The sequence below is a fragment of the Anser brachyrhynchus genome (assembly GCF_964034855.1).
Source record: "Anser brachyrhynchus genome assembly, chromosome: 4".
NCBI lineage: Eukaryota > Metazoa > Chordata > Aves > Anseriformes > Anatidae > Anser > Anser brachyrhynchus.
The window spans coordinates 51,636,539-52,789,971 of record NC_137698.1 but is presented as its reverse complement, the minus strand read 5'-3'; the positions used below and the strand labels follow the sequence as shown (position 1 = coordinate 52,789,971).

The 1,153,433-nt window shown below is 38.9% G+C and overlaps 22 protein-coding genes and 8 long non-coding RNA genes across 113 annotated transcripts in view; 11 read left to right on the top strand and 19 right to left on the bottom strand.

The window, feature by feature from the left end:
• Nucleotides 1–1,148, bottom strand: part of LOC308193920 — a 6,175-nt gene extending 5,027 nt beyond the window's left edge. The window contains exon 1 of the long non-coding RNA XR_013950058.1: nucleotides 466–1,148. This is a non-coding gene — a long non-coding RNA (uncharacterized lncRNA). The remainder of the gene's footprint in view (nucleotides 1–465) is intronic.
• Nucleotides 1,149–11,437: 10,289 nt separating this feature from the next.
• On the bottom strand, nucleotides 11,438–69,627 carry GABRA2 (gamma-aminobutyric acid type A receptor subunit alpha2). 4 transcript variants are annotated; one of them, XM_080590059.1, is made up of 10 exons: nucleotides 69,544–69,627; nucleotides 68,148–68,236; nucleotides 65,468–65,583; nucleotides 41,825–41,892; nucleotides 30,190–30,410; nucleotides 27,418–27,500; nucleotides 24,431–24,574; nucleotides 23,275–23,427; nucleotides 13,771–13,973; nucleotides 11,438–13,294 (listed from the first exon to the last, which is right to left on the bottom strand). In XM_080590059.1, the coding sequence occupies exons 1-10, from the start codon at nucleotides 69,610–69,612 to the stop codon at nucleotides 12,986–12,988; spliced, it is 1,455 nt and encodes a 484-aa protein (XP_080446185.1). In that variant the 5' UTR covers nucleotides 69,613–69,627; the 3' UTR covers nucleotides 11,438–12,985. The 4 variants fall into 4 exon arrangements, with proteins under 4 accessions (XP_080446185.1, XP_080446188.1, XP_080446187.1 ...); XM_080590062.1 differs by having other exon boundaries at nucleotides 69,522–69,566; XM_080590061.1 differs by lacking the exon at nucleotides 69,544–69,627 and adding an exon at nucleotides 68,765–69,405.
• Nucleotides 69,628–71,693: 2,066 nt separating this feature from the next.
• On the bottom strand, nucleotides 71,694–90,297 carry LOC308194310. Its single transcript, XR_013950429.1, has 3 exons — nucleotides 90,182–90,297; nucleotides 80,556–80,704; nucleotides 71,694–72,022 (listed from the first exon to the last, which is right to left on the bottom strand). It is a non-coding gene; the product is annotated as an uncharacterized lncRNA (long non-coding RNA).
• A 31,020-nt stretch (nucleotides 90,298–121,317) lies between these two features.
• On the bottom strand, nucleotides 121,318–128,454 carry LOC308193782. The gene is made up of 5 exons (XR_013949915.1): nucleotides 128,093–128,454; nucleotides 127,072–127,318; nucleotides 124,667–124,744; nucleotides 123,555–123,687; nucleotides 121,318–122,998 (listed from the first exon to the last, which is right to left on the bottom strand). It is a non-coding gene; the product is annotated as an uncharacterized lncRNA (long non-coding RNA).
• A 9,362-nt stretch (nucleotides 128,455–137,816) lies between these two features.
• Nucleotides 137,817–143,142, bottom strand: LOC308194641. Its single transcript, XR_013950780.1, has 2 exons — nucleotides 142,228–143,142; nucleotides 137,817–139,740 (listed from the first exon to the last, which is right to left on the bottom strand). It is a non-coding gene; the product is annotated as an uncharacterized lncRNA (long non-coding RNA).
• Nucleotides 143,143–167,614: 24,472 nt separating this feature from the next.
• Nucleotides 167,615–222,826, bottom strand: GABRA4 (gamma-aminobutyric acid type A receptor subunit alpha4). 11 transcript variants are annotated; one of them, XM_080590031.1, is made up of 11 exons: nucleotides 222,776–222,826; nucleotides 217,823–217,933; nucleotides 215,130–215,770; nucleotides 214,918–215,036; nucleotides 205,478–205,545; nucleotides 202,789–203,009; nucleotides 202,604–202,686; nucleotides 200,705–200,848; nucleotides 199,159–199,311; nucleotides 193,816–194,075; nucleotides 167,615–178,233 (listed from the first exon to the last, which is right to left on the bottom strand). In XM_080590031.1, exons 3-11 carry the CDS (start codon nucleotides 215,210–215,212, stop codon nucleotides 177,700–177,702), a joined length of 1,665 nt encoding a protein of 554 aa, XP_080446157.1. In that variant the 5' UTR covers nucleotides 215,213–215,770; nucleotides 217,823–217,933; nucleotides 222,776–222,826; the 3' UTR covers nucleotides 167,615–177,699. The 11 variants fall into 11 exon arrangements, with proteins under 11 accessions (XP_080446157.1, XP_080446163.1, XP_080446162.1 ...); XM_080590037.1 differs by lacking the exons at nucleotides 217,823–217,933; nucleotides 222,776–222,826 and adding an exon at nucleotides 212,498–214,299 and having other exon boundaries at nucleotides 215,130–215,146; XM_080590036.1 differs by lacking the exons at nucleotides 205,478–205,545; nucleotides 217,823–217,933; nucleotides 222,776–222,826 and adding an exon at nucleotides 212,498–214,299 and having other exon boundaries at nucleotides 215,130–215,146.
• Nucleotides 222,827–232,787: 9,961 nt separating this feature from the next.
• Nucleotides 232,788–362,803, top strand: GABRB1 (gamma-aminobutyric acid type A receptor subunit beta1). Of its 3 annotated transcripts, none has more exons than XM_080590055.1 (9): nucleotides 232,788–233,619; nucleotides 233,693–233,784; nucleotides 233,888–233,955; nucleotides 296,989–297,209; nucleotides 327,595–327,677; nucleotides 348,995–349,132; nucleotides 349,234–349,386; nucleotides 350,382–350,632; nucleotides 357,078–362,803. In XM_080590055.1, exons 1-9 carry the CDS (start codon nucleotides 233,423–233,425, stop codon nucleotides 357,423–357,425), a joined length of 1,551 nt encoding a protein of 516 aa, XP_080446181.1. In that variant the 5' UTR covers nucleotides 232,788–233,422; the 3' UTR covers nucleotides 357,426–362,803. The 3 variants fall into 3 exon arrangements, with proteins under 3 accessions (XP_080446181.1, XP_080446183.1, XP_080446182.1); XM_080590057.1 differs by having other exon boundaries at nucleotides 355,709–357,220; XM_080590056.1 differs by lacking the exons at nucleotides 296,989–297,209; nucleotides 327,595–327,677.
• LOC308194308 lies at nucleotides 314,886–320,341 on the bottom strand. 3 transcript variants are annotated; one of them, XR_013950426.1, is made up of 5 exons: nucleotides 318,978–320,341; nucleotides 318,657–318,846; nucleotides 318,038–318,099; nucleotides 316,699–316,856; nucleotides 314,886–316,530 (listed from the first exon to the last, which is right to left on the bottom strand). It is a non-coding gene; the product is annotated as an uncharacterized lncRNA (long non-coding RNA). The 3 variants fall into 3 exon arrangements; XR_013950427.1 differs by lacking the exon at nucleotides 318,978–320,341 and having other exon boundaries at nucleotides 316,675–316,856; nucleotides 318,657–318,967; XR_013950428.1 differs by lacking the exon at nucleotides 318,978–320,341 and having other exon boundaries at nucleotides 318,657–318,967.
• Nucleotides 362,804–364,959: 2,156 nt separating the features above from the next.
• COMMD8 (COMM domain containing 8) lies at nucleotides 364,960–369,701 on the bottom strand. The gene is made up of 5 exons (XM_080590058.1): nucleotides 369,542–369,701; nucleotides 368,918–369,073; nucleotides 367,776–367,928; nucleotides 366,038–366,193; nucleotides 364,960–365,456 (listed from the first exon to the last, which is right to left on the bottom strand). Exons 1-5 carry the CDS (start codon nucleotides 369,584–369,586, stop codon nucleotides 365,436–365,438), a joined length of 531 nt encoding a protein of 176 aa, XP_080446184.1. The 5' UTR covers nucleotides 369,587–369,701; the 3' UTR covers nucleotides 364,960–365,435.
• A 12,273-nt stretch (nucleotides 369,702–381,974) lies between these two features.
• ATP10D (ATPase phospholipid transporting 10D (putative)) lies at nucleotides 381,975–432,300 on the top strand. 5 transcript variants are annotated; one of them, XM_080590023.1, is made up of 25 exons: nucleotides 381,975–382,125; nucleotides 393,091–393,200; nucleotides 394,333–394,637; nucleotides 395,375–395,569; nucleotides 399,216–399,420; nucleotides 402,395–402,480; nucleotides 403,588–403,694; nucleotides 404,435–404,566; nucleotides 405,553–405,680; nucleotides 405,827–406,079; nucleotides 408,629–408,864; nucleotides 409,725–409,913; nucleotides 411,925–412,543; nucleotides 413,419–413,528; nucleotides 414,422–414,548; nucleotides 416,430–416,614; nucleotides 418,294–418,426; nucleotides 418,502–418,603; nucleotides 419,234–419,310; nucleotides 419,838–419,963; nucleotides 420,443–420,643; nucleotides 422,155–422,235; nucleotides 422,482–422,586; nucleotides 423,442–423,629; nucleotides 425,423–432,300. In XM_080590023.1, the coding sequence occupies exons 3-25, from the start codon at nucleotides 394,369–394,371 to the stop codon at nucleotides 425,892–425,894; spliced, it is 4,326 nt and encodes a 1,441-aa protein (XP_080446149.1). In that variant the 5' UTR covers nucleotides 381,975–382,125; nucleotides 393,091–393,200; nucleotides 394,333–394,368; the 3' UTR covers nucleotides 425,895–432,300. The 5 variants fall into 5 exon arrangements, with proteins under 5 accessions (XP_080446149.1, XP_080446148.1, XP_080446146.1 ...); XM_080590022.1 differs by having other exon boundaries at nucleotides 399,216–399,399; nucleotides 418,294–418,603; XM_080590020.1 differs by having other exon boundaries at nucleotides 418,294–418,603.
• On the bottom strand, nucleotides 430,778–565,516 carry CORIN (corin, serine peptidase). 4 transcript variants are annotated; one of them, XM_080590025.1, is made up of 22 exons: nucleotides 564,600–565,511; nucleotides 548,109–548,253; nucleotides 542,183–542,635; nucleotides 524,972–525,182; nucleotides 507,099–507,280; nucleotides 495,049–495,162; nucleotides 487,522–487,629; nucleotides 482,596–482,706; nucleotides 481,644–481,760; nucleotides 478,366–478,464; nucleotides 473,203–473,434; nucleotides 467,775–467,920; nucleotides 465,416–465,523; nucleotides 461,282–461,395; nucleotides 459,000–459,110; nucleotides 457,458–457,587; nucleotides 446,342–446,464; nucleotides 441,746–441,795; nucleotides 440,426–440,600; nucleotides 436,135–436,406; nucleotides 434,340–434,473; nucleotides 430,778–433,784 (listed from the first exon to the last, which is right to left on the bottom strand). In XM_080590025.1, exons 1-22 carry the CDS (start codon nucleotides 564,879–564,881, stop codon nucleotides 433,602–433,604), a joined length of 3,600 nt encoding a protein of 1,199 aa, XP_080446151.1. In that variant the 5' UTR covers nucleotides 564,882–565,511; the 3' UTR covers nucleotides 430,778–433,601. The 4 variants fall into 4 exon arrangements, 3 of the variants coding, with proteins under 3 accessions (XP_080446151.1, XP_080446153.1, XP_080446152.1); XR_013950425.1 differs by lacking the exon at nucleotides 441,746–441,795 and having other exon boundaries at nucleotides 564,600–565,516; XM_080590027.1 differs by lacking the exon at nucleotides 487,522–487,629 and having other exon boundaries at nucleotides 564,600–565,516.
• Nucleotides 565,517–566,917: 1,401 nt separating this feature from the next.
• Nucleotides 566,918–610,357, bottom strand: NFXL1 (nuclear transcription factor, X-box binding like 1). 2 transcript variants are annotated; one of them, XM_080590029.1, is made up of 22 exons: nucleotides 610,183–610,357; nucleotides 609,451–609,621; nucleotides 608,990–609,099; nucleotides 608,105–608,238; nucleotides 606,775–606,953; nucleotides 606,451–606,612; nucleotides 606,216–606,316; nucleotides 604,946–605,060; nucleotides 604,489–604,613; nucleotides 603,458–603,580; nucleotides 600,868–600,958; nucleotides 597,660–597,780; nucleotides 596,903–597,059; nucleotides 596,072–596,163; nucleotides 595,778–595,799; nucleotides 590,617–590,757; nucleotides 588,146–588,312; nucleotides 587,222–587,291; nucleotides 579,602–579,706; nucleotides 577,444–577,530; nucleotides 574,545–574,598; nucleotides 566,918–570,102 (listed from the first exon to the last, which is right to left on the bottom strand). In XM_080590029.1, the coding sequence occupies exons 1-22, from the start codon at nucleotides 610,340–610,342 to the stop codon at nucleotides 569,929–569,931; spliced, it is 2,661 nt and encodes an 886-aa protein (XP_080446155.1). In that variant the 5' UTR covers nucleotides 610,343–610,357; the 3' UTR covers nucleotides 566,918–569,928. The 2 variants fall into 2 exon arrangements, with proteins under 2 accessions (XP_080446155.1, XP_080446154.1); XM_080590028.1 differs by lacking the exon at nucleotides 610,183–610,357 and adding an exon at nucleotides 610,032–610,153.
• Nucleotides 610,358–611,286: 929 nt separating this feature from the next.
• CNGA1 (cyclic nucleotide gated channel subunit alpha 1) lies at nucleotides 611,287–617,973 on the bottom strand. Its single transcript, XM_080590030.1, has 7 exons — nucleotides 617,757–617,973; nucleotides 617,386–617,444; nucleotides 616,984–617,013; nucleotides 616,774–616,875; nucleotides 615,753–615,860; nucleotides 615,512–615,618; nucleotides 611,287–614,648 (listed from the first exon to the last, which is right to left on the bottom strand). Exons 1-7 carry the CDS (start codon nucleotides 617,874–617,876, stop codon nucleotides 613,231–613,233), a joined length of 1,944 nt encoding a protein of 647 aa, XP_080446156.1. The 5' UTR covers nucleotides 617,877–617,973; the 3' UTR covers nucleotides 611,287–613,230.
• An 8,427-nt stretch (nucleotides 617,974–626,400) lies between these two features.
• Nucleotides 626,401–637,663, top strand: NIPAL1 (NIPA like domain containing 1). 2 transcript variants are annotated; one of them, XM_080588940.1, is made up of 6 exons: nucleotides 626,401–627,034; nucleotides 630,549–630,816; nucleotides 632,149–632,205; nucleotides 632,773–632,863; nucleotides 633,684–633,844; nucleotides 634,848–637,663. In XM_080588940.1, exons 2-6 carry the CDS (start codon nucleotides 630,591–630,593, stop codon nucleotides 635,450–635,452), a joined length of 1,140 nt encoding a protein of 379 aa, XP_080445066.1. In that variant the 5' UTR covers nucleotides 626,401–627,034; nucleotides 630,549–630,590; the 3' UTR covers nucleotides 635,453–637,663. The 2 variants fall into 2 exon arrangements, with proteins under 2 accessions (XP_080445066.1, XP_080445065.1); XM_080588939.1 differs by lacking the exon at nucleotides 626,401–627,034 and adding an exon at nucleotides 627,178–627,570.
• A 1,043-nt stretch (nucleotides 637,664–638,706) lies between these two features.
• LOC308193863 (tyrosine-protein kinase TXK-like) lies at nucleotides 638,707–663,760 on the bottom strand. Of its 3 annotated transcripts, XM_080588938.1 has the most exons (16): nucleotides 660,400–663,760; nucleotides 659,741–660,359; nucleotides 656,133–656,187; nucleotides 655,819–655,921; nucleotides 654,788–654,993; nucleotides 653,661–653,726; nucleotides 652,856–652,910; nucleotides 651,986–652,065; nucleotides 650,555–650,682; nucleotides 648,899–648,973; nucleotides 647,805–647,976; nucleotides 646,872–647,088; nucleotides 646,257–646,321; nucleotides 644,098–644,216; nucleotides 643,478–643,635; nucleotides 638,707–642,105 (listed from the first exon to the last, which is right to left on the bottom strand). In XM_080588938.1, the coding sequence occupies exons 4-16, from the start codon at nucleotides 655,915–655,917 to the stop codon at nucleotides 642,037–642,039; spliced, it is 1,509 nt and encodes a 502-aa protein (XP_080445064.1). In that variant the 5' UTR covers nucleotides 655,918–655,921; nucleotides 656,133–656,187; nucleotides 659,741–660,359; nucleotides 660,400–663,760; the 3' UTR covers nucleotides 638,707–642,036. The 3 variants fall into 3 exon arrangements, with proteins under 3 accessions (XP_080445064.1, XP_080445062.1, XP_080445063.1); XM_080588936.1 differs by having other exon boundaries at nucleotides 656,133–660,359; XM_080588937.1 differs by lacking the exon at nucleotides 659,741–660,359 and having other exon boundaries at nucleotides 662,313–663,760.
• Nucleotides 663,761–663,910: 150 nt separating this feature from the next.
• TEC (tec protein tyrosine kinase) lies at nucleotides 663,911–713,801 on the bottom strand. Of its 5 annotated transcripts, XM_080588933.1 has the most exons (19): nucleotides 713,262–713,801; nucleotides 695,721–695,768; nucleotides 695,452–695,635; nucleotides 679,940–680,041; nucleotides 678,820–678,901; nucleotides 677,110–677,238; nucleotides 675,568–675,608; nucleotides 675,159–675,340; nucleotides 674,171–674,236; nucleotides 672,995–673,049; nucleotides 672,749–672,828; nucleotides 671,835–671,968; nucleotides 670,199–670,273; nucleotides 669,245–669,416; nucleotides 668,859–669,075; nucleotides 668,240–668,304; nucleotides 667,380–667,498; nucleotides 666,878–667,035; nucleotides 663,911–665,141 (listed from the first exon to the last, which is right to left on the bottom strand). In XM_080588933.1, the coding sequence occupies exons 3-19, from the start codon at nucleotides 695,587–695,589 to the stop codon at nucleotides 665,064–665,066; spliced, it is 1,893 nt and encodes a 630-aa protein (XP_080445059.1). In that variant the 5' UTR covers nucleotides 695,590–695,635; nucleotides 695,721–695,768; nucleotides 713,262–713,801; the 3' UTR covers nucleotides 663,911–665,063. The 5 variants fall into 5 exon arrangements, with proteins under 5 accessions (XP_080445059.1, XP_080445058.1, XP_080445060.1 ...); XM_080588932.1 differs by lacking the exon at nucleotides 695,721–695,768; XM_080588934.1 differs by lacking the exons at nucleotides 695,721–695,768; nucleotides 713,262–713,801 and adding an exon at nucleotides 699,935–702,970.
• An 18,368-nt stretch (nucleotides 713,802–732,169) lies between these two features.
• SLAIN2 (SLAIN motif family member 2) lies at nucleotides 732,170–768,204 on the top strand. Of its 2 annotated transcripts, XM_080589924.1 has the most exons (9): nucleotides 732,170–732,752; nucleotides 741,834–741,982; nucleotides 748,750–748,914; nucleotides 750,302–750,463; nucleotides 751,708–752,067; nucleotides 754,319–754,456; nucleotides 759,237–759,314; nucleotides 763,682–764,000; nucleotides 765,505–768,204. In XM_080589924.1, exons 1-9 carry the CDS (start codon nucleotides 732,376–732,378, stop codon nucleotides 765,569–765,571), a joined length of 1,815 nt encoding a protein of 604 aa, XP_080446050.1. In that variant the 5' UTR covers nucleotides 732,170–732,375; the 3' UTR covers nucleotides 765,572–768,204. The 2 variants fall into 2 exon arrangements, with proteins under 2 accessions (XP_080446050.1, XP_080446051.1); XM_080589925.1 differs by lacking the exon at nucleotides 759,237–759,314 and having other exon boundaries at nucleotides 732,172–732,752.
• On the bottom strand, nucleotides 765,804–772,464 carry LOC308194253. The gene is made up of 2 exons (XR_013950401.1): nucleotides 771,034–772,464; nucleotides 765,804–770,455 (listed from the first exon to the last, which is right to left on the bottom strand). It is a non-coding gene; the product is annotated as an uncharacterized lncRNA (long non-coding RNA).
• A 6,050-nt stretch (nucleotides 772,465–778,514) lies between these two features.
• SLC10A4 (solute carrier family 10 member 4) lies at nucleotides 778,515–780,811 on the top strand. Its single transcript, XM_080589927.1, has 3 exons — nucleotides 778,515–779,018; nucleotides 779,181–779,391; nucleotides 779,897–780,811. Exons 1-3 carry the CDS (start codon nucleotides 778,666–778,668, stop codon nucleotides 780,410–780,412), a joined length of 1,080 nt encoding a protein of 359 aa, XP_080446053.1. The 5' UTR covers nucleotides 778,515–778,665; the 3' UTR covers nucleotides 780,413–780,811.
• A 150-nt stretch (nucleotides 780,812–780,961) lies between these two features.
• On the top strand, nucleotides 780,962–783,446 carry ZAR1 (zygote arrest 1). Its single transcript, XM_080589926.1, has 4 exons — nucleotides 780,962–781,783; nucleotides 781,861–781,953; nucleotides 782,025–782,099; nucleotides 782,172–783,446. Exons 1-4 carry the CDS (start codon nucleotides 780,986–780,988, stop codon nucleotides 782,313–782,315), a joined length of 1,110 nt encoding a protein of 369 aa, XP_080446052.1. The 5' UTR covers nucleotides 780,962–780,985; the 3' UTR covers nucleotides 782,316–783,446.
• A 2,856-nt stretch (nucleotides 783,447–786,302) lies between these two features.
• FRYL (FRY like transcription coactivator) lies at nucleotides 786,303–957,938 on the bottom strand. 13 transcript variants are annotated; one of them, XM_080589906.1, is made up of 65 exons: nucleotides 957,740–957,938; nucleotides 944,779–944,986; nucleotides 925,687–926,080; nucleotides 885,528–885,727; nucleotides 878,611–878,664; nucleotides 872,843–872,982; nucleotides 872,277–872,373; nucleotides 868,177–868,256; nucleotides 867,639–867,719; nucleotides 867,042–867,210; nucleotides 866,364–866,456; nucleotides 863,784–863,882; nucleotides 862,434–862,535; nucleotides 859,371–859,415; nucleotides 856,355–856,458; nucleotides 855,631–855,739; nucleotides 853,147–853,233; nucleotides 852,347–852,518; nucleotides 851,549–851,681; nucleotides 851,198–851,305; nucleotides 849,142–849,379; nucleotides 848,318–848,503; nucleotides 848,142–848,228; nucleotides 847,040–847,308; nucleotides 846,453–846,648; nucleotides 844,870–844,994; nucleotides 843,414–843,471; nucleotides 842,272–842,363; nucleotides 841,812–841,984; nucleotides 841,207–841,367; nucleotides 840,552–840,662; nucleotides 839,488–839,642; nucleotides 839,145–839,244; nucleotides 837,886–838,054; nucleotides 836,387–836,646; nucleotides 835,403–835,543; nucleotides 833,711–833,879; nucleotides 832,603–832,687; nucleotides 830,770–830,882; nucleotides 828,533–828,683; nucleotides 828,060–828,163; nucleotides 827,156–827,341; nucleotides 825,380–825,584; nucleotides 824,333–824,454; nucleotides 823,659–823,849; nucleotides 822,874–822,968; nucleotides 821,602–822,209; nucleotides 820,863–820,960; nucleotides 819,658–819,828; nucleotides 818,492–818,632; nucleotides 816,163–816,360; nucleotides 815,084–815,245; nucleotides 814,695–814,769; nucleotides 814,423–814,599; nucleotides 811,626–811,829; nucleotides 810,586–810,753; nucleotides 805,851–806,104; nucleotides 804,716–804,923; nucleotides 802,595–802,744; nucleotides 799,297–799,395; nucleotides 794,809–794,877; nucleotides 791,348–791,365; nucleotides 790,335–790,445; nucleotides 788,764–788,960; nucleotides 786,303–788,390 (listed from the first exon to the last, which is right to left on the bottom strand). In XM_080589906.1, exons 3-65 carry the CDS (start codon nucleotides 925,862–925,864, stop codon nucleotides 788,132–788,134), a joined length of 9,360 nt encoding a protein of 3,119 aa, XP_080446032.1. In that variant the 5' UTR covers nucleotides 925,865–926,080; nucleotides 944,779–944,986; nucleotides 957,740–957,938; the 3' UTR covers nucleotides 786,303–788,131. The 13 variants fall into 13 exon arrangements, with proteins under 13 accessions (XP_080446032.1, XP_080446043.1, XP_080446033.1 ...); XM_080589917.1 differs by lacking the exon at nucleotides 925,687–926,080; XM_080589907.1 differs by lacking the exons at nucleotides 859,371–859,415; nucleotides 925,687–926,080 and having other exon boundaries at nucleotides 823,659–823,846.
• Nucleotides 957,939–961,958: 4,020 nt separating this feature from the next.
• On the top strand, nucleotides 961,959–977,202 carry LOC308194251 (OCIA domain-containing protein 1-like). Its single transcript, XM_080589928.1, has 8 exons — nucleotides 961,959–962,115; nucleotides 962,636–962,720; nucleotides 966,419–966,472; nucleotides 966,952–966,999; nucleotides 970,707–970,836; nucleotides 972,437–972,645; nucleotides 974,003–974,152; nucleotides 976,761–977,202. The coding sequence occupies exons 1-8, from the start codon at nucleotides 962,065–962,067 to the stop codon at nucleotides 976,796–976,798; spliced, it is 765 nt and encodes a 254-aa protein (XP_080446054.1). The 5' UTR covers nucleotides 961,959–962,064; the 3' UTR covers nucleotides 976,799–977,202.
• A 6,775-nt stretch (nucleotides 977,203–983,977) lies between these two features.
• LOC308194252 (OCIA domain-containing protein 2-like) lies at nucleotides 983,978–998,038 on the bottom strand. 6 transcript variants are annotated; one of them, XM_080589930.1, is made up of 9 exons: nucleotides 998,013–998,038; nucleotides 997,279–997,365; nucleotides 996,170–996,307; nucleotides 993,853–993,946; nucleotides 992,948–993,001; nucleotides 990,853–990,900; nucleotides 990,037–990,133; nucleotides 988,691–988,778; nucleotides 985,784–986,580 (listed from the first exon to the last, which is right to left on the bottom strand). In XM_080589930.1, the coding sequence occupies exons 3-8, from the start codon at nucleotides 996,227–996,229 to the stop codon at nucleotides 988,697–988,699; spliced, it is 435 nt and encodes a 144-aa protein (XP_080446056.1). In that variant the 5' UTR covers nucleotides 996,230–996,307; nucleotides 997,279–997,365; nucleotides 998,013–998,038; the 3' UTR covers nucleotides 985,784–986,580; nucleotides 988,691–988,696. The 6 variants fall into 6 exon arrangements, with proteins under 6 accessions (XP_080446058.1, XP_080446056.1, XP_080446055.1 ...); XM_080589932.1 differs by lacking the exons at nucleotides 985,784–986,580; nucleotides 997,279–997,365; nucleotides 998,013–998,038 and adding exons at nucleotides 983,978–985,135; nucleotides 996,607–996,670; XM_080589929.1 differs by lacking the exons at nucleotides 997,279–997,365; nucleotides 998,013–998,038 and adding an exon at nucleotides 996,607–996,670.
• A 1,276-nt stretch (nucleotides 998,039–999,314) lies between these two features.
• CWH43 (cell wall biogenesis 43 C-terminal homolog) lies at nucleotides 999,315–1,030,115 on the top strand. Of its 5 annotated transcripts, none has more exons than XM_080589923.1 (16): nucleotides 999,315–999,334; nucleotides 1,005,139–1,005,330; nucleotides 1,008,632–1,008,752; nucleotides 1,008,882–1,009,036; nucleotides 1,010,374–1,010,575; nucleotides 1,011,781–1,011,869; nucleotides 1,013,271–1,013,525; nucleotides 1,016,713–1,016,838; nucleotides 1,018,842–1,018,921; nucleotides 1,020,174–1,020,279; nucleotides 1,021,384–1,021,519; nucleotides 1,022,488–1,022,637; nucleotides 1,024,852–1,024,996; nucleotides 1,025,639–1,025,700; nucleotides 1,026,722–1,026,877; nucleotides 1,028,350–1,030,115. In XM_080589923.1, exons 2-16 carry the CDS (start codon nucleotides 1,005,177–1,005,179, stop codon nucleotides 1,028,435–1,028,437), a joined length of 2,025 nt encoding a protein of 674 aa, XP_080446049.1. In that variant the 5' UTR covers nucleotides 999,315–999,334; nucleotides 1,005,139–1,005,176; the 3' UTR covers nucleotides 1,028,438–1,030,115. The 5 variants fall into 5 exon arrangements, with proteins under 5 accessions (XP_080446049.1, XP_080446047.1, XP_080446048.1 ...); XM_080589921.1 differs by lacking the exon at nucleotides 999,315–999,334 and adding an exon at nucleotides 999,390–999,540; XM_080589922.1 differs by lacking the exon at nucleotides 999,315–999,334 and adding an exon at nucleotides 1,002,905–1,003,714.
• Nucleotides 1,030,116–1,033,812: 3,697 nt separating this feature from the next.
• DCUN1D4 (defective in cullin neddylation 1 domain containing 4) lies at nucleotides 1,033,813–1,070,178 on the top strand. Of its 23 annotated transcripts, XM_080589336.1 has the most exons (15): nucleotides 1,033,928–1,034,068; nucleotides 1,040,580–1,040,692; nucleotides 1,042,469–1,042,539; nucleotides 1,042,858–1,043,042; nucleotides 1,043,478–1,043,517; nucleotides 1,047,299–1,047,467; nucleotides 1,049,553–1,049,582; nucleotides 1,050,923–1,051,037; nucleotides 1,060,039–1,060,130; nucleotides 1,062,523–1,062,593; nucleotides 1,063,568–1,063,659; nucleotides 1,064,506–1,064,614; nucleotides 1,068,598–1,068,702; nucleotides 1,069,154–1,069,256; nucleotides 1,069,367–1,070,178. In XM_080589336.1, exons 8-15 carry the CDS (start codon nucleotides 1,050,967–1,050,969, stop codon nucleotides 1,069,420–1,069,422), a joined length of 699 nt encoding a protein of 232 aa, XP_080445462.1. In that variant the 5' UTR covers nucleotides 1,033,928–1,034,068; nucleotides 1,040,580–1,040,692; nucleotides 1,042,469–1,042,539; nucleotides 1,042,858–1,043,042; nucleotides 1,043,478–1,043,517; nucleotides 1,047,299–1,047,467; nucleotides 1,049,553–1,049,582; nucleotides 1,050,923–1,050,966; the 3' UTR covers nucleotides 1,069,423–1,070,178. The 23 variants fall into 23 exon arrangements, with proteins under 23 accessions (XP_080445442.1, XP_080445453.1, XP_080445462.1 ...); XM_080589317.1 differs by lacking the exon at nucleotides 1,042,858–1,043,042 and having other exon boundaries at nucleotides 1,042,469–1,042,535; XM_080589334.1 differs by lacking the exon at nucleotides 1,042,858–1,043,042.
• A 6,469-nt stretch (nucleotides 1,070,179–1,076,647) lies between these two features.
• On the bottom strand, nucleotides 1,076,648–1,085,115 carry LRRC66 (leucine rich repeat containing 66). Its single transcript, XM_080589271.1, has 4 exons — nucleotides 1,084,337–1,085,115; nucleotides 1,081,852–1,082,021; nucleotides 1,080,706–1,081,036; nucleotides 1,076,648–1,079,925 (listed from the first exon to the last, which is right to left on the bottom strand). Exons 1-4 carry the CDS (start codon nucleotides 1,084,827–1,084,829, stop codon nucleotides 1,077,194–1,077,196), a joined length of 3,726 nt encoding a protein of 1,241 aa, XP_080445397.1. The 5' UTR covers nucleotides 1,084,830–1,085,115; the 3' UTR covers nucleotides 1,076,648–1,077,193.
• A 140-nt stretch (nucleotides 1,085,116–1,085,255) lies between these two features.
• Nucleotides 1,085,256–1,094,532, bottom strand: SGCB (sarcoglycan beta). Its single transcript, XM_080589315.1, has 6 exons — nucleotides 1,094,370–1,094,532; nucleotides 1,092,138–1,092,347; nucleotides 1,091,022–1,091,207; nucleotides 1,090,717–1,090,908; nucleotides 1,089,411–1,089,542; nucleotides 1,085,256–1,088,345 (listed from the first exon to the last, which is right to left on the bottom strand). Exons 1-6 carry the CDS (start codon nucleotides 1,094,391–1,094,393, stop codon nucleotides 1,088,142–1,088,144), a joined length of 948 nt encoding a protein of 315 aa, XP_080445441.1. The 5' UTR covers nucleotides 1,094,394–1,094,532; the 3' UTR covers nucleotides 1,085,256–1,088,141.
• Nucleotides 1,094,533–1,094,913: 381 nt separating this feature from the next.
• Nucleotides 1,094,914–1,114,449, top strand: SPATA18 (spermatogenesis associated 18). Of its 8 annotated transcripts, none has more exons than XM_080589302.1 (12): nucleotides 1,094,914–1,095,372; nucleotides 1,097,714–1,097,819; nucleotides 1,097,927–1,098,042; nucleotides 1,099,577–1,099,695; nucleotides 1,103,388–1,103,522; nucleotides 1,104,166–1,104,397; nucleotides 1,105,343–1,105,501; nucleotides 1,106,044–1,106,219; nucleotides 1,108,133–1,108,256; nucleotides 1,108,622–1,108,666; nucleotides 1,108,899–1,108,944; nucleotides 1,109,425–1,114,449. In XM_080589302.1, the coding sequence occupies exons 1-12, from the start codon at nucleotides 1,095,286–1,095,288 to the stop codon at nucleotides 1,109,430–1,109,432; spliced, it is 1,353 nt and encodes a 450-aa protein (XP_080445428.1). In that variant the 5' UTR covers nucleotides 1,094,914–1,095,285; the 3' UTR covers nucleotides 1,109,433–1,114,449. The 8 variants fall into 8 exon arrangements, with proteins under 8 accessions (XP_080445428.1, XP_080445426.1, XP_080445432.1 ...); XM_080589300.1 differs by having other exon boundaries at nucleotides 1,108,622–1,108,687; XM_080589306.1 differs by lacking the exon at nucleotides 1,103,388–1,103,522.
• On the bottom strand, nucleotides 1,113,455–1,126,761 carry LOC308194018. Its single transcript, XR_013950179.1, has 2 exons — nucleotides 1,126,230–1,126,761; nucleotides 1,113,455–1,121,821 (listed from the first exon to the last, which is right to left on the bottom strand). It is a non-coding gene; the product is annotated as an uncharacterized lncRNA (long non-coding RNA).
• Nucleotides 1,126,762–1,138,296: 11,535 nt separating this feature from the next.
• On the top strand, nucleotides 1,138,297–1,149,703 carry LOC308195195. The gene is made up of 3 exons (XR_013951320.1): nucleotides 1,138,297–1,138,420; nucleotides 1,142,893–1,143,056; nucleotides 1,146,758–1,149,703. It is a non-coding gene; the product is annotated as an uncharacterized lncRNA (long non-coding RNA).
• The last annotated feature ends 3,730 nt before the right edge of the window (nucleotides 1,149,704–1,153,433 follow it).

The window sequence follows — 1,153,433 nt, the reverse complement described above, 5'->3', positions numbered from 1 at the left end:
ATTCACAGAAGAAGAAATAAGGTTGAACCTAGAGCTTGTTTAATTTTGTGGTATGAGGTACAAAGTGATCTACTTGGTACCTTTGGAAGCTAATTACATTTACAAATTCAGCCTTCTTTCCAACACTAGCTTTGACAGCTTTTATACAGATTCACAGGATCACTGAGGTTGGAAGGGACCTCTGGAGTCCATTGGGTCCAGCCACCTGTTCAACCACCCACAACAGGGTGCCCAGGCCAATGTCCAGGAAGCTTTTGAAGTTCTCCAGGGAGGGGGACTTTACAGCCTCTCTGGGCAACCTGTGCCAGTGCTCACCTTCACAGTAAAACTTATTTTTTTTGTACAACTTTTTTTTTTGTGTACATTGGAACATTCTGTATTTCTGCCTCCTGTCCTTTCAGTGGATAAAACTGAGAACAGTCTAGCTTGGTTTACTTTACTCCCTCCCATTAGCTATATGTATACCTTGATAAGATGCCTCCTGAGCCGTTTCCAGGCTGAACAGTCCCAGTCCTCTCAGCTTCTCAGATTTCAGAATTTCCAAGCCCTTCGTCATCTTGCAGCCCTTTGCTAGATCTGCTCCAATATGTCAATTTTTCTCTTGCTTCCAGCACATATGAACTATATTCCATACGTGGTCTCACCAGGGCTGAGTATGACCTGCTGCCAATGTCCTTCCTACTGCAATCCAGGAAACTGTTGGTCTTCCTTACTGCAACAGCACAGTGCTGGCTCTGCTTCTTGTCCAAAAGGACTCTGATGTACTATGCATAGCTGCTTTCCAGGCTGTACAGGTGAACAGGATTATTCTTCTCCTGTTGCAGGTCATGACATCTTCCTTTGTTGAATTTCACAAGGTTTTTCTCTGCCCAGGTTTCCAACCCTGAATGGCAACACAGCCCTCTCATATACCAGCCACCCCTCCTGGTTCTGTATTGCCTGTGATTTTACTGTGGGCATGTTCTGTCCCACCAACCAAGTCATTAGCAAAGACTTTAAACAGTATTGGCCCCAGTAATAAAGCACTAGTGACTTACCTCCAGGTGGACTTTGAGCTGCTGATCACAGCCCTCTGAGCCTGGTTGTTCAGCCAGTTTTCAATTCACTCCACCTGTATTTCATCAGTTAGTCTATGACGGTGTTATAGGAGACAGTGACAAAAGCCTTACTGTAGCCAAAGTAAACAAATCCAGCAGTCCTTTATTGGCAACTCCATCATCTGTGTCAGAAGTTGTCATCAAGGCACACCAGAAGCCTCCTGTATTGCTTTGCTTTTTTTTTTTTTTTTTTTTTTTTTTTAACCTGTGCTTCGATGTGAGGTGTGAGGTACTCTCACCTTTGGTAAATGGCAGCATGACCAGAAGGGTCTAGTCTTTGATAGTGCCAGTACCACCTGGCCACTGTCTCATTGCTGGATCTTTGTTACAGTGTACTAGTTCTGTCAGACTTTGTTTTTCAAAAATAGAAATATTGACTGCTGTGCACAGCCCACAGTAAAAGCAGTTGAACTCTACCTAAAATGCAGCATGAAGCATGGCTTGACTCTAAATTCCTGTCACTGCCATTTCTGCAAACTCTAGCCTGCTTAGTGTGAGGGGGCTGCAATAGCAAGGAGAAAGGGTTTTTGAAGGGAAAGGTGTTTCATCAGAAGGTTTAACAGCAATATGCAAAGCCACAACAACTGAGAAGAATTTTCCTTGCCAGTTCTCACTATCTTGAAATATTGACAACTGATTTGGGAAGGGAGAGGAGAGCACCACTTAAACAAGTTGCTCTGCACAAAATAGCAGTCTGCATAAAGCTACGCCACGTTTTTTGCTTTTGCTACTCATGTACCATATTAGCAAAAAATGACGCTAGTCTTTGGAAAGTGGAAGAGACATTGAATTTCTTCCTCTTTAATAATTTACACCAGAGTCTCAAAAGATCTGCAAATAAATTGAAAGCAGAGTTGCTTTCAATATTTAAAACATTATGAATATTCAACCTTCATTTTTACTGTGGCTCCTATCCACCACAAAATGCAAAGGACAAGTGTTCAAAATGTTTTAAATGCTGTATCTAGCTAAATGCTTCTCTTCTCCCATATGATTTGTCAAGTCTGCAAATATTACTCAGGTCTCCTGTTTACTTAGTATCACTACATACTTAAAAAAAGCAAAACAAAACAAAACCCTACCCATTAGAATCTGATTTTTTGATTCAAATTTTCCTGAAAAAAATACTGTGTTCTAGACTACTTTCTGTACTGCTATTAATTCCTTAGCATCCTGTAAGAGCTTAAAAACACTCTTTGATGATAGTGAAATGTTCAGGGGAACAAAAAAAAAAAATCAAACTAAAGAAAAACACTTTCCAGTGGAACAATAGTCATCTTTGAGAGGTTGCTAATAAGAAAGTATTACAAGTATATTTTCCCTCCAACCATATTTTGTCTGCATACATTTTTGCATCCACTAAGAAGGAAATGCATAAACAGACAAGCAGAACAGAGAGCTTCTTCACCAATAACTTCATCCTTATTTTTATCTTGGTATTAGGATGTTGCCTTGTTTTATATTACAATATTGTCTGTGTAGGGGAAGAAATGAAGAGGAAGTCAAATTTATCCTGTTGCTCCAGGAAGTGTTATTTTTAGTGTCCTAATAAATCAGTAAATCTTTTTATAAGAAAATACCATAGTTTCTTTGTAGAGATTTGTATGATGCCGTGTTTGGATCTTTAGTGATACTACAACAATGTTTTTAGTTTTTGTAGAGCAGTGCCTACACAGAGCCAAGGACTTTTCAGTTTCTCATGCTGCCCAGCCAGTGAGGAGGCTGGGAGTGCACAAGGTGTTGGGAAGGGACACAGCCAGGGCAGCTGACCCAGACTGTCCAAAGACATATCCCATACCACGGGGCACCATGCTCAGCAATAACAGCTGGGGTAAAGAAGGAGGAAAAAGGGGACATTGGGAGTGATGGCATTTGTCTTCCCAAGAAACGTTGCATGTGATGATCTCTGCTTTGCTGGAAGTGGCTGAACACCTGCCTGCCATTGGGAAGCAGTGAATGGATTCCTTGTCTTGCTTTCCTTTCACACGTGGCTTTTGCTTTACCTAGTAAACTGCCTTTATCTCAACACATGAGTTGTACCTTTGCCTTTCCAGTTCTCTTCCCATTTCCACCTGGGGAAAGCAAGGGAGCAGCTGGGTGGTGCTGAGCTGCCTGCTGGGGCTAAACTACAACAAACAGATATGTAAGAAACACACTGGTCATGCAACTGAGATTGGACCCTGTCTCCCTGTCTGTGCAGACTCAAAGGATACTGATTTACAGCTCTAAGAAAAAGCAGGGAGCAGTGCAGAAATGGCACAGCTATACATCTACCAGTGCATTTGAAAAACACCTCCAGCTTTTTCCTGACTGCACCCTGGTGTTTCCTGGAGACAGCCAAACTCTCAAAACCACTCTAGCAGAGGACCGTTTGTTTTGGAGCACTGGGAGAAATGGCAAGCTAGGAAGTGGCAACAAGAATCAGTCTCACACATTGGCCAGTGTATTGCCCAATATGCAGCGTGTGTCCTGTTCATAGGATTTTCCCTGAAATATGTTGGTGACTGTGTTGCACGAGGACTGAAGCTCACTGAGCTTCAATAAATGTTGATATAAGGATGACAAACTCAGTTTATCAGCAAAATGGAGTCAGTGCAAGCATGTTGTGAGCTAATGTATAGTTTAGGATTACAACGTATAAGGAGTCACTAATTCACCCAGTAGAGGTATGGCTGCCCTACTGCAAGCACTCGGTGATTGTGTTGTCCATGGCCCATGACTGAGTGCAGTTCCACTTGGAAAGGTAACCCTGTAAATGGCTGTTACATCAGGATGGAGGGTCACATATTGTCTCTCTGCAATATTGTACTGCTGCTTCAGTCTCTAACACAGGCTCTTTGGAACCTTGGGATCAAGACTAGAACAACTGTGCAAGGTGCACTACAAACAAGCAAACAAAACCAACCACATAATCAAACAACAAACACACACACAATTTTGAGCTATCCCAAAGCAATCAAAGAAAGAGCAAGTCCCCCTAACAGAAAGACAATGCCCTCATTCAGCATGCACCCATCTGCGGGTGGAGTGTACCTCCCAGTGCAGGATACAGTTAGAGCTATGCTGTAAATAGCATTTTGACCTGAAGAAAGGAAGTCAGCTTTCACTGACATTTGTTTACTCCTCACATTTTGATTTTCCTTTCAAAAGCAGGAGACTGGGATGATAGCAGGCTGTATTCTCTGACAGACACCTATGAATGCATTTGTTGGGAGTTGTTGGTACCTTTCCCACTCAGAGTTTACAAGCCTGAAACAAGAATCAAGATGAACCTTCCAATATAATGCAATCCACCAGCACAGCATAATATCTTGAAACCTACAAGTAACATCACAGACCTCATAAAGAGATCTTGCCAAGGGCCACAAGGAGCAGGAGGATTTTCAGAGGTGTTTCTGAACTGAAGGCTGTCACTGGTGCAGACACCGGGCACACAGCTGGTGCATCCTGTCCTGCCAGCAGCTGTTGGCATACAGAGCACGAGCCGGAGCTGCGCTACGTTGCCTTGGGACCACTACCCAGACTTGCAGTTACAGGTTCCTGGCTTCCCACTGGGAGGTGCTGGCACTGAAGCATGGGGCTTTCCAGACCAAAGGACTGCATAAGCATTACAGGGGCCTTTTCCCCAAGGAAAGAGCATGCTGTCTGAGCAGGCTGCCTGCAAATCTTCCCTGCATTTTTAGCATGGAATCCTGGTCTGACTGGGCTTGTCATGCAGGAAGTGCCAAGGCTGACAGAGCAGACATTTGGCTATGAGGTGTTATGCATTTGTTCCAGCACAGGGATATGCCACTCTTTGAGCTGAGTTGCAACTATCTGATCTAAAATCCCTTGTAGCTTTTCCCACCTCATCAAATCTTCCATCCTGAAAAATCTTTACCTCCTGAACAAATCCCTTGCTCCTTTTTTCAGTTAACAGCCATTACAAGTTCAGGATAGAATTAAATAGTTTCTGCACTGGCAAAATGGCCCATCTCAGACTGGCATATGAAATGGCAGCAAAACTAGTCTAGAAAGTGATAAAATTTGAATTTTCCCTTTCCTCTCCTCCATGTGGTGGTATCTTTCCATCTTTCATGGTTTGTATTAAGAACACAGCTCTCTGTAGCCAAGTACCTACATGCAGTTGAAATTTAAAAAAAAGTCCATCAACCACATTATTACCCTTACCTCATGACCAAAGGCAATCAATGTATAAAACAGAGGTTTTTCCTCGCTTGGTATAATATGTATTTCTTAGCACCTCAATACCTGAGAAGTTGCTGTGCCAAAGAAAGTGCGAAATCACTCAGTATTATTTTCCAGGGATATGCAATAGCAAGGCTCTTCTGCTGCATCACTTTGATTGACAGAAGTCATCACACACATGCAAAGGGTATTGTGCTAAGTCATTATGGCTATAGCTTGGACTATAGAGACACTTGTCTCAGAGGTCCAAAGTGATAGAGTGAGTAGCAACAACTACAAGTTGCAACGTGGGAAATTCCAATAAAAAGCAAAGAAATGTGTTTCTTTGTCATGAGGGTGGTAAAAGAGGAACATAGACCCAGAGAGGTCGTGGCATCTCCATCCTTGGAGGTACTCAACACTTGACTGGATGAGGTCTCATAGAATTTTATGAAAGTAGCTGTGCTTTCAATGGAGAATTTGACAGAACGGCCTCCAGAGATCCTTTCCAGTATGGAGCACTAGAACTCTACTATATTTATGTATTTTCAACATAGATTGCTCATACACTGTCCTCGCATTTGCAGGTATTCCATAAGAGTGTTGTATAGCCCAAGCCCTGACACAAGGAGCCCCACATACCTGCTTATTAGCCATGTCACTTCCATCTTCCTTGAAGAGCATTTATGTGCCTGTTATCTGAAGCTACAGCTACACAGGAAAAGAAAGGGGCCATCCTAAAGTATAGTTAATTCCACTGAGAGACTTGGAACTCAGAAGGCACTTAAAAATAAAATAAAATAAATAAATAAATAAATAAATAAACAAACAAACAAACAAAAACGACAGAACACCCTACTCAAAGCATTTGCACTTGGGGTTGTCACAGCAGATGTCACAATGTGCATTAACCCAGATATCTTCATGGAGCACATAATTGGGTATTTTTATTTTCTATATACATACTATAATATATAGATAGATATATGCACATAATCTGTATTGAGCTATATGTATACTGTATATTAAAAAGAAAAGAAAGCAAGTATGGATTTTGACTGAAACATACATGGCAATATAACATTAGAGCAGAACAATGGGCTGCTAACAGTCTGTGGTAGCTGACAAATGGAGTTGTTTCCAGTTAAGCTTTGTTACCCCACCTACTACCAGTGATGAACTAAACTGTCTATTAGGAGTTTTCTTATGTTGCCCATCAACTGGGGGTTAGTGTATACCCTGCAGCATTATGTTTTAAAACCTTTTGAAAACATGAAACATTGCTATGTGTAATATGAATACATGAGGATATTCTCATTACATAAATAGAAAACCTAACCGTCACCTAGCTAAGGAATATTTTCTTTCCAAAATATTATTTTCTTCCTTTGGGAAATTCTACTTGCAATAAATAGGCACCTTTTCAGAGGCTTTAATGGGTTGCTTAAAAACAAACAAATAAAAACAAACAAACAAGAAAACCCACACACAAATCCTGAGAGAAAAGCCATGAGAAGAATTAAACATTTGTTCTGTCAAAGCATTAAAAACAAAAATACAGTGTGCTATATTTAAATTAACTTTAATAAGAAGTACAAAAAGATAATGTTAAGCAATATTTTGCATGTGATTAATAAGTATTCTTCAATAGCAAGCAAAGTGACACATTCAAACATAAATCCAGTTATTTCTTTTACATTTTAGAAAAGTAACAACTTTTTCCAGTTAAAACAAGGTCACAAATTACAGAATATTATCATCCTCTTTAATTATTTGTAACTATGAAACCTACTAAATAAGTGAACTGTCACCCAGAAGATCTTACATGATGTTGATGTTCAAGGTTAAGAATACTTACATTTATCATGCAGTTTCTTAATGTGCATATTTGATTGGTGTTTAACTTTCTTTAGAATTATTGGTTCCATTCTTCCTTTTGACATGTTTCTTGTTAATATAGTGGAAGCATGTATTTTCAAACTCCCATACATTTTCACATCTAAGTAACTCACTGAAATAAATTTGTCATTCAATGCATAAATGTTTTCTGACTGTAGTCCAGCTGAGAAATTGCTAATGTCTGAATCAGACTTCACATTATTTTTACTTTTTTTTTTTTTTTTAATCAAGTATAACGAGATTTAGTGTAATCACTTCCATTAAAATTAAAGTGTCTTCAAATGTTTCTTAACAAAGTGACTATTCTGGAAGGTGAAAGGGTGCTGTTTAGGAACTGATTTTTTAACAGTTTATAGATACGGTGCATATGTACCGTACATGTGTATGTACACGTTGTACATGTGCATTCTAATAGATGTAAAGAACTACACTGCATTCCGTGCTAATGCTAAGCTACAGTAGCCTATAAACTGACAAATTCAGCCAAAATGAACACCTATTAAAGAATATCAGAAGCAGTTGATCAAAGCATTATCTCATTCCATTCTCTATTTGCATCCATCCCCAACAGCATAGATAAATGGATGAAATACTGGAAAACAAAACAACACTTCAACTTGTTGAAGCTCACCTCTTCGAATATCAGATGAATGAAACCATTCAGTGCAATCATTAAACACCTTGAATGCATAAATACGTGCTCCAGGCCACTTGATCAAGGGAAGAATTAAAAATGTTGCATAAGGAATATAAGTTTGAAAGCAAAATATAACTTCTAAATCAGCCAACAATAAAAATATATTCATATATATTTATGTAGACACCAACACTAGAAGAAGATTATACATCATCTTGCATATTTTAAAACATCCTCCAAATTACTTTTTGTGAGTGTTATCACCCACTCCTAACTCGCAGCACTTTCACGATATTCTTAAAAGGCATTAATATGTACCAGGACTAAGACATCAAGTCTCGTATTTCAGTATGAGTGTTTCTTCTTTTAAGGGCTTTTCTCTTGCGTTAAAGAACTAAACACCTCTATCCAAAGGAGAGTCCAGGTGTACTCCTAGGTGTACTGCCCTTCTGGAAAAAAAAAACTTAATGACTTCAGTGATACAGAGGAATATCCTTAGGATCCCAAACATTTTTCCTTTAAATTCAGTGCAAGTTTCGCCCCAATTTCAGTCAAAGAGGTCAAACCCTCAAAGCTTAATCTCTTCCAGTAAGATCTAATCACAGACTTCAAACGTGCACAAGGGCTCACCTAGAGAGATCTAAATCTAGAAGAAAGAAAATTAAATGAAGTAGAGGAAAACAAACTTTTAATATAATTAACATATGTCATTCATTGAAAAAAAAATTTTTTTTGAGCCTTTAGCTTTCACTACTGAAGTTCTAAAGTGATGAAGCAACTTGTGGATCCTCAGAAGGCTGGAATTAACATTTGGATTCATAATAGCAGAATTAAACATTCTGATTGGTAGGGAGTTTGGGTTATCTACAGAAATGAAGCAGGAGAAGTTCGCCTTGACTAGGAAAAAACCTGGAAAAAAAAATTCTGCTCTATTCCTGAAGTTTCTTTCCTCCTTCTGCCTTAGATGGCAGAAATGACACAAAGCATACAACATTTTGCATGGTTTTCATAAAGCTGTCAGCAGAAGCTTCTCACTTTCAAAGGCACAAATCATTTCCCTCAAATTCAGTGCAATTATACAAGAAGTATTCCAATTTCACACGCTCTAAAAGTTACTTTACCACAACTCCCATAATGAAAGCTCAGAACTGAACCCAAAACAAAAATACACATTACCTCCTTCAATGGCTTCTTCATCAATAATTTTGCAATTCACAGGCACAGTTACACAGCCATTTTATTCTCTTTACCCCTTTCCTCCCCAATATATTCATAAGGTCATTTAGTAATATTCCTGTTTGGTGTCTAATGAAGCTCTTTCCTGCTCTCCTGTAACAATACAGGCAGCCTACCCCCTTAATTTAGCATAACTATAGTAGTATGAGTAGTGTCCCAAGCTAAAGCTCCTATCTACCATAATTTTTAAGATGCTCAGTAATGCAGCAGTTATTATTTGATTTACCCACATACAGAAAGTGAAGTTAATTTCCTTGCCTGCAACATAATCGAAAATTTTGGAAACCCGTTTTAAAAGCAATATCTTAAGAAGTCTCCAGCAGACAACCCTGGCTGATAAACCCTGCTGATTTCTATATTCTTCCCATGCTGATTTATAAATTACTGTTAAATTACTGACCACATGCATCCAGAATTACATGTCCCAGTACTACATTGGAAACCTATTCCATCAACTTTGTTCTGAATTACGATAACTTCAATCCATGTTTACTACAGTGTTGTATCATTGCATTTATTCTATTTTTTTCTTAAGTCACATAGAATATGACATGACACCCTGCAAGAATAGAAAAAATAAATTATTATGTCAACCAAAAATTTCACAGGTAGATTCCATGTGCAAATCCCTAATAGTGAGATAACTTGTATTTGTTCGTTCATGCTCTATCTTTGTTTTAAGTGTTTAATATCAGCAAGTCTTACACAAAATAAAAGAAATTTTTGTTTGGCACATACATTTCTGAGACAAGCATTAAAATCCCAGACAGAGTAACCATACTGCTAAATGGAAAGAAGGCCTAACTTTAGTATTTTAGTGTTCCTTGCATGATGCTTGTGTTCACTTTAATGTTTACATTCAAATTCACTTATCCAGTTGTTAGTCTTAAAAATTTGCAATTTATGTGTAGCCAGTTTACTTATTTTAGATATTTTGGTAGTGAATAATAAAGCAGACTCCTAATTCCCACAGGAGTTTGCTTTCATGCAGACCAACTGAACTAAATTTAAAAGTAAACCTTTTCTGTAGTGTGTACACTCTAAAACCTTGTTGATGCCCACAGGAACTGAATGGAGATACTTAATATGATTAACTTTTACAGAGTGAATTTATAGTAATAAATAATAGTATAATAGGCATAATAGTATGCTTATTTTTTTATATTAGTGTGTGAAAAGTATATCTTTAGCGTGTGATAAGCACCCATTCTTTTGCTCGATTGTCTCTATGCATAACACAAGCATAGAGAAAATGGTCAGTGAACAAAAAAATAATTGTACCCAATAAAAGTAGTAGCAGCAGAGCTGACTCACATGAAACAGCATCAGGTTTCTTGTGCAAACTGAAGATACGCTTTCTGCATGCAGTTGAAAATTACACAGATGTTATCTACCAGAGAAAAGAAGAGTACTTGCTGGAGAAGAAGACTTGTACAGTTATAAAACATTCAGGGTACCCATTCTTAGATAAGGATGTAAAATCTTTCCTCATTGTTATCCAACATGCCTCCAAGAACACTCATATTTGTAGTGGGGAGAGTTCTGACTACACAGTGTCATCTGTGGAGTAATGCACATTATTTAAATACTGTGAAGTGTTGGGAGTATCTGCGATGTGGCCGAGGGTGAAACACAAACCTCTCTTTCTCATCCCCGAGTTCTATGTGGTTCAGAGTCCCTAAATCTTGCTGATGTGAACTGAAGGTAAGAACTCTCACTAGGTCACAGACCTCAGCTACATAAAACATAATCAAGCTACTTAAGTCCAAGAGCAGTTAAGCATGGGCCTCCATTAAACTATACAGTCAGAGCCCTTTGCCAAAAACAGAGTTAAATGTGAAGGGACTTTTCTACAGTTCTAATATTTACAATTATTTGTACATATGTACATATTTATATATTTATTCATACCTGGACAATGTGACATTAAAGGGAAAATTTAGAATTTACAAATGAAACATTTTAAAAATGTATAATTATACCATGAAAAGAACCTTTTTTTTTTTTTTATTGCTTGCCTTCCAGCCTTATGCTCATAATCACACTATTGCACACATCTCCATATTACATGGAAGATCTACATTTATATATAAATATATATGAAAATAAGGATATTTTTATTTTAATGTTCTAAGTAAAGTGCTTGTTTTTTAACTACTGTTGATGAGAAAGGTTTAATCTGAGAGTTTAATTAGAGGGACTTAAAGGGATACACACCTTGTCCATGCTTCTCCCTTTATTTTGCTGACTTATTTTGTTGATGTCAACTCTGTCTTAACTATTAATTCTGTTCTTAAAATGCATTTGTGACCTTGGCATCTATACTGTCACACAAAGTACAAAACAGAATCACATTAAAAGCAAAGAAAATGCAAAAAAATAAAACAGCAAATGAAAGCAGTTTCTCTTTGTTGATTTTAGCACATTTCCATGTCTTAAGATACTCTTTTATTTGATTTTAGAAATATTTGTACAACTCTGTTAAACTCTGAACATACCTATTTTATGCACTATACTCAAATACTGTACAAAACTGCAATAAATGACACTATACGACTACATATGTCTCTACTAGAAGACATCATCATAAAGGTGTATCTTTTTTTAAAGGTCAACTAATAACTGCTAATGTATGTGTGAATCAAAATATTTTTGATTGGCCACATATACTAAAATCTAAATACAGTACACAGTTATTACTTATGTCATCATTTACCAGGCCTTTAGGGGCATAAAGAATGTTTGCAAAGGCTTAGAAGAAAAAAAAAATACTGATCAGTATTAAATGTTCATATAAAATTGCAAATGGCAGCTCCAATTTTATCATAATTGTATATATGAAATACAATTGATACCTACTGATGATGCATGACCTTTTATTAAAAAAATAACATTCAAATCTTAGCAAAACCATTTCTAGTATACAAAGTTGTTGGAAATTTATGTCAGCGAAATGTAAAGTTGCAATTTACAAAAGCAGCAGTAAATTTTATTCATATGGACAATTTCCTGAACTTAAATCATGAATTCTTGTTTCCTTTGAAAAATATGCTTTCTGGGACAAATACAGGTAAATCTTTCAATGGCAGGTTTTAGCATATCACTAAGCAAGGAAAAGAGTATATTATATTACTGATAAACTTAATCCCCAAAAATTTGAGTGCTTTTATGAACCCGACAATAATGTAATTACGAACAAAGTCAAGAAGCAGAAAAATCCAACTTTGCTGAACCAGACAAACTGGTTTAGCAACATCACATAAAGAAAACAGTGAAAAGAATATAAGTGGAAGTTGCCTGATATTAGAAATTTGATTAACACCTACTTTTCCCTGAAATCAATTGGAATAGTTTATTAACAACTTCAAACAGGACAGAAGTAAGAAACTTGTGGCTTTTGCCATATAGTAGCCTTTACTACCTCTTCAGCCTAACTAGTATCCAGAATGATTGTGAACAATAGAACTGTATGACCTCCGTACTCTTATGTACATGGGTACCGCTATTGTATGAAACAATTACACCCTTTTTAAAAAAATCACTTTTTTAAATGACAGTTTCTTTCATTAAAGTAGAATTAGTTACTTTATAGAAAAATATCTTAACTTTAAATTAAAAAAATACTGTTCCTAAATAATTAAGTAGGATCATATCTTCTGTATCTTCTATCACTGTATGGAGAGAATATAATTCTGTATATCTGAATCCTAGTTTAACAGAACTCCCCTGGGTATAACTTTTAAAGAGCTGGCTATATTTGCCATGGGTGGTATCTGTTTACAGACCCATGAATTAACACTGTGTCCCTCCTTTGGAGATACACAGATAAGACATCTATATACACTCTGTACATAATGGTTCACAGATTAGCAGTTATTAGTCGTACTGTACATAGCGAACAACCTATCTGATTAGAATGATGTTTTAAGTCCTCAGTGCAATTCAGCTTTTAGGTTGATGGCGCAAAGCCAAGTAAGACAGGCTCCCTGTTTAAATATGTAGCCCAATACACTAAATTAAAAGTACCAAATAAGACAGGAAATACTATTCTAGACATTCTGTCAATTTTGCTAACACTGTTGAATGTCTTCTTCGCTTCCTGTGGCTTCGCTTCTGGTTTTGCCTTGTTGGGTTCTGCAGTTGTAGCACTCTTGGAGATGGTCGGTAGCACTGAGTCCTTGGTAATATTTGGAGCATAGTTGGCAACAGCCACTGCATAGGCATTGTTTTTCTTAATAACAGATGCTTTTTCTTTTTTCTATTGGAAACAGCATGAAGTTAAGTATTTAATGCATATTTGTTGTATCAGACTTAATAAAACAACATTTCAAATGTAAAATAAACAAGTGAGTATGTTGAAATAAGTGCCAGGAATACTATAATGATCAATTCAAATATGAAGAAACATGCTTGCAGTTTATCCAAAAATAAAGTATAGGTAACATAAGAATGCTCTAAAAACATGGACACTGTCTATCAAAAGCCCTGCTGAAGTTATATGATTAAAGGTCTGTTACTGTGTTTGTAAGAATAACTGGAAAAGTATCAGTCTTGCTCTGTTTTGTTTCTAACTCCTTACAACAGAATTACAAGATCTTTAAAGTGTTCTCAGTTAAGAGGACTAGCAGGATCTTCTTCTGATTTAAAACATCATCTATTTTTTAGTAATTGCCAATTTCATCAAAACAGTTTATTATAGCTGATTGGAAATCAGACTGTTTCCTTAGGACTTACCTTATCATTCACTACACTTTTTCCATCCCAGGCCCATCCTCGTTTTGTGAAATAATTTACAGTTGCAAATTCAATTAATGCAGAGAATACAAATGCATAACAAACAGCGATAAACCAATCCATAGCTGTTGCATACGCTACTTTGGGGAGTGAATTTCGAGCACTGATGCTCAGTGTTGTCATTGTCAACACAGTTGTTACTCCTGTAGGTGGATAAAAAAAAAAAACAGAACATCAACAATTTTACTTGGGTTTTGAATGTTAACAACATGCAAAGCAGAAATTATGATGGTATGTTTTTGAAACAAAATGGAAAATATTGCCTGTCTAATGTGGTGACTTATTAAAGGCTGCATCTGGAGTTTCCTCTAAAGTAATTTAGTTCAACTTCATTGTCTAAAAGTCACTTTTTTATTCATCTGAAAATTTTATTTACAGAACTTTTTATTTACACATAAACACTCTTTTACTCTTTTATTTATTTATTTATTTATTGGCTATCAGGATATGTAAGGGACAAAATTAACAATTCTTTAATGAAATGTTGTCTTTCCACTACATCCTAACCATACAGGTATAGATTCTTACTTAAGAAAGGTTGAAGACAGCTGCCTACCACACATCTTTGGTGGCTGGCTTCTGGCTTCATTGCAGTGGCTACAGGTCTGACATTTTTCCTGACAGTATCACACAACTTGACCATTTTTTATTAAAAATAATGACTTCTTCTTTTTTTCTGCCAGTAGCTTTCTCACTAACCATCCAGCAACCTACTTGAAAATGTAAACAGGTTTACTTTTCATTCAGCTAACATGGATTTTTTTCTAGATTATTATAATGATTTGAAATGGTCAGATTATTATATAATATATACATCACATGTATATGACCTGTCAGAAAATAAGACTTGATAATCCAAGAAGACTGTTCTTTACTGTGGCAGTTATTAAAAGCATTTTACAGTGCTTAATGAAAACTAAGAAGCCAGAAATTATAATACAAAAAAAAAAAAAAAAAGGAAGAAAGAAAGAGAATATTTTTCTGAATCAGTTTTAGCAAGTAGAAACCCACAGATAGACATGCAATCTCCATTCCTTAAGCAAATCAGTTCTTACAGCCCAGGCTCAATTACACTTAGACAAACTAAACTATTCCTTTTGTGGCACCCGCTAAATATGTCTCCAGAATGAAAAGCAATACAAAGTGATATACTTATCATAGATCAGCAAACCTACATTCCATTGACAGGCAAAGGAGCTTCTACAGCAGAAATATTAGTAACAGCAGATCATAGCTTCAGTGAGTACAAACTCATAAAATTGTTGTAATAGGATTCCCAAGATAGAGAAAAGTTGCTCTCTCTAAATCAGATCCTCCACTGTTAGCAATCTGTTACCTAGGTTCTGCATGATCAACCTAGCTCTTTTTCTTTTCTTTTCTACTACAAGAGAAGCATTTTTAACCACTGTGGGAAATGGAAAAGAACTGGCAATTACACCTACTCAGTCCTCTTCAGACTTTGCAATTTCCATTCCTTCTATAAAGAATCATCCTGCGGTACACAGGATGACGGAGCAAACCTAAGTGGACTCAGCCTCAGTGCTGAAATGGTGAAATGTTTCCAAAGGCCATGCTTCCAAATGGAAAACAAGGCACAGAAGCATCCTACTGATTTATGCAGTGTCCACACACCTAAGCAAACATAATTCACTAATTGCTCTTTTTCAGCCTCCATATATGAAAGAAGTAGATTTAATCTGGAATCAGCTGTTACATTGTTATGATCTAAAAACCTATACAATGACAAGGAAGCAGCTATAACACTGTATTGTATAAAAACGTGTAGACAAAGTAGTTCTGAAAAACTTATCATCTTCTTACACTTACGTAATATATGGCTCAATTGTTTCCCATACCTCAGAGGAAAATGCAGTCTATCTTACATTTAAAATTATCACATGCAAATTTTAACACAGGTACTGAGACGCTCATAAATCAATTTAATTACACAGAAGTATCAGTGAAGTGATTGTTTCTCAGAGATAAGGTGAACTTATCCATACATTTGCTAAGGTACTGTTCTAAGTCCTGCCTTTTAGAATAAACTAAGCTTCTTGATGTTCCATTGGCTTCTTTAGAAACCTAAAGATTAACTGCTCACCTTTTCTAGTCTCAATTAAAACACCATGAATTTACATCTTGTGTCTTGCTACCAGTTGACAATTTCTCTAAAAATTTTAGCAAGCCATGCTACTTTGTCACTCAAATGCTAATCAAACAGCACATTGTCAGACAGTTGCCAATGTATCTTTCATGTATTCCTTCATTCTATAAATTCAATGATGGTCAAGCTATTGCATTAATTTAACCTGAACTGAGCAGAAAAAAATGGACAGAAAATTTAGTCTGTGATGCCTGTCAGCTTAGGAATCTCCAGCATTTTTGCATTTCCCGTTATTTGTTTCAAAAGAGATTATTTTGCATACTATAGTTAATTTCAAAAATCAATATTGTCAAGTCATCTTTAAGAAAAAGAAGTGAATGGAAAAAACTTGCCTCATTGTGACGGCTTAACCTGAGAAGACTGAAAAATTATTAATATAGAGGAATATGGTCAACTTGTTGTAAAATAAAATCCATTTATTTCACAGAGATTAATTTAAAACCCCACAAAACCCATACACTGACCAGATAAAAAAAAAAATCCCCACTGCATTATCTAATTCATAACACCAATGAACTAAAATCGTAATATATCAGTAAATAAACTGTGCTCTTACAATAAGAGCTAGTCAGAATATTAGAGGAAAACAGTCTTCTACCCTAAATCATACACTACTCTGAACAGCCTAAATAATTTCACAGTTTATGTAAAGACTGCATGTTATCTCACTATGGTGAAGAAACACCACAGTTTATATACAGGTCAAGAACTATCTTCTACAGCTCAGCATCCAGCAGATGTGGCACTGAATGGGTGTCAGAAAGACAAGGACAACATTATGTTGTAAGCAGCAACAAGCAGTCATCAGTTTGTCTTTAAAAAGTGTCCAGAAAAGAAACCTTTAATAGATCCTTTTGATAATATTTCATTTCTCTGAAGAGGACCAAGCATTTTATACTTGACGGTAAATATACCACAACATGATTACAACTCTTCTTCTCAACAATGTGTATGCCTGTAAAAGATTAATATCTTCTAGCACTATGGGTTTATCCATTCAGGATGAGATTAGAACTATTTGATTGCCTAGGATTTATGGTGCAGCTTTTGAAACTTCATCTGCTCACTGAAGACATGATATCCATCTACTGGGCTGTAACTCTTTCTGCCACCTTTCACTGGCACTAAATTTACATATATGAAAAACACCATCTCTGCCATATTTTGATGCCAGGATACGTGGATACCATTCAAGATGTGTTTAAAGGTAGACAGACACCTTTCAGCAATGTCTCGTACTCAACAGTACAGAGCACAGCCACACAACAGCTGAAGAATGAAACTGAAAAACTGAAAACGTGTAACTAAAAACATATAATGGAATTAAGGGAGCTGGTACATGCATACTGAAGTTAAAGTCTGTCGTGATGACTAGGTTTATGCCCATGTTTGTGCGCAAAAGTCAGCCTATTCATTCAGAGGGACAAGTTCTTTCATATCCTAATGTTATGTCCTGTGTATCAACTGATTTTTCTAATTTTAACAGATTTAGTAGTCTAAATCACATCCAAACCTTATTGTGTTTGAATGTGGACATCTCCTTTGAAAATGAAAGCAATAGGCCTAACTAATTACCAAAGGACATTTCTGTAACAAAAGAAATACTTCAGCTTTGCAAACAAATTGTATGAAATCCTATAGTCGTATATATAGTTCTATAATATGCTGCTCTTTCCACAACTTTTATCTTTTCATCACAACACTTTGCAAAGATATACACAACTGTTGAAGAACATATCACAGAAGGATTAAGAAATTAATTATTTTTTATTAAGGAGATAATTCCATTGTTCTACTATTCCATTTTTTTTAACAGTAATTGTAAATGTTGATAGGTAATTAAATCACTCAATCTGGTACAAAAACTGAATAGATTAATAAACATGAATATAGAAGAAAGTAAAGATTCTTGTCCTTTTACAGAAACAGATTACTGCTTAATCTTAGTACTCCAAGTGTAACAGTCCAAAGGCCTAAACAAAAGTAGATAACCTCTGGAGGTAGTGTAATTTTAAAGCATTATGTCATTTGGCTACACACCAAACTGTGTAAATATATATATATATATAATATATATATATATATATATATACTACTTCAGAATACAATACAAACAGAGTGTATGTTGATTCTGCCTAGACACAGGCTGGCAAATCTGAATGACCATCAAGAGAAAGATTGCAGAAAATAGCTCACGTGCCCTGTCTACCCTTCCTACTAAAGGAACAACTCAAAAGGCCAGAAGCCTTTTTAATTAGCATGAAAGGACAAGAATCACAGCATTATCTATTTACAGAGAGGTTGCATTCAGCCAGTGGGTTAAGCTATGTATACACATATAGTAAAGCTGGTGCACATGTTATTTCGCTGTATCAACACCGAGCAATGGAACAGAGATCTCCAACAGGCCAAGCCCATTCCCAAAGCTGAATGGCAAGTGCTATGTGCCCCAGCTTCCATACTGCTGTCACGTGACTACACTGTCATTGGCACATGGGCTAGAGTTTTGGCACAGCAACGAGCTGGGAAGACATTAGTTTGTTGGCAGCCAGCTCAGCCCCTAACCAAGTGGTACAGTTTAGCAGGTGTGCTTGCCCACTGCGTACCACTAGAATACTATGTTTACAGTTAACAAAAATCCCTAATTAAGAAATTATAGCATGCAGGTTCAGAATTGTGGGATAACTCTAAGGGTACAAAAGGAAGTGCAGCCTATGAAGGAAATAAATAGACAGATGAGATTTATTTTTTTCCAACAAAATAGGAAAAAGAAACTTTGTACATACAGAATTGTTCAAAACTTAGGGTCTACCTCATTCAATTCCGATATATAAACAACCAGAGAAGAACTCTGAATTCATCTTAGGATCCCATTTCTGTACATGCAGAATTAAAAATAAATAAAAAACTGCCTATTTAAGGTCTAAATGGCTTTTTGTTTCAAAATATACATCAAGGTTCAGAAAAGATAAACCAAGAACAAAAAAAGCACAGGGAAATGAATGGAGCTTAAGAATAAACTGATCATAGAGTTCTTAATTTAAAATTCTGTATCTTGGACAATGTATTAAAAAAATAATACGACTATTATATTTGTTCTTGCCCACTCAGAGATCAAGAAATATAAATCTAATTGCATCTGTTCTAACATTCTCAGTCGTACTGTGTGTGATTTAAAACACATAGATAAATGTGGAACTAAGAAAACTAATTTCTGATTTTTGTCACCTGCATCTAATGTTGCTATTCAAATACATGTGATGCTTCTAAATGTAATGACTCATTAAAAAGGAAGTGAGAATTCAATAACCTGCATAAGATTAGGTTTGCTAATATTGTTGATACTACGTGCGTAACAATAAAAATATTACTAAATGAAACGGATCATAATCTTGCACTAAATTAAGGTATTATGAAGCAGGCTTATTCCCTTCTGTTAAAAAGGCAGTCAAATACTTTTCAGATTTATCTGCTAGAGAAAACACATTCAACACTTATTTAATTAACAGTGATAAAATTTTCTTCTTCCAATAATTTAAAGCAAAGTTGAAACAACATAACATTAGGATATAATTCATTTGGGATAGCTTAGGTCAACAATATTAAATAGATGCCATAAAGGAAAGGGATTAAGGACCTCAACAACAAAAGAAGCCTCATTATACCAAGCCCTTAATGTTAACCTACAACTTGAAAGTACATTGCAAGAGAATAGAAAAGAGAAAGAAAAAGTAACTTCTTGCAAACATGAAATACCAAATGCTAAGTGGTGCTTTGAATAACTGGGAGTTATGTTTCTTTGAAAGAACAGTACTCAAGCAGTTAATCCTTTCCAGGACTTGGTAACTCTTAAGAAGATACTTGAAATAAATCTCACCAATTCTGAAAAACACTTTATCAAAACTAATGCTTTCTACTTAATCCTATTTTTAATATTGTTATATTTACTAAACAATGCAGAGATGGGTATCTAGCAAGTGACCACTCCATATAAAAGATAAGTATGTAGATTCAGTTTACGTGACAAGGGTTTAGTAGCAGGGGGCCTGCAGGGGTTGCCTCTGTGAGCAGAGCCCAGCAGCTGCCCCAGGTCAGATCGGAGCCAGCTCCAAAAGGGACCCGCTGCTGGCCAGAGCTGAGCCAGGGAACGACACTGTTTGGGCCTCTGGGAGACCAGACTGAAGAAAAGGAAAAAAAAAACTGCTGTGCAACAGCAGCTGGGAGAGCAAGGAATGAGAAAATGTCAGAGAAACAGCCCTGCAGACATCAAGGTCACCACAGAAGGAGGTGCACCAGGCATGGAGCAAAAGTTCCCCTGCAGCTTGTGGAGAGGCCCCTGGTGGAGCAGGCTGTCCCCCTGCAGCCCATGGGTCCCACACGGAGCAGATCTCCACGCTGCAGCCCATGGAGGAGCCCCCGGTGGAGCGGGTGGATGTGGCCTGGAGGAGGCTGCGGCCCATGGAGAGCCCCCGCAGGAGCAGGCCCCGGGCTGGAGCTGCAGCCCGTGGAGAGGAGCCCACGCAGGAGCAGGGGGTCTGGGGGGGAGCTGCCACCCATGGGGGACCTGTGCTGGAGCAGTTTGCTCCTGATGGATGGACCCCATGGTACGGATCCATATCTGGAGCAGTTCTTGAAGAGCTGCTGCCTGTGGGCAGCCCACGCAGGATCAGTTCAGGAAGGACGGCATCCCGTGGGAGGGACCCCACGTGGAGCAGGGGAAGAGAGTGACTGTGAAGGAGCAGCAGAGACAAAGCGTTAGGGACTGCCCACAGTCCCCCTTTGTCATTCCGCATTCCCCTGTGCCACTTGGGGGGAGGAGACAGAAGAGGGTTGATAGGGAGGAAGGTATTTTCAGTTTGCTTTTAGTTTCTCTTTGTGCTAGTCTGCTCATGATAGGCAACAAATTATATTAATCTCCCTATGCTGTGTTTGTTTTGCCCATGACAATAATTGGTGAGTGATCTCCCTGTCCTTATCTCAACCCTTGAGCCCTTTCCATCATATTTTCTCTCTCTTTTCCTTTGAGGAGGGGAAGTGAGAGTGGCTATGGTGGAGTTCATCAGCCCGGTGGGGTAAAACCACCACAGTATGATCAATACAAGCTGTCTTGCAAGTGATTATATTTCATTCTGGAAGTAGTTTATTTTATTACCTTAGCTATGATATGGGTTTCCTGTATCACTAGGTAGAGTCTACCTGAAAGCACCACCCAAACAAAGGAGACAGTGAGTACACCTGTGCAGCTCTGTCAAGATTAATTCAGTAAAAGCCAGAAGACTCTAAGAAGCAATAGATGAACTTTGTTATAAAAATGTGGATAACCTCACATTGTTATAACATATTTAGGCAGGAGACAAGAGGGTAATAGAAATCCCAGTGACAACTGCTGCCAGTATCTATGGAGAAAGATTGGGAGATTTGCCTTGGGCTACATGATTAGAGCAACCATCGGCAGCTTATGCTGACAATCTCATCTAGAGTGTAAAAAAATTTTTAGAAAACAGCTTCTGCGACAACATCCAACCCTGTGCAGAAGGCTAAGCATGTGGTGCAACTTCTGCATGATGGGTCTAGGCTGCTCCATCAGGCAGAGCCCAGACACATCAAAAACTCACAGCAAGTGTCCTGGGTTCATGGTGCCGGGCCAAGCTCGCCTGGAGGGGATGAAGCCCTGACTGGTGCCTGAGGTGCATGTGTGCGTGGCAGTAAGAAAATACTAGAATATAAATTGATATTTGCTCCCTATACCCATCGTGCTTAGTAAATGTAATTCAGATTTTATGTTACTGGACGGTGTGGTTCTGTTCTTGCAGGCACCTTACCCAGTTTCTTCAAGACATCCTCACACAGGAAAAATGATCACATATCACATTATTCACTAATAAATACTGTTCATTATCTAGATTATGCTAAAGCCCCAGCAGAGTAAAGCAGCAGGCTGCTATGCAAATATTACTTCTTTCCCCGGAACATAAATTAAATAAAAAATAAATGAAGAACAAGAAAAGAGGTTTGCAGGAAGGACATAAGATTCCAGGAAAATTATCCTAGTGCCTTGTTATTGGTGATAAAGTAACAGTTAATTGTTGGAAGAGAAGATGGCAGATTTTTTGGACGAACCAGCTACAGTGTCCTAAGCATATAGGACGGGGTACAGAAAAGGGCAACAACGGAGATAATAGTAGGATTTGACAGTATACTTGCAAGCCTAGCAAACAAGAAGGTGCAGGAAAAATGCATTTAGAGATGCATTTTGATAAGCAGAAATGGACAAGTTGACGGAAGAATTTGAAGAAAGAAAAAATATTGTATCTGCCTTTTAAATGCCTAGGAAAACATAGAATTCTGGTTCCACTAAAACCACTGACCCATTTCATCTGACTTCAGTAAGGCTCACATTCAAACCTACAATTTTGATGATACTTTGTGTGGCATTTTCTCCACCAGGAGAGACTTTGAGTGCTTTGTTGTGCATCACTTAATACGCATTTAAGTTTGGCCTATTTTTTGAAGAGTGCATGGTGTTTACTGATGACTAACAATATGATCTTATGCAGCATTTTTGATGGCTGATTCCATACAGACATTAATTGATTTTTTGTTGTCCTAGTCTCTTTTTCTTTAAAATCAAACAAATTAAAATAGCTCTAAGTTGTATATATATAAGTTATTGTTTTGCTTTAATAAAAAAGAGAACAAAACGTTCATGTAAGACAAGAACCATCATCCTGCGCTGCTGAAGCTGTTCACTATTTTACAGTACATTCCAATTTAATAAGTGAGAAAGATTCGCCCAGACCCCCAGAAAACAGTTTCTTTTAAAGAACTGCAGTTTGCAAAGTTTAACACATTCAAATAATTCAAGTCTTTAATTTGTTTAATTTACAAACTTATTTAGAAATGTTCTTAACTATTAACTATATATTATGTTCTTAACCAAAATACTTGGGTAATGTGATAACAGCGTAAGAAAGACATTTCAGAAAACATTGGAATTTAATTTTTAAATGGAAACATTATCATCATCTTCCATCCTGTGAATTTTTTTTTCTGTTTAAAAGAGTCAAGGATATAAGGACAGTTTTCACATGTTCTAATTTCAAAAAGCTTCAGGATTCTCTGTAGTTCTGTAAGCTGCTGTTGAAACCTGTTTGAACTAGAAATAGTATCACATTCTACAAATAAACTTGAACAAAAAAGGCCTTTACCAAGCAGACTTCTGAAATGGTTTCTAACAGCTTTAGCTGTTGCAAACAACACATGCTACTTGGTATACTCACCAAAGACTGTCCTGGCAGGTACAGATTCTCTGTTAAGCCAGAATGACACTTGGGAGAGAATGACAGTCATGATACAGGGGAGGTAAGTCTGAATGACAAAATAACCAATTTTTCTCTTCAAGTGAAAATGAGCCGTCATTACTGTATATTCACCTAAGGTGCCACAAACAAACAAATACAATGAAAAAAAGGGTTATTATCCTAAGAAAGTCCACGTCTCTGGTAAAAGAAAGTTTGTTATATTTATGTGAACCAAATGCACTGGACTTAAATTGCACAAAATTTACTTTGTAATACGATATATAAAAATGTTTTTAACTTTGGGTACAACTACATCTTACTTCCACTGATATCCAGGAAAGATCAGTGTTCAAGAACTTACGGGAACTGTTGTATGCCCTGAGGAGAACTTCAGTCCTGCAGGCTTCTGCACAAAAGCAACCCTCTGCATTCACACAAAGAATCATAGAGCCATAGAATAGTTTAGATTGGAAGAGACCTTAAAGATCATCTAGTTCCAAGCTTTTTGCCACGGGCAGGGATGCCACGTGCTAGATTAAATTGTTCAGGCCCCATCCAACCTGGCCTTGAACATCTTCAGGGATGGGGCATCCACAACTTCTCTGGGCAACCTGTTCCAGTGCCTCACCACCCTCTGATGGTAGGCACGCTAAGAACACACTAAGTCTACAATCAGAAGACAATCATGGTGGTCCATCACAGCCTGGCACATGTAGGAACACAATTTAGAACCAGGTAGAATAATCCAGTGTTTAATACTAAAAGAATGATGAAAGGAAAAAAATGGTTGAAACCAGCATATTTTACCATCTAGTAGACTAAAATTGTCATATACCATCTGAAATTAAACAATTATCTGAAGCTTGCATTAAAAACATCAGGATTCAAGATTGAGCTCCATTTAGTATAAAAAAATCACTGGGGAGTTTGCTTCTAATATCATTTACTACTTATTAACTTACAGAGAATCAGCAGAAGGGATGTGCTGCTATGAGCTCTATGTACCATACATAAATAAGCTCTGGCTGATATCTCACATTTTTTTTTTTTTGAGTAGCCTTCTACCACCATCAGCAATGCCTATGTTCTATTTAGCCAAGTGAGTGCTTTTTTCCTCAAATATTTTTTTACTAACCTGTACTGGATTTAACTGTCTCTTTTCCAATTGTTTGGCCTAAAAGATCATACTGATTCAATCTTGAACCATCTGGTGCCACCTGTACTGAATCTGAAGCATTGTAAGTCCAAATATATGTCACTTCTGAAGTTGTGTATGCATCTGTGGGAAATAAGATATAATATTTTGTCAGTAATTTAAACCAAACAGCTTCCATCAAAATTCATCAAATTAGAAAAACTACTTAGTCACATTTCAAAAATAAACCCCCAAACCTAAAAAGCTAAAAAAAAAAATAATTATATTGTATGATATATAATATAATATAATATGGTAAAAATATATATATATACACATTTTACTGCTAACTGAAATTCATACCTAAATATGGCAAGACGGATCCTCTGACAATGCCCTTCAAAGATTTTAGGAGCTCTGTGCATTGGTCTGTGTATCCTCTTAAATTTCACTCCCTATCATTACATCTATTTGTGGGACATACTGACAGTAAGCAGGCTGCTTCAATACTCTGTCATTGCATTCATGAGAAAACATGTATTTAGCTTAAGGTATGTCAAAATAAACTAAAATGGAAGCAAATCAACACCGAATTATAGAAAGCACTAATGCCCCTCCAGAAGCAAAAAAGAAAAAAAAAAAAAAAAAAAACCTGAACATGTCCTGCAAGTTTTTCCAGTCTAATACCCTACTAGCTAAATGCAGTATGAAGGAAAAGGGTAAACCACTGATGGAAGAAATTGTGTGTTCATTTTGATTAGCTGAGACAAGTACATTTTAAATCTTATCCATATCTGTACTGAAGTGAAAAAGAAAAGCAACATTTCTGCTGGGCTGCAAACATTTTCACTTGAGAAATCTCTGGAGGCCCTGAAAGAAGCTTCTTCATGCAACTAGCCATAAATTGTATGACTAAAAAAATACAGCAGGTTGATAGCTTGCAGAAATTTTTAACACTTTGCTTCAAACTATTCAGATTCCCACAAGAAGACCTCTACTTTAATGAAAATCAGTACTTTTGCCAATTGCCAATTTACCCCTTATCCTCTCCACTGTTAGTTAGACTTTTTGATGAGGATGAAGAAAGGCAATTTATTAAACTACAGCTTCTCCAGTGCATTCAGCTTGGCTCTTCTCTTGAGTATGACAAAGAAACTGAGACAATCTTGCAGGCTGATGATCCTCCTAGCAAAGTAAGATTAGCAGAATGTGGAGAGCTGTGACAAATATCTACCACTGGCAGACTTGCCTCAGCTAAACCAAAATCGTCAGGATTCTGGCTTATTTTCAAGACTATTTATCATTCAAATTCTATCCCAGAATAAAAGCTGAAAAATGTATTGTAGCCTAGAAATAAGTTCTAGATAAAGAAATAGAAATGAGTGAGAAGCTATTCAAAATGAATGGAAATAAGTCTTTTTTGTGTGCCAACTGGCTGTAGCACAGGTGACTTCACTGAGAAAAGAAAGACAGCATTTCTAACATCAAGTTGCTCACACTTTGAATTCTACTGTTTTATAGAAATGCAGAAACCATGGGCAGAAAACAAAGAACAAATTAGTAACCAAAAAAAAAAAAAAAGGGAAAAAAACAGTCACAAGAAGTCCAGTATACCTCATCAGAAGGGTTTCCAACATAGAAATGAAGATCAGGTCATGCTATGAAGTCTCTGCTTGGCCTGAGTATCAGTTTCATTATTATGTTTGTGGGTTTGTTTTTGTTTTTTCTAAGTTTTTTTGAGGCTACATATGAGTCTCTTTCTCCCCCATACCTTATAAATCAAGCGTATCTTGCTGTGCATACACACACATATATATATATATATAAACATTATTAGTCAGTAGCTGGTTTGGGCTAAGATCTCTGGTGTTATGTAGTTATGTTTCATTATGTAACACAAATTTAATATAATATTTAGGGGAAAAAAGGTTTCATGACAAAAATATCATTAATTCTAACCATATTTTATCTCTACAGGTAAGAATTCCCTTTAGTGTGGCAGCATAATCAGAAATACAGACTTGGTTTAATTTGCTCCTATTTTCACCACCAACCCCACCAACCTCTAGGGAAAGGGGATACATTTGGGTTATGGAAAGACTGTGCACAGTTCTCTGACAGTGTTCGTATGGTGAATTATGTTAGTGGCAGCCCATCATCTCTTTTGCAACCTGTGCTGGCTACAGTTAATAGAACAGACAGAAATTATTGGTATTAGAATTAAACAGACAGAATTTGTTGGTATTAGCTAGTTTCCTAAAAAACAAACAACAACAACAACAACAACAACACACCATGCCATTTCCAGGGCACAGCAGAGAATGTAGGCTACAGCGAAATTAAAAAATAGAAAACTCTTCAATGTATGAAATCCAAGAAATACATATATAATGAAATTCTAATTCACAAGGAAGAAAAAGAGACTGCTATATAGGTGAATGAGGCTATACTGCTTTGAAAATAATACCAGTGAGATCAAAGTTCTATCTAACTTATCTAACATGCTGATCTGCTAAGAGCAATTTTTTATCACAAGAAGCCATTTGTTGCCTTCATTGACTAAGAATGTAAAAATAAATATCATTAAAAATAAAGAGAAAATCGGCTTCAATAAAATGAAAACAAACTTTTTTCAAAGCCTTTACTGTGCTCTTCATTAATACAATATGTACATTATACACAGGCTGTGTGCACCCAGGTCTGTACTCATCAGTACGGTTTGCATTCTGGAATAAAAGCAGATCACCGCAGTGATAAAACAGATGCATAGCACTTATTGTTAAATGGTGCCCAGATAGCTTTAAAATACATGAAAAGGCAAAACCCTCAATGGAGAAAATTGATTTCCATATGTCAGGTTACAATTTAAAAAAAAAAAAAAAAAAGTAGTCTTGTGCTTTAAACCTCTCTTGTAACTACTTTTTGAAATAAAGTGATGCTTGAGTAATGTTAGAAACCAAAGACTATACTTCTGGTTATATACTCACAGCTGCCAAATTTCAATGGGCATGAATGAGCATCCATAGGGAAGTCCTCCAAGTGCATTGGACATTCAGCTTGGACCGTAAGCCTAAAAGGCAAAAGAGCACTATGCATTTAAGTCAGCAGGACAAGAAAATCAATTCCACAGAAATGAACAGTTAATGCTGATTTAGGAGATGAAACCGAAATGTTATATTAAAGTAATTAAAATTTAAATCAGCTCTTGCTTCCTCCCTTTTATGTATTCCTTTGGAAGGCATTGACTTATCACATCAGAAAACTAAAACAGCTGACCTCAAAACTATGAGGAACAGCCATTTAAATGAAAATATAAATTATGTAAGTGCAGGTTGTTAAGAACAGTCATTTTCTTCTCATAATATTCTGAGGTACATGTGTGATTATATGGCTTTCAAAAGCTCATTACAAAAGCACATAAAATGCAGTTAATTTGTCAAAGGACTGTGCTCCATAGTATTCTGATATTTTTTACAGTTTGAATGGAAGGTGTAGAAAAAAGTTTTGTTTTTGTTTTTGGTTTTTTTTTTTTCAAAACACTGTTGCCATTCATTGTCTCTGTTACTCTTGATTACTGTTTTTGTTTATTTATAGGCATGACTATGTTGTCAATGCATTCACTTTTGTGCATTTGGTGAAAAATCCCAGCAGTATCACAGTATAAAATATGTGGAATAAAACAATGAAAAAGTTTGAATGAGTTTTGACATACTTTTCTTTCCCATTATTTGTAACTCCATTAATTAATTAATTAAAGTTCTTTTTCTCCTTTCTATTCTGTAAGTACCCTTTGGGTGAAGATTTTCTCTGGACTTTTTCATTCCTCTTCATCCATCCTCACATATCAGCTACATTTTCCTGTACTTCCAGTGGTTCACAGTCCTTGTATTCCCCACTATATTTTGCCCTCCTTACACACAAAAATATTCTATGTTTCTGTTTTCCCATTCCCCAAGAAAGAGCTTCTGAAATCAAGGGGGGAAAGACAGAAAAAAAGTCAGCAAACAGCTGAAGGCACAGAAGTCACAATACCGTTTTAAATAGAAAGAGATAAAAAAGGTTGCTTAAAATCCATGCAATGAAGGCTGTTTACACATGAATCTCACAGCCTCAGAAACAACATACTTACAAGTCATGAACTAATTAGTTAATTCTAATTGACTTGACCCACTTTATTAAAAAAAAATAATAATAGTTTCATAGAATCATAGATCATAGAATTATAGAATGGCTTGTGTTGGAAAGGATCATAAAGATCATCTTAACTCCACCCCCCCTGCCACCCACTGGACTAAGCCCCATTCAACCTGGCCTTGAACAACTCCTGGGATGAGGCTTCTCTGGGCAACCTGTTCCTATGTGTCACCACACTCTGAGTGAAGAATTTCCTCCTAACATCTAATCTATATCTTCCTTCTTTTAGTTTAAAACCATTCCCCCTTGTCCTATCATTATCTGCCCACGTAGAAAGTCGCTCTCCATCTTTTTTATAAGCCCCCTTCAAGTATTGAAAGGCTGCAAAGAGGTCTCCCTGAAGCCTTCTCTTCTTTTTCTTCATGCTGAAAAACAGCTTCAAACGGTATTTTTTATTGTTTATGATATACAATTAGAAAACCTTTTGGAGGAAGAGAATTTCATTTAGTTTATAGAGAAACAATTAGAAATATTGACTTGAGCCCAATACCATAAATAGGGTTCTCTATTTCCAGCACACTTTTCTGAACCTCTCCAGCTACCATATAATTCAATATGATTAGCAGCCTACAACCTACACGCAGTACTACAAGGGCTTGGGAGCTGTACAGTAAATCAGGCTTAAGGGATGCCAGTAAGGCTGCACGGAAAAGATTGCACAGTATACATTTTTTTACAGCTCACATTTTATATCTTACTTAGGCCAGGGATTTTAAGTCTCCTTTCACAACCAATTCAATTTGTTAAATAAAAGGAAAAGAAATAAATGAAGTCAGGAGTTTCTGGAAATTTGGATAAAATATTTCCAAAAATCTCATATAGATAGCATTATTACAAAATGAGTAATCAAAGAAGAAATCAGTTTTCTGATTCAGAATCAATTTTTATAAAAGCACTGCTTATGCCTACACATACATGATATTTACAATTTTTAAATAAATTATTTTCCAACCAATTTTAATATATTTTACCAGCTAAATGTTCATCTTAGCTTCCAGTCATGCCAGGAAGCAAAACTGAAAACTATAAGTAAAATATTGTATTTATATGTAAATACATAGTTATTGGCAAGTAGGGTATATTTTCCATATAGTTCTTAATAGGAAGAATTTGAGGCTGTATTAACCTCTTTCACTTCCTCTTAACATTCTTGTTGACAGTGATCTCAGTAATAAAGTTATCTAATGGCTCACATGGGCATTTCATACAGTGTATGTAGTAACAGGCAGAAGTCATATGCTTGTTTAATCTTTCTAAGATGGAGCTTGTAAACTCTTGCACAGTAATTCCCATCTGAAGGCCTCAAAGTACTTAATGCAGGTTGTCAGTATCTTTTAATATGCTATACAGGTATGAAAATGGAGGAGCACATAGGAAAACTAATCTACTCAAAATCAACCAACAGACTTGTAACAGAATTGGAAACGAAACATACATCTTCCTAGTGTTTTTCTGCTGGGCTACAAATGGAACAAAGGGGAGTTTTCCTGGAATCTTATTTAATTGTTACCTGGAAAAGTCGTATCAAGAAATAGCATGAGTACAGAACAGAAGAAAAGACATACCTCATGGTGTACAAGAGCGTTCCATCATCTTGGATTCGTAGAAGCTTGTTTGGCATTGTCATATTATGAGCCACTGACTTCTTCCCATTGTGAAAAAATGTATCTGGGGTCCAGATTTTGCTGGCCATTAAGTTGTTCAATCTAAGAATGTTCATTGGGCCCTTAAACTTTAATCTCTCATCCTTCCATCTCTGACGGAAGAAAACATCTATTGTGTACTCCTGTAATGGAATAAAGATATGCTTTTTGACACAATGAAAAACATATCTGCTTTTTGAGGACCAAAACAGAAAAGCTGTGGTTGCAAAATTCCTTTGGTGAGATTGTCAGGGAAAAACAACTATCAAGTGAAATTGTATAATACTGAGAATAATAAACAGGAACTCAAAGTACTATTGGTATGACACTGTCCTTCACAACTGCTAATGTTGTCTGCATATCAAACCCTTCCAGTATTTAGATTTCTGTACCACATACATATAGTATCCGTGACAAAGGTAATTTCAATAAACTTAGTTTTTTACATTAAGAAATAAGAAAAAATCCACAGAAAGATATAGCATTACTCATGTAGCAGGTGCACCTGTAGGAGAATAATCCGGCATTTCAATGGCATGGAGAAGGGCTGAGACTGGAAGGAAGAAAACAAGCCTATCCATAAATTGTAAAATATATGCAGGCAGATGGGTATAAGGAAGATTTTTGGAAAAGGAAAAGTAAGGACCTATAGAAGTATAGATTTTATTAGCAAAAATACTTAGATAAGGAGCAAAGCTGATGAATAACAATGGACCCACACACTGCTGAACTGTCTGCTTTGACGCCTAATCTTGGGAAGGAAGGAGAAAAGTATGCAAGCAAAAAAACCTGATGACCTAGACCAGATGCCTGTGTCACACAGCGCTAGATATTCCATCTGCTATTTTTTGTTGCTTTTCTAAAAAAAAAAAAAAATGTGCTGATTAAACATTGATAATGTAAGTTCATTAACTAACTTTAAATTGAAACTGTAAATTGATTAGTGGTTTGTTATTGTCAGCACAACACATAAATTGGAAATCAAAGACCATAAAAACTTTGTTGGAAATAAACTGCATTCTGTGTACCAGCAAATGTTACCTTGGAGCAACTTCAGTTTTGTTGGACAGGTGCAAAATGGGCCCATGATTTCAAAACATGACTGATTTCAAAACATTACAACAGCCTGTACTATTACAATTACTCTGCAAATGATGCAACTTAAGCAACCCGTCTTTGAGTATACTATCTTTGAATGGACAAGTCCTAATAAAATTCTACCAATATAAAATATTCAAGTTATTTCCAGACAGAAGTGATTGGAAGGAACTTAACAGTCCTCATCACTTCTTGCTGTCTCCCTTGTGTGCTGAGCAGACAGCAAGAAGTGATAGCCCGTCTCAGTTCCTTTTCCTCATGGTCTGAATTTTTTGGGTGGTCCTTTTGGGACCCAAGAGTTGGACTCGATGATCCTTGTGGCTCCCATCCAACTTGAGATACTCTATGATTCTATGACTCTATTCTCTGCGAGCCCAGGAGCTCAGAGGGTCTTTTCCAAGATGGAGACAGAAGCTAAGAAGATCTTTATGTGGAATAAAGGAAAGAAAATTCTGTTATCTGAAAGATCATGACAGGGGTAGGGGAGAAAACAGCTGTAATTAAGAACTGTGACAGATGCTGTGAAAGGAGGATCCTTTAGGAATGATATAATGAGGTACTTGTAAACTCACTTGACAAAACACACAAGCCCCGTTTTTAGCTATATCAAGAGACTTTACATTCCATAACACAACTTTGTTATTTTTATAATTCAAATTATAGTTACTCAAACAAATATTAAACAAAACTGATACTACCATACATTGAAAATTAATTTGTTTGGATTTCTTTAACATCAGTTGTTACTACCTATAATAATAGTTGAGTAAACATATCTGTAAACAGACACTGCTTCATGACTAATAATTTGCCCATTTCTCTGTAACAGACGACATTGCGTAGTTCTGCTTTATTTTCTAATTTATATGTTGTTTGCTAACTATCCTCTGACTTAAAATCCCATTTTCAAATTCCAAGTTACCTAACAGTTCACTTATGGACCAGGGAAAGTCACAAAACACATAAAATAATGGAAGACCAAGAGCAGCAAAAACTGCATGCTTGAAGCAACAGGGGGAATATATGAAATTTGGCTGGAAACAGCAGGTAATTCAAGGAAAACAACTGCCCTAGAAGCTTCCTTTTAAGATCTGTCTAAGGGACTTCGCCAATAAATCATTGCTATGCATGAGAAGATTGATGTTTGAGGTATACAGAAGTGGAAAGAAGAGCCTGAGGGAGTAAGTCTTTCAAATCCCTCTAAAATTCAAGAGAAATAAGTGATAAGTTCTACAAGTTCCTTTGAAAAATATCTCCTGCACACAAATGATTAGAATGTAAAGTTTTTGTAACGTGTCCATCAAAAAAGAATTTCAAAGGTCCCACTTCTTCACCGTCTTCCATCATATATAAAAAGAATTACTAGAGATATGAGAGAGAAGAAAAAAGCAGACATGAAATGCCACTAAATCAAAACAGCAACACTTAAAAAAAAAAAAAAAAAAAACACATCTGATGTCTGGACACAGCTTAGGACACAAAACAAATAGAAGAAAACCTGATCTGCAGACTTGAAAGTTTACACTGATAAATCCCAATTTATCTACAAGTAATTCTGCTCTCTCTATTGGCACACTTCCAACCAAATCGTGCCAGAAAACTTTGTTTGACAGAACATCTGATTTAGAAAACGGAAAGAGGGAGTTACCCAAGGTCTGGTGTGAATGATCATGAATATCACCTACTTTCATTCACCACAAAGCAATAAAATCCCACATAGGTCTTAACTTTTCTTCTTCTAGACATCAATGCATTTGCAAAGGGAGTATTGGGATCTCAATTTTATACAAAGGGAAACTAAAGCATTGAGATGACCTTAACTTGTTTCAGTCCATTTACAGAATGATTACAAAAAGCAAAGTACAATACTCTTGAATCCCAGTGCTGTATTCACTCATCCATGCTCCCTCCTGAACCAAATCTATTCTACTTATGATCACAAATACCACTATGATGATTACCATGCAACCAAAACAGGAAGCTAATAAAATATTTTGAATCTAATCAGTATGATAAAAAGTCAGCATTTACCCAAAGATTCTACATAAAGGTTATGTAACTATTTCCTATTCCATCTATATATCATTTTGTGGTAAATGCTGTGTAGTGCTTATTTTCCAATCAAAACTAACATTCTGTTAGAAATGCAAATCTGGATTATAGAAAAAAAAAAAGACTCAAATTAATATATATAAAATATATTAAATATTCATTTAATACAATCTGCAGATATTCTCCTATATGAAAAAAGACCACCATGTCTCTGGACAGTACCAAACTCTTGTCCAGTGCTGAGTACACTATCTCCACAAAATCACAGCAGCATACTTCCAGAAGTACAAAGGACTTCTGTGATGTCTTGTAGACAAGCAAATGCTTCCTACTGATTTATGTCTGAAATGGTGCTTTTGTAGCTGGACTCTAATACTGAGCAATTAAACATAATTCAAATATGTATTATACCAGCTAACACATAATTTTAGGGAGAGGATGGGATTCTGTAATAGTACTGTAATAGTACTAAGAAGCACTGAGGCTCTGCTAGTTCACTGGTAAAAAGAATAAAATGGTGAAGGAACTCTTCTCGTAATGCACAGTAGTTTTGCACAACAATATGCACAGTAAAAAATATATATATTAGTATCTCTGAGAGAAGCTTTAACTGAGTATAAGCAATCTCTTCTTATATGACAGTCGTCTTTTTATTATTTTTTATGTTCTTTTTGCTAAGGCTAAATTTGTCTGGGAAAAGATCAGACAAAAACAAAATCTACTCCCATCCTCTCAGATAATGGTTTTGGGATTTTGTCAGTGTTCATATCTGTAGTAAAGGTGGAAGTGTTCCAAACATCTCAAAATTGCAAGTGTCCATTAGCAATCTGTATTGTTGTGAAGCAGACTGAACATTTTATTAAATCACCTCCTGGAACACAGCATTTTTTTTTAGTGAATAGTTCAGGCCGGAGTTCCTCATTCCCTACTTGTAAGGATTTTTCTGAGTAAATTCTCTAAAATGTTTGGCATTTTCTTGTCAACCGTTGAAGCTGTTAACTGACACATATATAACCACAAAAGCAAGCTTTAAATACTGTAAAATAAAAGAACAAAAAAAAATAAAAGGTAAATTAAAAAAAAAAAAAAAAAGAAGAAGAAGAAAAAGTAAAGGAATTGAAAATAGCACATGTATCTTTTTATTGTTTTTTTAAAGACAGACGAAAATACTGTAGTTAACACATTGGTAATATAAACACAGGACATTCATGGACCTAAATCTTGAATAGCTCATAGGGACTTCATATTAAATTTTACATAACTTGTTGATTTTATTTCTCAAAAAAGCATAATTCATATCTACCTCGAGGCAAGTATGTCTTTTAGTTTAGTTTAAAAACATTAACAACATTATCATGAGACTAGTATTGTTGAATGGCTGATATGTAGCCAAATATCAAAACCACTTCCAAGAAAACAAAGAAGCAGTTTTAGAAAAGCAACTCAAAAATTGCTCAAAGCAAACTCATCTGTTTGGAATCTGAGCATTTTGGATACACCTGAATTTTTGTTATAATTTAATATTTGTGTGTTTGAAGAGTGCAAATGCATAACGTAATTTCTGCAAATTAATTTTCCAAACTTCCTCAGTAAGTATTTAGATCTATCTTTTGAGTGAAAACTGAAATCAGCTTTACAGCAGGAAGAACAAATCTTAGTTTGTTTTCTTGGTCATTTAATTTTCAGTGGGATAGATTTATCCATGGTACAAATGTACACAAGGGCTAACACCCAACAACGTTCTGTACAACCCAATAGTTCTTAGAGTACACAGTTGGATGGTTCTTGTTTTGTCTTGACCTTGGCCTGCCTAGAAGATTGGACAAATAATATTTCTAACATGTCAATCATAAATAAATCATAAATATGTCCAAAAAACCTCACTCATCTAACGCTATTAGAACTGAATGATTTCTGGATGCAATTCACTCTCACAAAATCCCTCAACACTCTAGTCACAAACACTGACTACTCAGGCTCTGTAGAAGTACTGTTAGTACATTAGCTGTGTATCTAACAGTAAAACTCACTGCACAGATTTATAAAGGGAGTTAATTTGTCCTTTCCCAAAATTTATCTTCTGACATGTATAAAACACAGAACATAGAAGAAAATAGCAGACAGACAGATACTCCTTTCAGGTTTTTGAGAGAGGTGAGTCTTATACACTGGTGAATAGAAATCTTGAAAATATTACAAATAAACACCCTCATGGAGCAGGGCTGAGATTTGAACTGCACTGTTGGTTATTTTTTAACAAAATCCTCAACAGCCCTATTAAAATCTTAAACATTCTCTTAACAATCACTACATTTCAAACAAACCTTCATTCATTTTTAAATATATAAATGTCTGCTAGATATTTTTGACTTTTAGTACTATAAAGAAAATGGGGTATATTTCTAGGGAATTGTAGCATGATTTTCCTCTATTTGAAGAATTTATTTCAAGTCTTTTATTTTTGCTTCTTCTGTCAACTTCAGTCATTTTTGTCTAAGCATTTAATCTAAAATAAGTATTTGAAAAAAATCTGGAAAAAAATGTGTTTAACCAGTTTGAATGATAGCGTCTAAGGGAAGAAAATGTCTTCTTATTCATATCCATTTATGAAAAGGTGATTCTCTGAATGGCTCTGTTTCCATAAAAAAATGACTCTCTTTCCATAGATCTGATACAGAATGAACTCTGAGTCTAAAATAAGCACTGAGGAGAGATAAGAGAGGAATGGGAAAGATATAAATTGGGCTTACTTAGAGACTGAACATTATTCACAATACTGTCACTGAAAATACAAACATTTCTCGTTACCCTTTTTTGTTCAGACATGGAGAAAGAGCAACCCTGAAACACAATGGATACCTGGTGCCAGGGACAGGAATCCAAATAGAAAGTACATTGGGAGCTAGTATCAGTGCTTGGGCACAGTCTCTGACAAATGAAACTCTGATATTGATCCACTTGACAGGATACTCCACAGGAAAACAATGCTTCCCAAGAGGATAAAAGGACAGAAATTGTGCAGACCATTATGTGAGGTATCCTCCTTAAAAACTGCCTATGGATTTCCCTGCCAAGGCAATGATCTTGGCCTATAATAAAAGGGAATAGAGCTACCAATTTACTGACTTTTCAGAAATATATCCGTAATAAAAAGACAACCTAGATGCTCCCCAATGTCCTAGAGAACTAATTGTATTTACCATTTCTGTTTGCATTTTAGTCTTAATTTACATTTCTGTAACTGAACTAAAATAAAATCTACAGTAAAATAATTGCTTTACTTTTTTTTTTAATCTTTGGGAAAAAAATCATAATCGAGCATTCCCTTATTCTGTCTGGACCACACATCCCCTCTAGAGCCTCTTCCCAGATATGAAACCATACCTAATAATCAGATTTTGAAGCAGCTAAAACATTAAGTTAAAAAAAAAACAAAACTGAAATACAGAATGGAATTACGAAATCTGAAAAGCAGACAGAAAAATAAATGTGATCTGGAGTTCAGCCTCTTCTCTGAGGAACAATCCTCAATTGCAGCAAGAGACGTTTTAGCACTCCTTGTGGTCATTTCTGGTTTGACCTTCAGTCTTCATTAAGAATTGTGTACTGGCTATATTTGAAAAATCGGAAATGCGTCTTGAAATTTAATTGCAAATTGACAATATGAAAGGCTGTGTTGCAATGAACTCATAGATGGTCTAGGTATAACCATCTATGCAGAGAAATGTTCATGTTTCTCGATGCTAGAATGAAAAACAAGAAGTCTATCAGCAAGAGATTAGGAAAAAATATTGTGTAGAAACACAAAGAAAAAATAAAGACATAAACATAGTAAACAAAACTCTCCAAATACAATAAAAAGCTAAGGTTAGAGGTTGAAATATAAAACTGTTAGTTTTAATATTACACAAAACTGATTTACGTCCTGCTACCTACTAACTATGTATTGTAGGGAAGTAGGAAAGACTCAGTTCCCAGTGATAATTAGAAAGCCTGCTGTGAGGCAATACTTTGCAAAAGCTTGGCAGAGTTTTCCTCTCAGCAGACCTCATATCAAGGTTCTCAGTGGCTATATGCTCTGTCTTATATACAATAACTGTTGCTGGAGGAGCAAATAAGCTTTCAATTTTTGTATATATTTTTTCCTCTCAAGCAGATCAGCACTTATATAGCTACCTGGGAAATTTTAGAAGCCAGAGTGTTAGGTGAGACTGGAAGGAAAGTAATTCTGAGAAAAATCTGTAAAAGTAATTTGCTTGGAGTACTAAAACCAGAGCTATTGGCATATCTATAAAGCTTTGCCAATCTATCAGACTGGGATTAATATTATTTGCTAATTTTGAAAAAAAAAAAATCAATTTTAATTGCTTAAGTTAAATCATTTCCATTTTGTCATCCTGGGGACCATATTCCAACCAAAATTATCCTTCACTTTAGAATTTTCAGAAATGAAATAATTTAATTAAAAATGTTTTAATTTGCCACTCTGATCATAAATTAACCTTATAATTCTCCTTAGAAAATTAAGAGATGCTTTGTTTTTCAATTGTTCTGTTAATTTTGGGGGATTTGTTCTGTTTTGTTTTCTTTTGTTTTGTTTTAAATAATGCAGCTTTTCTTCTCTCAGGCTAATGTCAAAGTAAATTTGTATCACTGATCTGGCTGGAAGCTCATAAGGCATAGCATCATAATAATGAACTTAAACATTTTGGAGAAATAACATCTCAAAAAGACAGAACAGTGAAAACAAAACCTGTTTAATCCCATTTTTGTTTTCCTTCTTTGATGCTCATTAGTTTGAAAAAAAAATCCTTTGTATATTGGCATTTTCTTTGATATTACATACTGTGGGTAATATACAATAGCATTCTTATAACACAGCTAATATGGGTGCAGCCATATTTTAGTCACAGCAGTTCACTTGAATTGCAGGTTGCAAAAAAGTTCTAGCAAAGATTAAACAGATTTGGTAGATGACTATTTGGGGCAGAACAGAGAGTAGCATTTTCTATTATTATTATTTATTTAGTCAAAATGTTAATCCACAATGAGGATCAAAAACTTTGACTTGAAACATGTTTGCAGAATAATCTGAGCTTCAGATTTTACCTCCTGAATTTATCAACCACAACTTCAGCTAGTCTAAAAATGGTCAGAGATCAAATTTGCCTGGACTTAACTACTTTATGTCAATTACTTCATGCTACTGGAAAAAATACAGAGAATTTGTATGAAATTCTACACTACAGCAATCATACTGAGTCACAGGTTGTACACAATAACATATTATCATTAATGTGAACTACTGTACCTAGTGAGGAATACAGAAACCTCACAAATTCCTCACAAATAACCCAAAACCAGTTAAGGTTAGGATGACATTTTATCAGCTTTTTGAATCAACACTGATATGCAACATCAGCGTCCTTAGACCCAATCAACCTGTAATTCAACCTGTAATGTTCAGTGTGCCACCTCTCTGTTCCATGCTATAATCACATATCAACCATCTCCAACAGTAGAGAGTTCCCTTCCTGTTTTCAATAAGCTTTCTTCCTAAGTACTGTTGCTTTTTATAAGATGCTAACTGCCAAAAATAAATAAATAAAATAAAAAATAGAAGAAGAAAAAAAAAAGGCAAATAGATAATGCAAAGGGGTGCAGTCATATGTCTGCTGACTTTCTTTGTTAAGAAAAATCCCAGGGGAAGGAATTCTGCTGGCAGCAGTGACTGTGAAAGTTTTGGACAACAGCAGTGCCCAGCTTGAAACCCAGATGGGACTGAAGGCTTCACTCACACTGTGCAGAGAACCTCAGGGGCTGGAACCCAACCTTCCTAAAAAGCCCTGCAGTTCAGTTTGGGCTCCCCTGAAGACTTAGGAAGACACGGGCAGAAGCCAAACTTATTTTTCAAGTGAAAGCTTTCAGGAGGAAACTTTAAAAAAAATTAAAATGTTCCAGTGGTCACAACATTTACAGAAGAAAATATCCTTATATACACAAAATATCACATCACTATAACATCACTATAACATCACTATACAGAAAATATCTGTATAGTAGTTTACATTATCAATTCAGTAATGCAATATCTAAATGAAAGAGTACTCATTGTATAAACTCTAATGTTACCTTTGCATCTGACAGAATATGGGATAATTTGGAAGTTATTATTTCAAAATTTATATGTTGAAATTTTCTAATCTACTGCTCATACATTTCAAAATGATTTAATAATTAGCTACTTAAGTTAAATTAACCCTGAAACTTGTAGCAGTAGGTATTATCTACTCTTATCTACTCTTATCTACTTTTTTGTAAATAAACCTCCCCATTACAGTAACAGCTGCCATTCTAATGTACCACAGTCTGCTTCAATAATACCTCTGAATACAGCAGTTACAGTAGTGACATCAAACGACCTGAGAGCTTACTGTGTTATCATATCTGCCTGTGTAAACGGATATCCAGAGTTCTCCATACATTTACACACTGATGTCAAAAGTGTTCCAGGAGCTTGGTCAAGGAGCTTTCCATTAATGCCCCATTTCACCACAAGTGACCTGCACAGCCTTTGATAAATCTTCCTGTACCACAAACATCACATCTTTAAAATTGGCTTAACTTCATCTCCCAATTTTTCAGGAATGCTGTAGATGTGAGGACTGTGAAGTCATGCTATACTAGAGTAACAAGGTCAAGTGATGTTCATATCACCTTTGCATATAGTGTGGATACCCATTTTTTATAATTCATGATAAACAAGAATCAATTCAGAAACTTAACATCATTAGGAAAAACACCTCAAGAGAATCAGTAACACATGCAGTGTCAAAAAGAAAACAAATATGCCTTTTTTTCTATGAAAACAACTTTTCATGTGAAGCATCAGTAATTTATTCTTCGCAGTGGAAACAAAGCTCAAAAAATGAAACCATCACAAAAAAATAAAAAAATAAAATAACAGAATGTATTCTCAAAAGCTGTGATTGCTAGTCAGTGAACAAATACCTTTAAAAACATACACTGCACTATAAATAATATTCAGTTCCATTGCAACCTAGCATTTAGAATCAAAATGCTTCCTGTTTTGTACGATGCATAATGTGAAAGTTTTCACAGGAAAAAAAAAAAGTAAAAAAAAAAAAGTAAATATAGACTGGTTTTAAAAATATTAATCCTCTTATGCATATACAAAGATAGTGTGTTATATTTCATATATTATCAATGATGTTTAAAATTCTTCATAAATAATTTTATCACTTTTTCACCACAATTACACATAACCTGCTTTGTGTATCTCACTTAGTCCTATGTCCATTCATCTGGTATCATGTCTTAGAAACATAATAACCCAGATACTCATAGGGCTCTCATATTGTAAAGGACCAGCAGGGAGCGGTAAGGGCAGCTAGATGAACTTTCTGATTATGTCATCCTTCCCTTCTTTCCTATCAGAGGTGTTTTATCCATGAAGATCTTCCTTACTAGTGCAACACATTCTCCCTAATCTGCATCTGATTTGCAGTGAGCCTACAAAGGACCCCTTGTCTCAGAGTTTTTTTCTATTGCTGTTTTCATGAAAAATTGTGATCCAGAGCAATATTTTTATATTTTCTTTCTTTATAATGTCACTGACTTCATTTAGATGGTCCCTGCTAACACTAGTAGACCCAGGGACTACGAAAACCCTAAGCACTCAACAAAAACTATAAACTCTTGGTTTGGGGCTCGTAAGAATATAAGGCCAGAAAATCTTGCTTCCCTGAAATATTTTTTCATGTGTTATCATTACAGAATTTTTTGCTAAAATTCAGTTCACAAGGTGATCCACTGATGACTACATTTATATGAATTTCATTTAAAAAAAAAAATCCATAAAAAAAACTTACCAAAATAGTGGAAATTTTGATAAACCTTTTTTCCACAATGTTAGTTTACTAAACAGTGCAAATGATGCAGGACAGATTAGTAAAACCACACAATTGGTACTGATGAGCCAACTTCCAAGCTAAATTTCAAGAGTATTTTTGCAAACTAACTCCAGTCAAGTCCCACATCAAGTGTGCTCTTACAGTGCACTTTCCAGTTTAGTTTCATCTAAAAGGAATCCAGTTTGCCCACCTCAAGACTGCTCCAGAATATGAACCATAAGTACAGTCAAGGGGGACAATAATCAGGAGATTCACTGGTAAAAACTGAACAGTTAATACAGATGTACTTATCATCTAGGGTCTATAAACCAATTTCCATCTTTGGAACTTCTGAGATTTGGTACTTCCTGACTTCAGGAAAATTGCTCCTAATCTTCCCACAACAAATGAAAGCAGAATACAATTTTAAAAGCAAGTTTATAGCATATCTCTTTACATCTTTTACCACACATGCAAAAGACTCAGAAACTCACCATATCTGTGTCTGAAACAGGTCCAAAACTGGTCACATAGATATTAGTGAAGACTTCAGTAATACTATCTGATTAAAAAAAAAAAAAAAGTAATCACTTTAAATCTATAGTACTTAAAACTCTCTATACAAAATTATGCAACATTTTGAGCAAGTTTATGCCCTTATTTATTCCTCTGAACCAGAATCCTGTGGTAAATACTTGGGGTCTCTACCCCACTTAATTACACTGTGATTACAAAGAGGTTATCAGGCAAGAGTTTGTCCCCCTGTGTAGTTCATTTCACTTAAACGACTATACAGCTATCAGAAACATATTTCCCATATCTCTACCAGCAGAAATGATCACACTGTATTGGACTGAATGAGGTAGTACAGTTCTAAACATATAATGCCTTTTTTGCAGAGGTATTATCTCTGTTTTTGCAGATAATTCCTATTAAAGCCTTTCTAGTTCAAGGCTGTTTTCTTCATCCTAAACAGTTTTTTTCAAAGCCAAAGACAAGAAAGACGTTACAAAACAATTACAGACTACACCAAATGTAACACTCGACTGTGTTCTATATTTGTATTGGGTATTTTTTAAGTGGCATGCTTTAGCATAATAGTTCTTTCCCTTGATACATGATGGTCTTGAGATACTGCTGCGGTACTGTAAATACTGTAAAAAAAAAAAAAAAAAAAAAAAGTGCTTCCCAATCATTGGAGCCAGACAGCCATGAAATCAGAATATTAAATATTGTACTGCAGGGAAAAATAATTGCTGAGTTTTCTGTCTTCAGTTTTCAATTAGACTCAAAACTGAATGATATTCACTAAGAGGGATAGCACACTTGCAGGAAATTTCTCACAGCCATTGCCAGCTGCTGTCTGCATTCAAGACAGTCAACACAAGGAATTCTCTGCCTTAAAGCCAGTTGCTGGCTGGATAAGAAATATTTGAATACAACTAGCTGCACTTTGACTCAACCCAGAATTTTCCATTCCTAAAAAAAATACATGCCTGTGACATGACTGATCCTGCTATGGTATTACCATTTCTATATTTAAGCATCATTTAAAATGGATGGTTAATAGTTTTTATATTGCTAAAAGCTACCTTTTGACAAATATGTGGCACAGATTTTGGTTGATAGTCGGCTGAATATGAGCCAGCAGTGTGCCCAGGTGGCCAAGAAGGCCAACGGCATCCTGGCCTGTATAAGAAGCAGTGTGGCCAGCAGGTCGAGGGAAGTGATTGTGCCCCTGTACTCGGCTCTGGTGAGGCCGCACCTCGAGTACTGTGTTCAGTTTTGGGCCCCTCGCTACAGGAAGGACATGGACGTGCTCGAGCGAGTCCAGAGAAGGGCGACCAAGCTGGTGAGGGGTCTGGAGAACAAGTCTTACGAGGAGCGGCTGAGGGAGCTGGGCTTGTTCAGCCTGGAGAAGAGGAGGCTCAGGGGCGACCTTATCGCTCTCTACAGTTACCTTAAAGGAGGCTGTAGAGAGGTGGGGGTTGGTCTGTTCTCCCACGTGCCTGGTGACAGGACGAGGGGGAATGGGCGGAAGTAGCGACAGGGGAGTTTTAGGTTGGATGTTAGGAAGTACTTCTTTACCGAAAGGGTTATTAAGCATTGGAACGGGCTGCCCAGGGAGGTGGTGGAGTCACCATCCCTGGAAGTCTTTAAAAGACGTTTAGATGTAGAGCTTAGCGATATGGTTTAGTGGAGAACTTAGTGTTAGGTCTGAGGTTGGACTCGATGATCTTGAGGTCTCTTCCAACCTGGAAATCTGTGATACTGTGATACTGTGATTTTATGTGTAATTGTACTAAGGCCAATAATCACTGCCCTCTATTGGAAGAAATCAGCAGTACTCACCCATGACTGGAGGAGCTCTACCAGCCACCAGGCAAAGGCAAAACTTGTTCCATGTGTGGCTGCACAGAGAGCACTGTATTATCAAAGGGATGTAGCTGCACCCAAAGCAGAGATGGAGGTGATACAGTGCTTTCAGTGAACTTCTGGAGCATGATGAGAGCACATCCCCACACTTTCACTTTTAAGGAAACTTGAATTTGCTTCCTTAGACCAACACTAGACACATATTCTTTAGAATATAAGACTTGGTAAAGCCTTTCCTCCAAAAAAAAGAACCTTCTTTCCAGGACTGTCATTGCTTTTCAAGCAAATAAATAAAGGCTGACTGTCACTGTGTGTCATTCAGGCACTCTGAAAGTTCAGAAAGCACATTTTCCCTGCACATCTTGAGAGTTGTTTATTTGTGTGATAGAGATCTCAGTAATTTCTCCTGCAGCATCTACAAAAAAAGCAGAGTTGATTTCTACTCCAAAGAGTTTACAAACTAATTTTAAGTCAATGGACAACAGAAAGTGCTGTGTCTGCACCGTTCTTAATATTCAACAAACATAAATATGTGTCTGGCTGAAGTATAATACTGAAACAACAGGTACAGTTCAGAAGACTAGTGACTGCATGGTGCCTGTGGGAGACTCTACAGAAAAAGAATTACTCTCTCCAAATGGTTACCTGGCATAGGGTGAGATGCAATGGAGAAGTGACAAGACAGACTACTCTTCAGGGGGTAAAACAGTGTTGCAGGGACTAACTGCGAAATTTGGCCTGTACTGTAATGACAACACACAATCTTAATTACAGTTCCACAAAAACCAGTGCTGTTACAAATATATGACTGACAATCAAGTATCCCAACAGCAAAGAACCAGGGTTAATTTCAATTATACTGGTATAATCTGAAGGAACTCTGTCAGAGGCAAGAAAATCACTTGGCAAATCTGAATCTCAATCTGTTTCCTTCCCCTCCCAATCCCCCCCCCGCCCCAAAAAAAAAAAAAAAAGTTATGGTTGAAGCATGGTCCTCTTGTAACTTCACCCTAATGATACCAGTTTTTTGCATCTGACATACTACTTGTCTTTACAATTTGCATGTGGTAAATTAAAGGACATAAACTCTTCATGTTTACCTTGCATTTTAAGTTTTTATATTAAAAAAAATAAATAAATACTATATCCAATCACATTATTTCTGTTTCTGGATACTTCCTGTAATTGTTGAATTGTTATTACAACAGCCTGTAGATTCCTCCTGTTGGTGTGCATTAACCACTTCAAATCAGGGATCCTAATTATCCTTGAGTCAAGGACTAAGACTGAGGGAGAGGAGGAGGAATGGATGGGGGAAGATGAGGCATGCTATCCAGAGATTCTCAGCTGTAAGAGCTTCATTTTAGGTCATCATAATTAAGATAAGTACTTCAATGCATATAAAAAGTACTGGGGCAAATTCATCCCTGATAGCCTCAGGAATGAGAATGAATACAAATTAATCATAACCATTATTTTCTGTCTGCTAAAACTGCCTTTAAGCCATCATAGCTCCAGGTAGTGATGACAGAAATAAGTTTCAACGCAACCAGTTGCTTTTCCCTGAAGTAAGGGTTCATCCTAACTGCAGGCACTCCACCAGGCTGCTTCTCAGGCAAGAGTCACATTGCAGCTGAGAATGAAGGGAGTGAGCAGAACATCTTGAAACACGGTATGAAGAGAACAAGAGAAGTTGGAAAGTTACAACAGATAAGAAGACTGAAGGAAAAGGAAAGAAACAAAAACAGAGCAAAAGAAGATACAAAAAAAAAAAAAAGACTGAAGAACAGAAAAGAGGAACTGGCGGACTCTTTTCTGCCTCCTCTCAACATTCTGCATATTTTACATTTCTATTCATATCCTACATACAAGGAAAATGGTCCTTAAGAAGCAGAAATGTAATAAATCTTGAATTATTCCAGTTATAATCTGTTAATATTAGCAGACTGAGCCTTGTGCCTCTTCATTTATTAGTTTACTTACTGTTACAACAAAGATTCATCTGAATTACAAATTTGAATGCAGTGTTTCGTAATCATTATCTATGTAGAAAAGAGAACCCTTTTTTGCAACAAACATTCTAGTTTTCACTTTGAAAGAATACATGCTTTTCAAATAAACTCCGAATTAGAGCATATCATTTTGTCCCACTAGTAACTTACTGAAAACAATTCAGAGAAAAAAGGACAGTTTCAGAAGACTTTCTGATGAGAATTCGTCCAGCAGGCACCACAGCTACAGGCTTTATATAACTCACATTCTGTTAAGAACAGCACTAGTTACCACAGTCCCTCTTAAATCACTGGAGATTCAAACAGTTCTGTATCATAAGTACTTCTGCAAAAGCCAGAGGAATGTACTCAGCTAATAAATGTTCAATGCAACATGCTTTTGTGTACACATCTACAGCTTATTTTTGTGAGAAAAAATAAGGTCAAGGTTTTTCCAGTATAAAGTCTTTTTCTTAAATTGATATGTCAGCACCTCACTGAAAGGCCTGATTTTTGAAAGTGCTTAAATCAATGGAAGCCTAGTGCTTTTGAAAAACAGTCCAGTTTTTAAAGAACTGTTTGTTGGGAGGAGTAGTGGCTAACATTTATACTTGTGATCTCTTAAGTTATTCTGAATCATTTCCTTTAAAGGTTGAAAAATGAACCAGGAACAGGAAAGGGTAAAAATGTAGTTTCCACTTCTGATGTTCCCATTAAGGGGAAAAAAATCTCAGGTATAGAATATGATATATTCTATCATTACACATGCCAACATTACACAGACTGCCCTGAAATTCAGCAAATATAGCTCAGCTAAAATAACTTTTTTTTTTTTTTAATGAAAGCAGCCATAGCTGTTAAAAGAGAAATATAGCCTTATCTGACTTAGTTTAGGCTAATTTCTCAGAAGACAGAAGCCAAAATTAGTTGAAAAGAAATGGACAGTTAATAATAAAGAGAGGAAGAAACACCCATCCTAAAAAAAAAAAAAAGCAGTAAATGCAAGAACTGTTAAGATCATGTTTCAGATGATTCTCAAACACTGGTTTCTTCTGATTCCCTTTCCTTATTTGATCTGTCATGCTATCGATATTGAAAAAAAATAATCAAGAAATTAAAAAAGTATTAAATACACCAAACAGCAGAAGATTTATAGATCATATGTATCCTTAGCTGGAAGGTTTATTGTGTGTTTGAATGACATTTAGGATTTTATAAACATTAATTATAATAACCTCTCTCTGAAGACAATAATTCTACTATCTGCATTTTTCCATACTTGGGAAGCTGAAGCAGAAGGATTAGGCAAAGTATAAAAAATACGAAATATAGGTGTTTGCCAAATCTGGATTTAGCTGTCCAACATTAAATATCCAAATTGAAAAATGCTCACTGACTTGTCAGAAATTATAAAATGAGTTCAGAGCCTAGCTGGAGTTGGTATCAGTATCTTTGTCCACTTCACTTCACCAGCTCTCCTGTTCTTGGGATACCCTCTCTGGTGGTATGATATACTACCAACTTGTTCCTTAGCAGAAGAGCTGACTCAGCTAAAGTAGACCACTTGGCAGAGAATTTGCAGTGGCTGAAATGTAAATCAATCACAAGTTGAGTAATGCAGATGGTCAGAAAAGTCATATGAAAAGGTTCCTCATCAACATTTACCAGTTGTCAAAAGCAGAAACTTCCACAGTCAATTCAGTTTTGAATGAGATCCTTTGGAACACCACATGCCAGGCAGTTTTCAAAACCTTTCTGCTTTCTTTCAAATGTCCTTTCTCATACTTTGAGGCAGAATTTTCTTGAAACAATTTTTCTAAATATTTATCAAATTTGAGAATAATATTTGTTTTCCTCATTTCTTCTCTCCTCACATCGTAATAATCTACAATCCTTTCTTCACAGAGAGTAGAACGAAAACATGAATGGCTGGTTCTAGGTACATCTAAAACCAAAGAAGAAAGGAGTGTGCTCATCTTGAATTCTTTGGAGTGAACCATCAGGAAGGTTCTAGATGTTCTGTTGCCAAAAAAAAAATGGCCACATTATCCATCTGTATGAAAGGGCTATCTTCACATGAAAACAGGCTAGTAGATTGGGTTGGAATTTTTATGTATTCAAACTTTTAGTCATAGAACTAAAACTGTAAGTTCAGGGTTTGGACAGCTAAAATAAAAGCCAATCCGCCTGAAGTAATCCAAAACCATCAAAAATACTTCTTGGTGGGACAGAGCTTTTAAAGTGTATATATATATATATATGCAGTTTTAATGCATGGCATGAAACAATTTCTCTTTCTCTTAAAAACATTATTTTAAATGTAGAGTAAATAGTACCCAGGAGAACACTGCAAGACTAATTGAAGGGTTGCTACAGCATGCATAAAAATGTGAAAATGAAATACTGTTCTTTAATTATGTCAACAAAAAATAAAAAAGGAGATGGACTTGGAGTGCTGTGGGAGAATTAATGGAGGATTTCTGAGTTTTTGTGGAAATTTTGTCAAAAGCTTGATGTTAGTTTAATTATTTTGCTATTAAAAATTATTTAACTGGAATTGACATTGTTCTGACATTGTAATATGGTCTCCAAGGACATGCTTGGCAGTGTTGCCCAAAGGCTTTGAAATTGTCATTCGTAATACAAGTCAGGAATTGCACAGGTGAAACAGCCAGGGTCTTAATCCATCAAACACTGTTTGAACTCAACATGCTGCCCTTATCTGACAAGCTCTTTAGTGTGTCTGTTGACAGCTCAAGTCACTCTCTGGCTGGAATAGAATGAAGGGTCAAAGAAGGTCATGCAATGTGGAGCTGTGAGAGCAGTAAAATCCATAGGAATGCAGATATTTCAAAATACTGTTCTGCCAGTTCTTGTTTATATTTTGTTTTGGCGCTTTATATGACAGTTTTATCTAGCCAACTACTTACCATCTCCATTCATTATCCACTGTTAACTTAGAACAGTTTCAAAACTTCATGGACATACACAAATACAGTTCCAATTTGTAAACTGAAGTGGGCTTTGCAGAGGAAGCAACTTCACTTCTCTCCTTGACATGAGTGTTTCACTTCCAATAGCTTCACTGTATCCTTGATCTACTGGCAAGACAATTTCTTAATATATGGAAACTCCTCTTTCAAATCTCCATCTTTAACAAAGTGTATGTAGAGTGCTTGCCATTAAGACCTAGCAATACCTAGAAGAGTGACTGTTAACAGTTACTCTCTTTGTTCTCTTTCGTATAAATGAAAACAGAATCAGGCCCTGTATTTTATTCTTGTGGTGTTAACCAAAACAAGAATGTGCTCTCTGCTACTTTTGTGGCAAAACAGTGGTTTGTTTGAACACTATCTGTAGCAGTTTAACAGTATAAAGAATAATCTGACAGTAACCTAGAAAAGGACAGAGGTTTATGCTCCAGACGGACACTTTGGGCAGTGGCGAGGGAGCAATAATCTACTACACCCAGTAAGAGATGCCTTTTCTTCAAGAGATCATTGAAGTTTTATTCACATATAATCCACCTGTGTTATGGATTAAAGAACTCCATCCTCTCAATCACTTAGTAGGACATTAGTGGAAAATCTGAAGAAAGGAGGAAAACATATACTGAAGACATACTGGAAAGACCCAGGAACTGACAGCCAGTAAGCCAACAGACACAAACAGACTTCCCTCTGAAGAGCTTTTATCAACAGACATTACATCATACACTAAATACACAGCTACATGTGAAGACTGTCAGAGACCCTACAATGGCCTACACAGAACTCATGAAGTTGGACAACCCATGAAAGCAATACAGTACCCTTGAAATAAATACCATTGTGTCATTCAGACTAACTGAATTCCTGGTCCTGAGTGGGAGCCCGTTTTTGACTTAGAATTTTTCTTATACAAAATAATACTTATGATTCTGAAAGTGAACACAGCCTGTCTGAAATAGAAGAAAAATATAAACTCTAGGGGAGATTTACTGTAATACAGAACTTCAATTAAAAGTAGGTATATTTTTAGAGATTAGTATCTTTAGAGACATATATACATTATCCTGGCTAAAATCATTTAACTTAACTGTCAGCATCCTTTTCTTCTGGAGAAAAATATATGACTTGGTATAACATTTTTCTGGTATGTTTTTAGCTGATGTCTTTTTTAGGTATAGGTTACCCACAAAATGTGCACAGAATGAAATGTAGGCATATCTGCAATTCACATAATGCGATATTGTCTCCATAGTCAGATAATTACTGCGATTTGTCCTGCATGTAAGATACTGGTGCAAACTGTAAAACAACTGTTTCCACTTAGCAAAATAAAAATTAGAATTTCTCTCTGTGATGATAAATTTACACATTACAAAGACGATTTACACATGCATATGACAGATTTGGGCTTTAACTCTCACTCAAAAAGAAGAAAAGAACATAGATCACATATACAAATGTTATCCTTACTAATTTCCCTTCTCTCTCTACCAATAGAACTTTAATTTACAAATCTCATTGCTTCAAGAAGCAAAGTTAAATATATTTCCAAAGGGATCTATAAATGAAAAGCTTAGATCCAAGTGATATTTGAGGCACAGTTTTAACTTTATTGTGGGCTTTCTACTCAAGTTTAAGAAAGTCACTGAAGGGTAGGGCTAACGACAGACCTTGGTGCCCAATTATCCTTTTAAGTACATTGGACAAGCTCCGCAAAGCTGTTTAAACTTCAAGTTTCCACTGAAATCAATAAAAGTTAATCTGAATGTCTCAGTGGTCCAGATCATAATGACTACATTTTGCACTTATATTTGTTTGAATCCCCCTTAGTCCCAAACTCCCGTCTAACATTGTCAGTACCTAAAATTCCCTGACTGCTTATATTTCCACCTTAAGGCAAAAATATCCTGATGCTGCCAAGCAGCCTAAAGAACTGGCTCTCAACCAAGTCCCATTGAGTTCCTCAAATTATATATAATTACAAATTTACTGGGCCAGAAAGACACTTAGAAAGAAAGCTAGAAAACAGAGAATGATTCCACAGCCTAGCAGTACTCATGGGATGTAGCAGACAGAAACTGAAGTCTCTGCTCAATATCTAATTATCTATACAAAGCAGAACAATTCCTTTCAAAGACTGAGGAAACATACCCTATGTTAGAAATTCACCTTTGTGGCCAAGACAGACCCTGATACACAGTAACTGAGTTCATGTCTCTGCTTTACATCAGTACAAGCACATGACAAAGATGCTATCTCTCTCCCAAGTTTTCATCATCCCAAGCTATCAGCTCATCTCACAGCTCTGTTTTCAGGAGATGAGGAATAGCATGAGCTCTAGAGGGGGCACAACAATGTGAACAGAAAAATTAGAGATTGGTAGCATTTTCCAACCCAAACTTAGATTTTTCACCTGTGTTGGCAAGAAATAGCTTCTGCTGCATGCCTCTCTTCAGCACTTTTAATTGCTTATCTTGACAGATCCACACTGAGTTTATTGGCTTTTAAGCTGCTTTTACAGACAGTTAAGGGTATGTCCACATCACTTCCAAGGTGTGACAACATGTCTAGCTTTACCTATGTTCCACAAAGGAAACCTGAATGTTTGAAGCAATTAATTCCACTGTATGTGCGGTCCATAAAAGCTAGGCATTGCCAAATCTAAGTCTATATGGGGCAAATTGGCCAAAAACTGAGAATGGCTTTACAGTCCAGCAGTAAAAAATATAGGTCTCACTCTGTGCTCTGATACATGAAACATCCCCACTGGAAGGGACAACTCTCCCAGAGCAACCAAAAGCCTTATGTCTAGTTAACACAGTTGGAAAGTAGGAGACGTGGATTCAGATAAATTTTCCGAATCAGGTAAAAAATAAATAAGATGTTTAAGCGAGAATGTACTGCATTCCTGACGAGAAGGCTATTGTACTGTCTGGCGCAACCCATATCACATCAGGCCAGCCAATGAAACAGTGTCTAGCTTGAATCCTGCTGCTACTTAAGCACAAGAGAGGGCTTGAAGCAAATCAGAAGTGCAAACACTAGATACTCTTGGCCATTATTGTTGGACTTCACAGACATTTGGCACCTCAAGCAACTTTTTTTACAATCTCAGTATCAACTGCCAATTAATTAAAATAGCAATTAATTATTAATTAATTTTAGAAACTTAGATTTTAGAAACTTATATTCTAAAGTTTTTCTTTCTTTTTTAAAATGTTTGAATTTGATGACCTTTATACTTAAAGTCATGGGACATCCTGTCAAACTCTTCTAGGCTGATTTCAGGTTTAACCTCTGTACTTTATTCCAAGTCACAGTATTTACAGATCATCACATTTGACACACTCGCACTGCCAGCCCCTTCTGTACTCCAAAACACGTCCCGATAAAAGTATATAATTTTAAAACAGCAGCATCTTTACATTCTCTTTAGAGTCATGAAGTGTCTGAGTCTGAAATTTTTCAGATGTGCCTTTACTGTTCCTCATCTCCTGTAATAAAGGCCCAGGCATTATTCTAACCAAGATCACTCAGCCTTTATTTTCTGCAGGTTGGATTTCAGGAACCACTTTTTCTTATGCTGATAACATGTCAATTTTACAGTGAAAGTACACGTTTTGAGAGGTGTCTCTCCTTCAGTGCCTTTCAACAAAAGCAAATTCTCATAATTTCCTGAAAGAGCATGAGAGATCCCTTCTGCACCAAGGAGATGTGAGATGGCCACGAAACTCTAGTGACACACTGGATTGACCAAAGAATTGTGATAATACATACAAGATTGCACCCTTTGGCTACACACTATTTTCCTAAGCTAAAACAGACACTGTCCCAAGCGCTTATTATCCTTATTAATTACATAATGAATATTTGAGTGGCATGCCACAAGCCACTGACATCAGTGAAAAAGGCCTTCCATGATGATTGCAGGCTTCAGAGGAAGCCTCTGGAGAATACCTATCTCTGTGATCAGCTACATCCAAAGAGCTGGAACCATGAAGCTGAAAGAAATTGGGATGAAGCTCTTGTCTAATCTTGTCTAATCTGTGGCAAATCTTGTCTAATCTGTGGCAAACACTCATTGTCATCAGCTATCAGCATCTCCTCACGGCTTGCTACTATCAGAGCAAGGTATGAAATTCACATGTTCCTAAATCCCAGAGGCTGAAGGAGTTCCTCTGGGGATCAAAAGACTTAAGAAGCATTGAAAATTATGATTCTTTCAGATCCAATTATAGTAAGTACACAGTTACTAAACATATATACTACACAGTCATTAAAAATGGAGCTACAATTCTTTTTTCATTTGCTAGATCTGCACTTTGCATCCAAGCTTGAGAGGAATCAATGGCAGTAAAATGTACTGCCTTTATTTAACAGAGCTGTATATTAGTGGGCACTCAATGATTTTATTTTTTTTTTTTTTGCAGAAGCCTCAAATGTATATTTTAATAGGTAACACTGTCTAAAATACTATAATCATATTTCAGAAGATTGTAACACAATTAAAAAAAAAAATAGACGCCATGCCAGTCAGCAGATCCTATTTTAAACCAGCTGAAAATAACTATAAAGTACTAGAGATTAATGTTTACCTAGATTATTCTAATGTTCTCAAAAAAGTTGGTGTGGACTTACTAAAATCACCTGAATGTAGCTTGTATGTTAACACCCCAAAATACCCAGAGTGCATGAGAACTGACAAGCATTCTTTACACTTTCCTAATCCCTGCAATTGCTGATATGAAGGGAAAGGAGAAACAGAGGTATGGACTTTGAGACACAGCACTAATCAGACTGGCTGCTGAGATGCCTTCTTTTATTCTTAACATATTTTGTTTAGCAGGACAACCCATGGGATGACCACAGATAATAAGCTTCTTGCTAAACAGGAGAAACAATGAGTTCCTGGTTTAACCCAACAGAGATTATTTATATTAATACTTAAACAAGTAACCCCTGAATGAGTTAAAAATATGGACAGTTATGGGGGCAATTTTTTTATTTATTTATTTTTTTAATCCCACTTCAACATGATACAGACTTGTCAGTTATTATTCTGTTATCCAGTTAATAATAAAAATGGTCTTACATTAAGGCTGTATAATGTGCCTGCAAGAAGTGTACTGAAGGACGCAAAAGTACCATGGCTGAGTCTCCAAGCTACTTTACAGATAGCAGTGTTTCCCAGAATCTCCTCTAAAGCACACTCCCAGAGTACTCCCAGAGCTTGGATTAAGCAGCCTCCAATTCGTCTTTTATGGTTGCTAGGACAAAAGAATTCCCGTCTGGCTGTCCGTGGGACTTTCAGAACCTGTTCAAGCTTCTATATGTGGACAGGTGTATATATATGGGACAAGATTTTCCTTTAATATTAAATTAACAGTTTTGTACAGGCAGAAAATACAAAATGATTGTCTTGGCTACACAAAACAGCATTATTATTTTTTTTAAAATGATGGTAACATGAGTTTAATTAGAATCAGTGAAGTCCCAATTTCTTAATGTACATATTCTCCTAAGCAGATACTTTGGCTTTCTGAGAATGCAGACAGCATTTACTACAGAATATTATCTTAAAACATTTAGTTAATTTAAAATTAGCCTTTTATGCAGTAGCAAACAAGATTATCTGTTCATTTTTCTTATGGTCAACTGAACACAAAATTCCTGGCAACAAGAATATAGAATTCTCTAACTTCTTTAACACCCCACAGACTGAAAGGAATTATTCAGGATGCGACCATTCCCTTATCTCAAACAACAGGCATTTATATTTCTCCCTCTCATCTTTATTTAATTATTAAATTTTCCAGGAGGAAAACTGTTGTTCAGAAACTATATGAGGCAATGCAGTACCAAGTTCACATTTAAAGAACTAGTATAAAGAAGTTAATGGTTTGGTACTCAATTAACACTGGGGACACTAATAAAGATAGTCAGTGAAATACAATGGCATACCCTCAGGATGACAGGGTTTTTATCAACACAGCACTTAATGTAAGGCTCAAACTTCTGCTTTTTCTCATTTATATACTCTATACTACTGTTGCTCCTCAACTTCTCATGCAAAGGGACTTTTCCTTTGATTCATTGTGGAAAAATATTAGTGACTTCAAATAATGAGAATGAAAAGGCATCCAGAGCAGCTGTCAGATTGTCAGTGAGGAAATATCTAGAACATTAGGCTGATCTACTCAGGGCAGGTATTGTCCCTCCAGCCCACATCTAAATTCTCAAAGACAAATAGACTATCCTTTCTCCTCCTGCTCTCTGGTGTTCTGCTGAAAGTCTTGCACACTAGAGGGAACGGAAAGGGATGACATTAATCACTCCCAATCTTTTCACAGAAGTGGTCTGAAGAATCTGTTATTTCAGGACAACTAAAAATGGATGCAAGAAAGAAAAATCAGGGAATGTGTAGGAAGATAATTACCTCTCCTGGATGAGAGAATTAGTGCCGAGCAATGGAGACCAACAAAGAGATGAAGCATTCCTAATGACAGGGCAGTCTTTCAGTTATTCATTTTTTTTCTGCCATTCAAGTATTTACGGGATCAGGAAGATGTCATTTTTGAAATTAAAACAAAAAACATGATAAATACAAATTAGTAACTCTGGGAAACTACATTCACATGAAAGATCCCAAATGCAAGAAATCTTTGTACACTTCGATGAAAAACAGTGTGTCAAAATAAACCAACAGAGCATTTAGAAGTCATCTTTCCAGCTGGAATATATTTTCTGTATAAACCTCTCCATTCAAGTCAAATCAGTGTTAGAAATTACAGGACCTGTAAAACAGCACAGTATTTGGACTTGAAGATGTGGATTTGTTCCATCACTGGATGATCAAGTTGGATCATACTTCCCTGTTATTTCACCCTTGTGTACCTTTAGCACTTACGCAAATGGAAAGGTTACCTCTTCTGCAAAGTAGTACAAGTTCTCCAATACACTTTCAGTGTCACTGCTCTGAGAGCCATGATGAACATACAATAGACATGTATATTTTATAGCATACGTGAGTTTTTAACCAATAATTATTGAACTACATGTTAGAACATAATGATAGTCAGTGGTCCACTGCACTGAATTTGTATTACAATCAATTCTAATAGCCATATCATTACAAGATTACCAGATACATAACAAAGTTTGTATAAAACTAAGCAGACTGAACATGGGGCATCCACATTTTTTCCTGCACAAGTTGCAGATCATGACTTTTGATGCAGGATTTCTACTGGTTCAACAAGAAATGCATGCACAGGACCACATATGAATGTACTGACAGGCAAATTAATGTAATTTGGTCTGATGCAAGTAAATTCAATCTCTGACGGCAGCTACACAATTTACTAAAATGTTTCGTGTCCTTTGAGGTGCACAATAATCCCAAGCAAGAGAGAGATTGATTTCTATTTTTTTCACAGGGTTAACTGCTCTAATTATTAAATAGCTCTCAACATATGGCACGGAATCATGGAATTTAAATCAAGAGTTATTTGCTACAAAGTAATCATATAAATGGTTCCCAAATAGAAAAATAGAAAAAACATTTCCAGAAGGTCAGCAGAATCATACTATCCTAACGTAAAGACAATTTCATAAAAATAGTGCTCACGTATTTTGCATTAAAAAGCAAACTGCTATTAGGATGACAGTGGTAAATAAAAATTCCTTCAGCTTGTGATTTATTTAATTCATGTATTAACCTGAAAAAAAAACAGATATTAAAATGTGTTTAAAGATTACCCTTGACATATTCAAGTACCCTAATTCTTATAATCAGAATTTATTAGACTTTTGACAATATTAATTCAAAATCTTCTACCAATATTTTAATTTAGCAAGCTGCCAAATTATAGAGAAACACAAAACTTTATCTGATATACCTTCTATAGCTGTTTTTGAGACAGATGACTCATCGTTGAAAAACATTTACGTAGGAAATTATGCACATCCTCTAATGGTAAAACTGATTTTTTTATTCCACTTCCAAGTTTCCAGTGGGTATTTGAAAAAAAAAAAATCATTCAGCTGTCTTAATCTGCCAGATTTTAAAAGCAGCCAATTGCCATTTTATCTCTCTACTTCAAGAAATATTGCAAAAAACAAAGCAAATGCAGTCTTAATGTACAGGCAATTAAAATGTCCTGCATGATCCTTGTTGAAGACATAACTTTCTCTCTACATGCTACTAATTCTAGAAATTGAATACACTAGTTTGTGCACTGAAAAGATTATTAAAAATGGTCATGAAATTGTGACTCTCAAGAAAACAGAAGCATAATGTGTAGACAGGAATATTGCCAGAAGCAACAGATCTATCACAGACCACTAAATAATACCAACAAAAATGTACCAGCACAAAAGGAAGGCCATACAATCTGTGGGTAGAGAAGGATCTTTATTTTCTATTTAGTGAGGAAGCTGCCTTTGCGTCATTCTCAACCTCCTCAATCAGGTTTCATTAGATATGAAATCTTTCAGGATATGGATGTAAGCAACTATATCTGGTAGGAGGCTAAGGCAAGTATGAGTTTCACACCACAATAATACCCAAAATTAGACAACTGCTTCTGTACAGCACATGAGGCCTGGATCTGGGTAAAACTGTATTTAGATGGAGTGAAATAAATTGATGGAATTTTGATAAAGAAGAGAGTTAGGTATTTTCTAGAAGAATGCATGAAATGGAGTCCTGGGACTGTGAGGTAGATATACTCCTAGTTTGATATTCAGAAGGATAGAGGGGCAAATATGAAGAAAAAAATACATAGAGAGAGAGATAAAGAAGAAAAAAGGCAGATCTCCCTCAGGAAAACACTTGAGAAAGGCAAAGTTTAGCATGTTCCTCGGTGTTCCCTGAGGAAGTGCCAGGCTTCAGAATGCACAGACAGCACTGTAAAACTTTTCAGTTCCCCATACGCTGCCTACCTAATGATGACAAAGTATACTAGGAATGTCCGATGAAATACAGTACCTCTCCTCAGAGATACTTTTTCCCATATTTAACAGTCTTCAGGACTCTACGTTATGGTGATGGTGGGAAAAAGATAGCTATAGTCATTTTTAGACTATTAGTCAAGTCCCAGTTTCTGCTGAATGTTCAGTAATTCAAGACAAAGACCATAAGAAGGATATATTCTCTGCATTTCTCCAGACCTTTTCTGTTTAATCCAAATCTTCTACTCTGAATAATAAACTCAGAAGCTGTACAACCCTGTGCATCCTACTGTCCATAGGCAGTTTCAGCGCTTGATCAACACATATATTTTTATTCAGCTGTCTTCCAGAACTGATGTTCTAAAATTCATTTTTTCACAGTTGCCAATTAAGATGGAAAACTTCAGCCATTATTTCAATATCTTGCTGTCTTCAAGTCATTGAATCTTAGAATAATTCACTTTAGAAAGGACCTCTGTAAGGTCCAAGGCAGACCCAAATCTGAAGACAGACCAGGTTGTACAGGTCATATTTTGTCTTTTTTTTTAATCTGTGTCTCTAAAGATGGGAGATTCTAACACTTCTCTGAGAAACCATCACCTCTGTGACTGTGTTGAAAATCACTACCATTGGCCTAATAGTTATGACCTAAAGCTAAAGAGAAAAGAAGTCACATTTCTTCTCTCTTTTATTATGGCTTGTAAAAAAATAATATTGTTACATTGTTTTCAACCACAATCAGGCCTAGTATGGAGAAGAATCCTGTTACATTATGAAGAATATAAACAGGTAGTAAGAGGTGGGTCTCATGGCAGCTTTTTCTGAGGTGCTAAAATACAGGAAATATAATTAAATATGTATTTGCCATTAGACGCTGCAAGAACTAAGCTTTAAAAAAAAAATACTTTTTCTATGCAAAGAAGCTGAAGAAGTTCCGATGTCTATTTAAGTTGCCATTGAAAATAAAATGTCGACTTTTGCTAATTAATTGTCTTGAAAGAGATAGTTATGCACAACTGTTTGCTTAAAGATTGGTCACTGTTGCATGACCAAAACCATAAACAAAACAGTGATGTCGACTCATACACTGTATGATGTTATCTACCATTTTTTCTTAAATTCAGCATACTCGTAAGGTCCATTTTGCCAACTCTCTGAAGGGCAGAGTTACTCCAAATATTGTCAGTGTCCTACATACGCTCTGTGCATTTTTATTTTTAGATCAATGCTTTTATTAGCTGCTGGTTCTTCACCAAAACTTTTAAACCTTTAGGTGTTTATACAGTTGAATAAGAGATCTCAACAGCTTCCTTCTTACATTCTTCAGTTGGCACTCTTTTGGTATACATTATTAAATAAAAGATTTGACATGTAACTTTCTGTATGTCTACTACACAAAGAATATACAAAATGGAATACTCCAAGGCTACATCATACCAATAAGCATTCCTGATACTTCCTGATACTGTTTGTAAGTACACCTGTCAGTGTAAGCCAGAATACTATTAATTTTGTGTTATGAAATGGGTCTTTAATTGTAAGCAATATATACATTGATTTCTACATTTTAAATTCACTCTATGCTTGGATAAAATCCACTGATAAAATCCATGAAATTCACTAAAATCCAGTAAATATATCCTGGATGAATTTCTAATATACTTAAATATTTCTGAAAATGTTTCCAAGTTAGTTAATTAAACAATACTTATGCTTCTAATTCAAGTACATACATGGTATCATTTCATAAGAGTAATAAGAATTTTGGAACAACAGAAATGCAATCCTTTGGTCCTTGTCTATCAAAACCAGTCTACCTGAGTGAAAAATAAATCTGTATTTCAGATAGCAAACTGATTTCAAGATTCATTTAACATGGTAAAAGGTCTTACAGGGAAGCAACCAACAATAGAACACTTCAGAGACCAGCAAGGCCACTGGATTGCAACAGTTTCTCAATAACTTAGTATTCTCGGTATGTATTACTAACATATTGGGGAAAAAAAAAAAAAAAGGTAATGTTTGTCTTAGCCCATCAAAACTGTCTGAAAAACTAAACAATCCTGTCAGTCTGATTTACAATGAGCTACAATGAGCCCCACAGAAATTTGAAGATACTGCAGTATCTTCTTCCACATCTTAATATCCTTAATAAAGTCTTGGTTTCATCAGCAGTATTTCTAGTATTATAAGCAAATGCTGATATTTTGCCAGGAAAAAGTAAATAAAAAAGATATAGAATATACATGTTCAGTGAACTGGGAGATCTTTTCAGACAAGTTCCTTTTATAGGCGTATAAACTTTACAGCAAAATAGCCAGATTTTTGGTAAACATTGTGAAGCATAACATTTTGTCACTTTGCACTGTGCAACACTTTCCATAATTGCAATACTTTTCACAGTTGTAACGATTTTATTTTCACATCTTCACTGTTGTTTTATTCACAGACTTTCACCTTGAAAAAAAAAGCTCCTCAGCCAGTAACCTATTCTGTAACATTTTCACTGGTTTGTTCTTCAGTGGCACAAGAGTTTCTGAGGGTTTTTATCCCTCCAGTCCCATACTGATTTATTCCCTAGATGATGATGATGATGATTATTATTATTACTACTACTATTATTATTATTATTATCAGCAAGTCTAACATAAATTAATCTGAGTTTCTCACTGACTCCTCTGAATGAACTATTAGGACCTAATTAACATTATGTTAATAACTAACAATAACTAACATTATGGCCAGACTCCATGTGAACCTTAAAGAAAAACATACAGTATTTACTCCTTCGCATCCCAGTATAACTACATACATAGTGGGCTTTCAGAAAATGCAGCTACTGCTCTGAACTACTCTGCACTACATACAGGGAGAGGCACTACCTTCTCCAAAAGATGAAACTGAAGCAAAGAAGCACTAAGGTAGCAACCAGACTGAGCAAGGGAACAGACTGAGCACATGTTCCTTTAGAAACAGTAGTGAAACTTTCCTTTAAAAACAGTAGTGATAGCTTCCCTAGAGTGTTCTGCAACAAAAAGAGTCCAAGGGCCTTCTTTTAAGGTGCTCTGAGTGTGTATCAAGCACAACGAGGCTACCAAGAACCTCTGAAGTTTTGAATTCTTGGCTGAAGGACTGCTAAAACAGCTACTGATGTTTCTGAAGCTGATTAAAAACTCTCTGAATCACAGTGACATATAAATATACTGCCCTAAACTTAGCATATTCCAGATTATCAGCACATGATGATGGCCTTGCTTCCTGGCAACCATATCTCTGATACATACATATCTGAATGCATATAGCTCTCCTGATATTGAAAATGAAGTTCTCTGAAAAAAAAAAAAAAGTTTCTTCCTTTTTAGCTCATATTACTGAGCACATTATACAACTTTTAATCAGTCTGATTCTCTACACTACTACACCAATTCAAGGCAACAATATATCCACCACTGCAAAGATGGATGATCAAGCCCTTAAATGCTCACTGTTCACCATCTCTGATAACAATAATCAGCAATAATTCTCAGATCTCTTTAGTTTTCCTGTTCAATTTATTTCTAAAATGTTGTGAAAAAAAATATTTCTGTATGTTTCTAACAAAATGCAACAGAGATTCTTGTATAAATCGATCAAAATATCTGAAAGTCACCTTGCAGTGGAGTTGGATCCTTCAAAATGGGACCTCCAATGGTGTGTACCTACTGTCTTATCTTCTTCAGTTCTTTGAATAACCAACATTTATCTCCAATGCCATTCCTGAAGTTGGTGAGATTGATCACAGTTTGTGGAAAGATTCTCAAGAGGTATAAATTTGTGTAGCTATTTTCAATGTCAACACGTTAATTGAAAATTTAGCATCTAGACTATGAAGCCCAGTCCTCTGTCTTTTCTTCCTACTTCCCACTACTTTTTTTCAACGTTTAAATTTTGTTTTTTCTAATTAGCTCTTGTATTTGATCATATTTTATAAATCTGGGAGAGTAAAATTAACAGGAATTCTACAGATGCTGCAAAAAAGCAATTTCAAACATGAGAAAGGAATGCAGGCTAACTAGCTTATAGAGATAGTAAGCCTATTGAAGTACCCAACATATTATCAAAATCCTAGCACCGTCTCCATCACTTCTCCTTTACTTCTCATTTCTGTATTTAAAAAGAAGCTACCATTTAAATAAAAAAGTATGCTATTGCTAAGATACCTAATACAAACAAGTATCAAAATATTACAAGAAGGGATTACCTTATTCTATGGCTCAGTTTCTTTTAATCATGGCTGTCCATAGGGCAGAGGAAAGCAGACAGAACATACATAATTTAATTAGTTCCCGGTTTGAATGTAGCTGTATCTCAGCTTCAACATTCTGTTGTCTCACTGTTTAAAAATCTAAAGTCTCTTTTGCTCCCTTGCTCACTTTTAGTGCGCATTGCTTGTAGATTGCTTTTTCTACATGATAATAAAAATCAAAGGATTTACGAAAAAGTTCTATCCAAGCATCTTACAAACATTGCAGCAAATAAATAGAAGAAAATACTTTCATGCTTTTGAAGAGTATCATAAACAATGGAACTCTTTATGGCTTGTCATTTGCACGGCTGTGTTTCTTCCAAAATAGTGCTAATGTCATATTTGTTTTGAATAGGAATCTGTTTTGAAACAGACGTTGGAATTTATTTTGATTACTAAACAGAAATTGCATGTGAAGTTCAGGTAAAATAGTTCATGTCAAAAATGTGAGGGTAGTCAAGACAGTTCCAGCTACAATCCAGTGTTTAGCATAATATGAGTGCAGAGAAAATTTTATCTCCCTTTGAATATCCTTATGCATATCCATTTCAACGTAGTATGTCTGAGCATTATTTAAGTGCTATGAGATGTCTCTGACTTCAGGGGACAGTGCAGTGTTTTCCTTTCCCTACCCACATCCATTCTGCAAGCTTCTGCATCGCTATAGTGATCATACATCATTCAAGGATCCCAGATGCTAGGAAGACTTTCCAATAGCCAAAACCTGTTTTATGAGAGCACTGCATCAACAGTAAACGTTAAAACTTCCCTAACAGTGCATACAAAATAATTTAGTTCTCCAGTGTATCTTTGTATCAGTAAAGCACCAAGTTACCCACTGAAAACACTCACGCAAAGTCTCACAGTAAAATCCATTATAAATCTATCCCTAAAATCTAGAACAAATTCTCAAGCAATTACTTCGTTGAATTTATATACAGCCTCTGAAAAAGCCTTTACATTTCCATTTTCCTGGTCAATAATTAGCTAAAATAACCAATGTTAAGCTAGCACTTTTCATTTTTAATAACATCTGTGACCTGAGTAATTCTTCACAATGAATTTAATTTTGCTATAAGACATCTCTAAAAATGTCTTTCACAACAGGTGAAAGTGAGCTGGTGAACAACTCTTGTTTTCAGAAAAGATTTTAAAAGAATCTATCTCAGACCCTGGACTGTTGTGGTGTACCACACGTTAGGCCAGATTGTGATCTCAGTCATAGCAGCCTAGGAGGATAATGCAAGCTGCTATGCCAAAGTAAATGCTCTGCTAGTTTCAATTGAATTATTTCAGAATCATATAAATGTAACTGGAACAGAATTGAACCTAAGGATATTAAATTAATGACATGCAGCATGGTCAAAGTGCTGTAGTCTATGCAAAAGCACTTTTAGAAACTATCAGGACTCACTAAGCACATAGTGTCTTTAAAAAAGGAAAACAGAATAATAATTTCCATTTTCCTCTTTAGAGTACAGGTTAACAAAGAAAAGGGAATAAATTGCTACAAAATTTCTGAAATAGAAATCTCCATAATTATTAAGCATTATCTAAAACAGCGTTGTTTGGCGTATTTTGTATCATAGATTATCACGACTGAATTTTACAAGTATTCTTTTAAACTACCAGAATCTGTCCATCCACAACTGAAGGACTCTTGCAGATTAACATTAATGCATCATGAATCATCACGGTTTAATATGCGTGACATAGTTTCATTTCACACATGTTCTGCATGGGTTGATTGCCATGTATGCCAATACCAAACAGATGTTAATTCTTTGATTTTTATGCTCCCAAAGTATATTTTAATTACCTAGAAGGCCTGGCAAAGAAAAAGAGGAAGATATTTTGAAGTAGATTTAATGGAAAATATAAAATAAATATATGTTAGTAAATTTGTTTTCAACATTCATGTTATAAACAATATAAAATTTAATATTCAAAAGAACACATGATATGCAAAGGAACTGCAGACTGCTCTCATTAAATAGCACATCCTTTTTCTGTAAACAGGAAAAGAACTTACCATTATTTTTCTAATAAAAACCATGATTACAAGCCCTGCAAATTAAACTCAAGCTTGTAATATGAAATGTTTCTGCAAGTTACCTGCAAAGCACTGTATGTTCATATTATGTCTAAGTTCTTAAAATCAAGTATTTTGCAGAGAAACTGAATCTCCATGTAAAATATCATTATATGGATTCTCACATCTACAATGCTTTAAATCTCATTTTATGGATGATGTAAATAAAAAAGTCCTTAATATAAACTATTTCACAAATCTCAAGTGTATCAGAGGACAGAACTGAAAAAATGAAGATATTTCAGATTAAGACTAATGTAAAACGAGAAAGCTGTTGCCAGCCAGTGCTAGCTCCCACTTTATGCTGCGTCAGATGCAAGTCAAGATTCTCCAGAACTAGAACAGCAGCAGAGCCACAGGTCAGGATGGAGGAGTGTTTGTTAAAGCTGTGAGCTTTAACTAACTCCTAATTTGATCAAATGGAGTTTCTTGGGGTAATTTCCATGGAGGTCAGAGCAGATCTTTAGCTTTGATCCTGATCTTACTGAAATCAACAGGAGCAACAACAGCTCCCAGGAATTTTGCACTAGAATTAGCTTTAGTAAGCTGAAACAGTCTCCAGGCTGAAAACTACCATTACCAAAACTGTTATGAATAATAATAATAATAGTGTTATTATCAATGCATAAATATTTGTTACTCAGTATAAATAACACATAAATAATAACAGTAGGCAAAGCATTGTCAAAAAGAAGGCATCGTGCCCCTCCCCATACCACACAGATCATTCTGCACAATACTTGCAACACCAAACAAATTATTTAAATTCCTTGCTTACATACTTACATGAGCTGGCATACAGCTTGAAAAAGATAATGTGAACTGACATTTTGGAAAAAAAAATGACAGCCATGGCACAAATGCAGGGATTTCTGTCCTCTAGTATTCTCTCTCCCCACCACCACCACCCTGTTTTTTTTAAATGACCAAAGGTACCCAGGAACAAATTCTATTCATGAGTCAAACCCTAATTTTCAAGGAAGTAAAAAATACAACATTCCCATTGGATTTACCGGGCCAAGGAATGAATCTAAAATGTGAATTTTACATACCATACAACACACTTGTGCATATTTCTGAAAACATACACTTGTCACAGTGCAGGCAATCAAGCCTGTGTTCCTAGCTCAAAAAAAAAAAAAAAAAAAAATCCTGACTGGAATAACAGATTTAGATGTTATTTTTGTTCTCATCCCATTTTACTATGTTAAATCTCCAGATTTTTTTCTCTTTACTTAAGATAAATGTGTGAAAGTGCCTCCTTTCCATTCATAGATGTTATCTTCCTCAAACTTCAAATGATTCAACTGTGTGAATATAGAGTTATAAATAATTTATAAAAATACATATCAGTTGTTAGGGAAAAAAAAAAAAAAAAAGAATATCACCGCATAAAATCTGTACAGTAAAACTGGCTTTTTAAAATCAATCTTTAATTGTTTTTTTTTTACCTCCTAATCCAGGTCTAAGACGATTATCATAACCATCCAGAAGTCTGTCTAGAATTCTTGTAAAGATGGTGATGTTATTCTTAGCTTCGTCTTCCAGGGAGTCAGCCAGCACTGATCTAAATGGACATTTTACATTTTAGAAAGTGCTAGATATGTTTTTATGTACACTCAACATGCAGTTTTTGCCGGCTGGCCTTGAATATTTACCTTTTTGCCTTCTAACACGAAGAGTGCAATTAAGAGTCTACAAATACACAATTTATGTGTAACATGGTCAGAAACATAATAGTCTATGGCGTATCACTTAAAATTTCCTGGTAGTGATTCTCCAGTACCCTCTACTTCTATCCAATATTACATCACAGTGAGGTTGCACTAACACATTTGGCTGTCCAGGTACAAAACGTGAAAGAGCTTCCCAGGTCCCAGTGGCATGTCACTCCCAGACTGATAACCTGAGCTCCCACACACAAAACCGTCTCCTTCCAGCTCCATCCTATCAGTCCGCACCTAAGTGCACTCTCTCTCTGGATAAATCCTGTGGATATGCCTCCACCCAATGGTCATGTTAAGTACATGACCAGAAGAACTAACATGAGGGAAAACTCCAGCAATCATGCTCAGGGAGTCCTCTGATGTCAGTATTTGGTGGGTGGGAACAACGATGCTGACTAGCAAGCTGCAGGATAGCTGCGTATAGCCTTCCTGTTTTTAAAATGATGTTTTGTTATAAAAAGCACTATCTGAGGTTCCACTAGATGCAAACAAACCTTATAAAAGTTAGATAGAAAAAAGCATATATGTAGTGTCAAGAAGAATCTATAGGTCATCAATTGCTTCAAACTTTCCCAACAAAGCAAGAGATGTTCCAGTATTTATGGGTCACATATTTGTGGAATAGACTAGGGGCTGGAGCATGAACCTGCTGCCCAGACAGCCGTGGTTAGGAACAGTCCTCACAGACCTGGACACCCAAACCAAAGGTTTTGCATACTAGGAAAACCCTGCCTTGCAGAAACCCTTACAAATGCAAATGTTACTGTACCAACAATTTTAAGTACCATGCATGTGAAATGCACGAGCTCATCTATTGTACCTACTTAATACCAGAGCATTAGGTATTAAAGAAGCAAAGCATCATTTGCTACATGCACTATTATTTATAGCTTTTTTAGCCATCTACATGTTTAATCTGAAATTTTGAGTAGTTATCATCCCTAGATAAACTACTGTTCAAGGCATTCTGAATGACTAATTACAGCATAATAACGAACATGTTTTCTTCCTACTCTAAACCAGAAGTTGGTTTAGGTGACATTTTCTTTCAAGCAAGATATAAAATGATTAAAGACATGGCTTTTTGTTGGTCCCCAATTCAACAGCATGGAGGAAGTATTTACATGTAAATCATTGCAGTCTGTGCTTTCCATTACACAAACCACATAATCAACCCAAATCAGATAACTTATAAAACAAATACCAAAATATCATGTGTGATATTACTGATGTGTGAGTTTATTCTTAATTACTGGATGATTCACATTTTATTTTTTTAATGTATTTCTGTGCTTTAAGTATCTGCCATTTTTAAGCTTCTTTTTCAGATATAACAGTTTTTTTGAAGTCAGGATACCATGAAAAAAACTAGATCATACAATTGTATCAAATTAGGGTTTAATCCTGCAAACTTTACTCAGGCATGAACTCCTTAATTACGCATGTAGCCCCTTTGACGTCAGTGCGATTACTCACTTGAGTAGGGTTTGCAGGATCTGGCCCACTGTGACTCAACTAATACTGCACCACTGTTAGGTATAAAGTGAAATAGGAAATATAGTTTCAGGAAACATTTTGTTCACTAGGAAATAGACAAAGATGAATGTAGACATTTTAAATCATCTGAAACTTGCATTATTTAGCTTATGACCAGTACCATATTAGGACAAGACCTACTGCAGTGAGAACCACAGCAAGTAAACCAAAGTTACAAACTACAATTTAGGGATGTTTAGGGACCGTGGGAAACACAAAACTAATTGTATGATTAAAATTACTTTCTCTTACATTGTCACTTTAGAAATGGGGAACTTCAAACAAAATAAAAAAGTTGATTAATAAATAAAGCTATTGTTTTATTATATGCGATTGTGAAGTTGTATGCTATCTCCACCTAGAGGTGTAAAGCTTAAGTATCATTCTAAATTCTGTTATGTTGACCAAAAAAGAGACCAAAAAAAAAAAGACATGCCCATATTTAAAAAAAAAAAAAAAGCCAACATTATTTTAGACTATGATTTGCTATTTGACCACAATAATCTATTTCTACATCTTAACTGTTCTGTATGGTACAGAATCACTGTGATAGGGTAACTCCGATATATCTTTAAGAATCAGATTTTACAATACAGCATTTAAAATTTAGTTCTTCTTTGACACAATGAAATAAAGCATCAATTCACAAACTGTTTAAGGACAAGTCGTTAACGTTTATATGATCCCCGGACTGCCTTCTCCCACGGCATTTGCTCTGGAAACTATGTAATACTGCATTCGAACAGCTAAGAGAGATTTTTATTACATTACTATACACTCCACTTCTATAACCTCTCACACAAGCTTACCCTTAGAAGATCATAACATATATGTTTGCACCGGACGACACAATTAAACATCCCCTCACCTTGTTGGTAGCCACACCAATAAAACGAGAAGAACCAACTGCATCTTGGAGAGTGCCAGCTTCCTCTTCATCACCGCTCTTTGCAAAACCTAACGGTGCAAGAAAAACACAAACCCACTCTCAGCCACAGTCAGGCTCCGCCAGGCAGCGGTTTCAACTTAACCCGAGGAAAAAAATATGTCACTTCGGTGGAGAAGGGAAACCGCCGGGTTATTTCTGCAGCACTTTTCACTACTAGCAACTTATTGTATCTCCATCTTTCCCAGCGATCCTGCTCTGTGCAAAGAGGCAACGTATGACCAAAAGTGGCATGTGAGCAGACGCATCAGATGCTTTCCTTTTCCGTAAGCTGAAAGCCCCAAGACGAAAAAAAAAAAAAAAAAAAGACGCATGTATAAAAAGACCGGGGTTTAACCATTCCTCGCCTCTCTACGGCACACCGCAGCCGAGGGAGGGGGGCCACGGGGGTGTCACGGGGCTCGGCCAGGGGACCGCGGTCGAGCCGCCCCCAGCCGAGCGCCCACCGCCGGGGGGGGCAGCCCCCGTTAGCGGCCACGCAGCGACCGTTAGTGGCCATAGGGCTACCCGCGGCCGGCGGCGACCCCCAGGGACCCTACCTGGGAGCAGCCGGGGTGGGAAGGGGGGGCTTCAGATGGGGAGGGTGAGGGAACGGGGCCCCCCCGGCCCCGGTGCCGGCGCGGGGGCAGGGAAGATGCAAGTCACCCTGCCGAAACGGCCGCTCCTGACAGGGGGGCTGCGGTGGCCTCGCGTCCGCAACGGAACGCCGCCACCCCAAAATAAATAAATAAATAAACGACAAACAGCGCTTTGGGTGGCCCTCCTCGGCCTTTCGGTCGCCGCTTGTTGAGCGCGCCGTGGGTACGGCCTGCGGTGTGGTGCGGGCAAGTGGCCGCCCCCCGGCCCCCTCTCATCGCCATTCCCTTCCCCGCCCGTTGGCACAGCCTAATTGAGATGCGGAAAGAAAAGTCTGTCATTGCAAGTGAGCGGAGGGTGCAGGCAGCCAAGACAACGAAACGAGCCTGGCTTTTTCTTTCCGCTTTTTTTTTTTTTTTTTTTTAATTTAGTTTCTGTTGTGTTGTCTTTTCAGTCGCGCTGCCCTCCTTGGTAATGTGCGGTCCTCCTTCAGTAGTAGCTGGCCCTATGCTAGGATCCCTTCCCATGAATTTTAGGCTTTCCAGTGCAAGTGGATGAGGACAGTCTTGACAAAGATAAGGGTTTATATTTAGTGTGCCCTCATTTTGCGTTGTTAACTTGAAAACAGCACCAGCAATAAAATTGCGTTATTTTTTTTTAAGCCAATGTCTATCTCCTTTCCTTTCGAACCATTAGTTGCAGAAAACAGTTCTCACTTACCCTCTTAACATCGCTGGCCTACCTGTCTGTTGCATTTAGAGTGAAGGCTTTTTGCTTGCTTCTGAATCATGACCAGTTCCCGAATGAACATGTGAAATTGCGTGCACAGACATGGTGTGTGGGGGGAGGAGCAAAAGGAAGAATTGCTACTTTTTTTCAGTTATCTATAGAATCAACTGCAAAAACCTGGGGATTCCTTTTCCTACTCTCTGCTGTTTTCCCTCAGTTTCTTGCTTCCAAATTGTTGCTGGTTGCAACCAGAGGTCCTCCTGTTTTCCTTCTCCTCCAGTGGCTGAGCGACTCCACAGCAGAGCCTGAGACAAAAGAAAAGTGCTTGGGCTGTCAGGTTGTTCCGTTTCTTCCAGCTCTGAGCTTTTTTCATAACCTGCAGCAAGAATGGGACAAGAGAGGGAACAAGCTCTTTTTCTTTGATATTAAATAACCAGTAAAATGACAATGGTAAGGACATGAATGCAAAAACTGCAATCTGAAGATCATTCATTCAGCAGCCTTCTCACCCTGGGCCTAAGATCCCACAGCCTCATCTCCCCTGATGTGAAAATGCCCTCTGCTCGCATTTCCTCATTGTCTGACCAGGTATCTGATCACCTCTGCGGTCAATCTCAAGCTTTCTTTGGATCTGCCTGTAAGTCCTCACATCTTAGGAGAAAGAACAGAAAAACCTGGCTGTAAATGATTCTGCAGAATTAAGAGCTGATACTGAAGGAAACATCAACCCTTGCAGTAAAGAAAACTAGCTTGAATTACTTATCCTAAGACAGGGTGACTTCACAAATATCAATAAGCAGAAAGAAAACATCATCAAAAGTAAAGACCCTTTCTGATTAGTTTGAAATTTGTTACATAATAAAAGCAGAATCTTTTTTTCCCCACAGGTATTCATGGCATTCCTTCCCAAAAGTCATTTCAATTAACCATAATACAAAATTGGATTCTGGTTTTTGTATGTGATTTGCATCAAAAAATAGAAAAACACATTTATTAAGGAAAGCAGTCACAGTGGCTTCTTGTTGCTATGATAGCATATTGTCATTCTTCAAAAGCCACACGGGGCAAGGTATGTATTTATAACGAGATAGTGCTCAAAGCCTTCCCCCAGAAATATGTGCTGGGTTTTAGGCTCTGATTACACTTATTTACTGGTGATATTCCTAGAGATTTAACCATAGTTTTATAAATTGAAGTCACACTTCAGATAAAGCACATACCTTAAAAGAATTAGAAACTTGAAAATAACTCCTTATTCCTATTCTCAGACAATTTGGACAGAGCTATGGGGCATCTCAAGTTGCAGTGAAGCTGAGTGCAGGGGCAGGTTACTGAGGCAGTACATGAGATATCAGAGGCAATATAATTACTACCAGAGAGAAGGATCTTTATGATAGACCCACACACTTATAACCCACGATGCTGATGAACTGGAAAGCATTGGAAGATAAAAGAGTGGTACTGCTGTGTTTTGTTGGGTGACATGCCTGCCTGCCTCAGGTTTCACAAACACCAGATATGTTACAACTCGTTGGATAGCAGCAGAGCACTTGGGCCTGCTCAGATCCACGGTCAACAGAGAACTCTCTCTTCCTTTCTGCCTTATTATTTGGCGAGTGGTATTGAATGCTATTTCTCATTACTGAATTTTAGTTAGCTATGAGTCATACACAGCATCCAGCACATCACCTGGGTTGGTGAGACTCTCCTGAGCCCTGATGCAAGCACCCTAGGAGGCAGAGAGTCATGCCACTGAACTGAAGATTTGAATGCATCTGCTGGAAACTGTAGGCCCACAAAGAATTATTTCCAGCATTTATTTTAAATTTTAATTATTTGTAATTTGTTAACTATTTTACTTAAAGGGCTTTATATATTTTCTGCTTTATTTGCTAGTACATATGACTAGAATTCAATCCCTATTTTGATATTTTAAAGTATCTCATAATAGGACCTTACATTATATTATCCACTTCCCAAGGATCTCAAAGCTCTGCACACGCTGATAAATGGTGTTTCACAATACCTCTCTGAGATTAGAAAGACTTCCCCTGTGAGGACAAATTGAATAACATTGCAGGTATGTGACATTTTGTAAGTACTTCTTCCAGCTTAGAGGTAATACAAGCACAGGGGAGGTGAAGCCCAGGTTAGTCATTTTCTGGATTGCAAAACACTAACTTGACTGCTTCCTTTGCTTGTAAGAATCATTTAAATGAAATGACAAAGCTATTCCATCCTTCGGGGAGAAAAAAATACAGAAAAACAGTACCTCACTTTTGTAGCCATTAGAGAGGTGGCAGTAAACATCTTCAGTTGTGGACATAATCAAGTAATGCCAAGCAGTGATTAACACAGCATGAAGATCTGGGGTATGTTCAAGAGTACACTAGCTCCAGACAAAATTTTTGGCAGATTGAGGTAATCATCATATACTTTGTGTTGCCTGAGAATAATCTTCAGCCTTATATCTAGGCCAGCTAGAGTCTTACCTGTAAGGATAAAAAAAATAATCATTGGGATTCAATGAAGGTGATGCATATATATGAAAATCGAAGCAATATGTCAGAATTTTTTAGGTGTAACATAGCAGCAGATTTTTTTTATATTTTTTTTAGTATGAGGCATGCTTTTTTATAAATGTTTTAATCTGTTAAAAGGCATAATACACATCTGTCAATCAATATGGTATTCATAACTAGAAACTGTTTTATATATCTGAAATTTTTATATGTAATCAAGATACAATTGGCTTTGCAATTTAAAAAAGTATGCTATTTAATTTTATTTATGTGAATCATGACAAAATAAAAAGTTAAAGGGAGAAATTAGTTTTCAACCGAGTCAGTCCCTAGACTGGTTCCTCACATATCTACATGGATGCTAATTGCAGCAGAAAGGTGTCGCTTCTTTCCCTTTCTTCCAGGATCATCTCTGTGTTATGCCATATTGAACTGACAATTTGAAATAAGAAATCTGTAAGAAAAGAAGATGCAGGTCTCCAACACCCCTCCAGTCACTGACTTTCTGCAAGTTCCACAAACCCCTCAGAGAGGTGATATCATTTTGAAATGCACCATTCAGCAATAAATGCTAGTATAACAAGCAAGACAGCAAGCCAAATCTTATGGCTTTATGTGGTGCCCAGTCTTGTAAGTGCATGAACAAATTTAATCTTTGGGATATTCTGTTTATCTATGAAACTCCAAGACCGGGAACATTTTCTGTGCTTATTCAAAAGCCCTAACTATCATACAATCTTCAGCTAGGGTACCGGATGAAGAGCAGAAGTAAATGGCCATTGCCATCTTTAATTCAACTATTTGTAACTGGCTTTAAGTTACTTGCCAAAGCACACTGGGAAGTTCAGAAGATCAAGAAACTAATCTGAGCTTTCCCAGATTCTCATCTTACATGTTGATGAGTGTTTTTTTCTTTTTTTCTTTTCCAGGACTATACATCCCCTATATTTGAACCTTAAAACACATATCAGGATTTTCAGTCTTCTCCAAATACACCGAGATCAACACAGGGAATGAGCAGAGAGTCTTTGCCATCTATCAGGAGCAGCGAGACCTGCATCATCTTTTTAGAGTAGATCTTCCTTGACAGGACAAACATAAGGCAAGCAGCAGAGGGCAAAGCAACACATGCACCCACTGGGACAGGAACGCTCAGATGAATAAAATTGGCTCATAACTCTTCGTCTGAGTGAATGGAAGAGGAGATCTGCTTTTATAAGGAACGATAGTTTTCTTCAGCTACATATTCTTGTTTTCACATCTATGGGGAGCTCACATATAACAGCAGGCTGAAAGTGATTTTACAAAAAAACACAACCTGTACTCTGGGTAAAGAGTCTTTACTCTGGAGTCCTGATAAAAAATTCAGCCCTCACCCTAATTTTAGTAATGCTTAAAAGAAAGGCCAGAATCCATTTAAGAGCCCAATAACTGCTCCTAGTCAGGAAAACATTTGTTGCTGAACTGAGATTACCTTATCTTGGGTGGCAAAAATCTGCATTTTAAAAGTGATTCTGCCTCCTGGAACTTCAAAGAATTTCCTGCTATCTTTGACTAGTGTTAGCTAAAACACAGGTGAATGTCTTCTTCTATCACTAACCACAAACAATCCAAAGACAGTTCTAACATGAAGTGTTTTGCCTAAATTCAACAAAAAAAAGCATTGCTCCATACTACACAAATGTAGCTTCTTAGCCTATGGAGACTAGATTGTAAGATTTAAGAGGAAAAAAAATGAATGCTGTGCTATGTACCATGTTTGTTAAAAAAAATATAAACCACATAATTGCTTGTGGATGTAGCTCTAGCCTGTGACAGCTTGCTCACAATTTGCAAAAACATTGAGCTATTTATAAACATATCTGGGTTAAGTAATTGCCATTATAGTATTTTTATGCATTTAAAACAAGAATTCAGCTTTTCTGCACACTGCAGATGACATTACACAGGATGAAAATTAGATGATGGTGAAGACATTTGCATAAACGAACTGATCAATTTCAATACCCTCTCCACACTCTGCAGTTTCCTAGAGGGTCACTTGCTGCATCAACAGATACAGAGATAAGGAAACTCTGGGTAGGTAGCTGGGTAGGTGGCTCCTGAGGAGATGGTTAGGGGGGTTCTTAACCAGCTGTATGGGAGGATGTTAAAGTACACAATGCTGCACAAATCGAAAATGCTCCTAGCAAGCTGGCAGTATGGATCCTATCCCCCTTTACCCCTACCACCACCCACCTCCCCATGTTTCAGTGCAAGTGAGTGCCAAGCACAACCCAAAAAAAAAAGCAGATTTCAGCATCCCTCAGTCCAGCCACATTCCAGTAGTTACATGCTTTGAGAGTGCCCTGGGCTGAAATAAATAAATAACAAGGTAAAAAGATGGCATTTGGTGTTAGCAGGCTATATCTTCCTTCCTCTCCTTTCAAGAAATGAATCACCAATGAAACAGAGATGATTCCCTAAGGAAACCCAAAGTATGCCTTCTCTTTCACATGCAAGTCTGCAGTAGCCTTCCATGCTCTAAATGGGGAGAAAACTAGGCTACATTTTAATATTCATTTCCACAACACTGAGTCAATACTGACTGTGAGTGCAATGGGATTTTTAAGGAAAAATATAGAGCTGCCCTCATATCTCACTAACATAGTGAGAATGTATAAATAGTTGCACATGGCAGATAATTAGGTTGTGTCAACACAGCATTGTACTTGCAAGCATCTGGGTAGCAACTGCTTGACAGGAGAGTGCAAATGAGCGGCTGCTAGCAGAATATTGTGCTGCTGTCTACAAAGCAAGTTCTGTGTTACCCAAAAGCTCTGGACAGTGCTATTCAAATCCACCACATAAAAAGTGTGCCATTGGCAAGATTTTATGAAACATCAAGACTGTATGAAAAGAGGGAACTCGTTATGCCATTTTTAATTGATTCTGAGCTCTGTGCTCTGCAGTTTCGCTGATGGACATTACTGCTGAAGACCCTGGACAAGAGCCTCACCTCAGACTGACAAGTCCCTGGTGTGGAGGGTCAAAGTTGCACACCAGCTTTTGGGAACGCAACAACAGGCTCTCCTCTCTTCCTTCGTGGCCAACAAAGCAAGTTTCTCTGTGCACCATCCTGCTACAGAGGCTTGCTCTGGCACGTTGCACGTCCCTTGTTTTTACTGGCAAGACCCAAGGGATGCTGTGGCACAGGGGCAGCTCCAGCAGCTCCTCATCCCATCCTCAGGAATACAGCACTGCCTCTGATGAAGGGGTCTTTTAGCTCAGCCTGAATTGCCACTGTATCATGAAGCAAGTATGAATAGAAGTCTCAAACACACCTTTTAGCAAGAGCAGGATCCTCCCTAGTGCTGGCTCTCACTAAAAGCTTGAATCTGTTTGCACAAACACCAAAGGCAGAGGGCAGTCACCTAGGATGCAAGAGACTGGAAAAACTGAGAGGAAAAAGTTTTTTTTTTTTTTTTTTTTTATTTGTCAAGCCACATAACTCCAACTTTTTACTCCACACTCTCACTCCTTTCTTTTGTTTGTTTCCCATTTGTTACAGGCAGTGGTTTAACAGGAACTTCATATCCTTGACTATTTGTGCATTTTTTTAATTATATATTTGTCCAGAACGAATTCACCCACAGATATTTAGCAGCAGGTCTGTCTTTAATTCAGGTTTAAGCATAGGGTTCCTCAAACTTCTTCTTAGCAAAACTAAAAACCAAATGAATCAAATTGCACAAAGAGACCATAAATAATTTTTTTCTTTAACTATATATCTCTCACCCAACTGCCTTCGTTCTTCTGGGTTACTTTATTCTCAGCTTCCTGAGTTTTCTACCAGTCTGTTCCATCTCAAAGGAAAAAAAAAAAAAAAAAACATAGGCTTCAATATGCTTCTCTGTTACACCATAAATAGTTTGGAAAAATGAATATTTCAAAGTTAAATGTTATTCTGTACTTTTCATTTCATTCTGTGTACATTATTTTAAATGGAAAATGAGTCTTTGATGTTCCATCACTGAAAAGAAACTGAAAAAATATTCTTGCAATGAAGAATTTTGCACTTCACTAATACACCAACAGTGTTGAAAACATATGTCTCAAAAGCAGTGAATAGTACATGTAAAGCCACGTAACTCTCCTCAAATGACACAACATGATGCTATTTGGCTGAAAAAGAAAGAGTAGATATAAATTGATCCTGGATACTATTCCCACATATTATTTAAAGAATCTCTGCTTGCTTGCAGTTTTCATGACTATATGTTTTGCACTTCAACTCTCATAAAAATGCACAACACTTCTGTCTCTTTTTAAAATGTTAATCTTAATTGCACATTGTTACTACATCTCCTCAAGTTGTTTGTATCACTGCATTCCAGTCATCCAGCAAACCAAGCTGTAGTGTTAAAATCTCAGTCATCACAGCAAAATCAATCCTCTTGACTTCCACAAGGCTCGTTATTCTTTCCAAGACTCTTATTATTCCGGAGATTGATTTGAAGGTGAGTGCTCTGGATATGTTTCACAGAAGAATGGCAGGGTCTATCACATTATTCCACCCAAATACCTGAACCATATTTGAATAAGTTATGCCTGAATAAGACCATCCCTATCTTGCAATTATTTGGGAGGTACCAAGAAATGTGAGAAAGTTTCAGAGTAGCTCAGGCTCTGCAAACAATGTAGACTTTGGCAGTATGAGCTACAAAAATTGTTCAATAAAATGGGCACTTTTGAGATGTCAGGATGAATATATGACACGAGGTAGCATCAGGTAACCTTACTTTTAGTACTATTAATTCAGGTTTTTCTGCAGATTACACTATATTGGTTGTATCAAGAGGAATCCCTCCCACAAAAAATGTTTGATGTTCATACAGTTTTTATGAAACATACTACAAGACCAAAGTTTGGCCTTTGTTCCACAATCTCTCTCTTATACCCGTTATCTGGCGGTATATGTAGAGGAAAATTAGTACATTATCAATTTTTAAAATGGGATTTTCTACATGTATTGGTTTTGGAATTATCCTGAAGTATTATAAGATCATGGAAGGACTATTAACATAATATATTTATACAAGGACAATGTATATTTAATCAGTACTTAATGGTGATAATAATAATAGGTTTCCCCATGGAGAATGACAATATGATTTTCAACTTCCTGAATTAATAATCTTGCAGAATACTGCAGACCATTATTTCACTTCACTCACATGTAGAAAGAAGAAATCTTTTTCCGTGCAAGTAAGGAAACCTCTAAAACAAATCAAAGATGTGGGCAGACAGTACAGAGAACTAATTAACTCAAGACGAGTAACCCAGGAAAATTAATGTTGAGTTGGAGGTAGTTCAAAGACTTCAACGGTAACACTTTAAAATGCAGCATTTATGGCCTTGAGTAGTTAAGATCTTGTGAATGACTACATTCTTTTCAGGAGGCATGAAACTTCAAAGGCAAGGGGAGTGAAAATAAATCTCTGTGTATAAAGCGACAGAAAAGAAAAAGAAAAAATCTACCATTGTATTTGTAGAAGGGCAAGATCTCTTATGATCCTCAAAGACTACTCAGGAGACAGAGACCACTACTGCTGCAGTATGAACAGAGCCATGAATGGGTGAGAGTGTCGAAGGAACATGTACAGGAGTCAGGGATGCTGAATTGCTCTTAGGTGGTGTGCCAGGTAGCTGCTCCACTCTGTCAGAGTCCTAAGTCTAGTGTGTCCCTCATTTGTAAATACCTTCTTTTAAACTGTTGCTAAATTCATTATTCAGTAGTCAGAAATAGAGAAGAAAGATGTTTTTGCATCACTGATGTAAGGTGGCACCAAAAACCAAATGTGATCCTAAGGCACACCAGGAAGTTTTTTTTCAGAAGAAAGAAAACTTCAGCACCTTTGTGCAAGATTCATGTGTGACCCTATCAGGAATAATAAGGATCAGTTTTTAAACTGCTGTTTGGGAAGGAGGAAAGAAAATTTGGAATATGTCCAAAGGAGACGCTGAAATGGCGAGGTTACTGGTATTGCAAAAGAAAGACAGGACTTGCCTTCGTGTGCCTACTATAATGAAAACTGAAGAATGAGGTGTGAAGAGAGAAAGGAAGATATGATAAAGTGTCACTAGAAAACACCAAAATAAAAATAAAAATAAAAAGACATATTTCTGTTGAAGGACAAAAGCAGGAGAGCAAGAGTGGGTATCCACAGGTCCTGAATACATGCAGTTCAGAAAATAAAAGGTTTCCAGCAGAGTGGAACAGCAGCAGCAGGAGACTGTGTGAGGTACAAACAGCCAGTAAGGAAAATGGAGCAAAGCAGCAGTTTAAACAGAGATCTCCCTTCCCTGGGCATTTGCTATTTTTGGACATGTTTCTCATTCTTTGTTCAAACTTTGCAAATATTGATTGGAAACCTTTCTTTCATTATCTTCAGGAGAATGGTATACTGAAAGAGAACATTGACTAGGAAAACTTTTGGCAGGAACAGAGTAAAGTGTTTTACCTCTATACATCTTGAACATTTTGGCACTATTTCTTGGTGGCAGAAGAAAAAAAATGCCAATTTTAATAGCAGTATCTTTATAATATACCTGGAAAAAAAATGAGGACCACATCTTATCGTAAGAGGCTACAAACACTTTTGAAGAGTGTCAGACTTTGCCAACAATAATAACTAATATTGCACAAGTATTTAAATACCACTACAGAGCAGTTCTTGGACAGAGTTGTCCTTGCAGGTGGTATATTAGTATATTAATATATTAGCATATTAATATATTGATTTCACTTCACACTCTGTGTGCATGACAACTCACACTGTCTGCTGGTTATGGTTCAGGAAAAAAACAACAACAACAAAAAAACTTCTATGTCTTGGTTAAACATCTCTATTATGCTAAACATTTACCTTATCTACTCTACAGTATTTAAATGTATAATGACTTTTTTTTTTCCAGGATTTTTTAGCTGGTTGAGATGAACTACCTTCTTCCAAAGGACATACGAAACAGAGTACAGCTCATTCCTTTGTTTAATAAGCTTAGGATTTTTCCTATAGTGCTCAATATGGATTCAGTGACATTGCAGTTTTATATCTTCTAAATATATATATATATTTGTTCCAAATGCCTCAGAAGAGTATATTACGTGCTTACATAAATCAGAAATAATTTGGGTTTCTCTGGTTTCATGAAAATGCATGTACAGGTCAGGAACAAGTGTGGAGATTTTCTCCCAAATAGGAGATCATTTTCTATGAAAATGACAGACAGAGTCTATTTTCAACATAATATTTTAATAATATAACATCTTATTACAGTTTTACTGTATAGTTTTACTATATTTTACTATACAGTAAAACTATACTTACTATATCACTACAATGTTTAAAATGTTACTCTTTATGTTTTTTCTTTCTCCCTCATAGATAGTGTGGCATGATTATTTTTTATTTTTGTTATGTGTATCGTCTATACACACTACAAAACTACGATTGATTAGGCTTGATTTTGATTAAGCTGATATGCATAATTCATCTTCATCTTAAAAAGGATCAAGAAAGTAAAAAATGAATGAAAAAGGTTAGTAAAGTCATTGAAGAATTAATGTGAGTAGAATTCATACTCCTCTTACTGTACCAGACCTTTCAAGAGCAAATGGCAAATGTATTCCAACCACTGGCAAGCAAAGGATAGATAATAAATCTCAGAGAAATGAGAAAGGTTAATAGAAGACCATAATAAGGAAAGAAAATTATCTCACGAATTCAATTAGGAACTTTGATATCTAAGGCTAAAAGTAGAAACCAGAGGTTCAGAGATACCTGGACATAGAACTGTATGTCACTGAAACAACAAAATGTAGAACACAAATACTTTATAATACAGACACATCAGTTGTACAGAGGTGGAAGAAGGACGGAAGTATTTACTGAAAAAGTTTGCTTCCTAGGTGTGTTGGGTACTGGTTTTTTTTGCTATATTAAAACTAGATTTAACATTCACATGTTTCTACAGTGTGATCATCTGACAAAGCCATTCTCAATGTTCAGGAATCCTCCTCCTCCTCCTTTCTTACACGGAAATATATTCTCCTATATTAACTCTAGAGCCTTCTTTTTCAATCTTCATTAGTTAAAATATCTAGTAATAAGACTAAATAGAGAAAAGAAAAAAGGTTGCAATGACTTTGGGCTGCTACTTATATGGGATTTAGTAAATGGAGTAGCTTGAAACCACTATCAACTCACTTCCAGTTCCTCACCCAGAATTAAGTACTAGAAATTCAGAAAAGTTTGTGCAAAACATTCTTCTGTGATTTTATAAAACACGACACCCTTCTTTTAAAGAAGAAAATGCAGAGATAAATGTGTTACGGTGCTCATAAAGCTTGGAGATAGAATGCATGCATTGCAGCAGAAATCAATCAATCCAACAAAGAGTATCGGGATAAAATTAAAGGAATGTCTACCCGAGCTCCTGAAATAGCTGTTCACACACTCACCAGAAGAGGGACTGCTGAAGCCTGAGCGAGTCATGTTCTGCCCGGCAGAAACTGTGTTAGTTCTGCAGAAGAGGCACCTCCAGGGCAGTGCAGCTGCCAGTTAAAAAGGTTTGCTTTTGTTACTGAACCGCAGAGCTAAAGCAATCCACCTGGAGATTCAAAAAGTGCACAAATTTTCAAAAAAAAAACACACCAAAACAATACTGCATTTTCCCCTAACAGTTGAAGGGATTTATTTAGATTAAAAATGACAAAAGCACTTCTCCAAGACTTGAATGAATTGGTTATGCTGCAATTACCATACAGTTGAATCTCAGCAGTAAGCAGGTTATTTGTAGGTAGGCTGACACCAGTTGCCAGCCAGTTGCCAGCTTTCCTCTCCCTCCCTCTACCTCTGATACCCTCCAGGCAGGCCTTTGGTCCTCTCTAAAAACTCCCCATTTCATTTAACAAAAGCACACTGAACCACTAGATCTTCTGATACCTGTGAAAACACAACGATCATCTGTATAATTTTGTGTTTCCAATAAAGGGCCAGATTTTACAAGTACAGCTTTGAAATATATCCTTTTATCATCCTTCTGTCATTCCTTTTGTATAATAAACTAGTGCAGTTTGGTTTCAACCTTTTTCAATTTGCAGACCTCTAAAAACCTCCCAGTGGAAATACGAGGTGAATTTAAACCTACTAAAAAATTACATTTCATGGTTCAATTTCTCAGACCGTTAGACATCCATAGATTTTACAAATTAAAAACCATCATAATATCCAAGCCTTATTTTGATTGTAACCAACCAGTGAATGTGTCCTGTAGCTCTAATTGCATTGCTTGATTTCACAGGTCTGCCTGGAAGCAGAATCACAGAATCACACAGAATCAGAGAGGGACATAATTCCCACTTAAACAGCACGAAATTGGTGAGAACTGGGCTACATTTATTGAACAGAACTGTGTACTTCATCATCAGATCTTTGTCGGTGGTGATTCATTTTAAAATGAAATGCATAAACAGAATATCTTCCTTCAGTAAGCTAGAGTCTCGTTATTCTTATCAGGAAAGGGAAGACATAACGAAGTCAAAAAATCAAGTTAATCTGTTTCACTTTCTTTAGGGCAAGATGAGTACTGTTCTGAAGAGCAAATTCCCCCTCTGCATGTGCACTTGGCACTTGAATCTTACCCGCTGGCCAGATCTGCCAAAGACATTCTTATTCACCTCTCCCATGATGGCACACCAGTTACTAAGCTTTTTACTTGTGCTGCCAGAGAAATTTGTCTATCACCATATAAAAAGAAGACAAACCTCATTCCAACTATAGGAACCAATGCTGTTATGTAGAAGCAGAATGAATGACCACCTGGGGATAGAGAGCATGAGAAAATTCCTGAGTATTGAGATTAAGGCAAGCTGGGGAGTCAGCCTGGAGAAACTTGTACATGTTATCTCAAAAAGATGTGATCTGGAGAAAAAGGAAAAAAAAATGTATTCTCTGTAATTCTCACTCATATTCCTGAAGAAATTGCTTAATAATAATAAATAATAATAGAGAAAATTTAAGTTACTATTTTTTCCCCTATATGTTTCAGAATTGTTTAATTTGGATGAGGAGTAGTGGGTGTGGATGTTCAGGGACAGCTGCTTCAATTGCAGGTGAAAGCTCAGCATCTATTTTATTTTCAGCAGAACAGAAAACATGTAAGTAGCTAGAAAACTGGAAACATGAAAATCTGTAAATGTTTAACTAAACTTAACCTTCAAGCTTCTCCCTACAGATGATAGACTCCATTCCCCATTGCTGCAAATCTTTTCCATCAATGCATTACTTCAAATTAATATATACTATAAAATAAAGCCTTTATGTCTGAATTTCTTGTGCTGCAGGAAAATACTATTCTCTATCTATTACCAAAAAATGTATAATACCCAAGTCACACAAAACATTTTTGGAGAAGAAGTGCAAAATCCAGTGTCTTATGCAACATGACACAGGAGAGTGTTGCATGAGAATACAAGCTGTGCTATGCAGAGGTGATTGCAATGTAAGCACTAGATTTTAAAAGTAGTTCACTATTGCACTTAAAAGAGCCATTAACCCAACTCCTCATTCCCATGTAGGACTTACATAAAAATTCATTTCAGAATATAAAGCAAATGTCTCTCCAGCCATTTCAAACAGATTTAATCCCTTGTTAATTTAATACATTAAGTTAAGCTGCTGTGCCTATGATTTTATGTAAAGTTTTAATATGCCTAATAATGTTAAATGGGTGTGTTAAATAACTAGTCTTTAAAATCAGCATGAGAAGAGACAAACTAAGCATTTGTTGTGCTCTTATTGCTCTGACCTTATATATCTGATTCTCTTATTAACCTCTAAGTTTTTTGTGGTGCATTCATGATATAGAATTTTTAAGGTGAGGGAAAAATAAATAATTTTTTTTTCAATAAGTTTTTTAACACATATAAAGGCTTAAAAAAACTTGACAAATAGAGTTAAAACAAGTCTGAAATTTTATGAAGTCAAAGACACAAATATATTGAATTCTCTTTCAGATCAGGTACATCAGTAAAGTGCATTAGTTTGGGGCCTTTCTTACTATTTAAAGGTCATTCATTTAAGTAGAATAAAAAGTAATATAGTAAATTCAGCCATCATGGCCCAGCAGGAATCATTTATCTCTTTGATTTCAAGAGGGATGACAGCTATTCCATCTAATGGGTACCTTTGCCAGTGAGCTTTTGTGCTATGGACTGCACATTTCAGCCCTGGTATGTAATATCTATTTCCATCACACAAGTAGCAATGAACAAATAAATCACTGCTTTTTGTGCAAAGACCAAACTAATTATACAGGTTAGAGAAAAATGAATTACGGGTAAAATAGTCTTAACACTATACCATGTTATAAAAGTGTAGTCTGGGTTATTTTGCCCAGTATTCAAGAGATTTAAAAGAAAATTTCCAATAAATTAATTTTAACATTTTTGATTGACATGTCAAAATACCTACAGCTGAGTCATTAAATGTTTGGGTATCAAAACAAGGGAGGAAGGGGAATTCATATGAACAAGCAGGAGTTTGTCTTTTTTCAGCAATATCAGTTGTTCTATGAAATATCTCAATAGCTCACTCACTGTCCTTGTCCTACTCAGAAGTCACTACCTTTTCTGTAAAATATGATGTTAGCTTCAATACCAGAAAAAAGGTGGGAACGTAGGAATTATTGACATTAGCAGTCATTTCTTGCCTTCAGAGAAACTGCTTTACCTCAGAAAGAAAGAAATGAAACCTTTTTCAAAGCCTTCAAAAAAAAAAAAAAAGGCTCTACTTCATAACATTGATTCTTCAAAGAGTTATTAGACAGCTCTGACACAGGAAATACTATGCAGAAGTATAAGTCTATGCCTCTAATAGTTTCGACCCTGTATGTTTTGACAGGATATTCCGAGAGAAAAGCTTTTCTTTTTCTCACGTGAGAATATTTTGGGATGTTTTTTGGTTTGGTTTGGTTTTGGTTGCTTGTTTTACTACTAGAGTTTGAAAAACAAAATTAGATCTATCCTTTGAAATTCTAATTTCATCTCTTGAAAGAATCAGAAAAGCCACTAAAGACATTTTGAGCCTAAATTGTACTTAGCTCTGGTATGAAACTGGAACATGCCTTCATTATTTAATGCTCAGCTCTGGTGACCATGCTGTGCTCCCTCTCATCAAGGACATATGTTTTGGCATCTTAATGAAAAACAATAAGCAAATGATGTTTGAAGAGATACTTTCTTTCATACATCTCTCAATCATCTACAACCTCTATCCATTCTAGATGAACAACCTTTAACATGGACAATTAATTAACGTTTCTGACCTCTCAATTCACCTCAAGTTTCTTGTTTCCCTTTCACTGTTGCACAGGAATTAGTATGGCTAGCATTATAGTCTTCATGATGACATTAGTGGTTGAACATCATTTCATTGTGTACATACGGAGATATTGCTCCCCACAAATAATATGTCGATGGTGGTACCACGGGGATGTAGGAAGTTAATTTCTCCAATTATCCATTGGAAAAGACCATTTTTAAGAGAAGAGAAAGAAAGTGCATCAGAAAATTGCTGGTCTCCCAAATTCATGCTATCAAAATAGCACTTAGGGACTGATTTGTGATAATTCGGTGATTCACTGCAAAGGGCTGAAGGAACAATTTTCCCCCTGTTGACAATGATAAGCAAGAAAGAAATTTCATATTACTCCTGATGCACCTGCTAAAATTACTACTCAAGTACTTTCTGTTATTGCTATTTTTCCTTTTGCTGTAATTAAAGTAACATCAGAGGAACACTGCCTTCTGCTATGTCTCAATTAAAATAAAGTCAGCTTTTTCATGCAAACCTACCCAGGTGTTTTACAAAAGGAACAAGAGACAGTATACTAACTCTAATACCGTTTCAACGTTTTTAGCACTTTTACTTTTTAGAGGTGCTTTTATCTCAAAGAACTGCATGTCCAAAGACTCATGAGAACTCAGATGTTTGTAGTTTCCTTGGGGTCATGTCCTCATTACTTATATAACTGTTGTAGGATTGATTGTCAAACACAGAGGTAACTAGTACGCAGGGGTGCCAGAACATTTCCCCAAGGGTTATTCAGTACTGACTCCAATAAAATCAGGCTACTTTGGTACCGTCCCCTGCACAAGACTGACTAAAGTCGCAGCCTTCAAATGCTTGCCTTTCTGCTACAACCTCATCTGCTGGGGTTGACACAGGACTACTTCTTTTTCCCCAGACCTGGCTTAGGACACGGAACTAATGATTCAGTCATACCACTGAGAAATGTGTCAGCCATGGGGAAGAAGAGGAAGAAAATAGCAAAAGGGAATGACTGTAAAAAAATCAGAGAAACTAAGTTCATCTAATGGCCACTTCTACTGATACAACTGTTTCCTTAAAGCCTGTTAGTAGTTTTGTATCAATATATATGTGTATAAGCAATTAAGACACAGTTTCATATTTCAGCTAAGGAAATCTCTCCCCGATGTGCAAACAGATGCTCCCACCATTGTCTTCATGCTAGTACTATCACTCATCTGACTTGCAGCGAACCTGTCCCGAGCACTAAACTAGCTATAGTAACTGTACCCTAATTTCTGTGGGCTCAGATCCCTGAAAAAAATCACCGTTGAACAGGACCCCATCATAAGGAGCCTGTGCTGGACCCCAAAAAGGAAAACATGATTAATAAATAGACTCAAACACATGAGTCAATTTGAAACTGGAGTGATTTCTACTTTCCAGGATACAATGTATATCCAGGCTCATCCTGAATCTCATATCAAAGTAGGATCCCAACATATACCTACTCCCTGCTTCCAGTGAAGAATCCATAAATGCATAAGTAGCCAAAAACCTGTAGTCTGAAACTTTTGCTTATCCTTTTGGAACATTTCTTTCTGGATACATTGAGAGTGAACCGCATCTATGGGCTGAGTCTCTCAGCAGGTCAAAGCACTATAAATAATTGATTCAATTTAGCTAGTTAGATGAAGAACAGTTTCTAAGGTAAGACTGGATTCCAACCACCTTTCTTGGATATATGCTATTTTTGTCCTTCAGCACTAATTGCTGTCTGTGCAGCTTGCCATGCAGCCATAATTCCCATATCTCTATAATACCAAAACAAATAGCTTCTGGGCAATGCTAATCCTCCCTACTGTCATGGTGGAGATGTTATTGTCACCCTTGTTTGGATCTTTCCCTAAAAAAGTGTTTAAGTTCATCTGGAAATTGTCCTGTTGCATTTCCCTAGTCATACCTTTTCACTTCTATCACCTCTCACCACAGATGCTGCTAATTTCCCATTGAGCATTAGCATATATTGCATGTTATCCTCACCACCAAGATCTGTAAAGCACAAAGCCCCTTCTAATCTGAGAGAGCTGTTGGTATGGGGGCTGTCCTCTACCACCAAGTGTTTTTTTTAACAGTGAACTCTATTCTAAGGAAGAAATTTGCTGAGGGAAAAAAAAAAAAAAAAAAACTCTGCACAAAATAACTTTCAAAAGTGACAAACATTTCTCTTTACCTTCAGCTACTTCTCTCTAGGTGCAATATTTACATTCCTTCTCTGTCATTGAACAACTTACATCCGCACTTTGCAATAATGACCTAATGATACTGCAGTATGTTCACTTAAGAAACAAAATGAGTTTTGTGACACCAAAGGATCTACGTTTTCTGCTCTGAGGCTTCCTTTGGCTGAATCACTTCTTCGTTAGTCAGCCTTACATATACAAAGAATTATACAAAGAATTAAAAAGAAGAATATATACAAAGAATTAAATGCTTGCACAAATGATTTAAGTTAACTTTTAACTCTTAAGAAATAAGAGCAGTAATGATTTTTCTTTTTGCTGCTTTTTTTCATTTAAAAAAATGCTATGAATAATGGATATGGGAAGCAGTGGATATTGGGATTCCAAGAACAAGTAACAATAATAGATTCTCAGAGACAGAGCAAGGAGATGCATATTTTCTTAGGGGAAAAGATAAAGGTGATGGGAATCCTAGGGGAAGAAAAAAAATACGCTAAAGCAGCTTGAGTGCTCAAAGCATATAACTTCAGGCCTGAAAGTGTTAAGCCTCTATGCTGAAAGAGAAAGCAAGACATAGCCTTCAGATATGCTATGGAAAAAATATATATATACTAAAAAGACAAGCATAAAAAGCAGCTTGTACCTATGGAACCAGCAAGTAATGACAGTCTCCTTGCACATTTTATGATCAATCTCCCAAGATAAATAACAACACTCTGAAAACCTTTGATGCTTTCAGTTTTATTAAATTCCAGCAAGTTACTTTCCCATCGATCAATTAAATAGGCAAGACTGGAACTTGATTACATATCCCTGAGATGGTCTACCATAAATCAAGCCCTAGTTGAATAAATGTTTAATTACGTGTTCACAAACTGTTGTCTAAAAAGGAACATACCTACCAAGCCATATTTTTTTTACTTTTTTGTCTGGAGAATCTGTTTCTCATTAACTGGTTGCTAGACACAATGAACTTTCTCTTGCAAATGATAAGTAAGAACCTGGTATCAGGACAGAGTCTCAGCTAGAAAGATCCTATATTTCCATGATTCATCTGCTTCTGGCAGCATGGAGAAAGGACTCCATACCTTGCAGGAACAGGATTCATTCATAATCTGAATGTGTACATTGCTGGCTTTGTTTATCCTATGTTGAATTTATTAGGCTCAGGGAACTCTTTTGTGAATGGAATCCAAGACTTAGGAAAGCTGTCAAGATAGTCACAGGTAGTGAATCCATTATTTCACAACTACCAGAAAAGAACAGGAAAAAAAAAAAAAAAGAAGAAGAAGAAGAAAAGAAGAAAAGGAGAGGAGAAGAAAAGAGAGGAGAGGAGGGGAGGGGAGGGGAGGGGAGGGGAGGGGAGGGGAGGGGAGGGGAGAGGAGAGGAGAGGAGAGGGAAGAGAAGAAAAAAGGCAAGGCAAGGCAAGGCAAGGCAAGGCAAGGCAAGGCAAGGCAAGGCAAGGCAAGGCAAGGCAATGCATGAAAATAGAATAGTTTAAATGCCCATACAAAATTCTCATTTAAGGATTCCCAGGATAAGAGTTCTCCTTAAAAAAAGATTTGAATTTCATTAGTATATGTGTCCTTGTCAAGGACATATCAGAGGCCAGATAAGAGCATTCAAAAATTTATTACAGCTCCAGGGCTATGAACGAAGATAAGTCAAAGGTAGATTTAAAATTTAAAAGTATTGAGCCCTTAATATTACTTTTGTAGTTGGCAAGCTTAATACTTTGGGGCTTTTTTCAGCAGAGTGGAAGAGGACTGCATATTTTTTCTGAAATTAAAATACTTGTTGTTTATCCTTTCCTTTAGAGCAAACATTTTTTTTCCTTTTACTACCTTTGTAGTAGGTTCCAATTCAACAAGGTACTCAGATTCAAGTCTACAAATAAGTACATGGAGTCAGTAGAACTGCTTGTGCCTCCCAGCTAAGGAATGTGTTTGGGAACAATGATGAATTCTTTCTTGGCCTGGACATGAATGTCCTAAGTAATTAACTAAGTTCATGATGACACTTATTTATGTATTTACTTACTTTAAGTAAGGAGAGGGACACGACTCTTAAACTTAGAGGTAACCTGACACTATTAATGTTTCAACATTAAGAATAAGAGAAAACAAAACAAAGAAAACCATCAGGACAAGAGTACACAGCCACAACTACAGGAAGCATCATCTGAGTGCTGTGCCAGGGCTTGAGGCTGCAGGGTGAAAGAGCCAGGACCCTCTGCAGTTTCTTTCACAGACCTCTAGGTCCCAACTTGTGGCAGTAAAGACAAACGCACTAAGATGATCTCTAGATCAGAGTGTGGTCACTGGGTTGAGGGTGATGGGAGGGAGAGGAAGAGGTGTATGATCTACGTCTATGAATATGAGGCAGAAAAGAAGGGGATATAAGGAGAGGAAAAAAGGGAGGGGAGAGGAAAAATATTAACTGCAGAGGCTATATTTACTAGTTTTATACCAATTTAATGCTACAGACATAATCCTGGTAGAATTTTATATTCGAATGCATTCAAAGTGCATATGATTTACCAGAAAACTGATCTTCTAGTTGCAAAGAAGGAAGGCAAAATAGGAGGGCGCAAAAATTAGTTATAGACGTTGGGAAAAAAATGTAGTCATAATTTAATGCTGGCATGTTCTAATTAGCCAGCTGTGATGCAGGCATATTGTCTGTCTTTTAGACAAAAATTCTGTTATTTGTAGCTACATGTCATTGATCACACTACTGATCCAGCAAGTATCCACACTTTAAATGCAGCAAAAGGATGTAAGTATAAACCTTCCCTTATTCCACACATGAGTGTCTCCACAGCAAAGCAGAGGCTGCATGCACAGTAATATGCACACAGCATGGAGACTGGAAATACATACAGTAAAAGTTTTGTTTATACAATTTCTCTCAGGGTGAAAGCACACTCAAGAGACATTGCTTTGAAGACCACTTTGGGCTCAAGTAACTTTCATGCAAGTGAGATTGGCTGAGGAGTACTGCTATTCATGTTCTCAAGTTAAATCTAAGGTGGCACTATGGAAAAAACTTCTCTGTTGGTGAAGAATTCATTTAGGTCATTACATTAGGTCTCACTACTTATTTGTTCTTATAGATTAAACTGAACGAGTAGCTTAAATTCTGTTTACTTAACGGAGACAGGCATTACATTTGTTTATTGAAAAAAGTGGTGGAGAGAAGAAGAAGAGTTGACTTGCTTTTGTCAACTCTATTTTTATTAATTGTGTTTAGACACCTTTGTTAATACACTAGAGATGCTATTAGGAAATCAGAAAAAATGAGCCCTCTGCCTAAAGAACTGCAGAACAGACAAATTCTATGTCTTCATGCTAAAGACTATACATGGAGAGAGGAGGCTGGTTCAGTGAAAGGAAGGAGTGGATAAATGGCAGATAAGGAATATGAGCTTTAAGAACACCCTTCTGAGCATTTTTTGTTGTTGTTTGTTTGATGTTTTTTAACTGAATACCAAACTACTTAAAAATTAATAAAATTTCCTTTAAAAACATACCTATTTTTGCATGACAGATGAAGTTAGACTTTTCCAAAATCTTCAGTCACTTTCTCTTTTCTCGTTGTGCACCATATATTGTTTTCTGTTTTAATACATTGGCATTTTTTCAGTCCTAGAGAAAAAAAGAAAAGAAAAAAAAAAAGTAAAAGTTTGTTTCAGACTGTTATGAAAATTATGAGACTTCAAGTTGCATTATAAGACTTCAAGTTGCAAAGTTTTATGATGCTTCTTGAGCCTCTGCTTTATTTCTCTGTTATTGGTATTGGTTTGTTTTGGTTTTAATTCCAGTATTCTTAAGTACTTCACCTAATGGGAAAAATAAGTCAGAAAACCACAAGAGTAAATATATATATGTATATATATATATATTTATATAAAATTGTTGACAAAGACAAATGAAGTGAATAAAGTAACTGAAAAACTCTGTACTACGTATACTTTAAATACAGAAGAAAGCAGATGTCTGGCAAATTTGCTTTCTCACAGCCAAAGCCATTTAGCTTGTGTTTAAGAGTGGCAGACAGTAAAAATAGAAACAGATGTCACTGAGGCTACTTAAGTAAGGAAAACTAATGTGAAAAAGTACTTGAGGGGATATAACATTTAATAATGGATACTTATAGAGAACTTTATGTGTTCCAGGAACTGCACTTACAGTAACTAATCCTTAAGACACCCCAGGGAGATGACTTGGTAAGAAATAGTCTCCAGGTCAGCTTACAGAAGGCCCAACAAGAGTGGAAAAAGGCTGTCATTTTAACATGCCCCAAACTAAATTGCAATTGAATAGTATTGACAGGGCAAGGACTCCTGAGGTTTTGGATTTCTGTTCTGGATCCACATTGTCAAAAGTGGCAGAACAGAGTTATGCAGGAGAAAGGCGCACACACACAAAAAAAAAATTAGTTTGTGCATGTCTGTGTCTTGGAGTTCTGTAGTCTAACAGGGTGGATATTACATCCTGAAGTCCCATAGAAAGATATCTAAAAAGATAAGGGCTTAAGTCTGTAGTTTTCTTTCACGATTTTCAGTGCTATGACCAATGGCAATTTAGGCTGATTTCACAAAGTAGAAAGAGTAACAAAGTCTTTTGTTTCCAGAAATAGTGAGAGAGAAGTATATTTGTTTGCTTATGTATTGAGGGTGAGACAAGAGAGCTGGCATGAATTGAAAAAGCCTCATTTTCTTTACTTTTTTTTTTTTTTTAAGTATCAGTGGTTCATTTGAGCAACAAAGAATTGAAAATAAAATGGAGAGAATCTGAAAGAGAATAAAGCAAAATATAATCAGAAAGGGAAGAAAATTAATTTATTTCTAATTTTAAATTCCTGTATCACATATATTCAACATATTTTCCTTTTCGTCCCAACAGACACATAAAAGGAAGCATTCATCTACCATACGAAGATTATTGTCTTCACACAATAGTTTTATGTGCTCCAATCTAAAAGCATTTTATTGTACATCCCAATTATAGACTATTATTTTAACACTAGCATTGGGTAGGAGTAATAGACCAAAATGTCATTATACAGACAACAACAAAATCATTCCTCCTGGAAAAAACTTACATGTTCTTTTTAATGGGATGCGTAAAATATTATAACGAGAACCATTCTGAATTGCAGTGATTTTCCCAGTTGAAGGTACTATACCTTTCACAAAGACAACTTTTTTTTTTTTTTGGTCATAAGTCTACACACTTCACCTTGCATGCTGCAGAAGTCTACAGTGATCCTTCCACTGTTCCTGCACAGAAGCAATGAATAACAGCTTTTCTGGGGTAATATTTTCTATCAGATATGCTCAGGCATTGCTTTTTTTTATCCTATAGTTCCATCTGACAGTCCATTCCTGCAGGAAAGGCAGAACAAAAAGCTACTATCCTGCAAAGGCAAAAAGTGGCTCTTGAAATCCAATCATGATGTGAAATATGGCCACTCACTTTCTACACTTCTGTCTTCTGGAAAAAAGAAAAAAGAAAAAAGAAAAAAAAAAAAAAGGAAAAAAAAGAAGAAAAAGAAAAAAGGGAAGGGAAGGGAAGGGAAGGGAAGGGAAGGGAAGGGAAGGGAAGGGAAGGGAAGGGAAGGGAAGGGAAGGGAAGGGAAGGGAAGGGAAGGGAAGGGAAGGGAAGGGAAGGGAAGGGAAGGGAAGGGAAGGGAAGGGAAGGGAAGGGAAGGGAAGGGAAGGGAAGGGAAGGGAAGGGAAGGGAAGGGAAGGGAAGGGAAGGGAAGGGAAGGGAAGGGAAGGGAAGGGAAGGGAAGGGAAGGGAAGGGAAGGGAAGGGAAGGGAAGGGAAGGGAAGGGAAGGGAAGAACTGTGGTTCCTGCCTTATTATAAGTTATATTTAATTTAAATATATATTGTAGGTTTTTGTGTAGCAGTTCCCCCAGTTTGAGTTCTTAAATGGATAGAGATCCCCTTTTCCCCATTCTTCTACAGACTGCTCATGACTGGAATATTCTTCTTACCCTTGTAAGGCTTTGTGAAACACTTTTTGGTGAACTTCTCTTTTGAAAAAATTAGCAGTATTCTGTTAATCATATTTTTATTCTACAGTGCTTCCCATACAGAGATAATAGTCATGATTTGTCCATGCTAACTCACAATTTATAATGGTACATATTCTAGTGACAGGACATTTCCAGACAGAGAGCAAGCAAGGGAGACTAACTTTGGAAAAACAAGACTTTGAATGTAAGATTTTTTATTTTTACCATTTCAACACATATGGTCTTTAAGAAATAAATTAAAGGTAAGCTGGAAGTCATAAGCCCTTCATTGCACAAGAGTAATGAATCGTCCTCCTAATCTAGGAGGATGAAATTCTGTTAAAGCCCTATATCAATTTTCAGAAAGAGCCAGAAGGACTAGTTAAGGAACACAGTGAAAATATCTGTGTGAGGTTATTTAAATTCTAATTAATTTTAAGTGAATTTGGATGGAAAAGGTAGGAAAAAAATAACCCCAAGTAGCAAGGGAGGAGAAACTATCCTGCTTATTACAAGTGTCCAAGTTGCTTCACAAGGGAGGAAGTAACATCATAGCCATGCTTAAGAAAACCAAGAATGAAAGTCTACTGAGAAAAAAGTTAGAAATAGAGAAGCTTTACCTTTAATAAAGACAAAAACTTCTTGCTGCTAAAGAAACAAACAAACCAACACACTCAAATGGTCTTATGAGGAAGAACAGGGTCACCCCCCAAAACCTGTGCCAGCTGAGATGCCGAAACAGTGACAGAGGGAGCTTTAAGCAGAATCCATCTTTAACAAAGGAATAAAGATGACATACAGGAGAGGAACACCTCAGAGCAAGTGGTATACGTGACAGCAGAGCCAACTGTCATGTCCCCAGACTGGGTAATTTTGAGCAACAAAGGAAAATCTTTGCTGTGCCAAGACTGAGACGGAACTATTTATTTTTCCTTCTTCTTCTTTTCACTTGTCTGACATCTATGTTTTTAATTTTATAATTCAAGAAACTTATCTCATATTCAGCCTGAACTAAATGTTGTGATGAGAGCTCTCAGGTGCCTAGATGTTATGCAGGAGGTGCCCAGGAGATCATCATTAAAAAATTACCCAAGGCACTTCTTTTCCTCTGGAGCAATACATAAAAATACAGTGATGACTGAGGACAAAACATGGTTGTGTGAAGGATTTCTGCAATGTGTATTCTCAGGTTCACATAAAAAATATCCTTAAGAAACACACAGGTGTAAGAGCTGCATCCTTCAAATGGAAACTAAAGAAAACTTTAATGTTTCTGTTTTATTTTATTTTATTTTATTTTAGGAAATGGACTGTCTGGATCCCAGCAGTAATTCCTCTGGAGATGGGGACAACTTTTGTTTGTGTCAGTTATGACTCTCTTGCTTTACAAATCTCCTTTGTGAACAGGAGGCTGATGGCTGTATGAGTAACCATCTCTTTCCTCCAGACTTCTTGCATTTCCAAGACAAATGAAACTCCTAAATAACTTGCTTAGGGCTGCTGATAGCTGGAGAAGTTCTGATTCTCATGTAAAGCATAAGTAAAAATAATTTCAGTGTGAGTAGGCCCAGGGGAGGGCTCTTTGTCGACCTGCATAACATCCAGGTCCAGCACTTCACACTTGCTGCCATGTGTTTCTGCAGCACTTCAGTGCCATGCAATTCCTTATTCTGCAGGTGACAGATATCCTGGGTGGTATTGCTGCTCTGTGGGCAATAAATCTCCACTCAGAATATAAGCCTGGGTCATGCTGTATGACAACTTCTTTACTTATTTTCATCACTGTAAGGCAGCCTGGCAATTATACGGAAAGTATGTTACCATGACAACACAGGGAAACTGCAGCATCTAAAAAAAATTAAGACTGCAGAATTACTTAACATTTTATTCCCCGATGACTCTGGTATTCTGAGTTTAAAATTGAATGAAAAATCATAACAAATGGTGCCTATTTCATAAATAGTGCTTCCTACGCCTTTTAGAAGTAATTGCTTCTTTTCAAAGCATTTTATATTTTCATTTTTGTGAAATTATTGAGTACAGAGCTTAATGAGTAAAATATTCCTCTATCCCTTGTCCAGATTTTTTTTTTTTCGCAACAAATACCACTTGATTATTAGTCAAGTCAAATACAGTAATTATTTCAGCACAGTTAATGCATAAGTCCCCTCACACACCTCCCACGCAAATGACTGCAGACAGATCTGACAGCTCCTGGGTCCTGGTAAAGCTCTGGAACAGCACAAAGGAGTAGCTGAGAATTTACTTTCATAGGGTGGGAAGAGCTAAGCAGTCTGGAGCATGACAACGGATGGAAAAGGGCAAGAGGGACTCAACCATCCATAGTCCAGATGGTGGGTTGGTACCCACTGACTCAAGTTAAAAAACATTCTGCTGCTAGCTAAGTTGCAACACACTTACTGGCTTAGCGGTTAATTCAAAATTGAGACTTGGCTGTTGAGAGATTTCCTTGTCATCCAGGTCCTACAAGCTGCACAGGTTATGAATATTTCATGTCAGATGATTCATGTCCTTAATCCCTTTAGTCATGCACATGGTGATCAGGAAGGCAACAGAGAATGTACTGTCTTTCATATTAATCTGCTGCTGGAGATCACCTTCTAGATCTAGGTTTTGTAATGATTTAATATAAGCCATTGCTGACATATCATTGTTATAAACAGTGGCAATACAATGAAATACATGTACAGTATTAATGAAATTCAAACCATTTCTTTAATAGTGCTATATCCCAGAACATTATATCATGTCCTTCTGTTTATAAATATATTTTATGTCACAAACATGTTCAAAGCATGTTAGGCCACAGTTTAGTGGCCTAAGAACATACATTAAGTCTTTCTTTGAATAGAAATAATGATAAGCAAAGATGAAGTAGTCTCAGTTTCATGAAATCTTTCTCACAGACAGAAGGTAGGCAGAGTTCTTTCTGGGCCTTTTTCAACAAAAATGGAACCACATAATGCGGATACAAAATTTTAAAGAAGTACACTAATGCATAAGTAATCCTCCACACCAAGGTAAATACTCTGGGTTCAACTTTGTCTCATATAGTTCAAACACTGCATACAGGTTCTTTAAAGTCTTTAAAGTAAAACATCCCACCCATCCATTCACTGACATAGTTAAATAAATAAATAAATAAATGACTTCTGAAGATCAGAGTCTGAAAAACAAAACAAAAGTCTGGCTGTTCAGTGTCTCTGACCCACATTCCACACTAATTAACCTATATCTTTCAATTAAAAAGATATCTTGGTTCCCTAACAAGATGCTTAATTATGTTACCTATATTGAATTTCTGGAGTAGGTAATAAAGTCCAGCCTCAAATTTAAGTCTTTGTCAACACCGCAAACCAATATGCTTAACAGGTTAGGAACAGAAACTCTACAAATTTGCAAAGCATTTGTCCAATGAACTTGCAGAAGATAATCACCATAGCCTATCTAGAATTATCTGATGTCTAAGTGGGTACAATAAATATGCAATAAAAGAACTCTAAATAGTACTCCCTTGAGTAAAATTCTAGAGTTTGAGGCCAACAATACAATGGAAAACACAACAATAGATCAGGAAGGAAAGGAAGGAGGGGAAGGAGGGGAAGGGGGGGAAGGAGGGGAAGGGGGGGAAGGGGGGGAAGGGGGGGAAGGGGGAAGGGAAATTTATTGAGGGAATGCTGATTTTTATTCCAAACAATAGTCTTGGTGAGCAAGAAGCAGAATGCCAGGCACAGCAAAAAGCAGAAGCGGCAGGGGGAAGAGAGGTAACAGAAGGAGATGCTTGATGTTGTGAGGGAGTCTACTGACATGTCAACTGAAGCAACAAGCTGAGAGCTGCGAAAAGAAAATGGTAAACAAGAAGCAGCAGCTCAATCATTATGAAGCAACAGCCAGCTAATGGGAAAAGATGTCTTGCTATCAAGGAAGCCAACTACCTGGAATGAAACTACCACAAAGCAAAGGTGACCACCTGGCACCACTGAAAAGAAAACAATAGCCTATTGTACATACCAACAAAATTACTAGAATTATTGAGTGGAAAAAGCAGCAAGAGAAAAAGCCTGAAGCTAAAGCTGCCGGAAGATCTTGGCCACACTGCAGACATCAATTGAAACTAATTCAATTTTGACTGCAGCCTCACACAGTTGTAATGAAGCATTCACAATGAAATTGAGTGATTTCCAGGTGCTGGAAAATCTATGCTCATATTGGAGAAAGTGAGGTATCATCATCACAAGAACAGAATTACTTACCAGTTCTGACTAACTGGTTACCCATTTCATAGGACAGGATCCCATTCACACCCTGGCAGTATTTCCTATCATTCCTAGTCCCAGATAAAATTGTGCATCTAACTGAATAGAAGGGGGAAGGAAGAGTGACCCAAATGTTGCATCATTGGCCTGGGATGTGAGAAGCCAAACAGGTTCCATTCCCTGACTTGCCACGCACTTTTGGAGTAACTTTTTGTAGGTCACTAAGCAAGTCTGCTCCTTCCAGTAAGATGATGGTTCAGATGCTGTGGCTTTCCACTGAGCTCTGCAGGTGATGTGCGAGCCTTCACAATGCATGCATGTTCCTGTACTCACATTGAAAGCATTCTTATCTGTGAAATGAAGATAATGACCTTCCTTATCCTATAAAGGCGGGAACAGGGCAGAGATACTACAGCAAATAGCTAGTGAAATATTAGGTACATATATCCTCTTTATTTTCAGAATGCAAGCTGTCTGGTTTAAAATCTCATGGGTATAGGCTGAAAGGAATGTACAGCCACCTCTACAGAAAACATATGGCTGAATTCAATCTTGGTGTAAACAAAAATACTCCAAGTATCACACAATTTCTTTTCCTCCTTTTTGTTTCACACTTTTTCAATAACTGCAAGCTATCATCAGAGCCTGTCACAGCCTAAGTCATTTCTTAAGCCAAGCTATCCATTTTTAATGCCATTTTATCTTTTTCCATATGTCATTCCTTCTATTTCTGTTGCTCTTCTTCACCTGTAAGCCGATTATATATCTTGTAATTCACTCTCCAGTGAAGCCTGATTCATCTGTAACCATGTAAGGACAAACTCCATGATGAAATCTGCAAGAGAGACAGTTGGGAATAGGAGAACTTCACAGTTTCCCCTAAGGACATTTTTCCAAAGCGTTCCACTTCTAGAAGAACACTGTCTAAATCCTGTGGAATTAGCATAATAAATAGAATAGTCCCTAAGGCCAAAATTGCACATAGAGAAACCTGTTTCTGGACATGTTTTCTTTTGTGCAATATTCCCTTGTGCACTTATTCCTTTTTAAAGATAATCTTGAGAAGGGTAAGATGTATTTCATCATGTCTAAAGCAACTACAGAATTATTTCACCCATTTTAACAGTCAAATTTCTAGATTGGCACTCTTATTGTATTTTTTTTTCTATATATCCACTCTTTTGATTCTAAATCAATGTATTTCTCCAACATATGAATTGCCTGTTTGAAAATCATGGATATGTTTTATCTTTTCCAGAATTATGTTACTTTAGCAACCAAATTATCCATCCCTTAAGAGAACTCTTGGAACATCTCCTATCTCTCTTGACATATTGTTATTTTTAATATACGTGGTAGTCTTTCAGCACACACACTGCTTCTTTTTGGTGTTTTTTTTTTGTTTGTTTGTTTGTTTTTTTGTTTTTGAACAAGCGGTACTACTTTTGTTCAAGCAAATGTGAATTAATTTTCTCAGTTTATTCCATAGGATGAGATAAAGCTTTGAAATGAAATCCAAAGACATTTCATCTGCTGCAATCTATACAGCCACTGATTTTCTATTGTACTTTCAATATAAAAGAACAATAAAAACATGCTTGGTAAAAAATAACTTCTCTAAGAATCAACCCTATTACTATCTTTTTTCCCACTTTCCTTTTCATATCCATCTCACAAATCAGTACACCTAAATGTGATTTCTCCCATTTCTAACCAAGTGACAGAGGCTGCAAAACCTCAGCTCCCATACTCTGGCATCCTAGTGTCATGCACAGGCAATAGGCTTGGTGCACACCATCCCACAGCAGGATGGAAGAGATACAGGTGTCAAGAAGACAAAGGAGAAATCAAAATGAGCAGTTCATCTTCAAAGGACATTTGAATTTGCACATGGAAACCCTTCAAAAGTAGCCCATGATTTGTATATTTGGTTACCAGGTTCTCCAAAACCCCACACCATAAATTCTCTAGAGCAGCAATTCCCCTGGGCTCTACTACATCTAGCTTTTCCTCACATACTCCCTCCTTCCCTCCACCCCCAAAATTATTTCTGGATGACCCTTTCCTCTTTCTCATTTGTGTGTGCACATATAATAAAGAAATTTTACAGAGAATCTCAATCTTTGCCATTTTAAATTCATAATTAATTCACTCCTCCTCATTTATTAATGAACTAATTTCTTGCTAATGTTAAAGTTACTAGAAAAGGAAAAAAAGAGAAGTTTTGCAGTACATGAAGGTCTCCATCACATTAGTAAAGAAGGGTCTTCTGGGGGCCCACTGCCTAGAAAGGTCTGCAAACTAAAACGATAGACAACAATTGTACATTTAGGAAAGCTGGGACTTGGCACTCCTCTGGGATTTTTTGTTTGCCTCTTTCTAAATCCTCTAAGTCTGATCAGATCCTTAAGGGGAGGAAAAGAAAACGAAAGGAAAACCTCAACCATTTTGCTATAATCATCTTCAGAGAAAATCTTTTTCACAGCTTCTAACAATGTGCCTCCCACCTTTACATCTGGGGCTAGTATTTATCTTCCCAAGACCAGGAAAACAGTTGTTTGCAGTTGACAACAAAATACCTTTTATGGTCATGAACATCCTGAAATTGGAAGCTCTGTGTTTCAAGGGTCTAATTTAGGCATTATAAAGACAGAGCAGACTGTCTGACCCGGAGCAATGTTTCCCACATTGGAGCAGCATGGTTGTTCAGGTTTGGATCACCTTTCCCCCTGACAGAGATCATCCTTTCAAGACCCTTCCTTGGGGACACAGGGTTCTTTGTTTGCCTGCAGTTTTCATTGTGCACAAGTGTGAGGACCTTGCTTATTTGCACTTTCCTGAATCATTTTATGTATCTGAATTCTCCACTATACTGTCTCACCATTACACTGAAGGTTGCTTCCAACTGGTAACATAAGGTTGCAAGGTAAGGGGAAATGGGGGTAAGTGAAAATAATCTATTCTACTTCCAGACATGTTTTTCAGTGTGGCATGTCTCTAGGCACAACTGTTGGATTCCACATGCCCCATGTTTTCTCTGCCCTCTTCTCTGATTGAACGTTACAAACTGATTTTGGATAGTGCTCAGTTTTCTTTTCCTAACATTACTTTCTCATTTTTATGTTCTTTTAGAAAATAGGTCTTTAGCTTACTCAACTATGTGGCACGCATATTTCTCAAACCAAAAATAAGGTCAACCAAGGTCATCATTATTAATGAAGACTATTCTAAAATTATGTAGCCTAGATGTTTCTTTTTTTTTTCCTTCTTCTTTTTTTTTTTTTTTAAATGAAATGTAGGACAAGAGTAAAGAGTACTTGAATTGACACATTAATGCAGGAGGGAGAGTAGGTGAAGATGGAATCAGAGTTATAATCAAAGTCAGCTGCATAAGAGCAGACTGCTGCAGCTATATTCAGAGTTGGGTATGATTCAAGTCATCTAAATATGTTATGATTTCTTCAGAAGGTTTGGGGTTCATTTCTGAAGGTTTGCATTGTATTTCCATACACAAACACAGACACAAGCTGTAAAGGAGAGATGACAGCCACTATTGGTAAGAAAACAAGTTTTTGGATCCTGAAATCCAAATTTTAAATTAGAATTGTATTAAGATCTGAGTCAATTTATATCTATAATCATGAATGAGTCTTTAATATTATCTACCAATAGCAGATAAATCATTAAATGTGTTAAAATATATGAAAAAATTTAGTTATTCCATCAATGTTGAACTCATGAAAGGAAAAAAATATATATATTGTGGAAAGTGTGCCCATTCCTGTAGAAAATCAAGGACATAAAATTGCAACACCTTGTTTCCTGCAACTTTAACTAGTTTTTGAGGATCTGATACTTCAGAACCCAGCACTTTTTTTGGCTTCCATGATAACAGATATCTTCCATAAAATTTTATGGAAGCAAGAAATCAGAAACCCACCTACATCAAGTTTATGAACTCTATATAGATTAGGTTATTTCAAATGTAAATGTGTATTTAATCAAACTGCAACATTGATGGTCATTAACAAAAACAATATTCAAGACTGGCATTCTCATAATTCCACCAGACTTGTACCAGCTGTTTCAAAAACTATGTCACTTGCTACCTACGTTACAGTCTCTCTTACCAAGTCTAGCTGGTTCTCAGCCACTTACATTTTGCAAATTTCTCTATACATCAAGCATGGAGTTAAAACTTTCCTGTATTTCAGCATACACTAACTGCTACCAGTTAATGTATCCTCGAGTATACGTTGTAAAATGCCAAGCCTTCAAACAAAAAACAACCTGAAGCATAATTTCCTACCACAGAGTTAAAAGGTTACCTTGAGAATACCCGTTCCAGCAAAGCATTTTAAATTGTGTTAAAATTCAAGGAACTGACAAAAGAAGCACATCAAACAGCAAAAAGTTGGTCCTGTTGTCAGTATTGCACCCTGTTCAGTTCCCACAAATTCTTCTCTAACTTGAGATCAATAAGTTTCTTATCTAATGTTGAGATGCATTTTTTCTTTAGAAATTCTCATTCAAAGATTAAAATCCATGGGCTAGAATCTGTTCCCAATAAATTAGAGTAAACACGATAACTGAAACTATTTCTATAGACTGCACTTGAAATATCTCATAAGCAGGCTGCCTTCCCACATTTGCTGTCTGTGAAAGAAAACAACTGAAATTATCCTTCCTCCTATTCCTGTTCATGTGATACTCATAGACAACCTTCCTCATAGCCTTCTATTGAAGGTCCCTCAAGCTTTGTGTGGCCATTGCAACTAATTCGGTGCCTCTATTTCTTCTCCATTTTTGGACAAGTCAAGAAAAGAGCATGGAAATAGCCACTGGCTTGAGGTTATATAGACCTAGCCGCAAAATCATCAGACACAAGGACAATTTGCTACTTACTGCTTCAGAAAGCAGCCAAGAAAGGACAGCATTTGTGTACCACACATTGCTAGGAAAATGGCAGCGTTTTCCTGCCAAGTACTGTTTGTTACCAGAACAAAGTCCAATTACATGGTGGCTAAACAACTTTCATTGTTCCTAGATGAAAAGATTCAGACCTGAACCAAACAGTAGTGCTTTAACAGTTTTCCGAAGTAACATTCTTATTTTTCTTCCATACTGTAGTTAAAGAAATTCAGTAGGGATCTCTGAAAATATAGTTAGTTTAACCAAAAATATTAAATGTGAAAATACTGCATGAAATGCTAATGCTTTATAAGTCGAACAAGTCAGCATTTTATGTTTTCCTCAATATAAATCAGTTCCTCACATATATCTAATTAAGACACTGTAGCTGAAGAAACATATAATTTATTTCCCACCCTGTTCTCCTAGTAAGGTAGTATGGATAAGCTGGAACAGGATCATTTCTGCTTCTCACAACTTCTGGGAGTTGTGTGCATGCTGTATAACAAGAATAAAGCTTCATGTCATATTTTGAAAATGCCATTGATGGTCTTTTTATGGCTGCACAGTTTCAAGGCCATTCATCCAGTTCTTCAATAGCTTGACAAAGTCCAAAAAAAGGTTTCTGAAAGTATTAAAGCATTTAAATTAAAATAGATGCTTGCTTTCTATTCTACCTTAATAATTTTCAAACTAAAAAAGTACTTTTTAATTGTGTTTTTATTATACTGCTAGTATTCCCAAAACCTTAAGCATATATAATTAGGAATCTTAAGCGTTAATTTTGAAAGAGGTCTTCACCTTTCTAGAGTAATTATTAAGTTCTGTAAGACAACTAGTCTTTTTACAATCATGTCTTCAGGCAAAAAAAAAAAAAATACTCCTTACAATTTTAAGCTCAAACGCCATTTAAGTTTATTGTTGAAATGATTATTTTTATGAAATAATGAATTAGAAAAAGATACTTAAGGACATTATATGAAGTCCTGCTACATGCAAGAAGATAGGTCTAAATTTCTTGGATATTTTTCAGCCAGTGAGGTGTCAAGCATTAATTTTGTAAGGAGCTTTATTTCATCTGAATAGCAAGAAAATTCTTACTCATTTAACTTCATCAAATTTAGGGAGTTTTCCATCTCTAGGGACAAATTTTCCCTTTCTTTCTAGCAAGCTGCACTACTACAAGTATTAACCTCTCACCATCTTCACTAATGATATATTATTCTAGTCCTCTCCTAGTAAATCTAATTCAGGCTTTGAGTGCTTTAATAATTAATTCTTGGTACTAATGACTCTTTATGCAAGTAGATCTAATACCATTGAATTATCAGTACTAATAAACCCATATAGCTAACAGTGAAACTATTCTTCATCAGGTAGTGTTCAATGCTGTTAATTTTATTATTTAATCTACATTAATCCACAAAAACTCATTTGCCTACAGACAAGCTACAGAAACAAATTAGGGGTAAGGTTCATGGATATGTTTTTGCAACTAAGACAAAGGGAAAACATTTATATATGAATATAAATACAGACACTGGCTGCCATCTCTTACAAAGTCAGGTATAGTGGAGCTGTGCTATGCTATGCCAACCTACCTTCTGATATGTTCGCCGTGTAAACATAGAAAATCTTAGTTATGTTTAGATGTGTTCCTTGCCACCCTTGTCAAAGGTGACTCACCCCCTTATTTTGCCAATATTTGTCCCAGTCACATTCTCAACAGATTACAAAGCTCTGAACACCATCCTTTTCAAATGGAAATACTTAGCTCTTTCAGAAATATCTGGTTATTCATCCCAGGATTCCAGTGCTTTATAAACACTGCTGAACTAAGCACAGTATGTTGTTAGCTCATGAAGGTAGGGTAAATGAACAAAATCCATCAATATCATAGAACAGTTCCCTTATGAAAGCCCAAGAAGGACTTTCTCCTTTGGTAGCCAGAAGACCGGAGTTTTGGTGACTAATATAGTTAATTGTAATAATTACAATAACTAATAATAGATGACAGTTCCTCCATTCCTTCAGCACTGCCAGTTACTGAAACTCATATCTTGCTTGTATTTCTCTTTGAGCAGGTTTCAAAAGCAAGACCTAAAATCATGTGCTCAACAACCCCTCAATGGAGCAGGAGCATTTTAAGTCCTGTTGCACTTGGGAGCAAAGGGCAGAACAACAGGTTCTCACAACAGACTGAGAAAAAAGAAGACCTTGCTGAGTCTCCAGTCATCAATAGGAATGGAAAATTGTGCGTCACTGGTGAGAAACCAAGCTGCAGAAAGCCAAATATTGAACTGAATAGCTAAAAGATATTCCAGCCCTGTCCGTAACCTTAGTTTGCGCCCTACTTTGAGTCCATTCTTCTTTCTTGACCCTCCTGAAGTTTCCCTGTCTCCTCTGCTCTCTGGCTCTGCTCTCACTACCACTTTTGTGGTAATCTGTTGCTTTATTTGTAATATTTTCATTTTATATTGGCACAGCTAGGAGAGAAGATGCCCCACAATTGAAGTTACAGAAGCATTTGCTGAGCGTGGTTTTGTGGAGCTCTTCGCACCCCAGAATTTGTATGCACACAGTGTTTTCCTCCTATTCCTTTTTGTCTTGGGGGTGGTTATTAATGAAAAGAATTATTTTTTGAAATAAATTTTAGGTCAAAGCCCTTTCATGTCCCCAAAGTATAGGCAACAACACCAGCAACTACTGTAATTGGGTCTGCAGTGAGTAGTTCAAGGGAGTCAACATGATTGACAGCTCTCTCTGGGCTAATAACCACAGAAGCTTATCCATATTTTCTACAGCTGAACTACTCCTACAGAAGCTTAAAAGTTCAACACAAACTTCTTCTCCGCTTTAAGAAATAATTATTTTCTTACCTGTTTAGAGCCCTCCATGGCACTTTTCTGCTTTTTAACCAGATTTCGCTGGCAAGTGGCATTTCCTCAGCATGATGAGGAATGTGTCATCCTCATAACAGATTTCTTTGCATTTCTATTCCTTTTAGGTCATCTACAACAATTATTAAAAGTTCAAATATCATATGAAAATGAAAAAAAAATAAAAAGAATTTGTTTAGACTTAAGAACCTTTCTCAAGATCTGAAAGTTGTTTCTGAAATTAGCGGGATCTTCTCTCTGTTCAAAAATCTGGGTATATTTTTACACATTCCCTGACTGATTCATGGAATAGTCTCTAAATTGATGGAATAGCCCTGGGGGCTTAAAAAAATTATACCAATTTAGTTACCTAAACCCTAGGAAAACATTAAAATCATCAAAACTATCACACGCTTTGGAAAATACAGTTATTTAAGCCTAAAGCAGATTGTATATTCTATTACAAAACAGTACATTAAGAAACAGTTGACTCCTTTTTTCTTTATTATAAAACTTAGGCTAAAAATTCATGCTTTCTCCCATCCAATTTATCCCAACTGTTTCCTTACAACAACAATCCTTCTCTCAGCAGTGTGGGTTAACCTCAATACAAAGCATTTCACTGAGAAACAATGCACTAGGATTTCTGGCGGAATTTGGTACTCAGCATGTGCAGTACACAGCTGAACTATGGAGAGCATATATACAAGACAACTCTACTTTTGTTCATTTCAATAGTGTAAAGCAACAACATGCAGAACTGATTGTTTGAAACCATTTATCACAGGGAAAAAAAAATGTAGATCTTTCACGAAATCTAGTGCTGTATTATTACCACACTAATAAAAATCCCCCTCTTCTTAGAACATATTCCTCAGTCAATTAGAAACCAGGCCAACCCTAAAAGTCAGTATTTTGCATGACTTATTTCACCACAGCTGTGCACCAGCTACATTACTGCTTCAAGTACAGCCAGCCAGCCAGCTGTGCAATTGCTCAGTCAGCAACAAGATTTTTAAGCCCAACGTACTAAAATGTCTGTTTAAAGATGTGTCAAACTGTTCAGTGGTGATTCAAATACTGAACAGGGGTAGCTGTTTGCTGGTTAATGATGGGCAAGAGATATAATTTGGTACCCATGAAAAGAGATGAATTTTTTGGACTTGCACTGTCACAGTACTGCATCCTAATTTACTCCACACAGCTTGGCATGAAACTAAAATAACATAACTGGGCTCAATTCCACAGGCCTTTGTCAGGCAAAAGCCATCACTCAATTAAGGAGTACAGAATTTGGCACACCAATCTGGAGCATTTGTTTCATATACAACAATGCATGGCTTTTTTTTAAAAAAATAAAAAATAAAATAATTTGAAACTAAGCAATTTTATTTCTTCTTCCCATTTTGTAAACAAGTAGATGCATAAATGTTTATATACCTTCCATCATTCCCACTTCTAATGCAACTGTAAATATCAAGCAGAGATATATAAAAGTTTAAGATTGTGACTTCTATTTACCTTCTGTCTGCAATGACATCGCGGGGCAATGCATGATGAAGGTTAATTATACATTGTAAAAATGTATGTATTTTTTACTCAGTTTCATGTTTAAACTGACTGAATTCTCTCTTGCTCTCAGCACCCATGAATTGTGACCATGAAGGAGTAATAGAGACCCCATGAAATTGTCTAGATTAAGCTACTTCTCAGAGGTCCATGAGGCATAAATACAATTTACCCCCAGCTAAAATGATTCTATAGATTGTGAATTTTCACTTTTAAGTTATATATAGTGAACAAACTTGACTGGATAAAAAAAATCCTTTTTTAATTAAAAAAGCAAATCTTTAATTTTGTCAGTTTCAAATATTGCCCATTAGGCTTATTATTGACAAAGTGGACCATCCCAGTAAATCATTTCACTTCTTCCTATACTATCAGTGACATTCCGTGATTCCTGACTGTCATTAAGTATAATATTAGCTCTTTTTTTTTTTTTTCTTAATCTACATCCAGAAAAAATTATGCTGGCTTTTCTACAAGAGAATGCCAGGACAGGTTTGTCTTCAAGAAGAGTAAAAATCTTCCCAGAAAAATCTGTTGGGGAGGCTAAGCGAAAGAGAAAAGTAATAATAAAAATGATAAAAAATAATAATAATAATAATAAAAAAAAACTGGCTATTGTCTTCAGCATAGTCCCATTCAAATGTATTTGGGATTAAAGCTGGCTTGCCTGGTCAAAACCTATTCAACACCAAGGACATGCTAACTTTTCTTACTCATCTAACAAGATGAACAAGCCCTGAGTGAGTTACCAGGAAAGTCTGAGCCAGTTTCCCCGTATATTTGTACTGAAGCAAAAAGAAGTCTGTGGCAAATCACAAATCCTGCAGCAATAAGTTTCATATTCCAGTTCCATTTATTAATCAGACCCATACACAAACCCAAGAATTTAATTCTCACACTAGATAGCTTCAGCACTCAGAGCACTTCCAGCTTTTCACTAACAAATCTAATCCACTCTCCAACACCCACTTTGTTCACTGCTGGTGCAATTCATTGCTACCTGTTTTCTGATTATGAATATGTATTCTTGTATTTCCTTCTTAGATTCTCAAGTGAATCTGAATTCATTCTGTAGGTTATGGCCATAACCAAAGCATTGGATTATATATAGGGAATGAAAAAGATCTGGATATTCTGGTCCTGGTTTGGAAAAAAACTGTAACAGCATTTCCAGGAAAGTTTGTGTGCCTTATAGTTTATGTGTCCTTTGTAGATCTGCCTCTCCTCCTTGGGAAAGCACCTATCTTCATTTAGTCAGAAACCACATTTGCAATGAAAGAGTGCTCAAGTGTAATTTTCCATGATCCATGATACTAGCAAAACAGTTAAGGCTGAAATTCAAAGACCTCTTAACAAACTATAAAATGTACGTACTCTTTTTCAATCTACTCTCTAAAATTCTTTTACATGAAAGGATGCATATCAAGGATATAGCCAATGCAGGAGAGCATAAACTGAATAAGAAGCATTTATAGTCAAGGCTGAAACGGTCCTTATCTCATTAAAAGTTGTTACTGCAGCCATTATGGTCTGTCAGAGAGGAATATCTTGCACACTAAATGAAGTACAACGGTTCAGCATAGAAACAAGAATTGTTTTGAGTCTTACCCCTTCATTTCCCAAATTCGATCAAACGCGTAATGTTAATTGAACTTATTTTTCCTCCATTTTACGTTTATGGTGCTTAAAAACAGAGCAGATAAATTTGCATTTGCAACAGATATTTTCTTTAAAATTAAATCTGCCGGTGAAGAGTACAAGGCAAACTTCTGAAGGAGCTCAGAACAACAAAGCTCTGCTTTTCCCTGTGTTCAGTGAAGTTTGACAGCTGTGACCGTGTCGCCGAAGGTGAGGTATCTCACTATTTTATGAAGAAGTCAGATTTACATAGTGGGCTTCATTACTGATGAGTCCAAAAACTATACCACTACAGTTATTGCATTGGGACTGTAAGAGGTTCCTGACTTAAACATTACCATAACAGTTCTTGTACTATGATACCGTGACAGAATCCTTCCCATAAGCTTCACAGGCAGTAGAACAGGCACAGCAGAGGGCAGGGCTGCTGTCATAACACATTTTAGGCTCTCAGACTCAAATTAAGCAGGACTTTGGTTCTGCTGATTAACTACCCTTGATCAGTGATCCAGGAATACAAGTACATGTATCAGTTAATTACAGTATATGTAGTCAAGCAGTTACCTTTGGCTCTACGTAAATTAAAATGTATCTGAATCAAGCATGCAAGATAAAATAGCCTGTACACAGTTGGCAGACTTACTTTTACAAAACACTTAATCACATCATTTAAAGATCTGTTGCATAATTTAGTATGTAAAATACCACCTTCAACAGGAAAAAAAAAAAAAAAGCTTAAACATGCTTCAGTGAAGAGTGAAAGTAACGAGAAAGGACAATTTTATTTATTTATTTACTTAAAGATGACAAGCCCCCTTTTTTTTTTTTTACATACCATTTTAAACTGGAAAATGTCTCAATAAACACTAATTGATGAGAAGTCATTCTAGGATAACTTTCCGTCCTGAGCTAAATGATATATATAAACTCTCCTGGAGTCTCCTCACACAGTCTTCAAGTCATAGTAATTTTTATAAAACTAATTGGAAGCCTGGCATTCAGAATTTTATCCAAAGACTAACAATAAGTCTATCTGGTTTCTCGTCTATCTGGTTTCTCTTTTTTCATACTAAATTTAGGAAAGAAAAAAAAAAAAAAGAAAGGAAGAAAGCATGATTCATTCTCTCTGCTCTTGCACTAGATCACAGCTTTTCCTATATTTTCTCATCTTTCAGGCAATAAATATTTCTCAATGCCTTCCCACACACAGTCTTCTGCTAAGCAAAAACTGAACCCTTATAATCAAAGATGGTTCAGTACTACTTCTTCTATAAGATGTAAAGAAACTAAATGAATTTGTTTCAGGAAGACACTTCTTTCCTCAAAGAATACTAACAAGTGCATTGGAAAGAATGTCCATGATCAGCAAATTTTCTTACTAATGTTAGTTTAGTTATCTACACACAAGTCTCTTACAGTGATAAGTAGCAAAGATGACTGAAAGAGGAGTAGAAAACAGTCAACTAAGCGACTACACAAAATACAGAAAACTCTGAATTCATACCAAGTTCACAAAGCTTAAACAAAGTTGAAGCAACTACATTACCTATATTGAGAGTATGGCCTTCAGATCAGTGCTGATTAGATGCACAGCACACTAAACAATTAAATGTACAAATTCATCATTTGTTTATGACTTTCATGGTAGAGTACAAGCAGATCTAAACCTTCAGTGATGCGTGCATTTTCAAAACTTGGATAAATAACTGTCACAGACCATTGTAATTTCCTGCAGACAGACCTACATAGAATCTTGCCACCTGACTTAGAATTTTTTCATTTCTCAGGTGAATAATCAAATATTTGTGGCTACAAATAAGAGATATTGATGCCTAAGGCAAAGAAATAATGAGACATTTCCCCAAAGCCCCATTCCCTTCAGATCCAAGACAAAGACCCTGCCAGTGAAACCTAAAGAAACCAGCTACACAAAACCTCAAGTGATGAACATTGTGACCCTGAGCATACAAGGACATCAAGCAGAGGATTCTCAGTATTATTTCACCATGTGAATACAACCTTTTATTTCTTGTTTGTTTGTAAATATTAACTAGTTAATTAACTACTTAGTTGTTTTAACATCCTTTGAGTTTGTGGCTGAAGAAATGTAGTTTGGAAAAAGAAATATACCCTTACTGAGTTCCTTTAAAAGGAATATGTATGAGCTGTCATTTGAAAATGACCAGCTTTAATAGATAATTCCTCACAGATCCCCTTACTACAAATGGTAATCTACCTAAAACACCACATATGATGGAGATATTGGCCTGCTTCAGAAGAAGATCTGCTACTGAATACTTTGCCTCTCTGCAATATTATTTATTTATAATAATAGCTATGTGCCTTGCAGAGGCTCTTTTATTCCTCAAATGCATTAGAGAACCTTTGGGTGGCTTTTAACCAAAGTAATCACTGATATTTTATTATTCCTCTAAACAAACTCATCAGCCACTGATTTATTTAGCATTTACTATATAGGCCATTGCATTTATCATTTTCTCTCCATTCTTTATATATAAATATTTATACAACACAAATCACCACAGCTCCTTTAAGTAGGATGGATCATTACCTGGTGTCACTTCCCTTTCCCCATCTTTTAAATGTCCTTTTAAGTCAGTCCTTCAAAACTTCAGTGTTAACCCCATTCTTTTCCAATGGACTATGCCTATGCACTCTAGATGTCTGAAAAACAAACCAGTGCCCAGGAGTCCCTCAGGGTGGTGTGTTTTACCACAAATGCACTCACAGCTTTTGGACTACTTTGAACTAGCCTCTACGAGGTAGCTTCATGAAGTTCCCTCACTTGGGTTTTTTCTGTTTTTGCCAGAGAGAGGAAAAAATAAAAAAAAAAATACTCAAAAACAATGGTGTTATCTGGCACAAATCAAGAGTGGCCGCCCTAACATTGGGCAATCACCAGAGACCATTTGGGTGCTTCATTTCACCTCAGTACAAACAACAGAAAGGATGCGAACAGTACAGAACACTGTATGTGTTTCACCTAAAACTCACAGTTCCTCTGAGACTCTGATGTTTTGCTAATCCATACAACACACATTAAAGCAACATGACTGCAGGAGATAAAGAAAAGTATGCATACAGTTAATCCTTATAATCAGGAAGGATATAAAGAGTATTCTCTTAGTTTTCTCTTAAACTTCTGGAGTGCTTAATGCCCCCTGTCTGGCAGACATACCAACTTTGAAATTACTGAGACAGAACTGACATGCTTGTATAAAGAAATGATGTTCTAACAAGGCAACTAGCAGCATAAATAGCTGTTAAATAAGAAAAAACTTTGTATTATCTTCAATAATGGATTATTTGGCTGTTTAAAATTGCTGTATTCAATTTTTGTGTGTCACCTTACTTCTATTTTCTAAGGTAAAGTAGCAATGAAAGGAAATGTTGCCATGTAGAAAAACTTCTCATTTCAAGGCATGTAAGGAAATATTTAATTTTGTGGCAAAAATTTATTGCAAAGCCATAATATGTGAAAGGGAAACAAGTTGCTTTGCACTACTGCTTGGCTAAATTGCATCTGGTAGCAGTGCCACACCTACCTGGGGCTAATGCCTGTAACTCACTTGGTGTCACAGCACATCCGTACCTTCCTGACACTGCCTTTCCACAATAGGCATTTATTTCTGATGGGATACTTACATGACATATAAAACCTTCGCACTAAGCGCTGACATTTGGATAAAGCAAAACATTCAAACTCCAATCTGAATAGAAAGCAACTCTGGGAACATTAAACAAAATTTAAAAAGCATAAATTCTGTGCAGATTAAATTCTTTAATTTGTGCTGACACACAAATGTATTTAAGTAAGTTATACATGTATAAATCAATTAACTTTTTACTCACACAGGAAATATTTTTTTTCTTTTTTTTTCCTTTTTTTTCCTTTTTTTCTTTTTTTTTCTTTTTTTTTTCTTTTCTTTTTTTCTTTTTTTAAGAGATTGTTAGTGGCTGGAGATGAACAATGAAATCAAGTAGACAAATCACTTGACTCATAAATTGCATGTAATAGCTGCTTTAAAATATGTCAAAGGGATATAATAATTCAGGAACCATTTCAGAGAATTTACGTCAGTTTTAAACTGGCCACTAGCAATGAAATCAGAAAACCAAAAGTATATCCACTTTTATGATGAATTTCATTTTAGAACCATCTGCATGAATACCTTCACCAATGCTGGTGGACTGTGATTAGCTTATTAAGAATCTTTAACTAATTTCTGCAACCTCTCTGGGACACCTTATATCACCCTATTAATCTTATACATTTTGACTTGCCACAAGAGTCATGCCCACAAGAGCACTCAAGCACACATGGTAAGCAAAAATGTGAGTCAATTAAAAAAAAAAAAAAAGTCCTGCTTATGTAAGGATGTAGCACATTGAGTTTTGCTGAGCTAAGGTCTTACCTGTCATAGGTGACAACACTCATTTGAAGTACATGATCAGTAGACTTCAATAATGATACCAAATGTGATTATTTTGTTCATATAATTCCCATTCTTTTGATTCTGATTTTTTCTTTGCACTCTGTTGTGGTAAACTTTCTCATTAATTTCGTGGGTGTAGCTCTTGAAGAGCAGTTGCTCATGTGGTTAGATTTTGATTGCTTTCTCAGTGAAATGAAATATTCAAACTAATTAAAGAAATTAATATGTAATCTTTCTTCTAGCAGAACCAAAAGGGAATTCACTGTCTTAGCCATAAACCAAAGAGTACTCATTCTAAAGGAACAGAAATAATTCTGGAACGAACTTTTTTTAGATTTTGCATTGTTTGACATCCTTTGTTATAACAAACATACAAAAAAACGGTTTATTTTGAAGAAAAAAAAAAAAGGCATTCACATTTTCACATTGTGGTACTATGGCTGGTATCATGTATGGAACATTTGGTAGGAGCTTTATTATAAGCATACCAGAAACAGTCATAAATCTAAAAGCTATTTGCTCAAAACACAAATACTACAAACAAGAGTGCCTTCTCATGATAAAGGGCACATCACTCTTGTAAAGGTAGCAGCACATTACAGATATAGCTTGTCAAAAAGGAAGGCTTATCCTTACACTTTAGAAGGGGATCTGCCTGTATATGAGATGGATATTGAACAGATAGCAACCACACAAACAGAAATAATGCTTATGGTGTTTTTTATAAACTAAGAACCATGTCACCTGCCTTTCTCATATCCATCTTTTTGGCAGGAAGAGAGGACAAGAAGTGTTACATCTTACCTCTAGAATTATATCTGTGATATGTTTAAAAAACAAATAAAAAAGCATAGTTCACGTTTTTACTGAAATAGGAGTGTCTGTTTTTTCTCAAACATTAAATGATCTACCTTATTTTACAATGTTTATAATATTATTTCTCTAAAAGCTTTCTTACAATTGCATGAGACCTTGGCTACATAAATGGTAAAATGTTGTACATACTAGTGTAATATCTCATAGTTCAGTGACATGTTAAACAGTTTTTAAATACAATTAAGTACAAGATTCATCTATGTTTAGTAAATAAATATATAAATGAGAGCCTAAAAAATAAATTAGCAAATATAAATAAAAACAGAAGTAAAACCAAAATTTTGTCACAAGGAATGAATGTTACCAGTAAATGTAGGATGAATTCATCAATTCAGAAAAAAAAATAAAATAAATCTTAAAGTATCTTATATCTTACTTATTTCTAAATAAGATAACTGGGAAAGGACCAAAATAATGTAAAAAGGAAAAAAAATCACATTTGAAAAATTTTGAAAGTACACGTAATTTAGAAAGAAAAACAATAAATAAAAATGGCAACTAATCAAAATGGATTATTTTTTGGTTAGGTTTCAAGAGTTTGAGATTGTCTTAAGGTTCAAGTCTTTCCTCATTTCATTCAGAGTTTTTTTTCAAGCAAAACTGAATGATATTTGCCTGCTCCCCTCTCCATTTTACAGTCACTGTGGTGCAGAAGGGGAACTCTTCACTCTGATAGATTGATAAAATAGTTCCCTAAGAAAAGGATGGAATAAGACTATTGCAAAAGTGAAAGGGATTACACCTTCACTGCATTAGCAGCACTGAATATGCATTTTTATGACCTGCCCTCTGCACTGAGTTCAGATAAAGTTCACAAGACACCAAGTTGTTCTCATCTTGAATAATCTGTCACACAATGCTTCACATCATACAGAATGTATGCAAGATAAAATCATTAATGTGTGAGCTACTTAGAAACTGTAATGACAAATGAAGTCCAGTCAAAAAACATGAGCAGTGTCAAGTACTATTACTCTGATATAAAACAACTCCAGTTAGTTTATAGGTAAAAATTTTAATACCATAAATCTCAGATTCCAGTTTTGTGCTTCTACAGTATTTTTATGGTCAGGTAATACCGCGCCTAACCTAATGTGTGTGTATATATATATATATATATATATATATATATAAATGGAAGAGACCTTTTTTCCTAGACGCATTCTCTATTGATAATAAATACAATATAATCTGCACAATGTCCAGTATTTCTCTACCCTAATAACCTGCGCAAGAATTAACATGACATTAAATTTCTCCTTTTCCAGATGCACCCTACAGTTGCTGAGGATATTTTAATTATGTTTAATTAAATTCCTCCTCCCCCCGCAACAACAACAACAAAAAATACTAAAAATCTCTTCAAGAGAGAACTGTACTTGGCTGAACCAATCAGTGTGTCATTTTTGGAGTTTTCTTAAGATAGAATTTTACCTTTTAAAAATTCTATATCAGTATCTTGCTAATTTTAGCATTTTCTCATGTATATTAAGATAAGAGCAAGAAACTCGCATATCCTGTTTAAATAATATGTTTGAATTTTGTTTGACACCACTTTAACCCTTGCAAGCAAAGATAATAAGGTTAAAAAACCCTATTGATTCTTCCTTACACATAGGAAACAACAGTTTGAAGACAGTCCATGAAATATAAGGAAAAAATATCAAAAATCTCCAGTGTATGAAAGTCATTATATGGAGAGAAATCAAAAGCAAAGTTTTATGGAAAAGAAAAATTAATTTGACATCAATTCAAGGAAATAAACACCAATAAATCACAGAGGTAGTGACATAAATATGAAGCATACACTTCCCCAGTTTCCCCAATTAAAGTTGTAGGAGTCTTTTGACTCAGTTTCCCCATCTACTGATATGACTATCCAATATTAAACACCTCTGGTCCCATGGCTCCTTCCCACTCTCCACAAACACCTGGCACACCAGCAGTGGTCAGTGAAGTTTCAGACCCAGGCACCACCCTACTAGTCCCTCAGCTCGTGCATTCGAGAAGTGCATTCGTGGAGAGGTGCCTGTTGCTCACATGGCATTGCTTCTGGCTGTATCATGGCTCCTATGCATGGTCCTCCTCATCTGCTCCAGGTCTTCTGCCTTTAACAAAGGGCTAGAAAAGTCATTTTGTGCTCTCAAACTGCATAACAATCACTGTTTTACAAGCACTATGGTCCCCATGCCAGCCCTTTTATTATAGTTCACTGCATATTTCATTGTCAAAAGCCCCAGACTTCTTTTTACCTTCTCCCTACATCTCTGGGGCATGTGAAATCCCATACCCCACAGTCCTTGGTTATACTGAACTCTTGCTTGCCCTTTATCAAATGCAATTTATCCTTACTAACTGAATAAACAAATAGCTCTTTATTACCTCTTTAAACAAAGCTTAAAGATAGCATTAACAATAACGACCAAAGCACTTGCACAGACATTTATGACTGTTAGCTGCACCACGGCAGTCTGACTCAGACTGTCCTTTCCGTGGGTTTATCAATAGATGGCAGCAAGAAGCTCCTTCTTTCCTGAGTGTCAGGAAAGAAAGATGCACCCCGGTAAGAAGGTAGGACCGGCTTTCCAAGAGAGTTTAGATACTAGATGATAACAGCCCGGTATTATAGCTTGTTTGGCGATGATTCTGTATATGCGGTAGCAACATGGAGTTAACATTTTAGTAAAGTGTCCTGCCACATTTGCAGAACACATCAACAACAGGAATTAAAATATGCATTCCATTCCAGTTCACTTGTATCTTAACTGGTATGGGTTACGATCCTAAAATAAAGTGTAACAATCACTAAGAACAGTAGCCAAGCCAGGTCAGGATATCATCTCCACTGAAACAAAGGCTTTGGGGGCTGCAAATCACAGGCAGTGAGGTTTTTATAACAGCCCACTACACCATTTGACCAGCTTGTGTATTTAGACATGAGGCACAATTTACATTACACACACCAAAATCTGGATCTGGATGCATGTTAAAAATAGTACTTCTTTTCCTAGTGAGAATGTGTCTTTCAGAAATCTCAAAACTACTTCATCCTCCTTCTTGAGTTCTATTTGACTTTTTTTTTCTTTTATTTAAGCAGAGCATTAACAAGTTGTCAGACAAAGGACTCTTCAACTTAATTTTCTGAGCCAATAGCATCCAATAAAAGAGGAAATTATACCTTATTTGAAACATTCAGACAAAACCTCTAAATATCTTGAATTTCATTTTTCAGTGTTAATATTAAAATGATTCAGATCATCACTTGCAAGACTTTGTTTTCTGCATCATGCTACATGCTTTGAAAAAGTAATTAAAAAATAAAAACTAATATTTGGTATTCTCTTCAGTAGCAGATCGCTTCTGTTTAAGGCTTTCCAATTTATGGAGCAATTAATTTCTTACACAGCTATTGACTAAGAGATCAAATGCAAACCACTCTACAGAATCACTTGTGGATGCTTAAAATCAGCCCTAATGTCAACAACAGGGGCAGTGCCATGAACCTGAGAACATCTGTGTACCCATCAAAGTTCTTTCCATCTTCTGCATGACTAAGCAGAAAAGGCAGGGGGCCCCAGTGGCAGTTAAAATTATATTAAACTCTAGCTTCTTGAAAAAACACTGTAATACCATCCAAGACCAGTGGTGTGATAAGTTGAGCTTGAGAAAGGTGGCTATATTTGAGGATTTTCTAACATTTTGTGGTGATGGCTGGGGGATCGTCATTAGTATTGGGCTGGCTGAGTGCCTTAGCACATCACCAAGCTATCGCTTGTTGGTTTTATTTGTTTGTTTGTTTGTTTTAATTATTTTTGAGGAAAATTACCTTTACCACAGATTGTGACCTTTTATATCCAACATCATCTCATCTTTAAATTTAAGCTAAATGACACATCAAGTTGGTTTTACTTGCAGCCTTTTGTTTCCAGACTTTTACCTGAAAGCCAAACCTTCACAATTACCACAGGGGTCTTTCATTGTTTTTACTATTGGCATATCCAAAAATCCAACAAGTATTCTTACAGGCATCTCAGAGTGTGTTCAGCAAAACTTCAGGCTATGGAGCACTTTCTGCCAATTTAAAAAGAGGCAGAGCAGAGTCGTGAGCTTAGGTAGAAAGAGTTTCCCTGGGAGGGTGAAAACTAGCAGTCTACCTGTGAGGTTCAGATAACTGTGAGACAGCCCAAGGCTCCAGCAGAGGCAAAAGCCCTCATGGTTGTTAATTTATTCTCCCCTTCTAAGCCACAGGGATTACTGCAGAGAGGTGTGGCTGAGGAGATATGAATTTCTGAAGTTAATTTGTGGTACAAAATTTTATTTCAACTTATCAAACACATGCAGAGGAGTGAAGTGACACCTACACTTTCAGCCAGAGGGTGGCCGTAGATCTATTTCTGCTGCACTGGAAGCTGCATCCCCCTCTCCTGTCATGATTATTTGCACATCCACAACACAGCCAAAGTACAACCACATCCTAGCTATGTGGCAACAATCATGGGATTATAGCATGGAAAGGAGGCAAACCAGCTAGCTGATGCATTCCTCTTTGCAGGTTGTGGATGTCGCAGGGCCCACATCTGACACACATTGAAAGAGGCATTGCTTTTCACAGGATGGGCATGTTACTAGTCACAGCAGAAGCGTGAGCAGCATGCCTGACATGCTGCCTGCATTTTGGCTCCCCAGGTTTGAGCATGCGGCACAGTCCCCAGATGCACCAGGATGGGTGTAACAGGAGCATGATACTAAAGGGAAGAATATCATCATGAAGTTTACCTGACACATGGGCCATATCTCAGCTGATGCTGGTTTGAAGAGCAAAGGACCAGTCAGATTATTTTCCTATTTTATCAGGCAATGTAACTAAAGGAAAGGAGAGTTATAGCAATGATGAACACAAATAAAGCGTAAAGCCTCCTCTGAAAACTAATCCAGTAAATAACATGGACTCTATAGCCTCCAAGAAAATATTTTCCTTCATGGAAAGTCTTTTCTACACAAGTTATGACAACATTTGGCAAGGCACAAACAAGTTCTGTCCTGGTATACTGCAGATAATTTAAAAATGAAAATAAAAATCAACATTTAAGGCTTGAAGTGGTCATAGTATAGGTGAAAACTCTGTTTTGTTATAATTACAAATGGGCATCAATGTTATATTTTGGTTATTCCTTAATCAAAGTAAATATTTATTACTTAAAAGATTCCATTCTTACAGTGACCCGAATGAAATAATGTATTAATATTTTTAATGTTCATATTAATCAGATCTCATACACACACAGACCAATTTCCATATAATTTCCTTGGTAATTCTTCTGCAAACTATACCTCACCTGAGGATCCTAATCCTTCATTGATCTTCTTGCTGCTATTTGTTCTCTCCTAATGACACACAGGAGAATCTAAGGAGAGACTGCCATAAGTGGAAGGGATGGCCTTTCCCACTGCAGTTCATACAAGGCTTATTCCTATCTCTTAATTTCACTTCAGTGGCAAAAGTACAAGCCCACCTTTCAAGAATCATATGACTTACAAGTAATCATACCTATATCCCGCACCATATCTGAGATGCTGTAACACTCCCTCACTAAGTTACTGCTGTTCAGGCACCTTTTTCCTCAAGTAATGAGACTCTGCAAACAGGATAGACACAACTTAAGAGGATGCAGCTGTTGCTTATTGCCTAATGCATGCACCAGGAGGCTAGGACTGGTGAGCCAGCAGGCTATGCTCACCATCTTCTGTGGTGTACCAGCCAGCCAGAGGTCAGAGAAAAGGTCAATCTCCATTGCAGCTCTGTTACTCAGTGTTGCTAGTCTGTTATCTTCTGGACTGCTAACTATTACCATCTCAAAAGTGACACTTCAGCTTGTGCTTTTACCTCTCTTATCTTGCATGAGTTTAACTCTCACTTTCTTACACCTTGCCACAATTTCCTGAGTAAAGCCAAGCCAAGGTTGCACACCTGTGCTTCATCAAACCAAGCCTTGGAACACAGGCAGTTAAATCATTTCATTGTTGTTTACAGGATGGCTATTGTAATGTCTTCAGGACATTAATCAGTGCTCCATTAGAGCTGTTTATGCCCCAGTATATTAATTTGGTGGGTCTGAGGCTCAGACATCTTTTGCTAGTTTCAACATCGTGTAGATTTACTACATTTTTTCCCTGAAGCAGTTCCTCACTCACCTAGCAGGATCACTGGCAGTTACTCTGTACAGATTTTACATACTAAAGACAGGATGTATGCCGTCTGAAATATTACAGGAAAAATAAATAAATAAATAAAAATCATCCCCCACACAAAAATACCCATTTTTTTTTTTATTTTTGATGGAAGGAGAAAGGTAATGTCTCTCACTATACCTTTCTAAATCACAGATATTTTTAATGGCTTTGAAGGTTGATGGCTTTGGATTGTTCATAAAGGACATTTGAAACCAAGAGATTGTTCGATCCTTCCCCTGGCAGCGGAGAAGTATTCAAAATGGTCTTTTCTTGAAAGAGGGAGAAAAGGAAAGGTCATTTCATGACTTAGTTTACTGTTCGGGAATACAATCAAGCATTTATAACATGCAATTAAAGAACTTGGTCAAATGCTTTATATCACCACTGAATTACCATAACACTTAAACATCTCTTTCAAAACACAGTATAATAGAAACAGAATATGATATTAAAGCAAAACAGATCTTCATAAAAATATTACAGAGCTTCATAAAAAATTCTTTGCAAACAGAGGTGGCATTTTCCTCCTTCAAACTGTAGAAAGAACAGTGGCAGAGAACAAAAAGTTTCCTAGGAATTTCCCCAACTAGCTTCACATTTCATAATTACTTAAGTATTAAATTTTGAACTATCACATTTTCCAAGTGTCACAATATAAAACTAATATTTCTCTTCAGCCTTGGAAAAATCAAACATACATTTGTGGTAATACAATACATTCTAATAACTCAGTTGCTATTTTAAATTAATATTAGTCATTGCTTTATGGTACGTGGGAATACGATTGTAAATACATATTATTTCCCCTATTTGAGGAGTAGTAATCGTAAAACTGATAAAGAAATTGTTTCCAAAAATTGAAAAAAAAATTAAGGTAATGTGAACAGTGAGGAATGTAAGCATTTAAAAGTTAGTCCTGGTAGACATAAAACTTTTATTTTTTCAATAAATCAGTTTGTTGTTAAGAGTCAGGCATGCATACAAGTGAATCATGGCTTAATGTTTTCATTTTGTATTATTCAGACATGTTTAATGACAAACCACTGAGGATGATTGGTGTCCCTGTGCAACTCACTTAGAAAGCCAGAGTTGCTGTATATTCTTGCTGTAGTATTGGGATCCAGGTAGTTTTTCTTTGGGATGTCCCCTACAGTGTTCAGTCTGGGTCAAAATCTACTTCCCATTTTATATGTCATGTAGCCTTCTGCTTTCTGCAGAAATTTCAAGTACTTTTCAATGGTTCTAGGAAATAACAGATTTTATGTCTACATTTATTATTTACTTTACATTTTAACTTTGTGTTCTATGTTCTGATATCAAGGCCTTTTTTTTTTTCCCCCTCTCAAACCTAGAACCAAAACCTTTGCAAGCTTCTTTAATCACGCATTTCAATTGAAAGCTTAGATTGGTAAGCTAAGTATTACTTTATTTATTTAAAAATATTTTAAGCAGCACAGTGATTGCTCTGATATACATAGCTTCCCTTTCCAACCGTTTCTTGCCTGGAGACAGTATGAACATTTAATTTTGCAGAGTCATACATACAGGGTAGATATAGAAGGCTTCACAAGTCATCAAGCTTCGTTTGATCTTCAGTTCAGCTAATTTCACGTAGCAATACTATCACATGTAGTTTACTTTGTTCTGAGATTTAACTCAGTTTTTTCCCTACAGTACTATAAATTTGTCTTTGTAAGGAAGCCAGACAATTAAGGATGTGGTCAGTGGCAAGACATGGAAGCTGACTCCTCAAAAATATACGAGATGATAAGAGAGAATGTAATTAGCCCTGAAAAAAAAAAAAAAAACAAAAAAAAAAACCTACATGGGAAAAAGTTCATCTGGTGTATTTACAAAGAAAAAAAAAAAAATATATATATATATATATATATAATCAAAATCTCACAGTTCTTAGGGAATGAAAAAGCAGGAAGCAGGATGGAAAGGAAAACAGTGACCTTTCAAATCTATGATGTAGGAATGGGGCCTGTGCAATATTCAATGAAGTAACGTGGAAAGGTTGTACTCACCATTTCCAAACAAACACATGCAACTTTTTGAGGAAAATTAAGTTTAAGAGTCTGGATGGGAGGAAAGATAAGAATTTAGATGACAAGATAAGTTTTATTTTGCATTATGGAGTTACATTTACCTAGTACAGAAATCCACAAACTGCAACACTCACTATTACAATGCCTAAAATTTTCCATTCAGTTTAATGAGCAAGATCTGCATCACTGCCTTTTCTGAAGGTCTTCACATCTTTCTAAAATCCCATATTTCATTGTCAGCTTTTGAATCCTTCAAAAAGAAGTGTGCATTCTCAACCCTGTTACCATTTCGCATTGTGCAGTGCAGTTGAGGTAAGTCAAGTCATTATAAACATATTTTCCCTGCTCAGAATTTTACTTATAATGCTAAGAAAGTTTAATTTATTATTTGTTTCCCCTAGAATTAGAACAGATGTAAGACTGCAAAATATGACCTATACAAGGTTTTTCAAAGACCAAGATAAAGATTAACAATTCCATCACTTGGTTTACACTAACCTTTTACACGTAGGGGAAAAAAAAAAAAAAAAAAAAAGAACCTCAGCAACTTCACTTTTTCCCCCTTCTTGTCTGGAAACCATAGAAACCAAAATGAAAGTACAGCCAAATGACGAACTTCTTGGCTATCTCTGGCTGATCTCCATGGAAACATTTCACTTTTTGTTGAAATGAAAGATTTTCAAATCAGACAAATGGCCACAGTCTGATGGTTTATGATATCTTTGGGAAAAATTTAAAGAACAAAAACACTGTCAAGTGTTTCTGCTTTACATATTCCTATTACATTTCTAGTTTATGTTATTCATGACTATTTTATTTCATTATAATAACAGCTTTTCTTTCAGTTATGTTATCAAACAAGACATTGAGTTTGGGAAAAAAATAGCTATACCCTGCATACAAACCAGGGTCTGTTCACTCTGGCATCCAACTCGGGTATAATTTGCTGTAAATTATATAGGTCACCCAATACTTTTTTTTGCATGCTTTGCCTGGAAGATGGAATAGAGGCACTGAGTGCATAATAATAACTAAGACAGAGAGCTGAGAAAACATTCAACATGGCAAGTCACACTTCTCAGAGCTATTGTTTAAGGAACCCTGCAGACCTAGGAAGGTAGTTCTGTTTGCTTCCCATCCTCTTCACATTTTAATATTTATTACAACTACAATAAGAACAGGAAAACTGGGGGGAAGAAAATGTTATACAGAGAACTGATACAAAATCCACTTCCATGTGACGCAAGGCTTTTAATTATTCCAGGGAGGTACTTCAGCACTTGGAGTACAGGTCCACAAGCACAATTCTGACAGAAGGTGGAGTGACCTTCAGAGGAGGATCCTTCAAAGGCTTTGGAGTGCAAGTTGCTGCCGCTCAGCAGCTATTTCACCAAATTCCCTCCTCAGACACCTATATCCTCTTTATGATCAAACCTATAAGGTGAAAAAGTGCTATCGTTCAGCTGAACATTTCTGCTATTCACATGCATTTCTTTTACTATTTAGAATCTTCGATAAGAAGTAATCACTTAACAAAAAGAGCATAAAACATAAGTAGAATTCTTCCATTGGTAGGATGTGGGTAAGCTTTGCAGACACCCTGCTGAACTACACATTCAGCAGTGGAGATTAAAAATACGTGTTATGAAGTGATCTGAGGCACATAATTAAAGGTATTTGTTCTTATACAAATCCAAGTCATTGTTGCAGCTATACAACTTCCATAAATTTTCATTTTCTCCTTTTAGAGGTAGCACTCCCAGTCCAGGTGAGAAAGCTTTTTTTTTTTTTTTTTCCCCTAATATAAATACCTGCGTAAGCTCCACTCCAGGAAAGCTTAGACAACAGAAGACAGAAAATACTGATGCTATCTTAGCCCATAAATATGTATATAATCCATAATCACCCTAGCATTACTCAATATTATTCTCAATATGTTTATCAACATATATAGCAAAACAAACTACAATGCATATGAGATATGACTTACAGTCTTAAAAATCTCTCTAGGTTTCTCTGACTCATTCTGCAATGAAGGTTGTTTCCAACATCAACATTATTGTATCAGGTGTGATTAGCTAATGCTTAGGATGGCACGTTATTACACTGCTCCTATCAGTGGTCTGCAAAGAAATAGTGATAACAGAGATTAATGTAATGGAAATATTGCCAGTGATGAAAAGACATCATCTGAATTCAGCTGCAGACAAACTGTCACTGAACAAAAGAGTGAAAATTTGCTGATGCTTCCTGAAATTTGAAAGAATGTCGAAAAGATTGCAATGAATTATAGAGACAGAAGTAAACAGAGCAGCAAACTCAAGGAAGTCATGAAAGAACATTCATAAAGAGAAAGTGACAGGCAAGATATGACTGCTGAAAGTTTTATCTAACATCCAAAGTAAAATAATAGCCCAGAGACAAAAGGAAGAAAAAGGTCACATCTGCCTTAGTTAGAAGAATTTACTTTAGAAACAAGAATAAAATCTTGCATGGAAAATGGTGGCAGAGTTTGGTCCACATTATTCAAATCTGCTTAAGAAATATTCTAAATACTTTGGCCCCATCTGGTTTCTCTGTACCTGCAAATTTCAACATTTACCATCTGGGAGATTAGTTGTAAGATATCATTTCTATTAAAAATCTTTCAATACCAAACATAATAAAGTACCAGTTGTGCAGGAGCAATTGTACAGTATAAAGGCAACAGTAGTACAGATTTTTGCAAACAAGTATGGTGAAGATATCAGTTCTTTAGACCACTTGATCTGTAACTACGCTAGAAGGAAGGCTGTATATTATTTTAACTTCACAGGTATAAAGGACTGATATTTTCCAGCTTGATTTTATTGCAATCTTGTTTTTTGGGTTTGTTTTGGTTTTGTTTTTTAATTAATTCTTGAGAACTCAAAATAAATCTCAACATATTTGTTAAATGATAGTGGGGAAGACAAATTTGTGGTTCTTATTTGTGCTTAGAATGGATCAACTCCCCAGACAAGAAGGAAGGTGATCACCTGAACAGTATCCAACAACACCAATTCTGAAAAGCTATCTGTGTCCCAGTGTATTAAAAGAAGGGTTAGATGCAAGGCTTCCAACCTGGTCTGCTCAGCACTGCTGATGAATTAGCAGAGCTACATTCCACAGAGTATCAGCTTCAACAAATCCATGGATCAGCTGGAAACAATCCAGAAGAAAACAAGAATAATAATCAGAGAGCTATGAAATGTCCTATAGGGGTAGTTTGAATCAATTGCAGCTACTTAGTTTAGAGAGGAGAAAGCTACAGGGAGACCAAGTCTTGTAATATGCAAAAGCTCCTTGTAACGAGAAGAAATTAATCTGTTTTCTGTGTCCACTGCAGGGAGGTCAAAGAATAATGGACTTTAACTGCAACTGGGGAGATCTGAGCTAGAGAACAAGTGAGAAGTTTTTCCAGCATTAAACATTGTGATAGATTTTCTTATACAAGTAGTGAACTATCCATCAGTAGCAGTTTTTAAGAGCACTTCATGCAAACATCTGTCTGGAAGTATTTATATGTAATCAATTCTGCTTGGGGCAGAATTTGGCTAAATTAGAGTTTATCTGCTTCATTCCCAAGGTCTGAGCCACAAGCCCCAATAACAGCAATCGAGGCACAGGGCAAGTTCCCATCCTTTCCTTAGCCTGGTACGTGAGAGAGGAACTAACCAATTAGGTGGCCAAATTATTTTAGCTATGATAGACTGGACAAACTCCCCAGGTTCCTCAGCCTTGTTTCCAGCAGTTTTTCAATAAGGGGAAGTTGGAGCAGTAGAAACAGAGCACACAACAAAGCAACAACAGTTTAAAACCTAAGTTCTAAAATGTGACTCTGGGGAATCTGGTGAAAACTGATTTTGATTAAATAAATTTAATGAACATTTAATCGTCCCAGCTGGGACAGCATTTGGAAGGTTTAAAAACTTCATCTGGGTATTTGTAACTTTTTCATAGAAAAGGTAAAGCCCGTTGCATGCAAGTGTATATAGCTGGAATCTTCAGCTTATCATATTTTAATTTCTATGTGAGACCTCTTTCATATGATGCTGATGTAGGAAATCTTTCCAAAGGCTTCAGTGACAGATTTTAGCAATTTTATTGGTTCATTTTTAAACAGTGCCATCTCTACACATGGCATCTCTCACCCTTGTTATACTCAGATACTCTTTGTATGAGCTAGCCTGAGTTAGCAACTTGAAAGAATTTATATGTTTCCAGAATAGAAGATAACAAATTGTACTACCCCAGATTTATCAGGCCAGAGTGTATTTTACACTCTAATTTTGATGCTCTTGTCTATGCTAGTGAATTGAAATAAGAAATTCAACTTCAGACACAAGAAGGCTACAAAAGCAGGCAAGCTGCCTGTGCTGCAGGGTCAATGCAGCCCTGCACCTACCCTCTGCCTGCAGTATCTCCCCAGCCCTACTCAGCCAGTATACTTCCATTCCTCTCCCCTCATCCTGATCTACTTTGTGGCTACTAAGATCGTCCTCACATCAAGAGCTTCTTTGCTTCAATGCAAAAATACAAAAAAAAAAAATCCCTTTGACTTCTCTTAGTAAAGCTTGTAATAAATCTGCATCTGGAAACACTGTACCATATTCTTACACTATTTTACAGCAGGAACTGCTAAGTACTTTGGCTCACTTACAAATTCCTCAAATCATGAAAATATAATTGCACTGTGATTCATGCCTTTGCTAAATCTATGCAAGTTGTGGGCATGATTATTAACATCATATTAAACCCTAGAGCTAAAAAGATTAACAAACAGATTTTTTTTTTTTCTTGGACATTGACACTTAGCAGATAAATTACACTGTCAAAATGTTTAAGGAAAACAAAGCACAGTTATGACAGGAATAATTTTATTTTACAAACTGCTCTACTTTAAAGAGTTTAGCGATAGTTATGTACATGCTATTGTTCTATAGCACAATTTCAATATTTCTTTATCCATGGAATATCACAAACACAGCATAAAATAACATTAAGTGTTCAATTCAGGAACTTACTCTGATTTCTTAATTTCAATAGAATTTGTCAGTTGGGATGTCATTAACCTCTGTAGTGACATGTAGTGGCATAAATATGCCACTGGATGCCACCTAGTGATTTGTATGGAGGGCATCATATATCTGAACTACAGCCATTGGGCCACAAATGGGCCCACTGACTTCATTTCAAGTTTAATGTTTGCTTAGCTTCAGACCAAAACTATTGCCTTTTCTTGTGTGCTTCTCTGTTGACCTCTGTCCAATGCAAGTATGCATCAGCTACGATCAAAAAGACTATTCAGCTAAACTGAAAAAATATATCATTTCATATCTCTAGACATTATTTTCCACCTCCTCAAATAGGTTTGACGCAGTAGATGTGGTTTTTAGGAGACTGCAGGCTTTCTAAGGAAAATAGATGAGGGGAAAAATAGGAAACTCTAGGCCAGGGTAGAAGGGGTGAACTTTAATATCACATACCATTGACTTCAGGTGACAGAAGGATATTGTTGCTGCCTCTCAGAAATCCCTCTTAACCCTCTAGAAGTCCTCTAGAAAACTTCAAGAAAGTTCAGCAAGAAATAAAAGTTCTTATATTCTTAATGACCAAAAAGATGATGAAGATGTCTTGCCAAGACAGCTGACACTGACCTCCTCTTTAAATAGGTTTGAGGTTCTTTTATGTCTTTTCTCAGCAAGGTCAGCGTAGTGAATTGTGCTGGAGGAACTGTGGTTAGGGAAAGTATACCACTATAAGCATCATCCATCACTAGAAATCTATGATAATATGACAATACAAGCAGTACAAGCTAAAGTTTAAGAGTCTGCTGTATTTATCATCATTTGTTTTATCACATGCATATAACAGATTAAAAAGAATGTATTTATCTGTAAAAGCAATCAGGAAACCTACCTTATTAACAGTGTCATTAAGTTCAGAACAAGTGCTGTTTCTCTTACCCCTTTTACAATTAAATCCTATTTCTTGAAAACTAAATGATTTTAAAAATGTCAGTGTTTCTAGTCATTAATTCCTCACATCTAGCAGCCATCTTGTGACAATTTATTCTAGTGGCAATTACACACTAGGATATTTTCAGACACAATGTGTTAAAATACTTTTAGCAAAGAACAAAGGAGCTGAAAATATTTTGTTGTCATTGCTGTGAGAAAACTGACACATCAAGACCACACACAATTTTGTTGTCTGTTCATAGGTGCAGATCAAGGCCTACTCCTTATAAGGCAAAATTATATTGCCCTTCAGATTTTTATATCATCCAGCAAGACCCAGGAGTACACATTTTCCATAAGTCTGACCTCAGCAGGCAGACATCATCTCATTCCATGGGTGGAAGACAGAGAAGTCAACATGCCTAATGCTCAGAGCCAGGTTACTCAACATATTAACAGAATGGATTTCATCATGATAGCATTGATGCCATTCACATAAACTGTCTAGCAATCAAAGAACTACTAGAATAGTAATGCCTTGACTGACCTTCATAAGACTTTAAAAAGAGGAGCCTGAGTAGAAATCTCAAGCCTAGGCAGTCTGCAGTTGCCTAACAATCTTCTAGGAGGGGAGAAGCACTTCTACCCATACTTTCACCTAGTTCAATCTGACTTTATGCTAAAATGTTTTAAGTAAAGACTTAAAGCAATGCAAAATATTGACCTTCATAGCCACATACTAGCCAAACTACAACAGAAGAAAGAGTCATAAACTACAGGGTTACAAGCAGTAGCAAAGTAGCTGAAGGATTACGAGTGAAAAAAATAATCTCATTTTGAATAAAGATAGGTAAGAATAATTACCAGCTATATATATTTCCTCTCCACTCCCCCTGTCAATGTGCCCATCCCAACCCTCAGTCATGTTCATTATGACAACAGGCCTAATGGTTGTGACACTTCACAGCTGGGAACATGACAAGATTTTCATGACCATTTTCTTCTACAAATGTTGCTGTCAAAAAGAAGAGGACACAGCAGACAATGAACAATTTCTTGCTTCGTTTGTAACAATTCTCTTGTTAGCCACAGGGCTCAGTTTAATTACAGTCACAAGCATTGGGTCAGCTGATTTCTTGCCTCTGATAACTTTGCAATTGTTCATGTCTTCCTTTATCCAGTGCTATCATTAGCAAAAGCGCACAGCACTGAGCCTGACGTCATCTTCTAACATCTAAGCCCCAAGAAAGAGATTTATTAATGGTTTTTGTTTGTTTGCTTTAAAAGTAATGACTGTAGCCCAGGAGACTCGTCTAATTAACTTTCTGAAAGAGTAACTCATTAAGCTGATAATTAACAAATACACATCTCTCAGTCTCTATGATTATTACAATACCAGGCAATGTCTATGAGCAAAAGAGATAATTAGAGATGCTTTCTAATTTATCTTTTTAAAGGCAATCTAAACAAAGTTGCTTGTGGAAGGGAATGTGATACAGAGCTTGTCAAAGCAAGCACTGCAAGCCCCATTTAAGCACCGTTTTTTCTGCTTTTAATTATTTAGAGTTGAGGTAGCGCTTTTGCTTTTCACAAGCAAATAACAGGAAAACTCTGAACCACTAATATATTAATTTCTCCTCTCCTGGAAATAATCTTTGCTCCAGCTGTGATTCACTCTGTGTGCCTTGCTTTAAATCAGACTGAAAGAGGCAATAAGCAGTTTATTGTTGGTGGTGACTGCAGATTAAGTGCATACAAGCACCTGTTTAAGGGCTACAGAAGCACAGTTCTTCTGTGAAAAGCTCTCTTTTAATCGGGTGTTGATGCACCAATTTTATTTTAGTTTTACTCACCAGTCATAGGTAAAATTTGTAGTTAAACACGAGAGCAACAAATACTGTGCGTCCCTACTGCACTGATCATATATACTTGAAAAGTCTAAAAGTTATGAGTGTGATTATGAAGCTATGATTAGGAAGTACTATTACCCTCTTACATTCCTTTAAATGGATATTATTTCAAATGTAACTGATTTAGTTAAAAAAGTTTAACCTGATACTATGGTACAATTACATAAAGTAAAATGATGACCGTTTTAACACAGTTGAGGGGCAAGGAAATAGTACTGGCATATTCATACTTTTGGCCATAGAAGTGAGACTCCTGGGCTAGTTTTCAATAAGTGCACATATCTAGAGCAAATAACTATAGTGTGTATGTATCTTGTACCTCTTAATGCAGCATAACAGCATACACAAGTGTGGGGCAATATGATTCTCCTAGGTGTCCAGGGGACATTCTGATTTTCATTAAAACATAAATTTGAACATTAAATGCAGCAGGTAATTCAAAATACCTATTCATATAAAAGTAACTTTAAAAAAGTGTAATGTTTATCTGAACATGTTCACCAATTCCTCAATGTAAACACTTAAACAAGTTACTTTTATTTTTAATATTATTTAATTTGCATACACATGCATATTTTAGCTGCAAATTATCCTTATTGCATTAATCATTGTAGCTAACAGGGTTCATCTTATTAGTTGCTCTAAAGCTTATTTGTTTTTTATATCACAGATATTACCAAGAACACAAACCGACAAACAGGTACTTGAAAGTATCCTGAAAAATAGGGCTTGACTTTACTAATACCATACAAGAAAGCTTGATGTTCAAATGTGTTTGTTACCTACTTTATAAGTATTTTAAACATAATAAATAAATGCAAAATAGGGTTAATGTGCAGTTCATATTGAACTGTTATATAGTTTGTTCATTCTTATTTCTAAGAACTTGGTAATCTTATATTTGCTTAAAAATAAATAAAAAAGTAGGTTTCTTTCATCACTACAGTTTTCTAGTAATACATCTCTTACATCATTAAGAAAATTAATACTGCCTTTACAGGACTACTGCTCTTCATACTTTAATATTTTTCTCTTATTATTATCTGCCAGTTTTTCACTTGTTCTTTTTACATTTTATTCAGTAAAATGATATTTAATTTGTTCCTCTACTTTATCTGTTCCCTTATATTCTCTGTATTTTATCATATATGAATATCTGAAGCTCCATCAACCATCCTTTCAAGATACGTAATGATTTAAATGTTTTCTACAATTTTTTGAAATTTTCTTTCTAAAAGGGAAAAGAGAAGACTTTTGAAATTCTTTTCTTTTTACCTCAAATCTCATCAGATTGTTAAGGAACTAATTAAGCATTTTATGTGAGGACAGAATACAGTATATGCTTCAGATCATATCATACCAAATAAATTGTAACAATAATATGTAAGAAAAGCTAGCAAAGGACTTATGGCCTGAAAATTATTTTCCAATATTTGAATGTGTGAAGTGAAGTGAATCTTTTAGTACATCATAGCAACATATTCCAAAAACCAAGCACAATTCCAAAGAGGACATTAATGAAGAACCAAAATAATAAAATCTTCATGCATTTTTGAGTGATGTTGGTTGACTGCCCTGCTGCACAAGAACATTTTGTTTGTGTTTACTCATTTACTTTCCAGTCACCTTCTGGGATGAAGATGAGTAGTTAGCCTTTACCACATACACATGTGATCTGGGTTTTATTAGTATAGTCCCCATGTGGAGTTCCCCAACTGGAGACCATATGAATGGGCTTGGGCAAAGAATGAAATGGCAGATCCCTGTTTCCTTTTCTGCATTCCTCCCATCTTGGATTTAAACTCTTTGCTTTTCCATAGCTCACTGCTTCAGTCCCCTCCACTGTTGTGCACCCACGTGGTTTAGTCAAAAGTAAGGGCAGGTAGACAGTCTATATTTTTCTACTTTGGGTAATCCATCATTTACAGCTACCCAGTCAGAAGCAGTGCACCTGTGACTCTTCCCATCTATTCTGAAGTATTCCATCACTGTTGTAGCTGCACGGCCTGCAGCCTCGGTAGTTACGCTACTAAAATCCAAGAGCAACTTTCTGTGAAAATATTCTTTAATAAACCTCTGCCACCTTCACGGCTCCTCACATAAAACTGTTTCATTTTCTTTCCTTCTCCGAAATAGGCACGTCTCAATTCTCAATCTTCAAAATTTCAATTTAAACTTGCTTCTGGCCTATTATAGCATCTTTTCAGGTGTGAATGCTTTTTCGTTCCCAAGGATATTCTGATTTCATGCTGTGAAATCCATATTTCCCAAGGCCTTCCCTGACACAGCCTTTGCTGCTGCTGCTGCTTGTTCACTGTTATGTGAATCTGAGGTGAACATTTCTATTACTTCAGAAATCAGTTATCAGAAAATTCATTCTGGGTTACACCTGGCAAAGGAGTTACTAGCATAAGCATACACTTTGTTTTTGTTTTAAAATAATGGCATCTAATGTTAAAAGCTGCAAGTGAAGAACAAGCTATTACTGCACAGGAAAACTTTGGTTTCCTATGGACTTTATTCATATATTTCTAGAACAAACCTAACTCTTGTCTGCTCACACTATGCCCTCTGTACCTTCACTCTGACACGAAACTGCTCTTGATCTCCTCCCGATCTACAAACCCTCTTCTACCACACTCATGATCTCTGTGCTCAGCACAAGGACCAGTACTCCCAAGGTTCTGGTTTTGGTCAGATTTTCCTGCTTTGGAAATGGGAATTTGAGGAGGAAAATATGGAATGAGATTTTCCAAAGCATACACTGCAGCCTTCCATCTATTTGAGAGATTTCCATAACCTGAAGTTGTATTCTCCTCAGTTCTCTACCCCTTGCTGCTCCCTTGTACTTCATGGAGAAAGAAGCAGACCCTGCTTATGTTATTTCTGAGAATTGCCCTGGGCAATCAATACACAAAGCAGAAGGTAAAAGTCCAGAGTTCAGAAACTACAGACTTTCAGATAGTGCACTAAATCCCTCATTTCACACCAGCCACCTACAAAACTAAAAGGAATTTCATATCTTTGAGATCTCTACCCTTATGTCATGTTCAGTGGGCTCAAAAGTTATAACACCATTTGGAAAGTGGGGAGAGAGGAAAGAATTAAAGTTAACAACATTGTGGAAACACACAGCTCACAGAGAGTCCGTTTTTCAGTTCCCACAGGAGCTGTGTTACTGCACAAGTGTACAACAGGCAGAAGTTCTGGGTTTGAATGTGTGCTGCCTCCCACTTTGCAAAGAAGCAGTGATGGTGGAGGTCATCTGAGCTTTTCTAGCTGAGCTGCAGCAATGGCAAACAGAGCAGCACCCCAGCAGGGCCAAGGGACTACAAATAACAACCAAGGCTCAAAATAGTTTCCAAGGATTCTGCCCAAAACTGGAGCTTTTCATAGCTGTTAAAGTTCTCTGACTGCAGTAAGAGTAAAGCAAAGGCAAATTGTTCTGATTTAATGAATAGTCAGCAATGGTCAGAAACTAACATTAAATATGGTCGAGAACAGGTATGGAGGAATGTTATAACTCTGGAAAAGAGTTATGGTCAAGATTCTCCTTAGAATCTAACAAGTTGTGTATTTGCAGTGTAAAAAATGAGACTCTTGAAGGGTATTTTAAGTTCTTGACTCCATTAAGTTCTTGTTTCCATCTGAATGTGATGGTTATTTAAGAGTGAGGGCTGACTGTTGTTTGAAAGAGTACTGAAAGAAAAGGTTGAAGGTGAGAAGAAATAAAATACTAGAAACTGAATTGTGCTTTGGTCAAGATAATCCAAGGACAAGTCCTATACATACATGCTGCTGAAACATTTATGCTAGAGACACCTGGATAAAAGCTTTAAGATACTGCTGTAAAAACTGCTAGTTTCCTATTTACTGTGTTATTACGGCACATGACCTTTGGAGATTGAGACAACGTTTTTTTTTTTTTCCCCCACAGGCTACCAAGACTAACTACTTTTAGTCATTATTCAACTGAACCAAATACAATTCACTGTTAAATTGTCTGTACGTCATTAATAGAATCATAGAATATCCTGAGTTCCAGTGCCTGAACACCCTCTCAATGAAGAACCTTTTCCTGATATCCAGCCTGAACCACCCTTATCACAGATTCAAGCCATTTCCTTGGGTCTTAATCATCTTAAAAATAAAAATAAAATAAAAATAAATAAATTTAAAAATAAATAAAATAAAAATAAAATAAAAAATTCAATGGTCTGTTTTAGATTATTCAGAAATAATGTAAAGTTCCGAAGAATAGTGACACTATGTAAATAATTTAAAACACTCCTAAATAATGAAATTTTGAATGCCTTTTCAAATTTACCTTTGCCTAGGAAAGGCCAAAAGTAGGACCTCTAGCATTTAGTCTTGGTTTGCAGAATAGCAATGTGAAAACTCCCATGCCCCACCAGTGTTCAGATGTCAGGCAGAATCATTACACTCAGCACAGCTTTAGCTCCTCTTTGCTCAGCTTACACTCCCTGTCCATTTCCTTCCCAATCAATCCATCCGTCTATCCATCTACTTGACCATCCATCCATTTTCTGAGCGATCCTCAAGCCAGACAGGTCCCAAGATGCAAACACTTTTGTGCATAAGTAGCAGTATGAATCACATCACTGCAGTCTTTCACCATGCTGGTGAAAGATCTTGGAGTTAAGCTTATATTGAGTGTTCTAAGCTTGAAAGTGTAACTTTACCAGGCTCAAGGGCAATCCTCACATATCCTGTCTAACCCAACGTGCATGCTGTACAGTGATCTAGCATTAAGCAGAGTCCATTGTGCAAGCAAGTATCTAGGGACCATGGCCGGCAGCAAATACATACATAAATAATTAATTAAATAAAATGAAAGGAAACAATCAAAAAAGCAATTCACAGAAAATGAGACTGGAAAACAAAAAAAATATATATTTTATTTTTGAAGACTCTTTTGATGATGTAAATAGCAAGCTACATTGCAATCCCTAAGTCTAATTAAGCTGGAGAATAAAGACAGTAAAACTAGGTTAGAAATTCTGCAAAATTCTGTTTTTAGTGGAAGAAAAATAGTATGATTCAGTCCCAAAGGTATAACTACAGATGTCAAGGCTGACTAGCTGATCCATAATAACATTGCTCAAAGTATTCCTTTTCCACATGCACCCAGTCACAACAAAAGCCACTCCCATTCCCAGTTTCAAAAGGCAGAAGTTGCATAAATACAAAACCACTTTTTGGTGTCAGGTATGCAAAAGTTAAAGATCTGTCAGAATATTGTACTGAAAGGAATGTCACCACCATACCACTTTACATGCACAAGACGTTTGGCATGATCTCAGCCAGAGCAGAAGTTGCTCACTTGTTCATTGACTGGTCTGAAGTGGGAAAAAATAGACAGTAAATTCACACAGTATAAAAAAGAAAATACAGTGAAGTCCTCTATGAAAAGTAAAGCAGAAAACAGGGGATATCTGTCATTTATATATTCTGAAACACACAGGAAGTATTGTTCCATTTTGAAGACAAAAGAGGAAACAGTGACCAAAATTACGGGCATCATTGTAGGACTAGGTAGGCTTTAAGATTTCTCTGTTGTAAAAGTGTGTAGAAACGTATTTGATCCTTGCTGGCATTTCAGTTTCTATAACACCACCTCACTGACATGAACAAAGGACCCTTTATTGGTGGACTTCATCTGAAATTTGACCTCCATAATGCTAATGGAAATATTGCTGGTAAGTGGTTTCATTATCAGCAATAAATGTGAGGACTTGCTATTTGGCAATAACAATGTTTTGAACAACAACAACAAAAAAACATGTTAAGATCTGATGACTAGAAGTTTTCAGGCTTTCTAGATAAAGATCCTTAAAATGTGCGATTTGGAAATATCTCCTAAGGCTTTAGGTGTAGCTCACATTTGCTTTTCAATTTCAGTACTTACCAGAAGACTTTGGACAGTTTGAGGATGATGAATACTGTAAGCCTAGATCTGACCTTCTTGGAAGGGAGAACGTTTGCCAGCAATTTGTCTTTCAAATTTATGTTTGATCATATCATCTGGTTAAATGTTAAGTCATTTCATTCTAAGTAGAAGCATAGTATCATGCATTAATGCAGCTGTGAGGATGTGAAGTGAGTGCAGGGGAACAGGTTAATGGCATTGCTGACCTAAGAGAGATTATAAACTGACTCTGATAAAGGTGATAGAATTTCTGAGACAGACTCTATTTACTCAATTTTAAAATGCTATTAGTATTTTATTAGAAAGAAGCAGCTGAAATAAAACATATAATGTTTTAGAGAATGGAAATATACACAGAGATACGAGTATTCTTAAATATTAACACAATTCCTGAGTCATTAAGGCATTACTTTTCCATTAGTCAAGAAGAAAAAAAGTGATTAAAAATGATGGATGATAGCTATTTATATGGGTGAATTCACCCATCTGTCTTGCTAATCACAGATGAACTCAGTTTCTCGCTGTCCATCTATGTGTGTGTATGCAAATGCATATATATATGCATATTGGACATTTATTTACAAGGAGCCTCTTTAGTTAGAGGAAGAGCTGTACAAACAAGTAAAAATGGATTGAAATCTTTGTAACCGAGTGGGTTAATGTGAGGTGGGTAGTGGTTCATATATGCAGTGGTTACTATAGTTACAGCCTCTCTCTCTGGCCCTTTAATAAGGAACTAATCACTTTATTTTCTGTCCAAGACATCACATTTCACATGTTTGTCTCTTCACCCACACCTGACATTATTTTCTCCCCAAGGGAAGGCAGAAAGATATTAACCCTCCAAAGATGAAGTTTCTCTAACTAGCTAATCCCAAAAACTGAGGGGAAAAAAATAGGACTTTCACATGATTTCTGTGGTTAATAATCGGCAGGAAACTGCCATGGCATGGCAGTGAATAATACTTCCCACCTCACAACAGCTCCCAGAAAGCCTTAAAGGCTGCCAAGGTCTGTATCATACACTTCTATTGACACCTGTCCTTGAATTAAATATCAGACATGGAAAAAAATAAATAAAATTTACAACTGTTTAATGAAGAGCTTGAAACAAGACCCCCAAAATTAGTTGTTCCTAAGATTAAAGACACCCACAGGCTCTACATGCACACATGGTAGCTTTTTTCCCCTCTGAAATTATGTCTTAAAGTTGTAAGAGATGAATTGTAACCCGAAAACAGGAAGGGACTGGGGGGCTCACATCCAACCTTTAGGCTGCTGTGCCTCTCAAAATATCTGCCAGCTGCCATTGGTAACTCACCTCACAGATCTGTTCAGCTCTTCTCTTTAGGTAAAAAGGATAAAATTCAGGGACATAAATATAGGTGCCAAGTGCCCTTCTAGGCACAGCTGTGTTTCTGAAACCAGGTCTCATCCTTTCAAAATCTCACCTGGTAGGCAGAAATACCTCAGCATCCTGAGCAAGTGCTCCTTCATGAAAGGGCCAACAAGGGAAATTTGGGGTTATCTACTTTCACAGTACTTTTTACCTCTCTAAAGAATAGAACACTCTCCCAAGAGGTGGAATAGTCTTTTATCAATTGCTCGTGGGTAAGAGTCACCTGAAGAATGATGAAAGTATTAGAATAATCACTTACTGGTTGTTTAATATCACTAAGTAAATGTGGTAAGACATCTTTTCAGTTTCTATCGTGTGTTACAAACAATAAACATCAGTGGCACTTGTCAGCTTTGACAGCATGTTTTACTGAGAGCAGGCCCAAGATGAAAATTAACCAACAATAGCAAATGTAATTTACTGCCCCCAAACATCATGCATATCTATTACTTCTCTAAGCTACATCTTTTATCCTTTTCAGATGAACTTATAGCCAGGCTTAATGTTGATGAAAAAAGGACTGAATTAAGCTTCATCACAGATTTTCTTCAACTTAACTGACAAGCTGAAATTACCCATACTTGGTCTTTGCCTCAAGGAAATGACATTTAAATTCACCAAGAATTCAAGACTCTGTGTGAATATGTATGTTTGCCTGTACCTCTGCATGCTCCTCTTCTTCCTCTTTACTGTTGAACCCGGTGCCATTTGACAGATGGAAATGTGAAGATACTGTCTTTGGTACCATAAAGATATTAAGATGTATCTTGCCTTTAACACCTTATTACCTTTATATTTTTAATTGTATCTTGCCATTTTTCAGTAGCTTAATGGTGATGCTAAATTCTGTAAATATACATGGCCAGATAGAAAAGGAAAATTGTGCAAGTGCTGAGGCAAAGATTGTGTTATGATCTCAATCCACAGGCAGCAGAGAATCCAGACACAAGACACAAGAAAAGTGATTTAATAGGTTTCAACAATGAAAAACATTTTACTGAAACACTAAGAAGCAAACAAAGAGAAAAACAGTTTTATTATTTTAGATGTAAGACAGTGAAAGTATCATTATCAGTTTAGATTTCTCTTAACATATCTTTCAATTTTTGGAGAAATATATTTTAATTTAATATGTTAATATTTGGACATAACCAGTGGCATCATAAAACCTGTCAAAGATTTGACTAGCTTGTCAATGCAAAAATTCATTGCATTCCATGGGAATTTTTACATCTTTTGGGATCAGCATTGTAGAACAGAGTTTTTGGACGCAATACAGACAAAATAAAAGCTTCTCTTCTGTTTTACCTTCAACCTCCTTATTCCTTGTAATAAATAAATAAATAAATTCTAATTTATGCTAACATTGTTGAGGGTGAACTTCAGGTTAGTCAGTTCAATCTGGAGGCCTGCAGTCTAAGTGCTGAGTCGTCCTCCTTGGACTGACAATTAGAATACATACAATAAAAGGATATCATAAATGTTGATAGGAGCTGAGTTGGGGAGATACTACTGCTTGACCTTTTCTTTTTCCTTTTTTGTTTTTTTTTCTAGTTTCTTTGTCAGTTTGTAATTGGTCTAATTCTGCACAGTGGAGAAGGAAGCAAATAGCTGATAAGGAAAAAAGTACTATGCAAACAGGAGACTGAGGCAACACTTGGCTTCTTGTAGAAATGTTCTCTTAAAAGATCATTTTCCCTTCCCTTAAGATCTTTCTTCTTTTAGCAAATCAATAAAATAGAGAGGGGGAAAAAAAAAAAGTTTTTCAGACCATAAAGTGATACAGGCACATTAGCCAGGGTGACAGGCAGTTACATGAGCATAGGAAGAAAAAATATTTTAAGAAAACGTTAGCATCATTAATTCCTGTGACCTCTAAATATGTCCACCTTTACTCAAAGGCCCTTGTTGATGGCTGCAATTAATTGAAAACAATATTAAGTACACTCCATACATAGATACACAGATAGTGAACATAGTGATAAAGCAGATGGCATCATCCCAGGGCTAGGCATTCTCTATCTAGTGAATTAAAAATTCCACAGAAAGATCTACATTGTACATACTATATCTGTTTCTCTGAATTTCAGTTAGGTAAGAGTATGAACTCTAAACTGCAATAACAGTTATCTTTGCAAAACCCTACTTAGAAAAATTCCCTGCAGTCTGAGGATGACATTTTGCTGAACTCTACTAACAAGGCAGCTAATAAGTTCCCCTCTGAGCTGCAAAACAGTTAATAACACCAGCAGTTGTCCATTTGCATATGAAAGACAAAAAGCAACAATTAAAATAATCTCCAGAAGAACAATTATTTCTTCGTTCCAGTTCTACATATAATTTGTCATATCATATTAGCTTTTCTTTTTTAAAATGTTGTTCACAGCATAACCATTTCTTCCTGACACATCTTTCTGTGAGGAGAATGAACAAATAATATTTTTAAACACTTCTCCTCTATATAAAATAGGAAGTGGGTCACTGGGTTTGCAGATAGCACATTTAATTCTGAATTCTCCTGTACTTCTTGTTATCAGGATGAACATTAGGTGGTACTAAATCAAATGATGGTGCAAACAGACAACTATGTACCATGGCATGCTGCAAGGGATAGCAAGAACTGCTCACCCTTCCAACACCCCCACTTCCAAGCTAGCAGATTGACAAACCACAGGAATATGCAGTCCTTTTTCCTTCTTTTCTGCCTTTACAGAAGGATTGTTATCACAGCTAATCACTACAGTTGAGGTCTCCCATTTCAAACACCAGTGTTCCCACTCCTCTGCAAGCAGGTTGAGCATCTGAGCCGCTGAGGAATGGGTACATCTCCTCTTCCATGCCTCTTCTACCCACAGGGATGGTGACATCAGGGCAGTTTACAAGGGCTGGTAGCATTAGAGCTAGCTCTTAGTTTTGAAAGATCAGGCGCTTTCCATCTGAAAATAGAAAATTCTGCATTATATGCAAATTCTCAACCTGGAAGTTAAAGCAATGGAGAATCAAGTCTCAGGACCCTTTTTTCCTCAAAGTCTTCATTACCAACCATCTGTTTCTTCTGGAGGAAAGCATGAACATATTCTACCCTAAAACACCCCCACACAACAGAAATAAACAGGAGTAGCCTTTACTCCAATTTTGGCCATCCCCATTAAAACCAGTGATTTTTCTGACCCTATTTCCATATCCAGTGGCCAGGAGGAAGGGACATCCTGCCTCATGGAAGAATAGTTTATCAGGAAGTTATATCTCACTGGTAAACCTGATCAATTTGCAAACCAATAATCTCATCAAAACCAGTGGTTATGATACCAACAGCAAAGTCAGTACTCAGCAGCCTCAAGGTAGGCAAGGAGAGACAGCACCCACAGAGGTGGCTGCACAGTAGAGCAGCAGCTGCAAGAGGGTCCCAGCACTGAAACAAGCATCTGATGTTCCTTCTCAGTTTATCACTTATTCACTAGAAACTTGGCAGATACACATCCCACCATTCTGAAAAAGAGGCAACTGTGGGGCAAGGGAGATGTTTAAAACATTTATAATGCTTCTACACCCTTACATGCAGATAATTAAATCCCTATCCTGATGTCAAACAAGGATGAGCATGAACAAGACCAGGATTGGAATGAGTTCTCAGTCTCCCAGCCTAAGTGACATTTCTCAATCTAGGCAGAAGATGATAGTTTCAGAAAGGGGAGGAAGATGGAAATCTCCACTCTTGTAATCTTGTAACGTTATAAAATGGGCACGGTACTGGCTACACAATTGACTATAGCCACTATTTGCCAAATGAGGAGTTTTAGATAAAGAACTTAGTTTTGTATTAAAAACTGAAATCCTTGTTAGTGCTGTCTAATATTTCTTGGAGCATCTAGTTTTGCTGGAAAAAGCTATATTAATATCAGCAAAATTTCATTAAATTGTATTATATTGGTTAGTTTCCTCTTCCTCATCTTACAAAGGAAAAATAAAATAAGTGAGAAGGAATTTGGATTTAAAAACTTAATGTGCTTTCCTTTTTTTTTTTTTTTCCTGTATAGACATGCAGTTTTTATAAAAAGAGAAAGGGAGAGGTACAGAGCAAAAGTATTTTATTATTCTTGGGGTTTTTGCCATCTGGGTGTTCTGCAAGGTCATATTTCTGTGATGTCAATATAGTGCAAGACAGTGATAAACTGGGCAGCTATTAAGCTATCTTGTAAGTTCTTACACCCTTTATTTTTTGATATCTTGAATATAGCAAGAAGCTATGCAAAATATTATAAAGCTGAAGCAGGGTCAATAAGAAGCGGCTAGTCTAATAAAGATGGCTTCGTAACTCTACCTTTTCAACAGCTATGAAGAGGAAAAAAAGGACAACAAAATAAAACATGAAGCTTTTTCATGGATGGCTGGATTTGAAATTAGCTGCTGTCATTCCTTTATTGACTCAGCACCTTCACACAATGCTCTTAGATCACTCTCAGCTTGTGAATATGTAGTTGGCTTCATGCATATGCAGCATTTTTCTAAATGTCTTTATTTTTATAGCAGAGAATTTTTACAGCATCTTCAAAGGTTACTTTTTCTTTCATTGCTCCCTTTTGTGAAATACCTTTTTACTCTTATCAGGGTTTAATATCAATTAAAGTTCTGTTTCAAATCAGTGCAAACAAGCTTATCTTTTACACCAAGGTCTATCAACTCTCCAAACTGTCTTTTAAATTTTTTTAATAAGTTTGAAGAGTCCTTACGCTTAAATAGTAATTTAAAAAGTCATTTTCCTTTCCCATTAGCAGTCTCTGGAAAGGCAGCTCCTGCTATAAGAAAGTTGCTTGGTCTGTGACAGATTGTCCATCCAAGTGACCATAAATATTCTCTTCTCAAATAATTTGTTACTTTGGATGACAGCTGATATACTATATATACACCATCTCACTACTCAAATACAGTGTTGAAAGTGAATTATCTGGTGGATTATGTTAAGACGAATAACATTTGCACCTACACATCAGGAGGCAGCTAAAGTATTTAAAGGTGAGCTTCATTGACATAAGAAGCAGAATATATGAGATGGAAATTTTCTCACCTTCAAATTGTGTCTTTCTTAAAATTTGGAGATTCTAGACAAGAAAATATTTTCTGAAATGAAATTATTATTTCCTCTGTAGAAGAGTTTGAAGTAATGTCCTAGTCACCTCCAGGTACTAGTAGAGATTAGACTCTGCTCTACCTCATATGCATATCACTGTAGAGATCAGAACACTGGGGTAGGTTTTGTTTAAACAAGGAGCCCTCTAAATTCCCCCATAAAAGCAAATTAAGGAAAATATTGTGACTAGCAATAGGTGCCACATGCATTTTGGAGCTGTTCTGGCTTAAACACCTGCCAGAGTGGGGATATTCTACATTGCTATTTTTAATGTGGATGGCTCAGTAGATCTTACCTTAATCCTTCTGACAAAACCCTGATTCTTTTCATCCAGATCCTCAGGAAGACATGAATAGTATCTCAGGAATAAAGCCAGGTGCTCAGATGGATGTGCATCAGCAAAATTTACAGAAGAAACACATCTATCTAGGAATTCGGATATGCATCTATCCATCAGGATCAGTCCTGTATCTTTCTGAGCGATATATCATCTGTGTATTTAAACTTAATTAAACACATGAATTTTAATTTTTAGAATTGTCAAATGGTATGAAAACAGATTTGAGAAAAGTGTCTGTTAGAAAAACACAGCCCAAAACAAACAAACAAACAAAAAAAAACTTGAAATTGCTGACCAATTACAGCTTCTTTGACTATCTTTAACGAGCTTGGAGACATAGGGGCAATAAAGAGTCTGATAGTCTCATAAGTGCAGTCTGAAAAAACATTTCTCAAATACAGAAAATAACAGATTTTTATTCATAGTTTGATTTTTAAATAGGTGTTACTTTCTCTAGGTGTAAACTAATTAAAAGGAGCTTGGGGTATTACGTATATAAGAATAAGAAAAGTATGGACAACTGTCTTTTCACTGGTAGTTTTCTATACTTGGGCACTTGTATCTGCCCAATGTAAGTGTAAATTAGCACCCCTAGGGTAAGAAAGAATCAGACTGTGATGTAAGTGTTTGAAACAGACTTCACTTTTTTTTACACACAAAGGAGAAAAGAAACCAGATCTCTATATTTCAAGGAATAAATAAATAAATAATGCTAGTATTTAGTGGCAAGTTTTCTTTTCTGGAATACAGAGGAGTTTAAAGAAAGCCCCTATCTCCTTTTTGGTTTCCAAGTACAGTCACTGAACTGGAATTATAAAGAAAAAAAGAAAATAATGTTATCAAATTTAGCAGAAAGTGAACCAGGACCAAAAACAACCAGTCACTTACTTTCTCTTTCACCTGGTATTTAATCTCCCATGTATCAGATACAAATTACATTACTAGATAGCAGCTGTCTTTCAGCTTTAATCTGGCTGGGCCACATAAGCAGAGCTTCTCTCATAAAAAAGGCTCTTAGCCCCCTAGCCACCCTTGCAATCATACCATGCACCAGATATGCTTCAAATTTAACTTTCCTCAATGCAGGTGACCAAAATCACTTTGATCCTTCCTTCCCGCAGATGAAGTCCAAACAGTTTCTCATACAGTGGTGTTACCAGCCTTTTATGCTAAATTCATTTACAAACCTAGGAGAACTAGGAGAGATATTCACCTGTTTTAATCAGCTTATTAAAGCTCTGAGAAGTTATTCAATCAGCTGAATCACCCAAACTGCATCTCTTTATCCGGTTAGTACAGCTATAGAGAAGGAAGCTATGCATAGCCTGGCATTACTTAGCTTTGCTCCATGAGAGGTTTCACAGGTGCAAATATTTTAGTCCTGCTTTTATCTGCAATTACTTGTGGCAAGCCTAGAATAATGTATTACTCTTTTATCCATTGTCACTTTTTGAACTTTAAGGTTTGGCTCCATAAAGACCTCTCTTGGAATTGAAAAAACAGGACTCCTGAATCTTGGACATTGCTATGTTAGTAGAACATTGGAATAAAACAGAAGTATCAACAAATGAACTGAAGATCAGAAGTTTGTTTCAATGTCTGCATAGATCCTGAGCCTTTGGTCTATACAACTAATGTAGATGAGATATAGCCTCACGGATAATGTGTATGTCTGGAATTACATATGGTATTTGAGGAGATGTCACATGACATTTCAGCTGCTGAACACAGAGAAATTACAGTGAGGTTGAATGTGCATTTAAATATTTCTTAGACTTCCCCAATAGCCTTTTAAAGTTCCCGAGTTCAGAGACTGGAATCTTTTCCTGATTGTATGATGCTGATGCAGCATAACTTAGTATACCACAGCAATATATGAGACTATGAGCCTGTCACGAGCCTTTTGTCTTGATGGCTGCTCAAGCAATTATTTAGTAGCACTGAAGATGAGATTAACCAAACTAAATTAGGCAAACACTCATATATTTAACTTCCATTCACCACCAATAATTGCCAGTCAAATTTAAATGTTCACATTCTGGATGATAAAGTAAAAATGTCTTTAGTGGAAGTATTTGACTACTTATCAACTCAAAGGGAAAATTGGGCTATTTATGGAATGTTAACACTCAGACCATTTGAAAAGAAAAGCACATATTAATCTTTTACATGTTAGGATTTCCGCTGTTTTACAAAAATGTATAAATCTAAAAGAAAAAAAAAATGCAAATGAAAATATCTACTAAATATACAATAATTTTATGTCCTCAATTGATCACGGAAGAGAAATAAGGCGATATACTGTATGAGCTATCTCTCAGTGAAGACACAAGGTCTTGGAATACAACTCTGCAATAGCTTTATTTTTAAAAGTTAGGGTTATATAATGAGCAAAAATCAATTTGCAGTCAATGTACAGCATGTGATGTGACCTGGAGACAAGTAATTACCTTATAAAACTATAAATACTTGAAAGCTCTATAGCAGTCTCACCATGAGCAGCAAAAAGGGAAGCTCAAAGTGTTTATTGCCACTGCGTGGCTTTGTTTATGCTGGGATCAATCCAAATTTTGTATGATTTGCGTGATGCAGACGAAGGAGAAGAGATAAAAAACCACAAATAAGCTTGCTGACTGGAACCCAGTGCCTTCCTCTGACATCCCAAAGCTGGGTGTCCTCATTCTTCAACCAGTGTGCCTGCCTGCTCTGTCGGTGGGTTGGACGTTGTCTAGTTGCATTGGAGTGGCAGTGGGCCCAATCTAATAAATCCTGCCCTTCAGATTACTTACTAGCCTGGTATTAGCAGTCTGCTATCTACACAGCTTTGGCTTAGAGTTTGCTCACATTCAGCCAGAATGAAGCCTGGAGAGAAACACCTCACTTCTACTTGCAAAACACTGAGTAGATACACCAAAAGACAAACAATTCCTTTCTCTCTGCTCTGGCATTCACAAACCTTTAATTTGTACCTGCACAAAGGCACAGCTCTAACAGAAGTGACATCTTCCAAACACTTTGTGGCACTATTAGGAACGCATTTCCCTGGGAGAGGGCAGATTTGAAACTCTTCACGCTGCAGAAAATGTCCCTCATCCTCATGACATTACTGAACTTTTACATGTAAAGTACATCTTCTCCCAGAAACAAGGTTGTATCGTTACATCCTATCCATTAGGTGCAACCTATAAATCTCCATATTTTGGTTTCTGTACATAAACTTATGTCCACATGGCACTTTGGAAAATGGTGTAAGGGAAATTGCCCTTCAAATGAATTGGAAGCTGTTCTGCCAAGATTAAGCAGTTATAAGCCATGAGGAGCCCCAGGTGTGATAATCCAGATTCAGCATCTCACAGATCTGTGCAACCTGGAGTCAGTTCACAGTGCAGGCTCTTACTGACTTGTTTACTTTAGATATCACTTCTGTCCACTGTTTGCTGTTATGTGCTTTCCTACCAGCCATCCTCTGGGGTACAGATCAGCTCTTGACTCGACTATATTCCTTTCTGATGTCAGATGAAGCAAGAGCTTAAATAAATAGAATAAATGAGACCTTTCCTGCCCGTTGCTGAGTGGGTCTCTGTTGAGTGTCTGCTTTGCTGACATTCCCATAGTGCCTCCTGGCTTCTGTGAGCATCGCGACCTGGAACTGCAACATCCCATGCCACCTAGGGGTCTCTGCAGAGCATTCAGTTCCCTGAGGCAGAGATTGATCACAGCTGGGATTGTTTTAGAAGCCTTGGCAGGTTTTAAATTTACATCCACACTACATTTCACCAAGTATGACACTATGTATTTTTCTCCTCTCTTCCCACTATATTAATGCTGCTTTTTCTGGGATGGTGAATTCCATTGCCAATTTCCCATCATAGGACAGCTTTACATAGGAAAATACTGAAAGTAGAGCATGTGGAGTCTCCCAATTTAGCTTTTTAAATTAAGCCAATAGGCCATGACAAGCAGTGAATTTCTTGAATGGTCATTGCACACTGTAGGGGGCATTAAAAGGTACAAGACAGAAAGCCAAATGGCTTTTTAAGCACTCAAGCAGAGTGAAGCTCAACTGGAAATGAATTACCTGGAGTGCATTGTTGCTACTGTAACACGCAATTCAAGCATCTAAATAAAGCAGGACAAACTATGTTTTAAATAACAAATAATCTGAAAGAAACACAAACTAGGAGGAGCTCATAAAGGCAGGCATTCTGCTGAAGGCTTATATATAATTTCAGACAGTTCATCCGTAATTTTCAGGCTTCTGAACCCTGAAATAGAAAACTTGCTAAATAGACTGTTCAAAGCTATACTACACTCCGTGGTCACGGTTTCACTGTGTACTGAGGAATGATAAAAGTTTCTAAATAAAGTAAAACTATACAAGGGCATACAATTCTGGAGATATATATCTATTTAGTTGGTATTCCACTCAGCACTGTATTTTGAAAATTCATAGAGGTATTGCTAGCTACATTCAAATTTTGTTTAAAAATTTGCAATTTAATCCATTTAAGTTTGGCTATCATTTAAATATGACAGGCAAAAGCAAGACCGTGAAATTTCTAAAGTCTGCTGCTATACCCAGATTATTCTTTATCCAAGAGCACGGTTTTCTTTAAAAGGTCTTATTGGTCTCTGTGATCAAGCTGGGTGCTGCAAAACCTAATTTTAGGTGGTTAAGTCCCCACTGTATTTAGATTCAAACCAGTACTGGTGTCCCTTTTGTGAAGTTATCTAGCCTTTACAGTGACATGCTTGCTCCCAGAGTGTTTTAGTTTAGCTTAAGCATCTAAGCAAGAAATATCTAAAGCAATTACCATGTGAGTGTTTCAAATTGAACATTCAAGCTGGAATTGGCCCAACCACCTCTGTGGCACTGACAAAAAAAGCAGCTAGAAGATGGGAGCTCTGAGACAACTTCCCTTGGAAGAAGGCAACTGATTTCAAGGAGAAATACTGCATCCACTAACAGCAGCCTCCTGCCTGGTTTTCAGTTGAGTATTTCATTGGAAGAGCACCTGACTTAGCTATGTAAATTTGCAGGTAAGCTTGAAATAGACTCAGCAACTGCACAGCATGCTGAGCCACTGGCTATCCCCAAGAGGGGAAGTGGAATGGAAACAATGTGGGGTATCTTTCGGTTTCACTGAAGTACCAGACTCTTCCACAGATGCTGTGGATATGAAAACCTTGCAGAAAGTCAGAAGTTTCTATGAAATATATTTTTTTAATTTTTCAGTGAAAAGTAGGAGAGGAATATTTTTTTTCTTTCAGCAGCAGAAAGCTGTATTAAGGGCAACAGGATTATCAAGGCTGGCATAAAAGAAGCCTGCATATGCTACATTGTTTTTTTGTTTTCCTTTTATTCTCCATTCCCACTTTTCTGCAACTCATTCCATAAGAAAAATGATCCACATCATTTTCAAGCACGGATTGTGATGCCCACAAAAGCTATCCTTATGGTAACAGTTTTTGATGTCTCTTTCACTAGCTCAATTCTGCATCTGCCTTGAAAAATCTCACCCTTTGCTGTTTTGATGCTTGATGGATGACCCATTGCCATGATGACAAGGTTACACTCATCTGGAATTGCAGAAACACGAACATATCCATTGCTTAACAAGATGTTTGGGGGGGGGGGGGGGGGAATGAATATTCAACTTAAAAATTTAATGTTGACGCAGGTTTAGATGAAGTATTTTTTCAGTGCATACACTGCGTGAGCTTGACTGTAGTCCTCCCTTGCATAAACATTAGAGGGTGAAAGCAGATGGCTGTCGTTTGGAAGCGTGGTTATCTTTCTGGGCCCTGTGGCAGAACAAAATCTCAGGTCTAGCAGCCTCATGCTTATTGCACCTGATAAGCAATTGCCTTCATAGAGCAGAGAGATGAGCTGCAACCTGGTGAATATCATGGTGTTCTAGCAGTAGTTATACATCACAGAACAACATCCTACTATTCCAGCCTCACGATGTTTCCAGTCCAGGACAGAAGAAAGCCCAAGCCTTCAAAAGTTAGAAAGTGCATTCACACTGGCAGAGGACCAGCACATGGTGTGTTAATTAATGACGTTATTCCCTGTGCACCCTTTCACATTCAGAAAAGTACAGATAAATTTTTTCTCAGTTCCCTTCAACTTCTTTTTAGCTGGGGATCACATCAGGGATTTTAGTGAGCAGCAGCTATCATGGTATATTTTAATATCCTTTTATAACTCGGTAATTGCATTGATTCTGCCCTCACCACAAAATCTAGGATTCATTTTGTTCCTTTTGTTGAAAATGAATACACAAAGGTGTGAAAAATAAAATACCATTTTAAATTTACTTCTGATGATATTATGTCCAAGATACAAACAAACCAAGGCTGGTATCTGGATTGTACAGTTTAAGCAAATAGACCTGAATAAATCCTGAAATACCTGTGAAACACTGTTCACACATGTGCAAGAAAACAAAAAAAAAGGGGGGGGGGAGGGGGGAAGGGATCAGCAAGGTTTAGAAACCCTAGCATGGCTGAACACGTGTAATTTCATTTTTCTCTAATTTGTATATTTTATCAAATTCTAATCTATGCTATCTCCAGGCTAAGAGAATGAAAAATCACAAATTTATATTCTTAGTTTCTCAGATGGGCATTGAGATTTCTAGGTAATCATCACATTAACCCCTCCACACACACAGGATCAGATGAGAACAAAAGAAACGAAACATACTTTTTTTCTCTGTAAGCTTTCTAGAAAGTCTTTTAGTAAGGCTCTGAGGTTAAATGGTTGAAAAACAAGTCTTGATTTAACAATCTAAAGGTTCTTGGAGAAGTGTGTGGATAGAAAAATATGTTTTAATCTTCAGGTAATGTTAATGTTGAGTGGTAACAGCTCAAAATAGAGTTGTTTACTGTATGAAGGATTTTTAATTGCCAAGGGGTTCATTCAGACTTTTAGTGTTCCTTATTACCTTTTATGCCTGTGAAGGGAATTACCCCCACGCCACCACCCCATAGACTCCCCACCTCAGTTTTGTTTCCTGGTTATTTCTCCATAAGTCTCTTAGGGTTCTCTTAAATAATTGGATTGTCACACATATCATCATTTTACTTAGAAACACTGCCTGAAAAACCTTTCTTCCCTGCATGTGAAAAAAAACAATAAACATACTTGGAAGACAGGTGCAGTGTCCAACAGCAAGAAAAGCAAAGGCTCCAGCATGGACCTTAGTAACAACTACTGCATGTGCAAAGGTTGCATGTGGCCCATATTTGGCTGACCTGCCACTGAATTCTGGGATTGCCAAGTGAAAGAGCTAAGTGTTTCAGCAAAGGTTTTAGAGATCTGGGAGATTTAAGTATGCTATTGAGAGGAAAGTAAGAATAATTAAAAAAAAAAAAATGGAGAAAAAACTGAATTTAAATGGGAAATCCTAGCTTGGAAAAAGAAGAGTATTGTTGACTGACCACATGCTCCAAAAGAAGTACTAAGAAATACTTTGGCTTTTCAGTTGACTGTGGTATGCAGTCACTGTTTGTAAGTACCAATAATACGTTGGCTAAATAGACATCAGCAGCAAATTGACACTGAATCCCAGGCACAATTCTTTTTCCTCTCCAGACAGTTTCTCTTTGCAGTAATTAATGTCTTATTACAGCATATCCCTTTGGAATAAAAATGTGTATCATTAAAATCATTTAAAAAGCCCAAACTTTGGATTCTGAAAAACTTGGCTCCTTGGTGCTCAAGGTTTCATTTTTCCCTCCTATTACTTCTGCTTTGGAACAGAGCAGGTCTTAGTATAGACATGAGAAATGTGAGATTTAGTTTGTGGGAACTGAAATTCAACAAAATCATGTTCTGAGGAGAGTTCAGCAAGTTCATCACCTGCAGTCACAATTTATTTGGGCATTAGTCATGATTTTGATGACTGCAAACTGTTGACTGTAAGTATTCCCTGAACAGTTCAGGCATGTCCTCTTTGTCACACAGGTTAATAGTAAGTGAGTCACTGACTGTTTCAGTAATCCTCATTCATGTTGTGCAGAATTTCCACAACTGGGGAAAGGAAGACCTTTAGCACAAGGGAAAGAGAAGACAAGTAAACTTAGGTGAAAATGAGAAATATTTTTCATAAGGACATTTTTTCCTACCTTTTGGCAGCGTTTTCAATCATCTGCAATTGAGCTATTTGAAAAATGGCAAATTAAAGATAACACATTATAGTTATAGTGGGCTACTGCTTCAGTAAATATGAATGACCACTGGGAACCATTCCAGTGCGTAAAGTCGCCTTATTCCTGGTGCTCTTTGTAGCAATAATCTAGATGGACTGTTGATTCACAAACAGCTTAATGAATATGCAACATTTCAACAGAGGGACCCATTAATCTAGATGCATTGTCGTTACTGGCAAATAATTTGGTAGGTATGGGCTAGAGCTACAGAGAGACTTATGCACTAATTTTCCTTATCACTTTATTCTAGAGCATTTTCTTAGGCTGTGGGTGAAAAGGGGTTCCCTGTGCCCCAAACTAGACTTGGACCTAACACATTTTGCCTCCTAAGAGGCTGCTCTGAGATGGGGATATCGGTCCCTCTACCTGACACACTGGTATCACCCTGCCCACCTTTACCCACCAGACTCAATGAAGTGATTCTCATTTGGTCCCCCTCAGAAAGCAAAGAAGGAATTCAAAATCACCCCACCCCAAAATACCCCGGAGCAACATCTCCCCACACACAACAAATTACTGGATCCAGGCAGCAGTGATTAGACATTTCTTTTATAGCTTCACAATATGGTTACGAATGAAAAGAAAATGGCAAACACCTTTGAAGTCTTTTCCTGTCTTTTCTCTTAGCACTTGCAGTATTTCACGGCTCAGCAACTAATTAGCATCATGCTGACAAACAGTGCTGTGAGTCACTGCTAAGAGACAGGGATGGGGAGAGGGCTTCACCCTGGTCGAGACACACACACACACCCCTTCCTCTGCAGCCTGACCACCGGCCAGGGAAAGGGAGGAATCTGACTCAGAAAAAACATCGTGATTTCTGATTTATTGGCAGGCCACTGCCATGATCACAGCTCTCACAGTGTTTCTCTCCTGTCTTTTGCAATACTTTGCAAGCATGAATTTGGAACTGAAATGATTAAACAACGTAATTAGACATTTATTTTAACTCTGTGGGCCAACGTGTTGGCTGAGGCTTTGCAAATGACGAAAACCGCAGCTGCCACGTTCAGCTTTGGGAGCAGCTCAGCTGCACTGTGTGTCATCACTTCCCATCCTGCTCTCTTGTTTTAATTAGACTCTCTTGCAGGCAACAAATCAGACTGATATTCTTCCTAAGCACTGCAAGTACCCAGAGCAAACTGTGAATACTAAGGGAAAAACAAAGAGACAAACTAGATGTTTGCGCTCTTCAAGATACCAGAGCTTTGCAAACACAGCCAAAGCCATCAAAATAGCCACATTCAGAGGGAGATGGCATACTACTGTCACTGTAGTGTTACTCCAGAGTTATTAGGAATAGATACTGCTGGGCTCTCTGTGAGTACAGGCGTGGGTTATCTGAGGCTCCTGGCCCAGGTTCTACCTCCACCTTCCTTCCCCCACATTTCTTCCCACTGGCAGGATAACGCCAGTGCATGGGCTATGGTACCTGCCAGGAAAGAAGGGGATAGCAGTAGGGTTGTCTTATCCATGCCTTCTTCCATTCAGACTCACAGAATCACAGAATCGTCTAGGTTGGAAGAGACCTCCAAGATCGCCTAGTCCAGCCTCTGACCTAACACTAAAAAGTCCTCCACTAAACCATATCACTAAGCTCTACATCTAAACGTCTTTTAAAGACCTCCAGGGATGGTGACTCAACCACCTCCCTGGGCAGCCCATTCCAATGCCTAACAACCCTTTCAGTAAAGAAGTTCTTCCTAATATCCAACCTAAACCTCCCCTGGCACAACTTCAGCCCATTCCCGCTCGTCCTGTCACCAGGCACGTGGGAGAATAGACCAACCACCACCTCACTACAGCCTCCTTTAAGGTACCTATAGAGAGCGATGAGGTCTCCCCTGAGCCTCCTCTTTTCCAGACTGAACAATCCCAGCTCCCTCAGCCGCTCCTCGTAAGACTTACTCTCCAGACCCCTCGCCAGCTTCGTTGCCCTTCTCTGGACTCACTCAAGCACCTCGATGTCCTTCTTGTAGCGAGGGGCCCAAAACTGAACACAGTACTCGAGGTGTGGCCTAGTTCAGCTCAGTAATATCACAGCTACTTGAACTGAAAATCCCCAAACATCTCACTTTTCACCAAAAGCAAGGACTATATCAATTCCCTTTAATGTCAACACAAGAAAACCATTTGACCTTCTTTAGGTGGGAGTACAGGGCCTCTAGACCCTTCAAAATAAAGAGTCTCATTTGCTTTTATTCACCCCCTTCCACCTGTTAAAATTTCTCCCTAAAATCAAACCCCTAAACATCTCTTTCTGCTGCAAGCTCCTCCCCTTCTTAAATAGGAAGCCTTTTAAACTCTGAGATCTTCCCCACCACCTGTGCTTCTTAATATTGTCTGGCAGAATGATCTGAGTAATACATAAAAAGCGTATTATAGAGTGCCCTTCCCACATTTTCTCCTCTCATAACCTGTACCTTCTCCTATTCCCCAGCAACATGCAAAACGCAACAGAGCGTTCTGTGCATGGCTGACCCCCAGAGGGGACTGGGTAGAAGAAACAGCTGTAATAGGTAAGAGAAAATAAATATAACTCAGTGCAGAGGGAAAGGTTCAAGCATGCCAGGGCCTTGCATGGCATCTTGGGGTGAAGTCTTGACCACCAGCATTTTCTGATCAGCTGCAGATGTGACCTCAGTGTAGTAGGGAGGGAGGGGCGACACACAGACTCAAAAAACAAACAAAACAAAACAAACAAACAAAGGTATATGAGTATCACAGTACTTAGTTAAACTGCAATATTTGTTTTAATACCAATATACCAATACTGCCAAAGATTCAAGTCACAGACCCCATCACTAATATATATCTGAATGGAACAAATCCAGATATCAAATACATAATCATTCCATGCCAGACTGTAGCACTTATTTATAGCCATGTTATCTAATTATTTAAAGTACTCTAACAGCTACTTTGTTTCAGAAAAACACTTCCAGACGTGATATGAAAAGATCCATTGTAGCATTCATTCTTTGAAAGAGGTAGAGTAATGTCTCCTTTATCTGTTATCTTCTCGTGTTTATAACTCGGCTAAGACAAGAAAGGCACCTTTTCACAAATGAGACTGTTTTGCATGAAGAACTGAACCATTCATACCCTGTATGAGCCATATAGTTACAAGTTAATTACAGAGTAAAGTGCAGTTTTGAAGGATGATTACAGATGAGACCCTGGGTGTTCATATAGCAAGAGGCTTTAATTTGAAATGATCTTGGTTGGGGAAAACAGCAGAGCAGTAGCTTTTCTCCTGAGGATATGGAGACAAGCTGTTGTACTGAGGTAGGAATGCACTGTGGCAGGGGAATAGGAAATAAGAGCTAATGAAGATTAGCAAAATACTGTCTGCCGGATGTCAGCACCTGGTTTTACTGAGTATGGGATTGCTCATGGGAGTAATATCAATTGCATGATCCTGGCCCTGAAATTGTTAATATTCTACTATATTCTTAATAGAGCATAAGAGGTTGAATTACTATAAATCATTTGACCTGGGGCTGCATGGATCCACAGCTGAATTTGCCGTTCTGGATATCCATACAACCTCCTTAGGTGAAGGCAAACAAAAGAATTATTCAAGCATTGGGCCAGACTAATACAAACTGAGGTAACATACACTGCTTGAACAACTGGCTGTTGACACGCTGAAAAACATATGCATGTTTGCCAGGGCAGGCGGCTCCTAGGGATTATGCTTTTCCCTGAATAGCTATCAGCTTGCAGCATGTATCTGCTTTACAAAAAGAGGTTTAATAAAATGGATTGAACTGCAAACAAAAATAGTACCAAGAGCAGGCAGAGCTCAAACAGCTGCATTGCAGTAGAAGTTTGCTTTGAACATTGTGACAGAAAAAGCTATCCAGCGCGTGCTTTCAGCAAGAATGCCAGGATGTTACTAGTTCTTGTACTCCCACTGACTGGGATGACAGAGCAATGAACGTAACTGTCAGGCAGAAAGAAAAAGGCGGATAACACTGCTGAGGTACTTCAAACAAAGGAACATAAAGATTTCTATGATCAGCTTGCATCTGACTAGATGAGGGGTGGTACACAGCATGGAGAAGGGGAAGAAAGATCACAGAGTTACAGGAGCACTAGAGACATACACAGAGCACTGACAGACACACAGGACAAGAGAGATGAAGGCTGGCGTGACACTGCAGAACAGAAAAATACTGCACAGTAGTGAACATTAAGAGTGAGGAATATCTTACAGAAGAAAAGACAAACAACATAATAACACAGAAGTAGTGAACAACCGGTAAGGTCTTTGGGTGAAAGTCTATGGTTCCATGTGTACCTTTTCAAGCATGACTGAGAATGGGGCCCTGGGGTTACAGCTAGATGGAAGGAGTCGGTGTTAAGGTGATTATGCTACTTCTGGCCCCAAGCTCTATCAGATCTCTCAGCAGACATCCCCCACTAATGAAATCAAGCCTGCTGAAAGAGCTTGCAATTTGTTTGTTGTCTTTTTTTAAGTAAAGGCTGCAAAGACAACTCTTGATGTGTTGGAAACTACTGATCTGAGCTAAAGGTTAGATATACTGAAGAAGAGGTAGGCAGGCCCCACAACAGGGCTTATCCAACCCAATTTTTCCCAGCATAATGGCACTCAGCAACCCTCAAAACCTGGAGATGCCCAAATCCCTTTGACAGCCCCCCAAAATCCACACTGGTACCCTCCTGCTCTCCTGCGTGTTTGCTTCAACCTGCGTAGTTCAACATCTAGCTCCCACCCGAGTCTCAAGGAGTCAGCCATTCCTTCACCAACATCTTGAAAGGAGTCTGTTTCAAACAGGTTTCATAATTTGCATAATTCACTCTGGATCAGATACATTGCAAAGAAGGTAACGTTCACAGGATAAGTGCCAGAGGGAACCCTTCCAGTAACAGACCACCATTTCAGCAAGCAGATCATGTCCCAGAAGAGCTTTTAGCTCAGGTACAACATGCTCCTAGCACAATTATGTAGTTTCTCAATTGGAGGTGCAGCACATACAAGCAATGATCTCTTCCTGTTCAAATCTAAATAGGTATATCTGTATAATTTTATTACTTACAGCCTCTAAGATATTTTGAATTTGTAAAGTATCATGTTCCTATTTGTTTTTTTAAATTCCGTTTGATTTTTCTGTTGGAAACATAGAAATGAGAAAAGCTAATTTTAAACAAGCTGTTCTTATGGAGCTCAACATCCTTTTTTATTATTGTTTCTTATTAGAGAACCTGAATTTTCAGCTATTTTTTCTGACCCATTAGCTTTCTAAAAATTAATGGACCTGCTTTACTCATTTCCTTTCCTTCTTACTCTTGTCCAGTTAGTAAATCCTTTTAACAACTGATCAGGTTTAGCCAATGAAATCCGTTATTATTCTTATCTTTTCTATGCTGGTTTTAATAGTGCCTTAATTCTTGCAAATGTCATCTTTATTTTCTGCCTGTGGCTGAAGGTCCCCTCCCCTCCAACTCTGTGTAGTACTTTATGAAGCCACACTACTTCTTTCTTGTTTCACAAAGATGTCACAGCACCCTTAATGATGCTTTCGCCATTATCCTTACGTACAATTTTTAACTCTCAAAAATTATACATGAAGTATTTCTAATCCACAAACTGATATTTCAGTCCTTGCTGATGGATACTTTGTTCTCATGACTTTACTCATGTATATTATTTCAATACGACTCTCCATTTCTATTGTTCTATTTCTTTTTTTTATTATTATTTCTCCATCTGCATACTGTTTTAATACAATATGTAAAGTATCATTATCTTGTCATTATTTACTTAACTCAAACACTTTTATTTGTTTTAATTCCCTTTCAACAACTAATTCAGGTTGACTGCTTGTAGTTCTCTTTTCCCACCCATTTTCTGACCTCCAAGGTATCTTGCTTAAATCCTCAGGCCTTCTTTGACCATATGAGTGCCTACTCTACATACTTCCCCAAATCCTTTTTGACAATGTTTTTCACTTAAAAATATCTGAAGACCTTTCCCATGGTATTTTGGATCCCAAATCCCTGATCTTTCTTTCTTTCCTTAGGCGGCATCATCTTCACATCATTTTCTGAGCTTAGTTCAATTTTGTCTTCAGCTCAGTTTTCTCCACTCATCGTTTCTCATAGTTTAGTCTGCAAATTGAACATCTTAATTATAGGCCTACTTTTGTTCTCACAAAATCTAAAGAGAACTGACATATGTTAATTCAATCCAAGGATGTTTTCTATCACCAGATCTTCTACTGTGTTTTCAGTGCTTACCACACTACCTCTCTATACAAAGGTATGCCCAATGACAGAAGCAATGAAATACTGTTAGAAAATAGGAAGAGGGAAGACCAAAGAACAGACAATTATATGCAAACATCTATCTAATAAAACCAACTTTCGGTATCTATTAAGAAGATATGGCACCTAACCCTAAATAAAGACAACACAGACACAACCCTAAATAATACATCTTATAATAATAAACACAATACTGACTAAAAACAAACTCCTGTTTGTATAGCAGTTAAACGTGTTTCCAAGAAAATATGATGCTATTGCACCTCACCTCTTCTTGTCCTTTACCCCAGTATGTAGTTATGTCAGTAGGCAATTAACAGCCATCACTTAAGTACACCATAGCTGTCTTTTCTGAGCCGACAGTGTCCAGGCTTATTCCACGCCCCCAAATATTCATACTATTCATATTCATTTTTGACTGTAACACACTGCTTCACAGTTAATGCAAGTTCTGCTTCTTTGACTTCACGTCTGCCCTACATCACAGACCTCTCTGTCACCCTTCTGCTGACAATCACTCAGAAAGGTGTTCACATGGACAGCTGGCAAAATGAGAAGAGCAGGAACTTTTTCAGCTACCTCTTTAGAAGACAATGGAGAACATCATTTGAATTGCCTATATAAGTGATAATGTTTCAGTCATACCTCTCTCCACTCTGTCACACATACTTCTTCAATGACGTAAAGCTAAGCTGTAGCACCATTATAAACTAAAGGCAATGTTTAGAGTATCATCAACTAAGAAAAGCTTTTTTCAAAAAATAACTTTTTGATACTAAAAAAAGAATAAATTTTGAGGGAAAAACATGTACTTGCAGCTCGCTCAGGCCCAGGCTGCTTCCAAGTTGGAGGGGTTTCTATCTTGCCTCTGCATGTAAAGCATCATGAGGATTGGATACCTTGGAAAACTGGGGTGCTTCATGAAAATGAGAGGTTTTTGCCTGCAGTACACTTCCAACTATCTTCCAAGCTTTTCTACTTGGAGATAACAGACCCTGGGACAAGTCACAGTTTTATCTAACAGTCAGAGAGGTTTCCTCAAGGAAGAAATCAGGAAGGTCCCATGAAATTCCAGCCTTCATCAATGCCGGCAGCCAGACAAGGCCCTAATGGGGTCATAGCTACTCCACACAGTCTTTCCAATGCCAGAAGGACTTCCATTGTTCAGCAGGAACCTTACCAACAAGCATACGATCAGCAAGCACTGGGCTCTTTGACGCTATTAGCGAAGGGCTGTGAATCCTTTAGAAGATGATAAATGTCAAAAAGTAATTTAAATCAGGGTAAGAGTCCGTTTTCAGTTCTGCCCTTGAAGTAACTCGTTTGCAACAGCTACACCTTTTCAATAGAAGTATCTTCACTTTTAAGTTATCAGTAGTAGTATAACTTCATTTATTTGTTCTCAGCTTTTAAAAGGACTCACATCAGGGTTGTTATACAAGGACTGTCTTTATTGGCGACTGCTGAACCAGGAAGTCCCAAAATGAAGAAAGGTATCAAGCTTTTTTTCCTATAATAACACGAAGTCAACAGCATTTAGGATTAGCTTTTTTTATCCCTTAACATTTCCTGTTCAAGAATTGGGAAAGCTGTTCTCTTTATGTAATTGTTTCCTTAAATTGCTGTTTTCAATTTGCATAATGTATCATTTAAGTAAAGGTAAAGAAGCATTTCATCTTGATAATTTCTGCCAGAGCTGAGATTGCAAAATTGCTTCTTGTTAGAAGGAAATTTTTAAAAAGTGCAATCACTGCAACTTTCCAGATGGGAACTAACATATTTTCAGTGCACTGCAATAGTGTGTTATAGCTATTCAGTTCTGACTATGAAATGTTAGCTCCAGCTGAGGTAACTTTTATAGTCCCACTTCTTCACATTTTATCACACTTCTTGCCATTTCATGGTGGCTGTTGGTTGGTTTGTGTTTTTTTGTTTGTTTGTTTGTTTTCTTTTTAGTTTCCTTGGCTCTAAATTTTGTCTTGAATATAGAAAATGCTCTAAAAATTTGACTTTCCAAGATATGCTATTTCTCCACTGTTAGTTTGCCATTAAAGCTGATTAATTCTTTTTTTCCAGCTTCACCTAAGAATGCAATTCTTTAGCCAGAACATCATTCAACATTTATAGTCCTTACCTCTTCCAAAGTTAAATTATTGTCTACTACTAATAACAGATATAGACACCTGCAGTACCAAGCATACTGGATATGTTAGATCTACCCAGAGGAAAAAAAAAAAAAAAAAGAAAAAAAAAAAAGATGTTCATGCCTGATACTTCTGTGGAATCAGTCTTTCATTGCTAGAAATATCACCTTCATTATATTGAATAGTACCAGGGAGTTCAAAAATCAGGCAATTGATCTATATATATTATAATATTATATTATTTATTATATATAATATATAATTATATATTATTTCTGTGGGTTTATTTCCAAATTTATCTGAGGTTCTGACTCAGCCAAGAATATAAGATACTTTCTTCTGTTTAAAGTCAGTGCTTGCATGCCTAAATTTTGGTTCAGTGCTGCTCAATACCAGCCATAGCCATCCAACTATTAAAAAAATAAATTAAAATTAAAAAAAAAAATCAGCACATTACAGGCAACAACAAATATACAGAAGATACTGGCTTATACAATTGCATTCCTTGACTTCAAACAAAGGTGACTGTAACTCTAGTCCATGGCTACCTACCAGAAAGGAAGAAAACACTGTTACTCAAGCTGAAGCTCTTCACCTGGGTATGACGATATCAGGAACCATTCTTGTTTACCTGAACTCTCCTCATGCTCTCTTCACACCTCAAGACAGGCAGAATACAGAGACATATTGTCTCTGTAGTGCAGTCCAAAGACTTGTGTGAATGGTCAGCAGAGTAGAACAATTGTGCTTAATTCAGTTATCTTCCTTTTACTACATTTGGAATGCTATCTCCACCACTTTCTCTATTGCCAGTACTAAAAATGTGAGTCTGCAAGGTCATGCGACCCTTCACTTGAAATTCTTTCATTAGAACAACTAATTAGAGTTAATTAAAACATGGCGTGCACTTCCCCTAAATTGGCTATTTCACTATTTTTTTCTATCAGAACTGGACAAAACTCTCAATTTTTTTTCACAGAAAATTTAAAAACCTTGGTTTTGTTGATATGTAAACCTAACTATTTTAGATTTATTTTTCAGTGTCTTTGTGTTTCAAGGTAAACTTCTTTAATGCAGTAGAAATGTAAACATTACAATGGAAAATAAAAATCTGTAATAATTTCATTTTTGATGACATCTTTCTCAGTCAAAGCAAGCTCTGTGAAACATTCCAGATGCAAACAACTCTAGTGGTTCCCTTACATTTAATGACAATTACATGGACTCAAGCGACCTGCAGGAAGATCTGCAAGAAGACAGTGATATCAGCCACCAGCACACAGGGGTCAGAAGGATTGTCTGTTTGCTGTCAGACCTGAAAGACTCTAAGTGCATAGCATATCCAGAATACATATGTTTCAGCCATGTGGCTGATGATTCATGGAGCTATCACTTTATCTCAGTCCCGGTGGAATAATTTGAGCTATGTCTGAGGTGATTTATTTGTATGCTACCACTTGGATGTGATCACAGGCTGTGAAGATCACATGTGATGGCACCAGCAAGTGCTGTGATGCCTGAGATGCTAAATGGCTTTACTGAGGAATGCCTTACGCTTATTTCCTAGACAAAAAAATACATTTGCAAAAGACCAAATTGCAGTAATACACATCATTTCATATCGAAATACAGTTATTAAAGTCACCCTATGCCATTAATAGCAGTTAAGTTTGACCTTCAGCTAGAACTATTATAACCCTGTGGGATAGTCCTATGTAACTGCTTTTTAAAAAGTCTCCTTTCAACAAACACAGTTTGCATAATCCATCCATACATTCACAATTCAATTCAAAGAAGCTCCTTTGCTGATTTTACCCCCTTAATAACTAGGTAAAATTACTGTCCTTTAATTAAGGAATATGAGGAGTCTTCTGTGCCCTGCTGTCACCTGGTGCACCTATGCTACTGGGCTAAACCTGTCCAGGACTATTGCCTGTTGCTGAGATCAGCTGCCATGAGACTGAGTAACACCATTAACTTCTCTTGCCTTCCAGTGAAGGAAGGCACTGTATTGAGAAAGCTCCCATCAGTAACTCCTTAACTGTGTCCTAGAACCACCTGGAAAACTGGGATGAGCCAAAACCACTCCAGAAACTAAGTTAGGTGTTAAATTTTTAGTACAGATATAATCAGAAAGAAACAAAATCAAGAAAGAAACAAAACTATGCCTTTGTTTTGCTGTCCAAACACTGTACTGCAAAGTGTAACTACTGTACCGGAGGATGCCAACAAAAGCTCCCAAGTGAATATGTAAGTTGGGTTTTTCTCTTACACACCAGGTATCTGAGAGAGGTTTACCTAGCTGCCTGAATAATTTATGAATAAAGTCATTTGTGACAAAATAAACATGAAAAAATTGTTCTCGAATTTATTCATAACTCTGAAAACTCTTCATAAATGTTATTTACTTCACAGACAATTTCAGTCCTGATTAACTAGAGCATCCTTCTTCAGGAGAGCACTTGAACACACCCTCAAGTCCCATTGAAGTCAATTATTAGGTTAGTTGAGGGAATCAGTTATGGAGAGAGATCTGGGAGGAACATTGGACAAAAGAAAGAAGGAATTGAAAAGCAGAGAAGGAAAGAAACAGAAAGAGTCCATGGAACAAAGGCTAACAACAAAAAAAATGTTGGTGGGGGGGGGTCTTTGAGATTAAACCTTGTACTACTGTACTTTTTGTACTTTGCCCATTGTGGGAATCTGTACCTCACTTTTCAGTAGCTCCAGCACAAATATCTTCTGTACTTTTCTCATTTCTTCATGACTCCCATAAAGTGTTTTATTCTATACAAGTTTACCTAGAAAATCTTTAAACAAACATGTTAATAACACAATAAAATCTATTTGTAGCCTGAATTAACTCCTTGTGAATGCACCTAATTTAAAGACATTAATGTAATATGTATTAACTGAATATTGAGAAAAGGAAATATCTACTAGGGAAATACAGCAGCAATGCATTTGCAAGGACATAACAAATACTCTTGGGGAAGATCCATGACACCAAATTAAGCACATGATTAAGTAATGATTTGGTTGATTTGCTCAATTTAACACACCCTGATCTTATGATAATGGAAGTAAGATATGCTCACATTATATAAGATAATTTACTTAATGAATTTGACTTTCATGTGAACGAAGCAACAATAAATCACACTGCATGAAACAAGGCCATTTCACCCAAGGGAGCATTCAGACTCATTCCCACAGCTCTTGCTTTGAGCACCTGCAACCTATCACTGCCACGGGACATTTCTGCCCATCTGATCAAACAACCAGACCACAGCATAGGCTGGGACAGAGGCTAGATACCTAACCAAGGATCTTGTTTGGAGTTCAGTGCAAGTCTTCACATACACAATTTAAACATTTTAGCAAGACCTATATTCCACAACATACTTGTAAGAAAAAAGACATAAAATTAGTGACACGGAAACCAATGTTGCCAAGTGCATTTGTTCAGAGAATTGTGTTGGTTTCATATTTCCAGCACAGCTCCTGCAGTTTTGTCTCTGACAAAAACAGATCTCTCCTCTTCCTGGGAGCATTTATATAAGTCCATTGTTTTTCCGTTCCCACCAAGCACTTCAGTAACTACAGCAAGTACTTGTTGGCTAAGAATTTAAGATGTAGATACAGAATGTCAACAGAAATTTTCATGTCTAAGTTTTGATGTACCTAATAATTAGGCTTTGCTCACAGATGACTTGGAGAGAAATTTGGACAATACGTTAAGACTGGCTGTTTCCAAGCCTTTCTCAGCAGACAGACATGTATTTCACCCAGATTTCACAATCTAACCAATTTCTCTCCCCATCACCTCCTGCAATAGCAAGTTGGTCATTTATGCTCATGTGATTTTTATTCATCAGTGACACAAAGAAGCCTAATAACTCATATTTTAGAGTGCACCTCATTGACAACAACCTGTAAAAATAAGGGCAAGATAAAGCACGTTAAAAAAAATATAGCAGATACAGTAATCTGCAAGTGGTTACAAGTTTTGTATCACTGAAAGCAAACAATAGGTAAACATTCAGAAGCATCAATACTGACAACTTAGCTAATCTAGTTAAGTGGATATTATTATGTAGCTGCTTGTTCCAATGATATTAAATCCCTTATAACAGGCTGAGTAAAAGGACAACATTTACTGAACTTTTAGCGGATAATAAAAGAGTAAAGGATCTAACTGTCTAGGGTGCGATCAATTCATTTTACTACAGGAAGACTAGATAAAAGTCAAATGAACTAAAATTATAATTTAAGAATAAGTAAAATCCATTAAGAACACTGGGAATTTAGGTTTACACATTAAATGGTAGGAATTGACTTATTCTGAAAAGCTGCATCCCTATGTTTCTCAGCTAAGTATTTCTGTCAGGAATTAGGTTTTCAAGATGTACGAAATCTTTCAGAGTGTCACATCACAGTTTCTATTGCACAGCCTGACAGCAACTTAAAAAAATAAATAGAAAATCAACAGATAATCCACTGAAGCCACTTGCTTTTGCAAGTTTGCCTGTACCTGTGCAACTCTTAGCCACTGCCACAAAGGTGGCTCTAAAACATTCATACCTTCTGCATGGCTGCAGGTATTACATCAGCAGAAGGCCCGGTGTTTTCCTTTACTCCTCCCCTCGGCCAAGTCCCTCCGATCAGAGCTACACACCTTCAAAAGCAGTCAGTACTGTAACAACCTTCAGAAAGCGCGGGAGGAGGCACCTTATCAAAGCTGAAGATGCTGATAGGATCCCAGGCTCTTGAAAACACAGAATAAGAGGCTTATAGTTAGAGAAGCGGAGCAGACGTGCCATTTCCTTACTTGTAAACCTACATTTATGAACAGTTATGATCTTTTCTCAAATTCACAGATAAAAGTTATCAGATTTGCTCTGCGAAAGTGATATTTATTTCAATCTTATATGCTGAAGTTAAAGCATACTAAAAAGGGGTTTTAAGGCTAATTCCAGAAGGAGCAACTGACAGACAGAGTGCTTAAAGAGGCTGGGAGCCACATGGAGAGCATGGAATCAGACCTCCTCCCATGTGCTGGTCAGGGTCCTGCTTCTGCAACCCCAAGGAATCCCACCTTCCCAACCTGCAGCTCTCAACATACCAAGCAGAGCCTACACACACCATCTCCAAGTCACCGCACTGCTTCATAGCCCACAATGAATCACATAACAAAGGTGCACTGATGTTTAGAAGAGCCAGAAATTTAGAGAAACCACAAGCACGACTTCCAGCCCAAACTCTCTTACAGATGTAATTGGTTTCCATAAAAGAAAATAACAATACTAAGGTGATTAAATAAAGAAATCAAAGTCAATTGCATGCTAAAATAAATAAATAAATAAATAAAACTTCTACATTGCAGTAGCAAAAATTGTTCAGACAGGACCAGACCCATTTAAATAACGAGGCTGGGTGGATTTCTAAGTGGCTATGTACACCCTTACAAAATCTCCCTTTGAACAAAGTATCAGAACCACTACAGCATTTAACCAAAAGCTGATGTGGAGTGCACAGGAAGGTTGCACCCCAGGATAAAAATAGTGCTCCTGTAGCTGGTTCTGTGTCTATACAACCCATATAAAGCTTAACTCTGAAAGTTACCTTTTCAGTTGATTTCAGTCTACTTCTCATATTGTAACAAGCCATAAGCTGCTTTTATCAGCTGCCATCTTAACAGCGTTGAGGGCTGAATCCAATAAGATACACGGGGACTCTAGGCACAGACTCTTCATGCAACGCTACCTGGTTCCTGGCTCCCTGTGTGTGTGTGTGTGTGTTCGTCAAACAAGGGATCCGGAAACACTGTGAAAAATGTGTCTGAAATCATCTCCTGCACTGCCAACAGAATCACACACCTTTGCTCATTCATGATCCAGGATAAACTCCTAAAGCAAAAGCACTTTCCAGTATGCTTCAAAGGACCCCATAGGCTTCTCCTTTTCTGTAATGGACTACTGGTTATGGTTACTTCCATGGCATTTGGGAACATGTATCAATATGCACATTGTAAATTGGGCAGGAGTCTTTGAAGGTCTTTTATGGGCAAGACCTCTAACTATTAGCCTAGTAAAGAAAAGGACATTAGAAGTACCTCAGACTGCAATCAGTTAAAAAAAAAAAAAAGTAGATACAACACTGGGAAGAACCAAGTTGTTCGTGCTGTTTTGGCATACTCTCTTAATGTTGTGCACGACACTTCAGAGTGAGGAGCTCTTTATTCAGCTTCTTGTCATCTGAAAAAGAGAATACTTCAATACATTTTTAATGAGTTTTCTGTAGTTAGAAGTGAAATTTTCTCAGCTCAGAAAGTAAAAATCTCCACAGACCAAGCACAAAATGTCATATAGGAAACATAGCCAAAATTTAAATAAATACCATGGAATAAACCTGGATACATTTCCCCTCTTAGAATGCCTTTGGCATCTTGTTCCAGCAGTTTCATGCCTGCTGGTTTTCCAGAGAGATTCCTTTCAAAACATCCTTCAGGGCAGCAGTGTAATTCCAGTCCAAAGGCTTTCATCAGCGTTAAAGCCAGCTCAGCAGTACAGGGAAGTCCTCCGCTCCTCTTAAATGCTGCCCTTCAGCCTCACTTTCCAACAAAGTGAACCTTATAATGTTTAATATAATATGATTAAATAAATTCTCTAAATCTTGCTGGCTTTACCACATCAGCTCCTGTCTTCATCACCTAATAGGTGATCATCACAGCTGCAACCAAATCCTTCCTGCTCTCACACTAGGATGGCTTCTGCACTCTCCCCTGAACTTCTCCTCCAGACTACTCAGCTGTGCTCTCTCCCATGGTGAAGTCAATACAACTGCCTGTCTCTCTGTCTCTTCCTCAAGTAAGCTGCAAAAAGCCACTTGGGTCACATCTGCCCTATTCCCAGGCGTTCATTCACTTATAACTGCAGCTGTCGTCTGGTTACTATCTTGGACAACTTTACTCTGATCACCTCACATGAGCTAACATGCAGAGCTGGTTTTACCTTTATATTTCAGGTCAGAGTTTGTTCAGTAGATGAACAGTAATATTCAAGATCTGCGACTAGGACTTTTTATTATGTTAACGGCATACTTACACATCTCTTCTTCAGGACTGTTCAAACAAAGAATCCCAGAACACATCCATGAGACCAAGCCCTGCAGAAAGGAAGGACGAAAAGAGCAGAGAAGAGCAGCAGGCAAAAAGACAGAGCCTGACCACCACCACCCCCAACTGAGTCCCAAGCTGTGGTTTTTGCTTTATGAGAAGGATTGGGTTCTACGTACAAAAGCAGAACATTTTAATGGGAATTGAGAGCAGCCACTTCCAGCTCAGCCTCAGGTTTTTCACAGGCCTATAGACAGACCACTCGCATAGCAAACCCAGGCTCAATTCCCTTCTTCAAACCAGACCAAAAAACTTAGAAGTCTCACGCTCCTGCCTATCAGGAATGGACGTCAGTGCTCTCAAGAAACATGAATCACACTCAAGCCCTGCACATGAAGGCATTCACAGCTGTGAATAGTGAATTTAGGAGGTGCTTTACGCCAGACAGAGAAAAGTTCCCAATTGCTTTCAGGCTGCATACTGAATTCCTTTTACACTGCCAGGAGCCAAAGCTCTGACTTGCATAAAATCTGATCCCATCACCCTCTGAAGCCAGCAGCAACTTTCCAGGGATGCTAAACAGGCCTTACAAGTAGCCTGACAGCAGAATCACCTGCCAAATCGATACAAGTGCCATTAATAAAACATGTGATGTGGGGTAGCATCATGCCATATAGCATTAAACGGCAGCAGCAACCCAAACAACAAGTTTGTGCATCAGGCTTAAAAAGTACACCCACAGAAGCCAGGAGAAAGGGACGCAGAATCTCCCAAATCTAAGAAATAACTGTGGTTGTCAAACACAGAAGATTTCTTGGTGTCAAAATCTGTCCCTGAAGCAAGCAGCAATTACAGCACTTTGCAGCACTGTAAGCCATTCTGACAGCTCTCATCTCAGCCTGCAAAAAAAGATTTGATGTTCCTGACCACCCTTAAGCAAAAGAAATAAGGGTGCCCCACTCCCTGCCCTGCACAGGCCACTGCACATACTGAAATGATTTCTCCATACATCTTTCTCCCTACACATATTTATTGCTAGGTATTTTTCAACCCTCACTGAAACATAGTTTCTGCAAGTCTACGTCTGCCTTCTGATGCAAGGGAGCTGTATCAGGCCCAAGCACAGAATATTAGAAAAATCACTTTAGGTGGTGTAATGAAGCAGACCAGCTGGCAACTGGACTGCTGGCAGGTAAGGCAAGGAGTAAGGACTGTTAGAGCACCTCACAGAAAGAAAGGAGAGAGAAAGAAGGCACCACTACCATGAGTATTATTTGTTTCTGTTGCTGTGAGAGAGGCAAGGCAATTTGTTTAGCTCTCAGCTGATTAACCTGGTGAGACATCTTGACAACAATACATCAGTAAATTGGTGTGCCATCCTAAGAAATTATACAACAAATTATCATTCATCCTATTACTGATTAAACCCATCCCTTTATCTGTCCATTAGGCTGACTGACACATTAACTAACATCAATGTCCCAGCACTAGCTGCGGGAGGATCCGTACCAAAGAAGTTTATGGCTTCTCCTCTTCCTGCTGCAGGCCACAATTAGAAAGACAACTGTTTAAGAACTCTCACAATTGTATTTTATTTGACATCAGCAATATACACTGGAGTATAATAGGAACAATTTTTGCACAATCTTTCTTGCAAGATGGATTTATTTTCCAAATACATAGATGTTCATTATACAGGAAGGTAACAGTTAAGCTGCACAATAGCAAAACAAGTTGACAGCTATCAAACCACCTTTTCAGTTTTTTTTTTAGTATAATCAGGTGACCAGCATTTAATATATGCATTCAAATAATTTAGTTAACCTCTGATTCTTCCAATCTTCCAGCCACATTGTTCCATGCAACAAAAATGTGCACAAAGAATGATGTAAAAGAACTCAACTCCAAGGCTTCCCTTGTTTTCATTTCTGTTTTTCCCCAGGTATGGGTCAACACAAAGGGATACACACCAGAATTTAGCATGGCACAAACTCTTGCAACATGCATCTAGGACAGTCACATATTGCAGAAGTAATAAATTATTGAAAGAAAAGTTAGGGGATTTGGGTCTTCCCTAAGTGGGTGTTAAAGAAGCATCTCTACTATGCTGCTTTAGTGGGTGTTTTCTGCATGCCACAGCTTTTACAGAAAACAAAGATTAAATACTTCAAAAAGCTTCATATCTTTCACTGGGAATATTTCTTACAATGGTCTAAGATTAAATGCAAATGCTTTGGTTGCAATGGACAGGGCTTCACAGGAAAAGAAAAGTTTAAAGTTAATTAAAATACCAGTAAATATTTTTTTTCCCAACTTAAAAATGACAGACAGCTATAGCACCTGCTGTAGCCACAGTAGAAATTCCCCTTTTCTTTTTGTTCCTTAGCTGGTACAGCCCTTACATTTTGAATTATTTACCAGCACAGAAATTAACACCTCCCAGCCTGACCCCCGGCCACCATGATTTGAGAATGCAGGAGAAAGTGTGGCCCTGCATTGTTTATTAGATGAACCAATTTTAGCAGCGAGGGGGAGGAGTCTTCAAGGCAACACTTCCCAACAAACCCCACAGCTCTCCCTCCCCATGTTCGTGGTCCCCCCCCCCCAGTGTTCTGGAGCATCCCAGCAGCTACTGGTCCCCTGCCCAGCCATGGGGCAAGGGAGCAAAGTCAGGGACAGGTCTGGAAGGAACCAAAACAGTACAAAAAGGAGCAGGACATGCTGAAGCATGGGTTTAGAGACTGTACATTTAGGAGGTTTTAAAATAGCTAACAAGCAGATCTTAAGCCTCAACTCTCATACCCTACCTCAGCAAAATGCCTAACAGTCTTTAGGCTCAGCTGTTCTTCCCCAGCATAGGGATACCTTCTCCTGCTGAACAGACGGCTTTACCAGGACTAAGTTCAGGCCTATTAGACCCCAGTCCCCACTCAGCAAGGCAATTACTGGCTGTGTTTGCTGCCTTCCCCAAATTTGCAAAACAGCCTGTGATCTCCATGTGTGCAGTGAAGAACCTTATTTTTTAAAAATGTAAATAAGACAGCAGGGGGACAGCAGGGGGGAGTCAGCTCAGTTATTTTCTTCACAAATACACAGCATAATAGGGAATTTAAAAGAAGTAAGAGTCAAAGAGAAAGCAACTTTTCAATGTTTAAGCTACAGGACAACTGATGGGGCAAAATAACTGTTCCTTTAAAAATTGGAGACGTTATTTTGCTTTTGAGGAAGCCCACATGCTGCTAGCATGGGCTTCAGGAGCAGAGCTTGTACAGCTGGACTTTTTTTTTTTTTTTCCTAAACCACTGCTGGACTAGGAAAACAACTACAGAAACCATGGATATTTATCAAGCAGCTGCACTAGGCATGCCCAATTTCATGTCAGTCCCACCACTCTCCATACCAGAGCATTTAGCAGATGTGCAAGGAGAAGACAAGAGTGCAGGACACCTTGACCCTCCTCTGAGATGTTCAGTACTGTTACAGACAGTATCAGCAGTGCTGAGCTGAAAGAAGAGCTTCAGCTCTAGTCTGCCCTATTGGGTACTCCAAGAGAGCATTTTCCATCCTGCCCCCAGTACTCTGAGGGCCCTGATTCATCACGGTATGGCTTGGAGGCATAGCAAGATGGATGCACCCCAGCTGGCAGTCACTGCTTGCTCAAATCCTTCTAGTCTTCCAGCCACAGCATCAGAAACCTTAGGACAGACTAAGGGTGCTGATCTGCAGGCAGGATTTGCAGTTGGTGTTGAATTCCACATCACACTCAGCCTATGCCTAAGCTACCCACTTGGGAAGGAGTTTAGGGGGCACTTTCATAAGTGGCTTAAGCCAGCATAAGATCTGCATCATCTCTAAAAGAGGCAGTCTCACTCTCCTTCATCACTTTTCTGACGACAGGTTCCTACTTTTCCCCACATCAGCAACATCAGAGCTCTCAAGCAGCCAAATGACGGGTTACGAACTCATCTTTTCCTTTCACAGGATCCATGCTATACATGTACCAAGGTTTTGGATATACATTTTCCAGCTACTTTAAATGCAACCACAGCCCACAAGCAGTTGTACTGACCACATTATCAGAAATGCTCAGCACTATAAAGCTTCCCATGAATTTAGGTATATGAAGTCTTTAGATTTTGTAGGGAGGTGACACTTCCGAAAACTGGCTGTCACTGTAATGAAAGCTTTTGTTGTGATTTTTTTCCCTCCTTCTGTAATTGAGTTAAACCAGAGGCAGGAATCTCTCTATTTGGTCTCTTAAACATAAATCAGGTTAAACAGTAGAAGTTTCAAAGTGCTTCATTACTGAAAATGAAATATTTGGAGTCCCCAAAAGATAAAGAATGTTATTGTTTACATTTTTGGTTGAGAAATTTTCTAAATCAGAGTGAAGCAAGGATATTTAATAAAACTCAATCTTTTCCCTTTACTATTCTGCCTCTTAATTCTTCCTGGCTATGGAAATACGCTTTTTAATGAAAACAACTTCAATGGAACATAAACGTTTCTAAGAAAACATTAGCAACTTGTTTTCTTTATTACTTTCTCATTTTACTTATAATGAAGAAATAATTATTTCTAGGCTGTTTCCTGCCAGATGCTGCTCTAGTACCTCTAATAGGACATATCTTAAAATAACTGCTTGGTAGCAAGAAACTAAATTTTTCATCCTTGCTGATGTTTTCCCTTCTCTTCCTTTTCTCTCTTAAAAAAACTTGTTTGACTCAAGCTCTTTCATAAATTCTGGCCTTCATGTATTTTTTGTCCATTATTTGTCATTGATGCAATTGACAAAATCGCCTTTGTAGAGGAAAAAAATGACCACATTGGGCACCTAAGGTTCAAGGAAGGCTGTGAGCCTCTGCTTTAATGCCAGAGGAGGCAGGGGAAGAATCCTACAGCTGTGGTTTCACAATAATTTTAATCCACCCCAAAACATAATCCCAGCCACCTTGCCACCTCCTTTGTACCAGCATTAACACAGTGAGCGAGATCAGAGAACTGATTCAGCTGCCTGCTAACCCAGCCAAAAGACCAAAAAAAGACAAACTTGCTTTTAGCTAGGCAAGCTATTTCAGCCAGTTCGCCATGACCACACCAGTACTTCTCACCACACAAAGCAGACAGCAAGAAGAAGGTAGGAGCACAGTTAGATAGTTTTATGGTAGAGTAATAATGTAATAATATGCTCGGTCTGATGCAGACTGCTTCAGAGGCTGGTAGTACATAAGCTAGCTCCCATCCACGATCCCTTCAAATATGGCTCAAGTACTCAAGGCCTAGATTAAGCAGCAGTGGATTCATCTCCACTATGAATTTGCTACTGGCATTGATCTGCAAAGGCATCCTTCCACATTATAAAAGGCTGCCTTAATGTAATTCTACAGGAACTCTGGTTATACCAAACTCCTCAAATCTCCACCACCAGTCTCGTGCTAGAAAGTGTTGTCTTAAGTTAATAAAAAATGAAATGCATGTACATACAGAAAAACTGATTTACTTAAATATGTTATGATGTATATTACTCATTTGATGACCTGGTAAAGTCTAGCAGGGAGATTTTCAAGCTTGCAAATGTAAAACAGACTGTGAAGTTACTGTATAGTGAGGAGGTTCAAAAACTACTATTAAAGTGCTTTGAAAGCACTTTAATGACACTCTCGTACATGTTCTTGAGTTCATTGTTCTCCATACTTGTGCATCTTTACTTACCATGGAGATGAGCCACCAGCACAAGATGACAAGGCAAGACAAATCAGCACTTAGTTTTGCAATGCATTGAACTCACAAGTCCAGCTGAGTGCTTCATACAGTCACCTGCTTCTTCTCCCAATCTCCAGCTAAGATTTTTCAAAGGACTAAAACATATTCCCATATAAAGATTATTTCTTTAAATGCTTATTTATGCCAACAAACCATCTATGTGGTTACAACATTCACTAAAATAGACCACAAATGGTGAAGTAGATCAACAACGGCAAGAGCAACTCAGGTCTCTGTTCCAGTTGAGGGTTAATTCAGTAGTACAATATTATTTTTTTTTTCCCATCAGGATCTTTTTCCTTGAAAATGCAGATATGAAGATAATAATAATAATAAATCCTTACCTCACATGGTGCTTTGCATACAGAAAGGTACTCTTTCAAAACAAAATTGCTTGCAAGTGTATCTTGAGCCTGCTTCCGTTACAATTCAGAGAATTCATATTATTTGAATGTTTTTATATATATGTATCCAGGCTGTGATCACATTAGTATTTTTAAATACTAAAATTATGCTACTATTTAAAGAGATCAATTTATAGCTGATGGGAGTTTGGATGCTTTTTCTAAAAAGGGAGTCTCCAAGGCTTTTTTTTTTCCCCCTCTCCGTTATTTTTATTTTAAAGATGACATGACACTCTTGGTTTCTCAGGAAAGAAGGAAAGCAAATAGAATTATGACCAGAAAACATAGTGAGCTGCAGTGGATAGTAACTGGTTTGCTTTGAAGTAAGCTCTTTCTGGTGAAATAATATAAAAAAGAATAAGGAAGTGTAAGAGAGATCTGTAGATGCATTAAGTTATGGACTAGAGGGTAAAACTAATCAATTCTGAAAAGGATACCCACCGCATTTTCAAATCCACATGAAAATAAAGTATGGTTTACAAGTTCTATCTATCTTACAATAATTGCTTTTTCATTCCCTCCAGTTAAGAACACAGTAATTAACATTAGCAAAGAGAGAGCTTTTCCAAATGCTCTGTACTTCTCACTACTCACACTTGCTTAGAATGTGCCAAAAATTTACTTTCAAAGTCTGATGTACTCAGAACATGCTGAAACTGCAGAACCACACTCATATTCTCCAAAAAAGCTACGACTTGTTTCTGAGACCTACAAATGAAGACTATAAAAATTAGTGTGTATCAGACTCTTCCAAAATGATGCACTTTTCCTTCCAGGAGAACCAGTAGGCCTGATTTCCCTTCCACTGAACCATCTGGTTTTACCCATTGGATCTGCACTAAGAAGTTTTATTTATGCAATTCTGCTCCTTCAACTTCTTAATGTACTGATTTATGTTTGCCAGACCATCCAGAGAAGCGCATCCCATCCTCCACTTTCCACTGACCTCATGCAAACTTACTGAGCCACATATCTCTGCTGTTCTCTAATACTTCTAAAACTTTGATCATCCTTGGCTTTGTCCATGTCATCATTAAATGCTATATGTCACCTAGCTTTCAAAACAATGCATTTGCCATTTTTCTTAATCCATGATTTTAACTTTAGAATTAAACAAATCCAAAAGCAGTGTTTTTCAGCTGTCTGTATTGTAATTTATAACTTTATTAGCCATACAACAGCTATCCATTTTAGTGGAAGCTATTGGAATTTGGGGGGAGAGTGTGCTACAGAAGAAACCACGCTCCAGCTTCCCACACTAAAATTCTCCTAGAAAATCTCCTGCAGCACCTACAAGAAAGTGTCCCAGGTGGCCAGTATGTCTCTTACACAACCTGTGTGTTCTTTTCTTCTGCTTTGGCCTTCCCCTCCACTACCAACAGCACAAGGGATATACACTGTACATTCTGATGTTCTGACACAACATACATGCAACTTCACTACCTCATAAGGTGCACTGTGTCAGAATGACATACAGGAGGTATGCAAAAAAATTGAAGGAAAAAGAATTCTGCACTTATTAAAAGTAGCTAGTTCATTTTTCTCTGGAAATAACTGGTTAAATCCTATTACATATAATTAATTGGCTTTCCCAATTTTTTTTCCAAGTCCATCCTGAGTCATAAAAATGATGAGATGCCCAAGACTATGCTTGAGCTCCCTGTAATCAATAACTTTTAGCTCCTGTTAACGAAGAGCTCTAGTCACATTCCTTATTAAATTATTTGCTTCTTTCATTCAATTATCATATCGTCTACTTGCCTGATTGCAAGGTAATGTAGACTGAATGACTTAATTTACAAAGTCTGCTTTTTTTCATTAAAAACACATGGGAGAAGAAATCCAGAGCACCTCAGAAATGTGCCATTGACATCCATTCGATGGAGACAAGTCCCTTCTGTAGGGACAAAGACAGACTCCAGTACTGCTGCTGAGCTCTAAGAGGGCTGGGCTCTGGGTTTGCCTCTTTACTTGAGTTCATCACTTTAGAAATTGCAGTGAAAATTCTCAATAGCATGCCGAGAGAAATTTGACCTTGCACAACTTGGCCTTACAGTTGACTATGAAATACACTTCAACACCTGTGAAGACAATCTTCTTGAACTGAGTTTTCAACCAGTTTTCTCAAATGACTGCATCACTGGTTGGGGCTGCATCACTGAAATCTGTGGGAGTTTTGCTATTGGTAACAATGTCTCCGAGGAAACAGCAGTTAGTGGAGATTGATCTCTGTTTCCTGGTAAGGAAGGCTCTCTATACAATTTACTTTCCTGGTTATAAAGATGACTATCCGAAGCGATCGGTTAAACGACTGTGCTTCTGTCAAAAAAAAAAAAAAAAAACGTTCGACAAAACCAATATTAAAAAAATAAAAAATAAAAATCCTGTAAAGCTCATCTCACTCAAAACCATCCCTAGTAACCTATCTGGTCACTGAAATGACACCTGCAACACTCTCCCTTGTGATTTTTGTTACCAGGGTTGAACATTTGGCCCTCTATATTTAGCATATTCCTGCCTTGCTTTTTTTTTTCTTGTGCTTCTAAATTACACAGTATTCAGAACCAGACAGTATTTCTGAGTATACTGCAGGCTGTTTACTGTTTCTGATCACTCCAAAAGGAGATTAAATATGATGCAAAAAACACTTTTAACAATAACCTCCTATCTACATTGTCCTTATGTACTTCAGAAAGCTAGTTATGATAATTTCTTCATACACAGGAACACAATAATGTAGCACAGTACAATAAATTAGTCCTAGACTCGATGAGAATTTTTATATCTCATTTTGAATATTAACATGCAAGTGTTGGAAGGTAATTCAGAAATATATTGACAGATTAAAAACATTTGTTCTGAGATATGATTAAAAATTTCTTCTAACATGGAAGCATAGAAATTAATAACTGGAATTCTATTAATTTTTGCAATCCTTTTCTCCTCCTTATAAGTCTTCAGTATGAAACAGGACATACAAATGAATTCAAGTAGCACATTTAGATTGACCTTGGTCAAATAGGCTGAACCAGTGTTGATCCTACTGAACAATGCACCAAAAAAGCTGATTATATGAGCAGTATAGGGGGTTGGGTGGAAAGGAAGAGACAGCTATTTCTCGTGAATCGTTTAAAGCTCTGTCTGAGAGAAAACATCCTTGTTTTTCATCAGAGAGAAAAGCAAAGAATAACTTCAGTAACGTCTGGAGCAAACACTAGGTTCCCAACACATACAAAGCCATTGTTCTTTATAGTAGGAAAAATATATCTCTTGTGCAATTATGATCAGCAATTGGCAAAGGATTAATTTTGTTTCTTCTTCACAAAATAAACAAACCATCTCTTGGAGAGTACCTTCTATTCTGACAATCTATAATAATGTGACTAAATTAGGGAAGAAACTGTCACAGGTCCTAGTGATACCTCCAAAGATGCAAACTACTGCAGCTAGACAACCTGCACGGGTGCTCCATTTCTGTTTCTGTGCTGTGGCACGTGTAATGGTTTTCCAAGGAGTGTTGTTGGAAAGGACCGTGCCTAGCCTCTTGAGAATATCACTTAACTAAACAAAAAAAATTAAGGTAACTGTTTATATTATTACATCTTAATAAAGTCAGGTAAGACATCCCAAATCCTATACATCCTGTCATACACATTCTAATGCTATACATGAAGTAGTAGACTGGGATCCACACTACATACTGTAAGACACATTTCTTGCATTATCCCAGGTCCTGTAAGCTGGCAGGTCAGATCCACAAATATGAAATAGCTATAAAATTTGGACAGATAGAACGAGGCACAGAGATATGGTCACTGTACACTGATTCTTGTCCCAACTCAGTCTAGGGCAGTCTCATGCGTGATCTCAATCATCAGATGCTTGTGATTTCCATCAGTCTCTCAGTCACTCGACCACTACTTGGGCAGAGAACCCCACAACACTCACCTTATCTGCCCCCCAGCATAAAACTTTGACAATGGGCTATCAATCTGCTACACAAATTAACTGAAGATAAGAATTAGCCCACTTGAAGGAGAATCAACTGCTTCCCGACCCTTTAAAGGCATGGTGAGATCACAGCTGAGAATTTGATTTTTCATTTGTCACCTGCACAGAAACAGTAGCCATTTGCCTAGCCAGATGGATCTGTGCAAACATGTTTAGATTTATTGCCAGCATATCTTCTACCCGTTCTAGTGAAAAGAACAATGCAGATAACATTTTTATCATGTTTAAACCATACACATTTTTGTTGTTGTTTTAATAAAGACAGGTAATTGCCTGCTTGCATATTGAGCCACTAAAGAAAGCACCTATCTATACCATAGCATAAGAGAAACGAATTGACCATAAATATACCTTGTGTTCCACCCTGCTTCGCCTAGAAGCATTCTTCTCCTATTTATGTCACAACGTTCCTTCAGAAAAGGGTGTCTTGCGTTCACTCAAAGATGTGCCATAGCCACGCTCATCAAAGCGCTGGAAAATGTGTTTTGCTCGATTCTGGAGCTACTTCAAAATTTGTTGAAAATTTAACTTGAAACAAATATTATATAAAAGAGGGGGAAGAAATAAGTGTTCAAAGGAAATCAGAGGAGTGTGACTGAAAAATATGGAAAATAAATAAACAAAAAACAACAAACCCAAAAGCATCCAAAGGAAAGAACAAAATTCAAACAGTTGAACACTGTGGGCCTGGTTGCCTTCTACCTCAACAGATGTAATTTAGGAATAAATCCACTCAAGCTGGTCAGCAAAGTTTAAGAAGAATCACATTTAAGATCACCTTACCAAACAAAAAACTCAAATTTTGAGAATTACATCAGATTTCAGATTTTATAAGGTTCACTCATTCCTATTTTAAGTGAGAATTTCCCAGGTTGCAATGCAAAATAATGCTTAGTAAAAATATATGGAGCTCTACAACTCCTTTGCATAACTTTTCTGGAGTTGCACTCTCCCAGGCTGGACTCCGTTTTCTCGTTCCACTGCTCATTTTTCCCCCATTCTGCCAATTTTAATCTAGCAGGGAAAGTCCTTTTCTAGCAAGTACTGTCAAAATATTCAGGACATAGGCCTTGCACTCAAAGAATGCAATGCTGTGTCCAGACAGCGGTGCTAAGTGCCTCAGGGATTTGTGGTAATCAGCATGCATAATTCCTAGCAGTCAAGATGTGTTCCACTGCACAGTTGTGCACCTCTGCCTTTGATTTTTTCCCTCTGCATGTTCCTCCCAAAGGCGAGCAGTCTGTCTGAAGAGAGTGATGGTTCACTGCTAGCTGAAGGGAGGAAGACAATTCTGTTACCTTTTACTCTGGAAAGACTTAACTAATTATCCCCAATAACTCCAGCCTTTACAACGGGAAAGTAGCACACAGCTTTTATAAATAAGAATTATTGACTTCTTTTTTAAATAGTTTCAAAAGAAGAAACTCTGCATCAAATGTGAGTATAATTTAGGAACTACTACATAGCAGCAAAACTACATTAGACTTTCTGATTTTTCCATGGTATCCTTGGATAGATACACCACCCAGTAGACCATGTTAAATGCTCCAAAGGTAACAGGAAATAAAATGCGTGCATATTTGTCTATCTTACTAGTGCCAGAGTGGGAGGCAGGGGGAGCAGGTGGTGTGACAGCCGATGGTTTTGCAGATGCTCCTAACGTATTAGGTGTGGTGGTCTGAATCTGCTCCAGTCTAGATCCAAGCAAGTGCTGAATGGAAGGGGATCCAGCTGTGGCATGCTGGGATACAAATCCAGTTAAAATTGGGGTAGAAGGAGGAGCTGGAGGGGTAGCTCTTGCAGAAGATAATGTCTCTGATGCATTGATGCGTGTAAAAGGGTTGGGACTTGATGCAGAAAGAGAGTGGGGTGTAATGTCAGAAGACCCCTGAGCTACTGAGGGAGTCTGGATAGAGCTGTGCCTTGTGTCAATTCGGCTCCCACCATCAGCTTCTGACTGTACTGTGGCATTCGTTCTTTTCCTCACATTTGAATTGGCATCTGTACTCTGCAAAGTTACAAAAAAAATACTAGTCATTCCTAAAACAAACACTTAAACAGAAGCAATGGAAACTTTATAGTCAAGTATTAACTGAATAATACTCACAAATATCAATAGTAGCTTGATCCTGAAGCACAAAAATACCACATGCTCACGGAAATAGGTTTCATAGCATATAAAGTGATAAACAAGAATTCCTTTTACCTGTGGCTGTAATACCAAGGTGAACATATCCAACACTTCACACTCCATGTGATGCGGTACCTATGTAAACTTAGTAAGATGAGGCTAAGCATTCTTGGGTTGGGATTTTTTCGGGCTCACCACCAAATAAAATTGTCTGATGCTTGCTTATTTATCTGATAATATACAAATATTCTAGAACTGACTTACCAGCCATGATGGTTTAACTTCTGCTTTTCATCTCTGCAAAAGTAGCTACCATATATTAGGAGCTCTAGTTTACCTTATTTAGTAAATGATATTAAAATTCTAGTATTTACCAAACCAAGTTACCCCTTTCTTGTTCTTTCAAAAAAAAAAGTCAATGCTTTTTCACATCAACCACAGGCAATAAATTATCCAGCTGCAACTGAACCAGTGAATAAATCAGTCTTTCATCAACTACTTCTTTCCATTAATTAACTAAGAAAAGTGGTGAATTCTCCATTACTCGATGTCTTCAGGCAAGTCCGGATGTCATTCTGAAAGATATATTTAAGCCAAATAGTACTTATTAGGCTAGATGAGAAACTAAAATACAGATAAGGATGTACAGATGGCAAATCCAGCAGGTTTTAATATTTTACTGACTTCTGAGACTGGGACTCGGGCTCTGTCCTTTGTATTTAAGAGGAAGCCTAACATCTCCTGAAGCCCCTTCAGGAAGGGTACCTGAAAAGCAGTCTTTTAAATCACCATCTCTGCACTTTTTTTAGATATATGAATAACGTTTTGCACAAAGGCCCACTGCTTTTCAGGAAACATGGATTTATTCACGGGTAGGGTATACATGCTCAACAGCAGCAATGCAGGTGTAATGACAGGACTAAACAATCCCTTGTTATATGCATCAAAAATCATATTTTGCATATCTCTGATATACTCTTCCCAAGCATTGCCCTGTACCACCTCAGGCTGCTGTGTCTTTGGCTCCATTACTTCCCTTTTCCCCAGACCAAAGAACCCTGCCAAAGATCACAGCACAACAAAGAGAGAAAGCAGGCAGCAATCCCCTCCTCCCTCCTTCATCCAACAACGATTCTCTCCACCGAGTGCCAGAGCAGTAACGGAGAATAACTGGGGTATTATTCAAGGTACTAGTGCCTTGAACAGTGAGAAGAGTGACAACCATGTCTGTCTGCTGCATCAGTTGTGCTTAGCTATTTTGCTTAAGAAAATACAGAAACAGGAGCTGAAAAATATCTGGAAAAAAAAAAAAAAGAATACAGAATAATAATAATAAATTGCTTGACATGTGCAGCACTCCCGTTATGACCAGAATGCCAGTCCCAAATTCTGTTCATTGCAGTACAAATCAATCACTGGCAATACTGCTGGCTTGAATTTGTGTGAAGCTGTCGCATATACAGTCATGAATAGCAGCCAGTTCACGGCTGATGTATTTGCCAGCTCATGGTTGATATATTAAAGAATCCCTCTTAGGTTTCACAGTTTTCCTTCCTGCATAGAAGTGTGTCGATATGTTTTCTTTATTTTTATGCATCTGCAATCCAAAGAAGCAGAGGACTGGAATTACTGCATAAACACCAGAGGAAACGTGTGTTTCCTGAAAGAAACGCTAATTGTACTGTTTGAAAGAGAAGCCTGAGTCACTATTTGGGAAGCGCAGAAGTACACACAGGTGTGCAGTTTGGATACTTTCACACTAGGGTTATCAATGACCCAGGAATAGTAAAGCATCTTTTTGAGACTGCTAAATTTAAATTCTAAAATACAATCAGGACAGGAGTGTTTGCTATACATTTGGTAATACCTGACACAGTGCTGCATATCACTCGAAGGCTTGAAAAGGTAAGTAGATGCAAGTCATTGATGCTAACTGACCAAAATAACAGCTCTGTGCTACAGAGGGGCTGGCACTAGAGTCACTCAGAAGAGGTGAGTTTACCTGTCATGCACTGATCCTTGGACAACCTGGTTTTGTTTAGCCCTTTGCAGCCAGTATTCCAGCCCACAGGCTGGGACAAGGGTTATGAAGTAGACCTGCTCTGTAGCTTGGACAAGATGTGTCACCTGTTTTCAACAGCCACCTCAGTGTCCTTCCCTTCTGTGCATCAACTACAGACACTGGTATGACAGACAGGTAAGAGCCAGGCTCCTTTGCACACTGTAGTCACCTCTGGTTCTTCTGTGGGCGTTTGCTTCCATCCATAGAAATACACAATACCTCCTCTTCCCCTGCTACTCCAGCTGTCATCCAAATAACCAAATAGGGCTGGTTGCTATTTAACCCTCTACTCATGTCCCATTGCAGTGTTTGGTCAAGAATAAAGTTATATGTATACCATTTCAAATGTTCAAAATGTGTAACTAAAATCCTAGTGAGTATTTTTTTCTTGCCAATAGTACACAAAAAAGTCCATTACTTCAGGAACCTAACATTTAGAGAAACCCAGTTTCTGCCTAAGTACATGTAGATGTACTAATGTGCATGTGGAACCAGAATAGACAACCTCATAAGATATCACAACATAGCACTGCATAATAAGCCTACAAAATAAGGGTGCATTCCTTGTTAATTCTCTGAAAATCGCCTTCCAAGTGCTTGGAAATATCATTTCTAACTTCTGTGCTCTAACTTGCTCCACAGTTAACAGATCACTGAAAAAGAGTTGTTCTTGTTTGATGTCATAGTTTGGATTTGTGTTCTTGAATTAAACCTTGTCCTTGAAATGCACTGGAATAAGCACCTTGTAGGGAGAAAGATATTACATTACACATGGAAAGGCAGGGGCTTTGACCATTGCTGGAGCAGCTAGTTAAGCAATAGTGTTCTCTCTAGCAGTGCTGGGAGCAACTTCAATATTGGAGACAGAAAATCTCCTGGGGAGATGCTTAGCTCCAATACCTCACACATCCCTGAAGCCCTTTCTAAGGGGAGCATGTTCCAGCTCCTCCTGTACCCAGTAGGATTTGCAGAATCAGCATGCACTGAGGAAACAAAAAATGGAGCAGTGGGGAAAGCTGCCCACCTCTCACCAGCACAGTTGTGAGTGGTGAGCACCTAGCTCAGTGCCCTGCCAAAGCTGAGCAGGATGCAAGCTGATTCCCAGGGTGGCCTTACCAGTACAGTGCCCACCAGCTCTCTCCACAAACTGTTTCTTTGCACATGCCGTATTCAAGACTACCTCATGACAATAGCTAGTTCTCCTCCTTCATAACTCTCACACATCTCTCATTCTTTCTTTTCTCCAGTTGAAAAATTTCTAACAAAAATTCTTGTTACTGGTTTGTGGTGGTGTATCATAGTATACTTGTGACCCTATATTCTCCTTTATCAAACGTTATCAAGATCATTCATTTCTTCCTACATTAATTTATTCCTTCTGTCTACTGATGCCATCTCACAGCCCTACATCATCTGAAGATTGCATCATTCTACTACTGCCTTGTGCCAAGGTCACTAATAAAAACGTTAAACAAGGTTGATCCCACAGCCAAGTATTAAAGAACCAAATTGCAATGACATCAGCAAAAGTCAGACTAATCACTACATTACAAAACATACTAAAATGCTACATTTGGTTTGTATTAAGGAAAACATTCACAGATATTTCAGTTATGGTGCATATCCCTAGTAAAAGGACATTGTGATAATCTGAACAACAAAAATGATATATGTGATGTAAAACGCTTGCTGCTTCCTAAAAATATTTTACTTTTGTTTGTTTGCTTGCTTTATATAACAGTAAGAAACACAAAACTACTGCCAATTGGTAGCTTTTAGTTTGGAGGCATCAGAACAAGAAATAGAACATGAAAATCAAATGGAAGCCAAATTAAATGCAACCCAAGAAATGAAGGGAAAGATTCCTTTCCAAGGGCAAGTCAGGCAAACACTCAATTATCCTGAAACAACACAGAGCTGCTGTGCTACTCCAGATGGGGCTCCACAGGAAACACTGAGTCCACATTTTTTTACATTCTCACTCTGGATTCTGAAAGGAACTGATTTTCTAGAGACATTTGGGTGAGATTTTTGGGAGACTTTTAGCATGCTGTAGCTCAGGAATGACAAATGGGAGTCTGGAAGCTCTCATAAAATGCAACGTATCACAGCATACAAAACCTGCCTTAGTATGCTTGATAAAGATTGCCTTTTTATAAAGCAGGCCAACTTAATGCTTATGGCAACTGACACCTCACCCTTCCTTTGAAACAGCCTGTCATTCTGACCTTTCCAACCAGCTCCACAATTCACAACCACTAGCAAACCACAAGCGGTACGTACTCTGCTTTACTGTATCTTACCCCAAGAGGATACCGTCTTTCATAAGAGATTCATAATCGCTATTCCTTTCTGTCCAAACAAGTATTTCATTAGTCCAAAAAAGTGTATGTAAAGAGATTTAAGGAGCACCCACCCTATGTGTTAGCATACTCAGACCAGAGAGGCAGGGGGACATGGAACAGGACAGGAGGTTCAAATTCTGTCAGGCAGGGAAATAACTCATTCTGTTCATATCTCCCAGCTCTCCAACATGGGACGCACCTCTGCCTCCCTATTTGTTGAAAACACTAGAACACGTTAGTTGTAAATAGCAGTTCCTGAAGCCCAAGTTTACACATCTGAAGCCCAGAGAAATGCAAATTAAAGGCCTCTTCCATAATGCTCCATCTGGCTGGGACTTGGCTCCCTGGATTTGAGATTTCAGCATTGCTCCCTCAGAGACCTCCATCTCCTGAGGCATCGGGTGCATACACAGGACCGAGATCCCACCATCTCTCTGGATGGTGTGCTACAACATCCAAGTTCTTTAGGTAATCTGTGTACTGAAACTAAAGAATCAAGCACAAACCTCACTGCAGCTTGCAACAAAGAGGTGTGATCATATGATTTACAGCTTAGAGCAGAGTATGTCAAGATTTTCGCCAAGATGTAGCCTTCCAATATACCAGTGCAAAAGCATGTCACACAAGTGACTGGTAATTCCCAGCACTTCAGCTAAGAATTGTTTTAGCTCAGGGGTTTGGTTGTTTTTACCTGCCCCAAATAATAATATTAGACATATCCTAATTTACGTGAGGTGATAACAGATTTCCACCAAATTTGATACTAACCCCATTAATATGGAACCAGATTTGGAATAATCTAAGCCCCACCATTCCATTGATCATTATATCATGATCAATGAAACAACATGCAGTATTGCAAACAACTTTAGAAATATTTACTGCATTAAAAAGCAGAGAGATCTTGCTTTAATTTTAAGCAATACATACTATTTTGCAGGGTTTTTTTTCTTTAAAACAATTTTAACTGAAATTGGGAAAAATACGTTCAGTATGAATTCTTCCTAGGTAGAGAGCCCTGATGCAAGATGCCTTTTTTTGCTAGTCCCAGAGCAGAAAGTCCATTTTATCTGACTTAAAGATAGGATAACTAAACAAACCTCCTTGCAGGCATGTGTAAAACGTGGTAATTAATGCTGCTTCCTTCCCTTGACAAGTAGATTCACAAGCAATTGACTGTGAATAATAAAATGAAGGATGGTGTTAGCATACTTTAAAATAAATCTATATGATCTATTGTTAAATACTATGGCAGATTCATGGAGCAAGATTGATGGTAAACTTCTGTGATAAAATGTATAGACGAAAAAGCTTCCTATCACAATAAATAAATAAATAAAATCCACTCACAGATCATTTCCTTTTACATTTAAGCTCAACTTCGATGGATACTGCTATTTACTACCACACGAGAATGATGCACAAACATGAGTCAATCTAACCTCTTCAATATTTAACAAGGTTGGCACACTATAAACAGCTGCTCACATAATGTGGAAATCCTGCAACATTCTCTAAGCCTATATAAATCTTGACTTGAGCCAAAAAGTAAAGTACCGCATTGTTTTGTATGTATTGCCAGTTTTTCGACAAGCGAGCCAACTTTGCACTTCAATGAAATCAGATTGCAAATTTAGCATGAACTGAAGTAGTCTGCAGCAGCTGAGCTGAGATTCATGGGAATGGGATCATCAGCACAGCAATACACAATATTGAACTGACAAACTTAGTCATCTTGTTACAGAACAAAGAGAGGTGGTAACAGCCACAGTACATCTTTCCTATGATAAGGCCAACCTAGAATCTGTAAAACAAACAAGAACACTATTTAGAAGTCACATGCCAAGTTCTAGGGGGAACACGGTAATGATAAAAGCAAATGCCAGGATATCAGGCAACTTCATCCTGTGATTGTATTTAAGAACATGAACACAAAGAATGCTGAAAGCTTTTGAGATATTCTTGTCTTGGTACCACTATACAGTTATCTCCTTCATACATCTCAACAGCATCTTCCTATATCCTATTTGTGCTCTACGTAGCAGCTTTCAATTATTCCCTGCAGTTTTTAATTTGTTTGTAATGTATACTATAGATACATCCTGTTGGGATTGGAGTCCAAAATAAAGCAGGTCCTACTGGCCAGCCTAACACAGATTCAGTAGTACTTGACATTAAAATCCTCTTCACAGGCCTCTGGCTTCTAGGGGACACAGCCATCACCAACTGCTTATGAGCAGGTACACGCTGGAACTAGGGCCACGCATTTGCAATGTAATGCAGAGCTGCTATTCTAATCAGCTCCAGCACACTGTGGAAAACAATTCAGCAGTCCTGGGGTTAGATACGTGGACACTTCAGTACCTCTGCTCAGCCTCATCCTACCACAGACTCTCAGAGGAACATTATGCAAGGTCCCAGGGCTGCTTTTACACCATTTGTTTACTGAAACAGGGAGCTCAGCGGTGCATGCCAATGCATTTTCTAGATCCTTAGCACATCTTTGACGCAGGATTTCACTGAAACGGTATCTCTTTAGGACAAAGTACAATATTTAAAGCAGTATCTTCTACCTTCTCAAGGATAAATTCACAGTGGAATTTATAAGTGACAACATCACCATCCGGTACCAATCCTAAGTATCCAATGCCTAGAAGCAGCAGAGAGCTAACACTTTGACATCCAGCAAGCAGCTGTCAAAGCTGGGGAGAAACGCCCTAGGTAAGAGCAGAGTTGAAATTACATGCCTTTAGAGTAGCAGGCATCAAACTCTATCCGGCACTCTAGGCTCTGAGCTCTTTCCTGAGGCTAGATAGCTAAGTCACTCTATGAAAAGATACAAAAAGACTGTGTCCCTCTCTACAGTAGCCCAGCACCCAGGATGGGAACCTGTGTTTGGTGAAAGATGACCACTTCTGAAATCTGCCCAGACTGTGGCAGGGATATCAGCCTAGGTCTCCCACCTCTCAAGTGCTTACCCACCAGGCTACTGGATATCCCATGACAAGTGGTTCTCATTTCCTTCCTATAGAAGTTGCGTTCTGCATTCTTCAATCTCACCCTCCCATTGCATTGAAAGCCCAGACAAGCTGACCCCAGAATCAGTTCCTCTCATTCTCCTCAGCCCTATATAAATCATTTAACAGAACAAGAACAGCTTTCAATAAGAGCTTAGCAAACATCCCATGCACTACCTCGTAAGTATTCTGGTTACTAAAACAGTTCTCTGAGACAGAACAGGCAGGACATAAGCCTGCTCAGACTCCAAGATGAAGCACAGTAGGTATTTCTCCCACCTAAGATTCATGGCAAATGCTCTGGAAGCAACAAGACAGTTCTGTACGCCTACCCAGGGAAATTTAGTAATTAAGCCTTTTAGGTGCCTAATCACCATTTTAGGCACTTAATGTCCTCAGATTAAAAAAAATAAATAGATTAATAGGGTACCATGATCAGAGCAGTTTTAAAGTCACACAGAAGAGAATTATTTATTAGAATAATCAAGCATAAAATGAAGAGGTATTACTATAATGGAATGAAAAGTGAACAGTAAACAAACATCTTTATGCCTCAATATTGATCTTGCAAGACTAAGATTAGAATCTTTTGTGACAGCATTATTAAGCCTTCAATATGACACAGATAAATTAATATATTGGAAGATCAGTAATCTGCTATACAAAAGCACAGGTTTCCAAAACTGAGGGATCTCCGTTAATTCATAGAAAAACTCACACAAAAAAAAAAAAATTGGAAGGCTTAAAGCAACCAAGAGTCTGGCATTACATACTGTTTATCTGCAATATGAATATTGTTTGTGTGGTAATTAAGTAATATTTTCCTATTAAACTCTACTACAGTGTTTTTTATCCTTTCCATTCCTTCCTAAGAAAACAGTCTGTTCTTTTGGGAGGACATTACATAGCCTGCCAAATTCACACCATTTGACATTTACCAGGGAAGTAGCATGTTGTCATCAGTGTAAATAATGCTGCTTGTCCCAATTCCCACTGAGTCACCATATTGCCATGCTGCTAGCAAATGCACAACTTGGAGGAGAAATCTACCATGTTTTACTATTATGTTGCAGAGCCAGTCAATCAAAATTTTACTGGAATAGTACTAGAGATTTTGTTTTGCCTTACAGAGCCCTGGAATATGATCAAGTAAAAGCTCCACCTGCCACAAAACACAATGAATTCCAGTTTATAGCTTTAGCAGTGCAAAGAGCAACACAGATTGCTCAGGGAGAAAAAGCGAGGGGAGGTAAGCTACAACAGCCAGTCCACTATCTGTGCTGCTGACTTTATGATCTGAATCATGCAAGAGGAGGAGAGGTAAGAAGAGCATTCTATCCTACATCGCATAGTTGCACATGCCTACAGGTGCGGGATGTGGAAGAAAAGCAAATTCAAAGCTAGAGAGACATAAATAAGAAAACTACATGGAGCTTTTTTTTTTTTTTCAAAAAAATTGATGCCAAATACGCCCATGCCAAATAAACACATCCACCTGTACAGTAGTTAATAGCCATTAAAAGTTAAAAGCACACACACATATATTGTCTTAAAGAATTTGTTTATATCATGACATAAATGAAAGAACTGAAAACAGAGCTACAGGGCTCTGTTTCCTGGAAAGAACTTTAAACAGAGCTACAAATCTACTAGGATAGGTCATGTGCTAACCAGCTGTGGAGGTGCTCTGTAAAACATCTACAAAAGGAGGAAGAATGGGTGATTAGGAACCAAAGAACATTATTTTCTATATCTTTCAATTTTTGGTGACCTTAAAACCGTACTTAAATTTGCTTCAGTAGTTTGCTGAAAATGCTTTGAACAGTCCTCATGAACTTTCCGAAGCTTTTCAATGTTTATTTCTTCTGACTCCAATTTTCCCAGACTAAAAATAAAGCCAGCTAGAAATCTCACACACAGCAGTGAAACTCAACTGCAATTTGGTGTCATTGGGCTCACCAGTATTGAAAACTCTTTGTGGCGGAGAAACAAAACTGAAATTTAAATATACACACAGAAAACATTTTAAGCAGAAAATACGAAGAGGCTTGAGTTCACAGACATCATTTCATACCAGTCATCATGGGGAAACCTATAAACACCCTGAGATTTTGTATAATGCTGAACAAACTGAAAACCCTCCCCCTGACACCACAAAGGTCTATTCTGACTTGGTGTTTCTGAAATACTACCACCTTTTTTTTTTTTTTTTCCCAAGTACTTATGTTTATTTATACGAAATAAAAGAAGAAAAAATTAAGGAAGTTGGAATTAGGTCAATACAAGACTTTACTTACTGCCTAGAACTGATATTAGCACAAAACTAACTTTCATTATTAAATGGAAACTTGTATTGTTTATTCAAATGATGAAACCTTAAGGAGTCTCTCTTGTCAGGGGACCAGCACAATGACAGAGAAAGGCACTTATGTTTTTTGTTTGTTTGTTTTTTAATTAAAACAGTAGGTTTTAGTATTTTCTAGAATAACAAGAGATTGACATTACTGAGCTATGCTTTAGTTTCCAAAATAAAAGCCTTATCCAAACTAAGTCTCCCAATAACTACAGTAAACACCGTCAAGTCTTTGAGCATCAGACAAATAACAGCAGAACATATCCCTCATATTCCCTTGCCTACAATTGTGGTAGTTCATTATAATACTTAGAGAAAATTGAAGAGTGAGCAATTACCATATTTCCAAGTAAGGTTTGGAGGAGGTAGCACTCCAGCAGGATTTCTTGTTTAGTTATAAATCAACTACAATCCTGCCTTTTGTGCACATCAGTAAAAAAAAATAAAATAAAAAATTCCACTTTCAACAAGAAAACCTCATTCCGCAACTTTGAATTCCAGCAGTTCTGTTATTTTTATCAACACCCAGCTATTTTTTACCTTTGTTATAACTGAATTCTGGAATTCAATGGAGCTTACATTGCATTTAAGTTGGATCAGAATCTAGCCCCAAACCTAACACTACATTGTGTAGTTTTAGTAATTACTCTGCTCGCTTAGCTAAGAGAAATGTTCTTACTTGCACTATCAATTTATTCCACAACTGAAATGCATCAAAGGTAGAGCAGTATCAGGTTCTTGGAAAGAGATCTGAGCTTTTAATGTAACACTTTAATTTATGCTGTTTAGAAAGATATACCATGTAAAATATTAAGAAAAACATTTATAATTGTTGACCTCAAATTTATGCCCCAATCATTGTGTTATCTGGGCATTAGCTTTATATGTTGTCAGTAGTTCCAGTTCCTGGATAGGACTACCAAGTCTAACAAACAAAATTTAAAAAAAAAAAAAAAAGCAAATTAAAAAAAAAAAAACTTTCGTACCTGAGCATTACAGGTAGCAAAATACTTTAAAGACCACTTTGTTTGGATACCTGAAGGTAGAATAGACCCAAAGCTCCCACTAAATCACTGCAGCATTACTCCAGGTAGCCACTCTCCTATCTTTCAAATAGGTTTGAGTATGTGTACATTATGACTCTAAATCATTGACAGCAAAAGTGTTGACTAATGGAACTAAAGCAACAGAAAATTGTTGACACGTCAAAGAAATTATTCACACAGCATAGTGGTACCCCTTCTTAAGGTTCTGTCCTTCCATTTGCATAAACTCCAAACAGCTCTTGAGCCTGAAGTCCTTTATTAGGATCTGTGATTTAAATGCCGCCACCTTACAAATAATCCATAACACCTTAGGCAGTGAAGAAGTAATGAATCAGTAAAAAAAAAAAAAAAAAAAAAAAAAAAACCACATTTATTATATTATCTACTGAAATGCTGTTCCATCTCCAACACTATTTAAGTCATGCATCCTCATGAGGTGGTCATTAAACAGAGCATCCCTTTGTGGTCCAAGTACCCCATTTAGATGTGGCTGTTCCTCAGATAACTCCCTCTGCATATGTGAAAAATGGGTTTAGCTGCACTTCTCTATTTGCTGGGAGAGGGGAAGCTATTATTCTATTAGCCCCACAGTAACCAGGAACATGACAGTGTTGCTTGTAAACTTATCAGGTACACATCACACCAGTCCTAACACCAGTCCTAACACCAGTTAGGACAGGAGTGTGCATCTATGCAGCACTGAAGAGCTTAACCCCTGAGTTTCTCCATTAAATGCTAAATGGCTAACTCAAGACAGTGTGACACTTAACCAGCTTCAGAAAATGGGAAGAAAGTTCAGGAATTACAATCTACTTGTTATCAAGCTTGAAGAAATTATTCCATTCAAAAGGTTTGTTTGAGTCTGACCTGTTTTTTCAAGTTTCCCACTCTTGTAACAAACAGCTGAGGTTGAAGCTCATGCTAACAGTGTTTAGAAGCCTGTTTTTGAAGAATATTTTTCAGTATCATTCTTCATCTCCAAAATTGGATAGGTCTTTAAAAATAAACTTCATAAGAATACAGTGAAAAGGAAATAGTGCAGAAGCATAAAAATAGATCCAGGAGTCCAATAACAACCTATAAATCATTCATTTCCATCACATACTGACTTGCAACAACACTTTTGCTTTTACTAAAGAAAAGAATTCAGAATGGTTCAGGACAGGTTCATTCCTTCCAACCTGAAAGCAATTTAACTTGGTCCCAAGACCAGGAAATCACAGGAGACCATGGTGTAAGTCATCTTTCTTAGCTTAGACAGACTTCAGCACTATCTCACTGGGGCTGACAAAAGGGATGAAGGAGACTGTCCAAATCCCTTGTGAACTCAAGGCAGATATCAAATAAGCTTGGGTCCTACTCATGTGATGACAACTGCAGATATACATTCCTCCTTATGGAAATACATTAGTTTCTATCAGAAAGATATATTCTACAAGAAGAAAGAAAGAGTTAAAATAGAGGGAATAGATAAAAAATGAGTACAACAGCATGGCTAAAATAATATGAAGTGATAGAGGAGCACACACTTCACCTGCAGGCACTACAAAAGCTGTCTGCTCCCTCCTACCTACACCAACCCAGTAAATTAGCTTCACACAAGGAATTTTGGTTGGATTTAAACACTGTTCAGATTACTTAACTAGCCTTCAAGATTCTTTTAATGCTTAGTGCAACTGATAAATTGATCAGTCATATCCACTGTGTGGCTCAAAGAAGTCATACAATTACACAAGAGACTAATTCCGCAAAGCTTAGTTTTGTGAGAGTGGCAAATCTACCAGATCAGGCAAAGTCCATTTAAAAAAAAAAAAAAAGTTTGAAATACAACCTTTGCTTGAGCTCTGGTAACTGTGCTGCTAACAACAGAATTTCTAGAAGATTAGTGGCAACGTAGAACGAGCTTAAAAAAATATATATATTAACTGGGTCAAAAAATCAAAACCTACCAGTTAGCTATGGAGATAAATGTGTGGCATTTATGTTAAGAAATAATGCTTAGAGGTTATATGCTGCAGGCTATTGTCCTGCATTCTTTACGTACCACAGATTTGCAGTGAACCTGGGACTGTGTGATCTCTGGTAATACAGTGCTGATTAGACAGTATACATAGAGAAAAATCAGATTTATAAGATGACATAAGAAGATTTGAGATTATCCTTTTAGACCTAGAACTAAAAATTTTAAGGAGTAGCACTGTGTTACATGTCAGGTTGAAGTAAAAGTCACATTTGCTTCTAGTGACCTCTTCTGTGAAGCAGGACACAAGAACAGAAATTCTCCTCTAGTCATTGAAGGGACCGCATGATAGCTAAGCCCTTTTAACCTATCTGTGGGCTCACCCTCTATCCCACTCCTGGAAGAGCAAAGACTCAAGTCTTAACATAGACATGACTAGAGAAAGCACCATAAAAATAACAGTTCCAGACACTATCATCATTATCACTGTCACACATACTCACAACATTAATGCATAACCCTCCAAAACAATAGATTGCTTCCACGAGTGCTTTTAAAATCCCCAAACCTGTAAGCAGATTACTACACCTATCTCAGAGATAATAATTTAGCAACAGAATAGAACTGTTCACATCTCAGTTTACCTAGTTTTAAAGTTGGGTGAATCTGCATGTGGTCTGTTGTCTTTGCTGTTGTGAAGTCTTGTATGTTTGTTTTAAAATAGTTTCTCCAAAACATTTGTGTAAATGTTGAAGTACAATACAAGACGGACACGCAGCAATTCTGAACATGAATCAAAACCAGTATTTTAAACCTCCATCATTACTACCTGAGAAAACTACTATTTCTCTAGTATTAAACTATTATTAATTAGTATTAAACTAAACTAGTATTAAACTATTATGCAACTTATTTTCCTACAGACTCAAGTAAAACTTGACTGTCTCCAAAAGCAATATTTATTACCACTCCCAGAGTGCTCGAGATGCTATATTAAACTGCATGCTCTACCATCAGGAAGATTAGCTAGATAAATTAATGGCACTAATACCTCTACGTACAAAGAGAACCACACGCTACTATAAGCATACTTTTTCTTGTTCCTGACTCTTACTAGCAGTGAACAGAGTGACGTGTAATAAACTCTTCAGGAGCATATCCATCCTTTTAAGTAGAATTGGGAGCTAGCAGAACAACACAGCCAGAAGATTGAAAACAATAATGATGTATGGTAGGAGAGCAAAGAAGAGGAAGAAAAATGGAAGTGGGTGGACAGCAGCTGAGGAGTGATATCAAATGGATTGGGTGGGAAGGCAAAAAGAGCAAACGAATAAGGAAGGAGACAAATGAGATGTGAAAAGAGACAGAAGACAAAATTACCAAGAGTCAGTCTAAAACAGTTGCTCTTAAATCATGGCTCAGTCAAAGGAAATTACAAAGTCAGCCTGACAGGAAGAGTAAATTACGATGTTGCTGTCAGCGTCTTACTTCTCGGTGTTGTTAAGAGAGCTAGCCATGACTGAGAATTATTGGCCTACCATGTGGCCAGTACAAGTGCTGTAATGACTTTGTTAGCCAGGTGTCTAATGAACAGGAGGAGGAACGCAGCAGCTAGTGAGGACAGAGAAACCAGCAAAGGGAGGAAAGGAGAATTACTCATGAGCTCAGCTGGAAGCAAGATCAGGCCCTTATTAACTGGTCGGCACACTAAGATAACTACCACACAAGTCACACAATCCAACAAACTAAGATAGCTGAAAAGCATTCTGCTAAACAGAGCACCAAAGCCTTTTCAGTTAGCTGAGCTCCTATGCACAGATACATAAGTTACATAAAAATAGCATCTATGTTGGACACAAAAGCTTCATCCAGCATTCTTCAAAAAATCCTGAAATTGTAACTGATTAAGAACAAAAACTCCATATGCAATGAGAGAATAACATTGATGGTGAGGGAAATTCTCTGAGGTACAACTGCAATGTTTTAGCATATTTTAATTCTGTAGAGGCATTATCCACAGAAGGGAATGTGCTGTCCAGATAACCTGTAATATCTTGGTCTGTATCATCCATCCAAGCAAAATCAATACACAAAGGGAAAAGAAAGCTTCCTAAAGATACCCGTCCCCTTTGACCCTCATCAAAACACAACTAAATATAGAAGAAATGGCAGATATGGACAGACACAACCTCTTCCTCTCCTCCAAGTTAATCCAATCTCCAATAGTGAAAGTAAAAATTAAATAAAGCTTAACAAGATTTTGACATTGAATATGGTGGAGCACTAGTCTTCCACGATGGTGACTTATACTGCATGCAGGGCGAGAAACTGCCAGATACTTATACACCACACTGAATCCAGACTCAAGAATGAGGAAAATACTTTTTTTATAACTGCTCTGTAGAGGGAGCTGCACACCTCCAGGGTAGCTGTCCCTGAGGGAATCTGAAATAGAATCTGTTGTTTTACAGTCCTGAGGAGGAGATCCAATTCTGTTGGGATGGGCCCAGATGGAGAAGACCTGCTGGGACACGTCAAGAACTTTGTTCGCTGTCTCCTCTACTAGTGTTGGGAGGGTGCTCAGAGGGAACCTGGGAGGAAGTTAAAGGCCTGGTTTTGCTGAGAAACACTAGCAAAAAGAAAGATGGAAAATAATTTTATAAATTGAAAACATACCGTGACTGTCTCTTCTGTACTTTTTTCTCTTTGTATAGGAGCAACTGGAAATTCAAGGAGGGATTTTACTGTCTTCCTTTTGGCTCTTTCCATTTGAATATTAGTAAAATAGTTGACAGCAGCAAACTCAATAAGAGCAGAGAACACAAAGGCAAAGCAGACCGCTATGAACCAGTCCATGGCAGTAGCATAGGATACTTTTGGCAGTGAGTGTCTTGCACTGATGCTCAGTGTCGTCATTGTCAACACTGTGGTTATTCCTTCAAAGAAACAGAACAAAAGCACTGTTGAATCCAAGAAAACCAGAGAGAATAAAAACAGGCAAACAGCTTCAAACAATGAATTTGAAAGCACTTAGGAGTCATTTAAATTACTTTGCATCTGCAAAACCCATTATCATGAACAAAAATGTAGTTACATTGTAAGATATTATAACAGAAGTCACTTTGCAGTGTTCCACTCATGATCTCAACAGTAAATGGAAGAAGATAAATCTCTGTGTTCAGTTAAAAAATATAGTATTATAATTAAAAATAATACTAGAGATTTTCACATTTAAATCAATACAGGAAACATGGTATAAGGTAACCCATCCATGTTTTCTCAGCACTGCAAAATGATGCACTCTGTAATTCTACTGCCATAAGCAAGATACAGATGTTGCTGTCAGACAGTGCTCCCCGTATTTGCTTAATAAAACAGTTTTAAGAAACTCCAAGGTCCTGCACTCGGACATTCACCTTCCATAAAAATGGACTGCTGTGTAACACAGAGAAGAAATAATTGACAAGTGGAGTAAAGACAACTCATTTCTCAGCTGGATTAAGAAAACAGGGCTAAATCTTTCTCTGCTGCTTCTGAGTACTGCATTAGATGTAAGTCACAGCAACTACCATGTACGTACGAGTAGTAATTATACACACACAGCAGTTAACCAGCATGGAAAGCCATGACTTTGTGACTTCAGTAGAACATCTACAGCTTACAAGCAGAAAATGTGGAAGCCTTAATGTCTTTTTTTTTTTTTAATGTTAAGTTGTTTAGAATTTCCATCAACAATTTATTTTCCAAATATTTGAACATAATTTAAGTTGTTTAATAGAGGAACACTGTGCTCCTCAGATTGCAACAAAAACATTTTTCCTGTAACGGTTTTAGAAAGCTAACTATTACCCTGTGTCTGGTCCTCTGATCCCACTTGCAATCCACATGCCATTAAATCATGGCAAATTATTTTGGTGCTAAGGAAAACTATAATATTCTGTGAACAACTCTGTTAATTAGTAAGCCATCACCTTATCTTTTAAACCCTTCTGCTACTACTCAACCGATGAAATTTAATTAGGATTTCATCTTCTGAAAGAATAACTTCAATTAAAGTGTACATGCATGAACACTGAGCTCAAATATGACCACTTCATGATAATACTTCAAGTGCAAATACCAGCTGTATACAACCAATAAATGAGCTTTTTTCTTTCATCTAAAATATTCCAAGAATAGTTAAAACATCAAGAATCCTGTATCTTTCAAATATAAAATACCATGTAAAGAGCGAACACTGCTCAAGTCCTACCATGATAACCACAAGGAAGACTGAATGCAAATGTATACTTCTTTACTCTTATGAAAAGAACACTTGTACCCATTTTAATTCAAGAGGAAATGCATATACTGAGAAAAATTCAAAACAATTAAAAGCCTGTTTTCCAACAGGATCTTCACACACCCTCTTCCCTAAATGGCCATATCCCACCTGGGGAACCTAATATGAAAAAGCTTCATCTAGACAATGCCACACAGAGAACAGGACACAATTAAAACAGTCTCTCCTATTAAAAAAAAAAAAAAAAGACAAGAAAAGAGCAGCAGTTAGTTCATAAATGCACAAAGAATATCTCAGAGCAAACTCAGCAGGATAAAAAACACAGATGCAAGCTCACTAAACCACCTTCAGTGGGAAGGTGTTGAAAACACACCACTGAAAATGTTTAATGCTGAGAAAAAAATTATGGAAAGTTATTTTATCCTGGAAGAGGCACATCCATGCTTACCCAATCCTTCCCAATTCTACTTTTGTTCTCTTTGAGCTAAAGATTGTCTGAACTGTCTTTTTAAAAAGACATTTACTTAACAGATATAAGAATAGGATGAAGTGAACTGAGTAGCCAATGATTCACCAAATGTAAGGAGGAGAGGGCAGGCCATGATAGTGTTACACAGTTTACTGCCTCAGTCTTTATCAGTTTTCCCCCTATGAAACCATTCTGATGAAAGACTTGCAGTTGTCTCTGCAACTGCCCTTGGACACGTGCCATAGTTATTTATAGGGTGGCAAATTATGTTCTGGTAAAAAATATTATACATACACATGAACTGTAGTTATCCAGAGCAAAATACTTGCAAGCTTCTGATTAGAAATGCACTGTCATATATAAATATATTAAGAGTATTTAAATATAAAAAATAATTTTAAAAATCTGTTTGAGAAAAAAAATTACCTCTGTCTTTCCTCTAAGAAATACTAATCCTCCACAAACATCAGATTTAGGGGTCTAAATCTTTGACTGCAGAAATAACAATCTGTGTACCTTATTAAGATTTATTTTACTATTACAATTAAGAATTCTGATACCAGAGCATGAAGTCGTTATAAAAAGTGCAAATCACTACTCCATGTGTAACTCCATATGCATAAACAGGTCTGGCTAATATGCAATAAAGCAATGTAATGTTCTCACAGGGTTCTCTGGTTCATAGGAAAAGTAAATCTGTTAGTAAATTGGATCCACAACTGAAGGGGCAAATTTTAGCTTCCTGAGATAGCTAATATTCATTAAAGTTCAAAACATACTGAGATGTCTCTACAATGATGTTGTGTTGGTGTCACAACTGATGTGATTTTTCAGAAAACGGGTAGCAACCAGTATTGGTTACATAACCAGTATACAACCATACTGGTTACATAGTAGTACCTAAACTACCATGTTTTAATGAAAACTTTTAACAAAAGCCTTAGCTGAAAGAGCTTGTAAGTCTGGCAGGGAGAACGAAGTAAACAGTTTATAATGTCTAAATGGTGATGGAGAAAATATAGCATCCTTACTGAATATGGGTCTCACAGCCATCACTTTTGCTCCTGCATTACTGATTCTGGCTAGTACAGATGAACTGGGCACCATGACAGTTCTCCCAACTCAGCTGTGCCTGCTCTGGTTCACTTGCAACACTGCTACCCAGTCTCTCACAAAGGAAACTGAAGGACATATGCTACAGCTCCTTGCCTACCTTATCACACCACTCAGCATTCACACACTGAAACTGGAATAAATGTGTGTCAGATGGTGGTAGTTTGCCCAGTCAAATGACTGAACACACAGATACGTGACTAGAATTTACTTGCAAGTCCAATCCCATGTCCAGGTAAGTTCTCCTCATACATCAGAACATCTCCATTTTGTTTTTTGAAATGCACATATGACAGCAAGAGGTCACACACTATCTGAGAAAAAGTGTGCTGGAAGACAGCTCCCAGTGAGCTACCCTCTTACAAGGGTACTCAGAAATAACAGTTTACCTCTAAGACAAACCATTCAGGTATAATACACCTGATTTGTAAGCAAGAGACTAAGCATCCCTGTCTCCTATTCAAGTGGTGTATTACAGCTACTTTTGAGGGGGGAGCTTTAAAAAAAGATAGATGTTTTCTGGATCCTCTCTCCCAGCCACTCATGGTTAACCTGTTAAACATTCAGAATATATTGCAAAAACAAATCATTACATCTTTGTTCCACATGAAAAGCATCCATAGTGCATTATGTTCATCACAGTGCATCTTTTCCATAGTAACAGACATCTTGACAGGCAGAAACTCCCTAGATTGTTCCTTGTCTGTCCTTCCTCTGTTAACTTTGTCAAGTTCTCTCTAAACATGCAGGAAAGACCTTTCGGTTAGCCTCTTCTGACAGTTCCTCTAGAAAGTCAGTACCATAGCAGACATTCTGGCTTCATTCTTATCTCTTGCCTACAGCATTTTTATCTTCTCTTAAGAATACCTTTACAAAACAGGGTCCCTTCTGGCATTTGTCTGAAAACTCAAAAAATACCCATACTTTAAGCCACTTGCTTTCAAAGCCATATTAGAGACTTAAGTGTAACTTAGTAGATGTCCAAACTTTATTATTATTTGTTCTCAGCTTTATATATGGATACAATGACATATATTACATATTGCTGTATGATTTCTACATTTTCAATTGTCACATTTTGTCTATAAATACAGATTCTACCTTACCAGTTCGTGGCACTACTCCCTTCAAAAAGCACTACTGTTCAACATTACTGCAAAGACATTTGAAGCAATATGTTTGCCTAATATAATGCTCAAGTTGAGAGCTACTAGAGATCTTACTAGCTTCACAGCTTGTTTTCCTATAACTAATCATTAATCTTGTCTAATTTGTGATACCAGTGTTCAGACTCTACTTACATGTTTGAATGAGCCAGCATGTAGAAACATTAATTCTTATCACTCTTGCCAGCATTTATCTATAGCAAGGCTTTTTGTAGAACATTCTTTTCCTGATCAGTCCTGCTTTCAGCTATGGTATATTATAAAATCAAGACACTGCTCTATGAAGACTGCTTTTAAAATGTTTTTATCCTACTCTTTTTTTTTAGGAATCATACTTCCATTCAATTTCTTATGCTTTGTCTTCCATAGAAGCTTTTTCATTTTTTTATTTTCAGTGTTCACTGCAGCATCACATTCAAACTCTATTTTGATGAGTTCAATTTTAATATCTTGCAATATTTTTTCCTTTTGAATTCATTTCCATAATGGCAATGGCAGACAGGAGAGAAGATCACTAAACGTGAAATTACAGTAACAGGATCTAAGCCTTGCTCATAGCAAGCTTCCACTGATGACACAGATATTTGGTTAGACATCTGCACATTTCACACATTACCAATCAAATTCTTTTAAAAGGATTTTAGAAGGCATGAGTTCAAGTGACTACACTACTGTTCACAGACAGAACTGCTCTGGATGCAGAGCAAGGTCTTGACTAGATTAGCCTGGGCCAGGTCTTCGCAGCTTGCTCCCCCATGAAGCTAGAATCCCCACCAATGTACACACACACTATCCTTGTGAATATTCCAAGCTTCTTTTCCCATTCCAAGGTTTCACATACTACTGTCTTCATACACTGATAACAAAAATTCTTCTGAATTTACCTTATTCCCTTCCTTCTGCACTAATACATAGGCAGTATACCCTGTGCACTAGAAAGTCCTATTCTAGAGAAAGTCATTAAAAAAGTGAAAAACAGAAATAGTTACCAAACACAGTTCTAGCTGGAACAGATTCCTTATTTATCCAAAATGAAACTTGAGAAAGGATGACGGTCATAATGCATGGGATATATGTCTGAATCATAAAATAACCCATTTTCCGTCTGAGGTGGAAGTAAACTGTCATAACAATATATTCACCTAAAAAAAAAAAGAAAGAAAGAAAATATTTTTCTGACTGCACATAAAATTTATGTGTTGCAGAATAACTGTTTCAGACTATCAACTAGGATGATTGGTTAAGATGATGCTAATCACAACACTTAACATGTATAGGAAGATATCTGCCTTACAAGACAAGAACAAAGATAAGTTTTAACCAAAAAATCCTGGAAACAGCAGGTCCTTACAGTATTATTCTGAAGCTGCTTTCAAAAATACTACATATACACAACTAACACTGGATCACTTTGCATAGTGTAAATATGATTTAAATTTTTTTTTGGCATCTGCTGAGCAAAAGAGTTTCAAGACACAAGTTATCTACCTACCACAGTATCCAGAACATTGTGGTACCCACCTGCTAAACAAAACAATTATAACAATGATGCATATAAAATGATATGGAAGCATCTCAGCTTTTTACTATATTTATACACCAGCATCACTGTGATAGAGACATGCAAAAATAATTAAAAATGGCTTAAGTTTATCTAAAGTATCATTATTAATATTAAACAAAATAGTTATAGTTTCAGTTTAAACTGAATAAAGTATATAAATAGAAGTACTACAGAAAAAGCGTTTGGGGGACAGTAAGGAAATTGGGTCATTAACTCATAATAATAAATACACTAACAGGTCAATTTCTAATGTACTTCAAAATGCTTTTATCTTACAAAAATCATCCTTAGAGCAATACATCACATATATTTGCATTATTTGTTTCATTTTGACCATCTCACAACACCCAAACTTGCTGATGTTTAGAAAATGATTCCAATTTTTAAAAATATTTTGGGAATATGCTTGCTTTATCAGCAAACTGCTCATCAGTGATACTTCACTCATTTAGGATGCCTGTAGTTGCCATTTGCCTTATTTCTTACAGCATAAATCAGCAGAAGTATCTATTGTGACTAATGCATTTGTGCCTATCCTTATCTGACTAGAGGGTTTTTATGGTTTTAATAACCCATTCTGTATGCTCTACTTTTATCCCAAGCTGTTTGTACCGCCAAACAAAGGAAGTCTTTTGCACATAATGTGGATACAGTGCTGAGAAATTACTTCCTCACCCAGGCATCCTCTTGACTCTTCAAACTGCATTTTAAGCAGTGATTAAATACTCATTTTGTCCCTTGGAGTAATGATCTCATTCTGGTTTTCTGAAAGACCTTCGCAATCTACGGTAATGAATCTGCAAATGTAAATCTGAAGGACAGAAACCTAATTCAGATTTATGTTCTCAGCCCTCAATATATACCCTATGACATTCAGTAGAATATCTTACAGGAAAGAAAGAAAAAAAGCCTAGGGCAGTATTACAGGGTTAGTTTCACCTCAAATTAACTCTTGCTGATGAGATTCCTACCTGTAATAGATTTAATGGTTTCAGTGGATACCGTATGCCCAAGCAGGTCATACTGAACTAAACTGGAAGACTCCTCAGGAACTTCCACTGACTTCTCAGGTCCTTTTGTCCAGGTATAAATCATTTCACTCTTTGGATATGCATCTACAACACAGCACCAGTTTGCATAAATAGGAAACTTCTCACACCTTACCAGGACCCCAACCCAAACCTACTGAAATTGAACAGCAAGACTCACAGTAACAACTTTAGAAGATAACCTCCACGAAGTTACCCCAAAAAACCACCCTCCCATGAGAAAAAATTGGAGCTAAAGTCATATGTCAAGTGTCACAGATAAATTAACTTCACATTCAAATGCGAAGTCTGAACACTACACTTTCTGGATCAGTCCTTACTGAGCGTGTAAAGATTATCTTTACGTTATTTTAGAAATTTCTATCTAAAAATTTATTATTAAAATATACGGGTATCTAAAAAAAGAGCATGATAAAGGGGACACATTTTGGAGACAGGGTGCAAATTTCTTTAAAGGAAATATGATTAAACTAAAGTCAGAAGTTTAAGGGTATTTTTTTGCCAGAAACTAGAGGTCAGTAAAAGATTCACAGTAGCCCAGAAACAAGCACTCCCGAAGAAACATTCTAACATTTAACACAAAAGACATAACTTAGGGCTAGCATTCAATCCCTACACAGCCCAAACTCCTGTTAAAATTAAATTAAACGAGTCTTGCATTTGAAATTGCTATGTCTTATTTAAAGTTTCACTGAAGAAGACACTAGATTAGTGTGAAGCACAATTTCTGCTGACTGAAGAAATATGCTGGTGGAAAAGTCCCTACTATTGAAGTTCCCCTACTACACATCTGATACTAAAGCCAATTCTAGAAGGACCAGGTTTCCAGTCTCACCATAACTGAAAAGCCTTATCAGAGCAGTGTCTTTAATATCTCTGTTTTGCTTGACTGACTACCCAGCTGTATAAGCTCAATGTATGCTAAGGAACAACTCTAAGTAGCTTCCAGCCATTTCAAACTTCAAAATTCAGGGGTCAAGGAAAGCAGATTAAGGTCCAGCCACTGACTATATCCCAGCGTAAAGCAGCAGTGACCAGGGACACTTAGAAGAGTAAAAAGATAGATAATGGAGCAAGTCAACTGTCCCCAGGTGGTCACAACAATCTCTGCTGTGGATTAAAATCAGGGAATCATAACTGCCTCCCTCTGTTGCATGCAATACGTCCCAAAACATTCCTTCTAGCAAAAGTCAGGTATAGATTTTTTGGATACCCTTCAGACTTTGAAGCAGAAAAGGACAGTCACCTGCACTAAGATTCCTCTTGCTTACTCTCACCTGTCTAAAAGCTAGCTAGCATAAACTTGCCATGCAGACTCCCTCATATAGGCTAGGAGATAGGAGATAAGACAAACACAACTAAGATCAAATCTTCACACTTAACATACAAATCTATCTTAGGATGTCAGCTTGACATCACTGACTGTAGAGAAAGCCAAATAACCAGCTGCCCTAGGCACCTTTTACCTGACTGCTGTAAGTTGAGATGGATCCCACCCTCTTTGTCTTCTCCAGAGAATTTCTCACTTCACTGAGTGTTCAATTCATCCCTAGGAACCAAGAAAAACTACATATTTCAAGAAACAGTATAGCCAGAATAGGGGGATTTAACGTAATAGCTGAATCACTGCCCGCTTCTCAATTCTCTGTCTGGGTTTAATTTTTCAGATCCTAAATAAAATTCTCAAGGAACTTAACAGGAGTTTTGTCTGCATAAGGATTGCGTATCAAGACTAATATTCAGAAAGTTTAGTAATTGATCAAAATCTACTTCTACTATTTAAATTCTGTAGTTACAAAAAATTTCATAATTGCAACTTACAACTCCCAAATTTGAGAGGACAAGCATGACCATCCATGGGAAAATCCACTAATCTCATGGGACACTCTGCACTTATTGTAAGCCTATAATGGAACAAATTAAATAGTCTCTGGTTGCCATTTTGTCTAGGCAGCATAACTTTTGCATACAGTAATTGTAAAAAGCTGAACAAACAAGCTAGATACCTCATTGTGTACAGGATGGTGCCATTTCTCATTATTCTGAAGAGTTTATTTGGGGCTGTCATATTATGTGCAACAGACTTTTTCCCATTCCTGAAGAAAGTGTCAGGAGTCCACACCTTCGAAACCATCAAGTTGTTAAGTCTTAAAATTTCAATAGGGCCATCATATTTTAATCTTTTGTCTACCCATGTCTGACGGAAGAAGACATCCATTGTATACTCCTGTATTAAATTGGAGAATAACTAAGATCATATTTTGCACATATAAGTGTTTCCTGTAATTAAAATAAATAAATAAATAAATAGAAATCGCTCAGGAGCAAAGAAATTAGTTGTAAAGAAAATGCTAAGTCCACTACACAAACATTTCCACCAATTAAAGTGCTGTGTACTTCTTAATAGCTTAATTTCCCACATTAGTAATATCAATAAATTGCTACACATATTTAATCATTAAGAAATAATTAATCTAATTAGATTGCAGGAAGCAGGCACTTTAACTTGTAGTCACGCATATAACTGGAAACAAAATGATCTGTGACAATAAGTGTCAACAGATTTTTAAAGAAAATACAGCCAGCAGCAAAAAAATCCATGGATAAATTAAAATATCAGGACAAACAATTACCTCCATTTTAAAGCCACGAAAGGAAATTTAAATTCAACTTTTAAATAACAAAAGCGAAATATTTCCTTTGTCATGTCACAAGACATATAAAATAAACTACACACAGAGTTGCATAAATAAATGTTTATTTTTAACTACATAACTGTCCTGCTAACTTCCCCAGAAAAGCCATTCAGATGCTCCATAGAAAACATGCAAACAACTGCAGAATTGCAGACACAAGTACATCATGAGAAATCACATGCTAGTTAATTGACAAAGGAATGCATTTCTCATCTTGGAAAGCTTAAATATTTCACACACCCACAAAAAAAAATAATATTGTGGTATTGAAAAAGGTAACACAGGAAGTTTGAAGTCCTTTCTAACTTACAGCTGCAATTCTGTGTTAAGTCAAATGATGTTTTTGACTTTATTTCAAACCTTTCTGCATGTTATTAGCATTGAAACTACTTGTTTGGTCATATCTATTCATATGGGCAAGGATACATCTCTACAGGTGTAATGAATTCTAGAATTAGGTTTGCTGCCTTCTGCATGGCTGCATTGTCCAGTAAGGTTTATCATGAATCTACCAGGTCTCTCTTCTATTGTCATTTCCTGCTGGTGACTTCATAGCTTATAGTAGCAGTTTCTGTTATCAGCTTCTACGTGATACATTTTGTAAAATGAGATGTCAATTCCTTTCATTACACTGGGTACCAAAGCAATCCAGTTCTTCTAAAAAGACATTCCGAGAGATCACCTCCTGTACTGAGACTATCTCACGCTTTGCTCTTCCAGTGAGTTTTATGAATGCAGCCACATACATACCACATTGGGTCACTAATGGATACACTAACTAAAAATCATTCCAAAACCAATTCCTGGATCCCTGGAATTGCCTTCTAATCAATCTCTAATGACAAAAGGGGAAATATCTGTCGTAAACTCTCCTTTTGCTGATTCCTTACCTACCTTCAGTTCTCGTTTTCACTCCTGCCTTCTCCAAGATAACTAATAATTTCCACGTGGCAGCATGTGAAATGCTTCACCAAAGCCTGGGAGATCACATGCAGCCATCAATTTAGAGGTGAGGCTCACATTACTAGATTTCCTTGGGACCAGATTCTTGTACCCCTTGTCACACTGACCAGCATCACACATATCCATCGAAGGTGTAAGATGAAGTTCAGCATGAGACTGGTACAGGAACCTAGCCCTTGAAAAAATATCTTGCTGTCACATACTTCTCCCTAGCATAGAACCAAATGAGGTGCACCAGAAAGTGCAGGATAGAACCATGTGGGAAGGAAGCTATTGCCCTGAAACTGCCTTTCCCTTAAAGAAGTTAAGTACAAACATACAATGCACATATGCCTCTGTTACGTCCATGTGATTTCTTGGATGTTTTATAAAAAAGAGAAATGGTCACGTGATTTAAGGGTATACTGCTGGATTATAGAAGTTGATGAGAGTTATGCTGGCCTTGACCTCAAGTGGATGCAGACGCCTTTCAGGCACAAATAACAGCATGTGCAAATGTAACGTTTGTCTTCTGTGAGTATTTCATGCATGTCATTTTGACATTCAATTTCTGCAGACACTCATGAAAACTCCTATCAGTCAAACATTTACTGAAAGTGATGCTAAAAGGGGCACAAAGATTGACAAAGGGAATTCATTTGAAATGAAAATGTCAACAAGTATTTGTGAAATGATGTCATTATTATTCACCTGAGAATAACACACATTTCAGAAAGGGAAAGGCAATTTCAAAGAGATTACATATTTTCCCCACAGTATGCTTACTGAGATGCTCCCTGCAAGGCCTCTACACCATAAAAATCTGCTTTAAATCCTGTGAAGTAATTTCTTTAAACCAGTCAAAAACCAGTGCAAGTGTGACCAGAATCAGGCCTGCTGTATCTAATTATAAGCTATAAATTAAGCTGCTCTTAATCCTGTCTACTTTGCATGACTGACAGAACAGTACAGAGACGTGACTTAAGCATCCACTCCTGACTGCAGTTAATGGTTTCTCAGAAACAGGAAACGGCATTTTAATTCCAGAAATACATACCATTTCCACATCAGAAACAGGTCCAAAACTGGTGACATATATATCTGTTTTGACTTCTGTAACAGGACCTAATACATGAAAAGGAAGTGAGCAAGAAAATGTGAATTTTGCAGGTCAACAGTTCTCATAAGTGATCCTGGCATGTCAACAGTTATCGCTTTGAGGGTTCTGAGGACAAGCAAGAGCAAAATGCAAACACAGGTCATTTCAGCTAAGTCTCTAATAACAAGCACTGCTCAACTATCTTTACCACACAAGTAAGCCAAAAGCAGCATTTCAATTCAAATCCCCATTTAGGAAACCAACGTAGACTCAACAGATAAGAAAACAGGTACCGATAAATCAAAAGCCTTATGGAAAACACTATGCTGATAAACAACAAGCACCTCATTTAAGTAATCCACATTCCCCAAGGTATCTGTTGTTAACATTCAGTCTTACTGGTAAAAACTGGGCTACAGATATTGGCATGCCATGCACTAGGCAATTTACTATTGCAGGATCAAGAATTGCAACCATATCGAGAGAAGTACTTAAGTGGCTTAATACTGACAAACAGAAGATTTAGGAATCTCAGCATTTTGGAGTGTCTGAACCTTGGTCCACATGCTATTACAAAGCCTGTCTTGAAAGAGCTAGTGGTATTTATGACACAGGGCAGCAGAGGTCTTGAACATTCACAGCTGGGAATGGCAAGCAACCATCAGAAAAAGAAGTTTCATCTCAACATTATCATCTCCTTTACTACAGGACAAAGCACCTTGAAATGTAAAATGGGCAACATTCCACATTACTTTTAATGGGAGTTTTAGGGTTTCCATTAACCTAAGAACACATGCAGGATTTAGGTTCGTTCCCAATGTAAAACGCTAGAAAACTGCTAATTATTACCAGGTATGACGATGATTCTGTGATCAAAGCATTAGCTAATGGTTTAACTCAAGTAATGAACTTACATCATAAATTAACAATAAAAAAAAAAATCTACTGATGTTCCTACCAAACAATATCTGTTTGAAAAAAAAACAAACTCACAACCACAGTTTCTACATTCCTGCAACTCAAACTTCTGAAGAGGATAAGTGGTTCAAGTCTGTTAATTCAGGCTTTATCGTAGTATTTGGAATCTAAATACGAAAAGAGGAAAGACTTAAGACTGTTTGAAGCAGAAGAATATGTGCCTCTTGGAAAGAAAAAAAAATCACTTCACAGACATCACTCTGAATCAAATGTTAAAGGGATAAAAAGATAAGCAACTGGAAAACAGGAAACCCATATTTCTTGCACCTAGAACAAGTGTCAAACTGTGAACAAAAAGTAAAATAAAACCATGCAAAATTATTTCACTAAACAGTTTGCAAGTTATGTAGAGAAGAACAGCTAAGATTTTTTCAGCTAAATGTCAAAAAACAGACTCCTTGCTGGAAGTTAACAGCTTCACAGAAGGACATTTTTTCAAGATAAAATCTTAAGAAAATTCACCCTACAACAGTTGGTAGGCTCAGTGGTCCCTGGAAAGTTGGATCCTTCAGCATGTCTGTCTTGAAGAGGTTTTAAGAAGCATTTCCCAAGTTCCAGATAACACACTTTTATACCATTCTGCTCTTCTAAACACGTCAAATGGAAGCTGCTCCCCTTTCTACAAGTAATTACGTGTTCATCAGGGCACAGAAATCCACGAGTGGTTAGACCACTCATTTCACTGCCAATGTAGTCCAATGAAGTTTCCAGAATATAATTATTTCTGGAGAGCTCCAAGAGATCAGAAAAAAATCATGCAAGAGCTGTCAAAATACTGGAAGTGCAGACTTTCACCTGCAGCATTAAAAAAATAGGTGAGAAAAAAACAATCATGCTTGCACATAGAAACACAGGTGATCCAAATGTACCTGATTTCCCATAATCTATCTAAAGTCTATCTATAGTCTAAAGACTATCATTTATCTAGGGTAAACTACTTTGGGTTTAAATACGTATATATACACAAAATATTTCTTTATTTCATCTAGCAAATGTGAAATGTTTCTGAAATCCAAGTTCTATAGAAATGAAAAAGAGACATTGCTGCACACTGCTCTAGGGGGAAAATACAGAAACAAGTCTTTGTTACCCAACAATAAGAAAATACTAAAAGTCATATTCCTAAAAACAAAACAAAACCAGCTTTTACTGGTTTTCTTAATGATATCTTCATTTCTTTACCTCGCAGAACACTGTAATTTCATAACTGTTGAATTGAACAAAGAAGCAGATTTTCCCCATAGGCATGAGCTGGTTTTCCTCAGAAACTGATTTCTTCTGTTTTATTAAATGATTACAGTTTCACAAGCAATAAGTGTTCAGAGTCTTTTTGCAAGTTTATTTTTTGGAGTTTCTTGGAAAGATGGAGAGATCTAAGACCAGGAAACTAATCTCAAAATCAGCAAGCTTATGATTTACTGCTATTAGAAACCCAATTGGAGTAACACAGGACTAAAACTATGCTAAAGTTTTGTCTTCTAGCAACTGCTATTCTGCTCTTAAACCTTTATTTACTAGTAGGACTCATGAGACGGAAGGAGGACATACAATTAAGAAGCCACAAAATAAGGTTGATATTAAAGTTTACTTTTGGATGAATGCCTGACATGATGGCAGTGCAATGATTAAACAAATGTTAAAATTCACATTTTAGGCCACTAGACAATGTCAGAGGAATGAGGATCTACAAACATCTTAGGCATCATAACAGAACAAACACATCCACCTAGTACTGATATGCAAATCCTTGCTTTGCATCCAAAACCGTGGTAAGCATTAAGATGTTTGGTAGGAGAGAAGACAACTGCAAGGGACAGCGGAGACTGATCATCTCTCTAATGCTTTTCCCAAAGTCGTAGCCCCATCACGCTTCACATCGTTCACCGACATTGTCAGTCCACAACTGTTAAGGCCAAACACTGGATTTTCAACCACACCACAGTACTCAACACCAACCCAGGAGCATCTATGGCGACATCATATTCTCCTTGTAGGAGAAAACATAACTCCAGTACGTAACAATAGTGGGGGTAGAAAGAGTGAGTCATGCCTCTTTTTCTTCCTAATTATTACTAATCATGGGAATTCCTGTCAACGAGGAGGTGATTTGTAGTCACCTAACCTACTTTTACTGGTGATTTAAGCAGCCCTCTGAAACGAGCATGTTGCACCACTTAATCAACCTGGGCTGTGCAAGCAGAAGATCCTATTAGAAACCTTCACCTTCTACTACTGGCAATAAAATGCAGGGAGTTGTAAGAAGGCCAATTAATTTTAAATATGACCATTTGGGCTTATCCTTCAATGGATGTTCAGAAAGCATCTAATCACCATAAATCTTCAGGAACACTGAAGAACTATTTATAACATACTGGTGTGTATTTTTATGTCAATGAAATAGGAGGAGAGTCCTACACACTGCAGTGGGAACGGTTAAGTCTGAATCACCGCTTGCAAGATAATATATTTTAAAGAAGCTCAGGCAGGATTAAAAGCAACCCCTGCAAAAAGCCAGAATAGTTCAGCGTTCGGTAGAGATGCTGCATGTGGGCTGCAGAAGTGATGCCAGGCCCTAACCCTGCAAACAGGAACATAAGACAGCTCTCCCATGCGTTGCATGCCAACATATGGGTTGAACCGCAGCACAGCTCCCAGCGAAAGACTTTGGGCTCCATTATCCCCTCGTCTCCATAGGCAACTGTCACTGCAGAGATCTCCACTGTATGTAAACAGTCAAATCCTGCACAGGCTCTCCGTACATTGCAAATTTTGCCATCAAGAGTCACGCTGCCAAGCAGGAACATTAGCAACAAGTCTGTACAAAGGTTTCGACACACAAACTACAGTTTAAATGTTAAGTGCAGCTATTGCCACTGCTATGAGATCAGTCCCAGGATACAAAAACTACGTGAAACTACATTACATCAGTTCCTACAGTAACATCTAAAAAAGGGGGGAGGAAGAAGTAGTTGCTACAGATTTATTTTTTTTTAAAGAACTACATGTGAAAGACTTGGTGCTTTTTCTAAATTCTCGCTGGCTGCTTATGATTGCTATCTTTCAATTTTAAAAAGATTCTATGAAGCATGTTCTTTGTTTAATTCTACAGCAGAGGACACCTGCTATATATGAAATTTCTGCTGGGAACTCAGAACCACTAGGTAGCGCATTGAATGTGGAATGTGAAGTTCAAACACTTGTGTTACATTCTTTATCCAAAGATAAATACAACAAATGCAACAGCACACAGTAACTTTTACATTCATCCATCAGCATGTCTGAACCCTGAAAAGAAAAAAAACATGCCTCCAGAAATGAGGAGACTACTCTGTTTCTTTGCCTGTTCAGCAGTTACTCTCTGCTGAAACAGCCAACAAGGCTGACACTCGTGCCAGTTCCCATGATGTGGACACCTGTCTGCTAAGGACTGGACCAAGAATATCAGCTAATTTTATACAGGTCACTAAACAACAGACAGATGGTAATGACTTCAAGCATTACAAACCTGGGCCAAATTCAGATCAGGCAACTACAGGTAGATAACACTATATCCTGTTAACAAGCCTTTGAGTCATCTGCTCTCACCAGCTGAGGAAGACTGGACAAGTGCCTGAGGAAAAAAAAAATGATAACTTTACAGTGCTCATGTCCAGTCCCTTTGCAACCTTAAAAAAAATATATATTACAGAATCTATTATGCTGAGCAATGGGACCTTGAAAGTATGCATGAATTTTTTAATAAGAGCAGATAATCATGTAGATATATTTCTATTCTCTAAAAAGAAAAAGATGTCTTTGCCCTTCAAATTTATTCTGCATGTATTTCTTGACTACACTCACTCCTTTTGCCTCCACAGGAAATGAAACTCTTCAGTAACAATGTTCATAAGCTGAACATTACACAGCCTAGTAGGGGCAGAGAGGCTGTCCCATACTTTTCTTAGGGAAGATGACAGCCAACATATTTAATTCCACCAGGTATTCAGCTGCACTTTCACAGACACAAGATCATGAGAAAGAGTAAGAAAAGAGGAAGGAAAGAAAAAGGAAAGTGAACTAACATGGTTCTGTTCCTTCTACTCATGAGCCAGCATGCAGGCAACTTGTGAACAGAAAGCAGGAGAACTATCACCACTTCACTAGCTGATAGTAAGACTTGCACTTTGTGCCAGAGTGCACCTCACACAAATAAACAGACCCAAGAGGAGAGATTGCTCCAGCCTTCAGTGACTGATGGGCAACCACACCACAAGGAGACAGGAACATGCTGTGGGCAACACTGTCAGCCTCTGAAGGGACACACCTTCTTTCTTTTGGTCTGAACAAAAAGCAAGATGCCCAAGATCAAAGGTATGCCTAGCAGAAAAATTCATCAGAATTAGCAGACACAAAGGAATACTGAGTGATGCTCTTCCCTCACTTCAGTCATCTCATTTCTTCTTACTTTGCTAAGTACAGGCCTAAGTGTGATGAGCTAGCATGTCATGAAAGTTTTAAAAGATATCATAACATTGCAAAGTTATAACCTTATAATAAAAGATTATATACATAATAAAAGGTGATCCTTCCCCTGTACTCAGCACTGGTGAGGCCACACCTTGAGTACTGTGTCCAGTTCTACGCTCCCCAGTACAAGAGAGATGTGGACATATGTGGACAGAGTCCAGCAGAGGTCCACCAAGATGCCGGGGGGGGACTGCAGCCCCTCCGTGTAAGGAGATGTTGGGAGCTGGGACTGCTCAGCCTGGGGAAGGGGAGGCTCAGGGGGATCTCATCACTGCGTGTAAATACCTGAAGGGTGGGTGCAAAGAGGAGGGAGCCAGGCTCTTTTCAGTGGTGCCCAGTGCCAGGACAAGAGGCAGTGGGCACAAACTTTAACACCAGCAGTTCCCTCTGAATATCAGGAAGCATTTCTGTGCTGTGAGGGTGACCGAGCACAGGCTGCCCAGAGAGGTTGAGGAGTCTCCCTCCTTGGAGATCCTTAAAAGCTGGCTGGACATTATCCTGGGCACCCTGCTTGAGCAGGGAGATGGGACCAGATGGCCTCCAGAGGTCCCTTCCAGCCGTAACCATTCTGTAGTTCTTTAATCCAGCACAGGTTTTAATCAGATCTGTCAGGCCCTTCTATCAGGAGCTCCTCAGGTAAAGTCTAAAACCACAGAAGTGTTAAAATGGCAAATCAGATTCAGGCCTTTTATGTCAAGTGAATAATGCTCCTGTCAAAATGTCATCTGGAGTTCTACAACCATTTTGAAACTAATCACCCATGGAAAAGTAACAGATTTTTGGAGAAAATCAAGGTTTTGCAGTTTTCTAGAGAGTTTGCCTTTCTTGTGTGTCATATGTAAACTTTTAAAAAGCAGATAAAAACTGGAGTCAGGATGTAAGTTGAAATGGTTTTCCTTCAAAGTTTTACAGCTGAATAAAAATAGCACTTAGGTAACACCTGAAGTTTTACAGCAGATAATGCTTTTCATTAATCACACTGCAGGTGACTTCTGTAAACACCCTATGCTTGTGACCTGTTAGATTACCAAGTGGTTTTGACTGGGAAATCCACATGCATTATAAACTACATCCAGATATTCAGGATAATGGCAAAATGGCACACACAAAGTAGAGAATGTAACTGACTTAGTTTCCACTACACTATTTTAAAACATCACACAGCATTACTTTTTTCTTTAGTCCCTAAATACTTTCACACCACTGAAACTCAACACTGTTATGCATTTAAAAAGTCTTCCTGAGAGCACTTGAGGATTTTTTTTTTCCCTGCACAAAACTGCCTGTTCTACTTTGCTTAACTAAACTTCTGGCCAAAATATCTTTCCTTCTCTCTTGCTCCTTTTAAGGGTTTAGATTCCCACCCCCCAAAGTTGAGGGGAGCTTCCACTTAAAGAGTCATTAATAACTTTCTTCATGAACTCTTCTGGGTTTATTTATTACACTAGCAAAGCTCGCAATTATTAGCAAGTAACAGCAACTTTTTTTTTTTACCTGTTTCATAAAGCAACTTTGTAATGCGCAGTGTCCATCCATCAAGTGACACTGGGGAACTTAGTTCTTCCGTCTACCCTCAACATATGCCATACTCCTGCGTAAGATGTACCAGGGCAAGCTTCCATGTACTCCACTACAGTTGAAAACCCTCTTGAGAGACCATAACTACATTTGTAAGCATGCTCAGGTGATTTCACTTCTCCTTTATAGCCACCAACAATTGTGCTAATTAGTGATAGAGAATTTGTATCCAATTTTAGGAAACCTCTAAAATCTAATGTTTCCTCCTTTGCTCTGCATGCAAAAATCTTCATGAATTGTTATTTGTGGTAACTCTGGAATATGCCGGCAAAATTCAGAATTTGGCTAGCTCCCCAAGTCTGATTTTAAACATCACTTTTGCCAGAATTAGAAATGTTTTCATCGATTTGAAGTTTAAAATCAGCATCGGTCAAACCTCTGTGAGGCCTTTTGTTCTTAAAATAAAACCTTCGTTTCATTTTGAGCCACGTGCAATCTAGATGGTGAATCAGCTTCAAGAATAAAACAAAAATAAATATTCTGCTGCTCATCAGAAAGTGACACAGCTTTAGCATTACTGAGGCACACTATACTTTCCATTTCTAAATATTCCCACCCCCTATGACATTTGTTTGCTACGCTCTATAATAACGAGTGACCCACTTCCAATATGTGAGTCCCATTTGGCATAAAGATTTATCAGCAAAAAACACAGAATATAGGGAAAACTGAATTTGGATAGTATACCTTTTAATGATTAATCCACACATCTTGTTGAGTTATGTCAAAAGGTCAGATCTGACCACTTCGAGAAATTTACATTTATGTTGGTTTCAGTTTTTAGTTAAAAGCAGTTCTTGTCAAATCAGGTGAAGATAACTTGCTGCAATGAGCTAGGGTGCTAGGCATTGTTTAAAAAATAGAAGTATTTTTTTCCATGTGTTATTTAGAAGTTCAAAACTCAAAGATGAGTAGTTTAGATATTATAAAGAAGAAGCAAGAAACAATAAAATATCAATTTTGTGAAATATACAGCCAGAAGTGCCTTCCTCAGGCTGAAATCTGAAGGTTTTGTCTCCCTGTACCATTAACTTCAATACTGCAGTTATGAAAGTTCAAGGAGATAGAAGGAACTTTTCCTTCTTGACAGCATTTTGCTGAAAGACTACTTTTGCAAAATATCCTGCAAAGGACAACTGTATCGAAATAAAAATCAGCATAAACTATATGTCACATCACATATTTAGTAGTTGTTTAATTTTGGAAATCTGATAATGCTCATAAAGCATCTTTGCTAGATGACTAATTAGTTGGCATTCAACCTAAAATGATACCAAACATAGCACATCTCTTGTACGCATGCAGAAGTGTCTGTAACCTCTCTGCAGAGACTGAATTGGAAAAGGCTACCTGTTCTCAATGACTCCTCTGGGTGCTCCAATAAATTTAGCTTTCTTCTCGCATAACGTTTAAGCTGAGCTACGGAAGGCCTCATTTATTCAATATACCCAAAATAATAAAGAAGTGATCAATGATGCTAGTGTCATCCTTTAATGATCAAGATCATGCATGTGAGCCCAGTACATGGCATGTGTTGGCATACATGTCAGTGTGGATGCATCACGTGTATGAAGAAGGTACTTCCAGGGGAGGAAGAAAGTATTTCGCAACATAAACCTACGCAAGGATCTCATTCAATTCCGTATAGGAGGCAGCCCATAAAATGTTCTTGCTGGCTTATTGCATCATGAGACAGGCTGTAGCGTTTCTTTTTAAACCTTTCAAAAAAAAAAAAACAACTTTTAACTCTGTATTTTTATATTGGCTTGCCAGATTATGGAATGAATTTCATCCCGATCCTAGTTATTTTCGGTCCCGAGCCCCTACAGGCTATCAGCAAGCCCCACACCGACCGGCGAGCCTGGCTGCTTGCTCAGCAGCACCGAGCTGCGCCGGACCAGCCGGGGGCACAGCGGGGGAGCGGGACCCCGCGTCCACACGGCGGGTGCGGGCAGGCTCGGCGCTCCGCTCCTGATTCCTACCCTGCAATTAACTGCTCCTAAACCAGAGCTGGACCCGGAGCAGCCGAGCGCCGTTCGTCCCCAACTCGCTGAAGGGAGGGCGCCCGCCCCCGACCTGACCCCTCAGCCCAGCACCCAGCCCCGGACCCGCTTCTTCTCGGACCCCATCCGTGGCACTGAAAGGGGGGGACAAAAGCCGCCGGCCCCGGGCTGGGGGGCAGCTCCTCCCTTCCCTGCCAAGCCAACACACGCCGGCTCCCCGGTTTCGCTCCGGCACGACGGCAGCACCCCGAGGACCGGGCCCTTCTCCCCTCCGATCCCCGGGGGGCTCAGCGCCGACCCCGCGCCCCCCGCCCGCGGGCACGGCGGCCGTACCCCCGAATCCCGGGCGCAGCCGGTTGTCATAGCCATCCAGGAGGCTGTTCAGGATGCTGGTGAAATTCTCCGGCCACAATTTCTCCTCTTTTTTGCTCTGTCCCGGCGGCCCGCTGAGACTACGAGGCAAAGAGGGAGCGGGTGAGAGGAGCCGCCGGGAGCCGGCTCGGCGGCACCGGGCGGGGGTCGCCCCGCCGCCGGGGGGTACTCACCACGTCGCCAGGCACAGGCAGTGCAGGAGGGCGATGGAGAGACCCGAGGACATGGCGATGGCTGGCTCCTTGGCAGAAACCATCTTTGCATGCCATACTTCACGCCTGGGCACGTTAAACGCCTTGCTCCGGGGCGGGGGGGACGGGGACGGCGGCGGCAGCCCCCCGGCGGCCCTACATGTGCGGCTCCCCCCCGGTTGCCAGGCGGCGGCGGCGGGCAGGGGCGGAGGAGAGGCGACTTTCCCCGCGCCGTTAACTCCCTCGGGGCAACAGGCGCCGGGCCCCGCCGCTCCCGCCTCCGCCCCGCTCCGCCCCGCCTCGCTCTTCCCACCCGGGGCCGCCTCGGCACCCTCCGGGCGGCCGGTGAGGCGAGGAGCCCGCCCGGTAGCGGCCTCCCGGGGGAGGGAGGAGCCGGGCCGAGCCGAGCAGAGCCGCGGGTGGAGGCGGATCTCGGCCCCGGCCGCCCTGAGGGGGCCGGTGAGCCCCGAACTGAGGGCGGCCCGGTCTCGGGGTCCCCGGGTGGCGGGGCGGTGAGGTGGGTGTCTGTGAGGGAAAGGTGGCAGGGGGAAGGTTTCTCTCCCCTCTGTGTTCTGCTCGTGACTGAGGTCTAAAGTCTTCGCTGTCCCGATCCTCTCTTCTCCCTGAGGGGGAAAGAAAGCGAAAAGCAGGGGGGAAAGAGAGTAACTGCCCTGCGAGGAGGATTTGGGAGCAGGAGGGTCCCTCCACACCAGCAGGAGGCATACCAGGCGCTGGGGTGAGGAGAGGAAAGAGCCGTGACTTCAGGGTTAAAACACACCTGAAATGGATGGGAGCGAGTGGGTTATCCCGGCTTTCTGGAAGCAAAAATGCTAGAACAAGGGAATGGCTTCACATTGTATTTTTTTTTTCCTTTCCTATAATTAGGAAGCCAGGTTAAGTGACCCAAATAATTTCCATTATACAAGGTCCAAGGGATTCTTGCATAAATTGCTGTAAAACCCACTGTAAAATGTTGCTTTTCTGTCAGAGACCGCTGGGATGGTTGGAGCTTTGGGGGAGAGGGAAGAGAAAGGTATGGGCTGTTTTTCCCCCAATACAACAGGTACTGAAAATAAACTACTTGTCCTTCTAATCAGGTGTGCTGCAAAGTTGTTTAGGTTTGGTAATCAGTGCGCGTGTCAATTTTAATGAAGCTGGTGAAGTTCATTGTGCAGGAGCACATGGAGCAGGTATTGTAATTGACTTCAAGACTACAGCCCTGCCTATGCTGACATAAAAAGGCTTTATTCATTACGTGCTACACTATCTCCAAGCACTGAAATGCCTGATTATCTTCAAAACTACTGGACACTTGAAATCTTCCTGATTATACTTCAGAGCTTGTTCCAGCTAGGGTGCCCTTTGCTGATTCCTTTGAAAAACAATTAAAGCTGTGCTTCAAATCCATTTAGTTTGCTGATACTGTTTATCTTTCAAAAAAAAAAAAAACTCTGTCTAGGCAGTCAGCTCTGCTTCCAATTTTAAAAGCCCTATTTAGGCCTCTGCAGATTACTACTCTGCTCTCTGATACTTTGACAGAAGAAATGCAGGCATTTCCCATCAGCACCCTCCTCTCAGGTATGACCGCTCTGTTTTGCATCTTCCTTAAAAAAGAAAAGGTACTGGGCACTGAGTTGGTCTAATCACAACAGAAAGTACTGATTTTTTTTTGGCTCGCAGCTTTATCTTCTCAGAATTCACCACGCCTTCAAGACAGCCTGAAAAATAGGGCTGAATGACCACTTCAGCCATAGCACTGTGATATTTAAGCCAAGCCCTGACCAAAGCTAGGCTCAAGGAATTCATTGGCTTTCAGCTACTCCAGCCTTTCCTTCCCTATTTAAATCTTGGCTTTTTTTCCTCAAAGTTCTGCTAGATCCTTATCCCCTTACTGCCTTGCTGCAACAATGAATGCTCTGCTGAACCTAACAGAGTGGGCAGCCTGCCTACAGACAGCACACGTGCTCCATGCAGTATTTACAAGCTTAGACAACTCAGACAGTAGGATGTCACTCCAAGGTCATTTAGCTCTCTTGATGATGCTGTGGGAGCAGCCTGTTTAACTCCAAACACAGGTGGAAACCAACATGCCCACAAGAGCCCACTGCCCTGGCTCCATTAGCAGTCTGGTCAGGAACAACAGTGGGATAGATCAGCAGCTCTTCACGAGTCTAATTTCCCCACATCAGATAAGTTTGCCTGAGTTAATCAGACACTTTTTATCTATAAACAGATGTAATTTGTTTTTCTGGACTAGTTTTTGTCCCGTGTTATTGCATGGACTATGCCAAGGGAATACTTACAACTGGCCTTCAGTAAATAGAATTGCTAGTTTTACTGTCCCTTGCAAGAAAAAGTAATCCCTTGCTGCAGAGCAATGAGATTATCTGATCTAGGAATATCTCAAAAACTTTTGCTGGCAGAAGCCAAACTCACAAATTTAAATGGAGAGCAATAGATGGCAATTCAGAAATGGGAAGAATTCTGCTGGCTGGTCACAGATACAGAACAAAACCCAGCTCTACAGCACTGCCTCTTCAAGCAGCTGCTGTGGATGGAAGCCAGCAACATCCTGGCAGAGCAGGGGACACCCTTGGGTTTAGATTGTTTTATTACCTTCTGCGTATGTACAGACACCTGTGTGAACTGAAATAGCAAAATTGAGTGGTATTCACCAGTAATAATCTTCCCCGTGTGAACGTCCTGAGAAATGTTATCAGTCGCCCCCTCTCAGATCCATGCCTGGAGTAATAGGGAATGTGGATGCTGCAGATCCAGTAGTACCGCTGCAGGTAGAGATCAAAGAAACTCAGTTATTCCCCTCCCAGTGATTTTACAAACTGATCTGATCTTTGCATGATTCCCAGATTCTTTATAACAAAAGAATAATAATACTGATATCTGCTATCTTCTCAGTAAAGGTAACAGGTTGAAAGATTTGTGGACATACCATGTCAGGGCATCAGGAAATAAGTGCTCATGGCTTCTAAGAAGATGCTCAGATTGTTTTTGATAAGAAAAGTTAGACATAGTGCCCTTCCATCACACCCTGCCTGCCACGGGTTATACTGATGTAGGATCAGGTGCTATTTGGCTGCATTTACTCCCTACAAGTCCTAAAACTAAATGAGAAATCACTTTCTCCAGATCTAGAAAATCAGTTCAGACACTTCTCAAAGGTATCAGCAGTTCATATCTTCCTTATATCCCGCACTATCAAAAATTCACTAAGATGAATACTGAAAACAGAGACTGCTGTCTGCGATTTCTGAGTGCATCATTCGCATGTTGCTGAAACTTTTACAAAACTAGGCTTAAAGGGAACATAAAACAGTTCAGAAAGACAGTAAACAGTCCTGTAAGTCAGATATATCACTTTTGAGTACTTGCTTATGCCTTTTGGTATATCCATTGCCCTGGCTACTTTTCAACATTTTTGAACTAAGTCTTGAGAGAATTCCAGATTCTTTTGTAATGTCTTTGTAGCATAGATACATACAAAACCTCCCAGGGTGAGTGTTTGTCACCAGCAGATATACGCTGATTTTAAAAATACTACTTCAAATGGTCTTTGATCACTTCAAAGAATTTCTAGGTTATATCATCTCTAAAAGAACTTGACGACTCGAAGAAGGTTTTAGTGGTCACAGTCTGGATTGATGGTCCCTAAATATGTTTTCTGAATTCAGCATTTTCTCAGCTTCTCCAGTTTTTACCACCAATTCTTCCAAGATTTCTCCCAAGATATCTCACCCATCATGGACTATTGTAAGAAGGGGACTATTTTTGCCTGGCACCATATGCTCAGAAAGCACTTGAATAACTTAAATAGACTTTTTTTTTTTTTACTGCCCCTAAGCTGATGTACCCCCCCCCCCCCAATTATTTTTGATGAAGCAGATATTCTGGCCATGCTTCAAAAGCAGTTTTATCCAAAGATATGGATGGATTTTTTATCTATCACAACACACAGAGAAGCAGGAAAAAAAAATCAGCACTCTTCCCATTTCTACTTTACTATCAGATTAAGTAGAAACACAAATAAAGTCAGTACTTTTCTTGTGGAAACATTATCTAGCCTTTCAGGGTTTTTTTTGTTGTTTTTTTGTTTGTTTTTGTTTTTTTAAACCCTAGGCTCCATCAATGTTGCAGGTTCTAGAGGCAAATTTTAGTTTGTAACCTTTTTCCCAGGAGATTTCATTATTCTGCAGATTTTGACATGATTTAGTCCTGGCATCAAACCCATAAAGACAGCCAAGCTTACTTGGAAAAGACTAGGAAAATCTTTAATGCCCAACTATAAATTGCATAGTTAAAAGCCTCTAACACTTAGGAAAGAGAGGAGATAAAACTGGGGTCACTGCCAAGCACCTACATGTTTCTTTATCTGAAAAGCTAAGTCAATAATTTCATAGGTTTTTTTTTTTCAGTTTCTGCCCATATCACTACAGTCAGTTTCTTACAGTCCTGGTCAAACAGCTGGTCTTCCCATATATCCTTTTATAAGTTCATTGGTAGAAAATCCATTCCTTGGGCAATTTATACCCCAATTCCATTTTTGGTAGATGACCAAGAAAAGATACAGATACCTTTTTCAGTATGGATAACTAGAGGATTCCCTTCTTGCATCTCCTCAAGGGTGCAAAGGGTCTTTTATTCACCTCTTCTCCCACATCCACACACATTAAAGAGATCGTGGGAACCCGCAGAAAATACACCTGCGCTTGGCTTTATCATGACTTTAATCTGGAGCTCAGGAGAAGCCTGAACTATCTATTAAGGGACAAGATCAGTGGGGAAGTCTGTATTCTATGGGCCTTGACTTTACCTCTAGAGACGTGGTTATTTTTAAGCAGTCTGGGTTCTAGTTCTGTTGACTGCAATTTAAGTTCTGCTCTGGGAACAGTAAGATAGATGCTGCAGCTCTTTGCCACTCTTCTTCTAGTCCAGCCTTCCCTCCCCACTGTTGTTCTGCCATTAGAACATTTACTTCAAGACTGCACCAGCTTATTTCAATATCTGATCATGAAGTTACCTCCAGTTTTAAAAGGATCCTATTGAATGCATCATAGCCAACACATTACCAGATGCCGTTCCTTCTTGCAAGAGCTTGTAATCTAGCTAGATAAGACTAAGGATTGGGCACAATAAAGCGTTATTATTTCTATTTTTCTGGAAACTGAGATACAAAAAAGCTTAAGTGGTAACCCAACACCACAGAGGAAATTTGCTTAATATCAGTCTGCTGGGTCCCAGGTCAGTTCTCTAATCACCACCTCAGCTGTCCTCTGAAAGTACAGCATAAGCTCTATGTAAAACTGTAACCTTCAGCTGGCCCAGCTTTGCTTCATTTCCATGGCCAGAACTCCTACGGAACTGCAGGAACTGTTGCCGACATGCATTTAGATGTATATTTTTTCCTCTGACATATGGTATTTACAAGACTGTTCTACAGTACCATGGTTATTTTAACACACATGTCCTCAATACCTTGGAATAAGGCTAGAAAATCCTTTGAGTACCAAATATATATACATATATATACACAAGCATACACATGTATATATTGCTATTACTGATTGCAATAGGATTTATGTGGATCCTTCTAGTGATTGACACACGGATGTCTAAGGAGGTAAGCTGTGAGCTTCATATTTAAGGGGAGCTCCAGTCTACACACCACGTTGGAAAAGTGCTAGTGGAAGCACTGCTGGCAGAAACTGGGGCAAAAAATGTCCTCAGCAAGAAAGCATTACAGATTTCCCGTACCTCTCCCTCCCATTTCTCATCTAGCCCTACTGCTACCCTGGCATACACGCTTATGTATTTGGGCACATCACTGACCTACATCATGTCTGCACCAGGACTCCTGTGCTACTGGGGCCAGCAGGGCAGGCCACAGCCACCTCCTCAGTGGCAGAGTGGAGGACAAAGCAGGGCTCCTGAGTTCTGACTCTAAAATGGGCATCCCCAGAAAATACGTGAACATCTCTTCACGCAGGGAGAACCAGATTTTTTTCTAAAAGCAGTGTGAAGGACAGGGTATCCAGGGTTATGGGGAGGAATCTAGGAAGCCACTACCCTACTCCCTGCCTTCCTCTGTCAAGGCTGCCAAGTTTAATGCAAAATGTGTCAAAAATTTTGGTTGCCCTGAGCAACAGTAGCAAACCTTCTGCAGCTTTCAGAGGCAGCAGGCAGGGCAGAGAGAGGGGCAGGGGGCACAGAGGCAGATAAGATAGCTGCATCTCACTGCTGGTGTCTGTTCCCAGAGGCAATGAGAGAGCAGAAGCACCAGCAAGCCCCCTCCTTGGAAGGCTTCGTGTTCCTGCTCACTGCACATCTATTAATCTCAGAAGTACGTGAGTCATGGGCAGATGCCTGGGGAATGACTTAAACTTGCCACGGGAGCCATAGGTCTGGCTGCTGACTCACGCTGAAGCCAGTGGCAACAGCTCTAGTGATTTTCTTCTTACTGGCAAGGTGCCTGGCTTGCTGGGTCTCTCGAAGGCAGGTGAGCCTTTTTATCTTTAAAAGCGAGAGCACAAAGTCTCTGGGTTGTGAAGTAGTGGAGAAAAAACTGCAAAATTGAACCAGGTATTTTAAAAGGTACTGCATGAAGACCCCCTAATCCCACAGGCAGAGAGAGAAGTAGAACTGGGACTTCTGAACCTTGTTTGCTCCGTGGGGCTGGCTTCTGATTCTCCCAAGCCTCGGGCTAGCAGTACTGAGGAGGCTCTGCTTGTGCTGCTCTTCCCACTTGTCGCTGTGCTGGAGGGTGGTTCACCGTGCTCAGCACCACCTCTGCACTGACAGTGATGCTCAGTAAAGACACGTTCGTTTTGTTTGCAGGGAGAGGACAAGAAGCCCGTTCCCACTGCTGCTCTCTTTGCAGATGTCAAACAGACACGTTAAAAGAGAGACCTTCCTTTCTGCCTTAGAAGACATGCAACTTTTATGTTATAACATTTTGAGAAACATTATGGCTCCAGAAGGAGCAAGGCATAAAGTCACCATAAAGTGCTCTGCATTTATCTTCTTACAAGAAATAGCTTGCATGGTTGCACACCAACTACAGTCAAAATCTTCCTTTTAATGATAGCATTATCTGTACCAAGTAATCTTATCAGCTAATAACACAGGCACTCGTGTCAGGTGAAAAACATCCCCTTTAAAATGCTTTAGTATAAAAACAAACACAATGAGTTCTTTATGCAAACAGAGCTGCTAAGCAGACTTTTGCAGTGACCCAGGAGCCTGTAAAGAGCTGGGCAAATTGGCATTTACAGCTGCACTTGTAATCTCTGCTTACAAAGGCAAAAATTGCCATTGCAGTAATACACTTAATCTAGAGAGGACACATAACCAGTCTGCTCTTCATTACCATCTGGTGGTTGCTGCATGGAGTGGCATTACTCATGTCTCAAAAAATTACTGAGGGGAATTTTCATCTCATCACCATCTTATCACCAAAAAGGGAAGGGTGCTGTGGCAGCAGTGGGCAGCACAAGGGGGCTGGTTTTGTCTTACAGGCATTGTGACAGCAGCATCAGGCCCAGAACACTTTGACAAAATAAGCAGGTGGAAGAGAAAGACAAAATTCATCACTCCATCGAGTAATTTAAGTGTACCTGAATATTGTTTGCAAGGAGCTGAGACCTGCTTTGGAAAGCACAGTACCCTGTTCCTTCCCACTGACAGCAACAGCAGCTGAGGCTAATTTGCAGGGTGAGGTACCTTGTTAACCACTTTTAATAGCTGGTTCCTAAATCTCCTTCAGTATTTAGCCAGGGAGGTATCCTAGCAGGGGCATTATTTCCTCTGCAGTGAGCAAGAGGGAGACAACCCCACTGTACAGCTATGTGGGGAGCCAGCTAACTTCTCACACAGTCTATGGTCTCATTCTTAAAGCTAGAAGCACCACTAACTATGATAAAGATGCCCCTACCCCCAGACACTCAAATGCCTTTTCCTCCAGACAAAACTTGCTTTGAACAGGCTAGGATGTCTCAGCAGCTGGGAGCTGCTGAGTTTGGTCCGCTGTATAAACTCTTCTTCCCACCCAATGGTTTCATCAGAGGGAATCTGTGCAGTGTATTTCAGCTTGGAAGAGACTTTTTAAAGTCATTGGTTCAAAGCACAGCCACCCTCAAAGTTAGAGCAGGTATCTCTGGGGAGATCCTCACCCTTTTCAAGTTTCTTGGAGTATTCCTTGTCCAGGATAAAGGGCATTCTGCTTTTATACCAAATAAAAGTACAACAATTATTAATGAAGTACGATACCATCTTGCTTTTACCTAAGTGTGTGGATCGATGGAGAACTGATAAAGCCTAGGAAGAAAGTTCCCTAAACAGACAAGTCCACTGGAAGTATTTTGCACCACTAGAAATACCTTTTGTCCCCGGTCATACAGGTGCTAGTCTGGATATACCACGGGACTGATCCAATGCAGCTGCAGTATCTCTCATCTTATGCACTAGATTGAATATTCAAGAATAGCATGAAATAAAGTAAAATCAATTCATTATTGTAATTATTAAATTCCCAAAGCATAATACACTTAAAAACAGAAGTAATTTTATAGCTCAGTTACTTTTTATGTTTAAAGAAGGACACTTCAGTTCCTTTCCCAGCTCTCCCACTGATTTCTGTGACCTTGGATAAGTCATTTAGGCCAAATCTTCCCAATAGGAGTAGCTAATATTAAGTGCATAAACGCATATGAAGGCTTTTACAAGTAGGAGTGACCCAGATCTTGTGAAGACCAAATACCCAAATCTGCATTTAAAATTTTGATCCACAGACCTGCGTGTATGAATTTTTTGTTCTGTAAATCATGGATAAGGCTTGCATATGTCGCAGGGATGTTTGAAGTATTAATTAGTTCAAATGCGTGCAGTGGCTTAAAAATGTAAAATATATAAATACTAAGCATTATTATCAAATAGGTCAGTATTTAAACCATATGCACGTCCCTGTTTAGACATTTTGTCGACTTTGTGTCTCATTTGGGATGTTTAACACATAATTGGCTTTCTAAATATTTCTCTCCAGGACACAGGCATCAGAGTACGTGAGATTAACACTAAGAAATAAACACTCCTTAGCTAATACACTGTCCACATGAACAGTTCTCAGCAGTCACTCCCTGACCTATTAGCTCACTTATACATGAGAAATAAAGCACTTTCACTGTTGATGGTGAAAATGAGTGACCCAAGGGACAAAAAACGAAGCTGAATATTCTACAAAGATAAATATACGATTCCAGGGGGCAGCCTTCAAGAGATGAATGGTTTTAACAGGATGGATGAGGTCTGCACTCATAAGCACTCTTTTATCTCACAGAAAACCATTTGTGTATTTCCCCTTCCTTGTCTATTACCCCAGAGCAATACATACTCTTTTTTCTTCCAGCTCACAGCCCAAAAAGATGAACAAATCTTTTCCGATTTATGTATGATTTAGATACCAGGGTCATTTAGGTCCTGTTCCAAAACTCACTGAAACAAAGTAAAAACCTGCCTTTCACCCTGAGGATTCTGGAAAGGAACCAAAAAGCATTTTTCACTCTGGGTTCCTGAATTACTCAGTTGTTGGGTTTTTCTCTATGTTTGTAATACTTTGTTTTTGTTCAGACTCCTTTTTGTGTGTTTTTTTTGTTTTTTTAATCTATTGTACACATGTTCTGATTCCTTTACTCCTCAGCTCCCCAGCTGAGAGACTGGTAGACAATATTTTGCCTTCATCAAAGGGGGGTGGACAGGAACTTGACATGGCTGCCACTCCTTTGGCCAGCTCCTCAGATTTTCCCAACACAGAGAAAATACCAAAACACATTTTGCTGATTTTCTGAAATGGAAACCTTGATAATTTCCAGAACCTAGAGTAGGCCTTAATGTACTAGGTGAAGGGAGAGAAACTCTCTGAACCAAGGAAAAAGCCAACTAAGGAGACATTTGGCAAGACGAAAACAACAACGGAGAGCTTAAGAATATGAGAAGGACCTAAAAGTCCTCCCTTGTAGTATGAAGAAATGAAAGGGGAATGCTTCCAAGTTATAAAATAGTATAAAGTATAGTCATGTTATTTCTTTTTTTTTTTTGTCCTCTTCTGCCTGTGAAGCTAAGTCTTCTTTCAACCTCTTTTATTTCTGTCCAGAGATGGCATTAGAAAATATCTGAAGCTGACACAGTTGACATCACATAAATGCTTGCCACTACTCAGAGGAACAAGGCGTTGCTCCCCACCCTTATTTCACCCTATAAAGTTTGCTCAGTTTTCATGTTCTGCTGATTGCCCTAAAAGTGACATTGGGATGGTTCCACCCTCTGTGGTGGGCTCTTTCCCCAAATGCCTGAACAGCGAATAAACCAATAACCCTGCTGCTCAACCATTCCTCCCTCGGGCCTCTTCACCCCAGGTCATGTCATCCCTGGTGGATCTCTGACCCTGTCCCCACTTTTGTGGGGAGAGGTATCAACAGGGGCTGCACAACCAGTAGTGTCCCAATTTTGTGGTCTGGCCGAGGAACCTCTATCTCACACCTTTGCCAGTTCTCCTTCTTTTGATTTCTTTTTGTCTTCCAATTCTTCTCTTTGCACTTGCTTTAGGCTTTATTTTAGGATTCTTCATCTACTAGCTAAAAACAGCACAAATGACAGGGCGTAATCTATTTCTCAGTTTATGGACCGCTTCCAGGGACTGCTGCCAGCCCACGTGACATATATAAATCACGGATTTTAGACCTGCACCCCTGCATCAGTTAAACAGATAAGTAAAATTACTTGTTGTCTTACACTTCACTGTTGACAAAGTGACTCCCAGCTGAAGAGATTCACATGTGCTCCTTATTTCAGCAAGCAAGAAGCATATATCTCACTCGTCAAATGTGCTCCTCTGACAAGAAAGGAGAGTGCAAGCAGCTGTTGTGTAGGACTATTGCATTTGTTAAATTTATGCCCACTTTGTTTTCTCCCAGCGTAGGTATGACTATACATGGTGATACATATTTAATGCTGTCATTTTCATGGCTGTAAATCTGCCTAACAGAATTCCAGAGGAATTTGCCATCAGCAAAGAAATCAGACAGCCTGTAAGTTTCCAGTCTGGCAGCTTTTATTGTCATATTTTGCTGTTGTTCTTTTAAATGTGAGAGGTGAAATGTTTTGTAAACATATTCTTGAAATATAATGCAAATTTTCATTCTTGCCACCTTTGTCCTTGGAGGCAATAGACAACCTCTATAATGAAGTGGCATTACAAAATGCCTACCTTTCATGAGCTGGGTGCAATGGCAAGAGGATAGAGAACAGTTCCTATTTGCGGTAGCTCTGCTCTGCTCTTTACTCTTTAGGGTCTTACAATATATAAGCACAGCCTCTTAAAAAAAGCAAGTACTATACAATCTTAATCAAAATATGTTTCTTTTCAACTGAAGTTGGCTGTTCGAGATGTATGTGATATTGACGGATAGTTCTCCAGTGCATTAAGGATATTTTCATATTGATCCAATTTTAAATTGGAAGACCTGGCCAATGGAAAATACCAGTGTTCAGCACCATTCTTTATCCCAAATCAGACCAAAGTTAAAAAGAATTAAAAAATAATAATATTAAAAAAAAATAAAACTGTCTTTGAGGAAAACTAGTTAGGACCTTCATTTTCCCCAGCAGTGTAGAACAGCCAGTGAGCAGGGGCTACTGGAGGTACCAAATCAGCTGGAAACTCTTTTGTTTCCATAAAAACTCAGTTTGTTTCATGGAAACTATACTTTGCATTAAAGAAAGGCAAACTATTAGTAGAGGCAGAAAGTGATGTTACCACCCTTTAGAGTATCAAGATTTCAAAAAAGATTGGAAGGGCAAGTTACCTAGCCTACCTCCTGTCTATTTTCAGAGCAAAGTTCAGCTCTTTCTCCAACCTGAACTAACCTCAAAGATAGATCTGGTTGCTCAGGGCTTTGAAAGGAATATTTTTTAATTCTAAATTTATTGAGAGTAAATAATGCAGAAGTCTATCTTTTCTCAAAGAAAAGTTCATTTTGATTAAGTATTTTCTTTCTTCTTCCTGATGAAGGAACTCTTTGATCAACGTGCTTATGAATCTCCATGTGAAAATATCCCCAGAAAAGTTGCTTCTGTGACTGAATTCAGCTATCCTGTCTCCTTATTGCTGGAAGCAAACAAGCTAGGCTCTTATTTACATGAGTCACAGATTCATAAGCATCTGTATGTAGTGAGCGCATCACAACAGTGAAATGGGACAAAGAGAGACATTGCATTCTAGTGGCCCAGTGTGGTAAAATACTTCTGTTAAGAAGAAAAGTTGTATTTCTCTATTCACTGCATTTAAAATGGTATATTTAACCTGACAATTTAAGTAGAGTTTTGCTGTGAGCTGCTTCAGAAGGTGACACAAAAGCAAAGCTAGAGAAAATTAATTCCATTTATCAGAAAAAATAATCTCTGGGCCATTATAGTAACAGTGTTTCATTTCTACAAAAAATTACCCATACAAATAAAGACAGGACCGGGCCTAAAAACCATTGAAGCAAAGGTCTCAATCCTACAAATATGTACACAGCTTTCTGCAGTATGAATCAATCTGTTAAAATAAAGGGAGCTGCTCACAACAAAAAGGTGTATGGGCACTCAATTTCTACAGGTGAGTTTGCACATCAGGTACCAACTCTTTCTGTTGTGTTTCTGACATCTCACCAGCACTGAAAAACCTCGGCTTTGGGGAACCATGTAAAAGAACGTACCTGAAACACTTTTTAACAGGAATTGTAACAATATCACCCATCATACTTCTCCCTGTTCTTTAATTTCTCCTTAAAACCTACCTCTGCAGTGCTGTCTATAACTGCCTGTCTTTTTTTGGTGACGCTAAAGACTACTGGCTACTTGTAGGTAACATGCCCATTTAAGGCCATCGAACTACGCAAATGCATACAGATTAACTGCTGCATGCACCTCCTTCATGTCTATGTCAACACTTGTTGAATGTCTTCCTAACTTATCCTGGGTGGCTTGTTTTCTGAAGTCAGAATTGTCTTTTTTATTAATCTCTATAGCATCTGACAAAGTCCTTAGTCTCCAAACTCTACACTTGATGCTCTTGAGATAGCATCAGCAGAATTGCTTCTTGCAGGTAGCAAGGAGGGGGGCCATGAAAATGTACTGACGGCGGGGTTTGGGCATTAGACATGCAGTACTGGACTAGCGTGCCTCCAGAGGATGCAATGTTAAGGATGTGGAATGAATGTAATAGACATACGGCTGGGAGATCTGAAAAGGGACTTCAAATAAGCATTACAGATGTTTATCTGAAATGATTAAAGACTCCCTAAATTATTCTGGCTGGAGATATTGCAGGACAAATAGATCCCTACAGTTCTTATTCTATATTTCCTTCTCACTTTGATTATTAAAGGTGAATAACTACAATTCACAGTCTGAAGATCCCAGGATAAAATGCAAATTTACTGTGTCACTCCACAGCTCTTCTCAGTCGCTTTCCTGGTGCACTGAAATCCCCAAAGCACACTAAATGTACCTTCAGCTTGCTATTTTCTGCCATCCAGGAAGACAGCTCACAAGCCACATCTGACTCAAGGGATTACTGTGGGTATAAAATGACAATAGCATTATCACTAAGCAGATGAAACGTGTGACCTATTTTGTTACCTACCTTTTTAAGTATAAATAATAACTTTTTTTTTTACCTGCATATGTAATCATTTCACAGTTCCTAGATTCCATTTCATAGTATTCAAGCCCATTTACCTTAACTTTTATAAATTTGAAAATTTGATCTAAAATTTTGAATACACTTTATCAGTACAATTACTGAAAAAGGACACTTGCTGAGTGCCAAATAAGAAAAAATGTATATCCATCCTAACTCTCATTTTTCTTTTACATGGGGGGTATGCAATATGACAAGCCACACAGCCAAGCAACCAGTGGGGTGCAGATGTCTGACAATGAATAATCCAAAGAGCCTGAGCTCTGTTTTGCCTTGTTTTCTGTGCACGCTGTTTCACTGTCATGCAGTTTTGCTAATTAATGATGCTGCTTGCACACTTAACACCAGTCCTGCTTTCACGCAGTAGTTCTCCCCACTGACTGAAGAACTGCAAGTCTGGTTAACGACAGGGTTTTTCAGTATCCCAGTTCTGCAAGTCCCTATTTCCAATTACTCAAACCAGTCAGCATTACAAATATCAGCCTTCAGAGTCTTTATCTCCACATACGAAGAGCACAGATCTACTTCTCTCCATTTTGAGCAGAATCAAGGATACACACCTGCCCTCATCCTATATTTAACAAGACAAGGCACAAAATACCACTAGAGAGTGGTACTTAATTATTGTAATCAATGCTTTTGCAATGTTATTTTCCCTAGTTTCATTAAAAGTCGTGATCTTCCTCACTACAGAATCCAACTAGTGGGAAACAAGAAGATTTCCCTTTTTTTTTTCAGTGATCTCACATTCTTTTTAAGCAGCCAATATTGTCTAAGCAGGACATTGTCTTTTTACTGTGTGCACTTTCTGATTTCCATGTGACAATGATCGCTGCAAAAAATGAGCTTTAATTAACTGGAAACATTTCTTTGTGTGGGAAAAAAATGTTTCCTCCTGAAAGTTTTTGCACAATAAAAGTGAAAAATGAATATACAATTGGCCCAGGGAGGCTTTATAAATTACTCTGTGAGATTTTATTATTTGTGTTGCTTCTAGTAAGCAAACAACATGTCTCAGAAGATGCAAAAGAAAAAGAAAAAAGTTAAAACTAGTGGATCTCAATTGTTTCACATTGCTGGTGCTTATATATGCTTATCAAGACAAAAGTTTTCCCCACTCAGAAAGTCTGTTTCAACTAACACAGCCCAGAAAGAATTTCCAAAAGATCTTATTCCCAAAATTTGTGTCTATATCATAGACACTATCAGTACTAAGCCCACAGCGGAAATGAGTGGGAGAGGAATTTGCCATTATCGTTAGAAGTAAATTATCATTAATTATCATTAATTGGGGAGGAGGTGGGCAGGCCGGGAGCATCAGGAAGTCAGAGAAGTAGACCAACTGGTGGAATCATATTCTACTGTCCCTGAGACAGATGCATCAGCCAGCCACAACACAGGAAACGAAGGATTCCCTGCCCTCTCAGGACCTGACAGAAGGAGGGGACCAAAGAGACTGGGTGGAATAGAAGCAGGTTTCTGCTCGGGGCAGAAGGCAAATCCCCTTCCTGCCCACTTCACCTTCCCAGGTGCCCTTACACAACAGCTACAAGGCTGCGGAACTTGATGGACAGGCACACAACGATGTGGATGAAGGTCCATCCAGGTTGGAGGGGCTGCCTAAGGCAATTAAGGCAATTAGCCTACCTCCTGTACCATGACCACCTCCATCACGAAAAAGAAAAAAAAAAAAAAAAAAGGGGGGGGGTTGTTGTCATAGGTGACTCCCTTCTGAGGGGAACAGAGGGCCTGATATGCTGATCAGACCCAACCCATAGGGACGTCTGCTGCCTCCCTGGGGCCCGGGTGAGAGATGTTACTAGAAAAGTCTGGTACGCCCTCTGATTGCTGTCCATTATTGTTTTTTGATGTCAGCAGGAATGCAGTAGCCAAGAGAAGTCCAAAGGCAATCAAAAGGGACTTCAGAGTATTGGGGCAATTGGTTAAAGGATGAAGTGCACAGGTAGGGTTTTCCTCTATCCTTCCAGTAGCCGGAACAATATTGAGAGGAATAGGCAGGCCCAGTTGATCAATACATAGCTGGTGTCACTGGCAGAAGACCCTGCCGAGAGATTTTGACCAATTAGAGGGCTGGGCAATCACCATCCACATGAAGAGCAAGCGCTGGATTCTGCACCTGGAATGGAACAACCCTGGCTATACATACAGACTCGGGGACAAAAGGCTGGATAGCAGCCCCGCAGAAAGGGATTTGGGGGTTTTGGTCAACAGCAAGTTGAATGAGTACCATCAGTGTGCCCTGGCAGCCAGGAGGGCCAACCGTACCCTGGGGCGCATCAGGCCCAGCACTGCCATCTGGGAAAGGGAAGGGATTGTCCTGCTGTGCTCTGCGCTGGTGCGGCCTCACCTCGAGCACTGTGTGCAGTTTGGGGCACCACAATATAAAAAGGACATAAAACGATAAGAGTGTGTCCAAAGGAGGGCTACAAAGATGGTGGAGTGTCTAGAGGGCAAGACGTATGAGGAGCAGTTGAGGTTACTTTGTTTGTGCAGTCCAGAGCAGAGCAGGCTGAGAGTAGGCCTCATGGCGGCCTGCAGCTCCCTCACGAGGGGAGCGGAGGGGCAGGTGCTGAGCTCTGCTCTCTGGGGACAGCAACAGGACCCGAGGGAACAGCAAGGAAGCATTCAAAAGGCAGGTCCCCATCACGTTGCCATGATCCACCCCAAGGGGCAAAACGAATCCTTCTCACTGCCCCTGCAACGCCATGCAGCTCCTCTGTTGTGCGGTTATTCACAGTCCCACATAAACCTCTTTGTTTTCAACCCCCAACCACTAGGGGATCTTTCCAGCATTCTGTCCACTCAGCAGGATATTTGCAGTTGTTTCAAGATCCCAGTTTAGAGCACAGATGTCCCAAGATAAGCTCCAGAAGCACACCTAGCACATTTCAACCACTAACAGGCATTCAGTCTAGACTACTGCTAGTCTGAGTACGGCAGCCTTAAAATTTACAGAGAAGAAAGAATTCATATAGAATAAACTCCTGTGCTCATGCCTTATGACAGATTTTGGAAAACCAAACAGAGCAGCAGTCTCCCTTTTATACAGGCATTTCTGACTTTCGCATGGCTTATGACAAAGTTAAAATTATTTTCAACAGATAGTGCAGCAAACCATCAAGAAGTAAAAAAGGATTCTCAAGTCCCATGGAAAATCCTCATTTAGTGCTTCAAAGGAGCCAGGTAACTTTGTTACGATTATGTTTGATGTAACTCTGCATAAAAAAGATACCTTTTTGTATGTGTCTTTGGGCAGATGTTTTTATTTATTTATTTATTTATTTATTGAAGTGCTATCTATTCCAGCAGCTCCAATTATTCTTGAACACTACTAAAATACGTTAATCCTGATTAGAAAATTTTAAACTCTTTCAAAACCGCAATGCCAAAGTACAAGTTGAGCTGGGAGATCATATTTTTCAGAAACTAAGGACTAAAAAAAGGAGGAAAAGAATGATATGTTAAGTGTAGAAGACCTGAAAGCCAACTGAAAATACTCATTCCACCTGCAATAAGCCAAGAGTAAAATATGTATTTTCACAAACTTGTACTGTCATGGTTTTGAGAAGCAGCTGTGAGGGTAAAATGCTCCTGTGGCAGTCTTACAGGAAGCATGTTGTGCTCCTTCCCAAGTAACAAATTTTCATAGAACACTAGATTTTATTTCACAAACTCTGTATTTCAATATGCCTGCATTCTCCTAATATCGTTGCACATTTCAACCACAAGATCATCACCAATATCTGTCCTTCTGCAGAAGTAAGTCTGTGTGACAACGTAGGAGCCTCACAAACGTGGAATACATATTCCCAGGTCACTGAGCACAGGGCTGCCTAGTGCACAGATGAAAGGCGTAGAATTGGAAAGGGATAAATGTTATCTCTGCTGAGCTGCTGTGCAGGGAAATGGAACAGCACCAGCAAGGGCACTGAGTGCCCACTGGACGCCAGTTACCCTGTGTGTCATATCACTTGCCAGAAGCAAGGGTACACAAGGCCGTAGGTTCACAGCACCTTTTAAAAAACACAAGATCAATGACTTTGGCTGAAAAAGATCGCTGACACGTTGCAACCGACTTTATATGCCACCCTTAGTACTTCGGGGGGACCACTCCAATGACAGGTATCACGAAGCAAAGGGAGACAGATGTGTAACTACGACTCCAGCCCTCACAAATAGGTGAAGTACGCGCATCACCCTGCCATGTAATTCCCTTCAGATGCACTGACAGCCTTTCGTGTCACCTTTCGTGTCACCTTTCGTGTCACCTTAGCATCACAGTGAGCTCTCCACAGAACTGCCCCCCCCGCTCCCTCTCGCTGCGGCTGCCCACGCAGACCCCCGAGCCCACCTCCCCTTCCCCCGGGGGTGGGCGACCACGTGTGGCGGCCGCTCTGGGACCCCCGCCGGGCTCGCTCCTCCTCGGCGGGCATCCAGCCCCGCTCCGGCCCCGCCGTGCCGGCGGCCCCCATGACGGGCAGCGGGGCGGCCGGGGGCTCCGCGCATGCGTTGGGCCGGCGGGACGTGGTGCTCCGCTCCGCTCCGCTCCGCTCCAACTTGCAGCCCGCGGCTCGGCCCCCGGCAAGGCGGCGGTGGCAGGGGAGCTGCTGGGGCCGGGATGAGGGCGGTGAGGCGAGGCGGCCCGCGGGCCCTGTGGCAGCCGCTGGTGCTGGTGCTGGCCGTGGCGTGCGCGGCGCGCAGGTGAGCGGCGGAGGGGAGCGGGCGCAGGGGCCGCCGGCCGCCTCCCTTAACGCGGCTGTGCTCCTTCCCGCAGCGCCGACGAGCCCAGCAACATGTCCTACGTGAAGGAGACGGTGGACGGGCTGCTGCACGGCTACGACATCCGCCTCAGGCCCGACTTCGGAGGTGAGCCGCCCGCGCTCCCCGCGCCCCGGCCCCGCTGCCCGGGCCCCCCCCCGCCTAACCCCGGCTCCCGCATCCCCTTCCCTCCCTTCTCCCTTCCCCGCAGGGCCGCCCGTCGGTGTGGGCATGCGGATAGAGATCGCCAGCATCGACGTCGTGTCCGAAGTCAACATGGTGAGTGAGCCAAGGGCGACCACTCGCCCCCGGGTCGGCACCTGCACCCACAGGGGGCTGTGCCCGAGGGAGAGGGAGAGCAAATCCTGCAAAGCAGCCGGGCACGTCGGGGGTACAAGGAAAAGTTATCTGTGCTCTTGGCACAGCGTTCGCATGTAGCGCTCCAGAAGCGCTCGCTGCCTTGCTCAGCATGCCTGCTACAGGTTTGAGGTTCTGGGTTTTGCTTGCGCTGTTTTGCTCTTTACAGTGTCAGCAGCTGTCATCGGAAACGTTGGGTTTGCCTTAGCTGTAGAGGCACATGACAGATTTGTGTGATTTTTTTTTTTTTTAATGTCAAATGATTTAAAGTTAGACAACTCATATTGCAAGCTAAAGGCATTGAATAAAAGCATCAAAAAGTAAAGAATGTGCAGCTTCTACAAAGCACTCATTCCTGTAGAAGAAAAAAGTATTGTAGATTAAATACTTGACGATGTTCCCTATCCAACTATCAAAATTAGAAAAGTCCCCTAGCTACAGGTGGGAAACGTATGGCGTTTGATTTCAGTTCTGCTGCTGAAAGGAGCGCTGCTAGACATGCAGGCTCGAAGAAAAAAAAAAATGTCTGTACACTGCTTGCCTCGTTTGACAGTCTTTTCCCAGAAGAAACTGAAAAATCAGGTACAACTTTGAACATTTTACAGAATCATGCTGGATTAGCATGCACCCCAGGCATTTTGCTCTCACTGTCTTTTCTTGTACTGGGTCTCATGAAACTCTAAGATGCGTTGTTTACATAGGGGAGTGCTTATTTGGCTAAAAGAAGCTTAAAACCTTGCATTTCCATGCTGATCAGTTTATTTCACTAAAAAAAAAAAAAAAGATATTTGTCCATTCAAAGTAATTTACTTGTGTTTTTTTTCCCTTGTATATTACAGTTAATAGTTGTCACTCAAAACTGATGAAGAGAGTTTGTTTCCCTCTTCATATTTACTTTTTTCTGTTGTTTGCTGTACAAGCACAGTTCCTATTTGCATGTAACTGCTATATTTGTTAGGATTGCGCCTAGGAGAGTTGGGAGGAGAAGATATTTGTCACTTTGCATGTAGCATACCAGTCTTAAGTTTCAGCTCCTGGAGTTCCTGTTGCTGCTTTGTACTTTCAGGGAGGACACAATAGGGACTGTGCAGATGAGGCAGAGAAAGCAGAACATAGATCTTCTCTATATCAAAATAGTTAAAGAATAGATTATCTCCAAACTGTTTCTACCACCCTGTAGCAGGATCACTGCTTCTACAAAGCAATGTGCCCTGGAAAAGCCAAATACCACAAACATCATCACCAAAATACCTTCTCTGAAAGGTCCAGAATATATCTCACAAAGTTTCAACACCTGAAATCCTGTTAATTCAAAGGGGAGTGGATGTGACAGTTTCCAGTGGAAGTGCATTAATTGCATTGGATTAATTGCACTGGTATTAATTGCATTGGATTGCATTGTGGTTTGCATTGCATTGCATTGCATTGCATTGGCTTGCAGCATTTCTGCCTAGCTCTGACAGATCCAACATGCAACTTCCTGCACCCTTCCAGTTCTTGCACAGCCCGTGGTAAAGTGTAATTTGAACCTTCTAGTTTCTAATCAAGTGAATTTGCATGCTAGATGGATTTGGCAACTCACCACGTGCTGGGGGGGGGGGGCACTTGACTTAAGACTGGTCAAAAAAGTGACAAGGTGTTTTAATTTCCTAAAACGACGCATCTGCACAGTGGAATGAAGCAACCATTCCCAGGTATAGCCAAAAACTGGTACCTTAAGGTAAAATATGGGAGAAAAACAGTCCCCATTTGGAATCAGTCTAAAAGGGGTCACCCATATCACCTGTACTACATTCATACCATGTCTGCAGTGTTATTTGTCACAAGGTCTTTATTGTCTTGTCAGAGACCATTGTATAGTCTTTTTTTGGGCAATGATCAGTAACCTCATCCATCATTGCAGAAATTAGGGGATTGCCATGTCAGCTTAAGAGTAACATTCCTGCCTAGTGACATAATGCCTTATTCTAGTATTTTTTTTTTCTGAGAAAAAGAGCTTTGAAGGGTTGCAGCAACCTGTGAATCTTTTAGCTTTTCATCTTTCCTTTTAAACTCGTGTCTTGTAGATTTTTTTTTTCTCTCCTTAGTAAGAGGAGTAAGAGGTACCATTCTATTCAGTCAGTCTCACCTAGGAGGAGTGGAGGCAGTTCTCTCATCCCTTGGCTCTCCTCAGGAATGTGAAACCTTATTTCCAGAATGGCAGAAGCAGCTATTCCAAATCTTGGTACCCACTGGTGAGGTTAAACTTTCTATTTCAGTTTCAGTGCTGAAATAAGAGTAAAGTTCTTTTTGGTTGGTTGGTTGGTTGGTTGGTTGGTTTTGTTTTTTTATATCTCTGTACTCCTTCAGTGTGTTAGATGAGAATTTGTCCCGGCTGTAGGCTGTCCACCAAGTTAACAGGCAGATTTGTATGTCTGAGTAAATTCAGTCATCAGGGAAAAAAGTTGAAATATAAACAACGGAACAATTGTGAATTCTGTGAAAACCATCCGTAATAACTGTCTCCTCAAGCAGCTTGTTTAGTTGTTATGGCTTCTTCAAATATGCTAGGTTATTATGAATATGCTCAATTAATTAGTAAAAACTCACAAAGCCTTGAAGTCAACCACTCTTGCAATTTCCCCTAAGTACTCAGGCTTCATCTGTTCAGCTCTTTAAACGGCATTGTTTTATAACTGTTTGGTAGTTCAACAATACTGTATTGAGCTGCCATAGCAACTTCTACAGAAAGATTAATTGAAGCAGTCATTCTCATGACACCTATGTTTGGCATCGGATACGTTGTCGTATATTGATTTTTGCAGGTAATAAGCTGAAGAGCTTGTCATACATTGAACAAGCAGAAGAAGTAGAATGTAAACGTTGTAATGACTGTTGCCCTGTTCTAATCATACCTTCTTCCTAATACACCATAAGTTTTAATCTGTTTCCATCAGATTTTCACATCCTTGCTACAGTAATTGGAATTTACAAAGCATTCACTTCCAAAGGTACAAGGTGACTCTTCTGCTTTGTCTCAATTAATGACTGTTCAGCTAATTTTCATCCATGACAGAGTTTCTTTAGAAGTATATGAGACATTTACATGAATATAAAGAGTTCATTAAGAACCATGCTATGACTAAATCTATTAAGTTTCTGTGACGTGAATTGTCTGCTTTACCATGATACCTTTACCTGATTAACAGAAGGTGCTGATTGTACATCAAGAATGAACATGGGTAGTATGATTCATGGTAGTTCCGTCAAGCTTCAGCAAGCAAGCATATGACATATTGCTATATCTACAAGGAAACAGTTGCAAAGTAACTGGGCTCCTAAAAAAAAAAGTGCACATGCAATACATGACAATCTTCTCTCTAATATGTTTTTCCTACTGAGCAGGTAGTCAAACCTTTATAATAGAGAAAAAGTAGCTGTTACGTGCTGTAAAGCTTTGAAAGCCAGTGCACACATTAAAGACCCTTTTATAGAGCAGTTGAGAGACACAAAAAATAAGCCCATTGGTTCATTTTGGGGAACTCTGTTCCTGAAGTGCCATACTGATTTTACACTGATGATGCAGATTTCGTTTATGTGATACCAGATTGCAGGTTTTATGTCCCAGCAAGAAAGAAGGAAAGAAAGTTTCATTGTTCTTTGGCAGGAGAGGTATAATCCTTTAGTTTCTCCACAACCAAAGTCTGTTTTACTGTTTTTCTCCCAAACAAGTCACAGATCTTGCAGAGAAGTAGGATCTCGTCTTTGCTCACGGTTCAGAAATCACTATCTTCTTCCCAGGGTTTCTCCTTAAGTCTACCTCTTATGCTGTCAACATACCAACCTGTTGGAAAACATTCTTGGCCCAGAAAGAATTTAGTTAGCTTAAACCACTCATATTTGCACCCTTTGGGAAAATAATAAATAAATAAGCCAACTATGTAGATTTTTTTTAATCCATTTCATGCTATACCTCCCTTTTGTATTCTGTCCCTTTATCTTTTCACTGTTATGATTATACATAAAAAACTAGACCTAGAAATAGACATTATCTTCTGGTGCATTTTTGACACCTTGGCTTATGCTCAATGATAAAGTCACGCAGTTGTGGCACAGAGTAGACCCCTGTGTCATGTATGATCCCTCACGTTGTCGTGACTGCATGACTGTGGTGGGTTTGGAGGACGAAGCATCTCCCACAGCACTAACACTCCGCAGCCCATATAATCAGACATTATTTTCTACCACACTTACTTCACTTTTCCTGGAAGCAATGTAATGCTTTTCTTTTTTCCTGCAGCCTTTATCATTGCTCTCAGGCCTACTACTGAAACACTAGCTTACATTAGAAATGAAATCCAAGAGAAGTTCACCCTCCAACATACCAGGAGGTTATAGATACGGTACCTTGGAGGCTTATAAACAGTTCACTGTCTGAAGGACTTTTTTCGTAGTTGTTTTGCATCACACGTTGCCACCATAGCAGCAAATGCATTATGGCACATTTACAACAAAATGCGCAACAGCTCCCAGAAAGATATTCATTAATGTCCAGCACAACCATTTATACAGTGGACAATTTTCAAGGTAATTCCATCTTTTCATTTTTCACTGTATATTCTCAGACACAATTATGTATATCACCATGTTACCATATTGTAGTAAATCCTCAGTATTATTTTGTTGAGGATAAATTAATGTTTTGTATTAGTAAAGAGAGAAATCAAGGCATTCGAGTGAAATACACAGTAGCTTTGTGCCCCAGTTTCAGCCCTCCCAGGGCTGTTGGTCCCAGGCAGTGCTGGGGTTTAAAGCCTCAAGCTGGGTAAGGTTTAGAACCACTAGAAGTTTACCCATTACTCCTGGCCAGCCAGCGCTCATGCATTAGATCCCAGCTTTAGTAACAATAGAGAGACTTACGTGTATGGGTGCAGGCTATCTTAAGGCACTTTTTGCAGGTTAAGCTGTGTTTATAGACTTTGCCAGAGTTTCACACATCATCTTGTCCGTCAGTTGATTGGCTGGGTTAAGTGTCTGAGAAAGCAGCGTGTTGGCTATTGTGAATGTCAGTATGGGAATTCAGCTCTCTTGTGGAGAGTTTAGGACCCAAATTAGCATCAAGAACCCCGTTTCCATAGCTCTTTGCATCACAGCAGCCAAGTCTCCTTTATTTGAATCTTAAGTCTGGTACCTGGAGAACTAGAAAGTCAAATTCCTTCAGCTCAGCCCATAAGGCAACAGAAGTGATCAGGGTAGTCACAATGACAGTAAATACAGTTCCTCAGTCTAAATACGTTTGCCTGAAGATTCATATAGAGATTAAACTGATTTTGAAAAATGGCATAGAACTCAACAATTCTTAATGAAAATTAGCCTAGCTGTAGTGCAGAAGAAGGGAGAAGTACTTTTCTGTTATATAGCAACCCTCTTGAAAAGCATGAAGGACATGCAGAGGACTTGAAATGAATATTAATAGAAACATTCAGCAACTGATTTTATTTTTTCCTGCAAATGAAGAAAAACTAATCAAGTAATAATACATAAAGGTCAGATCATTTCATCACTGTCTGTTCTGAGCAGGAGTAATTATATTAACAGTGAAACATGGAATGAATGTAGAAATAGGCAGCTTGAGGTTAAGTGGCTGGGTCATGTTATTGGATGTTTTGCTGGGTTATTTTTCATTTGAATGCAGGAATAAGTGGTCCTTCAACAAAATTAACAAGTAGACAGAACGGGTAAAGTGATAACTTAAATGTTGTTTCATATGACCCAGAAAAGATAAATCTTCATTTTTTTTGAAAATCAAACTCAACTGAGACCAGCTTCAAGCAAGTATTCCAAGTTCTCTTTTTAGCCTGATGGTCATAATACTTCACAAGTTCCCTTATTTCAAGGTTTAAACAAACAAGCTATTAATGCCCTTCATAGAAAAGAAGTGATTCTTTTATTATTAGATGGGCAACTCTCCCATCTCCCTCAATTGTTTCTCTCTCTGGCCACCGTAGGTGGCTTACCCTTACTTCCTAGCATTTCTCAAGGGCTGATAAACTCAGTTCTGACCCATGTACATCATCTTTTAGCCCTGATTTTACACTTGATGCCACAAGGCATCCTGACACATCTGTAGTCCAGCCAGATAATATAACTCATGTGGAGCCTGCATTTGTGAAGACAAAAGATAAGATGGTCACACTTCCCATTTGTTTAAAACATATTTCAAGAATACAGCCATACAACACAATTTTTTAACATTTTTTGGTAAGCAGCTTCTTTCCTTCTTGTTTCTCCTGACCCTGGAGTAAAAAATAAGATAAAATAAAATAAATAAAATAAAATAAAATAAAATAAAATAAAATAAAATAAACAATAAGTCTGAAATACAGTGCTATTACTGTGATGAACTGTCAGAAATACCTGGAAAGGAAAGGACCACATGATTTCTTAATCATTCCCCCAAACACTTCTGCCAGGTTTGTTTCCTGAAATCTACAGTTAATCCTATCACAATGGGACCTGCAATGAGACGTGACTTCCAGTTATGTGGATGAAAAAATCCAGGGTTTTGCCAAGCATGCCCTGTTTTGTGCATCTGCATCAATGTGCCTGTGCTGTGACCACTGAAAACTTCCAGACTGGGGGTCTGTTAGCCTGTACAAACCCCACAGTTCAGTAGCACAAACATTTTGAGAACGTTCAGGGTCCCAAATGATTCTTTAGTAACAGAATGGTCAACAATTCACACAAAGGACCCATTCCCCAAAATTATCCTTTTCCCAAAAAGAGAAAAATACCTCCATAAAATTCAGAGTTTTTCCAGGAATGTGAAAAATGTTTTTTTTTGTGTGGGTGGGTGTGGTTGTGTAGGCAGGTAGGTAGGACGGGGCAGGGGGCTTAATTAAAAGTTTGTATTTGTATTTTCCCCATTTTCATTGCCTTTTTATTTCTGAATCTGGAAAGGTGAGAATATCAGAAACTCCCACAGTGAACATTTGTCTTCATAAGGAGATTTAAGGGACGCTTTTCAAATGGCTGCAAAACTTAGTGATTTTTTTTTTATTGGCTTTACTTCGTACTTTATGCCTGAAGAGTTTTTTGTAATTCTTCTAGACTGTTTTCATAAATTCTCTTCCAACTGCAGTTCAGGAAAGACCTGGAGTTAAAGCCGTGCACCCAGAAGAAGGAACAGTCACACCACCAATTCTCCCTGAGCTGTGAAAAGATCTTCACCCTCAGGTAGCACCGAAAAGACTTGCTCCTTTTCTCAGGATGCCAAGTAGTCTGAGACAACAGCTGAAACTGTTAAATCAAACCCAGGGATTTCCATCATTCAGCAGCATCCCCAGCTGCTGTGTTTTATGGGGTGCTGTATTCCAAACAGCAGCAGCTGCTGAGAAGAGTTCTCTGCGATGTCTTATTCCCCATATCTGCATAACCTGTATTTTAAAACATCAATGAAGCCTGAGAAACTGACTATAAGGGCTTCTCTCAGGTGGTGAAAGAGTCCAAGATGACTTCCAGAAAGATTTTATACTTTAATGCTCTTTAAGACTCCTTGTTTTCTTCAAGAAAAAGAATTCTGAATCTAAAGGTATGCACCTTTGTGCTTGTAGAATTCCTCTTCCCTCACATGAAATACTGCCTGTAACACTGGCAGTGCTCCAGAAAGTGTATTAAAATGAAATTACTTCTACCCCAAAGGCAAGACTGCTGCAAATATGTTCAGAAGGAAATCTGTAGTAGTAGTCTGAATAATCTAGCGGAATAACACCAGATAATGCAGTTTGTTTCAACCTTTCGCTAAGCACTAGCTCTGTATTAAGATTTACATGGGCTGGAGAAGGTAGATTTGATTTTTTTGTGTATCAAGCTTGACAATGTCCTTTCAAGAGTAAAAGGCTGGTTTTGGCCAAAGCAGTGTTACACTGATTTGCTCCATCCTCTGCTGGGGCGAATCCTTGATTGCTTGTGTTATGTCGTGAACAGGGAAAAGGTAGTCTAAAAGACACAAAGGCAGCTTCTAGAAAGTTGTATTATCACACAGACATCCACCTCATAGCAAGAGTGAGTTGTAAGGTTTTAAATACTGTAGATTGCATAGTTTCAAAGCAAAGATTAATGGTTTCAGACTGCCAAACTTAATTAAAGGTTGGAATAAATGTTCTCCATTAAGATTCATCAATCCATTTGGCTGAGATTGAAGAATTTCACTCGTGTCTTTTTAAATTGTCTATAGAAAAAAATGAAGAGATAGCAAAGTTAAAACTGCTGAAACAGATACATGGTGTCTAAATATTGTTCAGGATCTTAATCATATTAAAAGAGGAGTGCAGTTAATTCCCCATCATAATTTTATGCTGAAGAACCTCTTAATTGCAGCTGAAGTAAAATGAGTACCAGTCAGCTGCAGGTAGATGCATTCATGCTTGTGTGTCTCAGGAGCTTTTGGGCAGCACCAGTCCCCACAAGCACTGAGGACTCTAGTCCCATCCAAGGGGACCAGATGCTGGTAGCCCCACTGGTTTTAAGGAGTATGCTCATGGATGAAATGTCTCACACCAGTAAAATTAAGCGCACGTTAGTTTTACGAGCTCAACAGTTTGTTCAGCAGTTTGTAGGAGCAATCCAGCTCTCCAGTTTACAGCATTTTTAAACCTTTGTTTCACTGCAATTTTCTGTGTAATTACTCTTCAGCATGAGCAAATAACCAAGCCTGGAATGATACCCCTTCCCCTGTGTTCTTCCATGCTGATTTATCCTTTCTTTGACCAATTTGTTTGTAAACGATTCACTCTGAATACCAATGCACTGGTCAAGGAGAGGACATAGGTGAGCTTCAAAGACTTCATAAATGTATTGCACTTCACAGGCAGTGTGCAGCTTTGTCACCGGCTTCCTGTGAAGGCAACAAAACATGGGATTAGCAGCCACCTGTAAATTACAGATATATTTTATCCACTGTGCCAGGTCTGACTAGAAAAAAAAAATGAGTAAGCTGCAAAACATCAATAAAATGCTGGGAATCAAATCTGCAATGACAGACTTCACAGGTTGTTAAATGCTGTGTGGATTCCTGCACTAATAGGAAGCAAATATAGTGTCATTGTGGTATCAATTGAAAATGAATCCTGCATAGAAATCTTTTTAGTTCTCGCTGTCAAGAGAAATGGCTTTGTTTTCCAGAAGCTCCTGAGTAGCATGTGTTACTGAGATCTCAAGGAATAACACATTCTTTCCTTTTAGTTATTCCTAGCAGAAATTCAGAGTAAGCACAAAGCAGATGGTTACAATGACCAGCATAATTCAGAAAACACAATGTAAATGCAAACAGCAAAATAGAAACCATTTCGCTCAAAGCAATTTTCCCAGCTCTTCTCACCAATACAACAATGGTCTGTGAGAGAGAGAGTTGCTCTCAGAGGAAATTTTTGCACTAGATCAAATTATCAGTTCATTGAGCCAATTTCAAATATGAAACTAAAAATTTTGCTTCATGCTGGAGTGTATCATCCTGATGGGATGTCTGTGTATTTTATCATGCCAATTCTGAAAACATATCATAACACAAATCTTCCACTATTTCCCTCCCAGAACCCAGTAATCCTCATAAAAATTATAAATTTTACACTGTTCTACCCTTTAGATAGCACCAGGGAAATACCACTGCCAGAGACATAATAGGGTAATGTGGTCCATGTCCAACCACTGCCCTTCTGTGAGTTTGATCTATCATATAATCAGAGATTCATTAAGGTTGGAAAAGACCTCCAAGATCATCTAGTCCAGCCATCCCCCTGACTGCTCAATCTCTCGCTGGAACAGGGATCCTTTGTAAGTGATACTGTTGTAGCTCCTAGGAGAGGGACTGCTAGGAGGAGACAGCAGTTCTGGGATGCACAGTATGAGTCGAGATTTCTCAAGAATAACATGATCCTGCACCACCATGGGCAGTGTTGGTCTTTGGACATTTTGCAGTGTGACATGGGTACAGCATTGTTACACTTCCCACTATGAAACACTGCTTATGTTTTTTTGTCTTTTTTTTTGTTTGTTTGTTTGTTTTGTACCTTCACAGTTACAGTAAGCATTCCAGGTTGTCAAATAATAGATGCTAAATAGGTTGTAAGTTATTTGTAAAGTGATTAATATTAATTCTTCTACTCATCAGCTACCTGAGAGCAGTAACAGGAATTGCAGCACTAGCAAAGAGCAGTAGAGCAGCCAGTAATGTCCTTGGTGTTAGGTGCTCATTTTTCACATCTGCAGAAGCCAAGAAGCCATAAGCAATTAAATGACAGGACAGCTCCAGAACTACCTCCTCTCAGAAGGTAACATGGGACAAGGGGCCACCTAGGAATGACCTAGGAATGCTTCTCATTGAGTTGTCCAATATAAAAATTCTTTTTTTTTTCCTCAAAACAGTGAGAGAAGGAAAGAGAAAATAGATACATATTTTTTATCTGTTCACGAGTCACTTTTTCTGTTTAGGTAATCTTTCTGCTTATAGCTATGCTCCTTCCAGAGCAGGACAGCTATCAAGCTACTATCTTATTGGAAACAAATATATTTTTGAAGATTAGATATTAATCTGCAGATGATTCAGACATGTATTGTTCAGGCAAGCCTATTACATGTGTTTAGTACAGGACCTGGTGGCTTCAATGCCTTTTACGCAGCTTGTGTTCTGAAATCCAGGCAACCCTGGCACTCCAGATCACATAGAACCATTGCAAGACTTGCTGCTGACAACCTGTTGGTCCAGGGAACAATGTCAGCACCTGATCTGCAGGAGATGACTGCTGGCTCAACAGGGACCCCACTGATCTCATGGCAGCTCAGCTGTCATGACAGATGGACAGTTCTTTTCACGGTTATTTAAAACAGGAATATCATGGTTTAGGTTAGTTTGTATAGGACTATATAGAGCCTCTTTCCTAAACGAATACAATGCACTCAGACATTTTATATAAATTTGTCGTTTGCTGTGTTCCCAAGGATGTTTGTGGGACTAAAAGGGAGTTTGGACTAAAGCAGGCAGCTCTGCCTTCCTCAGTTGTTGTTTGGTTGTTATGTTTTTGTTTTTTTTCTCATCCAAATGATTACAGAGATGGAGAGTTCATCACAATATTGTGGATAGGGATTAAAAAAATACAGAGCTATGTACATAACTGAAAGCATTATGAATCCACAAAACTTAGAAGGATGCATAATTTTGCCCTTATGTCCAAGCAAATGGCAAGTCAGTATTTCATATGCATTCCAGTTACAGAAGTGATCACCGTAACACTTCGCAACATTCAAGAACTCTGAAAAAGAACAAGACAAACTATTGGCAATAGCAAATCAATGTCAATTTGGAATTAATACATTTTGATTGAAATATTTTAATTCTAGTATTTAGCTATATCCATGTGCTCTTGGATCATCTTTTATAGACAGTCCGTAGAAGAAAAAATGATATATTTGAAACCTAGGTAGGGAAAAAGGGATTCTCGTTTATTAGCCATTCTTCCATTGAATATCAATTCTGAAGGACTATTCTGGAGTACATACAGTATAAAAGTACCCAGGCTACATGGTCCTTGGGTTAGTTTCCACTGAAATCCATGAGGATACATCAGTGATCAATCAAGCCAGTCTTACTCAGGCTGGTGATACTTTCCTGCAGTAATTGCATTTTCTTGCAAAACACCTAGCATTCATAAACTCAGAGCAAACTGAACTGTCCTGAACATAGGCATCAAGGAAAACTTTTCAAAATGCTGAACATCTATGCTAAAGCTGCTGAGAAGATCTAAATAGCAAACTGCAAACAAATGAAAATGAGGAAGTGAGAAAAAGCAAGAACCCTTTATAATCCTATGAATATATTCTCTGTCATTTCAGAGTCTTGTCTTGCAGAGAGCTTGGTTTTCCGTGCAGCTTTTTTACAACTTCCCCGCTGCTACATCCATCCATCCTAACCTAACATTTGAATGTTGGTGTAAGAAGTTATTCTGACAGTAATCTAAGATCTCAGTCTCCCTGGTCTGCATTGAGCCAGCTCCAGTGAAAATAAAATGAATGTGAACAGCTCACCATGCATCTTGGACCTTGTTGGAGCAAGTCCAGAGAAGGCCCATGAGGATGATCACATCGAGGCTAGAACACATCTTCTGTGAAGAGAGGCTGAGAGACCTGGGGTTGTTCAGCCTGAAGAAGAGAAGGCTGCAGGGAGGCCTTATAATGGCCTCCTGGTGCCTAAAGGGAGCCTACAGGAAAGCTGGGGAGGGCCTCGTGGTCAGGAGTGTACTGATAGAACAAGGGGTAATGGTTTTAAACTAAAAGAGGGCAGATTTAGATTATTTATAAGGAAGAAATTCTTTACCCAGAGGGTAGTGAGGCACTGGCACAGGTTGCCCAGAGAAGCTGTGGATGCCCCATCCCTGGAGGTGTTCAAGGTCAGGTTGGATGGCACTTTGGGAAACCTGATCATTATTTGCAAGGGGGGTTGGAACTAGATGATCTTTAAGGCCCCTTCCAACACAAACCATCCTATGATTCTATGATTCTTTTATTATTCACACCCACAACTACATTATCAGCATGATGTAAGCTTTAAAAGTCACAAGTGAGAATCTCTTCCATTCTCTGTATAGATGTGTGATTTTTTATTTTATTTATATATTCGTCTTTAAATAAATAAATTAGGATAAGTCTACCATTTGGGGAATTATGTGGATGTTAATTCTTCTGTGTCCCAGCAAATGTGACTGTCATTGTAACAGCGGAGCAAAGCTGTCAGGGGAGGTCACAGTTCCGTAAGAAAAGGCAGTCAGTAATTCAGCTAGCTTGGGACAGGCACAGAGAGCATTTTGGATGGCAGTGCAGAAACCTTACATTTTGGTCTGTGTTCAGCAGGAGACCGGTGCCTACAGTGGTCAAATCTTGCATTATAGAAAAAAAGACAACTGGCTGAGGGGCGAGGTCCATGGTGGAACTATAGGGTCAATTTCTGTTCCTTACACAGATTTCAGACTGTGGACATAGCAATTCCTCTGGCCCTCAGTCCCTTCTCTGTTGTCATTCCTGCCTCACAGGGATATTATGAGAATTAAATCCATTGTATGAGCATTTATTTGGACAGTGGGCAAGCTTCTGCATACTCAGATGAAAAGAAAAGGCATACAGCCTGTAGCTAAAAAAGAACATATCCCCTGTGACCAGTGATTTCAACAGAGCATCATGGCTTATGACCCAGCTGGTCTGTTCCTGCATCTCTAGAACAGTATTCTTGCGGTACTGACAGGAATTTATTTCTTACTTACCTAGTGAGAAATCCCAAGACAGCACAAGATGTTGCATGGTAATTACATTTTCCTCAGTGGGATTACTGAATGACATATTGTGATATATCAAGAGGCAACTGTGAATTTAACTTGAGTCAGCACAGTAGACTCTACCCGGTACAGTATGTTTCCAGATGAACATAGTGTGAGTGCAAGAATAAAGGGAAGTTACTGAATACCTCACAGCACCGTGCATCCTCTGTCAGCATTAGCTTTCAAAACATGCCTGGGTCTGGGCTGCCTTGGGAACACTTTGTGTATTCATTATTTGTTTAGCTTACATATTCACTTTAAGTACGTATTGTTTGCAGAATGGATTCACAGGAGAAGGTAATAACAATACTAATTTGTAAGAAGAATCAGGCATATCAAAGCACAACACTTACTGTTTCTTTTTATTTACTCTTTGATGCCACTAACTGCTTGTTTCTTAAGTAAGTAACGGGCATGGCTATTCTGTAAGTAGGCTATTTAATTTCATTAAATTTCAGTTTGCCCAGTTTTTGGGTTGTGACAACAATATGTAACAGCAGAGAATATATAACAGCAGAGGGCTCTGCTGATCATTAAAGAGGCTGGCAAATTTTCATATGTATCCCTGAAGGTCTTAATGCCTTTTGCAAGAAATTGCAAGGGTGGCATTTGGGGAGGAAGATGCAATAGTGCAAAAAGGTGGATACTGAGCTTTAGTTCCTGGATAGATAAACAGTTCACATACTTTGGTCCCAAAATATTGCTATTGATGTGCTGTAATGAGATCTGAGCATGGCAGTGCTGAATATCTTCAGTTGGTATCAGTCTTCTCACCAGGGAGGTAATGCAGGTTGCTTAAAGTGCCAGGGAGGAAAGTTTTCCTCCCTCCTCCTCTAAATAACTTGGTTGAAAGATCTTCTGTCTCTCCATTAATGCTATAATACAGTCTATGCAGATATTTCCCCTATCTCAGGAAGATAAGGTTAGTCAGTTTGAAGACCTAGAGAAAGAGCTTTTTTCTTGCTTTAGAATCTGTTACTCCTTTAATTGAAAAGAAGGAACGCTTTTTCCCCCAACAGTCCTTAACCTCATGATTCAAGCATTACCAGAGCAGTTGCACAAAGTAATTTAGAGTTCCCTGAAAGCTGTATGGATTTTAAATGTGGTTTGGCAGATAAAAGAGCTCCTCAGACTCATTCTCTTGACCATGTCTACTATACAGAGCAGTCAAAGGCAAGAGAAGGTAATACGGCTGGTGCTATGACTGGTGTGTGCCAACTGAAAATTTTCAGGTACTTGGCAAGAAATCCAAGAAACTGAGTAAACTGGCATTGTAGCTGCTAAGTATAGTGAAGTAACGAGTATAGTGAGTAACGAGACTTAAGCAAGGACAATGTGCTCAGATCCATGACAAAAATTGCTACATTTGTTAAGAGGAAAGGGTAGAAATCATAGTAAAATAAAAAAGTTTTCTTACCTAGTCCATCCACTGTGTGAGTATGATACTGCCCTACACTGGGTATTTTCTGTGCTTATTTAGTGTGAAAGACTCCAGGAAGTAAAATGGGATCATTGCTGTGCAGTCCTTCCATATCTCAGTCAGGGGATTCCTCTTGTCTCTGGGACATTGTTTCTTTCACTTCATGGCTTTATATCACATTTCCCAGTACCTGCTCCTTTCAGATAAGGGTAAGTCATTTTGTGTCCTTTGTTTTGCATCCTGTAATTCTTCTAAAATAAGTCACTTCTCACAAATTTTTCTCATGTGATATGCTTGAGCTCAGTGGCCATTTTAGTTAATTTTAAAGTTAATGAAACAGCTTGTCACGTTGCGTACACAGCCTGTGTAAGGATCTGCTGTGTGCAGACTGGAAATGCATGGTTGGCTTCTTTGCTGCTCCCTAGGTTTATTTTCACACAGGTCATAGAGAAGAGTTAACAACTCGTGAGTAATGTCATTCTTTATGTGAGTAGTCCAATTTGGAGTTACGGTTTTCACTACACATTGATGTTGGATCAGAAGCCCTTCTCACCAACACCAGTATAAACCCTGCTGGTTTTTAATACCATGAATTATATTTTATTAATTCTGTTATCTTTCCTATTTTTTTAAGTCTAAGCAATCTTAGCTAAATATACCAGCATCCTTAGCTACAATGTCTAGTTTAATACATGACATCCTGCATTCACTCAGCCTTCTGGTTGTGCCATCCCAGTTTGGTCCATGTCAAGTTAGCTTTCTCATAGAGGTCATTTGCAGAAATATTGGTCCATCCCATCCATCCCAGGGATACACAGCACCTTGGAAGGTTGTGTCATGAATAGCAGTTGAACAACACTGAGCTAAGTGATTTACACTAAAATCTTCTGTGCAAAGAGCTAAGAACAGGGTCAAGATGCTTTATCACACAAGATGCTTCCCTGGCATAAATTACTTATGTTTCCAGGTACTGTGGCTGAGGCGAGATACGAAACAATGTCTGTGAGATAAGGCTGGAGATAAAATGCTTTGACCGCTCAGTCTGGGTTTTATTACAGACATGAAACAAATGAATTCATGGAGAGGCAGTATATTTTGTATAGCATGGCTGCTAGTAGATAGGCAACTTCTGTATTGCTTTCCACATCAGTGCCACAAATGAATTTGTATGTAAGCCGGAGTGAAAATATCTTGCAAGAAGATAAGTAAACACACATTTTCAAATGTCAGCAATCCAGTTCATTTTCTCATGGTTGGGTTTTCTGTTGAGTAGGCAGCAGTAGGCAGCCACGAAGTGATATATGTATTTTTCATAGTCAATATCTTTTGTTCTGATACATGAGGTATGCAGGCTGAGGGCTCACCAGGTGTCCAATTCATTTCCATGGAGGTAAGCAAACCGAACACCTGCATGGCAGATGAGAAGGGGGACTTCTGGCAGAGAGCAGGAAGATATCCAGCTGGATTTTAGTTACGGGCTTGCTAAAATTGGCCTGTGCTTTGAGAGACACTTTGGATGAAATTTGATAGTTTTTATCTAGTTCCAGGGAGAAAATTATGACATTTTGAAATGGCACCGAAAGCAGAGAAAGCAAATGGTGAATGAATCTTCAGCCCAGACAGCAAGGCATAGCATAGACCCAGATTGACAACAGTGCTTTAAAAAGAAGAAAAAGAAAAAAGAAAAAAAAAAGCAATCTTCTCTCCAGAATGTCTGGGTTTTATGAGGGTGGAAGGTATGTTTTTCCAAAGTGCATTATAAGCATCAAACAAGAGTATTTTTCTCACTTTAACATGGGATGATCTAATACCTTGATAGCAGATATGGGCAATTTCTCAGTTTCTTTGTAGTCTTGATATACCCAGTCTTACTGACAATTGTATTCAGAGTCAACAATAAAAAAGAAACACAATCAATGAAATATATTTCAGAAATGATCTACAGAAAACATATGTAGATAATATGCTAGTAAGTACTTAGAGCTTTCCAGAGTTGAAGGCAAATACCAGACAGCATATTGTATACAGTCTATCATAGTACAATCAAATTTTTAAAAATGAACTACATTTTTCATTAAAGTGAAAGATGGTTCCTGAGAAAATAAATCTCAGAAGATGTAACATTAAAAAATAAAATTAAAAAAAAATTGCTTTTTCATCAGTTTCTGTTAGCAGATGAAATCTCTACTATTTGCACATCTGTAAGCACGGTACAATCAAAACAGGAATATAAAATCACAGAGTCATAGCATCATTAATGTTGGAAAAGACCTCCAAGATCATTTGGTCCAACCATTCTCCTACCACCGATATTACCCACTAGACCATATCCCTAAGTACCAGGTCAAACCTTTCCTTAAACACCCCCAGGGGCAGTGACGCCACCACCTCCCTGGGCAACCCGTCCCAATGCCTGACTGCTCGTTCTGAGGAGAAATTTCTCCTCATTTCCAACCTGAACCTCCCCTGGCACAACTTGAGGCCATTCCCTCTGGTCCTATCACTAGTTATCTGTGAGAAGAGGCCGACCCCCAGCTCCCCACACCTTCCTTTCAGGCAGTTGTAGAGAGCAATAAGGTCTCCCCTGGGCCTCCTCTTCTCCAGACTAAACAACCCCGGTTCCCTGGAACACAGGACTTGTGTTCCAGGCCCTTCACCAGCTTCATAGCCCTTTTCTGGAGACACTCCAAGACCTCCATGTCCTTCTTGTACTGAGGAACCCAAAACTGAACACAGTACTCGATGTGCGGCCTCACCAGAGCAGAGTACAGGAGGACAATCACCTCCCTGGTCCTGCTGGCTACAAATAGAGAATCAACTTCTGTTAAGTTAGTTTCCTTTCACCAATTTAAGTTGTTTTTACTTTATGAAAAGCTTTATTGTCTTACGTTTAACCAAACAGGAAAGGATTGCTAAGAAAATTTCCCTTCAAAAGAGAACTCTCCCCACTCTGCTGTCCCATGGCTCCTATATCTTACCCCCATCCCTTGCTGCATCAGCAAATCACACAGGGAAAAACAAAAAAAAAAAGAAAACCTGGTGTTTCAAAGTGCTGAGGTGTTCAGCTCAAGAACTGCATAAGTAGGAGTTTGGGAAGGAGGATTTGGACAGAGTTATGATGGAGAAAACACTACCCTGAAAAATGCTTCATAAATTGCTTAATTTGTTTAGTGATCAGGATTAACCTTAACATAAAGGCCAGCAAAATGGTTAGGGACTTGTTGTCATTGGAGAATGGAATGGAATAAACTAAAGCATGACTTTACTCTCTTTTGCTGTATAGGTTCAGCAAAAGGGAAATGCACAGACATCTTCCCAAAGTTGAAAATGAGCCTTGTAGTGCTCCACCATGATTATGAACAGAAGGTTCTAGCTCTGGAACAGAAACATATTCATATTTCTTCTTGGTCTTGAAAGTGTTTTGTGGATAGACAGTGTCAACTTGTTTTTAAAACCAGGCAGTACCAACAACTGAGCAAGATATTAAGCAGAGTGGTATGAAATTCACTGTTTGCATAGGGTTCCATGGTAAAAACCAATGAATTCACAACTGCAGGCTAAATCATAAATGAAAACATAAGGCAGTGCAGAAATCCTGCACGTTTTGTAAGCCACTCCTTCTGTGTTGGTGGCAACCATTGTTTCTTTAGCATGGCACTGTGTGTTTGAAATGGGTGTTACTTGTTCTCCGTCATACGGGATCCTCTGGTTAATTCTCCAGTTAGCATTTCCTACTGACAAATTGCCCCAAACCCACAAATCTATCCCCTGCCTCCCACAATAGCTACTTGCAGCTGTTAGAATAGAAGAGTTGATCAACAGCAGGAGAACTGTGAGTGTATTGCACAAAGCTCCCCAAGCAACACAACCTTTGGAAAAAAAGGTCTTTGGAAAAAAAAAAATCACTCCCAGAAGAGATAAGAATGACTGGCTTGACTGGCTACAGTTACTTAAACATTTGGAAAAAGCTTAGACAATGTGATGAGTCAGGCAGAGAAATGATAGGCAATAATAAGGAACTGCACAGGATAGCGATCAAGGACATCGTATGTAATGTTGCTGGAGATTTTATAAAAGTGAGTATTAGTCTTTCTGAACAAGGATTAGAAAGGAAAGCTGTTTTTTAGCTGAGATTCTTGCTAGCCTTATTCAATTGGTAAATCAGCTGTAGAGTTGCAATTATGTTTTATCTAGCTATAGTATTTTCCTTTGCTGAAGATTTGACCTTTCCAACATTACCAGTTATGACAACATCCAACAGATTTATTATTATCAATTCACTATGAGATTTTATGGTATCTCTGATTTCATTTTAAAAGCGGAGTTATCTAAGTGAACCTCACCACATAAGAGGTAGACTCACACAATAGTTTATTGTTCTATATGATGTATTTCGGCCCCTGTGTTCTTCTCTTTTTTTCAGGTGTATATGATTTGCTTCCAATGTTTCCAGGTCATAGCAGAGTCTCTTAATACTCACAATCCAAGTTACTAATCACCTGAAAATTAGTTTTTCTTCAAATAGTTGGGGAAAAAAACACAATTGGTTAAGAGGATTATTTTATGAAGAAAAATGCTTACACGGATGCATTTTTCCATGCAAATTTTCTTCTGTCCTGTTGATTATAATGCTAAGAGAATCAAATTAACAACATTTACTGAACTTACACACATTAGCAAAAATATATATAATTGTTGTGGAGCCTCCACATCTCTAAACGTTGTCTTTCCTGTAAGTTTTGGGTATCTGTAAACCAATTACAGAACAGCAAATAGAAAACAGGCTTTTTGTTTTACTGAGTCTGTCTGATATGTTCATCGAATCAGTGCCATCATTTGCTTATCTATGGCAGACTGCAGAAAGAAGCTTTTTTGATTTTCTTTTCTATTCACTATTAATTCTGGAATGAGAACAACTGGAAGCCATAATAAAGTCAATATTCTTCCTGCATTAAACAAAGGGAAGGCTGGCCAATGTAGACAGAGAATGGCAAAATCTGTCGGTACAGCACTTAGTCACAGTTTTGTCTTACATTTATGTTTTGTTGGTCATTTTCCCTAGCACGTGCTCTATGTGTATGTAGACTATTATTTGGTTGGTTCAGAATAACAGAAAACACAGAAGGCAGCATAGTGATGAAGACTAGAGGGAAGGGCATAAAAAAGATTTAGAATTGCTTATCATTTGTGTAATCTTGGATCATTCTGGAAGCACCGAGCTTCTCTCTGTACTTTGCTGTACATTTTTTCCCCTCCCCTTTACCTTGTTCTTGATCAAAAAGTGGAGAAAGGTATAAACTCCTTTTTGATCAGCTTACCAAAAGCTGTTTCTCCATTACAGCAGTTTTGGAAGGTTAGTTGTAAGGAAACCAAAGGAACATTTAACTCTTCGGTTGTCCTCTAAACAAATAAATTCTGCTCTAACTTCAATCCTTCAGGGGTGTTCCTTTAGTGGTGGCTGTCAATGTGAAGTATTAGACAAGCAAACAGAGCTCAGCAAGGAAAATGAGATAAATAAGTAAACAACTGGTAACCAGCCTATGGGATGCATATTTTTAATATGGCAAGATTCTATTCTCCATAAAATAAAGCTTGTTTTCCACCAGCCTGTTAAAAGAGCCAACTGCCAGGTTCTCCACATGCATTGTGGACTCTGGATGGTTCACCTGTGACCTGTGAAAGGTTCTCCTTTACAGTCTAGGATATTGTCTGTCAGTATTCATTCCAAAGTGCAGCCATCATGTTGAACATTCACTTTGTGTTTAAATCTGAGGAAATTGCTAGGTGTACACAAACCTGGGCAAAGAGCATGCAGCATATTTTTAAATATCTGTGCATATCTTCTGATAACCTGTAATTCATGTACATCAAAGGTTCTGTTCTACATTGGAGCCATCAGCATCTTTGTTACCTTTAATAACCAAAGTTGTCGTTATTAAAAGATGGAGAAGGTCTTCTTCAGCAGTTAAACTTCATTTGTTAAAAAGTGTCAGGGAATGAAAAACATTGTCCTGCCTGCTCTTTTCAGTATGGCTATTTCAAGATCATTTAAAATTTAGGACAAACGGGTGAAGAATTAAAGCCACTGTGTTTCCTTAAGCAGTTCAGAGTCACAGGGTTTTAGCTTTTGTCACTCATAGTGTTTGGACTCTGACCCAGACAGAGGGCAGGAACAGCAAAGACCAGTTCCGAAACAGAAGGAACTGTAATCCCATTCCCGGTCCCATTCCAGTGGGAACAACCTCAGCAGCACTTAATTCTTCCACATACGTCAACAATACCTCCATTTATACCAGTGGGTTATACCAACAACAGGGTAATTGGTATCAGGCTTAAGAACTATTGTGACAAAATGCTAGCTTCTGTAGCATTTTGAAGGCTCGCATAGTGCTCAAGCTAAAAGATTGTGATGATGCTATTTTTATCAATAAAGCTAATAAATCCTGGGAAATGCTGAATAAACTGTGCACTTGATAAGCTTGAGACGTGGTTTTTCTTTTATTAAAAAGAAATTTCTAAAGAAGCTATAGAACAGGATTGGTACTTTAATATTCATAGCCCACTTAAGCTGGCATGAATTAATATATTTGTATAATTACAATTTATAATCTGTTTGCCCAATAAAATGTGATTTCAGGCAAACATAAAGCTTGGAAGTGTCTTGTGTTGAGAAGGATTTTTAAAATCACATTAACCAATCAGCTGCTTCTTTGAAAACCAATAAAAACGTCAAGCAAACGTTAAGACTTTCTGACAAAGAAAAAAAAAACAAAAACAACACTGCCTTGAATAATGAGAAAAGCAGGAAAAAAAAAAGAAATGATTACAGGCTGAGAATTTATATTCCAAATTTTATTTGGATGGTTGTTGTATTGTAAACTCCTTGAATTCATTATGTTCACACTGCCAAGAATTACTCTCATGTAGTAGATGGGAATTGCTCTAATCTATTACTGTTGGCTGCCAACAGTAATTCTATTAATTCAAAGAGCTAATGACATTTACTAGTATTGCCATGCTGTTTATTACATCTTTGAAAATAGATGGGATACTCAGTGGTGTGTCATTCTAAACAGACTAAATTTAGAGCCTAATCCTCCACTCTTTACACTCTATTTAGTGAGACTGACTCTGAATTAACAGTGCTTTGTGTCTGATTTGCAATGGTGCAGTCGAGTAGGTGAATGGCACCCACACTCCTGAATTACGTGCTCTGCACCATACACAGAGAGCATGAAGTGTGCAAGACTATGGCTCATCCAGTGATGGAGTCTGAGCTAATTATCAAGACTCACCCATCTAGGCTTATGTTTTCACATCATGCAGGATAATAAAAAGATAAGGGTTTGACTTTGGAAGCCAAACAGCCACATAATGCATCACTATCTCCAAAATAAGTCCGGTCTCAGCACAGCCGATAACTTGGGCTTAGCATCCCAATATATAGCTGCACCATTTCTGTTTCAGAACAGACGCAGGTCAGAAGCAGTTCAGGTTGTCTGTACCAAGACCTGTCGCAAAACACACACATGCACCAGATGAAACCATGAGGTCAGCTCAGTAAGGAGAGATCAGCCCAACATGGCCAAATAGAAGTTGCCTTCAGAATTCTGAATGCTCAGGGTGTAGGCATCCAAGCCAGACATTTTTCACAGAAAATGAAGGTGCAGTAGTTTTTCTTCTGCTCAGCTGGCTGCAGGCTTGAGCAGTCATGCAAAATGTGATGGATGCTCATTTGGCTGCTGTAGAGTAACAGATTTCACTCCTCCCTGAGGAATGCTGTAACAAAATTATCCTGGTGCAGGGCTAAGTTGCTCCGATAGGAGCTGTTGCATATTTTTGAGTAAAAAAAACACAAGGGGAAAAGTATCTGAGGTCCAGCCCTACCCCAGTAGATATCTAATGTTAAATGAATACTAATTGCAGACAGAAATGCTTGACTGTGAAACTCTAGGGGGAATTACTCTTTCCCCAGGAGTTCAGCAAAAATCCAGCAAAGTTACAAAATAAGAATGTATGAAAACTCACAAGTAGAAAGTTATTTCTTCCCCTTAGTGAAGCACAAAGACTGAGCTGAGGCTTCTTCCCTCACCCAGAAATCTGTGCAAGAACCTATATTACTGATTTTTCAGCACATAGTATTTACATAGCCACATTTTCAGCAGAGGTAAGAATAACGAAGCTAAATAATAAAGATTGTTTTTAAAGATAATAATATGTTGTGCCTCAGGGATCTCTACAGTGAATTTGTAAAAACTCCCTGGGAAAATATAAGAAGCCTTCTTAGAAGATTGTCTGGACAGATGAAATCGCTCTGTACCAAACATGCACAGATTTTTTTTTTTCAGATGTCAAATGTCATAACATGAAGTCCCTTCTCAAACAAGAGTGCTAAAATCTTAACAGCAAAGCAGCAATAGCCTCAAGACTTGTAAAAAGGAATGTGTCTGGAAATAACTAATTTTGTTGCCTTCCTCCAGTCTTGTAGTAGATTCATCAAAATACAAAGCATTTGTAACGTTAACCAAAGTAAGTCTCCATGGGCTGGCTGTAATGGGAATTACAGGCTGGAGCACATGCAGTATCTTGGTCCTTCATGGCTGCTTGTGCTATAAAAGGGTGGAAATAATAGCAATGATCAGATCAGGGTTCATTAATGACTGCATCACCATGTGATCCCCATCTGCTGGTGTAATATATGAGAGGGTAGTGATTATCCCCTCCTCACTTACAGCTCCCAAACAGTACAGGTTAAAACAGAGTTTTGAAGGCTTCATTGATGGTGAAGCTAGTTCTAGGCACAAGCGAAATAAGCAGTTATCTAAGCTATCAGTGTTAAATACAACAAACTCATAGATACAGATGAGCACCAGAGGGAAATGTGGTAGGTCTCATGGCATTGCACCCAGCTCTCTTACAAGTTCAGGCTGTCTCTGCAGAGCAGCTCCTTCAAGTGTCCTCACCTCGCACATCTCTGAACGCAAGTGCTTCTTGCAACAGTCACACACCTGCCCCCATGCTTTGCTTGCCTGCACTGATGGCACTGAAGGAAAAGGCAGCACTGGCAAGACCAGCCTTTGTGGGCAGAATGGTGGGACAGAAAGGCAGTTGGCCATGGTCTCACCTTCCTCCAGACAACAGGACACATGAGCACATGAGCTCGGTATTGGTAGGAGAAGCAGCAGCTGTACATACAACTGAGGTCACAAGCAGAGACAAGCATCAGGACAGGAGGTTATTCAGCCTTTACTCCCAGTCCACAAATATAGATGGTACCAGCCAGAGCCACTCTCCTGAGGCTATGAAACTGAATTTTACCAAAATGAGTATATTCATCCTCAAGGCAGTAATTTTTAATTCTGTTTGCACTCACCTGAAGCCTGCAGCCAACTCAATATCTGGGGACAGATACAAAAGTGCAGTGCATCTCCCCTACACTTTTCACAGATCTTGACACGTTGTGCTTCACTAAAAGGAGAACCTCTTTGCTACTGTTGAACATGTCCTCCAGATGTGACTTCACTATGCTGAATCTGTAAGGACCAAGGAGCTGTTCCATATCAAACACACTTAAATTTCCTATGCTTAAATTCCTTTCTATGCTTAAATCTCCCTAAAACCACCCTCTGACTCCAAAGATCTTCTCACTTACTGTTTTTCACTGATGAAAGTGTCGGCCCTGCAGGAACAAGCAGCATGTACAAATACTCTCAAACCCAGCCTGGAAGAATCACTTCAGTCTCCCAAAGGGAAAGCTGCAAGAGGACTGAGAGCCACAGCTGATCCTGCCATCTGCAGTCCCAGGAAAGCAGCATCTCCCTGCAGGGGTAGGCTCAGTTTCAGAAAGAAAATTTGCTGCAACTCTTTGCTGCAACCAGTTTAAAAATTAGTTTTATATAATCTTTTTTTCATTTTTCTCCTACTTGAAAAAAATCCTTTCAGATATTGAAATGAAATGATGAAGGCCCAGGATGTATAAACTGAACTACTATGCAGGCAGAGATGTCTGCTGTGAGCCTTGCTTAAGTTCTTCCAAGATGGAAATTCCCAGGCCAAAGCACAGCCATCGATGTGTTAGGAATCTGGTCCATATCAGTCATCTAAGCTCATTTATAGAAGAAGATCTATTAATTCATCCACATTCTGAGGTGCCAAGAAAGTTGTGATGAAAGGTTCTTCTGCTGTACATGCACAAATGAAATAAGGGTTCACATAAAGTGTGATTCGGTGAGATAATGAGCAAGGGGAAGAAAATAAAAATCAAGGAAAAATAAAAAGTTTCACTAAGCCAGGGCAATTGAATCAGCCTCAAGTGTTGCATGACATTTTTACCCTCTCCGATTTAAAGCCATATCACTGGCTGTAGCAAAGACTGTATTTGGAGATCCTCTCCAGTTCCATTTTAATCATCTGGAAATGGCAGTACAGAAACACTGATGTGCATTTAAACACCTACCCACACATAGAGTGGCTCCAGTTACATAAGAGTGTAAAGCAATTAATGCCTCTTGGAAAAAAAATAGCACTATGTGTTGTAGCTATTTCATACCCTCCTTGTGCACATCAGTAAAGCACCTCTAAATCCATCTTTCTTGTAGAGTTTAAAACATGTTCATTCAAATATAATTAAAGTAGCATGAACTTTAACTAGTTACTTTTAGAACATAGGTGGTAAAAAGAGGATGAATCTGTGAATGACCTTCAAGGGGTTTTTCCTCATCTGTGCTAATGCTAATGATGTGAAGTGCTTGTGCTATGCACATAAAAGCCAATGCAACACTTATTAGTGTTACTAAAATGAGCACCAAACGAATTGCTACCAGTGTGATCATTTTCAATAGGCAAAGTCCATTACAGCATTATGGAGCCTACTTCAGATTTCGGTGAACTGTGTTTACCAAAACATGCATGTAGGGAAAAGTAGGAGAGCAGAACAATTCATAAACACTGCCTCCAAACTCCCCTGCCCTCATCCCATTTTAAATGTCATCATTCATTATTAGCATGTTTATTACCTGTCTCCTGTTTACATGCATCCTTCTTACATCCCCATACCAGCATGCCCAGCCAGACCCATCAATTCCTGTGGATGGGAAAAGTTTCATGCCATGGCCTCAAGTCCCCTTGGCCCCATCACTGCCTCCAGGTGGTGAACGAGGCCACTGCACGGATGCTCCCTGTCCACACACTTGATTTCTCAAGCATGGAAACACAGAGTCAAGGAGAGATAGAAAGAATCCAACTCACTTCAGATGTTGTCATGCTTAATTTGTATACTTCATTGGTGCAATTAAATCATATAAGTGTTAGGTCTTAGGGGCACCTGATGCTGTCAGACTTGCAATGCTGAGCTAAAAGGAGGTTATACTGTTCTGTGTGCACTTTGAATTAAAATTACCTTCAGCTAAAGAAAACTTCATCGTTCAAAACTTTGTGGATGTTTTCCACAGTTAGAAGGAATTTGAGAAAATAAAGGTGTTTATGTTGGTGGTGGGGAACCTCAAAAACTCAGCTCTGATAACAGAGGCTGAACTGTATTATGGAGATCACAGTGTGTGCATTCTGGAGACTACTTTAGATGTTATTGTAACCACTTAATACTGGGATGTTAAGGATTAGCATGAATAGATATTTGGGTAATTATAAAATAATTTTCCTGCCTCTCAACAAGTGCTATCCTAATGAGATAATCCAATGATACATATTGGCATAATCTCAGAGAATACACCTAGATGGACCTTAAGAAGATCCCACAGTCCATTCCTTAGGCATGGTGTGTTGCAGCATAGTACCTGTACCACTCCTGAAATACATTTTTCTAATATGTACCTAGAAACTGCCAGTGACTGGTTTCCCTGTAACATCCTGAAGCAACTGATGCAAAATTTGTCAGATAAGAAAGTTTTCCCCTTATTAACTGAAGTCTGGTTTGTTGCATTTTAAGCCCATCATGTCTTGACTCAGCCACTGAAGTCGGCAGCAGCTTTTCATGTATTTGAAGACTGATATCATGTCCCCTCTATGTCTTTTCTTCACTATGTTAAACACGAGATGTTACAGTTTCTCTTTCTGTTTACACATCCCACTACAGCATATGCCTTTTTTCTTTCTTGAACAGCTTGACATTGGCCCATTATTCATCTTGTGAGCCACTATAAATGCCCCAGATCTTTTTCTTTAGAACCGTTAGCTATTTCCTGTTCTGTATTTGCACATTCAATATTCCTCCCCTCCTTCATTGTCCTTCCCTCTCCTATTCTGCATAGGAAGACCTTGCCGCAAATAGGTGCAAAGTAGCAGCATTGCCTTGCCTTAGTTCTGATGTCTGCAAAATCCCAACAGTTACTAGGCAAGGAGGATGATGCAATGATAGTTAATCATCCTGCTCATAATTGCCTCATCATTCTATAAAGCTTTCACCTTGTTTTTGCTGCTTTCATCTACTGTCTCATCTTACGGACATGAGTCAGCTGTCTAAACATAGGCATCTACCACCTTTTACACTCCCTGAAGCACCCAAGGCAGCTGCCTAGGACTGGCAGATGTGAAGCAGCAGCTACATGGTTCAGGAGCAACACCTGAAGACCAGGCAGGACACACAGCGGTGCCCAAACTGTCCATAACACCCATGTTCAGGCTTCTAAATCCCATCCCTTTGTATGCTACTGCAGCGTGCACATCAAAATGTGCAAAAAGGAAAATATACAAAGATTGGAATTTCCAAATTCCTTTGGAATCAATGGGGAACTTGTGTTATCTCAAAAGAAATGCGATTAGTGGGCAAAAAATTAGAAAGAAGGGAAAAGCTGAAGCTTTAAATCAGTCTTGCTGAATATCTGTAGTGCAGTAACATTCAAAATCTCTGTCCAGGATCAAATCCTGTGTCCAAGAACTGCATAGGGATATAGTTTGCACTTGGTCAGAGTTGAGAGTATCTCTATTTATGCATTTCAGATTTTAATACCGAGCCAGACTAAGTGTTATTGATCTCAAGGAGACAAAACTATAGCTCATAATCACTTTTTACAACAAAAGGTGAAGAGCAACTCATAGAAACTGGGATCAATCTGTACAAGAAAAAAGGGGGAAAGTTGAGTATCAGTTCTCGTGGAAGCTTCTCCATCTCCAAACCCAGCCAGGTTGGTAACTTGGGAAAAGAGCTAATCCACAGCCCTTGCATTGCTGTGCAGCAGGTAGGGCAAGAACAACAGGGGCTGTTGTGATTTGATACCTGTCAGGCATGCTACTGCTTGGGAAATATATTTTGCAATACTATCTGATGCAAGATTTTTAAAGAGCAGCTTTGGCATATATGTGACCGCAGTGACAGGATGAATTTATAAAAGTCAGCTATGAAGTTGCTAGGTAACAGTGTCCTGTCCTCACATCCGCTGATCACTGATGACTTGTTCTCTTAATATCCTTGCTCAAAATTTTTGTGTGAACAGATTTTTAAATAAAAACAAATCTGAATTTATCTATTTTACAGAATTTGTTCTTTGCCAAATTTCTAATAGTCTGTCTAATCCTTCACTCTCACACCAAATGCAGCTCTTTGTATTTCTGGGAAATCACAGCCTCTTCCTCAATCCCCACTCTGAAAGAGCAATATGGAAATTTTACAGCAGAGAGCTCATCCCTCTCCCTGACTTCATTAACACAAATGACACACAGTATTGCATTCAATGTATAAATTCAGTCTGGAGTCAGCTTCTAATCAAAATAAGCAGTAAGGCAGCAGATACAAGAGAATGACTGTGAAGTTTATGGACCACCTGAGGAAAGATTCACCCTGCAACAGGACTCTCAGAAGACCTGAAACAGCCTAGGGCAAAAAGATGGTAGCACCAAAACAAATCCAACTAGAAGCAAGTTTTCCACAGCCCATCATAAATAATAAAAGTACCTGCTGCAAACATAACATCACTGGGATTTTTATGATTGACTGTGACAGCCAAGGAGCTCTGACACCAACAATGGCTTATCTTGGGCTTTGTCTTTTCCAAGTGTGTTAACATGGCTTACCCATTCCCTTGCTTTCACTATACATTTCACTATGTCATTTTGCACTTTCTGTTGTTTTTGAGGATACAGTAAGTGGTACGTTATAGATCGCTGTCATCCCAAGTTAGAATTTCAAGGCTAAAATGTCATCCTCTGAGGAGAGAGCTGGTACAGCAGCTCCCAGGGTCCTTGTGTCCAAAATGAACACGAAGTCTCAGAAGGAAAGGCTCAGCTGTCCCATCTGCTCAGTGATGCTTTATTCCCCAGCAGGGTAGGCAAAAGCCATGGAAACCTGGCCACAGAAGCCAAAGAAAAAGAAGTAGTCTCACCTTACTATGTAGAGGCAGTGATGCAGAGAGCTGCTACAGGTTATGCGTCTTCAGTAAGGCCCATTACAAAGGGAAACCAAACTGTAACTCAGAAATATTTAGTCATCCCAGGTGTCAGTGTCCTGCTTCTGGCAGTTTTGATCAGTTCCAGCAAGGAGAAAAATTATTAGCTTAACAAATTCTGTGCATCCAGAATTCAAGTATTCCTGAAATATATCTTTCTCTAAGTAATCATCATCATCATTTTCTTCTGTTTTTGTTTTTTTTTTTTTTTATTATTATTTTTCAGCATATTGCCTTAAGCATTCTTTGTAGTTTCTAGGTAATGGCTCCATGTTAAAGGCTCATTAAAAGCAAATGAGATTCCAAGGTCACCTTATACCCTTTGCAAGAAGTGCCACAATTCAAGTGCATCTGAAATGTCCCGCACTGATGTTAGAGAGGCTCTTACCAGGTATCCCAGAGACTTGCTTTTCATCAAGGTGAAAGCTTCTCTGTTAGCTGCCATGACTTTTGGTTCAGTTTGTACAGTAAGCCCTTTGCCAAAGCACTCGTCCCCACAAGACCCACTGCCGCTGCGCCTCTTAAGGCAGAACATCACAGCTTTGCCAGAATCATCCTGCTCTGGTAATTCATCACATCCCACTGCAGATGATGTTTTCTCTATGGGAGTCTGGCTTATTAAAGTTTTTTACAGAGGTACCTAAGTAGTGAAGTAAAAGGCAGTGGCATGTCTGACCACAGCTAAACCAAGATATTTCCTTGATTTGTCTTTTTAATTTTAACTTATCTCAGGCATGCCTTGCTCTGGATTCAGGGACTGACTGCCCCCTTTTCCCCCTGGCATTTTCCCTTTTCAGTGCATTTCCTTCCAGCATATTTCCCAACACACACAGACCTTCAGAAACACACACCTTGCCACTGGGTCTTTGTATTTCTTCAAAATACACCTGAGCTTTCAGCTTACCACAACAGCAGGTGTACCTAGCTTCGATGTCACGTTGTTTTAGCCAGTAGCACCCAGTCATAGTCTTTCAGGACGTAATGTGCTGTTCCTTTATTGCATTATTGTTCACCTAGCGACATCTATGAACCTGCATAGGCACATTTCCCCTTTCCAGTGCCGAACGCTTTGAGTGCCTAAGTCAGCTATCAGCTAGGCATTTGCAGACCAACCATACCTTTTCCTCCTGGAGCAAATGCAGTAGTTCTTAAAAGCTGTTGTACAGCTTAGAATTTTCTTGTCCTCTGGGTGTGTGGGTATCTGTTCCTTCTAAGCTACAAAGACTATGGTTGTAGCTGAAAAAATACTCTTCACAGATTTTTACCTGAAGCTTTTTTCAGAGGTGACATTAGAGACAAAGGGAAGAGTTCAAAGAAAGCAGGCGCTCTCTTACATCCTATTATCCATCACAGCTCTGGTTCTCACTGCTGACACTGTGCTTTTTTTCATTTTTATATTACACGGTCTCTCATCTGCTGCCACTCTTGGGTCAGGTTTGACAGTGCACTATTTGAGATGCCAGCCTTGAAATAACCTGTGCGTAACCAGATTTCATTTAACACTGTTGCAGGCCGTACTCTGCAACTCCCCATTTCTCTTTTGAGAAAGATTTTACAGACACTTCAAATCCGAAAATAAAAACCCTAAATTTCCCACTATTGACTAAATGTTGTATATTAAAGTCTTCTTCAGTGACCACTACTGGCTTCTCTAGACTTTCCTCATGATAACACAACAGGTGATTCAGGACCATCCTTTTGATATATGTTACCTGATTCAGCACTGGATTTATTCTTCCTTGTACTAATTTCAATGTCAGACTACTCAGTAGTGTTCTTCATTACCACAGATCATTACCCATTAACCTTGCTAGAAAGCACCACAAAACCAACAGTGAAGAATATAAATCATTGACCTTGCGTATTACCATAATCCACGCAATTCAAGTTTTACTGAAAAAAGTTCCATTCATCTGATTATTTTTGAACTGGTTTGAAATATGTGTAATGTATATAATCTCAGAGTAAATAGAAATTCTAATTAAGCTGCCTTCAGTGAGGACCGTATTTAGTTCGTATTGTGTGTGGAGCTGTTTGACTCTACATCAAATCCACTTCAGAATGAATCATTTAAAGGCTTCCTAGACACATACGTGGAGGCTCATTTTTAACAGCCCGGGTTATACGGCATAAAAACACAGCTAGCATCATTTTCAGTAGACATCAATACCAGAAAGAAAAGGACTGCAGATCACCAGCCAGTGTATCTGAAACACAGAAATGATACATACAGGTCAAAGCAAAGATTCTGGATCTCCAGGAGCTCTTTCGGCTTCTTAAGCTTACCACATGGCCAGTGTACCCCTCCGGCAAATGTTTCTGCCACTACACTTTTGAGCTAGAGTCTTCATAAAGTACAAAATCTCAAAGGGCAGGGGACACAACTAATGTCAATGTCATATCCCAATAAATTTCACAGAGAAGTTAAAAACCAAACCAAACCAAAACAAAAACTTGTAAATACAGTTTCAAAATTTTCCAGTTCTTTCCGAAGAATACATGCTTGGAAACTTCCGTTGCTTATGACAGACACCTCTTAATGCTGTATTGTTGGCTCAAAGTCCCCAGAGCAGGTCATGTTCTTGTCATCTCACTCACCAGCATTTCTCACTTCCCAGCTCACTGTGATATGAAGGAAAAAGGTATATGTACTGTTGCAGTTCGTGAGATGTTTCTTCTTTACTCCGTCTCTTTTTAAAGCTGGTTGTTAGTTCACACGTTAACACTAATTGCAGCAGCAGAGGCATCAGATGTGGAAAGCCAGTTCTCTGCAATAACAAAGTCCCAAAACATTTAGAGCTGTATAAGGTAATAAGGCAGAAAGCAGCTAATGCAGCATGCAGTGTGGTAGCAGAATGTGTGAAGCATTACAGCTTAGATAAACCCATTCAAACCTAATTCACCTGTCGCATGATCTCAATAAACAGTTCCATCAGTGCATGAACAGGTATTGATGAAGGTGATTACGCAAGTAGAAAGGCCAAATCCTCCTCAGCAGACACAGTGTCTGCACAAACGTCCAGACTTTAACACACTTAAGAACTGCAGACTTTTAATAGATGATACACTGATAAAATCACAGAATGGTTGAGGGTGTGGTCCAACACTCCTTCTCAGGCAGGGCCACCCAGAACATGCCCAGGACCATGCCCAGACAGCTGTTGAAGATCTCCAAGGAGATATCCAAGGAGACCCCACCACCTTTCTGGGTAACCTGTTCTCCATCTTCATCACATGCACAGCATTTCCAGATGTTCAGAAGGAACCTCCTGTGTTCCGGTTTGTGTCCAGTGCCTCTTGTCCTGTCACTGGGCACCACTGAAAAGAACCTGGCTCTGTCCTCTTTGCAATAGGAGAGGTGCTCCAGTCCCTTTGTCATTTTCACGGCCCTTCACTGGACTCTCTCCAGTATGTCCCTGTCTCTCTGGTACGGAGAAGCTCAGAACTGGACACAATGCTCCAGGTGTGACTTCATCAGGGCTGTGCAGAGAGGAAGGATCACTTCCCTCAACCTGCTGGCAACACGCCTCCTCATGCAGCCTAGGATATTATCTGACCATCTTTGCAGCAAGGGCACATTTCAGGCCTATGATCAACTTGGTGTCCACCAGGCTCTTAGGTTTTTTTCTGCAAATCTGCTTTCCAGCCAGGAAGCTCCCAGCATGTACTGGTGCCTGGGGTTGTTCCTCTTCAAGTGCAATTCCCTTCATTCAACTTCAGAAGGTTCCTGTCAGCCCATTTCTCCAGTCTTCACAGGTCCCTCTTCATGTCAGCACGACCCTCTGGCATATCAGCCACTCGTTCCAGTTTTGTGTCATCAACAAACTTGCTGAGGGTACACTGTGCCCCATCATCCAGATCATTAATGGAGATGCTGAAGGGGATTGGACCCCATTATTGACCTGGGGTACCTTGCTAGTTACTGGCCTCCAACTAGATCTCGTGCATCTGATCTCTGGGCCAGCTATTCAGCCAGTTTTGAGTGCACCACACCGTTCACCCAGCCCATACATCAACAGCTTCTCTATAAGGATCTTTTGGAAGACTGTCAAAGGCCTTACTGAAGTCAAGGTAGTCAATATCCTCTGCTTTCACCTCACATTTATTTCCTGTGTTTCTGGTTCCTCCTATGCCAGTTTGAGAGCAAAACACAGCGTATCCCCCTCAGCTATAGTGCAGCTGCAACAGAGCCCACATAAATGATGTAGTAGTCACTTGGGGGGCCTACCTGACTATAATTTTCCAACATCCTTGTCTAAATTTTCCACTAGTTGTAGCCCAATGTGGTACCTATGCATTAGCAGAATTCCCTCCACCTTGTTCTTGTTGGCTTGTAAAACCATGAGCATCCTGGCTTTTTCAGACCTTTTCCAGCACTTCCTCATTCTATAGGGGAATTCATCAATTTAAACCAAAGGGCGTCACTACGAGGTTTCAAAACCTTCTGTTTTTTATATATATATATTATACATATACACACTATATACATATACACACTATATATATGTGTGTGTGCGTGTATGTATGTATAAATATATATATATAATTGCTTCTCAAGGTCTCTCTTGACGTATAACACTCCCTGGAGCTACCCTACAGTGGAGAGCTAGCATTTGGTTAAGAAATTTGCAATTCTTTGATGCAAATCAGAAGGAAGTTATATATGTATGCACATACACACACACACTAATTTTCTACTGTAGGGTAGCCGCAGGGAGTGTTTTAAGTAATAGATGATAATTGAGTTGAGATTAGCTGCTATATCAAAACTACTTTAAAGGATGAGAAGGCAGTTTCCTTACTAAGCAATTCAAAAATCACTTGGGATTGCAAGTCTACCAAAAATTCAAGCAAAAGATATGCAAAACCCCTATGTGCTTCAGAGAAGCCACATGCCAACTGTTCTCCAGGCAATGACAAGCAAGACTTTGTCTTGGTTTTGAAGCAAAAAAAAGTCTCAGAGAAGATACTGACAACAAAGATGTTGTTTCTAGTACCACGAGCTGTAGCTTTCATAAGGATTCAGATGGTATGCCTTGGCAGATGGTAGAGTAATAGGATGCTTTCAGTATTTGGGTTCTAGTCCCTCATTTCCAGGCTGAGGACATTGTACTGTTTGCAGTCTTACTTTGTCTCCAATTTCCAGAAGTTTACACATTCTGGAAAATTAACAACAAAGGAAATATTCTACACATTTAATTTTTCATTTCCATTCCTTTCTGCTTCTCAAATTGCTGCTGCAAAGAAAACTAAAAGCACCTTCAAGAGACATACCCCTTCTCCTCATCTATAGCTATTTGGACATTTCATTTCTTACACCAATTACTGAGTGACATTTTATATATTGCAGTATAATAACTATAGTTCTTTAAAGAGCACAATTAATTAAGCCTCAGAACAGCTCTTTGAAATAGTCAAGATTTATTATATTACAGGTGAGTGAACTGAGACATAGAGAAGTTAGGATCAAGAAGAAACATGAGCAATACTTAGTATGAGGTCACCACAATCATTCTTGCACTGATACTGTCATTTTCAACTCTTTGCTTCTAATGGCTTATTAATTTGCAAGAAGACATTCAAGGTTTTCTGTTAATTTAGCAAGGGGACATGTTTTAAGCTGTTAGTTAAAATGCCTATTTTTTTTTCCATTCAGAGTTTAGCATATAGCTTGAAGGTCTGCATCTTCAGCAACTGAAGACGTCAGGCACAGATGACTTAGGAAGGTCATTCAGGAACCAAAAAATAATGAATTTTGGAATTCATATGCATCGGAAATGCATGTGATGGAGGATAATAAATCTATCAGATTTATCAGCCTTACCTGTCACCTGTACAGTTAATCTGATTATTCTCATGACATATTTTAGCAGCAATAAATCTATAATAGGTCTAGCCAGACTATGTCTTGCAAAACAAGCCACTGAAAGCATGAAAAGAATCATTATATTATAAATAAGTAAAGTAGGAGGGGGAAAAAGTCTAGCATGTCTTAACAGGACATATAAACTAGGGCATTAAAGCACGGCATGGTGGATGAAGATGCCAATGCACCTTTGAAAATAAAAATAAATAAAAAATAACATTTTAGGGCTAGAATGATTTTTATTGCACAAGAAATGGGATTTTTATTTGCAACAACAGTACGATGTTGGAAGCATGAAAACAAGCATAGATTTTAATGAAGGTTAACCTCTGGATTTTTAACCTCCTTTAACCATAGAGCCTTTTAAAAAAAAAAAAAAATACATTCTGCAGCTCATCTCGTGAGACCAGGACCACTCTCCCCATCTGACTCATCAACTGGTTGCTCTGGTGTTGCTTTGCTACTGTCTGTCAAACTGTCTCCAGATGAACCATTTGACAGCTCATTTTATAAGGGTTAAAAGGCACACTGAGGTTTTGTTTTTGACAGCATATAGCCTGGAAACAAATACTCGCTTATGCCAGTGCCTCCAGTTTGTCTTAAACAGTCAACTCAGGCAAAAAGTAGGAAAGCCTCAACAGCAGAAAAATATCAAAAAGGATTTTGGTAGAAGTGCTCACTATTTTGCACTAAAAATATATGAACTAACCAATAAAGGAAGAGATTAAGAAGTACAGTAAGAATTAAGCCATTACACTCAAAACAAGGAATAAATATTTTCAACATGTCACATTGACAGTAGGTACAACACATTACTGTCCAAGAAATGACTTGGCCCCATGAGCAACAGCAGCAAACAGTGGTCACCTATTTTGACCTCTCTCTGAACTAATCCTCTCAGGTACAATATACTTCAGGGCACTTTATCTGAACCTGATAGGAAGACTCAGAGTTTTTCATGTTCTTAAATATAAGAGAAAGTAATAAAAACTTTCAGAATATTGTAGGATCAGTGTAAAGACACTCAAGTAGATTACCAAAACAAAGACATTTCATGTAAATATAACCAATAGCCTGCCATCCACTGAGTAATTCAAGAATTTCCCTTCAGCTGCTTAAGCAATTGAGAGCCAAAAGGTACCAACATTTTCATTAGCGAGTGTCCAGAATTCTAGCAATGGATGTGGGTGAACTGCCTCACTAGTTGTTTCATGCCTGTGTCCTTTAGAGGTCTCATACACAAGCCCCCATCATTTGGAAATCTCATGTGGTGTCTGTCACACTGAACCTCTCTGGCAGCTTGAAAGCAGGAAATTGAATCAAGCCTTTTATGTATGAAACTGCCATCAGCAGGTGTGCATATGCTTGCATACAAGCCAAAGTTCTGTATACATCCTCAAAAATAGTAAGCAGGTTTCTCCAGAAACAGGCTCTAACATCTGGCCAACAGGTAAGGTAGAACAATTAGACAATTTGACTTCAAGACTACCTCAATACAGCAGTGGGGAGGCAGCTACTAGATCCATGGTTCCTCTTGTTTTTAAGAGGTTAATATAACTCCAAGTCATTCTAACAGGTTCAGAAAGAGTGCCCTGAAGTTCAGAGGGAGGTCCAGCAGCAGAGTCCCACCTACAAACAGGACTCCAGGACTCCAACATCATTACCCACCCAGCTAGGCTCGCAAATGTTGGAGAAGCCATCACCAACAGCTTGACTCAAATGACATTTGACACAAGTCCCTGCTGTGTGTGTGCAGCTCAGTGTTGCCAGCTGCCTACTGGCAGCTCTCTGAGCACCTGGACAAGCACATTGGGGATGGACAGTGTGATTACATCTGAGACTTCCAACAAATCTGAATGCATAGAAAAGTGTAGAAATAAAAAAGTGTCTCCACAATGTCGCACAAGGTTTCTATCCTTGTTTCCATATTCTTTTTAGTTAAGTCTTGAAATAGGTGTCCTGATTGTTTTATTTAGCAGTGCTAGAACCCACAAATGATCTCCTTGGGACTGTCTCAGCATCTGCCATAAATCCAGATCTTGTGTCCAAGTGCAAGTCCTGGGTGTAATTGTAGAATACATGTAAATGGTCCAGTGAGTTCAGTCAAAAATAGTTGGTACCATGGCAAAAATCTAAAAATCTACATGAAGATCCACAGTGTGCTGAAGAAGAGAGACTTAAAGAAAACAAATTTATATCAGGTCATTTTTCAGGGATTGTTTTTCTACTTTCCCTTTCCAAACCATGGAAGCCTTAGAGAGTTTATCCCAGAAGAGGCTGTTGGTCATATACCAGATTCCTGATGTAATTGCCCATAGAGTTTTGTTCAGAAAACTATCCTTTGGAGAAAGCAAGAGTAATCCTAGTACAACCAGGCCAACAATCTGAAATAAAATGCCCCAGTCATATGCTAAATAAAGGATTAGTGACATTATATTACTTGGCTATTCTGCAGAGTGTTAATTCATTTGTGTGCCAATTTTTTTCATTTCCATTTTTTTTTTCCCATGTGCTTGCCACAATGTTTATGAGTCCATTCCAGAGATGTTTATCACAGGGATTTGACTGAAATCTCCATAGACAGCTTTTATCACAGAGCAGAGTTCAGTTACAAAGCAGTTGTTTTAACATCTGCCATCACTCAGCAGGGCAGATGACCTATTTACACAAGGCTTTTGTAAAAGTCTTACAATGCCACACCATCCTTTAGACTTTGTCATCTGGTTCAATAGATGTCCTTTTCTAAACTCCTACTTTTTCTGTGCTTGTTCCTTCAAGGGATGAAGTTCAGCCTTTCACTGAAGCTAAGGGGAGTTTGGGCAACACAGGGAGTACTTCATTTGGGAGAAATCTGCACTAAACCAGTTAACACCCATTGGGACCTCACTAGGGTGTACTTGACAAGTCTAGCTTTCCTTCTGACAGACATATGTTGGTAAAGAATAATTTACTAGTAGATGAAGTGCAGTTGTGCTAAAACAAATTTCTGATGCATTTATACTTCTTAGTTTCTCACGAACGACCAGATTGTGCCTGTCACTACTACAGACCTGTGGAAGGGCAGAAGGCACAAAATGTCTTTCCAGTTCTCCCAAGTGATGGGACCACCTGCACATTAACAGCTATTCCTGTCAGTTCTCCTGGAGTTGTCTCTCTCCACAGAGAGACAATAAGCTTTCTCCTTCCGTAGTAAACCTTAGACCAGAACCAACATGTAGAGCTCATTTGCTAAGTCTCATATAGATGCAATAGAAGTGATGTTCTCACAGTAACAGCCAGGGCTTTTACTTACTTGTCTGAGATGTGGCAGTTTCTTATGGACATGCTTTATCTCTTCATCTCTTTTCTGCTTCAGGCCTACTTCCTCCATATACACAGATAGAGGATTTTAGTCAGACTATGGTCTGCCTATGGTGGACAAGTGATCAAAGAAAATTGGTCTTTTTTTTGGTGGGTTGGTGAAAATATACAAAGACAGGAACAAAAGAAAACACAGAATTCATGCAGGGTAGCCAAAGAAGCAGTTTGTCTTACAAATATCAGAGGCTGATATTAATTAAATGCAAACTAATGATAGTAAACAAAGCTGATATATATTGAACTCAAAAGAACAGTTCACCATGGTAAGCTGTGTTACACTATTAGACTTCAAGATATTTTTTTTAGAATGTAGTAATCAGTATTAACACAAGATGTTTTTAATGCATTAAACTACTAGAAAAAATGTATATTCCTGTCCAAGCCTGAGAGAGCATTTCTAGTCCTGCACCACCCCAACACTTGTTAGGATCAAACAAAGTGAAGGAGCAATTCCCATGGCACTTCTGCGGCTACCAGACAGCCAACCAGCAAGTCCCTGAGGGAGCACACCAAGAAGTTGTTACAAACCCAGCAAGACCAGCAGGGAGAAACACTGGACAGAACTAGATATCTGAGGCATGTATTTATTAATTGCATCCAGGTGGAAGTGACAGAAGAGGAAGAATAAACATGGCAGATGCAGAAGTAGCAGAAGCACAGGGGTGTTTTGTTTTATTTTAATAATAACAGTAATAATAGTACATTGTTAGTTAAGAAAAAGTCCAGCCAGAAGGCAAAAGACAATTTTACCTTCAAAGGCATTTGTGGGTTGTCAAAAAGTGAAACCCAAACAAAAAGCACTGAAACATTACAAAGCAAACATGTGATTGGAACTCCCCAAATGTCATATGAGGGCCTAAAAAACATGAAAGCAATGACTCACTCACACCAGGAGACCACAAAGCCACTCAGTTCAAATAATCTGCTTCCATTATTTATGGCATTTGTCACATATAGATATGTTTGCCTATTCTCTCCTGGTCAAAACATACAAAAATACTCAAGACATCACATACACGCACACACACACACCCCTCCAAGCGTGAAGTCACTGTTTTCAACACATCTAAGAGGGGACACTTTGTAGTGTGCTAGAAGACTAGCAAAGTAAGCTCAGGTCATGTCCCTGACCTTTCACAATGCAACCCTTCCTATCGGGTGCTCTCCAACACATTGCAGATGTGCCAGTGTACTCACTGTCATCAGCAGAGCAGCACAGACCTGCCTGATGGACGTGGCCACCCTGTTGCCCACCCCACTTTCTAGTCCATGAATGGTCTTTGCCACATGCTCTTGCTGCAAGGAGATCATCCCAGCTCAGCAGCTCAGCATTTCTCCAGCTCATCTGGGCTTGCTCCAAAATGAAACTAATGGATGCAGTAAAGGAAGGCCACTGTCCATTCTGTTAGATCTTCCAGTGGGGATGACTGGTAGACCAGGAGCAGGGAGAGTACAGCAAGGCAGGCCTGCTCCAATGTGCTGATTGAGCCAGTAACAATCGATCACAAGGCAGCAACATTTCAGTTTCTTGCCCATTAGACCTCCAGACATCTGTACACATTCCTTCCCTTTCACCTAGAGGTCCACTGTGAGCCAGGGCTCTGGCTGTGGACTCCTTTATATGTATCCGCAATGCTGTTTCCCATTAAGAAGGTGCTGGAATTAAATTAGGAGGACAGAAGAAACAGGAAGAAGAGCTAACTGTTTGAGCATCACATAAATTTGGCTTAAAACAAAACTGATGGAAATATAAATATTTTCTCCTTTCATACTCAAGAGAAGTTACAGTAATTCACTAAAGCTAACACTGCCTGGAGAACATGTTGGATCCAGTGAAGCAAAGCCTGTTAGGAATATATAATTGGAACCTCATTCTCTTAATTTTTGTAGGCTGTTGCAGTCCCTTTTGCAAGGGGAAAAAGACTGCTAAGGGCACCCTTTCCCTGCAGCATCTTTCAACTTATGTGAAAAGAAGCTCTTACAATGAAACTACATTTTAAAGCATACATCTTTAGGCTGAGGGCTTTAGACTTTTCTTAAGGCTGTTGGGGTGGGAGGAAGGAAAGTGCTAGCTAGAATGAAATGAAAAACTTAGACTTCTGAATGAGTATTTGTCAATGAAAATTCACTCATAGGGTAGAAATAAACCCAAGTTTTAAAAATCTCACCCTATTTAGTTGATTGCAAATCTAATCTAATAAATATCTATTTTCACAGTTTTAACTCCTGAAATTTAACATGAGGAACATATCATAATGTTTATTAAAAATAAACAAAACAATATGTTCAAGTAAACAACACACTTTAAAGGTCCGGCCATATGTCAATGATGGGACAGAGCAATCCCTTGGCAACATACTCCAGAAATTTTCAAGATCAGTGAAGCTTTTTTTCAGGGACATATTAGCCCACTAAATGGCAATGAATTGGCCTTTATGCTCTATGAAAAGAAATAAAATGAATCCATAAGGAACATTAAACAAAAAAACTTGACCCATGACTTTTCTGTAGTGTTACTTCTTCCTTCATCTTTGAAGACAACAACTTTTTGAGTCTGTTATAAAACTAATAGTATAAATGAACTTGTCATTCATACTGGTCATTTCTATAGTCAGTAGACATTAGAGTCTATAATGAAAACATATTTTCATATTAACATGGCCAAAGGCTGAAAATGAAAGAATAAGACCACATTCCTATAAGAGAGAGACTATTCCTATAAAGGAGGATTTTTTAATTTTAAAAATTTGAAGAGAAAAAGGAATTAAGAAGAAATATAATTCTTAGGATTTAAAGTAAAAATAAATTAGCTTAGTAATAATATTACTACTCATTGCAGAAATATCTGTGGCAAGTAGTTTTTTAATCCATTGAGAAAATGTTGAGAATTCTCTTTTTCTTCATGTGTGATGCACTTTTAAACAGGAGCATTTTAAATATTTAAGGCATGCTTTAGGATGAAATACCGCACCTTTAGAGAACTGATTGTGGTCTCGGGGAGTAAAACACTTCTTCTACCCAAAGCAATGTCTCTCTGAACACTGTCTTTGGAAACACATTCCCGTGATGGAAGGTAATTTGAAATTTTCCTTGCAGGATAATGTCAGATACTTCTAGTCTGTTCAGAACTGAACTTCATTACATAAAAGTTATTATGAAGAAAACAAAAACCACTTACATGGTACACAGTAAGTAAATAACAAAAAATGAAATAATACCAGAAATTCAGGCAAACTGCTTCAAAATGTATGTTAACAGAATAGTCAAAACAGTATGTACTCATCTCTAATTTACCAGAAATACAGAAAAACAGACATCAAGAGCATACCTCTGAATTTAATATTGCTTTCCTATTCCCTTTAAAGGTCCTTGTCAAGCATAAGTCTGTGCTTATACAACATGCAATTTCTTATGAACAGAATATTCAGCCTCTTTAACTTTGCATAGTTTATACATACAAATTATAACTTTCCTTGGTGTGATCATTATCCAGTAATGCTTGTTAACTAGTGAAATGGACTACTTATATTAATGAGAGTATCTGAACTTTACGGTAGGCCATTTAATTCTGCTTCAGTTACAAAGCAGAGTTGTGAAAATTCTCAGAACTAAGTGTATATAAACAGGGAAAAAAAAAAAAAGAGAAATAGAAGGGCAGAAAGAAGACTCACAACAATGATCAAATGGTTAGCATACATAATCACAGGATTTACATTCAGATTCTCCAACAATATCCCGAAAGCCTACCTACTCATCTTTCCCAGTAAACGTTTTGGAAATTACCTCCTCTCTGTAGGACAAAAAGTACATGCTGCCACATGCAGTGGAAAGTAACAGCTAAAGGAAGGATTATAGGTTGCCTTAACTAAAGCATTGATCCAGTCTGGCATCAAAAGCCAAATTTAGATTTCAGCATCTGTGAAATGTAAGAGTTGTCTTTATTAGATCAGGGAGGTTGCCTGCACATGACACTACCAGCCATTGTAAATTAATGCGTTTGTCAGAAATGGACATCGATTTCCAAAGGCAGTCACCACCTGTCCTTACTAATTTCTCTTTGGAAAACTGGTTTGCTGCTTTTTTTTTTTTCTTATGAAACTCTGTAAATCCCGTGTTAAGTTTCTTACAATAATAATTTTATGGTTTTGCTGTTGGCTCCATGACATGTCTTTTCACTATATTTCAAGTATTTACAAGCTTTCAGAGTAGATAAGCTACAACCCTCTAGCCCAGTTTGGTTGGGCATGTCAAGTTTGCAAATATAAGCAGTTACTCTCTCACCAGAAATCATAGTTCCTTTTAGGAAAGGGATCCATATCCCATTGACTCTAAATTTGGTTAAGGAAGGAAGAAAAAGTTTGCTCAGTGCTTATATTTGAGTGGCAGCAGACACAAATTTTATTTTAAATAAAGGCTGAATACTCTTCCTGACGAGAGTGTAATTGAAAAGTTATTAAAGGTACCTGAGACAAATAATGTCAAAGTTTAGTAGATCAAATTATGAGTTCACATGAACATCCCTGAAGTGTATATTAGGACTTGTGAAGTTCTAAAAGAGCAATCAAAATTTTAAACTAACAATCTGTAAAAATCAGGAGTCTCAGAAATAGTTCCTGCAGGACACTAACACTTTTCTAAATTTACAATAAACCTTATGGTGTTTCTCCTTTATTTTATTCTCTCAGATTTTCCCAAGACTGAAATTAAATCTTCCCTTTTCTCCGCAATTGCATCTTCCTTTTTTCCCCCAACATCTCCAATGATAATTTTATTTCTGATTCCATTTGATTTTTTCTCTCTTTTTCCCCTTTCAGATGTTTTATCACCTTAACCAGCAATCTCTTCTGTAGCATTTGTTTTCAATCTAGTTGTAGCAGCTCTGTAAGGCTATGCAAAAGCCAGGCTGCCTATTTACCTAACAAAAGCATTTTTTTTTCAGGCAAAATGAAGATGCAGAATGCACTGCATCCAGAATTTGTACAGACTCCACATTGATTCCTTCTGTGACTTTACAGGAGGACAGACAAAGAGAACCAGGAACACCCTGGCTTGGATAGGAAGTATCTAATTGGTCATAGCCACACAAAACAGCCACATTTTAACAGTAAAAGCTGATAATAAAAGAATATTTCCAAATAGATGAGAGAGCAATGCAAATGCTATCTTAGTCCCTACAGCTTGTTATGTTCCAGCATCATAACAGGGTGCTTTCTATTATTGAAGCATGTCTTCTTTATTAAAGAAATATATTATACCTTGGACAATGAAAAGAAAGGGAAATGAGCTGGTATTCTGAAATCAAATGTCAGATCTTCCCCTCCTCTAAGTTTGCAGGTTATAAAAAGCTTAGCTGGAAGCCAATTCTTATATCAGGATATACACCAAAACATTCTTATAGACTTAATACTTGAACTACATACATTTCTATGGTAGATACCTTAACATCAAATACAGTGGCCAGAAAGAAATATTAGTGGAAACAACAGCTAATGATACTTCTGAATATACTCTAGATTACATCTGCATTGCTAAGCAAGCAGCTACAGAACTTGATTCCCAAAATGTTTTTGCTTAAAGGATTATAGTAAAGGACACTTTTCCTTGGTTTTCTTCACACTTGAAAATAGAAGAAAATCTAAAACAAATACAATACACCTGACTTAACTGTTACCTAAAGTGACTCAAAGCTTTCACTGTTATTTCTTTATCTTTACTAATGTGAATTTAATCACAGTAAAGTGTTCTGGATTAATTCTTCATGAGCTCTATTTCTGTCATTCTTCTGCTGAGACATGACAGCATTTCATGGTTAAAAAAAAATTAATCCTCATTATTATCTGCTGACACACTTTAATTAAAGAAAAAATAGAAGTACACACATGCTATAACTAGAACATTACAGGGTAAAATAACGTAGGAGATTCTCTCAGAAAAATACCTTATGTGAATTAAATTATTTTCTGGGTTACCTTCACATATGTGACAGAGAAACGGTTCCCACCTCATGGTAGTTTAAAACCACTGACCCAACACACGTCAGTGAGAAATTTCCCTTCACTGTAGGTGAAGAAATTACAAAATGTCCTTTGATCTACTTGAATTTTCTGGTCTACATATTCAAAATTAAGCATTACAACCCAAATTTCAAATAAAAAATCAGTGGAACAAAAGACAGTTTAGAGATAATTACAAGACACTTGAGACTTTTAACCATAGTTGTCTTACATAGTCACATATAATTCTACTTTAACATCAATTAAATGCTAAGAAATTTCCTGTTCAAAAAGGAATGGTAAAAAAAAATGTGTGAATATATAAGAAGAAATTCAAAAATTCAATATCACGTGCTACTTTTAATAAGGAGCTTCTAACAAAATTTTCAGTTCAGTACATAAGTATTACCTTTTTGTATTTAAAACTTATGCATATCACAGGAACAGGATTAAAGACAAAGGACATAAGTTACAATACGTGAGAAATTCTGACTGAACATAAGGATGAAGGGCAGTGAAACACCAAGACAGGTAGCCCAGAGAGGTTCTGGAGCTTCCATCCTTGGAAATACTCAAAACTCAACTTGTCAAGGCCCTAGGAAACCTGATGTAATTTGACATGCTGTCAGCTGGAGGTGGTTCTGCGGAGGTTTCCTCCAACCTGTGTCATTCTGTGATTTACATATGAACTTGTAGGTATAGTTTATAAAGAAACTGAACACCCACATGCTTTGAAATGTTCAGATGGAACTTTGGGAAGGTCTTTCAGAACAGAAGATTTTAAAAAAGAAAAGTTCATGAATTCTCATATTTTCTGCCATCTTTCAACCACTGTAGCATAAAAATTACTCCACATCAACAGTCTGATGTATTGATTTTTTAAATGATATTTTCCATTACATATTCATCTATACTTAATTAATGATAAATTGTTAGGTGGGGAGTTTCTTTTAAAAAAGAAAAGTGAGGTGCCATTTGCTCAAAAATATTTAAGGGGGATTTTCATTTTAGCAAGAAAACTGAAGTTTTTAGTTTTGGGTGATTTAAAATTAATAGAAGTGAAAGGTTTGTAAAAAGGGACTCCACACTTGAAATATTATTCAAGGAAGTGATTTCCTGAGCTGTCTTCTGATCCCTTCTGATCAGTTTTCTGATCTCTGAGGAGCCAGCCTTCACCTGATCCTTCACCCTCATGCCCCAGTACTTCAGATTCCACATCCTCTCCATGTTGAGCCATATCGTTCCCCAGAAAAAAACATCATGAAGGTTTGGATGGTTGATGATGACAATTCCAATAAAACATCTACAGACTACCCTACTGTTCACCCCCTATCAAAGGGGGATATTTTCATCAGGCAATTTAAACCAAAATTGTCTCTTCCTGTCTGCAGGGAGCAGCACAGCCTAAACTCACAGCTTGTAGGCATTGCTGGAGTTGCCACGAATATCTTTGAAGCTGGGGGAGGGATGAGTTACTGTCCTACCTGAAGAACACGTCAGGAAACAGCCCACAGCTTTAGGAGCGGCAGATCCAGCATTCCCAGCTACTGTTTCAATGCTGACAGTAAAACAGAGTATTTGTCAGAAGTTAATATTTAACAGTTAGTTCTCATCAGCGTGTAAAGCAAAGGCATAGCACTGAAAGTCAGAGCAGGTAGCCCAGTCAGTGTTGACCTGTGAAAGAGCTCTATCCACTGCACACAACTCTCTTCTCCTGGCTTCCTAAACTCACGTCAACCTGAGCAGCCAGAGCTGGAACTGGCATTCAGAACCCTACTTCTTTACTCACCTGACCTTCTCTGCAACTGCCCCAGTTTGAATTAATTTCCTTGATGATATATTGGGTGACACCCAGTGTTCCCAGCCCTGCTTGCTCATGGACAGCAGGGTTAGCACCTCCCTGACTCATCTGCAATACATCACAGCAGGATCATATTTCACCTATTACATCTGCAAAAGGGTGGCGTATTAGACTGATAAATATCCAGCTCCTTTCTTCTTTTCTTTGTCCCATTCCCCAGTGAAGTCTCAGCTGGTAAAATAAATCCTTGTCGTTACTCTCCTAGTCCATGACCTTGTCCTTTTGAGTATTGAATATAATCCTGCTTCTATTACCCCAACATTCAGGATAATCATTGTGATATTCTTATACTCCATGATATTGACAGTGGCTCTCAGGTAAATACCAATTGAAAATCTGATTGACACATTTTGATTTTTTTGTTCCAAGTCATTAAAGACAAAATAAAAATTGGTCTCAAATCTGATCCTTGAAGATTTCCAGATGTATTCTCCCTTGGCATGTTTCTTCGATGTTCAGCACACACTACTGGGCCATCCCCTTTTTCCAATATCCTAACCATTCCACAGTTCTTGTAGAAGAACTTTAGTACAAGAACTTTGTTCTTGTGACTCCCATCTTCCCCAGTTTAGCTTGCACAATCTCAAGTGATTCACTGACCACCACATAGTTGATATCCACCACATTTCTTTTATCTAGACAATCAGTTATCAGAGAAAAATATGAAGTGACATGATCTACGCTCCCTGTCCAGATTCCCTTGTATGCCTGAGCCACAACTAGGAGCCATCTGCCAAGCGCAAAAGCATTATTTGTTCATATACTCACATTAGTCTTGGCCTTGAGCAGAGCCCCCCATACTGCTGTGGCAGAGCTCAGGCATCTACTTCCCCCCAGGCAGATCCTCTTTCAGTGAGGACACTGGGTGGTTGAAATGAGGCACAAGATTAAGTGAATTACTGACCATGGCAGAACCAGTGCAAATCAACATACATCTCCTGCAGTGATTCAGCAGGTTAAAACAACTGAAGATCAAGCAGAGATCTGCATGTTGATTTCAGTTCTGTGACAAACTTAATCTCACATCTAACTTTGCACACAGAAGTTGTGCTGTTGAAGTCAGCTTGCACACTTGCTGTCACACAGCAGCTGGGCAACTCAACAGATCTCTGTGATTCTGATCCTTGGCCTCTCTGCTATGGTTTTTAGTTGTGCTTGGCTTACAGTTGGATACCCCCCTACTGCAGAGAACTGTGGTAGGTCGGCAATATCCCCCCCACCCCCCAGAAGCAATTGGATTGAAATTAGGTACTAGTCGGGATGAGAGACCTTGATATAGCAAACACCAGCCAACTTGGCCATGAAAGTCATCTGCTGTAGCTTGCAGAAACTTCCATGCTTCATAATGTTCATAGCTCTCATAATGCCTAAAAGTGCCTCCCAGTGATGTCTTGGCAATATTTGCAGCTGGAAAGGAATTGGCTTTCAATCATTTTTTGGCAGACAACGTTGACACAGACTGCTAACCAGAGTGGTGACTAAGTCTGACTGAAAGATGTCTGACTGAAAAAAGAAACCAACATGCTTTGAACTGTGTTTTAAACTTGTGTGTATTCTTTCACTTTTTATGTAAGCAATCCATCTATAATAGCAGATCACTGTCTTGCAAGGAAAAGGTTGCAATGGAATTGTCTAAAACCAACAGTATCTGTTTTAACACTTGCAAACACAATCCCAAATGTCTGGGAGTGTCTCAAATACATATTTTGTTAAAAGTAGTCAGGCTTAAATCTTGGGCTCATCACTAGAACTGGGTGGTGTAACCATAGTGATTTTCCTTCAGTTGCTAGACTTTGGCTTGCCCTGAAACAGGGAAGGAAAAGGTCTGCGGAGAGATTTAGACAATTCAAGCAATATTGAACTGACACAGACTGCTGAACCTACATTGATATTGCAGAGGAACAAGGATATTTATGACAAAAAATCTTTGCATACAGAACTTGAGGCAGTAAGGAATACAGTTAAAAACTGACCAAGATTAAATAATTGGAATGGTTCCTGGAAATACAAAAAAAAAAAAGAGAGAGAGAGAGAAATAGAAGGCATTGTTCCCACACAGAACACTAGGAACACTAATCGTAGTGACCTTTCCCACTATGGGAAAGCTTTTCCAAAATACCAGGATGGTGATATAGGACAGGATATCAAAAACAAAAAACAAACAAACAAAAAAAAAGTGCTGGGTGGGAATTAAGCTTACTGAGCTGCTCCCTGAGACAAGACATAAGTCAGAAGTGTTATCTATGTCTCAAAACTGCAGCAGCTGTCATTGAAGCTGGCAATTTCCAACATTTCTCTAAGCCTATAGAATTTCATTTTACTACAGCCAAAGCCAACTTATTCTCCCATCCAGCCCCCTACACATTCTAAGTAAGATTATATATGTTAAATTAACTGTCAGAGTTCTTGCAGAAGCTACAGAGCTCTTCCTCATCTGATGCTATTTCACTGCTTGATGCACAGACATTTGTTTGCCTGTTTTAACATGTCTGCAATCCAGGAGAGATCCATGAGTTAACATTCATACAGCTGTCTTAGAACAACAGGGCTGTTGTGCTACCCAAGACAGGAGGTCCTCTATAGTCCTGTCTCCAGTAATGACCAGCATCAGATACTATGTGAAAAGATACAAGAACCCTCCCCATAGCTTTATGGGTCAGACTGAAAATAACAGGGAAGTTATTGTACCCTAAACCATGCTAATTTATATTCCTCTCAAGACTTTTTCATGACACATTTTCCTCAGCCTGTTTTTAAGACTGCAAATTAGGTGTCAGATTCACTTCTATCATTAAAAATAGCAAACTGAAAAGCATACCAGGAAAGTCATTGATTTCACCCATCTTAAATTATGAGGAAGTAGGGGGGAAGATTTCTCCCTGAAAGCAGTAGTGAGTGCTTGAATGAGACCTGCTGCTGGCTTTGTGCTCTAGAGCTCAGAGTGGTGGGGTTGGAGGCAGGACTGTCCTTTTCTAGTGGTAATTCAGATTGTTAGAGCAAGCTCATCCAAGTCCCAGAGTCACTACCTGATTTTCTATCCTGCCCCAAAGAAATTGCATGCGGCAAGTTTACTGTAGGACATTTTGGAAAGCCAATCTAGTAAAAGGAATGAAATACTAGGATGAGAGTTAGCAAAGAGAGGCAGAATTGTCCCTAGCTGTTTCCTAAACACCATTCTCCACTCCATTTATTAGCTCTACAGTTACTGTTTGTAAAGAGTCAATCTCCAGGAAACAGATGTTCATATTAACCTGAGATACCTAGAGATATTGTAATCAGCTGAAAGCAAGCAAGAAAACATACTATTTCGTAGTTTGGTAAATTTATTACTGTACTCTAACAGGTACCAAAGCCATTTGTGCTATAAATAAATGACAAACTAACCATCTACCCAGAACAAAAAAAAAAAAATCCATCTGGAAAGTCCTGCAACTACTGTGTTTATCTCTAAGCCTTTCAGCAAACACTGATGTAAATCCATTAATTCTCTAATCAAGCTTTATGTGATCTTGTAAGGCAAATAACAGGTGATATATATGGAAAAGGTTCACTCCACTAAGGCTATATCTGACGGCACCAGTAGCCTTAACAGAAGCCATTTGCCATGTTCCTTCATAGCTTTTGTTACTGCATGGCATGGTGCTGTGTCCTACTTTGTGATGGAGCATTAGTCACCTAGCCACCTGTAAGTGCCTTATCTCCATCTAGAAGTCACCAGGCAGAGCCATTTTATTCCAGAGAAGAATTAGAAATTGGAGACTTGCCTCCAGAACCACAAAGAAGAATCTTCCCATCGTCTCCATCACTGCTCATGTCATGAACAGCATCATGATTTGGTCACCAACTCAGCCATGCAGCAAAATTGACAAAGAGCTGGTTTCCTGTCCTAGCTTCAGTTTCTTACTACCATCTCCTCCTTGCCACAAGTCAGCTTTACAGGCGCAAAAGAAGAGCTACAGCTCTCCCATATTTTGCTTCTCTGCCAGTACGCTTTGCTGCCATTGCTTTTCCATTTATGTCCACAAATACCTCATTTATCTTCAGAAAAGTCAAGCCTTCTGAACCTCCACTTTTCATATGCCTCTGACTCCAATGCCTTTGATCAGCTCTGTAATAACTTAAGCAAGTCCTACCAAAAGCAGCTGTTGGGAGAACATTACATTTTAGCTTTAAACAACAGTGGCACAGACCTACTCTTCACATAGCTTGGCCAGCTGCATGAAGAACATTTCTGGCTGAATACAAGTGGGTTTTAACAGAAAACATGTCTTTCTACTCAGTGGAGGCATTAAGGAAAAGAAACAGAAAAATAGTCATATTTGTAGAAGAAGGAATAAAAACATAGGCACAATTTGAAGTGCTTGTTTCACTCCTGAAAGCACACTGAATTTCCATTCCTCTATGGGATGGAAATTGTCTAATTTGCAAAGCAGTGAAAACTTACCAGGAGCAAGCAGCTGTTTGCTTGTTTTTAAATGAAAGAAATTCATGAGGACTTTTAGCTGACATGGTTAAGGCACTGCAATGACTCCAGAATTAAAAACCCCAGAAGTAAACATTGCCTGGCCAACAAACTATGGATTTAGGAACCCTCAGTACTCATCAGACTCTCTGGCATGTATCATGTCAATCACAATAAATTAAGGACACACCAAATCTGCATCTTGTGTGTCAGTGATCAACACATATGAGTCACCATGAGATGTTTTAACTTAACCATTCATACCGTGACACAGCTGTCCATAAAAAACACTAAACGAAGTAAAGCTGAGTGCAAAAACACTGCTATATGTACTGCTGCTGCCATGTCAGGATGGACCAAGAAAACTAACATTTCAGTAGAATAATAATAATTATTATTATTATAGCAATAATAATATCTCTCAGAAAAGTTTCCAGTCTGCCCTTTTCAAAAATCACCATGCAGGACAAGCTTCAGAGCAGAGCCTCAACATTCAGCAACCATCTCTAGCAAGTAAGGAAAAGCTGAAGGGCCTGCCTGCCTTTCCTTTGGCAAACAGTTCAGATATTAATTTTTCTTTAACTTAATTTATCTTTTTAAGTACACACAAGACTTTTTTCTGCTGATAACGAAGAAACAAATGCCAGATAATACTGACCAGTTTAATAAACAAACGTAACCAATGCAAGTTAGCAGATAGGTCACCAGATGCCAAGTCGCAGACTTTGGGTGCCACAGTCATTCAGCAAGTGTCAGCACAGCCCTGGCAGCAGATCTGAGCTTCTTCCATCACTCTGGCCTGGACACTGTAGAAGGGCATTACAGAGCTAACACAACTAGCCTCTTCCGTAGCTCCAAGCATGGCCCCAAACTGCTGACTTGTCCTGGTTACTCCTGGTCTCCTATGACTAACAATCAAAAACTTCAGTGACATTTGCCTTCAGCTGAGAACAATAAGCGTGCTCTACAAACTTTCACAAGTCCCTATATTTTCCTTGCCTCTTTTTTGAGGCTTTAAAACTGCTCTAGGCTGTAGCTTCACAGCCACTCTGAGCTGCTTTGCCTTCTCCCTTCACTGCAAGCTGTCTTTTCCTGCATTATCATTAGTATTTGGGTAGCCCTCATGGAGGTAGGATCAAGGAACTTATTTACATTTAAAAAAAAAATAGTATTGACAACGTTCATTTTTAAACTGGAACAATTTTCCCTGCTTCCTAACTAGCTATTACAATGTGTGCTGACCCACAAGAAAGGATGAGAATAGTGGTCATCTCGGACTTCAGTGAAGTGAAACCCTTCTGAGGCTTCATTCTCAGAGAGAGATTTTTCACCTTAAGCTGATTAAGGTGGTTCTTTAATTAAAGAAAATTGATTTTTGGTTTTGCTTTATCTTTAATCTTGTTTGCAAGACAACACTTTCCTAGGGTTTTGGTATATTGGTACCAACTTTCCGCATGAAGCTACTCAGTTTTCCAAATAATTACCTTTCCTATGTTTTCCCTAGTTACTTATTTTTCAGAAAAGAGACACTGTGCTTCCGTATCCTAGTCAGTACTCAGGGGTACTCACATGCCTTCAAACTGACTGATGAGTTATTATTGGTCTTGCTTGTTTTTCTCTCTCCTGAAATGCCTACACATACTACAAAATGTTTTGAAAAGTGGATTCCTATGAAGCTGGCAATGACACTGGATTTGTAGGGTTTTAATCAGATTAATCACATTAAATTGGCCAACTCAATTAGTTATCCAATTGGTTATGCTATTAGTAAGATAAAAATAAAACAAGATCCTTTATTAACACTCTAAAAATATCCTGGATTCTGTTCTGAGGATTTAGTGTCAATGATGCATGCATCTAAAGGCAAACTGAGTCCCTGCAAAAGCCAAAAGCAAGTTTTCCACAAAAAATTTGCATCAGTATTATAAACTCATCAACTACGATGTTAGATCATCATGTAAGCAGCTTAATATTTAAATTATGCAGCTCATGAGAAATCACAGGGGGAAGAATTTTTCTCAAGCTGCCTTTTGTAGAAACATCCTGGATGCGAGCCTTCGCAGCACGCTTGGTTTGCAGTGACCACAAGATGACAGATTCAGGATCTGGAGGACAGCTGGAAAAGTGAGCAACAGAGTTAAAACCCTGGACTTCAGGACAGTAAAATTTGGCTTGTATGGGTAATCACTAGGTAAAATTCCCCAGCAAGCTGTCATAAAGTGGAAAGGATTTTTAAAGAAAAAAAAATCTGAAATCCAGAAACAATCCATCCTGTCATGCATGAAGACCAGGAATTTCAGCAGAAGGCCTATTTGTCTAAGACAGATGCTTCTTGATGTACTGTAACACAGAAGGGAGCATACAAGAGATGAAAGCAAGGCAACAAAACTGGCAAGAAAAGCAACAATAAAGTTTTTGTGGATGAACAGCAAGGAGGGGCAGTTTTGCTTTATGTGAGAGAGCAGCTGGAATGCATGTAGTTTTGCCTTGGGATGGATCAGACATCAGTCAAGAGTTTGTGAAACAAGATTAATGGGCAGAAACACATGGGTTTTGTTGTAGTTAGTATCTGCTATAGACCTCCTGATCAGAAGGATGATGATAAGGTCTTCTTCCAAGAGCTGGAAGAAGCTTTGTCTTCACAGGCCCTGGTCCTCATGAAGGACTTTAACCACCCTGATACCTGCTAAAATGATGATACTGCAGGGCTTAGGTGCTCCACGAAATTTCTTAAATTCATTGACAACAGCTTTCTGGCACTAGTAATTAAGAAGCCAACAAGGGAAGGTGCTCTGCTGGACCTGATAGTTACAAACAAGGGAGAACTGGTCCAAGACATGGAAGTCAGAGGCAGTCTTAGCTTTAGGGACCATGAGATGGTGGAGTTCAGGATCCCAAGATGAGGTAACAGGACAAAAACCAGGACCCAGACCTGGATTTCAGGCGACAGACTTCAACCTCTTTAAAGATCTGCTTGGAAGAATCCCATAGGATATGGCTCTGGAGTAAAGAGTGGTCTGGGAGAGCTGGCTGATATCCAAGGATCAGCTTCTCCAAGTTCAAGAAAGATCCATCCTGACGAGCAGAAACTAAAGAAAAAGCAGCAGGAGATCAGCATGGATGATCATTTCTAATGAATTCAGACATAAAAGGAAAAGTACTAGAGGTAGAAGCAAGGGCAGGTGACCCAAGAGAAGCACAGAGTTGCTGTTCTGTCTTGCAGGCATAGGGTTGGAAAAGTCAAGGCTGACCTGGAGTTGAATCTAGCAAGGGATGTGAATGGTAACAAAAGACAGTTCTGCAAGTACATAAATAGAAAAAGAAAGATCAGGGAAAATGTGGGCACACTGTTCTCTTGTGGGGTCATGTTCTCTTCAACTTTCTGTCCAGTGCTAATAAAATTAGCACGCAATGTGTTATGGCTTACACAGTAGTGTATAAGATAAAATTCAGCAAACAACTTCCATCTGCTCCCAGGCTAACAATCAGCTCAGCTTTGCCTGCAGCACTGTTCACTGACACCATGAGGAATTCTGAGCTCTTATTGCTGTGCCATCCTCCATAGACCTGCAGTACACTTCCTAATGGGCTCATAGTTCACGCCTGCTGAGCTAACTGGAAATTACAAGAAAAACATCAAGTGCTTCGGAAACAACTGTTGTCATCAAAAAGGGCTCCTTTCCAATTCTCTTTCTTATTGGTACCAAGGGAAGTGGTGTTTGTTTAATTCTCCACTTTTCTGCAATGTTTTCACTTTACTGAAACTTTAACGTGCTGCATCTTTCCAGCAACATTTTCTTAGTTTTATTCCTCATATCACACATCAAGTGGTAGACCCTAAGAGCTGATCTGTGCCCACCTCCTTAAGAGTCATCCTTCCAGTCACCTTCCAGTCACAGTCTAAGGAGCCACCTTCAAGTAGTTCAATGCTAGAACCTCAGAGGTACTGTTTCCTACCAAATGCCCATCTTCACTCCTGTGTATTCATGCTTTCAGCCCAAGCTGGCTGAAATATGAAATATGTTGCAACATAAATTAAAGCTTGAAATTCCTTTACCTTGGAGTGCTTGCTCTGCAGAGAGGATGAAGACAGCACTACTTGGGCAAAATGTCACAGTCCTCAAATATCACTCCACTGTTCCCTTTCATATCTGCATATGAACACACACAAGGTTCTTCACCCAGAGGGTGGTCAGGCACTGGGACAGGCTCCCCAGGGAAGTGGTCATGGCACAGAGCCTGATGGAGTTCAAGAAGCATTTGGACAATGCTCTCAGACATATGGTATGATTTTGGGGTGCTCCTGTGTGGAGCCAGGAGTTGGACTTGCTGATCCTTGTGAGACCCTTCCAGCTCAGGATGTTCTATGATTCTGTGATCTCTTTTCTTCCCATACAACAAGCAGCGTGTTCAGGCCTCCCAGGCTAGCAAAGCTCAAATAAGAGAGCAAAAGCAGAGGGCAATTAAATGGGAAACCAATCCCAAGTACAGAAGTACTAACTCTTCTTTTCCACATAACACAGAGTAGAAAAGAGAAGATTTTAAGAGGGGGATTTTAGCCTCCTCTAAGTTAAATAATGGCAGATCAATGAAGCACAACTATCATAACAGCCCATTTAAATCTCAGAAGCAGTAATAAATACATGCATCAAAACACTGAAAAAAAATGCAACAAAATAGATGGTCTTCTTTCAAGAACTGAGAGATATTTTGCCTTTTGCTTTCCTTTTTTCAGTAATGATCGAAGACATTGGACATGATTCTAATCCCATTGTAGTTAAGGGGACTTCTGCCATTGACTGAAAAGAGTAACATTGGATCCCAATACAGTAATGATAAGTGCATTCATTTACAACATGCTACACTTATAATGAGTCTAATCTTGTTCCTGGCTGTGCTTTGAACAATAAAGGAAATCATCATTACAGCTATGCGGACTCCTGCCAGATCTCTGCTGCTTTCTGTAAGAAACAACTGTGATGCTACGTACTTAATTTAATTGTGAGGTTATAAATGCCAACAAGGTTTATGAGACACTTCTCTGGAGAATTACCAGTACTTCTGAAAAAGTGCAGGGCACTTCACTATCAACTAGAACTACCAAATAGATCAAACAAAATAACAATATCTTACACAACTTTTTATCCTACAGAAATCTTGCATCTTCAAGCGATTTGCAATTTTCTGACAGAAAATGTGATTTCTGCAAAAGTGAAGCTTGCTTTGAGAAAATTCTAATCCTGTTAAAAATATATAAAATAGTTTATCTCAACAAAAGATTTTTTTTTCCTATCATCCTGTAGACAGCGGAGCTTCCTAGCTTGTTTCCCTGACAGAAGTCTAGTTCACAAGAACCGTGTCCTGTGAAACAAGATAGCACATTGAATAATTTGAGTACATACTTCCAACCTTCTTCCTCCTCCTCCCACTACCTTAGGCTGAAGAGGGGAACGAGACAACATATGCTGCTTCAGTCTTCACTTACAAACAAAGCCAGAAGGAGCACTAACTTATGCCCTTAGAAAAAAAAAGGCAAATACAATCAATCACTACAACTCACCGACCTCCTTGCTTGGCTGGACTGCAGGCTTAATAGAAACATGTAGCTTCCCTGACATTTTTAGAGAACAGAATGAATAGAACATGAATTTTCTTCCTCCATAATTTGGGCAAAAATTTTTTGTACCCTGTATGCAATTAAACACAAAGTATGTATTGGTAATTACACACAATTTACATTCCTTTGCCTTAAAATAGCTCTTTTGAAGGTTAAGGGCATGAATCTTCCCTAGGTTTCCAAGATTCCAAGATGGACCAGAGGACAGTTGTTACTGAACAAACACTAACACCTTCCTCCGATGCCCTAGCATGCTTACAACATATGAATGAACATGCCTTTTCCAATTTGCAAGTACAGCAATTAACTTGTCTTAAACTCTACCTTTCCCTTCTCTGTATCCAGCAAACATGGAAGGTAATCTTCCCTAATTAATCACAGCTTGCAATCAATGCAGGATTTACATACATTGGTATTCTATATTTATGGCCTTTTTTCAGTCAGTATTAGTGTCCTGATCATCACTCCACATTTAATTTTAAATTGTGATTTCAGTTATGTTTGTCTTGATTAAGTTATACTGTATTTGGATTGCATTGCATCTCATTTTCTGTAGTGCTGCCAGATACTTGATTATTGGATGCTTCTCAAGGATATGATTTAAATTTAAGTTTGTTTGGGTGTACAGTATGTATTCCACCACTATCAATATACACTGTTATCTATTAAAAGTATGTAACATTGATGTGTTTCTCATATTTATTTTGCTGCACGGTGCCCTCATGCACAAACTCATCTAGAGTTCTAATCTTTGACATTGAATTGAGCTAGAACAGCTATGGATTCACAGAATATCCTTCCATTTACTATTTTCTGCTAAGAATTACATTCACAGTGTTAATTTTTTGCTGTTAAGACTTTGGGGATGTGTTTTGATATTCACTACTTAAACATATAAAACAGTAACAGAACTTAGACTGAGACAATCTTGGGAAGAGGGAAAACATTTTAGATCATGCCGCTGAACACTGCAAGTTAAAAGATTCCCACTATTTTCCTCTTAAAACATGCATGCCTGCAGTCTGTTAAACACCAAAGTGTGTGCCAGTATAGCAGACATTTATACTGGTCTTTTATTCTACTGGAGTCTGTAAATTAGCAAATAAGCAGGGTGAGACCAGCGTGTCCCTCAGGAAGTTAGATTATAGCAAAGCAACATATTTCACATGTTCTGCTGTGCTGAACTAGTAAACCACACAGTGAAAATTACCAACAAGTGGAAATTACCTAGCCATTTTAATGCATCTCTACTGGTTTCAGAGAGATGCAGAGGTTTATCAGGAAAGAAAATATCCATTATTGCCCTTACATCATCTATACACATTACACAATGAAACTATTCAAATATATAGTGAACAAAATAATAGAAATAAAAAAGGAATTAGCATTGTATGACAGATCTCCGCTATATTATTTACTGGAACTACAAATTGCTTTTTTTAACTTCAAGTACAAGAGGAATGAGTAGTCCATTCATTTTCTCTCATACAAGAAATTTATATTACCTAGGTGAAGAGTGAAGCTTGGTGCCAATGTTTATTTATGAGCCTGATTAAATTCAGATTAAGAAATAAATTTGCCAGTTAGAGGAAAATATGTTAGTTTCTCTTATTCACGTTTTCACAGAATCTTTCTCTTACCTGAGACTAACATGTAAGCATGTGTCTTAACCTATTACACCTCATTAAAATGCTTCACACAAGCCAAGCTAATGAGAAATGTCTCCTGTTTCTATCAGTATTATGTTATGGAAATTAGCTCAGCAACCCATCCACTTGAAGTCTACCAATTTTTAACTTTAAAATGAATTCAACAGTGAAAACAAGAAAAAAACTTGTTTATTGAGATATTTCTAAATATGCTGAGCATCTTTAGAAAGAGGGGAGACAAAGTTTTGTTTTTTCCAACTGTTTCATTTCACTTTGGAGCTACAGGAAGGCTTCTTAACTTCCACTGCCCTACATGGAGCCATTTCAACCCACCAAATTAACTCCTAGTTTAGTCCATACTTGACAGTCAGTTTTGGTGCAAAATTGACATGAGCTCATAATCCTGTAGGTTTTGAATGAAGCTCAGCTGAAGTTTGGGAAGCTTTTCTTAATCTTCCAAAGCTGACAAAGGGTAATGTAAGATAGTGTTTCCAACTGGGTTACAGGGTAGCATATGGAAGTTACTCCATGTAATCCAACCAGAAAAGTAATTACACACTCCAAAGGACCCCATCTAGGTGATGCCTCCTGTCACTCATCACATCCTACATCTGAAAACAATTTAGCTAAAATCAAAATGTGTTTATCGATAATGCGTATGTGTACCCATATGACAGCTTGTGTTCTTGCTCTAAGTTTTAAACCCAAAAATGGAGATGCCAGAGCCATCCTGAAGTCCAGCAGGCATTCTCCTCTCACAGTTCATGTTACTGATACACAGATTGACTTACATACTACAGTATACATCCATACACACTTGCTCACACCTTTTCAGTTTCATTAAAAAAAAAAAAAAGAAATCTGCACAATTACTGAGTAAACAAAAAAATCATCTAATTTTAACACATCAGGCTTCATCACATACAAAAAAAAAATCACTATACATCAAAACAATGTTATCACTAGTGCTTAGACATTTACCACTAGGAAGAAGACTATACCATAGAAAAATAGAGCAGCATTTCACAGAATCACAGAATGGTTTGGCTTGGAAGGGACTTTAAAGACCACCTCGTTCCGCCCTCCCTGCCATGGGCAAGGACACCTCCTACTAGGTCAGGTTGTCCTAGATCAGTTCCATCCAACCTGGACTTTTTGAGGAAATCATGGACAGCTCAATTATAGATACTGAAATATCATACATTTTCAGGAATATTCTAGCTTTCTTTTCTTTTGTTATAATAAGTACAGTTATGCAGAAACATTAAATGTGTTTCTAAAAACTGATTTTTTAAAGCTAAATTATTCAAATGAACAGTTATCTGCAGAAGCAGATTTCATTTCTTTCTTTCTTTTTATTTTTACATTGGGCTCTTCTTTTTAAATTCAGGATTAGAAATCCCTAAATGCAAACATTAAACATAGTCTGATTTATTTTCGCATCTAGACAGATGCTTGAGATCTTAGGAAGTTGTCATATAAACTTAAAAAATTCTGCAGCCAACCACCACTATAGATATGGAAGATTCAGATATTATTCATATACCCTAGAGCTTGAAACTACAGAATCCTGAACAAATTGTACAGGCTAGAAAGTGGTTAGTCATTAAATTCTCACCTCACATACACTACTGTAAAATATAACAAATTGTGGTAATAGAAAAAATCCCAAGGTGAAGCTAGCCATATGTTTTGCTGGTATTTGATTCCTCACTGATCAAATAGGAGAAAGGTAAGACTACATTCCATACAAATATATATATATTGCACTATTATAGTTCAGATATATTTTTTTCATCAAAATAACCATTACATAAAATTACGTTACCACTAACTTTAAACTTTTCTTTTTAAAATAAAAACTCACAATGAATAAGATTCTCACAAACACAATATACAACTTATTTTCTTCATTAAAATATTGAAGAGTAACTCTCTTGGGTTCTAGAGAATGGAAAGAAAATACAGCTCTTTCTGAGTTAAGAAACATTGAAATTCCTTTAAGATAAAGCTCAGGTTTGCTCTTCCCACTAGCACTTGTTGGTATGCCACATATTTCTATAGTACAACACAGCTGTGGGGCACAGGCTTATTGGCTCTCCTGCAGTGTCACCAACAGTAGTATTCTGTGTAAAGCACAGCTGGATGAAATAAAATTTCTGAGACAGACTGTGATGCTAAAAATAGCAATTTATTTTCTACCACTAGCCATAGCCAAGAGACTTTTTTTTTTTCCTGATCACATCCTTAAGATATCTTGTAGCCTATCTTGGCTATTTTTCTCTCTGATTGATTTTTGAGACCCATCACACACAGAAAATCCTCAATTTTTAGCCTTTTTCTCCAGGGTGACATGACAGTTTTACAAAAGCAGCTTTTAGACATGGTGAAAATATAAAGGAAAGCAGGAAGGGAAAAGAAGATAATTATGTGTAATTGGAATTTGTATTCCATCTGCACTGCAGACTGCATTGTCTCTGCTGAATTAGACAGAAGACAGAGGGTACCAAGCAAAGGGCTGAGCATTGAAAATTTAACTTGTATCAGACATTTATGAAACCTTTTCTATGTAAAATTGGTTGAAATAGGGCAGGATAGAAAAAAGATATATGAAAACTGCACGAGAATATTGATTTTTTTTTTCTCATTCAGCTCACATCTGGTCTCTGTGTATCTCTAAAATGAAGGAAAGGCAAGGATTTAACTTCTCTTTAAGTGCTTGCTTCTAACCCAAAGCTATCCAAATTGTACATCACATTCTCAAAAATTTGCTTCCTCTGGGTTCAAGTTTCTCCATGCTTTTTCCACCATTTAAATTACAAATCACATATTCAGCAGAGTGCAGTGCACAACTCAGCACATTACTCCTGTCACATAAACCTGTCAGTGCAACAGCCCCTTCAGCAACAGCTGGCAGGGCAGCATCAGCACATGCACTGTGCCTTCCTTCCTTACACTTAAATTTCAGTTAGAAACATAAAAGGTGACAAAAGGATTTATGTTGTTCTTTTTTATTATCATTATTGCTGTTGTTATTGTTTTTAAACCATACTGTTGTAGAAGTGGCAATGGATACAGTTATCCTTTCCCTCAGCAACCTTTGAAATAAAAAGTGAAATTGGGTGGTGACTTAAATTCGTACCACACTTGGCTAACGATTGGTAACTCATCAGCAGCTGAGAAGCCAAATAGTCCGCCCATCCAGATATTTCTGCAGCAGTGACAGTTACCCATGACAAAGGTTTTGACCTCTTTGATTCTCCAGCTGGAAGGTGGCTGTAGAGGCAAGGGTAGGTTGAAGCCTTTCCGCCTGAAGTTTCTACACATTGATCCAAGCACACGTGGTCAGAGTCAAGCCAGAGACTCCTTCACAGATTAAATTAATCTGAGGCAAAGTTAGAAATAAACAGTTGCTCTGTCCCCAGGGAACTTTGTAGTTCTGTGCTTAATCAGTGTGCTGTGAAAAGGAAAAGTAGCTGTCCTGACCTCCTCCTACCTGCTCCTAGTTATGTGGTCAAGACTTACACCTTCTGCATACCACCTCTTGGCTCTGCCATGGGTAACTATCCACCTTGCAGGCCTGAAAAGGGCACATCTAGGAGATGCTTGAAAATTGATGCTCAGAACTGATGTAAATTACATAATGTATAAGTCTGCTGATCACCAAGTCATGGAATGTCCTCTACACAAGGAAACTACTGCAGGCCCAGGGCAAGCACTATTTTTATTAATATTAACTTATTTTATTAGTGATCAGCCTGTAGTTTATAGCTCTGCTAGATGCAACATTCCAGGCAGAAAGTCTTTTTGAAAGGTAACAACAGTGCTTTGATTTTCATGGTAGCGGCACATTCTTAAGAAGCCGGTGAAGATGAAGAGAAGAAATCACAGACAGCTTTTATGCTATTTCTTCCAAAATTACAGTACAGGCTAGGGTTTGTAAGGATGACAGAGGTGAGGCCTTCTCTCACATAAAAGAAAATCTTACCCAACATCTATAAAGTTACTGCTCTTTTATTGCTAAATGCATGACAAAGTGACCTGCCACTTGAAAAAGGGGGTGGGAGAGAAGATAAGGAAGATAAAACCAGCAGTCCACATAGTGCTGTTCCAGACATTGTTTAAGAACTCCATCAGACATAAAGTATGTGGGCTTTTCCACATCAAAAAATTGAGTACCTTTAAAATGACTAAATGCACAAAGTGAAAGACTTGAGGGAGTAAGTCAGACCAGAAGTCTTTTACAACAGTTTCTTTTCTGACCATGTGGAAAGCTGAAGGACTTCGTAAATGGTACTTCCCCTAAGCTACAGTGTAATAGTCAGGCAATGTTCATTTTCTATGCAGTAATGTTTGATTGCCAAGGCCAGAAAGCATCACATTCTCTGGGCTCAGGTGAGATGTGCCCAGCTACCAAAGGTCATTACACCTGGAAACTGCAGCACTCACAGCATGAGAAATTGTTCATTATACTTTCTGCAGTCATTTTGGCTCTTTCTCAGACGCACTAGGGACTGCTGGCTTTCTGGATTGTGGGGGGAATCTTTCAGGATGAAGACAGCAAATATCAAAAGGTGTTTTCAATCGTGTTCAAGGCTATTTGACTGAGGTCAACAAAACCCTGTTTTTTTCATGTTAAAGAAAACCTATCAAAAGATGGCAAGCATGGTCTGTAGACCGGAGACCCTGTAGCCTATAGACTGAAGACCCAAACATACCATGCATTCCCTCTGGCACAAGAGTTTTTTTAAGCCCGTGGCCAGGAGTGTTGGGGTGGGTGTTCACTGCCACTGGGGAGTAGTGTGAAGTTCAACATCAACACAAAGAAGCCAAGACTCGTGGTCATGGTTATTGACGACATTGCAATGAACCTTAAACTTCCTAGTGCTTTTCTGGTATTCAGCTACTGAGCAGAAAGTTATTTAAAACTAAATTTATGTTAAGTTATTCAGTATGCAAAATACAAAAAGCCTTTCTCATTTATTCTGTAGGATTACACCCTTACCATGTACTTCCAGCAGTCCTGGAGGGATAAAAGGCTTTCTTATTCTGGAATACCTCTGAACCTAACACTGGACAACAGAGTGGCTGACCAGCTCTGGGTGCCTGACACATATTTCTTAAATGACAAGAAGTCATTTGTCCATGGGGTGACAGTGAAAAACCGAATGATTCGGCTCCATCCAGATGGGACAGTCCTTTACGGTCTACGGTATGTTGTGATTTTTTGGTTTTGGTTTTGCTTGTTGTTTGTTTGCTTGTTTTAAATCAGACATATGGCTAGTGGTTGGTAAGTGCAGGTGTTACCAATGCTCTCCTTTTTCTTGGTTTCTCACTGCGGCTTTAAAAGTCAGCAAATATACTATATACAGCATAAAAATACATCCAACTATTTTCCACAAGGCATCAAAATTACTTTTATTAGCTATAACTAAGGAAAGTAGTGTCTCTTTCAGCTCTTCTGAGCATGTTAGTACTGTTCTTACCTGATAATCAGCCATAACTTAGACAAACCCTTCCTTCTGAAATCTTTCAGGCAGTTCTTTAGAATGATATAAAATGTAAAATTTGAGAGTCATCTGAAGAAATGCATCCAACATTTGGTAGGGAATAAAAAGAGTGAATTTTTAAATTTACATGAACTATTTAAGGATTACTGATGCTTGTGAATACAGATTTTCTTTAATCTGCCTTGGTTTATCATCGTCTCTTCACACCACCACTGCTACTTTATACAGTACCACCTATATTCACCCCTGTAGATAAAATATATTCTAAGATCTGAACAGACATGATCTAATGATAATGTTCAAAATGTATAATTAAAACCAAACCAAGCTGTATCTTATGCTGCAGAGCTTGAGTAGGCTTTGCATAATTTTTAAAGTTAAGGTAGCTTTGCTGAGGGGTGGGTGGAAGGGGAAAACACATTGCTTGCTTGAAAAAACCTTTGATCACTGTTATCATTCAACACTGAAAATGCCTGGAGAGCATAAAGCCAAAACCATACTTCAGTTAATAAGGAAAAAAAAATCACATAAAGCGTAAAACCTAGATGAAAATACCTTAAAATAATTCATAAAATAGGAGGCGAAAACGGGAGGGGGGCGGAGCAGGGGAGGAACTGCTGTTGCAATTCAAAATGAAAGTAATATTTTGGGAAAGATAACTTAGAGTTTACTGAAAATAAAAATTTAAAGGGACGTGCTACCCTATAAAAGCACAACCTTCTATAAATATATCATTACCCATGCACTCAGAGAGAACTTTCCAACCCATCAACTCAAGCATCACAAGAAACAAACAAAATATCATTTAAAAATTATTACTTTGGTTTATCATAATTTTTCTTTTGAACTCATTAGATTCAAAGGTCATGCATCACTTGCCACCAAGGCACTTTGATACAGCCAGATCTGTTCTGTTACAGAAAAATTGCTGCTTCGGTTGTGAAAAGGAAAACAAGGAACCCATGAGGAAATATCTGATAGACTACAGACTGTCATAATGACCTGCTAAACAGAGCATGTAAAAAACACATCTTTCCCATTGCCTTCAGACTTCCTACCGTTCTTTTCAATCAAACTGAAAATCTATTTAGCAAAACCGTTATCATTAAAGGACTTCTTGGCCTGAGAATTTTTCAAAATACTTTTTGTTTGTTTGTTTGTTTAAGGCCAGGAAATAGGTTTCTTTCATTCCAGGGTGTGCATAGTGGCAAAAGTGTGTATTAGAGCTAAGTAGTCCCTCACAAGCAGTTGTGTACAATGTAAACTACACCTAGCAGTATGTGTTGTGCACATATTTCCATATATATGCTGCACATCTGATATCAATAACTGTCTTCTGCAGAAGACAGCAAAAGAAGCTGTAGCATCTGGTGAATCTGCTGCAAGTCCTCTTACAGGCCTCATCCACAAAGCATGAGCCTGGACAAGAAGCTGTGACACTGCTGAGCATAACAGTTCGTGCTCTTAGTCTCAGAGGTGCTCAGGCAAACCTCCAGTGCAACAGAAAAGATGGTATCCTTCACATAATGAGGCTCCTGGTTGGTGTGATTAAACAACCATTCGTATTGGGATGGTTAAGCATGAGCTCTGCAACTGATGCAGCTCTGCAGCTTAATACCCCATTCAATACCTCACTTATCTCAGTAGGGATAAAAAAAAAAAAAAAGAAAAAAAAAAACACCTCACTGACATCAAGGGCAATCTATATTCCACATACATTCCAGCACTGGGCAATTCTCTTCTACTCCCTCATCCCTGCCTTGTGCCATTAACATAAATGGCACAAGGGCAACCTAGGCCTCTCCTGGGCTTCTGCTTTTTCTCTCCTCACCTCAGAGAAGACAGCAAGGGCTCAGGAGAGCCAGGCATTGCCAGACGTGTCCCCGTCTCCACCAGCAGCCTCTTCACCTCTTTCTGCACACGGTTGGTGATGTTCAGCTGTTGGGTCTTATTTGCAGCTCAAGCTGCTGTGCCATAATTTCTCCAAGAACAAAACAGCTGTTTAGATGCATCTGGTGAGCAGTATTTGATCTGCAGTCTGCCAGTGAAAACACATGTAATGTCCCAATCCCACACGAACGATCTAATCGAAGACAAAGAGCAGAAGGAAGAATTAAGTTAAGAGACATTGAAGTGGGTTTCATACCACAGATGGCAATTACTGCACTGAACATTTTGTGTCTATTAGAGGTCACTTTCCTTATGGTAATAAACATGCCTCTGTCAGCCTACAGATTACCCTTAGTTCATACAAGCAACAATTTCTTCATATACAAGATGACACACATGCCTCATAAGAGAGAAGACGTTGCAGAAAGTGTTCTGAGGTGAAATTAAACATCGCCTGTTCGAAAATTCAGCACAGCTCCAGTCTTAGCCTCGTGGGCAGAGAAGAAACTTTGCAGAGTCTTAGTTTGCACAGAGCTTCTACACAGTAGAGAGTGCAAAGAGCGTATCACCAAACCTCGTATCACCAAAGCCACGACCTGTGAGTTTCACTTCAGTTACTGACAATGGAGCATGGGCCTGGCATGGCTGGAACAAGGCAGACAGCACCAATTACGCTGCAGACTGGGATCTGAGCTCCCAGCAAATCACCAGTCCTCTCAGACAGGGCCTAAAACCATCCCTCATGGATGATTTAAATGCTTGCTCTCCCCTATGGCTCCTATTCCCCATGTACATGTTCTGTTTTTCAGTCCAGAGTTAAATGCTTCTTTTCAGGTTCAGATATGAAATTTTACTGGCTTCCTTAAACAGGAACTGGAACAATCACAACAGCTCTAAACAACCTGCTCTGCTTGCATCCATGTGCCCAGCAGTTTGGCAGTGATGCAATGTTCAGTCCCAACACAGCTGAGGAAAAATAAAGCAAGGTTAATCGTTTGGCTTTACAGATGAATAAACAAAGGAAATACATACTGAATACACTGGGCTGGTTTTATCTCATATAGCAAAATATTATCACTTTCATATGTTTCCATTATAGTACAAATTCTGTGAGGAAACAAACAGCCCCTTTAGCTATTTTTTTCCAGTAACTTTCAGCTGCTATATCACAACATATTGAAGAACGGTGCATGCATATCAACTTGCACAGACACTGAATACTCCTAAGCCTTCTGCCCCCTAAAACTGTGAATTACTGTTATGTGTCCTATTGCAAATTCTACTTGTGTTTATTATTCATGGTAGTGAATAATGTGCAGCATTACTTACCAAATAACTTTTTCATCCTATTGCCCAAGCAAGTAAACACACATAAACATATCTAACTCTATGTTAATATTTCCACTGAATTCCATTTCAAATATGCCAGGGAAACTGAGTGCAGCTGTTAAGCATTATGTAGCTGATGTGTGTGACTTCAGGTTCTATCAAATACTCCTTCCAGCAGCTATTATTATTTCCTATGATGTATTGGCATAGAGAAGCTACCTGCTTCCTAAGGCAATTCCCTTTGAGCCAACATGCAAATCTGCAGCATGGGGAGGGTTCTGTCTGAGACAGCTCTAGCCTGGTCCAGCACAGCCTGTGAAATAGGGGATTCTTCTTCCACCTCCTCCACTCCCCCCCCCCCTCCATTTTTAATAAGCTATCAGACCACATTAGCTGTAGCCTTTTTGGTGCTAGCAGTCCCTCTCACTACTTTTACTGCCCTTTCAGCTAAGATTACCTAGAAATCTCTCCCAAAGCTTTAGCTTCTCAAGCAAGCATGTGATGCGGGTTTTTCTTTTGCTTGCCCTTTCTCTCCTTCTTTTGAGTATGATGCTAGAGATATAGCCTGTCTTTAAAAGGAATTATTATTAATTTGTTGTACTGAACTCCAAACTCAAATTCTTATGTCATGATGTTATGAATGGAAGCTCTGATTTAAATCATCCTTTCCTAGTACTATTCTGCTATCTCTTAATTCTTCTCCACATTTCACTAGAAGAACAATGACATCTTATTTCTTCTGAGACATCTGTTCTGTTTTCATGACATTGCCTCAAAATAAATGACAGCAGAATTTCATCTGGTGTGTTGAAAACAACAATGGGCTGCATACCCTTCAAAAAATATTAGCTAAGAGGAGCAACATGCCTTCAATGATACCTTTACACAGATCTCCCTCCCTTATGATGTTCAAACACAAACCCATCTGTCATCATTAAGAGTAGATCTTCATTCATTTCAAGGCAGAGGTACTGAGCATGCCTTGACAAGTAAAAGAAAGGCTGGCTTACAGCACTGACAAATTTTGGTTTAGTGAGACCATGTTTTCATACTGCTGCAGCAACACTAGGCACCAGTTCCTGCAAAGGGGAAGGTGGATCTTTGCCTTCAAGGTAAGGACTTATTTCACCCTTTCTTACATGCAGAAGTTCTGCTATAACATAAATACTGTGGGACAGTCATTCATCTCCAACCAATTCACAAATGTGAATCAACACATGCAACACGGGATTTACTAGCCATTTACTCATGCAATATCCATGGAAGTCAATCTAACGAATCCTAAGGGTGGAATACAAGAAAAGCTGTATTTAAATGCAGAACACTGTTTTAAATTAAAATCTTAGATTGTAAATTTGATTATAAACTTTCCTTCAGGACACTCTATTATGGCAATACATCTGAGAGTGTTACTAAAGAAATTTGCTAGCCAAATCTTTTAGTACAGTGAAATTTCACTGTTTTGTGTATTGTTTTTATGTTGTCATGATCTGGGGCTATGCAGTTCTGGTTTTCCTCCAAACACTCTCCTGGATTTGATTAAAGAGTCAGTTATCAGGTCCTTTTCAGGACTTGCCAACTTGCCATCATGGCAACAGGCAGCCTGCTCATGCTGGTAATCAATCTATTGTCATCACCTGTGTTTCTAAACAGTTCCAGCCAAAAAAAAAAAAAAAAAAATGCACTCATTCAGAATGATACAAACCAACGTAAGCTAAAAAGCTACTTTTTATCTCACTCTACAGAAAACACAGAATAACTTACAAAGCATCTTTTTATCAAGAGATAGAATGGCTTTGGAAAAAATATGAGGTGCCTTTTGTTTCCATGTATCAATACCACAAGATTTAGCAGTAGGTATATTTAAAAAAAAAAAATACTGGAGTAAAGAATTTGGGACTTTCTTTATATTTTTGAAACCACAAGATTTTCAAAATTTTTACAAAAATAAATCAGCCAAACATTTGTCATTTCTTCTACCTCCAAAAATCATTGCTGGTTTCCCTTTCAAATTCTGAGTGTCAGCTTTCAGGATTCACAGGTAAATGACTATACTCCTACATTTACAGCTATTAGGAGAAGGTAAGGGTGCATTGCAGATGCCAGTTCAGGCTGCTGCAGGTCACACTAGACTCCCTTTACAGGAGTAAAGACGCCTGATGGGCAACCAGCACAGCTCATAATCACAGGAGATGCTAGCACAAGTGCACTGCTACGAGCATTTGTTGGCCTCAGAAGGAAAAAGGAGCCACGGCTCGACACCACAACCACACTCCGCTGTCCTGGGGAAACCATACTCATGTCTGTATTCACAGAGGAAGCAGTCCTAAAGCAGAGAAAGATGCCTGACTAGTGGTAGAAAAATGCTATTTTTTCAGTTTGGGGCCTTTCACTCTTTTCTTCTAGCCCTTTCAAAAGGGTTGAGTCATGTGTTTGAAGGAACAAAGAGAATCTTCCCACACCAGTCATGGAGCTGTGCAGCTAAGGAAGGGAATTGCTGCATAGATCTAATATAGATTTAGTGTAATTAATTATATTCAGACACACACGCAAAAAAAAGAAATAGCAAGGATCTGCAACCTGGCTACTCCTAAGCTCACGACAAACAACCACTGCATTACTCTAGTCCAAATAAAAAGTACTTTTTGATTTTTTAATGGTTGTCTCTTCCCCAGACAGAGCATCCCCTGCATTGTTTAACCTGTCAGCCACGGGCAATGCTGCAGTAGCAGCACAAATCTCTAAGTCTCCACTGTGTGTATTGCATTTCAGAAACATTATTCAGATCCAGACAGACTTTCCTCCAGCTTAGATGTTGAAACCTGCATTTACGCTGCCCGTCAGCTCAGCTGCACCCTCCTGTCCTGGCACGAGTGCTTGTCCCCAAACCTGGCTCCTCCTGCTCTTGCAGGACTCTTCCCTGACCAAATCATTGCTTCTTACTACTCTACTTACTGTAAAAAGATTGGAAACAACATAGTGCTACTGGATGATAGGGATGATAAATCTGTGGGTGAGCAGCACATTTAGTCCATTCGTCACATGAAGCTCAATTCAGCCCGGCTTTATTTCTCTGGTATTTAGCTGGGCACAGGAGGGAAAATCTCCATAACACATTGCTCCATACCTGTCCCAGAAGGCCCTTCCCCACCCTGCAGCTGTTGGATTTGTAACCTTTATGCTATGTCTATAGATGGACTAACACCTATGAAATGCTATATGTACAAGGAAATGCAATCTCACTCCTGCTTTATTCACACATTTGTTATACATACTGTGGCTTGTCAATCAACACAGGTTTTTATAATTTAATATCATTTGATGAAGAATACCCATGACTGAGATCTCAGTAGTAATTTATAGCACATGGCCATAACTGAAGAAATTTAAGACAAAAGCAAGTGCACTCTTAAAACCACAATGGTGTTTTGAAAACGGTATTTTTGGTTTATACCTAGAAGCAGTTACAGGTTTTCTGTTTTACCTGCAGTAGTAAAGGTCTATATAAATCACACCCCATAAGTTTTATTTAGTGTCAAGCACAAAATGGAGCCTGATAAAATGAAGTAGTAAATTGCTAGTTAATACATAGGACAAATGGAAATGGAAGACTGAAACCTATAAGCTATTTTAAAAACCTACAAGAAATGGGAAAAAACCCTAGCGCCTTCTCAGGTGTAATTCAGAGAAAGCCTTGCTGTCTTCCATTAGCACAAATGTCCTCACAAACAACACAGGACAAGCCACCTCCACCCCAAAAAGAAGTGCTCCCCTTGCCACTGAGGGGACATGCATTGAATTCTCCCAGCTGGGTCTCCCCCCCCTCTTTGCCCCCATAGCCTTTATATACATACAGAGAAAGCGCAGCTCTGTGTGGAGCAGCTCTTAATGAACTCGGACTAAATTAGGAAGTAATACCCAATAATTGATTTCATAGAATCATAGAGCTTTTGGAGATTTTAACCTCCCATTTCAGCCAACTAATTCTTATTCTATTTATACTTTTTTTTGTTTGCTTGTTTGTTTTTTAATGTAAAAATAAATGAGGAAAATTGGTGAAACACTTCAGGTGGAATGAGTCCTACAGAGAGTATTTAAAGAAAAAAAAAAGTATTAGATATGGACTCAGCTGTAAATATGCAACCAGTAATTAAGTACATAAGCATTCTGGTGGACCCACAACAGGCTTCATGGGCTTGAATTTAAATGCAAGCTTTAGATGCTGTAGTTGATCACAGCTTTCAAGCACAGCACTCCGCAGAACTGAATCACAGGAATTTTGTAGAGCAAAGCCCAGTAGGCCTTATTCAAAGACCTCTTAATTCAAGCATATTCTGGATCAAACTCAGATTACTGAAAATATTTGTCACCTATTTAATTATCTTAATATTGTTAAGATAATATTTAACTACATTAATACCATCCAAAGAATTAAAAAATAATAATAATCGGACAATACAAGAAGAGTAACAAATGTTTAATTTTAAAGCTGAAGGACAATGTAAAGTATATATTACATATTTTCAATGCAATATATCATCTCTTGCTTTCTTGGTATGAATTGGGTTTGGATTATTTTCTTCTCTCCTCTCTAATGAACTGTGTTCTGTTTATTAATTTGAACAAGACCTCCCTTCTCTCCTATCAGAAGTGGAAACATCTTCTAATGCTTTGGAGTTATTACTCTGCCACTGTCAACACAATCTCCATCAAAATTCCATTTCTTAATATAATGGCCTTTAATATATAAATATATATTTAAAAAAAAGAAAAACTCCATTCAAATCATAGCTCACCCCTGCTGTGTAAAAATAATGCCTCAAACATGCTGAGATACAGAAATTATGTAAAAATAAATGTTGTGGCAGAGATTAAGACCAAAGCACCTTTGATGAAGAAGAATTTCAAATAAATTTATAAACACTCTAAGAATCCCTTCTATAGTACAAGCATAGGCAGTTTTTAAGGAGTATTTCATTCTTTACTTGTTTTTGCAGGGTGAGAGGCAGGGGAGATCATGAAAAATAATATCCACAAGGAACCTTCATGTATTTACCATCACAGCTTTCTCCTTTCACAAACCATAAAAGTTCTTGCCTGATAACCTGTTAGTTGTACAGATAACACAAAACTGGCCAACCGAGAAGAAAACCTTTCGTCATGAGAAAGACATTTACTAAAAGCAAATCCATTTCCCTCTAACAATAATGAAATAAATTATAAATAAATAAATAAATAAAGTTGTACTTTGCTGCAGATTTCCAGTTTGCATACTATTAATTTCTAGCACATTGAGAAGAACAATTATCACTGAGGGAGAAAATTACAAGTTCTTAGCTGCTTAAAACCCAGCCTCACTCTCATTGGGTTTATATTGATGTTGATCAGTGACATCAGTAATGAAACAGTGCAACCAAAATCAGAGAGGCTGGAAGACAGGAGGGAAATCCCTACCTTTTATATACAATAGAAGTACTAGGTGGGTAAATAAAAGCCATAGGGAGGCAGTGAATATTTACCAGAGAGACTTACCCTACACTGATGAACACACCTAGATGCACAAAAGGGAGAATTAAGGCACTCTAAGAGTAAAGAAATGTCCTGACATAAACCATCCAAAAGCTGCTGAAATGCTGCTTGGGTGCTGGGACAACAACTTTGGTAACGGCACACAAGGTAAAAATGGAGAATGAATAAAACCTGCCAGTTTGTGGGGGCTGCTGTTTGTCAGAGACATCTCCTTTGCTAACAAGGCTCAGAGCAGCTCCGTGCTGCACAAGACAGAAGATTGGCTTGGACCCTCTCAGGTGTTCAGGGATATCAGCATCAACAGCAACCCTGCCTTGAGTAATTCACTAAGGCAATCACAAACAGTGTTTTCAGTAATCTCAGCACAGATTAAGTGTTTTCTGAGAATAATGCTAAGATATAAAGCAACCGTGTGTATTAAAAGAAATGCTTTAAAGGTATTTTCTTCTTAACCCTCACTCCTCTACAAATCCCACTTAAAAGAAAAATTTAATTCTTCTCAAATATTGTTGACCTAATTTAGAAGTAGTGGCAAGAACAATTTACAGTCTAGAAAACAACTTTGTTTTCTACTGTTTTATATATATACACTTACATATATAAAGCACCTATCACCATGTTGATAAACACTCTTTGGAACCTCTCTGATGTCAGGGGCAAGAACAGGAGCTGGTCTGTTAGTACCTCATCACTTCTATTTCCAACCAATTAAAAACAAAAAAACAAGTAATAATAATAATAATAAAAAGCCACAGAATTTTGTTGCCAGCCTGGCTGGTGTTTAATATTGCTACTCCATCAGGGTAGGAGGGAGACTTATTGTGAATGGCAACAGTTTGCACTGTGAGTCCTTGAGGATAATAAAATATAAAACGGCAGATGAATTACTCTATAAAATACAAGAGTGCATTTCTCTATTTAGCACATTTGCTTTAGTAGCAACATTTGTGATCTCATAACTGCCAGGCCAAAACACCCTCATGTAATTTTCTAATAAAAAAAATAAAAAGAAGAGAGACAAAATGTGTGGAAACTAGAGGGTATAATTTATAAAGCCATTAACAAGGTGACATTACTAAGTAATGTAATGGCATTGATAATACAATCCCACCTTAAAACACAGGTCTGATGAGTTTTTCTTAGACTGAGAAACCAAGCCCTACAGACACGAGAATGTAGATACTACACATACATACTTAGGATGACGTATTTTTTGGGATTATGAATGCAACCAAACATCATCTTTCAGGGAAGAATCTAGAAACATCAGAATCGTTGGAGCTACCAGGAGCCTAAATCAAGAGTCAAAAGCACAGACAAATATAAAACAACTTAAAACTCACTCAGCAGTTGAACCTATGGTAAAGAGGTTTACTTAGGAGCAATCTACACAGCAATAACCACTTGGGACTCCAAGCTAACTGCAAACTATTTCTTGACCTCTGGGTAAATCATCATGGGGGAGTGGCTTTGTGGTACCAAGTATATTAAAAGCCTTTAGTATACATTACTACATTCAAATATATTTAATCAGGGGACCAGATCCTCTGCAAAACACAAGTCCATTCAAGATTTTGGGTGTGAGGAGGTTTTTTTTGCTTGTTTAGTTTTGTTTTTATAGAGAGCCCTAATTATTTGTATTTAGTTTTGCAAAATTGTGTATTTTGCACAGATGAGGTGTCCAATTTTTCATGTTCATGAAAAAATACCAAGGACCAGTTTTCCAAAAACGCATGAGCAGAAATAGGCTTAGCCCAACCAGATAGTGATACAGAGTATTTGTATCTTCCAAAAAGATACATATACTCTTTTACATGACCATCATTTTCATAAATCACACAGAAAAGTTTACAGTCTCTGAAGATAAGTTACTTGCAAAGGGTAAGCTGACATCTCCCATGCATCATGGCACAGACAGAAGAAATTGGTGAGTTTCAGAGCCCTTGGCACTTCTCAGGCCTGCCACTTTACCTATCTGATGATCTGATGCATGCTGTTGATGTCCCTTTCAGCACAGCCTCTCTAAAACAACCTCTGAGGGTATGGCAGGAGTTGGCAAATGAGGCATTTTTCGTAATCGTTAAGTAGACGGATTTGTAAACTATGTAAGACAGGGTGATCAAGTGGTTTTATTGGGAGCATAAATCATGAGATCCATGTTCTGCTTCCAGCCCTGTTAGTAACATATTTGTGTAAATGAAAAGCAAGTCTCCTGTGGAAATCTGTAATTTTGGGAATTTATTAGGTGGTGTGGGGTGTTTTAAATTTGTCCTCAGGTTTTGATGATAAATTTTTCTACAGAAGAAAGACCATCCCTCTGTTTGTTTGTTTTTTGTTGTTGTTTTGTTGTTGTTTTGTTGTTGTTGTTGTTTTTAGTAGAATGGGAGCTAATCTTTGTGAGTTTTCTAAAGGCCTAATAGTTCTTCAAGCAAATGCATCTATATGTCCCCCATGCTGTGATAATTAGCTTTAGTATGTTCTCACTGGTGATCAAGGGACAGAAAGAAACTCTTTACATGGATCTATTTTATTGGTAAGAATTTAATTAAAATAATATCTTCACCTATTTTCCATAATTTTCTTTCATCAGAAAACATCTTTGGAACATACCTTCAGAGTCCAACTAAAAATAAATAAATAAATATCTCAATTGCTATTCTGTAGCTAACAAACTACCTACAAGAGATATTTCAGTACCTTAAAAAATATTTCTGAATAAATACTTTTGAAAATTTTCTAGTCGGACTTTTGGCAAATGGGGCGAGAAATAAATTGTCGGACTATTTCCTAAGAATTATTTCATTGACCTCAGTTAGTACCATTTGAAATACTGTTAACTACTGGCCAACTTACACTACAAACTCTCCAAATATTGAGTCTCTCACTGAAAGAAATAAATGAAACAGTTATAAAATAGTTACAAAAAATAGCTGTAAAAAAAAAAAGCTCTAAAATTAGCCTTTTTTAATAGGAGGGAGTGGGATTCAAGGATGGTGGATCATAGTTTTTTTATTTTTTAAATTATTTCTTCACTTGAGAGTGCTAACTCTATTCTTAGTACAATTAATCCTGCTTCTTCTTTATACAGAGTACACGTTTAATCCATTTGCAGAAAATTACTAAAATACAATCAAATTCCAAGATCTCTCGGAGATGTTAGGTGGCGTTAAACCTAAATTGGCACAAGACATCCATCAACCAGATTTTCAAAAGGGCTGAGGAAAAATTGTAGTTTTTCACTGTCTGCCTTTGAATCCAAGGAACAGCAAGTTCCACTGAAACACTGCATGATGAGCCAAAGGATTTTAGCAACCAAAACATTTCCTAAGTAAAATGCTTTTAAAAATATTAATGCTAAGTGATAATTTAACTCAGATTCTAGGAAGTTTAAAAATACACAGCTATCATCCAAATGTGGGCAACTTGTATGCATTAATGCCTCCTAAAGATTTCTCAGTGTTACCTGGGAGCCCCCTGCTGGGACTCTGCAGTTAGAAAACGAGCAAAGTTTTGTTTTGAAGGTGTGTCACAGATGTTTTGGTAATATTTAATTACTCTACATATGGTATGTTATCATCCTTGGAGTCACTGAATGCTTAATTTCTCACAAGCAAATCACTAAATAGGAGAAAAATAAATAATTTTGTCCTGCATAGAAAATGTATTTTCTCAGTATTAGTTAAATAATTCAAATGTTTAAAAATAGTCCTAATTCTAGGAAAGGCGTGAAGATTCAGATGGATGGCCTGTGTGCTGAATATAAAGGATACAAACCTGCAGATGGTCTGTGGCTGTCACTATAGATGCCATAAACAGAACCATGTTTATTCAGTTTCATTAACAAAAATAAAAAATAAAAATTAGAAAAAAAATCTCTAAATAAAAACCTGAACCCCCCCAAAAAAAAAAAAAGGAAAAACACTACAAGAACATTTTTAGGACTGCATAAGAAGAAAATGCCATAATATATCTTCATCTGTTTTGGAGGAGTAGTCTTTTTATCACACCATCTGATTTAACTACAAACACAAAACAGCTAAGTTTTCAGGGAAGTTTTCAGGTATGCAAACTCCTTTTTATGGACAAACAGAAGCAACAGGGCTAAGTACAGAAAATTGCTCTGAACTGACAGATTCACCAGTATTTTCTTTCCAAGCAAAACTCGTATAAAAGGTTTCAACCCATAGTGCAGCCACTATCTCCTTGGTTCCAACAAGTACTGCTGGGCAGAGCACAGTGAATTTAAACTATGTGGGATTATAAACACCAGATTTTCCAGAAGTGTTTTACACTACAGCATTTCACTCTTCTCCTTATGAGCCGTACAGTCTCAAAGCTTAGTTTCTGGACTCATCTTTGAGGATCTTTTGTAGGTCTCCCTGTAAGCTGAAGATTGAGATCTCAGTTGTGGAGTGGTTGTTTCATTAGAAGTGTTTTTTTAACGGCAATGGGAATTTCTGTCTTTTATGAGCAATGAGCTGATGGCTGTTTGATATGTATATGAGCTTTCATTCACCAGTGATCTTTTATCCCATTTCTAATTCCTTTTTCCATTATTTTTCAATGACGAAATGTCAGGTTTATTTTTAAGATGTCATGAAAATATCAAAGCACATTCTTGAAATAATTCAAAGGCCTGCATGCACACAAGATTATAAGTAAAGCTGCCTGAACACAGCATAACACTGTCCATGAATTTCCACTTACATGGGGAATAACTCTATCTTCTGCCATATTCAGTCACCTGTATAAATCTTTTTTATCAGTATAAGTATTATTTGCCAAATTGAACAGCTACTAGCATGCTTAAAGAGACAGCTCTGGCCATGGCAAAAGGAGTTAAATGACAATAGAAAAAAACTTACCATAGTTATTCCCACCATTGCCGAGCAAACACTCGTTTTAATGCAATAAGTAAAAAATTAGATGTAAGTATTCCTCCCTCCAAAGGAGTCTTAAATTATACCCAGGAAGAATGTGTTAAACTAGTAGAATATTCAACATATAAAGTTTCAAATACAACATTTCCAAACCAGTTTTCAGATCCTCTTCTGGAAGGGTTCCCAGCTTCTTCCTTCAATACAAAAATAAGGTGTCCATTCAACCATTCTGTGAAACCACTGGGTAATGGGTTTAGAATTTGAGCACAGTGTAATAACTCCTTATAATGAACCATTTGCAGCCCATAAGAGAAGGCAAGAAGCAGCAAGAAACATTGAGCCTGTTCAACCAGAGAACTCATGATCTCTCAGATGATTCTGAAACAGGCAAAAAAAGAAGGGTGAGCTAAAGTGGGAGGAAAATTGTTCTCTATCAGTTACATATTCCATTTGCATCTTAGTCTTCTGGATGTATGAGAGGAATTTGTTTGCTTATTTCTGGCTTATACAAGGCATACAGCTCTTTGAGAAAACACAGTTCATGATACCACTGAGCAGCCATCAGAACTGTAGATTATTAGAGCACCTTTTCTTTAAGCTTAACTGAACACTGACTCTTAGCAATAAGAGGTGATTCAGCTACTAAACAGAATGAGAATAATAGCAAAAGAATTATACAGGAGGGAAAGCGGAAGGCTGAGAGTTTCAAAGCAATACGGCTTGGCATAATGTCTTTCATATTTTCCTACATTTTTATTAGTTATCTTTATGAAAGAAGGCCCATGTGATTTATTATGTCTTCCCTCATTAAAACATTTCAGAGAAGAACTGCTGAACCATGAAATTCAGAAGAAAATACAATACAGTAGGTGAGCAGCAGTGTCTCACTTTGTATTTCTCTCTTGTCCCAGAAGAACAAACAAGTGAAATCATCCAAATGCCTCTTGGGGCTTCAAGCAGCCAGGCAACACAGCCAGGTTATGACAAAACAACACAAATGGAGAGTTAAACATCACAAACCACCTGATTTTATCTGAAAATTCTGTTTAATGAGACAGATAACTTGAGTGGAAAATAATAATCTATTTGTACAAGCTTCAACCTTAAGTCGGTATTTTTACATTATGATAAAGAGCATCTTCATCATCTAAGCATTATCATCTGTCACAAACACAGAAGAAACAATCATGCATGCTATTTCCATCACATTTAGTTGGGTAGTTTTTGAAAGAGAAGTTTTACTGTACTTATTTGTTATATCATCGTCTTTATTGTTGGAATAACAAATAACCTATTGGAGGTAGAGGTCAATTTGGGCAAAGAAAAGGATCATAAAAGCCACAGCTGAATACTTGGGGGGGGGGGGAGGGCGGCGGGGGGAAGAGAGATTTTTGCTTATTCTGTCTTCATGAGCAGCATTATATGACTGTAGGTACAATATCTTTTCATAGAGTCTATCATAGTGTGCTCTTAAAGCTAAATATGAAAGAAACAAGCACAACAATAGATTTTGGCTGTGAAGAACTATATGTCAACTATTTGTAGAAAAAAAATTCAGATGTGTAGCAAGGAAAGAATGAAAACCTAAGGAGTCTAAGCCTGCAGTATATTAAACTTAAGTTGAAGCAGGAGAAAAAAAGTTACAGGAAGGCCTGATACAGGTCAACAGCAGAGCCTGAGCCAGGAAACTCTCATGAACATCATCTGTCTTGATGTAAACAATTGTACTCATTCAGCTCCTGGCTTCATTTCGTGAAATGTGCTCATTTTGTTTCTTTCATCAAGGCTGTGACTCTCTGCCAGAAGAGCCAATAGCTAATACATACTCATATTCCTATAACATCCAGCTGGCACTATTGAAGTGCCAGTCTTTTAAAATGTTGTGTTTAAAAGTGTCTATACTGCATAGTGAAGCATGGAGTGGACAACCTGAACTTTAAGTACTCAGTGGAACCTCTTACTCTCCTACTTTAGCAAGTCCCATATTGCCATCTGTTAGGAAAAGGTTCTCTTTCAAAACAAGGAGAAATCACAATAGATAACTTGGATGACCAGGCAGTCTCAATATGAAACTACTAAAAGCAATGCGCATAGTTTGGAATAGGAAAAAAACAATACATTCACATAAAATAAGATTGTCCTAGATACCTTGGGGGGAACATTTATATGAGTATATTATCTATAAGACATAACACATTTGTTTATGTTATGAGTTATGTTTTTAGCTCCTGAAACAAAAGCGTTTATAATATGCCTGTGTTCTCTGTTTATGAGGGATATTTGGTTTCCAGCGCAGCAGTGATAGATTACGTGCTTTCAAGATGCTGCACAACTATTTGTCACTCTTCCGGATCCCTGTTGCAAGCAGCATTCAGTGAATATAAGAAACAGATTTTTTTTTATTATTATTATAACTGAAGTCTAAAAACAAATAAAACAGGACAAAGCTTCAACATTGAAGCAAGTCACTCTTCTACCCCAGTTCTGCAATAAAATATAAAGTTAAAAAATATATATATTTGTAAAATTGTAAAATAACTACCACTACTAAAGGACAAAAACAATAAAAACACCCCCCCACACACACACAACACATTCAAATACATAATATCCACCCCTACCAATTAAAAGTTATCAGTATATTTACCCTGAAAAACCTCCTAACTGAAAACAATATCTCACTGGCACAAATCTGATTTTTTCAGCAATGTGAAAACTCAAGGGAAATTTGCGTATGACTCATCGGTGTTGGCAGTCAGGAGAAGCTAATGCTATAAGGAGGAGCTACACACTGTCTGGGGCTTGTTAACCTGCTCCATTTTACGGAAGTCCATCCAAAGAACTGGGTGAAAAGGACTAGCTCAAATAAAGCATGCACACTGAGGAGCTGCTCACATAAGTACACATATATTCTTCTAATCTACATTGGGCTTATTAAGATGGGCTCTCCTAGTCCACTCCAAGTTACCCATCACTATCTCTCTGCTAGAGATTACAGCTCTCTCATAGATGCTAACTGAGGTTGCTTTGGTGAACACTTCTTAACTTATTTCAGACACCATGAGCTAGTTACTGTCTTACCCAATTTAACTACAAGTCAGCAAAAAGAGATTCACAGAGGCTATTCAAGGTGTTTTCAATTTAGTAGCTCTGCTAGTAGATCAGAATGGATTTTAATTTCCGGGGAAGGGAGCTAAAAGTAATTAGAAAATATTAATCTCTTCATCTAATACTGCTGCAGCCAGGAAAGGACACGTCTGCTTAAGAATGATAGAGAAGTTTTTTTCACCTAGCAAAAGAGATACCAATAGGAGGTATGCTTATTGTCCAGAAAGGGGGGAAACACACCGTAGGGAGAAGTGCTGTGTAAGCCAAAGGACAATACTATCCCAAAGACAAATGTGTAGAGAGCAGCCATAAATAAATTCAGGCTGGAAATTAGAAAGCTAGCCATCACAAAAACATGTTTCCTAAAAACCTCACTATGTGATAGTTTACCCTACTACTCCCAAGTATTTTGAGACACGTATTGGTCAGTTTATGAAAGAAATAGCATGAGGTGGTACTTGCAGTAGTAAGAACAGTGACCCAGACACCCTTTCCTTCCCCCTGTGTGACAAATCTTGTTTTTTAATTAAAATGGATGTCAGGGTACAATTCTTGTTCCTATGTTTGTTATACCTGACCTGACATAATTCATAAAGACAAATAAGGTGCAAGAAATACAAAAGAGCCATACCAAAATAACAGAAACACCCCACTGTCCTAAATTTATTTGAAAGTTATTGTTAATTTATGCTCATTCAAAGGGGTTATGAATTAATAAGCTGCTGTAGCTAGAAATTTATTTGATATAACACATGCCTTACACTGATTCATTATCACAGAATAAGTCTTGGACCAAATACAATGAAAACATTCATTTCTTCTCTGCTTTGTTTTCCAATTAAGATCCATTGACAGGCCATAGTCATCGATCAGTTTTCCATATAAAAGTCACATCAGCTTTCCTCCCAGGTCAGGGGCCTGAAAGGAGACAATCTAATTTCTCTGTTCACGCTTTACACTGCCAGAAGGGTCAACATTTTTGTGAAAGCAAAGATCTCCTCATTAAGCTCCTAGTGAAAGATTTTCATTTTACTCTCAGTTCTCCGATGAAATTAGTCACTGCACACGGTAGATTAACTGCAGCTCATTTTCTTCAGATGCGCTTGAGTTTTCCTCTCAACATATGAATCAAGACATAATTATTCTGCCAGCTTTGCTGGCTGGAGTTATTAGTTTTCACATTCAACTACCTATCTGGTACAAATGGCGTGTGCTTACTATCTGTTCAGGATCACGGAGAGTAAGGATGGGAGAACTAGGGAAATCAGCGAATACTAGAGACCTGAGAAGAACTTTAGAAATTGATTACACTTAATATTAAAAATTATTTAAGTGGTTTGTAAAGGCTTGATAATTTAAGCACTGCTCTATAAATGGTAAAAGCATACCTTGATTAGGTCTTGCAGTCACTTACAAGCATAAAACAGCACAATGTCATATTGTAAAGAGCCATTTATTGCTGCTATTACAATCTCTCCTAGTTGATAAATGTTGGTAATAGGTAAGTTCTTTATAAAGTGTGGCCATAAAAGCTAATCACAGAGTCTAGTGGAAACGCTCTGCCTTTGCATCAGGGTTTCTCCTACTCTTTACCTTTCATCTTTTTTCTCCACGGGACCCCAATAAAAAATGCCGCCCCCACTTTCTGTTGCACTCTCTTGGGTACAGGGGCAAGTTTCAAACCATGTTGGACCACGATGTCCTAAAATCCTCACATCAAATTTCTTTGCACTTGAGTAGTTACTGTCTTCCTCTTCCTTCTGGGTTAAAAAGAAGCAGGGCTCATCAGTGTCAGGACAACCCATGTGCAATTTGCAAGTCATACATAATGGAGAGTCAGAGGACACCCTGCATTCAAAACCCATCTGTGTCCTACTGGTGTTTGGCAAAATCAAGAATGGATTAAGCTTTTCTGCTATCAAAGAGTTTCCGTCCCACCCAAGAAAGCTTGTTATACCTCATTTCTCTTTGTTTAAAAAGACCAGTTGCCTCTGTCTCACTGTTGGAGTAATTTTAGTACTGAAGCTACTGTTCTGGCTAATTTTTCCAGTGTATAGGTAAAACTACAGCCACAGAAAAAGAAGCAGACTCCTCCATCCTTGAAAATCCAACAGGCCAGGCATCAGAAGAAAGCAAGAAATAATTTCGGTCCTTGTCTCTGTGCATTTCCTCGGCGCTTCTGCTTCAGAGTACAGGTTTCAGTTTGAGACGTGCTGCAGTGGTTGAAGTTGATCTGGAGTAGCTATGTGAGAAGTCATAGAGGTGTTCCTGAAGAGTTACAGAGTACCTATGGGGAAACAGCAACAGTCTCTTTTAGCCCCATTCATTCTTTCAAAACCCAGGAAGACCTCCCATGATTACAAGGAGGCAAGATAGGAGTGGGTCAATTTGAAGCATGTCTGCTGCCAGAAACAATCCATTTTTTTTTTACCAATCCAAACAATCCAATTTTTACCAGTCGTTTTGAGCAAGCAAGCTCTTAAGCCTTCCATTTGCAAACTAATCTGGGTGTGAAAGATGTTGCCTGGATTCCTCTTCTATCAACACAAGGGGAAAACCTGAAAATGTCTTTCTTTCACACATATATATCTCGGTGTCTGGTTTGGTTTCATTCTGGAATAAACAGCAACAACAAAATTTAAAAACAACAAACAAACAAAAAATATCAAGATATCAATCAGCCATGACACCACTACTACCATCTAGCAGATCTCTGTTCTCTCCTGAACAGGCAGTTCAATCTGTGGACAATTCCTATGACTAGGAATTTCAGTAGTAACGCGACTCTTCTTGCATTTAGTCAAGTTTAGAAGGGTTATAGAGAGATACTGAAAAAGAGATTTAGAACCATTCTTTTTATTAAAACCATATTGAAAACCAGTTATCTAACTTTACTTTCCTCTTGGACCTTCCCTCATGCTAAGCACTTCCCATCTGTCTCTCTCTCTCCCTCTCTCCCTTTCTTTTTGGCTTGCAACATACTTGTGCTGTCAAACTGAACTACTTTTTGCAGTAAATTTCAGCTCCAATACTCAAGCACTTTTTATTGAAGTATCTTGTTTGCCCTGGTATAGTTATAGCTCTCTTGGGATTTATATTATGAAATATATTTTCACGGGTTTATAGCTGTGCAGTAAAAATTCTCACTGCACTGAAATTTGGCTTACAAGCATCAAAAAGTCATTTTTGCTAATATTTAAAAAGTTACATTGTAACATTTTAATGACTTTTTATATTTCTAGATCTTTACAAGCAAGTAATTCATCTTCACTCTAAGCTATTTTCTATACACTCTGGAAGAGAAAAAGATCTTATATTACTTATTCAAAATGTATTTTGCTTAAGGTTTTTATTTTAGAAGCTTCTAACTCCACTCAGAGCAAAACGTTTTCTTACAGACCATTTCTTCCACCACTTTTATTCCCCTATTTCCTGCACTTTAGAGCTCTCCCTTCCTCACTGCCTCCTACTCTGGTCACTGCCCTGCAGCTCCAGGCTGTCCTCTTGGGGAAGGCAGGAGTCAGAAAGCTTATTTGTCCCCATTTTGGGTAATCTCATCTCATCCTTGCTTTGTGTTAGTACCGTACAACTGTTCCCTGAAGCATAGTTCTGGCAGAGAGAGAGAGATGCTATTCAGCAAGGATTTATTTCTTTAAACAAAATAACCATGATTAATTTACTGACAATTGCTTTGAGTACTAATGTAAATAAATCTCCAAAGCCAACTAAAGCCTGATATCCCATTTCCCAAAATATCTTGCTGTTTATAGCACCCAAGTCGAAGATTATCTAACCTCCGAGACGTTTCTACTTAGCACAGAAGAAGTCTTATTGAAGGACCTTGACAGTAGAAGTCCTATTGGAAAAAAAAAAAAAACAGTTTGTAAAAGGCCAGAATGCATAAATAGTATAGCATAAGAAATCCTGAGTTTGTCCCAGGAATCAGATGCCTTGAAAAGGTAGAACCACCTCCTCATGTGGGTTATTGTATTATTTTAACCTTGTCATGTAGCAGGTCTAGTTCAGGGGCAAGTATGAGTTGAGCTAGTGTTTATAATATACTTGGTTTCCTTCTACTGAATCTAAGACTTACAATCAAATCAACCTAACCAGAAAAAATAGTCTGCATGCATCAACTGTCCACGTGTTTAAAACAAAACAATTCTAAGTTTTTAAATCTATTTCAACACATCTGTATACAAAACAGAATTATGGACATCTGAGAAAAATTGGTGCCACTTAAAGACACCTGAGTACTTGATTACCTTTAGGATCCAAAATGTTAAAGACCCCCCCAAGTAAATTTATCTGACACATACGTTCAAATTAACAACATTCATTACTGTTACTTTCATTTAACAATAAAATACTGAAAGGTATGCCAGAAATTATTAACACATTTGAAATCACTACCTTGGACAATTTGGACAAGTGGTTCTTGAATCAGCAAAAAGAGAGAAATTCAGTGGTAACAGTCAGTGTAAGCTCAGGCTCATATCTGAGATTAACCATATTACCTCTTCACTTTCCTCTCCCACCTACAAACATTGCATTTCCAATGGTTAAAGATCAAGCTGCTTGCATGAGGCCAACCAGCTGTTAGCTAAAAACAAATTTTAAAGCATAACATAATCACAAAGTGCTGGATTTCAGTGGGAACCACAAGATAAATCTGAAGAGAACACAAGGCAGCCTGTGAAGGAGAGTAATGAATCCTTCCCATTTTGTTTTCACCTTGATGTCTGGCAAGCCATAGTCTCAGCCACCCACACACTTGTTACTAATGAGCAGCTCTTACTCTGTATTTACAGAGTTTGAATGACAAGCTGCCTTTAATAAGACCTATTTTTAAAGGAGAACAGTGCCTGAGACCGTAGGTTCATGAGCTTGGGAGGAGGAGGTCAGCAACAGGGCCAGAAAAAGAGGTGCTATTCTCCAGGACTTGTCCACTGTCTAGCCCCCACTCCCTGCAGCACACCTAGTTACTGAGACAAGCTGTGAACAGGACCAGGATATTCCTGTGGATTAAAAATGCAAATTTCCTGTGTAAAAGTGGATATTTGGCCCTGAATATCTCAGCTGTTCAGGTAACACTGCTGGCCCACAGACACCTCTGCCAGCAGAGTGGAGGAGCCAGCATGCAGCCCAGTGCTCAGGGCAGCAAAGGAGTTGGAATATCCAGGTCATCTGCTCATCACAGGCACTTCTTAGGCAGCACACAGCACTTTCCTATAGATTGCAGCACCATGACTGCAAGTCAATACAGCTGCAGGCCATTACAAAAAAAGCCATAAGCGTCAAAGTGCTTCAAGTCATTTCTGAACCTGGGATCCTTAAAGGAAGACCAGAAGTGAGCTTCTCCAGCAAACAGACCTTCACTATTAAATGAAAAGAAAATTAAAAAGAGGTCACAGAAAGGAAAGAAAATAGGAAAGAAAGTAGATACAACAGGTAAGAGGGAAAAAAATAAATAGTAGATGGATAACAGGTTTCAAATTCAGTCACCTCTGTCCAACAAAAGAGTATTTACACTTGAGTAGATGGTAACACAAAGTTAATGATTCTCATACTGTAGTCTTTAATAGTTTGCTCACCCTGAAATGGCTGGGATTGCCAGAGATAAAGACACAGCTTTGCTGCTCCTTTTCTTTGTAGCGTGCTTTGGTTATTTACACTTGCTCCGGCTTGGCACAAAATGCCTGAGACTCAGGATGACAGCATCACAGACTTGCTTACAAAGGCATAAATCAATCTACAATATGCAAGTCCAAGAGTGCTCCTTCTCAATTTTGTATGTCTTGCCACTTTGTGTAATACCTAAAGAATGAGTTATGAATTTTTTAAGATATTTTGTGATAGCATCCACATCTCATCTCTCAGTATACATGCTCTTGTCATTAAGGCTTTTTAAAGTATATGTTACTGTATACACTAAAGACGTTCAACACACTGCACCCACTTCTGCTTGCCTTACTCCACACAACCCACAATCTCCCCTGACAAAAGTTTAGGTCCCTTGAGTGACCACTCATATAATTAGGACTCTAAACATACATATATATATAAATACATACCTTTTCCAGAAAGCTGCATCACAGGATTTCCAAGTTTAAAAACCATTTTTACTTCTATGTGAGTTTTATTCCATTTTTTACATTTTATTTTTCAAAAAACAAAAATGATGGAGGAGAGGCAAAGCAAGCAAACTACTTACTGCTCAGGCATTCAGTAAAACCCAGCAGAAAACTCATACTCTGACACATTTTTCCTGGTCTCAACTTTGTAAAACTGTACCCAGTACAATAAAGATTGTTGAACCCTTCTCACACAGGACCCTGTTCTCAGCTTCTTACAGCTTTGAGATGAATATTCTCTGTATGCGTCTTCCTCAAGATGTTTCTTTTTATTATTTTTTTCATGTTTAAGCAACTTTGCTCTTTTCTGTGAACAAAGATTAAAAGGAGATGTATTCATAGAATCATAGAAAAATTAAGGTTGGAAAAGACTTTCAAGATCATTGGGTCCAACGATCTCCTTACCACCAATGTCACCCACTAAACCATGTCCCTACACACTGCGTCCAACCTTTCCTTGAACACCCTCAGGGATGGTGACTCGACCACCTCCCTGGGCAACCCGTCCCAATGCCTGACCACTCTTTCTGAGAAGAAATGTCTCCCAATTGTTTTAATTATTGAAGGGTAGTACTCTTTGTTCAATTCTTTAATTGTTGAAGAGTAGGGGCATGACATTTCCATTTTTCCACTCACCAGGGACGTCGCCCGAATGCCAAGACTTTTCAACTATGATGGAGAGAGGCTTGGCAACTACATCAGCCAGTTCCCTCAGGACCCTGGGATTCATGTCATCAGATCCCATAGACTTATACCTGTTTAGATTCATCAGGTGGTCTTGAACCTGCTCTTCACTTACAGTGGCTGGGACTTTGAACCCCCAGCCTCCATCTACAGGTTCAGGGAAATGAAGGACTTGGGAAGCCCGTCTACCAGTGTAGATGGAGGCAAAGAAGTTGCTGAGTACTTCAGCCTTCTCCATGTCTGTCGTCACCAATTACTCAGATTTAGAAACTCACTCCTAATAGAAGAAATTAGCCCCTATAATCGCTTACACACTACTATTTTCACTCCTCAGTCTATTTTCACAAATGTTAAAGGTGCACGGTGGCCCTCAGGGACTCCTCCTGTCACCCCAGAGCAGCAGCCCGAAGGAAGCTGGGTCCTCTCTTGTGTTCTTCCTCAAGGCTCTGTGCAGAAGGGATGGCACCTCTCGCACAAGGGCTGGGGGATGGGAAAGAAGTACTCACACAACCCCTGGGAATCAGCAACAGAGTTCTTTATTGCTGGGGCACCTCGCAGGTAAGCCTGCGGGATGTCCGTGGTGTTTGTTGGCTCCAAGCTTATGCTTGGGATGGAGCCTGAGCGTTGAGTAGGGAGCTCGCCGGGCACTCCTGAGATGCTGTTTGTGCTCTCTGATGGCAGAGAGTAAAGACATGCCTGGGTAGTCCCAGGTCTGATCTGGCCTAGGTGAATCCACTTCCATTGGTTCCTCTGCCTCTTCTGGTGGACCCAGCTCCATGGGCTCTACAGTGTTTGACAGAAGGACAAGCCAGTCCTTGCCTGGGACTGCCCAAATAGGATGCCTTCCATCAGGTATGTTTTTAGGCCAGGGTGCCGAACCAGGGAGTTGTCCATTTCCATACCTACGTCCCATGCCACTGTCCAGTTCACTTCCATGCATGGTTTCGACACTGCCATCTGTTTTACGGCCATGGCTGGGTCCCATGCTGTATTCTGGATGACAGGCACATGTCTGCTCCACACAGCTGTCCAACTGACGCTCCTGCTTTCACTCCATGCCACCATTGTACCACTGGGAAGGCCCAGGCCCCCTGTTGCTGTATGGCTGAGGGGGCGGCCTGTTCCCCACATCATTGCGGCACCAGTGGCACCGCTTATACGTGTCTGTGGGCTGGGCGCCAGAGGTCCCTCGGACACTGGTGTCTGTTGTGCCGCAGGCGCTACCCCTCTGCCCATGACACTTCTCCTTATCATTAGCTGCCTTCCTTCTTGGTGCTTCCTCGGACTGCATTGCTGTCCTCTCACACCAAGGAGGGCTGCCTCTCACTTCCCTGCCTCTGATCTTCCTCCTGCCGCACAAGCTGGCTGTCAGAGCACCTAGAAGCTCAGTGAGTGGTGGGGAGTTGCAGGGGTCCTGTTTTATAGGGCCCGGAGAAAAGGCGGGGCAGTGGTGGCCTCTGTGACCTCAGCAAGCCTCTGTGATGGAGTGGCCCACGCATGGTCAAAGGTGGCTGTGCTGGGAGTGGCCTGGAAGATGCCCTCATGTGGAGGAAGGAGGAGGGTTGGGGGTGCTGACGGTCCCTTTTCTGGGGCTGGCTTCCCCGGGCCATTTGGCTTGCCAGAGAGAAAGGCTTCCCCTCAGCCACAGGGACTGCCCTCCACCTCCCATCCTGTGCCCTGGGTTTATTTTTAACACTGGTTAAAAATAATAAATAAATAAATAAAAATAAAAAGCCAGATTATAATCATTCTGTAATCTAGAAAAATTGTTTTCTATATGGTCATGAACTCATCTCTAAAACTAAGTACATAAATCTTTTACTGTATCTGGCTCAAGAACCAAGAATCCAATTTTCTCTCAACTCCTAATGAGATCATTAAAGGCACTGGCCTGTCCTAATCTTACTAACACGTACAACTTCTTTTTTAATAGAATTTGATCAGACAGGCAATACACCGACCAACGAACATAGCTTTTGCACGTGCATACTATATTATATAAAAGACATGAAACCAACCCATGGCTAATGTTCAAATGTACCTCCTGTAAGTGGGCTTCTCCCAGCACTAGAAGCTGGGCACGTTTGCGGGTTCAGAGCTGATATTTTCTCCCAGGGCCAAGCACTCAGCCACTGATCACTCAGGCTTTGCTTGGAAATTTACAGTGTTGGTAGGCATAACAACCTTGTACACAGCATGAACAGAGAAGAAAAAAATTGTATATCAAATGTATAGTTTTTCTTCCTTCGTCTACCCGTACAATATTTCTGCCTACAAGAAATGTTAAGCATAAACTTTCTTTGACATTCCTGAAAAATTAGGGCAATTACACCAGGGACATGTGACTGGATTCTGATGTCAAAAAGTTACTATGGGATTAAGTTCCCTGATATTACTGAAGGGAAATTAACACAGGTTTAATAGAAGCAATGTGTTAACTGGGACCTGAAAGTCTATTTCCAGCGTGTACTACAAGCCTCAGCTCTTCAATGGTTAAGAGAAGCATGGCTACTTTTTATTTGTTTTGACGATTTCAGTCTGCCTTTAAAGAAAAAAAATGAGTTCTTCCCAGTTCATATCCTCATATACATTCATAATTTATACTCTGTTGACTGAGAGAAAAAGAACATTAAAGTTTGATACATTTTCTCCAACTGGGAAGAAACATTTCACAACATAATTCTCATTGTTTAGCACAGATCATCTCCACATTTACTTGCCCTTGCTGTATTAAATATTGCTTCTCTTCTTCAAGAACTGAGGAATACCTTTTTTGACAGCATTTTGATGAAATGTTCTAAGTACTGAAGCATAACTCCATTTTCTGCACTCATTCTGAACTTACTTTAACTGCTCACTGCTGTTTTAACCAAAAATATTAAGCTTTAGCTTTTGTTCCTACAAGACCTACTGCCCTGCAGGGGAACCTCTGACAGTATTACACAAAGAAGTCTGTTTTGCAAATATTGGATAGCAATGCTTTTCTTTCACATAGTTTTATTTTGGGCCAAAATAACTTTATTATATAGTAAGAATATGGTATTCAGAGAATCACACAGAAATAAAAGCAAAGCAATGGATTAGATAATGTCAAAGGCCAAAAGTTTTTAAAAAAATGTTGTTTTCTTCTTCACAAATATGATGTACCTTGCCTGTTAGTGATTCAGACTTCATGTTTTCCCAGGATGTCTGAGTTTCACGAGTGAAACTAAGTAACATGATATATGTCTACCTAACCATATCTTCTTTATTTAATCCCAGTTTATAATTTGTCTTCAAAAGAATCAAAAGCATGTAAGGAAAGTATGGTAAAAAACACTGTACAAACAGAATATGTTAGCCCCAACACTGAAAAAATACAGAACTTAAAACACAGTCAATAAACAGAAATACTGGAAAAATTGTATCCTGCTCTGAGATATAAATAACTGTTTCAAGTACTGGATTAGTCCTCCCCTTCCACTTTTACAGTGCCTCATCATATTCCACCATTTTCATAAAACACTTGTGCCCAGGGATTTTCAGGATTAAGCCCCCAGAATACAGATTTATTGTAGTTTTGTCCTATCTTCAAACTATTGCATTCCCCTTCCTGCCATTACACTTTTGTATTTTGCATTTGAATATCTTTATTTTTAAGTGCCTGGTGCATGTGCAAGCCATCAACTGCTGTCTCCACTGAGAGAGTACAAACAGTAACAGGTCTGCATTTTTTACTCTGCTTACAACAAAAGATCTGATTTTATTTTTTATCAAGACAGCAATTACTGTGATTGCATATGGGTTTAATTTATCTCCTTAAACAAGTTTTACAGTTACCCAGAGCATAATATAATTAAAAATTTTATGCAGCTGAGATCTATCATGAGGGAGTAAGAAATGCTTGAAAGCTAGATTTATGAACTACAGGTAACGAATGTTGCTGGATCCTGGAGCACTCCTACTGCAATCACAAGTAGCTCTTGTCAAGGAAGCCAGAGATTCCCAATAAGGGTTAAGCAATTTCAGCTTTAGGAGACATCACATTGGGTTTGCAGGTTTCCCACTTTGGGGGGAGCTTCCAAAAACTACAACCTGCCTTTTCCAATCTACATAGGCACTAGGTTCAGGTTCTGATGAATCCCTGGACAGATGCCGTTCATCATCCCCAGTACCATGTCCAAAGCTGCAGGTCTACAAGTCAAGAGGGAAGTCATGAGCTTTCAGCCTTCCCCAGCTTAACAAGGATCTCCAATTTTCCTTCCCACCTTGCATTGTGTGGCTTTCATCTCTGCAAACTTCAGCTAAAACCCTGTCACTCCCCTCTTCATTTAGAAACAACTGCTTGCTATGACATCAGAAAGCTAAGAGGTAGAAGAGCCATGAGATGGAAAGCTGCTCCCCACCACCACTTTTAGGGACCCTTTCCCCAGACAGACTGACCCATACACAGTGCACTGCCTTACAGGTGTTACAGGGAATGTGAAACAGACCTGAGGGAAACGGAGAGCATAGAGTGCTTCTGTTTAACCTTTTCATAGAGCATAAAGACAAGGAGTGATTTAACAAGAATGAAGGATGAGAAATTACTAAGAGACAGATTGGGCAAGTTTGGATTACTTTCTGCTGCAAGAAACCAGTACTAATAGTTTATTATCTCTCTTCTGCATAATCCAAGTATTCACTTCCAGACTGCACCTTCAATTAACAGTGAAGTGTCTTAGGGATACAGACATTTATTTTTGTTCTTGAATTACAGTAGTCAGAGAGACCAAGCCAACTCAAGAACTATGCACAGTGAGGAGACAATGCATTTGAACAAAGACTTACCAGAATTACATCGGAAAAAAAAATGTGGAGCATTTAAATATCAGTTATACTACAAATGTCTTATTTATTAGTGAACCATGTGTCAACAAAAAATCCTTGATGTTATTAAGAATAACAGATTGCTACTGCTTAAATAGCATATGTAGAATATTCAAAGCTGCAGAAGTCAGCAGTACAGACAGACTGGCCATTAAGAAATAGTTGGCCACTCTAACCCTGTGGTCTAGGAAGCACTATCTCAACTTCTGCTTCTGTAAACACTTAAATAAATCTGGTTGAAGATAAATGAATCTGGTGAACTAAATTATCTTAAAGGCTGATTTATTTATCGGGAACAAAACATTGCCCTGCGAAACCTTCATTAAAAATCATTTAACTGTGACTAATGTTAGCATATAGATATGTATGATCTTAAGCCTTACTAAGTAGGAGTCTGACAAATCATTACTGCATGTCTTCTCAGTGTCTCTCAGTAAGACATATTTAGCACAACACTAAACTAAATGAGGTCCTACCTCTCTTGAAGTCTTCAACATTTTCTATGACAAATGCAAAACCCATTAAGAAACATGCAAAGCAATTCAACGTGCAACACAAGACAAAAATCAAACCTCACAGGAAAAGCAGAAATATGGTATTTTACACAGTATTATGCAGTAGTTTCATGGACTGGTTTCTCTGTCACATCATTTCGTAGACAGTGCAGGTAGATAGATGGATTTTGTGGATTTAGGAAATTTGAAATGTGTCAGAGTGAAGAAGCACGTGGCTTTTCTTTTTTGCTTTTATTTTTATCAGTTGTGTGACAGCACAAATTATCATTCCCATACAGCATGTAAACGTGCTTGACTTCCAGCACATCAAAAATAAAACCTCCAGATATGATCCTGTGGTATCAATTACCATGAAACAGGACCATATCTAAATCAAGAAAAAAGGCATTTCTTAGGAAGGAATTTTTAGAGAGAAGGAGAGAGAGGCCAATAAAATTCCAAACCAAGTTTGCCCATTTACAACTTCAGAAGTTTTATAAGAATGTAAGAACCCTTCTATCACACAAACACAAAAAAGACAACTGCAGATGCCAACTCACTTCTGTGAGTTTGAAAGCACTACTGGAAGTAGCTTTCTTAATTAACCACAAGACAATGTTACATTTCATAAGTTTTTGATGTCATTCTGCCATTTTTATGAGGTGATGTTCAATTATTATAATGATAAACTGATTATGAAACCATAAAAATGATTCAGATATTACTAGTACTTCCACAGCATGAATGAAAACATGCATACATATTAGACAAATTTTAAAACGCAGTAGATGACAAAAAATGAAAAAAGAGAGGTATGTAAATACTAGTTATATAAAAACATATGCAAACCAATTTGAAGATATTGAATTGAGAACATTAAAAATGAGATGTCCAAAGAGAAATCTCAAAAAATATTCTTCAAGACACTACACTTTTGCCTGTAAATTTTTCAGTCAAAATCCTGCTCTATGATATTCAGCATATCCTTCTATGCTTCATACTGTAACCAGTATGTTGTGCTGTATAACTTATTTATTCATGAGTTACAAGCCATTTTGTATGCCAACAATCCTTGTGCACCACCATTCAGTATTTAAACAAATAAGAAAAGCTGCTACAGAAAAATTTACCTTCTCAAACAAGTCAAATGTGGTTTCAAGTTTCCTGATTTTTTTCACCCTCCTCTTGCAGGATCACAACAACAGCTGCTTGCATGATGGATCTACGCAGATATCCTCTGGATGAACAAAATTGCACACTAGAAATTGAAAGTTGTAAGTTATTGGAGGGAGAGGGTTCGCTAAATAACATCAGTGGATTGAAAGGCAATCGTGGGTTAAACAAAGCAGGTGTAAGTTGTTCAACTATTTTACATCCAGTGAGCCTGCACATTGAACACTTCTTTCTATAGTGTACAAGCTAAAATATGCTTATTTCACAATATTTTGTTGATCCAAACTCGTATGATGTCTTTCAAAACCTCTTGCTGAGTTAAGGGGGAGAGTACTTCTTGATGAGCAGATCAGAGGACAGCAGCAGAGCACTGCCCATCTTCAATGCCTACTCACTCAGTGCTTCACCTCAGTGCAATCATCTCTAACATCAAGATTAACAACTGCCCCACATGGTGTTGGGAGGATCGATCAATTGCTCTAATCAAAATGCTTGGAGGTGATAAAAGGAAACAACTTAATCCTTCTGCACTGAGGTTAACAAGAGCCTTGCCATTGTCTTCCATGAGTGTAAGATCAAGCCATGCAGTTTCAAATTTTTATTAATATAGTCTTCAGATCTTTTATGAGGCCAGCCTCTAGAGAAAAGCTTATTCAGGTTTTTGAAAAGAATCTTTATTCTGTCTTAGGTCAAGCCAACTACTGACACCGAGGACAGAGCGGTCTGCCTAAGCAAAGTTATTAAGACTACATAAAGTAGGGTCCAATGCAAAACAATGCAACAGTTTTCTAAGAATTTTAGTTTGCCACATTACAACTGTTGCAAAATTACAGTTATAATTAACCAATCTTTTATTATAATAATACTTTTTTCTAAGGTATCAGATTTTAGAATATATTAACCGATTTCCTCACATTCAGTGTTTTGTTTTAGCTCACTAGAAGAGAAATAACAGTTTTAGCATTTAAATCTGTTTGATGGATATTTTGAACAACTAAATAAATAGAAACATGCTGATCTAGGATTAAGGATTCTTCCTTGCCTAACAAAATTATTTCCTAACATTTATATCATCAATAACAGCAATGTTTTTATTGTTCATAACACATCCCATTCAAAGATCTTAAAGTCTGGGAAGTACAGTTTCCATTTGCAGAAATTCATGATATAAGCTTCTGTGTAACTGAAAAGAGGTTATATTCCCAAAAACTTCACAGTATGAATTTTCAGAGAGATTCCATTAGTCTTCAATCATTTAGATTTTGACAAATAAAAAGATTTCCATAGTGCCAAAACACTGGAATATTCAAGTATAAAATGCTTAATAGTATTGTAATACAACTATAAAATAAATTAGTCTAAGCCAAAGAAGAAAAAAACACTTTGAGACACAGAAAATATTGCTGGGAAACAATTTATTTGGAAGTGCAGCCCCCAGAATAAAACTACAGAATTTTTTTATCAGTTGAATATACATACATGTTATGTATCTCAACATATCTGTGAAGTGGCTATTGTCAGGCACTGAGAAAAGCATATACCTGGTCTAGAGCACTGATTAGGCAAGATGGGCTGTCAGCCTATTGTTTACACTTGTTAACAATTTTTAGTTGATAGCACCAGTAAGGTGTCTTATTTAAAGCATTTAAATGGGCATGTATCTGCAAAATTATTCTCCATACTCAAGTAATTTTTTTCTTTGTAAGTGGATAATCAATATCAGCCTTAATATAATCAGTAGAGCAGCAGCTTTTGATTTAGATTTTAAATTGTTTGGTAAGAAACTTGAAATGTTTCCCCAAGAGTTATTTCCTTTTGCTGTTTTTCCCAGCATATCATTTTATAGTGATTTTAGAAATTCTGTGCCAGGTTGAGAACAAATTTTTTATTCCACCAGCAAAAGATTACAATCAAGTAAACATTTCAAGTATGTTTAATGAAAATTATTTTTTTTCCAGAGAGAGCACTGTCTGAACAGAATCAGTTAACTTATTTCCATAGAAATTCAAAAAGAGCATCTATTATTTTTAAGACACTAGTGTTTTGGCTCTGCAGGCAGACATACCAGAAAGAGAAGCAGGGAGGCAATGTTGTCAAGGTTCCCATGAAGCACATCAGTAGATGCAGTCACAAGTCACCACAGTTACATCTTCTCTGTTCTCCATTCAATATGAGCATGGAAATCTCTGGAAGAACATAGTGGTTGTGCACCGTAGTTAACCCCCCACAAGAGACAGTAGCAGAGCAAGCCGGGCAAGTTGATGAGCCTGTAGTGAATAAGACAAACATACATGAACCTTCCCTGTACTTCTGCTTTCAGTTAGCACTGTCCATATCCACATCGCTCTGAGTTTACTGAGGCACCACAAACCCACAGACCTGTATATGACCATGTATACAGATATTTTCTCCTCTTCTCTGGGAAGCAGTCAGTAGTCAGACATTAACTTCCCTGTCCAGTGCTGCCCATCATCCTACTGTTCTCCCCACTTACTTTCTGCTGGAGCAAAACTCTGGCTGAACTTCATAATCCACCACATACAGAGCCGCTCATTAAGCTGCATGGTTGTCATGCTTGTCCTTGGGCTTGGCAGTTCACTACTGCCTTTTTTGGCACAGAACAATTTTGTCGATGTTGCTTGCTGCTGCTTGGCTCATCTTCCAGCTTAAATTTAACAGGACATGCAACGAATGCATTTGGAAAATGTCATTTCTTGATTTTCAAAATAAAGCGCATAACACTTCTCTTCAGTAGAGTTTCTAGCTGATCAGCAGAGGAAATTGAAATATACGGTACCACAGACATCAAATTGGTGACTTTGTACTGAAGTCTCTTTCATATTGAATTCATACCGAATTCATACCTGAATTTATTTGCTGGAAGATAGTTGATTGGAAGTTTCCAGTCCAATTGTGACTAAAGCTGATCAAAGTACATGATCATGTATCAGCCAACAGCCTAAATAACTGGAAAAGGCTGGCTCATACCTCTCCATTCACAAACTTTCACATAAATGAACTTCTGTAGGGACTCAGTGAGAATGGGCTTGATACTATCATTGAGACTTCATCAAAATTCAGCATTAGATCAAATAAACAATTAAAATGCTAGCACAGTCAGGAATGAGAAAATACCACGTCACTCATGTGGCCAGTCACACATCTCCAAAAGAAAATTGCTTTTCACACCTTTTGAACACTAGCTACAAATAATTCAAGCCTCCAAAGGTATATATGTTGATATGTTAATACTTGTTGAGCCAATTCAAAGAAATCAACAAAATCTTTATTCATAATTTGCCAGCAGGTCAAAATTAGTATAATGTATTACTTCTAATGAATATCTAGACCAGTTCTACTAACAAAAGAATGATTGCACAAAAGCAGAAGCATGCATAACTACTACTGAAATTTTCAGGTATTGTATATACCAGGAACCCTGGAATCTATGACAATTCACCATCAAAAATATGTCTTTCTAATGCACCCCCAACTTTTCTCCTATGCATCTCTAAAACTCTTGAAAATTATTGATGATGTACTTGGAAGAAGAACATTCTGGACACATTTCTGAAGACCAGGCTGCCTCATTCTCAGGCTTTTAAGCAGTAGAAAAACAGTCATCCTGAGTACTCAGCACTTAGTAGTCCCCATTAATCTCCTTGAAAGTTACCAAGGGGCAGGATGGATGTGAATTAACAGGTAATAGCCATGACCACTGCCTCCCTGTTAGTGCCACACACACCAGAAATGTGACATTTTCTTCCATGACAGAACCAATTTGTGAGATTCTCATCTTCAGCCTCTCACTCCAGTTCCTGCATTCCACTTCAGCTATCCAGCTTTCTACTGTGCCACTATATAAATCTTTGCAGAGCTAGGATGAAAATAAAATTGTTAACATATTCTTGGTTAAATATATATATATATCTTTTTGAAGGAAAGTCTTATACATCTCAGGTTGGAGAGAGACAAGAATTAAAATAAGCTGTCCTTAAATAAAAGGACCAGGGAAGGCAGTGCTGTAATCACTAAGCTATCGTGGATCTGCCTGTGTAGGATTAAGGAGCATCTCTTACCAATAGACAGATACGGTGCACCATGTGCACTGTTGAACCATCTCCAAAGCACTGGAAAGTGGTTGTGGTCATCTTTATATTGTGTTTACACTGTTGATATGCTTAACCCACAAGGCACCATGTTCCAGAGCAGTGAGGAGGTGTCATCTATGTTGCAATTGCCACCAACTTTCTTCTGCTGCTACCTACAGTCTTTTTGGTTTCATCAGGAATTTAATAAGAGTAACACTGACCTTTTTTAAATCCCAACTTTATTTCTTAACAACATTTTTTTCCTGAGTGCTGTCAGTAATCTTGCAAGCTTTGTGCATGCAGAAGGAAAACAATATATGAAACTAAACACACAGACTGCAAAAAGACCTGTATAGATGTGTAAATCTATGCAATACTGATAGCCCTAAACCTAGTAGCTGGCAACAGCATGTAATCTGATATGGAAGAAGTAGGTCTGATCTTCAGCTGGTGAAAACTGGCATGGCTCCATTTTTGGCAATTAAAGCACTGTAAGTTGCACTAAATAAGAATCTTCTCTTTCTTATTAGTTGTCTGAAATTCTTGTTCCAAGTGAATGATCCTTCCTCACCTCCACCCTTTAAATTATATCTGGTCAGGAGAGACTCTGGAAGTGAGCTCAGAAATGAAGAGAAATGTTTATAAGGAGAGTTCAGTGCCTGTAGAATAGGCACACGACAATTAGGAAGTTAAGCAAAAAGTCAAAGACAGAATATAAACTAAGTCAAAGATCTGTATGAGCTGGTAAATTATCTCTCCTACATTTAAAGAGAAGTAGTTGTTTAGCTGACCTCCACTGACCTACAGGTGTAAATGTACAGCTTGCATGAAGGTGCATGCCTGCAGATGCAATCACAAGCAACACAACTCTGCAATAGAAACAGCAAGCAAAAGCCTGATAGATAAATAAACGCCAAGACACTTGACCATGCCCAAGATGGATTATGTGTTCCTCACATTATTGTTAAATGTCCCTAAAAAATCCCTGAGCTTTATGAGCAGATCAGGACTGTTTCCTGTTCTTCTAGTCCCACACACTAGGAAAGTAGGGCTGCTATACTGTCCCCACTCCTTCCCACAGCTCTCCATCAAAATGAGACCAGCAGGATTTCCTTCGTCCCAATAAGGTGGCAGGAAGTTGGCACCTGTGAGAGTCCTCTCCCTGTCCCAGTGTGCTTCCCCTCATCTAAACCAAGCAATCTGGAAATATATTTGGCCCTCCAAAAGTTCAGTGCTTCCCAGTGTGTTTATAGCACCTGTACAGCTCCAGCAATGACAGGGCACGCTAATATTGTTGCACACACCAACCGGCCCTCTTTTAAGTTTCCCTGTGTTTTCAGTGAGACTTACTCCTACTGTAGAAGCATGCTCCAGAGGAATCAGGCAGTCTCATAGATGAATTGCTCTTAAGTTACTAGAGCAGGCTTCCTAGAGAGGTGGTTGATGCCCCATGCCTGTCAGTGTTCAAGAGCATTTGGATAATGCCTTCATTTATATGCTTTAACTTTTGGTCAGCCCTTAAGAAGTCAGGTAGTTGGACTACATGAACTTTGAGGATCCCTTCCTACAGAACTATTCTATTCTATTCTATTCTATTCTATTCTGTTCTGTTCTGTTCTGTTCTGTTCTATTCGTGAACTGAAAAGCAGAGTCATTGCATCTTTTAGGGATTTTGTGGGAGTCAGCCATAAACAATCCCTTGAAAATCTAAAGTGCTAAGAATTGGCCTTAATAATACTTACCAGTGAGTAGCATAAGGCACTGCCAAGAGCAGCAAAACAATGGTGCTACACAGGAATGAGAGAAGAGCGCCAAGAACCAGAACACTGCCCTGTATCTAACCTCTCCAGAAGATCAGCCAGAGCAGTGATAAGACATGCTTATATTGAGCCAGCAGATTATTTTCACTTAAAAAAAAATACATTTCCAGCCTTCCTGAAGCTATCTTACAGGATGGCAGAAGCTATTTCTGCACAGCTGACAACCAGATAGATGTATACATTTAGGAGGAGGAGAGTATTTTGGCTGCACTTGATCCTTCACGCAAATTTTCACTGCTTTGCTCAAGCACTTCTTACTCCAAGTTTTGTGGAGGCAGAAGGGAGACCGTATCAGAAGCTTTAAACCTGTTTCAGTGTGTAATATGGTGATGGCCACTGGAAATTAGTCTGTGCAAAAGCAAGGGATTTTATAACTGGAATTGCTTTGTCAGCAGAGCTGGGATCTGTCACAACGCAGTTCTCATGGATTAACAGACCCTGGACAGAGGAGGCTTAATACTTGGTTGGAGGTTACCCAGGCTGCTTGGCACTCTCACATGAGCTCTGATGGATGTCATCTTGACAGTTTAGGATGTTAAATCCCCCCACTGTTAGTTCTGCTTTACCAGGCAGCCTGTGGCAAGGGCTACTCCTGCACGTATCAAGCTGCTGCAGCTGTATCAGCCAGAGCTGGTCTGGCAGAGACTTTTGACTGCACACAGCCACCCCACTCTAGCATCCTTCATTACAATACAAGTGCTGACCTCACTGCACCACCTAGGATGGGATACTGTTATTACTCTAATACTCTGTCTCTTTGAAGTTGCAAGTATCACAGTCACGGCATGACCTTGTGGTCTAAGCCTGCATCTGGCTTTCACTCAGCAGGAAAAACGATGTGCAGACAGCACCACTCTAACAATAAATCATATCCCATTTGGACCTGCCTTCCAGCATCTCCCAATCTCAAGTGAAGCTTGTTTCACTGTCACAGGAGAGAGAAAGCCAGGCTGTGCTCCAGCTTGGCAAAATTATTTACTTGCTGGCAATCTGCTGTGTGTTTTACAAGAGGTCTGAGCAGATTAGCAAAACTCTCCCTTTGGCCTTAAAAATCTGTGTCTCTATGACAACAGTAATGCTGCAGCATGATTCAGGAATCTACATTGCAACACTGAACCATGCCTTGTCAGTAGCACTCTCCTAGTAACCACATCACTTGTGTGGGAGAAGTGAACAAGCCCAGAGAAGCCTGAAAAGACCAATTTGGGGGAAAGTGGGAGATTTATTTAGTCAGTTACAGAATAGAAAATGACAATTTCTTTTTGACTCCATTGTCTTTATGGCTGTCTTTGCTTCATATAAAAACAGACATAATACTAAATATACGTAATGCTTACATGAAAGAGCAACAAGCTCACAGTGGTATTGCAGTCAATCAATAAAATATTTCACTTGAACCTCTAGATGGTTTGTTGCAAGAAGAAACAACAACTGTGTTCATACCTAAACATTCATTATCACCTCTGTTGGCACAGAGAGGTCTGACAGGATGAGATTTGAACAGATTTATCACAGCTCCCTGCTTGAGACAAGACTGCATTGATCCAGATTATGATTGCATTTGAACTACCATGGATGTAAGAACCTACACCTCAAACAAAAAGGGCTATTTTTATTAGAGATGAAAAGCCTGTCTTAAATCCAAGCTTTCCCAGAGAGCTTTTCCTTTACCTGCCTGCAGGCAACATATATCTAGTAATATTTTCATGCCTGACAATAAAAATTCACTGATGAATATGAGTGTGCTGGTACCTGAAGCAGCAGGAGCTTTGAGATGGATCCACTGATGTCTTCTCCCTAAAGTATCAGGGGAAAAAAAAAAAAAAAAAAAGATCTGGTCTCACCCTGCTTCTTCTCACCAAGCATATCATATCACTTCCAGAGAAGGCATGATTTCCCCTTCCCAAGGGGTTCTGCTTGATCCAGGGGGCAGCAGCCAGGACAGAGCGGGTGCTCTCCTCCAGCCTGCCCAGCCTCATCTTTTTGCTGGTGAAAGTCAGTGGAAAACTATTTTTTTCCATGGATTCCTGGGATCTAACAGGTGCATTTAGGTTGCCATCATTTACTCTGCACCTTGCTCTCAGCCCTCATTCCTCAGGCACCCATGGGTGCTATGGAGGATTTGGTTGCTCAGAGTATGCTAAAAACAAGTCACAAGTCTCCTTCTCAATTAACAGCAAAGCTGGAAGGAAACTCATCTCTATGCCTTTTCCAAAATATTCAATCTTTCTGACATTTGTAATGAGGGCAACTCCCATTCCCCACAGAAACTTGGGTTCTGTCACATCCATAAATGAAGAGCTTCTCTCATTCACTGACTTGTCAGACTCCCCCTGCTCCTTCGTAAGACGTGTCAGCCACAACCCCGTGTCCCAGAATGTGCCACTTCCCATGGGCCCTGCCAGTCCTACAGAAAAAAAAAAAAAAAGGAAAAGAAAAGGAAAGGAAAAAAAAATCTCATTTTCTTCTCTTTGACTGGTCTCTGTTTATTACAGCATAGAGCTGAGAATGAGAGTGGTCATCTGCTTCTGGCCAATCCCTTTAGCTGTTCTAAAATACCAAGCCATTCTAAAATTAAGTTCAAACAGGGTAATATGAAAGAGTGTACTATGGTGTACAAAGAGTGAGACATCTTTCCAGAAACTCAGGCCAATCAAACAGTGGCATCTTTTTGAGATTAAGTTTCTGAAGGCAAAAGCCAGAAAAGTTCCTACCCACTTATCTTTCTGGGAACTGTCTCTAAAGTCACTTAGCCCATCAATATCACTGCAAATCTGACATCTTTAGAAACTGGAGCAAAGGCTATCATTGAGTTTTGTGTGCTAAAACTTAGTGAAAATTTGGTTTGTTTGGGTTTGTTAGTTTGGGGTTTTTGTTTGTTTGTTTTGCTTGTTTTATTACTTTTGGAAGAAATGTAATCTAAGTACAGAGGACTCATGGGACCACTTACCAAAAGAAAATAAACCATGTATGCAAGAGCAAGAGGAAATCTAAATTCAAAGATGCCATGCTGGAAGGTGGGAGCCAAGTCCCTCTGTCTGCCGTATATATTCAAAGCTCTGGGACCCTGCTCCTTCATCCAAGCACAAGCCCCTCTTCCCAAATGCTGCAGGAGAAACAGGAATGCCAAATTACACGTGAAGCACGATACTCTGAGATATGAGTGTCCACTAAAGAATAAAGCTTGATATATACTCAGGGTACAACACTGTTCCAGAGTAAGAAGAAAACAAAAAATCAATTGGATGAATCAAACCATTCACATCTTTCAGATTTTCTCAATTTATAATTAAATCTAGTGTGCATTTGAATTTAGATGCAAGTGCCACACAGAAGGATATGCCATTTCACAACCATTAGAAAATCATTGCCAGTAAGCACTGATATTTCCAAGTGTTCAGACTTCTATATTTACTTAGTCAGACCTGAAGTACAGTTTTAACAGACTTACCACCTCAGCTACATGCATGAACATGCTCTTCTTTCTGGTGGGTGCAGAGTACAATTATACAGAAACTTCACTTTTATGTCAAAGCTGGCTTAAGGAGTTGCCATTACTTTTTATCTCCTCATTTATTTGATACAAATGTTTGTGAAGCTCAACTAGATGCCTGAGTCAGTGACAACAATACAGATGAAAAATACTATCCACCCCCAATGGCAAAGTATTTATATGTACATTGCACACACAAGCACATTATTGACTTTTCCTGTCAGTGAATTATCTGGGAACAAGTGCACTTACTAGCTGTCCCCCTACATCTTCTACCTTTGTCTAGCAGCAGCTCCCCAGCCCCTCTGAGTGGAAGTAGGTGCCAGCAACACCTTTCCCAAAGCCCACACAGATTGAGATACCTTTATTCTCTTCTGTCCCACCTCCTTTTACACCAAGAAAGGTGAGGAACTCATCTTAAAAACCTCATCTTAAAACCTCATCTTAAAAACAGCTCCCAAGAAAAGGAGCTCGAAGTCCTGGTGGCTGTTGCAGGACCATTCATAGCTGAAGTAGATATTCTTGTTACACCAGATCACCCTCTGCCTCATCAGACTGGAACTATTAGAGCTACTAATAAACTGAATTATTTATAGTGATGACAGGTATTGACATGTCAATTGCATGAATGGCTTTTCTGCACATGCTCAAGAGCAGCTCCCCATGTTTTGCTGAGACCTAAGGCCATAGGGAAAAATAGAAAAAAAGCAACAAGAAAGTGGAACAGTTAATAATTGATACAGAATTCAAATTGTCTCAATATAATCAGGATAACAGAAAACAGACCTAAGAGAGAGCTAAAAATGGTCAGCTGGTGCTTAGAAGTGGGTTTACAGCAGTTTCACAATGCATACAGCCTCAAGAAAGGCAGAACAAAGGTGTTAAATATGAAATATAAGAAAGGTGAAACAAAACAAGGGAGTTACAATTGAACAAAATCTGGCCATTCATTAAATCTTTCAAACATTAATCTCCCCAGTTTTGATATGCGCATTTTAAAATTAAAATTGACATACTTAATTTTGAGACAACCTTCTGCAAGCAAAAATAGCGGGAGGATAGGTTCTGACTTGTTAATTTGGCACATGCTGCAGAAATCACTCTTGCAGATATTTGTAGGAGCAATCTTACCAAGTGGGCAATTCTGCCAGCCTCTCTCTGACTTAATCTGCCTGCTATAAAGGATACAAGGATTTTAGCATTTCATCCCATTCACAGCAGTAACCAGCATGCATGTGTGCCTCCATCAGTTAACATATAATCCATGGCTGCTTTTGTACTCCCATTGCTTTCTGCTCCATGACATGCACAAAATGCCACATTTCACAAGGGTTTTGTCATGGTTCAAATGGCATATTCAAGCAACTAGCTCCCACAAACCCTCACAAAAGAACAGTTAAACATATTTTATCGCAGCATGCTCATAAAACAAGGAAGATAGTGTACAGGAAACATCTCTGCAAGAGTTTCAAGGAAGTCAGCATGCTCGTGCTGCTGGTATTGCCCACTGGGACAACAAATTGACCACTCCCTGGGGAAGAGCACATTTAGCAATTCAAAACACACCATAATCATCTCTAAAGACATTTAGATAACATGTCCTGAGTCCCTCTGTATATCCTTTGCAGGATACACATGCTGAGCTTGTATCACTGTCTGTTCACTGCTGAACAATTGTCCAGAGAGGCTCTGCACATACACAGCAATGTGTAGAAATACATTATCTCCTAACCTAGCTGAAATGCTGTCCTTCAAAGTTGCAGAGAATGCACTGGCAACAAAAAACGAGTGGCTTTAAAGATACAGCATGAGCACCCACAGCAACAAACACCAGTAGGGACAGAAAGCCCAGCAAGGGGAAGAGCTTGTAGAGCTGACCAAGTTGTTCCTGTTTTTATTTTTTATTTTTTCCAGACATTCTGAGAGGCAGATTCACAAATACCTTGTTGATATTGATACTGAACACAAATGGGATTTTGTATTGTTTATTCATGACAAATTTTAATTTTTTGTTGTTGTTTTTGTTGGTTTTGTTGGTTTTGTTTGTTTGTTTGTTTTGGCTCAGTTTCAGCCATTGCTTACCCTTCATAACTCAAGTCAGTCGCTAAGTCAAAATAATCCATTCTTCACAGTACACTAGTATTAAGCAATGGAGACTGCTCTGTTCACACACTTTGGAAAGATTTCTTTCCTTAGAGGGTTAGAAAGTAGTCATTTCACTTTTACCATGCATCTGTACACTGCACGCAAAGTTAGAAGTTACTCAGGTGCTGACAGTGTAGTTTAGATATCTTTCCCTTTTTATTTTCAAAAGGATGGATAGCTATACAGATCCATAGATTTTGGTAGCAAACACTTGGCACTCAGTACTTGCATGAGCGCATGAAATTAGCCAAGCTAGTCACCTAGCCAGAGTATCTGAAGCCCTCTTCGGTTGCACACAGCAGAAGGCAGAGTCAATTACAGCGAGTGTTCTGCACATTTCTGCCCCTTCTTAGCAGCCTCAGAGCCACTGATAGGGCCAGGCTGTCCCCCAGTGACCAGAAAGAGCCAAGCTGGGCTCACTTTTCAAAAATAGGGGCTCATTTAGAGGAGGGGTGGATTTCTCAGGAAACAGCTGTGCTTGTACATGAGCCTATATTTCTGTAGTCAGAGAAGCAGCAAAAATAGTCTCCAAACCCGGTCATATCACATCTTTTGCAGAGCTGGCATATTGTGCTTTGAGATAACGCAGTTGTGCTAGGATATTACAGCCCTAAGTACGGTTCATGAATTTACTTGTCCTCTGCCAAGGTGTGAATTGCTGCATAAAATAAAACCCAGCACAAATTGGGAGATTCTGGTACTCATGGATTCACTTCATTTCGTGAGAATGAATTCTTGCCTCAAATGCATCTGAGTTTACAGATGTAATAAATCTTGAGAAATTCTCTGTTCAGTGCCAGTACAGTCTGTCTTGAGCTTCACCTATGGTTCCTTGACACTGCAATAACACAAATAAGCAAAACACAGTGCTTCAAGTCACTATGCTGAAAGACTGCTTACCCAACCTGGCAGAGCATGAGCACAAAGTAGTTAATTACTAATTGGGCTGTACATTCATGTACCAGACCTCCACTCGTCAGGAACCAAGTTGCAAAACTGAAAGCACAACTGAGTCCATCAGATAAAATTCTTAAAGATTCCTCTATTAGCTTTCTGCTACCACTTCTAACAGCTTTTGCTGATGCAGATTCATCTTCTGCATAAATGTCAAGTAACAAACATGGCATACAGAAGTAGACTGCACAAAGAAACATTGCTCATTATGAGCAAACCACTGTGTGGGGGAAGTTTCAAGAAGAAAACATTGTGCATTTCAGTTTTGTTTGAAGATTTCATTCATGGTTATATTAGTTTTCATTGAATTCATGTTTTCTGGTGACTGGCAGCCTTCGATTCATCCTTACAAATAGCAGCACTATGTTTTCCCAATCACAAATCCAATCTCCCTGGCCACACAGGGAGCATGTTTCTGTAACTCAGTCTTAAGAATATCTGTTAACACCGAAGTGCAAGGCTGTTTTGTACAATGAAAATCTGCCCATTAGCTTGTAGGTGGAAATGGAGCTAAGCAAAGATTCATTTCATATGAGGCACTGGATGCCAGGATCAGGTCTTCATAGCCATAGTGCTGATGGCCAGGGAAAACACAAAGGCTGCACAATTACTCTAAGTATAGATATGGGCTAATGAAGCAGCACCTAAAGGCTGTTGAATTGTTACCCAGCATCTCTATTCCCACTGGTGGGATGCAATTTTAGCTAATACCATCAATGACTGAGTTTTAACTCAGAATATTTGGCTGATCTCTTCAGCAATCTCTCTCTATTCTCATTCATTTGTATTCTGTAAGTGCCTCTGAACAGTAAATTACCTATGGAGAGCTCTTCCTGAGAAAACACACGGTTATTTAACATATTACCATTTCTAATCCAAACCACACAGAGCATGACAGCCTTATTTGAATTCACATTCAGGGTCAAAGCAACAAAACCTTTAATTCAATATTTCACACACTGTGGGCTGGAATTTGTATCAACAAGATTGAGCACACAAAAAATTACCCAGTGTCCTTTGATTACAAGACCTGGGACCTTCCCTCTCTATGGAGAGCTTGCCCCTCCATCATCACCCCCTATTAGTCCACTAACGAGTATGTGCTGCACATCTGCCTCCACAAAAAAAGGCAGATACCAAGCAGATTTTGTACATAACCCACCTAAAAGAGTCTGCTTCTCTACTTAAAATCGTCAGGTGAAGCCACTCACCTCCTGTACTCTCCTCCTGAATCCAGCCTGCTTTTTGTCCCGGGGAACATACAGCTTGTTAGTTCTGATTATTGATCCAGGCTGTCCAGACATATCGGGCTAATAAGACCTAACATTTCTCTATATAACCCTGTATTCTTTGGCTTACCTTTCTTTTTTATTTTTTTTATTTTTTTTTGAGGTGAAATGAATATAACATGTTGGTAAAGTATGCTATGTTTGTTCTGCACTTTGAGTCTCCCTACAAAATGAAGACGGATTGGTTTTGTATCATATTTAATCTATGGATGAAAAGTAGTGTATGTTTTCTGTGTATTTTCTTAGCAGTAGCAGAATTTTGTTATTTTGTACTGTAATTTGCTATTTTTCTACCAATCATTGCTAGCACAAATTCAATCTCTGCAACACAGGCAGTCACAAAAATGCTGGTAACCTGCACTTTTTAGCCCTGCTGTGACCTGCAGTATGTGTTAAGGTGTTTGAAATGATGCAGATGTATCTCCGTGCTTTCATGGAGGTACATTTCCTCAGGAGAGGACATCATATATGCTTCATAAGCAATGAGAGTAATTTTTGTAGAACAAAGACCAGAAATCAGTCTGAAGTTTCATTTTCTTTTTTCTTTTCTTTTTTTTTTTTTGTTACAGTTATAAATCTATTTAGCAAGAACACATCTAGATGTACTTTTCCTTAACTTTTGATTCTTTGTAGGATTTTCTTACTCCATACCTGACAATACAGATTTAGTATTTACCTATGGCTACAATGGTAAAGTAGATGCATGAAAAGTTTTAGAACAACTGTCAAATCAATCTACATTTCTTTTCATGGTCTTGTAACAACATAACAAAGAACAGCAGAGTGTTTTTCAGGCCAGGCGTTTTCCCCAGTGAAGTATCAATTCAGTAATGTGCAACAGTTTTCCCAAGATATGCATGCAGAAAAAGTGTAATATATGCACAATACGTGTGCATTATATATTTTTTTCTTTAAAAAAATATTTAATTTTCAGAAGTCAAAATAGGTGGAATTTTTATTTGAAATGAATTTTATTTAGAAAAGTTCTTTTTTCATTCATTCTTAATTTTGGCTGAATGAAAATTTTCATGTAGCTCAATGTTACTTTAATTTTTTTTCTACAGTTGTTCATGAAATGAAAATTCAGCATCTTACATAGTCAGAACACTGAACAAGACCACTAGGAAAACTTCATTCTCATAGTTTATCTAAAAAGCCCAAGCTCATTGGCCTAGTACTTGCCTCAGTATTTACCTCTCTGAAAAAATTAAGAAACTGAATTAAGTAGTTAAAATTTTAAAAAGGTTTTCACTACCACATCCAGGGGGGAAAAAAATATTGCACAGAAATATAAGGTGTACTTGCATGAACCATGCTGGCAAAAGTAAAAAACATGCAGTGTCTTGATTCATATACAGTCAGAGGCTCTGCTGCCTTCAGCAAGCACAGGTTTTGGCCTGACACAATGGAGAACAAAACAGATGGACCTGGACTTCAAATGGTTTCTTCACAGAGCACAACAGCTGTACCCAAATTTGGGAGAATCTGCCTGGCAACAAAACGGGAGCACTTAGAAGTAGATCTTAATTAGTCAAATGAAATAAGTGCTCAAGGGCAAGATGTGTTTACAATACGAGCAGACAAAACTATGTACCATGCAATATTGACTGAACTAAATTAATTGAATGCTAAGCAGCTGGACCTCTGTTGCTAATGTTTACATAATATGCTTATATATATTGTTGTTCTCTTTTTAACTTTGTCAAGCAACTTGTCAGAAAAAAACTTCCATGATTATAGCTCAGACTGACATAGCTATGCATTGCATAGCAGCTCCAGACGAGAAAGAAAGGGCGGCAAAGTAAGGGATGAAAAGCGTGGTTTACATCAGACGAAATCTCCACACAAAATGAGTTCCTGACAACACTGAAAGCAGGTTACCTTCATCTGGTTAGCATGATGGAGTGGAAGCCTCTTGAGATTGCACAAAAGGGGAAGGACTGCAACACTTGGCTTCTTAGGGGAGGTCACACTGATGTCTCCGGTCCAGAGTCAGGAGCTCCCAGCTGGCACTGCCAGGATTGGAGTAGAACCAGTTTGTGGTGGCATTTTGCTGCTCCCAAATATGTCTTTTCTTCCTTCTCATCAAACCAGGGAGGGTTAAAGGGTAGAAGATAAAACAGAAAGCAGTAAGGGAAAAAAAAAAAAAAAAAAAAGCAGATTAACCTGACCAAAAGCGGTCAGGAGCTTTGGTTCAACTTTTTGCAGATTGAGATGTAGCTGGTATCTTGTTTAAGTGTCCATTTCAAAGGAGAATAAGAAAGGAAGAAAGTGAAAGCTCAAAACAGATTCAGGAAAAAGGCATCTCAGAAAGAAAGCAAGGGAACAAGGCTGGGATTTCTGACATCTAACATTGTAAAGAAATATACTCTTTTTTCTGAGTGCCACACTCACAGGGCTATTCTGGTACCAGCAGAAGTCCATCTGGATGGAGGGCAAGAGGAGTTCATCTCTGCATGCATAGCTTCCGCTCTTATTGATTGCTGTCTAGCCTTCAGACAAGAACATTAAGAATTAAGAAGTTTGCTGGTTTCAACCTCACAGCAGAATAGGACTCAGTCCAGGAAATGAGAAACATGGAAGCAGATAAACAAACAGATCATCAGCAGTTGTAACTGCCAGAGTCACTAAAGCTCCATTTTAAAAGACCGCATTTAAGAGCCACTAAAGCTAGATTATAAACTGAGAAACTGGCTAAAAGTGTGTAGAAACTAATGTATGAAGGCTATTCTTACCAGGGCTGATCTGTAAATAGCAGTTGGGCATCTGTGCAATTACACAAATACCCCGTCTGCACAAGTAGACACTGCTCAGTTGTTAACTAGTCTGGAGCACATATTGAATGCTAGCTTCATTTAAGAAGTTTGAAAAGCAATATCATTGCTGCTAGTTTTGAGACAAGTCATCAAAATGTCTCAAATCCAAAGTCATATCTCTGGCACTGAAGGCAGAAATAATATCATTATATTTAATAACCTGACAGATTTTTATTTTGTGAATATATGATAGCTTCTAAACAAGCATAAACTTTTGACATCACATCACCTTCTGCAAAGAGTTCTGCAGTTTATCTGCATATTTCCCTTTAGTTCTTTCAAGCCAACCACTAGGCAATGCCATTTATTGCCTTCTTGATCTGGAAGTGTAAGAGATTGTGAATAATCACTTCCTATTCAAGTTCATCATGCTAATTTGTGATCTCATAGACTGTTGTCATAACAATCCTTCAGTCCCTTCATACATCAGGCTGACAAATCATGCCTGAGCCTTCAATGGAAGCAAGTCTGTCCTTAATCATCCCAGTTGCCCTTCTTTGCAGCCAATTTAGTACACCTATTATGGAGAAAGAAAACTGCATGTAATAGTCAAGATATAGCACAACATGGGTTGGAAAGCATATGAAAGTTTAAAGGATTTTGCTTATTTTTTCCTAATAATTCCTTGATTTACTTGTTTATAGCCAATAAGAATTAAATTCTCACTAGTGAAAGGAAAAAAAATAAAATAAAAATACCAGTATGCCTTATAAGAGGTACTTTTGCACACAAAAGCCATACTAGATAAAGCATGTTATTGTGTTTTTCTGATTGTGAACAGTATTATCTATATTTTAGACTCAGTAGGTCCTCTGACATCACTGGCATTATCCAGGAGACAAATAAACTGGTAAGGCATTTTTATTACAAGTCTCACTACTCATATGACTCTTTCACAAACCTTCAAGAGGCTCTGAAATGTTTCCATTTATTGAGACTACAGTAATACCAAGAAGTCCTGCTGTGTTAGCCATTAAAGAGATATTAAGCAAAAACAAACACTTCCTCTCCCAAAGGACTTCCAACCTCGTATCAAGTCTCGATGGCAAATGAGATGTAAAAAGTTAAAGGGGCAAAACAAGATAACAAGGAAAAATAAACTGATACTAAAGGTGTTTGCAAAGTAAGGCAAGGTTGTAATTCACTCCCTGAACTAGATTAGAATGCTGCAAGAGTGACTTTGTGCAGTAATAACATTTATTTTTTGCTTCTAATGGATAGGAAATGATGTCTCCAACTGGGATAGAACAGATTCCCCCATATGTTAGATTTATTTTTATTTGAGAAACCTTCTTAAATAACTGACAATTTGTTATACTGCAGCAATCGAACCAAGTATTCATTTGGGTCACTATTGCTTAGGCTAAATTCTGACTCATATCCCACATTACAATCTGCCATCTGCCTATAGAAAGTAAAAGGCTGCTTTCCTTCGGGTCAGCCTGTATTCCTCACTGAAAATAAAGAAAGAAATAAAGAAATAAGTCACTTATAGATGTAAACACCCACTCTAACACAGTGACAGGGAGCCATTTCAAGCAATTCTACCACTTTAATGTTAACTAGTGACATTGTATTCCAATCAGACGTTTGGCTCTATGGTGCCCCAGTCCCACATTGGGCTTCAGCTGAAACCATCAATTTACCACTGTACGGATCACCTCTGTGGTGTGCAGAAAAAATGTTTTATCATCATAAATACTGTCAGAGGAATGGTAACTATATGAAACAAGAAAAATGATGCTGTAAAACTACATTTAGCAATCACATTAAACTTCATGTCGTTAGGAAAGGGATGAGCCAATAGAAAAAGAGCTCCAGCTCCATGTCCTTAGACGAGGCTGAATGGCTTAGGGCACACAGACTGGAAATACTCTTTTGAAATGCCCTATTTAGACTCAGATCCCTAAGGAAGAGATCCTTTTGCTTGGTGTTCGGAGCTGCCTACCATGAAGAAGCAGATGGAAAAAAGGGGGCTCCATTTGTACATCTCTGTGGAATGGGTCCTAGGAATAGAACCATGACTTTGTTTGTGAAGTTAATGTAATATGAATCTTTATTTATCCAGAGGTATTTGAGGTGGCAAGAAAAAACGCAGTGGAAAATAAAGCAGTCTGGTGGCATTAACATCTAATACACTGTTCATCTCTGCTATATAACATTTCTAAAGCATTTTTTTCTGTGAACAGCAAGATTTACACATAACTAGTTCTTGCCATGTTCGAATCCAATTAGACCTGTGGCACTTCTGCCTAAGTATTTTCCCTTAAGCTTTCAGCTGCGGGTCCAGAAGCAAACAAAATGAAGTGTTGCCACATCAGGGACTGTATTACCATTCCTAGACATTATTTTCTTGGAAGCAGAAGCTTAATGTCTGGAGCTGAGCAATAAAATGCATTTTAATGGTTTTGAAGATGGGAAAGAATCTAGGGAGCAAACAAAGGCTTACACATATCAAATAAGCTTTATTAATAATAATAATAATAAATTCAAAAAAATCTTGGCAATCACGTAGTAACTGTGCGAGGGAGGGCGCGGAATCGAGGCAGCGCTGCGCGGTGCGTGGGCGCCCCCGCGTGGGAATCCGGCCCCCAAATCTTTGCAAGGACTGCCAAGGAAAACCTGAGTATGCTGCCTGTTCAAAACCACAGGCAGTGTTCCTGCTCGATTACTCGTCTAAAAGCAGAGTTAAGAAACGTGAACGATCCTGGATAAAAACCATCATTAGCTCTTTCTCATTATCAGTATATCTCTGCACTGGCTGAGGAAGAGGCAGAATTGGGGCAAAATTGGAGGGAAGGGTGTGGAACAGGGAACAGCTGATGGCACAGGGCAGAAGAAGCAAGTTCATCACTTTTTTCCACACCCTGAAGCAGAAGCCCTGATTCTCACATCTAAGCCTTCCCCTGGTTCACTTCGCATCAAGCACTTGTGAAACTTTTGGGTAGTGCTCACACCGGTCTTCTTTCTAGTACCAGCCCCTAAAGACAAAGTGATAACTGTGACTGCTACCTCACGTAGCAGATGTCCGTGTGGTACCAAGCCGACAGATAATCAATACACTTTCAGTATGAGATAATAGCTTACCTTTTCCTCTATTGTGCTGCATCTTTCTAAAAAGAGGGAAATATTCAATATACTTTTATAATACAGACTTGCAAGAAAAGGGAGTTAAAATTTCCCTGACTTTTTAAAAAGATTCATCAGTTTTCATTTCCTGCTTCTGCCCTTCAGTATTGCACCACACATGTGGCTCACGTTGGCCCTATGTCTGTGTGCCGTGCCTTTAAAGCAGTTACTGAAGCCCCACCACCAAGCAGCTGCCTCGACTTTTTTCAATGAGAAGCTCCTGGGCTTCTACCTGAAAGCAATGAAAACCAGCCACGCAGAGCACCCGGCGTGACACCCCTGAGATGGGTTATTTCAAATCAATTGGTATAAGTAATGGGAAGCACCGAAGTTTAAGCAAACAGCAATGATCCATATTACACAGGTTAGTACAGTTTCAGCAGCAATTCAGAGAGTTAGCAAACCATGGCACAGTTCACAAATAAGATGTGAACACTTAACCTTGTTCAATCCGTCACTGTATGTTTGCATCAAAAGATATCCGTTCAATAACTGCAGAATTTCTAAGTGGTCTCTCAAGCCCAGTGGCATGCTTTGAGAGCTCCTCCAACTGCCCCCAGGGGACCTGCAGATCCATTTTGCATGTGGTCAGCCTTCCTGAGATGAGCCTATTACCAAGCACTATTATAGGAACAGACATCTCAAGTCTAATATCTCTAGCTAGAAAATTCATCAGCAGTGCATATAGATTTTAAAGTTCCTAGCTCTGCAGAGGCTTCTGATGCTGTGATTTGTTCAGTGGCAAAACCACTGTCCAGTTTTGAGTTCAAATGCATGTTTCTATTTGATCTGTGTTACATGATTTAAACCTGTGGTTTAACTCTCACGCCTGAAGGAAAAGTTTAAAATTGGATGAGCTCTTCTTTCTTTCAGTGGGCATCTGGAGAAAGTAGCAAAATGCAATAAACTGGAAGCAGCTTAAGCATTAGTTCAAAAATGACATCAATTGTGGGATTTTGAAATTCAACCACTTTTGAGCTTAATTAAAATGTATTTGAAAATGCTAACAATAATGTTTACATTCCCAATGGTAAAATGGCAGATTAATTTTTAATTACGTGAAAAATAATCAACGTCACTGTTAAAAGAAGGGAGAAGAAACACGCTGGTTTTAAAGTAGATAGGAAATTATTCTATGATAACAGATCAATAATGGTGTGGTCTAATTAAAATATAAAACACTATGAATATCAAAGGGGTAACTACAGCTCAGCCAGACGGTGTCAGATGGTAGTACAGGCTCCTGAATTATTCTGGAATCATCTTTGCCTCTGCTGGATCCAAACTCTGTGTTTTGTCACAGGCTGCACAGGAAATCAAAAGCAAAGCTGGACATGGAACCTGATTTTACTGTCAGAGCTCCTCCTAACCAGTTTAAAAGTTTCCCTAATGTTATCAGTCTATTAGTAAACTGAGCAACTCAAGCCTGAACTAAAAGCAGTATTATTAGAGCTAGCTAAAAATTGACCTTTAATCTTAAATTCTGTCCTTATTTTCTCTTTTCTCACTTTCTGCACTAAGAAGCTTCCTCTAGGCACAGAGAAGTGGAAGTGGCTTCTGTATAGCAGGAATTTCACACAACAGCATTCAAGAGCAGCTCCTTCCACTTTAACAGCAACTATTTAAGCTAATTGATGAAACAAAAAGAAAAATCAATAGCCAAACTGTGCCTCTGTTTCAGATGGATACACAACCGATGATATTGAATTTTATTGGAATGGAGGGGAGTCTGCGGTAACCGGAGTTAGTAACATTGAGCTCCCACAATTTTCTATTGTTGATTACAAGACGGTATCAAAGAGAGTGGAGTTTACAACAGGTAAGCACCAGCTAGTTAAAAAAGCTCCCCCCCCCAACCCCAGAGATATCAATGTCTAACTTATCTTAGGCATTAGTCATTGTATGGCTTCTTTCTTTCAGGAGCATATCCTCGGTTATCACTTAGCTTCCGGCTCAAGAGAAATATTGGCTACTTCATTTTGCAGACCTATATGCCTTCCACATTGATCACTATTCTGTCGTGGGTATCTTTTTGGATCAATTATGATGCCTCTGCAGCCAGAGTTGCTCTAGGTAACTTATTTTCAAAATCACCGCGATACATGGATGCTTCTTGCCTTTGAACAGAGTAGTGCCAATTCTGTGCAGCTGATTTCAGAAACATTAACTGTGGTCTGACGCCGTTCAGCGTAGGGTCTTCACTGTTGGGAAGGCAGGCAGATGTCACCTTGCCTATGACTGATGTTTGGCTCTGCGGTTAGTTTGGGATCCTGACTGACTTTTTTCATTTTTATTTCCTTTTTTTTTTCCATTTCATTGATGCTAAAAAGAGTTGCCTTCAGCTGGATGTGTAGCTTGAATGAATACACAAGGTCCTATGGACAACAGTGGAAACCAGTTTACACCAAATAAGCCTATTTTACCCCCATGGTTGCTTATTTCCCATACCATGTTCTTTCCTACAATTTACCATAAGAACCAAGATCTTCTGCCACTGTTTGTGCTTTAAGGCAGATACCCTCTTCAAATTAGAATGTCAGACAGCCATTTTCTCCCACCTCTATTCTGACTCACCTCTCTGTAAATTCAACTCATTGTGCCTGTGCATAGTGTTATTATCTAGATACATTAATGGCCTGTGATTAGACCAGACTAAAAATAATTTCATCCAGCTAAAAACAAAAAGAAAAAAAGAAAAACAAACAAAAAACAGAAGTGAGATAGAAATGTTTTAATTCAGAGCACCCCTTTAACAGGAAAAGGTCTTTGGCACAAGAATATCACCTTCTTTTCACCAAAGACCATCATTTTATCACAAAACTTCCCTTTCAGGAGGGAAAGGGAAGGTTTTCAGTCAAAAGTTGGATACTTATTCTGGTTCCCCAGGACAATACAAGATACTCTATGGGTCAAGCAGGGCTACTGCTGTAAATAAGTTGTTCCAGAAGTATTTAGGACCTGATCACATTATTAAGCTATCAGCATCAGAATTGCATAGTAGGTGAACAACGCCTTTACACTCATCTCTTCTTCACTATCTTTTTAGTCAATGTCCACCTCTCTTGCAGGAATCACAACCGTGCTGACGATGACCACCATCAGCACCCACCTCAGGGAGACCTTGCCAAAGATTCCCTATGTCAAAGCAATAGATATTTACCTGATGGGATGCTTTGTGTTTGTGTTTCTGGCCTTGCTGGAGTATGCCTTTGTAAACTATATATTCTTTGGGAAAGGACCCCAACGTCAAAAAAAGACAGCAGACAGGACAGGACATGCTGCAGGCGAGAGGAACAGACAGGAAACAACTAGAGTCCAGGTAAAATGTTCAAACTAACTTTTCAAACATTATTTCTGCTGTGACAATGTTGATGAATATGATGATCAAGAGAAATACTGTTCGAACACATGCATAAATCACTTAAGATTGTCTATAGAAAAAATATATTCTAAGGAGATTACAGTAACGTATTTTTTTCAGTCTTCAACTCAAAACAGAGTAGGAAACTACAGAACATGCAAACAGCCATTGAGAAGAAGCATTTATTTGCAGCACAGAAGAAAGAAAAGGGATACAAGGAAGTTAAACATTTACCATTTCAACTGTAAAGATGGACTTTTCTACAGAAGTTGGTACAGAATAAATATTTAATATAGAGTTTCCTTTTATACACAGAAACCTCACCAAAAATAGAAAGCAAAGACAGATTCTGTTGCTACAGTGAGTCTTGAATGAAACCCACACCACTGAATTCTCAGAAATTCTCAGTGGAAAATACATAGTAATGAGCCCAAAGAATTTTTGCTGCTCTCTTATTTTCTTACAATATATTCCATCCGAGTATCTGGATGGATCTTATCCAGGCTACCTCTTAAAATTCTGTTCTGCTGTGGCCTGAGGTGGTAACTTTTGGACAAAAATCTATTTCAGCTCTCCGTTCAGCTTGAAGAAAAAGACTAACATATAAAACTCTTAAAAGGTAAGCCATTAGCTTGATGGATGGTTGCAGTTTCACATACATGTCAGGAAGTGCATTTCCAAAACTGTGGTGTTTTATTAGTGCTAGAGTTGTGTGTCCAACTAGATGTCTTGTGTTCCAGCAGCCACACCCCTGCTGTTAGGCATCATGCTCTCAGTCCCAGTGAACTCATGAGCCCGTTAAAAGTCCTTACCTACATTTGCCTCCTGTCCCAATATGTAGGAGATGCTTTATTACAGTGAATGCACAATTTCAGCTCAGACTTGCAGCGATCTCTGAGGTCCCACAAAGTATTGTCCTCCACAAAGCAGAGGAGATATGGATTGTTGTCGCCATTTTGGATTGCTGTGTGTAGATACTGTCTGTCTGATTCTGCGGAAAATAAGGAAGGAAAAAAAAAATCCACACACTGGGACCAGCTACTTCTACAGCTTCTGGGCTAATCCAGCCTAAGTGAAAAAGCACAACACGGGTTCATGATGAAGAGGAAAGCCTTGGCTACATAGGCCCCGGTGCACTCACCGAAGTCAGGATAAGAGAGTCAGAGTGCAGGTAAGCTCTTTTTCCTACACATTTGGCTAGTTTGATTGAATATCAAAAAGACCTAGCTCATATAAAAGAGCTTGGTCTAAATGTTATGTTGGTGAAGATTACCCAAAGAACAATAAGCAGAATGGGATGGAATAGATTTATGAACACACTTGAGCTTTTCAGCTCACGACATATATACACGACATATATACACGTGAGCTTTTCAGCTCACGACATGAGCACGACGTATATACACCAGCATTTTTCTGACAGCAAATGTAAAGAACACCTATTTTAAATGAGGATTTGTAAGTGTTCACACTTTAGGTTGAAATTACATTTTGATACTGAGAACTCTTAAATTCAGTAGAATGCTTTCTGTCTGTACAGTGCAGGTTTGTGATTTTAGATATATGTATACACAACATAGACACGCATATACATATAGATACAGCTGAACAGATATCAATGAAGTTAGTTATCGCACTGGAGACACATCAATGCGTGACGTTGTGAGCACTCATTTTAGTCAGCATGGAAATGATGATGTCCAACAGCAGTATTTCTGTCTTCAGCAGGCAGAATGCACATGATCAGAGCAGAGCAATGCAATAAGCTTGTGTGACCTCTAGTGAAGACAGCTCCCAGCCCTTCTTCATCATCTTTTCAGATATTTCATTGATATTATGATGGTTTGTACTGGAGCAGGGAAAAGCTTTTTTGGAACTCAAAGAAGTACAGCTGTAAGTATGTGCAGCTACAGGAGATTTATTCCCTTTACAGGGAATCATGTAACCATACAGAGACCTATAACTAACAGGATGTATGTAACAGTGCTTCCTCTTTTTGTGCTAGGTGAAGATACTGCTTATTTCCATCTGACATACAGCCCTCCCAACTAAAAGAGTTTGACTTCCTTCACCAGCAAAGTGACCATGATATTAAAACAGAGAAGACCAGACGTAAATTGATATCATCCTACTGTTTCATCTGTAGCTGTTTTTTGCTCTACAGACTGAAGGAAGTGAAAATAACGCCTCTTCAGTTTCACAATTTATGCCTTTCTGTTTTTTTAATACACAAAAACAAAACAATGTAACAAAAAAGATTTCTATTTCTCTGAATAAAATGTAAAAAAATGCTTATATGTCCTTGTCCATTTGTCAAAGCAAGATGTCACTGAGGAAATCACCATAGTTATGTATTAATAGAACAAACAGTCCTTTAAGAAAATATTCAGGTGGTCCACATGTGCAGCAGCTTCTGTTTCCCTAGACAATTCTAATGTGAATGATCATTACACAGACGTCTCTTAAGCATGAAAACAGATAGGATGCAATCATAATGCAAGTGGAGAAGAGGATGAACCATCAAGGAGCCAATAAATTACATCACAAGGCAGGTGACAAGTGGTCTCTTGCCCTCTAATTCTGCACAACATCATACCTTCCTTCCAAATCTTCTGTGAACCTCAAAACATCCATGATGGAGAGCCAGAGACCAGCCAGAGGATCCAAGGAAGGCATAATTTTCTGGCACTGTGGTAGTGGAAGGATAAAAAAGAAGGGAGCACACCACCACACAACTAGCTCAGCCTTCATGTAAATCCATACCTGAATAAGTTTATCCCTGTTGAGTATAAACTGTTTCTTTGAAGAGGAGATTGTGATACTTTTACTGCAGGTAAAAGAATATCTGTTAATCAAGAAATCCTGTTTTCACCCCAGAAATGGCCAGTTTACATAATAAAATTTAGGGCAGGATTCATCTCTTTCCTGGTCAGTAACTTTATCCTTGAGTCTCCAGCACAGCTTTTCTCCACCAGCTTTTTGCCAACAAATGCCACCATTGTGTTTCTAAACAATAGTCTGAGCATACTCAGCCACGCAGACCTAAGTCTGTGCTAAATCATCACAGACTGAGCATCACAGATACTTCATTTTCAAAAGGCAAAAATTACATGTTTTTTGATGCCCTTATGTTTTACGGGGAGAAAACTTGAGACTCCTTAATGCAGCACAGTCTTGAGGAAACAAGCAATGCCTTGCAAAATTTAAGTGTAAGATAAAAGATATGATCCATCTAAACTGAAAATGTTCCAGGATAGCAATATAACAAAGAACATTTCCATTAAGAAACATAAAGGCAGTATTTGAAAGAATAAATGGGTTATATCCAAGCAAGGAAAAACTACTCAGGGTTTGTTATGGCTCAACTTTCCTACCTAAGAGGAAGGCTGAAATGCTCCACTCGAAAGCCAGCAGCCAGCCAGTGGTCCAGAAAACTAAGGAGTAGACAGAGCCTGGGTTCAGCCCACCCCTGATCTTCTTCAGCTGCACAAGTTTTAAGAACATTTTGGAGTGAACTTCAATAAATTCTGAAAGGGTTTTTTAAGACACAGAAACTATGAGTCCAACTGTTATTTGACTATTAGCCCAACTTCTTGTTGCATAAGCAGAGAATTTGACCCAGGTACATCAGAAGGACTTTTATACTTCCCTGAGCTAATTTATTAGAGGTCAGTGTAAGGCCCTTTGCTCTTCAAAGCCTGCAATTCAAAGACTGAATTGTTTCATGATGTATATAAATCATCTCTCCTAAAATAATCTAAATAAAACTCATTTTAAAAAAATAATAGGATAATTCATAATACTTAACTTAGGAACTCATATGCTGTTTGGCTTCTAACAAACTGCCAGGACGTATTAATTTGAGAAACATCCCTATGAATCAATTTAGATTGTAAGCACTTATGTAGTTGTCTTCACAAAAGAGAAGCCATAATAACTGCTTAATGATGCTTGCACTACTGTTATTACTATTACAACATTAAAGTAAATTAGTTTAAATATTAGATTATACAATCAAAGACAGCTCAAGGAGCTATTCAGTAAAACTGAAAAGAAAATGTTGACCCATCAAAACTTCTGGTATTCTTTTTTTTTTTTTTTTTTAAATCTCATTTTACTTGGAGAGAAATCAAAGAATCATAGAATGGTTTGGGTTAGCATCTCCCACTAGATCAGGTTGTTCAAAGTCCCATCCAGCATGGCCTTGAACACTTCCAGGGATGGGGCATCCACAGCTTCTCTGGGCAACCTGTTCCAGTACCTCACCACCCTTATAATAAATTTCTTCTTTATATCTAACCTAAATCTACCCTCTTTAAGTTTAAAACCACTACCCCTTGTCCTGTGAACTACACTCCCTGACAAAGAGTCCCTCTCCAGCTTTCTTGTAGGCCTCTTTATGTACTGGAAGGCCACTATAAGACCCTTAATAAGGACACTATAAGGCCACTATTAATATGAGACCTTTACTTTTTCCACAGAAAACTTCATAATTTTCAGGCAATGATTAGTCCCATAGCTACAGCATTCCTCTGTAGAGTAAGAAACCCTAGCTTAGATCTTCCTTCTGCACATATTAGAAGACTTGACCTAAAAAGTAGAACCTCAGTAGCCCATACCTCAAGTAACCATTGCAAACACCATGCTGGTCTGTGACAAGCTAGCCTCTCTAACCCAGAATATTTAAGCTTTTCCCACTAAAACAGAGGTGGAAACTGTGACATTCCCACCAAATGATCATTTCAGTATGTAAAGAATCAGTTGCTAAACCTCACTAAGTGAATTCTATGTCTGTGGTGACTCCATTACTCCTTGTAGAAGGCTTTTTTTTCCCACTGCTCTCCTGAGAGACTCCTGTACAAACAGCCCCTTCACGTCTTTGTTTTCAGTTAGCAAATACTTAGTCTGGCAGAGTGTAAATGTGCCAGTCGTCATCACACATCCTTTTATCTCAGCAGCAATGGGAACAAACATCTTGCACGCTGCCAGGTGGAATGGAGGCTTTCACCGGCTTCCTGCTTTCCTCCACTGCAGGCCCTGGAGACTGGATTTTCCCTGTGTGCTCTACTTGGAAATTTTCCTTGAATTTGCTTCAAACCTGATGTAGATTATTATACCAATTCCTCACTCTGCTATACATTTCTGAAGAGGTAAAGCCCAGAGTGTGAATAACGCATGGCATATCACTGCTGCTTCAATAGACAAGATATTGTCAATGGGTGATTTTTTTTTATCTTTTGCATGAAGGCTTACACAGATAGCCTTTGTACCAATTGTGGTATATTTGGGGCAGGCATAAGGCCACAGTATATGAAAAACAATTTTAATAGTAAGCCTCAAGGCAAAGTCTTAAAAGTTTCATATAAGAGGTCTGTTTCCTGGTGTGTATTTCCCTCATTTAAGATACAGTGGAAGTTTAAATATCTGGGAATTTGAAATATCTAGGAAATCTTTATGGGAAAGTCAGAAGTCATATTGGAAATACCAGAAACATCTTCTGAAAGAGGTTCTACTACAAACTGGTGGAAACCTAAAGGTAAGTGAAAAAGTAAACCCTCTGTAGTAATGCAGCCATTTGTGTGTGATCACACTCATACATGAAAAAAGACAATGATACCAAAATGTTTATGTTTGTGTATATATATATGTATATACCGGTTGCCTTTTCCAGTTCTTTAGTCAAGTATTTTAAAACAGTGCCCTAACAGCACAAATAAACATGTTTGAAATAACTGCTTCTGGTAACAATTTAAAAAAATGCAACTGCATTTAAAGTTTCCTTAAGTAAAACGGAATCACCTATTTGCAGATGAACAAGTTAATGGTATGCTGTGGGAAGCAGGGATTTCCATCTCTACAAGAGATTAATTCTCCAAAATTAATTATCACCACAAGATTTTTACAATAACTGATGAAATTTATTTGTACCTACACATTCTTCATATGATGAATGTCATCACAAAACTTTTTGAAACTAACCCACAGCACTAAAACTGTACAAAACTGTATAAAAATGACAGAGACAGGAATGTTTTATTTTCACCTTGAGTACAAGATTAGGGTGCCAGGTCACCAGGCATTAAACCTCAGGATTTCATAAAGATCATGATCTAAATGAAAGATAAAAGTAGAAGTGTTCCGTTATGGAGGATGTGATAACTGAGTTAAAAGGTCCCAGACCAAGAAGCTGGGTCAGGATGGAAGATATTTAGATACTTAACAGCTGATTTCATACTAATGAGGAAAGCATATTCAGCATCTTTTCACTTCTGTCAATAAGATGCAACCATCCCTGCGGTACCAGGAGCAGCTCAACAGTAGAGCCAGAAGGTACCTGCCCATCTGGGATGCAGCTTGTGCTGGCTGAGGAACTTAGCTAATTCACATTCCTTCCTTGTCACAGGTTGATCCCCATGGAAACATGCTGCTTAGCCCACTCGACATAAGAAATGACTTCAGCAGCTCAGGCGTGTTCACGAGCCTCCGTGACACCCAAGCCACCACGTATACATACGACAGCACCAGCCTGCAGTACAGAAGAGCCACTTCCAGCAGAGACCTCTACAGCAGGAGTGCTCTGGACAGGCACAGGCTTCATAAGAAAGGACGCTTACGAAGAAGGGCATCCCAAATCAAAGTCAAGATCCCTGACTTGACTGATGTTAACTCCATAGATAAGTGGTCCAGGATGGTCTTTCCTATCACATTTATTCTTTTCAATGTTGTTTACTGGCTGTATTACGTACACTAGTTTATACAATACACTACCATTACCATACACTAACACATCTGGACTTGTTTGTTTTCCTTCTCAATGTTGTTAACTACAAAGGACTGCAGTAACTACGTTACATTTTCAAGGTAAAATACCCAGCCATTGACTACTTCTAGATTTAAACTTTCAAATCAAACAAACAACAACAACAAACAGACACCACATTCAGATCAGAATAATACAAAACTGCTCTTAGAGAGTGAGCCTGGACACATGGCTCCTGAGGTGTTGCTTCTGCCACTGTCAGAGCTCAGATTAGGCTAATAGCCACTGCATATTGCCAGACATAACCCCAGCCAAGGAGCTGCAGGCAAGATGTCAGCAAGGTGCATGCAGCTGAGGAGCAATCGGTCGGTCATCTCCTATCTGTATCAAGTCCCTTCCCCTTCCTTATTGTCAGCTTTTTCCTAATAGTGTTTATATTAATTTGCCTAACATAGCATTTTATTGAAACATAACTACTATAAGTTAAATTTTATTTTGTGTTGAAAGCGTTTCATACTTTTAGGAGAGTCAAGGCATACAAGTCAATATGGCCTATGTAAGTACCAAGACTATCAATCATCTACAGAAAGAAACACTGATCAGGACAGTAGGCAGCAGTACACACATGTAGGCATTAGTAGGGAATACAAATGTGCAGTCTGGAAAGCTTCTTAATCAGTTCCCCATTGACTGGTGTAAGGTCTACTGATGACCTTATCACCAGTTGACATTACAACTTTGCACTCAGAATGTAATAATAAAAGAAACATTATTGGATGTTAACATTTGTCACATCTCGCCAGAACTGAACCTTTTAACAGATCAGGACACACTGCCTCTTCCTTTTGCTTGTGCAGCAGGCCTCTACAGAAAGAGTCTAGAATGATAAATCACTAACCAAGAAAGGCAATATCTTTAATGCACTCATTACAAAATATGTGAGGCTGAAAAACAGGTATTTGGCATTGCTTATCTAGGGGGATCCTTGAGTTTATCAGTTTTGTTGTGAGCTCCAAAGTCCCAGCCTCATCCCAGGTTCATTGGACATCAGGTCCAATGTGAGATGATTCAGGATAATATTAATACAGTTAAATGAGGGTACAAGTCATATGACTGTGCCCTCTCTAAAATAATTCCAAATATTTTTTCAACATTTGCATTGCATCAGCAACCCTAAGTACTGCCCCACATCATCTGACTCAAACTGGGACAGTGTAATTAATTTTTTAGTTAAATTTTTAAAATGCTTAGACTGAGAATACTTTAATGACAACTAATAATAATACATTGATATCTTGAAATAAATAATACATAAAACATAGGGAAGTCTCGCATGCTAAGCAAGCGGAATGCTTCATAACTGCAAGAAATAGCCCCAGGAGAGCAACGGTAGTAAGACCATATTTGCTGTCCATTCAAAACACACACCCCATTACAGGGTTTTGAATTTAACAAACTGGCATTAGAGTTTATAAGCACATTAGAGTTTATAAGACTAAGTCAATGAGACAGTGAACTTGCAGGCCTCTAAACCCCTCAAGCTGCAATCTCTCCTCAGATGCATTTTTGGAGAGGTTTTCTTTGTTTTCTGATGTTTGTTTGTGGTGGGGTTTTTTGTTTTCGTTTTTTTGTTTTTAATAGATTGGTACTCATTACACATCATGTTGCCATATTTTGGCTCAGCACTAACTATCTCAGTATTTAGGAGAATAATGGCTGTGACACCTTAGAGATCACTGCATACTTCTCTTTTACAACAGTAGTTTCTGTATGTGCTACAGAACACCAGAAAAGTCTCCTCTGATGGTCTAAAAAACCTTCACTGTAAGGTTGAACCTGGTTTCCTCTCAGCATTAAACAAAGCACCTAGTACAACCGCTACATAAAATCCACCAACAACTATAACTTCGCATACACATATACACGTACCCACCTGCTGCTGTCAGTTATAAAGGTACCCAACCTCAAAGGCAGTCTGCAACCCACTCTTAAAAAATAGCACCCGACTGTTACACTCAAGATCATCTAAATCTAAAGAGAAAATGAAGAAAATGGAAAAATGGAGAAAATGGAAAACAAAAATAGCTTTCAGATGTTACCCCACTCCTGTTAACCTCTCTCCAGCTCAAGAATACAAGTTCAGTGGATTGGACACCCTCACCAGAGGAGAAAAAAAAAGACCACAAAGATAGAAGTAATAACTAAAATATAAAAGTATAACAGACTCAAGGCCAGTTTTGTGGTTATACACAGAAATAAACTCAAAGAAGGCAATACATTCTGCACATTTGTAATGTAAGGTGTGGAAGACAGCTGATAGTGACCCATGTTTTTGTACTAACTGATTTCCCAGAGATATTCTGAGAATAATTTAAATTACTGGGTCAGTAATTTAACCCAGCTATTCCAGTGGTGTGGAAACAGAGACATTACAATCCCTCCTTACTGCTACAGCCATGTGGATATTTAGGAAGAGCCAACATCCAACGCAATACTGAAACAAGAATTAAAGTAATAAAAAAGGATACTTTGCCTTCTGTTTTAAGATTGAAGGTCTGCTCTAATGGTCTTCAACATATTTTCTTGTAGACTCCTAGCATCTAGATACACATAATTTCTAGCTTATATACCATCCAGCTAGTTCACACACAGGTGCTAGCACGTGGGCTAAAAGCAGATACACATACAGTGCCAAGAAAAAAAAAAAAAAGAAAAAAAAAAAAGGATATGGAGCTGAGGAAAGGTCACTAACAAACCAGGAGCTGTGCAAATGCAATACTCCTTCAAAGTGGCATGTTCCAGAATAGCAGGGTCCAACCTAATGCATCGGGAGTCCCTCGGTGCACAGCACAGACAGGAACCCCAGCCCCAATGCAGGTTTTGTACAGCATGCACCAAGTCCTGGCTGTGCTGAGGGCTGGAAGCCACCATCCTGAGTGAGGAAACAGCTGCCGGCTCTCAGCAGTAAGATTTGCAGCAGGGGCTAATAGCCACATCACACACATGGGCAAGCAATATCTTACCCCAGAGCCAGCATCTCCTGCCTCCTACTGAGCTCCTCTCAGCATATTTAACCACTAATTCTGGTAGGGAAAACAGAATTTGGTGTACAAGCTTGCGAGGCACATCTGATTTAAATAAAAACCTCTTTCTAGCCTTAAAAGAGAATTAAACCAAAACCGGGGAATAGGGTGCATAACCATAACTAGCACATTTTCTTTTTTCCAACTGCTTTTAGAAAAAAGAAAAAAAAAAAAAAAAAGCAGAACACTTCTCACTTGAGAGGAATAGCTTGGCAGCAAGGAAAAGGCAGTGGTTATTAGAGGCACAGGATGGAAAAGAGGAGCTATATATAGGGTACCCGTGTACTTTGCCATCTGGTGATAGAAGTTAGTGAGTACAAAAGAAACACAGCCTCTTCCCATGAATAGGCTGGAGTCATCTGAGTGGCTTTAAGCAATAAAAGTGAATAACAGACACTTTAGTGCTAAGCTCCGTCACTGCTATATTTTGGGAGTTAGTTTGCATGCCCTCAGGAGCAGACTTCAAGCTCAGTGTAGATAAGTAGATTTCAGCTAAGTAGATTTCAGCTAGGCCCCCCTTACAATTTGTGCTGCTGTTTCATGCAATTCATGAATTTGAATAGATTTAAATAAACTTGTACTGGAAGTCCGTTTTAGATAGCTTTCCAAAGGATATGATCTTCTGTCCCAGCGTGTGTGCATGAGTGTGTGTCTACCTGGGAGTATGCCAATAATATTTGACTCCACTAGCAGTTTCAACCAAAAGGTAACAGAAGAGTAAGGATCTGTGAGGTATTACATTCTTACAAGTTTCACCTAAACAGGTAGCTGAGGAAAGCTCCTGTTAAACCATCCCTCTTTTCTGGGAGAAAGGGAACTGTAGCCTTATTAGCCATCAGAGAATCCCCTTGGCGCTGCAGTTCACTACCCAGATCCACAGAAAAAATGGGGTTAATTGGTTCTCGTAGCGTTAAAACTATTTTTTTCAGAGTTATAACAATCTGTTAATCTCACTCTAATCTTACTTCTCTTCAGCACTATCCCACTTGATTATGAGTGAAATGGCCAAGGGCTAACCCAGTAGGTAGCCTCTCTGAAGCACATAGCTCTCTGAGAGCAGAGCTGATTAATCTCATGGCTCACATCTCTGAAACATCATTGGCTCTGTTTTGACCTCGTTAACAACACATCACCTGATGCTAGGAATCTTTCCGCCCAAATAGTCCTCCACCAAAGCAGTCCCTGTGAACCTGGAGTAGTTTCTAGTTAGAAAAGGCTCCAGCCCTTCCAGTGCCTTTTATTGCTGTTAAATGATTAATCTAAAGGTAAAAAACAGCCAGAGCTTCTCTATGTTATGACTCCCACTGGTGCTAGCACATATGGTGAGTACCTTTGAGTAAAATTCCCAGCTATAGACAGCATGAAGGGTTTAACACCCAGTATATTATCCTCCAGAAACCAGCCTAAAATACAATCTTCTGCTCTTGCAATGACCTCTCCACAGGCCGGCCTGGTCAGCCCTGGGCTGAGCTGTTTTGAAACCCACAGGCTTGTAGAAGTCCACAGGATGACTCTTTGTGAGATCTGTCAGCTTCTCCACATTTTGGCAGTGGTCTTTTTTTTTTTTTTTTTTTGTCTGGAGAGGTCTTGAGGTAGGTATAAAGCACAAACTTGCAGAGGGAATGAAGTAAACTGCCAAAAGTAATTGAAGTAGATTCAAAGTAATAAAAAACGATAGACTAACGGTGCACTTATGGAAGCATGCTCCAGTAGCAGAAAAGGAAAAAGAATCACTTTTTTTTTCTAATACTTTATTATGTATATTAATTCACAATTCAAAGTGTTAGTAAAGTGTGTATACTTCAGAACAAGCTGTTACTGTTCCTTTCAAATAAAAGCATAATTTTGTCAGCATGTTTCTTATCAGAAAGGCTTCCTCCAGATCTCAGATACTTTTTATAGGCTAATTGAGGTCTGGGTCTTCTAAAAATACATCATTTTGACATGCACTATTGCTTTGTTGCAAAAGCAGTTTTATTGTAGTAGTCACTTCCATGTTCACAGCTTGCTGATCTGATCCATTTCTGATTTACTTCAGCGTGCCTGAAATGATTGATCAAGAAAACCATGATTTTTTTCTGAAATCAAAGAAAGGTTTCTGTCAAGTGGAGAGACGTGCAGTGAATGCCACTGGGGGGCAAGTAACGTTCTTTTTATAATTCACTTTTATACTTCGTATCAAGATATGCTGCATTTTCTGATTCAAACTACAGGTCTGTGTATGCAATGTGAATTTCCGTGGGTGCTTTTTACATGCTGAAATTAAAACTACATACACTGTGTGCATTAATTATAAGTACCTTTTTGTTAGGGCCTTTGGTTCAAAGAGCCTACTGTACAAAGTTTTGTTTCTAGTCTTAATTGCATGTTTAATAGGTCTGCATATGGTACCTGAAAAAACACAGAGGTTTTACCAAAAGATATTTATGACACATTTTTCTTTTTTTCCCCTTGAATGTAGTCTACATTTTTGAAGTGCCATTCTTCCATAAAGTCCTTAACACTGTGACTCTTACATGTGATGATCAACTAAGCTGGAATGGACCGAATTGTGACTTCACTCAGAATCCCACTGACTTTGAAGCAAATTGAGTAAGCTCTGAGAATCAAATCACACAACTGTCTAAGCAGTTACCAAATTAATGTGGACAGAATTAGGAATGAGTGAAGAGGAACGAGCTCAGTAAAGAGGAGTTACGCTTTTGTCACGCGAGAATAGAGCTGCACACTTTGCAGTAACCATGATTCTTTGTTGCCACAGGCAACTGCGGCACCCCAAAATGAGCTGCTCCCGAATGGGTACACACTGCACTAGAAGAGGTTTTGTCTTGAAGGAAGAATTTTTTTTACAGAGAGAACAATCAATCAGTGGAACAACCTCCCCAGGGATGTGGTAGAACCTCCATCACTGGAGGTTTTCAAGATGCAGCTAGATTGCGTGCTGGATAATCTCATCTAGGCTTCTTTTCCACATGAAAGGCTGGACCTGATGATCCGTTGAGGTCCCTTCCAACCTGGGCTGTTCTGTGATTCTAGGAGACAATGTGAATGTATGTCCATGAAACAGGGTTAAAAGGTGAGTACCCTCTGGGAACAACAGTTGCAAATTAGCGTGGTGGGATATGCAAACACTAAAGCCATTCAACTGACCATAACCACCTAACTAGAGCACAGGCCTGGAAACACACAGAAAAACAGCTAGGCAAAGACAAAATTAAGTTATTTCATGTTCATGGAGTCTCTTCAAACTCCTGCACCCCTGGTCTAATTCCTATACCTTCAAAAAGAATAGGATTGCTTTCCTGATTGCCCCTTAGTCACAGACTCACATGACTCCTCACAATCACAGCTCCTCTACTGCTTTTCGCTTCCAGTGTGGTGCCTGTGTTTTACTCTGCTCACAGCATACAATTTCTCCAGGGTCTAGGACGTGCACTGCAGTGCTTTGCATTACATGAAAACCTGAAGCATGGGAATGTAATGCCAACTTCTTCAACTAACCACCTGCTCCTTAGCCCAGAAGGGAGCACTGTTGGGCATACTTCATGTGTAAACTCTCTTCTTACTGCCTTGACCCCATAAACTCATCTTAGATGTTTCCATTACACGTACATTCTTACTATTGTCTGCTTTTGCATTCCTACCTGCATTCATCAAAGTATATGTTGAAGCTGACAACAGCATAAGGGGTTTTGTGAAATCTCTAGCTTTTTGCATCAATTTGGTCTGGTGCAGTTTCCACAAAAGCTTTACTGTCACAACTGAAGACCTTTCTTGCTCCAAAAGTACCTACTTCTGAGAGCAGAGAGAACAAAACCATCTTCTGATAGATGGTGTGAAGCATCTTTTCTGTTTTGCCCATTTAATTTCAACCCACTGGAGGTCATTACGTTCTTTACGCAGGTTAATTTGTTTCCCTGTAGAGACACAAGGTCAGGGTGCACGTTATCTTCAAATGCTCTTCCGTCACCATAGTGTAGCTCCTAGCTCTTGACTGTTCCACTGGTGTTCCTCTCTATCTTTAGCTATTCACACGTTAGTGCTGTTTGCTCACTGTCAAAAACATCATTTGTGTGATTATATAAACAATACTCTTTCAATAAAACCCACCATTTATAAAAAAATAGCTCTTGCGCACTTATTGCTGTTATGTCATAACACAAACTATTTTGTCATTTAAAATAATTGTGAAATGATTCTGCAACCTTTCCTGTTCAGCGCCTCAGTAAAGGGCAGGACAAGTGTAAGATGATAGTAAAGATGAAACACCACCCTGTATCCTTAGTCCTGGCTGATCAGGAGGGTTGGACCAGACCACCTCCAGAGGTCCCTTCCAACCTCAACCATTCCCTGACTCCATACTGCTTTTTGTTGTAGTGCTGATTTTCTCTGAGCATGTAAAAATATGTCTGAGTTTAGCGACTAAATACATCAAGAAACAATTTATTGCAACAATACACACACAATCAACTATTTATTTACTATTTACAAGTATAAATACATCACTGATACAAATATGCTGTTGTGTTCTTCATTATCATGGCACTTAAGAAATGAACAACATACTATGCAATTAAGACTCCTTAGTTTTACTAGGCACCTGCAGAGTCACCCCCCAGAATTTAACTGAAAGAAATAAAGCACATTATAGCACAAAAGTTATACTTTTTCATATTTCTGTAAACCTTTAGTACTAAAAGCAACTGTACACTGAATTTTGTATTTTTGGTTTAACAGAAAAAGATTTTGTTAGTTTCATAAAAGACTTAATAGTGTATTTGGTCACAAGTCATAACTGCCTTCTCAGTTCAGTATTTGACAGCATGAACAGCTTCTGACTGCAGAGAATGTTTTTTTTTTTTCCCCAAGTCAATTGGGAAGCCATTGCCAGCAGACGTTATCGATGATCTGAATTCTGTCATTTCATTTGCAAGACAACCTTCAAAAAGAAGAAAAGGAATGAGATCAAAGTTGGATGAGACAAAAACTTAATCAGTCCAGGAAGTACACCTTTATGCTTTCTGTTACAGTCTACGTAACTGTATAAATGTATCTTTTCCCTGGAAGATGTGCCATCCCTCTGCCAGCTCTCTTGTACAACCTCACAGTTACTACTTCCAGCCACTTTCTTTACCGCTTACCGCACACTAACCACTTCACAGTTCCCCAAAACCAAAAAAAGCAAAACAATGATTTTCAGGTCCACTGGGATTTCCTTTACATAAAGCAGAACAGGGGGCACCATTACTAGAATGAATTCCTCCTTGTCCTCACCTAGAAGTATGGACATGAGACATGACAACAACCCATGGCTCCCATACAGACTTTCAAACAGATATAGGGAACATGGAGACTACTGAAGTCTGTTCCGGAAGAACATTTGAGGGCTTTCATTTCAAGAGACCAGCACTTGTATCTGGACTAACACATTTATCCCACTGGGAACTTCGAAGTTATTCAGAGGTCTCACACCAGCAAATTCACAAGGACTCAGGAAGACAAGTCATCAGTAAAAGCTACCTTATTAGCGGCTTCCAGTGCATTTATTAGGTTCTGCAGCTCTTCCTTATTCATTTCTATAGAAACTGGTTTAATTTCACCGTTTTCTCTCACATCCAAATCAAGATTGAGAAGTGGCATTTGCAGCATGGAGATCTTATCACTGGAAAGAGCAAGCTAGGAAGATTGATGAAAAAACAACAAAACGTAAGGTGGAGCCATTAAGTTTTTAGTCTTTCACAGCATCAGATCTCTACTTTATATTGAACGGGTGCTACCAGAACAAACATCCACATAACAAAACTAACTGCTCACAATCCCTGCAGGCTTTTTTTAATTTGACAAAATAATTTGTTAGAATTACTGGTTTGCTACATTTTTGTATTCTAGATGAAAATGAAAGATATATTTGATCATGGCTCTTTAAAAGTGAAGTATGTAAATTCTGAAGTCACTTTATAATGTTGACTAGCATAATTATTTTTGAAGGGGGCAGTAGGGAGAAAGAGGACAACTCTGTGCAGTTTTCAACTCTCTACAGCTGATCAAATATTGTTTATCAGATACCCTACTTGACTGATACTGATGAAGAAGATTATATACCAGTTGTGCTAGTGTCTTTTTTGTTTACTATTATACCCACTCTGGTATAAGCAGGCCTTTTATAAGGTATTAAGTAGAGGATCAGTTAATAATACTGTTCATCAGCACTGTACAGAGCTATTTTATTACTCAGAAGGTGTTACAACAAAGGACAGACAATCTCCTTGGTAGGATTCAATTAGAGCAAGTGAAAAAAAAAAGTTCAAGGAAGGAAAAAAAGTTGTTTAAAGTAAAATTAATACAATAGTTCAGACATGTACCAGAATTGTATGTCATACAATAGGAAGAAAGTAAAAAAAAAAAACTTCCATGAGCAACAGTTAAAAGAAACCACAAGCAACTAAGAAGTTCACATGAGTCTGGTTTATATTTTCCTCAGCAGTAAACGCAGTTAGCAAGGCAGATCAATGATTAATAACAGCTCATCTGAAGCACAATACGATGCACATTTGCTCTCACAAAATCTTGTCTTTGGTGGGCAATGTTCTTTAATTTCAAAAGCTGTTTGCTACACAAATTATTTAATGTTTATCGAAATGGAAAACTATTTAACTACTCCCATGGACTAAGTAAACAACATTACTTATGTGGTTTACATTCTATGTCTTTGTCATAGTTTAATGTAAAGCAGCAGTGGCTTTGTAACCCCAAAGCACCATTCAATTTTAGGTAGGGCAGTCGTCTTACTATCACAAGAAATCTAAAGATAAATGATTCCAAACTAATTATTAAGTAGCTGTTTAATACAGGAATCTAGAAGTTTGAAAAAAAAATCAGGGAACCACATCCTACATCAGTGTACTACTCTTTATTTTAAATAAATATTTCTTCTTCCTTTGAGTAAAAATACTGTCTATTCAAGTCTCTAAATCATGACAGCATACAAAACTCTGAACACTTCCTAATAACACTTTAAACTCCTTTTAGGAGACAGAAAGAGAGAGAAACTTCAACATTAAAACACAGAATTTTACTTTCAATTTATACAAGTGTCTGGTAAGTCTTTGGCTTGTTACCATGAATGTGGTTTTCTGTTACCTTTAAAAAATGAGCCATGCCCCAGAATCAGCTGGCCCTACTAAGGAGATATAAAGTTACTTCTACATTGCAGGATGCTTCTTTTTATATTCAAGCAACATTAAAGAAAAACTCACACCTTTAATTGCCAGTCAAAATCCTGCAGCTGGGCACACGATATTGCATTTACTCTTTCTACCAGTGCATTCCTGATTTCTTCCTTTCTGCCTTTTAGACACTTTGTGATCGCTTCTTGATAGTTTTCATTTAACTCCTGTATCTGCTGAGCAGCCTACAAAAATCAAAACAAAAGTTATGATGGTTTAAATTACTAACTAAAGAAATAAGATGTTCCACCTGCAATAGTTGCATTTTTTTTTTTTTTGGTACCCAAGCTTTTATCTAGATGTTATACTATGCTCCACAGCCTCAGCCTTCTCCATGTCTGATAGACAATCAGTATTTATTACAGCAATGCAAAAAAAAAAAAAAAAACACATATCAACAATAAAAACATCAACAATGTTCTTGTTTGGCAGTAATTCGCAGTTAATGCAAATGGTCATTTATAGTAAAAGAGACCAGAGAATGAAGCCCTTTAAATGCCATGCTAAACTCAAAACAAGAATCACATACACAATCAGCCAGGTTTAGCTCTGAGTTTCTGAACATCAGAGGGGAAACAAAATACATTAGCTCAGTAGGAACATACTGATGTACAGACTTCACAAGCATCCTTGTTAGATATAACTACTAGCAGGTAGTGAAAAGACTAGGAATGGGCAAAAACAATCAAGATTCCTGGTAACAGAAAAAGCTTTTGTAAAAGTTATACACATTGGAACACCCTTGAATGATAGTCCCCGTGCTGCATGGTCCATCCAGCCTAAGTATTTTCAGGATTTACATACAATTGCTATTTTACAACAAACAAGTGCATGAATTGTTTTATTCCCAATTAACAGTAATGACAGGTTGCATATTTTAAGGAAAACATAGATTTAATTTATAGTACTTATCAATTTAAGTAACTAAAACAGTATTTTATCAAGTATTATTCAGCACTGTTTAATAAAAATGCCATCCATTTTTTTCTTGTAAAAGACATCTCATTTTACCTCCAAACATTGCTTGCTTTCTACCTGTTTGAGGGTACTAAGATTTTGTCTGCTACTATTCAAATGCTACACTATAGATATATTTTAGGCCTAAAAAAACTAGAAGGCTAATCACTGCAGAACAATTTCTCAAAGTCAAATCCAGTCAGTGATGAGCCCTTACCTCTTCATCAGACATGTTCTTGCCAACCGCAGTTTTGAAATACCTCCTTGTTTCTCCCAAAACCTCCATCCACTCCGCCAAACTCCAAACGCCGCCATAGTCCTGGTACCGAGGGTATGCCCGGCCACATATGCCATCGACTATCTTATGAAGGAACTGGAACAAGGTGATACATAAAGACATGGAATTTTTAAAAATACGTTAAAAACACGTCGCTATTGCTGTTAACCTACACCAAATTCATCAGGCAATGCAGTTATCCCGCTTCAGCCCCTGGGTAGGGTCTCGGGCTCCCCCAGAACCGCAGCATCCCTCTGGCAGCCCCTCTCCGAGCACCAGGAGGAAGCAATGGCGCCGAGGCCGATGCCTCCCCAGCAGCCTCGGCTTCAGGCAGACCTTGGGCAGAAATGAGCAGGAGAAATCCCCGCTGCTCCGGGCTGAGGGAAGGGGAAAGAGCAAAGCACGCCCCAGCCTGGGCGCCCTCAGCGCCTCCCCATATTTTCGCTTTCGCTTTGGAGAGGCCCGCAGGGGTCAGAGCAGGAAGGCAACCCCACGGAGAGGCCCGCTGAGGGGTCGGGGCCCCGCTGCCGGCCCCAAGCCCCCCAAAAAGCAGGCGCCCCCCACCTCCAGGGCCCGTCCCAGCGGCAGCTTCTCCAGCAGGCGCAGCATTTCCCGGCCCTTCCCTCGGCGGCCCGCAGCCCTCCCTCGCCCCGGCGGCGCGCATGAGCGCGGGGCAAAGGCCCCGCCTTTCTCCTCGAGAGGCCGCGGGTTCGAGTCCCGGCCCCGCTGCCAGGCCGAGCGCTTTCGATTGGCTGCCTCATGGAATCATTGAATCGTTAATGTTGGAAAAGACCTCCAAGTTTATCTGGTCCAGCCGTCCCTCAACCACCAGTATCAGCCATTAAACCACGTCCCTAAGCACCATGCCCAACCTTTCCTTAAACACCCCCAGGAAGGGAGTGTGCGAGCAGGTACCGCACGAATACCCACCCTACTACCGCCCACCCTAACCTGCACGGCCTTGAGGCAGCCTGCAAATACAGCCAGAACCTTCAAAATTTCACAGATTTTTATCTGCAACAACATTTCAGCTATTTTGAAGTTCTCCCTGTTTTGCAGCTTTGCTTTTCACCTTTTATCAGCCCAGCTTTTTAGCCGATCTCAGAGGAGTGAGGTCAAGGCTTCCAGCAGCGAACAAAAGGCTCAGACATTAAATGAAACTGAAGAAGTTAGGGGAAATACTAAGCACTAAAGCTCATGCTGCAAGTACAGTGTTTGCCAGGAACAGCTCGTTTCATGTCTCTGCTTTGCCAAACCAGGAGGAGAAAGCCAGCCAGACTGGGACGGTGCATATGGAAGAGGTTTTAACATTAGCAACAAGCTTTCCGCACCTTAAGTTGATTTGAACATGAACATGAATAAGCAGGAACCCTCCGATCACTTGTACAAGAAAAACAGTTCAAATTCAAGCTCCAGCAAAACACTGGGCACAGAAGCTGATGTACCTGTAGGCAGATCTTATGTCACTGAAATCACTTGGCTGATTCACAGGCATAAGATTATACAAGCGTAAGCATAAAACCAGGCCCTAAGAATGCAAAAAGAGCTACAAGTCTGTACTGGTGGATGCAAGGTCTGTGGAAAAAAAAAAAAAAAAAAACACAGGCTGGTTAAATCAGTTTGCAGCACGTCTTCTGTGACCGCCAGTATGAGAGGAACAGAGTGGTGTGTGGGAGTTTGGGGGAAGAAACAGATGGGGAGGAAGCAATTGCATGTTTTGCTGACTGCAGACTTTCAGATGCACCCAATTCCTCTCAGAGATTGCAAATGCTAATAGATTTTTAATAAAGGCTTCTGGAAAATGTATTTAAATTTATTATGGAGAAATTACTTCATGCTGCTATCGAATTCAGGAAAAGTTGAAATTGCAAAGGAAAACTAATTTTATTTTAGATCATTTTGAATAATAACTTCCTTTTTTCTCCCAGAATGTGCTTTGTTAGATGACTAGAAAGCTATCCAGTTTCTAACTGTACGATGTTGCACACTACAAACGAGAGCAGCAGGGGGAGCTTCTGCTTCAAAGAAGACAGAGCCAGAGACGACATAAGAGTAATGCAAAGGAAATCCAGATTTAGGGAGAAATAAGGGGGATAAGGAGAAAGGTAGTGAGCGTCCCACTCAATTGAGTAGGACCAAACAAGAGATAAATGCAACAGATTTACATAACACTTGAAAGACAGGAATGTGTAAAAGGGGACAGGGAACCACACATCCTGACAAAATCTCAGTGAACACCTTTCAAAACAGGTTTTCATTTGTTTGTTTGATGGTTTTCCAGGTCTTAGGAATAAAGAGTTTTACTTTTCATAGTATAGCTTTATTATTATTATTATTTTATTTGATTTTTTTTTTGGATCCACTGACATAGGAGGAGCAGAGTAGGACTGGGCAAGGAAATCAGAGCTGGGTTAGCTGAATGCATGTTTCTGAGCCCGTGTAAAATTACAAAGTAGTGCAGCAAACAAGACTGGCCTTGTCAGTTTGGAGTTTGTTTGGATTTGCATTATTTGGATCCACCATCAGTTCTTAGGCCTTGAAAATACCAACTTGTCATGGTTCTGTACCACAGCAGCAATAACCCACCCCACCCCTCTGAATCCAAGTTGTTGAGTAACCACAAAATCAGAGACAGGGAGGGAAACTTGTGGAAAGATAAGTAGGTAGACAAGAGACTCCAGGATGACTAGGAGCAGCTTCACAAGTGAGAAATGTGGAGAGAACTTTGAATTATAGTATCCACATTGCTACTGGCTCCTTGATGGTTTTGTTTGATTTTACAGATAACCCACAAGCTAAACTGCAGTAATTAAACCTATTTTTAAAATGAATTCTTTTGTTGCCCTTGTTTTTAAAACATTTGGAAATTATCTAATAATCAGAATCTCTTAATATTATAGAGTTAGATATTATAGCATAGAAGTGGTCTATATTGCTCTAAGCATATCCAGTTGGAGGGAGCATCTGAAGACCAGTATAACTCTGTCCCACGAGGAACTATTAAATTGGTATATTAGTAGAAATAGATGATTATGTATTTTACCAACACACAGGTACCCGTAATGCTTTTTTAGTGCAGAAGAAACATGAGGCTGCAGTTCAGCTGAGTTAAATTCATGTTGGCCTGGAAAAGGGAGGTCCTGCTATTACCTTTACTCCAGCTCTGCTTCCTTTTCCTTTAGGGTGCTTGTGGCTGCAGGATGAAACTGCAACTGCAGAATATAGCTGATACAGCTGAAAATGAATTGTTATTTTTTTACTTCTGTATTTTTGTCACAAAGTTAGATTTCAGCCGGGTTGCAACAGAGCACTACTTCTAGCAGAAGAGAACTTTGTGGTTAGGACTGAGGGGGAAGACTAAACTAACCCTTCTGGCAGCCCACGATGAAATTGGTCCTGAAATGAATATCAATCAGTGAACCACTTTAACTATTAAACCAGAAATATAAAAAGCTTTTGTAGAAGCTTACTTATAAACATACACATTGTAATATGTTACAGCTAAATGGAATCAAAAATAATGTATCTTCATTTAATTTTTACACTCTGACCACCCATTCAAGCTTATAATAAGTGAGGCTGGATAAACAATTTGACACTGATGTGCAGAACATTCTTTATTAGCTATTGCTCTTCATAATCTATCATCTGCATCATTATCCTTATTCTTCAACAGCTGAAATGTCTGCAGGTTCACTGAATTTAGCATTCAGTCTTATTTAAGTTTACCCTGGAGGTGACTTACACTCTTGAGATTATAGTCAAATCAGAGTTTCCTCTCTTGAATGAGAAATCAGTTTCTCAAATAATTTGACTTGTAAAATTTAAGCACACAAAGCCATGGCGAGTTTTGGTCCCCCAACTTCTGAAGCATAAGCTGTGGCACTATGGCACATTCATTGAGTATAGTACACCATACATAGTGGATATTGACTATGTCCATATTTCTATACTTGTCTCCATCTTCTCCAGATTTTTCCAACAAAGAAATATAATGACTGACTTTCTTAATTATTGCTTTCACTTCTCACTCTCTGCAGCAGTTCTGTCCTTCTAACAGACAGCACTAAAGATCTAGCAATAGCTGTGAGGGATGTTCTTGTTGCTCAGAATCACCTTAGAGACACATAATTAATACACTGAACTCTGTACCACCTTTCAAGAAAAGAACATGCTAAGCACTTGCTACACTGCAAGATATTCAGAGAAGAACTGGTATTGCCAGAGACTCTCCAAGCATAGACTGGACTGAAGTACCAGTGGATAAAATCTTGCGGATATTATTCAAAATCACATCAGTTGTGTCATGAGATTTTCAAGTATCTGTACAGAATACATCTTGACAACTGCCTGGCTGAGTTAGTAGAAGGGTCAGGAGCAGGTTTCACACCCTGTACAAAGGGGAATAACTTTGACCAGAAGAGCAACCTGCTGTAGGCCAAGGAGCCTGTAGTTGGCTTGAGCCATATACCCACTGGAGTAACAGCTCTTAAGACAAACCAGAGTCAGTAACTGGGGCTTTATGCTTGCAAGTCCCACTTGTCAACATCAGTCCACAGATGGGCAGGCACAGACTTATTTTGGGACCTGGATATCTTGCCTTTCCTCCCCCATAACCACGATACTCTATTTTGCACAAGCTTCTTTGACAGTAGAAGGAGGAGTCTTTGCCCTACTCAGTTGCTATGAATATTCTAACTCTCTTCTGCAATTCAGGCCCCTTATTTCCTGTCTTGGGTTCAGGGAACATGCAGAAGAGTTTATTTTCATCTGATCTATTGCTACCATTTTATAAGGAAAAATCTATTGTTTCCATTTCTATTCTTCTACATTCCTGTTTTCATTTTTAAGAGTCCCAGGTGAACTGAAAACCAGGTACATGTCGGGACTGGAATTTTACTTGCCATGGTGCAGATTTAATGATTGCAATGGTTGGAATGCAAAAAGACAACAAAAAATTAATAGTCACTTTTAGGTCAGATGCATTAAAAACATAAGCCAAATCTTCGTCTCCTCCTTTAATCCTAACCCTAAAACTGGAATATTAATAATGAATGGTAATAAAGTGTTGGTGCTTTTCAAAATTATTTGGACATCAGAAAAGATAAAAGAAAATGCCCTAAAGGTAGATTATGATGACTCTTCGCCCTATATGTAAACAACAATTAGTAGACACTGGAATATGCTGCATAGCAAGTTGCACCAACATGTCATAATAGCAGTGGGGAGAAAGTACTCCTAAAATAATAAACGCACTACTAGGTACATCTCCCCTCATCCACACAGGAATTCATGGACAGTATTTATTATATGACTCTGATTTGAATGCCACTTTATATTTTATTTTTATCACATAATATTTTATGGTAGTGGAAACAGCAGGTGGTCAAATACTTATGCTGGCAAAGCTCTGTTTTTGCTGACGGAGGTTGTTTCAGCAAGGGCATAAAAAGAGAAGATAATTTTACCAGACTAAGTAGAAGCACAGTTTGCTGATATAACTACATCCATAGTGAGGGTGTTTTTGCCAGTACAGCACAACAGCGCTTTGTTGCCACTAACTCCCTTCCAGTGTAAATACAATCAACTTACTCCCAGGGCAAATGGCCTTGGGATTTACAAGACTTTCTCAGTCTCGTCAGTCTGTGTCCAGTTTGGCAGGACATCATGCTGGCCAGAAAGCCTGGACTTTCTTGGGGTCTATAGTTAGTATAAGGGGCAGCTTTCCACACGTACATACTACTTCTGTCCTTTCCTCTTCCATGGGAAATAAGAGTTATATAGACTTCACTAAAGACATTCCTAGGCTTCTATTAAAGAGTAAATCCTGTCTACCCATGCCTGTATCCAAGCTCAGGAAAACGGAGTCTGTTGGCGTACTCTAGATATATAAGTTTCTTTGAAGGATGTTTAACATCTGTTCCCATTGTTTATTTTTTTGTTTGTTTGTTTGACTCTTTGACTCTTTGGCTAATGCACTTAGCACAGAACTAGGATAAGGAAAAAATCCCAACTCTGTCGTATACTATTTCCTAGACACAGACAACCCACTTCATCTTCTTACATCTAAGTTTCCCCACCTGCAAAATTAAAACAGTAATGTCTGACTGTTCCTACAGGTGGTATAGGAATCCATTAAGTCTGTGGTTTTACATCATCGTGTTTATGAACTTTAATTAACATTTGATAAAAAACATCAGTTCCTCTGTATTTTGGAAAAGTATGACCATGGCAGCAAGCCAGGTCAATGTGTCCAAAATGGTGGAAATTCTTTTTTCTTGGGAAACGTGGTAATACAATATCAAACAGGGCAAATATAGTGCTCTTGAGGAATACAAGGAAATACATCACAGAGGAAAAGGAGGCCAGAAGAAATACATTGAAAGCGAAGTTACCTCTTGTCTAAATATGCATATATTAATAAGAAAAGTAGATTTGAGGAAGCAGCTCTAAGAGTCCTGGACAACTTCCTTACAGTTACCAGCTTTTCAAATCTTGCTAACTATTGCACTGTTGCTGCAGTTTTATGACCTGCATGACCTAGCATACCATGACAAATTCTGCTTTGAATTATATTACTGCAGTTCCCCTTTCTCTTCAGCATGAGAGTGAAAAGCCCAGCTGTTAGCTTCTGCTATCTCAGATTAGATACAAAAACAAGAGAGGCACTTTGCATACTTCTTTGCAATGGCAAATGATTTTCTCATGGCTTAGTCATTGATAACTGCAAAAGTGTGAAGTATCTATGGCTCATGAACAAATTCAAGATAGTAGTATCTGATATAATATCTGTTACACCGGTTCCTGCAGGTGGTGTAGGAATCCATTAAGTTTATGGCTTTACTCCGCCATGCTTACTAACTTCAACTAACATGATAAAAACCATCAGTTCTTCTGTACTTTGTGAAAAATATAATCGTGGTAGGAATATGCATATAATTATAAATATATAAATATATTTATGGTGAGGTAATGAATCTCATTACGCAGGTGACAATAGCTTTGACTAGAATTTTATTCAAACCAGATTTGCAATGGTTTAATACTATTGCATTAGTAGAGATATTATTGATTTTCAGTGAGGCAGCTGAGAGTAGATTTGCTGTTATTTAGAATTACTCTGGAGCAAATTCTGGACTAGAGCTAACCACATAATTTCTCCTGCTGGACTATGCCCTGTGAAGATATGATCTACTCTTTCTTCTACAAGCCACTGTAAGGAATGAAGTAAGAAATTTTCCTCTCGTAGTTCAGAGAATATTCCTGAAACATTCTGATATATTCCCGAAATTCCAAGTGACTCAAAAGAGAAAATTTAGAATTACCTTAATTTTCCTCAAATAATTCCTCTATTTGTAGAAGGAAAATAAAGAGAAAATATAAATTGTTCACCAGAAGATGGTATGTTTTTTTCCATATGTTAATTACAATGTCTTATATGGCATAAAATCCTAGCAAAGAGCAGTTATTCAGATATTGTCACATATAGTACTAGTCAAAAGTAAACACTAGGCTTACTTCCAAGCTTGAACTTGACCTACAGATACTTGTGAAAGTACGTCTCTCTTCTCTTCACCAAGGCCATGACTTTTCATTAATTAATCTCAGATCTGCAATGCTCTGGTCTAGCTGGGCGGACCAGAAACAAGCATGTGATAACTTTTCGTCCAAGTTAGTTAAAGCCACACTTGTGCTTTATGTTGTTGTACTTGCTCTAGAAGATGAGGTAATCAGATAAAGAGTCTTGCTGGGGCAAAGTTCCCCTTTCAAAGTTGTTTAACTACTTAAATCCCATAAAAATGAATTTGTATCAGTGTGGTGTCTTTTTTCAATGGCACTTTTGATTTGATGCTAGACTTCCTAAAATTAGATTAACCATCTCATGAAAAGCTAGCCTTGGGTTTTCCCTTGTGGAAAATACCCGAGAGAATCAAAGTCCAAAGTGGCACTTTCCTATATATCTGCTGGATTACAAATAATTTCAATTTGTCCAACAAATGGGTATAGTAGTTGTGACATAAGTTACCATGTAAAAATAGTCAGTGAAGCCCAAATTTTGTTTAGCAAGCCTGACCTGTCTGTTCAGCAGAAATGATGACTGAGAAAAACTGTTAAATGAGCAGAAGAAAATCTTGATAAAAAATGTAACCTAGACAACTTTCCACAAGCACAGAAAAATAACATTTAGTAAGTAGCTCGTTTGATATCACTGACTCAGCTCGTTTTATGGTTTGATATACAGAAGATAGAGAATTAAGTTTATTTTGTGGACCAGATAAAATCAGCAAGTTAAATAACTTGCAGGAATATATATACAATGCAGCTTATATATACAATGAAAAGGAAGGCACCTAAGTACATTCAGATTGTGTATCAAAGGAGTTCTGATGCACAATAAACTTGTAGCAGTGTAAACAAGCTAATAACAAGTTTACAGCTGTAGATAAGATAAGGCTGAAGATTAGCCATGGGAAATTGCCACACCACAGTAAACAGAAAAAGAAGGGATAAAGGAATTTATCCAAGTGCATCAAAGCCATCTGTGTATAATTCCACTTAGCTGGTACTACTTTCCAACCATACACACCTTCCTATTATCCCAGAAGTAGTAACATTAGACGATGTGTTTCTCTTCTTAAGAGATATAGTTTTATGTCTCTTTATTCATTCAATAGGCAGTATTAATTCCTTAACACTGGAATTCAGCAGGGTACCGAACACATGCTCGTAGAATCCAATGAACTAGAGTTTCTTTATAGGTTACCAATTCATCTGTATTGTAGAAAGTAGCAATGCCAAGAGAAGAAGCTGTAGGAAGATGATGAGATCTCATTTAAGATTTTTTTTCTGTTTGTCATGGTAATTCAGAGCTGCTTGAAAGTAAAAAAATTTCCAGATTCCTTGCTAAATTCCAGTTGATAGTGATTTCCTGCAGAACAGGCAACAGAATGAAAATCTCTGAAACAATACTCTCAACATCTTAATCACTTTCAGATGGAAGTACATAGCAAACCTATCAAGCCACAAGTAAGTGTTATATCAGCAATACTGCATCAATAATTACCGCTACTGGCTGCTAGTAACTGCCTCCCAAATGCCAGATTCTCGGCATTCTGCAATTGGCTGCAAACACTGGTATAAACCATAGGCAAAATGTGAGCACTGTACAAGTGAATAGTACAGTCATTTATTCCTTTAAAAGTTGTCTACACAAGCTACGTCATGGCACTTTATTTAATATTAATTAAGGTCTGCATAGAATTGTTAAACTGCATTACACCTTTGGGTGGACACTTTTATACAGAATTTAGTTAGCCTTCATTCAGTTTGATATAATTCATTCTTATCATGTTAACTTTAGCAAAACAAATGTAGATGGATAAACACCAGGAAGAAAAAGAAAAATTTAAACCATTAAAACAATGGTCACTGCTGCTAAAAGACAAAATGGGTATGGGGTTTAGTTTAGAAGCCTGAAGATAATTCTTAACCCTCACAACAACCATATTCTGGACCAGTTTTCTCATACAGTAATAAGAAGAAAACACCTAATTGTTTTTAAGATAAAGTTCAGCCAGCTTATGAACCAGATTACATGGTATGCCTGCAATGACAAGGGTATAGATTCAATGACCCAGAAGGTGACTTTCAGGGAAGTTCCCATGATAATATTTACATGCCTCCTCTACCTCACTAAAGATTTGCAAGGTGTACATATTATGCACAGAATATATCTTGCACTGTAAATATATATTCACAAAGGCAAATTTTACATCTTTAAAGCTGAGCATGCATGTTCTGAATCACTAGCAAATACTTTCACAATATGGTGTTTATTCTCCCTTGTTTCAATTCTTCATTTTTAAAATGAAAGTAGCAATACCTTCTTGTCTCGCAGGAAGCTATGAAAGAAAATTCATGAATATTTATAAAATGCTTACTCAAGTGATGAGCACAATCTCTCCATGAGGAGATCAATAAACCCATTCCGCTTTAGACACTGTACAGTAAATAAAGGTTATAGCCACACACAGACTAGAACAAAGACCAATACAGAACAGCTGTCTCATTCACTGTGCATCCATCATCCTGAGAACTGAATCAGGCTGAGCTCCCGTCAGGAAATGGATCTGAAGATCTTGTGTTAAGAGACTAACTACCCCAACACATCTGCATAAGAGGCAGCTGTACTTTGCACTGGCAAAACAGAGGGTTTTAACACCATATCATTGATTAGGACTCTAAATGCATTATTTAGCCAATGATCTTGTAAACAATAATTCAATACAATTTACAATTTAAGTTTTCCGGTGAAATCTCTGCTACAGTTAAATTATTTGGGTTTACTGTAGAGCTAAGGAGAAGAAAGGTGATCAAATTATTGGGTGATAGTCAAGCCATTTTCTGGCTACAATTTATGAGTATGCTACCGTGTCTTCAAAGATATTTAAAGCAGATACGTCATAGTATGTCACCATTTATACTGTAAATACACACCAGATCTCTCAGGTACATCCATGGTCCTGACACTGACGCACCTTGTACTTGCTAAGCCAGTCCAGGAGCATCAACACTGCAGTAATAATAACCATCTATGTCTATAAAGCCAAATCCCCACTGGCACTGCTATTTACGTGGATTTGGCACTAGAATGTCTGGGGAATCATATCCAGGTTCTTAGTATTTCATTAACTGGAGGTGCTCCAGGAAATGCTTGATGGCATGCTGTGACAAATCTCCATCCTCCTTCCAGGTGTTCATGGGAAAGTTTTCAATCTGCCAACACATCTAGTTAGTACGGTTCCCATGACGCACATTCCTCTCTTTCATGTGTCCCTATCAGTGCCAATATGAGCACAGCTGGATGAGTTGTTCATGCTAATGCTTCCAGAGTTACTGCAGCCACAAACTGATAGAGGGTTTGAAGAATACAGAAGACCAAAGAGCTCTCCAGCTATGCTGGAGTCATCAATCACTCTCTTGTGCCCATAGTTTTTCCTTCCCATGTTCAGGAATTAATACGGAACACACCTGCATCCTGCACAGGAAAAATAGAGATATATCCATGTGGGAGACATTCAATGTCATTATCTCCACACACACAAAAGTTATCAGGGAGATTTCTGAATCAAGTATTATCTCTGGTGTTTGTCTTCTTTGTATATACTCTTCCATAGGCTATTTGGGAGAAGACAGTTTAATTACACCTTAGAGACGCTGGATGGTCACTTTGCATGCTTGGGTCCAATACCATTTGTACTACTGGACAGTAACACAAAAGGATAAAAGTGAAACCATGTACTTGTAACTCTAATAAACCCACACAGTCAGACCTACCTCTTGGAGCAGCTCATATACCCTACCTCTACAAGTCTAATTAAACTGCAAAGAGTGCAGCACTAAGGCAGCTGTGTTTCTTCTAGCAGTCAAGCTAGCTCATTCAAAGTTTGGCCAGGTATTCTTGCAGTACACTGATGTGCAGGCCTAGCTCGGGCAATTGTTATTGCCAGGCAAACAAGGGAAATAAACAGATGCTTTTTGTAGTCGTAAGCTTACAGAATGGAATGACATGCATGAAAAAATATGAATGGGGAAATGTGGGACTCTGCGTATCAATTATTTACAACTCCAATGCGATTACAGGAGAGGTAGCTATTTTGTTAAAAGCTTTGTGATGTTCTCTTCTTTCTCAAACAACCGGAATGTTCCAATAAATCAGTACTTTAACCAATAAAACAACATTAAAACACTTGCTTTCTGGCAGGCCTACTATCATCTTGTAGCAGCTCACTCTGCCTTCCTGTGTTGCATCCTCTTTCCTACAGCACCTAAGCCAACAAAGGTGGTGTATCCTGCCAGGGAAACAGAACATCTTATTTTTTCCTACCCAGAATAAAACTGCGTAATTTCAAGGCAGCAGTTATGGACTTAACTTCATGTAGATGTATTTTTATTCCTTCCCATATGCCAATATGTTTTGAAGTTCTTGCTTGCCATACAGGCAGTTCAAAGAACAGACTGCCAGGTGCCATTCACTGAAATATAATGTGAGGGTTTTTAGTGTGGGCTCAAAGGGACAGGAGATGCTAAAATGCAGATGAACACAGGAAAACCCTACCACAGACACAGAAAGGAGAGCCCAACCAGCAGCCACTGCTCAGCACAGCCCCTCTCCATTTTCTGGTTAGGACTTCATTGTTGATACTGGGCAAGCACTTGTAACTCCATTTCAGTAGGAACAAAAGAGTCTGCAAATAACTTTTTTTTTTTTCTTCCATTTTCAGCAGAGGATGACCTTAGAATAGAAAACCTCTGACTTTTGTGTGATTTCTTGTGAGTTCTTTGTAAACAGCAGCCTTCAAGAGTACTCTCACAGGCCTTAAGTGCATAAGGGCTGGGTTGGGCTTCAGAAAGGTTATTGATGAAAAAGCTCGCTGAGGTTCCTGATACCAGTGATTTGTTTAAGATAATTAGGGCAGTTTCTCAATAGCCAGAGGCTTACTTCTTAGAAAACGAGGGAGAGTGTTTGCTAACCTCGATTAACCCAGTGGCTAGAAATCTCCACGTTTAGACAGGCCGAGCTGCCTTCAGTGCCAGGCTGTGCTGGCAAAAGATCAACAACATCAATTTCCAGGGCAAGCTTGTCCAAGCCCTGTCACAGCAGGGCTCCTGCCGTGGCCTCCACCGGCTGAGGCATCAGGTCAAGAAAAAGAAACAGTCCTTAAACCATAACAACCTTTTGGTTGCCAGCACTGAAGCCGAGTTGTTGAGGGCAGCTTGCTTATTTATTTATTTATTTATTTATTTATTTATTTATTTATCTCCACTTAGAGAACTCTGAGCACGGCCTGCTTGGAGCAGATAGGAGGAAAGCGAGCGAATTTAGTTCCAATTCGCAATTGCATTTTTAGAAGACGGAGGCGGTGAGGGGCGAATGGCGCTGAGGGGAGCCGGGCTCCCGGCGGAACCAGGCGGCGGAGGGGCGCGGCGCTAGGCGGGCTCGCCGGGGGAGGCTGCCGGGGGCCGGGCAGCACCGGCGGGGCGGGGCGGAGCGGAGCCGAGCGAGGCGGTGGAGCCCGAGCCGGAGGGAGAGTGGCCGGCGGCAAGGGGGTCGCGGCCATTACGCTGGGATGTGCGCGGGGACACGGGTAAGGCCGCCGGTGGGGCGGGGAGCCTGTGGCGGAGGAGGAGGAGGAGAAAGAGGAGGGCGCCAGTGCCGGGAGCTGGCGGGGTGGAAAGGCGTCGAGGCGTGCAGCAGGGGCTGCGTGTGGCCGAGGGAGAGCCGCAGCCTTGCCGAGGTGCCCGCCGCCCTGCCGGGGGGCAGCGTCCTCCCAGCCCCGCCGTGAGGCGCCGCGGCCCCCGGCGCAGCCTGCGCGGTGCCTTCCGAAGTTTTAGCGGGGAGGGGAAGATAAAGACCTGTCGGTTCTCGCCTCGGAATCGGATACGGGTCTGGTTTTTGTAACCCTGCCCTTCCGCAGTGAAGGTGATGTGCCGGTTTAAAGCAGGAGATCTGGGGAACGCCGAAATGCCCCACGCCAAACCTGATAGGGGCGACCGTCCCTTTAGTTACTGCCACTGAGCGTTAGGGCAGCTGCAGTGAGCAGTGGGGAAGGGTGTTCTTGTGTCTTGTGTGCTCTTATGTGTTCTTCTGTGTGTTTCCAGGGCCATAAGGCCACCCCTGTTCATGTTAATATCATCGACTGAACTTCACAGCAAGCAGATTAGGAAAAGACTAAACAAAACAACACAACCAAAGCATAGTTAAGACCTTGACTCCAGAACAATAGGTTGTTGGGGGGACATTTTAATAGTTCATGACAGCAACTGAAAGAAAGGGTGGAAGCTTTTACATAGTTTATGGGTTTATAGCAAGGTCTGGATAAGTCACACTGAAATCTCTGAAGCTTCAGGAAAGTACAGAGGGGTGCACGTGTGCACACAGTAAGCTACGCGCTTAGGCCACAGCAATAATTACTTGGCTTAGTAATGAGAAATTGTTCACGAGAATGTGAAAGAGAAATCAGAGTTCCTGGAAGGAAATTGTTTTTCTGCCAAAAGTATGGCTACTGAAGAAGAAAAATGTACTTTTAATATTCAAATTGCCATTATTTTCATACTGAAATAATACTTACATTCATGTCTCAGCAATGACCATACGATTGAGAAATCTCTTATTTAAAAGCATGTATCCTCACATCATCACTGTAAGATACCAGAGGTGTCATTATCCCTATTTTCATAAGTGATGGATTGCAGCAGAGAGGCACTAAATGATTTCTCCAAGATCAGAGTGGAATTTTATTCTCACAATACCTTTGCACATCCCCAAATCTGGTGCAACACCATTTTATATTATATTAAGCTGGATCTTCACAGTTTGTGGACAGATATTATTTACAGTAGAAAAAGCTGGCGCACACAGACTAGGATCATGTTCTTTTGTTAATTGCCACTGTTGTCGATGATTTGGATTTCAAAGGCAATATCCACAGCTGATACGTCTTTCTAATGAAAACTAGACCAAAATCAGAACTGAATGCCCTACATAAGTACTCAAAGACACTCTTAATCTGACATTTCTGTCCCGCCTCCCTGTGCCAACAGGAGTACTTTCACAGCTGTAGGCTGGATCAGGAAATACATCTAATAGTTTTGTTGTCTTTGGCTTAGCGAAAGGTCTTATGGATCAGTGTACTGAACCAGGTTCAGTAAGTACCAGATGCATTATGACAAAGCCAGGAGCAGGAGGTAGGAGAAGCAAGACCCACTACTTTCAGTGTCAGCTTTTAGATAGTTCAGCTAGTCACAGCATTGTATCTTCAGTGTCTTATGCCTTAGTCTCTTAAAAAATGTTGAAGTTACTAGGGCTATTCTTTGAGCATTCTTAACTTCCTACATTCATTTCCAGGCTACTATATCTTTTGTCTTAATTTTTAATATTAAAACCTTTAAAGATGCACAGTTGTAGTTGTATCATCCTGAATTGCTGGATAATACCTTTCCCTTTCAGGCCTGAAACATCCTGTCAAGAGGCACATTTTTTAGGGTTGCAGAAGATCTGTAGTGGTTCAAGTAGATTCACAGGTTATTCCTGTCAAAATATTCCCGAGCAGTAGACAGGTTTCATTGTTCTATGACAAATAACTGGTTGTATTCCTGATGTTGTAAAAGACTCAGCATTATCAAAAATTCACTTGAGTGTTGGAAAACTACGATCACAACTGTCTTGAATTCTGTTGAACAGTGTTGTGGCTGATGACCACCTGTATCACACCTAATTGCGGTTTCTATAATGGCTTTTATTATTCATGGAAACCCAGGAACTATCAATATATTCTGAAATCCTGTTTTAAATGTACATAAATACTGTCTTAATTTCTTTTGTCACATTAATGAAACAAAAATACATCTATATGTTCCAAGTACAGGGTTGATACGCAATTACTGCCTTGGACAACTAGCAATTGAATAGCGGCATGTAATATTAAGTAAAGTCTGCAAGATCTGAGCCTAATTTTAGATTTAAATAAAATAAACAGTACTGAGAGAGAGAAAAAAAAAAAGATGCACAAGTGGAGACCAGTAAAAAAGGCAGTGATGGAATCCACAATACTAAATTAAGTAGAAGTGATGCAAAGGATTTCATGAAGCTGAAAAGAGGAACCAGACATCTGCTTAGTTCAATTCTGACCCTCAGTACTGCCTGTCTGAAGGGATCTGTCAGCAGTAGAATTGCCATCCTTTGGAAATATGCAGGTACATCACATCCATTGCAGCTGTTGTTTCAGCTTAAAAATCAGAAGGCTATATGTAAATTGTTTGTACGTAAGATATACTTTTGGTAGGTATGACTGCAGTATACTTAAAGTAGGTTTATTCTGGCTGGCTAAAAACCAGCGAAGCTGTACTGGTACAGGCCTTGACATGAACTGTGCAAGTCTCCACAGTGCTTGAAGGTCTTCATGGAAATTTGTGCTTGTGTGGCTTTACTACTGTTAATATCTAGATAAAGTAGCTCAGGTTATGCTCACACCTATAGCATCCACACTTCTGTCTTCTGGTATTGTCTGAGAAGTCTGTTTAAAAACAGAAGATCTTTAAGATAAAAATAAAATCTAGCATCCACTGAAAGTGAGCTGTGGAGGATTTTTCAGATTTGAGTTGTCCTCTTTTTGTACCTGTATGTACAAAATTTTTGTACCTCCTTCCCCAGATCCTTCAAAGATCCCTAGAGGATTAAACTCTCTGGATGCCTTGTGAGAGATTGGAACTCTTAAGAAGCTGCTAACATAGATGTGTTAGAAAACCAGAAGAAAAGAACAAGTCACTAGCTGGAGTTTTAACCTGCAATCTTGGGAACTCAAGTAAAAGTTTGTGCCGTAACAGGCACTTTGAGTATCAATTTGGAAAAGTAACTTCGGTCTTCTCTGCACAACAGTTTTCAGTTTTGGCTCTTTAAAGAAATTGACGTGGTTAAAAAACAGTGGTACTGCCCATATGGATCAATTCCCTTCAGAACCAGTTACTGTAATTTAGGGAGCCTACACTAAATATAAAAATCACATCCTTTTGCATCATATGAACACCAGTATAACTTTTGTAACGTGGCTCATGCCTTAGTCTTACTGTGAAAGTAAGGGGAATTTCACACATATCAAAGCTGCTGCTGTGATTAAATGCTGCATGACCACAAGTTTAAGATTGCTTGTCAGAAAAGACAGTCACAAAGGAGTAAGACTTAACCTGGAAAGTTTTGCTTTGCAGTTCTGAGATACTTATATGACAGGTGAGAACAGGGCATAAAGCAGAACTTTGCTGATGAATGGAGAAGAGGGTGGAAAAGGTTTGCGCAAACCACAGCTCTCTGGCGGTCATTCAGGTTTATTGTGAAACTGATTGCCTGTAACAGAAGTACAGAATTTCATCTGAGTTTTAAACCTAAAATTGGGTAGTGTATGATTTATTTATGCCTGTAGGTGCAGAATCTAATTGGCATCCTAAGTAAGTTTACCCAGAGTGGAAGAGATTCCTGCTATATGTACTGCTCCCACACTGCAGCACATTAATCAGCAGTACTGCATGTATGCTTTGCTATTAAATTACCTTGCAATTGACTTTGTGTCAAGGCCTAGGCACTTCCTGGGATTCAGTGCATCCTGCTGATTGTTTTTTGGTAGTGAAGAGCTGCCGATGGCTAGCTTAACTTCTTCCCAAGCAAGAAATTTCCAAGGTAAGGCATTTCAAGGCTTGCAGGTTTTCTGTGTTCCTCCTGCAAGTCAGACTTTGTAGGTAAGATTGTATGGCAAAATACTGCCACGCTGTATCACTTCTCATAGAAACATCTGCCTTCCACTCTTAATCCAAGAACACTTTCTACTTTAAGAATATAACTGAGAATATGTGGCTGCAAATAGTCACGTATTTCTCTCAGAATTGAAGTCTTGATTCCTGCTGTTTTTTGGCACTTTGTCTCATAAATTGACAGTACAGATCTCTTACCAGATCTGTTTAGCATTCTAGGGTGTCTCTGCAGTTTATGAGCATGCAAAGACGTGTTAAAAACTTTTAAAATTGCATGTTACAGAGAAGGTAACAAACCGTAGGGGAAAAATATATATATATATTTTTTTTTTTTTTTCAGATTAATCTTTAGGCCTTGGATCCTTTAAATTTCTCTGTGGTCTAGTAGCTTCTGAATTGTTGAAGATTCAGATACTGTTCTGATTTTTAACAACGCGTGTAGTTCTGGCAGTGTACTCTGGTCATAATGTAGTGAAACAAGTGCTAGCGAACATGTGCAGTAACATTTTAAATGGGACTTTGTGTGGATCAGGGGTTGTCCACTCTTCCATAGCTTTGTGTAGTGTGAGCTCTGACTGGGTGATATTTATTCTTCTTCCCTGCTTCTTTAATCTCCTCTCATCACCCAGAACCTCAGACCTACAGAACATCCTGAAGTATTCAGGTAGGGAGCTAAGAAAAGTGTTGCTACAGAGATGTGTTGTCTGAATCCCTTTCTTTTTTGGTTCTGTACAAGTTTTTCTGGTCAGAAAATGCAATTTTATTGATTGCATTTCTGTTTGCCAAGGATTGATTGACTGGGAGCAGGCCCAGAGGACACAGAAGGCCTCGTGCATACTATGGCCAAAGGCTGTGCCTGAGCAGGAATAGGATGGAAACAAGCACAATACGCATGCATGTGCCAAAGGTCTGAGGAATATTCTCATGAAATATGTCATTTGCTGGGAGTATTTAACAAAGAATTTTCAGAAAGAAGAATGAGGGATAACTATTTGGAAAGCATAGCAAAAGAAGGATGTTGTCAGAAGGGAGGAAGTGGTCAAAAGAAGCTGGGGTAAATGGTAGGTTACTTTATGTGACATGGAAGCAAAAAACCACAGCATAATAGTAAGGTGCAGTACCAGAGCACTCTGTCTATTGACTAAATTATCCATGCATGTTTGACTAATAGTCTCCAGAAAAGAATCTGCTATAGGAAAGGTCAGCGATTGCCAAAAGCTACACTGTAATGTAACTGGAACTGAGGGATTTTTAGTCTCAATTCCATCTCCCCGCAGGAAAGCTAGGAGTGAAGGTTTGCAACCAGTTGCAAATGTGATACTTTACAAAAGTGGAAGCTGAAAGAGTTTACAAGAGACAAAGAAAGGCAAGTGATGGGAAACGAAAGCAATTTCTTGGCACAGGATGTACATACAAGAGAATGCTTATACTGAGCTTCGTGGTGAAAGGTCCTTCTTTCTTTTTATGGACCACTTAAGGTAGGGATTTTCACAGTGCTGCCACTAGCAGAGAGTTATTAAAGGTTTTTTTATTGTGATATGGGATGGCCAAGCATGGATAGTATATAGTGTTTATCTGCTTTGTGATGAAAATGACACTGCTGTGCCTTGCTTTTACAGAGATTTGACAACCAGCTCTTGCATGTTAACCATATATAGTCCTTCCAGCTTTTCACTAGGATATCTCAAAAGTGCTTTGTAATAAGAGGAAAGAGTCAAAGTACATGAGGGAAGAGAAGCAGAGAGAAAGCAAAGAACGTGTCCAGTGTCAGACAGTTCCCTTCCACGTTTTATCATTATCATGTGACATTAATGAGCTTGCTACAAAAGCTTGCCTTTCTGCACGTGAGATATACCTGGATTAACTCTACACCAGTGTTCCCATTTAGCAAGATCAAGTAATGTTCTCTTGAGTATACAGCATGAAGTTGAGAACAGAATCTACCTAGCATGACACTGTCCTCAAACTAAGAATTAGATAGATCATTTGGGCTTCTTGTTTTTGAACACACAAAAATTGTTCTAGACTCCTTAAAAATAAACCTTTTATTTGTTTAAATAATTATAATACTGCTTCAGAGTTAAGTTCTGTCTCACATCAATCTACAAGTAACTTTTGTGGGTCTTTTGCAAGTGTTTAAATAAACATAAAGTTCTGTTTTGCTGCCTTAAATTTGGGTCAGGCTGGAGAACTCAAGAAGATGCTATGAAAAATTACAGGATGTGAGGGTCAAATAATGGTTTAAGAGAAGGAGGTTCTTAGTAAAATTGTTTAAAACAGCTTTTATTTGATGTTCAGCAACTTCATGAGTTTCAATATCTAACATGAAGCTGATGAAACTTTTTTTGACCTTATAGCTAACCATATAAAAGGTGCTCATTATTTTATGATCACAATTTAAAGAGGAAGAAGAAAAACATTCAAAATAGGAAAAAATGCAAAAGAGATTTCTGAAGTTTTAAATAAATCCTATTTTAAAATGGAAATGCGAATGATTTTTTTCAAAAATCATTCGCAAATACTAGCTTAGTTAAATCCCAGATGAATCAGATGGTGTTGTGACAGGGTATGAGATCCCGATGCGTTTTTCCCAAGATGCTGCTTGGGAAAGGTCTGATTCACCTTTTTGACCACTGGAAATTTCTCATTGCCTTCTATACTGTTTCCAGTGTGGTGTTGTGGTGGTTTTGTTTGATTTATTGTCCATACAATCTCCTTCGAAGTTCTCTTTAAAAAGTTACAGTAAAATGTTGGAGGTACTGGCAGGAATATGCAGAATGTGCAGTGCATGCTGCATGCAGCTGAACCTCAGGTTTCTTGTTTCCTTTAAGCTCTGCCTTTCTGGAGGAGGGTGAGGAAGGGTGGGGCAGAGGTTTTGGAGCTGTGTCAGGAGTCAGGGATGCGTGTGCAGTGAGAGGTGACTGCTCTTCAGCGGCACTACGGGTGCAGCTTAAACCTTTGGCTCCAGATCCAGCAGTGAGGAATTCTGACCTAACTTTTTGTCATTTTAAAATGTCTTTCTTTTTTTTTTTGTCCCCTTCTTTTTTTTTTCTTTCTTTTGTTTTTTTTTTTTAAGCAAAGGTCACCAAGTATCGCATGCTACAAAAGGTAATAAATTATGAAAACCGAAAAGAGTTAGCTGCCTGTGCTTAAGAGGTTTTGAAATTTGTCAGGTTTCCTCTCTTTGTTTTCCTAACTCCAAACTCTCTTCCCATCTTTATTTAAGTGTGACTGATAACTTAATTCTTCAGCTTTTCAAGGTGCTTTTTGCCTATGTAATTTGCACCGAGTAAAAATGATCTGCAATGTAAAGACTTTGCCTTTCTATTAGTCCTGGGAATTTACTTTGACAAAGTGTCTATTTCTTGCTTCTAGTCACTGAAGTCACCAGTATGAGATGCTTGTTTTCATAAGAGCAAGTGTAAACATGATTTTTCTCTGCAAACATAACCTACTTCCAAACACCTGGCTCATATGGCATCCTGAAAAATTCTGTGTTGTTGTTTCCTTAGGTTTTCCGGGATATTTTACATTATAACAGTATGTAGAGATATGGCAGGTTACTGCTTTTGGGCAAATAATTACCATTTCAAGCAAAAGTATGTTTAATTGACACACCTTGCATGATTCATGCTAAAGATGGATGCTTGGGAGAGATTGGTAAACTTAACAAGACAAAGAAGAAATCATGTTGACACTCTCCCTGATAATCCAGCACATTGTTAATTCAATCAAACATTTCTTTAAAAAGCTCCCATATTGGTTACAGGGACCACAGGATTTAGCACTGAGGAAGAGGGAAAGTCTCTTTTCCCTTCTGTGGCCTGGGAGTATACACTGCAGAAGGGCCTTGGGTTATGGTAATTCATGTGGAAGCTGCTGGGGGATGCCGAGAGGAGATGCTGTGTAAACGTTTGTTTTTCTCTCATGGTTTCTCTTCTCCCTTCATATGCAGATCGTGGTTTCTAAAGGGAACCATGAGCTTCATGTATGTAGTAATAGTCCTCCAAGACATCATGATCGTGACCGTTGATAACTGTGCACATCTAATTACGAAAGGACAAAAATGTACCACCTTAATTTGATGAGAGGAATACCCGTTAGGAGAAAGCTTTCTAGTCCAAGGGTAGCAAAGCAGTGAAACAGGCTTTTTAGGAAGTTTGGAGAATCTTTTGGAGTGTGACTTTAGAGCAGGATTTGTTTTGTACAACCCTCCCCATCTAAATATTACGTGTCCAAACTAATCATGCAGATTCTGCAATAAATGAGAGAGAGGCACATGCCAGAAGGTACCACATATGCTCAAGCATCCCTTTTAGAGCTAGATGGAGATGTCTCCACCCTCTGGAGATTTGCTGTCCTCCCAGACTAATTACAGAGGGACTTGTCTTGTTAGCATTATACATGGCTAATGTTAAATGAGTTAAATCTTAGCCTATCCAGATATTTTGCTGCTTAAAATGTGCTAATAATAAATAAATAAATAAATAAATAAAACAGTCTTTGTATTCAAAGTAGTAGAAGAGAGTTCCAAGTCAGGCTAACAGTGACTGTTGTGAAAACAGAAGTCTTTTTTCAGGCAGCCGAGTGTCAACAGTGGTCTTCATCTTTTGTATCAGCTGGGGCGCTGTGTCTGCCGAGTGATGAAAGCCCTGTGTTCCTGCTCCTGGCACTGCATTTCAAAACTGTACGCAGCTCTGTAATGCACAGCCAGTGCATTTCACTGTGACTTCCACAACTAGTTAGCACATTGTCCTCTGATTTGGCTTGCCAAGGGATTGGCTAAAACCAGGAAATATTACTTTGTTACCTTCATTTTTTTGTGATGAAATATTTGCTCCCTGTCCCCCATTCACTGTTTAGTGAGCCTTACTGAAGCAAAGAAAGGAAGGAGTCCCTCTTCTGGCAAACAGCAAAGGGAATCTGAGTTGTGAATCACTGCTTCTGTCACTGACTTTTTTTTTTTTTTTTAGTTTCAGCTAAAGGCTAAAAAAATTTACATCTTTCTGCAATGGCATAAAAATTTCCTCAGTCACCAAGAATAAAACTGGCTAAGATGCTGGGATCATTAATCTTAGAAATAGTCAAAGATAATTTTGGTAACTAGCATTACACTGTACTATTTGGTCTTTGTGAAATGGTGGTGGTTTGATACATCAGTGGATAAGAATGTGTTACTGTTACATTGCAAGCAAATTTGGGTTATTTACATTTTTTCATCTATGGTAATCAGGAAGTTTTACACCTTCTCTGTCATCCATAAGCCTGCAACATATTTCAGTTAGTTTGTTACCTGCAAGTTACGGTTGGGCTTGAAATATTTGTCAGTCACACAGAAAGATTTATTATAGTGAAAAAGCTTATGGACAACTGCTCTCTTGAGGAGTAATTACTAGGAGTAATTACAATTTTGAAAGAACAAAGTCCCTCTTACAGGAAGGAGATAGGAATATTTTTTTCTCAGTAGTTGTACGATTGTTTGATTTCATAATTGTTGTGTTATTAACCCCTCCACATCTTCCCTTCCTTGTACATCTGAAAGAGTTAACTGGAAAAGAGAGTGAAGGGAATGAAAAAATGATGAACAGCGAAGCAAATGGCTTTTGTGGGTTTTGTCTTGCATAAAAAAATAAAACATTTTGAAAGACAATGGATCATGAAGCAAGGCAGTTAAGAAAAAGATACTTCAAAAGTCATATTTTCATAAACACCAAGTGTCTTGGTATTGCCCATTCAAGTAGCTTACTAAGATTATAAATGGCTTATATAAATGGTTGAAATAAGGAAACTTTAAATAACTGTTTTTTCCACACTAGATTGACTATAAAAATATCGCACCATATTTTTTCTAGCATGATAAGATTTTATACTTTTAGTAACAGTCAACAGTAAAAAATGGTATTTTCTCTATACTTTTAATTCTGAGAAATAGCTCAACAATCTTCTTCTCAATGAACACCTGTAAATCTGCTATTTTAAAAAGAATGGCTCATAAACTTTAGGTTGATTTCGTTAAAAGACAGTGGAGAGAGGAGAGTATGAGATGAAATATTTGGCAGAGTACACAAATCGAGAAATGGGACACACAACAGTAGTGTACCTTGACTACTACATATAATCTAATCTTGCTACCAGGTGAAAAATTTACTATGGCGATTTTTTGCTGTAATGCGTGCAGACAGTAGGATGCCAGATGGAAGGAAAGTAATCTTGCACCCTGACAATAGCCTGCACTGATATTCTGAGTTATAGTTTTAAACAAATTAAATGCAAGATGAGTTGTCCTACGGGAGAAACAGTGCAAGAAACATAGCAACTATTCACTGTAAACGTTTGTTAGAGATTGTAAAATGTTTTGAGCTTCTGTTAAAGTATACCTTGTGTTTCTAAAACCTCCTTTCTGAGTATCATGGGGTTTTATAAAATGAGTATTGCCTATACCTATGAACTTGGGCTTTCTTTAGGAAAATAAAAACCCCTGGGTAGATTGCTAGAGCTTAGCTAAGGTGAATGGAGAAGCATTGGCATGAAGTTTATTCATCCTCAGTCAGCTAGTAAGAATTGCCATAGCCTTTTCTAGTGCAATAGGAAGAGGGATTTTTGATCACAGAAGCTGCTTATGCCATTCACAGGCAATGTCTCACCTCGGGTGTGAGGTTGTTCCCAGGTGCTTGTTGCTACAGTGCTGACTCAAGGGTTTAATAAATGCCGTTAACTATCAGCAAGGACTGCAATTCCTGAGATAAGGATTCCTTTCAAAACGCTGTTCTGTGCAGAATTAGTAGCTTGTCTGCTTTTTCACTGTGTTACAGCACAAGAAACCGGTGGGCAGCCTGCTTCCATGAGGTGCCATTCTATGGCTGGCGCAGATGCAGAGCAACTGTGGTAGGAAATGAACCGAAAAAAAACAGGTATAAATCAGGTAAGTTAGGATAGATGGCATCTGAATGCTGTATAATATTTCACTGTTTTGGAAATGCAACCTGTGGTGGTCATGTTGCTTTAGGGAAATTTTATTGCTGTTAGGTAGTGCAGGCTTTAGCTGCAGAAAAATAATACAATAAAGCGCAAAATAGTTGTGTGTAATGTACCATCCTTAAAATACAAGAGCCGTATCCTTGAGACATCTAAGGGTAGATGGAAATTCCCTACTGTTGTACACTCATGAAAACATCTGCTGAAATGGAGAACTTAATAGAAACCTATAACTAGAGACTAGTTGTGGCAGATACTCTTTTAGCAAAGGGGATTTTTGAAGTTCATTTCTGTGAACAAATCTTACGTTAGGTACAGGAAGCAATACTACAGTCCCAGAACAGCTCTTATGTTGTATTGTCATTTTTGCTGTGGACTTTAGAGAACCAACAGGCTTTTAGATCTGTATAAGGCATTACGATGATACAGCATGCTGGCTACTGAGATTTGTAAAAAGAATTGTGTCGTTTGTTGCCTAAGTAGGGACTTCAGGAACATTGAAGAATGCATCGTATCATGCATAAAATCATCTTCTCTTGCAGTAAATGAGACATTTTATCCAGATCTAATTTTGTAGGCAAAATTACAAAGTATCACTTATTTTGTAATAGTCATTATACCGTCCTGCATAACATTCTAATTTGGATTTCTTAAGCTTTGGGTGACAGTTTGGTGTGTGCTTTACCACATACAAGTTCAGAAATTACTGTGAATCTAAACTGTTGCTATGTTCCTTTGGTATTGTAACATCACAAAATAATAGTGGTCTGCTGGAAAAAATAGGTCTGTAGATCAGTGGCAGAAAATTATTAGAGTCAGATTTGTTTTCTTTTATAAAACAATTACAGAAATATTATGTGTTGTAAATGGAAAAATCAAACTCTAGGATCCTGAAAGGGAGGATGAAATTTGGATAAATGCAGCCTTTGAAGCAGAGGGACCTGACATCATATAACCTCTTAATTCTTTTCCAAATCAGAATGTGGAAATGGTCCTTTTCTTAGGTTTAAACCATTAGTTAAAAAAGCCTTTACAGAATTATTACTTAACCTGCTGTATTTTAACTTGTTTCTAAATAGAGGACACTCCTTGGATTATAAAGCATTTCAGGAACAATGGCAGATCCCATCCGCTGGGCCAGATACCGTTGGCAGCGACTGATATCTACAGAAGGCAGAGAAGTTAGCAGCAGCAGCAACTCAAGTAGCAAGCGCTATCAATCATCAAAAACTGCCAGCAAACACAGGATAGTGATACCCTGTTTGGGACATTTTAAGGAAGAGTATGAAAAGGTATCAAAACTGTACATGAACAACAAAATACGGACTACTAAATATACTTTACTGAATTTTATACCACGGAATTTATTTGAACAATTTCACAGGTAAAGAACTGCTTTTATTTTGATTGTGGAAATTCTGCAGAAATTGAATCCTCTTATATAAATGTGTGTATTAATATATAGATGGGTATTTTAAAAGTTATTATTCTTTCCCAACCTGTCTATCACTTCTGAAAAGATCTGTGTTACTTGACCAAACATTCTTGAGTATCATCAGTCTTGGGCTAATTCTTTTCTGCATACCTTTTGCCATTTACACTCATTCTATTCTTTGGATTATTGAAATATTCTGTACTGTTGGAGCACTGACACCCAGTAATCTGAAGTAGGATTTTCAGCTTGTTTCCTGCAAATATATTTTATCTTCTTCCCTCTCATGCCTTTCTCTGTTGACATTGGTTTTTTTCTCCTCCTTGGAGGACGGCAAATTTGTAAAGTTATGCAGGGAGGTTGCAGGACAGCTTACTTCTAAAAATGTGTTGTATATGTGTTCACTAAAGCCTCACTAGAAGACACATACATGGAGGGCAGGGCTGGAAATACAGGAATAATATTGCTTTCTACACCTTCTTATCACATATATTAAGCAGCTGTCCAGCCAAATAATCTTTCGACTGGAAAGTGAAAACAGAGTTGTGGATACTTAGTTCTTAAATAGTACTTGGAGCAAAGAAATGATTAATTACTGCGAAGTTAAGTCTCTATACAGCACGGAGTGGGGGAGTAAGGATGACTGACTGCGAACACAGCTAACTCTTGTGTTTGCTCTTTGTTTTCAGAGTTGCCAATTTGTATTTCCTGTTTCTAGTTGTTCTAAACTGGGTTCCTCTGGTGGAAGCTTTCCAAAAAGAAATTACAATGCTACCTCTAGTAGTGGTTCTGACAATTATTGCAGTGAAGGATGGTCTGGAAGATTACTCAAAATACAAATTGGATAAACAGATAAACAATTTACTAACCAAAGTGTATAGCAGGTAAGAGACAACAGCCTTTCTGGTTTATTGTTACTAAACTGCTTATGAGTACATGTAAGACAAAAAAAATTGATAGCTCTTCTGGTTTACTTTCTGGATGCTTAGAGAATCACGGAGTAACTTGGGTTGAAAGGGGTGTCTGGAGGTCATTTATCAAGTCATATCCCCTCCTCAAAGCAGGTCTAATTAGGTGAAGTTGCTCAGGGAGTTGTCTAGTTGATTCTTGATCACCTGTTTTGGTAAATAGATATCAAATTAGTGTAAAATTTGCTGGAAAAAATACTCTGGATGTGGCCAGAGTGTTCATGCTTGACTTTGTATTGTTTTAACCAAGGTAGTTTGACTACTATTTTTAGTATCTTAAAAATTGCTGTAGGGATCACAGAAATTCAAGGGTTTCTAATTTGTCAATATATTGGTGAAGCTCACTAATGCTATCAGCATTATAATATTTTATTCAAATGCAATAACATTTCCTTAAAAAGAATAAGATCATTTTCAATTTGTGTGGATCACATAGTTTGATACAGATATTAGCAGCTCTTCCACAGTGCAGGACTTAAATATTACAGACTGTAGGTGCAGGTTAAGAGTGGAGTGTGCTCATGGTGAGAGGTCTGCTGTCAGGCATTTATAATGTGTGGACGATTAAAAAAAAAAAAAAAAAGAAGGAGGTGTCGGGAAAGTAGACAGGTCGTATTATAAATTAGCACTGGCAAAAAATTGATTTTAGTGCATATCAGTGGGGCCTACATTCCTCATGTTTCTTCTACACCTGTCATAAAAGGATATTGCAAGACTCACTCAAAGCCTGTAAAGTACAAAGATAAAGGAAGTGTAGTGGACTCTTCTTGCTCTGTGGTCATGGAGGGGAACCGAGTGCATGTGGAAACTCACTTGTTATCTGCTGTAGTAGCTGTCACAACCAACAGCATTGCAGAAGAAAACGGATTTGCAATTAGACATTTTAATGAGAAGGAGCTTGAAATCAAGTTTGGCACTACAGCACCTCTATGTTTGTGCTCTGACGTTAATGAATTTGTAAAAGACACGCCTTTTCCTAGTGAAGTCAAAGCACAAACGGAAAATAAACTTTTTAAAAATCTTAATCTGTTAGCTGGGTTTGCCAAGCCCTAGACTTTCTTTGCTGTAGACATGACCTTAATTGGCCTATGGAGAAGGATTGCAGTCTAGTAATACATAACTATTAAATATATTGTTATATTACTGAGAAGATGGAATCTTTAGCTTTCTGGCATTTGCTATGTATTTTAAGAGCAAGCTCATAACCACAGAAAGCATCACAGAATGGTTTGGGTTGGAAGAGACCTCAAGGACCGTGCATGGGCCCTCTTCTCAAGCCTGTGCACGTCCACCTCGATGGCATCCCTTCCCTCTGAAGTATCAGCTGCACCACTCAGCTTGGTGTCATCTGCAAACTTGCTGAGGGTGCACTCAGTCCCATGTCAATGTCACTAATGAAAATATTAAACAGTACTTGTCCTGATACACACCCCGGAGGTCTTCACACTGGTCTCCACGTGGACATTGAGTCATTGAAGAAACAACTTCATGTTCTGCAAACACAAATATTAACCTAAACCTCCTTGCTGCCTTTATGAGTTCTCAAATCCTTTCCATTGCATTTGGAGGGAGAGGTAAAAGAGTTCTGTTGCGGAGTGACCAGGGAATTCTGTGCCAGTTGGCGTTGTCCACTCTTTGGACTCACTTTGCCTTCTTAGCTGGGAAAAATGGCCTACACAAAAAATCGTGTTGATATAGTTTTCAATACAAGAGGGGTGCTTCCAAGCAGAAAAGGTTATTAGTTTTCAGTTCACTCAATCTACTGAATTGAAAGGTGTGTCAGCACCTTTGCAGATATAAGAAAGCAATAGCAGAGGGAACGTAAGACCAGACTCAGTTTGATCAAAGCTTAAGTCATAGCTTCAGTAACTATGAATCACATCCCATTCTACAAGTCTTCCTTCCTTTTTCCTCTTTACGTTTATTCTTAGATTGTTGGGGTTTTGTTTGTTTGTTTGTTTGTTGGGGTTTTGTTAATTTACTTTAGAAATCTTTCCTTTTTTTTTTTTAATCTTTGTTTTCAAGGCAATGTATTGGTATGAAAAGTTAATTCCTGGAGTGTTTTTGAATCCGTCTGTCTTCTGATAGTCATGGCTGTAGCTTTAATTAAGTTTTACATGCTTTCCATTGTGCCAGTTTTCAATATGTGTAGAAAATTAGTGATGAGCATCTTGAGGAGAAGCAGATACTTGGCTTATGTTGGTTTAATTTTACATCGGCTTTTGTTGCTTCCTGGTTTTGCTTTGCTTGCACTTGGAAAACAATATGCCAACCTCCACCTTATCTTCACTAGAGATATTGTAATCAATACACTGGTTAATTGTGTGGACTTTGTGTCATCTCTTTGTAGATGAGCATTTTGAAAGGATACTGTCAGATAGTGCAGGTCTGAAAGGTATGGATGCAAAGCTTGACATAGGGAATATTTTCCTGATACTTTGTTGTTAGAAGTGTCAGAAGCATTTTGCATAGCTAGCACTTTGATTAAAGCTGGTAGATCAGTGCCAGTCTATACAAAATTGCCATATCACGCAGTTTGTTAGCTTATGTCTGCACATGGAAGCTAGGTGCACTTCCCAGCTCTCTGGTGTGACTCTGCTTCTCAGCTAGGTAGGTCAGAATGAGATTCAGGAAAGGAAGCACAACCTGAAAGACAGCCCTGGCACAGCCTGGACTATCCTCCAGTCTGGTTGACTGATAAACTGTGGAGAATACATGCTCCTCCCTTTAAACATAGCTCTAGGATAGTCTGTGCAAGGCAGAAAAGCCAGGCAACTACCAAGGGTAGTAGTACTTGGTACCAAAAATGTACTGCAGCTAGACATGTATGTACTGTGTTTGTAGTAGCAGCTGTATGTGTTTCATCCCCCTATTGCACTATCCTACTACTGTGTGCCTCCAGCTAGCTCCTTGTTGCTTGTTACCTCACATTCTATTCACCACTCTAAACCTGATTGCGTTTGCAATAAGCTGCTGTGATTACATAAAAGGAAAATTGTTCATCTCCTCTGAGGACAGAATAACAGATATAAATGGAAAGTTGAAGACAGCACAAACTTCTGTATGTCATGCCTGGATATTTCATAATAATAAAGAATTTTGACTATGAATTCTGAGGGGCCTGAAGTCTTTCTGACTTCTCTGAGTGTGATAGGGTCTTCGTACCTTATGTTCAAAAATAATAGAAAATATCTTAAAAGCCTATAAATACAAATATTTATGTTCAGAATGTTAGTGAAGTGGTTGCTGAATATCCTTTGTTTACTGGTAGATGTTGGAGTAATGAAAATATAGGAAGCAAGTGGGCTTGAATTTTGAATAGAGCTAAAGTAATTCTGGGAGGGGGACTGGAATTAATTCCCAGCAAAACAGGGCTGGGACCTCAGAGCTGATTCTTTGTAATTATATTCACCTTGACCTGATAGACTATCTCATTAGAGTTTTTAATGACTTGGAAGCATAATTTAATAATGAGAGTCATTTTCTAGTTACAATTTGTTTCTCTGAGCTTTCAGTTTGAGTTTATAAAAACAATTAATTAATATTTTTATATGCATTTCAGGAAAGAGAAGAAATACATAGATGAATGCTGGAAAAATGTCAATGTTGGGGACTTCATCCGGCTTTCACGTAATGAAATAATTCCTGCTGACATGGTGCTGTTATATTCCAGTGACCTGGATGGGATCTGTTACATTGAAACTGCAAGCCTTGATGGAGAAACCAATCTAAAGCAGAGGCAGGTGGTGAGAGGATATTCAGAGCAGGTGATAATTGTGCATTTCTAGTGGCTTAAGCAAGTTGACGTGACAGACAGCCAACTAAAAAAAACCAGCCCTCTAGATTGTATAGTGCTCATCAATCCCCGTCTGAAAACAAAATAAGCAGGTAACATAGTTTTAATTTGTTGGTTGAGTTATTTTGGAGCAAATATTTGTCTGCTCACTTATTCCAGAGAAAGAGGGCCCAATTTCAAGTGATGCAAGACAGTAAAAATAACTATTCAGGTAAATGTCAAGTAGTCATTTATGGTGTATATCATTTAATGGATGTGAAAATGGAACTTTTTGGAAGGGAGTTCTGTGCTACATAAAGACCTACAGAGAGGGACGGGTATATTCTTTTTTCACTGTATTTCCAAATGTATTTTTAGCTTCAATTCTAGTCTTTCAAGGATTTATAAAACCTTTGGAACTCTTCTAATTTTTCTGCTATAAGCCTACTGTGAACAGCATTGACTAGCTCATCTCTCCCTTTCAAGACTGAACATCACCAGCTCTTAGAGTTTCCACAGACCATGTAGTGATGAGAAATTAGTGGATATGTGTTTTTTTGCCTTTTTTTAAGTTTTGGCAATTTAGAATAGCATTATTTATTTATTTATTTTTCTGGAAATGCTTCAGTGACAACAGAAGGAAAGAAATTAGGAAGATAACTCAAGGGGCTTTGTAGGTAACAAGGCACAGAACAGTGTCTCCAACCATCTTGGCTTTCCTAGAGAAATACACAAAACAATTGAGGACCTGTTCCCTAAGGATAATGAGTTATTTAGTGAACAAACTGACATCGCTCTGCTGCATTCAATGCACTCAAATGTTGCTTCTTAATGCTTTAAGAAGGGATTAATCTCCTTTTTCCTCCACACCTTGTATGGTTAGGTGAACCATGCGCAGATTCACTAGGGTGAGGAAGCTAATCTGCTAAATCACTGTGAGCAGTGAGTGTTTCCTCTTATGTTGTAAGAGAGGTCACAAGACTTCACTGTTCAGTTCCTTCTTACATGTTCAATGACTGAATCCAGTCCTAGCTGCAGCATCTTCATAGCTAACGGAGAGGAAAGTGCTGTGCTTTTCTTCTAGGCAGCCTAAGAAGCCAAGTTGATAAAAGGACTTGCAAGTTCTCCTTTTCTACCTTAGTTATACACCACATTCCTATGCTGTATTGTAAAGCCATACAGTTTGTCAGGAGTACTTCACAGCCAAAGCAGCAAACCTGGCCTTGGGAAGCTGCCTCTCTCCTTTTTCCAGTGAGACAGTCTATTGCAGGGACATTCATTTAAAGCTACCTTACTCAGTTCTTGTCTTTATTGTCCCCTTTCTTTTTGATGCTGCTTTAGGGACCTTTATGCAAAATCCAAATAACATTTCTTCTGCCATAAAAAGGCTTCTCTTTTGTGCCAGGAAGCATAAGAAAGTATCTCATGAAATAAGGCACAACATTTTGTACTTGCACTGTGTGATGAAAAGAAGATTATAATGAAAAAATATAGACCATACTTTTCTTATAGTCTGGGAAGATTTGAGTGCCCATACCAATATGTCTCCTTTTGGGTGTAGTTTTAGTCACCTGTGTTTTATAGTGGCAGAGTGTAGGCATAAATCCAGTGCCATCTATAAGTTACACCCTGAGGTTCTAGGGTTGCTGTTTCATGGTATATTGCAAGAAGCTGCTACCAGCAGCTTCACTGGTTTTAAGAATTGTTTGACCAAATCAAATGGTTTAGTTACTGCCCCCCCCCCCCAAAAAAAAAAGTACTGTTGTAACATATTACAGAAATGTCATATTTCCTGTACAGATAAACATAAGAAAGATCAGTGAAGACAGAGAGATCTTTCATAGATAATAAAATTTACAGTGTCTCTAGGTATCTGTCTAAGGCTACGTTCATACTGATTTTCCTGACAGTGCAGGAAATCAATACAGCAAAATATAGCAAAATTTTTGAATCAAGACAACAAAGTATATGCTAACAATAAAATGTCTTCTGAGTTTCAAATTCAACTTAAGAAGTCGGGTCTTTTCCTCACAGTTGTTATTGTCCCAATGTGAAATCACCCAGCTGTGGAAGTGGAGTCATCTCAGAGACCTGTAACAATGTAGAAGATGTTTTCAATTAAACCTGTGAATTATAGACTTTTCCTTGGAGTTTGGCACCTCAAAATTGGTCATTCTTTTTTTCTAAAGAGCAGAACCAATGAATTCCCAAAGAGTCAGTGGAAGGTACTCAGCTTGGAAACAACTCTGTTACACCAGAGGCTAGATTTCCATGTGTCCTGACTGTACTCATAGGCCATTAATTACAAGTGCAATTGCAGGTAATTTTGAAGACCTGGTCTTTTGGTTTTTCACTCATTTCTAGTCAGGTTTCATTCTTTATTAATAAGAAAATGTGTGTCACTTGGCCTTTCTCTTCATGGAAAAGCTTACCTGCTTTTCATTCACGACATAAGCTTCTACTGTTCCATAAAAGCCCTTTCTTCGGTAGTGGTAAGGTTTAATCATTGTTAAGAAGTTCTACCTGCTTTTTTTGTGTTAGTACAGGTAGCATCCTAGCCATGTTATCAGAATCAGCAGCTCTTTGGAAGCAATTCTTAGAAGGCAGTGCTTCTTTTTTCCTCATCATGAAAAAAAATGTGGAAATCTCTGCTTTTCAGATGTTCTTACTGCATTTTTTTGCTGCTTCCTCACTCTTCCACCCATTTCCTCCTCTCTGATGTTCCTAAGATACCAGCCTCTCAGCTGATACTTGCCAGGGTTTGACATTTGCTAGAAAATCTTTCTGTGCTGCTTAAGTCTGATATACCTGGGTTGCAGATCATTCACATCATCAGCCACTTAAAATATAGAAACTAAATTGTTAGATGGTGATATCTGAACCTGTGAATTTTAAGTTACATCATATGTGATCTGAGTTCTCTTGTTTGTTTTTTTTTTATTTTTTTTTTTCTCCAATAACTATAGGTCTCTGAAATTGATCCAGAAAAATTTTCCAGTAGAATAGAATGTGAAAGTCCTAACAATGACCTCAGTCGCTTCCGAGGCTTTGTGTAAGTAGGCTTGGTGGCTCTTCAAACAAATTCATTTGCTTTGGTGCTCTCACTAATTTTCAGAAAACTTGGAATGTTTACTTTAAAAAAAAATGACAATATGCATAGAAGTCAGTTTGCACGACTACATTTCTGAGTGCAGCCCAGCAGGCACTGCTCCAGTAGGGCTTCCTGAAGAGCTGATTGTAAACTGGAAAGCACGACTAGTGCTTTCTATTTCATATTAAATATTGTCAACATCTTAGTTCAGGCTGTTTTGCAATTCTGTATTCCATATTTGAATTGTCTGTCCTAAGTTTGCTTGTAATGACATGTCATATCTGTACAGTATTCAGTCTAGACTGTGGCCTGACTGGCCAAGCTGCTTTGCTCAGGGTTGGAGATGAGAAGAACTGGCTTCCTCTCCTACTGTGATGTGTTTTGTGTAATCCCCAGTGATTTGATCAAATTCCTTTTGAGCAGTATTGCTATATGTCTCTTCTCTTCTCAGATGTCTGTGATTTTGTGTAGACAGTAGGAAAACAATTCTATTTCATGGAATGGCTGATTTTCAGTTTTTGAGAGGTATAATGTCTACATTCTTCCCCACGGCAATGAAATGTTAGAAATATGAAAAGAAAAAGAGCTATATAAAAATCTTAGTCTGTGAGGAAAAACCTTGACAAAAAGTGGGCATGCCTGCATTGGAAATCTGCCACAGGGGTAAAAATGCTCACAGCACTTTTAAAATGGGATTTCAAATTTTGTTTGATTTTTTTTCTCATGTTGGTAATTCAAATAGAAGTCATTTGCTTTCAAACTTAAGTGTTTGTCCCAAGGTCATTTCAACAGTGTTGCCTACTTCCCATATGCTATCTGGCAAATGCCAGGCTTGTAAAAACATGGAAATTTTAATACAGTGCTTACATACCGAGATTTTCAAAGGTGTTCTGGATGCATGTTACCCACTTCTTTTGAAAGGTTCAATCAGAAGCGTCAGAATGGTAGTCAGTGAGTAGTCGATTCTCCAGGTGATCTGCTCCCTAATGCATTTTCAAAACCTGACTGATATTTACTGGAGTCCTACAGAGTAATGTGTTTTTTCTGTTTTGGTTTGGTTTTTTTCAGTGAACATTCAAACAAGGACAGAGTGGGCCTCAGCAAGGAGAACTTACTGCTCCGAGGATGCACAGTAAGAAACACAGAAGCTGTTGTAGGCATTGTGGTGTATGCAGGTTAGTGACCACCTTGGCTTTCACAGGTTGCATTGTAAACAAGATGGAATTGTGTACCTTAAGAAATAGTATCACACAAAGGCAAGGTAGCAGATTGAAAGCTTGAATCCAGCAGAAGGCAACTGTAGCTAGAAGCGTTTAAGACTTCATGTCTGAATTAAGTTTGTTTCTATTTTAAAAATGTGAAGGCTGATACATCTGATTATTCATGGGAGCATGTCCTCTGCAGCATGTCCTTGTCCTCAACTGTTAAGTGCAATGGCAAATCTGGGTTTTGAAATGAACATAGAGATACTTGCCTTTCTTAGAATTATTTTCTGGTCCAAAATTGAAGTTAATGCTGTTCTTTAATACTCCGTATCAAAGGGGAGATGTTTCATGACTAGACCCTGTGATTTACTCAGCTAGATAATTGCAATGCAGGTGCAGAATTTAGTAGAAAATGTTAGAAATAGTATAGAAAAATTCAAGAATAGGTTTGTTTCTCTAGGAAGAAAAATTATTGACAATATAAAAGGTAGCATAAGTGAGAAATTTTGGTTTAGCTTGTTCGGTTTTCTTTAGGACATAATTACTGTAGGATGGAATTACTGTAGGAGCAGTTAGTTGACTCATATTTATAACCTCTTTTCACGTATTAGTTAACAGAAACGTCCGGTTTCCCAGAGCTTTAGAAATATAAAGGGATTTTGGTTCTAATATCTGCTAATAGAGAATGTCAATGTTTGTTGTGGTTACAGGTCATGAAACCAAAGCCATGCTGAATAACAGTGGACCTCATTACAAGCGCAGTAAATTGGAAAGAAAAGTGAATTCTGATATTCTTTGGTGTGTTCTGCTTCTAATTTTAATGTGTTTAACTGGTGCAGTAGGTAAGTGAGAATCTGCAGAGTCCTGCTATTTACCACTCTCAGCCTACATTGCTAAGTGTTTTATTTTGGGGCTGCTTCATTTTAATGGCCCATTTCAGAAACTGCCTTCACCTATATCTAATTCTGTATCAGCTGGGGACGCTGCCAAGCTTTAGTTCATGTTGACATGTTTAATCTGGAATATGGTCAAGTGGTATGTTCCTTGTGCTAGGTCTGGAACCCATTTCTCCAATTTGTTTTCTTTTTTTGCTCATTAATTGCTCTGTAAAACTCATACTTTTTGTTAGGATTGCTCAGGTAAAATGAGATGCATGTACAATATTGCAGGGAGAGGCTGAGTTTGAGTAGTTACAAGGATTCATATTTTAGGTATTCATTAAACAGTGAGCTTGAGTGCTGACATTTGAACAGACTAAATTTTACGATAAATCAAAAAGGTGTTTAACAGATGTTTAAAAAAAATGCAGGCTACACTTAATAAACATGTCTGGCATCTCAAAATGTGTTAGCTGAAGCTGCTTTTACAGCTGAGGTTTGAGTTTCTTATCAAAAACTAAGCTCTCAATATATACTGGATCTCTTCTGGGTCAGTTTTTATCTCACAAAGCTATAATCTGGCCAGAGTGGCTTGATGACATGCTTTTCAGAGGTTAATTGAAACCTGAACAAGCGAAGATGAGACATTTAATAGTTAGAGGTTTTGTGTGTTTTTTTTTTTTAAAAAAAAAAGAAAAAGTTTGTGACCTGTAGTTAGTATTCTCTTAGTTCTGAGATGTACTGTGTAGATGTGCTGTTGACACCAATGAAGTAAAGCTTTTTGTGTATTGACACTTAATTCATTTTAATGGGGTTCCTGCTGAGAAAAAAAATGAGGAGAGAAAATAGTAGTTTAGAAAGAACTGCAGAGTATAACAGCTAACACCATGACCCTGAACTGTGGTACAGTCTGCATAACTGATTCACTTTATCTTATTCTTGTTTTCAAGGCCATGGAATTTGGTTAAGTAGGTACTCGGAAATACCTTTTTTTAACATCCCTGGTCCAGATGGGAAATTGATTCCTCCAGCGTTAGCAGGGTTCAACATGTTCTGGACAATGATCATTTTATTACAGGTAACTTTGGTTGGCTTTGAGCCTGGGCCATAACCTGATCTCATTTATGTCCTTGAAGTAACTCCCTGGCTTTAGTAAAATTACGTCATGTTTTTAACTAGCCAAAGAAGTTGGTTTCATTTAATCCCCTTGTTTTGTTTTGGTAGGTCTTGATCCCAATTTCTCTCTATGTTTCAATTGAGATTGTCAAGTTGGGACAAATTTATTTAATACAGAACGACATTGATTTTTACCATGAGAAAACAGACTCTACAATTCAGTGTCGATCACTGAATATTGCTGAAGACCTTGGCCAGATTCAGTATATCTTCTCTGATAAGACTGGAACACTCACTGAAAATAAGATGGTTTTTCGGCGATGCAGCATTGCAGGACAGGAGTATTGCCATGAAGAAAATGGTAAGATATTAAACCCATGCTCATGACATGTCCTTTTTCTGTTCTCAGAGAAGCTAAAAGTTTTGACAAGGTCAGGTTTTTGTGAAATTTGTGTGGCGATATGCACTCACGAAGGTGTGAATTTAGACTGGTCCTACTTGCATCTTTCCCCATGGTTTGGATCATTTCTAAGAGGCTTGAAGGCATATATAAGGTGCTGCTTTGCATATAGTTAGATTTGAGCATATTTGATACCACAAAAACAAATACTCCTTACTTGATCTGGAGAAAATCATTCCTATGGCATTTTGGTTCTCTTCTTGCAGTATTCGGAAACAGACCACTAGAAAAGCGCCCATCTAGACTTTTCTCTTTCTTTTAAACAAGAGTGCCAATGCTTGCCCAACATCCTCTTCAGTGCTATAGCAGTATACCACCTTTGTGTATTATATTTTAAAGCTCCAGTTTAACATGCTGTTTACTTTGAGGATACAGTAACCCAAGTCCATACATGCTGAAGTCGAAGCTTTAACAATAATATTAAGGTACAAGTCAAGCAGATGTGTGTGCATGTGCATGTTAAGGCTACAAAGGTAAGTACCTCTATCAAAAACAATGAATGTTGTATTCTCACTTAGATTTTTACAAACCTGTTTTAACCCAAAAGTCAAAAAGCAGTGTTACTGGATAGTTGCTGCCTCATTGTCTAATTAATATCCCTCAATATATGATTCATGGAAGCCTACTTTTGAAGCCTTCTGGGAGCCAGGAGAATATTCAAGTCCAGACACAGGAGAAAGTTATGGAGAGTTACATAAAGTATTTTATCCAATTACATGTTTTATTAACTAGGCAAAAACAGATTTTATTACCATTACTGTATGTAAGTACTAGTGACTGCAGACATTTGCTCTTTCACGGGTGGGTAATGCAAGTATTCTTTATGAGATCAAAGATGAAGTGCTGACAGGTGGGCACATGAATCGCAACTGTGTATTAACCTTTCCCCTGTGGTTTTGGTGGTTTTGCTGCCAGATGGAACTGCTCACTTTCTGCGAGCAAAAGGCACACCCTGCTGGCCACCGCAGTGAATCACTTCAGTCCTTCTTTTGTACATTGTCACAGGAACAGATGGTTACAAGCCTTTTTAATAATTTCCTCATGGATTTTGAAAATTATGTGGTATGGTTGTCCTGATGCTTCTTCGGCTTTGCGTAATTATACTGGGAGGGATGACGAGCAAAGTGAGAAGAACTGTCCTTAAGTTTCAAATTGGTGAATGAATAACTTATATAAAAAGTATAATTTCAGAGTATTTCCTAAAGGAACAAAAAGCGCTTCAGAAAAGATAAATCAAAGACTAGTGAGAATGATTTAGCTGTGGCTGCTCTAGGTCTCGTTGTGCCATGGGAAATATGTCTACCAAAAACTTCCCAGAGAGTTCACTTCAGTTATCTTCCAAAAATACCAGCGTGTTTATAATTATGTTTGTAATTATTTCCTGATGTACCTTGGCTTTTACCTGGAAATGAAACATGTGCTTTCTCCTAACCAATCTAGAAATTATGTGCCCTGAAAATCATTTTAAAAAATGTTGGAGGTCCTGCATTTAGCTCTGATTTACACTTGTTCGGTTGCACAAAGCTGCCATTTGTAAGGCTCCTTCTACATGCGATAAGAGTTGCACTACAAGACAGTGCAGTCTTTTGCATACAAATCACTTAGTCTGTAGAAATATTTCTGTATTTATATCTGTGTTGACCAGGATAAAGGGATGCACATGAGGGAAGCACGCAACAGCAATGATTACGATGTGGTATAATGCTCTGTATAAGTGCTCATATGCAGTGTTCTGTCCAAAGTAACACGTGCCTTTAGACCTTGGCAGCAGAATAGTGTGATAAGTGCCGCATTTGATACTTCAGACAGAAGTGCATAACTGGATGTGTGTTGTCCAAACCTGTCTGCACAGACATGTTGTTATCATTCTTTTTGAACTTTTTTTAACGTGTCTTCAGGACTCACAGTCATGGCCAATTCATTACTTTCTCAGGCATTCTATTCTAGCGTTTCACATCTCTAGCAGAGTTTTACTGCTATCTAATGTGACTTTGTCTTGCCACAATTTAGGCCCATTGTGTCTTTTATTGCTCACAGTATGCACAGAAAATAAGCTATTTCCTTTCTCTGTGCAATTGCACATTATGTACTTGAAAACTACTGTTTGGTTCCCATCAATGTTTCCTTCTGGAGGCTATGTAACTCCAGAGTACTCTGGTGTTTCCATGTAGCACATTTTATCTAAAACCATGACCACTCATGACTACACATGACCACTTCCTCTTCTGGATTCTCTCCCATAGACTGTCCCTCTTGATGTGCAGTGTCCCAAACAGCAAGTCAGTGTGATAGCTTATTATGGTTTGATTTTTAATAAATGGTGGATTATTCTTAGCTATGTACTAAAAGCCATATTTTAAAATCAAGTTTTATTCAAGGAGCCTCCAGACAGTGTTTTAGACAAATTTCTTTTTGCTCATGGAACAATAATTTTCTTTCTATTTCTGTAGCAAAGAGGTTGGAGTCCTATCAAGAGATGGATTCGGAAGATGAGGATTCAGCTGATGCGCAATATGCTTCCTTGAACCATATGTCAAAAAGGAGGGGTCACAACTGCAGAGCTGTGAATGAATCTTTGAAGAAAAAGTCTTTGGATCAGTTATCTGGTAGTTACCCTGTGGCAGGAAGGGAAAATTCAGCAAGTGATGTTCCCCATGCAGGACATGTTGCTTTCAGCAGCCGCATTGTAAGTAAAAGTTGTTGGTTTTGATACTAAATTTCTGAAGAAAATCATGAAGGAACATCTTTTTACCTCCATTTGAACAGAGTGTTTGTCATGTAGGGGATCCTTTATCTTCCATCAAAATGAGAGCTCCAGTGATTGCTTGGCTGCAATCCCCTGTTTGCAGCTGACATTGCAGATGTTCACTGGGTTACAAAGACGTATGCTTTGATTCTTGCTGGTGTGATTCCATGATCACTCCGGCTAAAATGGCCAGTTTCATCTTCAGTAGCAGTTTGTTCTTTTGCCTTAAGAAGTTTCAGGATTTTGTTTTGATTTTAATAAGAAAAATCCAGATCACCAATATTTATCGTATTGCACTTAGTGGAGATTACCAGGAGTAAAAACTCTGCTTCTTTGCCTGAAGGTGTTTGTTAAATAGCATTGGTCTTACTTAATCTCTGTTGAAGTGCCTGTGAAGCAGGTCTCTACTGATTATTGTCCAGGCCTGTCGTTACTATTTGAAACAAACTAGCACAAGGCAGTGAAGAGGTCAGAGTATTGCTTTATTTCTTAGCATAACTAACTCAGCGTCTGACAGGAATGGCTCTTTACTTAGGAAGTTGTATGAACATCTAAACTTTGTTTGTCTTTAACTGATTTTATCTCCAGAGACTGAGATTAATTTGAAAGCTTCTGCCATTGGTTTCTTGAATCAGCTGTCATTAGTGTCTGGGGAATGGGGAATGATTATTTTCTCCTGGTATAGCACTTTTTAAATAAGTCTAGAAAAAATTTACAACACTGAAGTTGTATGTGCAAGAATCAGTTGGGACTTCCAGGGTTTATATCCTGATTGACAGTTCTCTTTGTTTAATCAATAGGAAACGGATGTTGTACCAGACACACAACTGCTGGAGAAGTTCAGTCAGATTTCTTCTCATTCCTATCAACAATCAGAAGATGCCGTCAGCAAGTTATCTTTGGAGACAACGTACATCATTGACTTCTTTCTTGCTCTGGCAATCTGTAATACTGTTGTAGTTTCAGTCCCCAATCAGCCACGTCAGAAGGTAAGAAAGTACATTTGTCTATATGGGCATATTTATAAGTAAATGAGTTCCCTTTTGGTTGATTACAAAAGGAAAAAAACAATTAACTGGCATTTAAATGCTGGCAAGTTTCTTCCAATGCAGAAGAACTTTGGGTATTTTTTCTTCTGCATATAAATTGTAGAATCCTAGAATGGTTTGGGTTGGAAGAGACCTTAAAGACCATCCAGTTACAACCCCTGCCACAGGCAGGGACACCACCCACTAGATCAGGTTGTTCAAAGTCCCATCCAGCATGGCCTTGAACGCTTCCAGGGATGGGGCATCCACAGCTTCTCTGGGCAACCTGTTCCAGTGCCTCACCACCCTCTGAGTGAGTTACTTATATCCAATCTGAATCTACCCTCTTAATTCAAAACCACTACCCCTTGTCCTATGACTGCACTTCCTAATAAAGGGTTACTCCCCATCTTTCCTATAGGCCCCCGTTAGGTACTGGAAGGCTGGAATAAGGTCTCCTTAGAGCTGGGATTGTTCAGCCCAGGGAAAACTCCCTCAGCCCCTCTTCATATGAGAGGTGCTCCATCCCTCGCATCATCCTCGTGGCCCTCCTTTGGACTTGCTAAACTTGTTAAATGATACCAGTGTGCCTAGAGCACTTGCAGTGAAGGCTGAGGCAAAAAAAGTTGTTGAGTACCTCAGTCTTCTGATATATATAAATCATATAATGATATATATCTGTTGACTTTGTCTTTTGAAAAAAAAAAAATCTGTGGCATGTGCAGAACTAGATTTTGGTGTCCATTTAGGTAGTGAACCTACACTCATGGCTGGAGACTTTTCCAAAATGTACCCTGTGTAGAAAAAAGTACCACGTATGTATAAAGAAGCCTGGTATTCCCAGACAAGTCAGTATAGTAGGCAACCTACAGGTACATGTGTGGATGGGGCAGCTATTTGAAAAATACAGTACCCGATCTGCATTTAAGAGTGGTGTAGGAAGCTTTACAGGTGAGATTTTCATGTTTGTTTTTTTTTAAATACAATTTCTGGATGACTTGTTTGCAGGGGAAAAGATCTCCAAGTCAGTGGTAGCTGGACTGGGAGAAGCAATATGGCATAAGGTTTATGAGTTCGCAGTTACGGGATGAAGAAAACAAAGCTCAAGGGAACAGAAGTTTTCAGTGTTCCCTGGGGGAGAGGCGATGAAAGGATGTTCCTAGACTCTGTCCCCATGATGCTGAATAGAGACACGCTACAACTTGCATGCAGCTGGGAGAGAATTGAAGCCAGAGTCTAAGTCTTTCATTTCTTGATTCATTTCAGTGGCAAAGGATAATGTGCTTCTCGGTGATAACTCATTCTTAACCCTTCAACAGTAATGAGAAATGAATGTCAGCCACGCACACTTTGTTCCTCATTTGTAAGCTATTAGCTGCCAAAGTGCTTTGCGTAACAGTAAACCCATTATTTTGTAACACTGATCGAGGGCAACTGACTTTTGTTTTAAATTCAGACACAGACACACACAAAAAGTATTGGTAAGGTACTGTATTTCAACATTATTTGCAGCTAACTACTGTGAGGAGTATGGAGTTGGTTTATTCTTCACAACTATCTTTCCAGTTCAGAACAAGAATTAAAGTGTTTAGTTCCATTTGCCATAACTTTAAAAAGTAATAATGTCATACTGACTGTTCCCTTACTTAAGCATTTCTAAAGAGAAGTATTACATGGAATCACACCTGGAATACATGCAGGTGTCAGATCTGAAGTATTTCTACGGTTCATGTGGTTTCAATAGGTGAAGCTCATACAGAACCTGTTTTCTGTACTTATATGGTAATATGTGTAATTGAGCTAGCCGTTTTTAATATAAGCAATCAAAATCATCCTAAATTTTAAATCACTATATTTGTTAAGAAACATACATACTTTGCTTACAAACTATGTATGTTTGTAAGAACTGTTCTTCTTTAATGAAATAACATATGAAGAGTTTAAGATCTATACTTTCTCTTTTCTGTTCCAGATGAGACACTCTTCACTGGGTAGGATGCCTATTAAATCCCTTGAGGAAATCAGGCAGATGTTCCAGCGGTTGTCAGTCCGGAGACTAAGTTCCTCCCCACTTCCAAGCATAAAAGAGTCATCATCTGAAAGCCCAAATAGCTTTGTGAGCAAACTGTCTATTTTCAAAATGAAACTGGCTTCACCTGCTTTGGATGGGGCTGCTCAAAGGGCTGCTGAGCCTCACAACCCTGACAGCCCAGAAAATCCCCAACTATCCGAAGAACTAGATATGGTGAATGTAGCTGCGGGCAGTGAACACCACAGTGCTGGGTCGTCTGTTAAAGGGTCATCTCCCTTATCCAAACTGTGTTATGAAGCTGAGAGTCCAGATGAAGCTGCCTTGGTTCATGCTGCTAGGGCTTATAAATGTGTTTTACAGTCTAGGACTCCTGATCAAGTAACTGTGGACTTCACAGGTCTGGGATCTTTAACATTTCAGCTTTTGCATATCCTGCCTTTTGACTCGGTGCGAAAAAGGATGTCAGTGGTGGTTCGGCACCCAGTCTCCAACAAAGTGGTGGTGTACACAAAAGGTGCAGACTCAGTCATGATGGATTTGTTGGGAACTGCATCTGAAGGTATTTGCAGAACTTTTAATACTTTGCTCACCTTTGTCATTCTTCAGAACAGTTGAACGGTCTTTAATTTCTAACTGAAGGTACTAAAGCAAAAGTATTATGTGTGTATGTAAGAAACATGTACCTACATATATTTAAGCTCATGAGCTGTTCCAAGGGATTTTTTAATGTTTGGAAAATAATAGAATTGAATCTTTAAATGTTCACAGTCTGCAGGAGGGAGTTTGGTTTCTATGTTCCATGGCTTATCTCAGTGAGGAAGAGGAATGTTCCCATTCCAAGAGCACATTTTAACTAACCCAATATTAGACATATAAGGTCTAGACAAAAAGCCTCTGCAGGCCATGGGGTGGAAAAAGAACCTCTAAAGTCTGTGTCATCTTATTAGGGGCATAATGTCATATCTGGAGCTATCCCTCCTTACTTTGACTTTCAAGGTAAACTTGGAATCTCACTTCTGCATGTCCAAAGTTAAATGAGTCAAATGCTTCTCTGAATAGTCCACTTGTTAATCATATTTTTTTTAAAAAAAAGCTTTTCCCTGGCTACCCTTTTATCTCCCTCCCACTACACCACTGAATACAAAGCTGCTTTGATGTCTGTGGCCCAGTTCATTTTAGAAAATCATTTTATTTTAGAAAAACATTTTGATATGCTAGTGTGTACAAAGACATATCAGTACCAGACTGGTTCCCCCCACTGCTTGTGCAAATAGGCACGCTGCCTGCTTACTAAAGATACAGTCACAGTACATCATAACAGTACATCATAACATTTTGATATTTTTAAAGCACATTTAGACCTTCAAAATTTTCTAGTAAATTTAGTTTAAGAATGTAAATTTAATTTGCTTTCTTTGCTTTTTTTTATAACAGTAGGCACTAAGAATTCAGAAATGGAACAAAAGAAGATTAAAGAGAGAACTCAGAAGCATTTGGATGACTATGCCAGAAGGGGACTGCGCACTCTTTGTATTGCTAAAAAGGTATTGACTTTTTTTATATGTGTTTGTAAGAATGTTTATTTACAGTCCATGGCCAACAGGAGCGGTGTCACCAATGGAGCAGATCTTACAACTTCTGAACAGATGCTCCCATTGCCACATTTCATTTTTCCTGAAATTCTTTCAGCAGGAATTTTTAAGTTGGCACAAATCAATTAGTTCAGTTAGGTTGGCTTAGCTGTTGTCAGTGTAAGATGTCAGATAGCTTAATATTCTAAAACTGGGGGTGTAAGGAGACCTGATTTTTTACAGGAGTCCTGAGTGGGTCTCCTCATATGAAACTTGCCCTGGTTGGAATTTTTTTTTCCAGACACAGAAAACAAATTAAGTCAAGCCTGTTTGGGTTTCACACAGTTTGTAGTGTTAAAAGATCAGGATGCAAAACCAAGCGATGTTTTGAGATTCCATTTTAAATTAAAGCTGCTCAGAAGTAAAAATCCATAGGAATTGAAAGAGCCAGGAAAACTCTTTACAAACGCTCATGCAAAGTGGAAGCACAGGCTGTGTAGCTGTACAGGCTGTGTATAGCTGTGCAGTGATTCTGTGGCTGTGTCAGTGAGGCAATTAAAGAACAGTGGAGAGTATACTGTGATCCTTGGCCTCCCTGCCTTCCATCTAAATGGAAATATATCAGGCAGCTCCAGGTGCCTGCAAGCTTCTGGTATGCAACCTGACCTGTGAAGCCTGGCAAAGTAATCTAACACTATGAACATCATCCTAAGTCTGTGGGCACCCTGGGGCACACACATACTGCACTGTCGGGCTGCCTAGCTAGGTTTAGTATGTGGACAGCAGAGATGGCTCTGAGGATATTTTGCAGGCACATTTGAAAATGAAATGTAGGTACATCCTGTGTGTTTTCTTTCCCTCTGTAGGTGATGAGCGATGAGGAATATACAGAGTGGTTAAATCATCATTTTCTAGCAGAAACCAGCATTGACAATAGGGAGGAGCTGCTGCTTGAATCCGCCATCAGGCTTGAGACCAAACTAACTTTGCTTGGTAGGTAGGAAATGCTGTAACTCACGGGAAACCCCTTATGATGGTTATAATCTGAACTTACCTGCAGAGAGCTATATGAACCTCAACTTGTGTAATACATAGCTTTCTACAGATTCTGAATTTATGGGCACTCCTGAATTTTCATAAATCTCGTAAGTTCGTTTGAGTTGCAAAACCCACTGAAGGCAGCTGGTGGTCTTCTGTTGTTTATAAAGGATAATGTTTTGCTGATTTTTTTTTATTATTCTTTTTTTCTCTTGTGCTTACTAGACTCTCATCTAGGCACTCATAGAGTGTCATCATAACAAGCATGTGAAATGGTAGTAAAAAATCCCAGGCCTGCCAGGGTAAACACAGGGATCCCACTTCTGGGCATGCTTTCTATCATTGCATATCTATCATGCCCTAAATTTAAGATAGTGAAACTGTCTTCTGTTGGATTAAGAGATGGAATACCTCAGAATGGGAGTGTTAAGTGGATAGAGTGCCCAAGTTGAAACAACTACTTTTTTCTCTCTTCCCTTGACATTGACGTTGTCTGTCAGAGGAGCTTGCATCAAGTGAATTCCAGCATCTTCCTTCCTACCTCTTGTTTTGACTTCTGACTTGCATCAAAATAAAAGCAGAGTGCAGAGCAAGGAGCTGGAGATTTTCATTTCCCAGGTGGCCCGTGGGCATGAGCTCTATGCCCTTCTTGGCAGCTACCTATTGAAGAAATTGCTATAGCATCAGAAGTCTGCCTGACCTTTTGGCCCTTAGCCATCCAATATGACAGTCAGCACTTGATATACTAGTTGCTCACCAGAATCCTTCACTAGAAACAGTTACAGGAGAAGCTTTGCTGAGAGTTTTTTTATTGTTTCTTTTCAGAATGAACCTAGCTGTAACTGGCTGGAGTTTCTTTATGAGAAACTCTCTTATCTTGAGTATGCCTCAAGCCAAACCATGTCTCCTGGTTATGATTTAGTACTGTTTGTACTGAAAACAATATCACTGTACCATACAATCAATATCACCTGTACCATATCATAGGTATCGCTGAGATGGTTTTGCTTTATGCTTATGTCATGTTACATTATTGGTAACAGAACAGATTTTTTAAGCTCATTTTAGGGACACGGGTCTGCATGCCGTGCACACCAGAGAAGAGGATATCACTATTAAACATATTTTTGTCAGCAGTCTTTCTGTGACTGCTAAGACACAACACAGTACAGTTTTACGTATTATCAACTGCAAAACTGATCCAAGATTCCATTCTCCAGTTGTTTTTTTGTCTTCCTCTGCATCGTTTTTGGAGGGATGAGTTTGTCAGTTTGTTTTTGCCCTTAGACACACATCCATTTCCTGTACTAGGAGACATGTCTGGGAGAATATTTTGCAAAGAACAGCTATTCACCAAGCTTATAAAATCCCTGCCAGAGCCAGGAACCTGGGAGGAGAACCAAGGGACAGGCTATTTGTCCTCTTCGAAGTGGGGCTTAACATAGGAGGAATCAAGATCGTACGTGAAACAAAGTTTCATGTAGTCTGAAGCTGGAGGGAGTGGGAATAATGGTGTATATCTGTCAGGAGAAGCCTGGGAGTCTGCATCCCACAGCCACTGTGGGTTGAAACAACCATGAGAATGAGAAAGGTTGTATTAAGAGGGTCTTGTGAGGAGCTGGAGGCCACTGAGTATGCACAGAGGATATGTGTCAACAAGCTCGCATGTGATGGGCTTTGGGACAGAAAGGTGAGGAAGGGGAAGATTCCTAAGCATATCCCATTAGAGTCTGTCTGGGGTTATGGATACTCAAAGGGTCCATCTTGTTCTGTCCCTCTTGCAGTCTTGGTTCTGGAAATACATCAGCACTAATCCTTCTGTTTGTCTAAATTAAGGTGCCACTGGCATTGAAGATCGGCTGCAGGACGGTGTCCCAGACACAATACAGGCATTACGGAAAGCGGGAATAAAAATATGGATGCTGACGGGTGACAAGAGAGAAACAGCTGTCAACATTGCCTATGCTTGTAAACTGCTGGAGCCAGATGACAAAATCTTCACTCTCAAGTCACAAAGTAGAGTGTGTAGAAAATTGTACTTTTCTTCAATTTGCGGGGAGGGTGTTTGGTTTTCTCTGCCAAAAAAAATGCAGTCAGATAATATTGCAGGACAAACAGAAAAATAATGTGTTCTCTGTTTTTCCATCTCACAAAAGATAGCATGATTTCTTGGAAGATGAAAATATTAGAAAATTGACGGTTTGTTTCCTTGTGGGTAAAAGATAAAATAATTTACATGATATCTGTATTCTTACATAGTCCATAAATGGCCATTAATTATTTTAATTGACTGCTTAATTTCTGTTTGTGTTAGGTGAGAGAGTGATGTGCTTCAAATTTTATTAGACATTTCAGGTGGATGTAAGGTTGCAGCATATTAGCAATATAAGAGTTACTATAATGCATATTGTATTAAATTAAGTTTTGTGCTGCTTTGTCATACACTCCCTCAACCCTACTTAACTTGCATAAATGTACTAGGAATTGTCTCATTAAAATGCATTGCACACAGTTTTCAAAAAAAATAATATGCCAACAATTTTATTAGAGAAAAAGTCACCTTCTTTCCACAACCCAGTAGTTGAGCCATGTGATAAAGAGTGGTTAAAAATGCTGTTGTTTTGGGAGGCAAGTTTAATCCTACTTGCACCCTCTTTTGGATGGTTATAACTACCTGGTTTTCAAATCTTGATTTTTATCAATTTTGAATTTCTTAAGAGAGAAGTTACTAACCGTAACTGGTAAAGTGGACATATGCTCACCGGTATGCCAACGGCTCAGAGCAGAGACATTAAATCTGAGAAAGCTCTAAGGAACTGGAAGATTTTTAAGACCTTCTGCTTTTCTTTTTTTCTTTACTTACATGTTTCTTTAGAAATTGAATTGGTATCTGTCATGGGGGATGGTGTGGCACATGGTTAACTGTGGGAAAATAAGTTGAAAAAGAAAGGAATTTAGTCCAATTATGTTTGATGAAAGCTCGTTTTCTTATTTCTGTTAATATTTTCTCCCTTCCATTTTTCCTATTGGGCAAAGAGGATCTTACTTAACAGTGCGAATTAGCTCCTCTTGCAGAAGTGCTCATCTTCCCTCTAACTGAGCTTTGAAATAAAAGACAGACAGGATTTGACACTGTTGCATTTCAAAGTAGGATAACCAGCAGACTTATGAATGTATTTTTGTATATAGTACATGCATTACATATATTTATATAAAAAATCTTTTGAGCATCTTATACTGACAAGGTAAAAAAAAAAGTTTCACAAGGCCAGTTCAATAATTCATTGCAGCTCACGTATAATCTGATTTGAAATGCACTTTTGGCTTTACGTGCCAGACGAAATGAAGAGAGCAAAAGTCTTACCCAAAGCTGTATTTATATAACAGAATCCTTAATGTTTGTTTGTTTGTTTGTTTCTGGTAGTCCTGGAACATTTTCTGATGTGTCTGAGTGTTTTCGCTTCTCCTAATACAATAACCAAACCCAAGCAAAGTTAAATCATGGTCTGTTTTATTAACAACAGACTGCATCCTTTGTGATTTTAAAGGGTTGTTCAGCTTCATGTCTGAATCCTTCTGTATTCAAATGAAATGCTACACAAGGACAGCAACTGACCTTTCCTCCATATGTGTTTTATAAATTGGAAAGGGAGACAGAATACAAACAGTGCTTAGTAAGTTGTCTTTCTCTTGTCTTTAGGATGTTTGTGCTTTGGTGATGAACAAAATTTTAGAAGGCATCCAGAAGAATACTTCTGCCAAAAAAACAAAGAGTCAGAAACTTGGGAATGTCTCTGCAAGTCCCTCTACTCAAGCTCCGGCATTCAGTGCAGGTCTGGTTATTGATGGAAAGACTTTAGAGCATGTCCTTCATGACAGCCTGCAGAATATTTTCTTGGATCTTACAGAAAAATGTCGAGCTGTAGTCTGCTGCCAAGCCACACCACTGCAGAAGAGTGTCCTGGTCAGACTGGTACGAAATAAGCTAAAGGCAATGACATTAGCTATAGGTGAGTCCCATGGTTTCTTTCTTTTCTCTGAAAAAAAGTAGAAGCCAGTTTCTTCTTTCCTTTATTTTCTTTAATATCTGTCACAAAATGTACTTACAAGGAAGATAATCCTTTGAATACTAGTTGTCTCTCACATAAGATGATGTTAGTCTTCTAAGCTAGAAAATTTAGTCCATAAACACACTCATGGTAATCCAAATCAACAAGGACAGCAGCAGTCATGTACAGTGACATGTCGGAAGGGGAAAGTGAGACGATTTTCCCTGTTGTTCTTCATCTCAACCCGCAAAATAATGAGGGAAAGAGATGACTGGGTGTGATTTAAAACACACATACTTTCTGTTCAAGCATACTGACTAAATTCTGACAAAAGGAGCACCTAATATACCTTTGGAGAATATCGCTCAGTTCAGTCAGGCCTCCCACATACTAATCCTGCTTTCCATAGGGTTTTTCGTAGGCTGCGTTATTGGCTACAAAATTGTTTTTCTCTGAACTCTGTGGTGTTCTGATATATTTGCCTTTTCCTGCCACCTCCATGGCAATGTGATAGCCAGCAAAGCTGCCTCTAGGTCGCATTCCAAGTGAGAGAGCTTAGTTTTGATTCCTCCCCTTTTCTTTTCTGTGTAGGTGATGGTGCCAATGATGTCAGTATGATCCAGGTGGCTGACACTGGCGTGGGAATCTTGGGCCAAGAAGGCATGCAGGTAGTGTATACAAAGACAGCTGCAAGTGACATCTGAATCCATTTTAAACCTGTTCAGCTTACTCTGGAGACCCAGCGGCTTCACAGCCCATTACTGTATCCGGGGGGGGCACAGTTTGCATCCTGAGCTCACACCCATGCCTCTGCGCTCATCAGGAGCACACAGAAGCTGAGGCTGCAGGGGTTCAAACTCCAAACAGCAGAGCTTGCTATTTGAACTCCCCAGCATTCATTTCATGCCGTGAAACAGGCAGCCCAAGCATCAGTGATTTCTGTGAAGTTGTGTGGTAATAATAAAGACAGGCAGCCTCATACCTGCATATGTTGTGTTGGGCTGAGCTGTGTGTGTTAGTGTAAAACGTGGTACAGAGGGGTCAGATCTGAATGAGGCTAGGGCCATATGTATTATGTGTAACAAATCACAAAATAAGAGTTTCCAGTAGTACATCAATTGCTTGTTTGGCAGTACTTGAAGTTCATCTTTAACAGTTTGGATGTAACATATCTTTTTCTTCATTTGTATTGCAGGCTGTGATGGCAAGTGACTTTGCAATCTCTCAGTTTAGACACCTCAGGAAGCTGCTGCTTGTCCATGGTCACTGGTGTTATACCAGACTTACCAACATGGTGCTCTACTTCTTCTACAAGAATGTGGTATGTAGCTGTCCCAACCTAAGCAAATCAGTTTTCTTATTTGAAAGTGCTGCAGGGTCTAATGTAGCTTCATATTATTTTTAAGTTTCTATTGTGAATGAGTTCAAAGAGACACAAAGAGCATACGTCCAACAGTTCAGTTTCCCATTTACATCTGCAGAGACTAGACACTCCTATTCCTTGGACTGAGTTTTCCACTCAAAGCCACCGTCTAATTTGATTAAAATCTGGGTAGCAGGCATTACTTAATGTAGTGGCAGCATGAATATTTAAACAAGCCATGTATACAGTTTTTAAATGCAAAGATGTGTTTTAGCCAAATGTAATTTCAAGTGTGGGATTGGCAGGGGATCTATAGCAATTATACATAATTTTCCACAGATTACTGTGACCAGACCTATGATCTGCCTATTTTCCTCTTGTTTTTAAAACACTTGTCTCTATGGGTAACATTTGTCATCTCATCATTAACTTTTCAGGCCTACGTGAACCTCTTGTTCTGGTACCAGTTCTTCTGTGGGTTTTCAGGCACATCAATGACTGACTATTGGATCTTGATTCTTTTCAATCTCCTTTTTACATCGGTGCCACCCATCGTTTATGGTGTCTTGGACAAAGATGTGTCTGCAGAGATTCTCATGCAGATCCCGCAGCTGTACGTGATGAGCCAGAAATCTGTGGTAGGTTAAAGAATGTTTGGCCTGAAGCAATTTGAAATGATCAGCATTTGAGCCATTTCTTTCTTTCCTTCATGGTTTATGTCATGCAAACACGAAGTTTAAAACCACTTTCTTTTTTAGATCCAGACCTGTACAATGCATGCACAAACAAAAGCTGTTTTTTCTGCTCTGTGCTTTCTCAGTCACAGACTTTTGACTAAGTAAATGTTACAAGGCCTCAGGATTTAGCCCTTTATTTTGGTCTTCGGGATATATACAATGAGCTGAGCGGATGCTTTTGAGGCAACATAACCAAAATTGCTTCATTACACAGTTGTTTTCCTCTCTGTGCCTTTTTTCTTTTTTGTTTTTTCTTTTCTAAGGTTTTATCAGAGCTTTCTCTCTTTTGTCCAGCTCGGCATTGTCTCGCCCTGTGGTTGGAGTTGTTAAGCAGTATATCATTTCTTTTCTTGAATGAAAATAACAGTGAAATAGCTGCTTTGAATTAAGTGCAGTGCGAAAGAAAGAGAAATGCTTAAAAGATATTTGTCATAATATTGCACCATCATATCATAAGTGCACAGCTCTGTACAAGCTATAAAATGGACAGTAACTTGGATTCTTCTTCAGTGATTTAAAGCACTTCCCTGACATGGGCAAATGAGAAGACTAGTTTTGCATGCCAAAGAGAAGGGCTGTGTGGCTTTTAATCTCTCTTTACTAACTGGAGAGGAAATCCTGTGTGACTAGACTGCTCCCATGTGTGCTTCAGTGTAGTGCCTGAAGGAATGGTATATATCTGAGCCAGGACAAATAAAGCTATAGTTTCATAAGCAGTTGAGCTGTCACAACAGTTTGCGGCCACTGAGTGGGTGGGGTAGGCTCGTTCCTCCTCGTTTTCTCCCTTCTCTTCTTCCCTCTAACCATTTTCACCCATGTGGTTAAACTGCCCCCCTTGTGCCAGCTTTGTTGTTCATCAGATCCTTTGAGGAGTCAATTAAACTCGCTAAACGAACAAAGTTTTAGTGAGTTTACCAGCAGAAAAGCAAATTGCTTTCTCACGTTCTAGTAAGATTAGTTAGCTCACATTACAGTCTGGTAAGGACAGAGGAGTCAACCAGCAGAAACTAAGAGGCAGAAGCATATGTGCAAAAAAGAAGGAAGTGGATTTGGAAGGAAAGTGAGACTTGGCATCCAGTGATGGTAAGCTGCAAGGGTGTCCCCCTTGCAACACTGTCCGCTAGCTCTCTCCCTTCCTTATTACTCACTTAGGTTTGACTCTGGTAGGTCTGTTCTTGGAGAAACAGCTGTAAGATCAGAGTTCACAGATCTAGCTGCTGATTTAAATCCTAGCGGTTAGCTACATATGCCGAGTGAGCTCTTTATTCTTATTATGGAATAAAAGTTGCTTCTTTGTTGGGAAACTGGAGTTATTCTGCAGATAATCTTTCTCCAAATCCAAATGAATTCTAAATAAAGCTGCAGCAATTTGTTCAGTTTGTTTCAGTGACGTTCTGTTTTTTTTCTTACAGGCCTACTTGCCTTCAACTTTCTGGATAACCTTGCTGGACGCTTTTTACCAAAGTCTTGTTTGCTTTTTTGTGCCTTACTTTGTAAGTGCTGAATATGAAATACTCCTATATACTTTGACATATTAAAAACTCAGGCAAATTAGAGAAAACAATACCATTTTTCATTGTACTTCATCATATATAAATTTGTACTAGCAGGATTGTCGTAGGAACTGAATTGAACTGTGTGCATGCAGATGTGTCCGGTATTTAAACTAATAATGCTGCTTTGCATATTAAGACTAGAGGTAAAGAATGTATTTAACTGACTGTCATCTTCCCTTACAGACTTACTGTGGCTCAGACATAGACATTTTTTCGTTCGGAAATCCTATAAACACAGCAGCTCTCTTCATAATATTGTTGCACCTTCTCATAGAGTGCAAGTCTGTGGTGAGTACTTGGAGCCAACAGAATTATTTGTATGACTAAAATTAACAAAATTTGGTCTCGGAATTATTTGTAGCTAGTAAAGGATCCTGCCTTACCAAGATTCAGTGGGTTTGGGATATCAGTTTGGTTTTGCAAGTGGTAAAACCAACCAGTGATCTGCTTGAGCTTTCAGAAATTCCCAAAGCTTGCTTCAAGAATGCAATGTCATCTGTTGATTTTGAATGCTTTAAACTGGTGGTCTGCTCTAGAGAAACATTATGTTATGAAAACAACACCTTTATTCATTTATTCAGAATATATGCATAGCATGACTGTATCCGTGCTCTGAATAGGAAAAGATTACATAAATGGGTTTTATCTGGCATTGTGTGTCGGCAAGCTGACAGACCATTGACAGTGTTGTTTCCATAGTAACTATTATAGCCATCACTCCAATGAAGAACACTTAGTCAATGTCTCGAGCCAAATATATTAGGGGTAGTGGCATGGAAAGATCTGCCTCCATTGCTTGAGAAATCTTTCTGTGCTGCCAGTGAATAAGGTGGTCATATAAGGCAAACAGCATTATAAAGGCTTCCACAAATGCATCAAAAACTATGCTTTTAGTAGAATTAAAAAATCAAAATTAAACAGCTGGTTATCTATGAACTGTAGGAATAAGGTTCATTCCTTCCTGGTAGTGTTTTGTATGGAATTAGGAATACTGTCTGAACAGGTCTACCCTTTCTTACATTAATAACCTGTCCTTGGAGGAAGAGTGCATGTGTGCATGTTCACACATGCATGTGCATACAGGAGTTATGGTTCTTTCTGTTGACAGCTTAAATCTGACTTCTTTTCTTTTCTGAATTGCAGACTTGGATACATGCAGTAGTTATAGTTGGCAGCATCCTATTTTACTTTGTCTTCACTCTGGCTTTTGGGGCAACCTGCAAAACCCATAACCCACCATCAAATCCATATTGGATCATGGAAAGGCACATGACAGACCCAGTATTTTACCTCGTCTGCCTCCTGACTACTTGTGTTGCTCTGCTGCCAAGGTATTTTTCTGTTTTATAATCACAGGTTCCTGTTGGTAACAAATTAATTTTCATTGAGTCTTTGGTACTATAAATCTCTGCTTAGAAGTCGTCTGTTCCCCCCAAAAAGCAAATAAAATTTTGTAATTCTACAAGAGAAATCATGCGAGGACAGCTTCTTAATGACAGGTAATCAAAGTAAACTTCATTAAATATAAACTATATAATGCTAGTAGCAAATGCTGTTCTAGGACCTTTTATAGAGCTGTAAACAGCCTAGGTAGGAGAACGGTTTCGGGTTGCTGACTGCTTCCAATTTACAAGTATTCCATTTTGAACAGTGGCAATGTTTTTCATGATGAGTTAAATGCAAAGCATTCTCTGAATCACTTTCGCTCTCCCCATGCCAATACCCCAGAACATTTATAGCTGTTCTAGCTGATTCAAGCTTTTCCCAACTGATGGTTTGATAGACTTGTAACACAGAATGGCTGCTGTCACACATACATTTTTTTCTTGCTTATTTCCGCTGTAATCTTTTGTAAGATGCTGAAAAGCCTTCACTTGGAACTATGAAGCTAGATGGTATTCTACACCTTCTCACCTAAGACTAGGACTTTCACTGGAGTTTTTAAGGAGTAGGTTTCCTACAGAGAGATAGATGTTAAAGGCCTTGTTGAATCTGAAAACTCACTGCAAAAGTCTATGATTAAAACCTTAGCCCAACCTAAGCCACCAGGGAAGTTAGTTCCAATATTAATTAATCCTAGATTTTCTTTACAGAACATCACTTGTACTATATTGCTGGTACTGCATGTGATGCTTTATTTCTTTGGTCTTTGCCTTCTTGTTCTTTCTTGCTTCTGTTCAATTCTCTGGCTCCTGGAAAATTTTAGAAAGGTTTTAGAAAGGTGCTCTGACTACTGCCCCCAGCTTTCTAGGGCTGTATGAGTGCCGTATTATTAATGTGAACCAGCAGTGATAAACGTCATCTCAGTTTGAAGCATGATTTTTTTCTAGGCCTGATAATATTTCTCTATATATTTGCGCTGTTCCAGGGAAACTCTAAACTGAGCACTGACCTTGATGGCTTTTTTCGGGGGCCTGACATTATCTGCAGAAAGCTCCATTTTCAGTGTAGTTGAGACCCTGGCTCTTCACCAAAGTTGCAAATGCACATTGCTGCAGTAACTAGAGAGGCTGAGAGAGCTGGGGTTGTTCAGCCTGAAGAAGAGAAGGTTCCAGGGAAACCTTATAGCGGCCTTCCAGTGCCTAAAGGGGGCCTACAAGAAAACTGGGGAGGGACTCTTGGTCAGGGAGTGTAGTGATAGGACAAGAGGTAAGAGCTTTAAATTAAAAGAGGGTAGATACAGATTGGATATAAGGAAGAAATTCTTCACTCAGAGGGTGTTGAGGCACTGGAACAGGTTACCCAGAGAAGCTCTGGATGCCCCATCCCCAAAAGTGTTCGAGGCCAGGTTGGATGGAGCTTTGGGAAACCTGATGATTAGTTGCAGAGGGGTTGGAACGAGATGACCTTTAAGGTACCATCCAATCCAAACCATTCTATGGTTCTGTAAGTCTTTGTGCAGGACAAAAAAATGGAAGCATCAGCCTTTGAAAATGCTAGTTTTTCTGGTGCAGTTTCTGACCTGATAATTTATGTTCGCAAAATGGCACCAGCAAAAGCATGTTTTAGAGGCTGCAGCCGCCTCTAGGTTTACATGAATGGTGTTTGGTTTTCTTTAGTGATCCTGGAAACAGTTTTGAGTCTGCTTCTAAACAGCTTATTTGAAACTGTGTTTATTTTGTAGATATTTGCTGAAAGTTCTCCAAGGAACGTTGTTTCCGTCTCCGGTGATGAGAGCCAAGCACCTTGACAAACTGATCCCTGAGGAGCAGAGGGAAGCAATTAAGAGATGGAAAGATGATTGCGTTGTAAACTGTAGAATGGAGTTCCAGGTTACTTCTGGGTCTTCCAGCTCAGCCACAGGTGCTGTATCAGAGGAAGAAAGCATTGCCAGTGTTTTGCCAACTTCTAAAACACCTTTACAGTTCTGTTCAAGAGGGGGGTTAGTGGAGGAAGTCTCCTTATCAGACATTCAGGATGAGTCTGGGAACACAAACAGCCTGAGCTCTGAAAGGACTGTATTTCTGAATTTATCAAAGGAAACTAATTCAGACTCCTATGGAAGTAGTAACTGCTGTGCCAAAGTCTCTCAGCGTACTTCTGAAGAGGGCAAAAGTGCCATTTCTCTAGCAGGTTTGAACACAGAGCAGGTTTGAATTGTTTTGTGCGCACAAGCTGGTTTAATGTGATTTACAAAGTTGGAATGTGAACTATTGAAAATCCAAGAATAATAACTGCTGATGTATGCTACATTGCGGTTTTGTTTTCTTCAGCCAGGGAAGATGATGCACCCATTTGCTTAAAAGCTTTTGTGTTTATAAAGCTTTTCAGTAATTTATTAAGACATTAAGGCCTAAATGGCTGAATTTTGTTATTTTTTTATGTAGTAGACCGCATACTGTTTCTGTCTTTCGTGCAACGTTGCATAATGCCTCTTGGTGTTATAGACAGGACTTTGTATGAATTACAGATCTGTGGGATCTAGTTCAGGTAAGATTCACTCTATAATAAGCCACGCTGCTCCCTTGCATTGCTGTCTTAAAATTGTCATATTGCCTGGGATTCATGGCATGCTGAAGTATGCAGTAAGCAGAAAGCCTGGGATGCTGTGTTTTTAGTTGGTTTGTTGCAAGACTTCTCAGTGTTTGTACATAACAATTGTTTTAACCATTGTTGTCCTGCTCCTCCTCCATCTATTGCTAAAACTGTCTCACTGCTGTCCAAACTCAACTTAAACCGTTAGGAAGGTATCCTGGATGAGACATATAGCTCCCATGTCTCCCTCACCTTCCTCTCCCACGGGAGGAGAAAATTCTTGTGCAGCTTTTTATTCTCCATGGTAGTTCATCCTCCTGCTACATCCTTTCTCTTTGTCTCCTTTCATGTCATTCACACTGACTGGACTTTTTTTCCTCCTCACCCAACTTGTATGTTGGCTGCCTGAATTTTCTCTAGATTCTACCTCGTGCCTGCACTGGAAAATCGTCTGCAAGTGGCAATGGGTAGCTCCCATGTGTCTACAGGCACAGCAACTTGTAGCTGATGACATTTCTCTTCTTGACTCTCAGGTGTTTTTACATTCTTCCAGACTTTTATAATAACAACAGTAAGTATCTACAAAGGCTGCTCAAAAGTATAGCCATTTGTGAGCCCCACATTTGAGCTCTGTTGCATAAATATCTTGGAGATGTCCTGTATCTGCCATTTCCCCACTGCTCTGCAAGCTGCACAAAAGCTAGCTGAGATGTGTGTGGCTTATTTCTGGAGTTCTGGCTGTCAAAAATATTGCCTCCTTTTTACTTCTCCGCCCAAAAATTTATATGGCCAATTTATGGAGGAATTTAGGAAATTGTTTGTATCCACTAGCACCTGTTGAAATAAACTATTTCCTCAAACTTTAGCAGTTAATGAATTATTATTACTGAGCCCATTTTTTGTTATGTTTCGTTCTAAAACTTTCAGCTTTCAAATTGCCAAGATTTGTCTGTTTATTTTTAGACACCATGTTTGGGGCAAGGGCTCTGCTTTTTAATTGAACCATGAGTTTTCCATGCCAATGATCAACATTACATATTCCACATCTTCTAAGATCTCTGAAAGAATTTAAACAAACGCTGTGAGGTCTAGGACAGCTGCTGCTATGTAGGGCAGATATTGAGGGCGTGCTAAGTTCATTCAAACACAGGTCACCACATGTTGCCAAAAGTTTGAAACGGTTCTGTTTTCAAAAGGTAGAATGTAATTCGTGCTGACTCCATCCTTACTGCTAGTGAGGAGAAAAATATCTTTTTGTTTAGCCTGTAGAGGAAGACCAGTGGAAGGAGCCAGTGAGACGGACGTTTTTGCAAATATTTTTTAAATTTGATTCAACATATGACAAAATATTTTTTGATAAATTCTAACATATGTTTAATGTGCACATTTGAAGTGAAAGCAGACGTTCAAATTCTGAGACAACATGTCCAGGCTAAGTTGTTTCGCAGTTATGATTTCTAGGTGTTTGCCTGTAGTATACTTGCTTGTTACCCTTGTGTTTTTTGCAGTTGGGGAACATCATTTACAGGACCAGATTTGGAAAGACTTGAGGAGAAGAGAGAGGGACATAGCAGCTGGGGTTGACTTGCCGGGGTGGACTCCAGGTGTCCTGACTGAAACATCTCAGCTTTCTCTGCAAACCATGGGAACCATGAGGTATCCTAGAAGATGAAAGCAGCCAGCAGGTAGTGCAGGGAGATGAGCTGGTATGAGGGCAGAATCACGCAGGGGCGGACTTGCTGGGACGTAATGAATGCCAGAGTGACCTGCTGTGCTCCAGCAGAGCTCCAGGGCAGGCTCAGCTCTACCCCTGTCATTCCTAGCACAGGTTCTCCTGTTGTAAAGAGCTCCAGTGCTTTCCTGCCCTGGAAGTCAAATACTGGTGTTTCCAGTATCTCACCTGAATGTTTCTTCTGCACCTTAGATCTATTTCCTCTCTTCACTTGTGTGACAGAAAAGAGGTGGTTATCGTCTCATGACAATAACCAGTGATGCAAAACTGTTTCCACCATTTCATTCAGTCATTCTTTTCATCACTTTGGATTCTCTTGTTCTTTCTGTTGTAGTGCTAGCTGAGAGGATCTAGCGGAGAGCACGTTCTCTGAGCTATGATATCCTGACCTGCTCACTGTCAGCAAACTGACACTGAGTCCAAAAGGCAGATTTTGGCAGCTAAGTTTCAAGCGAGTTAGATATTTGAGAAGCAAAGAGTTAGATTTTAGCACCCAAAAGAATGGTGAAGTGTGCATTAGTGATGGAGAGGTTGTGCGGTTGTGTGCTTTTGAAGAATCACTAAAGGGACTAAGGTACGTTGCGCTCTCGTGGGTGAGCTCGGGGACTCTCTGTGGTGACTTACAGGCATTCTGGGCTCAGCTCTCTCCCCTTCCTGTCACTGTAGAAGGGAGCTGGGTGACAGCATTGGACTGAGCTGCACTCCTTGAGCTTAAAGCACAGCGATCCTTCTGTTGCCTCTGCTGCAGGAGCAGTGCCTATGAGGAAATTCAATAGGTGGGTGATCTTTAAGTCTCAGGAGTTCACGTGTATCATATAAAAGCTGTAAGTACTCAAGATCTTTCCAATTCTGACTGTAAGCTGTGGCAGCTAAATAACTGCACCAAGAAGCACAAGTGGCCCTCTGCTGTTAGAACTAGGGCCGGCTTCGTGCCCTCCAGCTGCCTTCCTGTGCCTCTGGGACATTGAGTTGCTGTTGGTTGCCTTTTTACGAGCCCAGTCACCCCACTACTCAGTGCTTAGTTCTGGTGGGGCTTTCAAGATGTATTCACAAATTGGGTGAAGGATTATTTCATCAGTGTCTCAGAAGTTCTAGACCCTGTGGATCGCCTTGGAATTTCAGGTACTCTTAAAAACTTCCTCTCTACCGATGATACCACTGATGGTGAGTACTTTTATACCAGTCAAAGTGGTACAAAATAACACACACAGCATTTCATTTTTTTTATTGGTGTGTTGTTTCACTGATGGTGCACCTAGCTTAATATTCTTCACTATAACCTAGGTTATATGCTTTCAGAGGACTTTGACAAGCCATACGAATGCTAAAAATACATTGTGTAAAACCTGATCTTTTGTTTTTTTCTTTCATTTGGTGGATACAAACAGCAGAAAAATGTAATGGCTGTCTGCTGTGATCACTTGCTATTTTTACTGAACGGGAGATGAGGGTAGTGAGTCTTTAATAAAAACTTCAAACTTTTAATTGGCCATATCTAAAGTGGTGCCAAATGAAGGGTGCAAGTGAAACGTTCTCGCCTTGCTTCTCAACAGTTGAATGTTTTTTTTTTTTTTTTTTTTTTTTTTTGCACTGGAGACTTCACAATCCCCTGCTTGCTTCTGCAATCCTGCACTTAGGCACAACATGACCTGACTTTTCCATTTGGAAAACAAGCTTTTTAAGATCCTCTCACAGGTGTCTTGCAGATGTCATAAAGGAAAACACAGTGTCTAAAGTGTTGGTTGTCAGATTAAAAAAAAAAAAAAAAAAGAAAACAACCTTCGGGCTCCCATCCCAACTTTGTAGCTACACTTAGAGCAGCTTTAACTCACAGGTTGGTGTGCAATATTTGATCCACAGAAAAACACTTTTTTCTTTTTTTTTTTTTTTTTTTTTAATTTCCCCAGCAGCAGCATGTGCACTAAGCATTTGCAGGTGGCAGTCAGCCCCAGCCTTTATTTAGCGAGTGTTTTTGCAGCCCAGCGAGCTCTGGCCTGTACATGGGGCACAGTTTGAGCTGAGAGGCTGACCCAGGCTGTGGTTTTTCCCTTAGCACCGCTGGCTGCAGCACAGGGCCACGGAGGAGCTAACACAGAGCACCCCTTGCTCCTGCCAGCCCTGGGTCTGCTGCTGGTCTGAGCAGCCCATGCTCTCTGCAGGAGTTAATGATCAAGTTCTGGAGGTGACTGTATTAAGAACGTTCCTGTAGCTGAATTTCAGTGTGGTTTTTGTATTACTAGTTTTTGTTTTATCCTGGTTATTTTACTCCCATCCTCATGGTTCTGCGTATCTTACTGCTGACTGCACTTAAAAGCCAAATTTTAACACTTTCATGTTTATGCATGCGAATATTTTTATTTCAGCATGTGCACATGTTGAAGTACAGCGTACTGGTTATAAGGAGATGATAGATATTTATTTAAACTAACTGTATTCCTAAGGAATGCCATAGAGCAAAATGTGTTCAGAGAAATCTGATTTTAGTGTTTTTCAGATTTTTCGGTCTTGAATAGTTGTTGGCAGTGGTGTTCTTAGTAATGTTCTATATACTGGAAGCACACATGAAGAAGCCAGAAGTTGTATAGTGGTTGTAGTGCCAAAACCTCCCCAAATGCTGTAATGCTTAAAAAACTAGATAAGGGTATGCAAACACCATTTCAAAGCTATATTTCGGCCTTATTGCTAAAGCTATAACTTTATCCTGAATCTCTTCACACCTCTGAATTGTCATTGAGTTGTTGGAAAAATTAAGACACATTTTGAACAGAGAAGTTACTTGGAAAATGATTGTAAATTTTTATTAGTACAGCTAGAGAGAAACACATCTGTTTGACAGTACAGTTTGATGTACAGCTGTGGTAGAAGTAAAACCAACAAATGTGTTACCTTGCAGTGCGGCTACACTTGTAAGAGACACAGCATAGTTGTGATCATAACCATTATGTCAGCACACGAGGAAAGGCTTGATACAGTGGAAGGAGGAATATAGTTGCCTATTTCATGTGCACACATAGAAAAAAGCAGTATAAAAATACATTTATAAAATTACAAATTTCCTCTTTACATGGAATGTTGTGGCAGATAGAGTTGTGGGGAAGGAAAAGACCCTGCTAAGACCCTGCTGCTCCTTCCTAAAGCCATTGGGCTGGGGTAATATTTTCTGAGTGATCCAGAACAGGACAGGGCTGGAGTGTGAGTTTAAGGAGGACTCTCTCTTGTTTCCTGGGAGGAGGGACTGCTTGGAAACTGGTGACCAAACCCAGTTAATTAAAATGCACTATTACTTTACGTGTTATCATTTGGCAGTGCCTGTCCTTGGCAGAATCCCAAGCAGCTAACCGCTTCACCTGGTGAAGGGCTGTCAGGCTGGGCTGCTCGTTTCACAGAGCACATCCTGGCTTTTACCCATAGAAGGCAGACCTGGCTGAAATCTGTTGCAACAGATCCTGGCCCCAGAGAAAAGCTAAAGCAGGGGACCAAGAGCTGCCATTTACGTACCCTTGAAACAAGGGCATCAGTAACCTGCTCCATATGCAGCCTACCTGCACTGGAAAAACATGGCCGCAGCTGCTTTCTGTCTGGGGAAAACATTTATATGTTACAGTAAAAGCAAAATCCTTAATAGAGAAAGAAAAGAAAAGTAATAACTAGGAAAGTTTTCTTTCTGAGCATGAAACAGTGATACCATAGTCATTTAAATTATTTCAGAACCCATAACATAAATACTGATTATTTTTTAATAATGCTCTACAGGGTGCTGTCTAGTATGTCTAACATTAAGCATGTTAAAGGAAAAGATATGGAAAAAAGAGGTAAAACTTTCACCAAAGCAATAGTCAGGTCTATGTAGGTTAGTTGTAATGTGATTAATAGTACCTGAAGGGTCCATTAGTTGGCTCTTCTGGTACGTGTTTCCACACACGGCAGTCCTGGTATTTATTGACAAGGCCCTGCCGTGCTGTCATGGGGACGTGCCAGAGGTAGCAGCGAGGGTAATTACGTGCCTCAGGCTGAGTTCACAGGGGACTAGGCACAGCACTGAAAACGCCCAGCTTTTAGACGCGTTGCTCCCCAGTGAAATTCATCCTGTAAGCCTCAGCTTCCTGACTCCTCCTACTCTGGCCTCCCAGAAAAAACATGAGATGTGCAGAGCATCACCTACAGCAGCCGTAAGAAACAGCTCCCCTCTACCACCAGAAAGAGGTGCCAAGCTCCACTGTAGGTTTATTTCCAGACTCCTGGAGTCGAGGCTTAGCCTCTTGCCTACTAGGCAGAGCCCTCTGCCATCAAGCACCTGAGCAGGGCTCTCTGAGCCTTTGCTGATGAAGCTGTTATACTTTGCTTACCATATTCCTAATTCTCGTTTGAGCAGAAGCTGGGATCCAAGTCTTTTTTCATTCAGATTTCTTCTTGCCTTTATCTCTCTCCGGATTGTTTAATCTTGCTCAGCAAAATGAAACTTTCAGTGGAAGATACTAAGATACTAGAAGAGACCTATCCAAAAATACTCAGTTTCCCAATATTATTTCCCAGTATTTGCTCACACTGTATCTTTTTTACTTTAAAATCTACATTTTCTGCATCTCACCAGATGCTCAAACTAGCTTACTCTTGGGACAAAAACTGTTGCAGTGACATTGCTAACAGTATTGTTTTAGAGGGTTAGAGTGTCAGTGCATGCTTTATAGACTGAACACACTATACAAAAAGGGGAAGAAAAGCCAAAGGGGCATAGGTTTGATAAATATGCTACTCCATGTAGTGCAGTCAAGACCCGGGTATTTCTGGGCACACTGAGACACGGAAGCTTCAGAAAATTAAGCAATAGAAACTTAAGTAGAATCCATCCAAAGAGGCTGAACAACAAAATTTTGGTCTCAGGTGCCTGAAGTAGTAGTTACAGGCCTTTTCGCCTACGGGTGCCACCCAACACCCTGAAGAGATGCCCAAGCTGGCAGTGGGAACAGGAGCTGTGGAGTCAGGACAGTAAGTGCCGTGCCCGTGTCAGCCACCCTGAGACAGGCGGTGTTGGCTCCGGCACACCAACAGCACAGGGCTGTGCCCCTTCAGAGACCTGCACTTGTACTGATATGCCCTGGGCGAGGTGGACACACAAGCTCGGCAGTCTCTTCCACACCCTCCAGCCCGTGGTGTGGCCCTTGTGCATACGTATCCTGTCGGCAGCATCTGGCCGCACTGAGTTCATACCTCATGACAATGAGTGTGAACGCATGTGCTACTGAGTGAGTAGTATTAAAATAGGCTATTTAAAAAGTTTTGCTAGTCTGTGCTACTGCTAAGTTTGAATATCTGAAAGGCAGAAAGTGGCTCTTTCTTTTCTTTTAAGCCTTTTGCTGTGCTCAGAGTAGCACCACAAAAGTTAAAAGAAAAGTCAAAAAGGATTATTAATTCTACCCCAAAGTATATTCACCAGCAGAGGGTTGACCATTAACATACACTGCATATTCCATAGCTCCACAACAATAGAAGAGCCTGAAACTCCTTTTCACGGAGCTTCTGGACTGCAAAATCTTCAGTATTGAAGTGCTGTTTCCATTTTCCTTATGTCTGTCAGCACAATTCTTACCATCTGGAGTTAGTTTAGCAGAAAGGTGTGGATGTATATTTGTCTTTCAATCCACTCAATAAAATGTGACACGTTGCTGTAAACTCCTGGTCCCAAAACCTTGGAAAAGCAGACAGAGCCCCAAGATGTTAAACCAAACAAAGTCCAGCGCCCTGCAGGTTGCTCACATACAAGTGGTCCTCCGCTGTCACCCTGCAATATGAAAGAGAAAAAAAAAAAGTCTATAGGGGCTACACATAGCCAGCAGTCATATGTTAAAGCTATGCCAGTTTCTAGGGTGATTTGCCTTTACTAAGTAACTTTAATCAGCTGTTAAGACTGGCTGCTCTGCTGAACTATGTAGCAGCATTCAGTGTTACTGGTATTTATTCCCCATTATAACCATACAAAAATGTATCTGCAAATGGCTCATACTAATTTTAAGATGTTAGCCTAATAGTTAGCTAATACAGATAAACCTTAGACTGTTCAAGCAGCATTTCATTCCCACAAACTGAAGTTGATTTCAGATTCACAGAATCAGAGGCATTGAGGCTGGGACTCCTGGAAGTCATCTGGTCCAGCCTCCCTGCTCAAGCAGGGCCACCTACTGGTTACACCAGTAATAATGAAAGTTGGGTTAAAATGTGTAAATAGACTGTTGTCATTTTTGTAGTAGATGAAGTATGCTGTACCTAGTAAATGTCACAGAGCTTTGATTTCTAAAAGCCTTTCTAGCTGTGAGTTTCTCCTTAGAGAGAGGCTTACCATGCAGGAGTCCACAGTGCCAGACTCAAAGCCGGCACACAGCATCCTACTGGTGATGGTTTTCATGTCAAAGTAGGACTGGCATTGTTCTAAGGAAATGATGCGAACTTCTCCCTCCTGAAGCTTAAAAGGCACTGAAAAACAGAATTAAGCATTAAACTATATACCCATGGACACACAAATATTTATCTATGATGGATCTTTGAGATATGATAAATATTTCCATTAAGATAGATATTAAGTATTACTTTATATATATATATATATATATTAAATGTACGGAGAGAAGGTCTCCCCTCTAGCACAAAGCCCCGATGAAGGGAGGTGCTTTTTTGCACTGCTGCATTGCAGGACTCATGACTACTGCTCCTGAGCCAGGAGTATACATGCTGCTTTCTGGAGAAGGACCAAGCACATGGGAACTGGTGTCACGCTTCCACTTTATTGTGCATTTTCAGTGAGACTGAGGAGGCAGAGCACCTTTGTGTGGGGTGTAACAGGACTTTTAAGATGGGGGTGGTATTGGCTGGAAAACAGTAATGAGAGGTGGAGGAGAGAGTCAACTCATCACTCCATGGCAGGATCCTGGTGTCTCTCATGGTCAAGCCTGGTATACACACAAGCATTTTGAGTTACATTTGGGTAAATTTGACCTAGTGTATCAGGGAATCAGATATCAAAGGTTACTGGAATTATTTTAGCATATCCAGGACTTCTTCCTACTGTGAACAGCTGACAGAGCTCAGATTCAAAGGAAACCTGTTAAACCTAGGGTATGAAGTACTAAATCCTGTGTAGCCAAGATGGTTTTTGCAGCTTCGTAACATAAAATCTTTAAAAGCAAAGTTGAAACCATATTAGAGAGCAAATAAACTTTTCCCACTTACCAGAGGTACAAAAGCATTGTGTTATTTTTTTTCCTGCATTTACCTAAAAGATAGTTTCAGATGGGTAGAGCTGATTGTAAATAACATATTCCTCACCAATGTAATACTGTTTTTGCCAAATGTAAGACCAGGCCACTAGGGGTAGAGCAATACTTAAAGGAAAAATTCCTTCTCCAGTGTACAGAAAAACACCTTTCCCTAATAATTGCTATAAGAGAGAAGGGAGAAACACAATGGACAGAGCGTAACAGCGTTGGGGCCAGGATACTTTGCATATGATGCATGCAGGATCATTTTGGCAAAACAAACATTTTCATAATGTAAATGTTCTTGTAATGGGACCCAAGGATTTCAGTGGCAACAGAGCATGAAAAACAGAGCAACATTTCTGTTCAGAGAAACAAAAACAATTCTGATTATGCCCACATGGAACAAATCATGCCACAAGCCTAAAATGTGACACAGAGCATTGACTCAAGAAAATGTTCATTTGACCTTTATGCAATTGCTTTCTGTGCCTTCAGCTTTCAATGAACAGTGTTACTCCCTGGTAATGAGCCGATACAGTTCTTATCTAAGTACAGTCCTAAATACAACCTAAGTGACTACAATTATAACTAATTCAGGTCGTTTTCTTGATAGGAGTTTCTAGATGCTCTGCATTTTTTGAAAAAAAATCAAGCCACTTGTCTAAATATGGATTGAGGAACATAAATTTAGACTACTGATTTGAAAAACCTAGTCTAGTAACAGCTGGCTTTCCTCCATGAGTAGTTACAGTTCCTTAACATTTAATAAAGTCCAGCATTAGCATAAATGGATAAAGCATTGCAATGGGGTCACTTATTGGGTTAACCCAGTAGGTAGTTAATGTGGTTTTCCACGATTGCCAAAAGTATTCATCTTACTTTTGTTGCCCATGTGTCCCCAGCCTGTGATGTAGCAGTAGGTATCTGGCTGCACCAACTGTTCCTTGCTGGGCAGACAGACAGGTCTTACATAGCTTGTTTCATTGATATCTTCATCTAGTTCTACAATGCTGATATCATAGTCCACGACTGCTCTGTTGTAGCGCGGATGCAGGATAATCGTCTTCACTAGTCGGGTCTGCATGAAGCTTGAGGGATGATCAAGATTGCTTATCCCAAACACTACTTTCCAAACAGCTGCGTTTTCTCTCCTTTGTTAAAAAGATAAAAATAAAAAAAAAATAAAAAAAAAGGAAAATGGGAAATTTCAATTGAGTTCTTTTTAGTTTAAATACCTGGGATTTTTTTCTCTGACTTTTTTGATATTCTATTTTACAAAATTTTTCATATACAAGTGCTATAAGAACACAAATACTTAGGCATCATTACTGGCAAAAAAAAAAAGTCAATGCTTTCCATTCCCTTCCTGCTTGCTACTGAAATAATGCAAGCTCACAGCCTAAGATATGAAACTACCTGTTATTTGCCACATTAAATGCCAAAGGTTCTCAAAATCATCCCTTGGATCCTGCCCAAGTTCTTAGGTGCTCACTGGTGGGCATGTACCAGTTTGGGGTGACAGTATTGTTCAGTAGTATGCTGCTCACAGCAGTAATTCAAGCTGAAGTCCCAAAGGAGTCTTAAAGATACAATTCAATTATGAAAAATAAATCTATTTTATGATGGCACGTGAGAAGTCCCTTATTTATTAGGCATCCAGTCTGTGCTAAGCATACTCCCTATGCCTAAGATCAAAGGTTACTCTGACTGTTACACACAATTGTTTAAGACTCTGTTTGCAAATATCCGTGATCCAAAAAATAAAATAAAAGATGGATAGGCTATTAGTAGGAAAAATGAGGTCCATTAAGACACATTAGAAAACATTAGAGGTTTAGAGAATCTGGATTATAACTACTGGTAAGTCACGGGTTCCTAATTGGTCTGTGATTCCAAAAAAAAAAAAAAAAAAAGTCTCTTTTTTTGGAATTGATGTAACTAAGTTCCCTCAAAGAGGCTGAGGCTTAGTCAGAGCAATCTGAATGAAAACATGCAGAATTTCAGCTTTCTCACAGCATTCAACAGAATTGTCATTCCTATAATTTGGAAAGAGATTCAGTTGCTAAATAAAGACTTTTTATCTAAGAGTTCCATGAGAATTCTGGTATTTCACACTACAATGGTCTTTCTACCATCATGACCGATTTGTGAGTTATTCTATGATGTTTCATGTCAAAGTGCTAGGAACACAACATCCTATTGTGTTTATGAGCATTGAAAAAGAGCATTGCTCAGAGCAATGAGAAGTCAGACAGAATGTGTTATCTTACTACAGTCAAGAAAAAAACTTTAATGTCTTGGATACTTTGGTGTAAAGCATTTCAAATTGATCTGGACAAAACTATACTAACAAAACCAGCAAAGGACTCTATGTTTAATGCAGCTCCTTTCCATTTGTAGCCTCTACAGATATTCATAGCTATTTGCATTAATATTGTCTGCTGCGTTACTGATGCATAGTCCTCATGTTTTCAATCCCAGACTTCACAAAATATTTTTTGTCTAATGCACCAGAGCACTTCAAAAGTTGTTTTAATTGCCATCTTATCTTTTTGGTTTGCTAAATTTTTAAATACTCTGTATTTAGAAAACTTTTCAGCATCAGGAATGATTTTGCTGTGTCTGTAGGAAACTATACTAAGAAAGAATTTAAAGATTTCAGGCCCCTGGGAACATACCCTCAATCTTATCAGAGAGGCAGAAGAGAAGAAATATTCTTCATATAACTCCTCAAGGAATTATTAAAGCAAATTATCGTAATACTTGAAAAACTTATTGCCTCAATTTTTTCTACTTTAGGGTATTTAGAATACAAATGCGAAAGAGACGTTTACACAGAATCAGAGAATCATCTAGGTTGGAAAAGGCCTTCAAGATCACCAAGTCCAACCATAAACTTGGCCTACAGAGTCCCATCAGTAAACCATGTCCCTTAGCGCTGTGCCCACACCTCTCTTAAATACCTCCAGGGACGGGCACTCCACCACTGCCCTGGGCAGCCCGCTCCAATGCTTGACTGCCCTCTCCATGAAGAAATTCTTCCTGATATCCAATCTAAACCTCCCCTGGCACAACTTGAAGCAATTTCCCTGCATCCTATCACTTGTCACCAGATAAAAGAGACCAACTCCTTGTTGCAAGCTCCTCACTGCTCTCTACAGCTACCTGAAAGGTCTCCCCTCAGCCTCCTCTTTTCCAGTTCCCTCAGTCGCTCCTCATAACTCTTGTTTTCTAGTCCCTTCACCAGCTTTATTGCTCTTCTCTGAACATGCTTGAGCAAGTCAATATCCTCGCAGTGATGGGCCCAAAACTGAGCACAACATTCAAGATGAAGTCTCACCAGTGCATGTACAAGGGGACAATCCTTTCCCCAGTCCTGCTGGCCACACTATTGCTGATGCAGGCCAGGATGCCACAGGCCTTGCTGACCCCCTGGGCCCACTGCTGGCTCATCTCTGGCTGGCTGCTGACCAGTGCCCCCAGGTCCCTTTCGGCCTGCCAGCTTCCCAGCCACTCTTCCCCAAGCCCGTACCGCTGCATGGGATTGCTGTGACCCAAGTGCAGCACCTGGCACTGAGCCTCATTGAATGCCATGCAACTGGACGTGGCTCAATCCAGCCTATCCAGAGCCCTCTGCTTTCCTACCCTCAAGCAGATAATGCTCCCACCCAACACTGTGTCATCTGCAAACCTACTGATGGGTGCACTTGATCCCCTCATCCAGATCATTGATAAAAATGCTAAACAAAACTGGCCCTAAAACTGAGCCCTGGGGAGCACCACTGATAATACTCCGAGATCACACAGCCCACCTTTTAATTGAGATCACCAGAAAAAGTTCTTCCAAAGGTAGAGGAAGATGCCAGACCCTGTTTAGCTGCATATAAAAACAGACTGGAAAGAAGAGAAATTCCTTGCACTGGACCCAACATCTGATGAATGCAATATTCTTGTTTTATTATACAGGTTTAGCATTCTTAGTTTAGAAGGAAAGTTACCTAACTTACTCTTTTAACCTTCTGGTTATTACATTTATTCTTAGTTCTTGAACATCCTTAGGGCATGATAAAATTAGCAGTTCATGATACTGATTTTGATAGCCAAAACTGCGATTTCTCCTGTGTTATTGCCTCTGGCATTTCCATAAATAACCTCACAGATTGAGATACTCACACTATTGCCTATCTGACTTGTCTTCCAGCTTCAGACACAAAAGCCCCAAACCACAACTTGCCCTTACCACAATTTATATCAAGAGCCAGGGGAAATAAAAGAAAATAAATATCAGTCAAGAGAAACCAAGGTACATCATCTTTTCCCATCCTTACCACAGAATTTCTGCTGGCTTATTAAACAGAAAGAAAGGTGTTTAGCATAGTTCAAAATTTCCAGTGAGCAAGTATCAGTTTTAAGCAGGATTAAGTACTGGTGACAACCACCTAGCACAAAAGTACTTGCTAACTAGAGCAGAAAACACACATTTCAATTGCCTTTAGGAACATGATTAAACAACTCCCATACCAGAGCAAACAAATAAAGTAATGCACTTTCCTCTAAAGCCTGTGGTTCTTTAAAAAGAAATATTGGTTACCAAAAAGCTAACAATGACTAAGATAATTCCTGTGCCACAAAAACCTCCTCTGCACTCCAGAGCATCCACCATGGGACCTCCTATACCATGAAACAGTCAGTAGTGGTTAATACTGACTGATTAATACTACTGATGGATTATTATAATCAAGCCATGGGGAGTTTATAAATCAGAAAAGAGAGTGAAATTCAGTATATCAATTGCAGTGTCATTAAATATTCATGTTTTAATGGCCACAGCATTTTTCCAGACATTTCTGTGCTGGTGCCCAAAATTGTATATTGTACAAGAGCTATGGAATTCAGGTTTTGATGGTTTTTTTGGTTTCCTGATGAAAGTCGGAATACCTTTGTTTACCTTTCATCAGTAAAGACAGCAACAATAAAGCATGTCAGAACCTAACCTGATGCTGGTTTACACCATTTACTCTCTCTTATAGTCTCTAAAAGCTGCCCTCTGTAACTGATTTTTTCTGCAAAGGTCATCACCTGCTGCCAGTGTGTTTGGTAGTGGAGTTGGTAAACCTCAAGTTACATCTAATTTGTATACGAATAACAAAACTGTATGAGCTCCTCTCACCCTTCGAAGCAGTGCGCTACCGTCAAGACCCATCTCTTTGCAATCAGAACACAGCCACAGATGTGTCCACTCGGCTCACTCTGCAGAGAGCACTGCCATGGCCACCGGCCTGGGCGACTGGTCCTGCCGCCAAGGATCCTTTTGTTCATGCGCGCAGCTGGGCGACGGCCACAGTCTGGTGAGAAATAGATGCAGAAGGGAGTTACTCCTTACCACAGACACACAGCATGCAAGACCTGGAAGAAAACTGGGCACAGAAGACTATTAACAGAATCATGAAATTACACTGAACAATACAATAACTGAAGTCATCAATAACCACACATTAATATCAAACACATTGAGCCATTCTCGTTCTTCCTTTCCATCAAAGGATTTGCTCTCCTGAGATTAATTTTGACCTGCTTAGACTAAAACATCAACCAAGCTAAGCTTGGGAAGTTGACTTTCTTGAAGTAACAGTTACCTGGCTGCCCTTGGGAAGGCTTCCTGGTTTTATGTCATTGTCTTTCTGTCAGCTGCCAATGCATTTGGGCTATTTTGTACTATCCATAATGAAAGCGTCTGGAAAATCAGTCCAGCAATAATGAGCACTTGCTTAAGCAAGTAATTCTTACTGTGTTCACCCCAAAAACTTCAGAGGGCAAGGGGTTTTACGTGTTCTTAAAGCAACATATGTCAGAAGCAAACACCTTTAACAGACTCCTGTGAGGTGTTATTCTCTGGTAAGAGTAGTAAATATTTTGATTACTTTCCCAAATTTTCATGCTTTGTGATTAATTCTCCCCATGTCAAGCAAATTCATAAGGTATATGTTCTTCAGCAACTCTCTCCTTGTTTGTAGAACATGATTTTATTCAAGATGAAGAATTTCTGCTGTTTTTCAAATTACTTAAATCCGCACAATCTGCTGTGCCTGCAGATTTTTCTGTAGCTTTCTACTTTAGGTTCCCTTGAGATTCACAGCTATACAGATCAAAGCTTCAACTTCCAGGTATGCAGCCTACTGACCCCTCTGGTGGAAAAGGATATTTTCAGCAGGAAGTTTTTTCAAATTAATTTTTGGAACCTGACTGATGACAAAATTCATTTTGTGAAAGCTGGACTGGGCTACTGCAATAGACAACCTCAGTGTCAAAAATAAGAAAAGCTGTTGAAATTGAACAGAGAAGGAAAAAAAAAATACAAAACTGGAGGTTGCAGAGGTCCAGTCAAATGTCAAAATGAATCCACACAAAGCATCTGCATTTTTTAAAGTATATTTAACATATCTTTATAAACAGCTTTGTCTATTTTTTCAGAAATATGCACTTCCCTTACCTTCTTTAGTACAAAGGAGAGCCACTTTGCTTCTGCTTCGACATATCTGCCTAAATATTGAAACAAGAACATCATAAAAATCTCAACTAATTGATACAATTTTGGGTGATTTGGATATCAGTACAGGTATTGTATCCACTGTTTTGAATGAGCTGCTAAAAATTCCCCAAACTGTAAAAAGAAACACAAAGAGCTTCTCATGCCAGATGACTTCCAGCGTCTTTCTGGCAACAATTCAAAATATTAGTTCAGCTTTACAATGTGTTTCATGAGCAGGTGCTACATATTTTGCAGACGACCTTGCTCTCTGGGCACTGATCCAGCCCTGAGCTTGGCTGGGATGTACAGTCTGTCAAGTCTTAATTTATGGCACCTGAAAGCACAGAGATTGCTCTTCTCTGCATCCTTACAGCCGAAGGATGGGGTTTTCTTTGAAATATATTTGATGAAAGTTTTTGCCCAAAAAGTTTTGGTATTCTGATGAAATCCCGGGAAGCAAGTATTAAGACAAAAAAAAAAAAAAAATCCTGTTGAAAATTTTCAGATGAGAGAGCAAGGAAGTGACTCTTTGTCAAAAGAGTGGAGATCCTTGCTAAAACTGAGAGCACTGTTGCTCAGCTCTCTGACTGCTTATTTCCATGACTTTTTAATTCATACCATATATGCATATGTGCTTTTTAGAGGCAGATCCAGAGCTGAATTAGACTGTATACATGGATTACGTATTCCCCAGGTTATTCTTTGAAGTAATTTCGGTAGGTGGGCTGTTGCTATAAAGTTGCAACTATTTAAAAAGAGACTAAATTTAATTTTAGGTCATATATAAACGTGGGTTTATACCCAACATCTGAGTGCCAACCACCACATTATCACCAAAGTCTCAGGCCTTGATCAGTGATTTGACCAGGCCTCTGCTCCATTCACATGCTGTGCAGAACAGCCTACATTCTGTTCTTCTTCAGCCTGAAAACACAGAACATAAATTTCTGTGCCTGGAGATATATGACTAATTTCAGGAATGGTGCTGGGCTTTGCACAATTTTTAGGGGTATTTACACTGCATAAAAATATACAGAATATAATTTAGACCAGCCACACTCATGAGAAGGAGGACTAAGGAGAATCTCCATCCTTTACTGGATGCGGGGGGAAACTTAGTTACAAAAGATGAGGAAAAGGCTGAGGTGCTTAATGCCTTCTTTGCCTCAGTCTTTACCGGAAGACTAGTTGTTATCTGGATACCCAGTTCCCTGAGCTGGTGGAAGGGGGTGGGGAGCAGGATGTGGCCCTCACAATCCACGAGGAAATGGTTGGTGACCTGCTACAGCACTTAGATGTACACAAGTTGATGGGGCCGGATGGGATCCACCCAAGGGTACTGCGAGAACTGGCGGAAGAGCTGACCAAGCTGCTTTCCATCATTTATCAGCAGTCCTGGCTATCAGGGGAGGTCCCAGTCAACTGGCGGCTAGCAAGTGACACCCATCTACAAGAAGGGCCGGAAGGTTGACCCAGGAAACTATAGGCCTGTTAGTTTGACCTCAGTGCCAGGGAAGCTCATGGAGCACGTTATCTTGAGTGTCATCACACAACACTTGCAGGGCCACCAGGTGATCAGGCCCAGTCAGCATGGGTTTATGAAAGGCAGGTCCTGCTTGACTAACATGATCTCCTTCTATGACAAAGTGACACGCTGGGTGGATGAGGGAAAGGCTGTGGATGTGGTCTACCTTGACTTCAGTAAGGCTTTTGACACTGTTTCCCACTGCATTCTCCTCAAGAAACTGGCTGCTCTTGGCTTGGACTGGCGTACACTTCGTTGGGTTAGAAATTGGCTGGGTAGCCAGGCCCAAAGAGTTGTGGTGAATGGAGTCAAATCCAGTTGGAGGCTGGTCACTAGTGGCGTCCCCCAGGGCTCAGTACTGGGGCCAGTTCTCTTTAATATCTTTATTGATGATCTGGATGAGGGGGTCGAGTGCACACTCATTTAAGTTTGCAGAAGACACCAAGTTAGGTGCGTGTGTCGATCTGCTCAAGGGCAGGAAGGCTCTGCAGGAGGATCTGGATAGGCTGGACTGATGGGCTGAGGCCAACTGTATGAGGTTCAACAAGGCCAAGTGCCGGGTCCTGCACCTGGGGCACAACAACCCCAAGCAGCGCTACAAGCTAGGAGATGAGTGGTTAGAAAGCTGCCAGGCAGAGAAGGACCTGGGAGTCTTGGTTGATAGTTGGCTGAATATGAGCCAGCAGTGTGCTCGGGTGGCCAAGAAGGCCAACAGCATTCTGGCTCGCATAAGAAACAGTGTGGCCAGCAGGTCTAGGGAGGTGATTGTCCCCCTGTACTCGGCTCTGGTGAGGCCGCACCTCGAGTACTGTGTTCAGTTTTGGGCCCCTCGCTACAAGAAGGACATCGAGGTGCTCGAGCGAGTCCAGAGAAGGGCAACAAGACTGGTGAGGGGTCTGGAGAATAAGTCTTACGAGGAGCGGCTGAGGGAGCTGGGATTGTTCAGACTGGAAAAGAGAAGGCTCAGGGGCTACCTTATCACACTCCACAGGTACCTTAAAAGAGGCTGTAGCGAGGTGGTGGTTGGTCTATTCTCCCATGTGCCTGGTGACCGGACGAGGGGGAATGGGCTAAAGTTACGCCAGGGGAGGTTTAGGTTGGATGTTAGGAAGAACTTCTTTACTGAAAGGGTTGTTAGGCATTGGAATAGGCTGCCCAGGGAAGTGGTTGAGTCACCATCCCTGGAGGTCTTTAAAAGACGTTTAGATGTAGAGCTTAGTGATATGGTTTAGTGGAGGACTTTTTAGTGTTAGGTCAGAGGCTGGACTAGGCGATCTTGGAGGTCTCTTCCAACCTAGGTGATTCTGTGATTCTGAGAATAAATTACTACCCCCCCACACACACTGAGTTTATCTGATGTGACCTCACTATGAGACTACATCTTTTGCTACTCTGTCTTGTAGCTCAGAGGCTCCAATACATCTCTTCTCACATATTTCCTAGCAGATCACTTTCAAATATGGCAAAGCATCTTGAAAGTCCTTTGTACCTTAGTGACCAAACAGAACATGGTTTTGGACCTGCCTCTGCATCTTTTCACAACCCAAGATGTTTATTCTTGATTTAATCTGGAGAAAAGCATTTAGATAGAATCACAGAATCATTAAGGTTCATAAAGACCTCCAAGATTATCTGGTCCAACCATCCCCCTACCACCAAGGTCACCCACTAAACCATGTCCCTAAGCACCACGTCCAACCTTTCCTTGAACACCCCCAGGGACGGTGACTCCACCACCTCCCTGGGCAACCCATCCCTATGCCTGACTGCTCTTTCTGAGGAGAAATGTCTCCTAATTTCCAACCTGAACCTCCTCTGACACAACTTGAGGCAGTTCCCTCTTATCCTCACAGATAACCAGTGACAGATGAGGCCAACCCCCCCAGCTCCCCACACCTTTCTTTCAGGTAGTTGTATAGAGCAATAAGGTCTCCCCTGAGCCTCCTCTTCTCCAGACTGAACAACCCCAGTTCCCTCAGCCGCTCCTCACAGGACTTGTGTTCCAGGCCCTTCACCAGCTTCGTAGCCCTGCTCCAGGGCCTTGATGTCCTTGTAGTGAGGGGCCCAAAACTGAACACAGTACTTGAGGTGCGGCCTCACCAGAGCAGAGTACAGGGGGATGATCACCTCCCTGCTCCTGCTGGCTACACTAGTCCTGATAAAGGCCAGGATGCTGTTGGCCTTCTTGGCTACCTGGGCACACTGCCGGCTCATGTCCAGCTGAGCATCAATCAACACCTCCAGATCCTTTTTCTCTGCACAGCTTTCCAGAACCTGGATACTGGATACTCTTAGGCTAGTGGAAAAATACAGTGAGAAAGGAAAATAAGTAAAAACAAAAGTATCAGGCTCCATCTTGTAATGTCCCTTTTTCTAGATGAAGAGATAAAAATGGATTTAAATGAATGGGGAACATACTACTGTGGAACAGAACCAGCACAGAACGGAACTGTTGGAAAGCAAGAGTATGCACTTGTAGACACAATCCTTTTAGTATTCTTCTGCTGAAGGAATCAGCCATTACGGAAAAGCTTTCCTGCAGACAACAATGGAAAAGAAGAAATCTAGGTGTATTCCTCAGATTTGCTTCTTCACACATATATTGTACCTCTGCCCTCTGCATTTAGCCAAGTCAGTCTTCTCTTGTGAAACAGAAGAATGTTCTGTTGAAGAACAGTGTTATGAAATCTCCTTCTGGCCATTTGAAAGAGGAGTAGGGAAACAATGAATCTGTTTTTTGAAGATGGATTAGACGGCTCTCCTGTATTTTGTCATGAATGTTTACATTAATTGACTCTTTAGCCTTAAAAGTCACACTTCGAATGTTTCAACCACAACTGAGACCTGGCTTCTTGTTACCAACTACATGTTTAGTAGAGCTAATTAAAAGAAATATACCACTGTATAAGGTCAGAGGAGCTGCTAAGTAAGCTTACTCTAAGAGGATATTTTTCTGCTGAAAAACCTGTGATCTCTCCAAACGTAGTGACTAGCCACAACAGCGAAATAAATCTAATTTACCTATCACTTACCCATTCACTAGAAGTGCGTGTAAAGTTGATGCATTCTTATTCTTCCAGTCTGGGTGCAGATTCAGCCACTTTTGGTGCTGTATTTCCTCATCTTCTAGTACAATTTCTGTTGTAGGTGGTCCTCTGAAACAAATAAAAGACTTTCATAGACTTTCCATTAAGTTCCTATGTTACAATTATGAAAGGAAGAGGCCCTAATACCTCCTGTTCACTACAAAAATAGAGAGTAGAATGTTATGTCAAAGCCACGTGTAACAGAATCATAGGGGAATGATATCACCCCAAGAAGCCAGGCCAGCTAATGTACTACTGTCATTCACATTGTATTTTCTGATAAAAACCAGAATCAGGAACAACAAGAGCTTTCTGGTGGAATTGACTGTAGAGCATACATTGAAATGTTTCTACATTTTTCTGACTCCATAAGTACAGCAAATAGATCTTCATTTGTGGAAGAGGAAAAAGTAAAAAATATTTCCTTGCATTCCTGTCTTTGGAAATCCATTCAGATATAACAGTAAAGAACAATCTGAGTCTTGTTAATAATACTTTGAACTATCTCTAAGTCCAAGGTGTTTGACTTTGTAAGCAGAACAAATTACAGGTGATGATGTCAAACCTGGCCTTCTGCAGCAAATTAACAAGAATATGAAAGCAAGTTAGAATGATTCCACCAGGAGATGTTTTCACACCTCCACTTTCTCAGTTTAGGTGTTGCCTGATAAACCACTGAAGAAACTGTTTTAGTAAATCTCAGCTGCAAAATGAAGAAAAAAAATTTTTCTTTTGAAATGGCTGTACAAGTCACACAGCTTTCTAGCACAGAAACAGCCACGATTAGCTATCAATCCTTGTCAATGAGAAGGGCTTCCAAGGGCTGCTCCCCTGAACACTGGTTATGGGCCAAATTCTAAGCACTGGTTTGTGGAAAAGAGAATGAGAGATGTTCAGAAAAACTGAAATGTCCTAAAAATCACCTCTGAACTCAAGTCTCTCATGACAGTACCTAGCAATGCCAGCCAGATAATTACTTTGTCTTAGAGTCTATCTTTTCTAGTATTACCTGTATTTGTTTTAAAATATTTACCAAAGAATGTTATCCTTTACCAGCTGATTACATAAATTAACAAATATTAAAGAATTAAGATTTATGATAAAGTTGTCAGTGCAACCACATGGAAATGTTTTCAACAGGACTGAAATAATTAACCAGGCTCTGAGATCCCACCCATGGGTCTTGCGTGTTACATGACTTATTTTTCAGAGCCTTCTCTGGGCATTATTAAGCAATCTCATTCCATGAGCTACTACCCAGAATGTGCAGCCAGATAGTAACAAGTATTTTTAAAGTCTGTACTTTTTCTCACTGAGAGAAAGCTATTTTTGCAGCAAACATCTTTTTCCATCATTGCCTGCTTATGGAAAACACATAAAGATCCACCCCCCCTTCATTTCCAGCAGTTGCTTAATTCCCACTCTTTCTCCTGCCAGACATACACAAGCTTACTTTTCTGTTAAGATGACACGTACAGAGATATATTATATAGCTGTAAACAAGTGTCTGACCTATAAAATATGTAACTCAAAAGGTTCAAAAAAGTATAAATATCATTACCATCTGATGGATCCAAATCTATACCATCCCAACAACCACATTATTTTGTTGAAACCTACAGCTCATGATGCTGTAATCATTATTAAACAAACTCATTTCTAAACTAGGACAACAACCTACAAGATACTTAAGCCTGTATGAAATTTTATAATTATGAACATAACATGTTTTATTTCATAAAATTATGGCTATGCTTGTTTTTCCCTTGGTGGTCAGAGCCTTATGTAATACCCTCAAAACCAATATGCCCTAATTTATGTTTTCAGAATTCCTTCTAAAGTTTCTATCCTACCCCTCCTAGGGCTGTACCACAGAATTTCTTCTGTGGACATGCTCTAAAGAAAAGGGAAGATTCATTTTTCAGTGAACACTGCCACTTCATCTCATCGTGTATATTTTCTTCATAGGAATATTTTCTTTTACTGAGTTTCTTAGAGACTCCAACAATGTTTTTTAAGTTATTAATGAATGATTTAGAACAAAATAAGGATATAGCTGCTAATTACTCTAATACATCAAACTAAATTAGCTTTCTTTCCAAATTGAGGTTGAAATCAGCTGTCTTTCCAAATTTTTATTTTAATGGCTTTCTGAATTTGACCTAAATTGATTCAGTCTGCACAAAAATCATGTGTGTGGCCATATTTAATATCTCTCAAGTTTTCAGACAAGCCAAATAAGGAACCTTTTTCATAACATATTTTCAGAAAGCTCTTTCAATTCTTTGCAAAGTTTTCTCTTTTTTCCCCCTTTTGTTTACACATAACAGAATAGTTTGTTTTGTTTGTGGTTTTTTTTTTTCAGAAACTTGGTGTTGATTTTTCACTAATGCGTTTAATTATTACCTACATTGCAACAATAAGCAAAATTGAAACCATATTTTTGTGACTGAAAGCATATTTATGTAGAATTCAGTGTGAGGTTTGGGGGCCCCTCAGTTCAAGAGGGGTATTCAGAAACTGGAGAGGGCCCTGCGATGGCTTCCGAAGCGTCTAGGGGCCTCTGACACTGATGCACAAGGAGGTACTGAGGAAACTGGTCTTGCTTATTCTTGTGAGGATAAAGCTAAGAGCCCTTGGCACCTTACAACTACATGAAGAGGAGTTAAAGTGTGATGGGATCAAACTTTTCTCAGTAGTGCCACATAGTAAAACATGGGTAACAGCCTAGAGTGGCAGCTTTGGAGATTGATAGCAGATGAAAGGAAATACCTTTCCACCAGGAAGGCAGAGCAGCCCTGGAAAACACAGGCTGTGTCAGTCTCTCAAGGTTTTCAAGACTTGGCTAAACAGAGCAGTGACTAATCTGATCCAGTGTTGGTAACAGTCCTGCTTCGAGTGGTAGATGGACTAGGTGATCTCCAGATGTCTGTTACAATCGGGATTGTACATACACAATGTAGTAGACAGTACCTATGCTGAACAGCTTGATCTCAAAAGAAGGTGAGAATTACTCACAAAGGTTTTTCCACACATTGGAGTACAACATTACAGCACGGTCACTGATATATCACTTAAATTAGGCTTTAGTGATATATGCAAACACAAGACATTCATATCATGGTAACAATAATGCAGACCTTTTAAGAAGTGATCTTTGGACCAGATCCTCCACCAAACTTTAAAAGACGAATTACAAATCCTACCTGAATCCGTGTAACTTTCTAAAATCTCATGGTGATATTGTGATGGAACCATTTGGGTACTGAAACACTTCACCAAGTTTTTGTTGTTGTTTTTTGTTTGTTTGTTTTTGGTGGTGGTGGTGGTGGTTTGTTGTTGTTGTTAAGACTGATGGTGTTCTAAGAATCCATTACTTTACAGACAACAAAATTTAACTGGCTATCTCATACAGGTATTGAATATCTGTAGTAAATCTTTATATTCTAAAGAACTATAATAAGACTTCTAAACTTTCAGCCACTCAGACCTAGCACTCAGTGAACACACTTTTGGTTGCCTGTAGTCTTAGTCTACAGACTTCTCCAAGGCCATATCAAAAACATTATAGTAAAATAAATTTACAGTAGACTCATTACAAACAGCAATATTTATGTGTGTTGTTTTTTTTTTCCCCTATAGATATGAACTGACTGATACACCAAGCTCTGTGGTAAAAGCTAGCACATTCACTCAGATTTTTGAGATCCTCTGCATTGTTTTCAACAACAAAATGGTATTAGGACCTCTGGAAAAAAAAATCCATAAGGCTTTCTTCACTAAACAGTTAACCAAAGCAAAACTATCACAGAAAATTCAGCTGAAAGGAACCTTATGAGGCCATGTGATCCATTCCCCTACCCCAAAATAGGATCAACTATATCTAAATTATCTCTGACAGATATTTGTTTACTATGCTTATAAAAATGTCTAATGATGGAGATTCCTCAACATTTCTAGGCAATGCATTCCAGGATTTACAGTGAGCAATTTTGTTCTAAATCTTCCTACCTTTCATTTAAGCTTGTTACTTGTATCTTATTCTCCCTGGAATAGAGAACAGTTTATTCCTTGCTTCTTTGCAACAGCCTTGTACATATTTGAAGGCTCCCATGCCTCCTTCACCCTGATTGACCACAGAGTTTTCAGCCTTTCTTCACAGAGCATGATCTTTAGGCTTCTGGTCATTCCTGGTGACCTCATCTGGACTTTTCCCATCTAGTCCAAATCTCACACAAGCTGAACAGAACAGAGGGATTACACTGAGTGTTGTGCATAAACATTCCTGACTATATACATAAATACCATGTTTGCTTTTCCTATAGCAGTAAGGTATTGTTTCCTTACGTTCATCTTCTGAGCCACAATATTTCCTAGTCCCTTCTTTACAGTACTCTTGTCTTGCCAACCATTCTCCATCCTGTACTTATTCAATGTGTTCCTACACATACCATCTTGATCTTACCATTAGCATGATTTCAGGCTATTTCTCCAGTCTGTCAACAAATTCTAATTTCAAATTCTAGTCCTGTCCTCCAAAATGCTTTCAGATCCCCCCAGCTTGATACTGAATGAGAATTCAGTAAGCATCCTCTTACTCCATCATCTGACTGACCCATGACAACACTAACATCACAGACACACAGGGATGTGTCTAGCACAACACCATATGTCTTTAAGGTTTGACAATGAATCATCAATGGTCTCTTATTTCATCTTTGTCCATATCCCGTTACTTATTTCAAAAGTCATTTCACATAGCATGAAAGTTAAAAATACATCACTAAGTGAAATGATGTTATTGATAAATACAGGTTGTCTGTCATTAAGACCTTATATTATACTTCTGTAATCATTTGTTGATAATTGAAGCAAGCCAACTAGTTTCTAAATCTCCTCTTTTTCCGTTTTTGATGAAAGATGGCACATTAAACAGTTTTCAGCCTTATAAAGCCATTCTTTACAACTTCTCAAAGCTACTGGCTACCATTTGACAACCCTAATGTAGATCTGCCATAGTCATGTGTCTTAAATTCTCTTGAACACATTCCAGCAGACCCAGCTACTTTGACGAGCACTGTATATATAGCCTGTTCTTTTCTTACTTTAGCCCCAATTCTCAATGCTTTGCTATCATAGAAACATTTTAATATATTATATTGAGGTTATTTGTTTTATTTTGCCTTTTTAAATATATGTACATATATATTCCTGGGTTTTATGATTCCTTTTCTACATACTTACACTGTTCTTCTATACTGATATCTCGTAAGTCTGAACTACACCTCCACCATCTAGAATTCCTCTTTCAGGTCACTGTACAGCTTGTATCAGATAACTAAGTCTTGTTGCTTCAGAGAAGTTGTCTGCTAGATTAGTAAAAGAGCAAATAATACTCCAAAATATATAATTACTTTAATCTAAGACAATGTCCATAAATGTTATTTGAAGATGCAACTACAAAATTAGTCACTTATAAAATCAGAAAGTCGAGACATTATAATTTGCAGCAAAACATCTACCCACGTGGGAAATTCTAACTTATACTTTACTAATTTTTCAAATTTCATTTTTAAAAGCCTAATTAAAGTTCCTTTAATACATTTAATGTCAAGTTATGGATTCCCTTACATGTATTTAAGAGAGGGATTTTTTTTTTTTAAACTTAATTAGAAAACTAAAAGCCAGTTTGTCTTGTACGTTATAAAGTTGCTTGCAGTGGGGAGAAGTAATGTTTAGGGTCATTTTATTACAAAAGTTATACAATAGAAATATTAAAGAAATAATAGGTTTCAAAGTATTCTAGCCTGCTAACTGCTGATCACTGTGGTCAACAGACAAAGGATATAGTATAGTTTATAGTGAAACACAAGGAACGTTATGATTTGCATACTAAATTACAATTAAAAATAATTAAAAAAAAAAAGAAAAACAGAAAGCAGGGACTAATTTTAGGTTATGAAATTAATATTCTGTTCATAATTAAAAGCAACATAAATCAAGATACTTCTGCACAACAATGGTTTTAATACCTCATTTTCCCTACTTCATTATGCAAATTTATCTCATGTACTAAAGTTTAGAATTAAGTATAATCCATAACTGGACTCCTTCTCTCTTCAAAGTAACAGTAACATTCTTCTGTTCAGCTTCTATTGTTTTTAGATGCATGTGACAACAGGCTTGAAAAAAGAAGCCTTGTGTTGTGCCAGAAGGTAATGAATAACATGTGTATAGGCACTAATATAAAACAAATTAGGCCTATTTCAGAGCTAGAACAGCATCTCTTTCCTGTCTGTACAGATTTAATATCTGTGTAGTTTTATACTCAGCAAATTTGACTTGAAAGCCCCAGGGAAAAAAAAAATGTTTATTATAATGCCATTTGTACAAGCTGGGACATAACATAGTTTGGAAAAAGTATTTGTGATCAACCATTAAAATAACAGCCTTTCTATGGTTGATAGTATCCACATATCTTTTTAATTTTTTTAGTCAGCACTAATAACAATTACCTTTTTACTTAAGAAAAGTATCCAATCATGCAGACAACAAGTGTTATAAGAGGCAATTGACCATACGATTAATGGCTACTTGAAGCAATCATCACAATTCGCAAAGAATTATTAGTTTGAAATTTCTTCAAAAAAAAGCCTTCGCCAAATAACTTTATATATTGTAAAATACATATGTATGTGACAGATGAGACATAAACTATCAGATATAAACTAATACATCTCTAATATGCTGCTTAAAGTCTATGTGTAACTGCATTTTAACTTTGTTCATCACTGCTCAAAATTATTAAAACAAAGTCTTCCATGTCAACTACACCTTGTAATGTTATTTTCAGTAAATCTTATTTGATAATTATTTGCTGCTGCTCTTAATAAAATAAATGTAATCTAAATAAATCTCTATATTTTTAAACCTCTAAAAATTTAGGAGAACACATTGCAGACAGGGACAATGTAAATATATTCAAGGTAGGTCAAGCACATTATATATTCTGTTGAGAGAACATTAATTTCAGATCAATTAGCATGTTCCAATACTTCACTCTCTGTATTTTATTTCCTAAATGTCATGTTTATTCTTGGAGAAAATAAAGTAGGTTAAATTCAGAAATTTGAATTTCTACTGTGGATAGGACATAAGCATACAGTTTTTGGTTTCTGTGATGGTTTTAAGCATATAAGACATTACATACACTCCACTTCCTTAATTTCTGATACAGAAATAATTAGCAAGTAATTAGAGAACACAGTAATTCATGTGAGGGAAAAAAAAAAAAAAAAGCGTTATTGTTCCAGCAACTTTACTGCATATATATGAGCATATATTATTAGAGAATGTTGTACCAAAGAGAGAAAGTGAGAAAGCATTCAGAGGGAAAAAAGCCAGGCAGGAGCAAGAGATCATCATTCCCCTTCCATAAATACAAACAGTAGATGCTACAGCAGAGGAAAGAAGAAAAGGGAGCTACCTGTTTCAGTTGATCATCAGTGGTGCAGCCTCCAGGAAAAGGAGCAGTAGCAAGAGTAGGAGGTAGCAGAGCTTACTGCAGATTTGTATGAATGACTCACTTGGTAAACAGCTATGATTTTATGCTGATACAGCTATACTAGACCAGGCAGATCAGTTAAAATTCCCCTGTACTCTGCTGGGTACAGGCTGCTGAAGTTTATCATTATGACATTTGCTGTCATAATCATCCTAGTGCAAGAAAGAAAGAGACACTATTCCACTCAAATGCCATAAAGTAACCAAACAATTCCACTAACTTCTCATTTTGTCAATTTTTAGATCTGAACAGGCCATGTTTTTTATCATCACCATTTCATTAACAACAAAGCAGATTTCAGAATATGTGAAAATGGCTTTCTTCAACTAAACATCAAGACAAGTCTCTGAACACAACAATATTCTGAACAAGCACAGTATGCACATCTTCAGCAACACAGTCTCTGTAGCACACACCATGATATAGCTAATGTTGACCTGAGAAACTGATGGCAATTGTTGTTTTGTTCGCTGTGTTACCAGGAAAACCAATTGCCAGAGACATGCTCTACTGTACATAAATGTGGGACTCAGTCTCTGAACAAAATCATCTGTCCTGAGATGAACAGATTGTCTTATCAGGTAACCTAATAGTCCTCCTAGGCTGTAAGCTTTACAAAACCTAAGATTTGAACTCTACAAATACTTCCCCTTAGGCCATCAGCATTATAAACAAAAGTTCACTTTGCACATAACACTCATTTTGCACTAGAGGAAAACAAAAGAACTGTTAAGAATGTGCGTTGCATAACTTGAACAACAGTCACCATCAGTCCAAAGCCTTTCACGCAATGCTTGGAACTTGCACAGGTTTTTTTTGTGATGTTGCATCACTCATCACACAACACACTGCATGTGCTGTGCCGTGAAAAACTGGAAAAAACACAGCATCTGTTGAAATAGAATTGGCCAACAGCCAGGAAAATAGCTTGAGTTTTGTATGAGTCAGAACAGAATTACCTTTAATGTTGCTTCAGACTCAATGCTAATACCTCCCAAATAAACAAACATCCTGTTACTCTGTAAAATATGTTACAACTATCAGCTAAATTAATCTAACTTTAATTGCTGTCATTGAATTATCTTTATTTTTTTTCAGATTAATAATGGCTGAAGAATTTAAAATATCTACAAGCTGTTAGAAAGACATTACTTTCATATTTTAAACATTACAGCATTATATAGCAATCGAGATTTGTCATTTGGGAAAACACCAGACACAGCTATGAATAATATGTTGCAGAGTTACACAGAAAATAAAAATACCATATGATACCATTCATTGCAATTCCAGGTCTGAGTTATTAAGAAGACTCAACTTTGCACTGTTTTTCTCTAAGAATAAAAAGAGAACTATTAAATCAAAATCAAGTACAATCTTAAGTCATTATTAAAGAAATTTGCATAGCCACACAACTGGTGGCATAATATGGACAGATTTTTTATATTCATGTCTATAATTTGCTGAAATGAAATATTTCCTATTGGGAATAACTGAAGTAAAGCACTGCTTAAAATATGTTATCTTCATTTAAAAAAAAATGGATAAAAAAGGAATTTTTTGATCTTTATTTGTACTCCATGGAACATGCACTCCAATTTACCTGTAACCTTAGTAGTGACTGGAAATAACTTATTAAATACACCAGTGGTATGAACATCACATTCAGCCTTTCTTGCCATCGCAAATCAAATAAATAATGCAGGAGATAATGGCAAACAGATGAAATCTATGGCATTAGGTCAGAATTTACAATGACATGAATTATTATTATTATTGTTAATGTAGTATTCAATCTTCTCCCTTCCCCACATAGAAAATGTTACCTTCTGGGACACATTCACTGAACCCCCATGCAATGTTAAAAGAAGAGTTAACTAACTATATTAACTCACTCCTTTATGAAATTAGTTTTGGCGTATGCATTACAACCCACAACTTGGAGAACAGCTAAGAAAATCAAGCTTTAGATGACTGACAAAATCAGGCCCTAAGAAAGGGAAAGACAAACACTAGTTTGGTTTTCTGAACTACTGGAAGGAAGAATTAAATATTGAATATTAAAGTCAGACTGAAGATGTAGACTTCAGATCTGAATTGAAAATTCCCACTGCACTTCACATAATCACCTATCACCAAATAGAATTTGCAGAAAAATTATTATTAGTCTTCCCCTTTTAGAAAATGGATCTGTAAGATTTAAGAAATATTTGTCCCTCATACATTTGTTAGAAGAGATAGGATTGTCAATTACTTCTGTTAGCAAGCCTCACTGAAGAAGCAGAAAAATAGGTTTCTACTAATGCTAATTTCAGCCTAGACAAACCCTGGAAAAAAGGAAGGGATCAGAGGTCTTGTGATAATTTAATGCCTTTTTCATTTTCCTAACAGCAAGCATTATAAGAAAATTAAGAATATTTTATATTAATGTTTGAGTCCAAGATATTAAGAAATAAAAAAAATAAGTGATGTAAAGATCATCAGCTTATTTTTCGATAACAAAGTAGTTTCAAAAGCAATTAACTATTTTTGAACGTACCAAAGGAGCTTAAGCTTATTAGGAAGTTATATGAAGTTAAAGCATAAAGGTAACATCAGTATTATTTAGATATACTAAATCAGTTAGGGCAATACAGAATTACTGTGTGTTAGAATGGCAGACACCCTGTTCAGTGCAGGTGGTCTTGAATTCAGGGGCATCTGTTAGAAAAGGTGTTAGGCATCCATGCAGTGCAAGGTAATACAGAGTAGATTAAGTGCAGACACTGTAAAGGGTCTTTATCCTCCTTTCTTTTCTGAGAAACGTACAAACAACAAGATTGAATATCAATGTACATAGTGGTAAAAGGCAGATAGAAAAGAGATTTCTTATTCCAATTTGGTGATTAGACACTGGCAAAAATATCCTTCTATACCATCAGGCTTGTCTTTTCTTAGTAAAAGAGAGCTTTGGATGTCAAGCAGATGATAGTGTGCATGCAATAAGAAATATGCATATATTTTTTTCCCCCAAGATCCACACAGAAAACACTAGCATTTCCAAATCTCTGTTCAGAGACACCTAAATTAAATATATCTGGTTGCCTATCTCACTGTATCTATTACAGAACCCAGAGAAATTTTCCTGTGTTTCATAAGACAAGTCTGCATTAATTCTTTAGGGAGATACAGAATAACACACTTCCAAACAATTCTGAGCCTCAGAAATAACTGCAAGTTCAAACACTGAGGGTTGGCAAGACATTATCTTTTCAACAAACTCTTTTAACAATCATGCAGCGCTTACGAAATGGTGAAAATGCTTAGTTTATACCCAGCTTTTGTTTCTGTAATATTTCATGACATGACAAAATTTCACTACTTCTTTTTCTTATATTAAGTATTTCCACACTAGGTCTACCATTGCGTGGGTCACAGGGATCAATGATCATTCACGTTTAACTCCATCACTCCCATTGTACTAAGAAATTCACCAGTGCTACAAACTACTGACCTTACCCTAAACCCATTTGATTGCAGGCCAGTTGACTCAAATTTTCTTGCCACTCATCAGCACAAACATGGTTATCAGCAGCTGACCTGTGAATGGTCAGAAACATCAAGGAATTCATGTTTTTAGACAGGGTAACTGTGAAGAAAAAGAAAAATAACTTTACTGTTATGTCACATTATTATTTTTATATATGAAACGCTGAAAATCCACAGCTACATTCTCCCAAGATGCTGGCACTTTTGCTGACTTTATATGCTCAATAGCTATGTGATTTAAAATCAAGGCAACATCACTTGACCTCAGTAATATGCATTGTTCATGATTAACAATATGGGGCTCTAATTCGAGAACTGAAAAACAGCTACTTTTTACAAAAAAAAAGATTATGACCATTGCTTCTCTCAATCTATGTTTAAAAGTGTGTGAACTGCTCTTATCACACATAAAAAGTGTCTCAAAATGGCCCAAAATGCACAAGTGGGAATTTACATCTTTTCCCTTTCTAGGATTCTTCAAAAGATTGAGGGGTTGTATGCCTTTTTCCCTCAATGCATGTGGTTTTAGACAAACTGTTCTACTGACTTTTGCCTGGAGAGTAATAATCTTAATACAGCCATTAAGCATTTCTGCTACATGCTGAAGATGTTTTTGCTTCCCTCCCCTTTTTCCCAAGAAATGTATTCATCTTAGATTAGGACTTTTCAAATATGCAACTCTAGAACATTTCTTCTTTCTTGCATAGGTTTTATTAACTTTTGTTGTATATTAATGCTAACGATAAATATTTTAAAATGCTTATACAATTTAGTTCAATATGAATACAAAATATATGTGCTTCTATAAGCCATGGCATACCTTCTCTCTATATTTAAAGTAACATATAAAGCATCTCAAAACTTAGTAATATAAACTACTGTCATGTACAGAAATAATTGTTAACTAAGTGAAATTTCAGAGTTACTAGTTTCCAATATACCTCTTTTCAGTTTTGTTGTTGTTGTTTTGTTTTGTTGAAATCCACCTTAATTTTTATGTAAAGAATAAGGCTTGGAGCGATCTACGCATTAAAACATGAGGCCTACTCTCTACATGGTCAGCATAGGCAGGTTACATTATTCTACAGATCTCTAAACAAGGCAAAGGGACCTACAAGAACTACCTTCTCATAAGCTCTGAATCTGCACCACTGCATTCAGTGGGAAGTTCACACTGAATTTTGTGAGTACAAAATCAGGGCTTAGAAGTTTTGTCCAAATTCTTATCTGTCCACAGCACTTTCCAGATTTTATAGGTCATTTAGAAGTTCTCTGCCTTGTCACTTCTCTTATATCTTTGCATTGCGACACCTAACACTGAGCCTTTCCTTTCTTTTTTGCCCACTTTCTTGCATGCTTCACCAACCTCAACCCAGTCTGTCTTGGTAACAGAGGAGAATTTCTCCACCACTGCAATTATATTCTAAATCAAATCACCATTGATTATTACCATTAATAATGCCGTCACCCAAACATCACTTCCAGTCAGAGTGCACCACAACAGAAACTTACCACAGTCCCATTCATCGGAGCTGTCACTGCAGTCTGCTTGTCCATCACACCAGAGCTCACGTGGCACACATTCATGGTTGGCACACTCAAGCTCATGCTCCCCACAGAACGCTGCAAAGAGGAAAAACACAGTTCACTCAGAAGGAGATGATCAGCATGAAATGCACATTGAGACCGGGGAAAAAAAAAAAAAAAAAAAAAGTGAAGGAGGGAGAAGGTAGACACAGATCAGATTTACAGAGCAAGCGAGACAGATTTGTGACAAAACTCAGGATGGACCCCACTGATGCAGAAGGTGGTTGCCACCACACAGTTGCAGAGGGCATCACAACCCAAAGGGAAGGAAATGGCAAGATCTGTGCTGTATGTTCCAAATGATTTTTATTTAATTAATATCTTTTGTGGTCTTGTCTTATGAAAGTAGTCTAAGCCTCTCACAAGCTTTAAGTAAAAATGTGGTGTTCCTTGCTTCTTAGTGCCCCACATTTGTTTATTTCTTCATATTCTTTGAAAAAGTTACTTTACTGTAACACAAATATATTTCCTCTAATCCACAGCAACTCTGCATCTACTTTCAGATCCTACTTGCCATCTAAAATTGTGGGATTATTTTTAACCCCACTTGGGACATGAGATGTACATTCAGACATCCTCCAGTCCATGGCAGGTTTCCATCTGGCAGCATGGACAGGGACTTCCTTTCTCCATCCAGTGCAGGAACCACAAGTACTTAGATCTTGAAGTGACTTTAAGCTTTCCTTCAAACACAGCAAATCCTCTCCCAAAAGGCAGGTATTTAGCATTACAACACCTTCCTCACTAACACACTTCTCTCCAACTTCTATGTAAACCTCATCACCAGGGAATTTTGAGCTGGAGGGAGGAGAGGAAGAAAGATGCATTCAGCTGTGCCTACATCTGGCTTTTTGTATATTGCCACACAAATCAGGCATTTCTTTGCAACACTACTTCAAAAAATGTAATCCACAGTGAAAACCATATAGGTATAGTAGCCAACGTTGCTTACTGTGACATAAGTGATCTTTTTGGCTCCAGCACAAAGCATGGAAAACCAGAAAGAGTTCTCTACCACTGCCTTCCAGAGACAGCATATTTCAAAACCTGGAAGCCCTCAGCTGAGGAAACCCTGCTACCATTTTGGGCTATTCAAGCCCTGACATGATAGCAGAGAGGAAATATAGCCTGATGATTATAGATTAGTTTAACTTTAGCTCTTGGAGAATCTTTTTCTCTGCCATGACCATAATGAGTGATAGCGAGCAAATCACTTGCTTTCTTTGTTTCCCAGATTGTGAGAACAGCATGTTAAAGACTGTGATGCACTATTTAACTAAGAAAATATATATGTGCTGTGCAGCTAAAGTCTCCCAGCTTTTCTGAGACAGCATGGCTTGTTCCTTTGGTCTACAGGGTTTCTCACTGTCTGGGTCTAAAAGCACCCAGAACTACAGAACTTACATCAACTTCCACATAAAAGCCAGGAAAAAAAAAAAAAAGTGGTGATGTGCTTTCTATAAGAGACAATTAGTTGTATATATCCTGGCTGGAAATGGTAGAGGTCTTTAAAACCTCCTTCCATTTTTTAGATGGCAGCACATAGACTGCTTAGAAGACAACTGGCATAATATTCACAGTGAACAGCAAACTAAGAAAAGTTCTGTGAGCTGCCTTTTCTCAAAGAAAAGCAGCCTCATATCCAGTGATGTATGCAGGCTGTCAATCATTTTGGCAAATATATTCATCTGCTCCACATAGCACATAAAATATGCTCACCATCCTATCTCTGCCAACAGAATTCCAGAGGCTCAGGAACAATTTTTTGTTTGCTTGTTTTTGTTTTCTGTAAAATTATATCTTACAATCCCAGCAACAGTGCTAAAATACTAGGATCACCAAGAGAAGTAAAATTTTGACTTTCAACCAACTTTACCAAGCATCTCTTCTTTCTTGTGTAGGCTGAATCTCAACTCAGTATGTTTTTCCCAGTTTCTGTCTTTGAGAAAACACTATCTGTTTTTCTCAAAAGAAGACAATTCAGCGTACCACTAATACAGTTATGAAAGTGAAGCTAACATTTCACAGCATGCAGTCCTGGTTTCATGTGCTGAGTGGGAGCCTGCAAAGCAGCTGCTGTTCACAGGTATTCCAGCTCTTCTCACCCCAGTAGTCAGCTGTGTTTTGGAAACAGACAGGGCAGCTCCAGCAGATCCCAAAAATGTGATCAGCACTTTACAGGATTAACAAACCACATAAACCCTTACAGCAGTTCTTTTCATCCATCATGTCAGGGCAGTCTGGGAAACCATCACAGATCATCGTGTGTTTGATGCACAGCTTCTTCAAAGGACACTCCCAAAGACCCCTTTCTCCACAGCCTGGTGGCAGAGAATCACAGTTTTGAAATATTTGCATGCAACATAAAATCAACTGGTTTGTTCCTCCTTAATAATCTTGAAACATCCAAAATAGTTGCGCTATTAACTTTAAATTTACCATAAATAGTTAGTAATGAAGAAACGAAAGTAAGATTATCATTATCATGATAATTATCATTATCAGCATACTTGTTAAATGGGTATAAAATACATCACATTTCAATGCTTTTCAGAGAGTAATCCATATTGTGCTACACATGCTATAAATAATGATTTAGGCATTAGCTCAGTTTTCTCAAACCCCATAAACCACCACTCTTCAAATGCATTTACTATATATGTAATAAATGTAAATGCAAACATATACAAATTAAGTGGAAATGGAAAGACATTTTTATTTGATACATAAACTTTTATAATCCTGAAGTCTGTGGCATGTCCTTTAAAAACATACTACATGAAATAGTGTAGAAATATGTACTTTTGGTAGTGCTGATACAGAAACTAATGCAGATCATAATGAAAGGTCGAGAGACGCTCTAAGTTTTGAGCATGAACACTTTTCTTGGTTCCATAATCTGTGACTAAACCAGTTTGAAAATGATAGAAAGCCCCTATAGATGTATAAATCTTCCAGAGTCATTGTTATGCAGGGAACAAACAACATTATTGCCTCTTCAAAGTCCTGCAAACCAGCCTCACCAATTTCAAGAGGAATATTCATAAAACTGTGTGTCAAAGCGCTTTGACACTAAAATTCCTGTTTGTTAACTAGATGAAATTAAGAATGGCCTAACGTACCTTTTAGAAAAAAAAAAATGTTATCTCTTATTTCTTTACTTGCTTTTATCAACTAATAGAGCACGCTGCAGTGATACCAGTTTAAGAACAGAATACTCTGAGGTACTAATGTCAATGTCCTGCACATCTGACATTCAAATTTTAGAGGAAGCCATAAAAACTCCTAAATAAAACGTATGGTTTGATTGCCTTGTTTGGCCTGTTCTGCAGCTTACAATACTAGCTTTCATTTTAATCCAAGCTCAAATTCAGGTGACAGCCCTGATGCCCACACACAAATAGTTTGGATCTCTGCTCACACAGCAGCACCTCTATTTTCTTGGATCTGGAACAGCAGCAGCACATATCAGCAGTTAGTAAGTGATAAATTGTTTCAAAGTGTTGTTTCAGAAGTGATTAGTTTACAAACATGAACCAGAGAATCACTACTAGCTCATATGATTACTGGAAAAATCTAATCAGGTTTAACTGTAACTGGATGTACGGAGTGCTTAATTTGTTTAGATTGAATAAACCATGTGAAAAAAACATTAAACCCACAGAGAAATAAACAGCCTTGAACCCACGAAACTAACTCCACATGATCAAAGAACTTTCTTGGGTATGGCCATTTTCCTGGTCTCCTTCTGGACAGTATTTTTGATAACCATTAATGAAAAATTAATTGAAACCAAACAAAACCTTTACTCTAATAAAGAACAAAGAATGTCAGTGATGTTAGGAACTCGATATGAAAATAAAATACAAAAGCTTTTAAAAAATCTCATTTATGAACCTTGCAATTTTTTAGCTGAAGTGTTTACAATTAATTAAATTCGTATTTGCTTTTTCCTTCATCACACATTATAGTGTTATATTGTGAAATGTTCCATTACTCTCCAAAATTCATCTTTGAGGGAAACATAGGCAAACACAGAGACAACTCCCTGGGAAAAATTAATTATGTACTGAATTCAGTGTTCAAATATACTGTTTTGTTGGAAGAAGGCCATCTACCATTTAGAGTATACTTATTGCTCCTCCATATATTTGGATAACATGTATTTTTAATTTAATGATAATGAAATGGAAATGAAAATGGAGGTCAGAAAACTCATCCATATTTACCGCACTCCCATCTCAAAAGTATGTTTTGACATGACTTTTGACATAGGGATTCACATTATTAAGGCCACCACTTTTTTCTCTCACAGAGGAGACAGGGGTTGCTGAACACAGCTCTACTCTGCATGGCCAAAATATACCTTACTCCCTTTGGATGGTTCTGTCCCACATTTTTGGAAACAATAGCTTGATTATCCAAACACTGCAGCTGCTCTCTGCCAGCCTCCTCCTCTCTGCACTGTGAAACCTAACAGAGCTTTGACTGTCATTTAAGATACTTCAATATTTTTAATTTAAATGTTTGCTGACTGTTATTTAATGGTATTTCAAAGGATAAAGCTAATAAGATGCAAGCTCGTCATTTACACATAGGAAGTTCAACAGGTTTTGATTTTGTCCTGCACACATGGAATACAAATGAGTCAGAAACTGTTACTTCTGGAGCTCTACAAGGACTGCCTGTTCTTCAGCAGCAGCATTACCCCTGGTCAATGTAATGTCACTCACAGCTGTAATTACCTAGCAGATACAGCTTTCCATATTTATAGAAGCTGATAAGAATTCTGCTGATTGCTACTGACATTCTGTCTAGACTATAGGGACAGACAGAGATCTACTGGAAAAAATAATGTTATATTTTAGAGCAGTATTTCACATGTTAATGTCTAGGAGAATAAAATTATCCTAAAAGACACGTGGTAATTAGTGTTTTAAGGAGTTAAAACAGGTGGCAACAAAGAATGTTTGGTTGGGAGAATATTCAAGACAATTGATTCAAAGGTAAAAAGGTTATCAACTCTGAAAGAGTCACCTCGATCATCAGCTCTGCCCTTGTAATCCAAAATGACCTAGAATTAAACCCTATTTTTACAATTTTTTTTTTTACCCTTCCTTTAGCAGGGGTGAGAGGGTGGAGGGTGAATGGAACAGAAGAGCAGACAGAATGCAATCTTGATTTGAAAACTCCCAGAGAATGAGAATACATCACTCCTTACTGATAAATAATGCCTTGATTACTCCAATCATCAAAACAACCTGCTCCTAAAGAAAAAGTAGAACTTTATAGAGATGACAAACTTGAATTTTAATCTAGCTTCAGCTTTTAGGTGTTAGATCTTATTGACAAGCTTGAATTTTAATCTAGCTTCACCTTTCAGCTGTTGGATCTTATTTTAATGTTTGTGCAGCAGAGTGGAAAATCTTTCATTGCTGCAGTTTTGTTGCCCCCCTAATTGCTTCCATCACCTTTTAACCTGCTCTCTGTTAAACAAAAGAGGTTGTACACTTTAGCCCTACGCTTCTAGAACATTCCAATCCTTTATTCATATTCATGCATTGTTTCTAAATCCTTTATAATGATTTATAATTATTCATTTTGCCTCTCGTGATAGTAGGACAACATGCAGAATTCCATGGAGCCCACGCCCTAGTCACATAAGGAAACAGTACAAACTCCCTTCTCTTTCTCAGAATATTCCTGCCAGCACATACAAGGATGTATACTGACCGAGAGATTTGTTGGTTATTCTCAAGCTCAAGACATCCCCTTAAGTTGAGAGTCAAGAGCTCCTCTACCATAAATTAGCTCTGAAATGTACTGGAGAATAAATTTTGTGGTTACCACTTTACACTTGTACCGATTGCTAGCGGTTGACCAGAATTCACTTCAGTAAGCACAGATCTTCTGTCAATATATCATAATAAGAATGTTACTGTGTATACATTTAAAACTACATCAACAAATTCAAGATTTAAACTGCCAGGCAGCCACATTCTAGCTCATTAGAACCTCCATCAATACCAAAAGAATTAAATCTGCAGCATTTCTAATCTTGATTACTAAATGAATACTCAAACATCCTGGAACACAGTTAGCAGAATCTCAATTATCAAATATAAATTGTATTGACATTAATCAAGAAGAATTCTTGCTAAAGTATTTTAACCGCCACTAGTCTTAAAAAAAAAAAAATCACTTCAATTACATTTTTCTGGCACAAAATGGAGCTTATTCCACAGGCTGTCATGCTATGGTTGAATTAACTGAAGAAAACCAACATATTTTTCTAATGCTTCAGCTACTCTTTGTTTGGAGAGTACCCTCCCTTTATTTACCACAGCTGTCTTCATCACTATCATCCTCACAGTCAGCCTGACCATCACATCTTCTGGATGCAAGGACACACCTCCCAGAACGGCATTTGAAGTGACTGGGTGAGCACTCTGCCGATGACAAGGAAAGAGAGAAACAAGACTCCATAAACTGAAAGGTTAATCGTCACATGAGCACTTACTTATTTATCACTGAGACAGGAATAGAAGCCTTTTGAAACACTAAATTGGAACTGTGTAGCAGATAGGACTGTTCTTAACAATTGCACTGTGAATGGGGTGGAACATTTTCCAGAGCTCTGCCTCACATGCTACCCTCTCTCATATTTTAAAACTATGACAGATTACCAACATACAACATTTAGACTGTGGATGTGCATTTTCTAGCAACCTTTTTCACTCCTGTGATGTTGCATGAAGCAGAAATAAATCATCATTTAAAAATAACATTATGAAAACAACAAAATTTACACTGTATAATGTCTTGGCCAGCAGTATTCACCACTGATTGGAAGAGAAGTTAAACAATTCAGCACATAGATTAATTTGGAAAATCATTGATAGTTTGTAATCATTAATATTTTTGTTCTTAAGATTCTTAATATCTTTTGTTATACATGCTTATTCAGAAATATTTCTATAAGATTTTAAGTTTCCCAAGAGACTGATTCTAACCAGCAGTGTTAATTAGTAGAAATCTGCCATTGAATCAACATAACTTTTTAGTAGTAAGTGTTTCATACCCAAAGACAATTCTGATTAGACCCCTTTATTAGTTACACTGTTTCTAAAAGAACACTAAAAACATCTCCTTTTTCATTCATTTTCCAGGATTATCTAGTTCAATGCTAAGATGAACAAAAAGCAATGAGTCAACCTAGTAGGCAGATTCTCTCTAGTTAAAGTGAAAATTTTTGAAATTCTATTTTTTTAATAAGTCAACAAAAATTAACTCTAGATAGCAATGGAATATACTAGTCCCGTATACTGTAGTATATTTAAAATATAAGCATTATATGTTAGGTTTCAAAGCCGAATGATCTAACAACACAGGGAGGAAGACTAAAAAAGACATTTTATACCACAGAAAATTAAATCACATTATCTTTCTTTATCTCACCTTGTTGTGTCAAGAATTTGCTTTTATGTTCCTACATACTCCTTTATAATAATGGTAATTCCTTTCCATTAGCCCTTCCCTGTAGAAGGAAATCATCTCATTGTCTCTCAGAGTCTCATGACAGAGGATCTCATTACTATGGTATTATACACCTTATTAAACTCTCAAAATTATATAAGTGCAAATGCACTTTGCTTGAAGAAATGGTACTTATTGCTACATATGCTTCAGCGCCTTCTCAGAATGCTTCACTACTCATTAGCAATTTATCTTCACTCAATGAACTACAGACCAATTAGCTTTCATCCATTGCTTTCTCTAAGAAAGATTAAAAGAAAGATTGTGGAAAGATTATCATCACCACACAGGTGACTGGGAGGAGAAGAATAAGAACTAAACATGATCAGTATATTGTGGGCAGTCTAGCACACACCATTTTAATATTTTCCCAGAAACTTTACTGGCATTTTTGGCAAGGGAAAAAAAAAAAAAAAGAAAAAAGAAAAGACAGCAGAATCCTCAGACCTCACATTAGACGACCACTGGCAGAAGAAAAAGCTGCACAGCCACCTTCTTTATATATAACCAAAGAACACGTAGAATCATTTAAGGCAATTCCATTCTTTTGTTCCACGTTGACACCCACAATGAGTAGGAGTATGGTTGAACTCAAGAAAATGAAATTTGTCAGTTGCTGCTGAAGCTGATTTGCACAGCTCTCTTAAAATACATAAATCGCCAAAAAAACAACAAAAAAGAACAAAAAATAGCTGGCAAAGACACTAACATTAAAATATTTTTCTCAGAGATATTGTAGGGCTCAGCTTTTCTTCTTTTTTTAGTTTTTAAGATTGTCAGAAGTTTACCTCCTGTTAGAAAAGCATTATTATATAATCTAGATAGGTTTAAAAAAGTGAAGTAAAAGCACTAAACACAAGCAAGCAAGTTGTAGGTGTAATAATAGCAACAAATCTCAAACACTGACTTTCAAAGATTGAGGATAATTGATCCTTTCTTCAAATAAATTTCTTTTTCTAGAAAAAAAAAATCCTCTTATCTGCAAATTGTGTCAAAATACTCTGCACTCTGATTTGGAATCATTCTCACAGTTACTTGACCAAAAAAGTCACCCTACGTGGCATATTACAATTTAAAACAAAACAAACAAACAAAACACAAACCAGTGTCTTTGGGAAAACAATTAATCTTTAATTTCCTGTTATGTGTATTTGCAGGAGTTACCTTCTACACCTTCATCTGGTGTTAGACAAGTTTGGTTGTCTGAGTTCTCATCTGGAAACTGAGTGCAGTCAGTGTCCTCCGGCCACTGCAGACCTACAATCCCAAGCACAGACTCACAGCGTTCCTTAGACTGTACACATAATGTCCTGAGGAGACAAAGTGGAGTTAAACAAAATATCTGAGTACAAGTCTTAGAAATTCCCAGGTTTTGAGAGCTAATAATCCTAGCCAAAGTCATAGATGGAAATCAAGGAAAAATCAGTTAATTGGATTATATAAAGATATATTGTTACAGTTGAAACATGAGTTTAAATTACAGTATACAAACTATAATCTGAATTATAATAGCCAAATATAACTACTTACACCTATCCTCTCCTCCATAAGGAGAGAAACACTAAGGAACACTAACTGTCCTCCCTCAGGAAGAAACAACAAAGCCAAATATATTTTGTACCAATAAAATTCTACCTCTTCTGATAATGCTACCTCAGAAACCACTGCACTACACACATCATTTGAAGAGCGGTGTAGTGCTGAAGAAAGCTTTGTCTCTGACATTTTAAGATCTATAAGAACAGGCAGTTTCTGACTATTTTGGCTGTATTTTAGACATTCACAGCGAATACAGTATAGGAACACTATAGGGCTGAGATACTCCTGGTCAGCCATTTCTGGAGATGTGGTTCCAGAAAGACAAAATATTTAAACCCACAAGCAAAAAAGTGAAGAACTCCCCTGTGATTTAAATAAAATTTAAAGTCTGGGGGAAATCAAAGCACAGATAAACTTAGTCTTGAAGTTACTGTCAGAGCAACAGAAGCTTCTATCACACCTAGAAAAAGGCATGAATATAGTCTTTCTTTTGAATACTTATTTTCTTACCACCAAAACACAGGACCTGCCACAAAAAAGTAGTTGAGCCCATCTATATTTGCTCAAGCCAAGTCTTATATTTGTGATATTTTGAACTCCCGTTTGTTTCCACTGCCTCTTTTTTTGAGAGTTTGATAGTATCACCATTAATGGTATCAGCTTAACCAGCTATGGTATCAGTTTCAAATGTCGCTTTTCATTTTTGTGGAATATTAACTATGCAATATAGGAATAAGATCCTCAACATCCTTTTTGTCTCTCCCCCCAAGCGGAAACATACAACATACTTGACATATTATTTGCATAAAATGTTCTTAAAAACTCTTAAGTTAGTAAGATTTCATATAGTTCCTTATCAATCATTCTAATACATGTATATGTATTATTTTTGTTATATTTGGCCTGTAGTTCTCTCGATGTACTTTAAATCTATTGCTTCCTTGTTCAGCCACCATGAACACGATGAGCAATTTCTGTATTTCCTAAGGTAGCTCGCTTTTACCTATTTGAAGGTTATGGTGCCTCTCCATAGCCCTGTCTTATCTCTATACTCAGAAAGTCATTCAGTTGTACCTTTTAGATCATATCTTCTAAAACTATAATCACTCACACTTTCTCCTACTGTTTCAAAGAAAGTTCTCCTTTGTTCTTTCATGTTAAAAATTATTCAACTGCTGGATCCTATCTATTTCTATTTTATTTTCAGTTTCCCTTGTGTTAATTTTAACTTGCCTTTTATCTAAATTGATTAAGTATTCCAGATCTTTCTTCTAGGAACAGAATATCCCTTCATGAAAGGAATTTTATTCCACTCATCATTTTCCTTAGATCTTTTGACCAATGCTGCACTACATTGTGATTGTTGTGTGTTTTATTTACCACGTACTCTGCAGAGCAGAAAACATCAGTTTACTCGCAACTGAAGTGCAACTAAAGCACAACGTTCTTAGTCTGTTGATACTTTCTAAACACAGAGTACAGGATAAATTCTATTAGGATTTCCACCTGAAATGAGACACAGTGTACTAAAGGAAAGAGGTTGATATGAATGAATTGATATTGATCAACTATGTTACAGTTACATAACTGTGTGTCTTTCCTTTTAGATCCTCCTCAATATCAAAAATGTCGACTCACACTATTTTATAACTTAAAGTTTCTGAATGGCAGCATTTTTTATTTGTTGATTACAAAAACCAAAACCAACATTAATACGATTAATACATTTAAAAAAAAATCAATTTTATTAGCTGAAACATCCAAGCCAATTCTGTCTTTCATGTGTTCTCTTTACATTCAAATCTCTGGTCAAAGATGACCCTTTCCAAAAGCTATTTCAAGCCATCCAGTTGTCAATCTGTGGTGAAAGAGTAATGCCTATCCAAGGGCACATAGAAGCCTATTGCAATACTATTAGGAAAAAATGACAATTGGAAGAGCAACTGGTAACTTTTTTGTCTTAAAATCTTTCTCACATTCCCATACTGAGTCTCACAGTTGAGATATTAGAATACTGAGGACATGGATAACAAGTTTGTATTTACTTCTTGGTCAAAACTCATCTCAGACAAACTGTGATGGCTGAGTTACTGTCTATGAATAAAACTAATTGTTTTAATTCTTGCTATCAATTAACAAGAGCACATACCACAAAGCAGAGAAATCACATGCTTCTCCGTAGGAGTAAAGAACAGAAGATTAAAAAAAAAACGTAGCATAGAATTGTGCAATTTTCTGCAAGTTAACTAAAAATATCTCTTTGTCCTCCATTCCATAATGTCCATAATGTGATGCCTAAATTGATGCTTAAGCATAAGGGGCATGAAATTTGACCAGGATAATTCTTCATATATATCTGTCACTGTTTTGTAACAACAAAGTCAGCTGGAGACTTCTCAAATACACAGGTAGTGTAATTTCCATGTTATTAGAGGCTACCATGACAAGGAAAGCATTTACTGAAACATCTGATCCTCCCAAAATAAGGGAGGCTGATAGACCTATTAGAACGTCATGAGCCACAGTATTTCCAGATTCCGCAAGATGCTGAGCAGTTTCAAGTCATAGCAAAGATAGCTTGTCATTACAAGGATACAAGAATTTATGAGCTTATTCCACATGTTCTTCATCTGTGAAACTCCATAGTTTCAAAGGGAACCTAGGAAGCTTAGCTTCAAAGATTACTTCACCAGACCTGGACTAATACTACCAGTGCCTTCTAAGAGATGAAGAACACTGCTCAGAATTTGAAAACATGCTTGATAGATCAATTTAATAACAGCAAGTTCAGTTCTTTCAAAAAATCTCTTCATCTGTGCTCCTTACTTAGAATAAACTTGGAAGACCTTCATAGCTAATGAAAAGAAAGCACGACAGTCAAACTAATAACACAAAGACAATGACAAGCTTTACAAAACAGGGACAGATGTTTTATACAGGGGAAGTAGAATTAAAATCATTGAATAACACCTCCTAGAATGAAAAGGACAGTGTGCCAGTATTGAAAAAATAATAGTAATCTCATACATCTCTGTAAGGAATATTTTTATAATGGATGTAGAATTATAACACAAATTTTCAATTCCTGGTTGGAAAGTGCATTTTCACTTCAAAAGCTTAGTGCAGAAAAACTGCATTAGCTGAGCTCCATTTCATATTTACAGAAAATACAAGTACATCCAGTTCAACTCAATTAACTACGGCTATCCTTGAACAAGAGGGCAGTTGTTTTGCAAAGACAGCAGCAGAATCTCAGAATACAGTTTCTGTACTCAGAATATAACATTCTGCCTTCTAGGATCTTCAACCTCTAGTTAAGTAGATGTATATTTATATTGATATATTGAATATTTTTTTCTGCCCTACATTTACCAGTAACCTCAGAGTCTATTAGTATTATGAGTCTATTTGTTTTCATTTCTAAAATATTTTTATACTTTTACATTATTTGTGTCTGAAAGTATTCCTAAAACATAATTGTAAATCAAAATAATTATACTTCCTTATATTATTTTATTACTTCTTTTATACCACTGAGGAGCATGTAAAGTGCTACAGAACTCAGTAGGGCCTCTACAAGGTATCCTTTCCTCATAAAGTCACTCTCAACTCGTGACCTAACATAGGAGCAAAACATATAAACAGTTATAAAAGTAAAGCTTTGAATCCTAGAATTTAAAAATTTATGTTGTATATTCAATATGATCTAAACGTGATATTAGTCCTGAGTTGAACAGGAAGTGGGGACTTCCAGAGAGGGACTTCAGACTAAATTTTCTGTGGTTTCTATGTGTTCCTCTTCATGTTTCTGTTCAATTCCTTAAAGTTGAAGACTGTTCTTGTAGTTTAGCTGTATTGTGATACTTCCTAAAATTTGTTAGCTAGATATGTAACTAGCTGCTGAAGCCTGCAAGTTAATTTTTGTCCCTTTACGTTAAAGAAAGACCATTTTTTTATATGTTATACTGCTTTCTTAAAAAGAATAATAATAAAAATATAGACTTGGTTTTCAAACAAGCAAACCCAAAACAGAGCTTGCACTCTAACTTCCCACTATCTTATATGTGATATTCTAACTTCCCTAGTACGTCCCTACGGGAGAATTAAGCAATATATTAATAAATTTCCTTGTGACTCAACTTCAGTTTGCACTAATAAGTATATCACTGGACTAGGAAAAGTTATCTGTCAACCAATGCTACACGGTAGGTAACCTTAGAACATGTATTGCAATTTTCAATGCAGTTTTCTTTTAATGCAGTTTTCTTTCAGTGAAGTAGGAGTTAATTGCACAATACTTTCAGGGCAGGGCAGACTCAAGAAAAGAGAGAGGAACACAGCATGAGAAGGGTCTAGCTGGCAATAGCTCAAAGAGCTCTGCCTGCTAATCAGGTTTATTAGCTCTCCTAATGTTCCACGACAGCTGCTGCCAAAGCCACAATATTTACAGAATAGATCTCTTTTGAACAAACATGGGCATAACCATGGGCATAGAGGTATACGGTGATGTTAATTGATGAAGATGGTAGAAAAATTAAACTATTTTATGCTTTCTGCTTGTCAGATTACAATAATGATCTGGCAAAACTGCAACACATACTTTATGACACTCCTCTAATTTAGAAAGGTAATTATGCATCAAAACCTTAGATTTTGTTGATATTATTTGGCTATGGCTTTGCATAGATAAATGATATATAAATGCAAAGAACTATTACAAAGGCTTATGTTCCAATTCAAATTAATTGATCCTATGTTTAAACACCCTTTATAGTGTTGCAATTCTAATCAAGCAAACAATGGAAAATGCTTCATATAAATACCCCATCTATGCATTTTGAAAATTAATAGAACTGTTGTTCCTCTCTTTGTTTTGAGAAACTAGACACACATAATAAATGGCATTTAACACTCTTGTAAAATATGATTCTCTACCTCTTGATACGAAATTTCAAAACAAAATTTCTGGCATTTTCAGTGAAGGCAGAAAATTGAGAAAGATGAATATGATAGACAAAGTCAGTTAAGAATTAAATTAAGTATCATATAGTACCTGCAAGGTGGGATCCGCTGATTTGTATTGGGGTCACATTTTGGTACTAAGATTGTACAGGCAAAAAACATTAAGTACTTGTAGCAGTTGGTCTGAACCAAGGCTGGGAAGAGAGAAGACTCCCAGCTGACAGAGGCTTCCTTCTGAGTCCTGTGGCCCAGGTAGTTTGGGTAACTAGTGTAGTTGTAAGGCAAGTTCATACAGAGTTCCAGAGTAATTGGTTCACACTGACCTTTCACAAAAATAAATAAATAAATAAAATTTTAAAAATTATATTTTTCCCAAATCTGCAGTCAGAAATATTTTTTCATTTTCTATCACTATAGAAAACAATGTACAGAATTTATCTTCAATTTAGATTGAAATTCAATTTAGTACTGAGACTAATATGACATTTTATTTACTTCACATTTCTAAATGAAATTTAATTTTACTTACTTTTAATTTTGGATTATTTAATTTTACTTACTTTCAAGTATCCTTGAAAAAAAGTATACTATTCAAAAAGACATTTGTTATGAAAAGACTGTATATATTTGCCTACTCTGGAAGCAAATGAATCTTAACATGATTAATATTCTCCACCAGACAGCTGCTAATATCAGTTGCCAGCACAGTGTGTGATCCGATTAGCTGGGTCTTTGAGAGGAAGCTGAAAGAAGATCCAACAGTCAGTCGTTCAGCTGATCAGCAGAATTGGTCAGTATTTCTTGGACTGACATTCACTATTATAATCTCTTTCAGTATTTACCTCTCTAATGTGAGGAACATGATGCTCATTTTGGATACAGCTCTTCCCCTCTGCTGAATTCTTGCATACTGCCAATACTGAACTATTTCTGTTGTCTCAAACCACTTAGTCTCAGCTTTGGAGCGAATGAGATTGTTCAAAGACATCGTTCTTCAACAGTTCTACTCATACAGCACCCATTTCCTTTTCTTCATGATGAATTTCACAGTATCATAGTATCATTCCTGAGCCGGAAGTGACCCAGCACTACTCAGATCAGTTCCTTTTTGTGTTTTGATTTTTCCCCAGTAAACATCTTTTCTTGATGTGTACATAATTAATATTACATGTTCACCAGTTTTTCCATGATAAAACCCAAGTAAATGAACACGAAACTACATGCAATGCTCTAGGTGCTTTTATAACACAATATTATTCAAGACTAAAGGGGAGAAATATACAAATATGTTTCTCTCTTTTTTTATGCCTCACATTTATAGTGGTTAAGGTGAATTCTAGAAAAAAAAAATCTAGTAGGATAGGTCTTTATATGTTCTCAATATCATTACAATTTTCACACTGTGTTTAGAAAGCTTCTATCACATTATTTGCAAGTGTAATTATAGGTTTGAAAAGTACTACCTTGAATCTTACACCCAATCTCCCACATCACCAACCAGTGTAACAAACAGAACATATACTACAGGTGAACATCTGACTGAATTTAAGTACCCCAAATATTAATCTTTCCTTCTGATATCTATCCTTACGGTTCCAGAGATATTGCTGCTCCATGTATAGTATATATAAGCACAATTTAGTCAGTGGGAAACGAGGGATAGAATCCATTGCATGTTATCCTAACTAACCAAGATATGCCCATTTTTAATATCTCCATATTTTTATTATTGCCCTTCCAAACAGTAGCATCATAGATTATACAAGATATGAGGATGTATTGTCTACCCACAGCAACTCTGAGACCTCCCAGCTACAGTTTAGACAGAATTTAGTGGGATATTTTGCTGAATCACAGAATGGTTGAGGTTGGAAGGGACCTCTGGAGGCCATCTGGGCCAAATCCCAGCTCAAGCAGGTCCACCTAAAACTGTTTTTGGCATGATCATGTCCAGGTGGCTTTTGAATATCTCCAAGGATGAAGATTGCACAACCTCCCTGCGAAGGGAGGGCAACCTGTTCCAGTTACCCACACAGCCAGAAAGAGTTTCTTGATGTTCGGACAGAACTTCCTGTGTTTCATTTTGTGCCCATTGCCTCTTGTCCTGTCACTGGATACCACTGGAAAGAGTCTGGATCTGTTGTCTTTATGCACACACACACCTTCAGATATTTGTTCTGTTATCCTAAATATGTTCTAACTGCATTACAAAGCCAGCCTAAACTGATTAGAAATTATCACATATGGACAACATCCATTATATTCAACATGTATAACATGAGAAATGTGTCCTATGCCTAGCCAGGAATTTTCCAGCAAAAGACTTATCTGGGTCAGAAGATGCTGCTTTGTCAAAACTGAGATTTTCCATAGGAATTCTCATCTCTTACTGAAGATGAAGTAACTCTGGTCTTACAGCAAAAGTAACATGAAAAAAGACAATAGTACTTCCAGATGTTGTACAAGAAAAATCTCTCCCAAATTCTCTTGCTATTCAATTTCGTACAAACAATTACATATTTACTGGACTGAAAAGGGAAGAAGAGAGATGATCTAGCAGTCTAATTCAGATTACGCATTACTCTTGCTGAGAATTACAGACTGCTGCTCACAACATGATGAGGACATATTTCCGCTAAATATATTTGATTTCTCCTTAACTAGTGTATGTGTCCCAGGATAAATTGCTTCCTTTTCACCACAAGGGGGACAATTTCTAGTGGGAGATAACACATCCATGAATTGCAAGAAACAGCGGAGAAAATGACTGCAATAATTCAATGAAGATATCTGAGATTCCAAGCAAGAAAAATTAAACGATTAACCTTTTATTAAAAGTTTGTTTAAAAAAAAAAAATGAAGTGGGTTGTTATTAGTTTTGTAGTATATGGATACCTCCCTTCCCATTTCATAACCCTTTCTAAATATTTGTTGAAGGAAAACAGGCAAGATAAATAAATAAATATATTTATCTCAATCACTTTGGAAGGTTCCGTCTCACTTGGATAATTTGGTTAAGGATATGGATCAGAGTACAGACCAACACAAGTGATGTCGATAGTAGGCACTTGCTGCAGACCACCTTAGCAAAAACAAGAGGAGGTAGATGAACCATCCTTAGGTAGCTGGAAGATGCTTCATGATATTGCAGTCCCTGGTACTTGTGGGGAGTTTCAGCTATACCGATATCTGCTTGAAGGACAGTGGTTTCATCTTAAAGGAGGGCCGCCTCAGAACACAAGAGCCCATTCCAATGTGAAGCAAGTGGGGCAGAAAAAGCCAGCATAGCTGAACATCGATCTCCTCAATGATATATTAAAAAAAAAAAAAAAAAAAAAAAAGGCAATAAATAATTGAAGAGGAATGGAGAGACATTTCCAAGGCATACAAGGATGGATTTTGGAGCTCAGCCAGAGCAACAAGACTACTGAGCAAGAAGAGCTCTCATAAGTACACTGACAGCAAAAGGATAGGTAGGAAAAATATTGGTCTGCTGCTCAGTGGGGCAGGGGACCTAGTGACCAGGGCCATGGCTAAGGTACTCAATATCTTTTCTGTCTATGATTTCATTGTCTAACCTCATTGGAAGGCTGCTTTTTATCATCTTAGAAAGGTCATGGAATCTCATTACTGAAAGAAGGCAAACATAATATCCACCTTTAACAATGGCAAGTAAAGGATCCACAGAACTACAGTCCACTCAGGCTAACCTCAGTCTCCAGAAAGATTATGGAGCAAAACCCTTCCAGAAGACATCTACACATGAAGAAATAAAGGTGACTTGGAACAACCAGCATGGATTTCTAATGGGAAAATCATGCCTGATAAACCTGATTGCTGTCTACCACAAGATATATGACTCTGATTCCCTTTTATTCAGCACTGGGGAGAGCATACCTGGAGAACTGTGTTTTTTGGCTCCCTGATTCATAAAAACAGATTGACATATTGGAATAAGGTCAGTGGAGGGCCACTGAGAAGGCTGGGGGACTTGAACATATGATATACAGGCAGAGGCTATGAAAATAGGGTTTGTTCAGCCATAAAAAGAGAAGGCTAAAGGGAGATCTCATTGCTGTTAACAATTACCTAATGGGATGGTGCAAAGAAGATGGAGCCAGACTATTAGAAGTACACAGGTGAGATGAGATGTGAAAGACACAAGTTGGAACCTATCAAATTCCAGTTTAACGTAAGGAAAAGAGGTTTTTACCATGAGGGAGGCCTAATGCTCTAAAAAGTTGTCCAGGAAGACTGTGGAATCTCTGTCTTTGGAGATGCTCAAAATTCAACAGCACATGTCCTGGGCAATATTATGTAGTTGGCACTGCTTTGATCAGGAGTTTTGACAAGTTGACCTCCACATGTCCATTCCAACCTAATCTACTCTAGGATTCTACCTAATGTAATACAGCAACATGGTAATATTATCCAAACAATCCAGTAGTACCAAAACAAACCTTCCAGTAGGTATTGCTCAGGTCAACAAAGTAATTATAGGATATGTCTACCCATTCACATATAAGCAAAGGCAAGCTTGCTCTGCCCATGTGGTGAGGTATCTTGAACTGCTGACTCTATTAATATATCACCAAGTTTTAATTCATAAATCATTCTGAATACAGTTCTGCCCAAGTTTCAAAACCAAGTAAAATTGACTTCTCTTGAGTATCTGTTCATAGTGCTGCATTGCACGCTCAGAAGTGCACAGTGGGTACAGTAGGTTTGCACAGAGTGGTATAGCACAGGACATAGAAAGGAATATGATACACAGAATGGAAGATCCTGATCCCCTACGATACATATTGGTCAGAAGAATAACTAGTTTAGCCAGATTGAATATCAGAATTCTTCCCCGGGAAAAGGGATGAAACTTCTCCAGACCACTAAACACAGTGTCGTGCTTTCTTGTATTTTTTAAAATAAATCATTAGCTTACACTTACACTTTGTTGTTTACTTTATGTAAACAGTGAACTTGATTTAATATTAACAAAAAGTGTAAATGTAAACATTCATTAAGAACATATCAAAAATTCACAGAAGGCAAAAATATCTCAATGTCAAATATTATCTCTTAGTACACCTATAATCGAGATTTACACATGATGCCTTGCCCTTTTAAACAGTTAACCATTATACATATGGCATTAAATAGTAAATGAAAGTATTACTTACTGCGTCCTACCCTGCATCTTCATTGCACTCTAAAACACCCTAGAAGAGTGACAGTATGAAGCATGTGACCTACTTACTGCAGTTTATCTGGCTGTTTCTCATTTCACAGAGAGAAGTTCCACAGGTATCAGGACAGGAAGTACATCTCTGGTCTCCCTCCTGACAGAGGGTTTGACCTGAGGAAAATAGAAATTTACTATTCTGATGTACCAGACTAATAAAAATGACTGTGGTGATGAGAAAATACAGAGAGACTCATAACAATTTGTTATTTCCTTTACATAATTGAATAAGTACCCTACAGCATTTCTAGTAAAGTGTTGTAAGGAAGAAAAGCGTGAAGAAATGTCCAGATGTCACTTCTTTGCCCCTCTGCTTAATATGAGAATTTATATTCCCAAACCCTGAAGAACTATGGATCTCTGAAAGCCGTCTACCATGATCTTGCCTGTGGCAGAGTATGAAAAGTCATGGAAATTGGATTTCAAAGGGAACAATAGGTCCTAGTTAAAAGAGAATATCCTCTGGGAATTATCCTCCAGTGCCATTCAGCTGATCTGCTTTTCATTTCATGATTGTTTTGGTGGACAATAAAAACTATCCTAAAGAACGTTTGTCAGAGCTGAAGCTTTATTGCCCATCTTTGGTTAGTGAAAAAAAAAAAAACAACACACACGCACCCTCCCCAAACTCTATGATCTTGAAGATGGATGTTAGAATAACCAAAAACAGCACTTCATCAAAAAGTTTATGAACAAATTACCTGGATAGCTAGTTTCTTTGACAAACCTCTGGCCTTTTGTTTTTCTCATGGTGGTACTAACTTCCTTCCAAACAATTAAATTCTCTCTTTCACACGACTTTTGCAAAATTAGTAATTTAATTTATTATTCCTCTACACAGAGACTGAATAGTTCGTATTTTATCATCTCATCCTGTTTGAAATTATTTATTTTAAATTATTTGTTGAAATTATTTATTTTATTTTTAATATTTTATTTATTTTTATTGCAGTAGTGTCCATAAACATTAATCAGTCAGTCATGACATCCTTATATTGGGCATACAAAAGATGCTGAAGAAACCAGGACCTTGTTCCAAAGAACTAATGAAGATGTAGCCATATTTTTCCTAATTATGTGTGTTTACTTCCCTTCATACATGGTATCTATTGAAGCAATGCAGATACTTTCTTTTGTTGCAGTATTTGACCAGCCTATTTTACAGGAGCTTTTGATTGCAAAATCAAACTGGAAAGGTAGGAACAACTTTTTGACTTCTAAAGCTATCACGAGTCTTCACATCAAAATTCTTTTTTCAATTTTGCTCCATCTCTTTCTTATCCTGCAGTGGAAGAGCTTCGCAACTCCTTAAAACTCCCTGTAGATTATTCTGATCCTAACATAGACAATACTGAACTTCTATAACCACACTCTACCCTGTCTCAGATCACTTTAGCCCTAACTTTGCTGCCTCTGCTAAGCATATTCAAATATTTTACCTTGCAGAGCAGAGAAGTCTTTGTACTTAGTGTACGTTCTATGACATTTTCTGTAGTTGTTGAAATCAGCTACACATATACACAAGAAATACAAAAGAAAGTTACAAGCTGGAATTCTGTCTTCCTTTTCAAGAACTATACAAAGAACTAGAGAGGCATAACCAAAATGAAGTCCAAATTCTGTCTCCATATTCTCAGGTAATTTTGGAACAAAACGGATACAGTTGCTGAAAGGAGGATTTCTGCTTATGGAATATTGCAAAAATTAGAAAGGGGTTTTTGCATTTTGAGGAATGAATAATAGAAGACAAGCCAAATTTTTGTGTTAAAAAGTTTTGCAGTTTAATGCTAACTGGAAAACTCCTTTAGTATATAGTGAGATCATGGTCAACATAATTATCACCCCTTCCTACTCCTCTGCATTTAGTATCCTTCAATTTGCATCTGTTCATTATATCCGCCCCCCCCCCCAAAAAAAAAAAAGTTTTTTAAAACTATTTCTTCAATATTCATAGAGACAAAATGCAGTGAGAAACGCATTACTGATTTCTACCCCAGTTCATGCATCACAGTGCCAGTGAAATTCCCTTTTAGTAGGGATAAATAAATTTAAGAATCTTACATTACATGAATTTAAAAAATGAAATGGCTGCTTCTAGAATGCTCTGAATAGTTTTTTACTTTCCAATTTATCTCATTCTCCTGCCTCATTTCTTTCACATTAAAAATGAACATTTCATTATCAGCCAAGAGAAACAGAGGATCATAGAATTCATAGAATAAAACTGTGGATGGGCCTCAGGAAGGAAGAAAAATTATTCCAAGCAGTTTGTGAGATTAGGTGGTCAGAAATAAAGACAAAACTTCGTCCTCAGTTTTTAGATTGTGACAGTCAGATCTGAAAGAAATTCCCTGAAAGACCTTTTTTTCAACAACTTCATTAATTGCAGAGAAGAATGATGGTAATTTATGTGTTTCAACTTCTTTTGGAATGCAGATGTTTAAACTGGAGTAAGAAGATCCAAAGAACTTTCCTAAGGAAAGGAGGCTTATGTAATCACACCATGTATGTATCTTTTGAATACATTGTCCTATAACCACTGTGTCTGACAGCACTAGAGTTTTCTAAATGAACTGAATTCCTTTATTTTTCTTAAAAATAGCAGTCATTATAGAAATACTTGAAAAATTCTCTCACTGAAAGGCTGTGATCTGAACCTGTCCTTCACCAGAAGCAAAAGAATTATATATGAAAAATACCTTCAAATGTTGAAAACATGACAATCAAGTCTAGTTCAGGACAAACGTATTTGGAAAAACATGGTCTGGGGTTCAGGAAACTTCTTGGTTTCCTTTTTTTTCCCCCCACACAATCCATCATAAGACAACTAGTAAGTAGCTGTGAAAACTTACGTCCTCACATGCTTTCTTTCAATCACACTAAATAATCAGTTTACTTACAAAAACCTCTTTTCTGTGACTCACAAGTTCTTATGCAAACAGTATTCTCTTGAGAAAATTCCTCCTCAGATGACACCAATTCCTATAACAGCAGTCTCTAACCACTGTATACAACAATGTCAGTATGTATTTATTTATTTCAAGTAACAGCTCATCAGTCAGATAACCCAATGCTATGGTAAATATCACCTCCATTTCTCCAACTTTTTTTTAAGGACTAATAAAACTCACCTTACAATTTCCTTTGTGAATGCAAAGACCTGCCAGCCTTAGCAAGTGTTATTTGAAAAGCAAGGCAAGTCTATTTGACAAACAGTTTTAGCTAAAGGCACTTCAGAATAAAGCAGTCAATGGTAGGTTCTGTAAGAAGAGTAAAATGCAAAATTTTCTTACTTTCACTGCAGTTTTCTTCATCACTTCCATCTTTACAGTCATTATCTCCATCACACTGGAATGCACTAGGAATGCATTGTCCATTTTTGCACTCTACCAGACCCTGACTATGACAAGCTGGGGAAAAAATGATATCTTCATCAATGTTGGTTAATAAAGGTCTCAGTTATTTTTGAACATCATAATGAAGTTATTTTAGGAGAAGCTGATAACACTGCTTAGTACTGAAGGTCAGAAGACATTCTTCATTATATGTAAAATATGCATTCAATAGCCTACAGCTGTGCTGATCTTTAACTGCAAGGACTGAAACTGTATATGTCAGGTATTAGTAGCAGGCTGAGATGAAGGTTCAGCTGTTTTCAAGGAAAAAAAAGTTACACTCATATAAAAATTCTGTCACCTTTTCTTTGCCCACGTTTACATTCCCTTATTTAGATTAGGTTCTTAGATTTCAGGGGGAATTGTAGGATAGCAGTTGCAAGATCAAGCACTAAAAGGCAGCAAGATACTAGAGTCAAAGCTGCATGATAGATTTTGCAATTTCAACCATTATTCTAGTGTAGCTCTTGTGCAGGTATACATCATCGCTGTTGAAACAGAAGTCCAAACCCTAACAAGGTGTGATAAGTAGCATACAAACACATCAGAAAGCTGTCACAAACTCCAAATGCCTACAGTTTAAGAGGGTATATACATTCATTCATCACACTTTAACAGAAACACCACAATTAACAGAAAGCTAACAGACCAATGTTGGTACTTCTCAACAATGACAACAAACATTGAATTTGCTACAACCAGAAGGAATATCTGCTAATTGCAAACTTCTGAAATCAAATGATTTTGCTTTACAAGCACTATGTATGTGTACTTCTTATCTTAAATTTTGGTTTTGATTCTTAAAGAAAGAAAAAAAAGAAAAAAACATTTAGAGATTAAGAGAACTTACAGCAATTGATTTCATCTGATTTGTCTATACAGTCATGGTCACCATCACATACCCAATCAGCTGTTATACATCTCCCATCTCCACATTGATGGTGTGTCAATGGATTACAATCTAAATAAAATGTAAAAGTAAGTCCAAAAGAAGCACACAAACAAACAACACAGCTGGATAAAAAACTACCAAATGTATATTTTCTATTAATGATCAGTTCTGCTATGCCTATAAACTGATCATTCTTACTACTTAGCCATTATGCATTAGTAACTTACAATAAGTGTTTTTATATACCTACTGATTTTGGGAGCGGATAGTGGTTATACATGTTCTGAATTCTACTTAGTGATTTCTACTTAGATAGTGATGCATTTATTCTATCTCTCAGGTGCACAGTTGTTTCCATTTGCAAGTAAACAAGATTCTAAGATTTATCAAGTGGATTAAAACATCTTCTGGTTTCCCATCTCATGAGAAGATTTTCAGTTATCCAGTGTTTTCAGTTACCACCGAAGAAAATCATTCCTTACATTTATTTTTTTAACAAAAAAGGTAAAAAAAAAAAAAAAAAAAAAGTTTTCAACTAACACTTGGCACTTAGTCAAAAACTGCTATGTTTTTGCATACACACAGAATTTTCCATAAGAATGATCTAAAAAGAAAGTATTCCAATCTTCTTGCTCCTTCTACACAAATGCTTCCACAAATAAAGAAAAGCATTCTACTGAGTAGGCTGTGTAAAGGAAATACACATAGTTGAAAATGTTTGACAGGCTTAAGGGAGTAATAATTATCTAACTATACCTGCACTTTAGCTTTGGCGTAGGGTTTCTTAAAGGATTAGTAGTGGGAGGAGAAGGAGGGTGTGGGTTGATGATTTCTGACATTTCCATTTCTCTCCAATCCGATTCACAGCTATACTAAGTATGAAGCATAAAGCGTGGACCACACAGACAGTTAGGATCTCAAAAATGTTATAAAAATCTATCATAGGTCAAGAAGGAAATGCTCACAACATATATTACAAGCAGAAGTAACCGCCTCCACTCAGAACCTGGTGGAAGCTTAATAAACATGGTTAACATGGCTCTAACTGTACCAGTATATATATTTCACTAATGTCACCATGCTAGCCTTGATCACTAAATTTTTAATAAGCTTGGAGCATGAGCAGAGTAAGTTCGTGCGTGTCTGCAGTTTGCCATGGAGACATACTTAATGAATTGTTCACAAAGTGCCTGAATGGTAATATTTAAGGATAAAGGTAAACCCCATGCCTTGGCCATACACATAAAGTATTGTAAATTACAGTATGTTCATAAATTATACAAGTTCAAAATGTCTTGCAAATACAGATAAATTGGTAGGGAAAAAGATTTGTACCATGGTCCAGCATTAACTCCAGGAACAGCTGCTCTAGTCTGTGATTAATTCACTCCCCCCCACTCAGGGCCAAATCAGCTGGGTTCATTTATAGTCTTCTTCAGCCAGTTAAGCCAATTCTGTCTGACTTTACATCAAAATAGATAGGGAACATAGACCCAGTCCACTCTGCCAAATCTGCTCTGAAACTCTTTTATAGTCTGTACAAAATGTTAGATCTTTAATTTTGTATAGAAAATTTATCTCAACATAAGAATGCTAGGAGTCAGATTAAGCAAAGTCTTTCAGGAAAGCAAGTTTATGAAAGAAAACACAAAACAACTAACACCAACTGAAAGTAATGAAAAACCTTTGAGTATTTTTTATTTGGAGAAGAAACGTAAAAGAAATCTCTGAAAAAAAATATGTTCTGATTTTTAGTCTTGAAATTCTCTGTGTTTTTTCTGTAAAAAGCAAAAGAAAAAATATGAAAAATAATATTTTAACTTTTAAAAAATTATTTTAAAGTTAACAATTATTCTCAGCCACCATGCTAGGAGGAAAAGTTAGAAAAAAAATAAGGCTTTCAGAGTTTCCAAATATTTGCACAAGATGGTAATTCTTTTTTATGGCAAAACTTAATTTTTCTTCTATGAAAACAAATACAGGCAGGACAAAATATAGTAAGGCAGAATTTACAAAGTCAATTGAAAACAGAATTTGAAAGAAACAGAATTGAATCATCAAAACATGCAAGTTTTCAATGAAGCTAACGTAAAAACAATTCAGTTGTGAAACTGTTGGCATCACAAGTGTAATCCCTCTTATGATTTACTTTAGTCTCAGTCAAATTTGGTCAAGCTAGCAAAAAAGTAACCATAACATCTTGAATAAGTTCAAAAGAGATTTCAGGCCCTTCAGGGTCTTGAGTTGATTGGTTAAGGGATCAGGAGCACAGGTAGTATTTTCCTCTGTCCTTCCAGTTGCAGGGAACAATATGGAAGAAAGAGATCCAGCTTATCTATACATGGCTCCAAGGCCAGTGTCACTGGCAGAATTGGGTTGTTTTGTTTTGTTTTTTTTAATCACAGGATGGTATCCACAACACCAGGCCTGACAGTGCCTGCTGTGATACACTTTTCTCAAAGGGGTGCTACAAAAGTCCTTCAGTCTGCTCCACAATGTGCTGAGTACACTGGAGCACATTTGAAATGTTTCTACACTAGTGCATACAGCATAAGGAATAAGCAAGAAGCTTTGGCTCAGTCCCAGAGCTGCAAAATCATTGGTGTAAGTGAGAACTGGTGGGAAGAGGCCTGTGACTGGTGTTCTGTGATGGACAGTCATGGGCTTTTCAGAAGGGATAGGCAGGGCAGGCAAGGAATAGGGGTGGCACAGTATGTAATGGAGAGGCTTGATTGCACCAAAACTTTGACATTGGATATGGGAAGAGCAGAATTCAGGCTGCTTAAGGAACTATTTAGTGAGGTCTTCTGGTAATCTGCTTCTGAAGGTATTTCTGAAGGACCTTTTTGAAAAATTCATCAATGCTGATCACTTTTAAAGAGTCATCTCTTAAAAGCACAGAAGATAATTCCAAAGTTTCAGAAGTCAAGCAAGCAGGGCAGAAGGCTGCCTTGGCTGAGCAGGGATCTTCTTTTAGAATTTAGGCAGAAAAGGAAATGTATGCACAGCGGAAACAAGGCCAGGCAACAGGAGGACTACAGAGATGCTGTTCACCACTGTATAGAGATGCTGAACACCATTGGCTGTTTGCCATGATTACCATCTTAGGCAATACTGCTATTGCCATTGAGGGAATGGCTCAACTAGAGCTGAAGCTGGCCAGTAGGGGACAACAAAAAGGGCTTTTCAAGTATGTTAACAGCAAGAAGAGGATCAGAGGTATCATTGGTCTATTACTTGGTGAGGTCAGTCACTTCACAAACAGGGATGTAGACAAAGCAGAGACATTTAATACCTTCTTCACCTCTGTTTTCAACACTGATAATGGGCCCTGAGACTCCTGAGTTGGAGGACTTTGACTGGGGAAATGATAAACTCCCAGATGACTCTGAACTTGTGTGGGATTTGATGCTCCAGCTGAATGCACATAAATTGATGATGCCCACTGGGATTCATTCAAGGGTACTCAAAGAGCTGGCTGATGTTATCTGGAGACCTCTCAACTATTTTTCAATGGTCTTGGGAATCTGGAGAAGTCCTAGTCAACTGGAAGCTGCCAAACGCTATCTCAATTCTCAAGAAGGGTAAGTAAGAAGACACCAGTAATTACAGTAATTATAAAGTAATTATCTCACTTCAGTGCCTGGTAAAATTATGGACAAGATTGTTGTGGGAGTTATTGAAAAACACTTGAAAGACAATGCAGTCATTGGTCATAGCCAACATGGGTTCACGAGGGGAAAGTCCTGCTTAACTAACTTAATTCCCTTTAATGACAATGTTACCCACATAGTTGACCAAGGGAAGCCAGTTGTTGTAATCTTTTTGGATTGCAGCAAAGTTTTAGCGCTGTCTCTCACAGTATCCTTCTGGACAAAATGTCCAGCGTAACAGCTAGGCAAGTACATAATACAATGGATGAACAATTGGCTGACAGATTGGGCTCAAAGGGTTATAGTAAGTGGGGTGCATCTGTCTGGAAGCCAGTCACTAGTGGGGTCCCCCAGGGCTCAATTTTCAGACCAGTTCTTTTCAATGTTTTTATAAATGATCTGGACATAGGAACTGAATGGACACTAAGTAAGTTTGCAGATGGTACTAAATCAGGAGGAGCTGTTGACTCCCTTGAGGGTAGACAGAGAGATCTTGACAAATTATAGTGCTGGGCAATCACCAACTGTATGAAACTTAACAAGAGCAAATGCTGGATTCTGCACCTGGGAGAGGGTAATCCTGGCTATACATATTGGCTGGGGGGATGAGAGCCTGGAGAGCAGCCGGCGGAAAGGGATCTGGGGGTTTTGTTCGCTGGCAAGATGAAAATAAGTCAACAGTGTGCCCTGGCAGACATAATGGCCAACTGTATATTGTGCATTAAGCACGGTATAGTTTATGGTTAAGGGATGTTCTGTTCTATTTAAGAAACATGCATCAGGAGTTAACTAACTTGCTCATGATTTAATAATGGCATTGTAAGCAAGAGAGATACATCTAGAAGAAGTTATAATTGCACCTTTATCTTATGAATATTGGTTTAATAGATACAAAACACCATTAAACTTCTTGGTCAGGATGATGGTTGGACTTGGTGATCCTAAAGGTCATTTCCAACCTAAATGAAATTATTCTAAGAATGATTCTAAAGCAAATTACAAACCAGAATATTTCTTCAAAGTACCATTAGTTCCAAGGTTTGGATTAACCCAGAACTCTACATTTAAACCGTTCCAAATTGCATATAAAAAACTGTGAACTGTTTTTACTTTTCCCAAAGAGAGTAACATCAGGGTATACTACTCTTGTAGTAGTTTAAGGAAAATTATAACCGTCTTAGACAATAGTGCTATCTTAAAGACTTTAGAAAAGTGTAAAGCTTTTATTTACCACAGTTCTGTTCATCACTAAGGTCTCCACAGTCATCATATCCATCACATACAAAGGTATAATTGAGGCATTTTCCTGTGTTACAACGAAATACATCATCACTGCAGTCTGCAAAACAAATTTTTGTAAAACGTTAACATGACATTGGGCTGGTTTCTTATAAAATATGAACACTGGAATTTACTGACTTAAACAACATTAGCTAGAGAAAGAAAAAATTTATAGGTCTGAAATAATATTCAGTGTGTACCAGTTTATTAGAATCTAACACAGAAGAAAAAGAAAAATCAAAAGCAATTTTTAGACATATTTTTTTTTTCTACTAATTGTTTTCTGTCTATATGATCAATACTAAGAGGTGGTTGAAATCTCTGTACCATAAAAAGTATGTTTGATTTCTCTTGCTCTCCTTTTATCTTCCACACACTAATAAATGCAAGTCAGTCATCTGGGAGAAATTTCTTGAGACAGTAAAGACAGCACTCAAAATTTATTCAGGCTGTGGAAGGAAATGAATAATGAAAGATATACTAAGGAATTGGAACATTTCATTCTGGTTACAGATTACTACTTGGTAAATAAGCAAGGAATTAGATGAGTTGTGAGAAAACAGAATGTCGTTTCAATCTTGCTGACCAAGATGTTCATGAGAAGATTTCAAGGCACAGATGATTTGATCCCAGGTTATGTAAATGGTAGAAACACAGAATGCCTTTTCCAGTAATAGACGTGTTGTTTGGAAAGACTAAGAAATTAAGAATGAGAACATGTTGTAAGATGGAAGGAAATCAGCGGCTGCATTGTTTCCAGAATGAAAAATATACCCAAAATCTCACCATGATCACATATTCAAGGCTAAAATACTGTTCAACTGTTTTGGAATTCAAGTTGAACAACCTTATGAAGAAAGACATTAATTCTCATTTATATGTCATCATCATATGGCTTGTGCACAAAAGTGACATGAATTATTTAAGATCTTATTTTTAAGTAAAGCTTTTCCTAGTCAAGTAAGAGACTTTGTTTACTCACGTTATCAGCCACATCCAGACATAGTACTGTGAGTCAAAGACTAGTGAGTCAGCCAGAATAACCCATTTTCATATAAATAACATTAATTTCTCTGATCTCAGTGATTATTTTTTTCCAGCTGCCTTTCATAATTGAAATATATTTTTCCAAACAAGTAAAAAATATGGTAAACAGTTCTAACTTCCTAACACTGGCTGAAGAGAAAGTGCCCTGGTTAACATACAGAACAAAATATTTAATTACTTTATACATACAAAGTTAATAAGGAAGGTTGTGGGTGTCATGGGGTAAATTACTGGGAGAGTCCTGAGCACCTGAGGTGGGTATTAGGTGGAGCTGAATCTTCTAACAGCAAAATCAAGATCCCCTGACCCTGCTTTTGAGCCTGCCTTTGATCTTACAGTGGTTTCAAAGGATTAACTGTTCCTGACACAGTTTTGAGCTTGGAAGATGGCCTGATGCCTTCTTATCAAGGTATTCTTAGCACTGACAACCCTAACCAGGTTTAGCCTTTCTTTCCATGGCTGAGGCCTGCAATAACACTCTGAAAAATATTTTCTGAAAATACCTAAAACGTGTAAATAATATCAGGTTCAGTAAAAAAAACATGGGACCTACTTTATAGTTAGGAAACTGGAGAGAAGAGAAAGTAGAATTGGTTGTGCCTGGTCCCATGAGTAAAAACTTTTGATTACAAATACACAGTTGGAAAATGACTGGCCTGGTTTCACTGCCCTCCTATAGGCTTTTCCTTTGCCTCTATCTTTCCAAGGGAGAATCCTAAGCTATATAACAACTGGGTGGACAATCCCTCCTTCCCGTTGAAGCTATGCCACTGCAGCCAAGGAAGTTCTTTGTGTCCGTTTTTACTGGGACACCTAAATATTTTACAAGAGCTCTTTCCTGGACTGCACACGGAAATTGCTCAGAGAACAGGGACTGGAACCCAGGTTTCTCCCCTCAGCTGAGCTGCGCAAACACTAAGGAAGAGAATCAAGCTACCACTTGTTTAGCTCTTGGCTTGAGACTCCTGCGTTCATGATTCCACGGTGATCCAGCTTTGAAAGAAATATGTGCTTCTAAGTATATTATACACCAGCAGGTGCAGCATTCTCCCAGAAGGTATGCAGTGGGGTTTCTAACCCTCCACATGAATGTAGGCCAAGTCTTCCATCTCTTAAGTGAGTGCTCTAACTGCTGTGTTTCTCGAGGCTTTTCCAAACTCAGCTCTAGAACATGAACAAAAGCATCACTTCAAGCCTTTCTGCCACAGAAGCATTTATGCTTTCTACTAGTTTCACATCATCTTAGAAAGTCCAAACATAATTTGAAGGACAATGTTTCAGGGAATGAAGCACAATACTATGGCTAGACCACGAGTTTTGTAGTCAATAGTTAGTTTAGCTTTAAAAGAATAAAAGGCATGAAACAGTAAATACCAAAAACCCCAAACTAAATCAAAATATGTATGTTCTAGTTTCACGTGAGAAGAATAATAGCATCTGAGAGTAAAAATCTAAACATTATTTGTTTTGAATATGAAACAGCATGAAGTACTCTGGCAACCTTTATCCTTATTGATCAATTCACAACTCTGACAGTTTCTGTCCTTCTATTCCTCCTCCTGCAAATGAAAAAAAAAGCTGTTTTTTACTATGATGTTTCCTCTCATTAAATTCACTGTTTAATTTCCATTCATACCCCCATTCATGTTTACATTCATACCTCTGCAGCTGCAGCAGTGATACTTAAAACACAGAATCACAGAGTCATAGAATGGCTTGGGTTGGAAGGCATCTTAAAGACCATCCAGCTCCAGCCCCTGCCTTAGGCATGGACACCTCCCACTAGACCAGGCTGTCCAAAGCCCCATCCAGCCTGGCCTTGAACACTGCCAGGGATGGGGCATCCACAGCTCCTCTGGGCAACCTGTTCCAGCACCTCACCACCCTCATAGTAAGATCATCTAGTCCAATCCCCCTGACGGAGCAGCAATACCTAGATCAGGTCACACAGGAGTGCATAAGAGTTCTCTCACTGTGAGTGAGAACTCTCAATGAGTTCTTCTCCCAGTCGGCCCTCATGTCTGGGATTGCACTAACCCAGGTGCAGCATCTTGCACTTCACCTTGTTGAACTTCATTAGATTCACGTGGACCCAATTTTCAAGCTTGTCCAGGTCCCTTTGGATGGCATCCCTTCCTTCTGTTGTATCAACTGCAACACTCAGCTTGGTGTCATCTGCAAACTTGCTGACTGCAGACTCGATCCTATTGTCTACGTCATTGATAAAGATATTGAATAGTACTGGTTCCAAGACAGACCCCTGAGGGACACCATTCATTAACAGCCTCCGCCTAGACACAGTTCCATTGACCACAACTCTCTGGGTGCAGCCATCCAGCCAATTCCTTATCCACCAAATGGTCCACCCTTTAAATCCATCTCTCGCCAATTTAGAGATCAGGATGTCACGTGGGACCATGTCGAAGACCTTATAGAAGTTCAGATAGGTGTCGTCAGTCGGTATTCCCTTGTCGACTGATGCAGTCACATGATAGAAGGCCATGAGACTGGTCAGGTGTGATTTGCCCTTGGTGAAGCCATGCTGGCTATCCCAGATCATTTCCTTGTCTTGCATGTGCCTTAATGGCAACTCTCAGGCCCACACAGGGTGAAGAAAAAGAATACAGATTTCTTTTCAAGGAAATAAGATTCATTTTGAATAAGGGAATATGAATCATAGAACGTGCTAGGTTGGAAGGGGCCTTAAAGATCATCTAGTTTCAGAAAGTCTAACAGTCTTAACATACTTTTCCATTAAGGTATTGGCAATAATATATAGACAGCTACTTACTTCCATCAGAAAAAGAGCACTTTGTATTTGTAACAGGCTCAACTTGAACTTCGTTCATGATGGGACAAGCCATGACAAAACACAAATTTCTATTCCATACTCCACTAAACCCAAGTATATTTTGAAGCCTAGACAATCTTTTGCATTCAACAACCCTTAGATCTCTGTTCACACATACCCAGCTTTCAGCATTTCACTACTACATCATATAACCTCCTGAGGGATGGAGGGATGTAAGAGAGACTGTTGCATTTGCTATATTATGTGTCAGACTTACTCATTAAGATCTTTCTGAGAGTTCCAGGTTTCAGCGCTGATAATTTATGCATTTGTAGATCAGTGTTACAGCTTCTTTCCTATTCACTTTCCTACGTGATAGCTGGCTGACCTGAATTCTGATTCCTCAGCTGGTTCCTTCCATTGCACAAGGTCACAGAATAAATGGCATAAGCAACATGATGAAAGCCTAAGTATCAGATTTGGGATGCAGCTGTGTAAAAAGGTGACATTTCTAAGTCATAGTAAATGAAACTGTACTTTCGAAATGAGGGACTGATTCTGCTATAGCCTAACTATTGCTTGCATAATACTTATGACCCACCACAGAAAGGAAGAGAAAAATGCATATCAAGAGCCAGGAGTAGAAAAGTAATCAATTTATTGATGTGGAATCTTAAAAAGCAGAATCCAGCAAGAACTATTGATGTAATAAAGATGAAAACTAGAGGCTTGTACATTTCATAGTATATATAATTTTCAACATTAAGACTAAGGAGGCACAACTGTTAGATTCACCTCACACAACTTTATAGACATCTACATAATTTAGTTTCTAAAGCATACAGTCCAAAATATCTGCTTCAGATCAGATGAATCATACATTAGAAGTCTCTGTTTCTCCCAGCTGATTCTCCACATATAGTTTAGACATTTAGCTCAAAAGAAGTCTACTGCACAGGGAAGGATGAGTCCCTCACTAAAGCATGTATCTTCATAACTAGAAGCCAGAGACATCTCTTCAGATTGGTGCATCTAAAAAAAGTGTAAGAAGTCCTATATTTTGGGATTGCAGATTAGGGAAGCTTCAACAGGAACCTGCATGTTCCAGGGGGAATGCATCTGGTTACACTTGCATTTGTAACCAGATTTTTACGTGGAGATTATGATTCAAACATGACTGAGCAAAACCTTTAAGACCAAAGGTATTGAGGTGAATGGGCTTCATCTCTTGTCATGTGGTCCCAATAGAATGAACTGATCAGGGCACTAAAACCAAATATCAATGCACTTATCAGGTGCATTGGAGTTAGCCCTAAAGTAGCAAACAAGCAAACTGCTGTGCTGTTACTGCAGTTGTCTTCTCTTTAACAAAATTGTGGGAGGAAATGTAGAGATGGGTAACAGAAATATTAAGATCAGCTTGAATTAACTATGAAACAAAATGTGTGTATGTGTGACAACATCAAAAGAAAGAGCAGAACAAGTGTTAAAGGAATGCTATTTGTTAATTGCTACAGAGCAGTGTAAATGTAATCTCATTTAAATGACCTGACAGCAAAAAGATAAAGAACAGCTTGACCTAAAGATAAGGAAACAAGATCAAGACCAACCCTGGAGAAACAAGGAAAGGGGAAAAAAAAAAAAAAAAGTGAGTTTCAGGAATATTTTCCAAAAAGTGCTCACTCCCTAGGACTGTAAATGCTTGTCTGAAGGTTAACTTCTCTTTGCCAATCGAGAAGAAACCAAAATGACACTAAGAAGACACAAAAGCAAGTGTTTTTCATCCTCCTTATCAAACACAAGAGACCCTGGCCAGACCACCTGAATACACACTGGAGGTGAGAAAATTAAATCAATGAGAATGACTGCAAATGAATGACATACGTTTTGTTTAGGATAAATACTGCCTTTCTTAACAATAAGATCTCCTCACTAAGTTTTTCCACACTAATTTCCTTCAGAAATAATGATTAATTTGAATGGTTTGATTTTCAAACAAAGCATAAAGGTAAATCATTTATGATAGAAAAAGAAGCTTCCCAAGGGCAAAAGAGGACAGAGCAGAATTGGCTGAGGAAAAGAGTTCCTGAGTTGGCTGGACTCAAACTTGTATAAAGGACCCAACCTGAAGGCCACAGTAGGCAAAGGCAGTTTTGTTTGTAAATCCTTTTCATTTCTATTCTGCTTTATCATGTTTCTTTCAGTTTTCTGTTTTAAATAATTAATTATTATTCTTTACCTTCTAATAAAACTTGACCACTTGATTTTTAAAAGTCTCTTAATCTCATTTGTGAAGTAACTGTGAAAGACTCTCCTTACAGTTCTAATTGACTCAGGATCTCCTAACAATCATGTAAATTGTGAGGAGTCTCATGTGCTCTTCACAAGAGTAGTAGAAATAGTTGTACTTCTGGGTAATTTCTGCTCCTTATCAGTCAGCTGTTGCAAAAGTTTGTTTGCTAGAGCAAAGAGTCCAAATATTCTTCTCCATATATATTCCCAACCCTTGTTGGTTACCTTCCTTATGCGGACAAAACAGCTGCTCAGCAATTAGTGGAGCAGAAATAAGCCTAGAACTGATCCATGTGCTTATACCCAGTTATCCTCTTCAGTACGTTTACTCTAAACCAAACCTGCTGATAGTTTCATAAGCTCCTTTTGCTCCATCCCCTAGAGTTAACAACAAATTTTTAAATAAATTTTATGTTAGATAAAACTTTCCTATAAAGCAAATAAAGTTTGGACATAATAACCAGGAATAAAACACTGCTGTGCACAAATCATAATTTTAGGGTTAGTATTGGCAATACAAATAACTAATACAAGGTAACAGTAATGTTGTCCTGAATGTCTTAATGGTGTATTTCCATACTTTAGTAAGTTTTGGTGAAAATGTTCCTCTAATTGTAGCGACTTCAGAATTTGAGAGGGGCATGGACTAAAGGAAAGACAATCTTTTACCAGGTAAACTTTCAGGCAAATAAATCCTGCTTCAGTGTTACTGTTTCTGCTGTGTAAATGCTGCTTATCTGACAAAAGTTTTTCTCCACCCCTACTCCCCAACTCTTACCAGGTGATCAAATAAAAGACATCCTCTACCTATAAACCCTGTGTCATTTTAAAGACAGACTTTCTTTTAAAAGTAGTCTTAACTCATGTCATTGATGCTTGTTTTTTCAAGGCATATAATGTTTTTATTCTTACATTACTAATTTCTTACTTTCCCATTTCTAATGGAACTTGGGACTGACAGGCAATTTTGAATTTTTTAGCTTACATTACAAACTACAAAATTAATGCCCAGGACTAGGGGCAACAATTTTCAGTTCATTAACAGAAGTGTTCTTTTTGGCATGTCACTGACCCATTTTTAAAAAGTTGCCCCAAAATATTTCCATGTGGCTCCTTTCAGAAATCTTAGCAGTTCTTAACTGCTAATGAAATCTGCTTCCAAGCATGAACTTTTATAGATTGAAATACAATCTGCAGCAAGAGTGAGCAAAGGTAAACAATGGCAACTGAGAAAGTCCAAATGTCAATATATGCAAATACTGTTCAAAGCTCTTATCCTGAAGCTTTTGGGCTTCCCTGAATGGATTCAGTGCTTTAAGAGAGCACTGCAGGATGTAAGAAACTTACTGCAATGGATCTCATCACTCCAGTCATCACAGTCATTGTAGCCATTACACTGCAGTTTCCCCGGGATGCAGATCCCACTGGCACACAAGAAACTCTCCTCTCCTCCACACAGTGCTGGAAAAGAGGAAAGGAAGAATACATATTAAACTTTAGATATATGTTAAAGAAATAAGCAGAAATGAAAGATATTTAGAAGATTGAGTCTTAATCGGTACACTTAAGCAACAAACCTCAAATTAATCAAATTCAAGCAAGTTCAAGCTGGCATTTTCATCTAACTTTTGTTATTTAAAAAAACAGGTATCTAGACTGAGTTAATCAGTACGATTCAATCTATTTCTGTCTCTAAAACGCACCTCTTCAGATTAACTCTTTTAATACTGATCTTAGGATAGGATTAAACAAACTCTTTCCATTAAATAGATGCATTGGATGAAATATCCAACTACAGTTACAACAAATAGATCTTCCCAGCCTAGGCATTCAGGCACAAAGTTACTAAGACTTAACAATGTCATAGCACAGATGCTTTCTATAGGGAAGGATTCTTCAAATATCCTTATAATTCCCAGAATGCTAAAAGACCATCATAAGTGTTATTCAATATATGGGGAATTGAGATACTTAAAGAGATGAAAAAGAACCACCCCAGAGCTTAGCATATCCACCGGGAGATGCCTTTGCAGAGCCGCAATGTTCAGAGACAGAAAACTCATAACACCTTCAGAATCAAGTCCTTCAAGGTTCTTAGAATATATAGACACAGATTACCAATAATTTGTCTATATCCTAGTCCTTGTAACAGAGACCAAAATTCCAAGCCTTTCCTTTAAAAGGACTTTATCTGAGAAAATTCCTATTAAGCACACATGTAGGGAAAGATATTAAGTGAAAATTACGTGATGATGCAAAATAAAGATGTCAAGTAAAAAAAAAAATATTCAGTATGGAATCTGTTTTCAAAAGCAACAGTTAGCAATAAGGCTACTCAACAAAGCTAAGCAAAATAGAAAGTTTTACGTTCAGTAAAAAAATCATCAGGAAAAAAAGAAGACAACTTTAGTTTAAGTATACATATCTGAAATGAGAAATAGCTTATGTATCCATGTGTAAAAACTTCAAGTTTAAACAGGAAAATCACAGGAAAGTTCAAAATTCTACTCAGAGAAGTTCCACTGTAATTCATGCTAAGTACAACAAAAATCTGTGACTGTAGCTTTCAAACTTTACCACAAAGCAAATCACAAGTATGACAAACCAGCAGTTTCAGCAGCAGCAATTAGAGAATCTCTTCCTCTGTTAACGTCATTTTGCACCTAATCAAAACATAGCTCCGTATTTCCTATTTAAAAAAAAATATAAATTTGCATTTTTCCCTGGATTGCAGTTCTTATTTCCTCTCATTTTACACTCTGAACCTGAAGCTTGACAGAGTCTGGAAGATATATTTTTAATCTACATCTCAAAAGAAAAAAAAGAAGTCTTATTGAGTGTTTTTAGCATAATTTTTTTTTCCTCAAAAAATGCTTGCCTACAAGCATATTCATTCAGAATACACATTAAAATCAAATTAAGTAAAAATAATTGAATATCCAAGTACTTAATTTTTAGTAGCACAAGCTTTTATGGCCTCAGTTTAACAATGCAGTTAATGATGAAAGAAAAAGCACAAAGGTAACACACTGCATATATTACAGAAGGCATTAATAAATCAATGACAATCATGATGTTTGTGTCAACACTTTACTTAGTGCTGCACTCAGTGGAATTCCTAATGTAGGTGTCCTACAGAACCTTTATCGTGAAAAGCAAAGTACTAACCACAATAACGTGCTCATTAAGCACAATCGTAGGCAAACAAAAACTAAGCTCAAGTGAAAGGTCAAGTGAAAGGTCAGTCCCCAAGCTCACACACTGCTAACACCCGATTTTAACTCCTCTTCCTGGAGCCAACATTTCATTTACAAAACGAGAGAAAGTTCTCTCTTCATAACAAGCTGTTATGAAGTAACTTAGAGCATACCTTTAATCTTATTTTATATATCTTCAGAAGATGCAAATATAAAAATGAAACAAAATGAAAAGCAAAATGATGCTGATGAAATCTGGGAATGTTTCACAAAGTATGCAGATACAATTTAAGGATATAAAAGATGAAAGGTAGAAAGAGATGAAAAACACAAAGTAGTAAATATTGACTCTCCATGATGACATCAATTTTTGTCTGCTTTTTTTAGTTTTTAAGCCATACTGTTTCATAGAATTTCAAGAATTCATTCTCTTGTGATGTTCCTTTTGATTTTAGTAAATGTATTTGACTGAGTAATGGAACAGCTTGCCCAGAGAGGCTGTGGAGTCCCCCTCCTTGAAGATATTCAAAAGCCACCTGGACGTGGACCTGGGCAACCTGCTGTGGGAGGCCATGCTTGAGCATGGGGTTGGACCAGATGGCCTCCAGAGGCCCCTTCCAACCTCAACCATTCTGTGGTTCTGTACCAAAAAAAATATATATTTTTTTTTCTTAAATTCTCAAGCATATGGCTTTTATTTAAAGATCTTATAGTGCTTTAGATTGGAGGATAGCAGGTGTTACGCCATTTTCTTTTTTTTAGATGTGAAAAGCTGTAAGATTAGAGAAAACTCGTTAGCCTTGGTACTATGAAGCTTATGCTGCAGGAGTCTTATGAACTTATTTTTACACAAATGAATTGATATTCAAGATTTCCAATAGGGACTGAAATGTATTTCCACTTTGGAAATAAAGCTCTCAGAGGAACACCACTGAATGCAAGAAAGCCACAAGAAAAACCTGAAAGATAAATCTCAATGGAAATAATAAAATTGTTGAGATAGAACAAATCCTTTTAAAATTGTCATCAATGAATGACCCATTTTAGAAAACAGGTAGTCATGAAAAGACTATTACACCTGTTAAATCTGCCCTTGAGATTAAAGAAGGAGCCTTTAATGTGCATACAAAAAATAAAATCATTTCTGCTCATGATCAGCCTTTCTGTATAGCAATTTGATATTCTTCACACTTTGCTGAACCACAAGTTGCACAGTGGATGCTGCGATGTACCACTGAGCATTTGACATTCAGAATATGGTTTTCAAAAACGATGAAACTGTTCCAGCTTGCACTGACTGCAAGTGCCATTAATTATCCAGATTTCCAATTTTATTTGTGGATCCAGTATAACTGTCCTTTCTATTGCATTATGGCAATAGATACACATGCACACACACAGCACTTTAATTTTTACTCCTGAATTTTGGCAAAGAGGATTATTTTCTTTCAACATATTTGCATGTTTTTCTAAGCCTGAAATATTATTTAATCATCCCCAAGAAATGGGGCAATCTTCTGTCAACAGACACACACACCCTTGTACAAAAATGTGTTTGTAATAAAAACATATGTGAATACTTTCAAAATCTTTTCTATTACATTCCCAGGTACACTCTCCACCTGGGCAGCATATGATCTTGACTTTGCTATAAAAATATTATTTTCTGGTTGTGTAATGGAGCCATGCAGTGGAAGCTACACATGCAAGTGATTTTACAGAAAGTTTCTAATTTCACAGAAGTGTGTTCAAAGTACATTATAGACTTTAAAACAATTTTTTTCTACTTGTTTGTGCTATTTAACATTTATGTCTCTTAATCAGATGTAAGGTGGGGAAAAACCAACAGCATCATCCTTTTTTTTTTTCTTTATAATGTGCTTTTCAGTAGGTTCCTCTCACTACTCACTGTGTGATTGGACGTGTTTCCTGACTTATACCTGAAGTGTTACAGGCTCACCTCTTTTCTTCCAGTTTTGGAAGGGTGTTACAAACTGCAAAATACATTAGACTTAACAGCAACATAATATTAGACAGTGTCCACATTTTTATTTTACCGGGGGAAAAAAGAGGCACTGAGAAATTAAGGTCAAAATTATAAGAAATAATGAATAATAATTTCCATTTTCCAATCTAAGACATTTTCAGTACGTTATTTTTTCTGTAAAGACTCATATTACATTCAGTTGTAACTTCAAGACCATACTTCAGTTGCAAATGAACCCCAGATATACACATTGCCTTACACATTGCGCTTTCCAGTCTCTACAACGAGTAAGCTCTATAGTGAGCCAGCATGAACTCTAATTCTCTGTAGACCAGCGTTTATCTCATAGACAATGACATCAGGTAAAAACAGAAGATCAAATAATCAAAATATTGTAATTCATCATACAAGAAAGTTATTTTAGGTTGGAAAGGAAACTTTAACTGACTTGAAAATCTTATATTCTTCTAAATTGGGTTTTTATGCAATTTCCTGCATGTTCAAAAAAGAATACAGCATAGATAGATCAAAAGGAACTATTAGAGGAACCATCTTGATTTGCTTATTGATCTCTGCCATCAGTACGGGTCTTCATTTGTAGTAAGGTAGCAACAATAACAGGCTTCTATGTTGCATGTGAATGTGCCAGTATGGCTTGGGAGAACAAAGGTAAAAAACAGCAAGGATATTTATCTGACTGTTTTTCTTAGACATCAGAAGAACAAAGTCTGGAATCCACATTCACTTCTAGGTTTTTTTCATGTTCTTATAAACCATTCTGACTCTTTCTTCCTAATACCTCCCTACCCTGTTCTGCTTCTATCCATTCTGATTTCCATCACAATCTACCCCATTTCTTTAGAAGCATCTTAGCATGCTTTTTAATGTGAACATCTTCTTTTTCGTATGTGAACATAAGAAAATTCATCTCACATATTGCAGTCTCCTAACTGACCATGACTGGATATGTTTGGTCCAGTCTGGGTAGAGCTCAGGTCAAGGAGAGCACACACACTGTGAACTGTAGCTCCAATGAAATTAATTTATGATTTCTACTAAGCTTGTCCAAGAAGACATTTCCAGAAGGTTAACAACTTGATCATATCTCCAAATATCAGATTTTAATGGAAATGGTAAAAGCCTTGTCTTGTGTACCAAAACAAACACTTCTCCCGAAGAAGACACAATGTTAGATGAAAGGGACACAAAGAAAGTGGAAGCAATCCTTGCTGACAGATAAACAATTTGCAGGTGCTTATTTCAGACCTTTGCCAGGAAGGTTTACAGTCTGGAAAAGTTTCCAAAAATACCTGACTAAACACCACTGGTGGCAAAAAAAAAAAAAAAAAAAAAAAAAAAATGTGTTTTATTTTACCTTCAGCTACTATAGTATCAAAAATGTCTCCAAGGTGCCAAGATCATTTATGTGCTCTACTTCTCAGCCAGATTATTGGAATGCCTTCTAGAAGATTATGCAGGCACATCCCTGGATAACTGCAGATAGCACAAACTGAAAAAAATATATTATCTGGTTGCATTTCAAGGCATAGTAATAGCTAAAGCATTGTATATCTGTGAAAATGTCCATGAAAAGTGCTATTTTTTTTTCAAAGTGAAGAAGAAACACCATTCACTGTTTAATGCTATGAAGAATGCTATCAAATAAAATAGCCTTAAAAATAATCAGTTAGTAGTACTTTTCATATAATGCAGAAATACGTTGTAACACCTTACAACAGGATACTGTGGATACTAAAATGAATGTAGATTCATGAAACAAAGGGACAAAACAATAGAATAAAAAATTATGGTGGGTCAAAAATTACAGAAATGTCCTTGAATTTCAAATAGATGGTAAATGCAGGAGGATTTTGAACAAGTATTGCCGCAGAGTCTTGCCCTGTTCTGTTTCTCTGTTGGCATATAATTTTAAAGCAGCTTTTGGAAACAGTATTACAAGCTAGATGGATTTCTGTTCTGATTCAAATACAGTCATTCACACAGTTACAATAACACAGTAGGACTCAGAGGAATCCATGTATTCTCTTGCCTGCAGATTTTCATCACCTGCTCTCTGTATTCTGTGTACCCTGAGGCACAGTGTCTGCATCTTGTAGCTGTCAGCTATATAAAGTTTTGATGCTAGGATCACGATCACTGAGTTAGGAAAACTGGCAACTCCTTCCCCTTAAGAAACTGTTCATTTCTTTAATTCCCTATGATGCAAAACCCCATGGTGGAAGAACACAAGACCTTTCTCTTCCAATCAAGTGAAGTGGCCTAAAAAGGCCACATGAGAGACTCCATGCTGGAACTGAAGTAGGCAAAGAGTAGGAAAGTAGGCAGATGGTGCGGGAGGCACAATGGGAGAAAAAAATTAACTTGATGGACATAATAAAATAAAATGTTAAGTCAACAGACTCATTCTTTCTTTCAAAAGAATGAGTGCTTGGGAAAAAAGAGTTCCTTCAACTGTAAATGTTTCCACACATGGAACACCATCACAATTCTGAAAAAAATACTTTGCCTCAAAAAAAGGTCTCTCTATTGCTGGTCTTCCAGCTGGTCAGTGTCAATGTTACAGATACACATATCACCTCTGTCATCTTTTCACTGCATTAAGTGAATGCAAGGGCACAGAAGAAAGATAATGTCTTCCTGATTTTAAAAGTTTTTTCTCAAATCAGTTCTGTATTGGATAATTAGCCTCTCATTGCCTAAAAATAAAATAAAATAAAATAAAATAAAATAAAATAAAATAAAATAAAATAAAATAAAATAAAATAAAATAAAATAATAAAGTAAAATAAAATAAAATCTGATTGTAACCAGATATTGCCTTGAGTCTCTATTAGCTGAGTCTCTGTCCAAAGCTGTTTCTCAAAGCAATTTCTCTAAATTCATATCAGGGTGAAGAGTCCTGAAAGATAAACAGGGCACAATAGGGAAAGAATAATTAAATAAAAAGTGTCAGAACAATTTTTATTGGCTTTTGATGCTTGGAACAAACAAAGCAAAGCAAGATTTGCATTAGTTCAGCATATTTGGTCAAGAAAATTGGCAGCTTTTTTGCGTACATTATATTCATTCTCTTAAGTATTTTCTGTATTGTTTTCACTGTAGCAGTTTATGCAGGACAAAGTAATGTATGAAGCCACTACAAGAATGTTCGAACTGTTCAGCTAAGTTACTGCAAAACACAAAGGTAAACCTAGGTAAAAGCAGTGTTATAAACAAATTCTGCTGAAGTCTGTAGTTGTGGCATTAATAAATCTATTAACTATTTGTTTTTACAGCACCTTAAAATGGCATGCATAAGCAGTAAATTACTATTACTAATATTCTTAATGTGGTGCTCCAATTAAATGCTTCTTATCCAGATTAAAACAGGCTAAGAACTCCTGGGGTGTCATCTCTGAACAGCTGAAAAAGAGCTCACGCCAATTATTCATGCATTTAGCTCTTTCTTGCCATTGCAGGGCATTTATCAGCGTGTAGAATAATTAATTTCTATGTTTTTCCCAAGAAGGGAGATTATCTGGGATATCAGCAATGGCTTTCCCAATCACCAAATACTGTAACTTTTCTAACCAGAAAAACTTAATTAAAAGACCGCATCCAACTGAACAACTACTGCAATAACCAGTGTGTAAAAGTTCACAAAAATTTGTCTTAAAGAATGTAAAGGTTATATGAGTTATTTATAATTGCATGTGTTACTTATAATTTCATAGCATTCATTTTTTTATCATTTCTTTTCACAACTTTTTTATTATTATTTATCCTTTACTTTTTACAGATTTAAAGTTTAAATCTTAAGAGGAAGGGATATGCCTTTTTAGTATGTAGGGATTATTAGAATACCCAGAAACCATCACAGTATGTAAACTCACTTTCTTACATTGAACAAAAAGTAAAGAAACAAAAACAGCCAATGAAGACAAAAATATATATCTTAAAGAACTAACATAAAGAAAGTCAATGTCCCCATTAAATCTGAGTCAAGGCTAAGACCAATAGTATTCACTCCAATAAGAATGAAACAGCGATTCAGGAGGATTTGCAATAAGAGGTGCATGAAGAAAATGTGCTTTCATATATTTAACTTTCACTACTTTACAGATTCATAGAATCACTAAGGTTGGAAAAGACCTCCAAGATCATCTGGTCCAACCATCCCCCTACCACCAATGTCATCCACTAAACCACATCCCTAAGCACCACGCCCAACCTTTCCTTGAACACCCCCAGGGACGGTGACTCCACCACCTCCCTGGGCAACCCGTCCCAGTGCCTGACTGCTCTTTCTGAGAAGAAATGTCTCCTCATTTCCAACCTGAACCTCCCCTGGTGCAACTTGAGGCCATTCCCTCTAGTCCTATCACTAGTTACCTGTGAGAAGATGCCGACCCCCAGCTCCCCACACCTTCCTTTCAGGCAGAGCAATAAGGTCTCCCCTGAGCCTCCTCTTCTCCAGACTAAATAACCCCAGCTCCCTCAGCCACTCCTCACAGGACTTGTGTTCCAGGCCCTTCACCAGCTTCGTAGCCCTTCTCTGGACATGCTCCAGGGCCTCGATGTCCTTTTGGTGAGGGGCCCAAAACTGAACACAGTACTAGAGGTGCAGCCTCACCAGAGCAGAGTACAGGGGGACGATCACCTCCCTGGTCCTGCTGACTACACTATTCCTGACACAAGCCAGGATGCCGTTGGCCTTCTTGGCCACCTGGGCACACTGCTGGCTCATGTTCAGGAACATTGCAAAATATATCTGTGGAGAGATAAAATCTCATAAGACAAAATTGTAACTTTGTTCCTGAAAAAAAATGCTATGAAAAAATATTTTCATAGTTTGGCACAACCTTTAGATATTTTAAAACATTTTTTAATTAGAAATGAGCTCTTGGCATTTTTTGTTACACACTTTTTTGTACCTTTCAGAACTAACAGTGTAAATAATATGCAACGGAACAATGCAGTGGAATTTATATTCTGTATTTAAATTTTAATGCACTATGTCTTTTATATAGCTTAGATAGTATTACTTATTCCAGTTCTCATAGCTATGAAGAGCAGTTCATGCCTCTTGGGCATCATTTTTTAACAGAATAACCAAAACAGACTTAACGCCTCTTCGGTGTAATGCAGAAGTGAACATTGTCTGACAGTTCTGTACTGTTTCTTAGAAGAATTCACTGTATAAAGAGACAGAAACCTCACTGCTGCTTTTGAAAGAATTTTGGCATTTAGATTCATTAAAACATAATGTCAGGGCTTTTCTAGAGCTCCACGTTAGTATAAGTCTGCTCATTGTGTTCTTCTATTTCTCATTCAAGCTACTCTGCTTTTTTCTACACAGTTTTAACAGCAACAGCTGTGTTGGCTGGTCAAAGCACATAAAATAACACAAAAACACTGTAACAGTTAAAAGCAGGAAAAACAGAGCTGGAATATTTCTGTGATTAGTGATATGCATAGCAGCCCCCAGGAATGCTTCTGAGATTTTTTTGCCCCCAAGAACACCTTATTGGAATAGTGCAGAATTAATGCCTGATGATGCTTCCCCATCATTGCCCCAGTACACATCAGAACTGTGGAACCAGTTCAACTATCTATCTTAAATCTCAAGAGCTGGATTCCTAGAACTTTAATTCTCATAGTAGCTGATTGTCAGCTACTGGGTATTCTTTTGTCATTTGTGTGAAATGATATCAACATGACTGATGCAACCCTGTGTAGGTTACTGAACCTTTTTCTCTGCAATTCACTTCAAACACAGATGGTTTTATTATAAAGGTATTCGGTTCAAATTTTCCAATACATTCAGTACTTCTGTGGCCACATCAAGTATGTATTCTATAACAGTTCACTGCCTGGGAGAAACTACTTTTTTTTCAGTCAAATATGAATCACGTTAGAAACATTCTTTTATATGAAAGTTGTCAAAATATTCTCTATAGTTTATCATTCTATATGAAAGATATCATATCCAAGCATCGTGCAAATTAGTTCATGAATAAATTAAATAAAAAAGCCTTTTATTTTATACCACAGGACATCAGAGCTGCCAATAAGCAGCCTGGGTCTCCAGTATGCCAGATAGGGCATTGAATTTCACAGCTGGTTTTAGATGTTTTCCTCTAGTGAGAAATAGCAAGCATCCACTGTGTACTTTTCTGTAATTTATACAGTTTACTGTCACAGACATATAAATTCTGACATAAAAAATATGGAAGAATAATCAGTCAGGCACTAGTCTAACATATTCTTTTCTAGCATTATGAAATACTAAATATATCACTATAGTCTGAAACTTGAAAGTTTCAGAAGTCAGCAATCTCTTCCAGCTTGATCTAAAAGCTCAATTACCTAGATTTATTGGGGCTTTTGAAAAGTTCAGCCATCTATAATTTGTCCAAATTTAAAAGGCATACTTTTATTATACCTTGTATTCAGTAGGTGTACCACATATGCATGAAACCCAGGTTTCTAACATCCTGCTTTTTCAGAATTATACCTCATTCTATGCTGAGAACTAGTGTAACCAATTACTGATATGCTAGTCATTTACTGAGTATTGCTAGCTACTCCCATTGCTCAGTGTACAACCAATTACCATCCTTATATATTTACTGTACAGCCTCTTCTATTACTTGTTATTGAGGATGACATGAAGACAAAATTATTATATTCCTAGCTTGTAGGATGTTCAACCTCTACAATATCAAAGGTATAACACCTATAGTTACAACATCCCTCTAAGCTAAAAGGACAGTTTTATTCCCAGTTCACAAAAAGGAAGCTGAGGCATGGAAAAAAAATGCTTCCTATTTGTAGAGGCCCATGAGACTTAGTTTTTCAGTATATTTAGCATATATTTATTTCATATCAAAACACTATTCCCAGTGGCTTTCACTACAGTATCTTGCCCAGAAGCCCATAGGAACCTATGGAGCAAGAGACTTGTGGATAGTGTTCAGTTTTTCCAGAAAGCACTCAGCTACCTTCAAGAAAACACTATCCTTCTTTATCTATTTTGTCACTGCAGCCATTACAAATGTTCCCACAGGCAAGGATACATATTGCACAACAGTCTCCTTTACTTCATTAACCCTCAAAACATGCCCTAACAGATGCAGAGAACTTCACTAGAAAAATGACTTGATCTAATTATTAAAGGCTATATCGCTATGCATATTCAGAAAGTGCAGGGAGATATACGCCAGGCTATACAAATCTCAATTGCAGCATTAACTAACATTTGAAGATACACCATGTAGGTAACAAGTAACCTCACTGATTTTTTAAGCTCGTGTGTATAACCTTGCTTTTTTCAAAACAAAAATGAAAAGTAATTTTCATCACATCATTTCTTCCTGCCTGTTGTCACCCAAAAGTCATTAACAAAATTGAAACCTACTGATGGACAGTACAAGCTTCTGTCATATAGGCTCACATGATTATGAATATCAGCAGTAAAGTCTCAGATGCCAACAAGAGCTTGAACTCCAGCAATGGGGCCAATAGGAAAAAAGAGTCAGGCTTGCTTCTGGCAGGTCTAATCTCACCTGTATTGCATCTAAAGAACAGACCAGAAGCTCTGGGGAGAAGGAAATACCATGTATTTAGGTAGGCTTCCAGAGACTTTTATTCCCAAAAGTCTAAGAAGCCTCTAGTGGATGTATACGAACTCAACCTTTTGAAAAATTTAAATCTTGATCATCTCTGGACTGAGAAAAACGATTTTACAGCAAGGACAAAGGAGAAACATTTGAAATTTGGCCATGTATTGAGTTCCTGCTCCAAATACCAAACCTATTACTACTAGAGCTCAGTAAAGAGAAAGTCAGAAGAACATTTTTAAAGGGTCTATTATTTTTCTCCTGCCTTCTTTCCCAGAAACAGCTCAGAATTTTTAATGCAAAAGAAAACAAAGAAAAAACCCTCAAATCAATACAAGTCTTTAAAATAAAATAAAATAAAATAAAATAAAATAAAATAAAATAAAATAAAATAAAATAAATCAGCCTAAGCAGTTAAAGCATGACATAACTATAACCTCCTGACAATCAGGCCTTATCACGGTAATGTGAGCTAACATAACAGAACCAGAAACAATAATTTCATCCCAGAGCTTATGCTACAGAGTTAAATAATACGTTATTAAATAGGAACTCTTGAACATGGTATAAAAGTTGAGAATGGAAACATACATTGCTTTCCTTTTTCTTGGTATGGTGAGAAGCATACCCTTGCAGTTGTGTCATTTTCAGTTTGGTTGTGAAATTGAGAGCACTTGAGGAATTCTGGCCAAGAAGCATTTACCATCCCCAGGACGGGTTCACACCCTTCTTTTGCTGCCTCGCAAAATGTCCTGCACGGCAAGAGGCCTCGACTGGAGAAAAGAGACAGAGAACGAAGATAAAAAGGATTATCACTCTTGCAGATAGTGAAAAATTTTATTTTTTTTTTAAGAAAAAAAAAAGTAGTTATTAGTACTTTTGAAAAATTTCACTTTCTACAGAGCTGCACGAAAAGGGTACCTAAAAACTATTCACTGAAGGTAACATCAGCTCTGGCTTTCAGGCTACATTTAAGCCCCTGTCAAGCTCAGAACAGTTTCTAAATCCAAATCTGCACAAGCTGAAGCTGATGTTTCAACAACAGTTTAAGCAATGTAACAGTGCGCTGACACAAGAGAAGAGGGATTGCTTCCTCATCCTCTGCTTCTTTCCCCAAATTGTGCAGACCTACCCACTCAGACTTTTGTCAACCACTTTCATGAGCTGATAAAAAATCACTAACTTGAAAAAAACTGTATATGTTTTCAATTGGGTAAGCTTTCTGGCAACTTAGGTGTGCTGAATCTGCTCACGGAGAGAACCAACAACTGCCAGATGTACTTTGTAGGAATCCTTAATGCAAAGCACCAAGCCACCCCATCTTTTGGCTTTTAGAGCTCTTCCCATCTTTCCCTTCAGCAGTCAAACATAGTGTCAGGAGCAGATAAAATGCAATAAATATTAACATGATTTGAGAATTGTATTTTTTTAAAAGGCAATGTAAAATAGTAATTTTAGAAGTATAACAAGTTTAAATGCAATATACTTGTCTATTCCTTATTCTGATATATATACCTGCTTATATAGTTTTTCTTTAGTCTTCCTCTACACATACAGAGGAAAAGTAATTAAAATAGATAGCTATGAGCTGTCTCCAGATCTACGTAAGTAGAGTCAATGAAGTCAGTAAAAACTGGCTAGGAATCTATTAATATGTTAACTGTACATCTGGACAAGTATAAAAACAGTAAAGTTGCCAGATTACAGCTGATACAATGCTAGCCAAGTTAGTCAAGATTTGAGCAGACAGTAAATTTCAAAGCAGCCTCAGCCAAGTTAGGTGATACATGGCAGACATAATTTACAATAGACTACTGCAGCATAATGCATACAGGAAGGAATATCTGAATGTCAACACATACAGTTCTCTGCTTTACTGCCAGCTACCACCTGAAAACCATTCTGGTGGAGAAGAAGAAAAGCTCTTGCACAACCAGTGTTAATCTTAGCTATAAAGAACTGTTCAATGCCTTTCGCAGCAGCAGTCAGCTCTATCTGTGCGAGCACATTATTACTGATGTCAAACAGACTAACCTAAGCTGTTGCTGGAGCACAGTGGAGGCAAACCTCTCAGTAAGCAGGTGCAATTGCATCTGAAAGACCCATAACACAGCCCAAATGAGACACGTTGCCTGCCCATGCAAACGCTTAATCTATATGACTGTTACTTATGGAACAACATGTAAGGCAAATACCCACTGGCTGGAAAGCGGAAGCACTAAAGTGGCTAGATGGTGGCACCAATAAATAAACCTGTTCACACTGAATAAATAACTAAACTCCAACTTGACAGTATCCTATAACCTCTAGAGAAAAAAATCATATTATAGACATCAACGAATTAGGAAGAAAAGAGGCCTAGACATATAGCAGGAAAAACAAGACCTCTGAGTGGACTTTGTTAGAAGACTATGTCAGCCTTCTGGCTGAGGTAACAGAAATAAGGTGTGTAAATGTCATAAAAGATCTCTCAATAATACCTAATGCCTTATCACTACGTTTTCTCAATGTGTGGATATCTCCCTAGGATTCACTTTAGTGCTCTTTGCATTTCTCAAAATATTCTAAAAAAAAGTTACCAGCGAAAGACTGGGAAGCTAATATACATTTATAATTTATGAATTAATGGTCAAGAGCAGAAATTGCATAAAAATTGTAAGCAAAAAAAAAAGAAAAAATCTCAGTCACATTTAAAACAGTTCAAATTTTCTCAGGCATAATTAGAGTTGGGACACATATTCCTGAGAATATAATGAAAAATGTAGCTCTGAATCTGAAGTACAAGTAAATTATTTTTTTTTTTAAGCATTATTAGTCATTGCTGGTTTTATTTTATTAAAAAGCTACTATATAAATTGTAATTTTATATTTAACTTGAAATCAATGTTTTGTCATTCAGAAAACAAGAATAATGACTTCCTAACAAATCTGTTTAAAATGCGATTCACACATTGTTTTTATTCATTTTCTTATCCAATTTAGAAATATGGCTGCAAGAGTCTACTGACTTCACTGTCTGATTTCAGGGTCATCTGCTGATAGTATCAACAGCTCTGTAAATAAAAGATAATTAGACTGTTACTTGTACCTAAACAATTATACTTTTCCATCATAATCATGAGCTGCCACAACTGTTACCACAGCTGATTTTCTTATCACAACAAATTCTGGAGAGATTCCATACAGAAAGTGACGTAATTAAAGTGAATTTCATCTAAAAAAAAAAAAAATATTACATTGCCCATGAAGGTTATTTGTCACCAAATTTTGAAAGGAAACAACACTGCTTCAAGTGGAAAATGTCAACTCTCGATGGAAGTAGCAACATTTACAGAGACCTACAATACGTTTAATTAAATACGCCTCCCTTACAAAACCAGCTGATACATTCAGAAATGCTTTACTCACACAAGTCCATGGGACCCAAGGGTACTCAGAGAACTGGCCAGTGCTCTTGCAAGGCCAGTCTTTGAAAGGTCATGGAAAACAAGGGAGGTTGCTCATGACTGGAAAACAGCAAGTGTTGCACCCATCTTCAAAAAAAAGGCCAAAAATATCAAGCTGGGTATCTTCAAGATGGTCAGCCTTAATTTAGTCCCTACAAAAATCATGGAACAAGTCCTCCTTGAACACACTTCTGGTCACAGCAAGATGACGATGACTGGGAAAAGTCAGCATAAATTTATCATGGGTAAACCACGGCTGACCAACCTGATTGTCTGTTATGATAAAATAACTAGATGTGTAGTACTGGAAGTGTCCCGTTCAACACATTTATCAAGGGCCTAGAGGTGGTGACCAAGTGCATTCTTGTAAAGTTTGCAGATGACACCAAAATGAGGAAAGTAATCAATATGCTTGATGGCAGAGCTGCCATTCAGAGGTACCTGGGCAGGCTGGAGGAATGGGCCAGCCGGAACATCATGAAATTCAACCAGGATGAGTGCAAATTCCTGCATTTGGGAAGAAAGAATTCACTATAATGATACAGGTTAGATACTGACTGGCTGGGGAGAAGCTCTGCTGGGGCCTTGGTAGAAAGCAACCTGGGCATAAAGCCAGCAGTGCAGTGTTGCAGCAAAGAGGGCCAACAGGGCCCCAGTAGGTTGAGCAACCTCAAGCCCTGAGGACCTGTGGGGAGGCTGTGGAATCAAGTTCACAGTGGTGGATGATAGGGGCGTGAGAGGCAGGTGGCAAAAGTTGAAAAAAGAGATGTTCGGGAATTAAAATTATCTAGCCAATAACAATTCAGTATTCAGTATTCTTTTTTTTTTTTTTGACATTTCAGAAATAAATACACAAACACACATCCGCATGCATGCATACAGACACTTCAAATTATCATTTTTTCTTTCTTTAAGTAGATTATAGTAAGTTTAGTCATTAATGAAAGCTGCCATATTTGAAATAGTTTATTGCAAAAATATAAATGCATGAAACTGAATCCTCACCATATTCTTTATTGTAAGGATAAACATTTGCCTCAGAGTTTGAGAAGGAACAAAAGGCTGTTTCCAGAAATAAATCAATCTGCCACAGACTTGCAAACTGCATTTCATTCTGTGCCTTCACATCCAGGCCACATTTAGATTCCACATGCCTCATCTAATGTATCATACAATCATAGAATGGTTTGGGCTGGAAGGGACCTTAAAGATCATCTCATTCTAACCCATTAGATCAGGTTTTCCAGGGCCCCATCCAGTCTGGTCTTGAGCACTGCCAGGGATGGGGCATCCACAGTTTCTCAGGACAACCTGTTCCAGTGCCTCACCACATCCATCGGAAAGAATTTCTTCTTTATATCTAATTCAAATCTACCCTCTTTCAGTGTGAAGTCATTACCCCTTGTCCCATTACTATACTCCCTGATAAAGAGTCCTGTTTTCTCCTGTACACCTACGCTGATTAAATTTTCGACACAACTTTTTGCAGTTTATATCTAAATTACTGCAAAACCTTTTGGGCTTTTGCATGTACAATTTTGCTTCATTCATACCCATTCATAATGAAAAAGATCTTTCTCCAAGTATACCACGTAAATTGTATTCCTCTTTGTATCTGACTCATGGTTCTACCTCCTCATCCCAAAAACGTTGCTAGAACTCCACATGTAGACATGAATAAGTGGCTTGAATTGAGAAGTCTTCAGTACCCAACAGTTTCCTTACTTACTCCAGTGTTTTATTTTACAGTAATAGAAAAAACACAGTACCATTAGCAACTGTGTGATATCATGGCAGCAAACCCTACAGGCAGGGAATAAAAAGCTGCCAGAGGTGCCTCACTACCCGTGCTAATGTGGAGAAATCAGTGAAAAGCAAAATACTCACTTGCATAAGTATTCTGACATCAGTGTGGTTGCTTTCCTCTGCTTAGTATCTAACAGGAGGAATGTTCTGCCATTGTTGTTGCTGAGTTTATTAAATACAGTAGCTGGAACCACTGATTCAAAATAGATACCTTTAGAGATATATTCTCCAAATAACTTTAGATGCATTTACACAATACTAGATGCTCTTTATAACTGAAATTATCAGATACAAGACAACAGCCTTTATGTCTAGAACTGTCTCTTTGCATCTCCCTTGTTGGCAGCTTACTTGTTGCCTGGAAAGACGCACATATATTCTAAAATAGTACTTTTCACCACCAGATTATTATGTGTTGAAAGGCACAGAATTCAGCACCAGAAAGCACGTAGTTGGTTGTGTACAAACCCAAGAACAAATGGTCCCTCTTGCTGACAGGAAGAGCTGCTGCTTATTAGTTCTGCACCTTGTACTGTCAAATTAAAGGTTTACTATCTGACCTGAAATGTTTCTTCAGATAAAGACATTCCAAAATACTCTTCTTTTTTTCACAGAATCTATTTCGATAAGGAGAGAAGGAAAGGGCACAGCAAGAGTGTCACAGTAGCCATCCCTGCCTCTTGACTGGGGCTTGAGAAACTCCCTAAATGAAGGGCATTTGACAAGGCAAGTGACTGGAAACAGTCATTTAGGGCTTTGGACTTTGTTAGCTTTTCATTTTTAATTAATTAACTTCTTCAAAAAGTTTTATTAACAGAGTTACATTTGGGCAAAGGTATTAACTGGTTTAACTGAGGCTCCTTAACACAGAAAACACCAGAAACAAACCCACTACTTCCTATGGAGGGTGTTTAAGCTCCAAAAGTATCTCTAAAAATCTGTAAGATGCCACATAACTAAAATGGAGTATCGACTTACCTATTTGCTGATGTTAGCCATTTAATTTATTCAGACTGATGCTTAGAGTTAACTTCTCACTTACTTTCTAAGAAAACACACAATACACTATAAAATTATATTACATTGAAAAGTAACATAAGCAGTGATTCTATCTCATTAGCTTTAAATTATTCCCACTGGTCCAATGGAGCATACATGATTACCTCACATTGTAATTGAAAGCAGTATGTTTTGCTGACTTGTTTTTTCAAGGAAATGATAGGAGGGTCATTAATTGAATTTAACAAGTCTGTGACTGAGATCTACTTGAGCTAACCACGGCTGAACAAATTTATGCTGTTGTTATGATTTGTACAAGTGTGACTGCCATTTAAAAAATAAAAATAAACAGCTCTTGAGGACTTTCAGATGAAGTTTTATACAAATGTGAACCATTCAGTTTGATCTCTGTATTCCCTAACCCACATCTAAATCATTAACTTCCTAAGCACCCCACTGTAGCTATAGCCTGATATATAGCCATCAGGTAATAGTAGTACAAGTATGTTAATTTCTGCAAATGTAACTATAGCAAAGTTCAATATATGGTTCATTGTTTTCGAAGGTGTTTCAACGTACTAATTATTCATTACAATTTAAATTTTACAAGTAATAGTTTAAAAAAATAAAATATAACTGTACATTTATATTTACCCATATAAACAGCAGTTTAAAAGTTTCTAAAAATGTTAGAGATGAGTAATCTGTTCAGTAGATTCATCTGCATATTAAATGATTTACATTTATATGAAAAAACACAAATATAATTTCACCTCACTTGCTTAGTTTAGGTAATCCTCCATCTGAACATTTACAGTGTAAATGTTTGGATATATACACAGAACAGCAATAATTTAGCAATTAATAGGCTTCTAAAAGACAACTGCATACTGATTTTAAGAAGCTAAGGAGAATTTATAGAATTTATAGGATTACCCAGCAATTACTGCAATATTTGGCCCAGTTTCAATATTCAGTCGTGTGTGCTCTATAAATTAAATATTTCTGGATAATGATCAAGTTTAGTATGGACATGTTGCTTAATCTACTGAAGGATGAAAAGATGATTAAAAATCTCCATCTTGATTAGTCTTTATTTACTGCTACTCAGAGACCAATTATGTTAAAAATAAACGGGCAGGTCTATGGCTCTCTTACCATAATTTATCTGGTGCCAGCAGCAGGCATGGAAGGAGGCAATGTATTAAGGCACAGTTCTGCTCTTTAGGATATTTATGGAATAGACTCTTGCTGAAGGTGCAGTTTGATGAAAGAACAGATGTGCGACATATTTTTAACTCTATGGGTATTTCCCCCACACTTAGAAGTTCATACCTCAAAAAAAAGGGCAATGCTGAGTTAGAGAAAAATAAGTAGAGAAATGGGGTAAAACTGATTCTTTCAGCAGCATTGCCAAATTATAGCAACTTGAAATCTAACATGTGGTCCAGAACATGATCACCAGAGAGGCTGTGGAATCTCTGGAAATGGCCCTGAGCAATCTGATCTATCTTTAAAGTTGGCCCTGATCTAAATAGAGGTTGCAGAAGAGCTCCAGAGGGGCCATCCCACCTGCATGATCCCGTGACTAACTTGCCTGTGCTGTTCAGCCTGCAGGTAGCATGGTGCTTTACCACTGCAGGCTCCAGCAGAAGAACAATTACCTCTCATGGGAGAGGCAAAAATACAAAAAACTTAGTATGTCTCTTTAGCTGAACTCTCATTACTTTTTTTTTTTTTTTTACTGCAGATAGTTTAAAAAATATTTGTTAATAAGCTGAGCATTAAAAGAGATTAAGCATGAGCTGAAAAGCATATGAATTCTCAGAGAATCCTTTAAACACTGTTCAATCAAAAACCTTTTTGTTTATTAACTTCTACACAAATGGTGTACTCATACCTACTAGAGGGGTTATGGTAGAGATAAAATGTTCCCTCAGCTACATTTTTGTGGTTTTGAGTCCACATGCAAAAGTCTCATAGGAAACTACCAGTTTTAATTCTCCCACAATGTTTGTGAAAATGCAAGGTTTTACTGAAAGCTCATGTGTTACAGTTACTCCATTTTATTAAATGAAATAAATCTCGTTTTGTAAAAACAAAGTCTGTTTTTCTATAATAAATTGTCAAATAAATATTAAAAAGGCCATGTCCACTTTATGATTTGTTGTAAATCATAATTTCAATTACTTGAATGATCACCATTTATTTATCTGTAATAATATATTGTAAATAATTTCAATTATTTGAATGATCACCATTTATTTATCCGTAATAATATATTGTATACATAGGAGAAAGTAAGGAAGACCTGTGATCCCTAGTTAACAAACCAGTTTAGAGACCAGACACCACAGCTTATAATAGACAATACACACAGAAAATCGTTAGGCCAACCAGGCTGGAGGCAATCAATCAGTAAAATATGCACTCATAAAATAACCAGTCCCCCTGATTTCCTCTTCTGCCTCCTTCCCTTAACTCCCCTGGGCAGTGTTGTGAAATATGTTTTCAAAGGGACATTCCCATGCGCAGACTGTTCTGAAAAATATTTCTCTGCTTGATAAACTTTTAACTCTGTTCCATCCTTAATTCCTCCCAACACACTTTGACAGAAGATTATTTTGTGATTTGGGAAAGTTTTCATGGTCAGTACATTAGATCCATGGAGAGAGTGAAACACTGCAGACAGATTTGGTGGTGCCTGTTGTGGTAAAAGTTAGCCTCACACCCACTGAACCACCAATGTCATTTTGGTCAATGCAGGATGCCATTGTCTATCTCTAGATTACTTTTCTAGCTTTTAATTTTTAAATTAATTTCTTAAGTAATCACTTTCTGTACATTGAGTTGTCCTCTGCAAACTATACATATCAGTAGTTGTGTACAGCCACTGTGTATGGGCAGGGAAATGACAGTTCTCTGAATGGGTGAAAACATTCTCTCCAGCTTCTAATTTCTGACCAGCTTTCCCTATATTTTGTCCCTGATCTGTCCTTCCCCTACACTGCATCTGCCATCTACTGGCACATTACTGTAAAAGAGTTTGAGATGAGAGACTATTTCAGACCCTTTTTTGCAAGAGCCTGCAACCCAGCACCAGTGCCACCCCCAGCTACCAGGAGGGTCAATGCCACGGAGAGTCTTTCATGGGCCCTCCAACACTAGCTGAGCCATGGCCCTGATGGAAAAGCTTTCAGAGTTCTCTATCACTCTTTTGTCAACACAGAACACGTGAGCTACAATTTTTCAGACTTGTAAGTCCATATTTGGGGGTTAGTTTATATGCATATGTCCATAAACTTTATAACAACAATAAATTGCAGAGGTTACCCTAAAGTAAATAATTTTTCAATTTTACTTCCCTTATCTTCTTAGCCTGCAAGAGCCATGATACAGAGCCTACCACTTATGAGAGCAACCTCCCTGCCAAATTTCAAGTTCCACTACTCAAATACTTGAAGATACTAGAAATTCCTGGTGATTATAGAAATGCTTTAATAAGCAAACCACCTTTTCTTCCTGTTTGTGCCCATGACAGATATTAGGCATAAAAAATTGTAACTGGTGCACTTTTTTTTTTAATTGTACACATCTGGGGTAACGGTCTTCTATGAAAACATGTCAATGAACTTTAAATATAGGCATTTTGACCAATCCCACATCATTACCTGTACTTTCCCTTGCACCATTTGCAAGGACGAACTTTGTGTTTCTCACCTCTACACTGTCTCAGCCTTGGGCGAAGTAACAATGGGTCCTAAGATGAGTACCACATGTTGACTTCAAGGTCTGAGTTCTGAGGGACGATGCCAATTGTAGTCTTCTCATTAGCATATTTTTTTGTCTGCCTTATATGAAACAATTACACAATACTAATGAAATAACTCATGAAGGACAGAATTATGAGTAATACAAGTTATATATATGCAACACTGATTTCAACTACATTATAACAGTTGTGACATTTTATTTCTTTATTTTAAAGTTTCTTCATGTGTTTCTTGGGAATATGGTCAATGTCAATCTTTCAGACATGTGTGAGTATTCCTTTCTTTGAAGTCATGTGTAAACCAGCTGGTTCTCAACTCAATGTCTCATTTGTATCTCATGAAGAACATGTTCTGGTTGTGGGACAGTAAAAATAACATTTTTTTTCTTGATCAATTAGCTTTAATCAGAGCTGGAGTTGGGGCTTGAGGGTGTGTTTTCTTGTAATTCATGTTGTAACTCATTTCCCTGTGCAATGTCACTTTCTGAATCTGCATGTTGTAGATTTTCTTTTTTCATATACATCTGTTTATTACTTACTAAATTTTCTGTTTGAACTAAAAGTTGTTTCATTGTCCTTTTATGTAGAAAAATAATTCAGGTATGTTCAGCACAGTTAGTGCAACATGGTTTCAACCACGACTTTGTATTTGACATCTGTTATTGTACATAAATATTTCCATAAGTACACAGACACTGTTTAGTGCAATTTGACAGATATCTTAAACAGACAGTGTTGCTACTTTGAATCTCTCCCCTGTGCATTACACCTGCCAGCCATTTCACTTTCTTCTTGCTGTAAGTCAGTTCTATTTCACTTAGAATTAGTGCATAATCAGTTTGAGGATGGACTGGAGCTGAAACTGGTTACGTACATTGTGCAGGCAACACATTATTAAATGTTTCTCTTAATACATGGCATGTTGACTATCTGCCATTAGCAGCTCTATCCTCAGTGTATTTGTGAAAGAATTAGACCATGCCATTACTATTGCTATAACTATTGGTGAAATTACAGCTATCAGAAGGCATATTGACCGCTACAAAGGGCCCACGCAGAGGAAAAAGAAAAAGGAAAAAAAGTATGCAGTTGTTCTACTTGTCTGAGCTTTCTCAGGTAACACACCCTGTGTGTCCTTCAGATTTTCTGCTAAACAGTACAAGTTACATTAATTTACTTTGTAGAATGCTTTAAATCAGCAATGAAGGACACAAAATTGAATAACAGTGGCAGAGCACATTATCTGTGTGGGCAAGCATTCACAACTTTATAACACTCTTTCTTTCTAATTTTTGTTTTCATTATTTAACAGGATTTGACAATACATGTTCATTAGCTGGATCTCCAAGGTTGTGTGGTCACAATTATGCTTACTTGAACCACAACTAGATTTTAAAACTGAGGGCTGGATTATAACTTGGTTATCTATTTACAGAAAGATTTTACAACAGTGTGTTTTCTTGTACTTAATCAGCCCATCAGGTTCCTGAGGGCTTAAAAACAAGATATGGCAACATTTAAAACAAAACGTGATTTCAAACATTCTGCTTAGAAAGCACTTCATCCACTGAAAACCACCTCTGATTTACGCATGATATGAAAGTTGAAGTTTATAGTCTTCTGTTTCAAGACTGATGAACAGAGTAGATGGATCTCGACAGAAAACCATTGCCAAAAATCTAGCTGGAATAATCTCTTTGAGTCACGTTAACTGCTTGGTCTAAATAGCCACCATCAAAAAGAAAGCATATAAAAAGGATGAAGCCATCCCCATGGTGTGTAAAGAGGCAGACTGCAAACTCAGGAAATGTCTGGTAGCTACTTTATAAACATCTGAAAACAGCCTCCACCGACATGCTTGGGTCATGGCATGAAAAATGGTGATAGAGCCAGGAGAAGAAAGTAAAAGGACAAAACTGTGGGGAGTAGGAGGAAATCATCCCACCTTCTTCCTCAGAGCACTGTTACTTTATCGTCACCAATGCTGTAGCTGAACTCTTTAAATCAGGTTGCAGCAATTCCAGTGAAACCAGTGCAAATTTGATAGGGATTCTGACAGGGGATTCTAAATGTCCTTCCAGGAGGGTTTCTCAATACAGTTACTTCAAAAGTGACTGTGAAACTGCATCATCACAAGCAATGAAATTTAAATATTTCTTACAAGCTGTAGAATTGCAAAATTTTGCAACTATAATTTCACATCTCTGCACAAATACATTACAAAAAGCTAGTGTAGCAGCTATGTCACAGGTTACCTATCAGACTGCTTATCCAGAGCTCCTAACAGCTGCTATTTTGACTTGACATATTTATGTTTTTCTTACTAAAATTAGGTAGAATAAAATAAGACTGAAACGTGCCAGTGTAGGATTACCTATCAAAATGTAAACATATTCATACACAGTTCATACAAAACTGAACACATTATGGACTTTGAAAAACAGGTATTGACTTAAACGTATGCTGATAGTTTCCTACTCAAAATCTTAAAATAAAAATTCTCTTTAGCTACATGAACAAGTTCTACATGCATATGTTAACATTTGCTACTAAATACTCTAAAAGCATCAATCAATTCTAAGAAATGATTTTTATTTTTCTAATTATTTTTAAAATTCTAATTGTGCACTGCAATAAAAGAAAATCAAATAAAAATCAATTTCACTGTAAGCAGGAGGAACAAAGACCATGAATAAGCTTAGAGTGCAGTTCACAAAGGCAAGAGAAGGAAAATAGCCCCATCACTGATCATATTCATGTGTTACACAAAGCATGACAGAGATCCCTTGCTCTGTGAATTTTGATTCTTTTCCATATTCTAAAAGGACTTGAAAGAAATTTTCTTCATTCCGAATTTGTTTTAAACTGTTGTCAGCTTCTAATAAGAGACACCATGCATTTCTGGATTCGCTTTCTGGACCTAATATTGCATCCTAGCTTATGTCCATATTGAAAATGAAACATTCTACTTTGTCCCTTTTTACAAATTACAGAAAAGCAATGAAGACAATGAACACACACACACAAAAAAAAAAATAATAAAAGAAAAAAAAAATTTCCACTGAGCTATTTCCCACTATCCTTGCCTCTTCAAAGGATATTTTGCTTATTAACCTAATTTTCACTAGTAATTTCTGCACAACCCTAACATATCATGCAGCCCCCTTTGGCTTTCAATGACTCTAGCTGACTATTCTTATTGTACCATGGAGGTTACTGCACACCAAATAAATTTGTAGATACAGATACTGACATGACAAACTTCTTTTCAAGAGAGAGTCAGAAAATCAGAGAGAAACATTTTCTCTTCATTCTAAAGTAGAAAGCTGTATAATGAAGCTGAGAGAAAAAAATAATGCAGGACTACACGAGTGAAGTAGTTTTGCAGATTTTAATCAAGATAACAAGCAATGATCTCAGATGGACTCTTTCACCCCTAACTTAAGACCAGCCATTTCACAACTTTGTTTTCAAAGATGTCTGACATGAAAAAAAGCATCTAGTGTATAAACAGATGCAGGAATGAAAGGTGCACGAGAATTTTCCCTTGAGAGCCTATTACCCTGTTTAATTTGCTTTGCTCAAATACTATTTTCTTGGCAGAGCTTAAATTAAGTTTGACCTCCACAGATTTAACACTCTAGGGATCTGTCAATGGAAGGTATTTCCTCTGCTTTCTGGAAAACACAGAAAAATCCTCTACACAGAAGATTAGTGGAATTACTCCACTTTTTTGTTTCTGCTTTAGAAGACAGCATGACAATGAAGAGGTATTATAAGAATCCATAATCTTCAAATTTATTCCTAGCACTCCAAGTCTGAAATAAGCCGTGTATGTAGGTCTTCAGGATCTTACATAGCTTGCTGATTTTACCAAGCCTTTTTGATGAAGCATATGTATTCACATAACGCAAGCACTATTAGAAAGTATCATTCAAGGAGTGTTTGCATTATGCACTTACAGGCTGACCCACTATGAACTTCTCTATTAATTTTGAAACTTTAAATTTACAGGCATTTTGACTTTACAATTTCTTTCAAAAATCTGAAAACATTGCACTTTTTTTTCAGATTTTCTTTGTCTTCTTGAATGCAATATCTAAATTCTGCAGACCTTGCAGAATCCAACGCAAATGAGTTGCTATAAAGAAATAAACAAGCACTGCATTGCAGTTACTGACCTTTTGCCCATTCCTAGTGTCTCCCAATGGTAAACTAAAACTCATTAGCTTAAATCCTTAATGATAACCAACATATCTGAGAAGATTTTTCTTACAACAAATGAAGTACCAGTGTTTGGAGGCAATAGGTTGCAGACTACCCAACAGGACAAAGTTACTACACTGAAGTCATTAAGTAAGCACAGCAACAAATTTAAGATGTCAATTTTCACTATAGTCATCTTCTCTTAGAAATGCTGCTGGACAGTGTTAAGAAAGGTTTTGTACATCTGATTTTGAAGTCATGTTGGAAATATCTCCTCCATTCACCCAAGGAGAAGTTTCATAATCCCTTTAAATAAAGAGCTCTTTACTATCCAGATTATGAGCAAATAAATGCTTTGTCTTAATTCACTTCAACTTCCCATGTATTTTCACACACAGATTTTAGTTGGACTTTCAAACTTCAACCTGGAAAGTAGCATTTTAAAGGTACTAGTATACGTTTTCTTAGAACAGTAGGGCTAACAATTACATCCAGTTGCTAGAATGAAATATAAGTTTTTATATAATTTTTTGACTGCCACACCTCATTTTTATTATAGTAAGATACAGAAGAATGATTTTTAAGAGCAACAGTATAGTGGCACTATTCAGAAATTCCAGTACCTAACTACACTGGGTGTTACACAAACACTGAAGCTGCTCCCTGCCCAGAAACTTAATCTCCTTCAAGTGTTAATGAAAACAATGTTTACAAACACATGAAAGATAAATGTGGAACAGACATAAATTAAAACATAGAGCAAAGCTGTGTAATGACAGCACATTGGATGCCAAAGATCAGTGTTTGGAACTTCCCTTCTTGTTGCTTCTTGTAACACATTGTTGTAATTATTGCTCCCATGGCTGAAGCTGCCAACAGATTCTCTCAACAATACCTAAGAATAAACATCTGAGCATCACAGAAGTTTCATTTATTTTCTACTGTGTAGGCAGCATTTGTCACTTATGCTCTACATAAATTTGAAGCAATTGCACTAAGAAACAAGGAAGTATCAATAGATAATGTTATCAGGGACGTGCTGCCAGTGAGAATGAGACAGCAGGAATTCACTGGAGGAATTACAGACAACGTCAGTAACAACTCTTCTGCCTATTAGTGTATGTTTTGTGATACTATGTTAAAAGCAACCATATATCCAAAAAAGGCCTACAGCACAGGGACCTATCCCTATTCACTATCCTTGGGGTCTTTCCACTGTGGCTCTTCTGCTTCTCCAGATTCCTTGAATATTTTCTAATACTTGCCAAATGCCCCTGTTCAACAGGCCTGTCTCCTCTTTTTGTATTTGTGCTCAACACATACAAAGTGATTGTCCCTCATTATTCCAAGAGCCTTTCATACCAACAAAGGCCCTTCTCCAGAGTCACCCCAGAGTTGCTGACAGAATTCCCCAATTTCATCTACTTTTGACTCGTCTCTTCAAGGTGAATTATCACTAGGGACTAGGAGAAGGTGTTAACTAACATCTTTATGCAGTTACTATATCTGTTTCACTTAAAGTTGCCTAGACTGAATTCACGTTCTGAAAATGTAATGCACTTATTTTGTCATCTCATCTTTTGGATCATACAGTAATAAATCCTAATGAACTTCAAAGTTTCTGACACGACTTATTTACTTCAAATATTCCCTGTTTATTCTGAGATAATAAAGTCTGTACAGCTTCCCAAATACAAATAGGAAACAAATTGAAATGAAATCAATTGAAATAAAATAAAACATATTCTGATTCCATAAATACTTTGTAAAGGCAAAATCTCTTGCTACAGGTTCATTGTTCACTGAGTATTGACATTAGGATGGCTCCACAAAACATTTAAATATTTATAAAAAGCGAACACAGAAACAAATCATAAGACAGGAACTACAGCCCTCAGGTTTCTGTATAAACAGATAATTCAAAACTGAATAAAAAACAATTGTACTTAAATTCAGTCGTGTTTTAAAAACTAAGATCAGTGGGCAGAAATATAGGAAGTCACATCCCAAATAAAGATATGACAACACTTCTTTAAATCATTATTCTTGGCTTTGAAAGACACTTATTTGCCTGGAATAGTTAGGTTCTACAAGAAAAACAGTAATCACTAAAACCAGCCAGTCAATGTCTAAAGGAAAAAAAAATGCAGAAGGTAAACTACAGCAGCTCAGGTTTAGTAAACTAGATTCTACAAACTAGCACTCTGTAAATCCACCCTTAAAGATCTTCCTGTGATTGCCACTCAGCCTACATTTTCAGTGTCACTTATGACACACTCCAGACAGTTATGATTACTTAAAGTGAAGTCAGATTTTAATGTAATCCTGCATCATTTTCACTCTCACATTGGATTTTCTTTCCTATCAGCCTGAAGCATCCAGAAGTTTCCAGACAAAAAGGTTTTAAAATAAGAATCAAAGGAGACATTGTGACCTCCAGAGTATGGGGGGGTGGAAATCCAGTCCCAGCTTTGACATTAAAAACAAATGGGAGAAAGTTGCTATTGTAGAAAACACATACACAAACACACACATAAAAAGAAAAACCCTGACTCTTGAATTTCAAAATATTTTGATTGCTACCCAAAACCGGAGTAAAACTCTGAATGTTCCAAACTTCACTGTTAACTTTTTTTTCTTTTTAAATTAGCAAAGCAGTTGTCATAATGTAAGCCCTACAATAAAGGTATCTTCAGCAGAGAAATGGAAAAGGAAAGCTAAAACTTTTAGCCTTTCCCTACTCCATTTATTTGATTGAGTTATAAGCTTTGTACCCTTGACACACACCCTTCACTTTCAAAACGCTTGCGAAAGTCAAATTCCAAACAGGGCTGAATATGTGACAGAGAAATGGCTATTTCTGTTGTTTAACCTGTACATGTATCAATTTAGTACCTGAAGCCATTTTTCTGATTTGGCTTTATGATCTCCTACAATAGCAGTTAGCTTAGGCTGTATGTTAACTGAAACAATTGTATTATTGGATTACTGGGGTAGGAACTATAATTAATCCTGCAATGAGTTACAGAGGGTTAATGGAAAATATTTGTCAGTAGTCTGATATACATGGGCACATGGGTGTATTTGGATTAAACAGCTCAGCCAGTCTACTGGTCATTCTGATTGCACTCTTTCCCATGGTGCCTTACCTTCACCCAATCCTATCCATATAATCACCTATTCACCTTTTTTTTTTCCTGGGTTAATCTTCTGTCAGTTTAGGGAGCTTAACTGACTGATCCAGGAATCATTCCATTGTGATGGAAATGGCAGGCGTATGTTGCCTGGACTGGGACTGTACCTATCAGTAGCAACTACATTACAAATCACCTTACCTCTTCTCATAAAACTGCTTTTTCATAAATACCCTATCCCTTCTAAACTGCACAGCGTTCAGCTTCTTGGTTCTTGTTATGCTAACTGAATCACTTGCTCAAGTGCCATATTCTCTTCCACTGAATTTTACAGGTAATAAAATGAGGAGAAAGAACTTTCCTCTCACTCTTACCCCCTTCAGAAACAACAGAAAGATTGTTTAAATAATAATAATAATAATAATAATAATAATAATAATAATAATCTGTTTGCACTATATGTTGATTTTAGCACTGTTAAACTCATTGATGTTATTTCAAATCAAACTCAATGAAAAAAGTGCATGCACATGATAGTAATGCTATGTAATTATGTAAATGCAGAAATCAAACTGGGAAGTTTAAAAAACATGTCTCTGAATACATCCTGCTAATCTCATACCATAACATGGATTTAAAAGATAAACTTTTCTTAGGGAAAAGATCAAAACGAATTGAAATGACTGACTGTTGCCTTAAAAATCTGCTTTACCCGCTTGTTGAATTTTAATTTAACTGAGATCCACCACACTTGATGTCAATGTTTTAAATATCCAATGCATTTAAATTTTTATAAAGCATTCCATTTTGGACCATTCAGATTGGAGAGATAAGGTACAAGAATTCTGGTCCCCTTACTGAGAAAACAAACCTGACTATCCCAGTATCACAATTTCATTCTGTACACTGGCAATACTTTTTCTAAAAGAACTTTACTGCCATTGGCTTATCCTGGCAGAAATGTTGTGAATAGCTTTGAGAGACAGCAGTTTTGTAATTAGAAGGACATAGGCTTAGTTGGGATCTGCCCTTGTCTGATTAGACAGAGAGTATTTTACCACAATTGGCTCTAGTCACTGACTGATTTTTGTTTCCAAATACCTGTCATCACCGTCACTGATGCATTCAGGAAGAGCAAGACTACAGCCAAACAGCATGATGTGTTGATAGCAGCTGAGACGACTGAGATAACTGAAGAACTTCAGGAACTTTTCCATTTCAATACTTTTGACAATGGAAAGAACTGAAGTTAGAGTGGTGTAGTTATATGGCAGCATTTGGCACTGGATGTTGGTGATATTTATGCAGGCACCTGTGAAATCAAAACAATATATTTAGAACAGAAGTATCACCATTTAACAGTTGCTTCAAAGTATATATTGAATTGAGTAGTCAGTACATATATAAGCAATGCCTGTACCTCATGGATAAGATGGCATTCCATAATGCTATCATAACACTGTCCAAAAATAATTATCTAAGAACAAAAGGAATCTGAAGAAGCTTGGTAGGTTAGCTCGGAAAAGCAACTAATCTCAGATATTTTTGTAATTCTCTAACCCTTTACAAAACTGTACCAGAAATAATACAAAAACATTTCTTTCTGATATTGGTTGGATAAACACACCATAAGAATAGCCTGAACACGGCCAAATTTGGATGAAACTAATTATGGAAGTTTTACAAAAAATTAAGTCCAGTTGGGTTTTAAAGCTGCTATTTTTGATGTTTCCACTAAGTTTCTCTTTTTGCTCTTCTGGTACCACACTACTTTGCAGCTTTCCTGCCAAAATCATCAACTTGCTTACCTGTTTTCCCATCGTGATGCTTTTCCCTTCTCAGTCTTTCTTCTTTACCTTACTAGTGTAGAATTATCTCGTTTTACTGGTTGAACACCTACGCTGTCCTAAACTGTCATTGTCCCATTCTCGATCTACTATAGCAACCTTTCTCTGCTTGTGCCCTGTCATATGCAGTAGGCCACCTCAGCTATGCATGATCAGCAGGTTAACTTACTACATGAAGTTCTTTTGAGTGAGTTTCACAAACCTACATCAGTTTCAGAATTTTCATCAAAAACAAACTAACAAACCTAATATTTATGACAGCTCCCTGATTTGATGAAGGCCTTTCTAGGCCATCTGGTCAGACTCTGGCATAATTTTTTTCAAACTCTGAGAGTATTCACCCCGTACAATAAGCAGGCACCTCAACCCATTCTCAAGACCAGACTCTGCCACTAATCCCATTGAAAAACATCATGTTCATGCTAAATGACCATCCCAACTCTAGTTTTCTGAAGGAGGAAAACTCTTGAGAGCATCAAGCTTTAGTACTCCTGTTCTCTTTATTTGAGCAAACTGGGCACAGGCACCAACCAGGGTAGAATCTTTCCATCATCAGACAAATTGGGACTGACTTCTTCTAAGCATTGTCTGGGACATCTGCACCTCACTTCCGGTGTTGATAAAACTTGGGGATGTAAAGCACACAGGATGAAGCTCTAACAGCTCTGCAAGTCTGCCTCTTCCTCATCTTACAGTCTAGACAAAGTCTTCACTGTCCAAATGAACTTGTGGCAAATTCTGCTATCTACAGACTAATCTCTAGTACATCCTCACACAACAGTAGGGGAAGCAAAGCACAGTGAAGAAAAAAGTATTTAGAGCTTCTTCAAATTGCAATGTTTTTGATGAACAAAAAAGTTAGGTTTCAAATTTTATCAAGACTTGGCAAAAAACAATTGCTATTTTTCTGATGAATATACTCATGAAGTTTCTTCCTATGTCTTCTCCCGCTCTGGAAGTCTCAACAAAAACTGAGGAATTGAATTTTGCTCCACTGCAATAACAGCATGTCTCTCCCCTTATTCTTATCTAACTAAAATTATGTCCACAAATTCCCATTTTAAGATTTTCCCACCCTCAATACTGCCAACATCATCCCTTAGCACCAGTGTACACCCACTTTCTACAACAGTCTCTTCTCACTCCCACAGTCCAGCAAGTAATTGATCTGTTCATCCAGGAATCACATTTTTTCTATATAACTCATAGAATCACAGAACTGTTAATGTTGGAAAAGACCTCTAAGATCATCCAGTTCAACTTTTAACTTATCACTGCCAAGCCCACCATTAAACCATGTCACTAAGCTCTATATCTAGATGTCTTTTGAAAACCTCCAGCAATGGTGACTCAGCTATTTCCCTGGGCAGCCTGTTCCAATACTTCACAACCCTTTCAGTGAAGATTTTTTTCCTAATATTCAACCTAAACCTACCCTGATGCAACTTAAGGCCATTTCCCCTCATCTTATCACTTGGTGCTTGGGAGAAGAGACCAACCCTCACCTCACTATAGCCTCCTTTAAAGTACCTCTTTTAAACTTAGAGCCAGATTCTCCATTGACAATTAACAGTAAAAGCTGGAAGATCAAGAAAAAAGTGATGAGTTTCCAAATTAAGAGAACTTTCAAAACTGCAGAGTGCAGTTTTCAAATGTGACTGTATGAGTTGGTACCACATGACAATGATTTTCAGTGCTACTCCAGCTCTGAAGTTGTACAGGTATTTTGCAAAAATACCACCAGGATAATCATCAAAGCTGCATGTTAGGCTGTCAGATCAAAATCTGGAGATACATAAATAGCTTTCACAGATCTAGAGTAAAAAAGACGGAAAAAAAAAAAAGTGGAGGGAAGGGAAGGGAATTCACTTCAGAATCACAAACAGCTTCTTTTAAAAAGACACTAGAGATCCATCATTGCTTCAGGGACGACTCACTTTGTGACTTTTGCAACATATCTTGCTCTGCTATAAAAACTTAAAACCTCTCTCCATTTTTTTGCATTCTATTTAGAACTTTAACAAACTCATCGCCATTTACTAGTATTGTAAAGATTATTTTTCTGATAACATTTTTATTGCTTGGAAAAACTTAACATGAAAACAAAAATGTTCTGATTTAAAGATTAAAAATATTGAAGCGCTTACAGCAAACATTCTCTAAACTGCTAACATCCTCAGAGTCATCTCTTGCCTACATTCTTTTGCTGAGGCTGGGACTACATTTTCAGTAACTGCTGTGGCAATACGAAAACATACTGATGCAAAATTCTGAGTCTTCTTCACCCACAAAAAATTCACACTAAAGTTATTTAAATAAATTAAATTATCCTAAACTAGGGGTAAGGGGAGCACATAGTGCTTACACAAGTGGAATTTCAACAGAATGATTCACAAAATCACAACCTATCTCCTGAGGTACAATGGCAAAATAGTCCCTGCCATGGTGTGTGCCACGAAGCTGACACTTTGGCTGAGATCATGTACATGGGCTACTGTGGATCTTTTAAAATTCACACAAACCTGACAGAGAAAAGCTAAAGTTCCTTTGAGCTGTCTGACCTTTTACGAGTGCTCTATGGCTGGATAACACAGCACTGAATTCAACATTCAAGAAAATGAAACTTTATAGTAATTATAGAAGACCTTTTAAAAATAAGAGAGATGGAAGAAGGGACTAAACCCAGGACCTGCCCTTGTAACACAATCATTCGTGTTCCATCTTCAGTTCCATGAATCTATCATTCCTGCCAAACATCACTTCAGTATTCGCCCAGGCATGCCTGTATCCTAGGATGCTCTCCTGGAAAGCAGGTGCCTGGCTTAAAACCTGGTCTTTTAGACAATGGTGCTCAGTCTACCTCTTCTACTTCTTACATCTTTCACCCAGTGTATAAATTGTAGTGCAACTGTAACTACATAAAGTCCATACCCTCCACAACTCTGAGTCAAAAAGTGTAATTTCAGGGCAACAGCAATTGTTTTATCACAGTGTCATCATATGCATCCCAGATTCTCACTGTAGTAGGAACAACACGTGCTACACTCTCAAGAACCTTCTCGGGCAAATTCAGGGAAGCCTTCTCAGACATTTAGTTCTGTGTACGACTAATTAGCTCAGGAGCAGCACCCCACTGGCTCACTTACACTGCACAGAGCTGCAGAGAACAGATGCCTCAGCCCTTGCCAAGGCAGCCACAGACCTCTAATCCAACAGCCAGCAGCCGCTGCCTTACAGCTTTATAGGGGACCTTGCCGAATTTGCTAGTTTTCCCTCACGTACTGCACAGCTGCCTAAGTTGGTCACGCTTTGAGTAACTCAATATTTTACAGCAAGGTTATTTCCCCTAAACAGAGACCAAAAGAGAACTCAGTGATTCTCTATTCTGATCATTTGCATCAAACAAGTCCCTCCATTAACTATTGCATCAAGCCTGATAGCTTATGATAGGTAGAAGACATCTTTCAGACAGGCAAGCCTGCTGAGTGCCAGAATTGCTCAGTATGTTGGCAAACACTGGTGTAGACACAACACTCTACAAAGCAAGGAATATTTTACATTAAAGGTCATTAAAAGTAGATGAAAGGCCATTTAAAATACAAACAAAAGGACAGCTTATTTAATGAGGAGTAGGTACTTAAATAAAAAGGTTAAACAGATAATGAAAAAATACGTATTTTAGTATGAATAGCAGTATTCCTTTTCTAAATAAACTTGAAAATTTGAATAATTAAAAATCTTGCGCTGACAAACGGCCACAGAAATAAGAAAAGAATTTAGTAAACCTCAAAATGCATTAACTATCCTGCCAAATTGCTAAATTCTGCTCCATATGTACAGGCTAAGTGCATTCTATAAACAATACTTCTCTTCAGTGCCAGAATACTAATCACATACATGACTGGATCTGACTGATGGTAAAACATACTAACATGAAACATGTTCCCAACCAAGCAGGTAATTGACCAGAAAAGAAGAGAAATGCCAAAGAGGTGTCAGAAAGCCTCCACCTATTTGCTTACTTTCTCCAGTAAAGATTCGTTAATTACGGGGAATACAAGGTACATGAACCACTTTTGGCATTACCTAGGCAGGAAAAAAAAAAGAGCAGTGAATGGAAATAACAACATGTGAACAAGCTGTTGATCAGAGCAGCGTGGTTCCTAATTACATGGGTCATTTCTGACATTCATCTAAATTAAGAGTTTTCTGCTTATCACCAGCTATTGCCAAATGGACTGAACTGGTAACAAAAGGGCTTCCTTCTACAACAACCGCAATACAAGTCCATGGTTTCACATTCAGGACTGTTTAAACTAATTTAAACAACGTATTTTCTCTTTCCCTCTCCCCTCTTTGGATTGTTCGAGAACTGGACAGGAGAACTGAGCTGCCTGAAAATAACCACCTGCATTCTTTCCCAAAAAGCAATGTTTATGGCAGCCTCAAAGAAATGCCACTGGAACTGCGGCTTATGCCTGATTGATTGTTTTCCTTTTAGAGCACTCAGCCTTCCCTGTAGCAGTCAGGTTGTAGTTCCTCACTCATTTTTTTTGAGGCCATGCAGTGAACCTGCTCTGGGTTTTAGCAAAACTAGAATACAAAATTGTTCCTCTCCCTAGACTTCCTCCACTTTTTTTTTTTTTTTCTGACACGCAATGGAGAAAAATAACTAGCTCATTCACATTAGATCATTGAGTCGAATAGCTTTTTGGCAGCAAAAACATTTTGTCTAGGACCAGAGAAGGGGTTAGTTACCATTGGGTAACAGAGCCTGCTCACAGCCTCTGAAGGAGTGCATTTGCAGAATGTGCCATCATTGCCCAGCACCACAAAGCAGCTTGAAAGGGCTAGGAAAATTTGAATTGCACCATAAGAGTCAATTGCTGACTGATAAGAATTAAAGAACATTTTAACTTTAAAAATGGATGTATAAATTTTGTGCAACTCAGCATTCTGCATGCATCTATTTTCTAACTTGCAGTACAAAGGAAAACTGGAATCTCTCCTCCTGGCATCAGCAATTGTAAATGCAGCACAATTACAAATAATGCCTTCAGTTAAAGCTACTTTGAACTGGCCCAGATCTTGGCTATGGCGTTTCTTTAACTAGGATTGCCATAGCAGATCTGCAAAACAAACCTGTCTCAGGTACACAAACCGTAACAAGGTACATGAGAGTGCTTGAAGATGAAAGTAAGCAGCCTGATTCTTGTGTCCCAGGTCAAGCTTGCTGATACTTCCCTTAGAAAATAATCTTTTTAATCAGAGCAACTTTCACAGAACATCTTTAAGAAGCTTATGGAAAATGAGAGAGTGTTCAATGCAGCAGAAATCATCAGCTGCTTTGCTAAAGAACTTAGTTTAGTATACTTAAGTACCAAGTTCCACAGTTGCAGTCCACAAATTCATTGCCTCAGGGAGTGAATTCACCTCTGCTGAAACCAGGAAAAAATGGCAACACTCACCTAGCTCTTTCATACCAAAAGCTCTACTAACATAGAATGAAATCTCATCTTTAAGTGTCCTGAAAATCTCAAAGAATCCCATTAAAAAGAGCAAAACCAAACCAACCTCATCCATTCTAACTTAGAAACCTGTCTAACTTGCCTATAACAGCAATTTGTAGACTTCTTGATATTGGAATGACGCTCACCAAATCTTTTTTTTTTTCTGTCCCAAACTGCCATGTTCTTCCGACATTAAAAGAGTCTTGTGATTCTGCTTGATTTCACAATCTCATATTCGATATATGAAGCTACATAATGCTTTTTTTCCCTCCTCTGTCCTGTTGCTATTGCATATGCAGACTGTCATGGACTTTTGCTGCAGGTGAAAGGAGCACAGCATCCCACCTAGAATCTGGACTTTTCAGCAGAACTTCTTTCCAAAATTCATTACTGTCTGCAAAAACGTTAATACCTCTTTTAATTCACTATGACATCTTGGTACATTTTTCATTTCAATTAAAACAGAAGACAGATTTTCTTAGCCTCCTTCCAGTTATGAATTTCTCTTGTACACTCCACTTGGGACTGAACATCTGATATTGTATTTCAGATGTTTTTCCCATAACTCAGGAAAAGTGCCCCAACAAGTGACTTTCTTCTGGCCCATTTCAGCAGATGCCAGGAACTATAATCTGTCCTTTGGAATCAGCCCAGCAGGGAAATCTACACATTGTTTTCTCCTTAGTACAAATATCAACAGTTTAAATCAACAATTTCATAACAGAAGCGTAGTCACTGCATTTTTTTCCCATTTTTTTCACATTAACATTGGTTTGAAAACATGATTTCCACAACTCACAGCAGTCTCCATTTCCTGACAGGAGGGAGAGCTTGGCTGCTGAGGGTGTACATCAGGTTTCTGTTGCAGTCTGAACACATTCTCAGACCCTTCCTCACATTTTTTCCACACTCATAGAAAAGTTGCGTATTTGTTCTCCTCCAGCACATGTTGTACATAATGGAAAACGCCAACTGATCCTAACAGAACAGCACATGTCCATATATAACACTAGTGAAGAAAACAAAAAGGATACACATGTTCTGGAGGGAATAACACCAGCATTTTTACTACTAGAAACAGCACTGTTGGCAAGGATGAATATGCCTGTTTTCCCCAGCTTTCTCAACATTAGGCATAGGTGGCAAGGTGTTGGCAATGGGGGGCTGCCAGGGGCTTCTGTGAGGAGTTGCCAGAGCTCCCCACACCAGACACAGTCAGATCCAGCCATCTCCAACAGCCCCACCACAGGGCATGGCTGGGCCCAGCAGCCAAGGTTGTGGCACTTCTGGGAAAATGTGTTTAAGAGAGGGCAAAAAGCTGCGCATGAGAGCAATTAAAAAAAAAAAAAAAAGTGAGAAATAATTCTGCAAACACCGAGGTCAGAGAAGAATGAGTGAGAGGAGGTGCTCCAGGCAGTGGAGCAGAGATTCCCCTGCAGCCCTTGGCAGAGACAACAGTGAAGCTGGAATTTCCCTGCAGTGCACAGTGGAGCAGATGCCCACACTGCAGCCCATGGGTGACTCCGTGCCAAAGCAGACAGATGAGCCCTGAAGGAATTGCAGCCCACGGAGGAGCTGCACTGGAGCAGGCTTCCCCTAAGGGACTGCAGCCCAGAGAGAACCCACACAGGAGCTGTTCTGGATGGCCAGACCCCCATGGGAGGGACCCCACGCTGGGGCTGGGTAGAGGCGTGAGGAGGAAGGTGCTGGTCAGGACTGACAGTAGCATCCGTTCACCACCCCTTTGTGAGGACAAAGAGGGCTCACACGAGAGGGAGTAAAGTTGAGCCTAGGAAGAAACGTGTTGGGAAGAGGGAAACAGGCTTTTGAACAGCAGATCCGAAATGGAAGTCAAACTCCAAGGCTAGCTGAAAACAATCGCTCTGCGCATAACTTAGCTCAGCTACTGACTTACACAATTTGAGAGGAATGAGTGACTGGACTCTTCAACAAGCCACCTCATTTTTGGAGCACCACTTTTTTCACCTGGATGCTTTCAGACACTGCCTTTCTTGTGCTGAGGCACATACTTGCTTCTTTAATCCTTTAGGCAGAAACAGCTGAGAGCACGCAAGTTCATCAGCCAAAAGTGATGCTGAATACCTACCCCCATGAGGTCTGAGCTGGCCTATATTCTTGATCTGGTATTTTGATTAGCTGTTTCCTAATGAACGCTTCCTAATTACAGGGTTCCTTAGTGAAATTGGAGATGTATTTCAAATAACCTACCATTAAATAAGCAAAAGGTACAAAATTAAATTAATTTTAGGATTAGATCAATCATTACAGACTATTTTCCATGGCACATTAGGTTGGACTGCATTTTGCTGTTGTTTGGAGATATGCATTACTTTCCTATTATTAACAGGCTTTATTAAAAGGAATAAAGGGAAGGGGTGGCAAAAAATGGTAGCTTCCACAGGACCAAGGCATCTAGACGATTCTTTTTTAACAAAGGCGTTTTCAATAAATGAAAACAAATGCTAGCTTGAATGACAACATGTAATTATGTGCCAATGCTGTTATGTTCAAAAAAAATCAGTGCTTTGTAAAAGACGTACAATGGTTGAGATATTTAACAGGCTCTGAATAGTACTGCATAGTAATAAGGTGTACTTGAGCTGTCCCAGTTGTCTCTGGTTAATTACCTCTCAAGAACAGACAGATTGCTCTTCTGATCTCTTTGGTAGGAGATTAGGATCCTTTTTTCCAACTATATCTCACAGTGGTAACTGATGTTCATCTCACTTTCAGACAAAACTAACGCAGCAAACCCTATGTAAGCCTCCTCCCTGTGAAATCTGTCTAGAAACTAGGACAGAACACAGCACCTCACTTGCTAAGCAAAACACTGCAAGTATGTGAAACCTATGCTTTGCAAACTGCAATTTCCTGCTTGGCAGTTTGCAGGTGGAACTTAAGATCCTGGTGTACTAAAGATCTGGCTTAGGAAGGACTAAACTTAACAGGCTAACAAAGGACTGATCAGTCTAACAGATTACTGTTGGTTTTCCCACAGCTGGAAAACAAATTTCTATACAAAAGTTGTATGGAAAATTCCCACAGCTACACTTTGTAAAAGTATGTCTGCGATTGTTTCATTACAGCATAGGTAGCTGTTGTCTGTAAAAGACAATTTGCTTTAGACAGAAATACTGCAGCCTAGATCTTCTGAATTTGATTGCACATTTGGCAAAGTGAGTGTTGCAGAAAATGGTATATGACTTCCTGGGCTCTTTCTTTATTCTGAGGGGCTGCTACTCACTCTCTTGTCTGTATTGATGGAACTTTCTTTTGAGTATCACTTTTTAAAAATATTTAGTGACGGCCCAGTTCTGTTTCTACTATTAGAGCTCAAACGCTTCTGTTAACAGGTTAGTATAGCTGTCTACATCAATGGAGCTTTCCTTAAGGGTTCCAGTTCTATTTATATGGAAACAGAAGGAGGCTGACAAACCTTCACAGCCTGAAGAATTAGTGATCAAAAACAGCCTGTTTTTTGGTTTGGTTTGGTTTTTTTGTGTGTAAAAGAAGTAGATTAATACACAGGTATCTAAGAGCTTAACATAACTATCATGAAGTTTCCCATAACTGCATACAGGGTCAGTTGCATTTAAACCTTATGAATATCATGCTTCCAAGTTGCTTGTGCAAACTGAGATTTTAACATACTTATATTTCAGCTGCACTTCTTAGGATGAAAAGACTCTTTCTTTTATATGATTCCACTAATAAATACAGATAGTTTCCCTCAATGCTGTGTCTTATAGCTCTTTGTTTACTTCTCTATGTTAGTTACACAGAGAGCAATGACAAGCTTCCCTATAAAAATTAGGGCAAATTATCTCAAATGTAGTCAGACAGGATGCTATGCTAAACTTCTTTCAGCCATGCAAAATGTGTTCCACTCCCTATGTGCAAATACATTTTTTAAACCTCGTAATCATAGAAATACCAGCTGGAAGAACCCTTTGGAGGTCTCTAGCCAACCTGCTTCTCTAAGTGAGATTGTCATCAGCACACTGGCAGCCATGGCTTTGCCTGGCTATGTCTTGGAAACACCCAAGGACGGAGATCCCACAGCTTCTGTGGGTAAATGGGTTCCACTGGAACCCATCCAACACCCATCTGGTGAAAAAGTTTTTCCCAGTTTCTAGTCTGAACTTCTACTATTTTATTTCATCGGAGAGTATTAGGATTTTTAAATTGTCAGTTGCAATAAAGGGGAGGCAAACATATTTTGTGTACAGATTAGTAGCCAAATTATTTATTGGGCAATTTATCACTTTTTCAAATTCCCATCCTCATTACCTTTTCAAATCATGTTATTCATTATGTTATTCTTGGATTTCACATGATTGTGAAACATGACAGTGACTGTAAATCTCTTTCTGTTGTATCAGTGCTTTAACCTTCCGTTTGGACAGTAGCTTGGATCTTACCATTTTAAATTAATGATTGCTCTATCTCCACATATGGCTGCACCATAATGCAATCCATAATAGACCATGCAGAAACGTAAAGGAGATCAACTTTAATCAAAAAGAAAAGCACACATGGCTACCAGCTGTTAAGGTGTATCTTTTGAAACTAAGTGATCAACAATCACAATATAGAACCAACCATGCATCAACAATATCTTTTTTGCCAAAATAACCACATAATTGACTTTTAAAAAGGTTTTAGAGAAGCTTATAGGCCTATAAAGGAAGTCAGTGACTGTAATTCTCAGACAATTATCTTAAGATACACCTTGCGTTCATTGTTCCCATCCTTGGAAGTTTCATGCCAGGCTGGCATGAGACTCCTTGTTTAGCCTCTTGCTCAGTTGGACAACAAACTGTTTAAACTACAAGCAGTGATAAAGTATAAAAATCTGCAATGGGTGCATAAAAGTGAAAAGTATAAAGCTGAAACTACTTCTGTTCTTTACATGTAAATGTTTTAAACATACACACATTGGACTACATACACACAGGTTGGACTAGATGATCTTGGAGGTCTCTTCCAACCTAGACGATTCTGTGATATCAACTCTAAAAACACATGCATGTCATTTAAAGACTGGAACAAAGCTGACTTTGTCATTATTTCCAACAAGGGAATTTCCCACTTTAAAGTAAAGCATGTGCATGAGAGGTTGAAGAGTAAAGATACATAAGTAAGTGAAAATGGAATTGTAGGGTGGATATGATAGTAATTCATAGTACTCATTACGGTGTTAATTCCAAAAGATATTTGAGATCTCTTTGAAACAGTGCTCTGTATAAGGTATCATCAGAGTGTATTTGGACAGACGATCATCTACAAACAAAATACTTGCAATAAGGAGCCATTAATCTATTGAGGGGAATTAAAGTCACAAGCTTAGCTGGAGGTAAATGTATTAAAGTATTAGCAACCTCATTAAAATTCTCACAAATGTATTTAAAGTTTCTGGCAAGCTTCCAGTTACCTGCAAGTGGCAATATACCAGGTGCTAAAAGTTTGTTAGTTTTTTCTTCCTTACGCACATAAGTTGCAATGAAAAATCTATAGAAATTCTACATCAACAGTAATCTCATCTAAGAACCTTTTGGATTACACTGCCAGCTAATATATCTTGTAAACCAGAAACTTAATGGTTTGCTTGCCAAGCTATGCCCATACACCCATACGAAATAACAGTGGTGGAATAGGCAAACTGATGAAAACCAGGTTCTTGCTGTCGGATTTAGTGGAAATTCACCATGTGTTTGTCTTTTAAGTCACTAATTTTTCCATGTTAACTGAAAATTTAGTTCTGAATTTTTGCTAGACAAGAAAACCTGAATGGTTCTAGTGATTATTTTGACAAGGGGAAAAATGTATTTTTAATGAGGACCACAGTGGAAAAATTCTGAAGCAGCTTTTTTTCCACTTTGTTTCTTTAATTTTGAGAGAAAAACAGGTATAGGGGAGATAAAGAAACAAAAGCCACTGCCAGAAGATAAAACATGCTGAAGCATGAACTCAAGCACCAACAAAATCAATAACTACCATATTAGTTTACTCATGCTTGAATTTGTATGAAAAAAAAAAAAGAAAAAATAAAATAAACACAGATGAGTTGACTGGCCTGGGACTTAGAAGACCACAGTTTTTGTTCTTCTGTGCCAATTTGAAAGACCAAACCCATTTTTGCTTCAGGAGAAAAACATGTTTTAACAACATTTTGAATTTTTTTTTTTGAGAACAAGATAAATATCTCTAAATATCTACCATGGGTCTACTGCTACACTTTATCTACCATGGGTCTATTTCTGTTATTACATTTAATATAATTTGGTCTGCTCCAACCTACTTGAATAATTAAATATAAATTGAGATAGAAGACTTAGTGATTTATCAGATCACTGTTTGAGATACTAGGGATTGGGAAGATGGAAACCCGTGGTCTGACTTGGAAAGCAGTTACTGGATACCTTAGCTTCAGTAGAAAAAAAAAAATGAAAAAAAAAAACATCTTTGGAATGAGCAGCACAAGGCAGGGAGAGGCAGGGAATTGCTTGTTTCTGTGCCATATGTGACATATCCCTTCCAGTTATCCCCAAAGTGGTTCTCATATTGCTCTTTTCTACCAAACAGAAAGCTGGGCCAGCCTTGTTCTCTATAGATTTTAGTAGTGGCAGAACACCAAATACAGCAAAATAGTGCTGGGGAGAGAGAAAAATATTTATTTAGATGTAGTTAAAAGACAATAGAGAGGATTAGGAAGACCTCTAGGCAGAGCAGAGGGTTGCAAATAAATTGCTCAAAGATGTTCATGAAACTATGTGAGGACCCTTGGGTCTTTTCATTCTAAGAGTATTTGTTATTTAGAAGAGTAGAAGATGCAAAGAAGAAAACATGAATTACATGCTTTTTCAAATGCTGTCCTCTGATACATCTGATACAGTGCCATGCTTTTGCAAAGGCACTTTCCCACTTTGGTCCTACAAGCAACCATTCAGGGCTTGTGTTTTTTATCATCCTCCTGTACACTTGGGCAAGTGCAGAGAGAAATTGAACAGGAACCAAATCCACATTCATCTGGGACACATGCCTTTTCCTAGCTTTCTGTCAAGTATATTCAGAATAAGCCAGGGCTGGAAAAACACATCCTTTATTTCTACCCACCTTGCTTTTACTCAGTTCTTTCCCTAACGAAAGGTCTAAAAGGCTGGTGCTCGCCCTTGACCCCCCAGTGCAGCCAGGAGTTGTGCAGCCAGTCTGCCCCTTGGGTGAAATGCTTCTGTCGACATCTTCTGCCAACTGCGCCGCCTCCCACCCATATTCTGGGCTACATCCCTCTCCTTCCTGTCCCCTCAGAGCAGAGGAAGCCTGGGGCTATCTTGTATGTCCCCAGGGTCCTGCTCCCCAGCCTCTGAGGTGCCCGCAGGCCACAATTCCCACCAGTGGCAGCACCCTTTCACGGCAGCCAGGGGTGGCCAGAAAATAAGGTTGCAGCCAGGCCCTGGTCAGCGCCCTTCGCCCTTTGGGACAGCAGCATTGCACCCTCCACTCCCTCAGTGCCAGGGCCTGCCGGGGTGCCATGCCAGGCACAGGAAGGGGCGGTAGGAGATCACGCTTGGAGCACTTGGTCATATTACTTTGCATCTTAGGAGGTGGATGTTGTCACGGTTTTCCACTAAACGGGGGTGTGGGTGTGTGGCTAAGATTTGGGGGGGGGGGGGGGGGGGGGGGAAGGATATACATCTTCATAAGTAACAGTGACTGGAAGAAACAAAATTAGATACTAATACCTCTTGTCCCAGTGCATATTCCGTTAGTTATACGGGATGTTTTTCTAGGAAGAATGCCCTCTCTCCTTCTTCCTGTCTCCCCAAATCAGCAGTATTACAAAACAGGGAGTCTGCTTCATTTGAAATGAAAACATCCCTCTCAAGCTGATACACTTGAGATGTCTCCTGGTCAGTCGCCCAATGTACTACATAATTACAGCCTATTTTTGTTTCAAAGAGAAGAAAAGCACTGATAAAATTGTACTGATATTTATCTTGGAAAAACATCCTTTCTTTAAGATAATGACTATCTAGTATATGGTTCTTTTTCTGTTGTTCATTGATTGACAGATGAACAAAATATTATCGCATATACCTCAAATTCCATGAATACACACTGCTGAACCTGGTGGTTCACCTAAAACTCCCTTCCTGATGTTTTTGCTATCAGGAAACTCTCCAATGAACTATCCTAGTGACTTAAGACCATGGGCCATGCCTTCAAAACAACACTTTTAAATCTGAACTTACACAAGCTCAAATCAATCAACAGGAAAAATGTATTCCTTCACTTTCTTTCCAACAGAGAGGTAACACATGGGGGGCCACAAGAAAAACTGGAAGAATTTAGAGAAAATAAGGAACAACTGCAAGTGTAACAACTTCTGGCAACTTAAAGGCTCAGGACTCACTACAGGTCACTGGAATCTGCTACCATATAATGTTGAGGTGTCTCTGTATGTTAGCCTTATTTTGTTTGTCTTTTGGCATATTCTAATGGTCACAATTGGATCAAGACACAAAGCAAGAGAGATTTATTTTGATCTGCTAACGCCATTCCCACATAGTCAGTAAGTTTTACTTATCTCAAAAAATCCTTTGTACTCCAAAAGACTATTCCAGACTCACTATGCAAAAAATTATTTTATATCTGTGGTCCTGTTTTTCCCCCATCTCCCTCTACAACAGAATACACAAGAACTCTTTTGGACATCAAATTAAGTTTTCTGTTACCTTAGAATTCTCTCCAGGAAGCAAAGCTTAGTGGGAAAGGAGAGATTAAAGAGACCAAGGAGAAGTGTAAAGAGAGAATTTGCAAAGGACAGTACAAGAATGAGACAGTGAGAAGCCCTGTGTACTCATCACGATCTCCTGATTTCTAGTCCTCAATGCCTTGGACAAGTATGGGAATACATAGTTATTCTGAGTACAAATTCTTCTGGACTCCCCAAATATATATATATGTATATATATATATTATATATATACATACACACACATATATACACACAGTATTTTTATATATATATATATACAGACTGAATGTATATATATGCATACTGAATTTATATTTATATATCTAAACATGCACACACAGTTTTAAGGCAACTTCCACATAAATATAAATAAATAAAGCACATCTACACTGTAACTACCTAGTTACTAAGACTGCAATACAAAGACATCATCTTCCAGAAAAGAAAAAATTTGACCCCACAGCACATGTCAAAAAAGTTCAAGTGAAGAAAGACAGCCCCCATAGTTCTGCTCAACATTAACCAACAGCCTAATAACTTCAAGGTGTCTTTTACAATCATAATCATTGAAAACACTAAGAGTTGGAAATATCTGTAGCGTAGCACGCTGTGCTTCTGAGCTGTTCCTCAGCACAGTGATAACTAGCCAAGTCACCACATAAGGTAAATAAATGAATCACTGAGGGAATGCAAGTGTGCATTTACATGCATTTGTTCTGAGTTTGGGGTGTGAGGACTAAAAACAAGATATCAGCCAATTTAAGAAAATCATGTAGCAAACTGAACGTACAGAAAGCCTGGACCATTCAAATGGCTACATAATCACTACAGTGCTGGAGACAGAAAGAATAAAATAAAAAAACATTGATTCACAATAAGTTATTATTTTTGAGGGCTAATTTGTGAATAAGAAAATAAGTTATCACTGAAATGGCCTCACAAGGAATCTCTTCCACGTCACAGGTTAAAAATAGATCAAAAATAAATTAAAAAAAAAAAATCAAAGGTTTTCCTCTTTCACTTCACTCCAGAAAGAACAAGAAAGAGCATAACAGAGTTCTTTCCTAACTTTTACCCGCTTATTTGATGTCATGGTGGGGTGGAGGGAGGCAGGAATGAAGCAAGGGACAAACTCTTGAAGGCAGAATGCATTAGAAGAAAACAGCAGAGCAAAAAACTTGTGACGTACCATCAATTTTATCACTCACACCTGAATAATAGACTCATTAGGTAGGCAACTAATATCAGGTTTTAGTATTTAACTAAGCATGGAATCCAAGAGAGGAATGATACAGAGATTCTCCACAAAACAATGCATAATTCAATGGCTGAAGTGATCACCTCTCTCAGACACCATCTCTTCATTTCATAGAAATTTCAAATATACAATTAATAGAGTGTGCCACTTTCAGGTCACTGTCTACCTCTTTGCATGTATTTCAGTTCTCCCTATAACTCCAGGAATAAGTTTTGCTCCGTGCTCTCATGAGATCAACAGCAAAAGAATGATATGTAGTTAAAGAGAAACAAATTCATTTTAATATGTCACCCTAGTGTTCCATGTGTTAGCAAAACAATACAAAGAAACCTTTCAATACCACTGACATGATGAATCAATAAAATTACCATGGCACTAATGAAATGCGCCTCCTTGTATAGTCAGACCAATGAGAACTGATCACAGTTAATCGTTATTGTTCTTTTTGACATTTTGATTACAGTCCTCAGAAATTGCATTTTATTGCTGCATGGAGAAACAACTTCAAATTAGAGAACAATTTATCCATTAACATAGAAAATGTTTTAACTGTAATTATATCCCCAGTTCAGGAAGGTACTTACCACATATATAATTTTAACGGAACATAGAATATTCAATCTACGAATTGAATACAGTCTGCAATAACTAATTTTCAGACTTGGTAAGCATGCATGATTTGAAGAATGTACTGTAAGCATTCATACCTGAAAGAACTTAGTGCATCTTCCTCAGTGGGGTCAATCAAATGTTCTGATAAGATACTGATTGCTTGCAACATGGAATGTGCAAGACAAAATAAATTATCAAAAAACAACTAATTCCTCAGAACTCATGGGAACTCATGAGGAAGCAGCCAGCAGTGTGTGCTGTACTTTTGAGTCATAATTATAAAACTAAAAAAAAATATAAACTTACTTTTTTTCTGATCTACTTTTTGTGGCACAGATGGATAGGTAGGGCTTAATACAGGCAGAGTGGTCATCTTCTCTGTGATGTTGAAGGATGCATCTATGGACCACGAAGTCTCTCCCTCTGCAGTGGCAAACAGCTGGGTGCTATATTCAGAGCCCTCTGCCAAAGCAGCATCATTTGTAGGATCAGGATTGAGGACTGAGGCTTGAGATGTAGGGACAAATGAGTTTTCCTGGAAAGTCTCTCTAAATATATTTGAGTTCTTGTTCATTTGGCCAGTGTGGGATAAAGGTGTGGTGGTCCAGGCGGGAGTCCATGTGCTGAGATCTACTATGGGATTACTCGTGGAACTGTTTTCAACCATGTTTGGCAAAAGAATGTCAGATGTTTCAATGTCACCATTAACTGTGAGGACCTCACTCCCATTTGAATAAAAGCAAGTTTTTTCTAACACCCCTGGAAGAAAGGGAAAAAAAATATATAAAAAAGAATTATATTAGCTCGTTGGTACAGTTGACTCTTGAGTACAAACAACACCCACTACCACCTCTACCAAACTTCATTTTCAGTTTGATTACTGCATTTACCAAAATGCCCAGTCTCATGACCACACTTAGCCAGCACCTTGGCTCTGCCAGCTCCAGACACCACGCACAGCCTGCACCCACTCAGATATCCTGAGCCCCTACCTCCTGCTCTTACAGAATCCCTCTCCTCACCCCTTCATCCACTTTGCAGCTAGATTGAACCAGCTCACTCAGTGTGAAATTCAAGGACTGGACAGGAAGGAATCTTTATTAATCACAGCTGAAAAACTTACAATGCCAGAAGACCCTAATTCCAGTTACTGTCTGAAAAGATTTGGGGTTGGGAAGTTTAACATGTAAAAAGAAAAGGGAACCAGGAGAGTAGAAAAGGAAGAATTTTCCTTTTTTATTGAGTAACTTCTAACTGTGGCAACTGGAACTAGAAAGTTAAACTTGTAAGGGGTTCAATGAAACAGCTACCCTTTGAGGTTTACCATGTACTTGTTTATCCATACTGGGTTGTTTTGGCTTAATTGCCACTGACTGTGAGTAAAACTTGGTTTCTGACTTTCACTAGCAGAACCCAAGGGAACTTTATATCTATGCATGTGAAAGTTTCTGTTTCTCTACCAGCAAATGTGCATAATTCATTGGGATTTGAAGGAGTATGCTGTGGGTATTTTACAGAAGCATCAGAAAATCTCCCACCCACAAATTATTTCAGCAGCAATATCTCTTTCTTGAGTCCTCTGGTCAGGCCAAATGGGAAGACTGAACGTGCTTTGACTTCACAATGGGGACCAGCAGTAATATGATTTGCTAAAATCTTAGGAATTGTAACTAAGCATGCACAGAAATTGTGCTCACTCATATGTAGCTTTACTTGGATCCTGTGTTTCCAAATAGAGCTTTGAATCTCTGTGAGTGGGAAACCTACTTTGTTTCAAGTTTCAAACTTCAGTCATTTTTGCTGTAGCTTTCAAAAAGTTAAAATTAACTTCTCTTCCTCCCTTGGAAAAGTGTGTATTTTTTCCTTAACTCAAGAATAACCTTAACTCAAGAACTCAAGGGTGTTTTTTTTTTAATCTCATTCTCTGTCCTCCTCCCTCAGCTACTGTCTTCTCCTCCACTCAACATAAAAATAGAAAAAGCCTGAAAAATGTCAGTCCCAAAGAGCTATGAATAATGATTGAAGTTAAAGTAAAAATGATTAGCTATTTATAAAACATTCAGCAGAATAGTAGGAAATACATTACAAGTCAGGTAAAAGCTTGAAAGAAGCTTAAACATTTTTTTTCTGTTGTTTAACACAGTGGACCAATAAATACTGTTAAGGAAAATATGCATGTTACCCACTGGATTCTATCCTATCCCCACTCAGCCTTATTTCATTCTCTTTCTGGAACTAGAATAATAGCTGTCGCTACCCATAATGTCATTTATTTCTTCCACTGAGATCCCCAGATGCCTGTTTGCTTCTTCAGCCCATCTTTCCAACAATAACATTTTTGTTCTATTTTCAGTTCCCTAGTGATAACAACTCCCCTTCTCTTTCTTGACAGGGGGACCACATAATGAACCTCTTCCAGACAACAGACCTTCCCAATTGTATCTCAGCTGACAATGAGTATTATTAAATTTCTTTTAAGACCTTTTGCCTACAAAATAACCTTTACAGACAGCACGGGAAGAGAGGGGAAACAAGAAGTTGATATTACCAGTAGGGAGGCTTATGGAATCTGGGTACATGTAAATTTTGTGTTTCTGTTTTCTCAGATCTTTAAGTTTTACCTTAACTTTACAGGTTTCCAAACAAACATTTTAAGGCTGAAGAAGTTTGAAGAATCCAGCTTTTCCACCTTCTAGATGTGTGCTCCAGCCACTGTTTTACTATGTGTTGGCAGGCACCATTAGTATTAGGAAGCTTTAAAAGACTAAGTGTAGCAGTGTTCTTTTAAATAATGCTCTTAGGTAATATTAGGAGATGGCTCTAGGCTCTGTTCCAACCAGCTAGTTGCAGTTGCTTGGGCTCTGCTGCAGATGCTCTTGAGAGAGGTAGGCATAGCCCTCTGCTTGGCTTTCACTGCTGGCCAGCTCTAGATGACAACTCTGTTTCCAGATAGCATGTGATGTTTTTGGATCACCTTCCTGAGGCACTTTGTTCTCCCCCTTTCCTCCTATCCTCTCATCCTCCTAGTCTACAGAGTAGAGAATTCAGAAAATTAATTCCAGGGTATAGTCTCCACTCTCTTTCTGAGTTAGGCTTGTATTTTCATTGATTATAGTCCTTTTCCCCCTTAAATAATATTGTACATCTTCAATCTTAAATTTAATTTACTGGAGATTTTTTTGCAGCATTAAAAGTCCTGCAGGAACTATATAAATTTCAATACAGAGCTGGAGATATTAAATCATAGCCTAGATAGCTAATTAGTTGAGAAATAGCTGTAACCATTTTGGAATTGTGTTTTCAGCTACAGCTGGACATGTCCAGATGACGGGAATATACAGCATGATGGCTCTCATTGTGCTTGGTACAAAACCAAGGAACTGGCTTAAGATTCATTTGGTTCAAAGCGATGCCTTGCCAAGAGTCTTACTGACCACTTTCCAGTTGCTCTTCACTATTGAGGAATTAATGTTTTATTTAAAGATCTGAAATGGACAGTTAAAAGATCTAAGGAATAGTCACACTGTTCAGGCTATTAAAGTGAGATTTTGGCAGTTTACACTGTGAGTGATTTCTAGTAGTTCACAGCAGGAAATCCCAAGAAGACCACATTTGTTTAAAAAGCTAACCAAACAGAGCAAAGCAGCCTACCAAAGCATGTGTAGTGGATTAGGCAGTTACACAGAGAATAGAATGATGGATCACTGCTGTAACTAGCCAGCACATACCCACTGAGATTTCTTCTGTAGGGTTTGCCCTATGAGTCTGTGCACTCTGAAGGCATTGGCACATCACTGATAATCAGAGACTCATAGAATCACAGAATGGTTTGGGTTGGAAGGGACCTTAAAGACCACCCAGTTCCAGCCCCCTGCCATGGGCAGGGACACCTCCCACCAGACCAGGTTTCCCAAAGCCCCATCCAGCCTGGCCTTGAGCACTGCCAGGGAAGGGGCATCCACAGCTTCTCTGGACAACCTGTTACAGTGCATCACCACCCTCTGAGTGAAGAATTTCTTCTATATATCTAATCAAAATCTACCCTCTCTTTCAGTTTAGAACTGTTACCCCTTGTCCTACCAGTACCTTGTAAAAGTCTCTCTCCATCTTTCTAAGCCCTCTTTCAGTATTCAAAGGCTGCAATAAGGTCTCCCTGGAGACTCTTTTTCTGGAAGCTGTCTATTTATGTTTTAGTACTTGGAGCTCTCTATTTATGACTTAATCAGCAGTGAAACATACTAGAATGACAACCACAGAACTTAGCTCCTCCATTTGGTGATAAGATGATAATTTCCTATAGAGAGGGTAATTTGTGAGTCAGTCAGTACCATCAACTCATTTCTTACACTGTAAATCATCATACCAATATCAGAGTGTTAACAGCATTAATTTATTACTGATCTGAAGTGAATATGAACTACTTTTCTGGATATAATGTGTTCTCAATAAATAGAACAGAATACGTTATTTTACACACATTTTAAAGACGTCCATAGAATTTGTTCATTTAATTACTGACATCAAATATATTTGTTTCTAGGCTATCAATGCACATAAAGCAGAAGCTGAAAACTGAAAGTGAAGAATAGTAAATTGTAATCATGAAAATTTAAGATATGCTTAAGGGAGCTTTGCCAGTTTTAGACATGAGTAATAACACCAAGTCTTATTCTTCACCCCACAGTAATTACATTGACCTAATAGAAGATAGTCCTGATTTTTGCTGTGTAAGTAGAATCAGAACAAGTCCCATTTCCCCAGAGGATTTCATACATTTTAATGAGTATTATGTCGACACATGCCTCAGAGGAGGAGAACGAGTAGATCTGACAAATACACCTGCTTTTTTATCTGCCTTCTCACCAAAGAATGAAAATCTAGGGCAGAGGATATGAAGGATACAAATGGAATGATAAATATAAGGAAAGTAAATTGAATGGCGTCATATTTCCTAATTGCTAGACTTACTAGTCTTAGTCCACTTCAGCCTGTTCTCAATTTAAAGATACATCCCAAGACCCAGTTGTCAATCATAGCATTCATTAGCTTTGTTATTTTGACTTGCCTAACCTAAGTTAAATGAAAAGAACAGGTCTACAACATATTATTGCAAATATTTTACAGACTGAATTGAGAAAATAGATTTAAGTTGTCTTGGTTTTGACAGAAGTGAAGGTGCTAATGAAACATGTTTGTTTCCTTCCTGTGCTTGCTAACTGTTTGGTTGTATGGTATGTAAGCTGGGGGTTTTAAAGGGAAATATAGATTTTTATATATATATATATATCCATATATATATATAAAGATACACACACATTACCACAATTGTTAAAGATGTGCTCCTGAATTACTCAAGGAAGCACAACAAGAAAATATTTTCTTTACCAAAAACTGAAGTAAAAATGCCACATCCTCTCAGCACTGAAAGCAAAACAATTGTTTTTTTTACTTTATTTTTTCAAAAAAAAATTTATGTTTTAACCCAGCGTTACTGTCTTTCTCATGTTGTAGTTGAAGAGATTTAACGACGAGACATGTCAGCTTCTCTGTAGTGGCAACAAAAGGAAGGCTCTTAAAGTTTTGTTGGTAATAAATTACTAGCTCGTTAATTCTGTAACAGACACCGAGTTAACAGACTAAGCCATTGTAAATTCTAATATTTCTGCAACAAGTTTCCACAAAGCATACTTGGGGTTTTGCATTGATATAAATTTCGTACTTAGTAGAAAGAAACGTATTTTCCTTAGTTGAACGGTAATATTTTGTAGACTGTTCAGAAAGATTTGTGGATACTTATAACATTAACCTTCACCTGAAAATAAAAAACAGATTTACACATCAATGTGTGACATAAAGGTACAAATATTCTATTCCACTGACAGTTATCTAAATGTCTAACATAAATATATTTTATAGTTGTAAAATGACTGCCGAAAACCATCTACATGCTATCTATTCAAGGTAGTCAGGTCATCAAAAATCTACCTTCAGAAATTCAGAAAAAGAATTGTTACATAAATTTATTTGTTACATAAATATGTTTTCAATATATAAATCCAAATATCATATTTATTTCTCTGAAACAAACATTATTTCACTAGGCAGTTTAGATTGTTAGGTAGATGTGCTAAGATACATCTTTAATGTCCACATTAGCACTTGAAAAGGAGACTAAAATTGAGATAGAAATGCATTAATTGAAAACAGGCCTATTTACTCTGTTAGCACTCACCTACAAAGGTAAGCAGAATAACCAGCAGAAGGATAAGGGCACAGATGCATGGAATCAGTATTAGGAGCAAAAGTCGAAGGAACTTGGCAGAAGCCAGTTTTTGAGAGCAACCATCCCCCATGTTATCCTCATCTGCTCCTAAGACCTGAAAAACAAAAAAGCACAGTTTTATCATTCCAGTGTAAGTTAGTAACTCCTATGTTTTCAAGGGCAGTCCCACCCATTTCACAAAACAGCTAGATTATTTAAATGTATGCTACAAATTGTTTTAAATTCTTACCAAAAAGTCATATAATCTTCCTTTTTGGTGGACAGCCTAGTGCAATCATACCATTAATTTTAGTTCACCCAACATCCACAAACCTACAATTTCACTGAAATTTCTAAACTTTTTACCTGATGAACTAGAAGTTGGATAGGTATTGCATTTGAAAAAAAAAAAAATGTAAAATACATAATACACTTCAGTAGTAAGGCTAAATACATCTTATTTTCTAATTAAAAATAATCATTTACCAATTATATAAAAAGCTCCATGTTCTTTTTTTTTTTTTTAAAGAAGGAGCCAAGGAATTATTATAACCTTTGTTTTAAGTGACAATAACAGTGACAAGGAGCATTCCACTTATTATTTACAATAATGTTCATTTTCGAGTACTTTACAAAGCTATAACTTATCACAGTATTCAGTGGTGTTTACAAGTAGTATTTTCTGTTCTACAAATGGAATACGGAATAATAAAGAAAAATGATTTTCTGACTTCAGTTGAGTTGTACAAACTTCTGCCAAAGGCTAAACAGGTATATATAATAAAATAATCAAAATATATACAGTAGTCTTGGGGAAAAAAAAAATTTAAAAACATAACTCTATTAAGGCTATGATTTCATATATTAGAAACATATCATATTCTTTAAATAAAAACAAAACAAAAACAAAATTCCAAATGTATATTTAATAGCAAAATTGAAACTGTCATTATGAAGTTAATAATGATAATTATTAATTAAATCTTTTTTTAATCAAAATTAACTAAAAATAATTAAGATTTTCCCTATAGTAAGGCAAAATAGAACAATTAACTCCGGACAAAGTCTTCCAAAATGATGACTCATGAGTTAAAGCCTACAAATAACAGTTTAGCCTCTTTGTCAGGAAAATCAATCACATTGAAGTTGATCGGGACAGGACACAAGAGTGTAAATGCATCCATTACGCTGACAGACTCTTTCTGAAGATCATCAAGAGATGGATGTCTATCACATTCATCAGTAGTCTTGTAAATGGCAGTCTCTGCATGTTAACCCCTTGATTGGTTCTGTTCTAAGTGTTTTTCTGTGAGGAACAGGTTACCAGAGTGACTAGCATGAATGAAAACTGGACTACTTCTTAAGGAACTAGACTAGATTTATTCCTGCCTAATCTCACTGCCTATTTTACTCCCTTGACTGTGAAAACTTGCACTGTTTAAAGACCAGGTAGCACTGAAAACAGGTATGGTGCCAGCATGGTGTGAGATATGAACGGTATCTCACTTCATAACCACTGTGCCTTCTATTGTGGTGATTCAGTCTCAACACTGTCCTACTACTGGGCTTGTCTAGTGAGCAGGATGTAAATTGATGGTCAGCTTAAAGATGGTAGCGTTCCCTGAACGTCTGAAACAGCCAGCTCAGGGTCGCTTTGTCTGCTCATAAGGTACAGCCTGGGTGAATTGGCAAGGTTTGTAATCAAATCATCACCATTTTCCACCATAAGCAAAATACAAAGAATGCTGAGAGAGCCAACTGCTTGTCTCAAGTGTTTTTTCTTCACTCCTTATTCAGAAGTGGCAAACGCTGCAATTCAAGATTTTGGGATATATCAGCTAAATTTCCACCTTTACTTGCAACTAACGCTTCAAATACCCAGGCACAAAAAAAAATAAAAAAATAAAAAAAATTGGGTGAGTTTTTGGGTGAGTTTCAGTTTCAGAAACCTAACTCCAAGTAACGGACAACCCTTACTTGACAACATGACATCTTGAAGTCCACACTTGCTTACATTTTAAAATATTAAACTCTTCGAAGTCTGCCTCAAGTTTTGCTTCTGGTCATGTTGGAGCATAGCATCTTAGCAGCCACCTTCACTGAATCCCATAACCTTGTTTTGCTCTGTCTATATTAGATCCCTTTGGGAGGTCTGAGTGCAGGTAGCATAGGAATAACACAGCTCTGTTATGAACACAGCTCTCCCAAAACACAGCTGCTGTAACTTCAACTTTCAACTGCTTTTGAAAGCATGACCAAAAAAAAAAAAAATAGAAAATGACATTAAATTGCCTTTTCTGACAGTACAGTGGTTACAGTGCTCCCTCAGGAAATGGTGCTGTTGAGTTCAATCCCCTGTTCAGACCAAAAATTAATCTACAACTCAGTAGAGTACCACAACCATCTGAACGTAGACTCCTCATGAATCAGAGCACACTATCCCTTCAAGTCATGATATTCTGTGAAAAAGAGCATGGTTCTGCTGCACCAGGTAAAGGGGAGCAGGACCATCACTACACAAACCAGTAAGCTTCTGAAATACCTTGCTTTTACATTCCTGTTTCTGTGAGGAATTTATTTTAAGTCTGTTGGCACTGTGAATAGTAGATACTTTAATCAGATGTTTATAATAAGGAAGGACCTCAAATATTTACCTTCTTATCAACACCTAAAAGTAACAAAAAATCCCAATCTTTGCATTCGCAACTTACTACCAAAGATTTAAAAGGAGTCTGTTGTATCCAAATTTGCTTTCAGTGACTGCTCAAGAAAAGAATGTTAGATTGGGAAAGACATCCTTCTCTAAACACCCTGAATTGCTTGTTTTGTATAACAGCAAAGTAAATATTTACAGGCAACTAAACAGCATGTCGTATTTTTCCCTTCTACAGAAAAAGATATCATGAAAAACACTAAACCTGTTTAAAATCATCATCAGTGACTCAGCAAGCATAGCCTTAATAAATGCTAATTTTCCATCACTCGAACATCTATATGAATTTTTTTTCCATCAATTTCTGTGGAGAATATGAAAAAAAAAAATGTTAATGGCTCCTATGTCATCAATGAGAGTTTAATGAAAAGTCCTAGATATAAATATAAATACATTTTACCAACTTTTACATATTCCCTGATACTGTTTCTTTTCCTCTTGCCACCAAATATTACAATACAAAAAGAACACATGCACCACTTTAAGTGCTACAGTATGCCAATGGTGTCTGCAAAAACTTCAGACATGCTTTGTCCTCCCAGTTCTTCCAGCCTAGCACTTTGTATCTTCCTGGTAGCACATTTTTAGATCAGTAAGAAGTAAGAAAAGAAGGGCGCACTTCTAATTTCATTAAAAAATTGAACCTTGCGATCCCAAGCAGAGAAAGACTTCAAAAGAGTAATGTCCCTAAGGGGCTATGAATCTAAAACCAGTCATAAATAACAGAACTGTCAGAGAAAAATGGGACTGTAGAAGGAAACATGCTTATTCATTTTGTGCTACATGCTTATTCATTTGGCCCACTTTAGGCCTCCAAGAAAAGAAACATCTCCCTCAACTCTCTCGGTAGTCTATATTCTGAGTCATTCTCTAAGTACACAAAACTGAAGTATTTTCTACATATATATTTTTATCTCTTTCCAAAAGAAGGGCAAGAAGACTTAGAAGCAGAATCCTTGAGGACAGACAATCCTAAATACTAGAGGTTTGGGCATAGAATAGATTTACCTGGACCAAAACATATCCTCAGTTCCTGAAGAATACTGGTACGAGTTCCCTTCCTGCCACTGATGTTAGAAAGCTTGATTCGAAAAAGCCTTTTTTTTCAGTTAAATGCTGTGTACACTGTAGGTAGAAAAGGTCAGTGTCTGGCTTTTGAGGCAACAAGTCATTTGCTTTTAATACAATCAGTTTTTGTATTAAACAGTCAGAATACTGGGTGCTTAAAAAGATAATTTCTTCTGACAGCCAAAACATTCTGTCTCTGGTGAAACACTATTAACTGCTACTTAATACCCAAATGCTGTTCTGTAAGTATTGATTTCAATAAAGGAAATACACCATGACGTAACTCTGAGGTAATTTCAGTTCAGATTTTTGAGAAAATCCTACTCTTATTTAGGACTGCTGTATCAGACTGCTCACACTTGATTTTCTGAATCCACAGAGGTAAAAAATAGATGGGGGAAAAAAAATACAGTCCTGTCTGACTGCAGAAAGACTAACAATTCATTGGACCAAAATTCACAGCTTGTCTTCTGCAAGTTGTGGGGGGAAAAGAAAAAAAAAAAAAGATCTTATGGGTGTCATTTCAATAACATGCCTGTGATATTAAGGCCCAGAAATAACAAATTACATTAAGATTTATGGATGAAAAGCCCGTGGTAGCATGCAATTTTCCTTTTAGACCCCAAAATTATCTAAGCTATTAGACTATAAAACAACCTTAGTCATGGTGTAAGCATGTGACATATATATGTCCTGCTGTTCCTATCACAAACCTAACAAATGGTCTCCCTGTAAGGAAATATCACTAGGGCTAACAGGCTATGGTCAGTAAGTCTGATAGAGCATGCTGGGTCTCTACAAAGAAACATGGAAGACAACTGCTGGGTCCCAAACATCAAAATATCTTGAGCAAGCCATGCACCAAAGTACTATGCAGTATTTGTACTGGGAAGCAGTAGAAAGAAGACAAGAAAGGAGTACAACCATGACATGCAGAATGTCACTAGGGGACAGTAAACAGGTGGCCTTGTAAAAGTCACAGTGCCATTGGGGAATCCAGCCAAGCTGGATAGCACATAGTTTTCATAATCTAACATATTTTCCAAACATGATCTATCTGCAGTTCTTTACATGTCTTTGATATTGTTCCTATTCCAGTGTGCTGCTGGCACCTTTTGTGATTTTATCAACTGTCATGATACTTGTCTTAAAGCTCTAGATATGGGACTCACATGACTGTGTCCGCGATGACAGCTTTCCTTTCTATGCAAGGGAATATGGTTCCAATTCTCACTGTCACAGAGCAAAAACTGAACATGTGAAGTGTCAGTGTTTAAATACATGATATCATATAAAAATAAATTTAAACTTACTCTTTCTTAGATCCTCTTTTGACCTACTCACAATATTCAAAAGCCTGGGAGTGAGTAACAGAAGCTGCAAGTATTCTACATTTCTGTATCAGTGCTGTCCTGTTCACACGAAAACCTGGGAGTCAACAATGCACTTGTGTTTGACAACTATTCCATCCAAAAAATGTAATGCCATGCTTTAATGGTCAATGTAACAACTAGAAAGTGTAAGATAAATCATCCAAAGGAAGAGGAAAAGTCACACACTAAAAACAGGAACTGGTAAAAAGTCACTGAGAACAAAAGTCACTGGTTTTGCATAATCTCCCATTGAAAACGTTAGAGGAATCAGAGTGCCAAGCTGAAATGGCCCAACTAAAGAATGGATCTTAAGGAAGCAAAAGAAATTGGCTATTAAGCAACTTTGTCTGCAAACACAATACTCAGACTTGAGAGCACACCACTAATTTAAGAACAAAAGTGTCACAGTTATTCTAAAAGGAAATGGTGTGGTTTAGGGAAGAAAAAAAAAAAAAGGAAACACACAAACAAAAGATCTTTTTCATACAGCAAGGCAGCAAACATCAGAAGCATGTTTTTGTCACATGAATTGTTATCTGCACAATGAATTGCATCAGGTTTTTTGGTAGTTCAAGTTCACTGCAATCCTGTAACTTCTCCCAGGAAATGCCATAGCCTCAGACAAATTACTGACATAATTCATTCAGAGTTCATTGAAATGATCAGGCCTCCTTTCCCATCCATGAAATAAAATACTCTGACTTACCCTTATGCTAACCACTGGAATATAAACATACTGAGTCATCACACCAATCTGAAAGACAGACTATTTAAGTAAAGGAGCTGTCATATAAAGCTGGGAACGTCCTTCCAAAAGAAATGTTTAGTTGATGCTAGACGCTATGTCCAGCTGGATTCTTTTGGCTGAAGCAAAAACCTGAAGCACCTTTAACCTCCCCAACTTACATTTTCAGTTAAAGTTAGGAGAGATGATCGTGTGTCAGAGATGGATCTTACAGAAGACACAAGGTGTGAAGTAAGGTGATTGTTTGCACTTCAGACTACCACAGAGACCCACTGGTCACTTGTGCTGTTCAGGAGACCTTTGAAGATGTTATTAACCCAGCATGAGACAGCACAATAAAAATCCAAACTGGGCATCACCAGACATCACTGATAAACAAAATTGATGTGGTATTTTTCTTTCATTTCTGGAGCACAACTTTGGGATTCTTTATTCCTGACATATACCTTCAGCAGTTTTTCAGCCACTGAGACAACTTTGGAATTAAGAAATCTGTGAGATGTGCATGAGAAGCTCAGAAAAGACAAGGTGACATTCCAGTATGTCTCACCCTGCTTGGTGACAACACAGATCTGGTGCTGCTCCACCTTCAGTTCAAGAAATATCCAGGGGTAAGTTTACAGAGACAAATCCAAACATAACAATGGTGCTCCAGTATCTGTGTGCTTGATACCCTGCACTGGTGTCCGCCAAGCTTCTCCTTTGTAGTATGCCTGCAGTGCAGTGCAAACAACGTGACTGAAGGCTCCTTAGACAAACCTACCCTTGCCTTGAACTGTCCAGTTCAGGCACTAACAGCTAACGGAGACAAAAACACAGAGATCCAGATCTGAGTTTTCATCCAGGCAAACTGATGACCACCATGCTGCCAGTGGTGTCCAAGTTACTGTCTTACAGCGCATGCTCATTTTAAAAGAAAGCTAGCTCCTGGTACACCATCTCTTTCACAACTCATTCTTCCCTTTCTGAAGGCTTTGATGGAGGTGGAAGTAAGCTGGTCACTCAGACATAAGCACTACAGCAGGAGAGCTGTAGCTCAGAGGAGTTTATTCCCATTTCATACATTTTCGGGGTGGGAAGGCTCCTGTGTTTTATAGGGTCAGCGTAGTGGACTACAAAGGCACTTTAAAAAGCACCTGTTTGATACTGAAATAAATCTAAATAAATAATATAATAATTGGTCTCCCTGAGAAGATTTGATTTAGAAATCAGAAAAGTATTCACATGCAAAATACTGTCCTTGGTTCTTGATTACACATGATTACACATTCTCGTGGAAAGCAGAGGAGGTGGAAAAGAAAGGATTTTTTTTTGGATTCCATGGATTTTTTTTTTTTTGGATTAGCTTGATACCAATAACTGCCTTCTGCCTCGTTTAAAACAAGAATTAGACACACCATTTAGCCATCATATAAAGTCAGTATCAATCCTGCTTCAAAATATAAATTAGAGGAGAGAAAAAAGGGTATTTATCACTACCAGAGAACAGCAGTATCGCCTCTACAATAGTAATGCCTTTGAATCCCTTCATTTTTCAAAAGAAGTGCTGCTGAATAATGACTCCACTTTGTGGTACATATTTATATATTGCACATACTTACTATTGTTTATAAATTTCACTGATATAAACTTACAACTACAATGGATATTTCCCATGTTTACAATGGAATTGTTGAATTTTCAGGGATATTAAAATTAAGAAATAGCTGAGCTTACGGCAAACTACAGTTCCAAGCTCTCACTTCTTTATTAATAACAGCTGGTGGCAAAGATGTGTGATGTTGCTATGCCACACAACCAAAGCAAGATTCAGTAAACATATGGAGGATATCAAAGATTTCTAAAAACTAAAGCAGAAGACATTCATTTTAAGAACCAGAGTATGGTTAGCGTTATCTGGTATTTCTCAATACCAAAACATGAGTATCCATTCAGCCTACCTCAGCAGGCAGCAGCAAAATTAATCTTTAATTAATGCAGAATTTATGCTTTGGGATTTATTCATTTTCAAGTTCCTAGGGCTTGCAGAGATTACCCATGTGAAGGTTTAAACAATGGCATGTTGTTTTTCTGAACACACACAGAGACCACCTTAATGCCTTCCTGGATACCCACATGTTCACTGCATCATGTCTTGCTAAGCAAGTAGAGCAGCAATGGAAAGCCATAATCTTGCTGAAAATCACGATTCAATGGGCAGTGGAGAAGCTGACAATACTGCTTTCAGGTTCTTGTTTTGCTGAGAATTCAATAAGCAGGTGCACAAGAGCCATTAGCACCAGAAAGCAAAACTGGAAGCCAAGAGAAAAGAAAAGAAAAAAATCTTAATGGTCTAAATTGTGCCAATAAAAAATTTCTGGGAAAAAAAAAATCAGGGTGTAGAGGGATACTGTTAGAGGAAAACCTTCTCCTGAAAGCAGTTTTCAAGCCTGGAAAACTAGAAAGGGGCAAAAAGAAACCCTGCCTGCCCTGTGGCTCACATTCAGTGATTAATCACTGCCTGCATTGAAAACCTACCAGACACCCCATCCCGAAAAAGACAACTAGACCTCATTAGTGGACACGCCTCTTTTTTTTTTTTCTATTAATACCTGATCAGCAGGTTCAGACTTCTGAACTTGAAGGAGACCAGTATGTGATATATCTACCATGCCTGCTACTCATTATACAATTACTTAACCTACTTAAATCATAAGCTTTCAGTGATCTGATTTTAATTGGACACTAAGCTGGGACACAAGGTAGAGAGATGGCAGGAATTTTCTTCAAAGCATTTGTCTCCTTATGTTCCATGTATTTCTTATTCATTTTTTCTCTAAAATGTATAAGTTATTCTCACACTTTAAACTTCTGTTTTGAAGAAATTAAAATTTTAGATTTTAATGGGTAAAGTTAACTTTACACTACTGACTTTTTTCCAAATTGTGAATAGAAAGATATTGATTCTTGGACCAAGGATAAGAGCAGCAGCGTTAATCAAAGGAAGGACACAGTTTAGAGTCAAAGCAAAGCATCATCTGTTCATTGTAGCTAGATACTTATTTGTCCTCTTCCCAAAGATGAAAATGGAATCACACAATGTCTCAGAGGTCGATAATCTACTATGTATAAATGTAGAGGTGAGTCAGTCATTTTTCAATGGGATGCCACTTTGTTCAGTAACATGTTCATCTTTGAACATTTTGCTTCGTTGTGGGGAAAATACAGAAAGAGAAGGATGTTTTCTGAAATTACCATGGTATCTTGACAGAAATAACCAAAGAGATGACTAGGGATTAAAACTATTTGCTATTGTCTAAATTACAAAACAATAAACTGAAACTGAAAACTCAAGATTAAGTGGGTTAACAAGGCACTTACGATGGTGTAAGCTTTGGGCTATGGCTTTCATATAGAATCAAATATAAAGGATTTATGGAATAAAAACTTCCATCTAAGTCACTGAATCAATAAATCTGGTGAATTATTTTGTCAAAAGAGAAACATTCTACTGTATTTATGGCTAGGACTATTCAGTTTAATGTCATCCCTAGAATACATACCATTTTTCCTCCCATTCGCATTTTCTTTGGAAATCTATAGGAGTCACATAATAGTCCTATCTATGATGAGGCAAAAGCAAATCAAAACCATCTGGGTTCCTAGCCTTTCCAGGCCGCTAGCAACACTATTCCATATACTCTTGCTTTGTAAGGAAAAGGAGAATTGTTAATAACTTCTAAGCACATTCAGCCATCATTTGACACTTCTTTTCCAGCCTTGTCTTCATTCAGTATGAATTACTTAAACTTAAACCTTTAAAATGGCTGAGCAGGAACACACCTATGCTTGAAAAAAGGCATTTACTACTGAATTCTTTTGTTACACAGTTGCCACAAAACAACTAGCAAGGAAAAAAAAAAAAAAAAAAAAAAGGAAAGATAGCTACACACTCTACTGTTTCCAATACTCTTTCAGATATATTATCCATTCATACAGTATTCATACATGCACAGAACTAACATCTTCCGAACAGTAACCTGTATCTCAGCAGTGTCTGTCTCTTGGCACTGTGTGACACGAAGAATGCACAGGCTACTAAGGCAAGGTGGGCTCAGCTGCCCGTGTTTCTTCCTGAAAATGGGAAAATGCTGGGGAAAGTCTGTCAACTGCTAGGATGTTCTGCATCTATAATCTCTACATCCTACTGGTTCTGGTTCTGTGACCACTCTAACAGAGAAGAAATAATCCACCCAGCAAAAAGGGTGGCACTGGAAGCAGGAGCAATGGACAACTGTCCATGTCACGCCATTGGACTAGGGAATTCCAGAGAAGATATCACTGTACTTTACACATACACACTGTGTGTTACATGAATACAGCGCTGCAGGTCTGAGAGACCTGGGATACAAAGCTCCTCAGTGGGCTTATTTCCAAGAGAATGCCCTGACTGTTTTCTGAAGCCTAAGGAGAAGAACAATGCAAGGAGCAAGTGATTCATCTTTTTACTGCTTAATTCAGAGGCAGAAAAGGAAAAAAAATGAAAGTCTTGCTTCCTAGATATGCTGCCTGAGTCTGAGATGCTTCCAAGTAACTTTCAGTACTATTGGAGTTACAGTAGGCTGGCTTGAAACTAGGAGCAATCTGAGCTGAAGAGCAATGCCAATCTGGGCAATTGCTACTACTATTAAATGACTGATAAGTTAAATCTCTTTGGTATCAAAAAGATTAGGACATTAGCTTTTAAAACCCTAGGTCCTATATATTGCAGAACCAAGTGTTGCAGCTTTGAGGAACAAAGGAAGGGAAAAACACGTTGACAATGACTGACCAGCCAGTCCCAAAGCACGAGCACCACCCACTGAGAATCAAGCTTGAACTCTCTCTTAGCTATGAAACACGAATTGGAATAAATGCAGTCTGATGCATTCCTGAAGAAAGATACTTGTATCTACCCTCACTTCCTTTCCTCTGAAGATTGGGTGAAGATGACTTAAATGTTCAATATAAAAAATTATTCTTTTCTGAGAAAAGGTGAGCCTTGAAATTCAGAAAGAGCAGTAGCTTGCAGGAGCACCTGCAATGATGCAACTTGACAGTCTTCTTTCCCACAAGTTTATAGGAGCTGTGCACCATTCTATGAGGAAAAGATTTGAAAATTTCCTCAATTTGTGTCTTCTCTTAAAAAAAAAATAAAAAATAAAAAGGCAATAAGCATATATTTAGAACATAGGCAAAAACTGGGATCCCACAGAATGCTTACTGTTGTGGGAAACATTTTATTTGTGAAGAGGGGCAGGGCTTGAATCAACAAAAGATAAACATCATCGCTCCAGTGTAGCTCTGGCAGTATCTGTTTTTCAGCCTCCTTTCATTACAGGACAACAAGCTGAAAACTACCTTATGCTGGCAACAACACTAACACTAATAAAGAGAAAATTATAAACTGCACGATACACAAAGCAGCAGATGCTGCAATGGTTCCACTGCAATGACACAGATGGTGAAAAGGAACTGATGGACAGCTGGATTCAGTTCATCCCTTCTTAATTTGAGGATCAAGGAAGATGAGCAGGGGAGGAGACATCCATGGAATAATGCTGCCACTGTGGTCAGTTTTGAGTGAACATACTTTCCCAAGCTGATGTTATAGATGAGGTGACCACCACCTCATCAAAAAGAGAGAAACAGCAGTGCGAATACCAAGGTCAGAGGAGGCTGAGGTGCTCCATGGCAGAGCAGATATTCCTGAAGGGCCTGCAGCCTGTGGAAGATGTGCTGGAGCTAAGGGAAAGAGTAGGAAGGAAGGAGCAGCAGTGAGAAACCACTATGTTATGACCACAAACCTCCCATGCACTTCTCACAGCCTCACTGAATGGACTGAGTGAAACCTGCAGCAGTAACAAGGTGGGAAAGGAGTCTGGAGGGAAGGTGAGATGGGGAACAGAGGAGGAGAGGTGTTTTCTCTAAGTGTTTTAACATTTGCATCTTTTTGTTTGTTCATTTCTGTTTCCCGGTATCTGAACCAGTAATTAAGTATTTATATAAACTGATAATAAATTAATTTCCACAAGTCTGTTTTGCCCATGATGGTAATTGGTGAGTGATCTCCCAGTCTTTATCTTGACCATGAGCTTTCTCACTCTTGTTCTTCCTCCTTTCTCCCCCTTCTCACTGGACGATGGAGGCAGCAGGCAAGTGGCTTTTTGGGTGTCTGGCTGTGAGCCCAGGTCACCCCAGCACAATATCCCAAGGAGGCTGTGCTCCCATGGGCACTGTAGGCCAGGAGATTGAAACACGGACACTCCAAAGCAGAAGGCACAGCAATGGTCAAATAACTCATCCTGGTATCTACTGCTGCTTTTATCCACCAAATATTCAGACTTTGCATGTAGAACTACCAGAAATAAAACCATATCAATTATATGCATAAATAAATAATGACAAGCATCTCTTTAAATTACAGTGGCTTCAAAGCACAACTGAGGAGAATCTGTCCCTTCAGAGAAAGTCTTCTGCTCATGGTAGACATGAGCTGCAACCAAATGCAGTACTTCAGAGGCAGCGAGATTCTCGCCTCTTTCTGAAACAGCGAGTCCTTGCTTGATTGTTGTCTCATTACTATTTTTACATTTAGGATATTAAATCATTATCTCTATTTCTTTCACATTTGCTGATCAGAAAGACAAGCTGAAATTAAAAGCATCGCTGGGAAGGGAACTAGCTGTTCCACAACAGAATAGCAGAAATTAAATATGTTTCTCTCTGACAGTTAAAAAAGAGACAGAAAAAAATAAAAATAATTAAAAAAATAAAAGAGATGAGGGTATTAAAGCAGGTGGGGAAAGTTCTCCATGTCCCACAGGGCCGAGGCAGGGTGCCTGAGGGTCAGTGCGGCACTGGGAGTCACTGGGCCCCGGCGCTAGGACCTGCCGGCGGGGCTGTCCAGCTGCACTATTTTTATTTTGGTATTTTTTGCATTCAGACTTTCCACTGCAGGCGGCCCGGGTCAGGGGATCCACTCTGCCGGGGTAATCTGGCAGGTCAGCCCAGCAGGAGTTATTTATAGAGGGGCGGGGGACAGAGGGAAGGGATGCAATCGGAATCATCCCAGGGCTGCGAGCCAGGAGAGGCACGGCCAGGCGAGGGGAAACCCCGAGCACCGTGGTATGGTGTGGTGTGTCACCCAGCACTCTACATGGCCTGGGCCCAGCGCCCTACACAGCCTGCGACAAGGTCGCAGCCCAGGCCGGACAAAGCACCAAGGGTGCAGAGAACCTAGGTAAGGCCCAGGTGTTCTTCCTTCCCCCTTCTCCCTGCTTTTCCTCAGGCAGCCCATGGGGAGGTGAGGACTCAGCTCACCCTTACTCATTCCCTCAGTTAGAGACACTGGCGAGTGGAGGAGGACTGCTGTGCCCTGGCATTCAGACCTGGACTCTGGGGAGTTCCAGGCAGAACTACATAGCCTCGCGTGACAAAAAAATGACCCTAACTAGGAATTAAAAATACGTAGGGAATGAGTGTAGTCAAGCTGGAGCCTGTCTGGACACAGCCTTTAGAGAAACTCCTGCTCCCCCCCACTTTTGTTCTGTGTGTGAAGAACTTTTTGAGGAAGATTTAAGCTTTCTGTGTCTTATTCTGACAACCAGTCACTTCACAAGGGGATATAATCAGCCTTTTTTCCATGGTGCTGGAGAATTGTACTTACACAGCCTGTCACTTATGAGGTCCATTTCTTTTTGGTAGGGGAAGAAACTGGAACAGAGTAGAAACATGAGTATTGCAAATTGCAATCAGACTGCCCCTGCCTTGTCCTGAAGGCAGTTAAAAATCAGGAGGTGGCCAGCTGTTACACTAGAAGGGCCTAGCTGTATGCAAGTGCATGAGTAGGACTGCCCTGCTGCAAGGGGCCTGACACCCACCCCTGCCAAACCCCGGCTGACATTCAGAATCAAGGCGCTCCTCTGGCCCTGTAAACGTTTGCCAGCGATACCTGACACGCTGACAGGATTCAACTCTTCCCACACAATGTCACAGTGGTTGCCATCTTTTAGAGCCATTGTGTGTAAGTGCCTCACAGGTCATGTTGTTCAGCCTGAAAGCAGAAGATCTGATGTCTATGGTCTCCTGATTCTGGTCGGGGTCACAGCTCCATCCCTTAAGGAAGTGCCTCGGTGCCTATATTGTGCCTGCTGTACTGGGATGGCCTGACCCTGCTGCAGCTGGGCCTCAGCGTGGCAACTCAGAGCCCCCCAGGCCACAGCCACACCGATGGCAGCACGGGCTTCTGCTTGGGTACAAAGGGCTTGTTTAGAGCTCAGCATTTGTTGGTTAGCCTGTCTGAGGGGTGGGGGGAGCAGGAGTTGCTGGGACTCCTTAGCAGGTCTAATGCCCCTCACATTACCTTGCCTATCCCTCCTTCTCTGCAAAGGCCCCTTCCCCAGCTGGTAAATGAGTTGCCAGGGTGTTTATCCACCTCAGCTCCTAAAAGCACCCCTCTCTTGGCCACGCAAATGAGAAGAAATTATGTGTCTGGCAATACGTGGACACAGTATAACGGCAGGACACTAATGTTCCTCAAGGGAGCAGGGTGCTAAGACCTAAACATCTATATCAGCTTAGCAAAAAAATAAAAAGCTCCTACATTCAAGTAAGTCTGCATTTTTAAATAATTACTGGCACAGTTTACAGTCCTGGCTTTCATTTGTATCTGCAGAAATCATATATAAGTAACAGCTAAACAATACAGATGTATTAAACTGCCCAGTATGCATTGCATGTTTTATAGAACGCCTCCAATTGTGACGCATTTGAAACTATTTTATGCTTTTGATTCACTACATGCTCAAGTTATCTACCACAGGCACACAGCAGAGTGCCAACAAAGACGTTTGGAGGGGAAGTAAATGCTTTCTTTAACACTTTATAGTTCCAGGCTCCAAAAGACTAAGGAAAACCATGTTTTGCCCTGATGGGCCGATCAGATACCAATAGAGCACAAGAAGATTCCTCTAATCTACAAGACTGAGCTGTGCAGCCTGGCTCACCACCCCATCATCAAGAGCTGGGGTGGTGAAGCCAACCAAGAGTTGGGGTAGTGAAGCCAACCTAGAGTTGGCTTCACTAAAAATGCGTGTGGAGTGAAGATGATGAGTGAGGCTGAAGGGCTCAGCTTCATCACTTCCCTCCAGGCAGGAGAGCCAGGCTGTGGGGGTACCCCCATTAATGGCTGCAGGGGAAGGGGAAAACAATCGCAAGCATTTTCTTTCTAAGTTTTGGACAGTGTTTGGGACTCTCCTGTCCACCAGAGGAGCATACACCTTCCTACAGAACTTACTTGTCTAGACATCCAGGCAATGCCACCAACTTTTCCAGCCACAAATTAAGCACAATGAGTCCATGATTCTTTGTAGCCTAAATAACTTTACAGGTGTTTAGGTGACCTCCCTGATATATTCCTTCAGTGGTGCCTATACCCCAAAAGTCACAGTACCTGAGAGGTGTACAACGGGACCTCGAACTAAGGCAAACGTTACAAAAAACAAACTAAGAATGACAATTGATTGTACATTAATGGTCCATCATTTAGGAACACGGGAAGGATGTAGGCAGCCATATGGAAAAATCCATTCCCATATTTTTACTGCTGAAAGTTAAGCCTTCCCGAGAGACCCCACGAGCGCATTAAAAGCTCTGGATACACGATTTCACGAGTTTCACCACCTCAGCCAGACTGCTAATATATTTATTTAAAAAAAAAAAAAAAAGTTAATTAATTAATCGTCTGCCACGAAATGCATTCAAGGACTCTGAATCAAGCAGAGAAACGCTACCGCTGAGCTCCACTGCCGCATGCAGAAACTTTTAAACACCGCTGCCGCACCGCCTGGGTCGCAGCGCAGCCGGCTCCGGAGCCGGGGGCGGACGGGGAGCGGGACCGAGCCCGTCCCGTCCCGTCCCGTCCCGGGGGGCACCAGCCGCCCCCCCCCTACCTCCGGCAGCACGACCCCCGCCGGGGCAGGCACCTGCTGGGGGGCAGGAGGACGGGAGGGCCGGCCGGTGCCGGCTCTCACGCAGCTCTCCGCGCACCCGTGGGTGGCTGCGGGTGTGTGTGTGTGCGTGTGTCGGGGGGGTGTCCTTACGGATGTGGATCCCAAACTTCGCTGCCGCAGATCCCAAACGGACCTGTTGCCGCCGGGCTGGGCGCTGCTCCTCCCGGCTCCGAGGGGACGAAGGGGAGCATCAGCGCCGCCGGCCTTTGCGAGAGGGCTCCGCTGAGGGGATGGCACGGAGCTGGCGACCCCGCCAGCCCCCAGCTCTCCTCTCGCACGGCCCCTGCACCCCTGCACCGGGGCGGGCAGCAGCAGGCTGTCACCTGTCGCCGGCTGTCCTGCGGGGCGGCACCGCCACCGGCACCGTGCCTGGCTCCCAGCGCTGCCCCTTCCCCTCGCTGCGGCACAGCGCTGCGCTGGCAGCGGGGCTCGCCCCTTCCCCGCTCTCCTCAGCGCCCCGAGCCCCCCGGCTTCCCCTCCTGCCCTCCCCCGGTCCCCGCGGAGGGGAGCGCCCCCGGGGGCTCGCCTTACCCGGCTGCCGGCGAGGACCTGCCGGTAGCGCTCCTCCTCCGCCGGCAGGGCAGGGAACTGTTGCATGGAGAGCATGCCGGGGCTCCTGCTGCTGCTGCTGCTGCTGCTGGGGCTTCTCCACTTTCTCCTGCCCCCTGCGCTTCCCTTCCTCAGCCGCACACAACACACACACACTTGCCGGGCTCGGGGTGGGGGGGCTCCGCATTTTGTCTGCTCGGCCCCCTGCCCCCTCCCGCCTCCTCCGCCCAATAATAACAAACCTCGGCGAGAAAGCCGCCGCATCCCCACCCCTTTCCCACACAAAGGCTCTATCCCTTGGGGACAAGCCGGGGGACAGCCCGCGGGGCACGCATCGCCCCTACGAGCCCTCCCCGGGGGGCTGTGGGCACGGTGTGTGCCCCCCCCGGCCCCACTCGGGACAACCTTCAGGTGGCGAGGGCAGCCCGAGCCGGGCCCTCAATAAACAAAAGGGACAAAATGTCCCTTCCCCAGCCCTCCCGTCCCAAAACGAGGAACCCGCAGCCCGCTCCTTCCCCCCGGGAGCTGCACCTGTACCGCTCATACACACACAGAGACACGCACTTCAAGGCAAACGCTTCCCCCTAGCTCTTCGCCAGCTTCTTTTCCAGCTGCCTACTGCTTTACCTTTGGATTTAGGTCACGTCACTTTGCATTCGTGTGTGAAGTTTAAAGGGGGCATTTCGTGCTTCTGGGGTGCCACCGTGCATAACTGACTGCTGCTCGTGATAATTCGGTCCTGCATTACCCAACCAAAGTCACCTCAGGAGGGAGTACAATGGGGTTTGGTTTGGCTTTGTGCTTCCCCTCCTCTTTTTAAACAATTGCACAAATAAAAGAAGTATGGAAGAAGACATAGAAGCAAGAGTATTTATACATTACGCAGCTTGGACATTGTGCAGAACACTTTGGGCTGTAATTCTGATTAAAAAAAAGGGGGGGAATCGAGCCATAATTCATAATTACAGCATTAGCCCTGTCAAAAATCACAATAAGAACAAATGAAGACTGAGAACTAAAAGGTGCAATCCATGGCCAGCTTGGTTTCGGACTGAGGCTGTGTTCTCCTCAGCAGTAACAACTTGCAAACCCTAACCCGACCTTTCCTCCTCATCCCATCCCCATTCCCTCAAGCTGGGGAGCAAGTCAAACAGCTGGTTTGTAGCCACAACATTCAGCCCGTGCACAGCACCCAGAAAAAAGCCTGAACTGAGTTCAGTGGCTGTTGGTGGTTTTATGGAAATCATTGCCCAAAGAACAATTAGTTAGATTAAATAATACTTGGTTGAATTAAGCCACAGCTCCCCCAGCATATGGTCCCTACTGATACATTAGCCCTAGCAGAAATCTGTCTTCTGGTAGAACAGCCTATAAATATTTTAATGCAGAGTATAAATTTAGTTAATTCAGTTAACATGTTACCATTAGTGGAAAGAAGCAAGTATGCCTAACTATCTTATAGCTAATTTGACCTCATCTGTTTTTTCTCTATTTTTAATCTCGCATTTCCCTTCCTAGTAAATACAGACGGCTACAGTATCTTCATTTTACCCTTCTTTACAGTGATTGATTTAATTAGAAGGGCAGACACAAAAATAAACTCACGAAGCAAGAAAAGGGAGCGACTTAAATGTCCATACATGACAGCTGGGATGAAACCAACGCAGAAGAGGGATATCTGAAGCAAATGAAACCACAGCCAGGGCAATGCAGGGGCTGCCCACGCGAGCACACTCTGCCCTAAGCCCTGCACCAGAGCAGCCACCACACACCTCAAGCTTCTGCTGCCCGGCCCCAGCACGTCCTTCTGAGCAAACTCTGCAGCACAGACACATCCCGCTCAGAGCAGCTAAGATAGACTCTGGAGCCAGAACTACTGAGATGGCAAGTGCTCAGAGTTCAGTGCTTTAAAGGCACGCTCACACATGGAAGCTTTTATGAACAAATTTTGGTGTTATCTGCATAGTAACATTTCTCACTCTAGTAGTTACAGTCAGGACAAGCATCTAATAAATCAGCTGTATGTCCCTTTGTGAGGCCAAAAAATATCATCTGCTACATCCACTCCCATTCGTTTTATCTCAATCAGCTTCACCGACCCATTCTCACAATTATCAGAGTACCACCATGGAGGAACATGATTAAGTAATTTCAGCGTTCATCTGAGTAGTAAAACCTACCCCTGCCAAAGAGGGGAACAGAGAGCATGCCTAAAACTTCCATTTCAGCACATCAGCCGTTACTACCCAGGAAAAGTTTGCTGCTTTATGATACTAGGCAGAAAGAAACAAATTTTCAAGTTGTTTTGGATGTGTTTATTGTATGACTTGTTTTTTTACATTCAATGAACATACACAAGGGCCATGTTACTCTTACAGGGAACAAACCTGTCCAAGGAGTTTCCAATCCAAAACATTGACAACTTGTAAGCACCTTAATTCAGCAAAAAGATGAATGCTTACTAGAATGCATTCAGAATCAGGAAAAACCCTTGGAAGTTTTGTTATTTTTTCATTTTACATGCAACTAAATATTCTGAATGCACAGTATGCTCATCATCAGACTTGTCTCTATAATTTCCCTTCAACATCAGGTCAGATTATATCATTTATTCTAATGTATATTTATCAATACACTTTTTTGGTAAATTGTTAACATTCAAAATACCTGAAATATTCAAAATATTTCCTGTATCCTGAATAACAGATGATTTCATCCATACCTTTTTCTTCAAAGTTGTCATGCTTGCAACACGTGGAGCTCCAACCAAAAACAAAGGCAAAAAATGAACTATAGAAATAATTTTTTTAAAAACAACAAATAGAAGCCAGTGATTTATTAAACCGCAGATTGCTTGAACCCCCACACTTTTTTTTTTAATGCCAAGAAACAAATATCTGGTTCAGCAGGCAGACCAACAGAGTGCAAATGACTCAGATGGTTGGATAAGATATCCAGAACTATTTTGAATAACATTTCAAAAATAGGTATGCCTCACATATGTGAGGTTCAGGAGAGATACACATCTTTTAAGAAAGAGAATATCCTTGCACGCACACTCACATGTATGAACGGAATGAATTTTAAGGAGTTGTATGCTTTATTATAATCAAGACAATCAATCAGAAGCAAGTCTTTTCCTTTCCAATATGTCACACAAACATTGCAAAATATTCGGAAAAGAACACAAAGAACTACTTGAAACATGCAACTCAAGTGCAGATCATTTTTAAAGCTCTGTAGAGAGATTTCTTCTCTTTGCCAGAGAGGCAGGGAGAAACTTTACATTGTACTTGTTTTAAAGAAATATCTTACAGTAAATAGAAAAATGCGTTATATTCACGTAAGATAAAAGCTGTTTCCACAATGGCCTCATTCACGTTGACCTAAATATTCCAGCTACAAAGGTATCTTTTTGTATTTTTGGACAATAGATCACATTTTACTTCACCTGAATAAAAACCTCCTTTCTTTTTCTTTCAGTGGCACGAGAATTACAGGCCTAAGCTGTCCCATAATAGCATCACCTCACTTGGTTAAAGAAACAACACTTACAACATGGAATTATCTCGCAGGTGTCATTATTTTAGAAGAGAGTTAAAGCAACAATACAGAAAATAGTTTATTCCTTACACAAGGAAACAAGAATTCAGTAGACGCACAACTGTGATTGCCTGCTGTAAATTCAGTTCTACAGCAATTTTAATTCTACAGCTTTACATACTAATAGCCTGACAGAATTAGTATACATTTTTTAAGTCAATAGAAAAAAAAATCTACCAAGTAGCACCAATTCATGCTAAATATTGCCAATTTTTCTTCATGTCTCTTATCCTTCACCAACTTAGGTGAAAAATTCAAAAGAAACCGTTTCCCTCATTTTGTCAGTCTATGCAATCTGAAAGCTACTGTCTTTTGCAGCTTTTCTTTTTCTGCTGCTGAACCTTAATTACATTCAGATTTCAGCTCAGACTGGTACTGAGTCCTTTCACATGTGGGCCAAAACTAACTGAAAGAGCTTTCAAACAAACTGCAATCTTCTCTGCTACTTTACACAAATGGTCCCACTGCTTTTGCAATGTTTTTTAATAAGTTAAAAGTGCTGTGGGGGGAACATATCCCACAAACAGAACTCCACAAGCTGCCAGCTTTGTACCTCATCTTTTGAAGGATCTCGTAAACACTTTCCAGTTACCCAGGTTGCTCAAGTATCACTATGAGATTTCCAACACAGATTTAAAAATTCAGTTTTCTCCCCCTACACCTCAGATTTAACTTGCAGCCCCTCTGCTGAGATGATGTAGCTTCTCTTTTAACTTGAAGCCATGTAAACCTTGCAGTTCTACCAACCAATATTCTACAGCAAGGCATTCTAAACTGTCAGTAATAAAATATTTAAATATTTTAAAGGTTAGCTAGATGGCTAGCCACCCAGATGGAAAACATAACTGTATTGTTACACTGTTTAACCACTTTACATTTTTGTACATCTATGCAAATGTTCAAATGTGATATTTATCTGTACAAATATTCCAGTGATGCTCTATGTTTAATTTCAATTTGCTTTTCTGCTCTTGGCTACAGAAGCAGGGGTAAGAACATATCTCCGTACCCTGAAAGTACTTCAAACACATGTTCAGGATATGCATCTGTCCACTGAATTAAGTTTTCAGTTGATTTGATTTTGAGGAGAACCAGGTATGGAAAAACAAACAAAGTCACTCAGTCTGCAAGGGGGCCCAATTTATTGTTTGTAATAGTTGACTTGAAAGACCATTCACATTTCCCTTCGCTAAACAAAGTTTTGACACGAGGCCACAAAATACTCAAACAAGTGATCCAAAGCTCCCCATTCGTTGTTACCATTAAAACTGGCATGAAGCACAGAAACTGTGTGATAGAACAGAAGGTCTAGCTTAAGAACGCTGATTTTTAACAAAACACTGAATTGATTTTATGGGAAACAAATATTCAAGAAAGCATTTTATACTAAGCTATTTTTAATATTGTGAAATGGAGACATGGAAAAGTAACTCAATATATTAATAGAACAGATGTTAATGGATCTCAGACAAATTACATCAGCACTTCAGTGTAGACTAAGATTTACTATTTCATTACTTTCAGTGTCTGAATTCAGTTTTGTGCTGCGAATGTAATGACACAAAAGGTGACATTTCTTCCCTCCTCTGCACTTTTCTTGGCAAATAGTATACATACATAATCTACGCATATTAGGTTCTGCTACACACAGACTAACGTTCTAGGAATAATAGCTACCTGACTGAGGTATATTAAATATTGAGTTGTTTCAGTCATTGTAGACCATGAGCCATGCAATCATCACAACAGCAACTCCGAACACTGGCAGCATAATGAGGTTTTTATATTTTTGCCATGATGACTGTTCAATTTCTACTTCATCCTTTCTCCGCTTATTCTTTCTTCGCCCTTTTAATCTGTTTTCAAAAGCTTCCAGTTCAGCCTAGATGAGAAAACCAAAAGTAGTTGGCATTGCGTCAGGATTAAAAACAAGGAAACGTGCAGATTTTAAATAACATTCCCCAAATCCATTTATAAAAATAACTAGCAGCCAATGAAGTTACACATCTCCTACAGACGAGATAGTAGCACCATATCCCATGGTAACAAAGCACTTTGCTTCCAAGTGTTACACCACTGTTTAGTTCCCTATAAAGCGTTGCAAAAATGCAACCAAATGAAGTTTCACATGAGATTTCTGTCTCAAGCTGAATATATTAAGCCAAGATGAGATTGCTATTTCCATAGCATTGGCTAAAAATACATTATTTCCCCATTACTGAAAAGCACTTGTAAGTATTTAAGCTATTAAAGTAACATATGTAAAAGCATAGGCCGAAATCTTAAAAGATCTCCCTCCTGTAATAAGGATCTACTCTGCTAAACCAAAGCATAAAAATATTATAATAGGCCTATAGCACCCTGCAAAATAAGACACATGCCTTTATGCCCAGGAAAGAAGCAAAGCAACTGGAAAAAAGAACAATGCCAAGCTTCTACCCAAAACAGCAGTTCCAGTGTCATTCCTGGAAAGGACCCAGCAGGACCCTCTGGTCCTTCTTCCTCCCCTCTTCAAGCTCTAGGAACACACTTCCTCTTAAAAGGATATCAACTCAAGGCAAAACTTTTTCAAGTATGAAGTTGAAAAACTGGAATTATACAATGCGGAACAAAGTTTAAGACTGGGACTGGACTCCAGTGAGGAGAAACAAGGACCACTGGAGCCATCTGGTTGCTAGGAAGACCACAAAAGAGGCTCTTTGGGAGAGCTGAGACAGCCTAGAAACAGAAAAGCTCTGACAATTATCCAGATTTTTAGTAGAGTTGAAGGAGACATGAAGCAGAGATGCTAGATGCACTGAAAGAGAGAAGAGACATCAGAGAAGCAGAACACTGCAAGCCAGGACTGGCTGGGCAAAATGTGCAAAGTTTAAGCAGAGGAAATGTGGACAGCAAACAGGCAAAGTCTGTCTATGAAACGAAATAAATCTACATGATGGCTACAGCCATGCTGCCAGGAAGAATGGAACCTAGACAATAAGATAGGTGCATTAAAGAAACAAGAATAGGTCTGTTTTGGGAAATGGGCAGAGAAGTACTCGAGTAAATATAATTTCCCTTTGGAGCTCAAGATTGTCTGGTCTTCCTCTACTGACAGCAAATATTTGTCAGAGCTTCACAAAGTGCATCTTACTTCCTTTCTTGTGACAGATACCACTATTAGCAGGAGGAAGGGACCCATTTTAATGCCTATTACTTTGTACCTAATAAAGGCAGAAACTGGCATTTCTCTGATGAGATGGGAGAAAAGTTCAGACAAAGTTCTACGGCCTGTTATTTGAAACGAGATTACTTGCAAGTAGCTAATCCTCCTTCAGAGAAGTGAAGCATTTTAATGAAACAGTTTTCCAAAATCCAAAATCTGGAGGCAAGTGCAGAGTTCTTAAGATTTATATATAATTTGGCAATATTTCATTTTGCACAGATGCTAAATAAAATTTTGGGCTTCTGCAGTTATTATGTATTTCTGATCATGAAGTGCTTCATGAATTACAGTAATCTGAACTAAAATACAGAGCTTGAACAATTATATAACAGGTATTGAATTGCTTTCCTAGTGATCTTTATAAAAACCCAGCTAAAAATAAATACACTATAAAAAACAAAACACATAACGAACAAAGGTTCGTGGGTACAGAATGAGAAAGATGCAATCACTATCCTTGAAGCTACCTACAGATTTTATATAATTTTCATCGTTCCCAAAGTGTCACCTCAGTGATCTCTGAACAATAAAGTAATACTGGTGCCCAGCCTTCAGACTACCTTATTTTTTTCCAAACTGAACAAGCTCTAGCTTTTTATTTAGTGTGAACTTTTTTTTTTGTGTACAGATGCATTAAAAGTAAAATGAAATGTATTTATTTGAGCTATATACTCAAACTAATTTGTTGACAGATACCATGCAGTTTAGTGTAGCTCAGGTGCTGCATTTTGCTCCTTCGTGCATTAACCTTTACATTCTCCCTGCACTGAAAGGAGCAGCAGCCCCATGGGAAAATGTAGCTAAATGAATGCAAACAACAGGGACTATTGAGACAAAAGGAATATATCCTGAAGTTGCATTATTTTTAATTATTATTTTACATATGGGGGTGGGTTGGTTGACTTTTTTAACTTTTAAGGAGATGTTAAAACATTTTTCTTTAAGAAAAGAGGAGAAAAACTTTTATACAATTCATTACATCATAATTCAGGTTTGAGACCCCAACTTTCAGAACTGAAATGCTTGACTATTACAAATTAGCTCAAGAATTTATCCAAATCTTTTACATTGGAGTGGGACAGAGAGCTTGGTCTGAGTAGCTAAATAATCAAAGCACTGAGCTTTTTTCTACCTCTAGCAACTGTGAAAACTGACTTCAAGCAGTGCTTCTGAATTGGAAGCAGAAGGAAAGTTTGGCTGCTAGGGCCATGACGAGAAGACTATCCAAGCCACCTCCCCTTCCAGTAAGAAACAAGTGATTCCATCTGTAAGTGATATAAGCAGAAACTGCCTCCAAATATAGCAAACACCAAAATGGTACTTTGCAGACTTACCAGAGCACTAATGAGTTTGTAGTATTAATCAAAAGAGGTCTCAAGAAGCTGTGACTAACAGATGAACTGGCTGTACAAAAAGGTGCTAATGAGATCAGGAAGATGATACAAGGTGCACACTTTTTTTCAGAAGGGAGTAAGAGCATTTATTCAGTATAATGTGACCCAGCATCCCATGACAGTGGTGTGCTCCAACATGCATCACCAGATGGTGGATTATGAGATCAAGTTGGAAAGGAATCAATGTTAGATAAAAGGCAGCAGTAGCTGGTATTACTTGTGTGCAGTTCTGAAGCCTATTTATTAGTTACTTTTGTCCTAGAATACTCTTTGCCATTGTGCTATACAGCTGGACATTATTAATTAACCTGTTAATAGGCTTGATTACATATAGGTGAAGTCTTCTATCCCTGAAGTCACAGTCCATCACAAAACACATATGCAGAAGTGTTTGTCATATATGGTACTGCTGGACTGTAACTATTCAGTGAATGTACAAGACGAAAACAAATGGGGGAGTGACTGCAGGGAAACAATTCCTGCTGAACAATCAAGACAAAAATGATGTTGCATGCACTGCTGGTGGAGTAAGTCTGCTACACTAGAGGGACCTTAAGTTAAGTGTTTTTGACGCAAAAATCATTAGTGAATGGAAAGATGACTTCTGGAATGCATGAAAATGCAATCAGGACAATACAAGAACCAGCAACTTTGAATTTCTCGCCCAACAAATGTTCTCTGTAAAAGTCCATTTGTACATTTCAGTATTCAGCTTGCAGCTCTGTCATTTAAGGATTATCTCCACCTAAACAAAATGCTTCAAACATTTTGTATGCATGCTATAGTTCCAGAACAAAGCTCAGGAAGTAACATTTCCAAACCCAACTTAGAGAACAAAAGAATTAGATGAACTGTCTATGAGTTGTATGAAGGAACACGGGATCAACACTGTAGACAGCTGAGGCATGAATGTAACAATAAACACTACAAGATGATCACAAAGCAATGCCTGGTCCCCTGGACACTAGGCACATAACTGCATGCTTTTCCAGTATGGGAGGCAGAGAAACTCCTGTAAGAAAAACAAAAGTAGGCCTTGCTAGAGCATTGGTAAAGAGCCATAACACTTCAGTAATTCCTCTGGGCAATTAATCAAAGTATGCATCACTGAAGTTGTGACCCACAGAGAACCTCTCTACCCAGGAATGTCCTAATGAGATTGGGAGAATGGTACAAAATGATCGCTTCTGTGAGTAAGTCTTCCACACCCCCTTCAAGCAGAGGATGAGCTGCTGCTCTGTGATAAGAACGGAATGTGAAATCCAGGTGAAAACACAAGTAACACATAAAACTGTTTTGATAAACGAGTAAAAGGAGAGTCAGACACCACACACTGCTCTTAGAACATGACTTTATGTCAAATGCTCTGGCACAGGCATATACGCCTGTTGGAAGGAGTGCATTAAGGCTGTAGCCTCTAGATGATAAACCTGACCTGTCACCACTAACTGAGTTGAGAGTTAATTTCAGAAATAAGATTAGTATTAGAGTCTCCAGGTAGCTGGCACAGAAGCTTCTTGGATTACAACGATGACAACATACACTGACCAGCGATAGCAGTTGCTGTCTTTTGTAAACAGTTTTTGTAAACAGTTGTAAATACACCCTGCATCCTGCCAGACCTTAAAGGACAAAGACCAATTTAGGTTTCTTGATTCTCTCACGATGGGTACAGATGTACTAACAGTGCAAGGTTAGTAAAGGAGGAAGAAAAAAGGCTGATACCTGCTGTCTTCGTTTCTCTTCTTCAACAGCAGCTTTAGCTTCTGCCTCTTTTATCTGTTCAAACATACAAAGTGATAAGCAACTGTTAAAAAAGCAGCTAAACCTATTTTCTCATAATTACACTTTAGAGAACAGCTCTCAGCAAAAGGAAGCAAAACATCAATCAAGTGAGCTCTGAACTTATTCAGATTACAAAATATTCCAAGAAGAAGCTATATCAACTCACGTTTGAAAACCACAACACATATAATGGATGCTAGCAGGCTATAAAGTGAACTTCTAACTAACTCGACAAGCTCAACTGACAAATATAAAACCTGGGAAGAAAAAAAAAAAAGTTTATTCACAAACAGCCAGGAGAAATTCCCTAAGAAAGTCACTGTAAGTTTTCAGGAACTTAATCCTCAATTCAGTACACTGTACACATACAGATAATTCTTATATATAATTTCATTCCAAGTAGTTCAAATACTTCCTGACTAACAGAGCAGAAGGAAGCCTCTACATTTGTACTGAATGACATATATTGAATAATGCATACTCAAACTGCTTTAATGCCCTCGGTGCAACGCAAACTGTGAATGTAATTAAATGTGTTCCACCATCAGAAATTCATATAAAAAGAAATCTTGGACTTAAAATTGATATTTCTATATGAGTGTTTTGAACTGTTCAAGAAAGCAAATTAAACGCCACAAATTATGAGGAAAAAAATGGTACAGAAAACACATTAAAATACGAACACATGATGCACTTGACTCTTAGCTCCTGCATTCAGTTTTGGTCCTGCAATAACAAAAAGATGTGTAGTCTGAACACATTTAAAGGACAACAGGATGGAGTACCTTCATCTAAAGACAACACACATAACAGATTCATCAGGTGAAAAGTAGGTGATTAACATATGCATACTAACAGTGACAATTGACCCAATGTGATTTGCAGATGGAATTTGTTCCAATCAATTTGCAATTCAAGAACTCCTGAAGGCTAAGCAGAAGGCACAGTAGCTCACGCTTTAGAACACTGTAGCTCAAAGAGTGCGTACTAAGGATAGGGTCAATGAAACAGTCATATTTGCAGGTTTTCAGACAATTTTATAGATTGTTAAACCACATATCAAATATTATTAAGAATTCCATTAAACTAGACTATGACAATCTCTCTACAAAAGCATATAAAAGATCTTTACAGCCATGTGTATCTGAAACAGGAGAGTTTGGTGTGGGGAAAAAATGCACAACTATGCTCCTGGTATTTCACTGCCATCTAATGGCAGAACATCAGCTCCAAAAGAAAAAAGTGACCCACAAAGTAGAATAAAGCAACAAAAGAGCTTCTTTTGTACTGGTGTGGTTATATTTGTGTAAGATACATAGGTAATGGGAAGATTATCCACTATAACCAGTGCAGGAAAAAAAAATCTAGAACTATTTCTTTAAAAAAATGTACAGTAAGAGATGCTTTGAATTCCTCAGAAGTGCGTATACTCAGTGTGTGCCATACATTAAGAGTTAATTTATTAAGAGTTAATACACTTCATTTTTGGAAACTGATGGTCGCTTTGCAATGGTGCAAACTACATTATTTTTGTAAACGTCTGCAATTTTAACAGTCTTGACACATGAAATAGTAATTGACATAATAAACTGATTTTGTCAAGTGCATATCATAGGAGATCATTCTAGCATGTCATTTGCAAGTCCACTCAGGCTGCAAAAAGGTGCCTAGTAAGAATTTTAATCAAACTTCATATAAAAACCCAAAACAAAGAAATTCATATTCTTCTGTGAAGAAGGTACACCACACAATGCATCTGTGGCATTGCTTATAGTAGAAATTTGTAGTCACTCGCTTGTTGCATTAGAACATTCCTCCTAGTAGGATACAATAGCATGAGCAAGAAATAGGAAATAATATCCGCTAATGCAAGACAGCAGCTGACAGTGTGCTGCACCACACTGAAATGTGCTCCTGTGTTCTGGTTCATGTAGGGTTTTATAAATTCACCCAGCTTTAGTGCACTCCACGTCTTATGAACTCACTTCCACATTCTTACTGGAATGACTTGTTATTGCTGAGATTTCTAGAGTCTTAGCATTCAAGCTGCTTTCAAAGTTGTAGGATTTGGTCTATATGGTATGTTAGAATTTGCTTGTTAATCCCAAAATTCTGAGCAGAAGCAGACAGAAGTCAGTTTGACTTCTGACTTGCTCAACAGACTGAGTTTTTTTGATTGTATGTTTATCACATCTAATGCTTAGCTGATGAAGTCCAAGCAATTTATGCACCAATTCTTTATGTTTCCATAAAAGGCCAATAAAAGCAATGTCGATATTCTGTCCCTCTAAGTGAGATTATGCAGCAGTTTCTTTACTCCATAAAACAGAAGAACTAGAGAGTAGCCCTGCTTATAACAGGCTGAAAAGCATGCTGCAATTGCTGAAATCTCTCCATACTTCTAGTACAGGATAATAGTGTGTGACAAGATCACATACTTCATGAGGGCTCAATCTGACCAACTTTCAAATGGAAAAAGCAGGTCTAAATGTCCTGTGAAGTGGCTGGCCCTATCCTACAGCTCTGATCAGCAGCAGTGACGACTTGCACTTGATCTCAGCAGAACAGGAAAGCTCCAGTTCTAATAAAGTATGTTAAAAGAAAAAAAGTATTATTTTAACACAGGAGTTCACTGAGTTAATTAGCACTATCTACAAGTAGTGCAATTCTCTCCACTAAGCCAAATTTAATAGTCTGAAAAGGTAGCTGCTATTAAACCACACATTGAATTACATTGTATCGCTTGCCGGTATTGTCTTGAAAAAATAATTCCGCATTCATTTTTTCCAACTTTCCTCAAAGCAATTAGGATAAATTAGAACTACAACGGATACATTACCTCAGATGCCTTCCGTTTCATTTCCTTGCATAATGCATCACATTCCAGTGAAACTTGGCCTTCTTGTATCTTGCTGCACTGTACTTCCTGTTAAGTATAAATTCAGTAGTTTATAACCCATTTCCCTATATAAAATTGGAATTATAATGTTCATTTTGTTATGAAAATAACTGTAAAACATTCTTATTTGTTAAAACTGTTGTTACACAGAGAATAAAGCTAATGAATAAATATCATTTGAACCTGCAACTTTGTACTGAAGTGTCCTTTTCTGTCTTCCTTAAACAGTTCAGTTTAATTTTTCCTCTCTTCTTTTTTTTTTCCTGCTTGTTTATTTAAGACAAAGTAATATAACCTTGTGAACTCTGGTATAAAGAGTTACCATTCAGAGTCTCAGTAACTTCATATGCATTCTCTTAACTGGCTGAGACTACAGGGCAAGGTCTGGTCATGGGAAGATCTCCCTCACTTCCTCCCCTTCCCCCTTCCTAATAGTGAAGACAAAAAAAAAAAAAAAACACAGAAAGAAGACAGAACTGTTATTATCCGTATTACTAGCCTATGAAGGACTTTGCAGGAAAGCATGCTAACATAAAAGAAGCTATACTGGTTTTCATAATTTTGACGATAAGCAGAACAAGTTTTCGATTTTCATAATGCATACAAAAAATCCCCAGAAGTTTACTTATGTGATGTTAAACAAAAAAATAAGAATGCAACTTACGAATAAGACACTTTTTTAAACTTTTTTTAAGGGTATGGATACAGTTTGACAATATTTTTTTGAAACCTAACTATCCTTCAGACCAATTCAAGCATGTAAAAGAAAAAAACACTTGAAGAGATGGTTAAGAATACGGCCTGCTATAAGTTGTCAGGGTTACAAATTCAGGTGGTTTATATGTCCTTATATTCCCACATGCACAGTGTCATGCCGCCACATTAATTTCAACACCAGAAGAGGAAGAAAAAAATCCTCCTGTTTTACACTCAAACCATGAACTCATACATCAGATATTGGTCATGCTGGTTCAATGACTCCTCTGATAAGAAATCAGCTAAGAAAGGCTGATATTGATCTCCAAAGCTTAGAAAATCCAATACTTAATTCTTGTAGCAAGCTCCAAGGACAGAAAAGTGGGACCAAGCACAAGTACAGGAAAAGGCTAGAACTAGCCCATTCAAAGCAGAGAACAGTTATTTTTAGGAGAGTGTTGGTGACAGGCCTGTCTTAATAGCAACGGGTGTTTTGAAAGGAAATTCAGGTGATGGCAGCAGAACAGAACCACTGAGGTTCCTCTGGTAAACCTGGATCATCTATTCACCATCAAGATAAGGTATATGTGGAGGGCAGCTTGGAATAAGTGTCCTATAAACAATTAACAGTAGCATATGTGGGCAGAAGACCAGTATTTCTGTAGAGGAGAATTCAATTGTAATTATTAGATACTAAATTCTGTTTCTCCTCATCTTCAAGGTCACATGGAAGGCTGCAGACACTAAAGACTAAATACACAGGTATACTACTGTATGTAGAAAAATAATTTAACCATGCTTAATTAAGTCATTTAGTTAAGTCACTAAGTCATTTTAGTTTTCATGAAGTCATTAGTATTTGCCAAGAGTTCACAACAGCCTCTGCTCTTCCCCTCATAACGCCATATAGCTATAATGAACTTGTTACATTGCTTTGCCCCTTACCTCTGTTAAAAGCTAAGGACACCGATGCCTCTATTTGCTTTTAGTGTTGCAGAGAACCATAAGTGATTACATCAGTTAGGGATTCATAACATCTGTGCTTGTTCCAACTTTTGTAATTATAAGCTTTCCTGATACCTTCAGGAAAATGTGCTTTTTCTTCTTAAATCACTCCAGATCATCTGACTGTTCTCTCAGTGGAGCTACAAAAATTCAAGTGTGTTTAAAGACAGAAGTATTATAAGTCTGACAGCTAACATATTTTAGAGCTAACAGGATTTTATATTTTCTGTAGAATCTTTTGATTGTGCCACCCAGACCTTCAGCTGATGTGAACTGTTACAGCTCTACTTCAGTAACTGATACTATTCCAATCTGCACCAAAGACAATCCATCCACACAAACCTAGGAACATGCAAAGGAAATGCATCACTCTTAAAGCAGTAACGTAAAAATTTACCTTTTTCAGTCTCTTACAAGGACATCGGAGTTTAACCTTCTGGCTGCAGTTCAGAGGACAGCAACCTGAATGGCAAATCTCTTTACACCGGTGACCACAGGGCAACTACAAACAGGGGAAAAAAAATCCCCACACATTAAGTTACCATAAAATTACAAGGAATCTATGAACTAGTTTTATTTCAGACACAGCTGCTAAACAGAAAACTCATTCAGCTTATCAGTTTTTTTCCCCGCTTGTGAAATAAGTTGACTTTTTTCCCCTTTGAAATAAGTTGATTTTTTTTCCCACTTGCTTGTTAATCGCAGTTTTTCAGCTTCTGTAGAATTATTTATCTTTTATTTGCACAGCTTGATCAAAAGACAATTTTTCTTTCAAATGATACACAAACAGTCCTCTCCACAGTAATTTATACAACTACCCTAGCTACCTGTATGTTGGGGAAATACAAGTAGATAAGGTAAGAAGAAACAAGAAAAAAAAACAAGAAACAAGAAAAAAAATCAAGAAAATTGAAATTAAACATACTATAGCAAATTTTAGATCAGACAGAACCAACAGAAGAGAAAAATTAGAAATCAAAATACTACAAGAAATTCTTGCAGATAAAACTTAGTTTTGAACTATGCAGAAGTCAAATACAGTCATCAACATTCTTATGTCCAAATTAATTTCACAAAATCCTAAACTTCTGCATTTGGTAAATGATCCTGTTTTTGACATCTGATAAAGAAGTTTTTAAACTGCCATGGCAAATTTTAACACTTAGAATGAAAATATTATCACTCAAATATTAACACACAAAATATTATCACAAATTATATATAACATAATTTAAATATGCTACCTTTTAGGAATTTAACTGTTCCCGGCATTGTATTAGATAAAAAAATGACAAGAGTTCAAATAAATTTTTTCACTTACTGTTAGGAACTTGACTGACCTTGCTCATACACACACCCCAAAAAAATCTTCACAACATTGATTTATCATTTTCAATTACATAACCCAATACTGTTGATAACTGAAGGTGACAGATGAAATATCCGTTTGGTTTATTTGTAAAGATAGTTTTAAATCACAAAACTATTGAAAATTGTTAAAATTATTTTGGAGGGTGTTTATCAAAAGTGAAATTTCAACTGTTAACTGCCATCAAGGGATTAAGATACCCTTGAGTCACCGTCCCTGGAGGTCTTTAAAAGACGTTTAGATGTAGAGCTTAGAGATATGGTTTAGTGGAGGACTTGTTAGTGTTAGGTCAGAGGTTGGACTTGGTGATCTTGGTGGTCTCTTCCAACCTAGACAATTCTGTGATTCTGGAAACTTTAAAATACATATTTTTCATTTATTAACAACTGAAAAGGTATACGTACTACCTCACATTATCCACAAGAATGAGAACACTACATAACACAATTACAAAATTACATTAGTAAATTTGGTCCTTAGAAGTACAGTGGGATTTAGTTAACCTCAAAACTAGAATCATGAAATCGCACCTAAAACAGAACATAAAATTTTCCATTTTAAAATTATGCAATAGGTGCACGTGTTTTCATGTCAAGTCACAAACTCGTTACACTGATAGATATTTGGTGGTTTGGGCATTGTTTTTTCAGTTAGTCTCATCCCATTTCACACAGGACTAGAAGGAACCTCGAAGACATCAAGCCCAGTCCCCTACCACGGGCTGCCATCTCATACGGTCCCTGTGACCACACGATGCCTTACCATGAAAACAGTGGCATGGTGGGGGGAAACAATGGACACATGGCCTCACTTTAAGAGGCAAGAGCTTTTTTTTTTTAGCCAGCCTAAATCCATTAGTTCTCATCCTCATATTGAAACAATTCTCTACTGCCCTTTCATAAAAGGCTCTTTATTCCCTTCTTTGAATTTCAACCAGCTTAAATCAATGTTTCTTGAATACAGTAGGCAGAAGTACATGTAATATTCCAAATGACATCTCGGCAGGAAGGACTTTGTACAATGCCTTAATTGAAACTTATTCTTAATAGAATATCTTCCCCTTAACATCTTCAGCTCTCATTTGCTTTTCTTTCCAGCTAATTGTGCTGTGACAACAAGAATTTCTGCTGTCTCCCAAGAACTTATTATTAGCCTTGACATGCATGGTCTTACTGTGTTGTTTTTTTTTTCCTGTAGCTAACAACATGCTCCACATGCATGTTCTGCACATGTATTTCTTCAGTTGTCATGTACCAACAACACCCCACAAATTTTCATCTGAAAATCCCAACGTGTTTTCAGTTTTACTGAAAACAATGCAAGATCAGTCCTCAAGCCGGTCCTTGGGAAAATTTCCTTACTGCTAACGTCTCTTGCTCCAAATCCCCATTTAGGGATTTTTTGGTGTTGTTTATAGTTGGGGGGGAAGAGAAAGGTTGGTTTTATAAGAAAAAAACCTACAAGGAGTTGTTTCCTTTAGTCCACCTTAATCCTCTTCTTTAAGTGAACCAGATATTCAGTATATGGCAATGCTTCTGTTGGAACATGATGTGGCAGATCTAATAATCTTCCCTTTCTCTGAAGGAAAAAAAATTGATCATCCTATCAAAGAAGGAACTTGATATTCTCTGGCACAATTTATCATCAGCAAATCTATCTTGCATTTTGCCTTATTTTGAAAAGATGAGGGAGAAGCTTGTCTTTAAGCCTTTCGTGCTCAGAGTTCCAGCCAGGAACAGAGTCTGCATAACAGTGACCACAAACCTTGCAAAATCAGGTTGCTACTGCACAATCTGAGCACATTAAGAGAATCAACCTCCTCCTGGCTCCCTACCCAAGAGCATCACGCACAGTAACAGCAACCCAGTCTCACCTGCAAGATGTCCCACACTGGCAAGAAAGATCTGTGGCTAGAACTACTACTTCCAGCTAACTCTTCCATAGGAATTAGGCACATTTGCAGTAATAATGTCAAAGCCCAAACAGTTTTAGAACTGACGTGTCAAAAATATCAAAACTGCAAATTCTGGGCAGCAGCCCTCACGTGAGCCTCCAGGTCCTACTGCAATAGAAATTCTTACGTTACATACCGCCAGAGCACAGCACAGAAGTATATTTAATCCAACCCTGACATCTGTATTTACCCATTTAGTGCATGGAACTACACTGTTCACACCCAGCAGGATACAGGGCAAGAATGAAGCTGGCAGTGTAAGTTGCTTCTTACTCCCTCCACTGCAAAACCAACATATAAAATCAAGAGGGGCAGTTAAAAGAGTGAGAAAACAACATTGTCCCCATGAGCTCAGAAAACAAAAGCAATTCTACCACTTCTGCTGGAAAAACAGTGCAGTGGGAAGGAAGAAAGTTTTTTGCTTGTTTTTGAGTATACATGCTAAGTTTCTAGGTGCTAAAATGTAAAGTGTGCCCCTTCAGATCTTTTTCATGGTAAACGTGTCTTCTTGTCAACAGCTAGTGAGCTAAAAGCTAAAATGAGCAGGCTGTATATTTGTAAAGCTCTTTTTTTTGCAAGCTCTTACAAAGAAAGCCATTTAATCCACAGCTCTGAACACAAACAAACAAAAATCTTATGAGTGTTTGCCACTTTGGCAATGCATTTAAATCACAACATGCCTGATGATGACAAAAACAGTCAACATTTATGGACATTTAACTGATTTCCACCAGCAGGTAATAAACACAACCTGTTAATGCACATACAAGGAAATCATCACTCTTGAGCAGCAAGAGTACAAAAGCTGAATTTATCACTTCCAACCCATGGGGCAAACTCTTCAGTTTAAAGCGTAGCTCTGCTTCCAGAGCTCTATGAAAAACTCCACTGCTTAAACCAGACATGGAGGAAAATCCCCTCATGATGGAAGCAAAGCTGTGCATCTTGCAAAATGAAGTTTTTGCAAGCCACAGATATTTTCAAGCTGTGTTTACAGAATATGATTAGCAATCTAGAAATAACATTTATTTCATTTATAGAAATATAGGATACTCATACTTTCAAAACTTAACACTTTGCCTCTGTAGCACTAACAGGTTAAAATAGATGTGTCACAATGTGGTCCCATGCTTCACATTAAGACAGTATCAGAGTGCACAGTAAAAGTACAAAATACTGTTATTTTATCAAGAAAATAATAATTACATAAAATAGAGGAAAATGCGTTAAACAGATTCACAAATATTAATATGAATATATAAACAATGAAAGCTGATAGACTGTTAAAACTTGAATTTAAGATTTGTCCCAAAACATCTGCTAACATGATCATAAGAACTTAATCACTACTGATTAAAAACAGTTAAATTTCCTTCAACAGGATATTTAGTTATTGCTACCAAACAAGGCAAAGAACTTTTTAATTAAAGCTTCCCATTTAACAGCTGTAGCAATATCAAAGACTTTGCTGCTCCCTAAAGCAGAAAGGAAATATGAGCTGTACTATATAATACTTTAGTCTTTATAGCATTATACTACCACAGCCAAAACAAAAGCATGAAACCTGGTGAGGCTTTTAAGTTCCTGTTGTATTTTTTCAAGGCACCAGACAATAACCGATTTTCATAATCCCTGAAAGTAGCATGCTACCTGTAATTCAAATATGGTAGTATACTGTCTAAAAAAATTTCCATTAACCAAGTAGACAAACATCTCAAAACTAAGACTTCAGCAGAATACTGAATGTTATTGAACCTAAACTGCATTTTGCTAAACTTGGTGGAGTTACAGTACGTGCTGATTTTTAACAAACAGCAGTTTCACCGAGTTCTTCTAGCTCAGTAAACCAAGGTCAGCTTCTGACACTGAAGAAGGAAATTCTCATAAAACCGTATCTACAATTTGAGTCTCTGAGGACAACACAAAAACATTTCCAATTTGGTTTTGAGCAGAAATATTTGATTGTGAACTTTAAAAGTTCTAAATTCTGTACTTTTCTCCACCTTATCTTTTAGCCAAGTTGCTTCTAAGTTCTTGTCATAAGGACTCTTCAACAAGCTTGAACTGTATTTGCAGGAGTAGGAGAAGAGGGATTGTGGCAAAGGGATATCTGTTAAGACTTCTCCTTCAAATGATATTTATAATATCACTGATAGCATTAAGAGAGGCTATTAGTACCATTTGTGTTATAAGACTGCCAGCTTTCCCAAAGTTCCTACCGATACGATATACTCATAACACAGATACAGTATTCCTAGCACTGTTCAATATCCACAAAAAGGGAACAAGTTTTTTAGACAAAAGTTCAGGAGAACATGCAGTACTTCTGAAGTTATCAAAACAGGATCAGGAAAAGTAGGATGAAAAAAACAAACGATAAAACAAAGATACAAACTACCTGAAGCAGGACTGCACTAATACTTTTTTGTTTCAAGAAAACTAGAAATAGAGCTAGAGACACAGGAAGAGAAGAGTATGCATTTTTACATCATCAATTACACTAAAAGATTTTGCAGTTAGCAGAAGCTGCATAAATCCTTATTTTTAAGGCATCTATTGGAATAATTTTAAAAGTTAAACAAAAGCTTTATCCAACATCCTATTCTGTTGTTCCGAGCTTTCTGTCCAAATCCCACTGAAAACAGTTTAAAAAAAGGCATCTGTGGAACAGGGTAATTCTTAACTGCAAGATAGAATTCAGTACTGCCACTGGATGGATTTTAAACCACAGACTGTGTTTTGGGAATACATCCAGAAAAATCACAACAGCTACATTAATCAAAGTCAAAGATGAGATACAGAAAAAATCTTTGAAGAGAAGCTGAAGTACAGGAACACACAGTTCATGTTAAGAAATTATAAGTACTCTTGAAAATAAAGAGGAGGAAGTGTTGCAGCAAATAAAACCAAAGAAAGAGCAGGAAATGAAAGGACAAAATTAAGAAGTAAATGGACAATGAAATAATATCCTAAAGCGCTCGCTCCCCTGCCAGGAAGAGAACTTTCAGACATCCAGATGAGAAAATGGTGACAGGCACATTCATTTACTTGTGCAAGACAGACAAATAAGGAGGATGAACAGAAGAGAGAAGACATCACAAAGACATCTACAAGGGCAAAAAGCAGAAGATGTCAGTAGGCACAGAGCTCACACAGACTTTCTGTTGGGGTTTCATCGATGAGTTAACAATCTTGTCTGAAAAACAGAGGAACAGAGACTGTTGGGAAACAAGCAGGAATACTGTCAATTTTTGCATTTACTCAAAAACCAGAAGTGTATGGCAAGGATTCAAATTTGACGTCTTCAGCACTAGAAAATAATGCAACAAAAGAAGAGTTTTGAACCTACGTTTATTTGGTTGAGGCAGAATCCAGAAGATTAGGTAAAATGGTAAGTCTGAGACTAGAGGATGTCAAAGACAAACCAGCATAAAGGAGCTGAGTGGAATCAGTGGAGAATGAGCGGCTGAATCAAACTACTTCTGAGTGCCAGCTAAACATTGCTGGAGACAAAGACTTAGCTACACAGTAAAAGGCCAAAACAGAATAACAAAATAATAATAATTACGTGATTAAGTATTTTCAATACTTCAAAATATGTACGAGCATTTTCTTTATTGCAGGGAAGCAGAATTTCTCAGAAATCCTGAAGAGCTTAGCATTGAAACACTTTCCAAAATATCCATGACTATTCATGTTTTTCCACTTTTTAGTTTTCTAATGGGGAACAGAGCGAAGAAAGGACTGTTACCATCACCACAACGAATGACAACTAAAGAACAAAGATACAACAAGTAATACATGGATTTCTGAAAACACACAAGCAGAACAGAGTCACAGTGCTGGGAGGGTCCAGGAAGAAGTCATTTGGCCTGTGCCTCATGTCTTACAGCAATAATATCCACAACTGGACTAATCCTGATACATGTCTAAGCTGCTACTGACAAAAATTCTGTAGCTTCTCCAACCAATTTTTCCTGTGCTCTACAAGCTTTACTTCTCAAAAAAGCAGTATTTAACAGGAACCTTCCTCACACTTACAGTCACTAATTCATAGCCTGTACATCACATACAAAGGATATTATTCTTCTCTTCTTTACAGCAACCTTTTATATAACCAAATACAGTAAAGAGATTAACTGGCTTGTCTTAAACTTCATACTGCTAAACATTTCACTATCACAGCCAGGCATTAACAACTTCATCTCACTTGTCAATCCCACCCCTTCCTACCCTTCTTTTAACCCCTTCCCAGAATTGTTGCACAGACAGTGATTAACAGCCCTGCACAAGAAAAATCAAGTGCACAATTTTTTGTATTTGTCCTAACCAAACCACACCCCATTATTTTGGGGATATATATTTTCAATATCAGTTTTCAACCATGTTAAAGAACATACTCTTCCACATTCAACCTCATCTGTATGCTTAACCTTTCAAGCCATGAACAGAAAGTACTCACTAGTACTGCCCTGGAGATAGATCCCAAATCATTCAGTATAACTTTGACAGCAAGACATTAGTAACTGTCCTCCAGATACAGTTCACAAACCACCTGTGCATCTACCGTTTAGTGTATTTCTTTAGACTAAGATTCTTCAATTTGCTTAGCCTATGAAACTGTATCAAAAACCTTAAAAAAGTAAAATTCGCAAGTTCATCAAATCAAGTACTTCTTTGTTAATATGGCTTACCTCTTTTGGACACTGATTTTTGCAGGAAGTTAGAAGATCCTTTTCTTGTAAATCAGCAGACGTTAGTTTTCTATAAAGGAAAAGATGTATTTGGGGTCAATTCCAAAGTTTAAAAAAGAGGAGTCAATACAGTTAGTGACGTATTTTAAGTGTATCTTGTTGTAAAGAAAAGGTAATTTGTCCACATCCTGTGGGACTATATAAACTACACTACATCTCTATCAGACAAGAACACGTAAACCAAGAGGATTTACAGTACTTTAAAGGGAACACACACACACAGAAAAAGGATACGAGTAGGATGAGTGTTTTCAGAGCAATATTCATACAGAGGAAAATGCTTAAATCTACAAGTCCACCTTATATTTAGTAAAGCCTATCTTCCCCTCTACCCACACACTTACAAATAATTAAAAAGAAGCACAAATTATTATTAATATGTTTTCCAATAAAAACAGATAGAGTGTGAAGGACTTTTTTTTTTTTTTTTTTTTTTTTTTTTTTTTTTTTTACAAGTCCACATTTTTCTAAGTTTTAGCTGTAAGGATCTTTTATACTAGCTACATTAATTCTAATTCTTTTTACAGAATTCTTTATACACTGTAAAAGACCCATATATAGATTAAATATTAGGTAGATTACTATACATTTGCATAACTCAAAATATTGCTGAATTATAAAAGCATTATAAATCGGTTTTGCTCATGGGACTCTGTAAAAGTACAGTTATTTTTGCTATATTAGTACAGTAACACCAAATAAAAACACTGGCAAATTTTAAATATTAAAACAATGCATTATACAAAAATGATAACCTTTAAAAGAAGTTTTATAACTTGGCATAGGGGTAGCTCCTATCCCCATACATGTCAAATGGTTTCCAATTAGTAGCATTCAAATGAAAAGCTCGATTCTGACACTTACAAGCATTCGATGTACAGAACTGACAGTTTGCAGTGACACTTTATTTTAAGCATCTGGAGACATGATGGGCAATCCCCAGGATGACAGGGTAAAACACAGCGGTGAGAACAGCCAGGTGGCCGTGGCTTGGTACACTCCTCTTCACACTGCAAACATTCGGGACCTGCCTAACAAAATAAAAACAAAGCACTAAAGAAAACGCCAACCATTTGTTTGTTAGACATCACTAACAAGCCTTTAGATAGAATAAAGAGTTGGGGTATTTTTGCCAAAAGAATTCAGCTATTCAGTTGGATATCCCTCAAGCAAAATATTAAAATGTGTTTTTATGAAAATGTGTTTTAAAAAGAAAAGCAGAAATGCCAGTGTTAGTAGGTCAAAAACAAAGTTCTATTTTGCCTCCTAGACATAAAAGAACCTCTCAGTATTAGTGCTTTGGAAAATTGTTGTTAAGTCTGTTAATACTCTATGGAAAACTCTCAGAAAAATAATTTCATATTCATACATCTCTTCCCACCCAACACAATATTTTAATGCTTTAGTCATGACACATGCAATACAGGGGCGTGGAAGTTTAAAAAGCAAACTAGGTCATTCCATTTCCATACATGTATGATAGCCTGTATAATCTTCTAAAAAGTATGAAATGAACATCAGCAAGGTAAATTAAGTTCCATTTCTATTCATATTCTTAACAACTTATCCACAACCCCAGTCTGCAAATACAGAAAAAAATCGCCATGATTTAACAACTGAACCTATCCAGCACACTCTTTAAGGCACATCACCACATTCAAATGCTCAGTCTCACAAAAGCCAGTCAAAGTAAAGCCAATTTACCCAAGAATGAGGCTACACAATGCTTCTCCAAAAGGACTAATTCCATGCCAGTGTTTCATTTTTTTGCTGTTCAATATAAGGGCATAAGGATTTAAGTTTTAATACAGCTTTCCCCCTATTTTCTTCTGCTTACATTTGAACAACTTTTGCAGAAGAATTTTAAAAACAAACCTTTGTACAAACATCATTTACAAAACACAGCCCCCCCCAGAATTAACACCTAGGAAAGATCACAGCAACTCAAAGCATTTTGAAAACTGTGACAAAATTTAACAAACAGTGAGTAAATGCAAACTGCTGGCCTTTCTACTATATTTTCTAACACAACAGGCAGAACAAATCTTAATTCCAGACAGAAAAATCATTACAGACACAGGCAAGAAATTTAATCAGCCATTTTCTGACTACATCTGCAATTTAGTTTATCACAACAACAGAACAAAAGCTCTAAAATGTCAAAACCAAATGGAGTTTACAAAAATGTAAACAAAATTGAACAATGATATCTACCCATACTTACCAAGTACAAAGCATCCCTTTTTTTGAGAATGTATTGTTTCCTTCAAAATGGAGCCAGGCATAATCCTGATTAATACACATTTCAATGGGTTTAACTGAAGGAGTAAGCACTCTCTTACAGTCATAACTTGAGATATTTAAAGAGTTGTCACTCAGGATTTACTGATGTCACTCTGCTGCTGCAATTTACTGGTCCACAAGTTGCCCTAACAGCTCACACTCTTCATATAGAAGTTCTACAATCATTAATAAACTAATATAGTAACTGCAACATATACAGTTCATAGATGATGACACTTCTTCTAGGATTGGAACTCGCATGTAAATTATCCTATTTAAGTTAAAATATAACGGTAAACTAAAATATAACAGTTATGTTTTATATCCAATTGAATGCTTGCTTAGTGTTCTAAATGGCCAGAGACTATATTGCAATCTTTTTCTAAAGTAATGCTTTAAAATCTTATAAAGCTCTTTTGCTCCAAAGCATGACTCCCTCAAAGCACAAGCTACATGCTCTTGATTGTTCAAACCTAGTCACCTTTGCATTTTTCATTTTGTATCATATTATTTTCAGCAACTCAGTCTCATGACAGTTTCTAGTAGACACTGATAAACATGAATGTATCACCCCAGTGATTTAAGTCTTTGCCTGTTCTTCAACATTTGCAGTGCTTACACATATATGCTAGCCTCCTCAACCCATCCATATATCGCTCGTCTCAGTAGTTTCCCCAGTAGATTGCAAGTGCATTTGTTTAGAGGCATTATCAACGGGTTTCTCAACCCCAACCGTTCTGAAAACTGACTTTCGAAGAGAAACATCCATGTCACAAGAGGTTTTGACGACTACAAAGCAATATATTAGTATGTTAATATAAAACAAAAAGGTACACATTTATAAAACACATAACGCTGTCTCAGTTTTATTGTCTGAGCAGTACAGACTAGCTAAATGTCACAGCATCAGTGGGAACAGATCACATGCAAGCCTCCCAGCAGAATCTCAAATAGATCCTGTGCCTTCCAGCAGCACATTCTTTATTTTCCAATTAAAACTGAAGACAATATATAAAATACAATAAAACAAAAGCGAAAGAAAATCAGCCTACCTTCTTTCCATCTGCATTACCGTTGATTTTAGTAACATGGTGACATTCTTTCATGCAGGTGTGATTCTGACAACCGAGAAGCCGCCCACAAGATCTTTTACATGAGTAGGGACCTGCAGAGTGGCACGGTAAGGGACTCACCTGGAAGTGACAAACAAATAAGAGATATATACATATATAAATATATACAGGCAGACTGTGTGTGTATATAAATATTGCACATGTGTACTGAGAGTTGAGTGTGCACATATATAGATAGATGCACACAAACACAGTATCATTACAGAGAAATTTTTATTCTAACGTACCTTTTGCTAAAGAACAAAACCAGTGGAAAGTATTTGACTTTTTTTTTTTTTTAAATACATAGAGACTTCAGGTCCCTATCCCTAAAATCACATTTGTTTTACAGTGATTACACCTGGTAGAAAAGCTTGCTTTATTAATTAAACAAGCTACCTAACTTTGACAACATATCTTCCTTTTTTTTCCTTCTTTTTCTTTAAACACTATTGCAGACTCAAATCATTTGGTGTTATTTAGTCCCCCTTTCTTAATTACACTTGTGCCTTCCATTAAAGGTTCCCAAACTGCTCTACAACTATTACAGAAGTTGGCTACAGCTTGTTTTCACTGGGTTAATTGTGTTATGGTCATCACAAACCCAAAACATTCTTACAATTCTACAAACAGAAAACAACCTGCAAGCCAGACATTTTAAAAAGCACAGTCACCATATCAAATATAACTCACAGAAGTGGAAAGGGGAAGAAGAAGATGCTCTATGACAGGCTCAGGGTTTTAATTTCTTACGAAGGATATATTCTTACTTTCTTTTTTGAGGTTGACACTCCAGTTAACAGAGCTTTTTAGTACAATTCAGAGCATCGATTTAGGAGGTTTTAAATTCCAGCGGCACTGAAACGGAATGTAAGCTCCTAACTTTGTTAACTAGGTTACTTTCCTAAAGCTGAAGGGTATAAGTACTCTCCATATCAAAAAACAGTAGAGGAAACTCAGTGCTCCCATTTTCCTAACATTACATAATATTCACGAGAAAAAATAGTTTCTGTCATGCTGTCAAAAAATGATTTTTTTTGTTATGACCATTTCACAGAGGAAAAAGAGAAACTATTTCCGATGTTATTACACAACAGAGTAATCTGACGTAACTCGCTTTGACTCAACTAAGGCTGTGATTTTATGTTATGGCCTTAGCAGACTGAACAGCTTGGCCCTGCACCCCTTCTTTTTCTCTCTTTCAACTCTACAGTCCTACCACTCCTACCACTTACTTTGAACAAGCTCTACTACACATCTGTCTTCAGAGCAAGACAATTCACCTAAGAGAAGAAGAGGAATTCACACAAAAACAAGCTCCTTTTCTCTTGCTAGGCTTGCAAGTTGTTTGACTGCACAACCAGGAGAGCACTGGAACTGAAACAAGGTAGAAGATGGAACCACACAGGTTAGAGTGAGGAACGTCCTCCCTTCAGCAGTGTGTGTGTGTTGATCTCCCTCAATCAGAAAGCAAAAATAAACAAAGCAGGATTAGAGTCCACTTGCCCACAGAAGTGTTTTCTCGATCCCACCCGAAATAAAGTCCGCATTCCACACCCAGTCACTGCAAAACGCAATTCATTCACAAAACTTCTGAACTCTTCTCATCCTGACCCCAGAAACCGGGAACAGGAAGAGTCTGCTTGGCAGGCTGAACTTCAGACAAAAAAGCACGAGGCTATCGTGTCCAGCTTCTCTCACATCCCTGCACCAGAACTGAAGCTCATTATGCTGGCTAAAGCGCTAATACAGCTGTAGTGCATAGTCTGAACACCTGGCTCCTGCTCCCTCTGCAAACATCCCACAGCTCAGTCTCCGATGGCTTTTGCTTACGTTGATCATATGAGCAAAAGGCAGTGATAATCCTAATAAAAGAGCCTGAAGCAGCCAGAATAGTGCTATACCCAACAAACATATGCTGACTAGAAAAGCTTTTATCATTGCTACTATCCTGCCCCTTCCCTTCCTCTTCCTCCTCCCTCTCTCAGAGTCACAACTTCATTTCAGCAGCAATGTAAATAGTCTAAGGATGCTGGAAGGCAAAAGAATGAAAGAAAATGTATACTGGACATTGAGATCTGCCACTGCACACTTCTCTACCTTTTCTTGTGCCTCTATTTCCAGGACATTTTCCAAATGACTAAAAGCAACAGATGCATCAGCTGGAATATGAAAATAAAATCAAGTACAATAGGGCAGGAAGTTTTGAAAGTATCCATAAGCTATTTAGCCATAAAGATTAATCTCAACAAGTTTTACTAGAGGCAGAGTAATAGTCTTCCTCCTATAAATGAACCACAATATTAAAAATAAAAATAATCTTACAGAATAATACAACACAGCATTAGATTTCTACCAAAGAATGCCACCCCACTCTCCCCACACACAAAAACATGAATATAGACTTTTGTCTGCCTGAGAATGAGATTGATTTCACAGGATATTCTAACTACTCCTCACAAACAAAATCAGAACGTTTTCCTTCCTCTATAGCACTTAATGAAATTAAACAACTACAAAATAATTAAATACAGTAGATACGTAAATACCCTCTCCAGTTAAGACTTTTTTGTTCTCATTTACCTTCTACAGGCTTTAATTAATGCTTTTCCATAAAATCAGATTTTGAATATAGCCATTAGATCTCCAAATTTGATTTTAAAAGAGCACATGTATGCTACTGCTATGAACGGCCAAAGCTTACAGTGGTCCAAAAAATGTAAAATATCAAGTTTTCATTTTGGGGTGGCAGCAACTGTGATGACAGGTGATTTTCTGACCTACAATCTGAATCAGAATTGAGTACTGCTCAATTTCCAAATCTAATGAAGATCTACTAACTTTTCTAAATGTATGTAAAAACACTTGGAATTGACACAGTGAAATTATTTAAAGGGAAGCCGCACACCATAGGCACAAGAAATCTAATTTTAGGTTAAACATCATATTCCAGTGAACACAGATTTGATACAATTATATTTTCTGAAAAGTAGTTTTAAGCCTGTTGTCTCAAGCGATAAATCACTTGCTCTAAGGACACAGACTTGTAAGAAGTTGAACTAAATCAATCCCTTCAAATACTTTAAATTAAATGCCACCGAAATAAAACAAAAACGTTCAGCAATATTTAAAATCAAACATTTACACAAATTAAAATTATTGTCCAAGTGAAAATGTAAAGACAGCAAACATGTCTTTAATAGCGTACAGTTCCTAAACCCTTGCGTTCATTCGCTCTTCTAGTTGTTGTCTGCAGGCATCTTGGTAAAGCACAAGTCCTTGTAACTTGTTTCATTCCAGCTTCTTTCTTTTGTACCTCCCGCATTGTATCAGGTATAAAAACAGCCCAACATAAGTAATAATATAGTACAGCAATGAGATCCTCTTCAAAGCATAACTTTGCTTGAGAAAATTGTTACCTGTGAAACTTAGATTTCCCAGTGAAAATCCCCTCAGGGGCTGGGAACTACTACAAGAGAGCATGTATTCAGAAATATACAAATGTTTTCTATTGCTAACAAAAGTAAATTAGTTTAAAGGTGAGAGTACCTTAGGTACATAAAAATGTACCTAGACCACATGGTTAAACACCCCCTTCACACGCACATTAACAAACAAGACATTCTTTGCTTCTACCGCTATCAAAGTCTTAAAGATTAGGACACTTAATTCCACTCCAGAAGCTGCTAAAGTGCAGCAGGAAGGAAGCACTGCACCCTGTTGGCTCAGAGAAGGAAAGTTTAAACTAGCATCAGTAAACATAAATCCCTTAAGTACACGTTCCCTGAGATTCCTCCCTATTTTCTGTACTAACCTGTAACAAAAACATGACTCAAAGCCATTGACTGGCTCTCCTAAGACTAATACACAACAGAGAAGGGATTTCTTTAGTTATTCTGAAATAAGCAGTTACAAACATGTGGTTACTGGAACCACCTTGTCTAAGAAGAGCTACACTGTCCTCTCTTATGGGGAGTTTACATCCATGCAAATCTGAATAGTGCCAAAACTGCTTACGTTAACTACAGCAAGTTACGTTGGGCCAATTGCACAGAGCTTATATTTTAAGTGTAAATTCATGAAAGATAGGTTTTATCAAACGTCACCGTAACACAAGAGATGTCATTGACCCAAAGTGAAATATTGTTCAAAGTTTTACTGTGGAAAACAAAACCAAAAATCAACTGTTCCAACAACAAACAAAAATGCACAGTTATTCTTTAGTCATTTTAAAACTCTAAAAGCACATTTTGATTTAGCTGCAGTGTTCAATGGAAGCTCAATGGAAGCTGTATTCACAGCCTGCTCAGATCAATAAATGCATTGCATGAATAGACTGCTGATGTATGAAGTTGTTAAAAACAGTCGTGGATGTTGCTACCACATATTGGGTTGCCATTACAACAGATAGGAAAAGATTATTAAAGGTCAAAGGAAAAAAAAAAGGAGGTGGTATCTTTAAATATTTTTAAGTTCACTGTTTTCTAGAATTTTTCACTTGCTTAAAGTGAAACTAAATTTGTTATAGTTATGTTAGCTGCACTTTGATTTCTTAACTTTTAGAAGTGACTATAAATACTGATGCCCATTCAAGGTCAGTTAGATTTTCTTATAAACCAGAATAAATAATGACTTCATCTGAGATTGGAGAAGGCTGCACATCAAAAAGATGATCTTTTAGTCCACTAATTTTCCTGTACTACATTATGTTCCCTATCCTTTTAAACAAAGGACAGCAGTTGCTGGAAAACTGAGGAAAGTGTGGAACAGGGAGAGAAGAATAACTATAAAATGAAAGGGGGTGGGGGAATTTAATGAAGACGGACAAAAATCAATTTAAACAGTATCTGATCAGCTACGCAAGAATACACAAATAGCTTCATAAATCATAAGTTTAATTTCTAACCAAGAATTCTAAAAAAACATTTATGCATTCTTTAAAAACAGACTAAAATAACTCTGATATGTAAGCTTTTGTGATATTTCATTGGTTTTAAAATGTAAGAAAGCCAGGTAATATTTGTCTTCAATATTTTTTTTGCAGACTGAAAAAGGGAGATATACTTCATATTTCATTTAAAAAGCCAGTGTCCAGACTCACCTCATGCTGCCCGAGACACTCCCTGTAAAGGAGAAAAAAATGAAAGATTTCGAAAACGTGTATTTCTTTAAGTAAATAAAGGACTTAAAACAGTAATAGCGCTTTTCACAGGAAAATAAGGCAATTTATAAAAATAAGTGCAATTCAGGCTAGTGAAGGCATCACATGCAGCTAAAAAAGCATGTCCAATATGAGAATATTGTTCACAGAAGATTTTCATGTTCATCCCTACAAGAACACTAAAAAAAATAAACACTCTATTCCAAAACTTTGTTCTCTGTTTTTAATACTTACACTGGTACAGGAACCTGACAGGGTGGGCACGGTAATGCAGTTTGAATAAAGGCGGGTTCTGACGGCTGCTCCCAAGGACCTGCAGACTGATGCTGAGAGCAAAGTACACCACCAATTGAATACAAAACACAACTGGAACCATCTGCTTGACTTCAGATAAACATCATCTAAAGAGATCCCACTTGTAACAAATACACTTTCTAGTAATTTTTTTTTTTTAAACTAATGGAAATCCTAACACCACCTCCCCAATCAGAATTTCAATTTCATCTTTAGCATGACTATACATAAGAAAAGGAAGGCCTGCAGCCCTACTGGTAAAATCAAACACAAACAAACAACCGAAAAAAACGCAAAATAATTCTAAGTATTTAACAGAGGTAAAAACATAAAAATATTTTTCTTAGTAAAAAAGTGAAATTATCATCATGAAATGCACATATGCATATTTAAAGATGTCAAGCAATTTCTCACTTCTAATTTTTGCACACTTTGATGATTTAGTAAATACCAAACTTCAGTTTTTGCTTCCATGTTAAAAGTAACCGCTTACATTTGAAATTAAACATTTGTAATAAAACTCTAGCCAGCAAAGATAGCTTATTTCTTGAACAACTGTATCTGATAAAAATTGCACAAGTATATATTACAAAATTAGATGGTAACAAAGGAACTAGAACCACTTAATTTCTCAGTTAAGCAGTATGCATACCTCTGTGCTCAATTATTTACTCTGATCTACAAAAACCTTCAACATAAGATTAAAGGTCAAATAACTGTTTGTTATTCTTCAGAACAAAAATAATACACTGTCTTTCAGTAGTTACTTACTAAGCCAGTTTGCTTCACAAGTGCCTCATCATGGCAGGAAACTGGGCACAAATGACCACACGCTAATGTTTTCTGGCAGGGCTGACGACACGGAGGACACCGACCGAAGTGACAGTAGTGTTTCTCCTGGGTAGGGTGGTGACATGTAGGTGGGCGACTAAAGTAAAATCCAAGAAGGAATCAATATGACAGCAAGAAATAATGAAGTTATAGTCACTAGACAATTATGCTTGAAATACACAAATTGAGAAAATCTTGTTTTTAAAAAGAAGTTTAATTACCACCTTCTTCAGTGATTAATATTGCAGTGAAATTACATGAGATCTAAGAGAAATTAAAGTAAAAGCTGGGTTTGCATATTACAAACAGGTATTCCAATTCCAACTCTACTATGGGCTAAGCAATCTTGCTCCACCTCAGCAGAAAATACTCTACATTTTCGTTCTTCTAGTCAGGATTTCTAGGTAAGCAGTCTCGTGGAGGTACCAAAAAGGACGTGAAGAAGGGAGCAGGACTATAGAGTTAGAAGTGCTCAGTGGGGCAGAACTTCCCCATGACAGTAGCAAGCTGCTCATGAAACCACAGTAAAGAATTACAGTATGAAGGCTTATTACTAATCTGCACTGCATAGTCAAGCATCCAGAGAAGTGAGAAACAGCATCATTTCTGCTGTTTACACAGTTATATTTTACTACTTTCTTTAAAGACACCATAAACTCCACTAAAGAACTAGAACACACTCACTGTCTATACTAACCTGCACAGCTGTTTGCATTTGGGAGGCTTGATGGTGCGCTCTCTGCCACAGGGCACTTTAATGACAGTTTTTCCACAATTGCATTTCACATCTACAGTCTCTGGACATGGATTACAACTACCTAAAATAAATACATTAACAACATGATCATCTGAATAAGCTACTGAGTACAAACAACGGTAACAAACTTAACTCTGAATATGCACGTGGTATAAACACCCTATTCTGTTTGATCTAAATAACGAATGGTTGTTAATTTACTTCTGCTTAGTTTCAAATCCCTCTTGGGAAAGAGAATTTCAACATTCTAAAAGAACAGTAATAATAATGTTGATTATACTACAGCTGTTACCTGGTATCAAGTGTAAAATAATTCCACCCACCCATTTTAAAAAGAAGCCAGCATCATTATAGCCCAGCCATTTGGACAACACAACACTTAAACATTGCCATTTATGTTTCTCTCTTACATATGTATGAAGACATATCATCTTTCATCACTATATAAAAGATAAAAAGAGACATTGAAAAACTGATAAGATACTGTTTTGGACAATATTAAGAAATGTTCATCCTTTATATATAATTAATGCTTTTATGAAAAGATCCTCCTCCTTTATAAAGTTACTGTTAAACCAATATATTTATAAAAAACTAAAACTTTTTTCTTTTTTTTAATGTATAGCTCTCCCACACTATTTCTTCAAGTGCCAACTGTTAAGTTTTATTACTGAGTAATTACAGTACGGATATGCATCTTAAAAGAGAAGATGTGGGATTTTGGCTTACTAATCATGTTGCATTCTCAAATTTTAATGAAAGCAATTCTTTGAAATTATCATTGACAGCACAACTTTTTAAGCAATTCTGACTTGTTAACAGGATCTGAAAAGCAACACCTCAAAAAGCAGTCAGTGACAAAAAGCTGCTGAAGAGAAAAGGATGGAAGTATACAATATTTACACTGCAAAGTAGATTGATTTTAATATATTATCAGCACATATAAACAGGTACTTTTATAAAAGAAATTGGGAGTCTAAAGCTGTGCCACCTTGAGTGTTAAACATGTCTACAATTTACTTACAATACACTCACAGTGTGCACATTATTCTATTAAAGATGACAACTGCTTACATGTTCAACAAGATGGAAGGGCAGAGATCACGTATAACCTGAAGTTAGGGTCAGAGCACGCTGTTCTCAAATCGAGTGTTATAATGTACTACAGTAGGAAACAAAGCATTTCAATTCCCTGACCACACATTCTAAATTTCAGCAAGCATGATTAAACACTTAAAAGACACATAAAAGCAAATCACAAACAGAATAGATGAGGTTACTTTTAATCAGCAGCAATCTCTAACAATTGTGAGAACAGCTACTTTTTAAAGAATCTAATCTGGCAAGTTACTTCTGGAGGCATGCTATTTCCTTTAAAATCAGCAGTCACTAAGATCTGTCAGCTCACTGCAAAACTAGCCTGACCTGGCCTTAGATGCTGACAATAAAATAAGTAACCATAAGTTTTAGAACAAAGAGAAGTATTGGGGTGTAGGACGAAAAACGTGACTATATTTTTAAAAACAAGATCATCATCTTCATTAGACATATTTTTTAACATTCCGACAATAAGGTATCACAAATTGTAATAGGTTACAATTGTTTGGAGCACACAGAAGTTAGTCTTCTTCTCTACATCTGATACTATAGTTATTTGATTCACTGGATGCAACTTCCAGCAAGATTTAACACTATTTATTAGTGTTAAAATATTTTAAAATATTTATTACTTCTTCATAATTTCTTCTAATAACTAAGTTTGTTATTAACAATCATTAATGTCACTTCTAGCCAAGTTGTAGGATACATCTAGGAACAAATGTAAGCCAACTACTGAATTTAAGTATAGCATATTAAGCAGCATTAGCTCATTGAAGTTTTCCAACCAGGATATTATTCTATGATTTAGTTACAATTTCTTCACCCAGACGGTGCTGAGGCACTGGCACAGGTTGCCCAGAGAAGCTGTGGATGCCCCATCCCTGGAGGTGTTCAGGGCCAGGCTGGATGGGGCTTTGGGCAACCTGGGCTGGTGGGAGGTGTCCCTGCACATAGCAGGGGGATTGGAATTACATGATCTTTAAGGTCCCTTCCAACCCAAACTATTCTATGGTTCTATGATTCTCCAGTTCAAACTAATGCAGAAAAACAGTGTCACCTAGTTTTCTTCTGACAATACAAATGAAAGTATTTCCAGGATTTAGAGGGGAAGGGCAGGGAGAGAAAAGGAAAGGAAGAGAAGGGACATGTAAAACATACCACTAGTTTGTAGTGACAGATTTAATAGAACGTTAACTGGGACAACTGCCATATTTACTTGTCCCTACTCTCTTAAGACTCACTGCCTCAAAAGCAAGATTGGCTGAACAAGCTATGAATTATTTCCTGAGGTGCTGCAATTTATAGTTCAGAACGCTCGGGTAAATTACATAGACTCCACTCAGCTGCTATTTCAGCAGGGCAACAGGTTCCAGAAGGAAAATTGCTGAGAAAACAGCCCCTTCTCAGTCACTGCAATCTAATCCCCTACAAAATGAATGTCAAAACAATCAGACAGGATAAAAGCTACCAGGTAATTTTGGTCAATTTCAGGTTCTTTTTAACCAAGGTCACTGGATGGAGAGGTAAACCTTTTTTGTTATCTTCCATATCATCAGTAACAAGTTCTTATTTTCGCATCTGTAAGATACCAATATATATTCAAGCTCCACCAACTTCTTTTTTAGCCCACTAATACCACACATTACATTCTAGGATTTTTTAAAGCCATCCAGACTCAACCAGCACAGTCATTTCTGTATGTAGTTGGATTTTGTTATGCGTATTCAGTGACCAGAATTATTTAGGGAAATGTCATACAATGCATTTTGAATTAAGCACTTGGAAAGGCCACAGAGTGTTTTCAGAAGATCACTGCTAAGTAAAATTAGCGGGCAAACACTCTGGCTATCATTATGTAAGCCCTCAGGCTCTAACCAGCACCAAATAACTTTCAAACACACTACCCCCACAAAAAGCCCACATGCAACAAAGGGAGAAAATTTGTTGAGCACTACGCAGTTATACAAGCACTATGTTTGGCAAAAATCCACACTATTTTGCTTATTGTTATTGCTTAGTGCTATGGGGATCCTTCACCTGTTCTTACCTCTGTGGCAGCCTGAAGGACATTTGTGGTTTCTGCAGCCTAAGGTCCGCCCGCAGACTTGATCACAAGGTGGACAGTTTCCAGAACAGCACTGTTGGAACAAAATACTCTATGTAACTGCAAACTTTGACATTTCTGGTAGAAATTCACCCTCTTCCACTATCTCCCCCCCTCCCAGTGCTTTGTAGAACTTTATTCATCCAATTTAGTGAAATTTTATCAAAGGCATGCCAGGAATAGAAATGAAGATATGTGTAAAGTTGTTTAAAAAAATCACTGTTTAAATAATTAGAAAACACACAACTGATCATCATTTCAATACATTAAACAGGCAGAGGGCTTCCAAAAAACTGAATATCATCTTAAAAGTTCAAATTCTTACCACATTTTAATCTGAAATCATTTCAGAAGATTACACATAAAATATCCATCCATCTGCCCTGTTACTCTGCATTTTTTTCCACTTTTATACTTACAGGGTCTGTGGCACATAAATGTTGCTAACTTTTTTTTTTTTAAACGCTTAACCTGTGTAGCAAATGTCAGATAACTTTAGGATTAGTGATCTGTGCTCAGATCAAATATAAAGCAATAATGTGGAAGAAAACCCATTCCGTTCAGAACATGTCACAACAGACCGGTGGATCCCAGGTCAGAATGGAACCCCACATTTTCTATTAACTGGAGAGGTACCCTCCTTCCAAGCTAATATAAGAAAGCATGGCAATTAGGAAGAGAAACATGGATTTTTTTTAACACAAATTAAAGATGCCAAGTTTGCATTTACTTGTAAATTCACCGTCATAGTGACACTCAAAAATAAGAAAACTGTATTCTTCATGCCTCCATGGGAAAAAGTCCACCTTTCCTAATGGTTTAATTCACACACAGCAGGCAACTTTTGAATATACTTTAGAATTATATGGTGGCTAGAGCTGTGTTTCATACGTGGTTGGTTTCTGTGGTAAAACATGATGCACATATATTCAGATATGAAAATCCAAGGATACTCTGTATTGTAATATTTAGTGACCATCTCCTCAGAAGTACAGGAAAGGCCCAAAGAAAGCCCTAGTAAGTCAACCCAGATGCTGTATTAACTTAATTGAGGGACTTCTATATTAACTCAGTAGTTTGTTCTTGCTTGAAACCAACACAATTTCAAGATTACTCACTAAAATAGTTTCACTATTCCTTTGTCCACTCTATTTTGAAAACTGAATCAAAAAGTCAAAAATACCTAATTTCAAGCAAAAACTCCACTTTCAGCTACTTGGTTTACTAGTAAATTGCTTATTAAACTCTAGACACAACCTTTATGACTATGCTTGTTTTATTTGGTCTTGTGGATCTCAGACAGTGGCATTTATCCCTCTACTCCAGTTTAAGTATTTTATAAAATCAGGTTAAGTAACTCGTAGTTACACATGTAATTAAGTACACATCAAAAACCTACTAAACCTGGATCACAGAGTACAATTCAACATGATTCTCACCTCCTGTAACCAAAGAGAACAACTGTGAGACAGCATAAAAGATTTTTGTTCTTTCATGAAGTGAAATGAGGAAACATCCCAGTGAACTTCAATGTTACAAACTTGCAAGAATGTTGAAACGTGCATTGTGAAAATGATTTAATTAACCTTTCAGTTGGCTATCATACACCAAGCTCATACTGAAAGTAAAAATGTGTCCTGCCTAGAAAGCAGACATTTGAAACTTCAGCAGCCTGCAACACCTGCTAGCACCCTTTCCTTTTAATTTTCCTTGCTGAGGTGGGAGGACAGGCAGGAGGCAGGAATGCTAGAGGCAGGGACATAACAAGACAGTCAAGAGATAAAAAAACACCTCTCCCAAAGCCTTCAATATCAATACCCTTGAAAAGATACTCAAAGTATTTCTAAATGGGAAAATACATGTTAGTAATAGTTGCTTTAGAATAGATATCTAAATCCATTTACACAAAAAAGGCAACATCCATATTTCAGATTTTTTCATTTCCTATATAACATGCAAAAATATTCATTTTTTTAAGTTAGAAAAAAACATAGAAATGTAGGATTAACATGCTTGGCCTTCATGAATCAACAAGCTGAAAAGCGAGGTCTGAGTCATCAGCCTCAAATGAGAACAAAAACTCTTCATTCCCAATTGTCAGACCACTGCTGTTTGCAGTGATGCATATTAGAGACAGGCGTGGACTGCTGCATTGACAAAAACCAGAATATGTCCCTTACAAAGCTATTGGAGAACCCCAGTTCTTCCTGCAAAGGAAAGATATGAATGGATTTAACCACCCCAGAATGCGTAAGGCATTAGTAAATACGCAAGTAGCTGAAAGCAAAACTGTCTTCTGAAGCTGGGAAGTTGTCAAAATCCACTCCCAGCTTTCAAGGGAACTGTTTTTTTTTGGTGATACGCTGTTCAGAGAACTCCGGTACACTGCAAACCAATTTGAATGACAAGGAAGAGAACTTCTTTCTATAATAACATGAGGTAGAACTACAAATTGTTTTTTTTTTTATTTTATTTGATATATATTTAATTATCTAAGCGAACCATTTGAGAAAGATCATGTCTGGACACTTACCTTTCTCCTACACTGGTGCTTTTGGCAATCACGAATTTTAGTACACTTTGTCTCACACAGATACGGCTTATGGCATGGCATGCGTTTAGTGTGCTTTCCACAGCGACACTGTTTTTCAACTTCCTGGGCAGCAAGGTAGGGGAAAAAAAAACAAGGTATTTTTAATACACACCACGTACACCCCCGCCCCCCCCAAGGAAAGCAAAAAAAATAAAAAATAAAAAATAAAGCAATAGAAGTAGAAAATAAAGTGTTCCACTACTAGCTGAAAAGCTAAGCTCATGGCAGAATAACTTCACAATGGCCTATCATAACAGATAGAGTATTACCTGCTCTAACAGCAGGTTACCTATCCATTCTGTAACTACTGGGGGACCTTGTGTCAGTACTGGAAACACTGTGCTTTAGACAGCACCTCGTGGCAAGGCTTTAGCCTTGGACTCACCAAGAGGAAAGACGCTTCAAGAGAATCACTTGAGTGTGTAGTGCAAGACATCAAGTGCAAGTGCAAAATTAATTCATACAAAAAGTACTTCTCCTGCACAGTAAATCCATCCATCACGTACACAGACAATTTAAGAAACAGGTGAGTGGGTTTACCTGACCTACATCCCAGCTATGTGCTCACTGTTTTCACCATAAACTTTACAGCCAAGGGTGGTCCAGAAGAGACAACAATAACAAACAGAGCAACAGCATTATAGGCCAGACCACAAAAGCTACACAGATATATAGAACTGAGCAAAACATTATTTTCTTATTAACAAGAAAATAACATTATGTAACAGCATATTCTGTTCCACTAATGAAGAAATATAGTAAGACAGAACAACAAGAAAGCTAAAAGAGCTAAGGAAAATTAAGTGGTTTTTAGGGCATATTTAATTTAAAAAAAATTAAGCCTTCATCCCAGAAGAGCCATAGATTTTGTGACAGATAGGATTTCGTTTTCTTCAGAAAACCTGCAGTGTTCCAAACATGCAGTGTTTAAAAATCCTAACATAATGTGAACCTTCTACAGCTGGACTGACCTGTCTGCATATTTCACAGGGACCTCGATGACAGCGCTGCGAACATTTATGGATGCCACATTCTAGGACTTTGTCACAACTATCACCACAAGTGGGCACATCTTCTGTACACGGCAATGTAAACTCTAGATTAAAAGAGAGAGAAGTACAAGCAGACATACCGAAAAAAAATTTAGGAAACAATATATACTGTGATATACCAAATGCTAATTATCTCTCATTTTTTGGAATAATCTTCCCTAGAATTATTCACACAGACGATTAACCCCCTGCTACTAAATAAAGCTTTGAAAGCAAATTAAGCAAAAAAGGTTCATTTTACCTTTCACAGTTCACTGTTTGTAAGAACTTTTTATGGACCCTGCGCTGCAGTAGTAACCAAAAACTACTGACAGACAAATGCTGGATGACATTTCTTTACTTTATTCGTAAAAAATAAATAAATAAATAAACTTACTTGATTTTCCACATGGACAGGACCTTTTCCCAGAACGAGGACAGTCTCCACAGGGACCAGCATGACAAACTTGTTCACAAGTGTGATTACCGCAAGGCAAAGCTTTCCCACACACCTGGAAAGCTCAGAGAAACCAAGTGAATGTAATGTAACAAAATGGCATGGTAAGACAAAGCAACACAAGACAAAAAAAAAAAAATGAGATGGGAGATGTCTGGATGGAATTAAACTTTTTCTGAGCAATGAAGTTAATTGTAACAATATTTTTGTTTGCAAAACAGATGATCCCTGCAGTGATCCTGACTTGAAGACCACTGTACATCAAAGGGTTAGCAATTCACAAAACAGTTAGCCTGAGCAGGGGCCCTTTGCTGTGCTATACTGCACGTACAGCATGGCCTTCAGGCCTGTGTTGTGCTGCACATATCCCTTCGCCACAGGATAAACTTATCCAGCTTGCAGTAACAGAGGAGCCTGCAGACAGCTCCCACTCGGTGCCTGTGATTATGCCAGGTGCGTGTCCTTGCCTTTATCTGGAAACACAGCAAGAATTTCTCACGTGAACATCCTCTCTGGCATTAGAAATGATTAATCGAGTTGTTTTCTTGTAACAAAATCCTGTAACAGCTTGAAAGACCAAAACACAGTAACACTTGCTACAGACAGGGTCTGCACAGCAAGCTGCACATGGACTGGAGGCCCACTCAATGCCCGCAGCTTAGGGTTCCCACCATCTAAAGGTTCACAGTATCATTTACACTATTCTCTCGTTCTCTATAGCGTTAGCTCAAATAAACAGCATTTTAACTATACTTTACAGAGTCTAGTGCCTTTCTTATTAGGATCACAGTTACCAGCACCTCCTGGTACAACCTCCATGTTACCTGTTAAATTTTGTCTATTATTTTTATTTTTCCCAGTATGTCAAACTATAGCCTCGGTCCCTAAGAATGAGCTGCAAATATATTTCAGAAAACAAATCACACAACTTTCACTCTGTCACCACTGCTAGAAGTAAACAAGCATGAAACTTGTTTATTAAGCTGTGATTTTATGTTTATGAAATTTCAACCTCGAGTACAAAAAACAACAAAAAAAAAAGAATATAGAGGTCAAATTCACTGCTAGCTGAGAGCTAGCAAATTCCTGACAGTGTTATTTTAACTACTGTCAGAAATGAACTGGACTACCAAGCAGATTCATCCTCAGACACCACTGCCTACATAGATGCAACACATGCTAAAAAAAAAGGCATGATCATGCAACATACCTGATCACACTGCCACTGAGGACTTGCACAAAGCCTTTCTGCTGTCTGTCTTCCACAGATGCACCGTTGTTTACTGACACGCGGACAGGGCTGACAATTTCCTATATGAAATTGTGAAGTGACACTGAGAGTAGGAATTAGATTTATTTTCTTTTTTATATTCAACTTGGAAAGGAACAGTGTGTCTTAAGAATTAAAGCAACTACTCCTCTGAAGTTTAAGAAGGCAGGTCTACCTGCGTGACAGGGATTCTCACAAGTGTGCTGTCCACACAGCAACAATCGTCCGCATGGCAGATGACACGACCATTCCTTTGCACTGCATCTTCGGGGCACTGGCTTAGCCTTCTTACAGTGACAGGTTGTTGTAACCATCTTTGGGCAAGGTGGACAGGGTCCTAAGCACAGAAAAAAGAATCATTAACAGCTCTTCAGCAAACTCAGCCTTAACTAAAATCTTTTTTATTCTGAGAATTTTAAACATAGCTATCCCATTTTAAGTAAAGTTGTGCAACAGCTACATAAATACAGGACACAATCAAGAGACGCAATGGATTTACCTGGATGACAAAGCAGCAAACATTTATGCCCACAAGGAGGTTTGAATTCCCTCTCACATATTTGACCACAGGAATGAGGTACCAGCCATGGGTCCAATGGTGGATTCTCTACTTTTCCACAGTAACAGTAATACCTACTGGGAGTTTCAGATCGTTTGTATTCAAACCTACATTTTGGACTACAAGAAAGGAAAAAGGAAGGGAAAAAGAAAAGCATTAGTAGCATTAGTTTTTATTATTTCAGTTTCCCAAGATCGTTACCAGGCTACTAATTAAGATTTTTACAACTGATCTATAATAACCAATAAAGGTCTTGCTATATGTCAGATTTTACAACACTAAAAAAAAAAAATCATGTTACTACAATTCTAATGAATGTCTAAGGAATTGTCCTATTACTGCAGTATCTTTTTCTCTGAGAATATATGCAAAGACATTTGGTATAACAGGCATATATAATAATTTCTATGTTAAGTAATACCAAAGAAAGGTATGCAACAACGGCAGTCTCTTTAAAAAGAACCAATTAAAAGGAGAGAGAGAAAACAGGCTTTCACCAGTAGAGATTTCTAAACTACATAAAACAAGATTCGTCAATGTTATTAAAACAACGCATAACTAAAACTGTAACTAAAAAGTGGAGACTAAAATTGTTTCCAAAGCAAACCAGCTTGTCTGAGATCCCATGTTAACAGAGCTTTTGAATCCACCAGGCAGTTTCAACCAAATTTGACAGAGACTTGTACCTCGAAGACAGTACTACAACTACCCACAGAAAAGCAGGTGGGCAAATATGGTGCAAAAAACCTGCACAGAGAAACCTTGACTGATCTTTCAGAGGCAAACTTACTGAAAAAGCAAGATCCATTATTCACGCAGCGACAATGTCATGTAAAACTACAAGACTGGCTTTAATGTTTGAGTTATACAGAAATTTTGAAAAATTCAGATCTATAAATCATACTACTTTAACTTTTTTTTTAATTTCACATGCCACCGATGCCAATTTTTAAAATGACATAAATATGTAAAACCATTTAAAAATAATGAAAGGCTGACACACAACAGATTTACTTTTTCACAGGTTAAAGCAAATTTGATGCAGCAATATATTTTTAACATCACTGTGAAATATTACCAAATTACGTTAGCAAAAACTTGAAAAGAATTAAGAAAAGCTATGCAAAAGCAAACCTTCTAAACTTTGTGTGCGTGTGTGCGTGTGTGTGTGTGTGCCTGTCATTTACGTGTGCCAATCCTTTCTAAAGTAACTCCAGTTCACCCATTTCACAACAAAAGTATTTTTGTAAGTATACCATGAAGAGCTCACCATGGCCACGGATAATCTCTCTTCCCAAAATCATCATCTGTCAAAGGAGATGACACCAGGAAAAGGCTGTCCTTTGCCCACTTCTGGATACATACCAGGTGAAATATACAAAAGCATCCACAACAGCTCCAGACCTAAAGAGCAGATGTAAGTGCCATTTTTTTTTTACATTAGCTTTTTTTTCCTGTTTCAATTGCTGAAAAATCTATACCATCTAGAAAAATACAAGCTTGCTATTTTCCCATTAAAAAAAAAAAAAAAACAGGTTCCCAAAGACAAATTCTACCTATTGTTACTTCAGATTAATACAGACATTTTACTGCTACAGACTCATATCCACATTCTTTTCTTCCTGCTGCTATGGGAAGTTTTCATCAAAGCTTATGGAACCCAAAGTATTCATATAATCATAGAAATGCTGATTTAAACACACCAGTGCAATCTCCTGCCCAAAGTGTGATTACTGCCAACTTAGCAATTGTCTGACTTAGGGACCTGGAGGCCCTTTACAGATGGGGACTCCATAATCACCACAGGCAACCTGTCTATGTGTCATACCTCGTCTACAATCTGTACCTCTCAAGCCTCAGATTGTGTCATTGCCCCCTTATTATACCTTCTGTCACCACATAAAAGACTGGCTTTAGCCATCTTCACAACTCCCAAGTAGACAGAGGATGCAATCATATCATTCCTTAGCCTCCTCCCTGCCAGACTAAACAACCCAAGCTCTCCCTCTGCCTCTCTGCCTGTCACATGCTCTAGGTCCCTAGACGTCTAGATAGGGAAAGTACTAAACATTTTCCCCTTTCAAGGTTCAGCAGTTACCTAAAAATGTTAATAGTTTGTTTTGTAACCTCTTAAAGACTGCAGTGAAATACTTACAGCTTGGTTCCTTTTAACGGAAGCAATGCAGATCAGACATGTCATAGCTCCTGACTGAAATGCTTCGTTCACGTACTGTCTTGTACGTTCGAGTTCACTTGCATCTCCATCTTTAACAGAAAAAGATTTTTAAAGCAATCAGTAATCTTTGATCTGCTATTCTTTACATGCTGAGACTGTAAAATCATTTTTCTCTGAACTGAGGCCAGTCACATGTTACTACAAAACCGCATTATTAGAAGCGCTTAAGACAGTTTCACAACTATACCATTGATTCTGCTGACCAAGGCAAGAAGCACAACCAGCGTTTACTGCTCAGAACAAATATTTTCAATACAAGAAGTAAATCAGAACAAAGTACTTTCTCTCATATTATGGAAAAACTCTAGTATGTTACCAATAAAATAACCTTGGTTATGCTTTAGTACCCAAATAAAAGTCATTATATGAAAAAAGTTTACCGGTTTGATTAGTGTATATGGTAAATGTTTTTGCCAAAATCTTTCCTTGTTTTACTTCAGCATCTTCATCATCATCTTCCGATGAGGAACTAAACTGGTCTTCAACCAGCTTTTTTGCTGCAGCCTGATTAGCTTTCTTAATTTCATCAAACTTCCTCTGCGAAGATAGTTCTATTTAAAAGAATAGATTAATGATGATTAATATTACGGCGGTTAATCACAACACCATGTTTGGTTCTACGTGCTTTCAACCATTCTTTTCTTTAAAGAGTTTCCTTATTTTATGTTTTTAAGGGCACTATTTTGATACACTTCCAGTACCACACAAGAACATATCAACTGCATTTTCTTCTTCACTGGGCATGATCCATAAAGCCCACAACAGCTGTTATCATCGGTCAATTACTTCTGACATCCAACCAAAAGTACTAAGTCCATTTATAAAGCTGCTTTACTAAAAGCATACTTAAAAAACATTAGTAGCACAACAACATAAAAAACAATCGCAAACACAACTGTTATGGCATAAGGCAAAAATAAACAAATAAAATCAGGCAGTTCTTCACAGTAGTAACTGTTACTATTTGCTACAGCTACCTCTCCCGGCATCTGGTATTTTTTTTAAATTAAGACTTCTGTTGTCCTCCCTCCCAACAAGTCTTTACTGCAGTAGCGGGCTCATCCCGTTTCTTCATCTGCCAACATCAGAAGTTACAGGGGGCACCCACTCACCGCCGGCCCCCTCGCCGCCGCTCGCCGCAGCCGGAGCGCAGGCACCGCCGCGGCCCTTGGGGGCCGGGGGCCTCGCAGCCGCCCCGCTGCGCCCGGAGAGCCCGTCCCCGGGCCTGGCGCGGCCCCGGCCGCGGCCGCCCTGCCGCCAGGCCGCCTCCATCGCTCTCCCCCCGCCGGCCGGGGCAGCGCGGGGCTCCCTCACGGCCGCCTCCCGTCCCGCCGCTGCCTCCTGCCTCGCCGGCCGGAAGCGGCGGTGGAGGCTGAGGCTGGGAGGCCGGGCTGCTCCCGCCTACAACTCCCAGCGCTCCCCGCGCAGCAGCGAGGCGGGAGGAGTCCGGACGGGGCGGAGGACTACAGCACCCAGCGTGCACCGCGGCGCGGCCCCGCTCGGGCAGCTGAGGGGGCGGGCGCCAGGCTGGTGCCTCGTGGCGCTTCCAGGGGGAAGGGGTGTGAAAACCAGGACGTTAGGGCAAACCTTCCTGAGGAGCTGAGGTGTGGAAGGGTGGCCTGCCCTAGCCAAGCCTGCTCCTTGTGAAGGTCCACAGGGAGCCTGTCCGACACTGTTGATAACCAGAAAGCTGCTCCCTAGTGCCCCACTTTCTTAGCTCTTTAGTGGTTGAATTTCTTCTTGCCTGTCACTCTGGCCACAGAAACAATGGCTTCGGCTCTTCTGGCAGCCTTCTCCGTGGTGTGAGGCTGTGATGCACATTTCATACGCTCTTTTTCAAAATACATCAGCTTCACAAATCAGCTTTTAAGCATATGTTGAAACTTAAGTTAATACCCAGAAGGTTTTACTGCACAGAAATACCTACTGAATAAACTATGCATCCAAAAACGTTCTGGCAAATATGTGCAAATTGAAATAAAATTTTAATTTGATTGACAGTTCCCTATAGCACTTATTTTGTCTTACTCTGCCAGGAGGAAACTCTACCTTTATTTATTTATTGTTTCAGCAAATACATATTCTTACATGTTTAACAATACAGGATTTCAGATAATAAAGAGCCTGAAAATACAAAGTAAAGTGCTGCAGGTCAGGTCAATCCTGTTTTTCTGTTTTATTTCAAATTTGTTTTAAATAAAAGAATTTTTATTCTCAAGAAAGTGGCAGTTAGTGACTACAACTCATGTCACAGACTGAAGGATAAATAGAAGAAAAAATGTGAACAGATCTCTGTATTTATTCATTAAAACTCAGTATATTATAACAGAATTAACTCAGTAACATTTCTCTAATACAAAATCCTAAAAGGTGAAAAGTGCTTCTTAAGTGCCTAGGAAAATATGACACAGCCCTACAGGATGCTGCTGCCATACAGATTGCGAGTTATATTAAAGACCTGAATTGAAAGAATGCTGATTGCAAAGTCCAATGTACAAAATGCAGTAAATGCCAGCATAATTCTTGCTCTTTTACGTACTGATAGTTTTAATTAAATGCATACCCACTCGCTTCACCAGCACATTGTGCCATGTGCCATTCAAAGTGAATGAACAGCCATCCCATATGTACATTTATCCTTGTTGTTCCTTATATTCTATGCATTAATTACTTCATAACATTTAATCTGTGAAATCCGTTATATAACTCTCTCGTTGAGAAACTCATCAACATTATAAAAAAAAAATCAGAAATGAATGCACTTTGCAAAAGACACATTTTCCACACTTTTACAAAAGATCCAGTTCATAGTATCTCCATCTTGCTAGAGCCAAAAATGGAAATATAGAGGTATTATCAAGTACCTGTAATTTTTACATACGTATTTTTTAAGACTGGGAATCCAATTGCCATCCAATTGGCCAAGATATCTAAATGCTCTAAATACAGAATTATGTAGTCTCTCTGTGCACTCCCTTTCTTCACTCCCTGTCATCAAACTTATTCAGCATTAAATGGCTATGATCAAAATCTACTGAAAATACCTAGCCAAGTCTGAGATGACAACTAATATAACCAATTTTGCAAATGAAAAGAGACATAAATTAGGAAAAGAAAGAAAAAGAAAAAAAAAAAGAAAATGCCTTTTAAACCAGTTGAAAACTTACCTGACTTGTGAAACAATAGATTTTACTATCTCTAGTAGTGATTAAGAACAGAAGAAAGAAAATCATTGTAAATGAAATACAAACACCCTATTTAGTCCCTGTATTCTTCCCCTAACAGTAGCTACAAAAGACGCTGTAGGGAGAGTTTGACCTCTTTCTGTCATCTCTTCCCTTGCACTCTGCCAGCATCCACAACTGTTTTATTAGTCAAAAATTTTTAAGCACAGATATTAAAGAAATGGTAGTCCATGCTCAGCAGCCATGTGATTACATGGAGCAGAACAGCCTTCAATACTATATATTCGTTATTATTGTGGAAAAGAACCACCAGATATCCTGCCATCCTTTTGTCTCATATTGATACATAAAAATGATCAAATTTCCTTCCCTCCGTGCTCCAGTCTTTACCTGTGATATCCCAAAAAAAGCACCATTATAAAACTGCCCACTAACATCTCAAGAAATCAGCTGACGTGGACCCAGTGAAGTCGTAATATTTTCCAACCTTCAGTACTTGCATCTGCCTTGTAGATATACCTATTTTTTATATATTCTCCTGTATTTAATTAATTTTATGTTAATCAATAGATATTTAAATGTTTATAGACAAATGTATTATCATGATTCATGCCTATATTTACTTCAAATAATTAATACAATTGTTACCAAACTTTTCCTTCCTTCCTCGCACAAATGGACATGAAGAAATTATTTTCAAATGGTCAGCAAAACCTTCCCAATTCATGCACAGATAGAATGCATTTGCTGTACAATGGTATTGTGTAAAGAGGAAGGTGTTATGTTCCATCCCCATTCTTGTTTCTTCTTTTTCTTTCCTAAACCTGACGCATATGTGTTGCTTGTAGGGAATTAGTGACATTACTTCAACAAATCATTTTTCATAAGCAATAGTCAGGTCCTACAAGATTAGAAATGAATGTATTCAGCCCCGTTCAAGATTGACCCTAAGTCTTACAGGCAACCTCTAGGTTTTTATTCTGCTTTTGATGCTCCAGGTTTATCTGCAGATGGATCTAGTTCTTCCAAGTCTGCAAATTCTTGCTCTATAACTGGCTTCAATATTTTCTCGATTTGTGTAAGTCTTTTCTTCAGTTTCTGTTGTGCAGCATCGTACTCAGCCAACAACCTGGCAAACTTTGTTTGTAATCTGTCCATTGATCCTTCTATGTAAGCAACCTTCTCTTCCAGATCTTTAGGATCGCTTCCTAAATTTGCAAGTTCAATGTCCAGCAAACCATCTTTCATTAGGATTTGCTTGCCCTTTTCTTCTAGCATTGCCTTTGCATCTGGATACTCTGTTAAAGCCTCCATGAGATCATCTTTTGACAAACAGAACAAGTCTGAGTATCCAATACTTCTAATATTGGCTGTTCTTCGATTGCCAGCTTTGCTACCTTTGATATTAAGAATGCTGATTTCTCCAAAATAGCTGCCGTCACTTAGGACCACAAATTGTGTAACTCCATCATCAGCAACTACTGCAAGTTTGCCTTCTTTGATAATGTACATTTCTCGTCCGATATCTCCTTTTCTGCAAATATAATCCCCAGGACTGTATACTTGTGGCTGGAGTTTCAAAACTAGTTCAACCAGCAGACCAGCTTCACAGTCTGCAAAAATCCGAACCTTTTTTAGTGTTTCAAGGTGAACGTTGATTGCAATCTCTGCTCTTAGTTTGTCTGGCAGGTACTTCAAGACTTCCCTTTCATCCACAGCCTTTTTGTTTGTCCACAGATAGTCAAACCACTTTATAACCCTTTTTTCCATGTCTTTACTTACGTTCCGAAAGTGCATATACTGCTTGATAGCATCAATCTTTGCTTGAAACTCTGCCCTGGCAGCATTCATGTTGGAGATCATAGAACCGACGTTACCAACAATGGTAGCAAAAATCAATACTCCAACCAAGAAGTCAACAACCACGAAGAAATACTCAGAATCCCTTACAGGAGGGGGCGTTTCACCAATAGTAGTCAGGGTCAGTGTTGACCAGTAGAGACTATAGACGTACTTTCTAACCAGACGGGCAAATTCAGGATGGGAAGTGTTGGGGTAGACCCACGTGTCAGCCCCAAATCCAATAGCCTTTGAGATCGAGTAGTACACACAGGCATTCCAGTGAATAATAATCACGATGTACATGACAAGGTTAGAGATCCTGAAGATATTTGGGTAGTTTGTCCTTGTTTCTGTTCTCTGGAAGAATTCAAACATCCGAGCTACTCTGAGTAGTCGATTTATTCTTAGTTCTGGGTAATTCAGTCCTACCTTAAAGTATAAGAGGTCAGTTGGTATGATTGACAGAAAATCTAATTTGAATTGTAAGGAACTCTTATATTTCTCTCTAAGCTTTTGTTCTTCTTTCACCAGAAGACCTTGCTCCAGGTAACCTAAAATCAAATTGTCAGTATTAAAAAATGTTTTAATTTCAACCATATGGTGTTTAATGTCAATCCAAATCTACTTTGAACAATATATTTGGTGCAAGTTCCAGATAGTACATAGGTTTTCATATTTTTTCAAGCAATTTCATACATCCAAGTATTCAACTTAGTGCCATGTGGTTCAACTCTAGCTAAACTATACAGCTTTAAAAATTATACATTTTTTTAAAATTATACATTTCTAACTCTCTTTTCCCTCCACTGTTCCACTATCTGATGAACAACTAGCAATAAAATAAAATAAAATAAAATAAAATAAAATATGCTACAGAAAGGGTGATTAATGAAGGGAAAGAGTTTGAGCATGGGACTTTCAATACCATATTGAAGGCATCTAGCTCTAGATGTAGGATAAGATTTTAAAAGAAAGTTGCAGCTGAAGTTACTTGGATGTCTTACTTGTTCAATGGTCTTGAAAATCAAGCAAACATCTGAGGCTTCTTAGATACAGAATCCAGATTTAGGTACTAATTTTTCTGAACTCCTGATCCTGACCTGGGCTCATTGTGTGTTTATTTTGTCTTGTTCATGCAGTTCCAGGCAGAACAGCTTGTATATAGCTTACCACATGCCTAGCTTACCTTGCAATCTTTATGTAATCCTCGAATAATACACTCAGGATTTTCTCTTGTTTTTACAGGTCACTGTAGTCTTTCTGTGACTATAAACTCAGAGATTTATTTTGATTTTTTTTTTCAAAATTGTACATAATTGAGAGTATCCAGCTAATAAGTATTATTCTTCTGAATTTTTTAAACCACCTGATAAAAATATATGAATAGGAATAATTAGTCAATAAGTATACTTACCTGTTCTTGTCCGTACAAACATGTCAGCAATATAGATGATGTCAGAAATATAATCAACAATAAACCATACCACTAAGTAGTCATTCTGAAGCTCATCAAAACAGGCTCTGAATAGGAAAGGAAAAAGTAAGGTACCATGAAAAGAAAATGAAATACTTGCATGAAATCATTGGTGAATGAAGTAAATTTTCTATCAGGTATATTACATTTTGTCAGAAGTTTTATTAAAAGAGAACCTCACCTAGCAATAATCATCGTCCAGTTGTACATGACGGGCATTGTGATGCAAAACAACCAGTTGTAATACATATTTCCTGCTGGATCAATAATGAAAATATCTTTCTTTTTCCTAAGTGATAGGCAAGAAGAAAGAGATTTAAGTAGAGTCTTAAAATACACATAACAAATTTTGAGGAACAAAGCATTCCAGAAATTATTATTGTAAAAAAAAAAAAAAGCTTCCTTACTTGAATGCAAGCTGATTGTTGGATGTGACACATTACATTGAGTTGCAAAGTGTAGAATCTAGATTTTGCTAAGAAAACTCAACTTAGCAGTCCCACTTTACTTTATAGGGGCACATGTGGTCTCAACCTTCTTTAATTAATTAGTATCCTACCAAACTAACTGTCTTGTCTGATAACTGATTTGATTGTCTTTCAAAAAATAAAATGGTTATGCAAATATGAATGCTTTAATAAGTGACACAAACCATGCCTTCCTCTATGTGTAATGTCTGTCTGAGCAAGACCTAGCATGGTTTATCAGCATAGTTTACATACAGAAACCAAAGAACATGAAATCAAACAACACAAGTTACTACTTCACTATTTTAAGTTTCTCTTCATTGGACAGATAATTATGAATCTTCTAAGCATAACACAAAAGGTAAAGCAAGAGCTTTTAGATCACAGAAGAGTTTATTTGCTTGTAGGTGCCCTTATGTGCAGAAGAGCTTCTGTTAGTGGCTCATTTTTTGCTGCAGACTACTATCCAAAATATATTGGATAATCAGAATCCACAGGAGATTTTTCTTGATTTATTTTTTTAGATCAATTCCATGCATGCATACATGTTCTTATTCTATTTTCTACGTATAAAGATAAATCAGAACAACTCTACTCCAGGGAGAACAGCAGTCAGTAACTGATTCACTAGAGAATAAGCATCTTGTCTACATGATGTCCATGACTGGATTCAGTTTTACATCAAAAGTAATTTTATTACACTAAAGTATCAGGACATAAATGAAAAATACTTACTCTTCATTCTTTTCCTTCTTCTTGGACTTATCTTTATTTTTGTTTTTTTCCTTCTTTTCCTTGTTCTTCTGTGTTTCTCCATCCTTTTTATTTTCTGACTTGCTATGAAATAGATTTACATTTTCAGTTGTTACAGGCTAAGTTACAGCATATTTGGAAAAAAATTAAATGCCTTAGAAGTAGTATTAGTAGTAGTAGTTGTTGTCTTACCTCTTCTTTTCTTTTTTCTTTTTCTTCTCTCTATGGAAAAGGAAAATACAGTAGGCTCATGGGATGCAGTTATATTTTCCACATTTATTTATTAGAATCATCTGAGTTCAGTAAGGATAACACATTATACTTTGGTGTTTGGCTTGAAAAACTGTTTTGCTTATTCACACAGAACTACTTTTCATTTCAATTAATAGATATACTAGCAATAGCTTTGGTGTTGGGAATGATCATCGTATGTGATGTATGTAAGTACAAATGTACGTGCAATCTCCTTTGGGGTTACTTGCATGACATAACCACTTATAAGGAAATGATTTGATGCAGATCGTTCCTTTACATTGCTGCTTAAGCAACCAGCATTGCAGTACTCTAATTTTATGAAATTGCAAAAGTACTTACTCATCTTTATTACTATTGTTGTTAATGTTGTAGTGTGCAAATGCACCAGGTAGATGTCGCTGCCTAGGGAACAGCAAAACAACACAGTTACATGATACCTGCTGAAATACAAAAAAAAATATTTCTTCTAAATTGTCACAGACTGTTTCTCTCCCTTTTAATCAGGGGCTAAGTTATCTACATAAATGGAAAGGATTAAAATACCTTAAATATTTACAATAAACAATATATCACAATCTTATAAAATTAATTTATTAATAGAGGGTGAAGAAAATTAGATGAAGGCAAGTTATCTGTGCTTCCCATGCAAATTATTAAAGAAAAGAAAAAAATACATAGATGCATAATGATAAAATAGAATAGAATAAAACAAATCCGACATACCTGTTTTCACCTTTGTCCATCAGTCCAGGGTCCTCACTGGTGTCTTGTACTACCACACTGGGAATAATGGTATGGGAGTGATGGGTCTCAATCACTCCTACCTTCATGGTCAAATCTGTCTAAGCTTGGGTAAGAGAGGAAAACTAATTTCAGAAACAATCACGACATTTCAAAACTAGCAGAACACATCTTTTTCCCACTGAAGTCCTTTACTTCCTTGCTTCCCCCAAAACCAACAACAGTATCCCCATGACATTCCCACCAGACAAGAAAGGGCACTGTGGGTGGTGCAGTGCGCTGAGTGACCAGGTAACTGCTGATGAAGAGAACACTCAACACGTCTTCCTCTTAGAGAACGCATTAATTTAGGTCTTTCTCCTGATCACATTCACTGGAAAAAAAATATTAGGAAATTGTGTTCAAAGCCTCTGTCACTGTTTCATTTGAACTAAAGGCTCAAAAGTTGCTTCATGGGGGTGGACAAATAGATTCATGCACAGGTGACATCCTGAAAACCAGGCATGAGGAACGTTGGTTGGATGTCCAAAGAAATTTCAGTACGTCTGAGGGAGTTATGCTTTGATGAGAGAGAGCAGCAGTAACCACCGTAACCAGGAAGTTAGAGGCTCCTTTCATATAGACAAGATAGGATACAAACACCTTAAATAGAAATGCTAGGGCCTGTTCATGTCTTTGTTCATCTCAATATTAAAAAAATAAATTAAAAAAAATAAATTGAAGATGTCGTAGTGCACATAACTAAGACAGTACATTCTTCAGTGCACAGACTTTTCAGCATTGGAGTAATTAACTTCTGCTCTGCCTTTCCACCACTATTCTTACTATTTTGTCAGTTATATCTCAATATCGATGAGACTGCCAACTGTTTGGGCATCAGTTGTGGGATACAAGTGATCTGTTTTTGACAGGGCCTTTTAGCTAGGATTTAAAAATAGATGCTATCCACAATATCCTTGTCTATACGAAATTAGAGTATAGATTATCTGTTCCACTGGTGTATGAAGTCAAGTGCCATAGCATGAACCAGTCTTAAAGAAAGTACTTCTATCTGTAGTCAAGCACAATGCAAAGGAGAAGTAGGATGATGCAGCTGCAACATTACTGACAGATTTACCTGCCTTTCTTTATTAGTCAATGAAACTAAAAAATATTCCTATAAAAGAAATAGGAGAGGAAACCCATGCTTCCAGCAGTCATAAGACATGAATGGTACCTGGTACAAACAACAGTACAGCAACATTCATTATTCTACAAAACAGAAAGACGCACATTGAAGGTTAAGTTGTGTTCTTTCAAGAATAGTCCTAAATGTCATCCAGCATTGTTGTTCAGTCTTTAAATGCTTAATAGCAAGAATCACGTCTAAGATGTCACGTAAAAAAAGACATAGCAAATGTTAGGTTAGATTCACCATTGCACTAAAAGCTGTAATAGGGTTTTTCTCCAAGGATAAATTGTATTTGAATGTGTGGAGACCGAAAGTACACCGCGTTGAATTAAGCAGCTTTATATCTGCTTACAGGTGCTCTGAAAGCTCTGCTAAAGCTGGCACACGAAGTCCCACCCTGATTTGACCTATATCCTCCACAGGGCCACAGCGGAGACCACAGAGCTCACAAATAACAGTGTAAAATAAAGCTATGCCCAACCACTTCCAGTCACTCAGCACCAAACAAATACAAAAATACTCATCTCAAGACAAATCATGCCTCCATCAGCCAACTCTAAATCAGTCCACATTAGCACTCCTAGTACCAGCTTTTCTACATAGAAACTTGTTTTTCATGTTTATCTTCGTAAAAGAGGGAAAAAAAAGAAAAAAAAAAAGAAAAGAAAAAAAAGGACTTTATGTTATCTAGACATACTGATTTGTCTACAAGTTAGAGGTTAAAGACAAAAAGAAGTGTGGTAAAATAGGACATGTAGAAAAATCCACCCCCATCCAGAGTACTTAGCCTGGAGTTTGGGCAGAAATCTCTATCCTGTACATTCCCCTGTTCTTCAGATAAATAGTAATTTCTGAGCATTTTTGCAAATAAAAAGATTCCTCTGACTCCATTAGTATCTAATTGAAACAAAAGCACCGTGGGGTGCTTTATATTCTGCCAAAGCACAGGACTTGCTGGGAAAGTGGAGCTGCCATTTGGGGCAGGACAGATTTCTTCTTATCAAGGCACTGGAAGCACTAAGAGGGCATTAAGTATGCTGCCCCAGGTTGTCTCTCTTGTCATTCAGTCAGGATACATAGCACAAAAATATCTTCAAATTCCATTAGCAACAAAGCATGTTGCTTGGTGTTTTGAGATTCTTGAGTCTAAGACACAGGAATGATGATGCAGCATGTGGCCAATGCAAATTGTACGGACACAATAATTACTTGGGTCCTGGGGACCGCAGTCACCGCGTTACAGCATTTGTGTGACAAAACCCTGGCACTATGAACAGCAGAAATTTTCCTGTTAAACTCACTGGGCCCAGAATTTCCCTTAAAGCATTTCTGATCTGATTGCATTATGAGATTTTTCAAACAAATTATGTCAGACTATTTTCACTAAGTTGTATCACCACCATGTTTCCTCTTCTGTTGAAACACATTTTTTCTTAAACTGATATGTTGTCACAACTGGTCACACCAATTTTATGCTAGTAGTCTAATGCTCAATGTCACATTATGGTATTTAGGTATTAAGTTTGAAAGGTAATACAAATAAATGCACGCTTTGCAAGTATTTTAGATTTTTATTGAATTGTGTTTACTGTATCATCACCAATAGTTTTCTTTTCCTATATTGAATTTTGAAATGTGACTACTACAGCAAACAACTAAGTTTTCAAACCTCGTCACCTAAAAATTGACTATATTAATTACCGTGCATCAAAATCTTCAGGGCTGCAAGAAAATGAAGTCAATATTATCCTTCTACAGGACTGTAGTGAATGGAAGATTAGCTTCCATCTCTTCTGCTTTTTTATTTTGCCAATTTCTTACTTTTTTATTGGCCCACTATATTCACTTCTCTACTGATTATTTTCAGAGGAAAAAAAAAAAATGTTTGCAGTAAGGATAACCCAGAACAGAATTTACCATAATGGAAGATCTACTTTCTTCATTACAAAATACAGCAAAAAATCATCAGTAACTTTGAAATATGCTGTCTATTTTAGCAAAATATCTCTTTTCTAACATGCAAAAAGAGTCCTTAGTAGTTCTGCAGTAAGAGGTTTCATCAGTGCGCATGCTTACCTTGCTAATGTAGTCTGCTGCTTCTGATAGCAATTCCAGTCCTTTAAATGAGCCACGTTTCCTTACTACATAAGTGGAGCCACCGTGGAAACCTAAATATCATCAGCATTTCATACATAAATCCCTTATTGATCAATTTCTCAAACAGCCAGTCCCATGTGCAGTTCTCTGAATTATTCCCAGGGAAGGACATGGATATTAGAGGAGGATTTCCTTGACCTAGTGATGGATTTTGAGATTTAGAGAGAGATGAAAGTGACAGTGGCAGTCACTATTATCCCTCACCTGAGCAGAAGCTTACTAGCCATTTCAACACGCACAAGAGCTCTGTCTTGAAACTAAAAAAAAATACTGTAAATGACTATATATTTAGTATCCCCTGATGTCCCATTTTCTTAATATTGCAGATACTTTATTACTGTAATAACAAGACTTCACTGGAATAGAGAAAGTACCATAAATATAAATTTCCTGTTTATTTTTATGAATTTTCCATACAATAAGATAATAAATATAATAATTATTAGTAATAATAAACAATAAAAGAATATATAAAAATGAAAAAAGAATAATTAAAAATCATTTTTAACTATTGAAAGTTCTTCATTAATCTAATAAAACTTTTATATTCCTATTGAATTCTTAAAAACATAAAAAAAAACCACCACTAATTGTGCATATATACTTAGTGGAAAATGCCATGATGAGATCAAAAATGTCCTTGCAGTCCTCCTGTATTAGAAAGGTGCAGGAGTTCAGCTGCAGTGGCTACACAACCATGAAAGCCCACAGTATACTAGGAGCATCCTAGTGTACTTTGAAAGAGAAGATGTTGAGGTACTTGCATACCTCAGCTTTCTTGTTTCACTGCTGATTTCCATAGGAATGAGTAAAATTAAACTGGGAGGAGATGGAAAGCCCTACTCAGCACAAAATCCATGGGAGAAAATCTTTTATGCTGCAAAAGGAGTGAATGTTCAAATTTGAAGTGGGATCTTTATCTCAAGTTGCAACTGAGACATAGAGAGTACATTTTATTGTATACATACTTGAAACATAAAGTTTTAAAGGTTGTTTTTTTTTTTAAGTTTTAAATAAAACACTACTAAACAACAAGGAAATACATAACATTATACCCGCTAGAACCCAGATATGGAAATCTACACTAAGGTATCCAATTTAGCAAATGGAATAAGGTGCAAATAATCTTATGAGTCCTAGCCACCGTTTCACAGTTGTCTTTGAAGGGCTGAAATCCAATTCCTATCCTAAATCATAGACACTAAAGGAATCTCTGGAGGTCTGGTATGAATCAGGATCAGTTCTGCGTGTCATTCTCACAGGCTTCTGCCTGGTGTGCAGTCTGAAAGATCTCTGCATTTGACGCTGAGCAGCTGTTTTGTGAATATGTGGTGGCACCGAGTACCTGGGACATATGCCTTGACTGTGCATCTCACAAGCATCAAATTAATTGTGCCCTCTCTGTAGAAAAGATCAACACAACGCTCAACACAACGGTCTCAAGTCTGCCCTCCTTTAAAAGTCATCTAGACATTTGTCATTGACTTCAGTGATAGCTAGATGAGTTTAGCATCAATAGTTCTTCACAGAGATATTTTTCCTATCATTCCATGTTTCGGCGAGTGCCCTTGACTGATGGGAGGATGACCACGCTATTGGATTATCGTTTTAGTAGGCCAACTTTAATCTATTTTTGTATCTTGCTTTGTCAGTGTATCTCTAATTCTTCTCAATCCTATTAAAGCTATCTCTAGTTTCAAACGCCCATAACAAAAATACTCGATACATCATACATATGTATTTACTTATAAATAAGTAGGTTTTAATGAACAGCATTGCCTTTCAGCTTACTGTGTTGTAGCTATGTGAACAGATGGGTGGTTGCATTGTGACCACAGTTTTGGCAGGCTTAATTTCTGCAAATACCATTCTGTCTTTTCTAGTGCTGATGCTATTTCAGCACACTTAATGTATGCAATGTCGGGAGTGCTGTAGATGAGAAAGCTCCGAGGCTTCTGGCTTATTTAATGCTGCTTTGCACAGACCTGTGGTATGGGGAATTCAGTGTCATGAAGCACAGCCAGCCCCAACGAGGCTTAGTGACTGAAAAACCACCAGTGCAATCAATTTCTCCACCAGTAGGTGGTACTGTATTTTTACTTTAGCGTTAAATGGTTGCTGGATGGAGGACGAAGAAGTAAGAAGTACTTTAAGACGTGTCAGTGTGTTAGATGCATATGTAGAGATGAGGTTGGAACCTGAAAGCACTGGACAAACTTCCAGCTTTCTGTGAACGTGAGGGCTGAGAGGTACGCATTAGAGCACCACACAGCATGCTAAAAGCCTATGTCAAAGCTTTTCACCAGTATCCTCCAGATCCAGATCCTAGTTTTTGCATGACTGCTCTGAGGATGGATTAGGGCTTCTGAAATATCCAAGGGCACGGCAAGCGCTGAGGCTGGCCATGCCCAGCAGAGCTATTGGTGTGCCCTGAGCAGAATCTGTGATGAGGGTCTCCTTGTGCCACCCCGGCTGGGGTAGCATAAAATGTCTCTGCTCCAAACCTGGAACCTGCAAGGAAGACAGAGGCTGTCCCTCTGGAAAAACAAACAATCAAGCAAACAACCTAGAACTTCATTCAACAATATCATCGGAGAATAGGCGATGGTGACCTACAGGAGTGCCAGTAGCTCTGAACAGGCAGTCAAGATTTCTGTTTAGCAGAATTTTATTTCAAGCTAAAATAACACTGGAAATCTGGGCTGATTACATGGAATAATGATGCTACAACATGGACAATGGTGATTCCGTTGAGATTAATTCTCTTTATTTCAAATGAAATCATCAGTATATGATATTGTCACTGATAAAAGTGGTAGGAAATGCACGGTAGCTAAAATAGGTTTCATATATATATAGCCTCAATTGTCCTTCATTCATTGTAGTATAATAGATCAGAAGACAATATCTGTGTATTTTTCAGACAACTTGTATAGGAGTGATCATTACACAGCAACTACAGCATTTTAATCGTATCAAACTGCCATCTAGAGACAGCGTTTCTTGTACCAGTTGAAGTTAGGTCCTTTATCTGTTGTTCCTATGGGTCCATACTTAATCACCAGTATTTGGGGCAGGCGGGGTTCCCATGGTCATTCCTCCACGGCCACATGCCAGGACAGGTAACACGGCTCTCTGCAGCTGCCGTATGTAGTGGAGCTCATGTTTGGACCCTGATGGGCGGCAGCAACTGCACACAGAGGACAGAAATGCAGAACAAGGAAGCTGAACAATAATGACAGGACTTTAAAATGCCATAGGCAGCTTTCCTAATAAATACATACACAAATAAAAAGGAAAAAGGAAAAAAAAAAAAAAAAAGCACATAGAACTTGCTTCACAACTGCACCTTTACTAGCTACACAAACTTTGTTTAGTTAAACCATTCAGGGTGAGCACAGCAATAAGGTTTTATTATTAAGGCACAAAAATGAGGTTTCCAATGTCAATTTTATTTATAAATGTGAAATTATAAGATTGGTTTAGGGGGTTCAATTTTTATTGAAAACCAACAATTAAGATGAGTGCTTGCTTAACAGCCAGTTTCATTGCATTGTTCACTCATTGCATAAGTTACAGAATTTTAGTACAACTTTACTTTTGCATTTTACATAAATTTCATGGAAAACAGCATAAAACCCCAGCAAGGTATAGCAGGTTTTCATAATATTACCCTTACAGTTCTTTTGGAAAAATGCAACCTGACATAGAATTTGACTGCTTTGACTGTTAATACATACCTATCTATTATTTTATACACCAAAAGGACTGATCTTTGCTTAGCAATAGCTGGCAGAGCTCCGCTGACAAAAGAGGAGTGGCACTGATTTATTTGAATTAGTTGAAGAGGCAGGCATTGCTCTAAATCAGTCACATGTGCCATTTCAAAGGCTAAACTAGCATCTTTTTCCTCTTCACGTCACATGTTAAGATTGTATATCAAGACTTTATTTTCTCACCCAGTTGACCTTTACATGTCATCCAAAGCAAAGATTAGTCCTTTTGGTGTATGAAATAATAGATACTCAACTACTTTCAAAGAGCTTTGAGACAATGCCAGGAAGAAAGAAAGTACATAAAATGAATTTATCAACAATGATATATTTGTCTCAAAGTTCTTTGAAAGTAGTTGAGTATGCAAAATACTATAAATCATCAATGAAAAATACACACATGAACCAACTCGCTTCTGTAATTACATCATAGATTGCAAGTCCATTGTCTTTGATTGTTAGCTAATTTTTTTACTTTTTTTTCTCAGAAAAAGTTTCAGTGTCTTCACTATTTATTGCAGATTTAAAAACATGAAGCATGAGCTATATAAAGAAGTATATATATATACTTCATATATTTCAAAGTATATATATATTTGTCAAGTAACAAGTGTATCTCAAATATTTTACTCCTTAATTAAAAATACTTTGATGTCCATCATCTGCTGAAATAGTTGGCCAATAGAGAAGCAAATCTGCAGAAGTGTTAACCGCATATTTTCTCAGCATTCATGTTCTGGGTACCACAAGGAACACCCCAGCCAGCAGGTGAGCAAGAGCTGCACCAGGGGAAGGGGTGGTCTGTGGCAGCTCGCCCACCTGCTGCCACACCAGGCCCGTGCAGATGCCACCACCACCCCTCTTCCCTGCAGATCTGCCAGCGGAGTTGCTTGCAAGATCAACACTTAGCATGTTTCAGTCAAATTGCAGGAAGCTGGGGGAAATGGTATATTTTGACAGAAACAGAGGTGTGAACCCATGGAGTTGACACATCCGAGAGGGCACAGAGCAAAAATAGGAGCTGGGGGCAGAGTAGTGACCATTCACACACGTGGTTTTATCCTCCGGGCGTGCTTATGGTGTATGAGAAGATACAAGCCTGCTCTCAATTTTTCAGATTATGCTTTAAGATTTCAATATGACTGTTTCAACGAATATCTAAAATTATTGTTCCTTTGCAGTAGTAATATGTGGTTTAGAAACCTTAAAGCTGAGAAGTCGAAATCTCTTGATAGGGCAGCCCACACGCGGTTCAGGCCACCTTCCACAGAGGTTCCTATAGTAGTAGTGACATCGTAAAGCGGATAGGTAATGAAATGCACCTGAAGAAATGCAATGCTCCTTTTCTTCTAACGTATGCAGGGCCATTTATATTTAAAAAAAAATACAGAAATCAAAAATCGGACTAAGATCTCTCAGCCTAACCCCAGGACCGCACAGCCAAGGCAGGGAAATCTGAGTTGCTTTGCTGACACTGCAGCCGTGTTTCACCAGCCTGCTCCGGAGCCCATAAACTTCGCAGTATCAACAACCGCCGTCGTCGGCGTTGTGCTCCGAAGCCAGGCCGAGGGCAGCATGTCCCCGCACTGCTCTGGATACGTGTGCCTAATTCACAGCTGTTTGGCTCCACTTTGGGGATCTCTCTGCCTCCTGAAGGTCCTCAGACCACCCCAGGTAAGTTTGCTGGGCAACCCCTAGAAGAACTTCAGCCAGAAATCGCCTAAAAGCGTTTCACTGAAGAAAAAAAAAAAAAAAACAAGGGCTTCGACTTCTGCCTCGAAACTATTGATTGGGTAATAAAGATAATTGCTCCCCGGGACACCCCGAAGCCTGTCGGACCGGCGGGAGTTACCTCAGGGGAGGCGTCCCCGGGCTCTGCCCCACTTCTGCGCACCGGGTGCGAGGGGACCCGAGGGGGGGCTGAGGGGACTCGAGAGGGCACGGCCAGCCCCGGGCCGCTCCGCGGGGCCGCGCCTCGGGGTGAACGGGGAGGAACGGCACACACAGAACAACACGGAGCACGCCCAGCCGCTGGGCCGGGCCGGGCCGGGCCGGGCCGGGCGGAGCCGCCAGAGGGGCAGCGGGTGGGAGCGCTGCGATGACGGCTGCCTGCGTAAGGGCTTCGCCCCGCCGTGACGTCACGCAGGTGCTCGGTGAGGGGTGTGACGTTGTGGGGGGGGGGGGGGGGGCTCGTCCCCCTGCTGCGGGCAGCCTGAGCCGCCTGAAATAGCGGTGCGGGGCGCGGGAGGCGCTCCCTGGGGGTTCCCCCCGTGTGTTGCTGTGAGCGGGGTGTCCCTGGGGCTGGCTGGGGAGCTGCGGTTTGGGTGGGGGGCGGCACACGGGTGGCCGGTGGTGCTCTCGGGTTCGGCTTCCCGGGGGGAAAATCCCTTGGGAGGGCAACGCGCTAGCTCCCCGCGGGGTGCTGACAGCCCCGGAGGGGCTCTGGGGACGGGTCCGTGGGGAGGGGAAACTGGCTTAGCTGATGACTTCCCTCCGTCGTCATTAGGCCTTTTACAATGGGTTGTAAAGTAGTAGTAATGCCCCGGCAGTCCCCTCCTCCTCAGAGCCATGGGGTGTCAGTAGTCTTTATACGCAAGTGGAGCAAACGGCACGTTTTTCAAAAGTAGAAAATGGTCAGTGAGATAAACAGAGGTCACCGCTGCTCAGAGGGGCTCTTCTCAAGTGGTAGGTGGGACGTAGTAAAGATCCAGTGCCTCTTTGTAAGGGTGAGAGCAAAGGTTGTGTTTCAGGTCGGAGAGGAACATCCAGTGACAGTCACTTACTGGCTTATGGATGGCATGATTAAATTTTCATTATTGGGTGTCATAAAGTCTGCTGGGGAATGGAAAACTTGCATTGAAAAATCAGTAATGTTGTATGGGAGGGACTAAGCCTGCTGTTCTTCTACAGCTGAACCCCAGTTCTCCGTTCACCAAAAGAGTGAGGGGAGTGGTTATTTTCTTCACTGTAAAAACCCCGGTACAAACCTGCCTTTACAATCTCAGGTAGCTGAAAGACCATACTTAGATGAGTTTTTGTCTTGGTGCTTTCCTTTAATTAAAGGCAGGAGCTGTTGCTGCTTCACACACGAAGCCTGTAGTAGTAAACCAGTAGTGTTACAACCTTTGCCGGGCCTGTTTAGCATCATTGTAAGAAGTTAAGCAATGCACTAAATGCTTTGTTCATTCTCTCTCTATTTTTTTATGCCAGTTGGTTTACTTCATAGCTTTTCCTTTGATCAAGCTACCTCTAAGAAACATAACTAAATCCATGTTACTTTGCTAAAATGCTGTCGTATTTGTGAGAGCTCTCTTTTCTTGGGAGGATTTCTTGGAAAATCCATAGAGAGTGTATGAGGGCAGCTAGCCGTATATCCAGATTTTCTTGGATGTGCAGTTTTTTTTGCCAGGTGGCAGCTGAGAATTTAAAAACCTTCCTGGGATTTCTGGGCACCCAGCAGAAGAGGTGGCTCTGAGCACATTGCAGGATGCTTAGGAAATCTTCGGTGACCTGGTTGTGTGCAGTGGACATGTGACATATCCAGGTCACGTTGGGTTTGCTCCGCGGGCAATGCAGACAACACATCTGTGAACATCTGCCTGGAAAATCCTGTCTGGCAAAATAGCAACCCTATTCCATCGTTAGGTGTTTGTTTTCTGATATTGAAGAAATTCAAACTGGAGGTAAAACTTTTGTTTCTATTGCTTAAATAGACCAGCTCACCCAGTCTGATAAAAGTTACGTGGTTTAAAATCATATGCTGCTACCATCCATTGTTCTGTGCCTTATATCAGATTTGCTTCATTCTTTTGTTATGTATGTCTGCCTCTTTTAAAGCATATTCAGTTCACTCTGTGACAAAACAAATTGAATACTTTTGGTCTTGAGGCTTCAAAATCCCACAGAAAATGGGGAAAAATCCATAAAAGGAGTGTTGAGAGCAGCAGTCATGGATGTACCCATCTTGTGGGATTGTCTTTATGAAATCTGGCTTAGCAATACAAAACAACTGTTAGACAGAAACTTTCTTGGCAAACAAGGAAATGGGATTGCAGAGCCTGAAAATCAAATGGTAGCTTACTGCGGTGTGTTTGTGGCACACTGTGGTGCTGGACAACCGAGAGCAGGCATTCTTCCTTCCTTCGTTGTTTCTGGTGGTATCTCCCAGGGTTAGTGTCAGCGTTGTCAGCTGCAAATGAAAAGATGCTGGCAAACTTCATGCCATTTTTAATATTTCTGATACTTTAAATATTCCTTCCTAAACAGTATTAGATGAGTTACCCATGGTTGCTTATTATTGATTGTGCAACGAAGGACTTCTGACACAACATTAATATTTCTATAGCTTAGGTCTGAACAGACACAGCAGTGTATCCTTTTCTACTAACTCTCCAAATGTTTTTTCAATTGGGGAAAAAAAAAGGTGTATTACTGATGGTGCCACCCAGCAGCATGAATCCTTCATGTGTCATTTAATTACAAGGGAGGCACAGAAAGCAAAATTGTTGCCTCCAATGCTTTATATGAATCACAATGGACTAAGCTTTTGTACTTCTGTATCAGCAGTTCTAGAATTTAACACATCTTAGCAATAAGACCTTTTTTTTCCTAAAAGGAAAGCTATTTCAGCCTTATTGTATGATCCTCGCTGTTTGTGTGCTTCAGTAGTGAAAAGCTTAAACTTCTGCCTAAACTGCTGTATGCCCTCTTGCAGCATTGCTGTCTGTCCAGCGCTTCCCCATGCAAAATAACTCCTCTTTCTGTTCTTAGAAATGCAGTACCTCGTCTTCGTCTAAAAACAATAAACGTGCCTAGGCTAATTACAACAGCATCATTCCCACAGGCTCACGTTGGAGTGATGCTGGTCAGGCTTGGCCGACTGAGCTTGCAAAGCTTCAGGCTCAGCCCAGGAGCTGTCTGCTTGGTGGCTGTACCTTGCAGGCTGCGGTCCTCCTCCAACTGCGGGTCAGTAAGGTTAGGTGAGAAGTTCTCCGAGCTGCAGCGAGGCCTCCACCGAAACATTTCACAAGTGGTTAAAGAAGATCTGGTTCACGCAATAGTTGACAAACATTTTTAGTACAACATACTAGTGGCCATATGCCACAAAGGTTTGCTTGCTCTGTAGATTTTTTTTCCTTCTCTTGTTTATTTGTCGTTCACAAATCTTAATTACAAACCTAAAAGCAAAAGCCTGAAATAACAGGAGGCTTATTCTGGTAGACAAAGTCTGAAATCATGGATTTAGCTATAGGTTTGTATTTTGGGGATGCGGTCTCTGTGCAACACAGAACACTTAATTTGTGAGGTTTCAGGTTAGCTTTTAAATATTTCAAGTTGATTTTTCCCTTTCAGATAATACTTAATTGCTGCATTCTTTGGTATTGCCGTAATTGCTTAACAGAGGCAATGTAGTGCAAAAATACATACAAAATAAGGTACGCACTGTGACTTGCAGGGTTGAGTGGTGACAGGGGCACCTGTCGGAACTGGGAACAGAACTGTGAGCATTGTGCAGATTTTGTGTTGGTGCTTCAGGAGTTATCTGCGGGGTCAGAAAAGAGGAGTACTTAGGGAAGATGCAGAAAGGAGCGAGGTGGGGGCTCTCTTGGAGCTGTGCCCGGCCGGTAAATCACTTGTTCTGCTTTCTTTCCCCCTCCCAGGTGCTGTTGTGCTCTCTGCCCTTGCCGTGACTCCTGCCCAGCATGGGGCCAGACCACCAAAGGGCCGAATCCTGCCCTTCTCCCCTCGCCTGTATGGATGGGATTTCCAACAACACAAGCCTGAGCCTTTCCACGCCTGCTGGACTCAAGTACCGGCTCTACCTCGGCCTGGCTTTGGCAGTAGGTTCCAGCATCTTCATTGGCTCCAGTTTCATCCTGAAGAAGAAGGGCCTCTTGAAACTGGCTGCCAAAGGAGTCCCCAGAGCTGGTAAGCAGCACTCCTGTTGGACTTGGTTTAATAGTTCACACCTAATTCTTGCACTGACAATTTTAGGAACCCTATCCTTGCAAGAGAGGGGGGTTAGTTGATATGCTGCGTGTGAATTACATCAACCCAGCTAGTTGTCTAAGGAAAGCAGGAATAAGCCAAGTTTCACTTAATTTCTAATCTGTTTAGAGGGAACAAACCAGTAAAGTCGACTTTATGACTTAGGATGCCTTTTTGTCCTTTCCAAAAGGGAAAAGCACAAAAGCCTCTCTTACAGCTCCGCAAAGCTGAGGTTCAATTCACAGCCTGCGCAATTAAAACTGCCAGTGTTTAACACTGCTGAACTTCAGCAGTGGTCACACATCCCCTCTTGGCTGCTGACAGAAATCCAGCATTATTTCTCTGCCTGCGTCTGCAGGGACTGAGTAGTCAGAAATCTTTGGGCTTTGGGGCTGACAGTGGCTATTAAAGCCAGTAATCTGGTAATAATCTCCTCCCTGCCAGCAGTTAGATACCAAATGAAGTTCTCCCTTTGTCTTGTCCTTCATAAAGCCTTCCTCTATTTTTTTTCCTTCATATTTCTTCCTTCTTTGAGCTGGAAAGGCTTGAGATGGTCACTAGATTTAGTTCCTTTTTAAAAACAAAAAGTGCAATGAGCTTTAGAAAAAGTTCTCAACACAAAAGGTTCTGCAGGTAGCTAATCTTCCGTTGATGGCAGCAGATGCAGAGTTTAAAAAAAACTATGGAGAGCTTCTAAGAACCCTCAGACTAATCTGATAGTTCTGTTTGTATGGTATTTAAATGTACAGCATTCACAGTTTTTCTTTTGTTGCATTTATTGCAAAATCTACTATTCCAGAGAACTTGAGTATTTGAAAAAATTGTTACTGAATATACAATTTACTTGTATTTTGTGCAAGAAAAATATCATGCATGCAGTGACATTTTTAATTTCTCTGAATTTAAATTATAAGCGGAGTCAAAAATGCGGTTGTGTATGAATATTTTGGATCTGACCTGGGAAGGCACCTCAAAGTGTTTCTTAAGCTCATCGCTATTCTTCACAGACATTTTATGTTTTCTTGGAACTTTTCCCCCATGTGTATTCAGTCAAATATTTCTCACAAGTACAAGTCGTGAAGAAGTAGAGTGATTGATTAAAAAATATCGGTCAACATCGAGCAAAATATTCTTCACATCACATCCAGATAGCTTGCTGTTTCAGTACTTTATAAGACTTGATCCAAACATGTGGGTGCAGGGTTGTTGTTGTTGTTGTAATAAGCTGATTTCTTTCTTCTAAGATAAGATTTTTTTTTTCCCTGCTTCCAGGACAGGGTGGACATTCTTATTTGAAGGAAGGGCTTTGGTGGGCTGGGCTACTATCAAGTAAGTCACCTCTTCTTTCAACTGCAAATAAATGCTACATAAAGCTGATTGTAAAGACACTTCTTTTAACTGAGGAGAGTGAAAAATTAGGGAATTAATTTCTTAAAAAGAATCTTCTTTATGACAGAAGCCATTCTAAAATCCCATCTCAAATAGTTCTGCTCTTTGGGGCTCTTTGCAGAATTAAAGCCTTTTTTTCTGTAACTGGTCAAAAGCAAGGGGTTTGAACCTATCCAGCTTCGTGGCGTTGTCACTGCTCCTTCCAGGAAGGTGCAGTCAGCGCAGAATTGTTCTGTAAACGCCTGCCTTTGGCTTTGTCATGCTTTTTGGATGGTCATACTGGAGCATACAGTGCTTAGAGGACACATATGTAACTTTCTTCAGTCCTCATTTCCATTATGTCCAGAAGAGGTTATACAGATAATTTTGAAATCAGAATTTGCATATTTTGTGTGGAAAAAAGATTTTGTTTTATATTAGCTGTCAGATCTATCATAAAAAGTACTTACTGTAGCATTATTTTTGTTCCTTCTCCCCCATCTGATCCAAATGTTCTTTCTTCTACAGTGGGATTAGGAGAAGCTGCAAACTTTGCTGCCTATGCCTTTGCTCCTGCAACCTTAGTTACCCCTTTGGGTGCACTGAGTGTTCTCATAAGGTTAGTACAAATTGGAAGCAAACCAATCGTTGACCATCTGATTAAAAAAAAAAATCTTTGGCTAAAAGCAGAGAACTTTAATAAGAAAACTGAAGGGCAAATACAGACACCCCCCCCCCCCCCAAAAGTACTTTTTGTTCCTTAATGGAAAGATCCCTTGCTTACTTAGAACTGAATTTCCTGCATAGAGGGAATCAAGTGTTGCTTCAAAGACTAATACATGCTTTCCCAACAACCTTCCACATATTCTAGAAGGTATTTCTTAACAGCATATACCTCGCATACTGTTGATGCACAGTGGCTGTAATTTATGTCTTCCTAGAGAAATCAAGCTTTCATAAAAAGTCATATCCTGTTCTTCACATATGACAAAACTTTAAAAGAAAATACAGCATTCCTTAAAATATTTTCAAAAACAACTTTTGTTACAGGAGAAAAACTTCATATTAAGATACACTTAGTTTACATTTTGAGTTTCCTTTTAGTGTTGTTTTGTCTTGCTGAAGGCCTTCTGGAAAGAAAGCCAAGAAAACTTTAGCTTTTTTAATATCCACTGTTAAAATTCATGTTTGTTTTTTTTAAGTATGAATGCCCTTCAAACGCTCATTATTTCCAATGTATGAAGAAATAAATAATTTCCCAGTACTGAAGCAAATACATGAATACGACTATCACAGAAGCAGAAAATGCATGGATTAAACTTTCAACAAACCTTCTGGGAAACAGCTTATTAGCAAAATTGAATTACAGTATTTTAAATCTAAAGCTCTTATTTTTAAGCTGGTGGAGCTGAACCTTCTATTTCTGTTTTGCCAAACAGTGCTATATTGTCATCCCATTTTTTAAATGAGAGGCTGAATATTCATGGCAAGCTGGGCTGTGTACTGAGCATTTTGGGGTCCACGGTCATGGTTATTCACGCCCCTGAGGAGGAGGAGGTCACCTCACTGGATGAGATGGAAATAAAGCTGCAAGATCCAGGTCTGTAGGCTTAACCTGCCATGTTTCATGGCAGGCATTTACATGGCAAACTGTGTGTTGGTGAGTGAGTGAATTAGGATCTGTGATGGGAAGGTCCTGGCTACAGAGCTGTACTGGGCTGACTGTACTAGGAGCCCAGAATCCCTCAATATCAGTATGTGCGCTGAGGGCTTCTGCACACACCATAACATATTTCCCAAGGATGCAGGTTTAAGAGCAATACATCTTACACAGCTTCTTGCAAACTATTTGGCTAAGAAATGATGTACTGCTTCTTCCTGCCTTCCAGCCCTTTGAGGAGTTCAAAGGCTCTAACTGAAGTTATCTACACTTTAAATAGATCACAGCTTTTGGTTAGTTTCACCTTCAACCAGTTCCTAAGTTATTCCATTTGAATTGCTGTCCAATTCTAAGTCTTAATTACTGCTTGCTTTAAGCAGACACATGTTCATATTAATTCAAATGATGGTAGCCCTAGGGTATGTTTCAAGGAGAATGTGTTTGAGAAATGGAAGAATTTCACATGGAGAAGTGTAGCATAGGACAAAAATAAGCTAAATTCAAGATAGCTCATACATTCAAAAATTCAGCTAGGGTGATCTCTTGGAACCTTTTGTTAAATATTTTTTTATTATAACCATGTGTGCATGCACCATTTCCTCAAAGACTCTACTTACTGTTTTAAGGAGATGAGAGACAGTCTTTAAGCTGATGGGGGGCGGGGAGGGGAACACTTTCTTTGTCTGGAGATTGGAGAGAGTGTCACAGAGTATTTTTTTTTTTTATGATTTTCTGGTGAATCCATTTAAATAGTCTAGTAAACATAGTTGGCATAAACATTTTAAATACAAAGCATGTATTTTAGATTTATTTCAATGAAATTCTTCAGTGGATGCAATTGCAATGAACTTGTGCTACAGTTCTTAAAGTGTTAGAGAAATTGAATAACTTTTAGCATGTACTTGAATACAGCCTGATATTTCATCTTTCTTCTGTCCTACAGTGTTTGTTGCCTTTGCTGTTCTCCTGACAGCTGTTGCCCTCACACTGATTTTTATTGTGGCTCCAAGGAGAGGTCAGACAAATATACTGATCTATGTTTTAATTTGCTCATTCATTGGTGCCTTCTCTGTCTCATCTGTCAAAGGCCTGGGCATTGCCATTAAGGAAATGCTGGAACGGAAGCCGGTTTATCGACGTCCCTTGGTTTATGTTTTGGTGGGAATCCTTGTGCTCTCAGTCAGCACTCAGATCAACTATCTCAACAAAGCATTGGACGTGTTTAATACGTCTCTAGTGACACCTGTTTATTACGTGTGTTTCACCACGACGGTGGTGGTGTGCTCCATCATCCTGTTCAAGGAGTGGAGCAGTATGGACCTGGATAATATCATCGGGACCCTTAGTGGATTCTGCACTATAATCATCGGCATTTTTCTACTACATGCTTTCAAAAGTACTGATATCACCTGGAGTCAGTTGATGTCCACCATTGCAAAAGAACCATCAGTGCCACGCCACGAATATGAAACCTCTCATACTTTACTGGAGAGCTTGGAAGACCCAGCTGTGGTTTTTGAGGAAGACAACATTTTATTTAGTCAATGAAATCTTAAGTGATAGTTCCTCGTTCCAGTATCACAGATTGCAGACTCAGCCCACCTGTGTCTACCAGAACATTCATCTTTGCTGCAATCCTCTGGAAAAATGTCTGTAAAGGGAGTTAAATGTGGGGACACGATTCTCTGTGTGTGCCAGCTGTTGGTAGTGACGAATGAAAATGTTCAATAATTAACATGACGGTCAGAAACACGGTGGTTATTAGGTGTCAAGCAATGAATACGTTTGTCCATTTTTATGTGGTATCTGCTGTTGGAGAATTTTAGCGAGAAAGAATGATCTTCGTGTTTACAAAATGCAACCTTCCCATCTTGATTAAAGATAATACCCTTGCTAAAGTAACAAGCGCTCTTATTATGTTAGTAGCAGCTTTTGACCACCTACCAATGAATCTTGAATAGACAAAAAAAAGAAAAAAGGAAATGTGGTTCTTGGTAACCAGCCTCCCTCAGAGGCCATGTATAAAAAGCAAAGTTTTAGCTTTTCTACCTTAAGACTCCTGAATAGATTCCTAATCGTGAATGTGCATGTACTTCTTATTTCAAAACTATGACCAAGATGCATTTTAAGAAAAATCAAGCTCATGACAGCCATTAAAACAGTTGCTGTTGGCTTAAAAAATTACATAAGATGAAAGAATAAATTATTCAAAGGCAGCAAACCAGAACGGACAGTTAAGAGTTTCCACACTGTTTTATACTATTTTGAGGATTAAGACGGGTATTAACATATTTCCATTTTTTTCCTAATACATAATTTTGCTAATTTCCTATTCATCAGAACCCAGTTAAGCTTTTTAAAAGATTGTCTCATTTTCCAGAAAGGTTTGGTTTCCAGAAAGGTTGGTTTATTAAAGATGTTGTTTAAGAGTAAAATAGTCATGTTATTCTATGTTCAGTTATAAAGGCAAAATCTGTTTTCCAATCAGTGTGGTGTTTCTAAAAATACTAGATAAAGGGAGGTCTGTAAAGAATGCATGAGAAACATCAAAACATTGAAGTGTTGTCTTTTTATTCTTCTCTAAAGATGAGTATTCATCTCTACTGTATGTTTTAGCTATTAATCTTCCGTAGGCCTTAAAGCAGTACAGATACTGATCTTCATCTTCCTCAGTTGTGGTCACTGATCTTTATCATCTCATTAAAAGCAGTTTGTACAGCCCACGTTTTACTCATTACAGTCCCCTTTCTTGGCACTTTGTGAGCAAGAATGCAGCTTCAGCAAGCAGATGTGTGGGACACAAGGAACTCAATGGAAATGTAGTATTTCCATGTCTTGGGTTTTTCAGAACCCTTGCCAGGGGATGCTAGCAGTTGAGCAAGAAAGCTGGATTCATTGAAAATGAATTTTAATCAGCTGAGATTTATATGCCAAGCAGAACCTCTTCATAAGGCAGGCTGTCTATTCTTTAACATTCAAAGAGTGGAGTAAAAGTTGACACTGTGTGTGGAAAATGGATTGTTCTGCAGACAGAAAGCAACCATTTTGTTCTTACAGGTAAATAGTGAGCTGCTTATATTTCACGTTTGTGTTGTGTAAAGTTCAGTCTTGATGTGAAAGTCATGTACTTCCCTTTTGAAAGATGTTCATGAAACATCTGACTTGTTAAAGACTTTTCCTTTATTTTAACGAGGATTTAGAAGCTATCAAAACCTGAAAAGTAGCACCAGGGATATTAGCTTGAAGTTATTTCTAAACTGCAAGCACCTTTTTTTTCACTTGTATAGGTTTGTAGTTGGCATATGTACAGGAATAAGTAGAAATTGTATCAATCATCTGCACCTTATTTCCAAATCCTTGTTTAGAAGAAGCAAAAACTGTGTATTTCCTTACGGGACCTGCATGTTTACTTTTATGTATAAATAACATCATAACATCTAGAAAAATGTTATTTTTTTACCATGTCAGAAAACTCAAGTTAATGCTTATTGTCACAGTGTACAAGAGCTCTATAATGTTACAGAGTAAAGTATTGATTATCTTTTGTATAAAGACATTTGCCATGAGGTATTATTTTTGAAAATAATCATAGTAAATTTGAGAGGTTTAATTTTTTAATGAAATGACACTAATAATTTTCTTGTACTAAATTGCTTGTCAATTATATACTGAATGATCTGTATTTTGTAAATATGGGAAAAAATAATGAGCACGTTCATATTTCTGATCAGCAATTAAATGCTATCTGGTAGATCCAAAGCAAATAGTCTTGGTTTTAATAGCTGGTCCTACGCACACCTGTGGGTTCTGGATGAAGGAGGTCTGGCTGATAACCTTGCAGTTCATGTGGATCTGGCCTGGTCATGACCTTCTTTTAGTAGCTTTGACTTTTTTTTTCATAGGAAAGAAAATTTTGTACTCCCCTAGAAAAGTCAATTGTGAAACTACCAGATACGCAACGTTAGCTAAAAAGCCTGCAATGTTCTGATGGAGCTGGAGGGAAGAGTATGGGGAGACTAAGAGGTTTTGGCTTCTCTTACAGAATGACCCACTTTGTCTAGATGTATTATTTTTGCCCTGGTATTCTGCAGAAAGCATGAGCAAGGAGCATTTAATCCTGGGGATTAGATTAACAGCCAGGAAGCATGAATTTTGAGGGACAGAATTAGTGGGCAAGTAAAATGCTTTCCCTTCTAAACTAGGGAAGATAAAAACAAAGCTGATTGTTACAGAGCTCTTTGTCATGTTCAAGGGAGAGTATTTCAGTGAATTTTCAGTTTTTCCAGGCAGCAAAATGAAGGATTTTATTTAAATTGCTTTTTATTTAAATTGCTTCAAAGCATTTTGGAAAGTAGATGGAATGGTTAAGAACTAGAACAAAGAAAACCTCAGAGGCAATACATCGCTAACCAAATTATGGCTTTTAAATGCTGATACAAAACAATCTTGGCAGCTACTCGTTACTACCATACATGTCAGGACATACATGTCAGGACAAATGGGCAATTAAATTCATTACATAGCTGTGCTGATTAGGTGTAGGTAAGGCAAGAAGACTTGCATAGGTTAAATAATCTGCAGGGAATTCAGAAGGAAACATGTTGTTAGTTCCTATAGAAACCTGCCTTCCCAGCCACACTTAACACAGCCATGCCACAGAGAGGTTTCTTCCCCAAGGGTGCTCATCCACAACTGAAACCTCTTTTCTCATTGTGGTTGCATCCTGGAGCTATATTGTGAATTCTATTGTGAATTATATACTCGTGGCAAACAACATCCTCTTGCTATTCAAATTCCTGCAAAACAAAACCAGCAAGACTGTTAGGTTTTTAAAGTGGCAATTTTTAAACTGGAGGAGGGGGCCGGGTAGAAGCCAGGCTGGCTGATACATGAGGAGTGATATATCTTTATATATATATATCTTCATATACGTTACCGTTTTGTGAAACATTTAAAGTTGGACAGGGGGTGGAGAGGTACAAAACAAATGGCACTGGAGAGAAACTTGCCCAGACTTGTGCACCCAAGTGATTGATCTGTATTACTTGCCAGGAGCACTTTTGAAGAAGGAAGTCATTTCATGTTCTGGAAATATATTCCAGTTTGTCAACAAGTCAGCTTTAGATAGAAAGATACACATCATAGGTGGCTGCTGCGCAGAAGGTGGGATTACTGCCTTTCCCCCTCTCCCCCTGCATGTTACCAACTGGCTGCAAATCTGTTTTCTGATGTTTGAAGAGGAAATATCAGCTGAATTTTCACCATTGGTAAGTACTCTTACAGCCTTTAGCCAGAAATCCCCTGTACAGGGGTGTCACTGTGCCTCCTTCCAACCTTTACCGTTCTTTTCACAGAATCACAGAACCATTCAGGTTTTAAAAAGATCTTTAAGATCGTCACATCCGACCATCACCTAACACTACAAGTCCACTACTAAACCATGCCCCTAACCACCACATCCACATGTCTCTTAAATACCTCCAGGGATAGGGACTCCACTGCTTCCCTGGGCAGCCCATTCCAATGCTTGGCCACACTCTCCGTGAAGAACTTCCTCCTGATATCAATGCAAAACCTCTCTGGCACGCCTTGAGGTTGTTTCCCCGAGTCCTATCACTTGTCACCAGATAAAAGAGACCAACACCCTCCTCAATTCAAGCTCCTTTCAGGTACTTGTAGAGAGCAATGAGGTCTCCCCTCAGCCCCCTTTTCTCCAGGCTGAACCACCCCAACCTACTCCTGAGATGTCTTATTTTCTGTCTCTCTTTTGCAAACACCCAAATGTTTATTCAAAAAAACACAGCCAGCAGACCAATATGCCTCTCTATTATCAGTGACATGGGTGGCACTCACTTTCTGCCCACATAACTTCTTTCCTTTTTGCCTGTTTGAACATGGCTGGAGCTGGAGCTATGCTCAGGGCCACCCCAAGGCCTGAGGTGGCCTGCTTGGTCTTTATTTATGGGTGTAGCTGTTCAAGTAAGCAAACAAGCTGTACACACCTGACCTTCGTCCTGCTAGGCCGTTCTTGCTGCTGATTAAGCACTGATTCCACTGACTGAAGCGTGTTACAGTGCTTTTTAATTTATTTACCGTAAGCTTCATGATATCAGCTGTTACATTTATCCACGTCAGAGTGCTAACAACAGTCTACTGATAATTTGCCCAGCCTCCAGACAGGCTATATTCTGAAGCTGAAGGCCTGGTAGGCAAGCATTTTTTTCCCATTGTGTTAGACCACCATGTTTCAAAGACGGATGCATGCTCACCACGGGACAACCCAGCAAAACAAGCACGAGCAGGGTGCTTTGTGTACATAAACTCTCTTTTTATTGCAGGGTACTGTAGCGTATTACATATTAACTTGCAGTAATAAATGTAGTAAAACCAGTTTTACAAGAGCTTTTATAAAGGATTCCTCATATATTATTCAAAGTCCCCATGCACATTTATATTGCAGATACAGGTTGAATTTTTTGTAGAGCATCATCTGCTGAAAAGCTTTGTACTTTGGCAACACACAGACTAGAGGCGAGCTCAATGCACAGTACTATAGTGTGTAGGTTTGTGTGTATAGCTCTGATATGGAGTTGAACGCCCATAAATAAGCAAATTATAAAAGTAAACAGTGCTATCAGTTGGTGGCAATTCTTTTAGCAATTAAACAAAAGGATATCGTGTCACTTGAAGGAGAAACGCCTTAAGGTACTGTGTGAAGGTACTCCCAGATGTTGACGCAGTAGGGTTAAGAAGTCCTTTTCCCAAGGGATGATAACTATCAAAATACTATTGCAGTAAAGGGGAGTTATTAATGCCAGGACTGAATTTGACCCAGAGATGCCATCATCTTCTCGAAATTCAATACTTGGGATGATCAATGTACTTCATTTTATTGTTACTTTTTTGTTTTTTTAATTTGTGAATGAAAAAACTAAGTTGTTCAGATATCAATCATTCTTCATCTACTGGGTTTTAAGTATTTTATCTATGAAGTGCTATAAAAAGAAATATATTTACCTATAAATAATTCACAATGCAATCACATTAAAAAAATATTTGTTTTATGTAAAACAGTCAGATCACTGCAAATAATCTCCTACTTCACTTGCATTTTCTTTTCTGTAATACATTTGTATTGACCAAAATTAAGAGTTAAAATTAGAATAATAACATTACAAGTAGGGTTACAGACATTGTGCGTGTGAGGTCTCACAGAATTTGTTTGAGCCAGACTAATTCAAAGCACTTCTTTTTACAGCCAGATTCCAGCTTTAACTTGTCTATTAACCATTCTGGACACTTAGAGGGGAGCAGTAAGGAGGTGTGGGCATTCAAGTATGCAGCAGCAAGCCAGGAATGGGAGACAACAATAAAATTCAGGGAGAGGTTTGAATAAAACAGTCCTTACTTGTTCTCCTTGTTTTACACAGAATTAGCAGAGAAGGTGCCTTTACCTGTGAGCAGGATTAAAGTTCTTCAGGGATGCTCAGTCCTTCCAGCTATTCAGATGTCACTTGGAAGGCACTGAAGGATGACTGCTCCCTCTACATGCCTTGATCCCTTGATCCCGTGATTGTGCAGTACCTGAGCAATCACCTGGGTGCTGCTCCAGCAGTTGTGTTTCCTCTGAAACCCTGCTCCATTTCTTCAGTGCTTTGCAGTACCAAAGGTGTTGCCTGTAGATATGACCTCTCTGACACTTTATCAAAGTCTCTTCCACCATTTTTGGTGCTGCTAATCAGTATTGCCCAGTGCATGAACTATATTAAGTAACAAACCATTTCTTAGTAATATTATTACAGGAATTAGTGTAGCTCTGACAAAAAGAATAAAAAAGGCTTGCATGGCAAGTAAGCTTGGTTACTTCTTTTCAGACAGGAGATTTTTCTCCCTAATCAAGAAAACAAAGGCTTGAGAGCCCCAAACCAGTCTCCTCAGATATCTTTCTCAAATGAGCAGAAGTTACACCAAGCCCAAACAGCTGCTTCACTATGTAGGATGCTGCTACTACAATTTAAGTAGAGACAGCTGTAAAAGGCTGATGTTTTCTGTGTCAAATACATTGACAGGCTTAATGCTGATTTTCAACTAAATACACCTGTATTTAGGTGTAATTTAGGATAATTTACTGATTATCCCATTTCTGTTATATCTGTGAGTGTCTCTACTAATTCTTCAAAAGAAGGACGTCCTTCAGGTTTCTGAGAAAAAAAAAAAGCAGAAGATAAATCTAAATTAGCAGATTGATCAATTATAGTATCCAGCTTCAGAAGATGGCTATAGGTACATACAGACTACTCCTTAAATATTAAATTGTATTTTATTAATACAGGATGAAGAAAAGATCAAGTTTATCACTTGAGAAAATAAATAGATAAATAAATAAATTGTGTTCTGCATGTCAGTGTGCCAGAAGTTAATAGAATGCTTCCTAAAACTGCAGCAGCATGTGCACAGACACTTTTTTGTTTTTTCTTTCTTTCTTTTTTGTTTGTTTGTTTGTTTCCTTTTAGCCAGAAGCCGTATGTGGATTTATTCTCTGCAGTGGTTCACCTCTCAGGAAACCCTGATGCTCAGGTTTATTTCCTGGGCTTTAGAAAAAAAGCATGTTCACTGTAGTATCATTTAATAAATTGCATCTCAGTGTAGAACAACAAACTCCTGGCTGACATCAGGAAAAGAGGGGGCTTCTTCCTCATCCTCCCTCTGCTGGCAGGCATCCCAATGGATGTTTGCAGTGAGCAACCATGCTATGTGCAGTTTAGGTTTCAGTCTCTTGAACTTACTTACTTAGGGGCTAAACAAATTATACAGCTTTAAAAGATGGGCAAGAGAGGAGAGGTAGGATAAAGGAGGCAATGGTAGCAACGAGATCCCCCAACTGCTCTTAGTGTATGCCTGCATATTTACTGGAAATCATTACACACAAAGTTCTTCTGAAAGTACTTTTTATGTAAAATTAAAGATTCATTTCCTATAGACACTGCAGGAGGGACCTCAAGGGATTACTCAGGTGGAGAAGTTGATTAAATCCATGTTTTGACACCAATATAGAAATAAATAGTTGCTGGAGAAATGGATAAAGAACATGAATGCAAGCACAGTACCAGAGTGGAGAGGGTGAAAGGGAGGTGCTGGGGCACTGTACAGACATACTGATGTACATCTGGAAAATGGGAAGGAAAATCCACATGTAGTGGGCATACTCATTTTGTATATGAATGTGTTAAGGTTATCATTCAGAGGGAAGCTAGAGAGCTATGCATGACAGAGGTGTGAAAAAGGTATTACACTTGGTGCAGTAGAGAAGTGAGACTATAGTCAAATATTCAAAACTAGGGATGGTGTAGACCTATCATACAGATTATGTGCTTCGTATTTATTGGATGCAACAGTCAAAAGAAACAGAGGCTTGTAAACTTAGGCACGACTTGTGAAAAGCATAGTAATAAATACTGAGCATGCCACAAAGTAAAGGTTTTATTGTCCCAGTGGTTGAGGATTGCCTTCAGATACACATTAGCAATGGAGAATAGAGTAATGTAATATCACAAGAAAGCAAGAGCAACAAACCTCATGCCAGCAGCTGTACATGACTTTGTACACGGTATGCGATGCCAAATGTGGTCGATAAAGTCGGTTTCCCTCAGAAATCTCACGGACAACTTCACAATTTGATTTACTTTCAAAAGGCATTTTGCCCTCTGTGAAGACTTCCCACATCAGCACACCTGGATGTGAACCAAAATATTTAGGACAAAACAAGACCCACAAACCCACAAGCTATTTAACAATGTGAGAAGCCCCAAAATCACTCTTCCTTTTCTATGTATTGATTAATGCATGAAAAACATGGACAGCTTGAGCTGAATGAATAGAGGAAAACAAAAAAAAAATTTCAACTGATGCGATTCTTCTCCCATTTAAGTCAGCTAAGATGGTGGTCCATGAAAATGAGATGAATAAGCATTTGGTTAATGGAGACTTCCCAAGAACACACATATCCGTCAAAATTCAATTTTTAGATTAAAAATCTATTAAAAATCATACTCTTTCAAAAATATAGACAAGATTTGAAAACTAAGATAGACTAAAGACTAAGATAGGCAGCATCAATAAAAAGTTGTAGTTTTCTCAATCACATCAGTAGTTTTAAGGAAACAATACGTTGCACATTAATCTAATCCACTCACCAAATGACCATACATCGGATTTGCTGCTGTACTTTTTGAAATGAAAGACTTCAGGAGATGACCACTTGACTGGAAACTTGGCACCTGAAGAGCTGATATATTCATCATCAATGACATACCTAAAGAATATCAGCAAATGCCATGTATTTTAATGAGACTTAAAGCGCAAGCAGCTCTAGCAGCATTTCCACAGGTGGTTTATAATTCCATAAAAATACGGTCTCAATTTATAAGCAAGGAAATTTTATCACTAATATAATAAAAAATGCAAACAGACACCCACACTATGCAGTTTAAAAGATTTCTATTTAAAAGAGTGACTTGATTGTGAGAAGTGTGTCAGAGTAAATTGTTTTAATACCATCTGTGAGACTCACAGGATAGTTGTAGTTACACCCCAGGTAAGAAAAAGAGCAACAATAAATAATTGTTGTCTCTTTTTAAAAGCAAACTTTTCAAACATTTATCACACCTGAAAGCTACTGGCAAAAAGTTACACTTATTTACACAGCTGGAGCTGCTGGACTCTGCTACCCATCTTCACTGATGAAATTTCTGGCACACTGTTATTACAGAAGAAGCACAGAAAGTTTTCGTCACATACAAAGAAACAACCAGGTGCACTGAAGTATAATTTTGCCCAAGTTTATGGGAGCTGTGTTAAGACCTCTCAGATAAGAGGAGTTTTTGTGCCTAATACAGGCATTTAGAGGGCAACATTTGAAAAGGCTGATCCCAACATCTATACAAACTCTGTGCATGTTCTTCCCATATTTACTTTCATGAGCAGATGACAGAGACACACTACCCAACACTTGTCACAGAAGGTATAATGCATAGGCACTTCTTAAAGCACCTTTCAAAGGAGGTCACATTGAGAGAAATTGCCTCTTTGCCTCACTTTATTATTTTTGGAGCAGGAACAGAAAGATTAGAGGTTATTTGGATAACGAATGCACAAAATAAGAGCACAAAACCAGTCAGTTTGGTGAGCTATGAATAATTAGAGGGTGTTCCCTTCATCTCTCCATGGTCTCCCTGGGAAAATGCCTGTCTAAAGCCATGCCATTGGTCTCCTCTTTTTGTTAACGGGAAGCTATTCAGGTCTATTACTCTCATGTTGGACCCTGACAGCCCCATGGTCTCTTACTGCGTTTTACAAGGCACTTGGATGAGTCCAGACCTATGAGCCTAGTTTTACCTTTTTGGCAATCAATGAAACTAGCAGGCACTGCCATGGCATAGGACAGCCTTTTAAAAAACAAGTATGTAGTTATGAACTGCTGGGATGTTGTAATCCTTAGGTTAGAAATAGGAGGTAAAATTTAACAGAAAAGTGGGCAGCACAGCTGTGCTGATCTAATGACTTCAGCCATAAGGTGGCCATCACCACCACCTCCTGCTCAGAGCCACACACTGCCTTTCAAGATCCCCACATCCAAGGTAAGCCTATTCAATCCAAAATCAGCCAGTAAGACAAAGAAGTAAAGGACTTTGTGCTGGGCTTGCAAGGGGTGATGGGGCAAGATGGAAGGAGTGAGACCAATTGTTTGGCTAGCCACTGGTCATTCACTCAGCTCAGCTGTAAAATATAGTGCACCCTTCCATGGAAGTCCAGGAGGGCAGAGCTACATTTCTCTGACCTGTGGTAGTCAAAGTGCATTTTGCTCTTTCTTCATGTTTGGCTGGTCCTCTCATTAAACAGAAAAACCACTTCCCTGCTAGAGAAGCACGCATCACGCTTCCTGCCCGTGCATCCTCCCTGCCTCCTGCCTCACCTACTGAAGTCTCTAAAGGTCAGTACCAAGACCTACACCTCTTCCTGCAGGCTTTCTGTCCTCCTGGGCACTCAGAAAATTCGGGGTACTTGCTTCTTTGAGCCTCTGGCAGTCCTGTGCCTGCTGCTGCTCTGTCCATAAGCTACTCCTGACATTTACTAGACACTCGGTTCACCTGTCTTAAAGTCACTGTTGAGAAGAGAACAATGTGACATCCCATTTATGGTACAAGAGTTACACAGCAGTGTTATCACTTCAATCAAAATTCAGAAATTGAGCACAGTGGGATTCCCCAAATCAGCTAAGGAAGCAGTGAAGTTAGCCCAAGTCCTCATTACCATTGACTGAGAACAGGGCACCCACTAAACTTGTACTTCCTACCTTGCCATGCCGAAGTCGGATACTTTAACAATGTGCTCAGCATTGACTAAACAGTTTCTTGCAGCCTGGGGAAAATGAGAGAAACATATCTGAAATCTGGGCTAAAAAAAACTTTTAAGAAAAATACAACAGATTAATTGTTTCAGCTCGTATGGTTTATATTCTAAAAGGAGATGAGTGTCTTGCTCAAAACGTAAGAAAAAGTAAAGTTCTGTCTCCAGGTAGGTGAATGCCTTTCACTGCTGTGTAATTACACATACATAGCATATACTAGCCTGAATGCTTGCAATATTTTCATGTATGGTAAAAGAAATTTTAAGATGCAGAGTCTAGTTATCCAAGCAGATATATTCCTGAATGCTAGGCATTTGGGCACTCACTACCAATTTTTAAAAGTGTTTTTATGACCTCTTTGTTCCCTGTGTATGAGAGGTAGGGCAGACAAGCCACCCATATATCCCAGCATCGAGGTAAGGCAGCAGGGAGCAGAAGAAATGTGGATGGAGGAAGATTCTGTTGAAGTCTTACAGGACACATTAGTGTCCCACAGAATTCAGTGGCATGTTCTATATCGTCAATATTTACCAAGGACCTCAGAAAACCTATTGTACTTACTAAATCACGGTGAATGAACCTATTTCTTTCCAGATACTCCATCCCTTCACACACATCCTGGCATATGCTCAGCAGCAGGTCTCTGCTGAGTTTCCCCCGTCTCTGCCGCAGGTAGTTGAGCAGGCAGCCGTTCTCCATGAACTCAGTCACTACATAGAGAGGCTTGTGGCGTGTGCACACTCCGTAAAGCTGGACCAGCTTCGGGTGGGAGAGTTTCCTGTTCAGAATGGTATTTCAGTCAGGTGATCGTCTGCTCTTGGCAGATGACTAGACTTTTCATTCTCATGATGATACTGAAAAACACTTTCAGTATTTGCTAAACATCCTTCAGTTCAGCTGGCCTTGGAGTTGTCCCACTACCTAACACATTTCTGCATTTTCCTCCAAAAAGTTCTGCAAGATCATCATAGTCCCTCCAATACATAGTGGACAAATGCAACCTTGATATGGATAATATGAAATGGAGAGGTCTAACTATGTTTGGTTTTCAGGCAGGGACACAAGCTGCTGCAAGCGTTCTCCTCAGCTTCCACCTCCTTCTATGGCCATGCCAAGAGCAGGTCTGGATACTTCTGTAATTTGCAAAATTAGCAGAAATGGCAATACAGTTTCTTAGAAGCTTTACTTAGGCATGAACTCTGCCTGTGCTCCCAGAAGCACTGAACTATGGATGAAAGAACAGCTGTAGGAGCAACTACCAGCACGTTTACCACCTGCTAACCTCCACTGTGCAAAGCAGCACACACTCTAAAGAAAGACTCTGGTGATGGGCATAGCAAGCACCTGCTTAGGCCATTACATCAACCTTGCTGTCCTGCACATCCACTATTCCCATCACAGTGGCTTTGGTTGCTTGTTGTAAATGGAATTAGGTTATATTTTTTTCTTGGTCGTCTTCATGTCAACTATCAGATAGAATACTTTTGTACTTACATCATCACTTTGGCCTCCTCAATGAAATCGTCCTCAGACATTGCACCTTCATTGATTGTTTTGATGGCAACTTTGATGGTTGCTTTCCATTTACCCAGCTGAACGACTCCAAACTGCCCACGCCCAAGCTCCTTCATAAACGTCAGTTCTGATGGTTTTAATTCCCACTCCTCTATAAAAGCAATCTGATGTTACAGTAGTCTAGGAGACACGCCTTGCTATTTGCAGGTAATGCATGCAGCGAAACTTCACAACCCTTCATCAGCGTTAGCATGGGTTTTAAATATCTGGAATTTTCCACACATGTGTTTAGACGTGAATGTTATTTTGCAGCTTGTAGGATGCGACTGCTGTGCAAATTGCTTAATGCTGGAATGCGTGAGGCTTAAAGATAAGGCAAGGTTTGGACTACCTCTGAGAACTTTTTTAGTGTTATCATATGTGACGTTTTTAACTCTAAACCAGTTCCGGGGGATAGTATAGCTACAGAAATAGTTACTGGCTGCTTCCATTGCATTAACCAAAATAGTTCTGCCCTCCAGAAATATTAAGCCTTGATATTGATGGAAACATTCACAGTAAATATATATGCTTTTGGACATTCCTTTATATATATACATATATATATGTTTATATGTACATATCTACCAGCTAATATTAGCTTCCTGATCTATGTACACAGCACTGGTATTTACTGCTTGTTTCCTAGCAATGTGTAAGATTTCATTCATTTCATTTCCCTATAAATAATATTAATTTCAATTTCATTGACATTTAAATAAATAAAATACCCTTTGAAAATCTATTAAGTGTATATCTAGGTCTGCTTACAATAGTCCAGATAGCTCTGAAATGCACTAGTGGTTGTAAAAGAAGCCCTACACTGATTAAATTGCAGGAATTGAGTCACGTCTCATTTAGTTCTGATACCTTATGAGGAAATGCGTGTCTGATTCTCGTGATTATGAAGCTGTTTATGTGTTAACTTACGACTGGGAAATTTCACTGACACAATTATTAGCTGCATGAATGTGATCTCAATTCTTGCCTAGACAGAAACCTAAATCTCCACTGAAACAAGATAAAAAATTTACCGTAACTAAATCCAGCTGTTGCTGGTGAAGAACATCCAATTGATCCAACTGGATGTCGGAGACGAGTGATAAGACCTGCAGGAAACAAAGTACCAATATTCTGTTGGCCAATTGCACCATTTTAAAGTATGCTACATCATATCTTTTCTCAAAAAATATAAAAAATAAAAAAATAATTGATATAGATACCTTATTTCTTGAAGTTACTTTTTCTTACAACTTCTCACTATAGTGAAGAAATAGAAGAGGACACTACCTTCTTCCAGCCTGCCTAATAAGCTACTGTTTCAGAAGACAAATACTCTTTTCAAAATTCTAAGTAATTGCTTTTGTTTGTTTGTTTGTTTGTTTGTTTACGTTTTATTACTAGATCTATGACAATACCATCTTGGGATACCAGCTGAGATCTAGCCAGTGCTTGTACAAACATACATAATCAGACAATTTCTACCTTGAAGAAATGATACTCAAAATTATTGTTTAATTAAGTAAATTATGTGCCTATTAATATGTTGCACTCCTGTGCAAATGCACTGTTACTCTACTTCAAACTTCAGACCACTACGAAAGTATCTATATTTTAATACAACCAGAAGTGACACTCTTGCTTGCTTGTACAGTGTTAGTGATCCTAAGTAATACTACATGAGCTCTACAATACTACATCACCAACCTAAACAGTCTCTTAAGTACGGTTTCTCAGGATTCTTTCCCACTGCAAGAAATATTTTTGTGTCTGACATTCCTTTTTCTCTCAATTTATTAGCCAACGGTACCAGTGAGCACATCCCTTTCTACTTTCCTACTTTTCAACCTGAAGAGTGTGTCTTTGCTTTTTTCCTTGGTGAGGGCGTCCTCACTAAGGACGCCCTGAATGCATTCGCTCATTCTTCCCGATGCTACTTTCAGATTCTTTTCTGTTTCATGGATTTTCTACCATCCCTTTCCCTCAGGAGAAAGGCTCTGTCCATTCCCGTCTCTTCCTGCCTCACTAGTGTGAGGGGCTCTTTGCATTTTCCTATCTCCAGCCATTCAGGGTTAAAAATGTTTTATACCATATTAAAATGATAGGCAGAACCAAGATGAAGGGCAATTTTTAATGCTAGAAATTATAAATGGCTGCTATGAACCAACAACTAAAGGTGGCTGACACTGGTAAGATGCAAGCTAGTGTTGGAGAATCCTTGTGCTCCCCATTTCTGCCTTTTCTTTGGAGGGGGTGTGCATATGTGCCAAAATCAATAAAAAGCTGCCTGCTGATGCATAGAATAGCTCCTGTTTTTCTTAAATTCTATACATGCAAGTCACTGGGTTATAGGCAAGGAAAGAATTATGATCACACTTCATGCAAGTCTCATTCAGCCAAATACGAACCAGCAGAATACAGAGTAGGTAAGTACATAATGCTTCTAGCTTTGTAAAATTAATTTCGTTCAAGTATATGAGTTCAGTAGACTCATTCCTCCCCTGACATATGCACATTGCAGCTACAACTTCAGCAGAAAGGATCACGGCATACTTGAATTTGTTAGCAACAGAAAAACTTCTGTCTCTTTTCATAAGGAAATGACTAGTGGAAGAGTCGCTTCCAATCTTTCAAAGTCCTGACGAGCTTCAAAGCATCAGCAGTAATACCTTGACAGTTATATCCATTACCTGCAGCATTGTGTCGATGATATTGGATGAGTTCAGGAACAGATGAGAAGAGATATTTTTCTGCTACATAATATTGTTCCAGGTGGTTTTTCTTAATTTGATAATGCCGAATGTCTCCACTGTGACTTCTGAAATCAACAACAGATTATGATTTTCAGCAAAAATGATTGATACTATAAACCTAATTAAATTTTACTTGAAAAGCATGCACACAAAAAATCTGAAAACTTGGGATACAGTTCCCTAATTAAAATGACTGCACATAGTTGGGATACTGTTTCAGGGAATAAAAAAAAATGGCTTCTTGAGTAGGTCTCTTTCCCAGCTTTGGGAGATAGCATTGTCCTGTTTTTGGCTGGGATAGAGTTAATTTTCTTCCTAGTAGCTGATGTGGTGAAGTGTTTGGACTTAGGATGAGAACAGCTGACCCAAAGGGACCAGAGGTATGTCCCACACCATATGGCCTCATGCTGAACAATAAAACTGGGGGGGTTGGCCGGGGGAGAGGCTGCCAGTGCTCAGGCACAGGCTGGGCATTGGTCCATGGGTGGTGAGCAGCTGCATTGTGCATCTCTTGTTTTGTGTATTCTTTTATCAGCACTATCATTTCTATTATTATTTTCCCTTCATCTTCTGTCCCATTAAACTGTCTTTATCTCAACCCACAATTCTTTTACCCTTCCGTTTTGGTGGGTGGTAGGAGGGAGTGAACGGATGGCTGTGTGGGGCTTAGCTGCCTGTTGTGTTAAACCACAAGGTGTGTTGTGTGTTTTAGTGTACAAGTGTTTATCCCTGTATCACTGCATCCATAAGAAGCAGCTGTAGCATGGAACAGATGTAGGACGGCTGAGGGATAGCCGTAGGGGACTGCTACAGATGTGAGGGGAAAGCGAGCCCAATAACAGTCCTCCAGCTGAAAGAGCAAGACTGTACAGTGAGGAGATTTTAGGAGAAAAATGGGAGATATTTTGGGACCACCGAGGAGCCTTGGAGTAATTTACGCTGAGCAGAGCCTGCTGAGAAGAAAAGCAGTTTGATGCGGTGGCCAAAGGCTGTGGTAGCATGGAGGGGCAGCCACAGCACTTGACATAAAAATTGCCAAGATGGGAATGTGAGGTCTTACTGCCTGTGTTATGTGGGTGGGATGAGCAGCCTTCACAGCAGATTATTTGAACGTTTCTATGAGTGCATATCTTAGCAAGGCATTGGCACCCTGCCCCCCAAGACCTACTGCCCACCACCAGCACTTCGGCATACAGGGGAGTATTACCTCAGAGAGCTGCAATTCGCTGCAGTGCCCTCTGAACAGCCCCCCAGTGTTTCACTGCTGCTGTGCACCACATACCCAGCCTGCCCACCTATCCCGAGTAGCTACAGGGAAGCTCTTCCTTCACACTTTGAGTCAAACCGTAACCATTCGGAGCAACTCACCCTTTAGACCGTGAATACACCGACAGTGTAAGGAGTCCCTGTTGGCTTGAATCTCTGACAACAAATGCACCTTCTTTGGACTGAAAATAAATCCAGGTAGAGTTATTTTCTGCCTTTGAGCTTGAATAAAAGTCCTTTGAAATAGGACTTGCAGCTGATCACCAAATTCTGTGGAATACCTATGACTACCAGGGAGGGTGATAAAGCAGTGGTGAACAGGAATTGACAGCCAGCTACATAGCAGAGCAAAATCAACCGAGCGAAAACACCAAATGTCAGACCATTTCTTGGAGCTAAATATTTTAGGTGGATTATACTCTTCAGTGTAAAGTAGTGAAAATTCTTTTATTTATTAAATATATATATACGCAAATCACCAGAAAAAAAATATGTTGTAAAACAGTTCTGAGATATTCTTCTCTGGTTTGTCTTGCCCAAGCCCTGTGTTAGTCTTTGAGCTTAATGAATTTAACTGAGATAGATATTTTCATAACTGATGGATGGATTGCTGGCTCTGTACATAAGGAAAACACAGGAGTTTTGTTAAGCTCTGCCACCTTACTAACTTACTTACTATGTGGATTTCAGTCATCAGTGTTTCATACCACAGAGAAGTACAGTAAACTCCGTGTAACTCGATTTATCCAGTATGGAAAATCTACACGGAATTTGCTGGGACTACTACTTAAAATTTTGGGAAGTCAGGACAGTCTGCACTGTACATTCTCCCCATAAAGCCATCTCTTTGTTTTAAATCACCTGCTCTTACTGCATGCCGAGCAGATTTGGATTTGACTGTTGAAACGCTCCTGATGCCGCTACTGATAAATCTTTGCAGATATCGTTAATTCTATGTATAAGCGAAGTTACCTTCTGTTGCAAAAGCAGTTCTGCCTGGCTTCTGTTGATGTTTTTGCAGTACCACCTGCAACAACAAGACAAGTTTTCCTTTAACTTCAGCCAGTAAAATATGTTTGCTCTGCTTCACAGAAGGCAAGGTTTAGTCTTAATCGTTGAACGGTTTCCTGTCAAAAAACCTGAACAGAACTATTGTTGTATATCAAGCGTCTCTTAATATGGAATTACTTCATTAGACCACTGTACATACGACAACTACTTTCCCCATTGACTGATTCACTGTGATTAAGCATGAGGTCACACAAAAGAAAAAAACAGGAAGCAGTTACGCCAGACCGTGATGAAATTTACAGTCAGGCTTACTGCTTCAGCCCTCACTTCACTAGAGTTTTGCTGAATTTTACTCTTCTCTCCAGGAAACCAGACTGACTTGATTATAACTAACTTCCAGTCAATTAACTATACATTCACAACAGGAAGAGATCAGAATATAGACATATTATGTAGTGAGCCTACAGAAATAGGAAACATCTGGATTCTGTCTTTATGGTTTATGCTGTTGAAGTCGTTGGTGTCTGTAACTCCCTATTATATACTCCAAGTAGATAAATCAAAATCAAAATGGTTAATTCATTCTAAGAGTAAAGTTCTGTAAAAAAAAAAAAAAAGAAAAGAAAAAGAAAAAAAAGAGAGAGAGAGAGCTTTCAATAAAGAAAACACCTGTTCATGTCTAGTAAAGACTGAAGGGTCAAGCACTGAAATGTATCACACCATTTTTAGAAAAGAAAGCACAATCATCATTTTCAAGGGTACTTACTCGTATGTTTCTAAATTACTTTTCTTGTTCTCGGTAACATAGTTGCTGGGAATTAGGCCTTCATTCCTGAAAAAACACATTGAGGATATTGTTATGGTAAGATGTAAAATATTAACAGCATTAAGGTAAGCATCTTACTTTTATTGAATGACAAAAGTTATTTATATTATTGGCTATATCTTTAGATACTGAATCCCAATGTGGGAATTGAATAAAAGTCTTAAGTCCATTCATCCCAGGCAAAATCTTTCTGCCCCACAACTTTGGAGGGGAACTGAAATGAGAAAGTCAGCTGGGATAGGTACTTACAGAGTGCTAAGAACAGCATATTAAGGAAAATTTTCAGGTTAAATCAAAGCAAAATTTAGAAATTCTTCCAAACCAGAAGCCGCTTGCTTTATTTCTAGCCTTCTAACTGTACCTTTAATATGAAGAAATATAAAATGTGTGCTTGCATGTATATACAAAATAATAATCCAGTGGAATCTCACTGGAAATCTGAGTTGAGAAAAAGTATTTAAAGGAGGGTTCTGAATGAAAAAGAGACAGTTTTATATAACCTGTAACAACTCCTAACATCAGATTACAGGATACACTGAAGAAAATGTGAAGGAGAAAGGGGAACAACATAAAACAAACATAAATGTGGAAATATCACTAAATGAAGTTATCTAGCTCTCTAACATGTCCAAAAAATTTGGATGAGGGGTTTTGTTTCAGGCAAGTGTCTTACCATTACCTGTGATCTTTATGAGGTCTTAACACACAACATTGTAAAGCACTTAAAACACATAAAGTTGGATTTTCGCATGGCTCAAGACCCCAGTGGTTCATATGGTCCTCAAACGTCCTTATGTTGCTCAGGAACTTACTAAGTCTAGGACTTAATTCTACATTCCCACTAGACAGGAGATGCCATACCAATTCTTGGAGTACCAGACACTGCCCAAACTCCTCCCCATTAATCCATGCCGCTTGTATATATCTGGACACTTTCAAACCTCCCCTAAAGTTCATGTATCTTGTTCTATCTGCTTACAGGGTTGTAGGATAACCCCACAAGGGTTGTTTTAGGTTCTTCTTTCTGTGTAGGAAGAGAGAATGAAATTAGATGCCCACTCTCTTACCCATGCTGGTCTCTTGCCTTCCACCAGTGGGGATCATACTGTTCAAGGATAATGTATTCTTCTGACTTCTTGAGCGTTAAATCAGATGGTCCTCTAGCAAAAAAGTCATATAGTGCAATAACTTTGACATTTTTTGTGTAGTCTTCCAAGGCCTCAGCAGGTAGAGGAGGTAATGGCTTGTTCTTCACACGCAATTGCCTCTTACGCTAGTGGAAAAAAGGTATCTTTCATAGTTAGTCTTTTTTCCCTACTACTTCTTGTTTAATCCCCCTACTGCTATAGCATCTCAGTAACTGAAAGGAACTAATCATGGTCATTACCTCCCATTGTAAAGCACCATCACCATGTCATTTGTAAAACAGTGAGACTCACATCTGAGTAGTTGGTATCAAAGCCAAAATTACACTGGAAAGTAAAGTAAATAGACAAGCCATCTTCCTAGTCTCCCTCCCCACTCTTTGGGTGACTTCTACATGATATGAATGCTGGGACAACTCAGTGTAAATTAGTAGAGCAGCTTTGCAAACAGTGGAGTTACTCTGTCTGGCAATTTGGCCATTTATCTGAAGAATTAGTATGGAGAGTGCTGCAGACATTCTTAGCAAGTGAGCAGGAACAGTCTTTTTCTTATGCATCAGGCTAGATTTTAGCTTTGCACTCAGTTATGCTTTGAAAATTCAGATTCATTCAATTTAGATCTAGCAAAACAAAGGTGGACTTTTCACATGCAGCTGAGCAAGGTGAGATTGCATCTGCCCAACAGACCCACCCTTCCCACCTCCATCACCCAAACCCTAAAGTTGGAGAAGAAATCGCCCTTGTCCATGCCAGCGAGCTTGGGAAACCGCAGTGTGACCCTGGATTTCCGTCAGTATGAATCTTTGCATACCTTTACTTTATAATTTTAATGCAACAAAGCAACCTACATGCTCAAGAGTTGGTTACACCTCTGCTTGTTTTGGTACTGAGTCACTGGATGGCACGTGTGCCATCCAGTTAATTTGTGTTAAATCTGACAAAATGTTACTTACCCTGCACTTCCAAGTAGATGCATAGGAAACCTCTGGTTGTGAGGCTGAGTACTGGGTCACCAGGCCAGTATCAGGGTCCAGGTTCATTTTTGTTCTCATTGCTCTAATATTGAAGAACATTAAGCATTTTTGTGAATATGTCATATTGAAAATATGGATATATAAGCCCTCATTCGTATTAGGGATGTGTAGGGTAAAGTTTCTGTAAACTTTTGTGTAATTAACAGTTCTACTGAAAATAGACTTTTAAAAGTCTATTATGTATAGACATTTCAATCATCCTAATTGCTGAAAAGCAGAAGAATTTCACATACCTTTTTTGCACTGTGCAGCAGCAGCAGCAGCAGAAAACAGACTGGATGGTGTGATCTGTGAACAAGAACATTTTCCATATTTGTAGTGGTCCTGTTTGCTTGTTTACAGAATTAAGGACTACTTAGCTCTATTATTAGTTCTGTCTTGCTGTGAGGTATATGGCAAACCATTAAGACTAAATTTGCATGAAGCAAATAGAGCAGAGCTTTCTTCCCATCCCAGCTATATGTGTCTACTGTCTCCCTTACAATGTCTTTTAATTATGAGGCCGTATTATGTATTAAATCTGCTCACTAAATCAGAAAAAAAAAAAAAAAAGGCATCATCAACCAGATCAGTACTAATCTAACTGATCACATTGCCCCATGCAAGCTCTAACCAGTGCAATGAAAGGGATGGGAACATTGTCAGTAACAAGAGGCAGAGAAATGTCCACTTTCAGCAATGACAGAATTTTTAGATCATTTGAGCCAAATACAAAACCACATCTGCATGACAAGCTTTTTCTTATTCTGAGATTCACTAAAGGAGACAAAATACATTCAGTTCTTTGAATTAATACTGACCTTCTTGGTTCTGTTCCAGCCATTAATATAATTAGCCAAGGTTTAAAATGTTATCAAAATAGGCACTTTAAACTTATGTGCCAAGTAGTTGATAATCCAGAGATAAATACAGTAGACACAACACAACATCATATACATCATATATTTTCAGAAAAGTTAATATAGTGTATCTTGTATGAGCAGCAGGTATATTTTCAGCTGATTTTAAATAGATTAGAAGGCACTAAGAAGATTTTAAACTGGTAAATAAATGGATAACATCTGCTCTGTTCCACTTCCATGCAGGCTCTGCTATAGAGGCCATACTATAAGAAGAGGCCTTAGAAGTTTTTTGAAGTAAGGTTCCTGAGGTCTCTGTATTTTGTTGCTTTATTTTGTTAGCAGTTGTACTTGATGATCTTGAAGGTCTTTTCCAGTCATTCATTCACATGATGATCATTCACATGATGTTCCCTTGTACAGTCCCACCATGTCTTCATGTTTTTCTCTCATAGTATTTTTGGTTTGTTAATCCTAATGACCTAATATAGCTTGGAATAAATAAGATGTTTCTTCTGGTGTTCTATAAGAATTTTTGCCAATGCCTTTTACCAATGCTTCAGCAAAGTGTGCCAAGAGTGTAAATCCTACCACTCAAAGCATTAAGTAACCTTACTGCATGATGAAATGTCATTATTTTCTCTGTAAAGGTACATAATTTAGCACATCTTGCACTAAAAGAAGAAGAGAATATCAGAAGTCAAAAAGATAAGAGGGAAATCAGTTCTTAGTTGGAAGAAGAGACCTATCTCATGTGTGTTTTGGTTAGCGTATTTATCATGAAAGTCGTGGGGCAATTTCCCTTAGACTGTTGCATCCTGTGAAGAACCCATCGTGTGGGAAGCAGGCAGACTTACATTAATCATAAGACACTATCGACTGTTTGATAAAAGTTTCCACTGACGGCTATGCAAAACAGACCAATTACAAATACCCAAGCCAGCTGACACCAACAATTTTCTTTAAAGAAACCAGGCAAAACATTTGAGCAATGTAATTTATTTGCTGCACGGTTTTACAGTGTATTAAACTGTCCCTCAGCTGCTTAATACTATAGTAGCTTAATTTTGCCTGAATACAGTCTCTAGCATTGTTGTATAATACTTAATGTCTTAAGTGAGAACAAGCTTGGAATGAGCAATCCCTCTCAAAAAGTCAGCTGGGAAATGTTTTTAACATTGTTTTAAAATAATGTTCTCTACTCCTGAAAAAAAAAAAAAGTCAAAAAAAAATCTGGAGTGTCAGGGTGTTGAGGAGTGTCTGTAAAGCAGTATGAATGAGTGCCTTGGAAGCATATTACATGATAGCATGGTCTTGCAAGTACTGGGGTCTTTGGAGGGATCTATTACAATTTCATTCAAAAAAGGGGTGTTTAAACTTCACTACAAATAATCACATGCTACTTACCAAACTTTCCCAAATATCTTGAGACAGAATTGTGTTTGTCCCCTGACCTAGACTGTCTTAGGTTCCCATTTTTTTTTATAATCAATTTTATGTTTCACAAAACAGTGAACAACACGGGTGAAAAAATTCCTGGGTCTCTTTTACTTCAGCCAGTGCCATGAAGTTTAATTAATGCTTGTACAGTATTTCATGACGTACAAAAAGAAATAGGACATTTGAAAGCTTGTCTATTTCTTTTGATTGCTTCTGGTCTAATTAAATATATCATTCCTCATTAGATGACTTGCTGTCCTTATAGAACAATTACCAGAAATATTTAGAAGAAGCACTGCAGAGTTTCAATATAACTTGAGAACAATGTTCTAACAAGATTTAAGGATTTGTCCTTTACGATGAAAGCAAGGAGTTCAGGCTGATGTTATGCACGTGTAAGCCTGTCTTGCTTTTCCCTGAGAGTCTAGAGATTTGAATAAACTTCTGGAGCAAGCTCAGGAATTCTTTTTGCCTTCAGCAAATTTCAGACTTGCTCTGTTGAGGGATGCTTTTCATGTTTGACTCCCCTTTACTATGCTAAAAGCAACTAGCAATACACAAATGTATGTGATGTTTTATAAAAGCACCCCAAGCATATGATATTAAGTATTCAATCTCTTGTCTGGTTCATAAAATCACAGGAAAGGCATAGGTTAAAGCTGTCATTACAGTGCTTCCTGGGACACATGCTTTATTTGGTGAGTGATTTTTTATGGCTAGAGTGTCTAACCAGTTAAAGATGACAAAACACGACCAAGGCTATAGGTTAGGGCTCAGGTTAGACCAAGGCTGTGGGCCCAACAAGCCCATTCTGCACTGAGTTTCTGGGTCCTGAGGAGCAGCACGGTTCTACAAAGTTCCTGTCTCCCACCTCTCCCTACTGGGGTATTTTAACGATCAAATCAAGGCCTATCAATCCAGCAGATATTTACTATCTTAAAGGGTGAACATTTCCAGCTCTGAAAACACACCAGCCTTCAAATATCCGCTCCCTGCAAACTCCCTTCTGAAATTCTTCTGCGCATACATTACTCCTATAGCACTTGTAAAATGAATTCAGTAGAAATTAATGAAAGCATGAATTAATGCAGCGTAAGCTATTAATTTTTGTTTAGAAATTTCTGAGTTCTGTGAGGAAATATCGTCAGGGATTGCTGACAGACAGCGGCCTGGAGCTCTATGGAACTGAACTACGGGTCTTCAGAGTAGGCCCTGCTTTAGTTAAACTGGAGTCAGACTGGAAATTTTGACCTGGTGGATTGGAATTTCAGCATCTCAAACAAAGATCAGTGCATTAATTTTTGCATTGAATATCCTCTCTGGTCATTGGTAAGCTTCTTGCACTTGCACAACACTTTCTCTCCTCTTGATTAAAATCATATTATTTCAGTTCATAACTCACTGCCATTGAACCTATGATGTTATTTGGTTGTGTTTGGTTTTTTTTTGGTTTGTCTGTGTTGTGTTTTTTGCTTTTTTGTTTTTTTTGTTTGACAGACTTGGCCAACACTGCAAACGGTGGAAGCTTTGAGACACTGAATAATTTGATTAAACTGGCTTACATCTTGATCTTCTGTGAGCAACACAGGAAGATCTCTACGTGTAGGGCTGCCTCCAGGTGCCGCCGCGATGCTCACTGCAGTGCTACAGGAAGTCTGCATTTCCTGCCTGAAGCTTCTCGGGGTTGCACACACCCTCCTGTAACTGAGGCTCTTCCTTCCTTTATTTCTCTTCTTCTAATCAAAAGCCGTAAGTCAAAATTATAAAAAATACTAAAACACCACCCACCCCTGCATTTTCAGGCAAAAAAATTGCTAACTTTTCCAACACAAATAAGAAATTGAAAGTAGATTCCTAGAAGTTAGAGTTTTCAATGCTGCTTCTCGTTTTCCTTTCTGCTATTCCCTAACTCAACCACAGGACTCAATGGAATAATTCTGATTTCCTTCAATTTTCAATCAAGGACCTTTTCTTAAGCAAAACACTCTGCATTTGTCAAATATTGTTAGAGTCACATACGTACTAGTAGGCCTTGATCCCCTGGTCACTCTGACGTGTTCATCATTTAAAAATTAAGCGGTGGTGGTATCAGTGAGAGCTGTACTTCAGCAAGAAGAAAATCACATTTTGCATGGCATTTTGGATCCCATTTTTTGAAGAGAACAGCAAGACCAGTAAGATCTATTATATGAATGACAGACTTACTGCTTGGACAGGACACAGGAAAGAGATATTGGCTAACAGAAGAAAATATTCAATAATTTTTAACAGCAAATTTTTTAAGTCTGTTAAAATAAATCAGTTATGGACCCACCGCTGTTATCAGGTCCTGCTTCCCTGTTTCCTACATAACCAAACATTTTCCCAAAAATTCCAGAGAAACTGGTCAAATCTTGCTTCTTTTAAATCCACTGAAGGAAGATTTCTCCAGCACCTGCAGCCCCACTAGACCTTTCAGCCCACATTTCCTGAGTTATGTCAAAACATAAGCTACCAGAACATATTTGGCTTTGATCATCAGGAAGCATAACTCATCATGAATCAATTAAAGTGGGTAACTTAAAACCTACGTTTAAATCAAACAAGATGAGAATTTAGGCTGTTGAATCTCCTTCTTTAATGAACCTTCTTTAACTGCATGGAGAATTTTCTGTCTCTGATTTATGATGGAAGTTTGCAATCTCAAAGTTCAGCCATTCTGCAAATAATTCAACATGGGAACAAAAACCTATCCCATTTCATTGCTTGTGTCTTTTTCTTTCCGGAAATGGCTAGATTAGGAGGAAAACGCTTGTTTTTAAGAGTGTCATATTATCTTTTTGATGACAGAATAACAAGTGTGAATCCCTATGCTAGTACAGAGCTATGACAACCTATAGGATGATGTCCAAAATTAGACATTTTAGCATGCACAGTTTGAAAAGAGAAAAGATACCGTGGCAAGGAAAGCATGTGGAAGAAGTGGAAATCCTAGGAAAGTGGTTTTCAAGCTGGCCTTACAAATATCGAACTTAAAATTTTGCAGCTGATATTTTTATAACCAACTTAGAGGCCTGAAAAAAAATTCTGCCTGTGCACAATTGAGCAGATGGGATGCTAGAGGAAGAAGAAAAAGATTCGGCTGTAGTGAGGTAAAACAGCTGTTTGCTTGAAAAGCTGAAATATAGTCCCAACAAAACCAAAAAGGCACAGTGAAACCATAGAAGTCCTTCGCAATGGCCCATTGCCGCCAGTAGGTGTTCAACATCCGAAAAAAAACAGAAAGAATGCTTCAGGTTGATAAAATTATCTGTGTGGCCAATTCATATGCAATTTTCCTCCTATCTTCAGTTATGCCTCACTAATTTGTAGTCTTGGGGAAATAGTATCAAAGGACTTGATGAAAGCAACAGGTTAGAGATGAGTTTTTATCTTTTGCATTTTATAATTTTATTATTTCATAAGCTTTTTGGCTTGAGCTTGTTTTTCTGATTCACTGTTTCTCAAAGCACTAGTAATTTTGAAATCGCTGCAGTCCCTTTCTAGCATGTGCATTTTTGTAGCATGTTCTGTACAGAACTCTCATGCTCGCAGCAGGGGTAGCTTAACTCTATACGATACTACACTGAGAAAAAAATCAAATCAGCTTCACCCATCAAAACGAAATTTTTACCGTAACACACATTATGCCTCCTGATCAGGTATGTTTGCACCTTATCTAGTAGAAAGCAACAGTACCGTTTGCTGCTAAAAATACTTCAGAAGACAAGTTTTCAGCTTTTCACTTGTGTAAGTTTAGGCTTTCTGTATTTTCCCAAGTTAATTCTGCACTGGAAGAGAGACAGCTCTAGTCCTACCAAACTTTTTATTCATGTCTATCCTGTAGATAGTTTTAAGGACAGCAAGTGTGAATATCTCCGTACCTGTCTGAAAAAGTAGATGTTTTGCTGAACCCATCATATACTGGATTCATATTTATGTAGTAATTTTGAAAGTAAGTCAAAACAAGGAATCCAAATACAGATCACCTAAGCAGCACAAAAGGAAGCTGTTTGGTATTTTTATGGCAATATTTAAATAGCTCATTTGCTAAGTATACAGCTACTGCACAAAACAATACTTCCAAGATAAAAATATGTGGGCCAATTTACTTACAGGTAGAAAGAATCATATCTGGTTGTCTGCTTATATTCAAATGAAATGCAAACCTTTCTTCATCAGCTGCGCCAGTAAAACACCCCTGTCTGAGTGTCTAGCTCTGCTCTGAAGCCTGGTAAAACACAAATACAGTTTGACCCCGCCTACTTTCCTAAAAAAAAAAAAAAAGAGTAGGTACTAATCACACATCTGGTAAGTAAAAAAAAAAAAAGTGAAAAAAAATCTGTCTGCTTTCTAGAATCAAATACATACTTTACAGAAAAAATATTGAACTATAATCAGTAGGGTTAAGTACTGCTTAAAAACGGAAAAAAAATGCAACGTATACCTCAGAATTGGGTTAATTTCAGATAAATTTTTGATCCTGACATTTGAAAAAAATCAGTTTTAGTAAGAGGGTGAAGGTATGTTGTTTTAGGATAGCTGAGCTCATCCAGAAGAAATGATGGCATTATATTTTTCCCAATGTCTTCAAAGACAGGTTAAGCAACCGAGACAGCTGCCTCCAAATCTATTCTGATTCATCCCAAAATTAACCATCTAAGGCTAGATTCAACTGAAAAATTAAGTAATCTAGAAACAAGGTGCCTCATAGTTCCCGATATCCCAAGTAAGCATCAAACCCAATGGGGGATATGCAGAAATTACCCTTGGGTAGCATGAAGAGGCAGGTGAAGGGCAGGATCCAAAGTGGCATCCAAAGCACCCACCCTCATTGAGGAAACTCCTGCCAAAAGTCAGTACATTTAGGGTATGTTTTATCATATATATTAACGTATAATTATTGTACAATAAAGAAACAGCCCTAAGGTTTACTGGAAACTATTAATCTCCTGATTTTCCCATGCTTCATATATGTTTTCTGGGAAACGTTGCTTATTCCTGTAAAATTCCTCATTACATACTGTTGGAAGCGTTGGCAATGCCATACTTTGCAGCGTTTCCACCAAGGAACTGGGATTCAAAGAAGCAGCTAGAGAAGGAAAGATGAGCTTGGCTTACCTTAGATCTTTCATACTCTTTTTTTCTACTACAGGTAGAAAATGCAAATATTTTTCCCTTCAACAGTACATGCTGTTGGTATTCATTTTGTAGTGGTTTGGACTCAACTCTTTGACAGGTCTGTTTGTATAGCAGAGATAATCTCACGAGACTTCATCATTAAGAAAAAGGAAATAACAATTTAAACCTTTTCTGACACCCTGAAACTGTTCTATGGAATACCACAGGAAAAGGAAAGTATTTCTGCAGACAAGAGACTTCCTCCTTTTGAACATAAAGGCTTAGACAAAGCAGTGAGGGGAATCTAAGACCCTCCAAAACTGACTACAGAAATGCTAAAATGCAGCAATGATGGAATCTATTTAGGTAACTATACTTACCTTTAATAACTTTATTTGAAATAAACTTCACTATAGTCTTCTTTGCATGGAAACTTTTTTTTTGGGGGGGGGGGGCAGGACAGGCATTAACAAGGTTGCAGAAACTTCTGCCTCTAGCAGAAGGGAAAGGGCACATAGCTATTAAAGTGAGTTCAGCCTTTTCTGCATTAAACATTTGATCACAGCCAAATTCAATTAAATATATATTGATACTACAATATATAATATTTAATAGAGAGTGTGTACACACAGATACGTATATACATGGGCTATCATAATGGCGTATTCACATGGACAATGTGATCACACGAACAATAAGTTTGGCTTACAATGCACTGTCCTGACAGTAAATTAATGGCAACGCATTACACATTGTTCCAAACCACAGTTAACATTCATTTTATTTACATACACATGTAGTATGACATTATCTGTTAAAAACATAAAGGTTAGATCCCTGTACGTATATATGACAGACAAAGACAAGCCCTCCTTTAACACACCTGAGAGTGTATTCTCCCTCATTTACAAACCCATGTATTCAGTTGTATGTAAGACAAGGTAGGACAAATTTGTTTGAAAATTTCAAGAGAAAAACACACAGTTTATATAAATAAACGCATGGAATTTATATATTTACAATACATACAGCATATAAATTATTTTATAATTAATCCAAAACAAGGTACTATGGTACACTGACAGCCAGTTGTGCTGAATATTGGACTGATTTTTCATGAATAATGACTAACCTTGCAAGATCTCCAGTGGACCAAACAGCCTAGAATGGCTTGGGGCATATCATGGCTCAGTCCTGAAGCAAATCTTCTTCGGAGTGTTACACTGAACTGAAACTGCTGTTAACAACCTACCATGTGCAAATGAAAGAGGCGCATTTTGTGTTGTTGGTGCATCATAAAACACCCATCAACTGAGAAAAAAAATGTTTCTGGAGAATCTCTAGAAACGTTTGAATGTCAGTAAATAGCCATTTAAAGATACCTTCAATTTTTAAGCATGCAAATCACTACTACTACTACTACTGCCTGTGTAAAGAGAAACTCAGAAACATGGACTGTACATACGTGAATCCAACCCAGTAAATGCAAATTAAGCTCCTGGGCTTTGGTCATATTCTCTTTCTTTCTCCATAAACAGCACACTTTTTTGGCTACGCAGTGCTGAGTTTTCAGTGGAAATACTGCCAGTATTGCTGAAGATATGAAGTGAATCAAATGTTATGGGTTCCCCACGCTGTTTAGCAGCATCCAGCAGCCTACAGGACCAAGCCTTTAAAAAGAAATGGCGAAGCCACATCTCTCGAAAGTGATTTCTTCTCTATACTTGTGCTGATGTTGTCTTTTTTTCAGAAAGCATCTTCATTTTCTGCAATGTCAACGATTATGTGGAGCAAGTCTTCAAAAGTTGGGCGTCCCTCTGGTTTCTAAAAACAAAAGTATGCATAGCTGTGATCAGAAAGCAAAAAAGTTGTGCTGATTTTGGTAAATTCTTTGTCTCAACATCATTCCATCTCAATGAATTTACTATTTCATTAAACGTGATGTGAAAAAGATATTTCCCTGTGTAAGTTTTGGATGCATCACAATTTCAGTGTCACCTTTTCTTCCATGTTTTGGAAAACAGTAATATGTGTTGTTGGACTACACCCTTTGTATAATTCATTATTTTGCATAATGCTATATTTTTTTATTTCTGTCTCCCTATCCTCCCAAATAAATGATTCCAATCTTTCTTTAGGCAACTTGTTCATGCTCCTAAGCATTCTGAGTGTGATTCTCTGAAATTTCTTCCACATTTTTTGGACTGAGAAATGAGACTGCATCATAGACTTAAGCAACAGTATCCTTCTTTTACTCTATTTGTCTTCCATACGGTTCCCTGTATGTCATAACATCCTCTTTGTTTCATTCGATTACATCAACACACTGAGGCAGTTTCTTTGCTGACCTTACTGACACAGTTAATTTAACATCTTTTCAATGCCTGGATAACTTGTACCTTTCCTCCATTTATCAGCCTAAATAAATTTGTGCATTTTGAAGACTCAGTATTCACACACTTTTCAAATCATTATTAAATTTATTAAGCAAGGACAAAGGTACCTACAGTTAATCCCATTTTATGACAAAGACATTGCCATTATTCATGTCCTGTTTGTGATTCGTGAAGATTCTCTCTTTCCAACACTATGATTGCTTAGTTTTTGCTGTTAAAAACCCCTCATGAGATCAATACATTTTTAATCAATTCACTGATGGTCATATAAATTCTATAAACACACACTGATTCGCAGAGAGTGTTAACAACTTACTGTTATTTTTCAGGTGATTTCTTAGTCCATTTTAATGATCATTTCAAGCAGGTTACCAAGTACAAGCAAAATTTAATGGTCTACAGTTTCCTAGCTCCTGTGACAAGCCTTTCTGGATTGTAGACACATTTATTATTTCGCAGCCCTCCAGGGCACTGTTGTTTTTAATGTATGTTTTTGCTTCATAAACCAACTGCTTCGTACGTTTTAGATATCCACCAGTCAGTTTCATGACTAATTACTTTTTGTTCCTGCACCTTCTCCTTCAAGACAAGTGTCAGACGGTATGTCATCTTTATTACAGGAAAAGACCAGTCTTTCCCCAGCACCCTCTGTGGCAAAGGCTAAGTAGAAATCAATCATTTAGCTCTTTCCATTCTTCATTTCCCTGATTGCTCTCTCAAAATTAGAGGCAATTAATTAAACCCATCTAATCTTTCATACACTTTCTACATTAATACTATAAAATCTGCTTTATGTTAAGTTAGTTGGTACTTAAAGTATTTAATTTAGATTTCATCTCAGTTGTATCAAAATTATATTTGACGACTCTTATATACCCCACTTTCCCCTCCCTCCTTCTCACCTAAGGCATGTATTAGTGACTGAACTAAACTCATTCTCCCACTGACCTGAGTACAGGACAATTCTCTCTATGTCACTCAGCTGGCTCTTTTGATACAGCAAATGTACAAGATTTCCATCATCTGTCTACCAACATTCATGTCTGGTCTACATCTCCTCTCAGATGCTGCAATACAGATTAATTGCTGTTGCTGGACTGACCCTTTTTTTTTTTTTTTTTAATTCAAAGGGAAAAACATCCCCCCACACCAAAAAATGCATACCTCCTGCCAGCACATCATCATGACTTCATACACCTGCTTACAGGCCAGTTTGGGCCGATATAAACGATGTCCTTGGCTAACCATAGTTACCACTTCATAGTTGGAGCTTTTTTCAAAGGGCATTTTTCCTTCCGTAAACACTTCCCACATTAAAACACCTAAAAAATGAAAATAAACATTAAGAAAATAAGCAAATAAGTTTTTTAAATGAATATTTATTTTAAGCTCTAGGCTCAGTCTTTCTGAAAAAAATAGCTTAAGATCCATATTCTATAAGCAGTGTTCACCTGTGTCATTAATGAAAAAACTTTATTCTAGTAGCATGGATTTTAATAAATAACAGCACTAATAACCTCTGTGGAACTTTATGCAAACATAAAACCATGGTAAGCAGTTTCGCTAAACTTCTTCTTAGATGTCTGAATACTTCCAAATAACTGGAGCTTAACTGCTATTGACAAAATGTAAAAATAGTGCTTTGTTTCAATGATGAACGTCTTACCGAATGACCAGACATCTGACTTGCTGCTGAATCGGCTATAATTAAAAACTTCTGGGGGGCACCATTTCACAGGAAATTTAGCCCCCGAGGAGCTTGTGTATTGATCATCAAGGACATACCTAAAAAAGAAAAGCATTAAATCTCTCCGTTGGCCTCCAAGCCTACAAATCATAAATTTAGATTTGGAGTTGAATTTCAGAAGCTCATATTGCCACCTAATGGCCATGACTTAGTAACACATGATAAAACCAGTTTCTTCAGACCAGTACTAAGGTTTCAGTCAAGGCAGTTTGATTTTCTGTTTACCTTGGAGTCTTGTAATTATTAGCTATACAATAAAAGTCTAGGCCACATGCAAGTCAAATTTTTCTGGGTTACCAGAAAAATTATGCAAAATCATCCATTTGTTGCTCTATTTCTCACTGGTCAGTCTGGATTCAGATATCAAGAGACATGCAAGCTGTGTAGCACACAATGGTGGCAACAGCCAAGAAAAGTATGGCCAAACCCTGCTGCATATTAGGGTTTTTTGGGTTGGTTGGTTGGTGGGTTTTTTTGTTTGTTTGTTTTTTCTTTTAAACAGTCAGACCACAGAGTTTGTTCACAGACAGGCCTCGCAGGATAAGAGCACGCTTGATTCTCTAGAGAACACAGTTTTGCTTTTCCACGGTTGAAAAGATAAAGGAAAGAGACACATCACTACAGAATAATAATATTGAAAGGCATTGGAGAAATGAAGCAAAGGATGTTCCTTAGAGAGATCAAAAAAGATCATTTTTTTCCTGTAACTGCTCGATGTGTTTTCTCTTTCAGACAAGAACAAGGGCTAGATGAATTCTCCAAAATCACCACAACTATACCTTGTCATTCCAAAATCAGACACTTTGACCACTCCTGAATCATTCACCAAGCAGTTCCTGGCAGCCTGCAAAGGGAATGGTTAGATTTGGTTTAAAACTTCCAGTCTATCTCAGATGAATTACAACAATATAATGAGGACTTTGCCCTCATTGCTTAGCAAGTTCACTGATTCACCAAGCTCAGTGGTGCATTCTCATTATGGTCCAGAATAAAAGGTACACATGCATTTGCTCCTGATAGTGTTGTTTTGACAGCTAAACCATTTTGTAAAAAAAAAATCACCAAGAAAAATTATGATCTCAAGGGATTCATGAGCAGTAAAAATGGCACCAATACAGAATAAAGATACACTGTTATTTCAGTGGAAACAGCTATCAACCTTTTATAAACATTTCAGAGCAATTTTATTCCCTTTTCTCAGGAGAGAGAAACCTCTCATCTTTTGTGGTACATTGCAGCTTTAGAGATTTGGTTAGAACCTGAAGAGCCAACTTAAACTACTTACAACCTTTTGTGAGAATAAAAGCTGTTATTTACAAGCAGGCTGTTTCAAAAAGGAATAGATAAAGCCAGAAATAAAAAATTTAAGGAAGAGTTTATTGCATAACGGGATGTTACCAGGTCTCTGTGGATAAAGCTGTTTCTCTCCAGGTACTCCATTCCCTCACATACATCTTGGCACATTGTGAGAAGGACGTCTTTACTCAAAACTCCACGTTTTTGTCTCAGGTAATTCAGAAGGCATCCATGCTCCATGAACTCTGTCACGATGTAAATAGGTCTCTGCTGTGTGCACACACCATACAGCTGAACTAATTTAGGATGTGTTAGTTTCCTGAAAAGGTTGAAATCATGTAATTATTACTTCCTCCACCCTGCGCTAGCTCTTTACCCCACAAAACTCCAAAATACCACAATGCCTGAAGTGTTTTATCTATAATAAGTAATGCCATCAGAGGCCCAGAACTGGCAATAATAGTGCCAAGCACTGCACATAAACTCACATCATCACTTTGGCTTCTTCAATGAAGTCTTCTTCATACATCGCACCTTCCCGAATTGCTTTGATGGCCACTTTGTACTGTGCCCTCCATTTCCCAAGGCGCACTACTCCAAATAGACCACTCCCCAGTTCTCTCATGAAAGTCAGCTCCGAGGGATTAATTTCCCATTTCTCTGCAAAACAACAACAAAAGGTGAGAGCCCCTAGCCCCTTACTGTTATATTAGCAAACATGTTGAACTGGTAGGTGACAGAGAGGAGGAAGAGAAACCGTAGGTTACTAGCAAATTAGGGAATTTAGGGAGAAAACTTCTTATCTTGAAAATGTAGCAGTTCTGTATGTCACAAGAAAAAAGGAAATTTTTTTATCTAGACACAACTTTTAACCAGCTGCTGACCAACACAGAAGGCAAAAAACAAAATTTCCTGAAGCCAATAAATATATACTGATGTTATCAGACTTGATTCAAGAAACTGTCATCATACAAAGTTCTGTCAATACATAGAGGCTGTTGGGTTCCCTTGTGTGCTTTTCTTAAAAACGGACCACTCAAAGTGTTAAATAAAAGAACAAAAGCAACACTTCTGCAGAGATCAAAGGGTCAAGGTTGAGTAAGAAGTCTGAAGGTTTATGAAGTAGGCACAGCTCTTTAATCAGGAAGAGCCCAAAGCGTCCACAAAAAAGTAGAGGAAGATGCTAAATTGCCCTGGAGCATCAGCAGCAGGTTCTGCTTCTACTCATGGCATTCCTTGGCACCACATGCCTGCCACCAGCTCTGATGTCTTTCTACGGCAATTCTCTCTACAAGGACCTCAAATATACAACTTGGACCTATGTAAGTTAGCATCACAGTACAAAATAAGGTATTTTCAAAATATTTAGAAAATATTGTGGCAGCTTATACATATAAAATCATCAGAAAAGGTATGTATAGATCAATATAACATGCAGTTACCATAGCTGAATCCTGCAGTTGTTGGTGCCGTTGTCTTCTTTGGGGTCACTGGGTAGCGCAGCCTCGTAACAAGACCTGAAATTCAAAGTTAAATGAAGAGATACAGTTTACTTCTGAAACAATGCCAAACAGCAGCTCAGCTGCTTGTTCACTGCAGAGTGCAACACTAGCTAACAATAAACTTATATACAGTTTTGACTATATTTGCTGCTCTTGCATTGTTTTGACTATTCAAAGCAGCTTCAAGGTACACAAGAGAACTCACTGCATCTAACTTCTTGCATCATCTTTACTGGTGAGAGACGGATATAGATATATGTATACGTATTTGTGCTTTACTGTTATGCAAGCACCAATGAAGGCTGACCAGAGACCACCCCTTTCATAAAGATCAGAAAGACCGTCTAAAAGGTTTTACAGAAAGTTAATGTGAGTTTCACTTTCACATTTATTTTGTACAGTGTTTTATATGCAAAGAAAAAATGCTTCGTGCTTGCTGAATATTCTGCTAAAATCTTTTCAGAACTTGATGCAACAAAAGGAAAAAAGAATGAAGCAATTAAAAATAGTTAGTAAAATCAATTATAACAAATGAAAAGCAGGATTGGATTTTGGAGCATATTTTTCAGAAAAGCATTTTCCAGAATATCATCAGGAAATGCTTGGTCATCTGAATTTGACATAAACATCTGGAAAATACAGCTCACTAGAGAAATAAATGAACAGACTGGACTTGCAAAAAACATACTACATTAGTATCTGTGCCTTCAGCCAGATTCCTAAACTCTCCCCATCCTTTCATACAGCAGGTAGACACCAGCACCAGCTGTCAGCTGTAGATCTAAGTGTCCAACCTTTACAAAGATATATTTTCAGGCACTCCCTGAAAAAAATATTGCTGTTCTCTTCATATGTTTTCTGTATGGGGGTTACATCATTTTAAGTCGTGGTGACCCACAGGTAAGCACCTAGAGAGTACTCTGGAGAGGTACCATCCCTGCCCATCTGCTGTGGGTTATAGGCCACTGTTAGAGACATGACATGGAGCTAAATTAATGTTCGTTTCCTGAAACAATAAAGCCGTTCTTCTATTTCACTGTGGATCAGAGCGCACTGAACTGTCAAAGACTGTCAAAAACTAATTTTGCCACACCTTTACCTCAGCTTGTTCTGTACTTGTGTCTCAGCCAGGAAAAAGGATCTAGCTCACTGTACAGCAAGCAAATAGGAATGGCGAATAAGTAATGTATACAGTGTTAAAGAAAGTACTGATAGAAAGAAAACACCATCTGTCCTCCTAAAGCTAGAGGCTGACCTCTGCTGCTGGCGTCCATCCACTAGACTGGGCTAATAATAGGAATAGCATGTGTGTGTGTATAAATAAATAAATTATATTTAAAATATATGTTATATATGTGTAATATATAAATGTATATACATATATGAATATGTATATATATTTACATAAAACCTTTCAAATGATTGCCTATATTGAAGAAATGTGAAAACGCAGTCTCACGGTTTCCCGAAGGAAGAAGTATCTATGAAAACCTAAAAGTCTTCATTCGAATGCTAAACACCTCACGCTCCCTTCCAAATCAACCCACAGTGACAGGAAAAAATGTAATCCATCTACCTGCTGCATTATGTTTGTGATACTCAATTATTTCTGGAATGGAGTTAAAGAGATGTTTTTCTGCGAGGTAGTACTGCTTCGGTGATGTCACTGTTTCTTTTATATGGTAGTGTCTTATTCCTGATGAGCCTTCTCTGAAAAAAAAAAAAAAGAAACAATATAATAATACAGTGTCATTTGTTGTGAACTTTGTAAGAGAAACATATTGACCAGAAAAAGAATGCTAGTTTTTCCTAAACAGGAGACAACATACAGAACACGCTAAGCAACTTTCAGACCTGAAGATCTGCACAAATGCTGAATGGACGTACTTGATCTCTCTGTATCTCCTCACACCATGCCTGGTGGTCCTATGCTACTGATACTATGTCAGGAGAGGAAAGCTGAGACTTTGAGAAAGAGACATGAGAAAACATGAGCAGGGACAATGGTAGGGGGTCCCTTTGCACATCACCACAGCCCCAGGGTGGGCACCAATTCAGCCAGCATGGGTGCCCAACGTTACATGCTTCAGAAACATCTTGAATACCAAAGACTGAGCACTCATTGCTTGGGATGTTCACCTCAGTACTACGACCAAGTTGAAGATTAACGCATATGAGTTAATTTTCAGCCTGGTTTGTTCCCCAACCCAACTCCCCACTTGAACGCATTGGTTGGAATGAAGGAAAAGTCTGAATGGTATGGGACAGTCTCTTTCTTTCAGTGGCAGTTCAGATTTTCACTGGATTAAAGCCAATGTAGCCTAAACATGGAGTTGAGAAGCTAATTTTGGTCACCTGTGTTTTCTAACATAATGGCCCTTTTTTCTTTGTTGAGGTCTCTCCTGGCCTCCCCTCCAGCCCAGGGGTTTGAATATGCATGCAAATCAATTCAAACAAGGCAGGGTGTGCAGGGTAGCTGCAGAAACTTACCCTCCAAATTTTGTATAAAGGGAAACTGTATACAGGCCAGGCTGACTTGAGTCTCTCACCACAAAACCACCTTCTTTATCCTAAAATGCAAGCACATTGACAGCTTTATACCACAAGCAATTTTAAGCTGCGTGTCCTTCCTACTTGTTCTGTGATTTGCATGTGCCAAAATTAAGCGTTGGCTTAAATAGGAGAGGCTACTTTAAGCGAACACCACGGTTCGTACTGCAAGGCTGCCATACTCACCTCGTTTCTGAGGAGCTGCTCCGCCTTGCTCCGGTTGAGGTTCCTGCTGTACCACCTGCAATGCAACATCAGCACCTATTACATAGTAGTGTTTACCCACAAAAACGCCTTGAAATTTGAATTTGATCCAGTGAGATCTCACAGAAACCAATAAATTTCAGGAAATTGGACTAATTTTTGAGCAAAACCACTTCTAAAACACAGAGGCATGCTGATGGCGGTGATGACTCTGCATGGCAGCCTGAGAGCAGACCAGCAGCCTCAAGGCAGCCTTCAAGCAGCTGTCTACACGCTGTCCCAGTCACCTGCTGAGATGACTGCCAGCTTTCATTGAATTTCATTCAGTAACTTCACAATCACATGGTTATGATTTTCCATGGAGGACTGACGTACCAAAGAACAGGTCAAAAGTGAATTAAATGTGGCTGCTCCATATCCTTGTGCTTGGTGAAGAAGCCAAATAATCACTGGTGTTTCTACCTGTTGCAGTGAATAGTAACAACAACAAAAACCACACAGCTAGCAAATGGTGTGGTGTATTATTTTGAGCCATGCTGCCACAATGGTAGAAGAGCAGGGAAGTGGCACAGAAGCCTCTACTCAATTTCTGCTGTAGTGGTTTTGCACAGATGATCTGGAGCAATCCTCTGTGCAGTGACCCTGAGCCGTGTCACCAAGGTGGTAAGGCACAAAGTAGCTGGACCAGATACGGCAGCCCAGTTCCTTCCTTCCCTTTCTGCCCCTTTCATGACACAGCCCAGAGCAGTGCAGGGCTTTAATGAGAGCCTCAAAGGTGAGAAACAACAAAGAACACATTTAAAATGGATAAATTTCCTTTAATATCTCTCTCTGTCTGTCAAAGAATTAAGAGGGTTTTGAAGTTTGTTTATTTTTTTGCTTTTAATAGTAATATCCTAAAAACTGCATGCCTGATGGCCTTCTCACTGACTTGACTCTACTTTATACATGACAACAAAAATCGCTGAGGAGACTCAGAACAAATAAATGCATATTTCAAATATTTAAGTTTAATCTCTGAGATCAATGATATATGTGTTTACTTCAATGTTTACAATAATAAACAGTTGTTTTCAAAACTTCAAAAATACATAGTAAGTCTTAAAGCATAGCTTTTATTTTATGGTCTTCCACATTTTAATTCAAATGTTCACTTACTCATATTGATCCAGGTTGTTGGACTTCTTTCCTGTAACATAGTTGCTTGGGATATATCCTTCATGGCTAAAAGAATATATAATAAGTAATCTGAATAAAAAGATGTAGAATTGCATGCCTAGAAGACACTGCTTCATTCTGCTAATTACCAGAGGTCGGTAATGACTAGCAGTCATCTATTTATTACTGAGCCACCCACTTTACTACTCATACAGAAATTAATGTTTCACATCAACATTTCCACATCAGCTTTCACTGCAGCTAAAAAATCTGCACAGTCAGCAGAAGTGTTCAAGAAAAGCAGCAGAAGTGGGGAAAACAAGTGACCCTTTGCTTCTCCATCACTTCTGTGCTCAGAGGTTGCAGTTGGTGGCTATAAATGTACTTGGAGACTGCCACAGCGGCCCTGCTGTACCTAATAGCTGACAATTACCCTTAAGTTTGCAACATTGACCTGGTAAATATTGAAGTTTGGTAACTTCCATCCTGAAAACCATAGGGTAAAATTTTAATCCAAGGAATGTAAAGTTAGGACATCGCAGTCATTAAGGTATCTCACTGCAACTCTCTCTCAGCTCATTCAAAGATTACCCCTAATGATACAGTTGTAAAACAAAACAATGATCATTCAAGCCTGGAAGTCAGAGCCTGCTGATCTGAATGTTAATCACGTTGCTCCCTAATGAGCTATTCCCCAGGAAAACAGGAGGACTGGACCAGTCAAGTTAGGTTTTGCCTGACAGTAAATGTCATCATAAATGCTTTCAGTTCTGCAACAGTCTTTGCACTCAAACTCCACAATCTATTGAGAACCACACTTTTTTGATTGAATTCTATGTGGGAACAAAGATATGGATGAGATTTCAGGATTTAGGTCATAAGTGGGGTCTAATACAGTTATTTGTTAATACATAATCAATATAAACTACTAGAACCTGAAAACAGCCTTATTAACGTTAGATTGAAAAATAATAAACTCAATGCTTACCCATATTTGTCTCTTGCCCTCCACCAGTGAATGTCATTCTTCTCAATTACTGTATATTCTTCACCTTTGTCTAATCTTAAATCATGACGTTCTGTAGGCTGGAAGTCATACATTGCCACCACTATCTCCTCCTCTTCACTGTCATTTTCCTCAGCTGGAGGAACAGGCGGTGGTGGCCTTCGCTGAAAATGATACAAAATGATCATCATTCCACTTTGCTCCATGATTCCACTCCACCCAGTCCCTGCTATTACACCACTGCAAAACAGCCGAGCTTCCCAGAGGCAAAAGCTGAGCTAGTTCTGCGCTGCCCCAGGAAGGAGCTGCAGTGGCTAGGCTGACCGCAGCACTGCAGCCCTAATGGTGTTTGCTTTCCAGCCCCCTCTTCATCAGCAGCACAGACACCTACCGTATTTTTTTCTGGCATTGGAGAAGGGAGTGTCACTACACCTACAAACAGAGCACAGAAAAAGATTCATGTTTAATTATAAATTTAAAAACTGGATAAAAGTTTTAAACTTCAGATAGGCTTTAACATCTTAATTAGTCTTCAGAATAGCATAGTAAGTCAGGAAGCAAAACCAGCTCCAAGTGAGAAAACATTGGTTAAGTGTTCCGTGACAACACATTAAATTGGCCAGCAGGCAACATTCACAGCAGTATTTGGCGATATCTGTGTCGCACCACAGCATGCCACACAGACAGCTCCAAGCCAGCCCACAGGCAGGGATGCCTCATGGAGTTCCTACAAGAGACTCCAGGGTTCAAAACCATGTCCTGCTCCTTAATGAGGAAAAAAAAATTAAGTAAAAATGGAATATAGAAAGGAAGCAGTGTTCTTCTCACCATGATAATCTAAAAGTCTGTTCCTACTAATATTGATTCTTATAAAAAAAAATATGTAATGTTTCCCCTGATTCTTGTTTTGCCAAATAAGGCATAAAAGTTGTATTTTTGTATAAAATTGTGTAAAGTTGTATAAAAAAAAGTACTTTTTAAATTACTTCTCAGGTCCAAAATTATTTTTTCTCCTGTGCTGCTTTTTTCCACTTCAAAGGTTGAACTATCATCTTGCAGAATAAGGTCAACCATAAGCCACTGTTTTTCTTCTTTTAATGTAATGAAATACATAATTTCCCACCTTTTAAGGCCCTAATGTAGGAAATTGTCCAGGCACTGTTAATTTCACTAGAAGGTAAGCATTGTTGCAATTACTTTTATTACTAAGGAGTTTCCCTTGAATCAAGGATAGATCATTACTGTATTGTCACACAGGACAATACTGCAGTGAGGGTCACACTTCCCCATCTTTGCATGCTACAGCATACACTGCAGAACAAGTACAGGCTATGGTTTGCATGCTGGAAGAGTCATACGCATACGGAAGTCACGGTTCATCCAGGTTCAGCATATGGACATTTACAAACTTTTAAGAAAATTGAGCCACATGTCTGTAAATGCATTAAGCCTAGCTACATTCTTGTACCATTTTCACACTGGTGTAATAACACCGATTCCAGCAGGGTTATTATTCCTTTACATGGATACACAGAAGTTATTTATTCAAACTGGAGAGCTGGCAAAGATCAGATGAATCTTTTTCACCACGAGGTTTTAACCTCAGTCTGAGGTAAACAGTTGGTCAAATAGGTTTCAGATGGGAAATACAAGCCAAGCAGAAAATAAATTCAGCAACCTCAATGATTCCTTTCAGCTGTCTCCAAACACTTTTTGGAAGGACAATTCACTGACTTCTACACTTTTTAAAAAATGTTTGGACATGAAAAATATTTTTGTTTTCTCTAGATACAGTATCTACTATTAACTGTGCGCCATATAATTTCCTTGATACCTACAGCATTCAAATTTGAGGACTGAATCACATAACAATAACAACAACAAAACACAAAAATATGCCAAGATATTTTCATACGAAAAGTTATGTACTTACTGTTTTCAAAAAGGTTATATCTTTCACAGCCAGGTGCTAATTTTTCTGTCTGTCTGCAGCACTGATAAATTCCCTCTGTCCAGAATTTAGGATGATATTTTACCATTATATTGCTGTTGTTTTTTATTCCTACAGGAAACAGAGAGCAAAGATTTAAAAAAAAAAAAAAAAGCAAGACTTCTGACTTTCTTAATAAATATTACGGTGTCTTTGACATGAATCGTAATCTTTACTTGCTGTCCTTGCTACAACACTGCTTCTCTTAAGGACCTTCTTACAAGTTTACACGGAGGTCATACAGTGAAGGCAGGTGATACTTTTAGGGTAATACATGACTTTATTCCAGAAGGGTGTGCTGTACTCCCCGCCCAAAGCAGCCACCACAGCAGGGCAGTGTTTGGTGCCTCTGTGAAGGCAGACAGACCCAGGCGCCCACCTGCACCCTGCAATGCAGTCGGGCGGCTGTGAAGGCCATGTGGGCTCTGGCCGCCTCTTTTCTTTTTGTTTCCACTGCAAGTGACTCCATTTCCTCTGTGATTAGTGTTCTTGAGGAAAAGTTAGCTGACATTTATCACTATTTCACAGCACAACGCCTGTGTTTGGTTTAGCAGGCTCCCCATCCCCACCCTGTGAGGCTGCTGAGTTTCGGAAGTCATTTCCGACCCAGCCCAGCCCAGGAATTATGTCTGATGACTTTGAAGAGCACCTGCAATTAATGTGAATGTTTGATGACAGCAGAAAGCATTAAGAGGCTCTTGAAAAAATGATCTTCACTCAGTATGATATCAATAATCAGAATTACATTTCAGGGGAGATGCCTCCTGTCATTTTACATCAGTGGAAGACCATCACCAGGCCCATAACACTGGCTAGCTGCATTCAGACAAAACTTCTGAGTGATGCCACTGACTAGTTTGGATACGTTTTTTGATGATTTACATGTTGTACAAAAGCATAGATTCAAATTCTTGTTGCAGTTAGACTAGACAAATTGAATGAAATCAGCCAGGGTGCTTGATATGCCCAGTATCCATTTTCACATGCTGTGTATGCAAATGATGATCTGGCCCAATAAAAATAAAAGTCAGTTGATACGTGCAATAGAAGTTGCACCATTTTATTTTTCTAGCTTGTGGTGGGTTGACACCTCTCAGTAGCTAAGCACCCAACCCACACAGTGGCATGGGGGAAAATAATAGAAAGAGGAAAAGTGAGAAAACTTGTGGGCTGTGACGGTTTAAAGAGAGGGGAAAGAAAAGAAAAAAGAAAAAAAAAGTGATGCAAAGGAAATAATACACCATCTCCCACCAGCAGACCAATGCCCAGCCAGCCTGTGAGCAATGACCAGCTTGGAAACCAGCCCCCCCCACTCCCTCCTTCCCCTACTCCAGAGTTTATTGCTGAGCATGACTGTATATGGCATGGAAGATCCCTTGGGGCAATTCAGGTCCCCTGCCCCAGCTGTGTCCCCTCCCAGCCCCTTGCCCACCCCTGCCTTGTCACTGTGGGGGCACCGTGAGCTAAAGGCAAAGCCTCCAGGCTGCACAAGCACCCTCAGCAATCACTAAAACACTGGCGTGTTTTCAGCACTCTTGTAGCCACAAATCCAAAACACAACACTGAGTTACCTCCATCTCGCTAGACCCAGCACACAGCTCTAGTAAAGTTATCTAAATGTGTCAGATACTAAGTGTAAGTGATTTCCTTTACCTTCTTTCAGATTCCTCACCCACTGATCCCGGCTTTGTGGACTTGGTGCAAAAATATAAAGTGTATTAGCATCATATACAACCTGCAGGGAAAAAAGAAATAAAATATTAAAATAAATAAATAAATAAAGCCATTCACATAGTAATACTCTTTTATTTATTCCTTAGCAAAAAGAATAAGCAGAACAAGGGAAAAGACTTACATTTGGCAAAATGAGTGTCCTCAGCCACATGAGGAGCATGAGACAAAAAGCAGAAACAAGGGGAAGTTTTTTAGGGTTTGCTATTTATACATGGTGCTGTCAGTAGAACAGGAAGGATTCTGTAATGGTATATTATCCTATTATTCCTTTAGATGTTTGCTTCATGCTTTGCTTTGTTCATTTTTCACTGTGTGTTTTCTAAAAACAGTATCTCATAACTGTTAAGGCTATTTTATAATCAGGCATCCATTGTTCCCAGCCATTTCATAATGCTTTGTGATTCTGTACTACTCTGGGTCAATTCTTGCCTTTTCTTCACTGCCTGTATGGGCGGAAAACAACTATTGTCCTGGCAGAAAGGGGACAGATCCCCACTTCCATCAGTGAAATTCACACTCACACCAAAAATTTCTTACATCATAAGCAGAACCTGACATTTAAACATTTCTTTTTCCTTCTAAGTACTTTGTTTTCTGTGTTTACTTCCATCAAATTCACAATGGAAGAAAAAGCAACAAGGTTTATCTTGATTTTCTTACTCCTATATGAATTAATGGTAATTGCAAACACACTGCTTATATAAAGTGTGTGCAAGAATGAAGACAGGGAAAAATAGGCTGCCAACTAACCTGTTTTGGAGGACAAAGCAGTTTCCAGTCAACACCATGGCAGAGAGGGTGGGGAAAAGAAAAAGACCAAGTGTTTTTGGCAAAGCTCCCACGAGCAGGGACTTTAGGTGGAGCAGAGTTTTGGGGGATGGTTTTCCATCCCTGACCCTAAGCCCCCTCCAACACAGCCCCAGAGAACTGAGAATGGGCTCGGTGTTTAAAAGTGTCAGTAATTTCAAGCAAGTTACATCCAAATGGCCTGGTGCTATTGAAAGGAGCACTGTATTTTACATAAACCAAAGGAACATACCTGAAATGGGTATTTATTTTGACAGGGAATAATACCATCATTTTTTACAACTTCTACACATTTAATCCTTGAAATATCCACAGATCCTTTTCTGTACTTTTTCTGTAAGATAAAAGCAAAAAACATTAAATAAAATCCAACTGATGACTGCATTCATCTACAGGCACTCATCTAATTATCTCTTTTTTTTCCTTTCTCAGCAGGGATTTATTGCTTACTTTTCCACTTACAGCAGCAGTGTTGCTTTAACTGCAGAATTCAGTTGAATGAGAGGGCATGAAGACCTACACTGGCGAAAGTGCACAGACTAGAGTGTAATTGCTTAGTAAAAAGCACCACCTTTTTTAATACAGTTTCCAATCAGTTGTAACCATAGTCTACTCTTCATTACAAAAAAAAAAAAAAAAAAAAAAAAAAAAAAAGAACCTGACTACAGATAAAGGACAGCTTGCTTATATCAAGTTATGACTAAAAATGGTGAGTGAAATAGGTGCCAATGCATCATCTAGCCTGCTCTTGTGTTCTGTTGCCGGAGTGCTGACCAGCTGCTGCCCCAAGTTAAAATGCACAGAAATACAGTGTGGTTCAGCTGTCCCGAGAGGGAAACTCTGTGGAAGAGCAGCCTGAAGCTGGAGGTAGCTTGTACTGTGCTTCAGTCTATATGTAAAAGCAATAGGCAGTAACAGTGAAGACCACACACATGCAGACCTTTTTATGGTGTCTGTTTCTGAAGAAGTCGATTTATCCCCCTTTCGTTTAACTGAAGCAGAAAAGGTTAAGAATGAAAGCACAGCATGGAAATTTTCAGCACACTGTGCTGCGTGGCAAAGGGAAACATGTGAATGATGCTGCTTTTAATCAGAGTAAAAAGCCGGTCAATCTATGGACACTGTAAGGGCCACTTCTCACTTTGGGGAAAACCAGGTCTCTTATAAGGGAGGAAGTTTCTACTGGAATCTGGAACAACAACAAAAATGGCAGCAGCTCATGGCAGGTTCAGTATAAACCCACATCAAAATTTGTGAATGGCAAAGCACATCTAACACGTGCAGACCAGCTTGCAGCTTATGAAAGATGAACACTGTTCAGGCAATGTGGAAATAATTAGTAATTAGTGGATTATTGGAGATACTCTGCTCCCTACTCAGCTCCCTTCCTCTCTCCTGAGGACAGAAATTTCAGCCCAAACAGCAGAAGTCTGGCACAATAATAAACAACTGAAAAGTCTCATAAACAGAAGAGCAGAGCACCTTCAAGCACAGCCATCACAATTCCACCACCCTAGCAGCACAACAGTTACCACACAGGGAAAACAGAGAAGTCTCACCAAAATTTAGAACATTTAGAATTTTAGTATTTTGTCTCCTATGCATATTGTTATGAAGAAAAGAGGCAGATAAAACGTGCATGAAAAATTCAGGCGCGTCACAGTCAGCGTCAGGAAGAATGACAGGAACCGAGTTCAGATAAAGCTGTAACTGTTATGTAACACCACAAAATTAAAAGGGCAAAAAAGAAGTCCCAACAAGGGGTTTCTAAAACTGCAACAACAACAAAGATGAATTAGACATTCTGATGAGTCAATAAAAAAAAAAAAAAAATCAAACACTGCTATCATGCTATCAAAGCTATCATGTTATGCTGACAAATAATTTGCACCGACTATGCAACCTTGGATTTTTGATCAAAAATTTGTTTCAAGCTTTCTGCTTATTTTATGGTATCCCCTTACTTGAACTTTGACTGCCTGAAGCACAGAATTCAATACTCCACATAATGGTACTGAAGATACCTTTCCAGATCTTCTCTCTGCACGACATACAAAGAAGAAGAAAAGCCTGCCACTTCTGTAATGGATCTACCCAGCTTTCTGGGTCCTGTGGGGTACTCATGTATTGCTTGGATTCCACCTAGTGGTTAACTGAGGCTGGGGGACGGAAAGAGATGATTTGCATTTTTGTCCCTATCTGGAATCACAGACATTTCTTTGAGGAACAGGCTTTATGACTTTAAGCCTCTCCTCCATGACTCCCAGATTTTCATGCCAATTCTGGCATTCAGTGAGTGCTCCAAAGGAGCATATGTGTGCTAAGACAACAAAGAACAGGAATACAAGAAGATAATCAACCAACATTTTGTAAAAAAAATAAAAATAAAATAAAATAAAATAAAAATAAAATAAAATAAAAATAAAATAAAATAAAATAAAAATAAAAAATAAAAACAAAAAAAAATAAAGCTAACCTCCTAATACTCAGCACATCATTCTAGTATTCATGTTTCCTAAGTCGTCCCTTTGTATACTTGCACGATTTAAGGTGGCTCAGTTTACATCACCATGAGACACTAAATTAAACCAATTCAAATTTGACCCACCTTACAACCCAATCCAGCAAATAAAGCCTAATGACATCAGATTCTTTTATTTTTGCATATTTTAAAGATTAAAAACCTTCTATATGTGAAATTAAAGACGAATGTACTGCTCCAGACGTGTTTCAGATTGCAGCAGAAGCAACAGTTATTAATGGCCACAGCTTTCAAATTGCCAGGTTTGCAGCTGTGTTTTAGCTCAACATTTCTCACTATTAAACCATGGGACACAGGAGCAGGAAGGAACGGCTGAAGAAAAATGATAAATAGAGCACTGCAATTCCTCTGCCTGCCCTACTTAAACAATTTCTTTTTATAATGGGACTTCTTGCACACCATCACTGTGTTGCATTTATTGTGCGTGCCTAATGCCTTGCTCTAGAGTGAGGCGTAGAGCAGACACAAAATGCGGGACCAAGCAGAGCTCACACCCTGACCTAGTGTAGAGCTGCAGGCACGAGCCAGCATTGAGAAAGCCACTCACAATCACTCTTTCCAGCGAGTGACCTCTGTTACAAAGGGACAGGGTCAGTCCAGGGGCTAATTATGCAATGTCAAACCATAGTGGGAAGAGGGGCATTTTTCACAGATTTTTTTGGATGAAGATGGCCAACGTAGTAGAAAGCGGTTGGATTCCCTGTAGAAGAAGTAGCAGTGTTTCACCAGTATGCTCACGCATGCTCTCTGGACACAAGCATTCACGGAGGATTTGGAAACCAAATGGCCAGTGAACCCGTGGCACCTATCAAAGTGGGTCCACCTCAGGAACATCCCTCTAGAGGGAGGCCTGCTGAAGGAAAAACAGTTATAAAGGTATATAATAAACGTATATAATACCTTTACATACCTGTAAGTAATAAAGGTATACATAGTATATCCCAAGAAGGATAAGGAACAGATAAAAACATGCTTCACAGTCACACTAAAGGGTGTTGGTTTTTTTTAACTGTTATCTGCTTGCTGAAAATAACAAAAGGGAAGTGATTGTACAGAAACTACTATACAAAGCTTTCCAAAATGCAAAATGGCATATGTACTTCATACTTGACTGTGCTTCAGAAGCTTGATTTACAGTTTCAGAAGCCCTGTTCCTTGCTCACAAGGAGGATGACCAGTCTAGCCAACGTCTTGTTTCCATGCAAAGCAAAAGAATGAGCTATTCCTATTGTTTGATATGTAAGGTAGTAACACCAAGAAGTTACAACAGTAGAACTACATTGTCAGATGTGGAACAAGTATATGGTTACAAAATTCCAACCAACAAGAAATAATCTCAGAATAGAGGAAGACAAGAAATATCCGTTAGATAAGTACACAGCCAGCTCATCTTCTACACACTTGGAACTCCTCTGCTGAATATAGTAGCTTTACAACTTCCTGAGAAGCCCGTGTTCCCACTGCCAGAGAAAATGGTTCTTCAGTGCATTTCCTCTTTGTTTATGAAGATATCGTGATGTTTACCTTCAGAAGAGTGGGGTTGGGGGGTTAAACACTACAAAGGATGTTTTGTTTGGAAAAACATATATATATCAATGAAAACATGCAGAAGTCAGCCCGGCTGCCAAGAGATAGCTGCACTCTGGCTCACCCACGGCGTCACTCTTTCTCTTGTTCTTCACACTATTGCTCTCTCCCATGCTTATTCCCACGCAGGAAACCCCGAGGTCATCAGCACATGACCCAGGGAACTGGTGTTCCCCAAAACATCCAAAGTCTCCACATTACTTACATCTCCTTTTACGGAGCTGCTCAGCCATTTCACAAGACGTCAGCAAAGCCTGCCTATCCCAGCAGCAACCGCAGACAACTTCTCTCACAGAATATGCTCCAAAGTCAAACGTAGGGTGCTTGCATATTTTTTTCTGTTATTAATTATTTTATTTTAAATATCCTTGTCACTTAGCAATAAGCATTGGATATGGCTGCAGTCCCCTCCTAAGAGGCATTTTCAACCAAGTAATGTCACTACTGTTCATGCAAATATAGTTATACTGTAGCTAGCTGTTAGATGGCCACATTTTTATTCCCTTATTTTTCCAGTGTGTCAGATATGTTGAAATACACCCTCATTCCTTTTAAGTCTTTTTTTTTTTCTTTTAAATGATTATTCCAGGAAAAGCAAGTATCAAGTATTTCTGTTCACCTTTCTGTGACGGCTCGAACTGCGACACAAGGTGAGAGGTGCTGATTATTCTGACGTGACCTGACCTGAGCCAAGATCTGATTCTTGGGAAGAATTTCGAGAGAGAAAAAAAATGCAAACTAAGTGAGAAGGAGAAAATCTCAAATCCTGTACTGCAAAATATGAAACTGAGAAACCTTTATCATAGACTGGCTGCGTAATTTACTCTTCTGCATAGCGGATGCCAGCCACCAGTACTGCAGAAACCAAAAAAAAAAAAAAAAGAAATTCTTTGTAGTAGCACTGATGCAACTTCCTAGCCATTACTACAATGTATTACCTGAAATTTACTCTTCTCCCACAATTGAGCACCAGTCAGCCAAATATACGCAATTACAGTTCTGTTGAATTGCTGCTAATAAGGCAGCGATGTAAATAAGCGTAAAGGAAGCAAATAAACCAGCCAGGTCTCCATCCACATCAGGCCCTAAATTATCTACAGTCTTTTGGTTGTCTAAACAACTAGCACGTAGCTTCAAGGTTCTTTCAGACAAATCTTCCCTTGTTTCCTGTGAAGTCCTCACAGAGCTCTGAGCCTGGCCAGCCCAGCTGTAGCATTTCTGCCCCCTTTTCTCCCCTCTCAGACCACAGGGCCACCTCTCTGCCCATCAGGTGAGCGACACCTTTCCTTCAGCCATCCCTCTAGCAGCCCTAGAGTTGTCTGAACATGAGGCATGGACAACTTGAGCCGAGAAGGGAGGGGAGCCCAAGCCCAGAGGCATCACAGGTGGGTGATCAGAGCCCCAGGACAGGATGTGAGGCTCTGGTCACCTACCTGAGGCTCCAACTGCTTCACCTGGTCTTTCAAGCTTTTCAAAACACCATTTTTGCATTTGTTTTGCATCAAATTTACAAGGGATTTATACAGATTTATCTGATACTGCCACCTGAAAATGTTATATGGCGCTGCCAAAACAAGTACTGAGCAGAATGGAAACACAGGATTATCTGCTGCTTCTCTGCTCTCCATGAGGCTTGTTATCCGCCGGCAGAAAGAAACTTGGATTAGTCTGAGATTTTTTCGGTTCTTGTCAAATCTTTGCTGTCTGGTGTGCCATTTTGTTTTCATCCAGGTATTTTCAGGAAGCCAGTTTGCTGTAGCGCTTCTCTGGTAATTGAAATTATCTTCAGAGCTGGCAGTTTCTCAGCTTCTCTACAGTATTTTAAATCTAAACCTTCCCTAGCCTTCCAGAATCTTATTTATTTTCCAAGTCTTCCTTCACAGCACCTTTAAGATTCACCTGCTAGGTGTAATCATAAGGTAAATGTTCTCATTAACACCTTCTCAGTGATTCAGTAGCCACAACCTACGCTTTTTAACTTCAGCTTCGTCTAATGTGAGTTCCATCTCACAAACTGCCACATTCTTCTAGAAAGATAATTATTTCAGATCCTCATTTTATATCGGTCTTCTGGTTTGGTAGATGTTACAGAGAACAGGGAATCATTATTACACCATAACTAAATTATTTCACAACTTGAGTTTCTTTATGACTTGCTCTTTTCAAGTATGCATTCCCATGCACCTGTTATGCTGCCTTCATTCATGTGAATAGCTTTAAATTATTTATTTGATTTAAACAGCTTTTGGTCACACCTGTTTAAAATTTCCCCATCTGTGCCTACTGCTGTCTTTCATGCTTTTAGCCAGTATGTGACATCTTCTGAATCATCATCAGTACAGCAGTTCTGCTTATTAACATATAGTTATTTAAATACAAAGTTGTGTGTATATATATACTATATATATATATAGTGTGTGTATATATATATATATATATATATATTTCCCTGGGGGGGGGATGGGGGGTGAACAACCAAAAAAGACCAGGAGGGATGGAGCTTCATGGTTCTCAATGCCAACAGCTACTGCTTTCCAGTAGACTTCTATCCAGACCCTCTCTGTAACATTTCTCTTCTCAAACTCTCCTAGGTGCTTTCCCGATGACTCCTTGTTGCTCCTCACACAAGATTTCTCTGGGGCCTCTGCTGCAGAACACAGCCTTCTCTTTTATTCACCTTGAAAGCTCAAAATGCTGACCGGCTTTATGAGCAGCTGTATTTTGAACAATTAATTCCTACTGTTTGATCTACCTCATCTCCTAAAACAAAGCTGATTCCTTACTGCATTTGCTCTGAGCAGTTGGTAGCTACAGTCATAGTTCAACCCTCCTCTTCCCCAGGATACCATACAACAGTGGTAGAGGTAACTAATCAGTGGTGAAGCTGTTTTTGGCTATCATACTGTCTCATCAATGCTTCACACTATGTCTCTACTCACTTCTTAGCACACCTCAAGCTTTGATAAGCAGCTCCTCAGAAGGACTGGGTTTTTGCTAGAAGTGTTCAGTGCTGTTCTGATGGACTAGCAGCTATCACAAAATAATTAAATCAATATAAATATCAATATGTACATGGCTTATATAATTTTTACATCTCTGAATATACTTGAAGCAAGGCTCAGCTCTTTCTCGTCAGACTTAGATATCACACAATCCCAGTACTCTAGCTGAGCAAACAGGAGTAACAACACAGGTACTGCTACATCAGCAAAGCTATCTGTAAGTTTGCTTATCAAACTATAACCTCAAGAGTATCCATTCATCTGTCACATTACCACGTTACTTACTGATTTTCTGTCTTGATTTCTGTCAAAGTCAGTGCAAAGAAAAGAAGTTAAAATAAACTACCTTCCTAATGATGCTAATATGTGGAAGCAATGGTTGTAGTCATTACAAAGAAATTAGACAGGGGGTGGCTACTCATATCCTTAGTATATAAATACAGATCCAGCAAAGAAGTTTGAAAAAAAAAAAAAAACCTATATCATTAGATTAGGATCATTAGAGATGCAAACACATTCTCCACACAGATGGATGTAACAGGCATCATTTTAGGTGGGATAACTTGCAAATACATCACTGTACCCGCTCAGCAATATAATTCATGCTGCAAACCACTGCTACAAGCTACCCTACTTCATTAGTTATTATACATTATACATATTTGATATAGATATAAATACGTGTATGTGTGTTTAAACCATCACCTATCCTGACTGCACTTTAAAAAATGATTTATTCTTTTTCTGACAATGCTGGAAAAAAGTGTGTTTAATTGCATTAAAAATGCAATTTTTATTTCAGTAAGAGCTGAACTGATCTAAAGCCACCGCCTCTTTTAGAGAAAGTTGTGAAAGCACGTCCCCAGCAAGTACAGCTAGGGATTTCTATGTGATTCATGCAGAAAGTGTATATCCACCTCTGGTGCTTTCAGGAGGAAACAGCAGCCAACCCACAGTCCTCCTCCAGGTCTAGCGATAGAGTTACTTTGCAAACTTGCATGTATTTTAGGAAACCTCTATCATTATCACCTATGATTAGGAATAAAGAAGCTCTGCCAATCCACTCATTTCAGTAGCTATTTATCATACATTAGCAAATGAGTAATACGTGAGGTCATTAGAAGCCTTTTAATAATGAACTTTGCTTTCATTTATACAAGGAATTAAATCACCTATGCATTGACTAAGGACACCATAAAAATCAGGGTAATTAAAGAAGTGAAAAAGAACAAAGGACAAGCACCATAGGAATAAGCAACAGTAGAATGGATACCCATTAATCTTCTATTTGAAAACTGTAAGAAAAGTGATTAGTATAGGCTTTTGGAACTCTGTATTGTTGTTATGCTCCAAAGGAAGTATTTGCACAAGATTAGTGTTGCAATGCAGCCCCACAATTTTACCCTGAAACCTGCAGGGTTAGAGTGGCCCCCAGAGCTTTTAAAGTTATTTTTCCTTCCTTAAAATATCACCACGGTCATTTCGGTAGCTTCTGTCTCCACTCTATTCAAATTACAGGAGCTGAATAAAACTTGTACAGAAGAACTTTTTTTCAATAGAAGAGACTTTCAAAATTAGGAACCCTCAAGAACATTTAGGTCTTTTACTCGGCTTTGTTCATTTAAATCCCATTTGTTTTCATTTTTTGTAACAGTCCTGCTGTTTATCCAGGACTGTTTTCACACTGGTCTGACCCTGATGGCAAATACCACTGCTGTCCATGAAGATGAGCGCACTCTGCACCTCCCAAGATCAGCTCATCAGAAAGCCATCTTCTACTTGGCTCCATAGAAGCATCCTTCGAAGTAATACTCAGCCTTTTCCCTCTGGGGCTTTTATTTGTCTGCTCTGTGGTAGTAGATTTCTTCAGTACCAGCAGATAGGCAAGCACAGTGTCTACCCCCAGTACCCTCTGTACGCAGGTCTGTGCAGCCCCCCAGAGCTAGCACGCACATCTCAGCCCAAACTCTCCTCTTTTGTCCTCCCTTCAGCGCTGCAGCTTTTGAAAACACAGAAGTTGATACAAACCTTCTACCGCTGCAAACTCTAATCCAAACAGCAAATGTGAGTAAGCACCAAAGATGTTAAGGTTTAAAGGCATTTCACATGCCTCAGCCCATGCTCACAAGCTTTGTACTCAAGGTCAGTGCAAGTTGGCGTGGGCTGGAAAGGTTAATGAGAGCACGCCGCGTGGTGTGTGGGAGGAGAGCGACTAAACCCGATCAGCACCCTGCCAAGCTGAGGAGGATCACCACAAAGGAACCCGAGAGGGGAAAAAAAAAACCACCGCAGCGCAAGGGAACACTCAAGTGCTCCCATCGGTACGAAGATCCTGACAGTCAGCACATTGTTACCGACTGATGAAGTTATGACTGGATCCGTGTCAACTTCTTGGAACTTTTTGGAAGCACTGCCCTTGTGAGAAACGTCGGTAGGAAACTTTTCAAACCAGCAAGCTAGCAGGACATCCCCCTTGCGCAAAGCAGCTCCTTTCAACCGCTCTAGTGGCGAGAAGTACTTCAACACCTACGCCTATCTTGTCTTCATCTCAAAGAATTTCCTTTAACGAAAAAAATGCTTTTTATAGCAAAAAATCTCAGTTCCAGTGGCACTTTTAGATTCAGTGAGCTGCTCCATCAGCATGATCTAACGAAAGCTTGTGTGAAATACGTGCTACCTGCTATCAGGACCATTCTGCTACACAGAAAGATGCTGACTCCAGTTAGGGCCCCTGGACTCCCCTAACACCTCCCAGGCACATCTTCTGGCTGTGTACTGAGAAAGAATTCACAGGAGTACAACCTACTGCCAGACAAGCAGAAGCAGGACAAGCCACGAGCACTTGGTGGACCATTCTGGTGGACACAGTCGCTTGGGTGCTATCTCTGTGTCTGTCCTGTTGGCTAATTCAAGAGGAGTAAAAGATGCCGCTCAGGAAGCAGCTAATACACCCTGTGAAGCAGAATATCTGGCACTTTGCACCGTCCGCTGGTGGACGCCAGCCACCAGGGACACTGGCAGAGCTGTAAAGTGAGTATTCTTTTCCATTAATTGCACAGCTCATATTTACAGAAGCATTTCCTATTGCAGTGATAAGGTAGACTCCTAGATAAACACCAAGGCTGCTTTTTCCAGAGTCAGCTGGAAGCGTGAATGTATGGCACCTCTGAAAATAAACTGCAGAGCATTTTAAGTTGAATACACAAAACAGGAGGCCACTTGACAGAAAATGGCCAAATGTACCTACCACATGGGGTTATTTCCACAAATGTTTCCTTAGATTTCAAATTTGTACTCCCCTGGAGATGAAATGAGAAATTTGGGAAACATCATACTAAAAACTTAAACTAACTTTTTTGCTGATCAAAAATACAAAAACCATTCTGGATGAGTTTGCTTTTAACTGTCATTAAATATTTTATTTTCAGACATGCACGTTTATTTCAAAATTTCTTATACTTTGCTTATTAATTTCATACAAATTAATATTTTATTTCTTCAAAGAAAATAGTTAAGAAAAGTTATTAGAAACATATCTGAAGTAGTATTCTGAGCTTTCACATCATGCAGAATCAGAAAGAGATTACCTAATAAAATATTTTACCCTCAAAGTATCAGGCTTATCCTTGTTTCCTCACCAGCACGCCAGACACCAGATCATCTGGAGAAGTTACACTGCACTCAATGAATCCTGCAGTCATTGGTAAGCACAGCACAGGAATCCTCAAGAAGCACGGACCAGCTTGTGCAAAAAAGCCTCCTACCTCCCACTTCCAAACCAATGTCACTACTACTGTCTGCATAAATCTATTTAAAGCTGTCTTGGAAAGTCTACAACACATAATTGAGAACACTGTACATAGTGTAAATCTTACTGACTGTAGGATAAATGGTTTTATAGTACACCTCCATACTCATGAAAGGAAGATATTCCACTTCTTCCCTATTTTACACATTCATGATCAGCACTCTCTGCTTGGAGGCCAATTCAGTTATTTCTTGTTGTGATGAATTTTTGTCTTCGCTACAAATGGAATCCATCACATTCAGATCTCATTAGCCGCTTTTGCAACACTAAGGGAAAAAAGACAGAAAATCTCCACTGGCAGCTGATAAACCCTTACAGGCTTCATGAAACTTATTAACACAGCAATTTCTATCCTTCTCATTGCTGTTAGCAAAATTCCATACTGCAGTAGTAGTGTTTCTCCAACATTTACAGTTAACAGCTTCACAGAATTTATGCCAGAAACCCAAAACCAGATGCCATCTCCAGCTTAAACAGAATATTCCTCTTTTCTGACAACTTATTAAAAATTCTTCTCTGTGACACTTGGGGCAACTCAGTTCTTCAAGTATCTTTATTTTTAAGCTTTCTAATGTCCATCTTCTTAACCAACCTTAAGGTCATGCATGTATATATATTTTAAAGCAAAAAGCATAATGCCCAGAAGAAGTTAAGTCATAAAAGCCAAGGACCTATTAGCTTCCTATGCAAAATAAGTTTCCCATGGCATTACTCAAAATTATAGAGCATTGCACAGATGACCTAAAACAAGGTTGTCCTTCCTCTGGTTTCTGTGCTTTGAAATCCAGCCGCTTTAATGATTCTGTAGCTACACTTCATTGCTAGCTCACACGTTGCCTCCATGACCTATGTCCCAGCACTATTTCTAAGTGCAGAAGCAGCACCTCCTCTTCCCATGACAGTAGTGCAGCTCCAGCTTCAATGTAGGCACGTTGCACCACCGTGCAAACATGACAGGGTGCCTGAGCTGCTTCAAAGCACATGTGTAAAAAAAATAATAATAATAAAAAAAACTAAATAGGTTATGGGCAAGTTTAAACAAGATTTTACCCTGCTAGCAGCCGTGCTTATAAGATAATTGCTCATTGCTCCAAGTAGGCATACGGCACTCTGCCAGACATAAGACAGAAAAAGTAGAGAACAGTGCTTATATAATGGGCAGTTTCTGGTCAAAGAGCAAGTGAACTCCCACCACTGTCTGCAAAGAACGGAATCAATGAGATCTCCCAGAAGTATTTATAAGAACAGTGTTTTCTATGGTTGACTGCTTTTTGTTGTCATAAATGTTTCACTTCTGTCACCAGATATACCAAGTCTCTTCTTCTGTTGCCCTGTTTACAATCCCAACTTGCCCCACACTTTGAGAACTGAATAATCTGGTTAAAAAGATTTGATTTAATCTTGTTCAGAAAAAAGAAAAAGAAAAAGAAAAGAAAAAGAAAGAAAAAGAAAAAGAAAAAGAAAAAGAAAAAGAAAAAGAAAAAGAAAAAGAAAAAGAAAAAGAAAAAGAAAAAGAAAAAGAAAAAGAAAAAGAAAAAGAAAAAGAAAAAGAAAAAGAAAAAGAAAAAGAAAAAGAAAAAGAAAAAGAAAAAGAAAAAGAAAAAGAAAAAGAAAAAGAAAAAGAAAAAGAAAAAGAAAAAGAAAAAGAAAAAGAAAAAGAAAAAGAAAAAGAAAAAGAAAAAGAAAAAGAAAAAGAAAAAGAAAAAGAAAAAGAAAAAGAAAAAGAAAAAGAAAAAGAAAAAGAAAAAGAAAAAGAAAAAGAAAAAGAAAAAGAAAAAGAAAAAGAAAAAGAAAAAGAAAAAGAAAAAGAAAAAGAAAAAGAAAAAGAAAAAGAAGAAGAAAAAGAAAAAGAAAAAGAAAAAGCAGTATGATTATTCACATGAACACAAACCTTGGGTTCTTCCTGAACTCTCTCTGCCAAATTCCCGTAGAAGACAAAATTGAAAAAACAAGAAAGACTTCAGCTTGGCCAATGACCACAGTGGGAATGAAATCCTTGCCTAAAGGAGCAAAGCTCAGCCACCCTGAGCTCCTACTAAAGCCGTGGGATCCTTTTGGCTTTGGGTTTCCACGCTTATCTTACCAATCTGAACTTCGAATACTACCAGCCCTGAAATGAAACCAGTCTGTACCTATCGTTTCTCTGTCATATCTTTAAATTCAAGCAGTAAATCACATTTCATTTCAGCAGCAAACATCCAGCTATTCAGAGGAACTGGAATTACTTTCACCTCCAATGTCTTTTTTTATCTTTTACATGAATAACTTCAGCCAGAATATACATCTGTCTTACTGTTAATACAGATTTACAACTTGGCTTTAAAAAAAATAATAAAACCCCCAACCTTTTTCCATTTAAGTTGCTCAGTGACACAAAGGAATAACTACCACTGTGTGGCAGAGATCTTAGTCACACAAGTTTTTCTCAAATAGAGCCCAAGTACCGCTGACTTTAAACAATGTGTGCCCCTCTAAGAGCTCATTATTTTCAGACAGTACTCTTCGTAAAATAAAATACTGATTATTGTTTAAAAGAATCTAAAATAGGAAGAACAGTGAAAATAAATGGTTTTGAGGCACAGGTTGTAAAGCTGTATGTTATGGCTGAGCCAGTTTAACAACTTGTTGATGTCAACAGTTGGAGCTTTCTGTCCTCCTCCACGACCTGGCACTGCCCCTGGCACTTGTTGGATCCTGCACTGAGCTAATTCAGCTTGTCAACACAGCACAGCTCTCATCCAGCAAAAATAAAAACAGATCAAGTATCTTTCTGCTGATTAGCAAATTTATTCAGAGCAGTGCAGAGCCCAAGAAATGCCCGGACCAATTTAAGCAGGTTGAGAGCTGCTGCAAGGCAAGGGCAGGAGGAAGATGGACCTGCCTCTTTCAGCATCTGGGTTGTGTGGGTGTAATGTATAGTTTCACTCCAACAGTCCTGGTCTCGGGCTGGAACCTTTTAAGATACTGCCTCCACAGCTGAGGACACTATGAGCTGTCCCGCTCCAGCTCACTGCCAATAAAACCAGCACTTTAACCCCCTCTCACACAGATCCACCACTGAGTCTCCTGGAAGGGTATCTTAGCTGAAGGGTATTAACCTGCAGGGGAAAGGCGATACAGAGTTGGAAAAGGTAACTTCGTGAAGGATGACAACTAGACCTGCAAAACCTGTTAGTTACATTTCTCTTTGGACTGAAGGTAAGCTGACACATAGAAGCCTGCAGGACATGTTTCAGAGGGCATCTGAGCCCTCATCTCTTTTTTTTTCCTTCTTTTTTTGCCCGTCAAATAAATATATAGAGAAAATTAGTTGCATTGTAAAGTCAGTACATATTTTAATGCAGCAGTCAGTGAAAAATACATAAATTTGTATCTCATTTTTAATCTTTGACTGTGCCCAAACTATATGCAGAAAATGGCAGCTATAATAGTCGTCTGTGGAGCACAGCAACTGAACTCAATTCTGCCGCAAGCAGAATTGAGAAACAGGAAAACAGGGTTAGCAAGGGTTGGCAAAGAAACGGGGTTAGCAAAGGTTGGCAAAGAAACAGGGCTAGCAAGCCTTAGCTCTTCTGTACGCCCTTCTTTCATCGGAAGTAAGATATCTGACACAAGAGGTTGCAGAGCCATCTCCACTACTTTTTTCCATTGAACGGCTTTCTAGTGTGTAGCAAGTGACCTTCTAGCTATCACAGCCGTTTTAATTGCCTTCCACATTGTGACAAATCTGGAAGGTAGGCTCTGTTAAGTGGGAAATGCAGCCCCTCACCACTAACGGCACAATGAGGCACTTCAGAAGCAGATGACCTTAATGAATTTGAGTCTGGAGCTCATTTGAAAAATTCTGGTCTGAGAATTTGCCTAATTTACACTCGTGACTTTTATATAACTGAATTTACGTAGAATTTACATAGCGATAGGCTGCTCCTGCTGCCAAAGATAAATCGTTTCCAGCTTCAGTTCATAGGATGCATGGTCTACCTTAATGAAGCCCATCCAGTGAGCTTGGTCTGTAATGCACTGCTCCTACCAAATGCTCTTGCTCCTGTTTGAATTCAGAAGCCAGTTACTCCCCAGAAGTAAGCCCACATTCTCACTGCCATGTGTAATATGGGGCTGGCCAGCCTAAATTGTAAGGGGGAAGGAAAAAAAAAATTAAGCCCCATTCCCTAGCAAAGTCAGCAAGCCTATTTGAAAAATTTTCCCAAAACTCATGTAAAAGACATTTAAATATGGACGGGAGCCACAGAGCAGCAACACCAAAGTTACAATAAACTCTTTAGTGAGGATAGACCCTACCTGAGATACTACGTGAGAACCTACAGAAAGACTAAAAGGCATCCCATTAAAAAGGGGAACATGTAAACTTCTTGCTGAAGCCTTTCTAACATGGTATCCAAGAGGCTGGATTCAGAAAGAACGATGCTAAAAACAGTCAGTAATTAATTGTTAACAGTCAGTAATGCCAGCAGTAAAATTCCAAGGCCCTTCAGTTGGAAATGCCCAGAAATAAAACTAGAGAAGTTGAGACAGAAAGAAATCAGTTCTTGATGATCAGCTGTAAAAACTGCTTTACCTTACTCTTGTCATCCTGGTTAGGAACTAGTTTATGCTAACTACCAGATGTATTATTTACATCTCTATAAACCTTCATTATAAAAAGAGAAAAGAGAAAGTAGTTCACGATTGTTGCCACCCACCCCATCCATCCCTGACAGTATGATATCTTGTAAGAAAAAAAGCTATTAGAATACAAAAGCACAAAGAAACAAAGACAGTCTATTGTATAAATCCGTATCTCCTACCTCCGCTCGACCTTCATAATACGTTAACATAGACTTTGTAAGTACAAAAAGCCTCTCTTTGTAGTTTAAGGGAGAAGTCCTCTTCTTCTGCTGCGACCTTTTGATCAAGATCTCTTGTAGAATAGTAGTCATATTCATTTCAGCCACTTGTCACCTCTTGTTTCTAGCCATTGAATATCAGTTCCTGTGAAGATGAGAGAAACAAATTACTGTATCTTTGAAAGATCACGGATCTGTAGATTTCTGTAGTGAAAAGAGATTCTACTCACAAATGAAACTAACTGAAAACACAGAAAGCTGGAGCTCATCTGAAGCACCTGGAAGGTCACAAAAGTTAATGATTAGACAAGAAAGTTCAGTCATTGCTCAACTGAGAGCTGCACAGACATATTCCCAGGAGGCAACAAGCCGGTAGGGACGAAATAAAGGGCGCTGCAGCGCCCTTTGTTTGTCACAGAAAATACAGGTGAGAAGTCTAAAGCATGCAACATAGTCTAAAACATATTCTTCACCACAGTGCCAAACAGACTCCTAATATGTATCAAAACCTAAACCATTGAAAGGGAACATCTTGTGAAAAAATCTCCACAAAACTTGGCTCTGAAGGCCCAGGAACTCAGCGCCATCCTTCCCATCCCACCACCAGGTGCTGCCTGTGCCAGCCACCGTCCATATGTGGGACATCTTGGAGCAACAAGATTTTAATTAAGGCCCGTGCATATATATGCGCCTTTTGGGAAAAAATAAATAAATAAATAAATAAAGTTTGATCTATAAAATTAAACATGGATCAGTAAAAGCCATTTTGAAAATTCATACCAGTTACATCAATGAACATTTCAAACAGTGGTTTAGATCTCCATTTGGGAAGGGAGAATTAAGGAAGGCCATTTCTCTGAAATTGCTGAACACATGCCCTCCATCTTCTATTTAGAAAGACTTCAGGTTGACTACCAAAAATCTAAATCATTTATATTCGGCAGTTCTGATCGGTCGGTGAAGTCAAACTGCTTTAACGTTTTACACCATGACTGATAGCCGCAGGATGGCCTCAGGCATGCAAAGGCACCCACTGCTACTTCCTTTGCAAGCCCCGCTCCAGCACCCTGCCAGATAGAAAGTGGAAGGCAATTTCTCCCTCGTCTGCTCACCCCTGCCCACCATGCCAGCCTGTGAGGTGTTGGCAGGAGTGCTACTGCCATGTGGTGAAGAAGACGAGGGAGCAGGTTCGCCTGATCCACCAGAGGACCAAGGGCAGGGACCTGGCACCCTGGCACCTCTCCACTGCGACTCAGGCCAAAGCAGCACGGCTGCAGGGTGAAGCCACGGCTTGAGGAAGGAACAGCAGCAAATGCTGAAGCACCAGCGACCACAAATATCTCCCAAGTGTGGGCGAGGAGAGGACGGGGGCTGAACGCAAACCCAAGCCCTAGCTAAATACTGCACATCTCCATGCCAGCAAGAAAATCCCTCTGACCTATAAAAAAGCTTTTCTTAGCTCTCACAAGGATTAGTTTATGCATGTATTTACTACTTACACTACTTCAAAATTCACCACATACACATTTTTCTCTGGGGGTGACACAACTCTGATATGAACGACATAGCACATTTCACAGCATCATACAGAGAAGCTTGAAAAACCACAAGCCTCCTCACAATATCACCTTACAGGAGTAAAGTTTAAATAAAGTTAAATGTAAACACATTCATTTTAGTGCCTCTCCTTTTGCTTTGTTCCCAAACCTTTCATTATTTGTTGTGACAATACACGAAGTGACACCCTTTGCCTTCCAGTCTAACCCTGCCACCACGTTTTACTTGGCCAGTTAATCTCTCATATCCATACTCCCACCATTTCTCACAGTTGGATATATTTGTTCACTGCTTTAAAACATCCCTTCTTTTCAAGACATATCTCTGCATAAGGTGAAGAATTCGTCTGTGGTTTGCATGGAAATGCAAAGTACGAAGAGGTTAGGATGCATAAATAAAAGATTATGATGGAATTATTATGAACAATCTCTTTTTGCTTTTTTTCTTCCTCTGACGCATGTATACACATACATTTTGTTGGTCATCTGTCACTTCGTGTTCTTGTGAGGAAGACTGACTTTTGAATTAGTAATCGTCTTTAATGATTCACACGGCCAAATTCTGTTTTATTGCCCTTTCAAAAATAAATTGACAATCATAAAGGTAATTGCAGAAGGAAGGATACTACCATGAACCAAAAATACAAACAAAAATACAAACACTGTTCAAAGAATTAAAAGTCAGTATTAACTTTCAGACCAGCATAAAGCTTGCCAAACTACAAGGGTTCCCATTATAGGCTCTCCCACTCAAAACCACCGCCGTGTTCTCTATAGTACAACTTACTCTGTTGGCACTTACGAAAAATATAATTGCCTTAGAAATTGTGCTCTCAGAAGTCTGCCCTAGAGACCACAAGAAAGATTCCAAATTAACTATGATTTCAGATCTCAGTACTGATAATGCTAAAATATTTCATTTCCCTGCCAGCCCTCTTTGGTCAAATTAAGAATACAAAGAAACAAAAAAAAATCCTTTTGACAGAATGCTTTAAAAAATAAAAAATAGTCAGTCAATGCCTGCACCTGGTTGCTACAAGTATTTATCTACACTGACTTACCACTGCTATAGAGATCTCTGCAGATTAGGACAAGTTTTCCAGGTCAGAAAATCAGCCTTTGACTCTATATCTGGTCACAGAAATCTGCTTTTTCAAGCTAACGGCTCTAGGCACATTTCTGTTTCCTTAAATAAGGCTCAGGACAACTGAACTCTCACCGATAACTCTGAAAGCTCCTTTCCAAACTCCTTTGAGAAGAACCTTTAACAATCACTACTACCGCTTATAAAACCTATTCATCACTTCCTTTTCTTCAGCACAGTTTTAGAACTTTTCTGCACTTTTCTCCCCAGATATTCCATTGTTCCCAAACCATTCCTCACTCCATGAAACTACGGCACGACACATTCTTATCTTGTTCCAAACAGCTGTGGGAGTTTCATGCTGCCACCCATCTAAAATTTTCACAACGCCTCCTGCCAAGGACTTGCCCAGTTCCCTGCCGACCTTAGGTACACGACAACAAATACAATCGAATTTGCAGAGGTGCTGAGTACCCATAATCGTGACTGAAATCAGGAAGAGTTACAGACGCTTAACCTTTTGTAGGTAAAACGAAACAAACAAAAAACACACTCAGCCTTAGGCATCAAAAGTCTGTATCAGCTTGCGCAGATCGATCTTTACATTATAAAGTATTTGCCTTTAGGGCCAGGAAGTCACCACACACTTTCCTCAGAACAAATAATAATAATAATAAACTGTTAAGATAAATCTGTTAAGTCCATGTTGGTCAAGGTCTACAAAGTAATTTTTTTCCTTGTAGACAGAATTGCTTATGCATGCCACCTTTCCCATGTTTCTCTAGGGAAACTGAAGCATCAAATGATTAGGTAACCTGAGGAGTTGCAACACCGCTCCTGGAGTTAGGAACTGCTGGTTCCCACTCCCACCTCTTGGATTGTATTTGTTTATTGAAGCAATTAGCCACTGCAAGCCCATCAGTAAGCACATGCAACATTCAAACAGTTGTATAAATGGATGAAAGTCCCAGTGGAAGCTCTAGTTAGGAGGGAAGGAGTGCATCCCAATCTAGCTGGAGCTTCTCCAAACCCAAGGTGTTAAGTAATTGCTGCTTTTCATGGCAAGGCATTCTGAAAACATACTTATCACACCAGTCGTAAAACAAACATCTAGAGAAAACATTTGTCTGCATCTGAAAAAATAAAATAAAACCAAGCTGGAGCTCTGTTTTCTAGGTTTCCACCCCTCCTTAGTGATGGTTGTAGCATTTACCTGCTTGGTAGTTTGGGTTTTCCTGTGGAAAGTCTTAATCCTAAACTGTAACACTAGTCTTATAAGCTGAAATACTAGTCTTAATACTAGCCTTAATACTAAGCTTAATACATCGCTGCCAACCACAACAGCGAACCTCTCTAACAAACGGGCATCCTCCACTTTCTGTCTTGGGTTTCATGCATCCTGCACAAATGTTCTTTTCAGGTTTGGGGTCCATCAGTCCAAACTGGCAGTAATTCGAGGTCTCTGTATTTAACATTGAAAACATATCACCTAGTCTACTACATTAATTAACATAATGCAACATTCATTCATTGAGTTATTAACAAAAAATGTCAAAATATCAAAATTTTAAGCACACAGGTGGCACATTGTAATTCTGACGCAAATCTGTTACTCTTCATGAATAGTTCTGGGGTATTTCTTTTTGTTTTGTTTGTTTATTAATTAACTCAATTCACTGATCAAGTTCATAACGTACCCCTGAAAACAGCTGCAGTGGCATAAGTGGCAAATAAGCAGCACACAGCAGTTCTGGGTAGAGAGCAGAAACAGTGCAGAAGGAAGAAGAAAAGGAGAACTCCTTACCCTGGTTTTTCTGCTGAAGCTGATGTTGCTTTACCATGAAACGACAAACTGAGTTTCATGTGAATAGTTACTTACATGAGTATTCAGCACGGGCTTATTTGAATAATTACTACTGGATGTACGCAAGGATTGCAAGATCTGCCCTTGCGTTTCAAATGGCACGGAAGTCTTTTGCACCATTTATGATGTTGCAGATTCCAGAAAATAAAAGACAACCGAATGAAAGGGAACTGTTATTAACCCCTTTTCAAACTGCAAATTTCACAGAAGTATGAATACAGAAAAAAATATACTTTAGCATAACCTGTTATAGTTTTAAAATTGGAATGGAAGTGAAAAATACTGTAATGATATCTGAAATATATCATATGCCAGAAAAAGGAGAAGTCAAAAATACCTGGATTTGGTTTTTTTCTCTCTTCTTTTGACAGCAGGCTCTCAGAAACCACTTCTATCGTATGTAAACTATTTTTTTAACTGACAGAAATGCAATTTTGGGGGGCTGTTTTCAAACAAATTTGAAAAAATTACACCCAAATGTTTGAAAAACCTTCCTCTCTGCTTGAAAGACAAAGTACCAACGGGCTAGTTTTTTATATAAACAGACTTTGTGAAAATAAATTTCATATTTGCATGCACTGCGCTTAGTTAAAGAAGTAAGCGGGCTAAGGGGTACCCAACTCGTTGACTCAAGATTTTCCAAGATAAGCATGTGATGTTACAAAATACCCTTTGTTCACCTGAAAGCTACTCACGTACACATATAGGAGAATTTCATTGTAACCTACGCAGGTTTTACAAAACTCCTCAGAAACAGGGTCACAACATTTCACAGACTAAAAGCATTTGTTTCCTTTTAGCATTGTAACTTGGGTAGCTGGGTATGTAAGTGAAGAAAACAATGCTGAAAAAGTCCCTCTTGGATAGGGAGCACTGGCACCGAGGTGGCTTATCACCCCAAACTGGAGAGCCAAATCACTGGTCGCTGCTCAGCTATCACCAAAGAGAACTAATCCAAAGCGCACAGAACAGCCTAGGAAAATCAAAGGTAAGAGGAGCAAAAGAGCTTATTTCTCCTTATAATGATGAGTTCAGCTTTAGGAGAAGGACATGTACCAAGCCATTTGCAAATTCAGCTGCTGCTCTTGATCGTGGTCCCCTGTAAGCAGTACACTCCAAGCACTAGGTTATCCTCTCACTGATTTATCATGCACCTTCTTTCTTTAATTCCCTCATTAATAAATAATTTAGGAAAGGAACTTGTGCTTTATGAAACAAAAAATACATTGCCATCCATGATGTAGAAAATGCTTTTTTTTTTTTTTAATTTAAATTACCTGCTACTACCTTTGAGTTAGCAACACTATAGTACACCAGATGAAGAAGGATGGACTGATCAATTTTCACTACGCTCATCAACTTCTTGAATTTTTACTCATTCCTCTACAGCTAACTATTTATAGCTTTTCCTGTTTCTTCTACATAAAAGCCCTGCAACACCTATAAATTTGCACTATCATACCTTCAGTTTATTCAGACCAAAACCTCTTCAACATCTATAAAGTTCTTTGCTGGAAGAAAATAAAACTGAAATTTAGTCTGGGATGGAGGAAAATGGGGAAAAAAAATTTTGAAACATCTGTTAAAGCAGCCAGTTATTATGAGTTTGTCTTGTGATTTCAAAGACTAGAAATAGCTTCATTTCTGAAGAAAAGCAAAACCCACTGCCCAAGGCTTTCAAATCTCTTTGAATATGAACTTCCTCCCCCACCTTATTTATTGTGTGCCAAGCGGTGATGGTAAGGCTGCAAGATCTGCAAGCCTGTGTTATTAACACTCTTTCAATGCTTGCAAAAAGGTTTTGCTGCTTTTCACCATCAGCTATATCGATTAAAGTTTAACCTCTACCATCATCCTACCCCTTATCGTCACACAGAGTAACAACAACATGGAGTGAAAATGTGAAGGTTTATGTGACTAGGGGAAAAGGCTCTTTATATGTATACACATTTATAGAGGGTCGTTGTAAATCATCATATTCACGGAAAATTCATTTAAAATGTATGCAAAGCCAATCTGATTTTTTTAGGCTCGAGATCATTCTGTTACCACATACGTAACATGGCTTTGCATCACCTTCTGCTCATTAGCATATATAGCACTTAAAGGTTGCTATTATTTTCATAAATAATGTTGCTATTAGCATTCAGTACTATTGTTAAATTTTATTCCAGCACCTTATCTTTGCTGTAGACTATGACAAGCTTTTGAGGCAAAGCTCCACAACTGAACAGTGCCTCCCACAGAAGAATCCCACTCTCAGGTCTTCTGCAGGCAGAACTGGCCTTTTCTACTGAGAATCTGTGGTTTTGGGCTCACCAGGAGCCATATGCAGCCTGACACAAACTAAAACAACCTGTTTGTCAGCAGGGTTTATTAACTCAGGCTCAGCCATAGCTCCTGCCTTCGCCCAGCTTCCAGGTAAGTGCTATGCGTATTTGGGTGCCTTAGCGCACAGGAGGACCAAACTTTTACAAGACAGACTTAAACCCACTTGGGCCTTCTGACCGAACCTCCTGCAGCAGCCAGAAAAAATCAGATGTGAGAAAATTAGTAATATTTTAATTGTCACATGATTGCCTCGGCCATTTCACTGCATCGCCAGCACTTCACAATGGTGCCGCGAGCAGCGGGACTGCAGCCGGCCAGAGGAGGCAGAGGCTCCAGAGATTTGTGCGGCACAAAGGTCTGCTAAGGAGTATTAGCTCAGCTTCCTTGCACAAATATAACTGGCCCTCAGCTGACAGATGTAAGAGGAAATGGAAAAGCATGAACAGAAGGGGCAGGTCAGGGTCGGAACTGGGAGGAGGTATGTGGTATGCTGGTCCTGCCTGCGTGGGCTTTTTTTGCTTTGCATCCTTCAAAAAGAAGCAGTTCTCTTTGTTCTGGCAAGCATATTTAAAGCAAGGTTAGAGAGGAAGATGGAAGAACTACCCCCAAACCTGCGTGGCACTGACTTGGAGGAGCAGAAGCTGACAGAGAGCAGAGTACTTACTTCACTTGTAACAGACTGGCTACTCCGCCATCCTCCTCTGGCCCTGCTGCCCTGGGCAGACGTTTTGCAAAGCAGAACCGCTGCCTCAGCCTTTCTCCTAAAAGCCCCTTCTGATAAGGAGGGAGGAGGAACAGTAACACCCACTTACTAAAAACACAGGCAAGATGAGATTGGCAAGGCAAATGGGTGATGCTTGTGGAAAAGCTTTTCTTCCTTCTACAGGAAACTGGAGATTATGAGTGATGAAAAAATAAATGTTCTGCTAAATCAGAGGCTGAACCCAATTCTGTGCAGGAATCCTAAGGCTCACCATTAAGTAATAGGTCAATTGCTATTGTACACTAAACTGCAGATTTAAGAAAAGCACACCAAATCCATGGGAGGAGAGGAGAGAAGGAGAGAAGGAGAGAAGGAGAGAAGGAGAGAAAGAGAGAAAGTCAGTGCCTGAGGCTGTCCTTTTTAATTGTAGTAAAGGAGTAATTTTAATTCAGCTTCTTCATAATTTGAATTTGATCTTCTTAACGTTACACAATCTCAGGTGATTAAGAGATATATCACAGCACAAATAAACTCAATTTATGTCAGTATTCAAGGCACACATTTGACATTGTCTAACAGATACTGTAACACATACAAATTGTGACTTGTTTCACATACAGGGATTGTCTAATACTTCCTAAGTTTTGCAAACACCATAAGATGAACTTCAACTAAACAACTGCTTGCTCTCCGACTCTGAAGTTAATTCTCTCTGCCCTCCCACCATACACACCAAGTGACTGGTACCAATCTAACTTTCACTATCTTGAATACGATCACAGTCTTGTTTTGCACCCTTTTACTTAAAGTGGAGAAAGGAAGAACTAAGCCACATATTAACCGTCTGGCACCATCTCTTCTCTGGCCCCAAGCCCATTCATTCTGGAGCTAGAAACAATCTCCTACAATAATATGTCAACACACAAAAATCAGCACCCAGCCTTCTAGATCATTACCCACGGCCATCTTAAAAGCTACCAGAAAAACTCAGTCAGTGGCTGAAGGCGAATATTTCTGGCTTGGACATGTTTTTCAGCAATAAGCCAACCTGAAATACTTCTAAGAGGCTGCCTGCTCTCTGCACCGAAGGACTACCACGGCAAAATGCCACTGGTACATTTACACGGCACAGCTGAAGCCACAGAAATCTTGGCTTGGCTCTTGGCAGCAGCAAAGCAGTACCAGCACTACCCTGCACTTGTACTGGTTCTCTGGAATTACTCATTCAGGTGCAGATTATGCTGCACCTGCTTCTGATCCTAGCCAGGCTGTTGCCAGCTTCTCTGACCTGTGCTCCTTTGACAAAACACAGGTGAGCCCAAGAATGAACATCTGGAGTCACTCATTCCACGGCTGATGTATAGTTTTCAAAGAATGCCATGAACTAGATTGGTTGGAAATTTGATAAAGGTTTCATGAACTAAAAACATATTTTGCATGTCTCAAGAAGAATACGTAGAAGTGGTCTGCAGGGACATCCCACAAGAAGTGGAAGCTGGCATCGATTATTGCTTCACCTCAACCACTCTCTTTCCCAGGGTACCCTTAAATGATCTCATACCTTCCCTTACATACGTAGAAGCATGGTACGTCATGAAGCAGCTAGAATTTCTTCAAACGCCAGCAGGAAATCCAGTGACACACAGGTTATGAAATCCATCTTCAAAGGCCAGCCTTCAGTTAGTTTGTAGTTAGCTTTACGAAAGCTCCGGCTACCCAGTCCACGGGAGCCACGCTAGACCCAGGCATAATGATCTGACTGAAGTCAAAAAGCTTGCAGCTCATCCTCACAATGTGCCAGCCAGCAGCACAATAACTGAAATAAATTATTTGGAGATGTTCCTCAAAATTAAGGGTTATCTTTCATCGAATCAACAGCGTTTGGTTTTAATTCGCACCGCAAACATCAACTCGTTCTTGCAGTTTTACTGCTAGGGAAGCAAGCTACCTACCTAGCAACTGGCTCCTTTCTGCACTTGTTTTATTCACAAGAAATGTAAAGGAACTTCCTACTTCCTCAGAGATACCAAAATTGATAGCAGGCCATAACTCCTGTATGTTTGTCTGCTAAGATTATTTCTAGCATTCCAATCACCAGATTTTCTTTAGTCGGATGAAACTGTCCCACCAGAATCCAGATACAAATCCCTTTATAACTTCTGCAAGATATTTTTTCTTTCCCCCACACAGTTATATGGAAACCACATTCCTTCCCAATGGATGACAACTCTTAGTACGTGCAACATAAAAGCCAGCTGACTGCTTTAGCATCTGCAGTGACAGCTATACAGGCATGCTTGAGCCTTACCTTATGGGAAAAGGAGCCCAGAGCCATCCGTAATACACTGGCTACATCCCAGCTAAGCACCACACGACCACAGAAGCAAGCACATGGCTGGGAAGAGCTGCAAGGAGGTTCTGAGGTCAGGCAAAAACTACAAACAAGTAGTTGGCTTTCAGGGAATTTGGGGGAATTTTAAGCATACGGCTTGCAGAAGAGAAAGCTACCAGGATAAGCACCGGGCTGGAGAGGAATGATGGCAGCTGCGTTGTTCATGTCTCATATCAAAGCAAATTAGCTCAGGACCAGATGAGAAGGCCTTGAACCAGCTCCAGGGGTGCGGTGTTCCTTCCCTCTGGGTTGTGGAAGACCACAATCTACTCTCCATATGGCTAAAATCATGATCTTTAAATCATTTATCAAGTAGCCACCCTTCTAAGTCACACGTGTAGACTAAAGGGGAGACAAGTTCAGGTCTTCTCCGTAACAAGAGTTGTGAACAACCGTGCTGTAGGCACAAATTCGACCATTCTCTCTCCAAAATTAAAAGAAGTTTAATAAATTCCTATCTTCTTTTTAGCTGACCCTTCAGTTGCTTTTGCCAAATGCTCTATGAAGAACACCTTCACAGCAAGCCGGAAGGCTGAAATCAATGCATTTCATGGACCAGTCAGGTTATCAGAGGCAAGAGTCAGAGATGTTTGTGAGCAAGAGATAGCACAGCTCCTGCTTGCACTGTACACCAGGAGCCATTCCGGTGTTTGTACACCAGCATTACACTTTTAGCAAAATTAAGCATGAAAAAGGCACACTTGAGGTACATATATATGCTGCTTTGTGGTAAGACACTAGCTATTAATGACAGAAATTTGCATAACACACCTTTTTCATTATAATGACTGTTGAATTTAAAAAAGTATATACCAGAAACTATGTTTAAACACATTCATTAATGGGGCCATCAATATGAAAAATACACACATATTAATAATCGGTTTTAAATAGAGACAGAAACAAGCACCCACTGGAGCATGCGGAAGCTGCAACGGTGAGAAATAGTTCAATAATAAGCAGGGGAAATTCAGCTGAAGGCAAAACTGTGAAGTTAACTCAGATGATAAACTTCTGACCTTAACTCATGTGTGGCAGTCCAGGTTGACAAACGTGTACATTTCTCCTGACACTCTATTATCCTGAGGCAGTACTGTAAAGTCACTTGACAACTGTTGCTTTTTTGCACCTATTTAGTGACTAGCCCCGAACCTTCTCTCATACAGACAGAGCTGATAGATCTACAGTTACCGGTCACAACTGTCTTCAGTGCACCAGGAAAAACCCAAGCCAACAAGCGAGGGGCAGGAAATATTGCAAGTTCCGGTGTCTCAAGTTTCCCCTGCATCTTTTTCATCAGGATACGGCCTCTCTGCTATATGAAACAAACACAAGAGTTTGGATTGGAAATGAGTGACTTGTCTGCAGTTCAGCTGAGATGCTGTACTACCATTCGCACATCTGGCAATTCACAGCTTCTCAAACTGTGCAATTGTTGCTCCACTTATCAAAACAGTGGTGTTGGCAAGGTCCACATTCTTATCTTCTGATTCCAGCCTCTCTCACCCTCTTATGTTCGATGGGTTACAAGGAAAATTTCACATAACTGAAACTCAGATGAAACTCAACACAAAATTCCCTCACCCTCATTTTACTGAAATAGGACAACACAGCTCTTGGTGCTCAAATTACCACTTGATTGCACTCAGAATTGTAGTAATAATGCTGCCAGACAGAACTTCACATTGTCATGCTTTGTGTTCATCTGGCATGCGACTCGAAGGACTATATTTACAGCAGCTTTCATTTTCTTTAGTAAGTTAGCAAAGTCTTTCAGTTTCTGCTTTGCTCTGTACTTGAACTAGGTGTATGTTAGGATACGGATTAAAAAATAAAAAGCAAACACAAAAAGACCTCTCTAAGTAGAATCCACACTGCCAGGTACTTTCTGAACAGGTAACTGGAAGAGCAAGACCTATTTTCCTGAAGTTTTTGAGGCAGATCCCAAAGAGTTCTACCCTGAACTTATCTGCAGAGTTGTTAAATGGTTTAACTTCTACTTGCATTTCAGCCTTTTACTAACGAAGTCTTCGCATAGAAGACTGAAAATCCAGGATGCAACCTTGAAGAATTCCTTCTTCACATACAACACAAGCAACACCAAAGGACTTCAGTTTTCACAAATATAAGTATTGATTCAGGGAAATAATTTCTCACTGCATCTGAAAATCAACACAACTGAGGCAGTGCTGTCATCTTGTGTTTTCTCCTTCTCCAAAACCCTCACGAGGTGCTGAACATCTCTAGCAAAGAGGCTCCTTAACTCCACTCGCCTTGATATCAGCTCTCGGATATCGGGGTGTTTCAGACCCTGGGAGCTAAACAGGGGGCAAGAGCACTCATCAGGTGTAACAAGACATTTAACATATTAAGGAACTGTATTCAGCTTTAATTCTCTTTAAGACATTATGTGATACCATCATTAACGCATGATAGCATCGTACTCCATCTAATCCACCCTGACGACTTACGGCAATGCATGAGAACACTACAGAAAGGGCATCACCAGCAGTAGGGCTGCCACCACCCAGTCCCACTGAGGGCAAGATTACAAGGGGTGAAGGCAAGATGCCGCAAATGTAAGACAACACAGTCCCTTATGGCTAGCTCTCAGTTTTTCAAAGGGAGTGCCTGCTTCGTGCTGACTTTCAGGGTTATTTCCAATTCAAGAGATCCAGAGAAATAACTGAATGAAGCTGAGGCAATTGTGCTGCTTGCCCACTACTTTAGTTTTTAATCATAGCACACGGCCACACAACCGAACACTACCCCGTGACACATTATGTGTAAGGCAGTTGAACAGAAAGTTGCAGGGGCAGTTTGGAAGCCAGGACTCCAAACACCTGAGTGCTAGACTTCTGCATGCTGAAAAACATTCTTTTTATTATCTTCGCTGGATGCAGCGTAGGCAGCCCTTTTACTTCCAAGAGATCCCAAAGTACATTTAAGATTACCAGTTTTAAAGGACCTGCCATGGGACAGCGAGCAGCCCATTCAGCTCAGCTCCGTTTACACATTCAGAGGCCATCCCCCCGAATCGGGTCCCGCAGCCCAACACAGGACAGATCCTCTCACTCCTTCCCCCACCATGGTACCAGGGATGGCCACGGTTTGGTTTGCAGCTTCAGCTGGAAGAGGTGCTCATAATCATGGGGAGGGGGTGACAAAAGCCAGCCCTCACACAACTCTTCCTTCCCCAAGGATGTGAAGCTTGAGCCTGTGATACAGGACGTCCTGCAATTCACAAGGCAAGCAGTAACCCTAGACATGACGAATTTGAAGCACTGCCGTTATCTCACCTCCACTTTAGCATAGAGAAGCTGACAAAAAGACGTTCACACAGGGCCGTCTAGGAGAGAGAGTCACGGGAGCTGCTTTCAGCTAAAAACAAGGGGCAGTTATCATGTGTATCTGACGGTGGGTTATGTGGCTGTCTTGTGGGGGAAAGAAAAAGTCTTCTTTTGCTCAACAAGCACCCGTGGCCAGGGGCAGGTCCCAGCCTAACAGGGCAGGGGCCAGCAGGCCCTCTGGCGGTGCAGGGCGCCCGTGCCCTGCCCAGACCGTGGTGCAGGATGAGCGCCGCTCGCTGCAGCACGCAGGCAGTTTTTTCTGCCCTATATTCAGGTGCAACCAAGGCGCAGATCTAACGTCTTCTTATGATTTAATCAGATCACAGCTCTTAAAAGGCACGGGGCTGAGCAAAACCCCTCCTGACAGGAAACCCTCCTGTGACCTACTTGAGCACGCAGGCAGTTGTACCTGACGTGTGGCTCAGTGGTACCCAAACACCCACCGATAAGGGAAACTGAACAAGAAGAAGTGGGAGTGCCAAGAAAACGCTCAGCCCAGGCTCCACACACCCCCAGCATGCTGCAATCTCCTCTTTTTCCCTTTTTTTTTTTCCTGTGGTTGTTTAACTTTGCACGGGGTTTTCACCCGAAGAACTGGGACAGCGCGCCCCAGCTGGCAGCCTGCTGCTTGCCCTGGGAAGGGGGGCTCTCCCCGGCAGCCACAGCAACTCGTCCCTCTGTGGCACGCTCCCGAAAACCAGCTCACCTGCCCGTGGTACCAAGGCTGGACCATGCTGAGCCGGGCGCAGGCTTTGCCGAGCCTCCCAGAACACAGGCCAGAGGCATCTTCTCAGCATGGTGGTTTTCCTTCTCCTAAATATTCGTGTGTTGTTGAAAGGGAAGACTTCTGTCAGGCAACGTCATTCTTGCTGAGACAGGTGAATGCTGCCTGTGATGGGCTGAGCTATTCCTAGGAGGCTGCTGCTACTCTTTCAGAGATCTCATGATCCCATTTGAACACAGCAGACACTTTACTCTGCTTGCAAGAAACTGACATCTCCATCTTACTTCCAAGTTTAGGAAACGATAAAAACCTGCTTTCCACCCCTCCCAAAGCATCTCTTACGATGAGGCCCTTCTCCCCACACCTGTACGAGAAGCCTATTTGTGTTTCAAAGTTTTATCTCCCATGGATATCTCACATTTTCCTGCCTCTGCATCCTGACTCTGAATCACGGCCCATGCAGCGGAGCGGAGGCAGGGGATGACTGAGAATTGCCAGAGCTGTAATTGCCACGGGGCAGTGCTCAATCACACGCCTCTGCTCCCCAGTTCCTCTTCTGCCCCATCAGACAGAAAGGGCATGTGTGTCCACCCAGATGTCGGCTTCCCTCGCCTACACACCACTTTCTTTGCTAATGCATTTTCCTTTAGAAAATAGCCAGAGAAAATGACCAGAGTGAGGAGAGCTGGGAGTTGCTCTGAGGGCCAGCACAGTAAACCGTGGATTTGCCTTTAGAAACAGCAGCCTCTATTAGCAAAAATACATTTCTTGAGATCTAATCATTTGTTCAAACAAATTTGAGATGGCAATTGCAATCTCACTGTTTTTGGAGAGCTGTGTCCAGTTCTATCAGTGACATACTTAATGCTGAATTAAATCCTGGCCTTGAGCATTAAGGCAAATTGGGAAGACCCCTCTGCAGTCAGCGCACTGCAACCTGTGCAGCAAGGGTCCCTCCCTTGCATTTCACGTGACGGAGGAAGCCACGGGCACCAGCAGGCCAGTTAAGAACACTGCTCCCTGACTTCCATGGTGCAACGACTGACTGACTGCTGCTGTCACTTGGTGCACAATTACCACTGCCTTGGCTAAAAATATACACACCTGCCTAATAATGAAAATATCTGTAGCACAAATGAAAAGCGTATGATAGATGTCCTTTAGAAGCACGTGTATATTTCTTTGAAATATACAAAAAAAAAGCCACCTCAGGCCTTCTTCTCCAAGCCAACCATTAGTCCTCTTCATCCAAGTACTGCTTTCCATATCTTTTGATTTTAATACCAATATTTTCTTATCCTGTTTCTGCAGAGGACCCATGTTAGACTGCTACAACTGATTCTTTGGCATACGCAAACTTGTCTTTTTTTAAAGCACAGCTCCAACTTCAGCAGTGAAAAAGTAATAGGTTACTGAAAAAAAGTCAAAACAAACAAAAGTAGCAAAACATCTTAGAGGTCAATGGTTAATAGAGGCTAAAGACATTTTTTCCATGATCTTTGCGCTGACAGTCAGAAGCACAGAATTCCATTGTCTAATAAACAGAAAACATTTTGCAAATTTGGGATATAAACATTTGTATAAAAAGTACACCATTCTGCACCTTATCTTGTGTATTCAGTTTATAAGCTAACACAACACAGAGGGAACTAATCTGCAACAGGTTTCATCTACATTTGGTGGAGGGGGAGACTTCTGGTGCTTCCAAGCAATTCTGTGAAATTAACCACTTCCCCGTTATTTTAACCTTAATTACAGGATACCACACCATCACGGCACTTCTGAATACAATGTTATTTCAGGGCAAGATAAAATAATATACAGCTGACATTGTTTTATCGGCTCTATTTTATTTTTCTCCATTTTCAGCCATTGTAGGCAGTCAGCCAGGTTACTGGATCCATCACAATGCCAAATTCACAGGACTGAGCACACGGCTAAGGATTAAAATGTAACATAACTCAGGACATAATTCTAGCTGCTTCACAATCCATGGATTTAGAAGATTAAACTCTACATTAACATCCAAGAGGGGAAAAAAAAAAAAAAAGGTATTCCTCTTGTTAGTTTTGAAGGGCTAATAAAATCAGGTTTGGCTGATAAAAACTTGAGTTACTTCACAAAGAAGGCCTAAGCAGCAGTGTGTTCTACCTCCAGACTCCAAATCTTTGTCTTTGATTTTCATACCTGTGAGATTACTGAGTTTTTTAAAAGAGAGGGAGAGAGAGAGAGAGAGAGAGAAAGGAGGGAGTATCCAGGTGCCAAATATAACCACATTGCTCTGTTTTCCGTGGTTGCAGCCGGCAAACTCCCATGGAGATCAGTTGGTTCAAAACACTCAAAGTATTCATTTAGGAATTTAGCAAAGCATGTAAAGCACCCCTTCATTCAGGAATAAATGCAGAGACAACCATCATTATCTCACCAGGAGCTTTAATGTCTTACAAGATAAATTTTGCAACAAAAACCTGGAGAAATATGAAGACTACGAGAGGAGAGTCCGACAGCAAACAGGCTCTCTCCCCCTGCAAACCACAGTCGTCAGAGGGCTACGAGAAGCAGCGGCAGAGCTCTGAACAAGGGGGACCGCAGGCCACCGAGCGCTCCCTGCCACGCGTCCCAGGAGACCACTCGGCCCGAGAAGGAAGAGCTTTGTGGGAGCTGCCATGAGGACAAACCCTCTGGGGAGGACGAAGCCCGAAGGGGAGCCGCTGTGGGGACAGAGCTGGGAGGACAGCCCGGGGAGGGAAGGCGGCGCGGCCCTCAGCTGGCGTGCTGAGGAGAAAGGGGAGCATGTGCCCCCTCGCCTGGGGTACTCGCCAAAGGGTAGCTGGGGGTCTCTTTGCACGGGCCCTGCCCTCAGAGGGCCCAAAATAGCCTCGATACTTACATACCAGCCATAAGCAGCAACTCATTTTTCAGTCAGTGGGGAGTTCGGAGAGAAATTAAACAGCAACGCCTCACCCTGGAGTCACACCGTACCGAGGGTACGGCACATCTGCAGCGTTTAGTCCAGACTGAAAACGAATGGCCAAGAAGCAAGCGGTCCCAAGACACGTCTATATCCGCGTTTCTGCTGCGGTCAGATTTTAAAACCTTAATAAACACTCTTGCTTACTCGCCTGCGCATCGCAGATTAGCGTTAGTTACCACGAGACCTATCCGTCAGTCCAAGAAGCGAGCTGGTGGCCACGGCTGCACGAAAAGCTCAGCTGGTGGCTCCAGCCATTACCAGCTCCGACCTACACCAGCCCGGACGGGACGCCCGGGGAGAAGCACACAAATCCTGTCACCCACCGCACCGGCAGTGCCCGAGCAGCAGCCCAAGACAGCGCATCCACCGCAGGGAGGGAGAAGCAGGCGGCGGGACGGAGGGCACGGCGAACTGCTGGGATGTCTGAACTCACACGCCGAGCTAGCCCTGCCTTCAGCCAAGCCCTCTCAGCGAAGCACAGCAGCTACACGGATGCATTGAAAAACCCGCAGCAAGGAAACAACGACAAAAAAAAAAAGTCACGAAACAAGGAAACAGCGAAATCCGAAAGGATTCCGCAGCCCGGACGGCGCTGCCTCGTACCCCACGAACCCCATTAAGAGCAAAGGTGGAAAGCGCAGCTTGTGCCACAGCCTCCCCTTGGCAGCTTCCCCTCGGGAACCGCAGCCCCTGCACGGCGGCAGCTCCGGGGGCACCCCCCGAGCCCCCCCAAAGCCACCACGGCCTCTCGGCTGGGGGGAGAGGGACGGGGGCAGCCCCTGCCCTGCCTTACCTGGGTCTCCCGAGCTCCGCCACCGCGGAAGGGGCCTCGGCGCCGGCGGCGCAGAGGGAGGCGGAAGGAGGCAGGCACGGCACCGCACTGCCCCGCTCCGGCCCGGGCGGCCGCCCCGGCGCCTCCTCCAGGCGGCGGCCGAGGGAGCCGAGGGGAGGCCCCGGCCGCCCCCCCTCGTCCCGGTGCAGGTGCCGGGAGTCCAGCGGCTCAAGGGGTCTCGTCTGAAGGCCAGGCGGCTTCTCGAGGCCGGCGGGAGTCCCCGCCGAAGCGCAGCCCCCGCCGAAGCGCAGCCCCCGGGGTGTGTGAGGAGGTGGCACCCGGGTGCTGTGCCTCGCCTTCTCTTGCCCCAGCCCTTGCCTGTGGAAGCTGTCAGCCTGCTAAGTCCCACTAACAAAAGAAAAAAAAAGTGTTAAAGTTCAGTCAGAATGCATCTCTGTTGTTTTCCAGTGGCAGCCCAGAGGAAAGCGAGCAGGGCCTATGCTGCTCAGGAGCAGAGGGCTTTGTTGTGACTAGTGCGTAATGGCTGGATCAACACAGATGTCTTTCTGTTCAGTTCAGAGGAAATGACTTACAGAGCCTTTGTTTTCACTTGGGGGATTTCCTCTAAATTACATGTTTGGCGCTGTGGCCATGCCCGTCACACTGCCTCGGAGCCCAGGGAGTTGTGGGGCTCCATCCCTAGCGCGGGGCGTCCCTGGTGTAAAACACCTGCGGCCACCTCACGGGGACCAGTCCCTCCAGCCCGCTCTCACCACCCTCCCTCCACTCCATCCCCACACAATTGTGGTAGCATGCACTCAGGTGCCCATGCAGACCTCCCTACCCGCTGCCACTGATGCCGTCGGTTTTGCAAAATGGGCAACTTCTGCTTCATTTTTCAAGCAACAGCAAAATCAGCTTCTGGCGTTGCCTGCTGCTGTGGCAGGAGGAAAGGGCAAGACCAAACAATTGTTTAAGGAGGAACTTGGAATAGCTTCGCCACATAAGGTGCCATTTTTGAGCTCCAGAAGGAAGTATCATCTAGCAGAGAGCGGTTATGATCATGCGACACCAACAGCAGATTTACATCAGCCCTGAGACTCCATCCCAGCAGCAGCAAAGGGACAGGAGAGCACACCTCTGTGGTCCAAAGCATGTGCCTACTGCCATGTGGGAGCTTCTACCACAATGGCAAAGACTTTAGGAGGGCGGTGGGATCAAGGCAACTACAAGGTGACTCTGCTTCTGGGGATGGGCACACATTTCTGCAGGACTGAAGAGGGTTGCTTGTTGCCTGAACACAGGTTAGGGAGAGAGCTCTGTAAAGGCTGGGTGGCAAAGATGAGGATGTGCTGAGCAGCATTCAGGAAACTCTCTGTCGAGTACACACTGAGCACATGCATTGAGGAAAGGCTATGGAGCTTGGGAAAAAGCATTGTCCGCCATTCTGTATGGCTTCTTATGGCTTGGTGAGAAGGGCAGCACCATACACTTGGATTTCTGCTGCGCAGTTTTGGTTTCTTGTGGCCTGTATGCCTTTGCTATAGTTAAATAGAGCAACTGGTGTGATTTCATTTTGAGACACATGCCAACCCTTGCGCAGTGCCAGGGCTTGCAGAATTACAGTGGGGAGGCCTTTGCATCTTGCCAGAAGTGTTTTGTTTTCCTTCCATACTTCATAAATTTCTAAAAGCATTCATAGCCAGGGCCACTAAAGTGTCCTGATAGGCAGGTGACCTGTTCTCCGTTATCTCCATTATCACCAGTGACAGGACCTGCGGGAATGGTGTTAAGCTGAGGCAGGGGAAGTTTAGGCTGGACATCAGGAAGAGGTTCTTCACTGAAAGGGTGGTCGCACACTGGAACAGGCTCCCCAGGGAAGTAGTCACTGCACCACGCCTGTCTGAATTTAAGAAGAGATTGGACTGTGCACTTAGTCACATGGTCTAAACTTTTGGGCAGACCTGTGCAGTACCAGGAGTTGGACTTGATGATCCTTATGGGTCCCTTCCAACTCAGGATATTCTATGATTCTATGATTCTATATAATATTTAAAGCATAAAGATACTTTTCAAATAACAAGCTTCTTTTACACGTCTATATAAATTTTACAGATGGGAGGGGGCTGAGCTTTCCACCCAGGGGAATGTTTCGGCTTTAGGATTTAAAAAAAAAAAACTGCAGAAAAAGCAGCAAGTTGTAACCAGAAATGATTTCATTTCCCTAAAATTTCACATGCTGAAATGCTATGCAAACAGTGCAGTAGTGGGGGAATGAGAAAAGGAGGGGATATTTCAGGGTTTTAGCTTTGGTTCTACTCCCAGAAGAGCTCAGTGTTGCTTGCTGTTTCCATCTTTTTCTCTTTTGCCTCTTAGAAGTTCAGGAATCCTTTGGGCTGGGATGGTGTAGCATCCATCCCATCTCTGGGCTGCAGGGATCGGAGCACATGCTGTCTGAGCCTTTTCTTTAGTAAGCCTCTGGGGACTCAGTGAAATTAAATGGCATAGTGATCTTGCCGTGTTTTGGATTAAGGGCACTTGGCATCCAGAGTGGTTGATTTTTGCTCTACTGCAAAGGAGGAACAGTGGTGAAGGGTTAGTCTGGCAAATTGCCCCTCTCTAGGAGGAAGTCTCCCCTTCGGAAAGGATGGAGGCTTATGAAATTTCAGGACAAGAGAAAAATTACAGTCGTCGTTCACTGTCTGGTTTCCATATCAGCAAGTGTGCTGGCTTTTTCTGCCTACTCTTTCTCCAAAGCTTCTTCTCCTTTTTGAGAGATTTTGGAGGTGATATTTCCATTACATCACTGAAAGTAACTCTAAAGAGCAGCGGGAAATACAGACATATCATAAAATATTTTTTCTTGCAGTCAATATTGTTGTCACATGAATTTGTGGCCTGGCATATAAGGATGTCTTAAAGGTCGATGGAGAGATCAGCAAAATAGCTGAAAACCACAGGGAACATGTCTGAATAAGCCTTGGTTAGGAGAAGAGAAACCAGAAGGCGGGATAGCCATGGGCACTCTGGACAACCAGTTTGCAAGGTGGGCTATGGTTTGCTGGCAGACAGTTTGAGCATGTATGGGGAAGATTTTAACTGGGGGCTGGGGAGCAGGACTCAGAAACACAACAAGTTTACACCAGCTAAAGATGTCTTCCTTCAAAATGGCCACTAAAAATATATTCAAGAAGGGAATTCAGCTGGGAAGGGAAGGGGAGAATAAATATGTGAATAGACTTTAACAGAGAAGATAACTTTCACAGCTAGTAATGCTGAAGTTAACTAGCTTGCAGCTAACTCAGGTATGTTGAAAGGAATTTAAATCTTTATTAATCTTACCTACCTTCACACATTTATGTCTTCACATGAAATTATCATCTAGACTCCTCCTAATGAAACAATTCAGGACTTTTAGAGCCCAGATCATCTGACTTGTTTATTCTGGGATGAGGTGAATTGCCCATGGGCAGGTTTCTCCCTCTCTCAGTTGATCACTAAAGGCATGACAACTAGATATTTAGTGCATTTTCACTGTAAACTTTTGAAGCTAGGGAAGATTAATTTATTGTTAACATGCCTTCCATGTTAAGCCTACCTATAGAGTTCTTTACTGCAACCCACTGTAGTAATATCTTCTACAACTTTCTGCTGGGAAACCAATAACAAAGTTCCCCAAGAATTTCCACACTGGCTCAGACCAAGAGTCTGTAATAGTGACTAGCACTGGACACCTAAAACCAAGATGTAGTTAGGTCCTAGGATAAGGAGTTGTAGCTCTAGGTAAAGTCTCTCATGAGTTCTCTCTAGCTCTGAAACTTTAGTTTTAACTTCCTTGCAAAATATTTTCAGTTTAGTTTTGGCTATTAAAACTCTGGATATTCTTGTTATCCATGTATCAAACTTCCTTTTTAATCTTGCTACTTGCTGATGCCCATGGCAACATATTCTGCGATCTAATTGTGCACTTTACCAATGCTATTTCCCTTCCAGCCTTTTACGTCATTTTGTTTCTATTCGATCCTCTCTGTGAAACAGAGAAAAATATTTTGTTCTTCTACCTAGCCAAGTTAGGGGAAAAAATATCAAGTATGGTTCAATCCAGGCACAATGTGTATCAAGGGAACAATAAACCAAGGGTTTCTGCTACACCGTGAGACAGAGCCTGTGCTTCGTCCCAGCCCTTGCTAATAGGACACGTGTCAGGGCTCCATGGGGGCCAGGGAGCCCTGTTCATCTCCCTGGGAGCCATGGGGGACGCCCAGGGGGACAGCAGGACAGGGCCTCACAGCCAGGGCCTGTCCCACCACCCTAGCCAGGGAGCAAGCCAGGCTTGAGGTCAGCCAGGTTCGACCAGATCATCAGATTCTGAAAGAGGAGGAAAATAGACAGTGAGCTCCCAAATTCTTTTTCCCTTTCTCCCTGAATAACCATTTGTGCTAGAGTTTCAAAGTCAAAAATGAAATGAAGACCTCTGTAATTTTACTTCAGTAGCCTTCAAGCATCATGATGCAATATTTCATTACACAATCACAATGTTTACTCCACTTCTCTGCTTCTTTCTCGACTCCTCTGCTTCCTTATTCAGGATGAATAAAGTTTACAAAACAACCAATTCTTCAGTCTTTTCCGGTATCTGTCTCACAGACAGCCCTATGCTTTCATTTTTTGGTGTATTTTCTGAAGCTTACTCTGAGGAAACATTTGATATATTCATGGGATTTTCTGTGGCATCCATCACTACAAATGAGTGGAATGGACTACCTCCAGCCTTCAAGAGAGATGGTACAAATTGGATATGGTAAGGGTCTGCAAAACCTTGAATGGGATGGAGAAGGTGAATAGGAATCTGCTGTTTACTGTCTCTTCTGATTCAAGAGCTAGAAGTTCTCCAGTGAAGCCAGAGCTGGACTGAAACCAAACAAAAGGAGACGGTTCATCAGGCAGCAATCAGAAGATGTGTGGAGCTCTTTGCTTCACAAAGGATGATATGGACAGAGTAAATCGGATGGGTTTCAAGAGAGACTGGGCAGGCACTTGGAAGAGAAATCTATTGAGAATCCCTAGACAGATGCAATACCTCAGATCCAGGAAACATTCTGAGACTGAACCTTGAGGAATACTTGTATGTGGTACCATATCGGCTTGCCCTGTTCTTGCTTTTCCCTGGTCATCCGTCTGTGGTCAGCACTGGAGGCAGGATGCTGGGCTGGGTGGATCATATGCTTGACAGATACAAATGAATGTATTTTTTTACAACAGTCCTGTAAGTTATTGCAACATTTATTGCCTGTCCTACAAGTCATCATAGTAGCTCACCAAGATCATACTAGCACTTTCCCCACCATCAACTGATCTGCATCTCGCACAGCCCAGGACCTACTTCTCAATCTCCCATAAAGGGCAGTCAATCTTCTTTGTTCCCCTGAAGATTTTATTGCTGGAATAAGTCAAAGTTCATGAGGAGCAGGGATTGAGGTAGAGACAGTTGGATCATCCACTGAGGTCCCTACTCAGCTGAGACATTTAAGAGCCCCTGCATGTCTTTGAAGGGACAGATTATTCCAGTATAGGGCTAGGTTATAACTATAATTGTGCAATCCCATCATAGTCTGAGGACTCCAGCAGTCATGATCTGGGCACACCAGCACCAAATATGCCGGACATCTGCATAATGGCTATGTGTTTAGGAAATCTCCTGCCTAGCTCTAAGGACAACCAAACTACTTACTGCTGCTGAGTGTTGTTTTTACCTGCTTTACTTGAAACGCCTAAATAATCCCTATGGCTCTGCTTCTTCTTTGCAAACAGCATATTTCCTCTACTGCTATAACAACAGGCAGTATTCTGGCCACAGTGGCTAGACCACAAAGACATTCTCTGCCCTCTTTTATTAAGATGCATTAGGATGATCTGGGGAAAAATATATACATATATATATATCTTCTGGATTCATTACTAACAGGTAGTAGAGAGAAGAGTTGCTTTCAGGCTCAGATCTGGGTATCCTTCCTTTACAGACTCAAAACCCAGGTTCTCCAGCACATCATGGAGTCGACAGCAATGATGGTGGATATACTGGACTCCTCTGCGTGAGAGCCCTGTGAGCTTTCTTCCGAGAACAGACCACACATTTAAAATACAGAACTAACTACTTTCTCAAGGCTCTTCTGCACTGTAAAATTCAAGCAAGAACTTTTATAGAAAGATTGCTGGCTGGAGGAAGCCCTAAAAGACAAGTTTCACGTAACTGCTTTCTGGGGACAACATGCTCCGCTGAAAAACTGAAAAAAAAAGTCTGAAGAAGAGAAAATACTAATAAGCCTGACCATCCCTTTTTACTGGGGTAGGCACACGGGGTATCATCGTTCTTTGCAGTGGCCAGATCAGGTTCAACACAGGTCTGCCCCAGGCCATGGAAGAACAGTCTCCTCTCCCACTACTGTTTCTGTCCTCTGGAGTCCCTCTGAATCTTTGTAGATTAGGGTCTCTCTGTTTCATAGCCCATGACAGATAATTCAGAGGAAAAGATGATGTAAACACAGTTCATGTTCTGGGGCAAATGTTAAGGGCTCTGAGAAACAAGGAACATTCCTATAGGACTAAATGGACATCCATAGGACAATAAATGAAAATGTGAGCCCAGTCTATGGGATATTTACTCATTTGCTAGTTAATTGTCCATTTTCACATTCTGTAGCAAAGGATACAGTCCAAAAAAGACAAAAAGAAATAATTAAAAGAAAGGCAGCAATTATCCATATGCACCACTTGTCTTTTCTCTTCCTGACATTCCTTGCTGCTGCCCTTGATCGCTGTCTTCTCCGAGAAGGTCCCTCTAAAAACTTTTCTTTCTGGACTAGGCCGCCAGCTTCTCTGAGTGGGAGGTCCCAGCTGGCACTGCCAGATGCAAGGGTGGCCATGGCCTACCATGACAGCACCTCTCATCAGACCAGCTGGGATTAACCTTCCTGCAGATTCCAGATCTTTGTTACCATGAGGGCTTTTTATCCTATCAGCATTAACCAGTTGATGTCAGATTTTCCTTTGGCATGCTGAGTTATGCCACCTGAGATTCTGTGATGTTTATATCCACAGCTTAGCCAGGAGTGATAAAGTGATGAAGGCTAATCCCATGTAGAAAAAGAAATTGAGGAAATATATGATCAAACACTTAGGTGATAATCATATACTAGAAGAAAAATTGACAAGACTCTGTAAGGAACATTAATACAATTATTGATTTAAGGATCAAACAGTAAAAGAAATATACTTCAGGCTGAGTTAGCATTCAAAAACACATGCATACACCTCTCTCTAAACCTACTGTATCGATGCATTTGAGTGTTAAGCTGGATCCATAAATTTGCAGAAGGCTTTGCTAAACTTCTTTAATTTGTGGTAGATCTGTTTGACCACAACAATTTCTTTGATCGTATAACCCCCACACTCTCTTTCCCATTCCTCTCTGTGGCTGTGTAGCACTGCAGTGTTACTTGTCATAACCCAGGTAGTCAATTATTAAAAACAAGTCCCTAACTTCAGTGCAGCACAGCCTGATTGAGGGATGTCTTGATGTGCTAATGTAATAAAATAACAGGAAGCAAAGTGGTGTATATAAAATGGTGAAAAAGCGTCTTATTTATTTGCACAATTCACCCTGACACCGGGTCAGCACGACAGCACTGGAGAGCATATGAAAGTTTTTTGCTGGTACTGAAACAAAGAATAACTACCTAAAAAGGTAAGGATGTGGATGAGGGTGTCAGATTGCTCCACTCTGGTGGTTTTCAACTTGTGATCCCTGGGCCTCTAGATACTTGAGCAAGTACTTCTCAGGGGACCACAGGAGCTAACCGAGAAGGGCCACCTCTCTTAGGCCAGTCTGAAGAAACCATGAGGATCCTGAAATCAAAACCACCTGAAAACCACCACCCTGCACCAGCACATCTCTACACATGTCTTGGACCAGTCTGCAGCATGCAGCTACCAGCAGCTGTGGCTAAGTGACACTGCGGGGCAGTCTGAAACATTTTGACAGCACCGTGTGTGGTTTGGAAGCCACATGTGTGGCTGCTAAGGAAACGGCTTGCCGACGGCTCTCTTCAAGGATTCAAAAGCAGGTTTAGACTTCAGATACAGGTGGCAGGGCAAGAATTTAAGCACCAGATGTAGGTGTTACACTGAACAGATGCGGAGCTCAGCAAAACTGGAATTTCATGGCTGACTTCAGTGGAATTACACCAAATTTATAGCAAAAATATTGAGATTTTGTTTCAGGATGTGGTCTGTTTAGCTATACTACTGTAAAGTAGGTGGTCAATGTGTAATTTTAGTTTGTACGTAAAGTTTCATGTGAGACTCTGCATAGGCTTAGAACACAGAGCAAAAATGCTAAAATTAATATAACTTTTCTTCTCTGGGAGACAAGAACATTTCTCCATTTACAAGAGGTTTTACCATTGTGATATACAGCAATGTTACACTGTTTTAATTGGAAGAAGTAGCTGAACCACTTTGATTAAAAGGCTATCAAGCCAAAATCCTAACCCCCAGGATTAGATTCTGATGGTGGCTACATTATTTAGATACATTCCCAGGGAAATTGTTCTGAATTTACACAGGTCAGACTATGCTTTGTTTATAGAGCTTTAGTGTATTTGGGTTTCCCTGACACAATATCAAACCAGAGAAGAAAATATATCACAGATCTGGTTGACTGTGTAAATCCACTTACAAGAATATCAGCAGTAGTATGACAGCAGTCTTCACTCCAAGCATTTTGCCACCTGACCTTGATTTATGCCCTCGTCAGGCCAGTTTGTGGCACCCCAGTAATGACAATTCAGAGTAAATCCAGTGTAATAATTACTTATCTCAATTTATGCTACAGTGACCTTGATGGCATCCTGGAATCATCCTAAAAATATTTTTTTCCAATCTTCATTGACAGCAATTAATGGTACATATTTTCAAAAGACTTTAAACAAATGGCTTCAGCTTCATTACTAAGCAATTAGTAACTTCAAGTTGAAGTGTTTTATTAACTGATGTTCACTTTTAAAGTAATATTTACCAACTACATCTGCTACTTAATTGTTCCAAAAATCTCTTAAAATTGAGGTACAGGGGTAGCTAGGGAGATTTGGATGATAAAACGAGGGTATAATTGGTTTTCCACTGCACAATTAAAGCCTGCTATTTTGCAACCTCCTCTAATTCATGTCTAAGTCTGATCTTGTTCTGTATGTGAACTCCAGCTTTCTAACTTTTTTTTTTTCAGATCCAGCATGGTTGATTACCATGGTGCTTAAGAGATGTGTGTGTACTTGTATGTGCATGTACAGATGGAGAGATTCACACACACAAACATACGTACGCGCATACACAATTTGTTACACACCTATTGAAAGCCACATTGAAACAATACAATTTGTCCCATCACGTCTAACTGCAGAAATACGACAACTGAACAATAGACAATGATCCTATTCTTTTCCCAAGTTAGTATGTCGTGTGCTTTATTGGATTCTGTCGTAAACTCTGTATTTTTGGAGAACTGTTTGTCTACCACTGCTTAGATGCTTAACTCTTAGGAAAATCAATTGTGATGAGCATTAAAAGCATTTTGTAAAGCGTAATCAAACTCTCTGGAAAAAAAAAAAAACATTTTTCTCAATCATTTCTTGCCAAAATTCTTATGAGAAAGGAAGAAGACTGTAGGTCCCTTGCCTTCACGTGTTTCTTTGTTCTAACACACAGGCATGTCACTGGTGATGGATGCCTGCACCACGACTACGCATGGGCTGACCCATGACTATCTAGCCTCACATTTGGCTTGTAAACAATAGTAGGAACTGAGCCCATAGAAAATATCTCACTCTCGCCGGGCTGCAGCATTGTTTGAGCTGGGAAATCGACACAAACTGCTACATTCTTGGTTAAAAATAAGAGGCCTTTGATTTTCTCTCTACTCTGAACTTTCCACCGAAGGTTGACTTTAGTTGTTTCGGCACATCTTTTGAGGTCTGAATATAGTTCAACTCCTCTGTAGAGCTTTCTGTATTGAAAAAAACGTACAGCACTGGAACAGGCTCAGACCTGTTAATAAAGGAAGTGCAAAATGTGCCTTATCACATCAGATCCTAGCTTCCTACTGTGCCCTAACGGAGGGGCTTGGTGTTGGTGGAGGTAAGGCAGAGAGCTACCACTGCTGCCTCAGCCCCAGGCAGCTTTTCCTCCTCCTGGAGGAGGCCTATCCTTGGTTCATATTTAGCTCTGGAGCACCACCGACTACAGTCATAGCCCACACCTGGGCTGAATCTGTCCCATCTATTTTTTTCATTTTGCAGCCTCTACAAATCCCTCACAATGAGTGATTCAGCCTTTCCACCAAGCAATAAAGGCATTTAAAAGTCTGCAGCTCACTGGCACATATAAAAGATTGTTTCAAGCTGCAAATGATAATATCAGTCACATTGCACATGTACAAAATATGATACTGCAAGGTGCTGATCATGTATTGTTTGTACTGCAAATGTTCAGTCTCTGTAGAATTGCAACTTGAATATGGACAAAGCTGGAAAGATGATTCAAATCTGAAATCCTTCCCAGACCTATGAACACCACTCCTGCTATCAGAGCCACCCCACAGGAACAAGCCACTAACAAGGGTGGCAAACTCTGGATGGAAGGCAGCTTTTTGCCTCCACTACCTTCAGTAATGAACAAGTCTAGATTATCCGGCAGTGATGAGTCTGTTATCAGTTTAGATGTAGTGGTAGCTAGTTAAACTCATTTGCTCCTGAGGAAGTATCCTTTGACTTGCACAGTTCTTCCTCCCAGGTGTTTGCCCTCATTTGTAGAGAGCAATCATATATTCTCAGAAACCACATCTAGCTCAGTTGAACAGGACTCTCTCAGCTTATACTTACAGTCTCGGTGTTTTCTTGATCATTTTAAGGTACACTTTTCTGAGCTTCTCCCAGTATGTACTAATCTTTATTCACTGTGACAGCGTTGTTCTGGGTACTCCAAAAAAGGTCTCAGCTTATACAGCTGCATAATATTACCCTTTAACCTACTTGAAACACAGCACAAGTAGATCTTCAGATGTGTTCTCACTTTTCATGATGATGTTGGAGTAGTGGTCTATAGATATCCTGTAATGGACAATTGACTAAAACAGCCAGCTCTTCATCATTTGTCAGCAGCTGAAGGACCTGCATTTACTGAAGAAAATCCTGCTGGTCTCTACTTTAGACTTTTTAGTCTACTTTAGTCCACCTTAGACTTTTTAGTCTACTTTAGTCTACTTTAGACTTTTGTTAACTGAGCCCTTGGTTTATGGATGTTCAGTCCTCCTGTGCATTAAAGACACCTTCTCTGTGTAACCAGCGTATTTCATTAATAGCTTCTATCCTTTTTGACACAATCGTTAACAAAAAAAAATGCAGTCAGTCTCTAATCCACTCCAGAGTCACGCAAGTCATCTTTCTGAATTCTCCTGTAAGTACAATTGCTGTTGTTGTTCTTCAGCTAGTTTCTTCCCTCTGTTTTTCCTGTATCATCACACTGACTTCCCACATGCCACCATGTCAGTCACTTCACTGAAATCCATATAGATTTCCTTTATTGCAGTTCCCTTTTCTGAAAAATCACATAATCTAGCAAAGAAAATACCACGTTAATTTGACACAATCTTTGATAACTATTTCTTCCACTTCTGTATGCTTTCATGTCTTTATTTCATTCATGAAATGTCAAATCTAACAGTAATACACTTTTGTAGATTAGTTTTTTCTTAAAAAAATTACTTCATTTTGTAATTTTTAATCCTATAGTATCTCCATCTGTTTTAGTAAATGCACTAAAACTCATACTATGTTTTATTTTATCTCAGTCATGGGCCTCCTCGAGAACTGAGCTCTTTGCTCTTTGCTTTCACCTCACATATGACAATCTGTTTCCACGCCCATTCTCATTAATTGTCTTGGGTTTGCCTCTGTGTACTATGTCGTTACCATTCCTGAAGCTGAGGCAAATACTTAGTTTGGAGCAGTGCCTAGATTGTCTTTAATCACAACCATGTCTACAGTATATAAGACATTCACTTCTTTTTTTCTTTTTTCTTTCTTTTTTTTTTTTTTTAATTTATGTGGCCAGGGTACCTTTTATTATTTGCTTAAATTTCCTTTGCAGCCTCTAACTATGCTTGACTTTTGCTATTTTCACCTTTCCCATAAGCTTCTGCCTGTGAAGACTTTATTTTATTTTATTTTTAAATGCTTGTAAGCTCTCTCTTTGCACATTAAATTAATGGTTTCTCAGTTTGTTGTGAATATAGTTATTCCCTACAGTTTTGCCCTTTGGAATGCATATTTAAGATAATTTCTGCAGCACTGACTTGAGGAACTGCAGCTGCCTTCTACAGTTACCTGACTGAACGATTTTGGCAAAATATATGCTTGTACTTCAGCTGAGTAGCACCAATAGGTTCAAATTAACATTCCAGCTACTTATTATATTCAGCAGAGCTTGGCTTCTCATTGAACAGTACTACTAGGTGTACTAGGAACAAATCAAGACCTTAGGAAACAAAAGTCAATGGTTGCCCTGACCAGAGATTTTAAAGTCTAAGTGGAATAATTAAAGAAACAGAGCAAATACAAAGCAGGCAGATGGATAAAGAAACAGATTTTTTTTATTATTTTTATTTTTTATTTTTATGTCTAATAGTTTTTAAAGTGCCTGTGAAGTGGAGACACGGGAAGAGAAGATTATTTGTACTGTGTAATTTGGAGGATCACCTTGCTGTTGCAGCCAATACGTCATTACTGAAAATAAAAGATCCCAGCTATCCAGTCTGCTTGCTTAACATTGTGGCAAGACTGGGAGGGAAGCAAATAACTCTTCACTGTCTCTGCAGGTTTTGAGCAATGTCTTCCCAGTTCGCCTCTCATTCACAAGCCAGATAATCTCCCTAGAATGGGAAATCTAATGGTGGCTCTTGTGGGCTTCTGCAAGAAGGTAGGCGCTTAATTAGGCACTGAGACACATGCTCAGGGATACAAGTGGATTTGAAGTTTCTCTGATTCCCTGCAGGGCTTTTCCTTTTGCTTACACCAGCTGAAAGCAGCTGCAGGGGCTTGCTCGGCTCCTCCTAGGGGCTAGCCAGTTTGGGAGGGTAGTGGGAGGCCACAGAGGGAACGGCATTAGAACAACCAGCAATGTGAGCAGGAATGTTTTGCTCGATCCTATGCATTATATATATATATATATAGTTTTACCACAGGGGTAAAATCAGCCCTCGTTTGACATAGAAAAAATATCAATGCCTAAGAATAGAGAAGAAAAGAACCATGGCACTGTGATGAACAATTCTGATGTCAAAGGGAAGATCAGTAAGGGCTGGGAGAAGTTACACTGGCAGATTTACTCTTTTTTTTTCGGTTTGGTTTGCTTTTTGGTATTTTTTTAGGACATTCTCCAAACACAAGGAATGAGCAGAGGTTCCTTTCCAAGTGCCTCCAAAGCCAACACAGTGGCGAGAGCCGACAGGTCCATGGCACCCAGTGCTCCACAGCCATTGCCCAAACCCCGCAGCCGCCCCCCAAACCCCACAGACATTCCCCAAACCCCGCAGCCGCCCCCCAAACCCCACAGACATTCCCCAAACCCCGCAGCCATCCCCCAAACCCCGCAGACATCCCCCAAACCCCACAGACATCCCCCAAACCCCGCAGCCATCCCCCAAACCCCACAGACATCCCCCAAACCCCGCAGCCATCCCCCAAACCCCGCAGACATCCCCCAAACCCCACAGACATCCCCCAAACCCCGCAGCCATCCCCCAAACCCCACAGACATCCCCCAAACCCCGCAGCCATCCCCCAAACTCCGCGGGTGCGACTCGGGCCCAGCGGGCTGACGCTAGGTGGCGACGGCCGCCTGCCGTATGGTGCCAAACGGCCCCGCGGTGCCTCCAAACAGGAGGGAAAAAAAGGGCAAAGGTGGAAGTTTATTTATCTTGTGGGTTTTAATAATGCAGCAGAAGGCCACTTGTCAAGTAACGTATTGTCGTTTTCTCTCCAGGCTCAAGTACAGGAGTATTATCCCCGGCTTTACTGCTAATTCGGTTTGCATATAACTCCCTGAAAGGAAGGTGTGGGGAGCTGGGGGTCGGCCTCTTCTCACAGATAACTAGTGATAGGGCTAGAGGGGATGGCCTCAAGTTGCACCAGGGGAGGTTTAGGTTGGAAATGAGGAGACATTTCTTCTCAGAAAGAGCAGTCAGGCATAGGGATGGGTTGCCCAGGGAGGTGGTGGAGTCACCGTCCCTGGGGGTGTTCAAGGAGAGGTTGGACGTGGTGCTTGGGGACAGGATTTAGTGGGTGACATTGCTGGTAGGGGGATGGTTTGACCAGATGGTCTTGGAGGTCTTTTCCAACCTTAATGATTCTATGATTCCCACTATTGCAACTACATTTAAAACTGGTCGTACTTCTTTCTTGGCCGTAAACCTTAACTATTTTTGTCAGTATTAGCACATTGCCTTCAGTCTCGTTAAACACAAATCAGAAATGTATCAGTTAAGAATAAATGTAATTTAATTGCCAGGTTAGGTCTACGCTATGCTCTATCTGTATTCCCTCTGTCCCCTCTCAGTCACAAATTTTCATGAAAATGTCAACAAGAAGATATTTAAAGCATACCAGCTTTTTTCAGTATGTGTGTAAATGCAGCATTTCAAACTTCCCACTTGTCTGAAAATTGTTCACTTTTCAATTATTTTGCATTCTGAAGAAGACTTGCCTCTTCTTCATGCTAACAAAAAAGTGCCTAGGGAAAACTGTTTTCAGAATCTCCTGAGCGCAATGAAATATTTTTCCTTACAGAGCTGGCTTGTTAATAAAGGCGTGTCAGGAGAGTTCTCAGTAAATTTTAGAAACTTTTTGGAATGGTTTAACAGACGATTGCTTCATATGGGTGGAGTCATAAAAGGCTTCTCTTGATGATAATCAAGTGCATGAAACTGGTGTCATCTGTAAACGAATATAAATCACGGATCTTCTTGACAACACAAAATCCTTTCCCAGTGTTCTGAGTCACCTCAGTCTCATCACAGCATTTTAAGTACGCTGAGCTCAGCGGGTTTCTGAAGAGCAATTATTTCCAAGTGATGGATAAACATGAAATACTGGTAACTATCTCCACAACAAAAATGAATTTACATTTGTTAATGAACAGTACATGCAGATATGCAAAAAAATCAAGGAGCAGAAGACCTTAAATCTGTGGAAGGTACTCGGATACCGTGATGATGAACCGAGGGTGAACAGTCAGATGTTACTTGGGGTGTCTGCAGTGATATGAAAGATTTATTACAATGCTCAACTGTGATGACAACCTGTGAAAAGGGTCATCAGCCTAAATTAATTATACAAATTATAAGGATTGAACCATGTATTTATTCATACATTTTCTAGCCACATGGCATGCCATGAATTCTAGTCTCATTAGAAATCTGTTTGTGCAGTATCCTAGACTTGCTCTTCTTCCAGATCTGGAGCATAAAAGCATGTTTAAACATGGTTGTGGTCAAACTGCTAACATCTTCTTTCCTGTGCAGATAAAAAAAAAAAAAAAAAAAAAAAAAAAAAAAAAAAAAAAAAACTGTTAATTAATGCCAAAGAGATATACTTTCTATTTGATGATAACCAAGATAAATGTATTTCAATAGCAGAACTCAAATGGGATTTTACCTGCCCTTCGGACAGGCTTATAACTTAGTAAGAAGACCAGCATATTGAAGGCAGGTCCTTTTTCACACAGGGTAGCATCAGTAGTAAATAGAGCAGGTCATCTGCCTTTAAAAAGATTTGTAAAGGCTTTTAAAATATATTTTGCCCACAGGTGTTGTTGAAATGTTTAGTGCTGTTCACAGATTCTAAAACACAGTTATTGAAGATGTGTTCAAAAGCCCTGACTGTATTTCTGTATTTCCAGCTAACCTAAGTCTAACCCAATGCACTAAATATGTTTTCACACCACTGACAAGGCCAGATACACTCAGAGACATCTTTCATAAATAATTAAAGTTACAATGTAGGTTCTTTCAGTAGAATTTTGAAACTAATTCTGAAAAGGACATACACTTATTCCACTGTGTATGCAATATTTGTGCATGCTAGCTATTGTAATGACAAATGATTCTTACTATTTTGCCAAACTTTAGATAAATACTGCCTAACAAGAACATGTGTGGGCCTGTTGAACACCTCCTTTGAAAAGTCTGGCAGGCAACAATCTTCCTCAGGAGACTAAACAAAGCTGCTTGAAAAGCCATCTAGTTTTCCATATAGAAGTTAAATATTTGCTATAAATGTTAACTTCCCGCTGTGCACCTGTCCATCTTCATGTATTCTTCCCTCTGAGGGATCTTTTGTTATTTCAGGTGACAACTGAAATAAAGGTTTCAAAGTCAGAATCTAACAAAGATACAGAAGCAGCAACACAGCAAATTACAGCTGTAAAAAATACAGAGTTGTCCATGCTAGAGAGCTAAAAGGGCATCAAAGCAGGGCTCCTTGATGGCCTTTTTCTCAGGAACCACTTGCCAGCTGCATGCTGAATTATTTGTGTGATGTGGGCACTTTGCCCAGGCATCTTTTCCTTTGGAGGGAGTGCTCCTCAGTTCTTCTCACCATGTGAGTGAAGAACCTGCCCTGAGACAGAAAAGAGAAGCACGCACACAGATAGAGACCATTGTCCTTACGCTTTGCTGTTATCCATTTCAATATTACAGATCCCTGATAGTGTTATCTGTGCACTGAGGGGCTTTCAGAGTCCCTGAGACTCTGCAGAAATGCTGCTTTCCCCTTCCCTCTCTCTGCACAAAGAAGACAGCATAGACACAAACTGCAGCTGCTCAGAAGAAAAAAAAAAAAAGAAAAGAAAAAAAATGTCTGCAACAGGTCTAATTTCACTTGCAGAGGAATTTCTCTTGCCCTTCTGACAGTGGAAACATTTCATTTTTGTGGCATTCGTATCAATTAAAGCTATTTCTGTATAAATAGACAGGGGTCTCTGCTTGGGTGTGGTCTCACATCTGGCCAGCGCAAGCTTGAAATTCGTAGAGTGAGCTGCTTATGGAAGCCCATTATTGGCCTGATATTTAATGGGAGGCTTCTGGTCCAAGCCTTCTTTCCCCTGAGCTCCCAAAATGTGAGAAGGGCACCCTATGCATGAGAGTGAATGAGAAAACAAGATTATGGTCCTTGCTCTTCAAGTCCAGACTATGGTGCCTATTAACCAGTGACTCCCCTTGTTCATCTCAATTGCCTTTATGCTTTGGAAAAATAGCAGATGATTCAGCAGTATTCAAACTTTTTTTTTCTCACTTTCCTCCCCACTGCCCACACATCTTTGCAGTGTGTATCTTGTCAGGAGAAATAACTGCGAGCGCTGCTGGCAGCAAAGCAACGGTGTCAGCAGGGGACAGAAATTTGGGGTAGGGAACCGCGGGGACAGACAGACCACAAAAGGGACTGGGGAAAGACAGGAGGAAGACTGAAGCAGAGGACAGGCAGGATGTCGGCAGCCCTCAGAGCGCTCCTGGAGCTGTGGCATTACATCGCATTGTGATGACCGATGCCCTGTGATGACACAATCACAACAAACAGCTGCAGTTTGACTCAGCACCCCCAGGAGCCCAGGGCTCTCTCTGGTCCCAGTTCTTCTCCGCGCTGTATGCCTCATTCCTCCAGCACAGCCCTTCTTCAGGCCTCACTCACTTTGTTCCCCTCCTGTCCCCAGCCATCAGCCCCATCCTGATCCCAGTAGCTGCAGGACAGAGAGGACCAAACTTTCCTACTCTCTTATAAAAGCATGATTTATGCAGGTGGCCAACATCTGGTCTGAGGATAGTTAAAGAATAAGGAAGCTACACTGTATGATCATTGTATAAATACTCTGAGTTAAAATAAACTTCTCAATATAAGTTAAGACTGCTTTTACACCCACCAACCATTGAACTGTCAGCAGTGTCACCAGAAGTGTCACAGGGTCACCAAATGTCCTTATTATTAAAAACTTTATTGCTTTTCTTGCCGTTTGGAGGACTGCAAGTTCTGTTAATAAAATTAACTGTGCTGATGGAACATATCTGGATTTCATTAAGGCACTTGGTACCAAGTGATACAGAGAATGAACTGGATTTACAAACTTGTTTACAGAGCAATCTCCAATTAATTGGAGAGCAATTAATGGTTATTAACATAGCATCGATGAGCAAAGTGATGATACCTAGCAGAGTCCCAAAGGCCTTGGGACTTACTTGTTTTATGGGCCAAAACTGTTTTAATACTTTTATACTTTTGACAATTAGGCAGACCTGTAGTAGTTTTCTTCTGACAAAAAGTTTGCTTTGCCAGCAAATAACGAAAGCTGATTTCCCTGATAGTAACTTTATTAACTGCTTTATTAACTTTATTAACTGCTTTATTAAAATATCCCAGCCGAGAAGTACTTTGATGCAGTTAAACACCAGGTGATACTTGTTCAGGTGAAACTATTACATAAATAGCATTTATGGATTAAAGGCCTGGATTCTGGAAGAGTCTGACTGTGACGGCAGATAACTACCTCAGCACACCTCTCAAACAAGGGTGTGCAGAAAGAGGTAAGAATTTTTAACTGGGGAGCGCTGCATAAAGCGGCAAATCGACCCCATCCTGCTCTCCACACGCCAACCTGCTGCACTTATGCCTAGCAGCCCACACCCCCAAATCTTCGGGGCGCTAGGGCGAGGCCCTCCCCGCAGCGAGCAGCACGCCCCCACCCCCTCACCCCAACCGCCGCACCCCAACTGAGGGCGAAGCGAGCTCGGCCGGGCGGGCGGCGGCGCTTTCCGTCTGAGCGCCCTGACGTCACGCGGCGGGGCGGCCCGGAGGGAGGCGACAAGATGGCGGCGGCGGCGGCTGGACGCGAGCCCTCCGCCCTCTCCGCCGCCGCCCGCCGGCGCCGCTGAGGAGGAGGCGGCAGCGCCCGCCCCGCTCCGCCCTCCTCCCCTCCCTCAGCCGCGGGCCGCCCGGCCATGTAGACGGGGCGGAGGAGCCCCCTCCCCTCAGCCGCCATGGAGGACGCGGTCCCGGGCGTGAACGCGGACGCGGAGGTGCGGAAGCTGCAGGAGCTGGTGAAGAAGCTGGAGAAGCAGAACGAGCAGCTCCGCAGCCGCCACGCCGCCCTGCCCGCCGGCCCCGCCAGCCCCAAGCGGCCCCCGGCCGGCAGCGGGGCCTCGCCGGGGTCCCCCCTCCTCGCCTCCACCGCCGCCTCCTCCCCGCCGGCCGACGGCCGCTGCCTCAGCCCCGGCCCCGGCCCCAGGGCCGCGGGGCGGCGGCCGCCCCCCGAGGAGCCCGGCGGGGAAGGCGACGGCCTGCTGGACGACGCGGCGCTGCTGCGGCCCGACGAGCTGGAGCGCCTGGCCGGCTGCGAGGAGGACGAGACCGGCTGGTGAGGAAGGCGGCTCCGGGGGCCCCCGGCTCCAGGCTTTGTGCGGGGAGGCGGCCTCGCCCTGCGGGGCTTGGCGAAGGGCTCGTGGCTCTGAGGGTCCGGGGGCTGCACATGGCGGTACTCCTCCTCGCCGAGGCCCCGCAGCTTTTGTTTGTTGGGCCGCCGGGGGGGGTATGCCGGGAGCCGGCTCCGCTCGGGCCGCGGAGGCGGTGGGATGGGGTGGCACAGCTTGGGAAGGCGGGGAGGTGTTGAGGGACCTGTGGACGGATTTTTGGGGTGGCGCAGGGTGAGCCACGGTGCTGTGCTACTTCCTGAAACGCATCAGGCAGGTTGAAAGCCGGGATTTCTTCTCGCTATAAAGGCAGCAAACGTGACGTGCTCCTTCATCTCAGAAATGTGTTGGCTTGCATGGTTTCACTTATTGCTAGCTTTATAACACCACAGTTTACTTTAGGCAATCCCTCTTTTTTTTTTTTTTAATGGACTGCTTACCCTGCTGCTCCAGCGGAAACACCAGCGGGTGTTTGCTCACCTTCTCTTTGTGACAGTTTGATGAGCTTCTACTGTGAATCAAGAAGGTTTCCTTTCTCTTAACGTCATGCTGTTCTCCAGCTGTCTTTCTGAAGTTTCCCATGACACTAGTTGAGGAGCAACATAAGAGCTCTGGGAGAAGCAGTGGGGAGGAGCATGGTGTCAACAGGGAAATGCAGGGCAAATGTGTACTGCGAAGAAAAGAGTAACAAAAGCAGTCCGACTTGGCTCAGAGATGGTTATAAAGTTCAGCTGCAAAGGTCTTTTTCTAGAACTAACACCCTTACAAACAGACTTTTGTTAAAAAAAAGAAAATCAGAGTAATTAACGCTATTAAAAACACTTAAATGATTTCATGCGTGGGCAGTGTTTCGTTGCTCAGGGAGAATACAGTGTGTATATTTCCTCAGATAAGTTATTAAGCTATTAGCCTGACATCTAGCCTGATCCACTAGAGAAGTATGAGAGCATAAATTTATTCTGATCCAACACAAGCCTACTAAAATAAAACAAGGCATCATCTTCCAGATGACGAGTCCGTGCAGAACAGCTACTCTTATTTCCCAACTTATGCCTTGTAATCTACTGGTTTATAGCACGTTAGGGAAATAAAATATTCTGAATTTGTACGGTAAGTTTGGAGCGGGATGGAAAAATTTGTGAGTGTCATGTTTTCTAGTGACAATAGCTGTTATTATTTTTATTCTAATCCTAAATCGTGGGAACCATAATACATCTCTTCAGTGAAAGTTAATGTCGCAACAGCATACGGTGACAGTGATGACATAAATGCAGCGTGGCTTTGTTTACGCAGCTCTGGGCGCTCGTGGGCAGGCGGCAGAGTTCACTCAGCACCGCGCTTGCTGGTGTCAGGTGTTTGGCACTTACGCTGCCTGTTATTGTGGCTTCAGTTGCGTTTCTATGCAAATTCCAGTCCTCAAAAGACAACAGAACTGAAGTGCAGTTTGCTGCAAGTCTTTGCTCCTTTCCTAATATTATAGTGACTATAACACTAAAGTTCTGTGTTAGATGTAGGACAGTGACTGAGAGATAAAAGAACTTGAAATGAGTAGTTTTAAACATTTACTTGTTGTAGCACATGTCAAGAAATATCAATATGTAATTAAAAAAAAACCTTTGTCCTTTCATGCTGTAATTTACTATGCACTTAATGATAGATGTGGTTTGGTTAGATTGAAAAGTTGGCAAGTGATTTTTTTTTTTTCCAAATTATTTATTTTAAGTGGAAATCAAACTCCTGCAATTTCTGAAGACCATTTAATTCAACTGTTGAGGCACTAAGTAGTCTTAAGACATTTTTTTCTTATGAAGGTAGGATGACTTTATCTTCACAGAGTCATAGAATGGCTTGGGTTGGAAGGGACCTCAAAAGATCTTCTAGTTCCACCCCCCTCTGCCATAGGCAGGAACGCCAATTTAAAAAAAATCAAACCAGATCTTTGTGCATTTGGTAAATAGAGGTTATTGCTCTAAATGAAGCTGGAAATTTTGAGAGCACTAGTGGATCAGCCAAAAAGAAACAACTCTGAAAATAGGAGGGATGATGTAAGTGGATTTCTCTTAGACTTTTGTAAAGATCCTACTCTTAAGGCCTTGCTTACGCAAGGCCACTCAACAAGCAGTTGAATCAACTGTGAAAAGAGTGAATGTACTCAACTAAAATTAATCCTTGTGTGAACTCTTCGTGATTCAAGTGGATTTGGATCACTCCTGCTTATCCCAAAATCCCATTTGAACTGTAGGATTATACCTCTGTAGAGGTACAATCCACTTACCAATTGAGGAAACCTCAGATGGAAACAAACTAAATTTAAATCACAGCTTGAGCATTAAAAGTTGGTTCAGCTGTTGATTCGTCTGCACAGAGAAGCCTAGATTTGTCTTGGCTGCTGACTTCAGGAGGATGTTGCTGTGGGAGATCATAGATGATGAAGGGTACTGGTTCTCTCAGCTTTGTGTAATGTGGGCATTTTTTCAGTCTGTGTATTCACAGACCTCATCATGAAGTGGTCTGTGGCCTCATTGTGGCAGAAGAAATACCTTTCTTCACTGCTAAAACTGTGTTATTTTACATGTAATGCTCACACTAGATTAGTGCTTCCAAATCCGAGTTAAGGGGCTCAGACTTTATTCCTAATATGGTCCTGACGTTGCAAATAGCCCCATGCACACATGCCCAGTGTACTGAACTTTACCTAGTCCTGCCGAGAGTTTGTTTTAGGCTTACTAATGACTTTATCAAGAAGTTAACACTAACTTTGGCGATGCATTTGTATAAGTGTGCCTGTTTAGCTGTTCTTGAGCCAGTCTGGATTGATTATTTTTTTTTCAGATTTCAGTGTGATCAGGTCTTTCTGTAAACCGATTAAAAAGACAGGAGGGCAGGAAGGGGGACCGGAGTGGAGAAGTCTTCAGAGAGGCAGGAGGCAGTACACAGCTGCCTGGCGTGCTGGCGTGACGAGGTTGGGCGTGAGCATGTAGCGCACTGGAGATGACTCGCTAACAGTACGCAGGGTGGCCTGCTGTGCTGCTGCTTAAAAGTGAGCTGTCTCCAGTTTATTGCAGGATAAGTGTGCACACGTGGACAATTACCGTAGCGTAGTTAACGTACCGTGGATCCACGCTGTAACTGGCTTTGGGGTAACTTGTTGCACGGTCACTTTCAGAGAAACTTTCTTTTAAAAGGGAGAGCAAAACCTGTGGTGATTTTTTTTTTTTCCCAAACTTGTATGCAGCGTGTGCATAGCAGAGTGTAGAGGTTGCTGTGTATCTGCTTTACACGTGCTGCCCAGCAAACTTCGGAGCAGTTGCATCCTCTTTAAATGATGCTGCTATAAAAGCCAGCCTGTGCTGACCGGTGTTTTCATGTCACGTTTCACTTCAGTTTCAAGCCTCCCTGGTAGGGCAGGAGTAGCCCATGGCTGGCCGACTTCATTTCTAGACAGAAGGCATTTGCTGGATGTTTAAAGTTAAATTACTGGAATTTGTTGTTCACGTTAATATTTCAAATTAATATTTTCAGTGTTTCTGAAGGCCTTATATTGGTTGGGTAGCCTGTTTAAAATAGAAAGCAAGTACTCTTACTATTCCATGCGCTGTCATTCAGCAGCTATTTCTGTAAAAGCGATACCTATTTTTAATAGTTTACACTTCTGTTCTTGTCATCCGTTCCAATTAGCTGGCTATGTTGCTGTTTTGAGAGAGGATAAAAATACAATTCTCATCTGTAATGATTCGCAGTGATCGTCTTTCATCTCATTGCTTAATGTTCAGTGAGCACTGGCTTTATGTTTTGGGACTCTAAAGTATGCCATGGTAAACTAGCAAAATGTTGGGTGTTTTAGGCTAGAGCTGCACCTGGGTGACATCCCGCTGCTGGAAATGCATTGCAGAATTTCCTGTTGGGCTGCTAAAACTGCTCTGTGTCAATGTGGCTTGGGCCTCTTGGAAACCGAACGGGTTCGGATCAATTCCAGCCTGGTGATTTAAGTAAAAGAGAAAGCAATGCTTTTCATTTTCTGGCAGACTAAGTATGAATCTGATTTGAAGTCCGTGGTGTTTTTTTTTTTAACCAAATTCAGATAAAGGCTCCTCAAGCTAGGAACACAACGTGACAAGAAGCATGTGAGATGAGTAAGGATTACAGAAATTATCAGCTAATTAAGTGTAACAACTGGTAACATCAAAGACTAATGTCCTTGAGATATCCATTTTGTTGTGAAATAGATGTTTGAGGACTGCTGAAAGAATCCCAAGGAATAATGTCTTTCCATTTCTGACTTTGTGTGATATTTATGGCTTTTAAATACGGTTGATATTTGTATATCATGAAAGCTTTGGTACAGATTTCCTTTATTGTCTTAAAAATATTGCTAAAATGTGCCTCATAATCATGTCTTGTTTAGGCATGGTCCGCATTTCTGCCTTCTTATAGGTGTTGGTAGAGCTCTTGAGCCTAGTAATTAAACAGGCTTATTTTGGAACATGTTTAACAGGACACGAAACTTCTCAACTTCTTTCCCTGTAAGTAACAACAATACCATATTAGAGTATGCGTGCTCTAACAAATTCCTTGTGAAAACCTTCCCAAAGTCTGTACAGAGTTTGTGTGACAGTTCCAGGAAAGCTGCATCATGGTGTTACAGGAGTCTTCCAAGCTCTTGAAGGCCTCGTCCTTTTTTTACAGTATCTCTCTCAGACAGTAACATATTCCTTTGAGATGAGGAAATGAACAAGGGCTATAATTTCCAGAAACTAACTGGTCTTTAATTGTTGTGGTAGTTTTGCTCCCAGGTGTGCTTTGCAAGCCCTGAAACTTTCCACTTCTACTTGAAAATAACACCATGTAGTTAGAAGTGCAATTATAATAGGAGGATTTAATGAGACCTGTCCGATTAGAAAGTCCAGATTCTTTAACTCTCTACTGGTATAAAGGCTGTCAAAGCATTTTTGTAGTATTCATCTCTTTGTTTTTGAGACATCCAGTACTTGACAGGGGTGCAGTAGGAGGCAAAAGGAAGTCTGTGGGCCAAGTATGTTCAGGGATGCTAAATAGTGTTTTTTTCCTTTAAAACCAGAGGGTCTCTTCAGTTTTTTACCTGTAGCTGTTTATTCAAAATTCACCTTAAAATTTATCTCAAGGTGCTCCAAATAGTATCTCCAAGAATTTTAGTTTCATCTAAAAGTTTAGGTTAATACTGTTGTGTCCAAAACTGGATTTCCAAGGCTGTCCTATACTCCTGTCTGTTGCTTTATTTACTTTTAGTAGCTTTACCTTGTGTTTTTTCCCCTCTCTTCTAGGGGAGTGTCTTACTGATCTGTCCTTAGATATCCATTTTTCCTTTGGGTCTTCTCTTCAAGTTGCTTTCTTCATCCCACTTTTGTCTGTGATGTGTTTTGTCCACTGATGTTTCCTTGTCTCTATCATATGTGACTTTTTGCTTAAAGCTAATGTGACCAAAATAAACAAGCTTTAACTCCAGGTCCTTCAGCTTGCCGTCTTCCATCTAATCTGATCTGCGATTTCACATTCATCTGCGTGTTTTTCTCCTGCACTCGAGCAGCAGAAGGGTTTTGGTTCAGAAAGACTCCTCCTTTCTTCCTGGTTAGAAGCTTGGCTCCTGGCTTCGTGCCTGTGGCAACTAGCTGCTTGTATTGTAACGCAGTGCGGTGGAAGGTGCTCATCAGGTGAGGTAATGATTGTGGAACTAATCCGTTCCTGTCTCAGTGTCCCGTCCTCTTTCTTCAGAGCTTCTTCCAGCTCAGCTGTGTCCCAGTGCAGCGTGCTGTGGCTTGCCATGTTAGGCTGGCATTATCATATGAGCGTGTAGTGACAGTTGTCTTTCTGCAAAAGCTTTTCCATTTTTGTGCTGTGTCTTCCTAAGATTAATCTGTAGAGTCCCTGACTACTTAAAATTTCAGATGGGTGCTGCTGTGACATAGTGACTAGTGTTACTGCTGAAGGAAGGAAATGGTACAGTGTGCAGCACAGTTATAGTGCCTGGGCTTCTTAATACCTTTTCAAATCAGGTGAAAGCCCCTGAGCTTCTTTCTGTGTACTGTTTTCTTTTACTTGGTCTTGTGGCACTAAACTCTGGTTGTGTCCCTACTCTCTTGTGGATCACAGTGCAATTTTTCTGGTGTGCTAACATTTGAAATATGGGTGGTAACTGTAAGCTGTCAGCTTCCTCAATCGCTTTCCATTTCCTGTTTTTAGAAGGTGATTTAGTGGTGTTTAAAGATGTATGAAGCTACTGATGATCTTCAGCCTTAGAGTTGCCGTGCTGCCAATCAGCAGTCATGGTGCTGTTGAACACATGAACAGGTACAAATGGGAACGAGTCTTTTCTGGGAAGCTCTTCAGCTAGTGGGGGCCTGCTGCCTTTGAGTCAAGCGGTAGTTTGACAGAGATGATTGGTTAGCTTTATGAGGGAATTTCTACATGCTTATTTTAATTCTGCAGTATCCTTTCTGTTCTTTTTTCCTTTCTGCTATTGGGAACAGAGAGTAGAAGCGTGACTCCAGTCCTTCGCCTTGCCCTTGATCTTAATTGTCTTGATTAAAATTAGGCAAAGTGAGTAGAACTGTGTCAGTTTCAAAACTTAAGATTGGCTGTTCTTTCTCAGATGCAGAATAACGATTGCTGCTTTGTAATAATGAGAATTGATAATTGCACAATGTAAAAGAAACTGTCTTGAAAGAGTCATTGTGTTACTGCATTGATGCACACGTGCTTATCATGAGGTAGTGGGGTAGCATGAAATATTCTCAAGTTCTGCCTTTCTTGATCTGTAGGGTGAAACAAAAATGTTCAAAGGCAAAAAGCGACTGGCTGAAAAGAGGTGGGAGAGTCTGCAGTATGTGTTTGGTCTGAAGGGGAGTGGGAAAGTAGGAGCTGTGTAAGCCTGAATTGTTTCAGTAGATAAACTATTTGTGAAACAAATGCAACAGCTGCAAATTGCAGAAAATAATGTGGTGGAGCTTAAAATATCAGGTGCCATTTTGATCAGTCTTGTAGGTTCGCTCAGGATAACCGTTGTGTGCATCTTTAAAAAGGGGATGCGTATTTTAATTTCTTGCCCGTTGCACTGGGTATTACTGTAAACACTTCAAATGTGCCTGGAACTTCTCAAACACAGCACGGCATGCCAGCTATCCAGGGAGCCGGGAGTCCTCTCCGCACAGCACACGAGTTGGCTTTGTTGCCTTTGACGCTTCTCTGTACTGTGTAACCCTGTCTTAGGACAGACAAGAGTGCAGGAAAGACAATAAAAGTACATACAAAGCTTTAGAGAGCTAGTAAGTGTTAAATGTTGTCTTTAACTGCATGTAGATCACTGCATAAAGTACAGCAATTTGTGTAATTGTTGCCATAGGACTGTGAAAATCAAGAAGCTCCTGTTCTTTCCAGGGATATTCGATGATATAAATATGTGACGGGCTCTTAGCTTTCCTTATGGGCAGTGCTTACAAGGATCTCTACAAAATCAGTGGTACCCTCCGCCCAGTGTCATGCTGGGCATTAAGCTGCATGGGCAGCATTTGTTTTGTTTTTTTGTTTGCGTTGTTACAAGCTGCTTTGGTTTCATGTGAAAACCTGATAAGTAGTCATAATCCTCCGTTCTGCATTTGCAGACGTAGCCTTTTAGTTGTGGTGTTTGGGGGAAGAATGTATTAGAGTATGCTCTGGACAAAGTGATCGGTGTTTTGGGTAAGATGTTCCTGGTGATTTTTAAATATGCTTTTTGGGAAGCTCTTGTAAGAAGCAACCTTAATAACAGTAATTAAAAATAAAATCCTTTCAAGCTGTTTATAAAAACAAACCAAGAACTACAGAAGAAGGGTCAGTTAATAATCTCTTAATAGACCAGTGGAGAATAACGTCTGTGTTGCTGCTGTCATTGGCATAAAGGGAACAGAAAGTTTTGTGTAGAAGCATGCTGACTAGGCTGTCAAATGCTCCTAAGCCACAGTGTGAAGCATACAACCATATTCACTTCGGATACGAAGTCTGTCATTGGATACTCCTAGAAGAAACGCTCATTTAACCATTTCTGCACATGCAAAAGCTCTAGGTAGAGCTGCAGATCTTGCAGATCACTGTTGTCTTTTGCTGAAGCAAATGTCCAAGTTTGCTTTTAGTCCAAAGATAAGGCTTAAATATCCGTCTTGTGAGTGTCTGATTGGATTTGACTTTGCCTTTAAATTGTTTGTTGAGGGAGGGTGAGTTTTCAGCTACATGTTTAGAGGCTTTCAAATGGAGTATTTATTTCTTCCATCGTGGAATGCTGAAGTTAAAATAGATGAATGGGGCTGCAGATGGGCAAAGGCCTCAGCATGTCCTCCAGAACAATATGGTCTCATTGTTTCCTTTTACTCTCCTACATGCATTATCTGTTGTTCCTTGTTTTTAATGCTTGACTGTCCACCCCTTGGGACAAAGATAGTCTCTTTGTTCTGTGTTCAAATGAAAATTAAAGGATCAGGTGCTACGGTACAAGTTATAAGTAGAAAGAAAATGCGTATCATTCGAGGATACTGAAATAGGAGATGTCCTGTGTACTTCAGCACTGTTGCTTGGCTATTAAGGTGCTTGTCACTTGCCAACATCTTTGCATTTAGGAAAACTACGGTTGCATACTGGGTAGTGCTTCATTTCCTTCTTTAAGGTGAATATTACTTAAATCAATAAGATCAATCCTCAGTTGTGTGTTTAAGCGACAGAGTGAAATTGTCCATATACCTGTGTTTGAAAAGGAAAGATGTTTGTTTCTGGCATATCAATCAGTTTTTCACAGAGTAGCAATGTAGGCATCAGCTCTTGACAGAAGTCTTTGGATAGCCATGTGTTATTAGTATTACTGTGTATCCAAAATCGTTAATTTTAAACTAAAGCTTGTGCTTTCATTATATTTTGGGATTGTACTGTAGGTAGAGTACAAGAATGGAAATAGCATACTGTGCAGTATTTTCTTACATGCCCTTTTTAATGCCCATTTGGTCTTCATAATTTTTATTTCTTCTTTTCAGGCTATATACGTCCCCAAAGAAGAGACTGACTCCAGTGCAAAAATCTGTTAGTCCGTTAGTTTGGTGCAGGCAGGTGTTGGATTACCCAAGTCCTGACATTGAAAGTGCTAAAAAGTCACTGATCCACAGGCTGGAACAGACGATGTCAGGTGAGTTCCTTCATACTAACTCCACTGGGCTGTGCATATTTGTTCTGAAGATAGTTTAGAGGGATCAGAATCAGCCAATAATAGCTGTGAGAGGAAAGGATGAGACGCAGCAGTTACTTCTGTCTAAAGTTGTCGTGGTCTGCAAACAGTAATCCATTCTCCTAATTTTCTGCACTGACTAAAATGAAAGGAAGCATTAACCAGGAGTCAGGATTACAGAGTTACTTCACCTGCGTAGTAAAAATGTGTTTCTTTCTGAAAACTTTTGGCCGATGTCCTTACCTTGGAGATCTTGCTTTAAAGTAGAAGGCTTGTATTAAACTAGCATAATTGTTGTGCGATGTCAGTACGTTACCACAGAGATTAGTTTTTTGCTAGATGAGCTGCTTTATTCCATCTAAGAAAATTAAGGCTGAATTTCTTGAATACTTTGGGGGAGGTAATATTGATTCATTTTCTTCCCATCCCAAGTAATTTAAGATGATGTCACCATTAGATGAAGAAATTCAGAGTTTGATTCTTTCTTGACACAGCATAGTTGGTTATATTTGAATCTGGGAAAGGACTGAGTGCCTGGCCCTTGAGGAAGAAAGCCTACTGTCTTCATCCTTTCATTCTCAGCCTTTCTGATGTCAAATTAGCAGCAAAATGCTGAAGGTCTGATTAGGATTTTCTGTTCATCTGATTTCTTTGTTAATTTTCTTGATAACTTACCAGCAATGCTTTTCCCAGTGAATGTTCTACATTTGTTTTAACCTCTCAGTCTTTTCCAAAAATTGCTTTATTTTAGCTTTTGTTTGAGCCTATTTTTACTGGAGGAAAAAAAAAACGTTATGCTGAGATATTCCTTTCTGTCTTACTATGAATATCTATTCTTGCCCCATATGTCCATCTTCTTTTTGGTGTTATGCGACAACATTTTTTTTTAATTATCTGCAGGAATTAACAGAATGATTGGACTTGGGCTAAGAATATCTGAAAACTTAGTTCCAGAAGTGTTCCCAACCACCCTTCATATAGTTATACATGAACTTTGCTGAGTTTGACTGGAACTTTTTTCCCCCTCTTTGGATTCTTCTCTGGAGCAATTCAGTCTTTATTCTGATTTGTACAAAGATTGTTCTTAATAAAACTTGAAAACATTGCTGGTAGATAACATGAAAATCCAGTTCTCACTTTTGTAAAACTAGTGAGTAAAATGGTGAAAGCGCCTTCAGTATGAGTCACCTTTTTTCTTTCCGTATTTCTTGTGCTTTGTGTAAGCAGCCTTGACAAATGTCTATTAAAAGTTTTCCTGAACAGTTAACAAGCTTCCTACAGGTATAGACTGAAATTCTAAACAATGAAAAGTGCCCAGGGCATGGGGATTTATGAAAAATTATGCAAATTTGGGAGCCTGAAGAATTTATGGTGTGACTTAACTAAGTATTTAGGACCATATAGTAGTTAGGTTAAACATGAATAATTTTGTCCTTTTTTCAGAGGTGAGTATAAATATTCCAGAAGTACCACAAATTCTGTAACCCCTAGAATATCTTTAAAAGTTCACTCACGGTAGAAGCAGAGTGGCAGGACACTACCATATGAAATGGACAGACTTAAAAGTTTGGTCGTTCAAACTGAGTCTAGGCAACTTCGCTTTTTTTCCATATCCTTGAGAATCTGCTTCTGGCAGGGACACTTGCAAGAATACAGCAGATCGCCTATAGTACTAATTAAGGAAAAATATTACTGGTAGAAGAGATGGGCCGTAATACTGCTAGTTGGAGAAGATTGCATGGAAAAGTGAACTTGTTACAGAAAAAATTGTTCTTCAGAACAGCCAGACCACTTGCAGCAGTAGGGTAGCAGGAAGCTCCGCTGGAAAAGACAAGTAGTGCCTCCTTGTGTGATTCTACACCAGGATTTCCAGAATATGCTGGGCTTTGTATTTCACGTCGCATTTGTCCCTTGTGGACCCGTCACTTAACTGAAACAGTAGCTAGTAATAGGTTAAGAAATTTCAGTTCCAGTTTCCATTGATAATGCTTTTCATACTACTGTTACTTTCTCTCCTGAATCCTTGTAGATGTTTCTTTTGCCTTGATGATTTTAGCTTTGTCAGCTCCCATTATATCTTTGTAATGTAATCTTTTTGCTGTTTCTCAGTCTCAAATGTGCTCTTGTATTCCAGCTTTTCTTCTTTGTTCTTATAATCTTTTTCCGTTGTGTGGTGATAAAGAAGGGAAGAGGGGCTTTCAGCTCCATGATCCTGTGAGCAGTTACTGAGAACTCAGGATGCACAATGCCTTTTTGCTCCTGAGTTCAAGTTTACAGTTGCAGAGAGTCCTGTGACTGGTGTTGGAAGAGTGTCCAGACTAGAGTGAACCTTAAGGCATATTCTGGTGCAAAGACTTCTCGTAGCCATGCCTCAAGTCCCTGGTCAAAAGTGCAGGAGTACATTTCATGTTGGCTGGAAACCAGCATTTCCACCACATGGTGATCTAAAATGGTGTTGGGTTTTACAAGTAAGCACATGAAGAAAGCAACTGTAGGAGCACAGAAATACTACACCCAGGAGGAAGAACTTTTGGAAGAGATGCCACAAGACACAGTTGTATAGAACTAGAAAAGAGTAACTTTGGCCATGTTGCAATTTTTCCCGAGACAACAGTAACTTTTTTATTTAAATACTTGAAATCAAATGCATGATCACTACAGCCTGTAGAACTGTGTGTCTGTGTGTGTAGAAACTTAAATGTTTTCCATGCTGAGTGTTTGATTTTTTTTTTTAGTTAAGCACCGAGCTTGTTCAAAACCAACTATTATTTACCTAACCTTGGTCTCAGTGATGGAATTCCCTAATGATTGTTTTGAATTACCACAGTGACTACTAGAATAAATTTGTCACTTAATCATAACAAACACGTTTCAGATCTCTATCATTTGGAAAAGTTGGTCTTGATTCATAAAGTAGGTCTTCTGAACTTACCTAAGCATCAGTTTTCTGCACACAAATTTTTTTGTTCCTCTCTTCCAGAGTGAAAGAGAGATTCAAGATCAATTTAACCAGCTGTTGACTGAAATAAACTAGGTGCTGCATGCTGTTTGTGAATGTTATGAAAGAAAATATGCAATAATGTAAAAACGCTGATCATGTGGTGTTTTGAAGGCTAATGTGTAATCTTTTCTAACATAATGTTTCATTTAATATAAAATCACTTTCATGTTAAAATTGATCTTAGTAATGTTGTCTGACAATCCTAAGCAAGACCATATTTTGAGCTGTAAAACTACTGCCTTCCTAAATTAGAGAAATCCCTGTTGGAATTCTGTACCAGAAAAATGGTTTGGATAGAGCTCTTTTTTTTTTTCCTGGGGAAAAACACAGTGCTGAGGGAGGTAGAAGTTTGTACTTGCCTAGGATGAAAAATGCTGTACCACAAAAATTTCATCGTGTACCAGGGAGTACTTTTCTATATGTAACGGAAGAATGCTTTCTTTCATCTGAAGAAATCTGCATGTGATAAATATTTTGTCATTGTGGATATGTATAAAGAGCCTGTTTTAAAGATTAAGCAGTAATTCAATTGTTTCCAAATTTAACATTTTGAAAATCTGTTTAGTAAATACAAAATAAAGAACTGTTGTGCATATTTATATTTTAGGGTTTTTTAAACCATCCTTTTCAGCAAGAGATGGGAAATTATTCTTCATGGTGTGAGAACAAAGATTCAATTGGAATAGGTACTTTGGGGTTCCTACATGAATGCTAAAAGCACTTGCTGTCAAAGGAGTTCCCATCAGAGTCAAACAGAATACAGCCTGCTTGTAATTACCTGCCCTTTTAATTGAGCTTTGTAATAAAACCAGGTTTCCTTTCTGATATTCTCAAAATAAACTGGAGGTACCTTAAGAATACTGGCTAAAATTCATTGGATTCCGTAATTCATGAAATTAGCACATTCCCTGTAAGACTTAGAGTGAAAGATCTAAAAAGTAGAATATAAAACTTCCATCTGTTTTTTTGCACTCTAAAAATAATACTAATATTTACTGGTTTAAATACCAGAGAGGCTCTTTACAGAAGGTGCAGTTTAAGGAATCTGCTGTAAAATCAACTTCAATTTCTGCCTTTTCTGCCTCTGCTGCCTTCTGCTATCCACGGCTTATATTGAACAGCTGAGGAGGTGGTGACCATGCACAGAGTGGAGCGGGAGGAGATGCTGAAGCAGACTTTGCCTCTGAAGGCAGTGTTTCATGCAACTGTAGTCTATTTGGCTTTTTATAATGTCCAAATAAATAAAGATCTTACACCAAATAAAATTTTTTAATAAACAAATAAATGTCAAGATGTCTGACATAGCAGAATGGAATACATTTGTTTTAAATACGCTGCTATCAGTAGCCTAGTTGTTACTGCACTAGTTGAAACCCTTTTTCAGTTACAGAAATGTCACACTTTTCTTTGGAAGGGCTCAATTTCTGATTTATTTTTTTTCCCTAGAACCTGCCTGAGTGTATTGCCACACATCTGCGAGGCCTCTTGTCATTTTATAGTATATATGCATAGTTTCAAAATTCTTATGAAGTTTAGGTTCTATGAGCTAGGTGAGCTACAACTTAATCTAATCTAGATTTATACATCGTAAAGTTTTGATCTCTAGCTTTCAGTTCAGTATTTTGCGACGTACTTGCTTCTTTGTTCAAGTACAATTCAGTTATCAGCTTGGCATAAAATTCTTACAGCACTGAAGAAACTGACTTTACCAAAACTGACCAAATTTCCTTTGGTTCCCACTTCCCCCACTGAAGTTCCATTTTCTGTCATGTTAAAATAAAAACTAAATTTCTGAGCAAAACACTCATTTAAGTAGCCATACAAATCATACACTGTAACCTGGCGACTATGGAAACAGAGATCATAATGGATTTTTTTTCCAAGTAGTTAAAATTCATCTGAAAACACTTTAGCACTGATATTTAAGATCAGTAGTAGAGGAAAGTATTCCATTTTAGCTCTTATGTTGCATATAGGGTTTATGTTCATGGATAGAAAAATCCCAAAGCATTAGAACTGGATAGAAGGGAATAATGCTACAGTCTGTTTGAAAGAGCCATTAAGTACTCTATTTTGATAAGAGATTTTTGATGTTTACCACACCTGATGCAAAACTGTAGAAGATGTGATTATGGCTTCTGCCTCAACGAATGTCATGTCAAGGTAGCCAACTTTTTGGCATACTTTTAAGAACTTCATTTGGCTGAAGTGTTAAATAGTCGATAAAAACAACCAAAATAAAAAGTGGATCTTATAAGAAGCGTTAGTGCGGATTGTTGCGTTTGAAGCAGTGGCCGTTTGGTCTAACCTGGTAAAAGACGTGGCAACACAGAGATGTGTGATCCTCCTGTACTTGAAAAATACTTTCTGAACTGAACAAGGGATACTCTCCTGATTGATTCCTTTAGTTACGTTCTTCAATAAACTGAAGAGTAGTAGACAAGAATAACCACTGTGTGGCTTGTATTGTCCTGGTGACTTTCAGAGAAACCTTTTTAAGTGGTAGATTCAAACAGCACTTACAGATCTTACTGCAACACTAATTTGACTATGTTTTCTGCTTTAGAGTGCACAGCAGATTCCTGGTATCCAGAGATACAAACGCATTTGCTATGCTTAACCTTTTTTTTTTTAATCCTTTTGGTACATGCTTTGGGGAAGTTCATAGGTGGTATTGCTGGTTCTGTGGTGCCAGTCTTGGGGTTGCTGTTGAAATACTGTGTGGTCTGGACAGGTCTCTGAATTCTGGAGAACTAGACATGAACTAACAGCATTCCCATATAGTTTATGTACAACTTAATTGTTCTTTCACCCTAAAAGACCACTGCAGGAGATACTCTTTGAATGCTGGCTGGTTTAGTTTTGTCTATATATATTAATACTCTCCCAGAGAGTAGCTACAGTTCTTGTACAAAGGCTGGGATGAAACCTAGGGAGAATGAGAGCAAGATTGTTTGGGTTGACTGATACTTAAAAACAGTAAAAATCAAAGGTAACTGCCTCAGAAGTTTCATTTTATTATTTGGCTTTATATGTGGAAATCATATTTGGATGGCTGCAGTGATGCAGTAGGCTCCTTAGCAGTAGCCAAGAGCAGTCTTTCTCTGTCAGTATTTTTATAAGCTAAGGACTTTTTTTTTCTTCAGTGGGCACTTGCTGTTCTTGTAGCATCGTTTTTTTCATTTTCCAAGGTAGACTGGTACACAGGGTTGCATCGAATATTCATTCAGACTGTAATCAAGGCAGCTGTGTTTTGTATACTCTCACATCCAGGGATGCCTCTTTTCTTTATCACTAAATACAAAGTGGATGTTTTTTGTAGCCCTTGATACTTGATGGTGTGCGCTGGTTTGCATGTAATTGCATAGGCTGTACACTAAGATAGCTTAGCTTAGTCTTTTGAGTCACTTCCCTCCTCCTTCCCTAGGCTGAGAATGTTGAACGGAAGAGAGCAGGTGTAGCAATTCTAGATTTGATTTCTACTAGGAAAGTATTTGAAAAGACAAATAAATAAATTACAATATAAAAAAAAAGACAATAAAAAAGAAAAGACAATACAGTTGTACTTAGGAGACTCAGAAATCAGTTGGAAAAACTCCCTGATGACAGAAGTGCACTGCTTGGATTGTATAGCAATTAAATCATGCTGAAGATATCGCATAGTATTATAATAATGTTTTGATGGTTCCCTTCTTATAATTTGTCACTTTCTTCCTCTTTTATACAGCTTTGAAGAGACAGAATTTGTACAGTAGCCCTTTCAGTGCGGTCAGTTACGCAAGCTCCTATAGCCCAAATACTAGTAGCCCCTACAGCAGTGGTTTCAACTCTCCCTCCTCAACACCAGTGAAATCTGCTTTAGTAAAACAGTTCATACCTCCTGGCACCTCAGGTAAGTGCGTGTGTGTCTGTGCGGAGGGGAGGTCCCTTCCTTTCAAAAATATGCGCTCAAATATATTGCATTTGCACAGAACTTTTGGAAGACACCAAAAACCTGTCAGTTTTCTGTAGGAAGTTTGCATCATGCAGTATTTAAACCTTTTAGGAAAGGCATTTTTGTGGACCTTTTGGTATGAGATATGTTTTAAATGTTTGGATGCGTACTAGCAATAGGCCAAAACTCTTGCTGTTGCTTCTGTGGAGTCCCAGCACACTTTTGAGGAGCTTCTAGAATTGGCCCTGCAGATGAGGGAGATATAAGTTGCATAGTACACGTTTAAATGTCGCATGTTTGTGGTTGTAGTCTCTGCAATTGTGGTATTACTTACTCACTGAAATATTTGGTATGCAATGTATCCATCAGTACCTCTGAGATGTGAACAATGTAATCTAAGAAAGAAGCATATATTTCAGTTAAAGACCTTCCTTGAAGCTTCGCAGGCATCACAATAAACAGTAGCTTCTGGCAATGTTTTCTGCCTTTATTCTGCACTATAGGCTCTTTCTTTGCAGTAGAAAAATTGATGCCTGGAACATATCTCTACAGTGAAGTCAGGATATTGGCTTATATTTACTTTAAGTCACGTTACTTTGCAGGGAAAACAAAAAAACATTACATTAACAGTCCCGCTACTCGTAGCTCGCTGTGGACTTATAAAGAGAAGCCTGCACTACAATATACTCAGCAGCATCATTACCCGAGTTTTATTTTAATCTCTGTAGCTCGGGTCTGCATTTTGTGCTGTGTTTGCCTTCAGGACAGAGAGAGAATGTAACCGGAAATGGGTTGTCAATCAGAAGGCAGCAAATGGGAAAGAGTTTTTCCAGTATGTTACAGTTTAGCAAAGGTGTGTGCTTATAACAAGTAGTATTTTTGGATAAACTATATTTTAAGCATTCAAAACAATCAATATTCATTGGGTCAGCAATTCCTCACTGTTCAAGAAAGATATACAAATAGTCAAACTTACGTCTTACGCTGTAGTGTGCAGAGACAAGACTTAGAGCATAAATGAAACATGTATGCAGTTGCTCTTTCTGCAAAAGCTGTACAAAAACTCCACAGCAGTTAAAAAACTTGGTACAGATGGACCAGATTATATGTCATTAATTTCTTCTGTCATTATTACAATGATTTTATATAAAATTACTCATTCTGTCTGTGTAAATTATATTTTCAGCCTAGATTTGCAGTCAAGTATTTCAAACGGTCTGTTAGCCTCAATGTGTTAATCATAATCTGTTCTCAGGTTGTCGGTTCTTTTAACAGGATATGCAGCTTGCTTTTTTTTTGCCTTTTTTTTTTTAAATAAATCTGTTACTCTATTTCCTTTCTATAGGTCACCTTAAAAGCTCAGCAGATAGGAATCCTCCACTAAGTCCACAGTCCTCTTTGGACAGTGAATTAAGTGCATCAGAGATGGATGAGGACTCTATTGGATCTAATTACAAGCTAAATGATGTTACAGATGTGCAAATTTTAGCACGAATGCAGGAAGAAAGTAAGCGTTTTGCATCCTGAAAACCAAGTGGGGCGTTTGATATATTTTTTTTAATTGAATAACTGCAGTAGGACTTACTTAGCAGGAATGAGAAAGAGGTTAAGACTCTACTAGGGATGTACAAATGTGGTTCTCCTCAGAAGGCTGGCTAAAGACCTCTGTCTCCAGGTTAAGGAAAGGAAGTTTCTGTGCAGAAATGTTCTTTAGGAACTGCGGACAAAATAAAGACTGGAGAGAGTATGAATTGAATTTGTAGCGTATAGTATAGGGTAAAAGAATGGTTGTTAGACTACTGTCACCATTCTCCTCAGGAGATAAGTCTTCCCGATGTAATCCAATGTTGTTGACATCAGTCCTTACTCTGTGATTTAAATCGCCAAAATGTAAAGTCAATACGGCTAGACATATACAGAGGCGTTTTTCACAATTCTTTTTTTTTTTTTTTTTTTTTTTAAGGTTCACTTGAGTCTTTGTCTGTTGTCTTGGTCTCTCTGAGACTGTAGAAAGTGATAGTAATTTTGGTTGTCTAACTCAGTGGTCTCCGAACATTTTTATTGCACACCCCTATCAGTAAAATTCTTGAGCACTCCCCATGTATATCTATTAATTTATAAATTATATACACGTACAGTAGTATATTATGTACATTACAAAATGTAGACAAAAATATACATTAAAAAGGATGAGATAAAGATGATGCAAACACTAATTAAAATATTATTTTATTTATTAATGTTACAAAAAATGATTTTTTTCCTTTACTACAGTGGATTGTTTTCTGTACCCCTGAGTTGTGTGCACACAACTTTGGAGGCCACTGGTTAACTGAACTCTGTTTTCTCGAGGGGCAGCTTGTCATGTAGCTGCTTTGTTACATTTCCTAATGCATTGCAAGAAGCCTGTCATTGCAGTTGTTCTAGGATGTTACCTGATACCAAAATTAAGATGTGTCCTGCGTTGTGAGTTTCCAGCCCGGGAGAGGAGATGAACAAGTAGACAGTAAACTATACTGATGGTTGCTGTAGTAGGAAAGGGGATGAGCTCACCTACTTATTTCAAGAGATTATAGGCTATTAGATAACTTTATTCGATGCTAATCTGGAATCAATTTTGTGTCTCAAATAAAAAGAGGGAAGATGGGCTGAATGTAAGTTTGAACTCTGGGCAGATATCTGTATGTGCTGTCTCTAGTCTGAACCATTTGTGGGCAGACAAAAAGTAAACAATGTTCTCATTGTTGCCAGGCCTCCGGCAAGAGTATGCAGCAACTGCTTCTCGGCGTAGTTCTGGTTCTTCTTGCAATTCTACGAGGCGAGGCACACTCAGTGATCAGGAGCTTGATGCACAGAGTTTAGAAGATGAGGAAGATGGCATGCATCACGCAGTGCACCCTGCTGTTAACAGGTTCTCACCATCACCTCGTAGCTCTCCCTGGCCGTCACCAAAACAATCTCCAAGGAATTCACCTCGTTCCCGATCGCCTGCTCGAAGTATAGAGTACAGTAGAGTGTCACCCCAGCCTATGATTAGCCGTTTACAGCAACCTCGTCTTTCACTTCAAGGCCATCCTACAGATTTGCAGACTAGTAATGTCAAAAGTGAAGGTAATAAGTTGTGTCTCAAATTCATTACACAATTAGTTAAAGTACTTGTGTAGTTCCAGTAAAGGATTTTGGTCAGTGTAAAGAGTTAAGACTATATGCCTGCATAATACCCTGGTTTAATCTCAGAGTTGTTTAAGAAAAAGCATAGCAAGCAAAGCTTAAATTTTTGCTGGGTAACTCTTAATAGTCAGATGAGTTGATAGGCTTCTATTTATTTTAGATGTTATCCAGTCACTGAGTGTAATCAAGCTTTGTGGTGACTGAATTCTCTCTGTGGCAGGAAAGTGCACTAAAATAAAGCAGAACACAAGGGAAATGATCATTCACCAGGAGGGTTAGGCCTTGCAGATGACGGAATAAAACGCAGAGAGAATAACTGCAAAGATAAGGGTAATGTTGCAATTTGCACATGCCTTTAGCCTGTGATATAGCTGAATGCTTTCTTCTGACAGTGTAGGACTGTGAGCATTTTGAGCATGAACATGGTCTTAAAAATAGTAGTACTGTCTTTGTTAGATATTTTAAATATTTCAAAGCTGTGCAAACTGCCACATAATAAAAATAAAACTTGCAGGAAACATGACACAATTAGACTATATCTAACCTTAATCTATCTAATCGTTTTCTATTTTAAGAGATGTGATTATCTGGCAAATAAAATCTTCAGAAATAATATTAATTGAGGTATTAAGAATACACCTTATTTATTCCTCTTTAAGGTAAGCTGGATATAGAGTGTCTGACGTAGAGATGATGTAGAAATGTATTTTTAAACAGTTTATTTTCTATTTTTTCTCCACTGATACAGCAGAGATCTATGCCACTTACAGAATTCCACTGACAAGAAATTTTAAATTTTTAATTAGGAAATTAAGTGTGCTAGGCTAGAGCTTTTGGGGAAGATGATCCCGCAGATTTAATTAGCTGTTTAAGAATATCTTTGGAAGGGCTAACAGAAATCTCATCTAGTAATAGTAGTTTGAGAAAATTTTAGGTATAAAGGAAATCAATCAACACAAAAGTTAGTAAACTGTGTTGTAGCTTAGTTGAGAATTCCTTCCCTGTTCTTTTCTAGGGCCTCATGAAAGTCTAAATGCATGCTAGATGAGCTACAACAAAAATATTCCATTAGAGGCAAGGTACCAAAAACTGGCGTCCCACTATCAGAGGGATGAAAATAGAGTGTGATCATGTGTTTCTGAAACACTTCCAAGGAACCCTCGTGGAATGTTTTTGTGCTGTTGGATGTTGCTTGGATATTCAGAGTTGATGCACCAGCAACCTAAAAAAAAGTTGAGATTTTTTTTCCTGCTGTAGACTGGTTAGAGGGAGATTTAGATGTTCAAGATGCACCAACTGCAGTGCAAACCAGTGCAAACTTCTAAGTGAAGAAAGTACGCTTGTAAGAATACTCAGCCTATGAAGATGCTTACTTGTGTTTTCATCTTCAGTGCTTGTGCATGGTTAGAGTACTTCTTCCCCGCATCCCCCTTCATCATCAGGTTGGCCATCCATCATGCCTTGTCATCTGCACTCCTCTGTCCTGAAGTGTGTCATCAACCCAGCTCTGCATGGGTTGGACGTACGCAGAATGTCATTAGACTTGGGAGAAATTTAATGGCATCTTTGTGTATTTTGTGACAAATGGTACCAATTGTAGAAGATCCTTAAATAATCAGTACTAGCTGAACAGATAGTCAAATGAGATGTGAAAGAAGAAGCGTAACGTTTCTTTAATTTTGAATGTTGTGTGTTGACAGTTTCTTTCCAAGTGCGTGTCGGTTATTTGTTGTATAATATGCTATTGTGAGGCTGGGTAGTCCCAAATGTTGACTGAAAAATTACGGTATGTTTTTAATCTTCAGGCAAGCATTGTATATTATAACTTTATTGATGAAGACTTTGGGAACTATGCCAAACTGCAAGTTAGGTTTCTCTGTTGAATTGCTGTAATAGTAGAACAAAACCCAGGGAATTATAATGTAGACATGCTTCAATTTCAGAACATGCCATGACTGACTTTTTTCACCACAAGTGAGAACTGTTCATTCTTCCTTTTTTATATAAATGTTTTGTATATGATGCATCTAAAGAACTATAATGTAACAAAATATGCATTTAAATTGCTGTGTAGTTTATATACGTAACTGTTCGTGTCACTTAGATTTTTGGTTTCAGCTATTGGTTAAGAGCTTGGACTTTGTCCAGCATTTGACTACATATAGTGATATCGTTGTGTTGTTTCATACAGAAAAACTAAGGCGTAGTCTTCCAAACCTGTCCAGGACATCTAATATCCAAGCTGAGTCTGTGAAAAACAGCAGAAGTGACTCAAACTTCCAAGTGCCAAATGGAGGAATACCTCGCATTCAACCTCAAGCCTCAGCCAGTAAGTACTTTTGTGGCATTTCAGCATATATGTTAGAATCGAGTGGTGGTACTGAGATGTTTTCCAGTGTCATGGCACAGAGAAACACTGCTTGCCACACTGGCAATGCTAATTTTGATTTTAATCACATTTGTCTGGAAATTTCTTTTTTTGGTAAAAGAAATCAGGTATTGAATATATTCAAGGGATGTTTGGTCTCTAATTAAAGTATCATTTGTACTGTCCTAAAAGCATATACAAAAGCACTATAAAGAGTGTAAACATAGTAGTGTTAGACATTTCAGAAACCATTTATTTTCTGAGATTAACAGAAGGTATAATGCCTTATACTGTTGAGTTTTATTTTCACACCACAAAAATGTATCAGGCTACCAAAATACTTATCTCAGTTGGGTTTTGCTATTTTTAACTAGTGAAACCTGATCTGAAATCATTCGTGCAATTTTAACTCTCATTTGCAGTTTTTCTTCTTCTGTTCTGTCACCTGACAATTCTGTGTTCAGATGCAGATTTTATTTTTTTCAAGTGGCAGTGTTTCTCGGTAAAGGTTTGGGTGAACCTGCATCCTGTGAAACAAATTAGCCCAGTGCTGGGTTAGTGCCTGCTGGTTTGTCTAAAAGTGAACTGCTGATATGAGAATGCTGCTAATCTCTCAAGTCTCCTAACAACGATGACCTTAAAGAAGCCAAAGCAAATGAAACTTAAATATTCAGTGCTTCTTTATATGTCAATATTGACAGTTCCTGTTGTTTGAATGTTTCCTGACCATTTTATTTTAAAACAAGTTTCAAAATGAATAAGACTATGTGACATTTTCAAAGGAAGAACAGGTTATGAATATCATTATTTGTAGAGCTTTGAACTACAGAAGTTCATCAGTAATCTAAATATTTGGAAAGTAATGTAAGATAATATCTGTGAATGAAACTAATTTTATTTTTACCCGTTGAACAGTAAGTGCATACTGGTGTACCAATTGGCCTTTTTAACTAGTCCTTTCAAAACAGTGGGCAAATACAACCAAATACAGTTAAGTACAGAATAAGGAATACAGATCTTGCCAAAGACTACAAAATTTCTATCTTCGTAGTGACTCTGACTGGATGTAAGGGTTGTGTGTCCCAAGTGTGTGATACTGTAGGCAAATCTGCACAGGTTGTATTTGGTGTTTTAAAACTGAGCGAACTTGAAAGGGGAAAGCAAAGAGGGCAGCTTAGCTCGTCAGAAAGCTATTTCCGAAATTAAAAGTATATTCACAGTGAAACTTTATGGAAAGATCAGACAGCAAAAGTCTCGATATTCAGTATTAATTGAGTTACTGCATTGCAGGAGTATGACTTATGTTTATACATATATAATTTTTTTTCCAACTGCTGGATGGATTGAGAATCATGGAGACTATTAGGTAAATTTGTTTGCTTTTTATGGGAATCTTTCCCCAGATATGAACCACTCTAGGCCAACTTACATTTCAGTGTAAGTTAAGTATAATTAACAAAGCGCAGATTTCTAGCTTTTACAGTTTCCCTGCTCTTACAGATGTTTGTCAGAGTCTTGCTATTGACAATCGTAAAACGGTTTGTGTATGAAGTCAATGAGTAAGTATCTTTGCTTAGCCTGGATTAAAAAAAATTCCTCAAAACTGTACATTGTATTAAAAAAATACAGAATTGTGTCTTTTTTCCTGTATACTTTTTGTTTTATTGGTTTTATATTTTGTCACCTTGCACAAAGCACTGTTAAATTGCAGCAAATTTTTGTTTTCCCTTGGCAATGACTTCCGGGTCTTGGGATTCAAAGCTTCTTCATACCTGCTAGTTTTGCATGAGCTTACCTTTGCAAGGATGCTGGCTTGCCACCTGAGGTCACTACTTTTCTCTTTGTCAAAGATCTGCTGTTCATAATTTACTTGCACATTTGCTGTGGCTGCAATACTGAACTTGCTATGGTTGCTGGCATTCAAAAATGAGTTAGGAATCCAGTAAGTTTCTGTACAGACAATTCCTGTTACGGTTACATAGGCAAATTGTACATGGCTGATTAAAGAGTAGAGGAAAGATACTTATAGTACATACAATTGTAAAAGGTGAAGGCATTTGGTATTACAAGTTTTAGCTGTAATTTAGTGAAAAATCCAAATTTTCTTTGAAAAGGGATTGACTGAGTGAATTCCATATTAGTTTATAACTATTAGAATCTTCCTTTACATCTGGTTCACCGTGCTGTTATGCAGAAAGGATTTCTGAATATGAAAGCTGATAAATATTTTTCACCTTAAAACACTGGAAGGTATGGTAATACTTACATTCTCCAAGGAACAGGTATCTTTTAGACTTTAATGTGTTACAGATTGGAGAAGTCTCTACGTTCAGGTACTACACCACATAGATTGTGCAAAGCTATCGAACTTCAAAGGTGGCTTCCACATAGGAGCTACGTGCTTTGTTGTGGATGGTGTGTGCACGATACTTCTGTATTTAACTAGCATTTATTAACACAGGGATGTGAAATCCTAAAGCAGAATTAAATATAATGCTTTTTCAAAGAGCTAAGCTGTAGATTGTACAAATTATTGGTAAAGTCACTGTAATCTGCTTGCCAAGGTCCAGCTGCTTGGCATATTCAGAATAAAAGAAGAAAGTGATTGTTCTAAGGAAACCAAGTATTCTGGTTCAGTTAATCAGAAAAAAGCATAACTACGTATATTCAGCTTGCACCGTTTGTGACAGGTAATATAATAACATACAGAGCAGTTCAAGAGCAGCAAATAGTGTGGATGAACATGCACTCCATGCTTACCTCAAACTGCATGTTTCCACAGCCTTACTCAAATTGCCCTGCCTGAAGTTCTTTTTGTTGGTGTAGTGCTCATAATTGCTTAGCTGTTGAGGGCTTTCTTGGCGTCTCCATTCAGAAGGAAGGAATTTTATATATATATTTTAAATTCTTTCCATATCATCCCGCATCTCTTGACTTGCAAGGAGTGTAAATAATGATGGGGGAAGGAACTTAGTGCCATATACTGTAGCATATTTAAATCCAGTTGAATGACTTAAGGAGAAACTAAATTCAAGATCATAAATATTGAAGGAAGAAGCTGTTCTTGATTTTGTGTGGTGAACAAAAAAAATTTTTCAGTAAAAAATGGTGTTATGGAGTACTTGTGCATAGAAAAACTCTGGCCAGTGGTAAGCTTCACTAAATTCCTTTAAGAAAACAAGTCTAGGAAGTGTCATTTTTAAACATCTTACTGCCTTTAATTGGCTGCTTATGGGTAAGCCTTAAAAAAAAAGTTTATGACAAGACCATGTGCCAGAAGTTGAATGAGAACTGGATACTGCTTCTTGCTTTGTTGCATTTAGATTCTAGTTAGTGGAATGATTTTTTTTTCTTAATAGCCACAGGCAGCATTTTATCATGTTTATAGACACGTTTATTCCTGTTTGCTGTTTGTTGAAAACAACAGGTTTTAGTTAGTTATTAAGATCAACATGAATAGACCACTTAGATTTTCAGAATGAAAGTAAAACACACGATGAAATTCTTTTATAGGTCACAAAATATTGCAAATTTGCAATACTGACTGAAGGATGGGAAAGGTGATGGCAATTATATACTATCAAGTTTAGAAAAGAAGGATTAATTAATATTATTAGGATTCTGTTTGTTCCTTCTCCTGCCTTCTTTATAGCATTCACCAGTTGGTGATGGGAATACTGAGCTTCCTTGCTCAGGGTTAGGCTCTTCGTGCACAGCTGTTCCCCCATCTTTCTTCCCTCCCACTGTGGAAATAAGCCTTATTAGTGTAATCAGTTAAAAACAAAACAAAACAACAAAAAAAAACCACTGTACACTGAGGTGAGCAGAGGTGATTTTTTCATACATTATGATTTTAACAAGCCTTTGTGTAGGCACAGCTTTATTTCATTGACTGCTTTCCTTCTTCCCTCCTTAAATGTGCTGCAGTGAAAATATGCTGAATCGATGCGTTCCTTCTGGCAATAGATAGTTCTCTCTTTGCCAAGATTCTGCGGCTCGTGGAACATTGGCTTCTCTCTTGGTAACTGGTAGGTAGTGAGGATGTTTCAAGGCAGTATTGGACCTTGAGCATTACTAGAAAAAAGACAGGACATAGCAGCAATTAAAACATTTTGGCACACTGTCCACATGTTGGCAGCTGCTGATTCTCAGTTTTATGTCTTTAAGTTTGAGTTCTCTTGTGTAGCATTAGATAAAAAAAATGGCAGACATCTCTCCTAATGGCTTATGTTTGCTATAACTTTCTGATATGATCATGTTCATAATAAGATGTGTTTTTTTTGTATAGTGTGAGATGTTTTTGGAAAACTACTTTAAAATGAAAAGTTTAATCTTGCTAGATCAAGTATGACACTTTAATTTTCATCTTTTTTAATCTAATCTTGCACTCATATTGCTGTAGCATGTTTGCTAGGTGGCTTGTCCTCCCTTTGGTGTAATTTTTTTATTTTTTTTAAATTTTTTTTGGCCTTTCTGGGCTTTTTGCCCTGCAAGAAGCTTTACTCTTACAGAATCTGCGCATTTCGCACTGCAAAATTTCTGACACGCTCCTCTGTAACTCTTTGCCATTAAGAGCAAGCACCATTTAAAAACAAAGCATCACTTCCAGTGTCATAACAGCTTTTTGAGTGTTTTACTCACTCTGTTCCTTGATGCTTCACAAGCGGATGCCATTTTGAAATTCCCAGTAAATTTAGTTTCCTTATCTTAGACAAATATAACACTTCTTGTCTTTCAACAGCTCTGCAAAGGCAGAAAAATTTGCCTCGTGCTGCCTTCAAAACCAAACAGTTTCTTCAAACTCCATCTACAAAAGGAGGTAATTAACTTACAGCCTCTTATCAAGCTCCAGCAGATCTCAGATAACTGTTCACCTGCATTGAATCGCACACATTCTAGATTAATAGTTGCTGTTGCATGTTAAGATTAACTAGTGGATCTTGCTGTATCAAAGTATCTAACTTTTTGGTCTAAACATTAAAAATATGTCCCTGGATCATGTAGGGAAAGAAAAAACTCTGGGGATAAAATCCAAGGATTGGTGACTTCTAGCATTGATCAGTAAATCTGGATTAGAAAAATAGACTTCTGAATCCATATTCACAGGGCTACGTTCGGATTTTTTTGTTGTTGTTGTAACATAAAGTTGTAAAAAAAAACTTGTAAAAAATCTGTTTTGATTCTCAAACAATATTCAGGCAAATGAAAATATCCTTCTTTACTTTGCAATGGAAACAAATGCTAGCAACTTCATCCTTGAGCATATAATGTTGAGTTTTGTGCTCCTGTGCACATGTGCTTGTGCTTTCTCTTTTCCTCTCAAAACTGGATGATTATCCCCAACATATAATAATTTAGTATTTTTCTCTCAAGGAATTGGAGTCTATTGTATATAATATCCCAGTTTGCTAATGGCTGAAGTTGACTTATTTTTGAGAAGAGTACACGATCCAGTTAGACAAGTTTTAACTGATTTGTAATTAATGCTGGCAGCATCGTATGTGACAATCCCTCAATTTCACTGCCAAGATAAAAGCAAGTTCATGGGTTTGGTTTCAAGTGTAGTTGGTCCTGTTGCCTTTTACAAGCTTAGATGATTTCATTTTAAAAATATTTCATTTGGGACCAATTCATTTTATATATATATATATATATATATATATATATATATATATAAAATAGTGAGAATCCTTCATGCACATACTGAAGGTGGATAATAAAAAACCTTTCAGTGCTTTAACAACGCTAACTTCTTCAAGTCAACTTCATTCCATGCAGAAAGTTTTATTGCCCTGTCTTCCCCTGAAATAACAAAGTATAATGACTTTGAAACAGATTCACCTAGCTAATAGGAGGTCTCTAACGGTTTTCGTGACATTTCTTACCAAATGCAGAAAATTTGTCTCAGTGTTCTGCTTTGGCATATGACCATCATCTCTGTTCCTTTGCAAATCTTTTTGCGCTGTCTTTCCAGTTGGCCATGCCTTTGCCGTCAGCTGGTTATCTTGAGCACTTACAATGTTGATGGCCTAGTCTGGAGCTGTTGAAATGTACATAAATTTACTTGTCTTCGAGTTTATACTGTTTTCAAGTATTTATTATACCTTAAAGAGGGAGGAACAGAACCCATTCCACTGTCAGTTACGTTCCAGTTTGTCATGAGTCACTGAAAATTAGGACCCAACATGGCCTTTTCAGCTATTTGCTATTTTATAGTCCTTGATACGTTGATTTTCGTGTTTCTCATCTAACCAGGAGATTCTTGGGATTGTGGAAGCATTATTCAGAAATGAAACAACTTTCAAAAGACTAGATTACTATGAGCAATAATTTTGTTACCAGTCTGAATCATTTCATAGCAATGGTTACTATTAAACAACTGCACCTGAATTGATTCTGGTTTCAAGTTGTGGTGCAATCCAGATGATTGTAGGCTTACAGAATCCGACTTTGTCAGGTGGGGATCACTTGCTCCCTGCCCGCAGTCAAGGACGGAATCGCAAGAGGGTGGGAAGTCTAACTGTTGTGACTGCACAGTGCCGCTGAGTTTTTATTATTGCCACAGGTTTTATTGTAGCTGATTCTAGTTAGTTGTTTAGTTTCTAAGGGGATGGAGTTGTATAGTGTTGTTAAACACTACCCTTGCATGTTTTTATTAAACATCTACCAGTTCAATACTGCAGATGGCTATACAACATCAAATGGATTTGACTAAGGCAGTACCTCACTCTTTTTAATCCTCTCTTACAAATAGGCCAAATCATGTTTTATTAAATATCCAAAACTGCTCCAAGAAAAAAAGATTTCACATGCAGAGCAAAATTATTAGGCGGTTTGCCAATGATTGCATCATGTAGACTGCTTTGGAGATCACTGCACATTGGAAGACAATTAATTCCTTTATGTAAAAGGATGAATACAGCTCTCAGCAATGCCTGCAGCGCTTGTGCTGACAGGAAGCATCTTATGAACTGACAGCTCAAGTTGGAAGCATGGTAAAATATGGTCAACACTGGGCAACAAGAGAACTAATTTGCTGATACTTGCTTTCACTGGAAAAGTGACAAACTTTCTTCAGTTTCAGGTTTTCATTACTTGTATTTCGTACCTTAAACCTATTCCCCATGGTGAAGGTTAGTGCCTGAACTCTCATTAGCAGGCCCAAAAGCTGAATTCAGTTTTTACAGGCTGGCATTGTTCAGCAGGTCAGTTGCTAGCATGGTGCTGTATTTGTATTCCAGCAAGTATGGTGATGAGGAAATCAGTGGTAAAAGCTCCCTATGTTTAGACTGTTGAATCACTTGGAAATTGCAGATTTGATTACACACACCAGTGTTACAGGCAATTTCACATTTACAGCAAAATTTCTAATATGTCATCTGTCCTAGTCCTTGGAGTACTTTCCCACCGTTCTTGTCCGGTCATTCTGATGTTAGCGCTTTCCGTAATCCATCATCTGGCTTTACACCAAGGTTTTTGTTTTAAGGGTTTTTATTTATTCTCCTTGCTACTTACCAATTGTCATGTACTGTTGACATCTCTAGCACCGTTTTTGTCAGCTTTTCCCATGTGCGGCTCCATGCTGTGTTTGATTTTGCTGTCAGTGGAAAGGCCCTCTTGGATAATCCAGTAAGGAATCGAATCCAATTCACATCTATAATGACGCACATACTAATCTTCCCGGACATCCCCTAACAGGGATAGCGTCAAAATACAACCTGAAAATACTGCTTCCTCTGTACCCCATTTAGGATTTGTGTTCTTGACACTAGTCACTAGTCTCTTTTTCTCTTACTCCTCTTGTTCTTAGATCTGTCTTGTAAAATGATGGTAAATGCTACATGAAGGACCATCTTCTTTATGTACAACATCTGTCAAAGAGGAAATCAGCTTTGTCTCTGTGTAAAGAAGTTTATTTCATAGAAGAAAAAACAGTACATGCGAGGTCACTTAATGTAGATGTGGTTTTGTTTTCTTTTCCTGATTGATTTGATTGTCCAACTCTTACTGAATCCCACCAAAACCCTAATCAGCTTGAAAAGCTGGTGAAAATCCATTAAGAAGATGCATTAGTATTATAGTAGATTCAAGTATTCTGTTTATTGATAATTTTTGCATATTTTGAAAATATTTTGGATACTCATAAAGAACTGTGCTGAAGATTTGGCGCTACCAAAGGACTTGAATATTCTCTTAGTCAGTATTTTGCTGTGAAGATCAATTGTCATTCATTGCCAGCTGTCTATTTAAAATTCATAAGTAATTCCTGTGTATATAATAAATAAGAACTCTTGCTATTGATGGAGTGAAATAGATATGTTGTACAAAAATAAAATGTCAGTGGCATACGTTTGTGTGTGCACCTTGGATGAAGGGCTTGCACAGACAGTATGCTGTCTAGTAGGTCTAACCCTATAAATGGGTTTTTACTGGCTTATTAACCTTTCCAAGGAAGGACTTGGTAAAGACGTGCGTTTTACATACTAACTCAGACACAAAGTATTTGAATTCAGCTATTAGTTATACTGATAATTCAGATAATGTTTATAAGAAGAGGAAGGCTCTAAGTTGTCACAGTTGTCTGATACAAGTTTCGTAGCTGCATCTTAGTCTCTTTGATTTTGGGAGTTGCCTGACCTTTTTTTTCCACCTTTGGACAGTAAATCTTGAACTTGACCATATCATGAGGTGAATCCCAATGCAGTGGACCTGGTCAAGAAGAAGAGCATAAAAGAAACTTTAAGATGCCCTACTCTCTGAGCTTCATCGTTGCAATTGATGAAGCAGAAATATACATAAAAATGTCACATTAGAATCCTGTATTCTTGAATGTGTTGTTTTAGGGAAGGAAATTAAGTACACGTTTCTGAAGCAGCTAAATTTCTTATTTACAAATAAGTTCACCTCTGTTTCTTTTGACTCGATGGTTATAATGGTTAGAGCCTTAGCATTACTTACAAATCCAGATAAATATTCATAGGAGGTAAATGGAGCGTTAGAATTATAATATCAAAAACACATGACAAAGAGGACATCTGAATTCCTGTTTCTCATTGCTGCTTGATTGGCTGTACTCCATTACACATTCCATGTTGTTTGAATTTTCACATAAAATCATTTCCTGTTTTTAATTTCAGCTATACGGTAAGTTAAGCTTGAAAGTAACTTCTGTATTTTATTTTCCAGTACCTTCTTCAAGTAAATTCCGCTCCCCTGCAGCACCATCTCCCCTAGCTCTCCGACAACCAGTGAAAGCATTTAGTAACCATGGACCCAGTTCTGTTGCTTCTCCAGAAGCCACACAGCTGACGCACAGCAGTTCTTCACCAGGGCCTCTTGGGGCTCAGAGTTCAGGCTTGCCAAGCCCTGCCAGCAGTATTAACAGCACTACTCTTACCAGACCGGCAGGGACAGCAGGGATGAGGAGTGGTTTACCCAGACCCAGTGCCCCTTCTACGGGGGGCATCCCAGTGCCTCGTAGCAAACTTGCACAGCCTGTTCGCAGGTGAGTATGTGAAAGGCAGTCTTGATGTGAAGTTTTCATATTGTACTTTGTACACTGTGTATGTCTGCTGGTCCTTCCTGCGGTTCTTACTTGGGTCTCAAGGTCTTTAGAAATGATGGAAATGGAGACCTCCATGTGGACCATTTGCATGTGTTTCCAAAATAGAGTTGAAGCAAAACTGAGAGAAAAAGACTCTTGAATTAGAATGTAAAGATGAAGGAGTGAAGCTGAAATGAATAGCAAAAGATACCAAACTAAGTAAATAAGTGTCGTAGTCTGGGCTGAGAAGGCAATAAGCAATTGTTCTTGTGGTAAAAAAATTAGCAAAATGTAGCTGGCAAGTGAAAATCCATTTGTACCACTGAGTGGCACATCCTGAAGTCAGAATTGTTGAAGTTCTTGTAGTCCATTTGTCAAGCAATGACACCACAGTAGAACAGTTTCTCTCCTTGGGCAGCTAGAAACTTTGGGAAGGAAGACATGTTAAGGACAGAGGGGGCGTTCATAGTATATTCTAAACTTACTGTAAATATCAGTGCAGTTAAGCCACAGGACAAAAGAGAGTTTCCACCTCAAACATAACCTCTGTGCTAGCACCCTGCAGTAGAAGTTGCTTAATGGCAGAGTTCTGGAAAGCAACCACAGGAGAAACTACTTATTAGCTGGAAAGTCTACACGGACAGTTTGTCTTCAGGAGAATAAAAGGTAGTGGTGCACTTAGAATGGCTCTTAATGCCACGCTAGTGTGCATTGTCACTGAAGGTGTCAAGTGGAAGCCATCCGATGTAAGGAAGCAGTCATCCATGAGGAATGTTGAGAATCCCCTTAAACAGAAAGGATAAACACTTGGTCTCCAGTATTATAGAAAAGATGAGACATCCATAAATGGCAAAGTGGGGGAATTTTGTTCTGCAGTAAGTGCTGGGCAGGGGAGCAACAAGTGACTCTCACAATATTGACTGTTTTGCACTCTTGTCAGCAGTGTGAAACTTCATGTAATAAACAGCAGTTGTTTTTTGACAGGAAATTTGTAACGTGCAAAGCGTGGTTGTCCAAATCGCAACTGGTCTGAGAAGTGTTTCACTTATTACACAGCTATTGTTTTGGAAAGTTTAGGTATACAGCATACCGTATCTATACACGATGCAGTGATGAAATGTCTATGAACTTCAAAATTTTGATGTAAGCAGAATGTAATGCTATGAATTCTGAAAGAGGATTTCCCTGTTTATACATCATGGAAAAAAATGTCTATTTTTAAATGGCAGGAAATCAATCAGTAAAGTTTTCTGTCTTGTTATGCATGTGTTTATCTGATGTGGTAATTGTCAAGACATAATACATAAACTGAAAATGCTTTGGGGTTTATGTTAAGTAAACTATTGCAGAGAAGCAAATGAACAAAGTGTATATTTTATTTACAAAATGTTTAAGATCTTATGTATTATAGATGGAGACTTCAGCAGTTATGTATGAAACTAAAAGATATCTCGTTTTATTTTAGATCATTACCCACTCCTAAAACCTATGGTAACATGAAAGACGAAAGTTGGAAAGATGGCTGCTATTGAACTGCAAAGTGTAATGCAAAGTTCCAGTGCTCATGGATGCTTCCTCACCAGACTAACAGACAGCTCGATTATACAGACTGTTCAGATGTGACTTTTGGGATTTGTAAAAATTCCAGACCTCTCTGTCTCTAATTAGCACAAACTGGCAGAGATTATAAAGCAGCACTTTAATGACATCTAACATCAGATGTTTGGTGATCATACAATCACTTTCACATTAAATTGCTCTCAGTTCTGTTGTTGGTTTTTTTTTTTTTTTTTTTTTTGCTTGCTTGCTAAAAATATATCAATTTGAGCATTTACGACAGTGGCCAATGTCTGGGCAAAAACCTAACGAATGCCAAAGAAATGCCTATCTTGAAAAACAGCAAGTATAACAGTCAACTTAGATTGTCCAAAACTTCATTTTCGACTGTTTTAAATCAGCAAAATGATTGGTAAATATGTACTATTAAAACAAGACCACATTAATCAGAGTGGGTGTTCTGATTGCAGACTGCTACAGTGCTAACAAAACATGCTTTTCACAATTGTTTGAGATTCTCGTTGGGGAAAGTGGTACGTACATCCTTCAGAAAGAATCAGAAGTTACTCTGGAGGCTTAGGTAGAACAGTAAATAGTAGCCATGGCTTTTATTAACATTGAAGGTTTGAATGTAGCAGACGTACACAAACGCAATAGTATAGATTGCATCTTTCCGATGTTGGTTTATCAGCTTTACATGCTCTTATATGTTTGATTGCCAAAAGGGCTTCGTATCAGTTGTACAATCTTTCTAACCTTAAAGTTTCTGGCTCAGGAAAGATGGCCTTTGCTATTGTAGCCACATTTTTAACACATGGCACGCTATTTGGGGAAAACTTTTTTTTATAGCAGGTTTCCTTGAAAAGGAAAGAGGAAGTAGTAATGTTAATTTGTTCTAATACCATACCACTATGCTTGCAGCCTGGAACACAACTGTAAATGCTGGTAGTTATGGAGAAGGAAACACAACTATGCACTTGTAACATACAAATTTTAAGGTAATGAGTTGACTCTTGATGCCAAATGATATTCATTTAGGTGATGTTCCATGGTATGAGGGAGTTTTCTGTATCCTATTTTTTTACTTTCATCCATTTCTTAAATTGGTTTATTTTAAATTGTAAATATTTTTACAGAAGATATTGCCCATGTAAGTGTGTTTAAATATGTACTTTGCCTTACATATGTGTATCTTACATTACTGGTAACAGAGTATGAAACCTGCTATGTCTGTTTACAAGCTATTAAATTCCTCCGGTGGCTCTGACTTATTCTAACATTCACGTTTTGCTCAAAGCAACTCATTCATATAATTACCATTTGAACCATTGTTTTCTCTTCCGGAAGACATCATGCAAACATTTGTAACAAAAGTTGTATTGGGTGGGACTAGTTAAATGGAAGGGATTTTGTTTGAAGCTTTTTCAGTATTTTGGATGTACAGTTGATGAAGTAACGGAATGTGAATGGTATCCTTTGTGCAATGACTGACGAACACTAAAAGTTGGATTGGACGGTAGGTAGCCTTCAGCCCCGTTAGTATCTGAGGTTGGAACTGCAGGTGTATTTTGACTCCCACCACTAAGAGGATAACTAACCCTGAAATTCTGGCACTTGAATTTTAGGCTAGCGTTAGCATATTCCTGGATGAAAAGCCATGCAATACTACTTGAGTTGGAAGAAGCCAAATAGGAAGGAGTGAAGACTGATTTGCAGCTCTAATTACTCCAGCAGCTGTAGGCAAGTTTTGGATTGATGAGTGACTTCACACTCCAGACCAAGATCTGTGCTGAGACTTTGAAGTCGGGGTATCAAATATACTGTAATCAGTAAGATCTCAGCAGAAGTAAAGAAACTACCTTGCACCAGTAGACCACTCCTAGGCACTTATCTAGCCTCGTGTCACTTGGTGGCGCAGGTAATGGACGTTAGTCAGTATCATGTAACTAGTAAGCAGAAGGGATCAAATGCGCCTATTCCCATAAAAGTCTGAATTCTAACATTTCAGCTTTTCATAAAGCAATGCTGCAGTCTTCACTGACAAAAAAAATAATTTTAATTGGTGGATTTTATTAAACGCTTAATAGACTTTTAAATTTTGAGATTCAGTTCAGATGACAATATTGGGGTTTTACCATGGCTGCATCAAACTGTTGTAATACGTTTCCTTAAGTTAAGTAATTCATCACTTGGGTAAGTTCAGCTTCAGTTCTGTAAGCATTCTTTTCTCTGCCGTTCTACTCCCCCTGGAATACAGCTAACGACTTCCTGAAAACACAGACTATCTGTTCACTAGAAAGCCTTTGTGCATTACCAGTTTATTGATATCAGGAAATCATGGGGCTCTGTGTTTAGAGATTACTGCAGAAGTGTGGAAATATGGATTTGATAAACTAGTGCCTATGATTTACTTAACTTATGTTTGATATAGTAGTAAGGGTTTTATGAATGTGGATTACTTTGTGTGCCAACAGCTCGGAATTGTTGTATGTATGTAGGCAGAAAGACTTGTTCTGCTTCCAAAGTTATTTAATTTTTTTTTGTGTTTGAATGTTTTTGTAAGTGTTAAAAGTGTAAAAATATATATATAAAATATTCTTACCACAAAGTACTTCCTGGGTCATTATTTTTTACAACAAACTGTTCATAAAATCTTTTACATATTTAAAGGGTACTGTTTTTACAGATTTGGGCTTTTTTTATTGGTTAGTCTGCTTTTCAAGCACTGTACTCATTTTTTCAATACTTACCAACATTAGCTACTGCCCCCTGCAATTCATGAAGAGAGTATAACGCTGTATTTGCACATCTGTGATTTCATGGGTAGATTGAAGTACTTGCGTTGTGCACAGAGGCCTCTGCTCTGGAAGGACACCACATAATTCAAGTAACATGAAAAACTATATTCTGAATTTTCACGCCAGTGATTTATTTGTGTAAATGTCTAAGTATAGAGCAGTGCTGGCCAACAACTCTTCTTAACTTCAAGATGTTTGCTCTGTGTTTGGTGACTTTGTGTAATCTGCATTTTGCCACAAAGCAATGTAAGCAATAGTTTGCATGTTCTGCTGCACATTGAGTCATCAATTACTGCCTTTGTATTGAAGGTAGTTCATTGCTCATCTCTTCTACCACTGCAGTAGGTTGGAAGTCTTTGAACTTCACAGTTCAGAAATACTGTGAGTAAGGTGACTGGAATAACTGATCTACAGGCTTTCCACAGACTTTTAAAATGCAGGTCATTACAGGGGAGATGCTATATAACAAATCTGTAGCAATAGCACAGCTGTCAGGTTTGGTAAACCTGTTTCCCTAGTATGAATGCCACTTCTTTGTCATGAGGCATCAGTATGGTTAAGCTCGCTTTACTTCTAGGTTGGGTGTGTGTAATGGTAAATCTGTTTAACAGAATTCAGTGAGGGTCACTGTTAATTGTTTATCCCAGTGTAGTCCACTATTTTGTATATTATTATTTGTTACTTATTAATTAGAACAAGTGTGAGATGAGACTTCTTTAAATAAAAAAAAAGCTGTATTGGCCATTCTCTAGTACGAGACTGACACCTGCAGGTAGCCCGTCTGTAGTCTCATTCCAGGAAGATGAGGCTGGGATGAGCACCCTGGAGCATACGTGTTTTACATAGACCTTCAGCATAGCAAAGATGCTTTCTCCTCAGAGAGTCTTCTGTTAATTCCTGAACTGAAAGGAGCAAAGATTCCTTCGGGCTCACTTTCCCTAGAACTGTTTTACAATGGTATTTTCAGCCCTGGTATGTCATACAATTATGCTGTGCATCACTGTCCTCCACATTAGATGATCAGCTCAGCTGTGACTGCGTTAAGCAGTAGCAGGACACAAAACTCAATGGAGTGATTGAACCAAGTTCCAGATCTCAGCAGGGTTAAAGGCACAGGTGGCTCAAATGTTTCCCTAACAGCAAAGTGATTTATCAGCATATTGTGTCATCCACACCTGCTACAAACAGTGAATTACAGAATATATCCAGGTGTATTTAATGCTTTTCCCCAGGCACTGCACCTTGGCCACGGACAGACAGGCTGCGGGGCTAGACAAGGTGTCCCCTGGTGTAATATCTGCTACATAATCTTTGTTCTGCAAGCAGAGCTCTGTTTGCCTGAATGAAGATTACTGGCAGGACAGGCATAGCTTGTGACAAATCCTCTTCATGCTCCTCCTTCAGAAATGAAACTGAAGCAAGTGCTGCCATTTGGAGTCTCCTCTCTGGGACAAAGTGGGTGAGGACATCAGGCAAGCCCTCTGCTCTTCAGTCCCTGCCTTAGCCTCTAATTTCTCGGCTCTGTGGTTGTCCGTTTATCTTTACTCACCCAACCACAGAGCCTACAGCAAGGTTATGTTGTTTCTGTCCATCCACTCCAGGGCTAATGCAGACATAAAACCACCATTACCACTGCTTCAGCTGACTTGAATAGGGAGAATTTAGTCCTGATTCTCCTCCGTTTCAAGAAGTGCCTGGATGTCAGCGGCAGCAGTGTGGCATCACTGCTGTCACCTGGCCTCAGCATCACAAAAATCATTATGGCACAAGACTAGGATACAGGACACTCCTTCAGTTCCCTGCTCTGCCACAATTTCTGATCCCGCTGCCCTTATGTACCTGGGGTCAGCCCTTCATCAATGCCACTTGTGCCTGTGTGCCCGGAGAGGGGGCAGGTGCTCTGCTGTTTAGAGAAAAGGGTCAGCGATTCGTGTCGTACCTTGTCTATGGCAGCGGGGTAAGTAACGAATGGAAATTTGGCCAACCGCAGTTTATAATACCAAATGTCACAGAGCAGATAATGTCTACTGTAAATGTCAGGGTCGGCAGAATTTTTTCTTCCTAGGGGGAGGTGGAAAAAAATCAACAAAGACTTAGTTAATGTATTTATGCTGCCATTCACCCAGGCTTAGGTGAACTGAGCTTGGATGGTATTGCCCAGGCTGCGTTCAGGTACACGAGCATCCTGAGGAACATAACGATGTGCATATGGCAGAGCCCCCAAGCCTAGCTCGGTCCTCTCATCCAGGAGCAGAGCAGCTTTGGTACAGCATAGTTCTCTGCTCAGGTCTGGCAAATTCAGCCTACAAATTCTCCTGAACAGAAAGCAGGGGTTTAAGGGTTATCTGGTGGTCTTCTTACCTCTACAGTTTATCTCTACGTGAAACTTTGCACTCCAGGATAAATAGCAAGCATATTGCATGGCGTAAGAGCTTGAACAGATTAGCAAGCAAGAGCCCAAGGCACTGAGATGGAGGCTGATGTGCAAGGGCTCGCAGCTCGACAGCCATCACGCCTCATGGACCACTGGCAGCAGGAGAAATAGAAGATGCCTCTTCCAAACCACCTTACAACCTGCTGGTCAGGCCTTGCTGCACCACAGCAGCACCTCCCGACTTCTAACCCTCATTTTTCCTTACCTCAACAGAGATGCCACTTCAGATCGGTGCTCCTAAATCTGGGCTGAATACCTCAATGGTATAGTTACAGTATTACAAAGTCGTTCTCATTTTTGGTCTCAGAACCCGTGGCCTGTATGGGCATTGTGCTTGTCTCAGCCCAGTTCTAACACTCCAATCCCGTTCTTCTGTGCTGGTGCCCCCACCAAGCTGGGTTTTTTTAATAGCAGGTTGTTTTTATCAGCACGTTCCCACTTCCTGCATCCTCCTAATTACAAAGATAATTAAATAGCATTAATTACCAAAGCGAATTGCTGAAATCTACCAGTAACCTCATCTCAAAAGTCAAAACCCAGATGGATTACATTTATAGACCATTTATGCACTCTGCTTTTAGTCATTCTATTTTTCTGTCTTTCATGCTTTTTAACTCATAAATATTGCTTGATTGGTTTGTTTGGTTTTGCTTTTGTTTTCTCAGTCCTCTCCAAACACTAGAGGGTGTCCTTGCTTTTGCTGCAGCTTTCTCTCCAAAGTTAGGTATGGTTGGGTTTCAACTCACTGCATTACCCTCAACTTAGGCAAAACTCTTCTTGGAGTCCTATGTAAATTTAAGTGCTGCATTTATCCCAGGAGCACTCCAGTCTGAGGGAAGATAAAGCAGCACAGAGCTGGGCAGGAAAACCACCCCACTCATACAGGTGTCTGACTTCATCTGAAATAGAAAAGAGAAATTTCAGAGTCTCTCCTGCACTTCACCCTTTGTTCTTAGAGCTGCCAGATGTTGTGACTGACCACTTCACTGCCATTCCTGGTAGTTCAGGCTTGTAGAGTAGTCTTTATGATTTAGGGCAAGGACTGCTCCTTTGTTTTGTTTTCCATCCATGTCACAGAGTCTGAAATAGCCCTGCTAGACTTTACTCAGTGCCAAGGTAGACCTAAACCTCCTCCACGGCCAGCGCCGTGCTCCTGTGCCAAGTTCCACCAACACAGCTTGGCGTTGATGGCTCACAGAGGAGGAGGATGAGGCTCAGGTACCTGGAGACCAGGAGGCCACCACATCCCACCATGCCACCCCAGAGCAAAACCTGCACCTCCTGCCGTGGAGATGTCCCCGGCCTTTTCTGGGAGACCTCTGCAGCCTCCCCAGGCCAGCTGGTCCCAGGCTTCAGTACCTTTGCTTTTTGCTTACCCTGTCCATATCTCACCTGAATCTGCCTTACAGCAGCTTAAACGCATTGCAGCTCTGTGCTCTTGTCAGGTTATTTTCCAAAGCTACTTCAATTTATTCCTGCTCTCTAATCGCTCATACCCCAAAGCAGCTGAACGTAACCCCTAGGCTGGACATTTTTGGCTGATGTTAGAGATGGCAGAAACACTTAAGAATATTACATTTCCTGAGACAAATTAAACTACTCACAAATTCACCGCAGATTTGATTAATTCTTTAGCTGGAAAGATATATATATATATATTCAGCTTTATATATATGTCAAATTAAAAAAAAAGTGCAATTACATTTCATTTAAAAGTTGGCACATCTTAGAAACAGCACAGAAACACAAAGGTTAATAAAAGCTTTCAGTAGATTGAATCTTTGGATAGCTTTGATTTTACTATAAAACTGTTTGGTTTTTAATTTAGCCTGTCCTAGAAATGAATTTTTGCTAATTTTGGCTGCAGACAAAGAATACCCCTTTGTGCAGTAGCTGACAACGGGCAGTGTTGGTGTGTCTGTCTGCACCCCTGGTGAGGCCGTGGGCATGGGCTGGCAGTCAGGGGTCTGCAGGGTGGCTGCCCATGAGGGGAGTCGTCCTGGGGGCTGCAGCATGGACTGGAGACCTGCAATGGCTCCAGGTGACACTTCTGGCATTGCTACATCCAAGCCAGCAGCTAAACACAGCATACCAGTGACAACGCTGCCAACCTGCAGCCGAAACACAGAAGTCAGCCTGCAGCATGGCATGATATCCAACACCCACCCATGCAGTCCTACACCCTCTTCCTCCTCTGGACTCGCCTCGCTTCCATTTGTGAAGCTTGGCTTTACTTGTGCTCTTCCCCATGACCATAGAAAAGGCTATTTGCTCTTACTAGCAATCTTCTCCACCTACAAGTAGTTAAAGACCATGGCAAAGTCATCCAGCAGCCCCACCTTGGATACAGAGCGCCAACCTTTTGCTGTAGGGCCCATTTTCCAAATTCAACCAACTTTTTTTTAGCATTTTAAACATTTCAATTTATCCAAATTATTTTTGAAGCTGAGACCCCAGAAGAAAGCCACCACTTCCAGCTAGTCGTAGAGTCAGCACCTCAGGCAGGAAGAAATACCACTCCATGCTTCATACACTGCATTCTGCTCATGCACCCCAAAAAGGAAGTCAAACATTTCATTGACTAAGACAAAAGTCATCTTCCTGGCAAATCAACAGGGCTACAAAGTCCAGAGTACATCTTCCTTACCTGCAGCAACATGGCAGTCCTACTAATACCATAGATTCAACATCAAGAATATTCTTTAGGTTATTAAAACACATTCCTACTTCATCACAGTTTTAAAAAGCGTCCATACACCCAATGTGTCAAGCCTATTTTCACGGGATTCATATACAACATTATCTAGGACAGGTATTACGAGACTACCATTATGTTTGAGATTTATTTCTTCCCATTCATCCGAGATTTCTTTGTAGATAGATTGAGATTTAATTTAGGTAACAGCATACCTGTTCTGAGTCTGTGTTGGATCAGCCCTGCAGATGTTCATTTTTATTATTCTGTAAAAATTTGCCAGTGGAACAAGCAGCATTTTTAGTCTATGTTTATAAAGCTTGTCACACAACACTGTCTCAGCCCAGATCTAGGAGCCTTAGATGCAGCAATACAAGTGAAAACAGAAGGCAAAGATTTCTTTGTGTAACGTGAGATAGGTTATCAATACTGTTAACTCCTATCTTTCCCACGGGGGCTCACCATTGACATCCCTTTTAATATGGAGAAAGCTTTGGCAGGAGAGGGACATAATTTCTCTTTGGGGTGTCTTTCTTCAATTAGATTAATACTCCATAAAGCAAACGATGCTGTAGGTATTATTAAATTTATTTCTGTATTTTTTGACATTTAAACTGTTCTGTAGGACAATACAGACTTGGTGTCATTTACTCTGATCTGGCGTTTTGTTTTTTTTTCAAAAAAAAATAGATTTTACAGGCACAAGACTACATTTGTGTGCTCTACCTCATTTGATTTATGTCCCTAACACTGGTTAGGTTCCTGCATATGAAATTAAGAGGGGGGCTGCAAGCCTCAATGGGTAATGGAAGCCTATAAACCCGGTTGGGCCTGGGCCAGTGACTACGCTCATCCCCACCCACCACCATTTATCACTTCTTGCACATCCTGCTATCAGTGTGCCGCATCCATCTCATTCTTCTCAACGAGCGCCTGTAGCACGTCGAGTTCGTGCTTCAACCCCCCCCAGCTCGACTCCTGCCTGTGGCTGATGTGGGGAGGTGGATGCCCCAAGCCCACGGACAACAGAGCGTGCCCACGCTCCCCCTTGGTCTGCCTGGGGGAGCCCCACAAAACCAGAGCTGTGGCACAGGGCACCGCTTGGTCTTTAAGGCCGAATCCTGCGTCTTTTGAGGCAGCCTCATCTTGCCTGGCTGGACAGGATGCTAATTCTGGCTCTTCTGGACTGAGCTGTGCATTAGTCATCAGGTCATTTATTTTATTATGCTTTTTCATCATGATCCTGATAATACTCCGACTCAAGAAAAAGATCACAAACAGCAACAGAAGGGAGCAGTGCCTGAGGCAGAATGGTTTCCTATTTGAACTCAGGTAAAGGTATCTCACATGCAACATTTAGTTGCTAACAAAAACTCGCCAAGGCAACATCTGAATGTCCGCTACCAATAACTGCTTTCCAGTTGCAGGCATACAGCTGCCTCAACAAATGTCCATCAACAATCAGTTTACGGGATTAGTCCTCCATGAAAATGGGCCAGAAGCCTGTTTATAATGGGACGGCTGGCAAAAGATCTCTTCATCTCGTTTCTGAGAGGCAGATCACGTAGCTCTAAACACTTAGTCCTGATGTGAATTATTGGAACATCGCAACCTGAGTTCTGATGTACTTCATTTGGTGATTAATGGTCTTGAGGCTCCTTAAAAATAAACATGGGGGAACACCAAGTATAACAGTACGGTTTTATTACAATAATAATTTCTGCCCTGGACTGCTAACACAGAAACAATCTGCGGGTCTGAGCTTTAGTGAAAGGATCCATACCCAGTCAAGCAGACAAGTGAGACACAAAGAAGATGGTGTAGCCAAATATTGAAGCTTGTGCTAATGCGTTCAAGCTGTGCCCAGATTTTTCCCTTCCATGACACCTTGACTTAATAATATCTCAGACGTTAAGAATGTCAGAGTATTCCTCTCATGGGAGGAACAGAGTGGAGACTACCAGTGGGACTGAGACACTGGCACAAGTTGCCCAGAGAAGCTGTGGATGCCCCATCCCTGGAGGTGCTCAAGGCCAGGCTGGATGGGGCTTTGGGCAACCTGGTCTGGTGGGAGGTGTCCCTGCCCATGGCAGGGGGCTGGAACTGGGTGATCTTTAAGGTTGCTTCCAACCCAAACCATTCCGTGATTCTGTGATTCTATGATTTGAAACAGGAGTCAGAAGGCGAAGGGGACAGGACCACCACAAATAGGGAGGTCTTATGAAGAGAAAAATGCTCTGGTGGGCACAAGGAGACAACACGGGTGCTGCCCCCAGGGCCCCAGGAAAGCTGTGAGGCCAGGCAGCGTCACAAAACAGGCATAGGATGAACTGAAGAGGAGAGGCTCTAGAGCAGAAAAGGCACTCGCATGGGCCAGGGCGAGTGCCACTGGTGAGGCCTGCAGCAGCCTGCACGCTGCCGTCCTCCTGCCGCCGCCTCCCCGCCATGGCGACGGCTCCTGTGAAGGAGGGTGGGAAGGGACAGGCACCCAAATTCCTCCACCCCAAAATGCAAGCCCTGCTGTTGGGTTAAGGAAACCAGGTCTGTCATAGCTGTTCCGCCCTAGGGGCAGTGTGTGTATCAGAGAGGGCCCTGCTTCATCCCAGCACCAGCCAACGCAGCCTTTACAGCACAAAAATAACCATGGAAGTACCATCAAAATCAGCAGTGTCTCCACATAAACAAACCCTGATTCCTAATTCTCCAAAGCCACAAAAAAATAACCGCAATGGATCTATGTTATAAACATCAATAGGAGCATGTGTTTTGTGGAGCTGGCCTACCTGTAGGCTGTAGGTTTCCCTCCTGGTCAGCACGCCGCACACCGCCAGGCCCTGTCTCTTCCGGCCATGCCAGGGAGAGGATGGGCACTATTTCTATCCACAGCACGACTGAGCAGCACGTAAAGTAGGAACAGCACTGTACGTCCCCTGGGAAGCACCAACGACTCCTGCTAGGCCTTGCCCGAACATCGGGGTCACAACAGGGCCGTGTCCCAGCCTCTTCGGTGGCCTCACCGCCGACGGGCATTGCCACCGCAGTGACTGCCTTGCAGGGACCTCACGGCGTGCCCGCGATCACTGCAGCTTCGCAATCACCTGGGGCTAAGCCAGGCACTTTTTGTGGAAGCAAATGATGTGAGTGACATCCACACACGTCATGCTGGAGCACTCGCTGGCTGAATGAACAGCAAGGCAGCTTTGGTCATTCCTTACAGTACAGTCAGCGTTGGGTTAAAGCATGCCTGTTCTCCTTCAGAAATCAAGCCTCTTCTGTGAATAATGTAAGGCAATTATCCTTAAAAGTTACAAGCTGCAACACACATGTATGTCAGTGACTGCTTTTCTTCCCTCCTCTTGCTCTCACTATCTCTTATCCGCTCACGCAATTTTCAACAGACAGAATAATGAGGAATAATTTGAGAATGATATACGATGGGTTTTATATGCCAGGTCTTTTTATACGCTAATAGTCGATCTGGTACTTCCTGTAACACCAGGGCAGCTAGCGCGTTTTCTCCCGCTCTCCACAAAAGAAAACAGAGAAGTAATTACCCATTGATTTAGGTACGCTGCGGCGTGCACTACGCGCGAGCCGGCTGCCTCGCAGCCAGATGCTGCAGAACGACTTAATACCACTCCAGGCTCCAGACTGTACCGTAACGATGACATATCATGAAAGCCCGCAGCGAATTACAGAGACAATAACCATGCTCAGCGCCAGACATAACATTTCTTCACTCCACGCTCCCAATGTGAAAATACGCGAGGTGCCATCCAGGGTGCCGGGACCCACGGGGCTGACAATCAGTGAGGCACATCAGCTGGGTTCCTGGGGCCTGGTGACCTCCTCCTGCCACCATGACATGTCGCATGTTGTGACATAAAACTATCTTCCTGTGAACAGAGCTGCTCCGGCGGGCAGCCCGGGGAGTGCTGCTGGCAGATAACATGGGAGGGCGGGTTTGGGCCCTTCACACCTGCTGGATCAGCTGCCGCCTTTGTACCCCATGCAGCCAGCACAGCTCCGGGTCGCGTGCCGTGATCCTCTGCTCCAGCAGCAGGGAAATGGCGTGGGCACTATGGCACGGGGACGGTGCGATACGCAACTGAACTACATGCGGTGGAGCCAAATGTTGGCTATGTGAAGGACGAGATAAGAACAGTAGTGGTAACACTTCACAAAGCACGCTTCATACACCACAAACACTTTTGGACCTGAAAACTAAGTCCAAAGGCTGCTGTTGGCTCTGAAAGCCGCCCTGACCCTGTGCTCCCCTCAGCTAGCAGCACGGAGCCCGAAATATGAATGAACTGAAGCAGGCTGGATCCTATTTGGCCGTTTGGCTCCAATGACTCATCTTCCTTGTGCTCTCCTTAAGCTAATGACAAGGAAACAAACACGGACGGAACAATATTAAACTGGCATCGTTTTGGCAAATTTGCCATTCCCTGTGGTTTTGTCCTTAGGCATGACTTGCCAGCCAGTCGCACCCGGGAGTGGTAATGTGGCAGCGTGGCGGTGACCCCTCTACATTGCTGGGGCAAAGAAGAAAAGACGGTGCCAGGGTGCGGGGTAAGCGTCAGGGATGCACAGCCTGTGGGGGGGAGGCTCCTGCACACCGGCCTCCAGCCTCGCTTCCCATGCTGGTGCTGCAATGTTTTTGCTTTTGAAGGACTGAGGAAGGCACAATTATTAAATTAGGGTATGAGGCTGTAGAAACACGTCCACTTTAGGCACGATTTTATACCCGCCTGCACTGTACCCCCTCTCAGATCGCTTTGGGGTGCCAGGGTCCGGCCACTCGCCCCTCCCCAACCCCCCTGGGATCCCGCCTGCGTACAGCAGCCTCTTCTGTGGGGGGGTCAGGGGGGTGCTGCGGAGCCCCCCCAGCCGCGGCCCCTCCGCGCCGCGGGGCCGGGGGGCGGTGCTGGCCGCGGGGCGCTGCCGTCGGGGCCGCGCCGAGAGACGCCGCCCCCGCCGGGGGGGGCCCGGCCCGGCCCCCCGTGGGCACGGCGACACCGGCGGCAGGCGGCGGGCAGCAGAGCCGAGCCGAGCCGAGCCGAGGCGGGATGCGGGCTCCGGCCGCCGCCCCGCTCTGAGCGCCCGCTCTGCTCCCCCCCGGGGCTCGTCGGGGCGCCCATGGCCGGCTCGGAGCAGCCCCCGGCGGCGGCCGGGGCCGACGGGGCGCTCGGGGACCGCTCCCTGAGCCAGGGCTTGAGCGTGCTGGTGGGGCTGGCGCTGTGCGTGACCATGCTGGGGCTGGGCTGCGCCGTGGAGCTGGGGCAGCTGGGCCAGCAGCTGCGGCGGCCCGTGGGGGTGCTGCTGGCGCTGCTGGGGCAGTTCGTGGCCATGCCGCTGCTGGCCTTCCTCCTCGCCCTCCTCTTCGCCCTGGACGAGGTGGCGGCCGTGGCCGTGCTGCTGTGCGGCTGCTGCCCCGGGGGAAACCTCTCCAACCTCATGTCGGTGCTCGTCGACGGGGACATGAACCTCAGGTAGGCGTCGGGGCACGGGTACAGCACGGCACGGCTCGGCTGCTCTGCCGAGCCCCCTGCCCCTGTCTTGAAATACCCCGGGGGGGGGGGGGGGGGGGGGGAGGTGATCCGGCGGTGATCCGCGGTGATCCGGCGGTGATCCGGCGTCTCTTTCGCTCGCAGTATTATCATGACCGCCTCGTCCACGCTGCTGGCCCTGTTCCTGATGCCCCTGTGCCTCTGGGTGTACAGCCGCCACTGGATCAACACGACGCTGGTGCAGCTGCTGCCCCTGGGGGCGGTGAGCCTGACGCTGGGCAGCACCCTGCTGCCCATCGGCCTGGGGGTGCTCGTCCGCTACCGGCACCCCCGCGCCGCCGACCTGCTGGTTAAGGTAGGGACGGCTCCGACGGGGCGGCCCGGGGGGGAGGCTGCCCGGGGGGGCATCCCGGGGACGGGGAGGCACCCCGGGGGGGGGCTGTGGTGGAAGGTAGTGGTGGAGGTGAGAGGGAAAGCCAGGGGAAGGGCAGGGGGTGCAGGCTCAGCTCCCGAGGAGAGGCTGCCCCCTGTCCCCGCTGCACCCGGGGCTGGGGAACCCCACCGCAGGCACAGCCACGCTTCCCCAGACCATGAGGGCAAAATGGCCTTGCGGTGAAAGGAACGGGCAGCACAAGCCCACTGCTCTGATTTTGCATCAAATCACCCTGAAGGAAAATGGTCAGGGGCAATTTCAGCCCCTTCCCTTCCTGGGATAAGAGCAAAGACCTCCAAACTCCTGGGCAAGGAGCAAACAGAAACAGCAGCACAGCCACCCTCTGCAATTCACTCTCTGTCAAGCCTCTAGTTGCTTTTAAACTAATAACCCCTGTGTCATTTGTCAATGTCTGTGTCTGTGCCAGATCTCCCTGTGGTCCCTCTTGGTGACTCTGGTGATCCTGTTCATCCTGACGGGGACCATGCTGGGACCAGACCTGATGGCACACATTCCTGCATCCGTCTACGCCATCGCGGTGCTGATGCCTCTGGCGGGGTACGCCTTGGGATACGGCTTAGCCACCATCTTTAAAATGCCCCCGCACTGCAGGAGAACGGTCTCGTTGGAAACAGGGTGCCAAAACGTCCAGCTCTGCACGGCCATCCTAAAACTCACCTTCCCCCCGCAGCTCATAGGGAGCATGTACATGTTTCCCTTGCTGTACGCGCTGTTTCAGTCGGCAGAAGCGGGACTCTTTGTGCTGGCGTACAAGATGTACGGGAGAGACAGCTACAAACAAGAGGCGCTCGGCGAAGAGGAAGACACGGATATTTCCTACAAGAAGCTGAAAGAAGAGGAGGTGGCTGACACCTCGTACGGCACGGTGACCGTGGAGGAGCACGGCTCGGTTCCAGTGGAGACAATGCAGACCGCGCTTTAGGCACGACACCGCGGTGACGCCTGGGGCCGGGCCCACCGCTGTTCCAGCTGCTCCCATCGTATGAGGTGATGTGTGTGTGTGTGTTGCCATTGTGTTTCCTCAAACGTGTATAAAAATTACGAAAAAATGAAGAAAAAAAAAGGAAAAAGTACCATTGCGACGCATCCCGATGACCGTACGTCTTCGTGCAAGGAGGCCCCCGTCCACCCGAGCGCAGCAGGAGCGGTGCGAGGAAGGAGCCCGGCGTTTCGGAGGAGTCGACGCGACGCAGCAGCAGGGCGGGCGGGTGGGCGAAGCACCTTGCACGCGTGTACCCCCGTGCCTCCCCCCGCTGTAACACCGCCGCGCTCCTTGTCCCCCCCGCAAATACACGGCCGAGCTGAGCCAAACGTGGTCCCCGCTGCTTCATCCCGCGGGGGGCTCGGGCAGGGAGGGCTGCACGGCCCCGGGACCCCTCCGGGAGGGCCGGGGCCGGGAGGAGGCGGCGGGGCGGGCGCCGTCGGGGGCGGGGGGGGGGCCGTGCCCCGCCCCGGGGGTATTTAAGGCCCCCAGGGCAGCGGTGTGCCCGGCGCGATGTCGGAGGAGGCGATGGAGAGCTACCTGTACGCCGCCTACCCGCCGTACTCGTACCGCTACCCGCAGCCCAAGGGCAAGGCGGGGGCTGCGGGCGGCTGGCGGCCCAGGGGGGGCGGCTACTTCTCGGCCTACGGGGAGGCGGCGGCGGCGGCGGCCGAGTACTTCGACAACTACCAGCGGGCGCAGCTGAAGGCCATCCTGTCGCAGGTGAACCCCAACCTGACGCCGCGGCTCCGCAAGGCCAACACCAAGGAGGTGGGCGTCCAGGTGAACCCGCGGCAGGACGCCTCGGTGCAGTGCTCCCTGGGGCCCCGCACGCTGCTGCGCCGCCGGGCCGGCCCCGCCGCCAGGCTCCGCGAAGCGGATCCGGAGCAGGACCTGGAGCAGGATGCGGAGCGGTACGCGGAGCAGGAGCAGGGCAGCCCCGCCACCACCAGCACCCGCGCCGTGCGCTTCCCCCGCACCATCGCCGTGTACTCGCCCATGGCGTCCCGCAGGCTCACCGCCTTCCTCGAGGAGCCCGAGCAGGAGCCCCCGGCCGTCGGGGAGGAGGCGGCCGAGAAGCAGCAGCGGGAGGCGGAGGCGGCCGCCGTGCGGGCCAGCTGGGAGAAGCCCCCCGAGGGCGAGGCCAAGGCCGAGGCCGAGCCGCTGGGGCAGCGCCCGGCCGCCGCCCCGGGGCCGGAGGGGAGCCGGGAGGAGGAGAAGAAGGAGAAGGAGCAGGAGGCGCGGGCGGAGCCGCCGGCAGCCCCCCAGAAGCGGGAGGCGGCCCCGGGCAAGACCCGGCTGCGCTTCCAGGTGAGGGGCGGCGGGGCGGGGAGCGGAGCGGAGCGGGTCCGGGACGGCCCCCCCCCGATAACTGCTGTCCCCGGCAGTTCCTGGAGCAGAAGTACGGCTACTACCACTGCAAGGACTGCAACATCCGCTGGGAGAGCGCCTACGTCTGGTGCGTGCAGGGCACCAACAAGGTAAGTTCGGCCCAGGGCCCCCCCATCGCCCCGCAGCCGCCCCCCACGCTGACCCCGTGCCTGCCCCGCAGGTCTATTTCCGTCAGTTCTGCCGGACCTGCCAGAAGTCCTACAACCCGTACCGCGTGGAGGACATCACCTGCCAGGTAAGGGGCGTCCCCCCGCCTCGCCCCGACGCGCTCGGGGTCACAGCCACCGACCGCTGCCTCGCCCCGCAGAGCTGCAAGCAGACGAGGTGCACCTGCCCCGTGAAGCTGCGCCACGTGGACCCCAAGAGGCCCCACCGCCAGGACCTCTGCGGGAGGTGCAAGGGGAAACGCCTCTCCTGCGACAGCACCTTCAGCTTCAAGTACATTATCTGAGGGGATGGGGGGTTGCGTTGGTTTCGGGACTCTTCTACAAGACTGCAAGTAGAGCAGAGGTTTTTTGTTGTTGCTGTTACTGTTTGAAGGTACTTAGCGAGGTGTAGCTGGGAAAGCATGTGATTAAAAGTATTGCAAAGCACTCTCAGGTGATCGGGTGGGTTTGTGCCCAGCTCAGAGGGTTGCAACTTCCATAACTTGCATCAGGAAAGAGCCTACAACTAATGTTTTGCAAACTAGTGATGGTTTTGGCATCACTGTCTTGATGGTAGCACCTTGTAGAATGTCAGATGGGAAAGGATGTTACTCCTCCTGCACTTGAAGTTCAACCATTTGAACATCAAAACAACACTTACAGTAGGCAGTAGAGCATCACTCATGAACAAAATGCCCAGTTGTATTCACTTACTGGGCACACTGGTACTCCATGTAGTAAGTCTCCTGTACTTGCTGTTCGTCTCCAGATAATGATTGAGAGAAGTGCTCTGTGAGAGCTAGGCTGGTTCTGCTGGCACAGCTAGTTTGTGCCTGGTTCAGCTGGTGGTCTTGTGTTGTAGACTAGCGCCAAAAATGCTTGTGGTGGTCCTGATGCATCTTCAGGGACAGCTTTCACAAAGCCCTGGGGAAGGGAGTCAATGGTGTTACAGACTTCTGGTAAATAGATTACACATCTTTACTTCCACGGGGTTGTCAGGAGAAGTGACCCTTCACAGGCTCAAAAGTTTGGCACTGCATCTGCCTGGCTTCCTTCTGTACCTGCAGATGACACACAAAGAAAGAGCTGTGCACTTGGTGGCTTACACTTAGTAGATCTAGAGGTGGTTTTGCTGCCTTCCATCAGGAAAGGACCAAACCCCTGCACCCTGCTGGGACTGGGCTTGGAGCTGGGAGCTCTTGGTATAGTGAAGGCAGAACCAGCAGTGTCCAAAGCCTGTTTTTGCTGTCAAGGGCAGTGGCCTCAGCAGGGAGGCAGCAGCGTTACAAGCTGACTGGCACCAGAGAACTGCCACCTGAACAGACTCATGAATTGGTTAAAAACCTACACCCTCTGCCTCATAGCTAAGGAGCTGGGTAAACTGATGGAACATGTACTTTCCTGAGAATGCTAATAAAGCTGTTAACTTCGAAATTAAGCATTATGCTGGCCTAAGCCTCTTGGAGAACTCTTTAAGGTAACTTCTCTTGGGAAAGACTGAATTCTCCAACAAACAGACCTGTGTCTGCACCTGGCTTGCGTGATCCCCCCCTTGCTAAAGAGAAAAATGGGGAAGCAGCCTGTTAACAGCTGCAGTAGCTGCTTCTCTTAAGGAAACTTGTATGGCAGGGTAGGCACATGTTGTCCTGTGCACCCAGGAGTGTCCATTTAGAGGGACAGGGTTAATTCTGTAGCTCATCTGGAACAGAACTCCTCTTGCTGTCAATTCCTGCTTTATTTTAACATGTCCCTTGAACTTACTGCAGTAGTTTCTCATAGTTCTGGCATTCAAATGTTTTGCAGTAAGGTATAATGAATCACCGATGATTTATTGCATTGTAATCTTATTCTTGCTTCGCTACTTGCTACAGCAGCCTAACGCATTCTGGGAACGAGTAGCAGACCCACCAACCCCAGAGCAGGAGCTGTTTCACCTCATGCTTCCCCTTGAAGCACTTTCCCCACTATCGCAAAGGAATTATCCTTGCTTTACCAGCTCACTGGAAGACTTTAGGTTCCGTCCTTGCCATGTTCAGCTTGGAAAGTAGATGGGTGCCTTAATCCTGCCTGCAGCTCCAGTACTGGACGCAGAGGCAGGTCTGCGCTCTGCAGCCACCTACCCACAGGCTACCTCATCTCCCAGTAGTAATGGTGATCTGGGCTGCTTTTTTTTGGTCTTTCCCTGAGCATATTTCCCTCAAGGGATGTTCATATATTTTCCTGTTTGCCTCCACTCTAAGAGCTGCAGTTTTTCCTGATGAAGTGTGTGAGACTGACTGTTACGAGTGTTCACTGTGGTAATGACTTTGAGAAATCGTTTTGTGCCGTGTCAGTACGAAATGTTATGGCAGCTAACAGAAATAGGAGCAGTTGAGCACTTCCTACTTGTACAGATATCCTCACAAGCGTTGCTTTGAGGTTACTTGCTGTGAACAGGCCGACTCCTCTGATTATCAGTAACAGCCCGGAGTGGAGCTGAGCATGCCTCAGAATGGCAGTCTCTAGCAGCAGTTGCTGCTGTTTGAAGGTGTATAGCTGGAGGAGGAGCAGGTGCAGCTGGTCAGAGCTGCAGGTGAGCTTTAGCAGTGTTCAAGCAGCTGGCTGAGGGCTGGCCCGGCCTTCACCTGTTGTGAGGTCTTGGGCCTTGGAGGAGTGGGAGTGCAGTGGGCAGGGATATTAAACAAGCTTTCCTTCATGCCGTGGCATTCCTTAATGCAGCAGTAGCTCTGACTGCCATTCCTCTTACATAAATATATTCAGTGCTTTTACTTGATGCCACAGTAACAATTCCGTACCCTATTCTGCTTTACTGCTCTATCATGTCCTTGACAGCAGATGCTGTGTTATGGGCACTGGTTCCTAGATTCAGCAGAAAGAAGGAAAGCTGATTGTGACCTTCGTGATTATGCAAAGCAGGAAGGAACAGAGTTGTCAGTTCTTCAAAGATATCTTGAACTTGCCCTGTACGGCTTCTTCATGAAGAGTCTTTGCAGACATTAGCTCTATCAGTGCTGTATTCAGCACATATTACAGATGTCTGACATCTTGCTTGGTTTTAGACAGCCTTTACTATTGAGAGGCCTAGCACATACCTTGCTTGGGGTGGAGTGGCTGGGAAGCTGTGTGGAGGGAAGGATCTGGGGGTGTTGGTTAATGCTTGGCTGAACATGAGCTGGCAGTGTGCCCAGGTGGCCAAGAAGGCCAGTAGCATCCTGGCTTGTCAGGCATAGTGTAGCCAGCAGGACCAGGGGGGTGATCATCCCCCTGTACTCTGCTCTGGTGAGGCTGCACCTCGAGTACTGTGTTCAGTTCTGGGCCCCTGACTACAAGAAGGACATCAAGGCCCTGGAGTGTGCCCAGAGAAGGGCTACAAAGTTGGTGAAGGGCCTGGAACACAAGTCCTGTGAGGAGCGGCTGAGGGAGCTGGGGTTGTTTAGTCTGGAGAAGAGGAGGCTCAGGGGAGCCCTTATTGCAAGGAAGATGTGGGGAGCTGGGGTCGGCCTCTTCTCACAGATAACTAGTGATAGGACTAGAGGGAATGGCCTCAAGTTGTGCATGGGGAGGTTTAGGTTGGAAATTCTGAGACATTTCTTCTCAGAAAGAGCAGCCAGGCATTGGGACGGGCTGCCCAGGGAGGTGGTGGTCACCGTCCCTGGGGGTGTTCAAGGAAAGGTTGGGCGTGGTGCTTAGGGACATGGTTTGGTGGGTGATAGTGGTGGTAGGGGGGTGGTTGGACCAGGTGATCTTGGAGGTCTTTTCCACCCTTAGTGATTCTGTGATACTTGGCACCAGGCAATGCAGGGTGACAGCTTATGTCCTAGTCAAGAGTGAGTAATTTTGGAGAAGTGGCAACCAGCAAGAACAGCGTTCAACCTGGCTTAATGCTTTCCTGATGAAGAGGCTTGTGAGCAGCTAATAGCAAAGGACAGGACTCTGTACAGAACAAGCTGTGCAGTGGAAGTTTGGAAATAGTTCTTAAACTTCTGTGAAAGAAGGAATATCCAGATGATAAGGTACCATGATTTCTGTTCCACAGGGCAGGTCCCATTTCTACTAGCCATTATAAAGCAAGGAAGATGTATAAGGAATTACATATAGAAATTCAGGTTTAAGTTGCCTTACAAAACCTAATGTCCTCAGAAGATGTCTAGGAAAATGCTATTGCATTGACAGGACATGAGGAAAAAGATGAGTTTGGGGCTCCCAGTCCTCCGTAGTCAGTGTTTAGGTAAGTACTTAAGCACTCCTAAAAGTATGGTATGTACTTCTAGCTTGTAAAAATACACAAGATGATAGATACAATGTCTTTTATTTTTACAAAAAAAAGCTGGTAAAAGATGATGTAAATAAAAGTGTAATGCACCACTAAATAAAACTACTTATCCCCCTGTAAATACTTATTTAATAATTAAGAACACCATCTACAGTACCACAAAACCATCAAAATAATTCAATTTTATCAGGGTTGGGGAAAAAAAATACAGTGATTATGGATGTGCCTTGACCAGTTACAGAGCTTGTTAGGATAACAACTACTGTCAGCAGTCCAACAGCGTGCACAGTGCCTTCAATTAATGTGTTTCAGCATAATTACATTTCTAGTGGGGTCCAATTCCCCCAAAAAGGCAGAGCTAAGAATTTCAATTCTACATTCTAAACTCTGGAATTAGAGCCCATTAAAAAAATCACAGTGGGTAAGAGATGTATATAAAAATACTGGGTGTTCCTTTCAAATCACAGGAATTGTGGGACTACATTCTTTATTTTTTTGTTTTATTTTTATTTTTTTTACAAAATGCTATTGGTTTCAACAGAATCCAGTTTGTTTTATGCTACAGACTTTGACACTGAACTATGAGTATATTGCCTGTTTGCATGGTTTGGTAGTCAGTCTTTTTTTCTATATAGTCCCAATTCCTTAGGCTTAAGTTGAGTCATGAAGATGCATGTATGTGCATTCAAATTCTTTGAACCCTGCAGACTGCTCAGACTGCAAGTCATGTATGTGACTACCAACAGGGAGAATTTCTTCCCCTTCCCCTCATAGCTTTATACACCTACTGTCTTAACAGTGCATTGCACAAATTTACAAGAAAAATACTGTTTTTGCACTATACAGTTTCTAGAATATGTACAGAATAAAATAAGTTAACTTCTAATGAGAATTGCTGATGGGCAGCATATATCTTTAATATACATTTTAAAGTCTCTGCAGGCAGCTACTTTTTGGTTAGTTGTTATCAATATTTGTAACATAAGCACTGATCAGAGAACTGAGCAGCATTCCAATAAAGTTAACAGATATATTATTTCTTTTAGAAACACTGGGAAATCCCAGTTTAAAATATTATTAAATGTCCTAACATTTACACACTATGAGGATTAGATCTAATAAAATAAAATTTCTTCAAAAATAATCTTGCAGCTCTTTTAAGCATGCTCTGAGACCTTATTTAACAATCATCCATACCTTCAAAAAACAACTGTCACATAGCCATACATTCCAACTCACACACATCATTTCCTTGTTACAGACAACAAATGCAAATAAAACATTGAGAAGTCAACGGTTTTTGCAGTCAGAAGTCATCCTACTCATGTTTGACCGCACATTCTTCATGACATTGCAAAGTGTCTCAATAGGTATTAGTTGATGATTATATCTACTGCTGCTGGAAAGCCAGGAAGCATTGCAGGTCTTCAGCCAAAATAAACCAGCCTTGATTTTAGCCTCATCCCACCTGCGGCATTGGTTCAACCTTTAGAGGCTGTTACTGCAAACACCATTTATAGTTCTGTTACAACAGAAAATAATGCATAGGTATGCATTACATTTAAGCCCTTTTCCTTTCATGTAGTTTTTATACATATATTTAATTAAAAAAAAATACTACTGCCACACAGCTACCGCATAGAAAGAGCAGTCAAGTAAGATGTTAACTTCAATTTTTAGATTTTTACTTCTGATGAAACAATTTCTTCCTGTGATGAAACTGTCATTTTTCAGGATTGCTGGAAGGTAACTTATTTTTTCATTCTTTCTTCTTTTTTTTTAAATGAAAGGTGCTCGATAATAGTTCGAAGTGTCCTCAATATCAGTTCTTTTCTAAATGACAGCTGTTCAGAATCCAGTGCTCACAAGGTTTACTCCTGGTTTGATTTTCCCTAGAAGCCGATAGGATTGCACCATGCGTAGAGACTCTCGAATTTCTAGATTAAGTTCCATCAGCTTTGAGCTGGCCTCTGACATATCTTGGTTGGAGCCTACTACTGCAAAGCTACCAGTTTGACCAAGTGTCTGATGACGGAAATATATGTGCAACAGTGTTTGGATTGGGTCATCTTCAGAACTGCCAAAGATGTCATGGGGCCAAATGGATCTGTGAACACACAATTTGTATTTAAACATTAAAAAATGAAGTATTTAAATATTTAAGAGTTCTTAAAACAGACATCTGAACAGAAGACATTAAAACACAAGAGGAACGTTTCTTCTGTAGAGTCCTAGTAGTTAACAGTATCGTTTTTCTCAAAGACAAATTCTGAAGAACGAATATTACTAGAATTGCCTTTTTAAAATCACAAAATGTATATGAAGAAGTAATGAACAGTCATGAATCAACTGTTCTTGTCCTTTCAGTAAGAACATCTAGCAAGAGCTGAAAAAAATTGGAATAGTGCCCATCCCTATCTTTAAATTAAAAAGGTCCATTAGCAAAATCAGGCCAGAAAGCAAAATCCTTACGCATTTACCTGAAAGCCTTGACCTGTGCTACAGCTGACACAAACTCCTTGCTTCTCAGGGTTTCAATGAGAGAGTGAATTGCTGTTTCTGTGCTAGCTTGGGAAGCCTCTGCAATTTCAATTTCTTCGATGCCACTGTCAGATGCAGACTCAGCCTCTTTCAGACAGGTCTCCAGGACAGCAAGTTCTTCAGACATGTTTATGACCTAAAACAAATGCAAGAGTGAGCTTTTCTAGTTCAATTACATTTTTAGCCAAATTAACTTTCAGCAGATCAGAAACGTATGTTTTTCCTCCGTGTTGCAATCCTAAATGAGATGCAGAAGAAGTAAATCCAAATATTTGCTTCAGTTGTTTAAGAATACAGCTAGTTTAACGACCCACGTATTTATGCCAGGTATTCATGCTTTCCTTGATGAAGTTTCCATCTTTGTCCTTTTAAAATTTGTTTTAAAAAATACATTTTTCTCCTCACATCACTTAATGACGATTAAATTGACATGAAGAATTAAACACTTTGGAAAGTACAACAGAAATTGTGTTATTACAAGGACGACCTAGACATGGAGGAAAAATCTGGAAGACTAGTAGCCCAGCAGAGTAACTGTAATGCAGCCAATGTATATAATAGTATCTTTGGCTTTAGTTCCAATGTATGAGTAAAAGACAAGGGCATACTCAGAATATGATTTACAGCTGACTTGGAAACTCAGGCAAGAAATGGAAGTGAGGTGATGCTGACCTTCCATAACGTTCTCCACACAAAATGAACTGACTTATTTGCAGCCTCTACAAGAATCTGGAGATCTAAGTGAAGAACATGCATATTTTTTTTTCCTAATGTACTCCTAAACCAAAGACTTCCAGCCCTATTTTTTGTTTTCCTCCCTACTACATCAAGCAAGACATTTTTTTTTTAAAATGCTACCTCTTTATTGCATTACAGTTCCAGGGCAGAATGTGAAAAGACATTAACAGCAGCATAACTCAGTCAGATTAACCTGATTATCGTCACATATGTACCACGTGTGCACAGCTGAATGACGCATTTCACTTCTAAAGTTAGTACACCTAAAAATCAAGCCCAAGACGTCCAGGATGCATTACTAAGTACATGTAGGTTGGGGGACTAAGGTTGCAGTGAAACTGAATGGTGGCTGATGCGATGCACTTATGCAATCGGTAGTAAGTTACTGTGTTTGTAACAGGAACCACTGGGGTGATGGAAAGGGGCTTCATCACAGATTCAATCTGTTGATTGAATTTGATGTACCTTGATTGCAGCTTGATTAGAATACACCAGGAGTGCTAGTGAAATATTTAAAGTCCTGGACTCCCTGCATTCCCGTCTATTTAAGAGCTTTCAGGTTGTACAAAAATCAACACAGATAATTGAACGTCTCAGAAAATTCTTGCAGGTTCTACTTAAATCTTTTGTTAATGGCTTATAAAACAGCTGGTACCCTCCTTCAGTTCACCCTAAAAAGATGTCCTGCTGACGAACACATTACCAAAGTATTTTAAATGGTTTGGCTTTGAAATGTCAACAATAAGTAGCTAAATGGCGTGATTTGCCTTACCTCTGCTTCTTTTTTGATTGTGTTTACTTGGCTGATAAGTTTGCAGTAGGCTTGGAACAGAAGCAGCAACTGGAAATGCAATTTATATAGCCTCCGACACAACTCCAGCTCCTACAAATGTAAACAACGTTATTATATTCAGGAAGTGCAAAACACCTGCAATCCAATACAAGAAGCAATAAATGACGACTTCAGTATAGAATGTGCAAATTAAAAGTAGTTATTTGGTTACTGAAGAAAATGCCAAGAAGATTTGCAAGCTAATGTAGCAAGAAGCTAATGAAAAGCAGATGAAAGCTTCATCCAGTTCTAGATTTATAGGTAGCCTCTCTCACACAGGTTAAAAGTTCACTTTTTAATAAGTAGTCACATTTCCAAAAAGGAACAAAAAAGTGATTCAAGAGGCACTTTAAAATGTCATGTTCCAAGACAGAATATCATACATACATCCCTTACTTCTATTGTTGAATTTTTACTGCTATAAATTCAAGAATATCCAAAAGAAGTAGTTGTCATCTCTAAGTATGCAATCTTTCATAACCACTACTAAGATATGTATAACCTGGTCTTTAGCTTACACCTGCCTGATGGAATAAGAGGGAAATATTTCCATTCTTGGATGTAAGAATAATGTTTCCTTTGTGAAACATAGCTCTGTTTCTGTTTTAGAAAATACAATGATATATTTTAAGGAAACAAAACAGCACAGTCTTGCTTCCATTTTTACGCATCTAAAACTAGTGGAGGTGCAGACTGTTAATACTGCTTTACATACAGACATAAAAGCTAATTCTAATGGAATAACCATCTCTAAGGTTCTACTAACTACAGGATCCTATTATCTACAAAGAACCAACAGTTCAATGCGTTAGGTTATGCAAAATTGAAGCACACAGCATTTTTGTAATAGTCTATGACAAGACATCACTATGTCACAAATGGACGAGACAGATGGAGACCAGTTGGTTGACTGGCATGGTTAAGTATTTGATAAATCAAGAACCATCACTTACTGCTAGAATTTCCATTTGCTAAGCAAGAAGATGAGCAGGTCACAAAAACACAAAGGAAGAAAAAAGATCAAGAATTAGTGTAGGAAATCATTTTAATTAGGGTAAAAGATGTCCCAGGCAAAATGGAGGATGAAATACAAGTAACACGCTCCAAATATACCCTTAACAAAAAAAAAATAACAGACTGAAGTGAAATTACTAAGCACTTGCTCCTGTAACTAACAATAGATTAACACTGGCTTTGTTGTCCCACAACAGGAGTAACATACTTCACCTTACAACCCTTCCTGAGTCTTTACATAGTGTATAATCTTAAAACGTATAAAAATTAAGAAATCAAAAGCAAGGATATTCAGGTCTGGATATCTGTCTTGTTACTTGTTCTGTAGCACTACAGTTTAAGCTTAGATAACGCTTTTTAAAATTTGAGATGCAATGTTAATTTGAATTCTGAACTTTTTTTTCTTGTTTTTAAGATTTTAGATTAGAAAATTCTTCATTTTGCTAAACTTTATCCTCAACACCTCATTGTGACAGTTTCGTGGCTTAATTGCACTTGGTTTTACAAGCAATTTCAGAAAAATGTTTGGGAAAGAGAGACAGGGAGAGAAAACATCAGAAAACATATTCCTCAGGCTAGGGACAGGAAATTAACTTCTGTGCTTTGTACCGCACTAAGCATATTGATGGCATTTATGCCATGTACAATGGTCACACGTGTATGAAGATACAACTAATAACTGATTCCAACAGGCAGAAGCAGATAAGCTTTATTAAGCACATAACTATATACTACATGTATAATAGTTTTATAGTGTACTTAATAAACTATAAACGTGTATTTTTGTTCTGTATTCTGTGCTATCATACACGTAGTGCAATTATATAAGCAAAAACTTCTGAGGCACTGAACACTGCAAAGAGATATGATCTTGAACTGCCAAAGTCGACAAGGATTTTATTACTTATTCCAATGGAGCACAGAGAGTCAGACTTTGAGGAATGACAGGGTCCATTTGTTTAATAATTAGTCATTAAGTCCCAGTGTTCTTCAAGCCAAGTCTCAATACTGCTGTAAGCCATAAATAAGCCTCCCCCAATCACACTGACAATTATTCTAAAAATTCAAGAGAGATTTTTCCTTAGGAATAGCATTATGCTGCTTCAGTGACTTTCACATAATACTTGACCAGTTGTCAAATAATCTGATTTTTCTACCTGCCAGTCCTGTAAGAACAGTGTAGCCTGAGTCCAGATGCATTCTTTCAGGCTTCCATGTACGTACTAATAGCAAAAATTCTATAATTAGGTTTACTTGCAAGACTGCTGGTAATACATGAGCCAGAACAGAGTTCACCTCACTATTCTTAGCTGTATTTACCACAGTGGTAAAAATTAGGAATAAAACCTTATGTTGTTAGTGAATGAAAAATGCGTGTTGAATGAAGCAGCCCTGCAGCCCTTTTTTTTCTGAGCCAGACAACATTTAAATTTTTTTAGCATTAACTGGTTGACTGGATAGACTTAGCAGCCCCACGCTCCATTTACAAACACTTTTGAAACAATGCGCTTACACTTGGTAACTTCTCTATCTCCATGAAGGCACTGTAAAATTGTTGTGTATAAATTTATTACTAAAGGAGTATATGTTTATGAAGCAGAATAACAGGACTCAACTTCCTCAATGGATACTATAAGTTAAAATGGTTTTAAATGAACCTGCAGTGCAAGGAGCACATAAAGAAAAAATTGTCAGCGTGCCTTGTAGGCTAGGACTGAAACAAAACAAAACAAAACAACCAAAGAACAAATCCAAAACAGAACAAAACAAAACCAAAAAACCAACAAAGCAGGTCCCCACAAATAATCAGTAAGAACTGGTCACACAGCACCTTTTCTGAGGCTGTCTTTAAACACGGCCGAATTGGGGAGGAACGAATAAAACTTCCTCACTGACTGCTGCATTCTTTCTGTACGAGCTAAATGACAGCCTGCGTGTGGCTTTCCCTCCCTTTCTTGTTTTGTCTCACTATATAGTGGGAATAGTAATATTTAACTTCATGGCAATGTTGTAACAGTTTATAACAGAGCCAATATAAGCAATTCTGAACTGAAATACATATAACTGAATACACAGACTGAAACACATAAATGTTGTTTTTTAAATCAAAATATAGAACATGTACTGTTTTGTAATACTGAGCATTGTTACATATTTATAAACATGTGCCAGCCAGTATATGAAGACATAAAACAAGTGTAAAATATACCAAATATGATTTTTGCAAAGCAAAAACCCTTGCAAGTGGTAGCTAGCTTGTGAGTAATTATTTTGCTTTATTACTTATGCTTAGCCACATAAAACATTTTAAAAACATGTAATTTTGATGTGATATAACAATCATCACTACATTATCACACATTTAATTACTCTAAAAATGCAAATAATTTTGTTTATATAAATATATATGAGACTAAATGAAAACTGTATGAAAGAAGCAGTTCACGTATACAGTGGAAATTTCTGTTGCTGAACACCACATTTTCAGCAGCAGAAATGTAACTGACTGTATCAATAAGTAAGCTTGACTGAACAGAAGGAGTAAAATTTTTCCTTCCTTAGCCTGAAGTTGGGATTTTTGTCAAGGTGTCGTTGTGAAAATGTGAGCTAGCCTGCTATCTGCAATTCTACTTTCTTACATGTTTCACTGTTCTTATTACAGGACTCTAAATGGCAGATTCCTTGTACATACTAATGGCAGGTTTTGGATCTGCTTTTTTTTTTAATTTACATTGTCAACATTATGCAGCTATTGTTTAAACAAAAAAGTCCTGGTCCGTTTGGGGAAAAGCTGTCACTTATTATAGCAATTAGTAATGTTAAACATAGATGATGTCATGCAAATACATACAAAATACCAAGCTAATAGTAACAGGTCACTTCACCTGCTAGACGACAAAATGTTGTGTTGACAAAAATGTTTCATGAAATTTTTGCGATCCTGCTACTTTATTCCTTGTTCCTTTCCACCCAAACAACAGCTCCAGAAAGGTCATACATATTTATATAGTACTAATTATATTAAATTCAGTAGAGGTTTTTGGCTAGACAATTTATCTGAGCTTGTAAGCAGAAAGCTAATCTTTTTTCTTCTAGAAACAGCTGCATAAAAGTGGACTTGCTGGTACACAGATGGTATCTAGTCTGCTTATCTACTCAGTGTTATTAAGCCTAGAACTGAAGACTGGTCGCCAGCTTTTATTAAAAAGAGCCCATTTTATTAGACCACTACTTCAGAAGAACCTGAGTTTCCAAAAGATAGTATGATAACTGAAATGAAAAGCTTTTCATACAATTTTAATCTCTCTGAAAATGTTGGGGGTTTTGTGCAACAGATATAAGTATGTTTTAAAATCTCATATCCACAGACTCACAAATGAGATAAATGAGATGCACCTACCTGGGCATCCGTATTAGTGCCATGAATACCATCATCAGTACCAAATGTTCTTTTGCAGTCATCTAGCCACTGCAAAAAAACAAACAAAAAGATTAAATGTCTTCTGAAATAAAACAAACAGAAGACTGTGGTAAAACTGCTTCAGACACTTCAGTAAGTCTTGGATATTCTCAGACTATGTAAGAAATTGTGATATGAAAACAATTGTTCACCAATGTTGTTTCCACTATTGATTTCCACCCTGATGTATCACGGTGCAGTTTTTGTTGCATCCTTTCTGTTGCAAATTTCATGCACCTTCATTATCCCAGATGGGGATAGCACACTTCAATATAATTTGTGATTAAATTTGAGTATTGTTATACGGAAACATGGAGAAGGGGGGCAGAAAAATGGCATTCATTAAGTGAGTTCCTATTTTCTCTTTACTTGCTGCACAAGGTTTGCACCAACATGACTTCCCGGTGTTTAAAATATACCACTGATTCAAATTACGGAGTAAGAGTAAGCCTGTTGTATTTCTTTGGACTATTTTAGCAACAGCAGGAAATACAGTTCTGTTGTGTAACTAGAAGCAAGTGCAGGTTTACTAGATGGAATGAAAAAAGCAAATCCTTCAGTGGGAGTTTAGCATTGCCTCTGGTTTACACAAGCCAGGGAGATGAAGCATTCTCACATTACACAATGCGAACACAGATTTCACCCTCTTCCGTAAGTACAGGGCTGTATTCACCTCCAATTCCTATAGTGCACAACAAGTATTATTAATTTCAGTGGATAATCTCTTCTTCTAGCTTTGAACAACCACAGAAATTTAAAAGTGTTAATATAAAGCATCTGCGGGATCAGATATGTTCTTCTTGGACAATGTGACCTTGTCATCTCATCTACAGACTGCTCAGCATATTCTTCTGTACAGTGAAAACAGCAGCAAGCATGAGGTAATTTGGGCATTAGTGAAATAGTAACACGTCATGTCGAGATAAAGTGCAGATTATCTTCTGAAATGAAGAACGGGCTCTATACATCCAAGAAAGAATAATTCAGCATACCATGTGCTTTCTATCGTAAGTCTCACAGGAAATCTTAGTGACCTTTTTCTAACCTCTGTCTGATGCAAGAAAAAGAAAAATGTGATTTACCATCTGCTCAATTTAATAAAGGTTACTTAGTGAATTAACCAGGCCTGTGTGCTTATCAAGACGAGAAATGGAATTCTCTAAACACTGTGGTGTCAGCTTCAATTAGTGACATGGATACTGACGTACACAGCAGACCTCATTTTTCTTTTTATCTGACAGCATTCATCGGTAATAATGGAAGAGGTTTGCACTGGAACAACTGCAACAAAAACAGGGAAGCTAGTAGTTGCTTTCACACCCTGCCCTTTTAAGATTTTTTAAAATCTTAATACCAGACTCAGTAAAGGCTATGCCTAGAATTTTATGATACCTAACCTTGTATTTTCTACTTATCTGATTTAGTATCTTGATCCCTAATATACAAGTCAAAAGCAGCTTCCCTGCCAGGGAACAGAATAGCCACCAGAAAGGTGACAAAATTCATTTGTTATTATTTTTGCAAAGAATGTATGTTCAGCACTGCAGAAAGACCTACGCTTTCTGTTTAGGAGCAAAAATAGATCGTGTGACAAAATAATCTTCTTTATATGCTTGCTTTACACCAATCTGTTTTTCCTCAGGTATCTCCTACAAAGGTGTAGGGTGAAAAATATAAGATAGCGAAGTTTGTGATTCCTCTTGGTCATAGCATAGGTTGGTCTGCCAGATTACCCCTAAGGCAGACATCCCCCCAAATCCTGTATTACAGATATGTTTCTTATCTCAGTGCAGAGATAAGAGTTTCAAGCGACTGCAGCCCAAGCCTCTTACTGTTTTGAATTTGATTCACATGAATGGGAATGCCAATACTGTACACGGCACTGATAGTGACAAACAGTGCCTATTATGGCAATTTTTAAGTAACAATTTTTCATTAAGGTTAATGTAAAGATTTTTCCAGTGGTCAATCCTAGAGGATACTAGATGTGAATTTTATTTATTTAAATGTTTGTTAATTTGTATTTACCTGATTAGACAATGTCCCAACCAATTTAGTGTGATCATTTTCTGCATGTTTCTAAGAAAAAAATGAGGATCTGCAACAAATTCATTATGTATTTTGCCTTAATACTTTCAGATTGAACAGGATGTGTGTCACAATTGGTTGAAATTACAAGAAAAAAATATGACTTGAGAATGTCTCTTTCAATCATTCCCTATATTCTGTTCAATAGGATAGAGTAAGAAAACAAGTGAAGCATCTGAGAATTAGCTCTGGAGGACGCTCAGTCTATATATATTATATAATACACACAAAAATTGAGGATTAAGCACTAAAGAAATAAATCCTCCTCCATGGTACTTCTTCTTTCTATTTGTGAATGATTAAAGAAAAATAAAACCTGGCAAAATGCTCTCAGCTATTTCACAACTCCTTTGATCCAGAGAAACCTTTTTCCTGCTCCAGTCATTCACAAATACTGTGGCAGAAGACAAGCTGACTACAGAAACATTACGAGACACCCTTCTGACAGTTTCACTACAGAAAATAAAACATTCTTTCACTATGACATAATGACAGAGGCCACCAAACTGATATCCAAAGTAAAATAAAATGTAAACAAGCTCATAATATCCAGCACGGATTTATATCTGTATGACACACTGCAGAGCAAAACTAGTTAAAAATAAGTTGAGTGAATTCATAGCCATCTAAAAGAGAAACAATTTTAACTCATCACCCTTTGAGACAAATGAACAAAACAAGAATATTTCTTATTGCTAAGACAAACCATAGGCTAAATGAGGAGTATGTACAAGCTGAACTCCTCAATGTCTGGAAGGCCACTGTTGGCACCTGACTTCCTCTCTATTTACTCTGCCTCAACTTTCCTGTCTGACTATGGGGCAAATCAGTTAGCCTCGGTTGGGCTCTCTAAAATGAGCAAAGAAATATATGGCTTTGTTACAGGACTTACGCGCTGGAGGTTGTCGAACATTAAATATTATATGGAATAAGGTAATCTTGGTCATTGGATGAGGGCTTTGTTTCTGATCAAGCCTAAATGGCAAAACATAGCTCATTATATTAGACCTCATGAATTAAGTCTCCAAACAAATTGTTATTGCTACATAGCAGGGCAAAAAATGCAGCATCTCTTTTGCAGAAATACTGGCTTGGGTCCTAAAAGCAGTTCATCTCTATTAACACAATACTGTGTGGCATGCTTTAGCCTTGGTTTTAAGGAAACTACATTTCCACAGAAAAAGTAGATGGCTTTTCTAGTCAACAGATCAGCTGTCAGCAAACTTTACAAGGCACAGGCTGTAGCTTCTTAATAAACTCAGTGCAATCAAGAAACAGGGAACCACCTGCAAAACACAGCTCAGCCAAGATGCCATGGCTTGAATTCTGGTTCTGTTCTGCATCACTCAGACTTGCCTGTGTGGCCACTGTCACTGCCTGATAGGCTGCTGGCATCAGTAATAAATTCCTTCAAATGCATGTTTAACTTTCCTAAGGATCATTTTCTCTCTACAGCAAAAGCCTCATATATTCTCTCTCTGTAACCTGCAAAACAGATTGTAGATCCGTGTTTTCTGCTGTTTCTTGAAATATAAATCTTATCTGTTTCAGTTTTCTGAAGTTATTGATTTCCTTCCTAAACTTCACACAAAGGTTCAGAAAAAGAAATACATATACTGTTGCTACAGAAATTTTAAACTTTTAAAATTTTTGTTTCTTTGCACAAAAAATACTACCACTAACATATACCTTGAAAACTAAACGTGTTTTTCTAATTAATTATATAAATGCCAGTCTAAATTGCATCCAGTTCCAGGATGAGAGACCTGATGTTGCTTGTTAAGCCCCCATTACAGTCAGTGGAGATCCAGTCAATAAAAAGTTGTCTAAAGACCTCAGCTGAGCAGCAAGTTGATATCTACATTAGGATAAAATACATTGTTCTCTTGGTTTCTTTTACTGTATTGACTTGATCCTTGAATACCATGGGTGTTAAGCCACTTAATTCGCATAAAGATAACTATCTATATATGTCTTAACCTGGAGGTGAATACCACTCTGCCAGACTAATCAAGAAAGCTGGTACTTTCATAAGAAAAAAAATATATATATTCATGTTAAATATTAATCCTTTTTCCCAATTCTAGCATGTTTATACAATGTTATATATTCAAAGTCAATTCCAGAATTACATGCAACAAAACCAAGTCACATGTAACAAGAAAAAAAAAAAACAGGTTCAGGTTATACACAGAATAGTAGTGAGAAAAGGAAACAGGATTTTAATTCAGATTTTATACAGTTTACTTGAGGTATCTGTGTTGAGGGATAAAGACCTGGAACAATTTCTTGATGAATATGTTCTAGTGTTTTTTGGTTTGAAATACAAAACAGACCCACCTGTTCTGCAGCCTCTCTTTTGACATTATAGGTATCTAAGTGTTCTTGGAGCTCTAGAACGCTGAACTTCAATGTTTCTAGCAGGCCACAAGACATTAGCTGAAAGATAAAATCAGTCAGATAGCATCTGATTATAATCTACGTAGTCCAAAATTTAAATAATTGTACAATACGAAATTTCAAGGCCACACTTGGAAAAAGCAATCAAATTAAAATCAGTTAGGTACACACTGATTTAGTGCTGGATCAGCTCAAGCAGTGAACTGTTTTGACCCCAAAATAAGGGCATTACCTAGTCAAAAACTGAATGAGAGATTTCAAAGGGGTTTCTAGCTTTTTCAAAAAGAATAATATCTTTCAGACACACAGACAGTATAAATAAGATAGTCTGCCACAAGAAAAATACATTGCTGGATTTCTCCTGTAGCAACCTAAGGAGCATCCAGTGAGATTTACTTCCCCTTCTCAATATGCCAACTATACCACCAGCACAGCCTTTGGTCTCTACAAGCCAGGAACTGTCAAAGCAAAAACTGTTGGATATTTGAGGAACTTTCTACCACTGATGAATTTTCCTATTTCCAATATGGTTTCAAAATCTCAGGAGTGAGAAAATCACTCCTGAACCAGTGCTTTGAGGTTTCATGCATGAGTAGATATCACAAAACCAAAGATTTGTGCATCAACGTTATTTCAGATTAGCCATTCTTTCTTAGTGAGAATTATTCTGATAAACAAGTTGATTACATTATTTGGAAAGGGAAGATTTATCTATACGGTAATATTTGCCAGTGTAACAACACTGTGAATGTTGTGAGTGAACGTGTGTAAATACACGTGTACTCTAAAGTCAACCCACTTTGTATTGGGTTTATGTGGCAAAGGGTTGGGAGCAGGGAGGCAACAGGGGAGCTGCAGCTGCCCCACATCAGATCAAAGCCAGCTCCAGCCAGCTCCAAAAGGAACCCCACTGCTGGCCAGAGACGAGCCAGCAAGTGACACTGGGTGGGCCCCTTGGGGAGCACATTAAGAAAGGAGCCCCCGGTGGAGCAGGTGGATGTGGCCTGGAGGAGGCTGCGGCCCATGGAGAGCCCCCGCAGGAGCAGGCCCCGGGCCGGAGCTGCAGCCCGTGGAGAGGAGCCCACGCAGGAGCAGGGGGTCTGGGGGGAGCTGCCGCCCGTGGGGGACCCGTGCTGGAGCAGTTTGCTCCTGGGGGATGGACCCTGTGGTACGGAGCCGTGTGGGAGCAGTTCTTGAAGAGCTGCTGCCTGCGGGCAGCCCCCGCAGGCTCAGTTCGGGAAGGACGGCATCCCCTGGGAGGGACCCCATGTGAAGCAAGGGCAGGGAGTGACGCTGAAGGAGTGGCGAGACGAAGCATCAGGGACTGACCACAGCCCCCATTCCCCATTCCCCTGCACCTCTCAGGGGGGAGGAGGTAGAAGAGGGTGGTTGGGGGTAAGGTGTTTTTAGTTTGCTTTTAATTTCTCACTGTTCTAGCCCACTAGTGATAGGTTAAAAATTATATTAACCTCCCTATGCTGAGTCTGTTTTGCCCATAATGATAATTGGTGAGTGGTCTCCCTGTCCTTACCTCAATGCTTTAGCCCTTACCATCCTATTTTCTCCCCTTTTTCCTTTGGGGAGGGGAAGTGAGAGAGCATTTGTGGTGGAGTTCAGCTGCCCAGCAGAGTAAAACCATCACACACTTGTGTATACGTCTATATATGTATATATTCTTTTATGTGTAGCATTATATATACATATATAAATATATGTATATGTACACACCCATGCTGTTCTAAATATGCACTGGTATAGCTCTTGTTATGTCTTCTTATCCAAAATAAAATTTCTCTTTTGGTTCATTTATACTGCTTTTAAAGTGGCATAAGTTTAAACACATTATGCATGGTTCCCCTGAAATGCACTGTCCTTATCATGCTCTTTTAGTCCCCATATTCCAAAGCAAGAGCAAAAGAGCAGAGATGCCCCTTAGCAACAAGGAAAAAAGCAGGTCAAGAGAAGAGCCTCACACTGAGTCAGGCCAAAGATCAATCTACCTCAGCCTCCTATCTGACAGCATTTAATAGCAGCTGCTTAAGGAAGGGCGAAACAGGGCAAATATGTAGTGAACAATTTGCTCATGTTCCAGAATGCTTTCTTAGCCTCGAACACCGCGTTGCTCTATGTATTCAAAAACCTACTCAGGGCTATTTCTTTCATGATTTTGTTTAGTTGCTTTTTGAAAACATGAACACTATGCTATAAAGAAGCATGGGGTTTCGCATGTTGGTTATGAAGAACCACCTCTCTTTGGTTTTCTGTGTTTTCTAATTTGATCCCCTTCAACATCAAATAAGAAAGCTATATAAACATTTATGTACAGCTAACATTATCTCCTAAATGGCTGAAAAATCTTAGCCTACATACTCATGTCTTCCTTATATGGAAGCCACTCCACACATCTCATAATCCTGATTTTTCTTGAAACCATTTCCAGTTCAACAGTGTATTATTTGGGAGCACTGGACAAGAACTACCCAAAACATTCAGGATGTAGGGCTATCAGGCATATGTACATTAGCTTAATGATGCATTTTGTTTTGCTGTCTCTTTTCTTAATTACACTAGCAGTTCTGTTGTTTTGTTTTGACTGCCCCAAAACTTTGAGCTGATTTCTCACATCAGTATTTATTATAACCCAAGATTTCAACTTGCATAACAACAAACCATTCAAAGGCTTCATTACTTGTAGTTAGAAAGTCTTTTTCAGGCATCATAGAATATAAGCCCAGACAACACAATTAAAAAAGGCAAAGATGCTACGGGGTAAGTGGTCTTTGAACAACAAGATGAAAAGGATACAGAATAAATATGAACGAGCAAGAAAGTTGAAGAACAGCAAGGGAATTTAAACAATATCTAATCAGTTTACTCGCTGTTAAAGCTGGAGGTTTTTTATGGGTTGGGGTTTTTTTTTTTTTTTGAGAAAATGGATTTCATACTTGTGTTTTCAAGTGTTTATGATTCATAGTGGCTACTAACGTTTTAATTCCTTCCTAATTTCATTTATTAAAAAGCATCCTTTTTTTTTACATCCCATAATTATTCAGATAATGTTTCAACCACCGACATAAGCACAACCTTTCAAAAGGCAAAAATATAATTAACATTTTATTCAAACCTTTGACAATGTTCCCAAGCATTGCTATTTTTATAATGTTAAATCATCATTTTATATTTTACATAAAAATGTGTAAGTAGACTTGTATTTAAGTATTAAATTTGAGATTTTTACCGTTTCTGCATCCACAAAGACTGTTGGGCATTCTGAACATAACATCATCACTTCCAGTGAACTTTTAAATTTCTTTCCAATGCGTTGTAGACTTTCACCAAGAAAGCTGACTGAATCATTTGTTATAGCAACAAACTTCCTTTGAATGCTCTAGAAAGCAAACCAGAAAAAAACATTAACTTTATAGCACTACTCTCCTCATATGGTGGTTTAGATTAAGTATTTCAAGGCAAATTTCCATTACGACGGCATAGTTTTAGACATTAAAGTACAAAGTAATATATAATTTGTGTATTTATGTAAAACTAGCTCTGAAAAAGTAATACATGAATAAGTAAAAGAAAACAGCATGTAACTACAAAGATAATTATTCCTTTCATATCTAGTCCTTTAACATCAGGATATCTGAATGACTATTTGTCTTTGTGCAGTACAAACAGTAGTTCCATTGATTTTCAAGTGCTTGTGCAAGGTTATACACAGGATTTTATGAGTCAGGGTAAGACCTGTGTAGTATCACGTGTGCCCAAAACTGTCACCTGCAAGGTGTTTCACCTTCTTCAAAAATCAGTCCTATGTATATCATGTTCAATTACACAGATGTAGGCATGGCCTAACCTGACACTTTGCTATACATTATTTCATAAACTTAGAAAGTTACATGTAGAATAAAGTTATATGAAGATGATATTTATGGCTGCAAAGTTAAACACAGTAAGTAGGATAGAATAGAAAGATGCAGTCAAACAAGGCCTCCAGGGTCTCATTTTATTATTTTAACCCTTCTTTGTGTTCTGTAACAACTTCTTAGGAATGCATCTTTGCCCAGACTTCAGCCTTGTGTTGCTGTTTCCCATTCTCCCAGAGAACGTGCCTTTCCAGCTGACTGATGGCTACTCTGTCAAGCCAGAAAAGGTTTTGCCTTTCCTTCTAGTGCCCTCTTTAATGAGCATAAGAGAATATGAAGTGCTATCTGTGTAACACTCCATTTTCACCACTTTCAAAAAATGAATGGTTGTATAAAGCAGCTAAACTTAGCTATTATACAGATAAACTAAACCCCGATATCTAGATAAAGCAAGATGTCAGAAGTCTAAAGCTAATAACAGAAATTTCACAGCACTGTGGCAAAACACTTAATTCTACAAAAAAAGAAAGAAAAAGGGTTATTCTGTGAATAAGGCAGAGTATGAACTCCTCACACACAAATTACTTCGTGGTACTGACCCTAAACCTGCTCATGGGATAAAATGGTAGTATGGTAAAACAAAGCAAGCCTTTCACTGAGAAGTTTATTATGGCATACCAAACAGCAGGCAAAATTAGCTCTGGAGAAATAAGAAAGGGTTGGAGACAGAAGGTCTTGGTTTGTAATACTGAATCTGCTATTAGCTCACTTGGCATTTTGCCTGTAAATAAAATGGCATAATTGTACTCCTCCCATCCTCATAAGAAGTTGCCAATGATAATATACATCTAAGTGGTCCCACTTTGAAAGCATAAAAAACACATCTCCTGAACATAAGGAGGAGGGAGCCAGAAAAATTAGGTCATAGACATTTCATGTTGGATGCTAAATCTGTGAGGTAAATGTAACTTCAGAAACTTTTGAAACTTCCAGCTTTAATGGATCTCCTGGTGTTTCAATTCAAGAAAAACTTTTTCTCGCAAGACAGATGAAAGATAAATTCATTAGTATTAGTCATGTTGTGATTCCACAATACTGAGTCCCATAGAAAACACAGGAGGAAATCATTAATCCTGTAATCAGCACAGAGCTTGGGTGATGTTCATAAAATAAAAAAAGGAACACAATACGAACTAAGAGCTTACAAGAAATACTGAACAGCTTTTTTTTTTTTTTTCCCCTGAGTAGGATCTACCTCTCTCAGACAACGAATACAGAAGATATCCCATGGAAAAGTAGCATACACCATCTACTTTTAGTAATGTGGTGTTTTGTTTGTTTGTTTGTTGCTTTGTTTTTTGGTCTGCTTTTGATTTGCTCTCTAAGGCTTCTTGCTACCAGTCTTAACAGCTTCTGCAGTTACAGAGGGAAAGAATAGCTTTGAAAGCAGGAGGAATGGACTTTAACCAACCATGCATTTGCAATTCACTGACCTGAAACAATCTTGAGAAGACATGAAATGTATAGACAGCACAAGAACCATCTGTATCTGATAGCATTTGATTGACGTGGCAACGCCAGGCTTCCTCTTCATCATCATATGCCACTGGTTGGAAAGCTGCCAATATGGCAGAAAGAAATGGTGAAGGAGGTGGGGAAGTTTGTACTTCTGGGAAACCGTCCTGTTCTTCTTCATCTTGGCTATGAATAACAAACAGATGTTAACCCCACAGTAAATTTTCAAGAGTTCAAGATTGTGTTTTGTAAAATAAATAATCAACTAAGGTAACTATGAACCAAGAAGAGAGTAAAATAAAAAAAATGTAAAACCTTTTCTACTGCAACATAGAAATATAAAAGTTATTTATAACCTCAAATATCTCCAACATTTATTAAAACATGCTATTTCTATGCACATACACAGACAAAGGGTTAACCGCAGGTTACAGATAGCTATATACAGCACTACATAGACATGCATATCACTCAGAAATTGACATTTTTTGTGCCCTCGTTAACAGAATTAATATTCATTTCTTTGAATTTTTCATCATTTAAACATACAGTCCACCAGTATCTATAACAAATTCTAGCTTTCCTTAAGATAAAGGCTCATTTGCCAGTTCAATAATATTTTAGAACTGTCTTAAGTAATACCCTTGAGTGAATGGAGGTAGATTGGAACAATTTCATTTTTATAGGCAATCAATTTAACAGGCCTTTGTTTGAAGAGCATTCTGCATTCATACTTTCCATTAGGCACTAAACCTCCAAAAAAACCCACAAAACCTATAAATTAATCAATATTACTAATTACAATCATTTGTTAAAATGTTCTGTATTATAAGGAATGACATTTCTTTTATTCAAGTGTTCTCATCTTTTCCTGCACGTTAGACAACTGCTTCTCTCATCACAGAAAAATTTCTCTCATCAGAAGCTGCTGAAAAAAGTACCGAGTTTATTTGCTAAATAGGCAAAACCAACAATTGGATCAGATATGCAAGCACTGTTTTAGATGCCTGTACTGTGGGATTAATGAAAGAAACCGTGCCATAAGAAAAACTACTTTGGTTCATGCATTGATTACATTTAATTTCTATTAGTTAGAACTAATATTAGTCTGACCTTGACAAACCAGAGAAGTCAGCTTCTTCTTCTTCACATCTCTCATCCAGCTCTTTCAAAGCAAGAGTGACATCCTCTTCACAGATAGATTCAGAATAGCTCTCTGGAGCTGCAGGCTCTGCCAGTTCTGGAGCCTCTTCCAACTCAAGAGGTTCATGACAGACCAGACAGTCTTGTTGTTCTTGTAGCAGATATGACCCAGTGTCTTCACTAGCAGTGCTAACCTGTTCATCCCTTACTGCTGAACTGCCTTCCTGTGAATCAAACAGACTTTTATTACTTTTATCATCAGGGCTTACGCCTTCTTAACAGCTTTTACTATAGTAAAGTAACAGACTGATAAAAACAAATGTTTACAAATAGCCATTTATACTTTAAACATTCAGCTCTTTGGATTCTTCAGTTTTACTTGACCAAAACCAAGCAGTCTATTTTTAACATTTGTTGACTATCCTGGAATATGACTTATTAATAGTAAATACAATGTCTCAAATACATTCCATTAATTCTGCTAGGAGAACACTCCCAGAAGATTATGTGCAAATAGCCTCAAACATATTTAGATCACAACAAATACATTCAAGACTTTCATGTTTTACTTGTCCAAGTAAGGACCAAAATCACTGCCTCAATGTTTGCCTCTGAGGTCTGTCACCACTACAGAAAGTTTCTTTTCCTTTCCACTCTCCTTTTCAAAAAGTTCCTAAACCGTAACTGAATAACAGATAACAGTAGAACAATGGAAAGGGACATCCCACTACTTCTATTATTTTGCTATTATTATTAAAATGGGAAGCTTTAAGGGTTTAACTCTGAATCTCTGAACGAAGGCTTTTGATCACTGGCAATAACAAGGAGATGATCTTTAAACTCAGGAAGGCAATATTAGACTAACTCTTTCTCCCTTCTCTTTCCCTCCATTAGCATCATTATATTCATTAAAATTACTTTATTGAACAGATGAACTTAGATTTAGTTAATTTACGATGAATCCATCTGAAACCTTTTACTGGATTTTTCTGTGGAATAAAAATGACACCTTCCTGTAACTGCTGTTTCCTAAAGGCGCAAATTAGCACATTTTCATTCTTAACATGTTGTTCTACCTCTGCTTACATAGCGAGGACTAGTGAACAAACTTTTGGGCAGCCTCTGAGCATACACATCATTTCATGGCTTTCATCAGTCTAAACATATCCTTTGACAAATAACTACATGTATACTATAGGAACAGACAAATCAGCTTTAAACAGAGCTTCATAATTTTATTTCATGGTGGTCCTAATATTATCTCACTTTGACTATTTCTACACGTGACACTGCTGTCTTTTGACACAGCTAGTGACCCTACTTCTAATGCTTCTTCTGTACAGCTTGAATCTGGAATTTTACTGCACAAAACAGCCGTTTTGTTGCACCAAGCAGCACACGGGCACACCAGGCATTTTTACAACAGCACAGCAAAATAATTTGGATCGAAGCAGTGGTTCATTCCTTTATAGATGTTAACATATTACCAACATTCAGTGAATGATACACTTAAAAGTATCTTGAAAACATGATTTAATATGATCTATATAGCTGATAACTCCACGGAACCTAAGGAAAATTACTTCTAGTAAACCATTCCCTCATAAATCTACAGTACAGGTGAATAAAACAGAGAATCATTTTAGTAAGAAACTTTCATATACTTAGGCTTATAAAGCTTATTGTTCAAAATTGAGATATTCTTGTAAGCTGAACCATAAACTGCTAACTAGAATGTGAAATACTTTGTCTTCTTTGTAGAGACATGCTATTACTAAGAATTATCCAAACACATTTAAGTAAAATATTTACTTAACTCTTTAACAACCCTATAAAGAGAAACGAGGAATTCAACTGCATCTAACCAGCACACACATACACTTACACATGCTTGTTTTTAAATAATAGCTTCATTTATTCAACTTTAGGCAAATTTTGATATATATTTTTTTCTATAAAAATATTTTCTGTAACAGACACTTGACATGCAATGAAATGCCTGTATTGAAAGAGCTATATGTCAAGTGTATGAGCACAGGAAAAAACAACGGCACCACACCGAGTTGCACAGTTCAAGAATTCAGAACAAAATTAGTTTTTCCTGGCTTTAAGAATTTTTCAAAGTGAGTTGATAGTATGTATATTTTCAAGCTCATTCTGTCAAAAGACAGAATTTTAGCAATAAGCTAGACAGCTAATTCTTGTGGAGAGGTAAATTTGAGTGTTTGACCAAATCCCATATTCTAAAAAGCACAAAATAAACTTGGAACGCCTCACATTTAGAAATTACATTTATATGCATTTGCAGTCAATGTTTTTCCCATATGCATCGCACCAATCTTGCCATCAGTCTGTACGGCTGAGCCCCTTCCCAGAAGGAAGCTCCATACAGCTAGAAGAAGCCAATCTCTTATTACTGTTTGAGCTCCATCAAACTCTATCAACCATACATGGGCCCAAGAACAAACTCAAAATACCATGAGTAATTTTTTTTCTCGTGGAATCTAGCACCTTAAATGCAAGACTTAAAATTTAAAAAGCCATCTAAAAATGAATTTTTTTCATTGAAATTTCAAAGAAGCAGCTGACTTAAGAGTTTGCTGTGAAGCACTACAAATAAGAGCACTGACAAAAAAAGTCCAGATCCACGCATGCTGTATATGAAACACAACACTACTGCTTTCAGTTTTAACATTGTTTTTTTCAGTCGGTAGATAGAGGACTATACTAACTGACTACGTACTCTGTGGTAAATACACAGAGCTACTGTCACACAGCAAAGTGCAATAAAGTCTTAAGTTATAGACCTAGATCTTGATCGATATTGCCAGACTTCTGTACCATTGAGGACATATGTCTATCTCTGTGAATTTATTTATGAAATACACTGACCTTTAACTATACCATCAGTGCAATCTTTTCATTCTACAGATGAAGAAAAAAATCTCATTCACTTATCAGCTGTTGCTTCTGATATAGCACTTTTTGCTTGATGATGCTTAGTCATGAAACAATTTTATGGCTCAATTTAATGCTATTAATTATTTTTATTGCTTTCAATATTTCTAATAAAATATTGCAACTTTTTTCCATGAGCGTTTCACTTAGATTATCAAAAGTTTAGTGATCTTATAAAGAGAGCTACAGACAAACAATATAAAGGCAGCCTTAGTAAGAAATAAGAAAACAAAAATGAGTTACAGCTGAGAATGTACCACATGGGCAAACAACACAGAAAAGTTCTATTATGGTGAATTTGATTCTATTAAAAAAAAACACAAAACAAAACAACAAAAACTTATATCTTGCTTCTCCCTTTACTAAAGGAATGATTTCAAATCTTAAAATAACACATCTATCCTATATTGGAAAAATACTAATCTAGATTACGGGTTCTTCATCACTCAAAACTCCACTAGAACAAAAATGTAGTTGTAGATAAACAGATGAAACAGTAATAGAACAGCCTGATGGGCAATCTAAGCACAGGTGCTCTAAAAAAACTGAGAATTTATAACAATTTATCAACTGCAATGTAACCATATTCCAACAGCAAAACATGGAAAATGTGTGGAAAAGGTGCTTTATACGAGTCACAGTATTACACTTTCAGAAGGTGAGAATTTTACCACAGGATAGCAATCACTCACACTTCCCCTCTGAAATATGTTTTTTGTTCTTTCAATTATTTTCTTCAAATTAGCTAAGTGGTTCACTTGCTAAAACAGTGTTTTTCTAAGTAGCAAACAGGTATACTATAGCCTTTGTTCAGAAACCCCAGTCAGTCGAACTAGAAATGTTTAAACCAAGTTCACTGAAGACATTCTTAAATGTAAACTGTCTACTGGTTATTCAAATGTATATAGGGATAGGTTAATTTTCTGAAAAACTCAATGAAACTGAATATTCTGTTAAAGTAGGGATTAGCAATGCGTAACCAAACAAAAATAAGATTGCCAGTCCCATCACTATTTTTTAAATTAAGTGATAAAAAGTCCACCTAAAACAAACCACTTCAAATTCATGGAAAAAAAAAAAAAGCCAACATACTGAGTTTTTACCTACAACTGCTAAACATCATAGGAAATGTAGCAGAAGATAGTTATTTCAATTGAGTTTTTCTATTTTAAACTATTCAAAAGATTTTAAAAAACAAAAAAACTGAAGTACTCACAGCTTTGCAGGCGGCCATTAGCTTGAAATCTGTCTCACTCCACACAGGCCTTTTCCAAAAAAGTATACCACTAGCATCTGTGGTCCTTTTTAAAGGATTATTTAATTGAACCAACTGCTAACACAGCTGGCCTGAGGTTTTATTCCCACATAGCACCAATCACATTAACCCAAAGAAAGCAAACAAAGGAAATAAAAAGTATTTGAAAGAAAATTTTGCTCAAGAAGGATTTCAACCGTATCAAGGAAAAGCATCATGAATATTAGCCTATTATCATTTGGCACCATGAAATGTTCATTATCAGCCCTTCAGGAATATTTTTAACCTGTGGTAAGCTCCCTGAGTCCATCACCTGTAGTTTTCATTCTGAGGGAACATTTTATAAGAACATTCCAACAGGTTAGAAATATTAAAAGCAAATCAAACAATCAATGTAACAGATGAAATTTCAGTCGAAAAGAAAGCAAAAGTTGCTACTAAACACTAGAAGGAGCCCAAATCAGCCATGCACCAGCCCATATTTCTCCCCACCTCAGGCAGCTGGTTGCTAGAGTTATCTAGAGAAGCCTCCAAACTTGGGGTCTCAGTTCTGATTTGAAGCACCTCTTCTGTTCCCACACTGCTAGTGGAGTCTTGAGACTGAAGTGATAAACCAGCATGATCTGATATTGTTTCATCTATGGCAGAATCACTGTTTAACTAAGAAAAGAAAAAAACATGAAATTCTTCAATTCATCAAACATAAATTACAGAAAAAAACCCACAGTTTTAAAATAGGCTGTTTCAGTATAGTTAGCTATTTGAATTTATTCATAAGCTTAACAGCTTGCTACTAAAAACACTGCAAGCATCACATACATTTCTGCAACATTTAACTTCATAGACAAATTTGAAGTTATCCCTGAGATCCTGAAAATAATTTCCATTCTTCTGAAAGGTCTTTTAGCACCGGTAAATTACTAGACAAAACACCGATCAGCAGAGCTCTTTGTTATGGGAAACAATGCAGACTTTGCCTCAAGCCTGAAAAGGGGCATATTATCTCTGCTGCTCCCTTTTCTCCCACCTTTCTTCCTAATTCATTTATGTAATGCAGAGAGACTTCTGAATAGCCTATGTTCTTGATTTTCCTCATTTATACGTAACACACACTTCAAAATGCATAATCAGATTAGCAATTTCAATGGTTAAACACAATTGAGGCTCCCATGGGATCACTTATTGCTCATCTTTATTTAATATTTTGAGGGTTTTTTTGAAGCTAAGAATCTACAAAGACACACACTTCATACGTAACATGCAATTTTACACTTATATTTGAACAATTATTTTAAGTATAAAGGCACTGAAAAGATCATTGATTTACTAAAACTATAAATCTGTTACGTACCACTAGCAGAGTAACTCTTTTCCTTCACTGATGTTAAAGTGAAAAAGTAGCATAGACATATTAGTTTGGTTTTATTCAAGGTCTTTGTTCCTCTGGATGAGAAGTGTGAGCCATACTTAGTCACTAAAAATGCAGGTAAAAACTTAGGTTCTCAGATTCCTTTCACAGTAAAATAACTTACCATTTGTGATCGAGACAGTATCTGACTTGCAGTCAGTGCTGCTTCTTCTTCTGAAGACTCATCAGTATCTTCCTGGTTGGTCAAGTTCAAGCTGGGTGTGCTACCAGAGTACTGACATTCTTGAAGAGACGGTGTGTCTCCTTTGTCAATACTGTCAAGAGAGCGCCTACGAACACCCCAGTTGAAGTTGTCCATGCTTTCACCCTGTAATAAAAAAAGTTCACAGACATATATTATCTTGAAACTTATACATATAAAATTAATATACAAATGCAACGCAGACAACAGAAGTACCAAATGCATTATGAACAGAGTTTCAATCAGCCCTTTAATTTTATTAAAAGTTTAAATGCCTTGCTAAATGATGTTTGTAGAGAAATTAAAATATATGGTAAATGAAGTAGAATTCTTTTGATTATCATCTTGGGAAGTAGCTCAATCTATAACCTATATCAGTATCCATTTTATGTCTCTGACTAGAAAGTACAAACACACCACAGACAACAACACATGAACAAGCCAGGGCACCAGGCTGCAACTTACCTGCAGCTCCTGGTTAGCAAAAAGGAAAACACATATAATTAGAAAGAACGAGGACGAACACTTAAAGATACTCTAGAACCAGGGAAAAATGTTTTATTACATAAGATTTGCAAACAGTAAAAGACTGATTCAAGCTCTGAAAAAAGCTTTAGTCAAAAAGCTAGTATTTAAAATAATTTTTCTTTCTAATGGGAGACTGATTAAAAATAAACTGATGACAAAACACCAAAACCAGCATGCTTATGATACATTTTTCTAGTGTAACATGTAAAGCCACAAACATTAGATGAGATTCTTTTAACTAACACACATGAATCTAAAGTGACCACATTCAACTGACAAAGCATCATCAACATTAATTATATTCAAGCTGCAGAAAAACTGTCTTCATTAATTGTTCTGTCAGTTACTTTGCATCAATTTTATGGAAAGCACCCTAAACATCAACAGCGGGATCCTTTCTAGTTTTCACATTTTAAGGCTGGGATACTTAGGTTGCAAACATCCAACATACTAAGTGACATCCAAATCTTAAAACACACTATTTTTTTAAATTCACAAGTACAACAGTCATATTTGATTTTCTCAAGCATTTTGTCAACCTTCAACAATACAACCAGTTAGATGGAAAACCTACTCAGTTCACTTTGCCAGTCTACAGCCAGTTATTAAAATATCACATCTAGTTCCAAGTGTACAAGTATGGGTTGCAAAACTGCTCTAACAGAATGTCTCTTGTGGTGAACTAAGATAGTATCACTATATTGTAAATATGCAGAGTAAACTAAACGTTCTGTAGTCTCTTTCTCTCTTAGTGATTTGTTTTGCTCCACAAAAGGTAAAAACTTATGCCAAAGCAAAACAATCCCAACAACAAGGTAGTAGTTCTGTAGGCAGAAGCACTTAAGTTTAATTAGCAACAAGGAACGTTCTGCATTTCTGGTGAAAAACTAGGCATCTCTTGTATCAAGTGCACAATTTATATGTAAATTAATATGTAAACCCTAAGTGTGTATATTCTCTGCCTTTTTCTTCCCTTCAAGTAAAGCACTGAATGCTGCATACAGGCATGGAATGAGAAAGTTGAAGAGTAACTTAGTTTGGCAAAGTTTTGAACTTTTGGCATCCTACCTGCAAAGCTTCATCTAGGTGTTAATATAATATTTTATTATTACGCCTTGATGGTTCTGAACTATTAGAGTAGCATTCAATATAGGAAATTGTATCTGTATAGGCTGTGGTCACGTATGCAATACTGTAAGGAGCCTGTATTTCTCCTAGAACATGCAAATAACTGGCTTGAAGTGAAGCAAGCAGGAAGCATAAGAAAGTGGGAAAAAACTGATGTATTATGAGGAACAAAGCAAGGTCTTGTAAAAAGGGATGGATAAACCAGGAGGAGAACAATTTTAGGTATATATAGGCTGATATCCCTCTAGGTAGTCTGTTGACCCATGACCTGCAAGGGTCACCATTACTAATTCACTACTTTGTATAGACTGTAATAAAAACATTGAAAGAAATTACAAAGCATTCAATTTCTCCTCCCACTTCTCCCCAGTCCTTTCAGCCACACTTTTAAACTTAATCCAATTCTGGTCTGAAGCCTCTTATTTATCCCAAATAAGTAACAACTGTTAACGTAATTGTTACTATTTCCTAAAATTCAGATTTGTTTTACCTCCCCTTCTCTTTTTTTTTTTAGGGGGAAAAGTGGAGGAAACGTAACAACTGCAACAAACCAGGTATAATGTTGAAGTCAGAATGCAAGCAATTACTATGACTCAGTCATAATCATATATAATTACTATAGTGTACAGTTTACAACTTTGAAAGCTGCTCATCTTTTCAAAATGCAAAAACGCATCAGGAACAAAGATTATATTTTCTTAGCATACTGCTTCATAGGTTTCTACTGAACACTACTATTATTCCAGAAATTTTCTACTGCTTTATAAACAGGTGTTCATCTTGCCATTGGCTTATACCATCACATCACTTCACTTTCTGATTAAGTCACTTAACATCACCCCTGACAAAGAACCTCCTCCCCCTGAACAATTTGCACCAACTGAACACTACAAAGTTTAAGATACAAGTTTCTTTATCATGCAAGTTCAATTCAATCATGTTATAAATTCTTCCCAATTGGATTAGTTAGAAGAGCTGCCATTTCCTTAGAATTGCACCAACACAGCCTAATTTTAAGAATACTCTCAAAAGGAAATATACAGAAGAATTCCCAAGGTCTCACCTCTGCATCTTCCAATTCAACATCTAAAAAGTCAAAGTCTTTAAAAACTCCAAATTGTTGTTCACTGGTATTGTCCTCTACTGCCACTTCCTCCTCTTGAATAACTTCTTCTGTTGTTGAAATAAGACTGGTTTGTTGATCTCCAACTTCCAAGTCTTCATTAGAGGAAAACACAACCTGAAAATAAGGGTGAAAGTACAAATAAAACCTTCCAACTTCTGAATTCTCATTTTTCAAATTTAAAAAGAAAAAAAAACACTACCACAACTTACTGAAGGATTCTTGGGAAGACCAGATTCTGGACCACACAGAGAAAGCACATTCATCAGCTTCTCCCTGGTTCTTCTCTGGAAAAATGTAACAATAAATGAATAACAAAAAATCATAGTAAAAAATCACATGGCAAGGCATCTACCAGAAGTCCAAGTAAAAATGTAAAACGTCTGCATTTTTAACTAGTCATCTCACATGCCGTCATCCTCTAGAAAGAATTTTATCATTTATCCTCTTCATCTTATTAGCTTTCAGCTTATGGTATATTAATTTACTGTTTTGCTAAGACATCATGTAGATTTCAAATTATGTTTCAACAAATACCTTTATTACACATTCATAAACACTGCCTATTTTATATGTATAACGTGCTTGAGACACAATGTACCTGAGATAGCTGTGGTCTCTTCCAGCTGACAGGAACTAATGCATTTGAATTGGAGCCTGATGAAGTTGAAGAAGTGCTCCGGGTGACAGCAATGACTTTTGGTTTCCCATTTCTACCAGCTGCGCTGTGTTGATCACCGTATTTATTCCCAATAATTGGTGTCTAACAAAGACAACAAATGCTTTTGTAAAATTTAAATCTGTATTAATAAAGACTACACATTTGATTTTAGAAATTAGTATTACACTATAGAGGGCTTTTTTCTTTGTGGCTGTCTTTGTTTTGTTTTTAGAATTCTACGAAGTCCATGCCTAATTCACTGAGGACCCATATAACATCAGTATACTGGGAAACACAAAGTTGAATACTTCTACCCTAAGCAACAGACTGCTATTCTGCTCATTTGTATTTCTTGAAATATACTAGTTTTATGCTAACAATCCAGTTATATTTTTAAATGCACTTTCAAAGTAACTACATACTAAGTTTAAAAGATGATAAATTTCTTTATGGATGCACTCACAGACATTAAACAATTGTTTCTACAGTCCAGCAACTTCATTAGAACAGACAAAACTTCTAAAAACCAGGGATCAAATCAGCCTTTCTGACAGGAAGTACTACTCCAACAAACTTTGTGGGAATTCACCTGGTGTCTTGCTTATTTACATGTACTGAAATTTCCAGTAAGGAATTAAAGAGGGGACTCTACCGATTTAAGTAACGGTCCAAGATATGTACATCTCCAATCACTATTCAGGACCAGTTTCAACCATGAACCCTTATTTTTGACTCCTTCTTAAGTCTCCAGTTTTCAAATCCCTGAATTATACTACAGTCATTTGGTTATGCTCCCATCTTCATACATACAAAGAGTATCACCTGTATTATATTAGTTTGAGCTCTAATGCATCCTTTCAGTATGACTTTAATTATGCCTCACAAGTGCATAACATCTTCAACATCTCCTATTCTTAAAATTATATTTAAGACATATCAATGCAGAAGGCTACCATAAAATATACCCAAGTTTGGAACAGAAAGTCATTATTGCATTGTAGTTTAAACAGAATAATTACCTCTGATATATCAAAATGAAAATCTAAGGTCTTGCCAGGTAGCTCCTTGGAAACATTATTAAAAATTTTTGTGAAAGATATTTCAGGAGAACCTATGTCACCTCCGTAAGACTTTGGAATATCGTTAGGTACAACAAGGCTTGCTGATCGAGACACCACCAGTTTCAAAATATTAAGAGCTTCCTTCCAATATGGACTCTAAAAAGAACATAGGTAAATCACCAAACAATCGCTTCAAATAATACATCAGTTTGTAATGTACAGTAGGATTTTGCATTGATTTATTTCAAGAGTCCCAGAGCCAAAAGCTCTAATCTATATGTGACTGTAAGACATGAACGCATGCAGAAGATTTGGAACTGGAAGCACCAGGAAGGCATCAGCGAGGCACTGGCTCATCCATCCCACAGCCAGAGGTCAGAAAAAGCAAGGCAGGCTTAGTAGCTCTGGCTCACAGTGCCAGCCACACCAGACTGTTCCATGTCCCTTGTTCCCAGTATTTACATTACAGGTTGTTTGTTTATTTATTTTAACCATGACCTGGAGCACCTGCCCTTGGTGCCACAGAATTAAAACTCAATAGTATTTCAAAGGAAAATAACTTTCACCTCCTGGCATCTCTAATTATTTTACACTTAAGGGCAGAGTAAACTGAATTTGAAACAGAAAAACATGTTTCATGTTTTGTATTTTCTCAAGCATTTGAAAGATCTTCAAAAAAAGGAAAAAAACATTTACGAAGTATTCATATTGTATCAAACTGATGGAGTGTTTTAAAAAGCAAGCGCGAAAGTATGAGAACATAAGAGGCAGAGTCTGAGCTAAGTGCACCATCCTTAAAAAGATGATTAAGGTAATGTAAATAATTCAGCAGTTTTAGGTGCAGACATTGTAGAGTGGATAACGAGACATATCAAAAGCAGCACCTGGGGAAGGTTAAGATTTATGCTTCTGAAAATGTTAGGATTTCACCTGAAACTTTAATCTTCCAGTGTTTTTGGAATGAGCAGGATTTTATTTTTTTTAGTATGATGATAAGTTTGTTATTAATTTTTTTCTTTACTGCATTAAAAAATAAACACCACTTTCAAGGCTCTAAGTAGTGCCTGCTTCTTTCTAGGTAATGATGGCCTTCAACAACAACTTTAATTTCCGTGCATCATAAGCATAAAAGAATTATCTCAAACCTGAACCATCCTGTAGCAACTTAAATTTATTAAGATAAATTGTAATTGCAGAAGACTAGAAAAACTAGAAAACTGTGGTTTTGTAGCACCACAATTAAACAAGAAGCCTTATTTTATGAACTTTTCTTTTGTTACCTAAATTAATGTTTCATCCTATGAAAAATGCATGTCCTTCTCTGGAACATTCTTTCACTAGTTCCTGTATATTGATGGCTAACATCTTCTAACTATGACTTCATTCCATGGTGGTGTGGGCTTGCACAGAAAGCTCAGATAAAGGTTAGAGGCGAAGCGAGCAGATGTCAGGCTATGAAAACTGTAGTTATGCTAATCATTCCATTTTGCCTAATGCACTTTGACAGGAGCACAATATCTAAAGTACATATCCATCAATAGCAAAACGTCCAGGGAGCACTACCTTTCCTGGTTAATTATGATTAAACCATTTGACTGAACTACATTTGGCAATAATGGAATTTGGGGAAAAAAGAAAAGGAGAAAAATAACAAGAAGGTTGTGTACTGAAATGGTTTTGTGCTCCAGGCATTTGTATAAAACCTTTCAGCAAGATGCTAGATATTCTTCCACAAAACAGATTTTCAGTAAATTGTGTTCAAATTACAAAGGATCAAATTACCTAGGGCAAAACACTGTGGCTCATCTTTTGGGGACTTTCTTAAATAAAAAAAATATGCACTTGAATTCCTTAAGGTGCACCGTAATGTTCCTCACTTGAACAGATATATTAGTGAAAGCGATTTAAACATATGTTTACCTGTACAAACTTAGTTTGAAAAAGAATACACTTAAAATACATTTGGACAGTATTTAACAGCAAACATTTCCATATTTAAAGAGTTATGTAGACACAGCAGATGATCCTTCGACTATTAAAATGTATGTAGAACTACCTACATTTGTAAATAGACACACTAAGGTAACTTGTCCCACAAGATATAGATCAAGTTGGACAAAAGCATAAGCACGTAACAAATTAAGGGAAAAAAATTACCATGGAATTTGACTTTAAACAACCATTTTTACATCTAAAATATATTAATTCTCAAATAAAAATCAAGTGTAATTTCACTTTTATAACAAGCAGAAAAGCTTTTCTTTAAATAGTTTTTCAGAGTACCTACCTGAACATATTTACCAATAACTTTTATGATTTCCAAATTAAACTGCTTCACTGGTGCTGTGGACAGGTCGATGTGACTCAGAAGACTATAAATGATCTGCAGCAAGGATTGTTGCATACTGGATAACCCTTTCTCTAACAGCTTAAAAAAATTAAAAATACAGACTCTAATTACTGCCTTTAATAGTAACTTGAAGTGAAAATCAACATTAAAATATAAACAGCTTCCACAGATGTTTATTCTTCCCCTCAAGAAACTTCAGCGTACCACTTCACATTTTTCAAAATTTTGTTTTAGCTTAAAAAGAAAATGTAATGCAATTGAATGTTATCTGTTGTAATTAATTCCCCCCCCCAAATTTCGACATATCCGTTAGCACAGATCTAAAATACATAATTACAATAGAATAATTATCTAATAATAATAGAATAATAAAATATTTCTCACTAAATAAAGTGTTCAAATAAAGTCAAAATCTCAAAGGTGCATGGAAAACAATGACATCCATGACTTACGAATGAAACAGTCTTATAAATGAAATAAGTTCATATAAATTAATTGATAAGAATGTTCAGTTATCTTTTCCATGATCAGTTTGAAGTAATCTTCAAGGAGAAACTCTACAGTTTTTTCATACAACATAATTTTTCAAGATAACATCAGTTTTTCTGTATGAATGGCTGGCAGAATCATATACTGAATTTTATATTTAAATTATCTTTGATTATATACTATGCATTACTTTCAAATGAACTTTGAAATTAGTTTTTAAGTAGTGATACGGACATCTTTAAATATGTACTTGGCTAAAAAACATGTTTTAGAATTTGCACAGAGCATAATTTTGCTAAAGCAAAGACAGTATACATAGATTATTCACGTAGCATAGAAAATAAGTATCTATTTCGCAATACTACTACTGTAAAAAGGGATTTTTCATTAGAGGGATTATTATTTCGAGGTACACTCAAGTTGTTGCACTCCAAAATGGCAGCAGTCATCCCTTTTTCGTGTCCTAGATCATTTTATTATTATTCTCCCATTGCAGAAGGTATGTTTTTTTCTCTCAATATTCAGAATTGTATGAAACAAGGAATTGGCAATGAGTAAAATGTAACATTTATCACAGATTGTCAACATGAGATACACCTTCATTAAAAATTTACCTCTGCAAGATAAGTTACGAGGTTAAATGTGGCATCTGAGAAGGAGTCATGCAAGTATCTACACACTACATTAATCCAGTTAGAGCAGTCTCTGGAATAACTGTGTGTACTGTATAAACTCATCATATGAGCCAGATTGGCAAGAGTTGGTGATTTCTCCTCTGCGCAAACCTGAAAAGCCAAAAGTATATATAATTATATTACAGATGACAAATTTTTAACTTAAGTACCCACAAGTCATCATGCACTTTTCCCAGATTTCACTCTATTCCCCAGTAACTGGAAATGAAGTAATCATATGAGCAACATCTACAGTTTCTGCTGAATTTTGGAGCCTGGTAATTCGTCAAAGAAGTAGTAGAGAGAATTTGCTGTGATACTTACACTGCTTTCTCAAATACATAAATAAATAAGTAAGTGTGCCAGGTAGCAAGACTTTAAATACTGAAAACAGCTCCATACTCCTGACATGACATGCTGGGACAGCAGTAACTTTTAGACTTGCATCAGGCCATGTATGACTTTGAGGTGGCCTGCACACTACTAAGTGATATACATATCACAATTTGGGAAGCCAGAGGTCTATGATTGCATTTCCCAAGACAGACAGCACTTTCTTATTCCCCTTTCCACGTTATTCCTTAAAATGCTGGCTGTCAGACCAGCACTCCCCCAGCCTCGCTGGACATTGCTGGTGTGCATCTTGAACCGCTGTAACAGACACTGCAGTTCATAAAGCAATGAAAATATTCTGGGGTTAGCTACGGTGTACAAGGGATAGAAAGAGAACCTTTTCTTCCTGCCTGCAAGTCTGAAAGGTAAGGATTTTTTCCTTATCACAAATAAATTAGGAAGTATGCTTAAGAATTGATTTAGTTTACATTTAGCATTACAAGCTGCAAAATCAGACAGGTTAGAAAAAGTACCTGATATCATTGATAACATGTAAATACATTCCTTACCTCTAAAGTTTACAGAAAAAAGCTAAATATGTTTTCTCAGTGGCAAAGAGAAACTCATGGGCCGATATGAAATCCAACTATACAAATGAGGACTGGATCACAGTTTCAAAATAAAATATTTTAGTTATCTCTGTATGTCTCATAGAATCGTATAAATTCTACATAAGGCAGTAGAAAAATACAGAACTAGTGCTGGTAATAAAAGTAAACTCCTGGATACTCCCCAAGAATCATTTTACATACCTTTGCTATCCTGTCAGCTGTTTCTTTACAGAACTGAGTTGGGTTATCAAAATGTTGGATCAGATGAGGAAGTAGGCACAAGATGTTTAGGGGAAATCCTAAACACATACATAAACAGAGTTATACGAACCCTAATGACTTTAACATGACTTAATTTAATGTGAAGTATATATATTACAGCTTTCCGATACCTAAGAACCCTTAGAGTACAATACACGTACATTCAAACAAATATATAAATTATATACATACACCTAAGTTTGTATGTATGTATAATATAAATGTGTGTGTGTGTGTCTGTCTATCTATAAGTGTGTATATACACATATGCATAGTGTGAAACCAAAGTCATCAACGGATCAATTAAGCAAAAATATTAAGAAATTTGACAGCTTAAAGCAGTTCAGTAACATTGTTTCTAAAATGTACAAATGTTTCACATAGTACTAATTGAGCTATTTAGTACAAGATCATGAAAAATAATACATATACTCTTTAAACGTACTTGTCAGCAAGTTTGAAGTAAGTTAATAATCAATACTTAAAAGTTTTTGTGCAGTATTTCTTGGCAGATAATCATAGTCTGTAATGTATTCCCACCACCTAACATTGCAATATCAACAACTGCAAAATGCATTTAACTGAAGGGTGCTTTTTAAGGCAAATACATAACCACTACTGATTTTCATCATTTGATGAAAAAATACATTTTCATTACAAATACAGTTACTAAAGATACCTGCTAACTGAGAAGGATCCACCAGAGCATGCCTGGAAATTGTGATGAGTTTACTCAGGAGGTGAACTGTCATTTCTTGTGTGGATGCTGAAGTAAAGCCTTTTAGGAAGAGCTGCTGAAGGCCTGGAAAGTTATTCCATTTCAGTTTACTCTGCACCTTTTCTATCTTTTCTCGACTCTCTGATTTATCCAGAGGCAAGTGAATAAGAAGCTTGTTGAGTAGCTTGAGAGCCAAAAGGTATTCATACTCATAATCTGACTCCAGCAATGAAGTTGCAATCCAGAATATGGTGGCCATTAGATTGACAGGATCAGTAGTGGGCTGCACATCATACATTCCTCCCTCTCTCAGGGAGGAAAGGCTTCTAGTCCTGGCCAAACTTCCACCATGATTTATCCTTCCATCCATTATATCCAGTGTGTTGCTTCGTCGACGGTCACCTCTCCGCTCACTGATTAAATTCAGTCTCAAAGAATTACTCCTTGTATTGCTGTAGTATCCCAAACAACTGCCACTATTAATGGGACTGGTGCTTAGATTTATCTGTCCAGTGCTTTTCCTATTAGCTGCGTACTTGTTTCCCATTACAGAATCATGGTACGAGGTTCTAAAATAAAATATTATAGTTTAGAAAAAGGGAAGAAAAGAAAAAGATTTGACACCAATCACATGCACAGACAACTTAGTGAATACTCTTGCTTCATCACTGGAAAAGTATTACCATATATGAAACTAAAGAGAAAACTTCTCTATATGCTATAATATTTTACAGCATAAGAACCAAACTGTAGCATCCCATTATGTGTGCTACAAAATACATTGATTACAATCGCAAAGTAGTAAAATAATTACAAAGCAATTCAGTAAAGTCAGGAATATTAACCTAAAGCATGTAAAAGATGATTTTTTAATCAAGGTCAGTAAGGCCTGATTAAAAAGAAAAAAAAAGTTCTAAAACTACTCAGAGTGCTCTTATTTTTGAGAAATTTCAGAATTAATGACAACATTTCAAAATAAAAGCCATAAGGTGTTTTTTGAACCAAGAGGGTAATTTGAACAGGCAGCAGAGATCTTTTCAGAATATCTAGATTCTTATGAGTTTTGCTTGTGGCAGAAAGCTAAAAATATCATAAATGAGCAAGTAACTCTGCTATCAGGATACAACTATTCTACAAATATAAGAAATAATTTCATTACATATGTAATACAGATCTTAAAAATTTTAAATATATAGAAATGTATAATGCAGCTTGACTAGTACAAGAACTTACTGAGAAAGGGCAGAAAGCAGATCGTAATGCTTCATGGTTTCAGCCAACGTATCAATTGCAGACTCTAAAGTCAGAAGCAGTTCTATGACAAAACCCTGGGGAAAGCCACAGGTCGTTATAAATTATGCAGTATATACAAGGAAAATCACATAACATCTATTGAGTAGTGATATAAAAATATAAAATCAGCATCAGTAACTAGATTATTATTCTCATGCTTCATTTAGAATGTAACCTTGAAGACAGAGCTCAAATTGGCCATAGCTTCAAGACAGAGGAAAAAAAGTAAAATGATAAGACCTTTCATTTATTCCTAAATACAAAAAAAAAAATCCACTCTGACCTGCATTATTTTTAAGGATGGCCTTATCCTTGGTTGAAAGGTTAGATCTAATTCTTTAGATCTAACATGCCACGAAGTTGGATGGTTTCAGCAGTTATCAGGTTAAGTCCTTAATAGAATAACTAAATTATTTTTTATATGGCTAATCTCAGGAATCCCTAACTATGAAAGATATGGTGTTTTCAGGAAACAGACTATCAAACTGTTTGAAATTTCTTATGGCTCTAGAAGAAAATGTGCATGGCTAGTCTCATTTCATTAGGTGAAAATTGAGAAAGTGTCATGACTAAAACTGCTCCGATATACGAAGTATCTTTATTTAAAGATAAAAGCAACTGAGTCCAAAATGATTTTAAATTTTGCCATCATTAAAATAACAGCATAAGTATGTCATTTAGGCATATTCACCTTTCTAATAAAATAAGAGGAAAAATTCAAATACCTGAGCTTCTTCTCCTGCATCTCCAACAGTTTCTACTAATCTGGAGAGAACATCAGAAAGTGTAGATGCAGTAAGAGGCTGCTTCAGAGCCCTGAAGATCTGAAAGGACCTCCCAGCATAATGTCGAGAGGAACACGAAAGCGCAGTTTGCAAAGCAACTTCACTGAGACGGTGTTCCAATTGAAATCCTGCTATGAAAGCAAATAATACTCAAATAGCACAACGTTTCATGGGGAAAAAAAAAAAAGAAAAAAGAACTTGCATTTCATAAACAGTATAATTGTAAATGTCATTCCTAACTTTAAAATATCCTCACCTCTTACTGTTTACTTAAGGAATACTCCTATGAAAAATCTTTCCAGACATGAACTCTATTCCACAATACTTAACACTTGAGAGACTTGCAGAGAGTAAAACATTTATGATTTGAATGTTAAATGTCCACAATAAATTAGTAAGATATTTTATCTCATTTCTAGAAAATTATATTTAAATCTGATGCAACAGAAGCATGAATTGAAATGTGCAACACACAAGAAAAATCTCTATTATTTAGAAGCAGGTAGCTGTGAAAGTGATTTTATAGATCATCTGTAAACTTACAGGCATTGAAAAAAATCATGTAGGTCACAGACTCAAACATTCTATCATGCATCAAGCATTTTCAAACATACCTGAGCTAGACTGTTTAAATATAGCTACCACATGCTTTAAAAACACAGTTAACTGTTCAGCACTCTTTATATTAGGGTTCTTGGCCGAAACATCTTCATGATTCCAAAGTGGCCCTCTTTTCCTAAAAATACAAAAACAAAGCAAACATGACAGAATATAAAACATAGCCTTTGTCATTAGTATTATTTAAATGTTATTTTTACCTTAAATAACTGCAAAAGAATCTGCTACCTACCACATAAATGACACCATTTAGAACTACAGACACAAGCTGGAAAGAAGTTTGCCAATTGCTCAATATCATACAACAATACACATGAAGGCAAGAAAAGGTGAAAAGCAAGATATCAAAACTATCTGAAGTAACAGTGTAAATTTAGGAAGAGATGTTCTTTGTTAGATAATATTTAGTTAGCGAACAAAGAATCAGTTACAGATACCACCATTATAAACTTCTTAAATCAGCCTTCTTTCTTATCATTTTCTTCCCATCAATACACCACACTATTCTAATTTTAGGGCCATGTAAAGCTTTTTTTTGTTGGCATGCTTCTCAAACTCTGATTAAGCAAACTGGATTTCAGATTTACATGATCTTGAAAGCCTTATATAAACTATCACACAAACTGCACAAGTGTTGCTTGTTTTATAAATGTTCTTTGCCACTAATCATTTTTTTTTCTTCAAGTAGCGAGCTTTCTTCTATTAGGTAATCCATAACCTCCACAGAAATCTTGCAGTTTCCTAATCATCTTTCTGTATTCCAGTCCTAACACTTTAGTTTGTTTGTTTGTTTGTTTGTTTTTGCCAGGATGGAAAAGGGAATACTACAAACTGTCTGTGAAGCAAAGATAATGGACCTGTGCAGAACATGAAAAAAGACTTTTAAACACCCAGGACAAGAAAAGGAGGCAAGTTCTCCAAAACTGTTGGTAAGCTAGGGTTATTCATAAGCTGTATCACATTAAAAACACTTCAGGGTTAGTCTTGATATTCTTAGTGATGATAAACATTTTTCTTGACAAAAATGAAAATTGAAATCTTACCTTGAGGTAATGAATTCTATGAGAGTTTTCACTTTTTCATCCTGCTCTACTGAAATGTCAACCTCATTGAGGATGGTGGTGTGCAGATGAGACATGGCAGCACTTGTATTTCCTAAACTGATGCTAGAAGAGGTAGAACTTGAACTAAGCCCTGAGTCTGTCATTGGGGAGGGCTGGTAATCTGGTATAAAATCATGAACACCTGCTGAAATAAAAACAAGATTATTATGAGCTCTTAAGTTGACAGTTCAATATTAAATAAATAAAAAGAAAAAATAGCTCTCTAAAAATCAATAATTTAGCAAATGTAATGAGAATAAATTCATGGATGCAATGATTTCAAATTAAACCAACAACTATGCAAGATTTGGCATGACCGGACCCTTAATAGGGAACAGGCAGATCCCTCTTTAAAAATCACTACATTCTGTTAGATTTTTTGTATCGGTAATATGGTGAAATGACAGCTCAGTGGTCTGTGAGGCATCTCATCTCAGTAAGTTGAGACAAATGATACAAACTGCTTCTAGATGATGTTTCTGTAAGATTTTCTCTCCATCAGAAGAATCATGTGCCTGTAAAATGCAACTGAAGCAACTCCTATTGTTAAGCCTAAATCTATGAGGTGCTGGGAGAAAGCAAACTGACAAAGAAAAAGATTCATGAATCTTTGACTGTAACTACTGTACATAAACTTCAGACTTGCTGATAGCCACCAAAAAAATTCAGTCTATGGAGCTACATGGTTTGGATTGAGGCATTACCTGGTTCAAAGAATTTTTTTTTATCAGCTTGCTTTACCTCGTGCTAGGCATGCATCCTTGTAATCACCTCATTTTAATTGATAACGATCTCATTCCAGTCCTATCAGATATTTTTGTTCTAATAATAATAGCAAAATATCCTGTCATGTTTTGACAGTTTTACTCAAAACTGCGAAGATTAGGAACAGAATGGTTGTACAGGTCACCATACAGGCACATTGATAAAGTTCTGTGATTAGGTTTACATAAAATAATTTATTCGCTATGTCCACTTTTTAAGTCCTCATTACCATTAATACCAAATGCAGAAAAAGATGCACGTTTTTTGATTAGTGACAAAATCACTTCTGATTTGAACAAAATGGAAACAAATAGAACGTACAGTAATATGCTGCCACCTACTGAAATAAGATGAAATACTAGGTTTCAGCAAAATGAACTCTCACTTTCTTATAGAAACTGCAATAGGCTCACACTTATTGCTTTCACAGTTACATATAAAATACATAATTTCCTGTATAATTGCAATAATGTAATATTAAGGTGAACATTAAAATGCAGGACCTCAAAAGAATATTCTTTTGAAAAAAATAAGAAATTAATAGCCTATTAAACAATGACAACAGACTAAAGTCAGAAATTCAAAGTTCCTGTGCACAAGAAATGTAAATTCTTGTGGTTTTTTGTTTTTGTTTTTTAAATTTTCAAGGGCATCATAAAAACTGCTCTATTACAGATCCAAAATGTAGTTTCCTTCGTTTTTTCTATTACTATACAATTGTTCAGCTGAGCTCCCAGCTCTTATGACTAGGCACAAAGTGCTAACATGAAGTGTACTCATTTTGATTTAATTAAAACCTGAAGAAATACATTTTAACCAGTCAGACAGGGTTGAAACAAAATACACTTTCCAAGGGCTCCAGAAAAAAAATATTAGAAATAACAGAGATTCTTAATAATGCCTAGAAGAAAAGATAACTTTCCATGTAATTTTAACAAGCCTAAAGCATACCTGTAAAAGTATAATCTAGATGTGTAGTTTGCTTGACAGTAAGCACCCTGGATTCATTGAACTCTCTGTTTCTGAGCAGGACAGAAGCAACAGACTGGACATTACTACCGGATCCCATCACTATCAGAAGATGCAAAAGCAGTCGTTTACAATGCTCATAGACTTCAGGGTGACAGTGGTCAAAACCTACCAAAAAAGGAAAACGGAAAAGTTTTATTAAAATCAGAGGGAACATATAATTCAATTATTAAAATATAGCAGTATTCAAACTGGTATGTTATACTTCACCAAACAACAGACACATAATTCAATAAGTGAACGCAGGATTCCTACTAGCTATTGAATTTAGTTCTTTCATCTTCCCTTAGATGTTTTTTCAGTGTTCAAATATATACAAAAAAACAAAACAATTTAACAAACACGAATATATCCTCTTGTTTCTTACACAGGAGTAAGATTAACCTGTGCTCTGTATTATAACTACTACAAAAGATAAACAGAAAGAAGAAAAAGTTGAATTTCATTTTGTCTTCTACTCAGAAAAAGTGAGAAATGTAGCTCCATTGGAAAGTGCTTTTGAATGACAACAAAAGCTTCTTTAATTATATTCATATTAATCAAGCTGAAAGATATTTAGGTGAATTCTTTTTCAAAACAAAAAGGAATACCATTTTTATTTTTTGAAAGTGAACTTTCAAATATTCAGGTCATAACACCTTTATATAAGTCTGCATTATTTAACAACACAGTGGTCCTTTCTGTGTTCTGTCCTAAAGTTGTGTTTGTAAATAGTAACGAGATTTAAATACAACAGGAAACATTAATTCAAGTGTGGAAAAGAACAGCTATGTGAATAGCTACCATTTCTAAGTAACTAGAGATATTTCTATAAGAATTTAGTTACCTATAAAAATTGCATGAAGCAAAAGATGCAAGTATCCTCCCCATTCTACCTTCACACTGTGGTCAACTATCAAGTCAGTCAGAAGGATCACTGCTATATTGCATCTAAAAACAAAAATAAACCTGTTAGAAGAACATAATATATGACCTTTATAAAGAGCCGCAAAGAGCTTAATATGCTACTGAACACTATTCTTTCAAGCCTATAAACATCAACCCACTTGTATTAAGGGAAAATATGTATACTCACAATGAAGACAGAAAAACTCCAGTCTTCCAAATTTAAAGGCTTTAAAATCTTAAACTGTTAAATAAGTAAAACCACAGAAAATAACTGCACTATCTTTATCTATTATCTTTAGATTGACTAACTTTAATCTACTATGTTTAAATTACTACATTTGTACAACACAAATTAAAAAGTAATGAATTGCCATTGTTAAATAGTTGTTTAACAATTGTTGAACCAGTTACCTGTGAAGAGACATGCCCGGAGGAGAAGTTTCAGGCAAGTAATCCACCAGTGGTGACCAGCAACCTCCAGTAGGTGGAAAAGGTAGAGGCTCTCCTTGATTGTGCTCCATCACCTTCAACCGCCAGTTTGAATACAGAGGCATTGAATCACCTAACACAACAGATAATTAAACCAGAAAAATAAAAGTGAATGCAAACAAAACATGTATTTCTGTATTATATAGACAACTAAAGACTGTTATACAATACAGAAATGATCCATTTCTGTATTACATAGTCTTCTAAAGAAGTATTTTAAAATTCTTAACAAGCTGAACCCTGGGGAAAAAAAAAAACAGAAACCTAACCAAACAAACAAAAAACCAAAAACTACAACAAAAAAACAGCTGTAAACAGCAGTTGGACAGTTAAGGATGATTCTACAGAAGAAAAACATATAATTTATATGTGCAGAGTAAGATTTTGTTGAATAAGTTCATAAATGTGATGGATGCACATAAGGAACAAAAGGCGAAGTTATCTAGTAGAATTTCCTTGAAATTGAAACCTGATGTAAGATAGAAAGTTAAGGCTGGGTCCCAGGACAGTACATAACTTGTTTGGAAGAGTTGCATTTTATTATAGGCTAATGATATATATTTCTCAAGAGTGTCTCTTTATAGATCTCACTAGCAAAAATACATCAGTCCTACATTTCCTACAGGCCTGATATATGTGGTAACTCAGAACTTACTACTTTTTCAGCATCTCAGTGCTTGAATAAAAGTCACTGGCTTAGAAATCAGTACATTTTTCAAGAAGACAAAGAAAAGCAATTAGTTTTTGATTAAGCGTGTTTCAAAATCCTTGGAAGAAACACATCAGTTATTTTGTATGAGAGTATACTGTGTTACACATGCAAAATATTCTTCTGTTTTTAAATGAGCCATGTTAGATTTCAGAACAATCTATTAAGGGCAGAAACAGAAAGGAGACTGCCTCAACCATCCAGTCTGTCAGTGATTCTACCAGTTGCCCTTTCAGAAGGGTGGCTAAAGATGTTTCGGAAGTTCACACACTTATCAGCTCATTATCACCTTCTTGACTCGAGGTGACAAACTTCTCACTGACAGAACATTTGAATTATCATCTGCTTCAGCATACCCAGTCTTGCTACCATAATTAGCTAGCAAAAAATAAAAATGACCATGACTATGATATTAAACATTGCTCTTCCAAGCAATAATAAATACACTGCCTATCCAGAAGGTCCACCAAACTGTTACTAACCCAAAAGTGACAAAAATCCATAAAACTGTAGCAAATCCACATTGCCATGTCCAGACTTTACAAGCTCTACAGAGGACACTATGTTCCATGTCCTTGAATGTGGCAGTAAGAATGACCATATTCATTCTAAGCTTTGTAGTCTACACAGACTCAGTTATTAAAGAGGACATTTGGATTAATACTGTACATTGTTGCTCCAACATGTGACACACTATACTGACATGCAAAGCTTTTGGGCAATGATAATTTGGATTACTGTGGTACAATAGCAGCCACAGTTAAGCCTGTGTTTCAAAAAAAAGGCTTCCAAAAATAGGAGGAGTTTCACAAGAGATTTTTACTACTTTCCTTACCCCTGCACCTCAGAAAAAAACAGATCATAGATAACAATAAATAAATTAATAAATTAAAACAAGCTTGAAAATTAATTGCAGGTACAACACAATATTCTTCTTCCCTGCTATATTTTCCTTTGATAAGGATTTTTTGAAAATTTTGTGTGTTTTTTTCAATAGGCCAAATACTGCTATTGTTTAAAAGAACAATTACTAATTTATTTTTTTTCTTTTCTATCATCTTTTTCTCATTCATCTGTGTTTCCTCCTGCTAATCTCTCTTCTGTTTCTTCATCTTAACTTTCTATCTCTGGTGTTGGTAGTGGCAAAGAAAATGAAGTGAAACTGTTCCACTTGGGATGATGTTCACACCTCATTCTAGAGGACAAGGGAAGGAAAGAAAGCATGGTATCTTCCTTGCACTTGCTATTATAAATCAAATGTACGCTAGATTTCAACAGCAGAAATAAGACTGGGGAATGTAAAAAAATAATTTTTTTTAAAGGATTCATGCAAAAGCCTCATTATTCGTCACTGATATTACCTATTTCCTCATGTTTCACAACCTTCAGCAAAAGTATTAATTTTTAAAAGTTTTATTTTCTACACATAGAAATAATTTTAAATTATTACTTTTTTCCTCTTCATATGATCCTCCAGAGCTGCTGCTGTAGCGAGATTCTAGCCTGTGGTGCTGGCGGTTTAAGTTACTGTTCAACCCACTGTAGATGTCTAGATGTACATAGCTGCAGGAACAAATAAAACAGCACTAGTAACTGACATTTTGCAATAAAAATTAATCAATCAGGGTCTCTCAGTAAAACCGTATATTAACAAAACTGTTATGCCAAAATATTTAATCTTACAAGGACAATTACATAATATGATGCCTAAACGTCTCAGTTGCATAAGACCTCCTGCAGCAATGCTATAAAGAGGATTCAAGGAGGTAATCCAGTACAAATTGTATTTCTGTTAGATCATCCCATTAACATTTAGATATATTAATATGTTTTACCATTATACATTCTTCTCAGTAATAACCGATCATTGATTCTATAATCTGGCGCAGAAGTAAATATATATACAGTTCAGGTTTGTCTTAATTCATTAATCTGACAAACTAGAACAAAGTCAGAGAAACGAGAGAGCTAAAAGCACAATTTCCAAGCTGTTTTGACATAGTTTCTATAATTCCCTCCTCCTTGCAAGTCCAAGATATACACAGTATATCATATCAAAAAGTATTTACCCAAGGGGGGTCTTTGACAACAATACAACAGATGCCAAAACCTGCACAGACTTTGAAAACTGTGTTCATTACTTTAAAAGCTTGTTCATCTCCAGGCCTCAAAGCAGCCAAATACCTGTCTGTACCTTGCTAGGACAAATTCTGGATGACATCATAGATTTCACAATCTTCTATAATTTATTTCCAACTTCTTAAAAATTAATTTGTTTTAATTGAAGTATTGGGCATGTTTCTGTCATTCTACTTACTAGTCTAATTATATTGATATAATGGTCCCAGAAAAAAAAAAAAAAAAGGCATTCAAAGGGGAAAGTATATTGGTATAATTACAGAAATACAATTACTTTTGTATTCCCTCTAGAAATATTTACTAAGGTTCTGAAACAAATCATCACAAAATAAGCTGATTGGTAACCTACCACATCATAGCTACCATACAGCAATGGCCTGTGCACGTTTTCCATTTTAATCATACTAATTATAGAATCTCCTTTTGCTGTAAAGTTGGCTAGCTCACATTGAACACACAATGAGAGCAAGCCCATAGGCGGTTTTGAGTCCACACCCTGACTAATTCCATGTCAGCTGTTTGCTTTCCACCACCCTCACACCAGTACCACTGTTTGGGAAGTTTCTCCAAAAAATCACTCTAAAGAACCTCAAAAATTAAGAGAGAGAGGCATCTGTTTCACAGCTAGCTGCAAGGGATCTTGCTACACATAGCAGACATTCAAATACTGTAAATGGGAGAATAAACTGCCTATCAAAACGTGGGCACTGCTGATTTCTTGTGAGTTCAGAAACCAATCTGTGAATTGGCTATGTAACTAAACTGGTAACTTTTGCCTTCAATGTATCCATACCCACCTACAATATAATCTCTCTTATGTAAACATATACAATCCAGTGTAATAAGCAGCTAAATTAGACATCTTTAACAATATAGCTAAAGCAATACAAAGCCTGACCTGGATTGATCCCTTATTTTATTCAGCTTCCTGTAAAGGTTTTTGAGTTCAAATTACAATTGAGGCTGCCCATGTTAATCCCAAATAGATTTCCCATTCTAAAAACAGATTGTACTCACTTATACAATTTACATACATGTATTTTCTGCAGTGTAGACATACCTAAAGACACTGACATGCTATTTATAGTAGCTACCAGGAATTCTTGTAATTCAACTAGTAACTGCTTTTTGATGAGATACTTACTTCTCTTCAATACTTTCTTTTATACGTTTACTGTCAGGGTTGCCATCTGTGGGAGCTACCATTGTATTGCTACTAGAAGTGGTACCTGTGACAAAGAAAGAGATCGATAACTGAATAAAAAAGAAAAGCAGTCTTAAGCAATACACAATGACCCTTGTTTATTTACATGTCCATGCTAAGAGCCCCAACCATGCATGCACTGCAGCAACAAATAGAAAATATGCAGCAGAAACTACTTTCACAGGGGAGGAAAAAAAAATGTTTAGACAAGAAAATTCTGAACTGCTACCATAATTTCATTAACAGGAAAAAAAATCAAAAGAATCCATTCCAGGAATCTCTGAGTCTTCAATGTAAATTAAGTAGAAAGGCTTGTTTTCAAGCAGGATCCAGATGACTCTTTCTTTCTTTCCTTTATGCTATACTCTATTCATCTGTAAAATGCACTTGAACTTTGGTATGCAGTTGATTCAAACCAAAAACAGATTAGGGATTAAAATATAACAGCAGCGTGTAGTGAAACTCGCATCAATCTCTTTTTAAGAGAAACTTGCAAGCATCACACATAATAGATGACCATGATTAGAAATAATTTTGCAACCTCCCCACATTTTGCTATTCTCAATATATATACTCAATATAAGTATTGTATGTTAATTGTTAATTATTTCCAAATAAATTCTCCTAAACAAATTCACTTAAACACCCTCAAATACATTTTTATGGATGCAGTTTGTCTATCTAACATAAGTTTATATGGATTTAAAGTGATGTAAATTGTCTCAGTTGTTTAGCTGAATGGACATAAAAGTGGCATGTTGAGGGTAAACAGTGCAAGATCTGAATGCAGACAGTCTAACATATACACTGATACAAGCCTATTCCTTGTGAGACTATCACATGTTCTTTAATGAGAACTCTGGATACACCAGATCTTGTAAATCTTGTAGATTTGTACCGTAGACCTTGTAAAATAGACTTTGTACTGTAACTTACTTTTAGAAACAGAACATTGTACTCCTACTAAATAGTCACAGATAACTTTAGTATTTTAAATGATTGATAATGACATGTTTATCATTGATAGCAGTAATAGTTCAAATCTCACCTGAAGTGACAGAGGGGATTTTATAGCTGGAAGTAATGCGGTAATATGGTGGATTATCCATGTGGGTGACTCCTGAACTGACAGGATCTGTAAGTTGAAGTTCACTCACCAGCTCTTCCAGTAGTTGCATTGTTTTGTCTCTACCCAAATAGACAATAACTTTCTTTACCTGCCATCAAAAACAAAGTATATTTATATAAAATAACATGTAAATAAACAAAATTCTTAATGTAGTCAACTGATTTAAAAAAAAAGAAAAAGATTTGAATACCTCAACTCATTAGAATAAGGATCTACCTGTATTGCTAGTGATGATACCTGTAACTGACTTTAGCTCTAAAAGCAAACAAAATTGTTTCATAGCTGGAAACAGCAGCAAGCATCAGAAAACATCACAAAAATAAATCTTAGTTCAATAACAGTTTGTTAAGAAATGAAAGAAAACGGGTTTTTCTTAAAAAAGTTTCAGCAGCATCTCAGATTAAAATTAGAGAGAACAACACTGCAAAAAGCCAGTCAGATGTGTTGTTCTATCATTTCTTTTTGTACTTCACATACATGTTCTATAGAGTTTTTGATTTGTAATGAAAACAATGAATGTTGATTAAGTTCAATCAACAAACTTAAGATTTCCTTTGTAAGAACAGAATATTATAGGTCCTGATACTTGGCACAGATTCCTCTCTCTTCCTTCATTTACTTGATATCTACCTTTTCGAACTATTAGCAAAACCTATCGTAATTCTCTAATGAAAATGTTTTTTAAGGAACTTAATCTTAATTCTTCCAAATGAACTTAATTTATGTCCATTTTGTATTTGATTTGCATATTATGATGGAAAGGAGTTGCTCAGTAGACTGATGCAGACTTACCAACCTGAGTAAATTGCAACAGTAGTAAGTTTCATGAACAGAAGACTACCCACACTAAGAGAAATTATTTTCTTAAAAATCATTTGATTCTTATTACAAATATTTCTATCATTTATCTGATCAATGGCAGGCCTCTATAGTTGCAAAGGTTCTACAGGCTGATCTTTAAGAATTTCAGTATACCATGTATTTATTACACTGAGAAGTATTCCTTGCCTCTAGAACTTTTAATTGAAATAGCAAAAGGTTTTCTTGCCAGGGACAAGGAGCGTCCATTTAATCCTATAAGCTTATTTCTAGATTTAGTACACTAATCGCAGAATGGTTGAGGTTGGAAGGGACCTCTGGAGGTCATCTGGTCCAATCCCCTGCTCAAGCCAGGACACCCACAGCATGCTGCCCAGGACCATGTCCAGGCGGTTTTTGTGTATCTCCAAGACTCCACAGCCTCTCCGGGCAAGCTGTGCTAGTGCTCAGTCACTTGCACAGTGAAGAATTGCTTCCTGATGTTCAGAGTGAACCTCCTGTGTTTCAGTTTGTGCCCACTGCCTCGTCGTGGCACTGGCCACCACTGAAGAGAGCTTGGCTCCCCACTGTTTGCACCTTTCCTTCACCTATATGTACACGCTGAATTCCATTTGTTCATAGTATTCAGTGGTCATAAAATATGGAATGACAGTATTAAGCTGTTAGCAGTCTGGATATCAGAAATCCTGCCTCTTTTTTTTTTTTTTTAATTTTTAGTGATCTTTACTGTTAGAGACTTGAATAATTTTTAAAATACTTGTAATACTAAGGAGACTCATACCATATACTTACATAAGGCAAAAGGCTGGGTTCACTGTCCACTCCACAGATACTGATTAGGAAGTGTAGAATTATTTTCAGATTCTTTGGCCAGCTGTCTGCCAAAGTAGTCCAGACATTTTCAATCTCTGACCAAGCCACTTCATCACCATACTGGAAAACAAAATAAGTATCTCTCCTGAAAACTCCAGCAGAAAACAATTTTTGAAAGTGGTCTATATTGATTTAGTGACACAGTCAGAAAAGGAGACATTAATCTTGTAAAAAGCTGTTGCCTTTTTAACATTCCAGAACAAAGTTTTCACATGTGTTCACTTTCATAAACAAGTTCTTTCATAAACAAATTCTGGAAAAAGCTATTTATTTATATATGTGAATATATATATTTATCTGGATATTTTAAAAGTAGAAAATTTAGCTAAACATTTTATTATTTATTTTGCACTCAAAAAAATATATAAAATGTATGCTTTATACACTATATAATACATATATATAAATTTGGCAGAGTTCCATGCATCCCAGTTGCTGACAGTTCTGAATAAAATTCCATGGACCACAGGATGCCTAGAGTCTTTAATTTGTGATTTAAAACGTAATCACACATCAGTAGGATTCAAAGACAAAGAATTGGCAGGAACACTGCAAGTGGACAACACTTTTTCTGTGCTGGAAGTTGCTATGGCAGGAAGGGTGAGGATCAATCAGCCTTCAGTAACAAAATCTGTTCCAAAACTCCATTTTAAGAGCATAAGTATAGAGTGAACTGGGCATTATCTATTCAGTCAGATGTCTATATTGAAAAACAACTTATATATTGTTACTACATATAACACTTACTGTAACTCTTATATTACATATTTATCCCAATATCTCAAAACTATCTGGTATAGCTTGGGTAAGTAAGCCAAGAAATATGAACAGTAACTCGTAAAAGTTTCTAACAGTATCTCTGATCACAACAATTCCCTGGAACACCAGGTAATTAGATTTTACCTTTGCAGTCATATACATCAGATTGTTCAGAACCATAGCTGTAGCCTGTGGTGATCCCCAGCCTTCTCCTCGTAGCCAGCGCCTACTGTTCACCATCATTTCTCTGTCTTTCAAAGAATCTTCTTCGTCTTCATCTTGCCGCCGAATGGTTGGCAAAGGTTTCAAGTCTACCAACTCAATATTGTTCATCCATGGCAGCAGATAATGCAGCATCACCTGTCTTCCAGCCGGGTGAGCTGTTTGGATTCTCTGGCTTACTTCTGTCATTCAAAAATTACATATATAGATAAATTGAAAATCAATAATTAGAATTGTTTTGGTAATAACAACAACCACCACGAACCCAGTAGATCTTAAAAAAAAAATTAAAGTAATGCTGGTACTGAAGTGTTTTTTTTCTTTAACTGACAAGTGCAATTTCATAACGATGAAGACAGTCTTCATTAGAGCAAATTGAAGACTGATGGCTAACACTATGGCTTAAAAAACTAAACTAGTTTACGGTTATACACACACACAACTATACACATACAGAGTTGCACACACAAACACAAAAGTGCATACTGGGTTCTGATAATTCTATAACTGTAAATTGCTGGAAGTTCTGATCAGGTAAGCTTAGTAGATATCTCTCCACTTCCTGTTTATCTCATTTATCAATTTTTGCAAAATTTAAGCTAGTTTTACTCTATTACAAGTTTTTAAAATTGAAAATGGAAAATAGAATCCAATCACTATTTGCCAGTTTCACTTGTGTAAAGAAAAGGGCACAAGCAGTGCTTTCCAGGGAAAAAATGAACCATACGGAAAATGACGTGCAGTACAAGTTACACCCACACAGTGAAAAGTATGGCAGACCAGACTGATGAGTAAGGTTCCAGCACTGCACATGTATTATATAATTAGTAAGGACAAACCAATTTAAGTTACCAAATGGGAACTGTAGAACAGCCTTTTGTGTTTAATAAGTCTTAAGAATTAGTAGCTAGAGCAAAATTCCTCTAATTGAGGAGTGAATTGAAAACCTAGAGCATATAAAAGTATACCGATTTTGGCAAAAAAAGCATTTAAAATTTTTTCTTACATTAGTCCTAGTTGTTTAATTGATGTGAGAGGTTACTATTTTTCAATTGTTTAAAAATGCTATGGAATATTATTTTTAAGCAATCTGCAGTAAACAAGCAAACCCTAGAAAGAACAGCAGAAGAACTTTGAAAATCAGTTGGAAATTATGTCACTAATACATGAATTTTCCTGGATACTAGAAAGTCAGTAAAATATCTTTGATTCATTGTTTCCTCTTTAATGTATTCCAAATATGAGTAAGCAAAAAATGTTACTCAGTAAATTCCATTTTCTCCATTCATTATGAAGATGTTACCTTGTGGCCCTGATTTTAGTGAATTACATATAAATTAATTATTGAGAAACAAGAACTACGCATTCTGTAAAATATTTCTGACCCGTTGAACTTTTTATTTATTTATTTTAAACCATACCTGAGAAGATAGCAAGTGTTAGTTCAGGATAAGTCCTTGCTAGTTCTTCTGACAGTTGATAATATGACACAGAATACAGATGTGGTAAAGGAGAAGGCTGACTCAAAACCCCATCCGTCCTCTGAACTTCCAGTTTGTGAGCATAACGGAACATCTTTGGTTCCAAAATCTGTAATAGTGATGTTCAGACTTTGACGCTACGTATAGAGCTATAATGGAAATCTTTATAAAAAAAGACTTTTAAAATTAATGTATCTACTCTCATTTAATGCCTTCTATCTAGATAGATCTCCATATATTTACTGTATTTGCAAACAGTGAGGCAATTCCACAGAACAGCGAATACTTCATTTGATGATCCTCCAGTGATAAATTTCAAAAGTTTGCTTTCTCAAAATAGATCGCTATTAAATACATATTTTACTTTCTTCTATTTTTACTCATTAAATACATATTTTAATATAACAAAATGTAACATACTATTGAATATTTGTATTTCCAAATAATATAGATTTCTGCTCATGAGACAAGGACAGAAACAATGTAATATTTGATGTGCCAAAGATGTAGCAGGAGGCTAAAGCAGTTTAACACTTAAAGTTAATTTTGGCTGATCTTAAGTAGTAGCATTCACTTGAGAAGAAAGATGAGGCTGAAAGGGAGAATGCTGTGAATGCTGACACATTAATAGAGGTATGACTTCAGTAGGGACTTCACTGCTGAATTTAGCTAACAGCAAGAACCCTGGGAAAAACCTTTGGTCTGAGCCACAAGTGGTACAGATATATTTTTTTTAAACATCAGTGCTGCCTGTAATATACAGTTTAACCCAAAAGGATCTTGGAAAGCAATAAACATAAGTAAACAACCAACAACATTTCCACTAATATCTCTCCATGTCAGCAGATGAGATGATGTTTGGCATCAATGAAAAATTAGAAAACTGTTGTAGGGCCAAATTAGAAAAATCTTCTTTATGGTTTTGTATGTTGAATAAGCACACGTTATGAAAATATAAGTCTTGAGTGTTTAGTTCTTGAAAACAGACATTTCTACTGACATCTACTTATGCCAAGTAAGGATCTGAGCTAACTATGTACTAAAATAGAGAAGAAAAATATACAACGCATTTTCTTACTGAAAGGACAATTACGCAATACCAGAAATATCTTCGTGTTTGTTTTTGTTTTTTTTAATGCAGAGAGACCATTCTTATTTTAAATCCAAAATAAAGTTTAAATTAAAATTAGCTTACAAACCTGTAATAGTTGCATAGCAACTTCATAGATAGCCCTAGTAGAATCAGCTGCTTTAAACAGTATCAGATTTAGAAGGGTCACTGTATCACACTGGTAATCCCTAGAGAAAAATGCAAGCATGAAATAAACAAAATTACATTTGTCTTTTAAAATTTGAATTTATTAAATAAAGGCTAATTCACAGGTGATATGATATGGCACAACATAATATTTCAACAAGTTTCTCTAGTGACATACACACAGACAGGGGTGATCTCTATTCTTTAGGCGAGGAAAAAAAACATTCTACATACAATTACACTTTGAAAATGAAAGTTTGATGTTTTGAAAAATGCTGTAATACCTGTTTTGGAACACGCTGGCTATGGCTTTAAAACAGCCAGCTGCTACCCGCTTGGAACCTGTGTAACACCGGTCTACAGCCCAGTACATGAGGTTACTCTGGTCAGGGTTGAGTTCCAAGAGCAGCATAACTGCCTCGCAGCCCAGCTGGTGAACCTGTATTCAGAAATGAACCAATTAAAAATAAAAATAAAATAAAAATAAAAAAATAAAAAAGGCCAACTTATAAAAATGGCATAAAAAAGGAAAATAGATATTTAATCCAAAGTATCTGTAACATACAAAATTTGTTCCAGCTAAAAATAAGGAGATCACAGTTTAAAATAACAAAAGATAATACTATCAAACTGTTTAACGTTCAACTGGTACACACAGACATAGATTACTGAAGCAAATAACTAGATAGCTCTCTTGATATTTTTTTTCTCAGTTCCAAGTCTATCTTGTGCTATTTACTCTTTCCTGTACACTGATCTGAAAGCATCAGATACAGAAAAGCACTTAAAAATAAATAGGAATTCCACAGTGGCATACAAGTGATTGATCTATGTGGAGACTTACATGTTCCCTTGAGTCTAAGTATCCCACTGGAGCAGTAATTTTATGCAGTCATAGTATCAGTACAACGGAGGCTCAGTCTTTTAGATGTAAAGCTTGCCTATTTACATGTAAAGCTTGGTCTTCAGAATTCCATAGGACCCCCGATAGACTCTGAAGTCTCACAGACTTCATGGTAAAAATCTTGTCTCCTTTAAATTTATAAAGCTTCTGCTTATTGTTACAACTTAACCTAGCTGATGAGTTTATAAATGGTAAATAATATGTTTCACTCCTTGGCCTTTCCTCTTCAGTTCTGTTTTGCCTGTGCTTAGACTGTGATTAGGAACTGCCTTCCTCAACTTTGTGAATGCACATATCAAGGAAAATGCAAAAATACACCCTACTAAGACAGCTTTGAGTCTAAGCCACTCTAATGCCTTTGGGCCAAATTGACCACACAACTCATTAACGCATATGTTGAAAGCACTGAGAGTTGCAAACCACTATTTACATTGCCTTTATTACCTTTTTATCCTGTGAATCCAAAATATTATCCAGCCATTTGTATAAATAGCCATCAGATGAGAGCCCAACATTATCTGCCACAGGGCCACAACACAGTACAGCAGACATAGCCTTTAGAAAGTAATTGAAACACATTACATTTTAGTAACTTGGATACAGCAAACGTGCTTTTATCAAGCCCATTAAAATACCAGAAAACTAACTTCTATTCAGACACAGGAAGAAAACTAAGGCTAATAAAAACTATTTAATATCTTGTTCAAGAAATAAAAAAATACAGATCATACCCTTCTGAAATCCCAAACAGAAAGAATTGTCAAAACCAAAAAGCTGACATATGCAAGAGTTGATATGCCAGTTTTATTGCTAATGAACTTTTACATGAAAGCCTTTCTCCTTAGGCAACTGAGGACTAAAGTCATGGGAAGTCAACATTACTAGTAGTTTTAAGAAATTCCTATAGCAAGTGTAATAGTTTACAGTATGGAAAAAGCTAAGCAGTCAACAACAGGCAAGTAGGTAGAACAGAGAAAGAATTAAGTCATAAATGACAACAAGGATGTGAAAACCACCCCCAAAAAGCCCAAATGTTAAATTTGCATTAACAAAATCAAAATGGGAATCTACTTCCAAAATTTATGAATTGCTAAATTACCTTTAATGCACAGTATTGGTGTCTTTTTATTTGCATGTTCCTATCACTGTATCTGTCCAGGGGAGTAAACATGATACTAAAAGGACCTGCCCAATGACTGAACAACATAAATAGACTGTGGCGTAGACTTTGCTGTGGAAAGACACTCCTTCTCTGGTGGACTGTAAGAAGAGCACACACAGTTAGACGTACTTTTTTGCTACTGTTTTAGAATAATTGTTTGGGTCTGATTTTACTTTTTGCACTTTAATATAAAAGGAAAAATTAAAGATATACTATTTCAGTAGCATACTAGCTGGATGTAGCTTCATTATAGTCCTGTTGAATGACACTGACGTACAAAAACAAGCTGCTTACTAGTCTAAAAAATTTAAATGCACTGTCAACCAACAGGACTTCTGCTAAATGAGAAAATTACTTGTATCCTTCTGTAACAGTACCAAACATCCCTCCTAAAAACTCAGATTGCTGAAGTTGCACTCAAAACTGGTGGTCTAAAATATTTTTACGCAAGTATTCTGAAAATTCAGAAGGGTTTTTTGTTGCTTTTTTAAAAAATAAAATAAAATCACTTTATCAGAATATATTATGATGTTTTTACATACCTGGAACATTTTGAATGATATTTGCCACTAAGGCACTAAAATGGCATCGGATATCTTTCAATGTATCAGAATCCTTTTCATTTTCTGCTTCTAGGAGTTGTCTCGTTAGATCAACGTACTCAAGTAAAGTGTTGTTGAGGGAATGTGTTTCATTATCAAGGCCACCACTTGCACTTAAAAATTAAAAAAAAGTAATCAAGCAGTATGATAAATTTTATATATACGTATATTTTTAAGGAATACAATCTTTACTTTTATTTATTTAAAAGAAGTAAAACATTATCATTGCAAACACTGAATTAAAAGTAGTTTATTCATCCAGCTTCTGTTATTAGCATAACAGTATATTCTTGTGTATTAAAACTCACTGAAGAATTTTGCATGCTTGTTATATTGGGTCATAAGAATATTAGTAACTTAATTCAGAAGCACAATGTCTTCTCATCAGTGCTGCCCCTACCTGTGACTAATGACACCAGCATCTGCCAACAGTTCAAATATTCGTACTAGTTGTACTCGTAAAATATCTCGACGCCTGCGTCGTTTCATGTTCTATTCAACGAGGAAACACAGAATTAGATAAGTGGAGAAAAAAAATAAAACTGAAAATATAAAACTGCATGGCATATAAAAGCATTATTATATTTCTACTAAACTGGCATCAGTTATCTGGGGTATCAAACTTCTAATATAGGTTACCAAAATTACCAACAATTTTACTGGACCAGACAGTAAACAAAAGCTATCCCTGTTGTAACTGCAAGATATACTTGGTTTACCATCACACATATTATCAAAATAATACACTTTTTATTTTATCACTCTCCCGTCAGAAAGCGAGACATAAAACAATGAACTGAAGTACAAACACCAATCTTCCTACATACTTGTATGCAAGACTAAGAAAACACACTATAGCCCAGTAACATTTTGAAACAAAAATGGTGTTTCTTCCCATTACCTGTACTTAATTACAAATTTATTACTAATAAGAATATTAGCAATAAATACTAAGAATATTTAAGACAAGTAAGAACAGTTACCACAAAAAATATTGAGTAACCATCTCATTGCATATTATTTCTATGGATACATACAGAGGCTTCTAAACCTTACTGTAAAACATGCTCTCCATTAGAAAATTTTTAGTCATACCAGTCAGACAGGTGAGCTTACAGCCATTTTTGTTTTAAAGAACTAAATAAAGCTGGTAGACAGTAGAATTCAATCCTATGTCTTAGGTACCACTAATTGCAGGCATATTACTGATAATATAATGTAAAACATTAAAAACAATATAAAAAAAAGGTAAAACTATGCTGAGGTAACAGGAATTAAAAGAATATGGAAAAGGTTATAGTCATTTTTTACTCATTTGAAACAAAACTGTACTTATACAGGAATAATACAGAACACACACACACAAAAAAAAATGAAACACTTCTAATGTAAACACCTCAAAACAATTTTTTAAAGTAATGTTTCACTTTGTTACCTGGTATAGTGACAGTTTTTAGGTGCAGAAGTTAAACAACATAACTAACATTTATTTACTACCATTTGTGAGAAGATAGATAGAACTGCGTGAAAATATTCAATTACCTCTGGCCTTCTTTCAAGTGCTTCCTTAATTATAGGATGTAATTCTTCTATTAGTTCCCTGAATTAAAATAAAAGAATTAAAAGGATAATAACAATCATTAAATTCACATCTCAACTAAAAGATGTTTCACAGCAACTAGTGTTAAAATTTCACTTAAAACACCCTTAGGTTTTCTTTCTTTACCTGTAGCTTTCTGAAATAAATCAGTATTTAAAAAGAGATGTTTCTGAGAAACAGATTTTCCTAATTTAAAGACAGACCAAGGACACCAAATGGATGTCTCAATAATTATCACTAAATTTTCATTTACCAAGTATTATGGCATATTTCTATCAGAGATGACTTTCATTCATTTGCACATTCAGGGTTTAACAAAGGCTGATGTTGCAAACAGATACTATTAGGAAAAAAAAAGATGTTGGCAGCTTATCATACTATGTTCCTTCAGTTGTCATGATGCATTTAGTTGTTAATAAACATTGCTTCTCTAAGGTCGATTAACAATATGCTGACAGACTAGTCAGATTAGTCTCTATGAAAAATGAAAAGCACCATGTTTTGATGCTGTGGTTACATTCCCAATTTGTTCTGAAGCTCCAGTCTTTATTATTACTCATTTCCTTCTGCCAAACTGCAGCTATCTCATGACTCTAAGAAGGAGGACAAAGGAAGGGGAAAGAGATCAGTAGATACGAGATACATGCAGACAAGGTAAAAGCTTGGATAAAGCTTACTGATTTTACTTTGATAATCAGTACGGTACTAACTACCTCCACCACTTTAGATTTGCTGGAGCATGATCCACATTTTTTCTACTTTCTGTGCTGTTCTAATTTAGACATAACAAAAGCATAATCCTCTTTTCATGGTACATGACTGACTCCTCTGCCACACCATTCAAGGTCCTCCTTCAGGAAATGCATCACAGTCTTGGGAAAGTTGCACAAATTTTTGTGGTCTGCTCAATTATAAGAGACTTAAGTGTGGTTATGGATAGTTTCATACTTTCTTTCAGACTACAAAAAAAAGAATTTGGAAGATATTTTTTTTTGGTGGTAAAACATACTAAAGGATCAACTTTCAGTGGAGAGCACAAGACACCTAGACAAATTTATGTGATTACTAACAGAAAACAAAAGAAAAAGAATATTCTAGCAGGTTTAAGTGGTGTTATCAATAATGATTTTAGTAACTCTACATGATTAACATTTCAAATGTTAATAGTCCATAGTCTGTTCTTTCATAAGGAAGCCTTAAACATCAATAAAGGCATAAAATAATAAAGTTAGTTCAACCTCTTGTAATCATTGTCACACAACTAAGTGCTAGAAAAGACAGTGATAATCCATTTTCACAGATTTTTAATACTTAAAAAAGCTGCATTTTTTTTTCTGTGCTCTATTTCCCTAACTTCGTAATCAATTAGCATAAAAACAGATGAAACACAGCAATTACCTAAAAGCTCCTGGGTTGGTCCTGCCAAGTCCCAGTACAAGGGATTCTGTAATTTCCATGCTCTCAGAGCGCATCATCGGAACTATGTGCTTAAACAAGGAAGAAGGGGATGGAATGCCAATGATCTAAGAAGAAAACCAGAATGAAACAGAATGAAGCAGTTACCTGACACTTAGGTGGTGACATTAAAACATGCTGTAATTACAGATTCTTCTCACAATAAACACTGATTTGAACTATTCGTGATAAAAATAAAGTTTTTGATCTTTGACACGCACAACAAATTTCTAAAATAGTACAAAACGCACATCCTCTCTCTACTGTGATCAAGAGGGCTGAAGATAATTGTGAAGGCCTCAGAAAAATCAGTATTTAACTTCCATAGTCTTTACTGTTTTTTCACTTAATTTACAAACCTCTGGGGGAGATCTCTTCCCATCTGTTTGGTACCCACTGAGGCTCTCTACTGAGTACATAACAGAGTTGAAATAAGATTATTACTAGATCGGTTCTTCTCCAAGAAGTGCTGGGAATGCAGCTAAACAAAATCTTCACAGTCGGCTGAGAAGCACAGTATCAGAGATCTTTGTGATATTCCATGAGTTTGAAAATCAAATGTATAATGTGACCTGTAGGGTTACGTGGCTAGCTTTGGACAACATGTTTCTGAGGCTCTTCCATGCTTATCTTGAAGACGTTCTGACTATAGGCATGTTTCTCTTTTCAGGGAAAATCTTTAATGGGAATTTTGTTACCTCTCCAATTCCCACTTGCATATTAATTTAAGAGGAGAGCCTACAATCATCATGCAAGATCTTTTGGTTCTTTAAAAGAAAAAGTAAACCTGTTGAAATGATGACGATGACTTGTATGTTTAATGTATCTGGCCTCCTTAAGAAAAGGAAGTGGACTGCAGGTGTCCCCCTCCTTCTGCCCTCAAAGAGAATAAAGTTGCGGTCTGCAGTTTCTCAGATTTAAGGGAAGGATCTTGGTAACAAACAACCGGAATAGGCTGCTTCTGCCAAAAACTTGCTGCTCAATCCATGTGTTATCTTCACTTCTACTCTATCTTCTACAGGAAGCCAAAATGAGAAAAACAAAAAGCAACAAACAACCAAACTGAATCTGCAGGTGATATGAAGTAATGCAGACAGAAAACTGTCTGTGGTTTGGAAAAATATAACAAGATACATCATGCCTGAACAGATCACTGCCTCAGTTAGTGGTATGAGAGGTTACTTGCTCAGAATTACTGAGGTGTACTGACAGAGAAAAAAAAAAAGAACAGAAAACAAAACATTTCCTCATTATCACCAGATAAGACTTTGAGACTGGGTTTGCATTTTCATTACATGATTAGATTTTGCTTGAAAAAACATAGGCAAAAAAGTCTCTACAGCACCAAGCGGGAGAAGTGAACTGAAACACTATCCTAAACAAATGAAAGACAAGTGTATCCCAAAATATGTTTTCAGATTAATTACACAAGCTTTTAAGAATCATGATAATTATACGTCTTGCGTATTTCTCCTTCAAATAACATGTAGTTAGAGGTATTTATAGTAAGCATTAGAAGAACCTACTCTTGAATCAATGCTATAACCACTGTCAGGAGTAGACGCCAGCGTCTCAGGAGGGGAACATCTCACAGACCCAGTGGAAGTGGAAGAGTTTGAAGAAGATGCTGCACTGCAGCAAAGAATCAGGTAGTTTCTCCAGAGCCCAATGTAGGAGTCACTGCTTGTAGTAGTATTCACTTTCTTTGCATTGATAGGGCTGCTATTTAAAAAAACAAAAACAACACCTCAATACAGTAAAAAAAAAAAAAAAGAAAAAAAAGCTCACCAGGTTTCATTTTGTTTCTGCATTTAATTTATTTTAAAATTACATATATGTCCTTGTTTCCACAACTGTTAACATGGTAAACTCTGAACAAATTATTCAGAATAGACCTGTACATCAATAACATATAATAGTCAAACTTGTTGAACTACAATATTGCCAAACGCATGAATTAATCTTTACAGCAGATAATTTTTCTTCCAAATACAACTGCTTCAACTTTTTGTTACATAAAGCTGAATTAAACCCATAGAAAATACTAGCAGTGCACGTTATCTCATTGAAACATAATAGCATTACAATGATGATAAATCAAAAATGAGCTTACTTTATATCCACTTGTGGAGACAGCAGATGGAGTCTGGTATAAGCAAATGTCCAAGCATAGCTTACAGCTGTTGGGCAGTGTTTTGGAAGATTTTCCTGTTTCATAAAACTTGAAAGGCTTATAATCCATGGATCTAGGCCTTGAGTCACATGTGCAAATATCCATATATGCGATGGACTGACCACATCAAACTGGTGGCTGATTGGGGAGGAACTCCAGTCAGCCAAAGTTTGTAAATCTATTGAACTGGGACAGTAGAGTAAAGTAGTCTGTGTGTATTTGGGAAAAAAAAAAAAAGAAAAAAAAGAGAACAAGAAAAAATTATATCCGTGCATATTAAGTAACATTCTTTCATTGTTAAATACCTAATAAAATCTTAAGTGTCAAAAGCATACTTGTGCATACATAAAGACACATTACTTAATTAAACTTAATTCATATTGTTTTAGAGAAGTTCCTAATATGGCCAATGACAGAAATACACTGCTTGGAAAGGAACTGGATATTAGGTAATCGTAAATTATAAAAAAAGCTTTTTGACTCATGATTCTTCCAAAAGATTCTAGACTCTTAAAGGCTTACTACTGAATTCCAATTCATTTCCTAATCCCAAACACAGAAAAGCTTCTCTTTGATACTTAAGATTTAAACATAAATATATAATAAGGAATTCAGCTGTTATTTATTGATACTTATGGCTCTCATCATGGATAAAGGACACACTGCTTGTTAGACACTATATAGCTGCAGAAAAAGCCATTGGCCTTTCCTTCCAATAACTTGTGATCTGTGAGTCAAGTGGAAAAAAAAACAGACACAGACAAAGGTATGTGTGTGTGTCTGTGTGGTGGTGGACACATTATTGATGAGAAAATGTACAATGATGTCATCAGCTTCACAACATTTCTCAATTTTTTTGAGACCCTGGGAGGGCTTTTTTTTTTTAATGCATCTTTTTTTTTTAAAAAAAAGGTAATAAATAGCTGACAAAATTAGTCTGAATGTAATGACACTGATTTAAAATACATACCATTTATTTGTGACAAACAGATTTAGAAAAATACATCACCTTACATCCAAACTAACACGAAACCTCTCCTACCTGATCAGCCCCAGTAAGATGTATGAAACTCTCCAGGATAGAAGCACTTAGTCTGTCCATTACATCTATAGCCAACTCATCATCACTCTACAAAATACAAAGCATAAAGAACTCAAAGTCAAGAAAAACACTACCCTTTCATTAAGGAGTTAAATGAATATGTCATCAGCTCTTACCTTAGAAATTTCTAAAAGTGTAAACAAGGCCCTTATTTCTCTAAGCACACTGACTGCTAATCTTCTGGTTGCAGGCCTTGTGCTGCAAAGAATGACCAAAGCGAAGCCTTCCACCACATGAAATACATTGGAATAAAGGGTCCTCTCCAGAGGAAGGGTATGGGCAGCCCCGTTGGATACACCACGCTAAGAAATAGATCACGAAAGTTAAACAATTTAAGACAAAAGTAAACACAGCCAAGTTATAGTTCCTTTATTAGCACTTACAGAATTAATTAAAAGGTATTTAGGTCTTGTTTGGATACTAGTCATATTCTACATTATGAGAATGACATTATATCAGCTACTTGGTATTTTTTTTGTCTCTCTCTGAATTGAGTCCAAACAAATACCACGAGAAAGTCTTTCTTATTTCACTTCCTTACATGAATTAGGTGGTGAAGGCAAAATTAAAAATAAGGAAATCACTCTCTCTTAATACCATATAAAATTATTTGAACCCCTTCTATTTCTTACTAAAAAGTGGTGCTTTTTCTCTAGGTCCACTGTTAAACACTGCTGTTTAATGTATTTCCAGTCCCGCGCATTGACTTTTGATGTAAAGAAAAATGTGGCAATGAATTAGTGTTTAGAGACTACATAGTAATATTATACTAAATTTTTCTGCAAAAATGTTTATTTAAAATAATAGGTCTAAAAATGTTCATGCACTGTAAGAAAGTAAACTGATTTTTTATTATTTAACTGAAACAATAAAGCATACTAATAAAATTGTATGGAGATTAAAATATATTTAAATACCAAAGGACCTTATTTAAAAATACCTGAGAATCTTGGGTTTTATTGTGGATTTGGGCTGCTTGTTTCCACTGATTTATGAGCTGCACTAACATTTTTACTGCATTGTCAAGAAGCGTTGGATGGACATCAGTCACTTCACGCACAATAAAATATACAAATCCTGAAAGAACATCTTCCCGCCAATCTGGAAAATCAAGCATTAATGCTTGGAGAGTATTGAAAGCCAAGGCACGAAGTTCTTCATCCATATGAATTGTCAGCCTGTTTAGAAAAAATACCAGTATCATCACCCTAGATTTGCATATTTTTAACAAGCCTTTACAAATTAAAGTTTGGTGTTAACTCTACTTTCTTTACTGTACAATGTAGACTACTTCCACAAAGATGCATCTCTGCACTGTATACACCAGAAATTGGCTACTAATAGAAGATCCTGCTACCAATACAGTAAAATAACACAAGGGTTCATAAAACTGAATATGAACATGCAATTTTCAAGACTGATCAAATTTTTCAGATGTGCACAGGTCTGGGGCCCCCAGCAAAGGAAGGATGTTGATCTGTTAGAAAAGGTCGAGAGGAGGGCCATGAAATTGATCAGAGGGCTGAAGCACCCCTCCTATGAAGAAAGGCTGAGAGACCTGGGGATGTTCAGACTAAAAAGAGAAGGCTCCGGGGAGACCTTATTGCTACTTTTTAGTACTTAAAGGGGGCTTATAAAAAAGATGGAGAGCAACTTCTTGCTCAGTCAGATAATGATTGGACATGGGGTGGGGTGGTTTTAAACTAAAAGAGGGGAGATTTAGATTAGAGATTAGAAGGAAATTCTCAACTCAGAGGGTGGTGAGGCACTGGAAGAGGTTGCCCAGAGAAGCTCTGGATGCCCCATCCCTGGAGGTGTTCCAGACCAGGCAGGATGAGGCCCTGGGCAACCTGGTCTGGTGGGTGGCATCCCTGCCTATGGCAGCGAGGTTGGAACTAGATGGTCCTTAAGGTCCCTTCAGACCTGGGACATTCTATGATATTAGCATGCATCTGAGCAATCACCTTAGCACTCACTGTGCAGGTACCTTGTGATGTATGGTTTGTTTTCTTCAAATTAAAATCCAAAAGAACAGATTATTTTTGGAGATAAAGCAGCTTTAGATTGGATATGAGTAAAAGCTCACAAAAAAAAAAAAAACATCACATTCGCGTATACAGTTTAGAACTCTACCATAACTCAGCCTGTTATGGTAGAAGAAACATATCCAGTACTGTGTTATTAATACTTCTTGTCTTCTATGCCACTTTTGATATTGAAGAAAAAAGTGTTATAAAAACCTTCTTCTTGCACATCATTACTAAAGTTCATATACATATAACTCAATATACTATATACAAATGAGTTTGTAATTTCAAAACTAAAAGCTATTCTGTATTCCTACACCAAGACCTTTCCTACATTAAAAATAAAGAAAAAATAAAAGGAAGTTTTATTGCTCTAGTAATAAGCAAAGACTGCCTGTATGTACCACAACTACATATTCTTACTGAATGCTCAGATTACCCACCCGCAAACCTCTGGTCGACCATTTATCTCAACTACTTATTAGTAGTGATAAGGCACATTCAATTTAAAATGAGATAAGAGATGGAAGAACATGCATAGTGTTCTATGCAAAATGCAAAAAGGAAGCAGGTTACACAGACAGCATGAAAAAAAGTCTCCCATTAGTGTTTGTCTCATATTTTGGTAATGTCAGATAAGCACGCCTTTACAATAATTTGCAGTTTTATCAATAGGAAAAAAAATGACAGTAGTAACAAAATGATAAAACAAGTGTAAAAAATAAAACAATAGAAATACCTACTTTCCAGAAGTTTATCTCTAAAAACAAGTGCAAGATCCTCCAAGTTAAGTTTACCCTCCTGCTCCTCTAGCCAGTAATACCTGATCAACTGCTGAGGTAGAACAATAGGAGGAATAGATTCTGTATGCAGTGGACTCGCACTTTATATTGCACTGACAAACTCCCTGTTATACAAATAGCTTTTAAAAAGAAGCATTCACTACGAGCAGAATTTCATTTCCCTTACCTTGCAAGCAATTCAATGAGGTCAGTCCTGCTCATGCCGTCTGGAATCAGTCTTGGGATAGCAGCAACACAAGTTCTGAACAAATCGATCTTAGGTTTTCTTTCACCCCTACAAAACCAGTTTATAATCAACAAAACAACAGGAAAATCTACGTCAGTATACCACAAACATTTTCAATCTTATGTCAAAACTAAAAAAACAACTGAAAGTTTTTAGCATTAACTAATGAAATTAGCCTTAATTTAATATTCAAGTAAAAAGCCAACATGTGTAATGTATTAATGATGGCCTCTGAAACCACATAAATATAATATAACTATGACAATGAAAATACCGTAATTTTATACATACGTAATCATGTCTTCAGGTTCTTTATTGGACATCTGCACACTAGTCATGCACATGGGTCTTCCAACTTCTTTGTCCAAATGCCTAAGAATGCTGTCCAGCGCTTTTCTGACTTGAGGATAGTATATTGACATTCCTGAAATGGCAAAGAGTTCCGATAACCTCTTTCACTCTTTCATGTTCTCATTTAATTTTTACATTTTTATTAAAATATCTGCCACATTCAGCTTGGGACAAATTTCTTATTGTACAGAAGATGACATGAAACACGCTTTAAGTATCAAAAGAAAAAAAAAGCATATTAAATGAGCAGTAGGAGGCATTGTATGAATGTAGAAGTTTCTTTCAGGAAGAACATAAACATGGAAATAATCATTAGTTGCTTTTTTCCGTTCTGAGCATTTTAGTTCTAGGTTGAAACAGTCCCTTAGAGACAACTACCTCATCTGCACAAGATCAACAGAGCAAAGGGATCAAAAATGTCTTACTCCACTTCAGCTGTGTTTTGAGACATTCTAGAGTGCCATCAAGGGAACAAAAATTGCCACGCTAATTACCACAGTAATTGCACTCAGTCTTCTATGTGCTAATTTGGCTGTGCAAAACATATTTTAAAAAAGCCAAGGATCCTTTTATATACACCAGAAGTTCAATATTGCGTAGCAGCCCTCTCTAAAGAATCATGTTAAAACATACTACCATTACATTCTCACTAAGAATTAAAATAAATACAGAAATGAAGTTACGCAGATGTGCTCTTTGAGAATAACTGAGAACTTACCACAAAAGACTATAACATACCTATAACTTTTGCTTCCTCATCTGTCAGAGTTTTATTAAGAAAGATTTTCTTCACACGCAGAGTATTTCCTGAGGGAAGAACAACTCCTGTTGTTGGCATTGGTGGTTCACCATCTTTCTGCTGCAGACTATCTGCTATGACAAGGAAGACTCTGAGGCCTATATTCATTCTCTACAAAAGCAGCCAAGGGAAGAAAAAGGAAGTAAAAAACAGAAGGAATTATAACATTAAAATAACACAGATGAGACAAACGCAATTTGCATTTTCCCTTTTTAAGCAAACAGTATTAGTAGGACAGACATTATTTAAAATGTTACATATCAGGATAACGAAAGTATCAAGAATAAAATTTAAGCCTCAAGTGCCTCCCCATAACTCTGATTCCAGTTAACTGAATTGGCATGGACAAATATACTGGATGTTTTACAGTACACAGAACTAAAGGACTCAATATGAATATTGAGAATGATACACTGAAGACAGGCATTGTCTCATCTACTAAACTGGGTCCTGAACTTTAAGAAGCCATTAGGACTTCCCTGAAAAAAAGGCTTTTTGGTTATACTGTAAGAAATACTCACAAATACTGAATTTATAGTTGAAATGAGTCTAAACAGCAGTAGTTATTAGCTTACTAACCAGAAATGAAACACCAATTGTATGCAACTGCAATTACTTTAGTTTTATCCCCTTTTGATATTTCAAGCTTTCAAAACAGCTTGAAAATAGCTAACCACACTCCCAAAAATTTGCCCCAACACTCTGTTCTCAGTGCATGCAAAGAATAAGCTTATTTTACCTCTGGATTAATAGTAAAGGTTTTAGGTGATTTTCCAACACTAAGAAGATCAAATATTATTTCTTTCATTGCAAAATCCAAACGTTCCTATAAAGGAAAAAAGACTGATATGATCATCTTGTTTCTGTTAGTATGCATAGTTTAATTTATGCTTCATTGGTACCGGGTATTATGTCTTAAAAGTTTTTTAAAAAATAATAAAAAAATCCCTCCAATTTATTCTTATGAATTAATACTCCTTTTAAAATATAGTACCGTTCAACAGTCTTTAATATAATACATTAAACAAAAACCCAAAATACATCATGGTAACATTATCAGACTGGTAAAAGCCCACGAGTTAGGAAATGGATCAAATAAGGTTGCCTTTGCAACCTCAGATTAGCTCCTTTTTGCATTATGATTCAGGTTTTCTTTGAATGGTTATATACTATGTTTACATGCAGTTTCAATCCATTTCAATTCAAGAGATGCCAACTGAAAAAACTGTATAAAATTGACATATCAATTTTTTGTTGTTATTATTATTTTTTAATGAATTTGGTTCAATCCTTGAAGTTCAGAAATGTACCACATATGCTAGAAAGAAAAATAAAACAACCCAGTCTGATATATAAGACAATTGAACATTCCCTTGAAAAGTACATTTTATTCCTGCTTCTGTTAGGTAGCTCGTACAGCTGATGACAGTTGAGTTAGTTAAATAAAGTTTTCACAGTAGGTTACTAATTACATCTACTTCAGCCTGAGAATGCCTGATTTCAGTCCCTGGGATCTCATTAGTGTAAGTGCCAAGTTGAAAACCCTGGTTGTCTTACAAAATTTTATCTAGTTTGGAAGAAACCTGCACCAAAAAACAGGAACTTCAGCATTTACTTTCTGCTGAACTTCAGGTCTCCAGCTGTTTAACACGTGAAAAAAAAACATACCAAACACTTAAAAGCATTCAGAAACTAGAATGAGAGGGGCAACAGGAGAATTCACCATGAAATCGTGTACTCAGAACAGAAACTTTTGGTAATAAGGTAAATAAAGTATAGGCTTTTACAGTAAGGCTGAAGCAACGAACATCTACTAATTAAGAGCACTCTATTTCACTTTCTGGATTTTCTCTGAATTTTACAGCAAAACAATGGTGAACAGGACTAATAAGAAGCATCTTGACTTTCCCAATAATCTGTTCCAGTTTCATTTTATACCCAGTTCATTCACTAGCCTCCTGTTGAAATTTGGGTATGTGCCCATTGATTCCAACAATTAGCTTTTCTGTCTAGGCAGTACCCATTATCCCATCCAACAGCTTCCAGTTCCTACTCGTTTTTCAAGGTCTTTATCCCAATGTATCTTCCCAATTTCAATTCAGCTTTATTTTTTGCTTCCTTCTTTCTCCATTTAAGTCAGTTTGTTTAATATTCTTTCTGTTGCAAACCATGCAGTAAGGAAACAGAAGACAGATGGTCTTTCTTTGGTCCCAGGTGCCGTGGTGCACATCAGTATGACAGACAGAAATCATGAGAGATTTTAGGGAAGAGTTTTGTTTAGTTTCTGAAGCAAGTAGCCAAAACACAGATCAGATGGAAACTCTAAATTTAAATCACAAAACCCCAGTCTCTACTGAGAGCTTGCAATGTTTTTTTTCAGACACTTATGAGTTCTTTAACGTTCTTAAATTTCATGATACTCAAGAAGTCAAACAATTTTTTCAGCTCATCCCCTGACACAGTTGAGCCATCTTATTTTAAAAAATTGCTGCACAACTCTGCTCACGTTGAACATGTTTCTTGAAATAAGCTGAACTGTACTGAAAGGCTTAAAGATTTGATAATTAAGAAGAGGAACCCTAGCAAACAAATACAGATTGTGATGTGTGTTGCGATGTGTGTTTTTTCTGTGTGAACAGCCGCAGATCATTTTGGAAGCTGAAGCACAGACAAGCTATCTATAAGATGGGAAAACTTAATCTATAAGGTTATAGATGAGTAAGTATTGTATCCTGAGAGATCACATCCTGCATACTAGGACAGCAGAAGCACCCAAAATAATACCAATCATAATGCAATACAAACTACAAACTAATGCAAACACTGCATACTTTTCTTGTCTATAGAAACTAAACTCCACGCTAAATAATAGTATCTGGATATTACTGTTCAGATGCTATTCTATTATAATATATTTATAAGAGACAAATAGTACTTATATTATTGTATTATATATATGTACACATGCCCAAGGCACAGCAATACAAATGTAAATACTAATCATAATATTCATAAACAAGTTACTGAAGCTTAGGGAAAATAGTTTTGTGACTAGTAGAAATGAATTAGTCATTCCATTCTTTACATATATTTGGGGAAGTTTTATTCAATATATAAAACCGTTATAATGCAGTACAAATATTTAAAAAAATAACCTTTAATTTATATTTCTTCCAAATAATGTTCATACTATTCTCATACCTCTACCTAGACATATTCTTACCTGAGCAATGAACTGAATAATCTTCACAAATATATTCAGAGGTGTGTCTCGTGGGACCACACTACGTGATCCTTTTGGAAAAAGTGCTGATACAATGCTCATGAGACGACTACAAGAATTGAAAAATAAATATAAGTAGTCAAAACATTGTTTTAAAAGTAACTTTTTCTAATAGCATAGATGTTACAATTCAAACCTAGAAGGAGTGTGAGAGTTACTACTACATAACACAGAAGCATATGACAGGTACAGCCCTCCGTTGTCGCAGGGAACACTATAATGGGTTCATTTATAAAGTGACTAAGATCCTACTTTGTAATTCCTCCTGTAGGAGGAAGAGCAAAATTTGAATGACTATTCCAAATTCTCATTACACTAATTATTAAATCCAAATCTTATCATTTCTGGACTATACTTAGTGATGGTCACTTCACACCCTAGTTGTTCTGGTACCATTATTGCCTTTTAACTAAATTTCCCATTTCTTATCTCTCCATTCAGTTCTGTCATCACATATATAAAAAGACAACTGCAGATTGTCTTCCTTCTCCTGTTCAAACTAAACAGGTTTTCTTGGTTTTCTCTGTTAAGATGTAGTCTTTGTTTCCCTATTTACCCAACAAGCCCATCCCCAAGGTGGCTTCAAGATCTTTTTTAATGTCACTAGGAAAACAAAACAAAACAAAACCAGCATAATTTACAATCCCTTGCACAATGAACTTACCTTTGAGTTACAGTGTTGCTTTCACATTTTATTCTAATAACATAAACCCACAATAACCTATACAAAGATTCCAGTGCAACTCGGGACATTTTGGGATCTTTATTCTGTAAAATAAATGAAAAATACAGTTACTGTTATTTGCAAGACATTCAGAAAATTCTACTATTAATTACTCTTCTGACTTTTGAGGATATTTTTTGTAACAATGAAAGCTGCTGTATTTAATACTGACTACATGTTTTAATGTGTATCCATAAAACCAACTTTATATCACATATTTCCAATACTATTTAAATATTTAACCAATAACTTGAGATTATTTTATAAGTCTCTCACTCTGAAAGCAAAGCATTAACTAACAAGCAGCAATTTCTTGAGATGAATAACAAGAGTGTACTGCCTGAAAGAACTTCATTAGAAAGCCATCGGGTAATGGATGCCTACTTTATGGCAAACTTATACTTTGTCTAAAACATGGGAATAGCTGCTTTGGATCAGGCACAAAGTCCATTTAAGTCCAGTATTCAGTTCACGACAGCAGACAGTAGCAGGTGCAGAAGAAAAAGAGTGCAGGGCAAGCATTACTGAATTATGTGTTGTATGAAGTTCTTTTTTGTCCAAAAGCTATTTCTAGGAGCTTAGCTTTGCTCCTCCTAGCTCTTATGTTGTACAAAACAGTGAGTGACCGTAATGCTTGTCATACCAGCTCCAGCAGTCCCTTTTCCAGCTGAGGATTCTGACTGCATTTATAATCTTGAAGTATTCAATGGGACTCTTGGAACTGGCTTATATTAGCCAATATTGGCTCGTATTAGCTTACGAGCAGAATAAATTACTCCCAGTTGGCACCTTTTCGGCATTGTCTCAGTTAAGAAAAAAAAAAAAACAATTCTTCCCCATATCTAGCTAAGTCTTGTTTCAAGGCACATTTCTGCCTGATGGCTTGAACCAACTAATTTCACGTTTGTGTGGCCTCAACCACAAGCCAATGAATCAGAACAGCACTGCTACACTGTCCTCCTGGGACAAGTAGAGTGCAATCTCACAACGGGTGTAAGTGGATCTAAGACACAGTACCATGGGAAAAGGATGTTCTCATCTTTGTTTCCTCCTCAGCAGGCCCACTGCCCCCTCTGCATTGACTCAAGCAGTAAGAAAGTCCAGCTCACATCAGTAAGCTAATTCAAGTCATTTCATGGCTCTACCTGTGCAACAGCCTATCCAAAGAGAGTAACTTGGATGGCTTTAACACGGGTGGGTCAGGACTGTTGGTTTTGGCAGTAGCTTACTTCAAGAAAGAAAAAATGCCCATCACAAAATCGCAGAGGCCACAGTGGGCCTTCACAGACAACATATGTGATTGTTTATCAGAATATCAGAATTAGTCTAAGACAGTGATAACGCTGGTCTACCCTTCTTTTCGCATACATCAGTGGGTTCCTACCATCACCCTTGAATTACGGCATGTGCAACTAGGCAGCGGGTAAACACAGGAAGGTGATATAAACAAAATCTAAACAGTGTAAAAGTGCACCTGCTCCTGGTTAATATTCAGACAGGTGAGGTTTTACTACCCAGTTAATGTACCAGCACCGCTATTGCAAGGAAGCCGCAAATGCTCGCTCAAAACTGTAGGAGAGGGAGAGATTGTGATAGTTTTGATTTCAATCAACCTAAACTATCAAAACCCAATGACACTATTACTTATCTAATCTACAGGCCAACAGTTCTTGGTGTTTGAAGTAGTATTATGAATTCATCGGCACATACATTATCAAAGTCCAAAATGCAGTCTCCACAACTTTTATTAATTGTAACCTACTTGAGTGATGCTCTGGTTTTCTTATATCTGGTATTCCAAAGGGGAGATTAACTTAGAGGTCCAAAAGAAAACCAAAATTAAAGTGTTTTTTTTTCTTCTTTTTTTTAAGTGGAACAATATTATAAATACAGCAGTACTTTTAATTTCTTAAGCATTGAAAAATTCCATTATGTCTTCCTATAACTAGGAACAAAACAAGCTAGAAGAAAATGACTTTTTTGGTCTAATTATAGCACACTTCTTGTATACCTGCTGTTAGCATGTCAGTATTTCCTTTTCTCTTTGAGACTGCTGCATCTAGAGTTCAGTATATATGCCTATATAATCCCCCAACCTGCCTGTATTTCAGCCCATTTAGCTGATGCATGATAAATTTTCAAGCACTCTGGTTTTTGTTTATTTGTTTTCTTCCCCAAACACAGTTCTGTTTCACATCCTAAAACTCGTAAAATGGATAAATTATATCAGCAGACTATGGAATACACTTTCAAGAACTGTATCTCTGTTACAAAACAAAATCAGAGCAAATCTACAATGGTCTTACATGACACATTAAGACGAGTCAATGAAACATATCTCAGTGAAGGCAAGGAACAAAATAGCATTTTTTCCATGTTAGTCAAATGTAGTCACTTACTGAAGAAAGTACTTTTTAATACTGATGTTAAACTTTTCTTCTGTTCTGAACTAAAACAATTTCTACTTTTTAAAACCTGCAAAACCAACAGTGTAAAAGTCTTTCAAGTTAGTGCACTGCAAGTTGTTATAATAAATCAGTTTCACATTTTTTAATTGTGAAAATGTTTTCAAGTTTGCTCGCATGCAAAACATTTTTTGGAATAAATTAACAGAAAATAATATATGTACATCTGAATAGGTAATTTACTACCAGTGGAAACATGCATTGCTGTTCAAGGAAACCAGCTGCGACATTGATATTCAACCTTACAAGGACACATTTTCACCCTCTAGGACAAACTGATATTATTTTCTGATCTTTCTCCTTTACTCTCTACCAAGAAAAAAAAGATCTTTGAAACATTAGTTATTCTTTGTCCTATGGCTTCTTAACAGTACTTCAAGCATTTTTACAGAGAAAGGAAAGCACAAAATACATTGATTAACATAAAAAAACACATTATTTACATGAGACAAAGCAATGTTTCACTGAGTTGTAACAACATATTAACTCACCTGCAGTGTTTCTATTTGTTTTCTGATACTGTTGTTAGATGGCATCTAAATAAAGCAACGTGAGACAGCAAAACATAACAAACATGAGAATGGGAGGCACATGCATGTTAGATGAAAAAAGCACAAAAACAACAGATAGCTGTACAGTAAGGACTCTATTCAGTAGAAATACTATAGTGGCAAAAAACTTTCCTCCAGCTTTCAAGGTTTTGTGGTAACAGATGCTAAGTTTAAACTAACCAAAAACTCTTCTACCGAACAGTGGTGCAGAATGATAGACACTTTTCCCTTCCACTTCAGCAGCTTTCCTATATGTTCCTTCCTCTCCCCATAACAAGTGGTAAGGATACCATTGCTCATCTCCATTCAAGAATCAGTTTTCACAGATTCACTGAATGGCCGAGGTTGGAAGGGACCTCTAAAGATCATCCAGTCCAACCTCTCACTGAGCAAGATCGCCTAGAGCACGTTACGCAGGATGGCATCCAGGCAGGTTTTGAATATCTCCAGAGAAAGAGACTTCACAACCTCTCTGGGCAACCTGTTCCAGTGCTCCGTCACCCTCACAGTAAAGAAGTGCCCTCTCATATTCGGCCAGAACTTCCTGTGCTTCAGTTTGTGTCCAAAACTGAACTTTCTGGCAAATCTGCTAAGATTACCTTATCTAAATACTGGTTAGAAAAGTAGGCAAAACATTTTTACAATACTGACCAGTGTCACCATCTGTTACACTTCAGTGTGTGAAGAAACACTCTGCTGAGCTCAAAGCTACGATGACAACCCAGCTACTACACGGGTCAAGGCCATCTATGCGTACTCCAAGGGTACTCCCTTTGGTAGACTCCAGGTCTAAACCAGCTCTTACTACTAACTTAACTGCTATTTGCGTTGGTCCACACCCGGACGTAATAATCCTTCCTCATAGCAGTAATACCAAGAATGAAAAAGGGAAACAAAAACAACCAACCATCCTAACAAAAATCATAGCCTGCCTTCTTTAAGAAAGGCTAGGATGTTTTCTCTGCAGACTAAGTCTGCTTTAAGGATAACTAGAAGCAGTACGTGCTGAAACCACGTGCAAATGGCTTATAAGGACAATAAATCTTGCTAGTACTGGATCAGGATTCAGATGACAATGTATCTACAGTTGTCAAATGAAATAACTGCACTGAAATACGGCAGGATAAGGTAGGCTGTGACCACAGCATGCATTGGTTACTACGGAGGAACTGTCAAGGTGCGAGCTTTCACCTCACAGCAAATGGGAGATCAGTGGCAAGCTTAATTCCCTGCCACTGGAGTGTGGCCACACAGCATCCATTGCTAGGCAAAAGTTTGCACTTGGCCGTCAGCAGGGAATAAGCTGAGCACCACGAATCCATGGCCTACGTCACCTCTTGCTACTGGGCCTATGCTCTTCATAAGAGTGTTCCTGTGACAAGAGTCTAGGTCCTGCCATTGCTGCAGCCCTCAATTTGTCAGGTATCCCTCCATGTGTTAAGGCTGGATGAAACTTATTAGTAAATTAAAGCATTTCCAATAACTCTCAGTGTTACTTTATTAAATAGCATCAAAGACACTAGAGATGATGGGTTTGGAAACCTTGTGCGTTTTATATATTTAAGTAACTGCAAATAAAATAACTTTGGTCACTAGGAGATCAGGAAATAAAATGGGGAAAGGGAAATCTAAAAGACCAAACTGCTGTGAAATTCAGATTTACAAATTAATGAGATTACTTATTACAGATTGCATGCATTTAATTAGCTTCAGAAACAAAGGAACACATTCATTCACAAGACATAGGAGGACAGTTGGGGTGGATTTTTGAAGATTAACCTCAAGCTAGGCAACCCCCCACCCCACCCCAAAAAAAAGTATTTGGTGGACCAGATTAAATCAAGCCATTAAAATATCCTATCTCATTGATGGCACAGAAACAAGACACTGAAAATTCTGAGTTGCAGAAATTCACATATAAAATTTCTGCTGAATAGAGCCTTACAGTAAATGTGTTAAGCTGTTAGTGGTTAACAAAACTAAGTAAAATATAAAATGCATGCTCAGGAACTACCAGTTGAACTCACTGGCATTTATACTTTTAATACATCCATTATCAGCAATGGATATTAAGCCAGAAAAATGCAGCTCCTAGACTGTAAGATTTTTTTAAAAGCTTTTAAAAACAAAGGAAGCCTCCACAAGCAAAATAAACAGCAAAATAAATAATAATAATAAAAAAGCAAACAAGGCAAACATTGCAAAAGAACTGCCAATGTTAGATGAAAAATATACAAAAACCCAACAAGCAACAGAAAAGTGTGAAAGATGTCATGAAAACAAAATTACTCTTGAAAAAGCAATCCAAGCAGCTAAGCCTGTTCCCTCAGACTACATGCTGGTTTACATATATTCCTAATAAGCTTCGGAACTGTCACTCATACCTAACCAGAATGAATATTGTGGATCAAAGAAAGTATTAAAATCATCAAAATCAATACATCAGGCAAAATCATGAACTATGTTAATCAAAATTAAGGAGAGAAAGTGTACAATTAATACTATAAGAAATTCACAGAAACAAATCCCTGATTTCTAAGCACCACAATCTCTGCGTTTTGTCAATCATAGTACGTTTACAATGCTATCAAATCAAGCCACAAGTTAAAAGACACTGTAATTTTTATTTGGATACCTATCAGAGGCTGTATGTATTATTTCTTTTCTGGAGTACAGATTTACTTTCTATTCCTTCAGTAAGTAAAGAGGTGAGACAAATTTTTTTCTCACATGTAATCTTCACATGCAGAATTACAGTTTGTACTTCCTCTAGCATAAAATTGCATTTATCAGCAGATATCTCTGCAGATATCTATTTCCAGCATTATATAAAATCATAAGAATTTTAGTACTAATGGAGACAATTAACTGTTTTTAAAAAATTACAGTGTCCTTTTAAAAACAGCCAAATATTTGTTGTTTATTTGGCACTAGAACAGTGACAACATATTGGAATAAATGCTACCGATTTGCAACAGTTTCTGATTTGAAAAGAATTCTTACCTTTAGATGTGACAAACAGTTCTGCAGGAAAACGTGCCAGTTATTTAAAAAAAACTGTTTCTGACTGACACACAACAGGCAGGTGATCAATGGATACAAAGCCTACGAGTAGGGGGGAAAAAGAATTGATCAAATTGCTCTTCACATACCTCCCAAGTCTTGTACATCGAGAATGAGACACAGTTCGTTCTTGTCTCAGGTTCTCACAGCAACTAGGACTGGTCTCCAGTTTAGCACTGTGCCATAGCCTTTCTTTCCCCTGCACTAGGACATGCCTGCCAGCCCGGACTGGCTGGTATACGCTAAGTGCTGCACAGCTCATGGTATTAGCACAGGGCCAGGGCAATGGGACTACGGCGGAACTCATCTCCTAGCAAGGCCTGATCTCAAACAAAGACTGCTGGCAGACCTCGCCCTTCTTACAATATTTGCTCTTTCCCTGTAATCAGATCATTCATTTCATGGGGTCTTAAGTGCTGGGAGATGGAACTACCTTTGCGGGGGGGGGGGGGGGGGGGGGGGGGCTGAACAAAACAATCAACTCAGTTGATTACGATGCAGACTTAAGGTTGTCAGAAATTTTACTGCTCCTCAAAGTCTATTTTTATTAAGTAACAAAACCTGTCTAATAAAATCTGTGAATATGCAAACTCGGGCGATTTTGATTTGCTTTATTTACATAAGATATGTTTAAATACCAGATTTTTAAGAAATACAAGATGGTGATTAATACCAGATCTGACTGCAGATTACCTTTTTGTGGAATAAAAATTATAGAAAGAAGACAAGTAGGTAACTTGTAATATTGATGTAGAAAAGCTTCTGAATTCATAAATAGAACTGTGAATCCTAACATCAACTATTTTATTCTTATATAATGAGTTTAACCATATACAATAATGTATGCTTTATATGCCAAAAAAAAACAAAGTATACCAGGAAGGGAGAAAACAGGCAGAATAGGGCTACTAACAGGCTCTATTTTGCTGGAAAAGTCCTGCATGCTGCTTCTATCTTTTAATTAAACATGATTTAAATATACAGACTCCCTGAACGTAAGTTCTTATTAGAAGAGACATTAGGTTAAATAACTATGCTAAAACCATCTAAAATAAGAACAAATATCTATTTCAAGACAACCTCACAAGTGGGATAACAGAGCACATGGCTTGCACAAAAAATAGATCAAAATTAGAGCAAAAGCAATATACACAGTGTGAATTGAACTGTACTTGAACTGAGGAGTTAAGATTTAAATGAATACAGCTGTTTGGTTTTCTTAAGATAATGCACTAGCTTAAAAGCCTAAGATGAGCAAAATGGAGAAGTTGAAATATTTCTTTAAAATACCAGCGAATGCTTCTTTCTTGAACTCAAGTCAAAGGTAGTCTGATAAAGCATCTCCACAAAATTTTTCAAACATGGCACATTCACTTCATTTTTAACAGCCTATTAAAAAAAATACACACATAAATTGGTTTAAAATTTCATGAAGAAGGCAGTAAAAATACACAGTAAGACATCCATGAATTTAAGAATGTTTAAAAGTTAAATTTCATGTTGGATAAGTATTTGACTGTTATCTGTCTGAAATATAAACAGAAACGTAATGAATCATGTCATATACTACAACCACACAGGTGAAAAAGTAATTAAAAAAAACATAAACCACTATTTTTAAAATATGGTCTGCGTTCCATAAATAAAGAAAAGTAAGTAAAGTATATGTCACCAACTAAGAAATAAGAAGGGCACTGAAACCCTTAAAAAGTGTAATTTCATGTATTTCATAAATAATATCCGTAACTTTTTCACTGATCCCTTTTCCGCTGATACACTTTTCTTTTGTATTCCCCAGTTCTGAAAGCTAGAAGCTTAAAGGAAAACAGACGCAGGATTTCCAGCTAATCAATAATATAAGTGGTCTTTCTTCAGCTTTCATAATAAATGGAAGAGATGCATACACTCCTATACCTTTTTAAATCAATCTGTCCTTCCATGCAAAATAGCCTTCCCTTCACAAACCACACAGCTACCTTCTTCATTAAACCCCTCCCTCCAAGTCCATTAGCATTGTCTCTGGATACCCCTGATAATCAATTTAAATGTAATTTTGAATGTAGTGCTTTATACAGTTTTGTTTTCCTAGAAGATATCTTTTTTAAAAGTATGCAAGGTGAAGAACATGCATTACAGCAGAAGCAATCATACTTCCCCTAATTTTCTATTTTTTGAAAAAAGAACCTGAAAGGTAAAACTGATTTTCCTATTTCCTTACTCTTTCCAATATAATTTAGTTTTTTACTATTGAAACAGGAGTTATTAAAACATATATCATGTCCATCTTTCTTAGAACACTAGAATATTCATGATACATACACATAAAAAATTGCATGTAATATCTCTGTAATTTGTGAAAACCCAAAAAGGAAGAACTGAGAAAGTATTTATATTTGAACCCAATTCCTAAATGTCCCCAAACTATTACTCTTTTGCTATTCTTAAGCTCTATGTTGTTCTGTACCCCCTAGCTCCACATGAGAAATTAGTTGTTGCCACCATCACATTCCTGCTTTTGGATATAACCTTGGGCTTATAGACCAGCCTTATCATCCGCAGTGGAAAATATTCAGTCATCCATTACACCTGCAGGCTTCTAATCAGGTCATATTTTTAAAAATGCCTGAATGACTAAGCAAGAGAATGACAGTAAAGAAGCAATAGTGCTGAAACCCAATAGCTTACTCACTAAAGTGATTTTCTGTACCCAAGATACAGCAAATCCAGATTCAGTTCTTTCATCTTCTTCAAAAAAGATTCAAACTTGCATCCTACGTCTTCCAAGAGAATGACTAAACCTCTCAACTCTATTTCCATCCAGGATGGGGTTCTCAGCTTCTGTTTAAGAAGCTCCATTTGTATGGAGTGATTAAAGATTCAATGAGTCAGAAAGATTAAGAGTCCCTCACCAAATGCTTAAAGCACTGACTCAACCCATATTTGTAGGAAGTGATCCACAGATCGCCACAAACACACAAACATTCTGCACTGCTGCTGAGTGTCACAACCAAGCAGTTCCAATTCCCAAACACTGCTTCTGCCTAATTAATGCATGTGCGTTTTTTACTATTTAAATTACGAATTTTTAAACTAATAATCGTACCTACCTAAATATGCTAACTACTTTTACTATTCACCCCCCACTCCACCTGCAAAGTAACTTTGGAATTCCAAGTGAAAAATACCATTTACTTCTTAACAGGACAGCTGATTTTTCTCTAGGACAGAGCAGAAATATGTCCAGGTGAAATCAAGACTTGACTCAATATACAGCTAATCTACCTCTCTGTGGTAATGCTTTAAAATGAATGACTGTATCCCTTCTAATCTTTTTCAGTAGTTCCAAAGTTAAGAAATCTAGAGAGAGAAATGTATCCCTGCAGCTCAAGACAAGACAGATATATTTGAAAGAGAAATAGAGGTCAGAGATATTCTCCTATACTAGTTTTTTTCTTCTTGAATAATAGTTCACACTCTCCCTGACTATAAAAACATTACATATCTCAGTTTATTCTAGAAGGACCTTACAGGTTTCAGCTAATAAAGAAAGTCAATGGGACTAAAATAAAATAATAACAAAAATTTTAAACACAGGGGAATCCTGTCTTTTAGAACATATAAAAGATTACATAGTGCTGTGGTGATTTATGGGGTCTAGAAAACAGTGTTAAAAGGTTCTGAAAAAAGTTGGGAAACTAATATGCAAATCATACTTACACATTTCCCTTCAAAAGGTTATGTAAGTGCTTGTAATTTGCTTAATAGCATTTTAAAACACGTAAAATACAATGTAATGGGTAATCATTGGAAGCAATTTTAACAATGAGAGTTTAACTGTACGTGAGGGAAGTGGAAGAAGAAAATACTTACAGCAGCCACAGGGATGAGAATTTCCACAAACAAACCAGCAAGTGCATGTTTTATATCTTTATCTTTTACTTCCAGGAAGTATTGAGCACATTCCTTTGTGATGAAGCATTAAAAAAAAGATTTAAAAAATAAGAAAGACTTAGAAATGTCACTGTACCATAAATACCCCTAACAGTATCACAGTAATTACTAGGTCAAATTTTAAAAATACAATGTGTTTTAGTTAGACTTAATTAAGGGGGGGGGGGGGAACATCTGAAATACCAGATGATAGGTTTTTTCCTACTAAAATTAAAAATATATATAATGCACGTTTTTTCCTCAGATTATTCTCGTTTCCAAAAGTAAATGCTTATCTTATACTGAAATTATTAGAACGTAGTATTTTACATTTTTATATACTCATATTAATTTTCAACATGACAATGATACAAAGACACAAAGACAATTTTACAGGGAAATAAATATCCATACAGATGTACGCACACTCCACTATAGGAAACCGACGACTCCGTGCACAAACTAAAGTACCCATGCATGTGTTAGTCTTCTCAGGACTAATATAGATGTAAATATAATTTCATGTATTATGGTTTTGCCAAATTATTGGGACAACTGAGAATGGGTTCTCAACAACCAAAACAATGCTTATTTCAGTTTGCTATGATGTTCATTTACCTGCATGAACTGAAACGATGCTTCAAAATCCTCCACAGGATACATCTTTACCCGAAAAAACTTCATTCCCATAATCAAACTGATGATACTTTGTACTACATGGGGACTCTGTTCTTTTTGCCGCAGTTCTTTTAATTCGGTGACAAACTTTTTCCTAACAGCTTGAAACCTGAACAAGGGATATCAATAGCAATTAGTTGCATTTTTAGTTACTTTTACATTATGTCTTCATTTTTGAACTGACGTCTTTATGCTGTTAATGATAACGGCACCTACAGTAAACAAAACACAAGCAAGATGAACCCTGATATTTAAAAGCTAGGCATTTAAGAGTGTCTATGATGATTAGCACATTAGAATACACTTGTTAACAGAACAACTATTGACTGATAGCAAGCCTCCTTTCCCTGCACCTACAGACTTACAGCAAAGCAGTTCAGTTTTGTACTGAAGATTATTCCTTGATTTGTTCAAATTATTGTGTTGGAAAGTGAGGAGGACATGTCAGAGCACACTAAGTATTAGTTACTGGGGCCATTAATAAATGCTGCTGTATTAAATATTTCTTAAGTCTAGAGTCATTTTTCCTGAACTTACTTTGATTGAGCAAGAACTCCTGTCACTTCTGCATATAAGTCTGCAATAATATGCACATTCCCAGTGTTGGTTCCTGAATACCTGAAAGAAAAGAAAAAAAAAGGCCACAGGTGTCAAATATATCCTTGTTCTTCTAAACCCCAAGAGCGTTCACAAATACAAACAGAAAGGTAACATTCCATATCATGGAGCATAACCACAAAAACAATGAAAGTCAAGCACAAAATGCATGAGTAACATTTAAAAGGGTGCAAATTTGTTGAGCAGACATACACTGCATAGGAAGTTTACAATTGTTATCTAACCTCAGACCTCTTTTCTGTGTCTGGTTGGCTATGCAAACCATTCTACACAAAATAAACTCTATTATATTGAACACAGCTATGCTCTTTCAAGATATGTTTTCAGTTTTAAGACCACTGTTCTTCTACAGTATTATCACCAATGTGTTACATGGGAAGTAATCAAAGGAGAACAATCATCACAGTGAAGCACAGGCTGATAATACATACGTTTAAAGAATACAGATGAAACTTACCCTTCCTTATGTTTAAAGTGCTTAAAAGCCAAGTTTAGAACTTCATGTACTAAAGGATCTGGCACTGGATGAACAGGTATCTGAAATAAAAATATTATTTACAGGTATGTAAATATGCATATGTGTGTGTATGAAGTACATAAACAGTACCGCATGTTGCCCTGTAGAAATATTTCCTACCCTTGCCAAAGGACAAATCCTCTGCTGGCATATAATGTCAATTTAATTCTGCAAGATATGAACATTTACACAACCTGAAGATCTAAAAATTTAAGCAATGCTACATATCGCCAAAAATATTGAATTTACTTGTATGTATTAATAGTCTCTTAAATTATTTTGCATGCTGGCTTTTAGTGACTAAATTCATAATGAAATAAACATCTAATAGCAATCTAAACACTATGAGTTTGTTATTAAAATTTATCAGACTATGTTAATATCTTGATCAGCATCTTTCCATACTTTCTACCTTGTGTGGTATTTATTACAGATTTATTACAATTATTACAGATTTAACATCAAAATGCAATTAATCACTTATAAAGGAAGACAAAACCAAAAAATAAGAATGCAGAAGAAGTGATCATGTCAATTTAACACTTTCTGCAAATATAAGTAGCACAAACATAAAAATCTTCCTAACACTAAGTAACAATTCGGTGACAAATTAAAAATCATGCATTGTTTAGAAGACCTTTTTAAAATGAGGTTCTTTTTAACACTACCGCTTTCCTCAGTTTCAAAATTAAACATTTGCCTAAAAATCAATTTAACTTTTTTTTAAAAAGCACTATAAATACATACATACATATAACTCTGAAGTCATAATATATATTTCTATATATAGAAATCTTATATTCTATATATATTTTATGTTTTATATATTATACATATTTATTATATATTATCATGTAATATAATATAAATAATATACAATATAATATTATAATATATAATATATAATTATATAGAATATAATATAATACATATTGTTATTATATATTGTAAAATATTTAATTATTTTACTATTATAAATATATTTATATTTTATTTTATATATTTTATATTTTATATAATATTTCTGGATAGGCTGGACTGATGGGCTGAGGCCAACTGTATGAGGTTCAACAAGGCCAAGTGCCGGGTCCTGCACCTGGGGCGCAACAACCCCAAGCAGAGCTACAGGCTGGGAGATGAGTGGCTGGAAAGCTGCCTGGCCGAGAAGGACCTGGGAGTATTGGTTGATAGTCGGCTGAATATGAGCCAGCAGTGTGCCCAGGTGGCCAAGAAGGCCAACAGCATCCTGGCCTGTATAAGAAGCAGTGTGGCCAGCAGGTCGAGGGAAGTGATTGTGCCCCTGTACTCAGCTCTGGTGAGGCCGCACCTCGAGTACTGTGTTCAGTTTTGGGCCACTCGCTACAGGAAGGACATGGAGGTGCTCGAGCGAGTCCAGAGAAGGGTGAAGCTGGTGAGGGGTCTGGAGAACAAGTCTTACGAGGAGCGGCTGAGGGAGCTGGGCTTGTTCAGCCTGGAGAAGAGGAGGCTCAGGGGTGACCTTATCGCTCTCTACAGTTACCTTAAAGGAGGCTGTAGAGAGGTGGGGGTTGGTCTGTTCTCCCACGTGCCTGGTGGGACACCAGGGGGACAAGGGAGAATGGGCTAAAGTTGCACCAGGGGAGGTTTAGGTTGGATATTAGGAAGAACTTCTTTACTGAAAGGGTTGTTAGGCATTGGAATAGGCTGCCCAGGGAGGTGGTTGAGTCACCATCCCTGGAGGTCTTTAAGAGACGTTTAGATGTAGAGCTTAGTGATATGGTTTAGTGGCAGACTTGTTAGTGTTAGGTCAGAGGTTGGACTAGGTGATCTTGGAGGTCTCTTCCAACCTAGACAATTCTGTGATTCTGTGACATACTTAAAATTTCAAAGCAATTGAGGTAGGGACTAGGACAATTACTGAATGTTACTGGTAAACAGTGATTAAGACTAACAAAAATATATCAGAAGAAAAAAATTACTGACTTGGCTACAGAAAATGAAGCACTTATTGGTTGGGAATTTCATACTCTCCTGTGTCAAGAAAGCTATTTATCCAAGAATTTCTGGTTACTGAAACAGGCTGTTTACATGCATATATAATACATAATACAATGAGTAATATATAGTTATTTAAATAAAAGATTTTTGTTCCTACACAGGTCATGTCTGTTGCCCTCTCTCCAGCTGTTCTCTGCTTGTTACAGAAAAGGCTGGATCGTACGCTTTGCACCCCATAAATCCAGTCTCTAAGAATTAAACAATGATAGGGCTTCCGAGAAGACAGGAAGATGGATGGAATATGAATGTAAATACATTTATTGACAGAAAGCCATCCTTTCCACATTTCTGACTGCCTAAAAGCAAATACTCATTACAAGCGGAACACACAAACCCTCCTTCAGATAATGCGTAAGACTGAACAGTTCTTCTACTTGCCGTAGCTAGGTTCAGTGGCCCATTGAAAGTCTTTCCCAAAGGAAAATATCCTTACCAGGGTCCTTAGAAAAACAAACTGGGGCAGGGCGGGTGGAAAACATCATATACCTCATCTAGAAGTACAGTCTGATATGATTTGTGAATGCATTTAAATGCAGAGAGAATCTTGTCCCTTAGCTTGCAGAGGGGTGGTCTGTGTTAAAAACTTTTGTGGAATTTAGAGATCAAACAAAATATATGATGACAACCCAGTCCATCAGCCATGAAGATGTCTGTTTGCTGGGTTTCTACAGATGATGAGGAAAGGGATTTAGACAAACAATTTCTCCAGCAGAAGAAACATGGCCAAAATCCAGAGAGACTTCCACATTTAGAAGTTCAAGAACAGATACAAAGAATCCCTACTAAATGAAAGTAGACATCAAAACCACACCAGAGTATCTATTCAGTACTTCCTCCACTGTTTCAAAAGGTTGAAGAATGACCACTGAGGCAGTTGACTTCAGAAAAACCCTTGTCTAGAGTACAAGCATCAACAGCTCACCAAGCATTGCAGGAGTCACCACATCAGACCTATCTCAGACTCTCTTTAGGCCAAAACGTTGGCACTTCTCCTGAAATCTGCATCATTGGCAACACATTCTAAACAGAAAAACTGGTACCAGTTCAAAAAAGCAGCAGCTTGCCCATACAGTACTGCAATCCTAAACAACCAATTCCATTTCGCTTCTTATTCAGCAATGGTAGAATATTGAGGCTGGGAGAGAACGTGAACTAATTTATTTATTTTTTTCTGTAAAACATTAACACAATAGTTTGGTGATTTTAACACTGTTTTCTGGTTGCTTTGTTTGCAGTAGAGGAGTATCATGATGACTGGTGGGTTTCTCAGCGAATGATCAGCAGCTCTAGACTGTGCTTTACTATTTTCATTTTCCTTGTACCACAAATAGGCCATACACAACTACATAAACACCCTACAAATGATTTGCAAACTAAACCATATACCTTTCTTTACTAAATACAGAAAACCATTTAATTTTCATATACCTGAAAAAAGTGTCTTTTTCATAAAAGACACAAAATATCTGACCAGACTTCCTGTTTCAAATACTTAAGTCTGCTACATCTTTCAAATATTTTTATATTAATATTTTTCCCCTCTCTATAAGAAAAAAGGCTGTTACTTGAAGCCAAACTCTACCCCTCTTGTGCATATACAAATGCAAATTTTATATTAACAGAACTTGTGCATATGGATACCATCTAGAGCTACATTAGCAAAAGGCAAAACAAAATTGCACACCCTTTCCAATTAAAAAAAAAAAAGCTGACATTTTAGTCTTGCCATTAAATGACTTCACAATGTATTTCAAAAATGTTTAAGTACACAAAAGCTGCCGAACATGAATAAAATGCTATTTTTACAGTTTTGTTTTTGTACTACATTAGCAGCTTTGGCTTAGTGGATCCAAGAACTGAGATAACGCAGTGCATAATTTCAGACTTACATATGCTTATCATATATATGCTCCAATTTTGTATATAACGCTTTAGAGGAGGTGACTAAAATTGACATAAAAAGCAAAAGATTAAAAGAAATATGCCAAAGCAAAAGAGCTTACCTGTTTTAGAACCTCTATTAAAACTAAACAAAAAATGAAATCTACAGCTAAGTCCCTCCTTTCAAGTAGATAGTCTCTTTCGCGTTGTTGGTCATCTCTAAAATAAGAAATCAAGAACACATGTATCATACACATGAATGAACACAAATATTACAGAGGTGACAACGTATCTTCCATGCAATCACAGTTGCACATATATAAAAATGCTTAGAAAAACTATCGAGCTTGGTCCAGCACTAATATCTTGACCCCTCCCCTGAAAGGGTCTGCCAACAAACAAGTCAAAATGGAGACAAACTAGCTTGTTACCAGGGTCCAACTTCGTTCTTTATATCAACCAGACAAAACATTTGTATCAATCAAACAAAATCATTAAGTCACTTCATGCGTATCACCCGTGCAAGTTAAATACAGCACTTCAAAGAAACCCATCCTCTTCCTCCACAGATTTAGGTAATGACAGATCAAATGTATAATGCTTGTCAAAAAAGCACAAAGCACTTACATTTTCTTTTAAGACACAAAAAAAAAATATATATATTTTTTTTTGCTAGGAAAACTCTTACCCCTTTGATTTTGTGCTAGATCGAGGTCTGTACTCGTAAGATTCATCTTCTGTTCCATTTTGACGCCTGTACCAGTCAAACAAGGTGCGTAATAAGGAGGGGAGACAGTGCTCTGCTACTGAGCTCATAGAGCTTATCAACTGAAAAAAAGGAGAAAAGCAGTATAGCATGACAAAGCAATCAGATTTATATATTTAAACATACAATATATTTAAATTTAAAATATAGTTATAATCATACTTTCAGAGCGGTGTTTAACATTGTTTTAAAAATAATATATTGTATAATTTTACAAATTAGCAACTTAATTTATCATTTTGATCTAGGAGAATTATCGTAAATATGACATGAAGTACTATGGCAAATTTAAGTAGTCAAGCTCATGGGGATTGCAAAACTCTAAATTTATACAAATATCCCAAATAAAAGCCATTGAGGGAAAAAAAATAACTAAAAAAAAGCGCAACAGATATTTTAGGATGTTCCTGAATGCTTCAATCTGTATTTCTGAAGCATGCCTACCTTTACATTATGACAGATAAAAGATAAACCTCCCAGATTGAGCAAGTATGTAACCTTGAAAACATGTTTCTTTGGTAATAATACAAATAAAACCAGCTTTTATTATTATTAGATATTCTAATCCACTGTTACTATACATTTGACTGTCCAGATCTCATTTTCAGCCTAATTCCCCTATCTACTGTCCTCTTTCAGAAAAGGGGGTATGAATTACAGACTTCGTTGAAACGGTGTCAACAGAACTCGTTACAGAAGAAAGACTTTAACATGGTATGAAACTTAAATTCTCTATACTTTCTTTAACTTAAAACTAACCGAACTCATCTATGCTTGGAGGGAAGAAGAATGACTAGAGAAAGACAGCATAAAACAGCATAAAACCCCTGTCAGGAGGCAGCGTGGAGCTAGTCAGTCACCATACCTGTGGCTAGAAAAGAAGAATTACCACATTGCTCATAAACGCCACATATTGATTTCTTGCATCTTTCAAATGAAAGATTTCAATAAAAGCCATCCTCATGCTATAACTTATCTGTTACTCGCTATTCATTACTCCAGAAAAGTAAGGTAATGCCAATGTCATCATTTCTTTGTCCTTATTTAAGGGATCCTGCTTTTTTGGGTTTAAGGAAGACATGGGGAGAGGTTAACCATAACAAAACCTTAGAAGAATCTTTCAACTATTGGAAAACTTTATTCAACCTGTTTAACCAACTATTCAGGTCACAACAATTAAGTAGTATTCTTAACTTTTTGAAAAATCCCTGAATAATACAAACAAGGATAGAGACCTTCCTCAAAATAAATAAAATTATATTATTACTCTGAAGTTTATAAAACATTACATCCCAGTACACAGTACAATCTACACATAATGCAAATCTGAAGAGGAACTAGGTTTTATAAAGAATCTGGTTAGATTAATGAAATTATTTTTAAAATTATTATTTTGTCTGTCATTAGGACACTCAATAAAAAAGGATTCAGTCGAAAAACGAAGCATGCAGGAGGGGAACTCTCTTTGAGCTAACTGCACAAAAAAAGATGAAGGCATTTATTGCAGAAAACACAAAACGACACAAAGTCCAGTTAATACGGAAAAGAAAAAGAAACTAGACAGACTGTGCAGGCTTGCTTGTTGCCTTGCATCTCGGAGCAAGGGCTAAATTTTGAGAATAGCTTCATTCTTACACTAGTCTATGTTGAAATCTTTACAACATGCTTTGGAAACCAAGTATTTGGAAACCAAGCCTGTTCCTTGCACACCGGTATCCATACAAAAGCAACAGCCAGGTAACCAACCAACATACATCAGAGACTTCTAGAAATGGACACTGAAAAAAAAATTTATCTCAATTTTACCACAGTAAAGTTATTGTGGTCTGAAATGCAGTAGTGCGTGATGAAACGGAACGTACAAGTCAAGATGTTGCTCAAGAGAATTTTCTGACAGGGAAGATGTCTGAAAAAAAGTTTCTTGGAAAAATAACAGTAGTGCTTTGGCAACAGAAAACTTATGAAGAGGGAGAGAAGAGGAAAGAAAAGCTATGAGCAAATTTGAGACTCTTGTGAGCCACTATTAAAACTATCATCCTTCAGTAATAGTAAGAGGAAGCAGCATCCTTCAGTAGGGAGCAGCATCAGAAAAAAGAACTCAAAAGACTAATTTGTATTGATGATGCTTAGAAAACTCTTCACCAAGGTTACATTAGCAAGGAATACATCTTTGCATCAGCCTGGGATACTTAAAAACCTCTGTTGAGCCTACTAGCACTCTCTAATCATGAGAAGAAATTACAAGTTAAAAGCATTAAGATAGATAGATAGGAAAAAATATTCAGAAAGCAAAAAGAAAGAACCTTTCTCGTGAGTTCCTAAACTGAAGGTATTAGTCTCAGCATAAAGCCATCAACATAACTGGTAATCAGAATGAAAGCTAGGGATAAGCTCTTTCTGAGGAAGGGGTTATGCATGTATCATCAACCATGACAATATAAAATGTATTTTTCTTTTGTTTGACGTGGGAATCGTAATATTTTTTGCCTTCAGAATGTACCGTCCATTTCCATTCCCCCGAATAATTTTAACACTGGCAAAATACATTAATTACTCTTTCTCTAAATACAGAAAGTTCTTTCTCTCTAAAAATAACAGGAATGTATTAACTAAGTTGCCCAGGGCTATGTTCAGTGCTTAATGCAGCAACCTCACACATAACAGGCCAGGAACAGATTCAGTGAACACCCAAGGTACCCTGTGCTGCCAATGTAAAATTTCCCCACAAAGCACTTCTATTCCCCAGCTCTCCCTCTGAGCTCATGGGCTTGTCAGTATAAGAAAAAGAAGAAAGCTGCATTTGAAACTTTGCCAAACTTATTCCTTAGGTCTTCCTACATGTTTTCACAGTATAATAATGCTAAAACCATTCATAAAAGCTCCAACAGTTGCAGAGTTTACATCATCTATGGAAACAAGCTGTTATCATCTGCTTAAAAAATTGCCATTGATAAAATGCTAACCCAAGAAACTGGATGGGACTGGACACCAGTCATCGTGACGTGTGCTTGCATTCCCCAGAATGAAACAACAAAGTGCACTCCAGCCTTAAAGGCCGCAACACATTGCTAAGAGCTGCACTTTACATATCCACCAGCACACTGAGAGGTAAGGAGAAAGAGAGATGCAAAGTTATAGCAGAGATGGGCCCAAATTCCAGCTATGTACAAAGTCCTTAAAACATTCCACTTGTGCCTGATCACAAACAAGCCTGAACTCAAGAGACACATCTACTTTCAGTAAAGTCACTGAAATGGCCAATATTTGCTTCTGTGTGATTACAAAGTTTCTGGTGTCTTAGGACAAGAGTAGGAAATTGCCAAGTATGATTCCAACAACAAACAAAAGAAGAAAAATACAAGCTATTTCAGTTTCAAGCTGTACAAGCAAAAATATTTTAAGAAATGCAATATATGCTCTGTAAAAATTCCTCTCCAGTAGCTTCTTGATGCACCAGGAATGATCAAGCATTAAAGTGCTACGATTTTTAACAGTTCAGAAGCTTACCAAATAAAAATTTTCTTCTTATTTTCCAAAGTTTAATACCTTTAAGCCAAATCTAGATTTTTTTGTTTCAATTAAAACCTTAATGACAAATAAAATAATCGTACTATTTGAAAATGAAAAAATATTGATTTTGCACATCAGGCTCTAATAGCAGCCCTCTTGTTCTGGTTATACTTCCAATTGAAACAAATTTCAGCTAATTAAACAGCTAATTTACTTTTTCATGATAGGGAGAGGCAACACAACCCACCTTCCTTTTCCATCCCTCTGGTCTTCACCTACTGAGCTTAAAGAATGACTTAACTAGATCTCCTGCTCCCAGAGTCCCTCTCGTGTTTCAGCCGCTCCCTTTTTATTAACACCCTACAACACTTGCTAGCTCAGTACCATATTGGTAGAGCGAAAGCTGAGACTCCCATTTCCTAAACTCCAAAGATCTCTGGAGGAACAAGGTGGCTCAGCAACAGCTCTGGCTTCTCTGCTTTGTGTCACTGGATACTACGGCCATTCTGGATCCTCCTCTCATGTATTTTGCCACTCCCTCTTCACTTTTCTGTCTTCCATACTGCAAACTACTGATCTGAATACAAGTTTTACATACCCAGCAACAAACAGAGAAAGTCTTAATTTGTCAAACTATGTTCAAAATTATCTATCAAAATTCACCTTCCCTATCATTGCAAGGATGCCATTCCAGTCTGATTCTCTCAAGATGTTTTTCAGTACCATTAAAATTCAGATCTTGATGAACCCAAATTAGATTATAAATATTGAAAGAACAAAATAAGAACTCAGATACATATATAAAAAACAAATTTCATTATTTTTAAAGTACTACATTTTCAGAGAAAATGTTTATTTCTATATTACAAATTTTCAGAAATTACATGCTTTATTATTTTTTAATTCTCTGCATTCAGCTTACTTGTAGAACCTATACATAGTTTAATATATGAATACTAGTGATTAACAAAAAAAAAAATCCTTAACTGGGAAAGAATTCTAGGGGGAAAGTTAGTAGAAAAAATTAGTAATACTACTGATTTACGGATTTCCTTAGATCATCCCTATCATTCAGATTATTTTGCTCTTGGTTAGCTTCAAAACAAAATACTGAAGCTACCAAAGAACTTATGTCACATCTCCCCTAAGCCATTTTCCTTGCTTGTGAGTTAGCTTTAATTTAAAAGATAATGGCCTTGTAGCACTTTGGATCAGAAAGCATTAAAAGGATAAGCGAGATGGGGCAGGGGGGAGGTGTCTGGAAAATAAAATTATAAATCAAATGTCATGTGCTAATATCTGTTTTCTCTTAAGGTAAGATAAAAAAGAAAGAGGTGCATGGATAGCTCTTAATTGAAAAACAGGGACAGATCCATACACTGCAATATCTAATAACTGTAACAGAGCAATAATGGAAAGTTTAAAAAAAATTGAGTAGGAGAAGATATGGACAGAATATTAACCTTCATAAAGTAAGAGGCTACTCAGTAACGGCTAAGGATAGGAACAGGCAAATAATGGGGCACCATCTGAGTGCTGCCACTCCTTTGCAAGGAAGTGGTTAAAGGACAAAAAGATGCCTGTATTAAGAAACAATTAGAAATACAGACAATAAACATGAATAAATTGAGCAAAGAGTTATTCCAAGTACAGTTCAGTTACTGTAAGTGAAACATAATAGCCTTAGAGTGAGACTACACTCAAAAAAAGAAGTAACATCCTGAACCTGCCTTAAGCCTTCTGCTATAGAATTAAAAGGCATTCAGTAACTGCCACATTACTGAAATTAACTTTATTTGCTTGTAAAAGCAGAATACCCAAACACCAAAATATTAAGTGATATAGGCTGAGGTTACACAAAGCCTGTAACAGGAATAGAAATAAACATAGTCTTTTCGTTCCTTACCATATTTCAGCAGCATTCCTCCAGCAGCTTTCACTGCCACCTTCAAATAATTTATCTAATCTTCTAGTTTCTTACTATCATATTTTGCAGTGGAAAATAAAGTCCCTTTTTTATTATTAAATTTTTAACAACATTCAAAGTCTAAGTCTTTTAAAGCTGATTCAGGCACCCTAATGGTTATATTCTAAGCCACCACAACAGAGGAAGCTCTATGCTACATAAAAAGAGGCCATCTTAATCCAATACAAAATGCCTTCAATTACATGCCTCCTACCTGATCAAACTGAAGATCTTCACCTCTTTGAAGAGATCTGGACAAGAGCTTTTCCTGGAGAAAAGAAGTAAAAAGAAATATGAATCTCATTATGCAATCAATGAGAAAGACTCCTTCTTTCTCAGTTATATTACAGAACAAAGAAATAAAATAATAATATTTAATGTGAATACTTGCATTATTTTTCAGCTAGAACCATTTCTGAAGATATAAAGTATACTCACAAAATAGAAAAACACAGATCTAAAATTAATTTGGTAGCATAATAGTAAAATGACCTAACGACCATCAAACAGAAAATCTTAAACAACTCTCCCAAACAGCTGGGCCTAAAGAATTGTGCTCAATGAAGACAGCTGGCAATGTGTGCCATGCTGGACTTAGAAGGAAAGCCATTCCCTTCTGAATTAGGGAGCAGTGTTGGACTGAACAACTGCTCGGTCCATTTCCAATCTGCTCTTTTCCCTGTACTGTAAATGAAATGAGCTAGAAAACCAAGTCCAGGAAAAGAAGAATATCAGTAATAACTTCCTTTACAATTGAAATACCCTCATACGGTACAGAAATGATACAATATTAATAGAATTTAATTCTTACAATATTTCATTGCTACCAGTACCATAAAACATTCTGTTAAAAACAGAATTCAATTATATTCATGACAAAATAATTTAGTGAGAATTACAGCTTTGAGGAAAACAAAACACGAACTACAATAGGTACAGCTACAAGAAATCCAATTTTTAAAGCTGGGGTATCCTGGAAAGTTAAAACCACAACTAAGTCCTGCATATAGGTTCTGAGGGCCAATGTTTTACAGGTTGACTTGCTAAACCATAAGCCAAGTGCAAAAAAGCAGGTTTTAAAGGCATACTAAAAAGCAGTCGAATACATAAAGATGAGCATTTCCAGCTAATTAAAGACATGTTGAAGCACTTTTCACTTTATTATAAATAAATCAAAAAAATGCTATCTTTGACATGGCGAATAAAAGAAGTGCTCAGGTAGGAAGTTACGAGCACACATCAGACTGCAGTGAGCAAACCCAGGGATTTCTGCAGGGAGGGAAGCGGAGCAGCAAGCTGGAAGAGCTGCTGAGTGCCTGCTGTGGGATGCACAGGGAGGCGTTACGCTGTCAGCAGACCCAGAGGCTGTGCCCAGCTAAGGCAAAGTAACTGCTCAGCAGCTCAGCGAGGGACAACACCCATGCTGTCACGCTGCTGCCGGGAATGTAAAAAGTCAATATTGGTTGGCCTTTAACTCCTGCTGGACTGAACAAACAGACAGACTGTATGGTATACAGATTCAAATGGGGATTGGGCATTTTTTGCAGCAGACAGATACAAGAAGTTTCGAAGAGTAATGGGCAAGTTCACATTTTCTTTGAATTAGAATTCCCCCCCTCCACCCTTTTTTTGGCTGCAATGGAAGCTTCTACTGTAGGTGAATTCATGTTACCCATACCATGCTTTCAGATAAACTGCACAAATAATTGTAATCTTATTGATAAAGGAGGAACATGAGAAGTGTCCCACCCTATATAAACATCATATACTGCTGAACGAGCTGAGGGAAAATAACTGGAAAACTGTTTCCTGAGAAGAGGTGGACTTTCCTATAAAGCGAAGTGACTTTCCCATAAAACACTTGGTAGAAGTGAGGCTCCTTAAGCCTCCTCATGACACAATGTGTGTTTTTACCACAGTGCGACAACACTGTTATACAGGTGAACAAACACTGGGTTTATTATATCCATTGCGTGTGCCTAAAACCAGACATAGCCAAACAAAAGAACACTACAAAATTAAAGTGAAATGATCCTGAGGTCTTTAGACAAGGAAGTTGATAGCCATGTCAACAGACAGCACACTATTTTTAAGATACTTTTGAAAATTTAGCTTGTTCTGTTTTTTTCCCCATGTGTAGTAATTAAGACTTCTGTACATCAAGTGTTGATAAGATTTCTAAGATTTTTGTATCAGAAAGAATGAAGAGATTACAAGTTCAGAATACTGTCTCTGTATTTTTTAACGGCATTAAAATCTAACTGCCAAAAGGTAAATATCACTGTAGTTAATACAATGCCTACCAAACAAACATGACAGGACCAAATAAAGACTCTTTAACTCAGTCACACGTTTATCAAGGCCTTTGAATTATTTGTATGGCTTTAAAGTTCATTTTCTTTCAATGTATTTTTTCCGACACTGCTTTGTCATTGTCCCAGTTGTCTCACGTGACTTACAAAAATCTATCCAACAGCATGAAGTAAAGGTCTGGAAACTTTCACCGAATTAATAATTTAAGATTTATCTCCCTGGCTTCCTGAAGTTCAGAGAGAGATGGAAATAATAGGTCTACATTTATCTTTTACAAGCGAAATGAAAATAAAACGCTATTGAATTAACCAAAGAGCAGTCTGCATCTGCAGAAAAGCAGAAATGTCAACATATGGCAGGCAGCAGAGACCAGGATGTAGACGTACGTGCACTGCGCAAACAACCGCACCGGTGGAAAAAGGCAGCACCCACTGGCGCCCCTCCAGGGCTCCCCTGTGCCAGCCCCTGGTAGCCTGGACACCTCCGCGGGGCAGCGGAGCTGCTCGGGTAAAGGCAGCAAGAGTCGCGTGCTTGTTTCTGTTTTCCTTCACCTGGAAAAGCTACAGGTACCAAAGAGAGGAGTGATGCTGCCTTGCACCTCATCCCTTGCCTGCGTAGCCCAAACACTTGCATTCTGTAACTCGGAGCCCTGGGCAGAAACGCAGTGTGTTGAATTTTACAGTTTTCAGAGAAGCTTTTGAAAGTACCTAGAAAAGACTTGCTGCAGCACACGGTATCAGGCTTAGCAACATTTAGTTTCTACATGATGGGAAACATTTGCTAGTGCTGTCAACAGGTTTAAATATTGCGTTGGTTTTGGCTTAAACACAAGATTGAACTACAATTTAGTGAGTTAGCAGCTTACCCAGTTAACAGGGTGGTAACTTGGAGCTACCAGGTTAAACGGTCTCTGTTTGCCTTCTAACCCTCTCTGCTTACACTCAGCCTGACAAAACACCAGGTAACTGAACCTGTCACTGATCTTTTTCGCTACTGTGGTTTGTCTCACGCCTGGGAAGGCTGGTATCAGGCCTCTCCCTTATCCTCTCTCAGCTGTGGAGGAGCATCTCAGACTACCAGAACTCAAATCTTGTTTGAGCCCCTCTTCCTTTAAAATGATATACTGCTACAAAAGAGAGGAATTGATTTAAAAAGTAATAAAAGAAGGTGTATTAACTTCAATTACTCACTAAAAAGAAGGCATTCGTTCCCACGGCTACGTTTGGTACTTGAACACCTGTTCAAGTTACTGCGCTCTGAGAAACCCTTCCAGTAACTTTGGAAACTGCGGTATTAACATTTTGCAGGCAGAGAACTCTGAATTAATCACAGGCAGAGAAACCATTCAGTCGTTTTTTAAAATCACAACCCGGTCCCTGAATGAAACCCACACATTTGGCAGCACACCTACCTTCCCCCTGCCCCCAGCCACTGTCCTGCTCCGAAGTTGCTGTTTTCTATCCGCTTGTGTTCCCCTGCTGGCACAGTCCTCTTCAAGTTTTAAAAATAGTGCCTAGCTCCTAACTTTAATTGGTCTGTCTCCAAGCTCGATCCAACAGCCTACCTTTATCGCTTCATCTAACACATTAAACATTTATATAACACTATATATGCACACACACACATATATTCTCTGTATAAACTTAATTATTTGCAGCCATGTCGTCTGACAAAATCAAATCAAACTACAACAACAAGGGGCTTTCTTCCTGTAAGGGGCTTTCTTCCTTTAAAACCTTTTCTCCACTCTCAAGTCAGTACCTTTCCATTGCCCCTTCTGACTCTCATCATTTTATTTAAATGTCAAACACTAGAACAGAATATGCAGTATTTATCTCAAATAATACATACAAAAATAAAACCACTTCAGCACTTCCTTTCATTCAGACACCTTCAAGCATTCCCTTCCACCTCTTTGCATTATACAGGCTCACATTGTTTAACTTTTCCACAGCTTCTAGCACCTCTTTTAAATTGCTGGTTTTCTGCAGTCCTTCCTTCCTACCAATATAAATTCAAGAATGTTGGCTATGTATGGAAATTTACACCTGACTGCATTAAAGCATATTTTAATAAATGTAAAAACTTAGCAAATGAACCCAGGCAGAACCTTTAAAGACTTTCACAAGTGACTATTACATTTATCTTGCCATCAATATTTAAGTTCAGAGATTTAACTCCAAACAACCTGCGTCTACAGGAAAAATGCTCTTCAGCCCAACCGAGTTATAAAGGTGTTACAGTCTACGTCATTTTGACCAAATGGTATACTCCCTGCTATGTTTAATGAAAGAATGAATGGTAAAATGTTGTTCAGGCTCCTTTCAGTGGAGTTAATGGCTTTTCCACTGCCAGCATCGCCCCCCCACATCTCTCCTCTCAGTTCTTCATGGTGAGAGGTCTTCACCCCTGACCATTTTCATGCCTGTTTTCCTGCAAATACTTCCGTGCTTTCTAATCAGACCCTCCTGAATGCTTATATCATTTTAATGTCTATAAGGAAACAGTAGAGTCATGTTTAAATTGTAGGCTTGCCTGATACACATACACATACATATTTATGCACAATGTATACGTAAGCAGGTGTGTATAAAGAAATGTTTCCTTTTCTTCAGCCTTGAATGTATTACGTTTGTAGTGGAAGATGATTCGATCAGTGACACCACAAAACATGTTTAGACCCCTTTTTCTGTACTTTTGGGCTGCCTCATAACATCTTTCATGAAGTTTCAAAACTGGGGTCCAAGCACTCACACTCACCTTTTACTTTAATAGGATCACTCACAATAATAAACACTTCTGCAAGCAACTGTTGCAGAGGCCTTTCAATGTAGTTGATTTTTTAGTTATCATTTCAAATTATTTTTTACCTTTTGCCTTTGACAAATTTTAAGATTTCAACACCCAAAATTCACTGCATGCCAAATCTATTTTGTGTCCTTAACCAGTTTTGTCCATGAGATAATAATGCAGAGATTACAGTTCCCTGCATATGTGCAAGTTACTAATAAAAAAGTAAACTGCCTTCAAATAAAATAACTGAATCTGCATACAAATAAAAATGAAATGCACATTGCAGGAAGTATTCCTGGCTGAACAACATGGATAATGACTTATCCATTCTGATAGCAGAAAGTCTGTCCTACACATGATATTCTACCTTCAGATGATTTGAAGAACTGTGTATAAAGAAGCACCCCTACTCAAAAGCTAGCAGGTATAAATTAGGGACAGAACACCAGTAAGAAGAAGAGATTGTGAGAGGACCAAGCATGCAGGGGATGGAAACAGGAGCTCTCATGAGAAGGAGACCTACGCATTTGAGCATATGCCTTTCCAAACCCAAGAACAGAAACCTGGACACTGCCCCATGGACCAGCAATTGCCGAGAAATCCATCTCACTGCAGTGACCCCCTACACGTGAGCCCTGTCACTGCCACAAGCACTCCACGAGCTGCAGGTTGCTGCCTGCTCAGCATGGTTCTGCGTGGTGAAAACTGCTTGCCTGAAACAACTACAAACAAGCGAAGGAATGAATAAATCCTTTTAGGAATTTGCTAAAGCACAACAGTTGCGAGGAGCAACATCTGAATTTGGACCACCACCAGTACACTTAATTCAACCTGCATACAGCAAGCTGTATTGCTGTACATTTCATTCGTTGTAATCATTTACTGATTTTACATGATTATCTCATCTTCAGAGCACAGGATGGCGAGGTGATTACAGCGAATGGTAACTAAGGTGTGCATCTGTTGCATTAAAAAATTCAAGCAGTATGTAGGAAATAAGGCAGGGGAGCATAGGACAGATACACTTTTATAGCTATTCAAAGCTACTTGTAGGAAATAGGCACCTAGAACAAAGGTTTACTTGACAGTGTGCCTGTAGCATCGTATGATCTTGATACCATGCCTCTGGCATAGCAGGGTCATGAGCACAGCCCACTTACGTTTTGTGAGAGAGGGAAGTCCACAAAAACAATTAAGGAAAACATTCAAAACATGTTTATGCTGTGGAAATGTTTAATAATTGCAGGTACAAAAAGTTAAAAGGTTATTAACATTTTAAATTTAAAATTTTTGCGATTGTATCCAGTAAATTAGTGATTTTGTAAAATAATTACTTTTTAAGACTAATGGGTGCCTTTATGTTTTCCATTTAACTTTAGGACTGCAAACTACTTGTGTATATTAAAAAAAAAAAACTCCTTAAAGGGATACTAATACTGAATCACTGAATCATAGCTCAAGCTCAAACTGAAGATCACATTTGCATGAAGTTTCCAGTTTAAAAATAAATCATTTATTTCAAGAGCATGCTGTCTGCATTACGAACGGAATTTTACCTAATCTGTGATAGTTACTGGCTACTACATTCTTCAAAGTGTTGGTGTCACTGCTAACATGACTTGGCAAAACACACCAAACACATCTTTCCTTGAAATTATACTTTAAAAAAATTATTATTTCAAAGAAATATCAACAGGAAACATGCTTCATAGTATTAACGTAGGAACATTTGTTTTGTTGTCACTATTTCCTTTTGTAATTTTACAGAACTTTGGAATATTAAGAGGCCTTGTTTCCAGTAACCACTTAAAACAGTTTTGAAGGAAGTCAATAAAACATAATCCAGGCAGCAACCCTGTTTGCAGAGGCCTATTTATTGTTGAAGTAATCCCTTAGAAAAGTCAACAATATCTGCCGATGTTTTTTTCAGTAGCCATATATATATTGGCCATAATATATTAGCTTGTTTCAGAAAAAAGAAAACCAGGACCATTTCAAGGGATACTACGGAAAAAAAGGACTCACCAAAGGTTCAGCCATTACAACTTCAATTTTCTTTTCAGCTTGAACAGCAAATTCAGCAAAGAGGCTTTTGATGACATACTCGCCAGGTTTGACATCTGGATCAATAGTAATGTTAGACATGATGATGCCTCTCTTTTCCCAGGTGGAAACAACACTTGGAGAAACTCTGCGTTTATTTACTCTGCTGGGTGGCGTGGAGGCTATAGGAAAAAAAGAAGAAAAAAAAAAGCTATAAATCAGAGCTTCTAAACACTGTCACTGTTTTTTTTCCCATCCACCACATACACATATTCACACAGTAAATACTGTAACCCAGAAGGAGGAAATAACTAGTTATAACATCCAACAAGCCTTTTTCAATTTTTACTTTGCTTTAGATAGGGAATTCCACTCCGAAGTTGCATAAGGGAGCACAATGTAAATTCTTTCTGTTACTGATAAAATGCAAAATTGTCTTAAGATGTGTGAACAGCCCCATTCTGAACACAACTGGATGATGGTCATGATAAAGTTTAGAGCCTTTAATGTCCGGACTCTTTAGTTCAAGTATGATTAAAAGTCAAAAAGGTTCAATTTAAAGAGCTATCTCTCTATATTGAGAGACACATCTGCTTGACTTGATTTTTATAAACCATCTGTTAAGTTCAAAGTTCTGCTTGGTCTCCACATATCTTCAAAAGAAGTATCTCTTGGCACTTTTTGTCACTGAGCTGATTTTCTCCTAAAAAGAATATAAGCTCCTTCTAGACATGTCATACTCACTATTTTCTCCACACTCTAGTGACAAACCTGGAAGACTTTCTCCTTATCAGAAACATTAATTAATTGATCAATATACACAGTATAGCACTGGATATACTAGTCTCTTTTCAACAGTTAGAGCTTTCACTCCTATACTGAAATTGCCAATATGCTATGTTTGCATAACATTTATCCAGTTTTATTTTTCCTAAGCACTCAAAAGTATTTCTATATTATTACAGCTAACACTCAACGTGAATGCAGTATCAAAAATTAGATATCACAACTCACTTTTGTGTTTAACACATTCATGACAATTAGAGTAAATAATCACAATTTTTGTCTTGCACGCAATAAATCAAAATACTTATTGGTATCTCTAATGATGCCACAGATCTACCCAGAAAGTCTGATGTTTCTCTAGTATGTTCCATGTCTGTAGTGTTTTTTTTTTTAAATGACATTAGTAATTGATATCAAGAATTCTTTCCTATTGATACTAAGATTTTCTTTTCCTATGATGATTGTATAGAGGGCTTAGTCTATTTTATTGTATCACGTACTGCGATTTGCTCATGTAAGCCTTGCTAGACTTTTTGTGGTTAAAATGTGTCAAGATGCACTTGGCCAATTTTGATTAATATTCAAGATTTTCAATTGTTTCATTTGTTCATTTGTAAATGTGCAATTCCTATTAGCTAAATATTATGCACAGCTTTCATTCAACATTTTCTCATTCTTCATCTCTTTCATGAGAATACTGGTTACCATAAAAACGAAGCCTTTTGGTCCTTCACTAAGAACCTTCCCAAGTTTGCCTGCAATCCGTTCCAAATTTCTTCTGTCACTCCAGAAGGTTATGTTTTACATAATGCAGATATCCTCAACTTCCATAGAAAGTATCCATTTCTCAAATGCAATACAGAAGTTATCAACAATTCAGCACGAGTGAAAACACAGGAATGGTCATAACTACCTCAGTCTGTAATGAAAAAGGAAGATTTCTTTGCTTAAGCTTGTTAGTACATGACCTGTGTTTTTCCCCTAAGTATTTCTTGCACAAACCTGCTGCTTGATCAAATCACCATTGTTAAGAAAAGATAAGCAGTATAGTTTGAGTAAGACGTATTATTTCCTGCATGCAAGTTGCCGTATGCCCTCTTAGAGACAGGAAGGAATTACCAAGGTCACGCAGCCAAGCTGCCAGTAATCAGGGCCACCTTAGGTGACACACCAGAACGACCCAGTTCACGCTCTGCACACATGCATGCATGCCATGTGCCACAAAGTGCTTCTGAACGCCCTGTAATGCTTTAATCAACTCTTTGATCTTGGGAGCAGAGGTCCTAGAAGACACTGAAAAGCAAGTGGCACACAATGCAGGCAATGAGAGTTTGGAGATCCTGCCGTGTTCCAGATCCCCACCGTGGAAATTTCCTACAGCAAGGTACACAAAGGCTTTAGGGAAGAAACCAAAGTGCACAGTACAAAGAAAGACAACAACCCAGAACATCCGACTTCAAAGAAAAAAGTCTTTCTTATCCCAGATCTGATGATTCGCTTATCCCTCAGCACAGGGCATAAACATGTTGGGCACTTGAAGAAAACAAAACAAAACAAAACACACACACATTTTGTTTCAATACAATTACTGCATGCATCCTCCAGAACGCATGCTTCTGTCATTCTCAAACCCTGATGCTTCCAAAGGCAACAAAGGAAATGAAAGAGATCCGTTACGGGTCAAGAATGAGAGCACAAAGGTTTGAGGAGAGAAAAGGGGAAAAGAAGGAATACATCCTCCCTGGCCACAGCAGGTAGCAAACACAAACACCAAGTTCCTGAGCTTTACAAAACAGAAAAATGTTGCAACACGGAGATTTTGAACTCGCCTTTCATATGTGTCTAGAGATGAACAAAAACCAACAACAACAAAAAAAACAACAACAAAAACACCACACACACCAAGTACCTAGTTTGTAAAGACAAACAACTAATGACTTCAGGTACTAAGGTACATAATAAGGCACCTAACAGACACTACACCTTTCTATCCCAATAGAATATTAGGAACTATTAGGAATAGTTCCTTCTATCCTAAATATGAGCGTTTATAGAAATCTGAAGCTTTGTTCTACTCAACAGTGAGGTTTGGGGCTCTCTTGTTTTAAATCACATATTGAAGCTAACAGACTGACAAGGCACGGGAGCAGTTTGACTCCTCCTTCGAGCCCCGCTGGCCCCGTCTGGGCAGAAGGACGTTACCGAAGCAGCTGCCTCGGCTCCTCCTGGCCGTACTGAGCGCAGCGTGCCACAACCACCCGGGGACCAGGACGGAGGGCCAGCAGCACAGGCCATCGCTCCGGCCCTGCCCATGCTCCTCAGCAGCAAGAAGCTGCAACTTCACCGGCTCTCGTGTCTCTACATGGATACTGAGCAGGAGCAAGGTACTCCTTAACCCCTGAATGAAATCTGACTTTGCCTTTAAATAGGCAAGCTGGAACAGTGTGTTGACACAAAACATTTTTGTCTTCAGTTTTTAAAAGATGGCCTTAAAAAGCCCTTGTCATTAAAGAATCAGGAAAACATTGAGAACTGATCATCCTCAAACTGCTCTCTTCACTTGTCACAGAACAACACGGTGAGATCCCCCTGAGCCTCCCCGCCTCCAGCTCGCAGCCTCCCCTCGCAGGAGGGGTGCTCCAGGCCCTCCTGCACCTCGCTGGCACTCTGCTGGACTCCTTCCAGTGTGTCCATGTCTCTAATGTTTTATGCTATTAGCTTTAACACATTAAGTTTCAAAGCTACAATCGGCTTCTCTTGCCAGGGATGAGCTTCTAAGGCTGTTTACGTCGACCTAAAAGCAGGCGGAAGGCAGACAAAGCCCCGGGCCGCCTCTCTCACACCTGCAGCGCTGCTCGTGTGACAGCACAGGAAATCCACTCAAAATGAGAAAACCAGACAGAAACCTAACCCTATAAAGAAGCAACCAGTCCAGCTTCCAGAACCAGTGCAGAGATTGCAGTTGGCACGGCCATGAAGCCAGGCTGTAGCACAGCACCCTCGGATCCCCACAGACCCTGCTCCTCGGCTGTAGAAGCATGCAGCCCCCTTTGATGGGGCGAGCAGCACGATTGTCAGAGGATGCAAACCCCCTCAGCCAACTATTTCCTGCCCTCTGCCACCCTCCTGTGCAAACAAGCACCATGTGCATCTGTGCAAAGAACAGACATGGGAAAAAAGCAGCATAAATATTATTTTTTTCCCAGGTTAATTTAGACACAATCACTTCTCCAATTTGTTCACCACACGGACACACGTCTGTTTGTGACAGCACCTTGCTTGACATGTCACTGCGGTGTTCACACACACACACCAGTGCTTCAGTTGGTAACGAACCTCCTCACCCCACCCCAGCCCACAAAAAAGAAAAAGAAAAAAAAAAGAAGAAAAAGGAAAAAGAAAAAAAAAAGTCAAACTGCAGCAGTTGTAAACACTGCCATGAGCAGATTACAAATATCTTAGATTTGCTAAAATGCCAGCATATTCAAACAGCTGGACAAAAGGCTAGGATTTACTACTTTCATCTGCAAACTTGCTGAAGACTCTTAATGATTCCTACCCTGCATTTGACAAGGGCTGTGGTTTTAACTGCTATGTAAAACCAGTACATTAGTTTAACACAAACAGGAAAAAAACACATAGGAGGGAAAAGGGGGAGGGAGCTCGTCCGTGTTTAATAAAAGGATATATACACGGTAGTTCTTTAAAGGAAAGCCAAAATCTATTATCAGATTTCTTAACTAGGTCAAACAACATTATATCTGGTATAATTATGTTCAGTGGGATTCATTTAGTCACGAACTTGCAATTGATAACATTGTGAAAAGGGGTCTATGTGGATTTTAAACAGCATAATGAATGGAGAAATCTCATTATAGGACAGGATTAAATAAATTCTTTCTGCTATTCTCTGCCACTAAAGCATAATCCATTCCCTACTCTTAGCTGCCTGAGAAAATGTAAGTTTCAAACAGTGTTTTGAAGCTGAAAATTATGGAAGCCTCCAGAATTTCAGACGAAATCTGGAACTAAAAACCATACCACTCACAACAGTCCAAACCCAAAAAACGACTTTCATAAAACACTGGACGCTATTCACTTGAAACAATATCCTGCTTGTTTGTTCCGATGGGAGCTGGTGCTACGTGGGAATCTGGAAGCAAGCGCCCCTGTCGAGCTGTAGGAAATCTCTGTTACGGTATTGTTTGGTTGCTAGGGCCACACCAAATTGTTTGGATAGTTTCAAGGAACAGTAAAACAATACAAAAGATAATTAGGCGGACAACGTACGCCTAGGTCAAAAGGCAACACACGCTGATGGATGTTAAATTAGAAACAAAACCGTTTCATGGTAAACACAAGAGTCCAGACCTCTAAAAGTTTACTTAATACCCAAGTCAATATTAAAGCATGGTATTTTTATCATCCTGCTTCTCTCTCCGTATAGCCCAAACACATTGAACACATCCTCATGGCTGAGGACATAAATAGCATCCCACTGGCACCGAGGAGGTTACTCGGGATTCAAACACACCGAGCAGGTACCAAAGGTGTCAAATGCAAGTCAGCCCACGACAGCCTCTGAGTGCCTCGTACTCTGTGGCTGATAGGAAATGAGGATTTGCAGCTTTTGTATATGTCTTGGTAGTACTTAACACTTAGCCAAGTGTTGGCCCTTCATATCTACTTTCAACAAGTTATTCATGTATTTTAACTGAAATTCGCTCTAATTTAGTTGCTATTGTTTCTCAGGAAGCTGGAATGGTCAAACTGAAGCAGAACTTCCGCAAGATATCTGCCCTCTTCCAGATACCTGAAAGTAAATCTAGAATTATTATTATTTATTTTAAGTAAGGAAACCAACTATAAAACAAGGATACCGAACACACTTTTGAGAAGGACTCCATCATTTTCATCAAGCAGATTACATCCTTAGTTGCTATATTTAAGCTCATTGCTAAGGTAGTAAATCATTTTATATGGCTTACATTTAACGATTCATCTTCTTTATTATTATTTTTGCGGCACAGATAGTATCACTGCTACTTTGGGCTTCCTGTGATAGTTGCTGCAGAAGATAGTTTGAAAATGCAACTGACAATGAGAAAATTCAAAAGACTGAAAATATTATCTGTGTAGTTACTTAACAGAATTTTAATTAAGCTCTTTGTCTCCTGCTCTGATAAACATCCAGACTATTTTATCCTACCTCACGGAAGTGATATTAATATACATGGAAACTTACCTGTAATAATTGTTAGTATGCTTTACTGCAAAAAATCTTCACTTGTTTTACTGGAGAAACCATTTTTTTCCTAATAAGGAGACTGATGCTCAGAAGACATGATCTAACATGCCCAGTAATCACCAACATACTATGAGCAGAGCCAAAAAGTTAAACCTAGGTTTGCTATGTCCCAGCTAGTGGTCTGTTTTCCAGAGCAGATAGCTTATTCAAAAGCCTTAACCTCATCATTGTTTTGCAATTCTCCAATTCCTATATACCATCAGGTTTCTATTGTTTCCAAAGTCTCCTTACTCATAGAAGTGAAAAAAATCTCATTTCCATGAATATTCTTTGTGGTTTGAATGAAATGGTGAACTTTTTAATGAAGACTACAAAGTTTAACATCTACTTCCCTCATAACAGATGCACTTTCCAAATCTTGGCCTCCAGCCTAGGGATCATATACAAAGAAAGAACAATTCTAAAAACAATCTAACAAAAATTTCAGAACAAAAGAAATGGAGTACATCTCCAATGGAGGTGTTATTTCAGAACAGAGTAAACGAAAGGGAAAAAAAATCTTTTTATTTGTGGGGGGCTATAAAATAGCAGTGATTAAAATATCTGGAGCATACCTTAAGTGATCTGTTTTTCAGTCATGTTCACTTAAATCACTTAGACTTGCCTTCAGAGCAGTGACGGGAGGATGCAGCTGCTATCCATCCATCCAGTCGGTTTACCTGGGTTGCAGAAGCATGTCAGCTCCAGAACTGCCAGAGGAACTTCCCCGGTTGCTGTCTAAACCACGCACTGGCAGCAGTGCTGCACGGAGCCTGTTTGCAGGTTGGATTTGTTGCCCTATGAGCTCTCGCTGCACTGAGCCCCAGCTGCCCCCAGGCACAGCCAGCGCCACCAAATTCGTTGGCTCCGGGCGGCTCCTTAGCTCGCCAGCATCCCCAAAGTGCTGGAGTCAGCTCAGGTCAGAGACTGCAACAGAAAGCCTCTGCGTCTGTCAAGGGTGGGAAATGCCAGCACGGAGATGCCAGCTGCTGCCCAGCTACAGTGCAAGTGGCACTGGGCTCGCCGTAGTGACCCACGGGGCTCAGGCTGGCTCTTGGCGGAGATGGCGGTCACTTCTGCACTATCCTGCGTTTTTCCAGATGTTCCCATTTATTTCACCAGCACTCATTTACCAGCAAACGTTACTTGTGCCAACAGATTGTAACTGCGCTAACAGACTACGGCAAAAGGAAAGAAAAATTGCTGACTTGTAAAATATACATATATATTTATTTTAATCACTTCCAGTTATAAATGGAACTGGCTTAGTTCAGCTGTATGGTTCGGTGCAATGTTTGTAAAGCCAAGTCAAATCCTTCAGCAAGAGGAAGTTGTATATATATGGATAACTTCCCCTCCGCTTCCAAATCAGAACTTGCATTTTTACTTCTGCAGTAAAAATATTTCCTTATTGACAATTAATCTAAGGATATAAATACATCCTAGACAGGGTAGGGAATAAAGAAACATAAACGAATATTGCATCAATCAATGGAAGATGCATTTATTTCTGTCAGTTGCTAACCAAGCATATGGCTAAAATGCAATGGATGCCCTGGGAAGGAATAGAGAAAGTTCCTGAGCGTATTGTGGAAACTGGTATCATGACAGCTGAGCTTTCAAGTGGATTCAAAGAAGACAAAACAAAAACCTCACAGCAATCTTCCGAAGTTTCACTGTACAAATAATTTTTCTACTCCCAACAAATAAGGATGTCCTTGCTTTATGGAAAGTTGACTCAGCTAGAAGAGATGTCAATGCCTAGTTACAGGTACTCACATGAAGCTTGTTTTCTGCTTTCAAAGTCTCTGAAAACAGATGCAAGAAATTTAATCTTAGCTTTCCCAAAATACAGACAATCTCTGCTGGTAAGCTGCAATACAAATATTATCCCAGGCCAACACAGGGACACGGCACAAGTTCTAAGGCACAAAATCTTAGGTTGGCAGTACCTAGCTTTCCAGGTATCTGGGCCAGATTACACTCCCTTTGCAGATACAGTCGTGCTGCTGATCTTTACATTTCGAGTTCTTACAAAGTAGTTTTGTTCTTCCACAGATTCAGCAGTCTTTTTCTCTACCACTGTTAAAACCTCTGAGACTTTAATTCAGAATTTGTAACTTTTTGATCTTTCACTTGGCATAATGCTTTCTAGAAATCTAAAAAAACAGTCTCTACTGAGGGAAAAAGGAAAAGAGAAACAGAAATACTACTTCAAAGTTTTTCTTTATAAAAATCAATTTAGGTTTAGAAGAAAAAATCTCCCCTTATTCTTTCCATACCTATGGTAATGGTCTGAGATGCCTTAAGTCAGCCTCCTGTGTGTTGAACATGCACAGGTCATGGAAGGTAAGGTCCCTGTACTCCTTCTACACTCCTCCCCACCAACATCTTCTGGAGAGTTGTTGCTATATTCTCTGCCCCACAGCAGCTTTCTGCCTTTTCTGTACTAATCTGCAGGCGCTCTTTGGGGAAGTGTTCTGAAGAAAACAAGAAATCCTTCTCACCTACTTGCTTTAATGACTGAGCAAATTCTAACCAGCAAATGTTCTGATTCCTGTACTGGACTTTGTATCTTGCAGTCTCACCCCCAACTTATTTTGAGAAGTCTTAAAATGAAATAGCTATTTCTTCCCCCAAACTCCAAAACAAGGGAAGATGAAATAAATTAAAAGATAAAATTCAGAAAAATATTCATAAGTACTTCGTTTGCCTAAATTCAGGTACTTGAGAAGAGAGAAACTGGACCAGGAATTTCTGCAAGTAATTCCTACTGACTTTGCCACTTCTTAACAAGGACTGCACTCGTCATTCCTCCTACTTTTATACGTAGATGAGAAGCAGCAACCCATCACAACCTTTCTAAACTTCTCTCATATGTGGAGAAAGGAGTACTACTGAATTGCAAAATACAAGATTAAGTGTTTAGCCCAGAGAGAAGCTCTTCTTCAGGTCAAAAAAAAAAAGCACCACAACCCTTAAAAACTCATAGCAGAGTAATGCATGTTAACCTTATACTGTAAATAGAGAAGCCGCTTCTCTATGGGATTGTGGTTCAACAGGAAGAAGAGCCATGCATATCACATAGAAGCATCTGAATCAGAGGTGCAGATATTTTATACCTCTGGAAGGCAGAAAACACAGATTCTTTTCTTACAAAGTATCATGGCTGAAAAGGCGGTCAGATCTGCCATTCCGAAAAGCGTCAGGACCTCTAGGGCAGCCATCAGGAAAGGACTAGCAGTGGCTGCTGGGCTTTCAAACGCTCACTCCGTCTGCTGAGAACATCAGACCTGCGAGGCTGTTACAAGCTGCAGTCTCAAAGCTGTAGCTCACCCCATCTCCTGTGCTACATAATTCTCACCTAGTCGGTATGAGATAGCAGGGGAGAATGTGCCACCTATGACACATGTAGCTACCTTGGCAAAGAAGAAATTGAAAATCAAACAAAGAAAACCAGAAAATATCACTAGAATGTATGTCAGACCAATTTTACATACTTATATTTTAAAAAAATTTCAACCTCACAAGAACTAGAACCCAGATAAGAAATACTGGCTGAGATTGTTACGAGTACATGCAAGAAGAATTACAACTCACTGTGTCAATCGCTTTACAGAACCTTTTATGGTGGACCATATATGCAGACTACAGTTAGGAAAAAAAGACGAAATTCCTGAGTAAGTTGGATAGCATAAGGTGCCAAAAGACCAAACCATACACACGCAATTTGAAAACAACATGACAAAGCACAAAGATTTAGCAGGGGGAAAAGGAAATTGATTTGAACTAAATTGTCTCAAGTCCTGCCCAGTCATTCTTGATTACAGCATGACATCAGGAAATCCTGAGCATTAAGATGTCAGACCATTAAAACTTCAGTTTATATAATTCCTTCCCTGAAACAACTGCCAGAACAGAAAGCCTCTTCAGATAAACCATTTTAATTAATGAAAAAACAATTTAGAATTTCAAGAAATCTTCACTTAGGAAAGGCATCAAAATTATTTCACAGCATGCTTCAAAACTGCTAATATATTTAACACGTTTTGCTTCAGTCACAGAAAGCTGTTCTCAGGCAGGATGAGCTTAAAAGAATATAAAGCACAAGTTAGTCTTGTCTCTTTCACCTGCACCTAGTCTGGAACATAATCCGCCTTCCACGGAAGTAGCATAGTGGCAGGAATGTAAAGGATCAGTGCTGTCACGTTAAATTCCCAGTGGTAATTTTCAGAAACACATTCACTGTCCTGAAGTTTTATACAACTGTAGCTTTCAACTAGATCTAAAGCTGCACATGTAATAATGCAAGTTAATTTTAACACGTGAATTCTTGCTGGAGAACGCTTCTGTATCAAGTTACACACTTCTCAGAGACAAGACACCCCACCAAGTGCACATCTGTTACCTAGGGCCTTCTTTCACAGCAGACTTCTTATCTCAACACAACCGACTGTCAAAACCCTGTGCACAGCACCAGCGAAGTACCAGCGCCGCGCTGTCAAGTAACAGAGATACATATCCTGACACCTCAGTTTCCTTCAAAATATCAAACCAACCGTATGTAACTGAGCAAGTTCTGCTTACTTACAAATTCGGTATTCCCTCAGAACAGTAAAAGTGTAAGAACAAAAAACCTTAAGGCTGTTTCTTAACTTGTTCCTGTATCTTAATATTGGACTTTTGCAGTGTAAGTCACACCTTCAGTAAGAATGCAAACAAAGAAGCTATTCTACTCCAGGGCGATTAAATTGCTGAAGTGCTTACCATACTACTAATTGCAAAGAGCAGTATCTGTTGGATATTTCTTATTTAAAATAATTACTGCAATAGGTTTACAGTATTGATTACAGCTTTCTTTTAAACATGGAATGGTGCAACTTTGACTTGTTCCGTTGGTTCTTCTGATCCACCTGCCAGTAGGAAACCACAAACCAAGCCACCACACTAAGTGGGGGCCAGCTGTATTCCCTAGCTTTCAAAGGGAACTATTAGCTCGGGCTCGTGGCCATACCAGTCATGGTTATCATGCTTTTAGACAGCACTGTGCAGTCACTTAATGGCAGAGAGGCTGCAGCCTGCAAAAGCCCTGCAGATGTTTCCTTAATCCCTCTGTTCTAATTTCTGGAGTCAAAAGGACAACTGGAAGGAGCTCAGCTCAGGTATCTAGCTAGCTACAGGGCACCGATTCCAAGGATTCATGCCATCATATTTTTCTCTATAAACACTAGGAGTCAGAACTTTCGCTGATGATGAAGATAAATTTGGTACCATCCCAAGGCTCACTGCCAAAAACAAGACATCCATTTCAACCTAAAATGTATGTGTATAATCCTATACATTATATATATAATCCAGATTCCTACAGAGTGAATTTAAGCTTCCCAGCCGTGGTTTGGTTTCTCCCAGGTTCCTCTCACAAGTTACAGGTTGCACTTTTGAGCACCACAGAAAAAAGCATAAAGGAGGCAAAGGTAACAGGCCGGGACAGTAGAAAGAGAATTATATTTACAAGTGCCTATTCCAGATTTTCATATACACTGTTCTTCAGGTTAAGGAAATGCATATTTCCACAGCAATTATGAGATTGAACTTACTCTAAATAACTACTTTATTTTTATGATATGCTCATTACATTAATATGAAGGGAAGCGTGAACTAAATCCTAAATCTCAAGCTTTAAGCAGTAGTACCTAAAAAATAAAATCAAGGTCTGAACATAGCACTGAAGGAACACACTGATACATGCTTCCACAGACAACTTAATTCTAACATTTATCAATGCATACATATCTTCTCTGATGAGGTTTTGTTTCCTTTTAAAACACTAATAGATACACATAGAAAAAAATCCTCAAATACCAAGGTCAAAGTGATCCTAGGCATGCTGTGCTAACCAGCAAGCAGAAAAAGAAACTTAAATGCCTTTGTTCACTTACCTAATTCACATTTCTCTGGAAAAACAGAACTCCCCACCCTCCCTTTGAAGGATTGAAGGTATTTAACAACAAAAACACTACCAACACAAGCTGCAAGTGGGTATTAAAAAAAAACCATTGATCCATTGTACTGAAAGACAAAACAACAAAATGCTCGACAAATTTATGTTTGGTCCTAGTTCAAAACAGAATGTCAGAAGCCAGCAGCTTTTGCAAGGAGTTTTCTGGCCCTGCACAACGCAAGGTTGTTTGTTTAAAATCCCCCTCCCTCCCCCTCCTTGCTCCTTCCTTGTGAGGACAATTCCAGCTCCCTGTAGAAAGAAGAACAAACTTTTTTTCCTCATTATGCTCATTATCCTCAATTATCCTCATTAGTGTCAAACTGATACCTTTCCTGAGTTAATGCAAAAAGTAATGAATATTGGCAGCTTTGCTGTAAAAAGATATTTTAGAAAAAAACACTCTGGAGCATCAGTTGTAAAGCCGTCAATAACTTCAAATTGTGTATCATTAAAAGTTGTTTAAAAATCTATAAGGGAACCAAATGAGTTTCTTCTAATATGCTCCATATAAACATATTAATATTTCAGATGAAAACTACTCCAACAAGTTAAAGCTTGAAATATTACATTAGCCCTGACTGGGCACTCCCCCATCTTTTTAGTAAGTGCCTAGTGAAGCACCCAGAAACATTTTAATAGTATTTCTGATATTGTGATATGGTTTGAAAATTAAAGTGCAAAACATCAGCTACGCAAGGTTAAACAAGAAAAATGAAATTTAAAAAAAAATGAACAAACAAATGCATTTGAGCCCTGGAACATGCTCAAGCATACACCAACCGGGGTTAGAGCAGGTCCCATGCATTAAATATCCGTTTCAGGAAAGAACAACAGATTTCTGTTCAGATTCTGTCAGTTTTGCCTCGCAATCCTCCATAGGAACATATGAGCTGATAGGGGAAATAAACCAGCGAAGACTAACTCAACCTGCCAAATTTAACACAAAGATGCCAAGGAGAAAAAAGGATACAACATTTTCAAAAGCATATATTCTTCTAAGTTTGTTGAGAAGGAAAAACAAACAAACACTTTTTCCATACCCTGTCAACTGCCTAACTTTAATTGTAAAAAAAAAAAAAAAAAAAAGAACACCATATTCTGAACACACTCCCTAAATAAATACATTTTCTGCCCTGCAGCGAGCTGATCAGCTCTTCTGAAAACTCTACACTGGCTGGGTTTCAGTTTCCAGTACAACCAAAGAGTTAGCACATAGGCGAGGGTGGCTATTTTAAGCTAGAGCTTGCATTTCCTTCTGATGGCACACGAAGATCTCAAGATTGTTGTAATGTCTCTGTTTCTAAATTAGCTGTAGTCTTTTGTGTTTTTCTGTTTACCAAATGTACTCTTCTGAGCCAAGTTCTTTCATTCACTGAACTCTGTAGGACAAGAACAATGTCAACGGCTGAGCCAGTGAAGGTCTGGGATGTCTATTTTCAGTTTTTCTTGGGGAAAAAAAATGATGAATATGAGAACTAGCAAGTATCTAGAAGATTCGGGACTGTTCACTGGGATACTTACACAAATTTGTTTTGTTTCTATGATTAGCAACTGTGTTTTGAGGTTGCTCTGCACTTTAGAAGAGTTTGCATAACAGCATAAGGCAGCACTGAGCTCACACGGAGCCCTAGTTGACAGTATTTTTACAGCAGTAAGCACGAGACACATTTCTTACCAGATCTTCTAAAGAAATTTATCTATGCTAACTGTAAATAAAAATAAACTGAATCAGCAAGAATCTGAAGTTGTGCAACTTGTTAGGAAAACAGACAATGGTCTTCAGGGTTTTGAGTCTTCAGAGAAAGTAACAGTGCAAGGGCACGGCGTACGACGAGCCAAAAATTCTCACGCAGCGTGCAGATGCACCCAGTGCTGGAGCTGGACCTCTGTAAGAAGACAATACCAAGTGCCATGCAGTGCTATTCTTAGCCACTGTACACGCACCAAGCTTGCAAAGCTAACAGCTTCTTTGTCAGGTCGAGGGGAGGAGGCTAGTCGCATCTGAAACAAAAATAGGTGATCATGTGCTTGTCCATGGAACACCAAATTCACAGCCAAAGTGGTCGTTCAAAACATCTGAGCTGTACTGCGTTGGAATTACAAGGAAAAAGAGAAAAGCTTTTTTCTCCTAGCTTCTTCAACTTGCACTTACAATGTTTTATCCCATTCTAACTTCCTTCATAAAGTAGTTTGTCTTCTCAAAAATAAGAACTTCCTTCTGGTTTCAATACATGATTATGAACTGTAAAAAAGCATCCAAGTACTTGGTTGCAGAGAACTACAACCGAGAGGCTCGGTTTGGTATGAACGGATGGCGTGGAAGCACCAGAGGAGCACACAGAAGGGGAAAAAGGGGCTCTCAGAGAAGCCTGTGCTGTCAGCACCCAGGTTAGCAGGTCGCGGAGACCCTGGCACATCTACCTGCAGTTACACAACACACCCAGACCTGGAGACAAAGAACCGCGATGACTCCTAATGAATCATGTAGGAGGGTCGGGATGGAGACACTGATCGCTGTCAGCTCCAAAAACACACGTCCAAAATCTGTACGTGGTTGATAACCTAAGAACCATCCAGGAAATGTGAAGCCAATGTGGCATCTGGCATCCTTACCCGCCACGTCATGGCAATGGATCCTGGACCTAAGAGCTGGACACAAGCATCGTGGTGCCTTAGTGCTGGCCGTGTGCCGTGAACACCCCCGTCCTGGTGCCTGGCTGACCCGTAGGCTTCTTGGACACGCTTTCTGGGGCTTGTGAGACAGGGAGTGAGGGAAAATTCCTTTTTTATTTTAAATATCATCACCTTCCCCTCTCATAAGGTCTCGCATTTACATCTGCTATATGGTTTATATGACGTTATAACAATACTTCCTACACTACTTTCTGGTAAAAGTAGTAGTATTCATATTTTTGTAGGAACACGCAAAAACCATAAAAAACATACACAATCTATCAGCAAAACAGACACAGGTAAACTCAGTTCTGAATCTTTCGTACTGAATACTGTGAGGTTTTGAGGCTTGAAGAATAACCAAGCACCTAACCATACGCACCAACACCAACTATGGTTTGGCCATTAATGACAGCAGCAGTAGTTGGGTGATATTTAGAAGACTACACAGTTTACCACAAATATAAAAAGAAAAAAAGAAATATACCACAAGAAAAATACGTAACTATTAAGGCTCTGCTTTACAAATTCTCCAACGTGCAGCCCTCTTCAGGAACAGAAAGCAAAATTTCCCAGCGGAGGACATCACAAATATGGCTGAACAGTCTGTAATTCTCCTTACTACTGCTACAAGAAGGAAAAAATGTCAGGTAGGTTACCATCCAGAATTAGCACAGGTCACCAGCCAATGTCACCATCTCCTGTATTGGAATATATAAATATACTGGCAACATTATTTTGAAGGCGGGGTAATACTTGCTTCATTCTTGCTCAGTTATACACTAGCACCAAAACTGTTTTTGTGTGTTCCCACTCAACCCTGGAAACCTCAGGTTCTCTGGTCAACGTTTTGGACCTCGACCTCTTGAGTATATACAAGTTAAGGAAAATCGGTATGCATTTTAAGAACACACGTCACTTCATTAATCATTCTAAAGTAGTAAGATACAGATTTTATGAACACATCAAGAACGACTTTGGGGAGGATGGCAAGCAAAAGGAAGAAAAACAAGCCTCACAGCAGCTGCCAGCACTGCTGCCTGCACTGCAGCAGTGACCATGGATCTAGGGCTTAGGATTCGGGCCTCGAGGCCAGCCATGAGCTGCAAACAGAGCGCGCTCTGATGCCCGCACCTGGAATGAGACCAAACACAAGCTGTGGAACGATAACAAGCCTTGGCCTCTCTTGAGTTACACTGCAAGCCAGTGACCTAGAAACTGGAGTTTCACGTCCAGAGCTCATCACTCATCTTTTTCCCCACTGGCACTGCCTTGAAGTTTTTATGGTCACATATTGATAGCACCATAAAATACCAAGGTGCTTTGATCATGCAATAAAAACTCACTTCACTGATGAGCTGACTGGAAGTTCCCTAGATCCACGACAGACAGAGATTACAGTTTTCTTCCTTCACCAAAGAGAAAAAGGAAGGCATCTGATCAGTAATGTAGCGTACACAGCGCTATGCCACAGCCACAGAAACATTAGGAGGGGAGAATCTCCAGAAATCTGTTATCAATACCCTGCTGAAGCATTTGTGTTTAATAAGAAGCACAGGGCAGAGAAACAGAGGAAACTTAAGAGAAATACTTGTGTTTCTAACTGTGGATGCTTGTGAGAACTTGCAGTGCTTTACTAGGCCCCATTATGCCAACGGGTTCGCAGCACCTTGGAGCTGACAAGGCAGACCAACACATCTAAAGGTTAAAACGATCCCGGCCCACTCCCACCAGACACAAACACCACAAAGCACGCACAACACGGCCCCGTTAACTCGTTGGGTTAACTCGGGCCTGCAGCTCCCCGAGAGCGCTCCCATCCAGCGAGGAACCGCGGACTTGGACGCCTGAGGATTACAACAGAGAAAATCCTGAATAGCAGGCAAGAGAGCACACTGGCTCTTCAGCACCTTTGTTGTTCTCTATCTTGCCCCATAAGAGCTTAAACTATTCAATACTGATGGTGATTTATTGGCAGTCAGTCTGAATAACCTTAAAACTGCAAATATAAACCAAAACCAAATTATTCTGAAGGGCTTGATACCATTTTTCTTGGCACCACATATGTGGTCTTAACAGAAGTCAGGAAGTACAGAAGAGATAAGAAACTAAAAAAGTGCAATAATAGATCTAGTAAAATGGTATCTCCATTGAAATCAACTGAGGAAGCATTACTTTCTCACGTCAGATCTTCAGAATAAGCAGTGCATGCTCTTTTGTTCTGAAAACTTGCGTCATCTGTACCAAAGCCCAGTATGTATACTCCAGGAACACACCAGTTTGGTACAGTGAGATTCAATTTCACTGAGATTCAGCTTCAGTTTGATACTCTTCAAAACGTTTTTATGCTCAGTGGCATATTTCACATCATAAGCTACATTTTAGAAGGTGAAATTCTACAAGCTTGCTACCAAAAATACAGAAGCAATGTCAGCACCCTCCTTCGCTGTCCTCTCCCCTACTGGACTAGACAACTTGTCTTCTTGTTGCCCTTGTCCTCTCTAAGAGGAGCACTCTAGTTTAGTATCCCCCTCAGGTGTAACATCACCATAAAAGATAGGCACAAACGTTAAATGTGTCTATATATACATGTTTTAACAATCCTTTGAACAGTACTACATATGCTAGTGAAACTACTAACAGTGAAATCTCTTTCCTTTTGGTCACTCTTCACCATATTTGTGAAACCTGGTTTTGCTCATATTGCCTTGCTTAAAGTATTTTTTTTCAGAATTGGGGATACACTTTGTTTTCTTTCCTGCGAAGGAATACTTTCAGGTTGGAGCACATTTCATGTTGTTTTTTCACTGTTTAATTTACAACTGTTTAAGATGAGGAAAAAAAAGAAAGAGTTTGGAGTCTTTTTTTTTTTTTTTGTCTTCCTCACCCATGCACTTCTGCTAGGGAATTTCTAGGTCTTGGACTCCTCCAAACTTTCTTTTCCTATCCTGTTCATTTCTGAAGAGAGAGAGGTTCAAAGATAAGAACACTGCTGCAAAGAGAACAATGCAAGATCCTACCTTAATACCTCCCAATCACAGGTTTTTGTCTTGAACAGCTATCCAAAAAACTTTGAACTTCTCAGACAAATCTCAGTACAACTGGGCTAACTTCCTCCTTTCTTTGCTTTGCTGTCATAAAAATGAAGTGTCAGTTGCCAGCCTGTCTTTTTTTCCAGGACAAGACCTCATTTGTAGCTGAAAGAACAGTAAAAATCTGGTGCTATCTGGCCCGACTTCTATGTCCTGCTGACAGCTGGCACAAACAAGATGCTAGGGAGAGAAAGGAGACAGGTTTCCACTGAGATGTCGGACACTCAATTTTCTAAACCTAACGGCAGTTCTGCATTAAGACCAGCTGAGCTGATACTGAACAACAATGCAGAGACACCAGCACCCTCACAAACAAGTCCTTCAGAGCAGGAACTCTGCTAAGTTCTAGCTAAGCAGCACAAACACAGGATGCAAGTAGGGATGATGAATAAGAGAAGTAAAAGGAAGAAAATCACCAATTCATGAGGTTACTTACACTCCTTTGATAGTATGGTGAATGTTACATTTCTTTCCAATATCCATTAATTAGTTAGTATTGATTTGCAGGAGTTTAAGACACTAATACATCTTTCTAGACCAGCACTCTGTTCTGTAGCATTGGGCTACAAAGGATGCTTTAAAAGTATCGTTGAAAATATCCCCAAATCACATGGCAGCTGTGTCAGAGGGGCAGAACCAGGAGTCATTTATACTTCCCGTGCTGTGCTTTCCTAAGATCTCTTTGAGCACTAAACTACTTCTAGAACTCAAACTCATTCTTGAAGCAAGAAACCTATAAATATTGCTGTTCTTAATGAAAAATTTTATTTTAGAAGCTTGAAGTGGTTGCTTTTTCTTTAAAAACCAAACAAAATAAAACAAGAAACATCAAAACAAAGCAAAGCCTCCTAGCAGTCTACTCCTGAATACACTTCAGAAGAGTTCAGTTGGAAGGGACCTACAAAGACCATCCAGTCCAGCTGCCTAACCACTTCAGGGTTAACCAAAAGTTAAACCTTATCACTGAGGGCATCATCCAAATCCCTTTTGAACGATGAATATATCAGAGGCTACATAAATCTGAAAAAAGTACCCCTTCTCCACTTGGGATTTTCAAATCCATCATTCTTAAAAGGATGAGAAAAAGGTAAAGAGTGGGGACTTATTACTGTACGCCTGTTGTTTTCTACTACTACTTTAAAGCATTATTTATTCAGTATTTATTCTGAATTGAGTAAAATATTGTCCATACATTGCTCTTCTTGTTTGTTTTTAACTATAGACTTGATGCGCTAAGTGGATAAAGTCTGATGTAAATAATTAAAGGGTCTTAAAGCTCCTAATTGTATAACTGTACTGAAACATTTTCCATTTACAAATATTTTAGCTTTCTGACCATCACCATATTTAAAATACTTCTTGACTGGTCCATAACTCTTGGATTAATCTAATAAGATTTATCAATACAAAGTCAATGATATAAAATTAATTTATTTCTATACCTTAATATTTCAATAAATTAATATTCTAATATTAATAGTCACTGAAACTATGCAAATCTATACCTTAACATTTTCTTCTAAGTTATTGCAGCCTGCCAGCTTGTTAACCAAAGCTTATTTCGGTAAACTCCCCTGTAATTTCCCCCCCCAAGTAGTTTCTGACAGAACCTAGTAAAGTGAAGCTTTGCTTATGACATTAACACAGGCAACTGGTTACATCAGAGTTCAAACCATTTATAATTACAGCAGCATGGTCCTGTATCCTTTAGGTTATGGGTTGCTGTTTTGATTTAGAATGGCCTGTTCCTCTTTAAGTTTAAATTTGCCCTTTATTTTGCACCGTACCTAACAGAATTTAAAAGCTCCCTTTGACTAGCATCATTATTCTTTCTTGAAAAACAAGGAGGAATATTTTTTCTATACGGGGGAAAACTGCAACTACATAGCAACTGGATATAATATAGTAAACACAACAGTTTTGCTCTATAGAGTTCTGAAGATGTCAACCACTTTTCTAAACAAATACTCTTTCTTTTGTCAGTGATCTCTTAAATGCTATTAAACCTCTAGTGTTTGAACCTTCCCCCTTTAAATACAAAAGCACCAGAGCTAGAGTTTAAAAAAAAAAAAAAAGTCAGCAGAAATGGGGTATTTGACATGGGTTGCTGCGGCCGGTTTAGCTGGAGCTTTCCTGAAGTCCATGCAGAGCACGCAGTTTATTCTAGCAACAGTAGCTGACAGAGGGGTTTGCATTTGGGGCACTTTTTCCTTTCAATAGCATTCTCTTCTGCAATCTGAATCATTACAAAATCTAGTTGAGTTATGGGTTTAGCAAAGGGGATATTGCTTTAATAGAAAGAATGCCCTAAAGGAAAGCTCATTCTAGCATATCTATGCCTGACGGAAATAAATAATGCATCTCCCAACACATATTGTACTTACTACAATGCAGGCATCTTATTTAAAAACCAATATGAAGAACCACACACGACATAATCTTCAAAAAAAAAAGTCATAATTCCATGTTAATGTGCAGAGAAGTTCAAAGTAAGGCCCAAAACATTTTAAATTTTCATTTCCTTAGAACTTCTGAAGATCTGGTTGCATACACTTCTCTAACAAGTCTCCAGGCCCTTACATCCAATCCACACCAAATTTCCTTGCAAGTATTAGAATATCAACTGCGGGCATCAAACAGATAATGCAAAAAAGGGAAAAAATACACTCATAGGTGTTCAGCAAGAGTGAAAGCTATGCCAACCAAAAAAAAAAAAATCACACAGTCATGAAGAAATAAAATGAGCAAACTGAAAGGAGGCTTCTGTGCAATACACGTGAGAGCAAGGCTCTGCGACGCAGCTGAGCTGAGACACCCGCTGGTCCTGGCCCTTCTTTTACAGCAGCCCTCGTGTCCACCTGCCTTTTCCTGGAGATGGTTTGTTATTTAAACCAAAGAAAAACTCTCCACCTTCCCAAGAAATTTGCTGCTGATGTAATTACTCAAAACCGCTCACCGAAGGGATGAGTACCACAAGTACCACAGGGGACAGATGAGAAAGTGGCAATGCTGCACCACTGGGAGCAAAGCCCCGTTTGGCAAAAGGGACCAGCTCAACACAACCTCCTCTATCTTCCCCCACACCAAACAGAGAACTGCAACTGAAGTTCGTCACCTTGAGAACTGTCACCTAATGGGGCATTTTGCAGCTTCAGGTGGTACACTGCTTGACTGGTTGGGATAACCTTATAGCCTAGCTGTCTCCTTCCAGTCTACCTGTGTTGATTGGCCTCCTGAACAACAACAACAAAAATCCCTTTCAGTAGTTCTCTTTTCTTCACACAGCAGATTTTACTACACACAACTTTCTTGGCATTTCATTCAATTCATTTCATTTCATTCAATTCAATATATTCCAACTGTGCAAATGGTCATTGTTAACTACCACCAATGTTCATAAACGGAGCCAAATATTGAGGTTACACTTCATAATCCTTTTTTACTCAAAATATTACAAAAAGAAATCAAAAAAGAAGAATCAAGAGATTCACATTGTACTGGGTGGTTAACTACTGACAAAAACTTGCCTTACCAGGACAAGTAGCAGCCTATGGAGAAGCCATCATAAGCACCACGTTCCCCCTACAGCAATCAAACTTACTGCTTCAGCAGTACAGGGAACAGACCAGCAACCACATTTACTGTCACAAAGTACAGTTAAATACATTTAAAAATAACAATAAAAAAAGAGATCAGAATCTACAGAACCTAGTAGCTTTACTTGATTTACTTCAACATAAACTTGAATTCATCTTTCATTTTAAAATTTCTCTTTCCAGTATATCAAAACCATTTTGGAAGAAAAATTGGTACATACTGCAGAAATGGTCTATGGAGTTTCAATATATAAGATGACTACCCACTGTCAGGACTTTTTGAAGTCAAGGTTAGAATTATCAAAAAGTTTCCTACAGAAGGAATGAACATTATTATTTGGGATGTTTAACATTGGAGAAATAAAGTTAACATTCTATTTAGTATTGTACTTAACATAATTACTGCCATTGTTTAAAAAGATCTCATGAAAATAAGATTTCTCCTGATAAAACAGCACTGGTTTTGCTACTGGAATATCAAACCACCATTAGAAACGTCTGAAGGTTCTCTGCTACTACCTCTCCGGATAACTGCTGCCCCAAAGGATATTTTGGAGCAGAAGCAATCATGTAGCATCTCAGACTTGTTTCTCCTCCTCTGGTTCATTTTTCTTTGCAGTTTAACAGTTGCAGGGAATGCAAGTTGCAACTTATCATACAATGATGACTGCAAAAATGTTAACAAATTGTGGATGCATTGGTTTAAAAAAATAAGTGTAATCCACAAGCAAAGCCCAACAGAAGCAGCACGTCTGTCCTCTTGCTAAGCACGCACAGCTCTGCAGGCACGGCACCTCAGCCCACCTCCTCCCCACGAGCAAGAAAAGGCCAACAACAACACGCCTGTTCCACAATTCTTCACACATCCCCTTGTATATATGTTCCTGTCATGGCAATTTAAGGCGATCTCATCCTTCTTAGTGAAAGCCCACTGTATCGTTGCTGTCATGAAATGAAAAGCCACGGGATAAAAATGAGTCCATTACGTCGAACTCGTTAAATACTATGTTATCGGAGCAGCACCTCTCTTGAGAGCCAAGAGTTCATTTTTTGTTGGTAAAAGAGAAAGTAATCTCCAGTCAGGTAATCCTAGGGGAAGGCAAGCAGTTCTTCAAGTCCGTGTGATTTCGTTTCATTCACAGAATGATTCAGGATACCTGCCAGGCAGCTCCCTACTTCTCACAGGCTTGTCAGCACCTGGCAGCTGTAGCTCTGATAATTCACCTCCTTTCAGTGTTGTTTCATTTCTCTCTGATTTTATAATATATTTCCAAAATTTATGGTTGTACAGACAGATGCAGCTTGCTGTACCACCATGACCTGGTTCACTGACTCCCATGTTTAAGCAACTTTGACTTCTGAACCAAGCTGAGCAAACTGATACGAAGAACCCCATGACCTACCTCCAGCACAGATCTACCTGACTTTCGGGTTTAAAGACAGACAACCACACTCAGGACAGATCCTGTGACCTGTTTGCCAAACAGACACACCACAGCCATGGCACAGCAGTAGAAAGCTGTGTGCCAGTTATTAGAAATACACTGGATACATCTTTGTTCTGTTTTTTATTCTCTGGAAGTAATTCTTCATTTCTGAGCTTGACAAGATGATTATTAGGGTAGATACTAGAAACGCAGAAGAGCTTTTAGAAAGCAGCAATGGATCATACCTGTGCTCACTGGAAAGCAGTTGGTTACTATCTACGGACTATAAGCCCCAGAAATATATACACAGTTTTCATTAAAATATACATCTTATCTTCGAGAAAGATTTCCATTACATAATGCTTTCCTTTGCGAGGAGCATCACATTTGGCTTCTGACCACATATACCACATTACTATAAGTAATTCTCACGGCATCTAGACCATTAAATAAAGGCTTTTGTGGACAAAATATGAGCTTTTTCACACCAACTGACCCAAACAACAGTTAAAATGGGTACTCTTGCTACACAGTCAGCAACCTCAGGAGAATGATTCAGGAGTACATATTTAAACTCCAATGAACTAAACAGAATCCGTAACTTTAGGATCATGCATTTTTTCCACTGTAGAACTGAGAGGCATTATCAGAACTCAAATACTACAAAAGATCCGTGCAACCTAAGGACGAGCCAGCATAAAGTCACTGCTCCGTCCACAACTTCAGTAAGCAAATAATCCTTAGGCAGGAACATCCTCACTACACCACTGGTTTAAGAGGACATGCCTGACTCCCTGTAAAAAGAAGTAATGCCTGAAATTGTTGGCAGAGAGACAGCATCCTGAAACTAGGCCATACGAATGTCACTTCATTGTTGTCAGTGAAAGAAAAAAGATCAACTACAATAAACTTAGCCAACACTGCAACAACATTATGCCAGCTAAGCAAGCCCTTAGCCGGACCCATGGAGCTTTGCTGGGATTCTGCTATATACGTTCTTTACAGATGCTTATTTTTATGTGTATATATAAATGCATGCAAGCATACACACTCCTCTTCTGATGTTTGCAGCATACAACGCTCTCAGGTTATCGCAGAGTGTAAAAAGTAGCATCTGCATTTAAGGAATCTTTTTGAAAGCAGAGGAGAAACCTTCCTTATGTAAGTTCTCAGCAGATGCAAGTTTATTGAATTTCCAAACACGTGCTCAACATAAACATTATGTAATTCCTTGCTCTGCACACACCGCATCACTTGATTGGAAAATGTTTCGGGGGGGAGAAGCAAGTGGCTTGCCCCCTCGGCTGAGTTCACGGAGCTCCCAGCACACAACACGTGAAGGCACGTGCAGGCTGTGTGTCCAGGTCTGCTCCCAGCTCCTGTGCACAGCTGCCCTGGCACGCGGCTATGCCCTAATCGCGGCCGTCTGCGCAAAACCCTGCGAGGGCTGTGAGAAACGCTAGGTGAAACCCGGCTGCCTGGCCGGCACAGAGAAGGAGGCGGTCAGTACATCGCCCGGTACCTCCTCACGGCAGGAGAGTCGGGAAGATCTCCGCTGTGCTTACATAACGGAGGGCATACAGGAGAAAGCACGGCATCGCCAACAGCCTCTTCTCGCTACCCCTGTGGTATTACCGCTCCTTGTTTTATTGTAGCTGATGCTGCTGTCTAGTCCAGACCCTGCAGTCCAGCTCCTTATTTATACGGCAATTATTTAACTAGCTGCAGGCTTAATTTATTCTAATTGAATGTATCCTATGCTCTGCTTTAGTTTGGAAACAATATATGTTAATAAAACCAACTTTAAGGATTTTCAGTCCTTTTCATGAAACCTTCAACTTCTTCTATAAGACATGTTTTTTTAATTATGATTATTTATGATTCGGCAAGAGCGTAAGTAACTCCCAAGCACACGGCAGAATTTGGAACAGCTACAGTTAAACTCTAAGATGCAAACGCAAGAAGTGAAGAGCCAAACCTACCAGGACGCCTGTTCTGAAATATTCGTTGCGCTAAGTTAGAGCTGCGAGCCTAGAAGTTATTAGACCAAAACACGAACTGCAGCAGTTTAGTGCAAAAAAGCAAGTCTCACGCCCGAGCTATTAGGACTAGGACGTGGCTGAACGCCTGCATCCTCTCCTGGCTGATTAATACGCCGGACCATAAATAACTCGTTACTAATTCCTTCAAACAAGACACGCGTGAATCATCGGGCAAGCAGCGCTGTATTGGGGTACAAATCCCAGCAGCTTTGGTGGAGCCCTTGGCCTGCGAGAGCCGCAGGCTGCAGCGCGCCTGGAGCAATGCCTTGCGAAACGCGGCCTCGGGCTGAGGCACCGGGTGCCTCCCTCAGTTTTTACGAGCACGAGCTGCACGGCATCCCTGCCGATGTCGGATGCGTCGCCTCCGTTGCCTCCTGGCGTCCCGCTGTCAGCCCGAGAGGTGCCACGCAGGGCAGCTCCTGGCCACAGACCCCGCGCTGAAGCGTGCATAACGGGGTGATGCGAGGACGGGGCACCCCCGGCGCTGCTGCTGCAGCCCGGGCAGGGCATCCTCGTGGAAAATCCCGAGCCGGGCTGCTCGGAAGATGACGGCGGGTGCCGTCCGCAGGTCTGCCCGTGGGGCTGAGGCGCGAAAATAACGCCCGCAGCACCGCGCTGCCTCTCAGGGCGACCACCTCGGAGGTACACGGGGAGCCTGGTGGAACCAAGGCACGGCTGCGGCACGGGTGCGAGGCACTTGAGCAGCCCGGGAAAGCTCCGGCCGAGGAGACCCCAGCCCCGAGGCCCCCGGACCTTGGCGTTAAGGCGCAGCCAGCCCCGCCGGGCAGCCCCGGACCGCTCCAAGCGCTCCCGAACGTGCCCCCTCGCCCGGCCCGGAGCCGTACTCACTGCCGCCGCCGCTCCAGGCTTTGAGCAGGGACTTGATGCTGAGCTCGAAGAGCAGCGCGTCCTGCAGGCTCACCATGCTGCCGCCCGCGCCCGGACCCGGACCCGCACCCGGCCCCGGCCGCCGCCGCGCGCCCTCCCGGTGACGCAGGGCCCGGGGGGCGCGCGCTGAGGGCGGAGGCGGGCGGCGGGCCCGGGGGCGGGGCCGAGCGGGCGCACGGCCGGGAGCCTGCGGGGGGGGGGGGGGGGGGGGGGTGCGCGCTCCCCGCAGGGCCCCGCGGCGCCGGCCCGGGCCGCGCACGCACGGGGGCTCGTCCTGCCTCGGACCCCCCGGCCCGGCCCGGCCCGGCAGCAGGCTCCCTCGGGGACGGTACCGGGCGGCAGGACCCGAAGTTAAACCCAGAAGGAGCGCTAAGAGCCGCTGGCTGCTTTGCACAAATAAAAGTGGCGGATAAATAAATAAATAAATAAATAAATAGGGCTTCCACCCGCTGTTAAAATCACGGGGCGTTAAATAGAGGGGGGGGGCTGTCCCCGCGCCCGGCCTCTGCCCCCTCACAGCCTCAGGTGACGAAGCGCAGGGCGGAAGCCCCGCTCAGGAGGCTGGGGCACAAGGCCAGCAGCAGCACAGAAAGCTCAGCCGGGGGGGCGGGCAGAAAGGCCGGGGGGAGAGGAGGGCTGGGGGTGCAGCCACCCCCGAGCCCCGCACAGAAAAGGGAGGGGACGGGGTAAGCTGAGCATGGTTAGGGCTAGCAAGTAGCTTAATTAACTCTGTTTGAACTATAACTGGACCCACGCCAGACAGGCAAACTAAAAGTGCACGATATGGGCCTAAGGTAGACTCATCAAGTGAATCTGCTTTAATTAAGAGAGACCTGCACAGGCTCAGAGTTGTCCCTGTAGCAGCAGTAACCCAGCTGCTTGATGAGGAAACTCACACATGTGCCCTCTAAATATACTCCCAGGAGGTGAGGAGATTTAAGAAGGGTGCACATCAAATACTTGCAATATTTTTTATCCTCTCCTCTCCCCACCAGTTAAAAAAAAAAGTAACAAAGGGGTAACATGGACCGGTCACACCTAAGTGAGCAGCTCCAAAAAACACCCTCCAACAGACCAACAGAGGCACCCTGGTAAGAGTGGGGTAGGGGTCTGCTAATCCGGCTGTTTGCCCAGCAGACCTGCGGATTTTCTGTTGTTGTTGCTTTTGTTTTGTTTAAATAAAAATATGTCACTCAGTAAGTGGTCACTTAGTTTTCATCAGTTAATAATCAAGTCCCCTACATGCAAAAATATGACCATAATGCCATATGAAATTGCTATGTACATTGAGATACCTTTTCCTTTTCCTTCCCACACAGGGTACAGGCCATGCACACACCGAGCAATGCTCTGGGGCACTGCACCAAACTTTCTTTCATAAGCCCCATTCAGGTAATGTTATATACATTGTACCTCCCTCTAATTACCTCATACTCATTTTTCATCGCTTCTTTTATGAATACATTCAGAGTTATACTTCAAGCACTTCTTTTCCCTTTCACTAAATAAGAAAGAAGAGGTTGTATTTTGTTATTAGTAGGATATAAAGGTCAGATTTTGGAACTGGCTGATGAATTTCACCACTAATTTGAAAGACTGTATTAATTATGGTTAGTCTCCGACTGCCTTTAACACTGGGCTACAGAGAGTTCTTCAAAGGAAGCCTTGTTAACAGCATGCATTCCAAAATCATGAGCCAACTCTCCCAGCACCTCAAAAATAATGACTTTTTAAAATACACTTTGGGTTCTTTGTAGTTGCACCCCCTCCAGCTTTTATTCTTTAAATTATTAGCACCAGAAACTTATTAAAAAACAATCACCCAGAAACCCCAGGAGCACAGAAACACTAATCTCAATGTTCCACCTCCTGGAGCCCTGGTAAGCAAACAGAAGAGCTGCCAGTGTTTCTATATAGCAGTGTTTTAAAAGTGAATGAATGTTAGGAAATATTTTTTAAGACTTCGCATTTATCTTTGATAACAATGTGTTCAGCCAAGCAAGTTACACAGCTCTCCCCCACAGCATCTGAGGTTTTGTTGCAAAAGTATTTATTCATATCAACTATTGATCGATTAATTTTTGTAGGTCTTCCTCAAGGAAACTAGCCACTCATTTTTAACTGCAGTTAGCTCAGTATTAGTCCATTAACATTTCTAAGATGTTAGAAGTATTTTAAGAACATTTGTACTTGCATGTACAAAAAAGTATAAGCTTTTCCAAAGGTTTCAGTGGCAAGATTGAACACTAGGAATACTTGATATTAGAAACAAAAATATACTGAAAAGAAAAATCCTCTTAATGTCATATGAATACACACATTTGCTTTCATATATATGCACACAGTTGGATTTATTGGACATTAAATTACAAGATTTAAGAATGGCACACAGCAAGTACTTCTATTCTCTACACACACACCCCAAAGAAGAGAAAAATACCACTACAAGTTCATTTAACAGGAGGGTTAACAGACCTGTCAGCATTTTAGCATTACCACAAGCATCAGTGTCACAGGTATAACTGTGTACAAGCCTTCTTACATTTCTTCATCTTCACAACCACAACTTATATGTTTTATAAATCAAAGATTTATAGATGACAGCTACAGCAATTTTGAACTTTGTTTCTGTTTAGCCTGTGAATTGAGTTGATGAGATAACCTATCATATACTAGAATAAGCAGATGATTTCACGATAAACCATAAATATTAAAATATATCTTTTATTTTAAATCAGAAGAGGAACAGAAGAAGCAGGAAAACATATTACAAGCCCCTAAAAGCTTGCCAAGCAGAGACAAGGCTAATTCACTACATAGAGTCCAATAAAACTCATTGTGTAGAGTTACAAGATATCATCGTCATGCATTTCCAAAACTGTAAAAGAACATGTCATTTTCAGCATCAATTCCTTTTAAGTTCCTCATTTTCAGAGAGGAAAATGAAACAGGCTTCTGGCTGGGAAATTACACTGTGTCTAAAATAGAGAGCAGCAAGTATGTCCACTGTGAAAACATCTAAAAATATGTATCACTTTGGAGTACATATATGGGAAGTCTTTAATAAGATACTTGGCCCACTATTTCATTACCTAGAGAAAAAGATGGAAAAAGAAAGCACTTAAATTTAACTATAAGGCAGAAGTTTTGAACTGAAGCTGTTTTATGCAAGAAAAACAAACCAAAAAGAAAACCTCAACAAAATGAGGCTATTACTTAACTGCACTCAGGAGTTCTGCACAAAGTAGCAATTCACACCATTCCAATAAATATGTGGTTAAATACTGATTCTGAAGTTTGCTTACCTTTTGATACTGGACCAATTGTAAAATTAACTACCAAAGAGAACAGACTAATGAAGTCTATGAATTTTTTTGATATTTTCTCAAGTCAAGGAGAAGCATAACTGTGAATGAGCACATTGTTACCAGTAAGCTCTTAGAAGAGAAAATAACTGTGCTAAAGCAGAAGGGCTCTATCAGCAACGCAAGCTGTTTGCACTCTACTGGAATAATTAACGCAAGTGTCCAGTCCACTGCTTACTTTTTGTTCAGATATGAAAACCTTTCAGGGAAGACAATGTCTAGAAGCAAATTGGTTGAGACATTTCAGCACCACAAGTCTGCTGACTTCTGGCTGGAAACAGCCCTACGCATTATAAGATTCTGGGGAATAAGTCCACCTGTCCTAAGAAGTATTAGAGCACCTATTAGAGAGCATCCATTAGTTGCACTGTTCATGCACAGCACACCTGAATCACACAAGCAAAGTCAGTTCCACACTTCAGGAGTGCAAACCTTATACACCTAATATTCAGATCAATAAAACTTGAAGGTCACTCTTACAACATGGAAGAGTCGTTCAGAGTGTTATACGTAGCAATTGGATCCAACCAGTATAAAACAACATGCACTACTGTGCCACAGTTAGATAACAGAAGCTTTTTTTTTTAATAAAAAAATTTCTAAAAGGACCACTATACTTACTAGGATCAATACAGTTGCTACAAATGTGTATGCAAGGGTGTATGCAGCTTTTCTTCAGAGTAGCATTACGCCATTTTCTTGGAGCTACCCAGAAGTATCACCAGCAACTCTTTTGAACAATGCACATAAAATAAGCACTATGTCTAACAGGTGTTGTTTCTGTAACTGCCAGAGCTCTGGCTTTTGGCAAATATTAATATGCAAGGCAAAAAAAAATGTAGTTTATAGTGTTGCTTCAGCTTCATCCCTATAGACTGAAAAGGTAGTGGGGTTCTCACTTTCCTCACAGGGCTTTTGGTGAGTGAAGATATTCCTGACGAAGTCATCTTTAAAAAGCATTATTTACAAAGTTTGCTTTCCAATGACAGAAAGCAGTAACATTTTATATCATTCGTTTTACAGTGAACATCACAGATTTTAGTCTCATTTCCTATTTTCATTTCAAGTGTTATTCCCAAGTCCATTTTAAAATTTCATTTCTCTAGGAGTCTATCATATCGTACTACCTTTTTCCCCCCTATACTATAGTTCTTGCTGTTTTCTACTGGGATAGAAGAGATGATGATTTCTCTACTTTTCTACAACAAAATAATTTGCATTAATCATCCCAGCAAAAATATTCCATTTAAAAAACCTGCTAAAGTTCTTTTAAGTTATGTAAAAAATTTACGGTCATTGTTGCATTCAAGTTTCTTTGAGGTTTTCAGTGCTACTTCATTCATATTCAGGATGATGCAGACTGACAGAAAACGCATTCAGGCAAAACTACAAATAATATTTACTATTTAAAGTCTGTTAAAACTAAGTTTTCCAACTAGTTCGGGAAGGACACTGAAGATACACAGCTTTCTCGTAGAGCAGTCTTTGAGTAAGATCAAAGAGGATACTGTTAATATTTAACTTTGCCAGTAAGCTGCTATCTTTATTAACAGTAATCCTATCTTCCTCCTTTCTCCCCTCTCCCCAAAAAATTAAAAAAATACAAAAAAATAAATCCTGAAAAATAAAATAGCTTTCAAGGTGGTTTAACATAGAACTTACCAACTTTGTAAGAGCTGAACAGATTTCAGTCTGGCCCTTCTTGAAAATCCAGCTTTCCAGATCACCAAACATCGTAAGATTACAAGGAAACGAATCAGCAATAAAAAGCTGAAACACTTCAAACAACCCAGCAGGCAGTTCTGAGATGTTATTTAATCAACCTCTCTCAAAGAGGAAACAAGACAGGCAAAGCAACACACAAAGCCATAGCTGTTACTGCTCATGAGCTTAACGAACCTGAGTTTCTTGATTTTCATGGTCATCCTAATAGTTAAAATTTTACAGAACCCCAGTGGTTTACTCTCTCTCAAATGCTCAATTTTGACCTTCCTTGACTGCAAATAAACTTTAAAGGTATAGTCTGACTAGTATGGCTGTGTCAGACAAGCAGAAATAACTGCCCTAAGATCTGCTGGATCCTGCGTCACGTGCTCCTCATTGTGCTCCAGCATTAATATACCAACATCCTGCCTTCGGAGAGCTGGCATTCCAGTTTTCACCAACCTTCTAAATGGAACCTGGAAACAGTTTTTAGTCTACTTTGAAAATCCCTGCTTAGTTGCTGGGCATTTAAATGGATAGAATAGGGCAAGGCTTAACTCTGTTACCCTACAAGGCCTTAGGACAACTGTTACGAATCAGTTATGTTTCTATTTTTGCTGCTCCTCCCAAGCTGCTAGATGTCTGTGCCACTTCTACAGGAAACATGGCATTTGCATTATGTGAGGATTGGGGACACTACCCCTATAGAAAGCAATGTCGACTTAAAAGAGAAAAAAATAAATACATTTAGGACTCATCCAGAATTAGAATAAATAAAGTGAACTAGCTATTGGGATACAGTCATGCAACAGTCCCAAGTCTGTTAAGGTGCATGAGTGCCATAGCGCTTGGGCTGAAAGTGCCCTGTGATGCAGACTCTCGCCAGGCTTGCCCATCAGCTGAAGGTGCTGCTACCTGCCCTGCGCCTCCCTCCCAATAAACAGAGCTGGACGTTTGCTCCTGAGGCCCTGCAGCTCTCAGCCTGCAGCCGATTCCTGTTTGCCCCTTAGAGCACTTCCCAGCCCAGGGGAAGTATGAGGTGCCTGCAGGGCTTGGGGAACTGCAGGGAGGTACAAGCACGAACAGCTTGGGGCGTCCCCACTAAACCTGCTCACCAGCACAAGCCCACCACAGCCCCTTTCACCGTAGCCCTAGGCTGTACAGCTGGCAGAGCAGTGTTAGTGTCTGCACACGCTCCTGACGTTTTAACTCCCTGAAATCATCATTTCCAATGCTTTAATTACACAAGGCAGGAACACGGAGCTCTGTTGTCCAATATCATAAATGATGACAGTAATATGGCATTCGTCTTAGTTCAGCTAAAATGGCATAATTCTTCACAGGCTGCACTGCTTAATTACAGTGCATTTTTTAATGCAGGCTTTAAATAATTAAGTGCCTTTAATGCTGACTTTTTACAGCTTTCCCATCCCTGTGAAACAACAGATACTCCTGCAGCAACTCGAAGCAGGAGTACAAAATAGAAACACTTAAGATTGAAAAAAGGTAATTAATACATATACACAGATTTGCAAGTCAGAATTAACAGAATTTATATGCGGTGCTATTTCTGAACCTTGCACCTTGGCAAGCGTGTTGTTTCATTGAAGAAAAATGAGAAAGCACAAAATGCGAAAATGCGAAGAAGTAGCAGACCCAAAGGTGCAGCTGAAAGCAACACTTGGATACCAAACACCTAACAAACACTCACGCTTTACAACAAGGGCACGGTTGTCTGGAAGTTCTGCAAATAGGCCACAGCACAAAGTCCTCTGAAGGGCCCCAGCTGGTAGACTACAGCCTAGCCTCTACAAGCAGATGCATCTGGCACCTGTGCCCGATGCTGGGAGTGCTTCGATGCGGCAGAGTCGATGTTTATCACTTGACCTGGGACCCTGCACGCAGCTCTGCATTCACTCACTGCCTCAGGCACAGCAGACCAAATGGGAAGGAGCAGTGTCACCCCACTGCAACCTCTACTAGTTAAAGAAAAACACAGAAATGGAATTAGGTAATTGAAACATTCAGGTGAAGTGGAGAATATGCTTATTCATTTGAACTGGCTGCTCTTTGTCAATCGTGTTATTTTTTGATAGAGCTCTAGCATACTAATCATTCTCTCAGTAATTACCATTAGTGTGTTAGCTTTCCAAAAGCACAATCTGCCTATAAATGCATATGGTACAATTTCATCATCTACTGGGCAAATTTAACTATTCAGTTCTATACTACTCCTTATGTAACAGCAGTTTGTGGAAATTTCAACTGAAGAATAAAGAAAAAATCTCTTTAAATTATCTCTACCCAACAGAAAACAACACACTGGAGAAATACATAGGTTTTAATAGAAGTTATGAGCTATTTCTTTTTTCCTTTATTCACCACTTTCCTGTTTCTCCAGCTTTCAAGTTACAAAACAGTTTAAAATTAAAGACATTCTTCTTCACCCAGTCATCTCCTCAAAGTAACTGAGAAGAGGCTCACCCCAGTGCATCTTCAAGGTGCCAAAAGACACGAGACAGGGGTTTGGGTCAGTGCCTAATACACCCTTGCAACAGCGACCTGATGTTAGAAAACAAACACAAAGGTTTCTAAAGCTCGGATTGCCATACTGGCCTTGTCAATAAGCAGTAGTCATCTCCCAAGCTGCCACAGTCCAACATAGATGCATGTCACTACAGACCTACCTGGTACTAACGGGCTAAAGAATTACGATTATTTATGTGGTACCTGTATATAAGGGGTATCCCACAGCTTGTGAAGTGAGGTTATTTCAAGTCCTGAACAGCTGGAGCATCTTACAGAAAGCCTGCTGCAGACAGGAACTTTAGAACACCTTCCGAAAGTACCAATGCTAAAACAATCGGGCTTTCTGAAAGCTTTCCCCATTTCTCTTCAAATCAGTAGTGCCTCTGGATTTCTCTTAATAGACCGCTTCCTTCATAAGTAAATGCAAACATGAAAAACCTTAGAGCAAGAGCATGCCAGCTCAGAAGCCTCTGTCTGTGAGGGGGTTCTGCTTAAGGAAACCTTCTGTAACTTCACTGAAGAGCAAGATGACGCCTTTTGGGTAAACAGCTGAGACCACAAACACCACTTCCCAAATCACAGGTACTCTTCAGTAACACTTAAGAACTGAGAAAACTTATTCCCATGGAAAAAGGCAGTTGTGACATTTCCTTGCCTGAAGGGCAACTAAAGGGTTGTCACACAAAGAATGCCATTTCCTGAAAAAGGAAAGCCTTTCTAAAGTACTCCTTTACTAAGATGAAATAGTTCAAATTATTTCCTCTCAGTCTGGATCCACATAATACTTTTCAGAAGGAACATATATAAACTTAGCACTCAGAGTAAGAAGCATTCTGTTATTTAAGAGCTCAAAAGAGAAGAAACGAGAAGTGTGGAAGTCCACAAATCAAGGCATAGAACTGCTAACAGAAGTACAGCCAACAGAAGCTGCCAACAGCCACCGAAAGCATCATGATTTATTGAAGGATGTCATGTCATACCAACATCTTCCATTTATGATTCACATTTTCATTAGGAACAAGTAGAAAAGCCACCTTAGAAGGGATAAGAAACATGTTAGATCATCTAGTAACTAAAACTTTTGCATTTGAATCACTTTTTCCCCTTTTCAACTCAAAAGTAAAGAATTGTTTAATAAAACCTTCAAACTATTATGTCTGTAACTTAAATCTGAATTGCTGATGTCACTAGCACGGAATCTCTACATGCAACTGCTGACTTTATCCTGCTGGTAGATACTTTATTGACCTTAAATATACTTCTTAAGAGTTTGGGGGGGGGGGGGGGGGGGGAGGTCTGGATTTTTTAGCACAGTGATTGATTTTAATGTGTTTTAAGGGATAATAGTTTTATACTTAAACAAAAATGGTTCTTAAGATATGATGGGGACTTTATACGCCGTCCAGACTTTTACAGACTCTACTTTGGGCTGCAGGTAGATATTACATATAAATAGACAGTGATTTCACGGGTATTAGAATGTTTTCAAATCTGATGTACATGTAAGAAATTTGCAGCTTGATTCAAAAAGGAACATGGTAAACCCTTTTCACACATTGCTTGCAAAACTTGTGGACTGTTTAGACAGATTTTTTTTTTTTTTAAATACTTATTTCCTCTTATTACCACCAAATCAGAGAACTGTTCTACAATAGCATATATATAATTTTCACAAGGAGTTTCTCCAAGTCTTGTTGAATTCAGCACTTTACAGCTTCCTTTAATAAGTTATTGCAGGATCTTATGAAGACTTGCTTGTTTTTCTTGCTGTATTAAGTTTTCCCTCATTCTCCCCATACAATCACCCTTCTCTTCATCTCCCTCAAGTTAAGAACTTGACTTTGTCCCTATTCCAACTATCTGAGTGAAAAGTAACTTTAGGCTGGTGAGGGAAAGAGATATTTGCTACATTTACACAACTCCCGTTTTAACTCCATTATCTTTAGAATAATTCTTCACAATAACGTTTCAAAGACACTATATCGAGCTGTAAATATATTTAAAGTAAAAAGAGAAACCCCTTCAATTCAATTACTTCTGCCTTGCCAGTTTGAATATTTGTGATCTGCAGAACAGAAAGACAAAAAAAAGAAGAAGAAAAAACCCCAAACACCACGATTGCTAACATTCACTTCCTAAATTGCTGCTGGTTTATTCTCATAGTATTTTGGCTTGCTGCCTATCAACCGGTATTGGGAGGGAAGGGTGGTTCCCTCTTGGTTTGACAAGCTGAACTGTCTCACCAAGGACGGACTTGCACCAGGACCACCACCAGTGAATACACAGTACGGCTATACAGGTGCAGGGATACAGTCTCCTTTCCACAGCAGTGAGACATTACATTGATTCAGGTGCCATATAAAACCCTCTATTAACATACTTAAGCCTCAGAAAACCTTTTGAGTGCTTCAAGTCTAGAAAACAACATATTATAAAATCAGAGCAAAGTATTACTGGCTATACCTTTGCACTGAAAATGATGCAGATAATCTACGATGGCATACAAAAATTGTAAACACTGCTCACCGTACCTCAGAGGAAAACAAATACATTGCTGCTTCATGAAAGCTACATGAGTACCTGTTAGGTATGAAGAAACAGCCCTTGGAGGCATACTTTGGAGTTGTTCTGACACCCACTTTGAAATAAGCAGTAAGTTACAATTACTACATTGCCCTTTGGAAGGATGTAAAGTGTCTGGTAAGGAACACACAAGCATACACTGGAGGAAGCGAGGAATGTATCCACTGTGAATTCATCTGTGCTTATTATGCAGATGAAACAGACAACTAGGCTGGAAGTATATTAGATGTACAGCCAAGTATACAATAAAAATCAGGTCTTTTAAAAAAGATTTGCTGTATAATTCTGGACTTCATTTCAGCTCGTTGTTGACTTTGTCTTAAGCAAGCATTACTTAAACATTTACTGAGTGGTCAGAATTATGGAGCAGTTTGTATTGGCTTATAAGCAGCAATAAGAAAAAATTTATGTTAAGTGCAGTGATGATGCCTCTGGAGAGTTACTTTGTTTCCATTTATCTAAAATATTAAACAGCTCATTTCCCACATATCAATACGTTTTAAACAGAAGGGGTATCCAGAAGATGACTGTCACTTGTGGCGATGGCAAGACATCCAGTGCTGCCCCCACTACTCACCAAAGAAGCCCTTGATGAGCTGATTCACCTCAACAATTCATCTCAATACCATCACACCCCGCAAATGCCAGGCTGTTTTCTTTGTCAAATCAATCAGCTTAGCAAAAGGCCATGCTGGAGAGGAGATAGGAAAGGGCTGCACAGCTGGGAGTGAGACAGCCCCTCTCACTGGCAGCAAGCTATTATGTCAGCCTGATCTGCTTGTAAAGCTACGCTCATAAAAAATAAACAAAATCCCCTTCCCCTACCTTCTGCTGCAAAGGGCAGCAAGAGCAGGCTCCAGAGGCACTTGAGAAAGGTTTCTTATTACTTATGGAAAATATACATAGAAGAATTTCCTGGGGCATTACTCAAGGAAAACAATACTATCTAGTGTGATAAGAGAACAGGAGAGAGGATTAGAGATTTTTATGTAAATAGCATTCTAGATCCCGAACAGCATTATGGAACAGGCTCTGAATGTAAACAAGGAGCAAGCAGAGCTTGAAGGGAGGAGAGGAAAAAAAGCAGCACTCGTGTTTAGTTGCCTACTAACCACTTCAGCCTTCTCTTAACTGAAATTCAGAACCTGGATCCCCAAACCGACTTTTATTGCAGATAGATGCTGGGCCTCCCGGTCATCCTCTGCTGTACAAGGCTGATCAGAGCAGCACCGTGGAGCTGGCAATGCCCTGCAGAGCTGCTGGTGTTCCAGGGACGCAGTGCTCAGAGGCAGGCCGTGTCTACCCAGCCCCTGCTGCCAGCCCCCTGAAGCAGCTACAGCTCTATTACTCATTTCTTTCCGACCAAACACATTGTTGTCAGCTTACGTTTGACTCCCTAGCAGAGACATTTGAAGGGAAACGGAATTAATACTTGCAGTAGGAGATAGGTGTTACATACACGGAAATAATGTGGACACCGTGAGCAGCGAGAACACTTGCTCACTGATAAATTTTAAAAGCTCTTAGGTGGTTATTGCAGGTCTGACTTGTAGGGCTCCCCATCACACCTGTTCCACGGCGTTAGCTGCCCTGCCCTACAACACAGCCGGAGCACAGCTCTGCCAGAAGTACACGTTTCACAAGCTTAGGTACAGCTGCCGTTTGCCCATTTACACAGAACAGTCATGGTATTCACCTCCTTTAACACTGCAAACAACAAGGAGAATATGAAATCATTTACAGATATATGTCTGTATGCACACACACCTGTACATATTTTTTTTGTAATCATCAGTATGAAAATACTTTCTCTGGATCTTCCAGCTCATCTTTTTGTTTCCTTTTGATTGCAGCTTTTTTGTAGAGACTATTGTGACAGAAAGCTTTAAAATGGAGAACACGTCAACTCTTAAGAGTTGCAGCAAATTTAAAATTACTACCTATTCTTTTATACACATTTACTACACGTTGTGATCTGTAAAATCACATGCAAGTACTTCAGCGAGATGTTTTTTCTAGTGTTCTAATAATCCCATAAATCTAAACAGCTGTGAAAGATTTCTAAAAAGCACTTGAAAGTATTCTGATGGATATTATGTATTTTAAAAGAGACATATCCCAGAGCACACATTTCTAAGGCCTTGTTTTCTGCTATAAAACAATGTACAAAGCAATTCAGTGCACATTTTGGAAGGCAATACTGATAAATATGCCTTAATCCTAAAAAGAAAACTTCATCTCTTGAATTCCATATAAAATGTTTAGATCTGACACAAACAACCCCAACTGAGTGATATTATCAAAAATAGTGCTTTTATGCTTCAGATGCTGGCAACAGTAGTTTGTTGGCTTTAAGGACCTTCTATAATACTTTTTAAATGGTTGTCAGACTCAAAATTTCACCTAAATTCTTATTAATACAAGAACTTTCCTAAACGCCAGTAATAACGAACAGGATAAAAAGTAAAAAAAAAAAAAAAAAAACCTTCCAAATTCAAACATATCTACAGTACAAACAATCTTAGCTTTAAAAACCTGTCAAGCTTCTGAACAGCTTCATTATACTAAGTTCTGTGGTACATTAACACCACATCTGCTGACAGTACGCAAATAAATATTTACAATTTTTTTTCTTAAATCATTCTATTGTTTTATTACCTGTTTTGTTCACACCTGCCTCCTGCAGTATACCCAACTGGTAAACACAGTGGTTCTTTTGCTCTATTCCAGAAGAGCAGTTCATTCCATTACCAAGATACAAAAATAGAAATAAGCAGATAATTTAAAGAGGATTCAGATACTATCTGCTATTGTAAAAGCATGATCCCAGAACAGACTAAGTCTGCATTTCGTGCATGTTGACATCACGCTATTAAGTGATATCCGTCAGGCACTACTGACTTGTGGAAATTCTTCCTAGTAATCGCCATTTGACAAATATTTAATGAGCAAGAAAAGAATTCATCTTTAACAGTAGGATAAGCGCATTCTCCGTCTATTACCATCATTTGCTCAACTATCGATAAAATGTTGAGCAAGGTTAGATGAAGGTATCTGTTTTGACTACAAGCTTCAGCCTATAGCATTTTCTTTTAGCTTGCACAGAGACAATTCTGTTTGTCTTAAATTATAACAGAAATTGTAACATTTGAAATAAAGCATTACTTTAAACTATGAGTTATAAAGAATATATATAGTATAATATAAAAGCAAATTTGGTAAGATATGCCTATGGAGATATTTGAGCTGTGCACCTCAGTGATATCCAACTATAAACTTCATGGCTGTATAATGTTCAAAGTTAAACAAAGACACAAACCAGGCTAAAAGAGCGTAAGTTTTTGATCAGCTTTCAAACAAAGTCTGCACAGTCTTCGATAGTGTGCGCCATTACGACTTGTTCCAGTTTGTCAGAAAACTGTTCCTCTCTAACATAGAATTGTCCCTGCTCTCTCCAAGTGGCACAGATGAATAAAAAAAATGAAAAAATTACAATTGGAAAGGCTAAGAAGAGTCTCTGTAAGGAAGCCTTTTTCTCACTCCTCACCAAATTAGTTCCATAGTTAAGGCTACAAATTCACCACTCAATGAGATGGCTGTCATCACCTCTCATCTTCGCAGTTAGATGCATAAAGGTAAGTTTCAGACCATGCTAACTCATGAAAAGAGCCATCCCATAGCAAAGGGTAAAAACTGCATCTGATTGCCAACACTATCCAAGACCATAAAGGCTCGAGACCCTACCATCTTATCCAAAGGCCAAAACCAAGAAAAACAGGTTTTCCATTGCCACCTGTCTGAACTGTCTGAAAAAGTAACATTAACTCATTCTACTTCTTTTTATTAGCACATTACACTGTAATATTTAGACAAAGATTTTTTTTTCCCCTGCCTTTTAATACAAGCAAAACGGCCCTTGCTCTTCCACCCCCAATCACAGGCATGCACAAATAAGGAGCACATTAGGAATCTGGTAAAATTGCTTTAAAATAAGTCATTAACATGATAGTGGGTCATTTATAAGGGAGCTCTAAACCTAAAAAACACCATTATCATAGTGACTTTGATAAAAGGTCTTATTAAGAAATTCATCAGTTTAGCAAAGCAATCATGACCCAAAGACAGTTTAGTAATCAGTTTTTATCAGGTTAATGACATGGATACATACTGTAATGAGGATGTAAATCATGCATCTCCTCGTCTTCATCGATTGTTTGTCCCAGTGAAAGCAGACTGACACGTCTCATCTTCAGCAGCCTTGGCGAGCTTTCACGGACAGTACTTCCAACATCCAGCACAACATCTCCAGAAACAACAGTGGGAACAATTTTTTTCAGAAATTCCATTTTTCCCTGCCTTCTGCACGCTCAGCATTGACTAAGTGCGGCAGTTGAGCTGTGCATTACAGAACGGTGCTCCCACAGTAACTTCCTTGATCGCAGAGGTGGACTCCGCGCACTACTTCTCCCAGTGATGTCATGTTGAACCTGGGTGGTGCCAGCACCAGCACGTCAGCTGCCAGCTGCTCGGAGGCAGATTTTAAAGACGTCTAACTGTACAGACTGATAAGAAAACCAAACAACAACAAGCCAGTGTATTAACTGACGTACATTAAATTCTTCGCTTGTATTAAACACCCTTTTAGTGCTGCAACAATTTTAAGCACTAATAAAATGCACAGTGTATTTTCAAATTTGTATCTGACGGAGTTCAATAGCTCTTAATTTTCATGAAGTGCACAGAGAGTGTTCATCTGCATTTGAAAGATAACACTTATCATTACAAAAAGTCTACGCACCAGCTTTATAAACAATGTCTAGCAGCACCACAATTTAAACCATTTGCATTCTCGCATGGTGTCAACTACTAGCTACTAAGTTACCAACACTTATTAAGCTTATTAAATTATCAATTTTCCAGGGCCTCTTACACTATATTTACTACTTAAAATACTCAAACTGCCTTCCAGAAAACACCAAGTACAAAAACAAGCTGTCTTATTTTATCCAAACTTTCACTTTAAACCATATGGATAAGTAGCCCTAGGGATAACTGAGCTTTTTGTTTTCATTTGGGAGAAAGTTTAAACATTGTTCTATATTTAGTTTAGAGAAGCCATTATGAAAGATGCCTTGCATTTAGAGCAGAAAACTCAGGGGAATGAAGTATAGAAAAGTGTACCGAAAAGCATACCGTAACGCTTTCTACGTTTGGGAATATGTATGATTGGACGTATTATTTTATTTACCAGACTTAGAGATCCAAACACACTACTAAATAATATTCCCACCTCGTTTTCACTGAAGATTGTAGCCATCACTCAGACAAAATCTGCAGATACTCGTTCTGAATGAGTATCGGTGGTAGCCTGAACACTTCTCGTAGTTTTGTGAAAGCAGCTTAGTGTCCAAAGATGTTTTTGAATGCATTCAACACAGTTACCCAACTTAAGCGTAAAGTACACCACACTACTATATATTCCTTAAAAGAAACTATTTAATCTCAAATTCACCACTGTATCTAGCTCTTTTTAAAAGGAAACAAAAATATTTTAAAATTTATTAAATGTAGATAGAGTAATCTGTTTCAGGTCAGAGTTCCAGTAGTTTGATGCTCACGAGGGACTGCTCAACTGGATTAAGCTGTCAATCCTTTACTGACCAACTATACTATCACACTACGTGTTAAACCTAGTTAATATCACAACTTGAGAAATCTGGTACAAGTTCATTGAAATTGCCACCTAAGACACTTACCAAATTCAGTTGCAGAATTAAAATGGGTGCTATCTTTAGCATTCAAATCTGCATTAAAATCCCCAAATATTCAAGTTAGTCTAAATTTCCCTTGTAACTGAATATAGAAATCTACGAGGCCTGACCTTATCATAAAAGATACATTGCTAGAATATAATTTCCTGCAGTGAAAGATCTGTAGATTAAGCAAAGAATTGTCCTTATAATAATTTTATTCATGGTAGTAGAAAAAATAACACAAAGTGTTACAAAGAATATATTTTCAGAAGTGTTTTATGTTTTCAGAAAAAGTAATAAGATATCACAAAGATAATTCCTGATTACAAAAGACTGAGTCATTAAAAACTTAATCAATCATTTTATTCATAATAGCATTGTTTCCTGTAGATTTTTTATTTTTTTTTAAACTCTTGAAGTCTTGCCACAAACCTAATTTGCAGTTTCTGGCATTTACAAAAAAGACAAATTCAGATGCTTTCATCAGACTGAGAATGCTTCCTCCAGCCATTCACCTGCCAAATTACAGCTTAGAAAGGAAAGGGCAGTACCTAACCTAAACGCCCTCGGAAAAGTTCAAACTAGAAACCAAAGTGCTCCCAGCTACACTTCGCAGGGTTTATTACACATGTGGACACGGTGTGGGACAGAAAGTGCTTAGTGCATCACTTCTGTTAAATGCACAGTTTTACATGTTTCTACATGCAGTATGACATTCATGAATTGGCCATAAGTAAAACTAAAGGTCGAAATTACATTTCACCTCCAGCAAACAGAACAGCCTTCTAAGTAACAGGATTTAAACACAAATAAATAAGAATCACCAGCCACACATACTATCTCATATTTCAAGATTTAACTTGATAAACTAATAAGATTATGTAACACATGTATCCAAAAGCTTGAGGCTTTTTCTTCAGGATAGTTTTTGTGTAACTTTTAAGAATCGCAGAATCATTTAGGTTGGAAGAGACATCTAAGGTAAAGTCCAACCATTAACCTAGCACTGCTAAGTCTACCACTAAACCACATCCCTACACACCACATCTACACGTCTTTTGAATAGCAGGGACAGTGACTCAGCCACTTCCCCGGGGCAGCCTGTTCCAGTGCCTCACAACCCTTTCAGTGAAGAAATTTTTCCTTACACCCACCCTAAACCTCCCCTGGCACAACCTAATGCCATTTCCTCTTGTTCTATCAGTTGGTGCTTGGGAGAAGAGAGCAACCCTCACCCTGCTACAACCTCCTTTGAGGTAGTTGTAGAGAGCGATAAGGCCGCCCCTGAGCCTCCTTTTCTCTAGACTAAAGAACCCCAGTTCCCTCAGCCTCAAGACTTGTTCTCCAGAACCTTCACCAGCTTCATTGTCTTTCTTTGAACACACTCCAGCACCTCAATGTCCTTCTTGTAGTGAGGGGCCCAGAAATGAGGGTAGTATTCGAGGTGAGGCCTCACCAGAGCCAAGTACAAAGGAACGATCACCTTTCGGGTCCTGCTATCTCCGACACAAGCCAGGATGCCATTGGCCTTCTTGGCCACCTGAGCACACTGCTGGCTCCTATTCAGCCAGCTATCAACCAATACCCCCCCCCCAGGTCCCTTTCCGCTGGGCAGCTTTCCAGCCACCCTTCCCCCAGCCTGTAGCATTGCATGGGGTTGTTGTGCCCCAAGTGCAGGACCCGGGGCTTGGCCTTGTTGAACCTCATACAGTTGGCCTTGGCCCAGGGGTCCAGCCTACCCAGATCCCTCTGCAGAGCCTTCCTACCCTCAAGCAGATCACACTCAGAACCAACCTGGTGTCATCTGCAAACGTACTGAGGGTGCACTTGATCCCCTCATTCAGATCATCAATGAAGATATTGAAGAGAACTGATCACAGTACTGAGCCCTGGGGGACGCCACTTGTGACCAACCTCCAACAGGATTTAACTCCATTCACCACAACTCTTCGGGCCTGGCCACCCAGACAGTTTTTTTACCCAGCAAAGCATGCACCCATCCAAGCCATGAGCAGCCAGTTGAGATTTCTATGGAAAACAGTTAGAGCAATGCATACATGGCTACATGTGGACAGTGGTTAACTCCAGGACCTTGGTATTTCATTACGTTCTATGAAAGTAGCCTTTTATAAATAACAAAACAAAGAGAAACGTTAAGTTTCTGGCTATGTTAGTCCACATGCACTCCTCTCTCCCATTCTCATGTGCTCTTGTCAACTTCCTTAAATACTGCTCTATACAACTGTGTTTTTTATACAATCCAAGCTACAAACTTTGCAGACAACTCACTGAACTGTCAGGGAAGACATATGATAATTCTTATAATTGTCATAACCAAATTTATCTTTAAACAGAAAAGGGCAAAAAAGCCTTACTTGGTAATTTTAAAATCTTATTCTGGAACCTCTAATTCCATAAAAACAACAGGATACTCACGCTTCTATAGAATTATTATTTGCAGTACTGCAAGTCCTTTGATGTCTGTCTGCATGTATTGCATTCAAAAAGACTGTGGTCTTGCATCAATAGGTCTGGTGAGGTCATTCAAGCTTGACCTCTGGCAATTTCGTAACTCGTGGTATAACAAGGGAGAAGGTAACATCTGAGCTTCACAGCCCTTACTAACAGGAATTCATATCAGCACAATTTTGCATTAGAAAGGAATAAGAACAGATCATGAAACATGCAAAAATACTGGACTTAAAGAAGTAATGAGTGATTACAGCAAAACCAACACTGCTCAGAGCACTGTCCATTTGGATTAGACCTTTCACAAGACAAGTGGTAAAAATGTCTGACAGGGTGTGTGGGATGCAGCAGGGCGACATATCAGGGATCCAGGGCTTCTGTTGAAGCAGGTTAACCTGCTGATGTGGGAATGTCCTAATAAGAAACACTGAAAAAACAGAACACAATCAATGAAAGAAAGATCGATATAGCAGTAGACTACTAGTAAGTGTCTTGAGTGCACATGTTGAGAAAATTTCTAGAATTAGCAATAACTATAGTAAAAAATAACTTAAACTTGAGACAGCTATGAAGTAGAAAACATACTAGAAAGTACAATTTTAGAAGACAGCCTAGATGTCTTAGAGCCTACCATAAACACACTGCTGTTCATTTGATGAGCATCTTCACTAGCAAATATGCTCTACAGACCTTTCATTTTGCAATGTAGTGCTTCTAAAGTTTTCCTACCCAGCTACAGCAAACCCATCCCAGCCCCACCTGCTGTCACAGGGAAGACAAAAGATTTCCATTATATCTGACACACGAACTGACAGGAAAGGTCCTTAGCTTTTGGCAGGAAGGAAAAAAAGAGGTGATGCCCTTCTGCCTCAACAGGATTACTGCACAGACAGGGCATAACAAGACTCTGGCCTTTGCTGCAGAATGAAGTGCAACACAAATTACCAAATCTGGAGGTAGATCAGTGTTGTTAGTACATTAGATGAAGACTATTTAGGTTCAGGGAGCAGCACTATTTTCTTATGTAGTCATAAGCAGCAGTAGGGGACTTATATTAGGGGGGAAGAAAAAAAAAGTTTCTTGATGGGAATGAGACTAAACTTGGAATCAGCTCACATTGGCATGACACAACACAGCAGCTCCTGCTGATTTTCCTGATGGGAAAATAGGCCTGCTTCTCTGAAAAAGCCTTGCCTGAAAAAGCAGGACAGCACTGCTCCGTCCTACCCCTGCCAGCCTCAGCAGCAGACTAGCTTTAGGTCCACAGGTGTGTGAGGTTTGTGGGGGACCAGCTGCTGGCCTCCTTCCACTGCTTGCTGGCTTCACAGCATGCTCAGCTTTCAGCAGAAATCAAGCCTGGGTGGGCTTGGTGGCATAGCAGTAACATGGCTGCCAAAACTCTTAGCCATAACTATAGTGCAAAATGGTTGAACAGTACAACCGGCATAGCAGGGGAGATAACTGGAGGGGTTTCTGTGCCAGCAAGCTGACATCGTGCACGGCAAACATTCTGGCATTGAAATAGAATCTCCCCTTAAGAGACTTTGCTCTAGTAGCACAGAGATGGGGTTGGAGCATCTCCTGGTGGCAAAGAGCCCTTATGCTATCCCAGCTCCTCAGCAACCTAAGTATCTTGGTAGAACACAACCCCCGCCCCCCCCCCCCCCCCCCCCCAAAAAAAAAAGTAGAACAACACCTCCTGCTGGAGCAGTAATACCAGAGGTTGTGTCAAAACAGTTTTGGAACAGCAAAGACCCTGTAGCACAGAGATGGTCCAAGTTCCGCCTTTTCAAGAAGTGAATTGTCCTAGTGTATGCAGTGTCCCACCTCAGCCTGCAGGTCTCCAAGAAATATTATCATCCCTTATTCAGCTGAATGGTTTCAGCTACACACCCTTGGTCCCATATTGGGCATGTTATTAGTAATGATCCTTATGTGGTTTATGTGGTGCACGTTGTTTTCTTCAACTTGCCAATTCAAACTGAACATCACTGCTTCAAGTGGGAGTGAATCTTCTACAGAAATAGAGCAGCTACTACAGCACTTCAGTACAGAAAAGTACAGGAAGTTTTTCCTCCTTCAATCTCAGAATAGAAGCTTGATTTGCAACAATTTGTCTCCTCTCAAGGAAAACAATCTGCTCTTGTCCCCTCTCTCCCCCTGCAATGAAGATCAAAGATATATAACTGAAAGCAGAATAAAACAGTAGGGCTTGAAATCAAACCTGCAGTCCAGCCTGTAAATTAGACTTTAAACTAACTGAACTAAATTCACGAGAGTTACCAGATACCTAATTTATGCTTGTCAGCCAATTGACAGGACGTTGTCATAATTTTGCACAGAAGACCACAGGAGCAGGGAGGACAAACCCTATTTCTTTATATATGATGTATATTATTCTTTTAAAATGAGAAGTCATCTTTTTGTTTTAGAACTATAACTTAACAGCCCCTTTTTTTGCCTATAGGTACAGAAAACAGATAGACAACCTAGAACATAACCTAGAAAAATGTATGCATAAAGGAAAACATAAGGGAAAAATGGTTTATTTGTGATACTGTGGAGTCATCTCACTTTCTGGCAGTTTGGACTAACTACTTGCAAAAACCTGACACATGCAATGTTAATTCCTTTAAAAATCAAAATTTAAAAAAGATGTTGTCCTTCATAAAATTTGAAGCATCATTTTAAAGTTAGTTCCCAAGCTTCTTAGCATTAATGATTTCCTCAGTCCAGTTCAATTAATGGAACTCGGCAGCAAAAATGCTAAGGACCAGAATAAGCAGGGACAAATCAATGTATAAGTTTTGCAGTAAGCAATCTGTTATCAGAGTAAATTTATTGCAGCTATATTTTTACATAAAAATAGTTTAAATCTAAGCCATTTCATTTTTCAACAATTTGATTGTTTAAGTGTGGACATGCAAACAGTTTCAGTTGTCCCCATTCTTTTCTGAAAGAACATCTAGCTTTCAGGTTTCTGAGAGACTGAAGAAAGAAACATGTCACCTTTCAATATTTTTTTTTCCATTGACTTTCATTTCTTCTCATTGACTTAAGCAGTACTTGCTCTGTATGGGAGGTTGGGCTTTGAGCGACTTGTGGCTTTTTCTTTTGAAGGTTGGGGATTTCTGGGGGTTGTGTTTTGCTGTTGTTTTTTGTTTTAAGAGCTTGGCTTTAATTTAGCATTAGAAGAACACAACCACAAGTGGAAATAAAATATTTGACAAAGTAAATCAATCAGAAGCTGAACATAAAGCACAACGTTTATGTTCACTGACTGAATGCAACATTATCCTGTTCAATAAAAAAGCCCCGAAATTTTTAACATCTGTGTATTAGGTAATAGCTGTTCTTATCTTGAAATTGCATGCAAGAATACAATGCTTTCCTGAACACATTAGGAGTTCCTGAGAAGTTGAAGGTATTTGTTTATTCCACTGCTTTTATAATCCTCAGTCAGAAAATGATCTGGCTTTCCTGTCACTAACCACTTGCTTGTTCTGACTTCTGACATATCACACAAGATCTTCCAAACCTATGAATTTCTTCCACTGGCAGATTTTCTTCACGTAAGAACTTACATTTTCAAAGCAAATCCCAGAGCAGTACCTACAATGAATCATACCCATTCAGACGCAAGTAGGAACACCATTTCAGTCGGCAACAGAAGACGTCAAACCATTACATGACAATGGACATGACAATGGAAGTGGCCAGATCTTTTCCCACATAAAACAAACAAAATGAACGATGACAAGCAGAATGTTGATATTTCTAAGCAAAGGTCATTAAAAAAACAGCATTTAATAACAAAGGCTTTGAGAAGGAACAATCTTACTCAGAATAGTGGCAAAACTACTATGAAATTGGTGTGCTACAAAACACCTGAAAACCTTTACCCAAAGCTTTTTACATGCTTAATAAAAATATACATGGAAGAGAGTTACCAGTCTTTCATATTGGTTTGTCTACAGAGAAGCCAGAACACAGACAATAAGAGAGCAGAGAACGAGCATACAAATACGTTTTTAGCCTTATATAAGGCTAAAAAATGGTGCAACATACATTTCTCAGACAAATACTGCTATATTCACAGCTGTCATTGCTGCTTCCATTAGGATTTTCTCTAGCATTGCATTAAAACACATGCTTAAAGAATGGCCAACCTTTACAATTATGCCCAAAGGATAGAAGTCTAACAACTAAGAAAATAATCTGTGGTTTACTGTTCAAAAATAATCTTCACTGTAATTCCAGAAGTTAATTCCAGAAGTGCATACAGCACCACTTGCTTTCCTTACCAAGTCTGACCTAATCTTAGTTTACTTCTTAATATTTTATACAAGGAAGTTACGTTTAAAATGTTGCTAACCTGTGGAAATTATCCTTTTCCGTTGTGACTCTACACCATAGCTTGCATTAATTAAATGAGCATGCTGAGTTCACATTAGACAGGGCAATCTGTTCCTAATACCAATGGAAATCCTCTGGACATCTAGATTAAATACTTAGTTCTGTACTGGTATACATACATAGTGCTCACCTACTCCAACTTATTTTAGTGCTTCCCTTGCAAAATGGGAAACATGGCCACAGAAAGTTTATCTGCACTTCAAAATACCCATTCACACAGACTGACTGGATGAAGGCTTTACTGGTTTTAGTGTATGTCTTCTGTGCTCTGCTATACAGACCAGGCTAGTAACATTCAAATGGGGTAAAAAACAAACAAGGTAATTGCATGATATAAGTATTTATATCATTCCATTTACTTCCTTACAGTCAAATATTTGTGTTATTTTAAAGTTAAGCTTGCTTAATGGATCCTATATGAACAAGTAATGCCAGAGACAGAAGTAGATCCAGATTTCTTCCGCAGTTTGTTCCACGTTTTGACAGCGAGCTTGTTCCATAGACCTTTCTCCACCGCTGTATCACAAACTGTGGCAGCTATGTTCACTAGAAACATCTTGCCTGTAGACAGTTTTTTTGAGAAGGCAGATATATTGTACTTGGAAACCAGAAACACACATATACAGAAGAGAGAAAACCTCCTTGAAATAGGTTTGCCTTGCAAAGTCTACAAGTTGTCTTGATACATAGGTCTACAGCGTTAGATTTAAGTAAGGCCCGGTTCCTTCTGCCTTCATTTTTACTCTTGGCCATTCCAGCACCCACCATCCATTATTTGTTAACACGCTTTTCAGAATTGGTGCCATGTTGAGGACTTGCATATTGATTAGGTACCAAACAGGTAAAAGTGCAACACTTCAGCCAGTAATTTGCAAATGAGAGCTGAATGGAAGTGCAACAGAGAAGGATATGCCTAATTTTGATGATGCAAAATTCTCTAGTTTAAAGAACGACCATGTTTGCTGCAGTTGAATACTTCAGACAATCTCAACAGGGGCAGTCTTAGAAAAGGTCTTGTTCGAAGAACATAAGGCAACTGCTACTGGTAATTAAAGGTTGTCCCCATACACTGCTCAGAAACACAAATACTTGTGTGCCAGTAGTCTAATGAACAACAGACCCTTCACCTAATGATACATACAGCATGTGCATATACATGTTTAACTTTCCAAGAACAGGCAAGCCTGTAACATACAGAATAAAAAAGCCACTTTTAATACTGGGTGTAATGAATTAGAGGTAAATCAGAAAGCTCAATAGCTGCACTTCTGTGGTTTTCCCTCCCATATAAAACTGCTTCTTGTGTAACTTTAGATCTTTGAAAAAGTAATTTTATATGCATTTATATGAAATACATAAACTACGTTGATCAGAAGCCCTCTGATCCACGAAGTGTTGACCTGGAGCACCTCTCCTGGGTAGAAGTGTTGAGAGCTGGGGCTGTTCTGCCTGAAGCAGAGAAGGCTCCAGGGAGACCTTACTGCAGCCTTTCAATACTTCTAGGAGGCTTTATAAAAAAGATGGAGAGCAACTTTTTGCTTGAGCAATGACAGGACAAGGTGGGGTACTTTAAACTAAAAGAGAATCAACATAGATCAGAGATTAGGAGGAAATTCTTCACTCAGAGTGTGGTGAGGCACCGGCACAGGTTGCCCAGAGAAGCTGTGGATGCCCCTTCCCTGGCAGGGGTCAAGGCCAGGCTGGATGGGGCCTTGGCCAACCAGATATAGCGGGAAGGTGTGCCTGCCCATGGCAGTGGGGTTGGAACTGGATGTTCTTTAGTGTCCCTTCCAACCCCAGAAGTTCTATGATTCTGTGAACTAGGAATATATATAGTTACAGTCTGCTTTATGTCATTCATACCATACGCTTACTGTAACTTACTACAGAGGTGTAAAAAAGCGCTTATTTTTGATACAAATCAGCTTGAAAAATGAAATCACTTCCTATACAAGAAGCCTAAATATAGGCTAGAGCAGAATCTGCAGATAGTGGTACTACAAATTATTTTTGTAACTCTTCATGATATGCTGCATATGATCTGTTCTTCTAAAATAAATCATGCAATACTTTTAAGATTATATTAACCTCTCCAAAGTAAGCTACTGATAACACTTTCAGATCACAAATAATTTACAGTCCAACTTTCAAAACTCTACAGATGTGCCTACATACAGCCAAAAATTAGAACTGAAGAGAGACAAGACATGTTGTGATATCACCCCACTAAATTTTAGCAGCTTAGTGGAGAAGGCAGTAATTACATCATGACAACCCAGAAGAATTCGTAAAAGAGAACCAGCCTGATTCTTCTCTTTCACAAAAGAAATCTGTGAGTACTTCTACTGTAAGTAGGAGGAGATTGCATGTCAGCACAAGCACCCACGTAATAGTCTCCCCAGAGACACACAGATCCGCCAGTATCATTTAGAACAGGACACTAATTGCGGGGGGAAGTTGAAAATCTCATGAAAAAATTACAATTAACAGAAGGCTGGAAACTACATTGATATTCAGGACACAACTGTTTGAAGGCTTTATAAAATTCGAAATAATTGACATTCAGTCATTACAATCACATGACACATTATCTATATTGCTATTCACTTGTGCTAAACAATCAGAGTAAGTACCAGCAGGAAAGGACATCTAGTTACAGAATATGAATTAAAAAGATTTCAAGATGCTCCTCAATTCATCATTCTATACACCCAGCCCCAACTCATACTCTGTGACTCACACCTATAGGTTTCACAGATTTTTGCCAGCAGCATGGAAGGGTCTGCAATTTTTCCAGCCTATCGATTTTATGTTTCATTACTGTAAGCGTATCCAATATATGTCCTTAACTTCAGTTTTAGCTCATACTTCACTGCCCTATTGAGCATTGCCATCAATAACCAGTGACACTTCAATTCAGCAGTCTTCCATTTGTTTGAAAATGGACTTCATATCTGTTTTCTCTTAGATTTTTTTAATCTTTTATATTTTCTAGACCTCTGATAATTCTCACCAATCTCCTCTGAACTATTCAATATCAGTTCTTCACATAAAAAGACGCTTTAGATTTGTACATCGGTAATTCTTAAAGAACCATCTCGCTCAAGCAATGTAATTTCTGTGAAGCACAGAACTTAATTGAAAGTTCGTATTATCTCCAAATACTTTTATAACTAAGCCAACATTACTTGCATAGCAGTCCAAGTACTTTCAATCAGAAACCTGCCATTCTAAGTAATTAAATGTATGAAGACTGTTCCCAGTGAAGGAGCTTACTTTTATTACTTGGTTTATGAAGATTTGTTTTCAGTTAAATATTTATTTTGTTTCTTAGATACCTAATGTAAGACGGTTTCAGTATTACATTTGACAGCCAAAACTGTAATCTTTGACTCTCTCCATTTGTAAGCCATTAATTCTTTTCAGGTTTGTCCCCAGTTTCATATTTATAGAGCTAGATTTGTTATGCTGATAATTGTAGTTACAGATTACAGTATACCATCTGTTAAGAAATGCTTTATTAACAGTATTAAGGTGTATAAGGTATATACACACACTTTAATATATATATATTAAGGTATTATATCAGGTATAATGCTCTCAGTCAAGTCTCACCTGTAGAAATCAATCTCATGCTGATAAAGCAATGTTCTCTGTGCAGAGAATTGTCAACACTGTGCTGACAAAATATTTCCAGCAAATGCTAGAGCTGTATTCAGGATGCTAGATACACCGAAAGCCACCTGCAAGTTTGCCATTCATATCTTTTGGGGGCAATATATAGCCTCATTTATTCTCATTTTACTCAGGGAAACTAAAAATCTTAAACACAGAAAGGTGTTTTGTCCACTGAAAGTACTGTTACTATACAAGCAGAATTAAAGCCCAAGGTTATTCAAGAATCTCTAAATTGTTAACAGCACGCAGCCTCCAACTGCCCCACTTCCTTCCACAAGTAGTGAGCAGCATCTTAGTATGATAATGAAAAAGCAAAATCTACCTGAAAGCATTCCCTCCCATTGCAACTCTTACACACAATATATAAGAGTGTGACTATCATATTTCCACACTTCAAAAAGGTAATTAAGTTATTATTCGGAGAAGTAAAGTAATTCAGGTTGGTATTTACATCGTTCTTTTCATGAAATGGTTACATAGACATTCATCTCTAATTTTTTTCCCTAGCTTGTGTTTTATCCGTCTTTAATGAATTGACTGATGGTTGCATTACTTTGCCCATGAAAAAACATTGTTCTAAGACAAAAACAATACACAGGACAGCCACCAACAGCAAACAAATATTTTACTCAGAATATTTATTAGCTATTAAAATAAGCAAGCCAAACTCTCCATCCCAGACAAGAATGACAAGTCACACTTTGGAAGTTCATCTACTAGAGAAATCTAAACACCTATTTTTTTTCCACAAATTAAACTCCTGTGTAAGATACTGTCTGTGAATCACCTGGTTCAGATGCAACAGAAGCAGGCCACTTATTGTTCTTTGGTTCAAAAGTAATCTCTGAAACAGATTGTCGGTAAAGGAAGAAGGAATTGCAATCAAATGGGAAAAAAAGATGTATTAGATTAATTCTAAACAAATGAATTGAAATTAGAAAAATTACTTTTAGGAAGATTCAGAAAAGGGAATTGCATGAGAAATACCAGACCAGAAAATAAGGCGTAATTCAATGAAACAAAGTCCTCAAAAGCCCAGTTTGTTTTTAAAGTTTGTGTAATTAGTGAAGAGCCAAGAAAAATGTACTTTTTTCTTGTATCACATTTACTCTAGCTAAGACCAGTGTTTTTTAAAACCTCATATAATATATAGTCCTCGTACATAAAATTTCCTAGCATAATCTTTCTAATAAGTAGACAACAATACCAGACATATGTAGAACTATAGATCAAGATGCATTGGTTAACATTAAAACTAGAAATAGAAAAAAAACAATGTTCTTAAGTTACCTTTGTTCAGCAATAAGTAGCTAAATTAAGTCACTGATCATTATTTCTTACACAAAGACATGCCATCTGTGTGACTGTAACCTTTTCAAGTTAGATGTGTGCAATTAAAACTAATGTACTATTTTCTTAGAATCTCAAAAGTATTAGATATTTAATGTTTGCTCACAAGTATGTAGGGACAGTCACTTTTAAACTTCTCCCTTTTTATCTCTTCCATCTGAAAGCCAGAAATAATAATCTCTAAACTGTTAGATTTTTCCAGTGCAAATTCATCATAAGCTTGGATTTTGGAATAGCAGTTTTCCTCTTTAAATTCAAAATAAAACACTTGCTCCAGTGTAAAGCAACAGCACTCCAAGTTCTTATATAAAATATAGATGTCATTGCCCTTCTTTCCACTCGACAACTTGAGTGCATTTCCACTTAGTAATCTGACACTAACCAGAAAGAACAAATGCTGCTGCCAGAACTATGTAATTTGGTTTAAATAGTAAACAGCCTAGTCTATCAGTTCTTACAGTAAATAGAGTTGTAATAGGTACTCTGGACTGAAGTCTCCAACATTTTATGGCTTATAGAAAGATTGCCACCTGTCTTAAAGGAAGAAACTCACTCCTTATCTGTTACAGGCATAATGATTGTATTAAATTCAAGACAGTGGTAGAGTAAAATAATTAAGGTACTTATCAGTTAGTACATATGAGCATGATTTACTATCGTAATACATGAAAGGAACACCAGCTATTAATTCAGAGCAAATATTTTATACAAATTGTATAATAATAAAAGTAACAATTTTTCAGATCTGTAATGTTTGTAATAAATATGTTCTGTAATTAAATGCTTGTAGATTTTTTCCATTGAAAAAGTTGTTTGTCCAACTGTTTTTTTTAAAAAGTATTCCATTGTCTCCTGTCTTAAGAAAAAGAACAATAAAATCAGACCACCAGATGCAGCATCAAAAGCTCCCAGTGGAGCTCTATATGGGTCTGTAAGAAACCCAATATTGCAGTTTAGTATATAAATATCTGTACATATAAGTAGTAGTTATTAACTACAATAGTTATGTACTCACCTAATAACTAATCATAATTATCTGTAAAGTGTCATTCATATTTAACATAAAACATCTATTTTTGAACGCTGTATTTATTCTGATTTGGTAGAACTAAAGTAATTTGAGGGACTATTCATTTCTAAAGGGAAAAAAACAAGTTTACATTTATTCTCTTTCACTTCTAGAAACTATAAAAATGTAAATATAAAAATGTAAAGTTAGATTTGTTTGATAAAGTTTTTGGTTTCAGAGTTTGAGCACAGGTGAGGAAATACAAACTTCCAGTATAAGATACTGGCTGAAATCTCATTTTTTCAGGCTATTTGGAATGTCAGAATATCCTTGAAATGAAACAGAGACCCAGCTACGAGTTGGGTACTAAGTTAAGGCCCAAAAACATTTCTAGTAAGCAAAGAGAAAAATAAAAAAATATTTCAAAAACAGCAATTTTGGTTTACTAGCAAATAAGACAGCATACTTGCTAAATGCACTGCTAGAATAAATAATTCTCAGTATATCAAAGTCACTAGAAAAAGCGCGTGGGAAGATGAAGGAAGCTAAAAACAAAAACAAATTGCTGAGCCACCCAAGAGAAAGAAAATCCATTTTTATCCTATATGGAACATTTATCCATTTATACACACCCAGGCAGGTTTGCTTGAGACAAAAAAATGAATAAATAAAAACCAGTCCTACAGTTGCAGTGAACTTTAGAAAACTGCACAACAGCAAGCAAGGTCGTAAAAAAACACACAGTATGGCACACCAATTGTGCTGCTTCAGAAGCTGGGTGGACAGACCTTCCTTAAATGACAGCAACGAAGGCAAGTGCCTTCATTGCTTCTTCACTCAGGCTCAGCTGCTCAGACATTTTGACAGGGCCCTGGTGGCAACAGAAAAGCCTGAAGAACACCTTGAAATGTTAGTTCTTTACATAGACCACAAATTAAGACATGTAGAACAGCTGGGCACACCATGAAAGAAAACTCTGAAAAATAGAGATTTAAACAAAATAGTGTTAGTATACATTTAACTAACACATCAGATTCAACAGGATTATTCTAATTTCTAATACCAGGAGAATCATATGAGAGACTAACAGGTATTGTGAAAGAATTTAGGGGGAAAATTAATATTTAGATTTGAAAGAGAATTACTCTATTACACCAATCTGAAGGAGAGATTAGGAGTGTTCCTATAAGAAGCAATATGGGAAAAATCTTTTGAAGAGTAGAAAGAAATATTGAAATTTAAAAACATAGCTGAGCATGATCACCTGGGAATGGTAGTTTCCTCTAGTTAAAGAAAAACTGATGTTCCATTCATTTGGAGAGACTGAAGAGTGTCTGCTTCCTTTTCACACCTGTGGCTTTCTAAATAATAATTCAAGTGTCATAGTGAAAGACAGGAGGATTCTTTTTCAAAGAAGTTTGAGGCTGGAATTACTTCTTCCTTAAGGAAGATACTGCTAAACAAACTTTGCTGCTTTCCGTTTTTTAAAATAATGAACATTCAAAAATATTTATTATTTTCAAATTAATCTGCTGTAAGAAACAGGAAGAAAAAAATCTCTAAAGACCGGTCAACATGTAATATACATTAGCATGCACCGGTAAGCTTATATAGTAAGATTCTTTCAAGCCAGCCGACTATGTACAAATGGAAACAGAAAGGGGTGTCAAGATTGTAATTTTGTCCAAACCAGCAGTATCTTTCATGAATTCATGCAGAAGAGCCAGACAAAGGTGGTTAAAATTAAGCATATTCTCTCACAAAGCTGTGATGCCTTTAGATCTGCTGTGCATTTTAGCCTGAATCCTTAAGGTGTGTCTCAAGTTAACGGATCAGGGACTGGTTTTGGGGAGGTTTGGGAATTTTTGTTTGTTTTTGAAGCACTTACTAAGGAAGAGTTAAGGAGAGCAGAGACAAGACTTCCTGAAGACTTCCTGAAGCAGTGCCCATTGCCTCTGGGCGAAGAAAGGCAGGATGTTTTAAACCCTGCTGCGCAGCAGCACAACCAAGAACTAACGTTTCCACAGGAAAGCTCTGTAACTGCATATGAGAGATGAGAATAGCTGCACAGCTTGTGCTTTGCCCAAAACTCTGAAAAACGCCTATCACCATCTCCCCGACTTTGAAGTGAACTACTTGGTTCATATAAAGACATATAGTATGTTTTCATTACCTACTAGTCAAGGGACAGGCATTTTCCAGTTCCCTGAAGACCTCTGTCCTTTCCTTTCTACAGATGTACATTACCATAGATTTGAAGTGTAACATGGTTCTTATTACCGCACAAGTTGCTTCTGCATCATGCTGTTTCTCTTTAAAGATCTGGCCAAGACAATTCTTTTCAAGGAAACAGTTGCTGGCTGTTCATGGAGAAGAGCAGCATCTCTATAACCAATAAAATAGTTGTCTGACCAAAACATACTAAAAATAAGATTAAGATGCCTGTGCACAGATAGCTGTAAATAATTTCAGAGCTGTAGGAGTGCCGAGTTAACCAAGATCAAAGTCAGCTGACAAAAGTTTTTCTCCACTACTTTTCAGCAATGCAGTCTTCTGAAAGAAATCTCCAGTAATTCAAGCCCTTTTGCAAGCCAAATGTATTTCATTTCATGTGTTAAGCAACACCACTGATAGTGTCCTATATTATGTTCAATACACAAGTAGATTACATAAGATTTTATTATAACCATATATTTGTTCTTAATTTAATTTAGAAAAAATCATAATAAACACAAAACTGTTCTCCATGATGGAATTTGGTTCAAAAAGAAAAATCTTTACAGAAGGTTGAAAAAGGAATTTTATGTATTTTGGGTGTTGTCAAAAAAAGTACAACTCAGACTTTTTGAATTTTGGAGAAGATAAATCCTACAACACAATTTCAACCACTAACCTCTCCCCACCCCCCAGTCCTCTGCACAGCTTTCCCATTCTACAGGCTAAGTAGCTCTTCTGTGTCCTTGTTAGCATTCTCATCTTTTCTTGCAGATGTGTCTCGTATGTTCCACATTATTTGAACAACATACAGTGTCGAGTGTTAAGCATTCTATGACTCATTTGTCATTGTAAGCAAGCATGTGCTACAACACTGTTCAGCAGAAATGCACCTGTAACAGGGCAGAGCGAGAACAGATGTTCAAATGACACTGGAGCATATTTTTTAAGTAAACATACAGACACCTATACATAATATACACATTAAAATCTTTAAAAGTAAGGTAAAATTGGAGTTGCCCAAAGCATGATAAACACCCTTCAGAGAATTACTTAGAGTGAAATTAATACTGATGTCCTCAAGCCTTCTACATCACTTTTTCTGTTTCATTTAAAAAAACTACTCTGGATTTCCCATTCTAAAGCTAAAAAAACATACTTGTCTCCCCGAGCAACAGAAAGGTAAGGATGTTCAAAGAAGATTTCTGTAGCAACATATTTGCTATCTCTCTAGAGAAAAGAGCACATATCAGAAAAGAATCATTACAGTATAAAATTCTAACAAAAGAAAGTCAAGCATGTCAGTATGTTGCACATCCAGGTATGAAAGGCAGTAACAAAGGCAAACAGCAATATGATACACTGGAGATGTTCCGATGTAGAACTTAAAATATACTCAAATTCTATTTTATTGTTTACTTCTCCTGCAAATAATACATTGGACAATACAACAAAGGCAAGTGAGAGCCACATTAAAAACATTGTAGAATATTTAGTGTACTAAATACATAAGTCCACAGAGCAAATACTGCAGAAATAATTGCATTTCAGTATTTTCCTTCTGTCATGCCAATATGCCTTCTGTTCTCAAAAGACCAGAAGGAAGTATGGTCTACCAGTTTTATCAGTCAAATATAGAAAATCATGTGAGGTACTGCTTGCTGCTTCCCTAAGGACGATTCAGGTGTTAGATTAGTTAGATCTATCTGCATCCACTTCAACACAGAAGTGCTTTATCCACAGCAGTTGCCCTGTGCTTGACATCATTACAGATCAACTTACAACATATAAAATACTTATATAAAGAGCAGTAAAGAAAAGAGCATCCATACAAGAAATTGTGATTGCCTTTGCTAATTTGCTGCACTACCTGGCTTTATCCACAAGAGGACAGAGCTCAGACACCTGCCCACACATCCTAAGGGAAGATTCTATTAGCATCAAGAAGTCAGATTTCCACTGATCACACAAATACATGAAAGACAACTTGAGAGAGAATTACTGAACATACAGAAATACCCGAGGGAATTACTAAATGTACAATTAGAGGATTACTAGAAGTACAGGAATTACATCTGGCTTAGGAAATCCCTGAACTGCAGAATGGAAGTTGGAAGGCTGTTTGCCCTGTTCTTATCTTCTTCCCTAGACATTCGCTTTTGTCCATGATCAGATGCAATACCATACCACATCAGAGCAAGTATTCTTATGTAACACAGCACAAACACATTGCCATCCAGTTAACTAACATCTGAAGCAGCAGTTCAAAGTTGGATGTGTGTACAATATAGACAAAGACCTAAGCAAAAAGGAAAGAAAAACCATGGACATAAAAACATGTTTCATGGCAGAATTCTGTAAAAGGTCTTACCACTTAAAAGCCATTGCTAACCAACGATGTGAACCGCTAGCATATCACACTCAGGATGGATCCATCAAGACATTTTCCCCTTGATTCCAATGTGTGCGTAGAGATGTCAGAGTAGACAAAGATGTAAACAGCTACGAGTCAGCTGGTGTGCAGCCAAATACCGGAAAAAAATCTCCAAACACAGCACAGACAAATGAAGTATAAAACACTGAAAAGGAAAAAAACACAAATATTAGACACTTAATGGAGATGTCAACAATTTCCAAAAATGCTATATTTTTTTTATTAAAAGTCAAAAATCTAGATATTTCTTCAGAATTGCTATTCAGCTCAAAGGTTAATGATTTTTAATTATTTTTCCCCCTTTTCCATGGGGGGGAATTGACACAAAATTCAACTTGCCGCACTGTTTATGTATACTTCCATAGATAAAATGTACTTTTTATCTACAAGCTTTAGCTACAGTAATAAAGTATGTCCCTAATTTAAATCATATATATACACCCTCTCCCAAACGGAAATCAATGTTTTCATACACAACCTTTTGTTTCTTTCCCAATTCTTTCTTCTTCTTGGTTAGCACAGGGATGTGGTCAGAAAAAGAAACAAACAGTACTTCAACTGTGCCTCCTCAACAAAGCCTTGAGAACTTCTGGAGATTCTTTTACAACAGAAGTTTGTATGCAACGTGCACACTTGTCGCAGCTTGCCTAAGCTGCCGAGTTTGCATTTGCTGTAGTTTGGTGGTATACGAGAACAAAAGCATTTTACCATGGAGGCAGATCAAGCACCTTAACTGCTTTTAACAACTCAAGTCTCAACGTGCAGCAGCAATCCACAACTCCTGATCATCTAGTTCATATGAAAAAAAAATTTTTAAAGATTTAAAGTTATAGCCTTAAAATTTGCAGGTAGATTCAAAGACCTGTACACCCAACACAACTTTATCTGTGCTCTGATGCAACAAGAATGTACTAGTTTCCTTTAGAAATGTATTAGCCATTCAATCATCATTATTTTTATATACAGTTTGTTCTACCTCTTAATTAGTGCTTCCAAAAAGATGAGAGACTCACATAAACGCAACCTAAAGGTAAAAAGCCACATACTTGCAGAGTTTAAGTTGTAAAAGAAAGTTTAAAAGTGAGACTTAGAGACAAGCTGGAAAACTAGGTAAGCTTTTGCAAATTGAAAGTAAACTAACTGATGCGCACTTGAAATTGGGAACATTCTATGCAATTCTTTGCAAAATCCAGTCAAGTTTTTAGCCAGTGCTTACAGACAAATAAAATTCTTTACCTGCTAAATTGCAGCTCTTTAAGAGCGTCAACTGTTTGTGCATTTGATAGTACAGTGCATAAAATCAGCATCACTTTTCCCTCTTTAAACTATTAGGACAAGAGAACATTGTTCTCCATACAGCAGAAGTGTATGGCCTTTCATTCTCTCTCCACTAATTACACAGTTCACTCTTCCTCTCTTCTTTCTCCTCCTCCTCCCTGGTTTAGAAAAAAGTAGTTGAAATCAACTCATGCAAAGCCTTGCATCCACTCATTTGGAAATGAGTGGTCAGCTGTCCTTTAACTCCTCCTTATTTACACCAACTGTGCAAAGTGCTTGAAGAAAGTGGAAACACAACATATTACTCCTGATAAAATTTAAAGCATATCCAAGCAGAAATCCACCACAGCTTATGCTAGCATTTTAACTCATTTTTCAAATAAAACGTACATTCACAGGTACATAATCCATTCTTTGTTTCTTCTCACTGTGTCTGGAGAAAACACAAGTAGTCTGTAATTCTCAATCATCTTCATTCATCCCCACTCCAGATTCAGTACCTACACACACACTTTAGACTAGCCAACAGCCCAGCTGCTTAATGGAAGAAATGAAATTAAACTGAAGACTAACTTGACAGTCAGAGCATTAGGACAAGATTATGAAATTTGATTCATTGGCAGAATATTTGGAAAAAGCTTAGAGGGTGAGAGGCACATGAAAAGCACTCAAAGTTGTCTCAAGTTGTTCAGTTGGACACACTGAGCAATAATAAACTTCAAATTGCAGCTGCCATCCAGATCTTCAAATACAACTATGGTGTATCCATACAACCTAAGGTTTCCTACAGGAGCAACTTAATCAGATTAAGTCTGAGTAAGGAAAAAAGGTATCAGAAAGGCAGCAGTGAGGCTGAAAGTCTCCAACGGGCGTGAGCGAAGCTTACAGTAACTACAGCAATTCACTGGAAGGAAGAAGTTCACTGGACTTCATTTCATAACTGCAGCTTACAACTTAAAGTTACATTTTAACTATACTTTATCAGATTTGGAAGTCAAAGGTACCACACACGGGAAGGTTTCACTATTTGAGGTTCACTGCCTAAGAGAGACATTTATAAAAAGTTAAGAAGCAGAGCAACACAAAACTCCATGAAGTTCAGATTATATTAAGTTAGCTACCATAAGGTTTTAAACAAAGTTCAAAGGATGCTTAAATTCTCATACCAAAAAAATCACAACTCTAAACATCCTGAATTGGAAAACAGATAAAAAGCTAAAAATCCAACCAACCTCACACTTGTCCAAGTAACACCATATATAAGAGAAGTTCTCTTTACATATATACATACGTACATGTATGCACACATACATAAGTTTTTCATCTCAATTATTGATGTATTCTATTCACAGAATAGCTGCTGCTACAGTGCTGGCTACTATGCAAGAAAAACTCAGCTTCGTCTTTTGAGCAGCAATTAGATTCTCCTCTATAGCACACTTTTTGCCATTAAGTTTAGGGAGGTAATCCAGAAGACTACTTCCAATAACTTCACAGAACAGAGATGGGGATTAATAATATTGCAGAGTGCCAACAGCTGTATCTAAGAAGCTATGCGTAACACACCAATGTACAGCTTTTTTATAGCTACTTGCCCAAAAGATCTGATGGAATAATGCTCCAGAAGAAAGATGCTAAGGGTTTTAATCAACTGCTAGAAGTAGCATTTTCCATGCTATAGACCCTGTGCATGCTTCCATACACTATGTGCTAGGTTTTGGAAAGTTAGGAAAAGGTAAAGATTAATTATATTAGCTTTTAAGGCATCATTTAAGCAATGCTGACAAATAAGTTGTTAATAAACCAGTTTGTGGGCAAACACAGAATGGCCTACGGTTGCTTAAGCACGTGGCTGGCCTGTATATTTGGTGTTTCACAGCACTTGATATATCCCAAGCACTAACACATCACCACACCACCTCTGGATGTCCAGTCCTCTGGCTCTGTCCAAAGCCCCTAAAGTCATGGCAGATGCACTAACAGTCCATGCAATGGAGAAACACATCAGATTTATTAGAGAGACCAGATTCATTACACAACGTATCCATCATATACAAGACTTGCCTGCTACAGACCAGCTATGCAACTCTTCCACTACATGCTACCAGCATGCTGGGAAGACTTTTAAGGGCTGCCCAGTTCCTCCATTCCACCAACCTCATCTTTAGCAATAGCACATCCAGCTCCACTGTGGCTCATGTACTTTCCCTTCCCAATCAGTGCTGCTTGTGGCTGTCCCAGAAGTATTGCAAGAGCCTGAGTGCATCCCCAGGAACAACAGTTTCTGGATTTCTAAGCTAATCACCCCCATGAGACTGGACTTTAAAAGAACAAGACAGAGGAACGAAGCTTCCTAGATTGCTGATATCCTAATCTGCTCTTCGTTACTGAAGCATGGCATGCTTTGTCTTAACCAAAGATTTTTAGTAACTGTTTGGTTCTTTTGCTTGTTGTAAAGGTTTTAGGTATGTTAACCGTTTATCAAGTACGTAATATTCAATGACAAACCAGAAAATGGTCACATGAACTGAGAGTCAGTAAACCCCGTTAGGAACACGGTGGCATCTCAGCTTACAGTCACCCGTCACACACATTTAAGATCAGGTCAGGCACTATGCTTTCCTGACAGCAACAAGCTCCTCCCTGAAACACAGCCCTTTTTCCACTCCGTGATCCACACAACCACCGAGGCTGGGTGACTGCTGTTCAACTAACCATGTGGGCATGTGGATGGCATAAAAAGGAGAGAAACCTCTTTTTAAAGTTTCATTAAACACAGGTACTGCAACTGGAAAATGCACAGATGAGAGGCAAGATGTTGAGGTAGGTTCAGCTTCTATACAGGTGATTTGGAAATGAGATGTAAGTCATGAGGTAGTAGGCTCTGGACTCAAAAGTTTTAAGGGTAATCATGGGGAAAGAGGGAAAAACCAAAGGATGCAAGTCAGTCATACAAACTCTGGAATGTGGCCAACCATCTGCACCTGAGAATTACATTTGTTATACTGGTTCAACAATTTGTCTCCGTGAGTGTTATAAAGAGCTCTCCATTTATAAACTGACAAACTTTAATTGAAAAAACTCCCATATAATCACAATCTGAAGTTGAGAAGGATTTACAAGATAAACTTCAGAGGAAGGCTTGGTGCCAAATGTGTAATAACTTGACCATGATAACTCCAACTTAAAAATGTATTTTTGCATTCTCCTTTCTATAGTTAGCAGGAACAGAGACTAAGAAGTATGTGAATTGTGAATCATGAATCATCTCCACTGGGCCAGTGCCAGGAAACCTCTGCTCTTTAAATTTTGATGATAACTTTTTATCTTTTGGAATCTCATTTCGGAATATTAGAAATATGCTAAAATTAAAACTGCACCTTCAACCAGATCACAGTGGATATTTCCATCTAGGATGAAGGGCTTTCAAGTCTCTCAGATTAGCCTCTTCATAAAACTTACATTTACCAGTGCCACAGCCCAAGGAAACCAGAGCAATGCAAGTCTCGCTCAGCTACACCTCCCCTCAGTGCTCACGTCCTCTGACTCCACCTTTACTCCTTCTATTTTCTGATGATGGTTGCTTTTAGAGGAGTGCTTCCACTGCCATGGTCAAGAACCAATGATCTTACTTTGGACTCCAAAAAAGTGAGCTTAACTTTCAATTATACCAACTACAGGTTGAGACTAACTGTCAGAAGAGAAGGCATTTCTCTGCTGCTTTCCAAGACACTACAGAGTAAGTGTCCAATCTACAAACTATATATAATAGAACTACAGACTAAGAAATTACGGTTTTCTTATGTTAGTGTCAGAGGTTATAAGCAATCCATACATTAACACGACCTCAAACGGATGTTGCTTCCACCACACCAACAACTAGAGCAAGGTCTGTGCCAGCACAATGTAAGCACTTCACACACCAATATTTCAGAGGGAAGTAAGACTCCAGCTTGCCTGATCTTGAGTCACCTAGTGATTTGATTTATCATCGTCTGTTCTTTCATGTCCCACATGAACTGAGGAAGAAAAATGGCAGACCATACCCAACGGCAGCAGTCACCCTCCTGAGATGTATTGCTGTCTGCAACAATAAAGCTGAGCAGATTCTTATGCTGCAGTCGCTCCTACTAAAGGTCTCGCAGCATCGATCTGACCACCATCAATCACTCTATCTGCACTAACAAAGTTTTGGCACTAGGAAGAGCAACAACTCCCAGAAGTGTGCAGTGTAAGCAGAAGAGCCTGAAGTTCTGACCTCTGGTCCACCATCACAACAGCAGAGAAAATGCATAAAACGACAAACAGACCTTATTTTTACAAAATAAACTGCAAGCACAGACTAAAGTCAGCCTATAAATATGAAACTGAAGTAATTAAATCTGAAAAACAGGAGCTTTTATCACACCTTCACACTGCTTTTGGCAGTGTCCTACTTTTGACAGCAATTCAAACAAACAAGCAAACAATCCTTCTCAATTCAATATGCTTTTAGAAATCAACATTAACTAAGGTTCAAGCACTTGGAATTACTGAATGAAAAATCAACAGCGTATGTACTACTTTTCATCCCTTAACAGACTGTTAATGCTAAAAATACATCCTCTTTTTGTAAAGTGCCAAAAACGATTAAATCGCTTACCAGTCATATCACTGTGCTTGTGCAATGAGAAAGAAGAACACACAGCAATAAAGTTTTTCTTTAGCTATCAACATGAACTGTCTGCACATTCGGAACCTAAGTACATACGGATTTAAAAATGACAAACTACTCACTCGAAGCAAGTAGGAAGCTATTCTCCACCCCCGCTTACAGCAACTTCACCAGAAGCTGAACTCGGGTCCTATATATAAAATAGTGGCAGTTCTTCAAATAGGCCAACGCTGACGTATAGCAGTCAGATTTCTTAGAGTAAGCAGTTGCAGAAAAACGTGCTTAAACTGATATACCCCCATCTAGCACAGTACTCGCTGGACTCTGGTAATCTGGTACATATCCTATAAAAACACAACTTCAGTGCATGTTGCTTTTGAAGCAGAATGACTGGAATGAGGACTTTGCTATACTTCCACATAGACCTTCCCTAACCCTCCTTTTTTCTCAAACAGCACCCACCCTGAAGAGTTTACAGTCTGTACTCACATGGGCTGAAACACCAACTTGCTGTTTCACTTTAACAGAAATCCAAGTGAGGACATTCTACATTCTCCACCAAGACAAAAATAAGACAAAAAAAGTAGTCAAAATATTCTTTTTATTTCCATGTACAAAACAATATGAAAGCCCCACTGATACGTTTTTTTCTCCGATTCATCCTACTCTTCTCATAAGAAATGCTTTCAAAAATCCATCTGCTAAATTCAAAATATCTTTCAGGGACTGCGTCCCTAACATATTCCAATTCTTAAACAGTGCCTGCACCACTAACTAGAACTGGGTAAAGATTCCACGCCTTTCAGCTACACAGTTATTTTGGTTTTGAGGGAGCAGGCAATAGAAGGTACTATAAAATTACAGGGTCTGGGAAACTCTTGAAAACAAAAATATTTACTCAATTTAAAAATGCAAATCAAAAGAACAACTTGCACTCCAGCATAATATGGAATGAGCTATGCAGTACCTTCTTTAGACACGTTCCCAGGTGATAAAAGTTTGGGCTTCAAATTGGATCAAATCAGTTGCACATCATTAACCTCCACCACCACAAAAACCCAAGTGCAGTCAGTGCCTACCTGATGGCTTGGTTGTGCATTTTGAGTTATACACTATAATAACAAAGGTTGGTTGTGACATACAGTAAGAAAATGTTCTTCAATGTTTTAAGATCTGGTTCTGTTTTCCCCCTTAGTACAACAGAGGTCCAAAAGTATTAAAGCATTAATTGTGTATAATGGTAAGTAAGGACTATCAAATTCCTCCTCCAAAAGCTTGTTCTATTCTTTTTGTACTTGTGCCTACCTATCTTTCTATTCCCGTGCTTGCTTTCCAAGGCTTCTCACCTATTCCAGCTACTCTGTAGCTATTTACCTATTCATTCTGCAGGTAGGTACATGGAAATAAATATATACACACACATACCCTAACGTGTATCAGCTCCATCTGAAGAAACACCACTTACCTCCAGTTCTATTTGGAACACCTCCCAGCAAAGGTGGAAATGGAAAAATCCCCACTTACTGGGGAGGCAGAGATGAGGACCACGCACAGCAGAGAGGAGAGCAAGGGCAGAGCGCGTGATCTGACATGTACACACAAACTGAAGGGCAGCAGGATCTTCATGTGGATACAAAAGGAGGTGGGGTATGCATGAGCTCCCCAAGTCCCTGCAGCAGCACTGGCCTTCATGGGACCAGCTACTCCTCACCACCCTATCCTAGGGAATAAATAAGCACCTGCTCAGTCACACTGCACCAATTCAGCAATTGTTCAGCTTTTCAGGTGACATCTTTCCGGGGAGTGATGTCTACAGAGGAAGAAATAAGTTCTTTTTTAAAAGCTTTTTTTTTTTTACATGATCTGCAGTACCAGATTAATTTGACAGATTTTGCAGGATATTAAATCAATCTCAAAAGCATTCACCTGCCACAGACTCCTCACAGTTCTTCCTGCCCTAGTGAAGGAACAGAAGTGTTGCTGATACAGACTATTCTCATGCTATATAGGCTGAAGCTTTCCCAGACATTTTTAACGCATCTTTCATCTTCGTTTCTCTACAAAGAGAGTCAGTCTTTCTCTGTCCAGGCCTACTGTTAACCACAAGTCCCCTTTAGGGCATGCTGTTTACAAAGATGCTTCTTCATGTTGTAGAACTGGGCAGCAACCCTAGAGGAATGAAGTCATCCTTTACAATTATCAGCTGAAGATACGAATTCCAGAGCTCTGCTTTCATCATAACATTCTCAAGGGTCAGAGTATAAATATTCCCTTGCCATTTATTGTTATTTTGCAAAGGAATATTCATTCTTTTTATTGTTTTTAGTCTCCCGCCTTGAATTGCCAAAGCCCTACCTTTTGGATCGAATACAACAAGCTATCTGTATTTGTAGCTTTCACCACTCTCCCTCAGCCCTTATTTTATAAACATACCCAACATTATATTCAGTCACTGCAAACAAACAAACTTAACTGGATAAGACTGGCAAAAACCACACAACTGTTGCCTTTTGAGACTACTACAAAAACAAACAAGCAGTGATAAGAAAATCAGCAGTCTTCTCTGAAAGGCTATACAAGTGTGATTGAATACTGCAGAGCAGGTATTGTCCCATAATTCTCATAGGAATCTTTTCACACATTCTTGCCTCCGTAAATAGTATTTTTTTCTCCCCTAGTTATTCACATTTTAGTGGCATCTTTGAGCTCTTTGAATACTTTCTGCATGAATATAACCAACCCCACTGCCACCATCACCTGATCTTAGGTAGGCTTAAGGACACTTGTCAACAGTGATATTTATCAATGCTCCATTTAACCTAGAGCTTCTCTTTCATTTTAACTTAATGAAGCACATTTAAGTAGTAATATTTTTTGCTATAAATTACAGTTTATGTAGACAAACCTGAGAAACTTTCTCAGAAACCTTCACTGAAATCTCTAGAATACTTTATACAGGTTGGGTCAATACATGCTAAAAAGATTAATTCATGTACAAAGAAAGGGACCTGGGATTTTAGGATCATCAGATGAACAGCAAAAATCTCATCCAAACAATAAAGAGTATGGTTTATCAAAATTATACTGTTATTCTCCAGAAATATGCTGAGAATAAGGCACTAAGCATCAAAAGAAAGAACTGCTTTTAAAGTGAATAACAACATTGGCAAGAGCTACTGAAACTAGTGTTAACATACAACTTGAAAATTAAAAATCCTCGTATGAGAGTAGTTTTATTCTGAAGCAGCCTTCCAATAGTAAGATGACAAGACAGAAAGCTTGTTTTATCACCTCATGCAACTTTAAACAACAATAAAAATAAAAACAGAGAAAGACCCAAGGCAGGAATCTTTTCCCTTTCTCTGGGAAACAGAGTAAGAAGGAAACAGGTCACCAGACTAACGTGACAGTGACCAGCAGTACCGCTGAAGTGTACGTGTCGAGTGTCCCAGGTCTCCTGCTATAAGCTCCAGCTCAAAGCCAGCAGAGCTTTAGCCCGATGCAGCCCAGCTCTGAAAAAGCACGCTTCGTTCACACTCCTACAGATCACCTGCCACAGCACTGGCTGGAATGCCGGGAGAAAGGCACTGCTGTGGGGAGTCCACGCGAATTCCACACAGATTAACTTTGTTCGTTAGCACTAACTATAAAACAGCATTTATGCTGCTCACATTGACACAGACAAGGATATCCATGCAAAGAACAAACCGCTGCAACCCAAGGCTTCTAATTCTAACAGCAGCTTCTGGGCGCTAGGCCACTGTATCAAATATGCAGGCATTTAAAGAGAACTTCAAACTTAATTTTAGAAGTACTTTTAAAATATACATATATATTTGTTCCTCTTTCATTTTTGCATGCAAAAATAAGTCATTAGCAAAAACCAGGGGTAAATACAGAGATCCCTCAAAAATGAAGCCGTTAAGAGCAGATACTCTCATTCAACTAGCTCGAGTGGATGTATTCCTTTCTGATGTTTTCCTGTGACAGCATTGGACACTTGCTGTCTGACATCATGTTCTGTCATTCTTCCTGGGAGGTGCTCACGTCACAGGGAATTAGGGACTGCAAGAGATTTGGGGGAGGGGAAGGAAGGACAACACAACAGTCTTGGAGGAGACAGAGCTGTACAGTGCTACAAGGATATTTAGAGAACTAACTGCCAAACAATTTGGGTAAGCAAGCTAAATACTACAAAGGAGAACTGCTATAAAGAAAATAAAAGAAAAAAGGCAGAAGCAACCCTAGCTGAAACAGTCTAGCTAGCATCTATTACTGAGTTCACTGGGATTTGGAAACAGACCATGCAAGAATCATCACAGAATGGCTCAGGTCAAGAGGGACCTCAAAGCCCACCCAGTTCCAACCCCCCGCCATGGGCAGGGACACCTCCCACCAGCCCAGGCTGCCCTAAGCCCCATCCAGCCTGGGATGGGGCATCCACAGCTCCTCTGGGCAGCCTGTGCCAATAATGTTGAACCCCAATACCTTCAAATGTTGCCAGCCTGTTATCACTCCTGGGAAGTTTATTACAGATATAGAAGTTGTAAAGGCTCAATGTTATTTGGGTGCAAGTGTGCAGCAGCATTAGACAGTGGTAAACCACAGCTAGACTATGCACGAGGCCAGCTGCTCTACCACTGATGGATAAGGTACCTTACACTTCCTACCGGTAAGACAAAGCAGGCCAAAAGTTACACGGTCATGAACCCTGAACCGTTATCCTTGTTTTTCTCACATTATCTCAGACAACCTATGTGTAACTTGAGGTTCTTTCGCCTTACATTGGTTTTTTTTGCCTTTTGTATTTTTCTTTTGCCTTACTTTATCGTTTGAGCACGATGCCTACGTGTCATGCTTTCTGTTGAGCTATGGCTCAAATATATAGGAAAACTGCTAAAAGCTCGTGGCTCTCTGTGCCACAGGGAGTATATTATATACCCATGATCTGGATTATACGAGTCCACTGAGGTGTAAAGTTTGCCTGCATGCCTCTCATGGAGCTCAGACCAAGAAAAAAAACATCATTTAGTCCTTTGAAGTAGCTGTCACTAGACAAAATGACCAGGATAAAACTCCCTAAAATACAAAGCTAGACATAGAATTGGCAACACCTGATGCAGAACACCATGTTTTCCAAGTTTGTTTCCCTGATGCATAGCCAATGAGAAAGGGTTTAATTATAATCTTCTTAAGTTCTTAGAAAAAAATAAATACAGACAGCCTGTTCTCAATTGTATTACCCAAAACTTTCAGCAGACCAATTAATTTTAACCCCAAAAATCAGAGAGACAAACATTCACAAAAAAAACACACATTTCTGAACCACTCTTGATCTGTTGATGCCTAGCAGGATGACACTGGAGAGTGCTCACTGGAGACTGTTAATGTGAAAAACTAAAAGTTTTAATTGTTGCCTTGTAGTCCTACAACACTCCAACTTCCCTCCTGAAAGGTATCACATTATTACACGAGAATCAGCTATGACTACACTTTGGCTCACCTAGGCCAGCCAGTCCAACAAACAGCCAAGTCAGCTCAACATTTCAACTTAATCTTAAATAAATCCTGCAGAAGAATTAAACAACTTTTCTTTTGAAACAAAGTTCAGCAACAGTTTTCTCTAACAACATCCCGGAGCAACATACCACGGCTCTGCTTCCTGAGAGAAGCCAGAGACTTGAACCACATCCATTCTGGAATACAAATGAGGAAGCCTTTCACAGCAGCAGTTTGCCAAGGGAAGGCAGTTGTCTACTGACAGCTGCCACCAAGTCCCCCTGAGCAGTGGCCTCCGCAAACTACAGAAAACAGCAGCTTCTGGCAGAGAAAGAAAGGTGCTCTCATCTTTACATATCCAACTTACTAAACCTGCAATGCAATTTTTACCAAGGGGTTTGTTTCCTTCCTCTGTGATAGTGTCACAAGATAAGAATCGGTGTGTGGTTTCCCAGTGCTTGCTCAACAATCTTCCCCGGAGATTCTGAAGCATCTGGGGCACATCCTCAGCACCACAGTAGCAGCACAGAAGGAAAACTACTGAAAGAGCACACTGCAGAAACCTCTTAAACAACACGAGTTAATTTCACTCTTAACTCAGAATCAGGAAGTCGTCCCATTTATCGCAGTACTCTGCCTGCTCCATGTTGCTTGTTCCTGCAAATGTTAGTGGCTCTTTGCTACCTCAGTAACTTACAGGCAGCTTTCCTTTTCTGGTCTGTGTTTACAGGGAAGCATCTCACTGCCTGATGCACCTTTCTCATTACATGAAGTCTGAGCTGCGGAGATGTCCAACACGCACACCAGAGCAACAAAGAAGTTGCTTTCTGTGTTGTTGTTTCCTTTCCCAAAAGCACAGCTCAGATTTCTAGTCGTGATGAGATAAAACAACCGGGTTATGCTCCTTCCACCTCGCTACGCCTTAAAAGTGTATCAGAGAGCTGCTTGCGCAGCTCACCCTCAGCCTGCGTGCCCACCCAAACACCTGGCGCTTGTTGTTTTCCGTTCCTCCCGCTGCCTTAAGACGCACGGCCGGAGCCCACCTCCTTGCGGGCTCAGCGACTCCTACCTGAGCACCGAACCGAGCCGCTCCAACCGCCCCGCAGCCAAACCCCGGAGAGCACGGCGAGGAGACACCGGGGGGGGGGGGGGGGGGGGGGGGGGGCACGGAGCCGGCAGCGGCCCGGCGAGGGGCAGCGCCCAGCCCAAAGCGCCCTGGGGGAGCGGGGCAGGCCGGGCCCGGAGGGGCGGGGAACAAAGCCCGGCTCCGTGCCGGGAAGCACCGCCTGGGCCCCCTCAGACGGGCACGGACCGGGCACGGACTGCGAGCACCCCCCCCTCAAAGCGGGCCCGTGCCCAACGGCCGCTCCCCCCCCGCCCCGCCCTCGCTCCTCCGTTTCCGTTGCAGCGCGCGCGCGGCCCCCCCCCGCCCAACGGTCCCCGCCAACGGTCGGTTCCCCGCCTCACCCCGCCGCCGCCGCCTCGAGGAGCCCGTCCCGTCCCGTCCCGCTGCAGGCCGCCGCTGGGTAAGCGGGAGCCGCCCGGCGCCGCCGGCTTTATCCCGCCGCCGCCTCTCCCCTCCGGTAACTCCGCGGCCCGGCCCGGCCCCGCCCCGCCCGGCCATTGGCGCGCGGCGCCCCACCGGCAGCCGACGCTGAGTGGGGAGCGCGCGCGGCACTCACGCGATACCACCCCCCCGCTGTCATCCCATTGGCTGGTGGAGGGGAGAGCCCGCCCCCCCAGGCCACGCCCTCCGCGCGCGAGGCCAATAGGATGGGGAGGCGGAGGCGGGGCCTCGGCTGGAGGCGCTCGGCGGTGATAGGCTGCGGCGGCGGGCAGGCGGGCAGGCAGTCCCGCCTGGCTCAGCGTGACGTCACCGGCAGCGCCCGGGGCGGGCGGGCGCCGTGAGGCGAGCGGAGCCCCAAGATGGCCGCTGGCCGGTGCGGGGCGGTTCCTGTCCTCTGAAACCCGCGAATAAAGCCCCCACGAATAAAGAACCCGCTAATAAAAAACCCACGAACAAAGCCGACCCGGCTGAGGGAGAGGAACAAACAATAATAAATAACACACTCGTAGCTGAGAGAATACCTCAGCTTAACTCTTTCCTGTAGGCTCAGAAATGTCGTGGAGCGTTTCTCCCTCTGTCTGAGCAGCTGTGCTGCAGCCTAAACGTTGGGCAACGCGACGCCTAACGAGAAAAACAGGATTAATTGCTGCTGTTATGTATAATTTTAGACGATTGGCTGAAGCAAAGCGTTATCGTGAGTTGCTTCTGCTTTTGAAGCCCAGCTTGGTTTCCTCAGTAAATGCACGCACATAAATGTGACTGAAATGAGACCAGCCAAACCCCAAGGCCAACAAAACCAGACCTTCAATGTTAAACCTCGAGAATGCCTGTGCACATTGTCAGAATCGAGATTTTCCCACCTTGTTACCTGCCTGCTTTACAAAACACCCCTAAGGATTAGTTAACACGCAAAGCGATTTACAAAGTACGTTATAGTACCAGTTATTAGTAATAGTAATTATTGTCAATGTGGGTAAAGTCCTTGCTAATTGAGGTTTTGAGTGTCAGCTCTACAAAGACACCCACTCCGGTTCTTGCTGAAGTGCCGTAATGCTCTGGGCGAATAACTGGTTCTTTGTTCGCCACGAGTTGTAGTGGTTACAACAATGCTCTTTTTTGGTACAAAGCACTGTTGTTTCCTCCTTAGAGAGAGAGTGCATTTTCCAAATACAGTCCTGTTAAGTCTTGGCAACAACTGAAGAATCAGAAGCTCTCAGCTGTTGCGTTTTACTCTTTTGTCCTGACCTGAGCAAGAGTAACGAACAGCAAAAAAAAAAAAAAAAAAAATCACCATTCCAGCTATGTACTCGAGCACATGAAGTTCCAGTACTTGTTCTGGCGACTTGCCTTACCAGATCCGCATATACTCCAACTCTTTCACACATCCACGGGGTTTCAGTGTCCTATGTCTTGTGTAACATCTCAAAACTAAGTTACTTGTTAAGCCAACTTTTTGTTTTGCAATGAATCTGTATAAAGCCTGTCACTAGCTGCTAAACAAGGGGATAGAGAAGAATTTACCAGACAGATAAGCTTTTAAACCACTTGACCATCCCTACAAAACTCACCATATGAATGCTCGAGCCTGAGCTCTATGACTTTGTTTTACGAAGCGCTGTGGTTAGAAATCCATTTGATTTTCACACCTACTAACTTCTTGTTAGATAAGTAATCCGTTCATTTTAAAAGAATCTTATTTTTCTAAAGTTTTCCTTTTCCTCCTTGAGACATCTCCTTCAAAAGAAATTGTTTCAAATTTCTGTCATGTATTACAGTATTTTGAATCTGGAGTATATTCACTCTTGGATGATACTAAGTTACAAAAGATAAAAAAATTAGAGTCATGGGTGAGTTGTAATATATCTAATTTGAATGACCGCCTGAAGTAACACAAAAATACATCTCTGCTACTTCTCTTTACAAATAATCCATCTGTTTTATAGATTGTGCATGTTTAAAAACACACACTCAACAGCAAAACAGTTGTTAAAACGTCAGGCTGTCATTTTGCATGTCATTAAAACAAACAGTTCCAAACTCCCTGAAAAATAACGTTACATCGTCATCTCTGAAGGTCTACTCTAGCGCATAGATTTTTAAACAAAAATAACGTATTGGATAACAGCACCTGGAATTGCTGTCAAAGCAAAAGGTGGGAAAACAGTATTCAAGAAATTAGATTTACAGAAAGGGGTTATACAGCTAGCCTTAAGCTTTGCCCATGGACAAGATTTTATGTAATGCATCAGAAAGACTTGGCAGTACCATGACTGATTTTAAACTGACTTCACAATTAGCTGCCAGAAAGATGACATGAGTGTTAGGGAAATGGTAGAAGTAAACCAGGCGACTAAAAGGGGGTCCTTGCAGAGATTTCTTTCTATGGGTGAACTTCAGAACAAGACTTGTAGAATGAGAATGAAGTGCCAAAGATGCAGATATGCTGTACCATCGATGCTGAACGTGGCCCTACACCTGCAGTTCTAAGCCAAAAAATGGACATGTAACCAGATGAAACCTTGAAGTACCAGTAAGCATCTCGCAGGCAGATTGTACTAGGAAAAATTTTTGAAAGGAAGGTAAAACTCACCGGTTTGGTGCATGACATTCTTTTTTTCCTATTGGAAGTCTAAGGAATTTGGGGATATTGAGGTGGGAAAACTGAATGGATAACTATTAATTTTATAATAGGCAAAACAACCGATCATTATTTTCTTTAACAAAGGAGACCTATATTCATTTCCTCCCATTGAAGCTCCATGTTTAGAGAAGGTGCAGTCCATAAACACGTCCTCCCCTATAAAATGCAAGCTTTAAGAAAACCATTGTACTCTTTGCCTAGAATGTACTGAAAGACAAATGGGAAGAAGAACAAAATAAATCGCCTTTAGAATTGTGCTAGAGGCCATAAATAAAACCACTGTGAGTTGATGAGGCCAAAATATTTTGCATTGGGATTAATAATGTGCCTAACTGATGCTCAGTTATTGGCATGTGCTTTGTTAGGGTGGGCTCAGATGATAGGCAGAGATGAAGGCTGGAAGAAATCTGTGTTAAGAGGCAGAACAATCTCATGCAGATTGGAAGTTTATTTATTGTCTGATAAAAACTATGAATTAAGAAACTTAAATACACAGTTCCTTGGTTCTATCCCCCCAGCTTACTTCAAGAATCCAGCACTCATAAGCCCATCTCCTCTACAGCTGTCTCGCTGGTGCACCCAGCCACCATAAGCAGCCAAACCTATTACTTCACACACTCCTAACTCTGTTTATCCCGGGTCCCTCACATGCTCGCAGCATTCCTTTCATAGTCGCTTTCTCTACTAATTTCAGATATTTTGCATGCGCGTTCCCCACTGATTTCTGACACCTTCGGCCTCTAAGCCTTGCATTTCCTATCTCCAGGCACAGGCTTTTTTTTGTCCCGCCATCAGTCAGCAGCAATTTAAGCCTCTTCTCTTGAATCCCAGGGCTGAGAGACACCGGCTTGCTCCAGGGGTGGCTGGCAGGGAGCGGTGCATTCCAGGCAAGCAGAGGCAGAACAGGACACGGCGAAATCAAGCAGCAGTACCGAGTGGTTACAGGAAAACTTTACAGCATGCACCACGCTCCCAGAAACATCATTTTTCCTCGGCTTTTCCTTGTTTCTGATAAACAGCGCTCACCCTCTAAAGCTGCTATTTCGACAGCATTAGCTAGAGGCGAACACGCGGATTCTTTCCAAAAACAGCAGGTTCTTTCCAAGACGCACCCCAACACGATGCTGAGCACCAAATCCCGACCACTTACAGGTTCAGACAGCAGCTGCCTGCCAGCTTCTTGCTTGGTTCTAATTCAAATAAACTCTAATTAAAATTTCTCAAAGCCAGGAAGGTGTCAGGGCCCCCCTACAGGCGGGTGAGACGCCCGTTAATACCGAGATACATATTAACGGTTTTAAAACGGGTACAAAAACCCATCCCCACGCGAGTTACCTGTCAAGGCTCCCCCACCGCCGCAGCCGTGCCTGCTCCCTACGCTACAGGCGGGCGGCATGCCCCGGGCAGGCGGTGCGGCGGGGGAAGGAACCGTTCCCTGCGGGACCCGCCCGGGGCCCGCCGCCCAGCGGGGCCGGCCCACGACGGGCCCCGTCCCCGCCCCGTCCCCGTCCCCGCCTCCGTTGCGGTCGGGGCCCGGCGGAGGGGCGGCCCCGAGCTTCCGCTTCCCGCTGCCGCCGCCCCGCCATGGAGGCCGGGCAGGGCCCCGGCGGCGGGGAGGTGGGCGAGCCCCACGAGGTACGGGCGGCCGCTCGGCACCCGGCAGGCGGGCGGGGGCCCGGCGGGGCCGGGGCCGTGCTGCGGGGGGGAGGCGGCAGCCCCGGGCCCCCCGTACATATACACGGACAGACGGGGAGCCGCGGCCCGGCGCTGTCCGGTGCCGCCCCGCAGTGCCCTTGAGGCCGGCCCCGGCCCGGCCGTGCCCTCGCTGCCGCCTCGGGCAGGGCCCCGCAGGGTGCTAGGGGGGTCACGGCCACGCAGAGCTGGCCTTGGGGGCCCCAGCGGGCCTTCCTGGGGAAAAGGAGTCGGCTGAGTTCGAGCACACACTGAATATATCTCTCTCTCTCCTCTCATTTGTTCCGTAATTATTTTTTTGTAATGGTATATTTCATGTACACAAAAAGGTGTTGGTTCCTTAAGTACAACCGCGTCAAAATACAGGCACTGTGAGGCCTGAAAGCTACAGTAAGCTTTTCACCGACAAATTCTAAACCTTCCTTTTTCTCGTTCTTTTTTTAATCGGTCTCCCCAATAAAAGAATGTGGCACCTAAGCCTTATGTGCCAACCGAGGAGGAACGAAGGCTCCTCAAGGAGTGCGCTGATGAGAGCGCCCGGTATAGAGGTAAGTTGGGTTTGGTGCCGGCTTGGTTTGCCTTCGTCCTGCTCAGAGCGTGTGTTGGCATCTGAGGCCTTAAGGAAGGAAGGCCCAGGTGCAGCTCTCATGGCAGTTCTTTAAGAAGCTGCCCATGGCCTAAAACTGCATCCCAGTGAGTGTTGATCTATGTAGGATTCACGTCTGTTTATTACAAGTTTGCTGGACAGGAGTTGTGTAAAAGGCACAACATGATTTGTAAGGTTTATCCTTTATAACGAGATCCCTTCACGTTTTCAATTAACATGTTTATTAAAAATTGGAAAATAGTTATAATTAACCTAGTCCCACATTTATTTATGTATCTGAATATACTTTTTTGTTTGTCATTTGTATGCTTTCAATTTTTGTTATCTATAGAATGCAAAAATAAAATACTTTAGCTTAGAGCTATTGCTTTCTGTCTTTCTGGAGGCTGGTGAAAAGAGCATTGTATTAATCGCTTAGCTCAACTTTTTGAGAAAATTGCTGTCTGTGAACACCAGATGTTTGGGCTTTTCTGGTAAATAAAAGCTAAGATTCGCAAATGTGATTCTGCAGTCAGTAATTTTTGCACTACAGCTAAGTATACAATAATAAATTTGCATTATTTTCACAGAATATTGTCAAAATTTGATTGAAGTACCAAGATTAAATTCTCTGTTTTTCTTAAAATGTTGATCAACTGAGAATTGATTTGCATTACTTTTTAACTTTGTGTTTGTAGTCCAAACGTTCAGGACATACCTGTATTTATATACACCTGATTAAGAGCTTTGAACAAGCCTTCTGAAGTGATTGCTCTCCACTATTTTATCAGGCTCTAGTAGATTAGTCCTAATGCTGGTAGGTGGTTTAGTAGAGACTGGGACAGAAGAAGAATTTAGCAGCTGGTTTGCTAAACTTAGCACATTGGCACTCTGCTTTCTCCTGGCAGCCAGTAGTTTCAGTGGCAACTTACAAGCCATTATGATTTTGAATTAACAATTCAAGGTCCTACTTCAACTGAGACATTCTTTATTACTTTGGCATTCTCTTCTTCCACTTTTATTCAAATGGTTGGAAGCCTTCTGCTTATTTGGTAAAATCCAGCCGTTTTTGGAAGTGAAGAGAGTCAGGTTCATTAGCAGTAAGATGGTTGTTGTGGCTAATTGATAACCTTTCTCATGGAGGACACAAGGGGAGGGAGTTGTTTGTCTTTCTTCAGGTGTTTTGCTCTGAGTTCTTGACTAGCAGGGAAGCTTACTGCCCTGTTCATCTTTTTGCAGAGACTGAAGAAGCAACATGTAGGTACTGTTTAGAAGCCCCAAATTAGTTTCTTGAGTAGTCTCACTTCAGGGAAACACGTTAGTAATTGGATTTTTCTTCAGGAGTTGCATACTGTACTGTTATCTCTCTAGGAGAGCCTAAAGCCCTTTGCTGTTTTCTGGATCTCCTGTCTTTTTTTCACTGTTCTGCATCGCATGTGCCTATACATTTGTATTAGCTGTGATCAATATGTGTTTTTTGAACGCTCCTTTGCATAGGCTGCCTGTGTGACTGCCTTGACATCATTGCTTCTTACTGTACCAATTCTTGTTATTCACGGGTATTATTATAATTTTATGTATTTCCAAGTTGGAGTCTAATTTTTACCAGTTCTTACAAACCCTCTGTGTTGCAACAGTTCATTGATAACGTCTCTTTCAGAAAACTTGCTAGTCATTTCTTATTTCAGTTTAATAAACATTAGTAATACCAGTAAAACATGTAATCGTGTTATCATATAGTATAAATTCTAATACAGAAAAAAAAATCACCTTGCAATCTACCATGTTATCCTTTGCGCTTTTAATCCCATCAACAGAATCACGCACTTGATGTGACTTTTTCCCCCAGAAAACCATTTTGACTGGAATACATGACATTCCCGCCCTTAATGACTTGCTGCTGATGTATCAGCCTTCCAATATTTTTCCTACGATTTCTTTTGTTCCTCAAGCCGAGTACTTGTTGCCCATAGCAGTGGAAAGCAGCGATGTTCTCTGATCTTTTTAATCTGCTTTTATTTATTTTCTATGCTTGCATATGCATAGTGATTTTTGTGTTGGACTCCAATTTTCATTTACCTATTGCTGTTCTGATTTCTAGTTACCATATTATGTCATTTATATGTGCACTTAGTAGCATTTGTTGCCATTATGGTGTGTAACCTATCTTTGATGTCCAGAACATTTGTGCTAGGTGTATAAGTCATTTCTGTCCTCTGTAGTAAGTTCTGATGGATTTTTTTATATAACTTTTTTTTTCCAGATTTTTTTTCTTACCATTCAGATTGAAATCTGCACTGCCATTCTGTATCTCAAAAAATCTAGAACTCTTAACTTTCAGAAAATCTAGGTCTAGATCTTCTAAAAACATTAGGGCTTTAATTTTCAATACATTTGGAGGTTATGTTCTCTGTTGAAATGTTAACGTAATCTTGCTTGTAAACCATGGAACCAATACTTTTTATTAAAAGTGACATCCAGTCATATTTACCCTAAAATGCTAGTTGGACTCCTAATCTAGTTTAGATCTGTCTGAATTTGTAAAAGAAAAAGCAACAGATAGCATTTTTAAGAATTTTTACAACACTATTAAATTATAGTTTTGCAAACTATTTATCTTGAAATAGGAACTTAACTAGCAGATTGTGCGCTTCAAAATACTATAAACAGGTAGTGCTGTTTACAAAAAAGTTCCCCTAGGTAAAGTTACTGCAAGCCACCGAGCCTTTTTGTAACATCTGTATTTGCAGAGCTGCTTAAAGTGTAGTAATATTGTGACAAGTGTGAGGCCTTAATGTCATCGACTTTAGCATTACCATGGGTGTTATTTTGGTATCACTGTATCTTGTGTTATCTTGGTGGTCTTACAGATAGTTACAAAGAAGTTTCATCTTCCCGATATTGTAATTATCACTGCTTGAAAAAGTATTCCTTTTGTTTCCTGCCATCTCCAAATGCTTTCTGCTGTCCGAAGTAATTCAACACGATAAAAATTGATGTCAACTGTTAAGCAGACTGTGATAGGTGGTAATACTGCTGTGTGTTCATCGTCTTCTCTGCATTCCTGAACCTATCCCCAGTTGTGTAGCTTGATCTGTAAGCTAAAGAAAAACTTGCTTCATTCTTTCATTTGTTGATGAGTAAAACTGATTGAATTACCTAGTTTTATATCAGTTCGTTTTGTTTCTCTGTAAGAGTTGGAGTTATTTAAAAGTTTTCGTATTAAAACAAAATCAAGATTTTTTTGGTTATCAAAAAATTTTAGAGGCACAGGCCTCTATGTGGCCTTTTCTCCTAAAAATCTGCGTTTGCTTCTCAGGTTTAAAGCGCTGCATCTTGATGCCGTAGCAGTTGTAGATGGATGTCAGCACCTGGAATCTTGTACCTTGATCCCATCTGCCACTGGCTTTTGTATTTTAGGAAGCATGAAGTCCAGTGAGGACAGGATAGCACATTAACCAGTGCTTCATTATTTATAGGAGATCTCAAAGCTAGATTTGAGAATGTTTCATACTTGATATAATTTTTTAATTGTATATGCTTAGATTCTCATACAAATGAACCTAGCAAGACCTAACAACTCTAGTTTTGTTGTATATTTTGTTAAATATTATTGAAAATGTTGAAAATTATATTTTAAATAACTTTTCTTCCCTACAGCTTTTCCTTTGGCTGCAGCGAGCATGCTTGCTACTACTTTCTTAATCAAAAAAGGTAAGGTGTTAAAAATACTTAGTTTAATTTGAATTTGCTCAGATAAACTAATTTCTGTTTTTACTAAAGTTACTATACTTAACACCTAATCTGCTGGTAATTAAGACAGGTTCTGACTCTTAAGCTATATGACTTGCAGTTCCTGAAACTAAAAGAACAGAACTTTTAATTAAAATCACATTCTTACCTTTTGCTTGCCATATGCAATATCTCAGTGATTATGAAACAATGTATTCTACAGTGTGTAGTGATACTTTGTGTGATATGATTAAAGAGGTACTTGTTAGATTTTTGTAATATTATGGGGAATTCCAATGTTAGGTTTTCTTGAATTTTCTTTAATTTAAATTTTAAAGGGTAACCTGCTACCCCTGATATTATGCAAGAGAACTGTCACTTTGGATTCATAGAACAGTTAGTGTTTCTTCAACTTAATTCTTAATAACTTATGAATAATTACTTTCATTCCTCATTTTCAGGTATTCTGAGAGAGACCTCAAGATTTGGCTCTTTTACTAAAGTTGCATGTAAGTAAAAACTATACATAAATTCAGCTTGCATTTATGACTTAGGTCCTGGAGTCTGTTGCTCAGATGTAATCCCCATGAGACTAGCTGGCTGATTCACTGTGACTTCACTTCATGCTTATATTGGTAAAACTGTGCCTGAGGTTGTAGCTATGTGATCTGATTTATCCAGTGAATAAATTTCACCTTTCTGCAGTTGATTCTATCAGTCAGCAACTTTTTCGAAATGTTTAACTACAACATCTGATACCAGAAGAATGTATTCAATATCAAAAGGTAGAGTGATTAATTTATTCGTCTTTAAATTTGTGCGACTGAATTTGGATAAGTTTTGTTTGTAGACTTTCTACAGAATTCTAAGATTCAAAATATTCTTGGCAAGTGTAATGTGAGCCTGTAAGATGAAAATATTGCTAACAGACTTTGTACAAGCCTTATTTTTTTTTCCCCTTTTGTGATGGTCCATTGCGGATGAATATTTTTCTATGGTAGAATTTAAAGATGAAACAGCATCATCAGAAATAAATTCATGCTTCAGTAAAAGTGTCTGTAGGAATGTAACCTGTTGCTATTAAAGCATCTCCTGAGATTATTATAGTTGAAAAGAAGTAAATGAAAAATGCTTCTTTTGACTTAGCTTCTATATTTTCCTTGGCTGTATAAACTTGACAGGAGGGAAGAAACAATGGCATTTTCTTTTAGTGCCTGAACTACAAATACTAGCAATTCATGATGCTTCTATCAGAAATTGATTTTTGACAATGATTGTATTTATTGTTCATAGTATCCGTTTAATATTTTTTCTTGTTCTGGCAAGCAAAACTTTTTGACATTGTTTAAAACTTTGTGAGTCTAAATAACATCTTGTAAAATATTAGAACAGCATACTGCTGCAGTGAAGTCTGCCTGAAGGACTTTGCCAGAGTACACCCACCCCTCCCTTCCTAATTTGAAGGTCATTATTCATGTGTCTCGCTTGTCCCATTCAGGCTATTTTAGTGCCTTTTTTTCCTGGACGTTATGTGTGTACAATTATAGGAAAACAGCAATTTCTTGTGAATGATTTTGGATTAAGTATAATCAAAAATAAATTAATAAATTAACCTTTTCAATTTAATACATGACAGTCAAACAGGAAGTTGCCATCTTGCCAATCTGCCCAGATGCAGTCAGTTACAGCCAGTTACTATTACAGTTTACTTCAGTGGGAAGAGGGTAAAACCCATGATTTGTGGTGAAGGAAATGTTGTTTAAGCAGATAAATGAATGAGAGAGACTAGGGCTGCCATTTGTTTATGGTAAGTTCTGCTTGCTTTTTTGAACGCCAAACAATATTATAACAAACCTTTCTAATAAATAATAGAATTGCTATTTCCCTGATACCTATGCATTTGTAAGTAAGGGCCATGTTCCTCCTGTTTAGAAGAACTAAATTTTGAAATCAAAGAAGAAAATAAGGAGCAGCTGGACTGGACCAGCTCTTCTCAAAGTTAAGGTTATTAGTCAAAATTCTTCTGGCTTCTGTTCAGTGTACACTGGTGGGCATACAGACTTTCATTTTATGTTTAAAGAACTTTCCATGTAAAGTATGTTTTGATTGTTTTTCAGTAGGTAACTATATGTGATTTATGTACTTCTTAAATACATCTTAGGTGCATTTGGGGGGAAGGGAGGAGGCATAGTCGCAGTTTAAAAGGCCTGAGTTAAGCAGTTTTCATTTCATTCTCATATTGTTTAGGTCAGATGCAGCTACTGTCTACAGGATCTTCCTGCTAAGTATTGCCAGAGACATGGTTTACAGGTCCAAATCATGTCTCATAATTTAACTGTACATTCCTCCTGCAGTGACATCTGGTCAAAGGAAGCAGTTGTGTTGTTTTTTTTTCCCTTGATGAGTTCTGAAAGAAGAGCACATCAAATTCCAGACGCTGCTACTTCATAGTTAGCTGATGATAAACAATGATAAAACAGCTTAAGAACATTCCTGCATTCCTGGTGTCACTGATCTGCGCATAGCAAAGCTGTGTCTGTTGATCACGGTCTGCTAATGGTCCGTGTCTCTTCTGGTTGGTAGACTCTGAAGTGTATCCATGCTTGACTGCAGTAATGGTCTTTTATATCTAGTTAACGTAGTTGGGTCAGGTGGGGACTGAAGACATCAAGACACATGAGGAGCAGCTGAGGTCCCTTGGTTTGTCCAGCCCAGAGCAGAGCAGGCTGAGGGGAGGCCTCATGGCGGCCTGCAGCTCCCTCACGAGGGGAGCGGAGGGGCAGGTGCTGAGCTCTCTGAGAATAACCAATGCTCTCTGCAAGGTTTCAAAAGAGTAGTTACATTGATAAGCAAAGACACGGTATATCTGTCAAGGAAGGACAATATTTCAATCCAGTATTAAAGTTTAAAATATAATTTCAGAGCAGAGCAGGCTGAGGGGAGGCCTCATGGCGGCCTCACGAGGGGAGCGGAGGGGCAGGCGCTGAGCTCTGCTCTCTGGGGACAGCGACAGGACCCGAGGGAACGGCATGGAGCTGGGACAGGGGAGGGTCAGGCTGGGCGTTAGGGAAAGGTTCTGCACCCAGAGGTGGGTGGGCACTGGGACAGGGTCCCCAGGGCAGTGGTTATGGCGCTGAGCCTGCCAGAATTCAAGAAGCGTTTGGACAACGCTCTCAGACACAGGGTCTGATTTTTGGGTGGTCCTGTGTGGAGCCAGGAGTTGGACTCTGATCCTTATGGGTCTCTTCCCACTCAGGATATTCTATGATTCTGTTTGGTATTAGCCTATAGTGGGACCTGGCCTCCTTTATCTCTCTGATTAGCTTCTCTAAAGTCTTGTTACAGTGAACACAGAAGAAGCAGAGAACGATACCTGATTTACTGTACTAATTTGGAAAATGTAGATTATCTGGCTGTCAGTTATGTAATAACAGAAAACAAATATTTTAGCCACTAATTACTTCGGGTAAAACATTTTCTCAAGAGATGTTTCCATGTGTCCCAACTAGAAGACCTCAAGAAAAGGGAGCATTAACCTTTTGCATAAATTACAAAGAGAATCACCTATGCTGCTTAACTTTATTTTGCTAAATATCTAGTTTGAATTCTCATTTGGTCAAAAAAACTACTGTGATCATTTAGTGTTATGTCCTGCCTGGCAGATCAAAATGTCTTATGCACCACTCGGAAAGCGTTTGCCTACAGATTGCAAATAATTCAGTTGTTTGTCCTCAGGCAACCTCTTCAGAAGATGACGAGCCTAGTATTGAAATTTCGTAGACTTCTCTTCATACTGGTGAAAGCCTTTTCAAGATCTGTCTGTTCTGATGGATTGAATTCTCAGAATTTTCTGCCTTTGTTTATTCCTTACCATTTTGTCATCTTTGATAGTTGCTGTTTCTGGATCTTGGGAAAAGCTGACGGGAATTCTCTTCTTTGTTACCTTTCACTCATTAATTACTAGCTGAAGTCATCAGATACTCATGTCATGTCTAAGTCTCTCTAAGTATGTCTCTGTTCAGCTCTTGCATTTGTTTTTAGTACCCTTTGTCCACAAAACTAGCAAAGAGATGACTACTGCATTTTTTTATTTCAGATCTAATCTTTTTTTTTCTTTAATTCAAGGTGCTGTGTAATTCATTGGAAATGATTACTTTAAAACTATGTTGAATGTTATGATACAGCATATAAAATCATCTTTTCTCTTTTAATAAAGTTGCTGGAACGTGTGGATACCTGGCTGGAAAGATATCCTACTTGCCAATCTGTAGCGAGAAATTTAAGAAACTGAAGGACTCCCCAATAGGAGATGTTCTACGACAAGCTCAGAGACATAGTTCGCATTCGTAAGAATTTAATTCTTTTAAATTTAAACCTTCAGATAATCTACACCTTCAGATCTGCACCTTTCCTCCTCTCTCTTCTGCCTCTTTCTGCCACTTTCAGGAAGCTGTATCATCTGTATGAACTGGCCAGCTGTAAAACACACATTTTGAATTTGTTACATACAACTGATTACTTTGAGGAATAGAAAAAGAAGCATTTTAATTTAGAAGGAATATATTTTGATAAGAGAGACTTGTTTTCCTGTGGAATTTACTTACAGTAGTGTGACATCAGAACTTGCCCTTCTCAGCTGAGAAGTAAACTAAGTTAACTGAAATAAAATAGTGTTACTTTCTGGAAGCTTTTCCCATAGTTTAGTTTGATTGAAGTAGGAAGAGGGTGGAAATGATTTCAGTGTTTATCAAAGGAAAGAGCTCAGTAAACAATATCAGTGCAGGAAGAAGCATGGTGGTCAGACTTAATGCTGTTTGTTTAAATCCTTTACATCTGTAACAGCATTATGCTGTACATATGAGAAACTCATCAGGTTCTTAAAACTATTTCCTGTTTTGTTCCAGAATGTTTTCTACTTCAAGTGGTGTTTAATTACAAATCACTTTTGGAATATCTCACTTAAACCCTTGATTCAAAACCGGGACAGCAATAGCAATCTTTGGATAGTGAGTAGATAGTGAGTCCTGCTATTACTGTGTGCTAAGATTTGTTAGATTTTCATGTAGGACTTTATTAAATTTCTATTACTTTTTTGGTTTAGATTTATGACAGTTTTGTCTGCAAGGTTTTTGTAGGCAAATTAACTGCAGATGTTCTTCATATGAAATTAAAAGTACAGCTGAACAGAAATTTCAAGTACAAGGTGAATGCATACTCTAGTGGCACCAAGAGGATGGCATTTTTGATAGAGACAGACAAATTACTATGTAGTGGTTTGTAGGGCCAGTTTGAGTTGGTAGTGAATACTCGAGAGTATCAAGCATCGGTTTCCATAGTATTTTTTGTGTGGTCTTATTTTTTTTTTCTCTGAGAACTCATTAATGCTTCTGCTGAAAAATTAAATGAGCAACTCAGTAAACTGTTACAGTTTTGTTTCCACAACACAGTTCTTCATTCTCCTTTTCTTCTGTTGTGTATTATTGGTCAGTTATAGTAGCTTGTAATAACGCAGGGTTTTAAGTTGCAAATTCTTCCTAAAAGATCTTTAGAACTAACTGTAGTTCACATGCTGCCACTAGTTACAAGGACACACCCTGTACTATTTGTGTCTGATGCGTTTTTGCTCTCTGAAGAGTCCCTGGGGGGAGGGATTGTCATTTTTATGTTGTAAAGTGCAAAACACTTTCTCTTTTGTCTTCTGTTTTAGAGATTTTCGGGTATGATTTGATTTTCTGGGAGGAAGGAAAGGGTGTTGAGAAAGGGACTATATAGATCTTTGCAATGTTAAAGAAATCTTTTTTTTTAAGACAGTAATTCATGTTGTTGGAAAATAAATTAAACCATTTACCAGAGTATGTTCTGCAGCTGCACACAACTCTACTCTTATAGTTTAATTTTAACTTGTTAACAGTTCTGTATTTAATATTTAATTTTATTATTTTTCAGCCGTTCCAGCCGGAAATCTGAATTTTCAGATACGCCTTCTCAGTCATTTACTGAACCTTCTTCTCCAAGAGCTGGATTCCCACTTTCTTCTACATATTCAGATGATTATAGTTCAACAGACAGAGGCCTCTCTAGCTACGAACCTGTTCCATTCAGTGCTTCCCTGAATGAATCTTCGCCTACAGGAATCACTGATTATGCTGTGCAAGGTGTGATACGTCTTAGTATTTAGCAATTGGTAGTTCAGTAACTCTTAGCTGTCTCTTAGATAGTTCTCTCATTAAACTTAATTCCATCCCATGCAAACGTGTGGGATAATGCAGCTTTTTGAATTAAACACCCTGAAGTTCCCAGAATTGTTTCAGAGGGAGAAGGTAAATATGTGTGTTATTTTCTAACTTTAATCTAAATATAGGTGGTTTTTTTCTTTTTTTTTTGTCGTTCTAATTGCAAGTAAATTAATTTACAAGGTTTAGTCTGTTAGGAAACTAAACCTGCAGACAACTCACCCTGGCTTGAAGTTCTTTTTGATTTAAATTAAAGTGAATATGCCAACCATTTCACTGCACCTGATAAGAAAGGCTAGCAGACAAATGGTAGAGACTATGGTTTAAGTTGTTTCATTTTCACCAGTGGTGGTGCTTTAACTGTATACTACTACAATTCAGTGATATTAAAATGTTTTTTATAATGTGACAAACGTTTAAATCTTCTGAGAACTGAATGCATATTGTGTTCTCTCATGCAACAGCTGATTTTTCCATGAAGTAAAATGGTTTTAAAGTACTGGTTTGTGCAGCTGTTGCCCTCCTTCCAATATGAACTCTATCCTCAGCTATTGCAGGGGGCAGGGGAAACACTACTCTGAATCTCTGTGGTACACAAAGGAGGAAGCTACTGTCCATTGCAGTTACATGTTTTGAATCGGTTTGTGTTTTTAATTACTCGATGGAAAATGTCTTATTTCACGCACAAAAAAAGCCCTTTCATGCAACTCACTTTTAGTTATATAAAAGTTTTGGATGTAGATGTGTCAAGGGACTTGTAATAACACTTCATTACAAATATTGACAGTTTATAAAGCCTGAAGTATAGAACCAAGATTCTGCATTGTAAAAGTAGATAAAGTGTTTATTAAGTGACCTATGATGGATGTAGTCCCAATGCTTTGATAGCAGAATGTAAAGCCTGAATGCAGACATTCGAGATTCACTCAGGTTTCTCTACAGAAATTATAAATATATCGAATGTATGACTAGCATTAATTTTACATAAAGTGACCAGAACTGTTTTATCCATCGGGGACCACACGACTGTTAGGCTTTCCACTAGATAAAATGACAAAAATAAGTTAACTGCTGATCTTTTAAAACAGACAAAATGAAAAGGATAAAAGGAAATGAATGAATTAAGGACCACGTACATTCTCAGTTGCATTTTGAATTGCAGCTGTCACGCTCCTTTTCATTTGGGGTTGAGCTGTAATTAACTGACATTCTAGACTAGGTTGTAGCCAAGTTTAGTTGATTGTCATTTCTAGTATTTTGGTGTTTGTTTTGTTTTCAGAACCTACTCCAATTCCAGAAGAAAGTCGTAAAAAAAAAACTGTCACATATGAAGAATTAAGGAATAAACACAGAGAAACGTACGAAGTAATGGTACCACCAAAGGCAGAAACTCCAATCAAGTTGCCACAGGAAAAACCAGCTAAGGAAGGTAATGTGCTGATTCACAACAATACATGGTAAACTCAAACAGTAGCAATATTTTTAAAAATAGTTACAGACCCAAAGCTTAATTCTGCCTACCCTTTAAGCAACATTGTTACAGTATCTGCAAGTATCTGATATGTGATGTAATCTATTGTTTCATATTTCAAATTAATTCTATTTTCAAAAAGATTGATCTTCCAACAGCAGATTGTAAATCCTCTTCTCTGTCCATATTGCTTTGGGACAGACTCGGAAAATCTCATAGCTTCTTTTTTAAAAAATACATTGTGCAACATATTTCAACAAAGAATTCTCTGAGCTCAGAGAGAGTGAAGAGTTTTAGCTATGGAGGGGGGTGCATGTTTTAGATAGCATTGTTCTATCAAAATAGAGCACATAGTTGATGGTTTTGAAGTGGGGGGCATTTATGAATTGTTTCATTTGGAATTAGCGCATTTCTATAGCAGCATTGTTTGTAGAGGTTCATTACCCTACATTAAAACTCAAAGGAAGGAAACGGTATTTGGCAGCAATATTGAGATTTGTTTTCACAGTGAGAAACAAAACTTTACACAGCAAAATAAGAATGCAGTGCCCTGAAGGATAAGGCTTCATTCAGTCAACTCTGACTTGATCAGGTTTTTTGAAAAGGAGACACCAGTAGCAATTTATGTTTACTCGCTCTAGAACGGTGTTATTTAGTGTGACATCTGTGAAAACGATGTCAGCAGGAGGAATGTCAGTTGTAATTGTTTCATTTTGTATGCAGTGTCCAGCCTTCTCAATCACAACGCAATGAGACATGTAGGAATAGATGATATTTCCTATTAGGCATACACAGTTGTAATAAATATACACATATATATATAAATGCAGAAAGGTCTAAAATAGTAATAGTAAGCTTTGGAACAGTGTTGCTTAGGAAGGTAAATCTATTACATCCTTGTGTAATACTCTTTCCAGATCATTAGTCTTTAGACAAATCTACATGGTCTTGAAATAAAAATTACAAACAATGATCGGGTAGTGATTTCAATGTTGTTAAGAGAATAAGTCTTTTTCTGTTATTACATGACTTTGTCAAAGGAAACATTAAGAAATTATTGAGCTGTTCTTTCAGGTTCTAAGTTCAGTCAGCTGCTTTACACAATCATTGATTTACGCTATTTCTTTTTCAATATAATTCTCCACAAATAGAAAGCCAGTAGAAACATCACTTGAAAGCCATAAGGAGAAAACTTAGGCAGCATTCTGCAAACCTTGCCATCCTCCATGGCAAATCTTATGGCTAAGAAATGAGAATGCATTCATTATTTTCAGTTATTTGAGTTATTATAAAATGTTAATCCACAATATTGCCTTCTCTGTTGTATTTCTGTGTTTTGTTTGATGGGTGTAGTCAGGCTTTGAGACTAGAACTACACTGAGCAGCGCATGAGATTTGTAAATAAACTTTCAAGAGTACCTGTTTGTTAGAGAAAGGAGTAAGAAGGGAGTACAAAAATTCAGAATTGTTTTATAAGTGGAGGTATGTTTAAATCTACTGATGTCATGGGCTAAAATCTGATTCAGCTTCTTGTGTCATATGGGACACGTTACTTGGTTGTACATCCTGAACCATTACCCCTTTGTTCATCATCTTATCTCCCTGTTGTAGGAACCAGACTAGCAAATAGGAGACGGGTTTCTGTCCTCTGATGCAAGGACAGAAGGGAAAACTAACCATGTAGGAAGCAGTCCCTAGCTTCCATCTGCTGGTGCCTTTTCCCTTTGTTGTAACAGTATGAATTTGAGTAGCTGCATAGTGAACTGGACTGGACTGTTTTTTCAGGGAATGAGCATGACTTGTTAAGCTGCCATGATTAATAAAAATGGCAATCAAATCATAGGTTGAGACAGCTTCTCATTGTGCCTCACCTGCAATATCAATCTGCTCCTCTTGCCCAGAGAAGCTGTGGATGCCCCATCCCAGGCTGGATGGGGCTTAGGGCAGCCTGGGCTGGTGGGAGGTGTCCCTGCCCATGGCGGGGGGTTGGGACTGGGTGGGCTTTGAGGTCCCTTCCAACCCAAACCATTTTTCAACTATGCAAGACAGATCTGAAAAAAATCCTTTAAGACCAGTACTCTGTTTTTTCTTCTCTGACTCACTTCTGTACTAAAGGAAGCTGCCAAATAATAATGGCTGAGTAGTTTCCTAGTAGGGATTACTGATTTTTGTTTGTCTTTGTGTTTTTAACTATCCTGAATCCATCCAATTGTGCGCGTAACTACATTATGTAGCCACATATTTATTGTAACATTCCTTGCCCGTTTCCACCAATTGTCTTTGTTTCACCCACATGTTGTGTTTGTTTCAAAGTAATTACAAATTCTGCAGGGCAGAAATCAGCACAGTAGGCCTCTGGGCTGAGTATTAATTCATTAAAGAATAATGAATTACAGACTTTCTTCTCCCCATTTATTAAAAATTAGTTTAAATTAGATGTGTATTGTACTGTGACTGATGCTGTCCCCACTTACTACTTCAAATTGCAATGTACCCTAGTTTTTGGCACTGGATAGCTTTGGGAGTTAAATTTAATAACATGACTACTGTTTCTTTTTTTTTTCAGTTAAAGTAAATAAGTATGGAGATACCTGGGATGAGTAAGAACCGAATGAAGAACTGAAGAAAATTATCTCCTGTCAGCCAACTTGAACTTCATCTTTATCAGTCACGAATACTGGCAGCTTTGATGTGTTCTGCCAGGCACAGTTACTAATAAATGAGAAAATCTTGACTTGCTGGAATATTTAAAAAAAAAAAAAATGTATTTAGGCTGAAGATTCTTTTTTATTTTGCATAAATGACAAGCCAGGGTATTGTGAGGTGTCATGATTGTAAACCATTAGTGCTATTGTTTAAGAATGAAAAAGCTAACTAGCAATAACTAATATAAATGTACAAGAAGGGGTGAAATGTGTGTAAATAAAAGCAATTATATGTATTGGAAAGGAAAAAAATAACGATCTTCTGAAACTTTGAAGATTTGCATTAAAAGTTACCTGTAGAAATAACCTCTCACTGTGTTTTATCTGAAAGTATGCTTGAAACCTTAAAATGTTACCATACTTAGTAATGTTTGGAATAATACTGAATTATTAGGAGAAAAAGGGTAGAGGAAACTAGCCAAATACAGGAGTAACTGTACTGAATAGGACTTGCCTTTTCAAAGCTTTCTCTGGGTGACAGTTGTGTTTTTATACTGGTCTTCTGATTTGCCCACACTGGGTCTCTTAGGACAGTCAATGCAGAATAAAATGATTGAATGAAACTGCAGGTATTTAAAATAGCTATATTTAAGTGCAAAAGGCTAAACTGGACAAACTGTTAGAAGTTTGATATCTTGACTTAATATTAATTTTTGTGCATTGTCTTTTTTCTCCGTTTGTGCTTGTCATGGCCAAAAAAAAAATAACAACATTTGAGACTGTTCATGGAGAAAAGATCCTGATCAGTGGAGTATTGCATTGTTATTACCTGTAAGAACTGAGCTACGTTGGCAAAACTACTGAAAAGTATTTCCTAACGTTTGCATCACCTGCTCTGTCTCAAAACACTTTTTTTTTTCTGTCCATTAGATCCTCTCATTTTCAGTTGTGCTGTGTAATCTCACAGCATTGTTTTGTTTTGACTCTTAGGCTATAGGTGAGCAAAAACCATGATGAAGTTAACAGCATAAAAAGCATTGCTGGCTTCTTTGTTGGAGATGAAAAATAGCCTACCAAGAAGAAAGTTCTTGACTCTGATTTAGTGGACTAGCAGCAGAGCAACATGAGTAAGAAGGTAATTTTAGGTAGGTAAAGAACAATCAGCTGAAATGGGAGGAAGAAAATGACTAAAAGATGAGGGAATGCTTTAAGAGACAAGTACTATTTATAACCATCAAAACAGGAAGATTGCTATCAGATAAGCTGAGAGAGAGGATTGTGCTAATCGGATGAGCCTGAAGTTGTATCAGAAATTTAACTTAGAGAGAATGCTTCTTGTGCCCATGATGAGAACTGTGAAAATACAGGAAGCTTGCTAGAGTTACATTACTATATATTTTTTAGTGCACCATTCCAAAGCTGACTGGATTTATCATGAAAACAAAGTTTCCTAGTTGTGAGTTACCCAAGTAACAGGATGCAGAAGATTTAGGTGATTAAAATAGAGCAGATTAGAAGAAATGATTTTTCTGTTGAAAGAATGAAAATTTTGGGCAAATAAAAGGTCTCCAAGCTGTTGATATAAAAATGGGATCTCAAAGACTCTTGCCTCAAATTAATATTTCAAGTGGACAAATAGAGCATTTTACATAAACTGTATTAGTTTTTATTTTTCCTCAGTGAAGAAAACAAAAGGCATATGTAGTATATAATTAATGTTTTAAAGGCCTACGCTGCCTAATGTAACGTGTATTTCTAAATTGAGCGTAATGTTCTCGTTCTGCTGCATATGGCTAGGATCTCTCAGAGGACATACTTTTTTTCCTTAGGAAAATGTTGGGTTTACCATCAAACAATTTAAAATTCTGTTCTTGCCTGAGCATTTGGCTTTCTAAGCATTAAATACAAGAGTTGTCACAATCATACCTGTTAATAGGCTGTAGAAAACTAGCTTTTTGCCAAGGTGGGGTCACGTTCATCTTGCTGTGGCAAAGCGCGTGTTGAATCGCTGCTTCGCTCAGTAGCTGTGGGAGTTCAGCCTTATTCCTCCCCTTTTTCTGCACACCTTCCGTTCAGTACCACCTTGGTTCAGAGTGTTCTCTTCCAGCCTTAGGATTTCATATAGGGTATCCAGTTACTTATGAGGAGCTTCTGCGTTTCTGCCGCACTTGCATAATTTATTTTTCTGCTGAATCCTAAGAGCCGATGGCATGGTTATCACTGAAAATGTGTCTGTGTGTAAAGAACTAGGAAGAATGGTGAATGTGTGAAGAAAGCAGGACTGATCCTCCCCGTTCTATGTTTAAATGTATTTCCAGCTCATACACAGCATATTTTTCTTAATTCATTAACCATGCTGACTGTTTTACTTGCATTTAGGTCCCTCAGTGCTCCAGACAGCACAGTAAGAATTTCGCTTTGCATTACCACTTACATTTCCAATTGGCTGCTTCTACAGCCTGACCTAACAACAAAGAGAGTGGCATTAAAAAAGAGCTGAAGTTGTCCTATGGGCCATCATACCTGTGTGTTCGTAATAAATGTGAATTAACTCAATTCACCTTTATTGTAAAGCTAAATAAATTTTCTTTTGTTCCTCAGAATAAACTTTAATTATGTAAAAAATTAACTGCTATACCCTAAAGCAAACACCAGCAAATTAGTCTTTTTTTTTTTCCCTGTGAACAATTCTAAAAAGGCTGTAAAGTAACTGCTCTCACTGTTTCTTAAAACTCTTAACAATAAGCAGCTGCATGGCCAATTTAAAGGATTTGGTAGCATTGTCCTAAAATCTGTTGTTACTAATGTGCATGAGCATAGAGAGGGAGAGAATTGTGTAAAGTGCCTCAGCTCTTTGGCAGCTGGTAAAGCTCTAACAAAATGCTGGTCCTAAATGCTTTTGTCTTTGCCCAAATTGAGGGACGTGTTCAAAGTAAGAACACAGTGGGACCTTTTGAGGAGTTTGTTCCTGCCGAAGTTGTTTGGTACACATCTAAATTGAAGAGAAATGTGTATATGAAAAATAATTCGATTTACCTAATGAAAGCTAAAGCAGGTTTGTGGAAGGGGGAAATAGTGTGCACTATTCCAAACCAAGCCCACAGATTTCCTGACTCGTCTGCTATTTGTTGGAAGAATTGTTTGTCTTCCCCATGGTTGTTCGTAGTGAGGAACCCGGCCGTCCTTGCGCGCGGCACAGCTGTGCATCCAGCTACGGCCCTCGGCTGCCACACGTGCATCAGACCTTCGGTAGCGAGGCTTTGCTTGCAACACATTCTTTCTGGTTTGCAGCCAGACTGGCTTATCTCCGTAATCTGTTAAAGGACAGAATGGCACTATAAATAGCCCTTTACGTTTTGTAGCTTGGTGGCCTGTTAAATGGCTTAGGGAAATTAACAGATCGTGTTTGGATTTCAATCTCGAGGCAGTAAATGGGAAAATTTGCTTCTCTTTGCTGTGTCAGCCTCTTGCCTTAGGGCTATTTGTAGGGGTTTGCACTACTTCAGCTAAGCCAAAGTAAGTTTGCACACAGGTATGCTTGGAGTCCATAGATTAAATATTTTCTTTGCTAATGTAAGAACTGGATGTAAGCCAGCAGCACCTGACAGAAGTTCTGAGGGATTCCTGAGTAGCTGCATTAGAAAGAGCCCTGAACCAAGGATGGGACCAGAGCGTCTCATACATGTACAGCCTGGGCCGGGGCAAGGTCCCAGGTCATAAGAGCAACAAGGGAATTGTTCTTTCCACATAACAAGGGGAAAAAAAGAAAAAAAATAGTATTTTTTATTTAAGTAAAGCAATAAAGCAAAACTAGAAACACATAGCCACTCAGGTTGTAAAATGTGACCAAAGTAAACAGCTATTGAGAGAGCTGCTGGCTAGTATATGACAATCTCTTGCGGATTCATTTATATGCGTTCAGATAAATTAAAACTATAATTCTGAAAGAATCACACAGTAATAGCCATCATCTAAAGCATTTGTTTCTGTTTACTCTCTTTAACGCTAACAATGCTGATACTGTGCTACTTATATGTTAGTGTTTTAATACTTAGCACTTGTTTACTCATTTTTACTCAGTTACTGTTATTTTTTTCAATTAAGAGATTCAAAATTTCCTGAGGTTTTACCATCTATAGCAGAATGGTAATACAGAGTTGGATACAAAGGATATTCAATCAAATATAGCTTTCACTTATCGTTAACCTGAGAAAAAAACTTGTAAGATGAAGGAGAAATGAAGGGTTTGATAAATTGCCTTTGCCAAAACTGCAAGTAAATTAGGATAAAAAATCCCTAGTGTGTAACCTTTTTGTAGTTCTTCCTGCTGCTCAGTGATGATGTGTAGAATTGGGATACGCAATCTTAGCATGAACTGCTTCCAACGCCCAAAATGGCAAATTCATTCCTTACCAGGAATAATATGCATTATTTATTCTTTCTAATCCACACTGGAAGCACATTTCTAGTACATTTTTTAATTAAGTTTTAATTAAGCTAAAATTTAAGTTCTATATAAATTTAATGACACAAATAATTTTTGTAGAATCATTTTTGTTTGGTTTAATTCTGTATGTTAAATGTCATTGCTATCGTAAGTGTCTTAGGATAACTAACATTTTATAATAGCATAGCTGGTACAGAAAAGGGTGGCTGGTTGCAGTAGCTGATGTCTAAACAGTATTGATGGGTTATTAACGATGTCTACATCATAGAAATACACAGTGCTACATAGAAAATATTTCTGCTGGTATATAGTGTCCTGCAGTCAGTGCATATGGCTACACTGAAGAGCTAAGTCCATTTTTTCGTCCCCTTACATTCTATGAAGTTCTCACATTCGTATTTGCTTCCTTAGCCTCTACCTGCTAGGTGATGCACGGCTGTGAAGGCTGCGGGAGCAACAAGTGCGCGAGGAGGAGCCCCGCAGCCCCGCGTGAGTTCTGTGCAGCGACAGGCCGGGGATAATGAACAAGGGGAACTGGCAGGGCTGGCGGGGCAGCTGGCCGACCCACCAGCAGCCACCTGCCGGGCAGCCTGGTAGGAAACCCCGGGGCAGACAAGGGCAGGCTTTGTGCCTGACAGCCGCCGAGGGCAGCTTCTGAGGGTAGGACGATCTGCTTGATTCACGGAGCTAAGCAGTAGACTGGGGGAGATTAAGTGGCAAGCATTTGCTGCTGGCTAAGGTTTCGGATTTTTATTTTAAGTATTACACGTGCAGGAGATAAGCTTGGGCATGTCCATTGCAGTCATCAGTGATCTCAGCCTACAGCTGGAGTGAGGGAAGGGTAGGCTTTAAGTATGCCCCTAGGAGGAGGTATTAAAGCTGCTTCTTGCTCTGAAATACCTGAGCTTGCCCATGTGACTTACCAGCACAGCGCTGCTGCTGAATGATCAAAAGACACTCACGTGAGAAGTAACACTTAAAACTTCAGGTAAGTGGTTTTTGTTTCTGGCACTTGCTTTGGACATGCCACTGCTCTCAGGCAATCTGTATGTCAAAAATGACAGGAAAAACCTCTGCTCCCATGCTAATGCTGCTTTACCCTTAGTAAGCAGAGAAAAGAACCACATATAAATGCCTTTCATTACAATATGTCTTTCCTCAGGAGTCTTTGATCTTGTGTTCTCTGTACATAAAGATGCTTCAATCTTCACTTTAAGCATTAACTGCGTGTTTTGTTTCATTTGGCAACACTCTCAGCTTGTGTTGTGGTTTTTTTTCCGTTTCTTTTTTTAAAGAGCTATAAGAACATTAGAATCGCTGTAATGGTGGTCCTGTCTCCCACCTTGGCTAAAAAGAGATCCTGCACTAGTACACCATCCTGTCCTCCAGTGATCAGAGCGTAAGAGCTTCCTGAGACAACGGCTGCAGCTGGAGCGTGCAAATCCAGATGTTTCACAGCCACCAGTTCTCTGGGGCGATGGTGCCTTTTGGAGCCTTTTTGTTTGTTTTTGCCACATCCTGTGGCAGTAACAGAATTGTGCTGTGTAAAGAAGTGCTTCTTTCAATTTAAATTGGATTTTACTGAGTGCTGACTGGTTGTCGTTTTATGAAAAACAGCAATTACTCATTCCCTATTCGTCTTTGATGATGGAGACACTATATTCCTCATCTTGGCTTGCTTAACTGGAGAGTTACTTAATTCATTTCTTGAGAAGAAACCATTTTCTACCTCTGATCGTTCTTTCCCCCTCCCCTTTTGTGTATCTCAGCTCTGTTGTGCACCATTTGAGTGGAAGCACCACAATGTTCATGGTAAGGGCACACTATGTATTACACGTCTATATTTTCCTAGGAATGTTTTATGTTCTACTTGCCTTTTGGCTGCCGTAGACCACAGATCTGCTGTCTCAGAAAACCATGCAACATGACTCCCCAGTCTCCGTACTGAGAATGTCAGAGTAATTTAAAACCAGACATATGACGCAATTAACATTTTTTCTCATGTGCTACTGATGACAATGAGGCTTATTACTCAGTCTCTCAACACTGAGGTTTTGGGGTTTTTTTTAGCTCTTCTGTCATTTTGTCATCAATAAATGTGGTCATGTTTCCTTTGGCAGATTCTCTGTCAATGTGTTGACCAGAAGCCTTCTCAAGCCTTCTAGATTTTGAACTGCCCTTGAGAACTGTCCCATTTATTTCTTCAGAGCCTAATTAATTGGAAGCCTTCTCAAAACAAAACAAACGACTCAGCAGCTGCACAGGAAGGAGTAGATCCCTTTGTCCACATGGCCACTCTTTCAAAAACACATTAATAGCTTTGTAAGGTGTTAACGTCCTGCTGCGAAAACTTGTTCTCCCAAATTAGCATCGCTCTTGGAGGTACCAGAGTGGCACCCGAGCTAGCTGCATCTTCACACGTCCCCTTGGCCCGGTCCAGCAGGCTGCTGTCCTATCTCCTGCCCCAGAGCTGGTGCTCTGCTTACTGGCCTCTCCCAGAGCCCTGCCCTCCCATTAGCTGCGGGTGCTCAGCATGCCCATTATCCCAGTCTCTTTCAAAATGTAACAGAATATGCCCCAAATCTTACTTTTGGTACAGATTTATAAAAACTTGATCAGTAAGCTTTCATCTCCTCTTCATTCCCAGTTTTAAATGAGAATGACAGACCAGCTGGCTTGCCCAAAGTCAGGATTTTAACAGCAACGTGCCTTGTTTCCAACCTGCAATTGTTTTCCCTTCTAAAACACAACTACATTTCTATAATAGGATTGAATACAGTATTAGTGAAATTATTTTCAATGGCTGATAGGAAAGTTCCCAGAGAAAAGCAATATATTGCAGGCGTTGGAGGTTAATGTCACCATAGGTTTCCTCTTACACTCTTTCCTTTTTCTATTCATAATTTAATGGAGTGGATTGAGGCTTACATGAAGTTATTCACTTTGCATGCATTACAGCTGAATTCTGTAAATTTATTGATTTTAGCAATCAGATATGTAACATTTTCTATTTCTCTCCGGGCTGTGGACTACAACGAAGCTGTGGTATCCCTAAGCACACAGCTACACTCCCTAATTTCTGGGTGAGGTAAGCCCTACTTTCCAGGTACACATGACTAGTAGGAAGCTGTGTATGTTCATTGGATTTTTTAGCCTTTTTGTAACATCTTTCTGCCAAATGGGAATGTATATCATTTACTAGGACAAGAAAATACTACAAAAAGTTTTAGCACTCTACAAACAATGCTTAATACTTTATAAAATCAACTATTTTTCCTCCTGGAGATTTCTTCCTCTTGTATTCCAGACAAAGATAATGGAAGCAACTGATTACCTCAAATCTTTCCCTATTTTTTTTAATAGGTGACTTTTTTAATAATAATAGGTGATTTTTTTTAATAGTTCAATGCATTCATCTTTCTCATCAAGAAAAACAAGTTCTTTAACCGGCTTGCATGGAATGTGTCATAGGAACAGTCGATATAGTTTAACTTATTAAATTGTACGCAATTACTACAAAATTAGCTTATCATCCCAAGCAGAAAGATCCTGAGAGTCTGGCCATAAAAGCACAGAAGGTTTTGTCCAGCTCGTCCTGTCTTCCTTTTGCATAAAACAAAATAATCAGAATGCATTTAAGTGGTCCTTTCTGCATCATGTGGTATAACTACTAACACTCTAAGCATCTGCTTTCCTGCAAAACTTCATCTGGGAACTGCCAAGCCACTTTTTTGTATCTCCTTGTCAATCCTTACGGAGCTGAAAAGTTTAGCTAGGTCTTCTAAACCACCCAATCTAAAATATTCCAGCATCTGTTTGATTTCACCCCACGAATGCACGTCCAGCCACCTGGAAGATTCAAACACACATGTAAGTCACAGCACAATGAAAGCCAGTTGGCCCCAGTTTTATCTAATTAACAGGGTACAGAATGTGTTGTGGGTCTTCCCTGTCCTTTTATAGCTGGTGCTGTTGGGGGAGTCAGTTACCTTACATTTTATGCTATTTTAAAATTTTGAAGTCATGCTTAAGAAATATTGCAACATCGCTATGATCTCGTTACAAAGGCTTGTTGCCCGGCTTCACGCTTGACTAGATTTGTTGGTCAAGCAACACAGGAGAAATTGTATTTTAACAAAATTAAATAATAGCCTTACCAAAACATACAGCCCTGTTACTTCCCAAACCAAGGAGCATTATGGGGAGCTTGACACTTGACAGGCTTAAAGAATTATTTGACCGTAAATCCCCCGAAGTACAGAAAAATGCTTTTAAACACCTTCTAAAGAACAGTTTGCCCATAAGCTGTGCTCATTTTTCTTTTGATATGCACCAATTTAGTGCTAATGCAGCTTAGATTCACAAAGGGCCCTTTTTCGTAACCGTACCACAGTAAGTCATGAACTTAGATTAACACAATTAGCTCATCAGAGTAGTGACTCTTGCAAAGTATGGAAATAAATTTAGGAAACCAAAAAAAAAAAAACCACACCTCAATTTTTCTATAACAGTAAATTTATTACAGCAAAGTAATAGGGAACCTGAACAAAGTTACATGTAAAGCAACGATTAAGTAGCAAAGCTGTCTTCACCCACCCAGTAGCCCCCAGGAGGTAACAGTGACCACAGGAACGACCTCTGAGAGTTTGCCTTTATCAAGGTGGCGAGCATTCAGTCTAACAGCTTGTTAAATCTGGAATATCTTTTGTTCGTTGTAACCAATTAATAGTTACTTTCTACTTCTACATTCTGTACTTCCTGCCTGCAGTCTTTTTGTGTTCAGGTAGTTCAAGAGGGAACACAAACTGTAGGCACAGCGTAGAACAAAAACCCACCAACCAAAACCACAGCAGACAGGCTTTACCGACTGACCGTGAAGCCAGCCTTTCAGAAGCTGTGCTTTTGGTTTTCAAGTCAACACCGTCACCGTGTTTGAGGAAGCGTCTGCTCTTGATTTGCTGAGATACAACATGAAATTTTGTATGTCCTGCTGTTTGTATACAGAACGTACCCTCAGGTTTCTTTCTCCACTGTACTGTTTCAGCACTAAGGCTAAACTGCATTGATGGGAGGAAAAAAAAAAAAGCACATGCTGAGAACAGAGAGGAGAAACTAAAAAGTACATTACGAGATTACGAGAAACTGTTTTTTACTATGGACAGAACAATGCTACGATTATGGAGCTACTTCAGGTAAGGTGATTTACACTAAACTAAAGGCATTATGTCTTTTCTGCAAAATAAAGACTTGAAAGAAGAGGCTGATCTGTAGAGTTTTTGTTATCTTCACCAGATCTGTAAATTGGACAAAAGACACATCATTTAAATCATTAAGCTGAGCAGCCCCTTATTTTCAACGAGAAATGTGCAGCTTCTTGGTGATTGCTCTGAGAATTCTGCAGAGTCCCTGAGGGTAATAGAAATTGCCCTTGGACTCAGCAGCATGAGCACAATTTTAACTGGGCGATCCTCTTAGGCAATGCCAAAGCTTGGGATGCGTGCTTAGCACGGTCACACAACAGAAATCCCAGGACCCATTTTCGTTGGGAAGAACACGGAAGCACCTGTGGCATCCTGCATTCTTCCCTTCATATAGCTACAAGACTCTTTTGTATTTGAGACAATTTGGAATTTGTTTAAAAGCTAATCGGTACTTACACACCAGAAGGTGTATAACACTTTCAGGAAGTCTGAAAAAGGGAAAAGGCTGAGAAAGTAAAGGTCTCTTGTATTTGGACTTTAGGTTCAGCAAGATCCAGCCCTGACAAACAATGGAGGCAAATCCCACCATAGCCATCAACGCTTAATTCTAGTACTCAGGTAGTAATTGTTCATCCTCAGTTAAATATGCTTTGGGGTCTTTATTTTAAATGGGTGAGAATATTGGCCTATGTAAGCAAACATTAATTTGAGAGAAAATCTGCAAAGGCACTTAACCAGCACAGTAGTGCAAGGGCATAAAGAAGCTCATGACTGCTAGTGGATTTCGGGTGTCATTCCACCACAGTTAGCTATGTCTGGCTCTCTCCCTTCTTTATGCTGGTACTAGCAAGTTACCCCTCAGAAAGGTTTTCTGGCTTTGTTTTTTTTTTTTTTTCTTCCCTATCCTCCAGGGCTTGATTTTTAGCTATAGCAGGAAGCCGATCTGGCTGGCCACACTGCTCCATGATCTCCACAAGAGATCTCCACAAGAGATGCACTGCCCGTTTTGGCAGCAATCCTATGAGGTGAGCCTGAGCCAAGGTGTCTTTTCTGACAGGTGCTGAGCCCTTGCAGCTCTTGACATAAAACGCTCAAGCAGCGGCAAGGTTGATGAAAATAGGGAATTTATTCTAATGGCTTCCTTTGTAACAATCCTTTCTGTTGAAACATCCATTAAAATCTCTGCTCCTGGGCAGGTAGGCAGGTTCTGCAAGGATACTCCTCCTTAAGGACTGTCTGCAGCAACGCACTTTAGAGCAAGAAAGGGACCATTATTGACATCCTTGTCCAAATTCCTATGTAATACAGGCCAAAGAGACTTAATCCAATCATTTCCACATCAGACTTCTGTTCTGAGCTACAGTTAGAGCCGTAAGAAACTCACATGGCAGGATTTCAAACAGGCCCTCTGCTCCCTCTCTTCCCTGCAGCCAAGCTATTTGCAAACACTTTCACACGTTCTCCTGCCTGTGAGAAATGTAGGCCAGATTACCACAAGCAGAACGTGTGAAAATGCTTTTAGAAAGCCCAGCTGCACGCCTGTTTTTCATGGACAAAGAGTGAAAGTGAATTTAAACACTCTCCTGCTTTCCAGCCTGTAATCCCTCCTTTTTCTCAAAGGGGCCTTTCCCCTTTCTGGGGAGAAAACATCACATGGGTCAACTCCCCCACCATGCCGTGTGGTTGTTCTTTCATTCCTCACCCCTCTATCTTCCCAGGATAGCACTGCTTTTGTAGTGCCCTCACCAAGGCTCTGGCAAAACCATAGTACTGGATGTGGGGGAAAAAATAAAAAAATAATAAAAAATAAACAAATCCACCCACAAACATGTCTGCTTTTAGAATCTCAGTATCTCAATGTATTTTAAAATATCAACGTTAGCCATAATTATTTGATTCTTTAGTTAAAAGTTAGAAATAGAAAGGAGTTACATTTGTTTTCATATAAGTAGTCAATCCATATTATTTCCAGTTAGGTAAATATGCAGCACTCTTATTAAGACAGTTACAGAAAAATGAGAAATTCTTCAGAAATGAGGTGTTTAAAATTAAAGTGAAAGGTATGTAAAGCAAAAAAATATCTATAATTAGAAAAAGACTAACCACGGATAGATAATATTTCCTTGGATAATGCACAGCATGAAAAACAAACTCAGCATGGAAAATAAAATGAAAACTTATTTTAAATGTCAAGGATGCCTACCTGGGATTAAGGTGCTGAAGGAATTGAGCCTTCTTTCTCCTTTGATTTCAGTTTTGCTTCACATTCTTTGCAAGGGTGATGGCAATGCCTACAATATTGAAAGCAAATAAAGCATTCGAGAATTTGGCTGGATTTCTTCTAATACAACCATATAGCATAGTGATAAATGTTCTTGAAGAAGTAATCTTGCCTGTGTTCTCCAATTGCTGTAATTGCTTTAATTCACATAAACTGAAGAAGATTACATCTACATGTCTCAACCAATACCACCCCCTTAATTATTATTCTTAACTACTATTTCCAGCAATCACCAAAATTTAACAGGAATGTCTAAGCAGGAGAAGATGGCCCTTGCCCTTGCACCTAGCAATAGTGACCAACCAGAGTTAGGAGCAAAAGTTTTGTTATAGAAGAGTGACAAAGAGCCAGCTGGTGTATCACCATGTGAGAAAAGGAATAGCTTTGTTATGTGAGGGGAAAACGGCAGTAGAGACCCAGAGACATACTAACGATGAAGCTTCCCATTATCAGCAAGGCGTTTTCACAGGCATAAAGCTCGCATTGGGGTCTGTGGGAAAGATGTGAAAGGACAGATGAGAGTGATTTTGTGGACAGGATTTTTGGAAGTGTGTTTTATGTGTGAAAGATGCATACGAGAAACCATATTGGGAATGAAAAGTAGTACTGGCAGCTGAAGGAGGAGGTTAGAAGGAAAGTCAAAGTGCGATTTGACAGGGAAGAGTACTTTACATCAAGTTCAGAAAACAATGCCTAGAGCATGGAGCTGACAGGTGGCAAGCATTGACATCCATGACACAGGGTTGCAAGGAGGAAAAAATGCCTCTGCAGTCGGTGCTCTTCGTGATTTGACATGACAGTGTACGTTCAGACAAAGCCAAGGAAGTCGAAATGTGTGTTAAGGTTGAAATTGTTGTTAAGGTATGAGCACAGTGTAAAAAGAAATAACCTGCAGTACAGTTGGCCTCATATATGATACCAAGGAGGACTCAAAGGCCCAAGTGATATCAGAGAAGATTGTCTGACACTTTGTGAGGAACAACGTTAAGTGAAAAGAGAACTGGTAACTGTTGTACCATCACATTTCAAAAGTACAATAATTTGATCTAAATTAAGGATTTCCCAGTAACAGATAATACATTGAGTGTAATTTTCATTTGCTGAAGAATATTTAGTAGCTCCTAATACTGTCACATGTAGTCTAAGAACATAAGAGAAGTAGTACCTCATGACCTGACTACAGAATTTACATTCATAGTTTTGCTGCATCATCTTTACTATTTTTAGGCTATTTTGATCTAGGAATAATGATTTAAATAAACACAAACCTTTTTTTTTTTGGACCATAACCAATTTTCTGGAACTTTTTTTGGCATTCTCCTATGTATGACATCTTTCCTATGCCAAAGCCCAAGACACCAGCAACTATAGAAACAGATAACAAAACATTAATGCAAGAGTTTACATCAAGAGTCTGCATGTGGCTACAGTTTAATCCTATGATGAAGTGTATGTAGCATGTTTTCTCCAAGAATGTTACAAGCGTATATAAAGTTATACAGGGATTATTTCAAAATAATAGAATATTATTTTTAGAATAAAAATATTACTTCAACATTCTCAATTTTCCATTGAGCTTCTGCTGAAAAAGGAATCAACTTCATTTATTGCCATTTAAAAGTCACATTACTGTACAGTCTCTGAACTTTTTTTATTTTGTCAACACAGTTATAAACTAGACAGTTAGGATATATCAAATGAACATATGAAAAGGAGATATTATTTTCTATAGCAGAGTACAGTGTTTCCTTGATATTGTAAACTATGTGATCTGCTAAGCACGGGTGATCAAGAAGGCTAACATTATATATTTATAAAACAAAGGTGATGTGAGTTTTTACCAAATTGAGAGGATAGATTAAGTAAATATAAGCTACCACTGAATATGTCTACATTACAAAAATCTTATTTCATATATATTTATTTTTAAACTCAACAGAATTATGATTTCCCAAATCACTCTGGTAACATCTCACGATTTCCAAAAAGGAAGAGTTTGAAAAGAGATTTGGAGAGATGCATCTGGGGTCTGCACATTGCCTGTAAATAATCTTTCCTTTATTTTAGAATTAGGTCCAACTTACTTGCCATCTTAGGTAATGCTCCAAGTTTTGGGTTTGCTGACAAAATGCCTACAATAGAAGAAAATAGTCAGAATGCATATTTACTCGAGGAACACCAGCACTCAAAATCAAAGGTGGTATTTTTCATACAAGCTTTTGCATTTCTGAAGGTGAAGAATGTACAAAGACCTTAAAAATCCACTTAGATTTAGGAACACCAGGACATTTTCCATTCCACTAGTTCTTAGTGCACCTGTTTTGGTGCAGTCCTAAATCATAGGAGGAAAAAAAGTTATCTGTAATTTGCAGGACTCATTTCAGGCAGTGGTTTGGAGCATAAATCGATATGAAAGCAGCATGGCTCCCAATGGCGACACCTGCAGCACCGCAGGAGGAGATGATGGCTTGTGTTTCAGCACAAACCAACCTTACATTTAATAGTGATCTCAGATCTCTTACTTAGGGTCCTGCTCCTTGTGCTGAGAGAAACAGTCCCAAACTCTTCTGCAATAGTCTCCTGACGGTATTGATCAGACTAGGGTAAACTGTACCACAGATATCTAGCTGTCTTCTCTGGAGGGGGGAGATCCTACTGACAAACTGGCTTTTAAGAGAATACAGCGTGATGAACAAGTAATAAGACTAAATGATTGTTTTTAGGTTTTCCCACCAAAATCCAGCTCTCCCCAGTTAGCACCAGGAACTGGAACCAGTATGCCTCTGACCTCGTGTGTCTGGCACGGGAGCGCCATGCTGTGGAGGGGAGCTCCACGCAGCAAGATTGCCATGGCAAAGAGAAGGGAAGCAAACATGGGTTTCGCTGTTACGTGCCTTCAGACAGTACTAATGAGGCTCTGAAGGAAGCTCTAGCTTCTTCTAGAGCCAATGTGCTGCAGTCGCCTGAGAGCAGCAATTAGGCAGAGGAGCATTCAGCCTGGAATGAGCCTTGAAATGTCCAGGTACAATGGAGAAAAACTGCGAAGACGATCCAGTGCCAGAGCATGCTAGCTACTGTGACAACCCCGCGCCCTTCCCACCGCTGCTCACCCTTTTCAGCAACATGTATGCAGTCCCTTGCCTTCCCTCACACACTTACCCTTGCCCTTTCCCTCCCCATCTGCCTACAAGCTCATAGGTCAAGGATGCATCAGGCAATCCGTATTAGCCCCTTGTGGTCTAGCACAACTTCCAGGTTCCCCACTCTTGTCCTCCTGATGATCTCAGAATAGAATGAGTTGAGGCAGGAAGCATGGCCCTAGTGGCTGGATAAAAGCAAGGGACTTGCAGCCACAGACAGTGAGAAAAGGCTGAGCCATTTCCACCTCCTCCATTTGCTCCTTCACCTGTCCCTTGGAGCCCCTGGATTCTTGTCTCCTTCTTCCTTCAGGCCCTGTGATTTCTCTCTCCTCCCATCTGCTGTTGCTGTAACCAGCTGCTGACGCAGGCTGAAGGACTAGATTATTTTCTCCTGTGGGATACCACTGTCACAGCAATCTTCAGGGTGGATGCCCTTTGCCCGAAACACTATCCTCGATCTTGTTATTAGTCCTGATCCCCAGAAGGGGAACTCAAGGTGCAATGCGTAGAAGCAGGCTCACTCACCACATAAACAGAATACAATTTTCTTTTGTGTTGGCCTGCAGATTGCAAGCCACCCCTATAAAGAACCCTCTGTCTCCTCACTTTGGCAGCATTCCTTGTCCCTTTGCACCAAAGCTGTATTCATATTGGTATGTGGTCACTGTAAAATGACTGCCAGTGTTATTCAAATAAACAGAGTTACAGCACCAGCTTCTGATGCCCCTGCTCAGGTTGTACAATATTCTGCCCCACAAGCAGCCCCAGAGAAGTCTCTACCCGAGTACACGTGATCATGGTGACAGAATCTAGCCACCACCAGTCTTTTAAGTCATGAATTCTCTTTTCAGTTCATGTTCTTTCAAAAGAATGAATGCGGCAATGCATACACAATGAACAAATCGTTATAACGACGGTGATGAGTGAGAAGAATATTGATCTTGAAAACCAGCAAGCTTTGGGGAAATTTGTATTTCAGTTGGAATTCCAGAGTCTCAACTTCGTAACTTAGGCCCATCGTGTATTTTTTTCTACTTACCTTTCGAGACTAGTCCCTGGGTGACAAGCATGCTCCCAAGAGACAAAGGAAGAGCTGTAAAAATAAAAAGAAGGAACGTATCTGGGATCAGCCAAAAATTGTTACTTATTTGTTAAATATATAACTTTAACATGTTAAATCCATGTTTTATATTATTATAATTTTGAATATATTACTTATCTTCTAAAAATTAATACAGTGTGCTATCTTAATTCTCTATAACACCTGCTTGTTCACATTACTGTCTCTTCAAAGCAAGGATGTGCTCACGCATTGCCAGACCTTAGGCATGCTGTGACATCCGGAGCTAACACATTACATGTATGTACTAAATATTAGCTTCTGTAATCTCAGTAACTCCCCTCAATACTGCAACACAAGTAATGGCAGCAGCTCCAGTTAAATGCTGAAATACTTTTCAATGTTCTTACAGAAAATGTATAATCTAGTTACAAACTGACGTGGTGAGCTCAAAAGGCACTAAAACACCAAATATTTAATCTTTTAGATGTCCTAGCACCTAAAGAATTTCACAGACCCAAGCCACGTAGCCATGTCTCCCTTTCACTCAAATGCACACATAAGTACGCAAAAAAAGTTAAAAAAGCCTAATGTTGTTTTAATTACTGACTTCATGAGTAATGCCAGCTCTATGATTGTTAAAGTTCATATTAGAAAAGAGTTTAATTCAGCCACCTTTACCTACAATTATTACACAAATAATCTAATAATTTTATACTGAAGTATTCCTCAGCTTAGACTACGGTGGCAGAGTTAACCCCCAATAATATTCAATTTTAAAAACAATGCACTGCAATAAATGGCACAGCATTTTGCAGCCAATTCTGCACAGCTAAATCAAGAAATCATTATCGGTGTGTTAAGAAAAAGTTTGGATCACTCACCTCTGTACCAGAAACTTTCCTTTCTGCATTCTTTACGGATCTTTGCAATCTCTCCATCACTGTGAACTTGTGAGATGGGACAATAGAACATGGGCTGAAAGGATAAACCTGAGTTAGCTTACTGAATTTAACCTCACAGGAAGAAAAAAATAAATCCATTAAAGAAGACAAATAATTTAATGCATGAATAAAATACCATGCAAAACCCATCCAAACAAGCCAAACGCCTTGTTTTCTTGATAGCAGTGAGATTTAATACTTTACAACCTGATACAGTCACGGAAAGAACTACACAGGTTAAAACCGCTCATCCTGTTGACCTATACTTTCCTAAAATAGCTCAGTGCTACTTACCCCAGAAGTATGTTGCTTTATTTCTGTTGGCCATTCTATTCTCATGAGCTAAAACAGCTTTCCGAGAAAGAACTTACAGGAAGTAAAGTCAGCGTGGCAGTTTCTAAAAACGAAGTTCTGCCCAGTTCTGAAGTCAGTTCAAGTTCAGCAAGAGCAGATTTTGCAGGTATTCTGAACAGGACCAAAACGAGCTCTGTCAGATTCCCCTGACTAGCCTGACTTTCTCTCTGAGCAGATTAAACATATTCTTGACATTAACTGAAGTCAACTACACTGGCTTCACCTTCATAATAATTAGCTTGGCAACAGGTTTGGTTTTAGTTTAATGGATGGCTCTTTTTCCCCCTTTTAGTGTAACTGAAGAAAAAGTGACAGTATTCTCTCTTTCATTCTACTGTCCTGAGTACTGAGATGTGATTATCAGCAGATTATTTTTCTTTCTTTAAGAGATGACTTGGTTATCACTGTTAGCACTTACGGTATCGTTACTGGACATCTGAAACATACAGGACAGTCCTTACTCCAAAATTCTTGCTCCAGGATCTCTGTAGCCATTACCATGAGCTAAAATTAGCTGAAATGTTAGCATTTTTCTGTAAGACCACACCACCTACAAATGTACTTATTACTGAAAGCAAAAGAACTTATGTTTCATAGAACAAGTGGTAGCTTGGGAAAAAGAATACATTGGGCTACTACAGGATACTAACTCATTTTATGCCCAACTAGCTCATAATTTTGTACACATAACAACAAAATGCATTTACGAGCTGCAGCCACCCATTTCACATGTTAGCTAATTAATAATCTTGGTCCTTTTTCAAGCACTGCTCCCACCAAAGTTAACAGCAGTGCTGCTTGCATAAACCCCAGAGAACTGACTTCAAATTGATTTCACAGCAAGGTCACAGCAAATACAATAAAATCCAAACAGGCTAAGTGAAAGATAAGGTAATGAGTGCCAGAGCCTTGAGATCAGCAACAAGCTTTGCAACCTTTCTGCCCCAATACACACCCTGCCAGGGTGTTAGGGCTCAAAGTCAGCTCTCATATGGCAGGGTTGTACAGCACTGAATTAGATTTCTGTGAAAACAGGTAAGCTGGGAGAAAGAGCTTCTAGAAGCTGTGCCCCAGGTCTCCGCCTCTTGCCTCAGGAACTGCATTTAAGGTCAGGCCCTCGCCTTAACTGTGCTGTAGGTATGCCTGTACCTGGCTGTTTGCCATGAGGATTTTACCTTGCCCTGCTAACTCGACTTCCTGCTTTACCCTCAGACCTGCCTTATTCCTATGGACGTGCCCAGCAATCATCCAGCAATCAATTAGGGTTGTCTGGTTAATATCACTGGATCTACTGTGCTCCTCTTCTTTGGATACTGTGGGATTGTACTCCTTGCACACAAGGTCACAACCCCTGCCTGCCTTGCTGTCACTTGTGGCTCCCAGGTCACCTTCCCTCACACAGCAGCCCACTTCTGTCGCTCTCTGACGGTGACTGATTATCAGCAAGGTCAGACCACATTTAAATTCCTTTTGGGTAACTACATGCTTATGGTAAAATCTGAACCCCCATGGGTAGCTGACTTCTCCAGCTGAGGGGATCTCTCAGCTTCTGTAAAGCAGTAGGGCAAGTTCTTGCTCTGAATATATACACGCACACATGCACACACACCTCGACACGGGGACAGATTATACTGAATGAATACTCAGACACCAAGGCTCTAACAGTTTGTAACTAATGTAATTCATGTAGCATAAATTAAAGACCACTACCAGGGGCTTAAGACTCAGAAATGCCTCGCCTTCTGACCAGTGAATGAGGAGGTAGAACACACAGCCCCTTCTTCTCTTCATTGGCTCAAGGTAAAAGATTTCTGTTTCTCTCTTCAGTAAGAATGAACAAAGCAAACTCCCACTTATTCCCTAGCAATAGCATCAAGAAGAAAAGGGAGAAAAGGCAGCTTACCCATCCAACTTGCACAGGTGGAGACGTCTGGTTTTCCTCTTTGGTAGTTTCAGCAGACATTGTCTTTCTCCTTGTCCTTTGCTGCTAACCTTAGTCAGCAGAAATGATGTGTTTTATACCTGGCTCTCTCTCTTTCTCCTAGGTGCAAAGATCAGAAGCCAAAGTATCATATTAACAGCACAAATACAGTGTTTACCTAGAGACAGTAATGTCCAAGTTAAAAGGAATACAACTCTATTTTCTCACAGCAGATTGCATCCAGTCACCCAATTATATACAGTTTACAGCACAGTAACAGTATATTAGCAATATAAAGTTACAGGCAGCCTAATTCAAACAGGAAAGTCATTAAGTACAATTATATTCTGAAACATCACGTAGCACAGCACTCTCAATCATAAAGAAATGAGAACAAATATGAGTAAGCCACCCAAAACCTTTCTAATGTTGATCGTATTGTAGATAAAAAATTTAGCATCTTTAGTGTGCTGTCAAAAATCCCTGTACAGGTTCTACCCTCATTTTCTGAAATAAAGTTTTGATTCCACACACCTGTGATGCAAGCCTATCACAAACCACACCTGAATTTCCAACAAACACAATCCGTTTGCAGATGAAAATTTAAAAAAATAAATAAATAAGAAGAACAAATATAAGCCATCTTCCATGTCTTAAACTTATGCTACTAGGGAAAAGCAAGAAGGAATCCCATTTATTTCTAGAGTAATTCAAACATCAAAACTGTGGTTTTTAACCTAGCGTCTACCTGCATGGTCTGTCACTTTCTTTGTCATCAGAGATAGCACGGCTGCTTTTCAGAAAGTACCTTGTGGCACTGAGCAAGGCTGAAGTGACCGGGAAGGACAGAGTTAAATAGGAAGCATATGCAACAATTTAATAACCTGAATGGTTTTTGGCATTCAAAATATTACTGTATAAACCATTTCCTGTGCTTATTTTTGGGTCAGTTACACAGCTGTAAAGTTCATGTAGTGTCTGCTTCATGCACATCAGACATTCAGACAGCAATGCTTTTTTAAGTGATGAAGCAGAAGCAACGTGACCTTCTCTCACCTTGGTAAAAAGTCTCATTTAAGCCTTGTACTCACGCAAATCTGCAAAACTGGTGACTTCTTTCACTGCTCAGCTTTGCTTTATTCTCAGCCACTCTCAAAAAATGACAACGACCCTTGTGTCTGAAAAAAATTAAGCTTGAAAATCCACATATTGTTGGGAAAACCACCAGCCCTTCACTGTCTGCCTCACCCTGACTAAAAGCAATTTAATTTTCTGTCAGTCTCTTGTCACTCAATGTAAAAAAGGAGATCAAAGATGCAAAAAATGCATAAAACTTTAAAGTGATTTACTTCAATTAAAGACACGACATGTTCATATTCTTATCTGCTCAAGAAGCCTTTCTGTGCAGACGGTTGCGTAAAAAGCTTGACTGGAAAATATTAATGACTGATGAGGTTTCTAACTGCTGCAACAGATGTAAGTGCAACATCTTCATAAAGACAAAATTGCTGAGAATAAATAATATATAGTAAAAAATAATACAAAAAAATATATATATCAGAAAAGTTCAGTTGGAAGAGACCTACAAAGATCTTCAAGTCCAACTGCCTGTCCACTTCAGGGCTAACCAAAAGTTAAAGCATATCATTGAGAGCATTATTCAAATCCCTTTTGAACACCAAATGGCTTGCAGCCTGCCATTAACCTCATACGTTTTCTTCAGAATACATTTCTTCAGAATTATAAGTTATTAGACAACACTTCCTCTTCAACATAATGATGAATCCCCCCCAATAGGTAGCCCTTTGAGCAGCTTCCTGGTTACCTCTCCCGCTTGGAATGAAAGCTGAAAGCTGTAATGGCAAGAATGTGGCAAAAGGAGAGAGTCCAGGTCATCAAAGTATTATTAAACTGAACTACTAATACCAGTACTCAGCGCACATGCTGCCTCCTACCGGAGGAACTTAGAAATGTTCCAGTATTTGAGGGCATTGTCTTGGAAAGACAACCTCCATTCTCCAAAATAAATTTATTTGCACTGAACTGTTGAACAAACACAAGTTTTTTGCACATTTTTACCGTAACACTATTGCCGTTTTCTCAACCTAACTATGCAATTGTTAAGGTATGAATGAACTGTATATACTCAACTGCCTTGTGAAGAAATCCCCAACTATGCATTTTTTATTTAACTGAAATGCCTATATAACACATGAATCAATCAATGTGGTTTGTAAGGATCCAGTATTCAAAAAACTTTTTCCTGTTTTATGAGAAATGTTCTGAATTGTTTATTAATTTACAGATGAAAAGGGTACTAAAAGACTCCTGAAAGATCCCTCAATTTTGATTCTTTTAACTGGTTGATAAAGAAGGAGCATGCAGGAAGATAGCTGAGTTCTTCTGGTTTGGGTTGTGGGAGTTGCCATCCTCATCTCCTTTGTTTTCAGTAAGTCGCCTTCCAGACAGGAATTGTGGCTGCGCAATTTCTAAGATTACCCAAGGAAGAAGGTGGGAAGCAAAAATTGCACGTGTTAACTGCTCCATGAGGTTGACTGTGATCTATAGTAGAGACACAAAGCGTTCACCTGGGGCAGGTGCCACTGAAGTAAAGCAATCTCTGTGACACCTAGCTACCACCTCAGAGACCCCTTTTAGGACTGAGCATCCACTGAGGAAAAAGGGGAAAGGAGGAAAAGGGGTGTGATGTCTCAAACCTATCCTCTCAACAGTACTTTATTTTAAACCCAGGCCTCCGTGTCGAAGGAGAGCCAGCAGAGCAGCTGTTGAGAAACTGTTAAGAAGGAGAAGCACTGGCAAAACGAGGCCCTGGCTGGCGGCAGCCTCTCCCTCCAGCCTGGGCCCTGGGGGGCTTTCCCTGGCTCCCTTCCCTTCCCTTCCCTTCCCTTCCCTTCCCTTCCCTTCCCTTCCCTTCCCTTCCCTTCCCTTCCCTTCCCTTCCCTTCCCTTCCCTTCCCTTCCCTTCCCTTCCCGAGGGCAGGCCCCGGCCCGCTGCCCGGCCTCCACCGCCATCTTCCGGCCGCGGCCGCCGGGGCCCTCGTTGCAGAGGATGCGACAGGTTCCCCCCTTCGGCCATTTCAGAGCGACCAGCGTTGCTTATCCGCTTTGGTTTGAACGCTATGATTAGGCAAGTCGATAGATTTTTATTTTGCACTTTAATAAAATCTGTCCTGTTTCTTTATTTTACAGTGAGACAGTCGTTTTCAGTAGAGTAGCCTAAATGACGACACAACGCTTTAGTGCTTATCGTGAAATTAATAGCTTGTGAGATCAACATTACACTGCCCTCTCTTGCATGACCTCAGCGTCTATATTTCATAATAAACATGACAGGTAAGTCACAGTTTACTTTCTTAGGTCCAAAAAGGCTTTCAGCTTCCAGAAATCCTGGCTATTTGAAGCCCCTTTCCCCGGAGTATTAGCTCACTCTTACCAGCCAAGCCAGATCATTGCTGCTGCAAAATGTCCTCTTTGTGTGGGGCTTTGGCAAGAGTTATGTACTAAAACAGCTCTTATAAATCCTATTCTTATATGTTAAAACCTACATCTCCTATGATCTAAGAGGTATCCTTTAAACCACACATAAAAAATAAAAAATATACTGCCTATATCCTATTGTGAAAAACAATATTATAAAAGCAAATCCCATGTGGCTTGAGTTCCTAAAAAACAATTATTTCTTAGCTGGTTCAGCTTAAGCTGGTCATAAAATGAAAGAACAGTGGAATAATTTCCTTGTGGGACATATATGTTCCTGGGAATAGCATTTGCTTGGATTCTTGTACCTTCTTGTGCAAAAGTGCCCATTAAAAATCAGGTTAGAATTCTTGTTAGTTTGAACTTGGAAGACAAGAGTTGATTGTCATGATTGAATATGTCTCTCAAACACTATTTCTCCTTAAGATTTACCAGAATGTACCTCAGAGCTATGAAAATGGACAGAACTTGATAGATAGAAACCAATAAATGCAGGTGCTTCAGATTAACAAACACAAACCAAAAGAGAGATCCTTGACTCTCCCAGGAAAACAAAACAAAACATCTTTATTTATAAAGCTTTTTAAAAAGGCATCAGAAATAACCAATAATGAGTTCAGTGCTTGGCTGCGGAATTTTCTATTGTCAGACTACAAGGATGTCAAGGAGCTGAGGCTTCACAAGGTAGGATAAGATGTACAGGACTTGTGGCTGCTTCTCCGAAGAACCTTTTAGAAAACACTGCAGGTTTGCCAGGATCGTGAAGTTCATCACATACACCAATGGCAAAGCTTTCCCAGTGTGCGTATTTAACATTAACACTCCACATATGCATACAGCAGATGAAAGAAGAGGAACTATTACAAAGCATGATAAAAACGGTTTGTTTGTCTATTAGAGAAACACAAAGACTGTTAATTGCTTGAAAAAAATCCCCAAGAAACAAAGACCTGAAGTAATGCAAGCACAGTGTGGTTAAAAAAAGTATATCAGTAATAAAAGCATTTAGAGCATGGAAAACCACATAAGAATTACACTGTCGGGCATTGTTCTCATGCTAATGGAAATAGGAGTTCAGGGTGAATGAAAAGACTTCAAAAGTCACAGCAGGGAACAGTCAACATACTTCTGAGTAAAACATTAAACTCTGTCCTCACTATGCACAAGAAATCTTGTAATATTATTTTTAAGCCCTGGCTTATCTGATTCTTGGATATACTTGTTTCTATTTTACATGCAGTCTGGCTTATCTTTTAATAGAGATGAATGGCTGACAATTATCAGATGTTCAAGGTTTAGGATTTTCACTTTTCAGAGTGAAGAAGGCAGTGAAATGACCACAGGGTTTTGTCTTCTCTAAAGCTGTATAGCTGTATGCATACTTCCTCTTCTACAGCAAAGTCCTGCAACGCTGGCAGATTCAATGAGGTTATAGGTGCTCAAATCCTGTAATCGGACTTGATTGTACCTGACATTTCTAATACATACTACAGTGAACGAAGACCCATTCTACTGAGTACAGTACTGGAATGACTCTGGGGCAATGTTAGCGTATGTCCCATTTTACTGAAAAAGGTCTCTAGTGAGTCTCAGTATTTATTAGTCCTGTTTTTACGGCTAATTTACAAGAGGTGAGGTTATGCTTCAGAACAGGTGTAATAAATGAACAGTATTTTGTTGGGGCCAACTTACTGTAACCTTGAGAAAATGACAACCAAGTCTATTTAATGTTTATAAGTATAAATATACATATGGAGATTTGCATAACAGCGGCAAAGGTAATGATTAAGAAGCTTACACTGTTGTGTAAACAGGCACCAAATGACCTGCAAGTCTTTGTGCTTCCACTACAGCTGTGGCAGGTGCCTAACTGTAAACTCAACCACACCATTTTTTTTTCTGATATAGTGTTCTTAATCCTCAACCTGTACTTTTATGCTGTTTTCCTCTATTTCTCTGGCACTTTCTTCTGCTTCTTAATCGTGCGTCATCAGACACATCTCTACTGGGCAATATGCAAAGCCAATTTCTCCCAGGTGTCTGACAGTTCTATAAAATTCTGTGTTTACTTTGGGTTTCAAAACATTCTTGCTCTACAGTTTGAGCCCAAATAAAGCACTGGCTTTTACAATCACTAACTTTAGAAAGGTTTACCCCTGTCAATACCTATTTAATTGTGGGGGCAGTGAATTCTGTTAAATTCAGATAAGATTTTATGTCTGCCTTATGTTCAGAGTATATTAAACAATATTATAAAATACAGATGCTCCTTCTTCTGTGGGTAGAAACTCTTACTGTAGTATGCTATCAGCTATATTTGCTGATTTGCCATAATTGTATTCCTGTGTAGACTGAATGCTATTGCTTTATTATTATTATTATCAGCTACACATTCAGCACTCCAAGAATAAAAAACTGTAGTGAAAAAACACTCTTATGCATATATGCATAACAAAACACCCTGTAAGTGTTGAGATTTTATATTTAAGACATCTGTTTTCATTTCAAAATACATTACACTTAAAAAATCCCTCTTCCCTCCCAAGTGCAGGTGCCTGTTTGTTTGTCAGCTCTACAGAAAGAACTGGAATTGTAACTTTGTTATGTTATGTTTGAAGCCAAACTTAGTAGCTACTAAGAATCTCAGAGAGAGAGTACTCAGGATACAATGGCTAAAATTGCCAGGAATTGCATTATTTTCATTGCATTGTGAGTTTAATGGAAGCCACAAAAGCATGTCAGGTTCATGATTCCCAACGTGTCTAGTTTTACTGGAACTCCACTCCTAAACCATGAAGCAAGATACTATAATTACAAAAAGTATTGCAAAATTGTTTCAAATATTTATTGGCTGAATATGTCCTGTGAGCATCACACTCATGCTGTGCAGCTAGAAAAGCAGCCATGTTCTGTGTTTACTCTGATCTCACCTTATGTGTTCCCTTGGCGTCATGCCACAGCCAGATGAAATGGTGTCATCACTTGCATAATCTTAAACCAGCCGTAAGTGAAATTTTCTCAAATAAATAAAATGGAAGAAGCATTTAGTGACATGGATCTTGAAGAAGAGAAAAGAGAAGGAGGGCCATTAAACGCGAGTCTCACTCTTCCTGCCCTAGAGAAGTTGACTTTTCCACCAAAATACCGGTGTTTATTTTTTTTAGTTTACTCCTATGGATTTAGAATTTCACAGGTAAAGCAAAGAAAATGCTTATCCTAAGGTTTATTTAGAGTGGTACAGCAGTTTAACAGAAATTATAAGATACAGTTGGCAGCTTCCTAGGGTAATGTATGAAGATTAATAGAATTTAAGAAGGCAATGTATTCCAACAGCAAATGCACTTCTTAATTCATAGTTACAAATGTATGTTTTATGCCAAAAATGAAATTACAAAAATTAGCTTTTGTTTATGTAATCCTTTTGCTGTAAGTTGGCTGTAGTGATCATGGCTAGGCTTGTATAACGGAGGGTTTCTTCTAAAATTGACAACTACAGTGGCTTAAGCCTCAACCCAGAAATCTCAGCAAACTAAATGCTTCTTTTGGTGATTTCTGCAGACAGTATTTCTTATCAGGAGTCCTTAGTCTGGGGACATGTCATTCAGGTGGGCACAGCGCTAATCTGGAGACACCACTGACACCCCCCATGTACTAAGGGGTAATCAACCATGTATTTATGCAAGCAGCAAGTGAGTCACCTCCTGCTTTGCCATCCTGTGGGATGGCAATCCTTTGCTTGTTTTCGTGCTTGCCCGTGGGCGAATGTTCCTTCAGTAGCGGTGAGGCAACATCTATTCACGCTCTCTTGTCACCGAGCAGTGAAGAATAAATTTGGGCCGTCCATTTCTAACTCGCAAAGCGTGACTTCCACGAAGAAACACCTGGTTTAACCGAACATCTCTTCACATCATGCTGACCATGCCATCCCCTCGCCACGGTGCCACCTCGGCACATGCCTGGCCACCACGAGCATCTCCAGCTGCACCTCTTCTGAGGCTTGCCCATCTTCGCAGCCACCCCGGGGGCTGAGGTGTGGGTCAGTGCTCGCCCTCACCAGCACTAAAGAGAAGGGAAGGGAACCCCTGTCCTCAGCCCCCAGCAACCGGAGGCGTGAGGGAGCCGCCATTTGCGCCAGCGACGGCTGCTCGGGCTGAGGCGGGGGAGCGGCGGCAGCTCCGGGGGGAGAGGCTCCCTCAGCCCCCTTCGGAGGCCGAGCCGTGCCGTGCCGGGCTATGCCGTGCCGAGCCGTGCCGGGCACTCCGGCAGGCGTCGCTGCGGCTCCCGGTCCCCATCGGCCGCGTGCCGGGTGAGGCGGCCGGGGTGAGGCGATCCGGGCGGCGCCTGGCGCTCGGCTTCCCGGCGCTCGGCTCCCGGGCGAAGAGGCGCCGAAGCCCCCGGCGAGGCGTGGCGGGGGGATGGCCGCCCTGTGGAGGGCCGCTCTCTCCGAGAGCCTCCTCGGTAGGTGGCGGCGGGGCCGGGGCGAGCCTCCTCCCTCACGGCCGCGGAGGGCAGCGCCGGGGTCTGCCCGGGACCAGGCGGCGTGCCCTGAGGGGGACGCGGCGGGGAAGGGGCGAGGGAGCGGCAGGGCTTCGGCTGAGGGGAGCCGGGGGGCTCCGGGGCGCTCCTGAGGGGCCGCGGGGAGATGCCGCTGATGAAAGGTGCTTTAAAGTAAGATCACCCCTTGGAATGTGAATAAACGGCCGCTGGTTAGCGTTCTTCGGGTTTAGACCATTACACTTCCCCTTTTTTCTAGTGCCTGTTGACCCTTGGGTCAGTCGAGGAACCCTTGCGTGCTGGCGGCTGATGTTTGCACAGGTGTTTGTAGGAGCAGCGCTGCCCCGACCAAGCTGCAGCCCTGAGGGTGGTCGCCCTCAGGTCACGCCTGGGGTCTGTCAGCCTCAGGTGCTCGGTGAGCCTCCTGCAGACCCCACGGGAGATCCCACCGTGTGCACGAGCGAGGTGCCTTCAGGGGAGCGGAGCAGAACACACCGTGCTTACAGCCACACCGGGGCTTCTCTGGCGTGCAGAGCCGAGCAGCCTTTCAGCATCAACGCCCAGCCCGTGTGCTAAGCGAGATGTAGTAGAACGATCCATCTAGCCACCCTCTGAGGAGCCCTGGGTCTGTGGGTGGGTTACTTATTTAGGCAGCGCTGTTCCCACTGAGTGCTAACGCTACCCTGGACTGAACAGTCCTTCTCTGAAGATCAAAGTAGGGACCACTGTGGTCTGAGCTGGAGAAGAGCTGTTTTCTTCTCGCCATTCTATTTCCTGGCAAAAATGTTTGACTTGAAACAGCAAATATTTCCTCACAGAAAGTGGCTGCTGTTACTTGAACTACTTTCTAATATATTTAGTATTCTGTATTTAGAGGTATAAAATGGTATATTTTTAGTAATCTCCAGGAAGCCTTGCTACAGAAAATGTACGATGTATTTATTTTTTCTTTTTTTTTAGGCTACATTTCTTGGTCTCTTTACCACGGTCTGCCACCGATGATCTATTACTTCCCCCTTCAGACGCTGGCACTCACGGGTTTAGAAGTTTTTGCAGTTGCCTTCTTTTCTCCATTACTGTTGATAATCGGTCCTTTTTGGAGGCTGGCTAACAATAAGTACATCCTAGCCCTTCTGAGACTGACTATGGTTGGTGAGTATGCACTGTAGTGACTTATAGATTCCATCTTGTTATCAAGGCATAACAATAAACGTTGCAAATTGTCTCAAGACTCAGAGGATTCTGGAAAGACACAGAAATAAGAAGTTCTTGCTCTCACGAACTTGGGCTTTTTTTTTCTCTTGAGCCTGTGGATATGGTCAGAGGAATATTGTTTGCATCCATTATGTTGGCTTTTAGACCTGTTCTGAATAATTCAAGGCAAATCTCATTTCACTTTTATTTCTAGAGGCTTTTAAATTAGTACAAGTCATGCCCAACAGGAAAAAGTTGTCAATATTGCATGGAGAAGAATAGAGCAGGTGTTTTTTGTATAGCAGTTCTGTGTCTCTGACAATGGCTAGAGATGAGGTGTTACAGAACAGCTTGGGGCTATGTAATGTAAATGTAGTGTGCTGCAAGTGAAATGTTCTTTAATATATTTACTTTTGAAGCTCTGGAATATATGTTTTTTTTCTTCATTTAATGCATCTATATGCCTGTAGCGTATTGCTGGGGTTATAGACTCATCCTGAGTGTGAAATGACTCTCATGTTCCATCAGTTGCACAGGCAGAACATTTGGTATTAAATTTAAGATACAACTTCCTCACAACCCATTGCACATGCCCCTTCCTAAGCCAAGACTTGCTGGGATTCCTTCTTTCCCTCTTTTGTCTTCAGCAAACTAGCACAAGTCTTATCTCTTGTTGATATTCTGGAAGTTTGTTGGGAGAAGATTTGGCAGCTACCTCCAAGTTCAGAAGCAGGTTATTGCTAATGAGTTTGCAACACCTGGATGAACTCAGAGGAGATGAGGGTATCCATCCTGCGTAGAGGGAAAATGCTGCTGCTAAGTGATGTCTTGCCTCTTCCTGAAGCAGCAGTTCCTGACTTCTCATTTATCAATGTAAGATGATAATCAGAGAATCACTTTCCGTATGATTTTCTTCTTTTATTGGTAGAAGACAGAACAGGATGATCTCTCTGCACGACTTTCTTTCTTTTCTAAGAATTCCCGTTTCTTATCTCTAGAAATTTGCTAGAATAGAACACAGCTTATTGGTGTCATCAGTTCAGATGAAGAGTAATTTCACCATGTTATTTTCATTTTCTGCTCTTTCCATCTTATCCATCCTAATACTTTTTTAGTTATGTTTTTAATAAGCTTTTCAGTGAGCAGTCTTCCACTTCACCTTTCCGCAGCAGTGCTCAGTGCATTGCTTTCTACAAAATCTGCTTTTAGAGCCTAGTAGCAACGTGTAAGCATTTCAAATTGCACCCTGCATTCCTTCAGATATCACAGTACTGCAAAATCTGCCGTGTTTATTTAAGATTAGTCCTTCAGATCATCTTGCTGCTCTTACTAGCTCACTTTGCCAAAAGAGATGGAAATTGCTTAAATGAGTGTAATTCTCATTCTGCTAAATAAAGAGCAGTGGTGCGTAAAGTCTGCTGGTTTATATGTTTGCTTACCTGCATCACGGGCTCCTGATGACACGAACTGTGAACGAGAAGCTAGCGCCTTTGGTAGTCATCTGGGGAAAGGATGTATTAGTGGAGATTGTCATGAGAGGACTCCAGAGCATGGGGAGGCTCGAGCTGTAAGCATCCTCGGGCAGGGCTAACTTGAGCATTGCTATACGCAGATGAGATCTCCCCTTCCTTCCTGCCTAGGGTATCTGAAGCCCACAGTGACCATGTCCTCCTGCTGTTTCCATCTCCCAAACACTCCTAATATTGCCATTAGCAACTCTACACCATATTCTCTACCAGCTCTGCTGTACTGTATTCACCTTTCCAGTTGCTCTACAGTGAGAGTCAGTATTTGGGGTATTTGGGGAAGATGTCAAAGCATGTTCTTCACCCTCTTTGTCCCTAGCAAGGAGTTCAGCAGCTAGTGGTAATTCTCACTCTTTACCAGAATATTTAGGACTTTTTTTTTAAAAAAATGATTAAGACTTCCCTTTATCCATCATTATAGTTCACTTTCTTTTTATCTTTTCAGGAAGATTTATTTTCTCTGAAGCTTTTCTTTTGATTTCTGTATCCTTTCACACTACTTGACTTCATGTTCTATTTAAAAAACACAGCACAACAATAAACAAACTTTCTGGTAGCGTCCATTTGAATCTATGCCTTCAGATAACACATGGGGTAGATTTACATGTTTGGATAGATGTATGTACATTTTGGGTGTACTTGCTGAGCAGCCAAAGGTGTGTGCAATATAAGCATGCAGACCCATGCTAGCGTTAATCCAGCTAGCGCAAATGACAAAAGATTTGAAGAGGCAGTTGTGGATTTCAGCACAAGGTAGCAAAAGAAATCTGTGTGCATTGTACATGCAAGCTGTGCTGAGGTCCATGCAAGCACGTCATTCACTACTCTTGGCTATTTCATTTTGACATCTTTGCTCTTAGCTTTGCATCTTTTGCTGTAAGCAGAATGAGGAAACAGACAGTTGGAGGATTCCTAGCACGCATTGCCAGGATCAGCAGCTCCATTTCTACCCTTCCTTGCTTAATGCCTCATGATGTTTGACTCATACTTTCTTAGCAAATGGCTGCTAGCAAATTACGTTGCTTCTCCTGCTGTTTGCTGCTAGTCAAATTTTGTCACCAGGCCAGATTTTGACACACCGACTGAGAAGTTACGAGAACGTGCATGACCCATAGTCACTTGGATTTTAAACCTGCTAGCTGAGTTTGAAACTGCCGATAAAGGTGAGGTCATTGTGCCTCGGGAAATGGGGGAGATACACACGCAGCATCTCCTTCAGGGGCTGGAGGAGTCACAGTTCTCAGTAACAAGATGGAACAGGCTCTGAAGCAAGATTCTGGGCCAGAGAAAGTCTTTTTCACACCAGTAAGACCAATGCTCTAGTAATCCCTATGCAATGTACGGTGGCTGCGCCTTTCTAAAAAGGATAAACCTCAAGTTTTATGGCTTTTGATTTATGTGCATGGTTCTTGTGAAAGTGCGTGGTTCTGGAATATCTGTCTGCTTAGATACTTGACCATAAATATGTAAATTAAGACATCACTGGAGTCTTGGATGATCTTTTTTTTTTTCTTTTTTTTTTTTTTGTGGTAACTGCTATAATGTCACAGATACCCAGTTTCTGTCCAAACCTTTCTTTGGTTCGTTTAAAAGTACGTAGTGGCACGTGTTCTCACATGAATGGCGTAGCCATTCAAATTACAAACAAGATTGAACTAATGCACAAGAAATCCTTATTACCTGATCCCTACTGCCCATTAAAAGAACCACTGTATGTTTGTGTTTGTTTGTAGGCAGCCTAGCATCGTACCAGGCACCAAATGCTCCGATTAGACTCCTCATCTTGTCTGCAGGTGTTTCTTCCTCGTTGCTGGTTCAAACAGTAACATGGTGGTCAGGAAACAGTTTACAAAGGTATTTCTTTTTATACTGATGGCATGATAAATGACATCTCTCTGTCTTAAAAGGCGTGTTTTTTTCCCTCAAAAAGTAAGATCTTTTTTACCCTCAAATGCATCAGTATTCTACAACTGATTCTTATAGGTTCATCAGGATATGGGGCTTCATACTGGGCAAGATAATGCTGCTTGTTCTTCGCATCTGGTATATATCACTGAACCCAGTCTGGAGCTCGCGAGCTGCCAACACAGTCATACTCACACTTGGTTTTATAGCAGCGGTGGAGCGAATCTATTCAGGTAAGTGCATTGCAGCTAAGAAAGCAGTTATGAAAACATCCTAAAAGAAACCTACCCGTGTGTCCCTTTTTTCCTTCATTTTTTCCTCAGCAGTCTGTTTTTAGATGAGATGCACAAGCAGTATAGACTTTACAAACAACAGTGCTTTCATCTTCCCGTGACATGGCAGAATCAGTGTCACAATTCCAACAAGCTGTAGTAAGTTGGAAATACCAACTAATTGCAGTATCAATAATGCAGTAGTAAAACAAACAGAGAAATAAGAGACCTATAAGAGAAATATTAGACCTATAAACCCAGGATGGATTATCCTTTCTCCAACAGAAAACATCTGTCGTGTCACTGTTATTTTCTTAATTCAGTCTGCTGTTTCAGTTTCTCTGCCAATGCATATTCTTCGACGGAGACAAGACAAAGAGGAAGAACAGCTAAAGTGGCAAAATAATCATAAAAAAAATGGAAGAGTGTGCTAGTTGTCCTGGTCAAAATTTGCCCAAGTCCTTGGAGTGTCTGGACAGTTACACAGCACTTGGGGCTGGCATAGGCTAGTTGTTTTCTTTAAAACTGTGAAGGTGGCGTTGCCAAGGAAGACAGCGAGGCTGGGTTGGTTAGTTAGGGCAGCTCATGTTAAATCCTCAGAAGTGCTTTCCTTCTCAGTATAACCTGAATGAATTACCTGAAAGGTAAAACCTTGTCTATGTGTAAGTGGGTATAAATTGTCATCGTGTGTATTGTTTGTAGACTTGTATTGCATGACACAAACTAAGCCTCCGCTTTCATAATAATTTAGAAAGGGAATCTACTGCAGGAAATCAGGAAGGGAATCTCTTATTCCTAGGTGACAAAAGAATGTCTATGCAACTAAAGGCACTGCTTTCTCCTTAGATGAGTCTCAAGTGATCATCTCCTTAGATGATCTCAAGTGCATGGAAAAAGGAGAAGAGAAGGAAGGGAGTTTTCTGGCTTCTTTGGAAGTGTCGGGTTTTGTTCTTACCGGAGTTTAGAGTTTCAGAGAACAGAATCCTCTGAACGAATTCTAATAACTTTTCTGCTGATTTCCAAAGCCAATTTAACAATTTAAATTCCAGTAGTATGAAGGATAATCATGTGAATCATATGAGCAGGTTGCCATTTTTGTACACTTAAGGTCAGTAGCTTTTCCTGACAGACCTAGGGAGATATTTTTCTCTTACCGATTTTCATGAATGATCAGATAAGTTAGCTTTTGTGTCTGAGCCAGTAATTTTTTCTGGTAGTCTTGGCTATTTCTTTTTCTCAATAACCCTTTTTGTTCTGATTTGACACTTTGCTGAGCTATATTCCTATTCTTAATCTAGGTGGAGACAAGAGGAAACAAGAAGCAAACAATACTGGTAATGGAGTTAGAGAGATTGCTTCCCAGCCTAATTGGCTTTTGTCAGGAATCGCTTTTGGCAGCCTCATGTTTCTCACCGTGTGGATATTTGGCGAGGTCTCGCTAATTTCTAGATGGGCAGTAAGTGGGCATCCACATAGAGGTCCGGATCCTAATCCATATGGGTGAGTGCCTGGTTTTTGTTTGTTTGTTTGTTTGTTGGTTTATTTTTAATGATTTGAACAAAACAGTAATCAAAACCCAATGCCATAGTGGGTGACAAATTAAAACTCAGCCAGATCAATTAACTTTGCTTATTTTTGCCTAAAGGAAGAGGACAGACGTTAAATTACTTATGCATTAAATTACCATGCATTATTGGAAGGAGCTTTCTTACTAGGGAGAGAACGATGGTATAAAAATCTGTATAGAATAGAAGGTACTTCATGCAGAAGACTTGTGGATAGAGGACAAGGAGTATTCACTCAGTCCTTCCTTTTCCTTCGTATTCCTTCTCGGTTTCAGATATTTCTAAGCATTGCATCTATACAAAAAAAAGAAAAATCTTAAAAGTTTTATGTTCCAGAATGATTTTTATTTCAACAATAATAAAACCTGATCTGCCACCCTGCAAAATGATTTTTAAATTAGGACTGAAGTTGAAGGTCTTATGAACGAGGTGTATATCCAACAGGCAGTAAATGAATCTAGCGGTTGTCTTCATTGGGAAGGCTGTACAAAATAATATAGCTTGGAGATGCATGCAGATAAAAACCCAAAAACAACAAAACAAAAAGTGTGCAATATTAAAAGATATGCTTCTGTAGAAGTTTTAGGCATTAAGAATATAGTTTTAATGCTGTGAATTGCTCACTCACATTCCAAAATCTAGAAAGAGAGTAGATCAGTTATTCTGATATTCAAGTATGTGTAGCTGCAGGTGAGATAGTTCATAGTTTGGAATCAGCACTCACAAGAGCTGCTCAAGATTGCGAGCAATCTTACATGCTGCAGGGTTCGTATTTGAAGTGAAGAAAATGCTTCTGTTCAGAGGGGATTACCCCCTCTCACTTGATCTGAGGTTTTTTTTTTTCCTTTTGAACCCAGTACTTCAGTGATAAGCTTCTGCTGCTGAACACAGCTTGCTTATACACTGTGATAAACTGCCATTATTTTCTGGATGATTTTTACAGCCAGTTAAGGGGAACTAACGTGGGAGGGTGTGAGATGAAGGTATTTTGTGCTCAAATTGAGAACTATTTTAAATAAAAGGAGTATAGAATAATACCAACCATCCTCGCTTGTATGTCTGAAAGTTTCTTTTTGAATGTCAGGTGTTTATGAAATTATAGTAATGTGCAATTTCTTTTCCTTTTTTTTTTTGTATCAGAGGTACAGTTCTGTTGGGCCTGGCTCATGGACTGATGCTTTCGTTTTGGAGTTGGTCTTCTGTTGCCAATTTTGCCTGGTTTCTTATAGGTAAGAGCAAATATAGAACAGAATTTTTGTTTCTATTACATTATTCATTTTAGTCATGCCCTCACACCCTACGCTGCTTGTCAGAAAAGTCCATCATTAATCAGAGCTTCCTTTTCTCTGTCACTGCCTGTAGCATCCCCATGTCCGCCCAGTTGACTAAAGGTTGCAGTCTAAATTTCCAGGCAATTGCAGAGCAGCATTGTTCTCTTCAGAATCCCCTGCTGAGGTTCTGTTCCCAGGAGCAGCATCTCAGTTCTCATCATCTGCATTGTGTAAGGCTACATCTAGGTTTCTAGGGTTGAGGGGACACAAACCTTTGATTCCACAGGAGGCACAGTAGCTTGTAGCATAAAGAGCAGTCCACATGAAGGCAGGCTTACAACCTGCTTCCTTAGTTGCCAAGACCTCCAGGCAGTAAAATAATATGAATATCGAAGCAGTTCTGCTGAAGTAATGTATTTGTGAATCAGTCTGCATACAGCGGGTCTTGGGTGATGGGAAAAGGGATCTGAGTGCTGGATCTAGACATTTGTTTTCAGTTGGAATGAATATATATGTCGTGGAGCAAGTCAGAGATGGAAATTGTTCTGCTCTTGACTGGTGGAGAAGTGTTTTTTTCCATACTTTCTCTGCATGGATAGATGTATGCAATTTGGTGTAATTTGTAGGCCCCTCTAAGAGAAGTTTACTGGTATAAATGCTGGTGTGGTTTTTTTTAAGTCTGATTTTTTTTTTTTGTCTTAGCTATTTTAGCTAATTGCTTTTGGATTTTTTTAACCAGAAGACAAGGCAGTACTTTCTACAAAGGTTTGGTAGTAATTGGGACCTCAAAATATGGAGTCCAAAGGACGTGATGCATTATGATTTGCTTTTTTCTCATTCACCTTCTCTTTTGGAGCATTCACTAGCTAACACTTTCAAATTATTCTCTGCAGCCTTGAAAACAAGGAATTTAATGCAAACTGCATTTCTCCTGGGACTACTTCTCTGTGGGAGCCAAAATCAAATATCAAATATTGGGAAAGTCTCAGTAAAGACACAAGAGTTTGGCAATGCTTAAACCATTGTTTGCCCTGATAATTTACCTTTAGGTGTAGGTGCTAGTCTTCAGAGATCTGTATTCAAATTGTAATATGGCTCTTGCTGATGTTCCTTTGCAGTCTTTTTGCTGCACTGTTGTCAGCTCAGGAAGCAAACTTGAAAAGAATGCAGCTCTGAGAAAAGTGAGAGGCTGTTTTTGGCTTTTGGGAGTAACTGTCCTTCTAGTGGTACAGCTCTCGTGTCTGCAAAGCACAGTTATATTTCACACACTTTTTTTTTTAAATCTTTCCTAGAGAGAATATTTAAAAGAAGAGCGCAGATAATATAGCTGACTCACTGTTCTTTTCTATCCCTTCACAGGTATAGCGTCTTCAGCTGGTCTCCTGTATTTACAGACCTGGAGTGCTGCTGTTGCAGGCAACATTCTTGCTGTCTTTACGATGTGTGTGTGGCCTCAGCTGGCTGGACACTTTGTTAGCTGTCTGCATCCTGCAAAAGCCATGAGTACAGCCATGTTTGCCTATGTTCTTGAATTATTCTTCTGTGTATGGTGTACAGCTTATAAATTTGTTCCTGGAGGAATTTATGCCAGAGAAAGCTCCCATCTTCTTTTAGGTACATTCATGACTATGAACTACTAGTAATATGCTTGCTTTAGCCTCAGATGTTTAAAATGTGTCTAGTGTATAGTCTTTCTAAATGCTCAGCTCCTGTTTGATTTACTGAAGTAAGAGTTTCTATGAGAAAATTAATGAGACATGAAAAACAATCAAAACACACACACAAAAAACAAAAACCCAAACCAAAAACAGAAAGAAACAAAAACCCACTGCTTGTTTCTTTACTGTTAGAAATAGTTTAAAATGTGGGCAGAAAATGGAATTTAGTTGAGGGAAAATGAAAAAGTGAAAAGAAAGTCTGATAACTAAGTACACATCTGAGGAAGAAATGTGTTAATCAGTCACCCTAAAAATACGGCTGCCCTGCAATTCAGGGTGTGACTGCACCTGTGTGCTTGCTGCCTTTGATAGCAGCTTGGTACCTCAGGTAACAATGGGGTTGCTGGAAACTCAGGGGTTCAGGAGGGCTGTGAAACGTTGCTGGGGCAGTAACATAATTCAGTGCATTTTTCAGCCCTGCTCTGAGGACCGAAGTGCAGCATCCTGCTGATCTAGCTAGGCTGCATCTGAGAGCTGGGCTTCGTTTCCCTGTAACAGTGCCTTATGCTGTGTGGACATACCAGCAAGTTTGGAGGAACGTTGGTAGTCTTGCAGTGTCAGAAACATAGAATCATAGAATATCCCGAGTTGGAAGGGACCCATAAGGATCATCAAGTCCTTGCAGACAAAGAGGAGGGGGATGGGAGAAGAAAAGAAATTGTCAGGTATTTGCCAATGAGGAAGAACTGAGGTGAGCAAATATAAAGGTTTTAGCAAAATGTTCCCTTGATGAAGGTGGGGAGGCGGAAGTGAAACCAACCCTTTCTGGTTTTGTCTCCAAAATAACTTTCTTAAAAAGTATGAATGTGTTTCAGTAGCATATTTCACCAATCATACTAAGACAATGCTAAACATTGTCTTGGGCGAACTGTGTGGCACATTTGAAAATGTGACACATCATCCTATATTTTGTTTCGAACGGATTAAGGAATGCCGAGTTAGACTTGTTGCTTCAGTGGTTTCAGATTTCAGAAATGCCTTGGCAACCACTTTCCGTCAGTCCAGGTTCTTAGTTCGCGTGTAGTCCTTCACGTGTTACAGCAGTCACTCCGATTTCAGTTGGTTGTGTTGTGAGGAGTGCTCCATTACATGTATTGCAGTTTTCTGTGTTCTGAAAGCAATCTGAGTAGTCTGTAGAAAAGGCTGCCTCAGTTCATTTCATTTTATTTTCTGGAGTTATAGGAAGAAAACATGTGGTAGAGAAATGTCAGATGCTTTCTTGAATAATGCTTTGACAAAAGAAAAGCTATTACACAAAATCTCTCTCTGTCACTTCCTTTGAAATACACTGATGATTAAGTCACCTGGCTGGATCATGGGATAGTAACACAGAGATGGCCTTCTTTAACTTTCTCTTTGGCTAAAAGAAACTTGTGAGCTGACCCTATCTCGGCTGATGGCACTACATGAGCTTATTCAATCTGAGAATCCAATTTCTGGCTTTTTGATGGCATCTCATTGCTATCAAAGATACACAAATTATACGATGAGGCTATGTATTTATTGCTGTGCTTCTTCCCTTACAGCCTGGCTTTCTGGCAAACTGCTTGTTTTCTTCTGCTTTCTTTCAGGTGCAAGTGTTATTTCTTGCTTTCTCCTCCTGTCCAATATCCTGCCTTTCTCTTGCCGCAGTCTGGGTAGGGAACTGCACTGGGAGAAGTGACAATGAAAGTAAGATGGTTCTGTTCAAAACTTCTGTGCTACTTCACTGTGATGTAACATAATGCTCGGGGTTGGATCCCTGGTTGTCTGTTGACTTGTGGCTTTGAAGTAGATTCCCTCTGAGAAAGGTTTGTTTGGGCCCACTTTTTTATTAGACCAGACCCAGCTTCCTGGTTTGCCCCTAACAGAGCAAGTAAGGGCCGTAAGAAAATAACGAGTAACAAATATTTTATCTTCAGCTATAACTCTGAAATAAAACATGACTTGTATAGTTAATCATGACACAAAGGTATAGAGGGGATGTAGACCGTTTCCAGAAGAGCTCTTAGCCATTCATTAGGCTCCCACATTTTCTTTGCAGGTGATGGAATGCTTTAGCTCATAAGGATAAGAGGTCGTAATATTAGTCTGCACTACTCATGGAAAGGAAACTGTACCATCATGGTGCATTACTGGTGCATGAAGCCTTACTTGCTTTTAAAATATACCTATAGATGGGCTTAGTCGTCTGTTCTTAAAAAGCACAACTTCTTCTCTTGAGTGTGGAGGAAACGAATACAAGATGCCGCCTCCTGTCCTGCTGTAGTCTGCTTACACTGTGTCAGAACAAACTGTTGAGCAATTGCTCTTGGAGTACCTGTATTAAAAAAAAGTTACTTTTATCTTGGTGACAAAGCAGTTAACTTGCAGAGTTAAGAGGCATCTAGAATCAACAATAAATATATATATATTTCATCAAGCTGTTGCTGTAAGAATTGTAATATATGTGTTATTTAAATGCTCTTGTCTGGATTAATTCTGGAAAACTTTGAAAGCACTGGGCTGATCTGAGAGCTGGAGCTGGCAGTGGGAGCCTGGAAGTACTTAGCATGTTCTGCCCGCTTTGCGCTAGCCTTTTTGGCCTAGAACCCCAAAACTGTACTGCAGTGCTATTAAGATCAGCCTTTGTGTTAGCTGGCTAAATGTTCTGTGGAATAATGTGTAGAATAGGTGCTCAGTGGAGTTTAAATCCTCTCTTAGCTTTGAATTCTTCCTGCAGTGTTACTGTTTTGAAGTAACGTTTTTGAAATATTTGTCATTAGTGCCATGCTTAATGTCACAAGCCGATTTTGTTGGAAGCAGTGCTTGTGTCAGCAAGTGCTACAATGTAAATTAGAACTATTAATGTTGAAGTGCTGCAGGCATAGGTGAGGTGAATACTGACAATGATAAGTTAGATTGTCAATTAATCTCGTGTTGCCTGCATCACTACATTTAGTCTGGCATTTATCTGTTTGGGCTCTGACTGAATTGTCTTTGTTGGTGAAGCTGTAAGGTTGAATGTAACACAGCAGCTGGGAGTTTATAAATGATGTATATATAAGCAGTGTTTAATATGCTAAAACTCTATGAAAAAAACAACTAATGACATATTTTTACAGGTTTTATTATGTTATGCATTGGGCTAGACTTTCTAACAGGATCCAAGAAAAACCTTAGCTCCATTTTTGAAGTGAAAAGCAACCAAAAGCCACTGTTTAAAAGGAGTAAAAAATATATCAAACTACGTAAGTGTAATTTTTCTCCCTCTCATCCATGACTCTACGAATACTGCCTGAGGAAAAAGAGTACAGCAGTGCAGTGCTTTGCTCAGGTGTTTTAGAAAGGTGGGATTTGGTGCTAGTTCCAGAGGCAGACCTGAGGTCGGTATTGCCCAGGTTCTAGTCTCTCTGTATCTTGAGGTCTACTGCATGTGTACACAGAAGAAAGACTTGTCGGCCCATTCAGTATGTTGATTTGAGCTAGTCAGCCCTTTACAGAGCTGTGTTAGCTGGCTGGCAAGGGCCAGATATGGGTCCTGGATGGCCCAGGAGCTGCCCTTCTGTGGGAGGAGGCAGTCCTGCAAAGCTGATGGTGAATGACATCCCTACACCACCCTGATTCCCTGCTGGGCGTTCAGACCAGGCCCATCGTGAAACTTTTCTCATCTGCCCATGAAGTTTCCAGATAGTATGTTTCAGGTCTGATTTTGTTTTTCTTAGGTTTTGAAAAGAAACTAAAATATTTTGATTTCATTTTGGGTTTTAAACCTCTGGAATTCATCCAAGTGATGCTTTCAAGTATTTGGCTATGATTATTTGAACCTCAGATTTGTTTCCATTGTTAACTTTTTTTAAAGAAATCATGCAGCATTTTTCTGATCTGTTGATATTGTAAAGTTTGGTAAAAGAAAAAATGGCTTGTGGCTAGGGCATGATAACCCCACAGAGATCAGGATGCTGAAGGTTCAAGTTCCTGTATCTTTTTTTTTTCTTCTGTGATTTTGGATCAAATTGCCCATCATCATCTGTGTGCCTCATTTTACCTTGTTTGGAAAGTGGAGGCAGTCGTGCTCCCACTTTACAGGGCTGTTTCTGAAAGCTTTGTGAAGCTCTTTACCCTAAATACTCAAGGGCCAGAAGAATATCAAAGCACATGTTTGTGTATTACAGAAAATGTGAGCACCAGTGCTAGCGGTTTAAACGTTACTACACATAAAAAACATTACACAAAAGTGAGTAAATGCTTGAAAATATTGTCTGTGACAAAGCAGAGCCTTTGCTCAGCTAATTTTATGACATTACAACAGTAAGTCTTGTATTTCCCCATCATGCTCAGACTTGTATTTTTTTTCTCAGCTTCCCCTTTAAGCACCTTTTCATCTTACAGACTATGAAGTTGCTTAACATTTACTAATACAAAGGGCATGTCCTTTCTTCTAACATCATCCACAGTAAAGTTTATTTAAATCTGACATAAAGTTGTTCCAGAAAACTTGCATAAAAATAATTACGTGTCTGTGTAAAGATTTGATGAAAGAACAAACTGGGGTTACTGAAGTCATTGTAGATTCTGTATGCCACCGTATAAATGAAATAACTGCAGAGGAATTTGATCATCAAATTACAGTGTGCCAAACGCTGACGGCTCGTAAGTGTCCACTGTGGTTATTTGGAAGGCTACAGGAGCAATGGGAAAGCTCTGAATTTTTATTCTGTGAAGCCACAGTGCCTTTCCAAGAACCCTCCAATGAGGGTACTTAAACAAGAACTGCCCTGGAGGTCTGGCAGGGATCATATCTTTCTGACATCTAGAGGCTTGTGAAGTACACTAAATTTTATTCCACACATTATGTTAATACAAAATAAAAGATGCATGCTACAGATGCATATCTTGAACACAGAGAGGGAAACACTGGAAAGTTTACATGATGAGCTTATCTCCTATGATGTCTTCTTCAATAGGTATGTTTTTTACACAAATATTCCAAGCAGTGTTGGTGTATTGTGTCTGCTCAGCCCCTTCTGTTCTGGAGAATGGAAGTGTGTATCTGCACATATACCGATATTCTTAAGTACACAGCTTTGGAATGGTGTTATCGCTGCCATGTGTGGAAATTTAAATATATACTTTCCCCATTCTATGAGTAGCACACCTTAGAATGACCGTATATCCAGATCTGTTTAACTGCAATAACAACTTTGTTTCCTCTTACTTTAAAATAAACTTTTCCATGTTTCTCTCTTTCAAGTGTTGTGGCTGTTTGTTGGTGTTGGTTTGCTAGGATTGGGTCTACGTTATAAAACTTACGAGAAGAAGTTGGGCCAAGGGGTGAGTAGCATGTTTGTGAAAATGGTAACTTTCAAACGTACAGTGAAATGTGCTTTTGATATCTTAGGTTTGTTGGTTGTCTTTATACCAGTATCCAAATATTCAGCAGCAGTAATTCAGAAATGAATATGCAAAAAGTTCACTTTGTGAATTCATGCTGAATATAGGAAATGTTTGGGTCTTTGGAGGTTTGTTGTGCTGCTATGAAGGAAATAAAATCATTCTAGAACGCTGAGAGATTCTTGCCTCATACATTTGATTTGAATACTACTTTTATAAATTAGTTTATTTTAATTATATTCAAAACTGGACTGGTCAATGCCATTAGCAGCTTGATCTTGCATCAGAAAGGTATGCCCGGATAACTTCCTGAGGCCCTTTCCAGCTGAAAGTATTCTTTGTTTCCGTATTTATATGCGTAAGTCTGAACTGAACCTCTCTGACAAGTTGGTTGACCTAGATTAGACTAATTAAGGAAGTTGGATAAAAATCAGAAGATTCCAGTTTCCTATCTAGTAAAAAATCGAGTATCACAGAGATATTAACAATTAAGACGCTTCATGTTCACAAAGTTTAGCAATTAAGTTACTTATAAGTTGTCTGAGAGTGTTGTTTACATAGTTTGTAATTTTAACTCAAAATTAGAGCTGTTTTTATCAGACATAAATTAACCTTTCCATTCCATGACTTCGCTGTTGTAAAATTAAACTTTTGATGCAAGTGATTCAAATTATGAATTAAACTTGTTTTCTTTCGGTGATAGTCCAGAAATGGTCATTTGAAGCTTGCTCTTGACATGTTTTCCTGTTGGTAATTTCTTTCTTAGAGAAGTCTCTGATGACAAATGCAGGAAAAGATAAAGAAAAGATGATGAGAGCTGAGTAGAAAGTGTGTGTGTAAACAGTTGGCTTTCTTTTTAAAACTCATCGAGGATTGTAGTATAGAAAATGGGTAGTCACTCTTAGAAAGATGACAATATTCTTGGTCTTTTTTGTGTCCATATATTTACTGTTACTTGTACAAATTCATTTTAACTACAGTGACTTTTCTCCTCTTGATAACAGCACAGATTTTTCTCAGAAATGCCTAAAGACTTTTGTAATCTTGACAGCTTTATTTGGAAAATATGTTGGTTAAAATATCTCCTCTTGGGTGTCTTTTATGGCACCATGTATCTGACATTGTTGACTGCAAATATACAGTACATGGAAATCAAGTCATAATTAACTTTTTTTGCTCTTTCTTTTTTGAGGTTCCGAAAAGAGACTTCTCTGCTATGATCTGGCCTTTTCGATTTGCATATGACAATGAAGGATGGTCTAATCTGGAAGGATCAGCTAATTTGCTCAATCAGACAGGTAACTTTTTTCCCACTTAATTTATATATCAGAGGCTACATATGAAGAAACAGAGAGAAGCAAGAACACCTAGCTGGCTGAGTCTGTTCTTACATTAACACAAGATCTAGTGGTTTTCTCCTGAATTTATGAGCTATTCCAGTACAATCACTTCAGTTTAAAAGCTATTTACAGAGGCAGTCATTTTTTCTTAGATATTAAAGACGTTTTTGGTTGGTGGAAACACTTTACTGTATGTTTTTTGTTTGTTTGTTTTTTTGCTTGATTTTCATTGTGTTGTTTTCTCTTATATTGCTAATGAGTCACTTGTCTATACAGAAATACTTTGCATAAGTGAAATAATGATAGATAACCTTCCTTCAGGCATGGGCAGGCCTTTTCTAGCCGCTGGGTTCCTTCAGGGACTAGATGTCTTCCTGCACTTGGCAGCTAAATCTGTAGGAGAACCTGTCAGGTGGCAAAACAATACCTCAGTATGTAAACATGGAGGGACAGCAGTGCCCTGAGAAAGTGAGATGGCTGTGGGTAGTCTGCAATTCACTGGAGCTGGGAACCCTTCTGTTGCCATGCCTGTGTGCCGGTGCCAAGGTGCTGCAGGCTAACCAATTGCTGGGACAGCAGCAGCCTGCTTCCTCTTGCACATGAGCCTTTGGAGTGGAATAAGATTTGGCAGATGAAGGTAAATGCAGACGTACTGCGCAGTGCTTGTTCATTAAGTTGAAAGCAGTAGACACCCTACTGTGCTGTTGGGTGTACATACAGAATACCTAAATACCTAAATGCTTTTGAAATGCACCGAGCTATGTATGTGTAGGCCAGCTGTACAGTGCAGTCTCATGTGTGTCTGGTTATGTGGCAGGGAGGAGCTTTGGCATCCAAGCGTGAGGATGTCTCCATCAGGGGCTGCGTAGCCTGTGACAACTGGAAGTCTGGGCATCGGTTTGTTGCTGGTGTAAGACTGGTCCCAATTGACTCCTGAAGGACTTGTGGCCATCCCTGTGTAATCAAAAGGGAAATAGTGCATTCTCTAGTCATTTATGATTTGTATTTATAGCTCATAGTTATAAATTTGTAAGGATTTCTTTTTTTTCCCCCTCATTTTAGGTGCAGATTTCATCACTATTCTGGAGAGCGATGCCTCTAAACCATTTATTGGGAACAATGATCCAACAATGTGGCTCGGAGAAAGACTAGGGTTTTACACAGATTTTGGTCCAAGCACAAGAGATCATACTTGGGGGTGAGTCACCTTTACGTGCACACTGACAGTAAATAAAAATAAATACTCCATTAAAACACGGACAAAGAATAATCGGAATAATAATCACCTTAATCACTTGCTGGGGCTTGTCTTTAAGAACTTGTTCTGACTCCCTAGCCTTACAACGCAATGCAGATGAGGGTTTCTCTTTGTTAAATGTGATCAGTTCTTGATGCCTGTGCCTGCAAGCTACCTCGGTATTGGTGATACAGAGTATGGCATCCTGGCCCTTAATGGAAGGTTGGAAGTTGGATTTGGAAGTGTGACATTCCAAATTATGTTTCTGATTCGCTTTTTTCGTCAGCTCTGAGAACTTTAGATTTCAGCCTTCAACGTGTGATAGCAGTTGGAAAATGTAACTGCACTCGGAGTAATTACAAATTTTGAATTCATTAAATTCAGCTTGGGAAGTGTAGTGGGAAATGGACATAGAAAGGCACATGTCTGTCTGACCAGAACTTTTGTGTCTGCTTTTACTTTAATGCTTGACCAACCACCAGTTGGATATCTTTGAATATTTTTGCAGTCTGGAAAATAGTGGCTTATGATGTGGTGGTTTTTTAGGGGGATTTGCAGATCTCTGTGGGAGGTGGAATTTCTAGTGAAGTTGCAATGGCTATTTTATTCTTCCTGTATGTGAGGAGAATTCAGTAACTTTCCTCTTCAAGAGCCTGTATCTTTAAGTGGTACTAAATGAGATTTTTTTTTTCTGCACTATTTATGACCTATTCATATCACCTTTGTTACCAATTTCTTTTGGGGTGAGAATGAATTTGATAATGCTTTTTTCAATGTGTGATTAAGTAATGTTTTAGTCAAAAAAAATCTTAAGTTCAGAAAGATCCTCTAGAGATGGTTTGAATTCTTTTGGTCACATTTATCTGCTTAGTTCAGATTAGCTATGTTTATGAACTACAAAAAGTAACTCTTTCCTTCTTTTCATGTAGTATTATGGCACTGTCAAGGTATCCAATTGTAAAATCTACCCACCACCTTCTTCCATCTCCAGAGGGAGAGATTGCACCTGCCATCTCCATGACTGTCAACTTCACAGGGAAACTGGTTGATTTTGTTGTTGCTCACTTTGGAAATGAAGAGTGGGTATTCTATTTATTTATCTCCTGTTATGTATGTCGTGCAAAGTTAAACATAATTGTCATCAACTTCTGGGATTTCTTTTGTATTCTTTAAAATCTGCTATAATACTGGTTATAGCAATACACATTGGAAAAAATACTGTGATCTAACTAGCGGTTAGAAATTTTAAAGCCTTTTTTTAAGGGATGAATGTGTCTTGCAAAACTTGGCTGAGCTCTATATCGAAGTTAGTAGAGATATGAAGAAAATACTGTTCTGCAAAAACAGGAGCAGGGCTACCGATACATCTCAGGCCACGAGAGCATCCTTCTGACTTTCTGCATCCGTTATATTCCACAATGAGTGCAGATAGTTATGGATAGCTAGCAGTAATGGACAACTGATATTTATTGAAATAAAAAGTAACAATTCTGAAGCCTCCAAGAAAGGACAGTGTCTAAACAACAACAAAAATATACATTCAGTGTCTTTCTGACTATATGAAACTGGAAATATAAAATCTGATCTCTGGATTTGGAAATAAAGAATTATTTTATCAGTAACTCAAATATGTGATGAAAAGGACTAAGGTGTATCTTTCAGTTCTTTACTTTAAAGTAATGTCTGAGTTATTGTGTAATGAATATTAATAAGGGATAGTTTTGCGATGCTCCATGTAGTTGTATTTTCTATTTGCTGCAATATCTGAAATTATGTTTCTGTCATTTGTTTTAAATTTGTTTTAATTTACGGAGAGACAAATTTATGGATTGGGTGCAGAGTATAATACACAAAGAAGCTGCTCAGAAAGCAGTAGGAATTCTCATTATCCCATACCAAGCTTCCTCCTTCCTTTTTCTTTTGTGGAAGCTGTGCTGCAAGCATGCAAATTGTTTATAGATCTCCCTTTTACTAAGCATATGTAATTGTCAGGAACCACTCCCAATCTGAACTCTACAAAGAAATTCCATTCTGTGTTTCACGCAGATGATTGGACTTGCCTCTCTGAAAAACTGTTTGTCAAAGCATAAGAAAATAGCTCTGTATTCCCCTCTCATGGAGAGCTAAGATAAAGATGAAGGAGAAAATAGGAGGAGACACTTGGGAAACAAGCACAAATTAGATTGTGTTTTGAGATTAATGGATTTTATAATTAAATGCCATATACAACTGCTTGTTTTTCATCTGTCATTGCTGCTTAGAATGACGTAAACTAAGATACTAGATAACTGGGGATTTTTTTAAGACTGTTTCTAAAACGTGGGAATATGTCAATGGTGTCCTTTAAAAGAACCCATCTTCTCGAGAGGCATGTCTAGAAGGAGCAGCTAGCTGAGCAGGCAACTTTACACATACCTAAGTCAGGCTTCTGTTGAAATGGTCTTTATCTCCTCTCCACCAGCTCCTTCTCTCTTATTCGTTTGGCCCACTCAGAAGTACTGCTATTTAAAAGCACAGTATTTCAGCCCCTGTCTTCTCAACTTGCTGTCTCAATGCTCTGTAGCCCAGTCTACCAAAATATAGAAGAGAACATGCTTTGTGCAACTGTTTAAAGTTATTAACATGCAGAATCATGGAAAGAGAAGCATCTTTGCATTATATTATGACAAATCCAAGGACAGGAACTGGATTTCGGTGCAGTATTCATCCTACCAGGCTCCTCTTATGCTGTCACTTTTGGTCATGTTGGAACTGTTGTGTAAATCTTGTTAAAAAGATGGAGAATACCTGGCAAATATTCTAAGCGTTAATGGGATGACATAGCTCTTAAGTTATATCTCATAAATCACGTGACTCAGACTGTAAGACTACTTTTTACCATGATCTGTCCATCATAAAAGTAAAAGGTTTTGTTGGCATACGAACTCTTTATTATGCAGCAGACAGTCTGTACTAGCACAATTACATTTCAAGTGCAGGCAGTGACAAAGCCTCAGATAACCAAAAGAACTCACATTTCCTAGTAATGAGATAGGTATTAAAAAACAAAACAGTAATAGAAAAAGTTGATAGTATAATGGTTAGGAATAGAACCGTGATTACATCCACTGCTACCATGTGGCTTTTATTCAACATGGTGATCATCTGGAATCGGCAAGCTTTCTGTTAACTTTCATATTCTCTAATACTGGGGAATAAAAACGGTGTCAGACTCATTTCTGGTGTGCTATGATATAGCAGACAGAATCTGGGCTTAAATACATGTGTATTAAAGTCTTTCCCAATTCTTTCAGAGAGGACTTGGACAGAAAACTTCAGGCCATAGCTGTTTCAAAGTTGTTGAAGACTAGTGCTAAGCAAATTGTATTTCTAGGATACATCACTTCAGCTCCTGGATCCAGAGATTATACGGAATTAATAGAAAATGGAAATGTCCAGGTAATATAAAAATAGTGCTTCTTTCAACAGTGAGAGATAATGTATATTTAAACATTCAATTTAATGTTGCAGTGTGGTAGCTTAGACACACAAGAAGATGCACGCAGATTTTCAGATACAGTCTTCAGCTACCTCATGAAGTGCTGTAGAGAAGATGGAGTTATGTGGTGAAAAGACAAGAGGCAATGGACTTCAGCTGCCATGAGGGAAATATCAATTAGATGGTAGAAGAACAAATCACAATGAGGATTGTCAAGCATGAGAAGAGGGGCCCAGAGAATTTGTTAAATCTCTGTCCTTGGAGATCTTAAAAGCTTGGCTGCATAAGGCCCTGAGTAACCTGCTCAAAGTTACTTTGAGCATACGGTTGTGAGTGGGTGACCTCAAAAGGTCCCTTCCAACCTGTAATTCTGTGATTGTTTCGTTTTAAAACAGTTCTGCAATTTGGCTGTCTGTCAGGAGGTCTAAAAAGTCTGATCTGTCTGTGTCTAGCATAGTGGGTTTTTTCCTTTCTACCTTGCTATCACATTTTAGGCAAAACATTTTTCTACACCAGGTTTGTACACTGGTTCTGTAACTGATTTAAAGCCTAACCATAGGGAGAGCTTGTCTTGTTTGACTTTTTTTTTCTTTCACTCATAGGACATTGACAATACAGATCGTGACAGGTGGTGTAGCTATATTATGTATCGTGGAGTAATAAGGTATGTTAAAGAGGAGCATTTAGAAATTTGATTTAAGTATCTTTATGACAATAAATTTTACACCTTGCTGTAGGTAATTGTGTAAGAGTCTTACATCCCTTAACAAATGTGTATGGAGAGTTAGGTATCTTACGAAATAATGTGAAATGCTGATCTCAAAAATAATTGGTGTACTTCCAAATATAATTAGCAAAGGCAGTGTTAGAGTTTCACCCTTCTGTGTCAAAAGCCTTCAGACCTAAACTGCTTTGGTAATATAAAAATACTTTTTCTCCAAGATCCAAGCTCTGGCTTTGCAGCATCACTCTAAAATGTGAAGGCTAAGCCCTAATTTGTATGTGACACAGAAGATACAAATTATAAACTATGATTGTAGGGTTCGTTCAAGCAAAATGCTGATCTAATCGAACCAAGATTTATGCTGGATTTAGTGGAAATTTTAACCGTGTAAACCCATATCGGAGCACTTTCCTCTGCTGGGACCTATGCACTCCACGTCTTGTAAATACCAAGCTCCTTGTAAATCATTCTCTTGGTGATGTATGTACCAGAATGTAATTAAGCTCATTCCAAATTAACTATGTAAATTCTGCAGTGTTAACAGGAGTAAACCTGGTAAACTAGATAGCTGCCTTAAGTAACTGTATTGAGTAGAAATACCCCACCATTCGCAATCTCATTTTATTAGTTGTTCATGTTGCTCATGCTTGAATTCCTATCTGGAATTTCAGAATCTCTTCAGTGAAGTTGGTGAGCTTACAGGAGTATGCATATTCTAAAACTGTGATTTTAAAACTGAAAAGTTTTAAAACTGAAAAACTGATTAAGGTCCTATACTTAGAATTTGTTGTCAAGAACTAAAACCTTCCCAGTTTTTCTGTTTGTGACATTGTGTTATGATGCACATGTTTATGGAGCACGATAAATTAAATAATAAGATTGGGAAAAAGTGACATGAATTAAGAATGTGTCGAGACTGCCATGAATTATTCTTCAAGCTAACTCATCTTGAATCTGACAGGTTGGGCTATGCCCGCATATCTCACGCTGGTTTAAGTGATTCAGAAGTCCAGATGGCCAAATTTAGGATCCCAGATGATTTAGATAACTATGTTGATAATGACAGAATTGTTACTGATCCCAGCCAAGTTCCCGAGGACACCCATTTCAATCCCAGGTCAGTACATCTCATAAGAAGTTAAGGAGATGATGCACATGACATCTAGGAACAAAGTAGTTCTCAAAGTGGGAGGTACTGGTCTGTACCAAATTAGGAGGCAATGACTTCTGATTTGTAATTCCATTTTTACCATTAACCTGGCATGTGCCTTGGGAAAATCCGTCTGCTGCGTTGCACCATAAATTGAAGGTAATGTTTATTTCACCCAGATAATTAATTTCTGAGATTGTTTGATAGGGACATTTGCCAAGTGGTGTGGTAACTCTTTTTATAGATGATGAGAGATCTCCCACGTTTCTCAGCACTTTGAGGATCAGGAGCATAAAATACTACTATTTAGAACACAAAATACAATATATGTGTTAAAATACTTATGCAAAGAGTAGTTAAAATATACTGTATAACTAGAGCAAATGTCAAACCGAATGCCTGATGCAGTTTGTTACTTTTGTCCAGAAGAGAAAAGGACGAGGTTTTAAGCTGATGTTATTTTTCTACTGGCATTGCATAACTAAGAAACATGGAGAAACATGTTTATTTTGGATCAAATATCAGCGGAGAGCCATGGGGTTTGAGATGGATGTTGCCACAGAATGACAATTTCCAACAATGCTGAACTTACTAAGTTAACTTGTTTCTACTTTACACAGTACAGAATATATATAATATATATATTTTATATGCACTAACAGTTGAACTTACTTTTTGTTAACCACTCAGTCACTGGCTTCCTGCCTAAGCAGGGATTTGCCTAGTCTTTTCCACATGATGAAACTTGCCCAAAGTTAGAATTACACTTTCGAATTTTTCAAAGTTGATTTCAGCACAGACTATTTTTTTTTTGGTCCTGATTTCTTTATGGCTGCCTGTAAGCAGAAAAAAATGGTAGTCTTTAGGAATAAGTTTAACTTTTTCCCATTGTAGTTCATTTGAAGCACAATGGTACTATTTCTACACGTTACTTAGCACTGATATTTTGTGTAAGTACTACATTTTACTTTTATAAATCCATCTACTGTAATAGGCAGTGGTCAAAATCTTCAGGTTTAAATACAGCATGAAAAAATACAATTTTCACCATAATTTTCAAAGAAAAATCTGTGATATTAACAGTAGAGCTGAGTATTTGGATACTGTGGAGAGCAAAACACTATCTCAGTGGAAAAAAAATACAGAGCATAGGATTTTACTGGATAAAAGCCCCCCTTACCTTTGTCAGCTGGAGTTCCATTTATAGAGCACTCATAGCATTAATCCGATCAGTGTAATTAAATGTCTCCATCCTCGGAGACCTCAAGCTAGTTATCTGACATAGATTATGATTTATATGTAAGTAGGATTATGGTCTATTTCTGAAACAAGCTATCTAGAACATTAAGAAGTATTAATTATACTACAGAAGTGCGTGACTTGACTGTGTGGGTTAAATCATATTGTAATGATTTTGCTTTCTTGAATATTTTTCTTAGGTTTGGATCTTACAAAGATGGACATAATTATGAGCTTATTCATCACTTTCATATGAGCACTCCTAAATATTTTAAACGAACGAATTAGAATGAGAAAATAACATATCACTGGGACCAGCAAAGGTTTGTTGTTTGAAACTGAACTAGCAGCCAAAAAGACTACATTGTTTAAGAAGGAGGAACTCCCATGCTGTATAACACTGAACTTCTGTGTCATAGTTGGTGACTCTCTTCTTTAATGAGTTGTCATCACTGTAAGAGAGGGAAGTTGCAAACATTTTGATAAACTGGTATCCACCTGGGCCAGACATCTGTTTTGTATGCATCCAAGCAGGGGTGGGAGGTTGATTTGGAATAACTTCCTCAATTTTATTGAACGTATCCTATACTGTACTTTTTCAGAGTTAAACGGACCTATCCTTTTCAGATATGACCCCTTTCCTCTCCTGGTAGCTCCTTGGAAAAAATACATGCAAAAACTATGTTTGAACAAGAGTGTGCACTTTTGACTTGAATCTGCTGCTGAACCATATTTTATTCTTAAAGAAATTTGGTTTTATAGAACAATTTGCAGACGATTGATATTTATAGTATTGGTGAAAAGGCTGTGACTCTTACAAACTAACAAAATATTAGACTTTGCAATGTTTTTACAAAGAGCATAAAGTATTTCTGCATAACTATTGTTTATGACCCATGGGCACACTGCAGAAGAATTTATTTAAAAACTCCTGCTTACAATGACAAGGTTTCTGTGAAGAGACAAAAGCTGATTGTAATTTTTATTTCTTGCACTTCCAGCAGTTTTCTTTTGCAAATGCCAGTAGCCCTGGTCTCTCCCTTCTCACAGCCTGCATCAGCTGCTGGTGCTGGCACCAGCATTGCACAGTGGTGCTGAGTAACCCCACTTCTTTACTGTATGCACCGATGCTAGCTCTGACTTACGTCCAGCCACAGGTTTGCCTTTCCACAGCATGTACAAAACATAACATTAACTTGCCACATTACTTAATATTTTCCACAGGCTGACTCTACAAATAGCTTGTAACATGAACAGTTTATTCATGTGAGATGCAGGAAATAGTATTCATAAACATAAAAGCTTGAAACCTTTTATTTTATTTTATTTTTAAATGATTAAAAAAATAGAATCAGGGCATTTTTCAAGAAGTCAGACACCAAAGCACAAGTTGTGGTAATGGATCAGGCTATACATCATCTCTGTGTGTAATCTTCAAAGTCAGTGTGCATACTTGAATGGATTTTCAACTTTCACAGGATTTAGAAATGTTCTCCCCTTCCTGAAAGCTGAAGTTAAAATATTCTGTTCCTTTGAGTAACGTAATGTTGGTGGATCTGTACCTCATAATGTCCACATATCCCACTGTATGCAAATGTAATAAGTATCAATTATATGTCGGCATTTGGATTACTTTCTCAGAATGACTAAGAGAAACTATGACCATGAGCTGTATGTATACTGCTAAAGCTAAACCTACTCTTGATTTGTCCTTGAATCTGCATTGTCCTAACCCCCTGTCTCTGCCTGGTTTAGAAAACAGTGCAGTCCACCTCTTAGTCGCAATCGCTATGTCTCAAACTATGAAAGAAATGTGCTAGAACAGGTCTTGCTGCAGGGGCATGTGACTAGTCCTGTTGTTGTCTAATCCCACTCTTCATTTCAACTTTCAAAAGGTACTGTGTTATGAAATAAAAACCTCTGTGGATATCTTACACTGTACGTTCAGAGACATGAAAAAATAAAATGTATAAAATAGTCATGTTTTATTTTCTGAATGTTTGAACTTTTCCTGGCCGTAAAAGGTCTAGTTTATGAGTCTGACTTCTGAATAATTTGTATTCCGTTGTACTTCTAGTTCCATCCTCCCTGGCATTCTGTGCACATTAGTTAAAGTTTCCGGGAACATAAAGGAAGAGACATCATTTCATCAGGAGCCTAACAATGAGTACCTCCGAATAACAAGGACTCTATGTAACTTGTAAGAGAGCAACTTTTGAGAGTAATTGTACTGGATTCTTCAGCAGGGTGGAGACTCAAGAATCCTCTTACAAATGTTCCCACTTTGAGCCCTCGAGGGGGAATGGGCTAAAGTTGCACCAGGGGAGGTTTAGGTTGGATATTAGGAAGAACTTCTTTACTGAAAGGGTTGTTAGGCATTGGAATAGGCTGCCCAGGGAAGTGGTTGAGTCACCATCCCTGGAGGTCTTTAAGAGACGTTTAGATGTAGAGCTTAGTGATACGGTTTAGTGAAGGACTTGTTAGTGTTAGGTCAGAGGTTGGACTAGGGGATCTTGGAGGTCTCTTCCAACCTGGATGATTCTGTGACCCAGACATTTCTGTGTCTGGTAAGCTCAGCTTCAGAAGCAGTGGCCCAAGTGTTGTCACAGAGCACTCTGAGACCTGGGAGCTGCAGCTCAAAACTCTTGATCTAAAAAGTACCTGATTTTTTTTATTTCCCATTTTCAAAAGGGGTGTTGCAGCTACAAGCTTATTCAACAGAAGTTGGGCACACCCTTCAGTTGAACAGCAGTTGACGTTACTGAAACAAGCTGGGTGCAGCTTAAGTGTGCAGGTGAGAGCAGCTCCCACATATCTATCTCATGGAAACAGAATACGGAAAACATTCAGGGTCCTCTGCTTACAGGGAGGGAGGGACCTTTGTGGCCCCAAACAAAAGTGCTGCTTGATTTGATGTACCTCCAAGGTGCAGGCAGAAATTCAGAGCTGCTCTCTGAATCTTGGCTGCGTAAAGCATTCCTAATTATGGGTTAAGCAGGCTTTTTCAAGGATCTCAGACTAAAGTTGAAAAAAAAAAAACAACCTTGAAATCTAATTCAAGGATTTAAATAGGAGTGACCAAAAGCCCTGATTTTTTTTTTCTTATGTATGTAAAATATTACATTTGTTTGCACGGTGTTACAGAAGGGCCCTCAGGGTCAAACTCACCTATCTGTTAAGTAAGGGTAACAAAACAAGCCTTTTTACTTAAGCAATGAGCATAGTATGAGTCCATGGGACATGACAATGAACATCGGCTGAATTACTTATGAGGAGGGATTTGAAAGCTGCAGTTACATAATCTGCAGCTGCTGCTTTCTGCCACCTGAGGTCCTCTTTTATCCCCGCTCAGTAGTGTACTGCTCATAGAGAACGTTACAGTATGTACAAGAATAACCCACTGTTGAGGTGTTTCACTGCAATTCTGAAAGTGAAAAATCTTCTCAGAAAGATTACATAAAGCTGTTTGTATTCACTTGGGTATCGGTTACTAGATTTAGAACCATGATTGCTGGGTTTCTGGTAGACAATTTGTCTCTTTTCTTACAATGCCCCGTACTGTATTTTGTAGATGCTTTATCTGCTTTGTTAATGTTCAGCAAATTCTGCTTTATTAACGTTTTTATTTTCAATACAGTTTTTTTCCCCCCTCTGACTTGAAAAACATAGTGATTTGTGAGTGTGGTGCCTAAAATGAACTTTCAAGTTCATTTCTAAGCAAAGCAAGACGAACACAGGCATTTGGGAGGTGCAGTGACTTCAGCAATTTGGAGTTTAATAACTTTTGGAATCAAAGGGTTCTCTCCAAGACCTTTCTGTGCTATGTTTCTGATAGTGAAAAAGGCTAAATTAAGTGTATGGTGCCTTTCTGTCTATATGTTATGCAGTATTTTTCACAGTCGATGGTGTTTTTTATGTGGTTGCCATTTTAAACTATCAAAAAAAGGCAAGCAAACTGAAAAAGTAAACAATTACCTTCTCCTTTAAAGAAAAAAAAAAAGAAAAAAAGTGCCCTTTCCCTTCCTTGAGAAGGCCTTTGCAAATGAGTGCAGCTTTAAGTTAGTCCCAGCAGCATGTAAATCAGCTAATGCATTTCTTGCCCCTCCAGGTCTCGGTTAATTATTCCTCTTCTGTGTGTTGTTGGGAGCATTTGCATGTGTGTTTGGTGAGTCATGAAAGGATATTGATCTGGCTGAAAAAGAAAAACACAAAGCAAAACAAAAACACAACTTTTTTTTCCTCCTTTTTTTTCCTCCTTTTTTTTTTTTTTTTGGGTAGGGCAGGGGCAGGGTTGCTCTGTGATCTACCCACTATCTAACTGTCCAAGTGGCTGTACTGGCGCAAAAGAAAGGATGCCAGGAGGGCTAGGATTAAGAGGCTAATGCCAGAACTCCTTCAACTGCCTTTGCCCTTGAGAGAACGCTTGATAAACCATGACCTAATCGGTGTGCTTTATTCAAAGTGAAGTGTTTCTGTGTTTTGTAAACTCAGGCTTGAAGAGAAGCTCAGAAATAAAACACAGGCCTGATGACATAACATCTCCCTGCCTGGAAGCTTGTGTAGTAGTTTACAATAAGTGGCAACAAGGGGGCTACGTACCCCTTTTTGGGTTTGGAACCGAGGTGCAAAGGTGTGAGCTACAGTGGGCCTTGCTCTCGTGGGATGGGCCTTGCCTGGCTGGAGCATACATGCCACAGTTTGGCAGGCAGAAGCAGAAAACAAAGTCTATTTTGTCTTTTCCTATGGATTTCTTTGCAGATCTGCTTTTATGGAGCAGAGATTATGCTTGTGCATTCACCTATTCAAAAATATTTTGAACTTTTAATGTGTCACATTGACAGTGTGATGTGCTTTACAGCTGTGGAGAGCAGCAGTTAGAGAAGCTATAGTCTGAGGAAGGGTTTGTAGAGCAAAGCAGTATCTGTCATTTTAGACTTAAGAAAGAAAAAAAAACAACATAAAAAGCTTTATTTACAAACAAATGGCTTCAGATATAACCAAATAGGTGTGTGGTTTTGTTTTTTTTTTTTCATTATTTTTAGTGACACCTTCCTTTAGGTTTGTATCAGTTACATACAGCTTGGGTGAAGATTGTGTGCGTGTGAGAATGTATTTTTATTCTGAACCGAACTGACTGCGTTCTGAGAATGAATTTTTATTCTGTGTACTTTTTCTGGTCAGCGTGCCGGCAGCCAGGCGCCCTGAAGGACTGATCCTCTCAGCCCCGAATTACCCCATGGGTTGTAACTCAGTCGTGCCCTGCGGAGTATGAGCTTGGGCTGACACGCGCAGATCTGAATGTCTGGCATGCGGGACGTTGGAAGTATCTGAGAAGCTAACCCCAGCTTCTGCTGCTTTAATTTTTATTTATTTTCCCTTTAACCTCTATATCCGCTTTTTTCCCGTGGAGCCGGGCCTCCTCCCCGCCCCTCTCCCTCAGCCCCCCCCCCATCCCCTCAGTTTCCCTCCCCGCTGCCACAGCAGAGCCCCGCCCCCCGTCCCGCTCATCCAATCGCAGCGCTCGGTGGGCGCGGCCCTCGGCCTCCGCAGCCAATGGGAGGCGCGGCTGACACAAAGTGGCGTTCTCTGCACGCGCTTTCAAGGCCGGCCAGGAGTGGCAGCGGTGAGGCCCAATCAGAGCGGAGGGAGGCGGGGTTAGACCACGCTCGAGTCCAATAGGACTGCGGGAGCGGGCCGGGGGAGGTGGAAGGAGACTGACAGCAGCTCGGCCCAATCGCACGGCACAACCTGCGGCCTCCACGGGCGGCGCCAGCCAATAGACGCCGCCGGCGGGCGGGGCCGGGAGGCGTCCGCGCTTGTGCCGTGCGATTGGGAGAGAGGGGCCGAGGGAGCCGGGCCGGGCCGGGCCGGCCGTGCGTGCGCGCTGCACGAAAATGCACTCGGATGGCGCCGCTGTCAGTGAGTAGCGGCCGGGCCGCCCCTCCTCCTCCTGCCGCCTTCACGGCCGCGGGGGGGCTGCCAGGGGCTGGGGGGGGCCGTGAGGGGAGCGGGGCCGTGACGCAGCTCCCCCAGCCTGGGGGGGCCGTGAGGGAGGGGAGAGCCTCGGGGGGGGGGGGGGAGAACGCGCTGAATTGTGGGAGGTGGAGTCCCGCCCGCCGCCGCCCCCCTGCGCGGGGAGGGGCCGCGGGACTACAACTCCCAGCAGGCGCAGCGGCGGCGCTCCCCGCCCCCGTCCCTGAGGTGCGCTCCCCGCGGGGGGGGCCCTGGGGGCGGCGGGCGCTGGGGCGCGATCGCGGCTCACAGCGGGGGGCCCGGCCTGGCTCGGTGCGGGGGGGCCGCTCGGGGCGTCGTGAGAACGCGTCTGCGGGCGGCCCGGCTCCTCCGGGCTCTGTGTGTGTGTGTGGGGGGGGGAGCGCGGCGTGCCGGCGGCTACGGCTGCCGTTAGAGCCCCCATAACCGCCTCGCGCCCGGCCGGCCTTCTAGAAAATGCTTTCTGGGGGGCCTCGGCGGGCTGCCCTGCCCCAGGAAACACCCGGAGGGCTCCGTTACACGCGTGTGAGCTGCTCCTACGGCCCTCCAACGCTTCCTAAAGTAGGGTGGTGAAGGCTACACACTGATTTTTTTAAATTTCTCTGCAAAAAACACAACAAAATACTGCCTCATCCTGCAGCTGGTACTGCTTTCCCTTTCAAAATGTCCCTTGGGGTATATGGATCTTCCACCTCCATGTATATATATATATATATTCTACGCAGTTCGTGGCCTGCTGTACGTGGTATTTTAAAAAGGAATGTTTTACTAAACTAACTTGCTTTGTTATCGGTAGATTCATAGCAGTATTTTTTTTTTTTCCACATTGATTAAATGCTTGCAACGGTAAGTGGCAGAACATTCCTTGTGGTCCGTCTCTGCCCTTATAATGTAAGCTGTTGTTACGTTTTTTGCTCATTTGTTTTTTCTTTCTGAGACTGAACATAATGCTTTTTCACATTGGATAAGAAGCACAGCTTTCCTTTTCTCTATTGCAAACGTTTGCTTAGAAGTTTCTTGCAACTCCAATAAGAATAAACAGAAATGCCTTCTGTTTGCGAGGAATGCAGTAAGCTGAGTTAGGCAAGTAAGCAGTCTTCCTCTCACTGCTTCTCTTTATTCTTTTGTACCAGGATGAGTTTTTATTTGTGCAGTTTCAGCACTTTATTTAAATTTGATTTTGTCTGAGTAACTTGTATTAACTTTAGGTGAGTCACTAATTCTGTATCTTTACTTTTTTTTCCCCCCATCGATTTGGAGATAGGAAAACAAAGACTTTTCTTTTCCCCTCCAAAGCATTTTGTCCTGGTTTTGTTTGCATCTTGAAGCAGAAGAGGAAATCATGCTTGATTTCTGCAAAATGCTTTGTGGGAAGTAAAGTGCTAGGAAATAACATACATCCCATAAATACGTGCAACTCTTGTATCCAATTTAAATATTAGAGCACTTAATGGTGATGGTGTATTTCTTTCTACAGTGAGTAATGCTACTAACAAGGGCTTCAAGCAGAAGCATTATTTTAAATGTACCTGCTTGCAAATCCCAGAGAAGTGCTTTTTCATGTTGTCCAACTAAAACATTTTATTTAAAATTATAAGTTTGAGATTAAATACAATATCTCATTTTGTCTCGTAAAGCGGTTTAAAAAAACAACCAACAAGCCACATCCCAGTTTGCACAGTGATGTGTATTTTATTTTTAAATACATATTGTTGTTACGGCCACAAGGCTTTAATTTGCCGTCGGGAATGAGCTGGCGTGGCACGTTTCTGTGCCACTTGTTGCAGATGTGTGGCTGCACAGACCCTGGGACTCTGCCTGCTGCAGGGGCTTGCTCCTGCCGATGAGATTCCTGCTTCCAGTGCTCCTCTGGTCAGGGGCCTTGTGGGAGCACCCTCTAATCCAGTCAGTCAAATTTATCTGGGTTAGCTCTTGCCCTCTACTTACGGTGACTAAAGTGACGCGTTAGATTTTTGCCTGCAGTGGATTAGGGAATGTGCCCGTGGCCCCTGCTGCGGGCAGAGCTGTGGGATCTGTAATTTTGGCAGCCAGGGGAAGCAAACAGCTGGGGCCTGGCATGGCTGTTCATAGGCTGTTGCAGCTCCATCGCAATGCGTAGCGGGGCCGTGTGGTGCTGGATGCCCTGGCAGTGCGCACTGGATCTGGACAGGGTTGCATTTCTGCTGAACCAGCTGGAATACAGGATACAAAGTTTTTATTAGCTTTGTGCCCTTTGTAGGATGACAAACACCACCTAATCTGGCATGAAGTTGAGAGTGCTGCGGGCAAACTACTCTGGGGCCATCGCTCTTAGTGATGCAAAATTAACTCACTGATGCTCCTCAAAATGAATTTGGTGGTAGAGTGAGTTAGGCTGGATGAGCACTTCCCATCAAATGGGTGTAAAACTGGTTGTGTATGAAACGCCTTGTAACTCAGCTGTCCACGATCTTGGCTGAAAGAATGTCTGTTCGCAACCTCAGCAGCACAAAATCACTGAAGGGCTGTTTGATTTGTTAATACATGCTTTAGAAGGAGGCTTAAATTGGTTCTAATTTTCCACTGCTTTTACTCATTCTTTTCCAGCTGTGGCAGGTCATTCCGGCGTTGTTATGTTCTGGCAGGAATCTCCCTTAGGAATGCTTATCAAATACATTCAGTGGGTACACAAATGGTGGTATTTGCAGCAACAGCAACAGACAGATTGCACCATAAATGCACTCAGTGCTAGGTCTCTTTTCTTACAAAAAAAAAAAAAGGCCACAAAACATGCGGCAGTGTTCAGGGTTTTTGAGGAGTATCTGTTGGTATAGGCCTGACTTGTTCCAAGTCAATCAAGGATAAATGGAAATACATTCAAACTAAATAGTAGCTGTGCAACTTCTGTACTGCTTAAATTGCTCCAAAATTCTCAGTGAACTTTAATCTGCAGTAGCTCTTTTTGTAAACAAGCCTTCGGGTCAGGGTACACATTCAAACACCTAGGTAAAATAAGGATTTCTTCCTGTGGAAAAAACATTAATGCTGTTCCGTATCTGCGTAGCACGCAGTCGTTTTGAAATATTTTGTTACAGGTGACGTGGTAATACCGAATGCGGCAGGGAAGGTTTACATTGAAGTGATACATTTTAATTCAGGTGTGGTTTAGTACCTTGTCATTTCAGCCACATTTTGTTGGTGGGCCTTTATTCCGGTTACTTACAGCGCTCTGTTTTGCTTCAGAATGTTTTAGGGTGTAGCATTTGGAAAACATACTCAAGTTTGCAAGTGCAGGTTTGGATACAGCTGGTGTCAGCAGTACCTGTGAGCTCGGTGCTGGTCTGTAGGCAGGTGTGCACGCAGGAGAAAACCCCGGAGGCACCACGTCTCTAGCTCTAATGGCTGGCTCCTGTTGGGCTTGAGTAGGACGGGCACCCGACTTCTCCATAGGGTTCGTTGGATGCCCTCATGGTCCAGCCGCGGCTGGAGTTCAGCTCTGCTTCCTTACTGAACCAGGCCCTGTGTTCAACCCCATCAAAGCAAGGATGTTCCTCTGCTTCCCAAGCCTTTTTCTCTGCCTCTCCTTGCCTGCTTGCTCTGGCATGGTGGACGGGGAGAGATGCATCTTCTGCGGGCTGCCCATGGTACAGGGTGTCGCTGCCTGGGGGGATTCAGCTGGGGATGGTGGAAATGAGTTCTTAATCCTGGCTTTGACAGGAGCGCGGGGTCAGCTCCGAGCTGCTCCCTGCGCTGCACTGCACTTGGGGCATCTCTGCCTTTAGAGGTGTTGTGGTGCTTCTGTGTAAATGAAAGCAAAACTGAGGCACACATTCCTTTTAAAACAAAATACGCTCAGTAATGAGTGTAGTGATTCTGCTTCCTGAATGTAAGTACTGAAGGCTTTCACCAAACGTAGGCTTAGATCTGAACTCCAGAATTCATTAGTCAATTACTGTTAGGATAATTCTGTAAGCAGAGTGCAGAGCGTGACATTGTGGAGTTGAGAGATGCCAAAGTGATTCTTTTTTTGGAAAAGTAAGGCTTATTTAAAACTGGTGAGGAAGACGGTGCTTTGAAGTATTATTTCCCCCACTACTGCAAATTTCCTTCAGTTCTGTTATTTGAAGCCGAGGATTGATTATATTAAATAAAACTAAAAGCAGAAACATTCCACTTTAATTTTCAGGAGTGAATCTGCCTAGCATGTGTTTCTATCTAATTGTTTTCTGAGAAGCTTACAGAAACACTACAGTATTTGTGCTGAGTCAGACAAATCCTTGCAGTCATGAGAATTACTCCTACGACGACTTCCACAGTAAATTTTTAATGCGCAGTTGTATCTATAGCATTTAAGTGTTGCGTCTGTCTAGGATAATATTTTTAGACTAACTGTTTAGACGTGCATCTACTAGAGGTTTTCTGTGCGCTGAAATAATCTAGAAGCTTTTAAAGGAAACTCGAGAGGCTGCTGCTGGCCTGCGTTAGTGCTACTGCTAATTTTGTAGGAGATGATAATCGCGTGCCCAGGGGCTGGGGGTTGTCAGAGCTTGGAAGTGATAATTCTGACAGCAGGAACTGAGTTAGAGATGTCAGGCAAGTACGTGTCAAGGTGTGGGTAGGCTTGTAGCTGGAAATACTCTTTTTCTAGATATTCATTTGTGGTCTCGTGTGAATAGTTTGCCAACACAAAAATTGGAGCATGGTCATCTTTTTTCCTAAAAATGTGACTTGACAGGTTTGAATTTGTCATTTCAGATAGGAAACTAGGGCATTCAGCTTCGTTCACCTCTGCCATTTGCTTATACTTCAGATACATATTGAGGTTTTTATATCAGATATTTTGAGGTTTTTGTTCATTGCATTTCTAGGTGTGTCTGGCTGAGGGGAGCAGAACGATGTTTAGCTTAGTTTGCCGAGGAAACGAGCCCAGCCAGCTGCTGCTGCTTTTGCCCCTCTGTACCCATCAGGTCCGTGGTATAAATTTCAATACTAAAGTATTTTAAAGGTTATTTTAAAACTTGTTGACGTTTACATTTAATTAGTATCTGATTAGGACTAATTGACTAGCCTGGAGTTCAGTACTTGTGCATAGCGCTAACCTGCGGACCAGGTTTAAGTCCCGTGGTGTTAGGTTGGTTCTGGCATTTCTTTTCTTTCCGGTTTTCTGTGGAACTGGAATTGTTTTACTCAGATGTATATATTTTTCCTTAGGTGTTACATTGTGGATTATTTCAAACTATGTTATAGAATTTGGAATTTCCATTGCTTCAGCCTTTGCTAAAGATAGGCTAAGACCTGCAAGAAAAATAAGCACATACATTTTTGTTGACGGATCTGTTTGACGTGCGCCTCTTGAAGTTTGTACCTCGGGAAACATCGCAGCATATCTTCTACTCAGAGTTTGTGCAGCAGGCAAGTTTCCTTCTTTTGGTCCCAGGTCAAGATTTTTCCTTCTCTGCAGGAATAAAACCAGAGCCAGCAGCACCGTGCGCTGTTTGGGGTTTGAGCAGAGAGTTTTCCTGAGGGGATAGCAGGCTCTGGCTGGTGCGTTGACTGCGCTGTTGCCCCATGGCTCATTCTCAAGATGGTGTTCGATGAGTATGGGAGGAAGGATTTTTCACCCCTTGTTCCTTGAAAAACTCTAAGTATGCCTTTTCAGTGGTATAGGATGCTTTGTGTGCCGTTGCTTGCAATACACATACAACAAAGGCTGAGAGCGGCTCAGAAGGGGACTTGAGCTGTAATTTAACTGGGTAATTCATTGGCAGCTGCTCACCTTTGCTTTTGTAGCAGGAACTGGAAAAGAAGCTTGTTTTCTGTTTCGGATAACATCCTGACTTTGCCAGCTTCCCGTGCGGGAGAGACAAAACATGAGACTCTGGTTTCATTCTAGAAGCCTCAATGCTCATGTGGGTAACCGGGCAGTGCAGAACTGAGGTGTGATGCTTGTTGTGTAAGAGCTGTAAAATATATCTGTGTAACTCCTCTAAGCTCATCACAACTATGTGACGTTTTTTGAAGTAACAGATTAAAATTGTAAGGATATTTCCAGTGGAGGCGTGAAATACACTGGTATTGGCGATGTGTTTGGAAGCGCCTAGGAATGTTTTATTTCAAAGGCAATAACTAGTCTATATAATTCTAGTTTAAAAATGATAGAAAAAATATTTTAAAAAGTACTATCTGAAATTATTTAATATTAATTTAGAAGAAAATATTTGCTCAGTGTTTTCAACTTGTTAGCTCCAGGTGTAACTGCTTTCTCTAAAGACCTGTGTTCTTTGTAGGTCTTAGGCTGGACAAGGGAAACTTTAAAATTACATTTTAATCTTTAATGGTCATCTTCCCCCAATCCTCCCATTCCCCCCCCCCCCCCCCCCCCCCCTTTAAGAAAAAAAAAATCCTTTGTTGGATTGAAGGCTGGCTAAGAAACTGGGGGTTGTTTTTTTTCTTTTTGCAGAACGGTTCTGCTTAGTATTGTTTGACTAGCAAAAATGGAACTTAATTGAGCACTTAATGCAGAAAAAAATGTAGCGCCCTGTTCAAGATGCAAGATCTTCCTACCATGGCGTGGTAAGAAGATACGGCTTGTTTTTGTCTTGATATAGATTATAAGTACATCTAAAGTGTGAAATTCCATCTTTGGCACATCTGACTTAGAGAAATTGTCTTGCTGTGATGGTGAATTGGGGAAAATAAGCTAAGAAGTAGGCAGCTATTACCGAAATGAGACTTTCCAGATAAGACAGTAAATGCAACATGTGATTCATGTGATGCCTAAAGGTATCTTTAGAAATTTTTTAATTCACCCTGACGAGAGAATTCCATGCTGATGTGTGCTACAAGAATGGTTACAGCAGGCAGTTCCTTCAAATGCACTTCTTAAATTTATAATGGTGTTTTTTTGCTTTTCGGGGGATTTGATATTTCATGAAGTTACAGAATATTCTCAGCTGGGACCCAGCTCCACACAGGACCACCCAAAAATCAGCCCATGTGTCTGGGAGCATTGCCCAAACGCTTTGTGAACTCCGGCAGGCTCGGTGCCATGACGACCTCCCCAGGAAGCCTGTCCCTGTGCCCGACCACCTCTGGGTGCAGCACCTTCTCCTGACACCCAGCCTGACCCTCCCTTGTCCCAGCTCCATGCTGTCCCCTCGGGTCCAGTGCAGATTGTTTATCCATAGATTCTGGGTCATCTCCAGTGTATTTTGAGAGCTTCTTTTAAAATGCTCCGGATGGAAATGTGGGAATTACAGTTTTGTCCTTACTTGCATCTTAAATTGGAAAGCCAATCTCAATATTTCCCAGTAAAGATGCTTCAGTGCATCAGCTGGTAGCAGCGACGCTGGGCATACACGGGAATTTTGCTCGGGAGGCTGTGCTTGTCACACAGAACATGTCTCTGGCTGTGTAATCAGCGTGCTTTTCAACACAAGTTCTAGTGGGGTTGCTAGTTTGCTTTCAGTTTAAAGGGAAGTATCTTCTAGTAGTTTGCAGTTTGTATCTCTCTCAGCTGGTCTGTGCCCAGCTTCTGAGATTCCTGCTGGTTTGCATCCTCTCTGAGTGGATCCAAGTTGATCTTTTTTGTGAATTACTACTTTTCTAGTTTTGTTCTTGGCACATTTCTAGCAAAAATAGGTGATTTAAAAGAATAGAAGAGAATTAGTTTGTTGCTTTTTTTTTCATCCAAAGCAAGCTCAAGTGTTTTATTTGTGGAGTATGGAAGCAAAGTCAGTGCCTAAGTTAAGGCTTCTTTCATGAAGCGTCAGGATTCTTTTTTTTTTTTTTTTGGTCTTCGGTCTTAGCTGCTGTGTTGTGACTTTTGATTCGTTATACAAAAGTCATGTTTCAACTGTGTAAGTGTATTCCAGTAATTTAGTTTTGCAAAGAAATGAGCATGGAGGCAAGTACTTGTTTGTTATCTTTAAAAAAACAAGTATTTTTACTAGTGATTTTAGAATGTTGCGTGAGAATTAAACTGTTTTTGGAATAGATGGAAGAAGAGGATCGAGAAGCATGGAAACTCTGTGTAATGATACCTGATTTTAAAGACAAAAGTTGTAAATATTTAAATTTTTCAACTTTAATATAATTTTGTACTTAAGTATAGTTCTGTTTTGCTGGGAATCATCCATGCCATAAGAACAATGTGCACGTAGGATCTCCTGCAGATTTAACTTGCTCATTTCCATTTGATGTTGAAAATGTTGATGCTGAAAGAGAATTGAGTTGGCTTTGTTTTATAGTGTTGTAATGATTTTATTAAATTACCAGAATATGCGAAGACCTTGGTTGCTACAGCTGGAAAGCAGGCAATTTAAAACTTTTTTTTTCCTTCCCCTCTAGATTTTCAACTGAATTCTCACCTATCAACACTGGCAAATATTCACAAGATTTACCACACCCTCAATAGGCTGGTAATGACTTGCCATTTTTTCTCTGTGGAGTAGCTAGGGTTATGGTCCAGAATGTTTCTGTGGTTGAAATCATTGCATGATTACACTTCTTATAAAACTATGACTGCCTTTCTGTCTGAGAGGCTGTGGGTTTCAAATAGAAGAATTAGGAGATTAGCAGCATTAGTAAAAGTTGAAAAATTATTCACCAGGGGTCAGAGTGGAGTTTGAGGAGCGTTCACTGCAACAGAGTTGTTTATTTCAGAAGGTTTTTTCAATCCGAGTTTTCCTAGATCTATCAGATACTGATGATAATCATCATTATCCAATTTCTTACAGTTCTTGTGGAAAATATTGAATGAGTGAGCTGTCTTCTTGCAACCATGCAAAGAGTGAAACACAATTTTTGAAGAGTATCCCTGCTGCTTTTACACTTCTTATACTGCAACCATATCTGGAAGTGCCTATATTGCTTCTGTTCATATATTGCAAATTTGGTGGAAAAGATACTGCCTAAAAAGGGGGTAATTTGTTTCCAAGATTTCAGTTGTTTTTAACCAGTATTCTTGGGAACAGGTATGGGTGTTTATCCTTAAGCAAAGCCACTTCTGTGGTAAATGCTAAATTTGACTTAAATGGAATTGTTTAGAACAGCACTGTAAAGTTCCCCATTCAGTGGATAGTTACTTCCACTCTTCAAGCATAGTTTGTTTTTGATTTAAAAAATATTTCAAGATACTTTTCAAATGACTTACAGACTATCCTTGAATTTCTTAGATAAATTTGAAGGGGTAATTTTTTTAGATAAATGCAAATCCAAAACACAAAGCCTCTGCAGTTTTAGCTAGATGTTCCTTAAATAATGAAGTTGAATATTAAAATCAAGTAAAGGTTAAAAGCATTACTGATCGATGAAGGTCGCTATCTTGTTTAACTGTATCATTCCTCTTCTCTTACAGAATCTGACAGAGGACGTTGGTCAAGACGATCACCAGACAGGTATTTAATAGGGACGTAGTAGAAATAGACCAGAACAATGTAATCGTGCTTTGTGAAATAAGTTTCTCTAACATTGAAACTGAAATTTTAGGAAGCTAAGGGAGTTCTAGAAAGCAACTGCCTTTTTAAAAATTTTTCTTCAAAATAAATGTACATGCTTTCAATTTCTTCACTTGTGAAGAGCTCATGTAGGTTTCAGCAGTGTGTCATTTTACTATTTCTGTGTGAGTTCTTTAGAAGACTTTATGAAAAATTTCTCTCACTCCTTGGACTCAACCCATTAGACTAGCAGAATATCCGTGTTCTTACAGTGTTTTGACTCTTGAAAGAGCATCAGTGAGAACAGAGCAGAAGCAAGAACTCTTGCGGTTATTGTGTTGCCTGTGACCGAGTTTAAATGCTGTGCTCCAAACAGCCCAACCTTTTTTTTCGAGTCATTTTGCTGGAGGGAACATTTTCCTGGTTCTTGTGCAGATTTTTCAATATATGTCTAAGGGCTATTTCTTAGTTCCAAATTTATTTTCGGTTCTATAAAATGTCATCATTTTTGAGGCCTTCATTTCAGGTGCGTGGTACTCGCTTGCTGCCAAGTCTTCTTCACCAGCATTTGAGCTTTGTGGCTTGATAACTTGCAGCATTTGTTGCCTTCTTTTGTGCTTGTTCCTTATGAGCTAGCATCTGCCTTGATTTCTTTTTCTTCATTCCTTTCTGTGTTTCAGGCATGATACCTAAGGAGGAAGGAAAATAACTTGTTGGCTTCAAGCCCTGATCATTCAGCACAACAGTTCTTTAAAAGTGGCCATGTCTGTCCTACCATCTGCCTCCAAGTTGTTCTCTATCCTGAGGTGCTGGCTATGTGTGCTGATGTTACCCTGAGCACTTAGGAGAGTGGAGAGAGCTGTCAGCTCCTCCTGGAGATTTCTGGGATGACATCATAAATTTAGCACACTCATAGCCTAGAGCAATGAGAAGAGTTGCATAGGACTGAGTTGTTTGGGATCTTAAAGAGCTCACTTGGGGCTTGTATACCGTCCTCCATACTGCAACAGGTGACTTTATTTCATAGTTGCACTGTCTTACCCTGTCTGTAAAAGGCTTCTATCAAATATTTTCTGTCAGTGTCCTTAGTGGTTTCATATTTGAAATTAGTTCCTCACGTAAAACCTCATCAGAAGAGGCTGAGGCAGCTAGTTCCAGACAGCCCTTTTACTGTCTGTTTGTTAGAACTGATGTCCTCTCCCATCTCCTGATGGAGACGTGCAGTTTTCCCCATGGTGACCTAGGTGCTTGAACTAAACACAGATACATCCTGATTTTGTGTTTAAAAATACATTCTATAATCTTTGTTTACTTTTGATCACAAATAGCTGTTGTGAAGCGTGAGGTATTGGTCTCAAGGCAGTCACATTCTGTCACTAATCAATAAGAGTAGGTGTGCTTAATGTATTTGGAATTTGTCCTCTCTCTTGCTTGGCGCTTCTATTGCAAAAGGTTAGTGTAAGAAGTCAGCCTCAGAGCTCTCACCATCTCTCTTGGAAGGTGTTTGAGCATGTTGTTGATTTTGATGAAATGCTTTATTCTGACATTTGTGGTTATCCTATTACTTGCGTTTGTTTGAATTAAGCTGTTTCAAAAGCTTGAGGGTGTTCATTGAATGAGTTTGGGAAAAAAACCCTAGGAAAGAACTTATTTTTTTACAGTAGCTATGAAAAAACCTTTAAAACCAGGAAGGAAGTATGAAATGAGAGTTGAAAATAGAGGTTGCTCTACAAATGAGAACATCTTTAGATTTCATTCCAGTGTTTTTTATGCTTCTGCCCTGTTTTATATCTCCTTTTAGAAAAAGATGAAGCCCCAGCGTATGCATAACTTCTAGCCTTGAGTTAGTTGAAATCCGCATTTGGTTTCCCTTGTATGAGGACAAATAGACATGCAGGGGGAGGTCATGGCCATTGTGAATATAGTGCAGTGACATCTCATGTCCATTTCACATGGGACTTGACCATTCTGAAACATCTTACCCAGGAGTCTTATGTAAATCTTAAAAAAAAAAAAAAAAAAAAAAAAGAAAAAAAGAAAAAAGGTTACCTTCACAAATTCTTTGATTTTGATGTACTTAAATTTTAATAATTTCTGTTCTCCAATAAGAACTGTCAAGACCTATTTGTTTTGTTACAGACTTTACAGTAGTGAAGAGATGCTGTGTATTTATTTGAGGTTTTCCATCCAGAACTCATTAGGCAGTCACATTAGGTCTGCAAAACATTCCTTGGGTGTTATCAAACCGATCTAGAGGTGATTTTTGTTTTTTGAGATTTTTTTTTCACGCTTTGAGTCTTTTGGAGCAAGCCTTATCCTTAGAGATTACTATGCTTTTCCTGACATGTATCCTGGTTAACATTATTACAGTGGGGGCCCTGTTTTGGGAATGACTTAATACACATCTAAATTGGGTTCAGGCTTCTAAAAGCTATTTAGAAAAACTGAGTATTTCAATTTTAGGTTAACATTTATAATGAACTTTAAATGCTTATTACATTTATTGTAAAGCAGTTGTTTCTGAACTAACAATAAATGTACCAGACATCTAAATTACTTTGGACAATTACCGCTCTTCTAAGTATTAGTATTTCTTTTCCTGGAACGAGAACTTAGATATCTAAGAGCTAGATGATGGAATTTTCAAAATTCCTTCGGTAATTTGGGAACTAACATGGACCTCACTTCAAAATACGTGTCACCTGCTCTAATTACACTCCAATGTGTTAGCATTCAGTGTGTTTGTATACATCTGAAAAAATAAGACTGTAAATGTGTCGTGGGACTTTATCAGCTGTTAGTAAGGGTAAGAATTACAAGCATTCATTAAACAGTTTTTTCCTACTTTATATATATATTGACTTGGAAAACTCATTCTTGAATTTGAAATAAGTCATTTTTGTCATGACTACAAAATTAGCAGCTTTTCAATAGCTTACATTAATAATGATTTGATTATTAAATTGTAACTTGCTTGCCTATCCAGACTACAATGTCTTGAAAAGTAAAGGTACGTATCCTGTTGTCACCTGGCTGGTTTAACATAAGGAGGTAATGTCTTCAACAAAAACAAGGTTTCATTGGTTTTCTTGAAGCTTGGGACAGAGTGGCAGGGAGATTATTTTGCCACTACTCTTTTTAGTTGGTTTAAATAAAATTCTCGAGTCCAAAACAATTCTGTAGTCTGGAATTCAAGACGGAGAAGAGCATTTTTCCTGTATACCTGCTTTTACAAGAAGATTGCAAATTGTTTGATGCTTTGATGAGTATCTTAGTTTTTTTTCTCATCTTGTATCTGAAAAAATAATGACTGTTAACTGTGTTTGTGGCGGTCTTTTTGCATCATTAAATGAGCAGCTGTATTTCTCCAATTGCTTCAGCATTCACAGTTTATTATTTTTCTTTTGAAACATCCATCTACTTAAACATCAGAAGAGCAGGAGGATTCACAGGCGTTACCTAGAAAGAAGGTGAAAATTATGGCAGTAAATCACTGCTATAGGGACATAGCTTGTAGAATTCGTTTTTATTGACCACTGTTTTTTCTTTTTTGCTTATTTTGGTTTTGTTGCTGTTCTAAGAGTGTCCCTCCCTGCAGTGCTTATCCTGCGCATTGTTTTAAATTTCTTGGGGTGGATTTTGGCTCTTGAGTTGATATTTCCCTTTGTTTCCTGTAAATCGTCTCCTGCAAATTTGGAAGTACTGAATAGAACGTTTGGCAAACAACATTTATACTCGGCAGGCTTTTGGCTGATGGTGGCTTATTCAGCAGCCATTTGGAGGCTCTACCTTGCAAATGCTAGCTTCAAGTGTCAAAAAAACAGTGAGAACTAGGAGGGTTCTGCCAATCTTGAGTTGAGACCCAGGAGTAAGAAACTTTGAAGATAATCACATCAGAGAAGCTGCGCTCGGTAAGTAAAGTTCCTGTCAAACTTTGCATGAAGTCAGAGGGAGCTGCATGTGCATTTGCAGATGATTAGGCCTGTGAGAAGTGAAATTAGCTGCAAAAAGCTAGACCTTGAATTTATGTTTAGAATTAGACAGGTCTGTGTGGAAAAGGTTAATATTAACGTTACTTAGTGAGTTATGCTGTAAAATAAGAAATTGCAGGAATTGAAACAAACCCAAACTCAGATAGTTTTTAGCATTAGATGGGGGTAACAGAAATATCCTGCTCTGTTCACCTTCCAGAAATTATTACAAGGAAATTATAACTACCCTTCAAATTCAATATACTGATTCTGGTAACAGAAGTATATATTGCTCAAGTAATGTTCTTGTACTGGTGTTCTCAGTAGTTAATAGATCATTGAACAGCTAAAACGTAGTGAAGATTTGGTCCAAAACTCAGTTAATAAGTTGTTAAATCTCTGAAAGCAAGTGCAGTCAATATGTTTGTCCACCTGGTGTCTGTGTGTGTACACATACGTATTTAATAGCCGCTTACCAATTTCTGAGCTCTCTCTTTTCTTCCCTTTTCTGTCAGTTTGAGAACTGCAACTAGATACATTCAAACCAAGAAAGGCTATAAGTTTTTTTGTATGAGTCATTGGAGAAATTGGGGTATGATGAATTCTATTCTCACTTTAAGCTTTTATATCAAGTTTGGCAATCTTCCTAAAACTGTCCTATTGTTTAATGAGAAAAGGACTTCAAACAGGAATTCTTGGATTATTTTTTTGGTTTGTTTGGGGTTGCAGAGCTGACAAAATGATCGTCCCATTCTGTAACGTTTATTTATTTTCATCTTTTGCTTTGCATCTCTTTTCACAGAAGCCTTGCATATTTCTTTTCCCAATCAAATAACAAGCATTAGTGGGAGTAAACAGGAAAACCCTAGAGGGTTTGGTTTGGTGTTTTTTGTTATGTTTTACCAGCATCCAATGCCTGTGGCCATCATAATAGTTTTTTTAATAGAAAGGCATTTAAAAATCAAATTGTTGTCAAAGGAGTGAGATGGTTACAGGTTGTCTTCCAAGTACTCACGTACATACATATTTTTCAAAATAATGTGTTCGTTAGCACATATTATCATTTATTAAGTTTAGTTTGTGTCTGGGTTTTGTTCATAGATCTGAATCTGTTGGCTGTCTTTAGCCATCTGTTAAGTTCTGTTGTTGTCTTAAGTGTTTTTAGTTTGTATAGGTTTTCAAATAAATACTTACTGCAAGATTGAAAATGTGATTTAAAAAGCCATAAAGCATCATGCTTAGAGTGATTTATGGGAATACAGTTTTGTGGTATCGTTAATTTGCAGGCATAATGAGATGGAACAGGTAACATTCAGCAGATCAGGTTCCTTAGTTTCTTTAATCTGGGTAGTCAAATGTTTGGGGCATCCTATGAATGTTTGATAATCTCGTTTACCTATTTCAACTACGTCTGGTTTTTTGAGAAGATGAATATTATTGTTAATATCCTTTTGTTAGATATTCTGGACAGTGCTTCTAGAAGTGTATTCTTCTGACACAGCCATTGTTATGTTTTCATATGGTAGGAGTTTATGGGTATAATGCTGGGAAGCTTTTTTATAACTAGTTAAATGATATTATCAATGCATAGTACTCTTAAAGCTTTCTTTTGAAAAGATAGTGTAGTTATGGACGTACTTTCCTGGGAGGGTGCTATTATGGGGGGAGCTTTAGTAAAAAAGAGGGGAAGAAAATAATTAAAAAAAAAATGTATAGGAAGAATTTTTGAACTGGAAAGAGTGTTTTTTGAACTGGAGAGATTAACTGTTCTTAATAAAAAAGATTATAAAGGTAAGATCAAAGAAGGCATACTAAGTGCAAAACCTTATTAGCTGAAACCAAGTTAGTTAATGTTAATAATTGGTTTGAACATCTTGCCTAACACTAGAAAAATCCTTACTTTTATATGCATAATAGTTTCAGTGCATGTTTAGAATAAAGTACATGTAGAGTACTTTAGTACATTAGAGTATTTTAAGGCCTGTGGGGCTGTAAGGTTCCTTACATGTGTTTCTCCTATAACAGGAGAGAGACTTTCAAAGATACGAAGAATAGGTAAGCATAAGATTGCTGTTAGTATTTGTTGGGAATTGGGCCTCTGGTTTCAGTCTGTTTCCTTGGTGTCAAAAAGCAGTAAAAATGTTTTTGCTTGCTTCTGTGCTGTGATTCAAAATAAAAGATTTTTGTGAACATCTTAATAAAGCATAGCTAAACTTTGGATGCTGTTGAAGCTAAGAGAAGGCAGCCTAGGCATGCTGTATTTCTTCATATTTTCTTGCAAGTTTCTTTGGCATTGCTTTGTGTCTGGATTTTTATACCTTACCTCTCCCTTCCTTTCCTTTTAAAATTCTCTGCATAACACTTAGAGCTTTGATAGCTCGTTGAGCTGCTCTTACGCATACCTTTCTCGGGTGTCCATATGGTCTTCAGTATATGAAAGCAGGACAAAATTCTGCCTGGAGTGTTAGCCTGTTGATTTCATGATGCAGCAGAGACAGTTAGGCACCTTGCTGTGGTCAAAAGGGCTGATCCTGTGCTCTTCGTTGTGCTAATGCACAGAAGGGATTATACTTTTCTTTTTTTGCTTGTTTTATTTTGTTTTTGTTTTTGCTTGGGTTAATTATTTACAGGTTTGGTGAGCTGGATTAGCGCACTGATGCTGACAAAAGGAAGAAATAGGAATATGCAGCTGGGAGAACGGGAGTGAAGGACTGCCACTTGACTGTCACCAGTGTTTTAAAATGGCAGTTTCCTACTTTTGGAACTCCTCGCTGTTTGAGAACTATCTGATCCAACCAAATCCAAATGATACAGCTACTTTTTTTTCCACTTCTGGTTGTCATGTGTCTCTTTTCAAAACTAACAAAACAAAAAACAAATCACGCAACAAAAACCAGCCTCCCTCACCAAAAACAAATCAATCAAACAAATGAAGAAATGAACAAACCTTCCTTTCCCCTTGCTCTCTGTATAACAAAGAAAACTTGGGGCTTAAAATTAAAAGGTTATGTTTTCTAGAGGTACGCTGCTCTAGTTTTTGGGTCATGTCTGTATTTAAGAAAATAATGAACAACTCTCAGAAGTTCTGATTTGAATTAATTTCAAAAAATTGGACTGAAGACAAGTAGTTCTTCAGGGTAGTCTTAGTTCTTGCTTTTTGTTATAGCATTAGCATAAATATATATTTTGGCATAGTACTGACTTTAACTGAAATCTGATCATAGAACACCATGTAAAACAGATTTTGCTCTGGAAAGGGGACCATGTATTTTGTATTTTAAATCCACTAATTTCCTCCCTTTCCTTTCCTTTGTAATATGCCTATTAGTGGACGCAGTTTATCTGGTCTGCAACAGTTTCATTTCTTGTACTGGTGTTTTTAATTCCCTCTGTAGGAAGTCTCCGGTCTTGCAGTTCATCAGACTGCTTTAGTAAAGTGATGCCTCCAAGGAAAAAGAGGAGACCTGCAGCAGGAGATGATTTATCTGCTAAGAAAAGTAGACATGATGGGTATGTCATCTTATCATGGGCTAAGACTGGTGGAATATCTAAAGATGAGTAGCTGATATGATCATGTTTTGAAATACTAATGGAAATGGTATTCAAATTTAATTGGTTTCTTGATATGGAACCACGGCCTGTGATTAAACTATGGGATATTAATAAGTACATCTAGGTTCAGTTTGCTCCTTAGCTTTTTCTAGTCATACAAAAAGCTTGTAGAGAACTTCTGCTCTTGTTTGCCAGCCATCAAAATAGATGTGCTTGCTTTTCAAAGACTTACAAGGGATGCAGTAATATCTTCCTCTATATGTGCCATAAGATCTAGATGGGGCATTCTCAATCTATAGCCTGTCAGAAAAGTGAATGTAACTCTAGTCCCTTTGCAGCCACAGTTCTAACCTGAAGTTCTGCTATTCTGTCCCTCTCATGTTGGTTTTATGCTGATCATGCAAGGGAGAGGTGAAGATTGCCGTGCAGGGTGATAGCTGATGGCCGAGTGGGGATTGAGGTGGTGCTGCTCAGCTTCCTTCTGAGCAATGCAAGTGGGTTCTGTGTGCACGACCAGTGTGCTCTGTGGCTCTGCGCCTGGTGCACTCTGGTGCTGCGCTTCTGGAAATGGTGTATTTTCTGTGTATGTTCAGTCAGCCTCAATTATGCAGCGCCCATTGAGTGTGCTCCTTGTGAGCAAGATGCAGCCGTTACTTATGTGCACTAAATTCAGAACTTGTGGGAGTACAGGATGGTGCGCTCCTTCATGACAGGTGCCATCACGTGCTGGCAGGGGGGCTCTAGTATGTACGAGTGTCTTGATGTTGAAAAGTGATGTATGCAACCAGAAGGTTTGGTTGCCACTGCATAAGCCAGCGAGCAATGAGCTCTATTACATTCAGTATTGCAGGTGCCTCGGAAAACACAAGCTTCCATAACAAGTAGATAGGCAGAAAGACGCATTTCTCTCCTGTCAGCCAGAAGTGAGGCTGTGTACTTTCCTTTTCATTCACTAGCATGAGTAATTATAATGCTGGTAGACAAATTAAGCCTCTGGTTATGCCTCTATAATTCCATTGTGTTTAATAAGGTTGCACAACTGTAGCTGCACTGGTATTTATTAATTGATCTGTTGGAGCAGAAGAAAGATTTCAACTTTCCCTTTCGTTACTTTGCATATGTAAAACTAGCAAGAGCGAAAAAGCAGTACATGTTCTTAATATTTTTTTCTGCTTTTGAGAAATGTTAAAAGTGAAAATAATGTTTCTAGAATCTATGTAGAGAGGTTTACAAAAATTAAATCTATGTCCCTTTGCTAAGACCTTGATAATAAAACAAGACAAGCCAAAGCCCCTAGAAGGTAAGGTTGTCTGTAGTAAGAGATACTGATCTGTAAGAAAACAATGAGAAGCTGATTTTGTACTCTGTCAATACTACATAAAATCATTAAGAGCTTTTTGAAAGCATAATTTGAAGTATTTTTTGTAACTAATGCATCTGGTCTTCATTCTACTGCCATCTGAAGTTTTCTTAACGGAAAAACCTTAATCTGCTTTTAGAAGTGGAGGTGAAACCAGATTTAACAACCATGGGCCACAGGGGAACATCTCTCCCAGATGTGGTTCCAATTCTTGTATTCCTTCGTAACTTCTAAGGTTTTAGGGCTTCCTCAGCATCCCTCTGTTTAAGCTTCCTTTCGTTTTGGTTTTCAAGAAAATAGTTTGAATTTCATCATGACTGGCAATATGAACTCATTTCCTGCATATTCAGCTTAGTCTTAGAACTATATTTTCTTTCAAGGAAGGATTTCTTCAAATTTGCTTTATGCCCCTGTAACCTGTGAACAGGTTAGACAACGAGCAAGCCATCCTTTGCTTCCATGCCTTTTAGACAGAGCTCATGCCTGTTCTGTTCAATCTTTCAAGGTTGGACATCCCAAGTGTGTTAAGCAGAAATCTGTTTGGAATCAGGAACCTGTACAGCAGTATGCTCTTGTAGACCTAACTATTTGCAAAGCCGTTTCCTCTGACATGATGCACAGAGAATGCTGTATGTAATAAAACCAGTATGGGGTAGTGCAGTGCCAGTGTATGGAATAAAGGGCTTCTGGGCTCATTTCTTTACCACTGCTGCCATTTTAGAGGCAGACTTCCCAGAAGCTGCATACAGGTAACTCATGTCTCTCTCCAAGGGACATTAGCCTGTGTAGAATCTGTATTGTGAAGCAAAAAAAAGGTAGTCGGAGTCTGTTCTTGAATGTCTGCTTTCAATGAAAAACAAAAAGTGTGCTCTGAAGGAGAGACAGCACTTCCAAACAGAGGGGTGACTTCAAATGTTTGTGGAATGATCCATGTTTTGTATGTTTCTGAGTTGTGGCCAGCTCAGAGAGGAGGAATGTTAACAAATACAGTAATTGTTCATCAGTTTGCTTTCAGTGTGGAAATGTTGGGTAGTACTCTGCAGGTTATCAAAGGAGTGTCATCATTAAGGGTGTCATCACAGAGGAGACCAAATGTTGATGATTTCTCCTGGTTTGTCTGTACAAAAAAAAAATAAATTAATCCTTACATGGATGGTTTTGTTGGATGATATTTTCAGTTTTCACTGTTTGTGTTCCTATCATCATTTCAATTATGGAATACTGATAGTAATATTTTCGAGTTATTTATTCTTTCCAGAAAGCTTATTTCAGCAGAGCTCTGTGCTGAAAGAGAAGAAGATTTCTAAAGCCTCTTTAAACTTACAAACCCTAAATACATATGGTAACGGAGAGCTTGTAATAGTCTTCACTCTCAATTCCAGGCTGTTACAGCCTCATCTTGAAATGATTAGTGGAATAATGATGCTGGCTATTGAGGAAAGTATTTATAGGAACAAATCTAGATGTTAGTGAAGTTATTTTGGAGTGCTGATTTCGTGCATAGACTACTTACGAAAAAACAAAGATCCTGTTGTTCTTTAGCATCCTACCCGTACACAATAAGAGCCTGGATTCTATTATTATTTTCACCTTGAACCATGAATGTAGTATTTGAGTGGGAGGGATTTTTTTGCCAGATGATGTATAGTGAAAATAACTCGGTGTGTTTACCTCTGGATCACAGTGAGATTCATCTTGTTGTAGAGAACGATATTAGAAGTAGACAGTTCAGCACACACCAGAAAATAATGACTTGATTTGTATTTCCCTCTTGGTTTGACAGTCTTGACCTTATTGTTCTTACAGCTCTCACAATCTGGGGTATTCTCAAATTGGACTTACGAATCTATATTCTGTATGTCATTCTTCCATCATTGTGTTAAAGGTCATAGAAAAGGTAAAAACAAGTTTCATCTGAAGATAGTTGCTAGGTAGGAGTATATTTCTGTGTATCTGTTATGCCAAAGATTAGGTTTTGGGAAAAATGAGCCTTGGAACATAATGTCTTCTTTCCAATAGTCTAATCTAAAAAGAAAATAATTCTACTCTTTACTCCAGAGTCATGCTGAGGGGAAAAATCTGACAGTCATGGGTATTTGGACTGTACAGTGATGAAAAACAGGGAAGTATATCTGCTTCCTTGAAAGCTATGTCTTCAAGCAATTAGGTCTACAGGTCTAATACGTCCTGGATGTGTGTGTGGATCACATAAAGACATAGTAATATGAAAAACAAATTTGAGTTATCAGCCCCATACTCTATAGTGAAAAACTGAAGCTTTGAAAACACAGTCAACACAATATTATTAATATGGGAAACTAAAATAGGAGCATACTAACCTTGGAAGTTTTCAAAACCTTTGGTATTGAGAGGCTTCTTTGTTCCTCTGTCATTTACCTACTGGCTTGCCATGCAGGCAGCCAGTGTTACCTACTGTCACGGATGTCTAGACCTTATTCCGTGAAGCAGATGTTTTCAAGTAGGCACAGATGTAATTTGTTTTTCTATACCTTTTCAGTGAACTTGACTTAATAGTTATGAAGAAACTTAACTGGAAGTTTGCCAGTACATATGCTGTTATACTGTTTTTTAAGTGAGCCTCATTAAGTTCAAAACATTAGTTAAAATGTTCAGAGATGATTGTGAGCCTTTATGTAGGGAGGGATAAGACGTTGATGCATGAAATTTACCAGTCAAGTGTATTTGTCCTGCAAGTTGCTTTAGACAGTCTTTGTTGTACCTTGCAAGTAGTTAGAATCTCTTCTTTTACTTGATTCTACTATGGTATTTATGAAACTATTGCTAAAATTGTTATTGTGAATAAATTAAGCTTAAAGAAATCCTTTCATTTTCTTGCACGGATGAAAATTCTCAACCAAAACTTTAAAATAGCTTAATTACAATTAATGAAAGTAATAGGGGGCATCTTCTTCAATCAAAAGTTTACATCTTTCAAAAAATAACTAATCTGAAAGCAACTAGTTAGGCAGTGCAAAGCTTAAAAGGGGGTTAAGTTCTGGTTGCATAGAAACAAAGCAGTCCAGCAAAGCTGCTGTTGGTAAACTTGTTAGTATTTTCTTTCAGGAAACCAGACATCTGAAATGAGCAGGGTGTAAGTCTTCATGAGGGGATACCATTATTTATTTTTCCTCTTTTTAAAATAAGCTAATGACCAGATTCCACAATCAAGAGAATGTTTTGTATGACCTAAGCTTCATGCTTTCACTGATCTCATTTTGAATATTTTGGAGCCACACAGCCCAGGACTGCTGCTGTGGTAGGTGGAGCTCTAACAAATTCCAGTACAGTTGAAGCTTGCTCAGAGCAGGAGTGGATTCAACTGTAATAGACTGAAGAGAATTACCGCTTGTTCTTTTTGCTGGAAGTATCCACGAACTCTTTAAGATGGGGTCTAGTCACCCCATAATAGCTAGGTGGAATCTTCATGCTTTTGCTTTCCCACCAAATCTGGTAAATAAAGAGGAAAATAATCTGGAAAAGACGTGAATGATCATCTGTTGAAAGAAATGTGAAAGACCTAGATACTCAGGTTTTGTATTATTTTGTTTCAGCATAAACATAGCACTTTGAGTTATAAAATGAACGCCTCATCTTTATTGCAGGGACATTGCAATTCCATAGCTGATAAGAATAGTTCAAAAATAAGTTAAGAAATGAGTGTTAGGAGTCAGCTATGAGGTTGGTGTCTGATTTTAAAAAGTTTGGATTCCTTGCCTGGTGTGCAGTAAGGCAATCCACACACTATATTGAGATATTGTTTATATCAGAACTGCACAAGTCTGAGTAACCAGGTGGTTTCCTGCAAAGCTGGCACCCTAAGGATTACCTGTGCTACTATTTATACAATCCCTTATCACCACATTTATGTGTTTGTGCAACCCCCTAGCCTCCAGTTGGCTACCTAATTAGCGGATGTGACAGAATCATTCTGCCTGTCCTCAGAGAGGAAGGGTCCCTTGTTGGTCTGAGTTCTCCCATCCCAGGGATGTGATTTTTACTATTATAATGTGGATACTGCATGGATACTTCACATTAGAATACTCCTAATCTTTGTTTCTTAGCCACCTACTCAGGTTAGGTTGATTGGTGACACGTTAAGTCAGGATGTTTCCCTCAAAAATGTCAATATAATGGTCTTCCTGATGAGCAGTTCCTCAGTTAATCATCCTTCAGATGTCTCCAAGTCCTGGGTCATCTTGACCTTTTCTCAAAGTACGTATTTTCTCTCTTTCACACAAAACAGTCAAGTATACACTGATATCAGTGTATACTTGAGCAGTTAGTTCGTTCACTTCTGGTTTGTGACTGAAATTCTCCAGGTTTCTCTTATGGACCATCAGTGCATAAGCAAGTTACCAAACTGTAGTGTCATCAATGTAACTGTCATGCCTCTTTGAAGGTACTGGTGCTGGGCATCTGGAGACAGCTGTGAGCCACTGAGGACTTGCTGTTTAAACCCTCAGATCTGTTCAGTAGATGTTTGGTGCTCACAAAGTATTCAGACATCTACCCTGTGCACTCTGGCAGTTTGTATACATCTGTGCACCAAGAGACACTATCCTTAGCATGAAGACAAGGCACATCGTCTTACAGTACATACAGAGACATTCCAAAGACAGGAGAAATATTCTAAGGTACAAAATGGATGCCAGACTTCTCTGTCAGTTTGTGGTTTTCACCTCTGCACATTCGTTTCTCGAGGCAATCAAATCTGGACTGATGGTAGTTCAGAGGACACAGTCTTTGGTACCACCTCTACCCAGGGCTGCCAGATTGGGCTGGCTGTGACAGTTGAACTGGGCTTTCTTTGGCTGTGATCTCAGATGCTTGTCTGGTTACTTGTTTGTAACTCCCTCTCATCTCACTTGCTGAAGCAATTCGGGGATTAGGAGTCTCTTGCTAGTGAAAATAGCTGGTTTGTCTAGACTGGGAGGGGAAACTCATTTGGTATTTAGAGTAAGCAGGGTGATAATGGCCCTCATCTATATGTGAGAGCTAACTAACACCAGGTTTCCTTTGGTGTTACCTGCTTCTGTCGTTTTCCTTTTCAAGTGATCTCAAGTGATTGTCTCACAGAATACTTGCTCTGCTGTTAGTTCCTTTACGTGGAGAGAACAACATCTATGATTTCATCCAGCCATCTTTGTTGCGTGGTTTTGTTCACGGTCTGCTTTCATTACAAACCTGATACGGTGTCACATCCACTTGTAATCGATGTCTGGTAATTAGCTTGCAGCAGGTTAGGATGGCCCAAGATGATACCCTTTCTCCCTGTCTGTTTTCTGAGTTTCGTGAAGTAGTTTCTTACCATCATAGCTTGGAAAATCTATAATCAATTCTGGTTTCTGAGAAACAAGATTCCAGCAGCCAGGTACTGCGTTTCTTGAACAATAAGTTAGAGGAAAGAGCGTTTTGCTTTGAGTTACTTGGCTGTGTGTTGGGCACACATGGACTTACTAATGAATATTGTTGTTTCTTCCAATTCCTAACTGTCTTTAGCCTTTAGTACAGCAAATGAGCTGCAATCGCTTATCAGTCCTATGAAAACTTGCTCTGCTTAGACGCAGTGAAGGTATAAAAAGGGGTGCTTTTTTGTTCTAATTTTCCATTCCTCTTACACATACGGTTTCTCTTACACCAACTATTATTGTTGGTGTCTTGGTTCAGGTTACAGTATTGACTCTGCCACTTGAAGATGCAGGAATCCTTTTTCTGAAATAGTTGGATGATCCAGAGCTCTGTCAATAAACGGTTCTTGAGGGTTCCTTTCCAGACCTGCTGTTCACATACTGACAGCTAGCATGTTGATGAGTTCAGTGAACAAGTAGGGGAAGCACTTTCTTATCAACCCTTCATAAGAAAAATAAGTTTATTCTTGTGGTGAGCGTCTGTCTTAGGGAACCACACTAGCTTTCCATGTTCTAGGTCATTAGACTAGGTACTTAAGACTCCTCGAATAAAAATGTTGAAGAGCTCCTGCTACAATCAGTTTTCAAGTTTGTATTCCAGTTGGTGTTACGAGTCTTGGGTATATAAATATTTGTTTCTGAAACATGGATGGATGGCATTTGGCTGTAGGGTTTCAGTTTGTTGCAAGGTCAGCATGTTTCAGTACAGTGGTAATTTTCCTTTGTCTTGAAATTTCTTCAGATTTTCATTTGTATGTGTCTTCCAATTAGCAGTTTATCAGTTTGCCGTGACCAGTATTACTTTTCTAAGAGTTAATTGTTTTTAAAGAACTACGACTGTAAATATGAAGTAGTTCGTGTGCTCCTGTCAGCATGATGTCACCGTTAACTAGATATGGTTCCTTGTAGCTGGTAACTACAAGCAGCTAGGCAGAAGATAGTAGCATAGTGTACTCTAAGCTTGTAAGTATAGACATCTTTTACATGCCTTTCAAGAAGGGCAAAGTAGTGATGAAATCAACTCCAAATTAATTTTATCAAGTTATTTCAGATTGGCTAATTGGTTCAAGGAACACTTTGTTGTCCTCCCCCAGCAGGGTTTGACACTGTAAGAGGAAGGGGCAGCATGCTTGGAACATGTACAGAGCTGTTCTTGGCTTCCTCCTCTAGTCCAAGCCATTTGTTATTTGGCTCTTTTCAGCTTCTGAGCCCGAGCTACCGCAGAGTGGTCAAAATGGTTCAGAGAGTGTATATGCAGCAGTGAGCAGCTACTTGGACTGCTGAGTCTCTTCCCTTTAACAGGCTGTCACAAGTGGTATTGTCGCTCTTTCAGAAAAGTCTAAACAGGATGGAGTAACTCATCAACTTCCATTGTATGTTCTGTGTTTGTGGTGTTTCAGATCCTAAATTCAGGAGACTGATACTTCAGTGGCATTTCTTGAATGCAGACAAAATTCCTTAAGCTTCTCATCTGAGGAGAGCACTACCCCAGGAGTCATCTCTGCGGGGAAGGCAGTGCTGCTGGTCTAGCTTTTCACTTAACTGTTTACCCCGTGGTGAAGTTACTGTCAGTGGGGACCTGTAACCTGGGGGTTGTTTTTTGTTGATGTTTTTTTTCTTTTATTTCTTGTGTTACCAGCTTACTGGCTTTATAATAATGTTAGTGTGTGGGTAATGCTTTATCCTTCTTACAGAATTTTTGAGGAGGCAAAAAGAGTATGTTAGGTTCTCCTCAGTTAATAAACATTCAAAAGTGCTTGAAGTCTGTATACCTACATGTGGGACCTGTATTGACTGTGACATAGAATCACTGTGGGTTTACACCCACAGCCAAGTTGCAGCCCATCAGTTGGTTATGGTGATTGCTAGTGTGCACAAGTCTTACTTGGACTTGCATAAAGCACTTTGGGGTTGAATTTGAACCAAACTATCTGTTGTAAGGAAAGTTCATGCACATGGATAACTTATGGACCAGTTGAATTGTGACAGACTGAGCAAATACAGAAGGTTCAATAATTCTTATTCTGCTAAGCAGTTCCCAAAATGACTGATTATGAGATCAGAATGTTGAGTAAACTAGTTAATGAAAGAAAATGTGTTGCTGCTTATAGTGGCTGTTGACTAAAAGGTTGCTTTAAAAAAACTGATGAATTCTTTTTTTTTTTTGAAGTATGTATAGAAAATATGATTCGACTAGAATAAAAGCAGAAGAAGAAGTCTTTTCAAGTAAGAGATGCTTAGAATGGTTCTATGAATATGCAGGTAAGGGTGAAATGCAAATTTCCCAATAACAGTTTAATATACATTGGAATATGAAAATTGCATTAACTGATCTTTTCCAAGATTAAATACGGAGACTTTTTTGTAAAAGATTTAAAGAAGCTTTTCTTATGTTTTGCATAGCATGAAGTTGAAGAGTTCAAGGGGTAATTTTGTCTTTGTCTCTGTTCTATAAAAAGAATGGAGGAGGTGTGTATCTTGAAATACTTTAGAATATGAATACTATTCCAATTTGTCCAAAATGTTGTTACCTCTCTGGCTTTAGAGGTCATACCAGCTACCATGATAGCACTGAGAGTGCAGAAATAAGCTTTAGGGGAAGGTATGTCTGAAAATTCAAAAATAACTAACTAAATAAAAGGTAGGGAAAAAGGTAAAATTAGTTATGTTGCTGCCAAATGTGGTTCTAGTTTCCAGCATAGAAACAAATAAATTCAAGTATTCCGTAAGAGTCTTGTCTTTGAGTATTTTTCCATTACAGAGTATATGGGAGGTTGACTAAATCATTGCCCTTGTGTATGAGAACTTCCTTTACATGTTGCTTTAGGATTATTAATTATCATCTATGGTCACGAGATAATCCTTTGACAGTAAAATCATGGGGCATCGTTCGTTTTCATTTTTTCTACACGTGCTTTTGTGAAGGGGAGGACTTGACGTATGGGGAAAAATAATCTCATGACTCTAAAGAAGACCCAAAAGAAATGAAATAGGTGGTTGACAAAGGAAACGAGGTCATCTTGCAGTTTTCTGATGTTGTTTTGGATAACGTTGCTCACTGTTTGTTCTGTTTTGTCTCCTGCTTACATGTAATGAAGATTGACTTAATTTGATGTAATAAAATCATTTTTCTCTTCTAATAAAATTATATACACTAAATTAATTAGTTTGAGATCTCACTTGTCTGTTGCAGTCTGTGAGAGGGGATTCAGACAAATTCAAGCCAAATTTAACCTGTTAGATTCTGCGCCTTTCTGACCAGCTTGATTTATTTTTTTTACTCTAGCAACAGGGATAACTCATTTTTGTCAAGACTTTGGTGGAGAGAAGGGATGAAAGGAAGGCTGTGTATGAAAGAACTTTTGGTTTTCCATTGGCTGCATACACCAAGATAAAACAGAGACAAGTGGAGAGTATGATCTTGTTTACTGTATTGAATAACATTGTAAAAAATGAAACTTCAAATAATAATCTCTTTTGTGTTCTTGCTTTAAAGTCTTTTCCTTTATGTATGCAGACAGTTGACACTGCATTTGTTTTTTCTTTTTCCCTGGTGTGTCTTTACATTACAGAATGAGTGTTTTTTTTAAAGGTTCTTGTGTGCACTCAAGTGTGAGTGGGAGGATGTCATAGGAAGATGGGAAGAGATTTTTAAACCTTGTTATTTCTAGAATAATGGGTCACCTAATAATAAAGCATAGACTGATATTTCCTCTATTAAACCTCTTGCTTGCGTATTTAGTCTTTACATTGGATGAAAGTAAGGATTTCTGCCTCTGTTTTTTTCAAAATGACCCCTTTTTAATGGGAATAAAATAATTTAACAAAATAGTTCAAATACTCATCATGCTTCAAAAAAACACAACTGCACAATGCAATTAAGGCCTGTACATTTCTGTCAACAGCATAGGGGAGAAGCTATGAATATCTTGACTTTATAGCATCTGTTCTAATGGTAGTACATTTTAATAAAATTTGGTTTTGAACTGTTTTTCATTTAACGTCAGCTAAGAAATAGCTGCGTGTAATTCATATCTTCCTTTCCCATGCAGTTATTAAAATTCATATAATGTGCAGCCATGTTGTTATTGTCATATGAATAAACAGGAGCATGAAATTTTTATTTCAGGGTCTTTTTTGTAAATGGCATTTTATAAAGATAGAGTATAAATGAGATAATAAGGAATAAGGTTCTGGGAATGTCAGTCTCATGTATCATATATATCTAAACATTCTGATGTGATATGATTTTATGGTATCAGTAAAGATTCAAGCTGAGAAATGAGTTTCAATAATCATTGTTTGCTCATTTAACCATGCTAATATTACTTGGATGTTCTGCTAGTCTTAAGTGCATTCTTAAAGATCTTACTCGTTGACTCTTTCAAGATTGTCTCAATAACTGGATAGAATAAAGGATGCTTGCAAGAGTGAAAAGTTGTTCTCTATTTTTTTCTGTATTTGTTTGCAAAGGTGAGGTAAAGATATAAGTGTATCCAAGTCTGATAGTAAGTGAGGAAATACTGCATGTCAAAACAAAACAAACTAAAGTGTATGGAAGTTCATGTTGTACTGTGTGATTACATTTCTCTTGTGCTCTACAGATCAGTCCATTTTAATTTTCAGAGATATGTAAAATGTATTTTGTTTGCAGGCACTGATGACATTGTAGGGCCTGAAGGTATGGAGAAATTTTGTGAAGACATTGGAGTAGAACCAGAAAATGTAAGTTAAGGCATCTTTTGAATGGAGCTTGGTGTGTTACAATATAGATGAACCCGTCTATAGTTACGTTAATTTTCCATCAAAAATTACAAATGGGAATTTTGGAGGAAAAAAAAATAAACCAGAGAGGTTTAAATACACTCTTGGAACCTTTATTCTAAACCCAAAGTGCTTAACTTGGCTAAAAACCCATTTTGGCTTTGCTGTAACCCCTTCTCTTTCTTTTCCCCGCTTCCCTCCCATCACAAGAAAGAAATGAAAAAATACAAAACTAAAGAAAAGGTGATGGTGTCTTTTCTAAGACAACACTGGAATTTTAATGTAACAGCTACAAACTAGTTTTTTTTCTAGGAGAGAAGGGGATTTCAAATATTGTAAGCAATGTTAGCACTCCCATTATGCCATATCAAAACCCAAATAAAGAGAATATCACAGAATCGTCTAGGTTGGAAGAGACCTCCAAGATCACCCAGTCTCACCTCTGACCTAACACTAACAAGTATACGTTTCCCAATTTATGTATACAATATATGTTTCTCTTAGTTTTTCATATGTGTATATATATTCCTCTTATTTTTTTTAATGTCAAATGTAACTTGTCTCAAATCAGTGCTTAGATTTTGTAGAAGTTTTGTAGCTTCTACACCATCTCATATTCTTCATGGCTGCAATGAACAGTATATTACTGCAGTGGCATTTTATGAATGCTGCCTTGAAGAAGTAAGGTGGCTACTGGTAACCTGATTGATATTGCCTATCTTTGTGCTGCTGTCATTTTGTTTGAATTATGTCTAAGTTTGTGGTATTTAAATTATTTAACTTATTTAACTTTAAAGCAGTTGCTCATTAGCAAAGTCCTGAAAATATTGGTTATATTAATAAATATTTGTAGCCTACTAAACAGTAACTGTTTGAAAAATGTCTGGATGTTTCTGTTAATATTCTTCATTCTTCTTTTTTTTCCTCTTAAACAGGTTGTTATGCTTGTATTAGCATGGAAGTTGGATGCACAAAACATGGGCTACTTTACATTACAAGAATGGTTAAAAGGAATGACATCGCTACAGTAAGTGCTTTGAAAAACTTCTGAGTTTTTTTAATAGTAAATGTAAATAGTAAATTTTTTTATAAAAAATACGCCTTGATGTTTTTAATCATAAAACTTAGAGCAGATCAGAAGGAATATGTATTTCCTACTGCTTATGGTTATTCAGAGACAGCTTGAAACCTGACAGCTGCATGTTAAATAGGTTTAAAACATGTACAGTCTCAAGAAAACAAATGTCATGAGGTACATTGTTTTTATCTCCAACTGCATCTGTCTTTGTCGCTGGATTTATGTATTTCACTTTCTAACCTTTACTGTCATCGCATATGAATTAGATATTGATATGTTGTTAGATTATGTGCAGTTTAAAATGTTAAATAGTGCAAACCCTTTTTGTGAATGGATTTTCGTTTTCTTTTCTACAGTTGAGAGCTTTATGGCGTACTTAACATAAAAGTAGTTGAATAACCATGTTTCATAGAGTGTGGGGAAACGACTTACCTTACAAAGCAGAATCACTAAAACTGTGTATAAGTTCTGTAGTTTTGCTGAAGCTATAGAAGTATAGTTTCCCTTCTGTGGTTTGCTGGTGGATTGCTTTGTGTAGACAAGATCTGGGTTTAATCTATTGGAGAGTGTATTTTCTGCAAACCCAAACAACTTTTTATCAGAGTAGCAGCATAAGACTGATACTTTATCTAAATCCATTTCATGTTGTGGGTTAAATCAAGGTATCTTATGCATATAAACTCGTGCCTTCGTGTTTTGTAGAGTTACGGGGACACATTTTACAGATTCTCTTTTAAAAACACCAGGCATTTGTATAAGAATGTACACTGTAAATTCACTCTTTTTTTTTTGTAGATGTGATACTACAGAAAAACTGAGAAATTCTCTGGATTACTTGAGATCTTTATTAAATGAGCCTACCAATTTTAAACTTATTTATAGATACGCATTTGACTTTGCACGGGTGAGTACTGCAGAAGGCCATCATCTTAACTGAAACTTTGGTTTCATGGGTAATGTTTAAGAGACCATAGACCTCTAAGTATGTTTCTCTTAACATTAAATTTGTTCTCTTTTAACAAATGGAAATGTTCACGTTCTTTAAAAAAAAAAAAAGTATATGCAAATTGACAGAATTGGAAAGGAAAAGTATACGATGTTTGTTTTAGTGTTTAGGCATATTTTGTTATCTTTCTGCTTCAAATGAGAAAAAATAATTTAAGCCTTATTCTGTTGAACTTACTTCCACTGGCTTACCCTATTTTTTTAATTGTTTGATATTTGTGAGCATAGATGTATTTAAAATGACGAAGCACTTAAGGCATTTCTGCAAGTGGTAAAAATAATATAAGGTTATAATATAAATACTGGTTTAGAAAATTGTTTGAAGGCCATTAATGATGTTCTCAGCATTTATGGAACAATATCCTAATACCAGCCTCTCTGCTGAGGTAACATAAGAAAAAGTAGTAAGAAAAATTTGAAATGCTAGCAATTCTGATAGTTAAGTCTCTCATAAATAACTCACACTGGTATATCATTGCTTCCTGCATGTCAACATGGAGAGTTTTGTGGTAGTTCGCTTTTAACTAAGCTGGATATGAGAATGTATGGAGTTAGTATGTGAGAAGCAAAAGACATATCAACATCTTAATACCTCCTTTGCTGTGTACTTAACCCCAGCAGGCAGCTAAACACCACACAGCTGCTTACTTCCTTCTCACCCTCTTATAGTGGGACAGGGGAAAGAAAGAGTAAAAGCAAAAAAAAATAAGTATCTGTGGGCTGAGATAAATGTTCATTAAGCAAGGGAGAAGTGAAAGAAGAGAAAGAAAAAACAAGTGATGCAAAGGCAATTGCTTACCGCCTCCCACAGGTAAAACAATGTCTAGCCAGTTCTGGAGCAAAAGATGGCTAACTTCCCTAAACTTGTTCCTCTCTCTTTTATTCCTGAGTACGTTGTTATAGGGCATGGAATATCTTTGCTTGGTTTGGGTCATCTACCTGGTTGCATCCCCTCCTAACATCCAGGACAGCTACAGTCTGTTTACTGGGAGGGCAGAGAGAAGCAGAGAAGGCCTTGATGTTGTGCAAACACAATTTAGCACTAACTAAAACATTGCTGTGTTATCAGCTTTGTTTTGGTCACAGATGTGGAACAGCACCAGAGAAGCTGCTGTGAAGAAAACTTAATTCCATCCTAGCTAGACCCAGTACACCGTGTGAAGGTTTCTACTGATTCTGCTGAAAGTAAAATGCAAAGGCTAGAAATACCTAACATTGATAAAGAAGTTCAAGATATTGATGAAATATTTTGAACTGATTAAAAAAAAAAATCTTACTAATAGCAAATCTGAATCAGCTGGTGGTCCATCAAAAATAAATGAAGAAACTTTAAAGGACAGTGGGTAGGGAATTTTCAAGAGGTTCCAAATTGATTTGACAAACATAGGTCTTAAGAAGGAATTTTAAACAGAGACAGATGCTGTGATACCATTTGAAAGAAAAACAAAACGAAAAAAACACAATTGTAGAACTGCAAGTTGAAGTTGTATCAACAGTGGAGTTGTTGAACCTATCTAAGACTAATAGAATTATCAAACTTCTAATGGTACGGAGGCAAGGGAAGTCTATATAGGTAGTGGCTTCCTGTGTAAACAGAAATGAATACTAATACAGATTATATTTATCTGGATGCAGCAGATGAATTTGAACATGATCTTTTTATCAGAATAATGGAATGGTTGAAAGAAAAAGCTGATGGAGTAACTTTGGTTTTGACTGAGATTTGTATAGTTTCCATCAGAGAGGTAGTCATTGCAGGGAGGTGCGAAGTGGCAAAAAAGTTTTCAAAACTTCCCAAGTTTTAAGAGTTTTTGAGAGTGTCTGTTATGATTTGGTATTTTAGAGTTGATCAATTAAAAATAAGCATCATCTAGGTTTGATGTGGCATGCACCGTTTTAAGTCAACATTAATTGGACTTGAATTAATTTGAGATACCATGTGTAGGTATTAAGCAAACACATTCCTTGCTTTGTTTACCACAGTTACTGTTAAGTTTGAGAACATACAGAGGCAGGTGTTTCATGGCTTGGTGTTTTATCCAAAATATTTGGGGGGAAAAAAGATCTTGAAAAGACTAGCAGTACTGTAAAACAAATACTGAAATTTATCAGAGTTTATCAGTATTTTCTCTACTGTATCCAAGAAAGATTACAAGTATCTGGAATGTATGTTAATAATGAAAAATATCATGGCCAAAGTAAAGGCAATGGGGGCTGATTTCATTAATACTTATGTGTGTGGGAAGAATTAAAGTATATAAGTAGTACTGAAAATAAGATGCAGGCTCACAGCAGTGTGATTTCTACTTAAAGATGTTGGTGACAGAGGTAAGGTGTAAACTGACTTTGGAAAGAGGATCAATTTTTAGAACTATTTGACATTGGAAATAAGTGAAAGGCTTGTATCATGCTAACACAAAGATGCCTCTGCAGGTTTGTCTTTCAGCATTATTACTAATCAAAAAGCTTTGTTCATCCTAGAATTTACTTTATTCCTCTAGGTCAGATTGAGTGAAGTCTCTCTTATATTTAATGATGAGAACGTAAAACAGTTTGTGGTTTTGCCGGCCTCCCCACTTCCCTTCCAGAATGAATCTGCATTAAATTCTGTCTATACAATTTTAGAAGTGAGGTGTGTTTTGAATGGTTTCAAGAAGATAGAATAATCTTGCTGTTAAGACAATAAGTTGTCAGAGAACTGGGATCTTGCTTTACCACATCCTTCGTGTGTGATGAAGACAATTATGTTTTGAGATATTTTTAAAAATAAAAACACAAAAAACCCTGTGTATTTTGTTAAATGTAGACACGTTACTGCACTTCCAGAGGTGAAGCACAGGGCTGAATTCTCTTTGTCTTATGTAGCTGTCTTGCGCTGTTTTATTAGGCACTCCTTATATCCCTGCTTTTTCTGAAGATAGACATTCCTGTTTGCAATCATGAGTGGAAAAGATATCAAGGTCAACAGTAGCCCAAACAGATTTTTTTTCCTTTGTGACTTCCTTTCTGAATTTGTAGCTTAATGCTATAAACAAGATATAAAAGGGTGGTTTGTTATGTCCAATCTGTCATAAAAATTTAATTTCAAGGCAACAAATGTAGATGGTTAAACTACTTGAAGTAATGAAATAGACTCTTAGGTTTATGTACGTGTTGCTTTTGAGATGTGCAGAAGTCATGTTATCAAATAAACTAACTATCCCAGTGATCAGATGTAATGAATCTGCTAGGTACAGATTCTTCTTCTTCTTTAGAAGACTAACTAACCAAACAAACCAAAACCCCACAAAAGCAGCAACAATCAACAAAAATCTCCTGTCTCCACAAGCCGTAACATACCACTGTGATGCTGACATAAAACTGGGTTAGTTCTGAGATGAGTCTGCATGTGCTAGGTGTTAAGATATTGTGTTCCCTCACTTGGTAGAAGAGCAGAACAAAGAACCTCCTCTGGTCACTCTCACGTAGTGTTATCTGATAGCTGGTTAGCTATCTTCTTTTGGTTCATGTAGCTTTAAGAAAACCTCAGGAAATGTGTAGTGGTACTATTTTTTAAGACACTTATGGTTATGCAGATGCATTCACGCAAATGTCGGTATGGGTGTAATGGGCATTGTTTTCTTGAAGGGTCTTCAGTTGTGATCAAGAGTATATTCCTTCTCTCAATACTTTCTCAAAAAATTGTCATTGTTATAGAAAGCATCCTCTCTTTATAGCAGGCCATTAGCTGTGAGGAAGGAAGTCTTACCTGGGGGTTCCATTTTAATAAAAAACAGGGTTAGATTTACAAATGTATGAACTGTAGTCTAGGCAGCGGGGATAATTGAAAAATCCCAAGATTATGCTTTTTTGTTCCTTGACTTTTTTTTCTGTTTGACACAGGAAAAGGACCAGCGCAGCCTAGACATAAACACTGCCAAGTGTATGTTGGGCCTTCTTTTAGGAAAAACATGGTCTCTTTTTCCAGTATTTCACCAGTTTCTAGAGGTAAGAAGGTTGAAACAGAATTACTTTTTGTCTGCCTTCTCTGATGCTATTTTAATTAGATACCGAATAAACAGCTATGATTTTTTTCTGATTTTTAAAATATACTAACTCCTCCAGTACTGCATTTGTAACAGGTTATCTTTACTTTCTTCCTGTTCCTCAAATCCCTATGCTGTTAAGGTTTATTTAATGTGGGACAAAGTATAGAATGTCTTTCATTTGCTTCTGGAGTTGCGTTCTGTTGATGCGTGGTTGTTCACTGGAAGATGTCTTAGTGGGAAACATGACGTATTCAGCACTGAGTAGACTATTCAGTGTCTTTCTTAATCTTGCTTAGTTTTAGTTGATATAAATAACATAATTCATCACAAGGGTTAAATTTTCTGTAAGAAAATCTGAATTTGAGGGAGATAAATATATTTCAGTAATTCACGTTTCTTGCCTTAAGCAGCAATCAAAATACAAAGTTATCAATAAGGACCAATGGTGTAATGTTCTTGAATTCAGCAGAACAATTAACCTTGACCTCAGTAATTACGATGAAGATGGAGCCTGTAAGTACTGCCATATGTTGGTGTTCAAAAATAATTTATTTCTCTGAGATAAATCATTTGGTGTCCTCTTACAAAATTTTGTAAAATGCAGTTATTTGATCTCTCTACAGGGCCAGTATTGTTGGATGAGTTTGTGGAATGGTATAAAGGAAAACAGATGACGTAGGAGTTTAACTATGCACAGCCACTCAAGAGTCACTGTTACCACAGTTATGTCAACCATTAGCCATAAACTGCTATTTGTATCAAAGTGCATGCTGCTTTTCTTGCACTGCGTTCCTTTTGCAGGGAACTTTTGATGTTTGCTATTTAACAAGCTAGCTATGCTTGCTGTGTAGCATTGTTCTCTTTGAAGGCTGCTTTGCATTTTGTATTTACACTACAGATTGGTGAACTTGCCAGCGTCTTCACTGTGATTATGTGTATATTGCTGTCTAAATTTTGTATATGTGTATAAAAAAAGCTTCAACTAGGGATTATTTCTGCAGAAATGTATTGTAAAAATAATTTTGTGGCATATTTCTAGTCATCACTTACATGTTGAAACTTTAGTTCTTTTGCTTTTCTTTTGGTCTCAAATGTAGCATTTCAGAAAATGAAATGAACAGACTGCTTGGACATAGTTACACTGAAGAACTATTGTCAATTTTAATGTTACTGTTTGAGATGCCATTTTCTGAGGGGAGAAGACATGCTGTGACTTTCTTCACGGGAATTCGCCAAACATAACCTATTGCTTAATAGGAGTGAAACGTTGGTGTCTTAAAAAAAAATCGTATATATATATAAATATTAAAACACTGTAATAGTTGTATATGCCACAGATGATTTCCATTTGAAGAAAAAAGTGACTTTTTAATGTTAAAACTGCAGTAGTCATTACAGGTACAAATGAACAAATTAAAGTACCTTTTAAAAATGGGTTTTAGACTTTTGTAAATTGCCTTTGGCATACTCCTTTTAATTTTTGGTGTACCAAGAGTGTTTGGACTGTGTTGCAATATAGTGAAATTTTAAAGTTCTAGGTAAAATTAGTGGTCTGGGGAATAGTCTGCTCACCCCTAGCACATAGGTAGTGCAGATTTTTTTTTATTTGTAATATTAGTCTTTCCTACGGTCTCTAACTTTGTGTTTGAGTAATTAAACCTATTAGATTGAATAGTTAAAACATTACTTTTTCTTTCACGCTGGGGATTGAAATTTCCTAGCAGAATGTCCATTGCAGGCAATGGGCACGTTAGACACCAGCATTGCATGACAGTACTTTTTTCTTAGGGACCACATACATCCTATTTTACTAATTTCCTTATTTGTATAGGAGAGTTCTAGTGGTAACTCTGGAGAAGATGAGCGAGTGGAATGATGTTTAATTTCTGTACTTTTCTCCCATTGTCTTTGCCTTACCATTCTTTATTAAAAAATGTTAGTGTTGATTTTTATAAATAGGTTCTTGAAGTATCCGGTGCTACTAAACTTTGAGTCCTGAGGATTTAGTGAAATGTTCCCTATTCATTCATGGAACATTTAACAAAAAAGGGCCAGTGGATGTTTTGGAACAAAGAATAACATTACTTTTCTGTAGAAATACTTGACAAGGTATTGGCTGTTTTGACAGTTTTTCAGAATGCAATCTGGGGCATTGGGGGAGAGGATGTGTCTTAGGTTGAATGTGAAATTTTCAGCTGTACTGAAGGTCCTGTTCTATTATAACTGAGTTTGGGAACAACTGTCATTAACTTGACTACTTTCAGGACAAGGTCTAGTTTAGCAAATGCTCATTCGTCTGCTGTCCTGGACTGGGAGGTTGTACCTGTGCTATGGGTGGTCAAATTCTGTTCAAATCTGTGTTTTGTTGTTGACGGTTTTTGTTTGTCAGACTAAGCTGCCAAAGACAAAAATTGTTTGTGTGTATTTGTGTATATTTGTATATACATGAATATACAATCTGTATACATATAGAAATCCCAGAATTTCAAGATGCTGATGAGAAAATACTACTTTTCCTCATGAAATATTCATGTCTGGATTTCCATGACACTAAATAAATAGCATTCTTTAAAGTTGGTAGTGGTAAAACATACATAATCATTGCTTTTTCTTGTCCTAATAAACATAACCTTAATTCCATGATGGATGCCAGTTTGCACAGGAATTTAATTCATTGGAGTGCAGCATTTAATGTTTACAATAAGCCTCTTACTAAAACACACGTTTTATTGAGACTTCTGATGTAAATGTGTATATTACCATGGTATAACCATAGTAAATATCAGTGGAGCTGCTGGTTTAGTTTTTAAAATAATTAACTTAGAAGCAATATAACTCATAACATTAGGCTAAATTGTGTTTGCTAAAATTTTAAGTGAAATACTGGAGTTGTTCTTAAAAGTTAGGCTAGTTACTGACTCTAGAACACTGTTTAGCACAAATTGGCTTGAATACTGCTAAAATACAAGGTTTGCCTAAAAAGGTTTGGATGGCACAAATAATTTGACTTCCAGTAAAGGAAGCAAGAGCCAAAGACACTTTTAATCTATTATTTTTATAGGTGTAATTTTCACATAACAGGGTCAACAGAAATCTCTTCAGTTAAGCAGATGTTCTTTTTCCAAGTTTGCTAATGTTTAGTGGAATACAAAATTTGACAGTGAAGTAAACAGAGGAAAACAAAGCTCAGAAAGTATTCATGCTGTATAAACAAACTTTTTTTTTTTCCTTTGGGTAAAAGTAATTTGGAGTGATGGAAAGGAAGAATGTGTTCAGAAATGGATTAGATACTGCAGATATTATCTTCTGCTTGCAACCAAGATGAATCTGTAGTCTTCAGGTGGTTTATAACAAGTAACTTCATAAATCACAAATCCAAGCTGACAACTTACAGAGACCGAAATGGACTGAAACAGACACGTATGGCTTGATAACTGTCCCTGTGTTACTCATCCTTCTGTTTTTGCTGTTTGCTGACCGGCAAAGGAGCCTAACATTGCTAGGCTTGTATTTTGCTGAAATTCCCTCTAGTTTTTAAATAATTGTGGAAATTTAACTAAGCCACTCAGTTTACCTTGTATTTAATACAAGTTTGGTGTTTGCTTTTTTGTCTGTTACACTGTAATATAATTGGTGTCTCCCCCACCCATTTGAATAATAATATCCAAAACATCCTGATGCCTTTAACAAGATACCAAGAGGTCATTCTGGCAGAAATGCCACAAGTCTTGTGCTAATCCTTCTGGGGTAATATAACTGCACTTATAGCAGAAACTTGATGGTCTATGTACAATCCATGCTTGGTATTGGGAAGAAATAAAGTAGAAAGCCAGTTATTCAGAGGAAAACAGCATCCAGAGACACTTTAGGTTGATAGATGACAAACATTTGGAGCTCTTTACTATTCAAATAACTGTAGAGAATATTAGTAACAGAAACATTTCACAAATTAAATTTGTGTATATTTCATTTTACAGCACGATAATATAATTTTAAATATTAATTTTAATTCTTAAGAAATGTGAGGAGGATGGAATTTTTTGGAATTCTTTATGTATGTGAGCTTTCATCTGAAACCTGTTTAAGGTTGCCTTTAAGCCACAATAAATATTTGTCACCTTTGTGTGGCCTTTTCTGACATGTAGAGGACTGGAGACTTGCCCCATTTTATCACAAATACATTTCATTTCATCACAAATACACTTGCACAATCAAAAGTAGTTTTAGCTCATTGTTACTGGGTTAATGTTCCTAAGTTACCTTTTTTGGAGGGCAAAAAACATGGATTTCAGTTGTGTTAGGGTTTTCCCAGATTTCTGTTGACTCTTGATCACAAGTCTAACATTGAATACTCTTGAAGTTCATGTAGACAGCTTTAAAGGTTAGCTTGTGCCCTGCTTTTAATTATAACTGCTAAAATACCTCTTTATAAGCCTTATATTTTATCCTTTCATATTGCTATAAAAGAGTGTAGAATCCAGCCACCAACTAAACAGTTGTCTGTAACTGAGACTGAAACGTGGGGTTGTTTTTTAGTATTTTTCCCCTCTGTGTGTGTGTATGTGTGTTGTCACCAAATAGTTCTCACTGACACTGCTGTTGTAGGAACAGCAGTTAACCTGTAATTGTGAATGCTTTATGTCTTAGTTACTTGGATATTACATAAGGTGTGCTAAACTCCTGTGACTCTCAGCCTAGTGAAAATACTGTTACGCCATCCAGCATGAGTTCACCTGGTTGATTTTTAGGTCTTTGCTGGTGTTGATGTAAAATGGCATCTCACAAATAAACAGTATTTGTGCTGGTTTCAGAAACTGACTTCAGGTTTTTCTGTGCTCCATACTTCAGAAATTCTTGTATGTGAATGTGCCTGACCTCAGCTGGCGACCTTTATCATTTAGCAGCAGAAAACTTCTCTGGGCTGAAAAATTCTGTTAAAAGAGAATATATGCAATCACATGATCTTTATTCTCAATATTACAGCAAATCAAATATTTAAAACACTTTGGAAATGGGCATGTTTCAAATGGGATGTGTGGGTATAAAAAATATTGTAATACAAAAGTTTTCAACAAGAGGCATTCGTGCTGAAAATGACTGTTTATAAGACAAATTTTTTAAAAGCATCTTTGTTACTTGCTTATCTTGACATAGGGTTTTGACACTCTTCCTGTGACATCCTGTTAGAGAAGCCAATGAAATATGATCTGGATGAGCAGACGGTGTGGTGGGTTGAAAACTGACTGAACAGCTGGGCTGAGAGCGTAGTGATCAGTGGTACAAAGTCTAGCTGGAGGCCAATAACTAGTGGGGTGTTCCAGGTCAGTACTGAGGTCCACTCCTGTTCAGCATCTTCGTTAATGGTTAATGATCTGGATGATGGGGCACAATGCTACCCTCAGCAGGTCGGCTGATATACTAGATGGTCATGCTGATTTCTCCAGGGACCTGGACAAGCTGGAGAAATGGGCTGATCGGAAGTTCCTGAAGTTCAAAGAAGGGCTTTGCAAAGTCCTGCACGTGGGAGGAGTAATCCCAGGAGCCATCATACTGGGAGCAGACTGGCCAGGAAGCAGCTTTGTGGGAAAGAATCTGGGGGTCCTGGTGAACGTCAAGTTGAACATGAGCAATGCTTTTGTGGTAGAGAAGGTATCTTAGGCTGCATCAGAAGTGTTGCCAGCAGGTTGAGGGAGGTGATCCTTCTACTTCATTCAGCACAGGTGAAGCCACACCTGGAGTGCTGTGTCCCGTTCTGGGCTGGATACCCCAGAGAGACAGAGGATGAAGAGAGTTTGCTGAAAGGCCACTACGATGATGAAGGGACTGGAACACTGCTCCTATGAAGAAAAGTTGTTAGAGCTGAGGCTGCTCAGCCTGGAGAAGAAGGCTCAGCAGATGGGGAATTTCATCAGTAAGATGGGGAATTTCATCAGTATGTTCAAATAACACGAAGGAAGGGTGCAAAGAGGAGGGAGCCAGGCTCCTTTCAGTGGTGCCCAGGGATGGGACGAGAGGCAGTGGGCACAAAGCGGAACACAGGAGGTTCCCTCTGAACATCAGGAAGCACTTTGTTTAGTGTACAGGTGACTGAGCACTGGCACAGGTTGCACAGAGCTTGTGGAGACTCCCTTCTTGGATATCTTCAAAAGCCCCCTGGACGTGGTTCTGGGCAACCTGCTGTGGGTGTCTCTGCTTGAGCAGGGGTTGGACCAGGCAGCCTCCAGAGGGCCCTGCCAACCTTATCTCTTCTGTGATCTTGAAGATCTGAAGCGTAAATTCCATTAAATTCCATCTTGGAAGAGAACACCAGTCTAATAGTATTTGAATGTGGTAGTATTTATATCTGAGGCTCTGTTGGTGACCTCAAATACTCGTGTTTTCCATAGCATTTAGCAGAGTTTGTCAATTATTTGACTTGTAATGGGCTGTTGAGTTGACCTTTTCAAAGCAAAAGTGGTAATATCTGAGCAGAACAATAGAAAAGCTGCTAGCAATAAGACATGAAAATTGCAGCCCAAATGTCTCTAGTACATTCACGACTTTAGTTTTTAAAACAGCCATTAGTTAATCTTCCTACTTAATATGGAATATTGGCTGCAGAATTCCAAATCTGGTGGTGAATAGGAAGCATACTTGTAAAGCCTGACAAAGAGAATAAAGGAAGAGGCTTACACCCTGTAAGAAGGGTGTGCCCAAACTATTACCAAAACAGTCAGCTCTTTGTTCTTCATTTGAGAATTCATCCAGCATAATGCTGACTGCTTTTTTATGGGGCCTGTTCTGTGACTTCATTTACTTGCTATCAGTTGTGGTAGTAACTTAAAACTTAACATGAATGTGATTCTTTTGGCACCTGAAGTTACTGATGAAGCTAAAGAAGTTCTAGCATCCCTAGAGCAGTTGCAGTTACGCCTCTTTGCAAGCATAATTTCTGTGCAGGAGGAAAAAAAAAACAAACACAAAAAAAAAACACAAAACAAACTTGTGCCTGTATAATGTACATTTATACTGCTATAACTGCAACTGTTTTTGTACTACAATAAGTATTATAGAAAATGTTGAGTGACCAAATGAGCTAAATGAGGAATGTTTTTAGTGCCAACAAGATATGGCTGATTGACAACAGCTGAAAGGTAAAGAAAAGTGAATGATGGTAGAATCTCAAAGGGATTCAGTGGGGGGGATTGTGTACCTTTTGGGTACTGAAGGGCCTGGAGAAATAGGGTGAAGGGGAAAAAAGAATGTTGAAGGCACACAGTATAAAGAGTATTGGCTGGAAGCCACAGGAAATATATAAGGTTTTGTATTATTTCTGAGAGCAGTTGCTAATGATGTGAGGAACTAATAAGGAGGAGAAGGAGGTGAATATTTGAGTTTAATGAATAGGTGATGATAACAAGTGTCTGCAGTGCTCAGCAGCAAAGCAAAGGTGCAAGATTTAGACAGAAATGTGAAGGCAAGTTTCAGACAACATCAACAATATTCTGACAGTAGAATGAAATACTTAGTCACGTTAAAAATTCCTTCATGAAGGAGTAAATTTATTTTCTTTGTGGATGTGATGAGGACAGCAGATAATCTTTTTTTTTTTTTTCATGTAGCTTTATGGCACAAAGGAAGGCTTAGAAAACCTGCTGCTCCTCATAAGTAGTATACTGTATGTATTGCTACTGCAGCTTTCTGGTCAGGAAAAAAAAAACAACACATTTTTTTTCCAATATATATTTTGAAAGCTGGCTGAACTGTAGTAGAAGCAACTGACAAAATACTTCTGCATTTGCAAAGGTGGTGGAGTTTAGAGACTTCTAATCCAGAAATTTGGTTCAAAAAAGCAGAAGACGGTAAAATATCCTCTTTCATGTATAGCGGGATTCCAATAGGAAAACACAATAATAGCAATAATGTAATAATTTCAATGTTACATTTATTTTAGACAGAGAAATAAAACAGTGCATATCAGTGAGAATTTCCAAAGGAAAGCAGTATCTTCATAACTAGAATAAATAAGAAAGTGATTATATACTATTATTATAACTCAGCAAAACTTTATTAACACTTAGAACTACTGAGTAGTTTACTCATTTGAGTATCCTAGAGTTGTTTTTCATACCCCCTACCCGTTTTTATTTTTTTTACACACAAATACCCTTGTAAGCACAAGCCCATAGTATCTGGTTTATTTGTACACAGATGTCTGTGTTAGCCTGAATTACCCTTTGGAGTCAGGGCTTTTCTAAAACAGATGAGTCCAGGCTTTATACATCTCAGGGTTAGGTCTAGTTCCATACCTTGTTTTTCTGAAGTTAGAGGCGGATAGTTGTACTGACAAACAACGACAAACGGAGAGAAAAACACGTGGTATTCAAGTTATTAAAAGCCAGAGAACTTCATTCTAAGACACAGACATTTTTGCACCTGTTGTATGATGAAAAACCTGCAAGAGCTTATTGTTACACTTCCGTGTCTGAACTACTGCACTCTGTTCTGCTTTGCAACATGACTGCAAATCCATCAAATGCTCTTTTCTTCTTAGCAAAAAACTGGCCCTGTCTGGTCTGAGATTTTGGAATGAGTTTTTCACTTGAATGTGGGAGGCTGACAGCTGTTGTATAATTGTTCTTCAGTCCTGTCAAAGTAGTGCCATCCTCCTTCTCAGTGGAATCAGTGTTTCTGGAGTTTCTGTCTCCTGGACTCTTCTGTGGGAATGAGCTGTGCTGTAGGCTTCCATTAAAGAAACTGGATGGGACTGATAAGGAATACGGATCCTCTTCACTCGGATCCAACTGGAAATACTTTCCTGTGTTGAAGACTGGCTCTGTTTTCCCAGAAGATTCAATATGCACCAAACCTGCCATAACACTGCGAGGCTGCATTCCTTCAGGAGAGCTACAGTTGGTGCTGTCCTGTAATTGTATGTGTTCGTCATATTCTTCATTAAAACTTCTTTGCATTTTGTCTTCCCAAGTCTTAGTTGTGTTCACATGCTCACCCTGTGGTAATGAGTCTTCTTTCTCAGTGATAAACTTAAAAGGTTCTTCGGTTTTGTCTTCCATCGGGGATTGAAGAGGTGATTCATTGCTGCTTATGCTGGCACGCAGCACTGCTGCTTTTTTAACAGTTTCATTCAAACCAATATCAGTGGGAGTAGAAGTAAAATAATTGTTCTCAGATGTACTGCTGTTTTGTCTTAATGTAACGTCCCCTTCATCACGATCACTTTCGGAGGAACTCCCATCCGTGAGCTCTTCTGTGCTTACCTCTGGAGCATGCTCTTTCCGTTCAGTGGGACTGGATCTGAGGAAATACTTTGCTCCAATGGGAAACTGCAGCTGCAAGTCAGCATCACCAGGAGTATTTTCTGTATCTCTTGCATACATGGGAAAAGGTTTTAATGAAAGTAACGTGTTACTAAGGTCTGTGTCATGTTTGTGGGGAGAATCTAAAATAGAGTTTTGTACTGTTGACTCTTCATTGGTAAAATAGTCAAATGTTTCAGAAACTTTTTGACTTGAACCAACTGAGTCTGAATCTGACATGTTTACACGATCACTATGTTTATCAGTGTCAGGTGATGCTGCTTGAGGCTTGGTAGTATCTGACCCGTAGTAGTGATGTAGTAGTTGATAGTATCTGACCCCATCAGTAGCGTTTTCAAGATTTACAGTGTGCTTGTCTTCATTTTTTCCAGCATGCTGAAGTTCAGCAGCAATGTTTGGATGCTCTGGCAGTGCTGAGCAATAAATGCTTCCATTGTCTGTAGCAGCTTTTTCTAGTGATGGCTGAGGGGCCGGCAGGCTGCTGCTAGCACCAGGTTGTTCCAGGTCAAAATCTTCTAAGGAGCTCCCATCACTCATTGTGAACGCAGTCCCTTCATCTGAGGAACTGTCACCGAAGAAATCTGCTAAATGACCTCGTTCGTTAGTACCTTCTATCGTACGGTTGTACAGTGCATGAGGAGAGTTTTCTGTTTTTTGGTAGTCACTTAAATTCTCAGTCTTTGTATCTTTCATACAGTTCCTAGATAAAATAAAGTCTCCTACATCACTGGTTATATTTATATTGCTATTTAGACCAAGTTCTTCATCACATCTTTGCTTTCTGGGCATAAATTTTGCTGTGCCTAGGGGTTCATTATGTGAAGTGATACCTTTTCTTTCAGGAGAGTTTGGTGCGGGCTCTGTAATTTCAGAGTGCAGCTGCTCAGCGTTGTTTCTCACCTTGCTGTTCCTAGAATCCTGTGCACTTGTGTGGGATTGTCCTCTGGGAAGTGGAACGCCAGTTTCTCTTGCGCAGGATAAATCTGAATCTGAAGATTCGATGTGAATCGAGTAAATGTCGGCATTCGTTCTGCTGGGTATGGGAGGGAGCCTGCTCTTCTCTAAATCTTCATAATTTGCATGTTGTGAGTGTTCCCATAATGAAGTGTCATTGCTTATTAAGTTCCTTGGTGTTCTTTCCATGTCGTTTTTGTTATCTGTCCTTGCAGAAGGTTGTCCAAAGTTTATGTATTCGGAATTGCTGGAATTAGCTTTGATGTCTGAAAACACTGGGTCTTTCTTCACGTTAATCTTCTTATTGTTTTGGTTGGGGTACTCTTCAGCATTCGGTGCGTGCAGCATGCTGTCAATGATACACGCATACAAATGATCAGTGTCTGCAGGAACAGTGCGTGCGCGTTTTGAAGAATTCTCATAAATAGCAGACGGGTTTTGCTGCCTGTTTGGGGGTTTGCGTACATAGCGCTCTCTGCTCAGGGTTTCATCTGAAAAAGCTTCATTGGAATAAGTATGTTCTGAACCTGTACTTTTGTTTCTGCGCATGCACATCCACAGGCGCACAAGGTAGGGTCTAGCAAAAACACCCAGGCAAAAAGCGCAAAAAAACGTAATGAACACGGAGAGGCAGATGGCCAGGGTAAAGTCTTGCTTTGTTCTTTCTTGTCTAAAAACAGGGTTAGTGTCCCGGGTTTTTCTAACCAAAGACGTTGAAACCCGTTCTTTCACCTGTACGCTGTAGATGAGATATTTCTTCTTTGTTGTATTAAAAATACACATATATAATCCTTCAGCAGTTTTTTCGGCATTGTGTATTACTAAACTGCTCCTTTTATCCAGTGTCATGTGAGGAAGACTACTTTCCTCTGAAATCCTGCCTTTAGGTGTCCACCAAGAGACTCCATTGCCTGAAATAAAAGAAAACACAAATGAAAACGTTTTTAAAAGTAGAGGATACTTGGCCTGCAGGGGCAGGGTATTTGTATAAAGTGGTACTCTGACCTATCTGTGATAATTTTAATGTTATTTTTATAAAAATCAATTTTCTTTTTATCCATAGTTACTTGACATTGTGCCAAGTATCTGTCAAACCATCTGCGTTTTTTCTTTACATTTATAATACAGCACACGTGGTGTCTTAATAGCAGACTTCCCAAGAAAACTGGTGTGGGTGAGGGAGGAAGTCACTGAAACGATGTACGGTCTTGGTCCTGCTAGAAACTGCTGCTGGCTCTACCCTCTCACATGCAAATACGCTTTCATTCCATTCTGCAGTGACTGAATACTAGAAACAATATTGTATCCGTCTCATTTTTCTACGTTCACCCAGAATTACTGCCCCACAGCTATTAATCACAGTAAGAGGAAAGCCTGTTCTGTCCTTTGTTGCATTCAGTAAGCAATGTACACGTTTATATACTACATACTGAAATTTGTGTATGATCGGACGTTAGTGTCACTTACTAGTTTAATGTTACAAAGGAGATGAAGGCTTCTTTGGGAACTAGAACTTACAAATATTCTGCTGTAATACTTTCTACTTAATTAACTGGCACGTTAAATTCTTGTTCAATTAGTTTTAAAATAGCATCCTTAGAAATCCACTTTTCAAACCAGATTTCTTTGATCATTTTGCATGCATTTGGACATCAGCAGCAGATAATGGACAGAGTCCCTGTTTCACGTACCCCCTGTGTTGTCCGTGTCACAGCGTAGCACTGACGTCTGCCCTGCTGGGATTGCAGCCGTCTTGAACAAAATGCCCTCACTGCAGTTCAAATGGAAACTGGAAAGGTACAGTACAGGTTTCTGGGAGTTGCTGGCAGATTTACTGTGCGAAGTACTCATTTTTTTCCTCATGGAGTCAGAAAGAAAAGGAATTAAATGTTTGAAAGCATTCAGTCTGCAGTTAAATATCCAGGAATTACTTGACAAATCCACTTCAAGTTGAAAGATGTTCAAGTGGATTATTATCTGCGGTAGGATGGTTTTCAGAGCATTTTCACGGAGATCCACGACCTGTGTGGAAATAATTCATTCAAAGTTAATTTGATAAGCCTTAGAATGGAGTCTGAATTGCAATAGCAACAATAACATTTATTTTAATAAACAAGCATTTGAAAGAAATAGGAACAATACATCTGATTAACATTTCAATAATATTGCACTAAGCTTTTTGATTTAAACAAAAAGAAAGGACTGTGGTACGTTTAGTAGTCCCTTCATTGCGCACTACGTCTCTGTGACTGGGAATCTGCAGGGCTTGCACCGTGGGGTGCCTCCTGCGGGATGTCCCTGGGTGCAGGAGAGCAGCCTCCTCACGGGATTTTTCAGTTGTGAAGATGTCCTGTGTTTTTTCATGACTCTCTAGCCTCCTTGGAAATAGCCTCTTCAGCCTTATTTCCTCTGAAACTCACGTGTAATTCTTTCTCGACTTGGCTGCGCCAAAGTTGATAAGGGCCCGTGACAGCATTTTAGGGCTTTGTGTTTCTTTGAGAGTGGAAAGGGTGTGTGTGGGTGTGTGTGGATGGGTGCGCGCGCACACGGAAGGAATGAGGATAGAAAAGGAGGTGTATGTTTATGCCAGTTATAGATGGGTTTGTGGCATAGTTAAGTGGGTAATTTTGTGGTTATATTTTGCATGTTTACAAGTGTGTGTTCCTGAATATACAAACAACTATTTACATGCAAATGTTATTTAAACTATTTGCGTTCATTCATAATTTTATACTCTTATCATAATCAGACCAATATAATTGTCACTGAATAGCTGATTATTAACAATCTTTAATGGTGATTAGCAGAAAACATGGAAACAGTTGTAATGTTGCAACCTGTAAGTTGTTGAGACCCTGGAAGGCATCTGGATGAATTGTAGTTATCTTGTTGTTTCGTAGGTAGATGGTTTTCAGCTGCGAGCAGTTCTGAAAGTCATTCAGGTCAATCCGTAGTATGCCATTGAACGACAGACGGACAGACTGTAAGGATTGCAGCAGTCCTAGCCCTAGGAAGAGCAAAATCATTTTACATTTTATATTCTTGTGTTCCTGGGTGTGCCAAGTAGCTTTTAAAAATTTTTTCCAAGGAAATTCACTCTGTTACTGTCTACTGCAAGTAGTGGCTGCAGGCTTTGATTTATCATGCCTTTTCTGTTGAACAGGTATCCCATCCTAAAAGTTGCATAGCATCAACAGCAGGCATTTTAAGGTATACACAATCAGAGCTTTTTTAATTCACGTGTCCATAAAAGCAGTAACATTCCTTCATGCTGTGAAAATCATTTTGACTGATCTCTGTACTCTGAGCACGCTACTCTGGAGACTTAGAGGTGTGGAAGGAGGTGCGTGAAAAGGTGGAATATGCACAGTTTATAAAATACAAGTATGTTAACTGCAAATAAAAGATGGAAATACAGAAGGTGATATGATTTCTCCTATTCGCTGCCGGCTGCACATTCATGCACGTTTCTCATATGGGGGATTACTTGAACCATATTCATAGGACATATGTCTGACTGAAAACAAAAGCACGTTGTTGCTTGTGCCTGTCTGCCTGTGAATTCAGCGTGTCAGTATGTTTTACAGCATATCCTAGTTACGACAGCATCTGTCTTGCATAACTAGTTCTGAATGCTAGAGATCCCTTGTTTTTCTTACACGCTGCAGGGAGCCCCTAAAGCTCTAGCCTGCAAGTTCCAATGGGAAGGCAGGCACCTGAATGCTCAGCGTCACCGGAGCTTTGTAACACCTACACGTCGCTCTCAAGTGGTTTCTGGTCATAGAGCATTGCTGAGAAGCTGCTACTTCTTAAAAATGTTGCCCTTGGTGCCATGCGGTTTATAGGAAATCTGTAATTCCTGTTTGCTGTTCTGTTTGCTGAGTAATTGATCTCCGGGTTTGTTGTGAAAAGCAGAGAGAGTGATTCATTCCTGCTGTAAAGCTGGAGGTAGCTGATAGGAAAGGCGTTCAGACGTGCTGGCAGTTCCATCAATTACTCCTTGTACCTGGATGAAGAATGGTAGTTCAGATGCAGCCCTGAAGCTAAAGTTATGCCAGAAGTACGCAGTGATACGGCACCGGTAGGTAGCAGCCTGATATCTGGAGCGTCAGCTGTGAGAAGGGTTGCTTTATGGCCCAAACCCTCTGCTTTAGGTTTGTGTTTTCTTGAAGAGCCTCCAGTATGAGAGCTTTGAAACCAGAATACTGGTGAAGTATTTTGGAGAAGGAAGATGAAGTTCTGAACATGCATTTAACTGAGTGTGGGATTTAAGTACTACTTGAAGTGTAGTGGTACGATGCACAGCAATTTGACTTTTAAGATCTAAAAATTAAATTTTGACTCTCAGAGAAAAAGGTTGATCTATGAAAAGGAGTTGTATTTAGCTGTCAGAACAATCAAATCTGCATCAGTGTATTTTACAATACAAAGTTTTTATATTTTCCACGTGGGAGCCTTACAGATGCTGCAAAAAAATGAACTGAAAGTTTCCTGCATGGCAGAGAATTACTTAGTGTCAAAAAAGACGAGGAATGACAGAACTTGCAGGACCCTGTGTAATTACTCCCTTCCAGTTTGTTTGATAGGTGTGGTTGTTTTGTTTTCTCCTGGTGTTTTCAAAGTCTAAAGCTAATTAATCTGATAGTATCAGGGACTGACTAAATACAGCAAACAGTGTGTAGGATAGCATTGCTTGTACTGCAGCTTTCACTTCATTTAAACACTTTTTGGACAATGTGGATCTTCTGTTTATGAAGATACAGACCATCATAAAGGCTGTGATGCCTAGCATGCTTCAGTTACTAAGAAACACTTCCTAAAAGGTTAGCAAAGCCGCAAAGCCTTAAATCCTTCTCTTATTAATAGAAGGTGTCACTTTGGTTGGGTAGTAGCAAAATTGCTTTGACTGAACAAAGCATTTTCCTGTATTTATGAAATACCGAAATTGGAGCAAGTTTCATTTTAAAGACTATTGACTTTCTTCTGAAGAGTAGTGTGAAATTCCTTATCTGAAAAGGATAGATGTTAAGGTTCATGACTGACTTATGAAGGCGGGTGTTTTTCCAAAGATCCTTATTTCCTGTTCTATACAAACAAGGAAAATTATTCCCGTGCCTCTCGGAGGAGAGATTTTGTTTATACCTGACTGACATTAAGTGTTATGATTGCTAAGACTGTATTTGCATGCAGGTGAAATTTGGCCTCACCTTAAACGTAACTAAATGAGACAGTCATATTCTAAATTCAGTAACACGTACCATATCATATCCACAACCAACTTACTCCTTGGAGTGAGATCTGTAAAGATTTTGAGATGCTTACCTCTTGGAACTGCATCGAGATGATTTCTTTCAGCCGACAATACTTTCAAAGCAGGCAGGAAGTGATGGACCTTTCCATATGTTTCAGATGCACACGCAGCTGTAGGTATGTCTAGCGTGAGGGTGTTGATGGAATTACCGTTGAGGTTTAGAGTTTCTAGAACGGGTAAATTTCTAAAAGCAGTTACGGAGAGTTCAGAAATCAGGTTGTTACTGAGATTCAGATGTTTTAGCATCCAGTCTTCACTTCTCCCGTTGGCACACAGTAAAGTTGTAATGTTGTTGTAACTTAAATCAGCTGTTATTGATGTTTGTGATATATCTTCTGGAATAGCAGATAGTCCAGTAAAAGAGCAATTCACTGAGAACTTCCCATCCCACCGGCAGTCTGAATGGTGATGTGCATTAAGAAGCTGCTGTGACTTGGTTCCCACTGATCCAGGAATGTTAAAGTAAAGGACCACAGCTACGACGCTCAAATGAAGGTTATCCATAGTATCTATATATAAGATGTGAAATTATGGTAAGTTCAGCATAACAAGAGTCCAAATAGGGAGGCGGAAATACTTGGACGTTAAAAAAGTCAACACTGAAGAGACACCCAGACCATTACCAGTGTTCTGTCCCAAACATAAAGTTTTGGCGTGTTAGATATTTTTCAAAAAGCAAGGTCCGAAATTGGTAAGCTTCCCCCTCCCTCCACCTCTCCCAAAAGACAATCCAAACCTTCTCTTTCTTTTCCAGCCCTTCAAGCAAGAAACGCAGCTTCTCAGGTACTCCCAACCTAAACACAGTAGAGACTTTTGAACTGTAACTTCAGGTATCATATGCAATTACCGCTGAGCAAAGTCCACTAGCTATATAATCCATGACGAACAGATGTGGAATGATATTCATACTTACAGTTAATAAAACACTAGTTTCACTGTCAATAAAACAACGTCTTTTAATCAGAGACTGTATTATTACAATAACACTTCTAAACCACAGCTGTGTCTTAGAATTTATTGTTTCATTTCAAAACAAAGATCAGAAATCCAATTGTCTTCCACCTATTGAAACAACAACCACCTTTACAAATGCTGAGAATTCATCACATGGAATTTCAGCATAACCAGTATGGTATTTTGACACAGAGCATGTAGAATGTACTTTTAAAAACAGAATCTCAAGTGCATCTGTGGGATTTAAATAAACAGTGTGCCACACAGTGTTTTAAATAAGCATTAAAAAATGTACTTTAGGCAGAAGATAAAAAACAAATTACTGCACAACACAGGGCATATATGATGTCAACATTTCTCAAACCGTATAATGAAGGCAACAAAATACATTAACACCACATGAAGAGTGGCCAGCAGGTCAATAATTTATATCGTTTGGTATTTGTATGACTGGTTTTGCTACATTTGACTAAAAATCCACACCTCGAAATCAATTCTTCGGACCATGATTTGAAAGTACCTTTGTGACGCATCGTTCAACTGTTGCATATAGCATTTGAATAAGAATTCTTGATAACTACAGGTCAAGAATCCCACCCTAGCATGTAGGCATGTCAGTATTAACCAAAGAAGAGCTATAATGTGCTCTTCGTGAGTACTCGACTGAGGCAGTGTCTGTTATTGTCCAAATTCTATTTCAGCTTTGGAGGATGCTGCTGCTTATATTTATGTATACATGAATATGTACATGTCAGATATGTATGTTAGTGTTTACGTGTATATGCATAATATATGAATATAAGCAGCATTATATGCTGTACATATATATAATTTGCATATATATGTAAGTAAAGTTACAAACTGCCATTGTCAACTGAGTGAAAGTTCTGAAAATGTAACCATTTTATTTCTTTCTCCTAATTTAAACATGCTAATTGGGGTACTACTTAGAGCACCAAAGGTTTTTAAAAATCTTTATTGAAGTGATTGATAAAATATTAACTGCACTAAAACCATGAAGTTCATGAAGGCAGTATGCAAAACGTACCTTACTACTTTCTCGTAATCTTTCATGTGAGTAATTCAATGGCTTTTGCTGCATTTTACCCCATTTTTGTTAGACAGCTCCACTGCTGTCCACCCCCCAAAGCCCCAGCTACATAGCATCAAAATCTGTCTTTGCCTTTAACCAGTGAGGGAAACGTGACTCCTCTGACCTCCTGAGCAGCCTAACGCCTGACCTAAAGGTTCTCCGCCAAAAATCACGGCCACCCGTACACACCCTGCACCAGGACTTACTGACTTGTAGTAAATGCAGGAATTGGGACCTTAGACAGGAACTTCTTTGCAGCAGGAGCTGCTGACTTGTCCTTTTGTGAAATTCTGCGTACTCTAGGAGCTATAAAACAAGGGTAGGTAATTTATATTCCTATAACAAATGACCAATTCTGAAGTTAATGTGTAACATTTGCACAGCTTTTAGGAAGAGAAGTGCGTGCTTAGCACTTAGTGTCAAAAACGTACTTGCAAAGTCACCTTTGTGGCCTTCATTATTAAGGTTGTTTGATTATATTGAAAAAAAAACACACCCCCCCCCCACACAAAAAAAAAATCAAACTGAAAAAGATACATGGGGGAAGGAGGAATCTTACAACGAGCTAGTCTATTTTTAATACAGACCACAACTTTTGCCTCTACAAAAGCAGTTCTAAGGCAGTAAGAGTTTTTATAAGGCCCCAGCTCACCCTAGACAGTTTCACTGTTGACAAATCCAGATACAAGTGCACTTCCTCTGCTGTAGCGGCATCCAGTACCATCACGTTTAGAATTGCAGACCCGCAGTTTAGCTTCAGAATTGAATTATCAAGTGCTCAGTAATGCATCAGTACTGACGTTCACAGGAAAAAGAGACCTTCGATGCTGCAGCATCTTAGATGCTGCTGCTGACGGTCATGCTTCAGATTATTAGCTGTTGAGTAATAGATTCGTACACTGTTCCCATTAAAGCACCCAGGAAGACACTTTTTTGGGCACCAAGCAAATTATCAGTACATCTTTGAGAACGTACTTTATAATAAACACATTTTATAAATACTTCTCATAAATTAAGCAAGTGTAGAATCCCTAAATTCCACAAAGAGGATGGGAGCTCAAGCAACACTTTGGTAATTGCAACTTTCACTTTTACCGGCTAGACTATTTCAAAACTGAAGTTACATTCCCATGTTACTTTGCAAATATTATTTGTGCTAGCTTATTTTTTTTTTAACTATGTGAACATAGATGACAGACTTAATGCAATATTATAATGTGCCATTAGCCAATCTGCCACTAGCTTTCTTTTAGTACACGTACAATAATCCACATAATTTTGGGGGGAAGATCATTACAGCAACCTTTGGCAGTAAATGATGGGAAAACAAAAATTTGCCACTTCAGCCATCCTGTGGAAAAATCCACATCCAACAGTAAATAGACACTCCTGTTGAAGTACTTTAGATTGCAGTTGTGTTCTCAGCAATCCTCAAGGTTTTGGGATATAGGGCAAAAAATCTCTTTTAGGGGCAACTGAATCCAGACAAGATTGTTGCTAAAATCATGTTCTTTAAATGTATTCTACAGATCCCAATTCAAGAAGGTATTTCAGTGTGCATGTAAACTGAAAGCTTACTAAAACAGTGCCACTATTATGGCTAACAGGATGATGACATAATACTGTTGAACGTGAGTCTGTGCTTAAAAATAGTATGTAATAAACATTAGTATAAACTCCTGTAGAAACAGAAATCCTTGAAGGCATGCAGTTACTTCATACAAATATATGTAAACACAGAGAGAGCTCTCCTGGTAGTGCTTTCTGTTTTAGTGCGTGGCTCCACACGGATTGACAGACGTCTGACAACCCATGTTATGACCTGTCACTTGAACCTTGAACAGCGTTCCATCTGCACACATACAGAGCTTGAAGCGCAGCCAGTTACCATTGTTAAACTGTTCCCCGTAAGAAGAACTTGGCAGTCTCGATGGGCTGACCATCACAGTTCCATTCAGGATAATGCTGTTTTCCTAATAAGAGGGAGGAAAAAAAAGTATAACTTCTTAGTTAATCAAGGCAGACTGTTTTTAAAAAGGACAAGCTAGTTTAACCAATAAATGACATTTTTAAGATGGCTGTAGAAATCTACAGAATAAATAACATATAGAATCATAGAATGTCTTGGGGTTGGAAGGGACCTTAAAGATCATCTAGTTTCACCCCTCCCTGCCATGCACAGGGATGTCACCCACTAGATAGGTTGGGCATGGCCCCATCCAGCCTGGCCCCGAACACCACCAGGGATGGGGCATCCACAGCTTCTCTGGGCAACCTGTGCCAGCGGCTCACCACCCTCTGAGTGAAGAATTTCTTCCATATACGAAGGTTTCACTGTTTATACTTGTGAATAACACCCACCAGCTTCTCTACTATAGCCAATGTACTTTGCCATTCCAGTGGTAGATTGATACTGAGAGAGACAGTAGTAGTGCAGTAGACAGTTTTTCACTTTACAAACCTATAAGCAAATGCAGTGAATGTAAAAATATGTATATGAAATGGGAATCAGTGTTTGAATTCATACGTGAAATTCATTCACATGTGAAATCAAAGTGCATTTTTCCCCTCCTTGAAACTTTTCCATCATTCTATACACTCTGTGTCGTTAATAATCTCCAGAAAGCTTAAGTGAATGCTGTGAGCCTTGCTGTGACAGTGCAGGAAGGCAGTGCTCCTAATTTTAGTCTCTGCTGCTCTGTCAAAGGTTGCTGTCCACAATAAAGCCTCCAGAGGAGAATACGTATTCCCTTTGGTATTCACTTCAGTGCAAAGACCAATAGACTAATAGCTTACCTTAACTGCTTTGTGGGTTTTTAGCGTCTTACAGAATTAAATCATTGTTACCTAAAAACTACTGAACCACTAATTAAAAGCTAAGTAATAATCTACCTTTTTAAAATTCTACTAACGCTGACTGCAAGTAAACTTTTATGCCTATTTTATATAAAATTTGAATCCATACAAAGCTACAAGAGTTTACTATCAAGTTGAATTTGAAACTAAGATGTTCAAAAATGCTGTTTCAAAACACTTACTGCTTTAAGTTCCATGTTACCCCCCATTCGAAACTCAATGGTTTTGCCTGTGATGAAAACGCCTTCATTTCCACGGACAATAGCACGTCCATCAACCTTTATGTTTAGATCACTGGTTGCATTGCTAGTAATCTAAGAATGTAAACAAGTGAAAGTATTAGAGATCAATGAAAATGTACCACTTGGGTTTATCTAGGTAATTTTAATTACCTTAAGAATGTTACTCAACAATTTAATAAAAAAACTTCAATGTATTTTATGCCCCTCTCACGTTATGCCTATGAAGCTTCTGCCCATTTGTTATTTTTTACATTTATGTCTATAAACATGGCTTACTTAATTTTGGAAGGTAAGTAAAATTGTTTGTTTGCATATTGTTTGATTGTGATTAAAATGATTTGTATGACAATTTCATGGGATGCGCAATTAACACTGCTAGCAAATGCAGGCTTCCTTGTAATAAGTGATTACGTAAACGTATTCTTCTCTTTTTATTTATCTATTCCTCTTACATATATAAGGATATAGTTGTTGTTTTTCTCTCCAGTGTTTACTGTTTGTTAGCCTGCAGAGATAACATGAAGAAGATCAAACTGAATTTTCTTTTTTGTTCCTATAACACACAACCCTCTATAAAGCCACCGATACTGCTTTGCTAGTGTTACAAAACAGAATTGTAGGCACTGCTGTCTAAAAAGCCTTTATTATGAGTGATGTTATGAGTGCAAGAAATTTCAGTCTGACATTAACTGACACTTGACATATATGCCTGCCTACCAGTACGTAGGTTTTTTAGTTCTCTGATAAATCAAGCATACTTAATGTAGCAACCAAACTAAGAACACATTTAACCTGGAAGCCATGAACTAACACAACTCTTGTAATGCTGTGATTGTTCTCTACACTTCCACTCAGGCTTTTGAAATTCTGAGTGGACTAACGTTTATCTCCAATAGACGCATGAAGTTCTGGTAGCTACTTCTAGAAGTTCTTACCAGAAACAAGCTTTCCATATAAATTTTATTTCTCAGTTATCCATGTACAAACAAGTGCATAAACGCTTGATAAAAAGTCACACGGGTTTTCTAATCCTGATAACGGAGCTAGCATAGTATTCCAAATGTCATACTCATGTAATAATGTCAGTTTCCATTCCTAATTTTTAGCATCAGTTATGTTTTCACAGCTGCATTTTTAGTCAAATTTCCAAATATGCTTAGAATTAGTATTTTTTTCCTTATTCTACAGCTAGGGCAATTCAGTAATTAGCTTTTAGAAAGAGTTTTGAAAGTTCAAAACGACATACCCTCTCTGTAGAGGCCTTTTGCACATTCAAGATTTTAACTCCATTTGGCAGATGAAACTCATGAGTTTCATAGTCTGTGCTGAACAGGGTGTTTTGTGTCCGGGGGTCAACAAATTCCATGCCAATATCACTGGTAATGGAAGTTTTGTCTTTTTCCACACTAAGCTTGGTTGTTCCTTGCTGAAATACAATCTGCAGAAACAGAGTATTTTAAGTTAATGATGTTTCAAATTTAATGTTTATTAATAATGCAAGTGCAATTCCATAGTGTTTCTCTCGCACTTTCAATTCGCGATATAACTTACAGGCTGATTATTTCCAGTGATCACCAAATCTTCATTACGTCTGCCTCCTACGGTGCTTTTATATAACGGATGTATAACACCCATGTCAGAAACTTGCTTAAACCGCAGTAAGCCACTCTCATGGAACTCCATACTGTCACAGCCATTGGGACCGATTCGAATCACAGCCCAGATAACAAGTGTAATCTGAAAGAGAAACACACATTTTCAAAGATTACTTTGATTGCTTGAACAGTCTCACAATAAGTATTCTATGAATTAGATGTTTTATTTGAAGTAATTATTAATGCTAGCATTTAGGTGAGCTTTTGGTATGAATTTACTTTAGTGTGTGCAATTCCTACTGGAAACATCAGAATACCCGTAATTATTAAAAGCATTTTCCGTGATTTCTACACTCATCTGAAAAGGTAACTAAAATATTCATATAAATAAATAAATAAATAAATAAATAAATATTTATATATATATATAATTGAAATTAAATCATGTCCTTAATTAATCTTTGTCCCATTTAAGGGTAGCCATGGTATCATAAGCCAAACAAATTTCCTTAACAAAATATCTCAGCTTAGAATATACTTACTTTTGAACTACAAAAAAGCACCTTCTGATGTTCATGTCTCATTGCAAAAAAAAATCCATTGCTTTTCTCTGATTAAGCAATAAAAATGTGGTATTAACAACAATGGAGGTTTCAAGTGCAGTGGCTGATTAATTCTGAATGCTTGTGTGCTGCTCAGTTATAACACATACAATATTTCTGGCTTACCAGATTATATACCAAATATATTTGTACTGCACTAATAACACGTTGCGCATTTGGTGTTGTTGAGTTCAGAGAAGGAAGAGTTTCAAGGTTCCTTCTCCTCTGTTTGATAAATTGTAGGTTCCTCATGGGACCATAATACTGAAATAATGATGACTAAAATGGTAAGATTCTTCTGTCTAATCCTGCTCAGAGTACAAAGGAACAAAAAGGAGAGGAGTAAGATGAGAAATCTCCTTTACTATGTTTTAAGTCCTTCTCAGCCATAGTGGAATAAGTTTTCTTTCTCTGATAAAAAGGCAAAATAGACATCTTAACATTGCTTACAGCCTAAGCATTATACTCACAATCAAATTGATGACAGCCAAAATAAAAAGAAGAACAATCACACAAATGGCCAAGTTGCCTTTCCTGCCACGTAAGCCTGTCTTATGGAGACGGTCTTCATCAATTGGAATGTATCCAGCTTTAAAGTTACTGTTGTGCTCCTTATTAACGTTCCTTCGTTCTACAGCCTTCTCACGCATAGATTTCTTCACTGGCCCATTAGAACTTTGCTGTAGTACAAAGCATAGGTTAGCTGTTGTAAGGCATGTAAATCCACCAAAACGATCCACATGTATGTAAAAAAATACAAAATGGATTAGTGGATCTTATTAGATATCATATTTAGAATTATGTTATTGCAGTCTGCCACTATGTACTTATAATATACCACCACTGCAATCTCCTCTAATGCAATGGCTAAAATTAAAATCCATGTATTTTCAGACAATTTGTAAATTGTTTTTATATCTCATTTTTATCATGACAGGAATTACAACTCTGCTGCAATACAAAAAAAATTAGCTGTAATGAACTTCATCAGGCTTTTACCTCTTGGGGATGATACGGAATACAATCCTGCAGGTCATGTACCAATTAAATAGGATTTTAGTTCCCTCCACACTAATGCAGGAGAGTCTTGGGGAGTCTATCAGAACATGCAGGAAGAAGTGTGGTGGACACAGCTTTTAAGTTGTTTTGATAGCACAAGGATTGCATTCAACTTCTATTATTTGCATGCAGTGTTACAAAAAATACTGTAAAGCTTCAAAGCTGACATGGGGAACTTGACCATCCTAGCTTTAACTTACTCGTTTGAAGTAATTAGATTGCAAAGTGTGCCCCTACGATTTGACAAGTTAGCACATAAAGGAAACTCTTTTAGGTATTCATTGGGAACAAAAGCCTGATGTATTTCCATAACTTTGTACAGTATTTTGATCCACCTTTCCTGAATAGAGCAGGTTGCAATGTAAGGGTCCAGTTCTTTGAAGAAGGGGCTTGATCTTTTTGATGACAGTAGGTTTGTTCACCTGAAATTAATTCTGAAGCTGCACCTTATTGTAACTGCATGTGTACATACTGATGTAATGGGTAAAAATGTCTTCTAATTTGTTCTGTGGCTGAACAAGGAAATCGTACTGAGAAAGATGCTTGATCTAACAGATTTATGAAGGGCTTCCTCAGTGACATGCTTGAAGCTGCTGTAACCCTACACAACTCACAATTAGTTCAGCAGGGAAATGGAGAGATGTCTGTACTCTGGGGAATAGGAACTTTTATACAACCGGATCGTAAGTATCATGTCCTGAGATTCCTAGAAAGCATCTGATGACCAGATAAAAATCAGATGTAGTATTTCACCCGGTAAGGCAGTACAACGGAAGACTGCAGCAGGACTGGGAGAAATACTGCTGAAATGTTACTGCTGGATTGAGTGCTGGAACATCCACGCTGAGTGAACACCCAGTGCTTCCCGAGGCACCTGGGCCTAGGTGAGTCCCCACGGGAACCTGGGCCATCCTACCCGCTGACACCACAGGATTGCGGGTCCATGTACAGCCTCGCTCTTGCAAGAAGTCCTGTGGAGATCCGGGAGCTCTCAGAAGAAGAGCCCCTGCACGGCTCTTAATTTTTTCTGGCTGCAGCTCACGTTGCGTTGACGGCATCCCTGTCCCAGCCCTGCAGCCGAGGGACGATGACAGCCAGCCCTTCTGACAAATTTAGCTTTCACTGAAGCACGCAAACTCAGATGCTGAGGCCGAGACTGAATTAGAGCTTATGTCTTATTTATACATCGCCACCGCGCTACCGTACTTGCACACGCTAGTTCGATGACTCACGCACCCAGTCTATTTATACTGACCGAGCAACTCACGGCTTTGAGTCACAAACTAGCGGCTGACACCTCCTCGCACAGAGCCGCTACGCTTCCGTGCAGAAATGTCACAACACCTCGCTCCGAAAAGGGAAAACATTTTTCCCTTTGGGCGGAACGGGACACGGCTGGGACGCGCCACCCGCTCCTTTTCAGGCGCTGCCCAAGCCTCGCTCCTCCTTTCCCCCGGCACCATCTCTCGTCACGTCCACGACAAAAAGTCAAGATATTTTTTTTGGGGGGGGGGGGGGGAAGACGTTTATTTGACACCGTGAGCCGCGCCCAGCCCAGCCCCTAGCAGCGAAAATGGCGGCCCCGCCCGAGGCCCCCCTCCCCCGGCGCGGCTCGCCCCGGCCCCCTGCCCGCGGGGACAGACCTGCTCCGAGGCGGCCGCCGCCATCTTCCTGCGCTGCCGCTGCGGCTGCCCTGGGCTCCCCCTGCCGGAGGGAGGGAAGGAGGGAGGGAGGGAGGCGGTGGCCAGCCCCGCTCGGAGACCCCCCTTCGCTCCGTGAGGTGAAGGTTTACGGCGAGCTCCCTACCGCCCCGCGCTGGCCGGCAGCGCCATGGCCCCGGGGAGGCTGCCTGCGGCGCCTCGCTGCTGTGTGCCGCGGCTCCGCGGAGAAGCACTCGGCAGGCTGGGGATTTTGGCCCCTGGAATAAAAAGATGGCAAAAGGCGACTTGGAAAGTGTCCACGCACAGTGAACGGTCCCTGCAGAAACGCCCACACCTCTCCGCACTCCCCGCAACAGGTCCCTTCGCAAGCAAGTCACCGTGTTTCTGTGCATTTAGCCCAAATAACTATATTTTTTCCACATTGGGAAATGCCATTTTAGAGTGCAGTCTGGGGCAACGCCACGAAACGCTGCCTCCTACGCCGTCGCCGCCTCCTCAGTCCCACACCCGCGGGGTGCCGCGGTGCTCCTCGCCTCGTCCCTGCAAGCAGAAGCCGCAGGGCAGCGCTGCCCCAAGCCCTGGGTCGTGCCGGGCCGGGCCATGCCGGGCCGTGCCGGGCCGTGTCCCCGGGCTGCCGTGGCTGCCGCCCCGTTACCACAACGGAGGCGCGCCCTGCCCTCGTCGCCGTGGCAGCCGGGCCGGGCCCACGTTACAATCGCGGCTATAAACGCGGCGGGGCCGCCACCCCGCCCGGAGCGGCGAGCCCGGGGCCGGGCCGGCAGAAGCAGCGGCCCCCGTGCCGCCCGCCGAGGGCTCCCGGGGGGGTGGACGGGACGGGACAAACCGAGCAGCCCGTCCCAAGCCCGGCCCCAGCCTTCGAGCCAGCAGCCGGCCAGCCATGGCCGACAGCCTGAGGAGGCTGGTCAGCGCCGAGAGCTGCCGGCTGCTGCAGGAGAAGCTGGAGAACTGGTACCGGGACTACGAGGTGGGGACAGCCGCGGTCCCCCCCCCCCCCCCCCCCCCCGGCCTCGGCCGCCTCTCTGCGGGGCCCCGCGGGGCAGCAGCGCCGGTTCCCCGGCCGGGAGCTGCGGTGGTTGCCGCGGTGACAGCCGGCCTCGGGGCCCCGAGGACACGCACACGGACACCCCGCGGGCTGCTGGCACCCGCTGCTGCGGCTCCCTTGGGTTTATTCTGCCCGTGGCAGTGTTCACTGAAAGCAAAGATAGGGAATTAAAAGTGATGTGCGGGCTGCAACAGCCAGGACGGAGTCAAAAAGGAAAAGAGTTCCGTTGTACACGGGGAGGCACTAGGCGAAGTAACGGGGGTGCCCAGAGGGACAGTGGGGAAAAAGGTGGTCAGAAGTGGGAAGCGTGTGAGAGCAGGGTCAGCTGCTCCCTGAGACTCCTCTGGGAGAAATCTGCTGCCAGGAGGGCTTGAGGAGGAGGGAAGCACAAGAGGGAATGGCCTCCAGTTGCACCGGGGGAGGTTTAGGTTGGAAATGAGGAGACATTTCTTCTCAGAAAGAGCAGTCAGGCACTGGGACGGGCTGCCCGGGGAGGTGGTGGAGTCACCGTCCCTGGGGGTGTTCAAGGAGAGGTTGGACGTGGTGCTTAGGGACATGGTTTAGTGGGTGATACTGGTGGTAGGGGGATGGTTGGACCAGGTGATCTTGGAGGTCTTTTCCAGCCTTAATGATTCCCCGACTCTGTGATTTCAGGGACAGGGGAGAAGACGGCTGGAGGCAGATGTGACAGGGTGAACAGAGGTTTAGGGGTCAGAGAACAGGAGATGGACATAACAGGAGACCAAGGAGGTGGCACAGTGGAAGCAGGAGAGAAGAGTTTAAATTTAGGGGAAGATGAGGCAAGGAAGGGAACCGAGATTTGAAAATCCTAAATTCTCTCAGCAAAAACAGTCTGGACAGGATCCTCACCCCTATATCCCCATGTCTGTGATGCCTCAGAGCACTGGCCGTTGTCATGAGCCTGTAGCCATCCACCGTGTGCTGCAGTCGGTGAGTGAGGGCGCTGAGCAGAGGTGCAGCCTTCTCAAGGCAGTTCCTCATATGTAGGCGTTACAGTGCCTGGCAGCCTCTCTGCAGGGTGCATGGCAAAGGACAGGTCTAAGGAGGAGTTTGAGGGTAGCTGGTAAAGACACCGCAGAGTGCAGGGCACTGGAGGAGGGAGAACAGAAGCACTCATGTTAAAGTCTTGCAAATGGATGGTGGAGGTGGGCTTTGGGGGCGGCTGATGGTAGCGGGAGCTGAACTCTCCACGGTAAAGGAAGGTAGGTGAGGGTAGTCCCCGAAGTCGTGGGAAACGAAGACGAGCAGCTTGAGTCTGCTGTGGTGAGAGGAGCTGGCAGACGGGAGCACCATGGGTGTCATGTCAGTGTAATGAGCTGGAAAAAGGCAATTTGCGGTAGTGTTCTGGTGGATGTTAGCAGGGCGAGACTGCTCCTTGAGGACGGAGGAAAGCATGCTGCAGCCATCACGGTGTGAGGTGACTGGGGCATGGGTGAGAACTGTGCCTGTTTTCAAAGCTCCTAAAAACCATATGGAGCCATTAAAGCCTAACCACGTGGTGAGCGATCCGAGTTGAAGGTGATACCCAGGTTACGGATAAAGGTTAAGGTTGTGGGTACAAAGTGTGTGTGTGAGTGTGTTTTTTTTTTTTCCTGGCAGGTGCAGTAGCATCCTGGACTCCATCATTTTTTTTGAATTGTGTTTGCTGGAAGTGGTGCAACTTTACTGTTCTGTTGTTTCCTTGGCTTAATGCTGGGGTTTGCCCATCCTTGATTATTTTTTATTTCACTTGATAACTCTTAAAAATCAAGTAAAATTGCATGGAGGCCTTGTGGCTGTTGATAAAGCAAGATAACGGCCTAATCTATGTTCTTTCAGCTAATATATAAGATTGTAGTTTGGACTGATGTTTTATTCATCTAATAATCTCACATCTTGTTATGCTAAATTCTGTGTTGAAAGATTTTAACACATCTTTATGATCTTTCTTTTAGATTTATTTGTGGTTGCATCTTCTTTATTGCTGGGGAAAGGAATGTGTCTTCCCCAGTGGTGAATTAACGGGGTGTTAGGAGTTCTGATGTCTTGTCTGTGTGCCTATTAACAACGTGAGACTTTTGAAGATGAGTTTTCTAGAGGATGCAGTAAGAAAAGGATGAGAAGATGTAATTATAGAAAACAAAACCAAAAAGCAACAAACAAACAAAACCCCCCAAAACAGCTCTTTAATGTTGTGATTGTAACAGGAATCGTTCTATGCAAGAAATCCCAGGCAGATATATTAATACACATTAATTTACAGATTAATACCTGTGATCAGAATCTGAACCGATGCTGTGAAATAATAGAAATGAACTCTGTGATTCAAGGGCAGCTCTTCACAATCCTCAATGAAACGTCTCGAGAAGGTAAATCAGTGCCTTGTCTGTACTAACACATTTCACGTGTCATCTTTTTCAGTTCTGTCTTCCTCTGTAGGTGTTCTCACAATTTCTTAATGCTTGTATTTTCTTAGGTGGGCATTATGCAGGCGTAGAAACAATAAAAACTCGTCTTCTGCCATGGCTAGGAACTTGTTTTTCCTGTGCTACTTCAGGAGGGCTCTTTGAAAGTGGCCTCTCTTTCATTCAGGTATGCAGGAAATTTATTTTAAAGGAATAGAACGGTGTAAATTTATGCCTGCAGGAGAGCATTAATCACTTTCTGTTAATAATAGCATCCCTCCTTGATTTTGCTTAATGAAATATGTTATTGGTTGCTCATGGTGACAGCTATGTTGTTGCTATGTCTCATCTTACATTTCCTTTGAATGGGAAATCAAAGAGGTCATTACAGTTACTTCTGGCCCTCCAGAGCTTGTGCTGTTTCATAACAATGAATGGCAACATGGATGAATCTTCTTGGTAAGAGAAACAATGTTTTTGTACAGCTTTCCTTTTCTAGGCAAAGAATTTGGCTACATTTACACTTGCAAAGATGTTATAGTAGCATTTACACCATATAACTGTTGGTAAAAACTTATCAGTATATGAAAATCCAGATGTAAGCTGAAGGTGTGTGTAAGACCCCATGCTTTCATCTGTGAGCTCCTTTTATTACTATTATATTTTTTTTGAAGAAAAATATTTTCTTTGTATCCAAGCATTATAATAATCTCTGGAAGGGAAAAAGAAAGTGCTCATAGCCATCATGATACCACCACATGCCTGACTTGAGCTCTGGAGTTAGTAAGTACTTGGTATTTACTGAAAGGGTCATATTACTAAAACACTTTAGAGGGGAAGACAGATCTGCTGTTGCTCTATGCTTGTGTGCTTTGAAAGAAAATAAGAGTGTAGGTTGATGCAGATGAGGGGAAAACATTGAAGATCTTGGGATCTGGCAGTGATGTTACCATGCTCTCCAACTTCTCATTTTTAGACCTCTTCTATCAAAATCTTTCACAATTAAGATAAGGACAAATGAAAAGTAATATCCCTTAGTGGATCCCTCAGATTCTAGGGTGCTGCAGGAGTAGGGTTCTGACAAAAAGTAAAATGTAAAATTATGGTGTTACTAAATGACTACGTACCTGTTACAGATTTGTCCTTGCACATGACATGCAAAATATAAAGAAAAGCCTGCTGCACAGCTGCCTATTTAAATCTGGTAGCATGAGTCAAATCTGTAGGTTGCTAAAGGCATGGCTACATGTATAGCAGTGTGCTTCTTGAATCCCAGTAGTTGCCTGATCTGTTCTAGTAACGTTTTCTGTTATCCTGTGTACATGAATGCCCAAAAACTTTACTTGAGTTGATGGTATAGTCGGTCAGAACACTTTATCAAGAAAAAAGCTGTTACCACACGTGCAAGAACACTATGTCCAGATAACGTATATGCAGGTAGTAAATATGCATATGCAGACCTTTTGTGCACCTTTTGTGGTCTCTATTATGAGGTGTAAGTGAAGTGAATATTTTTCTTAATACAATTAAGTCTTTGTTTTGTGTGCCTTGAAGTTATTGCTTATGTTTCTAGAAGGTATGCAATTGATTTTGTTTTTAATTACCTTGGAAATGATCTTTACAGAAATGTTTAGAAAGGTGTATGCTAATAATGCTATACTACGTTAAAGGATCCTGTAAGGTAGAATGGTCAAGCAGTGCCATTTTGTGTTTCATTTTAGGATTCAGTTGAGAAAGAGAGGCAGCTGAGGCAACTGGCCACCAGTCAGACTTTTCAGCTGCAAGAGCTTCAGGAAGAACTCACTTCAACGCGTCTAGAGCTCAACCATGTGCAACAAGAGTAGGGAAATTAACTGAGATTCTTTTTTTCTTTTCAATAAGATATTTTTCTCTTGACATCTAAATACTGATAGAGATTTTTACAGTATTTCATTTCTGGCTTAAAATCAGTGCTTCAAAATATGTCTAGGCTCTGGATTGTCCGTGTGTGCCCAAAGTAGGGTACAGATGATATAATCATACTTGCTTTCATCAATTGACTTGGTAGGTTTTGCTTCTGGCAGAAGAGCTGGAAAACAGGACAGTGGTCCAGACAAAAGGACTGATTGTCCCAGTTGGATTATAGTTGACAGACTGTTGTATGCTGAGCAAACATTGATAAAACTCAATTGAGTAACTATAGTGCAACCATTATTGAAGGACCTGAAGCATGTCATAATTAGTTACGGAATGTAATTGCATGTAAATATTTAAGAAGATCAAAACTAAGATGGAGGAAGAAAGACAGATTTTTCACATAAGTCGCTAGGACTGAACAGTTGTCAACCACAAAATGCTTTGTGGAGCACTGTAGTCTCAAAATGACATATCTGCTTCAGAAGCAAACTGGTCCAGTTAGTGCCACTTCCAAGGACATTTCAGAGGTGGCTCCAAGTGACAGGCATGTTCTCATGCATTCTGCTAGCACGAGAACAGTGAATGTTCACAGGCCTTTGTGATACAAAAAGTGATATAAATTGATGCATTTATTAAAGGATTCCGAGAATATCAGGTTCTCAAGACTGCAAGCTGCACAAGCTAGATTTGAGGAAAGAGATTCAATAGAAAGAATATTTCATCCCGTATCCTAATCTTGCAGATATCTCCTGCTTTCACGTTAGTATCTGCTATGCCTCATCTTGTCTAAATGCAGACGTTTTGATTCTTGACTATGAAAGAAGTCTCTCAGTACCCCATTTATGGACAGTGAAGTCATTCTGAGTGCTATAAATTGTTGAAATAGATGGAGAAACTGGAATTGAGCCTTAATGAAAAATAAACAGTTGTAGCAGAATAATTCTGTTATGGCTTAGTCAGATATGACTCTTACACACTGCTTGTGTGCTGACAGCCTGCACAAAGCTCACTGTGATGGTTTTCATGTGTTACATTGATACAGGCTTGGTCTGCTGAAACAGTCAATTTGTCACATTAAATTCTGTGGTGGAATCTCTGCCCTTACCGTGAAGGTTATTAATGTTTCTTGCAGCCCGTCACAAACCCAGTTGGCTCTTGAAGACAAAGACCAAATCAGCCACTACTCTTATGGCAGCAGCAGATCGAAATTATTCAGCTAAGAGCAGCATAAGAAAAATCTTACAGTATTTGTGGCAGGACGTCAACACGCAGAGGCAGTCTGTCATCTACCTGAGTGGATTCTGTTTATTTTAGACCTTCCTAAGCTACAGAGGAAAAACAGGTCTAGCTTCTGGACATCATGGAGTTTTTTTTTTCTTTTTTTTTTTCTTTGTGTTATAGGAAGAATTAACATAAATTAATCCATGTGAGAAGAACCCTTATTCTTGCTGAACTTGTACCCTTTTCTCTTTAGGCTAGAGGAAAGGTTACTTTGAAATGAGCAGCTATCAAGCTATCAAGTATTTGAGTCTTGTAGATGAAGTTAATAGGAGAGATCCACATCCTGAATGCAGCGAGTTACAAACAAAGGTTTCTGTCTATGATGCTCTTGGAAGCAGCATATGTGTTAGAGAGAATAAAATGTCTTTTGTCCCTCTCAAGATAAGGTTCTTTAAAAGGCTTTTTCTTTCAGACTGTGATTTCCAAATCCTTTTGCCTGTCTGCACAGAAATAGACATGGATATTAGTACTGTTGCTGTCTCTGTTTTAAAAATGTTTTTTGAGTTTCTAAGTGTTTTGGTCACATCTGGGAAGTTAATCTGGATCAGTAATAGTGCAGCTGAGGGACCTACCTTTTCACTTCAATACAGTAATCTTTAATTTTCTTTTGTGGCTTGATCTATAGGAACTTCTGGAAGCAATAATAATTCTTCATGGTTAGGAAATGTAGCCTGGATTTTTTTATTTTTGGTTATAGTATCAGAAAAGAACATGAAGTTAGTAGAAATTCTTCCAGCAGCATGTGAATTCTTGTGATGATTGACATTTCAAGAAAAGAAATACTTGTTTATAAAAAATGCTTGCAGTCTTGTAGTTAAATAATGTTAATACACTTCAAAATGAAGGAGACCTGGCTTGGATCTTTCCCTATAGGAAGGTATAACTGTCAATGATATTCCTTCATTTTAGGGCAATTAAGGGGATGAGCTAATCCCAATAAAGATGAACAAAGAAAAATCCTTCAGGTCATTATAGTCTCAACTTGTGTATGAAGTTGAATATCACTTGTTCATTTCTGGATATCTGTCATTGCTTCTAGAATAATACTAATTGTCAGATTTCATCTGTGGAACCTCTGCCAGGAAAGCCATTGCCTCAGACTTCATTTTTTTGAATGATTGCAAGGGGCATAAACTCGTATTCCCATAAAATGGCCTCTTTTGATTTGTTGGTTGGAAAGTAACTCACATAACTCCTTGATTCTTAGATGTAACCTGACTACTGTCTTCCAGATTAAAGCAATTAGCTGAGAACAAAGCCTCTCACAATTTCCATGCGTAGGTCTTAATGCAGACTGCATGGAATCATGGAATCCTAGAATGGCTCGGGGTGGAAGGGACCTTAAAGATCCTCTAGTTCCAACCCCCTGCCATGGGCAGGGATGCCACCCACTAGATCAGGTTTCCCAGGGCTTTGTCCAGCCTGGCCTTGAGCACTGCCAGGGATGGGGCATCCACAGCTCCTCTGGGCAACCTGTGCCAGGGCCTCACCACCCTCTGAGTGAAGAATTTCCTCCTAACCTCTGATCTTAATCTTCTAGTTTAAACTAAACTCTTAAATCTAATCTAAACTCTTTCAGTTTAAAACCATTTCCTGTTATTCTGTCATTATCTGGTTGAGGAAAATGTTGCTCTCCATCTTTTTATAAGTCCCATTTTAAGTACTGAAAAGCGGCAATGAGGTCTCCCTGGAATCTTCTTTTCTTCAGGCTGAACAGCCCCAGCTCTCTCAGCCTTTCTTTGTAGGAGAGGTGCTCCACCCTGATCATCTTGTGGCCTTGCTCTGGACCCGTTCCTAACATTAAGTAAGAGTAAATGATAGAAGATAAACTTGCTTAGCTGGGTGTCTGCAAATGTTTGAGAAACATTTTTTATATGGGGAGGAGCAAGAGAGGAATCATTAGCTTCTGATATTATTTGAAGAACATCATTACTGATGTCCTCTGACCGAATATTCCATCAAGGAAAAGAACCTGAGGACCTGAGGTAAAACCAAGTCAGCTCAGTTTTCTGTCCTACACTTCTGACTCTCAATGATGTTAAATATGAGAAGGAAATGAGTCTTTCTTAGGCCTCATCATATGAGCTAGTGCATGGACACCAGAAGTTACTGATCTTTCCTGTAACACAATTTGGCGTATCCGGCCTCTTGCTACAGTACACCTTTACACTTTAAAGTGTAGTTATGAGTATGCTTTGGAGTTTTTTAACACTTAATTTTGCAGTATTTCAGCATAAGGAGTCTGGCTTGCTCAATACTCCTGTTTTTCTGTTCTTGTTTGTTAAGGATTAATTGATAGCTGGTTTGCATTGGTAGAAGGGCATCTTGTGACTAACTTTATTCCATGTGGTTAAGTCTGAAGGATTCCCGTGCCCGAGAGGAGGACTCTCTGAGAAAGTTAGATCGTTGGAATGATTATGAGCAGCAGATTCAAATGCTGCGGGATGAGATTTCTATCCTGGATGCCCAAAAGTCTGTTCTCCAGAGCAGGTAGGGCCTTATTCAGAGAAGTAACTGGATTGGAGAAATTGTTCAGGTTAGGTAGCATGAATTCTCTCCTCATTTTAAACTGAAGCATGAAGAAAAGTTAAACTTCTGTACTTTGTTGTAAAGCATTTGTAAACACTTCAACTGATTTATCCTAGTGCCCAGTGTTTTAATTTTGAGCAGTAATGTTGAGCTTACAGCAAAGAAAGCAGCTTTACAAAATAGACTGAGAGCAACTGTACAGGAACAGGTGGTTAGTTTTTGTTTATAAGTCCTCTGTGCATACTGTACCCTTAAAGGGCAGAAATTATTATTATATTCTCATTTCTTGGACTTCACAGCTCTTCAGTGGTACTGGAAGACAAACAGATCTCTCAATTTTTAGTAGTTAAAAGCGTGTTTCTGCAGAACATAGTGCATGGCTGCATAAGTTTTGGAGTTAGTTTAATTTTATCATTCCAGATGTATCCTATAAGTTATACTGACACAAGTTCCTTCATGCTAAGCTAATAATCTGCAGCTTTACTTCGCTAACTATGTTGGCTCAAAATCTTGTCTTACCCTGATGGTAATTAAATTGGCACAAAAGTCAAGGCATCTTAGGATGCTGAAGTGACCTCATGTTTTTTTTACACACCTCTCCTAGACTTGCGCGGAGCCGCTCTCCTTCCCCAAGACGCAGCAGGTCGCCCAGTCCGCTTCCCCTGAGGAGCTGCTCACCTGGCCGAGCCAGGCGGACAAACGCTTCCCGTCACGCCTGCCTGGTAGCTCGCTTCGGTGACATCTATGCTCACGAACGCTTGGATGCAGAGACCCTTTTGAGGACATACATCACTGACAAAGAGATGGTGCAGAGGATAATATACACTGCAGCTGTGGTAAGGACAAAATTGTTTCTCGTTTCACAGAAGTGTTTTGTAAAATACTGTGACTAGATTGGATTAAGTTCTGTGTGTGAAGTGCAGAAAAGAAAACTTATGTTTTCTCTTTTGCTTTTCCTTGTCTTCCCTCACACTTTTACATTAAACTCTCCATGTAGTGTTCTTTTATGACTGTCTTGTCCCAGCATTAGAACAAGCACAGTAGTATGCAGTACAGATACTGTGAGGGGCACATAGGAAGACTCTGAATGGCTTTGAAAGGTAGATGATTCCTGTGCTGAAAAGCACTGCTGCGTTTAAATGAATACTTCTGGAAATATTTCCATATCATGCTTTCGTCTTGCCTGCAGCTATGTGTTTTTCTGTTTTGCTGGGTTTCTTGAAATTACCTACATCCCTCACACTTACTATGAACTCAGCCAGAATAAATTTGTTTGCAAATTTTCTTGTCTATAAAATCAGCGTATCAGAGAGGCAGTGACTCTCTTAATGTATATGATCCCAAGCAAGTCTAACTTACTGCATTTTTTTTCCACGTTCATCAGTCACTTTACACCCTCTGAGCCAATGTTTCTTCCAACAGATGAGAGGTACTGTCTGACATGTTAGGCTGTGGCACATAAAATGCAAATACTAAATTCTGTTCTTGATTTCTTCTCCAAATGTAATTCCCTTGATTCTGTGCGTGTATGTGAGGGAATCCTTCATAGAAATAGGTTGGGTGGGAAGCTTCTTAATCCTGTCTTCAGAAAAATAAATCACACTTGGTTTAATCAGAAGTCCTCCCAAATGGAGGACTATTTTTTAACCTTCACTTCTACAGCAGTGTTTTATCTTCCTCCTTAAAACTATGATATTGGTTAAGTTCATTGTTTCAGATTGTTGCTGAAAATCTAACCTCACAATCTCCTGGATTAAACTAGATGTTTTGTACATTTCCAGGAGTCTTTCCAAGCAGCGAAGATGGCCTACAGGCAATTCAAAATGCGTGTAAGAAAGACTCTGTCTTTAGGTCACACAGGGCTTGAGTCACTTGAAGACACTGTCCTGGATTATATGGTTCGCCATGAGGATCTGTATGATGTTCAAGCCAGTGTCAATGTAAGTTAGGGTGGTGGGGAAGGGATGTGTTATTCTATTTCAGGAGCTAACTTCACAGTGCATAAACTAGAAATGATCTGTAATCTGGGGAAGGAAGAGAAGTGTATTGCATGGATTTTGTCTTGTAGCAACTTATTTTTCAAAATAATATTGTAGTACAGCCCAATTATCACTTGTTTTATATGCCTGTGACTGTAATGTCTGTTTCTGTCAGAATAATTTTGTTGACAAGATACAGTGTAACTGTATTAATCAAGTAAATGTAAGCTAAAATTTAGTATTTTTCTTAAACTTTATATTGTGCTGAAAAACTGTATCTCCCTCTTAAGACTGATGTCAATGATGTAGCTCACACTACTTCTAAAACATTCTTTCTGAAGCTAATGTTTTCTCAAATAGTCTAAGATAACATTTCTGGGAGTCTTTTATACTGATTTTTAAGTGTGGCAAAGCTGAGAGGCACATTTAGGAGGGATTTCCATACTTCCTCATGAACAAAAGTGTTAGTGAGCTCAGATTATTTCAGTTGTGTTTATTTTCAGGAAGTAATTCGCTCCATGAACATGAACCCAAAGATTTCATTCCCACCAGAAGTCGATTTCATTGTGATCAGCAGTTTGATTCGAGAGCTCTGCCGTGTGGCTTTTTCAATGCAGACCCTCATCCCTCCTCTTGATATTGCCTTTGGTATGGATGGCGAACTCTTCAGTGAGACCAAGTAAGAATTCTTTATTTTCTTTAAAAGACAAAGATGGAAAAAATCCACCAGGTTGTATAGTCTACTTCTTTCCTAATTAATGTGAAGGTTTAAGATTGATGAACATTAATTTGGGGCAAATATTTCTGGTCTATTGTCAATTTGGTATGTCTTTAAGGTTTATAATGGTATATAAATGCCAGGATGTAGACCAGTGTTAATAGCTTTTTTAATGAATAGCAGAACAATTTTCTGGATAAACTTCAGTCTCTTGAGTTTATTTAATTTATCCTTTAAGAGGAAAATTATCATTTTTCCTTTCCTGCTTAGTCTCTGTCTGCCTTCCCTGTTTATAAAAATGCTTGCATCTTTTCTCTGTCTTTTTGGCCCATTTGGTAAAAGTCTTTTCTACTGAGGTCTGGCTGTAAGTGCCTGATACGAGGATCATCAACGTGTGCTGTGGCTGCTGTGTGACATACAGATCTTAATACACTCCTGTCTCTTCTGTTTTAAAGTTGAGCAAAAAGGAAAATGGCTTTAGAAACATGATTCTTGTTTAAAGAAACCATAACATAGTTTTTGTTTTTTACCATGGGTTTAGGACTGGCTGCTTTGTTAGCTGACAGAACTGTAGGGTACTCCCACGCCTTCAAGAAAACTAATGGGATTGGTAGCTCCAAAAAACACTGCTCCTGAAAGCAAGAGATGCCACAGAAATGAGGAGGTTTCTAATAAAAATTTAAAATAGAATGGAGCCCATATAGGAAAGAGCTTGAGAAACCAAGGAGAGAAATAGGGAAGGTAAAAGTAACCCTTCAATAGAGTACAAAATTGTTAACTAGTTAATGGTCCTGTCCAAATATTGGACAGTAAGCTATTTGATACCCAAAGCAACTCGCTGAATTAAGATGGTATCAATGCTAGAGTATTGTCTTAGGATACTTTTGCCACCTACTTGATGTGTATGGCCTTCAAAAAAATGGGTGTACGTGTTTATACGTGCTGCTGTGGGAGGTGTGTGTACATACACACATACGTATATCTAACTATCTGTATGGATATATATGTGGCATAGATATATTTACATGTATATCATATGTGTCCTATACTTACATGGAGCAAAACTTGTGGAAATTGAAATAGCCTGTTAGTTAGGTGCAATGCCATTCTATAAAAGGGCTGGCCAACCCTCATTTTACCTTATATCTTCCTCCAGCAGAGTTTCATGCCTGTTTATGACATTGTTCTTACAAATTACTATTCTATATACATTACTAATGTATATATGCATTGCTACTTTCAGTTATCTGGTAATTGTTTTGAGTTTGAATTCACCAAACCATATATGTATTATTCAGCCAATTTTGTAGACTTTGGGAGGTAATGGGGGTAATATATCTGCTGCATTACTGCAGTTTTTCCAAATAATTTTTGGAAAAGTCAATATTTTGTTATCAGTATCTGAAGATCTCACTAATAAAATTGCCTCTCATGTCACGTAATCTTGGCCATAAAGTTACATCTTAGTATCTTGGGTATTTCTGTAATGTCCTTTATATGGATCTTGTTTTGACAAGAAATTTCAGGAAGATAGGATGAATGACTGCCAAAACGCTGCTCAGGAGATTTAGTCAGTGGTCCTAAGACCTTGACTTTTGTGGGGAATATGCAAGAATATCATAGCCTATCAGCCATCTGAAGTGGGAGAAGGTTTTTTTGAGGTGACTGTATAAATAAAAAATATGTTCTGTTAAGTTGCTCTTACAAATGCATTACTTCCATAAGTTCACTTAAAGAAAACTTATTTTTTGTGATATGCAAATACTGTCAAGAAAGATTATGAGCTGTACTAATATTCTTCCTTGGTAACTCGAAGACTCATATTTATCTTTTGGCACTTACATGCAGACATGTCTTATACTCTGTTTCTACAGGTACCATCGTAGTTTGGACTCTGATTTCACAGCTGCTTTGGTGGCCTATCATGTATGGCCTGCTTTGATGGAAAATGATGTTGTAATTGTGAAGGGAGAAGCAGTCACCAAAAGAGGAGCTCTGGTATGTACTTTTCCTTAGGAAACGTGTTAAAGGTATTCATTGGGTTTTAACTCTGTTTTCAAATTTAAAAAGATGAATTCTTGATATTTTTTTTTTCCCTATATGGCTGGAGTGGTATATATTATATATTGGTTAGGTTTAAATCCTCATCCTGTATTTAGGGTGAATAGTTCTATTTACCTTATTGTGTATTCATCATGCAGTAAAAGTTGTATGATTGTTGGCAGAGCCTTTTTTTAGGAAGAAAATTCACTGTGTTTACTCTGTCCTCACGCCTTGTCTCCAGCATGACAAATCTACTTGCAGAGTCTGCCTTTAATAAATACCCTCTCTCAAAAGAGGTTTGCCAATCTCATCTCTTGTAGTGGTCTCGCAGGAGCAGAAGTAGAAGCAGAAACCGGAGCCGTAGCGTGAGTCCTCTTCTATCTCATGTAAGCCCCAGCTGAATGCTATTAGTGTGAACAGCATCAGATATTTTAAACTCAGAGAAACTAGGAACTTGCTGAATTTTATGTTGTACCAGTGGAGTTGCACTGGTGTAGTAAAGTGTGCAAATCTTCTGAATGTTGATGGATTCCCAGATGCCTTTCTTGTGTACAGTATTTTGGCACATCTGAATTTCCTTCTCCTTTTGTCTTGCAGTTATCTCGAAGCCGCAGTCCTTCACCACTGAGGAGCGGAAGCCCAAGTACGTGGGCATATTAGTTCAATTAGTTCAAATTGTTCAAACTCACAATTTTCAAATTAAGCCCTTGAAAGACTGAGCAAAGATAAGAAATAATATGCTGAAGGTCTTTGACTCCATAATGCTTGTCCAAGCCTTGTTTTTAAAATGGGTAGTCCTCTTTTTCTGTGTGTGGGAGAGGGCTGAAATTTCTGCATGGGAAGATGGTTTGCTTTTCACTCTACTCAGGTCATGGTCACACTCTGTCTTTGCTGGTTGCCTTTGCCATGGCCAGGTCTATAGTAATAAGACTTCTCTTCCCCACGAGAGACACGGTTAGCTGCATGCCTGCTGGCTTCATGCCTTTTAAAATCCAAAGAGAGCTAAGTGGTGAGGGTGAAGTGGGGGGATTTCAAACAGTATGAATGTGTGCACACTGAAGCCAAGGCAGTTTAGAGACTTAGGAAAAACAGTTGTACTGAAATGTGTGTTTTCCTCCAACAGGACATTAAGATAACTGGATAAGTTTCTGTGATTCTGTACACCTGGATCCATCGACTTTGCTGGTGCCTCCTCCTCTTCAAGGAATACCTCAAATGTAACAATGTGAATGGCAATTGTCCCTCCAAAAGGAGTGTTATATGTTGTGTGTTTTTTGTGTGTTTTTGTTATTATAGAAGGCTTATTTAGGACTTTAGAAATTAATTCAACCCTTCTGATTTAAACAAAACAACAAAAAAAAAAGTGCATGCAATACAGGATTGTACTAATTATCAAAGTTTACAGAGCACTGAGGTACCCATGCTGTAATCTTACGGACGGAGATAGAATTATTGCATCTAGAATGGCTTCCCTAGATACCAAATGATACAGTTTGACAGGATGTTTAATGTAACCTAAATGGCGAATGTTACAGAATGTTGAGGTTAGCTGTTAACTTGAAAACAATTTAATTATCTGGTGCTTATTTACAGTTTTAGAAAGCAGCAATAATCTTGTGATGTGCAAGTCTCAGCATCCTTTGAGATCTCTAATCTCTAATCTCTATCAATAATCTGAATTTTCTAGCTACAATGCAAAACTCACACAGAATAGTGATAAACTACCAATACTCTATCAGTCCCCAGGATTTTATTGACTTTTACTTTTGAAAGCATAGATATGTGGTTTTAGCAAAGCAGTAATAGTCCTTGTTAAATTCATTGCTTTTTACATTTTTTTATATTCATTTCTAATTTGGACCTTAAAGTATTCTAAAAGTGTGCCAATGACTACATGTAGGCCTGAAATATTTTCTTGTGGTAGTCTATTCAGTATTGCTTTTGATGGACTTCATACTAGCCTGATAAATTAGTAGTTCCTATAAACACAGTCAAAAAACTTGCCCGGTTATCACTTATTGTGTGCATTTATCACATCTTAAATGTAAAAATTGAAGACCTGAAAAGCTTTCATTCTTCCACTTTAAATACTGGTTGTTCCACTTGTAAAAGTTTATTTTAATACCAGCATTTTTGTTTTCCAGAGAAGTGGTAGTCTTTCTCTGAACCTCATCTATAAGGCCAGCCTTAAGTATAAGCCACACAAATGTCCATTTGGGGTTGTCTTGTGTTTTTACATAGAAACATAGGATTTGTCATAATGGATCTGATATGTAATTCATCAAATCCACTGTCTCATTCCAGTTAATACTTGATGTTTCAAAGGAATGTGGAACTTTTCCCAGAATTCATCTGCAATTTTTGATGTATAAATAATCAGAATCAAGAAGAAATCCTTTCTGCCTCCTGTTGCAGTAGCCTATGCAGTGGAACATGACAGTTCATTAGTATTCCTATAATAGCATGAACAAAAATATTCTTATTAGTTCTGAAATTATTTAGTCCTTAAAATTATGTTACAGGAACAAATTATATGATCCCTGGAAAGGTCCCTTGTACAGATTTACACGTCCATGCTCTTTCTCTCTACTTCTTGTGTGGTTTAAGACTTTGGCAGAAGGCTCTTTGGCACAGGGACAAACTTCAGGCAGACTTTAGCATTGGCCCCCATGCACCATGGATCAGCTGTGACTCTTGTTCTACAGATGTGTTTTCATTGGAATTAGGCCTGTTAGGAACCAGTGAGAGCAAAATGCAGTCCCAAACACAGAAGGCCGTTCACAGAGCTTCTCTGAATAAATGAAGGCTTCTCTGAATAAATGAAGAAGACACAAATGAAAAATGAAAGGTGTATGTACATATGTACTTTCTTGTTATCTGAGAAAGTCACAAGAGAAAATGCAAAGTGATATGTTTCATATTCTAAGAGCCTACTTGTTAGTCTCAGCCATGGATCTGGGCTTGCAGTAAACCTGCATATTTCTGCACTGATCTCATGACTCAAAACATCAGTTGTGGAAAAACTGAGCACCTGCAACTTGTGTGGCAACAGAAGATAATTAGTTATCCCAAGTACGGTTTTGAGCAACAAAATGGAGAAATTCGCAAAATCTTTTAATTAGGAAGGGCTAAAGAGATGTAGGTCTTTTTAAACTAGAAAGTGTTTTTGTCTTCTGCATGTAATTACCAAGGTATGTCTGTGTTGTTATTGACTTGAAATAAGTTTCCATACCAACTCAGAAAACTTCAGACCACACCAAGGAAGTATGTTTTTTCTTGACAAACATGGGAGGCAGGGTAGTTCCAGACTTGCACACATGTATGATGACACTAGGAACTAGTGTTCCCAAACACTTAAAAATGCTATAAAATAGAGATTCATAGTGCTTGGTAAAATAGAAAACCGATGAAATGACAGACAATTTGTTTTTGTAGTGACAAAGCTCTAGGAATTTTTTGCATGATGTTTCAGAGCAGAGCAAACAATTTTCAGCTAAATAGGAAGTCAGTCTGCAGTATGGTAGCACTTAATTAAACAATTTTTACTCTACTCCATTGTATTTTGCAGCCAGTCATCTTTTCATAGGAATATAGAGTTTTGTACTTACTGCCTGCACAGCTGATTTATAGCCAATTAAATCTGTAGGTCAGACAGAGGATTGCTTCTGGTGTCACATTAGACATTAAGAGCTCCTGTGCTTCTTTCTATCCGCATGAAAACTGCAGAGAATGCATACCAATAAAGATTATATGTAATTAACCATCAAATGCAAAAGAGCTTGTAAGAGACTTTTGCAAAGGGTTTTTTTTGACTTTTGTAATTGATTGCAAGACACTGTGAAAGAATGGAGAATGGGTACAAAATTAATGACTTGATATTTTAATAAGAGTTTTTAAAATCTTAAGGTGTTTTTTTTTTCTTTTTAATTATTTTCTCTAAATCACAGGAATGGGTAATGCCACACTTGTAAATGCAGCAAAGTAGAAACAGTACTATAAGGATAGTATGACCTATGATCATAGGTGTCATAGGTGTCATAGTATCATAAATGATAATCTGGAGAAAGAAGGTTAGATTTTGAGCTAATTTAAACTTTTTGGAGATGGACTGATGGAAGTGAGACTGTACAAGGTGTAAAAAAATACCACCTTTGGGCCAAGATATTCATGTAGGACACCATGCATGTTTGTAAGGGATTTTGGGGTTGCTGGAGATTTTCTACCACACATCAGCTTTGTGAAGGCTGATGTTGTCTGGCTTAATTCAAAGCCTGACTCCCAAGTAGTCTAAACATGTGGGTGTTTTATTACACATTGCTGGGAAAATACAATATCATCAAAATATCTTCAGTCTTCCTTCAATATTTGCAGCTGAATGACATGGAGTACAAACTCATGCCTAGATAGCAGATGCTGAGGACAAATGGCTCAGCTAAATTTGCTACTGCACGATGAAGTTTCAAACTCAGAAATTATCTTAGATCAATTCTGCCAACAACCTGATAGGAGAAAGAAAGCTGGGAGCTGATGGAGCCCTGCCTCTTAATCTGGGTGGCTGTGAGTTGTGCTGCTGGTTCAGCCTTGTGGGAGGCTCCAGACATGAGTGGTAAGTTGAAGCAAACATACCCTACAGCTCCAAGAAAGTAAACGTGAAGGCAACAATTATCCAGTGCTCCCTGGAAAAATGTGCCTGTACATCATCCAGGACTTCAGCCTGTTAACTTCATTTTTATACTGCATGTATGTAATGCAGAAGTTTGTCCTCCAGTAACAGTGCCATCAGAATTAAATACTGTCCTTCGGCTTTATGTAACCTTCACCAGCCAGTTTTGATTGGCGCTAACTGCACAATGATTTTCTTATTGTAGCATTAAGTAGTCTAGCATTGTATTAAAGAAATGAAAATCGGCTTGTTATGGCTTGCAGCTATATGAGCATGTGTTCAGATTGTTTTAAGTTTCAGGACTGTATTTCTTTCAGTCATACAGCGTGCTAATCAATTTTACTAAAAATGTACATTTCATTTTATGGTTGAAAAATTGGAAGCAGTTTTCTGACAGCTTAAAACAGCACATGTAAGCAAAGCTGGCAGGCTCTCACTGATCTACAGGTGTGTTGTCTACGTAGAAGCTGTACCTTTCACTCAAGAGGCAGAGCACAAACCTAGACCTCACCATGTCATACAACTTCTAGGAGAGGAAAGCATGACACAAATGAAGTGGGTAGTGTATTCACATTTTCTTCTGGCTTTGAGAATACAGTCTTTCCGCCTTGCAGAAATATAGTTCTCAAGGAAATGTTAACTGTTTTAAAACAAAGTGTCAGCGTAAAGATACCATTTAGCACTGCTCGTATTGCTTCCCGTGAATCTGTTTTTTCTTAATATGCTTTGGTCTGCATTCAAATGAATTGCTTTAACAGAAACAGTTTATAGAGAGGGATCATTTTAAGCTATTGTCTTCTCTTTGTGGTCACTGGCGTTCGTTCAGCCTTTCTGAGTACAGGAATATAGTCTGTCACATAAAGCGGGTATAACACCTTTGTAAACTGTTTTCAGGACCTTCAGTGAAAATCTGCCTGTGTGATACATGCACACACACACCAGCAAGACAAGACAAACATTTATTATTTGGAAGCGTCATCCTGTATTAACAGAAAACATTTTGCCCTATGACCTTTCATACAGTTTGTATCTTTCATGGTTGACTCAGTTAATAAAAGGTAAACTTGATCATTTCTACATGCAGCTGTAATTTGGGCAGGAACCTATCTAACCAAAACCAGGCACAGATGAGCTGTGCCAGTCTGTTATGTATAAATACAATTAGTGTTTTCATTTCCAATCAGCGTATGGTGTATTGCTTGACCTAAAGAGCTTGTGGTTTAAATGAAGTACTGTCTTCAGGTTCTTCAGCCATGAAATCAATGAAATGCATATGAAATTCAGAATTTCACCATTTTCAGTTGACTAATACCAGTCAGTACCATATGTTTTTCTCACCCAGTCATCTTCTGGGATGACTAACTGCAATGTGAATAATGTTTCCATTTCAATTCGCCTGAATAAATGTCATGTTTTAAACTAGTAGCTCAAAACTGGAATGTGAATTGGTTAGTTTGTTAGAGAGCTAATAAATTACCCAGCCTATGCTGTCTTTGTGTCTTACTCTAACAGCACCTGGCCAGCTCTGCATGTAGCTTAAAATAAACCGGATCTCAATTGCTGTGACTGCAAATGGGCAGCGGGTGCTAGACCTCAGGGTGACATCTGCTCTGTGTGAGCTTGTGGTGTTTTTTTCTGGGTACCTCTGTAGCTAGGCTGGCACAGCATCCCAGCTCTGTTGACCTCTCCCCTGGCGCCGCTCAGGAAGCAGAGCGCTTCCCACGAGGTGGCACTGTTGCCTTATGCACCGAAAAAAGCACTTTTTTAACTTCAATTGCGGTTTTAAAAGGAGGCTGCCGAAAGGGGTTTGCAAATACGTGTATAAATGTTACAGATCTGAGCAGCTGATCTACAGATGTCAAACAGAGAGGTAGCTTGCTGAGTGATCTGGTGAGGGTTGCTGCCTGGTAAGAATGGGAAAAACCCTGATGTATGACCAATAAGCATCATTATCAATCCATTATTCAGAGAAGCTGGTTTTTGCTTAGAATGTTTTGGGTCATTAAAAAAAAAAGGGGGGGGGGCCTTTCCAAATGATATGGTATTTACCTGGTAATAGTCTGATCTTTTCAAATAATTTTTACTTAATATGTTCCCCCTCTGTCCCTGAACTGAAAATCACATTGAAAATGTGATTGAACTACTTGCAGCATTTGTCCGTTTTTGATTGTTTTTAGTTCTTATCTAGTTCAAGAAAAATGTCAGTTGACAAAACGGCTCTGTTTTGAGAGATTGTTCAGTTGCAATGGTTGGCTGGAAAGGTTTACTGTTTTTCTCCACGATTGAAAGAGGTGTTTGCCTAATATTTTTGCAAAGTTTTTAAATCAGAAGCACTCTCCCTGCCTTTAGCTGCACCTTCTGTTGATTTTCTGATCGAAGACAGGCTCAGTCACAACTCCTGAGCCACCAGCATGGTGCTGGAAGGAGCAACACTGAGTCTGGCTGTCACAGTAACTGCTTTAGATATTTGTGCTCTTAATCTTATTAATTGCTGTTTTAAAAACAATTTGTTTTGCACCATGCAGAATCTCATCACAGTGTTGTTCCAAAATTTCACTTCTCTGATGCTTGGAAGTTTTCTTCTGATTCCCAGCCCAAATTTGTTCACTTCCAGGCCGTAGCTCTTTGTTCTTCTGCCAGTATTGCTCTCTGTCTACAGGAGTGCTTGTTCCCTCCTTTGGCATTTGCCCTACTGATGTGTTCCTAGAGACCAATCATCTCTCCTCTAGTTTTTGTTTCTTTAGTCCTAAAAAGCCAAATCTTTCCATCTCCTTTGGAGGTAGAGGCTCTTCATTTCCTTGATTACCCTGCTTGAATGGCCCTGAGTGTATTTCTCTTTCAATCCATTTTCCTTGAGCCCAGATGGCTGGGAATGATGCTCAGCACTCAGGATAAGGTCCAACAAGAGCTTTGGATCATGGCATTTATCAGTTTCATTGTACCATTGCAGTGTCCCTTCAGGAAATGCCATATAGGATCATATTGATCAAGGACACTATTAATCTTTTCCACCACACATCGATGTCTCAGCATGTGTGACCAATTAATAAGTTTTATTGTTATCAGTTGTTTCAGATTGATGAGTCGTTTTTTCCTCTTAGAACATCAATCCATCACCACACTTTTTTGTGGACTCTTGATCTTCCATCTCTAAATGGCTTCCACAGTTATTTCAGAAAATCAGAGCTTAGGCCATCCATTTGCACACATAACATGACAGCGGTGTCTGTGGATGCTATAATGCATCGTGGTGTGTGCCTCTGTTACTGAAAATGACCATGGGGTGGAGCAGAGTTTGACAACAAACCTTGCAGTCTTGGCAGCAATACAAGAAGCTGCCTGGTGCTTGAAGTTACAAGGGGAAGTATCTTATTTATCACTATTTACATCCACTTTACCAAGAGAAGAAATAAATGCTAAAAATGTCACTACAAACTTGTTGAAATACAGAGCACCGCTCAATGGGGAGAAAGTATCTGTTTGTTAGCATTCACAGAATGAAATACGAGAAATTCCACGTGCAAAGTATGCAATCTGTGGGCTGGATTACTTTGCAACAACAGCTAAAATTCAAACTGAAGTATTTTGTAAGAAATCTAACTCCTTACCTCTTCACTGACTCATGACATGGCTCTGATTTCTTGAGAAACATTTTTTTTTTCTCATTCACATCTATCCATGTTTTAAATTCTCCAGGGGACATCGTGGCCATCTCTGCAACACGTGTATGTTATTTGTCATAGACAAAATACCTCTGTGAAACTGTTCTCTGCAGCGTTCCTGGGTTTGTGCTGTTTTCCTGCAAGTCCCAGGCCACCCAGAGCTTAGAAGACTGCGTTCCCTTGGTCAGATGGCACTTTCCTCATGCTGGGGATGGTTTGGCCCATCACGTATGAACTATGCAACCGTTAGGAGCCAAGCAGGCAACCTGTGTGGGGCTGCCATTGTCATTGGAACATCCTGTTAATGCATCTGTGTCTGGGCATCCAGCATGCTTTCTTTGTCCCCGTTGTTCTCCCTCCACATTTTCTCTGCCCATTTGCTTTTACAGGAGGCTCCTTGCCTCTCGTGGACTAAAATCAGGCAGGGAGGGAGGAGTAGAGGGAATATGATCAAAAGGCAGATTGCTTCTCTGTAGAAAGCTTCCCTAAACCACCCAAGAAACACAACTGTGCCTTTAAGCAGTCCTGCAGCCATCCCCTTGACCTGTGTTTGTGTTTTTGAACAGGCTTAAAGGTAGCCTGTTCTCACCCTGACACACATCATAGTGCTTCTAGTGAGCAAAGCTGCTTGGGAGAGGTGGCTGAGCCAAGGGCAGGAGACAAGCTTTCCCCCCAGCTGCTGTCCAAGAGACTTCTCAGAACCTGAAAAGATGGGCTCTTCTAATGTTTGTTGTTTTATTATTTTTTTTAAACCCAGCCTTGTAATAGTATCAGATAAATGAAGACTTCAACGCACGCTGAAAGATGCCTGAGAGAAATTGCTTTTGGCAGCTGCTCCTTCTAATTAAAACGAAAGTCTGAAAAGCCTCAGTCTTTGGGAACAATTAATAGAAAGCCGGCACTGGATAAGATACAGATAATTCCTTGTGCCTGTTAACTGCTTCCTATAATTAGCACACGTGCTCAGCCGAACGCAGCCTGACCCTGCCATGGCATGGAGGAAGGTCTGACTGAAACAAGGGCAGTGCCTGTTGCTTGCCCTTTGCCGCCTTCCTGCCAGCAACAATAACTAAACTAGCATGTTTCAATGCCCAGAGAACCCTAAAACTGTGAAATGGGATCCCAACATGGGAGAACGAGCTCCTTGGAGGAGGCAGAGCAGCAAAGAAGTGGTAGGATGGATGCAGGGCATCGGCTGCAGGTGGTGTTTTGTGCACTCACACACAAGGAACAGCTCCTTTTGGGGCTGTTGTCACTCCCAGGCTGTTGCATTTTTTGGTGAACCAACATTAAAGTTGCATCTGAGAATGTGTAGTCAATGCGTGGTGTTCGGACCTTGTCAGACACGGCGAGCTCAGGAGTGCTGCCTGCTATTTTCAACCTTTTTTTCTTTTGCCATCTGGGCTGCAGCCCAGGCAAATGTGCTCAGAGGAGGTGCATTGAGAAATTGCAATTAAGCAAGCCACGGATGTGAAATCTATGTTGAGAAGTTGTTTTTGCCACTGCCACATCTCTCATGGTTTCAAAATCGGCTTCCAGGTAGCTGTGCTGCTCCGCCACTGCTGGGCTTTGGTTCAGAGGTGGGATTTACCCTGGCTACGCTGCAGCTCAGGGTGCCTGCCCTTGCCTGCTTGTCCCTCGCTTTGTGTGCAGGAACGAGGACCTGGGCCTACGGCCGCTCTGACGAGGCTCATTCCCCAAATAACTCCTCTCCCAGCCTCCTCTGCCCCCAAAGAAAAAACACCCTTAATCAAATATATAAACACTGGCAGCTTTCAGGTTCGTGTTTCTTTCTGAACCTAATTTAAATGAACAGCAGACATTTTATGGGCTTTTCCAAGTGAACCTACAGGGGCTTATTTGCTAGAGTCTGACTTTCTGACAGCTCTCTGCGAGCCTAATCAGAACCAGACTTACTCTCATATGAAGCAGACGAATATGTATTCACCCAGCTACAAAGAACCAGTCTAAATGGAGTAAGTCATAAACCACTACCACGGCAGCAATCATTCAATTGTGCGCATTTACCGCACGAGGGTTTTGGAACAAGGGCTGCGTTTGTTTTGTTCCCATTGTAAATGGAAAGTTGTGGTGGCGAGGAGCCAAGTAAATGTGCCTTGTGTCTGAAAAATGCCCCACGTGTGCAATATGGAGCTTGCAGCTACAACCTGGAGGACACCTCTCTGCTCCACAGCCCACCGGTGGGAAGGCTGAGCTGATGTCTCTCGAGGTGGAGAAGCTCCCAGGTCCCTTAGGAGAAGCTGCACAGCCTGGGACAGGACAGACTGGACAGGACAGACCCCAGAACCAGTCCGGATTTACGGCTGATTTGTCTTGTCTTTGCAGTTTGTCATTCTTCAATACATAGAACATATTTCTGAAATGTTCCCAGGCCTTTATTTAGACAAATTCTGGATGAGATAGTGCTGGGAGTAGTGCGGAGACATTAAATACTTAAAACGACCTCAAGGAGATTTAAACCTTGACCTCTAAAAGAAGACTTTTTTTCTCTTTCTAATTATCCCAGAGTGTTCCCGTCACATAATATCACCTCTGTCTGTTCAAGGATTTGTTAATTTTCAGTTCCTGACATCTGGAAGAAATTTCTCCTTATCTCGCATGTGCATTTTCAACTGAAACGTGAAAAGAGGTGCTGAACTGATAAAGCAGGGACGTACCTTTGGGCTGGACCAGATGGTGAGGTGCTGCAAAGGAGGAGGCATTCGGCCTAAAGCAAGGAGGGCTGGCAGGGCAATCTGCAGGGCTGGGCCGACTGGGAGGAATGGTAAAATCCTGTGCACATCAGGGAGACGTCGCGCTGCTGAGCCGTCCTTCACCTTATAAGAAAAGAGTTAAGTTTGTTTGAAGCTAGGGAGGCCTCAAGTGGCTCTGGGGCGGGTGTTTTTCTGTCTAGTTGAGATGTCAGTGCTTCCAGCTTCTTGGTTAAACTGCTGAGTGACTGAAGCTCTTAGCAGTTAGAAGGCAGCCAGCACTAGTACGGTCCACCTGCTTTCCTTAAACATTTGGCCTTTCAGTAAAGGTCAGCTATTCCGTGCTGAAGTCACAGTTTAACACGTCTTATATTGCCTTAGTGATTTTAGGGTTGATGATGATTGCTTTTGCCTAAAAAAAACACACATTATTTGCAATGACCCGTGGCAATGTCTCTAGAGGGGAGATTTCAGCAACATCTTCTTTCCCAGGAACGGTGCAGTGCTGTGTCTGCCTGGGCTGAGGTTCCTCCAAACACTGCTTGTCCAAAGGGTGGCTGTTGACCTGGGGCTTTGAGACCTCCTCTCTGTCGTGTCCCTGTGATTTGGAAGGAAATGTCTGATCCTAGAGAAAAGTTGTCTTGTCTGGCCCTTTCAAAATCAGCAGACCAATCTTTTTTTTTAATTATTTTTTGTTTCCTTGTCTAATAAACATGTGCCTGTTCACTGCTGTTGCACAGAACCCATCCAGTTGTGCTGTTGGGATTTGGTGGTATTTGAGGTCCAGCTGGCACAAGACGCAGGAGAACGTGTCCTGAGCAGAGCTGTAGCAGGACCAAGAGGTGAAGTTGCACCAACTTCTGCACGGCCACATTTCATCACCATAGGGTGCTTTGGGTGGGTGTAAAACTGATAACAAACTGATATCGGTCTGTTTGTTCTTTATACTGACTTGCCTGAGTGGAAAGTGAGTATCGACTTCATCTGTGTAGATTAGGTTGGGATTTTTTTTTCTTGGACACTCTTTGAGAGCTCTGAAGTTTTGACTCGGGGTCTGTTTAATTGAAAATTTTAGGGGATTTGGTTTTTGCTTTTATTCTTCTGTTGTTGTTGCTTTTCACTTTATACAAAGCTAGCACACAGACAAATGTCATCAACTGTATGGAACTGGAATTTTATTTGAAGTCATTTTTTTTCACTGCTCTCTGCAAAGCATTATCACTGAAATTGTTTTTTTTTACATGTTGTAGCCATTTGATGTGTTTTCCAGGTTTGGTGTCTCTTAGCACAATGCATTACAGTATAATAACTTGCTTCTAGAAGGGTGGATGACTATAGATAAAGCATTATCTTGCTTTAAGAGTACAGAAGTGTCTTTTATTCTCATTTTTACGACTAATATCCACTTTTGGCATAAGAACACCCGTGCGGTATAAATCAAATGCTTTTAGATACTTAGGCTTTTCATCATTTTTAAAAACGTGGAAGTGTTGACATTTTCTGAAACCACCTTTAAAGTCTTTTTGGATAGCCCATTTATACTGCATCGTTTTTTAGGCTTTCATTTTAATCTTTCAGTCTGTCTGGTTTTATTGGTGTCATGGAGACCCTCGAAAACAGGAATTTCTGTTTCCTTTTGTCGCTGTTACAAACAGGCAAAGTGATAGCAATACCTGACTGAAAAACATCAGACTTCAGTAGGATTTTTTACCTTTCCGTGTAGAAGATGAAATAATTGGAACCCTCTGGTCAGCTTTTTATCAAGGCTATTTTCACTCTGGACAGAGTCAGACAAAGGCAATCCTACTACTCCATTGCATGAGCTTTAAAGCATTTTAATGGTGTTGTTGCACTAAATTGGCATTAAATGCAAACTCTTCTCTAAGAAATTATTATTAAAATTTTAGTGCCTGGTTATGCCTGTGTTTGGTCAACATTTGAAGGTTCTCAATGGGGACTGATTGGCAGCCTGACATCTGGTGCCTTCCTGCCACTGAAGATGCAAGGGCAGTGCGGAGAGCAGGAGGCAGACATTTTTACAGCTGTACACCCAGCTTTGTATCCTGCAGGCTCATGGACCATAAAAATCCTTGTTTAATAAGAGAAAAGCCATTTTCCAGGAATGTTTAAAGAGTGGCACTCAGTATATCAGGGGTTTCATTTTCAGAAAGTTGGCTGGGTAGGACATCCATAGAAATGGGAGCCCAGAGAATATTCCCCTTGCGTGTGCACCTGGCTACATAGAGGACCCCACTGATTTTTGCTCTTTCTTTTTTATGAGAGAGAAAAAAAGGTCAGACTAGGTATTTTCATACAGAAACTTATCAAGGAAATCTTCAAATACCTTTCCCAATTAAAAACAAATGATTTTACCTGTGTACTTGTATCAATGATGAGTATTCATGATGAGGTAGTGGCTCTTTTGGAAGATGAATTCCTGACAAAAGATGGCATGGCAGAACATACTTATCAAAACCAAGCACACTGAAAGAAAAAAGCAGTTTTGTGTCACTTGGAGGGGGCAGGTTCATTAGTAAAGGAGGAAGGTGTCATAATTCACAAGATCAAGCTGATAAAACCAGTGGTCTCATCGTCTGGATTTAGCTATTCCCTGACCCAGTTAATTTCCATGGGAAACCCTGATCCTGCAAGAAGAGAGTGCAGCCACATGAATCGTGTGACTTTCCCCCTTTTTAGCAATTACAATCATTTCTTTGTCTCACTTGAAAGAAAATTTGTGATTTGGGGTAAGCTTTCTCCTTATTGTGTAAATAGCATTCCTCTCCCATCACGCCAAACCTGAATCCGAACATCAAAATCCAAACTTGCCTTTCTTGCAGATGATGCTGACAGTCATTATCAGTGCCTTTGAGTACTTGCAACGATGTAAATACTGCTTGGGAGCTCTTTGCAACTGCAAACCACAGCCCTGTGAAGACCTAATAGCTGAATTTCTAACTGCACCTTTCATAAAGGGGTGGTTATTCATCAGTAACAATAAGTAGGTCTTCTTCTGGACATAGACCATGAAGGCACATGTTTTTTGGACTCTGTCTCTACCTAGACATATCCCAGATGTGTTCCTTTTTGCTTGGCAGTCACCGCATCCCTCAGATAACTCTGTGATAATATTAGCAAAATTCTAGTTACTGACGGTGCACAACCACTTTCCAATACACAACAATTTTATGCTTTAAAAGAAGGGGATCCAGGTATGTTTTTTTGTTTGCTGCCTCACTAGGAGGATTGTCTTACCTACACCTCTTTAAAAGGAGGAAAACAGAAAGCAATACATACTCAGACTATATTTTTGCTTCTGATTGCCAGCAGATAACAGCAAGATGCTGGTTTCATTTCTACTACACTTTTAAAATTTATTATTTAAACCTGGATAGTATGCCAAAATTCTCTCTCTCCCTCTCAAGTAAAGTATACGTAGGGGAAAATTGAAGTTTTCTGCTGAGTTATTTCTTGCCAAGCATTTTCAGCTGCAGGATATAGTGAAGGCCAAATTGTCTGAAACATATTAGGACTGTCAGTATAATCAAGGGGAACTGTAGTGTGATAAAGTTATGAATCTATGCTGTAGCACCCCTATGTAATGGATATCTACATACATATATGTGTTTATTATGCCAGGGTACTGTGGCATAGCTCCATATTTTCTTTCAAATGCAATTGGTCTTGATTGCTATATATGTGTGTATGTACACACACGGGAGGGAGAGAAAGAGAAATCTCCTCCCCCTACTTAGTTTTATTCTTTGAAGGCAGCATCTGCTCATGATGATATGGCAATAGGCAGATGTTCTAAAGCTGGGTTTAACTGTAACATAAATTGAGATTTCAACAATTCCTTGATATTTGGATATGGCACTTTCAAAACACTGTGTATTTTGAATTTAAGAAAGAATAACTGCTTTTATTTCAACTCAGGTTTTAGCCCTAGTAGTGTTCTTTCTTTTTTTTTTATTTAAATGATGAAATCCTTTGTCAGGAGCCACGTTTTTTGCTATAGCCACACTTGTCATTGGAAATGAGAGCTGTGATTAGGGTCACTTGTTCAGGGCTGTGGTTGTACAGGCTCTCTCTGCTTTGGCTGGTATGTGCAATGCCCCAGCATCCTTACAGTAATTCCCATCAGGATTTATAAGGAGGTTTTTGTTTACCAGAGGTTATTGTGAGGAAGATATGGCTTCATTCAAATAAAACATGCAACAAAGCTCACAGCCAAATCAGCTTTTATGGCAACAATTTTAAAGGTCCCTTTTTACAGTAAAACATGCCAGGAAATGCTTGCTTGAGTTGAAAAGTCCAACCTACATTGCTTGGTCTTGCACCACAGGCAGGGGAGACGGGGACAAGACTAAACACAAAGGGGTCACAAGAGGATGTTGCCTGCATTACATCACCTTCCCTTACCCGGTGGGAATCTTCCTGCTGGGACGGTACAAGCAGCAAGTTTCAGGCTGTGAAAGGGGCAGTTTCCCACCAGGTGGGGCTCAATGCTTTGCCAAGCATTGGCCAGGTAAATCCTAGCTGCATGCCCTCCTTGGCTTGCCAGCCACCTGCTTTGAGAGAAGCACATCCTGGGCTTTGATAGGATGCAGATGGGGAGCAGCTCCTTCTGGAGGACAGTCTGCTGGTGAAGGGTGTGCTCTGGCCCAAGGATAACATGCACTCCCCTCTGCAGTGAAGCGGGGTTGAAAGACTCCCCTCTTTTTATCTTGAGGTTTGTGACACTCTTGGGTTATGAGGTTTAGCTCAAAAAGCAAGCCAGATGCTTTAATTGTAAAGCTGAAGGTTTTTTCCACGATTGCAAAGCTATATAGGTCTGTGCAATTTGGTACTGTATATCTACGTGGTACACGTGGTGGGATTCAGCTGGGCGTGGGCTCCAAAGCAGTATTTCATCTCTTATTGATAATTATTTGTCATAGACAGATGAAGGAAACAACTCCCCTCCCCAAAAAAACCTTGTTGGCTTTTCAAGCCGGGAGATAATTTGTCCATAGTTAAACAGAAGATATTTATAGAGACATTAACCGGGTGTACAAAATACTTCAGAAGTTTGTTTAAAAGTGATTGAAATCAGCTGTTACTGAACCAAAAGAACAACCACACAAGCTAAGTCTACAGCCCTTGGTCTATCTGTTGTGTGTTAATGTAGTGCTTTCTTCCAGCAACATTACCAACGAGGGCAGTAATATCAATCTCCTGCCTTTCATTGGTGGGTATTAATAATTCAGAGATTAAACTCATCATCAAAAAAGGGTGATTTCAGTGGGTTTTAATGAAAAACTGCTCTAGCAGTTATATTAAAATATATTACAATATTGCTGTGTTTGTAAAATCGAGCACTGAAGCAGCAGGAGAACCAAAGTGTCCCCCAGGCAGAGCCCTCTTTTCTGGCAGCTTGAAAACCCAGCCAAAAGTGCGTGGTATGGGAGGTAACGGAGAGCTCTGCCTGGCAGAGTCGCTGAAGGTCAAATTCTGGGTCTGAAGCTGCTGGGCTCTGCAGCCCCTCAGCAAAGCCATCAAAGAATTATTCATTATAGGGAAACGAATATTTCTTCCACATCTATTCAGAGTGCAGAGAGGGCAGTCAGAGTAAACTACTCTTAGCTAAAGAAAATACTCAGCTTAAATAATTTCAGCTCAGATGCTTAAATTTTGCCAATATTTTCAAAAGCTGAAAAGGGAACTGTATCTTGGAGAGTGGCAGCCTCACATTCTAGCTACTGACCCTATTGCAGTAAGCTCAAATTAGGAAAATGATGGTGTCAGTGTGAACCAGACTGCTCTGTCCTATCTAGCCGTGGTGGCTGCCCCACACAAGCCACGATTGCTTTTGTTCTTGCACCCCTTCTTTTACCCCTCAGCAAATTGTGGGCCCAAGTACAAAGGCATGTTTTGTACAGGCTGAGTGAGTGGAGCAAAAATGTTATTAGGGTAATGAATGGAACCTGCCTCATGTAAAAAAGAGCTTTCCAGATGATGCGCTGCTCACTGAAGGCAGCTACGCTCCACTGGTGCCCTTCCTCCAGGCCACTTCTAGAGTATACACTTAAACAGAAGCATTGCTTTGGCTCCTATAAAGTATTAAAACAGATGACTGATTTCAGGAAGCTAATCACTTGGCATCAAGTTGGTGATATTTTCTTTTTTCTTTTTTTTTTCTTCCTTCTATTATTTTTCATCCTTTTTTTTTCCTTTTTCTTCCCTTTTTCTCTTTTCTTTCTTTTTTTTCTTTTCCTTTTTTTTCTTACATTTAAGTAGTTGTCATTACTTAAATAACATACCTAACTCGAGAATATTTAAACACCCTAAGACACCCCTCTTACAGCATCCTCATTTAAGAGATACCAGTGACACTGCCACAGCAGAGCCAGCCATCTGCAGCCCTGCTTAGTACCTGAGCAGCTCAGAGCTGTGCTCTTCCTTGGCATATTCCTGGTGGGAACATCATAGCCTTGACCTCTGTTGAGGGTGTCTGTATAGTTTGATGTCTCTGATGGTGGCTAGATTCCTGGGGACATACTTCCTTGATGAATAGCGTGCAAAATGCATTCATAACAAAAAATGCCAAAGATGCCTTTAAAACATTTTGATGCAAGACGTCTGAGTATGGGGTAAGAAGAAAAACTTCCCCATTTTTAATCTCAGAGTCAGAAGTTTATTGCTGATGTTTACACAGATGCCATAGAGCTGGAGCCACTGCACATCTGGGGAGTAGGCGGCTAAATCTCCCTTTCAGTTTTGTACTGGAAACATGGTCAGAGGAGGTTGCCTGACAGCATGAATAAATCAACATGTTGTCCACAGGAAACAAGGAGATAGCTGCAATGAAGCATAAATAATGTAAGACTAACACGGAGAGATTATTTCATACCTTTTTCAGAGGGCTGTGGTGAATGGTTTGCTGGAAAAATTCTTAGAGAGCTGCTCTAAGTGCGCTGTTAAGAATGATCTCTTCATCTTCATGCAGAGGGGTGGATTAGCAGGATTCCTTGTGGCCACAGAGAGAGAGGGAAAGGAAGAAGCAGGAGACACGAGACCATGCAGAGAGATCTTGTGATATGTTTTGTCCTATCTTTGGTTAGGGGGGTGAAAGAACAAAGACTTCTTGGCTTCGGAAACATGAATAAAAAAAGATTTTATCTTTTCCATAAAACCTCCCAGATTATAAGAATGAATAAGTACACTATTTTTTATTCATAAGGTCATCTGTTTATTTGTAAAATAGTTCCCATGCCGTACCTTTGACAAGGGCAGCGTTGCTAAAACTTGCTGAGTCAGAACACTTGAAAACCTATTCCAGCATTCGTCTTCTCTGAGTGGAGCCATGTCCCTCCTCTGCTTGCTTACACTCGGACCTTGAAGGCAAGGCACCAGCCCGAGGGCAGCGAAAGGCTTGTCAGCAATGAAAAACTCAGCTATTGTCAACACAACAGATGGTTTGGTGCTGCCAGAGGTGCTGCTGAGGTGGTGTCTCGGCTCACAGCCTTGCAGGCCGCAGAGCACCTCCAGCAGCTTGCCGGGAGTGTCAGGAGGCCTCCCAGGAGCCCAGGAAAATGGTGACTGGGGAGCTCAAGGCCCTGTTGTTTCCTAGGGAGTGGCAGCAGGTCCCAGGAAATCAAACTATTCGAGCGATCAGATCTTGGAGCTTGCCGAGCCAGACGAGGTCCTGGTGTTACCACTCTGTGAACACACTGCAAGGCAGCTGCACAGAGGTGCTAGAGGGAGAGCTAGAGCTCCAAGAAGTGCCACTGCAGGAACTAACAACTCAGATCTGAATTCCAATGACTTCCCTTTGGATTAGGGGCATTTAGTTAGGTCCTGGGTGAAATGATTAGAGCAGAAATAAGTTGAGTTTTCTGAATCACTAGAATTTTAGAAGCCTGTTAAAATGGAAAGCATTAGACATAGACAAAGGGAGAATGCATGTAAGATCCTGGTACAAGGACTTCATGAGGACTTCTGCTGCTGTCAGTCTCCGCTTCCCAGTTTGTGTGTTTGAGGCGATTTTCAGACATAGCCCATGCCTGCCAGAAAACACCAGAGGAGCCAGGAGCAACTTCTTATTCTACAAATATTGTCAAGGGAAGGAGGAAGCATTTCTTCTCAAGCTCACATGCTCCTTTGAGAAACCCATTGAGTCCTTTCCTCCTCTAAAAGCACCTTCAGTTCTTACCTAGGCTGCCTGGCTGCTCTTGCTCACGCCAAAGCCATTGTGTGGCTCTAAAACCATAGCACTCCAGTTTTCCCAGACAGGTAGCAAATTGTCCCTTTGTACTCCTGAAGACCGAGAGACCTGGCTGGGAAAGAGGCTTTGTCCTGAACGTGACTGTCCCAGGAAAGCTGTTCCAAGGGCATTCTATACTCAGATGCTTCTCATGGGTAGCATAATTATTTAACTGCAGGGTCTTAGGTTACTGTACCAGTCCACCATTCTCTCAAGGTGTTTTTTTTGTTTTTCTTGTGTCTTAATACTGCCCCTAAGCCATATGTGGTAGCATCTGGGTCCAATATTAGAAGCTTTGAGGCACAACAAAGTCAAGACAGGAGCAGTCATAAGAGATTTTTCAAATTCCAGAAATGTTTTGGTGCATTCTGGTGGCCAGAGAAATGCTCTCCTATTTTCACTAAGTGCGTGCAGCTTTTTCAGGATCCTGTAAAATCCCCAGATGAACTTTCTGTCATGGCATAACACTACAAAACTCTGCACAAACATATGGCTGGAAATTTGGCCAGTTCTGCACAGTCTCATTTTGCTTTTGATGCTGGAAATTCCCTCCTTGCTGATTACAATTCCCTGAATTTTATTTTATTTTTCAAAGACATCATCAAGTAATAATTTAAATGCAATAAAAGATGGTTAGAGAGGCCTGTCATGTAGTAAGTGGTAGATATTCCAAAGTGAACTCTGTGTCCTACAACCTGCTGTGACCACAGCCTTTTCTATTGACTCAGTCCCTGTGCTATAGGCTTTCTTGTATCTTCTGAACTTGCTTTAAAAGCAAGTTCATTACTTGCTTTTAAATCCCATAATGGAAAACAACTGCATGAACTACAGCACCCAGGGTAACACCCTCGTGTTGTACAGGCTACGATTTTTTCAATGGCTTTGTTTACTCCTCTTTGTCCAACCCTAGGTGGTCTCCAATGTCTTTGTTCTTGGCCAAATGATGGCCCGGGGAACTTTGTTCTTTTTAATGGCCTGTAAGACAACTTTCCCCTTTGCAATTACTGAATGATGAGGTGGTTGTTTAATGAGCCTCTTCTTTCCGCATCAGTCTTTGCTGCAGTGATCCCATACAGTTGATAATATCTGAGATAAGGACAATTCCTAAACAAAAAAAATATTTTCAAATAATAAAAATAAATAATTTTTCAAATAATTTTCAAATTATGTTGAAGGCATTTGTTTGATATCCACCCCATCCTATACTGAGCCAAACTGAATCTAAACTGTGGGAGCTAAAGATTCTGTCCTGGAATATTCTGTCTTCTTTTTGTCTTTTTCTTTTTAAGTGTTTTTTAGAGTTGACATCTTCAAGATGGAATCTCTTTTCTGTTCATCTCCCCAGAAATTTACGTGGGCTGGATAACAAACTAAGAGAAATAAGCCTCTTTTAGCAAACAGTGTCCTTAAACTAGCAGATGTTTTCCTTATTTGAGATGAGACAACTGCATCTCTTCTTCCTGGATCTCTGTAGGTTACAAGAAGATTGTGAAATTCATGTCCTAACAAAGTTCACTGGTGTGTCCAGTTCATTGGTGGGGACTTTTGACTAGGGTCTTTAGTTTCTCTGTGTATCTAATGCCTCATAGCTCTTCCAGTACTTGCTGCAGCTCATCTCATCCACAGGGCTAGTGTATGTGCGGAGAAGCCCAGCAGACAGGCAGGCTGGGGTTGACTTTATGGAGAAGACAGATGCAAAGAGACCAGGAGAGGCGTGAGCTCAAGGGCAGAACAAGGATGTGGTGAGCATTGAACCTGAAGCTCGGGGTGTTAGCCCACATGTTGTGGTCATGGTGTGACAAACAGTGGGGGTCAGGCAAGCACAGAGGCATTTGAGCTGAAGCGCAGAGGGAAAATCACAACAAAGAGACAGGGTTTGGGCAGACAAAAAGCTCAGGAAGGCTCATTTGCTCACTGCTGGCTGTGCTGGCTGTGAGACGTCGTTTCGCACAGGATTGCTCCTTGTGGTGAAGGTAGAGGAATGGCTGCCTGAGGAATCAGTCACTCCAACAAGACTCATGTTAGCAACTTCCATACTGGCATGAAAGCTGGCCTCTTCCATTTCTTGGAAAAATCTGTTCCTCAGTAGTTAGGTTGCTGGTCATGTCACTGATTTGCTTTGCTCCTTGAGTTTGGAAAGCTCAGCTACAACATGCCTCCCTACCTTAATGTTGTTCTACTATGTATATATAGAGGTTTCTAGATACAGATTTAGTTCCCTTTTGCAGTGTCCCCGACCTCTGTTTTGAGTCTTATTTTACTTTCTTTGGGTACCCTTTCTTGCTAAATGCTTCTGCTGTTTGGTTTGTCTTCATTCCATTACAGCCACAGTTTCTCTTCTTGAAAATTAGTTCTTGCACTTTTATTATTTTGTTCCACAGAACAGCCAACATTTGTTTGAATGTTGATTAATTGCCAACAAAAATAGATGATGGAATCAGGTATTTCTTTGGTGAAATCTCCTTATTTTTAATGAGCCTGCAAAGCACACTGGTTTAAACAGAAGTGAAGTCCAACAATAGACACTTGTTTCTTTTCTTACAGTCCCAACCCATGTTTTCTAGCACCTATCCCAGAAAATGTCGTGGTAGCTTAGTCCCAGTGTCAAGCACCAGTGACTCTGTGCCTGTGTGCTGGATGATCCCTTTCTCTCTCATGGTGCTTCTCTTGGTGATGTGCCACCCTGTTAATGCCCAGCCCATCCATTTGCTTCAAATCTGGGAGCAGCTTCTCCTGTGTCTGTATATTGCCTTGAGGATACTTGCTCAAGTACTTGGTCAGCTACAGCTGACCTCTATTGTCAATATGTTTCCAGAAAATTAAACAATGCTTTCTGACTTGGTGCTAGGAGGCTAGAGCTGTCTTCAACTTCATGATGCCTAAATAAACAGAACATGAAAAAGGACTGATTCTTCTCCTGTACATGCTCACAGCTTCTGGGATCTGCAAACCAAACTGTCCCAGGTGAGACAAGGCTTTGGGGAGTCGGACCCTCCACACACATGGAAGGTAAAACTCAGCAAGAGTCCTGCCTGACTCAGAATTTCTGGAGCACCAATTTTTCAACTGTGGTACAAGCTGATGTACCTACCCACAGGCAGGTGGGGACCTGAATTCATGTTGTTACTGAGGTAAAGTCAGACTCTCAGTTGTGTTCTGGGTTAAAAACAGTATTTGTGGTTTGATACAGTTCATATGAGATAATGACCATAATCCCGATGATGAATTTGCTTCTGGTGTTTTCTATGCTGGTGTTGACAGTACTGCTCTTTCCTGAGAAAAGAACAATAACCATACTTTGTATTAATTTGCTTTGAGATATTAGGCCACAGCTAATAATTCTGCTCTCCCTAGGCTTTGTTTTCTTTAGAAAACGGTTTAAAGATTGCTTGGTACTCTTGTTCGTTTTTTGGCCAGACTCCAGCAAAACAAAGTCTAGAAGCTACAGTAATTAAAACAGTCTTACTGAAAGCTATCAGGCTATGAGGCATATCTGTGTTTTCAACTCTGAACTTCCTTCCTGAGGACATTATATGTTTTAATGAAAAAGAACATGATTTCTTCAGCAGGTTTTTTTTCTCTTCATGAGCCACTAAGATAAGGTCTTTCGCATATGTTGTATATCAGAGAAGCACTCAAATGGTTAAGAGTAAACCAGAACATTTCAGTCAGCCTGTTTCATTTTGACAATTTCTTTCTTTCTTCAGCAAAGGGGGGTGGGGAAGGGGGAGGAGGGGGAATAACTGACATTGGCTGCAGGCCCTGCCAAAACAGACATTTGTTTTCCATTAGCTGCACATATCCTTTCTTAAGGGCTTACTATGAATTGAGACACAGCTCTGGGCATAGATCTGGTTTATGTAAGGAATTTTTGATAAGGATATGTAAACTTCACACTCAGAAGTTTACTGTCTCTTCTTCTAATTCAACATGGATTATCTCTGCTTAACACCCAAGGGCTCTGAGTCTGTCCCTCCCAGGACGAAGTGTCCCAGAACAGGAGACAGGGATGGAGTTAGGTGGCACTATGCCTTTGGAAGTCCTACATCACTCATATTTAAGAATAATGGGTTATTTAAGCCTTTGGTGTCATTCTCTAGGCTTAAAGATGTAGTCCATCTGGGCTAGAGTGGGTGCTGTAGAGAAAAAGATAATTCCTCAGCTGATCTGCTTAGTAATCAAGAGCAAGTGGAAAGGAAAAATGTTCCAGACATTCTTTATTTTTAGCTGAAGTGTGAACTAAAAGCAGTCCTTTGGCCAGTCCATTCCCAGCAACCCAGTGCATGTACAAGTAGTAACTTCTTTTGGAATGAGGTTTTCGCAAGTTCCACGTGGAAGAAGCGGCTCGTGGCCATATGGATGCCAGAGAGCTTGAGAAAGAGCTATTATTTGTACTTTTAGATTGAAAAAAGCTTTGTAAATAAAACTCGCCGCAGACTTCAGCAGCTACATTTTCTGTGTTGCTGAGCAGCACAAGTGCCGTGGAGAGGTCACTGCACCTGAAAAATAAGGTCATCAATTCTTTGGATAGCACAAAACCTAGTATAGTGAGCAACAAGAGAGAGCAAAATGCAGCAGTTCATCACAACCAGAACCCCTGAATGACAGCAAATCACCAGAAAGCTGAAGCTCAAAAATATCTCATCGGCCCACAGGCTCCTGGGCTGTATCCTGTTCCCCGTCACGAAGAGCTGGGGGAAACAGATGGTGTTTCCAGCCTCTTCTGGAGCTCGGTGGGCTTGGACGCCCTTCAGCTGAAGAAGGAACCAGCAGATCCCTTTTGAGAAAGCCCACAGAAGGAGACTGTTTGCGTCTGGAGGAAAGTGGATGGTCGGGCAGAGCTTCCCCAGCCACATCCTGCTGGTGGTGGTGGACCTAGCCAAGGAGAAGATGGGGAGAAGTGCCAGGAAGGAGCTGAGTGCACCTGACACAGTGACAGGCCAGGAGCCTGGTATTTCAAAGGTCAGAAGAGACGTGATCAAAAATGGACAGAGATGGGTAATGAAGGAAGTGTGTCAGACTCCTAAGGCATGAGCACAGGATACTTCAGGCAGGAGTGGAGCAGTTTGAGGTAGCCAACATGCTAGGCAGGACCAGGCACGACCTTCAGAGTAAAAGGAGGGATGTGTGTTGTTTCTGTCCATGGGGTCTCTAGAGATTTTAGTTTTGTATTGGGAGGGTGTACACTTGAAAACAAGACATGAGCCTACAGCTGAAGGGAGGTGGGGGATCATCATAGAAAAATGCCATACAAAAAGGGTTGGAGGGGATGTGAACACAGTCAGAAATGCCCTGCTGCCTTCAGGAGAGGCTCTGCTGTGAGCAGTGTCTTGTGGGCAGCCCTGAAGAGTCTCCTTTCGTGGAGGAAAAGGAAACTCATGAAGGAAACTCTTTGATTGGAATAGGTGTTAATTATTTTCCAGTCTTGCACAACTGACGGCAGTAAGACATAAATGACCTCTGTGATGAGAGAAGAGCTGAAATGGGGAAATCTTTACCTATAAAAGTGAAAACTTCAGCAAGCTGTAGCTCATGTTTCATTTTGGCTGGCATGGTTTGATACAGGAAATGCTGCCCAGATGAGGTTCTTTACTGTGCAAAATTTTGATGAAGCTAATATTTGACATGCTCATGCCGTATGTGGTATAAATCATGGGGTAAGTTAATGCAATCACCGGGATATCGTAGCGGCTCCCAAAGCAAGGGAGATTCCACCCCAGATGATATTTTGATGACCCCTCATTGTTCATTTGTTTTTAATTTATTTTTTTAAATAGTCACCACAGTGTGCAAACAAAGGAGATGTTCCCTCACATATCTTACAACCCAGAATTAAATGAGAAATTTAATCAGAAAATGAGAAATTTAACTCATCAGAAAAGATTCAGGTTGAAAAACTAATCAAGAGTCATGTTTGATGCATGTAACTAAAATACAACAAGTGAAATACGACCTTTTCATGTGTTGGAACAATCTGCAGTGTCTCAGTAAAAAAAAAATGGATTCTGGGAGCATAAAACCAATCTATCCTCTATAGGGAATTTAGTCCCATGGAACAACATAGTGGATATCTCAGCATATTGTGTCTCTCTTGACTAGACATATGGAGAGGGAAGATATTTCACAGACAAGATCTGACAAGAATAATTTGACATAAAAGCCTTGAATATGCCTAGTTGTTCAAAAGCAGTTAAAAAGATGTTTGCTAAACAATAGCGAATGCTTCTTTGGGGATCTAAACAGGAACAAATACTCCTCATTTTATTGAGAGAGAGTATTTTAAGGAATATTCTCTTTTCTGTTGTCAGCTATAAAATTATTGCCAAAATAGGCAATGTACAAAAATTCTCTAGTATTTGAGTACTTTTAGCTTAAGGAATTTTATTTTGTCTTTCAATTTTTTATTTTTTTATTTTTGACAAATTATGTTTGAATGTATAGACTTTTTTTTTTTCCTCCTGCATTCAGTAGCAAAGGCTCTCTATGGCTTTCCAGGCCAGTAACTGAGATAAAATGGTCCAAATGAGATCATGAAGTTTTTAACCTATGCTTTTTTCCTTTTTTTCTTTTCTAGGCACATATGTTTCCTTTCCTAAAACATGTTCTTTTTGAATAACTGATGCCAACTCAACTTCTGGCCAAAAGATAGATAGCAAAGCTTATTTCAAGAGCTTTCCTGTGTTTTTAATTTTTTTTTCAGACTTAAGTCTTGCATTGAGACCACAGAAAAATGTATACTGTATTCTGTTAGTGCCTGTGACAACCTCATTTCTGCAAACATGGGTTTAGCTCAAGTGTTAGTTTCACTCAGCCCTCAGCTGTGCCCATATGCCCACAAGGTGCAGTTTCACCAGTGCCCTGTCTGCTTCATCCTGGTCCCTCTTTATCCCCAGTGCTCTGCCAAGCAGCCACCTGGGCATCTTGCTGTTGGGTTTCTCTGACTCCTAGGGAGTCCAGACAGATGGATTTAACTTTAGTAGATGGGTGAGGGAACATCTATGATTTCCTCAGCCTCTGTGGAGGGCTATCTCCCGCCTGAGGGAGATATTCATTTCCCTTGGCAAATCCCTTGGCAGTGGTGGGTCTAGGTAATGAATAACATGCTAGACCTGGAGGCTGGGACGGGATCCTGACAGAGAGATTTGTTTTTCCTCTGCTTTTGCCTTTGTGGGGCTGGCTGGCTGGCTGAACCACAATTTTGCATGTTGTGGCGATGGAGATTTTTGAAGAGGCAAGCCACAAGGGGCTGGTGCTCGTTTCTGCGAGCTGTAAATTCTGCAGAGCATCTCAGTGCAATGGAGTCATATTTTGGTCCTCACTGCCTTTAAGGGTCACATCACAACATAGCCTGCCCTCCTCCGTGTTATCTGTCTCAGATTCTTCTCGTCTGGAAGTCCTCGATACCTGATAGAGTCAGAGGGAGTCCAGGTGGCCCCACCAAGGTCTGTCTGTGTGAGGGCACTCCTGGGAAGGGGCCTTAGATCCTCACGTGCTGCAGTTTCCCTTGGCCAGCAGAGAAGGTGCAGCTCCCTGTGAGCTTATCTGCCCAACAGTGTAGACATAACCTCAGTGTTTAAATTTGCGTCTAATCTGAGCTGGCTCCGGTGAACAACTGTGTCTTGTGCAAACATATTTCCTAGCTCAGGGCTCTGAGCATTGTGTCCCGGCTCCAGCATGAGGGGCCAACCATTTGCTACAAGGCCTGGCCCTGTCGCGGGGCCGTCCTGTGTTTCCCAGTCCCCGTGGTGCTGTGAAGAGTGGGCTGAAGGTCTGGGCTCACACCTTGCCAGCAGTCTCTGTGTGAGGCCCCCGTAGCTGCTTTAAAAAGGGTTTTACAGCAGCCAGCAGTTAGGTATTTCTGGATTTTAAGACACAGATCTGATCTCCAGGGCGAGTGCCCTGTGCTTGGATGTGCTGTACCCTCACCGCCTACAAACCGCAGGTGTTCGACTCAGCTGCGCTCAGCCGCTGTGTGGGCAGTGGATCCACGTGTCCAAGGGCCACTGGGTAGCTGGTGTAGGAAGCAGGGAGCCTCTGAGAGACTGGAGAAAGGTCCGGAAGGAGACAGTGGGATCTGGTTTGGGATTCAGAAGAGCTGGGAGCAGGCACCTAACCCATTGGCTTCCTTCCTCACCTGGTGACACCTGCAGTGATGCTGGGCAGATGGTACAGCCATGTGCATGTCCTTCCTGGCAGTTTCTTGCTGGGAAGCCTGATTCCAAGAGCTGTCTGTCTCCATGGAAAGTGTGATCAAGCTCATACTTTCTGATACAGATGGCGAAAGGGCGGACAGGCCCTAGCAGGATGGGACTTCTCCCCTCTTGGTCACCAAGAGGTGGGAAGTGCAGGAGGGAGGGAGTGCCGTGTCTGAGGGTGGTTTTGGTAAGCAGCAGCCCAGAACACCTGCAAAACAGGACAATGATCAAGAGAATAGGGAGAAGGAGGCAGCTAAGGGGAACTGGTGGAGAGAAAGGAGACATTCAGAAAGGCTGGAGAGAAACAGAATTCAAGAATTTCAAGGCCATAGGCAGATGGACTGATGCAAAAATTTCTGGAGGCCAGAGCACTAATTTACCTGCAGCTGCTGCTTTCTTCAGAGCAGCATCATCTCCTTGGACTGTGTCCATAGCCAGTATCAAGCATGGGGTAGACCAACCAAACCACACTTTTTGTAGCTCCCTGCTTTTCTTGCACAGTGAAGCATGCAGTGATATTTTGTCATCCTCCATGTAACTCTTCAAACAAACTCTGTGGCATTGCCAGCTGGCTGAAGGTGCACTTGCTGGACACCTAGCAGGAACCTGGGCTGCAGCCTTCTTGAGGTCTGTGACTGTTGGAAAGTGACCACCAAGAAATTGCCATCAGAAAGTGAGCACTGTCCCCTGTTGCACAGATAGGCTCCCTCCTCCCATGGATGCCTATGAAGAGAAAGAAGGAGGTGCCTGCTTGTCCCATTCACCCATCACCCATACATACGGTCTTTGTGTGTAAAACGCTGTGTGTGGATCACCTGCAGTGTCTGATGAAGGTACAGAGTACAAGGAGATGCTATTCCTAAAGCAAGTGCAGGCCCTCACTGGGAACTGTGGTAGGAGTTTGTATTACTGCCAAATGAAGTCCCATCTGCAAGGAAAGAAACTGGGATATTCCTGGGATACTCCGATTGAGATGAGGTGGGACAAGGAATGACAGTGCTTTCAGGAATCAATGGAGATCCAAGGGAAGGAAAGGGCACATGAAACATCTGAAGTTTTGCAAAAGTAGTTTAGCCTAGTGCTGAAGCTGAGACCTTCACAGGTTGGATTGAAGGAGCTTTGGGTTTTAGAGGTTCCCCAGAAAGATCTGATAAAATACTTCCAGGCATAGCTGGGTAAATGGAAAGTGAATTTGTGACACCTCTGGCCTAGAATAGCAGGATGGACTGATGAGGTGATCAGCAGCCTGACTGCCATGGACAGGATGCTTTTTTCCAAAATAAGATGAAGTTGGCTCTGGCCAACTTGAAGCTTGTCAGCCGATGGGAGCAAAAACTGAAAGAATTGAAATGTCAGCTCCACACCTAGAGAGTAAAAGACCAAAGTAGAAATCCTTTGTGTGGACATGGAATCCAGCCAGTCAGAGGACTTGGGTAAGACATAAAACTTCCTACACTATTTATAACTCTCCACTCTGCAGAGGGAAGAATTCAGATGGTTACAGCCCATAACTCCTTAACAGGTTAATTTAACTTCAGTGCTGGAGCTCAGATGAATGTGTAGGAGGATGCTGCTTTTCAAGCAACCAGCGTGATTCACAGAAGGCGCCTACAGGAGATTAGGGCTCTGCAGATGTGACCTCAGCTCTCCAAAGAGAAGCAAAGTTTGCCAGAACCAAGACAGGCTTTTGAGCTCGTTGCTCTGGGGGAGGCCCCCGGGAGTGAACGGCAGGGAGAAGTCTCAGGGGCTCGAGGTGACTGCTTGCTCAGTTTGATTCCAGAAAAGCCAGCATGAACTTTCTTGTACTTTCTGAAACGACACCTGCTTTCTGCAGGAAATGACCATACTCTGAGTCTTCATTCCAGTTCGGAAGGATAATTTAAAAGATTTCTGGAATTTCTGAGAAAATAGAAATATCATTCCTCCTGCTACAAGACTGCCCTTACAGCACTTCACCAAACTCTTGGTTTGCTCTTTGAAATTAATGGCTGGAGCAGAACTGGGATTTTTCCTATTTGGCATTCCAGACATGGACCATTTTACAAGGTGTGCTGTGGTTACTACAGCAGTCATTTGCCTACAGCAAAGAGCCATCACGGTTGTCTGTTATAAACCTGTCTCCACTGAGGCAATCCTGTGAACTGTCATTCCTCTACAGGTGTATTCATACTTGCATCTTAGGAATTGTTTTCTTGTTGATGATTTCTATTTATTTATTTATTTATTTTCCTGAAATGATGGAAAAATAATATAATCATGAGTGACAGCTGTAGCCATTAAGTTCCTACAGCCAGTTTTTCTCACTTGAGAGAATTGATGACTGCAGGGGACATCCCACCTCCAAATGCTGCCTATCATCAACCAGCCCCTTTTACTTGGATTTTTCTAATGCTAAGCAGCATTGAAAGGATAGGGGGGAGCTTCATCCAGCAAGCAGCTGAGCACCTTTGGAAATCACTCAGCCCACAGCCATGTACCAGAGGGATTTAATTAACAATGATGGGGTCTATAAAAGGCAGCTGCCAGATAGGGCTATAAAGAGAGGGTAATTTGAAGGATGGGGTTGTGTGTTTGTCTTATTAATTTATTTATTTTTCAGAAGATGCTGTTCTGGATTGAGGAGCTATGAGATAGAGTGTGCAGGTGAGTGTTTATAACATGAGAATAAGGCTGCCTTGTCAGGAGTGAGTATGCTGCCTAAATGTATTTTGAAGAGGGAATAGGAGCAATGAGTCTGAGGTGGAGGCTAGAGGTGGAAAGCAGCTAAGTGCCCAGGGAAGTGACTTGATGGTACCCTGCTCTAGGGAGGCCAGTCCCAGATCTGGGTGTGGATGTAAGTATGTGAGAAGTTCTGTATGATGTGATTCTCCTGTGCTGAGGGAAGTGCTTGGAGAAAGGCAATACTAAGGACGTTGGTGTTCCTTAAAGTGTTAATTGTTAACAAAGGTTTGGAAAACTGGGTATGAGCAGGTTTTGCCTTGTAGACTCAGCATAAGGCTAAACCAAAACACTGTCTATCCAAGAGCTGTGCTTGTCTTGGCTTTTGGTAGTTCTCATGCTGGCAGCTGAATTCACTGTTGAAATGTGAGACCAAAAGGAGAGCAGCTATGCTTGGGAACAAAGAGAAACCCTGAAATACTATGTAGTACAGAGGATTGCTTGCATCCAGGAGCTGTAGCTGATCACAAAGCCAAGAACAGCAACACAAAACAAGAACATCTGCTGATGGGTATGAGTGCACCAGGCATGTGAGCTTTCAATAGCACCTGTGCAGCAAGAAGTCAGAAGTTGCTGATTTGTGACTGGAGGACTGCATGCACTTTTGTTATGTCCAGCTAACAAAGGCAATGAGACCCCTTGCTAAGCTGTGGCTGCATTCTCAGGGCAACAGTCTAGATGGGGACTGATTTTATAATTCTTTTAAAAATCTGCTGAGATTTTTGTTGTCAGATTCTGCGACTTATTTGCTTCCTGTTGCATCCTTGAACTACTACCATCCCAGTTTCTTGCATCATCTTATTTCTTTTTTCATACTGTGTTTCTGTTTAAATATTTGCATAAGTGACCTTAAAATTAACAGTATGGTAACTTCTCTTGTTTTCAGTCTTCGATGAAAGAAGTGAATCCTTAATACAAGAAACTGTTATTGCAAATCAACGTCCTTTGTTCTTGAAGTGAAGAACACTTCTTCACTTCAGGTTTGTGTGCTGTGGCCTCTCAGTGTAAGGGTCAAAATCCCACATAGGAATGGCTGAGGGCATCGAGGTCTGTAGCAGGGTGTTGTGATCAGTTGGATCACAGGAACAGTCTGAGGGTGCTTAGCATCTCTGATGTTTTACAGACATTAGATATTACAGGCTGCCAGTGTTGGTACTGGAGGAAGAAGGAAATTGTCCTGTTGATGAGGCTTGCTTTTTTTTTTTTAAGTAAAACTATGTAAACTAGTTTTTCATACGGAACTGTGAACTGTTTCTGCCTAGATTGCTGACCAAGATCTGAATTTGTCCATGTTAAATTCCCAATCTATAGGAATCTTGGTGAGAGTAATTACTTCAGACTGCATTTGAATGCATCTTGCACCTCCCACTAGTATCAAAGGCTTGTAGTTGTCCAGAATATGATGTAGAAACCCACTTTCCAGAAAAGCTGCCTGTTCTCATACCGATGAAGAACCCACCCCATTGTCAACCTGTATGTTCAACCCTCCTCTCAGACCATTGCAGTTCCTCTCCCTTGTACCAGCTGGGAGATGATCCCTTGGCACTACCTGAGCATGGGGCACAACAAACAAACACAGGGTAAGCACAAAACACCCGAACTGCTAACAAAATCCAGTTGCTAGCACCAGTTCTGTGTGCGGTTATTTGAACTATTTGCTCAACAGGTAACAAGGCATGAGGATAGTGGTGGTGTTCGTTTTTTGGTTATGTGGATTGGAGTAGGCTCATGCAGCTTAGACCAAAGTAGGCTGTGAGGTAGTTATAGGGTTTAATGGGCATTTGAGGCTGACTTGCATCTTCTCAGTCTGGAAGCTCTCCCTAGGTGCCTGCAAGCTTTTGGTGTGCTGTTGAACCAAGCAAGAATGACCCACGCCTCAGACACTTAGCTCTTTTTGGTGCAAGGCTCAACGGCTTGTGCTACCCAGCTGTGCTGCGGTGGAGGGTCTATTGCTCTAGTCTTCCTGGCTGACTGCTCATCCAGGCTGATACTCTTCTCTGAAAAGGAAAAGCATGTGAAGTACTGAAGAAAAACAGAAGTGTGGTCTGTCTCTTATTCTGTTCTTCCAGTACACAGGAAGTGTAGCCTGGTTTCAGACTACTAGCCCATCCAGGCTGTCCATGTCTGTCTCCCACACTTGCCTTGTAGCATGGGAACATCACGTCTTCAAATTCCTTTCCCTTTGACCAGCTAAGCTCCAGTCTATCCCTGGCTGCTCTGGAAAGCCCCTGGGCATGGAAAGGGAATGCTGTGCCTTGAGAAGTTTTGGGTAGGCACCGTCTGTTAAAGTTAAATTGGGAATAGGTCCTGCAGCAAATTTCTTCTTGACTGGCAGGGAAGCTGCCAGGAATATCGGCTACGGAAACTGCTGCATGACACAGCAACTCCTTTGCTCATCCTGCTGTCACTGGAGAACACAGGAAGGGTCCTAAGTACTAGGAAGTAGATTCTGAGATGTGTTCAAGTAATTGTCATATGGTGTTAGTGGTTGCAGATGCAGACAGGGAACAGATTCTTGTTGTAGGCTTTAGCTGCCTGATACCCTGACAAACGTAGAGCTACCCACACCTGGAGAATCACTGCCCTGGGTGTTTGACTTTTTTTAATGCTTTCCTATTCTGGGACTTCTGTGCAGCTGGTACCCATTTCATAACTAACATGTGAGGTGGAGGGAAGAAGTTTCCTGCTCTGTCAAACTCCCACAGCCTAGGATAAGAACAGGTTGAAAGGATATGTATGCAAGTTAAGTAGTGCTGGAAACTGCAGGAAGTGTTGTTAGTGCCTACACAGATCCCTGCTTGGAAGAACCCTCTGTCACCAGATGGATATCTTCTGGTGCTAGAGAGCAACACCTCCCCTCTGCTGTCATTAGCTTTTGTGGTTGGAGGCTGAGCTCTGGAAATGGAGGGGAAGATGAATTCACAGCACTGCAGTCCAGGACCTTACACAAGTGATCTCTGCTGAAATAATCCAAGTGTATCCTTCCCAACTGACCAGAGGTGAACTGGAATGTGTGAGTTTGGATCAGATTTGGGTGGCAACCATAATTAATATGAATTAGATGTCTGTATGCTAAAAGCCATTTGGAGTTGCTTAAGGAAAGTTGACAAATACGTGTCTTGGTGAGATGTCTTTCCTAGCTCACTTCAGTGCGAGAGCTGTGAGCCTCTCATTCATGGGGCATAATTATGCAGAAGCTTTCCTTCAGGGTAGCAGTGCATTATATCCCTATGGCTCTTAGTACTGTGAACTTCCCCAGGCAGGGGGAATACATAAGACTTTAATGATCAGCAATTTCTCTTGGCACTGAGAGCATGTAGCTCAACACAGGTGTTCTGTATGTGCGGACTATACTGTTTCCTCTTAACCTATTTAAAAACTTGTGTGCGCATAGCTTTTTGGCTTAGAAACAGAGAAAAATCATACCAAGGACAATTTCAGCATAGGCTATAACATTCTGCTTTCCTATAGTATGCATTTTGGGCAACATACTTCAATGCTCTGAACCAAATGAACACATTCACATTAAATACTCTGAAGAGCTTCTCTGTAATAAGAGGAAGATAAAGACTCAGTCTCAGCCATGATTTTCTTTTTCCCAAATTACTTTTTCCAGTCCATATAGATACTTTCTAGGTAATAGAATTGCAAGTTGTTTAGCTAGTCCTTATTAGTTTTTTTCATTTGTTTGTTTTGGACAATAAAGTATGTCAAGGCCAGGAGAGGAGTTATTTCAGGACCTCATTGTGCGCTTATAGACATCCAAGCAGGATAAGAAATTATGCGTGTAGATGTCCTGGGACAGATTTGTCCTCTGGCTATTAGTGCTAGATTATTGTGTAGATGTCTTTCTGTGGAGGGATGAGACTTCAATGGCTACATTCAAACGAGGCAAATAGTAATGCCCTGCTCACTTAGCATCTGTGAACCCTGATATCATGGACAGGATGACTTCCTTGTATGATATAGGGGAACCTCTGTGCTATGGTCAGTGTCTGACAAGTTAGACTGGAAATATGGAGCCAGCTGAGAGAATCTGATACAGGACCTTTCATCTTCAGGAGAGTGTCCTGAAAGCTCCTGTGAGCTGTACACAGCTGTTGGGCTCTGCTCTTGGTTATATGATAAGGGACATACAGGCCTTTGGTAAAATGGCCCTTAAAGAAAACCTCTGATCAGTGAAAAGTAACTGTTTTAGTTGTTTGTACAAAGCTGAGTGTGCATACCTAATTTATTTGAAATCACAAAAGCAGGTAATTCCAGGATCCCAATCTTCTATCGTAGTAACTATTATTCTTCTGTTTTCTTTCCTATTTTTGGCATGGTATAGATTTCCATAGCATCTGGCATGCAGTTTCCAATGAAATAAGAACTATAAAATGCCTTATTTCCCTCAGGAACTTGCATGCTAATTAAACCTGTACTACTACAGCTGATCTGAGCCAGATGAAATCAAAGCCTCGAGTCTATACACCTCAAATTTGAATGGCTTCAATTCTCATGGACTGGATCAATTTGAAGGCTTCAGAAACCAGCTGCAGCTCCTTGGAAGCTATAAAAGGTGAGGAAAAATGATTTACACCTGCTGAACAAGCCACAAACTGAATTGTAGTTGGCCAGCTGTCATCCATTTTTGAACCTGGCTTCAAAGCACAGTACTGTATTTTACCCCTCTCCTTGCTCATTTTTAAGAGCTGTGTATTATGAGATTATCCTCCTTACTATCACAATAGTAATGCATGTTCTGATCATCGTGATCTTTAGGATGCATTTCTACTTAGAGTTTCCTCTTAGAGTTGCATACAATTGGCAGCAGAGACTTCTGGATGTTACCAGGCAAGATCACATACTTGAAGTGCAGTTAGCATCCTTCTTTAACTGTGTTCATAATTCCTCACAAGCCTACGATTTTTGAGTTTTGATCTGTAACTCTAGTGGATAAAATCTGCACAAATTTTGGAGAAATAAAGCCTCTGTAAGTGAAGCTTGATTAGCAACTGCTCCACAAGCACCTCTAAACACATCTGGACACCATTTGGTCCTGAAAAGCACATGTGCTTGTTGCTTCTTGTCACAGCTGTAAAGTAGTGATGGTGCAGAGTGACCAGCAGAACTGAGATCAGAGTTCATATCATCAGCATGACAAGAATCAAATACTTTGGGTGAGGTGTTTAGGATAGAGTTGTCCAAGCAAACCATAATAAGTTGCCAAGCTGAAAATGCTTAAATTGTCTATTGGGATACCATGATGTTTTGCTGCTGCTATTCCCATGTGTAAGAAAAAAATCACATAATGTTCTCTAAATTTGCAGTAACTTTTTGAAAGCCTTGAGAGGATTGACTTTTGGCACTCATGCGCAGTGTATTTTCTGAATATTGCCTCCTTTTGAAAGGACATGCAGAAGTGTTAACTGTTATAACATGGGATAGTAAATAATGGATCTGCATTTTAATTTAATATTAGAGGAAAGAAACAAGAAGAAAAAATAAGCAAAGGGCTCAGGGAATAAGAAATATAAGTTATTCTAGCAATGCGCACTGAAACATGGCCCCATCTAGGGAGATCTGCAGAAACTTGACTTCTGCACAAGCTGCTATTTTCTGTATGAAAGGGCATCATGGCACTGTGCCTTTAACTTGTTTTCAAGAAATGTCAAAAGCAGAGGTTTGAAGGTGAGCTCCTCAGTCTTGTGTCCTTTTCCTTGTTTGCATAAAATGTTTTCACTTTTGTGCCTTTTCTTATTTGTAAAATCATATCCACGAGTACTTCTACCTTCTACAGTGTAAAGATGTTCTGATGTATTGAAAACCATAGTATTCTTGAGGCCTGAGTTGACAATGCCAAAAGTCCCTATTATTCAATGCCTCATCCCTGGATGTAGCTTATTACTGACTTGTAGCTATAATGCTGTTTCTGCTTCCAGAAGGTCAGTCATGGTTTGAGAGGACAGGAAATGTCTCATGGGGGCTTTTCAGGCAAGCAAAGCTTTGTCTTGTATATTGTCTCTATTAATCTCTGCCAGACAATGGCAAAGAAGGAAATCATTGTAACCTTTCAGGGCATTGACAAGGCTGTCTCTGTACAACCGATGACATTCAGATGGGATGTCAAACATCATGGAGGTTCTGCAATGACAGGCATTAATAAGCATCCCCTGCAAATTTTGTCTGGAACAGCATTCTCAGCTACTCATAACTGCTTAATAGTACTGAATTGACTAAATAGGTGATCTTCTGACAGTATGAACTTTGTTGCATTTTCCCACACTACATTCTGAGATTATGCTTGGCTTTGCAAAAGATAAGGTAATATTTTTAAGTTGCAAGCATCTGTAAGTGAGATCTATTTCCCTAAGGACTGGTTCTTCTCAAGCTGTCTGCTTGGGTTTCCCTCCCTTGGAAAAGGGGGATGTGCCACTCAGACCCTTTCCATTCCTGCCTTCCTCATGGCTTGTGGCTAGGACATGGTGTGATGTCTGCTAAGGGCTCCTAGAGGAGAAGGTCACTTTCATTTTTGAAGTGAATTTTTAGAAGGGCTGGTTGCAATGTGACTAATAAAAAATGCTAATTATGATACAGTTCTCTCTGAGACTCCTCCAAACATCTTGTACAAATCTCATCGAAAGCTAGAATTATGAAGCTGCAGTTCACTTTCCTGGGGGCGAAGCAGAATCATAGTATTCATTTGCTTAGTCACAAGAGTCAAAGCAAAGTACTCAAAACAGGATATGGTAAGTAGTAAAAAACAAAATAACAAACAAAAAAAACCCAAGTTATTAACTTAATTGCTGTGAATTGTAGAAACGAAACTGATGAACCACACAGATAAGTCGTGCAATGTTATGAAACATGTCAAGGAACTGATTAAATGCATATATCTTTTGTACTTAAGAATGATTTCTGGAAGTTCCTGACCCTAATTGTGGCATGTGGCAGCTTAAGCATCGTGTGTCTGAGATCTAAATATAGTGAGCCTGAATCTCTCCTGGATCAGTATCTAGAGATCAGAAGTGACAAAGGACCTGCTGTGCGTTGGGACACTCCTGCTTCTTCCTTCTGTCCAGTGCATTGTGAATTACTTATTCAGTGCCACTTAATCATTAATTACTTGGTTGTTTTGAAAGCCTGTTTATATTGATGATTATAGCTGTATTCATATCTAGCCAACCCATTAACTTATCTGTTCTCAGATGCAGCTTGTTAAGTTTTAACATGTGGTTGCCCTGCATGGGGAGACACTAACATTCTTTTCTGTGCAATCGCACCATCAGTCAAGGACTGTACACTTCCTCACTCCTTGAGGAAATGTCTCATGGAGTGAGCTGACTGTTTTTTCAACAGGCTCCCCACTGCCATTATGATGCAGAAGCGGAGTTCCTGCTGGGGCCTCCTCCAGCTGAGGCATACTTTCACAGTAGACCTCTGCACCCGAAATATGAGGCACTCCAGGAGCAGCAGGCTAAGTCAGACTACAAAACTGATTTAGCTTTGTATGGTTTTCTAAGACATAGCTGTTGTCCCTGAGTAAAGGATGGTGGGGGAGAAACCTTTCAATTGTGAGTTAGGTGGCTGTACACCAGCACTGAGTGGCAATACCTAAATCAAGTCATGAAATCCTCCTCATGAGGAAGATGACAAATGCAGTACCTTAGTACCCCATTTAACACTGTAGAGAAAATGTAATATCTTTTTTTTCCCCTGGAGGAACCTATTAATGACTAAATCAAAATCAAGTGATTTTGCACAGTAATTAGTGTGTAGGGGACTGATTGTCCTGGCTCCTCCATGGCCTTAGATGGCTATGGAGTAACTGCACACAGCTGAAGCACTCCAGGCCAGCTGGTAGTGTTCTCAGGCAAGAGGTACTCATGACTGGATACAGGATGCTATAGTTAGTATTAAATGGAAGCAACAAAAAAATCCTTGGCCTCTCTGAATGTGTGGTCTCTTGGGGTACATAACTAATAGATACTGGACTCTTGCTTATCACTTCTGAATGTAATGAGTATTTTAACAGCTTTGGAATCTGCTTCTGCCAAAGTAGTGGAAGCACTCCCTACAAAAGCAGCTCTAAAACTAACTGTATGCCTGCCTGAAGTAGGGGAATTTCCAAAGAAGTGCATTCTCTGTGTTGAGTCCAGAGTTTCTGGAATTCTTGTATAAATGAGGTTTATTTTTCAGCAGGAAGACTCATAAAACTTACTCTTACGCAAGCACCGCTACTGAGTGCTCTAACTGGATAACTATTTTATTTTTTTCAAGCCAGGTGAAAGTTGAGCCTTATGAAGATCAAGAAAGACAAAAACAATAAATAGCCTTCAGAAAGAAGAAACCCTTGTAATGATATGAGCCAGGTACTAGCTGCCTGGAGAGCAAGCTGGGTGTGAGCTGTAGTGTTTATTGCAGCAAAAAAGTACAACAGCATCCTGGGCTGTGTTAACAGCAGCATAGCCTGATCTCACTTGTTCAGTCAAATCTGGATATTTCATCTAGTTTTGCTTCGCATTCTACCTTCCCAAGCAATACAAGGAAGACTTCAATAAGCAGGAACAAGTCTGGGGTAAGCCACCAAGCTGACTGAGCAAGAGCACTTCTCCTGTGAGGAGAGACTGATGGATGAGGGCAATGCTTCTGTGTCAGTTTCATTTGGCTATTTTGCCACATCTTTGAATGATGGACCTAAGGCCTTCTGATGTGCTATACACCTGTGCTTGTATTGGTGGCAGGTTGCTGCCTCAGATGACTGATAACCTGACAACCTAGCTAGCCCATCCCAAAGAATAAATATGTACTCTTGCAGTTCAACAGCTGGGAGAATCTTCTTTCAGAATGTGTATGTATATAGTCTGCAGTGTGTATGTGTGTGTATATATATATACACACACCTCTTGGAGGCAAGTAAATTACAATTAAGAAGCAGCTAAGGTGTAGTTTTGGCAGAACCAACCATATTTTCTCTCTCTGATGTGAAAAGCTCAATGTGATCAAAGAAAGTCCTACTGCCTAAATGGTTTAAATGCGCAATAAAAAAAGTTAACTCAGAGAAGCAAAAAGCTTGTTTTTTGAAAGGCAAAAACTGCTGTTAAATTAGCTTCAGTAACAGCAATTGTGTCATTTGTCATGACTTTTAATACAGTCAAGAAGAGAGAAAGAAATCTCAGTTTAATGTTGAATTTATTAATATGGCTTAACATGGTTTTCACATCTGACATATGACTGTTCTATTCAACTAACCTGTGGCAAGGGTTTCTGGAAGAAAAGAGGGCCAAGACTTAGGTCTGGCTGTTCAGACTGTAATGTTTACGGTCCTGACAAGAACAAATGCTGGTACATTCATGGGATATTTAACTAGTGTTTAATAGCGTGAACTCCATAGATGCATCATGCATTTAGTTGCCCTTACTTCAGAAAATGTAAATAAGAAACCATCATAAAGCAATGTGATTCTGGCAATGAATGTGTTCTTAATTTTAAGATATGTGGAGATTGCAAACAATGTCTACATGAAAAGGTCATGTAGCAAAATATTGAGAAATAAAACCTATAAAAGCAACTGATGTCCTGTAGGCAACTCATTTCTTAGCTTCTTAATTTACATGGGTTTTGTCTTAGAAAACAACTTGGCATAGCAAGGCTTCACCCACTTTCAAGAGTGGGTGTATTTTTAATTTATTTTTTTCATATCTGCTCTGTGGCTTGGTTTGATCTCAGTTCAATGTCATTAAGTTGAATTCATGTGTTTCAGCTGAAAGTGTTAATTTCTGTGCAGTCTGTACTGAACTGAATTTTACTCTGTATATTTTACTCTGTATATTTTTCTCATTCTTCCTGGTAACATAAGCTAAAGTAGTTTTTGTAACTTAGTACGTCCACCAGATCTCTATTGCTAGCTTGGCATTTGCAAGGGCTTTTAGGCTGTCATCAAATATACAGTAGATGCTTTCCTAAGTTTTATGAATGCCTTTTGTTTCTTGATTGTACTAACATCAGTATTATGGCCATATAAAGTCTCATTCACTGTCTCTCCTTGCCAGAGGCAAGAAAACGTTGTTTGTTGAACAACTTCCTCTGTCTCATTTATGAAGTATTCTTCATCTGGTCTTCTGTGTATCCCAAGTTTGTTGAAACAAAACACAATCTCCAGCCAATTCACACATGCTTTCCTTAAGTTACCTGATGCATCATCTGTACCTGGGGTATGGCTGCGAACAAATTCCTGACTTTTACCAGCCTATTACTCTTGTTCCAGGAAGGGTAGGTTCCCTTATGTTTTCATTCATCTCCTGCATATCTTCTCTCAAATGCTTCTCTACCACTGACTAGTTTGCCTTCAGAAATAACTATTGCATGTGCAGCAACTTTGTGCAGTTTGGAGAAATAGCAGGACCTGTCAACATGACCTTGTTTACAGTTACTAATGCTGTCAGGGGGATGAGATTGTTTATGGAGCAATCACAAATGTTTCTGGCCCCCTGTTCACAAACAGGCTGCTATGGTCATTGTTGTCCATGGCAGCTGATATTGTGTTCTTTTCACCTGATGCTAATGCAATTTGGTAGTTTCCACATCATCTAAAACACAGGTAGTTGTTAAATAAATCTTCTTTCCTCTCCATCTATGTGGGGTTAGGAATCTACTTTTTCTATTCCTCTTTGATTTATTTCTCCACTACGCCCAGTTTCTCACTTATCTGTAGGAAGCTGTTCTCTTTGGCCATCCTATTCAAGATTCAAGGATTAAAAAGACAGCAGGAACATGAGGCATGCACATTTCATTCCTTCTCTGTTCTTTCTCAAGGTCTTTCTATGCGTGTTCATACATAGTTCCTGTTTGCTAGGGGGACACTTGAAAAACTGGCAGGGGAGACAAAGGTACCAGCAACCTTGCCTGCTTTGACATCGTTAATTGCTATGGGATTGTTAATTCAAGTTTCAGGCATTGTCTGCCCCTGCTTTACAGTGCTACTCATGGGCACTTGGAGCTGGCTAAGGGTAGTGAAGGCAGTGTAATGTTTGGCAGGGTAATACCTGAGTATAGCTGGCTTTCTGCTCCTCCTACAAACACCTGCAGATGCATAGGCAAACACTCTTCCAGAAGGCTGGTCATCTCTCCTGTGTAGGTAGAAGAACAGATCCCGAGGGGGTGATCCAGGTCAAGAACAGGAGACAAATAATACCTTTGTATGTTGAAAATATTCCTTCCATGAGGAATAAGAAATGACCATTGGCCTTAATGAATTTGTGGTTTCTACTGTAAACCAGTTATTTCGAACAGTGGTGGAAAGCCCTAGGAGACTGTGGAAAATTACAGGTCAATAACCAGAACCAAATAATAACATAACATTGAAAGGAAAGGACCAGTGCATTACAACTATGCACTTTATTTCACCCCTCTCTGTGCTCTTCCCTCCTTTTGCCTGCAGACTACTCAGTGCCAGTGAGGCTGAAATAACAATAAAAAGGATACTGTTTATTTCAAACCTTGCTTAGAGCAATAAACTAGGAAATGGAGGGAATTTGATCTGCTTGGCTTTGGTCCTTAACATTTGCACTGACTCAGCTTTGGCTGTTAGGGCTGAAGAGGGGGGCACAGGAACCAAACAACCCCCCTCCTTTCTGTACGGAATACCTCAGAGAAAGACGTTGCATCTCCTGCTGCTCATCTACAGAGGTACCTCCCTCTATTTTTAACCAAAAGTAACTGAAGTCCATCCCATCACAACCAACATTGAGGTGTTCTAAATCCTTCCCTGTAAGCTTAAAATGGAAGCTATTACTGTTGTCTTTGGCAGCAATTCATCTAGCATTTAACTTTGTTAGCTATATTTTGAGTCTGATATAGCTGTTAGGATGCTACAGCTTCCTCTGGATTGGTGAATTTAGTTTATAGGCAGCCTTGACAGCTTAACTGTGAAGACAAAGGATGAATCTTGTGCTTAAACAAAGAGCAAACAATAACCAGTATCAGATTCCATTCAGTCTTGAAGTATTGGCTAAATGTGATGCATAATAACTAAGCTGTACCCTATATAAAAAATTAATTCAAAACTTTATCAGCTTCGGTATTATCAGGGGAAGTTAAACGCAAGTCTCTAAAGCTGTTCTTGTTAGTGAATACTCTGGTCGTCCTGCCGTAGAGAGCAGTATCATATGATAAACTGCATAACTCTCCTTCATCCCATGTCCCTGCTGTGACCAGACCATTAATGATAACTGCCTAATTCTCCGAAGGGGATTTAGTTGTCAGCAAACAAGACTGTGTATATGGTCAAGGCCAGAAATTTAAAATACAAATGTATGTCTAATTTATCTAGTTCTCTTTCTGTCTGTTCCACAAAACTCTGGCAGCGAAATTTTGCTTGAATAGAAGCCAAACAAGAACCTCAGCATTTGTCCTACAGCAATAACAGCCTAGAGACCAACCCTTTGACACTTGCTCTGCTTTACCACAATTGTTTTTCCTGTCCATTCTGGCGTGGCAAGGGAGAACTACAAATGCTTAAGAACTGAAGCCTGTTTTAATAAATCTGCAGGTAATAGTGCATCATTCCTGTAAGTCCTCAAGCGGTTTTACATTATGGAGCTGGCTGGATTGTGGCTACCTGGTCCTCTTCCATCTCCCTGCTCAGCACAGCTGAGTGTCTGGTCCTGTTTATTCTATTTCTCCTTGATTCCATGTTGTTCTAAGTATGATGAGGAACAATTCAATATGTTTTTTCTTTCTTCCCTATTTACAGTTGAATTTCTGTTAGAGCTGCAGTTGCTCATGATGCATTCAGAGCACTTACATCACCCTACATCCTCCAGTGAGAGCCACTACCTCTTGCCCTGTGTTATAACCATTTGCAGAGTTCCTTCAGTAAACATAATAAAGGGCACCATTCACTCCCACAGCTTGCTAGGATCCTTCATACAGGAGCTTTAGCAGTGGCGCAGAAGGCAGTGAACCAGTAGGTTTAGGGCTTACATTTCTAAAGAAACTCTAGGTGTGACCTTTTCTTCTTGTTCTTGCTTATAGAGAATCACACAGTTGTGTTAACAGATGATATGGAATCTTATTAGCTCCTATCATGCTGATAATGCTTTGTTCTCTTCCAGTAATGAGTGGTTAAATGTAGTAGCAAAATGTCCACATGCATTTCTGTTCAAATCATGGACCTAAAACTGGCTTTGGCTCACACATTGTTGTTTTGGGCTTGTACTTGCCTGGGATTTTGTACAGCCCTAGGGCTTTTCTCAATAGCGGGTACTCAGGCACATACTTGATCACAAAATTCTCTGCCAATATTAAAAATCTTAACGGCGACTTACTGGTTTCACTGACAAATAAGCCAGAAACATTTCCAATGATAACATCTCCATGCCATTAGAAAACCTAAATGGCTGAGCTGTTTTTTTCATGGTTAAAAACACTTGTACGAGTTCTCTCAGCTACACTTACTGGTTGAATTGCAAAGACAGATGCCTGCTTGGCCATTTGCTAAATAAGATACAACCTGCATGTAGCATGTGAATTTTTCATTTTGTTAGATTTCTAATCACTTCCACATCTTCCTCTGAACTTTCTGCACAAATTTGCTCTGTGCCTATTATGAAATCTTGGCTGAGTTGCTGCAGGAGCCTGTGATAGTCTGCAGAACCGAAATATTAAGGCATTGCTTCCAATATGAGTCGTAATTTGTGGTAACTTATTTCTGGCGTAACTTGCAGGATCTGTGGTGCCAAACTTCCTTTTTAATGATGTGAACAATCCAGACCTTGAGTTGAAATTGAGATAATTTGAAGTAAATTAATTGATTATTAAAATAAACCTCTTCAAATAGAAGAAGCCCGTGGAACAAAAAAGATTAGAGTCTGTCTGTGCTCTCTTCAAATTGCCACCAGATGACAGTGTTCCATCAGATTTTAGAACTATGACTTCAGTTTTTGTTGCCGCTGAGAGACTGTACAGCTGCATTTTGTTCCTAGTTATGGTGTCAATCATTTGGCAGCAGACATCTTAAATTAAGTCTTTATTCAAATTTTCACTACAAATCCCTTCTATCACACCTCAGTTTATTTTAAAAATGTATCAATTTAAAATATTTTAAAAGCAAACTTGAACAAAACAGATTGCTTTGAAGCTCTGCATATGTGAAGACTAACAGGTTTTACAGGCTGGGAATCCATGGTAATTTCAATGTGTTCTGTATAAAATGTTTCTCAAATCTAGAGTCTTAATGCTGTATTTCTGAACCTGAGATTTATAATCTAGATTACTTCGTTAAATGTGCATGATTTCATGTTGCTGTTCTATCCAGAAATTCAACGTAATAGCTGTCCAAGTAATTACAGTGCTACAGATACTATTGGTATCAACCTTGACAGCAGATGACTGGTGCAGGAAGAAAAAACGATGCCTGCAGATGCTTCTTGAACTTGCTGAGAAATCCAGCGGGATTTCCCAAATGCCTTGTGCCATACTCTGCTGGTCCTGCCCTATAAAGGAGAGATCCCAGTCTTCTGAAATGGTGTTAGCATAAATATTTATACCCCTATTGTTACTTGGAATGATCAGTCAACAAATAGGATTGTTTGTACCAATTTGGGAAACAAGGCAGATACTGTTGGTTTCATCTTGGAGCAGGAGTATGGACTAGAACAGAATTATTGTCTGTCACTCTTGAACTTGTGATCAGTGGAGTACCAAAGGTAGTCCATGAAAGCATCGCTGTGAATTGAATTCTTCAGTCATAGTCAGCCATTACAGACAGGCAGTTTTGAGAGCTGTGTCAGAATATTTGTTAACTGCATTTGTAATCTTATTTACAGAAATGCAAGATTATATAATAAAAGATTATATCAGTAAAATAGTTCATAAGCATTAATTACATATTTATCTCTCCTGACATATAATAAGCAATAATACATTCCAATCACTTTATCAATTAAGTCAACTA

Coding starts and splice junctions, on each gene's coding strand:
- LRRC66 (XM_080589271.1), bottom strand. CDS start 1,084,829: ATGGATAACCTTCATTTGAGCGTCGTAGCTGTGGTCCTTTACTTTAAC. Junction 1,082,022..1,084,336: donor TCTCGATGCAGTTCCAAGAG/GTAAGCATCTCA, acceptor TGCTCTTCCTAG/GGCTAGGACTGCTGCAATCC. Junction 1,081,037..1,081,851: donor AGGGTCTCAACAACTTACAG/GTTGCAACATTA, acceptor ATTTCCACACAG/GTCGTGGATCTCCGTGAAAA.
- SGCB (XM_080589315.1), bottom strand. CDS start 1,094,393: ATGGCGGCGGCCGCCTCGGAGCAG. Junction 1,089,543..1,090,716: donor AAAAGGCCTCTACAGAGAGG/GTATGTCGTTTT, acceptor TTACATTCTTAG/ATTACTAGCAATGCAACCAG. Junction 1,088,346..1,089,410: donor GTAACATGGAACTTAAAGCA/GTAAGTGTTTTG, acceptor CCCTCTTATTAG/GAAAACAGCATTATCCTGAA.
- GABRA2 (XM_080590059.1), bottom strand. CDS start 69,612: ATGTTCATTCGGGAACTGGTCATGATTCAGAAGCAAGCAAAAAGCCTT. Junction 27,501..30,189: donor ACGCTCTTGTACACCATGAG/GTATGTCTTTTC, acceptor TTTGCCTTTTAG/GCTTACGGTCCAAGCTGAAT. Junction 23,428..24,430: donor GACAGTTAAATCCAGTACAG/GTTAGTAAAAAA, acceptor GTGGCACCTTAG/GTGAATATACAGTAATGACG.
- LOC308194251 (XM_080589928.1), top strand. CDS start 962,065: ATGGAGGCCGGGCAGGGCCCCGGCGGCGGGGAGGTGGGCGAGCCCCAC. Junction 962,721..966,418: donor TGAGAGCGCCCGGTATAGAG/GTAAGTTGGGTT, acceptor TCTTCCCTACAG/CTTTTCCTTTGGCTGCAGCG. Junction 974,153..976,760: donor GGAAAAACCAGCTAAGGAAG/GTAATGTGCTGA, acceptor TTTTTTTTTCAG/TTAAAGTAAATAAGTATGGA.
- NIPAL1 (XM_080588940.1), top strand. CDS start 630,591: ATGGGGCCAGACCACCAAAGGGCCGAATCCTGCCCTTCTCCCCTCGCC. Junction 632,206..632,772: donor GTGGGCTGGGCTACTATCAA/GTAAGTCACCTC, acceptor TTTCTTCTACAG/TGGGATTAGGAGAAGCTGCA. Junction 633,845..634,847: donor AATAAAGCTGCAAGATCCAG/GTCTGTAGGCTT, acceptor TCTGTCCTACAG/TGTTTGTTGCCTTTGCTGTT.
- TEC (XM_080588931.1), bottom strand. CDS start 685,563: ATGAAAACAAAATGGCACACCAGACAGCAAAGATTTGACAAGAACCGA. Junction 674,237..675,158: donor AGGGCAAGAGACAAATATGG/GTAAGCATTGAG, acceptor ATATTCTTTTAG/CCATGAAGGATATATCCCAA. Junction 668,305..668,858: donor GCTTTATCCACAGAGACCTG/GTAACATCCCGT, acceptor TTCCCTTTGCAG/GCTGCCAGGAACTGCTTGGT.
- CORIN (XM_080590025.1), bottom strand. CDS start 564,881: ATGCGGCGGCTTTCTCGCCGAGGTTTGTTATTATTGGGCGGAGGAGGC. Junction 548,254..564,599: donor AGGTCCTCGCCGGCAGCCGG/GTAAGGCGAGCC, acceptor TTTGTTTTTCAG/GTCTTAGGAGCAGATGAGGA. Junction 433,785..434,339: donor GCACTGTGGACTCCTGCATG/GTAAGCCTCTCT, acceptor TTCATATTGCAG/GGTGACAGCGGAGGACCACT.
- GABRA4 (XM_080590034.1), bottom strand. CDS start 207,175: ATGAGTGGTCTAACCACTCGTGGATTTCTGTGCCCTGATGAACACGTA. Junction 205,546..206,964: donor CACTGAGCCTACCAACTGTT/GTAGGGTGAATT, acceptor TTCATGTATTAG/GTCCTGTTACAGAAGTCAAA. Junction 200,849..202,603: donor TCCTCTCAAATTTGGGAGTT/GTAAGTTGCAAT, acceptor GCTGTGTTGTAG/ATGCATATCCAAAGAGTGAA.
- ZAR1 (XM_080589926.1), top strand. CDS start 780,986: ATGTCGGAGGAGGCGATGGAGAGCTACCTGTACGCCGCCTACCCGCCG. Junction 781,784..781,860: donor AGACCCGGCTGCGCTTCCAG/GTGAGGGGCGGC, acceptor TGTCCCCGGCAG/TTCCTGGAGCAGAAGTACGG. Junction 782,100..782,171: donor TGGAGGACATCACCTGCCAG/GTAAGGGGCGTC, acceptor CTCGCCCCGCAG/AGCTGCAAGCAGACGAGGTG.
- CNGA1 (XM_080590030.1), bottom strand. CDS start 617,876: ATGAAGGTAGGAGTGATTGAGACCCATCACTCCCATACCATTATTCCC. Junction 617,014..617,385: donor AACAATAGTAATAAAGATGA/GTAAGTACTTTT, acceptor CCTTTTCCATAG/AGAGAAGAAAAAGAAAAAAG. Junction 615,861..616,773: donor AAGAAGGAAAAGAATGAAGA/GTAAGTATTTTT, acceptor CCTATCACTTAG/GAAAAAGAAAGATATTTTCA.
- CWH43 (XM_080589919.1), top strand. CDS start 1,004,488: ATGTTTGCACAGGTGTTTGTAGGAGCAGCGCTGCCCCGACCAAGCTGC. Junction 1,008,753..1,008,881: donor TCAGGAAACAGTTTACAAAG/GTATTTCTTTTT, acceptor TGATTCTTATAG/GTTCATCAGGATATGGGGCT. Junction 1,013,526..1,016,712: donor AAGCTCCCATCTTCTTTTAG/GTACATTCATGA, acceptor ATATTTTTACAG/GTTTTATTATGTTATGCATT.
- ATP10D (XM_080590020.1), top strand. CDS start 394,369: ATGGCAGATCCCATCCGCTGGGCCAGATACCGTTGGCAGCGACTGATA. Junction 404,567..405,552: donor GTGTTTAACTGGTGCAGTAG/GTAAGTGAGAAT, acceptor CTTGTTTTCAAG/GCCATGGAATTTGGTTAAGT. Junction 422,236..422,481: donor GCTTTTTTGTGCCTTACTTT/GTAAGTGCTGAA, acceptor CTTCCCTTACAG/ACTTACTGTGGCTCAGACAT.
- DCUN1D4 (XM_080589316.1), top strand. CDS start 1,034,044: ATGCACTCGGATGGCGCCGCTGTCA. Junction 1,043,518..1,049,552: donor TCAAGACGATCACCAGACAG/GTATTTAATAGG, acceptor CTCCTATAACAG/GAGAGAGACTTTCAAAGATA. Junction 1,063,660..1,064,505: donor AAAGGAATGACATCGCTACA/GTAAGTGCTTTG, acceptor TTTTTTTTGTAG/ATGTGATACTACAGAAAAAC.
- GABRB1 (XM_080590055.1), top strand. CDS start 233,423: ATGCGTTGGGCCGGCGGGACGTGGTGCTCCGCTCCGCTCCGCTCCGCT. Junction 233,956..296,988: donor TCGTGTCCGAAGTCAACATG/GTGAGTGAGCCA, acceptor TTTATTCTGTAG/GATTACACCCTTACCATGTA. Junction 349,387..350,381: donor TGCAGCCAGAGTTGCTCTAG/GTAACTTATTTT, acceptor CCTCTCTTGCAG/GAATCACAACCGTGCTGACG.
- SPATA18 (XM_080589299.1), top strand. CDS start 1,095,286: ATGGCCGACAGCCTGAGGAGGCTGGTCAGCGCCGAGAGCTGCCGGCTG. Junction 1,104,398..1,105,342: donor TAATATACACTGCAGCTGTG/GTAAGGACAAAA, acceptor GTACATTTCCAG/GAGTCTTTCCAAGCAGCGAA. Junction 1,106,220..1,108,132: donor GAACTCTTCAGTGAGACCAA/GTAAGAATTCTT, acceptor CTGTTTCTACAG/GTACCATCGTAGTTTGGACT.
- LOC308194252 (XM_080589930.1), bottom strand. CDS start 996,229: ATGTCTGCTGAAACTACCAAAGAGGAAAACCAGACGTCTCCACCTGTG. Junction 993,947..996,169: donor CACCTGTGCAAGTTGGATGG/GTAAGCTGCCTT, acceptor TTATCCTTTCAG/CCCATGTTCTATTGTCCCAT. Junction 993,002..993,852: donor GGAAAGTTTCTGGTACAGAG/GTGAGTGATCCA, acceptor TTATTTTTACAG/CTCTTCCTTTGTCTCTTGGG.
- SLAIN2 (XM_080589924.1), top strand. CDS start 732,376: ATGGAGGACGCGGTCCCGGGCGTGAACGCGGACGCGGAGGTGCGGAAG. Junction 741,983..748,749: donor GCTGGAACAGACGATGTCAG/GTGAGTTCCTTC, acceptor TCTTTTATACAG/CTTTGAAGAGACAGAATTTG. Junction 752,068..754,318: donor TAGTAATGTCAAAAGTGAAG/GTAATAAGTTGT, acceptor TGTTTCATACAG/AAAAACTAAGGCGTAGTCTT.
- SLC10A4 (XM_080589927.1), top strand. CDS start 778,666: ATGGCCGGCTCGGAGCAGCCCCCGGCGGCGGCCGGGGCCGACGGGGCG. Junction 779,019..779,180: donor GACGGGGACATGAACCTCAG/GTAGGCGTCGGG, acceptor TTTCGCTCGCAG/TATTATCATGACCGCCTCGT. Junction 779,392..779,896: donor CCGCCGACCTGCTGGTTAAG/GTAGGGACGGCT, acceptor TGTCTGTGCCAG/ATCTCCCTGTGGTCCCTCTT.
- NFXL1 (XM_080590029.1), bottom strand. CDS start 610,342: ATGGAGGCGGCCTGGCGGCAGGGCGGCCGCGGCCGGGGCCGCGCCAGG. Junction 608,239..608,989: donor CCGTTAAAAGGAACCAAGCT/GTAAGTATTTCA, acceptor TCTGCTCTTTAG/GTCTGGAGCTGTTGTGGATG. Junction 603,581..604,488: donor CCTGTGAAATATGCAGACAG/GTCAGTCCAGCT, acceptor CTTGCTGCCCAG/GAAGTTGAAAAACAGTGTCG.
- LOC308193863 (XM_080588936.1), bottom strand. CDS start 656,203: ATGTTCTTGTTCACAGATCACACCATCCAGTCTGTTTTCTGCTGCTGC. Junction 653,727..654,787: donor AAGGCAAGAGACCAGCATGG/GTAAGAGAGTGG, acceptor GTGTTTTTTCAG/GAATGAAGGCCTAATTCCCA. Junction 643,636..644,097: donor ATCCGATGTATGGTCATTTG/GTGAGTGGATTA, acceptor GTTCACATCCAG/GTGTGCTGATGTGGGAAGTC.
- FRYL (XM_080589906.1), bottom strand. CDS start 925,864: ATGGAATTTCTGAAAAAAATTGTTCCCACTGTTGTTTCTGGAGATGTT. Junction 867,720..868,176: donor CACTTTAAACATAAGGAAGG/GTAAGTTTCATC, acceptor CTTTTCTTTCAG/GTATTCAGGAACCAACACTG. Junction 856,459..859,370: donor AACAAATAGAAACACTGCAG/GTGAGTTAATAT, acceptor TTTATTTTACAG/AATAAAGATCCCAAAATGTC.
- COMMD8 (XM_080590058.1), bottom strand. CDS start 369,586: ATGCTGCGCCTGCTGGAGAAGCTGCCGCTGGGACGGGCCCTGGAG. Junction 369,074..369,541: donor CGCTGGGACGGGCCCTGGAG/GTGGGGGGCGCC, acceptor ACCTTGTTCCAG/TTCCTTCATAAGATAGTCGA. Junction 366,194..367,775: donor ATTTTGACTGGCAATTAAAG/GTGTGAGTTTTT, acceptor CAATCTTCCTAG/CTTGCTCTTTCCAGTGATAA.